Source organism: Nicotiana tabacum, chromosome 1, assembly GCF_000715075.1.
Source record: "Nicotiana tabacum cultivar K326 chromosome 1, ASM71507v2, whole genome shotgun sequence".
NCBI lineage: Eukaryota > Viridiplantae > Streptophyta > Magnoliopsida > Solanales > Solanaceae > Nicotiana > Nicotiana tabacum.
Window position 1 is genome coordinate 148,597,968 of NC_134080.1, and position 1,153,433 is coordinate 149,751,400.

Below are 1,153,433 nucleotides of genomic sequence, written 5' to 3' on the forward strand. Positions count from 1 at the left end.
CATGTTCTCAAGCACAACTTCTATAATTTTTCTAGGTTCAATAATCAGACTCTTGATTTACTTGGGTGATGTGATTCTTTAGCTTCCTCTTCCTTCCGATCAGCCTTTGTGTAGGTTTAAGCTACCTTTCAATTTATGGCTCATGGTATCAGTTATTACCTTAGCCTTTCATGGGCATTATGGAATATCTATGATACAATCTTTAACAATTCAATCATTTGTCTATGCCCTGGGCTCAATTCTTTCTTTTTTTAACTTATACCGTAGTCTTCTATGGCTGTATGATTGCCAACAAATATAATGCTCCAAAATCTTGAGTGTGTCCATAACATACTAACTATGGATCATTGATCGAATAATTCTTTTCGTTCCATCTCAGCTCTCTTAAAAAGTATGCAATTACTTTTTCTGGTCTTTCTGACCCTTGTTGCATGCATACTTAACTCATCCTAGTTCCCACACATGCCAGAATTTTTGTGCAACTCATATAGTCTTAAATATTACCTTTGATCTTTCTCCCTGTTCATTAACCACGGTAGGTGCCACTTTCTTTTGGAGGGCATACAATGTTTGTAGTAAGACTGCTTTTACATGACCTTTTCTTCATTAAGATACTGTGCTTAGGTTGAAGCCTTCTTCCTCATTTCCTAAGCTAGTCCTTCACTATAGTACTTACGGAGGATCCTCTGACTCTTGTAAAGATGCGAGCTTATTATATTGTATACTTGATGGACCTTCTACTGTCCTTCCTTGCCTATACTTATCCATATTTACTTATCTACATGCCCTTGTGCTTCTAGGGTTTCTTCGGGACTGATATTTTGACTGTCTTCCTAGTGACACTCTCTTTTATTTCCGTAACACTCATATAGTACCTTTTTAACTTCTCCAACTCTTATATGAATATATCTCAAGTATTACAATGTCATAACTGCGGGGCTGAATTCTCCATGTTGGGGTTTACTACATTTATCTTGCATGATCTACTAATTTGTCTGTAACTTCTTGTCTAGTCGTGACTAGGCTCTTCCTGAATCAACTACTAACTACTCGTTGGCCCATTCTCATGTCAATATTCCACGAAATCTTTCTTGGGTTATTTCCTTTGTCTTAACTTATGTCTCGCACTGACTCCTTTTCTATCAATAACATCACAGGCAGGGACCTTTATTTCCTCTCATTGACGTCGTGTTTGCATAATGTGCTGGAATTGTAGCATATACGTAGGAGCAAAATAAGTGTAATCTCATTCCTTTTCCGTTTTTACCGCATTCTTCATTTATTACTCCATATTTCCCCCATTAGGGGAGTACTAAGACTTGGAGCTATGACGCCCTGCCTATAGATGTTTTTTTTTCCTCTTCATCTTTGATACCATTTCACGTCATCAACGACCCTTACTCGCCTTGCGGCATTCCTTCTGTACCAAGGATGACAAATCCCCTTACTGGTGAGGGTGACACTTAATGTAACTGGAACATATAGTCCCTTAAGCTTAAATTTGCTAACATTGCTTGCTTCAGGGAAACGTCTTCCTGAATGACCATTCTGTGAATTCCTCATGAATCTTCTTCTGTGGTCCATTCTATTACCGCCAGAACAAAATCTAAAATTACCATGTTTCCGAGTACTCTCCAATTATTTAGTCCCTAATTCATATTAATTTATCTTGATTACCAGCCCATACTGATTTTTATTACTCTGTGGATTAACTTTCCCCTCTGGTAGTCGTGTTGGAGTCACAAACTTATTTCTCGAAATGAGGATATAACCTTATGGCCTATACTCTTTTGTTATCTTAAGGCCCATCATCTTTCGTCTCTTCCTTTATTTGACCATAGATTTTGTAACACTCTACTGTTTTTATCCACGTGTCACACCTTATTCAAAATGCTTCCTTATCTATCTTCTTATTAATCTGCTAATATTTGCATATCCCTTTTCTTGTGAAATCTTCAATACGACATTCTTTCGCTTTTAGCTTTAATTCCTTTGCTCCATCCAGTGGCTCTTCAAGTTGCTTAACGTTCTCGCTTTACTAGGGACGCGAGCCACACCAAGGTAATATTTATCCCTTCAAGTCTTATAGTGCATGTCTTTGTAGTACTCATATCTGGCTACACTATTTTAAAGTGAACCATCTGGGTGTCTCACAAGGAGATCTATTAGCACATTTGCAATATCCTTCGGAAATGTCAACTGAAACAAATAATTCATCCATCCTATCTTCTTATACTACTTCTATTCACCCCCGTAGGGCATATCTGGAGTGGGTGCGACCATTTGTATATACCTCTGTTACTATTGAATATAATTCAAAAAGCTTATGTTCCTCTGCCTCAATTATAAACGTTGTTAACCTTCATTAACTGGGCGCCTCATACCCTTCTTCACCTTTCTTTTTTTTACTTGCTGAAACTTGTATCTACCTTCCGATTCTCTTGTTCATTTTTACCGTAAGAGTAGATAGGCATTCTTGCCTTTGGAATCTTTATCAAGAAACTTACACATCTTAGTGTACATATGATTTGCCGAATATCTCATATTCATTCTTCATAAGCATGATGCAAAAATGGAGTTCCTCTGACTCAAATCTTCAAAAACAATCTCTCTTTCCAACCTTCTTTCCAGATACAGGTATCGTCTGAATAGGATTTAGGAATTTGAATTTCTATGACTGAGCTATACCACACGATCTAGAGTAAGAAAAATAAGTGACAATCTTAAATGCCATATAGCCTTCTGCTTATAAGTGTGGTGCATGACACACCCATAAACAAGACTCTACTAGACATGGCTTGTAGACTACCTAGGATAGAACTGCACTGATACCACTTTTGTCACAACCCAAACCGATGGGCCGCGATGGGCATCCGGTACCTTACTCAACCGAGTACCAATGTAACATATCTTTCTTATTACATCATTATATACACATGACATACAGGCCTAATAGGCCAACATAATCATTTAAAAACTCAAAACATAGGCCGACAAGGCCGTACAATCTTTCACGTACAAGACATATGTCTACAAGCCTCTAAGAATACATAAATATCATAAAGGTCGGGACAGAGTCCCGCCATACCAAACAATACACATCTAAATCATACTAACCAAACGAGCAACTCCGAATCAAATGGAGCGCACCAACATCTTCCGCTGAGCTGATAGCCTACTTGGAGGGCTCTCGACCTATCTATCGGTACCTGCGGGCATGAAACGCAGCGTCCCCAGGCAAAAGGGATGTCAGTACGAGTAATGTACCGAGTATGTAAGGCACATAAATAAATACATAAGAGACATGGAAGACATATAGAGTACATGACTCAACCTGTAAGTATGAATAACTTTGTAGATCATAAATTACTTTTAACATCATGCTTGTGTGTATGAATGTCATGTCGTGCATAGGTACATGTTTCATAACATCATCAACCTCTGAGGGCATTCCATTATATCATACCGACCACATTCGGCAAAATCATCATCGTATACCAGCTGATCAGGTGGTGGTGCGTATATAACGCCATAACTTTTCCCATATCCCATATACATATATTTACATATATACGCGTATATAACGCCGTTTGAGTACATACATATATATGCGTATATAACGCCATTTGAATCATATTTCAGCCACTGTGGGCAACATCATCATCATATACCAACTGATCAGGTGGTGATGCGTATATAACGCCGTAACCTTTTCCCATATCCCATATACATATATTTACATATATAAGCGTATATAATGCCATCTGGTCATGGGTCAGTGCACATGAATGCAGTGCATAAAAAGTACATCAATAAAATTATTCGGAATGTCATAAGACCATTTTGCCTCTGAGTAATATCATAAAGTTAACTCTTTTCAACTTTCGTATTTTTTTGAGACCCATGAACAGATGATAAGACATTATAACACACGGAAATTCAAGAACACAGATATCTCTAATACTTCTATGAATAGAGTCATTCGTGGAATTTGTCCATTTGCACGTTTCATTCGTATCGTATGGATCATGCCAAAAGAAAGAAGGGATAGCCTTTACATACCTGGAGTAGGAAAAAAATCTGTATGATGTTCTTGGAAAAGATTGCACCGTACTCCTTTAGAACCACAAAATTTTTACGTTGTTAAGGTTCTTAATAATTCTTGTTAGATTTTGGTTGAAAGATATTTGTTATAAGCTTGGCTTATAAATTTCAGAAACTTCAATTGCATCCATCGTCAAAATGGACTTACTTGATGGCTTGACAAGATCTTCATACTGAAACTCATTTTAGGGACTTTAGATGGTTTTATCAAGAGCCCTCTCTATTCCTTGGAGATATAAGTCTCTTTATTTGTTAAAGGTTATGGAAAAGTTTTGTTTTGTTAAAGGTCTTAGAATTAAAGTATTGTTGGAAAGTGAAAATGTTAGGCATAAATGTCTTGTTATCCTACATAGCCACATAAGCAAATATGATACTTAGTCATTGGTTTTGTTAGCCCCTTTGCTGCCACGTTTTTGGAGGGTGAAAATTATAAAATTTTATCCATTTATTAATTAATTAGGTAATGTCCTGTTATCCGGTAATTAACCAATTACCCACATATTTTAAAAATTATCTCAAATTACTTAAAATTCTATTTAGTTTTAATATACTTTGTATATCATATACCATGGTCATATGGTATCTTGTATGATACTAGTTCACAAATATCGGGTATTATTGCTCGACCCGTATTTTATCCCAAATCGGCCACCTTCAACGAAACTCATTTTCTTTAATTTGTGTACCCTTAATCCTTCATGACACTTACTTATCTCTTGCTATAAATAGCATAAATACGTTAATCTTAAAAATAATCTCATTCCCGAGCTTACATCGATTAACTTACGATGAAACTTTAACGTTCGAAAATGTGGGATGCAACATCTCATTTTCGAGCTTCCATCAATTTATTTATTGAGCACTTTCACGTACGAAAATATGGGGTGTAACATCTAGGTTCCTAGCTCAATCCCCCAAGGGATTCCCACCGTAGAAGATGAAGAAGAGGAAAAGGAGGGGATGCAGAGGAGGTAAAGAAAAGAGACATGGCCCGCCGAAGCCAAAGGTTTAAGATTCGGCGGGCCTCAGCCTCGACGGCCGGTAGTTCAACTTTATCCCTTGGGAAAGAAAGAACCCAAGGGATGAAGTGCCACACCAGGCCTGGGCAGGAGAGTGAGCAGCTATGCATAGTTCGAACGACTATCTACATAAGAGGGAAACCGTCTCCCCGTCCGTCATAATCTCGGGCCAACAGCAGCAGCAAAAACTAGCATATCAACGACCACAGCAGTAACGGGACAGCATAATTATGCTCGGCAAAGGGAAGTCCCGGCAAAGGGCTGCAACACGATCTAAGGGAGCTCCGCCAAACAGCCTTGAGGCAATGAGGTGCAAGCATGATGTTCAAGGGTAAAAGAAGATGATAGGAAGGAATAGGAAAGCAAGCCAACGAAGGCACTAGGATAGGAAAAACAACACCAAAACACTCCCATTTATAGGAGGTTATGACACGGTCGTCAAGGCTTTGAAATATTGACCGACGGACGTAGTTACTGCATCTTTGAAAAACTAAATCGACGGCGGTACCTTAACCTTGGAAAGCAAATCAAGAGTCCGTTGAATGAAGTCAAAATACACAAGCCCGTAGATGCCACGGTTGTTACAAAGCTCGCGCCAGGAGTCGCATCATCGGTATGGTATTGCCGTAAGGAGCTCGAGGAGTCAAGTGTCAAAATTGTTTCCCATCACTACGCTCTCAGAAACGCAGAGACTATCTGTACGCGGCGAAATCAGAGGACTTGATTTCTCGCTAAGTCTGACAGGGCTTGCCTATCCAGAGCCCCTGCTGAGGCATCGCGTCAAGCCATCCCATCTCCATACTTTGTAATTAATGCCCACATACTTGCAGCCTAGTTCCCCTCCTATATAAAGGGGACTCATACTACCTTGTAAGGGGCTGATGTTACTCCAGTTTCTCCACGAATGCAATAATATCTCTCTCTTTCTTTTATCTTTCTAACTTGTTTGATCTCACTGGCCCAAGGCCACCTTATATCTATCGTTCTCTTACTTGCTCTTCATTATATAGCTCAGTATTGTCCGTAAAAAGACTTGTTTGATTATATACATAGTTGTTATCCCATTCCTGATTATCCCCGATAGCTCGAACTCGACCCAGTTATCAACCCCGAAGTCCTCCATCGACCAGACCTATACCCGGGCAGCAGGCCTTTTGGTTGGATTACTATCTCGTTTTAGCTTGCGTTCCATCATTAAACTTCATATTCTTAGCATCAACTACTCTAGAAACTTTCTCGGGAATAGATCATGTATTTTTAGAATCCCATTTACAAATTTAATTGTTGTTACCATTTTCACGGCAAACAATTAATATAAAAGATGTTGACAATCCTAATGCTTGTGTAGTTGAGCGCATTGGTCCACACTCCAAGCATTTTTCCATATTGTGTATGGATGATGATGTGAAAATAGAGTCGTTCGATCCACTTGAGGAGTCAATAGGTAAGGAACAAGATGCCTACATTCTGGAATTCTTCGTGCCAAAAAGTCGGGAATACACATTTCATCCAAAGGCCAAGAAGTGCAGAATTCTACATTATTTTATTGGACTAGTTAGATTCGTTCTACCACCGCATGAGCATGATCACAAAGCAGAATCAAAACTTGGGGTCCAATTCATAAGTTCGAAGTGGAGGCAGAAAGTGATTCACGTCGTGCCACGACGTTAAATCAAGCGTTTGTCGGGAGGCAACCCAACTTTACTGCTTTCTTTTGGTTTTTTTCTTTATTCATTAATTTTTTATTATATTATTTTTGTAGTGTCGATTTTTGATTTTCTTGGAGCATGGAAAGCAAAGCTATTGAAAGGAAGCAACAACAAACCAGATGGTTGAAACAAAGTGTGAGGTACCCTCACGAAGGACCAGGCCTGGGAGAAGTATGAGTAACCTATGAGTTGCTAGTGCTTCGTCTTTTGGCCTACCGGGGAGTTTCTTTTACCCTCTTGTATGTATGGGTGTGCATCGGGGATAATGCATAATTTTAAGTGTGGGGTGAGGAGATTGTGTGTGTTACTTTCTATGTTATTTTAATTATGTTAGTTTAATTGAATATATTTTTTAAATAGAAAATATTGGACTTTTCCCGACGATGGATCTATTCGATAATTTTCTTGATGGATTTAAGTCTAAAGAAAAAAAATTTGTTAGGTAATGTAGCAATTCCCCTTTGGTTTTTATTTGAGTCGCGGTTCTTTTCCAAGGGTTTTATTTGAACCGGGCGTAGTTAGTCTTTTTTAGGAATAGGAGCTATTGTGTTGTGCTTTGAAATGAAGCAATATCTCTTGACTTTGTTATGCCTTGAGAATAGTGAGTACTTTTGTTGTGATGTTTAGGCTCAGTTTTAGACTCTCGTATAAGCACCTTACATTGTATGATTTTAACTTTGCTTAACTGCTTTGACTAGAGTGTCTTGATGAATCCAATCCCAAGTCAGTTATGTGTCATGTGTGTGTGAGGTTTGGGTGTTATTCTGTGCATTGCATTTGATGCCTAGAACTTGCCTCGTGTGTTTGCAAAGCAAAATAGTAGTTTTGTTCAGTCATAGAAGTGATATAGGCCTTTCTTTGTTGAGCCATATATGTATGTTTTACCGGCCTAATTGTTCTGTGTCGTAGTTAACCCCTTTGAGCCTGTAATCCTGTTTCTTTGGCAACCACATTACAAGCCTTACCCATTTGTTTGAATTAACCATCTATTTGAACCTTCTAACCTCTCATAAGCACTTAAATTGTTGTGAGCTTTGTAAAAGTTAAAGTGTGGGGTGGTTGGTTTGGCTTTTGAGTGGAACTAATGAAATAAGGAGAAAGGTGCACTATTTTGAAAAAGTAAGAGCCACATGAATAATAAAAAAAGATAGAAAAGGAAAAAAAAAATTGTATTGTTGTGAAAAAAATTCCTTGATAAGTGGTGACTCTTGATGTAATTGTGCTTGTGCTTAAAAAAGTATGAGGTAAAATACATTGATGTGAAGGCGGAGTTTGGTTTGACATAAGTATGAGATTTGAATGTTGAAGTATATGTATTAAAGTGCTTAGGAAGGTGTAGTCACTCTTATATCTAAATGTATCTTACCCGTCCCGCAGCCTACATTACAACCAAATAAAGTCCTATTTGATCCTACACTAAATAAGCTCGATTTGCAGAGTAGTACACTACGGGCAAGCCTATGGTGCATTTTTTGTGGCATATGACTGTTGTTTCTGAGAGTAAGTGAATTCTTTCCATCTTGAGTTCCAAAGTGTTCTTAAATTTTATTGTGTGGAACTACTCTCTTTTGTTGTGTGAGGGCACTTGATTCATGAAGGAAAGGTAATGTTATTGATCTCTATGTTAGAGTAAGTCGGTGAGTTGTGAATAATGCGTGGCAGTTGTGAGTCAAATCTTGAGGTGAATATGTACGCTTTTGTGCTTAGTCTATTTTAAACATTCATGGTGTGATGAGTTTGGAGAATTGTTTAAAAAGGTCGTGTCTATATAAAGTATAGTTTGATTGCTCAAGGACGAGAAATGGTTTAAGTGTGGGGTGTTGATGATATGCTATAATTACGTAATTTAGTCGCTTATTACACTCTAATTTATTGCACTTTAATTGAGTTTGAGCTTTAATCGCTAGCGTTTTAAACTAATTGTGTGTTTTATACCTTGTAGGAGTGATTCCGAGCTATGTAGATGTTATGGAATGAATTCAAGTGATTTATAGCTTTGAAGTATGAGTAAATGCCCAAGGAATTATTCCAGGATCGTGTTTGGGGATCAACGGATGATAATTAAGAGAGAACGAAGAATCGAGTAGGCATATTGTGCACTTTCTAGTAAAATACACATAACGTTTCGCTTAGAAATCCATTTGGTCTCCACAATATATGATTGGAAAGCTAATTCAAAGAGATATAACTTTCATGTTTTACGTCTTTCCAAATTCCCAACATAATAGGGTGAAAACTGCACGTCAAGTGCGCGGCCGCGCTCAGGCTGCGCTCGTCAGGCAGAATCAAAGTGGATATGCACTGTCTGAACGCAGTCCAAGCGCGACCGCGCATGTCCTATCCGGAAAAAATGTCCTTTTTTGCGTAGGAGAAGGTGTAATTGTTTGGGACTAACACTACTTGATATATATACATGGAAAAACGGTATTTTGAAGACTTTTGACATACTTTTTACATAATTTAGACCTAAAGAGGCAAGAACACACTAGGAGCAAGGCGGAGAATTTTTCTACGAGTTTTTCACTTCCTTCTTCTTATTTTTCATTAATGGTTATGAATTCTAGTATTGTAGTTATGCATACTATTATGAATAGCTAATTTGTTATCTAGGGTTTTGATGGAACCTATTGAAGGATGATTTTCTTGTTACGTTAATATAGATTTGCCATAGTGTTTTCTCTATTTGTTCAACTATATTATTATTGTGGTTGGTTGAAGAGCTCTCAATCGACTGTGCCTATTTAGTGTGTATTACTTGGGAGAGAGTGCATATTGAGGTAGTTGTTGAACAACATCACTCCCGACGTATATGAGGAAGCAATAACCAAGGGTTTAAAGGTGGGATTAGGGATAACGAAACCTTGGGTGCGATCTAAGTGAGTTGTAATTAAATCTAGCTGGTGTAATTCGGGAGATTATTTCTAGTAAATTATCGTAATTACTCTGGAGAGAATTACAACACGCCGAGCGCTCATGATCGGTAGAGAATACTTGGGCGAAATTATAAATGACATAGCGCGTATGATTCCGACAGTAGGGCAAATCATAACTCTAAACCTCATTAATCTTGTCTCTAACGCTTAGTATCTTTAGTTGTTAATTTACTATTTTAATTTGGTTAGTTAGTTAGTTAGTTAAACACAAGAATCTTAATATCTATAAGTTAGGAATTGTTCAAGCTTGTATTCTTTGTGATAGTGAATAACTATAGCTAAGCCTTAGTTCTCTGTGGGATTCGTCTCCGGACTTGTAAACCAGATTATATTTGCAGCGACCGCTTTGTCCTTTTTATAAGGCATAGTTGGGTGTGATAAAATTTTGGCGCCGTTGCTGGTTGTAGCTGCAGGTGTACATATTTCTAGGTTGCAAGTTTGAACTGTTATTTTTGTTTTTGTGTATTTGATTATTTATTTATTTTTAATTTTTTTATTTTTGATCTAAGGGACATGGCACCTTGGAATTATGAGAGTTTTGATGTTAGTAGTTCTACTTTGGATCCTTGTTATGCATATTGTGGAGGAAACCACACAGGGCAAAATTATCAAAATATTTCCGAGAGCGAGTTATGTGCGCCAACTCAATCTTATGTGTGGAATGTGTGTGATATGTTTGGGGGTCAAGACTGTCACTTTCATTGTTGTGCTTATATTTCTTATCTTCCCCCCTAACCCCTTACTTTGATGGTCCTTCTTTTTCTTGTGAAGTTAATAGGAACAAAAAACCCAGGTATGAGGACCTGAAAGAGATTTAAGATATGATAAAGTGCATTATGGAACAATATGATGAGATACAACTGCGGGTACAAAGGAAAGGGGCAACTATTTACAACTTGGAGGCTTAAGCGAATAAATTAATTGAACCTTGTAAAGTGCAATAAGTTAAAATTGTGGATAGTAGCCAATATGAGTATGAATTAGCTGCAAAAATTGCCATTATACTAGAGGATTTAAAATCATACGAGCATGAGCTAAAGGAGAAGGCCAGATTAGAACACCAACAATCAATCGAACTAGATTTTGAGGATGCCGATGTCGTAGAAGAGATACTAGAGTCAACCAAGGATATTGAGAATACATATTTAGCTGACTCTAGCGTCATTAGTGTTAAAGATGTTGCCAATCCTAATATTTGTGTAGCTGAGCGCATTGGTTCACACTCCAAGCATTTTTCCACATTGTGTATGGATGATGATATAAAAATAGAGTCGGCCGAGCCACTTGAGTAGTCGAGGAGTAAGGAATAAGATGCCTACATTCTGGAATTCTTCGTGCCTAAAAGGCGGGAATACGCATCTCATCCAAAGGCCAAGTAGTGTAGAATACTACATTATTTTATTGGACTAGTTAGATTCGTTCTACCACCCCAGGAGCATAATCATAGAGCATAATCAAAGTGGATATGCGCGGTCTAAACGCAGTCCAAGAGCGACCGCGCCTGTCCTGTCCGGAGAATATGTCCTTTTTTGTGTAGGAGAAGGTGTAATTGTTTGGGCCTAACACTATTTGGTATATATACATGGAATAAATGGCATTTTGAAGAGTTTTGACATACTTTTGACATAATTTAGGCCTAAGGAGGCAAGAACACACTAGGATAAAGGCGGAGAAGTTTTCTACGAGTTTGTCACTTCCTTCTTCCTATTTTTCATTATTGGTTATGAATTCTAGTATTGTAGTTATGCATACTATTATGAATAGCTAATTTATTATCTAGGGTTTTGATGGAACCTATTGATGGATGATTTTCTTGTTACGTTAATATAGATTTGCCATAGTATTTTCTCTATTTGTTCAACTATATTATTATTGTAGTTGGTTGAAGAAATCTCAATTGACTGTGCCTGTTTAGTGTGTATTACTCATGAGAGAGTGCATATTTAGGAAGTTGTAGAACAACATCACTCCCGACGTATGTGAGGAATCAATAACCAAGGGTTTAAAGGTGGGATTAGGGATAACACAATATTGGGTGCAATCTAAGTGAGCTGTAATTAAAGCCAGCTAGCGTAACTCGAGCGATTATATCTAGTAAATTGCCATAATTACTCCGAAGAGAAACACAACACGCAGAGCGCTCATGATTGGTAGAGAATACTTAGGGAAAATTATAAAAGACATAGCGGGAAAGATTCCTACAGTAGGGGAAATCATAACTCTATACCTCCTTAATCTTGTCTCTCACCCATAGTATCTTTTGTTGTTAATTTACTATTTTAATTTGGTTAGTTAGTTAGTTATTTAAACATAAGAATCTTAATATCTATACATTAGGAATTGTTCAAGCTTGTATTCTTTGTGGTAGTGAATAACTGTAGCTAAGCCTTAGTTCTCTGTGAGATTCAACTTCGGACTTGTAAACCGAATTATATTTGCAGCGACCACTTTGTCCTTTTTATAAGGCATAGTTAGGCGTGATCAAATTTTGGCGTCGTTGCCAGTTGTAGCTGTAGGTGTACATATTTCTAGGTTGCAAGTTTGAACTGTTATTTTAGTATTTGTGTATTTGATTATTTTTTTAATTTTTTTTTATTTTTGATCTAAGAGACATGGCATCTTGGAATTATGAGAGTTTTGATGTTGGTAGTTATACTTTGAATCCTTGTTATGCATATTGTGGAGGAAACCATGTAGGGAAAAATTATCAAAATATTCCCGAGAGCGAGTTATGCACACTAACTCAATCTTATGTGTGGAATGTGTGAGATATGTGTGGTGGTCAAGATGGTCACTTTCATTGTTGTGCTTATATTTATTATCTTCCCCCGACCCTTTACTTTATTAGTTATTCTTTTCTCGTGAAGTTAATAGGAACAAAGAACCCATGTATGATGACCTGAAAGAGGTCGAGGATATTCTAAAGTGCCTTATGGAACAATATGATGAGATACAATTACGGGTACAAAGGCAAGGGGCAACTATTTACAACTTGGAGTCTTAAGCGAATAAATTAATTGAACCTTGTAAAGCGCAACAAGTTGACATTGTGGATAGTAGCGAATATGAGTATGAATTGGCTGCAGAAATTGCTATTATACTGGAGGATTTAAAAAAATATGAGGATGAGCTAGAGGAGAAGGCCAGAGTAGAACACCAACAATCAATCAAACTAGATTTTGAGGATGTTGATGTCATAGAAGAGATACTATAGTAAACCAAGGATATTGAGGATACATATTTAGTTGACTCTAGCATCATTAGTGTTAAGGATGTTGACGATCCCAATGTTTGTGTAGTTGAGCACATTTGTCCACACTCCAAGCATTTTTCCACATTGTGTATGGATGATGATATGAAAATAGAGTCGTCCGAGCCACTTGAGGAGTCGTGGAGTAGGGAATAAGATGCCTACATTCTGAAATTCTTCGTGCCAAAAAGTCGGGAATACACATCTCATCCGAAGGCCAAGAAGTGCAGAATACTACATTATTTTATTGGACTAGTTAGATACGTTCTACCACCCCATGAGCATGATCACAGAGCAAAATCAAAAGTTGGGGTCCAATTCATAAGTTCGAAGTGGAGGCAGAAAGTGATTCACGTCGTGCCGCGACGTTAACTCAAGCGTTTGTCGGAAGACAACCCAACTTTACTGCTTTCTTTTGTTTTTTTCTTTATTCATTATTTTATTATTATATTATTTTTGTAGTGTCGAGTTTTGATTTTCTAGGAGCATGGAAATCAAAGCTATTGGAAGGATGCAACAGCAAACCAGATGGTTGGAACAAAGTGTGAGGTATCCACACGAAGGATCAGGCCTGGGAGAAGTATGAGTAACCCAGAGATGCTAGTGCTTCGGCCTTTGGCCTACAAGGGAGTTTCTTTTACCCTCTTCTGTGTATGGGTGTGCATTGGGGACAATGCATAATTTTAAGTGTGGGGTGAGGATATTATCTGGGTGACTTTCTATGCTATTTTAATTATGTTAGTTTAATTGAATATTTATTAAATATAAAATATTGGACTTTTCCCGATGATGGATCTATTAGACACTTTTCTTGACGGATTTAAGTCTAAAGAAAAAAAACAAATTTTTTTGTTAGGTAGTGTAGCAATTCCCCTTTGGTTTTTCTTTGTGCCGCGGTTCTTTTCCACGGGTTTTATTTGAACCGGGTGTAGTTAGTCTTTTTTAGGAATAGGAGCCATTGTGTTGTGTTTTGAAATGAAGCAATATCTCTTGACTTTGTTATGCCTTGAGAATAGTGAGTACTTTTGTTGTGATGTTGTCTCAATTTTTGACTCTTGTATAAGCACCTCAATTGTATGATTTTAACGTTGCTTAACTGCTTTGACTAGAGTGTCTTGATGAATCCAATCCTGAGTGAGTTATGTGCCATGTGTGTGTGAGGTTTGGGTGTTATTCTGTGCATTACATTTGATGCCTAGAACTTGCCCCGTGTGTTTGCTAAGCGAAATAGTAGTTTTGTTCAATCTTAGAAGTGATATTGGCATTTTTTTGTTAAGCCAGATATGTATATTTTACCGGCCTAATTGTTATGTATCGTAGTTAACCCCTTTGAGCCTGTAATCCTTTTTCATTGGAAACCACATTACAAGCATTACCCATTTGTTTGAATTAACCATCTATTTGAACCTTCTAACCTCTCATGAGCACTTAAATTGTTATGCGCTATGTAAAAGTAAAAGTGCGGGGTGATTGGTTTGGCTTTTGAGTGGAACTAATGAAGTAAAGAGAAAGATGCACTATTTTGAAAAAGTAAGAGCCAAATGAATACCAAAAAATAGAAATGGAAAAAATGTTGTATTGTTGTGAAAAATAATTCCTTGATAAATGGTGGCTCTTGATGTAATTGTGCTTGTGCTTAAAGAAGTATGAGGTAAAATACTTTGATGTGAAGGCGGAGTTTGGTTTGACACAAGTATGAGATTTGAATGTTAAAGTATATGTATTAAAGTGCTTAGGGAGGTGTAGTCACTCTTATATCTAAATGTATCATACCCCTCCCACAGCCTACATAATGACCAAATAAAGTCCTACTTGATCCTAGACTGAATAAGCTCGATTAATAGAGTAGTACACTATGGGTAAGCCTATGGTGCATCTTTTGTAGCATATGAATGTTATTTCTGAGAGTGAGTGAATTCTTTCCATCTTGAGTTCCTAAGTGTTCTTAAATTTTATTGTGTTGAACTACCTTCTTTTGTTGTGTGAGGTCACTTGATTCATGAAGGAAAGGTAATGTCATTGACCTCTATGTTAGAGTAAGTCGGTGAGTTTTGAATAATGCATGGTAGTTGTGAGTCAAATCTTGAGGTGAAGATGTTACGCTTTTGTGCTTAGTCTATTTTAAATTTTCATGGTGTGATTAAAAAGGTCATGTCTATATAAAGTGTAGTTTGATTGCTCAAGGATGAGAAATGGTTTAAGTGTGGGGTGTTGATGATGTGCTATATTTATGTATTTTAGTCACTTATTACACTCTAATTTATTGCACTTTAATTGAGTTTGAGCTTTAATCGCTAGCGTTTTAAACTAATTGTGTGTTTTATGCCTTGTAGGAGTGATTCCGAGCTATGTAGATGTTATGGAATGAATTCAAATGATTTAGAGCTTTGAAGTATGAGTAAATGCCCAAGGAATTATGCCAGGATCATGTTCGGGGATCAATGGAAAATAATTAAGAGAGAACGAAGAATCGAGTAGGCATATTGCGCACTTTCTAGTAAAATACACATAGCTTTTTGCTCAAAACTTTATTGGTGTCCACAATATATGGTTTGAAAGATAAATCAATGAGCTACAACTTTTCATGTTTTACGTTTTTCTAAATTACTAATAGAACAGGATGAAAACTGCGCGTAAAGGGGCGGCCACGCTCGTAAGGCAGATTCAAAGTGGATATGCGCGGTCTGAACACGGTCCAAGCGCGGCCGCGCATGTCCTGTCCGGAAAATGTGTCCTTTTTCATGTAGGAGAAGGTGTAATTGTTTGGGCCTAACACTATTTGGTATATATACATGGGAAAACAGTATTTTGAAGACTTTTGACATACTTTTGACATAATTTAGACCTAAGGAGGCAAAAACACACTAGGAGCAAGGCGAAGAATTATTCTACGAGTTTTTGACTTCCTTCTTCCTATTTTTCGTTATTGGTTATGAATTCTAGTATTGTACTTATGCATACTATTATGAATAGCTAATTTGTTATCTAGGGTTTTGATGGAACCTATTGAAGGATGATTTTCTTGTTACGTTAATATAGATTTGCCATTGTATTTTCTCTATTTGTTCAACTATATTATTATTGTGGTTAGTTGAAGTGCTCTCAATTAACTGTGCAATTAACTCATGATCGGTAGAGAATACTTAGGCAAAATTATAGAAGACATAGCGGGAAGGATTCCGACAGTAGGAAAAATCATAACTCTAGACCTCCTTAATCTTGTCTCTAACCCTTATTATCTTTAGTTGTTAATTTACTATTTTAATTAGTTAGTTAGTTAAACAAAAGAATCTTTATATCTGTAAGTTAGGATTTGTTCAAACTTGTATTCTTAGTGATAGTGAACAACTGTAGCTAAGCTTTAGTTCTCTGTGGGATTCGACTCCGGACTTGTAAACCAGATTATATTTGTAACGACCGCTTTGTCCTTTTTATAAGGCATAGTTTGGTGTGATCATCTGGGTACTTCCTCTTGGAGTTGGTGGCAATCCTCGATCCTGTGGTCGTGCGTGTTGTTACATTCACACACTAAGTTATAGTTCCTTTGTGAAGGATCCAATTGTACAGGTCTGGGCCATCTGGCGTCTCTGATTTTGTTGATGGCGAAGACGATTTTTGATATATCGACATTGAAGTTGTTTTCCGATAAGTGAGGTGCCTCCATTGGTCCTGCATTCCTATCGAACCCGGCTCTATTGATGAGTCCCCGAGGATTTTGTCCTCGGTCTATCCTTCGATCGTTACGAGGTGGGTTGCGCCTCGGGGCGTTCCTTCTGTCTTCGGTGTATGGATGATATCTTTCTTCATTTGGCTTTGGCTCCTTCGCTAGGATCCTTCTTGGGTATACTGAGCCCGAGGGGGCTCCCAGCCGGTCATCCTCGGCCCTTATTTTTGACTGGTATCAGTTGTGGACGTCTGACCAGGTCACGACGGGATATTCGACCAGATTCTCTTTCAGCTGCTTTGAAGCCACCGAGATTCCCTCATTCAGACCTTGAGTGAAGGCCTGCACTGCCTAGTCATCAAAGACCGGTGGTAGTTATATTTGTTCCGTTTGGAAGCGAGATACAATCTCTCGTAGCATTTCGTTCTCCCTCTGCTTGATCTTGAACACGTCAGATTTCCTCATTGCTATTTTGATGGCACCGACATGTGCCTTTATTAAGGAGTCTGCCAGCATGGAAAATGAGTCTATGGATTTAGGAGCTAGGTTGTGATACCACATCATGGCCCCTTTCGAGAGTGTTTCCTCGAACTTCTTTAGTAGGACAGACTCGATCTCGTTGTCCTTTATGTCGTTGCCCTTTACTGCGCAAGTGTAAGCAGTAACGTGCTCATTGGGATTTGAGGCTCCATAGTATTTTGGGAGGTCTAGCATTCTGAACATCTTCGGAATGGGTTTCGGAGCCTCTTCCTCTAGGAACGGCTTTTGTACAAACTTCTTCAAATCCACACCTTTCAGGATCGGGGGCGCTCCTGGAATTTGGTCGACCTCAGAGTTGTAAGTCTCGACCTTTTTGTCGTTGGCTTCTATCATTTTCTTGCCCGATTCGATCCTTATGGTGAGGTCCTCTAGCATTTTTACGATGATGGGGTCGGCTATCCACCCGTTATTGCTCGATCTCTCCTATACCTATTCGGCTGGGGGAGCTGTCCCCTATTCTACCGTGCTAGGAGTTTTATGGTGACTTTGCAGCTGAGTTATAGCTAACTGTTATGTCTGCAACATTTCAAAAATAATGGCTAACCTCCCGATCTTCCCTGGTCGGGGTTTTCTGAGCTTCTTGTTGATCCCCTTGGCGCACGCTCCTATCAGTGTGGGAGCTTATGTCGATGCATTGGGTGTTGCGTGAGACCACGTCCACGGGGATTGGTTCTGGCGTATTCCCTGGGTTTTGTGTGGCACACCAACACTTGGAACACCCACACCGTTTTCTCCGTGGTTCATCAAGATTGTCGTTTTCACCTCCATTCACTGAGTGAGACATTTTGACCTGAAATCGAAGATCTTGGACAAGAAAAAGCGTGAAAGATAACTTGCATCTTGTAATGAAACCAGCAAGAAAATAATCACTATTATTTTTAGCCCCACGGTGGGTGCAAACTGTTTGCCGTGAAAATGTTATTAACAATTAAATTTGATTATGGGACTCTAAAAATACGTCATATATTTTTATGCTAGTTGTTAAGTAGTTGATGTTATGTGTGTGGTACTTAGAAACAAAATGAGAGTTGAAGATAGGGTGATGACCAAACCGGTAAGCTAAGAATCGGGGCCTCAAGCTTGTCGAATCGGGGGCCTTGAGGTCGATTCCGGGGCTTGGTTGGGAGATGTCGTAGGCAATCGAAGTATGGCTAACAGTTATACAAAAATCAATGAAGGCTCTTTATGGCCAATGATAAACATTAAATGATGAACAATAATAAAGATAATAAATGAAAGCAATAATATCAAGAGAATATGTTATAGAGCAAAGAGAATGTTCTTGTATATTTCATGTAGAGCAACTGAAGCAACATGGATTTACAAAATGACGAGGATCCTCTTTATATAAGTGGAGAATCCCAACATAGTACAAAATACATTAATTACAAAGAAGTGGAGATGAGACAGCTAGATGACACCTTGATTCGGGCTTAGAGTAACTCACTAGTCTCTGTCAGTCCTTGCCATGTACCTTGGGAACTTCCCCTTTCTACCATTGTTGTAATCGTCACTGCCCCAAGGCCGGGTGTCGATGACCCTCGAGGGAGGATACTCGGCCGTGGCCTCGAGCCTTCGAGGTGATCTTCCGAAGTGCCTTTTGGCGAGAAATTGGACCCTCCAATTTTGCTATATTAAAATGCACTGTATTAGTACAAGCCAAATTAGAATTTTAGTAAATGGGACTAAAATGAATTACTTTAGCCATAGTAGAGGTATATGCCAAGGGGATCCCATGTCTCCTTATATTTTTAATTTATTTATGGAACTAATGTCTAAATTGATTGACCATCAAGTTGTTACTCTATTATGGGACCTAGTAAAAATTAGTCATAAAGGCCCGGGTGTAACAGCCATAAATTTGAATCAGTTGTGGATGCATTAAATGAGTATTAATATGATGGTTATCGATTTGTCATGATAATAAGTGTAAGAGGCATATCATATGTGATTTGGGGTCCAAGGAAAGACCTAAGTCTAAGACAAGTTGGAAAATTACATGATAGACTAAAATTCTAAATGAGCACGCACAAGATTATGCTTTGGGCGAGCATATCTACATTTATATAAGGTTTTATGTGATTCACAACCTATTAAATAAAAGATATTTGATTCTAGTTTCTAACACTTCAAACCGTTTGTCATTTGGACACTCCTAGCAGAAGTTATGACGAAATTACCAAAAGCAGCGCAGAATTTTACACTACCGCGCCGCCCCATGCGGCTCGGCTATGTAAATTAACAGAGCACCTCCAAATTTCGTTTCTAAAAATAATTTTTCATTACCATGTTGCCCCATGTGCCGCGGCTGTGCAGATCTTCGTTTTTTGTCAACCTGACCCTATTTTGATATAAAACCTTCGGGGGTTATTTTCCGCACTTCATTTGGACAAATTTTAGGGTTTTCCTCCACCCTCTCAAGACCTCCAACCCCTCCCATCTTCAAGGTAAGCAATCCTCATTATCTTGGTGTGAATTCTATCATTTATACAATAGTATTGATGAAATCTAAACATAAAATACTTAGATCTTCAAGAGATTTTTTTAAGAACTCAAAGGAGGGTTTTGCAAGATTTCTTCCAAAAAGGTAATCCTAAACCCTTATACTTTCATGTATGAATTTATTAATGGAATATGAGTATGAATAAGTATTGGAACTTTTCGTATGGTGATTGGAAACCATAAGTTCCCAATTTGATTAAACAACTATTATAGAGATTGAAAGATGTTTATTTAATGGAACTTTATTGGTTAAGGGTGTTGTTTACCTTATGGGTGATAAAGAATAATATTGATTATAACCATTTGAGACTTTAGAATTTATCCAAGAGCTAGAGAATGGGTTATTGGGTGTAGAAACACCATTAATAGGGATTATGAAGCTTTATACTCACCAAGTGTTTGATAAAATACCTAAGTGACCAAAACATGGGTATTGTTGCTAATTTGGAATCCCTTGAATTGTATTGATATAGATTAAAGTTGAAAGGGTTGGCGAATGTTGTATTATGCTCAAGAGAAGGAAGTTAAGGTATGTAGGGCTAACTCTCTATGTTTGGGAATGTTAATGATTCTCCCTACACTGCGTTTCTTTTACGATGTTACTAATTGCCTCCGAAATATAGTTAAGCCTAATTCCTTGAATAGTTGTAGAACTTCTATTCTCTAGCTTCATAACTCGCTCATGACTTTCATTCTGAACGTTGTGAGCTTAGTGCGTATTCAATGCAGACTTGTGTTTGATGCCTACGAGTCTTAGTATAGATTACTCAATATGCCATATACAGTTGAAATTTCAGTATTCATAATTAGTTCAAGAATACATGTCTCAGTCTAGTCCCATTCAGTATTCCAGTATTATGTAACCCAGTATTCCAATATCATGTAACTCAATTTGATTCAGTATTTCAGTTTCTAATTTTAAATTCCTGAATGTTGAACTCCTGTATTTGGGCCTGAGGTCGTAGTTTATGCTTTATGCATGTTTGGGCCTGAGGCCGTAGTTTATGCTTTATTCATGTTTGGGCTTGAAGCCGTAGTTTATGCTTTATGCATTTTTGGGCTTGAGGCCATAGTTATGTATATGTATACTTGGGCCTAAGGCTGTAACTTGTGCACATATATATACATTGGGCCCGAGGACGTAGCTTATTCAGATAAACAGGTTGTTCATCATTCAGAAGAGGGAGTATTCATATCCTTACTTCCTTTGCTCAGTTCAATTATCAGTTATCATTTTAGTTGCCAGTTATCAGTTCAGTTATCAGTTATCAGTTATCATTTCAGTTTCAGTTTCAATAGTTATCATTTCAGTTATCAGCTTAGTTTTAGTTTTAGCATTTATAATTCTTTCTTTCAGTTACTTTACATACCAGTGCAATTCAAATGTACTGAAGTCCCTTTTGCCCGGGGCCTGCATCTCACGATGCAGGTAATGATTTACAAGTTGATGATTCAGAGCGCTAGGATTCTTGTATCAGCTGTTTGGTGATCCCCAGTTCTTTCCGGGCATTATCATTACTTTACAGTCCTTCGGTATTTTCATACAGTCAATGTTTTCAGTACTTCAATAGAGGCTTCATAGACTAGAGTAACATCTAGACAGAGTCGCAAACTTTTCATATTAAGCTATGTTGACTACAAATATGTTTCAAAATTGTATTAGTATTTTCGCACTTTGATTTTTATCATTCAGACTTTCAGTATATCAGCATGTGTTAGGTTATCTTCCGCATTTAGTATGTTATGATATCACATGTTGATTCAGTCAGCCAGTTAGTTCGCTCGGTCACATGTAGCCAGGCACCGAGGGTCGTATTACGTCCAGGCCTAGGTTCGAGGTATGACACCGGGCTTCTCCCACCTATTCTTTGCAGATGACGTAATGCTAATTGGTAAAGCAAATCACAAAACTGGTATTTGCATAAAGAACTGTCTTAATCTTTTATGAGAGAATTTGGCCTTTCCATTAACTACTCAAAATCCATACTAGTTTTCTACAAAAAATGCTCCCCAAGAAACTACTTCATACTTTACTAACCTCTTTAACATGAAGCTTTGTTTAGACTTTGGAAAATACCTTGGTTTCCCTATCTTGTCTCACAAACCTAAGTCAAGGGATTACCAATTCGTTATTGATAAAATGCAGAATAATTATCCCACTGGAAGACAACTCTCCTAAATATAGCTGGTAGAACTACCCTGGCTAATTCCTCCCTAAATTCCATTTCTTCTCACTTAATACAATACACCATGTTCCCTTCAAAAATTCTCAGCCAAATAGACAAAATTCAGAGGGGCTTCATATGGGGTACCACAAACACTAAGAAAAAAAATCACTTGGTAAACTAGAAAATAGTTACTTTGAATAAATCAGAAGGAGGATTTGGGATTCGTTCAGTTTTTAATAAAAATCAAGTAATGCTCACCAATCTTACTTGGAGACTTCTCAATTTTCCAAATAATTCCTGGGCACAACTTATTTGTGTCAAATATGCCAATTAAAAGTCTATCCATACCTCCTCCTTTATATGGGTAGGCTTACTAAAAGGTTGGAAAATCTATATGAAAGGAACCCTATGGCACCCTAGCAATTGCTCTAAATTAAACATTTGTACACCAAGATGGATTCACAACTCCCCTAGCTTTAGGAATTTTATTAAAGGACCCCTACATAAACGAGACTATAAGGTCTCTATACAAGACCTAATAACAAAAGGTTCATGGGACATGTCAAAAATGTCTTTTGACCTACCAAACGACCTATCTATAAAAATTAAGGCAACACCTACTCCTGCTCACCACACAGGAAAAAATTATACTACATGGGATATATCCACCAATGGTTCATTCACTACTAAATCTTGTTAAAAGCTACTACAAGAGAAGCACATGACCAATCTCTCTAACAAGCATAATTTTAATTGGATATGGAATCTCCGCTGTTCAAATAATATTAAAATTTTCCTATGGAAATGTTTACATAGCAAAATTCCTTGTAGGTATTTCCTTCTTCATATAGGAATTAATATTGATGCTTTGTGCCCAATCTGTCGGTTGGGATAGAAGATGCCTTGAACATTTTTTAAAATTGTCGCATAGCTTCTCGCTTTTTGAAAGACATTGGTTTACACTTCCAAAATGATAGTAACACCCATCACTGGTTATTATGGCTGAAAAATGGTCAATTAGTCAATGGTAACATCCATTAATGGATCACTATTTTTTCATTTGCCATCTGGAACATTTGGTAAAAATAGAAATAATAACAACATTAATAATCTCAATCACTCTCTTAATGTCAACCTAGACCTTAGGCAAACTTGGGAATATAAATGTTTAACCGAAAGAAACTCTCCCCAACAACCTAAAGTTAGAGTATCCATTAGGTGGATAAAACCTCCCCAGAACTCTATCAAGCTGAATATCGATAGAGCTTTTTCGAAGACTAACTTGCATGTAGGTTTATGAGGTGTTTTTCGTAATTGCAAAGGAGATTGGATATTTGGTTTCCATAAATCTTGTTATGCAACATCCTCATTGCATGTAGAATTATTAGCCCTGGAACAAGGCTTAAAAACTGCAATGGAGATGTCCTTTACATCGATTGAGATTGAAACAGACTCAACTGAAGTAATTAAAATGTTCAATGAAGACAATGCCCTAACAAATAATACATTATTCAATTGCAGGTTGTTAATGTACCAATTGAATATGCCAACAATTAACCATAATTTTAGAGATGACAATGCAGTAGCTCATAGTCTAGCTAAAGAAGGCATCAACCGAAGAAGTATCTACCATGCAATCCCCCCTTTTTCTGTCAAAACTGTTTTGGAGAGGGATAAGTCTGATCTGTGTTTTGGAACTAAACTACTAACTTCCCTGGTCTGTAATATCCTAATAGATAAAAACAATAGGAATGTCCTTAAGGACTATATAGTTTCATGTATGAACTCTATTATTAACTAGTATTAATATATCCATCTTTATCGTTAAAAAAAAGTACAAAGTGCTTAGGAAAGTATAAGTCACTATTATACAGTTCTTCTACCCGTCCCCTAGCCAATATTACAACCTGTTAAAGTCCTATTTGATTATATTTGATCATACCTAATTTCTAGAGATGTACATAATGGGCAAGCCTATAGTTATTTGTGCATACATGTGAATACATTTGTGAGTGCGAGAGTTGTTCATTGATGCTATGTCCTTAAATTATATTCATTCTTTGATTTGAGTGTATGGACTATTTATTCTTGTGAGGGAATTTGGTTTATCATAGATAGGTGATGTTATTAGCTTCTTTGACATAGTAGGTGAGCGAGTTTAAGTTTGATAAGTTAGAGTCCGTCTATGAGGTTAGGAGGTTAGAAGTTTGTTATTTGTTTGTGACTTGTATGCCTTGCACGATGATGAGGAAGTATATATATATGATTTGAGTTTCAATAAGGCCTAATTGTTAGTATCAAACCAAGTGGTGGTGTTTCTAGGCCTTATTTATTAAGAGTGGTTCTAATGCTTACTCGAGGATGAGCAAGGTTTAAGTGTGGGGTTGTGATATTCGACCAAAAGTGAATATATTTATCCATTATTGCCTCATGTTCTAGTACTTTTAATAGTATTTTGAGTATTAATTATATTACTTTATTTTCTAACTTTTAAAATCCGACCCCATCCCATTAAAACACCCCACTAGACCTCTATGATGTTATTTTGCTACAAATAGAGTGAGATGGAGTTGTAGAGAGTGAGGGTGATCCTCATCAAGTCCCCACTCAATACTTGCCTAAATCCTTGAAGATTATCAAGTAAAGCTACTAGACCTTCACTCCAAGAGGTAAGAACTTGAGCCCTAACCTTTGGTTTCGAAATTCACACTAGAATGAGTAATTAGCTTGGGGGTTCATGGGTATAAGAATGAATTTTCTTGCATGCATAAAAGATATAGAGTATTGGGAGGTTGTGAACTAAAAAGATAGCAATTGGGGTGTAAAATGATAGAAATCTCTCACAAAAGGGCCCTAAAATCACAATGCACACCTAGTGCTTGATATTATACTTAAACGAGCTAGAATCTTAATCATGTCTCTAATTCTTGGTTCAATTTGTAATTTTCGTAAAATAGAATGAAGTTGCTAAGGGTCTCGGAATTTTGTAAGAAATTAAAGAAAGCTCTATCAAGGTATGTATGGCTAAAACCCCCTCCTGTTATAAATTGAGCTCTGTTGGTATGTGTATGTGCAAATGTGGTAAGACCGAAAACTTGATTGATGTATTGATTGTCATTAATTGTATTTGAAATTATATATATATATATATATATATATATATATATATATATATATATATATACATGAAAGGTGTGCCTCATTGTGTGCAAAGTACTATTCTAGATATTTAAAGATATGCAAAGAATATGAACCACGTGTTGAAATTGCCTAGTGTCACAACCCAAATCGATGGGCCGCGATGGGTACCCGGTACCTTACTCAACCGAGTACCAACATAATGTATCTTTCTTATTACATCATTATATACACATGAAAGGCCGACAAGGCTGTACAATCTTTATTACAACTGACAAACCAACCAAATATACATACAAGGCCTGAAAGCCCAACATACTGCACTAACTGACAAGATATGTCTACAAGCCTCTACTAATGAATATATCGTGATCGGAATGTCTATCCGACCTACTCATGACATATATACGTATATATACAAGATATACATAATGCTCCAGACCCGAAAACTCCGAAAGGCATGGAGCTTACCTATCAAGCTGAGCTCGGGCAACACTTATTGAAGAGGCCTATTCGTCTATCTGTCTGACCTGCACGCTTGAAATGCAGTGCCTTTAGAAAAGGGACGTCAGTATGAAATAATGTACTGAGTATGTAAGGCAATATACTGAAAGCTGAAACTGAACTGATAATATAATAACTGCAAGTAGCTGGAAGTGAAAGATAATCTGAAGATATGCTTACTTGCTGAAACTGACTCAATTTTCTCAATATAGTAAGTAAAATAGTTGTCCAGACCTATAAGGCTCGGTATATACATATATCTGCTCTGCCGTAGTAGGCTCGCTCATAAGCGCTCGACCATACTAGGCTTTATATCTCGACAAATTGGGCTCGCTCATAAGCGCTCGGCCATAGTAGGCTCGGTATATATATAACTGCTCTTCCGTAATAGGCTCGCTCATAAGCGCTCGACCATACTAGGCTTTGTATCTCGACCAACTAGGCTCGCTCATACGCGCTCGGCCACAGTAGGATCGGCATATAACTACCATCTGATCAGAGGTTGCCCAATAGGGGCCTGCCCATCGATTATAGCTCGATAGTAATGAAAATACTTTTAATACTATATATATATATAAACTTCTCTGCTCTCTTGACTGGAAGAAAGAAATACTCAACTGATATGAAATCAAGATAAGGAGGATATTATAACTTACAACACTAGAAAAATATACACAGTTTGCGAGACTAGCAAAACATATATAAATTTCGGGATATGAATGTAACGACGAGATCATGCCAAATGAAAGAAGAGCTTAGCCTTAACATACCTGAGCCGATTCTCTCGAAAATCCCTTTAGCACACTTCAATTGTGATAACACATAATGGCGGATCGAAGTAGGGGAAAAAAATTCCAAAAGGTTATACCAAAAGAATCAGTGTGCGATATTGCAAAAGAGCTTCAGATCAAAAGAAGTAATCTATACTACCAATACTCAACCTACCTTCCATTTCTCAAGCCTCTTTTATGAGCTTTCTTAGCCAAAAAGCTGTAAAAAGATATAGTAAACTTTCCGCCTTTGCTCTTTATATAGGCAACTCCCGTAGAACAACCTGACCACCTCTTAAATTGCTCCACAGAACATTGGACTTCTTGAAGAAGTTTATTGGGGTTTATAACATTAATGCTAATGCTCCTTAAAGTAAACAACATAGTTTTAAACTAAAAAGTGTCTAAGATACCAACAACTAGGAAATAAGAATGGCAGTGAACGCATGAATAAAGTTAAAATAACGAATATCATTATCCAAGCTTTTTCTTGTAATTTTCTTTTCATATATATACTTGATTCTCTTTTAGATGAGTGCATATTGAGTATACAGGAGCTACATGTCCTTCAAAATTAAACAACTTTCATCAAGTAATATCCCATCTTTTTGGCTGTATATTCCCTGAAGTCCATTATAATTTGTAAGGTTAAAATAAAAATGATAGCTCATTCCATACGAGCCAAGGGAAAAAGGAGATATTACCATATGATACCATCTTGCAAAAATAATTGAAGAGTCATTCAATTAGTACTGCATGGTTGCCACGTGGGGTGGAAAAATTATCCAAACATTGAATTAATTAATTAGGTAATGACCCCTTACCCGATAATTAATCAATTACCCACGTGATTAAAATTTATCCCAAATTATTGAAAATACTACTCACTTTTAATACACTTTATACATCCTAATATCACGACCATATAATACCTTGTATGGTAATAGTCCATAAATATCGGGTATTTTAATTTGAGCCGTATTTTATCCCAACATGCCAAACTTGGACAAAAATTTATTTTCTTTGACTTGCTCCCCGTTTCACCTTTACTAATCACTTGTGAAATAGCATAATCCTTATAATCTCCAAATAATCTTTTACTTGGACTGATGTCAATTACCTTACGACAAATTTCACGTACAATACTTCAGGGTGCAACATCGTCGTGACATAATACTATGAAACGTGATATTGACGTAATATTGCAGGGTATAACATTATTCGCCCCCTTGAAACATTCGTCCTCGAATGTTGACTAATGCTCTTAACATTTTCATAATTTATATCTTCCGAATACTTTAGAAATTCCCTAGCCACCTAGGCGACTATTTTGTGAATAAGTTCAAAGTCCAAGGCATTCCCCCCTTAGGCCTCCTTCTCACCCCACAACTCGTAGTCGGAAACCTTCCAATCTCGTAACTGTTGTTGCCTTTCATCATGTAGCCTATACAATTTTGACCCTATAAGTGTGCCCAATCTCTAGGCTTTATATGTAGAGCATGATAAGATGTCTTTTTGGGCATCTATGAGTATACTGAAGTTCTTTGCTCGGTACTTTGTTGAATTCACGAATATTTATCTCATCGCATAGGTCCGTTCAAACATACGTATGAATTTACTGCCATAATTCTTACTTTAATTTATCGTTGCTGATGTCTGCTACCAAATCCCAGCTTACTCTCATTGCTTATTCTATATGTATAAATTTAAGTCCTTGAATGCTCCTCACTACTGCTCATCTTTAGAATGACGACCTAATCTCATCTCATACTTTATGACTTTTGTCCATCCATTGTTGATTCACCTCAATATTGATCTATAATATACCACTGATAACTTGAAGCTTCTTATGCAATACTTTGCCACTAGGGCTTACATTATATCAAGGAATATTCGAAGTAAGTTTCCTGATACACTTAGCGACGATACTGTACTGCAATAACCGTATTCTATAGCATCCTAAGGTGATTCTCTTACGTAGGTATTTTAATCCTGTACAATTCATGAATCCCTTTTCTTTTACCTTTTTTTCCAAATCATTACTCAATCGAAGGCCCAAACGTCATCATTTATCTATCTCAATTACACCTCATTCTGCCACCAGGGCAGCATCTCATCTCTTTTAAATGATACTAGTCTTAGACTCGTTTGAGTTCATTCAGGCTAAATTGAGTTGGCTGTAACTTAGAGGAACCATCAGCTCCTTTGTTTTCACGGGCTTATTTCGAGGACTTATCCATTTTCGTCACTTTCTCACTTGCCTTTCCTCATCCTTACTCATGTTTCCTTAAAACTTGTCACTTTATCATACTTTAGCATGCGACGTATATATATCTATTTATAATACTCGTAATCTTCCTTCAAACTTGCTTGAATTTCCTTGTGTTATTTTAGAACATCAAGCGAGACATCACATCGTCTCTAACTCTTATTTATTTTCTTAACTAGACCTTTCGCAAATCAATGACTAGAAGATATTCCACTGACGATGCCGCTATCATTCTTGAATATTGAATCCCTGCGCTTATAGACTTTTATCCGAAGTATGGATTATTCACGATCTTCTGCCTTTGAGTATCTCTTACATTGTTCATTTTTACCTTACTTACCTTAAAATTTTGCATCGTATCTTCTATCTCTTTCATGACCTTCCCTCCACATAGGTATAATTCACATTCACGTCTTGAACTTCTATTATAATAAATGCACCTCTTTACACAATCTTGTAGGAGCTCCATACTAATTTCTGATGAGGTTGGGACACTTGTAACCGACTTTATCGTAGAGCCGCTATAGAATATGGCTACTGCATTATTTGTCTTGTACCTTTGATAGTAAGAGTGATTCTACAAGGTTCTCAATCACGATTTCTGTAATTTTCAGGGTCCAATAATCAGATTTCTGATTTACTTCGTTGACATATCTCTTTAGTTTCCTACCTTTTCTAATCAGCCTTTATGTAGGCTTAAGCTACTTCCCGATATGTGGTTAATGGTATTAGTTATTACTTTAGCCCTTTATGGATGCTATGGAATATCCATGATAAAATATTCTGACAATTCAATCCTTTGTCTATGATCTGGGCTCAATTCTTTCTTTTAACTTATACCCGAATCTTCTATGACTGTATGATTGTTAACATATATGTTGTCTCATGGATAATACTCCAAAATCTTAAGTGCGTTCATCACATAACTAACTCTGGATGATTTATCAATAATTCCTTTCATTCTATCTAAAATTTCTTTAAACGTATGCAATTACTTTTCCCGGTTTTTCTGTCCCCTTGTTGCATCCATACTTAGCTTATCATAGTGCCTACACTTGCCATAGTTTTCATACAACTCATATGATCTCGAATATTACTTTTAGTTCTTACTTCCTATTCATTAGCCACGGTAAGTCCCATTTTTTATTTGGAATGCTTACAATGTTGTTGCGAGATTGTTGTTACACGACCATTTCATCTTTAGGTCGTTGTGCTTAGGTTGAAGCCTTTTTTTTTACCTCCTGAGATAGTCTTTTGTTGTAGTACTTAGGGAGAAACGTTGACTCTCCTAAAGCTATGAGCTTATTATGGATCTTTTTGATGTCCTTACTTGCCTATAATCATTCGTAGTTGCTTACTTCCATGCCCTTGTGCTTGTATGGTTGCTTCTGAACTGATATTTTGACTGCCTTCCCAGTGGTACTTTCTTTTATCCCCATAATACTCATACAGTACCTTTAACTACCCCGACTCTTGTTTGAATATATCTCAAGTATTATAATGATATTATTTGAGGCTAAATTCTCCATGTTGGGTTCTACTATGTTTATCTTACATGATCCGATGACTCGTCTGTAACCCCATGTTTAGTCATAACTGGGATCTTCCTGACCAATTAATAACTACTCGTTGGCCCATTATCATGTCAACATTCCTCGTAATCTCTCTTGGGTTATTTCCTTTGTCTTAACTTACGTCTCGCATTGGCTCTTTATTTATTAATAACAGCTTGGGCAGGAACGTTTACTTCCTCTCCTTGACATCGTGCTTGCACAATATTCTTCAATCGTAGTGTATCTGTAAGATTTGGATAAGTGTCATCTCATTCCTTTTTCATTTATCACATTCTTCCTTTAGCCATTCCATAATCACTAGAACCTCTTAATTCTGACTTAATGCCACATCACTCCATATTCCCCCCTTTAGGGGTGTACTAAGACTTGGAGCTATGACGACCTGCCTATAGATGTTTTTCCTCTTCATCTTTGGCGTCCTTTCACATTATCAATGACCCTTACTCACCTTGCGGTAATCCTTTTGTACCAAGGATAACAAAATCCCTCGCTCGCGATGGTGAAACTTAGTGTAACTAAAACATACAGTCACTTAAGCTTAACTTTGCTCACATTGCTTGCTTTAGGGAAGAGTCTTCCTGAATGATCATTCTTGGAATTTCTCATGAACCTTCTTCTGTTGTCCGTCCTATTCTTGCAGGAATGCGATCTGAAATTCTCATGATGCTAACTATTACCAAATCACTTCGTCCCTAATTCATTTATAGTTTATCTTATTCACCAGCCTATATTGATTTCTATTACTCTGGGGTCTAACTTTTCCTCTTGGTAATCGCGTTAGAGTCACGAACGTATTTCTCGAAATGAAGATATAACCTTATGGGGTATACTCTTTTATTGTCATAAGGACCATCACCTTTCGTCTCTTTCTTCATTTGACTATAGGTTTTGTAATATTGTCATCTTTTGATCTACCGTTGTCATCAACGTACCATATCTTACTCATAATGCTTCATTAACTCTTTTCTTATTTCCCGCCAACATTTATGCCTATCACTTTATCCTGAAAACTCTAACAAGACATTCTTTTGCTTTTATCTTCCCTTAGCTCCATCCAATGGCTCTTCAAGTTGCTTAACGTTCTCGTTTTACTCGGGACGCGAGCCATACTAAGGTAATATTTATCCCTTCAATTCTTATAGTGCATGTCTTTATAGTACTCATATCCGGCTGCACTATTTCAGAGTGCACCATCTGGGTGTCTCATAAGGAGATTTATTAGCATATTTGCAACATCCTTCGGAAATGTCAACTGACGCAACAATTCATCCATCATATCTTCTTATACTACTTCTGTTAATCTCCATAGGGCATATCTGGAATGGGTGCGACCAATTGTATATACTTTTGTTACTATTGAATATAACTCAAAAATCTTATGTTACTCTGCCTCCATTTTAAACGATGTTAACCTTCATTAACTGGGGGCCTCATACCCTTCTTCATCTTGCTTCTTCTGCTCGTGGTAACATGTATTTATCTTCTTAATCTCTCATTGTCTTTCGCCACAAATATAGATAGACATTCTTGTCCTAAGGCTTCTAATTAGGAAGCTTACACATTTTAGTACACCCATGATCTGCTAAAGACCTCACATTTACTTATCGTAAGCATCATACAAAATTCGAATTTCTCTCACTCAGCTCTTCCACGACTATCTGTCTTTCCAACCTTCTTTCCGGATGTAGGTATCGTCTTATTACGGATAATAAAAAAGGAATCTCGGAATTTGAATTCTTATAACTGAGCTCTACCATACGATGTAGAGTAGGAAGAAAGAGTGACAATCTTAAATGCCCTGTAGCCTCCTACTTATAAGTGTGGTGCACGACACACCCATAAACAAGACTCTACTAGACATGGCTTGTAGACTCCCTGGGACAGAACTGCTCTGATACCACTATAGTCACAACAAAAACCGATGGGCTGCGACGGGTAATCGGTACCTTACTCAATTAAGTACCAATGTAACGTATCTTTCTTATTACATCATTATATACACATGACATATAGGCCTAATAGGCCAACATAATCATTTATAAACTCAAAACATAGGCCAACAAGGACGTACAATCTTTATTACAACTGACAAACTAACCAAATATACATACAAGGCCTGAAAGTCCAACATACTGCACTAACTGACAAGATATGTCTACAAGCCTCTACTAATAGATATATTGTGATCGGAACGGGTATCCGACCTTCTAATGACATATATACATATATATACAAGATATACATAAGGTTCTAGACCCGGAAACTCCGAAAGGCATGGAGCTTACCGATCAAGCTGAGCTCGGGCAACACTTATTGAAGAGGCCTACTCGTCTGTGTCTGACCTGCACGTATGAAATGCAGCGCCCCCAGAAAAGGGACGTCAGTACGAAATAATGTACTGAGTATGTAAGGCAATATACTGAAAGCTGAAACTAAACTGATAATATAATAACTGCAAGTAGCTAGAAGTCAAAGATAATCTGAAGATATGCTTACCTATTGATACTGACTCAATTCTCTCAATATAGTAAGTAAAATAGTTGTCCGACACTATAAGACTCGGTATACATATATATATCTGGTCTATCGTAGTAGGCTCGCTCATAAGCGCTTGGCCATACTAGGCTCTGTATTCTCGACCAATTGGGCTCGCTCATAGGCGCTCGGCCATAGTAAGCTCGATATATATATAACTGCTCTGCCGTAGTAGGCTTACTCATAAGTGCTCGGCCATACTAGGCTTTGTATCTCGACCAAATGGGCTCGCTCATACGTGCTCGGCCACAGTAGGATCGACATATAACTTGCCATCTGATCAGAGGTTGCCCAACAGGGGCCTGCCTATCGATTATAGCTCGATGGTAATGAAAATACTTTTAATACTGTATATATAAACTTCTCTGCTCTCTTGACTGGAAGAAGGAAATACTCAACAGAATATGAAAACCTGATTAGGAGGATATTATAACTTACAACACTACAAAAATATACACAATTTGCGAGCCTAGCAAAATATACGTAAATTCCGGGATATGAATGTAATATCGAGATCATGCCAAATGAAAGAAGAGCTTAGCCTTAACATACCTGAGCCGATTCTCTCGAAAATCCTTTTAGCACACGTCAATTATGATAACACATAATGGCGGATCGAAGTAGGGGAAAAAATTTCGAAAGGTTATACCAAAATAATCAGTGTGCGATACTGCAAAAGAGCTTCAGATCAAAAGAAGTAATCTATACTACCAATTCTCAACCTACATTCCATATCTCAAGCCTTTTTTATGAGCTTTCTTAGCCAAAAAGCTGTAAAGAGATATAGTAAACTTTCCGCCTTTGCTCTTGATATAGGCAACTCCCGTAGAACAACCTGACCACCTCTTAAATTGATCCAAAGAATGTTGGAATTCTTAAACAAGTTTATTGGGATTTATAACATTAATGCTAATGACCCTTAAAGTCAACAACATAGTTTTAAACCAAAAAGTGTCTAAGATACCAACAACTAGGAAATAAGAATGGTAGTGAATGCCTGAACAAAGTTAAAATAACGAATATCCTTATCCAAGCTTTTTCTTGTCATTTTCTTTCCATGTATATACTTGATTCTCTTTTAGATGAGGGCATATTGAGTATACAGGAGCTACATGTCCTTCAAAATTAAACATCTTTCTTCCAGTAACATCCCATCTTTTTGGCTGTATATTCCCTGAAGTCCATTATAATGTGTAAGGTTAAAATAAAAATGATAGCTCATCCCATACGAGCCAAGGGAAAAAGCAGATATTAACATATGATGCCACCTTGAAAAAATAATAGAAGAGTCATTCAATTAGTACTGCATGGCTGCCACGTGGGGTTGAATTAATTAATTAGGTAATGACCGGTTACCCGATAATTAATCTCTTACCCACGTGATTAAAATTGATCCCAAATTACTGAAAATACTACTTACTTTTAATATACTTTATACATCCTAATATCATGCCCATATAGTACCTTGTATGGTACTAGTCCGTAAATATCAGGTATTTTAGCTCGAGCAGTATTTATCCTAATATTCCAAACTTGGACGAAAATTTATTTTCTTTGACTTGCTCCCAGTTTCACCTTTACTAATCACTTGTGAAATAACATAATCCTTATAATCTCCAAATAATCTTTTACTTGGACTAATGTCAATTACCTTACGACAAATTTCACATACAATACTTCAGGGTGCAACATCGTCGTGACTTAATACTACGAAACATGATATAGACGTAATATTGCAGGGTATAACACCTAGACTTCATGTCAAGATTTAAAACTGAGATTGTTGTTTACCGTGAAAATGTTAACAACGATTAGATTTGTAAATCGGATTCTAAAAATACACGAGCTATTCCCGAGCTAGTTGCTAGAACAGTTGATGCTAATAATATTAATTTTGACGATAAAGTGCGAGCTAAAATAAGGCAGTAATCAATCCGAAGGGCGCGATTCCCGGTCGTAGGGCCGATCGATGGGGACCTCGGTGTCCAGGTTCGGGTCGATCTCGAGCTATCAGGGATAGTTGGGGATGGGGTAACAGTTGAAAGTATAATTAAGCAAGGCTCTTTGTGTCCAATACTAAGGCGTACGATGAAGAACGAGTAATCGAGGTGGCCTCTGGCCAGTGAGAACGAATGAGTTAGAAAGAAAACAAACAGAGAGAGAGATATTATTGCACTTGTGGAGAAATGGAGCAACATCAGTCCCTTACAAGGTAGGGTGAGTCCCGTTTATATAGGAGGGGGGACTCAGTTACAAGTATGTGGAGATCAATTACAAAGTATGGAGATGGGATGGCTTGACGTGATGCGTCAACATAGGCTCTGGATAGGCCAGCCCTATCAGACTTAGCCGTGTTCCTGGGGAGCTTCCCCCTCTGTCCTGGCTTTGGTCTCCATTTCCTCTGAGTCGAGCCTCGTCGAGCCCCGAGGTCGGGAACTCGGTCTTGGCCTCCCATCCTCAGGGTCCCGAGTCATGCTTCCAGAATGACTCGACAACGAGAAATCAAGTCTTCTAATTTTGCCGCGTATAGATAGTCTCCGCGTTTCCCATAATGAAGTGATGAGAAATGATTCTGATACTCGACTCCTTGAGATTCCTCGGAGATGCCATATCGATGATGCGACTCCTAGAATGAGCCTTGTGGCAACCGGATATCCACGAGCTCGTGTTTTTTAACCTTATTCATTGTACTCCTGATTCTCGCTTCCCAAGGTGAAGGTATCGCCGTTGGTTTGGTTTTCCATGGATGCATTAACTGCACCCGTCGGTTAGTCTTCCAAATCCTAGATGACCGTGTCGTAACCCCCTATAAATGGGTGTGCCTTGGTTTTCCTTTTCCTATCCCAGTGCATCCATTGGTTTGCTTGCCTATTTCTTCTTATCATCTTCTTTCACCCTTGAACATCATGGCAGGGGCTCATGACCTTAAGGCCGTTTGGAGGAGTTTCCTTAGACTATGTTATGGCCTTCTGCCGGGGCTTCCCTTCGTCGAGCATAACCATTCTGTTTCGCTACTGCTGTGGCCGTTAATATGTTCACTATGGCTACTACTGTTGGCCCGAGGTGATGATGGATGGGTAGTCAGTTTCCCCCTCATGTAGACAACTGTTCAGATTATGCACCACTGCTTAAAAGGCGGCTCGGACTATACAACGCTGCTCACCTTCATACCCCGACTCGACGTGGTGCTCTGTTTCGAGTTGGGGGATTGCACGGCTAGACATTCCAAGAAGTGGACTCTAATTAGCCGTGCAAGTGCGACCGAGGATTGTTCGGTCCGCTGACTCTCCGAGGTTCCCTTGGCCAAAGAGGGTCCTAAAGCTTCGGAGAGCTATGCTATTTTTTCATTCCTCCCTGCCACTCACCTTGCCCCTTAGGGATATCAATGTGGAAGGTTGGGATGAAACATCAAAGGATGCGCGTCCGGAGGCACCTGTTGCGGACCTTCGAAGGTGGGCCGGTCTTTGGGCTTTCACCTTGCATCTGCATCTCCTCGTCTCTTCCTTTAGGCGTAGATATCCTCCATAGGCTTTTGTAATTATATCTAACGACCCTTCGAGGGCTGCTTGTACACAAATTTTTATGAATAAGAATATACTTTACTGACTTTTGTTTTCCTCACTTCTGTATGCTTTCATACGATTCGAGGCCCTTTGAATGCCTTCTTTTATTTGTTGACTGTTGATATCTGACTTGGGTGGGGGCGCTCCTTCCAATCTTCTGCTGATCTTCGCGTCTCTCTTTCGAATCCGTCGTCTTGCTTCGGACCAATCCTGGATTGATGTAATAGGCCCGAGCTATCGACGCCTTCCAAGTTGCATGGAGATCATGCACCAAATTCCGAAACCTTCGGGAATGTTATCCTGAATAAAGGTTAGCATTAAGTTCCCGGTGGGTTCCTTTTGATCCTGATGTAGATAGCTCTTTTAAAACGTATAAGATAGAATCTTGCTGAGGAGTTGCTTTTACTCAGGAACTGCCTCGGACCTTTGTGGACCTTTTCGTGATCGGAGCTTCCTGTGCTTATTCCTCTCTTTCAGATGGGGGAAATCATGAGACCAGGTACCCGCCTCGCGTCGAGCGATGTCGTCAAAAGCTTCTCTAAGTGTGTCTTCTTTAGGTCAGGGATCCCTGAGATAGAATGCTATCTTGGGTTTGGAGATAGTATGGATGGCTCCTCGAATATTGACTTCTCGTTGAAGGATGCTTCCTGGATTGGGTGCCGACCCATCGATCCATATCAAGGCTGTCAGCTTCCTGAGGCTCGCCTCGGGTAGGCGAGTCGTCGTTTATCCTCGCTTACATGTGGGGCGGCTTCGTCTTCTTCGCAAAACCTCACTATTTTGTATAGCTGCCCTTCCGATTTGGCATTTAGTTCCCCATTTCTTCAGGCGCAAAAAACATTGGCGCATATTGCTACTTTGATCTGTTATCTTTACCATAGTCATGGTGAGCACTTCGTGGCCGGCCCGTCAGGAAGTAGGGAGTGCTGCTCCCGGCACCCAGGATCTGCTGGGTTTGTTCCGAAGACCGTTTCTTCGATAAAGGAGGAACATCTAGAGATGGTGAGGAGATACTGCGGGTGGAGCGAGGGGATAACACTGCAGGTGCTTTCCCCAGATGAGAGTATTACAGACTCCACTGATGGATTCTTGAGCGTACACCTATACCCTCTCGCATTTGGCCCCCTGATAGGGTTGTGGTTGATTTTTGCCTAAAGTATCGGATTACTCTAGCGCAGATACATCTATCATTTTGGTGAGTTGTGTTGATAATGAGGTTCTTTGCGGAAAAGGCTGAGCTCGAGTTCACGCTTGATCACCTCGTTAGGCCTGCTAACTCTAAGGTGCCATTCGTCCACGCCCTTTGTTTTTTATGATGAAGAAGATGGGGATCGAGAGTGCGCTAGCTAGTTTATCTGGGTCCGGACGGCTGGCATTATCCCTGCGGGGCTTTTGCCATTTCCCGAAAGGTGGAGTCATGCACATGAGTAGGGCGTCTAGAGCTTTTTTATATTTTTCCTTATAGCGAAAATCAGTTGAGTAATAATGTTCTCTCCCTTTTTGCAGCAACTTCATGGATGCCGGGCGAAGTTCTTGACCTGCCCCGCTGGATCCGGAGGCTGGTGACCCATTTCGCACCAGATGGGGAGTTAAATACAAAGGTACGTGCATATGTTGCCTTTGCCTTGGCCTTCATATATTCGAGGTAACATTTTCCCCTTTGATTTGTACTGGATTTACCGTTTGCAGACATCGAGCGGTTTTTTGGGTTGAGGCAGTATTCTTCCAAAGAGGGGAAGGAGTCATCGGCCTCCGAGCTGAGGGGCGATGGCGGTAAGGGGGATCGGCACCCGCGGTGTGATGGAGCTTTTACTAGCGTTGGGCGGTTCTAGATCTTTGAGGAGAGGGCATCATCTGAGCTCGATGTTCCAAGAGAATCAGATTCATGGGTGGCGGTTCTCGAGGAAGGTTCTCCTGGGGCCGGAGAGGCAGGATCGACAGGAGTGTGTTCTGACTTAGAGAAAGTCTGTCGGCTTCTCTTCGAGGTGAGTTTAGGCGCGTGTTTTCCTGCATGTCACGCCCTCCTCCCGTTACTGAGTTTTCTTTATGCAGGATTGTGATGGGCTTATGTCCGAGCTGCTCCGTCAAGGGGATAGCTCCAGAAAATTTTGAACGAGGTCAAGTCCCTCAGGCTCCTTAGTAAGGAGAGGGAGGCTGAGTTGCTGCATTGGTGATATGAGGCGTATCAGAGCTCAAACTATGAAAGCTATTTGATGGAGCAGGTAACTTCCTGTAGTACGCGCTTCGCTCCTTTCTAACCTTAGGGCTAACCCCTTTTGTTATGTCAGCTGCAGAAAAGCGCAGAGGCCTTGGAGTATCTCAAAGGCAACGTCAACTATGTCAAAGTTTCTTGTGGAGAGCTAAGGGCTCAAGTGCAGGCTCGAGCTTTGGAGGAGGTGAGCGCTTCGGCCAAGGTCCCTGCCTTCGAGGCCCACTCTGCTTGACTCGTGATAACACCAAAGTTTAAGCGGACATGATTGGGAGACTCGAATCTGATCACTCGAAGGTCATAACTGAGATAATTGATGCCCGGGCTGAAGCGGCACTAAGCCGGACCAAGGCTAATTAGGAGATGGCGATTCGTATGAAGGATGTTGCTAATGCCCAAGCTGAGCTGAAGCGAGCCCTCGATCGGGAGAAGAGGATCGAGGAGTACGTTCGTTACAGATCCCAGAGAGAGGTACTCGAGGAGGTTGGTGCACGGGGCTTCGTTCTCTCGGAAGAATTGGCTCGAGCAAGGGCGGATGAGCGCGACGCTAGGTCACTTCTCACAGACGTCGCGGAGGGCGAACTTGACAAGCTGTAGCCCTTTAGTGTGGAACGTAGATTTTGTTGTTTTATTGCTTTGTTTCTGATATATGTAGAGCACGCCTATAGATGGAGAACGAGCTTTTTTTGCGTATATAATATATAGGAAGAAACTTGAAACTTTATTTCTTTTGTACCTTTTTTTTGTTACTGCTTTTGATCGGGCAGACTGGTGTTTGGTAGGATCCCCGTAGGTCTAGAACTGATCGGACAGGCCCGGGGGCTCTTACATACGATCCTTGGCACGAGCAGGTGCTGGGGCCTCCGTGCTTGGCCTGAATGTTTAGGCTTAGTCTTCGAGTCGGTCTTCAACTCGAGCCTTTTTGCCCTTGAATCTTCTATGCCCGTGTGGTCTCAAGCTTTTTTCTGCCCGTATGGGCGGATGATGATGGCTTTTTGTGCTTCAGGCCAAAGTGATCTTACAGGCGCGTGTCCCGGGGGCTTACTAATGGCGGAATTTATGTCGTGCCCTTAGGCATTGCTGTAATTTAACTATTTCGGGTCCAGTGTCCGAGTCGCGTTGTGATTCAAGCTGTAATTGACCCTTAAGTTCTTTCTTGCCTGCATAGGCGGACGTCGATGGCCTTTTGTGTTGTTTGGTTGTAGATACCTTACAGGTGCTTGGCTTGGGGGCTCGTTGATGGTGGCATTTATGTCGTTCCCTTAGGCATATTGTAGTTTAGCTATTTCGGGTCTAGTCTCCAAGTTGCATTGAGATTCGAGCTGCAATTGACCCTTAGGTTCTTTCTTGCTCGCAAAGGCGGACGTTGATGGCCGTTTGTGTTCTTTGGTCGTAGATACCTGTTAATATGTGGCCTGTAGGCTTGCTTATTTAACTATTTTGGATCCGTTCTCTGAATCGGGTTACGATTCAAGCTCACTTTAATCCTCAAGTTATTAATTTTTGGCTGGCGACAATGGCTCTTACTATCACGCCCCGAAAACCAAGAGGCGCGACCGGCGCTCGACCGGGTAGCCCCCAGCCAAGCGGACCTGGGTGACTTTCATATTCCACGTGATACCTTGCGTTTCCATTACCCATTAACCAAGTGAAATAGCCATTTATAAATTTAAATACATTCTTACGAGATTTACATAACATACATAGTTACTTAGCGTGGTTTACAAGTTATACTGCCCAAAATACATAAGTACATAACCCGCATTTCCTATCTATAGAGCCTCTAGAGATACAAAAGAGTGTTACAATACTTGCCAGTAACAAGGCTCCGGCTATACCTTACGCAAATACCAAAATAAAATTTTCGGGAGGATAAGCGGCATGAGCCATGCAGGGCCCCGAGAGGAAAGGGGCTCACCAATTCAGCTGACGGGAGGTGAAGGAGTGTTACTGTCGGTGGGCTGGAGTACCTGTTATGGAACCACCTACAATCATAACACGAATGTAGCGCCCCCGGCAAAAGGGACGTCAGTATATTTGAATTGTACTGGTATGTATGAACAATCTTTACCCCAAGTAAAATCAAGAAATACACAGATAACAAATAGTAATAGAATCAACAATCAAATGCACATGAAAGGAACAACCAAAGCCAAACAAACTCCACAATCTCTCTTTTTCCCCTTTCAACATTATTTCATCACATAAATGATTTCACAACTTTCACATATTTTTATTTCAATAGTGATTTCCATCACTTTTCCACCCTTATTACCTCGGCCACCCTTATCACCACAACCCACGCCTTATAACTTCATGTTGCGGCGCGCAATCCGATCCCACCGGACAATCACATTTCACACGACAACAACAACAATTCACAAAGAATTTTCATAAACGTCAATACCATTTCCATCATATGCAACAGCCCGTATACAACTTAAGTCACATCGATAATTGCCCGCGACAAGTCACGTATGATATTACCACAGTTGTTTCAATTGCATCAATTACGATTTCTTTCCATCATTTGTTACACAACTCTTACAACATAAACACATTCACACACACACTTGGTTTGTTGCCATTTACTTACACCATTACATCGGGAGACTTAACCAACAACATTCAAGGCATATTAATCACAAGAATTCGCAAATAGTCCACATAACTAATACATACCAATTAATCGTACACCAAACTAGGTGACTTTACAAAGGTTAAAGTTAGCAATACATACCTGGAGTCGAATTCCCCCCCCCCCCTTTTTTTTCTTCTATTTACAATTCACCAACAATCTAGTACCGTCAATCTAGTTCACAAGTTAACACATATAAATTAGAATTGAAGTTCACAAACTCAGCCCAAACTTACTTAGGTTATCAACCCCTCTTTTGCAAATTTTTAGTTTTACCCAATTCCTCTTACTAGATTATAGGTTTTAAAGGACATGCATGTGTATCTCAACTTCCATTTTCAAGAATTAATGCATGAGAATCCCCCTTTTTGTTTAAATCTTAAAACAATGAAAAAGGGTTGGGGATTTTACCTGCAAGAACGGAGATAAAGACAATTACTTGAAATTCCCCGGCCCGAGTGACTTTGAAGAATCAAATTGATGAAGGTATGACTTTATCTCTCAAGAATTCTCTCTTCCCTCTCTCTAGTTTTGTTCAACAAATATGTTAAAATAAGGGGTTGGGGTGTTTTATTGAAGAAGGCGTCGGGTTTAAAATTTAAAAAAATAGGAGCCCGAGTTGGGTATGCAATCGCACTTTGTGATCGCACAGTGGAAATGCGGTCCGCAAAATGGACCGCAAAAGTGCTCCCAAAATCTGAACACACTACCTGTGTATATGGCAGAAATGCAGTCCGCATACCTATTATGTGGTCGCATAGTTCACCGCATAACTGCATTTCACAAAATCCCAAGGGAAATATGCGACGACTATGCGGTCCGCATATCTGTTATGCGATCGCATATTGGACCGCATATTTAACCTCCAATTCTACCAACACACTGACTCACTTTACGGTGATTATGCGGTCTGCATATATGTTATGCGACCTGATTCTAGACCGCAGAATTGCATTTCCTGGAAAACAGTATTTCTTGACTTTTTATAACATAGATCAGTACCAAAAGGGTCCGAACCGCGGCTCGCTTAATTTTACACATTCCTAACATATATTCGGGACTTGGCACCACAAGATACCCGGTTTTGAGTACAAGTTTTCACGGGCCTTACATCCTCCCCCACTTAAAATCATTCGTCCTCGAATGAGGATTTTGGAAATCGGTTGGTTTTGAAAACATGATATGCAAACTCCCAATTTTTGAAAAAAAATAAAATTTGTCAGAGTTTCCTTTGTAATTGGACTTATCTACCTGTTAGAGAGCCCCCAAACATCTTTTCCAAGCACCATTACGCTATCCCTATTATCCCTACAACTGGTATACAGTTCATTACCTCAACACCTGCATATAATTTGGTCACTTCAATGAGTTCCATACAGTTCAACCACTCCAATACACTATACATATTCTAATTAATCATTACCAATCTACACTGCATTTAATCATTCACTTATCCCATGAGTTCTTGCAAAACTTTTGTTTACCAAAAAGGGGCTTGCGCATGGCTCAAATAATCACAACACATACAATTCTTGCACAACTTGAGGAGTTAATATAGTAAAGTATTTAGGGAAAAATATGGGGTGTCTTTGGACCTGATTGAACACAACATCAGTTTACTTAGAGATAAGAGTTCGCACGATCACTACTAGACTTGTTCAAACAGATGGGGATATTTTTCTTTCATTTCACTTTCCGCTTCCCAAGTGGTTTCCTCGACTTGTTGACTTTTCCATAGCACTTTAACTGAAGCAACTTCCTTGTTTCTCAATTTGCGGACTTGCCTATCAAGAATAGCGACCGAAATTTCTTCATATGATAACTCTTCATTGACCTCGATAGCCTCGATTGGCACGATGGTGGATGGGTCTCCAACCACTTTCTTTAACATAGACACATGGAACACCGGGTGCACTAATGACATTTCAGGGGGCAATTCCAGTCTATAGGCCACCTGTCCTATCCTTTGAGTGACCCGATATGGCCCAACATATCTAGGACTCAACTTCCCTTTCTTCCCAAATCACATGACTCCCTTCATAGGAGATACCCTAAAGAACACCCAATCATCTACTTAGAATTCCAATTTTCTTTGACGAATGTCCGCATAAGATTTCTGGCGACTCTGAGCAGCTTTCAGCCTTTCCTGAATGATTATAACTTTTTCCATAGCCTGGTGCACGAGATCTGGCCCTAACAATGCTTCTTCACCCACTTCGAACCATCCAATCGGAGACCTACATCTCCTCCCGTACAATGCCTCAAACGGGGCAATCTGAATGCTAACATGAAAGTTGTTATTGTAAGCAAATTCTATAAGTGGCGAGTGATCATCCCAATTACCTTTGAAATCCAAGACACAAGCCTGTATCATATCTTCAAGCGTCTGAATAGTCCGCTCCACTTGACCATCAGTCTGCGGATGGAAAGTCGTGCTGAGATTAACCTGAGTACCCAAACCTTGCTGAAATTTCTTCCAAAAATTAGCTGTGAACTGGGCCCCTCGATCTGAGATAATAGAAAGTGGAGTGCCATGAAGCGTTACTATTTCCTTGATATACAATTGAGCATATTGTTCCACAGTATCCATGGACTTGACTAGCAAGAAGTGAGCTGATTTGGTGAGTCGATCCACTATTACACAAATTGAGTCGAACTTGCGCTGAGTGCGAGGTAACCCTACCACGAAATCCATGTTGATCATCTCCCATTTCCACATTGGTATTTCCATAAGCTGAGTTAACCCATCGGGCCGCTGGTGCTCAGCTTTTACTTGGTGACAATTCGGACATTTAGATACGAAGTCCGCCACACCCCTCTTCATACCGTTACACCAATAAATTTCCTTGAGATAACGGTACATTTTCGTAGAACCTGGGTGCACAGAATACCTGGAATTATGAGCCTCCGCCATTACCCTCCCCCGAAGATTATCCACATCTGGAACACATAGCCTACCTTGACATCGTAATACACCATCCTCACCACCAAGTGAAAATGTCAAACTATTGTTATTCAAAACTGCCTCCTTCATCTGTGCTAATGCTGGGTCAATGAGCTGCTTTTCCTTGACTTCCGCTACAAGTGACGATTCTGCTCCATTACGCACCATAGCCTTCCCCTCGTCTGAGATCAAAATACGAACCCCCAGACTGGCCAATTGATAAACCTCTCGAGCCAAAGGCCTCTGATCCGCTCCCAAATGAGCCAAACTACCCATGGACTTCCGACTGAGAGCGTCGACCACCACATTCGCCTTCCCTGGATGGTATAAAATATCCATAACATAATCCTTGATCAATTCTAACCACTTCCGTTGCCTTAAATTCAACTCCTTCTGCTTGAACAAATATTGGAGACTCTTATGGTCTGAGAACACATCCACATGGACCCCATAAATATAATGTTGCCATATTTTCAAGGCAAATACAACTGCCGCAAGCTCCAAATAATGCGTCGGATAATTCTTCTCGTGATTCTTGAGTTGCCTTGAAGCATACGTTATAACCTTCCCATGTCGCATCAACACACACCCCAAACCGACCCTGGAGGCATCGCAATAAACCACAAATCCTTTTGTGCCTTCCGGCAAGGTCAATATCGGCGCCGAGGTCAATCTCGACTTCAATTCCTAAAAACTTTTCTCACAAACGTCGAACCATTGGAACTTAACTATTTTCTATGTCAACTTAGTCAAAGGGGAGGCGAGGGTAGAGAATCCCTCCACAAACCTCCGATAATACCCTGCTAAACCCAAGAAGCTGCGGATCTCCGTCAGGGTCGTGGGTCTAGGCCAATCTTTTACTATTGCAATCTTCTGGGGATCCACCTGAATCCCTTCACTGGAAACAACATGGCCCAGAAAGGTAACGGACTCCAACCAAAATTCACATTTTGAAAATTTAGAATACAACTGGTGCTGATAAAGGGTCTGCAGAACTGCCATAAGGTGATCGGCATGATCCTCCCGGCTCCGCGAATAAACAATGATGTCATCAATGAAAACAATCACAAAGGAGTCTAGAAATGACTTGATAACCCGATTCATAAGATCCATGAAAGCTGCTGGGGCGTTGGTTAGCCCAAAAGACATGACCAAGAATTCAAAGTGACCATAGCGAGTTCTAAAAGCGGTCTTAGGAATATCCTGTTCTCTGATATTCAATTGGTGATATCCGGACCGTAGATAAATTTTGGAAAAGAACCTCGCACCTTGCAATTGGTCGAACAAATCATCTATCCGAGGCAAAGGATATTTATTCTTGTTGGTGACCTTATTAAGCTGCCGATAATCAATACACATCTGGAGCGACCCATCCTTCTTTCTGGCAAAAAGAACCGGGACCCCTCACGGTGACACAATTGGCCATATGAACCCCTTTTCTAATAAATCCTTCAGTTGTTCATTTAACTCCCTTAACTCCGCTGGTGCCATTCTGTATGGTGGAATAGATATCGGCCGCGTATCTGGCAATACATCAATCCTGAAATCAACCACCCTATCTGGCGGGATCCCTGGAAGCTTGTCCGGAAACACTTCAAGAAACTCATTCACGACTGGCACGGACTCGGGGACAGACACTTCTGAAGTGGTGTCCACCACCCGGACCAAATGGTAGATACACCCCTTCCTAATCATCTTCGAATCCTTAAGGTAGGAAATAAACCTACCTTTCGGCACCACACCATTTCCCTTCCACTCAATAACCGTCTCATTAGGGTACTCAAGCCTTATAACTCTTGTTCGGCAGTCAAGTTTAGCAAAGCATGAATAAAGCCAGTCCATTCCCATAATCACATCAAAATCCACCATTTCAAGCTCAATAAGATCGGCCGAAGTAGGACGACCACATACCATGACAACACAACTCCTATAAACTGGCGTGGTTGTAATAGAATCACCAACCCGAGTCGATACAGAGAACGGCTCATGTTTGTTCGTGTTCTACCCCAAAACTTGAAGCAATGAATGGGGTGATATAAGACAAAGAGGACCCCGGATCAATAAGAGCATAACAATCAATGGCCTGAACAAACAAGATACTTGTAGCAACATCAGGGGAGGCCTCTGCACTCTGGCGACCACTCAAGGCATAAAACCGGATGGATACACCTCTACCACGAGCTCCACCCCTAACTACACCCGGATGTGATGCCAGGCACGCAGCCTATATCAATTCCACCTCACAGAATGGCACCGACAGAATTGAAAGAGCTAAAGGAACAACTGAAGGATTTTCTATAAAAGGGTTTCATCCGGCCGAGTGTGTCACCGTGGGGCGCACCAATCTTGTTTGTAAGGAAGAAAGATGGGTCTCTAATGATGTGTATTGACTAGCGGCAACTCAACAAGGTCACAATCAAGAAATAAATATCCTCTACCAAGAATAGATGACTTGTTTGATCAATTGCAAGGTGATACGTGTTTCTCAAAAATTGACATGTGGTCCGGGTATCATCAATTGAAGATAAAGGTGCAGGATATTCCAAAAACAGCTTGCAGGACTCGGTATGGGCACTTTGAATTTCTGGTGATGTCTTTTGGGCTAAAAAATGCCCCGGCAGCTTTCATGGATCTCATGAATCGAGTCTTCAAGCCTTTTCAAGTCTTTTTTGTGATAGTCTTCATTGACGATATTCTTGTGTATTCCCATAGTCAGGAGGACCATGTTGACCATCAGGGTAGTTCTGCAAACTCTTTAGCAACATCAATTGTATGCAAAATTTTCAAAATGTGAATTTTGGCTTGAATCTGTCGCATTCTTGGGTCATGTCGTCTCCAGGGAGGGAATTATGGTTGACCCTCAAAAGATTGTAGTTGTGAAGAATTAGCCTAGACCTACCACTCCAACAGAGATTCATAGATTCTTGGGTTTGGCTGTGTACTACAGAAGATTTGTGGAGGGGTTTTCTACTTTTGCCTCTCCATTGACTAAATTGACGCAGAAAGCAGTTAGGTTCCACTGGTCTGATGCTTGTGAAAGGAGATTCCGAGAATTGAAATCAAGATTGACTACACCATCAGTATTAGCCCTGCCAGAGGGTATAGAGGGATTTGTGGTGTATTGTGATGCTTCAAGGATCGGGATTGGGTGTGTGTTAATGCAGCACAGCAAGGTAATAGCCTACGCTTCTAGGCAACTCAAAAATCATGAAAAGAACTATCCAACCCATGACTTAGAGCTTGCGGCAGTGGTGTTTGCGATAAAGATCTCGTGACATTATTTGTATGGGGTCCATGTGGAAGTATTTACGGATCACAAGAGCCTTCAATATATTTTCAAATAGAAGGAGTTGAATCTGAGACAAAGAAGATGGCTAGAGTTTCTCAAGGACTATGACATTGATATTCTCTATCACTCGGGGAAGGCTAATGTTGTGGCAGATGCTCTTAGTCGAAAATCTATGGGAAGTTTGGCTCATTTGGAGGCATATCAAAGGCCCTTGGCCCAGGAGGTACATCAGTTAGCTAGTTTTGGAGTTCACCTTGCGGACTCTAATGAAGGAGGAGTGATTATGCAGAATAGGGTTGAATTATCTCTTCTGACGGAAGTGAAAGAGAAGCAATTCAACGATCCATTGTTAGCACAACTGAAAGAGGGGATTCATAAATACAAGACCACAGCTTTTTCCTTTGGCATGAATGATGGTACCTTAAGGTACCAAGGCCGCCTATGTGTTCCGAATATTGACAGTCTCCGGGAAAGGATTATGGCAGAAGCTCACACTTCTAGGATTCCATGCACCTAGGTTCTAGGAAAATGCATCATGATCTCAAGGAAGTTTATTGGTGGAATAACATGAAAAAGAATGTGGCAGACTTTGTGGCAAAATGTCTGAACTGTCAGCAAGTAAAGGCTGAACATCAAAGACCCCATGGATTGGCTCAAAGCATAGAAATTCAAATGTAGAAATGGGAGATGATCAACATGGATTTTGTGGTAGGGTTACCGCACACTACGCACAAGTTCGACTCAATTTGGGTGATCATGGATCGGCTCACGAAATCAGTGCACTTCTTGCTAGTTAAATCTACTAACACAGCGGAACAATATGTTCAGCTGTATATCAAAGAAATAGTCAGGTTGCATGGCACTCCAATCTCAATCATTTCAGATCGAGGGGCTTAGTTCACAGCCAACTTTTTGAAGAAATTTCAGCAAGGTTTGGGCACGCTGGTAAATCTTAGCACAACTTTTCACCCTTAAACCGACGGGCAAGTAGAGCGGATGATTTAGATGCTTGAAGACATGTTGCATGCTTGTACTGTTGATTTCAAATGGAGCTGGTATGATCATTTTCCACTCATAAAGTTTGCTTATAAGAACAGCTTTCATGCCAGTATCCAGATGGCACCGTTTGAACCATTGTATGGTAGGAGATGTAGATCTCCTATTGGGTGGTTCGAAGTTGGAGAAGCTGAATTAATAGGGCCGGAACTTGTGCTTCAGGATATGGAGAAAGTCAAGATTATCAAGGAAAGGTTAAAAACTGCTCAAAGTCTCCAAAAGTCTTATTTAGACGTTTGTCGCAGAGATTTGAAGTTCAAAGAAGATGATTGGGTATTTCTGAAGGTTTCCCCCATGAAGGGTATCATGCGGTTTGGAAAGAAAGGAAAATTGAGTCCAAGGTATGTCGGACCATATAGAATCATTCAGATGATTGGTCAGGTGGCGTACAAGCTCGAGCTGCCATTGTTACACCCAGTCTTCCATGTGTCTATGTTGAATAAGGTGGTGGGAAATCCATCCACTATTGTTCCAGTTGAAACTATTGAGGTTAATGAAGAACTGTCTTATGAAGAAGTTCCAGTTGCCATTCTTGACAGGAAAGTCCGAAAATTGAGAAATAAAGAAATTGCATCTGTAAAAGTGTTATGGTAGAATCAACAGGTTGAGGAAGCCACTTGGGAAGCAGAGGACAAAATGAGAAAGAAGTAACCACATTTGTTTGTATAACCATGTAATAGCTTTTTATGCATTTGGTCCTTATAAACTCTTATCTTTTGATTTCATCTATGTAAAACTGTTCTAGTTTGGTTATATGTTGCCCATGCGGCGATGGTTGGTGTTTTACAAGTTATGTTATGTCTATGGGACATGTATTGTACATGTTGTTAGGATATGTTTCTGGGGCCCTCTGACAGGTGGATAAGCCTAGATACAAAGGAAACTCTGGCGAAATAAATTTAGGGAGTTATCCAAATTTGGGGTTGTTGATATATTTCATGTTGTGGAAAGTGGAGATTGCGTAAAGATTGCTGATGAGTGAACCTTGATCCTCATTCGAGGATGAATAATCTTAAGTGGGGGAGGATGTAAGGCCCCATGAAATTTCTACTCAAAAACTCGAAAGCTCGTAGTACCAAATTAGCATGCTTGCCGCGATTCGGACCCTTTTGATAGATCTGTGCATTAAAAAGTTAAGGAATAATGTTTTCCAGAAAAGTGCATTTTTGCGGTCCATTATGCGATCACATAATAGCTATATGGACCGCATAATCGCCTCAAAGTCAGACAGTTTGATGATAAATTTGAGGTCAACTATGCGGCCAATTATGTGATCGCATAATCGATATGCGGGCCGCATAGTCATCGCATAATCCCCATGGAATTTTTGTGAGAAGCAGTTCTGCGGTGCATTATGCGACCGTAAAACAGGTATGCGGACCACATTTCTATCGCACACCCAGACAGTTTTGTTTCTCAAAATTGTGACTGTATGTAATCTTGGAACTTAACTACATTTTGAGGTTGCGATATGAAATGATATATCAATGTTGAATGTACAATCTTTCCTATTGTCTAAGTAAAAGAAAGCATGTATCCCTTAATCATGTCGAGTTGGGTAAAAAGTGTTAAAAAGTCTTGCTCAGTTGGGATCACTCGATTGAGCGTCGGTGGTGCCTTCTGAGGTTGTGGCGTGACAATACATCTGTACAAGGATGGGAATAGGCCACATCATATCCATATATGTATACAATCATATCATACCAAAATCACAAGCAGCTCTGGATCAAGTGGAGTATGCAAACTCTCAGTGATCGAGGATCCTAAGAAGGGGATCGTCAGCTTGCCTACCTGCACCTGCGGGCATGAAACACATGCCCCGAGAAATAGGTCGTCAGTGCGAATAATGTACTGGGTATGTAAGGCATGAAAATCAGTACATAAAAGACATAGATAAAACATGAAATAAACAAATTATTTACTGTGAAATGGTAATTACAATTAAATTTGATTTTATGGTTCTAAAAATACGTGATCTATTTTTATTCTAGTTGTTTAGGCAATAGATGCTAAGTGAGGTACATGGAAACAAGATAAAGCTTAAAAATAAGATGATAACCAAATCGAATGGCTGACAATCGGGACCTCGAACTGGTTTATTCGGGGCCTCGAGGTCGAGTCTGATGTCCCACCGAGGGTAGTCGATGGACGACTAATAGTTATAATAAAATCAATGACGGATTTTTATGGCCAATAAAAAGCAATAAATGAAGAACAATAAATAGAACACAATGGATATGAATAATTAATGCAAGTAATGAGATCAAGAGAATATGCTAGAGAGTAGAGAGAATGTTCTTGTGTATTTAATATTGAGCATAGATCCCTCACAAATAGACAAGGATCCCCTTTATATATGAGAAGGAGTCCCAACATAGTACAAATAAATTTATTACAAATATATGGAGATGGAACATCTAGTTAATGCCATGATGCGGGCTTAGACTAGCCTGACAGACTTTGTCGGCTCTAGATACGTGCCTTGGGAACATACCACCTTTTTGCCATAACTGCTGATCTATACTGACCTAAGGTCAGGCGTCGATAGACCCTCGAGGGTGAATCTCAACCTTAGCCTCGAGCTTTTGAAAACGTGCTGACGAGGCATCGTAATGATGGAAAATTGGACCCTTCGATTTTAGCGTATACAGATAGTCCTCGCATTTCTTAGAGTGGAACAATAAGAAGAGACTTCGATATCCATCTCTTCTATCTTCCCGTGATGATTTCACATTTATGACGTGAGCCTTTTGCGATAACTAAGGTGTCCCGTCGGTTCGTCGTTCCAGAAACGCACTGATTGCGTCTGCCAATACATCATTCAAAGACATTGATGGCGTCGTCATTTACTTTTTCCAAAGATTATCAATTGCGCCTATTAGTTGTGCTACCCTTTCTCTATAAATGGAAGCTTTCTCGAATCAAATTTCTCTTAGTCATTCTTCACAATTTTTCAACCCTTTTTTTCTCATCGCCCCCATCAAATTTTATTTCTCACGTTTAACATATGCGGTCGTAGGGGCATGCGTCAGTGCTTTCACCGGCTACGCAATGGCCCTTTCTCAAAGTTTTCTTTCTCCGAGCGAGATTGCACTAACTTCTTGTTGTTGTTGTTGCTACTGCTGTCATTGTTGGCTTGAGGCGGCGAGATAGGGGGTTCCGATTTCTTCCGAATCAGGAAGATATTTAGACTCTACACTGTTGCTCAGGAGGATGTTCAGACTTTACACCGCTACTCACCTCCCTACTCTGGCTTGGTGTGGCACTTAATCCCTTTTGCTTTTTGTGGGGTGAAGTGGAACTACTGGCCGATAACTTGCATGACACAATGTCCCAAGTAGTGGACTCAAAGTAGCTATGCAGGTAAGGCCAACGCTCGCCAAGTCTTCTATCGGGTCGTGATCTTCTTGGCCTAGAAAAAGCTTTCGCTCTTTGGTTGGCTATGGCTTTTTCTTCATCTTTTTTGCTTCTTCTTCATCACTTTCTTCTTCTTCATATTTTCACTTTCCAATTCTTCATCTTCTCCCTTGAAGATGTCGTTTTGGAAAACTGAGATGAGACCCCCGAGGAGATGGTGCTCGAAGATACTGTCGCTGAGGATGCACCCCCGAAAATAGATTAGGCTCTTGGATTTTACTATATGTATACTTTTTTGCATCTTTGTTTTTGTGTAAGGACCCCTCGTGAGCTTTTGTAATCATATGTAAGGACCCTTCGTGGGCTTTTGTAAAATGTGCTTATAAATACAAAGATGTTTCTTTAACTTGTCTCTTATTTATGCTATATTTTCTTTTATCTACGTTTGTGAAGAATCTGAATGCATGACTACAACAATTGGCGTAAATATCGGGCCCGGGTGCAAGTGTTTCTTCTGGCTCTTGATTGATTAACACGATTCCTCATAGAACCCTTTGCCATTCCTTGGACCGAGACCAGATTGGATTGATAATATCGGGTCATCGGGATCCCCGAATTCAAGCTGAATGAGAGTGGGGTTTTGAACTTTCAGTATGAGACTTAGCCCTTTAGACCCCGCGATAGTCCTTGATGGGGAGATTTGCTCGGATGCCTGAGAACAAAGATAGCCTTTAGGATTTCAGGAGCAGTCCTCGACTTGGGGTTCACTCAAGCTTGGGCTACCTGGAGACTTGTTTTGAACTCAGTGTAGGTAGTCTTAAGGCGTTGCAGATAGATACCAGATGAGGGCTTACCTGGGTTTAGATGGTACCTTGAGGCCAAGCCCGTATGAGAAGGTTTTTAGAGCTTATCTTCTTTTTGAGAGGGGCCTTCGAGATTGGGTATCATCTCGAGTCTCGTAATGATATCAATGGCTCCCTAGAGCCTATCTTCTTCTTGGAGGAGGTCCTCGAGATAGGTTACTATCTCGGGATGTGTAGTGATATCATTGGTTTCTTGGAGCCTTTCTTCTTCTTGGTTGGAGGTCCTCGAGATCCGGTACCATCTAGGGACTCTCAATGATGCCAATGGCTTCTTTGGGCCTATTTTCTTTTTGATGGAGGTCCTTGAGATCGGGTACCATCTCGGGACTTGCAATGATGCCAATGGCTTCCTGGAGCCTATCTTCTTTTTGATGGAGGTCCTCGAGATCGGGTACCATCTCGGGACTTGCAATGATGCCAATGGCTTCCTGGAGCCTATCTTCTTTCTGACGTAGGTCCTCGAGATCGGGTACCATCTCGAGGCTTGATTGATGCGGGGGTCTCTAACCCTAAAATGTTGTATGGCGGCGTTAAGTGTATGACATGGTTACGAAATGACCGAGGTGATCTCGCCGGCATATCTTTCTAAACCGATAAAAGCTTTAGCTAGTATTTTTAATTGGCCTTTGAGATAGGCGGATAGTCGTCGTTTTTTCCATATATAGGGTTGTCTTCGCCCTTTTGAAGATTCTGCTATTCTAAGTAGTTATCCTCTTTTATAGAGTTCTCCTTTCCTATTCTAGGTCCTTCATCATTAAATTTTGTCGCCCTTGGCCAAGTTCCTGCTCCAATTCTCTGGTTTTGCCACAGTCATGGCCGCTACGTCAAGGTCCACTCGGCAAGGAGAAAGGAGTTCCACCTCTGGCCATTTTGTTTCGATGGGGGATCTTCTGTCAAAAAAGACGCCCAACGTTCTAGGTCATTGGGAATATGCCTCGAAGTTTATTTATTTAATAGGACAGGAACACATTGAGTCGGCGAGGAAGGACTCTGGATGGGGAGAAAAGGTAGTATTGCGGGTACCTTCCCCAGAGGAGAGCATCGTGGATCATGCCGAAGGTTTTCTGAATGTGTACACGTACCCATTTACGCTGGGCCCCCTTGATAGGGTTGTGCTTGACTTCTGTCAAAAATACTAGGTTACCTTGGCACAAATTCATCCGCCATTTTGGCGGATAGTATTGATGATGAGGTTCTTTGCGGAGAAAGCAAGGTTTGAATTCACTCGAGGTCTGCTAACCCTACGATGCCGATCCACCACGCCTTTCGTTGTTGATGATGAAGAAGACAATGATCGGGGGTGGATGAGCCGATTCGTCCGAGTATGGACTATCGATATTATCCCTATGGAGTTTCTGCCATTTCTTGAGGGGTGGAATTTTAGATGTAAGTGGTATACTCGTGCCTTTGTAGTTTTTTAATTATGGAAAAGGCGGGCTCTGTAAATGTGCCTCTGTTTTCTTTTTCTACAGTAATTTCATGGATGTCGTGTGAGGTCCCCGACCTGCCGGATTGGGCTCAGATGTTGGCAACCCACTCGACATATAATGAGCATAAATGGAGAGCTTTGTCTTGGGGTAGACGGGATGCGAAACATCACGGTATGTGTTATGCGACTTGCTCCCTTTTAAATGGTGTTTTCTTTTCATGCGCACTAACCTCATTATCATAGGCATCGGGGAGTCCATTGAGGCGAGTAAGTGATAAAATCATGTGTTTAATGTCATTTACTTCTACTTTATAGGTTGTATGTGATTTAGAAGTAATGGTGAAGAAACCAAGTGAAAACAAGTCAAAAAGGAGCTAAAATGGACAATGAGAACCTGCCCAGTGATTTACTCTTTACGAACTCGAAGGTCTATCGTGGATGCGAAAAAGAAGGAAGCCAGGCCTTTGCGAACGAGAAGGACCAAATGTGAACGCGAAGAATCAGTACTCAAACCGAATTAATTTTGGAAAAGATAATTTGGGGTTGGGAAAGATTAATTAACAAGAACTTGAGGTTTTAACCCTCATTTTATAGATTCTACCTAGGGATAGGATTGAACTACTTGTAGCCATATCCGGGTGTGCTTATCCTCTTAATTGGGTTAGGAATAATTCAATTAGGAAGTCTTGTTAGTCTTCGGAAGAAGTTAATTAATAATTATTATCTGAGGCTAATTAACACAAACTCACTCATATTTGTAAAATCGTGAAATACATTTGATCGTTACTTGAGTGTAATTCCCGATGCATCCATACTTGTAGCCATTGATCATTTAACTTTCTTTCTAGGTTAGTTTACATTTCCGTATTTAGATATAAAACATTTTGTCAAATCAACCCTAAGTTTTTGGAATTGCGCGATGAGTGATAATTCTCTTACATTCCTAATCGCCTACATATTGTTCTCTATGGGATTCGACCCCGACTCATAGTTGGGTAAAAAAATATTGCATGCGACCGTGTCCATTTACTTTTTAGTAGTAGATTTGGAGGTCATCAGCGAGACCCTGCCCTCTCGGAGAGGGAGAAGGATCGCCAGCTTCTAGGCTAAAGAATGATAATAATAGGAAAAAAGGCCTTTGCAGGACGATGGTGCTAAAAACAAGACGAATCTATACCCGGGGCTCAGAGAAGTTGTATCGGCTGAGCCTTCTACGCCCGCGATCTATGGCTTTGGAAAAATGGTTTCTCCTCCGCTGACATCTTCTTTTCCTTTTGAAGGTACTTCGAGGAATGAAGGTACTTTGCCACCGATTCTTCCTTCCATCGAAGGTACTTCGAGGGATGCTAGAAGATCGAGACCGTATACATCGAGCGATCGTGTCCCAACCAGAATCGACTCTTCTGGGGCTGAGAGAGCAAGACTAGTAGATATGCGCTCGATCTTTGAAGAAGCTCAGCGGCTCTATTCTGCGGTGAGTTTTGGGCACATGCCCTTTGAGTTTCATGCCTTCCCTTTCTTATTGAGCTCCCTTCTCGCAGGCCTTTGATAAGCTCAAGTCCGAGCTGCTTCATCATGAACCCGGTTTGTGCAAAGATTTGGATGGGGAGAAAGCCCGTAGGCTTCTTTGCAATGAAAGGGAAGTCGAGTTGGCACGCTTACGTTACGAGGTGGGTCGAAGCTTGAATTATGAGAGTTACCTAAAGGAGTAGGTAGTTTTAGTTCTGTGGGATTGCATGTTCCTTCTTTTAGATCCTGAGGCTAACATTTTGTTTATTTTAGTTGCAGAAAAAGATGGAGGACCTGGAACGCCTTCAGAGCGAAGTTGTCCGAGCCAAGTACGAGTATGATGAGTTGAAGGCTCGAGCGGACGTTTAGGCTTCAGCGGAGAAGGGTGCTTTGGCTAAAGAATCCGCCTTTGAGGTTCAACTTCGCTTAGCTCATGATAATAGCTTGGTTCGAACATATATGATTACAAAGCTCGAGTTTGTGCTTTTGAAGTTAAAGACCGAGGTTGTGGATGCCCGAGCTGAAGCCATAATGAGCCAAACCAAGGCTGACAAGAAAGTGGCGGTCTATTTGAAGGACGCTGCCGATGCTCGTGGTGAGCTAAGGAGGGCTCTCGATCGGGAGGGTAAGAATGAAGAGTATGCGAGGTGAAAATCTCAGAGGGAAACCCTCAAGCAAATTCATGCAAGGGGCTTTGATCTCTCGGAAGAGACAAAGCAGGCAAAGGTGGAAGAATATAATGCAAAGTTCCTTCTGTCTGATGCCTAAGATGGGAAGGAAGAAGCCGAAGGACCATAGTCCCTGAGGGGGACGTATATTTGCTTAGGACATTCCTTTCTTGTTTTGCATAGAGTGCTTTCAAAGAACTTTGTGAATGAAGCTTGTATTCTTTTGCATATATGTATAAAAAGGAAACCTCGCAGCTTTATTTTTCATGCATTCCCTTTTGCCTTGATTTTAGCTAGATCAACTAAAAGGAGTCCAAATATTTATGGTATGGCCCTAGGGCTTATTGGGCTGGCCCGTAGGCTCTTATGCGCTTGGTCCGTATGACCTTTTATTGTAAGCCAGTGTTTGAGCTATTATACTTTTGCTTTTAGGTATATTTAGTTAACTGTTTTGGGTTCAGTCTCCAAGTCGGGTATCGACTTGAGCTCATTCGACCCTAAAGCTTTTGAATTTAAGGCTGGCCCTTGGGCTCTTACGCGTTGGGTCAGTACGACCTTTTGTATGGGCTGGCGACAGTGGCTCTTACGCATTTGGTCAGTACGACCTTTTCTATGTGCTGGCGACAGTGGCTCTTACGCATTGGGTCGGTACGACCTTTTATATAGGCTTTATTTTTCTCTCGTTAAGGACTTTTTGAAATTGTGTTTTCCTGATTCTTCGACAGTTCGATTAAAACCTCGATTATGAGTCGTTATATGGCGATGATCAAGCACCTCGGAAGGTTTGCCTTAGTAGCTGAGTATCTCGAAGCCTATAGTTTGGAGCTGACATGGTTGAAGCTCTTTTCCTATGTCGAGGGTAGCCTGTTTAACCGGTTCTTTTTAAAGTATATTCGAAGTAATTAAGTCCTATGATTTTAGTTGAGCATCCTCGAGTCGCGTTAGTTTGGCTAGTACAGCCTTGTGACCGTAGTCATTGTGTTTGGCCGGAGCCTTTCAGTCCCCTAGTGAAGTAGTTTCGGCGTCTATATCGAGGGTACGCCCTTTTAGGGGTCTTACAAGTTCGATATATAGCCTTAAGTTTAAGATCAGGATTATGCCTTGAGTAAGGTCTTACAAGTTTTACTTGCCTTTGAGGTCTTACAGTTTTGGCTACTTGGTACAAGTATGGTTCATGCCTTGCTTGAGGTATTACAGATATTATCACTTGGTACAAATGTGATTCATTCCTTTTTGAGGTCTTATAGATATTACCTTATATAAGTCTTACGAGACCGAGGCTGCCCGCATGTGGTCTTGTGGCCTCGGGTTTTGATAAATCGATGGGGGTGGCGATTGGCGGTAGTCCCCGAGTCATCGAGGGCTTCTTGGTTCGGGATACATTACTTGTAAACTTGGTATTGCCTCATTTAGGGCTTACAATTTCGGAGTTTCCGACTAGGAGGACATGTGGCCTTCAATTTTCGATGCCAGTCCCCGGTGTTCGGGATGTTTTTGGCTCTGGAGCTGTTTTGTGATCTTGTTGTTGCCTCATTGAGGGCTTACAAGTTTGAAGCTCCGACTCGAGGGTCCTATTATTTCGAGTTGTTGACGCCAGTCCTCGAGTATACTTACTTAGCAAAAAATATCGAGATTTCTTGAAACGCAAAATGCTTTTGGGAAGTATTCTTTGATTACTTGGTACAAGTATACATGTCTTTGCTGTTTTGGGATCGATTGTTCTATGCAGACACGGTTCGTTTGACCGTTTGGCCCGGTATATTATTTTCCTATCGAGACCCTATTTAGTGCATCTTGGCTTCTCTGAGTAGGTGAACTTCCGGGGGGATTCCCCTCAGTATTTGAGGTTGATTGCAAAAGAAGCCTTGAATACTTGTTGGGTCTTCCTTAGGTAGCATATAGATGTTGCCTCGTTAAAAACCTTGCCGGTAAAACCCTTCTTGGGATAAAAACCCAGTCGAAGGAAAAGAGTGCAACACATGCTTTTGAAACCTAAGGCCTTCGAGTTGGAAAGCGCTTCGGCCGTTTTGATCGGGTACCTACATTCAGGTTAGTATAAAATGTAACTGAAAAAGGGAGGTGGCCATAACTTAGTGCTGACGGTGCTTCGGATCTCGATGTGATTCAATCTCTTGTTATGAGAACTCGGTACGGTCCTTTGTTTTGTTCAATTGGGGGTTGCTGAGAGTGTAGTTTGTTATCGTTATTTTACTTTTTGCTTATCCTTTTGCTCCTTCGAAGGTGGAGGTACTGGTGTCGGTGCCACGTCGTCTACTGCGAATATCTCCCTTGCTGCATGTTGTTCCCCGTACATGGTTTTTATTCGATCCTTTTTTTGGAACTTCATCATTTGATGAAGGGTTGATGGTAGTGCTCTCATGTAGTGTATCCATGTCCTTCTGAGCAAGGCATTGTATCTCATGTCTCCTTCAGTGACATGGAATTTGACATTTTGGGTTGTGCTGGCCACGTTGACTGGGAGGGTTATTTCCCCTTTTATTGTTTCACTTGCCATATTGAATCAGTTGAGGACTCGAGAGGTAGGCACGATTTGGTCAAGCAGTCTGAGCTGCTCTACCACCCTCGACCTGATAATGTTGGCCGAGCTACCTGGATCCACAAGTACACATTTAATTTGAAATGTATTTACAAGGAAAGAGATTACCAGTGCATAGTTGTGAGGCTGAGACAAGGTCTCAATGTCCTCGTCGCTGAATGTGAGAGCATCCTCAGGTATGTAACCCCGAGTTCACTTTTCTCTAGTGATGGATATTTTTGTTATTCTCATCATAGGTTCTTGTGGGGCATCGATGCCACCCAAGATCATGTGGACGACATGTTGTGGCTCATTTGTTTTATTCTTCTTGGTCTCCTCTCTTTCCCAGATTTTATTTTTAGCCCGGTCGCTGAGGAATTCTCGGAGGTGACCTTTGCTGAGTAGTCGAGCTAGTTCTTCCCAAAGCTGGTGGCAATCCTCGGTCCTATGGCCGTGCGTGTTGTGAAATTCCCATACTAAGTTATGATTTCTTTGCGAAAGATCTGATTGTACAGGACTAGCCACCTGACGTCTCTGATTTTATTGATGGTGAATACGATGTCTGAAACATCGACATTGAAGTTGTATTCCGACAAGCGAGGTTCCTCTGTTGGCGTTGTGTTCCTATTGAATCCAACTCTGCTGACAAGTCCCCGAGGGTTCTATCCTTGGTCCGTTCTTCAATCATTCCGGGGTATGTTATGCCTCGGGGCGTTTCTTCTATCTTCGGTGTATGGTTGGTATCTCTCTTTGTTCGTCTCTGACTCCTTCGCCAGAAGCCTGCTTGGGTATACCAAGCCCGAGGGGTCTCCTAATTGGTCATCCTCGACCCTAATTTTCGATTGATATCGGTTGTGAATGTCCGACCAGGTCACAACAGGGTATTCAACCAGATTCTGTTTCAGCTGCTTTGAACCCACCGAGCTTCATTCATTAGCCCTTGAGTGATGTCCTGCACTTCCCAGTCATCGGAGACTAGTGGTAGTTCCATTTGTTCCATTTGAAAGCGATATACGAACTCTCACAGCATCTCATTCTCCCTCTGCTTGATCTTGAAGACGTCGGATTTCCTTGTTCCTGCTTTGATGGCACCAGCATGTGCCTTTATGAAAGAATCTCCCATCATGGAAAATGAGTCTATAGGGTTAGGAGCTAGGTTGTGATACCACATCATGGCCCCTTCCGAGATGGTTTCCCCAAACTTCTTTAGTAGGACGGACTCGATCTCGTCATCCCTTAGGTCATTAGCCTTCACTGCACAAATGTAGGCAATGATGTACTCTTTGGGGTCTGAGGTTTTGTTGTATTGCGGAAGGTCTGGCATTCTGAACTTGTTTGGAATGGGTTTTGGAGCCACTTCCTGTGGGAATGGCTTCTGTATGAACTTCTTTGAATCTACACCTTTCAGGATCGGGGGTGCGCCCGAAATTTGGTCGACCATGGAATTATAGGTCTCGACCTTCTTGTTGTTGGCTTCTATCTTTTTCTCGCATGACTCAGTCCTCATTGTGAGGTCCTCGAGCATCTTTACTATGGTTGGGTCTGCTGCCAACCCGTTGTTGCTTTATTTCTGTGGTACCTGCTCGGCTGGGGGAGCCGTCCCTGGTGCTACCATGTTGGGAGTTTTTTGGTGACTTTGCGGCTGAGCAATAGCTAGTTGTTGTGCCTATAACATTTCAAAAATAACGTGAAGGCTAACCTCCCGTTCTTTCCTAGTTGGGGTTTTCTGAGCTTCTTGTTGTTCTCCTTGGTGCATGCTCCTGTTAGTGTGGGAGCTTATATCGACGTGTTGGGCATCGTGTGAGACCGCGTCCACGAGAATTGGTTCTGGTGCGTTCTCAGGGTTTTTGTGGTGGTACAGCAACACCTGGAACATCCACGCCATTCTCTCCATGGTCCTCAAGATTGTTGTTTACTGAGTTAGACATTTTGACATAAAATTAAAGATCTTGGACAAGAAAAAATGTGAAAGATAACTTGCGTTATGTAGTAAAACAAGCAAAAAAATAATCACTGTTATTTTTAGCCCCACTGTGGGCGCCAAACTATTTACCGTGAAATTGTTAATTACAATTAAATTTGATTTTGTTGTTCTAAAAGTACGTGATCTATTTTTATGCTAGTTGTTTAGGCTATAGATGCTAAGTGAGTTACTTGGAAATAAGATAAGAGATTAAAAACAAGATGATAACCAAAACGAATGGCTGACAATCGGGGCCTCGAGCTTGCTTATTCGGGGCCTCAAGGTCGAGTCTAATGTCCAACCGAGGGTAGTCGCTGAATGACTAACAGTTATAATAAAATCAATGACGACTCTTTATGGCCAATAATAAGTAATAAATGAAGAACAATATATAGAACACAATGGATATGAATAATAAATGTAAGTAATGAGATCAAGAGAATATGTCAAAGAGCAGAGAGAATATTCTTGTGTATTAAATATTGAGCATCAGATCCCTCACAAAATGACAAGGATCCACTTTATATATGAGGGTGTCCCAAAATAGTACAAATATATTTATTACAATGATATAGAGATGGTACAACTAGTTAATGCCATGATGCGGGCTTAGACTAGCCTGACAGACTTTGTCGGCTCTAGCTACGTGCCTTGGGAACTTCCCACTTTTATGCCATAACTGTTGATCTATACTACCCCGAGGTCAAACATCGATAGCCCCTCAGGGGTGAATCTCGACCTTAGCCTTGAGCCTTTGAAAACGTGCTGACGAGGCATCATAATACGGAAAATTGGACCCTCCGGTTTTACCGTATACAAAAATCCACCTGTAAGTTTGAATAAATTTGTAACTCTTTAAACATTTATAATGTCATGCACGTGCATATAAATGTCATGTCATGCATAGGTATAGGTGTACACAACATCATCAAGCCTCTAAGGGCATCCCATTATATCATCTCGGCCACTGTGGGCAAAATCATCAACATATACCAGATGTTCAGGTGGTGGTGCGCATATAATGCCGTAACCTTTTCCCATATCCCATATACATACATATATATATACACACATATATATATACATACATGCATACATGTGTATATAACGTCATCTGGTCATGGGTCAATGCACATGTATAAATGCATAAGAAATACGTTAATAAAATTTCTCGGAATGTCATAAAAATAATATGCTTGTCGGATAAACTTTATCAAATACGTATTCTTTTGATACTCATGAACAAAAGATATAATAATAATTCACATGGAAAATCATGAATATAGACACCCCTAGTATTTCTATAAATAAAGTAACTTATGGAAGTTGTGAATTTGCTCATTTTGTGTGTGTCATACGAATCATGCCAAAAAGTAAGAAGGAATAGCCTTAACATACATGAGTCAATTCTCTTGAGAAAGATTATACCGTACTCTCTTATTATTACAAAATCTCACGTTAATTTGAATTGTTGAAGACTTGGGCGTTGCTTATATGATATACAATATGCATATGCATATTAGAGAAATTATTTAACGTACTTTCTTTGTAAAGAAAGCTTGCTGAACTATGGCTTCATAAATTGAAACAAAAATTCTTAAAGCTTGCTGAACTCTTTCATAAGAGGTGTAGGGAATAATTTTGATTTTTGAGATTGTTATTCTTGACTTTAGGTGGGCCCCTCATTGAAAGCTCAGTGTCACTTTAAGGTGTGACACCTTTTCCACCTTCATTATTAATCATTTAGAGAACTTAGGAAGGGTAGCCACGTTTGGGGGGGGGGGGTTAATCATTGTCCATTAATTTATTAATTAATTTGGTAATATCCCATTACCCGATAATTAACAAATTACCCACATAATTAAGAATTATCTCAAATTACTTAAAATATTACTCATTTCTAATATACTTTATACATCATGCTATCACGGGGATATGGTATCTTGTATGGTACTTGTCCATAAATTTCGGGTATTATAACTCGAACCATATTTTATCCCAAATTGACAACCTTTAACGAAACTCGTTTTCTTTAATTCGTGAATACTTTATCCTTCATGGCACTTATTTATCGCTTGTTATAAATAGCATAAATACATTAACCTCAAGATAAGCTCATCCCCGAGCCTACGTCGATTAACTTACGACGAAACTTTAGTGTACGAAAACGCGAGATATAACATACTTCCCCCATTAGAAATATTCGTCTTCGAATGTTTAACTCCCTGGGATCTATATGACTTTAGCAGAGTCGCCTTTGTAACAATACTACTTCCAACTCTTTTTGTATAAACTCAATGATTCAACGCCATATATAACCACAATCATCAATAACGACAATGGCCTCACACGACCAATAACAATAACTAACACAAGAATCCGTACACGTACCTTAAGGTTGTGATGTCTCAGTCGGACCCTTCTTTGGAGGAGGAAATAAATGAGGATATCTATACTTCATGTATTCCTCCGCCTCCCAAGTCATTTATTCCACATTGTTGTTTTTCCAAAGTACTTTCACCGAAGCTACGTCTTTAGTTCTCAATCTCCGAACCTGTCTGTCTAGTATAGCAATGGGAATTTCTTCGTATGATAGCTGCTATGTGACCTGAATGTCATCAACTGACACGATTCTAGAAGGATCTTCGATATATTTACAAAGCATAGACACATGAAAGAATGGATGTACAGATTCCAAGTCCGAAGGCAAGTCCAACTCATATGCTACCTGGCCTACCTTGCATATGACCCTATATGGTCCAATGTATTGAGGGCTAAGTTTTCCTTTCCTACCGAACCTCATAACACCTTTCATCGGTGATACCTTTAGGAATACCCAGTCATTAACCTGAAATGCCAAGTCTCGTCGTCGATTACCCACATAAGACTTCTGACGGCTTTGAGCTACTAATAACCTATCCTGTATAAGCTTAATTTTCTTGATTGCCTGTTGTACCAATTCTGGTGCTACTAACGTATTTTTCCCAAAATCGAACCACCCTATAGGCGACCTACACTTACGTCCGAAAAGAGCTTCGTATGGAGCCATTTGAATACTAAAATTGTAGCTATTATTATATGCGAACTCAATAAGCGGCAGATGATCATCCCAGCTACCTTTGAAGTCTATCACATAAGCTCATAATATATCCTCAAATGTCTGAATAGTACGCTCAGCTTGTCCGTCTGTCTGGGGATAAAATGTTGTACTAAGACTTACCTGAGTCCCCAATCCTTTTCGGAAGGACCTCTAAAAATTAGTTGTAAACTAAGCTCCTCTATTCGAGATAATAGATACAGGGACACCATGCAGTCGTACTATTACCTTAATTTAAAGTCGTGCATAATCCTCTACAGAATATGTAGTCCTAATGGGCATAAAATGGGCTGACTTTGTAAGCCTATCAATAATCACCCATATCGAATCGAACTTACGCTGGGTACGAGGTAAGCCTATGATGAAATCCATATGGATTACTTCCTACTTCCAAGTCGGAATCTCTATAGCCTGCAATAATCCATCAGGTTTTTTATGCTCAATATTGACTTGCTGACAGTTAGGGCACTGAGCAACAAACTACGCTATATCTTTTTTCATTTTGTCCTGCCAATATACTTCCCTGATATCATGATACATCATTGTTGCTACTGGATGGATAGAATAACGAGAATAGCGAGTTTCTCCCATAACCTTCCGATGCAACCCTACAACATTAGGGACACATAATCGTCATCGATAGCTGAGGACCCCATCTTCTGTAATCTCAAATGGTGTCTTCTTCTTTTGAGGGGTTGTATCCCTATAATGAACTAACAAAGGATCCTCGTACTGGCATTCCTTCACTTCATTTACTAATGAGGATGTTGTTGTATCCTAAATAGTTATTCCAATATCACCTGAGTCCAGTAACCGAACTCCAAGACTAGCTAGCTGATGAATCTCATGGGCTATTCCCCTCTTCTCTAGCTGTAAATATGACAGGCTACCCACAAATCTACAGCTGAGGTCATCGGCTACCACGTTCGCCTCCCGGATGGTATAAAATATCAACGTCATAATCTTTAAGTAGCTCCAACCACCTCATTTGACGTAAATTCAATTCCTTTTTCTTGAAAATATACTGGAGGCTCTTATGATCTATATAGATATCAATATAAATGCCATACACATAGCGCCTCCACATCTTTATTGCACGAATCACTACGACTAACACAAAATCGTGGGTAGGGTAATTCTTCTCGTGCTTTCTCAGTTTTATAGAAGCATAAGCTACAACCTTTCCATGTTGCATCAGTACGCAACCCAACCCAATGCCCGAGGCATCACAATAGATAACTTAACCATCGGTCCCTTTTGGGAGTGTTAGAACCGGTGCTAAAGTTAATTTGTCCTTCAATGCATGGAAACTCCGTTTGCAAGCATCAATTCATTAAAACTTTTCTCCCTTTTGAGTCAACATTTTCAAAGGTGCTGAAAGGGAAGAAAATCCCTCTACAAATCTCCTGTAATAACCTACCAAACCAAGAAAGCTACAAACCTCTGTCGGTGTCGTGGGCCTAGGACAAGTATTTACTGCCTCAATCTTTTGTGTATCAACCCAGATACCTTCACTTGATATGATATGCCCAAGGAAAGTTGCATAGCTCAACAAAAATTCACATTTAGAAAATTTTGCATACAACTTCCCTTTTTGTGGAACTATGAGCACAGTACGCAAATGATCTACATGCTCAGCCTCTGAAATAGAATACACCAATTTATCGTCGATAAATACAATTACGGACAGATCTAAAAAGGGCCTGAACACACAGTTCATCAAATCCATGAATACTGCTGGGGCATTGGTCAAACCGAACGACATAATACGAAACTCAAAGTGCTCGTATCTAGTACTGAATGCTATCATCATATCTGGTCCTAAATGCTATCTTCGGAATATCTTCCTCTTTAACCATTTCCTGATGGTACCCGGACCTCAAGTTTATCTTTGAAAAAAACTTGGCGCCTTACAACTGATCAAATAAATCATCAATACTCGGGAGTGGGTACTTATTCTTCATCATCACCTTACTCAACTGTCTATGATCAATACACATCCATAAGGAACCATCTTTCTTACTTACAAATAACACAGACGCTCCCTATAGTGATGTACTTGGTCTGATAAAGCCTTTTTCAAGTAAGTCCTTTAGTTGTTCCTTCAACTCTTTCAGCTCTATGGGGCCATTCTATATAGAGGAATAGATATTGGATGAGTATCTGGTAGTAGGTCAATAGCAAACTCATTTTCTCGCTCTGGAGGAAGACCCGAAAACTCATCAGGGAAGGTATCTGGAAACTCATTTACCACAGGGATGGACTGAATATTTGGTGACTCTACTTCCACATCCTGAACCCGAACTAAGTGATAAATATAGCCCTTTCTAATCATCTTCCTTGCCTTGAGATAGGAAATAAATCTACCTCTCAGCGACGCCGTATTACCTTTCCACTCCAAAATAGGCTACCCTGGAAATTGAAATCGGACTATCTTTAATCTAAAATCAACGTTGGCATGACAAGAAGCCAACCAATCCATACCCATCATAACATCAAATTCTACCATATCTAACTTGATTAGGTCCGCTACGGTAGATCGACTATGAACTACTATTATATAACCTCTATATACTTGCTTAGCTATCACTGAGTCCCTAACAGGTGTAGACACCTCAAAACGTTCAACCAATTTGGGTTTTATTCCAAACTTACCAGCAACCAATAGAGTGACATATGATAAGGTGGAAACTGGGTCAATTAGTGCATATACATCATATGAGGAGACTTATAATATACCTATAACAACATCAGGCAATGAATCATGATCTTGTCATCCTGCCAATGAATAAATGCGGTTGTGAGGACAGCTCAAGCTAGATGCTCCGCCTCTAACTCTACCACGACTCATTGGTGCTTGTGAACCTTACATAGGGGGCGTACTAATGATGACGAACCAGCTAAACATCCCCTTAGATAAGCTATGCTTGCATCACCTCTGGTCAGACAACCCCTCATAACGTGGCCCGGATAACCACAAGTATAACAAACACCCAATCCCATACGGCACTGCCTGGCATGCTGCTTACCACACTGAGTACATCGTGGCAAAGGAGGCATCATCTGACTTGACTCACCCCTATGTTGAGAACTGAGGTCCTGCAATTCTGATCGGGCCCTAAATATGTAGAACGATCAAATCTCTTACTACCAAAAGGAGAGGGAGCACTAGCTGATGGCTAGGATGGATACCTCGAGTACTGTTGTCTCTAACCATCTCGAAACTCACCAGAAGGACCCGAAGACCTTGATCTCTTTTTTTGGGACCTATAACGCTCACGATCGGCTCTTTGTTTCTTCTTACACTCATCTACACCCTGAGTGTATGCCTGAATACGAGAAATATCCATGTATGGCTGAAGTGAGACCGATATACAATCATTAAGCAAGTGCGATTTAATCCCATCTCGAACCGGTTAACCCAATCCTCCATCTTAGATATATTAGTAGGAGCCTACCTCGCCAACAAATCAAGCTGAAGGTTGTACTCCCGAACACTCATGTTACTCTACCGAAGGGTCAAGAACCTATCAACTCTGGCCCGTGTAATCTTTGGTGGTAGATAATGACAAAGAAAAGCTTATGTAAACTCCTGCCATATTGTTGGAGGGGCATCCTCACCTCTAGAAAATTCCCAAGACTCGTGCCAATTAACTACAACATCTCAGATTCTATAGGAAGCTAGCTCAACTGACCCAGTCGCAGTAGCCTTCATTACCCTTAACGTCCTCGGCATTCTATCAATAAATACCTGAGGATCCTCGTTTGGATCTGCCCTAGTGAATACTGGAGAGTCTAAATTAATGAAGTCACGAACCCTCGCATGGACGGACCTATCTGTATGACCAATACCTACTTCCTAACGCCGAGCCTGTACGGCTACTAATCGAGTTAATAGCTGAATAACATCTCTCATCTCCTGACCCGGTGCATCTGGCTGAGGGGTTGAACGTACAGGGGTGGGCGCTAGAGCTGGTGGCCCTCGGGGTTCTTCTGGAGAGGACGGGGTTTGTGAAGTCTGAGATGGAATCTCACTATGAGACTCTCTCCAAGCCCTGGTAACTCATGGCGCTCGATTAGTAGTCTCACCAACCATGGACTTTCCCGTCTGGGCAGTTGTAGTCTTCGGAGGTATCGCTGAAAACGTAACATATTGTTAGGAACATTGATTCTTGTATCCTACAATCTAAGACAAAAAGAGAGGATAGCATCCTATATGTACTATAGCCTCATGTTTATAAGTATGGTGCACAACACACACATAAACAAGACTCTACTAGACACGGTTTGTAGACAACCCTAGGATAGAACTGCGCTAATACCACTTTAGTCACGACCCAAACTGATGGGCCGCGATGGGTGCCCGAGTCTTACTTGTCGAATACCCTCAAGCATGCATCTAAGATATATACCTGAATAACATCTGCTTAGTTATGAGAATAATATGCATGAAGGAAACCTGCCCAAAAGGCATATGAACATATACGTGCGAAATACGTAAGGCGAGCTGACAAGGCTGTTATAGACAACTACCCAACTATACATGACTGTCTACAGACCTCTAATAGAAAATACAGTTGTACAAGGATGGAACTAGACCACGTCATACCCATATTTGTATACAAACATATCATACCAAAAACACAAGCAGCTATGGATCAAGTGGAGCATGCCAACTCTCGCTGATCGAGGATCCTATGAAGGGGACCGTCAACTTGCCTACCTGCACCTGCGGGAATGAAATGCTGAACCTAGAAAATAGGGCGTCAGTACAGATAATGTTCTGGGTATGTAAGGCATGAAAATCAGTACATAAAAGACATAGATGAAACATAAAATAATGAAATCCACCTGTAAGTTTTAACAACTTTGTAAATCCTGAAACACTTATAATGTCATGCACGTGCGTATAAATGTCGTGTCATGTATAGGTATAGGTGTACACAACATCATTAAGCCTCCGAGGGCATCCCATCATATCATCTCGGCCACTATGGGCAAAATCATCAACATATACCAGCTGATCAGGTGGTGGTGCGTATATAACGCCGTAACCTTTTCCCATAACCCATATATATATATATATATATATATATATATATATATATATATATATATATATATATATATATATATATATATAATGCCATCTAGTCATGGGTCAATGTATATGTATAAATGTATGAAATGCATAAGAAATACATTAATAAGATTTCTCAGAATGTCATAAAAATAATATGCCTGTCGGATAACCTTTATCAAATACGTATTTTTTTGAGACCCATGAACAAAAGATATAATAATAAGTCACATCGGGAATCATGAATATAGACACCCCAAGTATTTCTATAAATAGAGTAGCTTATGGAAGTTGTGAATTTGCTCATTTCGTGCGTGTCATATGAATCATGCCAAAAAGAAAGAAGGGATAGCCTTAACATACCTAAGTCGATTCTCTTGAGAAAGAATACACCATACTCCATTATTATTACAAGATCTCGCGTTAATTAGAATTGTTGGAAGACTTGGGCGTTGCTTATATGATATACAATATGCATATGCATATTAGAGAAATTATTTAACGTACTTTCTTTGTAAAGAAAGCTTGCTGAACTATGGCTTCATAAATTGAAACAAAAATTCTTAAAGCTTGCTGAACTCTTTCATAAGAGGTGTAGGGAATAATTTTGATTTTTGAGATTGTTATTCTTGACTTTAGGTGGGCCCCTCATTGAAAGCTCAGTGTCACTTTAAGGTGTGACACCTTATCCATCTTTATTATTAGTCATTTAGAGAGTTAGGAAAGCTTTCCATGTTGGGGGGGGGGGGGGGTTAATTATTTTCCATTATTGTATTAATTTATTTGGTATTATCCCGTTACCTGATAATTAACCAATTACCACATAATTAAGAATTATCTCAAATTACTTAAAATACTACCCATTTATAATATACTTTATACATCTTACTATCACAGTCATATGGTACTTTGTATAGTACTAGTAGAAAACTACCATGTATTATAACTCGGACCGTATTTTATCCCAAATTGACAACCTTTAACGAAACTCATTTTCTTTAATTTGTATCCTTTAACCTTCATGGAACTTGCTTACCGCTTGTTATAAATACCATAAATATGTTAACCTCAAGATAATCTCATCCCCGAGCTTACGTCGATTAACTTAAGATGATACTTTAACGTACGAAAACGCGAGATGTAACATGAGAATCCCTCAACAAATCAATGGAAATACCCCGCCAAACCAAGGAAGCTCCAGATCTCTGTAGCTGAGGATGATCTAGGCCAACTCTACACCATACTAATTATCCAGGATGGCACCATACTCATGATCCAGATGATAACTACTATTCAGAGTACAATCAACGGTAGAATGAGGAATAATCAGAATGGGAAGTTTGTTAGAATTTTGACAATCATCCAGAACACAGACCCCAACAGGTTTTAGAGCCTCACAGTTGCTCTATAAACACACCTGAGGAGATTCCAGTACCAAAAACCCTACAACAGATTTACATGTATCATGATGGAAAATATGAAAGTAGTGTTCCGCCCTTATCCACTATTAGAGACGATGATTCAGACCATGCCCTCAAAATCCCCAAAATAAATGCCATCTTACCTTCTGAAGTTAAGGACCCTATAGGTGATTTGGAAGGATAAAAAAATTGGCAGACTAAAAAATGCAGTGGCACTAGGACAGACAGATGGGTAGACCTCCTCAGTAACAGTTGCTCGAGTTCAGCTTTATCGGTAAACTCCCCGTCCTTCGGAGTTGCTGTGTCTTGAAGTTTTGTTTACATCTTGTGTATATATGTAGATAGGTTATGGGTAGGTTGGGACCCTGTTCCGATCAAAGTACATCTATCAGTAGAGGCATGTATACATATCCTATCATTTAGGTGCAGTATGTTAGGATTGTAAGCCATGTACGTATATTTTGTTGGCTTGTCGATTATAGTAGTTATGATGGCCTTGCCGGCCTAGCTTTAGGTTGACCTTTAGTCATTGTTAGTCTCTATTCAATTTTATATTTTGCTTCGCACATTATCTTGTAATGTGGCCCATGTCCAAATTATGACACTACATGCTCAAAGTCTCTTAGTCTCAAGTGGTAAGCAATGATAGGTAAGGCAACGGGTGCCGGTCTCGCCCCCAGGTTCGGGGCATGACAAAAGTGGTATTAGAGTAGTTCTGTCCTAGGGAGTCTACACGTCGTGTCTAGTAGGGTCTTGTTTATAGATGTGTGGTGCACCACATTATATAAGTAGGGGACCACAGGGCATTTAGGAGTTGGTTACCCTTCTTCCAAATCGTAATTGTGATATAACACTGAGTTTTAGGAAATTTGAGTTAAACTTACGTGTTGGCAATTGCGTGCACAGATGACAGTAACTAGGAAAACTACAGCTTTCTAGAGAAGAGAAATAGAAGTAGGTGAGGGACTAGCAAGGTACCCCTAGTGGATAGGTCCCAATCTGGGGCCTAGGGAGAGACCCCTACCCAGCCATCACCGACTCCTCCGCCACCTGAGGAGATTCCTAGGGAGACCGCACATCTAGTTCCCCCCTCTGCTTCCATCAGATCAACACTTGAGGAGTGCGGTGCATTTGTTGATGCAGTTGGTAGCTATCCAGCAACAGGCTAGGGCATCCGCTACTACAGGACCTTCTGAGGGGTCTGGGAGTTCAAGGGCCCGAGAGTTTATTGCTTTGAGTCCCCCAGAGTTCACGGGGATAGAGCAAAGGGAGGACCCATAGGATTTCATAGGTCATCTTCATAGTATCTTTTGGGTTTTTCATGCCACGGGGAAAGAGGCAGTTGAGCTGGAAGCTTTTCGACTCCGAGATATAGCCATTCTTTGGTATGAGGGATGGGAAAGGTTCAGGGGGCGTGATGCACCTCCAGCTATTTAGGCGATTTTCTTAGATGCCTTTCTTGGCCAGTACTTACCACATGAGATCCGAAAGGCCTGAGTCGATCAGTTTTTATCCCTCAAGCAGGGCAATATAAGTGTTCGAGAGTATAGTCTCCATTTTGACTCATTGGCCTGATATGCACCATCCATAGTTGCTACTATGCGGGACAAGATCCACAGGTTTATAGCAGGGTTGTCCCCAGAGTTGACTGAGGCATGTGCCACCGCTGCATTGTAGGATAGTATGGATATCTCCCGGATTAAAGAATTCACATAGAATATAGAAAGGGGTAGGCATCAACAACATGGTACGGAGAGGACCAAGTCAAGCCAGCGTAAGAGGATGATATTTACCAGGTTGTAGGAGTATTCTTAGGGTAGTTATAGGCCCCAATACTTCGAACGGCCACCTATACCTCTGCCACCTCAGTTACAAGGTTACAACTATGACCGTTATACTCAGTCAAGACCAGGTGAATGCTCTAAAGCTTCAAGTTTGAAGTGACACTGAGGTTCGAGGCAGACATGGCCATTTTCGCCGAGGTGTCCCATCTGCGGTATAGGTCACTTTGGCCAATGTTGAGTCGGTGCCGATGCTTGTTATACATGTGGACGTCTAGGGCATATGATGCGAGATTGCCTAAATAGAGATTCTGGGGTTATGGCACAACCAACAAATTCAACAACCAGATCATCTATGTCTGTGCGTCCTTCAGGGTGTGAGTCTTAGTCTTCGGCAAGTAGAGGTCGAGGCAAAGGTAGAGGACCAGGAATCCTCACCAGACGTTGTGATAGGTATGTTGACCATATTATCTCACGATGCTTATGCCTTGATAGACCCAAGATCTACTTTATCATGTATTACCCAATTTGTCGCAGGGATGTTTGGGTTAGTGCCTGAAATACTAAGTGATCCTTTTGCGACATCTACACCGGTAGGAGAATCGATTGTTGCTAGACGGGTTTACCGAGTTTGTACGATGTCAGTTTCTTATTATGCCATAGTTGATTGTCGAGCAAAGATAGCCAGATTTCATTTTTTGGGTGAGCCCGTCCTTGAATGAGTAGGTAATACAACGATACCCAGAGTGAGGTTTATTTCTTATCTGAAGGCGAGGAAAATGATCACAAAAGGGTGCATTTATTATATTGTGCGAGTTAGAGATGCAAATGCTGAGATACCTACACTTCAGTCTACTCCAGTAGTCAAAGAGTACGCAGATGTATTTCCAGTTGAACTTCCAAGTATTCGTCCAGAACGAGAGATTGATATTGGCATCGATTTGCCTCTGGGAACGCAACCAATACCCATTCCTCCAAATAGAATGGCACCTGCCGAATAGAAGGAGTTAAAGGAGGGGTTAAAAGATTTGCTAGAGAAAGGTTTTATCAGGACCGATACCTCCCCTTGTGGTGCACCGACCCTATTTGTATGGAAGAAAGATGGCTTACTGAGGATGTGTATCGATTATAAGCAACTGAAAAAGGTAACTATTATGAATAAGTATCCACTTCCAAGGATACATGACTTGTTTGATCAGGTATAGGGAGCTAGATGCTCTTCAAAGATAGATTTGAGGTTGGGGTACCACCAGGTTAGAGTTTGGGGGAAAGATATTCCCAAGACAGCCTTCAAGACTCGATATGGCCACTTCAAGTTCCTTTTCATGTCCTTCGGGTTAAAGAATGCACCTGCCATATTTATGGACTTGTTGAATAGCCTATTCCGTCCATATTTAGATCTGTTCGTGATAGTCTTTATTGATGATATTCTGGTTTATTCACATTCAGAGGATGAGCATGTGGACCACCTGCGAGCGGTACTCCAAACCTCTGTGATAATAAATTGTATGCTTAGTTTTCTAAATATGAGTTCTGGTTGAAGTCTGTAGCATTCATGGGGCACATTGTATTCGATGAAGGTATAAAGGTAGACACTCAGAAGATTGAAGTTGTGAAATCCTGGCCTAGACCTACCACTCCGACAGAGATTCGTAGCTTTCTAGGCTTAGCAAGATACTACCGGAGGTTCGTAGATGGTTTTTCTTCTCTTTCAGCACCATTAACGAAGTTGACGCAGAAAGCAACTAAGTTTCAGTGGACAGAGGCCTGTGAGCAGAGTTTCCAAGAGCTTAAGAACAGCTTGACCTGAGCGCCAGTTCTAGCACTTCCAGAGGGTCTAGATGGTTATGCCATGTATTTTGATGCCTCAGGTGTCGGGTTAGAATGTTTCCTGATGCAACATGGGAAGGTAATTGTGTATGATTCAAGGTAGTTAAGGAAGCATGAGCGCAATTATCTGACCAACGAACTCGAGTTAGTTGTCATTGTCCATGCACTTAAGATATGGCGATATTATTTATATGGTGTTCATGTTGATGTATTCACCGATCATAACAGCTTGCAATATATCTTCAAGCAAAACGAGTTTAATTTGCGACAGAGGCGATGGCTTGAGTTATTAAAAGATTGTGATATTAACATTCTCTACCATCCAAGGAAAGCTAATGTTGTAGCAGATGCCTTAAGTCACCGATCTATGGGTAGCTTAGTACATGTAGAGTCTGAGAAAGACAATTAACTAGAGAGATTCATCAATTGACTTGTTTGGGAGTTCGGTTAGTAGACTCTGGAAATGGTGGAGTTCTACTCCAAAATACTAAAAATTCATCTCTCATAGCTGGAGTAAAGGAGAGGCAGTACGAGGACCCAGAGTTGGTCAAGTTGAGAGAGCGAGTTTCGCAGCAGAAGAAGCCATTGTTAGAGTTTAAGGGAGATGCGGTTCTCAGATACAGGGGTCGTTTGTGTGTTCCAGACGTAGTAGGCTACAAGACAGGATTATGTCAGAGGTACAGTATTCGTAGTACTCCATTCATCCTAGGTCGACAAAGATGTATCATGACATTAAGGATGTGTATTGGTGGAACAATATGAAGAAGAACATTGTTGAGTATGTCGCTCAGTGTCCTAGTTGCTAGCAGGTGAAGGTAGAGCACCAGAAGCCTGGAGGGCTAATGCAGACTATAGAGACCCTAGCATGGAAATGGGAAGCAATAAACATTGACTTTATCACAGGTTTACCTCGTTCTCATCGTAAGTTCGATTCCATATGGGTGATAGTCGACAGGCTCATGAAATCAGCTCATTTCCTATTAGTCAGATCTACATATACAGTAGAAAATTATGCAAAGTTATATATTAAGGAGATAGTGCAGCTACACGGAGTACTAGTATCTATTATATCTGACCGTGGGGCCCAGTTTATAGCACATCTTTGAATGTCATTTCAGAGAGATCTAGGAACTCAGGTGAATCTCAGCAGAACTTTTCATCCACAAACTGATGGACTAGTCGAGCGCACAATTCAGATGCTCGAGGATATGTTACGAGCATGTGTGTTGGATTTTAAAAGAAATTGGGATGAACATCTACCTCTTATCGAGTTTGCATATAATAACAGTTACCACTCCTGTATCCAGATGGTTTCGTATGAGGCTTTGTATAGGCGTAAGTACAGATCTCTTATAGGGTGGTTTGATGTTGGAGAATCTGGGTTACATGGGCCAGACCTAGTTCAAAAGGCCATAGAAAAAGTAAAGCTTATCCAGGAGCGACTGTTGATAGCTCAGAATTGTCATAAGTCATATTCTGACATGCGGCGATGAGGCTTAGAGTTCGGGGTTAATGAATGGGTATTCTTAAAGCTGTCACTTATGAAGGGTGTGTTGAGGTTTGGCAAGAAAGGCAAGCTTAGCCCATGATATATTGGGCCTTATAGGATCACTCAGAGAGTAGGCCGAGTAGCTTATGAGTTAGAATTGCCCTCAGAATTGGAGTCTATGCATCCGGTTTTTCACGTATCAATGCTACGAAATTGCATTGGAGATCCTACCTGAGTGGTGACCATAGATGATGGATAGATTACAAAGCACTTGTCATATGAGGAAATTCCGGTTGCCATCCTAGACCGACAAATCCGCAAGCTTCGGAATAAGGAGGTAGCCTCCATGAAGGTTTTATGGAGAAACAAGAATGTGGAGGAGATGACATGGCAAGCGGAGGAAGAAATAAAGTCTAAATACCCCCACCTATTTCAAACTAGAGATATGGCTCGAGATGGGATACCTCAGCACAACCCTATTCATGCCAGTAGGTCCTCAGGTAAGCTCTTATTTTTTACTTTCCGAATTTATAATAGACAGCTGTGTGAGGCCAAGTGTGGCATGTATAGTATGTTTTCTAGCTGCGTGCGGGGTGGTTTTAGTCTAGTATACGAAGGAGACTCTGGCAAAAAATTTCCAAGGTATCTAGGAGTAAACATTCGAGGTTGAATGTTTCTAAGGGGGAAGGATGTTACATCTCACATTTCTCGTTACGATAAAGTTTCGTCTTCGGTTAATTGACATAGACTAGGGGATGAGATTATCTTGAGGTCAACATATTTATGCTATTTATAACAAGCAATAAGTAAGTGCCATGAAGGATAAAGGGTACACGAATTAAAGAAAATGAATTTCGTTGAAGGTTGTCGATTTAGGATAAAATACGGGCCGAGAAATAGTACCCGATATTTATGGACTAGTGCCATATAATGTACCATATGACCATAATAGTATGATGTATAAAGTGTATTAAAAATAAGTAGAATTTTAAGTAATTTGAGACAAATCTTAATTATGCGTGTAATTGGTTAATTACCGGGTAACGGAACATTACCTAATTAACTAATAAGTTTGATAAGATTAAAATACCCCCATCCCCACGTGGCAGCAAGCCGCATCCTAAAGAAATGACTCTTAGTCATTACTTATTAGGTGGAAAACTAATGTGTTAGTTACACATTCACTTCATTTTTAATATTTTCCATATCAAAGACACTACAATCAGAAGTGGGAGACGTTAGCCATTCTTATAAGTTCTCAACAAATTTCATTCTCAAAACACTTCAATTAGATTCTAAACACTTCATTAAGAACGTGATTTCTTCAACCAAAATTCAATGAGATTTCTTAGCACAATTAGCAACGTGAGATTTTGCGATTCTAATGGAGTACGGTGCAACCATTTCCAAGAATTTTTTCCCTACTCCAGGTATGTTAAGGCTAAGTCCTTCCTTCATTTTGGCATGATCTCGTAATTGCACGAGTTTGATATCGAGGCATAAAGCAAAATTCATATCCCAAAATTTACGTACATTTTCATACTTTTGTAAGTTACAATATTCTCCTTACTGGGACTTCATATTAAATTGAGTATATCCTTTTTCCAGTCAAGAGAGTAGAGAGTCTATATATACAGTAATACAGTATTTTCATTACCATTGAGCTATAATCGATGGGCAGGCCTCTATTGGGCAACCTCTAATCAGATGGTAAGTTATATACCAAGTCTACTGTGGTCGAGCACCTATGAGCGAGCCTAGTTGGTCGAGATACAGAGCCTAGTATGGCCGAGCACCTATGAGTGAGCCTACTACGGCAGAGCAGTTATATATGTATACCGAGCCTTATAGGGCCGGACAACTATTTTACTTACTATGTTGAGAGAATAGAGTCACTATCAGCAGGTGAGCATATCTTCAGATTATCTTTGACCCCCAGTTGCTTTCTGTTATTATATTATCAGTTCAGTTTCAGCTTTCAGTATATTGCCTTACATACTAGGTACATTATTCGTATTGACGTCCCTTTCTGGGGGCACCGCATTTCGTGCGTGCAGGTTCAAACAGACAGACGGGTAGACCTCCTCATTAGGTGTTGCCCGAGTTTAGCTTTATTGGTAAGATCCCCATCATTCAAAGTTGTCGGGTCTAGAAGTTTTGTGTACAACTAGTGTATATATATAGAAAGGTTATGGGTAGGTCGTGGCCCTGCTCCGATCACAGTACATCTATCAGTAGAGGTTTATAGACGTATTCTGTCAGTTAGTGCAGTATGTTGGGCTTGTAGGCCCTGTACGTATATTTTGATGGCTTGTCAATTATGGTAGTTATGACAGCCTTGCCGGCCAAGCTTTATGTTGACCTTTTGTTAGCATTAGTCTCTATTAACTTTTATATTTTGCTTCGCACATTATCTTGTAATGTGGCCCATGGCCAAAGTATGATATTACATGTTCCGAGTTTCTTAGTCGCAAGTGGTACACAAGGATAGATGAGGCACCGGGTGCGGGTCTCGCCCCAAGGCTCGGGGCGTGACAGGCACAAAATAAGGCATTATTCAATATTGACAAGACTATTAAAGAATCTGCAGGAAAATTGGAAATTGTTGAGAGAAAGTAAATAAAATCTCTTAACAAACCAACCAGAATAAGGTATTGATCAAAGTGCTGGAACAACAACTTAGTGACAATTATAGACGCATCTTCCCCCAGGCACATCCTTGCTTTAATTCTTTTACTTACAAAAAGAGAGAGATGGCCTCCTTGAAAGAGCATATCCACCTTCTTAAAAACCCACAACCATCTTTAGGGTCATCCTAAAGTATATCCTCCACACTTAAACCGTCATCGTTCACTACACAGAGTGTTTATTCTAATCCACTCACGACCACTCTTGGTTCGGAAACACCTATCTTTCCATCAAGAATACAACCCTCGTTATTTTCATAATTTCCTCCCACACCTAAATCAGATAATGACTTTGATCTTGCCAAATTTGTTTGGAACAGGAAAGCAACTTTGGAAGCAAAAAGAAAGGCTCAAAGAAAAACACAAAGAGAAGAAGACAAGCACAAACATGTTATGCCTTCTGAGCCAAAACCTATAAATGACTCTTCAGCCAGGCCCTCAGACCAGTACCAGCCAATACAGAGATCAAACTCAATAACTCATGATCTCAGATCCTTTGTTACCCAGTGTCTACACAATCCATGACACTGAACAAATAGAGGAATCCTCCATCCAGTCAAAAGAATCTTAGAATCAGTTTTCTGACAACTCCGACCCCCTGTCCAATATATTTGAAGCAAAACTGACCGTTGATGATGCTTTAACTCTTGAATCATCGGAAGAATCATTCGAAGATGATAGGAGCATACTTCCACCAACCTATATGGTGCAACCAACAGAACCTAAAATTGATCAGATGGAAGATGATGCAGAAGGCATGACTGAAGAACCCATTTCTTAAAGAAGGCTAGAAATCACACCACCTAGTATGGTGAGTACGGGATTTCATACTTTCACTTTGGATGATCTTCCCATCCAAAAATGGCCAGAAAGGATCCAATATTTTTTTACTTGGATGTTAACAAAGTAGTTGGTCGAAAGAGAACCTTTTATAATCTTGTCGGAATTCACAGCAATACTATCTGAAAGAATCTCAGATATTGGTGGTGATAATTCTCTAAAACAAGCTTTCATCTCTTCGCTCCCACCAATACTATTTGAAAGAATCTCAGGCTTATTGAAGGAGCATGGTATATCTGTTACTACCATGAGTTTTGGTGAAATAAGGCAAGTTGTTTTCTATGTGCAAGATGACCTTTTCAGCAAAAGGCAATTCATCGACAAAATGAAGAAGATGTCTCGAGATTTGAACAAAGCATGCAGCAAGACAGATCTTATTACCAAGGATAGGAGCTAAATAGATTGCAATACACATAGGAGAAGGAAGTTCAAAAGATTCAAGCTTTCTTGACACAAGGAAAGAGATGGACGCATGTTCAAAAAAAAGAAAGAAGTTTTTCAGGCGAAGAAAAACAAACATTTTACTGCACACTGGATAATTTACATGGAGAGAATTCCATACCGCTCCTGGACTCTCAGGGTCTCCTTTTATAGGTAAAGGAGATGATTACATACTAATTTACAAGGAGAGAATTCCATAGCTAGTAAATTGGCATACCTTCTTAGTGTGATTTTGAAGCTGCAAGTTTAATCTTAATTCTCCTATAGTGTTTAATCGTCATTCTTCCTCTTGATTTTTATCATTCTCCAACACCGGTACTACACTCGTCCAGAGTTGGTATCAGAGCCTTTTACCATCTATTTGAACCTTTTACCTCTCGTGAGCACTTGAATTTGTTATGAACTTCGTAAAAGTTAAAGTGTGGGTTGTTCGTTTGGCTTTTGAGAGGAACTGCTAAAATAAGGAGAAAAGTGCATTGTTTTAAAAAAGTAAGGGATACTTGAATTGCAAAAGAAAAGAAAAAAATAGTTTTATGGTTGAGAAAAAATATTCTTCGATAGTGGTAACTCTTGATGTAATTATGTGTAAAGAAGTAGGGAGTTGACGTATATTGATATGATGGTGGAGTTGTGATTTGGCGTTAGTGCGGGGTTTTGAACGGTTAATTATATGTATTAAAGTTCTTACGGGGGTGTAATTACTCTTATATCCAAATATATCCTACCCATTCCGCAGCCTACATTACAACGAAATAAAGTCCTACTTGATCCTTGACTGAATAGGCTCAATTAGTAGAATAGTATATTACGGGCAAGCCTATGGTATCTCTTTTATGGAACATGACTATTTTTCTGAGAGTGAGCGAATTCTTTTTATTTTGAGTTCCTAATTATTCTTAAACTTTATTGTGTGTGGAACTACACTATATAATTGTGTGTGGGCACTTGATTCACAAAGAAAAGGTAATGGCGTTGACCTCTGTGTCAGAGTAAGTGAGAGGGTTGGAAAAAATGTGTGTTGCTTTTGAGTCAAATCTTGAGGCGAGGATTTTATTGTATTGTGCTTAATCTATTTTAAATATTCTTAGTGTGATGAGTTAGGAGAATTGTTTAAAAAGGGTCATGTCTAAGTGTAGTTTGATTGAGGACGATCAATGGTTTAAGTGTGGGGTGTTGATGGTAGGCTATAATCCCGTGTTTTAGTCGCTTATTGCACTCTAATTCACTACATTTTACTTGTGTTGAGCTTTAATTGGTAGTGTTTTGCACTTATTATATATTTTATGCCTTGTAGGGGTGATTCCAAGTTATATAGATGTTTTGGAGCTAATTCGAGCTATTTGGAGCTTTGCAGTCTTATTAAAAGCCCAAGGGATTAAGCCGGGATCGTGTTCGGGGGTCGAGGACCAAGTCTTGACATCAAAAATTAAGGTTGAATTCGTACTCTGAAGAAATTACACTACTGGGGCGTGTGGTGCACCGCAGTAATGTAAATCCTGCTTCTTGACAAGTTGTGAGCTCTCTGATAATCCCTACAAGCGCACAACAGGGCGCATTGCCCCATGCGGTGCGCTTGTGCATTATTTCCAGAGCTATTTTTCTATTTCGGCTAGGAAAGGGTGGTTTCATTCGGGCCCAACCCTACTTGGTATAAATACATTGAAAATATTATTTTCGAGACTTTTGACATATTTTTCTATACTTTAATTATATTTGTGATGAACTTCTTCATGTCTATGCAGTAGTTCCCTTTAGGGTTTCATGGATTTGACGTATTGATGATTGTTTGTGGATTATATCTCTAGTTTTATGTAGTGAATCGTTTTGGAAGATTTAATTGTTGAATCTATATACACTAGTTTATGTAATCGAGGAAGGCATAACTTGTGATATCTTTGTATTATATTATTGGTTGAGTTTATAGATTCTTCTAGGTAATCAAAAGAGGTTAGTGGAATCATTGATTAAACCTAGCTAGGAGAATAATCGAATGAGGTTTTTCTAATTCCAATCCACTACGCATTCTCTTCACAGTGCTTAATTTGGTTCATCTCGTGAGGTAAAGACCTAATCGATATAGGAGTTTGTGCTGATCGTTTGAACTAATACTTGAGTGAATTCGAGAGACTCGATTGAACATTAGAAGTGAATTATCTAGATTTATATCCCAAACAATTATCTTGCACCTATCCTATCAAAACCATATCTTCTTCTACTAATAGCTTTATTTTCTTATTCCTTGTCTCGATAGTTACTAGTCAATAGCTTTATATTCTTAGTTAATTCTCATTATTAATCATATAAATCCCAACTATTGATCCTCCTGGGTAGCAATCAAGCTAGAAATTACAAGAATGCTGTTTAAATCCAATCCCTGTGGCTATGATATTTTAATATACAAATCTTTGATTAGAGAGCAGAATTTAAGTGTGAGTTTTTACACTCATCATCCAGCTGAATTGGTGAGCCCCACTTCATTTTGCGGTTGTGCATCTTTTGTTCGTCGTGTATTATGTTTTGAGGTATAGCCGGAGCCTTGTTGCTGGCACTATCATAGTACTCTTTTGTATTTGTTAGAGGCTCTGTAGGCATAGTGTGGGTTGTATATCGGTATTGGGGAAGTCAAACTAGTAATATTGTATTTGTATCACATGTTCAATTTCAACCTATGAACGTGTACGTATTTTAAGACTTATAAATGACATAACTAATTGTAATGAATTGGCGTTGTCCACATGATGTTCTCATTGTCTAATTAATGAAATATATCATCTTATTATTCATGGGTAAGTTCGGGTATAAAGCATTGTACAGGCTTGCTTGACTGGGGTAACTGGGTTGAGCACCGGTTGTGCTCCCCGAGGTCGGGGCATGGTAGTAATCTTCTCTATCAACTGATAACACTCCATTTTACTCAATTTCTTTGGGGACAGTGGCAGGCCAAGGTATCTAATGGGAAAAGACCCCTGCGAAAACCCTACTATTGCTAGTAGTTGCACCTTTAGCTGGTCATCAACACCAGCCATAAAGATATTGGATTTGTCTATGTTAGCAACTGAACCAGAGACTTTGCTGAAATGTGTCAATGGCTTCCATTACCCTTCTTACTGATCCTACATCACCTTTAAAGAAAATTATTAGGTCATCGGCAAAAATAAATTGAGCTAATTTGAGTTGCTTACACATGGGATGATATTTGAAGTTTTTTAAGTCACTCATGCTTTTAAGGGTTCTAGATCGGTATTCCATGACTAGGATAAATAGCAGAGGGGATATAGTGTCACCTTTCCTTAATCCACATTTACCTTCAAAGTAAACACAGCTTGATCTATTGACATTCACTGTAAACTTAGGGAAAGTCACACAGGTCATGATCAAATGTGTGAATCTTCATAGGATGCCAAATCATATCAGCACTTCATGTAGTAATTCTTAATTTACCATGTCGTAAGACTTCCTTAAGTCTATTTTCATCAAGCATCTTGGGGAGGTTCTCTTGTTATAATGCCTCAGTATATCTTGACAAATAAGGACATTGTGTAGCATGGATCTTCCTTGTACAAAGGCAGACTGATTATCTGCTACTATATGTTGTATATCACTCTTTAGCTTATTGCATATTATCTTAGAGATGCCTTTGTACAACACATTGCAAGAAGCAATTGGCCTAAACTGATTAGCATACTCAGGTGCAGTCACTTTTGGAATAAAGAAGTGATTGTAGCATTCCGTTGCTTTAACAATTTACCAGTCCTAAAGAATTCCATTATTGCACCTGTGAAGTCTTTCCCTATAATACTTTTTTACCGTGAAAATGGTAACGACAATTAAATTTGATTTAGTGGTTCTAAAAATGCGTGATCTATTTTTATGCTAGTTTTTAGGCAGTAGATACTATGTGGAAGCCTTAGATACAATGTAAGTGCTTAAAAACGATGTGTTAATTAAATCAAATCACTGTCGGTTGGGGATCGAGCTTGCCTATTCAAGGGCCTTGGGGTCAAGTTTGAGGCTCGGCTGGGAGCTATCGAAAGTGGTCGACGGAGACTGACAGTTATATATAAATCAAAGACAGCTCTTTATGGCCAATAACAAACAATAAATGATGAACTTTTAGTAGAACACAATAAATACGAGCAATGAATGAAGTGATAAAATCAAGAGAATATGTTAGAGAGTAGAGAGAATGTTCTTGTATATTTGGTATGGACCAACAGATGTTTACAAAATGATAAGTATCCCCTTTATATAAGAGGGGGAATCCTAACATAGTACAAATACATTAATTACAAAAATATGGGTTGGTACAACCATTTAATGCCTTGATTCGCTATTCCGACTAGACCACTAGACCTATCCAGCTATATGTACGTGCCTTGGGAACCTCACCCTGATCCACCGAGACCATTAATTTCATTGCCTCAAGACCGGGCATTACTCATACTATCCCGAGGTTGAGCATCGATAGCCCTCGAGGGATGAAAACTCGATCGTGACTTCGAGCCTTCGAGGCGTCATAACGATGGAAAATTGAACCCTCCGATTTTACCGTTTACAAATAGTCCCCGCGTTTCTTAGAGTAGAATGACAAGAAATGACCTTGATAACCATCTTCCCGAATATCATGCGATAATGTTAAACTATTTTTCCTTTATTTATGCTTGTGTAGAATCTAAGTGCATGACCTCATCGGTTGGTGCAAATATTGAGCCCATGTTAGACTGATAAACTCGGGTCATCGGGACCCTGACTTCGGGTTGAATGAGAGTAAGGCATCGAACACCCAAATTAGCCTCTAGACCATGCGATAATCTATGAGGGGGTAATTCACTCGGACCATATGGAAACTTGTCTTGAACTTAGTGTAGATAGCCTTAAGGCGTTGTAGATAGATCCCGGATGAGGGACTGCCCGAGTTTAGATGGTACCCCGAGGCCAATCCCATATGAATGGAATTTTAAGTGCTGATTCTTTCCTTGAGAGGAGCCTTTGAAACCGGGAACCAGCTCGAGTCTTGTAATGACATCGATGGCCCTTTGGAGAGATCCCCGAGATCGGATACCATCTCAGGACTGGCGATGATGCCAAAGGCTTCCTTGAGCCTTTCTTCTTTTGAGTAGAGGTCCTCGAGATCGGGTACCATCTCGGAACTTGTAGTGATATTAATGGCTTCTTGGAGCCTTTCTTCTTTTTGGTGGAGGTCCTGAGATCGGGTACCACCTCGGGACTGGCAATGATGCTAAAGGCTTTTTGGAGCCTAACTTGTTTTTGATAGAGGTCCTTGAGATCGGGTACTATCTCGGGACTGTTGATGATGCCAATGGCTTTCTGGAGCCTAACTTCTTTTTGACGGAGGTCCTCAAGATCGGGTACCATCTCGGGACTTGTTTTGTGCGGGGGTCTCTGACCCCGAAACGTCACACGACGCTTGTCAAATGAACAACACGACTATGAAGTGACCAAGGCGACCTTACCGGCACATCTTCCCAAAGTGATTTCTGCCAGCATTTTAATCTGCATCTGGGGCAGGTGGATCGTCACCGCTTTTTCCATATATAGGGCTGCTTTTGCCCTTTTTTGGAGATTCCACCATTATAAGAAGTTACCCTTTTTTCCTGCGTTAGGCTTTTCATTATTTCAGTATTGACGCTCTGTCCTAAATTCCTGCTCCAGTTCTCCAATGTTGTTGTATTCATGACTGCTATATCAAGATCTGTTTGGCAGGGAGTAGAGAGTTCCGCCTCCGGTTCTTGCCTTGTTGGCTCGGGGCATTTGTATTTGAGAGGGGACTTTTCGTCAAAAAAGTGCCCCGATGCTCAGGACCAATGGGACCATACCTTGAAGTTTACTTCTTTGATAGGAGAGGGACACCTTGAGTTGGTGAGGAAAGACTGTGGATGGGGGAAAAGGTGGTAGTGCAGGTACCTTCCTCGGATGAGAGTATTACGGACCGTGCCGAGGGGTTTCTGAATGTGTTCACGTATCCCATCATGTTGGGCTCCCTTGATAGGGTTGTACTTGACTTTTGTCGAACGTATTAGGTTACTTTGGCCCAGATTCACCAGTCATTTTGGTGGATAGTGTTGATGTTGAGGTTCATTGCGGAGAAGGCAGGGCTTGAGTTTACACTTAGCCATTTTATCAGGCTATACCGACCCTTTCATCATCGAGGTCTACTAACCTTACGATGCCGGTCGAACACACCTTTCGTTGTTGATGATGAGGAAGATGGGGGTCAGGGTGGATGAGTCGATTCGTCCGAATACGGACTGTAGATATTATCCCCGTGGAGTTTATGCCATTCCCTGAGGAATGGAATTATGCACGTAAGTGGTACACTCGTGCTTTCACAGTTTTTCATTTACGATGAAGGGGTGTTCCGTAAGTGCACCTCCTTTTCTTTTTCTGCAGCAACTTTGTGGATGCCGAGCGAGGTTCCCGATCTGCTAGACTGGGTTCGTAAGTTGGCGACCCACTCGACTTATAATGAGCGTATGTGGTGAGCTTCAACTAAGGACAGGTGGGAGGCCAAATACCATGGTACGTGATGTGCGATCTGTTCCCTTCCCTTTTTTTAGTTGGAAAATCACTTTATCTTTCTGTGTACTAACCTTGTTATTCTAGGCATTGGGGAGCCTTCTGAGGTGCAGCCGTGCCTCCTTGGGGGGGAAGAAGGGTCGCTAGCTTCTTGGCTAAAGAATGATAACAATAAGCAAGAGATAACTTTGTAGGGTGATGGAGTTAGAAGTAAGGCAAACCTAGACCGGGGGCCTGGAGTGGAAGTATTGACTGAGCCTATTGCGCCCGTGATTTCTTGTTTTGGAGAGGCTATTTATCCTCCGTTGTCATCTTCTTTTTCTGTTAGAGGTACTTTGAGGGATACTCGAAACCCGAGATCACATGCACCGAGCGACCGTTCCTCGACCGGGGTAGACTCTTTTGGAGCTGAGGGAGCTAGGTTAGCAGATGTGCACTCGACCTTTGAGGAAGAATAGCGGCTTCACTCTTTGGTGAGTTTTTGGCATAGACATTTCGATTTTCACATATTCCTTTCCTTACTAGGTTTTCTCTTGCAGGCCTTCGACAAGCTTAAGTCCGAGTTGCTTCTCTGTGAAGCCTAGCTGTGGAAAGCTCTGGATAAGGAGAAATACCTTAGGCTCCTTTGTGATGAAAGGGAAACTGAGTTGGCATATTTACGATATGAGGCAAGTCGGAGCTCGAATTATGAGATCTACTTGAAGGAGCATGTAGTTTTTATTCTGAGCGAGCGTGCATTCCTCCTTATAGCTCCTGAGGCTAACGTTTCATTTACTTTAGTTGCATAAAAAGGCGAATGGCTTGGAGTGCCTTCGAGGCGAGGTTGGCTGAGCCAAGTGCAAGTATGATGACTTAAAGGCTCAGGCGGATGCTAAGGCTTCGACGGAGAAGGGTGCTCTAGCTAAGGCTTCCGCCCTTGAGGTTAAACTTTGCTTAGCTTACGATAACATCTTGGCTCGAACAAATATGATTACGAAGCTCGAGACTGAGTTCTCGAAGATAAAGGACTAGGTTGTGGATACCCGAGCTGAAGCTTTAATAAGCCGAACTAAGGTTGACCAGAAAGTGGCGGTCTATTTGAAAGATGTTGTCGGTGCTTAAGCTAAGCTGAGAAAGATACTTAACAGCGAAGATAGGAGCAAAGAATACGCTCGGTGTAAGTTTCGAAGGAAAATGCTCGAGGAGATCGGCGCTAGGGCATTTGACCTCTCGGAAGAGTTCATGCAGGCAAAGGGGGACGAGCGTGGTGCCCAGCTGCTTCTGTACGACGCCGAGGATAGAGAAGGTGATGCCGACGGGCCATATCCCCCAGGGAGAATGTAGATTTTTCTTTCCGATTTTGCATATAGCATTCTCAAAGCACGTTTGTAAATGGAGCTTGTATTTTTCCGCATATATGTATAAAGATGAAACCTTTAGATTTTGTTTATCCTGCATTTCTTTTTGCCTTGACTTTATCCAGATGAACTGGTCTTTGAGTTGAAGGGAATTCTTAGATTCACAGTGTGTCCGTGAGGCTCATTGGGCTGGCCTGTAGGCTCTTGTGCGCTTTTTCTCTTAGGCATATTTAGGCCAATTGTTTTGGGCCCAGTCCCCGAGTCGGGCATTGACTCGAGCTTATTTGACCCTCAAGTTGTCGGATTTTAGGCTGGCAACAGTGGCTCTTACACTTTTGGTTGATGCAACCTTTTAGTGTTTGTGGGCTAGCGATAATGGCTCTTACACTTTTTCCCTTAGGCATATTTAGTTAACTGTTTTGGGTTCAGTCTCCAAATCAGGTTACGGCTCGAGCTCATTCGACCCTCAAGTTTTTGAATCAAAAGTTGGCCCTTACGCTCTTACGCATTGGGTCAGTACGACCTTTTATATATGTGGGTCGGCGACAATGGCTCTTATTGCCTTTAGGCATATTTAGTTAACTGTTTTGGGTTCAGTCTCCGAATCGCATTACGACTTGAGCTCATTCGACCTTCAAGTTTTTGAATTACAAGCTTGCCCTTACGCTCTTACGCTTTGGATCGGTACGACCTTTTATATATGTGGGCTAGCGACAGTGGTTCTTACGCCTTGGGTCGATGCGACCTTTTATGTAGGCTTTATTTTTCCTTCGATAAGGATTTTTTGAAATAGTGTTTGCCTGACTCTTCGATGGTTTAATAAAAACCTTGATTGTGAATCGTTATATGGCGAGGATCGAGCACCTCGAGAGGTTTGGCTTGGAGGTTGAGTATCTCGAAGTCAGTGTTTAGGAGTTGACATGGTCGAAGCTCTTTTGACTATATCGAGGAAAGCCTGTTTAACTGGTTCTTTCCAAAGTATATTCAAAGTAATTGAAGGCCTGTGATTTATAGCGACAGTCGGGCGTACTCGAGTCGCGTTAGTTTGGCTAGTGCATCCTTGTGACCAGAGTCATTTGTATTTGGCTGGAGCCTTTAAGTCCCACGTGAAGTAGTTTCAGTATTTATATCGAGGGTATGCCTTTTTAGGGGTCTTACAAGTTCGATATATAGCCGAAAATTTGAGATCGGGTTTATGCCTTTAGTAAGGTCTTACAAGTTTTACATTCCTTTGAGGTCTTACAGTTTTGGATACATGGTACAAGCATGGTTCATGCCTTGCTTAAGGTCTTACAAATATTGTTATTGCCTTATGTAGGTCTTACGAGATCGAGGCAGACCGCATGTGGTCTTATGGCCTTGGGTTTTGATAAGTCGATTGAGATGGTGATTAACGGCAGTCCCGAAGTGGTCGAGGGTTTTTTGGCTCGGGAGACATTGCTTGTGAACTTTGGTGTTGCCTCATCGAGGGCTTATGATTTTGGAGTTTCCAACCCAAAGGTCGTGTATCCTTGAGTTTCGACGCCAGTCCTTGAGTGTTCGGGATGTTTCTGGCTCTGGAGTTGTTTTGTGATCTCGTTGTCGCCTCATTGAGGGCTTACAAGTTAGGAGCTCTGACCCGGGGGTCATATTGTTTTAAGTCGTTGACGCTAGTCCCCGACTATTCGGGACATTTTTTGGCTCTGGGGCCCTTTTTTTGCAAAACTATCAAGCTTCCTTGAGATGCAAAATGCTTTTGTGAAGTATTCTTTGATTACTTGGTACAAGTATACATGTTTTTGTTGTTGCGGGCTCGGTTGTTCTACGGGGACATGGTTCGCTCAACCATTTGGCTCGATACATTATTTTCCTATTGAGCCTTCGTTTGTCATATCTTGGCTTCTTCGAGTAGGTCACCTTCTCGGGGGATGCCCCCCAGTGTTTGAGGTTGGCTGCGAAAGAAGCCTTGAACAATTGTTGAGTTTTCCTTAAGCAGCATATGGATGTTGCCTTGTTAAGAACCTCGCCGGAAAAACCCTTTTTGGGATAAAAACCTAGTCGAAGGAAAAAAGAGCAACGCATGCTTTTTATACCTTAGGCCTTCGAGTTGGAGAGTGCTTCGGCCATTTCGATCGGATACCTGCACTCAGGTTAATGTAGAATATAATTGAAAGAGAAAAGAAAACGGCCATACCTTGGTGTAGAATGTGCCGGCGATGTTTCGAGCCATGATATGTTTTAGTTGCTTGTGATAAGGACGCGGTACGGTCCTCTGCTTTGTTTAGTCGAGGATAGTCGAGAGTGTAGTTTGTTATTTCTATTTTACTCTTTGCTTATCCATTGGCTCTTTCGAAGGTGAAGGTGCTTGTCACGCTGAGAACCTAGGGAGGCGTGGCTGGCACCCGGTGCCGTAGTGGCCCGAACGAACCACTCTGTAACTCATTCTTTCCTATTATTACCATCATGGTCCATCCTGGCCACAACTCATAATATACAATTGCAAGTGGACAAATGTTATATCGATGAACCATTGTTCGTAAGACATGAATACATATGGGCCGTCAAGATCTTTGACATACTGTACATAATAAACCTGTGTCTACAAAGCCTCTAATATTATTTAACATCAAATGGGACAAGGTACCGGCCTACCTATAAGTCCGAAGAAAAATTCTGACACGATGACTCATAGACTCGGTTGCACTACAAATAAGGTGGAGTCTTACCGTTCCTTCGCTGAATGTCAATCTCGTCTACTATGAGGGTTTGTCGAACTGATTATCTATACTTGCAGGCATGAATGCAGTGTCCCCAACAAAAGAACGTCATTACGAATAATGTACTGAATATGTAAAAATCTAAGAACAGAATAATCTACAAATGGTAAGTAACTTGCATATGTTCCATAGGAAATTGATATGAAGATTAATAGAGAGACTGTGCATAACTCCTACACACAAAAAATGTCTTTCAAATGCATGGAAATCTATGTAGAAGAACACTTAGTAATAGAGAAAGAACTCTTCCTGAAAAATGAAGTACCTTTTTCCTTATTTTCATCATCTCTTGAAGCAAGTAATCTTCTGAGTCTTTTATCAGAAAGTTGAAAGGGTGGTTAGAAAATATCATATAATTGTAATATTGGGGAACACTTACAAAATTCTCTTTTTAAGTAAATTTATAAGACGTTCTCTTGGGAAAATTGACGTACCATCTCTAATTATGTACCACGAAAAATTTCTGTTTAAATAAATTCGTGAGATATTCTGATCTTAGTTTCTTAATAGTGAAATCTTAGAGGCCTACACCAAAAGAATGCTTCAAAGGATCGATGAGCCTGCTAGCATTATTTTGTTCATGCCGTATTTAAAAGACATCGAAGAAACATTGGGTAAATGACTCAATAGCTCCGTAAATCATGAAATATTTATAATGTCATGCATATGCATGTAAATGTCATGTAATGCATAGTTCTGTACGTACATAATATCATCAAGCCTCCGAGGGCATTCCATCATATCACCTTCGCCAGTGTGGGCAAAATCATCGACGTATACCAGCTGATCAGTTGGTGGTGCATATATAATGCCGTAACCTTTTCCCATATCCCATATACATATATATACATATACGCGTATATAATGCCATCTGGTCATGGGTCAATGTACGTGTAAATGAATGCAATGCATGATAAATACATTAATAAAATCTCTCGGAATGTCATAAGATCATTACACCTCTGATTAATATCATGAAGTAAACTTTTATCAACTTACATATTTTCTGAGATCCATGAACAGAAGATATAACAATAATTTACATTGGGAATCAAGAATATAGACACCCATAGTATTTTTATGAATAGAGTTATTTATGAAAACTGTGTGTCGTTTCTTCTGTGTAATTTGGATCATGCCAAAAAGAAAAAAAAGATAGCCTTAACATACCTAGAGTAGGAAAAAATCCGTATTATAATCTTGGGAAAGATTGTACCGCACTCCTTTAGATCCACAAAATTTTTACATTGCTAAGGTCTTAACAATTCCATGCCAAGGTGGCTTTCTTACCCAGTTAACTTTTTTACTCCTACATATTCTCCTTCTTTAACTCTACTCAAAATGATCAGGTACCAGAACCATGCAATGTTTATAACTTTGATCACTCTAATTATCACAACCGATTTAACAATTCTACATTTCTGAACATGTGTATCCATGAATGTCGGCATACACCCTAGATAAACGAGTCCGGAACTAAAATGTGGTTTTTTTTACTCAAACTACACAAATAGGTGGTAAAAAAAAGTTACATTTTTATATATAGCGCCACAATACCTGGCGCTATACATTAACAGTAACGGAACCGTTAATGTATAGCGCCAGGTATTGTGGCGCTATACTGTAAAAGCTGACATGGTCAGGTATAGCGCCACAATACCTGGCGCTATACATTAACAGTTCTGTTACTGTTAATGTATAGCGCCAGGTGTTGTGGCGCTATAATAGATTTTCCTGGCCCAACCAATAATTTCAGACTTCAATAATTCAAAAGCGTATAGTGCCAACGTTTTTGGTGCTATACATATAAAAAAAAATCTGGCTATCCATTTCCTATATAAAGAGGTTAGGATTGTATAGAAATTCATCCAAAAAATTTGTTAACTCTTGTTGAAACGTTTATTGTTCTTAAATTCTCCAACAGTTTTTCATTATGTCTGAAGAGCGTAGAATAAGAGTTTCATTATATTGGGGGGGTGAGGTTGTGATGGAGAATAATTCTGTGGGCTACAGTTTACCTGCTCAATATCATGTTAAATTACCACTTACAATAGAGTACGATAAATTGATATCGTTATTATGCAAAAAACAGTGTGAGGAAACGTTCAGTTATAGTTAAAGTAACCGGAATATATCCGTATTCCGTCACTCCACAAGGGGTTATTTTTTATTCGGAGTTTAACATCGACGATGATGAAACTTTTAGTGATTTTTTGAGGACTCCGGACGAATGTCGGGAATTTCTTGTAATCACAATGTTGGAGATGTACGTGAAGGTCGAAGACGTTCCCAAAAACGAGGTTGTGCGTAGCAGAGATAACCCTCAGTCATCGGGTGGTTATTCTGGAGCAGTTTTTGCTGGACAGGTTCCAGATGAAAGAGTTTTCATTGATTTAAACTTATCACCGGCGGCGAATGAGCAACGAGAAAATAATTTATACTCTGATTTCCATAATTCACAAGACGAGTGGTAAGCTTTAATTTTCATTTGTGTTAATTATGTATATTTTTGGCGTACTTGAATTTGTATTAACGCTCATATATTTAATAGGGGGTACCGGCCGGATATGAATTTTACAAGTCGCCCATCCGGTAGTCATCACCTAATTGAAAACGTCCATCATGGAATTTCATCACATTACGACTTGTAAGTGAAGTGATATAAAACCATATGGATATCATTTATTAATTCAGTAGCTTATATTTTTGTTGGTTGTGCAGTGAAAACGAGCAAGTTGAACCACCTGTACTCACTCAATTGACGAAAAACGACGTATTACATCGGGATCTGGCAGATGCACAGAGTGAGGAACATAACAGTGATTACGATAACAATGCCGATGAATCCGGAGACGAGACACCCTTTTTTCGTGAGGATGGTGATGAGCAGAATGAGGAGGAAGGACCTGATTTGAAGAGAGACCCACCTAGACGAAGAGTGTACGAGTCTGAAGTACCATTTCATTCAAGGGAGATTCCTTACATTGATAACTTGCCAAAAGTTAGTATCAAATAAGAACACTAAAAGTTAGTATGCGCAGTACTAAGTTAATCTATAACAGGTAAGTTTAGTTAGATATTCACCTGTGCGTCATCTAGCAGATCCAACACATCCCTGCATAGGGGGAGATTATGATGGGCATCATTCTCTCGTGCAAGAGTACGACGCATAACCCACCTACAGGCTAGAGGGAGTTGCGGAATTCTACATTAGCCTGTAGCTGTGGTAGAGGTGGCTGAAATTGCAGAAATCGCTCCCAGGCCCAAACCTAACATACAAAGTTGATGTAAATTATAAGATTAACTATAACTAAGTAGAATTGTAACTAATGGACATAATATTTGAATATATTGTCACTTGTAGAAGTGGCAGAAAGCCACAAACATCTCTCTGTGTGCCGATGCAAGCCCGACACATCTGCCTGTACAGGTATGAGATGACAGCACCACCTCAGCTGTAGATGGTTGTATCCTCGAACCGGGCAATATAATGCAAAAAATGGAGGCTCACTAGGTTCCCCGAAGTGTTCGGGAACAAGACCCCCCCAAATAGAAGGAGCAATAGCAGCCTCGTATATCGTTGTACATCTACCTCCGCTGACTCGTCGGTGATGGTATGGTGAATCTGCACCAGGTGGTCTCTAATGGGGACCAACTATATACGACTGGACCCAGACGCTACCTCCTCATCCTCCGACATGAAACCCGTGAGCATGTGCAGCATATCCCAATATGCCTGTCGCGAATAATATCTCATGGTCGCAGGCAGTAAAACTGGCAAGCCATCAGCGGACATGCCATATAAAATCTCAGCGTCCTGCAGTGTGATGGTGGCCTCGCCGATTGGCAAATGGAAAGTGTGTGTCTCCTGTCGCCATCGCTCAATCAAGGTCGTGATCAAAGCATAGTCGAGCTGTATCCGGCCAATCCTAATAATCCTATATAATCTCATTTCCTCCAGGTAATGGACCACGCGGGGATGTAGAACGCGGGGAGGACTCAAATACTCCCACAATAGATCCACTCTCCTAGCCCGGAAATTCTGCGTAAGCAACTGTCCGTCCCATATATACTCGGATCTATGTTGGGGCTGTAGGGCTAATAGATCCAACGTCCGAGGGCCGGGATGTATAGTCGCGTCCATGTCGTCAACTGTAAACTATCATTAATAATTATGTGTTTTTTATTATAATTTAAATTATTATTTTTTAATAACTTAATTGTACAAATTATATATATATATATATATATATATATATATATATATATATATATATATATATATATATATATATATCTGTGTGTGTGTGTGTGTGTGTGTGTGTGTGTGTAAATTATTATTTTTTAATAACTTAATTGTACAAATTATATATATATATATATATATGTGTGTGTGTGTGTGTGTGTGTGTGTGTGTGTGTTTTTATTATAATTTAAATTATTATTTTTAATAACTTAATTATACAAATTACTAATATATATATGTGTGTGTGTGTGTGTGTGTGTGTGTGTGTGTGTTTTTATTATAATTTAAATTATTATTTTTAATAACTTAATTATACAAATTACTAATTATGTGTGTTGATACAATTATTAACTTAATTGTACAAAGTTTGCATTTTCAAATACCAGTATAAGATACTTAAACAAAAAGAATTCTAAGCTAAAATAGTACACATTACTACGCTACAAGGCTCTAAATTTTACTACGCTATAAGGGTCTACGTTTTACTACGCTAAAAAGGTCTGCATTTTACTACGCTAAAAAATAATCTAAAACAACAAATAAATTTAATTGCAAATAAAATACAAAACGGAATAAAAAAACATATATATAAATCAGGATATTAACAGACAAATTTATTTTACTAATTTATATTTTATTAGAAAACACTAATATTAAATTCGGATAAATTTAACATGCTAGTTTCGAAAAAAACACAAACCGAAATAGAACACATACAAATCAAATAATATACATTATTATAGATGTTTCAACTTAAAATAAATCGAAATACCTCGATTTAGAATTTTGGCAAAGCAAAAAGATTGAAATTTTGACTCCGGAATTGTGAATCAACAATAGCACGAAACTCTACTCGAATGTGGGAGCCTTTTTCTTCGAGTTTTATGTGTCGGGGGGACCCAATTTTTTTTTTTTTTTTTTACAGAAACGGGCAGAATCCGGGGGTACCAAGAAGTGGGGAAGAGTTTTAAAAAAATGGGGGATGGATGGAATCGGAGAAGAAGACAGAGGGGTATAAAAAATCTATGTATAGCGCCACAATACCTGGCGCTATACATTAATGCGCTATGTATAGCGCCAGGTGTTGTGGCGCTATACCTGGCCATGTCAGCTTTTACAGTATAGCGCCACAATACCTGGCGCTATACATTAACGGTTCCGTTACTGTTAATGTATAGCGCCAGGTATTGTGGCGCTATATATAAAAATATAATTTTTTTTACCCCCTATTTGTGTAGTTTGAATAAAAAAAAAATCACATTTTGGTTCCGGACTCTAGATAAACCCCCATGACAGCCAAGAGCAACAGATACCTTAAACAACAATAGTAACATTTGTTTCAACGCTGACCATAAAAATCTTGTTTTCTTCCGGTTCATTTAGTACACTTTTGTCTCAGAATAGAGATATAAGTAGTTTTCAGGGGATGTGTAAATTGACAGAAGACTCTGTTACACCAAACGAGTAGTTACATACAATACATATGCAAGCATAAGAATCAGCTAAAACACATAAAAGAAATGAAGTGTGCCAAGGAAAAAAAGCAAGTTCGAGTTGTTCACATCCAATCAACTTAAGACAAATTCACAAATCTTGCCACATATATCAATTAATACATGAGTCACAATGTAGGAATTGGTGGGGGCTGCCACATTATGGGGTGGTAAATTTTTATCCTTGTTAATTAATTAATTAGGTAATACCCCGCTATCCGGTAATTAAACAATTACCCGCGTAATTAAAAATTATCTCAAATTAATTTTTAATATACTTTATACATCATACTATCGTGGTCATGTGGTACCATATAAAATAAAAACATATTCTATTATTTCATTAAAACATCCATATAAAAATATATATATATTCTAAATATTCTAATTTTCCTAGTCTCATATAAAGATTACAAATTTTTCGTATGCTTAATTTTTAAAATGGTAAAAAGATAACCTTCTTTTCTTGTGAGAAAATAATTTATATCTTTACAATAAAAAAATTCTTTTTGCACTATAAATTCTCAAAACGGAAAAAAGGATAACTTTTCTTATGATAAAATACTATCTACTCTTATAATAAATAAAACCTCATTTATAAACTCCCACATGTCATGTATTTAATTTAAAACTTATCACAAACATATAAAATGTGAGATGTAACATAGCAGATCCCCTAAAGGTATCAAGCCCAAGTGCCACCTTAATCCGAGTTCAAACAATCATTCTCACTCGAGGACTACCGTCCGGAAACAAACTCGGAAGGTATAGGATATCGGAGATCGAGGGAACAAGACCTATTAGGAAAATGCCTGAATCTTAAAAGCTACGGCCATCCCCACTCGAGGACTATTATCTTTGGCATGCCTTGATAACTCGGGGTGATAAGCCCACTGGGCCCGAACTAGTAAGGCTACGGCCGAATTAAAATGGCTCGGAGATGTCCGAAACCCGTAAGATGGCTCTCATGATGCCTTAAAAAAAATAATGTTAAAGGAAAGGCTTGTTCGAACCTCTGAACATAACCTAAACATTTCGCGCTAAGGCAATTTAATCTTTGCAAACGTAAACAATAAAGCAAAGGAAAAATTTCAGAAATTGCTAGAGGGAAAAAAGACTTATATACATATCGAAAAAATTCTTTACAAACGACCAAACAGCCCCGATGCTAATTTTTACAAAGGCCAAATGGCCTCAACAAAAAAGGACAAAAACAAAAACATCTGAAAAAGAGCCTTAGTGGCCTAGTCTTCGCCGGAGGCCTCCTCGTCACCTTAGGGGTCTCCTACTCTTTCGGATCCACTCAACCCCTCGGAGTCTTCATCATCCTCGGGATAAGCCAACTTTTTGGCCTCGGCTTCCAGCTCTATGTCACTCTCAATCTCAGCCGATAAGTTAAAACCTTGAGAATAAATTCCACGAGGGCCTCCCTTCGAGATTTTCACTTCGCGTGCTCGATGATATCCTTTTCTCGAACCTGAGCCACCTCAGCATCTACCTTATAAATGGCCATCATCTCATTGGCATCAACTTTAACCAAATTGGCCTCAGACATGGCCATTTCAAGCTCCTTGGCCAGATTTTCTTGATTAGATCGGCCGAACTCAACTAAGACTGGAGCTTCTAAATCTTTTTGGCGTGCACCAAGGCCTTTTCCTTTACAGCTCGAAGCTGGACCTCAGCCGAATCCAATTGTGCCCCAGTAGTGTCCTTTTCTAAGGCCAAGCGGTCCATGTTGCTTTTTTAATCTTCGGCCTCGGCCTTTACCGTACCCACCTTTGCCCGGAGCTGCTCGATCTGATCAAGATTATTTTAGACCTACGGGTTCTGACCATTAGTCACCGTGTCTGACTAATCGTCACCAACCTCAAATATTCTTCTTACATGCTCGACCATGTTAGCATGCTCCTTCCGAGCCACCTTTAGCTCAGCTTGAAGGCTCTTAGCCTCCCCTTCACTTTTCTCGATGAGAAGTTTGTAAGCATCTCTCTTCTCAGTGAGCCCTCGAATCTCGACCTCATAGCTCTTCCCGATATCGGAAAAAAGTCTCGTGATGAAGTACCGACGCCTAAAAAGCACAGAGAAATAAGTTATGATCATCTACAAATTGATCTAAGTACAAACTAGAAATCACCAAGAGGTATCTCAAGTTACCCGGTTTAATGCCTGTTGAGCTTTATTAAACAGGCTGGGGGCTTCCACTTCATTCATCTTGTCTTTTATATCTTCGGTCACCAAGAAATGGAAGTAACTAGCCACCCATACGAGGGCAAAAAGGGCCCGACCATCCTCCGAAAACGAGATAATGATCAATTTCTTTCGGTCAGGATGCACGCTTGGAGCTTGGAACTGATTGATTAATTTAAGGCTTGAGGAAGGCTCGTTTGTTCCCGATGATGGACTCTTCCTCGACACCTCTATGTCACCTATTCCGGTGACATCCTCCGTGAAGGTGGAATCTACGCCATCAAAAAAGCCTTAGAAGGGGTTGTTCTCTCCATGGGCCCCCCTCGTTAGGGCGAGGTTTCACTGTCTGAGCCTCGTTCATCATGGACTCAGTGAACGAAGGCAACTCGGTGATATCTATCACACTAAGTATGTCCTTCGGGGAGCTACCCCTCATTCCGGCAGGCCTCGACCACGGCCTCCACATGGCCTCGACCACGGCCTCGACATTGGCCTCGACCAAGGACCCTATATTGGCCCCAACCACGACCTCCTCGCCGGCCTTCCTAGCTCGAGGCAGATCATCCTCACCTCTCTCTGATTCGGAAGCCCCACATCCCTCGAACTATCATGACCCAAACTGATGATCCGCGACGGGTGCTCGAGTCCTACCTGTCAAACACCCCTAAGCATGCGTGTAAGATATAAACCTGAATAACTTCTGCTGAATTACGAGAATAATGTACATGAAGAAAATCTTCCCACAAAGGCATACATACATATAAGTGCAACATACGTAGGGGCGAGCCGACAAGGCTACTATAGACAACTATACACCTCAAAACTGAAAGCCGGCAAGCCACAAACTATCCAATCAGACATATTGTCTACATACCTCTAATAGAAATATAACTGTACAAAATACGGGACTGAGCCACGTCATACCCATATATATATATAAACATATCGTACAAAAATTAAAAGCAACACCGGATCAAGTGGATCACGCCAACTCTTGTAGATCAACGATCCTAATAAGGGGGATCGTCAGCTTGCCTACTTGCACATGCGGGCATGAAATGCAGGCCCCGTGAAATAGGGCGTCGGTACGAAAAATGTACTGCGTATGTAAGGCATGAAAATCTTTACGTAAAAGGCATATATGAAACATGGAATAAAGAAATCCATCTGTAAATGTGAATAACTTTGTAAATTCTGAAACATTTATAGTGTTATGCATATGTATATAAATATCGTGTCATGCATGGGTATAGGCGTACATAACATCATCAAGGCCACTGTGGGAAAAATCATCAACATATACCAACTAATCAGGTGGTGGTACGTATATAACGTCGTAACATTTTTCCCATATCCCATATACATAAATATATACATATTAATATGTGTATATAAAGTTGTCTGATCATGGGTCAATGTACAAGCACAAATGAATAAATTGCATGAAATTACGTTAAAAATTGCAATATTATTTTCGGATAAACTTTATCAACTGCGTATTATTTTGAGACTCATGAACTGAAGATATAATAATATGTCACATGGGGAATCAAGAACACAGAGATCCCTGGTATTTATATGAATAGAGTCGTTTATGAAAACTTTGTATTTGCTCATTTTATCTGTATAATTGGACCATGCCAAAAAGAAGGAAGGGATAGCCTTAACATACCTGGAGTAGGGAAAACTCTGTATAAGATTCCTCGCGAAGATTGAACCGTACTCTTTTAGAATTGCAAAATTTTACGTTGCTATTATTCCAACAAATTCTCGTTGGAAGCTTTTGTGAACCGAATTTCTCTCCTGCTCCTAACGTATTTTAATAGGAAAGAACGTTTTTGATCTAAGAAAGAATTGCTTCTACTCCTAATGTTTTTGAACTAAGAAAGAACATTTTTGAACTAAGAATGAATTGATATAAAAATGACTCATGGATAAGACTTATAATCAAGTATTATTTTGGTTAAATTTTAATTTAACCTTAGGTAGCCACATGGCATAAATGACTAAGAGTCATTCTTAGTCATTGTGGCTTTGTGCCACATTGCTTTGGGGGTAATTTATTAATTTTTTATCCACTTATTAGTTAACTGGGTAATGTCCTGTTACCCGATAATTAATCAATTACTCACATAATTTAAAAATTATCTTAAATTAATTAAAATTCAAATTATTTTTAATATACTTTATACATTATACTACCTTGGTCATATGGTACCTTGCATGGTATTAGTTCATAATTATTGGGTATTATCACTCAACCCGTATTATATCCCAAATTGGCCACTTTTAACGAAACTCATTTACTTTAATTCGTGTACCATTTATCCTTCATAATACTTATTTATCGCTTGTTATAAATAGCGTAAATATGTTAAGCTCAAGATAATCTCACCCCCCCCCCCAATCTGCGTCAAATAACTGAAGAAGAAACTTTTAGCGTACGAAAACGCAAGATATAACATCCTTCCCCCTTAGAAACATTCATCCTCGAATGTTTAACTCACCGGGATCTATATAACCTTGGCAGAGTCGCCTTTGTAACAATGCTACTACCAACTCTTCCTATAGAAACCCATTGATTTAATGCCACAGAGGACCACAATTATTAATAACGACAATGACCTCACACGACCAATAACAATAGCTAACACAAGAATTCATACACGTACCTTAAGGTTATAACATCTCAGTCGGACCCTTATCTAGAGGAGGAAATAAGTAGGGAAATCTAGACTTCATGTCTTCTTCGGCCTCCCAAGTCATTTCTTCCATATTGTTGTTTCTCCAAAGTACTTTTACGGAGGCTACCTCTTTATTCCGTAGCTTGCGGATTTGTCGGTCTAGGATGGCAACCGAAATTTTCTCGTATCACAAGTCCTCTGTAATCTGTACATCATCCGTGGGCACCACTCGGGTAGGATCACCAATGCATTTCTGCAACATAGATACGTGTAAAAAATAGGATGGAAAGACTCCAATTCTGAGGGCAATTCTAACTTATAAGCTACTTGGCCCACTTTCCGATTGATCCTATAAGGCCCAATATACTGTAGGCTAAGTTTGCCTTTCTTGCCAAACTTGATCACACCCTTCATAGGTGATACCTTTAAAAATATCCAGTCATCAACCCCGAACACTATATCTCTTTGCTGCACGTTAGAATATGACTTCTGATGACTCATAGCTGTCAATAATCGATCCCGGATAAGTTTCACTTTTCTATGGCTTGTTGAACCACGTCTGGCCCATGTAACCCAGATTCTCCAACATCAAACCACCCTATAGGTGACCTACACTTCCGTCCGTAGAGAGCTTCGTATGGATCCATCAGAATACTGAAATGATAGCTATTATTATATGCGAACTCAAAAAGCGGCAGATGATCATCCTAGCTACCTTTAATGTCTATCACGCAAGCTCGTAACATATCCTCAAGTGTTTGAATAGTACGCTCAGCCTGTCCGTCTGTCTAGGGATAAAATGTTGTACTAAGACTTACTTGAGTTCCCAATCCCTTTTGGAAGGACCTTTAGAAGTTAGCTGTAAATTAAGCTTCTCTATCCGAGATAATAGATACAGGGACACCATGCAGTCGTACTATCCATTGATTACTTCCCATTTCCAAGTCGGAATCTCCATACCCTGCAACAACCCATCGGGTTTCTGATGCTCAATCTTAACCTACTGACAGTTAGGACACTGAGCAACAAACTCCGCTATATCCATTTTCATTCCGTCCCACCAATTCACTTCCCTAATACCATGATACATCTTTGTCTCTCTTGGATGTACAGAATAACGAGAATAGTGAGTTTCCCCCATAACCTGTCGACGTAGCCCTGCAACATTAGGGACACATAATCATCCTTGGTATTTGAGGACCCCATCTTCTGTAATTTAAAATGATGTCTTCTCCTTCTAAAGGGTTGTATCCCTATAATGAACTAATATAGGATCCTCGTATTGGTGTTCCTTTTCTTCAGTTCTTAAAGAGGATGTTGTCGTATCCTGAATAGCAATTCTAATATCACCTGAGTCCAGTAACCGAACTCCAAGACTAGCTATTTGATGAACCTCATGGGCTATTCCCCTCTTTTCTGGCTGTAAATATGACAGGCTACCCATAGATCTACGGTTGAGGGCATCGGCTACCACGTTCGCCTTCCCCAAATGGTATAAAATATCAATGTCATAGTCTTTAAGTAGCTCCAACCATCTCCTTTGACGTAAATACAATTTCACTTATATTGAAGATGTACTAGAGCCTCTTATGATCCGTATAGATATAAACCAGTAGTGCCTCCACATCTTTAGTGCATGAATCACCGCATCTAACACTAAATCATTGGTCGGGTGGTTCTTCTCGTGCTTTCTTAGTTGTCTAGAAGCATAAGCCACAACCTTACCATGCTGCATCAGCACACAACCCAACCAATGCCTGAAGCATCACAATAGATAACGTAACCATCGGTCTCTTCTGGAAGCGTTAGAACCGGTGCTGACGTTAATATGTCCTTTAATGCCTGGAAACTCCATTTTCAAGCATCAGTCCCTAGAAACTTTTTTCCCTTCTGAATCAACTTTTTCAAAGCTGCTGAAAGGCCAAGTCCTTACTGCCTCAATCTTTTGTGTATCCACCCGAATGCCTTCACCCGAAATGACATGCCCAAGGAAAGCTACAGAGTTCAACTAGAATTTACATTTAGAAAATTTTTCATACAACTTCCCTTCTTGTAGAACTTTTAGCACAATACGTAGATGATCAGCATGCTCAGCCTATGAACAAGAATACACCAATAAATCATTGATAAATACAATTACGAACATATCTAAAAAGGGCCTGAATACATGGTTCATCAAATCCATGAATATTGCCGGGGCTAGTCAAACTGAATGACATAACACGAAACTCAAAGTGACCGTATCTGGTCCTGAAGTTTGTCTTTTGAATATCTTCATCCTTAACCCTTACCTGATGTCTATCTTTTAAAAACACTTGGCACCTTGCAAATGATCAAAAATATTGTCAATCCTCGGGAGCGGGTACTTATTCTTGATCGTCACGTTATTCAACTATCTATATTCAATACACATCCGTAAGGAACCATCTTCGTCCTCACAAATAACACAGGTGCTACCCACAGTGATGTACTAGGTCTAATAAAGCCTTTTTCAAGTAAGTCCTTTAGTTTTTCCTTTAACTCTTTCAGTTCTGCGGAGGCCATTCTATAGGGAGTAATAGATATTAGATGAGTATATGGTAGTAGGTCAATGACAAACTCAATTTTTTGCTATGGCGGAAGACCCGAAAGTTCATCGGGAAAAACATCAGGAAACGCATTAACCACTAGGATGGATTGAATGGGTGGTGACTCTACTTCCATATCCTGAACCCGAACTAAGTGATAAATACAACTCTTATTGATCATCTTCCTTGCCTTGAGATAGTAAATAAATCTACCTCTCGGTGATGCCGTATTAACATTCCACTCCAAAACAGGCTCCCTTGGAAATTGAAATCGGACTAGCTTTGATCTACAATCAACGTTGGCATGACAAGAAGCCAACCAATCCATCCCTATTATAACATAAAATTCTACCATATCTAACTCAATTAAGTCTGCTACGGTAGATTGACCATGAAATACTATTATACAACTCCTATATACTTGCTTAGCTATCACTCAGTCCTCAACAGGTGTAGACACCTCAAAAGGTTTAACCAATTCAGGTTTTATTTCAAACTTACAAGCAACCAATGGAGTAACGTATGATAAGGTGGAACCTGGGTCAACCAGTGTATATACATCATATGAGGAGACTGATAATATACCTGTAACAACATCAGATGATGACTCCTGGTCCTATCGTCCTACCAACACATAAATGCAGTTCTGAGGATTGCTCGAGCTAGATGCTCTACCTCTGACTCTACCATGACTCATTGGTGCATGTGGACCTTGCCCAGGGGGACGTACTGATGATGACAAACCAGCTACAGATCCTGCTGGTCGAGCTATGCTTGCATCACCTCTCATAAGACAATCCCTCATAACGTGGCCCGGATAACCACAAGTATAACAAACACCTAATCCCATACGGCACTGCCTTGTATGCTGCTTACCACATTGAGCACATTGTGGCAAAGGTGGCCTCATCTGATTTGACTCACCCCTATTTGAGAACCTTGGCCCTGAAATTCAGACCAGATCTTAAATATATGGAACGATCAAATCTCTTACGCCAAACTGAGAGGGCGCACTAGCCGATGGCGGGCTGGATACCTTGGGTACCGTTGCCTATGACCACCTCGGAACTCACCAGAAGGACCCGAAGACCTTGCTCTCTTATTTTGGGACCTATCATGCCCACGATCAGCCCTCTATTTCTGCTTACGCTCCTATACACCCTGAGCGTAGGCCTGAATACGAGAAATTCCATGCCTTGATGAAGTAAGACGGACATACAATCATTAAGAAAGTGAGGCTCTAATCCTATCAAGATCCGGTGAACCCGATCCTCCATCTTAGATACAATAGTGGGTGCATTCCTAGCTAACGAATCAAACTGAACAATGTACTCCCAAACACTCATGCTACCCTATCGAAGGGTCAAGAACCTATCAATTCTGGCCCGTCTAAGCTTTGGTGGCAGATAATGACGAAGAAAAGCTTCTCTAAACTAATGTTATACTACTGGAGGGGCATCCTCACCTCTAGACAATTCCCAAGACTCGTACCAATTAACTGCATCATCTTAGAGTCTATAGGAAGCTAGATCAATTGACTCAGTTGCAGTGGCCTTGATTACCCTTAACGTCCAATGTACTCTATCAATAAATACCTGAGGGTCCTCATTTGGATGTGCTCTAGTGAATACCGGAGGGTCAAAATTAATGAAGTCACGAACCCTCGCACTAGCTAATTCCTAACGCCGAGCCTGCGCAGCTACTAATCGGGTTAATAGCTGAATAGCATCTCTTATCTCTTGACTCGGTATATCTGGCTGAGGTGCTGAATGTACATCGGCAGGCGTTGGATTTAGTGCCCTTTGGAATTCTTCTTAAAAGGGCGGGGTATGTGAAGTCCGAGATGGAATCTCACTATGAGACTCTCCCCGAGCCCTGGTAACTCGTGGCACTCGACTAGTTGTCTCACCAGCCACAGATATTCCCTTCTAGGTGGTCGTACTCTTTTGAGGCATCACTGAAAATATAACATATCGTTAGGAGCATAAATTCTTGTATCGCACGATCTGAGATAAAAAGAGGGGATAACATCCTATACGTCTTGTAGCCTCTTGTCTATAAGTGAAGCACAACACACCCATAAACAAGACTCTACTAGACACGGTCTATAGGCAACCGAAGGACAGAACTGCTCTGATACCACATTTGTCATGACCCAAACCGATGGGCCGCGACGGGTGCCCGATTCCTACCTGTGAAACACCCTTAAGCATGCATCTAAGATATAAACCTAAATAACATCTGCTGAATTACGAGAATAATGTACATGAAGGAAATCTGCCCTAAAAGGCATATATACATATACTTGCAACATATATAGGGAGTGTCGACAAGGCTGCTATAGACAACTATACACCTCAAAACAGGAAGCCGGCAAGGCCACATACTATCCAACTTGGCATACTGTCTACAGACCTCTAATATAAATATAACTGTACAAAGACGAGACTAAGCTACGTCATACCCATATATATATATACACAAACATATCGTACCAATATGTTTCGTACCAAAACATTTCGCTTATCAAGGATCCTAAGAAAGGGGGATCATCAGCTTGCCTACCAGCACCTGCAGGCATGAAACCTAGGCCCCGTGAAATTTGGCATCAGTGGGAAAAATGTACTGAGTATGTAAGGCAAGAAGATGAAACATGGAATAAAGAAATTCATCTGTAAATATGAATAACTTTGTAAATTCTAAAACATTTATAGTGTTATGCACGTGTACATAAATGTCGTGTCATGCATGGGTACAGGCGTACATAACATCATCAAGCCAGTGTGGGAAATATCATCAACATATACCAACTGATCAGGTGGTGGTGTGTATATAACGCCGTAACCTTTTTCTCATATCCCATATACATAAATATATACATATAAATATGCGTATATAACGTCATCTGGTCATTGGTCAATCTACGTACATAAATGAATAAAATGCATGAAATTACGATAAAAATCTCAATATTATTTTCGGATAAACTTTATCAACTGTGTATTATTTTGAGGCCCATGAACAGAAGATATAATAATATGTAACATGGGGAATCAAGAACACAAAGACCCCTAGTATTTCTATGAATAAAGTCGTTTATGAAAACTGTGTATTTGCTCATTTCTTTTGTATAATTAGACCATTCCAAAAGAAGGAAGGGGTAGCCTTAACATAACTGGAGTATGGAAAACTCCGTATATCATTCTTGGTGAATATTACACCATACTCTTTTAAAACCGCAAAATTTTGTGTTGCTATTATTCCAACATATTCTCGTTGGAAGCTTTTGTGAATCGAATTTTTCTCTTGCTCCTAACGTATTTGAACTGAGAAAGAATGTTTTTGAACTAAGAAAGAATTGCTTATGCTCCTAACGTTTTTGAACTAAGAAAGAACATTTTTTAACTAAGAAATAATTGATATAACAATGACTCATGGATAAGACTTATAATCAAGTCTTATTTTGGTTAAATTTTAATTTAACCTTAGGTAGCCACATGGCATAAATGACTAAGAGTCATTCTTAGCCATTGTGTCTTTGTGCCACATTGCTTTGGGGGTTAATTTATTAATTTTTATCCACTCATTAGTTAACTAGGTAATGTTCTATTACCCGATAATTAATCAATTACCCGCATAATTTAAAAATTATCTTAAATTACTTAAATTTCTACTTATTTTTAATATACTTTATATATTATACTACTGTGCTCATATGGTACCTTTCATAGTACTAGTTCATAATTATCGGGTATCATCATTCAACCCGTATTTTATCCCAAATTGGTCACTTTCAACGAAACTCATTTTCTTTAGTTCGTGTACCCTTTATCCTTCATGACACTTATTTATCTCTTTTTATAAATAGCGTAAATAGGCTAACCTCAAGATAATCTCACCCCAGTCTACGTCAATTAATTAAAGACAAAACTTATAGCATACGAATACGCGAGATGTAACACGAACTGCGACCGCAGGCGGGCCACCAGTTCAGAGGCTTCGTCTTCTTCTTTTTCGGATTTCTCCCTCAGCTGGCGGAGATAGTTCGATGATAATGCTTGAAAACTGGTGCTTTCTTTATATGCGCGCACTAGCCTCCTCCTCGATATTTTGTTCTTTGAGCTCAAAGAGCTCGGGGACCTCTTTCTTTTCTTCTCATCACCCTGTCTCAGAGTAGGGGACTCAGTAGGGCCATCGTCATCACCGGATGGAGGACACATCATGACATCCTTGAATAAATTTTCAAAGGAAAACAAAATGGATGAGAACCCAGTAACACAAAAAAACCCAAATATTACTCATTCAGGAAACGAAACCTCACCATGAGAACGGGCCTCCCACTAGCCCTTCAAAAGTTCGCGCCATGCACGCTCGAAGTATGGCTTCTGTGATATAAATGCCCCCGACCCACTCTTGAGTCTAGTCACTGCATTTGGAACTTGAGCAACAACTGCACCACCACCAAGCACCGATAAAGAATAAGAAAAAGAGAGTAAAATGAAATGTTGGAAAAACAAAATTTCACTTACGTTTTGTGTTCCACTTCTCGGGGAACAACTTGCAATCTGTTAGAATCAGGTCCAAGGTCCTCACTCGAAAAAAGTAGCCTAGCCAGCCTCGATCCTGGTCTTCGTTGATGCTTGAGAATAGTCCTTTACTAGCGCTGACTAAACATCAATATAAAGCTGGGCCGACAAGGACATCATAACTACTACAACTAACAAACCAACAAAATATACATACAAGGCATGCAAGCCCAACATACTGCACTAACTGACATAATATGTCTACAAACCTCTACTGATGGATGTATTATGATTAGAACAGGGCCCTTACATACCCATAACATATATACATATATACATAAGATGTACATAAAACTCTAGATCCGACAATTCCAAAGGATGTGGAAGATTACTGATCAAGTTGAACTCGGCCGACACCTACTGAGGAGGTCTACCCATCTATCTGTCTGAACCTGCACACATGCAATGCAGCATCCGCAGAAAAGGGACGTCAATACGAAATAATGTACCAAGTGTGTAAGGCAATAAAATAACTAAAAGCTGAAACTAAATTGATAATACAATAACTAAAAGTAACTCAGAGTCAAAGATGATCTGGAGATATACATACCCCCGATACTGGCTCAACTCTCTCAATATAGTAAGTAAAATAAATGTCCAGCCCTATAAGGCTCGGAATGTGTAACTACTATACCGTAGTAGGCTTGCTCATAGGCGCTAGGTAATACTAAGCTCTGTATCTCGGCCATTCTAGGCTCGCTCATAGGCGCTCGATCACAGTACGCTTGGTATATAACTTACCATTTGATGAGAGATTGCCCAATAGGGGCCAGCCCACTGATTATAGCTTGATGGAGGTGAAAATACTATAATACTATATATGTATATACCCTCTTCTCTCTTGACTGGAAGAAGACAATACTCAATTGAATATAAAGTCCCGATACGGGAGAATACTATAACTTATGAGACTAGGATAATGTATATAAGTTCGGGTTTCTTTTTATGCCTCGTTATCAAACACATGTAGTTACGAGATCATGCCAAAATGAAGGAAGGGCATAACCTTAACATACCTTATCACAATATTTCCAATCACCAATTTGAACTCGCCTCTTTGTACATTAATCTACAACAATGATAATAATACTATCATTATGTTACAAAAGGTGCAGCTATCGCACACCGAACGACAAGATTATTTTGTATTAAGATAGGCAACATCTCCGCTATAATCCTTACTTCCTCCAAATTAAAAATAACACCAACAACAAAATAACACACAATAACAACATATATAATTTATTTTCTAACCTTATATACACCACAAAATACTACAACATCCCAACACACCATAATCTCTTCATACACAAAATGACCACCGTAGTAGTGTCAAACAACCCGAAAATGTTACGATGAATAACCATCCCACCACCCTGTATTTATATGGTGTTTCTCCATAACCTTACTCCTCCAAATCTCCACAAAATAGTAGTAAAAAATGCAGCCCAACAACAACACAGAACAATCCATAAAATAGTCCGCTACAAGTAAATAACTCGAACTTACAGCTCCTGATCATCGTCCCATGAGTTCCTACAAATATAGAATGACTTACCATGAATTTACAACATAAAAATGGATGAAAGAGAGCAGTAAACTTACCTTTTTTGTTGGATAACGCAGTTCCTATCTTGGTTCTTCAAACTCTAGCTTTTTTCTCCAATTAGTACTTGAAAGGGAGAGAAAATCAATTAGAGTTTGTGGGCAATTCTTTGGAGGAGTTTTGCAGAGCTTATGTCTGGTTATTATGCCCTATTATTAGTCTAATATTGGAAGTAAATAGGCCATTAAAAGGCTTCTTAGGTCGACCCGAACTGGCCCATTTATGGGACATGTATAATCCTCTCATTTAAGCAAGTAGGTGACACACCTACTTGTCACCTAGCAGTCTAGGCAGTTTCACAAAAAAGACCATATCTCTCTACTATGATGTGGTATTGCAAAATGGTTTAATCCGTTGGAAAATAGACTCAAAGATATTAAATTTTATGGGTTGAACACCCCATAACCTTAAGTATATTGGGAAAAAGTGCAGTTACATTTGACTGAAATTTTCAGTAAAACTTATGAATGTAACTTTTGATGACTTTCATCGACTTTTGTTCCACAACTCGCTTGACTTCAAAACATAACACACGACAATCATATGACTAACATAACTTGTAACATAACCTTCGTATCATGCTAAGCACCCTAGTCTCACCCCAAAAGTACATGTTACAACATTCCCAACTTGTCGACTTTCGACGAAACATTGTTTTCTTAAATTCCTTTAGCTTCTTAACGTTCCAACTCTCCTTGTACTTGTTGTTCAGGATCTTCAATATTTGTAATCTCTGAATTAACATGATTAGCTTACTTTATAAACTTTCAAATATTATCTCATTTTTTGGTCCTACATTAGTTTGCTTACGACGCACTTTTACGTAAAACATATGGGGTGTAACATCACTCCCCCCTTGGGAACATTCGTCCTCGAATGTTTATTCTTAGAGACATTGGAAAATATACTATACATGTCACACATGGCCAATGTCTATATATAGCAACACTTGGCCTCACATAGACAACAATCATAAATATTGAAAGTCAAAAATAAGAGCTTACCTGATGACCTACTAGCCTTAATAGAGATATGCTAAAGTATCCCATCTCGAGCCATTTCTTCTGTTTGAAATATGTTGGGGTCTTTAGACTTCATTTCTTCCTCCGCTTCCCACGCCATCTCTTCCACATTCTTGCTTCTCCATAAAACCTTCACGGAGACTACCTCCTTATTTCGTAGCTTGCGGATTTTTCGATCTAGGATAGCTACTGGAACTTCCTCATATGACAAGTCCTCTATAATATGTACATCATTTGTGGGCACCACTCAGGTAGGATCACCAATGAACTTATGTAACATAGATAGATGAAAACCCGGATGGACAGACTCCAATTCTGAGGGCAACTCTAACACATAAGCTAGTTGGCCCACTCTCTGAATGATCTTATAAGGCCCAATATACCACAGGCTAAGCTTGACTTTCTTGTCAAACCTCATCACGCCCTTCATAGGTGATACCTTTAAGAATACCTAGTCATTAACCCCGAACTCCATGTATTGTCGCTGCATGTCAGAATATGACTTCTGATGACTCCAAGCTGTCAACAGTCGCTCCCGGATAAGCTTTACTTTCTCTACGGCCTGCTGAACCAGGTCTGGCCCATGTAACCCAGATTCTCCAATGTCAAACCACCCTATAGGAAATCTGCACTTACGCCTATATATTGCCTCGTATGAAGCCATCTGAATACAGGAGTGGTAACTGTTATTATATGCAAACTCGATAAGAGGTACATCTTCATCCCAACTTTATTTAAAACCTAACACACGTGCTTGTAACATATCTTCGAGCGTCTGAGTTGTGCGCTCAACTTGGTCATCAGTTTGTGGATGAAAAGTTGTGCTGAGATTCACCTGAGTCCCTAGATCTCTCTGAAATGACCTCCAAAAATGTGCTATCAACTGGTCCACACACTCACATATAACAGATATGGGTTCTCTGTGTAGCCGCACTGGCTCCTTAATATATAACTTTGCATAATCTTCTATTGTATATATAGATCTGATTGGAATTATATGAGCTATTTCATGTGCTTATCGACTATCACACATATAGAATCGAACTTACGATGAGAAAGAGTTAAACCCGTGACAAAGTCCATGTTTATCGCCTCCCATTTCCACATCGGGATCTTTATAGTTTGCATTAGCCCTCTAGGCTTTTGGTGCTGTACCTTCACCTGCTGGTTCAGCATTGTTCTTCTTCATATCGTTCCGCCAGTACACATACTTAATGTCATGATACATTTTTGTCGACCCCGGATGAATGGAGTACTACAAATAATGTTCCTCTGACATAATCTTGTCTCGTAGCCTTGATACTGGAACACACAGATGACCCTTTTATCTGAGAACCCCATCTCCATTGAGCTGTAACAATGGATTCTTCTACTACAGAATTGGCTCTTTCAACTCGACCAACTCTAAGTCCTCGTACTACCTTTCCTTGACTTAAGTTATGAGAGATGATTTTGTAGTGTCTTGGAGTACAAATTTTTACACGGTCGAAATCGAAGAGCTCGATTTCGAGGACATAATGGTACCCTGGGCTGGAGTTCAGGTAGCACGAAGTAAAGACCGGATCTGACTGGAAAATGCATACCTCAAGGGAGAAAATCAGAGACTCGTCGTGATTTGCCTTGAGGGTAGTAAAATTTTGATGACTCTTAAGAAAGAGAGAAAATTTCTCAAGGACACGTGAATCAGGGCATAAATTAAAGAATAAAATTTGTATGAAATAGTACGAGTCTGTACTAGGTTGTTATATAGGTGTACCAATAGAATTCTTTACCATAATTCGGAATGTAACATATTAGGTTTTTTCCCTCCTATATAAAAGGGAGCCCAATCATTAGTAAATATCATCTCATTTTTACTGTAATAGAATATTCTACTCCGCTTTTCTCATTTACTGTGCTCCATAATTGTTCTTCAGCTTTATTGTTTTTACTTTATTGTTCATACTTTATTTGATCTTAACTGACTTGGAGGCCCCCAATATAATTGAGCTCGAGTTTCTCATTGCTCTAACAACACTGGTTTGGTTCATCAATTCTTCTTACTTAAACTTAATATTACTTGTATATTCACTAGTATTAAAATAAATCACATATCTTTAAACCCACAAATCACATTTAATTATTACTCAAATTTTTTGACGTAAACAATTTGGCGCCCACTGTTGGGCTAAATATAATAGTGATTAATTTAGTGCTACTTTTCTGATAACACACATTATTCTTCACACTTTTTCTTGTCAAAGATTCTTTGATGTTAGGATAAGATATGTCTAGCTCGGCAAACGCACTCGTGCATGGAAATGACGGTCTCAGATCCCATGGAGAAAATAGTAGTGTCGGGGTCGGTGTTCCACCAATCAACCCTGAGGAAGTGCCAAATATGGAGAAAATTGATATCAGTTCACATAATGCTCTAAACACGGACTCAGGCACAAATCCCGTATGGAATAGACGTAGGGAAGCTCGATCTGTTGACCAAAGAGCACGAGGAATGGAAGATGGGGGGATAAGCTTCCAAGTGATATTTGAGATGATGCAAGCTCAACAAATCGCCATCACTCAACTTCAGAGTCAAAATAAGACCCCGAGCGTAGCTGCATATGAGAATTTTGGCCTGCTGAACCAGAACCGGAGATATCAAACGGAAATAACTCAAGGACTAACCCCACCATCATGAGGATGATCGAAGAGCTCAACAAAAGGATTGAGACTGGAGAAAATATTATTGAAGAAAATGACAAAAAAGTGGAGACATATAACTCAAGAGTCGACCAGATACCGGGAGCACCTCCGATTTTGAAAGGACTGGACTTGAAGAAGTTTGTGCATAAACCATTCCCCCAGAGTGCGGCTTGGAAGCCCATCCCGAAGAAGTTTCGGATGCCAAACATCCCAAAATATATCGGGACCACTGACCCCAACGAGCACATCACCACATATACTTGTGGCATAAAAGGAAATGATCTAGTAGACGGTGAGATTGAGTCTATTTTGCTAAAAAGGTTTGGGGAAACTCTGTCTATGGGTGCCATAATTTGTTACCATAACTTACCCCCGAACTCTATTGATTCGTTTGCCATGTTGGCAGACTCATTTGTAATGGCACATGCTGGTGCCATAAAAGTTGCAACAAGGAAGTCTGATGTATTCAAAATAAAGCAAAGGGAGAACAAGATGCTGAGGGAGTTTGTATCCTGTTTCCAGTCAGAACGAAATAGAGTTACCACCAGTCTCTGATGACTGGGCCGTACAAGCCTTCACTCGGGGGCTAAATGAACGAAGTTTGATAGCTTCGAAGCATCTAAAGCAAAACTTGATCGAGTATCCCGCCGTGACTTGGAGGATGTGCATAACATGTACCAATCATAAATTAGGATCGAGGATGACCAGCTTGGAGCCCACTCGGGCTCAGTTTATCCAAACAGGTTACTAGCAAATGAGTCAGGAAATGCAAACAGAGGGTCAAGGTCGAATAAGGAAAGATAGCAGCCATATGTCGAGGATTGAAGGAACATTCCAAGGTGTAACATTCCTCGTAATGATCGAAGAGTAGATCGAGGTAAAATTTCTCGGGGAATCATGAGCAAAACAGGGTTTGATAGGCACTCGGGACAGACGGAGGCACCCTGATTATCGAAATACAACTTCAACGTCGATGCCTCCTATTTCGTCTCTGCCATTTGAAAAATTAGAGAAACTAGGTGGCCCAAGCCTATACAGACCAATCCTTCTCAGAGGAAGCCTAACTTGATGTGCAAGTATCATGGTACTCATAGGCATAGGACCGAGGATTGCAGGTAGCTTAGAGAGGAGGTAGCCCGGTTGTTCAACGAGGGGCATCTTCATGAATTATTAAAATTTCGTGATTATAAGACCTTAAAAAGGAAGCCCTCATTTTTATAGGCCATGGCCACGGCCACCCCCCTTGGGGACTGACAATTCAACCAAGTTTGAAGTGTAATCAGGAAATAACCCCAAGAGGTAAATCCCAAGTTAAAGTCTATGGCCAAACTACCACGGTTTGGAGATGTCCAAATTCCGTAATAAAATAGGCCTTCCAATATTTTCATAAAACTGGTTTAAAAAAGGCTACCCTCGGCAAAATTACAAAGTGTTTCCATCACATCAACCCTTGAAAACCCTAAGGGTACCGAATTGTTCGAACTCTCAAACCATTTCCTCTGTTTCATACTAAAGGCATTACGAAACAAAGGGTTTTGACATCATTAGCCCTTGAAAATATTGGAATACGAATACAGATTTATCTCATGCTAAGTCATAACAATTTTTTAAGTGATTTACCTTTTGAGCCAAAAACGGTAGAAAGCTGTATGTATGTTATAACGATTGTTCTACAAATGTCACATACGCCTAATACAAAATCCTGAGGGAAATCTTTTGTATTGAGATCGAGGGATCATCCTCACTCAATAAAAACCAAAGGATTATCTTATTTTGATTTCGAGCAAATACTCACTCGACACCAGTTTGGTCTCAGTCCAAAATTGCCTAGGCCTAGAATCTATGAATGCAACCTCGTAAGGTATCAATGAAACAAAGACAAAGCAAGGGAAAAAGTAAAAAAACGTCAAATTCATAAAAGAAAGAAATTTTTTTATTTATACCAAAAATTTTCTTACAAGGTCCACATGGCCCGATAAAAAACTCTTTACAAAGGCCAAAACAACCTTAAAAAAGTGCTGCTAATCCTAAAGGCCTATTCTTCTTCGGGAGCAGCTTCTTCACCCAATGAGTCATCTCCGTCAGATCCCCTCTCACCTTTGGAATCCTCATCAGGAAATGCTAACTTTTGAGCCTTTGCTTCCTCAGCCTTGGCAATCTCGAGTTTGCCAGATATGTCAACATTTTGAGCAAGGATCTCTTCTAGAACCTCACATCGATCCTGCCACTCCGAATGATCAACCATGCCTCTGGCCTACTCAAGGGTGGCTTCGGCGTCAACTTTGTATTGATCTGTTGTAGCCTGAGCCTTAATATTGGCAGCGGCCACTTCGGATCTGACAACCTCGAGCTCCTTGGCCAGATGGGCTAAATTGGATTCGAGCTCCTCGATTTTCTTCGCCTGGCCCGAGGCATTGTCCCCTGTATATAGAAATTGTGACTTCACAGAATCCAGCTCTGCTTGAACAGTCTACTTTTGTGCAGCAAGGAAGTCCATACATCTATTGAACTGATCGGCTTCAGCTTGCACTTCGTCTATTTTCCCTCGACTCGTCCTCACTATCATGAAAAATTTGGAATACTTGCTCGGCCATCTCTTCATGCGAGTTCCGAGCCTCCACAAGGTCCACTTGAATCTCCTCACTAAGAATCATGTAAGTGTTGCACTTCTTAGTGAGGCGCTGGACCTCGACCTTGCGCTCCTCTCAAACTCGAAGAAAGGCCTTGTGGTGCAACACCGAAGCCTGCAAGAAAGGAAGAAATATTAGTGATTTCTACAAGTGAAAAGTCAAGAAAGGACAATGATCTTTAAATCTTACCCGATTCAGAACGTGTTGTACCTCAGCCACCTGGCTAAGAACCTCAACATGTCATTCATATGATCATCGGTGGAGTCGACGTCCCATAACGACCTATATTCAAATGTACCAAAGCATCCATCACAAGGGAGAAACAAACTTGGGACTACATGCCCTAGGACACCCCCACATTCAGCGAGGAAAATATCGAGGCCTTATCTCAGCCTCACACTGATGCACTGGTAATTTCTATCCTTTTAAATAAAGTTCAAGTTAAACGTGTTCTCGTGGATCTAGGTAGTTCGGCAAATATAATTAGGTCAAGATTCGTGGAGCAGCTCGGTTTGCTCGGTCAAATCATACAGGCATCTCGAGTCTTGAATGGCTTCAACATGACAAGTGAAGCAATGAAGGGAGAAATCATCCTCTCAGTCAACGTGGCTGGAACCATAATAGACACAAAATTTCACCTCATCAAATGTGACATTAGGTATAATGCTTTTCTTGGATGGTCGAGGATCCATAGCATGAGCGCGGTGCCATAGACCCTTCATCAAATGATGAAGTTCCCAACAAAGGATGGCGTGAAAACAGTATATCAAAAACAACATGCAGCTAAGGAGATATTTGCAGTAAACGACTTGGCCCAGTATCGACACCATCCACATTGGAAAAGTCAATGGACAATCCGGTGGCCAAATAGAAATCACAACCTATACCCTCGGTTGAGCCCGGGGAAAGGTGTTCGATGAATTGGTGGTCGAGGACGAAGACAAAAAATTCATCATCCCCCGAGCCTTCATTTCCCCCGAGGAATTGGATGCGATGAAGCCCATGGTCAAAGAACTCGAGCAAGCCGTATTGATCGAGCATCTTCAAGAACGAAAGGTATAACTAGGGACGGGGCTAACCCCCAAACTCAGGAAAAAACTCATTCAATTTCTTATCGATAACATAGATTGCTTCACTTGGTCCCACTTAGATATGATAGGGATCTCACCGGAGATAACTACCCATCGACAAAGTGTTGATCCCAGATTTAAATCGGTGAAGCAAAAGTGGAGACCTCAGTCCGAGGTAAAGCATTCATTCCTCAAAGAAGAGGTAACCAAACTTCTCAATATAGGGTCCATTAAGGAATTAAAATATCCCGAATGGCTAGCTAATGTAATGGTAGTTCCTAAAAAAGGGAATAAACTTAGAATGTGTGTAGACTACCAAGATTTGAAAAATGCATGCCCTAAAGATTCTTTCCCATTGCCCAACATCAATCATTTGATTGATTCTATGGCCGTCCATGAGATCCTTACTTTTCTCGATGCCTACTCCGGGTACAACCAAATTTAATTGAACCCGGTAAACCAGGAAAAGACTTCGTTCATCACGAAGTATGGTACATATTGTTATAATGTAATGCCCTTAGGGCTAAAAAATGTTGGAGCCACATATCGACGCCTAGTTAATAAGATGTTCGAACATCAAATAGGCAAATCCATGGAAGTTTATATTGATGACATGCTAGTTAAGTCCCTGCGCACGGAGGGCCATTTGTCCCATTTTGTCGGTGATATTCAATATCCTAAGTATGTACAACATGAAGCTCAACCCCGAGAAATGCGCTTTTGGAGTCGGCTCGAGCAAGTTCTTGGGCTTCATGGTGTCAAATAGGGGTATCGAGATCAACCCCGATAAAATCAAAGCCATCGAGGAAATCAACCTAGTGAACAATAAAGTCGTACAATGGCTGACCGAACGGATAGCTTCCCTAGGCCGATTTATCTCGAGGTCATCAGATCAGAGCCATTATTTCGTTTCCCTACTCAAGAAGAAGAAGAACTTCACATGGACTCCGAAGTGCCAACAAGCCTTGGAATAATTAAAACGGTATCTCTCGAGCTCACCCCTGCTCCATACTCCGAAGGAGGATGAAACACTCTATTTGTATTTAGCCGTGTTCGAGGAGGTGGTAAGTGGCGTGTTGGTTCGAGAAGAGCAAGGTATGCAATTTCCTGTCTATTATGTGAGTCAGATCCTAGGAGATGCTGAAACCAAGTACCCACATTTGGATAAGTTAGATCTTGCATTAATAAGTGCATCTCAAAAATTAAAACCATATTTTCAATTACATCCTATATGTGTATTGACTAAGCCCACTTCGAAATGTCTTGCATAAGCCCAAATTATCGGGCAGATTGGCCAAATGGGCCATCGAACTTGGAGGGTATGATATTGAATATCATCCTCGAATGGCTATCAAGTCTCAAATTTTGGCAGACTTTGTGGCCGATTTCGCACCTGGCCTCGTACCCAAAGTAGAAAAGGAACTCTTACTAAAAACGGGTACATCATCGGGGGGTATGGACACTCTTCACAGACGGTGCCTCAAATGTGAAAGGATTCGGGCTTGGCATCGTTTTAAAACCGCCTACGGGCAGTGTCATTAAGCAATCTATCAAAACTTCTAAATTGACTAACAATGAGGTCGAGTATGACGCCATAATTTTAGGTCTCGAACTAGCCAAGGACCTTGGAGCAGAGATCATCGAGGTAAAGTGTGACTCCATTTTGGTAGTAAATCAAGTAAACAGGAGCTTCGAGGTTCGAGATGATTGAATGCTGAGGTACTTAGACAAACTTCAAGTGACATTGCACTGCTTCAAGGAATGGACATTGGACCATGTACCTTGAGAATAGAATAATGAGGCCGATGCACTTGCAAACTTGGGGTTATCGGTTGAAGAAGATGATATCACCCCGAGGACTGTCGTCTAACTATTGAGGTCGGTGATCGAAGAAGGCCATGCATAAATTAATTCAACAAGTTTAACGTGGGATTGGAGGAATAAGTACATTGACTACATGAAGCACGGGAAGCTCCCCACGAACCCAAAAGAGTCGATGGCACTTCGAGCCAAAGCAGCTCGATTCTCACTCAATGAAAATGGAACGTTGTGTAGGAAAACCTTCGATAGACCGCTATCAGTGTGCTTGGAACCCCACCGGGGACACCGATTATGTATTATGAGAAATCTACAAGGGCACTTGCGGGAACCATTCTAGTGCTGACTCTTTGGTTCGCAAGATGATCAGAGTGGGGTATTATTGGGATAACATGGAAAGAATACCAAGGAGTTCGTTCGAAGGTGTGATAAATGCCAAAGATTTGCATTGATGATCCATCAGCCCGGTGAACAACTCCATTCGGTCATATCTATGTGGCCATTCGTGAAATAGGGGATGGACATCGTCGGCCCCCTACCAATGGTGCTAGGTAAAGCTAAATATATTTTGTTTATGATTGACTACTTCTCAAAAATGGGTAGAAGCGTAGGCCTTCGAGAAGATAAGAGCAAAAGAAGTCATCAACTTCATATGGGACCACATCATATGTCGGTTCGGGATACCTGCCGAAATAGTATGTGACAATAGAAAACAATTCATCGGCAACAATGTGACCAAATTCCTCGAGGACCATAAAATCAAAAGGATTCTATCAGCGCCTTACCACCCAAGTGCAAATGGTCAAGCCAAGTCCAAAAAAAAACATCATTCGAAACCTAAAGAAAAGGTTAGATGATGCAAAGTAGAAATGGAGAGAAGTGTTACCCAAGGTGCTATGGGCATATCGAATGACGTCAAAGTCAAGCATGGCGGAGACCCCATTTTCCTTTGTATACTGGTCCAAAGCATTGACCCAGTCGAAGTTGGGGAACCTAGCATTAGGTTTTAGTATACCACGGAGGACTCGAAACACGAAGCCATGAACACTTCTCTCGAGTTACTAGACAAGAAATGTGAGGCCACATTAATTCGAATGGTCGTGCAAAAACAAAGGATCGAAAGGTATTACAACAGAAGGACGAACCTTCGATATTTTGGAGTCGGAAACTTAGTCCTAAGGAAAGTCACTCTCAACACTCGAGACCCAAATGAAGGGAAACTAGGCCCCAATTAGGAAGGACCGTACCGTGTCCTCGGAGGCATAGGGAAAGGATTCTACAAACTTAGCACAATGGAAGGCGAGCAACTACCAAACAATTGGAATGTATCGTTGCTCAAACGATATTACTGCTGAGGTATGACCTTCTCCCCTTTTACATTGGTATTTAAAACTAACTCCTTGCAGATGTTCAATTGGAAACATCGAGGCACCTTTCAGCTCGGATAGCATGGGTTTTAAAGCATGCGTTGCACTCTTTTTCCCTTAGATCGAGTTTTATCCCAAATGTGTTTTACCGGCAAGGTTTTTAACAAGGAAACACCTATATGCTACCTAAGGACTATTCAAAAAGTATTCAAGTATTCTTTGCAATCAACCTCGAACAGTGGGGGCATCACCCTCGGAGATGTAAGGTCCCGGAAAATTTCGCTAAGTAATTTAGGATTTCGTGGTGCCACATAGGCTAATTATAATATTTTTTTGTGCTTTTAACATGGTGGGTATCAATTATATTTGGTATATAAGTGTACAAGTCTTGTGATAAGTAATATGGGGGTCCAAGGAGAGGCCTAAGCGTAAGCCAAATGGGAAAAGTTTCATAATAGGCTAAGATTCCAAAGGTACTTGCACTAGTCCCCACTTTGAACGATCATATCTAAATATGTGCAAGGTTTTATGTGATGAATAACCTATCAAATTAAAGTTCTTTGAGTCTAGTTTCCATTTCTTCAAAATGTTAGTCATTTGTACATTCCTACACAAATTTATGGTTAATTTACTAAAGGCTAGAAAAATGCGATCATGTGTCAGATATGTTATCACCAAAACCATTATGCGGTCCGCATACTTGATTTGCGATCGCAAATATGGTCACAAACTGGACCAGTGTAGCCTAGTTTGAGGCACCAGTTTTGCGACGCGTTTGTGGGCTAGCATACCCATTCTTTTGTCCATTATGCTACCGTAGACCCGTATTCGAAGGGTTAAACTTCCTATTTTTATAACCCGGCCCCATTTTAATATATAGTCTTTGGGGCTTTATTTGAGGGCATTTTTCTACTGATTTTAAAGAGAGTTGAGAGCATTTTAGAGAGAGAAGGAGAAACCAAACATTCAATCATCCAATCTTGCATCAATCATCAAGAATCAATGAACCCAATCACATGTTCTTCATCTATAAGGTAGGATTCTATACATTAGAATTAAATTTCGAGTTTGGGGTATAAGATGGGGTATTGAGGTATGATTCTTGGGTGTAATACTATTATGTATTCATGCATGTACAAATTAGGATTGTGGAAAGATTGTTGAACATAAAGAAGTAAAGATTGGGTTGGGGAATGAAGGAAACCTTGTAAAAGATATTTGAAATCAAGATGCTCAACTAGTATTTGATAAAATGCTCAAATGAGCTGAAACCATGAAAACCTTTCTAATTTGTGTTCAATTTTATTATGTCTCAAAGTAGATTGGGATTTCTAGGATTTCCGGAATGTCGTAGTAACTTAAGGAAAGCTTAAACAAGGTATGTATGGCTAAAACCCCATCTTATACCCCAAACTCGATCTCACACCGCAGCAGAAAAGACCATGTCTGCTCGAAACCTCATTGTCGCTACAAACCCGACACCTTGTCCTAAGTATTGGGGCCTATCCATACTATCCTGCAATGCTGCAATGCAGCGGTGGCACATGCCTCAATCAACTCTGGGGCCAACCTTGCTATAAACCTGTGGATCTTACCCCGCATAGTAGCAACGATGGATGGTATATATCTAGCCAATGACTCAAAATAGAGACTATACTCAAACACTTATATTGCCCTACTTGAGGGATAGAAACAGATCAACTCGAGCCTCTCGGATCTCCCGCTATAAGTACTGCTCAAGGAAGGCATCTAAAAAATTATCCCAAATAACTAGAGGTACATCACCTCCCCTAGACCTCACACATCCTCATAGCAAAGGATGGCTATATCTCGGAGTCAAAAAACTGGTAACTCAACTATCTCTTTCTCTGTGGCATGCATAACCTGAAAGGTCATGTAAAGCTGATCTATGAAATCATGCGGGTCCTCCCTCTGATTTGTCCTCGTGAACTTTGGGGGACTCAAAGCAATAAAGTCTCGAACTCTTGAACTCCAAAGCCACTCAAAAGATCTTGCACTAGCTGATGCCCTAGCCTGTTGCTGGGTAGCTACCAACTATGTCAACAAATACACTGCACTCCTCAAGTACTAATCTAATAGATTTTCAAGGGGAGCTGGATGTGCAGTATCCCTAGGAATCTCTTCAGGTGGTGGAGGAGCCAATAATGGCTGAGTAGGGGTCTCGCCCTGGGCCTCAGACTAGGCCCCAATCTACTGAGGGTACCATGCTGGTCCCCTCACCTGCTGTTGTGTCTCTTCTCTGGCTATCCCTAGTCTCCCTAGTAATCGTCATCTATGCATGCAAACACAAACACGTAAGTTTAACTCAAATTTTCTATAACTTAGTTCTATAGCACGATTTAGATTTGAAAGAAGGGTAACCAACTCCTAAATGCCCTATAGTTCCCTAGTTATATAATGTCGTGCACAACACATCTATAAACAAGACCCTAATAGGCATGGCTTGTAGACTCCCTAGGATAGAACTAGTTAGATACAAAGTTTGTCACACCCTGAACCTGGGGGCGAGATCGGAACCCGGTGCCTCACTTAACCTAGCGTACCAACTTGCGACTGAGGGACTCTGAATATACAATGTCATACTTGCCCATGGGGCTACATTGCAAGCCAATTTGCAAAGAAAAATATAAAACTGAATGGAAACTAGCGTTGACTAAACATCAATATAAAGCTGGGCCAACAAGGTCGTCATAATGACTATAGCTGACAAAGGAAAAAAATATACATAAAAGGCCTACAAGCCTAACATACTGTAGTAACACAAAGGATATGTCTACAAGCCTCTACTTATAGATGTACTATGATCGGAACAGGTCCATGACCTACCCATAACATATATAAATAAATACACAAGATGTACACAAAACTCCAGACCTGACAACTCCAAAGGATGTGGAGCTTGCTGATCAAGCTGAACTCGGGCAACACCTACTGAGGAGGTCTACCCGTCTGTCTGTCTGAACCTGCATGCATGAAATGAAGTGTCCCCAAATAAGGGATGTCAATACAAAATAATATACCGAGTATGTAAGGCAATAAAATAACTAAAAGCTGAAACTGAACTGATAATATAATAATTGAAAGTAACTCGGAGTCAAAGATGATCTGGAGATATACTTACCTACTGATACTGACTCAACTTTCTCAATATAGTAAGTAAAATAAATGTCCGGCCCTATAATGCTCGGAATGTGTAACTATTCTGTCGTAGTAGGCACGCTCATAAGCGCTCGGCCATAGTAGGCTCGGTATATAACTTACCATCTGATCAGAGGTTGCTCAATAGGGGCCTGCCCACCGATTATAGCTCGATGGTGGTGAAAATAGTGTAATACTATATATATATATATATATATATATAGATATATATATATATATATATATATCTTGACTAGAAGAAGATAATACTTAATTTAATACAAAGTCCCGATACGGGATAATACTATAATTTATAAGACTAGAACAATGTATATAAATTTGGGAGTAGGAACTTCTCTTTATGTTTCGTTATCAAACACATGTTGTTACGAGAGAATGCCAAAATGAAGTAAGGGTTTAGCTTTAACAGACCTTATCACAATCTTTCCAAGCACCAAGTTGAACTTTCCTCTTCAAACCTGAATATACAACAACAATAATAACACTATCATTAAGTTATGAAAGGTGCAACTATCGCACAACAAACGACAAGCTTATTTTGTATTAAAACAGGCAACATCTCCCCTATTATCATTACTTCCTCCAAATTCAAGATAACACCAACAACACAAGAACAAAACAATAACGACATATATACATTATTTTGTAACCTTATATACACCACAAAATACTACAAAACAGCCAAACATACCCTGATCTCTTCATACACAAAACGACCATTGTAGTAGTGTCAAACAACTCGAAAATGTATGATGAACGACTAGACCACCACCCTGCATTTATATGGTGTTTCTCCACACCCTTCCTCCTCCAAAACTACACAAAATAGTAGCAAAATGCGCAGCCCAAATAGCAACACAAAACAGTCCACAAAATAGTCCACTACAAGTGAATAACTCAAACTCACGGCTTCTGATCACCGTACGTGAGTTCTTACAAATATAGAATGACTTACCATGTATTTAAAGCAGAAAAAATGGATGAAAGAGAGCAGTAAACTTACCTTATTTTTTGGATAACTCAGCTCCTATCTTGGTTGTTAAACTCTAGATTTTTCCTCCAATTAGAACTTGAAAGGGAGAGAAAATCAATTAGGGTTTGTGGGCAATGTTTCGGAGATTTTTTCAGAGCTTATGTCTGGTTATTATGCCCTATTATCAGTCTAAACTATGAAGGAAATAGGCCTTTACAAGGCCTCTTTGGACGATCCGAACTGGCCCATTTTTGGGACATGTATAATCCTCTCATTTAAGCAAGTAGGTGACACACCTACTTGTCACCTAGCAGTCTGCACAGTCTCACAAAAAAGCCCATATCTCTCTACTCTAATGTCGTATTGAAAAATGGTTTAATTAGATAGAAAATGGACTCATAGACCTTCAATTTGATGGGTGTAATACCCCATAACTCTAAGTATATTTGGAGAAATCGCAAATACATTTGACCCAAAGTTTTAGTAAAACTTATGAACGTAACTTGTGATGACTTTCATCGACTTTTGTTCCACAACTCGCTTGACTTCAAACCATAACACACGACTATCATACGACTAACATAAATCATAATCTAACCTCCTTATCATGTTAAGCACCCAAGTCTTACCCCAAAAATACATGTTATAACATTCCCAACTTGTCGACTTTCGACAAAACATTGTTTTCTTAAATTCCTTTAGCTTCTGAAGCTTCTAACCCTCTTTATACTTGTTGTTTATGATCTTCAATATTGGTAACCTCAAAGGTAACATGATTATTTTACTTGATATAATTTCAAATATTACCTCATTTTTTTGTCCTACATTAGTTTGCTTATGATACGCTTTTACGTACGAAAAAATATAGTGTGTAACAGTTCTTCTCTGGTAAACTCCATTTTAGGGCTCCAAGCCTTAACTATGAAGGGCTTATTATCAAAATGGTATATCCCTCTGTATTGCCTCATATTTCCCCATGGAATTCTCAAACTTTACTAGGAGAATCCCATTTTTAAGTATGACTATCTTGATAATCCCATGTTTCCTCCATAGTCTCTATACATACCCTTTGAATAACTGCAAAGGGAGGATGTGCACCTAGCACATATCATACAAATGAATTCTTCCAAAATTCTATTTCAGATGTAAAATCTTCCATCTCAATTTCTATAATTGAATTCTCACCTTGCTTTGCAGGAGGAAACATACTCTAATTTGAAGTCGGCATTTGAAATTTTTGAGATATCAAAGTTATCCCAAATTGAAGCCTTCTTCCTTGTTGCTTCTTCTTCTTCTTCCACATATCCGGCCATAATTTCTTCCTACTACATGAAGGACTGCTTTTCTCTCGGCTATTAGAGTCTTGTACCACTTTATTCCTAATTATTTTGATGTCCTAATTATTAGAATTTTCTGTGTAGTCATTCAAATAAGGAAAACTTTAATAACTAAAGTTTTAGTTAACTTCAAAGTACAAAATATTAAGGAAATAATTAAAGGATAATTTTATCTAGTATGAACTCTACTTCAAAAGGGTAAAAAAGACGAACGATATTTCGATAAGAACCTTCATGCTTTTATATAGTATATGTTTACCGCGAAAATGGTAATAACAATCAAATTTAATTATGGGATTCCAAAAATATGTGATATATTTTTATGCTAGTTATTAAGTAGATGATGTTATGTGTGAGACTTAGAAACGAGATAAGAGTTAGGAAAAAGGTAATAACCAAACTGATAGGTTAGCAATCGGGGCCTCGAGCTTGCCGATTTGGTGGCCTCGAGGTCAATTCTGGTTGCTCGGCTGGGAGCTATCGAAGGTAGTTGAAGGGCGGCTAACAGTTATGATGAAATTGATGAAGGCCCTTTATGGCCAATGATAAGCAATAAATGATGAACAATAATGAAGGTAATAAATGGAAGTAATAATATCAAGAGAATATTTTAAAGAGCAAAGAGAATGTTCTTGTGTATTTCGTATGAAGCATCTGGTGCATCCAAAATGACAAGGATCCCCTTTATATATGAGGGTAATCCCAACATAGTACAAAATGCATTAATTACAAAGATATGGAGATGGGACATCTAAATAATGCCTTGATTCGGATTTAGAGTAGTCTACTAGACTTTGTCAGCCCTAGCCGTGTGCCTTGGGAACTCCCCACTTTTACCATTGCCATGGTCAATGTAGTCCCAAGGTCGAGCTTCAACGGACCTCGAGGGAGGCAATTCGACTATATCCTTGTAGCCTTGCAGCCTCAAGCCTTTGAGACAATCATCTGAAGTGCCTCGGTGACGAGGAATTGGACCCTTTGATTTCACCGTATATAGATAGTCCCTGCATTACTTAGAGAAGAGCGATAAGAAACGATTTTGACATCCAACTTTTCGGACTTCCCGTGATGATGTCCTATTGATGATACCACACTTGTGACGTAAGCCTTCGCGATAATCGGGGCATCCTATGGACTTGTCTTTTTAGTGCCATTCAATGCGCTGCAGATTCCCATTCTTCAAAACAACTATATCACTGTTGATTCAGTTTTCAATAACGCATTGATTGCGCCTGCCGATCTGTCTTTTAAAGGCATTGATGGCGTTGTCAGTCGTACTATCACCCCTATAAATGGGAGCCTTCTGGTACCATCTTTTTATCTAAGTGCCTTTCAACATATTCCCATCCCTTTCTTCTCACCATCCCTTTTCATTTCTACCCACCATGTTTGGGGTCTACAACCATAAGGTTACATGGCGGCATTCTCATCAGCCACGCCATGGCCTTTTGCCTAGGCTTTCCCTTAACGAGCGAGGTTATACTGTCTTGTCGCTGTTGTTGTTATTGTTATGGTTGTTACTGCTGTCATTGTTGGCTTGAGGTGATGATACAGGGGGGGCAACTTCTCCTGACTTAGGAGGGTGTTTGGACTCTACACTGCTACTCGGGAGAGCGTTCAGATTATACTCTGCTGCTCACTCTCCTACCCTGGACTAGTGTGGCACTTCATCCCCTTAGCTTTCCAAAGGATAAAATGGCACAACCAGCCACTAAACTTGCACGGCACAATGTCCCAAAAGGAGGACTTGAAGCAGTCGTGCAAGTAGGGTTGGTGCTCGCCGAATCCTCTATCTCTCGCTTCGGCGGGCTATGTCTCTTTTTTCTGTTTCTTCTGCATCACTTTTCCCTTCTTCATCTTCCCACTTTCTTCTTCTTCATCTTCGCCCTCAGAGATATTATTTTGGAGAATAGAGATGAGACCCTAGATGAATTAGTAACAACCTGCTGCGGCGTGCAGCTCAATCCCATAATATCCTCACAATACAGGCATGTAGTCTCACTCAGTCAGAAAACTCTCAAGCCATCGGGCTAACAGTAAAATAGGGCGTTCAGCCCAAAATATCATTTATAGTATCAAAACTGAGTAAATAAGGTTGAGTTATGAAATCAGTAAAACACAACATGACTAAGTACAAAATATTAAGTCAAAACAGTGAGGAATAGTAGTAAAAAGCCTCTAAGGCTCCAAACAGTTGGCACGAGGCCCAACCAGTCCAAAACATAGTAATACTTCCCAAACACAATAGTATCAAATAGTTTTCAATCAAATACGCGACTTAATAGTCGTATGGGATGGACCAAGTCACAATTTCCAATGGTGCACGCCCCCGTGCTCGTCATCTACCGTGTGCATCACCTCAAAGTAGTGAAACAATGTGAAATTCGGGATTTCATATCCTCGGGACAAGATTTAAAATCATTACTTACCTCAAACAAACCAATTCCAATACCGAGCAAGCCATGCGATGTTCAAAAAATGTCATCTCGCGCGTTCCTACCTCCGAACGGCTTGAAACTAGCCAAAAACAACTCAAATACATCAAACAATGCTAAAGCAACAAATCCCAATTGAAAAAGGTCGAATCTTTAATCAAAAGCCCAAAATCGGCCAAAAAGCTTGACCCGGGCCCGCATCTCGGAACCCGACAAAACTCATAAAATTCGACAACCCATTAACCATACTAGTTTCATCCAATTCCAAATCCGAATTGAAGTTCAAAAAATAGAAATTCACTTTATGAAACTTTAGGCAAAACCCCCCAAATTTCACTTTGAAATCATCAATCAAATGCCAAAAATGAAGATGGATTCATGAAATATAACCAAAACTGAGTAGAGAACACTTACGCCAATACATATGGTGAAAATCGCCTCCAAAAATCGTCCAAATCCGAGCTCCTCAACTTAAAATATGACCAAATGAACAAACTCTTATTTTATATATTTTTCTACCAGCTATTCTACCTGAATTTTCGTGCAAAACGATCCCGAAACTCGCTTTTGAGTCCTCCAATGGATTCCTTATGAAATTTTAGTCAAGTTAGACTCGTGAATCACTCCATTTGACCTTATATTGAAGGATATATGATGGTTTCAATATTTGAAAATAGTGCAGATTTTTAAATACGGATTCAGTAGCAATTTCGTAATTAATTTGAAAAATCTGGCAACCCAATTCTTAGAAAAATGGCCATAAAATCCTCATATGATGTCCAAATTCGACGATTCTTTTTGCTATGGCTTTGTAATTACGATACGGATCTAATGCTTCAATAAAAACAGAGATGGAGCTCGTTTGCTTAATGTAGTTCTATTTATGCTTGAAAAACAACGTCGAAATATAAAAAACGAGCGCAACACAACCCAAACCTATTCGAAACTCTCCCGAGCCCCTCGGGACTCTGTTCGAACATACCAACAAGTCTCATACCATAAGATGGACCTACTTGAGGCCTCAAAACACATATAAAAACATCGAAATGACGAATCACACCTCAATTCGAAATCAATGAACTTGAAACTTTAAACTTCCACAACCGATGCCGAAACCTATCAAATCATGTTCGATTGACCTAAACTTTTGCACGCAAGTAAAATTTGACATTATGGACCTGTTCCAAACTTACCAAATCAGAATCCGATCTTGATATCAAAAAGTTCACTCCCGTTCAAACATTCCAAAATTCCAACTTTCGCTATTTCAAGCATAATTCTACTACGGACCTCCAAATTACAATCCGGACGCGCTCCTAAGTCTAAACCACCCAACGGAGCTAACAAAATCATCAAAAATCCAATCCGATGTCAAATTCTAAAAAGTCAAAATTTGGTCAAACCTTTCAAATTTAAGGCTTCTAGCTGAGAATCCTTCTTCCAAATCAATTCCGAATAACCTGAAAACCAAAACTGATGATTCACATAAGTCATATAATTCCTACGATGCTAGTCATGCCCTCAAACAACCGAGCGAAGTGCAATTGCACAAATGACCGGTCGGGTCATTACATTTACTCTATATAAACACTTTTTTTCTTCATTATTTAGACACACATTTTAGAGATCTGAACACACAGATTTTATGTACATCTGAAAACACATACAATTGGAGATATATACACACAAAGAAAATTCCCTGAAAATAAACTGATTCTACACTGCTTTTGAGTCTCTTTCCTTTACATTTAGAAAAGAACTCTTACTGGTTTCATACTTTTGCTGGGATTTGTGAGTTTGAATTTGAAGCTGTTTTGGTTTCCTATTTGGTATTTCTTGTTGCTGCTTTTGCTTAGATTTTTTATAGACTTATTTTCTATCTTATTTCGGTTTCTTGCTGCTACTGAGGTACTACTCTTGATAATGTAAATTTCAGTTTTGTTTAAAGATTTTGTTATTATGTCAAATTTCAATATCATGACTGTTATTTAGTGTTTGTCAAGTTTTTGTTTGTTTGAATGTAGTTTTGGATGTGAGTTATTGCATGACCAATATTGATTGAAATTTGTTTAGCTGAAGTTATTTACAAATCTGTATAAATTTGGTTATTTATACAAGTTACTCTACTTAAGTTTTGCTAATTTTATGTTTAACGTATTCTGAAGGCTGCTCAAATCTGTTGGAAGAATTCCAACCACATGTCATGGTGTGACAAAGAGGCCTAAAAGGGGGGAATGCCCAAGCGTTTGGATTTATTCACAAAACAGTTGCTTAGATGGAAAGATGAGCATTAAAGTATTCGTAAGAGCCATAGTTTATGAAACTGATAAGCGCATCAGTCAACATTCGAGGACGAATGTTCCAAAGGGGGGAATGATGTTACACCCCAAGTTTTCATACGTGAGAGTACGTCGTAAGTCATTGATGTAAGCTCGGAAATGAGATTATATTTGGAAGCAAATAAAGTAAGTTAATCATGTTACCTTGGAGGTTACAAATATTTAAGATCATGAATAACGAGTACCAAGAGGGTTGGAAATCTTAGAAGCTAAACCAATTGAAGAAAATAAGTTTCGTCAAAAGTCGACAAGTTTGGAATGTTATAACATGTACTTTGGGGTAAGACTAGGGTTCTTAACATGATAAGGAGGTTATTCTATGAGTTATTTTAGTCGTATGATAATCATTTTCTACATTTTGAAGGCAAGCAAGTTGTGGAACAAGAGTTGGCAAAGGCCATGACAAGTTACATTCATAAATTTGCTGAAATTTAGGTCAAATGTATCTGAGAATTTCTCCAAATATACTTGGAATAATGGGGTGTTTTACCTACCAAATTGAAGATCTACGAGTCTAGTTTCTAACGCATTAAACCATTCGTCAATACGACATCGGAGTAGAGAGATATTCGTGTTTTCGCGAGACCGCGCAAGCAGCTCCCAATGGGACCCACTTAGGCGGTGGTGTATGGATAATTGTATGGCCTTGTCGGCCTATGTTTCAAGTTTACTAATGGTCATGTCGGACTTATAGGCCCGTATGTCACATATATTAGTTTGTATATCATGTTGGGTCTTCATATGTTGAGTATTCCCTTATGTTTTATTCTTGTTATCTCATGACGGGTTTTCTGGCTCATTTAATCATGATAACATAATAAGAAAGATATGTTACGTTGGTACTCGGTTGAGTAAGGCACCGGGTGCCCATCGCGGCCCTTTGGTTTGGGTCGTGACAGAAGTGGTACCAGAGCAGTTCAGTCCTAGGGAGTCTACAAGCCGTGTCTAGTAGAGTCTTATTTATGGGTGTGTTGTGCACCACACTTATAAGTAGGAGGCGACAGGGTATTTAGGTCTGTCACTCTTTCTTCTTACTCTAGATCGTGCAGTAGAGCTCAGTTGTAAGAATTCAAACTCCTAAATTCGACTTTAGTCGTAATACAATGATACCTACATCCACAACGACAGTTGGTAAGAGATTGCATGTGGATGTGGAAGAGTTGAGTCAGAGGAACTCGATTTCACATCATGCTTATGATGAGTAAATGTGAGGTCTTCAACAGATCATGTGTGTACTAAGATGTGTATGCTTCTTAATAAGGAGCCTTAAGGCAAGGATATCTATTCACGAATATGGTGAAAATCTATGAGGGATTCAGAAGCTAGATACAAGTTTCAACAAGTAAAAGAAGTAAGGTGAAGAGGGGTACAAGGCACCCAGATAATGAAGATTATCAATATTTTCAAATCAGGCAGAGAAATATAAGCATTTTGGTACCTTCATCAATGACAGAGGTAAGTAAAATTGGCCATACCCATCTCAGCTATGTTCTATGGGAGCTAACAGATATTATTTAAGAGAAAGATGGAATATCAGGATCCAGTTGGAGTTAGAGTAAGCCAAAAATTGTGGATAGGTGGTTATCATTAACTAACGTTTCCGAAAGATGGTGCAAATGTGGTAATAGATCTCCTTCTAAGACACCCAGATGGTGAACTCTAGAGTAGTACAATCAGATACGAATACTAGAATATTCAAAAATTTCAGAAGATAGGCAGTGGGATCCTAGAAGGGACAAATATTTACCTTAGTATGACTCTAGCCCCGAGTAAAAAAAAGAATGTTAGGCATTCCCAAGAGCCAGTGAGATGAAGATAGGGGAGCTTATACGGAAAGAACTTTTTGTTGAAGTTTTCAGAATAAAGTGATAGACATAAAAAATATTATCCGAAGAATAAGAAAAAAATAAATGAATCATCATGAGTAAGATGTGATATATGGATGATAATAGTAAATCAAAATATGACACGATGACAGAGTCTATAGTCAAGTGAAGGAAAATACAAGAGGTGACAAGCCTTAAGGCAATAAAAGAGTATAAGCCATAAAGTCATATTCTTATTTCTAGAAATGAGATGGTGACTTCAACGTGATTACCAGGAGGAAAGGTTAGACCCTAGAGTAATAAAAATCAATATGGGCTAGTGAACAAGATAAAACCGAACATGAATTAGGGACCGGAGGATTTGATAATGGTCGACATCGTGAGAATTTCAAAGATTGTGCTCCAACAATAATAGAATAGACAACAGACGAATAACCTTTAAAGGTTATTTAGGAATTCGCTTACCTAAAGCAAGCACTCTGAGTAGAGTTAATCTTAAGGGACTAAGTGTTCCAGTTACCGTAGGTGTCACCTTCGTGCGTAAGAAATTTAGTTATCCCTGGTACAGAAGGTTACCATAAGGTGATTAAGGTTCATTGATAATGTGAAAAAACACCAAAGATGAAGAGGTAAAACAACTATAGGTAGATCGTCGTAGCACTAAATCTTAGTACTTCCCTAAAGGGGGAATATGGTGTGACATGATATTAAGTCGGAGTTAAGCAGTTCAGTTAACTATGGAATGGTAAAGGAAGAATGTGGTAAAAAGGAGAAAGGGATGATGTTGCATTTATTCAGTTCCTGCATATATGTTGCGACTCTAGAACCTTATACAAGCACGACACCGGAGAGAGGCAGTAAAAGTTTCCGGCCAGGATGTTATTGATAAATAAGTGTGAATGGACACCTTGATACATCAGGAGCTAGTGGCAAGAGATAAGTTAAGACAAAGGATATATCCCAAGAGGGATTATGCAGAATATATATATGAGAATGGACCAACGAGTAATTAGTAGTTGATTCAGGAAGAGCCCAGTTATGGCTAGACAAGAGGTCACAGATAAATTAATAGATCATGCAAGATAAATGTAGTGAATCGCAGCATAGTGAATTCAATCTCGCAGATACGAGATCACAATCATTTGAAAAAATTTCAGATAGGAGTTGAGGCAGTTAAAGGTACTATTTTTATAAGAGAGAGTGCCACTAAGGAGATAATAAAAATTTGAGCTTAGAAGTAACCCTACGAGCACAAAGGCATAAATTTATGTAACTAAGGATTATTATAGGTGAGTAAGAATAACGAAAATTACCTTCGGGTGTACGATATATCAAGCTCGCAACTTTACAAGAGCAAGAAGGTCTCCTTAAGTACTACAATGAAAGACTAGCTGAGGAAATAAGGAAGAAGGTTTCCACCTAAGCATAGTGAGCTAAAGAGTAAATGATCCTGTAACAACAGTTTCACTACAATATTATACACTCCATAAGAAAGTGGCACCTATCATGGCTAATGAATGGTAAAAAAAAAGCCATCAAAGGTGATGTTTGAGATCATATGAGGTACAAAATATTATAGTATTCGTGGGCAAAAAGACAAGCCAAGTATTCATGCAACAAGTGATAGAACGACCAGCAAAAGTAATTGCTTACATTTAAGGACAACTGAGAAGGCACGAAAGGAAATTTATGGTGCTAGCAAGTTAAAGGAAGGTTGCGAGTAGTATAAATAGATCGGTGTAGGTCCTAAGGGAAAGTATTGTAGAGCAACAAGGTTTTAGGTAGATAGGAGTAAGGATATGAAAAGGTGAGTGAGAAGGTGACGGGAATATGTATGTCCTCGGGATTAAACCCATCAAAACAAGGGAGCTGATGATTTCCATATGTAATAAAAAGCTCGGTAGAGCCTGAATGAACACAGAGGAGTCTGAGACTAGGTGCATTTAGAAGAGGTGGAATGTTGCCCTGGCAGAAGAATAAGGGTGTAATTGTGATAGATAAGAGGATGATGCTTAGGCCTTTGATTGAGTAACGATTAAACGAGAAAGGGATTTCATTAATTGCACGGGATTAGAATACCCCCCATAAGATGAATCGCGTTGGGATGCAATGAAATACGGTTATTGAAGTATAGTATTATCCCTAGGTGGATCAGGAAAATCACTTCATATGTTCCCCAATAAGATGTGAGCCCTAGTGACAGTGTATTACGTAAGAGGTTGCAAGTTATCAGTGATAGATTATAGATCAACATTAAGGTGAATAAACAATAGATGGGTACAAGTTCCAAAGTACGAGATGAGATTTGTTTGTTATTCTTAGATGAATAATAATGAGGAAGCACTAAAGGACTTAGATTTATACATATAGGATAAGCAGCGAGAGAGTAACCTGGAGTTGGGTAGCAAACCTCGGTAATAATAAACCGAAGTAATTTTTATGGTATAGTATAACCTACCAAGATGTAGTAAATCCATAAGGATAGATATAAAAGGCTATGAAACAAGAGATAAAAATAGTCTTAATTTCGATAAAGTACCAAGCGAAAGACATCAGTACACCTATAGATGCCTAGAGGGACAGCTTGTCATAATTCTGTATATGTTCATAAAGTGAGGATTAGAGAATGGCTAAAAGATGGAGGAAAAAGAGAATATGACTCGCTAGGTGCTCATACAAGGACACAGTCGTACATACTGCATGACATAAGGTAGCAAATGTTACGATGTTGGAAGAATTCCGACCACATGTCATGGCGTGACAAAGAGGCCTAAAAGGGAGGAATGCCCAAGCGTTTAGATTTATTCACAAAATAGTGGATTAGATAGAAAGATAAGCATTAAAGTATTCGTAAGAGCTATAGTTTATGAAACTGATAAGCGCATCAATCAACATTCGAGGACGAATGTTCCAAAAGGGGGAATGATGTTACACCCCAAGTTTTCATACGTGAGAGTACGCCGTAAGTCATTGATGTAAGCTCGGAAATGAGATTATATTTGGAAGCAAATAAAGTAAGTTAATTATGTTACCTTGGAGGTTACAAATATTTAAGATCATGAATAACGAGTACCAAGAGGGTTGGAAATCTTAGAAGATAAACCAATTGAAGAAAATAAGTTTCGTCAAAAGTCGACAAGTTTGGAATGTTATAACATGTACTTTGGGGTAAGATTAGGGTTCTTAACATGATAAAGAGGTTATTCTATGAGTTATTTTAGTTGAATGATAATCATTTTCTACATTTTGAAGGCAAGCAAGTTGTGGAACAAGAGTTGTCAAAGGTCATCACAAGTTACATTCATAAATTTGCTAAACTTTAGGTCAAATGTATCTGAGAATTTCTCCAAATATACTTGGAATCATGGGGTTTTCTACCTACCAAATTGAAGATATACGAGTCTAGTTTCTAAATCATTACACCGTTCATCAATACGACATCGGAGTAGAGAGATATTCGTGTTTTCGCGAGACCGCGCAAGCAGCTCCCAATGGGACCCACTTAGGCGGTGGTTGACCTACTTCAATTTATAAACGATTTGGACGCCTATTTTTGCTAATTTTTCAACTAAAATTCGTCTCCAAACTTCTCCTAAACATATACCACAAGGTTTTGAAGTGATTCCAAAGTGATTACACCATATTTCAACATCAAAACTTAGTTCTAGTGAAGAACAACACCTCTTTGAGGTTATGTTGTCATTGAGGATTGTTGTGGGCTATATTTGGATGAAATTCCAAGTTGTTGCTGCTGTCTAAGGTGATTATAACAGCCTAATAATTGTTCTTAATCTTGCTTGTATGTTGGTTAAGTTGTTAGGATGATAAACTACAAGATAATACTTGGATTAGCTTAAGTCACTTCTATGGTGTTGTATTGCTATTGAGGGTTGTTGTAAACTGAATATAACTTGGATTTTGACTTGAAGTTACTGTATAAGGTATGTATATTGTTATCTTGCTTGTGCCTAAGGTTATCTTGATGTTGATTAAGTTAAATGGATGGGCTAGACATGAACTAGTGAATAAAGTTGCTAATTGAGGATAGTTAAAGTTGTGGATTATTTTCGTTGTTATAAATATATGGTTTAAGGCTGGAATCATTGATTAATGACTTCATTATCATGTTAATGATACTTTTATATTGAAGTAAGAAGTCTATAAGGATTGATAAGGGATATACGAATTCCAATCGGAGCTTGCCGCTCGTCGTAATGTAGTTGTGACTTGTTGTTGTTATATGGTATCTTGATATTGATAATTATGTATTGATGGATTGCTCTGGTCATTGTTGTTTGTATATGGTATTGGAGGAGGCCCTTGTTACAAGGGAGATGCTGCCAAAATTTATGTAAACGAGCTACTAGCTTAAGTTATAGACTTAGCCTTTGCTCAGCACTGATTTTGAATCTCCTTATACTATGATAGATTGAGCTGACTTGTTTGAAGTGTTGCTTGGAAGTGATTAAGGACTCAACGGGTTTAAGGTATGTTAAGGCACTTTCTTCTTTCTTTTGGCATGATCTAAAGTGAAATGAATACGCTACTTCATAACGGATCTACTCCTAGCAACTAAGGTTGTCCATGTTGTTCTTTCCTTATAAAATTATTCTAAGCAAGTGTGTATGATCCTTGAATCCTACTAAGGTTCATATTGAGGGTATGGATGTCCATAGTGTTCTTAAGTCACTCCAAAAGGTTTAGAAGGTGATTCCATGAGTCTAGCATGCATTATATATAGTATCTATTTTACTCTACCGAGCCGCTCTATAGTCGGCCGGGTACGGCACCTATTGTGCAACCACTGATCAGTTGGGTTTACCGAGCTCCATGTGGACGAGTACGATTCTACCGAACCTTATGATGGTCGGGTACGCTTTTACCGAGTCCTCTTTGAGGCCGGGTACGATATGATGATGATGATGTCCACAAAGGCGAATGTTTTAAAAAGTTTATGTATATATATGTATTATGCATTTCATATCATAGCCCCTAGAGGCACTCAGATGTTACAGGTTGTATCTCCTCTATCTCTCTCTTTACATTACTGTTCTTGTTTATGCTTTCCTGCCTAACATACTCGGTACTTTATTCGTACTGACGTCCCTTTTGCCTGGGGACGCTGCATTTCATGCCCGCAGGTCCCGATTGATAGGTTGACAGTCCTCCTAGTAGGCTATCAGCTCAGCGAAGGTGTTGGTGCACTCCACTTGCTCCGGAGTTGCCTATTTGGTCAGTATGCTTTGGATATGTATTGATTGATATGGCGGGGCCCTGTCCCGACCTTTATGATTTTATGTACTCTTAGAGGCTTGTAGACATATGTCAGGTGTATGGATAATTGTATGGCCTTGTCGGCCTATGTTTCGAGTTTACTAATGGTCATGTCGGCCTTATAGGCCCGTATATCACATATATTAGTTTGTATATCATGTTGGGTCTTCATATGTTGAGTATTCACTTATGTTTTATTATTGTTATCTCGTGACGGGTTTTCTGGCTCATTTACTCATGATAACATGATAAGAAAGATATGTTACGTTGGTACTCGGTTGAGTAAGGCACCGGGTGCCCGTCGCGGCCCTTCGATTTGGGTCGTGACATTTTCTCTTGTATAACGTGCTAGTTTAATATGTTAGTAACTTTACTGTTTTGTTTAAAGCAATTAAATATAGTAATTCCAATTTTGTAGTTTTGGAATTTTCAGATTATAAAAACCTGAGTTTTCTAAGCAAACTGGACAGTAGACTTGGTACATTTTCAGGCCCAAACCAATTGGGTCCATGAAATTGTATTTTTAAATTTTCTACTAATAAATTGAGTTGATAGTTTGGTTAAAGATATTCTCTAAAAGTTTTAGATACACAATATGATTTTTAAACTTATCATTTTAATATGGTGTTAACATATGTAATAAAAACACATAGGAAATCTTTGAAATTTATCAAATTGGCCGGATTTCGAATAAATGATTTGTGTTGTTTATTTCTCATATCTCTTAATATCATATTTTCAAACACAAGTCAGATTCTATAATTGGCATTACATAAATAAACCATAAAATTTCAATATCAAATTCATTCAAACAAATATGTATTGGGCCAGAGTCATTCGGACTCATCATTCCTAGGCCCAAATTATCCTGGTTTAATTTCATTTAGTTGTTCATAAAATGTGCATTGGGCCAGAGTCATTTGCACTAAGTCAACTTCAAGCCCAAATCCTTTTTGAATTAAGTTCAGTTAGCTGGCCCAAATAACTGATAATGTATTTATTGGGCCAGAGTTCATTTGAACTCAACTTTTATCAGGCCCAAAGCCTCTTAATTATAGATCCATTGGGCAGCTGATATATGAGCTGCCCAATTAATTGAAAATAAATATTTCACATAGTATTAGACCTTTACACCTAGTCATAAGACATAACTTAGCTTAGAAACATAATCATAACCTTAGGTGCACTTTAAATCGAACTAACTATTAGAACTATGTACATGTACGCGTGACATAGTTGTGATGCCAAAGACAAACCAAGGTACACACTCGCATGACCATGGTCAAAAATTCTTAGTAAATATAATGCCTTAATTAAATACTCGTAGAAATGCTTTTAGGCGCCTTTTTTAGACTACTATCATGATTGAGTACATGTTCCGTGACATGATTGTAATTTTTTTTAAATAAATCCAAAGTACTCGTTCGCGCGACTTTGACCAAACTTTTTCTTAAATAAACTAAGTGTTGTGAATTGTGTACATGTACGCGTGACGTGATTATTGACGCACCAAACTAGAACGAGTAACGTACACGTAACTCATCTTAAGTTAATTCTTTAATTACGGGTTATCAAGTGATTAGTAGCGGTAAAATGTAAAATAAACATAGGCCCTAAAATGAGTAATTAGATAAAATAAGCCAAGTATAAATTGTTAAGCGACCGTGCTAAAATCATGGAACCCGGGAATGCCTAACACCTTCTCCTAGGTTAACAGAATTTCTAACCTAGTTTTTCTGGTTTCGTAGACTGTAAACAAAGTAAAATTTTCCTCAATTTGGGATTCAAAATAAACCGCTGACTTGGGACACCATAAAATTATCCCAAGTGGCGACCCTGAAATTAAATAAATAATCTCATTTCGATTAATGTCGCTTTAATTAGAAAAACTCCCTTACATCCCCCTCGGGTAAAAAGGAGGTGTGACAGCTCTGGCAACTCTGTTGGGGACTAGAACCAAGAATCTCTGCTTCAGGGTTCAAGAATTCGAGCTTTTTAATGTGATTTTTACTTGGCTTTATTAATTGTTGATATTACTGTTAGAGGTCGTACCAAATAGAACGAGGATGGATCAGCCACTACGCCGGGTAGACTTTTGTGCTCTTGGTACGTCGCTACCACCTTAGTTCAAGTTGTTCGCTTGGGTAAGCCAGGTCTAGAAAACATCCCCAGATTTAAACCTAGAATAACATAGCCTCATGTCGGATCCCTAGTAGGAACGTTTGTTTGAATCACGTGAATTTGACTTTGGGGACTCAACATAGGGGTTGGGTCCGTCTAGGACAAGTGTACCCGAAATTAAAGACCATCCTGACGCATCATGATTTTTTCAATTATGTCAAAACTGACCGAACTACGCGGGTCTGATTCTTCCAGGATATGAGATACGTAGGCAAACCACATCAGTATTAACCCTAATTTTCCCAACTAAATAAAATATGTCCATTGGTCAAAAATAAAGCCGACCCATCTTCGGTTAAGTCTTGCGTCGTTTTTGCCGGAATAGCCTTAGAACACCTTACATTGTCGAAGGGCTATTTTCGCTAAGAACGGACATGTCTGTCAATAAATCATCACTTTTCCCAGAAAGTGCCTTACTTCGGCCTCAAAACTTTATTCAAAAGTAAAAAGGGGCCACTATTGCAAAAATGACAGTTTTGGTCGATGTTGCACAAATATCCACCTTTAGGTGATTTTTCTTTGAAAATTAAAAACTGGTTCTTGCAAACAGAGTCTGTTGTTCTGTGTTTCAAACTAGAGTCAAACTTAACCCTACCCATTCACAGGTACAGAATGAATACCGTCCAGAATCCACCATTAAATGTCGTAGAACAAGATCTACTACAGCTTCAAATTTAGTGGTATGATTTGGACGAAGAGGGGAAAGATTGGTTAGTTGAACATCTGGGTGCTCTCACGGATATAATGAAAGTCAAGCCCCGTAATGATCTAATCAAGGCATTAGTGACTTTTTGGGATCTCGTCCGTAATGTCTTCTGCTTCTCGGACTTTGAGCTCACTCCTACCCTAGAGGAAATAGTTGGGTATATAGGTTTCGGTAGGGACTTAAGAAATTAGTAGCTTATATTCTTGAGGCCTATGTCAGTGCGCTATTTCTTTGATATTATGAACATCAGTAAGCAAATAAGAAAGAACCGTGTAAGTAGGGGTTGTTGTTCATTCTACTTCCTATACTCTAGGTATGGGCATCCAGAGGGGTTTGAAACACATGAAAAAGGGTTGAACAATAAGCAAAGAAAAGATACTTGGAAAATTCATCGCCGCTTTGCCTTTACAGTGGCATTTTTGGGCGTCATGGTCTTCTTAAATGAAAAGGGACCAGTTGATATATGCATGGATAGAATTGCGCATTTCCTAACTGCCAAGGAAGATCACACACTTGCTCCACTGATATTGTTGGATATCTACCGAGCACTGACACAGTGTAAATCGGGGGCGACATTCTTCGAAGGTTGCAATATCCTTTTACAAATGTGGCTAATTGAACACATTCGCCATCATCCAAAATTCATGCACTACGGCCCAAGCAAGAGAAACTTTACTGAAAGCTATGAAGAAAGAGTGAAAGATTACGACTCTCCTGAAAGGGTTTAAGCTTGGATTGTCCACTTGAGAACTTTAAAGGCAAATCAAATTGAGTGAAATTTAGGATGGCTCCCGGTGAGGGAAGTCATATACATGTCAATCATAAATAATTATTTGCTATTGATGGTCTTGAGGAGTTTCCAACCCTATGAACCGACAGAGGGTTCTGAGGCAACTGGGAAGATATCAAGTGGTGCCTGAGGATGAAGACCTGAGTGTCCAAGTTACGACTCTCCGAAAGGGGTTGAAGCTTGGATTGTCCACTTGAGAACTTTAAAGGCAAATCAAATTGAGTGGACTTTAGGATGACTTCCGGTGAGGGAAGTCATATATATGTCAACCACAAATAATTATTTTCTTTTGATGGGCTTGAGGAGTGTCCAACCCTATGCGCCGCTAGAGGGTTCTGAGGCAATTGGGAAGATATCAAGTGGTTCCTGAGGATGAAGACCTGAGTGTCCAAGATTTTTAACAACGCCACGAAGCCCCACTTCTCGAGGTTTTAGTCCAACAAATCTGGGATGGTTGCCGCTACTTGAAAGAGGATACCCAAGTGCCCGATCTTTCCAAAGGTGAAGTAGATCCAGGCTATACCACATGGTTTGAGAGAAGGAGTTGCATTAATGATGAGCTAGAGCCCGAGCCTGAAAGGCCCGCCAAAAGGCCTCATATCCAAGATTTTGATGATAAAGCCCGAGAATGGTTGGCCTAGGGAGAAAAGGAAAAAAAATATCAAGCCACCATCCATGCCTTAGAGGAAAAGTTGAGGAACCTCGCATTTGACAATGACTTACAGGCGCAGGTGGTCGAAAGTGAAAAGAGAAAATTGACCCGAGAGAACGAGGCACTCTGAGCCCAACTCCGGGACATGAGGATAGCTTCCAAAACGCCTGTAAGTAGCGAGAAAGAAGGAAAACTCATCAACAACCTATGAATGAAGGTACATGACTATGCAGCTGACTTGACAAAGGCCGAAAAAGATTTGCTAAACAATCAGACAAAGTTGGCCAAATTATCCCACCAGTTGAAGCAGAAATATGACAAAGAAGTAATAGTTCTAAAGAAAAAGTTGTTTGCCCTTGAAAAGGAAATGGTCTAGCAAACAAAATATTTTAAGACAGAAAAAGATCATTGCTACGCATTAATTTGCCAACTAGAAGAAAGCGTGCAACAACTAAATGAACAAAACAACACGGACGCACACATGTTGGAAGCCCGGGCATAGCAAATTGGGCGTCTGCTTCAAGAAAAAGGAATTATCAGAACAAGGATCAATGAGATAGCTAACTATGTTGTGCTGAAATGTCATGAATGTGAAGACATGACTAGATCTATGTTTTTTGCTACCATGAAGACCTTCGTTCGCTAGGTGATGGATGACTTAGACCGTCTCTAAGAATATATTGCACAAAGGCCCGCGCAAAGACCGGCTAATGTCCCACTGGCTCCCAGAGTATTAGTAGAGGCTATTATGTACTTTTAATCTTTCAGTTTTTGAGTCTTTACTTTACTTTTTTTTAAGTTTTGTTCAAAGTTGTGTTGTTGTTTATTTCGAGTCTTTATGTTCCCTTTAATAGTTGTCAGTATTTTAAGTCCCTGTATTAGAAAAACCCAAAAAGATTTTGTTTAATGAAAGATTGAAAACCCACAATTCTCTTTTCTTTTATTCAGTATTTGTTTCCTGAACTATGTAGTGATCTGATTCATGCAGTGTCATGATACGTAGGCAATCCCCATCGGATTTAATCATAGCTACAAAATAAATTGCATGAAAAATAAACTGAAAATAAAAAAAAGAGCAAAAAAAACAGAGTGACATAAACAAAAAGAGAAAAAGAGAGTGCCAAAAATAAAAGAGCAACAGAAACAAAATGAGAAAATCAAGAGTGATTAAAGAGAGGCAGAAATGAAAGAAAAGAGGTACAAAGTGAAAAGGGTTAGTTAAGGCTAGTATGAAACATGCAACCGTTTAAACACATGGTAGAAATGTTTAGCTGTTTAGGTGCATTGCATCCAAACGTGTGATTTCCTATCTGTTTAGTGTTTCAAAACTAACAAGGTTGTTGGGTGTGCAAATTAGCCAGGTCCTGTTTTTTTAGGTGGTTTGTTGTGTGGTAGTTTGTCTTCCTCTCCCTATTTCACAAGATCCAAGGGCAGTATTCATATGGCTTCCGAAAGTCATCTACCAATCATTAATCCTTTAGAGGATAGCTCGGTATTGGTTATCCCAGTGTCAGAATCAGCAATTGCTGAAGAAAATAAAATATTGTGTTGCAATATGTTAGAGATGTGGGACGCTTAGTCTAATGGCAAAGAATCGCGCAATGCAATCCCCGAATTCCCTGAACTACTTCCCAGGATAAGCGAAATCTCCAACATCCCTATTCCCGTAGCTAACTCATTCATCTCGTTTGGGTACCCCCACCATATCAGCTAATTTCACCGATATTCCTTCTGAGGTTCGCCCACAGGCACCATTTTTGGGAGTATCCTCTACAGTATTCACCGCACCAACATTCTCTACTGTGGCACAGCCAACAGTGCCCAGACCATGTTTCGAACCGTCATCCTTCACCTTTCAAGTACCACAATTTCAGCGAGACACAGCCCGTGTCACCCCAAACTCCTACCCTCAGTAGCCACAGTATGAGACTCCCATGGAATGGGAAAGAACCGTGAGGAACCCTGAGCAAGAAGAGATAGCTCGGAAGATGAAAAGCATCGAACAAAGTCTTAAGAACATGCATGGCCTGAGTGGCCAAAAGAGTGTTTCGTATGCCTATCTATGCATGTTTCCTCACGTTCATTTTCCCTTTGGTTTTAAAATGCCAAAATTCGAGAAATACGACGGGCATAGAGACCTGATCGCCCATTTGAAAAGACATTGCAATCAGCTGAGAGGGGCGGGGGGAAAGGAAGAACTTCTAATGGCCTATTTTGGGGAAAGCCTCATCGGGATCGCTTCGGAGTGGTATACGGATCAAGAAATTACCCAGTGGAACATGTGGGATGATATGGACCAAGATTTTGTCTGCCAGTCCTAGTATAATGTGGACATCACTCCCGACAGAAACTCATTGTCCAATTTGAAAAAGAAAACCGCGAAAAGCTTCCGCAAATATGCTGTCAAATGGCGTAAGTAAGCCGCCAGGGTAAAGCCTCCAATGGACGAAATTGAAATGGTCACAGTGTTTCTACAGGCCTAAGAGGTGGACTACTTCCAGAACATGATGTCTGCTCTGGGTAAGCCATTCGCTGAGGCTATCAAAATTGGGGAAATGATTGAAAACGGTTTAAAAACTGGTCGAATCTTGAGTCATGCTACTTTTAAGGCCACTTCATAGGCTGCCCAGAATGGTTTGGAGGGTTTGATGAGCAGAAATGGAAAAGAAGAGGGAGCCATGATGGCTTCGAGCTCGAGGGGGCCTCGCAGGACATTCAACCAATCATATGTGCCTCCTATAGTCACAGCACACTATTATCCCCTTCAAGATGGTGCTTATGCCGTGGCACCACCTCCTTATGCGGTGATGAACGTGCAACATTACACACGGCCATAACATCATACACAAAACCGAGCTCCACCTCCTAGAAATTCTCATCCTTACCAAGCTCCATATAATCCGCAACCAAGTGTTCCCATGTACAATCCTCGCCCAAGAGAGCCTTTCAGAAAGAATCAGTTCAACCATATTGGTGAATCGTATTCAAGCTTATTCCAAAAGCTAATCATGCTAGATCTATTGCAGCCAGTGGCCACGAACCGGCCAAACCCCGAATCTCCCTCGCACCGAGCTAATGCTATATGTGGATACCACTCTGGAGCAGTGGGACACAGGACGGAGGACTGTTGGACACTCAAGAGGGTAGTTGAAGACTTGATAGAAGTTGAAAGAATTGTTCTTCAGGATAAAAAGGCTCCTGATATAATGAACAACTCGTTGCTTGCTCACAACACCGGGCCAATAGTCGGAATGATTTGTAAAGATGAGGAATTTGATCCGACACTGAAGGCTATTGCAGCCATTGCCGATACAGAAGAAAAGCCAAAAATGGTCGCCAAGCTTGAAAGTTCCCCATCAAACGGGAGTCTCGGTAGCCAGTCTTGTTATCCTTTCTGCGTTCGGATTATATTAGGGTGTGATCCGGATGTTTTACTTTATTGTCTTACTTTCCGATATAAACCCTTCTATTTTTAAAATTAAAAAAAAATATCAAATGAAATTAGTATTTTATCATCCAGGAATGTCTCTTTTCTTAATCTTGTCACTTTTTTTATTTCTCCTTTCAGTTCTGTTAAATGCAGATTTCAATAACATGACATGCTTGCAAACTTCATGCCCAGATCCTAAAATGTTGTCACACTTCGAAATAATGAGTCAAGAATAAGAATCCAATAAAGATAAGTTTAAGGAAATAAAACAAAGACTCGGAACAACTGAAGGAAAATTGGTTCCAGAATGGAAAGGTCCATACATTGCAACAAAAGTACTGTCAAAAGAGTGTGTTGTACTTGGGACACATCAAAGAAAATGTCCTTGAAACTACTATCAACGCAGGCGCAGTCAAAAGGTACTATATTGGATCCTCTATATAACATTAACGTTCTCCGGATGGGATGAAGAATGCTTTTATTCTCGCTACCCAAACACTATCCACCCTTTGCAAACCCTTTGAGTAGGTTACTTTTTTGTGATTACCCTCTTTGGAACCTGAAAGTGTTATTGAAAAAAATTGAAAAAATAAAATAAAGAATGAAAAAAATGAAAAAAAAAGAAGAAAAAGAAAGATACAAAAAAGGGGAAGAAAAGACAAAGAAAATGAATTGGAAAAAAATGAAAAAAAAAGAGGAAAAAAGATAAGAAAACAAAATCAAAATAGAAAACCAAAAGAAAATCAAAAAAAAAGTTTCTTGAACTACGTTCGACTTGATTCCGAAAGGATACGTCGGCAGCCTCTCTCCGGGGTTCAGTCACACCAAAACAAAAATCCACATTTCCCCAAAGTTGAAACTGGGGCAAAAGTTACAATGATTCGGCAATAGTTTTGCTTGAAAGGTTCCAAAGTTGTAATTCGGTCCAAATTCTTTTTACCCAAATCCTTTTCAAGCTCTTCCGATCAATCAGCGAGAATGTTAAAATTGGAGGATACAATTGTTTGGATTTGATACTATCAACATGAGAGAAATAAAATGAGAGGGTTTTATTGGTGAAAACCCTCACGGACACCTTAAGGCAATGGTAAGCAGAGAAATTGAAATGAGAGAGTCTTGTTAGTGAAAACTGGCAAAGAGCACAACAAGGCAACAGTGAGAAGAGAAACGAGAGAGGTTAGCTGGTGAAAACCCGCAAAGAGCGCCACTAATCGAAAAGAGGATCCTCACGACTGTTCGGCATCAACAGAATCCTAGAAAGGTTTCTTGGTATGAAAGCATAAGTTATGATGAATTTTTAAGTGTTGGACGGTTTACACAGATCGGGCATCCAGTCCAAGAGGCACGTCATGTTCATTAAAGTCCACATGCACTCCAGATAAGTCCTTCTTTCCTTTTTCCGGAAGGGATATCTCTCGTCTAAGTTCATTTGTCCATTCCATTATTTTATTTCTTTGAATCCCTTTCGGTCTAATTCTGTTCCAAAACTAAGACAATGAAAAAATGGCAAGATTGGTTTACAGGGTTTTTCTTTAACATAAGCTAATATTCAAGAAGGCACCCAGCCTCGACAGGTGCATCGAGTCGACATCGACTGCCCATAATGGCCGATGCTTTGAAATCAAAAACCCCTGAAAAGAAAGGAAATCAAAGTCAAATGCCCACAAAGGCAAAATAAAGCTGAAAATGTTAAGTCCCACATGGTTAACCATCATGTTAAAGTTCCGGAAAAGCCAAGTTCTCTAGGGCCAGAAATGAAATCGGTCATCAGGGAACAAGCAGTTGTAGTTGAGATCTTCATCAAAGGAGTCGGTCCAAGATCAAGAGAATGAAACGCTCAAGGCCACAAAACCAACCACTTTTCCAAACTGACAAATTCTTTTTTGTTTGAATAACAGGAAATAGGTGTAATTCAAAGCAACCTTACAAGAAGCAGGTGCAACAAAAGTAAACCACGCAGAGACTAAATGGCTATGGAGCGACAATTAATCCAAAAGGGAAGTCTCCTCCAAGTTCTTTCCGGCATTTTACCCATTATCTTAAATAAAAATGATGAAAAATGAAATGAAAAGAAAGAAAAGAAGAAAATTTCAAAATTATGATAGTATAGGGTCTCCAATCTCTAGCTGCATTTTTTCCAACATAGGGTCACCACTCCCTAGTTGATACCAGTATAACCTGATGATTTCCCAACATAGGATCTCCACTCTCGAGTTGATGCCAGCATAACCTGATGACTTTCCAACATAGGGTCTCATTCCCTAGTTGATGCCAGCATAACCTGATGATTTTCCAACAAAGGGTCTCCATTCCCTAGTTGATGCCAGCATAACCTGATGATTTTTCAACATAGGGTCTCCACTCCCTAGTTGATGCCAGCATTACCTGACGATTTTCCAACATAGGGTCCCACTCCCTAGTTGATGCCAACATAACCTGAAGACTTTCCGACATAGAGTCTTACTCCCTAGTTGATGCCATCATAACCTCATGATTTTCCAACATAGGGTCTCACTCCCTAGTTGATGCCAGCATAACCTGATGACTTTCCAACATAGGGTCCCACTCCCTAGTTGATGCCAACATAACCTGATGATTTTCCAACATACGGTCTCACTCCCTAGTTGATGCCAGCATAACCTGATGACTTTCAGACATAGGGTTGCCATTCCCTAGTTGATACCAGCATAACTTGGTGACTTTTCCAACTCTCGCCCCTTTTATCACTTTCAATAATGAAGTATTATGGAATGTTGTTACAATAACTCACAAAATTTTCCTAGTGAAAACTGGGGCAGAAAAATTTTGTTCATTTGTTTTGATGCCTGAGTAGGTTATACCTCAAGGCGCAAGATTCGAGACGACCAAAAGAAGAAGTCTCAGTCCAGAATAAAAAGAAAGAAAAGAAAAGAGTTGAAACTAAAGTGAAGAGGCGGAGAAAAGATGTGGACTGCTCAAAACATAGATCAATCCATAAACTTGTCCCGTACTGATCCAAAAGCTAAAGAAGAATGAGCTAGCACCTGCAGCTACCAAGCATCGAGATTCAGATTAGAGTCTGATTGAAGAACCAGCCAAGAATCAAGATCAAGCTTCGGAAGATTTATCGATAGGAATCTTGTAACTCATAGTTGATAGGCTTAGCTAGTCTTTTTCATTTCGACTTTGGTGTAATAAGGAGCTCAGCAAAAGTAATAGCAGTGAAATCACAGCTTCCTCGTGGTCCCAGCTACCAAAACTTCCAGAACTATACTGACCATATTCCTTTATAGCTAAGGATATGTAAGCAACATCCGGAGCAAGGTTCGGTCAAACTTTTTTAAATGCTTCCCATGGAGTATCAAGCGGACAAAAATTATTCATGATTGCTCACTTTATCTTTTCCCGAAAACTCTTCATGTTTTCGACCAAAAAGGGGCAGCTGTGAACACGTAATTTTTGTCTCACCAAAAATACTCCCACAGAATCAATAAATAGATTCTTCTTAATTATTTTTAATTTTTATAGATTTTTAGGAATTTTTGGTAATTGTTTGCAATTATTCGCATTTTAGTTACATTTTTTCATGCATTTTGGCATTTTGATATCATGGAAAATAACAAAAATATTTAAATCTTAACCATATGGCATTATTAGGTTTTTAATTACATCTATCACCTAATTACATAATTTAATTATATTATTAAAAAGAATATCACAAAAATTATTTGTCTTTGACATTTTTTTAGTTTTAGTATTAAATTAGTAATATTTCCTTTTTAAAATTTAAGATTGACTAATTATGTAAATAATATAAATAGATAATTAGTTTAATTTTAAAATCTAAGATAATTTAGTACTTAATTTAGGATTTATTTTTTAAATTAGTTAGATTTAAAATTAATTAAAGAAAATAGGAGTAAATACACCTTGGCCGGACTGGGCAAATTATTAAAACTAGACCAAACCTCATATACCATCCCAAAATACGCAAGCCCAATCACCTAATTTGCTCCGCCCCATTAAAAACCAAACGACGCCATTTAAAGGGCCATGCAATCATGGTCGTTGATATTCAATAGATCCAACGGCCCGGAACTCATCCCCAATTTAATATATTTTTAATTTCCTAACACCTCCTACCCCCCTCATTTCAAATTCCCAACTTTCTCAGATCTCTCTCTCTCTCTCAGCCACCCCCAAACCCTAGCCGTCTCTTCACCCTCACTCTTCACCCCACCAAAAATCGCACCACCATCCACCGCCACTCAAACCGCTAATGATCGTCGGCCTGAAATTGCCTCCGTTGAACGGACTTAACTAAATAGCCTCAAACCTACATCAATCAACTCCTCTTCTTCTCCTCTACCTCACCCCACCAATCAAATCCACAAAAACTCCGCCAAAATCAGTGGATCTAAGATCAAGAAACAACAAACCCTAGCCCCGTCGTACACCGCTGTCGAAAATCGTCTATGGCGACGGTGGAACCCCAAAACCATCCAAACTTACCCCATACACTCCCCTACATCTTCGAAAGATCACCCTACCAACCAAACATCCAAAAACCCCACCAAAAAATCATAAATCTAAAAATCCAGAAACCTTAGCCCCGTCGCCCGAAATCGCCTATGGCGGCGACAAAACCCTAAACCTACCTAAACTCATACCATACTACCACCACACCCCCTAGAACCCCAATCTACCCATAGATCCTAAAAATACCCTACTAAAAACTCCAGATCTTGGATCTGAGATTTTCAAAACCCTAAAATCTATCTAGTCCGTATAATAATACTCGTGCCAATATCTCCCATCAGGGATCTCAAATACCAAATGGGTGTATTGGAATGAGGGTTTTAGCGGCTAGATCTCTCTGTTTTCTTTTTATTATTATTATTAATTGTCACATAGGGAGCAACGGGTACCCGGTGCTTTACTCAACCGAGTACTAACGTAACATATCTTTCTTATCATACTATCGTGAGTAAATGAGCTAGAAAACCGGTCATGAGATAACAAGAATAAAACATAAGGGAATACTCAACATATGAAGACCTAAAATGATATACAAACTTATATATGTGACATACGGGCCTATAAGGCCGACATGACCATTTGTAAACTCAAAACATAGGCCGACAAGGCCATACAAGTGTCCCTACACATGACATCTGTCTACATGACTCTAAGAGTAAATAAAATCATAAAGATCGGGACAGGGCCCCGCGATACCAATCAATACATATCCAAAGCATACTGACCAACTAGGCAACTCCGGAGTAAGTGGAGTGCACCAACACCTTCGCTGAGCTGATAGCCTACTAGGAGGACTGTCAACCTATCAATCGGGACCTGCGGGCATGACACGCAGCAGCCCCGGGCAAAAGGGATGTCAGTACGAATAAAGTACTGAGTATGTAAGGCAGGAAAGCATAAACAAGAACAGTGATGTAAAGAGAGATAGAAGAGATACAACCTGTAACATCTAAGTGCCTCTGGGGGATACTGACATGAAATGCATAATACATATATATACATAAACGTTTTAAAAACATACGCCTCCGTGGGCATCATCATCATCATATCGTACCCGGCCTCAAAGAGGACTCGGTAAAAATATACCCGGCCATCATAAGGCTCGGTAGAATCGTACCCGGCCATGTGGAGCTCGGTAAACCAAACTGATCAGTGGTTGCACAATAGGTGCCATACCCGGCCGACTATAGCGCGACTCGGTAGAGTAAAATAGATACATATATATAATGCATGTTCGACTCATGGAATCACGTTCTAACCCTTTCAGAGTGATGTAAGGTCATTGCACCTTCGATTAACATTATGGACATCCCTAACATCAATATGAACCTTAGTGGGATTTAAGAATCATACACACTAGCTTAGAATAATTTTATAAGGAAAGAACAACATGGACAACCTTAGTTTCTAGGAGTAGATCCGTTATGAATTAGCGTACCGTTTATGTTCATGTCACTTTAGATCATGCCAAAAGAAAGAAGTAAGTGCCTTAACATACCTTATATATTCTTTACAACCTCAAGCTATGCAATTTCACGGCTCCTTAGTCTACAATAAGAGAAATGACACTCTCGTTATCGTTTAAGCGTCGTAACTATTATGTATCGACCACAACCTATTTTACAATGAAACGGACAGAACCTCCCCTATATATATGACTTCACACTATTCAAAACAATCACAAACAGACCAACATACCCCTATCACTTCATACACAACACGACAACCATAATAGTGTCAACCAACCCGAAAATGTTACGACGAACGACCAACAAACAACCTTGACATTATGTGGTGTTTCTCCACAACCTTCCTCCTCTCAACTACATAAAAATAGTAGTAAAATAGACAACAAAATACCAACACGAAACAGCCCAAAAATATTCCCACAAGTTCATCAACTCAAAAATAATTTTTCAGTTTACTTAAACACATTTCGACTTGTCTTTTCTTTCAAATTGGGAAATACAACCAAAAGTACATCATTATACCTCTTATCTAATAAACCAGCCATGAATTCCACTTAAAAATAAGTTTACAACCAGCCAACCATTACACAAGAACAAACAACATAACATTCTTTCAAAACTAGCTAGGTCTATTCTTTACGATCGAGTTCCAACTCGCAAATGCATAGATAATGGAAGGAGAAGCATAAACTTACCTTGTACTGAGTATAAACCACGAAACCTGGTCCTTTTTCATCAAAAATAAGTTCCTCAACACGGCTACAAGAAGGAGAAAGAGAAACTAGCAAGCTGTCCGGACTTTTCAGCACTAGAATCGCGTCGTAACACCCGGAATACCCTAGGTTTGTGTGGGATTTTTGGGGAGGCGTTGCAGGGGTTCAATTAGGTTTTATTGGTATAAATTATAGGTGAAATAACTTAGTTTATAATCCCTTAAAAGTCCCCTCTTGACCGACTTAGTTGAGGCCTCTCTTTTTGGCAAGTAGGTGATGCACCTACTTGTCACCTACTAGCTGCGCGGTCTCGCAAAAATACGAATATCTCTATACTTCGAGATCGTATTGATAAACGGTTTAATGAGTTGAAAACTAGACCCATAGATATTAAATTTCATATATATATCATCCCTTGATTCAAATTATGTTGGGAGAAAAGCTCAACTACATTTAACCTAAGTTTCAACGCATTTTTGAATGTAACTTGTGATGACCTTTTCAAACTTTTGTTCCACAACTTGCTTGACTTAAAAACATAACACACGACTATCATACGACTAAACTAACTCATAACATAACCTCATCATCATGTTAATCACCCTTGTCTCACCCCAAAAGTATAGGTTATAACATTCCAAACTTGTCGACATTCGACTAAACTTATTTTCTTTAATTCATTTAGCGCCTAAGCTTTCCAACCCTTTTGATACTCGCTATTCATGATCATAAAGATTTGTAACCTCCATTATAAAAGGATTAACCTACTTTACGTACTTTCAAAGTTGATCTCATTTCTGAGCTTACATCAATTGACTTACGAATACTCTAACATACGAAAACATAGGGTGTAACATCATTCCCCCCTTTGGAACATTCGTCCTTGAATGTTGACTGATCCACTTATCATTTTCATAACCCATAGCTCTTGTGAACACTAATACTCTTCTAGCCATGTAGGCAACTATTCTTTGAATAAATTCAAAGTCTAGGGTATTCCCCCTTTAGTCCTCCTTCTCATACCCCGACTTGTGGTCGGACCCCTTCCAATCTCGTAATTGTTGCTCCTTTTTGTCATGCAGCCTGTACGACGTTTTCCTTGTATGTGCACCTATGCGACTCTTTTTTTTTCTCCAGCTTTTATCCAATCTCTAGGTAGCACGTTATAAACATATACAAAGCTTGATATCTTGTCCGTCTGGGCATCTATGGGTGAAGTTCTTCACTCGGTACTTTGTTAAACTTACGACTTTTGCTATATCTTGTTTCATAGCCTCAGTTATCTATGCTTATGGCTTTAATACAACTAGGTAGGTCATATTATACAATAACTCTTACTTCGGTTTACTATTATAGAGGTCTTCCACCCAACTCCAGGTTACTCTCTCACCGATTATCCTATATGTATAATCCTTATTACTGTTCATCTAAAGAATGACATCATAATCTCCTCTCATACTTTGGAATCTTTATCCATCTATTATTGATTTACCTTAATGTTAATCTATAATCCACCACTGATAACTTGAAACCTCTTACGTAATACATTGCCACAAGTCTCACGTCTCATCGGGGAACACTTGAAGTGGTTTTCGTAATCCACCTAGGGACAATACTATACTTCAATAACCGTATTTCATAGCATCCCAATGTGATTCGTCTTATGGGGGTATCCTAGTCCCATGCCATCCATGAAATCTCTTCTCTTTGAATCATTACTCAAATGAAGGCCTATATATCATCCTTTTATAATTTACCACTATTACACCCTTACATTACGACCAGAGGAGCATTCCATCTCTTCTAAATGCTCCTAGTCTTAGACTCCTCCGTGTTAATTCAAGTTATACTGAGCCTTTTATTACATATATAAACCATCAACTCTCTTGTTTGATGGGCTTAATACCGAGGTCTTACCTATTCTTATCAGCTTCTAACTCACCTTTTCTCACCCTTACTCACAACTACCCAAAATCTTTTCACTCTACTATACTTTCGCTTGCGACCTACACATATTTATTTATTCTACTCAGAACCTTCATTTAACTTGCTAGCACCTTAGATTCCCTTTTGCGCATTCTCAGCTTTCTTTAAATGTAAATAATTACTTTTTTTGGTTGTTCTGCCACTTGCTACATGGATACTTGGCTTATCATAGTGCCCACGAACACTGGAATTCCCTGTAACTCGTATGCTCTCAAGTATCACCTTTGATGTTTTTTTTCCTTTTTTTTCTGTTCATTAGCCATGATAGGTGCCACTTTCTTATGGAGTGCATGCAATATTATAGTGAGACTGCTATTACAAGATCAAAGATCATTTCCTTTTTAGGTCACTATGCTTAGGTGGAAACCTTCTTCCTTATTTCCTCAGCTAGTCTTTCGTGGTAGTACTTAGGAGACCTTTTGGATCTTGTAAAGTTGTGATCTTGTTATACTGTATACTCGAAGGAATTTTTGATATTCTTACTCGCCTACAAACATCCTTACTTACATACCTCTGTGTTGTTGTGCTCGTAGGATTACTTGTAAAATCAGATTTTGATTATCTCCTTAGTGGCACCCTCCATTATTCCCGTAATACTTATACAATACCTTTAAATACCCCAACTCCTATCTGAGCATTTCTCAAGGTTTATGACGTCATATTTGCGAGACTGAATTCACTATATTAGGATTCACTACGTTTATCTTGCATGATCTGTTGACTCGTCTATAACCTCCTGTTTAGCCATAACTGGGCTCTTCCTTAATCAAATCCCAAATACTCGTTGGCCTATCCTCACATCAATTTTCCGCGTAATCTTTCTTGGGTTACTTCCTTTGTTTTAACTTACCTCTTGCACTAGCCTCTGATCTATCAATGACATTTCGGGCAGAAACCCTTACTTCCTTTCCTTGATGTCGTGTTTGTATAATGCACTAATATCGTAACATATCTGTAGGCTTTGAATAAGTACAATCTCATCCCTTTTTCACATTACCGCATTATTCTTCTACCACTCCATGATTAGTAGAACCACTAAATTCTGACTTCATGCCACATCACTCCATATTCCCCCTTTAGACGAGTACTAAGAGCTGGAGCTACGACGATCTACCTATAGATATTTTACCTCTATATATTTGACGTCTTTTCACATCATCGATTACCCTTACTCGCCTTGTGGTAATGCTTTTTGTACCAAGTATAATAAAATTCCTTGCTCGTGAGGATGACACTTAGTGTAACTGGCGCACATAGTCCCTTAAGCTTAACTTTGCTCATATTGCTTGTTTTAGGGAAGCGACTTCCTCAATGACCATTAAAGGGCATTCTTTTGTCATCCATTCTATTATCGCCGGAACGCAACCTCTGAAATTCTCATGATGCCGACTATTATCATATCATTTAGTCCCTAGTTCACGTTTAGTTTATCTTGTTTACCAGCCCATACTGATTTCTACTACTCTGGGGGTATATCTTTTCCTATTGGTAATCACGTTAGAGTTGCGAACTTATTTCTCGAAAAGAAGATATGACTTTATGGCCTATACTCCTTTATTGTTTCAAGGCCTGTCACCTCTCATCTTTTTCCTTCACTTAACTATAGACTCTATAATTCTGTCATTTTCATCATCATATTTTTTCCCACCATTGTCATCCATGTGGACATCTTACTCATAATTCTTCATTAACTCTATTCTTATTTTCCTACTAACATTTATGTCTATCACTTTATTCTGAAAACATCAACAAGACATTCTTTTGCTTTTAGCTCCCCTTGCTTCATCTCACTGGCTCTTCGGGATGCCTAAAATTCTCTCTCATAGGGACACGAGCCATTCTAAGGTAATATTTATCCCTTCAAGGCTTCCAGTGGCTATCTTTATAGTACTCATATCTAGCTGTACTATTTTAGAGTGCGCCATCTGGGTATCTCACAAGGAGATTTATTAGCACATTTGCATTATGCTTCAGAAATTATCAACTAACATAAACAATCAATTCACCATTATGGGTTACCCTAACCCCAACCGGATCCTAATATCTCGTCATTTTCTTAATCTACACATGTTAGCCCCCAGTAGGGTATAAATGAGATGGGTATGGTCAATTATACATACATCTGTTACTGTTGAGGGTAACTTATAATGCTTATATCTTTCTGCCGGAGATGAAAATACCGATAATCTTTATTAACTAGGTTCCTTGTACCCTTCCCATCTTGCTCCTTTTACTTGTTGAAGCTTGTATCTATCTTTTGAATCTTTCATTGCCTCTAGGGGTGGATAGATATTCTTTGCCTTAAGGCTCCTTATCGAGAAGCTTACACTTCTTAGTACACACATGATCTACTGAAGACCTTATATTTACCCATCATATGCATCATGCAAAATCGAGCTCCTCTAACTCAACTCTTTCACAGCCACATACAATCTTTTACCAACCATCTTTTTAAATGTAGGTATCGTTGTATTACGACTAAAGTCGAATTTAGGAGTTTGAATTCTTACAACAGAGCTCTACCACACGATCTAGAATAAGAAGAAAGAGTGACAGACCTAAATGTCCTGTAGCCTCCTGCTTATAAGTGTGGTGCACTACACACCCATAAACAAAACTCTACTAGACACGGCTTGTAGAATCCCTAGGACAGAACTGCTTTGATACCACTTTTGTCACAACCCAAATCAGAGGGCCGCGACGGGCACCCGGTGCTTTACGCAACCGAGTACTAACGTAACATATCTTTTTTATCATACTATCATGAGTAAATGAGCTAGAAAACCGGTCATGAGATAACAAGAATAAAACATAAGGGAATACTCAATATATGAAGACCCAAAATGATATACAAACTTATATATGTGACATACGGGCCTATAAGGCCGACATGACCATTTGTAAACTCAAAATATAGGCCGACAAGGCCATACAAGTGTCCCTACACCTGACATCTGTCTACAAGCCTCTAAGAGTAAATAAAATCATAAAGATCGGGACAGGGCCCCGCCATACCAATCAATACATATCCAAAGCATACTGACCAACTAGGCAACTCCGGAGCAAGTGGAGTGCACCAACACATTCGTTGAGCTGATAGCCTACTAGGAGGACTGTCAACCTATCAATCGGGACCTGCGGGCATGACACGCAGCATCCCCGGGCAAAAGGGATGAAAGTACGAATAAAGTACCGAGTATGTAAGGCAGGAAACAATAAACAAGAACAGTGATGTAAAGAGAGATAGAAGAGATACAACCTGTAACATCTGAGTGCCTCTAGGGGATACTGACATGAAATGCATAATACATATATATACATAAACTTTTTAAAAACATACGCCTCCGTGGGCATCATCATCATCATATCGTACCCTGCCTCAAAGAGGACTCGGTAAAAACATACCCGGCCATCATAAGGCTCGGTAGAATCGTACCCGGCCATGTGGAGCTCGGTAAACCCAACTGATCAGTGGTTGCACAATAGGTGCCGTACCCGACCGACTATAGCGCGACTCGGTCGAGTAAAATAGATACGTATATATAATGCATGCTCGACTCATGGAATCACGTTCTAACCCTTTCAGAGTGATGTAAGGTCATTGCACCTTCGATTAACATTATGGACATCCCTACCATCAATATGAACCTTAGTGGGATTTAAGTATCATACACACTAGCTTAGAATAACTTTATAAGGAAAGAACAACATGGACAACCTTAGTTTCTAGGAGTAGATCTGTTATGAATTAGCGTACCGTTTGTGTTCATGTCACTTTAGATCATGCCAAAAGAAAGAAGTAAGTGTCTTAACCTACCTTGTATATTCTTCCCAACCTCAAGCTATGCAATTTCACGGCTCCTTAGTCTACAATAAGAGAAATGACACTCTCGTTATCGTTTAAGCGTCGTAACTATTATGTATCGACCACAACCTATTTTACAATGAAACGGACAGAACCTCCCCTATATATATGACTTCACACTAGTCAAAACAATCACAAACAGCCCAACATACCCCTATCACTTCATACACAACACGACAACCATAATAGTGTCAACCAACCCGAAAATGTTACGACGAACGACCAACAAACAACCTTGCCATTATGTGGTGTTTCTCCACAACCTTCCTCCTCTCAACTCCATAAAAATAGTAGTAAAAGAGACAACCCAATACCAACACGAAACAGCCCAAAAATATTCCCACAAGTTCATCAACCCAAAAATAATTTTTCAGTTTACTTAAACACATTTCGACTTGTCTTTTCTTTCAAATTGGGAAATACAACCAAACGTACATCATTATACCTCTTATCCAATAAACCAACCATGTATTCCACTTAAAAATAAGTTTACAACCAGCCAACCATTACACAAGAACAAACAACATACCATTCTTTCGAAACTAGCTAGGTCTATTCTTTACGATCGAGTTCCAACTCGCAAACGCATAGATAATGGAAGGAGAAGCATAAACTTAACTTGTACTGAGTATAACCCACAAAACCTGGTCCTTTTTCATCAAAAATAAGTTCCTCAACACGGCTACAAGAAGGAGAAAGAGAAACTAGCAAGCTGTCCGGACTTTTCAGCACTAGAATCGCGTCGTAACACCCGGAATACCCTAGGGTTTGTGTGGGATTGTTGGGGAGGAGTTGCAGGGGTTAAATTAGGTTTTATTGGTCTGAATGATGGGTGAAATAACTTAGTTTATAATCCCTTAAAAGTCCCCTCTTGACCGACTTAGTTGAGGCCTCTCTTTTTGGCAAGTAGGTGATGCTCCTGCTTGTCACCTACTAGCTGCGCAGTCTCGCGAAAATGTGAATATCTCTATACTCCAAGATCGTATTGATAAACGGTTTAAGTAATTGAAAACTAGACTCATAGATCTTAAATTTCATATGTAGATCATCCCTTGATTCAACTCAAAGTATGTTGGGAGAAAAGCTCAGCTATATTTAACCTAAGTTTCAACTCATTTTTGAATGTAACTTGTGATGACCTTTTCCAACTTTTGTTCCACAACTTGCTTGACTTAAAAACATAACACACGTCTATCATACGACTAAACTAACTCATAACATAACCTAATCATCATGTTAATCACCCTTGTCTCACCCCAAAAGTATCGGTTATAACATTCCAAACTTGTCGACATTCGACGAAACTTATTTTCTTTAATTCATTTAGCGCCTAAGCTTTCCAACCCTTTTGATACTCGTTATTTATGATCATAAAGATTTGTAACCTCCATTATAAAAGTATTAACTTACTTTACGTACTTTCAAAGTTGATCTCATTTCTGAGCTTACATCAATTGACTTACGGATACTCTAACATACGAAAACATAGGGTGTAACATTATTATTATTAGTATTATTATTAGTATTATTATTATTATTATTATGTTGTTGTTGTTATTGTTTGTGTTTATTTTTAGTATTACTGTTTTTATTTTTGTTTATTGGCTAGTTGGTTAAGATTTGGGCCTCACTGAAGTGGCCCTAGTGATAAGAGCTGAATTTAACTATAATTAGACCCTAAATATCCACCTTCTTGTTTAGTTTGGATGATAAAAGTGATAACAAAATGCTCTTATTAGTGTTGTTCAAGATTTGCAGGTTATATATGACCAGAGAAGGCTATGGAGTACTTTTTGGATCAAATATGGAGAAAAAGAGGCTAATCGTAATAAACCACGCGAAACAGCTCAAGTCATAACTGAAAGAGCACTGCCGCGGTTCCACCGCGACCGCGGCAGAACCGCGGTAGAAGAAGGCTGCAGACAAAGTGAGAATCAGAGAGCAAGTTTGGCCGCGGTTTGACCGCGACCGCGGCAGAACCGCGGCGGAGGCAGAGAACTTCAGGGACTAAAGTACAAAACACGGGATTTTTAGCCCAAAACCCTATATTAAACATTAGACTCCGCCCAAGAGAGGCATGTATTGTTTTGGAGAGTATTTTGGCAAGAAGAACAAGTGTGAGAGATCACCCAAAATAACTTGGTTTTTTCCTCTCTTTATTTTTCTTGCAAGTTTTATGATGAATATTGTTTTAGTTTATTTACCCATAGTTATGAGTAGCTAAATCCTTTGTCTAAGGTTTTGATGGAACCTATTTGGGGATGAACTTCTTGTTTATGCTAATACAAATTGCTAGTCTCAATCTTTATTTGTTCAACTTTGCGTATGTTGTAGTTAATTGATAAGATCCTCAATTAACTGTGCCTATTTAGTGTGCATAACTCAGGAGAGAGTGCATATTTAGGTTATTGTTGAGCAACACCACTCCCAAAGTATAAGAGGGATCTATAACTGCGGGTTTACAGGCAGGATTAGGGATAACGAAGCCTTGGGTGCAATCTTAAGTGAACTGTGTTAATTAAAGCTAGCTAGTGTATCTCGGGAGAGTGCAATAATATATTACTGTGATTACTCGGAAGATATTTACGGTAAGAAAAGTGTTCATGATTGATAGTGGTATGTTGGTCAATTTATATGAAGCATAAACAGAAGGGATTCCATCAATAGGGGAAGTCATTACCTTAGCATTTTCTTATCATTGTATACAACATTAGCATTTTAGTTTACAACTTGTTATTAACCTTCAACTGTGATTCAAAAGTTTGGGAAATTGATTCTCAAGAGCTTAGTAGTTCTAAAGATAGTGATTGATAGGTTAACTCTCTGTGGATTCGACCCTGGGCATAATACTCGGGTTATATTTGTAACGTCCGCATTGTCCTTTTTATAAGGCATAGTTGGGTGTGATCACCTAGCTTTGTTGAAAGTTTAAGAGCCCAAAGTCCTCAGACCAAGAGTGACCTGACTTAGGCCTAGAACCAATCTGGTTCTGAGGCAATTCCAAGACCCTTAAGGGTCAATTTTGGAAACCTTAATTCTGAAATCTTTCAGAAATTGCTAGAAACTTCTAGAATAGGAACAATTGTACCAATGCCGAGTAGGAAGGATAGGGATAAGATCCCAAATCCAGAAATTGGACAGTTGTCCATTTTTTGAGATAAGAGGATACTAGAAATTGGACAACTATCCATTTGTGCTGAGGAAAAGATGTCTTTTCCTTGATTTTAGGGATGCCGGCAAATTTATTTTTTTTTGTACCCTAACCCTTATCCCTTTCACTCTCTTACTCTATATAAACACTTTTTTCTTCATTATATAGACACACATTTTAGAGATCTGAACACACAGATTTTATATACATCTGAATACACATACACCTGGAGATATACACACATACAGAAAATTCTCTGAAAATACACTGATAATGCACTGCTTTTGAGTCTCTTTCCTTCACTTTTAGAAAAGAAATCTTACTGGTTTCATACTTTTGCTAGGGTTTCTGAGTTTGAATTTGAAGCTGTTTTAGTTTCCTGTTTGGTATTTCTTACTGGTGCTTTTGCTCAGATTTTTCAGAGACTTATTTTCTATCTTATTTTGGTTTCTTGTTGCTACTAAGGTACTACTCATGATAATATAAATTTCAGTTTGGTTTAAAAATTTTGTTATTCTACCAAATTTCAGTATCATGACTGTTATTCAGTGTTTGTCAAGTTTTTGTTTGTTTGAATGTAGTTTTGGATATGAGTTATTGCATGACCAATATTGATTGAAATTTGTTTAGCTGAAGTTATTTGCAAATCTGTATAAAGTTGCTTATCTATACAAGTTACTCTACTTAAGTTTTGCTAATTTTATGTTTAAAGTATTCTGAAGGATGCTCAAAATCTGTTTGAACTTCATGCATTTGTTCATGATAGAAGGACTATATTCTTAAGATCCATGTATTTGTCTACAAAAGTAGATGTTAAAAACAACATCTTGAAAGAAATTTATTAGGAATTGTAATATGTATATTTGTCATCAACATGTATAAGGAATTAAACTCATCGTTTAGTTAATAAGTTGTAATAATTTAGTTATTTCTATATTTTCTCTTGTATAACGTGCTAGTTTAATATTTTAGTAACTTTACTGTATTGTTTAAAGCAGTTAAATACAGTAATTCCAATTTGGTAGTTTTGGAATTTTCCGATTATGAAAAACTGAGTTTTCTGAGCAAATTGGATAGACTTGGTACATTTTCAGGCCCAAACTAATTGGGTCCATGCAATTGTATTTTTAGATTTTATGCTAATAAATTGAGTTGATAGTTTGGTTAAAGATATTTTATTCTCTAAAAGTTTTAGATACACAATATGATTTTTAACCTTATATTTTAACATGGTGTTAACATAAGAAATAAAAATACTTAGGAAATCTTTGAAATTTATCAAATTGGGCCTGATTTCGAATAAATGATTTGTGTTGTTTATTTCTCATATCTCTTAGCATCATATTTTCAAACACAAGTCAGATTCTATAATTGGCATTACATAAATAAACCATGAAATTTCAATGTCAAATTCGTTTAAACAAATATGTATTAGGCCAGAGTCATTTGGACTCATCATTCCTAGGCCCAAATTATCCTGGTTTAATTTCATTTAGTTCATAAAATGTGCATTGGGCCACAGTCATTTGGACTCAGTCATCGTTAGGCCCAAATCCTTTTAGAATTAAGTTCAGTTAGCTGGCCCAAATAATTGATAATGTATGTATTGGGCCAGAGTTCATTTGGACTCAATCTTTATCAGGTTTGAAGCCTCTTAATTATAGATTCATTGGGCAGCTGATATATGAGCTGCCCAATTAATTCAAAATAAATATTTCACATAGTATTAGACCTTTACACTTAATCACAAGACATAGGGTACTTAGCTTTGAGACATAATCATAACCTTAGGTGCATTTTAAATCGAACTAACTATTACAACTATGTACATTTACGCGTGACATAGTTGTGATGCCAAAGACAAACCAAGGTACATGCTCGCATGACCGTGGTCAAACATTCTTAGTAAATAAAACGCCTTAATCAAATACTCGTAGAAATACTTTTAGGCGTTGTTTTTAAACTACTATCATGATTGCGTACATGTTCGCGTGACGTGATTGTGATTTTTTAAAATAAATCCAAAGTACTCGTTCGCGCGACTTTGACCAAGCTTTTTCTTAAATAAACTAAGTGTTGTGAATTGTGTACACGTACGCGTGACGTGATTCTTAATGCACCAAACTGGAACGAGTATACGTACGCGTAACTCATCTTAAGTCAATTCTTTAAATACGGGTTATCAAGCGATTAGTAGCGGTAAAAGGTAAAATAAACATAGGTCCTAAAATGGGTAATTAGATAAAATAAGACAAGTATAAATTGCTAAGCGTTCGTACTAAAACTATGAAATTCGGGAATGTCTAACACCTTCTCCTGGGTTAACAGAATTCCTTACCTAGTTTTTCTAGTTTTGCAGACTTTAAACGAAGTCAAATTTTCCTCGATTTGAGATTTAAAATAAATCGATGACTTGGGACACCATAAAATTATCCCAAGTGGCAACTCTGAAATTAAATAAATAATCTCATTTCGATTAATGTCACTTTAATTGGAAAAACTCCCTTACATCCCCTCGGGTAAAAAGGAGATGTGACAGTTACGGTAAATTAATTTTCCTTCGCATTTTGATTTCCCCTATTATTTTTTTGTGTAAGTGCCATTTACATAATGACGCAAAAAGTCACAACAGTCACTCTGAAAAGTTGCACCTCTTTATCTAAACTCAAACTATTGGTTATAAATAACAGACCATTCCCTCAAATTTTCCTTACGAAAATTCTGAAATCTCCTTCTTTCTTCTGCATTGTTTTAACTACAAAAAAAAAAAGCAACAGAAAGTGTGATTTGCTACCGATCATTGTGTTCATTGAAACACTGGAGTTTGAAGTACCGTTACACCAGTGTATAATCTGTTCTATCATGGAAGGAAATAATCCATAACCTCGGGTACTAGAAGGAGATTAAGTTCCTTAAAAAACACTGTAAATTCAGTGGATTCGGATTAAATTATGTTTGTTCTATACTTCTGTTTATACATTATTTTCCTTTCTTTGGAATTATTTTACAAATATAGTATACTAACATGTAAAAGTTTTGAGCGAGTTTGAAATACCAAAAACAGACTTGCTTTTCCAAGCCCCGAAGAAGTCGAGATTTATAAACAAAAGCTGTCTTGCAAAAGGACAACCAGAGCAACCCCCACAAAACACCCATCATTAAAAAAGGTTAAAAGAATATCAATGCAAATGTCTCCAACGTACACATACTATTATCAGTGCGCAAGTATGTTACATAACAGCACTTGATTAACAAGATTACTCAATCTACATACAGCAAGGTCAATTAATTACTGATAATTTCAAGTGCTTTCAGAAGTTTCAGCTGAAAGCCAAAAGAACAACTTTGAAATATTTGGATCCAAAAAAATAGCGAGCAACAGCAACAACTTGATTAACTTGTATGTTTAGCTAATTAATCAAAAGCTATTTAATTGGGTGAGCATGGAAACGAGCTCATCACTGGAAGGGCGATCAGCAGGCATGTCTGATAAGCATACCACTGCTATTTTAACGGCCATTAGCATCTCATCTTCCTCAATCTCTTCCCCGAGAATACTCTGATCTAATGCTTCTCGAGAATCGCCTGCTTCCTGCAAACGCTGAAGCCATTGCCCTAAACTTGTATCCCCGAAGAAGGGATCCGTTGGGTACCTTCCAGTTAATAGAACACCCAATATGACTCCAAAGCTGAATACATCACTCTTATCAGTATACCTGCTGCACAACAAAGTATAGGTTCAATAAAATATTAGACAAAGAAAAATTATACTGTTACCGATTAACCTATTGTGTCAAACAGAAGAGAAATTAGACACTTAGTCCTTGCAACTATAAAATCACAGAATTGAAGCCACTCTACACTGTCAAGTTTAATCAAGTCTAATGTCAATAATTGGATACCTGCAGCTCTCAGGAGGAGCATAGCTTGATGGTGCAACTGGGAGATTCACAATTTTGGCCAAACCGCAATCTGCTAACCTAGGCTCAAACTCAGCATCCAACATTACATTTGTGGGCTTCAGATTGCGATGCAGGATTCTAGGGTTACAAGAAAAGTGAAGATACTGAAGACCCTTGACAATCCCAACAGCAATTCGGAGTCTTACTTCCCAGCTAAGCTGCAGCTGATTTTCCCTAACTTTGTTCATTGCATCTTCAAGACTCCCATTAGGCACATAATCATAGACTAAAAAAATCCTATTCGATTCCCGGATGTAAGCCCTTAAACTCATCAAGTTTCTGTGCCTCAAACTAGCAATCACTTCAACTTCCTGCTGTATTCTTCTCTTCAAAGACTTGCTCTGTAACTCAAAGGATTCCAGCCTCTTGACTGCAACAGTAAGCCCATTGTCAAGAACAGTCCTGTAGTATCTACTTGACCCAAGCAACTGTGTGTCATTAGCAATTAGAGCTGATTGCAGAGTCTTGGCTGGAATTTTAGGAGAGAATACAACAGGGCCTTTGAGAATTGGGGGTTTGTTTATGTAACGAACAAAGCTCCGAACAAGCCAAGCAAAGAGAAGTGCACAAATCAATCCAGTTAACATCCCAAACAGAATACTCAGAAAAACCCTTTGAGACTGAGGTGGGGCTGTGGAGATTATCATCCTTCTTTGGCACTCTACACACCTCAGCTGCACCCACAAAAACCCCACTTTGAAACCTGAATAGTAGATAAGCTTTGTCTTCCCCATGGAAAAAATTTATGATGTCAAGGTAGAGAGAAATTAATTAGAATTTGGTATGCTGGAATTTAAGCACCCAAAAAAGACTTTCTTTTCCCTCTCACTAGCACAGGAAGAAGGACCTCAGAAAGAGATTATGACTGCGCAGATAACAAAGAATTAAAGCAGTGTGGGAAATAACTTTTAGGGTTCCAAATAGCAAGCACTAAGAAACATTCAACTGACTCTGAATGTTGCCAGTGAAAATGGCGAGAGAACAATGGCAGACCAGTTTCTTCTTTTTTTCTCTTTCTGAAGAAAAATGCATTGCCCTCTAACTTTGCTGAAATGACCAAGTTTTTTAAATAAAAAATACTCCCTCCACTTTAATTTATGTGAACGTATTTTCTTTTTGGTCCGTACCAAAAAGAATGATCTCTTTCCTTATTTGGAATCAATTTACCTTTATGCAATAATATATAGCCACACAAAATATATATATCTCATTGTACACCACAAGTTCAAATTTTTTTATCTTTTCTTAAACTCTGTGTCAAGTCAAATAAGTTTAGATAAATTGAAATAGAGGGAGTAATGAATAAAAGTGAACAGGGAAAATGTACCAGTAAGGCGTGGATAGGAGTGGCAGACTGATGTCACGAAATCTTCACGTTGAAGAAGAATCGAATCATTTTCAAAGTCCAAATTCCAAATAACATCTTTGCATAAATGACCAACAAGATTATTAGTGAATAAATTGACTTCTTTTTTTCGTCCACTAAAGAAACCAACAATTTGCTACAACTTATAGGGAATCCTCATATTTCAAATAGAGATGGCAAATGGGGCGGCGGGATAGGTACGGGTCGAGTTCTGTCTTAACCTGCAAAATTTCAATCCGTCCCATTCGGTCCGCATAGCATTTCCACTCGCGTTCTCCCGCTTCGTACTCACATCCGCGTTCACCCGTCCCACTAAGTTTTCCAGTATTTTTTATTTCCAATTGTCTTATTTTTAGAAACTTTCATTACATTAGTTGGAGCATCTTTATATTATCTCAAGGCCCATTCTTATGATATTCCCGATAACATTATTGTCTAGATCCGGATTTCCCATCATCGGGAGTTGTGATAGCGCCTACTAGTGAAAGTTAAGCAAGCCAATCATTACAATTATTTACCTTTTCCATTTTTAATCCTCTAGCAGTTGTAAATTAACATTATATAAACAGCGGAAATAATAAAGCGGAAGAATGAAATGTAATAATTTAATATTAATACCGATACAAATCCATAAATAAAAGCTACCCAGAACATGTATCACAATCTCACAGACTGTCTAGGAATACTACAAATAGGGGTTCGAAAGATAAATACAAAGTTGTTTCGAAAATACATAAAAGAAACAGTATGAAAAGATAGAAGGAGACGCCAAGGCTTGCGGACGCCTGCAGGACTACCTCGGGTCACCTGATGGACTGAAGGCAGTGACCTCACTGTGGTCCAAAAGCTGCAACACTAGGATCTGCACACAGTGCAAAGTGCAGTATCAGCACAACCGACCCCATGTGCTGGTAAGTGCCTAGCCTAACCTCGGGGAAGTAGTGACAAGGCTAGGACAAGACTACCAAATAGACCTGTGCAGTTAAATCATATATAGTGGAAAAGTAAAGGCAGAAATTTACTGTTAAGGATAGGAGATGGAAACATGCTGCGGGGAACAACAAGTGACAACAGAAAACCAACAGATAAATTTAAAGAACACCATAATTCAATTATCAGAAAGAATCAGAAATTAAAGACAAGTGCACGACATCACCCTTCGTGCTTTTACTCTCATCCTCACCATAAGAATCAATATAATCGGCACGACATTACCCTTCGTGCTTTTACCTCACATAATCATGGCACAGAATTATCCTTCGTACATTATCACTCATATCATTTCACGACATTGTACATCCTGCGGCACGACATCACCCTTCGTTCTTTTACCTTACAATATTGGCACGGCATCACCCTTCGTGCATTAACACTCTCAAAATCATGCACGACATCACCATTCATGCTTTACACTCTTCGTCACCCAAGCAATAATCACAAAGTAATTTGGGCAAGGGAATCAATAATATCACAATAAAATCCTGGCAAGGGAACAATAGCATAACAACAATATCCCGGCAAGGAAAACAATATCATGAATAATAACATCCCGGCAAGGGAGATAATACCAAAAGCAATAACATCCCGGCAAGGGAGACAATAAAATAAACCTCTTCTCTCTCTCACATTTACTTCACAACTCAATTCTCAACGCTCTACAACGTTCAATTACCAATAATACTTCCACAAGCCTTGTTCAACAATAGAATTCATGATATAAAGCATGAACAATACGAAACAGAGTCACATTAATCATAGTATAAGACTCACGGGCATGCTTGACACCAACGTATAGATACTCGTCACCATGACTATACGTCGTACTCAACAATTAACACATAGCAAATAAGACACAACTCTTAATCCCTCAAGCAAAGGTTAGACCAAACACTTACCTCAATGCCACGAACACAATTCAAGCCTCACCTATCGCTTTACCTCTGGTTTACACCATCAATTCGCTTGTATCTAGTCACAATTTACTTAACGATATCAATAAATGCTAAATGAATCAATTCTAATGCATGAAAATAGGTTTTTCAATTATTTCCCCAAAAAGTCAAAAATCAACCCCGGGCCTACATGGTCATAACCCGAGGTTCGAACCAAAACCCGATTACCCATTCACCCAAGAACTCAAATATCAAATTTGTTTTGAAACCGGACCTCAAATCGAGGTCCAAATCCCCAAAAATTGAAAATCCTAAGTTCTACCCAAACACCCAATTTCCCCCGTGAAAACCGTTGATTTTGAATTGAAATCATGTGAAAAGATATTATAGATTAAAGAAAATGAATTAGAAATAACTTACAATTGATTTGGAGAAAACTATTCTTTCGAAAATCGCCCAAGAGAGATTAAGGTTTGAGAGAGTTTGAAAAATAAAGAAAAATGCCTCTAAGTCCTAATTTACTGGTCGCAGATGTCGCAATTGCGACTAGGGTTCGCAATTGCGAACCCCTTTAGGACCTGCTGCCTTCGCATTTGCGAGAGAACCGTCGCATTTCGACATCGGATTTGCGATAGAAGTGTCGCATTTGCGACCAAGGCCTGCCCAGGCTAGGTTCGCATTTGTGACACCTGGGTCGCAATTCCCATGCCTGAGAACTTCGCAATTACGAAACCTGATCTAGCAATTGCAAGATCAGAGGCCTGGGAAAAATATCAGATTCTAGCAACTTTTTCCTAAGTCTAATTTCACTCTGTGGCCTATCCAAAACTCACTCGAGCCCTCGGGGCTCCAAACCAAACATGCACGCAAGTCCAAAAACATCATACGGACTTGCTCATGCGATCAAATCATCAAAATAGCATCAACAACTATGAATTAAACCTCAAATTTATGAAATCACTCAAGAACATCAAAATTACTATTTTCTCAACTCTAGGTCGGTTTTATACCAAACCAACTCCGATCTTTACCAAATTTTACAGATTCATCTTAATTATTATTTCAAACTTGTACTGGGCTCCGGAACCAAGATACGGGCCCGATACCATCAAGAAAATGCATCAATTCACTTCTAAAATCCTTTATATTTCCAGAAAATAATTTTCTTTAAAAATTTATTTCTCGGGCTTAGGACATCGGAATTCGATTTCGGGCATACGCCCAAGTCCCATATTTTACTACGGACACTACGAGACCATCGGATCACGGGTCCAGGCCCGTTTACCGAGAAAGTTGACCAAAGTCAGCTTTATTCAATTTTAAAAGCCAATTTCCTTATTTTACTTAGTTATCACATAAAAGCTTTCCAGAAACGCGCCCAAACTGTGCACGTAAATTGAGGTGAGACAAAGAGAGGTTTTTAAGGCCTCAATACACAAAATCGACTTGTAAAACAAGTGATGACCTTTTGGGTCATCACATTCTGTACCTCTAAAACAACCGTTCATCCTCGAACGAACATAGAAAAGAAGTACCTGAGTCGGAGAAACTATGGGGATATCGACTCCGCATATCAAACATGGACTCCCAGGTCGCTGCCTCAACAGGCTGACCTCTCCACTGAACACGAACAGAAGGGAAACTCTTCGATCTCAACTGACGAACCTGCCGGTCTAGAACGGCTACCGTCTCCTCCTCATAGTACAAGTCCTTGTCCAACTGGACAGTGCTAAAGTCTAACACGTGGAATGGATCGCCATGATACTTCTGAAGCATGGACACATGAAACACTGGATGCACGACTGATAAACTCGGCGGCTACCCAAGTCTGTAAGCCACCTCTCCCACTCGATCAAGAATCTTAAACGTGCCAATGAATCTAGGGCTAAGCTTTCTCCTCTTCCCAAATCTCATCACGCCCTTCATAGGCGACACCTGAAGCAACACCCGTTCGCCGACAATGAATGCCATATTACGAACCTTACGGTCGTCATAACTCTTTTGCCTGGACTGAGCTGTACGAAACCTCCAGAATGATCCTGACCTTGTGTCGTGCCCCCTTTTTCTTGCAAAAATTAGGTTTATGACATTTGGGAGGACAACTCATTCCTTTTCGGGAAATGGGTTTGAATTGAAGAGTCACCACCTAATGATTAAAGTGCATTAGGACACTAGGATGGGTTTGTTTTGAGTAACCATAGATTGGGTAAGGGCTTGAAATTATCCCAAGGGAAGGTGTTAGGCACCCCTCAGGATCCACTAGTGTGGTTCCCGGCCAAACTGTTGTTGTGACTTAAGTGCAAATAACACATAGGCAAATAAAGGCTTCAAATAAGAGGGGATTTTCACGTAATGGTTACAAATAAACAAAAGTAAGAAAAAGGAACTAAAAGAGTTGATTTTCTTAAAAGAAATGGTTTAAAAAAAATTAAAAGAAACAAAGAAAACAAAGGAAAGGGGGGGGGGGGGGTCCTAGGTTTATTAATAATATGGATCACCCCACACAACATCCAGTAATCACTCCTCAGTGAGGGGATACACGTGATGTTATTGCGTGGTCATCATATCCATATCTACCCTTCCCACCCCGTTAAGGCATTAAAGCGCAGAATGGTCTCGTTTACTTATTGCATGTTATTACCTGCCCCTATCCTATCAGCCCCAGAGGCACTTGGGACTATTAATCCTAGAGGGAGGAGGCATTAGACTTATTTGTGGTTTCAAAAGGTAAAATACTAAGGCGACAAACAAAACACATATAACAAGTTTGGGGAAGCATATAAACAGATAAAAGGGCTCAAACAGACCTCCTTAAATCAAAGAAAACATATAGTTTAGCATGTCTTACATGTACTGATTAGGGTCTAATTAAACTTAACAGTTGGGGTAGACTGATTTATTGCATATTTCAGATAAGAAGCCCGAATCAGGCCTGCCTGCTGGTTGTAGTTAATAAAATCTGATTCAGTTTATAAACTGCCCTATGGCTTGCCTAAGTGTTAGACGAAAACCTATAGGCATGATATCTACTGATTTCAGAAAAGATGAAGTATACTGCTTCTAGAAAAAGGTTGTCAGTTATTCAGGAAAGATAAGTTTTGACAAAAGATAATAAATTCCGCAGACGTTAGACAATGATTTTAGATTTGTAGACGAGTGAGACGCTTCAGACTTGGTTATTAATTCCTATAGTCATGCTTTCTAGGCGTTGTTGATTTTAAACACTTTTACAGACATAGCAAGAGTGCAGAAATCCTATAGGCATGTCATCTAAATGTTGTACTTCATTTAAGCCCTATGAAAATGATATTTAAATGCAGTTAGTTGTTTAAGCCCTATAAACAAGTTTGCCTAGCGACAGATGCATATGCAGGATTCGAATTTCCAGTTAACTATGAGCATGGTATCTATATGAGAGATGCAGAAATTTAACTATAGGCAGGATATCCATATGATTGCAGAATTTTAGAAACCTATAGGCAGGATATCTGTATGGGTGTAGAATTCCTTATAGGCATAGTATCTACATATGAAAATGCAGAATTCCTATAGGCAGGATATCTATGTGATATGCAAAAATCAGAAACCTATAGGCAGGATATCTATATGGGTGCAGAATTCCTTATAGGCATAGTATCTACATCAGAATTCCTATAGGCAGGATATCTATGTGATATGCAGAAATCAGAAATTCCCTATGAGCAGGATATCTACTCCTTTTACATGCATGATTACCTTCCCTTTTCACTAACCATCTCCAAAAGTTATTACAAGTTATTACAGTCCAAATAAAATAAAGAAAAATACATCAGAAATTGAAAATTACAACCAAGGAGAGCCTGATTCAGACTTCCTGTCTGAAGTATGAAGTAAACCAACTCCAAAGATCATGTTTCAAAGCCTTTATACCACTTGGGTGTGTCAGAGTTCCCTAAGATTTTCATAAGAACTCCGGGCAGTGCTTACACCCAAATGTATCACCATATTAAGTCAAAGTGCAGTGTGGAAGGGCCAGCCCTCAGGTGTCCAAGTTCAGAGGGAACTTAAGGTCCCAAGGCAAGGCTTACAAGAGGGGGGGGGGAGCAGAACTTAGGAACTAAGAGAGAGTGTAAGTGCAGAATTCTGAAAGGGGGAAGGGAAAAGGAAACAACACACATGGGGATATAGGGAATAAGGAGTTGCAAGAGGTAAAAAGCAGGCTAGTGGGCATAACCCAACAATGGGAGATGCTGGCACACCTATAATCCTACTGGAACACATTGTTTAGAGGTTAGGATCCCCTATGGGATCAAGTTCAATCCATAGATAATAAATTGTATATTGTCATGTCTTAAACTGTAACTCAAAGCACATAAAGGGAAATAGGGAATAAGGATTCATAGCAGAAACAAGCAAAAGGGAATCAACATGCTAGTTTAAGTATTTAACTCTGCAGAAGTAGTAAAGTAGACATAGATGCAGAAAGCTGTAAGTAAACACATTGTGGGGATGCTGAAATTTTAAATTAGGACATACCAGTTTCAAAGAAACAAGTAGAGAAAATGCAGTAGTCTGGTAAAAACCTCAGTGCAGATAAGAAGAGAGAGTTCTATTATGTGAGTAAGAGTTCAAAAGAGATTGTGAATTGTGTCGTCTACTGCGTGAAGAAAGGTCGTGCCCTTTTATAGTGTAAAAACCAAGTAGAAATAAGGTAAGAAAAAATTGAAGAGCTGATTGTCAATCAATTACACAAGACTCCCTTTAGTTAAGGTATTCAGATTCAAACGGGTATAAACCAATTAAGGAAAGAAATTAATCAAACACTTTGTGCAAAGTAGGCAATTAGGGGTGAATACATAAAAGTTATTTAAGGAAGGGGTTTTTGAAATACACGGTTTGTGCAAATAAGGTAAGAAGATCAATTAACAACCAGTAAATCAAAAGGGTTTGAGATTTTGTATGAATGAACCGAGTCAAAAGATGGGAAAGGTTTTTAACTTAAGGGAAATTAGCAAACAATGGAAAGGGAATCAATTAGACCCATATTTAGAGGGAAGTAGGAACTAATCGCAAATTCAGAAGCTATTTTAAAGGGAAAACTATCATATATAAGGAGCATACAAACATGTTAAGCATGAAGGAAGACTGTAGTGTCATTGTAAAATCAGTAGGAAATCCAGTATAGAAAAGTTTAGCAAAAGGTCAGAGTCGTATGAAAGCAAGGAATGGGTCTAAAAGAGTTAGGGGTTTTGAAATAAACCCTAAGTTCAATCAAATCACATAATCAAGCATGAAGGAAGACTGTAGTGTCATTGTGAAGATTCGAGGCCTGACCTCGAAGGTTTGCACCCAGACCTCTGTCGATTCAAGGTTCCACGGCCATATCCGGCTTTACTCCGACGTACCATGGTGGTTTGAGCCTGATTCTAACATCTACAGCCATTTTTCCCTTATTTATTTTATAAAAATAGTAAAATAATTTTTGGAAATAAATTAAAGGTACTAAATCAATTAATAATATGTAATTATTAAATTGAAAATACTGGAATCAAATTTGTAATTATAAACACAATTAAATCTTAAAATAGGCTAAAATTGCAATTATATGCAATTTAACTTTAAAAAGCTAAATAAATCTGTAAAAAATGTGCAAAAATTACATTAGCTATATTTTGGTATAAATATGAGAATTCAATAAAGGAGTTACCAAAAATGATAATTTGGGAAATAATTATTGGTTTTTTTCTGATAAAATAAGGCGATAAATTGATTTAAAAATCTTTTAAAATTGGAAAATAATAAAATACTTGTACATGCTTATATATGCATACGTATGCTATTTTCAAAGTATTTTGTATATAAAAATATACAGGAAAAAATTGGGTATCAACAGCTGCCCCTCTTTACTCGGGAAGGATGAAAGAGTTATCGGGTAAAGATATGATGACCAATTCTGACCGAATGGAATGGTTTGAAGAATTTGACCGAGCTCTAGCTCCTGATCTACCTACATATCCCTAGTATTATAGGAATCAGGCCATATGTAGTCCAGGATCCATCAGCGAAATATGCCGATGGAGATTTTCCAAGACGGACACGATATTTTGGTTAGGATGGATGGTTAAAGTCTAATAGGGCTGCGGGAATTGGAGAAGGATTGCTCCTGCTGAGATGGCCGTTGCTCGCCGGTTTACCTGCAAATGAACAATGTGTTGTGCGGAAATTTAAACATGATGCAAGTTCCTGTCGGACCATGAAATATTGTCTTTGGATGGTTAGGATGACATCCTCAGACCATGACGTCCTGGGCCATGAAGCGTATTGTAAGGAGCAGTTCTGCGGTGTATTATGTGACCGCAGAACGGGCATGCGGACCGCATTTCTGCCGCATACCCAGACAAAATGTTCAGATTTTGGGAACACTTTTGCGGTCCATTATGCAGGCCGCATTTCCACTTTGCGATCGCAAATGCGATCACATACCTGACTCGAGGCTCCAATTTTCTAAATTTTAAACCCGACCCCTTATCTATATATTTGGTGTTATAGCCCATTTGAGCATATTTCCTGATGCGTTTAGAGAGAGAGATAGGGTCCTAGAGAGGGAAGTGCTTCCCATCAAATTACTCCATGAAACATTGCCAAATCTTTGAAGATAATCAAGTGAGGGTACCTAAATCTTCATCCCAAGAGGTAAGATTTCATTACCTCAGCTCTTGTTCCTATGCTTAGCAATAAGGGATCACTAGTGAAGTAATTCATCGGTATAAGAATGAATTTCTTTCATGCATGTCACACCATAGAATATTGGGAGGTAGTAAACTAAAAAGAAAGCAAGAGGGATATAAAATGATAGAAATTTCTCTCAAAAGCCCCTAAGATCACAATGAACCTTTAGTGTTTGATAGTATCCTCAAAACAAGCTAGAATCTCAATCTCGTCTCTAATTCTCGGTTTAATTTGTAATTCTTACACAATAGATCAAAGTGCTAAAAGTTCCAAAATTTTGTAAGGAATAAGGAAAGCTTTATTGAGGTATGTATGGCTAAAACCCCGTTTTTTAGAAATTAAGCTTCATCATTGGTTGTGTGAGTATGGTAAGATTAAATTGAATTGTTGTATTGATTGCTATTTCACTTGACTTGGTGTTGCAACCTTATATGCATGGAGACTGTGTCTCAAATTGATCAACATGATATTATTGATAATTTGAAATGGTGCAAGGACTATGAATCATGTATCGAAATGCTTAGACCTTAGATTGAAATTGAAGTGCGTTGTTGTGCCATTTACATGAAGTCTCATCTACGCCTACAACCTTATTTTCTCTTGTGTGCCATACTCTCTTGAATTACAAACCTAATGTTGAAAATGGGAACAATGTGAAACGTGAATTGTGGAATGTGAAAATTGTGGCCCCAAGTGCCGGTAAACTAATACATGTGTAACAAAAGATTGGAGTGGGATGAATAATGGAAAATGGTAATGCCTCAGTAAGGCGGCCTAGCCGATCAGGTCGTGATCGGACACCATAACATATACACATGTCGGTTATGCATTGATGATTGAAACTAGAAAGTGTGAATAGAATATTGGTAACGTCTCCGGGAGACGGCCTAGCCGATCGGGTCGAGATCGGACTCCGCTCAAGATAGCGGTGGTAATGTGAACGATGTGGAACAGTATGAAATGCCCAACTAAAAGCTATGGAAACATGATGTGAAGGTTGTGTAATTCATTCATGTTGATAATGTTGTGATCGTTTAAAGCTTTGGGGTGATACTTGTGATTTCCTTATTTGTGTATGAAAGTTCTTTCTAATTTGATGGTGTATAGTTATACATACTAGTACTATTACATGGTACTAACGTCCCTTTTGCCGGGGGCGCTACATTTTTAAATGAATGTAGGTGACTCCATAGCGGATAGTGCTGATCGTGTGTAGCATAGCATCCTTTTCTCAAAATCTTTGTGAGCCCCTTCCTCCTTCAGGGGTCATGTGGTACACTTTTTGTTATAGACATCCATTTTGAGGTATAGTCGGGGCCTTGTTGCCGGCGTTGTTATCACTATCTTTTGTATCCTTAGAGGCTCCGTAGGCATTTGTGTGGGTTATGTACGGGTATTGGATAGGTCAATGAACCATGTTGTAACCTTGTAATCTTGCTTTCTTTTAAACTATAACTGTATGGAATCTTGGACACATAACTACGATTTAATGTTGTGATATAAAATGAACTAAAATGTTGAATGTACTATCTTTCCTTGTCTAAATAAATGAAAGCATAGTTTCCCTATTCATATTGAGTTGGATGGGTAGTGTTTGATGAGGCTTACTCAGTTGGGTTCACTCGATTGAGCACCGGTCGCGCCTTCCGAGGTTGGGGTGTGACAAACTTGGTATCAGAACGTATGGTTTTGAAGTGTCCTAGGATGTCTCGGAGCCGTGTCTAGTAGAGTCCTTCTTATCGGTGTGTAGTCGACCACATCTATAAGTTAGAGGCTACTTGGGCATTTAGGAATAACACCCTTCTTTGATGTTCTGGATTGTGCGCTGAAATTGTCCCTATTTAATTAGTGCAATGTTCTATCTTTCAGTAAATGGCACATAAGAAGAAAGCGAGAATTGGCCAAGCAGCCAATGCCACCTTAGGAGTGGCTGATGATTCACTGCTTGATATTGTGGATGAGGGTAGCCGCCCTGCTATCGCTCTGCCTGATTCTTCTACTCCAGAGCAGACTACCCCAGTTCCCACACCTATGGAGGGTACCACCATCCCTCCCGTTGATACTCATGTCCCGCCTCCACCTCCTACTTCCAGTTCTGGTATTTCGGATGGGGATCATAGGGGAGCTATTCAGATGTTGACCCAGCTGGTGGCCTCCCAGGCCCAGAGGTTGAATGTTGTGCCTAGTTCATCCAGCCAACAAGGGGATTCTACTAGTTCCAGAGTGAACAGATTTCTTCAGTTAGACCCTCCGGTGTTTACAGGTTCCAATCCAGAAGAAGACCCTCAGGATTTTATTGATGAGATGCACAAGACCCTCAGGGTTATGCGTGCAACTGAGACAGATGGAGTAGAGTTGGCTACCTACCGCTTGAAAGGGGTGGCCTATTCATGGTTAAAGTTGTGGGAGGATTCCCGAGAGGAGGGGCACCCTCCGATGAGGTGGAACGAGTTCGCTGATGCCTTTATTGACCATTTCATGCTCGCTGAGATAAGGGTAGCCCGTGCGGCAGAGTTTGAACATTTGAGGCAAGGTAACAGAAGTGTGTGGGAGTACCACATGGAGTTTGCTCGCTTGTCCAAGTATGCCATTCATATGTTGCCCACAATGGAGGCCAGAGTGCGCCAGTTTGTTCAGGGCCTTAATTTTTGACCATTAATGAGGCTTGTAAGGCTGCATTAAATTCCAACATGAATTATGGGAAGATGGTAGAATTTGCTCAGGCCACAGAGAACCGTAAATTAAAGAACAAAATGGAGAGAGAGGGTAGCAGCAAGGCCCGGTCTACGAGCAATATATGAGAGTCACTAGGTAGGGGAAGATCAGCTTTCAGGGGAAGATCATCAGGGCCTTTCCAGTCTATTGTACAGTCTATAGCCAGTGCACCACTGCCAGAGCCCAGCCAGCAGCAGTGGAGTCGTTTCAGGCCCGGTCAGGGCAACAGGGGATCCCATTAGCGGGGTCGGTCAGGAGAGAGGTTCCAGCAGCAACAGAGGTCCCCGTGCCCCAGGTGCGGGAAGATGCACTCAGGGACTTGCTATCTAGAGTTACCTATATGCTATGGATGTGGGATGAGGGGTCATATTCAGAGACATTATCGTGCATCCCGCCAGGGAGTGGGTAGGGGCACAGCTCAGCCATCCAGCCAAGCAGCTGCTACATCTTCATCCCCCTCCCCAGCTCGAGGTACCCCAGCACCTGCAGGGTGTGGTGCATCTAGGGGTGGTGCGCAGAGTTCAGAAGGACCCTATCGGTTTTATGCTATGAGTGGTCTCCAGACTGCAGAAGCTTCTCCAGATGTTGTTACATGTATTCTGACTGTCCAATCTCATGATGTGTATGCACTTATTGACCCTGGTTCCACCTTGTCCTATGTTACCCCTTTTGTTGCTATCGGATTCGGGATAGAGTCGAATCAACTTCATGAGCCCTTTTTGGTGTCTACCCCAGTTACGGGGTAGGGGTACCGCGGCCGATCTTATTGATTTAGGGATGGTCGACTTTGATTGTCAAACTTGATTGTCGGACTAGAACCATTAGGCTTGAATTTCCTAATGAGTCCGTTATTGAATGGAAGGGAGATAATGTAGTGCCTAGAGGTCGGTTTATTTCCTACCTTAAGGCCGCGAAGATGATCAAGAAGGGGTGTATCTATCATCTAGTTCGGGTCACGAAAACCAATGCCGAGGCACTTAGCCTTGAGTCTGTACCAGTTGTGAATGAATTTCCGGACGTCTTTCCAGATGAACTCCCTGGGATACCACCGGACCACCTTACAGAATGGCACCAACAGAATTAAAAGAGCTAAAGGAACAATTAATGGATTTGCTAGAGAAGGGTTTCGTCCGGCCGAGTGTGTCACCATGCGGCGCACCAATCTTGTTTGTAAGAAATAAAGATGGATCTCTGCGGATGTGTATTGACTACCGGCAACTCAACAAGGTCACAATCAAAAACAAATATCCTCTGCCAAGGATAGATGACTTATTTGATCAATTGCAAGCTGCTACATGTTTCTCAAAGATTGACTTGCGGTCCGGGTACCATCAATTGAAGATAAGGGAGTAGGATATTCCAAAAACAGCCTTCAGAACTCGGTATGTGCACTTTGAATTTATGGTAATGTCTTTTAGGCTAACAAATGCCCCGACAGCTTTTATGGATCTTATGAATCGAGTCTTCAAGCCCTTTTTAGACTCCTTTTTGATAGTGTTTATTGATGATATCCTTGTGTATTCCCGAAGTTGGGAGGACCATGCTGCCCATCTCGGGGCAGTTTTGCAGACTCTTTAAAAACATCAATTGTATGCAAATTTTCGAAATGTGAATTCTGGCTTGAATTTGTCGCGTTCTTGGGCCATGTCATTTCTAGGGAAGGAATTCTGGTTGATCCTCAAAAGATTGCAGCAGTGAAGAATTGGCCTAGACCTACCACTCCAACTGAGATTCACAGTTTATTAGGCTTGGCTGAGTACTACAGGAGGTTTGTGGAGGGGTTTTCTACTCTTGCCTATCCATTGACTAAATTGACGCAGAAAGAAGTTAAATTCCAGTGGTCTGATGCTTGTGAAAAGAGTTTCCAAGAATTGAAGTCAAGATTGACAACAACACCGATGTTAGCCCTGCCAGAGGGTACAAAGGGGTTTGTAGTGTATTGCGATGCTTCGAGAGTCGGGCTTGGGTGTGTGTTAATGCAACATGGCTAGGTTATAGCCTATGCTTCTAGGCAACTCAAGAATCATGAGAAAAACTATCCAACCCATGACTTAGAGCTAGCAGCAGTGGTGTTTGCGCTAAAGATTTGGCGATATTATTTGTATGGGGTCCACGTGGATGTATTTTTGGAACATAAGAGCCTTCAATATATTTTCAAGCAGAAAGAGTTGAATCTGAGGCAAAGAAGATGGCTAGAGTTATTCAAGGACTTTGACATTGATATTCTCTATCACCCGGGAAAGGCTAATGTTGTGGCAGATACACTTAGTTGAAAATCCATGGGAATTTTAGCTCATTTGGAGGCCCATCAGAGGCCGTTGGCCAGGGAGGTTCACCAGTTGGCTAGTTTGGGAGTTCACCTTGCAAACTCTAATGAAGGAGGGGTAATTGTGCAGAATAGGGCTGAATCATCGCTTGTGGCAGAGGTGAAAGAGAAGCCATTTGTGGATCTGTTGTTAGCACAACTGAAAGAGGGGATTCTCAAACACAAATCCACAACTTTTTCCTTTGGCATGAATGATGGTACCCTACGGTACCAAGACCGCCTCTGTGTTCCTAATATCGATGGTCTTCATGAAAGGATCATGGCAGAAGCTCACACTTCTAGGTATTCCGTGCACCTATGTTCCACGAAAATGTATCATGATCTCAAGGAAATTTATTGCTGGAATAACATGAAGATAGATGTGGCGGACTTTGTGGCAAAATGTCCGAATTGTCAGCAAGTAAAGGCCGAACACCAAAGGCCCGGTGGATTGGCTCAAAGCATAGAAATTCCAATATGGAAATGGGAGATGATCAACATAGACTTTGTGGTAGGGTTACCACGCACTCCGCGCAAGTTTGACTCAATTTGGGTGATTGTTGATCGACTCACAAAGTCAGCGGACTTCCTGCTAGTCAAATCTACCAACACAGTGAAACGGTATGCTCAGTTGTATATCAAAGAAATAGTCAGGTTACATGGCACTCCAGTCTCAATCATTTCAGATCGAGGAGCTCAGTTCACAGCCAACTTTTGGAAGAGGTTTCAGCACGGTTTGGGTACGCAGGTAAATCTTAGTACAACTTTTCATCCATAAATTGATGGTCAAGCAGAGCGGACTATTCAGATGCTTGAAGACATGTTGCACACTTATACACTAGATTTCAAGGGTAGTTAGGATGACCATTTGCCACTCATAGAATTTGCTTACAACAACAACTTCCATGCTAGTATCCAGATGGCACCATTCGAAGGAATGTATGGTAGGAGATGTAGGTCTCCCATTGGGTGATTCGAGGTTGGAAAAGCGGAATTTATAGGGCCGGACCTCGTGCATCAGGCCATGGAGAAAGTCAAGATTATTAAGGAGAGATTGAAAACTGCTCAGAGTCGTTAAAAATCCTATTCGGATGTGCGTCACAGAGATTTAGAGTTCAAAGAAGATGATTGGGTATTTCTAAAGGTTTCCCCTATGAAGGGCATCATGTGATTTGGAAAGAAGGAAAAATTGATTCCAAGGTATGTTAGACCATACAGAATCATTTAGAGGATTGGTCAGGTGGCATATAAGCTCGAGCTGCCACCCGAAATGTCATTAGTACGCCCGGTCTTTCATGTGTCCATGTTGAGGAAGGTAGTGGGAGATCCGTCCACTATTGTGCCAGTTGAAACTATGGAGGTAAATGAAGAACTGGCATACGAAGAAGTTCCAATTGCCATTCTTGATAGGCATGTTCAGAAATTGAGAAATAAGGAAATTGTATCCGTGAAAGTATTATGGCGGAACCAGCAAGTTGAGGAAGCCACTTGGGAAGCCGAGGATGAAATGAAAAGGAAGTATCCACATTTGTTTGAATAGTCATGTAATATCTTTAATGTATTTAGCTCCTATGAACTCTTATCTTTAGGCTTGATCTATGTAAAACTGTCCCCTTTTTGGTAAAATGTTGCCTATAAGGCCATGGTTGATGATTGTACAAGTTATGTTACATTTATGAAATATGGTTATGCTGTTAGGATATGTTCTGGGGCTCTCTAACAGGTGGATAGGGCCTAGATACAAAGGAAACTCTGGCGAAATTTTCGAAAATTCAGGGAGTTGACCAAATTTGGAGACTAATAGTATGTAAGTAGTAGGTTGCATAGAGATCGCTAATAAGCAAACCTTGATCCTCATTCGAGGATGAATGATTTTGAGTGGGGGAGGATGTGAGGCCCCGTGAAAAATTTCCACCCTAAACCCAAAAGCTCATAGTGGCAATTAAGATCATGTGTTAGAGATGCGTAAAATTCTTTGTGACAAGCTTGCTCGCCGCGGTTCAGACATTTTTGGACTGATCTATGCTATAAAAAGTTAAGAAATAATGTTTTCCAGAAAATGCGATTCTGCGGTCGAGAATTCGGTTGCATATTAGGTATGCGGACCGCATAATCGCCGCAAAGTGAGTCAGTGTGTTGGTCAAATTTGAGGTTAAATATGCGGTCCATTATGCGATCGCATAACCGATATGCGCACCGCATATTTGTCGTATAATTTCCTTGGGATTTTGTAAGGAGCGGTTCTACGGTGCATTATGCGACCGCAGAACGGGTATGCGGACCGCATTTCTGCCGTATACCCAGACAGAGTGTTCAGATTTTGGGAACACTTTTGCGGTCCATTATGCGGGCCACATTTCCAGTTTGCGATCGCATGACCTGACTCGGGGCTCCAATTTTCTAAATTTTAAACCCGACCCCTTATCTATATATTCGGTGTTATAGCTCATTTTGAGCATATTTTTTATGCTTTTAAAGAGAGAGAGAGAGAGAGAGAGAGAGAGAGAGAGAGAGAGAGAGAGAGGGTCCTAGAGAGGGAAGTGCTTCCCATCAAATTACTCCATGAAACCTTGCCAATCCTTGAAGATAATCAAGTGAGGGCACCTAAATCTTCATCCCAAGAGGTAAGATTTCATTACCTCAGCTCTTGTTCCTATGCTTAGCAATAAGGGATCACTAGTGAAGTAATTCATGGGTATAAGAATGAATTTCTTGCATGCATATCACACCATAGAATATTGGGAGGTAGTGAATTAAAAGAAAATCAAGAGGGGTATAAAATGATAGAAATTTCTCTCAAAAGGGCCTAAGATCACAATGCACCTTTAGTGTTTGATAGTATGCTCAAAACAAGCTAGAATCTCAATCTCGTCTCTAATTCTCAGTTTAATTTGTAATTCTTACACAATAGATCGAAGTACTAAAAGTTCCGGAATTTTGTAAGGAATAAGGAAAGCTTTATTGAGGTATGTATGGCTAAAACCCTGTCTTTTAGAAATTGAGCTTCATCGTTGGTTGTGTGAGTACGGTAAAATTAAATTGAATTGTTATATTGATTGCTATTTCACTTGACTTGGTGTTGCAACCTTATATGCGTGGAGACTTTGTCTCAAATTGATCAACGTGCTATTCTTGATAATTTGAAAAGGTGCAAGGACTATGAATGATGTATCGAAATGCTTAGAACTTAGATTGAAATTGAAGTGCGTTGTTGTGCCATTGACATGAAGTCTCATCTACGCCTACAACCTTATTTGCTCTTGTGTTCTATACTCTCTTGAATTACAAACCTAATGTTGAAAATGGGAACAATGTGAAATGTGAATTGTGGAATGTGAAAATTGTGGCCCCAAGTGCCGGTAAACTAATACATATGTAACCAAAGATTGGAGTGGGATGAATAATGGAAAATGGTAAGGCCTCGGTAAGGCGGCCTAGCCAATCGGGCCGTGATCAGACGCCATGACATATACACATGGCGGTTATGCATTGATGATTGAAACTGGAAAGTGTGAATAGAATATTGGTAACGTCTACGGGAGACGGCCTAGCCGATCGGGTCGAGATCGGACTCCTCTCAAGATAGCGGAGGTAATGTGAACGACGTGGAACAGCATGAAATGCCCAACTAATGGCTATGGAAAAATGATGTGAAGGTTGTGTAATTCTTTCATGTTGATAATGTTGTCGTTTAAAGCTTTGGGGTAATACCCGTGATTTCCTTATTTGTGTATGAAATTTCTTTCTAATTTGATGGTGTTTATTTATACATACTAGTACTATTCCATGGTACTAACGTCCCTTTTACTAGGGGCGCTACATTTTTAAATGAATGTAGGTGGCTCCATAGCGGATAGTACCGATCGTGTATAACAGAGCATCTTTTTCTCAAAATCTTGGTGAGCCCCTTCCTCCTTCAAGGGGTCATGTGGTACACCTTTTGTTATAGACATCCATTTTGAGGTATAGCCGGGGCCTTGTTGCTAGCGTTGTTATCACTATCTTTTGTATCCTTAGAGGCTCCGTAGACGTTTGTGTGGGTTATGTACAGGTATTGGATAGGCCAATGAACCATGTTGTAACCTTGTACTCTTGTTTTCTTTTAAACTATAACTGTATGGAATCTTGGACACTTAACTACGATTTAATGTTGTGATATAAAATGAACTAAAATGTTAAATGTACAATTTTTCCTTGTCTAAATAAATGAAAACATGGTTTCCCTATTCATATTGAGTTGGATGGGTAGTGTTTTATAAGACTTGCTCAGTTGGGTTCACTCGATTGAGCGTCGGTCGCGCCTCCCGAGGTTGGGGCATGACACATTATCAGTAATGATTGACTTTGGAATCCTGAACCGACACATGATATGGTCGCGGACGAAATCCACCACGACTTTCTTAGTCACTGCCCTGTAAGATGCTGCTTCAACCCATTTTGTGAAATAATCAATTGATACTAGGATAAACCTATGCCCGTTTGATACGGCAGGTTCGATTGGTCCGATAACATCCATTCCCCAGGCGGCGAACGTTTGGGGGCACCTTTATCACGTCTCCATGTATCTGGTAGCGGTGGCACTTTTGGACATACTGGATGCAGTCTGTTTCCATAGTTATCCAAAAGTAACCAGCTCAGAGTATTTTCTTTGTTAAAACAAATCCATTCATATGTGGACCTCAGGTCCCTACATGAATTTCCTATAATATCCTGGATGCTTCCTTTACGTCGACACACCTTAGTAATCCCAAATCAGGAGTCCTCCTGTACAGGATTCCTCTACTGTGACAGAAATTGTTGGATAATCTTTGAAGCGTGCGCTTCTGAGTAGCATTTGCGAGTTCTAGGTATTCTCCTTTTGCCAAGTATTCCTTGATATCATGAAACCAAAGCTTTCCATCTGCTTCTTCTTCGACATGAGCACAGTAAGCTGGCTGATCGTAGATGTTTACTGGAATGGGATCAATGAAATTCTTGTCTGGATTTTGTATCATGGATGATAGGGTAGCCAGTGCATCGGCGAATTCATTTTGGACCCTGAGAACATGCTGGAATTCTGTCTTTGTGAACCTCTTTCTCAACTCCTACACATGATGCAGATAAGGGAGTATCTTGGAGTTCTTTGTCACCCATTCTTCTTGGACCTAATGTATAAGCAAGTCTGAATCCCCCATTACTAGCAACTCTTGGATGTTCATGTTAATGGCCATCTTGAGCCCTAAGATGCAGGCTTCATACTCGGCCATGTTGTTGGTGCATGGGAACCTGAGCTTGGTAGATATTGGATAATGCTAACCGGTTTCTGATACTAGGACTGCTCCTATGCCAACTCCTTTGAAATTTGCTGCTCCATCGAAAAACATTATCCAACCATCATAGGTTTCTGCAATGTCTTCTCCTATGAATGATACCTCTTCATCAGGAAAATATGTTTTCAAGGGTTCGTATTCTTCGTCCACGGGATTTTCAGCAAGGTGATCTGCTAGTGCCTGTCCTTTGATTGCTTTCTGAGTCACGTAGACAATGTCAAATTCACTCAACAGGATTTGCCACTTGGCCAGCTTGCCAGTGGGCATGAGATTCTGAAAGATGTACTTCAAGGGATCCATTCTTGATATGAGATATGTAGTATAGGCACAGAAGTAGTGCCTCAACTTCTGAGCTACCCAAGTCAAAGCACAACAGGTGCGCTCTAACAGAGAATACCGAGCCTCGTACAGGGTGAACTTCTTACTGAGGTAATAGATGGCCTGCTCCTTCCTCCCCATTTCATAATGTTGTCCCATAACATAACCAAACGCTCCATCCGATACTGCAAGGTAGAGTAATAGAGGTCTACCCGGCTCAGGTGGAACTAAGACTGGTGGTGTTGATAGGTATTCCTTGATTCTGTCGAAAGCTTTTTGGCAATCATTAGTCCATGTGGTAGCGGCGTCCTTCTTCAACATCTTAAAGATCGGGTCACAGATGACCGTAGATTGTACTATGAGCCGGCTGATGTAGTTAAGTCTTCCTATGAAGCTCATTACGTCCTTCTTATTCTTTGGTGGTGGCAGTTCTTGAATAGCTTTGACCTTAGATGAATCCAGTTCTATCCCTCGGCGACTCACAATGAACCCAAGTAGTTTTCCGGCAGGAACCCCAAATGCACATTTCGTGGGGTTCAGTTTCAGGTTGTATCTTCTCAGTCTGTTAAAGAACTTCCTTAAATCTTCCATGTGGTTAGTGGCTTTCTTGGACTTTATGATGACATCATCTACATACACCTCAATCTCCTCGTGTACCATATCATGGAAGATAGTAATCATGACCCTCATGTAGGTGGCCCCTGCATTCTTTAACTCGAATGTCATGATCTTGTAGCAATAAATCCCCCACGGCGTAATGAAAGCCATTTTCTCAGCATCTTCTTCGTCCATCCAGATATGATGATATCCAGCAAAGCAATCTACAAATGATTGAAACTCATGCTTGGCGCAATTGTTGATCAGGATGTGTATGTTCGGCAAGGGGAAGTGATCCTTTGGACTGACCCGATTGAGATCCTAGTAGTCGACACAGACTCTGACCTTCCCATCATTCTTCGGCACCAGCACAATATTGTCTAACCACGTCAGATATTCTACTACCCTGAGGACCTTAGCTTTGACCTGCTTAGTGACTTCTTCCTTGATTTTCAGACTCATGTCGGGTTTAAAATTTTTGAGCTTCTGTTTTACAGGTGGACATGTCGGATCAGTTGGCAGTTTGTGGGCCACAATAGATGTGCTCAAACCAGTCATGTCATCATATGACCAGGCAAATATGTCCTCATATTCCATCAGAAATTCTGTATATTCTTCCTTTTCTAATGGTGACAAATAGACGCTGATCCGAGTTTCTTTGATATTTTCTACATCTCCCAGGTTAACAATCTTGGTCTCGTCCAGGTTGGACTTAGGTTTGTTCTCAAAATTTTCGACCTCTTTAACAATCTCTTCCGGTGTATCATCTTCCTCTGAATCTATGCCCATTTGTTGCGTTGTCTCGTTGCATGTCACAACCATTGGTTCATCAAGATAGGTAATAGTAATGCTGTATAAGTAAAGTAATGAGAGAAAATAATAAGAGTAAGATTTGTAAGAAACCAAAATGCTTTGATAAATTTCATAACTGTTTTGAACATTGGAAGATCTTATTGCGAAAATTCAAAAATGCGAAAGGAAAATCAACTAGTAAAAATAAAAGATAGTGCATGATGCTTTTTTTCAGCCTTGCTACACTGAGGCTTTCCGAGCTCTAGTGGTTCTGATGGTCCAATTGTTGAGGCTTTCTCCTCGACTTACGACCTGTACGGAAGGGCCTTCCTCCCCCTCCTCCTCGAAAATGACACAACAATCCATGTCATCTTCTTCTAGGAATAAATTCCTCACTGCTGCCAGTGCTTCTTCTTCTTCTGACCCATAGATAACATCGGCAGGCTGGAAAGTCTGCTCCAAATGTGGTATTGGCTGCTCTAGCGGGTAGTATAGGCTGCGCCATGGTGGCGACCATTTGTTGAATTCCTCCTAAGTATACTCGTATCCCAGACCGAAAGTGGTGCCATGTTTCTTCGATTTGATCGGCTTGGCGATTCCTTGGAGGTTCTTGCCAAGTCCCTTGCTAGGCTCATATCCACTCCAGTTTAATATACTTTCGATTTTGTTGTCCCACCATTTGTCTTTGTCAACGACGTTGACTCGCTCGATGTGGTTATAGGTTTCCCCGACTATCTTTCCCCTTCCTCCAATCGCTGGGATGGTTTGGCGACTGTATATGGGATTTCTCTTGTCGTTGTGAATGATCACCTCTTGGTGGTTCCACTCAAATTTCACCGCCTGATGCAGTGTTGACGCTATGGCCCCAGCGGTATGAATCCACGGCCGTCCCAATAGCAAGTTGTAAGATGCCGACACATCTATAACCTGAAAATCAACGTCTAACCAAGTAGGCCCCATTTGCAAACACAGGCTAATTTCCCCAATGGTGGATCTTTGGGAATCGTTGAAAGCTTTGACGTTGATGGCCCCATCCTTAATCTCATGCAGACCCTTTCCCAATATTCTGAGTGTTATCTACGGACAAATATTGAGGCTGGACCCTCCATCAATCAGGACCCTAGTGATAAAATAATCTTCGTATTGTACGGTGATGTGCAATGCTTTGTTGTAACTCAACCCTTCTGGTGGTAGCTCATCTTCATGAAAAGTGATCTTGTGACTTTCCAATACCCGCCCTACCATGTTTGCCATTTCTCCTCCGGTGATGTTGCTTCGTACATATGCCTCACTCAACACATTCAACAAGGCATTCTTATGTACGTCGAAACTTTGTAGCAAAGCTAGGATAGAAATCTGTGCCGATGTTTTGTTCAGCTGATCAATGACTGAGTATTACTTTGCTTGTATCTTTCTCCAGAGATCATCGGGACCGGTTTCAATGATGGTCAGCCTACCAGAGGCCTGCTTACTCGACTCAGCTTAATGCTCCAGAGTATAAACCCTACCGGTTCTTGTCATAACCTATGCTACAACTGTTTCCCCGAATTTAGCTTTCCCTTTCCTTCTCGCCTCGGCTGTGTAATCCCAAGGTATGGAATTTGTATGGAACGGTGTTACGGACGACATTGTTACTGATATGGGAACCTTTATTCGGAACGGAGCATGTATTTTGGAGGGTAAAACTGCAACTTCAAACGGTGCGGGTGCATTTGCTGGAGACCCAAACTCGACCTCAATTGGTGTTGGCGTATTTGGGGGGGGGGGGGGATTCAAACTCAAATGGTACAGATATGTTTACCTCAGCATCCTCAAAAGGCTAAGTCTGGACTACAATGGGATTGAGGGTGACTATTGGCTTCTTTGGTTCATCACCTTCCGTGATTAAACCGATCGATCCTTGGGGATCCCAATCATCCTCTATTTCAATCATATGAACACCTCCACCCTTATGGTCCGGCAGAGGGTTGTTGTAGATGTTCGGAGTAGGCTCATTTGCTACAATGATCTTGTTATCAGTCAAAGCCTAGATCTTGTCTTTCAAAGAGCGGCATTCATCAATGGTATGCCCTTTCATGCCGGAATGGTATGCATAGAATTTATTTGGATTGACCCATTGAGAAGGGTTTTTCGGGGTTATAGCAGGGATAGAGGTGACATAACCAGAAACTTTGAGCCTTTCGTACAGCTGGTCAATCAGTTCAGCAATGGCGGTATACTGTTTGGGGGGTTTGCGGTCAAAATTTGGTCGAGGTCTACGAAAGTTTTGGCGTGTGAGAGGTGATTGATAGTGGGATGGCTAAGCATTGTAGGCTTGGTAGACATGTGCTGGTTGGAAATATTTGGGTGAAGTAGGTTGATATGTGGGAGGTGGCGGTGATTGGTAAGTAGGTGGTGGAGTTTGGTAAAAGGGTGAGGGTGCTTGGTAATTCGGGGCAGACTAATATGTGAGTGGAGGTATCGGATAGGCTTGGTATTTGATAGGGGATTTGGCTCTTTGTGCAAACATTACGGCACCTACGCACCTATTCTTGGACGTACCACCAGATTGTAAAGCCTTATTGGTAGCTTGCAAAACTTCAAAGTTTGTAACCATATCACTTTTGATGCCTTCCTCTATCCTTTCCCCTAGTTTAATGATGTCGGAAAATTTCTGGCTCTATCAACATAAACCTTTCATAGTACTGCGGGTCTTGAGCCCAAATGAAAAATTTGTTCATTTGTTCTTCTTTTAAAGTAGGTCTGACCTTAGCAGCTTCTGATCTCCAACGAGTAGCATACTCGCGGAATGTTTCCATGGGCTTCTTCTTTATGTTTTGGATGTAGGATACATCTGGTGCATTTTCTGTGTTGAACCTGAACCTGTCTATAATGTCGGATGCCATACTCACTCAGTTCGACCATTTCTTCGGGTCTTGGCTAATGTACCAAGACAGAGCCTCTCCCTTCAAACTCCTCATAAAAAGCTTCATACAAATCCTTTCGTCCTTCCCTACTCCGACCAACTTGTCACAATATGTTCTCAAATGGACTCTCGGATCCCTGGTACCATCAGACATCTCGAACTTAAGAGGTTTTTACCCCTTGTCGCACCTCCTTTTTACCTACACCCCCGTGAAGGGACGTAAAGGGAGTTTTTCCAATTAAAGGGCAATCGAAACGGGATTTATTATTTAATTCAGAGTCGCCACTTGGGAGATTTATGGTGTCCCAAATCACCGGTTGAATCCCGAATCGAGGAAAGGATTAAATCTGTATTACAGTCCGCGAACCAGAAATCCAGATAAGGAATCCAACTGTTTCCGACTTTTCGTTTTAAACATAAATGAACACTAAACTACACATACACCCATTGTACTGAATTGCAGTTAGATAGTCACAAATTTGAATTGGTTCGAAGCAGTTCAAAGGTAGTTTATTACAAGTTGTAGATTCAGCAATTCCAAATTACTTAAACAAACAGTCCTAATTACAATTCAAACCATTACATTCAATTATAAGGAAGATATAGTAGCTACTGAAGTTTTCCAATGAAGTTAGGTTTCCATTTCATTTTATTTCAGCCAAACTCTACATGATTCAACATGTACCTGGATTGGAAAACAGGACAAGAAGAAGGAGAAGTCAGCAACAGATAATACAGCAGCAATGAGATTCAGAACAACTCCAAAATCCAGTTTTAAACTGAGCTCGGATAAGTTCAGAAACAGAATCAATAGACTGCCAAATAGATTCAACAATCAAAAGGGGCAAGAACCAGTGCTTGGAATCTAAATTCTGCCTAGAACTCAATGGTACAATATCTTTTCTCTTAAACTCTCTCTTAGAACTGATTCAAGACTCAAAAATGTTCTCTCAGATTGACTTTTCCTCTCTCCGGGTCTCTTCTCTAATTTTCAGAATCTCTTTTTAATGTCTCTACTGATCTCTATATTTATACCAAAACCTTAAACCCTTTCCAGCCCCTCTCCTTTTTCTTTTCCAATTGTAAAAGAAAACCTTTTATTATTACCCCCTACTCCTTTTTACTTTCCAGCTTTAAATATTCTTCTACTATGTGATCACTTTTAACTTTTCATTATTACTTACTGTTTCTGATTTCCAATTTAGTAAAAAGCATTCAACAGATTATTACTCTCATAACCCATTAGAGCCCTACTTATTACTTAGTGGCCCCCCTATTAATAAACTAAAGCATTAGTTTAAAGGTACATCAGGACCCTACTGGACAGACTACTCAGTTAAACCCATTTTCAAACCTTTGAACTCCCAAATTACCCCCTGAAAACTCCTGTGATTTACCCTAGAATTTCCTACTGTAAACCCTTTAATCTATATTACACCTTTCAACTATAACCAATTTAATTCGAATTCAAATATCCGTTCAAACAAGAATTTAAATCAGATCAAATGGCATCAACATAAGAACAATGATTCAGGACGAACTCCTATTGAACTATCAAGGTTACGGATACATAGAAACGAACTAACACAATCCTAAATTGAATCCATACAGGAACAAATGAATCATTGTAACTACACTGAATTCATATGCGACAAAATGATAGACAACACAAATGAAACAGCTTGAACCAAATAATAGCACCAAACCTTTACAGGAGTAATCATGGCTTTATACCAAGCCTTATTGACACTGACTTTTACAACCAAACTAACGGACAAACATACTCAATCGATTCAACATATGCCAACCAACCATATGAGAAAAACTAGACCAGAAAAAGGTCCGAAAGAGAAGAGAGAAATAAATTAAAAGATGATAAAATACCATGAAGCTTAAGCAGATAAATAACAACAAAAATAGAAACGAAAAAGAAGAAAAATACCTCAAAATTACAGGCTAACTCCGAACAGTTCCCATTTTAGACTTCGACTCGAACTTTTGAGGTCTAAACGGACCTTAATAGAGTGTTCTTGACTGAAAACACTCGACTAAAGTCGATTAAGAACCTCAAATTTCCCCTTTACTCGGACAGATTCCAGGTTTTGTCTCTCTAGGGTTCTTCAATTGATTTGAAACTCGACCAGTTCTAGCAAGATTCGAGCTAGACCAAGGGCGTTTTAGGCACGAGGGAGGTCAGGTGGATAGCTGGTGTGAGTTTGGGGTTCATTAGATGAACTAGGGTTTTGGTCTTGAGCTTCGATCGAAGATTCAAAAAAGACGGGGATGATTCGAGGACAACGGAGTGGGGATTCAGGTTGAGGGTGGTTAGGAGGCTCAGGGGTGTTAATTTGAGGGTCACTAGAGAAGGTGAGGTTTTAGGTTGATTCTGTGATTGAAGATTCGAGAAGCTGTGGCGTGATTCGAAGTTAATAGAGTATGGAATCGTGTTGAGGGAGGTTAAGAGGTTCAGGGGTGTTATTTGGGTGGCCGGCGGCGTCGTTGCCGCCGGGTTTCAGGCGAAGGCGTGGGGTGGCGGCTCTAGGGTTTCGAGAGGTCGCTTGGTCTGTGGTTTGGGAGACGAAGAAGAGGGGTCAGGAAATGGGGGGGGGGGGGGTTAAGGGGTTAGGAGTTTGGTATATTGAGATGGTGAGATTAATGTGGTCCGTTGGATCAATGAAGATTGACGGCCTGGATCAATTCCCTTAATGGGAACGACGTCGTTTGGTTTTAGTAGGGGATGGGGTGGGTATAGGAACAGGTAAGGGAAATGTTTTTGGACCATTGATCAATTTAAATCAACGACCCTGATCAGGGCTTCCCAAAACGATGCCGTTTGGGGTGTCTTTGAGATGGACTGAACCGGGGTCATTTGGGCCTATTTGAACGGGCAAAACGGGGTGGGTCTAGGCCCAATCCGATTTTTTTTCTTTTTCTTGTTTTTTTATTTCTTTTTCTTCTTAAACTAATTTTCCAAATTAAAAACCAAAATCCTACATTGATTTATAAATCAAATTAACTTATAAAAATGCTAATTAATTATCACACATAATTGACTAACAAATGGGAAAACAAAATCGCACAATCGGACATCAAATGCTAAAAATGCACAGTACATCATTTTTGTGATTTTCGTTCTCGCAAAGCCAAAATTATTTTAATTAATTCCTAATTGTAACATTAAATCCTAAATGCACAGGCAACACATATTTTTGTATTTTTCAAAAATTAAAATAGAATAAACATTGACAGACAAAAATGCGAATAATTATCCAAAAATGCCACGCAAATCCTCAAAATTGCACACAAAGGAAAATTATTTTATCTTGAATTTTTGGGAGTAGTTCTCGTAGGGCAAAAATCACGTGCTCACAACTGCCTCTCTTTATCCGAAAACACGAAGAGTTTTTGTGCAAAGATAAAGTGAGCGGATATGAGCGATTTTTGCCCGTTCGGCTACTCCGTGCGAAGCATTTTTGAAAGATTTGACCGGACCTCTGCTTCAAAGGTTTCCTACATATCCCTGACTAAAAGGGAATCAGGTCAATGTAGTTCGGGAAGTTTTGGTAGCTGGGACTACCATGGAGCTGTTATTTTGCTGTTACTGCTGTTGCTGCTGATGTTACCGCTTACTGACCTCCTTATTATACCTTGATGAAAGATAAAGAAGTTATACTAAGCTATGATCTATGAGTTACAAAGATTTATTCTCAAACTTGGTCATGTGACTGTTGCTGCCTTGTTGCCTTGTGTTTCCTCTAGTATTTCTTTACTTCTGATTTGACTTGTATTCTCCCTTGATTGCCGATCTCGAACTGCTTATTTCCTTCTTGTGAGCTTCGCATTATTTTTCCTTCGAATCTTGAACTGCCTTCCTCTGCTGGGGATTTTTGTTGTTTCCCGCTGGGGATTTTTGTTGTATTCCTCTGCTTTACTAACTTCAACAACAATGACTTTTTAAAATATAACACCTCCATTCTCCAGGCGGGCTCCTGACTTCAATAACTTCTTAAAGATAACACCTCTATTCTCCAGGCGGGCTCCTGACTTCAACAACTTCTTAAAAATATAACACCTCTATTCTCCAGGCGGGCTCCTGACTTCAACATACTTCTTAAAAATATAACACCTCTATTCTCCAGGCGGGCTCCTGACTTCAACAACTTCTTAAAAATATAACACCTCTATTCTCCAGGTGGGCTCCTGACTTCATCAACTTAAAATTTAACAACCTCCATTCTACAGGCGAACTCCTGACTTCTTCAACTTAAAATTTAACAACCTTCATTCTACAGGCGGGCTCCTGACTTCTTCAACTTAAAACATAACAACCTCCGTTCAATAGGCGGGCTCCTGACTTCTTCAACTTAAAACATAACAACCTCCGTTCTACAGGCGGGCTCCTGACTTCTGCAACTTAAAATATAACAACCTCCGTTCTACAGGCGGGCTCCTGACTTCTTCAACTTAAAACATAAACAACCTCCATTCTCCAGGCGGGCTCCTGACTTCTTCAACTTTTAAAATAAACAACCTCCGTTCTACAGGCGGGCTCCTGACTTCATCAACTTAAAATTTAACAACCTCCATTCTACAGGCGGGCTCCTGACTTCTTCAACTTAAAATTTAACAACCTCCGTTCTACAGGCGGGCTCCTGACTTCTTCAACTTAAAATTATAACAACCTCCGTTCTACAGGCGGGCTCCTGACTTCTTCAACTTTTAAAATTAACAACCTCCGTTCTACAGGCGAGCTCCTGACTTCATCAGGTTTAAAAAAGTAACGCCTCCGTTCTACGGGCGGGCTCCCGACTTCATCAACTTAAAATTTAACAACCTCCATTCTACAGGCGGGCTCCTGACTTCATCAACTTAAAATTTAACAACCTCCATTCTACAGGCGGGCTCCTGACTTCTTCAACTTAAAATTTAACAACCTCCATTCTACAGGAGGGCTCCTGACTTTTTCAACTTAAAACATAACAACCTCCATTCTCCAGGCGGGCTCCTGACTTCTTCAACTTTTAAAATAAACAACCTCCGTTCTACAGGTGGGCTCCTGACTTCATCAACTTAAAATTTAACAACCTCCATTCTACAGGCGGGCTCCTGACTTCTTCAACTTAAAATTATAACAACCTCCGTTCTACAGGCGGGCTCCTGACTTCTTCAACTTAAAACATAACAACCTTCGTTCTAAAGGTGGGCTCCTGACTTCTTCAACTTTTAAAATAAACAACCTCCGTTCTACAGGCGGGCTCCTGACTTCTTTAGCAATTACCTCCCTCAAACTGGTGTTTTCACTTCTCTGAAACCTGCCGGGGATAACACTGCTGGGGAATTATCTTCCTTCTTTAAGACTAGTTACTTTTCTCCTTTTAACAATGGTGGGGATGATACTGATTTAAAGACCACTACCCTTAAAACTTGGGTTATCTTGCTTCTTCCAAGATTGTTTTCTTTAAAACTTGTATTGCTTTCTCCCGTGAACTGCCGGGGATTCCACTTCCTTCAAAACTTGTGTTATCTTCCATCTTCCCCAAGTGGGTATCTGATTTCAAAAAAAATTTTGCAATGAGAGAAAATTTTCTGCCCCAGTTTGATAATCTTCTTTGTGGCCATGTCTTCCCGCTGTCAATAACATTTCCTTTCCCTGCTTCAAATCAAAGAAAAATTTGTTAGTTTAAAATGTGGTGAGTGGTCGTGACACTCCTGCTGGGGATGGTTTTTCCCTTTTTCCTTTCCCTGCTTTGCGTTTTATTACAAAACTTGTTGGGGATGATATTATTTGCTGGGGATGATATTCCTGCTGGGGATGGTTTTTCTTTTCTCTTCCTTTCCCGCTTTGTGTTGTTCGACCATCGCGGAACTTGGTCGATAATCTATCGGAGTTGTTCCTGCATTTCACAAATCTGCTGGGGATCCTCTTGGAATTTGATCCATAACTTTTCAACTGTTGTTTTTTCTGTTTTTCTCCAACTTCCCCTGGAAATTTGGTCCTCTTGGAATCTAGACCCATTCATCATTTGGTCTTGCGACAAACTTCTTTTCGCTTTGTCGCCTTATCTTTGGCCTGTCCTATCCACATTGTGTTTTTGCACCATCTTGGCAACTGGTAATAAGCTCTGAAAAATCCTTTTCAAAAACAAACTGCTGGGGAGATAAAGTCTTCAGACCAAGAAATGAAAAAGTGATGATTTCAAAAGATAGAAAAAAGAAGAAATCTTTCTGAACAAATGTTGGGGAAAAGGAAAGAAAAGAACTTATATGAATGATATAACTGATCCCAACGATCATGTCGTGTATTCCGGATTAATCCACCCAGTTTACTTGTATCAATCAATCTTTCGGACGGCCTCATCTTGCTGGGGATAAACAGGCACTCAACTCTTTGCCAACTACGGATCCTTTCCGCCAATCTTGTCTTGTCGCCTCATAGTGCCCTTCAAGGGGTTTTCACTAATAAGACTCTCTCATTTCTCTCAACTCCCATCGCCTTATGGTGCCTGTGAAGGTTTTCACCGATAAGTCTCTCTCGTTTTATTTCTCTCAACTTACGTCGTCTTATGGTGCCTGTGGAGGTTTTCACCGATAAGACTCTCTCATTTTATTTTATTTTTCCTCAGCTGGGGATTGGAGTGTTACCGATATGACTCTCTCTGCTAGGGATTCTTTCGGCTATCAATTCATTTCTAGCTTATGATCCTCTTCTCTGCTGGGGATCAGAGTGTTATTCCCGACTTCCATTTGCATGACTTGGCACTTCTCGGATACTGATCGAGAGGTCTTTTTTGGACATCAATATGGGTTTTTGTGTATGGCTAAAAGAAAAGGGGTATCAAAAGGTTCAAAATAATTTTGATGGGTAAAAGATTACAACTCTTGGAATCAACTTTCTTTCCCAAAATTATAAACATAACTTCTGCCCCAGTTTCTTGTTTGGGGATTTTTATTTATTTTTTTGTTACACTATGACCGAGCCGTGAGGCGCCTACGTATCCTTCTTTGAGGAATCAGGTCAAACGTAGTTCCCAATTCCTTTGTTTTTCTTGTGACTTTTCTTTTGTCTTTATTATCATTATTTTTCTCTTCTCTTTTTCTTTCATTTTCATTACTGATTCCAAAAGAGGGGTATGAAAGAATAAATACGGCTCAAAAGGGGAAGCAAAGGTTGAAGTGTTTGGATGGAAGAACAAATTGCCTCTGTCATTTCATTCTCCGATACCATGCCAAGTGCAAACAAACAACAATTATAATTAAAAGAAATCATACATAATATCTCTTAACCGCGTCAGAATTGATAGCCATGTCGACGCATTTCTTCGATATCTGTTAAACACAGATTGCCATTGGACAACACTTTGGTTACAATGAATGGCCCTTGCCAATTCGGGCCGAACTTGCCTTTTGCTTCGGCCTGATGTGGCAGGATTCGTGTCAACACCTGCTGCCCCACTTCAAATTTTTTGGGGAGCACCTTCTTGTTGTAGGCTCTTGCCATTCTCCTTTGATACAATTGGCCATGACATACTGATGCCAATCTCTTTTCAGCAATCAAGTTCAACTGCTCCAATCGGGCTTTGACCTATTCATCGTCATCAATCCCAGCCTCAGCGATAATCCGAAGAGATAGAATTTCAACTTCTGCCGGTATCACTGCTTCAGTTCCGTATACCAACAAAAAAGGAGTTGCACCTACTGAAGTACAAACAATAGTGCGATAACCCAACAGTGCAAATGGTAATTTTTCATGCCATCGCCTCGAACCTTCTACCATCTTCTGAAGTATCTTCTTTATGTTTTTGTTGGCTGCCTCAACTGCTCCATTTGCCTTGGGACAATATGGCGTGGAATTACGGTGTGTAATCTTAAACTGTTGACACACTTCTTTCATCAAACCGCTGTTAAGATTAGCACCATTCTCCGTGATGATCACTTTTGGGATCCCAAATCTATAGATGATATGGGAATGAACAAAATCTACCACTGCCTTCTTGGTTACCGACTTGAAAGTTTTAGCTTCAACCCGCTTAGTGAAATAATCGATGGTCACCAGAATGAACCTATGACCGTTGGAAGCTGTTGGCTCAATTGGCCTAATGATATCCATGCCCTAGGCGACAAATGGCCATGGTGCTGACATTGTATGCAATTCTGTCGGTGGAGAATGAATCAGATCTCCATGTATCTGACATTGATGGCATTTCTGCACGAAACTGATACAACCACGCTCCATAGTGAGCCAATAGTACCCTGCTCGAAGAATCTTCTTCACCAATACATATCCACTCATATGTAGCCCACAAACTCCAGCATGTACCTCTGTCATAACTGTCATGGCTTGACTAGCATCTATACATCTCAGCAATCCCAAATCTGGTGTTCTTTTGTACAACACTCCTCCATTGAGGAAATATCCATTTGCCAATCGCTGAATGGCTCTCTTTTGATCTCCAGTGGCCTGCTCAGGGTATATCCCCATCCTGAGTTATTCCTTGACATCATAAAACCATGGCTCACCATTCATTTCTTCCTTTATCATGTTTCAATAAGCATGCTGATCACGAACCTGGATATGCAATGGGTCAACATGAATTTTATCTGGGTGGTGCAACATTGATGCTAAGGTGGCCAAAGCATCGGCAACCTCATTATGAACTCTTGGGATGTGTCTGAACTCCACTGATCAAAATCGCTTGCTCAGATCGTGCAAACATTGTCGATATGATATGAGCTTCAAATCCCTTATTTCCCATTCACCCTGAATCTGATGCACCAGGAGGTCCGAGTCTCCCAAGACCTAGACATCCTGGACATCCATGTTTGCAGCTAGCCGTAGACCCAAAATGCATGCCTCATACTCAGCCATGTTGTTGGTACAATAGAAATGCAGCTGAGCCGTAACAGGATAATGATGTCTTGTTTCAGAAATAAGTACCGCTCCTATTCCAACTCCCTTCGCATTTGCGGCTCCATCGAAAAAAAACTTCCATCCTGGTTCCTTGGTTATTTCCAACTCATCTATACGCATCACTCTTCATCAGGAAAATACGTCCTCAAGGGCTCGTATTCTTCATCAACAGGATTCTCAGCCAAGTGATCAGCCAATGCTTGGGCCTTCATGGCTGTCCTCGTCACATAGACAATGTCGAATTCTGTGAGTATGATCTGCCATTTCGCCAGTCTCCCTATGGGCATAGGCTTCTAGAAAATATAATTCAGTGGATCCAAGCGTGAAATGAGATAAGTAGTATATGATGACAGATAATGTTTAAACTTCTGTGCCACCCAAGTTAGGGCGCAACATGTCTTATCAAGTTGAGTGTACTTAACCTCATAGACCGTAAACTTCTTACTGAGATAATAGATGGCTTGCTCCTTCCTTTCTGTGATATCATGTTGCCCCAGTACGCAACCAAATGAATTCTCCAGTACCGTTAGATAGAGAATCAACGGTCTTCCTGGTTCAGGTGGGACCAACACAGGTAGGTTTGATAGATACCCCTTGATTTGGTCGAAGGCTTCCTGACATTCTGACGTCCATTTTACCGCAACATCTTTCTTTAGTAGCCGAAAAATGGGTTCACAAGTCACCGTGAGTTGAGTGATGAACTTGCTGATATAATTCAACCTTCCCAACAGACTCATTACTTTTGTTTTGTTCTTCGGCGGTGGCAAATCTTGGATGGATTTGATCTTTGATGGGTCCAACTCAATGCCTCGCCGACTGACGATGAATCCCAACAGCTTTCCAGATGGAACACCAAATGCGCATTTGGCCGGGTTGAGCTTAATATCGTACCTTCGAAGTCTTTGGAAAAACATCCTTAGGTCTGCTACGTGGCCTTCCTGATGCTTGGATTTTATGATCACATCGTCCACGTATACCTTAATCTCTTTGTGTATCATGTCATGAAACACAATAGTCATTGCTCTCATGTACGTTGCCCCAACATTTTTCAAACCAAATGGCATTACGCGGTAGCAATAAGTCCCCCAAGGCGTAATGAAGGTCGTCTTTTCCGCATCTTCTTCATTCATCAGAATCTGATGATACCCAGCATAGCAATCCACAAAAAACCCGATCTCACGTCCGGCACAATTATCGATCAAGATATGGATGTTGGGTAATGGAAAGTTGTCCTTGGGGCTTGCCCTGTTCAAATTGCGGTAATCGACACACACTCTGATCTTCCCATCTTTCTTCGGCACTGGTACCACATTAGTCAACCAATCAGGATATCGAGTGACCCGAATAACCTTTGCTTGCAGCTGCTTGGTTACTTCCTCTTTAATCTTCACACTCATGTCTGTTTTGAACTTCCTCAATTTCTGCTTGACGGGAGGGCATGCCGGGTTAATGGGCAATTTGTGAACCACTAAATCCGTGCTTAACCCCGGCATGTCATCATACGACCATGCAAAAATGTCTTTGAACTCAATAAGTGCTTTGATTAGTTCTTTCCTGATATTCGGTGCAATGTGGATGCATATTTTAGTTTCCCTGATATCATCTGCATCCCCTAAATTGATGGCTTCTGTGTCATTTAAGTTGGGTTTGGATTTCTCCTCAAACTGGCTTAACTCTCTGTTTATCTCTTCGAAGGCTTCATCCTCGTCGTATTCCGATTCATCATCATAATTGACCTCTTGTACAATTAGTCCGGAATCAGATTGATTTCTTAGACTGGGTTGACGATCCGTTGTGCATGCCATGTCATTAGAACCAATATAAAGAGAACTGTTCGGAAAGAGAAAAGAAGAAAACAAAGTTAAAACAAAATAAGAAGAACAAAAGCTTTCACTTTATTAAAATACGGGATAACATAGTTTCACACTTTGCCAAATACAAAACAAAACTGGATTACAACCCTGGAATAATCCAAAAATAAGAAAGAAAATCCAGAGCCTACTACCAAGACTCCCTCCAGGTAGGAAGAGGAGTAGCTGTCCAATTGTTGATATTTGCCCTAGGCCCCACAAACTGTACATCTAACTTACTGGACCCTTCTCCAGCTTCTATCATGTTGGCATCGGCGAACAGCCTTTCAAAGCCCTCATTCAAATCTCCATCTGGCCCAATAAGTGGTCCGAGAACTTTCGAGACCGACAACTTTCTGATACCTGCTCTGACAAATGATCTGGATAGACGCGGGATTGGCTTGGGAAGGACCCAGACTCTTTTCTTCAACTTGCGGGGCCGTCTCACATCCACCGTTGTAGGCTTGAACCCCAACCCAAAGGTATCCATATTTTTGGGCAAAGAAACCAGCTGAACAATACCCTGAAGATCAGCCCCTAAACCTTTGCCTAGCACAAACCCGTTCTTCAATATCTCCGAGGCTACCATGACAGTTGGAGCTTCTATTTTGGGAAGTGGGATGCTTCACCTTCGGGAACTTTGTCCACTAAAACCGTATCGAAAATCTGGTAAACCCACAGCCCCTTGTCATCGTCAGTCTCTATGAAGGGTACGATGGCATCACTTACGGTGCTTGTATTGTCTTCCCCATGTACTACAATCTCTTGCCTATCCCACTCGAATTTGACCATCTGATGTAATGTAGAAGGCACGGCTTTGGCAGCGTGGATCCAGGGTCGCCCCAACAGAAGATTATATGACATTGCCACGTCTAACACTTGAAACTCCATGGTGAACTCGACCGGACCAATTGTTAATTCAAGTATGATGTCACCCACTGTGTCTGTACCACCACCATCAAACCCTCGAACATAGATGATGTTCTTGTGAATCCTGTCACCATCAACCTTCAGTTTGTTCAATGTGGCCAAAGGACAGATATTGGCACTGGAACCATTATCAATCAGTACTCGGGTGACTACCGATTCTTCGCACTTCACGGTCAAATAAAGGGCTCTATTATGTTCTGTACCCTCCACGGGCAACTTATCGTCTGAAAAAGTGACCCTGTTGACCTCGAAAATCTTGTTTGCTATTTTCTCCAGATGATTCATAGAGATCTTATCCGGAACATGGGCTTCGTTCAAAATTTTCATCAATACCTGGCGATGCTCATATGAATGGATCAACAACGATAGCAATGAGATCTGTGCCGGGGTCTTCCTCAACTGCTCCACAATGGAGTAATCTTGCGCCTTCATTTTCCTTAAAAATTCTTCCACCTCTTCCTCGGTAACTGGATTCTTTGTCGCTACTGGATTGGCCCTTCTTAACTCTGCGGGAGCAAAACACCTTCCCGAACGAGTTAACCCTTGTGCCTCACATATTTCTTCCACAACTTCCTTCCCCTTATGCATTACCACTACCTGACTGTAGCTCCATGGCACAACTTTCTCGCTGATTATCGGCAACTGCATTACTGGCTTGATAACAACTGGTCCTATGCATGCCCCCTTCACGGCTACTGGCTTGCTTGATATCCCTTGCACCGTTACTTTGACCGTCTCTGGATTCTTGGCAACATCAGATGAACTCTTCCCTATCACCACCACTGGCTTGCGTTCTACCCTTTCCGATTGTACTACCATTTTTTCACTGATCAACTTTTCTTTCGGACTGGCACGGATCATCATTACCGTTTGTGAGGGCTTCTTGAGCTTCCCTCCTTCGTGCACTAGTTCGATCATGTGGGCTTCATGGTGTGTCGGCAACGGGTTCTGATTGATGTTAGGTGCCTCTGGCTCCTGGACCTCGATCCTATTTGTGTCAATAAGATCTTGTACGGTAGTTTTCAACTTCCAACACTTCTCAGTATCATGCCCGGGAGCCCCCGAACAATATTCACAACTTACTGAGTGGTTCAGATTTTTGGGAAGGGGATTTGGCAATTTGGACTCCACAGGACTCAATAGGCCTAACTGCCTCAATTTGTGGAATAGAGTAGTATAGGTTTCTCCCAGCGGAGTGAATGTTCTCTGCCTCTGCACCCTTTCATTCCTGAAAGTCTGATTCCCACGGAAACCTGGTCCCGAAGGATTCCTGTAGGCCCTTGGTGGTGGATATGTGTTTTGTGGAGGTGGATATGTATTTTGTGGAGGTGGAGCACGCCATTGCGGGCGAGCCAGAGGCTGGGTGTAAGTTTGGGCATGATGGACAGAGAAATATGGCTCTTGTGGTGGGTAGTAGGGCTGTGGAGGGCCGTATAGAATGTGTGGGTAATTTGAGTGATGGGGTCTATGGTAGTGAGGGGGGGGGACCTCTAGATCTGGACCAAGTACCTGCCTCGACTGTTGCGACATCTTCCCTTTTCTTCTTACCGAGCGCACCTCCCGTGCTGCTCTGGATGGCTTGAGTGGTTGCTTTAATCGCCGAATAACTCAGGATTTTGTTGGACTTAAGTACCTCTTCGATCATACCGCCCATTTTCACTACCTCGTTGAAAGATTTGCAAACTGACGTCACCAAGTGACCAAAGTAAGTTGGCTCTAGAGTCTGCAGAAAGTAGTCCACCATTTCCCCTTCCCTCATCGGAGGATCAACTCTGGCCGCCTGCTCTCTCCAACGAAATCCAAATTCCCTGAAGCTTTCCCCGGGCTTCTTCTCAAGTTTTAGCAATGTGAGATGGTCAGGGACGATCTCAAGGTTATACTGGAAGTGACCTGCAAATGCTTGTACTAAATCGTCCCAAGTATACCACCTGCTCGGATCCTGCCTCGTGTACCATTCCAGCGTGAACCCGCTTAAACTTTGACCAAAATAAGCTATCAGCAGCTCATCCTTTCCACCTGCCCCTCTCATCTTACTACAGAAACCTCGCAGATATGCCATGGGATCACCATGTCCCTAATACAGATCAAACTTTGGCATTTTAAAACCTGCCGGAAATTGAACATCGGGGAAGGGACATAGATCTTTGTAGGCCACACTGACTTGGCTGCTCAATCCATGCATATTTCTGAAGGATTGCTCCAGGCTTTTCACTTTGTGAAGCACTTCATCCTACTTCGGATTCTTAGCTGGCCTTTCAGTTTCTGTCGGGATCTCAAAGTGAGGGGTGTAAGTGTATTGCTCGGGTGCTTTGAAGGTGAGTTCGGGAGGATAGTATTGGTTGTCGTGAACCTGAAACACTGGTTCACTGGATGATCTTTACAATATGGCGGGTGGAGGTGCCACGAAAACAGGAAAAGTTGGTGGAGGAGGGTTCTGTTTGGGTGGTGGAGCTTGGGGATTATATGAAGTTTCCCCCTGATAGTATTGGGCAATGGGGAAGCTCGTTGATGGACCAGTGGGAGGGTGTTCCGGAGTCTGAGCCGGTAAGAGGGTAGGAGTAGGGGGAGGGATTGGTGATGGTTGTCCCCTAGCCTAGGCTAGGTGCATCCTAGCTAATCTCTTGTCTCAACCTGTCTACTTCCTCCTTCATCATTTGCATTTCCGTCTTTTCCTCTTCAACACTTTTGTCCGAACCAGACATGCTTTTCGGAATGGGCCCTTTAGATCTTGTGTGGTAATGGTAATCTGCCAGAACGTTCTAACGAGCTAACTGTTTCAAAATCTTTGGATTAACAACAAAATTGTTAGCGTTAGAGTTTTAACACATATTGCAATTTCACGTTGGGGGATGCAATGTTCCTAGGCAGTTTAACCATTTCTAACATGTCTTTGCTTCGACCGCATGCGTCATTCCGGCTTACTTTGTTTGTGCCTCGTTTAAGTGTTTCTGAAACTTTCTTTATCTCTCTTTTTATTTCCTTCTTTTCCTCTCTTTTATTCACTTTGCCTTTCTCTTTTTTTTTGGTGGTGGTCGAATCTTATGTGGATTGCCTACATATCATGTCCCCGTATGAATCAGACCGGGCGTAGTTCTGGCTTATATGTGCGAAAAGCAAAAAAGATAATTTTTTGGAAATTTTCGATTTTTCTTTAATAAACATTCTATTACAAATCAGACGCTTCTTAGAAAGGAAAATAACAGCCTCGAAACCAAACCAAGTACGAACTCAATAACTACCAACATACGCTGATGCGAAATAAAGACAGACTCTAACATACAACAAACTCTAAGAGAAAGAAAATGCACATTCAAACTATGAACACATTAAGGTTTTGAATTTGGGTGCCCGCGGGGCGTCATTCGGCATCGCCGCGGGTTTAGGTGTAAGGTTCCTTTCCAGCTGCTCCAATTCATGCATGATTTGCTTCACAAATATCATCACCGCCGAGAAGAAGGTAGTACGGGTCATGTTTTCACACTTCCGACATTTCCTGGTGATAGCACCAGCAATAGTCAGAATCTTGTTCCTGGTTCGGTCTTTCTCTAGGAGTAGGCGTTCTATCTGATCCCCTCTAGCCTTTAAAACCCGAGAATCATGCAGATGTTGTTTCCGTAACTGCTGTATTTCATCTTCCATCGAGGCCATCAGATTGCAGCAGTGTTTACTCTCGGTTTCAAAAGCCTTGGCTTGTTGAGCCACCTTGCTCTCTAGGGTGGTCACCTTCCGTTTTAGGCTGACAATGGTCTTTTCATAATCTTTCCTTGCCTGTTGTAAGTACTGTGTGCGCTTTTTCGTTCTCTTTGCCCATTGTGCCTGGAGTTGTGCTATGGTATCCTCAGATTTCTTCAAATCATCTCGGCACTCACCGATTTCCTTTTTTAACCCTTTTATTAACCGCTCATCAGAACGACTCCTTTGTTGTTTGTCAGCATCTCTCCTCATCTGTCGGATTTGGGCTTTCAGCGCCTCATTTTCTTGGGCCAATTTGCTCTTTTCTCCCCGATCGGCATTAACTTGCAGACTATTTTCAAATTCCAGGTCTCCAATCTGTTTCCTCAACTTACCTATTTCTGCCCTGTAGCTCTCTTCTTTAGCCAACCAATCCCACTGTTCTTGTGACGCCTGGACGAACTCCTGGAGATGGGGCCTTTTAGCCGGCCTTTCGTGCTCAAGTCCTCTAATGTACCAAGCAAGGTATCCTGGCGCCACTTCGCCTTTGGCCTGATCCTGCACGCAAGTATCTGCTTTTAAATATTGGCATTCACTCCAGATATGACGGACTCTTGCTTCAGGGAACTGTCCGTCAGGGCTAATCTCAATTACTTGAGCACTAAGATCTTCCTTCTGCGGCACTGTTTGGCATCTCCTGAGTTGTCTCAAAACTCGATATGGTGCGTAAGGCTGAATGCTCTTGAGCCCCATCAATAGAAAATGGGTCATAACTGCCGGCATATGGATGACCTCGTCAACGGGCAACCATCCTAGTGTCCACTGTATTTGGCTGGCGGTGAGGGTCCGAAAGAATGATGTCCACGTCGTAACTCCCTCGGGTAGACTGACCCCCTTAATTCTTGTGTAGAACTCTTCTATGCAAGTTTTCTTCGAGGAACCATAACTCAAGAGCTGGGAACGATGGCAGAGATGCTCAGTCATCCATATTTGTAGCAACAAGTTACACCCCTCGAAACAGTTCCCTATGGCTTTGCAGGCTGCGAGAGCTCGGAAGATATCATATACTATCATAGGCGCAAGAGTGCTTTTATCTTAAGTGAGCAAGGTACTGACGACCCCGACTATTTTTAGATCAATGTTTCCGTCTTTCCTTGGAAATACCAAAAGGCCCAAAAAGGCTATCATAAAAGCCACTCGTCTATGCGCGTTCCACTTCTGACGGTTACTTTTGCTGCATAACTTGTTACCCGGGTTGTTGAATCCTCCGACATGACCGTATCTGTCGTATATGAAGCACGGATTACAAAACCCTACGGCTAAATCTGGGTTATGGACCGTCCTGGGTATCTTTAACGAATCTAAAAACCGATGCACAGTGACAGCTCTTAGAGCAACTAGGTATTTTTGCCTCAACGGAACTTTAGCATTTCCGATGTACCCGGCTATTTCCTCCAAAGTCGGGGTGAGTTAAAAATCGGAGAAGTGGAAGACATTGTGTGCCGGGTCCCAGCAGGTGACCAAAGCTCTTATGATATCCCCCCGAGGCTGGATTTCCAATAAACCCGTAAGACCTTTTAGATATTTCTTGACTTCATCTTGCCCTTCACCACCTAAATCATCCCACCATAGCCGTAACTTGAAAGGGATTTTAGTCATTATTGAAAAAGGTTCATTTTGCATCGTGCACATCCTGCACATTTATTAAGGTGATTAAGAAATAAAATTTATTTGACTCAACAAATTGACTATTTTTTTAATTTTTCACAGATTAAAAGGAAGATCCGGTTCCGCACACGACTTTTCAGCACTTCGGGAACGAAGATTTTAAAGCTGGGTGAGTCAACCAGTCAAAAATCCAAAAATGACTAAAGTGGCCGTTTATGCAAAGTCAGCCTTCCGGCATCCCTTTCGGGAACATTCGGCTATTCTTGCCAAAAATAGCATCACCCGACTTATTTATGTTGACAATTAAAATTTGACATTTTTTTGGCTATTTTTGTAAAAGGGAGGTTGGACCCGATGAGGGTTGCCTACGTATCCCGCACCCTGTGAGAATCAAACCGGCGTAGTTCGGGTAGATAATACAAACTTCTTTTCAAAACAAGACTCTTTTCAATGACAAATAAAACCATTTTTCATAAACAAAACCCTTTTTTTCTTTTTTTTTTGTTCATTTTTTCTCAAAAATTCAATAGAGTTTCGACGCTATTTGGACATTGATTTTTTTTTCAACACAGGCGATTAACTACCTCTATCTCTCTTTTTCTCAAAGTATTCAAAAGCCGGTCATCATGCAAGTCCGAAGCAAACAAATGCATAGGTAGCAAGTTAGATGCAACAGGATGGTCTTTTGTCGTTTTGGTACACCTGTCCTAGACAGACCCAACCCCTGTGTTGAGCCTCCAAAGTCAAATGCACATGATGCAAACAAACGTTCCTACTAGGGACCCGGCATGAAACTGAGTTATTATAGGTTTGTAACCTGGGTATTTGTTCTAGACTGTGTACCCGAGCGGACAACTCGAGTCGAGGAGGGGGCTACGTACCGGGGACTCGCGAGATCGTACGGCTTTGTAACTTGTCCGGCCTCTTTCTTATTTCAAGGTATGACACTAACAGAATAGGGAGTCTCAACCAGCAAGCACATCCCCGGAGGTAAGAAGAGAAGGGTTTCGGCACAGTTAAAATACAGTTCAGATAATATCAAAGCGGTAAAAGCAGCATTTAGCACATTAGGCCCAAACATGTAAAAATCAGATAATAAACAAAGCCAAATATAACAATTTATCTAAGCTCGAATTCTGAACCCTGAACCAGAGGTTCTGGGTTTGTCTCCCCAATAGAGTCGCCAGAGCTGTCGCACCTCCTTTTTACCTACAACCCCGTGAAGGGACGTAAAGGGAGTTTTTCCAATTAAAGGGCAATCGAAATGGGATTTATTATTTATTTCAGAGTCGCCACTTGGGAGATTTATGGTGTCCCAAGTCACCGGTTGAATCCCGAAACGAGGAAAAGATTAACTCTGTATTACAGTCCGTGAACCAGAAATCCGGGTAAGGAATTCTGTTAACCCGGGAGAAGGTGTTAGGCATTCTCGAGTTCCGTGGTTCTAGCACGGTCGCTCAACTGTCATATTTGGCTTATTTATCTGATTTTAATTCATATTGAACCTATGTGCAAATTTAAACTTTTTACCGCTTTTATTATTGTTATTTTTTCAACGAGAATTGCAACGTCGTGAAAACGCATCTCGAACCACGTCATATCAATGCACCCGTGGTTGTTGACACATCTCGACTCCGTTGAGATTTGGATTTGGGTCACATAAGTGTGCACCCGAGTTTAAGAAAGTAAATTATTAAAGGCGCGCCTAAAGCGACTAGCGTATCATTATTTTGGGTAAGGCCATGAAATTTTGCTATACGGCCCATCCCGAAGTCTAAGTAATTTTACCAATACGTATAGAGGGCCCCGCAGCTTGTATATTTTTGTTTGTCGAGGCTCTTCTCACTCATTATTAGGTCCATCCTAAAGTGAACTAAGATTTTCTAATTAATTTGTCTCTAAAAATAAGGAAAAATCCTAATCTATTTTGTCAAGGGCCTAAAACAATAATTGTAAACCAAATATGTCTCAGGGCTCAAGGATAAGCCCGAAAAATGTGAATTGGCACAACCAAAAGCCGGCCCAATGTAGTCTTTGGCCCAGGCCCATGCGAGTATACAAATAAGGTAAAACCCGGGCCATTCGTTAAAGTGCTAAAGCTTAGATGACCTGGAATTAGGCTGACCACTAGACCGACGTAGCTTCCGTTGAATCAAATCAAGTACCCATCGAAATTACTACGTCCTTTTACTCAAATGAACAGAACACGGTTTGAAGATTAGATTATTTTAACTACTGGTCCATTTTTACTAAAGGTGAAAGAGAAAATTAAGAGGTAGCTTTGAGTTCGACAACAAGATTGCATATCAAGCCTTCAAGGATTAGACTATTGGTCATACACTTCTACCAACGCTAGTTAACACCTATATATTAAGAACTAATCTGCATGATATGAGTTACTGCAATACAATACATGCTCAACTGGACATCAAACTCGATTTCAAATCCAACTGTTTCCGACTTTTCGTTTTAAACATAAATGAAAACTAAACTACACAAACACCCATTGTACTGAATTGTAGTTAGATAGTCACGAATTTAAATTGGTTCGAAGCAGTTCAAAGGTAGTTTATTACAAGCTGTAGATTTAACCATTCCAAATTACTTAAACAAACAGTCCTAATTACAATTCAAACCATTATATTCAATTATAAGGAAGATATAGTAGCTACTGAAGTTTTCCAATGAAGTTAGGTTTCCATTTCATTTTATTTCAGCCAAACTCTACATGATTCAACATGTACCTGGATTGGAAAACAGGACAAGAAGAAGGAGAAGTCAGCAGCAGGTAAGCAGCAGACAATACAACAACAATGGGATTCAGAACAGCTCCAAAAACCAGTTTTAAAACCAGAATAACACTCAACCACAACCCAGAATGAGTTGTCAACCAACAGCAATACAGACACCCAAAACAGAATAAACTAAGCTCAGATAAGTTCAGAAACAGAATCAATAGACTGCCAAATAGATTCAACAATCAAAAGGGGCAAGAACCAGTGCTTGGAATCAAAATTCTGCATAGAACTCAATGGTACAATATCTTTTCTCTTAAACTCTCTCTTAGAACTGATTCAAGACTCAAAAATGTTCTCTCATATTGACTTTTCCTCTCTCTGGGTCTCTCCTCTAATTTTCAGAATCTCTTTTTAATGTCTCTACTGATCTCTATATTTATACCAAAACCTTAAACTCTTTCCAGCCCCTCTCCTTTTTCTTTTCCAGTTGTAAAAGAAAACCTTTTATTATTACCCCTACTCCTTTTTACTTTCCAGCTTTAAATATTCTTCTACTATGTGAACACTTTTAACTTTTCATTATTACTTACTGTTTCTTATTTCCAATTTAGTAAAAACCATTCAACAGATTATTACTCTCATAACCCATTAGAGCCCTACTTATTACTTAGTGGCCCCCCTATTAATAAACTAAAGCATTAGTTTAAAGGTACATCAGGACCCTACTGGACAGACTACCCAATTAAACCCATTTTCAAACCTTTGAACTCCCAAATTACCCCCTGAAAACTCCTGTGATTTACCCTAGAATCTCCTACTGTAAACCCTTTAATCTATATTACATCTTTCAACTATAACCAATTCAATTCGAATTCAAATAACCATTCGAACTAGAATTTAAATCAGATCAAATGGCATCAACATAAGAACAATGATTCAGGACGAACTCCTATTGAACTGTCAAGGTTACGGATACATAGAAACGAACTAACACAATCCTAAATTGAATCCATACAGGAACAAATGAATCATTGTAACTACACTGAATTCATATGCGACAAAATGATAGACAACACAGATGAAACAGCTTGAACCGAATAATAGCAACAAACCATTACAAGAGTAATCATGGCTTTATACCAAGCCTTATTGACACTGACATTTACAACCAAACTAACGTACAAACATACTCAATCGATTTAGCATATGCCAACCAACCATATGAGAAAAACTGGACCAGAAAAAGGTCCGAAAGAGAAGAGAGAAATAAATTAAAAGATGATGAAATACCATGAAGCTTAAGCAGATAAATAACAACAAAAATAGAAAAGAAAAAGAAGAAAAATACCTCAAAATTACAGGCTAACTCCGAACAGTTCCCATTTTAGACTTCGACTCGAACTTTTGAGGTCCAAACGGACCTTAATCGAGTGTCCTCGACTGAAAACACTTGACTAAAGTCGATTAAGAACCTCAAATTTCCCCTTTAGTCGGACAGGTTCCAGGTTTTGGCTCTCTAGGGTTCTTCAATTGATTTGAAACTCGACCAGTTCTATCAAGATTCGAGCTAGACCAAGGGCGTTTTAGGCACGAGGGAGGTCAGGTGGATAGCTGTTGTGAGTTTGGGGTTCATTAGATGAACTAGGGTTTTGGGTCCTGAGCTTCGATCGAAGATTCGAAAAAGCTGGGGATGATTCGATGACAACGGAGTGGGGATTCAGGTTGAGGGTGGTTAGGAGGATCAGGGGTGTTAATTTGAGGGTCACCGGAGAAGGTGAGGTTTTAGGTTGATTCTGTGATTGAAGATTCGAGAAGTTGTGGCATGATTCGAAGTTAATAGAGTATGGAATCGTGTTGAGGGAGGTTAGGAGGTTCAGGGGTGTTATTTGGGTGTCCCGCGGTGTCGTTGCCACCGGGTTTCAGGCGAAGGCGTGGGGTTGCGGCTTTAGGGTTTCGAGAGGTCGCTTGGTCTGTGGTTTGGGAGACGAAGAAGAGGGGTCGGGAAATGAGGGAGGGTAAGGGGTTTAGGAGTTTGGTATATTGAGATGGCGAGATTAATGTGGTCTGTTGGATCAATGAAGATTGATGGCCTGGATCAATTCCCTTAACGGGAACGGCGTCATTTGGTTTTAGTAGGGGATGGGGCGGGTATAGGAACAGGTAAGGGAAATGTTTTTGGACCGTTGATCAATTTAAATCAACGGCCCTGATCAGGGCTTCCCAAAACGATGTCGTTTGGGGTGTCTTTGAGATGGACTGGACCGGGGTCGTTTGGGCCTGTTTGAACGGGCAAAACGGGGTGGGTCTAGGCCCAATCCGATTTTTTTTCTTTTTCTTGTTTTATTTGTTTCTTTTTCTTCTTAAACTAATTTTCCAAATTAAAAACCAAAATCCTACATTGATTTATAAATCAAATTAACTTATAAAAATTCTAATTAATTATCACACATAATTGACTAACAAATGGGAAAACAAAATCGCACAATCGGACATCAAATGCTAAAAATGCACAGTACATCACTTTTGTGATTTTCGTTCTCGCAAAGTCAAAATTGTTTTAATTAATTCCTAATTGTAACATTAAATATTAAATGCACAGGCAAGACATATTTTTGTATTTTTCAAAAATTAAAATAGAATAAACATTGACAGACAAAAATGCTAAAAATTATCCAAAAATGCCACGCAAATCCTCAAAATTGCACACAAAGGAAAATTATTTTATCTTGACTTTTTGGGAGTAGTTCTCGTAGGGCAAAAATCACGTGCTCACACCCCTCGGGCAGTTCGACATCCGGTTGTATGCAAAGATCTTCATAGTTCAACCCTTCAATCCCCTTAATTCCTTCGACACCCTGAATTCGACTGGTCAATTTCTTGAGTTCCGCAGCCAGGTTCTTGATGAGTGAGTCTTTATCATCAGACTTGGGTATGCTTGAGACAGGCTAGGTGGAGTGTGGCATGGTTTCCACATACATGGGTGTGTTATGGTTGAAATGGTCATTTGTGAAATTCAGAGGTTCTGGGATGAGCAGTGGAGTATTGCTGGATGTGTGGCATGTATTACAGTGGTGGTGAGGAGCGGGATAGTTTTTTGGAGGTGTGGGGTTCTGAGCGTTTGGAAAATTGAAATCCGGAGTGGTGAGGGAAAATGACAAGTTTGCCAAATTCCGGACCTGATCAAGTTCCTCCTGAAATTTCAACAGTTTCTGCTCGAGTTGGGACGCACTTTCTTTGGAGACCTGAGCACCATGAGTGACCTCTACCCATTCAGTTGAGTTTTCCTTTCTGGTGTTGTTCAAATGTTCCATCTTTCCTTTGTTCCTGCTTCTGATAGGACTAGGAGGAGGAGTGGATGGAGGGCCCTTTGATCTTGTGGAATATGATAACGATGCCAGAGTGCACGAACTAACCTTTGGGGAGGGGAGTAAATAAACAAAAAGGTAACAAGTCAGTGGGGATTATAAGAAAGTGTTGAGATATTTAAACACATAGTGCAAGAATGTAAATCGCGTCCTAATTTAGGAGCCTCGTTGTGCCCGAGGTAGGCCTAGCGACAAATTGATTTGGAGAACTTAGAATGCTAAATGCCTCATTTTATTGATAAAAAGTAGACGAATCCCAAAACGACACTAAATAACAAGGAATAAAATGTCATTAGTGGCCATTGGCCTTATTACATTTCATAAAAGAGAAGAAAACTCCTATCTATTTGGTCCCAGAAAGACCTTCTCCAGACTCAACATCTATGGCTCCATCGAACAGCTTCACCAGCTCGCGAAGTCCCAGCAGCAGGTAGGCTCTAGCAAGGTGTCTACCCTCGTTTCCTTCAGCATTCTGGCAGTCCTCGATCCTCTTGAGAAACTTCCTTTCCAGCTCCACTAAACCTCGTTCCAGGTATCCTAATCGCTTGTTGGCACTGACAGCCATGTATTTCCACTCTTCAATCAGTTTTTGGTGGGCTTCTTGAATCTCACGGTGCTCGCTTTCACATTCCTGAATCCTCTTGCGCAGTTGGTTGTATTTGACCTGTGCTTCAGCCCTTTCATCGATGATTTTGTGACCTCGAACAAACCCTGGTTGGCCCAGACCATTGTGATTATCCTCCAGCCAGCCTGAATAGTATGGGGTGCAGCTAGCATGGTATCTGTTTGGTTTGATAGTATCTCTTCCCATGATGATCTTGCAATGCCACATATGTTGAGCTTGGAACTTATAAGGACTGTCATCAGCTTGGAAGTCAGCCCGGAAGTGACTCATCTTGTCGACCCTTGGTATAACCTGCTTCCTACCAGCCTGTCTCATAACTCGGAGAGGGATATAAGGGTAGGTTCCTCTCAAACCGAGCAATATCAGAAATGGTGCATCCCTGGATCGGGCGATGAACTCTTCAGTAGGGAACCACTCGAACATCCATTGTATTTGATCCTCATTTAGATTTTCAAACAGCTCCACCCACCCCTTGGCATCTTCTGGCTGAGCAAACATGTTGGGCATGTAGTTTATTCGCCTTGGTTGATGGAAGGCTATATGATCGTCCCAGTCTCTACGCTGAATCTCTTGCCGATATTCACCCCTTTGAAGATGCTCTATGAGCCAGAGCTAGAGTAGCAAGTTGCAGCCCTCGAAGTGTTGGGCTCCTTGTTGACACTTTTCCAAGGCTCGGTATATCTCTGCGATGATCATGGGCACTATGCTAAATGGTTGTCCACCAATTCCCTCCATCAAAGTTTTGGTGACCATGGCTAGCCTGGTGTGGATCCTTGCTTTCTTCATTGGAAACACTATCATCCCCAAGAAGCAGAACATGAAGACAAAGACCCTTCGGTGAATACGCCCAACGATGTAAGGGCGAACTCATCCGGATAAGTACGGTAGGATTTGTTGTGACCTTTCGTACAGATAATCAAAGGGAATGTAGGATTCCTTCAAACATGTCAAGTCTGGATTCTTCTTTAGGCCCATCATTTTGAGAAAACCTCTACCCTTGCCATGGTATACTAGCCAATCCTACTATTTCCTCTAGTAGGGGTGTCATCTCAATCTCTCCGAAGCGAAACACAGACCTATCACAATCCCAGAACAGAGTAGCAACTTCTATGATTTGCTGTTGGGTTGGACCTCCAGGAGGGAAGGTAGATTTCCTAGGTATTTCCGGACAAGAGTCTGATCACTGGAATGAAGATCCTCCCACCAGCTTAGCAACCTTGGGTGGATATTTGTCACCATGCCGAATCTGGAGACTTCTTGCCTCATGTTTCTGCAATATAAAATGGTTAGGCCCTTACCCCGACCAGACTCGACTATTAAATACCAATAATTGGCATAAAAGCATTTAGTTCTCCAAATAAATGCACACAACATGATAGTGTCCGTTTGGTTTTTGGGAAACCTAGTGGACTTTGGACAAGACTATCTTAAAGAGTCATTATGCGGACAACATAACTGACTTGACTAGGTTTGAACATGATACATGCATAGTTTAAACAGAGTAAGGTTTCTATGGGGTTTTAGACTGGTACCCTTGAGCGGACAACTCAAGAGGGAAAGGCACGGAACCGTCGACTACACAATTGATAGACTGGTTTTACCAGAAATACGCCTTTGCCGGATTTAAAGGGTGATAATATCGGAAGAGCGCAACCACTCATTATAAGCGTTGCTATGGTATTTATTTGGCACGAGTGGAATATGATATTGGAAACATGCATATGTAATATTTAAAACAAGTTGTCACGTATTTGCACGTTCATAAAGTAGTAATTACAATAATTTAAAATAGTAATAAAGAAGTGTAGTAAAGGAAAGCAGTGAAAGAAACAAGGGAAAGGAACAAGAGACAAGTTATTTTTTGCAGTAGAAGAGGGTTTTAAATGTTTAAAGGTATTAAACAAATAAAGCACATAAGAAATGTAAAGTCACAATAATAGCTTGAAATGGTAAAATCCTAAAAGTCATTCCCCAGCAGAGTCGCCACGCTGTCGCGCCCCCTTTTTCTCGCGAAAATCGGGTTTGTGACATTTGGGAGGACAACTCGTTCCCTTTCGGGAATTGGGTTTGAATTGAAGAGTCGACACCTAATGATTAAAGTGCATTAGGACACTAGGAGGGGTTTGTTTTGTGTAACCAGATATTGGATAAGGGTTTGAAATTATCCCAACGGGAAGGTGTTAGGCACCCCTCAGGATCCACTAGTGTGGTTTCGGGCCAAACTATTGTTGTGACTTAAGTGCAATAACACATAGGCAAATAAAGGCTTCAAATAAGATGGGATTTTCACGTAAGGTTTACAAATAAACAAAAGTAAGAAAAAAGAACTAAAAGAGTTGATTTTCTTAAAAGAAATAATTTAAAAAAAGATTTAAAAGAAACAAAGAAAATAAAGGAAAGGGGGGGGGGGGTCCTAGATTTATTAATAATATGGATCACCCCACACAACATCCGGTAATCACTCCTCAGTGAGGGGCTACACGTGATATTATTGCGTGGTCATCATATCCATATCTACCCTTCCCACCCCGTTAAGTTATTAAAGTGCAGAATGGTCTTGTTTACTTATTTCATGCTATTACCCGCCTCAATCCTATCAGCCCCAGAGGCACTTGGGACTACTAATCCTAGAGGGAGGAGGTATTGGGCTTATTTGTGGTTTCAAAAGGTAAAATACTAAGGCGACAAACAAAACACATATAACAAGTTTGGAGAAGCATATAAACAGATAAAAGGGCTCAAACAGACCTCCTTAAATCAAAGAAAAGCATATAGTTTAGCATGTCTCACACGTACTGATTAGGGTCTGATTAAACTTAACATTTGGGACAGACTGATTTATTGCATATTTCAGATAAGAAAACCGAATCAAGCCTGCCTGCTGGTTGTAGTTAATAAAATCTAATTCAGTTTATAAACTGCCCTATGGCTTGCCTAAGTGTTAGACGAAAACCTATAGGCATGATATCTACTGATTTCAGAAAAGATGAAGTATACTGATTTTAGAAAAAAGGTTGTTAGTTATTCAGGAAAGACGAGTTTTGACAAATGATCATAAATTCCACAGACGTTAGACAATGATTTTAGATTTGTAGACGAGTGAGACGCTTCAGACTTGGTTATTAATTCTTATAGGCATGCTTTCTAGGCGTTGTTGATTTTAAACACTTTTACAGACATAGCAAGAGTGCAGAAATCCTATAGGCATGGCATCTAAATGTTGTGCTTCGTTTATGCCTATGAACATGATATCTTAATGTAGTTGTGAGCACGTGATTTTTGCCTCATACGAATTACTCCAGAATAACTCCCGAAATTTTTCTTTAATTATGTGTTATTTTTAGGAAATATTGTACGGTTTTCCTGTTTGTTTGCATGTGTAATTTTATTAATGCATTTTAAAATACAAAAAAAATAAATAATATATTGTAATATGTGTTGCATGTGCATTTAGGATTTAGTTTTTCAATTTAGGAATTAACAGGTTTTACAAAAAGAAAAATCACAAAATATGTAATTGTTGTAATTTTGTCATTTAAATGTGCCCTTATATGATTTCATTTTTTTTCTTTGATTTGCATGTTAATTATTGTAAGTGTTAATTAATATTTGTAGTTAGATTTTACAATTAATTAGAAATTGTATTTAAATTAGAAAATTTAAAAAGGAAAAGGAAAAGAGTTCAAAAATGTGAAGAAATGCGGATTGGGCCAGTTTTAAAAGAAAATCAGGCGCAAAATCACAGCCCATACCCGCCCCAATCCAGTCCAACTCAGGGGTAAACCAAACGACGTCGTTTGGTCACTTTTTATCAAGGCCGTTGGATTAAATCAATCTAACGGTTGAGATTCAATATCCCTACCCATAACCCCCTACCCGACCCATTGCCCGGGCCAACCCATCCCTAGTTTGAACAAAACGGCGTCGTCCCCTTTAAGTGAATTGATCCTGGCCATAGATCGTGATGGATCCAACGGCCAAGATCAATTCCCCCCTCTACTATAAAAGCCTAATTCCTACCCCCAGCCCCCTAACCAAACACCCCCTCCCTCTCCAGTTCATCATCGTCCCTAAGACGATACCCCAAACCCTAGCCGCCTTAGCTCCCCTTCGCCTGAAACCCGGCGGCAACCACGCCGCCGGCCACCACCTTAACACCATAGCTTCCCCACAACATCCTCTTTCCAGATCTGATGATAGTTTCCTTCGAATAATCACCGATCTACTCGAATCTGCAATCGAAAAGTTCGTCTGAAACTTCATCTACTCAGATGATTACCAAATTAACACCACAGCTTATCCTGACCACCCTCATCATGAATCTGGTAGTAGTTCAGCTCGAACCTTCCTGGAACTTCTCGAATCTTCATTTGAAGGTTCGAGTCAAACAAGAACTCACCCAGATCCGTCCCAAATTCACAACAAATGACCCCTAGGCCTCCCTCACCCCTAAGTCGTCTTTGGTTCCCTTCGAATCTGCCCAGAAATGTTCAAGCCCTAAATCCGAAAAAAATGGAACCCTAAAATTCCAATCATGGAATCTGACCAAATTAATTGAAGGGTTGGGGCCTAATAGACTTTAATCGAGATGTTCTCAGTTGAGAACACTTCAATTAAAGTCTGTTCGACCTCAAAATGCTTAGGTCTGACCTTGAGCCTGGGTCCGTATAATTTTGAAGATTCAGAGGTATTTTTCCTACTTCTCTTTTGTACCCTATGTGTGTATTATTGCCTGTTTTAGTAATTTGTATAATTTTCCTATTTTTTTAACTTGATTCTGTCTCATATCCACTATACCCGTTTATTCGATCAAATTATAGCATTGTTTCTGTTTGTCGTAATTGTTTACAATGTGTGTAATCGACTCGATTAAGTTCGTCGATTAGTTGTCTTATTATAAATTCTTGGTCCTGTTAACGCTGATTGAAACAACCTATTTTCCTAAATTGTCTGGGGTCTGATTGTTTGGTATCAGTTTGTTATAAGCATGTCCATTAATTAGTTTCGACAGTTAATTCACTCTTGTTTGTTAAGTCAGCAAGTTCGTCAAATGTTGTTTGATCCAAGGCCATTTGATTGCCTGATATTTGTATTCATGTGCATATTTCAGTTTTAGTTTCAGGACATTGTCATTAAGCTGACAATGAACCTGCATTCACATTATCTTCATTCATGTGCATATTGATTCAAGTTTCAATTTCAGCTTCAATGATTCTGTTGAGTTCTGTGTGGTGTTAATGTTTTGGTTTGAATACAGTTTTACAAGTGTTAATAAGATATTATTGGGTTAGAAGGTTGCATTTTTAGTTAAAATTCAGTCCAAAACTTACTGCTGTTGGTTAAAGCTGCAGTTTAAGGGTTTTTTTCAGGGGCAATTTGGGAATGAAACAGTTAGGATAATACTTTAGTGTTAGTGCTTTGTTAAATATGGTATTAATTAATGCAATAATGAGGGACAAAGGGAATTGGGAGTGCTGAAAATAAGGGAAAAAGTTTTCTTAGTGGAACTAAAAGTGAAAATGAGGGAAGTGGGAAATTTCTGATTTTAAAGGGGTCAGGCAACACTGATGGGAGGAGGCAGACTTGTATAAAGAGGGGGTGTTGGGACTGATTTCAAAAAATAGACAGAGAGATATATATACACACAGAGAGACAGAATACAGAAAAATACAGAAAAAAAGGGAAAAGACTCAGACAGAGAAAAGAGAGAAAAGAGAAAAAAAGAGAAAGAGAAAAACAGAAAAAAAGAACAAACACACACACAGAAAAGATAAACAGAACAGAAAAATAAGGAAGAAAGAGAGAAAAATCAGAAATATTGTTTCCTCATATCTGTCTGGGCTTGTTTGGTGATACTATTTCATTGAATCTGAAATTTTCTTAAAATTTCTGCTACTGTTCGTCTGGTTTTCACGGTTTTCTGTCGGTTTTGCTCAAATCTGCTAAATTTTTGGGCATTTTATTTCTGCTGTTGGGCTTCTTTTGCTGCTACTGCTGAATACTACCTCTTTTACCTTCATTTCCAGGTATATATTTAGACTCATGATACTGCGAAGTTTCAATATTTTGGAGAAATAAAATCTGGAATTTCAAATATGTCTGTTTTTTCATTTGAAGGCATTAGTTGAGTTTCAATTTTTTTTAGTTAACTATTAGCTTGCACTTGACATGAGAACTATTAGTTAATCATCCTCTTTTGAAGTTTGTATAAGCTTTGCAATAATTCTATTTATTTCATGAACTCATTAAGTATAGTTATATTCGAATTGTCGAGACAGGGGATTTGGTAGAAAGTTGACTATTCTTTAAAACTTTGTATTTAGACCATGTTAACTAAGCGTTTGGTAACATGAAAATATCGGGGAATCACGCTAGTAAACTTCATCAAGTCCGATATTGTTTAATTCTAGTTGACATAAGTATTCTCGTTTATACAAAAATAGGGCCTAATAATGTGGATAACTCTAAGTGAGAGACGAATCGATATAATTCGTTACGATTAAGATATTGGAATATTCCGGATGGTTCAGATGTGTATTTACGTTACATGTAATGTCATTTTATTAAATTAATTTGTAGATTAGTTCTATTTCTTAACAACAAATGGCCCATTTATTTTAGGAATGCGATTAACTCATTTCTTAAAAAATAGTATATAAAAATAATGCCAATGATTTTTACAAGGTATAGATTTAGTATTTGTAAATAGCTTGCATAAGCCGAGATAAAAATTGGTTTGATTTTATCTATCCCAAACTCAATCATCGTAAGCAAATCAACCAAATAATTAGAACTTTGGACTAAAAACAAGTTGTGTAGAAGAAGGTCAGATTTATGAATACTAATTGCAATATTTTAAGTCAAAGATATACAAAGTAGAGCTCGCTCCGAGTAGAATAATAGAAATTCTTCAAAAACTACTAGTTTGCTTACCAATTAAAATTTTTTTTTCTAGTTTTATACGTAATTCACTTTGGTAAGTTTTTAAACATATACACTTAGTCTTAAGCCTAGGAAAATAATAAATAACTTGTGCATATAATTATCAAGTACCAAAAATACATATACCGTATTCACGATAAAAATGGTAGTTTTAGTTGCACGTTATTTATTTATTTATTTTTCATCTCATTAATTCTTTTAATTTGAATAGTTTTGAGGTATATAATTCACATGTTTAAAGTATAACCTGTGATCAATACCTAATAAATTTTGATTTTTTTTTCAAGAAATCTCGAGACATTCCATTCGGTGTTTTCCCATGGCTTTCATATTTAAAAATAGATGGACATAATAAACATTTGTAGAAAAATTTATATTACCATCAAAAAATATTTTGTGTAATTGGGGACACGTTCGCGTGACATGATTACAATTCTAAAGACAATTCGGAGTATGCGTTCGTGCAACTTCGAGCAAACTTTCTTAATAAAAGGGGTTTTTCGGAGGATATTAAATTAATTTATTTCATATAACCCGAGATGTGTAATTCACTATTTAATCATACAAGAGTGACGAATGTTCGTAATTTTATTTTAAGCACGCGCAAATTTGACCATAAATTCTTTTTTATAATAAAAATATAAATAATACTATCAATCTCATTGTGTACACGTATGCGTGACACGATTCTTTACATTTATAAAAAAAATATATAATGCGAATATACGTACGCGTGATTCGTTTCAAGGAAGGCCTATAATTGTAAACAATCTAACCAAAAGCGGTAACAAAATCATGCAACAAGAAGTAATGTATTTAGTAAATCAAGATATTTAGGCCAAGTATAAAAATGGTTAAGCGACCGTGCTAGAACCACGAAATTCGGGAATGCCTAACACCTTATCCTGGATTAACAGAATTCCTTACTCGGATTTCTGGTTCGCAGAATGACAAACAGAGTCATATTTTCCTCGATTCGGGATTAAAACCGGTGACTTGGGACGCCATAAAATTCCCAGGTGGCGACTCTGAAATTAATAAAGAATCCCGTTTCGATTGTCCTTAATTGGAAAAACTCCCTTTACACTACGCTCTCCTCCGGAAGGTTGTGTAAAGAAAGAGGTGTGACAACTCTGGCGACTCTGCTGGGGAACGAAGTACTCAGAACCACTGGTTCAGGGTTCAAGAATTCGAGCTTAAAATAACTGTTATAGTTGGCTTTGTAGGTTATCTGATTTTTTCACATATTTGTGCTTAATGTGCTAAATGTTGCTTTTTACCGCTTTAATATTATTTGAATTGTGTATATAAAACTGCTACGAAACCCTTCTTCTTTCTGAGTCTTCTGAATTTATGGTGCACACGTGCGCGTGGCCCACCTTTCTGTTAGAAGTCATACCAAATAAGACGAAGTTGGGACAAGTAACTAGACCTGGTAGACTTTCGTGCTCCCGGTACGTTGCCCCCATTTCGGCTCAAGCTGTCCGTTTGGGTAAGCCAGGTCTAGAACAATCTGCCTCAGATTTTTCACTTAGAATAACTCAGCCTCGTACCAGATCCCTAGTAGGAACGTCTATTTGCATCATGTACATTTGACCTTGGAGACTCAACACAGGGGTTCGGTCTGTCTAGGACAGGTGAACCCAAAATGAAAAGACCATCCCGATGCATCCTACTTGCTACTTGTGCATTCATTTGCCTCGGATTTGCTTGTTGACCAGCTTAATTGAAAAAAAATCATAGTGAGAGCCGAGAAATAAAATGGGTTGTTTTAGAAAATTCCCAAAATAGTTTTAAATTTTGAAAAAAAAAGAAGAAGTGTTAAATAAAAAAAAATGATTTTTCTTTTTATGAGTGTCTGTTTTCAAAATGAGTCTTGATTTTGTTAAAATTAATCGCAGATACAAAATGAGCACCACCCAAAACCCACCATTCGCAAATGTAGATGAGTTTCTATTTCGGGTTCAGATGTGGTGGCATGAGTTAGGAGAAGATGGTCAGAAATGGGTCATTAAGCATTTGGGAACTCTCACAGATATTATGAAAGTTAAACCACGTGATGATTTGATTGCGGCGTTAGTAATTTTTTGGGACCCTGTTCACAATGTCTTTCGCTTCTCTGATTTCGAGCTTACTCCTACATTAGAAGAGATGGCTGGATATGCCGGTTTTGACGGAGATTTAAGAAACCAAAGTCTTATATTCCCAAAAGCTCCCTAAGTGCATCGATTCTTTGGGCTCCTGAACATCAGTAATCAAATCAGAAAAGCAACGTTGTCAGAGGATGTTGTTCTTTCAACTTCCTATATTCAAGGTTCGGAAAGCCAGATGGATTTGAAATTCATGAAAAGGGCCTTACTAACAAACAGAACAAAGACACCTGGCAGATTCACCGTCGCTTCGCTTTCATGGTGGCTTTTCTGGGAATCATTGTCTTCCCAAATAAAGAACGAACAATTGATATTCACACAGCGAAAGTCATGCAGGTCCTCACTACCAAGGAAAATCACACCCTTGCCCCGATCATTCTCTCAGACATTTATCGGGCGTTGACTTTATGTAAATCAGGGGCAAAAGTCTTCGAAGGGTGCAAAATTTTGTTGCAAATGTGGATGATTGAGCATCTCCAACATCACCCCAAGTTCATGCAGTATGGTCCAAGCAATGACAATTTCATCGAGAGTTATGAAGAAAGAATAAAAGATTATAAATCTCCAGAAGGGGTGGAGGCCTGGGTATCTCATCTAAGATCCTTAGCGGCAAGTCAAATTGAGTGGACTTTGGGATGGCTCCCGGTAAGAGAAGTGATACACATGTCAACCTTGAATAGTTATTTGCTGCTATTGGGATTGAGAAGCGTCCAGCCATATGCGCCACAGAGAGTTCTAAGACAACTAGGGAGATACCAAGTGGTGCCTGATGATAAGGATTTGAGTATGCAAGTGATCGAGTTACACCCTAAAGCCACTCTTCCCGAGGCTTTGATTCAGCAGATGTGGAATGGATGTCGATACTTGAAAGATGATACTCAAGTTCCAGACACTACAAAGGGCGAGATAAATCTAGGATATGCAAGGTGGTTTGAGAAACGATCCCGCGTGGATGATGCACCAGAACCCGATCTGAGAAGGCCTATAAAAAGACCCCATGTTCAAACCTTTAACGATAAAATCCAAAAACGATTGATTTGGGGAGAAAAGTAAAAGGGATACAAAGCAACTATTCATGCCTTAAAGGAAAATCTGAGGAACCTTAATTTGGAGAAAGACTTACAAGCACAAGAAGCAGAAGGTGAAAAGAAGAGTCTGGCTTGTGAAAATAAAATCTTCACGCTCAATTTCAAAAAATGAAGAAAGCTTCTAAAACACCAATGAGAAGTTGGAAAGATCAAAAAATCATCGCCAATCTTTTAGAAAAAATGCAAGATTATGACTCCATTTTGGCAAAAACCGAAAAGGCATTAGGCAAAGCTAAAGAAAGAATCATACAATTAAACGAGGAGGCCAAGTCTAAAAAGGAACGCCAAGTAATGCAATCCGAAGAAGACAGGGCACAATTCAAGAAAGAGAAAGACCGTTGGATACATTCAGAAGCTCAACTCCATGCACAATTGGAAGAAGCGAGAAGGTACAATAGAGAACATCAGCACGCGGACATCGACAGAGAAAAAGCACAGGCAAGACTCGATCAGGCCAGACTCCGAGCTCAATTAGAGTCATCTTTAGATCGCGAAGACCGTATAAGAGATATAGCCACCACTCGCCAACAACAACTGCAAAACCAAGACCAACGTCTCCAAGATTTCAAGGCACAAATCCATGATTTGGCGGTTTACACCTCTCAAAGTTATGTGAACTGCCAAGGGATGGATTATGAAAGGTTTATAGAGCATGCACCTATTTTTGCCCATCATCTGGCAATGGAGTTAGAAAGAATGTATCGTACGCTAGGAGGTCATCCGGGTCAAGCCCCACCTTGAGCAGATGATCCAATGATTGAAAACAAAAGTGGGGAGTGGAGCATGTTCACAACTGTTAAGAGTTATGTCTTTTGTTTGATTTGGGTTTGTGTCGAGTTTTTAAACCATTTTCTTATAAAGGTTTCCAAATGTAATGTCTGTTCCATCTTTGTATTATTTCAAGAATAAATAAAAGTGTTGACAATTGCTTTACGCTGGAACTACGCACGGTCTGATTCATGCGGGGACATGATACGTAGGCAATCTCTATAAGATTCGACCATAATCAAAAGAAGGAATAAAATAAAGAGTGAATGACAATAAAAGGAAAGATCAAGAAAAGCTGGGATGACACAAGCAACCGAGCAAATACATGATAGAAAATGGTTATTTGTCTAGGAACATTGCATCTCAACGTGTAATTATATATGTGTTAAACTCTCAAAACTAACAAGTTTGTTCATTTCCAGAATTCAAGAAGTTAGTTTTTTCTAAGAGTATACTGGCACATTATCATTATCACACTAGATCAAAAGGACCGATACCCGAAAGCATGTCTATCCCGGATGTCGACACAGGTATTGAGATAGAGGAGATGAACGTCGGTAAAATGAAAGAAGAGATGCTTAAACTTAAGCAACAAATGGCCGAGATGTATCGGGCTTGGTCTACAGGGCAATCACCCCCATCTTACCCAGCTAACCCTGCCTCCACCCCACCACTAGCCCAAACTCAGGATAATCCTGCCGTTGAACTATCCCCGAGTTTACCCATCTACCAGCACTACCGGGGCACCACCTCTCATACACCGCAGTCTCCACCTCGTAAACCAGTTCCATACCCTCCTCCACTAGTAACTCCTGTCTTCGTAGCACCTCCCCCAGCTACATTCCACAAATCTCCTAGTGAACCTATGTTCCAGGCCCAGGACAACCAATACTATCCCCCGGATCCCACTTTCAAATCTTCCGAAATCCATTCATTCACTCCCTGTTTTGACCTCCCAACAGAAATTGACAAGCCAGTCAAAAATACCGAACAAGAAGAGATGTTCAAGAATGTCAAGAGCTTAGAACAATCGTTTCGAGACATGCGAGGGTTAGGAGGGCATGTCAGTATGGCCTACAAGGACTTATGTTTGTTCCCAAATGTGCAATTACCAGCTGGTTTCAAGATGCCCAAATTCGACCTATACAACGGGCACGACGATCCAGTAGCCCACTTTAGGGGTTTTTGCAGCAAGATGCATGGAGCTGGGGGAAGAGACGAATTATTAATGGCTTACTTCAGTCAAAGTTTGAGCGGATAAGCTTTGGAGTGGTATACCCGCCAAGACCATGTGAGATGGTACACCTGGGATGACCTGGCATAGGCATTTGCCTGTCACGTCCAATACAATCTAGAAATCATCCCAGATCGACTATCTTTGACAAAATTTGAGAAAAAGCACAGTGAAAGCTTTAGAGAGTATGGTTTCCGGTGGAGGGAACAGGCAGCAAGGGTGGATCCCCCAATAAAGGAAAGTGAGATGGTAGACTACTTCCTACAAGCCTTGGAACCTACTTACTATGCCCATTTGGTTTCAGCGGTAGGAAAATAATTCAACAAAGTAGTGAATATAGGAGGAATGGTGGAAGAAGACCTCAAGTCGAATAAAATCATGAGCTATTCGGCTATTAAAGGAACTACTCAAGCTATTCAAGGCGGAGTAGGAGGGATTGGAATGAAGAAAACAGAGGAAGCGACAATGGTTGATTCAGGAACTTGGTCGGGATCCAGAGGTTCACCTCATTACTACAATCAACATCGATCCCACCAACCAACTTATCACCACAATTCACCCCAACACTACTATCACCCGTCAGAACCTCATTTTTCCGTCAACCATGCGCAAGCATACAATCAGCCACCTGCCCACGCTCATTGGCGTGCTCCTGTCATACCAAGTACCTACCCTTATCTGCGAACCTATCCCGGACCAGGTTTCAGGCCTAATCAAGCACTTAGGGGTGAAAGGTTGCAGAAAAAGAAAACCTTTACTCCATTGGGAGAATCTTACACTAGTCTGTTCCACAGGCTAGGATAGCTAGATATGCTAAGGCCGATACAATCCAAGCTGCCCAATCCTCCTCCAAAGAATCTGGACTACACCGTTAGCTGTGAGTATTGTTCTGGTACACCAGGCCATGATACAGAAAAGTGCTGGCATTTAAAGAATGCAATACAAGAGCTGATTGATACTAATAAAATTGAAGTTCAAACCCCCGAAGCTCCCAATATCAACAGAAATCCAATGCCAGCCCATTAGGAGGCCAATATGATAGAAATAGTACATGCTGATGGGGAAACAAAGAAGCCGTCACAAACCGTCGTGATGATTCGGTCTCATGAAGCCAAGCCAGATGAACAGGAGAAGCCAGTACCTAAGCAGTACAAAAATGGTGATGAGGCATCTGTGGTAGTTGAGAAGGGATCTTCGAGCAAAGTTGCCACGAAGCAAGAAGGGTCAAAAGTGATTGTACCAGGGGTGGCCAGCAAACCCATCATAGTCGTGAAAGGAGCCCATGTAGATCGGGTTATTATCAAGACAGTAACCCAGTTACCAGTGATCAACAACAAAGCTATCCCATAGAACTACGAACAGGTGACGGTAATGTACAAAGGAAAACAAATCAAGGAAGAAGTCTGTGAAGTGCAAGGCTTGACTCGCTTGGGAAGATGTTTTACTCCTGAAGAGTTAAGAAAAACTAAAAATAATCCAACACCAATGAAGAAAGCTGTGACTGAAGAAGAAACAGAAGAATTCTTGAGAAAGATGAAGCTGCATGACTATTCTATCGTGGAACAATTGAAAAAGACGCCCGCTCAAATTTCATTATTGTCATTGCTGATCCATTCGGACGAGCACCGTCAAGCTTTAATGAAGATCTTGAATGAGGCACACGTTTCTGATAAGATCTCCGTGAATCACTTAGAAAAAATAGCCAACAAAATCTTTGAGGCAAACAGAATCACATTTTCTGATGACGAATTGCCTATGGAAGGTACTGAGCACAACAGAGCTCTTTACCTCACATTGAAATATGAAAACTCCGTAGTAACCCGGGTGTTGGTTGACAACGGGTCAAGCGCAAACATCTTCCCTCTCTCCACTTTGAGCAAGCTGAAAATAAAAGAGGAGAGGATCCACAAGAATAGTATTTGCGTACGGGGATTTGACGGTGGAAGCAGAGATTCATTTGGCGACATAGTGCTGGAGCTAACAATAGGGCCAGTTGAATTCACAATGGAGTTTCAGGTGTTGGATATAGCTGTTTCTTATAACTTACTGTTGGGTCGACCATGGATCCATGCCACTAAAGCAGTCCCATCAACACTACACCAGGTGGTCAAGTTTGAATGGGATAAACAAGAAATAGTTGTGCATGGGGAAGACGGTTTAAATGCTCACAGCAGTGCCATTGTACCGGTCGAGGGAATAGAAAATGACCAGGGACCATGGGTTTACCAGGTTTCCGACACAATGTTGGTAGAGAAAATTTCGGAGGGGAAATACATTCCGAATCCAAAGATAACCGCTGCATCAGTCATGGTAGCCTATGAAATGTTGAAGAATGGTTTTGTACCCGGCAAAGGTTTGGGCTCATCTTTGCAAGGCATTATACAACCAGTATCTCTCCTCGAGAACTGGGGAACATTTGGTTTGGGATTCATACCCACTGTCAAAGACGTGAGAAAGGCCAGAAAGCCAAAACAGAAGGCATGGGTCCTTCCAAAGCCAGTCCCACATCTATCGAAGTCTTTTGTCAAGTCCGGTACCAGAAATCACCCGATAACAACAATTCCTAAATCCATGATTAATCCTGAGGAGGAATTAATTGAAAGATTCGAAAAGATGTTTGACGATGTGAACATGGTGGAAAGCGGTGAAGGTTCTAGCGACGCAGAAGTTCAATTCGTTGGGCCAGAGACAAAGCTTAATAACTGGAAAGCCACCCCTCTCCCCATTCGAAAGGAGTCTTGGTAGTTTATTTTGATTTTCCTTCAGTTTGTTTGGGTTACTTCAGGGTTGTAATCCAAATTTTTATCTTATAGTTTGTTTAAGTGTGCAAACCTTGTTATCTTTCATCATCCAATGAAATACAGTTTCCTTTTCATTATCATTCCTGATAGTTTTCTTTTCTTTTTCTTCTTTTTCTGTACAGTTCTTTTTACGCTGGCTCTAGTGATATGGCATGCATAAGGAATCCTCAGCCCAGTCTTAAAAATCAATTTGATTCCGAAATAATAATTCAAGAAGTATATTGTGATTATGAATCAGAATATGATGAGGATGAGGCTTTCGAAGAGATTAGTAAAGAGTTAATCCATTTTGAAGAAAAAACCAAACCTAACCTGAGTTATACCGAAGACATCAATCTAGGAGATACAAATAATATCCTAGAAACTAAAATAAGTGTCCACCTCGAACCAAAGATCCGGGAAGAGTTAATTAAAACACTCATCGAATTCAAAGATGTTTTTGCATGGTCATATGACGACATGCCAGGCTTGAGCACTGATTTAGTGGTTCACAAATTGCCCACTGATCCAATGGTGCCTCCTGTCAAGCAAAAGCTGAGGAAGTTCAAGACTGATATGAGTGTGAAAATTAAAGAAGAAATCACCAAACAGTTGGATGCAAAGGTCATTCGAGTCACTCGGTATCCTGTTTGGTTGGCTAATGTCGTTCCTGTGCCAAAGAAAGACGACAAGATTAGAGTATGCCTCGATTACCACAATCTCAACAAAGCAAGTCCGAAGGATAACTTCCCATTACCAAATATCCATATTTTGATCGATAATTGTGCCAAGCATGAGATAAGATCTTTTGTGGATTGTTATGCCGGGTATCATCAAATTCTAATGGATGAAAAAGATGCCGAAAAGACAGCATTCATCACACCATGGGGAACTTATTGCTACCGGGTAATGCCATTTGGTTTGAAGAACGCCGGGGCAACTTACATGAGAGCAATGTCCACGGTGTTTCATGATATGATACATAAGGAGATTGAGGTATACGTGGACGATGTGATCATAAAATCAAAGCATCAGGCCGACCACGTTGGGGATTTGAGGAAATTCTTCCTGAGACTTCGCAGGTACAACCTCAAGATTAACCCTGCCAAGTGCGCATTTGGTGTTCCATCTGGAAAGCTATTGGGATTCATAGTCAGTCGGTGAGGCATCGAGCTAGACCCATCAAAGATCAAAGCCATCCAAGAATTGCCACCTCCAAGGAACAAGACTGAAGTAATGAGTTTGTTAGGGAGGTTAAATTACATCAGCAGGTTTATTGCTCAGCTCACGACAACTTGTGAGCCTATTTTTAAATTGTTGAAGAAGGATGCTGCGGTCAAATGGACTGATGAGTGTCAAGAAGCGTTTGATAAGATAAAAGGATACTTGTCAAACCCACCCGTGCTGGTTCCGCCAGAACCAGGAAGACCTTTGATTCTTTACTTGACAGTCTTGGAAAACTCATTTGGTTGTGTACTGGGGCAACATGACATCACTGACAGAAAGGAACTGGCCATCTACTACCTTAGCAAGAAGTTCACAGTTTATGAGGTTAAGTACACTCATCTGGAAAGGACATGTTTCGCCCTAACTTGGGTAGCTCAGAAATTGAAACACTACTTGCCATCCTACACTACTTACCTCATTTCGCGTCTGGATCCGTTGAAATATATTTTTCAAAAGCCTATGCCAACAGGGAGACTTGCAAAGTTGCAGATATTGCTCACAGAATTTGACATCATCTATGTGACTCGGACTACCATAAAAGCCCAAGCATTGGCCAATCATTTAGCCGAAAACCCGGTTGACGAAGAGTATGAGCCATTGAGAACTTATTTTCCCGATGAAGAAGTAATGCATATCGGTGAGATGGAGCAAATTGAGAAACCTGGCTGGAAACTTTTCTTTGATGGGGCTGCTAACATGAAAGGAGTCGGGATAGGAGCTGTGATTATTTCTGAAACCGGGCATCACTATCCTGTTACAGCTCAACTTCGGTTTTATTGCACCAATAATATGGCTGAGTATGAAGCTTGTATTTTGGGGTTAAGGCTAGCTGCAGACATGGGTATCCAGGAAATCTTGGTCTTGGGATATTCGGATCTTCTGGTACATCAAATTCAAGGAGAATGGGAAATACGAGACCTGAAGCTCATACCATACCGACAATGTTTACATGATCTTTGTCAACGGTTTCGATCAGTGGAGTTCAGGCATATTCCAAGGATCCATAACGAGGATGCCGGTGCATTGGCTACCCTAGCATCAATGTTGCACCATCCGGACAAAGCTTATGTGGATCCACTGCATATTCAAGTCCACGATCAGCAAGCTTACTGCAACATGGTTGAAGAAGAATTTGATGGTGAACCATGGTTCCACGACATCAAGGAGTATATCAGAATGGGGATATATCCAGCGCAAGCCACAGGGGATCAAAAGAGAACCATTAGACGATTGGCAAGTGGATTCTTCTTAAGTGGAGGAGTTTTGTATAAAAGAACACCAGACCTTGGATTATTAAGATGCATAGATTCTAGACAAGCTACGACTGTCATGTCTGAAGTACATTCGGGAGTTTGCGGACCCCACATGAGCGGATATGTGTTGGCAAAGAAAATTCTCCGAGCTGGTTACTATTGGCTTACCATGGAGCGAGATTGTATCAGTTTTGTGCGCAAATGTCATCAATGCCAGATACACGGAGATTTGATTCATTCTCCACCATCCGAGTTGCACACAATGTCGGCACCATGGCCCTTCGTCGCTTGGGGCATGGATATTATTGGACCAATTGAGCCGGCAGCATCCAATGGGCACAGGTTCATTCTGGTAGCCATTGATTATTTCACCAAATGGGTTGAGGCCAAAACATTCAAATCGGTGACCAAGAAAGCTATGGTAGATTTTGTTGACTCAAATATCATATGTCGATTCGGAATCCCAAAGGTGATCATCACAGATAACGGTGCTAATCTTAACAGTAACTTAATGAGAGAAGTATGTCAACAGTTTAAGATTATACATCGCAATTCTACCCCATATCGGCCCAAGGCGAATGGAGCAGTCGAGGCAGCCAACAAAAACATAAAGAAGATACTTCGGAAAATGGTAGAAGGTTCAAGACAATGGCACGAAAAATTACCATTTGCATTGTTGGGATACCGCACTACTGTTCGCACTTCGATAGGAGCAACTCCTTATTTGTTAGTATATGGCACTGAGGCAGTAATCCCTGCAGAAGTTAAAATTCCTTCCCTTCGGATCGTCGCCGAAGCTAAGATTGATGATGATGAATAGGTCAAAACCCGTTTGGAACAGTTGAACTTGATTGATGAAAAACGATTGGCAGCAGTATGTCATGGCCAATTGTATCAAAGAAGAATAGCAAGAGCATACAACAGGGGCAAGAATGCCACAACTAATCACCATGCCTTAAACTAACAAGATTTTCCTTAATTTGAAACAGGGGCAAAAACAATATTTGTTTCAGGAAACACCCGGTGATGGAAGTATCAGCAAGCAGGCGTCCACCTGGAGAACAAGGAAGAACAATTGGAATACCAGCAAGCAGGCGTCCACCTGGAGAACAAGGAAGAACAGTTGAAATAGCAAGCAGGCGTCCACCTGGAGAACAAGGAAGAACAGTTGAAATAGCAAGCAGGCGTCCACCTGGAGAACAAGGAAGAACAATTGAAGTATCAGCAAGCAGGCGTCCACTTGGAGAATAAGGAAGAACAATTGAAATACCAGTAAGCAGGCGTCCACCTGGAGAACAAGGAAGAACAATTGAAATACCAGCAAGCAGGCGTCCACCTGGAGAACAAGGAAGAACAGTTGAAATAGCAAGCAGGCGTCCACCTGGAGAACAAGGAAGAACAGTTGAAATAGCAAGCAGGCGTCCACCTGAGAACAGGGAAGAACAGTTGAAATAGCAAGCAGGCGTCCACCTGGAGAACAAGGAATAACAGTTGAAATAGCAAGCAGGCGTCCACCTGGAGAACAAGGAAGAACAATTGAAGTAATAGCAAGCAGGCGTCCACCTGGAGAACAGGGAAGAACAGTTGAAATATCAGCAAACAGGCGTCCACCTGGAGAACAAGGAAGAACAGATGAAGTATCAGCAAGCAGGCGTCCAACTGAAGAACAGGGAAGAACAGTTGAAATATCAGCAAGCAAGCGTCCACCTGGAGAACAAGGAAGAACAGATGAATTATCAGCAAGCAGGCGTCCACCTGGAGAACAAGGAAGAACAGTTGAAATATCAGCAAGCAGGCGTCCACCTGGAGAACAAGGAAAAACAGTTGAAATAGCAAGCAGGCGTCCACCTGGAGAACAAGGAAGAACAGTTGAAGTATCAGCAAGCAGGCGTCCACCTGGAGAATAGGGAAGAACAGTTGAAATATCAGCAAGCAGGCGTCCACCTGGAGAACAAGGAAGAACAGTTGAAGTATCAGCAAGCAGGCGTCCACCTGGAGAACAAGGAAGAACAGTGGAAATAGCAAGCAGGCATCCACCTGGTGAACAAGGAAATATAATTCAAATTTCAAGGTCAAGAGCCCCCCTGAAGAACAGAATGGCGATTTATTTTTGACATTATTGGTTGAAGTCAGGAGCCCACCCATATAATGGAGGAATACACTTAGAATCAATAAGGCAGAGGAATCCGATCGGAATCCCCAGCGGGAAACAACAAAGAATCCCAAGCAGAGGAAGGAAGTACAAGACTCGATGAAAAATAATACAAAAGGAAACAAGTAGTTCAAGACCGGTAGTCCGAAGAGAATACGAGACAAATCGGAAGTAAAAGAGACCAAAGGGGTCACCAAGACATCAAAGCAACAAGAGACACAAAGGGCATGATCAAGATAAGATTTTGTAATTCATATACCATGGTCTAGTCTAGCTTTTTGTTTTTCTTTAAGCAGGATGTAATAAGGAGGTCAGCAAGCAGTAAAAGCAGCATGCAACAACAGTAACATCACAGTCCCATGGTATTCCCAGCTACCAAAACTTCCCGAACTACATTGACCTGATTCCTTTATAGCCAAGGATATGTAGGAAACCTTTGAAGCAGAGGTTCGGTCAAATCTTTCAAAAATGCTTCCAACGGAGTATTCAAACAGGCAAATATCGCTCGTATCCGCTCACTTTATCTTTGCACGGAAACTCTTCATGTTCCCGGACAAAGAGGGGCAACTGTGAGCACATGATTTTTGCCTCATACGAATTACTCCAAAATAACTCCCGAAATTTTTCTTTAATTATGTGTTATTTTTAGGAAATATTGTACGGTTTTCCTGTTTGTTTGCATGTGTAATTTTATTAATGCATTTTAAAAATACAAAAAATTAATAAATAATATAATGTAATATGTGTTGCATGTGCATTTAGGATTTAGTTTTTCAATTTAGGAATTAACAGGTTTTACAAAAAGAAAAATCACAAAATATGTAATTGTTGTAATTTTGTCATTTAAATGTGCCCTTATATGATTTCATTTTTTTCTTTGATTTGCATGTTAATTATTGTAAGTGTTAATTAATATTTGTAGTTAGATTTTACAATTAATTAGGAATTGTATTTAAATTAGAAAATTTAAAAAGGAAAAGGAAAAGAGTTCAAAAATGTGAAGAAATGCGGATTGGGCCAGTTTTAAAAGAAAATCAGGCCCAAAATCACAGCCCATACCCGCCCCAATCCAGTCCAACTCAGGGGTAAACCAAACGACGTCGTTTGGTCACTTTTTATCAAGGCCGTTGGATTAAATCAATCTAACGGTTGAGATTCAATATCCCTACCCGTAACCCCCTACCCGACCCATTGCCCGGGCCAACCCATCCCCAGCTTGAACAAAATGGCGTCGTCCCCTTTAAGTGAATTGATCCTGACCATAGATCGTGATGGATCCAACGGCCAAGATCAATTCCCCCCTCTACTATAAAAGCCTAATTCCTACCCCCAGCCCCCTAACCAAACACCCCATCCCTCTCCTGTTCATCATCGTCCATAAAACGATACCCCAAACCCTAGCCGCCTTAGCTCCCCTTCGCCTGAAACCCGACGGCAACCACGCCGCCGGCCACCACCTTAACACCATAGCTTCTCCACAACATCCTCTTTCCAGATCTGATGATAGTTTTCTTCGAATAATCACCGATCTTCTCGAATCTGCAATCGAAAAGTTCGTCTGAAACTTCATCTACTCAGATGATTACCAAATTAACACCACAGTTATCCTGACCACCCTCATCATGAATCTGGTAGTAGTTCAGCTTGAACCTTCCTGGAACATATCGAATCTTCATTTGAAGGTTCGAGTCAAACATGAACTCACCCAGATCCGTCCCAAATTCACACCAAATGAACCCTAGGCCTCCCTCACCCCTAAGTCGTCTTTGGTTCCCTTCGAATCTGCCCAGAAATGTTCAAGCCCTAAATCTGAAAAAAAATGGAACCCTAAAATTCCAATCATGGAATCTGACCAAATTAATTGAAGGGTTGGGGCCTAATAGACTTTAATCGATATGTTCTCAGTTGAGAACACTTCAATTAAAGTCTGTTCGACCTCAAAATGCTTAGGTCTGACTTTGAGCCTGGGTCCGTATAATTTTGAAGATTCAGAGGTATTTTTCCTACTTCTCTTTTGTACCCTATGTGTGTATTATTGCCTGTTTTAGTAATTTGTATAATTTTCCTATTTTTTTTTACTTGATTCTGTCTCATATCCACTATACCCGTTTATTAGATCAAATTATAGCATTGTTTCTGTTTGTTGTAATTGTTTACAATGTGTGTAATCGACTCGATTAAGTTCGTCGATTAGTTGTCTTATTATAAATTCTTGCTACTGTTAACGCAGATTGAAGCAACCTATTTGCCTAAATTGTCTGGGGTCTGATTGTTTGGTATCAGTTTGTTATAAGCATGTCCATTAATTAGTTTTGGCAGTTAATTCACTCTTGTTTGTTAAGTCAGCAAGTTCGTCAAATGTTGTTTGATCCAGGGCCATTTGATTGCCTGATATTTGTATTCATGTGCATATTTCAGTTTTAGTTTCAGAACATTGTCATTAAGCTGACAATGAACCTGCATTCACATTACCTTCATTCATGTGCATATTGATTCAAGTTTCAATTTCAGCTTCAATGATTCTGTTGAGTTCTGTGTGGTGTTAATGTTTTGGTTTGAATTCAGTTTTACAAGTGTTAATAAGATATTATTGGGTTAGAAGGTTGCATTTTTAGTTAAAATTCAGTCCAAAACTTACTGCTGTTGGTTAAAGCTGCAGTTTAAGGGTTTTTCAGGGGCAATTTGGGAATGAAACAGTTAGGATAATACTTTACTGTTAGTGCTTTGTTAAATAGGGTATTAATTAATGCAATAATGAGGGACAAAGGGAATTGGGAGTGCTGAAAATAAGGGAAAAAGTTTTCTTAGTGGAACTAAAAGTGAAAATGAGGGAAGTGGGAAATTTCTGATTTTAAAAGGGGTCAGGCAGCACTGATGGGAGGAGGCAGACTTGTATAAAGAGGGGGTGTGGGGACTGATTTCAAAAAATAGACAGAGAGAGAGATATACACACAGAGAGACAGAATACAAAAAAATACAGAAAAAAGGGACAAGACTCAGACAGAGAAAAGAGAGAAAAGATAAAAAAAAGAGAAAGAGAAAAATAGAAAAAAAGAACACACACACACACAGAAAAGATAAACAGAACAGAAAAATAAGGAAGAAAGAGAGAAAAATCAGAAATATTGTTTCCTCATATCTGTCCGGGCTTGTTTGGTGATACTGTTTGACTGAATCTGAAATTTTCTTAAAATTTCTGCTACTGTTCGTCTGGTTTTCACGGGTTTCTGTCGGTTTTGCTCAAATCTGCTGAATTGTTAGGCATTTTGTTTCTGCTGTTAGGCTTCTTTTGCTGCTACTGCTGAATACTACCTCTTTTACCTTCATTTCCAGGTATATATTTAGACTCATGATACTGCGAAGTTTCAATATTATGGAGAAATGAAATCTGGAATTTCAAATATGTCTGTTTTTTATTTGAAGGCATTAGTTGAGTTTCAATTTTTTTTAGTTAACTATTAGCTTGCACTTGACATGAGAACTATTAGTTAATCATCCTCTTTTGAAGTTTGTATAAGCTTTTCAATAATTCTATTTATTTCATGATCTTATTAAGTATAGTTATATTCGAATTGTCGAGACAGGGGTTTTGGTAGAAAGTTGACTATTCTTTAAAACTTTGTATTTAGACCATGTTAACTAAGCGTTTGGTAACATGAAAATATCGGGGAACCACGCTAGTAAACTTCATCAAGTCTGATATTGTTTAATTCTAGTTGACATAAGTATTCTCGTTTATACAAAAATATGGCCTAATAATGTGGATAACTCTAAGTGAGAGATGAATCGATATAATTCGTTACGATTAAGATATTGGAATATTCCGGATGGTTCAGATGTGTATTTACGTTACATGTAATGTCATTTTATTAAATCAATTTGTAGATTAGTTCTCTTTCTTAACAACAAATGACCCATTTATTTTAGGAATGCGATTAACTCATTTCTTAAAAAATAGTATATAAAAATAATGCCAATGATTTTTACAAGGTATAGATTTAGTATTTGTAAATAGCTTGCATAAGCCGAGATAAAAATTGGTTTGATTTTATCTATCCCAAACTCAATCATCGTAAGAAAATCAACCAAATAATTAGAACTTTGGACTAAAAACAAGTTGTGTAGAAGAAGGTCGGATTTATGAATACTAATTGCAATATTTTAAGTCAAAGATATACAAAGTAGAGCTCGCTCCGAGTAGAATAATGGAAATTCTTCGAAAACTACTAGTTTGCTTATCAATTAAATTTTTTTTTTCTAGTTTTATACATAATTGGCTTTGGTAAGTTTTTAAACATATACACTTAGTCTTAAGCCTAGGAAAATAATAAATAACTTGTGCATATAATTATCAAGTACCAAAAATACATATACCGTATTCACGATAAAAATGGTAGTTTTAGTTGCACGTTATTTATTTATTTATTTTTCATCTCATTAATTCTTTTAATTTGAATAGTTTTGAGGTATATAATTCACATGTTTAAAGTATAACCTGTGATCAATACCTAATAAATTTTGATTTTTTTTTCAAGAAATCTCGAGACATTCCATTCGGTGTTTTCCCATGGCTTTCATATTTAAAAATAGATGGACATAATAAACATTTGTAGAAAAATTTATATTACCATCAAAAAATATTTTGTGTAATTGGGGACACGTTCGCGTGACATGATTACAGTTCTAAAGACAATTCGGAGTATGCGTTCGCGCAACTTCGAGCAAACTTTCTTAATAAAAGGGGTTTTTCGGAGGATATTAAATTAATTTATTTCATATAACTCGAGATGTGCAGTTCACTATTTAATCATACAAGAGTGACGAATGTTCGTAATTTTATTTTAAGCACGCGCAAATTCGGCCATAAATTCTTTTTTATAATAAAAATATAAATAATACTATCAATCTCATTGTGTACACGTATGCGTGACACGATTCTTTACATTTATAAAAAAAATATATAATGCGAATATACGTACGCGTGATTCGTTTCAAGGAAGGTCTATAATTGCAAACAATCTAACCAAAAGCGGTAACAAAATCATGCAACAAGAAGTAATGTATTTAGTAAATCAAGATAATTAGGCCAAGTATAAAAATGGTTAAGCGACCGTGCTAGAACCACGGAATTCGGGAATGCCTAACACCTTATCCCGGATTAACAGAATTCCTTACTCGGATTTCTGGTTCGCAGAATGACAAACAGAGTCATATTTCCTCGATTCGGGATTAAAACCGGTGACTTGGGACGCCATAGAATTCCCAGGTGGCGACTCTGAAATTAATAAAGAATCCCATTTCGATTGTCCTTTAATTGGAAAAACTCCCTTTACACTACGCCCTCCTCCGGAATGTTGTGTAAAGAAAGAGGTGTGACAGTAGTTACTTGTTTAAGCCCTATAAACAGTTTGCCTAGTGACAGGTGCATATGCGGGATTCGGATTTCCAGTTAACTATGAGCATGGTATCTATATGAGAGATGCAAAAATTTAACTATAGGCAGGATATCCATATGAATGCGGAATTTTAGCAACCTATAGGCAGGATATTTATATGGGTGCAGAATTCCTTATTGGCATAGTATTTACATATAAAAGTGCAGAATTCCTATAGGCAGGATATCTATGTGTTATGCAGAAATCAGAAACCTATAGGCAGGATATCTATATGGGTTCAGAATTCTTTATAGGTATAGTATCTACATCAGAATTCCTATAGGCAGGATATCTATGTGATATGCAGAAATCAAAAATTCCCTATGAGCAGGATATCTACTCCTTTTACATCCATGGTTACCCTTCTCTTTTCACTAACCATCCCCAAAAGTTATTACAAGTTATTACAGTCCAAATAAAATAAAGAAAAATACATCAGAAATTGAAAATTACAACCAAGGAGAGCCTGATTCAGACTTCCTGTCTGAAGTATGAAGTAAACCAACTCCAAAGATCATGTTTCAAAGCCTTTCTCCCACTTGGGTGTGTCAGTGTTCCCTAAGAGTTTTATAAGGATTCCGGGTAGTGCTTACACCCAAATGTATCACCATATTAAGCCAAAGTGCAGTGTGAAAGGGCCAGCCCTCAGGTATCCAAGTTCAGAGGGAACTCAGGGTCCCAAGGCAAGGCTCACAAGAGGGGGGCAGAACTTAGGAACTAAGAGAGAGTGTAAGTGAAGAATTCTAAAAGGGGGAAAGGGAAAAGGAAACAACACACATGGGGATATAGGGAATGATGAGTTGCAAGAGGTAAAAACAGGCTAGTGGGCATAACCCAACAATGGGAGATGCTGGCACACCCATAAGCCTACTGGAACACATTGTTTAGAGGTTAAGATCCCCTAAGAGATCAAGTTCAATCCATAGACAATAACTTGTATATTGCCATGTCTTAAACTGTAACTCAAAGCACATAAAGGGAAATATGGAATAGGGATTCATAGCAGAAACAAGCAAAAGGGAATCAACATGCTAGTTTAAGTATTTAACTCTGCAGAAGTAGTAAAGTAGATATAGATGCAGAAAACTGTAAGTAAACACATTGTGGGGATGCTGAAATTTGAAATTAGGACATACCAGTTTCAAAGAAACAAGTAGAGAAAATGCAATAGTCTGGTAAAAACCTCAGTGCACACAAGAAGAAAGAGTTCTATTATGTTAGTAAGAGTTCAGAAGAGATTGTGAATTGTGTCGTCTGCCGTATGAAGAAAGGTCATGCCCTTTTATAGTGTAAAAACCAAGTAGAAATAAGGTAAGAAATAATTGAAGAGCTGATTGTCAATCAATTACACAAGACTCCTTTTAGTTAAGGGATTCAAATTCAAACGGGTATAAACCAATTAAGGAAAGAAATTAATCAAACACTTTGTGCAAAGTAGGCAATTAGGGGTGAATACATAAAAGTTATTTAAGGACGGGGTTTTTGAAATACACGGTTTGTGCGAATAAGGTAAGAAGATCAATTAACAACCAGTAAATCAAAAGGGTTTGAGATTTTGTATGAATGAACCAAGTCAAAAGATGGGAAAGGTTTTTAACTTAAGGGAAATCAGCAAACAATGGAAAGGGAATCAATTAGACCCATATTCAGAGGGAAGTAGGAACTAATCACAAATTCAGAAGCTATTTTAAAGGGAAGTCTATCATATACAAGGAGCATACGAACATGTTAAGCATGAATGAAGACTGTAGTGTCATTGTAAAGTCAGTAGAAAATCCAGTATAGAAAAGTTTAGCAAAAGGTTAGAGTCGTATGAAAGCAAGGAATGGGTCTGAAAGAGTTAGGGGTTTTGAAATAAACCCTAAGTTCAATAAAATCACATAATCAAGCCTGGAGGAACCCCCAAATTCTAGGGTTTCCACACTGAATCAAGTACATAGATGAGAAGGCAAGTAGTTGAAACAGGCTCAGAGGTTTCATAGTTGAAACCTCTCGCATGCTCCTTTCATCAACAGAAACGCATGAGAAATATATGATAGCAAAGTAACATTCGGAACACAGTAGAAGCACTCAAAAGAAAAACACTGATAGGAACAGTAAAAGAAACATGCTTAAGAGATTTTTCAGAAGAAACATAAACAGGGCTTAATAAAAGGAAAATAAGGAAACTTAAGAACTTAGTAGGAAAATACAGTAGGAGAAACATGCTGGAAGATAGTATAAGACAAAAATATAAGAACACAGTAGAAAAGCATATGAGAGCATAGTATGGAAAACATGGTAGAAGAACATACAAGAACGGAGTGTAAAAACTCAGTAGAAGAACATACAAAAATGGAGTGTAAAAACTCAGTAGAAGAACATACAAAAACGGAGTGTAAAAACTCAGTAGAAGAACATACAAGGTAGAAGAAAACATAAGAACACAGTAGAGGCAAATAAACACAAAAGACAAAGGAGAGAAAGTCAGAGAAATACTTAAACATTTTCAGAAAACCCTAGATCGGAAACGAAGCGGTTTTGAAAGTAATTTTTGAAAGAAAAGTTAGGGAAATCGTTTGAGAACTCCAGAAGAGCACAAATACACAACAGATCTAAGGAAATCGGAGAAAACCTCGAAGGGTTAGGGTTTCAAAACAAGCTCAGAAGTGAGATAGGCTTTGAAAGGTCACCGATCTGAGTCGGAGAGGTCGGAATCAGGCTCAAACCACTATGGTACGCCGGAGTAAAGCCGGATATGGCCGTGGAACCTTGAATCGACAGAGGTCTGAGTGCAAACCTTCGAGGTCAGGCCTCGAATCTTCAGGTATCAGGCACGTGGGAGAAAGAGAAGGTGAGTATAAGACTCCCATAGCCTGAGAAGCCATGGATTCCGGTGGGTTTCAAGGTGGAGGTGCTGGTAAAGAGCGGTTAGGGTTTGGGAATGTTTGAGAGAGTTTGAGAGTTCAGAGGCGGATGGTAGGTGAGAAATGAGAAGGTTAGGGTGGTCGTTTGGGTTAAAAAAGGTAAGAGTGAATAGGGGTCGTTGATCTCAGATATCAACGGCCAGGATGAGAGGGGTATGGGTCGGGTAGGATTTAATCGGGTCAGGGGCAGATTTAAATTAAAATTGGGTTGGGGAATTGAGATTGGGAATTGGGTTCATTTGGGGCTCAAATAAGGCTAAAATTGAAATAAACGGGGCTAACATTTAAATAGCCATTTTCCCTTATTTATTTTATAAAAATAGTAAAATAATTTCTGGAAATAAATTAAAGGTAATAAATCAATTAATATTATGTAAATATTAAATTAAAAATATTGGAATCAAATTTATAATTATAAACACAATTAAATCTTAAAATAGGCTAAAATTGCAATTATAAGCAATTTAACTTTAAAAAGCTAAATAAATCTGTAAAAAATGTGCAAAATTACCTTAACTATATTTTAGTATAAATATGAGAATTCAATAAAGGCGTTACCAAAAATGGTAATTTTGGAAATAATTATTGGTTTTTTCTGATAAAATAATGCGATAAATTGATTTAAAAATCTTTTAAAAATTGAAAAAATAATAAAATACTTGGACATGCTTATATATGCATACGTATGCTATGTTGAAAGTATTTTGCATATAAAAATTTACAGGGAAAAATAGGGTATCAACACCTTGTCCAAGGCATCCTATACTAGATCTGTACCCAATAACCGAGCATCTCCCGGCTCAAACCATCCAATCGGCGATCGGCACCGCCTACCATATAAAGCCTCATAAGGAGCCATCTGGATGCTTGACTGATTGCTGTTGTTGTACGCAAACTCCGTTAAAGGAAAGAACTGATCCCACGAGCCTCCAAAGTCACTGACACAAGCTCGGAGCATATCCTCAAAAATCTGAATAGTACGCTCGGACTGTCCGTCTATTTGAGGATGAAATGTTGTGCTTAACTCGAGTCGTGTGCCCAACTCACGCTGAACTGCCCTCCAGAAATGTGAGGTAAACTGCGTACCTCGGTTTGAAATGATAGACACGGGCACACCATGAAGACGAACAATCTCCCGGATATAAATCTCAGCTAACCTCTCAGAAGAATATGAGACTGCCACAGGAATGAAATGTGCTGACTTGGTCAACCTATCAACAATAACCCACACTGCATCGAACTTCCTCTGAGTCCGTGGGATTCCAACAACGAAGTCCATAGTGATACGCTCCCACTTCCACTCAGGAATCTCAATCTTCTGGAACAAACCACCAGGTCTCTGATGCTCGTACTTTACCTGCTGACAATTCAAACACCGAGCCACATATGCAACAATATCCTTCTTCATCCTCCTCCACCAATAATGCTGCCACAAATCCTGATACATCTTAACGGCGCCCAGATGAATAGAGAGCCAGGAACTATGGGCCTCCTCTAAAATCAACTCTCGAAGTCCATCCACATTAGGAACACAAATACGACCATGCATCCTCAAAACTCCATCATCTCCAACTGTAACCTGCTTGGCACCTCCGTGCTGCGCTGTGTCTCTAAGGACAAGCAAGTGAGGATCATCATACTGTCGATCTCGAATACGCTCCAATAATGAAGAACGAGCGACTGTGCAAGCTAACACACGGCTGGGCTCAGAAACATCCAACCTCACGAACTGGTTGGCCAAAGCTTGAACATCAAAAGCAAGCGGTCTCTCACCTACCGAAATATACGCAAGAGTGCCCATACTAGCTGACTTCCTACTCAAAGCATCGGCCACCACATTGGCCTTTCCCGGATGATATAAGATGGTGATATCATAGTCTTTCAATAGTTCCAACCACCTCCTCTGCCTCAAATTTAGCTCCTTTTGCTTGAATAAATACTGTAGACTCTTGTGATCCGTGAACACCTCACAAGACACGCCATACAGATAATACCACCAAATCTTCAATGCATGAACAATGGCTGCTAACTCCAAATTATGAACTGGATAATTCTTCTCATGAATCTTCAACTGTCACGAAGCATAAGCAATGACCTTGCCATCGTGCATAAACACCGCACAAAGTCCAATACGAGATGCATCACAATAAACTGTATATGGCCCTGAACATGTGGGCAAAACCAACACTGGCACCGTAGTCAAAGCTATCTTGAGCTTTTGAAAGCTCGCCTCACACTCGTCCGACCACCTGAACTGGCACCCTTCTGGGTCAACCTGGTCATCGGGGTTGCAATAGATAAAAACCCCTCCACAAACCGATGGTAATCGCCTGCCAAACCCAAGAAACTCTGGATCTCTATAGCTGACACGGGTCTAGGCCAGTTCTTGACTACCTCTACCTTCTTCGGATCCACCTGAATACCCTCTGCTGAAACAACGTGACCAAGAATGCAACCGAACTCAACCAGATCTCATACTTCGAAAACTTAGCATACAACTGACTATCTCTCAATGTCTGAAGAACAACTCTCAGATGCTGCTCATGCTCCTCTCGGCTGTGGGAATAAATCAAAATATCATCAATGAAGTCAATCACGAACGAATCCAAGTAGGACTTGAACACCCGATTCATTAAATCCATGAAAGCTACTGGGGCATTTGTCAGTCCGAATAACATCACCAAGAACTCATAATGATCGTACCGAGTGAGAAAAGTTGTCTTAGGGACATCGGATGCCCTAATCCTCAACTGACGGTAGCTAGATCTGAAGTCAATCTTCGAAAATACCTAGGCACCCTGAAACTGATCAAACAAATCATCAATCCTCGACAATGGATACTTATTCTTGATTGTAACCTTGTTCAACTGCTGGTAATCTATACACATCCTCATCGATTCGTCCTTCTTCTTAACAAACAACACCGGCGCACCCCAAGGCGAGACACTAGGTCTAATAAAGCCCTTATCAAGTAAGCCTTGTAACTGCTCTTTCAATTCTTTCAACTCAGGCGGGGCCATATGATACGGAGGAATAGAAATGGGCTGAGTGCCTGGAGCCAAATCAATGCAGAAGTCAATATCCCTGTCGGGTGGCATACCCGGTAGGTCTGAAGGAAACACCTCAAAAAACTCACAAACGATAGTTACAGAATCCATAGAAGGAACCTCGACACTAGAATCATGAACATATGCCAAATAGGCCAAACACCTCTTCTCGACCATACATCGAGCCTTCATATATGAGATAACCCTACGGGTAGAATGACCAGGAGTCCCTCTCCACTCTAAATGAGGTAAACCCGGCAAGGCTAAGGTCACAGTCTTGGCATGACAGTACAAGATAGCGTGGTAAGGTGATAACTAGTCCATCCCCAATATGACATCAAAATCAACCATATCTAGAAGTAACAAATCTACTCGAGTCTCAAGACCCCCAATCACAACTATACATGAACGATGGACATAACCTATCACAATAGAATCACCCACCGGTGTAGATACATATACAGGAGCACTCAAAGAATCACTAGGCATGACCAGATACAATGCAAAATAAGATGACACATAGGAGTACGTAGATCCTGGATCAAATAGAACTGAAACATCTCTACTACAAACCAGAATAGTACCTGTGATAACTGCATCAGAAGCCTCAGCCTCAGGCCTGGCTGAAAGAGCATAATATTGGGGCTGGGCCCTACCACTCTGAGCTACATCTCTGGGACTACCTCTTGCTGGCTGGCTTCCACCTCTAGCGGCCAGACCTCCACCTATAATACCTCTACCTCCACCTCTAGCACCTCTACCTCCACCTTTAGCTGGCTGAGCGAGCGGTGGAGCACTTGGTGCCTGAACCATGGCACGGGAACCCTAATGCTGAGAACTGCTCGGTGCTCGAGGGCATAATCTAGCAATGTGCCTCGTATCACCACAAGTATAACAAGCCCTCAGCTGCTGAGACTGATGACCCTGATGGCCTAAATAACCACTCTGAAAACCCTGGAGCGGAGATGCACTGATAGGAGCTGACGATGCATTACAGGGCCACTGATCTGAATATGCATATGAGAACCACGACCACCTGGAGCACCGTGAGAAGCCTAAAGTGCTGAATGAAACGGCCTAGAAGAATGGCCCCTACCAAAAGAATCTTTTCCTCCAAATGAGGCACCACTGAACCTGCCCGAATGATGAGGCCTCTTGTCAGACCCCTGACCACTCCCCTATGGTAGAACCATCTCAACTCTCCTGGACACATTGGCCGCATCCTGAATAGAAATCTCGCTCCCTGTCTCCTTAGACATATGCAATCGAATAGGCTAAACGAGTCCCTCAATGAACCTCCTTACTCTCTCTCTTTCAGTGGGAAGTATAAGAAGAGCATAACGGGCCAAGTCAATAAATCTAGTCTCGTATTGAGTAACAGTCATAGAACCCTATTGGAGACGTTCAAACTGCCTCCGATAGTTCTTCCTCTGAGTGATAGGAAGAAACTTCTCCATAAATAGCTAAGAAAACTGATCCCAAGTCAAAGCTGGTGACCCAGCTGGTCTAGCCAAACAATAATCTCTCCACCAAGTCTTGGCAGATCCAGATAGTCGAAAAGCAGCAAAGTCGACCCTATTGGCCTCCACTATCCCCATGTTTCGAAGAGCCTCATGACAGTTGTCCAAATAATCTTCGGGATCCTCAGAAGATGTACCACCAAAACTAGTAGTAAAGAGTTTGGTGATTCTGTCCAACCTCCACAAGGCATCTGAAGATGTAGTTGATCAATCACCGGTCTGAGCTGCCGCTCGGCTCAAGAAGTGATACGTGACCTCACCATTCGTGAAAGAACAAGAGTAGAGGGTTCAATTTAGCAGTGAGAGAGAAAAATCGCACGATAGAGAAGAATATATGTGATGTTTTTCCTAACTCTGTAGCCTCTGGGGGATAAATACAAACGTCTTTGTACCGATTCCTCAGACTCTACTAAGCTTGTCCGTGAATTGTGAGACCTAAGCAACCTAGAGCTCTGATACCAACTTGTCACGACCCGGATTTTCTACCCTCGGGAGTTGTGATGGCGCCTACTAGTGAAAGCTAGGCAAGACAATCATTACAATTATTTACCTTTTCCATTTTTAATCCTTTAAGAGTTGTGAATTAACATTATATAAACAACAGAAATAATAAAGCGGAAGAATGAAATGTAATAATTTAATATTAATACCGATACAAATCCATAAACAAAAGCTACCTAGAACTGGTGTCACAATCTCACAGCCTGTCTAGGAATACTACAAATAGGGGTTCGAAAGATAAATACAAAGCTATTTCGAAAATACATAAAAGAAATAGTATGGAAAGATAGAAGGAGACGCCAAGGCCTGCGGACTCCTGCAGGACTACCTCGGGTCGCCTGATGGACTGAAGGCAGCGACCTCACTGCGGTCCAGAAGCTGCAACACCGGGATCTGCACATAGTGCAGAGTGTAGTATCAGCACAACCGACCCCATATGCTGGTAAGTGCCTAGCCTAACCTCGGCGAAATAGTGATGAGGCTAGGACAAGACTACCAAATAAACTTTTGCAGTTAAATCATATACATCGGAAAAGTAAAGGCAAAAATTTACAGTTAAAGATAGGAGGGGGAAACATGCTGCGGGGAACAACAAGTAACAACAGAAAACCAACAAATAAATGTAAAGAACACCATAATTCAATTATCAACAAGAATCAGAAATCAAAGACAAGTGCATGGCATCACCCTTCGTGCTTTTACCTCACATAATCATGGCACGGAATTATCCTTCGTGCATTATCACTCATATCATGGCACGAAATTGTACATCATGCGGCACGACATTACCTTTCGTGCTTTTACCTTACAATATTGGCACGTCATCACCCTTCGTGCATTAACACTCTCAAAATCATGCACGACATCACCCTTCGTGCTTTACACTCTTCCTCACCCAAGCAACAATCACAAATCAATTTGGGCAAGGGAATCAATAATATCACAATAAAATCCCCACAAGGAACAATAGCATAACAACAATATCCTGGCAAGGGAAACAATATCATGATTAATAACATCACGGCAAGGGAGATAATATCAAAAGCAATAACATCCTGGCAAGGGAGACTATATCATAAACCTCTTCTCTTTTCCACATTTACTTCACAACTCAATTCTCAACTTGAGCCAACGCTCTACAATGTTCAATTACCAATAATACTTCCACAAGCCTTGTTAAACAATAGAAATCATCATATAAAGCATGAACAATACGAAACAGAGTCACATTAATCATAGTATAAGACTCACGGGCATGCTTGACACCAAAGTATAGATACTCGTCACCATGCCTATACGTCGTACTCAACAATTAACACATAGAAAATAAGATACAACTCCTAATCCCTCAAGCTAAGGTTAGACCAAACATTTACCTCAACGACACGAACATAATTCAAGCCTCAACTATCGCTTTACCTCATGTTTCCACCACTAATTCGCTTGTATCTAGCCAAAATTTACTTAACGATATCAATAAATGCTAAATGAATCAATTCTATTGCATGAAAATATTTCCAATGATTTCTTCAAAAAGTCAAAAATTGACCCCGGGCCCACATGGTCAAAACCCGAGGTTCGAACCAAAACCCGATTACCCATTCACCCAAGAACTCAAATATCTACTTTGTTTTGAAATCGGACCTCAAATCGAGGTCCAAATCCCCAAAAATTGAAAATCCTATGTTCTACCCAAAATACCCAATTTCCCCCATGAAAACCATTGATTTTGAATTGAAATCATGTGAAAAGATGTTATAGATTAAAGAAAATGAGTTAGAAACAATTTACAATTGATTTGGAGAAGAACTATTCTTTCGAAAATCGTCCAAGAGAGCTTAGGGTTTGAGAGAGTTTGAAAAATGAAGAAAAATGCGTCTAAGTCCTAATTCATTGGTCGCAGATGTCGCAATTGAGATCAGGGTTCAAAATTGCGAACCCCTTCAGGGCCTGCTGCCTTCGCATTTGCGAGAGAACCGTCGCATTTGCGACCAAGGCTTGCCCAGGCTAGGTTCGCATTTGCGACACCTAGGTCGCAATTCCCATGCCTGAGAACTTCGCAATTGCGAAGCCTGATCTAGCAATTGCGAGATCAGAGGCCTGGGAAAAATATCAGATACCAGCAACTTTTTCCTAAGTCCAATTTCACTCAGTGGCCTATCCAAAACTCACCCGAGCCCTCGGGGCTCCAAACCAAGCATGCACGCAAGTCCAAATATATCATGCGAACTTGCTCGTGCGATCAAATCATCAAAATAATATCTACAACTATGAATCAAACCTCAAATTCATGAAATCACTCAAGAACATCAAAATTACTATTTTCTCAACTATAGGTCCATTTTATACCAAACCGACTCCGATCTTTACCAAATTTTATAGATTCATCTTAATTATTATTTCAAACTTGTACCGGGCTCCGAAACTAAGATACGGGCCCGATACCATCAAGAAAATGCATCAATTCACTTCTAAAACCTTTATATTTCCAGAAAATAATTTTCTTTAAAAATTTATTTCTCGGGTTGGGACCTTAGAATTCGATTCCGGGCATACGCCCAAGTTCCATATTTTACTACAGACCCTACGAGACCGTCGGATCACGGGTACGGGTCTGTTTACCAAGAATGTTGACCAAAGTGAACTTTATTCAATTTTAAAAGCCAATTTCCTTATTTTACTTAGTTTTCACATAAAAGCTTTCGAGAAACACGCCCGGACTACTCACGCAAATTGAGGTGAGACAAAAAGGTTTTTAAGGCTTCGGAACACAGAATCGACTTGTAAAACAAGTGATGACCTTTTGGGTCATCACAATTATAGTAAAAAACTAGAAAAAAATTGTGATATTCACACAATTGTTAAATCAAAATTGACTTTACAAATAATGGAAACAATTACTTATACCACAAGATCAATATAAAATATTGATAGAAAAAAGAATTTATGCCCATAACTAAATAAATGCAAAGCTGAATAACATAACTGGATATTTCAATAACAGTATATGTAGATCTTCTCCATAATATGAAAAGTTTCAGCGACGCATTTTTTTTATGATTGACAAAGAGCACTCTCAAGTCTCACGTACGAAGAATAGAGGAAAATAATTTTTTTTTTGAAGTTTGCAAGGGTCAAATATTCCGGAAATTTTCAAACCTACAAAGTAACAAAAAACACTCTACCAATTTCCAGTATGTGCAGTGGATATTCTCCATCAATTCCAAAATAAGTTAAAAGAAAGTTTTTGTTTGCATTAAGGGTGAAATCCACGATGGCCTATATTTAGTTAGTGACAAAGAGACTTCCTTTGTTTTAATTTTCTTGTCTTTGTTTATATTATGCTTCCGCTATTATACAAAACTTTCTTTGGAGCAAAGATTGTGTTTTTCACGTTAAAAACATTTTTTTCTACTTATACTTAGTGTAGGCGATAAATTTATCGTGTGTTAGAAACTCCTCATTTGGATAGGACATACAGATCTGCTCGTTGCTTTTTTGCTAAAACGTTGTGATGATCCGTTAGGTCATTTTGAGTTCTAGCCCTTATTTCCGTATTTCGAGACCCCAATTAGCTCCGTTTAGTATTTTTTGATTTGTGTGTGCAGCCCGTATCTTTTTCCAGAAAGTTTTTATGTGAAAAATTGAAGAAAACATGAATTTTAGCTTTAAAAATAACTTGAGTTGACTACGGTAAACATTTTGTGTAAACGACCACGGATCGGTATTTTGATGATCCCGGTGGGTTCATATCGTGATTTTGATCTTGGGCGTATGCGCGGAGTTGAATTCGAAAGTCCTTAACTTGATTTGACTTGATTTGTCGAAAACTAATAATTCGAAGGTTTAAAGATTTTCAAGGTTTGATTGTAGGTTGACTTTACGACTATCTGGTTCGAATTTCAGTTTCAGATCTCGGTATAGGTTCATTTTAGTATTTAAAACTTGTGTGCAAAATTTGGTGCAAAATGGAGTTGATTTGATAGGATTCGAACGCTCGGTTGTGAATTTGGAATTTCTTGAGTTTTTTTTGAAAATTTTATGCATTTTGATGTTCGATTCGTAGTTCTACGTATTATTTTGGTATTTTGATACAGTGAGTGAGTTCGTATGATGTTATTACACTTGTGTGCATGTTTGGTTTGGAGTCCGATGGGCTCGGGTGAGTTTTGGATAGACTATGGATCATTTTTGGACTTAGGAGATAGCTGATTGAGTTGTATCTAGTGTCTAAGGCATTGTACTTTGCGGTCGCAAAGGTACTCTCGCGATCGCTAAGGGGAAACTGGGATAAGGGAGGTTCGTCTACGTGAACGCGGATATTTGAAGTTTTGAGTAGCTTTGTAAGATATATTATGACTTGTGTGAATCGTCGGTTTTGATTTTCAGGTTATTCTTAATTGGTTTGGAAGAATGATTCTCGATTAGGAAGCTTTAAGTTGGAAAATTGACCAAGTTTGACTTTTGTGTATTTTGATCCCGAATCGGAGTTTCGATACTTACGTTAGGTCCAGATGGTGATTTTGGACTTGGGCGTATACCCGGATTCGCATTTGGATATTACTAGAAGGTTTCGGCACACATTGGCGAAAGTGCGAAATTTGAAGGTTTGGAATGTTCATAAGTTTGACCGAGAGTTGACTTTGATAATATCGGGTTAGAATTGTGGTTCTGGGAATTGGAATAGCTTCGTTATGTGATTTGGGACTTGTGTGAAAACTTTGAGTCCTTTACGGATTGATTTGATATGGTTCGACACGAGTTTTGGAAGTTGAAAGATTCAAAGTTCACTAAGTTCGATTCGAGGTGCGAGTCGTGATTTTGATGTTATTAGGCATGATTTGAGGACTCGAGTAGGTCCGTGTTATGTTTTGGGACTTGTTGGCATGTTTGGACGGGGTCCCGAGGGGCTCGAGTGACTTACGGACATGGTAAAGATCATTTTCGTCTAATGTTGCATTGCTTAAGCAGGCCTGGAGCTGGTGTTTCCGCATCTGCCGAGGTTTGGATGCAAATGCGAGTCCGCAGATGCAGACGTAGTAACGCAGAAGCGAAGGTGGCATGTTGTTGAGCAGTCGCAGGTGCGGGGAGCTTGGTCGCATCTGCAAAGGCGCAGAAGCGAGCAAAGGCAGAGAAGTGGATTGGTGATCGCACCTGCGATGTCGCAGAACCGGAAGTCTTTCCGCATGTGTGAGGGGTCGGATTTCAGGGACCTTCCGCAAAGCGACGTTGCAGAAGCGACTATTGTTTCGCAGATGTGAAAATGCCTGGACATATTCTATTTAAATTGAGGGTTTTGTTCATTTTAGCATATTTTGAGTTGGGGTGCTCGGATTTGGGCGATTTTGGAGGTAATTTTCACCATATGGATTGGGGTAGGTGTTCTATACTTGATTTTGATTATATTTCGTGAATCTATCTTCTATTTTGTCATTTGGATTGTGAATTTTAATGAGAAATTGAGGTTTTTTGTTTAAAATTTCACAAAGTAATTTTTTGAGTTTTGATCATCGATTCAGAGTCGGATTTGAGTGAAACTAGTATGGTTGGACTCGTAATTGAATGGTTGTCCGATTTCGTGAGTTTTATCGGGTTTCAAGTTGTGGGCCCGATTTTGGCTTTTTTGTTGACTTTGGTCTTTTGAGTAAAGATCCCACCTTTATCAATTGGGTTTGTTTTCTTTGGCATTATTTGATATTCTTGAGTTGCTTTTGGATAGTTTTGAGTCGTTTAGAGGTCGGTACGTGTGGGATGGCGTTTCTAGAGTATTGTTTGGTTTGCTCGATATTGGATTCGGCTTATTTGAGGTAAGTAACACTTCTAAACTTAGTGCTGATGGTACGAACCCCTGAATATACATGTTATGTGTTTGGTGTTGAGGTCACACACATACTAGGTTTAATTTGCTTATTAATTAACTAGCAAATTAAAATAGTAAATTAAAACTAAGGATACTAAGGTTTTGATGACAATATTAAGGAGGCCTAGAGTTATGATTTCCTCAATTGTAGGAATCCTTCCCGCTACATCTCCTATAATATCGTCTAAGTATCCTTTACCTATCGTGAACACTTCACGTGTCATAATTCTCTCTCGAGCAACTACCATAATTTACTAGACATATTCTTCGAACTATGCTAGCTGGCACTAGTTCACCGCTCACTAAAATCACACCAAGGTTTCGTAATCTCTAATCCCATCTTTAAACCCTCCGTATTGATTTTTCACATACGTTAGGAGTGATGTTGTTCAACAACTACCTAAATATGTACCCTTTCTCAAGCAATACACACTAAATAGGCACAGTTAATCGATGTCCATTCAATTAACTGAAATAAGCATGTAGTTAAACAAGTAGAGAAATCCAAAAGCTAGATCATATTAAACGTAATTAAAATTCATACTACAAGAGGTTCTATCAAATTCTAGATGAGAAAGTTTAGCTACTCATAACCATACTACCAATCATGATAATAAATGAAAGCAGTAAAATACAGACTAAGGGAGAACAGAAGAGAAAACTCTTGTGATTCATTGCTTCCAAGTGTTCCATAGACTTTTGCTCTCCATTCATGTCCTCCCATCTAAAAACTAAGTTTAGGAGGTATTTATAAGGTAGGGTTGAGGTCTACACGTCGAAACATAATGAGGAAATAAAAGTGGCTCGGATAAGCATCGTCGATGCGGGGCATTGTCAGAGGCACCAACATTACCCTGCGAGGCACTGTCAGAGGCGCCAATATTTTCCCGCGAGGCACTGTCAGAGGCGCCGATGACAGTGCCCTGGACAAAGCCTTGCACTGTCTATGGCCATGACTTTTCATTGCTTTGCACGTCTTCTTTTATTGCTCTATTTTGCAGCTTTGAGGTACCATTTCGTGCAACGTTTCTCGACTTCATGTCCCAACATTCCTACACGTAAAATAAACTTTATTAAGCTCAATTGTCGCTCAAATTAGCCTCCAAAAAACATGCAAATAGGGTAAATAACATCAAATATGGAACTATAGCACGACATCAACTGACATCGGTAGAGTAGTGACGAGGTACAGTCAAGACACCTACTAGACAACCTAGAAAAATATTAATATAAAGCTAACAAAGGAAAGAATATCAATATAAAGCTAAACATGGAAGGAATAACAATATAATGTTAGCAATGAAAAATAAATGAAACAAATGCCAAAGTGGAGTGAACAAGTGATAACGCAACAGAATGATTAGAACGCAGTTAAAGTACCTGTCAATTAAGGAAAACACGTGACAACTATATAATAAAGCCATTCTAACACAAGGATCACAACAAGAGTCACCCCGAGGTACCACACCTCATAAATCACAAATCACGAATCGAACACCAAAAAAGGTGAAAATTACAATGAAACTCAAGAACTCCTAAAAACACAATCATGCGTCTGATTCCTATCAAATCAATTCGGAATGACGCCAAACTTTGAAAATATGTCATAAATGATAAAACGGATATAGTCCAAGTCCCGAAACTAAAATCCGAACCCAATAGACATAAAGTCAAACCATAGTCAAACTTAAGGATTTTCTAAACCTTCAAATTGCTAACTTTTGACAAAACAAGTCATATCAACCTAAGGATCTCCGAATTCAATTTTGGGCATATGACCAAGTGCAAAATCATAATAGAAACTATCAAAGACATCAAAACACCGTTCTAAGATCAAGTATGTAAAAGTCAAACTTGGCCAACTATTCCAACTTAAAGCTTCTAAAATGAGAATCATTCTTCCAAATCCATCCCGAATCATTCAAAATCCAAAATCGACCATACACCCAAGTCACAATACACAATATGAAGTCACTCAAGACCCTAAACCACTGAACAGAATCCTAAAGCTAAAAACGATCGGTCGGATCGTTATGCTCACTATGCACTTCCCCTAGTTTGAGAAGTGGCCAGTGTGACCAGAACTGAAATCACCTAAGCAAGGCTAGTTCATACAGTCAATATCTGGGCCAAAGCCTTCTGAAGGCCTGGAATCACAATGGGCACAACTGGTGCTTGGGCTAGTCCCACCGGCTCAACCACATCTGGTATCTGCTCTTGAGCTGAAGCAACTGGTGGCTCACAGGTGCCGCTCTAGCTGTAGTACGAGCTGCACCCCGGCCTCTACAATACCTGGCCTCTCGCAACCCTAGATGGTGGTACTAGTGGTCGTCCTCCCGATCCGGTCACACGTGTCCTCACCATGAGAGAATATAACAATAAAAGTTTAGTTTCCAGAATAAACAAATCTGTACGACAAGAATACAGGAAAGTGAAGTTTCCTAATGGTTTGGTAGCCTCTCAAACATAAGTACAGATGTCTTCGTATCGATCTGCAAAGACTCTACTAAACCTGCTCATTACTCGTGAGACCTAAGTAACCTAGTGCTCTGATACCAACTTGTCATGACCCAAATTCCCAGCCTGTCGTGATGACGCCTAACACATTAATAGGCAAGCCGACAATCACATAATAACTACGCATTTGGATTAAAAATATGATTTAATAAGTTTGATAGTAAAAACTCTCATAAATAACTTATAAGAACAACTACAACTCAACTACAACAATCCCAAAATCCTGGTCTCACTGAGTACATGAGCTACTAATGTCAACGTAGTCTAAAACTCTAGTACATCTGTTTGAGAAAATAGAACATATTGAAATAAAATAAAAGGAAGGAGAGTCAAGGTGTGCGGGCGTCATAACAGCTATCTCGAGGTCTCCAAATAGGTACTATCACCACTCTAGTAACCACCGCGTCCAGATGTACCTAGATGTGCACACGAAGTGTAGAGTGTAGCATGAGTACAATCAACCTAATATACTCAATAAGTAATAGGACTAACTTTGGGTTGAAAGCATTGACAAGCTCAAAAAGATACAGTCTGAATCAAAATAATGACAACACAGGGATAACAAGATAATGACAATAATAACTCAGAGAACTTCGATATTCAGGTCATACACGGTACAAAAAATTTGGCATACTTTCACATTCAACAATTTAAGCTTAACACTGATATAATATGCTAAGTACAACTAGCATAAGGAATGTTACATCTCTATGACTACATGTCAAATATGCATGTCAAATTTAATGCATCACAGTGATAATCCCAGGTACTTACGCTCTCAGAGTACTCAATCTGTCTGTCTCAAGCTCCCACTCATCACACACAATCACTCAGCAGTGTACGGTACCTGCGCTCATTGCTGGTATGTCAGACTCCAGAGGGGAGGATTCTATCCAAGCGCTAATATAAAGCAAATATGGCCTACTATGATGTGTAGCCCGATCCCATAATAAAAGATAAGACGATAAGGCCTGTTGTGGCGTGCAATCCGATCCCATAAATAAGCCAATAAGGCCTCTACAGTGTGCAACCTTATCTCATAAATATTACTTAGAATCTGGCTCTCAGGCCCTAACTTAATCATCAATCTCTCTAATCTCACGGGCTCACAAATCTCATAACACTCAACCCGGACAATGAAAACATAATGTAACAGTAAATGATAACAAATACAAAGATATGATATGCAAATGAATAAATATAACTGAGTACATAATTGTAACTTAAGCAAATAACTCAATAGTAGAAATGACCTTAGCGGGTCCCAAGAGAATGAGCACATATCCTAAAGATGGTTTCTAATATGGATCGCTGCTCAATTACTCTAACATGTAGGAATTACATGGATAGAAACAAGACTAGATAACTACACACTACCATAGAATCAACCGAGTCATAATTACCATGGTGCACACCCACATGCCCATCACCTAGCATGTGCGTCACCCCAACACAAACCATATAACACGTATTCTAGGGATTCATACCCTCAGTACCAAGAAGTGTTACTTACCTCAAAGTACACAACTCAATGCTCCAATCCTTGCCTCACGAATCTGCCTGCGAACGACTTTAATCTAGTCACAAACAACTTAATATAATAAATACAAACTACAGGACCCCCCTCGTGACCAAACCATGCTTGGTTTGGTCCGAATCTGACCAGGGAAACATGAATCCCAGATCTGATTTTTGAACCCTAGGGTTCCTCGTGACTGGTCTGTATCCGTTTGAGCCAAAGTATTTAGGGTCTAATGGACTTTAGTCGAAGTGTTCTCAGTGAGAACACTTCGATTAAAGCCCGTTCAACCCCAAGGAGGTTCTTTTCAAGTACGAGTTTGGTCTTCTGATTTTTCCAAGGATTTTTAAGGTAAGCTTGTTTCTCTTTGCTTTATTCATGTCATGTGTTTGTTAAAGGTCCGTTTGTATGGCCGAAATGTCTTGTTTAGTTTGTGTTTCGGATTTTCATCAACTGTTGTTGTCCACCTTGCCCGGGCCCTTGCATTTGGTCAAGTCCTTCATTCACTAATAATGTGTGTGTGGTTAAACTGCATAGTCAGTTGAATTCGAAATTGGTCGATTATTTAGTTCCCAAGGGCATTTTGTTTTGACAGTGTAATTTGAATCGCATGTTTGATACTGTTTGATTCTAATCCTTGGCTTTGACTGTATATGTTTTAATTAGTATAGTCGATTCGATACATGTCGTCAAATAGTTTTAGCTGTTTGAATGGTAACAGCTTGATTTGTCTTGCTGAACATTGTTTGAATCAAATTGAGAATCAACTATAGCTACTTACAATTGATGTATTTGAATCAGAAATATAAAGGGATTGGTTTTGTTTAGTTGCAGTCAGAATTGGAGGGCATGTGCACTTGTGCACAACATGTGCATAAAGGCCCTTTTGGATTAAAATAGTTTGACAGCACATGCTGTCAGATTATATTCTTGCTGCCCATGGCCTGTTTTAGTTTAATAAATGTTAAAAGGGGACTGTCAGGGAATATGATGGGGGTTCCTAATTTTAAAAGTTTGAGTTGGAAAAAACAGCTAAAAAGGAATAGTTTCTGAGGTGTTCTAACAGGCTGGTGAATAGCCTAATGTTAGGCTTATAAAAGGGGGGGATACACACAGAGACAGGACACATAGGGAACTCAGATTAAACAATGAGAGCTGAGTTTTGAAAAACAGAAAAAAACTGGAAAAAGAATTCTTATTGATAACTCAAGTAGATTTCAAGAATTGAAAATTGGCACTGGAAAGAGATAGTGAGAGGAAAAATAGAGGGGCTTATACAGACACACATACGAGAGAGAAAAACATACAGTAATCAGAAACTGTTTTCTTCCTGCTGTTTGTTCGATTCTCAGTTTTGTTCAACCTGTTCAGTCAGTTCTGTTTTCTTTCAAGTATCAGCTAAGTTTATTGGTTGCTTTGCATTGGTTGATTCTCTTGGAATTGGATTGTCTGGATTTCTGTTTCTATACTACTGGTCATTGCTGTCATTCTGCCATTTTCCATCGGCTTTAGTTGCCTCTTGCACTGGGATTTTGTTCTATTTGTTACCTGTTGTTACTGCTGCTGCATTTGTTGCCATTGTTACTCTGCTGACTTCTCCCCTACTTCAATTGTAAAACACTTCCAGGTACACAACTTCTGAAACCATATGTTGTTGAAAGTTTGAAGTTTGAAGCAGAAATAAAGAAACAAATGTCTGTTTACTTTACAATACTTGTATTCAAAATGGGTTGAATGTTAGTTTGACTTGTATTTGTTTGACTTCAAACTTCAAATACTCTGTATGAATTAACATACATTCTGATTTGAGATGAACTATTATATAGCATTTGTTTGTTAGACCAGACGTGTTTTAATGCATATAACCATTAGGTTTTGTTTTAGTTATGACATTATAACATAGAATCATAGCAAGCATTTGCATGTATTTTTTCTAGATCTCTGAACTGTTAAATCTGTTATATTTGGTCCCATTTGATTTCAAGATAAGTGTACCCCAAACTAATTCTCATGCGGCGTTACGTTAACAGGGTGATAATGTATGCCAACCCTCTTGTTAGATTACTTGTTCCTATATAGGTTCGATATGGGCTTCAATATAGATTCATTATTTCGAAATAATGCGATGACTTTTGAGGAAAACTAATAGGCATTTTCGAATCCAATTAGTAGTAGTTTTCTTAATAAATAGCCGATTTCATTTATCAAGCCTAAATAAGTTAATTTCAAAATTCAAAACTTGAGGGTCGTTTAATGTAAATTTAGTATGTGTTATTAGTTTGCTTGCAATCTCCCTTATCAAATTAACAAAGCTTATTCATTCTTTGAAGATAAGGCATGAAATAATTCTCGCCTCATAAACAACCAATTAGGTAATCAAGCAAAATTCGGATTCGCCAAACATAGTAGAGATTTAGTATGTTAGTTGCTTAAACAAGTAAGTTTGGTATCTTTCTCTTTTATTTTTAGAGACAAATGTAATAGAAATGTAGTCGCTTTAGGATATCCTTTAAAAGGTAATGGGACGAGCCTCGTCAAATAAAGACACACACCGCGGGGCCCTCAACAACCGCTTTTAATAAATACATAAGTTTTGGGATGGACTGTCTAGAAAAGTTCACTCCTTCCCCAAAGATAATAGCGCGTTAGGCCCTTTAGGCGCAGCTTAATTAAATTACACTCGGGTGCACATTGAAGTGGCCCAAATCCAAATCTCAACGGAGTCAAAATGTGTCGACGACCACGGGTGCATTGATTGTGACGTGGTTCGAGATGCATTTTCACGACATTGCAATTCTATAAAAACAAATGATAATAATAAAAGCGGCTTAAACTTAATAAAAGCACATAAGTCACAACACGTATTTAAATCAGATATTTAGCCATTATAACAATTTAAACGACCGTGCTAGAACCACGGGATTCGAGGGTGCCTAACACCTTCCCTCGGGTCAACAGAATTCCTTACTTAGAATTTCTGGTTCGCAGACTTCATTTGGAAAAGTCGAAAATTTCCTCGATTTGGGATTCAAGATAAACCGGTGACTTGGGACACCAAAAGCCAAACCTTTCCCAAGTGGGGACTCTGAATTAAATAAATAATCCCATTTCGAATATTGTCACTTAAATTGGAAAAACTCCCCTCGCGCATTTTTATCCTTCGGGGTGGGCGCGCAAAAAGGAGGTGTGACAGCTCTGGCGACTCCGCTGGGAATGGTAATACCCAGAACCTCCGGTTCAGGGTTCAAGAATTCAAGCTTATAATAATTGTTATATTTGGCTTTATTATCTGATATTTATTACATGTTTTGACATAACATGCTGCAATGTTTGTTTTTTACTGCTTTGATATTATCTGAACTGTATATAAACTGTGCCGAACCCTTCTCTCTTCACCTCCGGGGAGAAGCTCGCTGGTCGAGGCTCCCTATTCTGTTAGTGTCGATACCTGAAATAAGAAAGGGGACGGATAAGTTACGAAGCCGGACGGCCTTTTGGTTCCCGGTAAGTTGCCCCTCCTCGACTCGAGTTGTCCGCTCAGGTACACAGTCTAGAACATCTACCCAGGTTATAAACCTAGTATAACGAAACCTCATGCCTAATCCCTAGTAGGAACGCTTATCTGCATCATGTTGCATTTGACATAGGGGACTCAACACAGGGTTTGTGTCCGTCTAGGACAGGCAACCTGGAATGAAAAGACCATCCTGCTGCATCCCGTTTGTTTTGCGCATCTATTTGCTTCAGATCTGCATGTTGACCGGTTTCCGAAAAATTTTCAAAAAAAAGAATAGCAGGGTAGGGAGATAATTACTTATTCTTTTGAAAAAAAAACCAATGTCCAAGTAATGTCAAAACCTCGCCGGAATTTTCTTTTAAAAAAATATATATATAAAAGAAAAATAAAAAAAAAGAAGCTTGTCTTTCAGTTTGACTATTCCTTTTAATCACTTTCAAAATCCAAAAATTATATAAATAAAAAAAAAGTTTATTGTTTCATTTGTAGCACCTCTTTAAAAGATTTTCGAAATTTCAAAAAAAGAGGAAGTTTAAAATGTGTAAATATTTCCTTGGTCTCATTTCAAAAAATAAAAAATAAAAAAAATATAACAAAATTTCAAAAAAGGCTATTCTTTTTTCTTTAAGGGACTTTATTTTTGTTTCCCCTATTTTGAACGGAACTACGCCAGTTTGATTCTCGCACGGGGTGAGATACGTAGGCAACCCTCATTGGGTTCAACCTCCCGTTTTTGCAAAAAAAAAAAAATCTCTAAAAAATCTAGATAATTTTAATTTTTTTTGAGTCTAATAAAGTTTATCACCCTAAATAAATGTGCAGGATGAGCACGATACAAAACGAACCGTTTTCAATAATGACCAAGATCCCTTTTGAGTTGCGATTATGGTGGAACGACTTAGGCAAGGAGGGGCAAGGCAAAGTGAGGAAATATCTGAAAAATCTCCCGGATTTACTAGACATTCAGCCTCGGGGCGATATTATTAGATCATTGGTCACTTACTGGGATTCGGCGCACAATGTATTTCATTTTTCAGACTTCGAACTCACCCCGACATTGGAGGAAATAGCGGGATACATTGGGGGTGATGAAGCTCCGTTAAGGTTCAAATACTTGATTGCACCTAGGGCCGTCACGGTACACCGGTTTCTGGATTTTCTGAGAATACCCCAAACATTTCACCATCCAGATCTTGCCAAAGGTTTCTGCAGTCTCCACCTCATGTACGCTAGATACGGTCATGAGGGCGGGTTCAATAAACCAGATTTCAAACTGTGTAGTAAAGGCAACCGACAGAAGTGGGACGAGCACAGGCTGTTAGCTTTTATGACGGCCTTCTTGGGTCTTATAGTGTTCCCAAGGAAGGACGGCAACATCGATCTAAGAATAACTGGGGTCGTCAGTACTTTGCTCACCCAAGATAAAAGTACTCTAGCGCCTATGATTATGGCTGACATTTTCCGGGCTCTCACCGCTTGTCGAGCAAGGGGCGACTTTTTCGAAGGATGTAACCTACTGTTGCAAATATGGATGACTGATCATTTATGCCACCGCTCCCCGCTCTTGGGTTGCGGTTCGCCCGAAAAGACTTGTATTGGAGAATTCTATACTAGAGTCAAAGGTTTCAACCTACCTGAGGGCGTCGCATCATGGACCTCATTTTTCCGAACTCTCACTGCTAGCCAAATCCAGTGGACGCTCGGATGGTCGCCTGTTGAGGAAATCATATACATGCCGGCATCCAGGCCTCATTTCCTGTTGATGGGACTTAAAAGCATCCAACCTTACGCACCATATCGGGTTTTGAGGCAACTTGGGAGATATCAAGTGGTGCCGAAAGATGAAGATCTGAGTACCCAAGTAATTGAGATCAGTCCAGATGGTCGTTTCCCCGAAGAAGAAGTTCGCCAAATCTGGAGTGAGTGCCAACATCTGACGGCAAGCACTTGTGTGATGGATATAGCAAAAGGGGAAGTTGCCCCAGGGTATCACGCTTGGTTCAGAGGCGACCTGTCTTGCGAATGACCAGCTAAGAGACCGCATCTCAAAGATTTTGTAGAATCGTCCCAAGGGCAATGGAATTGGTTAGCAAAAGAAAAGGGGTATCGGGCAGAGATTGGTGATTTGAAGCTACAAATTGACAGTCTGAAATTCAATAACAGCATACAAATCGCGGCGGATCGAAGCGAAAAGAATAAATTGGTTCAAGAGAATGAAGAACTTAAGGCCCAAATCCAAAAATTGAGATTGTCTCTTGATGAACAGCCCAGGAATCGATCAGACCAACAGTTGATTAAGGGTTTAAAAAGAGAAGTCGCGGAATGGCGAGATGGTTTAGAGCAATCGGGAAAGATTATGGCAAAGCTCAAGGCACAGTGGGGAATAAGAGTAAAGAAGCATCGCCGATACTTGAACCAATCGAAACGTGACCACGAGAAAACTGTCGCCAAAATGAAGAGAGAGATGGCTATACTTGAGATCAAAGCAGCTAATCAGGCCAAAGATTTCCAAATTGAGAGCAGATACTGGCACGACTTGTTAGCCCAGATGAAGTTAGAAGTACGGCGACTGAAGAATCAGCATATACAGGATTCTCAGGTATTCAAGATGTGTAGCGATCAGATAAGACACCTACTCATAGAGAAGAAGCAAACCAGAGATAGGATCAAGGCCATTGCCCATGCCATCACCAGACGATGTCTACGATGTGAGAACATGACCAGTGTTACCGTCCTCTCGGCAGTGATGGGTTATGTCAAACAGACCATGCATGAGTTGGAGCAGCTCGAGAGGGATCTCACACCTAGGACCGCGGCGAGGCCGAACGATGCCCCGCGGGCACCAATTTTTAAAACCATAATGTACTCATAAGTCTGAGTCTGTATCTTAGCATCTTCTGCCTGTTCTTCCCATCAGTTTGTTTTAGTCTATGTTGAGTCTAGGTTTATTTTCAAAGTTCGCTCTTTCTTTTGCAAAATGTAGTTTGTAATAGACCTTTTCAACAATAAAAGGTGTGTTTCTTTTTATGCTCATTTGTGTTTTTGAACTACGTAATGATCTGATTCACGTGGCGTCGTGATACGTAGGCAATCCTCATCGGATCCGGTCGCATTTTTACCGCAAAATAAAAACATAAAAGAAAAACAAAAAGAGAAAAAATGATAAGAAAAGGGAAGCCTAAAAAGAATGCCGGAATGACGCATGCTTTCGTCGCAAACATGTAGAATTCACTTAACTATATAGGTGCATCATGCTCAACGTGAGGTTGCATATTTGTTATTTATTTCGAATTAACCACTCGTGTGTCGTTGAGTTATCTCCAGGTTTTGGAAAGACGGTTGGTTTGGTGAAAGTCTGGCCTCGCACTCATACTTCACGAGGTCAAAGAGAAGTGTTCAACTACCTGTTGTTAAGACCGGAAGCAGTACTCACACTTACTTCACCAGGTCAAAAGGAAGTGTGGAAATGTCTTCAGAAATTCCGTTGCAAACAATCCCTATTTCCGAGGAGAGCTCGATCTCAGCCGTCCTCACACCTGAATCCGCAACTGTGGAAGAAAATAGAATCCTACGACTCCGCATGTTGGAAATGCTGGACGACTGGAATAACGGAAAGGAACCGCCAAGTGTCGTCCCCGGATTCCCTGAGTTATTCTCCAGGTCAAGCGGGACTTCTAATGTCCCCATAAATTATCCCGCTACCCCATTCGGGTACCCAGCCACTTCAGCCTTCTCTGCTGGATCGCCTTCTGAGCCTCATCCCCGAATGTCAGCCACCGATGCAAGCATGAACATCTTTACTGCACTGTCCTGCCCGATTACGGCACAGCCTGCTACGTACAAGCCAAGCTTTGACTCATCCTCTTTTACATTCCAAGCACCCTCGTTCTCAATGGAACCGACTAGGTTCGCTACCAACACTAATCCTCCACCGCCTCAGTGCGAGCTTGCACCCGGGCAGGATCAGAACCCCAGAATTGCAGAACAAAATGAGATGGCCAAAAGAATGAGAAGCCTTGAACAAAGTTTGAAAAATATGCAAGGTTTGAGCGGACAGAAGAGCGTCTCTTACGCGGACCTATGCATGTTCCCTCACGTGCACCTGCCAGTGGGTTTCAAAACCCCAAAGTTTGAGAAATACGATGGGCACGGTGACCCCATTGCACATCTTAAGAAATATTGCAACCAATTGCGAGGAGCCGGCGGAAAAGAAGAACTGTTAATGGCATATTTTGGGGAAAGTCTAGTAGGGATAGCCTCGGAATGGTATATGGACCAGGAAATGTCCCGATGGCATATATGGGATGATCTCGCCAGAGATTTTGTGAAACAATTCCAGTATAACATCGACATTGCACCAGACCGAAATTCCCTGTCGAATTTGAAGAAGAAACCTTCAGATAGCTTCAGAGAATATACTATTAAGTGGCGTCAGCAGGCATCGAGGGTGAAGCCTCCCATGGATGAGGTAGAAATGGTCACTACTTTTCTCCAGGCTCAAGAATCCGATTATTTCCAAAACATGATGTCAGCCATGGGAAAGCCGTTTGCAGAAGCAATTAAGATTTGAGAGATGGTGGAGAATGGTCTGAAAACGGGAAGGATTTTGAGTCAAGCAGCCATAAGGGCGACTTCCCAAGCCGTCCAAAGCGGGTCCGGAGGAATGGCGAGAGGGAAGAAAAAGGAAGAAACGACCATGGCAGCCTCGGAAGCAAGGGAATATCGTCATCCCATGCCCCATTTTCCGGAAAGAACCCCACAACACTACTATCCCCACTCAAATCTGGCATATGCTCATCAACCCTATATGGTCATGAATGCCCAGCCTTATACCCATCTGCCGCAACAAGCCAATCGAGGCCCAGCTCCACCTCCCAGAAATCAGCCTCCTTACCGCAACCAATATAACCCACAACCCCCGCAGAATAACTTCCGCCCTCAGGAGCCACCTCGAAGGCGGACTTTCACGCCCATCGGTGAGCCATACACTACTTTCTTCCCGAAGCTAGTCCAGTTGGGCTTCTTGCAACCAATCCCTCAAACGAGGCAAAACCCGACGTCACCTTCGTACAAAGCTAGAGTCAGATGCGCCTATCATTCAGGGGCCGAGGGACACGATACAAGTGACTGCTGGTCGTTGAAAAGAGTGGTCGAGAATTTGATAGAGCAAGGGAAAATAGTGCTAAGGGACAAGGAGATCCCAAATGTGACTAACAATCCATTGCTTGCTCACAATAATGGGCCGCTGATCGGAATGATCTGTGAAGACAAAGAATTCGACCCTGCTCTGAAAGCTATAATCGCCATTGTCGACACAGGGAAAAGGCCTGAAACACACCAGAAACCAGAAAAGGGGGAGGAGGCCAATGCTATAAAGAGCGAGCCTGAAAAGAAGGTGGAGAAAAAAGTGGTACCGGTAAAGGATGAAGTTCTTTACATACCACGAGGTCGAGCTGAGAAGACGCAGAACTTCGGGATCAAAAAGGCAAAACCTATGTACGTGCCAAAAGGGGCCTATGTGGTCGGGGGGACGATTCAACCACTTCGGCTGAATAAGCCAGTGGTTATCGGACGCGTGCCACAAAAGCCGATGACCAACCCGTCCACAGTGCCGTGGAATTATCAAAAGACTTTGGTAATGTACAAAGGTAAAGAGGTCATGGGAGAACTTCCAGAAAATACTTTCATTGGAAGGTATTCAAATACCCAAGAGCTGAACAACGCCACACAAAGGCGCTTCCCACCAAAGAAGCCTGTAAGCGTTGAAGAAGCGGAAGTGTTCTTCCAACAAATGAAAATGCCGGATTACGAAGTGATAGATCAACTACGCAACTGCCCCGAGAAAATGTCCATGCTATCATTGTTGATGAGGTCGACCGAGCATCAAAATATCTTACTGAAGACCCTGAATGAAGAATACGTGCCAGTTGAAACCTCGGTTGAACAACTGGAGCGGATGACAGAAAGATTCTTCGCCATCAACCAAATCTCTTTCAGCAAGAACGATTTACCCCCAGAAGGAGCGGCACACAACAAGGCCTTGCATCTAACAGTTAAATGCGAGGACTACTATGTCAAGTGGGTAATGTTGGATGGAGGCTCAGGTGTTGACATTTGCCCGCTCTCCACACTACAAAGGATGGAAATTGGGACCGGAAGAATCCGACCCAATAATGTCTGCGTAAGGGCTTTCGACGGCATCAAGAGAGATACCATGGGGGAAATAGACCTGTTGTTGGTCATAGGACCAGTCGAGTTTGAAGTAATCTTCCAGGTGCTCAACATGGATACATCCTACAATTTTCTCCTCGGCAGACCTTGAATCCATGCGGCAGGAGCTGTGCCTTCCACTCTTCACCAGATGGTGAAGTTTGAGTACGAAGACCAAGAGATCGTGGTCCATGGAGAAGACGAGCATGCTATTTATCGGGACCCATCCATCCCATATCTTGAACCAAGAGAAGGGAGCGAACACACGGTCTATCAAGCTTTCGAGATTGTACTGACAGAGCTGCATGAAGAGGGAATACCCTGCCCCCAGCCTTTCTTGTCTAACGCCTCTGTTATGGTGGCCAAAGAGATGATCTGGCACGGATTTAGGCCAGGGAAAGGGCTTGGACGAACCCTGCAGGGAATAACCGAACCTATCACCTTGCCGACCACCAAGAAACCATTTGGACTAGGTTTCAAACCCACTCCAGAAGATGAAAAGTGGGCAAAGAAAAGGAAATATGAGGTTTGGAAGTTACCTCGACCATTGCCGGGTTTATATGAAACCTTCATCAGGCCAAGATACACCGAAGAAGAAGACGAAGAGGTCTTCACAGCTGAGGAAATCGAGGAGATATGTCGGGCAATGAGAGAAATGCTCTACGAGACTCACATGGTTCAACCAGGTGAAGGCACAAGCACTGCTGAGATGTTGTACGTGGGGCCAAACGCCAAACTTCGAAACTGGGAGGCCACGCCATTCCCGACTAGACGGAAGTCCGGGTAGACCTGTCCTGCCACCTTTCCTGTGTCACAAGTTATCTCCAGGACATAATTTGAATGTTTTCTTCCTTTCAATTGTTGTTTTGAATTTCTAAGTTGTAAACATTGTTGTCTTCCAACTTCCCAAAGAAAATAAAAAAAAATCATCATTGCTTTCCCATTCTTTCTTTTGTTCTGATTTTTGTTATTTTTCCTTTTATCTTTCCTTTCAGTTATAATAATGCGGCTTTAAATATGACATGCTTGCGGACTTCACGCCCAGATCACAACGAGCTATTTAACTATGAATTAGTGAACCCAGAACCAGAATATGATGAAGAAGAAGCTTTTAGGGAAATAAACCGAGAGTTGGAACATTTTGAGAATAAACCTAAGCCAAATCTGAATGACACTGAACCGGTTAATTTAGGAACTCCTGAAGAAATTCGGGAGACCAAAATAAGCATTCACACGGACGAGAAAACGCGAGATGCGATAATTCAACTTCTTTTTGAATTTAAAGATGTGTTTGCTTGGTCATATGATGACATGTCGGGACTAGGTGTTAATTTAGTGGTTCATAAATTGCCGATTCATCCTGATTGTCCTCCAGTTTAACAAAAGCAACAAAAGTTCAAAACTGAGGTCAGTGACAAGATTAAAGAGGAGATCACCAAACAACTGAAAACGGGAGTGATTCGGGTAGTCCAGTATACAACATGGTTAGCAAATGTGGTTCCAGTACCGAAAAAGGACGGGAAAACTCGGGTATGTGTAGATTACCGAGATCTGAATAGAGCAAGTCCTAAAGATAATTTCCCACTGCCCAACATCCACATCCTCGTTGATAATTGCGCCAAACACGAGATACAGTCTTTCGTAGATTGTTACGTTGGGTATCATCAGGTATTGATGGATGAAGAGGATGCCGAGAAAACTGCCTTCACCATGCCTTGGGGCACCTACTGTTATCGGGTCATGCCATTTGGTCTAAAGAATGCTGGGGCTACTTACATGAGAGCCATGACTGCCATTTTTCATGACATGATGCATCAGGAAATAGAGGTGTACGTAGACGACGTGATAGTCAAGTCCAGGACGCAGGATAATCACATCCAAGATTTGAGGAAGTTCTTCGAGAGACTAAGGAAGTATGACTTGAAGCTGAACCCAGCCAAATGTGCTTTCGGAGTTCCGTCGGGCAAACTTTTGTTCTTCATCGTAAGCAGGAGAGGTATCGAACTAGATCCAACTAAGATAAAATCTATCAGAGATCTACCTCCCCCGAGAACAAAGAAAGACGTGATGAGTTTGTTGGGCAGATTGAACTACATCAGTCGATTTATTGCCCAGCTGACGAGCACGTGTGAACCAATATTCAAGCTGTTAAGGAAAGATGCGGCGATCAAATGGACAACTGAGTGTCAAGAAGCCTTTGATAAAGTCAAAGAATACCTTTCGAATCCCCCAGTTTTGGTCCCTCCAGAGCCAGGGATACCACTGTTCTTGTATCTGACAGTCTTGGAGAACTCTTTCGGTTGCGTCCTCGGGCAGCACGACATAACCGGAAAGAAAGAGCAAGCAATCTACTACTTGAGCAAGAAATTCACCGGCTACGAGGCCAAGTACACTCTGCTGGAAAGAACATGTTGCGCTCTGACGTGGGTTGCTCAAAAGCTGAGACATTATCTCCAAGCCCACACTACCTTCCTCATAAGCAGGCTGGATCCCTTGAAGTATAAATTTCAGAAACCGATGCCTACTGGGAGACTGGCCAAGTGGCAAATCTTGCTTACTGAATTCGACATAGTCTATGTTACTCGCACGGCAATGAAAGCCCAGGCGTTAGCAGATCATTTGGCCGAAAATCCGGTCGATGAGGAATACCAGCCATTGAGTACCTACTTTCCAGATGAAGAAGTAAACACCGTAGAAGTAGTCTCAGAGGACGCTCATGTTTGGAAGATGTTCTTTGATGGAGCCGTGAATGCCAAAGGTGTAGGGATCGAGGCAATTTTGATTTCGCCTTTTGGTCAGCATTATCCCGCCACAGCTAGACTGTGTTTCTTTTGCACAAACAATACAGCTGAGTATGAAGCCTGCATTATGGGCATGCATATGGCGATCGATCAGGATGTCGAAGACTTACTGATTATGGGAGATTCTGACTTGATTATCCGACAAGCCCAAGGTGAATGGGAAACTCGGGATGTCAAACTTATCCCTTACCGACAGCACGTGGAAGACCTCGGCAAGCGTTTTAAATCAATAGAATTCAGGTATATCCCGAGGTGTCACAATGAACTGGCAGATGCACTTGCTACTCTGGCTTCAATGCTACCCTACCCTGGCAACGCCCATGTCGATCCTTTGGAAATCCAAATCAGGGAAAGACACGGTTACTGCAATGCAATCGAGGCGGGATCAAATACGCAGCCTTGGTACCATGACATCAAGAGGTTCTTGAAGACGCAAGAATACCCCGAGCATGCTACTGGAGATCAAAAGAGAACCATTAGGTGACATGCAAGTAGTTTCTTTCTGAGCGGTGAATTGTTGTACAAGAGGACCCCGGACCTCAACCTCCTAAGATGTGTCGACGTCGAGGAGGCGAGAAAGATCATGCATGAAGTACACGCGGGTGTGTGCGGACCTCACATGAACGGGTATGTCTTAGCGAAGAAAATCCTTCGAGCAGGTTATTACTGGATGACCATGGAAAAGGACTGCTTTAGCTTCGTTCGGAAGTGTCATCAGTGTCAGGTGCACGATGATTTGATTCATGCACCTCCCACGGAACTGCATCCCATGTCTGCACCTTGGCCATTTGTCGCCTAGGGCATGGACGTCATTGGACCTATCGAGCCAAAGGCTTCAAATGGACACAGATTTATACTGGTTGCCATCGATTACTTCACAAAATGGGTAGAGGCTGTCACTCTCAAGTCGGTCACTAAAAAAGCTGTAGTGGATTTTGTACACTCAAATCTTATCTGTCGTTTCGGTATTTCCTGCGACTATCATTACAGATAACGCAGCAAACTTGAACAGTCACTTGATGGGAGATGTATGCGAGCAATTCAAAATAACGCATAGGAATTCTACTCCTTATCGGCCAAAGGCCAATGGTGCTGTAGAAGCGGCGAACAAAAACATCAAGAAGATTTTGAGAAAAACGATCCAAAGTTCCCGACAGTGGCACGAGCAGTTACCATTTGCATTGTTGGGGTATCGCACTACGGTACGCACGTCAGTAGGAGCGACTCCTTATCTTTTGGTTTATTGGACCGAGGCTGTAATACCGACAGAGGTAGAAATTCCTTCGCTTCGAACCATTGTCGAAGCAGAAATCGAAGACAGCGAGTGGGTCAAGACTCGGTTAGAGCAATTGACTTTGATCGATGAAAAGCGAATGGCCGCGGTTTGTCACGGTCAGTTGTACCAACGAAGAATGGCCCGTGCTTACAACAAGAAAGTCCGACCCAAGAATTTCGAAGTAGGTAAGCTGGTACTGAGGCGTATTCTGCCACATCACCAGGAAGAAAAAGGGAAGTTTGCTCCAAATTGGAAAGGCCCATACATCATAAGGAAGATATTGCCGAGAGGAGCATTGTATCTAGGTGATATCGAAGGAAATGACCCCGAAACAGCAGTAAATGCAGATGTAGTCAAGAGATACTACGTTTGAATTATACTCCAGTGGTGTTGACACATTTGAAATGACGAAGGTTTTATTCCCCACTATTCCCAAACACTACCAACTCTCTCTACAAGCCATTTGAGCCGGTCACATCCCTTCGGCGATCAATTAAAAAAAAAAAAACATTTATTGAGGCCTGAACTACGTTTGACTTGATTCCGAAAGGATACGTAGGCAGCCTCTCCCTGAGGTTCAGTCACACCAACAATAAAATCCCATTTACCCTGAAATTGAAACCGGGGCACGTTGAGCGGTTTAGAAGTTAGTATCATCTACCTCTCTTTACCAAGCACGCGCCTTCAGATCAATTACCAAAGATAGCAGGAAGCCAATAAGCGTCACGAATGGAGACCGGCACACTTTAAATTGAGAGATAAAATGAGAGAGTCTCGTTGGTGAAAACCTTCGGGCACCGCGAGATGATGGGAGTAGAGAAACCAAAATGAGAGAGCTTGTTTAGTAAAAACTCGCAAAGAGTGCTATCAAGTGATGACAGGAAGAGAAATGAGAGAGTTCAGCCAGCGAAAACCCGCAAAAGGGCGCTGTTGGCCGAAAGAATGACTCCACCCCAAGGGGATCTCGGCAAAGTTCCACCGGTTTGGAATCACAAATCCGTTTTGGTTCGGCAGGAAATGCAAGTTCATTGAAGATCAGGCGTCCAGTCCAAAAAGCATGTCATGTCCATTTAAAGCCAGCATTGTCTTCCTCAGATAAGTCTTTCTCGTCCCGAAGGCGATACTCCTTTTCTGAAATTCGTTTTCTCTTTTCTTTGTTTTTTCTTCAAATCTCTTTCATGTTTAACCCCAAGTTCTAGATATAACGGAAAGGACAGGTGGCAGGTTTGGTTGCACGAAATTTCGTTTCATGAAGGAAAACACCTCGTTTCGTTTGTACGTCTGTCTAAACCTGAAGAATCATGATGTTTGACGGCGTTCGAAGTAAAGAGGAAAGAGAGAAATTTCCCCAGCAAGTCCGCCTCGGACAAATCCCCACAGGGCTTCCCTTTGTATGAATCCGCACAAAAATCCACTTTGTAAATATTCCCCAAAAGGCCTGCTCCAGCGAAATCCACACAGATTTTCCCTTGTACAAATCCCCCAGAGTCTTCCCTTTGTTAAAAAAGAAAAAAAAAGAAAAAGAAAAAAGGGGATTTCCCCCATCCCCAGCGAGTCCCTTTGTAAAAATTCTCCAACAAGCTTACCCCAACAAATCCTAGAAAGCCCGCTTTGAAACAAATCCCCAGCATGCCCCGTTGTACAAACATCCACACAAAGAATCTACTTTGTAAATATTCCCCCCACAGAGCTGCCTTTTGTACAAATCCCCACAGAATACCTCCAATAAAATCCCCGTTGAGAATCTCCAAGCAAAACGGGACAAAAAAAAAGGAGCCTTACGAGGCAAATCATCACAGAATCTGGAAATACAAGCCTGAGTAGTCTAAAGGGTTTCGCCATTTGAATCCAATCAATGGCAGGACTTCGCAGCAGAAATAAGGACGCAACAAAGCAACTGGGAACGATCAAGGTCACCGAACCGACTGTCATTTCCGAACTAACAATTGTTCTTTGTCTGAAAAGTTGAAACAAGTATAATCCAAGACAACCGTGCAAGAAGCAAGTGTCGCCCAAAGAAGAAGGTACATGGGTAAAAAAAAATATTTTGGCAATAAGGAACTCACTCGAAAGGTAAGTTCCCCTGAGACTCCCTTTTATCTTCTACTAAAACAAGAAAATCCAAAAAAAAAGAGAGGTTAGCTAGCATTCTCGAACTTTACCCCCAACCAGTCAGCATTAGGGTTTTTAAACCCTAAACAGAACTCTTTCCTTTCGGTCAGCATTAGGGTTTTAAACCCTAAACTGAACTCTTTCCTTTCAGTCAGCATTAGGGTTTTAAACCCTAAACTGAACTTTTTTCTTTAATCAGCATTAGGGTTTTAAACCCTAAACTAAACTCTTTCCTTTAACCAGCATTAGGGTTTTAAACCCTAAACTGAATTTTTCCTTTAGTCAGCATTAGGGTTTTAAACCCTAAACTGAACATTTTCAGTTAGTTAGCATTAGGGTTTTAAACCCTAAACTGAACTTTTTCTGTTAATCAGCATTAGGGTTTTAAACCCTAAACTGAACTTTTCCTTCAATCAGCATTAGGGTTTTAAACCCTAAACTGAACTTTTTCCTTTAGTCAGCATTAGGGTTTTAAACCCTAAACTGAACTTTTTCTGTTAATCAGCATTAGGGTTTTAAACCCTAAACTGAACTTTTCCTTCAATCAGCATTAGGGTTTTAAACCCTAAACTGTACTTTTCATTTAGTCAACATTAGGGTTTTAAACCCTAAACTGAACTTTTCCATTCAGTCAGCATTAGGGTTTTAAACCCTAAACTGAACTTTTCCATGCAGTCAGCATTAGGGTTTTAAACCCTAAACTAAACTTTTCCATTCAGTCAGCATTAGGGTTTTAAACCCTAAACTGAACTTTTCCATGCACTCAGCATTAGGGTTTTAAACCCTAAACTGAATTTTTCCTTTAGTCAGCATTAGGGTTTTAAACCCTAAACTGAACTTTTCCAGCCAGTCAGCATTAGGGTTTTAAACCCTAAACTGAACTTTTTCCTTTAGTCAGCATTAGGGTTTTAAACCCTAAACTGAACTCTTTCCTTTAATCAACATTAGGGTTTTAAACCCTAAACTGAACTTTTTCCTTTAGTCAGCATAAGGGTTTTAAACCCTAAACTGAACTCTTTCCTTTCAGTCAGCATTAGGGTTTTAAACCCTAAACTGAACTTTTTCCTTTGGTCAGCATTAGGGTTTTAAACCCTAAACTGAACTTTTTCCTTTAATTAGCATTAGGGTTTTAAACCCTAAACAGTACTTTTCAATTAGTCAACATTAGGGTTTTAAACCCTAAACTGAACTTTTCCATTCAGTCAGCATTAGGGTTTTAAACCCTAAACTGAACTTTTCCATGCAGTCAGCATTAGGGTTTTAAACCCTAAACTGAACTTTTCCATTCAGTCAGCATTAGGGTTTTAAACCCTAAACTGAACTTTTCCATGCAGTCAGCATTAGGGTTTTAAACCCTAAACTGAATTTTTCCTTTAGTCAGCATTAGGGTTTTAAACCCTAAACTGAACTTTTCCAGCCAGTCAGCATTAGGGTTTTAAACCCTAAACTGAATTTTTCAATTTAGTCAACATTAGGGTTTTAAACCCTAAACTGAACTTTTCCCATTTAATCAGCATTAGGGTTTTAAACCCTAAACTGAACTTTTTCCTTTCAGTCAGTATTAGGATTTTAAACCCTAAACTGAACTTTTTCCTTTAGTCAGCATTAGGGTTTTAAACCCTAAACTGAACTTTTTCCTTTAATCAGCATTAGGATTTTAAACCCTAAACTGCACTTTTTCCTTTAGTCAGCATTAGGGTTTTAAACCCTAAACTGAACTTTTTCCTTTAGTCAGCATTAGGGCTTTAAACCCTAAACTGAACTCTTTCCTTTCAGTCAGCATTAGGGTTTTAAACCCTAAACTGAACTTTTTCCTTTGGTCAGCATTAGGGTTTTAAACCCTAAACTAAACTTTTTTCTTTAATCAGCATTAGGGTTTTAAACCCTAAACTGAACTCTTTCCTTTAACCAGCATTAGGGTTTTAAACCCTAAACTGAATTTTTCCTTTAGTCAGCATTAGGGTTTTAAACCCTAAACTGAACTTTTCCAGCCAGTCAGCATTAGGGTTTTAAACCCTAAACTGAACTTTTTCCTTTAGTCAGCATTAGGGTTTTAAACCCTAAACTGAACTCTTTTCTTTAATCAGCATTAGGGTTTTAAACCCTAAACTGAACTTTTTCCTTTAGTCAGCATTAAGGTTTTAAACCCTAAAATGAACTCTTTCCTTTCGTTCAGCATTAGGGTTTTAAACCCTAAACTGAACTTTTTCCTTTGGTCAGCATTAGGGTTTTAAACCCTAAATTGAACTTTTTCCTTTAATTAGCATTAGGGTTTTAAACCCTAAACTGAACTTTTTCCTTTAGTCAGCATTAGGGTTTTAAACCCTAAACTGAACTCTTTCCTTTCGGACAGCATTAGGGTTTTAAACCCTAAACTGAACTTTTTCCTTTCAGTCAGCATTAGGGTTTTAAACCCTAAACTGAACTTTTTCCTTTAATCAGTATTAGGGTTTTAAACCCTAAACTGAACTCTTTCCTTTAACCACAATTAGGGTTTTAAACCCTAAACTGAATTTTTCCTTTAGTCAGCATTAGGGTTTTAAACCCTAAACTGAACTTTTCCAGCCAGTCAGCATTAGGGTTTTAAACCCTAAACTGAACTTTTTCCTTTAGTCAGCATTAGGGTTTTAAACCCTAAACTGAACTTTTTCCTTTCAGTCAGCATTAGGGTTTTAAACCCTAAACTGAACTTTTTCCTTTCAGTCAGCATTAGGGTTTTAAACCCTAAACTAAACTTTTCCATTCGGTCAGCATTAGGGTTTTAAACCCTAAACTGAACTTTTTCCTTTAGTCAGCATTAGGGTTTTAAACCCTAAACTGAACTTTTTCCTTTAGTCAGCATTAGGGTTTTAAACACTAAACTGAACTTTTTCCTTTCAGTTAGCATTAGGGTTTTAAACCCTAAACAGAACTTTTTCCTTTCAGTCAACATTAGAGTTTTAAACCCTAAACTGAACTTTTCCTTTCGGTCAGCATTAGGGTTTTAAACCCTAAACTGAAATTTTTTCCTTTCAGTCAGCATTAGGGTTTTAAACCCTAAACTGAACTCTTTCTTTTAATCAGCATTAGGATTTTAAACCCTAAACTGAACTCTTTCCTTTCAGTCAGCATTAGGGTTTTAAACCCTAAATTGAACTTTTTCCTTTAGTCAGCATTAGGGTTTTAAACCCTAAACTGAACTCTTTCCTTTAATCAGCATTAGGGTTTTAAACCCTAAACTGAACTTTTTCCTTTAGTCAGCATTAGGTTTTTAAACCCTAAACTGAACTCTTTCCTTTCAGTCAGCATTAGGGTTTTAAACCCTAAACTTAACTTTTTCCTTTGGTCAGCATTAGGGTTTTAAACCCTAAACTGAACTTTTTTCTTTAGTCAGCATTAGGGTTTTAAACCCTAAACTGAACTCTTTCCTTTTCAGTCAGCATTAGGGTTTTAAACCCTAAACTGTACTTTTTCCTTTGGTCAGTATTAGGGGTTTTTAAACCCTAAACTGAACTTTTTTCTTTAATCAGCATTAGGGTTTTAAACCCTAAACTGAACTCTTTCCTTTAACCAGCATTAGGGTTTTAAACCCTAAACTGAACTTTTTCCTTTAATCAGCATTAGGGTTTTAAACTCTAAACTGAACTTTTTCCTTTAATCAGCATTAGGGTTTTAAACCCTAAACTAAATTTTTCCTTCAATCAGCATTAGGGTTTTAAACCCTAAACTGAACTTTTCCAGCCAGTCAGCATTAGGGTTTTAAACCCTAAACTGAATTTTTCCTTTAGTCAGCATTAGGGTTTTAAACCCTAAACTGAACTTTTTTCTTTAATCAGCATTAGGGTTTTAAACCCTAAACTGAACTTTTCCTTTAGTCAGCATTAGGGCCCCGACCCTAAACTAAACTTTTCCCCAGTTGGTCAGTATTAGAGTTTCAACTTTAAAACTGAACTTCTCCCCAGCTAGTCGGTATTAGGGCTCCACCCCTGAACTGAGCATTCATATCCTCTTTCATCAATTTTATGAACTTCCTGGCGAATAATTCACGAAATTTTCCTAGTAAAACTGGGGCAGAAATTTCGTTCGTTTGTTTTTCCCGAAGGTCTAACCTAGAGCCACACGGATCGAAATGACCCACGTGATGAGTCTCAACTCATAGTCAAAGAAGGAAAAGACAAAAAGAAGATGTCCCGAGATACCGGAGAAAATGGAAGGCGGATCGTTCCAAGTTTTGGTTAAGGTCCCGAACTCCGCCAGTCGCGTCTCCTCAGTATCCCAGGGTTTAAACAAGTCGCCACAACTCGCAAGCATCAAGATTCGGATCGAAGTCTCCAAGCACAATCAGCTAAGACCCAAGATCAAGTCGCAAAAGAATCATAGATATGAATCTTGTAACTAGCAGTTGACATGCATATAAGTATTTAGTTCAGTTTCAATTTTTTCTTTGGTTGTAATAAGGCGGTCAGTAAAGCAACGGTGACAACAACAACAGTAGTAACAGCAAGCATTGCAATCCCATGGTAGTCCCAGCTGCCAGGAATTTCCCGAACTACATTGACCTGATTCCTGTTTAGCCCAGGATATGTAAGAAATCTCTGAAGCAAGATTCGGTCAAATCTTCCAAAACATGCTTCACACGGAGTAGTCCATAGGCAAAAATCGCTCATATCCGCTCACTTTATCTTTGCACGAAAACTCTTCGTGTTTCCGAACAAAGAGGGGCAGCTGTGAGCACGTGATTTTTTTTTACGCGACAATCGCTCCAAAAGAAATAAAAAATAACAAATGGTCCTGTTGTACAAGTTTTGGATTTTATGTGGCATATTTGTTAGTTATCTGTAATCTCGTCCGTGTTTATTTTGTTCAAAAATATATATAAATAAAAAATGTGCATCTCTCATTTTTATTTTTGTCATTAAGTGATGTTAGTATAATTAAATGTTAATTGTATGTAAATTGTTGTTTGTGGTTTTATATGGTATTATTTGGTAAATTAATTTAAGAAATTCAAAAGAAAAAAAATAATAATAAAAAAAAGAAGGAAGATTTTTCGGACTTGGGCCAGTCCAATTTTAAACAAATTGGTCCAAACAACCCAACCCAAAACCCTATGTGAACTCGGTCCAGACCAGCTGGCCTCAGGGGGCGTTCCAAACGACACCGTTTGGATCTGGTCTGATCTGGGCCGTCGATCTCAGATTGATCAACGGCCAAGATCACATTTCCCATACCCACGAACAAACCCGACCCGTTCAACCCGGACCAACCCAACCCCTTTGCATTCGAAACGACATCGTTTCCCTCCAGTTGAAAGATCCTGGCCCTTCATCTCGCCTCATCCGACGGCCAGGATCTATCTATCCACTAACTATATAAGCCTATAACCTTTACCCTGTCCCCCCCCTATCCAAACCCCCAGGCCTTAGTCGTTCCCTCTACAGACTTTAGTCCTCCAAACCCTAGCCGCCCCTGTATACCTTCGCCATGAAAGCCGGCGGCATGGAAGCCGGTGACCCCCTCCTTAACACCATAGATGCTCCTCACCGTCCAGAACCCAAATCCACCAACTACACATTTCGAATCCCCTCCCACCTTCTCGAATCTTCATTTGAAGATTCGAGTCGGAACTTGACTTACACCAATTGACCCCAGTTTCACACCAGACAGTCCCCGGACCCCCCTCGTGACCAAACCATGCTTGGTTTGGTCCGAATCTGACCAGGGAAACATGAATCCCATATCTGATTTTTGAACCCTAGGGTTCTTTGTGACTGGTCTGTATCCGTTTGAGCCAAAGTATTTAGGGTCTAATGGACTTTAGTCGAAGTGTTCTTAGTGAGAACACTTCGATTAAAGCCCGTTCAACCCCAAGGAGGTTCTTTTCAAGTACGAGTTTGGTCTTCTGATTTTTCCAAGGATTATTAAGGTAAGCTTGTTTCTCTTTGCTTTATTCATGTCATGTGTTTGTTAAAGGTCCGTTTGTATGGCCGAAATGTCTTGTTTAGTTTATGTTTCGGATTTTCATCAACTGTTGTTGTCCACCTTGCCCGGGCCCTTGCATTTGGTCAAGTCCTTCTTCATTCACTAATAATGTATGTGTGGTTAAACTGCATAGTCAGTTGAATTCGAAATTGGTCGATTATTTAGTTCCCAAGGGCATTTTGTTTTGACAGTGTAATTTGAATCGCATGTTTGATACTGTTTGATTCTAATCCTTGGCTTTGACTGTATATGTTGTAATTAGTATAGTCGATTCGATACATGTCGTCAAATAGTTTTAGCTGTTTGAATGGTAACAGCTTGATTTGTCTTGCTGAACATTGTTTGAATCAAATTGAGAATCAACTATAGCTACTTACAATTGATGTATTTGAATCAGAAATATAAAGGGATTGGTTTTGTTTAGTTGCAGTCAGAATTGGAGGGCATGTGCACTTGTGCACAACATGTGCATAAAGGCCCTTTTGGATTAAAATAGTTTGACAGCACATGCTGTTAGATTATATTCTTGCTGCCCATGGCCTGTTTTAGTTTAATAAATGTTAAAACGGGACTGTCAGGGAATATGATGGGGGTTCCTAATTTTAAAAGTTTGAGTTGGAAAAATAGCTAAAAAGGAATAGTTTCTGAGGTGTTCTAATAGGCTGGTGAATAGCCTAATGTTAGGCTTATAAAAGGGGGGATACACACAGAGACATGACACATAGGGAACTCAGATTAAACAATGAGAGCTGAGTTCTGAAAAACAGAAAAAAACTGGAAAAAGAATTCTTATTGATAACTCAAGTAGATTTCAAGAACTGAAAATTGGCACTAGAAAGAGATAGTGAGAGGAAAAATAGAGGGGCTTATACAGACACACATACGAGAGAGAAAAACATACAGAAATCAGAAACTGTTTTCTTCCTGCTGTTTGTTCGATTCTCAGTTTTGTTCAACCTGTTCAGTCAGTTCTGTTTTCTTTCAAGTATCAGCTAAGTTTATTGGTTGGTTTGCATTGGTTGATTCTCTTGGAATTGGATTGTCTGGATTTCTGTTTCTATACTACTGGTCATTGCTGTCATTCTGCCATTTTCCATCGGCTTTAGTTGCCTCTTGCACTGGGATTTTGTTCTATTTGTTACCTGTTGTTACTGCTGCTGCATTTGTTGCCATTGTTACTCTGCTGACTTCTCTTCTTCTTCAATTGTAAAACACTTCCAGGTACACAACTTCTGAAACCATATGTTGTTGAAAGTTTGAAGTTTGAAGCAGAAATAAAGAAATGAATGTTTGTTTACTTTACAATACTTGTGTTCAAAAATAGGTCGAATGTTAGTTTGGCCTGTATTTGTTTAACTTCAAACTGCAAATACTCTGTATGAATTAACATACATTCTGATTTGAGATGAACTATTAGATAGCATTTGTTTGTTAGATCAGACGTGTTTTAATGCATACAACCATTAGGTTTTGTTTTAGTTATGACATTATAACATAGAATCATAGCAAGCATCTGTATGTATTTTTGTCTAGATCTCTGAACTGTTAAATCTGTTATATTTGGTCCCATTTGATTTCAAGATAAGTGTACCCCAAACTAATTCTCATGCGGCGTTACGTTAACAAGGTGATAATGTATGCCAACCCTCTTGTTAGATTACTTGTTCCTATATAGGTTCGATATGGGCTTCAATATAGATTCATTATTTCGAAATAATGCGATGACTTTTGAGGAAAACTAATAGGCATTTTCGAATCCAATTAGTAGTAGTTTTCTTAATAAATAGCCGATTTCATTTATCAAGCCTAAATAAGTTAATTTTAAAATTCAAAACTTGAGGGTCGTTTAATGTAAATTTAGTATGTGTTATTAGTTTGCTTGCAATCTCCCTTATCAAATTAACAAAGCTTATTCATTCTTTGAAGACAAGGCATGAAATAATTCTCGCCTCATAAACAACCAATTAGGTAATCAAGCAAAATTCGGATTCGCCAAACATAGTAGAGATTTAGTATGTTAGTTGCTTAAACAAGTAAGTTTGGTATCTTTCTCTTTTATTTTTAGAGACAAATGTAATAGAAATGTAGTCGCTTTAGGATATCCTTTAAAAGGTAATGGGACGAGCCTCGTCAAATAAAGACACACACCGCGGGGCCCTCAACAACCGCTTTTAATAAATACATAAGTTTTGGGATGGACTGTCTAGAAAAGTTCACTCCTTCCCCAAAGATAATAATGCATTAGGCCCTTTAGGTGCGGCTTAATTAAATTACAATCGGGTGCACATTGATGTGGCCCAAATCCAAATCTCAACGGAGTCAAAATGTGTCGACGACCACGGGTGCATTGATTGTGATGTGGTTCGAGATGCATTTTCACGACGTTGCAATTCTATAAAAATAAGTGATAATAATAAAAGCGGTTTAAACTTAATAAAAGCACATAAGTCACAACATGTATTTAAATCAGATATTTAGCCATTATAACAATTTAAGCGACCGTGCTAGAACCACGGGATTCGAGGGTGCCTAACACCTTCCCTTGGGTCAACAGAATTCCTTACTTAGAATTTCTGGTTCGCAGACTTCATTTGGAAAAGTCGAAAATTTCCTCGATTTGGGATTCAAGATAAACCGGTGACTTGGGACACGAAAAGCCAAACCTTTCCCAAGTGGCGACTCTGAATTAAATAAATAATCTCATTTCGAATATTGTCACTTAAATTGGAAAAACTCCCCTCGCGCATTTTTATCCTTCGGGGTGGGCGCGAAAAAAGGAGGTGTGACACATAACATATGTGGAGGATAAACTTACTCATGCGGATATACTGAAAGTCTGAATGATATAAATCAAAGTGTGCAAACACTAATACAAGTCTGAAACATATCTGTGGTCAACATTGCTTAAGATGAAAAGCATGTGACTCTTTGTAACTGTTACTCTAGTGTATGATGCCTTTAATGAAATACTAAAAATACTGATTGTCTTAAAATATTGAAGATAGTAAGGTAATTATAATGCCCCGAAAGAACTGAGGATCACCAAATAGCTGGTACGAGAATCCTAATGCTTTGAATCGTCAACCTGTAAATCATTACCTGCATTATGAGATGCAGGTCCCGGCCAAAAGGGACGTCAGTACATTTGAATTGCACTGGTATGTAAAGCAACTGAAAGAAAGAACTATAAATGCTGAAACTAATACTAAGCTGATAATTGAGAATTGATATTTGATAACTGAAATGATAACTATTGAAACTGAAATTAAAATGATAACTGATAACTGATAACTGATAACTGAACTAATAACTGATAACTGAAATGATAAGTGATAATTGAACTGAACAAAGGAAGTAAGGATATGAATACTCCCTCTTCTGAAGGATGAACAACTTGTTTATCTGAATAAACTATGGCCTCAGGCCGAATATATATGTGCAAAAGCTTCATCCTCAGGCCCTAGTATACGAATACATAACTACGGCCTCAGGCCCAAAAATGCATAAAGTATCAACTACGGCCTCAGACCCAAACATACATAAAGCGTAAACTACAGCCTCAAGCCCAAATATGCATAAAGCATGTAAACTACAGCCTCAGGCCAAAATATGCATAAAGCATGTAAACTACAGCCTCAGGCCCAAATACAAGTGTTCAACATTCAGGGATTTAAAATCAGGAACTAAGAATCATACTATAATACACGATACTGAAATACTGGATCATACTGAATTACATGATACTTGGATAATAAATAAGACTAAACTGAGCCAAGTATTCTTGAACTGATTATGAAAACTGAAACTTTATTTGTTTATGACATGCTTAGTAATCTAGACTGATAATCATGGGCATTAAACCCAAGTCAATATAGATTTCACACTGAGCTCACAACGTTCAGAATGAAAGTCATGAACGAGTTATAAAGCTAAATAATAGAAGTTCTACAACTATTCAAGAAATTATGTTTAACTATATTTCTGAGGCAGTTAGTAACATCGTAAAAGAAACATTATGTAGGGAGAATCATTAAATTCCCAATGACAATATGGTCCTTTTAAGCATATCATAATGTTCGTCGCCTCTTTCAATGATAATCTACATCAATATATATCAAGAGGAACCAATATTAGCACAAAATGCTCATGTTTTGGTAACTTAGAAATTTTATCAAACACCTTATGAGCGTAAAGCCTCATAGCCTTTAGTAATTGGTCATTTCTTCACTAAGTTCTCATTCTACTACTTCTAGATGATTCTACAATCCTAAATAGATGTAACTAACACCATATCTCATCACCCAAAAGTTTACAACAATCATAAGTCAACAACATACCCTCTTCGAAGCATATTGCATAAGCCCGAACTATCGAGACGATTGGCCAAATAGGCCATCAAACTCGGGGGGTATGATATCGAGTATCAACCCCGAACGACTATCAAGTCCCAAATTATGGCTGACTTCGTGGCCGACTTATTTCCCTCCCTTGCACCTGAGGTAGAAAAGGAACTTTTACTAAAAACGGACACATCTTTCAGGGTATGGACCATGTTCCCTGACGGCGCCACAAACGTGAGAGGATCCAGATTCGTATAGTCCTGAAGCCTCCTATGGGTGGCATAATTAGGAAATCTATGAAAACTGAAAGATTGACTTACAACGAAGCCGAGTATGAGGCTATGATTACATGTCTGGAATTGGCCAAAGGCCTGGAAGCTAAGATCGTCGAAGAAAAATATGATTCACTCCTGGTAATAAATCAGGTAAATGGGAGCTTCGAGGTCCGAGAAGATAGAATGCACAGATACTTGGACAAAATTCAAGTTACGTTACGCCATTTCAAAGAATGGACCCTGGTCCACATACCTCGGGACCACAACAGCGAGGCCAATGCCCTCGCAAACCTGGGATCATCTGCTGAAGAAGATGACCTACTCCCCGGGGCTGTTGTTCAGCTATCCAAATCGGTGGTCGAGGAAGGTCATGCTGAGATTAATTCCACCAGCCTAACATGGGATTGGAGAAACAAATATATTGACTATTTGAAAGATGGGAAACTACCCACAGATCCGAAGGAATCGAGGGCCCTGCAAACCAAAGCAGCCCGGTTCTTGCTCGACGAAAACGGGACTCTGTACAGAAGACTTTCGATGTCCCCCTAGCAGTATGCCTTGGGCTGGGTGACATAGATTATGTACTCCGATAACTTCATGAGGGTACTTGCGGAAACCACTCCAGCACCAATTCCTTAGTCCGAAAGGTGATTAGGGCAGACAACTACTGGGACAACATGGAAAAAAACACCAAGGAATTCGTCTGAAAGTGCGACAAATGCCAGAGATTTGCCTCTATCATTCGCCAACCCGGTGAACAACTACATTTGGTCTTATCGCCATGGCCGTTCATGAAATGGTGAATGGACATCGTCAGACCTCTACCAACATCACCAGGTAAAGCTAAATTTATTTTATTTATGACTGACTATTTCTCAAAATGAGTGGAAGCACAGGCCTTTGAAAATATAAGAGAAAAATAAGTCATCGACTTCATCTGGACCACATTATGTGCCGACTCGGGATTCCTTCCGAGATAACATGCGATAATGGGAGGCAGTTCATCAGGTGCAAAATAATACAGTTCTTCGAGTATCACAAAATCAAGAGAATCCTGTCGACCCCTTCCCATCTGTGTGCAAATGGTCAGGCCGAGTCTACAAATAAAACCATCATCAAAAACATAAAAAAAGAAGTTGGAAAGCGCTAAGAGAAAGTGGAGAGAAATATTCCCCGAAGTGCTATGGGCATACCGAACAACTCCAAAATCAAGCACAGGGGAAACACCTTTCTCTGTAGTATATGGTGTCGAGGCTTTGATACTAGTGGAGGTCGGAGAGCCAAGCGCCAGATTTCATCACACCACCAAGAGCTCGAACAACGAGGCCATGACTATGGCCCTTGAACTATTGGATGAAAAGCGAGAAGCCTCACTGGTCCGAATGGCCGCCCAAAAGCAAAGGATTGAAAGGTATTATAACAGAAGAACAAACCTCCGACATCTCGGAGTCAAGGACTTGGTCCTAAGGAAGTCGCCCTCAACACCCGAAACCCTAATGAAGGAATGCTAGGTCAAAATTGGGAAGGACCGTACCGCATCCTTGGAGTAATCGGCAAAGGGTCCTAAAAGCTCGGTACAATGGAAGGCGAACAACTTCCAAGCAATTGGAACATATCAATGTTGAAACGATACTACTGCTAAGGTGTCTGATGGAATATTCTAGAACACCCTCGAGCTCGAGGACCTTGGGTTCTTAAAAGCATGCGTTGTACTCTTTTCCTTCGACTGGATTTTGTCCTTAGAAGGGTTTTACCGGCAAGGTTTTTAACGAGAAAATATCCATATGCTACCTAAGGAAGAATCAACAAGTATTCAAGGCTTCTTTTGCAATCAACCTCAAATATTAGGGGGCATCCCCTCGGAAGGTCACCTACTCGGAGAAACCAAGATGCACTAATGGTCGAATGAACCGTGTCCGCATAGAACAACCGAGCCCGTAACAGCAAAAACTTGTACACTTGTACCAAGTATTCAAAGAAAACTTTCCCCTTCATCAAAGCATTTCACGTTTCAAGGAAGCTCGTTATTTTTTGCAAAACAAAACGGCAGAGCCAAAAAACTTCCAGAATACTCGGGGAATGGCATCAATAACTCAAAGCCATTTGACCCTCGGGTCGGAGCTTCAAACTCATAATCCCTCATTGAGGCAACATCAAGATCACAAAACGGCTCCAGTGCCAAAAACCTCCTAAACACTCGGGGACTGGCATCAAAAACTCAAGGCCACATGACCTCCGGGTTGGAAACCCCGAAATCATAAGTCCACAATGAGGAAATACCAAGTTTACAAGTAATGGTTCCCGAGCCAAAAAACCCTCGATGACTCTGGGACTGCCGCCAGTAGCCACCCCCATCGACTTATCAAACCGAGGCCACAAGACCATATGCGGGCAACCTCGGTCTCGTAAGACCTATATAAGGCAACAACAATATCTGTAAGACCTCAAGCAAGGCATGAACCACATTTGTACCAAGTGACAATATTTGTAAGACCTCAAGCAAGGCATGAACCATACTTGTACCAAGTAGCCAAAACTGTAAGACCTCAAAGGCATGTAAAACTTGTAAGACCTTACTAAAGGCATAAACCCGATCTTAAAGTTAAGTCTATATATCGAACTTGTAAAGCCCCTAAAAAGGCATACCCTAGATATAGGCGCCGAAACTACTTCACTTGGGGACTGAAAGGCTCCGACCAAACACAAATGCCTATAGTCACATGGTTGTACTAGCCAAACTAAAGTGACTCGGGGACGTCCGACCGTTGCTATAAAATTACAGGCCTTTAATTACTTTAAAAATACTTCGAATAGATCTAAACAGGCTACCCTCGACATAGGAAAATGAGCTTCGACCATGTCAACTCCAAACTATAGGCTTTGAGATACTCAGCCACCGAGCCAAACCTCCCGAAGTGCTCGATCATCGCCATGTAATGACTCACAATCAAGGTTTCTAGCAAATCGACGAAGAGCGAGGCAAACAAAATTTCAAAAAGTCCTTAACGAGGGAAAAATAAAGCCTATATAAGAGGTCATATCGATCCAATGCATAAGATCCACTATCGCCAGCCCATACAAGAGGTTGGACCGACCCAATGCATAAGAGCCATTGTCGCCAGTCCATACAAAAGGTCGTACCGACCCAACGCATCAGAGCCTAAGGGCCAGCCTTAGATTTAAAACATTGAGGGTCGAATGAGCTCGAGTCGATACCCGACTCGAAGACTGAACCCGAAATAGTTAACTAAATATTCCTGAGAGCAAAAGCATAAGATATGAAACACCGGCTTATATTAAAAGGTCGTCCCGACCCAATGCATAAGAGCCACTGTCGCCAGCCTAAAATTAAATGTCGTACCGATCCAAAACGTAAGAGCCACTATCGCCAGCCTATATTAAGAGGTTGTACCGACCCAATGCATAAGAGCCTAAGGGCCAGCTTAAAAACTTAAGGGTCAATGAGCTCAAATCGAAATTGACTCGGAGACCACCACTAGAATCAAAGGTCATACCAACCTAACATATAAGAGCCAGGTCTAACCCGGGAACACTCAGGGACTGACCTTCGACCGTTACAAGTCGCTCAGCAATAGCAAAAACCCGAGAGTCTAACCGAAGGTCTAAGATCTCGAATCGACTATCAAAAACATCACACATTATTCCCAAAAGGCAAAGGAGAAAAGAAGTGATAAAAAATGAAAAGCCTTTTATACATATTGATCACAAAGGCACGTTTACAAGGCCTTTAAAAATCCTTACAAGGAAGGAGCCAAAATAGAACCCTAATCTATCATCGAGCCTACATCTTTGACGGCCCCACCGAAGGTTGCACCCTAACGGTTCCAGCTACAGCCCCAAGACTTTCAATGTCCTCTTCCCCTCTGGGGATTCTACCTTCATTCTCATCATCTCCTAAGCCAGTACCCGACACACGTCCAGAAGCAAATAGGGCAATAGCTTTCTTTTCTAGGGTATTCAATCTATTGAGCTCGGCAGACAAATTGATACCCTCACGTGTATATCCTCGAGAGTCCGCCTCCGAGATTCTAATCGAGCATGCTCTACGGCTCGAGTCAATTTCAACATGGCCTCCTCAGGTGCTCTCCCAGCTTGAGCGTTTATTACAGCAACATCCTCTTTGTGCAAAGATATAAGCGCCTCATCTTCAGTTTTGATCCCGGATAGTGCAACAACTAACTCAGAATGGAGAACTCTATACTTGTCACTATCCGCCCTCGCATCAGCCCGACTAAGGCCATCTTTTCCTGGAGGCTATCCCTATCAGAAGTTACCTCTCTTACGTACCGTTAGAGTTTGAGAACTTCGGAGTCTCTGGCTCGGAGCTCCTCCCTCAATAGGGCACCTTCCTTATCAAACTGTATGAATCAGACCAAAGATGTCAAATCGAGGGGATTTGGCAAACACTCAGACAATAGCAAACGAAAACTAGGTAACCTGTTCAACAAGATGAGTCTTCTCATGCTCGTGACGGGTCACCTCGGCCTGAAACCAGCAAAAGTCTAATTATAAAGCACCCTGGCCTAAAGTCAAGAAAAAGACAAGTTATAAAGATAAATACCAGGACGACATGAAGCATTTACAAAAACTACCTGCTCACAAAGCCTGTTCATCTCACTGAAGATGAGCGAAGTATCGAGCTCGGGGATTCCCTAGGGAGCGGCTAAAGGCCTTTCAAACGCATCTCTGCCTTCGATGGGTACCCCCACATCGGAAGGTTCTTCATTCTGGGCATCCTTTGTTCCCTTAGGAGGTGAGGTCGTTCCCTGAGAGGAATCACTCACGATGACAGCACCAACAGGGTCAATCGGGGTTGTCTCTTGTCCTTGCAGGGCTTTAGAGCTAGTTTCCTTCGAACTGCCTACCAAATGCGTTTCAGCTCGAGGGATATTTTGGCCATCATCCAGCTCAAGGACATCACCCAATACTTCCTCAGTGGCCTCTCTAGCCCGAATTTGGACCACGACGACATCAAGCTCTGACTCGGGAGCCACCTTCTCTACGGCGTGAGGATCAATCGGGTTTTCCCCTCCCTCAGACGCTATCAAGAAAATATTTTCCCCCTCACCTTCATCTGGGGGGCTTCCCGCTGCTTCTGGAGTTAAGGTTGTTGGGTCGGCCTTAGCTTCTTACACCTTGGTTTTCTTGGATTCTGAAGGTTCATTTGACGGTTCCCTTTGTTTTTTCTTCCATTCGTCGGGTCTCGAGGTATCCTCTTTGCCAGGCGATGTTTCCTTCATCAAGGGGACCTCCCCCATACCTACACGAATGCAAGAGGTAAGCACAGGGAGTAGGGATGCTATCAGTAGCAACTCATATTAAAAGGTGCGACTGCACCAGGAGTAAATACTCACCATGATCCTTGGCTTCCCATCGAGCTTGGGACATATCACACCACACTCGCTCAGCATATGGGAAAATTGAGTCCAGTCGACCGACCCATCCCGAGAGGTCCATAATCGCACTGGGTTAAACTGCTACGGCTGCATCAGTAGAAGAAATTAGCACGTGGAAAGATGTACCTAAAAAGAAGCAAGGAGATGCTAGATAACGTATCTACTGACATTCCATGTTCCACCTTTTGGGTAATGACATCCTTTCCACTAGGATCAGGTTCAATGTCCTAAATTGGACAAACCAGCTCATCCACCCTCCGTTCTCGACTTCGTCAATACAAGCAAAAAGGTTCCTTGAAGCTCAACAGTGGAGCTTACTCAGGCCCCCATGGAATAGATGAGGGCTGTACATCCTAACCAGGTGATCGAGGGTGAAGGGCATCTCCTTAATCATATTCACATAATACTTGATCATGTAAACAATGTGCCAGAACGAATGATGAATTTGGTCGAGGGTCACTCGATACCGTTGACAGAAGTCGAGAACCATGGGGTCTATCGGAGGCAAGGATGGGCCCACTGGCCCAATGGTAAATGGGTAAGTATACACACTGAGAAAATCAGCTTTGTATGTCGTTATATCCTCCTCCCGAGAAGGACCTCCACAAGAACTGCATCCCCCTAACGGCAATCAGTCCTCAGCCTTTCGACGTCTATTATTGAGCTAATATATTTAGACACAGGCTCACAACGCCCCTTCTTTGAAGAAGGTTTTTCGACCTTGAAATCAGAAGTCGTTGCAAATGACCCTGGAATGCATTCCTCAACACAAGGAGGCACTGCTGCTTTGCCTTTAGATTAAAGCGAGGAGTAGGAGGTTATATTCTCCTGAGAAGTAGAGGCAGAAGTTTTCACCATTCTTAAAAGATTTCAGAGGAGAAAAGGGAATTGCATTTCAAAGAAAGAGCAAAAGCGAAGGTAGAAGGAACTTTTTGATGGCTTGGTGGTGCAGTGAACGATAAAGAACGAGAGAAGAGGTATTTATAAAGGCCCAATACGCATGTTGAAGGAGGACAAAGGATAGCCAACCGATGTAATCAATATGAAGGCTTTTAAGGGCTATGTGTACACGACCTTTTGACACCTTATTTTATTATGTCAATCATTTCGCAAGATATGAATGTCGTCATTAAGGAAACACCAAAGGGGCATGAATTCTAGGTCATTTATTATCATTTTATTCTAAGAAATGTGAGGACTATCTATATACGAGCGAGATCGGGAGGCCCGATTTCACGATCATTGTGTGTCTCCCTTAGCCTCAAAAAGGCCCGAAGATTCGGGGACGCAACTCGAGGCTTAGACCTTGAAGGCTCTTTACACTCGACCTCGACACAACATGAGTCTGTGGTTATCGAGGGTAAGCGGGAAGTTCCCTAGGCATGTGGTCCGAACTGGCATCACCTGCAAGAATAGTACCAATCTGCACCAGATTACTAGGTAGTTGTGCCAGCTATCTTACTTTGTAATAAATGCTTTTGTTTTATGTTCGTGTTCTCCCTCGTATATAAAGGGGATCTTATCATTTGTAGTCCATCTGTTGCTCAACATTGAATATACAAGAACATATTCTCTTGATCTCACTACACCACTTATTGCTTATATTCATTGTGTTCTATTTATTGTTCTTCATTTATTGCTTATCATTTTGTCATAAAGAGCCATCATCGTAGCTCTCATAATTGTTAAATCCCCCTTCGACCACCCTAAGCCGATCACCAGACTCGACCTCGAGGCTCGTATATGCCAGCTCGAGGCCCAGATCTCCAGTCGTTTGGTTTGACTATCCCATCGTTTCAAGCTACAATCGTGCTTCCTAGTTTTTTACTTAGCATCATTTTCCTTACAAATAGCATAAAAATAGATCACGTATTTTTAAAACGACAAAATAAAATTTAATTGTTATTACCATTTTTACGGTAAAACACCTAGCACAGTTCATATGGTTCTCTTTATCAAACCCATTTACTATTCTCCAAAAACTCATCAATTCATAGTTATAAATGATTAGGGAGTAGAAATATTACCTTTTTGACGTTCAATCCTTTTGAATTAGAGTTCCAGGGTTTCGTTTCTCACCACAGATGTCTCGATCGAATATCTAATGATTGGAAGATTTACCCATGTTAATAAGGTGTTGAAGGATTTAAATTAACTTAGAATCATCATTAGAACCTAACTTGGATGATGGAGGGACTTTGGGGGAAGTTAGTTTCTTGAAAACTTCCTTTTCTAGAGCAAATGTACGTGTTTGGGGTTGTAGGAACGAGGTAAGGTTTATATAAGGGTACGCGTCCCAAAAATTGAGGAGGAAATAAAAATAACTCGGATAAACAACGTCAGCGCGGGGCACCACCAGGGGTGCCAAACTAACTGTGCAAGGCACCATCAGAGGCGCCAAAAATACAGTGCCTTGCACTGTCTAGGGCGCTGAGGTCGATGCCTTGCACTGTCTGGGGCGCTGAGGTTACAGTGCCTTGAACTGTCTGGGGTGCTGAGGTCGATGCCTTGGACAGTGCCTTGCACTGTCTGAGGCTCTGAGGTTATAGTGCCTTGCACTGTTAGGGGCACTGATGTTAATTCCCTTCTCACTATCGCAATGCACAGACCCACTATACCTTCGCGAACGCGTCCATGTTCCCATGAACATGATGAACAGTGAAATAAACTGATAATTCTCATAATAATCTATTACACCCCATATTTTCGTACATGAAAATACGCCGTAAATAAATTAATGAGAGACTGGAAGTGAGATGTCACATCCCGCAGTACTACATTACGACGATGTTGCACCCTGTAGTGTTGTACATTGAATATGTCGTAAGGTAATTGACATTAGTCTAAGAAAAAGATTATTTGGGGATTATAAGGATTATAAGTGATGAGTAAATTCGTGAAGGTAAGAGGGTAAGTAATATCTAAGAAAACGAATTTTGTCGAAGTTTGGCAATTTGGGATAAAATACAGATCAAGTAATAATACCCGATAATTATAAACTAGTACCATGTAAGGTACCATATGACCACGGTAGTATAATATATAAACTATATATAAAGTATTTTGAAAATAAATCGAATTTTAAGTAATTTGTGGTAATTTTTAAATTATACGAATAACGAAATATTACCCGGTTAATTAATTTAGTGGATAAATTTGGATAAGCCTAACCCCCTCCCCAACGTGGCAGCAAACCCACCCCTAATAAATGACTCATAATATTATTTGGTAAGGTGGCAGAATTTGAGAACTCTTTGGTTCAAGTATTACAAATAATCTATATGATATATTATAATTTAATAGATATGTTTGATAACTCATTTCACCAATTATATTCTTGGTCTTTTCTTGGAATAAAAAGGAGAACATAACGTGTTCTTCTTAGTTATCACAGTAAGTGTTTTGAGGCACTCCATCCATGGCGGATTCAAAGTGCTATTTCACAAAGGCAAACTACCAAATATTATATGTATTTGAAGATGCTTGGAAAGCACACAAAATATACTTGAAGAAGATTAATATGCAACAACACACGATTTCCTAAATGATTGTTCATAAAATACCTACACTTGCTAACTGATGAATTCTCAAATGGAATCTCATACGAAGCCTTATAACGCTACGACAACAGGATTTTGTGATTCTAAGGAATGACGGTACAATCTTTCTCAAGAATATCATATGAATTTTTCCCTACTTCGATCCGCCGTTATATGTTTTGCCGCAATCAACATGTGTTAGAAGATTTGTCAAGAGAATCGGTTCAGGTATGTTAAGGCTATCCCTTCTTTTTTTGGCATGATCCATACGATATGAATGAAACGTGCAAATGCACAAATTCCATAAGTGACTCTAATCATAGAAGTAATAGAAATATTTATGTTCTTTAATTCTCATGTGTCATAATATTTTATCATCTGTTCATAGGTCTTAGAAAAATACGAAAGTTGAAAAGATGTTACTTTATGATATTGCTCAAGAGGCAAAATGGTCTTATGACCTTCCGAATGATTTTATTGACGTACTTTTCATGCATTGCATTCATGAGCATTGACCTATGACCAGATGGTGTTATATACGCGTATATATGTAAATATATGTATATGGGATATGGGAAAAGGTTACGGCGTTATATACGCACCAACACCTGATCAGCTGGGATATGATGATGATATTGCCCACAGTGGCCGAAATATGATTCAAACGGCGTTATATACGCATATATATATATATATATGTGAAAGGTTATGGCGTTATATAAGCACCACCACCTGATCAGCTGGTATACGATGATGATTTTGCCCGCAGTGGACGATATGATATGATGGGATGCCCTCAGAGGCTAATGATATTATGAAACATGTACCTATGCACGACATGACATTCATACGCATACGCATGACGCTAAAAGTAATATATGATTTATAAAGTTATTCAGACTTACAGGTTGAGTCATGTACTCTATATGTCTTCCATGTCTCTTATGTATTTATTTATATGCCTTACATACTCAGTACATTATTCGTACTGACGTCCCTTTTGCTTGGGACGTTGTGTTTCATGCTCGCAGGTCCCGATAGACAGGTCGAGAGCCCTCCATGTAGGTTATCAGGTCAACGGAAGATGTTGGTACGCTCCATTTGCTTCGGAGTTACTTGTTTGGTTAGTATGCGTTAGACGTATATTGTTTGGTATGGCGGTACTCTCTCTCGACCTTTATGATATTATGTATTCTTAGAGGCTTGTAGACATATGTCGTGTACGTAAAAGATTGTACGGCCTTGTCGACCTATGTTTTGAGTTTATAAATAACTATGTTGGCCTATTAGGCCCGTATGTCACATGTATATGATGATATAATAAGAAAGATACATTACGTTGGTATTCGGTTGAGTAAGGTACCGGGTGCCCGTCGCGGCCCATCGGTTTGGGCCGTGACAAAAGTGGTATCAGAGCAGTTCTGTCCTAGGGAGTCTACAAGTCGTGTCTAGTAGAGTCTTGTTTATGGGTGTGTCGTGCACCACACTTATAAGCAGGAGGCTACAGGACATTTAGGACTATCACTTTTTCTTCTTACTCTAGATCGTGTGGTAGAACTCACTTATAAGAATTCAAATTCTAAAATTCTATTTTATTTGTAATAAGACGATACCTACATCTGGAAGAAGGAGTGGAAAGAGAGGTAGTTGTGGAAAAGCTGAGTCAGAGGAATTGGATTTTTTATAATGTCTACGATAAGTAAATATGAGGTCTTTAGCAGATCATGGGTTTACTGAAAGGTACAAGCTTCCTGATAAAAAGCCTTAAGACAAGAATGCCTATCCATCTTTATGGTGAAGGACAATGAGAGATTAAGAAGATAAGTACAAGTTTCAACAAGTAAAAGGAGCAATGTGAAAATGGGTACGAGGTACACAGTTAATGAAGTTTAACAACGTTTATAATTGAGCCAGAGGAATATAAGCTTTTTGAGTTATATTCAATAGTAACAAAGGTATATACAATTGGTCGCACCCATTCCAGATATGCCCTATGGGGATTAATAGAAGTAGTATAAGAAGATATGTTGGATGAATTGTTTGTGTCAGTTGACATTTTCGAAGGATATTGCAAATATGCTAATAGATCTCTTTATGAGACACCAGATGATGCCCTCTGAAATAGTGCAGCCAGATATGAGTACCACAAAGACATGCACTATAAGCCTTGACGGAATAAATATTTCCTTAGTGTGGCTCGCGTCTCTAGTAAAGCGAGAACATTAAGCAACTTGAAGTTCCATTGGATAGAGCAGAGGGAAGCTAAGAGCAAAGGAATCTCTTGTTCATTTTTTAGAATAAAGTGATAAGCATAAATGTTAGCGGGAAATAAGAAAAGAGTTAATAAAGCATTATGAGTAAGATTTGATACATGGATGACAACGGTATATCAAAAAATGACAGTGTTACAAAATCTATAGTCAAGTGAAGGAAGAAACAAGAAGTGACATGCCTTAGGACAACAAAAAAGTATAGGCCATAAAGTCATATCCTCACTTAGAAGCACAGTGACCTAAAGAGGAAATAGTCTTGTAACAACAGTTTCACAACAACACTGTACGTCCTCCATAAGAAAGAGGAATCTACCGTGGTTAGTGAATGGGAAGTAAAAATCAAAAGAAATATTCAAAGATCATATGAGTTGTATGAAAACTCTGGCAAGTGTGGGCACTAAGATAAGCTAAGTATGGACACAACAAGGGGCAAAAAGACCAGGAAAAGTAATAGCTTATGTTAAAAGAAAGCTAAGATGGAATAAAATAATTATTTGATCAATGATCCAAGGTTAGTACGTTATGGATACACTAAATATTTTGGAGCATTATCCAGGCAACATATACAGCCATAGAAGACTCTGGTATAAGTTAAAAGAAAGAATTGAGCCCGGGGTATAGACAAAGGATTGAATTGTTAGAAGATTGTATCGTGGATATTCCATAATGCCCATGAAAGGCTAAGGTAATAACTGATACCATGAGCCACGGATCGGAAGATAGCTTAAGCCTACGTAAAGGCTGATCAGAAGGAAGAGGAAACTAAAGGATTACATCACCTAAGTAAATCAGGAGTCTGATTATTGGACCTAGAAAAATTATAGAAGTTGTGCTTGAGAACATGACAGAATTGCTCTTAATATCAGACGTTCAAGAGAATTAACACAACGACCATAATCTATAATGGCTCTACAAGGAAGCTAGTTAGAAGAAGTACCAGCCTCATAAGAAGTCAGTACGAAGCTCCCACCGGATTGTGTATGTACCAGAGGTGCGAGTATTATAATAGACCTTTAAGTTATGGATGTGAATTATACCTATGTGGAGGGAAGGTCACAAAAGAGATAGAAAATACGATGCAAAATTTTAAGGTAAGTAAGGTAAAGGTGAACAACGTACGAGGTACTCAAAGGAAGAAGATCATGAATAATCCATACTTAGGATAGAAGGTTAAAAGAACGGGGATTCAATATCCAGGAATGATAGCGGCATCGTTAGTGACATATCTTCTAGCCTATGGTTTCTACGTATCGAGAGGTGTAGTTAAAAGAGTATAGAAGAGTTAGAGACGATATGACATCTCGCTTGATATTCTAGAATAACATAAGGAAGTCTATGGTGCAAGCAAGTTGAAGAAAGGTTGCAAGTAGTATAAATGAATACGTGTAGGTTGCAAGATAAAGTATGGTAGAGCGACAAGGTTTTAGGAAGATATGAGTAAGGATAAGAAAAGGCGAGTGAGAAGGTGACGACATTGGATAAGTCCTCGGTATTAAGCCCATGAAAACAAGAAGAGCTGATGCTTTCTCTAAAGTTATAGAAAGTTCAGTATAGCCTGAATGAACTCAAAAGGAGTCTAAGACTAGTAACATTTAGAAAAGATGGAATGCTGCCTTGATAGTACAATGACGGTGTAATTGTGAGGGACAAAGGATGACATTTAGGCCTTCGAGTGATAATGATTTGAAGAGAATTTCATGGATTGTACAAGATTAAAATACCCACGCAAGGCGAATCACATTGGGATGTTGTGAGATATGGTTATGAAAGCAGGATATCACCCCAGGTGGATCAATCTATTCATTTCAGATGTTCCGCGATAAAACGTGAATCCTAGCTGCAATATTACATAAAGTTTTAAGTTATCAGGGGTGGATTATGGATCAAATTGAGGTGAATCAATAATGGATGGATAAAAGTTATAAAGTATGAGAGGAGATTAGATCGTCAGTCTTAAAGATAAACAGTAATGTGAAGGCATTAAAGGACATAGATTTATACGTCCGAGATAAGCAATGAAAGTAACCTGAGATTTGGTAGCAGACCTTAGTAACGAGAAATCGAGGTAAGTGTTATGGTATAGTATGACCTATGTAGATGCAGTAAAGTCATACGAATGGATAACCGGGTCTATAAAATAAGATATAGCAGTATTCGTAAGTTCGACAAAATACCAAGTGAAGAACTTCAGGATAGGCTAAAAGCTGGAGAAAAAAAGGAGAAGAGAGTCGCATAGACACACTTACAAGGTTAGTGTCGTAGAAACTGCATAAGGGAAGGTAGCAGCAGTTACGACATTGGAAGGAATTCAATCACAAGTTATGGAGTGGGAAAGAGGCCAAAAAGGGGAATGCCCTGGCCTTTGAACATATTCACATAATAGTTGCCTAGATGGCAAAAGGACTACTAAAGTATTCCCAAGATCTATGGCATATGAGAACGATAAGCGCATTAGTCAACATTCGAGGACGAATGTTCCAAAGGGGGAATGATGTTACACCCCATATTTTTGTACATGAAAATACGCCATAAATAAATTAATGAGAGCTCGGAAGTGAGATGTCACGTCCTGCAATACTACATTACGACGATGTTGCACCCTGTAGTGTTGTACGTTGAATTTATCGTAAGGTAATTGACATCAGTCTAAGAAAAAGATTATTTGGGGATTATAAGGATTATAAGTGATGAGTAAATTCGTGAAGGTAAGAGGGTAAGTAATATCGAAGAAAACGAATTTTGTCGAAGTTTGGCAATTTGGGATAAAATACAGATCAAGTAATAATACCCGATAATTATAAACTAGTACCATGTAAGGTATCATATGACCACGGTAGTATAATATATAAAGTATATATGAAGTATTTTGAAAATAAATAGAATTTTAAATAATTTGTGGTAATATTTAACATATACGGGTGATGGATTAATTATCGGGTAACAAAATATTACCCGGTTAACTAATTAAGTGGATAAATTTGGATAAGCCTACCCCCCTCCCCAACGTGGCAGCAAATCCACCCCTAATAAATGACTCATAATATTATTTGGTAAGGTTACAAAATTAAAGAACTCTTTAGTTCAAGTATTACAAATAATCTATATGATATATTATAATTTAATAGATATGTTTGATAACTCATTTCACCAATTATAATCTTGGTCTTTTCTTGGAATAAAAAGGAGAACATAACGTGTTCTTCTTAGTTATCACAGTAAGTGTTTTGAGGCACTCCATCCATGGCGGCTTCAAAGTGCCATTTCACAAAGGCAAACTACCAAATATTATATGTATTTGAAGATGCTTGGAAAGCACACAAAAATTACTTGAAGAAGATTAATATGCAACAACACATGATTTCCTAAATGATTGTTCATAAAATACCTACACTTGCTAACGGATGAATTCTCAAATGGAATCTCATACGAAGCCTTATAATGCTACGACAATGGGATTTTGTGATTCTAATGAATGACGGTACAATCTTCTCAAGAATATCATATGAATTTTTCCCTACTTCGATCTGCCGTTATATGTTTTGCCGCAATTAACGTGTGTTAGAAGAATTGTCAAGAGAATCAGTTCAGGTATGTTAAGGCTATCCCTTCTTCTTTTTTTGGCATGATCCATACTATATGAACGAAATGTGCAAATGCACACATTCCATAAGTGACTCTACTCATAGAAGTAATAGAAATATCTATGTTCTTTAATTCTCATGTGTCATAATATTTTATCATCTGTTCATTGGTCTCAGAAAAATACGAAAGTTGAAAAGATGTTACTTTATGATATTGCACAAGAGGCAAAATGGTCTTATGACCTCCCGAATGATTTTATTGACGTACTTTTCATGCATTGCATTCATGTGCATTGACCCATGACTAGATGGCGTTATATACGTGTATATATGTAAATATATGTATATGGGATATGGAAAAAGGTTACGGTGTTATATACGCATCACCACTTGATCAGCTGGGATATGATGATGATATTGCCTACAGTGGCCGAAATATGATTCAAACGGCGTTATATACGCATATATATGTAAATATGATTCAAACGGCGTTATATACGTGTATATATGTATGTGTATATGTATATGGGATATGGGAAAGGTTATGGCATTATATACGCACCACCACCTGATCAGCTAGTATACGATGATAATTTTGCCCGCAGTGGCCGATATGATATAATGGGATGCCCTCAGAGGCTGATGATGTTATGAAACATGTACCTATGCATGACATGACATTCACACGCATACACATGACACTAAAAGTAATTTATGATTTACAAAGTTATTCAGACTTACAGGTTGAGTCATGAACTCTATATGTCTTCCATGTCTCTTATGTATTTATTTATGTGCCTTACATACTCAGTACATTATTCGTACTGACGTCCCTTTTTCCTAGGACGTTGCGTTTCATGCCCGCAGGTCCCAATAGACAGGTCGAGAGCCCTCCATGTAGGTTATCAGCTCAACGGAAGATGTTGGTGCTCTCCATTTGCTTCGGAGTTGCTTGTTTGGTTAGTATGAGTTAGACGTGTATTGTTTGGTATGGAGGGACTCTGTCTCGACCTTTATGATATGTATGTATTCTTAGAGGTTTGTAGACATATGTCATGTACGTGAAAAATTGTACGGCCTTGTCGGCCCATGTTTTGAGTTTATAAATAATTATGTTGGCCTATTAGGCCCGTATGTCACATGATGATATAATAAGAAAGATGCGTTACATTGGTATTCGGTTGAGTAAGGTACCGGGTGCCCGTCGCGGCCCATCAGTTTGGGTCGTGACATAATCTCAATAGATTTGTATGATTTTGAGCATAGGCATATGCCCAATATTTAATTTAGAGGTTCCTAGCTTGGTTTGGCTTATTTTGCCAAAAGTAGGCAATTTGAAGGTTAGAAATTCCTTAAGTCTGACCATAGGTTGACTTTATAGCTATCTGGTTCAGATTTTGGTTTCTGGACTTGGAATAAGTCCCTTTGTTATTTGAAACTTTTCTGCAAAATTTGGTGTCACTCCGAGTTGGTTTGGTAGGAATCAGACGCTTGGTTGTGATTCTAGTGATTCTTGAGTTCATTGTGAAATTTCATGTGTTTTGATGTTGAATTCGTAGTTTTGGATGTTATTTTGGCGTTTTGATTACGCGAGCGAGTTCATATGATGTTTCTATACTTTTGTGGATGTTTGGTGTGGAGCCCCGAGGTCTCGGGTAAGTTTTGGACGCGTTTCAGATTGGACTGAACTTGTTCTAGGTTGCTGGTGTGTTGTTGCTGCAGTTGTCGTAATTGCAAGCACCATCATATCAATTGCAAAGAGAGTGGGGGAGGTTCAGATGTCACAAATGTGACGCCCTTATTATATTTGCGAAGTCAACGTTGGTCTTGGTCGGGTCGCATTTGTGACCACATGGTCACACTTGTGTAGAATTTGCTATCAGAATTGCATAGCTCTGTGTCACAAATGCGATTTCTATGAGGGCTGACAAGGTTCGCTTTTGTGATCCCTGTGTCTCAAATGCAAACCCCTGGTCGCATTAGCGACTTCTACAACTGAACAAAAGGGTGGGGCTGCAGGACTTATCTTAATTTATCACATTTAGAACCCTAGACTCGGTAGGTGTCACGACCCCAATTCTCACTTAAGGATGTCATGATGGAACATAAGTCTCTAAAACTAGGTAACCCTAACAAAAAAGAGAATAAGACGGAAAATAATCACTAAAACATGATATAAACTAATAATTCTCATAATAATCTCAATATTGAATCACTGTTACAATACTCCCAAAACCCGGTGAAACTGAGTCATAAGCTCTAAAGAAATGTACTAAAATATCTAATACAACACTGTCTTATAATAGGATAAACAATAATAAGGAAATGGCAGAAGGTAACTTCGAGGCTTGCATGCGTCGGGCGGGCATACCTGAAGTCTCCGAAAATGAGTGAATGATTGCTAACATCAGGCACGACCAGATGTACTTGGATCTCAACAAAAAATGTGCAAAAACGTAGCATGAGTACACAACAACGGTAGTCAGTAAGTATCAAGTCTAACCTCGATAGAGTAGTAATGAAGCCAGGTCAAGACACCTACTAGGACAAGAAAAACTAAACAACGTATAGTGTAGTCTAATAATAGAAAGCGAGGAAATGAATGACAATAAGGGAGTTCAATAATGTAAGCTACCAACGCAAATTTTTAAGCAATAAAGGCAAAAAGAAATGAAGATACGATAAGAACAACGAGAAAATCAACACGGACAAATACAAGTAACGCAAATGAAGAGATAACGAAACTATTCAACCAACAAGCCTCTTTAACATAGAAAGCACAACAAGAATCACAACTGAGGTGCCATGTCTCATATTCACAATCCCAATCACAATCTTTCCTTATATCACTGCATGATCCTTGCATTTATTTTTAAAAATATTTTTTCAAAATAGCTACACGCGTTTTAGCCCCCTTATCTTACCGCGCGGCTTCAAGTAATTCCATAATTAGAAACACACGTATAAATCCTACCTTATCTCACAACATGCATATCAACCCCTATCTGTATACCACCACATGCATATGAATATCACAACACAATAACAAATCGCATCATAATTCCCCGTATGTCACAACTTGCCAAAATCAACAATACCAGTATTACCACAACATATATCCCAAAGGCTCAACCACAACGTGAACAAGAATCTCAATAAAAGAGAAATACTCAACAAGGAAAAATATCTCAATAATCAACAACTTAAACCACAATGTGATAATAACTTCCACAACTTCAACATCAATAGCCCAACAAGAAGACATTTTCACGAATAGACAACTTCAAGTAAGAGTAATTCAACAATAATAGAGGTAACAAGACAATAAGAGAGGTAAGAGCTTCAACTAAAGCATATAAGAGCAATTACAACAATAAATGATAAAACAAATGCTAACAACATCAATTAGAGCATGTGAGAGTAAATTTAACAATGAAAGATGTAACATGTTATAACAAATTCAATTAAATGTATGGAAGAAGTCTAAGAGTCTAAACCGGTAAAAATATCACATATGCCCTGTATACATTCATCACCTCGTGTTCACGTCTTCCACATATCACAAATAACATAATTAACCCAAATCCTAAGGGGTAGTTTCCCCCATACAAAATCAGGCAAGATACTTACCTCAACTAGGCCAAATCAGCCCTCAAAAATAGCTTTTCCCCCTAAAATTCGCCTCCACACGGCTCAAATATAACCAAAAATGACTTAATATCATCAAACAATGCAAGGAAAACCAATTACGATAAATAAAGCTATGATATTTACACATTTCTCAAAAAGTCAACAAAAGTCAATCCTAGGTCCACCCATTCAAAACCCGGGTCCAAGGATATATTTTGACTACCTATAACCCTACGAGTCCATATATGTGTTTTGTTTTCAAATCCGAGTCCAAGTCGACTCTCAAAATCCAAATTTTTTATTTTTCAAAACTTTGACAAACATCCACTAATTTGCTCTTTAATTCTCATGAATTTGATGTTAAACCTAAGATATAATCATGAAATATAATTGGAAATTGATTAGAACCATTTACTCAATATGTGTAGATGAAAATCCCCTCACCAAATCGTCTCCTACCGAGTCTACTGCTCTAGAATATGAAAAATGAGATAAAATCCCAACTTTCCAACCTTTTGTTTATTGCAAATGTCACAATTATGAAGGAAGTCTCGCAATTGCGGCGACAGGAAGCCTAAGTGTAGAGTCACAAATTACGACATTGGCTTCGCATTTTCAAAGCCTGTCCCAATTGCAAATGCGACACCTAAGACCCCCCGTGTTAAGGTTGCACTTACGATGCTGGTGCTCGCAACTACGATACCTGAGGTGTAATGATCCGGTAGATCATTTTGAGTATTTTGGCCCCGATCCTCTATTTATTGCATCTTCAATGTTGTTTTATGGTTACGTGACTTGTCGGGGTTGTTTGGTTTTGGTTTCGGGTGAGTTACGGAGTAAAATGGGACATATAGTCCCTAAGTTGGAGCTTTAAGTTGAAAGAGTTGACAGTAATTTGATATCTGTGCAGACGAATACAAAATGGAGTTTTAACGGTTCCAATAGCTCTGCATGGTGATTTAGGACTTAGTATCATGATCGGATGTTGATTTGGAGGTCCGTAGGTTGGTTCGGCTTGAATTGGTAAAAGCTAGGAAGTTGAACATTTGGAAGGTTGGAAAGTTTGTCCGAGAGTTGACTTTATTTATATCGGGGTCGGATTCCAATTTTCGGAAGTTGGAATAGGTCTGTCATGTCATTATGACTTGTGTTCAAAGTTTGAAGTCAATCAGAGTTGTTTTGGCATGAATCGACATTAGTTTTGGAATTCGGAAGTTCGTAGTTTCATAGGCTTGAATTGGGTTGCGATTCATAGAATCAATGTTGTTTGAACTGATTTTTGGCCTCGAGTAGGTCGGTCATATATTTTGGAACTTGTTGGTATATTTGGACAGGGTCCCGGGGCCCCGAGTGTGATTCGGATTGAATCCAGATCAAATTTTGGACTTGTGTGATTGTTGAAGTTGGGTTGTGTCTGGTGCAATCGCACCTGCACACTTTGGGTCGTAGGTACGACACTACAGTAGCGACCTTTGAGCTACAGAAGTGAGTTTGTCCTTGCCCAGCTGGGACCGCAGGTACGGTCAATGGCACGTAGAAGCGAACACACAGGTGCGACTAGCCTTCCGCAGATGTTGTTGCACAGATACGTATATGGGTTCTGCAGGGGCGAACCTTTAGAGCCTAAGTTGGAACCACACCTGTGATGGATTATCCGTAGGTGCGACCCGAGGCCCGCAAAAGCGAGGATCGCTGGGTAGAAAATGGGTCTTCGAGGGTTTGAATTTCATTTTGATATTTTGGACCTAGAGATCTCGATTTGTGGCGATTTTTCGAGAGTTTTTCAACGAAATCGTTGCGATAAGTGATCCTAACTTGGATCGGACTATATTTCATGAATATATTGTTGTTTTAATCATTTAATTAGTTTTTTGATTTGGAAATTTTGGGGGAAATGTTGAAACTTCTTAGGCTAAAATTTTGGGATTTGAAAAGTGATTTGAGGTTGGATTTGAGTAATTCTTTTATGGTTGGACTTGTTATCGGATGGTGTTTGAATTTCGTAATTTTGGTCGGGTTCCAAGACGCAAGCCCGGGTCGACTTTTTGAGTTTAATATTTTTGGCAAATATCGTAATTTTATTGTTCGAAATAGTGTCCTATATTTTATATTTGTGGTATGCAGTTGTTATGACTAGATTCGAGCCATTCAAAGTTTGGTAATCGAGGAAAAGGCTTACTAGTGGATTGATTTAGTGTGTTTTGGAGTAAGTGTCTTGCCTAATTTTTTGTGGAGGAATTTTCCCTTAGGATTTGGTGTTGGTTTGTGCTAATTGTGCTATGTGAAAGTCGTGTACGCAAGGGGAAGAGTGTGTACATGGGATAAATATGAAATTGGTCGGTTTTAGCTATGTAAAATTCTTTCATGACTTAATTGAGTTACCTTAACATGTTATATTCATCATCATTAGTCTATATTGACATGCTCTAATTGTCTTGTCTCTTACTTGTTAATTTCTTTACATGTTTAGTTGAAGTTGTTGTTTCCTCCAATCCTTATTCATTATTTAACCGTGAATTATTTATTTTGAGTTGTCATTTTCGAAACATCTTGTTGTTAAGATTGGTATTGAGCTATAAAGGTCGTGATCCATATTGAGGCAAGGTTATAAGAGTGAAATACTATTCTTGTTGAGTTACTCATTTTCGGTTGTTATTGCTGATACGCTTGTGCATATTGTGGTTGAGCCATAGGCTACTTGTTGTGAAAGTACTATTGTTGTTGGTTTCTTGGCAAGCTGCGACATTGGGCACTTGAGGTACGAATTGTGATACGTTGTGATATTGATACGCATGCAGTGGTATAAGGTTTTGTGGTTGAAATGCATGTGATGAGATAAGTTGGGCTTGATACGCCTGTTGCTAGTAGGGGAACTACTTGAAGCCACGCAGTGTGATAAGGTGGGTGAAAACGTGGGAAGCTATTTTTGAAAATGATTTTTAAAACTAAATGCAAGGCTCCCGCGGTGATATAAGGAAGGATTGTGAAATGATTTGTGATTTGAGACTACGAGGCGGTACCTCGGTAGTGAATCTTGTTGATGCTTTTCTATTACTTGTGTTTTGTTGCCTTGTTCTGTGCCATAGCATTCCGTGTTTTTTTCTATGATGCATTATTTGTCTTGTTTAGTGTAGCCAATCTTAGTTTACTTCTTACTTGTTTCAATTCCATTATTATTATTATTACACCGTTAATTACTCGTTCAGTTGCTTATTTATTCCAATAGGGTCTTGACCTGACCTCGTCACTACTATACCGAGGTTAGGCTTGATATTTACTGGGTATCATTATAATGTACTCATGTTGCGCTTCTACACATCTTTTGTGTAGATCCAGATACCTCCTACCAGCCCACGCACCAGTGAGTTGTGTTCGTACTTGGAGACTTCAAGGTACATTTGTCGGCATTCGCAGGCCTCGAAGTCACCCTTTACCTACTTCTATATCTTCCTTCTTTTATTAGATACACTTGTATAGAGGTGATTATGACACTGTTGTAGAGCTTGTGACTCGATAGAACCAGGTTTTGGGGAATTTGTAAATGCTGAATTGTGGAGTTTTGTTTATTAAAATTGGTGAGTATTTGAGAGATTATTCATTATTTCAGTTATATTCTGCATGTTTTTAGGCTTACCTAGTCTTAGAGACTAGGTGCCATCACGACATCCTACAGAGGAAAATTAGGGTCGTGACATGAGGCATCAGCACACCAGTAGTCTAGATTCAGTTCAAAACCATTCTGAAACATGTCCGAAACTCACCCGAGCCCTCGGACCTCTAAACCGAACATCCACATAGGTATAACAATATCATACAACTCGTTCGCACGATCAAAATATGAAATAACATCTAGAACTATGAATCGGACATCAAAACATATGAATTTCAAAGAAAAGTTCAAGAACCTCTAGGAGGTGGGGATGACGGTGGTCACCGTAGGAGGAGCAGCCTCATTGGCTTTGCCTTTGTTCTTTGAGGAACTAAGATTTTTAGAAGAAGAAGCCATTCTATGTTAGAGAAGAAGGAAAAGCTTTTCTCTTATAAAGAAAACTAAAGAAATGTTTAAGAACAGAGTTGAATAAAGAGAGGTTGAGAGGGTTTGAAGAATTATGAGGTTGATGCGTATAAGTCAATGTTTAGGCGGCTAAACCTGTGGCCATAATTACCTCGATAGCCGACAAAATTTATGCTAAATTGTGGGATGATGCGTATTTGGGTCATTAAATATGGAGAGACGTACGTCTAATCAACCGTTAGAAACATTTTAGAAGGGTCAGTAAATTTCCTACCAAAAAGAATGTTTCTAACAACTTCCGAGTGGCACAAAGTTATGCCACCAGAAAGTAGGGGGACTATCTGTATAGGGTAAAATAGGGTATATTAAATGATCATCTAAGGAAATGATACGTGGAGCCAAAGACATAAGATAGCTTAAATCGAAGGCAACTATCCCGTCTGTCATCGGAGAGAATGATACTCATAAAGAATAAATAAATGTCTGTCACCCGATAGTATTTAGTGAAGAATATTCTATAGCATTAAGTACATTACCTATTAGAAATTCATGCCCGTCGTTACACATTCTTCAATGGCCCTCATAATTGACATTAAAGAAGGGCTTGATCCTAGGACCTTGTCCCCTAAGTGCAGCAATAAATAGTGAACGCTACTATCATTGTAAAGGACGCGAATTTTCTGACAAACATAAGCTACATTATGTTCAAAGCTTAATATAATTTTATCTTCTTGCTTTTTGATTTCATTGTGGTTGTGCCCGGAAGCACTGATCCTAGAACTATTATTTCTACTATTTTATCTCTATCTTAAGGCTAAGTATTGTATATTTACATAGTTCATCTATTATTTCAGGATTAAATTAATTCACTTGTCTAGAAACCACGTATAATTTAGTTGTACCATTTTACGGCTAAACATGCATATTTGACTTGTAGGCATAGAGACGTAACATTCCTCATGCTAGTTGTTTTTTATCAGTGTTGGGCTTAAATTGTTGAACTTGAAAATATGCCTAAATTTCTGTATTGTGAATGAGCTGAATACAGAAGTTTCTTTGAGTTATTACTGTCATTCTCTTTGTTATATCTGTGTTGACATTATTTTGGTTCCGACTGTATCCTTCTGAGCTCGTCACTGCTTTCAGCCCAAGGTTAGTCCTGTTACTTATTGAGTACATTGGTTCGGTTATATTCATACTACACTCTACACTTCGTGTGCAGATCCAGGTGCATATTGCACGATGATTGCTGGACTGGTTCTAGTACCTGTCTGGAGACTTTGAGATAGTTGCTATGATGCCTGCAGGCCTTGACTCTCATTCCATTCATTTTTATTTAGTATTATTCTACTTTCTCAAATAGTTGTACTAGAGTTTCAGATAGTGTTGACACTTAGTAGCTCATGTACTCGGCGACACCAGGATTTTGGGATGGTTGTAGTTGAGCTACGGTTGTTTTTATTAGTTATCGATGAGATTTTTTCGCAGTTGAGCTTGTTGAATCATGTTTTTAAATTCCAATGCGTAGTTGTTATGTGATTGTCGACTTGCCTAGTAATGTGTTGGGCGCCATCATGATATGTTGGGATTTTGGGTTATGACAATCATATTCACATTTAACAAGACACAATCACCAATCTATTTTAAAAACATTGCTCCCAAAATAGCTTCATGCGCTTTTGCCCCCTCATCTCGCCACGTGGCTAAAGTAATTCTATTAATAGCAACACGAGTATAAATCCCACCTTATTACCGCCACATGCGCATCAATACACTACCTTTATACCTCATGTGCATCAATATCACAACACAATAATCAACTCGCACCACATGTGCCTTTATGCCACAACATTTCCAAAATCAACAATACCAATGTTACCACAACACATAGCCCACGGCTCAACCATAATGTGCACAAGAATTCAATAACAAAAAAATGAAGCGATAAATAATTCAACAATGAAGGATATCCTATAAAACAACAACTTTAATTAGAACATATTAATAGCTCTCAATGACTATAACTTCAATTTAATGCCTAAGAATAAACTCAACAGTGAAAGGTATAACATGTAACAACAACCTCAATTAAATGCATATAAGAGCAAACCTGACAATGAAAGGTAGAATATTAGTTAACAACTTCAATTAAGACATATAAGAGTAAACTCGACAAGGAATAATAGGACATGTAATAACAACTTCATATAAGAGTAAACCTGACAATGCATATAAGCAACCTAAGAGTCAAAACCAGTAAATTTTAAGATATAAGGTCGTGTACGCACTCATCACCTCGTAATTGCGACTTACCCATCCTAAGCCTAAACTTCACAAATGCGAGTAAGGCATCACAAATGCAATACCTGATCCCTCCCAATCTACTTCATAGTTACAATGTTGGTGATCACAATTGCGATACCCAAGGCAGCAACACACCAGCAACCTGTAATAAGTTCAAACTAATCCAAAACACGTCCGAAACTCACTCGATCCCTCGGGGTTCCACAACAAACATCCATACAAGTCTAAAAATATCATAAAAACTAGCTCTCAATCAAAACACCAAAATAACATCTTGAACAACTAGTCGAACATCAAAATGCATGAAATTCAAAAGGAAACTCTAGAATCTCTAGAATCACAACCAAGAATCTAATTCCTATCAAACCAACTCGGAATGACACCAAATTTTGCAGACAAGTTCCAAGTGATAAAATGGTCCTATTCCAAGTCCCCAAAGCAAAATTAGAACTCAATAGCCATGAAGTCAATCTACAATCAAACTTAAGGAAATTCCAAATCCTCAAATGGACAACTTTCGGCACAAAAGTCCAAATCAACATAGGGACCTCCGAATTCAATTCCGGTCATACACCCAAGTCCAATTTCACAGTACGAACCTATCAGAGCCATAAAAACATATTCTAGAGTCATTTTCACAAATGTCAAACCTCGGTCGACAAGTCCAACTTAAGCTTCTAAACCAAGAACCAAAGGGTGCAAATTAACTCAAAATCTCCCCGAAACGAAACCAACCATCCCCATAAGTCAAAAACCCACAACTACACATACGGGAAGCTTTAAAAGGGGAAACATGGCTCAACTACACAAAACGACAGGTCGGGTCATTACATTATCCCCCTCTTAAAATAAACGTTCATCCTCGAACATGCATAGAGACATACTTCAAGTGCCAAAAGGGGAGCATAATGACTTCACATGTTGTTCTCGGTGTCCCAGGTCGCCTCCTCGATACCCCTCCATTGAAGAAGCAATATTCTTTGACCTCAACTTCCAGACCTGCCTGTCCAAGATAGCAATCGGCTCCTCAACATAAGTCAAATTTTTGTCCAATTGAACAGAGCTAAAATCTAATACATGTGACAGATCACCATAATACTTATGGAGCATGGAAATATGGAACACCGGGTGAACTTCCGATAAGCTGGGTGGCAATACAAGTCTGTAGGCCACCTCACCAACTCTCTCAAGGATCTCAAAAGGACCAATATACATAAGGATCAACTTTCCCTTCTTCCCGAACCTCATCACATCCTTCATGGGTGGAATTATGAGCAAAACCCTCTCCCTACCATATATGATATATCACGAGCCCTCTGATTAGCATAAATCTTCTGCCTGGACTGTGCTATACAAAACGATCCACAATCAACTTGACTTTCTCCAAGGCATCCCGAACCAAATTAGTGCCCAACAACCAAGCCTCCTCCAGCTCAGACCAACCAACTAGAGAATGACACCACCTCCCATATAAGGCCTCATAAAGAGCCATCTGAAATCTCGATTGGTAGTTGTTGTTGGTAAATTCTACAAGCAGTAGGAACTGATCCTATGAACCTTTGAAATCAATAACATAGGAACGTAGCATGTCCTTTGAGATCTGAATGGTGCGCTCGGACTACTCATACATCTGGGGATGAAATGTCATGCTCAGTTAGACCTATGTGCCTAACTCACGCTGCACAAACTCTTTAGAAATGCGATATTAATTGCGTTCCTCGATCATAATATACATTGATACACTATGAAGACAAACAATCTCACAAATATAGATCTGAGCCAGCTGCTCTAAAGAGTAGGTAGCCATAACTGGAATGAAGTATACAAATTTGGTCAGTCTGTCCACAATGACCCACACTGCATTGAATTTTCTCAATAGTTCAGGGAAGTCCATGGTGATATGCTCTCACTTCCACTCTGGAATATCAAGCCTCTAAAGCAAACTTCCTGACCTGTGATGCTCGTACTTCACCTACTAATAGTTGCACCGAGACACATACTCCACAATATCATTCTTTATTCTTCTCTAGTAGTAGTGCTTCCTCATATCCTGGTGCATCATCGTGGGACCTAGATGAATGGAATATCGGAAACTGTGGGCCTCATCAAGAATTAACATATGCAAACCATCCACATTGGGCACACAAATCCACCCCTTCATCTGTAACACCCCATCATCTCCAATGGTAACCTTGTTGGCATCATTGTGCTACACCATGTCCGTAAGGATAAGAAAGTGGGGATCATCATACTGATGCGCTTCGATGCACTCAAAAAAGGAAAACCTAGAAACCACGCAAGTAAGTACCCAGCTAAGCTATGAAACATCTAAACTCACAAGCCGATTGGCCAAAGTCTGAACATCCAATGCTAATGGTCTCTGTCAAACTGGAATATAAGCAAGACTACCTATGCTCTCAGCCTTCCTACTGAAGGCATCAGCTACCACAATGGCCTTACCAAGATGATAAAGAAAGGTGATATCACAATCCTTTAATAACTCTAACCGCCTATGTTGCCTCAAGTTCAGATCCTTTTTCTTAAACAAGTATTGTAGACTCTTGTGCTCCGTGAATACATCCACATGGACTGAAAGACATGATGTTCCTCCAAATATTCAATGCATGAACAATAGATGACAACTCTAAATCATGTACTAGGAAGTTCTTCTCATGGGGCTTCAACTAACGTGAAGCATAAGCGATCACTCTACCCTCCTCCATAACCATACACCCAAGCCAATCGGCAAATCATCAAAATAAACTGTATAAGAACTCAATGTTAAAGGCAAAACCAGAACTAGAGCTATGGTCAAGGCAGTCTTGAGCTTCTGAAAAATCTCCTCATACTCGTTCGACCACCTGAATGGGGCACCCTTCTGAGTCAATCTGGCCAAAGGAGCTACGATGGACGAAAAACCCTGCATAAGACAACAATAATAACCATCCAAGCCTAAAAAAACTCCGGATCTTAGTAGCAAAAGATAGTTTGTGCCAACTTTGAATAGTCTCAACCTTCTTTGGATCCACCTTAATCCCTTAACTAGACACCACATGGCCCAAAAATGCCATCGAATTAAGACAAAATTCACACTTGAAAAATTTAGCATATAGCTTCTTCTCCCTCAAGATCTGGAGCATGATCCTCAAGTATTGCTCATGATCCTTCCGGCTGTGAGAAAACACCAATATGTAGTCAATGAACAGGATGATGAAAGAATCAAGATATAGTTGGTACATTTTGTTCATCAAGTGTGTAAAAGTTGTTGGGTCATTGATCCACCCAAATGACATCGCCAAAACCTCATAGTGACCATAGCGAGTCTTGAAGGCCATCTTCGGAATGTCTGAATCTCAGATCTTTAGCTGATACCCTGACCTCTAATAAATCTTTGAGAAAAACTGAGCCCCCTGAAGCTGATTGAACAAATCATCAATGCACGGTAGTGGGTACTTGTTCTTGACTATAACCTTGTTCAGCTTCTAGTAATCAATACACATCCTCAAAAGCCATCTTTCTTCTTCACAAATAGAACATGAGCACTCCAAGGCTAGACACTTGATTGGATGAAACCCTTTGTCAAGCAACTCCTGAAGTTGTTCCTTTAATTCCTTCAACTCTACTAGTGCCATGCAATATGGTGGAATAGAGATGTGCTGAGTGCCCTGCACCAAGTCAATACCAAAATCGATATCCCTATCGGGTGGCATGCCTAGTAGGTCTGCTGGAAACACGTCTGAGATATGCCTCACTATCGTAACTGACTCGACGGTAGGAGTATTAGCAGTTACATCCCTCACAAAGGCTTGATATGCTTTGCACCCTTTCTTAACCATTCGTTGTGCCTTTAGAAAGGACACTACCCTGCTAGGAATATAATCCAATATGCCCCTCCACTCCAATCGCGAAAACCGTGGCATAGCTAATGTCATGGTCTTGGCGTGACAATCTAGAATAGCGTGGTAGGATGACAACCAATTCATGCCCGATGTCACGTCAAAGTCCACCATACTGAGTAGTAGAAAGTCAACTCTAGTCTTATAACCCCAATAGTGACCAAACATGACCGGTAAACAAGGTCTACAACAATAGAATCTACTACAAGTGTAGACATATATACAGGGGAACTAAGAGAATCACGAGATATATCCGAATATGGAGCAAAGTAAGACGACAAATATGAATAAGTGGAACCCGGATCAAATAAAACTGATGTATCTCTATGACATACCGGAACAACACATGTGATGATAGCATCTAATGCGACCACCACCATCCTACCAGGAAAAGCATAGAAACAAGCATGGCCTCCCCCTCTGGCACGACCTCAACCCGCCTGACCTCCACCCCTAGCTGGTGGTATAGGTAGAGCAACAACTATGGTTTGTGAACCCTGTGGACCCTGTGGTATCTATGGAACCTGTGGAGCATGTGGAGGCACACCCCTCCTAAGTATGGGATAGTCCCTCACCATATGCCTAGTATTACCATACCCGAAACAACCTCTTGGCAGGTGTGGCTGCTGAAATTGAATCTGACTCGGTTGGCTAGACTGACCGCTGAAGGCACCCGTGCAAGAGGTGCACTGGAAAGTGGTTGTGCATAATGTGTTATCTGATGCTTCGGAATGGCTGTAGCACTACGAGTAGCTGGAAGTGCATAATGAACTGTTCGACCCACATAACCTCTACCATGATGAGCTAAAACCGCGGGGCGGGAAGCACTAAATCCTCTAGAATCTCGAGGCCTCTTGGCTTTCCTATTCTCCATCTTCTGGCCAAGCATATGCCCCAACCTGCAAACGATCTCCACAACCTACAGAAATGGATTATACGTTGCCAACTCTTGAGCCATGCAAAATCTAAGACCATAATTGATTCCCTCGATAAATCTATGGACTCGTTCTCTTATTGTAGAAACCAAAGCGAGCGCATGATGGGACAACTCACTCAACTTGATGGCATACTCCAACACCGTCATAGTCCCATGATGCAGCTGCTCAAACTCAATACGCCATGCATATTAGAGGGCCTGTGGACTGTATACGGTCAAAATCAAGGAGCTTGATTTTGATATCTTAAATTGGGCTATGATTCCGAGTCTGGGCAAGTCAAAGCGGGGGTCGGACCCGGCTGAAGGACACGCACCTCGAGAGAGTAGATCGAAGGCCTGGAACAACTTACATCGAGGGCCGTACAATCTCTAAGATACTCAAGAAAGAGCTGGAATTTCTCAAGGACACATGGATCAAGGCATAAATCAAAAGATAAGATTTGTACAAAATGGTACAGGTCCATACTAGGTGGTTATACACATGTAACAAAAGAATTATTTACCACAATTAGGAATGTACTACATTAGGGTTTTCTCTTCATACATAAAGGGGACCCCAATCATTTTAAAAGACACATTATTCACTGCAATAGAATATTCCATTCTGATTTTTTTTATTTACCGTGCTCAACAATTGTTCTTCAGTTTTATTGTTTTTACTTTATTGTTCATACTTCATTACTCTTAGCTGACCTCGAGGCCCTCAAGAGAATCGAGCTCGAGGTCCTTATTTTTCTAGCAACACTAGTTTGGTTCATCAATTTTCTTACCTAAACTTAATATTACTCGTGCATTCACTAGTATTGGAATAAATCACATATCTTTAAAACCACAAATCTTATTTAATTGTTACTTCCATTTTTCAAGGTAAGTTTGGCGCCCACCATGGGGATAAAGATAATAGTGATTATTTCAGTGCTAGTTTTCTGATAACATACATTATTCTTCACACTTTTTCTTGTCAAAGATTCTTTGATTTCAGGCTTAAACATGTCTAGCACACAGAATGCACCTATTCACGAGGATGAAGGTCTTGGAGAAAACAACGGTGTAGGGGTCGGTGTACCACCCATAAACCTTGAGGGAGTGCCAAATATGGAGCCAGTTGATATCACTTGACATAACGCTCTAAAAATAGATGCAGGCACTGACCCCGTAAGGAATGCACACAAGGAAGCCCGGCACGAAAGCCCAAGAACACGAGGCATAGAAGAAGGAGGAGTCAGCCTCCAGGTGATATTCAAAATGTTGCAAGCCCAGCAAGTCACCATAGCTCAACTTTAGAGTCAGAATAGAACTCCAAACACAGCCGAACCATGAACACGTTGTGTGTTGAACCAGCACTGGAGAGGCCCGATGAAAGTGGCTCGGGGACTGACCCCACAATTATGAAAATGCTTAAAGATATCGCCAAAAGGATTGAGACTGGAGAAAAGAAGATTGAAGAAAATAACAAAAAGGTGGAGACATATAATTCTAGGGTCAACAAAATACCAGGAGCACCTCCAATTTTGAAAAGACTAGACTCGAAGAAGTTCGTGCAAAAACCATTCCCCCAGAGTGCGGCTCTGAAGCCCATCTCAAAGAAGTTTCGGATGTCGGATATCCCTAAATACAATGGAACCACTAATTCCAACTAGCATATCATCACATACACTTGTGGCATAAAAGGGAATGATTTGCAAGACGATGAGATTGAATCTGTTTTGCTAAAAAAGTTTGGGGAAAATTTGTCTAAAGGTGCCATGATTTGGTACCATGACCTACCCCCAAACTCTATCGATTCATTTTCCATGTTGGCAGACTCATTTGTGAAGGAACATGCCAGTACAATAAAGGTTGTAACAAGGAAGTCTGATGTATTCAAAATAAAGCAATGGGAGAATAAGATGCTGAGGGAGTTTGTATCCCGTTTTTCAATAAGAACGAATGGAGTTACCACCAGTCTCTGATGACTGGGACGTACAAGCCTTCACTTAGGGGCTAAATGAACAATGTTCGATAGCTTCGAAATAGCTGAAGCAGAACTTGGTAGAGTATCCTGCTGTGACTTGGGCGGATGTGCATAATAGGCACCAATCAAAAATGTGGGCCGAGGATGACTAGTTGGGAGTCCCCTCGGGCTCAGTTTATCCAAGTAGATTACTAGTAAGGGAGTCAAGAAATGCATACAAGGGGTCAAGATAGATTACGGAATGATAAAAACCATACGTCGAGGATCGAAGGAACATTTCAAGGCGTAACATACTTTGAAATGATCGAAGAACGAAAAGAGGTCAAAGTTCCCAGCGACTCATGAGCAAAAATGGGTTTGATTGGCACTTGGGACCGGCAAAGGCACCACGATTATCGGAATACAACTTCAGCGTCGATGCCTCAGGGATCGTCTTAGCCATTGGAAAAATTAGAGAAACTAGATAGCCCAAGCCCATATAGACCAATCCTTCTTAGAGGAACCCCAACTTGATGTGCAAATATCACGGTACTCATGGGCACAAGATCAATGATTGTAGGCAGCTTAGAGAGGAGGTAGCCTGGTTGTTCAACGAAGGGCATCTTCGTGAATTTCTCAGCGACCGGGCCAAGAACCATTTCTGAGAAAGAAATGCAAATAAGATGAATGAACCGGAAGAGCCTCAGCATGTCATTCACATGATCATCGGTGGAGTTGACGTCCCACAATGACCTATATTCAAACGTACCAAAGTTTCCATCACAAGGGAGAAACGAACTCGGGATTACATGGCTGAGGACACACTCACATTCAGTGAAGAAGACATCGAACCTTATCTTAGACTCACAATGAGCATTGGTAATTTCTATTCTTTTAAATAAAATTCAAGTTAAACGTATTCTCTTGAATCCAGGTAGCTCGACAAATATAATTAGATCAAGGGTCGTGGAACAGCTCGGGCTGCTTGATCTAATCATACCTGCCTCTCGAATCTTGAATGGATTCAACATGGCAAGCGAAACGATGAAAGGGGAAATTATCCTCCCAATCAACGTGGTCAGAACCATACTAGAAACCAAGTTCCATGTCGTCGAAGGAGATATGAGGTATAATGCTTTACTTGGAAGGTTGTGGATCTATAGCATGAGGGCAGTGCCATCTACCCTTCATCAAATGATTAAATTCCCACCAAAGAACGACGTGAAAATAGTATATAGAGAGTAGCATGCAGATAAGGAGATGTTTGCAGTACATGACTTGGCACCAGTATCAGAACCATCTACATTGGAGAAGTCAAAGGACAAACAAGCCGCCAAATAGCAATCACAGCCTATGTCGTCGGTTGATCCTGAGGGACAGGTGATCGACGAACAGGTGATCAATGACGAAGAAGAAGATTTCCTCGCCCCCTGAGCCTTCATTGCCCCAGAGGAATCGGACGCGACAAAGTCCATGATCGAAGAACTCGAGCAGGCTATATTGATCAAGCATCTTCTGGAACGAAAGGTATACCTGGGGACGGGATTAACCCCCAAACTCAGGAAAAACTTCATTTAATTTCTTATCGATAGCATTAACTGCTTTGCCTGGTCCCACTTAGACATGACAGGGATCCCACCGGAGATAACTACCCATCGACTAAGTGTCGATCCCAGATTTAAGCGGGTAAAGCAAAAGAGGAGACCTCAGTCCGAGGTAAAGCATGCGTTTCTCAAAGAAGAGGTATGAAAACTTCTCAAAATAGAATTCATTAGGGAAGTAAAATGTACCAAATGGCTAGCTAATGTATGGGAGTACCTAAAAGGGGAAATAAACTTAGAATGTGTGTAGACTACAAGTATTTGAATAAATCATTCCCTAAAGATTCTTTTCCACTGCCCAACATCGATCGATTGATCGATGCTACGGCTGGCCACGAGATCCTTACCTTTCTCGACGCCTACTCCGAGTACAATCAGATTCAAATGAACTCAGAGGATGGGGAAAAGACTTCATTCATCACAAAGTATGATACATATTGCTATAATGTAATGCCCTTCGGGCTAAAGAATACAGAAGCCACGTATCAACACCTAGTTAATAAAATGTTCGAACATCAAATATGCAAATCTATGGAAGTTTATATTATGGCATGCTAGTTAAGTCCCTGCGTGCTTATGACCATTTGACTTATTTGCAGGTGACATTCGATATCCTAAGAAAGTAAAATATTAAGCTCAACCCTAAGAAATGCGCTTTCGGAGTCGGTTAGGGCAAGTTCTTAGGTTTCATGGTTTCGAACAGGGGCATAAAGATCAACCCCGATAAAATCAAAGCCATCGAGGAGATCACTGTGGTGAACAATGTGAAAGACGTACAACGGCTGACCGGGAGGATAGGTGCACTAGGCCGATTTATCTCGTGGTCATCAGATCAGAGCCATCATTTCTTTTCCCTACTCAAGAAGAAGAACAACTTCGTATGGAATCCAAAATGCCAACAAGCCTTGGAAGAATTAAAACGGTATCTCTCAAGCCCACCCCTGCTCCATACTCTGAATGAGGATGAAACACTCTACTTGTATCTAGCCGTGTTCGAAGTAGCGGTAAGTGGCGTGTTGGTTCGAGAAGAGCAAGGTACGTAATTTCTTGTCTATTATGTGAGTCGGACCCTAGGAAATGCTGAAACCAAGTACCCCCATTTGGAGAAGTTAGCCCTTGCATTAATAAGCGCATCTAGGAAATTAAAACCATATTTTCAATGACATCATATATGTGTGTTGACTACATACCCACTTCAAAATGTCTTTTATAAGCCCAAATTATCGGGCAGATTGGCCAAATGGGCCATTGAACTTGGAGGATAAATAGCATGGTCTAGCCAGTTTTTGAACTAGCCATTCAAAAAAGATAGAGTTTACCAAGTCAATGAAAATTAGCCACTATTTTGCTGCAACAGAGACTAGTCCAGCATAATATACTGGAGTTCGGTGCACCTGTGTCTGAACTTCCAGCATATTATGCTGGAGCGGTATACTTTGCTGGCTCCAGTATAATATAATAGAGACTTGAGCACCGGTGCTCCAAACTCTAGTATATTATGCCAGATCGGTATATTATACTGGAACTTCAGTATATTATGCTGGAGTATTTTCCGAATTTTGAATAGTGTGTTCGTTCAAATTTATCTTTACATGAAAAGTGGATAAATTTCGATTACTTTTGAAACGGCTTATTTTTTAACGACCTCTTGTAAATCTAGCTATTTTTTAATATCTCCCGATATCGAATATCAACCTCGAACGACTATCAAGTCTCAAATTTTGGCAGACTTCGCGCCTACCTTCGTACCTGAAGTAGAAAAGGAAATCTTGCTAAAAATGGGTACATCATCGGGGGTATGGAGCCTATTCATAGACGGTGCCTCAAATGTGAAAGGATCGGGGTTCGGCATCGTTTTAAAACCACCTACGGGCAGTGTCATTAGGAAATCTATCAAGACTTCTAAATTGACTAACAATGAGGCCGAGTTTAAGGCCATGATTGCAGGCCTCGAACTAGCCAAGGGCCTTGGGGCAGAGGTCATCGAGGCAAAGTGTGACTCCCTTTTGGTAGTAAATCAAGTAAACGGGAGCTTCAAGGTTCGAGATGACCGAATGCAGAGGTAGTTGGACAAACTTCAAGTGACATTGCACTGCTTCAAGGAATGGATACTGGATCATGTACCTCGGGAGCAGAATAGCGAGGCCGATGCACTTGCAAACTTGGGGCCATCAGTAGAAGAAGATGATATCATCCCCGAGATTGTCGTCCAACTATCGAAGTCGGTGGTCGAAGAAGGCCATACAGAGATTAATTCAACAAGTTTAACATGGGATTTGAGGAATAAGTACATCGACTACTTGAAGCATGGGAAGCTCCCTGAGGACCCAAAAGATTCAAGAACACTTCGAGCCAAAGCAACTCGATTTTTACTCGATAAAAATGGAACGTTGTACAGAAGAACCTTCGACGGACCACTGTCAGTGTGCTTGGGACCCGGGGACACCGATTATTTATTACGGGAAATCCATGAAGGTACTTGTGGGAACCCTTCTGGTGCAGACTCTCTGGTTCGTAAGGTGATCAGAGAAGGGTATTATTGGGATAGCATGGAAAAGCATATCAAGGAGTTCATTCAAAAGTGTGATAAATGCCAAAGATTTGCACCGATGATTTATCAACTCGGTGAACAACTCCACTCGGTCCTATCCCCGTGTCCATTCATGAAATGGGGGATGGACATTGTCGTCCCCCTAACAACGGTGCCAGGTAAAGCTAGATTTATTTTGTTTATGACTGACTACTTCTCAAAGTGGGTTGAAGCGCAAGCCTTCGAGAAGGTAAGAGAAAAAGAAGCCATCGACTTCATATGGGACCACGTCATATGTCGGTTCAGGATACCTTCCGAAATAGCATGTGACAATGGGAAACAGTTCATCGGTAGTAAAGTAACAAAATTCCTTGAGGACCATAAAATCAAAAGGATCCTATCAGCACCTTACCACCCAAGTGCAAATGGTCAGGCCGAGTCCATAAACAAAACAATCATTCAAAACATAAAGAAAAGGTTAGATGATGCAAAGGGGAAATGGAGAGAAGTGTTACCCAAAGTGCTATGGGCATATCAAACGGCGTCAAAGTCGAGCACGGGGGAGACACAGTTTTCTTTGGTATACGGATCCAAAGCATTGATCCCAATCGAAGTCGAGGAACCTAGTGTCAGGTTTCAGTATGCCACTGATAGCTCAAATCACGAGGCTATGAACATTTCTCAAGAATTACTCGATGAAAAATAAGAGGCTACATTAATCCAAATGGCCGCGCAAAAACAAAGGATCAAAAGGTATTACAACAGAAGGATGAACCTTCGATATTTTAGAGTCGGGGACTGAGTCTTGAGAAAAGTCACTATTAACACTCGAGACCCAAACAAAGGGAAACTAGGTCCCAATTAGGAAGGACCGTATCATGTCCTTGGAGCCGTAGGGAAAGGATCCTACAAACTTAGCACAATGGAAGGCGAGCAACTACCAAACAATTGGAATGTATCATTACTCAAGCGATATTACTACTGAGGTATAACCTTCTCCCTATTTCTGTTTGTATTTAAAACAAACTTGTTGTAGATGTTCAGTTGGAGATATTGAAGCACCCTTCAGCTCGAAGACCTTGGGTTTGAAAGCATGCATTGTACTCTTTTTCCCTTAGATCGGGTTTTATCCCAAATGGATTTTACCGTCAAGGTTTTTAACGAGGAAACACCTATATTCTACCTAAGGAACATTCAATAAGTATTCAAGGATTATTTTAAATCAACCTCGAATACTGGGGAACATCACCCTCGGAGGTTATAATTTTGAGAAAGATATTTCACGCCTAAGAGGGCCTCGATAGGAGAACTTTGTAATGGGCCAAACGATCAAATGAACCGTGTCCATATTGAATAGTCGAGCCCCGACGACAGAACATGTATGGATGTATCAACTATTTAAAGAAGCATTCTGGTTATATCAAAAACACTTTGTATCTCAAAGAAGTTTTCTATCATAAGAGCTCTACACTTACAATCCTACAGGAAGCAGCTCAAGGGCCAATGCACCCCGAAGTACCGGGGACTATCACTAACAGTCAATACATCCAAGTCATCAAAACTTTTGACCCATAAGACCTCAAAGAGGCACCCCCTCTAAACAAAGGCCGAGGTCAATATACTCTGGGACTAACTCTTCGAACATGTTCGGAAGGTTTTTCAGGAAACAAGTCCAACTGACAAACACGAAGGCTACGGCCATACTAAAGACTACGGTCACATAAAGGTTATAGCCAAAATAATGCAATTCGGAGACGTCTGACTTTCGCTATAAAATTAAAGGCCTTAAAACATTGAAAAAATGGTTAAATCAGGCTACCCTCGGCAAAAGCAAAATATAAGGGGCTTTGTTAAATCCGGCCCCTGAAAAATCTAAGGGTTTCGATAAATTCAGCCCTCGAATAATCCAAAAGCTCCGATAACACCAGCCTTCAGAAAAACCTTAAGAGGTATTCGACTATGCCTACACAAACGAAATGACTAAAAGGTTCCGATACGTCGAGCCTCTAGAAAACCCACGGGTACAAAAACACATACTAAGGCATAAGTAAAATTTCACTTAGTCTTTTAGCCGAAATGAGGGAAAAATTACACAGTCATTTTAAAGGCCGAAACGGCACAAATTAAAGAGCCTAAGGGAAATTTTTAAAAGAGCCTAAGGGCCGATATACAAGAGCCTAAGGGCCGATATACAAGAGCCTAAGGGCCAGCTTAAAAGAGATATAGGGCCAAACGTTTATGGGAGTCCGAGACTTTGTTCTCATTTATCTCGGACCCAAAGGCCCATCATTCCAAGCTCGCATCAAAGTAATTTTAAGCTTAGCTCGAGGATCATCTAAAACCTTAAGGGGTATGATCTTGAGCAATAAAAACCTAAGGGTTTATTACGAGTCTAAACCGATACTCGAGCTAAGTGTTTGAATCGTCGGAATTTTCCACAAATGGGGATAAAATAAAATTCAACACAAATAGATGATAGAGAAAAAGACACTTTATATTCATTAGAGAAGTTTACAAAACATATTACAATGCCCACAAGGGGCCCTTGCACAAAAAAGGAAACCTAATCTATTTTCAGGGTCACATCCCCGGGAGTGTCGACTTCATTTCAGCGGCTCTATCTTCGGGAGTCTCTTCCCCTTCGAGAGAATCCTCTTCACCTTCCTCATCCCTGAAGCCACTCCCCACATCTTTATCATCGGAGGACAAGAAACCTAGTATCGATTTCCCGCGACTTTGGTCCGGCTATCTCCCTGGCGAGGTTGAACCCACGGGCATGGATTTCTTCGAGAGTCTCCCTTCGGGATTGGCACTTAGCCAATTCATTGCTCCATATACCTCGGTCAGAGGCCTCCATCAACTTGTCTTGAACAGCCGCAGCTTCCCTTGTGTATATAGTAATGGATTTATCAACTGTAGCCTTCGCCTTCCCGGCCTCGGACTTAGCCTGTACAGCTTCAGCCTTAGCCTGCGCAGCTTCGGCCCGAGCTTTAGCCAGCTCGGCCTCCAACCCCTCAATTTTCCTAGCTTGAGCCAGACCCTTCGCTTCAACACCTTGGAGCTGAGCTTCAGTCGAGGACAGTTGGGCCGCAGTAGCTTCCTTATCGGCAGCAAGTTGATCCATATTCTTCTTCCACTGATGACAATCAGCCCGAACTTGATCTACCTCGCCCCGGAGCTACCCAATCATATCGAGGTTTTGCTGTAGCTGAGGTATTGAAGTATTAGCCTCTGAAGAAGGGCCAATAAGGTCGTACTCTATTAAATCAAAGTTACATGCTCATCTAGCTCGGGCTCGCTTTTTCGAGCTTTGGCTAATGCGGTCCGGAGATCCTTAAGTTTCTCTTCCTTGTGGATGCAGAAGAGCCTCAGGACTTTCTTTTTGCCCGAAACTTTCTCAAGATCGGACTCACATTGTCTTAGCTCAGCTCTAAACTTTGTGACGGCCTATACATGAAATGGAGACATATCAATCAAAATTAAAGAAAGAAAAATAATTGCAATACTAATGGTAAGTTTTTACTCGGGAAAGGAGATGTTGAGCCTCCTCAAAGATAGTGGAAGCATCATTCAAGTCATCGGCATCCTCAATCCCAACATAGAAACCCTTGAAAATTTCGTCCTCAATGACCTTATTCAGATCCCGCATGAGCAGAGCGTTGGCTTCATCGGTTGCCCCCTCGAAAAAGGTTGGCAATGAAAGGGAGTGACCTGTTGTCGCGGCCATGATCTTTTCACTCGAGGCATTCTCATTACCATTGGGGGTCTTAGCATTTACCCCCTCTGGAATAGTTGTTGAAGACGTAAGGACAATCTCAAGCTCCGGGGACACAAAGGTCTGGCCCGTTCCTTCCTTCGGGGCATCCTCATCACGGGATGAGGTTTCTAGTTTGGAAGGCTTGGTGGCCTAGACTGGATTTTTGGTCCAAGTTACCAATGACGACTCTTCATCATCATTATGTTCATTATTTGTGGTGTCATGGGCCGAATCTACGCCCGTTTGAGCAAATCTTTTTCGCAGCCTTCGAGCAGAGGTTTTCTTGTTTTGAGGATCTTCAGCCTTCGAAACCCTTTTTCTTTTGTTGTCCTTCTCGGAGTTTGGATTTAAAGGCATGGCTTTTTCCTCGATCGGAGTCAGCCTCATTTTCGATGCATCACCGAGTGCACAGGTAGGCGTGAATAAAATGCTGCCAATAGATGAAGAGCATTTGAAACTATTAAAAGACACTTGTTGTGGTTCTTGGACTCCCACTAACCCTTTGATAACTCACGCCACTTGCGCTCATCGTAGGAAGAAGTGGCAGCTAACTTGCAGACCCAATCCTCAAGGTCTAGCACCGCTGGGGATGCCCAAGCATTGGTTGCCAGAAGAAGCATAGCAACATTATGAAATATGGAAGCAAAGTAAGAATAGGTATGGGGAATACGAACTCCACATACGATTAAAGTTCCACCTCTTCGGGAACAACATTTATCCTTGGGGATGACATCCGAAGTCTTTACTCTAACAAACCGGCTCATCCAACCGCGATTTTTGGGTTTGTCCGTACTAGCAAAGAAGGATTTTGTTGTTCGGTACTGCAGCTTGATGAGCCCTCGAAATAACTGGGGGCAATACAACCGAATCAGGTGCCTGAGGGTGAATTCCAAACCCTTGGCCTTTTTAGAGAAATACCGCAAGATGATCACGATATGCCAAAAGGAAGGGTGAATCTGACCGAGGGTGACTCTGTACGTTCTGGAAAAGTCGATCACCACCAGATCGAGGGGACCCAGTCTGAAGGTGTAAGTGTAAACACTAAAAAACCCCTCCTTGTGGGTAGTAATGCTTTTATTAGGGCTCGGGATCTGAACCTCAACCTCATCCCCCTAGCGATAGTCCCTCTTGACATCCTTGATGAGTTGCTTTGTTATCAAGCTAATATATCGATATACGTGCTCGCATCGGCCCACAACATCGGGAGGATTCTCGATGTTGATGTCTTTCTTAATAATGCACTTACCGGGGATGATTTCCTCAAGTGTTGGTGGCACCACCTATTTGGCCGGCTGGGAGGCAGAAGAAGACAATGTTTTATCCTTTTTGGGGACCGTTTTGGAAGTTTTGGCCATGATTGTAAGATAAATAATACGGTTTGCACTCGGATGTGGTGTTTCAAGTAGGTGCTTGGCGTTTTCCGGTGCTTGAAGAGGCAGAGGAAATGGATGACTGGAGAAAGAGATGAAGATGACAATGGGAAGAAGAAAGAGTAAAGTTCTTCATTTGTAGGAATCGCCTCATATTATAGGAGGGCAATGAATGTTCGGCGGAACTAGTAGCTGACCAATGCTGGCATGCATTCAATGTTTTTGGGAAAATGGACCGTCGGGACCTTTCGGTCACTTCAAACGCTTGCATCAGGGGATGAAGTCATCACTAAGGACTTCAGGAATACGAACCGTTTCATATCATTTCATTCTAAGAAATGTGGGGACTATCTGTATGCAGTCAAAATTAAGGAGCCCGATTTTAAAGTTTAAAATTGGGCTATGAATCCGAGTCTGGGTAAGTCGAAGCAGGGGTCGGACCCGGCTAACGGACACGCACCTCGAGGGAGTAGATCGGAGGCCTGGCACAACCTACATTGAGGGCAGTACAATCTCAAAGACACTCAACAATGAGCGGAAATTTCTCAGGGAAACGTAGAACAAGGCATAAATCAAAGATAAGATTTGTATGAAATGGTATGGGTTTGTACTAGGTGGTTATACACCTGTACCAATAGAATTCTTTACCACAATTAGGAATGTAATATATTGGGGTTTTCTCCTTCTATATAAAGGTGACCCCAATCATTTGTAAAAGACACATTATTCACTATAATAGAATATTCCATTCTGCTTTTCTTGTTTACCGTGCTCAATAATTGTTCTTCAGCTTTATTGTTTTTACTTTATTGTTCATACTTCATTTCTCTTAACTGACCTCGAGGCCCTCAAGAGAATCGAGCTCGAGGTCCTTATTGTTCTAGCAACACTAGTTTGGTTCATCAATTCTTCTTACCTAAAATTAATATTATTTGTATATTCACTAGTATTGGAATAAATCACATATCTTTAAAACCACAAATCACATTTAATTGTTACTTCCATTTTTCGAGGTAAACAGGGACGAACTCCCTAAAAAATATCTAAAAAATGAGCCCAAGTGGGTGGCACTACATCAGCTGGACTACCCTTCTCAAAAGCCTGCCAACACCTATATGTTGCCCTTGACAGTTGAAATTATTTACCGTGAAAATGGTAAGAACAATTAAATTTGATTTGGTGGTTTTACAAATACGTGATCTATTTTATGCTAGTTGTTAGGCAATGGGTGCTAAGTAAAAGACTAGAAAGAAAGATTAAAGCTTAGAGATGATGTGATAATTGAAATGGCGGCTATAGGTCGGGGCCTCGAGCTGCCGTACACGAGGCCTCGAGGTCAAGTCTGGAGTCCGGCTTAGGGAAATCTAGGGGTGACTAATAGTTATGAGAGCTAAAATAATAGCTTTTTATGATCAATGATAAGCAATAAATGATGAACAATAAATAGAAAACAATGAATGGAAGCAATGAGATCAAAAGAATATGTTAGGGAGCAGAGAGAATGTTTTTGTGTATTTAGTATTGGGCAACCGGTGACTACAAAATTACAAGGATCCCCTTTATATATGAGGGGAAATCCCAACATAGTACAAATACATTAATTACAAACATATGGAGATGGTACAGTTAGTTAATGCCATGATGCGGGCTTAGACTAGCCTGACAGACTTTGTCCGCTCTATCTACATGCCTTGGGAACTTCCCACATATTTACCATAACCACTGATCTATAATTCCCCGAGGTCGGGCTTCGATAGCCCCTCGGGGGTGAATCCCGACCATAGCCTCAAGCCTTTGAAAATGTGCTGATGAGGCATCATGCCTTGCAGAAAATTGGGTCCTTCGATTTTACCGTATACAGATAGTCCCCGTGTTTCTTATAGTGAAATGATAAGAAATTACTTTGATATCCATCTCTCCAAACTTCCCGCGATGATGTCGTACTTATGACATAAGCCTTTGTGATAACTGAGGTGTCCCGTTAGTTTATCTTTCCAGAATCATTCAATGTACGGCCGATTCTTATTCTCCAAAGCGATAATATCGCTGCCGGTCCAGTTCCCAAAAACGTGTTGATTGGGAATGTCGATACGTCTTTCAAAGACATTGATAGTGTCGTCGGTTACGTTTTCCAAAGAGTATTGATTGCGCCTTCCGGTTGCGCTACCCTTCTCTATAAATGAAGGTTTTCTTAAATCAAACTTTGCTCAGTCATTCTTCACCATTTTTCAACTCCTTTCTTCTCATCGCCCCCATCCAACTTTATTTTTCATGTCTAACGCCTGTGGCTGTAGGGCCATGCGGCAGTGTTTCCACCAGCTATGCAATGGCCCCTTCTCAAAGATGTCTTTCTCTAAGTGGGATTGCATTAACTTCTTCTTGTTGTTGTTGTTGTTGTTGCTACTACTGCTGTCGTTGGTTCAAGGCGACGAGATAGGGACACCAATTTCTTCCGACTTGGGAAGATGTTTGGACTTTACACCGCTGCTCAGGAGGATGTTTATACTTTACACCGCAGCTCACCTCCCTACTCCGGCCTTGTGTGGCACTTTATCCTTTTTGCTTTCCGTGGGGTGAAGTGGCACTACCGGTTGTGGACATGCACGACACGATGTCCCAAGAAGTGGACTCAAAGCAGCCATACAGGTAAGGTCGGCGTGCACGACACGATGTCCCAAGAAGTGGACATGCACGACACGATGTGCCTTCCTCCGCATCACTTTCCTCGTCTTCATCTTCTCCCTTGAAGATGCCGTTTTGGAAGACCGAGATGAGACCCCCGAAGAGGTGGTGCTCGAAGATACTACCACCGAGGATGTACCCTCGAGAATTGATTAGGCTCTTGGCTTTTACTATATGTATGCTTTTTTGCTTCTTTGTTTTTGTGTAAGGACCCCTCCTGGGCTTTTGTAATCATATGTAAGGACCCTTTGCGGGCTTTTGTAATCATATGCTTATGAATACAAAAATGTTTCTTCAAGTTGTCTCTCATTTATGCTATATTTCTTTTTATCTGCATTTGTGGAGAATCTGAGTGCATGACTTCACCGATTGGTGCGAATATCAAGCCCTGATGCAAATATTTCTTCTAGCTCTTGATTGATTAACACAATTCCCTGTAGAACCCTTTACCATTCCTTGGACTGAGCCTGTATTGGATTGATAAACTCGGGTCGTCGGGATCCCTGACTTCGAGTTGAATGAGAGTAGGGCTTCAAAATTTCAGTACGAGACTTAGCCTTTTAGACCCCACGATAGTCCTTGATAGAGGGATTTGCTCGGACGCCTGAGAATAAACATAACCTTTAAGCTTTCGGGAGCAGTCCCCGAGTGGGGGTTCGCTCAAGCTCGGGCTATCTAGAAACTTGTTTTGAAATCAGTGTATATAGCCTTAAGGCGTTGTAGATAGATCCCGGATGAGGGCTTACCCAGGTTAATATGGTACTTCCAGGCCAAGCCCATATGATCAGGTTTTTAGGGCTTATCTTCTTTTTGACAGAGGACCTCGAGATCGGATACCATCTCAGGGCTTGGGATGATGTCAATGGCTCTTTGGAGCATATTTTCTCCTTGGTGGAGGTCCTCGAGATCGGATACCATCTTGGGACGTGTAGAGGTGCCAATGGCTTCCTAGAGCCTATATTCTTCTTTGTGGAGGTCCTCGAGATTAGGTACCATCTTTGGGGCGTGCAATGATGTCACGGGCTTCTTGGAGCCTATCTTCTTCTTGGTGAAGTTCTTCGAGATCGGGTACCATCTCGAGGCCTATAATGATATTGATGGATCCTTAGAGCCTTTCTTTTTTTTGACAGAGATCCTCGAAATCGGGTACCATCTCAAGGCTTGGTTGATGCGGGGGTCTCTAACCCCACAACGTCATATGGTAGCGTTGAGTGTATAACATGGTTACGAAATGACCGAGGCAATCCCGCCGATACATCTTCCTAAAGTGATAAAAACTTTAGCCAGTATTTTGAATTGGCTTTTAAGGCAGGAAAATAGTCGCCGCTTTTTCCATATATAGGGTTGTCTTCGCCCTTTTGAAGATTCCATTATTCTGAGTAGTTATCCTCTCATATAGAGTTCTACTTTCCTGCGCTAGGTCCTCCATCATTTCAATTTTAACGCCCTTGCTCAAATTCTCGCTCCAATTCCCTAGTTTTACCAAAGTCATGGCCGCTACGTCAGGGTCCGCTTGGCAAGGAGAAGGGAGTTCCGCCTCTTGGCATTTTGTTTCGAGGGGGGATCTTCTTGAGTCGGCGAGGAACGATTGTGGATGGGGGGAAGAGGTAGTACTGCGGATACCTTCCCTGGAAGAGAGCATCAATGACCATGCAGAGGGGTTTTTGAATGTGTACACGTACCCCTTTACACCGGGCCGCCTTGATAGGGTTGTGCTCGACTTCTATCGAAAGTCCCAGATTACCTTGGCATAGATTTATCCGTCATTTTGGCGGATAGTATTAATGATGAGGTTCTTTGCGGAGAAAGCAGGTCTTGAATTCACTCTTAGCCATCTCATCAATATCAGCCTTTTCACCATCGAGGTTTACTAACCCTATGATGCCGATCCACCATGCCTTTCGTTGTTGATGATGAAGAAGATGGAGATCGGGGGTGGATGAGCCGATTCGTCCGAGTATAGACTGTCGATATCATCCCTGCGGAGTTTCTGCCATTTCCTAAGGAATGGAATTTTACACGTAAGTGGTATCTTCGTGCCTTTGTAGTTTTTTATTATGGTGAAGGTGGGCTCCGTAAATGCGCCTTCCTTTCCTTTTCCTGCAGCGATTTCATGAATGTTGGGCGAGGTTACCGATCTGCCGGATTGGGTTCAAAAATTGGAGATCCACTCAACCTACAATGAGCGTAAGTGGCAAGCTTTATCTAAGGATAGGTGGGAGGCAAAATACCACGGTACGTGCTATGTGACTTGCTCCCCCTCCCCTTTTTCTTGGAAGGGCACTTTTTTCTTCTGCGTACTAACACTGTCATCATAGGCATTGGGGAGTCCTTTAAAGCGAGGTTGTGCCCTCTAGGAGAGGGAGAAAGACCGCCGGCCTCAGGACCGAGGGATTATAATAATAATAATAAGTATTAAAGGCCTTTGTAGGACGATAGTGATTATAGAAGGACGGGTTCGGCCCGGAGGCTTAGAGAGGGTGTATCAGCCAAACCTGTAGTACCCAAGGCCTCAGGTTTTAGAGAAACGGTCCTTCTTCCATTTCCATCTTCCTTTATCGTCAAAGGTGCTTCGAGGAACGAGGGTTCTTTGTCGTTGGCTTCTTCTCCTGTCGAAGGCACTCAAGGGATGTTCGACGCCAAGGGGCACGTATATCGGGAGACCATGTCCCAAACTGGGGCGGTTCTATCGAGGTAGATGGATCCAGACCAGTAGATGTACGCTCGACTCTTGAGAAAGCTCAGTAGCTTTACTCGGAGGTAGGCTTAGGCCTTTCATATTGGTTTTATAGTTTTGTAATTTTCACTTTCTCACCATGTTTCTCTTCCGCGGTCTTTTAATAAGCTCAAATCTGAGTTGCTTCGCTGTGAGGCCAGATTGCAAAAAGCCGTAGATGGGGAGAAATCACTCAGGCTTCTTTTCAATGAAAGGGAAGATGAGTTGGAACGCTTGCGGTATGAGGCGAGTCGCAGTTTGAACTACGAAAGCTACCTCGAGGAGCAGGTAACTTTTGTTTCAAGGGGGAGCGTGTTTCTTTTTCTATCTTTCGAGGCTAATGTTTCATTTACTTCAGCTGCAGAAAAAGATGGAGGACCTGGAATGCCTTAGGGACGAAGTTGGTCAAGCCAAGTTCGAGCGCGATGGGCTAAAGGCTCGGGTGGACACCCAGCTATTGGATAAGAAAAGCGCTCTGGCCAAGGCTTCTGCCCTCGAAGTACATCTTTGCAATGATTATGAATATAACTTGCTCTGATCGGACAAGATTCCACGACTCAAGTCCGAGCTCCTGGAGATGAAGGCCGAAGTCGTAGATGCCCGAGCTGAAGTCGTAACAATCCGAACTAAGGCAGATAAAAAGGTTGCTACTTATTTGAAGGATGTTGCCATAGCTAGTGCTGAGCTAAGGAGGGCTCTCGACCAGGAGAGTAGGAATAAAGAGTACGTAAGGTGTAAATCTTGGAGGGAAACCCTCGAGGAAATTCGTGCCAGGGACTTCGATCTTTCGGAAGAGATAAAACAGGCGAATGCAGAAGAATATGATGCTGAGTTCCTTCTGTCTGATGCCAAAGATGGCGAGAAAGAGGACGACGGACCATAGTCCCCGAGGGGGACATAGATTAGGCCTTTCCTTTCTTGTTTTGTGTATAGTGCTTTCAGGGAACCTTGTAAACGAAGCTTGTATTATCTCACACATATATGTATAAAAGGAAGCCTCGTGGTTTTATTCTTCATGCATTTCCTTTTGCCTTGATTTTAGCCGGGTGAATTGGTCTTTAAGTGAACAGTAATCCTTGGATTCATGGTATGGCCCTGGGGCTCATTGGGCTAGCATGTAGGCTCTTATGCGCTTGGTCGGTACGACCTTTAGTTTAAGCCAGCGTTTGAGCTCTTATGCTTTTGCTCTAAGGCATATTTAGTTAACTGTTTTGGGTTCAGTCTTCTAGTCAGGTATTGACTCGAGCTCATTCGACCCTTAAGCTTTTGAATTTACAGCTGGCCCTTGGGCTCTTACGCGTTAGGTCGGTACAACTTTTTGTATGGGCTGGCGATATTGGATCTTACACATTAGGTCGGTACAACCTTTTGTATGGGCTGGCGACAGTGGCTCTTACGCGTTGGGTCGGTACGACCTTTTATATAATTGTGTTTGCCTCACTCTTCAACGGTTTGATAAAAACCTTGATTGTGAGTAGTTATATGGCGATGATCGAGCACCTCGGGAGGTTTGGATTTGGCGGTTGAGTATCTCTAAGCCTTATAGTTTGGAGTTGGCATGGTCGAAGCTCTTTTTCCTATGTCGAGGGTAGCCTGTTTAATCGATTCTTTTCGAAGTATTTTCGAAGTAATTGAAGGCATGTGATTTTATAGTGACGGTCGGGCGTCCCCGAGTCGCGTTAGTTTGGCTGGTACAACCTTGTGACCGTAGTCATTTGTGTTTGGCCGGAGCCTTTAAGTTCCCGAGTGAAGTAGTTTCAACGTCTATATCGAGGGTATTCCTCTTTAGGGGTCTTACAAGTTCGATATATAGCCTTAACTTTAAGATTGGGATTATGCCCTTAGTAAGGTCTTACAAATTTTACATGCCTTTGAGGTCTTAAAGTTTTGTTTACTTGGTACAAGTATGGTTCATGCCTTGATTGAGGTCTTACAGATATTGTTGTTGCTCACTTGGTACAAAAGTGGCTCATGCCTTGCTTGAGGTCTTACAGATATTTTTGTTGCCTTATATAGGTCTTATGGCCTCGGGTTTTGATAAGTCGATGGGGGTAGCGATTGGCGGCAGTCCCCGAGTAGTCGAGGGTTTCTTGGCTCATAAGCCATTACTTGTAAACTTGGTATTGCCTCATTGAGCGCTTACAATTTCGCAGTTTCTGACCTGGAGGTAATATGGCCTTGAGTTTTTGACGCCAGTCCCCGAGTGTTCGGTACATTTTTGGCTCTGGAGCTATTTTGTGATCTTGTTGTTGCCTTATTGAGGGCTTACGAGTTTGAGCTCCAGCCCGAGGGTCACATTGTTTTGAGTTATTGACGCCAGTCCTCGAGTGTTCGGGACGTTTCTGACAGAGGAGCCATTTTTGCAAAAATACCAAGCTTCTTTGAAACGCAAAATGCTTTTGGAAAGTATTCTTTGATTACTTGGTACAAGTATACACGTTTCTGCTGTTACGGGCTCGGTTGTTTTATGTGGACATGGTTCGTTCGACCATTTGGCCTGGTACATTATTTTCCTATTGAGACCCCACTTAGTGTATCTTAGCTTCTCCGAGAACCCATTTAGTGTATCTTGGCTTCTCATAGTAGGTGACCTTCCGAGGGGATGCCCCCAGTATTTGAGGTTGATTGCAAAAGAAACCTTGAATACTTGTTGGGTCTTCCTTAGGTAGCATATAGATGTTGCCTCGTTAAAAACCTTGCCGGTAAAACCCTTCTTAGGATAAAAACCCAGTCGAAGGAAAAGAGTGCAACGCATGCTTTTGAAACCTAAGGCCTTCGAGTTGGGAAGCACTTCGGCCGTTTCGATCGGATACCTGCATTTAGGTCAGTATAAAATGTAACTAAAAAAGGGGGATGTGCATACCTTGGTGCTGACGACACTTTGGATCTCGATGTGATTCCATTGCTTGTTACGAGGACTCGGTATAGTCCTTTATTTTATTCAGTCGGGGTAGCCGAGAGTGTAGGTGGAGGTACTGGTGTCGGCGCCATGTCGTGTACTACGAACATCTCCCTTGCTGCATGTTGTTCCCCGTACACGGTTTTTATTCCGTCCTTTGTTGGGAACTTCATCATTTGATGAAGGGTTGATGGTACTGCTCTCATGCAGTGTATCCATGGCCTTCTGAGCAAGGCATTGTATCTCATATCTCCTTCGATGACTGGAATTTGGCATTTTGGGTTGTGCCGACCACGTTGACTGGGATGGTGATTTCCCCTTTTGTTGTTTCGCTCGCCATGTTGAATCCATTAAGGAATCGAGAGGCGGGCACGATTTGGTCAAGTAGTTCGAGCTGCTCTATCACCCTCGATCTGATAATGTTGGCCGAACTACCTGGATCCACAAGTACACGTTTCATTTGAAATGTATTTACAAGGAAAGATATTACTAGTGCATCGTTATAAGGATGAGATAAGGTCTCGATGTACTCGTTTCTCTAGTGATGGATATTTTTGTTCTTTTGATCATGGGTTCTTGTGCACCATAGATGCCTCCCAAGATCATATGGATGACATGTTGTGGCTCGTTTTCTTCGTTCTTCTTGATCGCCTCTCTTTCCCATAACTAATTTTTGGCCCGGTCGCTGAGGAATTCTCGGTGGTGACCTTTGCTAAGTAGTCAGGCTACTCCTTCCCGAAGCTGGTGGCAATCCTTGGTCCTATGACCGTGCGTGTTGTTTAATTGACACACTAAGTTATGGTTCCTTTGTGAAGGGTCTGATTGTATAGGCCTTGGCCACCTAGTATCTCTGATTTTGCTGATGGCAAACACGATGTCTGATACGTCGACGTTGAAGTTGTATTCCGACAAGTGAGGTGCCTCCGTCGTCCCTATGTGCCTGCCAAATCCAGCTCTGCTGACAAGTCCCCGAGGGTTCTGGCCTTGATACATTCTTCGATCATTGCGGGGTATGTTGCGCCTCGGGGTGTTTCTTCTATCTTTAGTGTAGGGTTGGTATCTTTCCTTGATTGTCTTTGTCTCCTTTGCTGGAAGCCTGCTGAGATATACCGAGCCTAAGGGGGATCCTAGTTGGCCGTCCTCGACCCTAATTTTTGATTGATATCGGCTGTGAACGTCCAACCAGTTCACGGCAGGGTATTGAACCAGATTCTGTTTCAACTGCTTAGAAGCCACCGAGCTTCGTTCATTTAGACCTTGAGTGAAGGTCTGCACTGCCCAGTCATCGGAGACTGGTGGTAGTTCCATTCGTTCCATTTGAAAGTGAGATACAAACTCTCGCAGCATCTCATTCTCCCTCTGCTTGATCTTGAAGACGTCAGATTTCCTTGTTGCTACTTTGATGGCGCCGGCGTGTGCCTTTATGAAAGAATCTGCCAGCATGGCAAATGAGTCTATAGAGTTAGGAGCTAGGTTGTGATACCACATCATGACCCCTTTAGAGAGTGTTTCCCCGAACTTCTTTAGCAGGACGGACTCGATCTCGTCATCCCGTAGGTCGTTGCCCTTCACTACAAGTGTAAGCAGTGACATGCTCGTTGTGGTCCAATGTTCTATTGTACTTCGGAAGCTCGGGCATTCTGAACTTCTTCAGAATGGGTGTTTGGGCCGCTTCCTGCAGGAACGGCTTTTGCACAAAGTTCTTTGGATCTACACATTTCAGAACCGGTGGTGCGCCCGGAATTTGATCGACCATGGAATTGTAGGTCTCTACCTTCTTGTCGTTGGCTTCTATCTTTTTCTCGCCCGACTCGATCCTCTTTGTGTGGTCCTCGAGAATCTTTATGATGGCGGGGTCGGCTTCCAATCCGTTGTTGCTTGATCTTTTTGGTACCTGCTCGGCTAGGGGAGTTGTCCTCAGTGCTACCGTGCTGGGAGTTTTCTGGTGACTTTGCAGCTGAGCAATAGCCAGCTATTGTGCCTATAACATTTCAAAAATAACGTGAAGGATAAGCTCCCGTTCTTCCCTAGTTGGGGTTTTCTGGGCTTCTTGTTGGTCTCCTTAGTGCACGCTCCTATTAGTGTGGAAGCTTATATCGACGTGTTGGGCATCGCGTGAGACCGCGTTCACGGGAATTGGTTCTGATGCATTCTCATGGTTTCATGGTGGTACACCAACACCTGGAACATCCACACCATTCTCTCCATGGTCCTCAAGATTGTTGTTTACTGAGCTAGACATTTTGACCTAAAATCAAAGATCTTGGACAAAAAAAATGTGAAAGGTAACTTGCGTTATGTAGTTAAACCAACAAGAAAATAATCAATATTATTTTTAGCCCCACGGTGGGCGCCAAACTATTTACCGTGAAAATGATAATAACAATTAAATTTGATTTTATGGTTCTAAAAATACGTGATCTATTTTTATGCTAGTTGTTAGGCAACGGGTGCTAAGTAAAAGACTAGAAAGAAATATTAAAGCTTAGAGACAATGTGATAATCGAAATGAGCGGCTGGAGGTTGGGGCCTCGAGCTGCCGTATACGAGGCCTCGAGGTCGAGTCTAGAGGCTGGCTTAGGGCAATCGAGGGGGGACTAACAGTTATGCGAGCTAAAATGATAGCTCTTTATGATCAATGATAAGCAATAAATGATAAACAATAAATAGAAAATAGTGAATGGAAGCAATGAGATCAAGAGAATATGTTAGAGAGCAGGGAGAATGTTTTTGTGTATTTAGTATTGGGCAACCGGTGACTACAAAATGACAATGATCCATTTTATATATGAGGGGAATTCCCAACATACTACAAATACATTAATTACAAAGATATGGAGATGGTACAGCTAGTTAATGCCATGATACGAGCTTAGACTAGCCTGATAGACTTTGTCGGCTCTAGCTACACGCCTTGGGAACTTTCCACTTCTTTACCATAATCGTTGATCTATAATGCCCCGAGGTCGAGCGTTGATAGCCCCTCGGGGGTGAATCCCGACCATAGCCTTGAACCTTTGAAAACGTGCTGACGAGGCATCATAATGGCAGAAAATTGGGCCCTCCGATTTTGCCGTATGCAGAAATATAGTAAAGGCAACTCTGCTCACCTCCATAATGCCCATGTTGCGGAGAATATGTTGGGACTTGTCTAGAAACTATGTGCATCCTCGGTAACTGCACCACTCTAAGTAGGATGATCATACTTCTTGACCTCTCAAGCCTCCTCTATTCCTCCTCTTATGCCTCTGGCCTGACCTCAGATTGAACCGGAATAACTGGCTGTGTTGGAAAAACACCCAGAATTTGATAAACATGGACCCGCTGATCTAAAGTAAGGGCCATGGAAATTTCTGAGATCCTTCTCCAGCCTGAGATGTAGCTGGTGCAACTGGCATCAATCCCGTCTGAGCTAAAGTACCAAACATGCACAAGAAGTATGCTAGGGTCTCCTGGAGTCCAGGGATAGCAATATGCGCCTCGAGTGCCTATCCCCCAATCAGAGCTATTGGTGGCTCCTCGCTCGCTAATAGGGAAGGTGCTCTGGTTGCAGCACGTGTCCCTCCTCGGCCTCTACCTGGCCCCAACCTCTCGCGGATCTAGCAAGGGGCATGGTTATCTGCTTATCTGATCCAACAGTGCGTGTCCTCACCATCTGTGAGAGAATAGAAAGACAAACACTTAGGTTTCGAAATCAATTAATTCACGATAAGGAATCAAAGAAGTAGAATTTCTTAATAGTTCTGTAGCCTCTCGAAGATAAGTACAGACATCCCCGTATCGATCCGCAAGACTCTACTAAACTTGCTTATGACTTGTAGAACCTCTAAACCTATAGCTCAGAAACCAACTTGTCACGACCCCAAAATCCCACCTTAGGAATCGTGATGGCACCTAGTCTCTAAGACTAGGTAAGCCTCGCACATGATGAGAATTTAGCAAAAGTAACGATTAAGCTATAGATTTAAACTTAAAAATAGCATAATAAGACCAAAATGGAGCAACAGTCATACAATTTCTAATATCGGTGGTACATAGTCGTAAGATCTACTTAAAAACACTAAGAATCTTTAATACGATATTGTTCGGAAACAAAAGAAACAGTAGCATAAGATCATTAGAAGGTGACTCTGAGGCCTGCGAGTGTCAAGTAGGTATACCTTGAAGTCTCCGACATGTCTGAATCAACTCAGTGGCGTCCAGCATGGGCAGGAGTACCTGGATCTGCACAAAATATGCAAAAGCATAGAAGGAGTACACCACAATAATACCCAGTAAATATAAAGTCTAACCTCGGTGGAGTAGTGACGAGGTCAGGTCAAGACACCTACTAGACATAGAAACTTGAGCAGAATATTAATATAATATAATGACGGGAAGTAAAGGTAGTAAATGACAATAAAGTAGAATGATAAAATAAGGCCAACAATGAAAGTAAAAGCAATAAATGACAACAAAGAGTAAATATATAATAAAAACAACAAATGGTCAAATACAGTCAAGATACAAGTGAAATGAATATAAGGAAAAATAACAACTATTCAAATCAACAAGTCGCTCCAACATAGAATGTACAACAAGAATCACATCAAGGTACCACACATCATATTCATATTTCACAAAAATAACAACTATTCAAATCCACAAGTCGCTCCAACATAGAATGTACAACAAGAATCACATCAAGGTATCACACATCATATTCATATTTCACAAGTCATAATCACAATCAGAATTTTTGTTATATCATCGCGTGAGACTTACATTTATTTTAAAAACATTTCTCCCATAATACCTTCATGCACTTTAGCCCCGTTATATCACCTTGTGGCTCAAGTAATTCCCTTACTAGCAACACGTGCATAAATCCCACCTTATCTCACCGCATGCGCATTAATACACCACCCTTATACCGCTGCAAGCTCATCAATATCACGACAAAATAATCAACTCGCACCACACGTGCCCATATGCTACAAAATTTTCAAAATCAACAATACCAATATCATCACAACTCATAGCCCAGGGCTCAACCATAATGTGCACAAGAATCTCAACAACAACAAAATGAGCCACGAAATAATTCAAAAATGAAGTATATCCCATAAAACAACAACTTCAGTTAGAACATATTAATAGCTCTCAATGACTACAACTTAAATTCAATGCATAAAAATAAACTCAACAATGAAAGGTATGACATGTAACAACAACGTCAAATAAATGCGTATAAGAGCAAACCCGACAATGAAAGATAGAACATGTGTTAACAACTTCAATTAAGACATATAAGAGTAAACTCGACAAGGAAAGATAGAATGTGCAATTACGACTAGAATTAAAGCATATAAGAGTAAACTTGACATAGAACATGTAATAACAATTATAATTAAAGCATATAAGAATGAACTAAACAACGAAAGATGTAACAAGTAATAACTACTTTAATTACATCCATATAAGTAACCTAAGAGTCAAAACCGGTCAATTTTCAGATATAAGGCCGTGTACACACTCATCACCTCATGTACACATCTCCAACGTAATTCAAATAGTGCAATTTAACCAAATCCTATGGGGTAGTTTTTCCCACAAAGTTATGCAAGACACTTATCTCAACTAGGACAAATCAACACTCAAAAATGCTTTTTCCCTTAAAAGTTGCCTCTGCACGGCTCAAATCTAAAAAAAATAACTTAATATCATCAAACAATGCAAGAGAAACAAATTTGATTAATAAAGTTAAGATCGTTAGACAATTCTCCAAATGTCAACAAAAGTCAACCCCGAGCTTGCCCTGTCGAAACCCGAGTTCAAGGGTAAATCTCGAATACCCATAATCCTATGAGTTCATATATTTGTTTTGTTTCAAATCCGAATCCAATTCGACTCTCAAATCTTTATTTTTTCAAAGCATAGACAAAATTTCCCAAAACTTCTCTTAGATTCTCATGAATTTGATGTTAAATCTCATACATAATCATGTAATATAAATGAAAATTGATCAAAATCACTTACACAATGATTGTACGTGCAAATCCCTCCTCCAAATCGCCTCCTACCGAGTCTTGGGTTTAAAAGTATGAAAAAAAATTAAGTTACATTTTTCCAGCCTTTATATTCAGGTGCAGACGTCACAAATGTGACCACGGGTTTGCAAGTGCGAACCCTCGCAAATGCGAACATTCCATCTCAACTGCGAGACTTGACAAGTCCAGGGAAAGTTGCAAATGTGACACTGACTTCGCATTTGTGAAGTCCAACCCTTTCACAAATGCGACCAAATGGTCGCAATTAAGCCTATACTTCGCAAATGCGAGTAAGGCATCTCAAATGCGATCCCTGAGCCCTCCTTGTCTGGTGCCCGCAATTGCGATGTTGGTGCCCGCAATTGCGATACCTGAGGCACCAGCACATCAGCAATCTGAAACGAGTTCAAACTAATCTGAAACACGTCTAATACTTACCCGAGCCCTCGGGGCTCCACACCAAACATCCATACAAATCTAATAAAAATACCAAAATAATATCCGGAACCACAAATAGGACATCAAAACGCCTGAAATTCAAAAGAAAACTCAAGAATCGCTAGAATCATAACCAAGCATCTTATTCTTATCAAACTGGCACGAAACGACACCAAATTTTGGATATAAGTTCCAAATGATAAAATGGACCTATTACAAGTCACGAAACAAAAATTCGAACTCCATAGCCCTGAAGTCAACCTACGATCAAACTTTAGTAAATTCCTAAATCTCAAATTGCCAACTTTTAACAAAACAAGTCAAATCAACCTAGGACCTCCGAATTCAATTCTGGGCATACAACCAAGTCCAAAATCATAATACAAACCTATTGGAGCCATCAAAATACCATTTTGGGATTGTTTTTACAAAAGATAAATCTCGATCAATATTTCCAACATAAGCTTCTAAATCAAAAACTAAAGGGTCCAAATCAACTCAAAACCTCTCTGAAACGAACTAACTATCCCTGCAAGTCTTAAAATTATAACTACACATATGAGAAACTTCAAAAGGAAAAACATGGCCCAAATACACAAAACAATCAGTCAGGTCGTTACAGGTTAGTTCTAAATTTGTAAATTAGAATTATTTGCCGTACTTGATCCTCCGGGTCCAGAGTTATTAGGAATCTATCTAGTTCCATAGTATTCAAGCCCTGAATAAGAATTTTTCACAGTTGTATTAACTGGATATGGAGCCTAAACAGCACTTGGCAATCCACTCGTAGAAGCTCGTAAAGCTTCATCGGTCTGCTATGCAATAAATTATTTCAAATCGTCTTGCAAATTTGATAGTGTTATGATTAGCTGATCTGATAGGTGAACTTTCGCGCGAACTCTGTGGGCATGTTGTTCGGAGGAGTCCCTCCTTGTCCATCCTCCTGCTAAATAATTTGATTAATTACAGACATAATTTGTTGCTAAATACAAGTATGTAAATGAAAAGTGAAAGGATTATTAGATATCTTAGTAGCAAAACCAATTTGTTTAACCAGAAAATAGTTTTTATGGTCAAAGCAAATAAAAAAATAATTTGAGTTTCCAATAACCAATTTTACTTCACTTTTCCTAACTTAAAAAAGTAAAATAATGGAAAGGAAGACCGAAAGAATGAGGAAAAAGAAATCTTATTAATAGTCACAGCTTCCTTCCAATATGAAAAACAAGATCTTTCGATGACAGAGAATAGTAATACTATTAACAATTGCTAGTATTATGTTGTGCTTTTCTTGACGGGGATACAAGATATGGTAAGGGAATTTATATAAGGGTTACAATTTTTGTAATTATTTCGCCCTATTTAATTCCTTCTCATTACTAATATTTATTACATTGATTACCCGTTACACGGGTGATTCGTAACGGTTAATGTCCCATCGCGGATAATCAGGGATTGTGTTGATTTTTTTCCATATTTATGGGTATTAATGATCCTTCCTTTTCCATGGCTTCTAGTATCCTTAACTATCCACTTCATACTTGTTTCCTCTTTTCTATCTATTCGGCACGGTATCCTCGTAGACGATCTCTTGGGTATTTACTCATGCCTTCTTTGATCTTTATTCTTCTTTATTGCTTCGATTCCTATGTCATCTGTCAGCATGTTATTGGTCCACATAGCGTGTTTATTTTCAACCAATACAATTAGTTTGTTGTAATTTGAAAATTATATTTCTAATCAACTTTGTAAAAAATAATCTAGTTCAGATTGACCATTCGAAAAAACATAACAATGCTCCTAAAAGGAAGTCACCTTCGTATTTGTTTAAATTTTGTTGTTCTATAAACGAAATCATAGTATACGTCAAGGATAACATACGACACATATAAACATGCAAATGTTTAAAACCTTAGTTTAGATCCATAAATATTATTTTCTCCGTTTTAATTCATGTAGTAACGTTTTTTTGTGTATTTTCAAAAAGAATAACAGCTGCCAAAATTTAGAAACAATTTAACTTAAGTTTTTATATGCTTAATAAGAAACTATTTATAATCATACAAATATATATGACTTATTCTAGATAATAAAATTTAAAAGTCTTTCTATTTTTCTAAATTTAGTGGCAATTCAAATTTTGCAACATAAATGGGATGGATGGAATGAACGAGAATGTGGTGAAAATACTTACTATGATTCGATCGGCTCTTAGCAAAGAAAACAAGTACAAATATTCTGGACATAAGAGGGGGAAAAGAAAAAGGAAAAGAAAGAGAAAAGATGATTAAAGAGATATTGATAATTTGATATGCTAAGAAAAGAGAGATAATAAAGCTATATTATTATATTGTACTAGCTAGCTTCTCTGTGTCGATATCTTTGTCTTAGTATTCTAACATGTTACATGTGTGAAAAGTATAAGAAAGCAAATAGAGATTTGACAGAGAGAAGGGGTTGGGGTGGGGTCCAGTTACACGTAGGCATTAGGGAAATTAGCTTATCTGGTGTCGCTGTCTCGAGACCGAAAGCGAAACACAAAACATAGAAAGATGTGCTTTAAAGGAAGGACAGGCACAAGGATGTGATTTTCAAAATTGCTTTTGCTTTTATTCTTGTGTTGTGTATGGGATTAGTGCAGTTTCCTGCTTTTTTCCTTATTATCTTTTGTTTTTTCCTTTTCCAATGGAATAATTCCGTCCTCTTTCCTGCTACTGATTTGACCTATTAACAGGTGATCTCTCAATCTTATTTTGCTTGTCTAGTTTCTTTTATTGTTAGCAATCTAATTGGTATTTAAAGATATAAAACACAAAGCATACACATTTTCTTTTATATTCTTTTCGATTTCGAATTTTGAATAGTTTGATAATTCATTTTGTTCATTCTGCGGTAGAAATCAGTATTATTACGGTCTTTTACCGTAAGATGTACAAGTTTGCTATCATCCTATTATTCTGTACACTTTGAGGGATTTGATGGGCAATTATGCCTTTAGTTATGCCTATGCAAATATTAAAAACTCTTGCATTGCTAATATCATAATTTGATATATATTATTTACACATAGAATAATACCAAATAGGATGTATAATTAATATAAGTGACGTTTGGCTAAAGATTCTTGTTTTTGCATTTAAATTGCCTTGCATTATGCCTTGACCTTATTAAATTTAGTGCGAATATTTGTTACTTGAGCTTAATAATGATGTTTTTATGTATAGGGGTCAATCAAAGGTGATATGGAATGATTGTTGTAACGACCCGACCGGTCATTTCGAGAATTTACATTCGGTTCAGTGATTTGAGATCATGAGTAGTTTCATATGTTGTATTATGACTTGAGTGTATGGTCCGTTTTGGTTTTCAAGTGTTCGGGATTTAATGAGAGGAATGATTCTCAATTTAGATGTTTATAGAAGGTTTTGGCTCTAATGGACAAAAGTGGTAATTGAAGGTTTAGAACATTCAAAAGTTTGATGGGGAGTTGACTTTGGTGATATCGAATTCGGATTGTTGTTTCGAAAGTTGGAATATGTTCGTTATATTATTAGGAACTTGTGAGCAAACTTTGAGGTGATTCTGAGTTGTTTGGACGTGTTCGGCGTAAGTTTGAAGTTTGAAAATTCAAAATAGTTTATTGAACTTGAATTGAGGTGTGATTCGTAGTTTTGATATTATTTTGTGGGATTTGAGGCCTCGAGTAGGTTTGTATTATGTTTTTGGGACTAGTTGATATGCTCATAGGGGTCCCGAGGGGCTCGAGTGAGTTTCAAATCATTTCCTTGTTCTTAGGCCGACCTGGTTCTCGTGTCTCGCATCTGCGCATGTTGGAGCGCAAATGCGGATTCGCTTCTACGAGATGTTGGCATAGTCAGGCTTTCCGCTTCTGCAGGCGAGGGGTCGTAGGCGCGTGGACGCATCTGCGGATGTTCGATCGCAGATGCAGACCTGACGCTCAAAGTGATCGTCTGTTTCTGCAAATGGTTTGCGCTTCTCCGCAGTCGCAGATGCGAGTTCTTTTACACGGATGCTGGATTTTACGCACAGATGCAGGCTTGTAGGTGCGTGATATGGCCCGCAAATGCGAAGATGCCTGGGCAATGTTATAAAGCACTCTATTTTCGGACTTTGAGTTATTTTATCACATTTTGAGTTGGGGAGCTAGAATTTGGGCGATTTTGGAGAGGATTGTCACCATATGGATTGGGGTAAGTATTTTTTACTCGAATTTGATTATTTTACATAATTCCATATTCAATTTTGGCATATAATTTGATGAATCCAAAAAGAGAAATTGAGTGTTTTTGTCAAAAAATTTCTAAATTGAATATTTGAGATTTGAACGCCAATTCAGAATCAGATTTGAGTGAAATTAGTATGATTGGACTAGTATTCGAATGAGTTATAGGAATTTGTGAGTTTTGTCGGGCTCCGAGGTGCGGTCCTGGGGTTGACTTTGAATATTTGATTAAAGATTCGATCTTATCATTTGGGTTTGATTCCTTTGGCATTATTTGATATATTTGAGTTGCTTTTGGTTAGTTTTGAGCCTTTTGGAGGTCGATTTGCGCATGATGGTATTTCTAGAGTATAGGTTTTGCTTGCTTGAAGAAAGTCATTTTGAGTTACCTTCAAACAGTAACAAAGGTATGTACAATCAGCCATACCGATCTTAGTTATGCCCTATGGAGGCTAACATGTGTAGTTTAAGAGAAGGACGGGATATTAGGATCCGGCTGGGATTAGAGTAACCCAAAATGGTGAATGAATTATTTTTGTTAGTTGACATTTCCGAAGGACATTGCAAATATGCTAATAGATCACCTTGTGAGACATCCAGATGGTGCACTCAAGAATATTATAGCTAGATATGAATATAAGAATGTTCAAAAAAAAAATTATAAAGACGGGCACTAAAATCCTGGAAAGGATAAATATTCGCATAGGGGCACATACAAAGTTAGAGTCGTACATGCTGCATGATAGAATGTAGCAACAATTACGAGATTAAAAGGATTCCAACTACAAGTCGTGGTATGAGAAAGAGGTTTAAAGGGGGGAATTCCCTGGCCTTTGGATTTATTCAAAGAATAGTTACCTAAATGGCAAGGAGAATATTAAAGTATTCGCAAGAGCTATGGGTTATGAGAATGATAAGTGCATCAGTCAACATTCAAGGACGAATGTTCCAAGTGGGGGAATGATGCTATGCCCCGCAGTATTACGTCGATGTTATGCCCCTCGGTATTAAATTACGATAATGTTATGCGCTACAGTATTACGTCGATGATACGTTTCGCAACATTATATTATAAAAATGTTACACCATGTAATATTGTACGTTGAATTTGTTGTAAGATAATTGACATTAGTTCAAGGACAAGATTATTTGGAGATTATAAGTATTACGTTATTTCAAATAAGTGATAAGTAAATTCGTAAAGGTGGGAGGGTAAGCGTACCAAGGAAAATGAATTCCGTCGAAGTTTGACATTTTGGGATAAAATACGGTCTAAGCTATAATACTTGATATTTATGGACTAGTACGATATAAGGTACCACATGACCATGATAATGAGGTGTATAATGTATGTTAAAAGTGAGTAGTATTTTAAGTAATTTGAGATAATTCTTAATTATGTGGATAATTAGGTATTTAATAATATTTAGTGGGAGATTAGATAATTAATTATATTCTTTGGATAAGGTTAGTAAGCTTCCTAACGTGGAAGCAATTGAGGTCTTCATCCAAGTCAAAATTGTGATTCTTATTCCATGTAATTAGGTGGCATAACAAGGGATCTTTGGGAAAGACTAAGCAATCAAGTGGGGCCCACAAAACCAACAAACTTAAGAAGTTCCTTATCGTATTAAGGTGATACAAAAGTTATGGATATTTGTTAGATAATATTATGTGTACTTTAACTCACTTTGGTTGAAAGAGGTGAGTAAGAATGCCTCTGTAAAGTCACAATTGAAAAGGGCTTATGACTATTATGTAACTGGTGAATTCAGCAAGAAACTCACATGAAATTATCGCATAATAACAACGGGAGATGTAATTCTAAGAGAACACGGTACAATCTTTCCCCAAGAATATCATAAGGAGTTTTTCCTACTTCGATCTGTTGTTATGTGCCCTTCGAAAAAGACGCGTGTTAGAGAATCAGTTTAGATATGTTAAGGTTATCCCTTCTTTCCTTTTGGCATGATCCATATGATACAAACGAAACGAGAAAATGCACAACTTCCATAAATGACTCTATTCTTAGAAATGCTAAAGATGTTTATGTTCTTGATTTCTCATGTATCCTATTATACTATCATCTGTTCATGGGTCTCAGAAAATACGTAAGTTGATAAAGTTTATTTCATGATATTAATCAAAGGCATAATGGTCTTATGATGTTCCGAGAGATTTTATTGACGTACTTCTCATGCATTGCATTCATTTATACATGTACATTGACCCATGACCAGATAGCATTATATACGTGTATATATGCGTATATATGTAAATATATGTATATGGAATATGGGAAAAGGTTACGGCGTTATATACGCACCACCACCTGATCAGCTGGTATACGTTGATGATTTTGCCCACAGTGGCCGAGATGATATGATGGGATGCCCTCAGAGGCTTGATGATGTTATGAACACATGTACCTATGCACGACATGACATTCATATGCATATGCATGACACTATAAGTATTTCATGATTTACAAAGTTATCAAGACTTACAAGTTGAGTCATTTACTCTATGTTTCTTCCATGTCTATTTATATACTGATTTATGTGCGTTACATACTCGGTACATTATTCGTACTAGAGTCCTTTTGCTGGGGACGCTGCATTCATGATTGCAGGTATAGACATTTAGTTTGACGAGCCCTCATAGAAGATGAGGTTAGCACTCAGCGAAGGATCGGTAAGACTCCACCTCATTCGGAGTGTAACTGAGTCTATGAGTCATCGTGTCAGAATTTTGCTACAGACTTATGGGTAGGCTGGTACCCTGTCCCATTTGATGTCAAATACTTTTAGAGGCTTTGTAAACAGAGGTTCATTTTGTACAGTATGTTAGAGGCCTTGATGGCCCATATGTATTCATGATTTAAGAAAGATGGTTCATTGATACAGTGTTTTCACACTCATAGTTATACATTACGAGTTGTAACCATGTTGGCCTAGTTACCAATGATAGTACGATAAGAAAGATATGTTATGCTGGTACTTAGTTGAGTAAGGCACCGGGTGCCCGTCGCGGCCCATCGGTTTGGGTCGTGATAAAAGTGTTCATTACTTGTACTGATGTCCCTTTTGACTGGGGACACTATGTTTCACATCCGCAGGTCCCGATAGACAGGTTGAGAGTCCTCCAAGTTGGTTATCAGCTCAGTGAAAGGTGTTGGTGCACTCCATTTGCTGTGGAGTTGCTTATTTTGTCAGTATGATTAGTATATGGATTGATTGGTATGGCGGGGCCTGTCCCGACCTTTACGATACTTATGTACTCTTAGAGGCTTGTAGACAGATGTCATGTCTATGAAAGATTCTATGGCCTTGTCGGCTTATGTTCAGTGTGCGAGTGATCGTTTCGGCGTTATAAGCCCGTACGTCATATGTATAGGTCGGTATATCATGTTGGGCTATCTTCTATAAAGTATTCCCTCATGCTTCATTCTAGTTATCTTATGAAAACCTTTATGGTTCATTTACCTAATGATACATAATGTTGGTATTCGGTTGAGTAAGGCACCAGGTGCCCGTTGTGGCCCATTGGTTTGGGTCAGACTTACATGTTGAGTCTTTTACTCCATGTGTCTCTCATGTCTATTGTCTATTATTTACTGATTGTATTTCCTTATATACTTGGTATATTATTTGTACTGACGTCCCTTTTACCTGGGGACGCTGCGTTTCATGCTCGCAGGTCCCGATAGATAGGTCGAGAGTCCTCCAAGTAGGCTATCAGCTCAGTAGAAGATGTTGGTGAGCTCCATTTGCTCCGGAGGTGCTTGTTTGGTCAATATGATTTAGACGTGTATTGTTTGGTATGACGGAACCCAGTCCCGTCCTTGTACAGTTGTATATTCTAATAGAGGTATGTAGATTGTTATGTATAGTTGGATAGTATGTGGCCTTGTCGGCTTCCAGTTTTGGATATATAATTATCTATAGCAGCCTTTCCGGCTCGCCCTACTGTATTCCGCATGTACATATATTTTTTGGACAGGTTTCCCTCACGCATGTTATTCATGTTTATGTCTTAGACGCATGCTTAAACTGGTACCTTACTCAACTGAGTACCAACGTAACGTATCTTTCTTATTATATCATCATAGACAGTGGACCAGAAGGAGTGTCATGAAATACCAAGAGTAACATGAGGCAACACCCAACATAGAACGACCCAACCTGATATAGAAACTCATACCTGTGGCATTTATATACTTAAAATATAGGCTGACAAGGCCATACAAGTATCCGCATACATGACATCTATCAATAAGCCTCTAAGAGTACATACTTATCATAAAAGTCGGGACAGGGCCTCGCCCTACCAAATAATACACATCTAAATCATACTGACCAAACAAGAAACTCCAGAGCAAATGGAGCGCACCAACATCTTCCACTGAGCTGATAGCCTACTTGGAGGACTCTCGACCTGTCTATCGGGACCTGCAGAGCATGAAATGCAGCGTCCCTAGGCAAAAGGAACGTCAGTACAAATAATATACTGAGTATGTAAGGAAAGACAATCAGTAAATAATAGGCAATAGACATGAGAGACACATGGAGTAAAAGACTCGACATGTAAGTGTGAATAACTCTGCAAATAATGAAATACTCATAGTGTCATGCATATGCATATGAATGTCATGTCGTGCACAAGTACATGTTTCATAACATCATCAGGACTCTTAGGGCATCCCATCATATCATCTCGGCCACTGTGGGCAAAATCATCAACGTATACCAGTTGATCAGGTGGTGGTGTGTATATAACGCCGTAACCTTTTCCCATATCCCATATATATATATATATATATATATATATATATATATATATACGCGTATATAATGCCATCTGGTCATGGGTCAATGTAAATGAATGCAATACATGAGAAGTACGTCAATAAAATCTCTCGGAATATCATAAGACCATTATGCCTTTGATTAATATCAAGAAGTAAAGCCGATGGGCCGGGACGGGCACCCGGTACCTTACACAACTGAGCACCAACGTAACGTATCTTTCTTATTACATCATCATAGGTATGTGGGCCTAAAAGGGGCATCATGAGATAACAAGAGTAAACATGAGAGAATACTCGACATAGAACGACCCAACTTTATATAGAAACTCATACCTGTGACATATGGGCATATAAGGCCAATGTGATCCATTATATACTTAACATATAGGATGACAAGGCCATACAAGTATTCGTATACATGACATCTATCTACAAGCCTCTAAGCGTACATACTTATCATAAAGGTCGGGATACGGCCCCGCCATACCAAACAATACACGTCTAAATTATACTGAACAAACAAGCAACTCTAGAGCAAATAGAGCACACCAACATCTTCCACTGAGCTGATAGCCTACTTGGAACACTCTCGACCTGTCTATCGGACCTACGGGCATGAAACGCAGTATCCCCAGGCAAAAGGAATGTTAGTACAAATAATGTACCGAGTATGTAAGGAATAAAAATTAGTAAATAATAGACATGAGAGAAACATGGAGTAAAAGATTCAACATGTAAGTCTGAATCTCTGTAAATCATGAAATACTCATAGTGTCATGCATACGTGTATGAATGTCATGTCGTGCATAGGTACATGTGTTCATAACATCATCTCGACCACTGTGGGCAAAATCATCAACGTATACCAGATGATCAGGTGGTGGTGTATATATAATGCTATAACCTTTTCCCATATCCCATATACATATATACGCGTATATAATGCCATCTGGTCATAGGTCAATATAAATGAATGTAATGCATGAGAAGCATGTCAATAAAATCTTTCGGAGTGTCATAAGACCACTATGCCTTTGATTAATATCATGAAGTAAACTTTATCAACTTACGTATTTTCTAAGACCCATGAACAAATGATAGAATAATAGGACACATGGATAATCAAGAACATAAGCATCTCTAGTATATCTATGAATAGAGTCATTTGTGGAAGTTGTGCATTTGCTCATTTCGTTTGTATTGTATGGATCATGAAAAAAAGAAATAAGGGAAAGTCTTATCATACCTGAGCCGATTCTCTTGAAAATCCTCCAACATATGTCAATTACGACAATATGTAACGGCGGATAAAAGTAGGGGAAAATCCATATGATATTCTAGAGAAAGATTGCATTATACTCCCTTAGAATCGCAAAATTCTGTTGCTATAAGAAGTCTCGTATGAATTCTTGTTGAATTAAATCACGTTACTATGAAGATAGATGTATCTATCTTTTGAATTTGATCCTAATCTTGTATAATCTTTCTTTGTTGAAGCTCATTCGTTACTTTTGAAGATGATTTCATATAAACTCATTGTTTTGGAGATTTCATCCGTTCCTTCCTTTTGAAATTCTAAGCCATCTCCCTTTAATGAATTAGGGAGGTGGATTTTTAACCTTGAGAGTGGGCCCCACTTTAGGGATTACTTAGCCATAAATTCTCCTAATATATGTCACCTAGTAACCTAAGATCAATAGTCACCAATTGATTTTTGAGTCTCATTTTACTTGCTGCCACATGTTCAAGAGTTTATCCCATAATTTCTTAATTAATTTATCAATTTCTTAATTAACTTGGTAATTTCCCACTAATCCAATAATTACTTAAAATACTACTTAATTTTAACACACTTTATACACCTTACTATCATAGTTATATGGTACCTTGTCTGGCACTAGTCCATAAATACCGGGTATTATAGCCCGGATCGTATTTTTTCCCCAAATTGTAAACTTCGACGAAACTCATTTTCTTTTGATTCGCTTACCCTCTAACCTTCACGAATTTACCTATAACTTGTTTGAAATAGCACAATATATATAATCCCAAAATAATCTCATTCCCAAACTTACGTCGACTAACTTACGACAAAACTTTAACGTATAAAAATGAGGAATGTAACATCTCATTTCCGAGCTTTCATCAATTTACTTATGGCGTACTTTCACGTACAAAAACATTGGGTGTAACATCATTCCCCTCTTTGAAACATTCTCCTCGAATGTTGACTGATGCACTTATCATTTTCATAACCCATAGTTCTTGCGAATACTTTAATACTCTCCTTGCCACTTTAGGCAATTGTTCTGTGATATCATGCAGCCTGTACGACTCTGATCTTGTAAGTGTGCATATGCTATTCTTCTCTCCTTTTTCCTCCAGCTTTTAACCAATCTCTAGGCCTCACTTTGTAAACATATACAGATCTTGATAAGATGTCCCTCTGTGCATTTATGAGTATACTGAAGTTCTTTGCTCGTTACTTTATTGAGATTACAAATATTGCTATATCTTACTTCATAGACCCGGTTATCCATTCGTATGACTTTACTACATCCAGGTAGGTCATGCTATACCATAACTCTTACATCAATTTATCATTACTGAGGTCTGCTACCAAACTCTAGGTTACTCTCGTTGCTTATCCTATATGTATCAATCTAAGTCCTTTAATGCTTCTTCATTACTGTCATTCCCCAAACCTGGGGGGTGATACTATACTTCCATAACCGTATTTTATAGCATCTCAATGTGATTTACCTTACGTGGGCATTTTAATCCTGTATAATTCATGAAATCCCCCTTTTTTCTTCAAATCATTACTCAATCGAAGGCCCAAACATTATCCTTTGTCTATCACAATTACACCCTTATTATAATATCAGGGAAGCATTCCCTACCTTGTTTGAGTCACTAGTTGCCTCAGTTATTTGTGATAGCTACGTGCTATGGGTGGCACATAGGTGTGGAGATTGAGCCCATGTGCGTGCACCGGGTATTTTGCATGCTCGGGGTAGTAACTAGGCTATGATATGCATTGGATTGATTGATAAGCTCTCTGTTGTGATGGTTCTTATATTTGTACCCTTGTTGTGACCTATTTAAGCCATGTTTGAGGTTACATAGAGGTTAGTCTCCTGATTGAAACTGATAGTTGCTATTTTGTGATGTATTTATCTGATTTGAGCTATGAAATCACACTTGCATATGTATACACCGATCACGACCCCAGTTCGCCCTCCGTGAACTATTGTGATGACACCTAGTCTCTACGACTAGGTAAGCCTAACAAATGCAGAAAAGAACAATTTGCGGAAATAAAATAATATAAAACCAAAATAACAACTGAAATAGCATTTAAGATGCCGCTTGGCATATAACAGTACAAGAATCTCAACCTAACACTTCCCAAAATTCGGAACCCCATGAATCACAAGCTAAGAGATACATAAGAAGCTCTAACTCTAGAAATATCTAACAAAAGGAAAATATAGAAGGGCTATACTATTACACAAAGATAGAAAGGGACTAATCGGTTTGCGGACACGGTAGAAATACCTCGAAGTCTCTACAGAAGCGCCTCGCCTCAAGGATAATAAGACTGAGTGGAAGTACCTGGATCTGCACATGAAAAACATTCGCAGAAAGGGCATGAGTACATCACACCGGTACTCCGTAAATGCCAAGCCTAACCTCGGTCGGGTAGTGATGAGGAAAGTCAGGGCCCTACTGAGGTTAAATAAAATATAAGGTTTAATAGTGTAGAACAAAACAGTATAAATAAGTACAACAGTAAAAGTAACACAGGATAGAAAGAACAACAACAACAACTACAAAGGCAAAGTAAACACAGAAAGAAATACAGCTCAGCACAAAGATAACAACCGAAAATCTCCCAAGATACCGTCCTGTAGTCCCAAATATAAATATTCAGTAGATCTCCCGGGATACCGTCCCGTAGTCCAACTCATAATGCGAGGGGATCTCCCGGAATACCGATCCGTAGTACCAAAATGTAAATACTCAATACAAGGGGAATCTACCGGGTGCAGTCCCGTAGTTCCAATGAAAATGTGCAGGGGGATCTCCCGGAATACCGTTACGTAGTCCCAAAGTAAACATACAGGGGGGCGGGTACGGGGATACCGTCCCGTAGTCCCAAAGTAAACAAACAGCAACAACAAGAAAAATACACAGTTCAATTCAAATTCCATACCAAGGTAAAATAGGGATTTCTAGCTTAGCATGTTGCATGTAATCCATATAAGGCAGTTTGAGCAAGTAAGGTAATTAAATCAATTAGACATGATTCCCTAAGCTAACAACAGGCTTAAATTGCAAATAGCATAAACAAGAAAAAGACACATAATTGTAATTACTTAATGAAAACCAGATTTTCAACAACTAGCACAAGTACGCACTCGTCACCTCACGTACAAGGCATTTCAATTATCAATAATACCAAATCGTAAGGGGAGTTTTCCCCACACAAGGTTAGGCAAACCACTTACCTCGAACCGGCTCAAAATCAACTCAAAACCACGTTCTTGACACGAGTACTCGACTCCAAATGGACCAATTATATTCAATTCAATTGAATAATGTAAATAACACTTCAAGTAACTGATTCTACAAACAAATTCTAAGCTAATACGCAAAATTAGGTAAAATGACCAAAACACCCCTCGGGCCCATGTCTCGGAATTGGGTAAAATTTACATTTTCAAAATCCTCATACTCTCACGAGTCTAACCATACAAAAATTATCCAAATCAAATGTCAAATACCCAATCAAAACTCAAAATTTTGGTCTAAGAACTTTTCCCCAATTTTCATAAAAATTCCCGAAATTAAATGATGAATTCATGTTTAGATTAATGGGTTACAAGCAAAAAGGAGTTAAGAATAGTTACCCAATCGATATCTCTGAAAATCTCTCAAAACCTCGCTCAAATCCGAGCTCCCAAGCTCTAGTTTTCACAAAAATGCCTAAACCCTCGATTTTGAACTTAAACATTCTGCCCCAGGTATTTCCTTCTTCGCGAACGCGAAAGGACCCTCGCGTTCACGAAGTACAACTTTGCTTGGGTCCAACTTCCTTCATCGTGTACGTGATGTCCTGGTCGCGAACGCGGTGTACGATCTCCTCCTCCTTTGTGAACACGAAGCATAAACCTCCCCCAGCCCCGGCTCCTCTTCGCGAACACGAAGAAGGAAACCAGAACTGAGCTGCTGCAATTTTCTAAGTTCCAGAATGACCCGTTGAGCATCCGAAACACACCTGAGACCCCCGGGACCTCAACCAAATATGCCAACCAATCCTATAACATCATTCAACGTTGTTCCGATCTTCGAAATGCTCAAAACAACATCAAAACACCAATTTAACATAGTATTCAAGCCTAAGAACTCCAAAACTCTCAAATTATGCTTTTGATAAAAAAGTCTATCAAACCTCGTCCGAATGACCTTAAATTTTGCAAGCACATCACATTCAACACTACGGAGCTACTCCAACTTCCGAAATTTCACTCCCACCCCAATATTAAAATCTCACTATTGAACCGAAAACTTCAAAAATTTAACTTTCCACATTTCAAGACTAAATTAGCTACGGATCTCCAAAACACAATCCAAACATGCCCCTAAGCCTGAAATCACCCAACAGAACTGATGGAATTCTATTCCGAGGCTGTATTCTCACTGCTCCGACTACGGTCTAAATTCTAAAGCTTACGCTCTCATTTAGGGACTAAGTGTCCCAAAATAATCTGAAACTCAAAACCAAACATCCTGACGAATCAAAATAGCAGAAACAAACACGAGGAAAGTAGTTAATAGGGGATCAGGGCGTTAATTCTTAAAACGACCGGCCTGGTCGTTACATCACCTTAGCATGCCACTTATACCAGTCTAGGTGTATAAAATATGATATTCTCTGATCATATACATATGTTCTTATATTTTTGCTTTTTATGTGATATGATTTGGAATGGTAGCATGTGATCACGCTGGGATAATTGTGATATTATTCATGTGACCACGTCGGGCGGACTATGATATTATTCCTATGACCACGCCGGGTGGATTGTGATATTATGCATGTGACCACGCCAAGCAGATTGTATAGCATGTGACCACGCCGGGCGGATTGTGATATAGCCTATGCCCACACTAGAAAGATTATGATATTGAGACTGTGAACACGCTCGGCTAATAGCACGTGAGTTGTCTGTGCTGCATGTGGATATGCATCCATCCCCCTAGGGTCACCCTCTCATGTGCCTTTTTGATGGTGTACACGCGAATTGTGAGAAACCGATGAGTTTCTAGTTGATGTGGGCTTTGGGAGTGCTGGTCACGCATTTGGTTCGGTCACTGAGATTCTGATGTGGGACTTAGAGTCATGATGCGATTTCTATATGGACCAGATTGCGTGCCTTAATAGATTGGTATTTGGTTATTGCATTTCATCTTTATTTGCAATTTCCTTGTCTGTTTACTATATTTATTTACATATCTATCTTATATGATGGATTGTTGATTGAGTAGAATATGTTAAGAGATGTTGAGCACCAAGATGGTTTTATCTATGATTTCATGATTTGATCATATTTTTGTTCTATTCTTGTTGGAATTTATGAACTTGTATAGGTGATTGGAGAGTATCATTTATAATTCTTGCTTTTAATACCTCAACGAAGTTAGTTATTATACTTGCTGAGTACATGAGATCGGTTGTATTCATACTACACTTCTACACCTTCTATGCAAATCTTGGAGCTAAGATGTTGTGCATAATGGGAGCTGGCACTGAAGATGTACTTGCTTTCCAGATAAAGCTAACACTTGTCCTTAGTAGATTTAGATTCAAATTTTGTTATCTACATTCCAAATAGATATTGTTTTTCTTTTCATATCAGTTTTGTAAATGTAAGACTTAGTGGCTAATGACTTGTACTACCAATCCTTGGGTTATTGTATATAAACTCAGTTATTTCATTTATTAATTCTTATTATTCTCATTTGAGTTGTATTGACTGTTGTTGGCTTACCTAGCGGGTTAGGTTAGGTGTCATCTCGGCTAGGTAAGTTTTAGGGTCATGACAATTGTGTATAAATTGAAGCTAAAATGGTAGAATTTAGAGAAGTATGTTTTTTTTGGCATCAGAGTTTGAGCCAGACACAATTCAAAATGCAAAAGACAACACTACATAAAGTCGGGCGCCCAGCTTTGCGCCAGACTCTATTCAAAATGCGGAAGCGGGAAACTTTTCCTTTTTCGGCTAAGACTTGGTAGTTTCGACCCTACACACCCCAACATATATAAAAGGGATTTTAAACCTAACTTGGAGGGGATCGAATATATTTGGGAGGAGAGGATACCACTTTGGAGGTAGAGAGCGCAGACCACTGTGAGGAGGCTTCTAACTAGTTTTTCTTCTTTTATTTTCCTTTAATCTCACAGTATATTAGTTCTAGAGTTGTGGGGTACTACATGAAAATTATAGTTTGAAGCTTGACTTGTTCATATTATTTTATCATATTGGGTTATTTATTCAATCTTTCGCTTAATTATTTGATTGCTTGATCACCAATTGAATATTATCTATGAATCTAGATTGAACTCAGGAGAGGGAATTTTAGATTGCATATATGATTAAGTATTTGTACGCGGCGAAATCAGAAGACTTGATTTCTCACAGACAAAACATTTCGGGAGCATGCCCCAGGACGCCGAGGGTAGGGGGTTGCAACCGAATCCTCGACCTCGGGACTCGTCGAAGCCCGACTTGGAGAAAACGAAGAACGAAGCCAGGACAGAGGGGGAAGTACTCTAGGCACATGGCTACATCTGGCTGGCCCGGCCTATCTAGAGCCTATGCTGAAGCATCATGTCAAGCCATCCCATCACTGTAATTTGTAGCTGATCCCCACGTACTTGTAACCGAGTATCCCCTCCTATATAAAGGGGACTCGCCCCACCTTGTAAGGGGCTGATGTTGCTCTATTTCTCCACAAGTGCAACAATATCTCGCTCTCTCTCTCTCTCTTTTCTTCTAAGTGTTTCATCCTCGCAGGCTCGAGACCTCCTTCGCATTTATTATTTTCTCACTTGTTCTTCACCATATCGTTTAGTATTGGAAATATAGAGCCTTGCTTAATCATACCTCTAACTATTATCCCATCCCCGATTGTCCAAGATCGATACCAATGTCGACCTTGAGGTCCCATCGATCATCTTCGAGCTCGGGCAGCAGGCCCCTTTGCTTTGATTACTGCCTCGCCTTAACTCGCATTTTATCTTTATACTTCATGGTCTTAGCATTAAATGCTTTAACAATTAGCTCGGGAATAGATCACGTATTTTTAGAGTCCCATTTAAAAATTTAATTGTCGTTACCATTTTCACAATAAACAGTTTGGCGCCCACCGTGGGGCTAAAAATAATAGTGATTATTTTCTTACTGGTTTCGTCACACAAACATACATTATCTTTCACATTTTATCTTGTCCAAGATCCTTTGATTTCAGGCCAAAATGTCCGGCTCGGTAAACGGAGTAGACAACGACAACCTAGAAAATCCCGGGCAAAATGGCGTGGCTATCCTTACCGCTGGAGAACCACCGCATAGTCTTGATATCGCTGCCGGACCAATTCCAGCGGACGCAGATTCATAGGGCGCAGAACGACTCGACGAAACTTCTCACACCGACAGGAGCATACGGCGCAGCGGCCAACAGGAAACACAAAAAATCCCGGCCCGGGTAAGACATGAAGTTAGTTTCATGTTATTTTTGAAATGTTGCAGGCATGACAGTTGGCTATCGCTCAACTGCAAAGCCGCCCGGAGACACCCCCTTACGATGAGCTAGTACCCAAGGGATAAAATAATGACAGGTCGGCAACCGACCCCGCCGCAGTGAGGATGCTAGGTAACCTCTTCAAAAGGATCGAATCAGGTTTGTGGAAGCTCTCACAAGAACCGTCTCCCGAGGAAATAGTCCCGAAACTCGCTTCGTAGAAACCCAGAACGCCGGAACTCTCTAGGTGCGACAGGACTTTGAATCCCTACGGGCGCACCACCGCTTGCGCGTGCTCATTCAGAGGTAGTGATGCTTGAGGCGATGGGTTCGAGCCTGTCTTGTTGAGAAAGTTCGAAGAAACTCTTTCGAGAGGAACTGTGACACAACACCATTGCCTGGCACCTCACCTCACAGACTCGCTTACCATACCAGCGTGGTCCTCCGCGCAATCACGCGCCAGTGCCACCAAAGCAGTATCGAGAAGGGCCGATACACTTGAGGCCGAACGAAGAAGAAATGAAATGCCGCGGGAAGCTACACCCTATCCCCTAATATGACAAATGAGATCACTTCCGGTCTCGGATGACTGGACAACATAGGCCCTCACCTGAAGCCTAAGCAAAGCATGCCCAACGACTCCGAGGCATTTCGAGCGGAGCCCGATCAGTTACCCAGCCGAGGTCCGGTTGGATACCAACACCCGACACCAGTCCCAAATCGGGGCCATGGACAACCCTCCAAGAACCCCCTCGGGTTTGGTATATCCAAGCAGACCCCCGACAAAGGAGCTGATACAAAGCGGATGGATGTATCATCCATGCGCGGCAAATGGAAGGAACAACTTGAGAAGCAACTTACCTCACAACAATAGGGGGATGGCCCGAGGACAACACCCTCGAGGAACCTCCAAAGGAACCAGATTCAACTAGGCACAGCTGGTAGGGAAACCCCGCCCAGCCGAGCGTGATTTCAGCATTGATGTGCCGAACATCGTGATCACCATAAGCGAATCCACAAATGCCAGGCGACTCAGACCTGTTCGACCAAGACTCCTCCAAGAGAACTATGGCCCGGTGAAAGAACCACAGGGCACGCGGGATCACCAGCCCAAAAAAACAACAACCATGCTAATCAATAGAGGTCGCCACCAAGTATCATCGAGCAGTCAGGCTCGAATCCAACTCCAAGGGAGGAAGGATATCGGGAAAAACAAAGCCGACAACCTACAGTGTATTTCCACCACGGTAGAGGGGCGGCGGCACCCTTCAAAGATCCGTAAAAAGCAGAGAGAAAGCGCTCATCGCTAGGAAAAGGCGGGTCCGGGGAATATGTCAAGCCCCAAAACCGAGGGGTGCGACCGGCACTCGACCGGATAACCCCAGTCAAGCGGACCTGGGTGCCTTTCCTATCCCGCGTGTTACCCCGCGTTTTCATTATCCGTTAACCAAGTGAAATAGCCATTTATGATTTGAATGCATTCTTACGAGATTTACATAATATACATGATTACTTAGCATGGCTTACAAGTTACACTGCCCAAATACAAAATACATAAGTACATAGCCCACATTTCCTGTCTACGGAGCCTCTAGGGATACAAAAGAGTGTTACGATACTTGCCGGTAACAAGGCTCCGGCTATACCTTACGCAAATACCAAAATAAGATTTCTTGGAGGAAAAGCGGCATGATCCACGCAGGGCCCCGAGAGGAAAAAGGGGCTCACCAATACAGCTGACGGAAAGTGAAGGAGTGCTACTGTTGGTGGACTGGAGTACCTGCTATAGAACCACCTACAATCATAACACGAATGTAGCGCTCCCGGCAAAAGGGACGTCAGTACATTGAATTGTACTGGTATGTATGAACAAACTTTACCCCAAGTAAAATCAAGAAATACACAGGTAACAAACAGTAATAGAATCAACAATCCAATGCACATGAAAGGAACAACCAAAGCCAAACAAGTTCCACAATCTCTCCTTTTCCCCTTTCAACATTATTTCATCACATCAATGGTTTCACAACTTTCACATATTTTCATTTCAATAGTGATTTCGATCACTTTTCCACCCTTATTACCTCGGCCATCCTTATTACCTCGGCCACCCTTATCACCACAACCCACACCTTATAACTTCGTGTTGCGGCGTGCAACCCGATCCCACCGGACAATCAAATTTCACACGACAACAACAATAATTCATAGAGAATTTTCATAACATCAATACCATTTCCATCATATGCAATAGCCCGTCTACAATTTAAGTCACAACGATAATTGCCCGCGAAAAGTCACGTATGATATTACCACAGTTGTTTCAATTGCATCAATTACGATTTCTTTCCATCATTTGTTACACAGTTCTTACCACATGAACACATTCACACACACAAACTTGGTTTGTCGCCATTTACTTACACCATTATATCGCGAGACTTAACCAACAACGTTCAAAGCATATTAATCACAAGAATCATCATTTCAAGGAAGCACAAGTTTATATCAACAATTCATACATTTGGGCCCAAGACACCATAGATGTCACCAAGTAGTAATTCATGCACAAGGTGTTGTCATAATCGTTCAACTCATTTACGTCATTTCACAATACCATCTTTCATTACTTACCACGAAGGGTTTTAGCCATTATACACATTCCCACATTTGGACACATTAACGTTCTTTCATTCGTTAACACATACTCCCATATCGTCATCCTCAAGCATTTACAAGCTTAGCACATAATAAGGTAGGCACATCAAATCACTTTTCACAATCACATATAACACGGTGGTGTGGGAATCAACTAAGACAATCAATACACATATTTTCATACAAGGTACACATACCGTATGCTCGTCACAGCAAGGGGATTCTACAAGAGTTAAAGTTAGCCATACATAACTCAAAGAGCTTTTCCTTAAGTTACTACAACGTTCCGGAAATTCTAGCAATGCCAATCTACTTCGAGACATAACAAAATTGAACACAGATTAGGAAGATATTCATAATTCTATCTCATTCGAGCATTTTAGCAAACACCATATGTGCGTTAAATTTTTATGGTTCTTTTATAGATGATTTCATCAACCCACAACCCATACTTTACCATATATAGCTCAACAATGTTTCTACAACCTTTGACAACACATGCAAACAAGATAACAACTCCAATACCCACAAACATTCTTTATAATTACCCATCTTTAGCTAGATTCGAAATTAAAGGTTAGGGTATAAAATCTTACCTCAAGGATGAAGGCCTAGTGTGGTTTTCCTTGTTAATCCTTTAAGATTTGAGCAAGAGTTGTAGAAGAATTGATGAGGGATACTTTCTCACTCTAGGGCACTCTCTCACTCTAAAAATATCAAATTTTTTGCTCAAGAAATGGTCCCTTGAATCTCTTTGATGAAATGAGGTCGTTTTATAACAAAAACCCCGATTTTTGCACAGCCGCACCGCATGGGGAGGCTTGGTAATGAAAAATGTGTTTAGAAACGAAACTGGAGGTGCTCTGATTATTTACACAGCCGCGCCGCATGGGGCGGCGCGGTAGTGTAAAATTCTGCGTTGTTTTGGTCATAACTTTTGGTAGGAGTGTCCGAATGACGAATGGTTTGAAGCGTTGGAAACTAGACTCAAAGAAAATTTATTTGATAGGTTGTGCATCACACAAATCATTATATAACTAGAGATATGATTGTCCAAAGTGAGGTCTTGTGCGCACTCATTTGCAACTTTCGTCTCTTATGAAATTTTCCAACTTGGCTTAGACTTAGGCCTCTCCTTAGACCCCAATTCACTTCTACTATGACTTATACACTTATTAACATATCCAATTGATATCCATAATCTCCTTAATCCTCATTTGCACGCAAGATAAAATATTTGGCCTACCTTGGCACCACGAAATCTTAAATTACTAAGCAAAATTTTTCTGGGGCTTTACAGAATATACCCGAAGGATACCCTTGCATCCAGGGAAAGGGACGCCGAGACTTTGCCTCGGCCTCATATTCACGCATTAGTAACCCTCTCCCCTCATTTAACCTATTCCAAGTAAAGCATGTGTTCATAAATCCAGGTGTTTCGACCAACTACACCGATGGCGTCAGGCCAAAGCCAATAAGGCAGTTCGGACTAACAAACCAAATCACTCCCACTACTCAAATCATTGATGGATCCAAGATGCCGATCTCCACAAAATCAAGAAGGTCGCTCCCTCTACACAGTTAGCTTGAGCACGGACAAGAACGCCGAGTCCGCAAAGCGCGAACGTTTTTATTCAAACGACAATGGGCGCACTACCCAGAGATAATTTCGACCCCACTCCGCCAAAAGGGTGAAACTCCCCGACAAAGGTGGGACTAAGGCATTCGACTAAAAGCTACACGCGACGAGAGGAAATCCCTCACCATGTAACCCGTCACCAGCATCGACGATTCCGCCCTCAAAGTGATCAGAGGGTAAGCAGAACCGCATCTTCGGCTGAGCCTGGTTTAACGCGGTAGAAGGCTGCATTAGGGCTCGCTCCTCGAAATGGCAGAAACATACCTGACCTAAAAAAATGTCTCCTGCACACCCTGCAGCAGGGAAGAACTACTCCGCTCCTTTGTTGCTTCTTTCCTTTTACTAACCTACATGCAGGCAGTTAGCTAAGGCATTCAGAAATCCTAAACTCCACTCAAAGAACCGAGGCATCCGCAGGACCTGCCGAGCTCTCTCTCCTCGGCCGTGTTTTTCAGCCTAAAGGTCCCGCCAGTGAGATTATTAGCGAAGCAATGTACACCCAAAAAAGGGATTCAACAAGATCGCAGTCCTTTCTTCTACAGTCAAACGACATGCGATGACCTCCTCTTAAGGGCACCATCCCCTCGGAAGGGCCAACAATTGGCAGGCCAAGTTCCAAAAATGGAATCATGAAAATGGATCAGATAATTAGAGGAGCCGCACCCATACGGGCTGAGCTCGCAACAACAGGACAATATGTAGTTACAGCATATATTTACGCCAAGCAATAAAGAATACCCTTTCGGCATTTCTTATTTCGGGAAGATTTCGACATATTTGCAGCAAATGCTTCTCCTTTAAATGAGCCCCGATATACTCGGAGACTCAGCATCAGTAATTCGACAACTTGTATGACCTCAGGGTAGGAACTCCGGGCTCATCAAGCCCCTGGAAGGCAACTCCGAGATCACGAGAAGCTCTCTTCAAGCTTAAACAAACTCGATGACTCGGAGACTGCTATTAATTGCCATACAACTGGAAAACCCGAAACTATAAGACCCCTAGTGGGCAGCCTCGGCGTAACCAAATCTATTCTACAAACTGTAAGACCTCAATAGGCATGGCAAACTGTAAGACCTCAATAGGCATGGCAAACTATAAAACCTCAATAGGCATGGAAAACTATAAGACCTCAACAGGCATGAAAAATCCCGAAGTTTAGGCTATACATCTATGAGGCCCCGTGAAAAAATTCCACCCTAAACCCAAAAGCTCGTAGTGGCAATTAGGATCATATGTTAGAGATGCATAAAATTCTTTGGACCCCTTTGGATTGAACAGCGCATTAAAAAGTCAAGAAATAATGTTATCTAGAGAAGTGCGATTTTGCGGTCGAGAATGCGGTCGCATATCAGGTATGCGGATCGCATAGGGGGCATAGTCACCACAAAATGAGTTAGTGTGTTAGTCAAATTTGAGGTTAAATATGTGGTCCATTATGGAATCGTATAACCGATATGCGGGCCGCATAGTCGTCGCATAATTTCCTTGGGATTTTGTAAGGAGCAGTTCTGCGGTGCATTATGCTACCGCAGAACGGGTATGCGGACGACATTTCTCCCGCATACCCAGACAAAATGTTCAGATTTTGGGAGCACTTTTGCGGTCCATTTTGCTTCCGCATTTCCACTTTGCGATCGTAGACCTGACTCGGGGCTCCAATTTTCTAAATTTTAAACCCGACCCCTTATCGATATATTCGGTGTTATAGCTCATTTTGAGCATATATCCTGATGCTTTTAGAGAGAGAGAGAGGGTTCTAGAGAGGGAAGTGCTTCCCATCAAATTACTCCATGAAACCTTGCAAAATCTTTAAATATAATCAAGTGAGGGTACCTAAATCTTCATCCCAAGATATCGAAGTGCTAAACGTTCTGGAATATTGTAAGGAATAAGGAAAGCTTTATTGAGGTATGTATGGCTAAAACCCCATCTTTTAGAAATTGAGCTTCATCGTTGGTTGTGTGAGTACGGTAAGATTAAATTGAATTGTTGTATTGATTGCTATGTCACTTAACTTGGTGATGCAACCTTATATGCGTGCGAACTGTGTCTCAAATTGATCAACGTGTTATTCTTGATAATTTGAAAAGGTGCAAGGACTATGAATGATGTATCGAAATGCTTAGATCTTAGATTGAAATTGAAGTGCGTTGTTATGCCATTTACATGAAGTCTTATCTACGCCTACAACCTTATTTGCTCTTGTATGCCATACTCTCTTGAATTACAAACCAAATGTTGAAAATGGGAACAACGTGAAACGTGAATTGTGGAATGTAAAAATTGTGGCCCCAAGTGCCGGTAAACTAATACATGTGTAACCAAAGATTGGAGTGAGATGAATAATAGAAAATGGTAACGCCTCGGTAAGGTGGCCAAGCCGATCGGGCCGTGATCGGACGCCATGACATATACACATAGCAGTTATGCATTGATGATTGAAACTGGAAAGTGTGAATAGAATATTGGTAACGTCTCCGGGAGACGGCCTACCCGATCGGGTCGTGATTGGACTCCGCTCAAGATAGCGGTGGTAATGTGAACGATGTGGAACAGTATGAAATGCCCAACTAAAGGCTATGGAAACATGATGTGAAGGTTGTGTAATTCTTTCTTTTTGATAATGTTATGATCGTTTAAAGCTTTGGAGTGATACCTGTGATTTCCTTATTTGTGTATGAAAGTTCTTTCTAATTTGATGGTGTTTAGTTATACATACTAGTGCTATTCGATGGCACTAATGTCCCTTTTGCCGGGGGCACTACGTCTTTAAATGGATGTAGGTGTTTCTGTAGTAGGCAGTGTTGGTCGCAGCTAGTGCCGCATCATCCTTGCAGCTGACTTGGTGATCCCCACTTCGTTCGGGGTCCTATTTCATCTATTCATCATGTACTTTGTATTTGAGGTATAGCCGAAGTCTTGTTACCGACATTTCCATATTACATTACTCTTCAGTTATGTTTAGAGGCTCCGTAGACAGGTTGTGGGTAGTGTTGGGTATTGGAATTAAAGTAGAAATATTGATGTTTGGCAAAGATTTATAAAACTTGTAATATTTCGATTATTATGATGTAAGCTGCTAATGGAAATGAAATCGAAGTTGTTAATGAAATACTTACTAAATATGATTAATGGAGTCCATCTCCTATTTAATCATGAATTAGTTTGGGTAGAATGAAACCTAACAGGCTTGCTCAGTCGGGTTTACTCGGTTGAGCGACGGTCGCGCTCCTCGGATTTTGGGGCGTGACAAACTTGGTATCAGCACCTAAGGTTTTAAAGTATCCTAGGATGTCTCGGAGCCGTGTCTAGTAGAGTCCTTCTTATCTGTGTGTAGTCGACCACATCTATAAGTTGGAGGCTACTTGGGCATTTAAGAATAACACCCTTTTTTGATGTTTTGGATCGTGCGGTGAAACTGTCCCTCTCTAATTAGTGCAATGTTCTATCTTTCAGTAAATGGCACCTAAGAAGAAAGCGAGAATTGGCCAAGCAGCCAATGCCACCTCAGGAGTGGCTGATGATTCACTGCTTGATACTGTGGATGAAGGTAGCCACCCTACTATCGCTCTGCCTGATTCTTCTACTCTAGAGCAGACTACCCCAGTTCCCACACCCGTGGAGGGTACCACTATCCCTCCCATTGATACTCATGTCCCGCCTCCAGATCCAGCTTCCGGTTCTGGTATTTCGGATAGGGGTCTTAGGGGAGCTATTCAGATGTTGACCCAGCTAATGGCCTCCCATCCCCAGGGGTCGAATATTGCACCTAGTTCATCCAGCCAGCAAAAGGATTCTACTAGTTCTAGAGTGAACATATTTCTTCAGTTAGACCCTCTGGTGTTTACAGTTGTCAATCCAGAAGAAGACCCTCAGGATTTTATTGATGAGATGTACAAGACCCTCAGGGTTATGCGTGCAACTGAGATAGAAGGAGTAGAGTTGGCTGCCTACCGCTTAAAAGTGGTGGCCTATTCATGATTTGAGTTGTGGAAGGATTCCTGAGAGGAGGGGCGCCCTCCGGCGAGGTGGAGTGAGTTCGCTGATGCCTTTATTAACCATTTTCTGCCCGCTGAGACAAGGGCAGCCCATTCGGCAGATTTTGAAAATTTGAGGCAAGGTAACAAAAGTGTGTGGGAGTACCACATGGAGTTTGATCGCTTGTCCAAGTATGTCATTCATATGTTGCCCACAATGGAGGCCAGGGTGCGCCGATTTGTTCAGGGCCTTAATTCTTTGACAATTAATGAGGCTTCTACGGCTGCATTGAATTCCGACATGAATTATGGGAAGATGGTAGCATTTGCTTAGGCCACAGAGAACCGTAAATTAAAGAACAGAATGGAGAGAGAGGGTAGTAGCAAGGCCCGGTCTACAGGAAATATGGGAGAGTCACTAGGTGGGGGAAGATTAGCTTTTAGGGGAGGATCATCAAGGCCTTCCTAGTCTATTGCACAGTCTTCAGCCAGCGCACCACCGTTAGGGCCCAGCCAGTAGCAGTGGAGTCATTTCAGGCCCAGTCAGGGAAGTAGGGGATCCCATCAGCGGGGTCGGTCAGGAGAGAGGCCCTAGCAACAACAGAGGTCCCCGTGCCCCAGGTGCAGGAAGATGCACTCAGGGACTTGCTATCTAGAGTTACCTATATGCTATGGATGTGGGATGAGGGGTCATATTCAGAGATATTGTCATGTATCCCGCCAGGGAATGGGTAGGGGCACAGCTCAGTCATCCAGCCAGGCAACTGCTACATCTTCAGCCCCCTCCACAGCTCGAGGTACCCCAACACCCACAGGGCATGATGTAGCTAGGAATGGTGCGCAGAGTTCAGGAGGACCCAGCCGGTTTTATGCTATGAGTGGTCGCCAGATTGCAGAGGCTTTTCCATATGTTGTTCCAGGTATTTTGACTGTCCAATCTCATGATGTGTATGCACTTATTGACCTTGGTTCCACCATGTCCTATGTTACCCCTTTTGTTTCTATAGGATTCGGGATAGAGCCGGATCAGCTTCATGAGCTCTTTTTGGTGTCTACCCCAGTTGGTGAGTCTATTACAGTTGCTGGGGTTTATAAGGGATGTGTTGTTACGATACGGGGTAGGGATACAGTGTCTGATCTTATTGAGTTAGGGATGGTCGAATTTGATTTAATAATGGGAATGGATTGGCTTTATTCATGCGTTGCCAAACTTGATTGTCGGACTAGAACCATTAGGCTTGAATTTACTAATGAGCCCATTACTGAATGGAAGGGAGATAATGTAGTGCATAGAGGTCGGTTTATTTCCTACCTTAAGGCTGCGAAGATGATCAAGGGTGTATCTATCATCTAGTTCGGGTCACGGACACCAATGTCGAGGCGCTTAGCCTTGAGTCTGTACCTATTGTGAATGAATTTCCGGATGTCTTTCCAAATGAACTCCCTAGGATTCCACCGGATAGGGAGATTGATTTTGGGATCGATGTGATACCAGGCATGCAACATATATCAATTCCACCTTACAGAATGACACCGACAGAATTGAAAGAGCTAAAGGAACAATTGAAGGATTTGCTAGAGAAGGGTTTCATCCGGTCGAGTGTGTCGCCATGGGGCACACCTATCTTGTTTGTAAGAAATAAAGATGGATCGCTGCGGATGTGTATTTACTACCGGCAACTCAACAAGGTCACAATCAAAAACAAATATCCTCTACCAAGAATAGATGACTTATTTGATCAATTGCAAGGTGCTACATGTTTCTCAAAGATTGACTTGCGGTCCGGGTACCATCAAATGAAGATAAGGGAGCAGGATATTCCAAAAATAGCCTTTAGAACTCGGTATGGGCAATTTGAATTTATGGTAATGTCTTTTGGGCTAACAAATGCCCCGACAGCTTTCATGGATCTTATGAATCGAGTCTTCAAGCCCTTTCTAAACTCATTTGTGATAGTGTTTATTGATGATATCCTTGTGTATTCCCGAAGTCGGGAGGACCATGCTGCCCATCTCAGGGCAGTTTTGCAGACTCTTCAGCAACATCAATTGTATGCAAAATTTTCGAAATGTGAATTCTGGTTTGAATCTATCACGTCCTTGGGCCATGTCATTTCCAGGGAAGGAATTGTGGTTGATCCTCAAAAGATTGCAGCAGTGAAGAATTGGCCTAGACCTACCACTCCAACTGAGATTCATAGTTTCTTAGGCTTGGCTAGGTACTACAGGAGGTTTGTGGATGGGTTTTCTACTCTTGCCTCTCCATTGACTAAATTGACATAGAAAGCAGTTAAATTCCAGTGGTCTGATGCTTGTGAAAAGAGTTTCCAAGAATTGAAGTCAAGATTGACAACAACATCGGTGTTAGCCCTGCCAGAGGCTTCATAGGGGTTTATAGTTTATTGCGATGCTTCGAGAGTCGGGCTTGGGTGTGTGTTAATGCAACACGGCAAGGTTATAACCTATTCTTCTAGGCAACTCAAGAATCATGAGAAAAACTATCCAACCCATGACTTAGAGCTGGCAACAGTGGTGTTTGCGCTAAAGATTTGGCGACATTATTTGTATGGGGTCCATGTGGATGTATTTACGGATCATAAGAGCCTTCAATATATTTTCAAGAAGAAAGAGTTGAATCTAAGGCAAAGAAGATGGCTAGAGTTACTCAAAAACTATGACATTGATATTCTCTATCACACGGGAAAGGCTAATGTTGTGGCAGATGCACTTAGTCGAAAATCCATGGGAAGTTTAGCTCATTTGGAGGACCATCAGAGGTCGTTGTCCAGGGAAGTTCACCAGTTGGCTAGTTTGGGAGTTCGCCTTGCGGACTCTAATGAAGGAAGGGTAATTGTGCAGAATATGGCTGAATCATCGCTTGTGGCAGAAGTGAAAGAGAAGCAATTCGTGGATCCGTTGTTAGCACAACTGAAAGAGGGGATACTCAAACACAAAAACCCAACTTTTTCCTTTGGCATGAATGATGGTACCCTACGGTACCAAGGACCGCCTATGTGTTCCTGATATCGACGGTCTTCGGGAAAGGATCATGGCAGAAGCTCACACTTCCAGGTATTCCGTGCACCCAGGTTCCACGAAAATGTATCATGATCTCAAGGAAATTTATTGGTGGAATAACATGAAGAAAGATGTGGCGGAATTTGTGGCTAAATGTCCGAATTGTCAGTAAGTAAAGGCCGAACACCAAAGGCTCGGTGGATTGGCTCAAAGCATAGAAATTCCAATATGGAAATGGGAGATGATCAACATGGATTTTATGGTAGGGTTTCCACGCACTCCGTGCAAGTTCGACTCAATTTGGGTGATTGTTTATCGACTCACAAATTTAGCGCACTTCCTGCTAGTCAAATCTACCGACACAACGGAACGGTATGCTCAGTTGTATATCAAAGAAATAGTCAGGTTACATGGCACTCCAGTCTCAATCATTTCAGATCGAGGGGCTCAGTTCACAGCTAACTTTTGGAAGAGGTTTCAGCAAGGTTTGGGTACGGAGGTAAATCTTAGTACCACTTTTCATCCACAAACTGATGGTCAAGCAAAGCAGACTATTCAGACGCTTGAAGACATGTTGTGCGCTTGTACTCTTGATTTCAAGGGTAGTTGGGATGACCAATTGCCACTCTTTAGAATTTGCTTACAACAACAGCTTCCACGCTAGTATCTATATGGCACCATTCGAAGCACTGTATAGAAGGAGATGTAGGTCTCCCATTGGGTGGTTCGAGGTTGGAGAAGCGGAATTGATAGGGCCGGACCTCATGCATCAGGCCAAGGAGAAAGTCAAGATTATTAAGGAGAGATTGAAAACTGCTTAGAGTCGCCAAAAATCCTATTCGGATGTGCGTCGAAGAGATTTAGAGTTCAAAGAAGATGATTGGGTATTTCTGAAGGTTTCCCCTATGAAGGACATCATGCGGTTCGTAAAGAAGGGAAAATTGAGTCCGAGGTATGTCAGACCATACAGAATCATTCAGAGGATTGGTCAGGTGGCATACAAGCTTGAGCTGCCACCCGAGATCTCAATGGTACACCTGGTCTTTCATGTGTCCATGTTGAGAAAGGTAGTAGAAGATCCGTCCTCTATTGTGTCAATTGAGACTATTGAGGTTAATGAAGAGCTGTCATATGAAGAAGTTCCAGTTCCCATTCTTGATAGGCAAGTTTGGAAATTGAGAAATAAGGAAATTGCATCCGTGAAAGTATTATGGCGGAACCAGCAAGTTGAGGAAGCCACTTGGGAAGCCGAGGATGAAATGAAAAGGAAGTATCCACATTTGTTTGAATAGTCATGTAATAGCTTTTATGCATTTAGCTCCTATGAACTCTTATCTTTAGATTTGATCTATGTAAAATTGTCCCATTTTTGGTAAAATGTTGCCTATATGGCCATGGTTGATGATTATACAAGTTATGTTACATTTATGAAATATGCTTATGCTGCTAGGATATGTTCTGGGGCTCTCTAACAGGTGGATAATGGCTAGATACAAAGGAAACTCTGGCAAAATTTTCAGAAATTCAGGGAGTTGACTAAATTTGGAGATTAATAGTATGTAAGTAGTAGGTTTCATAGAGATCGCTAATAAGCGAACCTTGATCCTCATTCGAGGACGAATGATCTTGAGTGGGGGAGGATGTGAGGCCCCGTGAAAAATTTCCACCCTAAACCCAAAAGCTCGTAGTGGTAATTAGGATCATGTGTTAGAGGGTAAGCAGAACCACATCTTCGGCCGATCCTGGTTTAACGCGGCAGAAGGCTGCATTAGGGCTCCCGCCTCGAAATGGCAGGAACGTACCTGACCTAAAAAAAAAATCTCCTGCACACCCTGCAGTAGGGACGAACTATACCGCTCCTTTGTTGCTTCTTTCCTTTTACTAACCTACATGCAGGCAGTCAGCCAAAGCATTCAGAAATCCTAAAATCCACTCGGAGAACCGAGGCATCCGCAGGACCCGCCGAGCTCTCTCTCCTGGACCGGGTTTTTCGGCCTAAAGGTCCCGCCAGTGAGGTTATTAGAGAAGCAATATACACCCAAAAAAGGGATTTGACAAGATCGTAGTCCTTTCTTCTACAGTCGAACGACGTGCGATGACCTCCTCTTAAGGGTACCATCCCCTTGGAAGGGCCAACAATTGGCAGGCTAAGTTCCAAATGGAATCATGTAAATGGATCAGATAATTAGAGGAACCGCACCCATGCGGGCTGAGCTCGCGACAACGGGACAATATGTATTTACAATATATATTTATGCCAAGCAATAAAGAATACCCTTTCGACATTTCTTATTTCGGGAAGATTTCGACATATTCCCAGCAAATGCTTCTCCTTTAAATGAGCCCCGATATACTCGGAGACTTAGCATCAGCAATTCGACACCTTGCATGTCCTCAGGGTCGGAACTCCAAGTTAATCAAGCCCTTGGAAGGCAACTCCAAGCTCACGAGAAGCTGTCTTCAATCTCAAACAAACTCGATGACTCGGAGACTGCTGCTAATTGCCATACAACTGGAAAACCCGAAACTGTAAGACCCTTAGCGGGCAGCCTCGGTGTAACCAGATCTATTCTACAAAGTATAAGACCTCAATAGGCATGGCAAACTGTAAGACCTCAATAGGCATGGCAAACTATAAGACCTCAATAGGTATAGAAAATTGTAAGACCTCAACAGGCATGAAAAATCTCGAAGTTTAGGCTATACATCTGTGAGGCCCCATGAAAAATTTCCACCCTAAACCCAAAAGCTCGTAGTGGCAATTAGGATCATGTGTTATAGTGCGTAAAATTCTTTGCGGAGAGCAAGCTTTCCACGGTTTGGACCCTTTTGGATTGAACAGTGCATTAAAAAGTCAAGAAATAATGTTTTCTAGAGAAGTGCATTTTTGCGGTCGAGAATGCGGTCACATATCAGGTATGCGGACCACATAGGGGGCATAGTCACCGCAAAGTGAGTCAGTGTGTTGGTCAAATTTGAGGTTAAATATGCGGTCCATTATGCGATCGCATAACCGATATTCGGATCACATAGTCATCGCATAATTTCCTTGGGACTTTGTAAGGAGCAGTTCTGCGGTGCATTATGCAACCGTAGAACGGGTATGCGGACCGCATTTCTGCCGCATACTCAGACAGAATGTTCAAATTTGGGAGCACTTTTGTGGTCCCTTCTGCGGGCCTCATTTCCACTTTGAGATCGCAGACCTAACTCGGGGCTCCAATTTTCTAAATTTTAAACCCGACCCCTTATTAATATATTCGGTGTTATAGCTCATTTTAAGCATATTTCCTGATGTTTTTAGAGAGAGAGAGAGAGGGTCCTAGAGAGGGAAGTGCTTCCCATCAAATTACTCCATGAAACCTTGCCAAATCTTTGAAGATAATCAAGTGAGGGCACCTAAATCTTCATCCCAAGAGGTAAGATTTCATTACCTCAGCTCTTGTTCCTATGCTTAGCAATAAGGGATAACTAGTGAAGTAATTCATGCGTATAAGAATGAATTTCTTGCATGAATATAACACCATATAATTGTTGTATTGATTTCTATTTCACTTGACTGGGTGATGCAACCTTATATGCGTGGAAACTGTGTATCAAATTGATCAACATGCTATTCTTGATAATTTGAAAAGGTGCAAGGACTATGAATCATGTATCGAAATGCTTAGACCTTAGATTGAAATTGAAGTGCGTTGTTATGCCATTTACATGAAGTCTCATCTACGCCTACAACCTTATTTGCTCTTGCGTGCCATACTCTCTTGAATTACAAACCTAATGTTGAAAATGGGGACAATGTGAAACGTGAATTGTGGAATGTGAAAATTGTGTCCCCAAGTGCCGGTAAACTAATACATGTGTAACCAAAGATTGGAGTGAGATGAATAATAGAAAATGGTAACGCCTCGGTAAGGCGGCCTAGCCGATCGGACCGTGATCTGACGCCATGACATATACACATGGCGGTTATGGATTGATGATTGAAACTGGAAAGTGTGAATAGAATATTGGTAACGTCTCTGGGAGACGGCCTAGCCGATCGGGTCGAGATCGGACTCCACTCAAGATAGCGGTGGTAATGTGAATGATGTGGAATTGTATGAAATGCCTAACTAAAGGCTATGGAAACATGATGTGAAGGTTGTGTAATTCTTTCTTGTTGATAATGTTGTGATCGTTTAAAGCTTTGGAGTGATACTTGTGATTTCCTTATTTGTGTATGAAAGTTTTTTCTAATTTGATGGTGTTTCGCTATACATACTAGTGTTATTCGATGGCACTAACGTCCCTTTTACCGGGGGTGCTATGTCTTTAAATGGATGTAGGTTTTTCTGTAGCAGGCAGTGTTGGTCGCAGCTATTGCCGCATCATCCTTTCAGCTGACTTGGTGAGCCCCACTTCGTTCGGGGTCCTATTTCATCTATTCATCATGTACTTTGTATTTGAGTTATAGCCGGAGCCTTATTACCGGCATTTCCATATTACATTACTCTTCAGTTATGGTTAGAGGCTTCGTAGACAGGTTGTGGGTAGTGTCGAGTATTAGAATTAAAGTAGAAATATTGATGTTTGGCAAAGATTTATAAAACTTGTACTATTTCAATAATTTTGATGTAAGCTACTAATTGAAATGAAATGGAAGTTGTTAATGAAATACTTACTAAATATGATTAATGGAGTCCATCTCCTATTTAATCATGAATTAGTTTGGGTAGAATGAAACCTAACAGGCTTGCTCAATCGGGTTTACTCGATTGAGCGCCGGTCGCGCTTCTCGAATTTTGGGGCGTGACAATATCGCATTTGTAAGAATCCCTAAAGGGCATACCCTCGATGTAGACTCCTAAACTATAACTAGGGATCAAAAATGGCTATGGCCAAACGCATATGACTACGGTCATAACGGCTGATACAGCCAAAATAACTCAACTCGTGGACGCCCGACTGTCGCTAAAAAATTGCAAGCCACTACTCCGAATATACTTCGGAAAGAACCGGTTAAAATAGGCTTCTCTCTATAGGCAAAAACGAGCTCTGACAACGTCTGCTCCAAAATGCAAGAGCGTTGATCTACTCAACCTACGAGCTATGAACCTTACGAGGTGCTCAAAACATCGCCGACAACGACTTGAAATCGAGGTTCCTCTGGAACCGACGATGGGTCAAGCAAAAATATTATAAAAAGACCTTAATGAGCAAAATCAAAGCCTACAAAAAGCCCACGGGCAAAAATAGCGTAAGAGCCATTGTCTCCAGCTAAGCAAGCCTACGGGCCTCATATTAAAAGGTCTCTACGACCAAACAGCGTAAGAGCCACTGTCGCCAGCTAAAAAATCTTGAAAACTTGAGGATTAAAATGAGCTTGAATCGTAACTCGATTTGGAGACCGGATCCAAAATAGTTAACTATGCAAAGCCTCCGGGCCACATACTAAAAGATCTCAAACGACCAAACAACATTAATGCCACTATTACCAACTAGAGAATCAAGGAAATGTATGGGTCGGTTACAGCTCGAATCGCAACGACTCGGAGACTGGACCCAAAAGATGCAATATGCCTAAGGTCAAGGCATAAATGCCACGATCACCGGCTAGGGAATCAAGGAAATTTATGGGTCGATTACAGCTCGAATTGCAATGCGACTCCGAGATTGGACCCAAAAGCTGTGACGTGCCTAAGGGTGTGGCATGAACACCACTGTCGCCAACCAAAAACTCAAGGAAATATATAGGTCGATTACAGCTCGAAACGCAACGCGACTCGGGGACTAGACCCGAAAGCTACAATATGCCTAAGGGCATGACATTAATGTCACTATCGCCAGCCGAGTAAACCTCCGAACCATGCGCCCATAAGGTCACTTTGACCCAAAAGCACAAAAGCCATCATCATTCACCCACAAAGGCATAAAAGATCCTGAGGGTCGATTGAAGCGCGAGCCACCATGTAACTCGAGGACCAAGCGTAAGCGGCTAGGACATGCATAGAGGCCCCAGCACCTACTCACATCAAGGATTGCACTGAAGGATCCCCGGGTCTGTCATATCCATTCCGGATCTATGAAGACCTCGCCAAACACCAAAACCGGCCTGACCGATCGGAAGCAACAACAAAGAAAAAGAGAGAGAAGAAATAAAGCTTCAAATTCTTTCTTATATATTGCACGCACGAAAAGGGTGCATTCTCCATCTACAGGCATGTCCTACGTATATCAGAGACAAAGCAACAAAACGAAAAAGATCTACACTCTACGCGAAAGAGCTACAACTTATCAAATTCGCCCTCCGCAACGTGAACAAGAAGTAACCGAGCGGCACACTCGTCCTCCCTTGATCGAGCCATTTCCATCGAGAGAACGAAGCACCTTGCACCGACCTCCTCAAGTACCTTCCTCTGAGACCTACAACAAACGTATTCCTCGATCCTCTACTCCCAGTCGAGGGCTCGCTTCAGTTTAGCTTGGGCATCGGCATCATCTTTCATACGAATCGCCATCTCACAATCAACCCTGATTTGGCTTAATGCCGCTTCTGCCCGGGCATCAATTATCTCAGTTCTAACCTTCGAGAGATCGGATTCATGTCCGCCTGAACTTTGGCATTGTCATGAGTCAAGCTAAGTTGAGCCTCGAAGGCAGGGACCTTAGCCGAGGTGCTCATCTCCTCTAAAGCTCGAGCCTACACCTAAGCCCTTAGCTCCTCGCAAGCAACTCTGATGCAATTGACGTCGCCTTTGAGGTACTCCAAGGCCTCCAACATTTTCTGTAACTGATACAACAAAAGGGAATTAGCCTTAAGGTTAGAAGGGGGCGGAGCACGCACTACAGGAAGTTACTTGCTCCATCAAATAGCTCTCATAATTTGAGCTCCGGTATGCCTCATATCGCCAACGCTGCAGCTCAATTCCTTCTCCTCGCTAAGGCGCCCGAGAGATTCGCCCTCACCTATAATTTTCTGAAGCTTGGACCTTTGACGGAATAGCTCAGACCTGAGCCCATCCCAGGCCTGCACGAGGTAGATTCAATAGAGGAAGGAGGACACGGGATATAGGGAAACTGTACATAAAACTCACCACAAAGTGAAGCCGACAGACTTCCTCGAAGTTAGAACACACTCCTATTGGTCCTGCCCCTGAGGCCTCAGAAGAACCAACCCCGAGAACAGCATATTCACTCAAAGGAACTGTCGGCTGGGAATCAGGCACTCCGGGAGAAGCAGACTCAGGCAATGCCCTTTCCCTGAAAAAAATGAGCTCGACTAGAGCCACTTAAGGCTCCATCACACCGCAGGTGCTGATCTCTCTTATCGCCATCGCCACTCGGCCCGGAAGTTGATGACTCCTTCCCCTCTTCAGAAGAACATTGCCCCATCCCAAGGAACTGCCTGATATCTGTAAATGGCACAAATGGAAGGGGAAAGGGTTACCTCGGGTATACAAAGGCCGGACAAAGACAGCATACGCACATACCTTGGTATCGTGCTCCCCATCCGATACGGAGTACAACTCGCCATCTGCGCTCATCGAAGGATGAATAGGTCACCAGCCTCCGGACCCAACCGGGTAGGTCATGAACCTCACCCAGCATCCACGAGGTCGCTGCAGTAAGGGAAACAACATTATTATTCAGTTGATTTTCACTATGTGCGGAATCTGAAAAAGCGCTTAAACGCCTCACTCACGTGCATAATTCCATCCTTCGGGAAATGGCAAAAATTCCACAGGGATAATATCGGTCGTCTGGACCCGGATAAACTAACTAGTCTACTCTCGATTCCGTCATCCTCATCATCAACAATGAAGGGTGTGGATGAACGACACCTTAGAGTTAGCAGGCCTCGATGATGAAAGGGCCGATATAGCCTGACAAGGTGGTCAAGCATGAATTCAAGCCTGACCTTCTCCGTGAAGAATCTCATCATCAGCGTTGTTCGCCAAAATGACGGATGGATCTATGCCAGGGTGACCCGATAATTCAAGAAAAAATCAAGCACAACCCTGTCAAAGGGGCTAAATGCGAAAGGGTATAGATATATGCTCAAGAACTCATCAGTGGAGTCTACGATGCCCTCATCTGGGGAAATCGCCTGTAATATTACCCCCTCGCTCCAGCCGTAGTATCTCCTCGCCATCTCTAGTTGTTCCTCTCTTATCAAAGACGCCGTCTCCAGAACAAAGTCCCTCAGTTCCTGAGCACCAGGTGTAACGCCCCCGTCACCTGCTAAATCGGCCCCAAAGTGGTTCCTATAACTATGGTAAAACTAACTGGTCAAGCCAAGGGCGCACGCCGATGTTTTTTGCACCTAGAAAGATGAAGTATCCCGTGCCAAAGAAGAAAGGAAGCTATCTGAAAGTAGCAAAGTCTTGCCATGGAGCGAAAGTAGCCCCACATATATGCGAGAAGCAGCGACGATCGCATGCCCTAGGAAAGCCTCAGAAAGCCAATAGCCTCTATATAGATTGATAGGTCATTATCCGATCCAGAGAGCATCCCCCAATGAGGAGTCAAGACTTAAGGGGTCGTTCGTATTATCTCTATGCTTGGAGAAGCACTCTATGTCAAAAATCCCCGGCCCAAAGAAGTCGGACCTCGGTAAACTTTAAAACGCCAACACTCAATGCAAGGCAAGCACCTAGTCTCGTTATCCCCTCTTCCTGAAAAGAGGAGTAAATGCGGGAAACTCCGATCGCAAAAGCTCCACGAAGGTCCGAGGAAGAGCCCAAATACGAGTAAAACTCCCCAGTGGAAGTCAACCATATTCATCCTAAAAGGGTCGCCTACATCAAGGTCAATAGGGACCCCTGGGTACCCGAAGATGACCTTCATCCGGGGTAATATTCTCAAAGGCCCCAGAATTCGACGCATGATCTCCAAACAACTCGAAGGGCCTCGGTAGCCCGAAGCTGTCAGAATCAACCCAAGATTGGTCCGAAGTACGACGATAGGTCGGGTGAAAGTCATGTCGATCAGCACAAGATCAGAATGAGCCCCCACGCTCAAGTCAGATATCAGCGAACAATAAACAAAGGAAGGTATTCGAAGGGCATGGGAGCATAAAGAAGCAAAGCAAAGTAAGGAAGGCGGAAATCGACAAAGTATATTCTTATTCATAAAAAATTGCATACAAGAAGCCCTGGAGGGGTCGTTACATACAATTATAGAGGTCTACATGAGTCCACGCTTAGAGGAAGAGGCAAAGGGATGTGCACGCTAGATGAAAGCCCGAAGACCGATCCACCTTTGAAAGTCCACAATAGGCGCCTTCGGACACTTGTCCTCGAAAGTTTCATCCTAACTTTCCACACTGATATCCCTAAGAGGCAAGGCAAGTGGCAGGAAGGGATGAAAAAATGCCATAGCTTTCCAAGGCTCGAGGACCTTCTTTGGCCAAAGAACCCTCGGAGAGATGGCCGACCGAACAATCCTCGGTCTTACTTGCACGTCTACTTTGAATCCACTTTATGGGACGTCCAGCCGTGCAAGCCCCCAACTCGAAGTAGAGCGCCACGTCGAGCTGGGGTATGAAGGTGAGCAGCGGTGTATAATTCGAGCCCCATTTTGAGTAGCGGTGCGTAATCTCAATGGTTGTCTACATAAAAAGGAAGCCCACTCGCGGTCCCTCATTACCTCGGGCCAGTAGCAGCAACAAGGGCCAGCATACGTACGGCCATTGCAATAGCGGTACAATACGCTTATGTTTAACGAAGGGAGACCCCGGTAGGGAGCCACAATGCAGTCTGAGGGAACTCCTCTAATCGGCCTTAAAGTCATAAGCCCGTAACATGATGTTCAAAGGTGGAAGAAATAAGAGGAAGGAAACATCAAGCAGGCCAGCGGAAGCATTGAAATAGGAGAAACAAAGCCAAGGCATCCCCTATTTATAGGGGATTACGATACGATCATCAATGCTTTGGAAAACTAACCGACGGGCACAGTTAATGCATCGATGAAAAACTGAACCGGTGGCAGTACTTGTACCCTAGAAAGCAAAAATAAAGGAGTGCAATGAATGAGGTCAAAAAGCATGAGCCAGGGGGCGTATCATCGATGTGGCATCGCCGAAAGAAGCTCGAGGAGTCAAGTGTTAGAATCATTTCCCATCACTTCGTTATGGGAAACGCAGAGACTATCTGTACGCAGGGAAATCAGAAGACTTGATTTCTTACCGACAAGACATTTCGGGAGAATGCCCCAGGACCCCGAGGGCAGGGGGTCACAACCGAATCCTCGACCTCGGGACTCGTCAAAACCCGACTCGAAGAAAACGAAGAACGAAGCCAGGACAGAGGGGGAAGTCCTCTAGGCACATGGCTACATCTGACAGGCCCGACCTATCCAGAGCCTATGCTGAAGTATTATGTCAAGCCATCCCATCACCGTACTTTGTAGCTGATCCCCACGTACTTGTAACCGAGTCTCCCCTCCTATATAAAGGTTACTCGCCCCACCTTGTAAGGTTCTAATGTTGCTCCATTTCTCCACAAGTGCAATAATCTCTCTCTCTCTCTCTCTCTCTCTCTCTCTTTCTCTCTATCTCTCTCTTTTCTTCTTAGTGTTTCATCCTCGCAGGCTCGAGACCTCCTTCGCATTTATTATTTTCTTACTTGTTCTTCACCGTATCGTTTAGTATTGGCAATATATAGCCTTGATTAATCATACCTCTAACTATTATCCCATCCCCGACCATCCCCGATTGTCCGAGATCGATACTAACGCCGACACCGAGGTCTCATCGACTATCTCCGAGCTCGGGCAGTAGGCCTCTTTGGTTTGATTACTGCCTCGCCTTAACTCACATTTTATCTTTATACTTCACGCTCTTAGTATTAATAGATTTAACAACTAGCTCGGGAATAGATCACGTATTTTTAGAGTCCCATTTACAAATTTAATTGTCGTTACCATTTTCACGGTAAATAGTATTGCAATATCTTGAACTTGAATTACGGGGAACTGATTCACAGTTAGGATAGGGATATACAAAATTGCCTTGCTTGGTTACTATACAGGAATTATTAATGCATTCTTGTTAATCCTAATTCCATATGAATATAAGCGTTAGGTTAGCTTGAATAGGTGAGTAGTACTTCGGAAGAATACTACGAGTAATATTAACCCTGTTAATCAATAAATCAAATAATTTAATCAGAAAATTTAAGTAGAAAACTCAACGAGTTTGTTATCTGACCCATAGTTCTAAAATATTTTCTCCCATTAGATTAGTCTCTAAGCTTGCCGACGTATTTTTTCTAGTTTCTTAGTTTACTATTCTAGATAAGTTATAGTTAACTAATCATACTTTAGAAAATCAGTTGAATAGATTAATTGGTTGAGTTTAATTTAGTTGATACTCTACTAATCACTTTATTACTTGTCGACCATGTATACTTGTGTGTGCGTTTGGGAGCAACAAGTTTTTGATGTTGTTGCCATGGACTTATAAATTAACTGTTTATCTAGATTAATTGGTTGAGTTTAATTTAGTTGATACTCTACTAATCTATTTATTACTTGTCGATCATGTATACTTGTGTGTGCGTTTGGGAGCAACAAGTTTTTGATGCCGTTGCCATGGACTTATAAATTAACTGTTTATCTAGATTAAACTTTTCTTTTTGTCTATTCAAGTTCTATTTTTACATTATTATTTTTTGTATTCTACTTGACATGGCATCTTTGAATAAATAATTGTGGTATTATGAATATTTATGTTTTGTTGATCCATGTCCGTATTGCAAAGGACCTCACTCGTGGCAATATTGTCAATATATTCCCAAGGAAGAGTTGTGTACACCATCTCAATCTTATGATATTTGCGAGGGAAATTGGAAAAGTTGTCCTAAGTGCTGTTATCCTATCCCGAGCCATTATTATGATAATTCTAATAATGCTTGTGCTTTTGTTAGTATGGATCGCTACAAGAAATTAATAGAATATGGGGATCTCCATGATGGTCTTACAAATGCAGTGATACAACTGATAGAAGAAGAACTAAGGTTGGGTAAGAGATAGATCAATTTGGCTCAGATATCCATGACATGGAGACTCAATTGAATAAAAAGGTTGCGGCGTCTGATGCCTAACAACCAATTGTTGTGGATAGTGGCCAACTTGTAGAGTAGAAAGAGGACTTCCAACCATTTGGCCAAAGTTTTGTTGATGATTCCAAGGTTGATGAAGTGTGCAAAATTGAAGATATCAAAAGTGAAGCGATTTTAGAGTTGGAGCATATTGGACCTCATTCTAACCAGTTTTCATTATTGTGTTTGGTTGGTAACATGAGAATTTATCTATCCGAGCCGATGAAGGAGTCAATGGGTGAAGAATGAAGTGCATATATTCTGAAATTTGCGATGCTAAGGAGACAAAATGGCATCCCACACTTAAAAGCCAAGAATTGCAAGATGTGACATTATTTACTTCGTTCTTTTGTATTTGTACCACCACCCCAGGACCATAACTTAAAGCTTGAATCAAATTTCGGGATAGAATTTATATCTTTGAGGTAGAGAAAAGTGGTGAAGCTGATATAAGTCGTTCCACGACTATAAATAAGGTGCTTGTTGGGAGACAATCTAATTCTATTCTTTTTTCATTTTTGTTTTTTATTACGTTATTGTTGTAGTATTGTTTTTGTCTTTTGTGGGAGGACGAGTATCGAGTCAAAGCTAATAGGTGTGTTAAAAAGAGAGCAGGTGATTGGAACTAAGTGTGGGATGCCCGCCCAAAGGACTATACCTAGGAGAAGTTTGAGTATCCCGTGAGCTGCTAATACTTCGGCCTTTGGCCTACCAGGGAGTCACTTTGTAACGATCCGACCAGTCATTTTTGTGTATTTGTGCTCCGTTTTCCCTTTTTATGTTTTACACATGTGTAATTTTTGTTGTATGACTTATAGGGTTGATTTCTGAGAAGATTTTGGGTTGGTTTGGACCCTTTGATTCTTGGCTTAGAAGCCTAAGTTGATTATGTTGACCAATGGTTGACTTTTGTGAAAAAGACCCCAGAATGATGTTTTCATGGATATGTTAGGTTCGTATCAAGATTCTGGACTTGGGAGTATGCCCGGAATCCTATTTAGAGGTCAATAGGTTGATTTGTGCCGTTTTGTCGAAAGTTTGCAATTTGTGGTTTAGAAGAATTTCCAAGTTTGACTGTAGGTTGACTTTTTGCCATCTTGATCAGAATTTGGTTTTGGAATTTGAATATGTCTGTTATGTTATTTAGAACTTGTCTACAAAATTTGGTGTCATTTGGAATTGATTTAATAGGATTCAGACGCATGGTTGCAATTCAAGAGGTTCTTGAACTTTTCTTTGAAATTCATACATTTTGATGTCCGATTCGTAGTTCTAGATGTTATTTTATTTTTATTATGCGATCAAGTTCGTATGATATTTTTAGACTTGTGTGATTGTTTGTTTTGGAGCCCCGAGGGATCGGATGAATTTCAGGCGCATTTCGGGAAGGTTTGGACTAAAATTGGACTTGTCGGTGTGCTGATGCTCTGATGTCGCAATTATGAGAACCGGCCTCACAATTGCGAACATAGAAGGGGAGGCTCAGTTATAACAATTGTGATACCTTGTTCGCATTTGCAAAGTATGGGCCTGGGTAGGACAGTTCCCATTTGCGATGCAATTGTCGCATTTACGGGAACAGGGTTCGCATTTGCGAACCCACTATTGTATTTGTGAAGTTCCCCTTAAGTATGTCAGTGCTACATTTGCGAGATTTTCTTCTCAATTTCTAAGGGTTCCCAATTGCGAATCCAGTGTCGCAATTGCAACATCTGCAAATAAATAAAAGTTAGAAAAGTTGAGATTTTAGTCTCATTTTTATATTTTAGAACCCTAGACTCGGTAGGAGGTAATTTTGAGGGGGGTTTCTCATCTACAAACATTGTCTAAGTGACTCTAATCAAATTCTAACTATATTTGAGGATTATATCTTAGATTAAACATCAAAGTTTTGAGAATTTAAGAGGAAAATTGGGGAGTTTTGTCAAAGTTTTGAAAAAAATAAAGATTTGAGTTTTGAGAGTCGATTTGGACTCGGATAAGAAAAAAAACGCATATATGAACTCGTGGTGTTATGGGTAGTAAGAATCTACCCTTGAACCCGGGTTTCAACCGGGTGGGCCCAGTGTTGACTTTTGTTGATTTCTTGGAAATTGTCTAAAGATCAAAGCTTTGTCTATTGCGATTGGTTTCCCTTGCATTGTTTGATTATAATAAGTCAATTTTGATTATATTTGTGCCGCGTGGAGGCAAATTTTAATGGAAAAGCTATATTTGAGGGTTGATTTGGCCTAGTTGAGGTAAGTATCTTGCCGAACTTTTTGTGAGGAAACTACCCCTTAGGATTTGGATTGTTTGTGCTAATTGTGCTATGTGAAAGTCGTGTACACAAGGCGACAAATGTGTACATGAGTTATATGTGGTATTTTGACCATTTTGAATTTTGGACTTATTACAAGCACATACTTGAACTTGATATAACATGTTACATCTTTTTATTGTTAAATTTACTCTTACATTCTCTAATTGATGTTGTTAGCATTTGTTACACTTTTTATTGTTGTAATTGATCATATATGCTTAGTTGAAGTTACTACCTCTCTTATTGTCTTATTACTCCTTTATTGTAAAATTACTCTTACTTGAAGTTGTTATTTCGTGGAATAACTTGTTGTTGAGTTATTGATGCTGAAACTGTGGAAGCCATTATCACATTGCGGTTGAAGTTATTAATCGTTGATTATTCCTCATTCATTTTGTTATTATTGTGATTATTGTACACATTGTGATTGAGCCATGGGCTACATGTGGTTATAATATCGGTACTATTGATTTTTGAAGGTGTTGTCGCATATGGGCTGATGTGGTACGAGTTGAATAGTGTGTTGTGATATTGATATGCATACAGTGATATTAAGATAGGGGTTGATACACTTGAAATGAGATAAGGTGGATATTATACGCGTGTGCCAATATAGGAATTACTTGAAGACACTCGGTGAGATAAGGGGGGCTAAAACGCATGTAGCTATTTCGGGAAAATATTTTAAAAGATAAATGCAAGGTTCATGCGGTGATATAAAGAAAGATTGTGATCAAAATTATGAATTGTGGATATGAGGCGGTACCTCGGTTGTGATTCTTGTTGTACCTCTTATGTTAAAGGACTTGTTGGATAAGCAGTTCTATTGTTTCTTCATGGTTTTACTTGTAATTTCCCGTGTTTGTCTACTTGTTGTTTTCCCTCATGTGTTCTTTCCTTGTTGCCTTTACCGCTTAAATTTATGTGGTTAGCCTACATTATTGAACTGCTTACCTGTCATTTACTTCCTCGTTTTTCATTAAGAGCATGTTATACTTTTTTAGTTTATTTTATCCTAGTAGGTGTCTTGACCTAGCCTCGTCACTATTCTACCAAGGTTAGACTTGATACTTACTGGGTACCGTTGTAGTGTACTCATACTACGCTTCTATACATTTTTGTGAGGATCTACGTACATATGCCCGTGTTGGACGCTAGTGATTGATTTGTTACTCTCAGAGACTTCAATGTACATGTCACAACCCAAAATCCCTCTGAAGGAGTCGTGATGGCACCTAGTCTCTAAACTAGGTAAGCCTAGCATTTACTAAAATAACATTAGCATTTACTGACTTCAAATTAAATAACTCTCAATAAATCACAATTACCCAAAACCGGTTGTACAAGTCATAAGCCTTTCTAAGAGTAGCTATATAAAATAAATACAACACTGTTCCAGAATGAGAAGGAATCAATGGAACGTAAATACAAAGGAAGGTGACTCCAAGGTCTGCGAATGCAGCAACAGGTTACCGTGAGTCTCCATCGCGACCATCCGCATAGCTACTATCGATCAATACCTGGATCTGTACACAAAAATATATAAAAGTGTAGTATGAGCACACCATGGCGGTGCCCAGTAAGTATCAAGACTAACCTCGGTGGGAAAATAGTAGGAACAATAAAGGGAGAACACGGGTAGTAACGAACGATAACAAAGTAAATCAAATACAAATAGTATGAACAATAAAGGGAGAACACGGGTAGTAACGAACGATAACAAAGTAAATCAGATAACCAAGTAAATCAGATAACCAGGTAAATCAGATAACCAAGTAAGTCAGATAACCAAGTAAATCAGATAACCAAGTAAATCAACACTAACATAACAGGAACAGAGACATATCTAATACAAACAGAGACAAGTAAGAATGTATTCAAATAAAGAAGGCAATACCAACTCAATAAATCACATCATATCTAATACACAATCTCGACCATCTCAATCCTCGGTTTCTCATATCACAATTCCAACATCCGAACCTTCAACACACATGGCATCTTGTGCCCCCATAATTTCCATCTCACTTTTAACAACAAAATTCACATGTTATACAATACATAATGTCCATACAAATGCACTCAAGATGTTCAAGAAGTCTCATTTACCTAATATAAGTAAATTACAATTTCTAAACTAATTAGAAAGCCAGCGAGAACAGATGAAGTTGTTTCTTTTGAAATCATTTGAGTAAAGAAGGTACCCCTTTCAAATAAAATACAATAACGAATGGATTATTACCTTTAACATGGGAGTTAATAACTTAAAGCTTAGTAGAAATTCCTTTTTAAGTAAAACACAACCTCAGGTGGTTTAAGGGGATATAATTGAGAAACTAATTGAATTAAAGATATAACAATTATTAAAGTTGGAAGTATTGGAATGTATATATATAAATACGATGAGGTATTGAAAACATTGTAGTTTCGAACATAAAGGATCACAACATAAAGGGATATAAACAGTTAAAGCACTTGAATTGGTAACAATAAATAAACACATCAACATAAAGTGCACGACATCACCCTTCGTGCTTTTACTCTCGTTCTCACCATAAGAATCAATATTCACTTTTATTCTTTCTTTTTGCGGTGTGCAACCCGATCCCAAGTCATATAATACCGTTGCGGCATGCAACCCGATCCCATTTCACATAATACCATTGCGGCGTGCAACTCGATCCTATTTTACATAATAGCGTTGCAGCGTGCAACCCGATCCCATTTCACATAATACCATTGCGACGTGCAACCCGATCCCATTTCACATAATACCGTTGCAACGTGAAACCCGATCCCATTTCACATAATACCGTTTTAGCATGCAACCCGATCCCATTTTACATAATACCGTTGCAGCGTGCAGCCCTATCTCATTTCATATAATACCATTGCGGCGTGCAGCCTGATCCCCAAATACAATTCAATATCAAGCATAAAAGAATCCCGGCAAGGGAACAAGAGTATAACAATATCATCCCGGGAATGGAGACAATATCATAAACAATAACATCCTGGCAAGGGAATCAACAAGTACATCATAAGGATTATGGAAAAGAAACAAAGAATCACGATAACCTCAACAAAACAATAAGACATAATAAGCACGTGATACTTCACTGGTAACCACAACAATTGGATATGTGACATATTTGCACGATGTCATAGAAGAACTCACAATCAAGAAGTATCCAAAACAATAAGGGAGGCAATCACTTCAATTAAGGAAATAAAGGGTCACTATAACACGTAGGAATTAGAGGAAACTTCACAACATCATATGAAGCATATAGAGGCAATTCACGCAATTATTAAACCCAATCATAACAGGATACTTTCCACATAATAGACATAAGGATCTATGAACCCTAGAGACAAATTTCCCACAAATAAATCCGAGCACACACTCGTCACCTCGCATGCACGGACTTAGCATAGAAGACTCAAATCCTAAGGGGAAGTACCCCACACAAGGTTAGGCAAGATACTTACCTCAATCCAGCCAATTCAATATTCAATTTAGCTTTTCCTTTACCAATTCATCAATGCTCGGCTCAATCTAGCCAAAAATGACTTGACTACATCAAACAATGCAAGAGAAAATAATTTCAATTAACAAAACTATGATTCTTATACAATTTGCAAAAAGTCAACAAAAGTCAACTCCTCGGGCCCGTACCTCAGAACCCGACAAAATTTACAAAAATCGGATACCCATTCCGCTACAAGTTCACCCATACAAAAATTATCTAATTCTGATACCATTTGGTCATTCAAATCATCATTTTACATTTTTGAAAGATTTCACAATTTTCCCCAAATTTTCCTTTAGATTCTCATGAATTTGATGTTAAATCTAAGATATAATCACAAAATATAATTAAAAATTGATTAGAGATACTTACACAATTATTTGGAGAAGTTTGGATCTTTGGAAAATCACCCATGGAGGTTTAGGGTTTGAGAAAATTAAAAAATGGGTGAAAATATCGTCAAAACCTCAATTAACAGGCCTCAAATGTCGCATTTGCGACCCACTGCGAACCCTTACAAATTGCGAACAAAGCAGGGCTGGCAGAAGTCGCATTTGCGAACTGGGCATCGCAAATGCGATGAAAAAGTTCGCATTTGTGAACACACCATAAACCAACAATTTTTCCCGACACGAAAATGAGCATAACTTCCTCATACGATGTCCAAATTCGATGATTCTATTTCCTATGGCTTCGTAATTTCGATATGGATCTAATTATTTAAATAAAATTGAATTTGGATCTCATTTTCTCAATGTAGTATTATTTTTGCAGGAAGAAATGACGATGAAACATCCAAAAACAAGCGCAACATAGCCTAAACCTATCCGAAACTCACTCAAGCCCTCGAGGTTTCAAAACAAACATGCACGCAAGTCTAGAAATATCATACGGACTTGCTCGTGCGATCAAATCATCAAAATAACATAAAAAATTATGAATTTAACCTCAAAACTCATGATTTTCTCAAGGACACTCAAAGTTTCTAATTTTTCAACCAGACGTCCAAATCACGTCAAATCAATTCCGGTTCTCACCAAATTTTACAGATAGGACTTAAATATAATAACAAGCTTGTACCGGACTCTGAAACAAAAATGCGAGTCTGATACAATGAGTTCAAACATTAATTCATTTCTTTACTTCATTTAAAAACCAGCACAACAATTTTCTTCAAAAATTATTTTCTAAGGCTAGGGACCTCGGAATTCAATCTCGGACATACGCTCAAGTCCCATATTTTACCGTGGACCTCCTGGGATCATCGGATACAGATCTGGGTCCGACTACCAAAAATGTTGACAAAAGTCTACTAAACACAAAATTTTAAATCTAGAATTTACTATATTTTTCATATTTTCACATAAAAGCTTTCCGGTTTCACGCCCGGACTGTGCATGCAAGTCGATACACATAATATGAAGCTGCTCATGACCTCAAACTGCCAAACTGGACGCAATTGCTCAAAACGACTAGTTGTGTCGTTACATCCTCCTCCACTTAAACATACGTTCATCATCGAACGTGCTCGGAGTCGTTCCAAAGCCATCGAACCACTGCATGCGCTCCTCATACATACACCCAGAGGTGATTTCCCATCATCCAACCTATGCGGAACTGACAATGCAACTTAACTAAAGGTCTCATCTCCTCCTTAGTCCATAACCTTAGAACAATACCCAAACCTCAACATCTAAAATTCATCATAGGACCCTAATTCCACATCATCACACTAAACACACCCAAACAAGCTGAATCGAGCCAAAAATTCCAACCCAGAACACAATTACATCCTATTCCATACAACTCACATACAACTCGAAGCAATAACCTCTGACCACCATACCTGCTTAAATAACATCTTGGATGCCGGCAATATACTGCACATTGAATACAACCTTGTTTCGGACGTCCAGAACACTACCCGTGATAAAAAGACATGCGGAAACTCATAGCCGCCCATGAAGTCAACGAGTCACGAAGCTCTCCCGCCCGCCAAGGGCCATTACCCAAATCTTAGAAGAAACACCCTCTCACTTCCAAACACTCCCCATCCCCAATACCATAGAACTAAACTCAGGTCTAAGAATCTCATCTCAGCCAATACAAGAAATCCAATTAACAACTCATCACAGAACCATACAGATTCTTACACTACACAATTCGTACACCAAATCAACAATAACTCAATTATGTAGCAAAAATAACGGAAAACAAAGTAGAAGAATTATCTAACAAGTACAACATGTGTGACAACAAAAGTATAGTTTTTTCATCAAATTGTCCCACAGAGGGAAGATAGAACACCAAATAAACACAAGGAAAGGGTATCCCGCATAACATCCGTCGCGGCGTGCAACCCGCTCCCAAATACTCATCAAGCCAAAATGCTCGGGCTCACTGAAAATATGAATAATGATATCAAGTACAACAAAGTGCACAAATAAAACTGTGCGAAAATAAATGAAAGTGCTAGAACATGAAAGAAACAAGCACAACTAAGGTGCAATGAACAAATCAACATCATGAGGGCAATCTTGCCCGCATCACCATAAGTCCTGAACAAAATTACAACATGCGTGGGGAATAATCATACAACCTCACCGCCTAACACATCATAAAAGAGTAGCACATAACATAGGTTAGGGGCACAAATAATATCCATTATGTACGGTAATATAACCATAATGACAAACTCACAGGAGCGCTCAAACTTGATATGATACAAGATACATATTCTCATTGAGATTTCAAATAGCCCCAACCCAAATCCTAATTATTTCCAAATAGGTAAATATCCTTTACAAAAATCTACAACGACCTATCAATCAGGCATGCTATTAATTACCTCATCCTCAACGTTTCTTCACAATACGCCAGTAGGAAATGGTCCACATATGAGGGCATCTAGCCCAAAACCTTAGGAATACCAAAACTTCCATACTCAAACTCCAATATGCAAATAAAATAGCTGATATAACACTTATACCCTATCATTCTGCTGAAGTACTCATATAGAGTTTCTGGCTGCATAACAAAACATGAACCTCGAAAGCCTCAAAACCCAGTAATCACTATTGATACCCAATTTTTTTCTATATATTTTTAATATGCAAAATACATTCAAAATAGCATATATGTGCATGTATAAATATGTCTAAATGTTTTATCATTTTTTTCTTAATATTTTAATATTTTTAAACCAATTTATTCCCCTATCTCATTCATAAAAACCCAATAATATTTCCAAAATTATCATTTTTTGGTGATTAATTTATTGGATTCTCATATTTATACTAAAATATAGCCAAGATATTTTTTGAATATTTTTACCAATTGATTTGGTATTTTTAAATCTAAATTGCATATAATTGCAATATTAGCCTCTTTTAGATTTAATTGCGTTTATATATATAAAAAATAAGTCCGGTATTTTTAATTTGATAATTATATACTATAAATAATTTTAGAATCTCTAATTTATTTACAGAAAGTATTTTATTATTTTTTTATAAATCAAATATTAAAAATTAGCTATTTAAATGTTAGCCCATTTTATTTCGATTATAGCCTAAATTGGACCCCCAATTTGAATCCCAATTACCCCGACCCAATTGCAATATGAACCAACCCAGGCCCTATTCCATTAAACCACCCCACTTACCCGTTCAATCCAGGCCATTGATCAAAATGATCAACGGCCACCAGACCCCCTTACCTTAATTAATCCCAAACGACCCCTTAAACCCTATCATTCCTCACAACACGCTACCTCTGAAAACCCTCTTCTCTCAAATCCTCTCTACAACACCCTCAAACCCTAGCCGCCGCCACTCTAATCCACCCTAATCCATGGTCTTCCAAGGTCATCGGAGACCTGTATCAGCCTCCTAAAGCTTCTACGTGTTCGTTTCTGTGGTCTCATGACCAAAATCCTGAAGGGGCTTGGTCCGGTCTTTGCTCGATGACTATTCTCCGGTCGTCTCTGACCTTTCTCCGGCCAGCCATGGCCATTCGAGTAACACCTTTGACTCTCCTGCTTAGATCGATGGCTTTCAAGGCCTTTCTCGTCACTTAGGGTTCTTCCGAAACCCTAATCTCTAAGGTTCTTTCAATTTCTTTCAGATCTGCTTCACATCTATGTTTTCTTTGAACTTCTAAGCATCTTTCTCGAAGTTTCTTTTAAAAATTCTGCTTTCGAAACTCTTTATCTTTTCCGATTAAGGTTTTCTTGTTAAGTTATTTCAAAACTTTTCTCTGATTTTTGACATGTTTTGGTATGTTGGCTCGTATTGTCCTTATATCTAAGTTTGCATGATAATAATCCTGATTTCCTTTGGAGTTTCTGAGTCTATTTGTTAGTATTGTCACACCTTCTTTTTACATACCCGAAGGTAGTATAAGGGAGTTTTTCCAATTTAAGTAACATTATTCAAAATGGGATTATTTATTTGATTTTTAGAGTCGCCACTTGGAATATTTTAATTAGTGTTCCAAGTCACCGGTTTATTTCAAATCCCAAATCGAGAAAATTCCGACTTTCCTTTTGAATTCTGCGAACCAGAAATTCTAAGTAAGGAATTATGTTAACCCGAGGGAAAGTGTTAGTCACCCTCGGATTCCGTGATTCTAGCATGGTCATTTAAACAATTATAATTGGGCTATTATCTGATTTTAAAACGATGTTTTAGCCTATGGTATATTTAACTTATTAAACTGCTTTTAATTAATTTTAGGAAGATTCAACGTTATTTAAAACACGTATTTGGACCACGCCACATGAAATGCACCCGCAGTCCGCGATATATTTTATTTAATGTTGTTGAGATTTGGATTTGGGTCACATGAAATGCACACCCAAGTTTAGGAAATTAATTTTTACAATAACGCGCCTAAAGCAACTACGCAATTTCGAGTTTGCGAGGGCCATGGAAAATTCAACTAAACGGCACACCTCGATTTCTAAAGATTAAAAGGAGGGCCATGCATTTGAGATTTTATTTGGCACGACACACCTCGATTTCAATTTTTTAAAGGAAATTCAAGCTAAGCTTTTGAAGACCATAGACTATATCTTACCCAATATGGCACGCCTCCAATCTACTTTTAAAAACCCAACTAATTAATTAAGGACGGTTTTGAAGGGATTGAAATTACTTTAAACTAAAAGCTCAAACATGGTTCAGTAAACAGAAGAACTAACATTATTATGAAGTCCAATATTTATTCCGAGGCTTGGGCCTGATGTGAGGCCCAATAGCCTAATAACGTTACAAGGCAGCCAAATGATAGGTTTCACAAGATTTTAGCTCATGCCCAATGAGGGAAGCCCAATCCTAAGGATAAAGACAGTGTTTCCAAACTCGGGACTCAAGATCGAGTCCCTTCATAGAATTAAACAGTGTGCATTTGGATTCAAAATCACTAGTTGACCCATGTCAGATTTTAATCAAATAAGAAACAAAGGGTGAAACATCACTAAATCATAGCATCATTTTGAAATAGAAGAAATTGCTTAAGTCCAGTTATTCCATAAACAACAATTGCACAGTGCCATTTTCATTTTAAAGCTCAAACTTAATTACAACCAGTTTTAAGCCCCATTCTTCAGAAACAGTAATTATACAAAATTGATTGAATGCAAATCAACCAACAAAATACATGAGACATGAAATTGAACTAATATTCTATTTCATTTTTGAATTCTGACTGTTTAAGCATGCATCAATTAGCTGAACATTTTGAAAGTTTAAAACACTCTTTCCAACTTGAACATGCTCAAAAACATACTAAGAGTAAATTATTGCACCCTTTACTCTTAGGTCCCTTTTCTTTCTTTATTCACAATGATTGTATATCAACCACAAGTTAAGATCCATTCCACCATCCATTTCACAAACAAAGCACCATTTACTAAAAAAATGTGTCACAACAGTCTTAATGAATTATGAGGCAGAAAAGTTCAAATGCAGCACATTGTCATTACACTATTTTATAAGGTTAAACTCACAAATTCACCATCCCTATTCAAATTACCAACAACCAGCTATGAGATATTCAATAGAAGATTATGTTCCCCCACTAATTAAAAATCAAATCCAGCTCTCAGAAGAGTATTTGTCAACAGCCAGCAGAATGCAATGTATCATTAGAACTCAGAACAAAGCAAGTAAAGAAAATACACTAAGCTATGAACAAAACAAATTGTGACTATGCTCAAAGCTCCAGATTTTCATTTCAACTTCAAATCCATGCCTTACATTAGGTAAAATGCAGAAGTGTGTACCTGAATAACAGCAAAATAGACCAGAAATTTAGTCTGAAACTATGAGGAAGCAGCAGTAGCAGTAAGCTAAACGAAACAGGAAATGACAGCAGAAATCAGCTCAATATCAGCAATGGAACAATGATCTACAACCCTCAAATCATCTTTTAACCCAGAAGAAGCTAGAAAATATTTGAAGGTTTGGAATGTAGAGACTAAATGCAGAATTGGACCAATTTTCCACCAAAAATACAAGAGTTTTTTCAAGTTCTTTTCTTAGCTTAGCCGTTTTCAATTTTTAGATTTTTTTCATCTCCCAAATCTTCCTTGTTAAAGAAGGAAGGGTCGTGCCTTCATAGGCAAGCTTTAGGGCTGCAGAAATGAGCTAAGTTTTTGCACTTAAAACCTTTTGAAATTTTTATTTTTGCTCCAATACCCTTAGTTTTAAAACTCAGTTTTCAAACTAGTCCCAAAGACACTTTCCAAGAAGCTGCCTAAATCAGTTACAGATATATTCCCTAATCCAAATTCTCAAATTAACCCTTCAACCCCTCAAAATTACCTCAGTGAACCCAAACGGGTCGGTGTTGACTTAGGGTTCGACTTCTAAAATTGGGCTTGCCAGACTAGAATGAATCTCTTTTTGGGCTTCTGATTTTCAGGGTCTCAATTCAACTGAACTCAGACAAAACCAAAAACCCAAAAAGCTTGCAAAGTCATAGAGACTCTGAAAACCTGAGCCCCAAAGAAATAGTAGAGGCAGAAAAACCCAACCTCATACAAACTTAAAACTAGAAAAACAAACTAACTAAACAAATCTAAAAATACATGCAAACATGGATGGTTTGAGGAAATAAAAGAAAACTAGAAAAACAATAATCAGAAAAATAAAAGAAAGAAATAGAAGAATATAAGAAGAGAACTATAAATGGAATTTGAATAACAGAAAATAAAGAAAAATACCTAAAAAAGGTGGCCTGGACAGTAGAAACTTTGAGAAGAACCTTCGAACCTTCCAATTTTTGGCCGAGTTTGACCTTAATCGTGTGTTCTTATCAAGAACACACGAATAAAATCAAACTAAATAAGAACACATGAATAAAATCAAACTAAACCTAAATCCTCACTGAAATCTCGATTTATGGGGTTTTAAGATTTTAGGGTTCGGATCTATGATTTAAGATTTGAGGAGCTTCGGAGTGATTCGAGGGAGAATAATTGGAGAATGGGAGAGGGGAGGCTGTGAGGGTTCCATGGTATTGAGTTGGGGCCAGTCAGAGGTGGCGCCGCCACCGGAGGAAATTAGGGCAGCGCTAGGGTTGATGTTTGGTTCAGTCTCTGGAGAAGGTGAGATGAGAGTGGGGGAAACGAGTTGGGAGGGTCAAGGTCTTGCTTCAGAAAGTTAAATAGTAAAGATACAATAGTTTCGAGCCATTGGATGATGGAAATCCAACGGCTGTGATCAACAGGCATAAAACGGGGTCGTTTGGGATTTACAAGGGTGGCCCAGGTTGAGGGAGACGGGTTTGGGCTTGTTTGGTCGGGTTTAAGGGGAAATTTGGTTTGGGCTTGGGGAAATTCAAAGACTTGCCCAAAATTCGGATTTCTTCCATTCTTTTCTTTTTCTTTTTATTTCAAAATTCTTTTTTTCTTTCTTTTTTTTCAAAAATTTAACAATAAAACATAAAGTAATCACTAATACAAATTATCCTACCAAATTAAATTATTTAACTCCAAATAAAAATTACCACACATAATTAAATACTAAATTAAAATAAAAACTACAAAAAAAATCTAAGCTAAAAATTAAAGAATGCAAAAATGAGTTATTTTTTTGTGATTTTTTCTATTTTTGTAAAACACTAATTACTAATCAATCTAAAAATGTAAAAGTAAATCCTAAATGCAAAAGCAAAGTATTTTTGTATTTTTCATGCATTAAATAAAATTAAACATGCATATAAAAATGCAAACAATCAGGAAAATTCTACAATAATTCTCGAATAACAAATAATTAAAACGAAAAATCTAATTTTGGGAATTCTGTAGGAGTAATTCATGTGAGGCAAAAATCACGTGCTCACAGCTACCCCTCTTTGCTCGGAGACACGACGGGTTTTCAGGCAAAGAAAAAATGAGCAATTATGAGGGATTTTTGCCTGTTTGACACTCCATGAGAAGCATTTTGAAAAGAGTCTGACCGAACCTTGCTTCAAAGGTTGCCTACATATCCTTGGCTATAAAGGAATAAGGTCCGTGTAGTTCTGGAAGTTTTGGTAGCTGGGACTACCGGAAAGCTGTGATTTCACTATTGCTGCTGCTGCTGCTACTTCTTACTGAACTCTTTATTATACCAAAAAATGGAAAATAAAAAGCTAAGCTAGCTAATCCTATCAACTACGAGTTACAAGATTCCTATATATAAATCTTTTGAAGCTTGATCTTGAGTTTTAGCTGGTTCTTGCTGTGCACTCCGATCTGAATCTTGATGCTCGCTAATTGTATGTGCTGGTTCTTTCTTCAGCTTTGGATCAAGTCGGGACATGCGAAGCCTGTGATTTCAATCATATCTTGCGCAGTCCGCATCTTTCTCCATTTCAACCTTTTAAATTCACTTCTTTTCTTCTTTTTGTTCTTTTCTTTATTCTGGATTGAGACTCATTCTTTGGTCATCTCGAATCATGTGCCTCGAGTTCAAACCTGCTCAGATACCAAAACAAACAAACGAACGAAATTTCTCTGCCCAGTTTTTACTAGGAAAATTTCATGAGTTATTTGCAACAAAAAATCCAAACTATTTCTTCATTGGAAGCAATAAAATTAGGATTGTGTATCCTTGGGAGTAGGGAGTGAAACCCTAAATTGGGAAGATTGCCAAGTTATGATGTAAAGATGACCGGGTTATGCCGGGTAAGAGAAAGGTCCTCGGGTTATGTCGGGGAGGTCCACGGGTTATGCTGGGAATGGTCATCGGATTATGCCGAAAAAGAAAAAGGTCATCGGGTTATGCCGGGGATGTCCACAGGTTATGCCGGGAAAGTCATCGGGTTATGCCGAAAAGGAAAAGATCCTCGGGTTATGCCGGGGAGGTCCACGGGTTATGCCGGGAAAGGTCATCGGGTAATGCCGGAAAAGAGAAAAAAGGTCCTTGGGTTATACCGGGGAGGTCCACGGGTTATGCCGGGAATGGTCATCGGGTTATGCCAGAAAAGGGAAAAAAATGTCCTCGAGTTATGCCGGGGAGGTCCACAGTTTATGCCGAGAAAGTCATCGAGTTATGCCGAAAAAAAGAAAAGGTCCTCAGGTTATGTCGGGGAGGTCCACGGGTTATGCCGGGAAAGTCATCGGGTTATTCCGAAAAAAAAAAGGTCCTCGGATTATGCCGGGGAGGTCCACGGGTTATGCCGGGAAAAAGAAAAAGGTCCTTGGGTTATGCCAGAGAGGTCCACGAGTTATGCCGGGAATGGTCATCGGGTTATGCCGGGGAGGTCCATGGGTTATGCCGAGAATGGTCATCGGGTTATGCCGGAAAAGAGAAAAAAGGTCCTCGGGTTATGCCGGAGAGGTCCACGGGTTATGCCGGGAAAGTCATCGGATTATGCCGGAAAAAATAAAAGGGTCCTCGGGTTATGCCGGGGAGGTCTACGGGTTATGCTGGGAAAGTCATCGGGTTATGCCAGAAAAGAGAAAGGTCCACGGGTTATGCCGGGGAGGCCCACGGGTTATGTCGGGGATCAACTAGGGAGTGGAACCCTATAATGAAAAAAAAACTAAAAGGTTATGCTGGCAGTGACTAGGGACTGGGACCCTATGTGGGAAAAGATTACCAGGTTATGCTGGCATCGACTAGGGACTGGGACCCTATGTGGGAAAAGATTACCAAGTTATGCTGGCATCGACTAGGGAATGGGACCCTATGCCACCGTGATTTTGAATTTTCTTCTTCTCTTTTTTTCAGGAGAATGTGTAAAAATGCAGGAAAGAATATTGAAGAGACTTCCCTTTCGGATTGATTATTGTCGCAAAGCTGTTTCTAGCATTTGCGCATTTCTTTTTCCTTTTTGATTGCACCTGCTTCCTACACGGTTGCTTTGGACTGCACCTGTTTCAATTTTCGAACAAAGAACAATTGTTAATTTGAAACGGTGGGTTGTTTTGTGGCCTTGATTGTTTTTGATCACTTGATCTCGGCCCAACTCTTTTGGTGATGACCTCTACTGTTCGCTAGCTTTTCTGAGGATTGATCTCTCTCCTAAGATCGAGGAACTCAACTTTAAAAACTGTCCAGCTGACGGTTCAACCGTGTGGGGCTTTTGGCCTTTTCACCTTGTTTTGCCTCTAGGGGCTTTTGACTTTGGATTCCTTTTCATTTTCAATAATTCTGATTTCGGAGCATCGGCCATCATGGCCAGTCGGGATCGACTTGACGCACCGCTGAGGTTGGGTACTTTTCTTTGGACTTGGCTTTTATTAAGCAGAACCCTGTAAAATCCAATCTTGCCACCTTTTCTTTGTATTAGTTTTAGAACAGAGTTTGGCCGAAAGGGATTCAAGGAAAAGTAAACAAAGGACAACAAAGTGAATTTAACGAGAAGTGTCCCTTTCGGGGAAGAAAGAAGTACTTATCTGAGGTGCATGCGGACTTCAATAGACATGGCATGCTTCTTGGACTGGACGCCTGATCTGCACAACTATCCAACTTCTCATAAACCCATTGCGACAATGTTTTAAAAACCGAGAAACCTTGCCAGGATTCTTGCAATACCAATGGTGGTGAGGGGTTTCTTCTTTTCGATCAACGGTGCCCTTTGTGGGTTTTCGCCAATCGATCTCTCTCATTTCTCTTCTCACCATCGCCTTATAGTGCTCTTTTACGAGTTTTTCACTAACAAGACTCTCTCATTCTCAATTTCTCTGCTCACTGTCGACTTATGGCGCCCATGGGTTTTCACCAATAAGACTCTCTCATTTTATTTCTCTCATTTTGATTGCATCGGATCCAACAACTGCATTCTCTGATTTTGAAAATCTTTCATCGATTGATCGCAAGGACTTGAACAAGGTTTGGGTAAAAAGAATTTGAATCGAAATACAACTTTGGAACCATTCAGGCGGGATCATCTCTGAATCATTGTGACATCCGCCCCAGTTTCATTTTGGGGAAAATTGGATTTTTTTTGGTGTGACTGAAACCCAGAGAGAGGCTGCCTACGTATCCTTTCGGAAACAAGTTGAACGTAGTTCAGGGAAACATTTTTTTTTTCATTTTTCATCAGTTTTGTACAAGCATCTTCGAGTTCCAAAGAGGGTAATGAAAGAAAGGTAACCGATTCAAAGGGTTAGCAAAAGATTGGAGTGTTTGGGGTAACCGACTCAAAGGGTTAAAATCCTTCGTCATCCCAATTCGACAATGCTATTACTGCAGAAGGATTAAACATAATACCTTTTGACTACATCTGCATTCACTGCTGTTTCAGGGTAATTCCCTTCAATGTCTCCTAGATACAATGCCCCTTTTGGCAAAAACTTTCTGAGAATGTATGGGCCTTTCCAATTAGGAGCAAATTTTCCTTTTGCTTCCTGATGATGGGGAAGGATACGCCTTAAAATGAGTTGCCCCACTTCAAAATTCCTAAGCCGCACTTTCTTGATGTAGGCACAAGCCATTCTTTGTTGGTATAACTGCCCGTGGCAGACTGCGGTCATTCGCTTTTCATCGATCAGGGTCAACTGTTCCAGGCGGGTTTTGACCCACTCAATGTCTTCAATTTCAGCTTCAACAATGATCCCGAGGGAAGGGATTTCAACTTCCGCGGGTATTACAGCTTCAATGCCATAAAACAAAAGGTACGAGGTTACTCCGACCGATGTGCGCACAGTAAAGCGATATCCCAACAATGCAAACAATAGCTTTTCATGCCACTTCTTGGAACTTTGAATCATCTTTCTCAAAATCTTTTTGATGTTCTTGTTTGCTGCTTCGACTGCTCCATTAGCTTTGGGACGATAAGGAGTAGAGTCTCGATGCGTTATCTTGAATTGTTCACATATTTCCCTCATCAAATGACTATTCAAGTTTGCAACATTGTTTGTAATGATAATTGCAGGAATACTGAAACGGCAGATAAGATTGGAGTGCACAAAGTCTACCACAACTTTCTTGGTGACAGATTTGAGAGTAATTGATTCGACCCACTTGTGAAGTAGTCAATAGCGACCAATATGAATCTATGTCCATTTGAAGCTTTCGGCTCAATCGGCCCAATGACCTCCATGCCCAAGGCAACAAATGGCCAAGGTGTTGACATGGGATGTAATTCTGTAGGCGGTGCATGAATCAAGTCACCGTGCACCTGACATTGATGACATTTCCGGACGAAGCTGAAGCAGTATTTTTCCATAGTCATCCAGTAATAGCCCGCTCAAAAGATTTTCTTTGCCAAAACATACCCGTTCATGTGGATCCCGCACACTACTGCGTGTACTTCATACATGATCTTTCCGGCTTCTTTGGCGTCAACACATCTTAACAAGTTGAGATCGTAGTCCGTTTGTACAAGACATCACCACTCAAGAATAAACCATTTGCGTGCCGTCTAATGGTTCTCTTTTGGTCTCCACTGGCTTGCTCGGGGTATTCTTTAGTTTTCAGAAATCTTTTGATGTCATGATACCATGGATGAATATTTGGTTCTGCCTCAACCATATTACAGTAACCATGCCTTTCCCAGATTTGGATTTCCAAGGGATCAATATGGGCATTGCTTGGGTATGGCAATATCGAGGCTAAAGTAGCAAGTGCATCAGCTAGTTCATTGTGACAACGAGGGATGTATCTGAACTCTATTGACTTGAATAGCTTGCTAAGATCTTCCACATGTTGCCTGTAGGGAATAAGTTTGGCATCTCGGGTCTCCCATTCTCCTTGAGCTTGTTGGATAATTAGATCTGAATCTCCCATAATTAACAATTCTTTGACATCTTGGTCAATTGCCATGTTCATACCAATAATGCAGGCTTCATACTCGGTAGTGTTGTTTGTGTAGAAAAACCGAAGCCGGGCTGTGGCTGGATAATGTTGACCAATGAGTAAGATCAAGATTGCCCCAATTCCAACACCTTTTGCGTTTACCGCTCCATCAAAGAACATTTTCCAAGCATTAGTATCTTCGGGTATTGCCTCAAATGAATTTACCTCTTTATCCGGTAAGTAGGTGCTCAAAAGTTGGTATTCATCATCAATCGAGTTTTCAGCCAAATGATTCGCTAAAGCCTGGGCTATCATCGCTGTGCGGGTGACGTAGATTCTGTCAAATTCAGTGAGTAGGATATGCCACTTTTCTAACCTCCCAGTGGGCATTGGATTCTGGAATATGTATTTTAAAGGATCCAACCTGGTTATGAGGTAAGTGGTGTAGGCTTGCAGATAATGCCTCAGCTTCTGAGCGACCCAAGTTAAGGCGCAACAAGTTCTTTCCAATAAAGTGTACTTGGCTTTATAATTGGTAAACTTCTAGCTCAGATAGTAAATGGCCTGCTCTTTCTTTTCGGTCACATCATGTTGTCCGAGGACACATCCAAAAGAATTCTCCAAGACTGTCAAATATAAGAACAGAGGCCTTCCCGGTTCAGGCTGGACCAAGATTGGCGGGTTTGACAGGTATTCTTTGATTTTGTCAAAAGCTTCCTGGCACTCGTCTGTCCATTTAATTGTTGCATCTTTCTTTAACAGCTTGAAAATGGGTTCACATGTAGACGTCAACTGGGCAATGAATCGGCTAATGTAGTTCAATCTTCCCAGCAAGCTCATAACATCTTTCTTAGTTCTTGGAGGAGGCAGTTCTCGAATGGACTTTATCTTTGCTGGGTCTAACTCGATGCCTCTCCAACTGACTATGAATCCCAAGAGTTTGCCAGCTGGAACCCCAAATGCACATTTGGCTGGGTTTAGTTTCAGATTGTATTTAAGTAGCCGCTCAAAAAACTTCCTCAAATCCCGAACATGGTCATCCTGGGTCATGGACTTGATGATCACGTTGTACACATACACCTCTATCTCTTGGTGCATCATGTTATGAAAAATGGTAGTCATGGCCCTCATATAGGTTGCCCCGGCGTTCTTCAGACCAAAAGGCATGACCCTGTAACAGTATGTGCCCTAGGGTGTGGTGAATGTTGTCTTCTCTGTATCCACTTCATCCATCAACACATGGTGATATCCTACGTAACAATCCATGAAGGACTGTATCTCATGTTTGGAACAGTTATCAACAAGGATGTGCATGTTCGACAAAGGGAAATTATCCTTAGGACTTGTTTGTTCAGATCTCTGTAATCCACACATACTCGAATTTTTCCGTTCTTCTTTGGCACGAGCACTACATTGGCTATCCATGTGGTGTAACGAACCACTCGAATCACCCCCACTTTCAACTGTTTCGTGACCTGTTCTTTAATCTTGTCACTGATATCAATTTTAAACTTTCTTTGCTTTTGCTGAACAAGGGGATAATCAGGGTAAGTTGGCAACTTATGAACCACCAAATCAACACTCAGTCCTGGCATGTCATTATATGACCAAGTAAACACATCTTTGAACTCAAACAAGAGTTAGATCAATGCATTCCGAGTTTTTTCATCTATGTGAATGCTTATCTTGGTTTCCCTGACTTATTCAGGACTACCCAAATTAGCCAGCTCAGTATCATTTAAGTTCGGCTTAGGTTTATTCTCAAATTATTCCAATTCTCGATTTATTTCCCTAAAAGCCTCTTCTTCATCATATTCCGGTTCTTGGTTCATTATTTCACAGTTAAACAGAGTGTTTAAATCTGGGCATGATGTCCGCAAACATGTAATGTTATTTAAAGCCGCAATATTAGAACTGAAAGACGAAATAAAAGAGAAAAATAACAATAATAAGAAAGAATAAAGAAAAATGAACGATGAAATATTTATTTTATTTCTTTGAATTTGAAGATAACAGGGTTTACATTGGAAATTAAAGACAAGAAACTAAAGAAAAACATTCGAGTTACACCCTGAAATAACTCGCGATGCAAAAAAAGTGGCAGGACTGGACTACCGGGACTCCTGCCTGATTGGGAATGGAGTAGCCTTCCAATTTTGCAGTTTGGAACCGGGTCACATGTATAGCACCTCAGCGGTGCTTGAGCCTTCCCCTGGTTAGACCATGTGGGTTTCATATAGCATCTGCCTCATAGCCCCACAGATTTCTTCAATTTTCTCGGCCTTAAAGGCCTCATCTTTCTCTTTCTCATTGTACCTAGGCTTGACAAATGTCCTATAAATATGCGGAATTGGCTGAGGCAAGACCCAAACATTGTTCTTTCTTTCATCCTCCCATTTTCCATCAGTTGATGTGGGTTGAAAGCCTATCCCAAAGAACTTCTCACTAGCAGCTAGAGTGATAGGTTCAGCGATTCCTTGCAATGACTTTCCGAGCCCCTTCCCGGGTTTGTAACCCAGTCTGATCATTTCTTTGGCCACCATAATTGATGCATTTGAAAGAAAGGGTTGAGGGAAAGGGTTTCCTTCTTTACACTGGTCCGTGACTATAATCTCGAAAGCCTGATAGACTATATGTTCACTTCCTTCTCTAGCTTCAAGACAAGGGACTGACGGGTCCCGATAGATTGATTGCTCATCTTCCCCATGAACTACAATCTCCTGATCTTCATGTTCGAATTTCACCATTTGGTGGAGAGTAGAAGGCACAACCCCTGCTGCGTGAATCCACGACCTTCCCAAGAGGAAATTATAGGAGGTATCCATGTCCAAAACCTGGAAGGTCACTTCGAAGTCCACCAGGCCGATAGTCAGGATCAGATCAATCTCGCCTATTGTATCTCTTTTTATGCTGTCGAAAGAACGCACACAGATGTTGTTGGGTCTGATTCTCTCTGTACGGATTTCCATATGCTGCAGAGTTGAGAGTGGGCAAGTATCTACCCCAGAACCACCATCTAGCATAACCCTTTTCACATAATACCCTTCACATTTAACTATCAGGTGAAGGGCTTTGTTGTGTGCGGCCCCTTCCGGGGGTAAATCATTCTTGCTGAAAGAGATTTGATTGATTGCAAAAAACCTCTCTGTCATTCTCTCCAACTGTTCTATAGTGGTTTCAATAGGTACATATGCTTCATTAAGAGTTTTGATCAACACTTTTTGGTGCTCAGTTGGGTTTATTAGCAGGGACAACAGAGAGACTTGAGCAGGGGACTTTCGAAGTTGGTCGATTACCTCGTAGTCTGGCATTTTCATTTTTTGGAAGAAAGCTTCTGCTTCTTCAGCACTCACTGGCTTCTTTGGTGGGAAACGCTTCTATGTGGCATTATTCACTTCCTCCATATTGAGGTACTTCTCAGCCAGGTTATATTCCTTAACTTCTCCTAGGATCTCTTGTCCTTTGTAAGTTATAGTTCCATGGCACAACGGTGGGGTCTGTCATGGGCCTTTGTGGTGCGCAGCCAATAACCACGGACTCATTCAGCCTTGGTAGAATTATTGGCCCCCGCATCACGTAGGTCCCTATGGGCACATATATTTGAGTTTCCTTGTTTAGCTCAAACCTCCTAGGAGGACTCAATGACATCTGTTCTTTCTTGTAGCCTCGAGGGACATAGAGAATCACATTTTTGGAGGGCGCTGCCCTAGTTTCAACTTCGACTTTCTTTTCCGTCTTCTGAGGGGTGGTTTTGCTATTTTTCTCACCCTTGTCTTGTTTCGCGACAACTTTTGCCTTCTTTTCCACATCGGCTATGGCAATGATGGATTTTAGAGCTGGGTCAAACTCCCTATCTTCACAAATCATCCCAATAACCGGCCCATTGTTGTGAGCCGGTAGTGGATTGTTAGATACATTAGGAACGTCTTCGTCCCTTAGCACTATTCTCTTTTGTTCTATCAGATCTTTCACAGCCGTCTTCAAGGTCTAACAATTATCTGTATCATGCCCTTCCGCTCCTGAATGATAGGCACACAGGGTGCCATATTGGTAAGAAGGTGACTCTGGGTTTTGCCTATTCGGGGGTACGGGTTGCAACAAACCCATTTGGACCAATTTTGGGAATAGGCTAGAATAGGACTCACCAATGGGTGTGAAGTTTATTTTCCTTGGCGGCTCCCGGGCATGAAAGTTATTTTGCGAAGGTCGGGGATTATAGCGAGCTTGGTGAGGAGGTTGATTTCTAGGAAATGGAGCTCTGTTCTGGTTAAATTGTTGTTGTGGCCTAACATAGGGTTGGGCATTCATCACTGTGTATGGCTGAGGAGCATAAGCCACATCTTGATGGGGATAGTAGTGTTGTGGGGTTCTTTCAGAGAGAAGAGATCTGGGCACACAGGGTTTTCTTGCACTCGAAGTTGCCATTGCTGTTTCTTCCTTCTTCTTTCGATTTACTACTCCTCCAGACCTGCCCTATATTTCTTGGGAGGTGGCCCTTATAGCAGACTGACTCAAGATTCGTCCTGTTTTCAACCCATTTTAACCCATTTCACCGATTTTTATGGCTTCGGCGAACGGCTTACCCATCACAGACATCATGTTTTTGTTTTGATTATAATCAACTTCTTGGGCTTGAAGGAAGACACTGACCATCTCTGTTTCGTCCATGGGAGGTTTAACTCTGGCGGCTTGTTCGCGCCATTTGATAGCATACTCTCGGAAACTCTCCGAGGACTTCTTCTTCAGATTTGACAATGAATTCCTGTCAGGGGCGATGTCGATGATATATTGAAACTGTCTGACAAAGTCACGAGCCAGGTTGTCCCAGATATGCCAGCGAGATATATCTTGATCCATATACCATTCTGAAGCAATACCAACCAAACTTTCTCCAAAGTAAGCCATGAGCAACTCTTCTTTTCCGCCCGCTCCCCGTAGTTTGTTGCAATACCTTTTGAGATGGGCAAGGGGATCCCCATGCCCGTCATATTTCTCAAACTTCGGGGTCTTGAAACCTAAGGGTATATGTACGTGTGGGAATATGCACAGGTCAGCGTAAGATACGCTCTTTTGCACACTCAGACCTTGTATATTTTTGAGACTTTGCTCCATGCTTCTCATCTTTCTAGTAATCTCCTCTTGTTCAGGGGTTTTTGCGGTTTTCTCCTGCCCTGCGGTAAATTAGTACCGAGGCGGCTGAGGGTAGGCATTGGTAGTAAACTGGGTTGGTTCCATTGGGAAAGATGGTGCTTGAAAGGTGAAAGAGGATGGATCGAAGCTAGGCCTAGGTAGAGTAGGTTGTGTCGTAGTTGAACAAGGTGGCACAGTAAATATGTTTGAAGCTGCACCTGAAGCTAACACCTGGGGGCGAGCCTCGAAAGGTGTTCCTACAAAGTTGGCGGAAATGGTAGGATATCTCAGTGGGGTATTTGGATAATTTATGGGGATGTTGGAAGTACCACTTGCCCTGGGAAAAAGCTCGGGAAATCCAGGGATTGCACTTGGTGGTTCTTTTCCGTTTGCCCAGGCATCCCACATTTCCATCATGCGGAGACGCAAAAATCTATTTTCCTCGGCAGCTGTTGATTCTGAAGTTAGGATGCCCGAGATTGGACTATCATCTGTAATAGGAACTGCTGGTAGAGGCATTTCTGAAGACATTTCAATGCTTCCTTTCGACCTCGTGAAGTATGCATGCGAAGCCAGACTACCACAAAACCAACCACCTTACTATAAAACCTGGACTTAACAGTAGACAACAAACCGGTCAGTTTGATGTAAATAACACATAGGTAATCGCACGTTGGGGTGTGATGCACCTATACAGTTAAATTTGTTTCTACACGTTTCGCAACGGTTGCATGTTTCATCCCTGCTTTTCTCACTTTCCCCAATTTTCTTTTCTTTCCCCTTTGGCTTTTTGTGCTTCTATTCCCATTTTCCGCTCTTTTCTTTCCTCTCTTTCCTTGCTCTCTTTTTTATTTTTCTTTTGATTTTTCTTTGGATCTCTTTTCTTTTTGGGTTTTCTTTTAGTTCTTTCTTTTCACATCCTTCTCTTATTTGGATTATTTACAAAAATCATGACCGTATCCGATGAGGATTGCCTACGTATCATGACGCTGCGTGAATCAGATCATTACCCAGTTCAAGAAAATAAATGCCGAAAATAAGGAAATAATTTTTTATGAATTTTCAATTGTCATTAATAAAAACTCCTGAACTTTTCTATTACAAAAGACTTCAAACTACTCATTTCTTGGGATTTTAAAACTATGAACAGACTCAAAATAAACCAAAATACAGACTCGATAAATGAAAAGTCATGAATACATCAATGCTTCGACTCCTGGGGCCCGTGGGACATCATTCGGTCTTGCCACGGGCCTACGTGTGAGATCCCCTTGAAGCCGCTCCAAATTACTCATTATCTGGCGGACAAATGTCATCACTGCAGCGAAGAAAGTGATTTGAGTCATGTCCTGACATGCATGGCATTTCATGACAATGTAGTCGGCAATGGCTCTAACCCTCTCTCGGACAATACCCTTTTCCTGAAGCAAGTACCCGATTTGCTGATTCCGGGCTTCTAGCACCTGAGTGTCATGCTGGATTTGATTCTGCAATTGTTGCATATCTTCCTCCATCTGGTCCATCAAAGCATAACAATGTTCCCTATCGGCTTTAAAGTTCCTAGCCTGTTTGTCCGCCTCATTTTCAAGGGTGGTTAGATTTCTCTTCAAATTGGTGATTGTCCCCTCATATTTTCTTTTCATTTGTTGCACAAACTATGCCCGCCCTTCTGCATTCTTTGCCAATTGTGCCCGGACTTTTGCTAGGCTGGCCTCAAATTTTTCTAGGTCATCTTGACACTCAAGTACTTTCTTTCTCAGCATGCTTATAAGCCTTTCATCCGCTCGGCTTCTTTCCGGGTTTCTAGCAACTGTTCTCATTTTCTGGATTTGAGCTTTGAGGGCTTCGTTTTCCTGAGTTAGCTTTTTCTTTTCCCCTTCATCTGTGGCAACTTGGATACTATTGCCAAATTTGAGGTCCCTGATTTGTCCCTCTAATTTACTTATTTTGGCCCTGTAGATTTCTTCTTTTTCCAACTAGCCCCACTGCTCTTGCGAGTCGTTAGTGAATTGTTGGACATGGGGTCTCTTAGCTTGTCTCTCGGGAATCTGAGACCTTTTATCGAACCAAATAATGTACTTAGGGTCTACCTCACCTCTAGCTAGATCCCGCACCATAGTCTTAGGTTCGAGAAATCTACACTCATTCCACACTTGGCGAACTCTTCCTTTCGGAAATACGGCCTTTGGGCCCAATTCGACGACATGCCTACTCAAATCTTTGTCATGGGGAACGGTTTGAAATCTGCTCAGTTGGCGCAAAACCCTGTGAGGAGCATACGATTAGATGCTCTGGATGCCCATCAGGAGAAGATAACACACTTCGACTGACAGTATACGGCTTCGGTGACAGGGAGCCATCCGAAACCCACTCAATTTTATCGGAAGTTAAAGAGCTTAAGTGTGCAAACCAAGCTTTGGTAACCTCGGGAAATTCAACACCCACCACTCGGCTTTTAAATTCTTCGATTCAATTCAAATCGGTCATACCATAGTTTATATACCCGACACGGTGGCAGAGGTGTTCCTGTATCCACAATTGTAGTAGTAAGTTACAGCCTTGGAAGAACATTTCACCTTCTCAACAAATGGTCAATGCTCGGTAAATCTCAGATAAGATCAGGGGAACCAAAGTGTCATTAGCTTTCTTGATTGCGACATCAACCATTCCCACGAGGCCGAATTCTATGTTGTCGTCTTTTCGCAGATAGATTATAACACCCAAGAATGCTACTATAAAAACTAAAACCTGCCTTGCCTCCCATTTATCATTATTTCTTGCATGGGTTAGACTGGTATTCGGTGCTTCAAAACCTTGGGGATTGCCATAGCGTTGATACAAGAACTGGAAAGTGCAATACCCTTCAAATAAATTTCCATCCTGAATATCCCGGCTAATACTCAACATATCTAGAAATTTGTGGGGAGATGTCGGTCTTGGTGACACCGGGTACCGTCTTCTAAGGTTTCCGTTAAGGCCGACGTAACCCGCAATTTCCTCTAGAGTGGGTGTGAGCTCAAAATCAGAAAAGCGGAACACATTGCGAGTCGGATCCCAAAAAGGTATTAAGGCTTCAATCATGTCCAATCTTAGCTTGATGTTCAAAAGTCCGATAAGACCACCCAAAACCTTTACCACGGTTCCTCTACTGCCTTTCCCTAAATCGTTCCACCACATGTGGAGCTATAAGGGGATCTCTTTAAGAGTTGCGAAGGGTTCATTTTCATATGTGCTCATCCTGCACATTTATTAGGGTGATTTAATTACAAGAAAAATTATGACTCATTTTGACTAAAGAAAAAGTTATCACTAGATATAATTTTTCAAAATTTTCGTGAAAAATCCGGCTTTGCAAATACGGTCTTTCAGCACTTCGAGGAAGAAGATTTTAAGGCTATGTTTGCTAACCGGCCAAAACCTTGAAAAAGAGACCAAAGGTGACTGTTCTTGCAAACACGGCCTTCCGGCGCCCTTTTGGGGACATTCAGCTATTTTAGACAAGAATGACATCACCTTGCTTATTTACAATAAAAATACAATTTTTGTTCTTTTGGGCTATTTTTGCAAAAAGGGAAGTTGGACCCGATGGGGGTTGCCTACGTATCCCACATCCGGTGAGAATCAAACTGGCGTAGTTCGGGCAGTTTGGACAAAACAAAACCAACTAAAACAGAATTTTCATTTTTTTCTTTTTTCTTTTTTTTTCAAAATTTCGGTAGAGTTTTAGTATATTTTTTTTGGTTTTTCAGAAATAGGCCATTATCTCTCTTAGCACTCACATTGACTTTTCTTTTACCAGCTTTTCTCTTATTATCCAAGCCGACCAACATGCAAATTCAAAGCAAATAAATGCACAAGTAGCAAGTAGGATGCATCAGGATAGTCGTTTCATTTGGGGTACATCTTTCATAGACAGACCCAACCCCTGTGTTGAGTCTCCAAAGTCACATGCACGTGATGCAAACAAACGTTCTTACTAGGGATCCGACATGAGGTTTTGTTATACTAGGTTTAAACCCTGGGTGTATTGTTCTAAACCTGGCTTACCCCAGCAGACAGCTCGAGCCGAGGGGGGGCAGCATACCGGGAATACAGAAGCTTCACCGGCTTTGAAACTTGTCCGAACCTCGTTCTAAAATTGGATATGACTCTAATAGAAAAGAAGTCACATGAAGTGCACACTTCCCAGATGATTTAGAAGACTCAGAGAGAAGAGGGTTTCGTAGAAATTTATATACAATCCAAACAATATCAAAGAGGTAAAAGTGAGATTTAGCACATTAGCCTCAACATGTAAAAATCAGATAAAAACAAGCCAATTATAACAATTATTCTAAGCTCGAATTCTTAAACCCTGAACAGAAGTTCTAGGTTTGTGATCCCCAGTAGAGTCGCCAGAGCTGTCGCACTCCTTTTTACACACCTGAAGGTAGTACAAGGGAGTTTTTCCAATTTAAGTGACATTATTTAAAATGGGATTATTTATTTGATTTTTAGAGTAGCTACTTGGAATATTTTAATTGGTGTTCCAAGTCACCGGTTTAGTTTAAATCCCAAATCGAGGAAATTTCGACTTTCCTTTTGAAGTCTGCGAACCAGAAATTCTGAGTAAGGAATTCTGTTAATGCGAGGGAAGGTGTTAGGCACCCCCGGATTCCGTGGTTCTAGCACGGTCGCTTAAACTATTATAATTGGCCTATTATCTGATTTTAAAACATGTTTTAGCCTATGGTATATTTTAACTTATTAAACCGCTTTTAATTAATTTTAGAAAGATTCAACATTATTTAAAATACGTCTTTGGACCATGCCACATGAAATTCACCCGCAGTCCGAGACACATTTTATTTAACGTTGTTGAGGTTTGGATTTGAGTCACATAAAATACACACCCGATTTTAGGAAAGTAATTTTTACAATAGCGCGGCAAAAGCAACTACGCAATTTCGAGTTTGCGAGGGCCATGAAAAATTCAACTAAATGACACACCTCGATTTCTAAAGATTAAAAGGAGGGCCATGCATTTTGAGATTTTATTTGGCATGATACACCTCAAGCTAAGCTTTTGAGGGCCATAGACTATGTCTTACCCAATATGGCACGCCTCCAATCTTCTTTTAAAAACCCAACTAATTAATTAAAGACAATTTTGAAGGGTTGAAATTACTTTAAACTAAAATCTCAAACTTGGTTCAGTAAACAGAAGAACTAACATTTTTATGAGGTCCAATCTTTATTACGAGGCTTGGGCCTGATGTGAGGCCCAATAGCCTAATAACGTTACAAGGCTGCCAAATGATAGGTTCACAATAGTTTAGCTCAGGCCCAAGGATGGAAGCCTAATCCTAAGGATAAAGGCAGCGTTGCCAAACTCGGGACTCAAGATCGAGTCCCTTCATAGTATTAAACGGCATTCATTTGGATTCAAAATCACTAGCTGACCCATGTCAGATTTTAATCAAATAAGCAACAAAGGGTGAAGCATCACTAAACCAAAGCATCATTTTGAAATAGAAGAAATTGCTTAAGTCCAGTTATTCCAATAACAACAATTACATAGTGCCATTTTCATTTTAAAGCTCAAACTAAATTACAACCAGCTTTAAGCCCCATTCTTCAGAACCAGTAATTATACAAAATCGATTGAAAACAAATCAACCAACAAACTGCATGAGACATGAAATTGAACTAATATTCTATTTCATTTATGAATTCTGACTGTTTAAGAATGCATCAATTAGCTGAACATTCTAAAAGTTTAAAACACCCTTTCCAACTTGAACATGCTCAAAAACATACTAAGAGTAAATCAGTGCACCCTTTACTCTTAGGTCCCTTTTCTTTATTTATTCACAATGACTGTATATCAACTACAACTTAAGATCCATTACACTATCCATTTCACAAACAAAGCACTATTTACTAAAAAAAACGTGTCACAACAGTCTTAATGAAATATGAGGCAGAAAAGTTCAAATGCAGCACATTGTCGTTACACTGTTTTATAAGGTTAAACTCACAAATTCACCATCCCTATTCAAATTACCAACAACCAGCTATGAGATATTCAATAGAAGATTGAGTTCCCCCACTAATTACAAACCAAATCCAACTCTCAGAAGAGTATTTGTCAACAACCAGCAGAATGCAATTTATCATTAGAACTCAGAACAAAGCATGTAAACAAAATAAACTAAGCTATGAACAAAACAAATTGTGACTATACTCAAAGCTCCAGATGTCTATTTCATCTTCAAATCTAGGCATTACATTAGGTAAAATGCAGAAGTGTGTACCTTAATAACAACAAAATAGACCAGAAATTTAGTCTGAAATTATGAGGAAGCAGCAGTAGCAGTAAGCCAAACGAAACAGGAAATGACAGCAGAAATCAGCTCAAGATCAAATGGAACAGTGATCTACAGCCCTCAAATCATCTTTTAACCCCAGAAGAAGCTAGAAAAATTTTGAAGGTTTGGAATGTCGAGACTAAACGCAAAATTGGACCAATTTTCCACCAAAAATACAAGATTTTTTTCAAGTTGTTTTCTTAGCTCAGCCGTTTTTTATTTTTCAGAATTTTTTCATCTCCCAAATCTGCCTTGTTAAAGAAGGAAGGGTGCCTTTATAGGCAAGCTTTAGGGATGCATAAATGAGCTAAGTTTTTGCACTTAAAACCTTTTGAAATTTTCGTTTTTGCTCCAATACCCTTAGTTTTAAAACTCAGTTTTCAAACTAGTCCCAAAGACACCTTCCAAGAAGCTGCCTAAATCAGTTACAGATATATTTCCTAATCCAAATTTCCAAATTAACCCTTCAACCCCTCGAAATTACCTCAAAGAACCCAAACGGGTCGGTGTTGACCCAGGGTTCGACTTCTAAAATTGGGCTTGCCAGACTAGAATTAATCTCTTCTTGGGCTTCTGATTTTCAGGGTCTCAATTCAATTGAACTCAGACAAAACCAAAAACCCAAAAAGCATGCAAAGTCATAGAGACTCTGAAAACCTGAGCCCCAAGGAAATAGTAGAGGCAGAAAAACCCAACCTCATACAAACTCAAAACTAGAAAAACAAACTAACTAAACAAATCTAAAAATACATGCAAACACGGATGGTTTGAGGAAATAAAAGAAAACCAGAAAAACAATAATCAGAAAAATAAAAGAAAGAAACAGAAGAAGATAAGAAGAGAACTACAAATGGAATTTAAATAACCGAAAATAAAGAAAAATACCTAAAACAAAAGTGGCCTGGACAGTAGAAACTTTGATAAGAACCTTCGAAACTTCCAATTTTTGGCAGAGTTTGACTTTAATCGGATGTTCTTATCAAGAAAACACGAATAAAATCAAACTAAACCTAAATCCTCACTAAAATCTCGATTTAGGGGGTTTTGGGATTTTAGGGTTCGGATCTTTGATTTAAGATTCGAGGAGCTTCAGTGGGATTTGAGGGAGAATAATTGGAGAATGGGAGAGGGGAGGCTGTGAGGGTTCCATAGTGTTGAGTTGGGGCCGGTCAGAGGCGCCGCCGCCACCGGAGGAAATTAGGGCGGTGCTAGGGTTGATGTTTGGTTCAGTCTCTGGAGAAGGTGAGATGAGAGTGGGGGAAACGAGTTGGGAGGGTCAAGGTCTTCAGACAGTTAATTAGTAAAGATATAGTAGTTCTGAGTCGTTGGATGATGGAAATCCAACGGGTGTGATCAACGGGCATAAAACGGGGTTGTTTGGGATTTACACGGGTGGCCCGGGTTGAGGGAGACGGGTTTGGGCTTGTTTGGTCGGGTTTAAGGGGAAATTTGGTTTGGGCTTGGGGAAATTCAAAGACTTGGCCCAAAATCCGGATTTCTTCCATTCTTTTCTTGTTCTTTTTATTTCAAAACTCTTTTTTTCTTTTTTTTTTCAAAAAATTAAAAAAAAAAATCTAAATTAATCCCTAATACAAATTATCCTACCAACTTAAATTAATTAACTCTAAATTAAAATTACCACAAATAATTAAATACTAAATTAAAAGAAAAACTACAAAAAAATTGAAGCTAAAAATTAAAGAATGCAAAAATGAGTTATTTTTTGTGATTTTTTCTATTTTTGTAAAACACTAATTACTAATCAATCTAAAAATGTAAAATTAAATCCTAAATGCAAATTCAAAGTATTTTTGTATTTTTCATGCATTAAATAAAATTAAACATGCACATAAAAGTGCAAACAATCAGGAAAATTCTACAATAATTCTCAAATAACAAATAATTAAAAGGAAAAAATCTAATTTTGGAAATTCTGTAGGTGTAATTCATGTGATGAAAAAATCACGTGCTCACAAGTATTTGTTCGATATACTTGTTTATCATCTCTAGACTCGATTGGTGCAGAAAACCCAACTTTCTGTGGGTTCATTCGAGTTCTGAGACTATTTGTTTGTTTGATTTACTTATTTATCATCTCTAGACTCGATTGGTACTGAAAACCCTAATTTCTTTTGGGTTCATTCGAGTCTCTGAAGTAGTCTGCTAAGTATTTGTGTAATCTATTTGTTCTTCATCTTTAAACTCGATTGGTTTCGAAAACCCTAATTTCTTTGGGGTCTATTCGAGTTTCTGAAACTGCTTGTGCAATTCATCTGTTTGAAATTGCTCGACTTGATTTGAAATTCCTTTGTTTCAGCATCTCTTTTCTTTATGTGATTCCTTTGATTCTGGGTTCTTACTATCTTTGAAACTCGACTATGCTTTCAGAAAGGTTTTTCACTTGACCCTTTGCATGCTTTTGATACTCTATCTTTTTCTCCACTACTAAGTCATTGAAGCTTGACCTACGTGACTATCATGTTTCGAATGTTTGTTGTCAACTAACTTTGTGCTATTATTGCGTGCTGTTTCCTTTTGCCAATAGTTTGGTCTTGCGTGTCTAGTGTTTTGTGCACTCTATTTATATGCTGAGTTTCCCTCTTTTATTGATCATCAATTTTGTGACTGATATCAAACTTTTCCTTTGTGAAAATCTTATTTCACTCGCTTGTTAAGGTTAATTGATTTTTTTCCTTGTTTTGCCTTACTGAATCCTTACAAAACAAGTATATTCATGTACTTAGAATTAATCACTTACTCAATTGTTTTACTACTTCTTTTATGACAATAATCAGTCTGCCTATAAATTGATTTCTTTCCTTATTTTGAACCTGTCTCTGCCCGTTAAGCAAGTGATCCCTTAATTAAAGGCAATTACTTGTGTAATTGATTCTGAATAGTGATTGTTTCCATGTTTATAGCTTATTACTTCTCTTTCACTCGTTTTCAAAAGGCTATAAATACCCTGCACTTCTCTTCTTTCAAAGAGACAAACACAAGGCATAAAACACTTGAGTTCAGACACACACTCCACTAAAATCTCTATTTTCTCTGTTGCTACTTGTATTGCTACCTTACCTAGCCGGCTGAAAGCCAAGGCTACGCTATAGGAAACTTGCTTATTTTTCTCTGCATTTGCATTTTTACTGGTATGTTCTAATTAAGCTTCTGCACCAACAACAACATGCTTCTTTACTGTCTCTTTCATCCTTGTTTGTCTCCTGTTTGTATTTAACCCAGTATCATTATTAAACGTGCTTTAATATGCGATTTCCTGATTCTGAATTAATGTTTTGCCATTACTTATCATGACTTGTGAATCCAAAATCCCCACCCCAATGTGTTTAATACTTGTGGTTGGTTTGGGGCATGACAGCATTGGACATTGCTATACATGACCCAAACCCGATTCCCCTAGGATCATAACCCTTATGCTTCCTCTAGATGTTGTGTATTCTGATTAGTTTATAAGCATGTTAGCACCTTCTATTGCTGTGCATGCCCAAGACTGATCCATGCTTAAGTGCATGGGCTCCTTGCAATGAATTCCCAACCCTTGACCCCCTTTTGCCTGAAGTTATTAACCCTATGTGTTTATTACTATTTCCCTATCACCCTTTACCCGTCTCCTTTATCCCCTCAGTTTTTAAACTCTGTTCCTGCACTTTCACTATCCTCTTAGAACTTAAGTTCTGCCCTCCTTGTGTGAGCCTTGCCTTGGGACCCACGAGCTCCCTCTGAACTTGGACACATAAGGGCTGGCACTTCCACACTGCACTCATCTCTATTCTGGTTATGTAACTTGGGTGTGAACACTTCCCGGGGTCCTATTGAGACCCTTAGGGAACTTTGACACACTCAAGTCTGAGAAAGGCTTTGGATCAATGGCATTTGAGGTGGTTTATTCCATAACTCAGAGAGGAAGTGAGGAATCAGTCTCCCTCCGGTTGTAACTTTTCTTTGTACTTTTCTAGTGTAATTCATTATTTCTAGTCTATAATAATTTGTAATAAACACTTGGGGATGGCTAGTGAAAAGGGTTGGGTAATCATGCATGCTCAAGGGTAGAAAGCATGCCTATAGGATTGTTTTTCTTAAACTCTGCATGTTCAATTATGCATTTTAGACATCACGTCTATAGGGTTTACCTTAATTTCTTCTTGATCAATTTCACACCTAGATAACTTGCCTATAGGACTTATTTAAATTCTGCATGCCACTTAGATATCATGCTTTAGGTTCTAAATGGCTATAAGTAAGTGTCATGTTCATAATGTGGAAGTCAGTATAATATATAGAAATCATGCCTATAGGGATTCCCACGTAAAATCGTGTTCGTTTCCGTTAAATATTAGATATCATGTCCATAGGGTTTTAAAAATCAGCAATAGTAGATACCATCGCCTGCAAAATTTGAAACTATTCTGGTTAAAATCAGTCTATTTTGAACCGGTTTTAAGTAACCTAATTTCCTTATTTAACGAGGTTTAGCAAGCATGCCTATAGGATCTCAAACCATTTGTTTTAAGTTGTTACTTTTTCGCCACATTCTGAATCAATTAGATATCATGTCTATAGGACCTCATCCAAATAGGATAATAAAAATAAAATTCGAATTTTCATCTATTAATTGCTACAACTAGCTGGTAGCCTGATTCAGACTTCTTATGTGAGTTATGTAATAAACTGATCTGCCTCAATAATTAAATTCCCCTTGTCTTTAGTATTTAAAAGTATGTGCAAGTCATGCTATTTATGTGCTTTTTTTAAGGAGGTGTACATAGGCCTTTATCTGTTTATATGCTTCCCCCAACATGCAGTATTATGTGTTTTGTATGTCGCCTTAGATTTTACCTTTTGATACCAAAGCCAGCCAAATATCCCTCCCCTTTAGTAATAGTAGTCCTAAGCTCCTCCGGGACTGATAGGAATGGGACGGGAAAGAGCATGCTATAGTGATCGAGACCAATCCACGCTTTAAATACCTTAACGGGGTGGGAAGGGTAGATATGGATATGATGACTAGTGCGCTAATATCACGTGTATCCCCTCTTTTGAGGAGTTTCATACCGGGTATCGCATTGATGTGATCCAATTAAACATAAACCTAGGACCCCCCTTTCCCTTTATTTGCAAGCTTCTTTTCAAAAACTCTTCTTTTAATTGTTCTTCCTGTTATGAGTTTAAATTTAAATCCCCTCTTATTTAAGCCATATTTGATTACCTGCTAATTGTACAAATTCACAATCAGTTGTCTGGCCGGGAACGACACTAGTGGATTTTGAGGGGTGCCTAACACCTTCCCTTTAGGATAATTTCAAACCCTTACCCTATCTCTGGTTATTCAAACGAACTTAGAAGTGAACCTTATAGGTGTCCTAATGCACCTTAAATCATTAGGTGGCGACTCTTCAAATACAAAGCCCAGTTCCCAAAAGGAACGAGTTGTCCTATAACAAAATGTCACGAACTCGATTCTGCGAGGAAAAAGGGGGGCACGACAATCACCATGCTACCACCCATGCACCCGCAAACCAAACCTCAAGGTCCTTTCCAAAATGCACACTCTTCACATATGATCACCAACAATGTCAATACCCCATTAATTTCTGATGCCTATTCAGGAGAAAGACAATGTACCACATATTCCTTACGCCCACAGTAGACACCCAACTCAAGCCATAGTCAAACCATCGAGAACCCTCCGAGATCCGCCAGCACGCAAATAAGCCATCAGGACTGCACCTCCCCAACTCAACCGAGTCACACAAACTGTCCAATCCAAGAGTGCTTCCACAAATACTAGTAGAGAATTCCTATTCAAAGGACCAATCACTTCATCGCTATGTTGACCCAACACCACAGAGCTGACCCATTTCTTCGGATAGTCGAGATGCAATAATCCTAATAAAAGTCACAACATTATCCCGTGCAAGATCTCAAACCTTAGTCATATACAAATTCCGGGAACCTACCAATACCACATATACATATACCTCAGGCCGAAACTGATGCAAGTCTGACTATGCAATCTGAATGTCGCTGATGGACTCATCCACTTGGCACGAAGCCATAGAAAACAACGTCTGATTATCCGCAGAGCTAACCTTGATATCTCATACAACACAAATAACAAGGTACTCCAATACCGCCAACTATCCTCAATCAACACCCACCACGCTTCCGCTGCACCTCCATATAAACAACTGAATAGTCTCTAATATACCTCTGTATCTCTAGTCTGGACAACACGTTGAGAAAATGTCGGAGCATCCTTGACTCCCTCGTAGCCTATCTGTAGCATCACAAACCACTAGCGCATAGCGGACACCGAGAGCGTAATATTACACACGAGTAGATGTAAAGGAACATAAGTTATATGCTTCGAGTTGAATCAATATCACACTATAAGGAATGAAGAATGTGAGATTATCCTAATAGTTCTGTAGCCTCTCGAAGATAAGCACAGACGTCTCCGTACCAATCCACAAGAGTCTACTAAACCTGCTTATGACTCGTAGCACCTATGAACCTAGAGCTCTGATACCAACTTATCACGACCCAAAATCCCTCTGAAGGAGTCGTGATGACACCTAGTCTCTAAACTAAGAAAGCCTAGCATTTACTAACTTCAAATTAAATAACTCTAAATAAATCATAATTCCCCAAAATTGGTGGTACAAGTCATAAGCCTTCCTAAGAGTAGTTATATAAAATAAATACAACACTGTTCCAGAACGAAAAGGAATCAATGGAACATAAATACAAAGGAAGGTGACTCTGAGGCCTACGAACGCAGCAACAGGTTACTGTGAGTCTCCACCGCGACCATCCGCACAGCTACTATCGATCAATGCTTGGATCAGTACACAAAAACATACAGAAATGTAGTATGAGCACACCACGGCAGTGCCCAGTAAGTATCAAGACTAACCTCGGTGGAGTAGTGATGAGGAACAGTCAAGACACCTACTGGTCTAATGAAATGAAAAAGATATGATAGTGAAATATCGAGATAAAGATAATAAGATAATATCAACAACAGATAGAAATCAAAATACAAACAGTAGGAACAATAAAGGGAGAACACGGGTTGTAACGAACGATAACCAAGTAAATCAGATAACCAGGTAAATCAGATAACCAAGTAAATCAACACTGACATAACAGGAACAAAGACAAGTAAGAATGTATTCAAATAAAGAAGGCAATACCAACTCAATCAATCACATCATGTCTAATACACAATCCCGACCATCTCAATCCTCGGTTTCTCGTATCATAATTCCAATGTCCGAACCTTCAGCACATATGGCATCTTGTGCCCCCATAATTTCCATCTCACTTTTAACAATAAAATCCACATGTTATACAATACATAATGTCCGTAAAAATGCACTCAAAATGTTTAAGAAGTCTCATTTACCTAATATAAGTAAATTACAATTTCTAAACTAATTAGAAAAGCCAGCGAGAAAAGATGTAGTTGTTTCTTTTGAAATCATTTGAGTAAAGAAGGTACCCCTTTCAATTAAAATACAACATCAAATGGATTATTACCGTTAACATGGGAGATAATAACTTAAAGCTTAGTAGAAATTCCTTTTTAAGTAAAATACAACCTCATGCGGTTTAAGGGGATATAAATGAGAAACTAATTGAATTAAAGATGTAACAATTATTGAAGTTTGAAGTATTGGAATGTATATATATAAATACGGCAAGGTATTGAAAATACTGTAGGTTCCAACATAAAGATCACAACAACAAAGTTAAACAGTTAAAGTACTTGAATTGATAACAACAAATAAACACAGCAACAGAAAGTGGACATCACCCTTCATGCTTTTACTCTCGTTCTCACCATAAGAATAAATATTCACTTTTATTCGTTCTTGTTGCGGCTTGCAACCTGATCCCAAATCATATAATACCATTGCGGAGAGCAACCCGATCCCATTTCACATAATACTATTTCGGCGTGCAACCCGATCCCATTTCACATAATACCGTTGTGGCGTGCAACCCGATCCCATTTCATATAATACCATTGCGACTGTAACCCGATCCCCAAATACAATTCAACATAAAAGAATCCCAGCAAAGGAACAAGAGTATAACAACAACATCCCAGCAAGGGAGACAATATCGTAAACAATAATATCCCATCAAGGGAATCAAACAAGAACATCATAAAGGTCACAGAAAAGAAACCAAGAAGCACGATAACCTCAATAAAACAACAGGGCATAATAAGCACGTGATACTACACGAGTAACCACAACAATTGGACATGTAACATATTTGCACGAAGTCATAGAAGAACTCACAATCAAGAAGTATCCAAAACAAAAAGGGAGGCAATCACTTCAATTAAGGCAACTAAGGGTCACTGTAACACATAGGAATTAGAGGAAACTTAACATCATATGAAGCATATAGAGACAATTCAAGCAATTATTAAACCCAATCATAACAGGATACTTTCCACATAATGTACATAAGGACCTAAGAACCCTAGATGCAAATTTCCCACAAATAAATCCGAGCACACACTCGTCACATCGCGTGCACGGACTACAATTAGCATAGAAGACTCAAATCTAAGAGGAAGTCCCCCACACAAGGTTAGGCAACATACTTACCTCAATCCGGCCAATTAAATAATCAATTTAATTTTTTCTTTACCAATTCATTAACGCTCGGCTCAATGTAGCCAAAAACGACTTGAATACATCAAACAATGCAATAGAAAACAATTTCAATTAACAAAACTATGATTCTTATACAATTTGCAAAAAGTCAATTCATCGGGCCCGCACCTCGATACCCGACAAAATTTACAAAAATCGAACACCCATTCAGCTACGAGGTCACCCGTACAAAAATTATCTAATTCTGATACCATTTGGTCATTCAAATCATCATTTTACATTTTTGAAAGATTTCACAATTTTTCCCAAATTTTCCTTTAGATTCTCATGAATTTGATGTTAAATCTAAGATATAATTACAAAATATAGTTGGAAATTGATTAGAGACACATACCCAATGATTTGGAGAAGTTTGGGTCTTTGGAAAATCGCCCATGGAGGTTTAGGGTTTGAGAAAATTGAAAATGGGTGAAAATCTCGTCAAAAACCTCACTTAACAGGCCGCAGATGTCGCATTTGCGACCTAGGCTTCGCAATTGCATACCCTCGCAAATTGTGAACAAAGCAGGGCTGGCAGAAGTCGCATTTGCGACAAAATGTTCTCATTTGCAAACTGGGCATCGCAAATGCAATGAAAAAGTTCACATTTGCGAACACACCAGAAACCAACAATTTTTCCTGACACGAAAATGAGCATAACTTCCTCATACAATGTCCAAATTCGATGATTCTTTTTCTTATGACTCCATAATTTCCATAAGGATCTAATGGTTCAAACAAAACTGAATTTGGATCTCATTTTCTCAATGTGTTATTATTTTTTCTTGAAGAAACGACGATGAAGCATCCAAAAACAAGCGCAACATAGCCTAAACCTATCCGAAACTCACTCAAGCCCTCGGGGCTCTAAACAAAACATGCACGCAAGTCTAAAAATATCATACAAACTTGCTCGTGTGATCAAATCATCAAAATAACATCAAAAACTACGAATTTAACCTCAAAATTCATGATTATCTCAAGGACACTCAAATTTTCTAATTTTTCAACGGGACATCCAAATCACGTCAAATCAATTCCGGTTCTCACCAAATTTTACAGATAGGACTTAAATATCATAAGAAACATGTACCAGGCTCCGGAACAAAAATACAAGCCCGATACCAATGAGTTCAAACATTAACTCATTTCTTTATTTCCTTTAAAAACCAGCATAACAATTTTCTTCAAAAATTGTTTTCTAAGGCTAGGGACCTCGGAATTCAATTACGAGCATACGCCCAAATCCTATATTTTACCACGGACCTCCCGGGATCATAGGGACACAGATCCAGATACGTTTACCAAAAATGTTGACCAAAGTCAACTAAACACCAAATTTAAACTCTAGAAATTACTATATTTTTACATAAAAGCTTTCTGGTTTCTCGCCCTGACTGCACACACAAGTTGATACACATAATATGAAGCTGCTCGTGATGTCAAACTATCGAACCGGACGCAATCTCAAAACGATCAGTTGGGTCGTTACATCCTCCTTTACTTAAACATAAGTTCGTCCTCGAGCATGCCCGGAGTTGTTCCAAATCCATCGAACCACTGCATGAGCTCCTCATACATACACCCGGAGGTGATTCCCCATCATCCAACCTATGCAGAACTGGCAATGCAACTTAACTAAAGGTCTCATCTCCTCCTTAGTCCATAACCTTAGAACAAGACCCAAACCTCAACATCCGAAATTCATCATAGGAGCCGAATTCCACATCATCACACTGAACACACCCAAACAAGCTGAATCGAGCCAAAAATTCCAATCCAGAATACAATCACATGCTGTTCCACACAACTCACATACTCGAAGCAATAACCTCTAACAACCATAGCTGCTCAAATAACATCTTGGATGCCGGCAATATACTTCACATTGAATGCAACCTTGTTCCGGACTTCCACAACACTACCCGTGATCAAGAGACATGCGGAAACTCATAACCGCCCATTAAGTAAACAAGTCACGAAGCTCTCCCGCCCGCCAAGGGCCATTACCCAAATCTTAGCAGAAACACCCTCTCAGTTCCAAACACTCCCCACCCCTAATACCATAGCGCTAAACTCAGGTCTAAGAACCTCATCTTAGCCACTATAAGCAATCCAATTAACAACTCATCACAGAACCACACAGATTCTTACACTACACTATTCGTACACCAAATCAACAATAACTCAATTATGCAGCAAAAATAACGGAAAACAAAGTAGAAGAATTATCTAACAAGTACAACATGTGTGACAACAAAAGTATAGGTTTTTCATCAAATCGTCCCACAGAGGGAAGACACAACACCAAATAAACACAAGGAAAGGGTATCCCACATAACCTCCATTGCGCCGTGCAGCCCATTCCCAAATACTCATCAAGCCAAAATGCTCGAGCTCACTGAACATATGAATACTGATATCAAGTACAACAGAGTGCATAAATAAAACTGTGGGAAAATAAATGAAAGTGCTAGAACATGAAAGAAACAAGCACAACTAAGGTGCAATGAACAAATCAACAACACGAGGGCTATCTTGCCAGCATCGCCATAAGGTTTGAACAGAATTACAACATGCGTGGGGAATAATCATACAACCTCACCGTCTAACACAACATAAAATAGTAGTACATAACATAGGCTAGGGGCACAAATAATATCCATTTGGCCCAGTAACATAACCATAATGACAATCTCACAGGAGCGCTCAAACTTGATCTGATACAAGATACATATTCTCATTGAGCTTTCAAATAGCCCCAACCCAAATCCTGATTATTTCCAAATAGGTAAATATCCTTTTCAAAAATCCACAGCGACCTATCAATCATGCATGCTATTAATTACCTGATCCTCAACGTTTCTTCGCAATCCGCCAGTAGAAAATGGTCAACATATGAGGGCATCTAGCCCAAAACCTTAGGAATACAAAAACTTCCATACTCAAACTCCACTACGCAAATCAAATGGTTGATTTAACACTTACACCCTATCATTCTGTTGAAGCACTCATATAGAGTTTCTGGCCACATAAAAAAATATGAACCTCAAAAGCCTCAAAACACAGTAATCACCATACTACCAGCCACACACCCGTAAAGCAAACCTCAAGGTCCTTTTTAAAATGCACACTCTTCACATATGATAGCCAACAATGTCAACACCCCATTAATTTCTGATGCCTATTCAGGAGAAACCCACAATGTACCACATATTCCTTACGCCCATAATAGACACCCAACTCAAACCGTAGTAAAACCATCGAGAAGCCTCCGAGATCTGCTCGCACGCAAATAAGCCATCAAGACTGCACCTCCCAACTCAATCGAGTCACACAAACCGTCTAATCCAAGAGTGCTTCCACAAATACAAGTAGAGAATTCCTATTTAAAGGACAAATCACTTCATCGCTATGCTGACCCAACACCACAGAGCTGACCCATTTCTTCGGATAGTCGAGATGCAATAAACCCAATAAAAGTCGCAACATTATCCCGTGCAAGATCTCAAACCTTAGTCATATACAAATTCTGGGAACCTACCAATACCACACATACATATACCTCAGGCCGAAACTGATGCAAGTCTGACTATGCAATCTGAATGCCTCTGATGGACTCCTCCACTTGGTGAGAAGCCATAGAAAACAACGTTTGATGATCCGCAGAGCTAACCTTGATAGCTCATACAACACAAATAACAAGGTACTCCAATACCGCCAACTATCCTCAATCAACACCCACCACTCTTCCGCTGCGTCTCCATATAAATAACTAAATAGTCTCTCAATACCTCTGTATCTCTAGCCTGGACAACACGTTGAGAAAATGTCTGAGCATCCCTGACTCCCTCGTAGATTGTCTGTAGCATCAAGAACCACTGGCTCATAGCAAACACCGAGAGCATAATATTACACACGAGTGCATGTAAAGGAACATAAGTTATATGCTTCGAGCTGAATCAATATCGTGTGATAAGGAATGAAGAATGTGATATTATCCTAATAGTTCTGTACCCTCTCGAAGATAAGTACAGACATATCCGTACCGATCCGCAATACTATACTAAACCTGCTTATGACTTGTAGCACCTATGAACCTAGAGCTATGATACCAACTTGTCACGACCTAAAATCCCTCCGAAGGAGTCGTGATGGCACCTTGTCTCTAAACTAGGTAAGCCTAGCATTTACTGAAACAACATTAGCATTTACTGACTTCAAATTAAATAACTCTCAATAAATTAGAATTCCCCAAAACCAGTGGTAGAAATCATAAGCCTTTCTAAGAGTAGTTATATGAAATAAATACAACATTGTTCCAGTACAAGAAAGAATCAATAGAACGTAAATACAAAGGAAGGTGACTCCGAGGCCTGCAAACACAGCAACAAGTTACTGTGAGTCTCCACCACGACCATCCGCACAGCTACTATCTATCAATACCTGGATCTGTAGATAAAAACATACAGAAGTGTGATATGAGCACACCACGGTGGTGCCCAGTAAGTATCAAGACAAACCTCGGTGGGGTAGTGATGAGGAACAGTCAAGACACCTACTGGTCAAATGAAATGAACAAGATATGATAGTGAAATATCGAGATAAAGTTAACGAGATAATATCAACAGCAGAGAGAAATCAAAATACAAATAGTAGGAACAATAAAGAGAGAACACGGGTAGTAACGAACGATAACCAAGTAAATTAGGTAACCAAGTAAATCAGATAACCAGGTAAATTAGATAATTAAGTAATTCAGATAACCAAGTAAATCAGATAACCAGGTAAATCAATACTGACATAACAGGAACAGAGACAAGTAAGAATGTATTCAAATAAAGAAGGCAATACCAACTCAATCAATCACATCATGTCTAATACACAATCCCGACCATCTCAATCCTCGGTTTCTCATATCATAATTCCAACTTCCGAACCTTCAGCACACATGGCATCTTGTGCCCCCATAATTTCCTTCTCACTTTTAACAACAAAATCCACATGTTATACAATACATAATGTCCGTACAGCTACACTGAAGATGTTCAAGAAGTCTCATTTACCTAATATAAGTAATTACAATTTCTAAACTAATTAGGAAAGCCAGCGAGAAAAGATGAAGTTGTTTCTTTTGAAATCATTTGAGTAAAGAAGGTACCCCTTTCAATTAAAATACAACATCGAATGGATTATTACTTTTAACATTGGAGTTAATGACTTAAAGCTTAGTAGAATTCCTTTTCTAAGTAAGATATAACCTCAGGTGGTTTAATGGGATATAATTGAGAAACTAATTGAATTAAAGATGTAACAATTATTGAAGTTTGAAGTATTGGAATCTATATGTATAAATACGGTGAGGTATTGAAAACTCTGTAGGTTCCAACATAAAGGATCACAACAATAAAAGGATTTAAACAGTTAAACTTGAATTGATAACAACAAGTAAACACATCAACAGAAAGTGCACGGCATCACCCTTCGTGCTTTTACTCTCGTTCTTACCATAAGAATCAATATTCACTTTTTTTCTTTCTTGTTATGGCATGCAACCCGATCCCAAATCATATAATATCGTTGTGGCATGCAACCCGATCCTATTTCATATAATACCGTTTTGGCGTGCAACCCGATCCCATTTCATATATTACCGTTGCAGCGTGAAACCCGATCCCAAATCATATAATACCGTCGCGGCATGCAACCCGGTCCCATTTCACATAATACTATTACGGCGTGCAACCAGATCCCATTTCACATAACAGCGTTGCGGCATGCAACCCGATCCTATTTCACATAATACCATTGTGGTGTGCAACCCGATCCCATTTCATATAATATTGTTGCGGCGTGCAACCCGATCCTATTTCACATAACACCGTTGCGGCGTGCAACCCGATCCCATTTCCTATAATATCATTTCAGCGTGAAAACCAAACCCCAAATACAATTCAACATCAATCATAAAAGTATCTAGGTAAGGGAACAAAAGTATAATTATAACATCCCGGCAAGGGAGACAATATCGTAAAGAATAACATCCCGGCAAGGAAATCAACAAGTACATCATAAGGGTCACGAAAAAGAAACCAAGAAGCACGATAACCTCAATAAAACAACAAGTCATAATAAGCACGTGATACTACACCGGTAACCACAACAATTGGACATGTAACATATTTGCACGAAGTTATAGAAGAACTCACAATCAAGAAGTATCCAAAACAATAAATGAGGCAATCACTTCAATTAAGGCAATTAAGGGTCAGTGTAACACGTAGGAATTAGAGAAACTTAACAACATCATATGAAGCATATAGAGGCAATTCAAGCAATTATTAAACCCAATCATAATAGGATACTTTCCATATAATGGACATAAGTACCTAAGAACCCTAGAGACAAATTTCCCACAAATAAATCCGAGCACACACTCGTCACCTCGCGTGTATGGACTACAATTAGCATAGAAGACTCAAATCCTAAGGGGAAGTCCCCCACACAAGGTTAGGCTAGATAATTACCTCAATCCGGCCAATTCAATGTTCAATTTAGCTTTTCTTTTACCAATTCATTAACGCTCGGCTCAATTTAGCCAAAAACAACTTGAATACATCAAACAATGCAAGAAAAAACAATTTCAATTAACAAAACTATGATTCTTATACAATTTGCAAAAAGTCAACTCCCCGGGCCCGCACCTCGGAACCCGACAAAATTTACAAAAATCGAACACCCATTCCACTACGAGTTCACCCATACAAAAATTATCTAATTCCGATACCATTTGGTCATTCAAATCATCATTTTAAAAAATTTCACAATTTTCCCCAAATTTGCCTTTAGATTCTCATGAATTTGATGTTAAATCTAAGATATAATCACAAAATATTGTTGAATATTTGGAGAAGTTTGGGTTTTTGGAAAATCGACCATGGAGGTTTAAGGTTTGAGAAAATTGAAAAATGGGTGAAAATCTCGTCAAAAACCTCACTTAATAGGCCTCAGATGTCACATTTGCGAACCCTCACAAATTGCGAACAAAGCAGGGCTGGCAGAAGTCTTATTTGCGAACTGGGCATCACAAATGCGATGAAAAAGTTTGCATTTGCGAATACACCAGAAACCAACAATTTTTCCCGGCACAAAAATGAGCATAACTTCCTCATACAATGTCCAAATTCGATGATTCTTTTTCCTATTGCTCCGTAGTTTCAATACGGATTTAATGGTTCAAACAAAACTGAATTTGGATCTCATTTTCTCAATGTGTTATTATTTTTTCTTGAAGAAACGACGATGAAGCATCCAAAAACAAGCGCAACATAGCCTAAACCTATCCGATACTCACCCAAGCCCTCGGGGCTTCAAACTAAACATGCACGCAAGTCTAAAAGCATCATACGGACTTGTTTGTGCGATCAAATCATCAAAACATCAAAAACTACAATTTAACCTCAAAACTCATGATTTTCTCAAGGACACTCAAATTTTCTAATTTTTCAACCGGACGTCCAAATCACATCAAATCAATTCCGGTTCTCACCAAATTTTACAGATAGGACTTAAATATCATAAGAAACTTGTACAGGGCTTTGAAACCAAAATACCGGCCCGAGACCAACAAGTTCAAACATTAATTCATTTCTTTATTTCCTTTTAAAACCAGCACAACAATTTTCTTCAAATTTTTTTTTAAGGCTAGGGACCTCGGAATTCAATTTCGGGCATACGCCCAAGTCCTATATTTTACTGCGGATCTCGCAGGATTGTCGGGACATAGATCCACCAAAAATGTTGACCAAAGTCAACTAAAAATCAAATTTTAACTCTAGAAATTACTATATTTTTCATATTTTCAAATAAAAACTTTTTGGTTTCACGCCCGGACTACGCACAAAAGGCGATACACATAATATGAAGCTACTCGTGACCTCAAACTACCCAACCAGATGCAATTGCTCGATATAACTAGTTGGGTCATTTACAGTACACCTGCCTGACGATCGCATGCCTTAAAGCCACATTTTGTTTTAGATGTTCTACTATTTATTTCTCGTTCAAGACAGTATTGTATTACGAGAGTTTAATTGCAATCGTTGTAGAGATTATGACTCAGTTCCACTAGATTTTGGGAGTTAATTTTCAGTTGTACCATTTGGGGTTTCATTATGATAGTTTAGCACTTTAAATGATGTTTGAGTTATTATTTCTGCTATTTCTTAATGCATAATTAGGCTTACCTAGTCTTAGAGATTAGGTGCCATCACGATATCCTAAGGTGCAAAATTGGTATTATGACAAGTTGGTATCAGAGCCCTAGGTTCAGAGGTGCTACGAGTCATAAGCAAGTTTAGTAGAGTCTTGCAGGTCGGCACGGAGACGTCTTTACTTATCTTCGAGAGGCTATAGAACTTTTAGAAAAATACCACTTCTTTGATTCCTTATCGTGTGAATTTGTTGATTTCAAAATTTGAGTTTTGCCTTTCTATTCTTTCATAGATTGTGAGGGCACACACTGCTGGATCCGATGATCAGACACATGTACCCCCTACTAGAGTCGCGCAAGGCTGAGGTCGGGGTAGAGGCCGAGGAGCGGCACGTGCGGCAGCTAGAGCACCAACCCGAGTAGCGACTAAGGAGTCGCAAGTAGCTTTAGTTGGGGGACAGGCACCCGAGATTCCTGTTGACGCCCCTAGACTTTAGGAGACCCTATAACATGTTTTGAGCATGTTTGGCATCCTAGCTCAGGCGGGATTGATTCCCCTCGCACCAGCGACACCTCAGGTTGAGGGATGAGCTCAATCTCCCGCAGCTCGTACTCTAGAGCAGCAGGTTCTCATTGATCAGGTCTCGGGTGCCATGCCAGTACAACTAGTTCAGGAACAATGGAACCTAACGAAGTACTATAGGTAAAATGTGGAAGGTTGCGGGATTTTAGAATGGGTTAATCATAGATCTGTGATTTAACCAAAGTACCAAGGCGTTAAGAAAGGTGGAACTAGTGGGAGAAATAAATGTGATGCTATAATAACCCAAGAGGGTATTTGGGCTTGATGGAGAGCCTCTAAATAATCTTACAAGCAAAGAAGTGTTAAGTGATATGTGGATGAGCACACTTTCTCATGGATATCCTAACAAGAGTTAAGAGGTGAGCAGGGGTGAAATAACTAAGGGAAAAGACCATGTAACATGTGGAAGAGTGCATGGCTATTCACTGGCTAGGAATTATGAGGCGAGAAGAAATGTGAAGAAAATCTATAAATTGAGATGTCCATGGTTATCACAAAATAGTTCATATCAGAGTAGTGGATTCGCCTGGATCACAAGTGTTAATAGAAGGTATAAAGGACTAACCGTAATGCTACCGACTTGGGTGACACTGAATGGAAACTAAAGAAGCTAGAGACAGTTCATGTCTACATACAATTGAAAGTGAGTCTACTGGAGGTGAAATTGTGGTATGATAAACTCACTAAACCAGCCACAATGATATTATAAGTTCACGAGAGGTAGACAAGTGCGGGGCGTAATAAGGCTATCAATTATGCACCATGAGCAAAATAGAATGGGGATGAATGTTCTAATTAGAAAGAAAAGATGGTACCAGCATATTGTCCAGGCCAAAGGGCGATCAAAAAGGGAAAGACAACACAATCTATAAAAAGGCAAATGAAAGGTTCAAAATAGATTGAAAGAGGATGAACACTTGTTACAGACCAGACATGTTTAACATGGTAACTCTTAAACCGCAATATCAGGAAACTCTATTGGTTGCTACAATACGGGGAATGAGGTGAGTTACTCATCGAGGATAGAATCAGGTGGACTAAGTCTTACACTTAAGAGTAAAATCAAAAGTCGTTGTTGAAGAATTGAGGAGGATCTCAAGTTTCAGAGAATGCCCTTCTCGGGCCAGTGACTCTTCCGAAATTGTATACATATAAAGGGTGATGATATTTGTTTTGGGAAGTGTTGAACAATAAAGAGAGATCGTGAGAATATTCACAAGGTAAGTAGAGTGGTTTCTTAAATTCTATAAGTCACGTAAGGGGGAAAGAGGTTGACCAGGAAAGGTCTGAGCACAATGTTACCTTACATTTGATGCAATGTCGTGCATGTTGATGATGTGAAAGTGTGTCCGAAGTCTAGAAGATATGATTTCTTTGAAATAAAAGGTCTTATAAGAATACTCATCCAGTAATGTCTTTTGTTGAGAATTTGGAAGAGCAAGTTGCATAAATTCACAAAACATTGTAACCATATCAAGGAAATTATTGAAGAACTCAAATCCTAGGAGGTCATATGTCAGAGAAATGGGACATAGATGGTCCACTATTGATGCAACATGACCAGGTGATCGCTTATGCTTCAAGGCAACCCAAGAATCATGAAAAGAACTATTCGACACATGACTTAGAACTTGTGACGGTAGTTTTTGTATAAAGATTTGGCGACACTATGTGTATGGGGTCCATGTTGATGTATTTATGAACCACAAGATCATTCAATATATTTTTTTTAAACAAAAGGAGTTGAATCTGAGCAGAGAGGATGGCTCGGGTTACTCAAGGACTATGATATTGAGATTCTCTATCACTCGGAAAAGGACAATGTTGTGGCGGATGCTCTTAGGCAGAAATCTATGTATAGTTTAGCTCACTTGGAGATATGTCAAAGGTAATTGGCCATGGAGGTTCACCAGTGGCTAGTTGGAAAGTTTGTCTTTCCAAGTCTGGTGAAGGTAGGGAAATTGTGCAAAATAGGACTGAGTCGTCTCTTGCGGCGGAGCAGTATGCTCAACTGTATATCAAAGAAATAGTCAAGTTGCATGGCACTCCAGTCTCAATCATTTCAGATCGAGGGGCTTAATTCACGACAAACTTTAAGAAGAAATTTCAGCAATGTTTGGGTACTCAAGTAAATCTTAGTATAGCCTTTTATCTACAAACTGATGGGCAGGCAGAGCGGACCATTCAGATGCTTGAGGATATGTTGCGTGCTTGTGTTCTTGAATTCAAAGGTAGCTGGGATGAATATTTACCCCTCATAGAGTTTGCTTATAACAATAGCTTTCATTCTAGTATTCAGATGGCACTATTTTGAGCATTATATGGTAAGAGATGTAGATCTCCTATTAGGTGGTTCGAGGTTGGAGAAGCTGAATTGATAGGGCTAGACCTTGTGCATCAGGCTAGGGAGAAGGTTAAAATTATTAAGGAGCGATTGAAAACTGCTCAGAACCGTCAAAAGTCCTATTCGAATGTTCGTCGAAGCAATGTTATATAAAGAAATCCCAATTATCGTTCTTGATAGGCAAGTCCGAAAGTTGAGAAATGAATAAATTGCCTCCGTGAAAGTGTTATGGACAAACCAACAGGTTAAGGAAACCACTTGGGAAGCTAAGGAAGAAATGGAAAAGAAGTACCCCTCGTTTGTTTGAATAGCAATGAAATAGTTCTATGAAGTTATTTCACATAAATTTTGTATCGCTTGTTCAGCTAATGTAAAAGCATTCCTTTCCAATTATATGTTCATTATGGGACTACAGTTGGTGTTGTTTTATGTTTTGTTGCGTCATTTGATCACATATATGTTGTTGAGGTGTGTTTATGGGGCCCTCTAACAGGTGGATAGTTCTAGTTACAAGGGAAACTCTGCCAAAATTTCTGAAAAATTTGGGAGTTAGTCAAAATTTGGGAGTTAAATATGTGTGATAAAGGAGATAAGTTACTAAGTAATTGCAGATTTACTCCAATTATCATTCGAGGACGAATGATCCTAAGGGGGGGAGAATGTAAGGCCGCGAAAAATTTCGCTAAGCAACCTAGGATTTCGTGGTGCCATGTAGGCTTATTAAACTATTTTATGTGTTATTAACATGGTGGGAATAAATTGGATTTGGTAAATATGTGTACAAGTCTTATGGTAAGTAATTTGGGGTCCAAGGAAAGGCCTAAGTCTAAGGAAAATTGGAAAAGTTCATAATAGGCTATGATTTCAAATGAGTTCGCACAAGCCACCACTTTGAATGAGCCTATCTAAGTATATATAGGGTTTCATATTATGAACAACCTTTCATATGAAAGCTCTTCGAGTCTAGTTTCCAACGCTTCAAACCGTTCGTCATTGGGATATTACTACACAAAGTTATGATCAAATAACAAAGGCTGGAAAAATATGATTCTGCGGTGAAATCTGCGATCGCAGATTAAACTCTGCGGACCGCAAAACCATTATACGATCGCAGAATGGTCGCAGAATGAAGCAGAACAACCCAGTTCTGGGCAACGAGTTCTACGACAAATCTGCAGCCCGCATACCCATTCTGCGGTGGATTCTGCGATCGCATACTTGACATCGAAGGGTAATTTTCTAATTTTTATAACCCGACCCCATTTTAATATATAGCCTTTAGGGCTTCATTTGGGGTCATTTTCTACTGATTTTAGAGAGAGGTGAGAGCATTTTAGAGAGAGAAGGAGGAACCCAATATTTAAATCATCCAAATCTTGCATCAATCTTCAAGAATCAAAGAACCCAATCACAAGTTCTTCATCTAAGAGGTAAGATTCTATACCCTAGGTTTTAATTTCGAGTTTGGAGTATAAGATGGGTTATTGAGGTATGATTCTTGGGTGTATTAGTATTGTGTATACATGCATGTACAACTTAGGTTTATTGGAAGATTGTTTAACATAAATAAGTAAAGATTTGGTTGGGGAATGAAGGAAAACCTTGAAAAAGAGATTTGAGATTAAGATGCTCAACTAGTATTTGATAAAATGCTCAAATGAGCTGAAACCATGAATACCTTTCTAATTTGTGTTCAATTTTTTTTATGTCTCAAACTAGATTGGAATTGCTAGAATTTCTGGAACGTTGTAGTAACTTAAGGAAAGCTTAAACGAGGTATGTATGGCTAACTTTAACTCTTGTAGAATCCCCGTGTTATGACGAGCATAAGGTATGCGTACCTTTTATGAAAATATGTGAATTGATTGACTTAGTTGATTTCCATACCACCAAGTTATATGTGATTGTGAGAAGTGAATTGATGTGCCTATCTTATTATGTGCAAAGTTTGTAAATGCTTGAGGATGTCGACATGGAAGTATGTGTTAATGGATGAAAGAATCTTAATGTGTCCAAACGTGGGAATGTGTATAGTGGCGTAAATAAATGGCAACAAACCAAGTGTGTGTGTGTGAATATGACTATGTGGTAAGAGCTGTGTAACAAATGATAGAAAAGAAATCGTAATTGATGCAATTGAAATAATGGTGGTAGTATCATCGGTGACTTGTTGTGGGCAATTATCGTTGTGGCTTGAATTGTATACGGGTTATTGTATATGATGGAATTGGTATTGATGTTTATGCAAATTCTTGTGAATTGTTGTTATTGTGAAATGATATTCTGGATGGCCTGAAGCCATGTGATTGAACTGTGAAGTACTGTTGTTGTGTGAAATGTAATTGTCCTGTAGGATCGGGTTGCGTGCCGCAACACGAAATTATAAGGTGTGGGTTGTGGTGATAAGAGTGGTCGAGGTAATAAGGGTGAAAAAGTGATCGAAATCACTATTGAAATGAAAATATGTGAAAGTTGTGGAATCGTTGATGTGATGAAATAATGTTGAAAAGGGAAAAGGAGAGATTGTGAAACTTGTTTGGCTTTGGTTGTTGATTCTATTACTGTTTGTTACTTGTGTATTGTTTGATTTTACTTGGGGTAAAGTTTGTACATACATACCAGTATAATTCAAATGTACTGACGTCCCTTTTGTCGGGGGCGCTACATTCGTGTTATGATTGTAGGTGGTTCTAAAGCAGGTACTCCAGTCCACCGGCAGTAGCACCTCCTCCACTTTCCGTCAGTTGTATTGGTGATCCTCTTTCCTCTCGGGGCCCTGCGTGGCTCATGCCACATTTCTTCCCAGAGTCTTATTTTGGTATTTGGGTAAGGTATAGCCGGAGCCTTGTTGTCGACATTTCCGTATTATTCTTCAGTTGTATTTAGAGGCTCCGTAGACAGGTTGTGGGTAGTGTCGGGCATGGGAATTTAAAAATAGAAATATTGATGTTTGGCAATGATGTATAAAACTTGTAATACTTTTAATATGGAGAATGAAGTTGCCAATGAAAATGAAATGGAAATCGTTACTGATATGTTTATAAAATTTGATTAATGGAGTCCATCTCCAATTTATTCATGAGTTAGTTTGGGTAGAATGAGGTCTGACAGGCTTGCTCGGTCGGGTTTACTCGGTTGAGCGCCGGTCGCACTTTAAAACCTTAGGCTCTAATACCAAGTTTGTCACGCCCCAAAACCGAGGGGCGCGATCGGTGCTCAACCGAGCAAGCCTATTAGGTTTCATTCTACCCAAAATTAATTTATGAATAACAAGGAGATGAACTCCATAAATCCTACTTTATGAGCATTACATTAACAATTTTTATCTTTGTCTTTCATTAGCAGTTCAACCATACTAACCAAATTATTAAAATTAATAGATACGAAGGAAACATTCTGCCAAATGACAACATATCTAGTTCAAATTTTAATACCCGACACCACCCACATCCTGTCTACGGAGCCTCTAAGTACAACTGAAGAGTAATATAGAAATGCCGGCAACAAGGCTCTGACTATACCTCAAAATACAAAGTACATGATAAACAATGGTACAGGACCCCAAAATGAAGTAGGGCTCACAAAGTCAGCTGAAAGGGAGATGCGTCACTAGCTGCGACTAACACTGCCTGCTATAGAAACACCTACATCCATTTAAAGACGTAGCGCCCCGGCAAAAGGGACGTTAGTGCCATCGAATAGCACTAGTATGTATAACTAAACACCATATCATTAGAAAGAACAACCATACAAGAACAAAGAAATCATAAGGATTCAACAAACGCTTTAAACAATCACCACATCATCAAATAAAAGAAATCACATAGCTTTCACATAATTTCCATAGCTTTAGTTTGGGGCATTTAATACTATTCATCATCATTCACAATACCACAGCTTTCTTGAGCAGAGTCCGATCACAACCCGATCGGCTAGGTTGCCTCATTTGAGACATGTACCTCAATCACAATCACAATCTCATTCTCACTTTCCGGAATTCAATATCACCACAATACCACCATGTGTGCGGCATGGCGTCCGATCATGGCCCGGTCGGCTAGGCCGCCTTACCAAGGCATTGTTCCTTTCTCATTAATCATCTCATTTCAATCTTTATTTCACATGTATCAATTCATAGGTACTTAGGGCCATAATTATCACATCATACTTGGCACTAGGCCACATTTCATCTCACATTCCATATCACTTTCACTTTCAACATCAAACTAGCAATTTAAAATAATGGGCACATACAAGAGCAATTCAAGTTGTAAGCATAGAGAGAGATTCACATGATTTGGCATAATAATCACAATTTAAACTTGACTTGAAATCTAGGCAATTTAGCATATAGTCCACATTCTTCACATATCACCAATTTACCAAGAATAGCATATTGAACATATTGGGACACACTTTTCACATATATTCTTGCAACACTAATTCCTTTGAAATAACAAATACTATGTCAATCAAATTCCGGACTTATAATTTTACATGGACACCATGGGAGCTCAATTTCTAAGAAGATGGGGGGTTTTAGCCATACATATCTTGTTCAAGCTTTCCTTAAGTTTCTACAATCCACCAACACCTCTAGCAATAACAATCTATGAGGAGATAGCGGGAATCGATTAATAATCAGGCAAAGGACTAAATATACCCCTCTACTTTCAAATATTGTTTACCTGTATCCCTCGTTATACTATTGGGCTATCTATACCCCTACCGTCATACTATTGGGCTATCTATACCCCTATCGTCATACTATTGGGTTATTCATACCCCTACTGTCATACTTTGAAACAAAAATACCCCTATTTTGAATGGAGTGACACGTGGCAACACCAGATTAAAACGATCCATTTTTTTAACTGACCTGTTTAAAAACCCACAACCCGACCCCTATTTTTATTTTTTTCCAATTTTTTTTTAAAAATTTTATTTTATAAAAAACGAAAATATTTTGTTAAAAAACAAAAAATATTTTTTTTTCTGTTTTTACAAATTTGTTTTTCCAGTTTTTACAAAACAAAATTCTTTTAAAAAACTGAAAAATGAAAAAAAATATTTTAGAAAACGAAAATATTTTGTTGAAAATAATTTTTTCTGTTTTTACAAAAAAAATTCAGTTGAAACAAATTTGTTTTTTCAGTTTTTATATAAAAGAAAATCTTTAGAGAGAACTGAAAAAAAAAACATTTTTCAAAAATTAAAATATTTTGTTGGAAATATTTTTTTCTGTTTTTAAAAAACGAAAATATTTTGTTAAAAACTGGAAAAATACAATTTTTTTTAGTTTTTTCAGTTTTTACAAAAAAATTATTTTGTTAAAAATGATTTTTTCAGGTTTTACAATTTGTTTTACAAAATCTTTTCAATATCTGCTCAGTTTAAAAAAATAAAAATATTTTGCAATTTTTTTTAAGTTTTACAAAAAGAAAATTCTTTTAAAAATTTGAAAAATGAAAATATGGTTCGGGTTGTGGGTTTTTTGTATAATGGGTTGGGTAAAAAAAATGGGTCATTTTAATCTGGTGCTACCACGTGGCACTCCATCCAAAATAGGGGTATTTTTGTTCCAAAGTATGACAGTAGGGGTATGGATAGCCCAATAGTATAACGAAGGGTACAGGTAAATAATATTTGAAAGTAGAGGGGCATATTTGGCCCTTTGCCGATTAATAATTAGGAAGATTACCCATGGTGTAACTCTCTTAGGAATTACATCAAACACCTAACATGTGAAGTAGTCTACAAGGTATGAAAATAGAAATTCCTTTTTCCCTCAACCAATTTTAACATGAACTACCCAAATTAGTTTTTTATTATCACATACTACAACTTAGACCCATATGCATGGCCTATTTCTAATCCCAACAACATATTTGAACCCTTGACCTCTTGCATGAAATCTTGGAAGAAGGACTTACCTGGATGGAATCAAGTGGTTATCTTCCTTGATTCTTCAAAACTTGGGCAAGATTTGGGTGATTATGAAGGTAGGCTCCTTCTTTCTCTCTCTATATGCTCTCAACTCTCTCTAAAATCAGTGGAAAAATGACCCCAAATGAAGCCCCTAAGCCTATTTATAAAAATGGGGTCGGGTTATAAAAAATAGGAAAAATAAGCCTCTGAAATTGGGTCTGCGGTCGCATTTTGAACCGCAAAATAGGAATGTGGGTTGCAAAATGCATCGCGGAACTGGTGCCCAAAAATGGGCTACACTGGACAGGTCTACGACCATTTTGCGGTCGCATAACCACTTCTGCGATCTCAGAATTGGCCGCAGAATGGGATTTTGCCAACTTTTGGTAATTTGGTCATAACTTTGTGTAGGAGTGTCCAAATGACGAACGGTTTGAAGCGTTGGAAACAGACTCGAAGACCTTTCATACGATAGCTTGTTAATCACATAAAACCTTACATATATATAGATATGCTCGTTCAAAATGTGGACTTGTGCAAACTCATTTGGAATTTTAGCCCATTATGAAATTTTCCAATTTGTCTTAGACGTAGGCCCCTCCTTGGACCCCACATTACTTATTATAAGACTTATAAACTTATTTACCAAATCCAATTGATGCCCATCATGTTAATAGCACATAAAATATTATAATTAGCCTACATGGCACCACAAAATCCTAAATTACTTAGCCAAATTTTTCCGGGCCTTATAATATTGTCCATTAATGTCGTGTGAGGTACCAGGCTTTTTTGGTCGTGTTATGTGAACCTTTAGTATCCCTATAAAATATTGATTTCATGTGAGGCATGAGACTCTTATGGTCGTGTTATGTACACCCTCTGCTATACTTATAGTCCACAGATGTCGTGTGAAGCACGAGGCCCTTGTGGTCGTGTTATTGTACACCATGTGGCATCAATCCCTAAGATTCAGAGGAATAAGATAAAGGTATCCAGATCCAAAGTATATAAATGAATAGCAATCCCAGAATGTTGTTATATAGCTAACTAAAGAAATAATCAATACAATTCAAAAGAAGGTAAACATATGTCTTATATGATATTACTTAGTTTTAGATGTTATCAGTATATCAAGGTTCCATGTTCCTCTCGTATTTTAGCTCCATTGTTTATCGTATGTTATTTAGTCTGCCTTATCATGTAAGTACCAGTCCACAGTACTTACGTCCCTTTTTTTGGGGCGCTACATTTCATGATATAGGTTCAGACGCACAGAGCACCAGACCTCCCCGCTAGGCAATTGCTACACTTTAGCTACAGTTGGTGGGACCCTCATACTACTTAGAATCGATCCTACAATCTTGTTATTTATAGAGATGATTTGGGTAGGTCGGTGACCTGTCTCCACACTTTATAGTTTTAGACTATCGTAGAGGCTTCATAGACATATGTGCACGCTTTCAGCTAAGTACAAATGCTATGACTTAGTTTTCAGATGAGTTATGTTCCAGTATTTTGTGTTTAGACCCTTAGTTTCTATTATATACAAACAGTTCTTTATCGAATTATATTTTTGTCTTCTCTTTTACATATGTTCCAAATTTATATGATTGTTATGAGAGATTTGACAGGTTGGTTCCTTAGGCCATGTGGGCACCAGGTATCGGTCCGCCTCACCCACGTTTGGGGCATAGCACATAGCCTCTCAAAGATAAGTATCGACCTCTCCATACCGATGCAGAAGACTTTATTAGACATGCTCATGACCCATAGAACCCATGAACCTAGAGTTCTGATACTAACTTCTGACGACCAAAAATTACACCATGGCGTGATGACACCTAACTTAACCCGCTAGATAAGCCAACATTCATAATAAACCAAAGATAGACAACTAAAGGATAATTTGCGGTCATGATATAGATAAACATAAATAAGTCTTAGGTCATCAACCAAATATGGAAACAACACTACAATCTCCCAAAACCCTGTAATACGACGTCATGAAGTACTAAGAGGAATTACAGTTGAGTCTTATAATACAAGAATACTATTTGTAATAAGATAAATAGTATGAAATAAAGGAAGGGAACTCCATAAGCTATTTAGTCTGTCATAGCAGCTCACCACAACTCTCTAATAGTCAACAACTAGCACCCTCCATACCGCTAGGACCAACACTAGTATCTGCACAAAATATACATAAATGTAGTATGAGTACAAAAATAATATGTACTAAAAATGTATCAAGCCAAATCTTGAAAAAGTAGTAACTAGATTTTGACAATATGTGACACTCACCTTCGCACCTGAACCGTTCATAATAACATGGGATTAGAGAAATTATCCGAGAACAACATATCAGAGATAGGATAAGCATGCTTCTCAAAATAAGATAATGAAAACATAAGTCAATGTCCATGTTCGCATATAGAAATGATATGCACCAAGTAGCACCTATACAAATGCTTCTACATGAGTCTAGGGAGATCATGCATGCTCAGGATTCAATTATAAGAAATATCTGGCACATCATTTATGCTCCATCATGATCCAGCACGTCCCACATGCTCCAACACAATACGCGTATCATCTGCGCTCACATGGCCTTATTTAACTTGGGTAATCACATGACTCTAGATGGACGGATCCATATCCAAGAATCGCATGAAAATCCATCGTGCCATGACATATCAATATCACAATAATCGCACAATATAAACCATCGTGCCATAACAATATCAATCCGTTCATAATGTCCAAATGTGCCATAATCATATCAATTTTTATCAAGATCTCCATCTCCAAGGATATATTCATATGCCCAAGAAATAAACAATAAAATGCACAAGATTATAATAAATAAAGATGCGGATGTGTGTTCACAATATAAAGAATGACTACGACTAAATAGAGTATATCAACAATCTCAAAAATAGCCCCTCATGCCCCAAATAATATGTTTAAAGCTAAAATGTGATTTCTAGCATGATAATTGTGCTCACGTAGTCATACAACCAAATAAAATCATAAGTCATGAATAACACAACAAAATAGGGCATAAGGAAGCCTAAAACTGCCCAAACATGATATAGACTTAGTCTACGCATATATGCTCATCACTTCGCATATATGTCACCCCAAAAATCACGTAGCATATAACACACAAGACTAATGTTTAGAAAATTTTCTCTTAACAAGGTTAGACAAGAGACATACCTTCTTCTAGAATTGTTTCAACCCTCAAATGCCGCTTTTCCTTTGAAATTCTCCTACAATATACCCAAATATATCTAAAAAATACTCAAAGAAGTCAATCAATGCTTTAGGAATCAATTATAATCTAAAATCTTTCAATCTTTAATGAAATTAGAAAAAGCCAATAAAAGCAAGCCCAGACTCACATGCCCGAAATCTAAGATTGAACACAATATTTGGTCACCTACAACCTCCACAGTTCAAATATATATTGTTACAAAATCCAACTTTAAATTGGTGTTCAAAGCATTAAAAGAATATAATCACTTTATGGCAAAGACCTCATTCTCCTTCTTCAAAATCCTTAGGTTTAGGTGCAGAAATCCATGGTTACTCAGCACATTCAGTCAAATTCAAGTTAGAATATCTAACTTTTGAAGTTGGGGTAAAAATCTCCTAAATAATTGACTCTTCCAGAAGTCTAGATCTCAAACAATGGTTAAAATGGACAAAATCCCGAAATATGGATGAAATATACCACTGGAGACAATTTCTTAATCGCAATCAAAACTGGCTCATGCGATCACGAAGGCCAATTGGCTCGGTCCCTACGTAGTCGCAGCCTCCTCACACACGAATGTTATGCACCAGCTCCCTGCACTATGCGATCGCAAATCACAAAAACTCCCAGCTAATTTATTCTACATGATCACGAGACTGTGCTCTCCGATCGTTATGCACTAGCGTGCACTAGAAGACTAGCAGTTCAAATGCTATCCGAAATGCTCCAAAACCACCCTGAAACTCACTCGAGTCTACCGGGACCCCATCCAATAATCCTAACAAGTTCGTACACCCTATACAAACTTTTTTAAAGGCTCAAAACAATAAAAATAACATCAAAATTATCACGATCTAAAATTCCACCAAGCTGGTGATGGCGCCTAACCCGCTTGCTAGGAAAGCCAACACTTAATCAACATCATCATATCAAACTATTATAATATTAATTGTTTCATGATATAAATAAAATAAGGAATAAATGTCAATTCAATATTATAAGTACAAATTCAACAACATGATCTAAATATAACCACAACTATCTAACAAAGCCCAAAACCCGATGTCACTACATCACAAGCATCTTATAAGAACAACTAGAATCAACTGATCGAATACATCTAACGGAAAAGAAATATATAAACAGAAATAGATTAATAGGAAAGGGGGACTCCATGTGTTGCAGATCGGTCAAGTATAGCAACTCACCACGAAGTCTCTAGTAGTACTCTCCTCAAAGGGGTACTACTAATACCAGTCTCAGAACATGAAGAAAATGTGCGGAAATGTAGTACAAAACCACTCAATAAGTATCAACTCTAGCCTCGAATAAATAGTGACGAGGGGTTGACACTAACACATACTAGAAACTCAATAGGAATGTAAAATATCATCATTCCAGTCCATAAGCAATGGTACGGTAAATCTGGAATTTAGGCATGCTTCTTAAACAAAGAGATAGAGTACAATATCAGTTTTTTAATTCTTTCATTATCATGATATGAATCTATTAACATTCAAATGTGTATAAGATCCTCTACAGAGTCTAAGCTACTAGTGCATGCTTGTCATTCAATATCAAATCTATGTATGATCCAATGCATGAGTCTAGGTGTTACATCTCGCGTTTTTGTACGTTAAAAGTTTCGTCTTCATTTCATCGACGTAGTCTCGGGGATGAGATTATCTTGAGATTAACTTATTTGCGTTATTTATAACAAGCGATAAATAAGTGTCATGAAGGATAAAGGGTGCCTTCGTTGAAAGAGGCTAATTTGGGATAAAATATGGGTCGAGCGATAATACCCGATAATTATGAACTAGTACCATGCAAGATATCATATGACCACGGTAGTATAATGGATAAAGTATATATGAAGTATTTTAAAAATAAGTTGAATTTTATGTAATTTAAGGCAATTTTTAAATTATGTGGGTAATTAATTAATTACCGGATAACAGGACATTACCCAGTTACCTAATAAGTGGATAAAAACTTAATAATTTATACCCAACGTTATGTTGCAGCATAAGGTGACTCTTAGTCACCCTATGTATTAGCTGGCAATCTTGGCATCCAAGACAAGACATAACAAGACATAAGTCTTGTTACAATTCAATATGGGTCAAAACAATGAGAACAAAATAACATTAGAAGGCTTCCTTCTTGGTTTGAAAATTCAAGAACAGAAGACTAACAAAGTCGTTCATCACTTCAACAAAGTAAGAAGCTTGAAATTTTGTCCAATTTATTCAAAGAAGCAGAAGCTAAATCGTTCAACAATTTTAAAAAAAAAACAGAAGCTTAATTGGATTTTTGGGGTTCTAGGTTCAATCCACGAAGGTTTCCAACGGAATATTATACGAAGTTTTCCCTACTCTAGGTATGTTAAGGTCATCCCTTCTTTCTTTTGTTATGGTCCGAATTATACAGAAAAAACGAGCAAATGCACAGTTCCAATAAATTACTCTATTCATAGAAATACTAGGGGTGTCTATATTTTTGATTCCCCATGATAATTATTATTATCTTCTGTTCATGGGTCTCAGAATAATATGTAGTAGAAAAAGTTTATCCGGAAGGAATATTGAGATTATTACATATTTTTCATGCATTTCACTCATTTATACATGTGCATTGACCCATGACCAAATGGAGTTATATATGCGTATATATATATATATATATATATATATATATATATATATATATATATATGTATATGGGATATGGGAAAAAGTTACGGCGTTATATACGCACCACCACCTTATCAGCTGGTATATGTTGATGATGTTGCCCACAGTGGCCTGATACGCTCAAATTACACTTTAATTAAATAGTGTAAGATGGTCGGTGTCAAATATAATAACCCAACAAGGTTGGGGTCGAATCCCACAGGGAATAGGCGTGAAAAGGTTACTCGAGTAGTGTGTTACTTGACTTAGGTCGTAATTCTATTCGGTTAATTGCAACAAGAGTATGATATGATTGTGATTTGAGGAAATAACTAATTGTAACATTGAGAATGTAAATAATTTGATTAAGGAAACCAAGGTTGTGTCCCCTTCAATGAAATGTGATGCTATCGATGTTAATATGATATATTTCTAATGGAAGGTTCTTTAGATATGCAAATGATTTCTAAATGACTACCTAATATTTTTCAATAGTTGGGTAGTATTTCCTCTTTATGATTTTTCCAAATATAAAAGAGTTGCAATTAAGAACAATCAACATAAGCCAAATAAAACTCACTTATTCCTAAGCGATTCTATTAAACAAGGTTTAAAGCCTTGAGTCTTTGATATTTACTTCTACCAAATTCTAACTCACTTTTCCAAGTAAAGAAAGAATTTAATGGCACTTGTCAATGTTTGCAACCACCAACAATAAATGAAGAATGAGAAATAAATGTATATCAACCAACCATTATACATATATTCAATGTTAAACACCCATTAACATAACACCCAGTTAGGGTCCACAACCTTAGTATTTAAAGTTAGCTACACATGCTAAAATATAAAAAGATGAGAATAATAAATGCCATAAAGCTTACAAAGTACAAGATTCTTCACTCAAAAGATTCCAAAAGAGAGGAATATTAAAGACTTGGAATGTAGCTCAAAAACAAGACAAGATGCCCCCACAAAATCCCAATAAATCTATTTATAATGGGTCAAAACTCGGAACCAAATTCGGACAAAAATACCCTTCCAAGTCAATTATGCGACCGCATATCTATCGCATAACAGACATGCGGTCCGCATTCTCTTCAAGGACATCGCATCTTCAAACCCTAGTTTCAAGGCGTTCGTCGCATTTAAGTTATGCGGTCCGCATTGTTGATTTGCGATCGCAATTGTCATTTTCCGCCTTCAGCAACCTCTACAACGAGTTTGTGATCCATTATGCAGCCCGCAAACCTGTTATGAGGTTGCATAATGGACCGCATTTCTTGCACCTGACTTTGGCCAGCAAACTGTTGGACTCTGTGATTTCTTTGAGCATTATGCGGTCCGCATGTTGGATTTGCGGCCCGCATCTTCACATCTGCGATCGCATCTTGCTCTTTTCTTGTCCTTTTTCAGCTTTTGATTTTATTTCCATGTTCTTAGGTCCTTAAACCTCATACACTACAAAAACATTAAAACTACATAAGTATAGAATATAATTGTGTTTAAAACAAGCTAAAATATAAGCAATTTGTATTAAATGTGCCAAAATTCTTCGGCACATCAACACCCCCAACTTAAACTCGTGTTTGTCCTCAAACAACTAAAATGACATTATCCTATTCTAGACTCCATCTAAACGATATGAAACAATAGTGACCATGAACGGTGTTAGTTGTCAGTACTACAAGCATGCAGCTTCATTTATTTACCCTTCCTGAACCATCATTGTTATTTACAAAGAAAACTAATCATTTTGTGAAACTATGAGCCTCGACCAATTTGACAAAATATAACTCTCAGCTGAGTGCAATTACATTCGACTTCAAGAACTCAACTTCTGTCCATCCTCACAATTCATGTGCCCTCCCTAGAAAGAAAGTCCCAAACTCACAGTATTTACAATGACAACAAAAGGGACAGATTCACAAAGACACTCACTCTCAAAAAGAGTTTCAAGTGTTGCAACATGCCATATCATAAGCTTGCCCTTATTTTAATTCATCGTTTTATTCTAAGAACGTTGGGTTGGAGATCCCATAAGGACTTTTTAAGCTTGTAACGTAGGTTTAGGGAAGGGTCGGATAAACATTTGGGTACAAGTGACTACACCCTCCTTAAACATTACTCACATTTTTCTTTTTTGTTGCTCTTTGCTTCTTTTCAAACCACATAGCCCTCATTAGCACCTACTTTCCAACATGGAGCCACCTTAAATACCTCTCTAATTTTCTTCAAGACTCCATATTTATATATATACATACATCTCTTGTCTTTTCTTTTTTCTTCTTTTTCTTGCAATTTTTTTATTCATTTTATACTTTTTTTTTATTTTTGGATCTTGAATAGTTTCATTTCTTGAGGTTTACTTTCCTACACTCACTGTACAACCTTGCCAATTTGCAAATTGACACCACACCCCCAACTTAGGCTTTTAGCCTCATTCTCAATGTTCAAGGAGGGACGGGCTCAAAAGAGGGAATTATTTTATAAAAGGGGAAAGGTTTGTAATGAGGTAGCCAAAGAAAAGATTAAATGCTCAAGTGGGGTAACTAGTGATACTATTTGTACAATGGGTTGCTTGAAAGGCTAACTGGTTTTCCAAAATCACAAAGACTGCCTAAGGTCATTTCTCCAACCAAATATAATTATCATTAGCATTAAAAGACCAACCAAGTAAGTTTTAGATGGAAAAAGTAAACACAAGAATTATTTATACAAAGACTCATACACATGGCACACAAACTGTTTGGCTCAACATAGTTTTAGCCCTCGAGTCAACACTTGGCAACTCGAAGCTTTCATCATATTTACATGTATAACTCTAAGTAGACATAGAGTCAAAGAGCGAGCCTCAAGTTCACACAGTTGATTTCTTTTTTTTTATATTAATGGAAGGGTATAGGCTATTTACATGCACACTTGTTTGAAACTCGACAATTACACCAAACCGGTCAAAATGTTTCATTCTACTGCCCTGGTTCTACTATTACACCCTTGAAAAAGAACCAGGCGAAGAAAAACCAAGGGGGATTCGTTGCTAATTACTAAAGATGAACATATAACTATCTACTTGTTTTTTTTTATATATACAAAGATAACCTATGTACAAAAACCATACAACACAAGTATATACAGAATCACAACACAAGTATATACAGAATCACAACACAAGTATATACAGAAACCACATAAGTTGGCTTATATAACACAAAAATATGTACAACAGTTTAATTCACAAAAAAAAAACAAGTTTGTACAAGGCTATCCCACCCCCAACTGAAAAGCATGCATTGTCCCTAATGCATAAGAATGTAAAACAGAGATTAGGGGTTCCCTCAGGCACACTAAGCGCTATGGGAGTTGGAAGCTAGCTGAATGATGTTGGGGTCACCCTCTGATACTAAAGCTGGGACCGATGAGATCTCGGCTAAAGGAGTGAACTCCACTGATGGAGGAGGGATCTTTGGCTGGCCCGACACTGGAGCTGGGGCTTGTGACCTTCTAGCCTTGCTTACTGATAGCTGAATGGTCGATGGAATGGATTGGGCGACCATGTCTGCTAGAGAATGTTCAATTGCCTTCAGAACAGCTGCTTGTTCCTCCTCTACAATTGTAGGGGCAGCAATTTGCTTACCCTTCTCATCAGTATCTCTCTCGTCTGCCTCCCCACCTTCAGACTCTGCAGAGTATCCGCAATCCTCCTCAAAAGGAATGTCAATCCGTGCAGGGGAAGCTGGAGGCTGGGAAGCCCCGAGAGTCTGAGGTGCAGGGTCTGTCATCAATGTGGAGAAGTCAAGATCCAATCCAGCCACTGTCGTGTCTGCTCCTTGCTCACCTTCCTTGGGCATGAAGGAGGATAGATCGAACTCCTGAGTTTGCATTTTGTGGAGCTCAGTCTTCATTGTGGCTACATCATCACGGAGCTTTCTCAAGTCACCAACCTCACCTCGCTCTATCTTTTCAACCCGCAACTCAAGCTGCTTCAGGTGATCCCCATAAGATGTTTGTTGTTGTTGGAGGGTTGTCACTGAGGACTAGATAGGAGTCAATGCCTGCTTGATAAGGGTGGGGAGGTTCTTCAGAAGCTGGTCTACCTTAGCATTGACATGTTGAGCTAAGAGACCAAGCCTCGAAAGAGCTGGCAGTATGGCAGAAGGCTGAGCAATGGTGGTCTGAGAGGTGGGTTGTGGAGTGGAAGTGGATGCAACAGCAGCCTATGGAGACACAGGAGTCTGGGAATCTGAGGGCTCTATATCAGCAGGAATCTAGGTTTGAACCTCTGTGGGAGCAACATCTACTGCATCATTAATGCACGTGATATCAATATCCTTCAGCGCTTTCCCCATCTTGTCAGTGTGTGGCATTGTAGGGACTTCCACAGCCTTACAGAGGGTTGTGATCAAGCATGGGAATGGAAGTGACGTAGCTGTCTGGTTGGCTCGAATACCTAACTGTCGGAAGATGAAATTACCCATATCAATCTTTATCCCGGTCATAATGCATGCAATGAGAAGAGCTTTCTCAATGCTTATGTCAGTTTCATTTCGGGATGGTATCAATCGAGAGGTGACAAAACTGAGCCAGAATCAACCTTCTCGTGTAAGATCTTCCTTGAATATTTCATGTAGAGGGTCAATCCAAGCAGGGGTCCCCTTGGTTATCACTAACACTATCCAACTACGCTCATTATCCTGGTTTGCCCATTTGGCTTCATACTCAGTTGTGCCCGGTATCCAATTAGGGAAGTAGAACTCATTTATGGTATCAATGTTGTAGAACACCTGCTTCCCCCGAACCAAGACAGTATCACAGAAAACTTTATTGCGCTGTGGTGAGGGTCCTGGAGGCTCTATAGGATGCATAAAATTCACGGACTACTGTTTCATTGTAATCATCCGGCAACTCAGTGAAGCACTCCCATTTTCTAGCTTTTATGTTCTCCAGTATGTGAGGGTACTGCTCCTATAGCCCGTTTAGACTTAATTGTTTCTCGGCAAGTATTTTCCATTTTGTGAGCCCTTCTCTATACAGCTCCCGAGAGCCGTCGACCCCAAACCTGAGTTGGAAGTCATCTCCTCTTTTTCTTCTTGCCTCAGCTTGCAGGTCAACTGAGGGCAAGGTCTCCTCCTCGTTAGACTGGGAGGGAAGTGCAGTAGTAGGGTCCGGTCGTGAGCATTTGGCTTGTTGTGCTTGATGACTGGTGGAGGCCTTTTTCTTGGAAAAAGATACATGTTGCTTAGGAGCCATATCTGCAAAGAAATGAAGTGTGAGCAACATAGCAGACAACATGAGAAAAAATACAAATAATTACAAGTATGTGAAAGGATATATTGTCGCATAACCACTATGCGGACCGCAAACATGTCGCAAACTTTCTGTCTACTGAAAGGATATAGTTATGCAATGTGTTATGCGATCACATATCCATTATGCGGTTTGTATAACCATCGCATAACTAAAATGCTTGGGAAGATATTCACACTATGCGATCGCAAAGATGGATTTGCGATCGCAGAATTGCCGCAAACAACATGCTACAAAAGGCATGAAACTGTTTCAGTATGCGGTGACTTTGCGGTCCGCATATCACTTATGCGATCGCAAAGTTTCCGCATTTTGTCATCTTCTTCAGGCTACCTAGGGTTCATTCTGCGACAAAAATGCGGACCGCAAATCGACTATGCGGTCCGTATAAGTCATCGTGCTCAACATTTTGAACTCAACCCTCAACAATGGCGAACCTAATTTCACTACCCAGCACCCCAAACCTAACTACATATCCAAGAACCCTCTAACATTATGAACAGATACCCACAAATGAAGAGGAAAAAGGAACAAAAACTAAAGGAAACCAAAATATAGGCAAAACACAACAAAATTTAAACTAAAATTTACAAGGATGAAATCGGGAGATGAGAACATACCAGTGATGGGGAAATGAGAATACTTGGGAGATGAAATCAATAGGTGTTGTTTGTTCTTTTTGATTCAATTAGTCGTTTTCTCTTCTCCTTTTTTTCGTTTTGTTTTGCTTTCTTTCTGATAAAAAATATTTTCTTTTCTTTTTGTTTTGCAAGTGTTTGAATGTTGATGATATGCGAGGGTTACTTAACTGTGAGGTTCGCGGTGGATAAGTCACCGCATAACACATTATGCAACCACATAAATGTTATGCGGTGGGTTCAACTGGAGTTACTTGAGGACAAAATGTGGTGCACTTGTGCGATCGCATAATTGAAATGCGGTCCGCAAAGTGGACCACCTTGCCGCATTTTTACCACCAAATTTTGCCAAACAAACTGTCTGGGTCTGTGACTATTATGCGGTTCGCATAGTTAAAATGCGACCGCATATGTGTAGCAGACTTCCATTGGTTACTTTTCTTCCCTCTCACACGCAATTTTACCCAATGTTATGATCTTTTGAATCACATGCACTCTAACAGACACTTTAAATTGCTCAATTAAATCTGTCTAACAAAAGTTAAAATTTAAAGTACAAAAAAAAATGTTACCACACATGGGTTGCCTCCCATGAAGCACTTGATTTAACGTCGCGGCACGATGTAGTTGGCCTTTCTTTGGGTTCACTCATTGGTCGAGCACGAACCATCTTTGAGAGCTAACTGTTCCACCAAATATTTTTCTCCATCTGTGCTCAAGTAGTGCTTGACTCACTGGCCATTTACTTTGAAGGTTCGGAGCCATCCTCTGATTCTAATTCCGCAGCTCCAAAAAGGTATATATTGACCACCTTAAACGGACCGGACCATTTTGATTCGAGCTTGCCCGGAAACAATTTGATCCTAGAGTTGAAGAGCAAAACCAAGTCACCTGACTTGAACTCCCTTTTAAAGATCTTTTTGTCGTGGATGAACTTCATCCTTTCTTTGTACACAATTGCACTTTCATATGCATGGAAACGGAATTCCTCCATTTCATTGAGTTGTGTTAACCTCAAATTTGGAGCTTTCGCCCACTCCAAGTTCAACCTTTTTAAAGCCCACATGGCTTTGTGCTCCAGTTTTATGGGCAGATGACAAGCCTTGTCGAAGACTAACCGATAAGGAGAAGTGCCAATAGGGGCTTTGTACGTCATGCGGTATGCCCACAAAGCGTCATCTAGCTTCCTTGACCAATCGGTCCTATTTGTATTAACAGTCTTTGCTAGAATGTTCTTTATCTCCCAGCTGGAAACTTCAACTTGGCCACTTCATTGGGGATAATAAGGTGTGGCCACCTTATGCTTGACGCCATATTTCTCTAGTAGCCCCGTGAAAGCCTTGTTTTTCTTTAAGAATGTAGTCACACTCGCCTCGTTGTTTGGTAAGGCAATTGCTTCAACCCATTTGGACACATAGTCCACAGCCACCAAAATATATTTCATACCACAAGAGCTTATAAAGGGGCCAATAAAATCAATTCCCACACATCAAAGATTTCTATCTCCATCACAAAGTGCATTGGCATTTCATGCCTCTTGGAGATTGATCCTTTCCTTTGGCATTGGTCGCAAGCCTTGACCATTTGATTGGCATCATGATAAATCAACAGCCAATAATAACCACATTCAAGCACCTTTGCCACTGTTCGATTGCCCCCATGGTGCCCCCCGACCGGTGAGTCGTGGCATGCCTTTAGAATTGGCATAATCTCTTCTTCTGGAACACACCTTCTAATGATGTTATCAGCACAAACACGGAACAATAATGGTTCTTCCCAATAGTATTGCTGACAATCTCTCAAAAACTTCTTCTTCTGGTAGGATTCCAATCAATCCGGAATAAGGTCGCTAACCAAGTAGTTAGCAACATCGGCATACCAAGGAGCAAAAGTGTTAGATAATGCCAATATGTGTTCATCCGGGAAAGCATCGTTGATTTTAAGATCTCCCTTTGGTCTCCCTGCCTCTTCAAGCCTTGATAAATGATCCGCCACTTGATTTTCCGTCCCTTTTCTATCTTTGACTTCGAAATCAAACTCTTGCAACAAAAGGACCTATCGAATCAACCTAGGCTTTGCATCCTTCTTTGCCATAAGATAGTGAAGAGCAGCATGATTTGTGTACATTATCACCTTGGATCCCAACAAGTAAGCCCGGAATTTCTCAAAGGCATAGACAATGGCAAGAAGTTCTTGCTCAGTCACCGTATAATTCATCTGTACTCCATTGAGTGTCTTGCTTGCATAATAGACCGGGTGAAGAACCTTGTTGTGGCGTTGGCCAAGCACTGCCTCCAATAGCTACACCACTTGCGTCACACATGAGTTCGAATGGAAGAGACCAATCGGGTGTGACAATAATAGGTGTCGTGGTGAGCTTTTGTTTCAATTCCTCAAAGGCTTTGAGGCATTTCTCGTCAAACACAAATTTTGCATATTTCTCAAGGAGTTTGCACATGGGGTTTGCAATCTTGGAAAAATCCTTGATGAAAAGCCTATAAAATCTAGCATGCCCCAAGAAACTTTGGAAACCTTTAACTGAAGTAGGTGGAGGAAGCTTGGAAATGATCTTGATCTTTACCCGGTCAACCTCTATGCCATGTTTTAAAATTTTGTGCCCCAATACAATGCCTTAATCCACCATGAAATGGCATTTCTCCCAGTTAAACACAAGGTTAGTCTCCACACATTTCTTGAGCCCTTGTCTAAGATTGTTGAGACAATGCTCAAAAGATTCACCTACCACCGAAAAGTCGTCCATGAAAACCTCTAGAAAATCCTCCACCATGTCGGAGAAGATGGACATCATGCATCTTTGAAAAGTAGCCGGAGCGTTGCACAAACCAAACGGCATCCGGCTAAAGGCAAAAGTTCCATAGGGGCATGTGAATATAGTCTTCTCTTGGTCCTCCAATGCTATATTGATGTCACGTCCGAAATTACCCCCTAGACGCAACTGGCACCCAGCCAACACCATCCGCCTTGAGAACCATACTTTCATACCTTAGCCATTAATTTGCAACACTTAATTAATTAAATGAGTATCCAAATAATTTGATAATTAATTCTGAACAATAAATATCACGAAATGTTATACTGAAACTCTAGCCCGAATCTCACACTAGACCATGGAGCATCTATGAAAATTACAAAAGACATCATATGAATAAATGATAAAGACTCAGATAGCAGCCTCCACGAACAATGCGGCGGCTCACCTCAATAACTGAATCAACTCTAGTAAACTCGTCAGCTACTAGCTCCATCTTCACTAATCATATTTGCATGGACATGCAGGTAAGGAGTGAGTTATACGTAAATATAACCCAGTAAGATCCTCGACCCGCCACTCTGAATACCTCTGGAATAAGTGTTAGAAAATACAAACACACAAAGAGCACATAAATTCTTTCACCATATAATTACTCTATAAGGTACAAACAATTACTCAACAACAACACTATATATATCTCAACACAATCTACAAGAAGGACTTGTCATTAACGGCAGTGCAGGAAATTAACCAAACACCCCAACGAGCCCACGGTAGTATACACAATGCACCAAATCTATAACGCGACATACACAATGCCCCAAATCTATAACGCGACATACACAATGCCCCAAATCTATAACGGCGGCATACACAATGCCTCAAATCTATAACGGCGGCATACACAATGCCCCAAATCTATAACGGCAGCATACACAATGCCCCAAATTTTATAACGGCAACATACACAATACCCCAAATCTATAACGGCGGCATACACAATGCCCCAAATCTATAACGGCGGCATACACAATGTCCCAATATATGTTACGGCCACGAAGAAATAATTTCTAATGCCCCAACGCCATAGCACGAGGCTACGCCACATCACACTACACCACAAGCTACTATTAAATAATTTCAGCTTTTTACAAAATAATATATATTTACGGCTGGTCAAAGACCACCGATTCTGCCAAGCGCACGCTTGTCCCAACACATGAACCGGGCAAAAAATATCATATTTTCAAAACGAGTCTTGAAAAAGCAAGTATCAAGGCTTAAAGTCTCACTTACCTCACTAACGAGGAGTTCCCCAATATTGCGACGTCTAGGACACCAACCAAACGGCCTCCAATGAACTCAATCTATCCAAAACATTGAATAACACGTCTTAATTAGTCTAGGTGAATAATTTCCATAATCTTAGGACGAGTTACAATCAAAGTCAACCCCAGTCCAATTAGTAAAAATCTGTACACGATTAACATCAAATGCGCAGTAAAAAAATTACCGCAACAATATATGAACCAGCCGTTCCGGAATAAAATTTTCTCGGGCTAACAAAATTGATTATATTTTGTTATAGCATTTCAAATTCAATCATCATTACACAATTCTTATGCTAGTACAATTGTTACTTTTCAATAATTTACAACATGATCAATTAATCATATATTTCCCATTTAAAATAGTGGCAACCGAAAATTCATCCAGATTAGTATTTCATAGCATTAGCTTTTAACTTTTCATATATCATGTATGATTTCATCAATCATTGCTAAATAATTTACCCCACCATCATTAGCTATTCATTATAACTAATATCACTTCATCCAATTCCCTTGAAACGTTACCGTAAGGATTTACATATATCATACCCCGTAACTTTGGATTCCTCTACAAATATTTCTGCACAGTGATTGATAGAAGTGGTTTGGCTTCTAATGCAGTCACGAAGACACCACGTTTTTGTTTTCCAATATTGCCTACTGCTACTCTTCTGTCTCAAAACCTAGTTGTAAAAATATATTCCAACCCTAAGTCCTAAACGTAGCAGTATAAGGTATGGGCTTAAGACCTACTTCTTTTATCCATATTATTTACAATTACTATCTTACTAATTGGCATGTGTAATGGACCTACTAATCACTTAATTAATAAACTATCCTATATATTTATTTTTAAATTCCCTTCTACTAACTTAATATTTGACCCAATAACTATAAATATAATTAATTCTCTAGTCTCATAATTAATAAGTGTAAAAAAAATATTCGGGTTATTCCATTCTCCCCACTAAAAAGAACATTCGTCCTCGAATGTTAAGCAAGCTATACCCTAGAAAAGAGGTATGAATATGTCATTGTTACACTAATCTTATCATTTCATATTTATACTACATACGCCTCGTGTAACTCATTTAGAAAATTAACAACTGTAACTATCTCAAGTGTCAATATCTCTACTCTAATACTTTAAATTGTAGTTGAATATATTGAACATTTTCTAATCATCTCATGTAAACTTTCATATAAGGAACTTCCTTGCCCATGGAAATCGTGAATACCCTTATGTTTTATTCTAAGATCATAAGAAAAAACAAATCTAATATCATTTACCTGACAATTGTGCATCACATAACACGATACTAATCAGTCCATGCACATAATAACATTAAAGTCAGATATTGACAACACTAGTAGAGCGACTATGGTGTCCCTTCCCTAAACAATTATCACATCTCCTCTATGTACTCTATCCATAAATATAGTCTCCCCGCTAGGATCATCACCATGTATGAGTACAAAATATGATGAAATCAGTCCATCCATGCCCAAGTTCGCGTAGGTATTAACTTTACAAACTATAACAAATTCGCATCTATCCCTTTGTCCTAATTGTGATCCCACATGCCCGATAAACATAATCAATAATAGTAGTCTTCCCCACTTGGGTAAAATTTATCCTTTTCCAGTTATCGCATAACTTCGTCAATATTCAAACTTCCTTAACTCATAGAGTACTAGTTACAACATCATGACAATTGCCAGAATAAAACACTGAATCCGATAACATTTATATCAATTCTTTTCAAGTATTTAAACTCTTCAAATTGTCTATCTCTCTTTAATATGGTGCATGACAGTCTCCATATTGTACGTCTTACCCTTATTTTAATAGTTAATCATGTCACTATTCGCTGAGTTTCTTACTCAAACTTTTACTATATTGGTGCATTAAGCGTTATACTCAAGTCTCACTTTCTCTCACAGATCGGAATTCATTAATGAACCCCAAGTAGAATAGGTTGTGCCTTTTATCACATAGTGTCACTATCAATGTCATCCTCAATGTACTTAAATAAGAATAGTCTTGCCAGGATTATACTTAAAACCTTACCATCACGATATCACTAGTAATATTAAATCACTTCAAAAGGCACTAAGCTTAAAACCTTATAAGCATCTTCCTCAGAATGTCTTTCACACCAAGCCTAACAGTCTAGATGTGTTCAAGCTATTGTTACCTTATACTTCTTATTTCTATGTTCAATTATTTTCTTCTCCAAATCAAACACATAATATGGAGTTGTATCCGCAACTTGAAATATTGAATAAGTCACTTTCAGGAAAATTAAATATCAAATCCTTAAATCAATTTACAATTCATACAAATTATCAACATTCAAAAATTTGACTAACTCTCAAACCTTTTTTTTAAAAGAATTTTGGCACACATTTCTTCGAAAATAGAGTTACTCCAAAATTTAAAACATGTAAACTATCAACTATCAACAACGCATATAACATTTCATGTACTAAAGCCGACTCTAAATCGCCCATATATTATTATAAACTTTCATATCAACTGCGTCGTCCAGCATAAAAGGACACACACGACCTAGCCATTTGCTAAAGGGACATTCTAAGAATAAACTCGATTTAACTTAACGCACGAATGAGGAATGAAAGAAGGGAAAACATCCTAAATGCTTAGTAGCTGTCACACCTCCTTTTTCCGCCCCCGCGAGGGGTGAAGGAGTTTTTCCAATTAAAGGACAATCGAAACGGGATTTGTTTATTTATTTCAGAGTCGCCACTTGAGAGATTTAGGGTGTCCCAAGTCACCAATTTAATCCCGAATCGAGTAAAAGAATGACTCTATTTAACAGTCTGCGAACCAGAAATCCGGATAAGGAATTCTGTTAACCCGGGAGAAGGTGTTAGGCATTCCCGAGTTCCGTGGTTCTAGCACGGTCGCTCAACTGTTGCATTTAGCTATTATCTGATTTTTACATGAATAACCTATGTGCTGATTCTACTTTTTATTGCTTTTACATATACATATTTATTCGAGAGAGTGAACGCCGTTTAAAGTATGTTTTCGGATTGCGCCGCATCAAATGAACCCGCAATCTTAGGCACACTCTATTCAACGTCTTAGGATTTGGATTCGGGCCGCATAAAATGCCCACCCATATTTAGGAATGTAATTTACTAAAGCCGCGCCTAAAGATTCTAGCGCATTATTATCTTTTGGGAGGGCCGTGAAATTCGCTAAACGGCCCTTCCCGACTTCTAAAAAATTTCTTAAACCTTTATTGAGGGTCCTGCAATTTTTTTTATTATTATTATTTTTTTATTTTTATTTGACGAAGCTCGTCTCATTTATTTATTTATTTATTTTTTAAAAGGAAAGTAACTACATTTCTATTTTTATTTGTCTCTAAATAAAGAAAAATCCTAGTTAATTACATGCTAAAAAAAACCGTAACTTATTTAATTAATAGATTACAACAGATGCTAACGAAAATTATACTTGAACTTGTAAAAATGGAAAATTGTTTCGCGCCTTATTCCATAAGCTAATATTACTAAAAATGGAATTATGTATATAAAAAAACGTACAAGATTGACTAACATTACTACAATTAGCCATTTTTAACTGTGGTGAGGTTAACTAAATGATCAAAGCTATAGACTAATTCATTAACCCTAATGGATTCGCAATTTAACTATACTTTATTGAAACTACTCTACATTAGTGTAAGTATACTTAATTATTAATACATAAAATTATCGACTACGACCTTTATTTATTTATTTATTTATTTATTTTTATTATTATTATTGGAGCTATAATGTTGACACTACCCAACCACCTTACATTTACATTTTTATCAAGTCCACAATCTATATATGTGAGATTATTTGTAACATGAATTAATGCCAATACTGATGAGAGTATAATCACTTAAGAGGACTAATGGAAATTAGTTTTAACCATCTAAACGAAATACTAACCGGGTTTTGACTAAGTACTCTATCTCGTTAATGGACTACTTGAATATATGCATGGAAACAAACAACTAACTAGAGATATGCTACTTATCATGATTTACCTCATTAATCTAACAAAATTGAAAAGTTCATGTTATATCAGCGCATGACCATTTATACGATTCCTTCTCTTTTCAGTCCAATTATACAAAAAAAAATTAAAACAGTTCACAAAGAAAAAAACTAAATAGACCAGATTGTCTACTATCTACTTTATTGAAGTGGTTGGATTTTATTGCTGCATTTCAACTTCAAAGCTTTATCACTACAAGATTCGAATGTGTACCTGGAATTCGAATTACAAATAGAGAAAAGAGATCAGGAGCAACAATGTACAGCAGTAGCACAGCAACAGAATCCCACAGCAAATAACAGCAACAAAAACCAGTGTAACAATGGTCAGAACCAAACTGAAAAATCCCGGAAAGCCTGACTGAAAATCAGTAGCACTAAACGCAATCCACATAGGCAGTAACAAAGTTCTGATTTCAGTAGTAAAGAAAAGGACCTCACTTTCAGTTTTTAACTCTCAAAGACTGATTTTTAGTTCTGAAAAATTAGCCTATTTCTCCCTTTTAAGTTCTGAAAATTTTTCTTCTCTAAATTTCCAGTCCCCAATCTCTATATCAACTCCTCCTATTTATAGGCTAGAACTAAACATTATTTATTCAAAGTTTTTCACTTTCAGCCTGTATATTCCCTCCCATGTGCATCTATACACTTTTATCATTAATCTCATGCTTATTTTCTGATTTCCCACCCTTAAAGATACCAGACAGGGTGTATTCTGCACTACTAATTCCCTTTTTCATTAAATAATTCATTAATTTAATTATACACTGAATATTCAACTGGCAGACTACTAACACTAAACATTTTAAATCTTTTAACACCCAAAAATACCCCTGAAAATCCCCTATTATTATTGCCTTGCCCTCACTCTTAGCAATCTGTATTTAAACCTCTCTGATTTACAACTACACCAAATCACTACACAGCTACAACCAATCCTTAAGTCAAATTCACACAAATGATTCAAGCATCAAAACAGACCAACGAAAAGATTCGGGTTGTACTCGTCCAAACAAAGCAGTCATAAACTAACTATTCGACGAAGTTGTTCAAATCAAAGGTAGCTTATAACGCACACGCAAACAAACAGAAGAAAACCTTGACCAAATAAAAAGGTCTTGAAGAAGAAGGAGAGTTAATGAACAAGATTACAAAATAACACTTTAAACAAAGAATCAACAATCCGAAAAAATAGAATGAACAAAACAAGATTACAAACAACACTTAAAACCAAAAACCATAACAGAAAATAAATCAAATGAACTAAATAATCTTGAAAGAAAAATCTAAAACTTGAACGAACCCAAGTAGAAACTCGGATTTGAACTATTGGAGGTCAAACGGACTGTTTGTGAGCGTTGAAAAAGGATGAAGCAGAAGCTGGTCGACGGGGCAGTGGGGTTTGGTGGTGAGGAGCAGCAGCGGTCGACGGGGCAGTGGGGTTTGGTCGTGAGGAGCAGCAGCGGGTGGTCGTGAGGAGCAGCAGCGGGTGGTGGTGAGGAGCAGCTGCGGCAGTGATGGCTGCTAGGCACTGGCAGTGATCGACGGGAAGCAGCAACGGGGGCGTGGAGCAGCTGAAGCAGTAGGGTCGTTGGTTATGGAGGTGTTCGTGGCAGCAGCTGGTGGCGTCGACGTGAAGCAGTGGTCGACGGGGTTGTTAGTGCTGGTTATGGCGACTGGGGGGCAGTGGGGTTTGTTTGGACGTGAAGAAGGCGACGGGGGTGGTCAACGCTTGGTAGTTTGGTAGTGACGATGGCGATGCAGCAGTGCTGCTGGACGGAAGCTGAGGGTGAGCGAGTCGTTTTGGACGTGAAAGAAGAGGAAGCAGTGGGCTAGCGTTTTTTGGTTTCGTTTCTTCTTCAAAAAAAAAAGAAGAAGAAGATGAACAGTTGTCTGCCTATTTTGCAGAAATTCTCCTTTTTCTTTTCCTTTGGTCCGTGTATCCCTCTTTTCCTTTTTTACAAATCTTCCGTGTAGGTCCAAAAGTGAGAGGCTCTCATGTGTAAAAAGCGTGGGAGACAAGTGTCTCAAAATATGAGCCCATCGCATTGTGTTCCGTCCGTGTCCCCCACGCGTGTCCCCCATGTGTGGTGGGCTCGGATTATTACGAGCTAGGTCCGAAAATTAGGCCTAAAAACGGGTAGTTTGAACCCAAATATTATTCTTTGTCCAGACCCGAGAATAGAACACGATATTATTCAATTAATCCTATGCAAGCAAAATAACTACCAAAATAAGACTAACATTTAAAACAAAACTATTTTTAAAATAGCTACAAAGCATAAATAAAACTATTTTTGTCATTTTCGTTTTTATATAAAGATAAAATATAAAGTACTATTTTTTGTATTTTTCAAGATTAAAATGGCTACAAAACGTTAATAACTCTTTTTTTTGTAATTTTCGGAATTATACAACGATAAAAATATAAAGTACTATTTCTATATTTTTAAGTTTAAAATGACTACAAAACATTAATAAAACTACATTTTTTATAATTTTCAAAATTATATAAAGTACAAAAATAAGGTACTATTTTTTTTGTATTTTTTCAAGTTTATGAGAAATACATAAGCTAAAATTTACATATATATATATTTTGTAATTTTTCTTTTGCGAAGAAATAAAGTAAAATAGTCAAAATAGCTATATTAGACTCAATTCAAATATTAACGTTTTGTAGCCCTCTTTTTTTTTTCTTTTTTTTTTTTTGATAAAACTAAAATTCTAAATTGATCTACAAACTAAATTAACTCCAAAAATACTAATTAAACTCCTAACAATAATTATCATACACAATTAAACACCAATTAAAACAAAATTGCATAATTTGACATTAAATGCTAACAATGCAAAATATTCCTATTTTTTGTGACTTTCATTTTTGTAAAACAAACTTAATTAAATACTAAATGAAAATGTGATATATTTTATATTTTTATTAATTAAAACAAATAAACATGCACTCATAAAAATACAAATAATTATACAAAAATACCACAAAATAACAAAAATTGCACACAAAGGAAAATTATTTTATTTTGAATTTTTGGGAGTAATTCTTTCATAGGGCAAAAATCACGTGCTTACAGTAGCCTCATGATCATAAGTATGGGCGCCTACATACCCATGAACAAGACTCTATGAAACACTGCTCCATGACCCGAGACTTAAAGCCTAAGATCTGATACCAACTTTGTCACATCCCAAATTATCCCCTAGACGCGACTGGCACCCAGCCAACACCACCCGCCAGGAGAACAATACTTTCATACCTTAGCCATTAATTTGCAGCACTTAATTAATTAAATGAGTATCCAAATAATTTGATAATTAATTCTGAACAATAAATATTTCAAAATGTTATACTGAAACTTTAGCCCGAATCTCACACTAGACCATGGAGCAGACATCATATGAATCAATGATAAAGACTCTGTTAGCAGCCTCCATTAACAATGCGGCGGCTCACCTCAATAACTGAATCAACTCTAGCGAACTCGTCAGCTACTAGCTCCGTCTTCACTAATCATATCTGCATGGACATGCAGGTAAGGAATGAGTTATACGTAAATATAACCCAGTAAGATCCTTGACCCACCACTCTGAATACCTTTGGAACAAGTATTAGAAAATAAAAAACACACAAAGAGCATATAAATAATATACACAAAAATCTCTCACCATATAATTATACTCTATAAGGTCCAAACAATTATTCAACAATAATACTATATATATTTCTATACAATCTACAAGAAGGACTTGTCATTAACGGCAGTGCAGGAAATTAACCAAACACTTCAACGAGTCCACGGCAGTATACGCAATACCCCAAATCTACCATGACAGCATACACAATGCCCCAAATCTATAACGGCGGCATACACAATGCCCCAAATCTATAACGGCGGCATACACAATGCCCCAAATTTACAACGGCGGCATACACAATGCCCCAAATTTTATAAACGGCAGCATACACAATGTCCCAAATCTACAACGGCGGCATACACAATGCCCCAAATCTTTAACGGCAGCATACACAATGCCCCAATACATGTTACGGCCGCGAAGAATAATTTGTAACGCCCCAACGCCATAGCACGAGGCTACGCCACATCACACTACACCACAAGCCACTATTAAATAATTTCATCTATTTACAAAATAATATATATTTACGGCTGATCAAAGACCACTAATTCTGCTAAGCGCACGATTGTTCCAATACATGGACCGGATAGAAAAAAAATATACTTTCAAAACGGGTCTTGGAAAAGCAAGCATCAAGGCTTAAAGTCTCACTTACCTCACTAACAAGGAGTTCCCCAATATTGCGACGTCTAGAATACCAACCAAATAGCCTCCAATGGACTCAATCTTTCCAAAACATTGAATAACACGTCCTAATTAGTCTAGGTGAATAATTTCCATAATCTTAGGACGAGTCACAATCAAAGTCAACCCCAGTCCAATTAATAAAAATCTGTGCACGATTAACATCACATGCACATTAGAAAAATTACCGCAACAATATATGACCCAACCGTTCCGGAATAAAATTTTCTCGGGCTAACAAAATTGATTATATTTTGTTATAGCATTTCAAATTCAATCATCATTACACAATTCTTATGCTAGTACAATTGTTACTTTTCAATAATTTACAACATGATCAATTAATCATATATTTCCCATTTAAAATAGTGGCAACCGAAAATTCATCCAGATTAGTATTTCATAGCATTAGCTTTTAACTTTTCATATATCATGTATGATTTCATCAATCATTGCTAAATAATTTACCCCACCATCATTAGCTATTCATTATAACTAATATCACTTCATCTAATTCCCTTGAAACGTTACCGTAAGGATTTACATATATCATACCCCGTAACTTTGGATTCCTCTACCAATATTTCTGCACATTGATTGATAGAAGTGGTTTGGCTTCTAACATAGTCACGAAGACACCACGTTTTGTTTTACAATATTGCCTACTGCTACTCTTCTGTCTCAAAACCTAGTTGTAAAAATATACTCCAACCCTAAGTCCTAAACGTAGCAGTATAAGGTATGGGCTTAAGACCCACTTCTTTAATCCATATTATTTACAATTACTATCTTACTATTGGCATGTGTAATGGACCCGCTAATCACTTAATTAATAAACTATCCTATATATTTATTTTTAAATTCCCTTTTACTAACTTAATATTTGACCCAATAACTATAAATAAAATTAATTCTCTAGTCTCACAATTAATAAATGTAAAAAAAAAATTCGGGTTATTACAATTTATTTGGTTGTAACCGGAATAGCCATCAAGAAAGCAATAGAATGACCTTCCCGCTAGCCGATCAAGCATTTGATCAATAAAAGGCATAGGGAAATGGTCTTTGCACGTGGCACTGTTGAGCTTTCGATAATCCATACACACCCTCCATCCGGCCACCGTTCTTGTTGGGATGAGCTCATTTTTATCATTTTCAATCACGGTCATGCCTCCCTTTTTCGGCACACATTGCATCGGCCTTACCCAAGAACTATCAGCAATGGGGTAGACTACCCCGGCATCCAACCACTTGATGATTTCTTTCTTTACCACCTCTTGCATGGATGGGTTCAACCGTCGTTGATGCTCCACACTTGGTTTAGTCTCATTCTCCAATTGGATCTTGTGTTCACAAATTCCAGCATGAATCCTTGGATGTCCACAATTGTCCATCCAATAGCTTGCCTATGCTCCTTCAAGACATCCAACAACTGTTCTACCTGCACATCATTCAACAAAGAAGAAACGATTACCGGTAAAGTATCATTTGAGCCAAGAAATTTATACCTCAAGTGTGGTCGAAGTGGTTTGAGCTCTAGTTGCGGTGGCTCAATAATAGAAGGCTTTGCGGGAGGAGTGGCTCTATTCTCCAAGTCGAGAGAGAACTTTGCCGGAGCATAAGTGAAGGACCCAAGCTCCTCCAATGCATTGATTGATTCCATATACCCATCCATATCTTCACCATCAAAGTTCACCAAAATAGCCGCCAATGCCTCACCGAGGCATTATTCTTCCATCTTCATTTCAACCGAATCTTCCACTTCATCAACAACATCAATCACCAAGATGTTTTCATATTCATGTGGTAGTTTCATACCCTTGCTTGCTTGGAATGTGACCTCTTCATCATTCACGAATTTGATCTCATTCCGTTCCGAATCCATTAGTGCTCTTCCTGTGGCTAGAAATGGTCTCCCCAAAATGATAGGGATCTCTTTGTCAACCGCACAATCAAGGATTACGAAATCGGCGGGTAAATGAAACGTTCCCACTTTAATAAGCACATCATAGACAATTCACATCGGTCACTTTATGGAACGATCGGCCATTTGCAATCTCATACTTATGGGCCTTGGCATACCTAACCCTGCTTGCTTGTAAATGGCAAGAGGCATTAAGTTAATGCTAGCCCTATTATCGCAAGGGGATCTTGCAAAATCATGTGCCCCAATAGTACATGGAATAGTGAAAGCTCTCGGGTCTTCTTTCTTTTGAACGGTAGATGTTGCAATAATGGAACTAACCAGGTGAGTCACATTCACCACTTCATTCTTGGTGGTTCTCTTCTTGGTAATCAAGTCTGTCAAATATTTAGCAAAACCCGACATCTCTTGAAATTCTTCCACAAATGGAATATTCACCGATAATTGCTTGAGAATGTCATAGAACTTTTCGAGTTTGCTATCATTAACCTTACTAGAAAGTCTTTGAGGGAATGGAGGAGGAGGTCTAGGAATAGGTGGTAGAGTTTTTGGTGTCTCTTTTACCTTTTCCTTTACCTCTTCCCGGTTTTCTTCTTGCACTTTCAATTCTTCCGGAACCTTTTCAACTTCAACAACACTTGGATCTTCAACCTCAACCTCTTGTTCGAACTCTTCAACTTCAACCACTTGTTCACTCCCTCCTTGTAGTACCTTCCCACTCCGAGTAGTAATTGCCATGACATGAGAAGTTGGACCACCCCCACTACCCTTTGGGTCCGCAATTGTGTCACTTGGAAGTGTCCCTTTTTGCTTTAGATTTTGTTCCCTAGAGAGGTCTCTCATTTGCATCTCCAATTTTTGATGGATGCAGTGTGAGAGCCAACAAGCTCAGTCATATTCCTCATAGAAGTGTCGGACTTCTCTTGATTTTGCAATACCCGTTCAAGCATGCTTTCCAACATGGAATCACTTGAGGAACCTTGATTTGAATATTGACCCTTTGGAGGAACATAAGGGTTTGAACTCTGATTTGAGAAGTTGTTGTTGTTATTCCAATTTCCTTGATTTGAGCCACCTTGGTCATTTTCACCATTGTTGGTTGCCTTGCCCTTGCGGGTTAGGCCTCCATTGATTTTGTTGCCCCTGACCTTGGTATTGTTGCCTTTGATAACCTTCTTGAGAGTTGTTGACATAGTTTGCCTCCTCAAAGTCTTCATTTGATATGGGTTGCACATTCTCCACCACATTTACCTTTTTCGTTTGGCTTTCAGTGAACATCTTTGTCAACGCATTGACATTTATGGCAAGCCCTGCGATCACTTGATCTCTCTCTTGATTTTCTTTGATCATGGTGGTCAAGGGAGGATAACCATATGCAATTCCACCTGTGGTGTCTTCTGAGTGCCATGCTTGATTATGTTTTGACATTTTGTCAAGTATTTGTGTGACCCTTGCAAATGATTTGTCCATAAAAGATCCATCGACTGCATTCTTAGCTATAGATTGGTTCATAGGATCCAAACCCATGTAGAATTTCTCACACAAGATCGAATCCGGAAAACCATGATTGGGAGACCTCACCAAATATAACTTGAATCGATCCCATGCCTCATGTAGATGTTCTCCCGGTACTTGCTTGAAAAAAAAATTATCCCGGAGCTCAGACTTCTCACTTTGCGAGAACCATTTAGCTAAGAATGCTCGGACAAGTTCAGACCAACAATGAATGGAGTTTGGTGGCATATTTTGAAGCCATTTCCTTGCGTCCCCAGATAGTGAGTACTTGAACACCCTCAACCTTAGGGCAACATCAGAGACGTTGTTCTGCTTATGCATCCCACACACACCAAAAAAGTTTCTAAGATGTTGTGTCAGATCATCATCAGTAGAATTCCTGAAAAATCCCTCCGCTTTGAGCATAAGGATTAAACCATGTTCCACCTTGAAAGTTGTAGCACCAACAACCGGAGGTACAATAGCATTTGTATTCTCAATGTACTCATCTATGTCTGTAAAAGGATTTTCTTCCATTTGTTCCTCCATTTCTTCTTCATATTTGGCCATGTTTTCCTATCAACACCAAGCAAAACAAGCAAAGTGTGGTGGAATAGAATAAGACGTAAAATAAAGCACACACTAATTAGTAATTTCAAAACTGTATTCCCGGCAACGGCGCCAAAATTTTATACGCTCAAATTACACTTTAATTAAATAGTGTAAGGTGGTCAGTGTCAAATATAATAATCCAACAAGGTTGGGGTCGAATCCCACAGGGAATAGGCGCGAAAAGGTTACTCGAGTAGTGTGTCACTTGACTTAGGTCGTAATTCTATTCGGTTAATTGTAACAAGAGTATGATATGATTTGATTTGAGGAAATAACTAATTGAACGTTGAGAATGTAAATAATTTGATTAAGGAAACCAAAGTTATGTCCCCTTCAATAAAATGTAATGCTATCGATGTTAATATGATATAATTCTAATGGAAGGTTCTTTAGGTATGCAAATGATTTCTAAATGACTACCGAATATTTTTCAATAGTTGGGTAGTATTCCCTCTTTATGATTTTTCCAAATATAAAAGAGTTGCAATTAAGAACAGTCAACATATTCCAAATAAAATCCACTTATTCTTAAGCGATTCTATTAAACAAGGTTTAAAGCCTTGAGTCTTTGATATTTACTTCTACCAAATTCTAACTCACTTTTCCAAGTAAAGAAAGAATTTAATGGCACTTGTCAATGTTTGCAACAACCAACAATAAATGAAGAATGAGAAATAAATATATATCAACCAACCATTATACATATATTCAATGTTAAACACTCATTAACATAACACCCATTTAGGGTCCACAACCTTAGTATTTAAAGTTAGATACACATGCTAAAATACAAAAAGATGATAATATTAAATGCCATAAAGCTTACAAAGTACAAGATTCTTCACTCAAAAGATTCTAAAAGAGAGGAATATATTAAAGACTTGGAATGTAGCTCAAAAATAAGACAAGATGCCCCCACAAAACCCCAATAAATCTATTTATAGTGGGTCAAAACTCGGGACCAAATTTGGACAAAAATACCCTTCCAGGTCAATTATGTGACCGCATATCTGTCGCATAACAGATATGCGGTCTGCAATCTCTTCAAGGCCATCGCATCTTCAAACCCTAGTTTCCAGGTGTTTGTCGCATTTAAGTTATGTGGTCCGCATTGTTGATTTGCGATCGCAATTGTCACCGCATGTTCTGCCTTCAGCAACCTATACAACGAGTTTGCGATCCATTATACGCCCCGCAAACTTGTTATGCGGTCGTATAATGGACCACAATTCTTGCACCTGACTTTCGCCAGCAAACTGTTGGACACTGTGATTTCTTTGAGCATTATGTGGTCCGCATGTTGGATTTGCGGCCCGCATCTTCACATCTGTGATCGCATCTTGCTCTTTTCTTGTCCTTTTTTAGTTTTTTTATTTCATTTCCATGTTCTCAGGTTCTTAAACCTCATACAATGCAAAAACATTAAAATTGCATAAGTATAGAAGATAATTGCATTTAAAACAAGCTAAAATCTAAGCAATTTGTATTAAATGTGCCGAAATTCTTCGGCACATCAACACCCCCAACTTAAACTCTTGCTTGTCCTCAAATAACTAAAATGACACTATCCTATTCTAGACTCCATCTAAACGATATGAAACAATAGTGACCGTGGATGGTGTTAGTTGTCAGTACTACAAGCATGCACCTTCGTTTACTTACCCTTCCTGAACCATCATTGTTATTTACAAAGAAAACTAATCAACTTGTGAAACTTTGAGCCTCGACCAATTAGACAAAATGTTACTCTCAACTGAGTGCAATTGCATTCGACTTCAAGAACTCAATTTTTGTCCAACCTCACAATTCATGTGCCTTCCCTAGAAAGAAAGTCCCAAACTCACATTATTTACAATGACAACAAAAGGGACAGATTCACAAAGACACTCACTCTCAAAAAGAGTTTCGAGTGTTGCAACATGCCATACCATAAGCTTGCCCTTATTTTAATTCATCGCTTTATTCTAAGAACTTTCGGTTGGAGATCCCATAATGACTTTTTAAGCTTGTAATGTAGATATAGGGAAGGGTCGGATAAGCATTTGGGTACAAGTGACTACACCCTCCTTGAACACTACTCACATTTTTTTTTCTTGTTGCTCTTTGCTTCTTTTCAAACCACATAGCCCTCATTAGCACCTACTTTCCAACATTGAGCCACCTTTAAAACCTATCTAATTTTCTTTAAGACTCTATATTTATATATATATACATACATCTCTTTTTCTTTTCTTTTTTCTTCTTTTTATTGCAAATTTTTTTTCATTTTATACTTTTTTTTTCTTTTTGGAGCTTGAATAGTTTCATATCCTAAGGTATACTTTCCTACACTCACTTTACAACCTTGCCAATTTCCGGCTTGACACCACACCCCCAACTTAGGCTTTTAGCCTCATTCTCAATGTTCAAGGAGGGACGGGTTCAAAAGAGGGAATTATTTTACAAAAGGGGAAAGATTTGTAATAAGGTAGCCAAAGAAAAGGCTCAAGTGGGGTAAGTAGGGATACTATCTGTACAATAGGTAGCTTGAAAGGTAAACTGGTTTTCCAAAATTACAAAGACTGCCTAAGGTCATTTCTCCAACCAAATGTAATTATCATTAGCATCGAAAGACCAACCGGGCAAGTTCTAGATGGTAGAAGTAAACTCAAGAATTATTTATACAAAGACTCACACATATGGCACACGAACTGTTTAACTCAATATAGCTTTAGCCCTCGAGTCAACACTTGGCAACTCGAAGCTTTCATCATATTACATGTATAACTCTAGGTAGACATAGAGTCAAAGAGCGAGCCTCAAGTTCACATAGTTGATTTCTTTTTTATATATTAATGGAAGGGTATAGGTTATTTATATGCACACATGCTTGAAACTCGATAATTACACCAAACCGGTCAAAATGTTTCATTCTACTGCCCTGGTTATACTATTACACCCTTGGAAAAGATCCCAGCGAATAAAAACCAAGGGGGATTCGTTGCTAATTACTAAAGATGAACATATAACTATCTACTTGTTTTTGGTTTTTTTTACATACAAAGATAACATATGTACAAAAACCATACATCACAAGTATATACAGAAACCACAGAAGTTGGCTTATATAACACAAAAACATGTACAACAGTTTAATTCACAAAAAAACACAAGTTTGTACAAGGCTATCCCACCCCCAACTGAAAAGCATGCATTGTCCCCAATGCATAAGAATGTAAAACAGAGTTTAGGGGCTCCCTGAGGCGCACTAAGTGTTATGGGAGTCGCAAGCCTGCTGAATGATGATGGGGTCACCCTCTGATGCTGAAGCTAGGACCGATGAGATCTCGGTCGGAGGAGTGAACTCCTTTGATGGAGGAGGGATCTTTGGCTGGCCCGACACTGGAGCTGGGGCCTATGAGCTGCTAGCCTTGCTTACTGATAGCTGAGTGGTCGATGGAATGGATTGGGCGACCATGTCTGCTAGAGAATGTTCAATTGCCTTCAGAACAGCTGCTTGTTCCTCCTCTGCAACTATAGGGGCAGCAATTTGCTAACCCTTCTCATCAGTATCTTCCTCGTCTGCCTCCCCACCTTTGGACTCTGCAGAGTGTCCGAAAACCCCGACAGTCTGAGATGCAGGGTCTGTCATCAATGTGGAGAAGTCAAGATCCAATCCAGCCACTGTCGTGTCTGCTCCTTGGTCACCTTCCTTGGGCATGAAGGAGGATAGATCGAACTCCAGAGTTTGCATTTTGTGGAGCTTAGTCTTCATTGTGGCAACATCATCAAGGAGTTTTGGCAAGTCTCCAACCTCATCCCGCTCTATCTTTTCAACTCACACCTTAAGCTGCTTCAGGCAATCCCCATAAGATGTCGGTTGCTGTTGGAGGGCCATCACTGAGGACTGGATAGGAGTCAATGCCTGCTTGATGAGGGTGGGGAGGTTCTTCAAAAGCTGGTCTACCTTAGCATTGGCATGTTGAGCTAAGAGACCAAGCCTCGAAACAGCCAGAAGGTGGCAGAAGGCTGAACAATGGTGGCTTGAGAGGTAGGGTGTGGAGTGGAAGGGGATGCAACAGTAGCCTGAGGAGACATAGGAGTCTGGGAATCTGAGGGCTCTATATCAGTAGGAATCTGGGTCTGAACCTCTGGGGGAGCAACATCTACTGTATCATTAATGCGCGTGATATCAATATCCTTCAGCATTTTCCCGGTCTTGTCAGTGTGTGGCATTGTAGGGACATCCGTATCCTTACAGAGAGATGTGATCAAGCACGGGAATGGAAGTGAGGTAGCTGTCTGGTAGGCCCGGATCCCTAAATCTCGGAAGATGAAATCACCCCCTTCAATCTGTGAGGCCCCGTGAAAAATTTCCATCCTAAACCCAAAAGCTCGTAGTGGCAATTAAGATCATGTATTAGATATTCATAGTTCGGACCTTTTTGGACTGATCTATGCTATAAAAAGTCAAGAATTAATGTTTTCCAAAAAATGCGACTCTGCAGTCGAGAATGCGGTCGCATATCAGGTATGCGAACCGCATAATCGCCGCAAAGTGAGTCAGTGTGTTGGTCAAATTTGAGGTTAAATATGTGGTCCATTATGCGATCACATAACCGATATGCGGACCGCATACTCGTCGCATAATTTCCTTTGGATTTTGTAAGAAGCAGTTCTGTGGTGCATTATGCGACCGTAAAACGGCTATGAGGACCGCATTTCTGCCGCATACCCAGACAGAATGTTCAGATTTTGGGAACACTTTTGCAGTCCATTATGCAGGCCGCATTTCCACTTTGCGATCGCAGACCTGACTCGAGGCTCCAATTTTCTAAATTTTAAACCCGACCCCTTATCGATATATTCGGTGTTATAGCTCATTTTGAGCATATTTCCTGATACTTTTAGAGAGAGAGGGTCCTAGAGAGGGAAGTGCTTCCCATTAAATTACTCCATGAAACCTTACCAAATCTTTGAAGATAATCAAGTGAGGGCACCTAAATCTTCATCCCAAGAGGTAAGATTTCATTACCTCGGCTCTTGTTCCTATGCTTAGCAATAAGGGATCACTAGTGAAGTAATTCATGAATATAAGAATGAATTTCTTGCATGCATATCACACCATAGAATATTGAGAGATAGTGAACTAAAAAGAAATCAAGAGGGGTATAAAATGATAGAAATTTCTCTCAAAAGGGCCTAAGATCACAATGCACCTTTAGTGTTGATACTATGCTCAAAATAAGCTAGAATCTCAATCTCGTCTCTAATTCTCGGTTTAATTTGTAATTCTTACACAATAGATCGAAGTGCTAAAAGTTCCGGAATTTTGTAAGGAATAAGGAAAGCTTTATTGAGGTATGTATGGCTAAAACCCCGTCTTTTAGAAATTGGGCTTCATCGTTGGTTGTGTGAGTATGGTAAGATTAAATTGAAATGTTGTATTGATTGCTATTTCACTTGACTTGGTGTTGAAACCTTATATGCATGGAGACTGTGTCTTAAATTAATCAACGTGTTATTCTTGATAATTTGAAAAGGTGCAAGGACTATGAATCATGTATAGAAATGCTTAGACCTTAGATTGAAATTGAAGTATGTTGTTATGCCATTTACATGAAGTCTCATCTACGTCTACAACCTTATTTGCTCTTGTGTGCCATACTCTATTGAATTACAAACCTAATGTTAAAAATGGGAACAATGTGAAACGTGAATTGTGGAATGTGAAAATTGTGGCCCCAAGTGCCAGTAAGCTAATACATGTGTAACCAAAGATTGGAGTGGGATGAATAATGGAAAATGGTAACGCCTCGGTAAGGCGGCCTAGCCAATCGGGCCGTGATCGGACGCCATGACATATACACATGGCAATTATGCATTGAAGATTGAAACTGGAAAGTGTGAATATAATATTGGTAACCTCTCCCGGAGACGGCCTAGCCGATCAGGTCTAGATCGGACTCCGCTCAAGATAGCGGTGGTAATGTGAACGATGTGGAACAGTATGAAATGCCCAACTAAAGGCTATGGAAACATGATGTGAAGGTTGTGTAATTCTTTCATGTTGATAATGTTGTGATCATTTAAAGTTGTGGAGAGATGCCTGTGATTTCCTTATTTGTGTATGAAAGTTCTTTCTAATTTGATGGTGTTTAGTTATACATACTAGTACTATTCCATGGAACTAACGTCCCTTTTGAGGGGGCACTACATTTTTAAATGAATGTAGGTGGCTCCATAGCAGATAGTGCTGATCGTGTGTAGCAGAGCATCCTTTTCTCAAAATCTTGGTGAGCCCCTTCCTCCTTCAAGGGTTCATGTGGTACACCTTTTGTTATAGACATCCATTTTGAGGTATAGCCGGGGCCTTGTTGTCGGTGTTGTTATCACTATCTTTTGTATCCTTAGAGGCTTCGTAGACGTTTGTGTGGGTTATGTACGGGTATTGGATAGGTCAATGAACCATGTTGTAACCTTGTACTCTTGCTTTCTTTTAAACTATAACTGTATGGAATCTTGGACACTTAACTACGATTTAATGTTGTGATATAAAATGAACTAAATGTTGAATGTACTATCTTTCCTTGTCTAAATAAATGAAAGCATGGTTTCCCTATTCATATTGAGTTGGATGGGTAGTGTTTGATGAGGCTTGCTCAGTTGGGTTCACTCGATTGAGCGTCGGTCGTGCCTCCCGAGGTTGGGGCGTGACACAATCTTTATCCCAGTCATAATGCATGCAATGAGAAGAGCTTTCTCAATGCTTATGTCAGTTTCATTTTGGGACGATATCAATCGAGAGGTGACAAAACTAAGCCAAAATCGACCTTCTCGTGTGAGATCTTCCTTGAATATTTTATGCAGAGGGTCAATCCAAGCAGGGGTCCCCTTGGCTATCACAGACGTTATCCAACTACACTCATTATCCCGGTTTGCCCCTTTGGCATCATACTCAGTTGTGCCCGGTCTCCTACCACCAAAAAGCACTTGTCTAAGATTGTGGAGACAATGCTCAAAAGTGTCACCTACCACCGAAAAGTCGTCCATGAAAACCTTTAGAAAATCCTCCACCATGTCAGAGAAGATGGACATCATGCATCTTTGAAAAGTAGGCGGAGCGTTGTACAAACCAAACGACATCTAGTTAAAGGCAAAGGTTCCATAGGGGCATGTGAATGTAGTCTTCTCTTGGTCCTCCAATGCTATATTAATTTGGTTGTAACCGGAATAGCCATCAAGAAAGCAATAGAATGACATTCCCGCTAGCCGATCAAGAATTTGATCAATAAAAGGCATAGGGAAATGGTTTTTGCACGTGGCACTATTGAGCTTTCAATAATCCATACACACCCTCCATCCGGTCACCGTTCTTGTTGGGATGAGCTCATTTTTATCATTTTTAATCACGGTCATGCCTCCTTTTTTCGGCACACATTGCACCGGGCTTAACCAATAACTATCGGCAATGGGGTAGACTACCCCAGCATCCAACCACTTGATGATTTCTTTCTTTATCACCTCTTGCATGGACGGATTCAACCATCATTGGTGCTCCACACTTGGTTTAGTAACATTCTCCAATTGGATCTTGTCTTTACAATTGAAGAATATTACTAAACCAACAATTGTTCTACCTGCACATCATTCAACAAGGAAGAAACGATTACCGGTAAAGTATCATTTGAGCCAAGAAATTTATACCTCAAGTGTGGTGGAAGTGGTTTGAGCTCTAGTTCCAGTGGCTCAATAATAGAAGGCTTTGCGGGAGGAGTGGCTCTATTCTCCAAGTCGAGAGAGAGCTTTGTCGGAGCATAAGTGTATGACCCAAGCCCCTCCAATAGTACATGGAATAGTGAAAGCTTTCGAGTCTTCTTTCTTTTGAACGGTGGATGTGGCAATGATGGAACTAACCCGGTGAGTCACATTCACCACTTCATTCTTGGTGGTTCTCTTCTTGGTAATCAAGTCTTTCAAATATTTAGCAAAACCCGGCATCCCTTGAAATACTTCCACAAATGGAATATTCACCGATAATTGCTTGAGAATATCATAGAACTTTTCGAATTTGCTATCATCAACCTTCCTAGCAAGTCTTTGAGGGAATGGAGGAGGAGGTCTAGGAATAGGTGGTAGAGTTTTTGGTGTCTTTTTTACCTTTTCCTTTACCTCTTCCCGGTTTTCTTCTTGCACTTTCAACTCTTCCGGAACCTTTTCAACTTCAACAACACTTGGTAGCTCTTCAACCTCAATCTCATGTTCGGAATCTTCTACTTCAACCACTTGTTCATTCCCTCCTTGTAGTACCTTCCCACTCTGAGTAGTAATTTCCATGATATGAGAAGTTGGACCACTCCCACTACCCTTTGGGTCCGCAATTGTGTCACTTGGAAGTGTCCCTTTTTGCTTCAGATTTTGTTCTCTAGAGAGGTCTCTCATTTTCATCTCCAATTTTTGATGGATGCGGTGTGAGAGCCAACAAGCTCAGTCATATTCCTCATAGAAGTGTCGGACTTCTCTTGATATTGCAATACCCGTTCAAGCATGCTTTCCAACTTGGAATCACTTGAGGAACCTTGATTTGAATATTGACCCTTTGGAGGAACATAAGGGTCTGAACTCTAATTTGAGAAGTTGTTGTTGTTATTCCAATTTTCTTGATTTGAGCCGCCTTGGTCATTTCGCCACTGTTAGTTGCCTTGCCCTTGTGGGTTAGGCCTCCATTATTTTTGTTGTCCTTGACCTTGGTATTGTTGCCTTTGATAACCTCCTTGAGATTTGTTGACATAGTTTGCCTCCTCAAAGTCTTCATTTGATATGGGTTGCACATCCTCCACCACATTTACCTTCTTCGTTTGGCTTTCGGTGAACATCTTTGTCAACACATTGATATTTGTGGCAAGCCCTGTGATCACTTGATCTCTCTCTTGATTTTCCTTGATCATGGTGGTCAAGGGAGGAGAACCATATGCAATTCCACCTGTGGTGTCTTCTGAGTGACATACTTGATATGTTTTGCCATTTTGTCAAGTATTTGTGTGACCCTTGCGAATGATTTGTCCATAAGAGATCCATCAGTAACATTCTTGGTTATAGATTGGTTCATAGGATCCAAATCCATGTAGAATTTCTCCAACAAGATCGAATCCAGAAAACCATGATTGGGAGACCTCACCAAATATAACTTGAATCGATCCCATGCCTCATGTAGATGTTCTCCTGGTACTTGCTTGAAAAAGAAAATTTTATCCCGGAGCTCAGACTTCTTACTTTGCGGGAACCATTTAGCTAAGAATGCTCGAACAAGTTCAGGCCAAGAATGAATGGAGTTTGGTGGCATGTTTTGAAGCTATTTCCTTGCGTCCCCAGCTAGTGAGTACTTGAACACCCTCAACCTTAGGGCATCATCATAGACGTTGTTCTAATTATGCATCGCACACACACCCAACAAGTTTCTAAGATGTTGTGTCGGATCATCATCAGTAGAATTCCAAAAAAAGACCTCCGCTTTGAGCATAACGATTAAACCATGCTCCACCTTGAAAGTGGCAGCACCAACAACTGGAGGTACAATAGCATTTGTATCCTCAATGTACTCATCTATGTCCGCAAAAGGATTTTCTTCCATTTGTTCCTCCATTTCTTCTTCATATTCGGCCATGTTTTCCTATCAACACCAAGCAAAACAAGCAAAGTGTGATGGAATAGAATAAGACGTAATGTAAAGCACACACTAATTAGTAATTTCAAAACTGTATTCCCAGGCAACGGCGCCAAAATTTGATATGCTCAAATTACACTTTAATTAAATAGTGTAAGACAGTCGGTATCAAATATAATAACCCAACAAGGTTGGGGTCGAATCCCATAGGGAATAGGCGTGAAAAGGTTACTCGAGTAGTGTGTTACTTGACTTAGGTCGTAATTCTATTCGGTTAATTGTAACAAGAGTATGATATGATTGTGATTTGAGGAAATAACTAATTGTAATGTTGAGAATGTAAATAATTGGATTAATGAAACCAAGGTTTTGTCCCCTTCAATAAAATGTAATGATATCGGTGTTAACATGATATATTTCTAATGGAAGGTTCTTTAGATATGCAAATGATTTCTAAATGACTACCCAATGTTTTCCAATAGTTTGGTAGTATTTCCTCTTTATGATTTTTCCAAATATAAAAGAGTTCCAATTAAGAACAATCAACATATGCCAAATAAAACTCACTTATTCCTAAGCGATTCTATTAAACAAGGTTTAAAGCCTTGAGTCTTTGATATTTACTTCTACCAAATTCTAACTCACTTTTCCAAGTAAAGAAAGAATTTAATGGCACTTGTTAATGTTTGCAACCACCAACAATAAATGAAGAATTAGAAATAAATATAAATCAACCAGCCATGATACATATATTTAATGTTAAACACCCATTTAGGGTCCACAATCTTAGTATTTAAAGTTAGCTACATATGCTAAAATACAAAAAGATGAGAATATTAAATGCCATAAAGCTTACAAAGTGCAAGATTCTTCACTCAAAAGCTTACAAAAGAGAGGAATATTAAATACTTGAAATGTAGCTCAAAAACAAGACAAGATGCCCCCACAAACCCCAATAAATCTATTTAGAGTGGGTCAAAACTCGGGACCAAATTCGGACAAAAATACCCTTCCAGGTCAATTATGCTACCGCATATCTGTCGTATAACAGACATGCGGTCTGCATTCTCTTCAAGACCATTGCATCTTCAATCCCTAGTTTCTAGGTGTTCGTCGCATTTAAGTTATGCGGTCTACATTGTTGATTTGCGATCGCAATTGCCACCGCATTTTCCGCCTTCAGCAACCTCTACAATGAGTTTGCGATCCATTATACGGCCCGCAAACCTATTATGTGGTCACATAATGGACCGCATTTCTTGCACCTGACTTTGGCCAGCAAACTGTTGGACTCTGCGATTTCTTTGAGCATTATGTGGTCCGCATGTTGGATTTGCGGCCCGCATCTTCACATCTGCGATCGCATCTTGCTCTTTTCTTGTCCTTTTTCAGATTTTTGATTTCATTTCCATGCTCTTATGTCCTTAAACCTCGTACACTGCAAAAACATTAAAAGTACATAAGTATAAAAGATAATTGCATTCAAAACAAGCTAAAATCTAAGCAATTTGTATTAAATGCGCCAAAATTCTTCGGCACATCATGGCCGAGATGATATGATGGGATGCCCTGCGAGGCTTGATGATATTATGTGCAGCCATACCTATGCATGACACGACATTCATACACACGTGCATTACATTATAAGCGTTTCAAAATTTACAAAGTTATTCAGAATTAAAGATGTGTTTCTTTATTCCATGTTTCATCTATGTATTTTACATACTAATTTCCATGCCTTACATACTCAATACATTTTTTGTACTGATGCCCTTTTCACGGGGACTGCGTTTTATGCACGCAGGTGCAGGTAGGCAAGCTAACGGTTCCCCTTCTTAGGATCCCTGATCAGCGAGAGTTGGCATGCTCCACTTGATCCAGAGCTGCTTTTGATTTTGGTACGATACGTTTGTATATATATATATGGGTATGACATGGCTCAGTCCTGTCTTTATACAGTTGTATTTCCATTAGAGGTCTGTAGATCGTTATATACAGTTGGGTAGTATGTGGCCTTGTCTGCTTTCAGTTTTGGGTATATAGTTGTCTATCGCGGCCTTGTCGGCTCGACCTACGTATGTTACACGTATATGTATGTATGCCTTTTGGGGCAGATTTCCTTCATGTACATTATCCTCGTAATTCAGCAGATGTTATTCAGGTTTATATCTTAGATGCAGGCTTAGGGGTGTTTGACATGTAAGAATCGGGCACCCGTCGCAGCCCTTCGGTTTGGGTCGTGACAAAAGTGGTATCAGAGCAGTTCTGTTCTATGGTTGTCTACAGACCGTGTCTAGTAGAGTCTTGTTTATAGATGTGTTGTGCACCACACTTATAGATAGGAGGCTACAGGACATATAGGATGTTATCCTCTCTTTTTATTTCAGATCGTGCGATACAAGAATTCGTGTTTCTAACGATATGTTATATTTTCAACGATGCCTCCAAAGAGTACAGCCACCCAGAAAGGAAAGTGTGTGGCTAGTGAGACTACTAGTCCAACACCACGAGTTACCAGGGCCCGGGAGAGTCTCATGGTGAGGTTTCATCTCAGACTTCACATACCTCGCCCTTTCTAGAAGAGCTCCGAGGGGCACCAGCTCTAGCGTATGCCCCTGTACATTCAGGACCTCAGCCGGATGCACCGGTTCAGGAGATGAGAGATGATATTCAGTTATTGACCCGATGAGTAGTCGCACAGGCTCGGCACTAGGAAGTAGGTATTGGTCATGCAGATAGGTCCATGAGTGCAAGGGTTCGTAACTTTATTAATTTAGACCCTTCAGTATTCACTAGAGCAGATCTAAACGAGGACCCTCAGGTATTTATTGATAGAGTGCAGAGGATGTTATGGGTAATGAAGGCCACTGCAATTGAGTCAGTTGAGATTCCTATAGACTTCGAGATGTTGCAGTTCATTGGTATGAGTCTTGGGAATTGTCCAGAGGTTAAGATGCCCCTCCAGCGGAATGACAGGAGTTTACAGAAGCTTTTCTTCGTCATTATCTGCCACCAAAGCTTAGACGGTCCAGAGTTGATAGGTTCTTGACCCTTCGGCAGGGTAACATGAGTGTTTGGGAGTACAACCTTCAGTTTGATTCATTGGCTAGGTATGCTCCCACTATTGTATCTAAGATGGGGGATCGGGTTTACCGGTTGGTGATGTGATTAGAGCCTCACTTGCTTAACGATTGTATGCCGGTCTCACTTCAGCCAAACATGGATATTTCTCGTATTCAGGCATATGCTCAGGGTGTAGAGGAGCGTAAATAGAAACAGAAGGCCAATCGTGAGCATGATAGGGCCTAGAATAAGAGAGCGGGGTCCTCGGGTCCTTCTGGTGAGTTTTGAGGTGGTTAGAGGCAACAGTACTCGAGGTATCTAGCCCAGCCATCGGCTAGTGCACCCCTTCAGTTTGGCGGTAAGAGATTCGATTGTTCCACATATTCAGGGTATGGTCAGAATTTTAGGGCCTCAGGTTCTCAGTATAGGGGTGAGACAAATCAGATGAGGCTGCCCTTGCCACGATGTGTTCAATGTGGTAAGAAGCATACCGGGCAGTGCCGTATGGGATTAGGTGTTTGTTATACTTGTTGTTATCCAGGCCACATTATGAGGGATTGTCCGATGAGAGGTGATGCAAGCATAGCTCAACCAGCGGGATCTGTAGCTAGTTCATCATCATCAGTACGCCCCCTAGGCAAGGTCCGCAAGCACCAATAAGTCGTGGTAGAGGCCAAGGCGAAGCATCTAGCTCGAGCAGCCCTCAGAACTGCATTTATGCGTTGGCAAGATGCCAGGACCAAGAGTCATCGCCTGATGTTGTTACAGGTATATTATCAGTCTCCTCCTATGATGTATATGCACTGATTGACCCAGGTTCCACCTTATCATACGTTACTCCATTGGTTGCTAGTAATTTTGAAATAAAACCTGAATTGGTTAAACCTTTTGAGGTGTCTACACCTGTTGGGGACTCGGTGATAGTTAAGCAGGTATATAGGGGGTTGTATAATAATAGTTCATAGTCGACCTACTATAGCAGACTTAATCGAGTTAGATATGGTAGAATTTGATGTTATAATGTGTATGGATTGGTTGGCTTCTTGTCATGCCAATGTTGATTGTAGATCAAAGATAGTCCGATTTCAATTTCCAGGGGGAGCTTGTTTTGGAGTAGGAAGGTAATATGGCATCGCCGAGAGGAAGATTTATTTCCTATATCAAGGCAAGGATGATGATTAGAAAGGGTTGTATTTATCACTTAGTTCGGGTTCAGGATGTGGAAGTGGAGTCACTAACCATTCAGTCCATCCCTGTGGTGAATGAGTTTCCCAATGTTTTTTTCGATGAGCTTCCGGGTCTCCCGTCAGAGCGAGAAATTGAGTTTTCTATTGACCTATTACCAGATACTCACCCAATATCTATTCCTCCCTATAGAATGGCCCCTGCAGAGTTGAAAGAACAATTAAAGGACTTACTTGAAAAAGGCTTTATCAGACCTAGTATGTCACCGTGGGGAGCACCTGTTTTGTTTGTGAGAAAGAAAGATGGTTCCTTATGAATGTGTATTGATTATAGGCAGCTGAATAAGGTGACGATCAAGAATAAGTACCCACTCCCGGGAATTGATAATTCATTTGATCAATTCAAGGTGCCAAGTGTTTTTCAAAGATAGACTTAAGGTCCGGGTACTATCAGGTAAGGGTTAAGGATGAAGATATTCCGAAGACAGCATTCAGGAATAGAAATGGGCATTTTGAGTTTCGGGTTATGTCGTCCGGTCTGACCAATGCCCCAGCAGTATTCATGGATTTGATGAACCGTGTGTTCAGGACTTTCTTAGATCTGTTCGTAATTGTATTTATCGACGATATATTGGTGTATTCATGTTCATAGGCTGAACATGCAGATCATCTGCGTATTGTGCTCAGAGTTCTATAAGAAGAGAAGTTGTATGAAATATTTTCTAAATGTGAATTCTGGTTAATCTCTTTAGCTTTCCTTGGGCATATCATTTCGGGTGAAGGCATCCGGGTAGATACACAAAAGATTGAGGCAGTAAAGACTTGTCCTAGACCTACAACACCGACGGAGGTTCGTAGCTTTCTCGGCTTGGCAGATTATTACAGGAGATTTTTAGAGGGATTTTCTTCCCTTTCAGCACCTTTGACAAAGTTGACTCAGAAGGGAGCAAAGTTTCAATGGACTGATGCTTGCGAATGAAGTTTCCAGGTATTAAAGGATAGATTAACGTCAACACCGATTCTAACGCTTCCAGAAGGGATCGATGGTTAGTTATCTATTATGACTCTTCAGGCGTTGGGTTGGGTAGTGTGTTGATGCAGCATGGTAAGGTTGTGGCTTATGCTTCTAGACAACTAAGAAAGCACGAGAAGAACTACCCGACCCATGATTTAAAGTTAGTTGCGGTGATTCATGCACTAAAGATGTGGAGGCACTACTTGTATGGCATTTATGTCGATATCTATATGGATCATAAGAGCCTCCAGTACATCTTCAAGCAAAAGGAATTGAATCTATGTCAAAGGATATGGTTAGAGCTACTTAAAGACTATGACGTTGATATTTTATACCATCCGGGGAAGGTGAACGTAGTAGCTGATGCCCTCAGTCATAGATCTATGGGTAGCCTATCGTATTTACAGCCAGAAAAAAGGGGAATAGCCCATGAGGTTCATCAGCTAACTAGTCTTGGAGTTCGATTACTAGACTCAGGTGACGTTGGAATTACTCTTCAGGATACGACAACATCCTCTTTAGTAACTAAAGTAAAGGAACGTCGGTACGAGGATCCTGTGTTAGTTCATTATAGGCATACCACCCTTCAGAAGGAGAAGACGCCATTTGAAATTACAGAAGATGGGGTCCTCAAATATCGAGGACAATTTTGTGTGCCTAATATTGCAGGGCTGTGTCGGCAGGTTATGGGAGAAACTCACTATTCTTGTTATTCTATCCATCCAGGAGCAACAAAGATGTATCATGATATCAAGGAAGTGTATTGGTGGGACAGAATGAAAAAGGATATAGCAGAGTTTGTTGCTCAGTGTCCTAACTGTCAGCAGGTTAAAATTGAGCATCAGAAACCCAGTGGGTTATTGCTAGCTATGGAGATTCTGACTTGGAAATGGGAAGTAATCAATATGGACTTCATCGTAGGCTTACCTCGTACCCAGTGTAAGTTCGATTTGATATGGGTGATTGTTGATAGGCTTACAAAGTCAGCCCATTTTCTGCCTGTTAGAACTATATATTCCTCAGAGGATTATGCGAGGCTTTATATCAAGGAGATAGTACGACTGCGTGGTGTCCCTGTATCTATTATCTCGTATAGAGGAGCTCAATTTATAGCTAACTTCTGGAGGTCCTTCCAAAAAGGATTAGGGACTTAAGTAAGTCTTAGTACAGCATTTCATCCCCAGACAGACGGACAGGCTGAGTGTACTATTCAAACACTGGAGGATATGTTACGAGCTTGTGTAATAGACTTCAAAGGTAGCTGGGATGATCATCTACCGCTTATTGAGTTTCGCGTATAATAATAGTTACCATTCCAGTATTCGGATGGCTCCATACGAAGCTCTTTACGGACAAAAATGTAGATCGCCTATAGGGTGGTTCGACGTTATTGGATCTGGATTACATGGGCCAGTCCTGGTTCAGCAAGCCATAGAAAACGTAAAGTTGATCCGGGATCGACTATTGATAGCTCAGAGTCGTCAGAAGTCATATTCTAATGTGCGGCATCGAGATTTAGAGTTCAAGGTTGATGACTGGGTATTCTTAAAGGTATTACCTATGAAGGGTGTGATGAGGTTTGGCAAGAAAGGCAAACTTAGCCCACGGTATATTGGGCCTTATAGGATCATTCGGAGAGTGGGCCAAGTAGCTTATGAGTTAGAATTGCCCTCGGAATTGGAGTCTGTCCATCCGATTTTTCACCTATCTATGTTACGGAAGTGCATTGGCAATCCTACTCGAGTGGTGCCCACGAATGATGTACAGATTACAGAAGACTTATCATACGAGGAAGTTCCGGTTGCCATCCTAGACCGACAAATCCGCAAGCTGCGGAATAAAGAGGTAGCCTCCGTAAAAGTACTTTGGAGAAACAACAATGTTGAAGAAATGACTTGGGAGGCCGAGGAAAACATGAAGTCTAGATATCCCTACTTATTTCCTCCTCTAGAGAAGGGTCTGACTGAGACGTCATAATCATAAGGTACGTGTATAAATTCTTGTGTTGGATATTGTCGTTGGTCATGTGAGGTCATTGTCGTTATTCATAATTATGGTCATGTATGGCGTTGGGTTATTAAGCTTCTACGGGAAAAGCTGGTAGTGGTGTTGTTACAGAGGCGACCCTGCCAAAGTTACATAGATCATGAGGAGTTGAACATTCGAGGACGAATGTTTCTAAGGGGGGAAGGATGTTACATCTCCCGTATTCGTACGTTAAAAGTTTTGTCTTCGCTTAATCGACGTAGTCTCGGGGATGTGATTATCTTGAGATTAACATATTTATGCTATTTATAACAAGCGATAAATAAGTGTCATGAAGGATAAAGGGTGCACAAATTAAAGAAAACGAGTTTCGTTGAAAGTGGCCAATTAAAATACGGGTCGAGCGATAATACCTGATTATCTTGGTCTAATTTGGTAGTTTTTCTTGTGGAAATCATTCTTTTAGCATATATTGATGGTATTGTACTGATTGTGAATAGATTCGGAGCCTTTGGAGACCGATTCGAGGGGCAAGAGCATCGCGGAGTAGAGATTTGATCGGTTTGCGGTAAGTAACGATTGTAATGAAACCCCAGATTTTGTGTCATATGACTATTTTGAGGTGATGCACATGCTAGGTGATGGGCATGTGAACGGGCACCGTTGGAGATTGTGACTTGGTCCGTCCCGTATCTATTGTAAAGTTGAATATTTTGTTGAAACTACATGCTTCTTACGTGTTTTAGAAAATATTTCTGTAAATCAGGCTGGATGTCATGTTTAGGCCTTATCAGTGTTGTTTGGACCCTTAGAGGTCTTTTATTGCTATCCTCTCACTGTTTTCGATTATAAATCTATATTCGGTCACGTTCATACTTATTTACTGCATAACTCGGTCTCTATTACTCCATTTTTATGCATCATATAAATGCTGTTTCGGTTAAATATCTTGTTTTTCTAAGAGCCCGAGAGGCTGGAGAGGTTATGTGAGGCCGAGGACCTAATTTGTGAGGATATTTATGGGATCGGGTTGCACGACGTAGCATGTTTTACTGATTTATGACTGAGTGAGGCCAAGGGCCTAATTTATTTATGCCATGATTGGCTTGTTATAGCGCTTGGGCTGAAGGAACCCCTCCGGAATCTGCATACCCCCAGTGAGCGCATGTACCTATTGAGTGCGAGTGCCGAGTGGCGAGTGCTGAGTGACTGGGAGGCATGAGTGATGGTGAGGTTTGCCCGAGGGGCTATACACGAGCGATGCTGAGGTTTGCCCAAGGGGCTTTATATGAGTGATGTTTGCCCGAGGAGTTGTTTATGATTTCATCATTTTAGCTCACCTTTATATTGAGCCTTTGTTTGAACACTATAGAAAGATATGTTAAAACGATTTTACTGGAACTGGATTTAAACAAACTGATTTGATTCAAACTATGGTTTTAAAGTGTGTCGTATTTTACTTGCATTACTGCTCGTCACTACTTCTCAGCCCTTATTTACCGTTGTTACTTACTGAGTTGGCGTACTCACATTACTCCATGCACCTTGTGTGCCGATCCAGTCGTATCTAGACACGGTAGCGACTGTTGACTATTCCAGTTGCAGATTTTCTCGGAGATAGCAAGGTAGCCTGGCGATCGCAGCCCTGCTCTTCTTCCTCTTATCTTCCTTTAGTTGTATTTAGTTATTTTTCGGACTATGTTAGTCTCGATATTGTCATACAAATTGTAGTAGATGCTCATGACTAGTGACACCCCGATGTCGGGCTTTCTTTTCTGCACTTTTGTTTTGATTTGAACTCCTTTATGAAGGTTTTATATTAAATAGATTTGGAATCATCTTTGAAACGAAAATATCGATTGTCTTGATAATATGTCGACTTGCCTAGTACCAAGATAGGCGCCATCACGACAGGGTTGGTTTTTGGGTTGTGACACTTGTATTTTAAAGTAAAATTTTAGAGTTTTTGGCAAAACTTTTGGAAAGCAAAAAATTGAGATTTGAATACACCGATCTAGAGTCGGTTTTGGATTAAACTTCTATATTTGGATATTGGAATGGATATTCAGGATTTGTAAGTTTTGTCAGGTTCAGGGGTGCGAGTGCAGGTCCGAGTTGACTTTTTGGTTGACGTTGTGTATTTGTATAAAGATCAAAACATTATTAGTTGGAGTTGTTCCCTATGGCTTTATTTTTTGATGTTATTTAATTATTTTGTTACTAGATTTGGGTCATTTGGAGTTGAATTGGATGGTTAGGTGATTTTTAATTGATTTGAGGTTATCGGACGGAGGTAAGTCTCTTGCATATCATTACAAGAGAAAATTCTCCCAATTGGTGACTTGATTGCTATTTGATTCATGATTTAGGAGCCACGTATATGAGCGTATATGCACAACTACGTTTTAGACCATATTCGATATTTGTTGATTTGAATTGTGCTTTATTAAACTATGTGAAGTTGCTATCCATGTCAAATTAATTCTATGATTACATGGTAATTTATATTCATTTTAGGAACATATCTAGGGTTATGACTTGTTGATTTGACATGAGGGTTATTTTGCCATGTTGGGCTTTATTATAAATTCGCAGTCATAAACTTAAATTATTTTCTTCATGATTTTAAGAGCTTTTAAGGTCTAATAGCTCGTGATATTAATATGATTAAGCTAGAAACATGCTAATAGCTTATTGAGACAATGTGATAAAATAATTTACCTGATTCGCCATAGTCATCACTTAGCCATTTGAGCTTTTATCCTCATTCTTATTGTCATGTATTGTGTCCCATTTATTATATTGTTCTTTACACATATGCATGAGTGGGAAGTAGTTATTGAGGAAAGTTGAGGATTATGGTACTACGAACACTTGAGTGAGTATTGATACTGATTATAGAATTGATGATATTTTGATTTGGATCGAGTTGTGCGCCACAATAGTTGATCGATGCTTGGATTATGGATGCGTCCCTCCGGAGTCAGGTGATTACCTATGTTACCTTGGGCCCTATGAGCGCAGGCGTTCGTGATTCTTTTGGTGCTTGTTAGACATATGGTCGGTGTCAGACATATGGATTGTGATGTGAGTTGTTGAGAAAAGGATCTTGAGCATGCATGTATATTTGCTTAGACTCATGCTATGAATTAAAGTACGTATTGTTGACTAGTATTAGTTTTACTCGAGAATTAAGATAACTGTTATTTTATTTGATACCGGTTATTTGAAAAGCATGCCTAAATTTTGTATGAGTTGTACTTTGAGCATTTAAACTAGTTGATGATATCATGTCTAGATTTCTATTGGATTATTCTTCACCTGCTTATTTGGCTGCTAGTGAGTGTCGGAGTATCCCTCGTCACTACTTTTCGAGAGTAGACTTGATACTTACTAGGTACTATGGTTTATACTCATACTATGTTTCTGCATATTTTGTGCAGGTTCTGAGGCTGGTGCAAGTGGTATTCATTCATTCGGGACAGTAGGTAGATCCGTGGAGACTTCGGGGTGAGTTGCTCTACTTGATCGATTTGCATCCCATGAAGTCCCCTCCCTACATTCCTCTTATGTCTATCTACTTTATCTAGTCAGACCATGTATTTAGATGATTTCTCATACTCTCATTAGATGCTTTTGGTGATTGTGACATCTGGATTTTGGACGATATTAGTAGTTGTCGTCGTATTTAGACCTTGCCTTGGATATTCTATTTATGATTATCAGACTTGGGATTATTCTATTTTCCTTATTATATTGAGTATTTTGTTAAGGTTGAGTTATCTGCTTTAGAATTTTGGTTGTTATTCTGTTGGCTTGCCTAGCGAGTGGGTAGGCGCTATCACAACCTTCGGTAAAATTTGGGATCGTGATAATAAGCCTTTTTTGAGAATCCACGCGAAGAAGTTAAGAGTAAGCTATCATATGGGTAGAGACCTGGGTGGTGAGAACTTATGTAAGACAAGTCTAAATATATTTTTTTTTCCTTTTATGTTACATGTCTTAATTAATATTTATTTAGGATCTAATTTTTGTTTTGCTTTTTTTTTTCTTGGGCAGAATGATTATCAACAAAGGTGTGAGGAGTACTGGCAGAGCCAATCAGCAACTGATGAAGTCGTCTAATATACAGAGGGGGAATACTATTAATATTTGGCTTAATGTGGTTGCTGGCTTTAATAAACGGAAGCTTATGGCTTGGCTCCGAGCCTATTATTCATGGTAGTTCTTAGATGTTATGGTTAACTCCTCCTCTTCTTCTTCTTCATATTTCTTTGCTACTGTCCCTTGACTTGTCAGATCTCAAGTCATAGTATGTTGTGGCAAGGTATTGCTTGAGTCGATTTCTGATGGATGCTCACTAGAAATTGGCTCATCGTATTACGATAAGCACAATTTTGAAACTTTTCCTAACTCTTTTCTTAATCATTACCAATAAACTAAATTTATTTCACTATAAACATTTTTTCAATGTATATCTCCTTCATCATGTATGCACACTTGAACCAAGTGAAACTTTTATAAGAATTACATTAAAATAGCCGAAGCATATTATTTTATACTATTTTAAAGACGAATATTTTACGTAAATCATATATTTAACGGAAAAGGGCTAAAAATGCCCCTAAACTATTGGAAAAGGTTTTAAAATACCTTTCATCTACCTATTGGGCTAAAAATACCCTTCCATTCACCTTTTTGGTTCACTTATGCCCTTTGACCGTTAGGTCAATGGTGAATTAAAAATAATTATTATTTAAATTCCACGTGACAACTTCTTATTGGTCGAAATTAAAACATCTAACCTATTAGAAAGACCCATCCCATATCTACCCTTTTTAGGACTAACCCGCCCCAAATACTAACCCGACCCCAATAAAAAATTCAACTAAAAAGAAGACGCCCCACTTCTTCAATTCCTCCTTACTGGTTGTCTTTGGTAAGTTCTTTTTTTAAAATTAAAATTAGAACGGTCGTCTAATGGTTAAAGTTTCAGTTTTATCAAATCACTCCTCGTACCTTCTCATTATCCCAATATTCGAATTAATTCTCATTCTTCCTTTTAAAAAAAATCAAACTCTAATATGTTTTTTTCAATAACCTAATGCTACTTTCATATAATTGTTTATCTTCATCTCCACACTTGGTTATGCATCAGCTCATTTTTAAGAAGTTAAGCAGTTAATTTGTTCATAATTCAATCCACATGAAATAATAGTTAATTACAATATATATATATATATATATATATATATAAAGTGACGATAGGGATTTGTTTGGGGACTATTTATTACTCCATTAGCTTAAGAAAATATCATCCATATCGCAATATTATATGTCCCACTCCTTCAATTCCTCTTTACTGGTTATATTGAGTGGGGCGTCTTTTTTTTTAGTTGAACTTTTTATTCGGGTCGGGTTAGTGTTTGGGGCGATTTAGTCCGAAAAACGAGTAAATATGGGCGGGTCTTTCTAATAGGTTAGATGTTTTAATTTCGACCAATAAGAATTTGCCACGTGTATTTTAAATAATTATTATTTTAATTCACCATTGACCTAACGGTCAAAGGGCATAAGTGAACCAAAAAGGTGGATGGAAGAGTATTTTTAGCCTAATAGATAGATGAAGAGTATTTTTAAACCTTTTTCAATAGTTTAGGGGCATTTTTATTCCTTTTTCGTATATTTAATCTTTTTTGAGTCTTTGCTTAGTGTGCAAGATTGACCGAGATGGTCTGACTGATATCGAGCTTTAGCTTGCTTTAGGGATCCTTGTTTCAATCCTCTCTTCTTTTTATGAGTTGCTTATTTGGTTTGGGTCTAGTCACACCAACTCATTAACAATATAATTAAAAATTTCCCTATGCTTAGAAGCTATTTTATAGATTCCATAACTCCCCCAAAGGAAAAAAGTCAAAGAAGAATGAAAACAAAAATATTTGAAAAGGAAACACTGTTGCTGAAGGAAGAAATTATTCTTAGGTCTAGTGTAGCTTAAAAAAGAAAAGAACACTCCTATATTTTAAAATAAAAACGGTAGTTGTAGTTTGATATCTTTACACAACGAGTTGGTATATTCATTATTTATTTTTTCTAATACGGTATACATAGATTATACATTGATTATACACGATTATACACATATTAAATATAAACTATGCATATATTATACTTCCGCTGGCTATTTTTAATTTAAGCGATTGAGTGGGTGGCTAATCGAGTTAATTCTTCTATGGAAAAAATGTTGCAGCCTCTTAAATTTTTTAGAATCAGAAATTAAGTATAAATTTAGATATCCTTACAATTTCCATTTGTCTGAGCTCAAGTATGTAATTTCTTATGTTTTGCAAATCATACCTTACATAGCAAACATGATAATCAAAATCGATTTATCAATATTAAAATCTAAACGATTAATACTAAATGTACAACAATTTTTTAAATTGATGAAACAATAGTCAATCCAATAGATGCTTCAGCAACTGCAATAACTATAATAAAAAAATTTAAAAAAAATCTTTTAAATTGACGATGTGAAAAAGTCTAGGATTTTTTCATAAATAGTACCTAATTTATTTTTTACTTTTAGCCGATAAACATAGATAATAAACTACTTATACAAAGATTTTGTATTTTTAGCAACTCAAAATGGTACACGGCCTAGTTGTGCTACGGTGAAAGTTGAAGTGAATTTATTAGCTACTTTGCCTCAAAGAATCAAGATTATTGAGGAGGAGGATGAAACAGGCCCAGAGGAGTCAAAATGGATTAAGATCAAGTACGACTATATGCCTAAATAGTGTAAAATTTGTAAGAAACAAAGACACAATAGAATGAATGTTGGATTATTCACCCAGAACTGCACAGAAAATTTAATGAAGAAGGAGAAGAACAAAGCAAGAAGTCCATCACAACACAAAGTGATGTTGTAGGGACAACTGCAGATTCTACTAAGGTATTGACAAGTGGTAAAGTACTGGGAAAGCCAACTACAAATACTACCAAGAATGAATGGATGCAAAGAAGGAAAAACAAGTATCGACGGGATATTAGAGGCTATATTATTGACAATGATGGGAATATTCCTGCTGAGACAACACAGGAGAAGAAGGACACAAATGGGAAAGGACAGAAGTTGCTACAGGAAATCAACAACAATCAAACGAGCCACTGAAAACTAGAAATAAGTTTGCATTGCTGGAGGAAGTGATATTTAAAAGGACAAACAAATAAAGAAAGAAGTTGTGGAGAAAGTATTGAGTAGGGAGAAGAATGAGGTGAATATGGCGACAAATCCTAATCATATCTCTACTGGGAAGACTACTCCTAAGAAGAATGGGACTCCAATTGCGGTTAAGGAAAATTCAACTAATCATAATGCAACTAGGATTGATGAGGCCAGTTGAAGGACTCAACAGTAGAATGGGTTCACATGAGATTTGGTACAAGTAAGAAAGAGCTGAGGGAACTGAATGTCACAACTAATCATTCACGTCACGAGATTCCATTGCAAACCTGTGAGGATTCTGAAGAAAATGTTGTTATTAAAGAAGCTAATTCTAGTTAAGTCCTATGGAGTGATGAAATAGAGAATATATAAGGTAAAACTAATCCAAAAACAAGGAGAAAGGGGGCCACGTACAGGAGAAACTGGAAGCTAACTTCAGCCCTGGTACTACAGTAAATCCTAGGGTTCCACAAACTAGGGTTGAAACTAACCAAGGCTCTACCTAGAGACAAACAAAGCTATCAATTGGAAATGATCAAGGAACAAAGAAAGAAGGAAATATCAGTGGTGATATAGTAGTTGAAGCTTCACCTAAGCAGAAAACTAATGGAACAATAAACCCTAAGGACACCGCTCAGGTTTTGGCCAAAGTTGGAGGTTATTCGATGGAATTTTCCGATGATGATCAGGCATGAGAGGATAATGTTAAGGTATTAAAGGATATAGTGGGGTCACAGCATCAAACAGTTGAATGCAACAAGGCAAAACTCAATGGAACAGTAATTTCTACCGTGTCAACTGTTGGCCCAAGTAAAGGTTTGTTTTGAAGATTGACAAAGGAACTCAGACATGAACCAGGTCCATCCTCCAGGTCCATCCCTCAGGTGCACAAAAACGGGCAGATTCGAGCATGTGGGTTGCACGTGAAGGAGATAAGCTTAACTTGGTGTATTTAATATCTCCTGATCGAAAAGGTTGCATAATTGATAAGGAGAAGGACTCCTTAATCAAAGAGAACACTATCCAAGATAGGGAAGGAGTTAGAAGTTGAAATCAACTAGAACTCTTCCACCAAGGAAGAGTTGCATCAGAACTATAGTTATTTCTTCATCTACTAACTCTATAAATTGCAGGATGTTCTCACATTACATGTGTTGCACAAAAACGCAGAAGTTAAGCGTGAACTGAGAGTAAAATAGCAAGGCTTTTTGCAAGCAGTTCGTGTGTGATTCAAGTGTGCAAACCTGAAGCTACATGATCCAGATTGAAGAACCAGCTCTATAAAGAGTTTTATGTGTCTTTCTTTATTTCTAGTTCAATTTTAGTAGGTATTTTTATATTGTACCTTTCAACTTTATCTAGAAGCAATTATAATAGGTACTTTGAGTATTCAAGTTAGAGTTAACTTGAAGTTGTCGTAACAGTTAGAGGGCTGGTTGCTACAATGAGATTAGAGGTAATCCTTAGGTTTATAAAGAGTTTTGTAAATGCTGTTTTGGCTTAGTGATTGTTGGGGAAAATCCTACTGAGTAGTAGGTCGTGGTTTTTTTTCACCTTTTGAGCTGGGTGTTTTCCACGTAAAATACTTGTGTTCTTTAATTCTACATTTATAATTCCGCAACAGTAGTAGTTAGAACACATAGAAGAACTAGGTCGTTCTATAATCAGATTAAACGAAAAATTGGGCACCACACAAATCACCCCCTTCTTATGTGGTATTGAAGTCTAAAACATCAATTGGTATCAGAGCAGGTTATCTTTGAAGAGGCTAACACCTTAGGAACAAATTAAGATAAGCGAACCACCTGGAAACTAGGAAGGGTAATCCACTGATAGGCCCCCACTCTTTAATAGCCACTACTACTCTTGGTGGAAAAACAGGATGAGAGATCACATCATCAGAGAAGACTATTAGCTATGGGACATTATCACTAATGGTCCCTTGGCTACCATAAAGAAGAATGTCGAAGGAGTAGATGTACCAAAAACAAGAGCTAACTAAAATGCTGAGGACTTGAGGAAATGGGAAAAGAATGCTAAGGCCAAGAAATGGCTTGTGTGTGGACTTGGTCCAGACGAGTACAGTAGAATTCAAAGATGTACCACTGCTAAGGAAATTTGGGACACAATGCAAGTGGATCATGAAGGAACACCTCAAGTTAAGAGGTCTAGAGGAACACTGCAGTATTCGCAATATGAGAATTTCACCATGAAGGAAGGGAAAACCATCCAAGAGATGGATACAAGGTTCACCACACTAACAAATGAACTTAAGTATCTTGGAAGGGTTATTCTTGAAGAGGACAAAGTTGAGAAAATTTTGTCAAGAGTTCTTTCAGTCACTTGGAAAAGCAAAATCAATGCCATTAAGGAATCAAATAACATTGCCACTCTTAAGTTAGACGAGCTAATTGGAAATCTCGCAGCCTATGAACTTAGAAGGCAAACCATGAAGATAGATGCACCCAAGAAAGAAAGAAGCCTGGCATTCAGAATCACCAAAGGTGTTGATCTAGAGGAGGATGAAATGACCATGATCACAAAAGACTTCAAGAAGTACCTAATGAGAGGAAATGGTCCTTCAAGAAGTGGAAGCTACAGGAAACCAAGGGTTCTTGAAAAACAAACCAATGAAGGGTGTTACAAGTGTGGGAAGACTGATCATCACATCAAAAACTGCCCTCAATGGGAAATTGAATGGAAGAAGGAAAGAGCTGAATGAAGGAACATGAAGAAGGAACAGGTTCAACCCAATAAGAACAAAGGATCAACAAAGGCTATGGCTGGTTCCTAGGGAGAAAGCTCAGATGAGGACTCAGAGGGTGAAGATGGAAATGAACAAGCATTTATGGCAATTGGAGAATCCGATGAGGAATCTGAGGTAAGTATAATTCATCTCAAAGACAAGATTAAATTTTTGTCTAAAGAAATGTTATCTGAGTTACTCCTGGATTTCATTGATGAATCTGAGGATCTAAACAATGAAAAGGAACAACTGTCTAAGAAGTGTGTGATTTTGAAAGCTAAGTGCAAAAATCTGGAACTTAGGGCTAGTGAAAGTGAAAGTAAAAATTCCAAGTTAAAGAACCAGGTTCATGAACTTGACACCACTGTCCTAGAGCTTAGATTTGAAAATTTAAAATTGAAATTTGGAACTGGTAAAAAGAAAGCTGATCACACACAACTCACTTTAGAAGAAAATGTAGGAAAAATGAAAGATGAGTTGTACAAAAGAGATGAGCAGATAAGAGTCCTTAAGGAGGATCTAAACAAGGTTAAGCACGAGCTAGACAGAACCTGTAAATGGAATAGGTCATCCGATGCACTTTCATGGCTATATGAACACCATAGTAGCAATAAGAGAGGACTTGGCTACAAGACCTTTACACCTAAGTGGGATCCCAAAAGTAAGTACCTCACACTCCCTGAAAACATAACTTGCACACACTGTGGTAAAACTGGTCACTATAAATCTGAATGTATTGCAAAAGAAAAGGCTAGTCAAAAGAATAAAGAACTTGTTCAAGGGAAAAATAGGCTGCCAGGTTGGGCTAAAAAAATCTGATTTACCCTTTTGCCTATAGAAAGGGACCCAAACTAGTTTGGGTTCCTAAGATTAATCCCTTATTTCTTTTTGTGGATCCAAGTGAAGGGGAGCAGCCAAATATGGTACATGGATAGTGGCTGCTCAAAGCATATGACAGGAAGCAAGAACCAGTTCCTTTCACTTGAGGACCTCAAAGGAGGTAATGTCTCCTTTGGAAATGGGAAGAAAGGTGAGATCATTGGGGTTGGAAAGGTAGGTAAGACTGATTCTCACTCTATTGAGAATGTCTACTTGATAGATGGCCTAAAACACAGCCTAAAAGACAATCACAATTGTGTGATAGAGGTAACTTGGTAGCATTCACCTCTACCAAATATCTTGTGACTAATCTTACCATTAACAAGATTGTTTTGCAGGAAAAAAAAGTAAACAATATATACATTGTAGATTTGTCCACACTTTCATAAAATTAACTCACTTGCTTAAGTGTGTTGGACAATGATCCCCTCCTTTGGCACAAGATACTTGGACATGCTAGTCTAAGCCAACTCAACAAACTAGTTTTCAATGACTTGGTGATAGGACTACCTAAAATTAAGTTCAAGGAAGACAAAATTTGTGAGGCTTGTGCAAGGGGGAAGCAGGTAAGATCCTCTTTCAAAAGCAAGAAAATGGTAAGCACCACCAGAACGATGGAACTGGTCCATATGGATCTCTGTGGTCCAATGATAACATTAAGCATATGTGGTAAAAGATATGTGATGGTCCCTGTTAATGATTACTCTAGATTTATTTGGACATTGTTTTTAACATCTAAAGATGAAGCATTTGACATGTTTACTTCTTTTGTTAGAAAAACTCATAAACAACTTGGTAATCAACTTACATCAATTAGGTCTAATCATGGAAATAAATTTGAAAATGCTAAGTTTGCTGAATTTTTGCATGCTACATCATAAATAGTTGCATAACTAGACCTCTTGTTAAGAAGATTCCCTATGAGTCACTTAAAGGGAGAAAACTAAATATATCTCATCTTAGGGCATTTAGATGCAAGTGCTTTGTGCACAATAATGACAAAGACTCCCTAGGTAAGTATGATCCCAGAAGTGATGAGGGAGTATTCTCGGGATATTCTTCACATAGTAAAGCTTATAAGATATACAGTATAAGAACTATATGTGTAGAAAAAATATATATGTTATTTTTTTAAAAACTAACATTCTTTCTAAGAGGTAGGAACAAGATAATGAAGAGATTGGGCTGATAAGAAATTCAAATGGTGAAACCATACTCCTGCCTGAAGATGCATCACAGGAAGGAACATGTGATGGAACAGGTCCTTCCACCCGGGGCAACATGACAAGGGGAACTGACTAGAGAGGAACTGATCCTCAAACCTCGAGGGAACTTGTCCATGAACCTATTCCTCAGTAACAAAAACAGGAAGGAACATCCAAAGAAATTGACACTCCTATTGCAACATCCACGAAATTGGATATAGATGAACCTGGTTCATCTGTTGATCAGAAGTTGTATAGGGGAATGATTGGTTCTCTTTTGTATCTTACTGCTAGCAGACCTGACATTGTTTTCAATATAGGTCTTTGTGCTTGATTTCAGGCAAATCCAAAGAAGTCCCACTTGACTGTTGTCAAGAGAATATTGAGATACTTGAAAGGCACCATTGACTTTTGCCTTTGGTATCCAAAAGGTAGTAATTTTAACCTAGTGGGATATGTTGATGCTGATTATGTAGGGTTCCTTGTAGATAGGAAGAGCACCTCAGGTATGGCACACTTCCTTGGTTCATGTCTTGTGTCATGGGCCACTAAAAAGCAAAAATTTGTGGCCTTATCTACTGCTGAAGCTGAGTATGTTGTTGTTGCTTCATGTTGTGCTCAATTATTGTGGATCAAGAAGCAATTAATGGACTTTGGAATTGATGTTGGTTGCATCCCTATTTTTTGTGATAACACTAGCGCTATTAGTATGACCAAGAATCCGGTTCATCATAAGAGAACTAAGCACATAGATGTTAGGCACCATTTTTTGATGGACAACTATGAGATAGGCTTCATCACTATGGAGTTTTAAGCTACTGACAAGCAAATTGCTGACATCTTCACAAAAACTTTAAGTAGAGATCACTTTGAGAGGAACATGTTGGAATTGGGGATGATTAAAATCACCTAAAAGGATCAGTTCAAGGTTAAACGAAAAAAATGAAAAAATGAAAAAAAATATTTGGTTAGAAAGTCTATAAATTGTGTATAATTAGATTAAATCTTGCTCAGTCTCATACTTTCCATAGTATACTCTTGTGTCATGTGTTAAAATGACTCATTAATCTCTAATGATATTTTCTCTATTTTGGCAAATTTAGACTTACACAAGAGTATTATCAGTATGTTTTCTACACTCTGCATAATTTGAAATAACTATATTTGGATCATGAGCAGAGTCCTACCAAATACCAAAGTTCTTTGAACTTATCCGTTACAAGTGAACCAGTTACATTCAAGACTCCTGACCATATTAAACTACCTAGATTCTTGTAAGTCTGCTACTCAGGGGGAAGAAAGTGGCTCTTCTAAAACTGAACAAGTATCTTCTGATTCTAAAGTTTCTCCTGAGACAATTTCTAAAGTTGCTGCAAATTTGGAAAACAGATTTGTAGGATCTATAGCAGGTGTTGAGACTACAGAATCTAGAGAAGTTGGTGGTAAAAATGAAAAAGAAAAAAAAAGGAGAGTAAGGGTGCTAGGAGTACTATGAGGGGAAAGGGGACAAGATTGGCTGATTTTTCACCCACTCCTGTGAGTTTAACCAAAGACGCAGGTGCAATGGTTGTTTGGGGAGATGAATCTGGTTCATCTGTAGAGGAAACCCTCGCAGACCTGCTAAAGAAAGTGACTGAAAGCTATAATCCAGCTTCTTGATAGAGTTATCAATGACACCAAAACTCATACCATTACCTATGGCTTCATTCTCACAACTGTGCTTGCACATTTCAATGTACCTATGAAAAATGTGGGAGGTTAGTACAAGCATTGATCATTTTTGGGTTAATACTCTGCTTGCTTGCGATTATGAAGTCAATTTCATTCCTAAAGAACCTAGTTTATCCAAAAAGGTATCAGTGAATAGCAAGGTCAGAGCTTTGGTGCAAGAAAGTGGGGCTAAGGATGTTGAGATTGAAAGGCCCAAGAAGAGGTTGGTTGAGGTGGAGACTAAGAGAGATGCTCTCAGAACTGAGCTGGCAAGAGAAAAAGAGAAGAATGATGGCATTCTTCAAGGTATGCTGAAACTCCTGCAAGTCAAAAATCAAGCACCTAGTTTTTCCCATCCTTGAGCCTCCTAGCCTAATGTAGATAAACCAGTGACCCAGTTCGAGACTTTTTGTTTCTTTTGCTCATGTTTTCAGTATTCTTATTTCTTCTTATGCTTTATGGTAGAATCTTATCAGTCATCAATGAAATTCACTATTTTTGCTCTAACTGTTTGTTTATATTTTTTTTATGGTTGAAATTCCTAGCTTGATTTATGATGATTAATATATGATTGCATTTGACGTAGCCCCAGTGGTCATGAGTAAGTTTTAAAATCTGGTTATCTTACATTTTTATGCAACTTTTTGATGATGCCAAAAGGGGGAAAAAGGTTGTGCTTTATAATTTGAACAGTGATGTTTATAACCTAATGTACCTGGTCCTTGATGATAAGTGATAACAAGGAAAAATGTTTCTAACATTGTGTTGATGTTGAGCTGAGTTGAAACAAAACCTAAGTTTATGAAAAAGCACAAAGTTTGTCATCATCAAAAAGCGGAAATTTGTTGGCCCAAGTAAAGGTTTGTTTTGAAGATTGACAAAGGAACTCAGACATGAACCAGGTCCATCCTCCAAGTCCATCCCTCAGGTTCACAAAAACGGGCAGATTCGAGCATGTGGGATGCACGTGAAAGAGATAAGCTTAACTTGGTGTATTTAATATCTACTGATCAAAAGGGTTGCATAATTGATAAGGAGAAGGACTCCTTAATCAAAGAGAACACTATCCAAGATAGGGAAGGAGTTAGAAGTTGAAATCAACTAGAACTCTTCCACCAAGGAAGAGTTGCATCAGAACTCTAGTTATTTCTTCATCTACTAACTCTATAAATTGCAGGATGTTCTCACATTACATGTGTTGCACAAAAACGCAGAAGTTAAACGTGAATTGAGAGAAAAATAGAAAGGCTTTTTGCAAGCAGTTCGTGTGTGATTCAAGTGTATAAACCTGAAGCTACATAATCCAGATTGAAGAACCAGCTCCATAAAGAGTTTTATATGTCTTTCTTTATTTCTAGTTCAATTGTAGTAGGTGTTTTTATATTGTACCTTTCAGCTTTATCTAGAAGCAATTGTAATAGGTACTTTGAGTATTCAAGTTTGAGTTAACTTGAAGTTGTTACAACAGTTAGAGGTTGGTTGCTACAATGGGATTAAAGGTAATCCTTAGGTTTACAAAGAGTTTTGTAAATGCTGTTTTGGCTCAATGATTTAGTGAAGTGTTGGGAAAAATCCTACTGAGTAGTAGGTCGTGGTTTTTTTCACATTTTGATCCGGGTATTTTCCATGTAAAATACTTGTGTTCTTTAATTTCTACATTTATAATTCTACAACAGTAAAAGTTGGAACACATAAAAGAACTAGGTCCTTCTATAATCAAATTAAATAAAAAATTGGGCACCACACAAATCACCCCCTTCTTGTGTGGTATTGAAGTCTAAAACATCATCAACTACAGTAAACCCTAGCTTGGGTGATGTTCATGAGCTTCAATTCAAGACGATCTAGGAGGAATTTGAAGGTATTGAGCAGAGTTCTATTGTGTTGAAGGAGACTACTAGACAGTCACATGATCAAATTGCCACAAGGCCTAGTATTTCTGAAACTGGGTAAAGTAACAATGTTATTCAAACTGTGACTAATACAGTTGATGATCCTGGAATCCTGGATGGAAAAACTAAGTGTTATAGGTGGAATATTGGCTAAGGGAATTCTCATTAATAATAGGGGCCAAAAGGAGTTGAGAATGATAGCCAAAAATCATTAACCAAATCTATTGGCTCTGCAGGTGGTGGATGATGGCAGGGTGAATAGGAAGACCTTGTGAGCACGTGATTTTTGCCATATATGAATTACTCCCATAAATTCAAAACAAAATAATTTCTTTCAGTGTTTGCAATTTTGTGGATTTTCGTGGCATTTTCTGTTAATTGTTTGCATTTTGTTTGTGCATTTTAGTTAATGAAAAATACAATAATATGATGCATTTGCATTAGGATTTAATTTTTGCATTTTTAAATTAATTAGTAATTTAGTGTTTTATAAGATATAAAAATCACAAAAATAGCTCATTTTGCATTTTTAACTCTTTAGTTTTGAATTTTATATTTTTTTTTGAACTTAGGATTTAATTAATTATTGTAAATACTAGGGTGATTGATTAATCTAATTGGGTAGGAGAATTTAGTCAGAAATTTAATTTAGGTTTTATTTATAATTTGAAAAAAAGATTTGAAATTGGAAAAGAAAAGAAGGGAAATAAGAAGAAATTGGATTTTTTTGGGCTTTCCATCAAATTACTTCCAGGACCAAACAATTACACCTAATACCCAGTCAAATTGCCCCCACACCCGGCCCAGGTCCGGGTCCAACCCGGTCCAGTCACCCCTTCATACGAAACGACATCATTTTGTTACCTTTTAATCTCGACCGTCGAGGTTAGTTGATCTGACGGTCCAGAACTAACCTCATCTTGATATATAAGTGTCCAAACAGCCCCCCTACCCCATCTCATCTCCTTCACCAGACCTCATCGCTTCCGCCAGAACCGCCTGCCGGAAATCGCCTCCGCCGGCAGCGACACTCCAATCGACCCCAAATTAACGCCATGGACTCCCCTCCTCCTCCTCTGCCCAAATCTCCAAAACCCCACCCTCGAATCCTAGCAGAACTCTTCGAATCTTGAATCGAAGAGGAAGGCCAAAACTCCAACTCACCCAATCGTCCCCAAATTAACACCACATAGCCACCACGACCCCCTCATGACAAATCCTCACTCCATTTCCCTTGAATCTTGTCGGAGCTTCTCGAATTCTAAATCTGAGTTCGAGCCCTGAAAGTTCAAAAATCATTTTCTATCGACATTTAATTTGTTAGGTCCTTTGTCTCCGATAGATTTCGAGTCTGAATCGGTAAGCTCCTTTCCCCTCTTGTCTTCTCTTTATTTTACTGTCTTATTCTCTTTCTCCTTCCCCTTTTCTTTAGCTTAGTTTTCTTATACGATTAATCTTTCGAGTTTAAATTAGTCTTTTGTTCACTGTTTTTCTCTTCTTCGTGAAAGCCTGTTTTCTGATTTCTTTAGTCTGTTGTGTTAATAGCATGGCTAATTCTTCGATCTTGCTTTTCTGTTTAGTCACCCAAGTTAGTTTAATTGGGTTATTTCAACTTAGTGAATTCCTTGCCTAGTTGTGTTAATTGATCAGTAATTTAAGTCGGTTTGCTTTGAAATCATGTCATGTTATCATGGCTTGCAGATTTTCTCTTCAAATAGATAAGTGTTCGTTTGGGCTTTGGGTTGTCTCTGGTCCATTTGGCAAAGAGTAGCCCGTCCAAATTGGTTTGGTTATTGGGTCAATTCTGACCCATTTTTTGGTCTGGTTTTCAGAGGTAACAACAAGGTCATTAAAGGGTAATTTGGGTAGTCTAGGGAATTGGCCTAAGGAATCTTGAGTGTAACGGAATGGGAAGCTTCCAGGAAGCTGGGGATAGGGATTAAAGTGAATTTTTGGATTTTAAATAGGGATTATTAAGCAAACATGAAAATTCAAAAGGGGGCAAAGTACAAAGAATGACACCTTTCAACAGCCCTAATACCTTGCCTATAAAGGCATCGTTACTTGATATTCAAGGGGTACTTTGAGAAAAAAGAACCCCTGAAAAGCTGAAACAACAGGTCTTTTTCTAAAATTTGGCATTCCCTGTTGAAAACTACCAAAAAATTCTACTTGTGTTCTTGGATTTTCTGATTCCTCTATTGCATAGAACTCTTGAAAAATCTATAATCATATTGTTGAAATTGAGAAATGGCTTGAACCTTGGTTGGAGTTGGGTTTTGGTTTTGCTTGGGAAGTACTGTTCCATTGCTTGTTTCAAGTTGGTTTTACTGGTTTTGTTCTCTTTTGTTGGGTTCTGTGTTGCTGCTGGCTACTACTTCCTCACTTCTTTTTCCTTTCAATTTCCAGGTACATATCTTTGACTCTAGGCATGTAAAGGTGGTTGATGTGATCTTGAAATGAAGGCCTCCCTTCTTATTAGTTGTTTCTTTCTTCATTTGCTTTATTCCATTTGATCTGTTGGCTTAATATTCATGTTATAACATGTTTAAAACAAGGCCATGTTGTGAACTTTGAGGCTTGCCTTGAAAATTTGTAATTGCACCTTTGTTTGGTATTTGCTGATTTTGTTTCGTCTTTCTGTACTCACTTACTAAAGAACAAGTCTGCGTGGTTGAGAATCTAAGTGTGATCTTGAAGTCCAAGTATATTATATGTTGATTTTTTTTGGGTTCTGATGGCATTGAGGAAAGTTTAATCGAAGTTCAGGTTTTTCTTAAGTAGTAGTTAGTATAAAACGCATGTGAGAAAAAAGGAAAAATGGTTGAGATTATTTTTTTAAGAGCCTGCAGTGATTTACTTTGATTGACATATGAGCATGTTTTTAGTTAAAACTGGCATCCGAATTTCAGAATGCTCAGATAGTTTATTTAGGATTCAATTTTGTAGAAAAATGCAGGAGTATCATGTTAGCTCAATGGCATGTTTCATTAGTTTTGATTGAATTTGCATTTTTGAATGAGCTTGTACCAACGATTGGGCTCTGAAATATGGGCTTAAAATTGGCCCAACAAAGGAATATCCTTCCTCAAATCCATGGTACATTCTGAGTCCAGAATGGGGCTCATCTTGGACCCTGGATGGAAGGCGTTAGGCAAATGGGGTTGATGACCCAAAATGTGTTCTCTTTTCCTAAATAATCGGCCTTGTCTCTCTTTAGAACATTTCCCTATTAATTAGTTTGGGTGCCATATAAAATGGAATTCAGTTCTTTTAATGTTCAAGTAATTAGATCCCTTCAATTATTTGAGGAATGTCGTATTAAGCAAAATACAGTCATGGCCTTCAAAATTAAGTTTAAGCTCCCTTTTAAAATTAGAAACGAGGTGCACCGTGCCGAATAATAATCTCAAATTACATGGTCCTCGCTTTAGTTAATCTTATTTACCCTAGAACTTGAGGAGCGTCGTCTAGTACATTTCATGGCCCTCACAAAGTTACAAACGTGTAGTTGCTTTAGGCGCGCTACTTAATAATTTATCTTCCTAAACTCGGGTGCGCATTTAAGTGACCCAAATCCAAATTTCAACAATGTTAGATAAAATATATCATGGACCGCGGGCGCATTTATGTGACGTGGTTCAAGATGTGTTTTAGATGACGTTGAATCTCTTTGAAATATTAATTAAATAAAAGCGGTTATAAAGTTAAAATCGCACCATAGGCTAGAATATGTACTAAAATCAGATAATAAGCCAATTATAATAGTTGAGCGACCGTGCTAGAACCACGGAACTCGGGAATGCCTAACACCTTCTCCCGGGTTAACAGATTTCCTTACTCGGATTTCTGGTTCACGTACTGTAATACAGAGTCAAACTTTTCCTCGATTCGGGATTCAACCGGTGACTTGGGACACCATAAATCTCCCAAGTGGCGACTCTGAATATTTTTACAATAAATCCCGTTTCGATTATCCTTTAATTGGAAAAACTCCCTTTTATGCCCTTTACGGGGTGTAGTGAAAATGGAGATGTGACAGCTCTAGCAACTCTGCTGGGGATCGAACCCAGAATATCTGGTTCAGGGTTCAAGAATTCGAGCTTAGAATAATTGTTATTGTTTTGGCTTTACTTATTATCTGATTTTATCACATGTTTGGGCCTAATGTGCTAATTATTGCTTTTTGCCGCTGTGATATTATCTGAACTGTATATATAAACTGCTACGAAATCCCTCTCTTCTCTCTCTTGAGGAGTGCACGCTGGTCGTGACTTCTTTCTGTTAGTGTCATATCCCAAATAGAACGAGGTTCGGACAAGTTGCAAAGCCGGATGATCTTTTGGTTACTGGTACGCAGCCCCCCCTCGGCTCGAGTTGTCCGCTCGGGTAAGCCAGGTCTAGAACAATAAACCCCAGGATTTAAACCTAGTATAACAAGATCTCATGCTGAATCCCTAGTAGGAACGCTTGTTTGCATCATGTGCATTTTTGACTTTGGAGACTCAACACAGGGGTTGGGTCTGTCTAGGACAGGTGCACCCGAAATAAAAAGACCATCCTGATGCATCTTACTTGCTACTTGTGCATTTATTTGCTTCGGATTTGCATACTGACCGACTTTTGAATAAAAGGAGAGAGTTTGGAAAAGAAATAACAGTGTAGAGGGTTAAGAGAGTTAATCACCTGTTTTAAGAAAAACCAGTGTCCAAATATGAAAAACCAGTGTCCAAATAGCACCAAAACTCTGCCGAATTTTTGAAAAAAAAAAGAAGAAAGTTTGGTTTTCAAAAATAGTCCATTTTATTTGCCCGAACTACGCCAGTTTGATTCCCATAGGATGTGGGATACGTAGGCAACCCCCATCGGGTCCAACTTCCTTTTTGCAAAAATAGCCCAAAAGAACAAAAATTTTACTTTTATTTGAAAATAATTAGGGCGATGCCATTCCTGTCAGAAATAGCCGAATGTCCCTAAAAGGGCGCCGGAAGGCTGCTTTTGCAAGAACAGCCACCTGTGGTCATTTTTCGAGGTTTTCACCGGTTAGCCAACACAGCCTTAAAATCTTCGTCTTCGAGGTGCTGAAAGGCCGTATTTGCAAAACCGGATTTATTTTTTTAAAAAATGACAAGAGAGGAAAAAGTGTCAATTTTGTCTTTGAGTCAAATGAGTCTTGATTTTTGCTTAATCACCCTAATAAATGTGCAGAATGAGCACGAGTCCAAGTTTGCCGATAGCCGTCATGAACAAGATCCCTTTGGAGTTACATATGTGGTGAGAGGATCTGGAAAAATCGGAGCAAGATAAAGTCAATCTCCATTTGGAAGGTCTCACCGGGTTGTTAAAAATCAGACCCAGAGGAGATGTCATAAAGGCTTTGGTTACGTTTTGGGACCCGGCCCATAACGTATTTCACTTTTCGGATTTTGAACTCACCCCAACCTTGGAAGAGATAGCAGGTTATATGGGAAGTACTGAAGGGCTGAGGCATAAGTACCTTATCTCTCCAAGAGCCGTTAACTCTCACAAATTCATGGATTTGTTAAAGATAAGCAAGGGAGTCTCGTATGCCGAGTTGGAGGGTGGTTTTTCCACTCTACGCTTTATATATCAGAGGTACGGGCATGTAGGAGGGTTCAACGATCTGAAAAGCGGGGTTTGTAGCAAAGGAAACCGAACAAAATGGGATGAGCATAGGCGTTTCGCCTTCATAATAGCTTTCCTCGGCCTTGTGGTGTTTCCCCAAAAAGACGGGAATATCGATTTGTGGGTGGCTGGAGTCGTCAAGGTCCTGATTACCAACGCCAAAATCATTCTTGCCCCTATGATAGTGTCTGAGATGTAACGAGCTCTCACAGCTTGTAAAGCTGGGGCAGATTTCTTCGAGGGATGCAATTTGTTATTACAGATGTGGATGATTGAGAACCTGTGTCATCACCCTCAGTATATGAGTTATGGATCTACAAACAAAAGTTGCATTGAAGAGTATGACACAAGGATTGCAGGGTTCAAGCTGCCAGAGGGGTTTGGAGATTGGGTATCCTGCCTTCGTTCCATTACTGCGAGACAAATAGAATGGACATTGGGTTAGCTTCATGTTGAAGAAATTGTGTATATGCCCGCCACTGGTCCTTACTTCCCCCTAATGGGTCTGCGAGGTATCCAGCCTTACACTCCTTACTGGGTGATGAGATAGTTGGGAAGGTGTCAGGTGATGCACCCAGATGAAGATCTTAGCGTTTATGTGGTCGAGGTTAGTTCAGACGGCCAATTTCATGAAGAAATAGTTCGTTCTATTTGGAATGAATGCCAGTATTTGACGGTGAACACTCGAGTGTGTGACCTATCTAGAGGCGAAGTCTCACCCGCCTATCTTGTCTGGTATAGAAAGAAGAACACTACAAGGGCCGAACCAGAAAGACCAGCCAAAAAGCCTCACATTCAGGAATTCGTTGAGGCGTCGCAAGAACAAAGGGCTTGGTTGGCTAAGGAGAATAAGTACAGGGTTACAATAGGAAAACTGGAAAAGCAAGTTAGAGAGCTTCAATTCGATAGTGGCTTGCAAGTCGCGATGGACGAAGGAGAAAAGAAAAGGCTAGCCAAAGAAAATGAGGCCCTTCGAGCCCAAATTCAGAAAATGAAAATAGCAGCAGAAAACCCCGCCCAAAGTGCCAAAGATGAAAAGCTCATAAATAACGTGAGGCAGAAAGTCAATGACTATAGTTTCGATTTGAACAAAGCAGAAAGGGAACTAGCTAGGGCTCGAAAGCAATTGGCTAAAAATGCAGATGAACGAGCGCATCTGGTTAAGCAGTTGAAAGAAAAGTATGACAATGAGGTCGCAAGATTAAAGAAAAGGGTCATCGCCACAGAAAAAAAAATGATCAAACAGGCGAAAGATTTCAAAGCTGAAAGAGAACATTGTTATACAGCATTGGCGCAATTAGAAATAGATTTGCAACAACTTCAGGAGCAGAATCATGTGGCACAGCAAACTTTGGAAGCCAGGGCCCAGCAGATTGGGCGTTTGTTACAAGAAAAAGGTGTCATAAGAGAGAGAATTAGAAACATCACAGATTACATCATTATGAAGTGCCAAATATGTGAGGATATGACTCGCACTACCTTCTTCACAGCAGTGATGACATTTGTTAAACAGATAATGAGCGACTTGGACCGACTTCAAAGGGATCTTGCATATAGGCCTGCGGCGAGACCGAATGATGTCCCGCGGGCACCAGGAGCATTGATGTATTCATGATTTCTCATTTGAGTCTGTATTTCCTTTTCTGTTAGAGTTTGTCAGTTGTGTTGAGTTTGTATTTTCTTTTTGCTGGAGCCTGTCAATTGTGTTCGAGTCTGTATTTTGTTTTGTTGGAGTATGATAGATTATTTTTTGAGTCTGTATTTCGTCTCTTCATCCGCGTCTGTTAGTTTCTCTCGGAGTCTGTTAGTTTGGAGTCTTTGTAATCAAAGTCTTTGCTTTTTATGAAAATTGAAAATCCCAAAAAATGTTTTATTTTGTACTTATCTCCTAGAACTACGCTCGGTCTGATTTATGCGGGGTCATGATACATAGGCAATCTCTATAGGATTCGACCATAACCAAATGAGGAAAAAAAACAAGAGAGGAAAAAACAAGAAAAAAAAAAGAGAAAGTAAGAGGAAAGAAACGATGGAAAAACAAGAGGGAAATGAAAAAAAGAGCAAAGGCCAGAATGAAAAGAAAAAGAAAAATAAGGAAAGTTGTAAGTGGAAAAGTCGGGATGACGCAAGCAGACGATCAAATGCATGATAGAAACGGTTAACTGCTTAGGTGAATTCATTCCCCAAATGTGCGGTTACCAATTTGTTAAAACCCTAACCACTAACAAGGTTGTTGTTGATATATTGAGATCAGGCAGGTGGTTAGTTGATTGGCATTCTGGCAACTCACTCATACAACACCCGATCAAAAGACAGGTTGAATATGGCCAACCAAGAGCCGAAGACAAGTATTGTTGACCCATCAAAAGAGGTGGAAGAACTGGATGTTAATGCAATGAAGGAAGAGATGTATAAGCTAAAGCAGCAGATGGCTGAAATTTACTAAGCCTGGGCAAAAGGGCATCCACCACCGGTTTATCCCGCCAACCCTGCTTATATCCCACCAGCGGCCCAACCTCAGGAGCCTCCCACTGTGAACTCATCTCCAGCCTTTCCCCTCTACCAACAATGCTATAGCGCCACTTCCTATACTTTTCAAGCTCCACCACCCAAACAGGTCTCATACCCTCTGTAAGCACGTGATTTTTGCTTTACGAACAATCGCTCCAAAAGAAAATAAAAATAGTGACAAATGATTTCGCTGTACAATTGTTCGAGTTTTTCGTGACATGTGTTGTTAGTCATTTGTGGATCTGTCCATTTTGCATTTAATCATTAACAAACAAAATACAAAATATGCATGTCAGGGTGATTAAACCATAATTCGGTCAGTAAAAGAAAATTCAAAAAATATATGTGCATCGTTCGTTCTAGGCTTTTAGTTAACTTACCAAAATATTTTTGTGATAATTGTGTTAAAATGTTGCATTGTTGTTGGTTTTAATTTCATTATTTTATTGTTTGTTATTTCATTTTTTGTTTTAAAAGAAAAAATAAAATAGAAAACAAAAAGAGGGATTGAAAAACGGGTTAGGCCCAGGAAATAAAACAAAAAAAAATGGGCCCAAACCAGCACAAGTCCGGTCCAGACCAGGCCTGCCCAGGCACCTCCTGAAACGACGTCGTTTCAGGGACGGTTAATCTGGGTCGTTCATTTCCATTGATCCGATGGCCCTTATTAGCCCTCATGACCCGACCCATTCCCATTTTTGACCGACCCCTTGATTAACCAAACGGCACCGTATGGTCTAGCCTCCCCAATCCTGGCCATCAATTTTAATCGATCCAACGGCCAGGATTGAATCAGCCTCCCCATATATAAGCCTCCTATCACACCCCACGCCCCCTATTCTAACCCCCCCCCCACTCATCGTCTTCATCCAAACACTGAAGCCCCCCCCCCAAACCCTAGCAGCCGCCCTAGCTTCCCTTTCACCAGAACCCGGCGGCATGGACGCCGGTGGCCACCTCCTGAACACCCTAGGACCACCTCACTGTCCTGAACACAAATCCACTAACCACGAGCCTCGAATCACTTCCGTTCGTCTCGAATCTTCATTTGAAGATTTGAGTCGAACCTGGATCTATGCCAAACCATCCCATCTTCATACCAGACACTCCCCTGACCTTCCTCGTGACCAAACCAAGCTTGGTTTGGTCCGAATCTACCCACAACTCCTAAAAATCCAGATCTGGAAATCCAGAACTTGAAACACATGCACCTGGGGAACCCGGCCAGTTTTGACATGGGTTTGAGGTCTAATAGACCTTAATCAAGGTGTTCTCATGGGAGAACACCCTGATTAAAGTTTGTTCGGCCTCAAAAATTCGAAGTTGAATCAGATTTGGGTCTGTTGATTTAAACATTTTGGTAAGTTTTCCTTTCTTTTGTTTTATTTCTAAATAAGTTGTCAGCATATCTCTTTGTGTTTGGTTGTTATTTTGTTATTTTTTGGATTTCTTTCATCTCTGTAAAGACCTTTTATTTGGTCGATTGTCTTCTGTTTGTGTTCTGAATACACTCTGTGAAAAGCATGTCCGATTAGTATAGTCGTCGCATAAATAATTCATATAGGCCCCAGTAATTGAACAAAGGTTGTCTGATACCCTTTAGGTCCCTGAACGTATTATTTATATGAGCGACTGATTATTACCTGTTATAATTAGTATAGTCGACTCGATAAATGTCGTCGATTAGTTTGCTATAACTAATGAATCGAATGAGCTAGTATTTTCACGTAACTAATTGAACTCGGCCACTGACTGAATGCCCCAGTAATGTTTGAAATGGTTTGTTGGCATTGTAAAAATGACTAAAAGGATTCAGTCGAGGCAGTCTTGAATTTGAACTTTCATCAGTTCAACAATGCCATGATGCTGCAATAGGCAGGGGCAGTAATAATCAAGGTTGACAGGGGTAGTCTGGGATTTGCAAAGAACAAAAATGATTAGTTTAAATGAACTGACAAGTAGGGTACCAATTTGGGATTAAACTAATGTCAATGGGGGAACAAGACATAAGAGTATGGGGCTTAAAATGAATAAATAAAACGAGCCCATAACTCTTGATTAAACAAAGACCAGGCGTGGGGAACAAAGGGGCTGGCACCAAAGATGCTTAGGCATGGGCTTAAAGAGTATGGGCATTCTGCCAATTGGCAAGGCAGGCAGCTCAGCTGTACTGTTTCATTTGGCCTATAGATAGGCCATTTGATAACTTAAACAGGGCTGGACATTTTTTAGTCTTCAGAAAAGAAAAACAAGAAACATAAAGTCTCGGAATATTGTAACCAAACACTGTCTGAAAATTACATAAGAGTTTATGTTGGTTTAGCTGTCTGGGCCAATTACTGTTGTTTGCCTGTTTGAGCCATTTGTAGTTATTGAATTGCTGGGGTGTTTACATTGAATACTCTGCTGTCTCTGTTGGTTCCTACTCTGTTTCTGGGATTCGTTGTTTGTTGCTCGACTACTCGGGAGCTTCATCTTTGTTGGTTGATTTTGTTGCTGTGTTGTTGCTGTGTGTCTGCTGCTGCTGTATTCGTGCATACTACTCAACTGATCACTTTCTTTCTTCCTTTCCTTCCTATACCAGGTACACACCCAATACACTGTCAGATGTAGCTGGAAATTTGAGCATAAATGTAAATGAAAGACCTGAAGAATTTTGTTTATATACATAGTTTGCCCTTTTAAATATCATGTAATGTAGGAAATTTTATGCCTGTTTTGGATGTTGGAGATAGCCTTCAGGCCTGATAACTATCAATGAATGTTAGTTGAATGTTAGATTGTGTATATAGGATGGTGATAAGAGTATGCTTAAGGCAACCGGTTGTATCTCAGATTTAGTGCAATAGTGTAGTATAAGCATGTAATGCATGCCAAGCCTAAAATTCGTACACTAAATGAGTTCTTTCCTTTCCAGTAAATTGCTATATATAACTCTTAAAACCATGTCTTAAGATCAGGAACACAAATTCAGGGCCTCAACCTCACAAGGGTCGAGTTCAGGTCAAAACAGGCCAAGCCAGCCTGCTTCGAACAAGCAGTGGTCCAGGTCTGGCCAATCACACTGGGCTGGATTTGGGCCTGTGATTACTTGTTCGGACAGCCTCGTTTCTGATTTTAGGCATTTCTGAATGTTGTTACAAACAACTTGCAAGCATGTAATTAATTAGGACTATCTACTGTTTTCAATTGATAAGGACAAACGCGATAAGAAACGTAGTTGCTATAGGATATCCTTTTAAAATAAGAACGAGATGAGCCTCGATGAAAATAAACAAAGCGTGCAAATGCGGGGCCCTTGTTAAATATATATTATTGAAGCATTTAGTTTCCAGGACGGGTTGCTTAGCAAATCTCACAACCCTCCTAAAATAACAACACGTTAGTCTCTTTAGGATACGCTTTAATAAACCTTACCTTCTTAAACTCGGGTGCACATTTATGTGACCCAAATCCAAATCTCGACGGATTCGAAATGTATTTCTAATCACGGGTACATTGATTGTGACGTGGTTCGAGATGCGTGTCCGTGACGTTGCAAATTCATTTTAAAAAATAAGAATGAGATGAGCCTCGCCAAATAAAATACAGATTGCGGGGCCCTCAGTAAATATTTGCTTTAAAAATTATTTGGACTTAGGGATGGACCGTTTAGTAAAATTCCACGGTCTTACCCAAAATAAATACGCTAGTCGCTTTAGGCGCGCCTTTAATAATTTAATTCCCTTAAACTCGGGTGCACATTGATGTGACCCAAATCCAAATCTCAACAGAGTCAAAGTGTGTCGACGACCACGGGTACATTGATTGTAACGCGGTTCGAGATACATTTTCACAACGTTGCAATTCTTAAAAATAACAGTAAATGATAAAAGCGGTTGAAAGATAGAATTTGCACATAAGTTCATATTGTATTTAAAATCAGATAAATAAGCCAAATATAACAGTTGAGCGACCGTGCTAGAACCACGGAACTCGGGAATGCCTAACACCTTCTCCCGGGTCAACAGAATTCCTTATCCGGATTTCTGGTACGCAGACTGTAATATGGAGTCATTCATTTCCTCAATTCGGGATTAAAATTGGTGACTTGGGACACCCTAAACCTCCCAAGTGGCGACTCTGAAATAATTAAACCAATCCCGTTTCGATTGTCCTTTAATTGGAAAAAACTCCCCTGCGCCCCCGCGGGCGCGGAAAAAGGAGGTGTGACAGCTCTGGCGACTCTGCTGGGGATTTTATCGACCCAGAACCACTGGTTCAGGGTTAAGAATTCGAGCTTAAAATAATTGTTATTATTTGGCTTTATTTATTATCTGATTATTACATGTTTTGAGCCTAATGTGCTAAATGCTGCTTTTACCGCTTTGATATTATTTGAACTGTATATAAACTGTGCCGAAACCCTTCTCTTCTTACCTCCGGGGAGAAGCTCGCTGGTCGAGACTCCCTATTCTGTTAGTGTCAATACCCGAAATAAGAAAGAGGGCGGATAAGTTACGAAGCCGGACGGCCTTTTGGTTCCCGGTAAGTTGCCCCTCCTCGGCTCGAGTTGTCCGCTCGGGTACACTGTCTAGAACACTGACCCAGGTTTTGAACATAGAATAACGTGACTTCATGCCGGAACCCTAGTAGGAACGCTTATTTGCATCATGTTGCATATGACTTAGGGGACTCAACACAGGGGTTGGGTCCGTCTAGGACTAGCAACCTGGTATGAAAGGACCATCCTAATACATCCCCATTTGTTTTCCGTGCATCTATTTGTCTCGAGCCCGCATGCTGACCAGTGTTTGAATAATGGAAATTGGAAAAAAAAAAAAGGAAGGAATAGCGGTTAAGGAGTTAATTGTTTATTTTTGAAAAAAAGCCAATGCCAAAATACCGTCAAAACTCTGCCGAAATTTTGAGAAAATGAAAGGAAAATGTCTTATTGGTTTTGTTTTATTAATTGCAAAGGAAAAATAGAAAAGAAGAAAAAAAGGGGTTGTCGTTCTGCTTTTATATACTTTTTATAAAATATATATATATATATATATATATATATATATATATATATAGTTTGTCCTGTCACAAAAATGAAGATGGAAAAGAGTCTTATTTTTGATATATATATCTCTACATATATATATATAAATATAAATATATGTCTTTATTTGTGGCAAAATTACTTGTTTTGCCAAAAGTCAAAAGTAATAAATGTGCAGGGTTTTTCATAAAGTTTTATAAAAAGTATACGTCTAAATAAAGTTTTATTTTTTATTCACTTGGCATAATCACCCCAATAAATGTGCAGGATGAGCACGGTACAAAACGAACCCTTTTCAGTAATGACCAAGATCCCGTTTGAATTGCGGTTATGGTGGAACGACTTAGGCAAAGGAGGGCAGGACAAAGTAAGGAAATATCTGAAAGGTCTCCCGGACCTACTAAACGTTCAGCCTCGGGGTGATATCATCAGATCATTGGTCACTTGTTGGGATTCCACACACAACGTGTTCCATTTTTCGGACTTCGAGCTCACCCCGACGTTGGAAGAAATAGCAGGGTACATCGGGATTGATGAAGCCCCTTTTAGGTTCAAATACTTGATTGCACCTAGAGCTGTCACGATACACAGGTTTCTGGATTTCCTAAAAATACCTCGGACATTCCACCATCCAGATCTTGCCAAAGGATTCTGCAGTCTCCACCTCATATATGCTAGATACGGTCACGTGGGCGGGTTCAATAAGCCGGATTTCAAACTATGCAGTAAAGGCAACCGACAAAAGTGGGACGAACACAGGCTAGTGGCTTTTATGACAGCCTTTCTGGGTCTTATAGTGTTCCCTAGGAAAGATGGAAACATTGATCTAAAGCTAATCGGGGTCGTCAATACTTTGCTTACCCAAGATAAAAGCACTCTGGCGCCTATGATTATGGCTGACATTTTCCGGGCTCTCACTGCTTGTCGAGCCAGGGGCGACTTTTTCGAAGGATGTAACCTACTGTTGCAAATGTGGATGACCGATCATTTATGCCATCGCTCCTCACTTTTGGGTTATGGTTCGCCAGAGAAAACTTGTATTGGAGAATTCTACACGAGAATCAAAGGGTTCAATTTACCTGAGGGAGTCACATCATGGACCGCATTTCTCCGAACTCTCACTGCCAGCCAAGTCCAGTGGACGCTCGGATGGTCACCTATCGAGGAAATCATATACATGCCGGCAACCCGGCCTCACTTTCTGTTGATGGGACTAAAAAGTATCCAACCCTATGCACCGTATCGGGTTTTGAGGCAACTTGGGAGGTACCAAGTGGTACCGAAAGATGAAGATTTGAGTACCCAAGTGATTGAAATCAGTCCGAACGGTCATTTCCCTGAAGAAGAAGTTCGCCAAATCTGGAGTGAATGCCAACATCTGACAGCAAACACTTGTGTGATTAATACGGCAAAAGGGGAAGTCGCCCCAGAATATCACGCTTGGTTTAGAGGTAGCCTGTCCTACGAAAGACCGGCTAAGAGGCCGCATCTCAAAGATTTCGTAGAATCATCCCAAGGGCAATGGAACTGGTTAGCAAAAGAGAAGGGTTATCGGGCAGAGATTGGCGATTTGAAGCTACAAATGGACAGTCTGAAATTCGATAACAGCGTACAAATCGCGGCGGATCGAAGCGAAAAGAACAGATTGATCCAAGAGAATGAAGAGCTTAAGGCCCAAGTCCAAAAATTGAGATTGTCTCTCGATGAGCAGCCCAGAAGTCGATCAGACCAGCGGTTGATAAAGGGTTTGAAAAGAGAGATCGCGGAATGGCGAGACAGGTTAGAAGAATCCGAAAAGGTCATGACAGAGTTCAAGGCACGGTGGGGAACAAGAGTAGATAAGCATCGCCGGTGTTTGAACCAATTGAAACGTGACCACGAGAAGACTGTGGCCAAAATAAAGAGGGAGATGGCTACACTTGAGTTTAAAGCAGTTAAGCAGGCCGGGGATTTCCAATCGGAGAGTAGATACTGTTACGACTTGTTGGCCCAAATGAAGGAAGAAGTGCGGCAGCTGAGGGATCAGCATATACAGGACTCACAGGTATTCAAGACGTGCAGTGATCAGATAAGACACCTACTCATAGAGAAGAAAAAAACCAGAGACAAGATCAGGGCCATTGCCCATGCCATCATCAGAAGGTGTCGACGGTGTGAAAACATGACCTGCGTTACCGTTCTCCCAGTAGTGATGGGTTATGTCAAACAGACCATGCACGAGTTGGAGCAGCTCGAAAGGGATCTCGCACCTAGAACCGCGAAAAGGCCGAACGATGCCTTGCGGGTCCCTAAGTTGGAAAATTAACCTCTGGTCGAGTCTTGTTTTAGTTAAGCTTTGATGTTTTCCCATATGTTGTTTTCCATTTTTCCTTCAATCAAATAGGGTCAAAGAACCGTGGAGTCTGTACTGTTGCTATGTTGTTTGAAGCAATGTGTAATAGCAAATTTTGATAATGAAATTAAGTGACTCCGGAAGAATTTCTATGTGTCTTTACTTTGGGGCAGAACTACGCCTGGTCTGATTCACGCGGGGACGTGATACGTAGGCAATCCCCATAAGATTCGACCGCTTTTAATAAATAAAGAAAAGAAAATGTAAATAAAATAAAACGTGGGGTTTCGCAGAATACTCTAAAAAGAGACGAATGAACAAACCGGGATGACGCATATGGTTTGAAGCAAAGCATGTAGAAACGGTTAACTGCCTAGGTGCATTGCATCCTCTATGTGTTATGATCAAATCTGTTAAGCTCTAACACTAACAAAGTTTGTTGTTGTCTGATATCGGACAGTTAGTTGTTAAAGAATTCTGGCAACACATTCATACCAAACCAGATCCAAAGGACCGGTAGCGACAAGCATGACTACTTCAGAGAATAGTAATGAGGAAGAAAGGCCGATGAGTCAGTTGCTAAAAGAGGCAATGGAAAAGATTGAAAGGATGGGACTAGAGATGCATGCAATGCAGCTAGCCCTGGCCAAAACACAAAAGAGCCCTGAGATACTGGGACACATGCCGGAATACCCTCACTCTGGCCCTTCCACAAGCCGCCCAAATCCCCTCTATCATCAAGAAAGAAGCCCTCATGATTCCCAAGCTCCACCACCCCATCAACCTCTCCCAACACCCAATATTCCCATTTTTGTGGGACCTGCATCAGCCCCTTTGCAGCGAACGACCAGTGAGCCATTGTTTTAGGCTCACGATACACAATACTATCCCCCTGAGCCTACATTCCATGCACCCGAACCACAGGCTTACAATCCCCATTTGGAAGTTCCGGCAGAGGTTGAGAAGCCGGTTAAGGCCCCTGAACAGGATGAACTGTTGAGAAAGTTCAAAAGCCTGGAGCAATCCTTCAGGAACTTACACGGGCTGGGAAACCAAGTCAGCGTGGCATACAAAGATCTGTGCCCTTTCCCAGATGTCCAACTCCCGGCAGGGTTCAAGATGCCCAAGTTTGATTCATATGAAGGGCACGGTGATCCCATGGCACATTTGCGGGGATTCTGTAGCAAAATGAGAGGGGCCGGAGGCAAGGATGAGCTTTTGATAGCTTACTTCGGCCAAAGTCTGAGCGGATCTGCGCTGGAATGGTATACCAGGCAGGATTTCAGCAGGTGGTACACGTGGGATGATCTGGCACAGGCTTTTGCAGGTCATTTCCAGTACAATCTGGAGATAGTCCCTGACCGTCTCACGTTATTGAGAACTGGGAAGAAACCCGGGGAAAGTTTTCGCGAATTCGGATTCCGCTGGAGAGAACAAGCAGCTAGAGTCGATCCTCCCATGAGAGAGGGAGAAATGGTAGACTACTTTTTGCAGACATTGGATCCAACCTACTTTGGTCACTTGGTGACAACGGTTGGAAAATCTTTCAACGAGGTGGTCAAAATAGGGGTCATGATAGAAGAAGGTTTGAGGTCGGACAAGATCTTAAACTATTCGGCACTTAAGGCCACAACCCAGGCTATTCAAAGCGGCACGGGAGGTGCGCTAAGAAGAAAGAAAGAAGAGGTTGCCACGATCGAGGCAGGCAGTTGGTCCAGGGCTGGCAGGCCGCACTACAACCAACCCAGGCCTCACAGGTCAAACTACCCATACAACCCACCACAAAATTTCTATCCACCTCGAGAACCACATTGTTCCGTACACCAAGCCCAGGTATACACTCAGCCTCCGGTTCGCCCACAATGGCGCGCACCGGCTCCCCAGAACATATATGCACCACCACAAAACACTTACCCTCCACCAAGGGCATATAGAAATCCTTTGGGGGCAGGTTTCCGGGGAAATCCAGATGCCAGAAATGACAGGTTGCGGAAACAAAGAACCTTCACCGAACTGGGAGAAACCTACACCGCTGTGTTCCACAAGCTGCGGCAATTAGGTTTGGTTAGTCCTGTCCATACTCGGGAACCAAATCCCCCGCCTCAGAATTTGGATCGTTCAATCAGTTGTGAATATTGTTCAGGGATGCTCGGGCACGATACCGAGAAGTGTTGGAAGTTAAGGCATGCCATACAGGATCTTATTGACACCAATAAGATCGAGGTCCAGACACCGGAGGCTCCTAACATCAACCAAAACCCGCTGCCAGCGCACCATGAAGCTCACATGATTGAGTTGGTGTGTGAGGGAGGAGAATTAAGAAAACCCTCACAAACAGTGATGATGATCCAAGCTGCCCCAAAAGAAGTCTTAACCAGTGGAGGAACAAATGTACAGTCGCAGGGAGAAGGTGTCAAGCCGGTAGTATTATGGGGGAAGAACCCGTCCGTCATAGCAAGCAAACCCGAGCCAAGCAAGTTGGTAATACCAGGGATCCTGCCCACACCGGCGGTCGTGTTGAAAGGGGTATGTAGAGAACGGGTGACCATAAAGCCGGTGGTCCAACTGCCTATGCTTGACAGCAGGGCTGTGCCCTGGAAATATGAAAAAGCAGTGGTGACGTACCAAGGAAAACAGGTGGAAGAAGTCAGTTGTGAAGCGCAAGGGCTGACTCGATCAGGTCGATGTTTTGCTCCGGTGGAGTTAAGAAAAACCAACCCAGTGGCAACCAAGAAGCCAGTGTCAGAAGAAGAGGCTGAAGACTTCCTGAGGAAGATGAAAGTACAAGACTATTCTGTGGTTGAGCAGCTGAGAAAAACGCCTGCCCAGATCTCACTATTGTCATTACTCCTCCATTCCGAGGAACATCGCAGGGCCCTGTTAAAGATACTGAACGAGGCCCATGTACCCAGTGAGATTTCCGTAAACCACCTGGAAACCATTGCCAGCAAGATTTTCGAGGTGAACAGGGTAACATTCTCAGATGATGACCTGCCGGTGGAAGGAACGGAGCACAATAAAGCTCTATACCTAGCTGTCAAATGTGAAGACTCGGTGGTAACCCGAGTATTGGTGGATAACGGCTCAAGAGCCAATATTTGTCCATTATCCACCCTGGACCAGTTAAAGATTGACCGTGGAAGAATCCGGGAGAATAGCATCTGTGTCCGAGGGTTTGACGGAAACGGAACAGCCACTGTGGGGGATGTTGTACTTGAACTAACCATTGGCCCGGTCCTGTTTACCATGGAATTCCAGGTATTGGACGCCACAGTATCTTACAACTTGCTGTTAGGACGACCCTGGATTCACGCAGCTAAAGCGGTGCCTTCCACCCTACATCAGACAGTGAAGTTCGAGTGGGAAAGACAAGAGGTCGTGTTGCACGGCGAGGATACAACATGCACCATGGGCGGAACCATTGTGCCTTTCATAGAGACCACTGATGACAAGGGTCCCTGGGCCTACCAGATTCTCGATACAGGGTCGGCCAACAAAATTTCTGAAGGAGAAATCATCCCGCACCCTAGGGTAGCTGCCGCAACAGTCATGATGATATCAGAAATGCTGGGTAATGGGTTTGTGCCGGGCAAGGGCCTAGGAGTTGAACTTCAAGGGATAGTCCAACCTGTCTCCCTTCCTAAGAATCTGGAAACTTTCGGGTTGGGGTTCAAACCAACCGCAGCAGACAGGAAGCAAGCGCGAAAAATGAAGAAGAGAGTTTGGTTTCTGCCTAAACCAGTGCCACGCCTCTCAAGGTCTTTTGTTAAAGCTAGTGCCAAGGGGTCAGCGATCCCAAAGATTCGAGGACCTTTGATCGGCATAAGTGAAGACCTGAATCAAAGTTTTGAGAGACTATTCGCGGATGTCAGTATGGTGGAAGCTGGAGAGGGTTCCAGCAGAGCAGAGATACAATTCGTGGGGCCTGAGGCCAGGACCAACAATTGGACGGTTACTCCTCATCCTGTCCGAGGGGAGTCTTGGTAGTAGGCTTTGATTAATGTTTTGTTTGTTTATTTGTTTGATCGGATTATTCAAGGGTGTAATCCAAATTTTACTCCCGTTTTGTAAAAGTGTGAACCCTTTTTATCCTGCAAATTTAATAAAGTTCTTTTTTTTTGTCCCATTTTAATTTCTTGTTTTGTTCTTTTTCTTTCTGAACAGTTCTCTTTTTACTGGTCCTAATGACATGGCATGCACAGCGGATCTTCGACCTAGTCTAAATAATCAATCTAAATTTGACTCAATGATGCAAGAGGTCGTTTGTGATAATGAATCCGAAGGTGACGAAGGGGAATCCTTCGAAGAAATAAACCGAGAACTGTGCCAATTTGAAGAGAAACCCAAGCCTAACCTAAATGACACTGAGGCTGTGAACCTAGGAGACGCTGATAACATCCAAGAGACCAAAATTAGCATCCACATTGAGCCGAATGTCAAAGCAGAATTGATCGAAACTCTCAGGGAATTCAAAGATGTTTTTGCATGGTCATATGATGATATGCCTGGATTGAGCACCGATTTAGTGGTTCACAAATTGCCCACTAACCCGGCACACCCTCCGGTCAAGCAAAAACTAAGGAAATTTAAAACAGAAATGAGTGTGAAAATCAAAGAAGAAGTGATCAAGCAGTTGCAATCGAAGGTCATTCGGGTCACTCGATATCCCGAGTGGCTGGCCAATGTGGTACCAGTCCCAAAGAAGGATGGAAAAATCAGGGTGTGCGTCGACTACCGCAACCTCAACAAAGCAAGTCCCAAGGACAATTTCCCGTTACCCAACATTCATATCCTGATCGATAATTGCGCTGGGCGCGAGATCGGATCCTTTGTGGATTGCTATGCAGGTTATCATCAGATCTTAATGGACGAAGAGGATGCTGAGAAGACAGCGTTTATTACGCCATGGGGAACCTACTGCTATCGGGTAATGCCGTTCGGGTTAAAGAACGCCGGGGCAACGTACATGCGAGCAATGACTGCTGTGTTTCATGACATGATACACAAAGAAATAGAGGTATACGTCGATGATGTGATCATCAAATCTTGGCGTCAGGAGGACCATGTGGCAGACCTAAGGAGATTTTTCCAAAGACTCCGGAGGTATGATATCAAGCTTAACCCGGCCAAATGCGCATTCGGGGTTCCATCAGGAAAGTTGCTAGGATTCATCGTCAGTCGACGGGGGATTGAGTTAGACCCATCCAAAATTGAATCCATCCGAGATTTGCCACCGCCAAGGAACAAAACAGAGGTAATGAGTTTGCTGGGTAGACTCAATTACATCAGCAGGTTCATCGCTCAACTCACAGCAACTTGTGAGCCCATATTTCGGCTACTGAGAAAGGATGCTGCAGTAGGTTGGACGGCAGAGTGTCAGGAGGCTTTCGACCAAATCAAAGGGTATCTGTCTAATCCACCCGTATTGGTCCCGCCTAAGCCCGGGAAACCTCTAATCCTTTACCTGACGGTTTTAGAAAATTCATTTGGTTGTGTACTGGGGCAACATGATGACACAGGAAGGAAGGAGCAGGCCATCTACTATCTTAGCAAGAAATTCACAGTGCATGAGGTCAAGTACACTCAACTCGAGAAAACGTGTTGCGCCCTAACTTGGGTAGCTCAGAAATTGAAGCACTACCTGTCTTCGTATACTACTTATCTCATATCCCGTTTGGACCCGTTGAAGTATATCTTTCAGAAACCTATGCCCACGGGAAGGTTGGCAAAATGGCAAATTCTGCTCACAGAATTTGATATCATCTACGTAACGAGGACGGCCATGAAAGCCCAGGCACTGGCAGACCATTTGGCAGAGAATCCCGTTGATGAAAAATACGAGCCCTTAAGAACGTATTTTCCTGACGAAGAGGTGATGCATACGAATGAGTTGGAATTACCTGAGGAACCGGGTTGGAAGCTTTTCTTCGATGGAGCTGCGAACGCAAAAGGGGTTGGAATAGGAGCAGTACTCATTTCTGAAACAGGACGGCATTATCCTGTTACGGCTCAACTGCGCTTCTATTGCACCAACAATATGGCCGAATATGAGGCTTGCATTCTGGGTCTGCGCCTGGCTGCCGACATGGATGTCCAAGACGTCTTGGTCTTGGGAGACTCGGACCTCTTGGTACATCAAATTCAGGGTGAATGGGAAACACGAGATCTAAAGCTCATACCATACCGACAATGCTTGCATGATCTGAGCAAGCAATTTCGATCGGTGAAGTTCAAACACATCCCGAGAGTTCACAATGAGGTTGCGGATGCCTTGGCCACCTTGGCATCAATGCTGCACCACCCTGACAAAATGTATGTTGATCCTCTACACATCCAGGTCCGTGATCAGCATGCCTACTGCAATGCCATAGAAGAAGAAGCAGATGGCGAACCCTGGTTTCATGATATCAAGGAATACCTCAGGATGGGGATATATCCAGAACATACCTCTGGAGACCAAAAAAGAGCCCTCCGGCATTTGTCGAATGGTTTCTTCCTCAGTGGGGGAATATTGTACAAAAGAACCCCGGATCTGGGATTGTTGAGATGCATAGACGCCAGGCAGGCAACAACGGTTATGGCAGAAGTACATGCTGGAGTTTGTGGGCCGCACATGAGCGGATATGTATTGGCAAGAAAGATCCTTCGAACAGGGTGTTATTGGCTAACCATGGAACACGACTGTATCACTTTCGTGAGGAAATGCCATCAGTGCCAAATACATGGAGACTTGATTCACTCTCCGCCAACAGAGTTGCATACGATGTCAGCACCCTGGCCGTTTGTAGCATGGGGCATGGATGTCATTGGGCCCATCGAGCCAGCAGCGTCCAACGGTCATAGGTTCATTCTAGTGACCATTGATTACTTCACCAAATGGGTGGAGGCTAAAACCTTCAAATCAGTAACTAAGAAGGCAGTGGTGGACTTTGTTCACTCCCATATCATCTGTAGATTTGGGATCCCAAAAGTGATCATCACGGATAACGGTACGAATCTTAATAGCAGCTTGATGAGAGAGGTATGCCAACAATTTAAGATTACACACCGCAATTCCACCCCATATCGTCCCAAGGCGAATGGAGCAGTCGAAGCAGCCAATAAGAACATCAAGAAGATACTGCGAAAAATGGTGGAAGGGTCCAGACAATGGCACGAGAAATTACCCTTTGCTTTGTTGGGTTACCGCACTACCATCCGGACTTCCATAGGCACAACTCCTTATTTGTTGGTGTATGGAACTGAGGCCGTGATACCAGCGGAGGTCGAAATTCCGTCCCTCCGAATTGTCGCTGAAGCCGGAATTGATGATGATGAATGGATCAAAGCTCGCTTGGAACAGTTGAGCCTGATAGATGAGAAAAGATTGGCAGCAGTGTGCCATGGTCAGCTGTACCAGAAGAGAATGGCAAGAGCGTATAATAAAAAGGTGCGCCCCAGGAAGTTTGAAGTAGGGCAGCAGGTATTGAAGAAGATCCTCCCACATCAGGTCGAGGCAAAAGGCAAATTCGCCCCAAATTGGCAAGGGCCTTATATCGTGACCAGAGTATTGTCCAACGGTGCTTTGTGTTTGACAGATGTCGAGGGTAGATGTGACGACATGGCTATCAATTCAGATGCAGTCAAGAGATATTATGCGTAATTTCTTTAATTACGGCAATTTTTGGTTTATTTGTTTGTATTTGGCATTTGTCGAGTAATGAGATGACGGAGGCAATTCTTTCTTCTACCCAAACACTGTTTAACCCTTGCTTCCCCCTTTTGGGCCTTAAGCAAATTCTTTCAATACCCCTCTTTTGGAATCACTAATGGGAAAGATACGGAAAAAAAAGAAGAAAAAAAAAAGAAGAAAAAGAAAAGAAAAGAAAAGAAAAAGACATGAAAAAGGAAAAGAAAATGAAAAGAAAGAAAAGAAAAATCAAGAAATACAAAACCGTGGGAACTACGTTTGACCTGATTCCTCAAAGAGGATACGTAGGCGCCTCACGGCTCGGTCATAGTATGCATCATAGTGAATATAGGATGCATAATGTACATAGTGTGCGTAAAGCGTGCGTAACGCACATAGCGCAACATAAGTATAAAAAATAAATTCCCCAAGCAAGAAACCTGGGGCAGAAATTATGTTTTAAAATTCCAACAAAGGTTTGATTCCAAAAGTTGTAGCACATCACCCATCAAATTATTTTCATTTTTTTTCATAGCCTTTCTTTAACTCCACACCAGAACCAACATTCAACGTCCAAAAGACCTCCCGATCAATGTTCAAAATATGTCGAGTCAGGCAAATAAGACCGAGAATAATACACCAATCCCCAGCAAAGAAGAGGATCGTAAGACTGGGAATGAATTGATAGCCAAAGGAGTCTCCAGAAGAGAGGGTCGTATCTACAACGCCCCGATTCCTCGAAAGAAATAAAATGAGAGAGTCTCATCGGTGAAAACCTTCGCAGGCACCGAGAGGCGATGTAAGATGAGGGATATGAAATGAGAGAGTCTTATTGGTGAAAACCCTCACAGGCACCATAAGGCGCCGGGAGATGAGAGAAAAGAGAGAGTCTCATCAGTGAAAACCCCTCGAAGGGCACTATGAGGCGACGAGACAGATCAGCAAAACTACCACATTCGCAATAGGATGAACATCCATTTATCATCCCCAGCAAGTCAGACCATCGGGCAAATCGATTGATACAAATAGACTGGGTCGGGAATCTATGGTGCACGTCATGATCACGGGGACCAGTTGTGTCCTCCAGATAAGTTCTTTTGATTGTCTCCTCCCACAAAATATTGGTTCAGAAAGATTTTCTCTTTTTCATTTCTTTATTTCTTTTCCCAAAATGTGTCTTTAAAGGATTTGTCAAAGCTTACTACCAGAAACCGAAGGGGAATTCATCCAATGCAGGATAATACAAACAGTCTTAAAGGCCGGCCCCAGGCAATGCAGGGATTGTGCTCGGAAATGTTGGAAGAAGTAAGCTCCAAAAGGGAGTGGTTTCGGGAGTTAGAAGCAGACTCCCACATCATGTGTTTTAAAAGAAAGCAGAAAAGGGTATAAATTGAAAACCAATCCCCAGCAGGCTAGAGACCCCCAACAGGCAACTTTGCCCGCCAACCAATTATGGGGACAAAGAGCAAGAAAAGGGGAAGAGAGAAAAATTGCTCGCCAGAAAGGCACCCTCTACCACCACGATTAAAACTGATTAGATCCTTTTGTCTGCTGCAGGAAAACAAAGGATTGATGATGGCAGCAAGATGCACCGCCATGGAGGTCACCAAAAACCGGGGCAGAAACTTTTCTGCCGATTGTCGAAAATTTTCTCGGAAGAACGGGGAAACAATTTCAATACTTTTAAGTTCTAGGTCACCCACCAGTATAATGCGGGAATACTTTTAAGTTCTAGGTCGCCCACCAGTATAATGCGGGAATACTTTTAAGTTCTAGGTCGCCCACCAGTATAATGCGGGAATACTTTTAAGTTCTAGGTCACCCACCAGTATAATGCGGGAATACTTTTAAGTTCTAGGTCGCCCACCAGTATAATGCGGGAATACTTTTAAGTTCTAGGTCGCCCACCAGTATAATGCGGGAATACTTTTAAGTTCTAGGTCGCCCACCAGTATAATGCGGGAATACTTTTAAGTTCTAGGTCGCCCACCAGTATAATGCGAGAATACTTTTAAGTTCTAGGTCGCCCACCAGTATAATGCGGGAATACTTTTAAGTTCTAGGTCGCCCACCAGTATAATGCGGGAATACATTTAAGTTCTAGGTCGCCCACCAGTATAATGCGGGAATACATTTTAAGTTCTAGGTCGCCCACCAGTACAATGCGGGAATACATTTTAAGTTCTAGGTCGCCCACCAGTATAATGCGGGAATACATTTAAGTTCTAGGTCGCCCACCAGTATAATGCGGGAATACTTTTAAGTTCTAGGTCGCCCACCAGTATAATGCGGGAATACTTTTAAGTTCTAGGTCGCCCACCAGTATAATGCGGGAATACTTTTAAGTTCTAGGTCGCCCACCAGTATAATGCGGGAATACTTTTAAGTTCTAGGTCGCCCACCAGTATAATGCGGGAATACTTTTAAGTTCTAGGTCGCCCACCAGTATAATGCGGGAATACATTTAAGTTCTAGGTCGCCCACCAGTACAATGCGGGAATACATTTTAAGTTCTAGGTCGCCCACCAGTATAATGCGGGAATACATTTAAGTTCTAGGTCGCCCACCAGTATAATGCGGGAATACTTTTAAGTTCTAGGTCGCCCACCAGTATAATGCGGGAATACTTTTAAGTTCTAGGTCGCCCACCAGTATAATGCGGGAATACTTTTAAGTTCTAGGTCGCCCACCAGTATAATGCGGGAATACTTTTAAGTTCTAGGTCGCCCACCAGTATAATGCGGGAATACTTTTAAGTTCTAGGTCACCCACCAGTATAATGCGGGAATACATTTAAGTTCTAGGTCGCCCACCAGTACAATGCGGGAATACATTTTAAGTTCTAGGTCGCCCACCAGTATAATGCGGGAATACATTTAAGTTCTAGGTCGCCCACCAGTATAATGCGGGAATACTTTTAAGTTCTAGGTCGCCCACCAGTATAATGCGGGAATACTTTTAAGTTCTAGGTCGCCCACCAGTATAATGCGGGAATACTTTTAAGTTCTAGGTCGCCCACCAGTATAATGCGGGAATACTTTTAAGTTCTAGGTCGCCCACCAGTATAATGCGGGAATATTTTTAAGTTCTAGGTCGCCCACCAGTATAATGCGGGAATACTTTTAAGTTCTAGGTCGCCCACCAGTATAATGCGGGAATACTTTTAAGTTCTAGGTCGCCCACCAGTATAATGCGGGAATACTTTTAAGTTCTAGATCGCCCACCAGTATAATGCGGGAATACTTTTAAGTTCTAGGTCGCCCACCAGTATAATGCGGGAATACTTTTAAGTTCTAGGTCACCCACCAGTATAATGCGGGAATACTTTTAAGTTCTAGGTCGCCCACCAGTATAATGCGGGAATACTTTTAAGTTCTAGGTCGCCCACCAGTATAATGCGGGAATACTTTTAAGTTCTAGGTCGCCCACCAGTATAATGCGGGAATACTTTTAAGTTCTAGGTCACCCACCAGTATAATGCGGGAATACTTTTAAGTTCTAGGTCGCCCACCAGTATAATGCGGGAATACATTCAGCTCTAGATTTTGGAATCAGTCGCCCCACCTGAAGACGGAAGGGTACAACAGAGATCCCCAAACGGGAAACAATGAAATCCCCAGCACCAAGAAGCAGACAACTGCAGAGGCAAGCGCGCAATTCAAAAGGAAAAAGGAACGCGTCTCAAAGGAAGTAGTTTGGGAACGGTGTAGCATGCCCAGTATAACAATTCTAATGAAGAAACATACCACTGAAGGAACCATTGGAAAATTCAAAGAAGAAAGTCGTGTCCCCAGTGGATCAAGCAAAGTGATGAAACTGGCATTCAAACGTCAGCAAAGGACCAGCATCATCTCCCAAAGTCACAAGATAAAGGCATCGGAGGAAAGAGGTAGCCGACAAGAAAGCAAGGCAACAAGAACAAGTTGAAGATGGATGAGATTTCAGGATCCTCAGTTTAGCTTAGCTTCTTGTTTTCCTTTGAGCAATGTAATAGGGAGATCGGTTGAGCAGTAGCATCCTACATCAGCATACAACAGCGCACAACAACAACAACAAGCACTACAGTCACACGGTAGTCCCAGCTACCAAATTTCCCGAACTACATTGACCTGATTCCTGTTTTCAGCCCAGGATATGTAGGAACCCTCTGAAGCAAAGGTTCGGTCAAATCTTTTTCAAAAATGCTTCACACGGAGTATTCGGACGGGCAAAAATCGCTCGCTTATCTTTGCGCGAAAACCCTTCGTGTCTTCGTGCAAAGAGGGGCAGCTGTAAGCACGTGATTTTTGCTTTACGAACAATCGCTCCAAAAGAAAATAAAAATAGTGACAAATGATTTCGCTGTACAATTGTTCGAGTTTTTCGTGACATGTGTTGTTAGTCATTTGTGGATCTGTCCATTTTGCATTTAATCATTAACAAACAAAATACAAAATATGCATGTCAGGGTGATTAAACCATAATTCGGTCAGTAAAAGAAAATTCAAATAATATATGTGCATCGTTCGTTCTAGGCTTTTAGTTAACTTACCAAAATATTTTTGTGATAATTGTGTTAAAATGTTGCATTGTTGTTGGTTTTAATTTCATTATTTTATTGTTTGTTATTTCATTTTTTGTTTTAAAAGAAAAAATAAAATAGAAAACAAAAAGAGGGATTGAAAAACGGGTTAGGCCCAGGAAATAAAACAAAAAAAAATGGGCCCAAACCAGCACAAGTCCGGTCCAGACCAGGCCTGCCCAGGCACCTCCTGAAACGACGTCGTTTCAGGGACGGTTAATCTGGGCCGTTCATTTCCATTGATCCGATGGCCCTTATTAGCCCTCATGACCCGACCCATTCCCGTTTTTGACCGACCCCTTGATTAACCAAACGGCACCGTATGGTCTAGCCTCCCCAATCCTGGCCATCAATTTTAATCGATCCAACGGCCAGGATTGAATCAGCCTCCCCATATATAAGCCTCCTATCACACCCCACGCCCCCTATTCTAACCCCCCCCCCCACTCATCGTCTTCATCCAAACACTGAAGCCCCCCCCCAAACCCTAGCAGCCGCCCTAGCTTCCCTTTCACCAGAACCCGGCGGCATGGACGCCGGTGGCCACCTCCTGAACACCCTAGGACCACCTCACTGTCCTGAACACAAATCCACTAACCACGAGCCTCGAATCACTTCCGTTCGTCTCGAATCTTCATTTGAAGATTTGAGTCGAACCCGGATCTATGCCAAACCATCCCATCTTCATACCAGACACTCCCCTGACCTTCCTCGTGACCAAACCAAGCTTGGTTTGGTCCGAATCTACCCACAACTCCTAAAAATCCAGATCTGGAAATCCAGAACTTGAAACACATGCACCTGGGGAACCCGGCCAGTTTTGACATGGGTTTGAGGTCTAATAGACCTTAATCAAGGTGTTCTCATGGGAGAACACCCTGATTAAAGTTTGTTCGGCCTCAAAAATTCGAAGTTGAATCAGATTTGGGTCTGTTGATTTAAACATTTTGGTAAGTTTTCCTTTCTTTTGTTTTATTTCTAAATAAGTTGTCAGCATATCTCTTTGTGTTTGGTTGTTATTTTGTTATTTTTTGGATTTCTTTCATCTCTGTAAAGACCTTTTATTTGGTCGATTGTCTTCTGTTTGTGTTCTAAATACACTCTGTGAAAAGCATGTCCGATTAGTATAGTCGTCGCATAAATAATTCATATAGGCCCCAGTAATTGAACAAAGGTTGTCTGATACCCTTTAGGTCCCTGAACGTATTATTTATATGAGCGACTGATTATTACCTGTTATAATTAGTATAGTCGACTCGATAAATGTCGTCGATTAGTTTGCTATAACTAATGAATCGAATGAGCTAGTATTTTCACGTAACTAATTGAACTCGGCCACTGACTGAATGCCCCAGTAATGTTTGAAATGGTTTGTTGGCATTGTAAAAATGACTAAAAGGATTCAGTCGAGGCAGTCTTGAATTTGAACTTTCATCAGTTCAACAATGCCATGATGCTGCAATAGGCAGGGGCAGTAATAATCAAGGTTGACAGGGGTAGTCTGGGGTTTGCAAAGAACAAAAATGATTAGTTTAAATGAACTGACAAGTAGGGTACCAATTTGGGATTAAACTAATGTCAATGGGGGAACAAGACATAAGAGTATGGGGCTTAAAATGAATAAATAAAACGAGCCCATAACTCTTGATTAAACAAAGACCAGGCGTGGGGAACAAAGGGGCTGGCACCAAAGATGCTTAGGCATGGGCTTAAAGAGTATGGGCATTCTGCCAATTGGCAAGGCAGGCAGCTCAGCTGTACTGTTTCATTTGGCCTATAGATAGGCCATTTGATAACTTAAACAGGGCTGGACATTTTTTAGTCTTCAGAAAAGAAAAACAAGAAACATAAAGTCTCGGAATATTGTAACCAAACACTGTCTGAAAATTACATAAGAGTTTATGTTGGTTTAGCTGTCTGGGCCAATTACTGTTGTTTGCCTGTTTGAGCCATTTGTAGTTATTGAATTGCTGGGGTGTTTACATTGAATACTCTGCTGTCTCTGTTGGTTCCTACTCTGTTTCTGGGATTCGTTGTTTGTTGCTCGACTACTCGGGAGCTTCATCTTTGTTGGTTGATTTTGTTGCTGTGTTGTTGCTGTGTGTCTGCTGCTGCTGTATTCGTGCATACTACTCAACTGATCACTTTCTTTCTTCCTTTCCTTCCTATACCAGGTACACACCCAATACACTGTCAGATGTAGCTGGAAATTTGAGCATAAATGTAAATGAAAGACCTGAAGAATTTTGTTTATATACATAGTTTGCCCTTTTAAATATCATGTAATGTAGGAAATTTTATGCCTGTTTTGGATGTTGGAGATAGCCTTCAGGCCTGATAACTATCAATGAATGTTAGTTGAATGTTAGATTGTGTATATAGGATGGTGATAAGAGTATGCTTAAGGCAACCGGTTGTATCTCAGATTTAGTGCAATAGTGTAGTATAAGCATGTAATGCATGCCAAGCCTAAAATTCGTACACTAAATGAGTTCTTTCCTTTCCAGTAAATTGCTATATATAACTCTTAAAACCATGTCTTAAGATCAGGAACACAAATTCAGGGCCTCAACCTCACAAGGGTCGAGTTCAGGCCAAAACAGGCCAAGCCAGCCTGCTTCGAACAAGCAGTGGTCCAGGTCTGGCCAATCACACTGGGCTGGATTTGGGCCTGTGATTACTTGTTCGGACAGCCTCGTTTCTGATTTTAGGCATTTCTGAATGTTGTTACAAACAACTTGCAAGCATGTAATTAATTAGGACTATCTACTGTTTTCAATTGATAAGGACAAACGCGATAAGAAACGTAGTTGCTTTAGGATATCCTTTTAAAATAAGAACGAGATGAGCCTCGATGAAAATAAACAAAGCGTGCAAATGCGGGGCCCTTGTTAAATATATATTATTGAAGCATTTAGTTTCCAGGACGGGTTGCTTAGCAAATCTCACAACCCTCCTAAAATAACAACACGTTAGTCTCTTTAGGATACGCTTTAATAAACCTTACCTTCTTAAACTCGGGTGCACATTTATGTGACCCAAATCCAAATCTCGACGGATTCGAAATGTATTTCTAATCACGGGTACATTGATTGTGACGTGGTTCGAGATGCGTGTCCGTGACGTTGCAAATTCATTTTAAAAAATAAGAATGAGATGAGCCTCGCCAAATAAAATACAGATTGCGGGGCCCTCAGTAAATATTTGCTTTAAAAATTATTTGGACTTAGGGATGGACCGTTTAGTAAAATTCCACGGTCTTACCCAAAATAAATACGCTAGTCGCTTTAGGCGCGCCTTTAATAATTTAATTCCCTTAAACTCGGGTGCACATTGATGTGACCCAAATCCAAATCTCAACAGAGTCAAAGTGTGTCGACGACCACGGGTACATTGATTGTAACGCGGTTCGAGATACATTTTCACAACGTTGCAATTCTTAAAAATAACAGTAAATGATAAAAGCGGTTGAAAGATAGAATTTGCACATAAGTTCATATTGTATTTAAAATCAGATAAATAAGCCAAATATAACAGTTGAGCGACCGTGCTAGAACCACGGAACTCGGGAATGCCTAACACCTTCTCCCGGGTCAACAGAATTCCTTATCCGGATTTCTGGTACGCAGACTGTAATATGGAGTCATTCATTTCCTCGATTCGGGATTAAAATTGGTGACTTGGGACACCCTAAACCTCCCAAGTGGCGACTCTGAAATAATTAAACCAATCCCGTTTCGATTGTCCTTTAATTGGAAAAAACTCCCCTGCGCCCCCGCGGGCGCGGAAAAAGGAGGTGTGACACCCTCCCCCAAAAATTACACCCGTTTTTGTGGCACCTCCACTTGCTACATTACACCGATCCTCTAGTGAACCTCTGTTCCAAACTCACGACAACCAGTACTATCCCCCTGAACCCACCTTCAAAGTTCCAGAACCATATTCTTACACCCCTCATCTTGATCTCCCGGCAGAGACCGAGAAGCCACCCAAAAATTCCTAGCATGAAGAGATGATCAGAAAGGTCAAAAGTTTAGAACAATCGTTCAGAGATATGAGGGAGTTGGTAGGTCAATTAAGTGTGGCCTATAAAGATTTATGTCTGTTCCCAGATGTTCAGTTGCCAACAGGGTTCAAAATGCCCAAGTTTGATCTGTACGGCGGGCATGGTGACCCAGTAGCACACTTAAGAGAATTTTGTAGCAAGATGAGAGGAGCAGGTGGAAGAGATGAATTGCTGATGGCATATTTCAGCCAAAGTTTGAGTGGATCGGCATTAGAATGGTATACCAGACAAGATCACAGCAGGTGGTACACATGGGACGATTTGGCCCAAGCCTTTGCCTGCCATTTTTAGTACAATCTCGAAATTATCCCAGACCATCTGTCATTAACAAAGATTGAGAAGAAGCCCGGTGAGAGTTTCAGGGAATATGGATTCCGTTGGAGAGATCAAGCCGCGAGGGTTGACCCTCCGATGAAAGAAAGTGAGATGGTTGATTATTTCTTGCAGGCTTTGGAACCCACTTATTTTGGTCACTTGGTGTCGCCAGTGGGCAAGTCTTTTAATGAAGTTATAAAAATGGGAGGCATGGTTGAGGAGGGACTCAAGTCCAACAAGATCATGAGTTATTCAGCAATCAAAGCGACCACCCAGGCCATTCAAAACGGTAATGGAGGTGTACTCGGGAAAAAGAAGAAAGAGGACGTTGCAGAAGTAGAAGACCTTCACTCCTTTGGGAGAATCATATGCTAGTCTATTCCATCGACTGAGATAGTTGGGTATGTTGAATCCGATCGAGGCTAAACTTCCGAATCCCCCTCCCAGAAATCTTGACCGCTCGGTGAGGTGTGAGTATTGTTCAGGGACCCCGGGTCACGACACAAAGAAATGCTGGAAGTTGAAAATAGTTATTCAAGAGCTCATTGATACTAATCAGATTGAGGTCCAAGCCCCGGAGGCACCCAACATCAACCAGAACCCGTTGCCGGCCCATCATGAGATTAATATGATTGAGATAGTACATAAGGGAGGGGAGCCTAAGAAGCCTTCGCAAACCGTCATGATGATTCGGGCTAGTGAAGCTAAGCCATTTGAAAAGTCAACAAGTGAGAAGTCTGTGATCAAGTTGAACGGGGCAAATAATGAACCATCCGCGGAGGTCAAGAAGGGGTCCTCAAGTGACGTTGCAGGAAAACATGAAAGAGCAAAAGTGGTTGTGCCAGGAATCACGAACAAGCCTGTAGTAATTGTGAAGGGCGCCTGTACAGATCCTGTCATTATCAAACCGGTAACTCAATTATCCATAGTCAACAGCAAGGCAGTCCCATGGAGTTATGAACGAGTGACAGTGACTTACAAGGGGAAAGAGGTTAAAGAAGAAGTGTGTGAGACTCATGGTTTGACTCGATCGGGGAGATGCTTTGCCCCCGAAGAGTTGAGAAAAGCTAAGACCTCAAAAGATAATCCAGTGTTCGCGAAGAAAGCGGTGATCGAGGAAGAAGCAGAAGAATTTCTGAGAAAGATGGAAGTACAAGACTATTCCATTGTGGAGCAGTTAAGGAAGACAGCGGCTCAGATCTTGCTCTTGTCATTATTGATCCATTTAAACGAGCACCGTCGGGCTTTGATGAGGATCTTGAACGAAGCCCACGTTCCTGACAAAATATCAGTAAACCACTTGGAAAAGATAGCTAACAAGATATTTGAGGTAAACAGAGTCACTTTTTCTGATGATGAGTTGCCCATGGAGGGTACTGAGCACAATAGAGCCCTCTATTTGACGGTGAAATGTGAAGATTCTGTGGTTACTCGGGTACTGGTTGACAACTATTCTAGTGCAAACATTTGCCCTCTTTCCACTCTGAATAATTAAAAGTGGATGATGAAAGAATTCATAAGAACAATATCTGCGTTCGGGGATTCGATGGTGGAGGGAAAGATTCAGTTGGGGACATAGTGCTTGAGCTTACAATAGGGCCAGTTGAATTTACTATGGAATTCCAGGTACTCGATGTGGCTATTTCTTACAATCTGCTGTTAGGACGACCCTGGATTCATGCTGCCAGAGTGGTCCCGTTCACTCTGCATCAAATGGTCAAGTTTGAATGGGATCGACAGGAAATTGTTGTGCATAGTGAAGATAATTTGTGTGTTCCCAGTGATGCCATTGTTTCGTTCATAGAGTTTGAAGACGACAAGGGGCCATGGGTTTATCAGGTTGTTGACACGGTATCGGTAGAGAAAATTCCTGAAGGGAAGTGCGTGCCAACTCCAAGGGTAGCTGCTGCATCAGTTATGGTAGCTGTTGAAATGTTGAAAAATGGTTTTGTGCCGGGCAAGGGTTTGGGTGCATCTCTGCAAGGTATCGTACAACTGGTTTCTCTTCCTAACAACTTGGATACGTTTGGTTTGGGGTTCAAGCCCATAATTGCAGACGTGAGAAGAGCCAAAAAATGAAACAGAGAGCATGGGCCCTTCCAACGCCAGTCCCGTGTCATTCCCAATCATTTGTCAGGCCTGGTACCAGAAAGCGCCCAGTGACATCGGTTACCATTTTGGTGGATGATGTGGATGGAGATTTGATGGAAAGGTTCGAGAGGATATTCACCGATGTGAACGTGCTGGAAGCTGGAGAGGGTTCTAGCAAGACAGATGTGCAATTTGTTGGGCCCAGTGCGAAGATTAGCAATTGGGAAGCTACTCCTCTCCCCACCAGGAGGGAGTTTTGGTAGTTTGCTTTGATTTTCTTTCAATTTATTTGGATTATTCCAGGGTTGTAATTCAGATTCTATGTTTCGTCCGTTTGGATGTATAAACCTCGTTGTCTTTAATTTCAATGAAATGCAATTTCTCTTTTCCTTTCTTCTTGATAGTTTTATTTTTGTGTTCCTTTCTTCCTTGTACAGTTCTTTTTATGCTGGCTTCGATGATATGACATGTATGCGGAATCTCCGGCCCAGTCTTAAAAGCCAATCTAGTTCTGAAATAGTAATTCAAGAAATAGGATGTGATGTTGACTCGTAATATGACGAGGATGAAGCCTTTGAAGAGATTAGTAAAGAATTAAGCCATTTTGAAGAAAAACCCAAGCCTAACCTGAGTGATACAGAAGCAATCAATTTAGGGGACCAAGATAATGTCCGGGAAACTAAAATATGTGCCCATCTTGAACCACAACTCAGAGATGAGATAATTAAAATATTGTTCGAGTATAAAGATATTTTTGCATGGTCCTATGACGACATGCCATGTCTAAGCACTGGCTTAGTGGTTCATAAATTGCCCACTGGCCCTGCATTACCTCCTATCAAGCAGAAGCTAAGGAAATTTAAAACTGATATGAGTGTGAAAATTAAGGAAGAGGTCACCAAACAGTTTGAGGCCAAGGTCATTAGGGTCACTCGGTATCCCACTTGGTTAGCCAATGTAGTGCCTGTGCCGAAGAAGGATGGCAAGACCAGGGTGTGTGTTGATTATCGAGACCTCAACAAGGCGAGTCCCAAGGATAATTTCCCACTGCCAAACATCCATATATTGATTGATAATTGTGCCAAACATGAGATTGGTTCTTTTGTGGATTGTTATGCGGGCTACCACCAGATCTTAATGGATGAGGAGGACGCAGAAAAGACAGCATTCATCACGCCATGGGGAACGTACTGCTATCGGGTCATGCCATTTGGTTTGAAAAATGTCGGGGCAACCTACATGAGGGCAATGACGACCATATTCCACGACATGATACACCGGGAGATCGAGATTTATGTGGATGATGTGATTGTAAAGTCTAGAAGGCAGTCTGACCATGTCAGAGATCTGAGAAAGTTCTTCCAAAGGCTTTGCAGGTACAATCTCAAGCTCAATCCTGCAAAATGCGCGTTCGGTGTTCTGTTTGGAAAGTTGTTAGGATTCATAGTCAGCCGACGAGGTATTGAATTAGACCCGTCAAAAATCAAAGCCATCCAGGAATTGCCGCCTCCAAAGAACAAGACTGAGGTGATGAGCCTGTTGGGAAGATTGAATTACATCAGCCAGTTTATTACTCAGCTCACGACAACTTGTGAGCCTATCTTCAAATTGTTAAAGAAAGATGCTGCAGTCAAGTGGATAGATGAATGTCAGGAAGCATTTGATAAGATAAAGGGGTACTTGTCAAACCCACTTGTGTTGGTCCCACCAGAACCAAGGAGACCTTTGATTCTGTATTTGACAGTCTTGGACAATTCATTTGGATGTGTGTTGGGACAGCATGACATCACTGGCAGGAAGGAGCAGGCCATATATTATCTCAGCAAGAAGTTCATATCTTACGAGGTTAAGTACACTCAGCTTGAGAGGACGTGTTGCGCCCTAACTTGGGTAGCCCAGAAGCTGAAATATTATTTGTCATCTTATACTACTTATCTTATCTCTCGCTTGGATCCTTTGAAGTATATCTTCCAGAAGCCTATGCCCATGGGAAGGCTTGCAAAGTGGTAGATCTTGCTCACAGAATTTGACATTGTCTACGTGACTCAGACTGCGATGAAAGCACAAGCATTGGCCGACCATTTGGCTGAGAATCATGTGGATGAAGAATAAGAACCTTTGAAGACTTACTTCCCTGATGAAGAGGTAATGCACATTGATGAGTTGGAATAGATCGAAAATCTAGGAGGAAACTTTTCTTTGATGGGGCTGCTAACATGAAAGGCGTTGGGATATGAGCGGTACTTGTTTCTGAAATAGGGCATCATTACCCTGTTACGGCTCAGCTTCGGTTCTACTGTACTAACAACATGGCAAAATACGAGGCATGCATTTTGGGTTTGAGGATGGCTGTAGACATGGGTGTCCAAGAAGTCTTGGTTTTGGGTGACTCGGACCTTCTGGTACACTAGATTCAGGGAGAATGGGAAACACGGGATTTAAAACTCATACTGTGCCGGCAATGCTTGCATGACCTTTGTCAACGGTTTCAATCAATAGAGTTCAGGCATATTCTGAGGATCCACAATGAGGTCGCCAATGCTTTGGCTACTCTGGCGTCAATGTTACATCATCCAGATAAGGCTTATGTAGACCCGTTGCATATTCAGGTTCGCGATCAACATGCTTATTGTAACATGGTGGAAGAATAACTAGATGGCAAACCTTGGTTTCACGATATCAAGGAATACATCCGAAGGGGAGTATATCCGATACAAGCCATAGGTGATCAAAAGAGAACAATTTGTCGCTTGGCAAGTGGATTTTTCTTTAGTGGAGGAGTTTTGTACAAAAGAACTCCAGATCTCGGGTTATTAAGATGTGTAGATGCCATACAGGCCGCGGCTATCATGACCGAAATACATTCTGGAGTCTGTGGACCGCACATGAGTGGGTATGTGCTGTCAAAGAAGATCCTCCGGGCAGGTTATTATTGGCTCACTATGGAGCAAGATTGTATCGGTTTCGTGCGTAAATGTCATCAGTGCCAAGTGCATGGAGATTTGATTCATTCTCCACCATCTGAACTACATACAATGTCTGCACCATGGCCTTTTGTTGCTTCGGGAATGGATGTCATTGGACCAATCGATCCAGTAGCGTCCAACGGGCACAGGTTTATTCTAGTGGCCATCGATTATTTCACCAAGTGGGTAGAGGCTAAATCATTCAAGTCTGTAACCAAAAAGGCGGTAGTTGATTTTGTGCATTCAAATATCAGTTGCCGGTTCGGGATACCGAATGTGATCATTACAAACAATGGGGCTAATCTCAATAGTCATCTGATGAAAGAGGTATGTCAGCAATTCAAGATTACACATCGCAATTCTACCCCATACCGCCCTAAGACAAATGGAGCAGTTGAGGCGGCCAACAAGAATAAAGAAAATACTTCGGAAAATGGTGGAAGGTTCTACGCAGTGGCATGAAAAGCTGTCGTTTGCATTGCTGGGTTAACGCACTACTATCCGTACTTCAGTAGGGGCGACTCCTTATTTGTTGGTGTATGGCACTGAAGCAGTAATACTCGCAGAAGTGGAAATCCCATCCCTTCGAATTATCGCGGAGGCTGAGATCGATGATGAGGAGTGGGTCAAAACCCGCTTGGAACAATTGAGTTTGATCGATAAGAAGAGACTGGCAGCAGTATGTCATGGCCAGTTGTATCAACAGAGAATGGCAAGAGCATACAACAAGAAGGTGCGTCCACGGAAGCTTGAAGTGGGGCAGTTAGTATTGAAACGCATTCTTCCTCATCAGGTTGAAGCAAAAGGAAAATTTGCCCCAAATTGGCAGGGGTCGTTCGTTGTGACTAGAGTGTTGTCCAATGGTGCATTATATTTGACAGATGTAGAAGGCAAATGTGTAGAAATGGCTATCAATTCTGATGCAGTCAAGAGATATTATGTATGATTTCTTTCTTTGATTGTACTTGTTTGTATGTGGCATGTCTCGAATATTGAAATGACAAAGGCATTTTGTTCCGCTATCTAAACACTTTATCCCTCGTTACCCCTTTGAGTCTCATTTATTTTCTTTCATACCCCTCCTTCGGAATCAATAGCAAATACCGGAAACACAAGCGTAAAGATAAGTAAAGGAAGGAGATAAAAAAAGAAAGGAAAAAGAAAAGAGAAAGAAACAATAAAAAGAGAAAGAAAAGAATGGAAGGAGAAAGAAAAGAATGAAAAGAAAAAGAAAGAAAAAGAAAAAGAAAAAAAAACACAGCAAAAGGAAAAACAAAAGAGGAAAAGAAGAGAAATAAAAGAGAAGAAAAATCACAACAAACAAAGTAATTCCCATGCCATGAACTACGTTCGACCTGATTCCTTCTAAGGATACGTAGGAAGTCTCACGGTTCGGTCCCATCAAAATAAAAATCCAAAAGTCCCCAAGCAAGAAACTGGGGCAGAAGTTGTGGTTGTTATAAGAAATCTGGTTCCGAAAGTTGTAATTTTGAACCCATGATAAGTTGTTTTGAGCCTTTTATGCCCTTTCTTTTTAACCCCATCCAAAACCCACATTACGGTCCAATGAAAGACCTTCCGATCAGTCCTCAAGAAATGCCAAGGCAAGCAGGTAGCGGTGATTCATATCAGGGGCAACACTTTGGTCCAATCAGGAGATATAAAAATGAGAGAGTCTTATTGGTGAAAACCCTCACGGGCACCGTAAAGCGACGAGAGTTGAGAGAAATCAAAAATGAGAGAGACTTATTGGTGAAAACCCTCACGGGTACCATAAGGAAAAAGTGAGTTGAGAGATGAACGGATGAGATAGGTCTGCTGGTGAAAACCTTCCAAGACACCGCGGGATGAACAAGGTCAGGATTTGGTTGAAGAAATCAGGTTATGGAAATTCCGGGGAAACAAAGTGTGGCAATTGGAAGTTGGTTGGTTGGACAGATTGGGACGAGTAATCCAGAATGCGCGTCATGATCATTGGGGTCGGCTGCTCCACTCAGATAAGTCCCTTTTCTTTTTCCTCTTCAGATAGTCTTCCAGTTTTGGATTTCCTTATCCTTAATTCTGAAAGTCATCGCATTTCATTTCTTTTGGGTTTATTACTCTAAGATTTTCCCAATGTCAGTTCTATTTAAGCAAATAAGAAGGAGTTTCAAAGCTCACTACCAGCTTCGAGACTGCAAAGCACAGCGCGGCCAGAGCATACCAAAGATAGCATGATGTAAAAGGGGGCAAAGTGCCAGCAAGAGTTCCATCGGCAAAATGATTTGGTAATTTCATGGGAGATGTAGAGGTTCCGTTAAAGGGGTCGGAGGTGTGAAATAACGGTTCAAGTATAGAACACTCGGGTCATTCAGGGTCATAGGGACTTGAAAGTCAGTCAGAAAGTCAAGCGGTTCAGGGCCAGTTCGGGGAAGCCAGTCAAAACCAAACAATGCAGCGGAGAGACCTTTAGTAAAGAATGTCATCAGCTAACCACCACGTTTTAAATTGATAGAATTTTTCTTTTATTAAAACAGGGGAGGAAATTTTGGTTGCTTCGGGGAAACCCTCCGTGGAGAAAGGCAATCACCAAACAGGTTTGGATTTTTGATTTTCAAGAACCTCCTGGAAAATGGGACCTAATTTAAAGTTCAAAAATAGCATAATCTAGCATAAATGTATCCCAAAGGAATATAAGTTGGCTTAGAAGTTTGCATATTCGAGATAGGATTCAATTAGGAGTTTCCAGGACCCTCCTAAATAATGAGACTTAGCTTTAAGATTTTGATTAGATAATAACATGTAGCATAAACTTTGTTGTAGGATAGTATAATTTAGCCATGAAGGTTGTCACCTTTAAGATAACATTTGACCTTTGGTTTTCAGGACCCTCCTGGATAATGGGGAATAGTTTAAATGTCTGCTTAGATAGCAAGATTTAGCCGAATTCACACCTTTAAAGGATATAGCTTAGATCTAAAATTGTCATTTAGTTAAGAGTTGTCAGAACCCCCTGTATAATGGGACCTAGCTTTCAAATTCTTAATAATACTTGGTAATATGATTTAGTTTTACACTCACATCTGTGCCCAGCCACCAAACTGGGGCAGAAAGTTTCCTTTGTTTTGTCTGTTTTGTTAAAGTTAGGAGCCTGCCTGGAGAGCAGGGAATACATTTCAATTCAGCAATCAGGATCCCGCCTGGAGAGCAGGGAATACATTTCAAGTCAGCAATCAGGAGCCCGCCTGAAGAACAAGAGAGTACAATTCAAAGTTTTAGCTTTCAAGTTCTTATTGATATTTGGTAATGTGATCCGTCTTACATTTACATATGTGCCCAACCTCCAAACTGGGGCAGAAAATTTTCTTTGTTTTGTCTATTTCGTTAAAGTCAGGAGCCCGCCTGGAGAGCAGGGAATACATTCAAGTTCAGCAATCAGGAACCCGCTTGGAGAGCAGGGAATACATTTCAAGTTCAGCAATCAGGAGCCCGCCTGGAGAGTAGGGAATACATTTCAAGACAACAGACAGGAGCCCGCCTGGAGAGCAGGGAATACATTCAAGTTTAGCAGTGAGGAGCCCGCCTGGAGAGCAGGGAATACATTTCAAGTTCAGCAATCAGGAGCCCGCCTGGAGAGCAGGGAATACATTCAAGTTCAGCAGTCAGGAGCCCGCCTGGAGAGCAGGGAATACATTCAAGTTCAGCAGCTAGGCAGCCACCTGGAGAAAAGGAAAAACATATAAGATTACAATTCAAGGCGGCAACAAAGGGATTCCGCCGTGAGAATACAAGTCAACAAGGCAACAAGAACCACATGAGCAAGTTTGAAGTTATAAATAGGATTTTGTAATGCATAGATCATAGTATAGTCTAGCTTCTTTTCATTTTATCATGGTGTAATAAGGGGATGCAGTAAGCAGTAGCAGCAACAACAACAACAGTGAAATCACAACTTCATGGTAGTTTCAGCTACCAAAACTTCCCGAACTACACTGACTTGATTCCTTTTTAGCCAAGGATATGTAGGCGACCTCAGGAGCAGGGTGCGGTCAAATCTTTCAAAAATGTTTCATACGGAGTATTCTAACGGGCAAAAATCACTCGTATCCGCTCACTTATCTATGGACAAAAACTCTTCGTATTTCCGGGCAAAGAGGGGCAGCTGTGAGCACGTGATTTTTGCCCTATATGAATTACTCCCATAAATTCAAAACAAAATAATTTCTTTCAGTGTTTGCAATTTTGTGGATTTTCATGGCATTTTCTGTTAATTGTTTGCATTTTGTTTGTACATTTTAGTTAATGAAAATACAAAAATATGTTGCATTTGCATTTGGATTTAATTTTTGCATTTTTGAATTAATTAGTAATTTAGTGTTTTATAAGATATAAAAATCACAAAAATAACACATTTTGCATTTTTAACTCTTTAGTTTTGAATTTTATATTTTTTTTGAACTTAGGATTTAATTAATTATTGTAAATACTAGGGTGATTGATTAATCTAATTGGGTAGGATAATTTAGTCAGAAATTTAATTTAGGTTTTATTATTAATTTGAAAAAAAAAAGAAAAGGATTTGAAATTGGAAAAGAAAAGAAGGGAAATAAGAAGAAATTGGATTTTTTGGGCTTTCCTATCAAATTTCTTCCAGGCCCAAACAATTACACCTAATACCCAGTCAAATTGCCCCCACACCCGGCCCAGGTCCGGGTCCAACCCGGTCTGGTCACCCCTTCATCCAAAATGACGTCGTTTTGATACCCTTTAATCTCGACCGTCGAGGTTAGTTGATCTGACGGTCCAGAACTAACCTCATCTTGATATTTAAGTGTCCAAACAGCCCCCTACCCCCTCTCATCTCCTTCACCAGACCTCATCGCTTCCGCCATAAATCGCCTCCGCCGCCGGCGGCACTCCAATCGACCCCAAATTAACGCCATGGATTCCCCTCCTCCTCCTCTACCCAACTCTCCAAAACCCCTCCCTCGAATCCTAGCAGAACTTTTCGAATCTTGAATCGAAGAGGAAGGCCAAAACTCCAACTTACCCAATCGTCCCCAAATTAACACCACATAGCCACCATGACCTCCTCATGCCAAATCCTCACTCCGTTTCCCTCGAATCTTGCCGGAGCTTCCCGAATTCTAAATCTGAGTTCGAGCCCTGAAAGTTCAAAAATCATTTTCTATCGGAACTGGTACATGCATGGTCATAGGGCACTGTTCTTCGAGTTTTGAAGTTTGGATTCAACAAAACTGATGTCGTTCAGTTTCTCCTTAACAGAGAACAAACGATTGACATTAGTTTTGTTAGGTCCTTTGTCTCCGATATATTTCGAGTCTGAATCGGTAAGCTCCTTCCCCCTCTTGTCTTCTCTTTCTTTTACTGTCTTATTCTCTTTCTCCTTCCCCTTTTCTTTAGCTTAGTTTTCTTATACGATTAATCTTTCAAGTTTAAATTGGTCTTCTGTTCACTGTTTTTCTCTTCTTCGTGAAAGCCTGTTTTCTGATTTCTTTAGTCCGTTGTGTTAATAGCATGGCTAATTCTCCGATCTTGCTTTTATATTTAGTCACCCAAGTTACTTTAATTAGGTTATTTCAACTTAGTTAATTCCCTACCTAGTTGTGTTAATTGATCAGTAATTTAAGTCGGTTTGCTTTGAAATCATGTCATGTTATCATGGCTTGCAGATTTTCTCTTCAAATAGATAAGTGTTCGTTTTGGCTTTGGGTTGTCTCTAGTCCATTTGGCAAAGAGTAGCCCGTCCAAATTGGTTTGGGTTATTGGGTCAATTCTGACCCATTTTTTGGTCTGGTTTTCAGAGGTAACAACAGGGTCATTAAGGGGTAATTTGGGTAGTCTAGGGAATTGGCCTAAGGAATCTTGAGTGTAACGGAATGGGAAGCTTCCAGGAAGCTGGGGGTAGGGATTAAAGTGAATTTCTGGATTTTAAATAGGGATTATTAAGCAAACATGAAAATTCAAAAGGGGGCAAAGTACAAAGAATGCACCTTTCAATAGCCCTAATGCCTTGCCTATAAAAACATCGTTACTTGATATTCAAGGGGGACTTTGAGAAAAAAGAACCCCTGAAAAGCTGAAACAGCAGGTCTTATTCTAAAATTTGGCATTCCCTATTGAAAACTACCAAAAAATTCTGCTTGTGTTCTTGGATTTTCTGATTCCTCTATTGCATAGAACTCTTGAAAAATCTATAATCATATTGTTGAAATTGAGAAATGGCTTGAACCTGGGTTGGAGTTGGGTTTTGGTTTTGCTTGGTAAGTACTGTTCCATTGCTTGTTTCGAGTTGGTTTTACTGGTTTTGTTCTCTTTTGTTGGGTTTTGTGTTGCTACTGGCTACTGCTTCCTCACTTCTTTTTCCTTTCAATTTCCAGGTACATATCTTTGACTCTAGGCATGTAAAGGTGGTTGATGTGATCTTGAAATGAAGACCTCCCTTCTTATTAGCTGTTTCTTTCTTCATTTTCTTTATTTCATTTGATCTGTTGGCCTAATCTTCCTGTTATAACATGTTTAAAACAAGGCCATGCTGTGAACTTTGAGGCTTGCCTTGAAAATTTGTAATTGGACCCTTGTTTGGTATTTATTGATTCCGTTTTGTCTTTCTGTACTCACTTACTAAAGAACAAGTCTGCGTGGTTGAGAATCTGAGTGTGATCTTGAAGTCCAAGTATTTTATATGTTGATTTTTTTTTTTGGGTTCTAATGTCATTGAGGAAAGTTTAATCGAAGTTCAGGTTTTTCTTAAGTAGTTGTTAGTATAAAACGCATGTGAGAAAAAAGGAAAAATGGTTGAGATTATTTTTTTAAGAGCCTGCAGTGATTTACTTTGATTGGCATATGAGCATGTTTTTAGTTAAAACTGGTATCCGAATTTCAGAATGTCAGATAGTTTATTTAGGATTCAATTTGTAGAAAAATGCAGGATTATCATGTTAGCTCAATGGCATGTTTCATTAGTTTTGATTGAATTTGCATTTTTGAATGAGCTTGTACCAACGATTGGGCTCTGAAATCTGGGCTTAAAATTGGCCCAGCAAAGGAATATCCTTCCTCGAATCCATGGTACGTTCTGAGTCCAGAATGGGGCTCATCTTGGACCCCGGATGGAAGGCATTAGGCAAATGGGGTTGATGACCCAAAACGTGTTCTCTTTTCCTAAATAATCGGCCTTGTCTCTCTTTAGAACATTTCCCTATTAATTAGTTTGGGTGCCATATAAAACGGAATTCAGTTCTTTTAATGTTCAAGTAATTAGATCCCTTCAATTATTTGAGGAATGCCGTATTAAGCAAAATACAGTCATGGCCTTCAAAATTTAGTTTAAGCTCCCTTTTAAAATTAGAAACGAGGTGCACCGTGCCGGATAATAATCTCAAATTACATGGTCCTCGCTTTAGTTAATCTTATTTACACTAGAACTTGAGGAGCGTCGTCTAGTAAATTTCATGGCCCTCGCAAAGTTGCAAACGCGTAGTTGCTTTAGGCGCACTACTTAATAATTTATCTTCCTAAACTCGGGTGCGCATTTATGTGACCCAAATCCAAATCTCAACAACGTTAGATAAAATATATCGTGGACTGCAGGTGCATTTATGTGATGTAGTTCAAGATGTGTTTTAGATGACGTTGAATCTCTCTGAAAAATTAATTAAATAAAAGCGGTTATAAAGTTAAAATCGCACCATAGGCTAGAATATGTACTAAAATCAGATAATAAGCCAATTATAACAGTTGAGCGACCGTGCTAGAACCACGGAACTCGGGAATGCCTAACACCTTCTTCCGGGTTAATAGAATTCCTTACTCGGATTTCTGGTTCGCGGACTGTAATACAGAGTCAAGCTTTTCCTCGATTCGGGATTCAATCGGTGACTTGGGACACCATAAATCTCCCAAGTGGCGACTCTGAATCTTTTTACAATAAATCCAGTTTTGATTGCCTTTAATTGGAAAAACTCCCTTTTATGCCCTTTACGTGGGTGTAGTGAAAATGGAGGTGTGACAGACCTATATAAAGATATTGAGGAAGAATCAATGACTGCCAATGTTCAACAGGTAGCCAGGTATGGAGACATCTCACACAGGAGTGGTGACACTAAAAAATAAACTAGGAAACATGCAAGAAAACAAAAGGAAAAGACAGTACCGATAAGGGTGCAACCAAAGAGAAGTGGGATCTCTGTGACCAAATAATCCTATGGATAATGCTTTAATGTGGAATGTGAGGTTGACAAACACCCAAAAAGCTTTCAATAGGTTACTTAACCTTCATGGAAAGTACAACTTTTATTTGATTGGATTGATGGAGTCTTGGCAAGATATTAACAAGCTTGAAGAGTATAGAAGAAAATTGGGATTCATTATACTTATGCAAACATGTATGGCAAGATACAGGCTTTTGTTGATTAGGATATTGATGTAGATATTTTAATGGATATAGAACAACAACTGACTCTAAAGTTGTTTCATAGAAGTCTAAGGAAGGAATTGATTGTTACACTTGTATATGCTATATGTGATGCAATGGAGAGAATTGAACTTTGGGATTCTATGTATCATTTAGCTTCAGACATGGAATCTCCTTGGCTTGTATGAGGTGATTTCAATGTCATCTTATTGGAGAAAGAAAAGTATAGGGCCTTCCAGTCTATCTGAGTTAAGTTGATGACTTTGCTCATTGTGCATATACATGTGCATTGTACTATCTTGGATTTAAAGGAAGTCTTTATACATGGTAGAATGGTAGGTCGGATATTGACTGCATATTTAAGAGGCTAGATAGGTTCTTGGCTAATAAACAATTTAAAGATTTATTCCCAGCCCTGGAGGTTGAGCATTTGATCAAGTATGGGTCAGACCATGCTCCTCTCTTATTATTTTGCAATGTTAATACTGTACAAGTTAGGAAATCATTCAAGTTTCTTAACTTCTGGACAAAGAATGATTCTTTCTTGAAGGTAGTTAAGGAGAATTGACACTCTGATTGTATGGGCAATCCATTCATAGTGTTTCAAAATAAGATGAAGAAAGTGAAGATTGGCTGCTTGGAGCAAAGTAACATTTGGTGATATTTTCAAACAGATTGTTGCCTTAGAGTATATGATTAAAGTACATGAGATTAAGTTTGAGCTCTATCCAACAACTCAAAATAGATCCAAATTGCATAAAGTGGAAGCTGATCTTACCAGGTACTACCCCTTAGAAGTGGAATTTTGGAAGCAAAAAGCAGGCATGCAGTGGCTCAAAGATGGAGATAGGAACACTAAGTTCTTTCATGATCATGTCAAAGGAAAGAGGAAGAGGTTGCAGGTGTCTAGAATGTTTGATAATAATGGTGATCGGATTGAGTCACATGAAGAGATGGCTAAGGAAGCAGTTGATTTCTTCAAGCTCAATTCACTGAGGAGAGGATTCCAATAGATTTTGTCATAGTGGACCATGTTCCCAAGATGGTCACTGATGAACAAAACTCTATACTATGAGCAGAACCAACACTAGAGGAAGTCAAGCTTGCAGTGTTTGGCTTGAATGGAGATAGTGACAGTGGTCCTGATGGATTCACTGGCAGTTTTATCAATCTAGCTGGGATATCATTAGTGATGATATTTTTTTAGCAATTTATACTACTATGTGGGCTTCCTAGTAGCCATTTTATTAATAATAAAAAAGAAAAAGACCACAAAGGAAGAGTACAAGTAAAGGGGGCAAAAGCTACAGTAGTATTACCTCTATTGCCTTGGCTATATAATCATCCATGTGCACCTCTATTGCCTTATGATGGCAGTCTCATGAAGCCTCATGAAGTAGTTGCTGGCAAAGTCTCACGAGGGCAAATGATCTCATAGCCGTTTGGATTATTCCCAAAGGCATATGACATATAGCAAACACTTATTGAGCTAGACCTTACCTTACAATTCCTATTGAGTCATGAACAACCTCATCTACTAGCAAGCATCTAAAACATAAGAACTAGAACGAACTAAGTACTCTATGATTATCATAGAGTTTATAACATATTCAATGATAATATTACATATGATGATGCTAAAAAATGGTAAAATAGAATGATGTCGAAATAAGAGTCTTGCCTTTTCTTCTCTAATCTTGTGAACTCGTCAACTTGTAAAACCTTGTCTTCTTCATCAACCCTCTTTATGTCTTCAAACTTCATCATTTCTTCTTGGATCGATTGGACCTTGTGGATGTGGTAGCGGAAGCCCCTTTTTGCTTTGCAACCCTCATCGGGAGTTGCCTAATGGCAGCCCCTTGTGTCACCTTACCATCCCAACTACCTTCTTCTTGATTTTGTTGGAACCACTTCTCAAGTGTCTAGGTGAGAGATCTCCATCCCTAGCTACATTTGCAAAGCTTGAATCTAGAAGTTCTTCCTCTTCCCCTTCTTCATAGAAACCTTGACCCATATCCACACCAAATGCTTCAATAAGATTGAATCCCATCACTAGAACTCCAGCCTCATGTCTCTTGGCCACAATACCAATAGGCTTGGAAATAGTAGCTACTGCCTTGCCTAGATTACCAAGAGCTTTCAAAGTCTTCATGTCATGAGAAACAAGAGCTTGCATTATATTTGTAGGAGTCAAATTGTACCTTGCAATAGAAGAACTTGTGCTTGCCAATCCACCAGTAGTTATGGGCTTGCAGAGAGCCATAGAATTAGAGTTATTCCTCAAGCCAACTGCTGCAATTTGCTGCTGCCTGGATGGTAAAAAAATAGGTGCATTCAGGATTAAACCTTTCTTTCTTTACGCACTATTAGTTGAATTGGAGACCTGCTCGTTATTCACCTTCGCTGCCTCTTCATTAGATCTAAGACTCGATAAAAACTGATGGGCCGCATCATCACTATCATATTGAATGCTATCTGCATAATCTTCTTCATCCTCCTCTATTTGATCAGCCCATGTCTTTCTATTAAACACGATCGCACTTGTCACAACTTGTTCATCTTTAGAAACAAAAATCTCGCTTGTAGAATTTGCTTGGGAAATTGTTTGCACTTGTTGTTGATTGTTTCCAGTAGATATTAATTGCTGCAATGAATCTCCATCTTGTTCACCAAATGAATCCATATATTGGGAGGGAACATCATGGATCGATGTGTCTAACATAACCAAAGGTGTCTTGATCATAGGATTTGTATTCCTCGACAAATCTGCCTGTGTTTCCTTTACAAATTTTGCAATTTCTGGACTAGTGAATTTCAGTGTTGGTACAACTTCATTAGATTCTTGGTTAGTAATATCATCAACAGATACAATTTCCTTTGAACCATGTGGTCGAGCACCTGTTTCTTTTGAATTTTGTTGATGCACTACGCTGTCTAGCAAGCTGGTTTTTCCAGCGATTAACGTTGCCTCATCTTCCACTTGTTGCACCTTATTCCCACCCTCCTTCACATCATGGACACGCTCATCCACCAAAGCATCAAAAGAGTTCGACACACCAATGGTATTTGATTGTAAAACCTAACTTTGAAGACCTGGAGACTGCTTTTTGCTAGGTGTTCGATTCACCACTGCCCAGTTCTTACTCATTGTAGTAGATTTGCTTGGACTGACAGTAGATTTCCTTGGAGAATCAAGTACCTGGCCTGCACTTTTTGGCCATAGAATTAGCAACCCTAGTAGTAGCTCGATCTACAGTTGCATTCACTGTAACATTAGGTTTCAAACTCCCACGAGCAGCCTACTAAACTCTAGCTGAAAGTTGAGGATGTGTAGCCTCTATATTTGATGCTTTAGAGCCGTTAGTAACTGCACAATCCCAGGCCATAACACTATGAATTGGGGATGGTTGATTTTGATGTAATAATGGGGATGGATTGGCTTTATTCATGTTTTTCCAAGCTCGATTGCCGAACTAGAACTATGAGGCTTGATTTTCCTAATGAGCCAGTTGTTGAGTGGGAGGGGATAATGTGGTGCCAAAAGACAGGTTTATTTCTTACCTTAAGGCCATGAAAATGACTAACAAGGGATGCATTTACCATTTGATCCAGGTTATGGACGCTGATGCTGAGGCACCTACGCTTGAGTATGTACCAGATGTGAATGAATTTCTGGATGTCTTTGCAGATGAGCTCCCTAGGATTCTACCAGACAGGGAGATTAATTTTGGGATTGATGTGATGCCAGGCACGCAGCCTATATCTATTACACCTTACAGAATGGCACCAGCAAAATTGAAGGAGCTAAAGGAACAATTAAAGGATTTGTTAGAGAAGGGTTTTATCCGACCGATTATATTGCCTTGGGGCGCACCGATTCTCTTCGTGAGAAAGAAAGATGGATCGTTACGGATGTGTATTGACTACCGGCAGCTCAACAAAGTCACAATCAAAAATAAGTACCTACTACCAAGGATAGATGATTTATTTGATCAATTATAGGGTGCTAAGTACTTCTCCAAAATTGATTTACAGTCCGGGTATCACCAATTGAAGATCAGGGAGTAGGATATTCCGAAAATAGCTTTTAGGGCCCGGTATGGGCACTTTTAATTCATGGTGATGTCTTTTGGGCTAACAAGTGCCCCGACATCTTTCATGGATCTTATGAATCGGGTTTTTGAGCCTTTTCTTCACTCCTTTGTGATAGTTTTCATTGACGATATTCTTGTATATTCACGAAGTCGAGAGGACCATGTCGATCATCTCAGGGCAGTTCTGCAAACTCCTCATCAGCACCAGTTGTATGCGAAGTTTTTGAAATGTGAATTTTGGCTTGAATCCGCTACATTCTTGGGTCATGTCTTCTCTAGAGAAGAAATTAAGGTTGATCCTCAGAAGATTACAGCAGTGAAGAATTGGCCTAGACCCACAACTCTAACCAAAATTCGCAGTTTCTTGGGTTTGGCCGGGTACTATAGGAAATTTGTGGAGGGGTTCTCTACTCTTGCCTCTCTATGGACTCGGCACCGATGTTGACTCTACCAGAGGGTACATATGGGTTTGTGGTATATTACGATGCTTCAAGAATCGAGCTTGGGTGTGTATTAATGCAACATGTCAAGGTTATAGCTTATGCTTCTAGGCAACTCAAGAATCATGAAAATAACTATCCGACACATGACTTGGAACTCGCGGTGGTGGTTTTTGCATTAAAGATTTGGCGTCACTATCTGTATGGATTCCATGTGGATGTATTCACGGACCATAATAGCCTTCAATATATTTTCAAACAAAAGAAGTTGAATTTGAGGCAGAGAAGATGGCTTGAGTTGCTCAAGGATTATGACATCGATATTTTATATCATCTAGGAAAGGCTAATGTTGTGGCGGATGCTCTTAGCCGGAAATCTATTGGAAGTTTGGCTCACTTGGAGGCATATCAAAGGTCGTTAGTCAGGGAGGTTCATCAGTTGGCTAGTTTGGGAGTTCGTTTTGCAGACTCTAGTAAAGCTGGGGTGATTGTGCAGAATAGAGCTGAATCATTGCTTGTGGTAAAGGTCAAAAGAAAAGCAGTACAACGATCCATTGTTGGTACAATTAAAGGAGGGGATTCATAAACACAAGACCACAACTTTTTTTGTTGGCATGAATGATGATACACTACGGTACCAAGGGCGACTATGTGTTCCAGATGTAGATGGTCTTCAGGAAAGAATCATGGTTGAAGCTCACACTTATGTGCACCCAGGTTCTATGAAAATATACCATGATCTCAAGGAAGTTTATTGGTGGAATGACATGAAAAGGAATGTGGCAGACTTTGTGGCAAGGTGTCTGAACTGTCAGCAAGTGAAGGCCGAATATCAGGCCCGGTGGGTTGGCACAGAATATAGAAATTCCAATGTGGAAGTGGAAAATGATTAATATGGATTTTGTGGTAAGGTTACCGCGCACTCCACACAAATTTGACTCTATTTGGGTGATTATGGATCGAATTACGAAGTCAGCACACTTCTTGCCAGTTAAATCTACCAACACAGCAAAACAGTATGCTCAGTTATATATCAAGGAAATAGCCAAGATTCATGGCACTCCAATTTCCATCATATCCGATCGCGGGGCTCAGTTCACGGCCAATTTTGGAAGAAATTTCAACATGGGTTGGGCACTCAGGTAAATCTTAGCACAACCTTCCATCCACAAATTGACGGGCAAGCAGAACGTACTATTCAGACGCTTGAGGACATGTTGCATGCTTGTGTTCTTGATTTCAAGGGTAGCTAGGATGATCATTTGCCACTCATAGAGTTTGCTTATAACTACAGCTATCATGCTAGTATTCATATGGAACCATTTGAGGCGCTATATGGTAGGAGATGTAGATCTCCCATTGGGTGGTTCGAGATTGGGGAAGCTGAATTGATAGGGCTAGACCTCGTGCATCAAGCTATGGAAAAGGTTAATATCATTAAGGAGCAATTGAAAACTGCTCAGAGTCATCAAAAGTCTTGTTTGGATGTTCGTCGCAGAGACTTGGAGATCAAAGAAGATGATTGGGTATTCTTGAAGGTTTCCCCCGTGAAGGGTATAATGTGGTTTGGAAAGAAAGGGAAATTAAGTTCGAGGTAAGACAGGCCGTAAGAATTGGTCAGGTGGCGTACAAGCTTGAGCTACCACCTAAAATGTCATTAGTACACCCGATATTCCGTATGTCTATGTTGAAGAAGGTAATGGGAGATCCATCAGCTATTGTGCCAATTGAGACCATTGAGGTTAATGAAGAACTGTCATATGAAGAAATTCCGGTTGCCATTCTCGATAGGCAAGTTCAAAAGTTAAGAAATAAAGAAATTGCCTCCGTGAAAGTCTTATGGTGAAACCAGCAAGTTGAAGAGGCTACTTGGGAGGCCGAGGAAGAGATGAAAAGAAAGTACCCTCATTTGTTTGAATAGCCATGTAATAGTTTCTATGAAGTTGTTTCCTGTAAATTTTGTATCACTTACTCAGTTAATGTTAGGTGTTCCTTTTGATTATATGTTGCTTATAAGGCCACGGTTGGTATTGTTCTGAGTTTTATTACGACGTTGAGTTGTGAAAATACTTGTAAGATGTGTTTTTGGGGCTCTCTGGCAGGTGGTTAGGTCTAATTACAAAGGAAACTCTGGCAAAATTTTTGGAAATTTAGGGAGCTAGCTAAATTTGGGGTTGCTAGTATGTGGTATTAAAGCCAAGCTGCATAAGTTACTAATAGTAGACCTTGATCCTCATTCGAGGACGAATGATCTTAAGTGGGAGAAGATGTAAATTTTTCTTAAAACTTGGAATTTCGTGGTGCCAAGTTAGGATTATGTGTTAGAGATTTTTCGAAAGTTCAGGGCATTTATGCGGCCAATTTTGCGACCGCAGAACAGCCGCGGAGTGAAGAATAGATTTGAGTTGATTTTTGGACCAATTATACAATCGCATAATCATTCCGCGGACCGCATACCCCATTGCAAATTCCCACATAAAAATTCCCAGAGGGGTGTTCTGCATTGCATTATGCGACCGCAGAATAGGTCTGTAGACCGCAGACCGGTCGCAGACTGAGTCAGAAGTTCCAGTTCTTTAGGGCCATTTTGCGGCTCATTCTACGGACTGCAGATGCATTATGCGGTCGCATATGCAACCGCAAATCCTTATCGAGGCTCCAAATTTCTAATTTTTAGAGGCTTCATAGATATTATGTGGGTTGTGTATGGGTGATAGAAAGGCCAAACGGATTATGTTATGTTTTGGACTCTTGTTCCACTACAATCATAAGGTGTATGTATATTGAAACCTAACAATGATGTAACTAATGAAATGGTTTATAATGTATATATGATCTCATATTGTCTAATCAATGAAAACATGCCTTCTCTTGATCGTAAGCGAGTTGGGTAGAAAGTATCTAGTAGGGTTGCTCGGCCGGGTTTACTCGGTTGAGCATCGGTCGCGCTCTCGAGTTTGGGGCGTGACATTAATGGGGAGTATTGTACTATAAGATGTAATTGACTTTGCATCTACTACTTCCTGGAGTTCATACAAGCTACTGCTAGCTGGTTCTATGATAACACAAAGGATATTGATACGCGTAAGACGACTTCAATGCCTAGGCTGGACAAACTGGGCCATGGGAGTTTGCATCCTATTGCGAGTTAGTTGATCACAATGCGAAGGAAATTCCAGGTTGTTAGTGCATCTATAATACACGAGGAAGGTAGTTCTAACAGGTATGCAATCAGAGAGTTTAAGTACAAGTGCAAATTGCTGGGGCAAAGTAGCAATAACATTAATGCCTTGACATGTACAACAAAGATAAACCTCTATGAGTATAAAGTGACTACAAAACTGACCTTGACAAGGTTAGATTTAAGTGTTAGGTATCAATGGAGCTACCATATATTAAGGATTGCAAAGACTTATGTCAAGAATCACACAGGAAAATGCACAGTGTAAGCTATACATGCTTGGAAAGTCATGTTAACAGATGTTTATGTCCAGGTATGGCTTCTCAAGGGTTATGATTCATAGTTCCTTTTGTAATATCAAAGTTGAGTGCAATACTCAATTTTGATAATAGGATTTATGTATTTTCCTACTTTATTCATATACATTTTGGGAGACCTCTGTCGTGCCCCCTTTTTCCTTCGCGGAATCGGGTTTATGACATTTTGGTTGGGACAATTTTTTCCTTTTAGGAAAGGGGGTTTGCAGTTTGAAGAGTCGCCACCTAACGATTTAAGGTACGTTAGGTCACTATAAGGTTTATTTATAACTACGTTTGGTAACCTGAGATAGGGTAAGGGCTTGAAATTATCCCAAGGGGAAGGTGTTAGGTACCCCTCAGGATCCATTAGTGTGGTTCCCGGCCAAACAGTTTTTTGTGAATTTGTACAATTAGCAAATAAGCAAGTATGGCTCAAATAGTAGGGGATTTAAGTTTAAATACATAAGTGTTTGAAAAAAACAATTAGTGAAAAGCGAGATTTTGAAAAGAGTTACAGTCTAAGCATATTCAGAAAATAAAAGGGGGGTGTCCTAGGTGTGTTTATAATATGGATCACATCAATGCAATATCCGGTATGACACTCCTCAAAGAGGGGCTACACGTGGTATTAACGCACCGGTCATCATATTCATATCTACCCTTTCCCGTCCCGTGAAGGTAGTTAAAGCGAGGGTTGGTCTCGATCCCTATTGCATGCTGTTACCCGTCCCTTCCTATCAGTCCCGGAGGAATTTAGGACTCATATCCTATAAAAGGGGGTGCTAGGCAGAACCTCAGGTTTAAAGGCAAAATACTAGGTGACAAATAAGAACACATAGGACTGCATTTAGGGGGAAAACACATAAAAACATATAGAAGGCTCAGTTATACCTCCACAAGTAATGCACATAGACAACACGACTTATACACAGATAAGTCCACATTCAGATCATATGCATGGTATCTAAGTGACAACAGCAGAATCAGATTTATTACATGACTCAGAAAAGAAGTCTGAATCAGGCTTGCCTACTAATTCTAATAGTTGATATTTAAGCAGAAGCATGTTTTCAGTTTTGACAAATTTAGCACCTAAGGCTTGCCTAGGTGTAAAACAGTGTTCCAGTTATCAGGGTTACTTAGAGAAGATTGTTTGAATTGTATTACTAAACATGTTATTCTAAATGTTTAGAATTCCGGAATTATTACCAGCTGGGTTAATCTATTTTTTTGTAATAATTAAACTAGAGATGCCTAAGCGGATGCGAATGCAGTTCTAAAGGCATGATATCTAATGCACAAAAATGCAGAGGGATGTATATGCAGGACCTGAGCAGGATTTTTTCTAAATGCATAAGTATCACGTACTTTCAGAATATGCAGAAGATATGGAAATGACCTGTTTATTAGCGTTGTTTTTATCCTAAGGCAGGATATCTAAGTGTACATGGCAGCGCATAACATAATAGTAAAGTGCTAGTTATTAGCAAATTTTAACATATGATTTTGTAAGGATGCACATGCTGAAACAATAAACATGGGACCTAAGAGCATGATTTCTAATGCATGTATGAATCCTAAGCATGGTTTCTATTGTGCAATTAGGAATATAAACCTAATAACATATTTTCTACCCTTAACAACTATAGCATGCATATTTACCCCATCCTTTTTCACTAGCCAACCTCAATACTTGTTTTCAACTGATTATTACAGACCAATACTGAAATGAATTACATAAGAAAAAATAACAGTTACACTATAGAGATCCTGAAAACAGGCCCAAACCTTCAGCACCTGACTAGGACTTCCTCCCTGAGTTATGTAATAAATCACCTCAAGTCCCAAGATTATTGCATATCCTTTCTCATATCCGGGTGTGTCATAGTTTCCTAAGGACCTCAAGGGATCCCGGGAAGTGCTCACACCCAGATTTCATAGCTAAGATAGAGTAAGTGCAGTGTGAAAGGGCCGACTTTTGTGTGTCCAAGTTCAGAGGGAGCTCAAGGGTCCCAAGGCAAGGCTCACACAAAAGGGGCAGAACCTAGTAGTCTAAGAGTAAGGTGAGAGTGCTTGACATAAATTTAAAAGAGTTGAGTTGGAAACAGTTTTGACAATGATTAGTTTGAAATAAGTTTTGAAAAAAAAAAACAATCGAAGAGTTTGCCTTAGTGAAAAAACCAGTTTGGAGAAGAAAAGAAACACGGCAATCAGCAACTCAAGACCAAACCAACATACATAGTTCAAACACAAACAGGGAAAGGAGGAATTGGGACAAATAGTTCGTATGTGAAAGCATATTTGCGCACAGGTTAATACCAGAGAAGTACTACAGAACTTAAATAATCACAGCAATAGTTTATCACAAAGTGTTCATGGCAGGAGCTTAACAGAGTTACTCATTAGGTATAGGGGGGAGGGTTCAGGATCACATAGTGACTGAGTGTCACAAACACATGCTTACAATGTGTTGGGGGTTAGGGCAGAATAGTAGTAGAAAAATGTAAGAAAACAGTAGACATGCTGAATTACAGGGAAGGGATCTATTACATAGAGTTAGTCATGCTACTTAGTATTAATCAAATACATTAGGAGTCTATGGGCATATTAGTTTAGAGGAATAAACAAGAACTCAAGTAAACATGTTGGCCTAGTATCATACAAGACAAGTGAGATCCAGACATGTTGATGACACACTTGAACAAGAGAGGGCAAAACTTAAGCATACTGAATAATGCAGTAAACAAGAAGGGCAATTAAACACATAAGCCATTAAATTAGTACAGAAGGAGACATGGATTAACAGACAGGGAGCACATAGAGTTGAGTTTCAGAATTGAACTAGGAACATACCAGTTAAGGAGGTAAAGTGCAGAAAGTAAAGCAAGTAGAGTTCCACAGTCTAGCCTTGGCTTTCAGCCGGCTAGACAAGCAATTATGAGAAAGAAGGGAGAGTTTGAGTGAGTGTGTGTGTGTGTATTCTCAACTATTGTTCCTTTTAAAACTGTAGAAGAGAGTCATTTATATAGTAGTTTGAAAACTGATTAAAATAGGAAAGAATCAATTCTTCAGTAATTATAGTACTCAATATAAAAAAATTGGTTCGAATCTCCCTTTGATTGAGGGAGTCAGTGTAAATGGTAAAGAGTAGGTAACAAGTAAGGAAAAAAATCATACATGGCTGGAGTATAACAAAAAAGGAAAGATTTCAAAATAGTACCAGTATAGAACAGGTAATTAAGACTAGGTTCAAAAAGTTTTCAAACTAAGGAAACAATCTGTAAGAATTAAGTAGCAATGCAGAAAAGGCAAGGGAGAATTAATTAAAGCAAGCAACTAATCAAATTAAGTAGAAAGGTAGGAGTCGGAGGGTCCAAAGGAAAATGTTCAAATCACACCAAGTAATAAGGAATTCAGAATCAATCAAAGAGAAAGTCATACAAAAGAGCCAGCATGTTTAACATATAAATAGAGCAAGACATGGGTAGTCAAGAATTGGCACACAACTCCAGCAAAACATGAAGATCAAACGATATTGAATCAGTGAGAAAGATGTGAGTCTTGATGTGAACAGTCAAGACGAACACAAACACATAGAATTGGTGTAAGTCTAGGCTGAGAAACTCGGTAGAAGCATATCAAGGCAAAGCAGTCACAAGAAATCACAAGAACTCAAAAGAAACATAAGAATCACTAAGTCATGCTAATACACAAAAAACAAACGAAGAACCCTAAAAAATTAGGGTTTTGACATAGGCTAGTTAGGGTCAAGGAAGAACTCAATAAAATCAGTCAAAACACATAGACGCAGGGGGATTAAGCACTTAAAACCAGAAAGCATTTCGAAAAAAGATTTTTCAGAAACCCTAGTTTAGGAAGATGACAAGCCATTCGAAAATCAAGAGATTTTCCATGAAAATAAGTAAAAAATAAGTTCGATCGTCTCAGATCTGTACAGATTTAAGAAGTTTAGGAGACAAAATTAGGGTTTTCAACAGAATAACTCGAATAGAGTAGAAAACTTAAACAAACGCTTTAACCATAGAGACTCGCAGATTAATACAAAAAATCAGAAGAAAGAAGCGTTTTGAAAAGGTGTTTAAGAACCCTAGTTCGAAGATGAAGAGTTACTTTAGAAAAATTGGAAAAAAACCTTTGAGGAAAACAACAAAAGCTCGTAGTGTACATAGATCTAAGATAGATCTAATAGAAAATCGGAAAATCTTAAGAGTTAAGGTTTCAGAGAACCTAGAGAAAATGAGAAAACCTTAAAGGGTTATCGATTTTAACCGGAAAAGTCATAGATCTTACTCGAACAGCCTGAGGTGACCGAAAAATGGCATGAAGGACCATGGGTAGGAGTTGAACCGCTCCAAGTTCACCTGAGGACCTTAGGGTAGTGTCAAACCGGCGTGTGGTGAAGCAGGGGCCAGGAGATGATGAGTGGTCGTGGTTTCCGGCGAGGGAGGTGGCCGGAGAAAGTGGACAAGGTTTATCGAAGAGGAAGAGAGAGGAGAAGGTTCTAGAGAGAACCAGAGATAGAGAGAGGGAGATAGAGAGATCGGTTGAGATAGAATAAGAGGGGGGAAATGAGAGATAGGGGGTAGTCATTAGGGTTTAATACGGTGTGGGAGAATCTGGACCGTTGATTAGATTTGATCAACGGTCCAGACTGGACCAGGGATTGGGTCGGGTATGGTTTGGGTTTAGGCTTGGGTCTGGTGGGTTATTTAATTGGGTTAGGGGTCCGGTTGGATTTAGGCTAGAATTTAAATAGGGAGTGGCTAATTGTAAAATACCTAATTAAAATTAGATAAATAATTAATAAAAACATCTAATAATTAGATAAAATGAAATTAAAGCTAAATAGGTGAAATTAAGGTAATTAACTAATATTTAAAATACAAAAGGACCGATTATTGAATTAAAATAGCATAAAGTGTACAATTAGGCTATAATTGCAAAATTATTGTAATTATAGCCAAACGATGCCAAATTGTTGTGAAATAATTTGTGAAATAATTAAATCCTAATAGGATTAAAAATGATATATTGAGCGAAGAGATACTTTGAAATTACTTGTAATGTAATTTATGAATAATTATTGGATATAAAGTACTGAATAAATTAGAAAAATAAATTGATAATAATATGGAAAATTATGGAAAAATACCAATTATTATAAAAAGTGATTTTGAAGGCATATATGCAAATTTAAAAAATAGTTTGAGGAAAATTGGGTACCAACAACCTCCTGATACCTTGTATTTTGTTTTGATTATTATTAATAAAAAATACCACTAAGCAACTAGCTTAGTGGTATATTTGCTTTAAAAAATACATAAATATACAAGTGATATACAGGGAATATACAATGGATCTATATATGGTAGAAAAGCGATAAGCTTAAGCGAGCTTGAATGGTTTCCAATGAAGTTTTAACTCATCTTCTTCACTTTTCAAGCAATAAAAAAGCATTCTATGTACGAAATTATTCAGTTCTAACTTTGCCAAGTAATTATAGGTTATGAATTTCACCACAGAAGTTGAAGTCTCTAGTATGCAAATGGCAGACTTTGATTGAGGCCCGTGAGGATGTGAAGACTACATGCAACTATACTCCGATGACATTTTGCATTGCTTTTACAAAGAAGCATCCAAACCATCTCAAAAGCTTAAGTTTTATTAGAAGGCACTGCAGTAACACGAGGTAGCACACTCGTCCAATGGTTTGAAAATTTGGTGTTGACCATAATCATGAGCCTGAGCCTTTAAGGGCTTTTTTCTTGCTCGCTGAAAGAACGTATGCAAAATATGTTCGTACCCATCTAAGGCTTTATTGTTGTGAAGGTATTACTAATTTTAGAAGCGACCTGTTAAAGGCATCGAAGTAGAGAAGAAAACTTAATTAGTCATTTTGAAATAAAAAGTAAGATTTGGTGCTAAATTTCATAGCATTTTATAAGTGGGCAATTATTGCTAATTTTTTGCTCTAAATTTCAAAATCAGGTAGTTTTCTCAAAATAATAACACTCTAAAAATAGCAAAAATAGAACACTATAAGGAGTGATATTTAACTTTTGGCTTTTAGAATAGGTCACCTGACTAATGGGAAAATCTTCAAGGTCAAAAGTTTTGTGTAGCGAAACTTATTGAACTTGAAGTATTGCCTATTGGCTGCCCCAAGGGTCAAAAGTCCAAGATCTGCACCTTCAAGGTCATTTGTGAAGGGTAAAGTATACAAATAGCTCATAAAGTGGATGATTTGAATTTTTGTCCCCGCTTGCCTCATAGGCAGAACTTCTTCAATTAGTGTTGCCCCTTCACTTGCTCCATGAGCAATTCTTTTAACTTTTAACCTTGAAATTCTATCGATAAAGTAAGTGAGAGACAAAATTTAAGACCACTCCAAAAAGTGTCATATTTCTGCAATTTTTTAATTTGTGAACTTCACCCAAATCGGTTATGTAATTGAGATCTTTATGCAAATAGCCGGTCATATCATTATTTACTTTATCTAGCCATACATATAGATTATACATTGATTATATATAATTATACATATATTATACATGAATTATATACATGTTATATATCCATATTATACCTCCACGGGTTATTTTCAATTGGAATTTTTACATTCCTATACACTATATGAAACTATATTACCCTCCCTATGCAAGTTTTACTATAATTACATTTTATATACCCAATTATCATTTATGTATATTTTAAGGGAATTAATGATAATAATTTGTGTCCTAAAATTACTCTAACATATCTTCCACTCCCCCACGTTTCGCTCTCCACATCCCATCCCCTCCCCCACGTATCTTGCACAAGAGAGCAACAATTCCATCATTGACAATCATTAAAAAGCTTTGAAGCTTTGAATTCGAATTTGGATTTTCAAAAAATATTATTTGTTTGAATTGGATGTTGTTGTAAAGAATTGAGAATTCTTTCTACGTCTCTCTCTATCTCTCAATCCCTAATTTCAATAATATAAAGCAAAGGAAAAGAGAGCATCAATTCCACCATTGACAACCATTAAAAAGCTTTGAAGCTTTGAATTCGAATTTGGGTTTTCAAAAATGGTTTTGGTGAAGATTAGACTTGGTTTTAGCTGAATTTCAGATTGAAACTCCACGAAGAAGAAGAAGAAGAAGAAGAAGAAGAAGAAGAAGAAGAAGAAGAAGACGACGACATGATATACATTATACTGCAGAAATTGTAGTAAAATTATAGAAAAATTATAGAAAAATTGTATTTTGTTGTTTTTATATATTTTTCTTTTATTTATTTAACTATTGTATGAAAGTTGAACAATATTGTATGAAAGTTGAACAATATTGTATAAAAATTATATTTAAGTTATATGATATTGTAGTTATATATAACTGAGTAGAAATAATGTATGAAAATTGTAGATAAGTTGAAGATAAATTGTATAATATATAATTAGTTGTATGAAATTTATTTACTATGTATAAATTATATACAAAATATACAAAAGACATATTATATAAAATTTGTATTTAAGTTGTATGTTAATGTAGTTATATTTAACTGGGTAGAAATAATGTGTGAAAGTTGTAGATAAGTTGTAGATAAATTGTATAATATATAATTAGTCGTATAATTTTTTTTTACTATGTATAAATCAGATACACAGTATACAAAAGACATATTATATAAATTTTGTATAAAATGTGTATTTAAGTGGTATGACATTGTAGGTGTATATAATTGGGTAGAAATAATATATGAATATTGCAGATAAGTTGTAAACACAAGCAGTATAACATTTGTGTAGACAACACATTGTGTACAAACAATGAATGTGTTATCATTAAACAATTAAATTTTCTCATACAAATCATTTTGTGTCACGACCCCAGTTCGCTCTCCGTGAACTATTGTGACAACACCTAGTCTCTATGACTAGGTAAGCCTAACAATTTGCGAAAAATAGAAATAAAAGAATAAAACTAACCATAAACTACAGAATTAACATAACAAAGCATTTAAGATGTAGCTCGGCATATACAATACAAACTCTTGAAACTAAACAACATTTTCCAAAACCCGGAATATGATGATATCACAGTTTTTGAATGTCTACAAGTATCTAACTCCGGAACGTCTAACAAAAGAAAAAAATACAGAAGGGCTAATACATAAAAAGAGAATAGAAAGGGATTTCTCGGTCTGCGGACGCGACAGATATACCTCGAAGTCTCTGGAAAGAAATCGCCTCGCCTCAAGGGTGATAGGACTGAGTCAAAGTATCTGGATCTGCACATGAAAAACATGCGCAAAAAGGGCATGAGTACACCACATCGGTACTTAGTAAGTGCCAAGCCTAACCTCGGTCGGGTAGTGCCAAAGAAGGTCAGGGCCCTACTGAGGTTAAACAAAAAAACAAGATATAACAGTAAAGGATACGACAATATAATTAAATGCTAACAGTAAGTAGTAACACGTGATAATAGGAATGACAACAACTATAACAGAGGCAAAATAATCACAAAAGGAATACCGCTCATCACAGAGGAAACAACCGGGGATCTCTCAGTATCTCGAGGATCTCTTGGTATCCTCAATATATGCTAGGGATCTCTTGGCATCCTTAATGTATATGTTAGGGATCTCTCGGTATTCCAAGGATCTCTTAGTATCCTCAATATACGTGTTGGGGATCTCTCGGTATCCCACACTTCAGTCTAAACAGATATACGTGTAGGGGATCTCCCGGGATACCGTCCCGTAGTTCCAAAGTAAACACACAACAACAACACGAAGAATATTCAATTAAATTTAACTTCATACCAAGATAAAACAGGTAATTCTAACCTAGCATGCTACACATAATACAACTAAGGCAGTTTGAGCAAATGAAGCAATTAGTTCAATTAGATATGCTTTCCTAAGCTAACAACAGGCTTAAATTTCAAGTAGTATAAGCAGGAAAGGAAAACACAATTTAAGTTACTTAATGAAAACAAGATTTTTCAACAATTAGCACAGGTACGCACTCGTCACCTCACGTACAAGGAATTTCAAATATCAACAAATACCAAATCCTAAGGAGAGTTCCCTCACACAAGGTTAGGCAAGCCACTTACTTTGAACCGGCTCAAAATCAACCCAAAACCACGTTCTTGCCACGAGTACTCGACTCCAAATGACCCAAATCTATTCAATTCAATTGCATAATGTAAATAACATTTCGAGTAATTGATTCCACAAATAAATTCTAAGCTAATACGCGAAATTAGGTAAAATGACCAAAACGCCCTCCGGGCCCACGTCTCGAAATCGGGTAAAATTTGCATTTTCAGAATCCTTATACTCTCACGAGTAACCATACCAAAACTATCCAAATCCGATGTCAAATCCCCAATCAAAACTCGAATTTTAGGTCTAAGAACTTTCTCCAAATTTTCCCCCCAATTTCATCCCAAATCCGAAATTAAATGACAAAACTAAGATTAGATTATAGGAATACAACTAGAAAGGGATGAGGAATTGTTACCCACTCATTTCCTCTTCAAATTCCTCCCAAAATCACCCTCTCCCGAGCTCCAAATCAATTTTCTAACTTTTGAAATTAAACCCTCAAAATTCCTATTTTCTGCCTAGTAAATTCGCATCTACGGTCAAAATACCGCTTCTACAGTTCTCACTTAAAACTCCATCTCCGCACCTATGATCCAGATTCCGTATCTGCGGTCCCGCAGGTGCGGTAACCCATCCGCTTCTGCGGTCCCTACACTACTTCTTCTTGGCCACTTCTGCGGCTTGATTCCGCATCTGCGGGAGTCGCACCTGCGGCCTCTCAATCGCATATACGGTTATGACAACAGTCATAAACTTCAGCTGCAACTAAAATTTCCAAATCTTTCCGTCAACCATCCGAAATCACCCCGAGGCCCCCGGGACCTCAACCAAAAGTACAAACATATCCTAATACCTTATTCAAACTTATACGAATCTTCAAAACACCTCAAACAATATCAAATCAACCAATTAGCATCGGATTCAAGCATAAGGACTTCAAAAACTCTCAAATTATGCTTTCGATCAAAAAGTCTATCAAACCTCGTCCAAATGACCTGAAATTTTGCGCACACGTCACATTCAACACTACGGAGCTACTCCAACTTCCAGAATTTCATTCCGATCTCGATATCAAAACCTCACTATCAAACTGAAAACTTCAAAAATTCAACTTTTGCCATTTCAAGTCTAATTAAGCTACGGACCTCCAAAATACAATCTGAACACGCCCTTAAGCCCGAAATCACCCAACGGAGCTAACAGAAATTACAGAACTCCATTCCGAGGTCGTCTTCACAATGTTCTGACTACGGTCCAAATTCTAAAACTTAAGTTCTCATTTAGGGACTAAGTGTCCCAAAACACTCCAAAACTCAAAACCGAACATCTTGGCAAATCAAAATAGCAGAAACAAACACGGGGAGTGTTGTTAATAGGGGATCATGGCATAAATTATAAAACGACCGGCCGGGTCGTTACATCCTCCTACACTTAAACATTCGTTCGTCCTCGAATGAGCATAAAGACATACCTGAAGTAGTGAAAAGATAAGCGTAACGGATGCACATATCCTGCTCGGTCTCCCAAGTCGCCTCCTCGACCGGCTGAACCTGCCACTAAACCTTCACTGATACATTGTTCTTTGACCTCAGCTTTCTAACCTGCCTATCCAATATCGCCACTGGCTCCTCAACATAAGATAGATCCTTGTCCAACTAGACTGAACTGAAATCCAACACGTGCGATAGATCACCGTGATACCCCCGGAGCATCGAAACATGAAATACTGGATGAACTCCTACCAAGCTAGGAGGTAAGGCAAGCTCATAAACAACCTCCCCAACACGTCGCAAAATCTCAAAAGGGCCAATAAACCTCGGACTCAACTTACCTTTCTTCCCAAATCTCATAACGCCCTTCATAGGCGAAACCCGAAGCAGAACCTGCTTTCCAACCATATAGGAAACATCACGAACCTTCCGGTCTACGTAGCTCTTCTATCTGGACTAGGCGGTACAGAGTCTATCCTGAATCACCTTAACCTTCTCCAAGGCATCCTGAACCAGATCTGTGCCCAATAATCTAGCCTTACCCGGTTCAAACCAACCTACGGGAATCTACACCGCCTACAATACAAAGCCTCATACGATGCCATCTGAATGCTGGACGGATAACTGTTGTTGTAGGCAAACTCCGCCAATGGAAAAAACTGATCCCATGACCCTCCAAACTCAATCATACACACATGGAGCATATCCTCAAGAATCTGAATAGTGCGCTTGGACTGTCCGTCTATCTGAGGGTGAAATGATGTACTCAACTCCACCCGAGTACCCAACTCATACTGAAAGGCCCTTTAGAATCGTGATGTGAACTGAGTACCTCTATCTGAAATGATGGAAACTAGAATACTATGCAGACGAACAATCTTCCGGATATAAATCTCCGCCAGACGCTCCGAAGAATAGGTAGTACACATAGGAATGAAATGCGCGGACTTGGTCAGCCGATCCACAATCACCCAAATGGCATCGAACTTCCTCAAAGTCCGCGGGAGCCCAACTACAAAGTCTATGGTGATCCGCTCACATTTCCACTCCGGAATCTCTATCTGTTTAAGCAACCCACCCGGTCTCTGGTACTCATACTTCACCTGCTGACAATTGAGGTACCGAGCTACAAACCCAACAATGTCTTTCTTCATCCACCTCCACCAACAGTGCTGCCTCAAATCCTGGTGCATCTTCGCGGCACCCGGATGAATGAAATACCGTGAACTGTGGGCCTCATCTAGAATCAACTCCCAAAGCCCATCAACATTGGGTATACAAATCCGACCCTGCATCCTCAATACCCCGTCGTCACCAATAGCCACATCTCTGGCATCGCCATGCAGAACCTTGTCCTTGAGGATAAGCAAATGAGGATCATCAAACTGGCGCTCCAGGATACGATCAAACAAGGATGACTGAGAAACCACACAAGCAAGGATCCGACTAGGCTCCAAAAGATCCAACCTCACAAACTGACTGGCTAAGGCCTGAACATCCATCGCCATGGGCCTCTCTGCTGCTGGTAAATAAGCCAAACTCCCCAAACTCTCCGCCCGGTGACTTAAAGCATTGGCCACCACATTGGCCTTGCCCGGGTGATACAAAATAGTGATATCATAGTCCTTCAGCAGCTCTAAGCATCTCCTCTGGCGCACATTAAGATCCTTATGCTTGAATAGATGCTGCAAACTCCGGTGATCAGTATAAATCTCACAAGGCACACCGTACAAATAATGACGCCAGATCTTCAAGGCGTGAACAATAGAAGCTAACTTGAGATCATGGACAGGATAATTCTTCTTATCTACCTTCAACTGTCTGGACGCGTAAGCAATCACCCTACTGTCCTGCATCAATATCGCCCCAAGGACAATTCTCGAGGTATCACAATAAACAATATAAGACCCCAAACCGGTAGGCAATATCAAAACTGGGGTTGTGGTCAAAGTTGTCTTGAGCTTCTGAAAGCTCGCCTCATACTCTTCCGTCCGCTGGAACGGAGCACCCTTCTGGGTCAGTCTAGTCATAGGTGTTGCAATGGATGAAAACCCCTCAACAAATCGACGATAATAACCCGCCAAGCTAAGAAAACTACGGATCTCTGTAGCTGAGGACGGTCTGGGCCAACTCTGCACTACTTCCACTTTCTTCGGATCTACCTTTATCCACTCACTAGAAACCACGTGACCCAAGAATGCCACGGAATCCAACCAAAACTCACATTTGGAGAACTTAGCATATAACTTCTTCTCCCTCAAAGTCTGAAGCACAGTCCTCAGGTGTTGCTCATGATCTTCTCGACTCCGGGAATATACCAGAATATCATCAATAAAGGCAATGATGAATGAGTCAAGATATGGCCGGAACACAGTGTGCATCAAATGCATAAAGGTTGCTGGGGCATTGGTCAGCCCAAATGACATAACAAGGAACTCGTAATGACCATACCGAGTCCTGAAAGCAGTCTTCGGGATATCTGGCTCCCAAATCTTCAACTGATGGTACCCTCAATACAAGTCAATCTTAGAAAACACTCGTGCACCTTGTAGCTGGTCAAACAAATCATCAATGCGAGGTAGAGGATAATGGATCTTCACTGTAACTTTGTTCAACTGGCAATAATCAATGCACATACGTATAGAACCATCCTTCTTCTTCACAAACAAGACAGGAGCACCCCAATATGATACACTGGGCCCAATAAAACCCTTATCAAGCAATTCCTGTAACTAATCCTTCAACTCCTTCAACTCAGGAGGAGCCATACGATACGAAGGAATAGAAATGGGTTGAGTGCCCGGCAACAGATCGATGCCAAAATCAATATCTCTATCGGGCGGCATGCCCAGAAGGTCAGTTGGAAACACATCAGAAAAATCCTGTACTACTGGGACTGAATCAACTATAGGGGTATCAATACTGACATCTCTCAGATAAGCTAGATACGCGTCACACCTCTTCTCAACCATTCCCTAAGCCTTAAGGAAAGAAATAACTCTACTAGGAGTGTGATCTAAAGCACCCCTCCACTCAACACGCAATACACCTGGCATAGCCAACGTCACAGTTTTGGCGTGACAATCAAGAATAGCATAATGGGGTGACAACCAGTCCATGCCCAAGATAATATCAAATATACCATACTGAGCAACGATAAATTGGCTTTGGTCTCAAAATCACTAAGAGCAACCAAACACGATCAATAAATGTGGTCTACAACAAGAGAATCTTCCACAGGAGTAGAAACATAAATAGGGGAACTCAAAGAATCCCGAGATACACCCAAATACAGAGCAAAATAAGAAGACACATAAGAATAAGTGGATCCTAGATCGAATAGAACCGATACATCTCTGTGATAAACCAGGACAATACCTGTAATGATAGAATCGGAGGCAACAACCTTGGTATGGGCAGGAAGGGCATAGTATCTGGCCTGGCCTCGCCCTCTAGGGCGACCTCTACCTCCCCAACCTCCACCTCTAGCTGACTGAGCAGATGGGGTAGCAACTAGTGCTGTGATCATAGCTTGAGAACTCTGCGGGGCACTCTATGGCTAAGAAGTCTGTGGAGGTGCACTCATCCCAAGCCTAGGGCAATCCCTCACCATATGGCGTGTGTCACCACACTCAAAACAAGCTCTGGGAGGACATGGTAGTTGTGACTGGCTTGGGCCAGGTCTACTGGACTGACCTCTGAAAGTACCCCGCACAGAAGGTGCACTAGATATTGGAGGTGCATAATAAGGCATCTGAGGCCTAGGAGGAGCTGGAATACCATTGGCTTCTGGAAGAGCTGAATGAATGGGGCGACTCATATAACCCCTACCATGACGACTTGTATCTGGGGCACGGGCACCAGAATAATGACCCAACTCTCGAGACCTTTTGGCCTCCCTTTCCTCTCTCTTCCTAGCATACATACCCTCAATCCTCCTAACAATGCTCACCACCTGCTAATAAGAAATATCCATCTCCAACTCACGAGCCATGCTAGGCCTAATGCTGGGAATAAGCCCCTCAATAAACCGACGAACCCTCTCGTGAACAGTAGAAACCAAAGCTGGTGCATGTCTAGCCAAGCTAGTGTAACGGACAGCATACTCTGAGATAGTCATAGCACCCTGGCGCAAATGCTCAAACTCTGCGTGCCATGCGTCCCTGATGCTCTGAGCAACATACTCTCTCAGGAACATATCTGAAAACTGAGTCCAAGTCAGGAAGCTGCCTCATCCGGACTGTCTAACTCATAAGTATGTCATCACTCATAGGCGACCCCTCAAAGCTAAAAGGTAGTGAAAGAAACCCTGCTCGATCCTGAAATACCCATGGTACGGAGAATATAGTGGCACTCATCTAGAAACCCCAGAGTATCATCTGATGCTAGACTACTGAATACAGGAGGCTTATACTTTTTAAACCTCTCAAGCCTCCGCTGCTCATCCTCGGAAGCCGCTGCCCTATCCTCGGGCTGATCTGGAACTAAGGGCTGTACCGGAATAATCTCTGGAACCTGATCCACATGCCCTCACTGCTCAGTAGTGCGGGCGGCGAGAGTCTATACTCCTCACTCAGCCTGAGATGTAGCTGCAGCAAAGGGAAGCAACCCTGCCTGAGCCAGAGTGGTGTACATGCTCATGAATTGCACCAGAGTGTCCTAAAGTGCTGGAGTAGTAGTAGCAGTAGGCGTATCAGGTGCCTGGGCTCTAGCTGGAACTGTTGGTGGCTCCTCGGTGTCAGCTCGTACGGGTGTTCTGGCTGCACCACATGCGCGTGCGCATCCTCGGCCTCTACCCCGACCTCTAACAGCTTCAGTAGGGGGAGCGGGCCCCTGATCATCTCTGGTAGCACGTATCATCACCATCTGTGAGACAATAGAAGACAGAAGCTTAGAATTGTGATATCAAAAATCTCGCACGACAAGGAAATCAAATGAAGTAGAATTTTCCTAACAGTTACATAGCCTCTCGTAGATAAGTACAGACGTCTCCGTACCGATTCGCGAGACTAATAAACCGGCTTGTGATTCATGACTCCTATGAACCTAGAGCTCTGATACCAACTTGTCACGACTCTAGTTTGCCCTCCGTGAACTATCGTGACGGCACCTAGTCTCTATGACTAAGTAAGGGCATGAGTACACCACAACGGTACTTAGTAAGTGCAAAGTCTAACCTCAGTCGGGTAGTGAAAAGGAAGGTCAAGACCCTACTGAGGTTAAATAAAAAAAGATATAACAGTATAGGATACTACAATATAATTAAATGCTAACAGTAAGAAGTAACACGTGATAATAGGAATGACAACAACTATAAAATAGGCAAAATAATCACAAAAGGAATACTGCTCATCACAGAGGTAACAACCGGGGATCTCTCAGTATCCCGAGGATCTCTTGGTATCCTCAATATATGCTAGGGATCTCTTGGTATCCTCAATATATATGCTAGGGATCTCTCGGTATCCCAAGGATCTCTTAGTATCCTCAATATACGTGCTGGGGATCTCTCGGTATCCCGCACTTCAGTCCAAACCAATATACGTGCAGGGGATCTCCCGGGATACCGTCCCGTAGTCCCAAAGTAAACACACAACAGCAACACGAAGAATACTCAATTAAATTTAACTTCATACTAAGATAAAACAGGTAATTCTAACCTAGCATGTTACACATAATACAACTAAGGCAGTTTGAGCAAATAAAGCAATTAGTTCAATTAGACATGCTTTCCTAAGCTAACAACAAACTTAAATTTCAAGTAGTATAAGCAGGAAAGGAAAACACAATTTAAGTTACTTAATGAAATCAAGATTTTTCAACAATTAGCACAAGTACGCAATCGTCACCTCACGTACAAGGCATTTCAAACATTAACAAATACCAAATCCTAAGGGGAGTTCCCTCACACAAGGTTAGGCAAGCCACTTATCTCGAAGCGGCTCAAAATCAATCTGAAACCACATTCTTGCCAGGAGTACTCGACTCCAAATGGCCCAAATTCATTCAATTCAATTGCATAATGTAAATAACATTTTGAGTAACTGATTCTACAAATAAATTCTAAGCTAATACGCGAAATTAGGTAAAATAACCAAAATTCCCTTCATGCCCACGTCTCGGAATTGGGTAAAATTTGCATTTTCAGAATCTTCATACTCTCACGAGTCTAAACATACCAAAAATATCCAAATTCGATGTCAAACCCCAATCAAAACTCGAATTTTAGATCTAAGAACTTTCTCCAATTTTTCCCCCATTTCATCCCAAATCGGAAATTAAATGACAAAACCAAGATTAAATTATAGGAATACAACTAGAAAGGGATTAGGAATCATTACCCACTAATTCCCTCTTCAAATTCCTCCCAAAATCGCCCTCTCCCCAGCTCCAAATTAATTTTCTAACTTTTGAAACTAAACCCTCGAAATTCCTATTTTCTGCCCAGTAAATCCGCATCTGCGGTCAAAATACCGCTTCTGCGCTACCATTTATGTGGTTCTCGCTTAAAACTCCATCTCCGCACCTGCGACCCAGATTCCGCATCTACAGTCCCACAGGTGCGGTAACCCATCCACTTTTGCGGTCCCTACTCTACTTCTTCTTGGCCGCTTCTGCGGCTTGATTTCGCATCTGCGGGAGTCGACCCTGCGGCCTCTCAACCGCAGATGCGGTTATGACAGCAGTCATAAACTTCAGCTGCAACTCAAATTTTCAAATCTTTCCGTCAACCATCCGAAATCACCCCGAGGCCCCCGGGACCTCAACCAAAAGCACAAACAAGTCTAATACCACTGTTCAAACTTATACGAATCTTCAAAACACCTCAAACAACATCAAATCAACCAATTAGCATAGGATTCAAGCCTAAGGACTTCAAAGACTCTCAAATTACGCTTTCGATCAAAAAGTCTATCAAACCTCATTCGAATGACCTGAAATTTTGTACACACATCACATTCAACACTACGGAGCTACTCCAACTTCCAGAATTTCATTCCGATCCCGATATCAAAACCTAACTATCGAACCAGAAACTTCAAAAATTCAACTTTCGGCATTTCAAGCCTAATTAAGCTACGGACCTCCAAAACACAATCTGAACACGCCCTTAAGCCCCAAATCACCCAACGGAGCTAACAGAACCAATAGAATTCCATTCCGAGGCTATCTTCACACTGTTCCGACTACGGTACAAATTCTAAAACTTAAGCTCTCATTTAGGGACTAAGTGTCCCAAAACACTCCGAAACTCAAAATCGAACATCCCGGCAAATTAAAATAGCTGAAACAAACACGGGGAGTGCAATTAATAGGGTATCAGAGCGTTAATTGATAAAACGACCGGCCGAGTTGTTACATTTTGGGAGGGTTATTGATTGGAAATTTGTATTGAGTTGGGAAGTCTCGAGGGGGATTTGTTGGTCTTTTATATTAATTAGCACGAAGAATGTATTAAGCATTATTTCTTTCTATTTCATATTTGATATTTTGAAGTACCTGCTAGAAATTGCCAGAATTTTTACCCACAATGCTGAAAAATTAAATTACGGTGATTTTTAAAAAAATTAACGAGCGAACTGTAAAATTCTGGAGGGACTTTTTCTCCAAACTTTTGTTACCAAGGTCAAAAAATCAATAATGACAACATAGTTTCTTATTTCTGTCATTCTCCCCAGCATGAATTGGTTCTCTGATTTTGTTCATACCACCATACTGGACATCGTGGAATAGGTACGGTCCATCTTTTATCAGCTTCTTTTATTGGTCGTAAAAATAAGGAGACTTGGCTAAGTAGACATATTGGTTATAATTTAGGAAATGGGATTTTCTCTCGGATCAAACAAAGTCATGTAGGTAGCACTTGGGCGGTCAATTTTCGATGAGATTAGACATGGTCTCCATAAGATTTTAATATTCTGGAGAGAAAAGGGTAGAGAAGAGGGGAGAAAGGAGAGAAAAAAGGAAAATGGTATAATTAAATCCCTTGATTGAAGGCCCTAATAATGGATTGAGAGCCTTTTAAGGTGGAATATATATAATTTGTAAACAAAACTAATTTATGCCAGGTAATTAGCTAAACATGGACATTAAGTATAATAAAGTTTCAAATAGCGTATAATAATGAAAAAATTCCTTTTAATTTAAGTGGTTGGATAGCCATTGGATTAATTCTTGACAAAATTACTCTCATTGTCAGTTGGCCCAATATTCTAACAAAATTGGGCCTATATTTTCCCTTCTTACCCGGTATGGCCTAGTTTCTATAATGTTGAAAATTTATTTTCAACAATTAGCCACATTGCGCTGCCACTCTTTTTCTTTATGCAGAGAAAACTTTTCCATTCCCAAATTCTCTTTCAGATTTTCTCCCCACCCCACTTTCTCTTTCATTTTCAATCTCTTGCTCTTTCTCTCTCTCTTTCTCTCTCTAGTAAAATAGTCGAGTTCTTCTTCAGATTTCCTTGCTCCGTTCATCTGTATCTTCCTCTTCCACAAAATAATATTGTTGAACAATCCACACCAGATCTATCTTTTGTAGTCTTTTTCTTTTCGATTCAGTGCTCGCCGAAGCAGATTCCGACTTTCACATTAGAGGATCCTTTTATTCCCATTTGAAGAAAAAGAAAATATTGAGTGGTTATTTCTTTTAATTCTTGTCTCTTATTCTAAGTTATGAAATCTCCTTTTTTTTGTTGGTAATTTTTCCTTCTTCTTCTCCTCCTCCTCCTCCTCCTCCTCCTTCTTCTTCTTCTTCTTCTTCTTCATCTTCTCACTTTTAATGACTTCTGAAGGGAGGAAGAATGATGTATATGTTGTATATAACTATATGTACTTTGTATAATTATGTATAACAATGTATATTTGTGTGTATTCTCATAGCTATATAGAATTATACATGATTATACACAAGTATACAAGATTATACATAATTATAACCATGTATATTTGTGTGTATTCTCATAGCTATAAAGAATTATACATGATTATACACAAGTATACAAGATTATACATAATTATACAACATAGATAATTGTAAAAAAATTGCTTTCAGATAGTGTGTATTATTATTATTATTATATATTTATGTATAATTAACGTATGACTATGTATAACATTGTATATAAGGTGTTTAATAATGTAAATTTTTATTTTTTTCAGTGAAATAAGAATTTCCCTTACAAAACTTTAAATTTTGCAAAACAAAATATAAAAATAAAATTATAGACTCTATGGATGAATATATTTTTATTTTTTACTTCAATTCCCTGATATTGTGAAGTTTAGGAAATACTATACAAAGGGAAGTAAAAAATAAATAAGAATGAAAGTGAAAAAGGGGAAAAGATAAAATGAAAGAAAAAAGCGAAATCTGATTTAGGCGTGATTTTGGGTGTAGTTGACGAAGTTGTGGGTTAGGCGGCTGAAAATTGTTTGTGGGCTACCGGATGAAAACTGTATTTGTGGGTTAGGCGGCTGAAAAGTGCTTTCTCCGAGTGTATTTATGTGAAATTATCCCTTAATTCTTCAGTCTAACTTGGTCCCTCGTTTTCCTTACCGACCAAGAAAAGAAGGTTTAGAAGCCCAAACCCGATAGGAAGAAAGGCTTCAATTGCTACTATCCCTATTCTTCTTCTTCAGTCCCAAAAACATTTAGTCGGCACAACGCAAATCTACAGAAGTTCAATCGGCAAAAATGGCGTCAGCTGATGTGGAGAAGAGCAGGAGGGAGATTGAGAGAGAGGAGAGCTGTTCGGCGAAAGCAACGAAGCAAGGGGAAGGGCTGAGACAGTACTATATGCAGCACATCCACGATCTCCAGCTCCAAGTCCGCCAAAAGACTCATAATCTCAATCGCCTTGAAGCCCAGCGTAACGAGCTCAATTCTAAAGGTCTGATCTCGCCCAGAAATTCTAAATCTCGAAACCCTAACTTTAGCAAAACTTTGACTTCGGTAATTTTATCTTGAAACCCTAGACTTAACCAGTTTCTTACATATATAAATACTGCCTTTTCGTGTTGTTTATTGTCGAGTTTTTGAATTAAATGTTTCATCAAACCTTAGTGTGGCGAAGGCAGCTAAGATATTAAAATTTAGTAATCCGGGCATTGACTGAATAACAAATTAAAGGTTAAAGGGTTCTATTTTTGTAATTGAAACTATATACTGTGCATTCACCATAATACTTGTTATTTAATTATGATAGTCCAACATGACAAGTGAGTAGAGATGAATTCCTCCACTTTGGTGTTAGTTTAAGATTTGGTAACTTAAATATGTTAAAAATTGATGTAAGGCGTAGAGACCCAAAATCTCTCTGCCTCTTTTGTCGAGGTTAAGGGGTTGGGCAAATCTCTCTCTTGTGGGAAAAGTTTTCATGAAAAGATGTATACTTTAACTTCTGTATAACATATGAGTGTGGTTTAACATGATGAAAGGTATTCTTGCGCAACTGCTTAGAGGCTGGTTACCCCGCAGTAAAATTCTGCTCTTGGTTAATCACTGAAAAGAATATCAGATAAGATCATCTATTACTGAAAGTACGGAGCTCTCGTGGTGTCTGAGCAATGAGCTAGGTGTATGTGGAAATTTCTTTTCTCCAGCTTTGGAATCTTGTTAGAGGACTTCCAATGGAAGAGCTTAAAACATAGCTATCAACTGATGCACGTGCATATCATTCCGGCATGTGTGGATTTTAAGCACTAAGATACGTATAATTCAAAATCTTAAAATACTTGTCATCTTGGATTCACTATAGTCTTTTATATTCTATATTCAAACCTAAACAAATAGAGAGATGGAGAGAGGGAGGGATAAAGAAAGTTCTTGGGGAGGGGTTGTAAGGTTGTCCTTTCTGAAATTTCTAGCCTTTCTTGAATAGGTCTTGATGTTTTTTTTTGGCATTTGTTCTACATCTGTTGAGGAATGTACTGAAATTGTCTTGATGACCCATGGTATTTTCTATTTTTTCTTAATTGTATTTCAATCATGTGTGGACTTATAAAAATGCTCTTGTATGTCTATTTTCAGTCAGAATGCTCAAAGAGGAATTACAATTGCTTCAGGAGCCTGGATCATATGTTGGTGAAGTTGTTAAAGTAATGGGGAAGTCAAAGGTTCTTGTTAAAGTAAGTGTATCGACATCTTCTTAATCGTCATTAAATTACTTATTAAATCTTCCTACCATCTGTGAGTTAAAGTATAAGAGCAGGTCTCATGTGGTCACCAGGCTTAAAGCAGGAAATTAAGTTGAATCAGTCGTATATGCTGCAGTAAGATGATGTACTTTCAGCTCGCACTTGGTTGATGGCCTACTTTGCTCTTCTTCTTCAGTTGAATACCTTTTGTGTTACGGACCCCATTAGACTCTCATTTACTGTTTTACCCTTGTCTTATTAATTTTGCACTCTTCATTTTATGGTGTCTGCGAATTTTGACTCCTTACTCATAAATATGCTCTATGTGTTGACATTTATGATGTCAATTTCCATTTTATCCTTCTTTAGCATGTCATGGGTTCAAACTTTTCCTTTTACTATGAGGAGAGCATTTCTATTAGATTTTCAGCGGTAATTGAAACAATGAATTCGTCTGGATCATGCTGTTTTTTACAAAGATTTTCTAGTACAAATCATTTGAACCATGGTATTCCCTTACTGTATTTCTAGTTGATTCAGTAGTCTTTTTTTCCCTCATCTTTGTGTTATACTCTAGGTTCATCCTGAAGGCAAATATGTTGTTGATATTGACAAAAGTATTGACATTACGAAGATCACTCCATCAACTAGAGTTGCCCTGCGCAATGATAGCTATGTCCTCCATCTAATTTTACCCAGCAAAGTAGATCCATTAGTCAACCTCATGAAAGTTGAGAAAGTGCCAGATTCCACTTATGACATGATTGGTGGTCTGGACCAGCAGATCAAAGAGATTAAAGAGGTACTTATCTTCTCTATTGTTTTTTGTTTGGTGGTTTTCTTGATCTTTCTTGTTAACTAAGTCTTTGATTTTTTACATAGTAATTGTATAATTGTCTTCAATTTTTGCTTTAGGTTATTGAGCTTCCCATTAAGCACCCTGAATTGTTTGAGTCTCTTGGAATAGCTCAACCAAAGGTATATTTAGTCGACTTTAGGAAGCTCTTCTTCAGTTAATTTTTCACCGTTGGTAACCATATAAGTAATTGGACTCCTCCTTTATAAATGACAGGGAGTGCTGCTCTATGGGCCTCCAGGAACCGGGAAGACATTGTTGGCGAGGGCAGTTGCACATCACACTGATTGTACCTTCATTAGGGTCTCTGGTTCCGAACTAGTGCAGAAATATATTGGAGAAGGTTCTCGAATGGTGAGAGAACTTTTTGTTATGGCCAGGTTAGCTCTTAATTTTGAGAATCCAACAGTTATGCATATCTGATCTTATCACCTCAAATTCAAATCTGAAGCCATTTCTTGGTTGCTGCTTAGTACAATGAGCTTCTTGAATTGGGTCATGTGTTTTGTTTCCCGAGGGAGGGAGTGAGGGAGGGAATATAGACTCATAAGCCACTGACTACAGATCTGTTGTTCTCTTAATTGTAATGTCATTAGGTAATTTTGCTCTGTGAATCAGAACATGTAGAGTTAAACCTTTTATAACCATTTTGTTGTGTCTTGAACCGTGTATATCTTCACAAAATGAAAACCATAAAACCGTGATATTGAACTTTGTATTTTCCTACGCTAAATAGTCTCTCAAAAGTATTTAAAAAGCGTTAAAGCTGAGCTGATATGGATTGTCCCAAGCTATTCATAACAGTTCTAGCCTACCAGTCATGTTTCTATTTGGTATAACCACCTGTATCTATAATCCACTATCCACTGACCCAATTAATCAGATTGGCGCCACGTAGGGCCCATGTAAGGGGGAAATGCTAGTCATATTTTTATATGAGTTGATATTGATTGTCCCAAGCTATTCATAGATTTCTAGCCTGCTAGTCATATTTATATTTGGTATAACCATCTGGTATCCAGAATCCACTATTCATTGACCTGTCTAATCTAAATTGGCGCCACGTAGGGCCCATGTAAGGGGGAAATGCTTCCTCCATTCCGGGGCTTAAACCCAATTCCTTTGGTTAAGGGTTGAGGGATAAGGTCCTTATCTAGAAAAAGGGTTGAGGGATCCCATCCATCCCACCATGCCTTTTGGTTACCAGTCTCGTTAGAGATCAGTAAACCTAAATTTTGACTTTTTTTTTTGATAACCTTAGCCTATTTATAGAGACTTGACTTGACTTGCCATTGCCTGCAAATATTTCCCCTTTTTAAATGTGATCTATTGATTAGCACGTTTCAGTCACGTAGGAGATCATTTAACCTAATTTTTTGACTTTTTTTGATAACCTTAACCTACTTATAGAGAAACATATGTTGTACGCAATAAAGCTCTACTTAGGGAGCCACCAGGAGAAAGAGGGGGGGGTTACTTGATTGGCCGTTGCCGGCAAATAGTTTCCCTTTTTAAATGTGATTAGGGGTGTTCATAAAAACCCAAAAAACCGATACTTTTTGGTTTGGTTTGTAAGAACCAATCAAATTTGGTTTGGTTTTGGTTTTAATAAAAAAAATAACCGAAAAAAAACGAACCAACCCGACTATAGAAGTAGTTATTTCAAATTTATTATTACACCTATATGTATGTATATATTTGTACAAAGTTCCTAAAATTGTATGGTAAATGTTAATCGTTTGCACTTTTAGTACAATTCTTTGCCTTTACATTCTAGTTTGATTGGTAGTTTTCTTTTGTTAAGTGTAAGAATCCATTTCATGTTAAAAATAATTTTTTTAATTGAGTCCTTAAATTATTCATCACTATTTGATTCAATTACCATCAATATATCTTGGTAATTGATAGATTTCTCAAAGCACAATTGATTTGATAGTGTTACGTAAAAAATAATATAGTCGACGGAATATGTGTTTGGTAGTGTATGTCTTATATTTAAGAAAAAACCGACAAATAATAGAAAAACCGACAAAACCCGACATAAACCGAATCGAGAAAAAACCGACTTAATTGGTTTGGTTTGGTTCTAATATTTGAAAAACCGCCTTACTTGGTTTGGTTTCTTTTTAGGGAAAAACCGATCCAAACCGAACCATAAACACCCCTGAATATGATCTATTGGTTAGCTTGTTTCAATTTGTTTCTCTTTTTTGCTAGTAATGCTCTGGCATTGCTTTATCTTCAGGGAACATGCCCCTTCCATCATTTTTATGGATGAGATAGACAGCATTGGATCTGCAAGGATGGAATCAGGGAGTGGCAATGGTGATAGCGAAGTGCAGAGGACAATGCTCGAGCTTCTGAATCAGCTTGATGGATTTGAGGCATCAAACAAAATTAAGGCAATTTCAGCGTGCTGTCTCAGTTATATATTGCTTGGTTTATAATAACTAGATTTAAGTGAGTGGATTGGAGCTGAGACAGGTTTTACTTCTGCTTCAGGTTCTAATGGCCACAAACCGTATAGATATTCTAGATCAAGCACTCCTTAGACCAGGAAGGATTGACAGAAAGATTGAATTTCCAAATCCAAATGAAGAGGTATGGTGCTTCATATAGTTTTTAATGTGGTTGAGAATTAAGATGATCAATTACCTTTTACATTTCCTGGGTCCCTCATTTTAATTGCTTGTGCTTGTTGATTTATATGCCGAATGTACTGGGAAATATTAGTAGTACACGTAAAGATAGTTTTGGTGTTTGAGTAGACACAACAATATCTATGCTTGTCATCCTACTCTGCTTCCTCATTTAAGCGACTTGTAAAATTTGAAATCTTGCTTTATGCTTTTAGTTATCATTTTAGCATGCGCTGATGATTTGTCCAATTCAACTTATCATTTGATCACTGTGCAGTCTCGACTGGACATTTTGAAGATTCATTCGAGGAAGATGAACTTGATGCGAGGGATTGATTTGAAGAAGATTGCTGAGAAGATGAATGGTGCTTCTGGGGCTGAACTTAAGGTGTGTGGTTATAGAATGCACTTTTCGCTATACTATAGCAAATCAAATTCTTGATTGCTTGATGGCCTATTTAGGTTAATAATTATTAGTTAAAACTTCTGATCTAGTATGTGTGATGAACTAATCCACCTTTTCCCTTGACACTGAGTGCTGCATGAGTTGACGCGAGTCAAAATGTATTTCTTGCTATGTTATTTTTTTTGCTTGCTCATGATCTATTCCTTCTCTATCTATTTGCAGGCTGTATGTACAGAAGCAGGGATGTTTGCTCTAAGGGAGAGAAGGGTGCACGTGACTCAAGAAGATTTTGAGATGGCTGTCGCCAAAGTAATGAAGAAAGAGACGGAGAAGAACATGTCACTGCGAAAGCTGTGGAAGTAGATGACCAACACGAATGGCATTATCTAGTTGTGGACACGCATAAACACTTTGCTCAATTGACCGTCTATAATTACAGTACCAGTAACTTGTTGTCCTTGGATCTTTTATTTTACTCGAGGCGCTTAAGACTTCCTTCAGTATTTTCATGGGAATCTCGTTTCATATCTTCGGCTGTTTTTCATGTGTAGCTGTAATTCAAAATTATTAAATTCAGAAAATTCCTAGTGTTTATTCGCACAGCTTCAGTATTTGCCACTCCTTGGTTCTGAGTAGCATTTTGTTAATTGATTTTGGTATCCTTGATTGCTGGACCATATTTCCACCCTTGAGTGGAAAGTCCCAAAAGTGATTTTCTCCGAAGTTAAGGTGTTGGCTAGGCTTTTAGTAGAGAAAAAAAGTGATTTTGATTAGAGGAAGAAGTAATTTTTGAGAAGCATTAAGTAGTTTTTTTTCATAAGCACCTTTTTTGAAAAATATTTTTGAGAAAAAATATTTAGAAGTACTTTTTAAAAGTTTGGCCAAACATGAATCACAACAATTCAAATTGACTAGTTTCTTGCCACGTGCGTTGCATGCTTATATCGAGTCATAAATTATATACTTTATAAAATAATATTAATATTATTAAGAAAAATATTTGAGTAAATAATAATACACAAGAATAAAATACAAGTCTTTGTAACAATGATCAATTCGTTCCATATTCCTAGGACCTATAACGAATGATGCGAAAGTGATAGCTTTGACCAACCTGTTCTCCTCTATTGATAAGGCTCAACCTGAAGGCCATTGCAATAATCCTTCTGAATTGCAAGAAAATCATGATTGTCTAATCAACCAATATTCTTACTAAACCTACTATGAAGAAACCCTTGTAGTACATGAATCAATACTTCTTTTGCCTGTGAGAGCTATAAATTAAAGTTATATATAGGTGTGTCAATATGTGCAAGAAAATTAAAGTTATTATATTAAGAAAATCCCAATGTATTTTTTTAACCCAATTTCTTCTAGGCAACGTAAAGACTCGTATATATATATAAGTTATGTACATATCATCATTGTACAGAGACATAATTCTCTAAGTAAGCACATAATGCACCTTTCATGAGCTCATTCGATAGACCAAAACGAAAAGTATACTCCATCTACAAACTACAATTAAATCTACTAATATTTTATCTCTCAAACCACTTCATACCAAAAAGTGTATGTTTCAAATTCAGAATTCCATAAAGACTTCCTAGTATAAAGAGGCAACGCTTTAAATTAATCATAATAATAACTATATAAACAAATGTTTTCGACATGCTTCCTAGAATAATGTTATGATAAAACTCAAGTACCATAACATCCACTGAAGTCCATTCTCCAAGAAATTAAATACTCACTTGGCAAGAAATACACACGAGGATTTAAAAAAAACAATATCTTTAAGGAGTAAAACTCATTATGTGTAAATTGATTTATCTACAAAGTATTCCAATCCACTTTGCAAATCAACACTCAATATTCTGTTTGGTAAAGGAAACACGAAAGGTTGACCAAGAATCAATTTAGTCCAAGTATGCATCTCTCCAAATGAAGTAGCAATTACTTGGCTACCTGTATCGGCCAAAGGCATTGTCTCAAAACATGTCATAGTTCACGTAGAATGCTACAACAGTGGGCACCGCATATGATTCAGTCTCTTTCATGTCCTCCTCCCCCTGTATATTATTCTCATTGCCATCCTTAATCCCTTCACGGGACCTAGTTCCTTCACCCATAAAAGAAATTCAAGTGAAATATTTATAAGTGGTTTATTGTGCCATTCGTAAAGCCATATAATTTTGCATTCAGTTGAAGATAAATTACTTTATTGTGTCTTGGTACTTTATTTCGTTTCCCAAGCGCAATCCTTCCCCATTGATTCTCTAGATCATTCTGAAAATTTGAGTAAATCTTTCCACTTTTCTTTTTTTTATTAAATATGTGAAAAATTTCGAAGTGTGGCAAGAGAATGATATGGATTATATGCAAAAAGAATGAAAAAAAAACGTCAGAGTAATATTGCACAAAAGAGAAGTACGGTGTATGTTCTACCAAGTCTCTAACTGCCACCCTCAATAGCCACCAACGCGTAACCCATATCCTATATTGATTATTGAAACACCATTATATAATGGCTTAGAGCAGCGATCAAGTACGCCGTTGTGATGGAATGGTTGTGACTTTTAATATAGCAAATTAAAAGCACGAACAACTATGTATATGCTTTAATCAACTATAAATGGAAACTTCTCAGTTTTAGTAACTGATGAACCGAACAGACGACCGAGAGATTATGCATAATAGTATGGTAACTTGATCTATGATACACAATAACAATGTAATTTAGAACTTACAGTGCAAATGTATAAAGATCCCATACTTTACGTAGAAAAAGACACAAACTTTTCTTTTTTTTTCTTTTTTAATAAGATAAATAAAGATAAAGGCACAAACTTTCAATACAATAAGTGAGAAATTGAACATAACGACTACAGATCATGCAGAACACCATATTAACTTCATCTTTTATGGAAAACATTGTTACCCAGGATATACGGTGAAAAGAAATAAAGAACAGCGCGATGACATGGTTTAATACAGTAAAAATATTTTTATTTTAATAATTTCCAGAAAAAGAATGAAATTTTATACTTGACCTACTTGAAGTTAGAGACGCAAACTTCCTAATCGGCAAAGAAACGACAATAAAACAAAAACCAAACAAAGAGACCAAAAATCCAATAATCACCCAACGTCTAAGCAGCAAGCGCATACCACAACAATTGATATACTAATTTGAGAGAATTATCCCTAATTGAACTTGCAAAGAAGTTTAGAGAGGCCGACAAAAAATCGATTTGAGGGCTTTGCTTTACTTTGTCGTATTACCTTCACAAAGAGTAAAAAAACACATAAATTGCTAGAATTAGCACATATAAACCTGCATGGATACGGAGGTCCGAACATCGTTCTTGCCTACATTTGGTAGTTTGCAGAAGAGTCGTTTGGTTTTGTTTTCGTGCTTCCCTTGGTCTCGAAATTTAGAAAAGGAACCCTATTTGGAACATTACTAACTTATGAAGGGTGCATCCCTTCAAATAAGTGAAGAGTGAGGGAACATTATCATGGGAAAGAAATTTAAACGGTGCAACGCTTGAGAATTTTGAAGGAGGGGACTTTTCAGAAAAGCGTGTATATGTAGGTTTTTACAAATAAAAATAAAATTAATGAAACAAGGGTAATTTTGTAATTTAACTTTCAACTCAAGAGCTTCATGCTTTTAATATAGGGTTAATAATAATACATCCGGGGACACTTAAAATTGGCACCATTTTTCATTTAGACACCTAAACTGAAGGTTGTTCCTATTGAGCACTTATACTACACTAAACTTGTTCTAATTAGGCACTTTTTTTGACAATTAGCATAACTTACAAAGTGTGTGCAATACACTCGCGGCTGACGTGGCGAATGACAAATAAAAAAAGGATATATATCATTTTGAGTTAAAAAAAAGAAGAAAAAACTATTTTAAAATCTATTTAGTAAACAAAATAAAATAAAATTCTCAAAAAGAAAAAAAAATTAATTTACACCCAGTCAGAAACTCTTGCTCCGAACAAGACGCTCGTCATGAATTTCGTCGATGGCGTTGTGACTGTTAACGACGTTGTTGTTAATAGAACGGAGGGTTATCGGAATCGGTGGATTGTTGTGTTATCTGTGTCGATGTCGTTAGATAATGCCGTGGATTTGCTTGATTACGGCAAATTTTCACCTTTTATAGCGCTGGTGACAATGGAGATCCGTTATCTCGATGATATTGTTGATAGTTCTCCCGCCGGTGTTCCATCTCCGTCGCCGGTGACAACCGAGATCCCTTATCCTAATGAGATAATTGACGGTTTTAACGATGGAGTTCAATCTCCGGCGCCAGAGACAATGGAGATCCATTATCCCGTTGAGATCAATAACGGTTTTACTGACGGAGCTCAATCTCCGATGTCGGCGTCAATGGAGATTCGTTATCCTGATGAGATAAGTAATGCTTCTGTCACCGAAGTTCATTCTCCGTCGCCGGTGATTATAGACATTCCTTATCCTGATGAGAGAATTAATGCTTCTGCTGGTTGTTTGGAGAAGGGGCTGGCGATGGGAGTTAGAGAGGAGGGTGGCAGAGGATTTGGTGGTGAGGAGGGGGGAGGATTTGGCGGTGGACATAAAGAAGAAGAAGAAGAAGGAAATAAAAAAGATAAAGAAAAGAAGAAAAAATATGTGTTTTGGGCTCTTCACGCGCTTATGTTGGATGAAACTCACTCTATGTGCCAACTCAGCAAGACGTGCTTAATTGGAACAAAGTTCATGTAATGTACGTGCTCATCAGGAACACCCCTAAGTGCAGGTGTCTAAATGAAAAATTATGCCAACTTTAAGTGTCTCCGTATGTATTCAGCCTTTAATATATTGTAGATGTAGATTAGCTGCTTCTCACCAAAAGTATTTTTTTGAAAAGTATTTTTGAAAAATACTTTGTAAAATAAGTTGATTTTAGAAGTATGGGTAAAGATGCTATTATATTTCAAAGGCACAAACTTCAATTGTGGTCTTGAAATTTAGTCTGTGAAACCCCCAAAACCCAGATAAGAACCACCAAACAAGATAAGGCAAGTGTGAGTGGAGTAAACCGCTTTGTTTTAATATGGATTAGTTGACTCTAGATATGGAAAGAGTCAAAAATACCCTTGAGCTATCGAAAATAGAGTAATTATGCCCTTTATTTGCTTTTGGGTATAAATCTATTCTTATCGTTAAAAAAGTGGCTCCTATTTGCCACTGATTCTCAAGCTCGCATAAAATAATATTTTCTTGCTGACTTTGAAATTATGTTTGAAAAAAAAATCAGAAAAGAAAATCCCTAAAGAATCTATCTTTTCAATCAGCAAAAGCTCAAAACAATCACATTGGATCAATCTTTTAAATTGAGAGGGGAATAAAAAAAATCAATCTTTTAACAACTAATTTGCTTGCACTAATGATTTTCAATTCACTCTTTAGGTCTACCTCTTTTGTTGTATAACTTTTTTTGGTTGCTTCAACTATGAACAAATACAGCCACACCCAAAAATCAAAAGAACTACAAAGATGATGATGATAATAACAATAAGAAGCTCTTAGTCTTGGACTTTATTCCTTTTTATTAAGATTTTCTAAATGTCTCAGTATTTTGAAATTGGAAGTAATATTATCAATTACAGAAATTTTTTGAGGAGTAATCAAAGAAGAAGTACATTTACATCAGGTCTTGCAAATATCAATATTACACCATTCCAAAATGGGTGATTAGTGCAAGCAAGTTAACTGTCAAGATTTTTTCAATATGCTTGTTTTGAGGTTTTGATGATTGAAGAGATAGATTCATGAGGGATTTTCTTTTTTGGTATTTTTTAAATCTTGATTTCTAAAAAATATTATTTTATGTGAGTTGTGGAGTTTATTAACAGGGAGGGACAAATATGAGCCACTTTTCAAATAGCGAGGATAAATTAGTATCCAAAAGTAAACAGTGTGCATAATTGCTCTATTTTTAATAGTTTAAGGATATTTTTAGGCCTCTACCCTTTTGGATAAAATAGACAAATACTCATTTTCTGACTGCTCATTTAAACATTAGACGCAATTTTTAAAAGTAAATAAATTTTGCTACTATGTAATAAACCGAATAAATACCATCCTCCCTCTCTACTGCCAACAATGTTTATGCTAATGCCTTTGGAGGAGGCGAATGCTGCAGTGCTGGAAGACTAATTCAAAATTGAAGTAGGAAATCAAAATTATTTAAGATTTGATATTTGTAAGTTTATTTAATATTTGTCTAATTAAGATTTATAGTCCGAATAATATAGGGATAAATTTTTTGATTTCTAGTTAAAATAGGTTTTGTATTATTAAATAGGGTGTTGCTAATTTATTTCATGAGTAGAGAATTGTAGAGATTATTTAGAGATTTCGAATAAAATATTTCACTTGATATTAGTATCAAAGCATCAATCTCTACTACCAAGTGATGTGAGCTATTGTTTTGATATGACATCAAATCTATTTTCTTTGGCTTCTACTCCCATGTTCACAGGATATAATTATCAATTACGTACTGTGAAGCTGAAGAAATATGTGCAATCTTTTGATATATGGAAAGTAGTTGAAGAACATGGTAAAGTACCGCCATGGCCGGCCATTCCAACTTTAGTGCAAATCAAGAACCACAATAAGGAAAATGTCAAAAAGTTCAACGCAATAAATGTTTTGTATTTCTCTATTTCAGAAATAATTTTCACAAAAAACATGGCGTGTGAAACTCCAAAGGAAATATGGGATTTTCTACAAACTAGTACTTGCACAATTGTCAATCAGGATTGATGCAAGTTTTGAATCTTAAAGGAGAATTTGAGATTCAAAAGATGGAAGAAAGGATAAAGGATTATACCGACAAACTCACATCAATTGCCAATAAAATTAGACTATTTGGTGAAAGTTTTTCAGACAACAGAATTGTTGAAAAAGTGCTTGTGAGCTTGCATGATAAATTTGAGTTAAGATTTCTTCACTTGAGAATTCTAAAGACCTCTCAAAAATATCATTTAATGATTTAGTCAATGCATTGTGAACTGTTGAGAAAAGGAGGGCAATAAGAGATCTTGGAGGATATGTAGAGGGCATGAACTATTGATTTTAGAGGCCAATGAGATCACTTTCTACCATATTAACGGAGTTTGCCTACAACAACAACAACTACCAATCTAGTATCCAGATGGCTCCATATGTGGCCTTATAAGGGAGGCAATGTTGTTATTCAATTGGTTGGTTTGAGCTTGGAGAGGCTAGGTTATTCAGATTAGACTTGGTTCGTGATATTTTGGAGAAGGTACAGCTAATTCAGGAGAGCCTTCGTACGACTCAGTCCAGACATAAAAGTTATGATAATTAGAGGGTTCATGATGTAGCTTTTATAGAGGGTGAGAAGGTTCTTCTTAGAGTTTTGCCTATGACGGACGTGATGAGGTTTGAGAATAAGGGCAAGTTGAGCTCGAGGTTTATTGGTCCTTTGAGCTGTTGGAGAGAGTTGGCGATTTTTATTATAGACTTGCTTTGCCTACTAGTCTTTCGGGAGTTCATATGATATTTCATGTTTCTATACTTCAGAAGTATCATAAAGATAATTCATATGTTCTAGACTTCAGCACAGTGCAATTGGAAAAGAATCTGGCTTATGAGGAAAAGTCGGTGGCCAGTTTTGATAGGCAGGTTTGGAAGCTCGAGTCTAAGAAGATCGCAACATTGAAGGTTCAGTGGAGAGGTCAACTGATTGAGGAGGCGACTTGGAAAACCTAGCATGATATGCGGAGTATATATTCTCACCTTTTGGCATTTTAGCTATGATTCTAAACCTGTTCGAGGATGAATATTTGTTAAAGAGGGGGAGAATATAACAACCCGACTAGCCATTTTGTGTATTTAAGCTCCATTTTTCTATTTGATGCTTCCCGTATGCTTTATAATTTTTTTGTGACTTGCGGGAATTGTTCGTTTGGTTTTGGGAAGCCTTAGGAGTGAATTGGGAGACTTAGTTCTATTTTTGGAAGCTTAAGTTGTAAGAGTTGACCGAGTTTTGACTTTTGTTTAAAAGACCTTGAATTAATGATTTGATAGTTCCAGCAGGTTCTTATGGTGATTTTGGACTCTATTTACCGAAAGGTTGCAATTTGAAGGTTTGGAGAGTTCTTAAGTTTGATCGGGAGTTGACTTTGATGATATCAGGTTTCGATTCTTGTTTAGGAACTAGGAATAGGTATTTATTTTATCATTTGGAACTTGTATGCAAAGTTTGATGTAATCTGGATTGGTTAGGCTTAAATCGGACGCTTCGTTTGAAGTTTGGAAGTGCTTAAACTTAAGGAAAGTTCAACTTGTGTTTGATCTTTGATTCATTAATGGGATGTTATTATATATGTTTGGAGGCTTTGGATAGGTTCTGGTAGTATTTATGGACTTATTGGTATGACTGGATGGGGTCCTAAGTGGATCGGGTAGGTTTCAGACCACTCGAAGCAAGTTCAGAGTTGGCTGATTCTGCTTGTGTCTGGTGTTGGCTTAATTTGAGCAATTGTGCTTCGCTTCATGTTTGAGACCTTGGATAGGTCCATATAGTATTATTGGATCGTAATAACGCCTAACCCAACCCGCTAAGCGAGCCGACCAACAAAAATATAGCTCGAACTGAAGATCACCTAATAAATAATAAAACAAGAATGCGAAGATTGATACAAGCTATCCGAAGAACTGATAAAATAAATCAGGCGCGACTAAGATTAGGATTACAACTTTGATATGAAGAAAAATACATAATCCATTTGAATATACATAAACAAAAATACAAGATTCTAGGCTACCATGAACATATGACAATTAATAACAAGAATACCGATATATCTTCAATGCTCGCCCTCAAACTCTGCAACAACTCAACTTCAATATCTGCACTCAAGGTGCAAAAGCGTTGTATGAGTAGAACTGATCCCATATACTTAGTAAGTATCAATATTAACCTCAATTGTAACAACCCAACTAGTTGTTTTGAGCATTTATATCCCGTTCAACTGTTTGAAGTCTTGAATAGTTTTATATGATATATTATGATTTGTTATATCGCCGGTTTCAGTTTTTGGGTGATTCAGAACTAGTTTGGAAGAATGATTTTCATGTTTGAAGCCTTAATTGGAAGAGTTGACCAAGTTTGACTTTTATGTGTTTAACCTCAAATAAGAGTTTTGATACTTCCATTAGGTCCGGATAGTGATTTTGGATTTGGACGTATGCCTGGATTTGCATTTGGATGCTTCTAGAAGGTTTAAGTACTAATTGGTGAAAGTTGGAAATTTGAAGGTTTGAAATGTTCATAAGTTTGACCGAGAGTTGAATTTGAGGATATTAGGTTCGAATTGTGGTTACGGGGGTTGGAATATGTTTGTAATGTCATTTGAAACTTGTATGCAAAATTTCGGTTCATTCCGAATTGGTTAGGCTTGAATCAGACGCTTGGTTCGAAGTTTGAAGTTTATGAACTTAAGAGATTGATCTTGAAAGACGATTCATGGTTTTGATGTTGTATCTGTGATTTAAGGCCACTAATAGGTCCATGTTATGTTTTGGGACTTTTTGGTACGTTTGGACGGGGTTCCGAGGGGCACGAGTGAGTTTCGGGGTGGTTTCAAATCATTTTTAGCCATTTTCAATTGGTGGTTTTTGGCTACAAAGGTGTACATCGCGATCACTGAGAGTAAAATGGAAAAATTCGATATGTGAATCATGTTTGCGAAGGAAGCTTCGCATTCACGAAGAAGAAATTCTACTGTCACTAAGCTGACTTTGGAAGCTTATATCTACAAAAAATTTGGAGATGATCCAAAAACGAAAGTTGTAGCACTTTGTTTATAGTTTTCAGAAAACCAAACCTTCTGTCATTTGTAGTTTTGTACAAAAAGTTACGGTTGTTCTACTACATGCTATTTGGAAAGAGTTTAGGAAGGTAATGGAATTTGTTCATCGTGATCGCGGGGAAATGGCCGTGATCGCGAAGGGTAAAAACTGTGATGGACAATTTTGGAATCACGATCGCGAGGTTTGTGACCGCTATCACGAAGAAGGACCACTGACAATGTAACAAACCAACCATTCGTTTTTCTTTCTAGATCCCCGTTCCCCTAATTATGACTCCCCGTATATGCTTTTACTATTTTATGACTTGCGTGGATGTTTATTTCGGGTTTGAAAGGGTTTGGGTTGAAATCGGAACACTTAGTTCCTTAATACTGGCTTAAAATGGTTAAGTTTGACTTGAGTTAACATTTTGAGTAAACGTCCTCGGAACCTGGATTTGACGGTTCTAATATGTTCATATGATAATTTTGGACTTGAGCGTATGTTCGGATGATCCGGGAGTGTTTCGGCGCATAAAGTTGAAAGTTGGCGCATTGTAGGTTTTCAAGTTTTTTAAATTTGGTTTGAAGTAGGTTTTGGTGTTATCGAGGCCCATTTGGGTTTTCTAGCCTGGGAATAGTTTCGTATGGTGATTTAAGACTTGCACACAAAATTGGGTGTCATTCCTAGTTAATTTGATAGGAATCGGACGCACGTAAGTGTTTTTAATTTTTTTTTGAGTTTCATGATCTGATTCATGCGTTCTAGCGTACGATTCGTGCTTTTAGTTGTTATTTCGGTGTTTCGATATTGTGAGCGAGTTCGTATGATATTTTTTTAGACTTGTGTGGATGTTTGGTTTGGAACCCCGAGGGCTCGGGTGAGTTTTGGAGGTGTTCAGTGGGATGGAAAGGAATTCAGTTTTCTGGTTTTCTTTGCTGGTGCCTCAGGTATCGCAAATGCAAGATTTTGTTAGCATTTGCAATCTCACACTTGTGAGGTTGGCTTCACAATAGGAAGACGGGACGAGGTAGGACTCGCATTTGCGAGCTTTTCCTTTGGTTTTGCGACCAGCACCCTTCGCATTTGCGAAGTTCTTGGTCGCATTTGCGACCCTGTCAGGGAAGGCCAGCCTTCGCATTTGCGACCCTCGCATTTGCGAATAAGATGTCGTAAATGCGACATTTGCGACTGGTGTAAGAGCTTTTTATTATGGGACTTAGCTTTATTTCCCTCATTTTTCACTTGGTCTTAGGCGATTTTGAGAGTATTTTGTGGAGGGATTTCATCAACATCAAGAGGTAACTGATACCTATCAATTATTTAGCTAATTACGCGAATCATAGGTAGATTTAACATGGAAAAATGGTGAAATTAATGGGATTTTTGAGAAAAAAACTAGGGTTTTGATAAAAAAAGAGGTTTGGCCACGAAATTGGTTATGGAATTAAGTAAAAAATGTATATCCGAGTTCGCGAGGCTATGGGCAATATTTATCTTTGAAAATTTTCGAAATCCGGGCACGTGAGCCCGGGGTGAATTTTAGGAATCTTCCAATTTGGGTTAGGTAATCTACCTAATAGTTAAAGTATGAACTTTTAAGCGTATATTAATTAATTTATATAACATTTGGCTAGTTTTGGATTGATTGGCACCAAGTTGAGGCTTTAGAGCAGATTTGTGGACCGGGAGTGAGCTTGAGAACGGGATAAGTCTCTTGCCTAACCTTGTAAGAGGGAACTCATCCCCTTAGGTGTACCTTTGTTGTGTATTACTTGTGCCGGGAGCTATGTACGCACGAGGTGACGAGAGTCCATGCATAGCTATATTCCATGATATGTCCGGGTTTCTTAGATCCACATCATGCTTTAATTGTATTACTTTGTTTATTATGTATATTAATTGCCTTAAATAGAGCTGAGACTAGATATTTTTAAGTTGCGAATTTTTTGATTTAGATTTCTTATTTTTGGAAGTATTGAGGAATACTTAATAACTCTGAGAAATCCATGTCCTCTCGCATCGCAAGTACTTCCGGAGCGAGGTAAACTGTAGACTTTGCTACTCTAATGGGAACAGGCCGGTCGCCTTGGTAGCACAATAATAGTACTCTCATGGGAGCGGGCCGTTCGCCTTGGCAGTATAATAGATGCATCTATAGTTCGTGTCGTTCGACCATTGGCAGTGCACACAGTATTTTTGATCAGGCCCTACGATATTGGCATAAATTGTGCATAATAATACTCAGAGCTCGATTACACTTGATATTATTCTATGGCTTGAGAGGTTATAATTTATTTATTTGATGACTGATATTGTGAAAGTCAGTAGGTGACAATTGGGGATTTTTAAAAAAATTGATTATCAGTTAAGGATTCATTTACTCACTACTTGCTATTGTGTTATTATTAATATTATTCATGTATTCCTTGCCTATTTAGAATTTTGTATTTTGGATTGTTGGCCCACAGTAAGTGTCGATGTCGACCCCTCGTCACTACTTCTTCGAAGTTAGACTGGATACTTACTGGGTACATGTTATTTATGTAGTCACGCTTCACTTCTGCACTAATCGTGCAGGATTTGAGGCAGGTGTATCTGGCAGTCATTCACACGCACACCCCCATTACCCTGAGGCTTAGTGCTGAGCTGCTCTCTGAGGTCGTTCTGCAGCACCTACTGTCTCTCTTTTGTATTTACTTTCTGTCTATCCTATTTCAGACATTAGCTTAGTGTTTTGTATATTCTACTAGTTGCTCATACTCTTGTGACACCAGGTCTTGGAAATATGCTAGTAGAAACTTTATGGCTTTTGAGTATTTATTTCACTGTATTTGCTTTTTCATTAGTTTTCGCTTCACTTTATTAAATTTTCCACTTCTCATTTACTTAATAAAATAAAAATTAACTACTTTGAAATTATTAAAAAGTATAGATACATGGGTAATCCACCGTTGGCTTGCCTAGCGGCGACGTTGGGCGCCATTATGATCCATAGGAGAAACTGGGTCATAACAACATGGTATTAGAGCATTAGGTTCACGTAGGTCTCACAAGTTATGAGCATGCCTAATAGAGTCATGAGCTGTGATTCATGTAAGAAATCATGTTTAGGCTATGTGCTTATTCGGTTGAGACCTAATGAGGCTATTTATGTTGGTTTGAGCTATATGCTCTAACTATAATTATATATTCAGTCATAATTCTTCATTTGTGTATCATATCTCAGTATCTATTCATCATTCACTGTTTCTTCACATGTATCTTTGTTTGGGCTAAGTGGTACGTGATTGTGAGTCCTTGAGACTTGAGAGATTGATGACTGAGGTGGGCCTAAAAGCCGTGTTGTGAGTGTTATGGATTTGACTACACGTCGCTGATGTACTAGTTGACTTTATTATTATTATTATTATTATTATTATTATTATTATTATTATTATTATTATTATTATTATTATTATTATTATTATTATTATTATTATGGATCGGGCTGCACGCCGCAATAGGCATTATTGGCTTATTTGTTATTGTGGATTGGGTTGCATGTAGCAACAAGGCTTATAGGCTTTTTATTAGCGCTTGGGCAGGATCCGCCCCTTCGGAGTCTGGCATACCAGTAGTGAGCGCCCGCACAATGATGTCTATACACATGCTTTGGTGAAGGGCTTATGACCCAGGTACCCGTACAATGTTGAGTGATTTTGTGTGTGTGATGAAGTGGGCAATTGAGATAAACATCTTGAGCATTTTGAGGGTGAGAGTACCTGGAAATATCACCATGAAATCATTCATTTGACATGCATACTTGGCATGTAGGAATAGAGATGCATTTTCCTCATGCTAGACGGTATTGTGGAATTCATGATTTGACATGTACACTTGACATGTAGACATTGAGATGTATATTTCTCATGCTAGACAAATGGTGTATCACTACCCTACTACCCTTCAGTATAATAGACATAATGTTTGATACAAATTTCCAAATAACGAACAGTTTCAATATATGTAAACTAGAGTCTAAGGACTACAATTATTTTTGGATCATCCCCAATTCCTTATAGATTGCGAGATATAAACTTCTAAAGTCAGACCACTATCAACAAAAATTCTTCTACGTGAATGTGAACCACCATCCACGATCGAGATGCAATAAATTTCAAATTTCACTTTACTCTTCGTGATCGCCACCTTGTCCATCGCGATCAGGATTCACACCTCTACTATCATAAATATGTAGCTGCCAAGTGGCTAAAATTGGTTCAAAACCATCTCGAAACTCACCCGAGGTCCCTGAGACCCCGTGCAATCATCCTACCTAGTCCATATACCTATAAAAACTTTTCCAAAGTCTCAAAATACGTATGACAACATCAGAACTGAGAATCAAGCATCAACCCAAAATCATGAACTTTCTTAAGTCCTCCAACTTCCAACTTCCAACTTCCATAAGATACGTCCAAATCACACTTGAGCCCTATGAGAATCTTCCAAAACATTCTAGCAAGTCCAATAACCCTGTATGAACTTATTCGAAGGCTTTAAAAACAAAGCGGAGTGCAATAACACAAGAGTCAAACCTTAGTCAAACTTATGACCTCTTAAATTCTTCAAATTTCCAACTATCAACCAATAGTGCCTTATCCTTCACCGGCTATCCGAGACCCAATCCAAACATACATAAAGTCCAAATCATTTTACAAATATATTGGAACTTTCAAATCATGAATCCAAGCTCGTTTACTCATAATGTTGATTTTGGTCAACTCTTCTTAACTTATAGCCTCTAGTTGACAACCAAGTATTCCAATAACCTGTATTAAGTCATAAACTTACTTCCAAGATGTAATCACATGATATATCCCATGACTTATATACGTATAGTAATATCTTTTAACTATAATTACTACTCAGTGCCAAACTCGATACCAACAAAAATACCCTATTTAAAATAGATCCTTGTTCCAAGCCTTCGAAGCATTGCTAATGATGAAAAAACCCTGTAGAAACTCATAACCATCCATCATAACAACAAGTCATGGATTCTCTCGTCTAGTAGAACTAGTGTCATTTCCTATTCTAGGTAGGCTAAAAGCAATCTTCTTCCATATAAATCTTATCCAAATCTGATTGTGATAAATGTAGGTCTATTAGCTTCGTCCATGTAGTACAAGATTCCTGACCAACTGTCATGACCTAAACCTATGGGCCGCAACGAGTACCCAGTACCTTACTTAACCGAGTACCAATATAACATATTTTTTTATTGTACTTTCATTGGCAAATGGGCCAAACGAGCCGTCATGGGCTAACTAGAATAAACATAGGGGAGTACTCAATGTAGAACGACTCAACCTGATATAAAAACTTATACATGTGATATACGGGCTTATAAGGCTAACATGATCATTTGTAAACTCAAAACATAGGCCAGTAGGGCCATACAAGAATTCGTATACATGACATCTGTCTAAAAGCCTCTAAGAGTACATACTTAACATAAAGGCTGGGACAGGGCCCCACCATACCAAACAATATGAGTCTAAATCATACTGATCAAGCAAGCAACTCCGGACCAAATGGAGCGCATCAGCCTCTTCCGCTGAGCTGATAGCCTACTTGGAGGACTCTCAACCTGTCTATCAGGACCCGCAGGCATAAAACGCAGCGTCCCCAGGCAAAAGGGACGTCAGTACGAATAATATACCGAGTATGTAAGGCACAAAAATAAGTATATAAAGACATGGACGAAACATGGAGTAAATAACCCAACCTGTAAGTCTGGATAACTCTGTAAATCATAAAATACTTAGTGTCATGCATATGCATATGATGTCATGTCGTGCATCGGCACATGTGTTCATAACATTATTGTCACGCCCAAACCTCGAGAGTGTTGCGCCCCCTTTTTTTCTCCGCGGAGAAAGTTTGGATTTCGACATTCACGTGGTGTAATGACTCATTTCCTTTTAGGAATTGAGTATTTGAAGAGTCGCCACCTAACAGATTATGGTGCGTTAGGGCACCTAGAGTGATTAACTCTTGAGTTGGTTTGCATTACCAGAGACTAAGGTAAGGGCTCGAAGTAACCTCGAGGGGAAGGTGTTAGGCACCCCTTTTAGTCCAGAACTGTGGGTCCCGACCGAACTTATATTTACAAATTAGTCCCTATAAATAGTTGAATCAAATAAGTTGCAAGTAAAGCACATTGGATAGTTCAAGTAGTAAGATAAAGGTTTGAACAAGTTGTAAAAGACAAAAAGTTTTGAATAGAGAAAGGATTAGGTAAAGAGGGGTCCTAGGTTGTTTGTCCTATAGGATCACCCCACACAATGTCCGATAAACACTCCTCGATGAGGGGCTACACGTGACATTAACGCGTAGTCATCATATCCCATGTCTACCCTTCCCATCCCCTTATTGGTCATGCAAAACGAGTGTTCCGTCACTGATTCCTATTGCGTGCTGCTACTCGTCCCTTCTTAATGGTCCCGGAGGGAGTTAGGACCTCTACCCATAGGTAGTTCTAGACATACCCCTAAGGTTTAGAAAGGCAAAAACTCTAAGGCGACAGTCAAAACATTTAGGACTTTCACATATTGGGAGCAATTAAGAGGCTTAAAGTTTCCTCCTCAAACAAACATGCAAGCAGCACGACTCAAACACAGTTAAAGTCTTTATTAATCAAATTCCTAAAGCAGGATCTCTAAGTGGATATGCAAAAAGAGACAAACCCTTTTATACGCAGAAGTTATAACCTAGTAGTTGCCTAGGAACTCCTTTTAAAAAAAGCTTATTAGAATCAGAAACATTAAACGATAGAGACGGTTTCAGAGAAATACAGTTTTTGAAAATGTCCTAAGGCTTGCCTATATGCAGAATACTGGTATTTATGTTAATGCAAAAACGAACAGGTTTTTCAAAATAGAATCCTTTAATACCTATAGGCATGATATCTAATGTGATTGAGGCAATTTTGAAAGAAATTATTTCAGGAAATATTGGCACTTAATAAGATCAGTTTTAAGAAGTAAACTAGACGAAATAAAATTGATTTATTTAGGTTAATTAGATTATCTGACATAATTGCGAATAGAGATCCCTATAGGCATGGTATCTAGGCGTATTACTGATTTTAGTCAATTTGCAGCAACATACAGAAAGACTTATTAGAACTGAATCGGTATTGAGTCTTATAGGCATGACATCTACTAATTTAAGACATGATTGTTTGGAACCTAGAAACATGGTTTCTAACATGACAGAATGCAGAAAATGAGCATGATTTCTACCTGATGTAAAGAAGTTAGAAATGAGATCCTATAGGCATGATTTATATTGGGCAAAAACAATTAGATTCATGCGAGTAAAACCCTATGAGCATGTTTTCTATTGAGTAAAGTAGGCAGATTTGAAAAGTAAAATCCTAAGAGTAGGATTTCTACCCATATTAACCCAAGTATACATCTACCCACCCTTTTACTAAATACCCCAAATATCTGTTTACAAATTATTACAGGCCAATAAACGAATTACATAAGTAAAATAGAAAATCAAGAAGCTATTCTATAGAGAGCCTGCAATTAGGCCCAAGTTTTCCAAAGCCTCCAATGGTCTCACAAGCCTTATTTCCATAGACAAATCAGAGTCTAGGTGCATCAAAGTTCCCTAAGGGTCTCAAGGACCTCGGGCAATGCTTACACCTAGACTTAGGAACCAAGCATTGAACCAGTGCAGTGCGGAAAGGCCAACCTCAGTATGCTAGAGTTCAAAGGGCTCTCAAAAGGATCCCAAGGCAGTACACATACTAGAGGGGGAAGAACTTATTAACTAAGAGTGAAATGAAAGTGCAGGACAAAAGTTGAAAGAGGTTTATTAAAGACTGGATTTAAAAGTCTGTTTTGAAAGCAATTAATAAAGCAATATAGGTTGTTTGAAAAGAGGTTGGAGTGGTAAATAAAGTCAAATACCTTAAGATAGGATCACACACAGCCAGTCTACAGAATCCAACTGAATTCAGTAGTCACATAGGGGTCAAGGGGTTTGGGGATAAACAGACATTTGACTGCAGACACATAACCCAGCAAGGGTCTTAGGACTGATTTGGACATGCTCAGAAATAGTTAACACTGGCATGATCACAAATACATAGAGGGGGATAGGGGTTTGGGATTCATAAAATGGTAAATACTTAGTAAATAAAAGACAATGGACAAGTCATGCTTTGAAACACACATAATGGAATACATTAATCTAAAGGGAAGGGGAGACATAATAACATGCTGATAAGGTAACTTAACTACAGGTTTCACAACAGAACCACAAGTAGAAGCAGACTAGAAATAAGAGAAACTGAAACAATAAGAGAAGTATGTTGTTTTTGAGGCTTTAAATTAAACTAGGACATACCAGTGAAGAGAGAAGTAAGCAGAATGAAAGAACAAGAGAGCACAGATGATTAGCCTTGGCTTGCAGCCGGCTAATAGAAGCAAATAGCACAAGAGAGAGGGGAGAACAGATAATTTTTAATAAGAGAGGAATCTTTGAAAACCAAGTGTTCGTGTGTCCTGTGTTTGTGAAAAACTTAGAGTATTTATAGTTGAAAGTAGGTAGTGAAATAAGGTAAGAATCATAGTAGTATAAAAGTTGAAGAACTCAGAATCAATCAATTAGAGAATCAAGGGAGTACTCCCTTAAGTTAAGGGAATCAAATCAAACGGGGAGATTCAGTATCATATAAGGAAAGAAGAAAAATTAGTGCATGACTAAATAAGGAAGGAGTCAAGATTCAACAACATAGAGTAGTCGATTAGGACTAAATTCATAAAACCTTAATTAAGGAGATAACTCAGTGGAAATAGAGTATCATAGAAAATATGGTAATGAAATCAGTCAGCTTAAACAGACGGGGTAAAGCTTTTAAGCCTTTAAAAGAAAATCTTTCAATCCCCATCAATTAAGGAAAGCAGAATCAATCAAGAGGGGGTCATGATTCTGTATTTTCAACATATAAATAGAGAAGATCAAACAAACGTAGCAAACGACAATGTTAGCCATATTGATAGAAAGAAGCAAGAGATGAACAAACAAAATGAGCACAGTCATACAGAAGTGACATTAGTAGGCTAAGGATTCAGTAAACATGTTTGAAGCATGGTAACCACAGAAGATTAACAAGAATCAAGTAAACTGGCTAACACACAGAACCAAAGCAAAGAAAATCTTAAAAATTAGGGCTTTTGACATAGGCGAATTAAAAAGCAGTAAGAACATAAGATCGGTCAAAATAAGCAAGGAAAGAGGTTCAATCATAACAAAAATCGGTTAAAACAAGTGTAGAAAGAACTCCGAGAAAACCCTAATTTTAAAGAAAGTAAAAACGGTTTAAAGTAGAGGATCTTTCAGAAGAAGTTCGAGAATAGTGCAAAGCATCAGAAGAAATAGACTTAAAGCATAAAAATAGCACAGATCTGAGAGATTCAGATGAGAGTTAGGGTTTCAAAGGAAACCCAAATAGAAATCGATAGAACCTGTTGTAAACTTCATCGATCGTGACATATAAGGTGTGATTTTGCCCAAAATCACATCGGAGAAGCCATGAGTAATAGTAACAGAAACCCTAGATCCAAATCTGCAGGGCCCAGGACCCCTTGAAGGCCTTAGAGATGATGAGCAAGGCGGTGGAGTGACCATTGGAGGCTTGAGGTTGAGAGGTAGTCGCCGGAGATGACCGGAGAAGGAGGCGGCGGTTGAAAAGTGATTAGGGTTAGGTTGAGAGAGAAGGGAGAAGAGAGAATCTGAAGGTGGCCAGTTTAGAAAAGTGATTAGGGTTAGGGGGGTCTTTACGATTAAAAAAGGAAGGGGCCTGTTTGGATCGTTGATTTGGGAGATCAACGGTTAGGATTCAACAGGGTAGGTGGGTTCTGGGTTTGGGTAAGGGTTTATAGGGTCTGGATTGGGCTATTTAATAGGAAATTGGGTTGGGGATTTGGTCCGATTTGGGATACAATTGAAAGCCAAATCTGGCTATTATTTAAATAGCCAGTTTTCCCTACTTTAATTTATAAAAAATAATAGGTAATTTCTGGAAAATAATTTAAGGTGCCAAAATGATTTAAAATACATAATTAAAATTTTAAAAATATAGGGACCAATGTTATGCATATAAAATATAATTATACCTTAAAATGAGCTAACATTGCAATTATATGCATTTTAGCTTAAAAAAAGTACTAAATGTGATTGTAAAAATACATAAAAATTACATTAGCCATATTTTGGCATAAGTATAGAAATTAAATAAGTGAATTATCATAACAATAATTTTGGAACTAATTATTGGGCATTTTATGAATAAAAGGGGAGAAAATAAATCAATTTAAACCCTTAAAATTATGGGAAAAATAATAAAACCCTTGTGCATACTTATATATGCTTATATATGCTATTTTGAAGCCATTTATGCATATTTAAAATATATAGGGAAAAATTGGGTATCAACAGCTGCCCCTCTTTACTCAGGAAGGATGAAAGAGTTTTCGGGTAAAGAAATGATGGCCTATTTTGACTGGATGGGATGTTTTGAAAGAAAGAGGCCGAGCTCCTACATATCCCTGATTTTACAGGAATCAGGCCATGTGCAGTTCGGGATTCACCTGCGGAGTATGCCGATAAAATTATTGTAAGAACGGACACGATATGTGGAAGCAGCTACGATTAGGACGGTCAGAGGGAATTGGAGAGAGATCACTCCTGCTATACTAGCGGTTGCTTATTGGTTACCTGCAGATAAAAGATGCTGCAAACGTATTTGCGAAAATTTAAACATGATGCAAATTCCATTTGGACCATGAAGGTTGTCTTCGGACGATGAGGATGATGTCCTTAGACCATGATGTCCTGGGCCATGAAGCATATGATAAGGGATTCGTAGACCATGAAATGATGTTCTCGGGCCATGAAAATGGTGCCTCCAAACCATGACGCCTTTGAATAATGATATGCAAATTTGAGAGATCCTCAGGCCATGGCATGGTGTCTTCCGGCTATGAGGATGATGCCTTTTAGACTATGACGCCTTTGGATAGGTTGGCAATATTTCAGCCCATGATGTGCAATAATATGATGTTAACAAGACAAGGATTAGTCTTGTGAAATAGAGGGCAGATCCTAGCCCGATTGAAAAGCAAATAGGTGGTACCGGAATAGAGCAAGATTTACGCAAGAAGGGAAAGTGCTTAGTCCAATTCAAATGTGGAGGCATGGATTAGACTCATGCAATTATGGAGGCAGGGATTAGCCTCATGCAAATATAGAGGCGGGGATTAGCCTCATACCAATTTGGAGGCAGAGATTAGCCTCATGCAGATATGGAGGCAGGGCTTAGCCTCATGCAAGATTGGAGACAGAGCTTAGTCTCATGCAAGGAGAAGGCAGTGCTTAGCCTTATGCAAATATGGAGGCAGGGCTTAGCCTCATGCAAGATTGAAAACAGAGCTTAGTCTCATGCAAAGAAAAGGCAGTGCTTAGCCTTATGCATATATGGAGGCTGGGTTTAGCCTCATGCGAGATTGGAGACAGGGCTTAGTCTCATGCAAAGAGAAGGCAGTGCTTAGCCTTATGCAAATATGGAGGCTAGGTTTAGCCTCATGCGAGATTGGAGACAGGGCTTAGTCTCATGCAAAGAGAAGGTAATGCTTAGCCTTATGCAAATATAGAGGTAGAGCTTAACCTCATGCAAGGAGAAGGCCGCGCTTAGCCTTATGCAAATATGAAGTTAGAGATTAACCTCATGAAAGATTCGGGACAGGGCTTAGCCCCATGCAAATGGAAGGCAATGCTTAGCCTTATGCAGATATGGAGGTAGATCTTTAACCTCATGCAAGATGGGAGACAAAGCTTAGTCTCATGCAAGTGCGGAGTCAGAGATTAGACTCATGCAAATGTGGAGTCAAGGATTAGACTCATGCAAATGTGGAGTCAAGGATTAGGCTCATGCAAATGTGGAGACAGAGATTAGACTCATGCAAAGATGGTGTTACGCCCCACAATATTACATCGATATTACGTCCCGCAATATTATATTACGATGATGTTATGCTTTGCAATATTAAATTACGACGATGTTGCACCCTGTAGTATTGTACGTTGAATTTGTTGTAAGGTAATTGACATCAGTCCAAGTAAAATATTATTTGGATATTATAAGGATTATGGTATTTCACAAGTGATAAGTAAATTCGTGAAGGTGAAAGGGGAAGCAAGTCAAAAAAATGAATTTTTGTCCAAGTTTGGCATGCGGGGATAAAATACGGGCTGAGCGTTAATACTCGAATTTACGGACTAGTACCATACAAAGTACCACATGACCGTAATAATACGGTATATAAAGTGTATTAAAAATAAATAGAATTTTAAGTAATTTGAGACAATTCTTAATTACGTGGGTAATTGGTAATTATCCAAAACATTTTGGATAAAAACATACATGGCAGATTTTGCCTTAAACGACGTATGACTCATACATTCATAATATATGTGGCATGATCAAAATGGGATTTGGAGAACTCTATATTTATATTAATAATGGTAGTGCGTTATTGTTGTTCTTAGTCTAAGTGAACCATTTTTTTCAACTTCTTTGCTGGTATTGTCGATAAGCTTTGGCCTACACACGTGCCTTCCCATTAATTAACATTGATCTTCAATATATTATCCTTTTCTTGGGCGGTGGATTATGAGGGTATTTCTAGACACTACATTGATTAGTTCACAATAACTTTGCTTAAATACTCCTCTCCATCCATATTATCTGGTAGTAATAGATTTCAGTCAATTATCTCCCCAACTAGTTTCATATTGTGGATTGACCGAACTCGGTAAATTAGGGAACCACACATCCATGGTAGTTGTCACAACTTCACTATGAGAAGCTTGATGAGTATTGCGTTCTGCATCTAAAGTTGATCTTGGTGTAATATCCAATCTCAGGTACGTTATGGCTAAGCTCTTCTTTCATTTGGCATGATCTCGTCATTACATTCATATCCCAGAATTTACGTATATTTTGCTAGTCTCGTAAATTGCGTATATTTTCCTAGTGTTGTAAGTTATAATATTCTCCGTATCAGGACTGCATATTCAGTTGAGTATTTCCTTCTTCCAGTCAAGAGAGCAGAGAATTTATATATATATATATACAGTATTAAAAGTATTTTTATTACCATCGAGCTATAATCGATGGGCAGGCCCCTATTGGGCAACCTCTGATTAGATGGTAAGTTATATGACGATCCTACTGTGGCCGAGAATATATGAGTGAGCCCAATTGGTCGAGATACAAAGCCTAGTGTGGCCGAGCGCTTATGAGCGAGCCTACTACGGCATAGCAAATATATATGTATACCGAGCCTTATAGGGCCGAACAACTATTTTACTTAGTATATTGAGAGAATTGAGTCAGTATCAACAGATAAGCATATCTTCAGATTATCTTTGACTTCCAGCTACTTGTAGTTATTATATTATCAGTTCAGTTTCAGCTTTCAGTATATTACCTTACATACTCAGTTCATTATTTCGTACTGACGTCCTTTTTCTGGGGGCGCTGCATTTCATGCGTGCAGGTCAGACAGACAGACGAGTAGGCCTCTTCAATAAGTGTTGCTCGAGTTCAGCTTAATCGGTAAGCTCTATGCCTTTCGGAGTTTCCGGGTCTAGAGCCTTATGTATATCTTGTATATATGTCATGAGTAGGTCGGAGAGCCGTTCCGATCACAGTATATCCATTAGTAGAGGCTTGTAGACATATCTTGTTAGTTAGTGCAGTATGTTGGGCTTTCAGGCCTTGTATGTATAGTTGGTTGGGTTGTCAGCTGTAACAAATATGACGGCCTTGTCGGCCAAGTTTTATATTGATATTTAGTCAGCATTCGCTGTCGTCTTGCAATGTGGTCCATGGCCAAAAGTATGGTATCATATGTTCAGAGTCCCTTAGTTGCAAGTTGGTACGCAAAGATAGATGAGGTACCGGGTGCCCATCGCGGCCCATTAGTTTGGGTCGTGACAAAAGTGGTACCAGAGCAGTTCTGTCCTAGGGAGTCTATAAGCCGTGTCTAGTAGAGTCTTGTTTATGGGTGTGTCATGTACCACACTTATAAGCAGGAGGCTACCGGGCATTTAAGTCTGTCACTCTTTCTTCTTACTCTAGATCGTGTATTAGAGCTCACTTATAAGAATTCAAGTCCCGAGATTCTATTTTTATTCGTAATAAAACGATGCCTACGTTCAGAAAGATGATCGATAAGAGATATAGTTGGGAAAGTGTTGAATTAGAGGAATTCGATTTTGCATCTTGTGTATGATGAGTAAATGCGAGGTCTTCAGTAGATCATGCGTGTACTAAAAGGTGCACAGTTCTTAATAATAAGCTTTTAGGAAAGAATACTTATCCACTCTTATGGTAAAAAGGAATAACGGAATCGGAAGTTAGATACAAGGTGAAGAAGGGTACAAGGTACCCAGTTAATAAATAATATCATTATTTATCATTCAGAAAGGGAGATATAAGCATTTTGAGTTACCTTCAACAGTAACAGATGTACGTATAATCAGACACACCTATCTTAGTCATGCCCTATGAGATCTAACAGATATGGTTTAAGAGAAGGATACGATAGTAGGATCCGGCTGGGGTTAGAGTAAACCAAAATGATGGATGGATGGTTTGTGCTAATTTATATTTCAGAAGGATATTAAAAAGGTGATAATAGATCTCCTTATGGTATACCTAGATGGTGCACTCTAAAATAGTACAACTAGACATGAGTACTACAAAGACAGGCACTGAAAGCCTGAAAAAGATAAATATTATCTTAGTAGGGCTCCTGTCCCTAGTAGAGAGATAATGCTAGGCAGCCCAAAGAGCCAGTGGATGGTGCAAAAGGGGAACTAAAAGCAAAAGAATATCTTGTTGAAGTTTTCACTATAAAGTGATCGGCAGGAATGTTCACGGGAAATAAGAAGAGAGCTAAAGAAGCATTAAGAGTAAGATGTGATACATGGATGACAACATTAGGCCAAAAAGATAACAGTATTCCAGAGTCGATAGTCAAGTGAAGGAAAAGCCGAGAAGTGACAGGCCTTGAGATAATAAAAGAATATAGGCCATAAAGTCATACCCTCACTTCGAGAAATAAGTTCGCGACGCTAACGTGATTCAGAAGAAAAAGTTAGACCCCAAAGTAATAGAAGTCAGCATGGACTGGTGGAAAAATATAAACTAAACATGAATTAGGGACTGAGTGATTTGATGGTGGTCGGCATCTTGAGAACTTCATATTGTGTTCCGGCGATAATAGAATGGACCACAAAGGAAGATTCATGAGAAACTCAGAGAATGGTTATTCAGGAAGACACTTCCCTAAAGCAAGCAATGTGAGCAAAGTTAAGCTTAAGGGATTGTATATGCCAGTTACACTAAGTATCACCCTCGTGAGTGAGGAATTTTGTTATCCTTGGTACAAAAGGATTGCCGCAAGGCCAGTAAGGGTCATCGATGATGTGAAAAGATGCCAAAGATGAAGAGGTAACACATCTATAGGTAGATCCTCGTGGCTTCAACTCTTAGTACTCCCCTAAAGGGGGAATATGGAGTGATGTGGTGTTAAGTCAGAAATAAGTGGTTCTATTAGCTACCAAATGGTAAAGGAAGAATGCACTAAAAATAAAAAAGGGATGAGATTGCACTATTCAAAGCCTACAGATAGGCTACGATCCCAGAACATTATGCAAACACGACATCAAGGAGAAGAAGTGAGGCGTTCCTTCCCGGAATGTTATGAATAAATAAGGAGCCAATACGAGACGTAAGTTAAGACAAAGGAAATAACCCAAGAAAGATTATGTGGACTATTTATATGAGAATGGGCCAACGATTAGTTAGAAGTTGATTAAGGAAGAGCCTAGTTACGGCTAGACAGGAGGTTACAGACGAATCAACAGATCGTGCAAGATAAACATAGTAAAACCCAATATAGTGAATTCAGCTTCATAATAATGTTATTATACTTGAAATATATTCAGATAGGAGTTAGGGTAGTTAAAGGTACCGTATGAATGTTACGGGAATAAAAGAGAGTGCCACTGGGGAGATAGTCAAAATATCAATTCAGAAGCAACCCTATAAGCACAAGGGCATGAAGGTAAGCAACTACGGATAATTATAGGCAAGAAAGGACATCAAAAGGTCCATAATAAACTCACAACTTTACAGGAATCAAAGGTTCTCCCTAAGTACTATAACGGAAGACTAGCTAAGGAAATAAGGAAGAAGGCTTCAACCTAAGCACAATGACCTAAAAAAAAAGGGTCGTGTAACAACAGTCTCACAACAACATTGTAAGCACTCCAAAGGAAAGTGGTCCCTACCGTGGATAATGAAATGGAAGTAAAATTAAAAGTAATATTCGAGATCATATGAGTTGCACGAAAACTCTAGCATGCGTGGGAACTAAGATAAGCTAAGTATGCACGCAACAAAGGGTCAAAAAGACAAGGAAAACTAATAGCTTACGTTAAAGGAAGCGAAGAAGGAACGAAAGGAATTATTTAATCAATGATCCCGAGTTGATGACGTTATGAACACACTCAAGAGTTTGGAGTTATATACCTGCAGCATATACAGCCGTAGAAGATTTTGGTATGCTTTAAAAGAAAGAATTGAGCCCAGGTCATAGACGAAGGATTGAATTGTTAAAAGATTTTATCATGGATATCCCTCAGCGCCTATGAAAGGCTAAAGTAATAACTAATACTAGGAGTCCCATATCGGAAGATAGCTTAAGCCTACATAAAGGCTGATTAGAAAAAAAGAGGAAACCAAAGAGTTACATCGAGTAAGCAAAATAGGAGGGACCAAGAGAATTATAGGCCTCAGGATCACTCTTAAGTAGCAGAGGCATAAGACAGATAGTGCAGTAGCCATATTTTATAACGACTCTATGATGAAACCAATTGAAGAGTACCAACCTCATAAAAATTCATTATGGAGCTCCCACCGGATTGTATAGGCACCAGAGGTGCAATTATTATAATAGAGCTTCAAGTTATGGACGTGAATTATACCTATGTGAAAGGGAGTTCATGAAAGTGATAAAAGACACGATGCGAGATTTTAAAGTACGTAAGGTAAATGTGAACAACGGACAAGATACTCAAGGGCAAAAGATCGTGAATAGTCCATGATTCGAATAGAAGGCTAGAAGCACTAGAATTCAATATCCAGGAATGATAGGAGCGTCGTCAGTGGTGTACCTTCTAGCATATGATCTCTAAGTACCGAGAGATCTAGTCAAGAGAATGAAGAAGAGTTAGAGACGAGGTGATGTCTCGCTTGATGTTACAGAAAAACATAAGGAAATCTATGGTGCAAACAAGTTGAAGAAAGGCCGTGAACAGTATAAATAGATATCTATAGGTCCCAAGCTATAGTAAAGCAACAAAGTTTTATGATAGGAGTAAGAACGAGAAAGGGCGAGTGAGAAGGTGACGAGAACAGATAAGTCCTCGGGATTAAACCCATGAAAACAAGAAAGCTAATGGTTTCACTAAATTATAGAAAGTTTATATAGCCTGAATGAACTCAAAGCAGTCTAAGACTAATACAACAACAACATAACCCAGTAAAATCCCACTAGTGGGGTTTGGGGAGGGTAGGATGTACGAAGACCTTACCCCTACCCCGGAAGGGTAGAGAGGCTTTTTTGGGAGACCCTCGGCTCAACAGAAGAGATAATAATTTCAGAAAAGAAACGAAAGAAAATAGAATGTACGTAGTCTAAGACTAATAATATCTAGAAAACAATAGAATTCTTCTTTGGTAGTGGAATGAGGGTGAAATTGTGATAGATAAAGGATGACGTTTGGGTCCTCGACTGAGCCATGATTTGAAGAGGATTTCATAGATTGTATGAAATTAAAAACGTAAGGTGAATCACATTGGGATGCTATAAAATACGACTATTGAAATACAGTATCGCCCCTAAGTGGATCAGGAAAATCACCTCAAATATTCCTCGATACAGCATAAGCCCTAGTGGCAATATATTACGTAAGAAATTTCAAGTTATCAATGGATAATTGTAGATCAACATTGAGGTGAATCAACAATGGATGGGTAAAAGCTTAAAAGTACGCGATCAGATTAGGCCATCAGTCTTAAGATAAATAGTAATGAAGAAATGTTAAAGGATTTAGATTTTTGCATATAGGATAAGCAACGAGAGTAACATGGAGTTCGGTAGAAAACCTCAGTAACGATAAATCGAGGTATGAATGTCACGCCCCAACCTCGGGAGGCACGATCGGCGCTCAATCGAGTGAACCCAACTGAGCAAGCCTTACCATACACTTCCTACCCACCTCGATATGAATAAAGAAACCATACTTTTGTTTATCCATTTAGACAGGGAAAGACAACACATTCTACATTAATAGTTCATTTTAAACACCACACTAAACCGTAGATAAGTTAGTTTCCAAGATCCCCATAGAGTTACAATTTATTGGCAATATAATTTTAGAATTACAACATGGTTCGTAGACCCATCCAACCCCCATACATAACCCACACATATATCTACGAAGCCTCTAAGGATACAAAAGATAAATGTGACAACGCCGGCAACAAGGCCCTGACTATACCTCAAAAGTGAAGGTCCACAATAAAAAGGTGTGCAATATAGCCCCTTGAAGGAGGAAGGGGCTCACCAAGGTCTTGAGAAGAAGGATGCTCCGCTACACACGATCGACACTATCCGTAATGGAGCCACCTACATTCATTTGAAAATGAAGCGCCCCTGGCAAAAGGGACGTTAGTATCATGGAATAGTCCTAGTATGTATAACTAAATCAAGTGTACAAGCGCGCAACATGTCTTCAAGTGTCTGAATAGTCCGCTCTGCTTGACCATCGGTTTGTGGATGAAAAGCTGTGCTAAGATTTACCTGCGTACCCAAACCTTGCTGAAACTTCTTCCAAAGGTTGGCTGTGAACTGAGCCCCTCGATCTGAAATGATTGAGACTGGAGTGCCATGTAACCTGACTATTTCTTTGATATACAATTGAGCATACCATTCCGCTGTGTCGTTAGATTTGACTGGCAGGAAGTGCACTGACTTTATGAGTCGATCAACAATTACCCAAATTGAGTCAAACTTGCATGGAGTGCGTGGTAACCCTACCACGAAGTCCATGTTGATCATCTCCCATTTCCACGTTGGAATTTCTATGCTTTGAGCCAATCTTCCTGGCCTTTGGTGTTCAGCCTTTACTTGCTGACAATTCGGACATTTTGCCACAAAGTCCGCCACATCTTTCTTCATGTTATTCCACCAATAAATTTCCTTGAGATCATGATACATTTTCGTGGAACCTAGGTGCACGGAATACCTAGAAGTGTGAGCTTCTACCATGATCCTTTCCCGAAGACCGTCGGTATCAGGAACACATACTCGATCTTGGTACCGTAGGGTACCATCATTCATGCCAAAGGAAAAAGCTGTGGTTCTGTGTTTGAGAATCCCCTCTTTTAGTTGTGCTAACAACGGATCCACGAATTGCTTTTCTTTCACCTCTGCCACAAGCGATAATTCAGCCCTGTTCTGCATAATTACCCCTCATTCATTAAAGTTCGCAAGGAAAACTCCCAAACTAGCCAACTGGTGAACCTCCCTGGCCAACGACCTCTATTGGGCCTCCAAATGAGCTAAACTTCCCATGGATTTTCGACTAATTGCATCTACCACAACATTAGCCTTTCCCGGGTGATAGAGAATATCAATGTCATAGTCCTAGAGTAACTCTAGCCATCTTCTTTGCCTCAGATTCAACTCTTTCTGCTTGAAAATATATTGAAGGCTCTTATGATCCGTAAATACATCCACATGGACCCCATACAAATAATGTCGCCAAATCTTTAGCGCAAACACCACTGCTGCCAACTCTAAGTCATGGGTTGGATAGTTCTTCTCATAATTCTTGAGTTGCCTAGAAGCATAGGCTATAACCTTGCCGTGTTGCATTTTTACACACCCAAGCCCGACTCTCGAAGCATCGCAATACACTACAAACCCCTCTGTACCCTCTAGCAGGGCTAACACTGGTGCTGTTGTCAATCTTGACTTCAATTCTTGGAAACTCTTTTCACAAGCATCAGACCACTGGAATTTAACTGCTTTCTATGTCAATTTAGTCAATGGGGAGGCAAGAGTAGAAAACCCCTCCACAAACCTCCTGTAGTATCCAGCCAAGCCTAAGAAACTACGAGTCTCAGTTGGAGTGGTAGGTCTAGGCCAATTCTTCACTGCTGCAATCTTTTGAGGATCAACCATAATTCCTTCCCCAGAAATGACATGGCCTAAGAATGCGATAGATTCAAGCCAGAATTCACATTTCGAAAATTTTGCATACAATTGATGTTGCGGAAGAGTCTGCAAAACTGCTCTGAGATGGGCAGAATGGTCCTCCCGACTTCGAGAATACACAAGGATATAATCAATAAACACTATCACAAAGGAGTCTAGAAAGCGCTTGAAGACTCGATTCATAAAATCCATGAAAGTTGCCGGGGAATTTGTTAGCCCAAATGACATTACCATAAATTTAAAGTGCCCATACCAAGTTCTAAAGGCTGTTTTTGGAATATATTTCTCCCTTATCTTCAATTGATGGTACCCGGACCGCAAGTTAATCTTTGAGAAACATATCGCACCTTGCAATTGATCAAATAAGTCATCTATTCTTGGCAGAGGATATTTGTTTTTGATTGTGACCTTGTTGAGTTGCTGGTAGTCAATACACATCTGCAGCGATCCATCTTTCTTTCTTACAAACAAGACCGGTGTGCCTCATGGTGACACACTCGGCCGGATGAAACCCTTCTCTAGCAAATCTTTCAATTGTTCCTTTAGCTTTTTCAATTCTGCTGGTGCCATTTTGTAAGGTGGAATTGATATAGGTTGCGTGCCTAGTATCACATCGATCCCAAAATCAATCTCCCTGTCCGGTGGAATCCCAGGGAGTTTATCTGGAAAGATGTCCTGAAATTCATTCACAACTTGTACAAGGCTAAGCGCCTCGGCATCGACATCCGTAACCCAAACTAGATGATAGATACACCCCTTCTTGATCATCTTCGCGGCCTTAAGGTAGGAAATAAACCGACCTCTAGGCACTGCATTATCACCCTTCCATTTAATAACGGGCTAATCAGGGAATTCGAGCCTAATAGTTCTAGTCCGACAATCATGTTTGGCAAAGCATGAATAAAGCCAATCCATTCCCATTATTACATTAAAGCCAACCATCCCTAACTCAATAAGATCTATCGTGGTATCCCTACCCCTACCGTAATAACACATCCCCTATAAACCCGAGCAGCTATAATAGACTCACCAACTGGGGTAGACACCAAAAAGGGCTCATGAAGCTGATCCGACTCCATCCCGAATCCCATAGCAACAAAAGGGGTAACATAGGACTAGGTGGAACCAGGGTCAATAAGTGCATACACATCATGAGATTGGATAGTCAGAATACATGTAACAACATCTGGAGAAGCCTCTGCAGTCTGGTGACCACTCATAGCATTAAACAGGCTGGGTCCTCCTGAACTCTGCGCACCACCCCTAGCTGCACCACGCCTTGCGGGTACTGGGGTACCTCGAGCTGGGGAGGGGGCTGAAGAGGTAGCGGCTACCTGGCTGGATGATTGAGCTATGCCCCTACCCGCTCCCTAGCGGGATGCACGACAATGTCTCTGAATATGACCCCTCATCCCACATCCATAGCATATAGGTAACTCTAGATAGCAAGTCACTGAGTGCATCTTCCCGCACCTAGGGCACGGGGACCTCTGCTACTGCTGGAACCTCTCTCTTGACCGACCCCGCTAATGGGATCCCTTGCTGCCCTGACCGGGCCTAAAATGACTCCACTACTGCTGGCTGGGCCCTGACGGTGGTGCACTGGCTGAAGACTATGCAATAGACTAGGAAGGCCCTGATGATCCTCCCTGAAAGCTAATCTTCCCCCACCTAGTGACTCTCCCATATTGCCCCTAGACCGGGCCTTGCTTCTACCCTCTATCTCCATTCTATTCTTTAATTTACGGTTCTCTGGCCCGAGTAAATGCTACATCTTCCCATAATTCATGTTGGAATTCAATGCAACCATAGAAGCCTCATTAATGGTCAAAGAATTAAGGCCCTGAACAAACCGGCGCACCTGGCCTCCATTGTGGGCAACATATGAATGACATACTTGGATAAGCGAGCAAACTCCATGTGGTACTTTCACACACTTCTGTTACCTTGCCTCAAATTTTCAAACTCTACCACACGGGCTGCCCTTGTCTCAACGGGCAGAAAATGGTCAATAAAGGCATCAACAAACTCACTCCACCTTGCTGGAGGGCGCCCCTCCTCTCGGGAATCCTCCCACAACTCAAACCATGAATAGGCCACCCCTTTCAAGCGGTAGGCAACCAACTCTACTCCTTCTGTCTCAGTTACACACATAACCCTGATGGTCTTATGTATCTCATCAATAAAATCCTAAGGGTCTTCTTCTGGATTGGCACCTATAAACACCGGAGGGTCTAACTGAAGAAATCTGTTCACTCTAGAACTAGTAGAATCCCCTTGCTGGCTGGATGAACTAGGTGCAACATTCGACCTCTGGGCCTGGGAGGCCACTAGTTGGGTCAACATCTGAATAGCTCCCCTAAGATCCCCATCCGAAATACCAGAATCGAAAGTTGGAGATGGAGGCGGTACAGGAGTATCAACGAGAGGGATGGTGGTACCCTTCACGGGTGTGGGAACTGGGGTAGTCTGCTCTGGAGTAGAAGAATCAGGCAGAGTGATAGCAGGGCGGCTACCCTCATCCACAGTATCAAGCAGTGAATCATCAGCCACTCCTGAGGTGGCATTGGCTGCTTGGCCAATTCTCGCTTTCCTCTTAGGTGTCAATTACTAAAAGATAGAACATTGCACTAATTAGAGAGGGACAATTTCACCGCACGATCCAGAACATCAAAGAAGGGTGTTATTCCTAAATGCCCAAGTAGCCTCCAACTTATAGATGTGGTCGACTACACACCGATAAGAAGGACTCTAGTAGACACGGCTCTGAGACATCCTAGGACACTTCAAAACCTTAGGCTCTGATACCAAGTTTGTCATGCCCCAACCTCGGGAGGCGCGACCAACGCTTAATCGAGTGAACCCAACTGAGCAAGCCTTACCATACACTTCCTACCCACCTCGATATGAATAAAGAAACCATACTTTTGTCTATCCATTTAGACGGGGAAAGACAACACATTCTACATTGATAGTTCATTTTAAACACCATATTAAACCGTAGATGAGTCAGTTTCCAAGATCCCTATAGAGTTACAAATTATAGGCAACATAAGTTTAGAATTACAACATGGTTCGTAGACCCATACAACCCCCGTACATAACCCACACATATGTCTATGGAGCCTCTAAGGATACAAAGGATAAATGTGACAACGCCGGCAACAAGGCCCCGGCTATACCTCAAAAGTGAAGGTCCACAATAAAAGGGTGTGCAATATAGCACCTTGAAGGAGGAAGGGGCTCACCAAGTTCTTGAGAAGAAGGATGCTCAGCTACACACGATCGGCACTATCCGCAATGGAGCCACCTACATTCATTTAAAAATGTAGCGCCCCCGACAAAAGGGACGTTAGTACCATGGAATAGTACTAGTATGTATAACTAAACTCCATCTAGTTAGAAAGAACTATACAAGAATAGGAATTCACAAGTACACAAATATAACTCAAACTTCGAACGATTACCACATTATCAATCAAATGAATTGTACAACTTTCACATCGTTTTTCCATAGCTTTTAGTTTGGGGCATTCCATACTATTCGTCATTTGTTTCCAATACCACCGCTATCTTGAGCGGAGTGCGATCTCGACCCGATCGGCTAGGTTGCCTCATTCGAGACATACACTCCAATCACAATCTCGTTTTCCTTTTTTTTGGAATTTATTCATAATACCACCGCTATTTTGGGCGGAGTCCGATCTCGGCCTGATCGGCTGAGCTGCCTTGCTAAGGTGTTGTTCCCTTCTCAGTAATCATTTCATTTCACATATATTATTTCATAGGCACTTGGGGCCACCACTTATCACATCATTCTTGGCACTAGGCCGCATTTTACATTATTCCCAATTCCAACATTAGCTTTGCCATTTGGGACAGAAGGTGCACACAAGAGCAATTTTAAATTGTAAGTATGGATATGACTTCACATAGATAGCACAACATACTCAACCACAATCTCGATTTAGGGTCTAAACATTTCAATACATAATTCATGCCTTTGCCTTTTTCAAGTTGTCAAGATAGCACGTTGATCATGTTGAGACACATTTTTCACACATAAGGTTACAACACCAATTCATGTAAAATAACAAGCAATGCAACAATTCAACTTTAATCTTACCATGTTCATACAATCACCGATGAAGCTCAATTTCTAAAAGATGGGGTTTTAGCCATACATACCTCAACCGAGCTTTCCTAAATCGTATAACGTTCCGAAATGTTCGCACTTCAATCTATTTAAGCAATATAGCACAATTTAACTCATTATCAAGAAAAGATCTTCCCAAGAAGGATTCAAAGAGCCTACAAGACTTCCTTTGCAATCAGCCCCGACCCGGGAAAATGAAGAATGAGGCTCCAATAGGAAACAATGTACTGGATCAAACGGTCCAAGGAGCCGTGGCCGCACGAGCCAAGCTCACAACAACAAAGCAGCATGTATTTATGCCAAGCAATAAAAGAATATCTTTTAGCATCTCATACTCAAACAAAGGAAATCTCAGTGTACTCTCGACAGGGATCCCTCTATCAAATGCGTCCCGAAATACTCAGAGACTTAGCGTCAAAAATTTGACACCTGCACGACCCCAAGGTCGGAACTCCGGGCTCATAAGACCCCAACAAGGCAACTCCGAGCTCACGAATAACAGCCTTCGAGCCTAAGCAAGCTCGATGACTCGGAGACTGTCATCAATCGAAATGAACTGGAAAACCCAAAACTGTAAGACCCCGAGCGGGAAAACTCAGCATATCCAGATCTATTCTACATAGCAACAAAAACTGTAAGACCTCAACAGGAATGCAAATTTTTAAGACCTTACTACAGGCATAAAACTCAAAATCCCAAAGTTTAGGCCATATGCCGTATTTGTAAGAAACCCGAAAGGGCATACCTCGGTGTAGACGCCTAAACTATCACTCGGGATCAAATATTGCTACGGCCAAACACATATGACTACGGTCAAAATGGTAGATCCAGCCAAATTAATGCGAGTCGGGGACGCCCGACCATCGCTAAACAAAATCGCAGGCCATTACTTCGATTATACTTCAGAAAGTACTGGTTAAAACAGGCTTCCCTCAACAGAAAAAGGAGCTTCGACCATGTTAGCTCCAAATCACAAGGCTTCAATCTACTCGGCCTATGAGCTAAAAACCTTCCGAGGTGCTCAAACATTACTGCTAATGACTTGGAATCGAGGTTCTTCCCGAACCGACGACGGGTCAGGCAAAATTATTTCAAAAAAGACCTTAACGAGAGGAATACAAAGCCTACAAAATGCCTACGGGCAAAAGCGTAAGAGCCATTGTTGCCAGCCAAATAAGCCTCCGAGCCGCACACTAAAAGGTCTTAACGACCAAAACTGCGTAAGAGCCACTATCGCCAGCATAGAAATTGAAAACTTGAGGATTAAAATGATCTCGAGTCGTAACCCGATTCAGAGACTGGATCCAAAATAGTTAAACTACAACATGCCTAAGGGCAGCATAAGCGCCATTGCCGCCAGCCAAACGAGCCTCCGGGCCACACACTCAATAGTTCATTTCGACCTAAGGCTCAAGAGCAATCTTCATCTGCCCATGCAGGCATAAAAAGCTTGAGGGTCAATTAAAGCTCGAGTCGCAACATGACTCAGAGACTGAACCCAAAAAACAAGACAAATACAAATGCCCAAGGGCAAGGGATAAGAACCATCATAACCCAACCGTGCAGGCACAGGAGAGCGGAAATCAATAAGGTTTGGGACAAACTTGGCCCGAAAACTCAATGCAAAACGGCCGAGCAAAAGTTCAAGGCCCCTCATGGCAATTCACACCAGAGGCCGCATCGACCAGCTGCATGACAACTCCCGAACCATCCTTGACGGGCCACAGAGCTATATTACAGGTCTAAGGCTCTTTCGCCAATCCTTGCTGGATTCAGAGCAGAAAGGGGAATAAGGGAAATGAAGCCACATTATTCTCTTCATACATATGCCAAAATAAAAGTACTATTTACAAACAGGGAGATCAACTGTAAAAAACAACAAGTCCTAATCTATTTCCAAACCAATAGCCTCAAAGATTGCATCCAGGCGATTACGATTCCCCTGATGGCCCCTTCTCGACGGCGTCCCCTCTCTCCAGGGATCCACCCCCATTTTTAACACCGCTCAAGCTGCCTTCCAATGTGCCCCCGATGGTCAACCTTTGGGAGCCCGGTCAAGTACGATCCGTGGCTCGAGGTAAAGTTGGGCCAGCCCCCTCGAACGTCCTCTCAACGCAAGAATCTGTGATGACCGCTCCTCCCCCATGCAAAGATACAAGCATTTCAGCCTTCATTTTTATCTGAAATAATGCAGCCACCAGCTCGGAGTAGAGGTCCTTATACTTGCCACTATCCTCCTTCGCGTCCTATAGCTGACGCTCGATCAAGGTAAATCTCCCCCTAAGGCTGTCCCTCTCGGAAGCCACCTCACTCACATACCGCCTAACCTCGGAGATTTCAGCATCTCTGGCCCGAAGCTCCCCTCTCAGCAGGGCGTTCTCCTTCTTAAACTGCACAAATCGAGGCCCGAAGAGTTAAAAGCGATGGAATTTAACAAGGGCTCAAATGATAGTAAAAACGGGGAATGAATAATCTGTTCGATGAAATAGTCTTTCTCACGTTCACGACAGCTCACCTCATCATGGTATTGGGCGAGAGCCTAGTTATAAAGCGCTTCGGCCTGAAACCACATAGAAAAGTTAGGAGAATAAAGGCCGGAGCAGCCCAAAGTAGCAGACAAGGCTAGAAGAAGTTACCCGCTCACAAAGCCTGCCCATCTCGCCAAAAATGAATGAGGCGTTGGCCTCGAAACTATCCTCAAAAATGATTGCGGGCCTTTCGACTGTGTCTTTGCCTTTGATCAGTGCTCCTACCGCGAAAGGCTCCTTGCGAGACTCGTCTAGCATTCTGTAAGATGGAAGGATCTCCCCCTTAGAAGAATCAACAATAACCAACGGGCTAACGAGTCAGCCAAAATCTCCTTCCTCTATTCATCCCGGGTCCCAGATCGAGGCACCTCCAAACTGCCTGCCAAGGGCATCTCGGCTTGAGGAGGACTCCAGCCACTTGTCAATTCAAGGGCAGTGCTCGATACCCCATCCATTGCCTCACCACCATAAAGCTGGGCCACGCCAGCATCAGACTCCTGTCCGGAAGCATCTATCCCCATGGCCCGAGGATTAATCGATCCCTAACACTCTTCGGGGGGTGCCGAGAAGCCACTTTCTCCCTCACCTTCAACACGAGTATTTCCTGTTGCCTTGAAGGTCGGAACCGATGGGTCAACCTTGGAATCCTCCACCTTGATCCTCTTGGGCTCCGGTGGCTCAGCTGAAAGACTCTCCCACCTTTTCTTCTGCTCGTCAAGCATCAGAGTGTCCCCTCCGATGGACAACACCTCCCTCATCAGCAGGATTCCTCCCAGACCTACATAGATGCAGAGGTTAAATGCACAGGATGGAGAAACCTACTAACAGCAAGCTACATCAAAATGCACTGATACTTCAAGGCTCAAGGCTCACCATGGTCTTTGGCTTCCCACCGGGCTAGGGATAAATCCTGCCATGCCCGATCAGTATACAGGCAGATTGAGTACAAACGACCAACCCAACCTTGGAGATCCGACACCGCACCAGGATAGATCGCTACGGCTAAAAAGACAAGAAAAGCAGAGTTAGACGCATAAGGAGAAATCCCCAAGAAGGGGCAAAGGCACCACGTTTACTTATGCCCGATGTTCCACTTCTCAGGGAACGACATCTTTTCCACTGGGATCAGGTCAGACGTCCTCACTCGGACGAATCGGCTTAACCACCCATCGTCTCCGAACACCTCAGTTGAGGCAAAAAGGGATCTCGGGACGCGATAGCGAAGCATGATTAAGCCCCTGCAAAGGAGATGAGGACTATATATTCGGATCAAATGGTTCAGGGTGAAAGGCATTCCCTCTATCACACTCGAGTAATGCCTGATCATATAAACCACACGCTAGAACGAATGATGAACTTGACCCAGAGTTACCCGGTAACTCTGGTAGAAGTCAAGAATCACAGGGTCGATCGGGGGCGAGGATGGCCCCACCAGCCCCAAAGTGAATGGGTAGGTGTACACACTTAGAAAGCCGACCCTATGAGCCGTAATATCTTCATCCCGAGCGGGAATCTCCACGAGCACAGTATCTCCCCAGAAATAGTCGGCCTTTACTCTTTCAATATCCGCTATAGAGCTGATATACCAGGTTACAGGCTTACGGCGCACTGACTTTGAGGAGGGTCTCTCAACCCTAAAATCGAAGGTCATCACAAAGGGTCCCGGGACGCACTCCTCGGCACGGGGGGGGGGGGGGGAGTGTCTACTTCGCCTTGAGAGAAAAATAAAGAAGATGAGCTCGCAACCTCCTGGGAAGCAGAAGTGGAAATATTCGTCATCCTTGGGAACATCTGAGGGAAGAAGAAAGGGGAGTTGCGTTCTTGAAAGAGAGAGAGAACGAGGGAAAACAGACCTCACTAAGGGTTTTTGAACACGATATGGAATCTAGAAAGGAAGAGGTGAGTATTTATTAAAGCACCATGGGTACATTGAAGGAAGCCAAGCACCACAGTCAATGCTCAAATCTGCAGAAATGGTGCACATAGTGCGCCTCGACATCTTGCAATCGTTCGCAAGGACACCAGAGGAAGCATGAGTTTAGAGCCATTTATTATCGTTTCTTGTCGCCTTCACTCTAAGAAATGCGGAGATTATCTGTATACGGTGAATCCGGGGGCCTGTTTTCCCCGTCATAAGGCCATCTTGCGGTCATGACCTTTTAAGATCGAAGCCAAGGTCGAGACTCATCCTTGGGGTTCGATAGATATTGGTCCGGAGGGTATCGCATTCCAACAAATACAACGGGCTACAATAGGCGAGGGGGGAGTCTCCAAGGCACACGGCTTAACCTGACAAGGCTGGCCTATCCGGGGCCTATTTTCAAGATATCACGTCTAGCCATCATATCTCCGTACCTTCACGGTTAACACGTTTTGTATTATAATGGATTCCCCTCCTATATAAAGGGGGTCCCTATCACTTTGTAAGATCCAGACTGATGTTGCTCCAACTATTTCTCCATAAAATCAATAATCTCTCTCTCTCTCTCTCTCTCTCTTCTTTCTAACTTGCTCGAGGCCACTTTAGCATTTATAGCTTTCTTACTTGTTCTTCATCTATTGCCTAATATTGGCCATAAAGAGCCTTGTTTAATCATATCTTAATTGTTATTCCATTCCTGACCACCTCTGATAGCTCGAGATCGAGCCCAGGTATCGACCCCAAGGTCCTCCATCGACCAGTCCTATACTCGGTCAGTATGCCTCTCGGTTTGATTACTGCCTCGTTTTAGCTTGCATTTCATCATTAAACATCATATTCCTAGCATCATCTGCTCTAAAAACTAGTATAAAAATAGATCACGTATTTTTAGAATCATATTTACAAATTTAAATATTATTACCATTTTCACGGTAAATAAAGGGTTTTACCGGCAAAGTTTTTAATGAGGCAACATCTATATGCTACCTAAGGAGAACTTAACAAGTATTCAAGGCTTCTTTTCAATCAACCACGAACACTGGGGGGCATCCCCCAGAAGATCACCTTCTTGAAGAAGTCAAGATGAGCCAAAACAGGTCTTGAGGGGAAGATGATGTATCGGGCCAAACGGTCGAATGAACCATGTCCGCATAGAATAATTGATCCTTTGACAGTGAAAACATGTATACTTGTACCAAGTAATCAAAGGAGTATCTTTTACGAGAAATGGCCCAGAGCAAAAAAATACTCCCGAACACTCGGAGACTGATATCAAAAACTCGAAGCCACATGACCCCCGGGTCGAAAACTTTGAACTTGTAAGCCCTAAATAAGGCAACACCATGTTTACAAAGAATGGCTCCAGATCCAAAAAGCTTTTGACGCCTTGGGAACTGTCATCAATTGTCATCCTATTGAGCAATCAGTAATTCAAGGCCGTAAGACCCTAAGCGGGCAACCTCGAGCCCGGAAGCCCTCCATGTGGCAATACTAGAAAATGTAAGACCTCCACGAGGCATTATAAATAGTATAATACCTCTATAAGGCAACACCAAAACTGTAAGACCTCAAGCAAGGCATGAGTTACACTTGTACCAAGTAACCAAAACTGTAAGACCTCAAGCAGGGCATGAGTTACACTTGTACCAAGTAACCAAAATGTAAGACGTTAAGTAAGGTATGTTAAAAATTATAAGACCTTACAAAAGTCATAAATCCCGATCTTAAAGTTAAGGCTATACATTCGAACTTGAAAGGCCCCTAAAAAGGCATACCCTCGATGTAGACGACGAAACTACTTCACTCGGGGACTGAAAGGCTACGACCAAACACAATGACTATAGTCACAAGGCTCCAGCCAGACTCACGGGACTCGGGGATGCCCAACCGTCGCTATAAAATCACAGGACTTCAATTACTTCGAAAAAACTTCGAAAAAAACCGGTAAATCAAGCTACCCTCGGCATAAGAGAAAGAGCTTCAATTATGTCATCTCCAAAAGATAGGCTTATAAACGATTCAGCCATCGAATGAAACCTCCCGAGATGCTCACTTATCGCTGCATAACAGCTGACAATCGAGGTTCTCATCAAACTGTCAAAGAGTCGGGCAAACACAAAAATTTCAGAAAGTCTTTAGCAGGGGAAAAATAAATCCTACATAAGAGGTCGTACCGACCCAACACATAAGAGTCCTTGTTGCCAACTTAAAATCAGAGGTCGTACCGTCCCAATGCGTAAGAGCCACTGCCGCCAGCTTAAAATTAGAGGTTGTACCGACCCAATGCATAAGAGCCTAAGCGTCAGCATATATTAAAGGTCGCACCGACCAAATATGTAGAAGCTCAAAACCCTTCTCAAATAGCCTGCTCAAATAGCCTTAGGGCCGACATGATAGACCTAAAGGTCAATAAACTCAAGTCGAAACGTGACTCGGGGACTAAGCCACAAATGATCAACTTCCGTCCATTACAAACCGCTTAGCGGTAGTAGTTTCCGAAGGGCTTAAATTTGAGGTCCGAAATTTCGGATCAATTATCAAGCAAGCGTCACAGTTTATTCATAAAAAAGCAAATGAATAACAAAAAAGCCTTTACATACATGTTGAAAGGTTCACAAAGTTGCATTTACAAGGGCTATGTCTGAAGCCATTACAAAGGCAAAAGAGCAAATAAAACCTTAATCTACCACTGGGGCTATGCCTTCGACGACTCCCTTGGAAATTATGCTTTCAAAAGCACCAGCCACGACCCTCGAGTTTCCAACGGCCTCTCCCCCTTCGAGGATCCTGCCTCCATCTTCATGATCTTCCGAGGCACTGCTTGACTCACCTTTAGAAGAAAGTAGGGTCGTGGCCTCCTCTTCTAGGGCCTTCACCCTTTCGATACCGGCCGAAAAATCAATGCCCCCTTCACAAATATCCTCGAGAGACTGTCTCCAGGATTCTAAACGGGCATGCTCCACAGCTCAGGTCAATCGCAGCTCGGCCTCCTCGGACACCTTCCTAGCCTGAGCATTTGTAGTGGCAGCATCCTCTTTATGAGAAGTCAGGAATGACTCGGCTTCAACCCTAAGCTCGGATAGCGCAACAACCAACTCAATATGTAGACTCTTATACTTATTACTCTCTGCCCTTGTGTCATCGAGTTGATGCCTGACTAAGACCACCTCCCCCTAGAGGGTATCTCTCTAAGAGACTATCTCACTCACGTGCCGTTTGAGTTCGAGAATTTTAGAGTCCTTGGCTCGGAGTTCCTCTTTCATTAGGAAATCTTTTCTCTCAAGCTGCGAAGATCGACCCGAAAAGTGTTAAAGAACTGAAGTCGGATAAACCTATAGACAAAAAACAAGCAGGAACAATATAACTTGCTTAGTAATATGAGTCCTTTCTCGGGACGCCGCCTCCAAACAATCTCGAAGGCCACGGATTTCCTCCTTCCTCTTGGAAGAAAGAGCTCTAAACTCATCAGCTTCCAAGGTGAGTTTCTTGTGCTAACCCTCGTAATGGGTCAGCTCAGTTTGGAAGCTGGTGAAGGTCTGATTGTAAAGCGCCTTAGCCTGAACCATGAATGAAACAAAGTTATCAAGACAAAAATCGAGGCACCAAGTAGAATCTACAAAAAGATTACCTGCTCACAAACCCTGTCGATCTCACTAAAAATAAGTGAGGCGTCAAGCTCAGGTTTTACCTCAGGCACAACAAGCAACCTTTCAAACACATTTTTATCTCCGACGGATGCCCCCACGCCGAAAGACTCTTTGTTTTGGGCATCCCGTATCTCCCTCGGAGAAGTAGTCGATACCAAAGGGGAATCGCTCACTTTAATAAAGCTGACTGGATCAATCAAGGCCTCTTCCTGTTTCAGAAGAGCTTCAGAACTAGGCTCCCCTAGACCACCTAATGAAGGCACCTCAGCTCGAGGAATGTTTTTACTGGGGATATCACCCGACGTGCCCTCGAAGGCCTCCTCAGTCCGAGGTAGGACAACAATGGAATCAAGTTTCGATTTAGAAGCCATCGACTCGAAAGTATGTTGGATAGTCAGGTTTTCTCCCCCGTGGGTGCTTCCGAGGAATCACCTTTCCTTTTGTGTTCAGGTCAGGGACTCCCTGGCACTTCTGGAGTTAAGGTTGCTAAATCAGCCTTAGTTTCTTCCACTTTGGCTTTCTTGGATTTCGGAGAATGATTCGACGACCTCCTCCGTCTTTTCTTCTCTTCGTCAGGTTTCGGGGTATCCGTTTCACCAAGGGATGCTTCCCTCATCAAGGAGACCTCCCCTAGACATGCACAAATAAAAAGTATAAACATAGGGGATGATGACGCTATCAACAATAATTCTTTTATGGGATACCATTACAACAGAAGTAAAGGCTCACCGTGGTCCTTGGCTTCCCATCAAGCCCGGGACAGATCACGCCACACAAGCTCAATGTATGGGCAAATCGAATCCAGCTTGGTGACCCAACCCGAGAGGTCCTTAACCGCATTAGGGTACACTGCGATGGCTGCATCAGCGGAGGAAGTCAGTTCGTAGGAGATGCATCAAAAAAGAAACAAGAAAATATTTAATTGGCATATCTACTTACGTTTCATGTTCCACCTTTCAGGGAACGACATCCTCTCCACTAGAATCAGGTCCGAAGTACTAATTCGGAAAAAGTGGCTGATCCTCTCTCCATTCCTAACTTCATCAGTACAAGCAAAAAGGGCCCTCGAGGCCCAACAGTGAAGATTAATCAGGCCCCCACGAGATAGTCGGGAACTATACATTCTGATCATGTGATCGAGAGTGAAGGGCATCCACTTAATCATGTTCGCGTAATATCTGGTCATGTAAACGAGGCACCAGAATGAAGGATAAATCTAGCTGAAAGTCACTCGATATCATTCACAGAAGTCGAGGACCACGGGGCCTATTAAAGGCGAGGATGGCTCCACCAGGCCAAGGGTAAATGGATAAGTATACACACTAAGGAAAACAGCCTTATACGTCGTTATGTCCTCCCCCGAGAAGGAATCTCCACAAGCACCGTGCCCCCCCAGCGATAGTCAATCTTTACCCTTTCGACTTCTGTTATTGAGATAATATATTAGGACACATGTTCGCATCGTCCCGGTTTCGAAGAAGGTTTTTCAGTCTTGGAATCAGAAGTCGTTTCAAAGGCTCCTTGAATGCATTCCCAAATGCGAGGGAGAACTGTTGCTTTGCCTTTAGATGAGCGCGAGGAAGAAAAGGGCACATCTTCCTGAGGAACAGAGGTGGAAGTTTTCGCCATACTTGTTAAAAGATGTCAGAGGAGAAATGAAAATTGCGTTTCAGAAGAGAACATAAGAGAGGGGTAAGAAGAACTCTTTTGAGGGCTTATTGGTGAAGTGGAAAATAAGGAGCGAAAGAATAAGTATTTATAGAGGTCTAACGTGCACGTTGGAGCAGACCAAAGGACATCCAACTGCTGTAATTAATTCAAAGGCTTTTAAGGGCTGTGTGGACACGATCTTTAGACACCTCATTTTGACATGTCAATCGCTTGGTAGGGGACTACCGTCGTGATGGAAGTATCGAAGGGGCAAGAATTCGAGATTTTTTCTTATTGTTTCACTCTATGAAATGCGAGGACTATATGTATATGGATAAAATAGAAGAGTCCGATTTTGTGATCATTATGTCTTTCCGTAACTTCACCTCGAAGGCCCGGGGGCACAGTTCGAGGTTTCGACCTCGAGAGTTCTTTATGTCCGACCTCGAGGTAGCATAAATTGATGGTTATCATGGATAAATGGGAAGTTCCCTAGGCACGTGGTCAAAACTAACAATACCTACAAGAGTAGTACTAGTACGTACCAGACTGCTAAGTAGCTGTACCAGCTACATTTCTTTGTAATAAATGCATATGTACTATGTTGGGATTCACCCTCCTATATAAAGGGGACCCTTGTTATTTCTTGGGCACAACACACAACATTCAATACAAGAACAATCTCTGCTCTCCAACTTAAACACATTCTCCTTTGATTCTATTACTTACATTAATTGCTTACATTTATTATGTTTCATTAATTGTTCTTCATTTATTACTCATTATTGATCATAAAGATCCTTCATCAAAGCTCTCAAAACCATTAGTCCTTCATCGGCTGTCCACAACTTAGTACCTAGCTCGACCTCGAGGCCCCATATAACCTGTCTCGAGGCCTCAATTCTCAGCCACTCTATTTGATCGAACATATTGCTTTCGAGTTCTTATCTTATTTTTTATTCTCACACTTAGCATCTACTGCCTACCAACTAGCATAAAAGTAAATCACATATTTTTATAACCACAAAATCAAATCTAATTGTAGTTACCATTTTCAAGGTAAACAACACTATTAAACTGGGTATTATGAGATATGATTATATGAGACTTATGTGGTTGATAACTATATAAAGATGTACTTTTCTCATGCTAGATGGTAAATGCAATTTTTTATCTGTTTCAGGCTATAATTGTTATACTTGGAAAGAATGTCTAAATTCCTTAAATGTTAACAAACAGAACATGATATCATTTAGCTATTGACTTGTACTATTGTTTATCGTGAAAATGGTAACAACAATTAAATTTGTAAATGGGATACTAAAAATACGTGATCTATTCCCGAGCTTGTTATTAGAGCAGTTGATGCTAATAATATGGAGTTTAATGATGAAATGTAGGCTAAAACGAGATAGTAATCGAACCGAAGGGCCTGCTACCCGGGTGTAGGTCTGGTCGATAGGGGACCTCAGGGTGGATGATAGGGTCGAGTTTGAGCTATCGGGGATAATCGGGGATGGGATAACAGTTGAGGATATAATTGAACAAGGCTCTTCATGGCCAATACTAAGCAATATAATGAAGAACAGGTAAGAGACCAATGGATATTAAGGTGACTTCAGGCCAGTACCAAGTGATAAACAAGGAACAGACAAGAAAGTAATAAAAGCTAAATAGCTTCAAGCCAGTGAGGGCAAGCGAGTTAGAGAGAAGAAAGAGAGAGAAGATATTATTGCACTTAAGTAGAATGGTTGGAGCTCTGCCTTTACAGGGTGTTAGCGACTCACCTTTTATAGAAAGGGGGAAGTCCCAACTTCGTATAAGATACGTTATGTGATAAAAGAAATAGGATGGGACAACCGGCTAACATTGCGATGTACGCGTGGGCTGATGTCGAGCTGCTTGAATAGACCTAATCGACCTCGGGTGCCTTCCTCGGGAGATCCTGCGTTCATCGGGGCTTTATTCGACATTATCCTTGGTAGGGTACCAGCCGATCTTGAGGGAAGTGACTAGCTCGAGATCCCGGGCTTCTGGGATCACTCTTTGAGGTATTCAGTCGAGGAGAAATCGGCCTCCCAGATTTCACCGTGCATAGATAGTCTCCGCGTTTCTTAGAGGGAAGTTATAAGAAATTATTTTGACACCCCATTTCTCGATCTCTCGTAACGACGTCGCGCTGACGGCACAATCCCCATTTTACAGGTGTCAAGGCGCCTCGCCTTTCCGCTTCTCCAGGATTACCCGAAATGTCGTGATTCTTCGATCTTCGTTGCTATTGATTTAGCTTCTATGAATGCATTGATTACGCCTGCTGTTACGCTTTTTGAGGGGGGTAATGGTGCCATCGGTTGCTTTGCCCTCCCTATAAATGGGGCTTTTTGTGGTTGGCTTTTTATCCAAATTTCCGTTGACACCAATCTTTTCTTGCTTTCCTACTACCTTGAATTTCTTCCATCTTGTCATGTTTGAAGCTCGTATCCTCAAGATATTATGCCATGTGTACCGTGGCCCAACCGTCAATCCTCTTTTGATTGGGCGAAGTTGTGCCACTGTGATGCTGCTATTGCTGTTCTTGTTATCATTGGCTCGAGGTGATGAGGTAGAGGACCGATTTCCTACAACCTCGGGGATACTTTGGATTATGCACCACTGCTCAATAGGGGGCTCGGATTATACACCGCTGCTCACCCTCCTCCCTCGACTCGGCGTGTTACACCCCTTTTGGATTCCACGGGGTGTGTCGGCGGTCTCTGCCAACTGTTGCCTTCCGGGCCGAGGCAACGCCTCAAGAAGTGGCTTCAAAACGCCAGTACTGGCAGAGTTCGTACTAGCCAAAGTTTTCACCCAGCAACTTCTTGTGTTCTTCCGGCTTCTCCTTCGTTATTTTTCTTTTCTCCCCTGACTTCCTTTTCCATACCCTTCCTTTTGAAGATGCCACTCCGGGAGGATTAGGATGTGGTCCCCGAGGGGATCGGACTCGAAAGATATTATCTTTGAGGTCATATGTCTGAGAGGAGGATGACGGAGACACAACATGAATAGGCTAGGTCCTTAGGCTCCTACTGTATGCACATAATTGGTACTTCTTTACTTTTACATAAGGATCCCCTGTGGTCTTTTGTAATCATATGTAAGAACCCTCGAGGGTTGTTGTAAGCGAATACTTGTATAAATATAAAGATATTTTCTTGATTTCTTCCTTCGACACTTGCTGTATCTCTTTATATTTTTGGCAGCTTCGAATGCATGATCCTGTTTCTTCGCCTGTGATATTGGCATTAAGTATTATTCCTGGCCTTTGGTTGATGACACGGCTTCACGTGGGGTCTTTTGTGACTTCTCGAATCAGACCCGAATTAGGCCAATAACCTTGGGCCACCGGGACCCTTTCCTTGCATGAAAGCGTGGATAACATCTTCGACCCTTATAATGGCCTTCGAGAAGAGACTTGCCTGAGGACTCGCGGTCCCGCAACGCCGGTGACTTCCTGGAGGAAATATCTGAATGGAGACCTGACCGTGCTTCGAGCCGCCCCGGTCATTACCGGGTGTTTGTTGGGGACGCCCATCTCTTCGTGAGCTAGCCTTCTTTGGTGGAGGCCATTTGAAGTTCTACGCCAATTTGGTGAAGGCATTGATGGCCTGATGGGGTGCTGTTTTGCTATGGCGGAGGTCTTCGAGGTTGAGCATTACCTCGAAACTTGGAGTTGGTGCCGATGGTTGGTGCCTTTGGTTGGTGTTGAATCGTTCCCACCCTTTTCGTATGTAGTCGTGAGGTTGCTTCCGCTTACCAGGGGTCCTTAGGGTTTAGTGATTTCATGGTGCTAGTGGGTCATGCCCTTAGCAGTTGCTTATCCGGGGCATGGCAAAAGCCGGGCACGATGATAGATGAGATATGCGCTTCATAATCGTGAAGGATCTTTTATCAGGGCGAGACGAGTCCGTGCCTCTGAGGAGAGTGCATCATCCGAGCCTAGGGTTCCTAGAGTCCTTGGTTCCGGAGTAGCGATTCCTTTGGGCCAACAAAGGTTGGGCCACTAGGAGGGTGCTCGGTCATCGAGTAGGTTTGCCGGCTTCACTTCGTGGTAAGTTTCAGCATGCCGTATCTCGGGTATTACCTTTCTTATTGGGTTTTCCCTTCGTAAGACTCCAACAGACTCAGGTTTTGAGCTATTCCATCAAGGGGCTATACTTCGGGGGCCCTGGATGAGGGTAGGCTTCTTGGCAAGGGGAAAGGACGGTCGAGTCGGTGCATTGGCAATTTGTGACATATTGGAGCTCGCATTATAAAAGCCTTTTAGCGAGGCAAGAGTCTTCATGTGGTAAGTGTTTTGCCTTTTCGACCTTAGGAGCGTAGCCGATCGAGCTAGGAATACCTGGAATATTAAATACAGGCTTCAGGCTTCGATCTGAGTGGATATGATTGTGAAGCTGTAGCTTGATTCCTAAAAAGTCCGGATTGAGAACAACCGGTGTCTGGACTTGTATAGCACTAAATAAGACCGAGCATGATGAAGGAGCAGCGACTTGTTGGCGATGATCGAGCCAGGTCGGAGAGGGCCTTCAAGGGATGTGTTCGTTGTAGATCTTCGGGATAGTCGCTTGAAGAGACCTATGTCGGGGTTCTGTCCTTCTAGCAGTATTTGCTTGAGCAAAGGTGGTCGGGTTTCGTCCTTCTAGGAGGATTTGCTTGGGCGAGGCTGGGGCTGGTAGGCCTTAACCCTTTAGGGGTGGAGCATAGATTTTGCCACTTTGTATTTTGTTGTTTACAAAGCACGCTTGTAGATGGAGAGAGCACCTTTCGCGTATATATAAAATGAGAGAAATCTTGAAGTTTTACCTCCTTTATATCTCCTCCCGTATCGCCTTTGATCTGGTGGGATGGTTTCTGTGTTTTGGCGGGATCCTCGTGGGTTCGGAACTGATCATACAGGCCTGGGAGATTTCAAGCGCGATCTTTGATGCAAGCAGGCATTGGGGTCTATATGTTCTGCCCAGCTGTTTTAGGCTAAGTTTCTGAGTTAGGCCTTTATTTGAGATTGCCTGTCCTTCGATCTTTTGTGCCCAAACGGGTGGATGGTGATTGCTCTCATTTCTTACCCTTGGGTATTTTGCTGTTTCAGCTATTTTAGGTCTAGTCTCCGAGTCACATTGCGATGCGAGGTTTAATTGACCCTTAAGTTCTTTCCACCCTGCATGGTCGGACAATGATGGCCTTCATTTCTTGCCCTCGAAAGTTTTGTTGTTTCAACTATTTCAGGTCCAGTCTCCAAGTCGCGTTGCGGTTCGAGCTTTAATTGACCCTTAAGTTCTTTCTTGCCTGCATGGGCGGACAATGGTGGCCTTTTGTGTTTCAGGTCGAAGTGACCTTGCAGGTGCGTGGCTCGGAAGCTCACTCGGTCAGAGACAGTGGCATTTATGTCGTGCCTTTATGCATATTGCAGTTTACCTATTTTAGGTCCAGTCTCCGAGTTGCGCTGCGACTCGGGCTTCATTTGACCCTTATGTGCTTTTGATTTTTAGACCAGTGATAGTACCTCTTATGCTGTTTTTGGCCGTTGAGACCTTTTAATCTATGGCCCGGAGGCTTGCATAGTTAACTATTTTGGATCCGGTCTCCGAATTGGGTTACGATTCGAGCTCATTTTAATCCTCAAGTTGTCAATTTTCAAGCTAGCGACAATGTCTCTTACGCTGTTTAGTTGTAGAAACCTTTTAGTGTGTGGCCCAAAGGCTTGTTTAGCTGGCGACAATGGCTCTTATGGTGTTTTGCCCGTGGGCTTTTTGTAGGCTTTGTTTTCCGCTCGTTAAGGTCTTTTGAAATATTTTTGCTTGACCAGTTATTAGTTCTGGAAGAACCTCGATTTCAAGTTGTTATCGGCGATATTTTGAGCACCTAGAAAGGTTCATAGCTCGTAGGCTGAGTAGGTTGAAGCCTTGTGATTTGGAGCTGACATGGTCGAAGCTCATTTGTGCCTGTTGAGGGAAGCCTATTTTAACCAGTTCTTTCCGAAGTATATTCGAAGTAGTGACTTGCAATGTTTGGTTAGCAACAGTCGAGCGTCCCCGAGTCGTGTTAGTTTGGGTTTATCAGCCATTTTGACTATTGTCATATGTGTTTGGCCGGAGCCATTTTCGATCCTGAGTGATAACTTAGGTGTCTACACAGAGGGTATGCCCTTTCGGGACTCTTACAAATGCGACGTATAGCCTGAACTTCGAGATTTTCATGCCTGTAGATGTCTTACAGTTTGTCATGCCAGTTGAGGTCTTACAGATTGTCATGCATGCTGAGGTCTTATAGTTTTTGTTGTAATGTAGAATACATCGTTATGTCGAGTCTGCCCACAAGGGGTCTTACAGTTTCGGGTTTTCTAGCGTATGGCGATGAATGACAGTCTCAGAGTTATCGAATTTTTTTAAGCATGAAGACCGCTTTTTGTGAGCTCAAAGTTGCCTTGTAGGGGCTTTATGAGCCCGCGGTTCCGACCCTGGAGTCATGAGGGTGTTGAATTGATGATGCTAAGTCTCCGAGTATCTCGGGACGTGTTTGGTAGAGAGGTTCCTACTGGGAATATGCTGTGATTTCCTAGCTGGGAGAACGGGGTGCTGAAAGACATTCTTCTAATCATTGTCGTAATATATATTGTTGCATTGATATCAGGTCGAAGTTGATCACTCGGAGGTTTGTCTTGCCTAATATTTTTTATGATTTCAGAGCTTTGATCCGGAGGCCGTCAGAGCGTTTGAACCGCTGGCGTCTGTTCCCATGTTTTCGGGACGTTTCTGGTGAAAGAATTTGTTACCCTACTCTGAGAAGGAGTTCCCTCCCTCCCTTTTTTTTGACAAAAGGTATTTTTTGATTGCTCGATACAATAGTACATGCTTTTGCTGACGGGGGCTGACTATATCGGCCATTTGGTCCGATACATTGTTTTCCTACAGGAAACATCATTTGGAATTTTTTCAAAACTCCTACGAGCGGGCAGCTTTACGCGGGGAATGGCCCTTTCTTATTCAAAAGTCAGTCGTAGGGAAGGCCTTGAATATTTTTTGCAGAGTTCCCCTTTAAGCGGCTTGCAGACGTTGCCTCACTAAAAACCTTGTCGGTAAAAACCCTTCTTCTGGGATAAAAACTCGGTCGAAGGAAAAGAGTGCAACGGGTGCGCCTTTGGGGCCTCGAGGTCTTGAGACAGCACTAACGTCTTGGCACCTCCGATTGAGTGCCTTCACAAAGGTTGATTCCGAATTCGAAATAAAATAATAAAAAAGGGGAATGGCCGTACCTTGAAACGAGATATGCCAGTGATGCCTTGGGGTTGGTCTGTTAGAACTTCCCTGGGGTAGAGATGCGGTGTGGGTTTCTGCTTTGCTTTGTCAAGTTCGACCGGGGGCGAGACCTGGTTTGCCCATTGTTTTATTCGGGGGAGGAGTCGTGAGCGTTGCTACCACGTTGTGTATAGTGAACATTTCCCTTGCCGTGTGTTGATCCCTGTAGACAATTTTGATCATGTCCTTTGTAGGGAATTTCACCACCTGGTAGAGGGTGGATGGTACTGCTCTCATGCAGTGTATCCATGGCCGCCCAAATAAGGCATTATACCTCATATCTCCCTCGATGACATGGAATATGGTGTCTTGGGTTGTGCCGGCCATGGTAACCGGAAGGACGATTTCTCCTTTTGTTGTTTCGCTTGCCATGTTGAATTCATTGAAGACCCGAGTGGTAGGCACGATTTGTTCGAGCAGCCTGAGCTGTTCTATCACCCTCGACCTAATGTTATTGGCCGAGCTACCTGGATCCACGAGTACACGTTTTATCTGAAAAAAATTTACAAGAAAGGAGATTACCAGCGCGTCGTTGTGGGGTTGAGATAGGGCCTCAGTGTCCTCTTCGCTGAACGTGAGGGCGTCTTCGGGGATATATCCTCGAGTCTGTTTTTCTCTGGTGATGGATATTTTTGTTCTTCTCATTACGGTTTCTTACGGGTCATCGGCGCCCCCCATGATCATGTGGATGACATGTTGCATCTCGTTTGCCTCGTTTTTCTTGGTTGCCTCCCTATCTCGAAATTGATTTTTGGCCCGATCGCTAAGGAATTCCCGAAGGTGTCCTTTGGTGAGCAGTCGAGCCACTTCTTCTTGTAGTTGATGGCAATCCTCGGTCTTGTGACCGTGCATATTGTGGAACTCGCACACTAAGTTGTAATTTCTGTGCGAAGAGTCTGACTATATTAGTTTCGGCCACTTGGCGTCTCTGATCTTGCTGATAGAGAACACGATGTCTAATACATCGACGCTAAAATTGTATTCCTATAAGTGGGGTGCATTTGTTGGCGCTATGTTTCGATCGAACATGGTTTTGTTGGCGAGGCCTCGAGGGTCCTGTCCTCGATCTATCCTCCGATTACTGTGAGGTAGGTTGTGCCTTGGGGCGTTCCTTCCGTCTTCGAGGTATGACTGGTACCTTTCTTTGCTTGGTTTTGATTCTTTTACCAGGAGTCTGTTTGGGTACACTTAGCCCGAAGGGGCTCCCAGTTGGTCATCCTCGGCCCTAATTTTTGACTGGTACCGGTTGTGGACGTCCGACCAGGTCACGGGTGGATATTCAATCAGGTTCTACTTCAGTTGTTTCAAGGCCACCGAGCTTCATTCGTTCAGACCTAGGGTGAAGTCCTGCACTGCCCAATCATCGAAGACTAGCAGTAGCTCCATCCGTTCCATCTGAAAGCGAGAAACAAATTCCCGTAGCATTTTGTTCTCTCTTTGCTTGATTTTGAAAATGTCAGACTTCCTCGTTGCTACCTTGATGGCTCCAGCATAAGCTTTTACGAAGGAGTCTGCTAATATGGTGAATGAATCTATGGAGTCAGGAGCCATGTTGTGATATCACATCATGGCCCCCTTCGAAAGCGTTTCTCTGAAATCTTTTAGCAATACAGACTCGATCTCGTCATTCTTTATATTATTGCCTTTTACTGCGCAGGTAAAGGCAGTGATGTATTCGTTGGGGTCGGTGGTACCGTTGTACTTAGGGAGTTCCGGCATTCTGAACTTTTTAGGAATGGGTTTCGGGGTCGCTTCCTCGGGGAACGACCTCTGTATGAACTTCTTCGAATCCAAACCTTTCAGGATCGGGGTGCTCCCGGGATTTGATCCACCCTAGAGTTATAGGTCTCGACCTATGGCAGGGTCGGCTACCGACCCGTTATTGCTTGATCTTTCGAGGAGCTATTTCTAGTGCCGCTGTGCTGGGAGTCTTCGGATGGCTTTGCAACTGGGCAATCGCCACCTGTTGTGCCTGCAACATTTCAAAAATAACATGAAGACTAACTTCCTGTCCTTCCCGGGCCGGGGTTTTTTGAACTTCCTGTCGGTCGCTGTGCCGTATGCTCCTGTCGGTGTGAGAAGTTTCATCGACTTGTTGTGCATCCTGTGAATCCGCACCCGCTAGAATCGGTCCGAGCGCATTATCGAGATTTGGTGGTGGTGCTTCGGCAGAAGGGACAACCACGCCATTTTCCCCGTGGTTTTCGAGGTTGTCATTCTTAACTCTATTTACCGAGCCAGACATTCTGACCTGAAATCAAAGGATCTTGGGCAAGAAAAAGTATGAAATAATAATGTGCATTTGTGCAATGAAACCAACAAGAAAATAATCACTATTATTTTTAGCCCCACGGTGGGCGCCAAACTGTTTACCATGAAAATGGTAACAACAATTAAATTTGTAAATGAGATTCTAAAAATACGTGATCTATTCCCGAGCTAGTTGTTAGATCAGTTGATGCTAATAATATGGAGATTAATGATGAAATGTAGGGTAAAACGAGATAGTAATCGAACCGAAGGGCCTGTTGCCCGGGTGTAGGTCTGGTCGATAGGGGACCTCGGGGCTGATATCCGGCTTGGTATCGAGCTATCGGGGGTAATCAGGGATGGGATAACAGTTGAGGATATAATTAAACAAGGCTATTCACGGCTAATACTAACCAATATAATGAAGAACAGGTAAGAGAGCAATGGATATTAAGGTGACTTCGGGCTAGTAACAAGTGATAAACAAGGAACAGACAAGAAAGTAATAAAAGCTAAACGGCTTCGTGCCAGTGAGGGCAAGCGAGTTAGAGAGGAGAAAGAGAGAGAAGATATTATTGCACTTGAATATAATGGTTGGAGCTCTGCCTTTACAGGGTGTTAGCGATTCCCCTTTTATAGAAAGGGGGAAGTCCGAACTTCGTACAAGTTACGTTGCGTAATAAAAGAAATAGGATGTGACAACCTGCTAACTCTGCGATGTACACGTGGGCTGATATCGAGCCACTTGAATAGACCTGATCGACCCTGCGTGCCTTCCTCGGGAGATCCCTGCGTTCATCGGGGCTTTAGTCAACATTATCCTTGGCAGGGTACGAGCCGATCTTGAGGGAAGTGACTGGCTTGAGATCCCGGGCTTCCGGGATCATTCTTCGAGGTATTTAGTCGAGGAGAAATCGGCCTCCCAAATTTCACCGTGCACTATTCGTTTATATCTTGAACTGTTACCGGTTATTGAATTTGGCCTGTAATTGTTCCTTATAAGTTCATCACTGCTTTTAGTCTAAGGTTAGGTTTGTTACCTTTTAATTACACGGGGTCGGTTGTACTCATACTACACTCTACACTTTGTGTGCATATCTAGGTACTTGTAGATGATGTAATTTCTAGAGTTGTGTTGCTACCAGCTTTTTGGAGACTACGTGGTAGCTGCTATGTTGTCCACAAACCTTGAATTTGTCTTTCATTTATTTTCATTGTTACTGTTCTATTGTTCAGACAATTGTATTGAGGAGCTGTATTTGTATTTTGATGTTCAGTAGTGCTCATGTGCTCGTTTACACCAGATCATTAGGATGGTTGCACATGTATTGTGTTTGTTTTGTCAGTTATTTGATGATATTTCTGTTGTTGAGTTTATTAAACCTTGTTTTATCAAATTCGTTGTTTTTGTGTGGCTGTTTCCTTGCTTAGCTAGTAGTGTTAGACGCTATCCCGACTCTGGTGGGAGTTGGGTTGTGACAAGTTTGTATCAAAGCACTAGGTTGCTTAGGTCTCACAAGCCATGAGAAAGTTTAGTAGAGTGTTGCAGATCACTACGGAGATGTATGTACTTATCTTTGAGAGACTACCGAACTAATAGGAAATTTTACTTTCTTGCATTCTTGTCGTACGAATTTGTTAATCACGAAGTCTGAACCTCTATTCTCCTATTCTCTCACAGAAGGCCAAGACGTGTTCAGCGAATCAGGCACCCGTACAACCTGTCAAGGCCTTGAGAAGCCAGGACCAAAAAGAAGGTCGAGTTAGGGCTCGCATTGCAGCAAGGACAACACATGTGGAGCCAGCAGTTGCTCTAGTAGAGGAGAAAGTACCAAATACTATTAAGCCAGCGGGACCAACTCAAACATTGGTGGTACCTATTGTGGTACTTGGTCTTCGGGGAGGCTTCGACTTAGATTTTTAGTATGTGTACGGGAATTGCTCAGGTGGTTTCGGTGTTCTTTGCACCAGCTACTTCACAGGTTGGGGGAGGAGCCCAGACTCTCGCAGCCCGTACTCTAGAGTACCTAGCTCATGGTCATCAAACACCAGGGTTGTTTCCAGTTCAGCCAGTTGTTGCTGCTCGAGTGGAGGTTAGTCCACATACGACTATTGTGGAACAGAAGAGGTTGGAGCAAACTAGGAAGCTTGATCTGCCTGAATTAAGTGGAGCTGAGTTAGGGAATGCTCAGGATTTTCTAGACTGGTGTCATCAGATTCTTCACATAGCGGGTATTGTATATGTTAGTAGAGTTTCTTTCACTACCTTTCAGTTGACAGGGGCAGCCTATAAATGGTGGTATGATTTTGAGTTAGGTAGGCCAACTGGCGTAGCACCACTTACATGGCATGAGTTCTTAATTCCCATTCTCAGAAGTTTGTTCCACAGACTTGTAGAGAGTATTGCGTAGGGCATTTGAGCAGTTACACTAAGGAGATATGACTGCGATTTAGTATGAGATGAGATTCACAGATTTGGCTCGTCATGCTATATGGTTGGTTCCCACTTAGAGAGAGTGGATCGGTAGGTTCATTGATGGCCTCAAATATGGTCTACGTTACAATTTGGCCTAAGAGGCTAAGAAATATGGTAGGTTTGACCAGATGGTCGATATTGCTAGGCGCTTGGAGCAGGTTCGCAGGCTTGAGTATGACAAGAGACAGGGCAAGAGGCCCCGTGGGTTAGATGGTTTTAGTGGTACCTCATACAGAGGCCAGTCACATCACAGTAGAGGTCGTCCTTTTTGTCCCGTTTAGATGGCTCGTCAAGTTCCTCATAGTTCTTCAGTTAGCCATGGTGCTTACAACACTTTTCCTCTTCAGTATTCTTTTAGTGCACTCCCAGCTCAAAGCTTGTACCATGGTCCCTCAGTTTAGCGTTTGTCAGTACCAGGTTCTTCCACTGGTTATTCTAGCTCTTAGGGTCCGATTTAAGCCCCACAGTCATTTCTAGTTTGAGGTTGTTACGATTGTGGAGAGTTGGGGCATGTGAGGAAGTGCTGCCCTCATTATTGAAGAGGTCTAGTGCATAATGGATGCAAGGCAATGTCTTCTGCACCCGTTGCTACACCACCCACTCTGCCAGCTTGGGGTGGAGGTAGTATGGTTCGAGGTCACCCTAGAGGGGAAGGACCGACAGGTAGTGGTTAGGCTCGATGCTATGCTTTTTTTTCTAGGCCTGATTCAGTTGCTTCCGAGACATTGATCACACGTATAGTATCAGTGTGCCACAGGTATGCTTCAATATTATTTTACCCTGGTTCCACTTATTCATATGTGTCATCATACTTTGCTCGTTATTTGGATATGCTTATGATTCCTTAGTTATGCGTGTTCATGTATCTACACTGGTAGGTGATTTCATTATTATGGATTGTGTAGATTAGTCGTCTGTGGTGGCTATTAAGGGATTTGAGATGAGAGTTAATCTTTTACTACTTAGAACGGTTGACTTTGACGTGATTGTGGGCATGGAATGATTGTCGCCATATCACACTATCTTTGATGTTCATGCTAAGTCTATGATGTTGGTGATGCCGTAGGTGCCGAGGTTAGAGTGGAGAGGCTCCTTATATCAGGTTTCTAGTAGAGTGATTTCACATTTGAAGGCTCAATAGATGGTTGAATATTGATGTTTAGGGTACTTGGCCTTCATGAGGGATGTTAGTGTTTATACTCCTACTGTTGAGTCAGTTCCTGTAGTGAAAGACTTCCGAGATGTGTTTGCAGTAGACCTACCAGAAATGACTCTTGACAGGGACATTGATTGTAGTATTGATTTAGTGTCGGGAGCTCAACCCATCTTTATTTCACCGATAGAGTTGAAAGAGTTGAAGGAACAATTGCAAGGGCTACTTGATAAGGGCTTGATTAGGCCTAGTGTGTCTCCTTGAGGTGCACCGATTCTATTTGTGCAGAAGAAGGATGGTACTATGAGGATGTGTGTTGACGATAGACAGATGAACAAGGTTACTATTAAGAACAAGTACCCACTACCGCGCATTGATGACTTATTTTACCAGTTTCAGGGTGCTAGAGTGTTCTCAAAGATTGATCGGGGTATAATCATTTGAAGATCTAGGATTATGATATTCCGAGGACAAATTTCAGCACCCGCTATGGTCACTATGAGTTTTTTGGTGATGTCTTTTGGGTTGACCAATTCCCAGCAACCTTTATGAACTTGATGAACATAGTATTTTAGGTGTATCTTGATTCCTTCATCATAGTATTCATTGATGATATATTGGTGTAGTCACGTAGCTAGGAGGATCATAAGTAGCATTTGAGGATCGTACTCTAGAGATTGAGAGAGAAGAAACTATATGCTAAATTCTCCAAGTGTGAGTTTTGGGTTGATTCTATGGCATTTTTGGGCATGTGGTATCCAGTGAAGGGATCAAGGTAATCCGGAGAATATTGAGGTAGTTTAGAGTTGGCCCAAACTGTCTTCTGCTGTTGAGATCTAGAGTTCCCTTGGTTTGGCTGGATATTATTGTTGTTTTGTGGATAGTTTATCGTCCATTGCTGCATCTTTGACTAGATTGACCCAGAAGGTTGCCCCATTCTGGTGGTCTGATGAGTGTGAGGAGAGCATTTAAAAGCTAAAGACTACATTCACTACAACCTAGTGTTGTTGTTGCCTATATTTTCGGGATCTTACATAGTGTATTGTGATGCATCGCGAAATGGGCTTGACATGCTGTTGATGCAGGATGGTATGGTGATTTCCGATGCATCGCAGGATGGTATGGGTGATTTTTGATGCATCCTAGCAGTTGAAGGTTCATAAGAACAATTACCCTGTGCATGATTTAGAGTTGGCAACCATCGTTCACGCGCTAAAGATTTGGAGGCACTTTTGTACGATGTTCCATGTGAGGTCTATACTGACCATTAGAGTCTCCAACACATGTTCAATTAGAAGGACCTTAATTTGTGGCAGTGAATATGCTTAGAGTTGCTGAAAGACTATGATATCACCATATTATATCATCCGGGGAAGACCAATGTAGTGGCCAATGCATTGAGCATGAAGTGTGAGAGTATGGACAGTTTAGCAAATTTACCGGTAACAGAGAGGCCACTAGCCATGGATGTTCAGGCTTTGGCTAATCGATTTGTGAGATTGGATACTTCAGAGCCTAGCTGGGTTCTTGTTTGCTTTACGGCACAGTCATCAGTGTTAGAGTGTATCAAGGATCACCAGTTTGATGATTCACACTTGCTGGTGTTGAACGACATGGTGCATCGTGGTGGTTCTAAGGAGGTTGTGATGGTGATGATGGTGTCATGCGGCTGTATACGGGCAAGATTAGGAGGCCCTATTTCACGATCATTGCATCTCTCCTTTAGCCTCAAAAAGGCCCCGAAGATCCGGGGACGCAGCTCGAGGCTTCGACCTCGAAGGCTCTTCACACTCGACCTCGACGCAGCATGAGTCTGTGGTTATCGAGGGTAAGCGGAAAGTTCCCTAGGCATGTGGTTTGAATTGGCGTCACCTGCAAGAATAGTACCAGTTTGCACCAGATTACTAGGTAGCTGTGCCAGCTATCTTACTTTGTAATAAATGCTTTTGTAATATGTTTGGGTTCTCCCTAATATATAAAGGGGATCCTTGTCATTCGTAGGCCATCGGATAATCAATATTGAATATAAAAGAACATTCTCCCTACTCTCTAACATATTGTCTTGCTCTCATTACACCATTTATTGCTTATATTTATTGTGTTCTATTTATTGTTCTTCATTTATTTCTTATCTTTGGTCATAAAGAGCCATCATCGTAGCTGTCATAACTGTTAGCCTTCCCTCGATTGCTCTAAGCCAATCATCCAACTCGACCTCGAGGCCCCATATACGCTAGCTCGTGGCCCCTATCTCCAGCCGTGTGGTTTGATTAACACATCATCCCTAAGCTATAATCTTGCTTTCTAATCTTTTACTTAGCATCCTTTGCCTACTAGCATAAAAATAGATCACGCATTTTTAGAACCACAAAATCAAATTTAATTGTTATTACCATTTTCACGGTAAATAGTTTGGCGCCCACCGTGGGGCTAAAAATAATAGTGATTATTTTCCTGTTGGTTTAACTAAATAATGCAAGTTACCTTTCATACTTTTTCTTGTCCAAGATCTTTGATTTCAGGTAAAAATGTCTAACTCAATAAGCGCATGTGAAAACAATAGTCTTGGGGACCAAGGAGAGAATGGGGTGGATGTTCTAGGTGTTGGTGTACCACCACGAAACCCTAAGAATGCACCAAAATCGATTCCCGAGGGTACGACCTCACGCCACGCCCAATACGTTAATGCCGATCCTCACATTAACAAGAGAGCACGTGTAGAGATCCAGCGGGAAACTCAGAAAAATCCAACATGGGCAAAAAGAGAGATTCCTTAGCATGTCGTTCAAATGATCATCGAGGGCATCGACATTCCCCAAGGACCCGTAATCAAACGGATAAAAATATTTGTTGCAATAGAAGGGCCGATCCGAGACCTCATGACCGAAGACACCCTTGCATTTAGCGAGAAAGATCTCGAGACCTTGACGCACTGGTAATTTCATTCCTTTTGAGTATCATTCAAATTAAACATGTGCTCGTAGATCCAGGTAGCTCGACCAACGTAATCAGGTCAAAGGTAGTAGAAGAACTTGGGTTGCTCGATAATATCGTACCCACCTCCTGAGTCCTCCACAGCTTCAACATGGCCGGTGAAGTAACGAAAAAAGAGATTGCCTTCCTAGTTGACATGTATGGTATAGTTTGAAATACCAAGTTCCATGTCATCGACGGTGACATGAGGGCAACGCATTGCTTGGTAGGCCGTGGATACACAACATAAGGGTAGTGCCATCGACTCTACACCAGATGATGAAATTTCCAACAAAGGATGGTATAACAACCGTATATGGAGAACAACATGCGGCAAAAGAAATGTTCGCGGTTTTACCAGGAGGCGTTGAATCCTATATACTCTACCTCGGATGAGTCAGGAAGCGTACAGACCCCCGAGGGTGATGAAGAAGATATCCTCGCTCCTCGAACTTTCGTTTCCCCCGAGGAGTCGGATGCAACGAAATCGACAATTGAAGAGCTGGAGCAAGCTATTTTGATTGAACATCTCCCAAATCGGAAGGTATACCTGGGAACGGGATTAACACCCGAACTCAGGAAAAAACTCATTCAATTCCTTAATAATAACATCGACTGTTTCGCTTGGTCCCACTTAGATATCACAGGAATCCTGCCGGAAATAACCACCCATCGATTAAGTGTCGACCCTAGATTCAAACCGGTAAAGCAAAAAAGAATACCTTAGTCCGAAGTAAAACACGCATTCTTCAAGGAAGAGGTAATGAAACTCCTTAAAATAGGATTCATTAGAGAGGTAAAGTACCCCCGAATGGCTGGGCAACGTAGTGGTAGTGCCCAAAAAGGAAAATAAGTTAAGAATGTGCATAGACTACAAAGACTTAAATAAGGCGTGCCCTAAGGATTTGTTCCCATTACCTAACATGGATCGTTTGATCGACGCCACGGCAGACCACGAGACCCTCACTTTTCTCGACGCCTACTCGGGGTATAATCAAATTCAGATGAACCCCGGGGATAGGGAAAAGACTTCATTCATCACGAAGTATGGTACCTACTGTTACAATGTAATGCCCTTCAGGTTGAAAAACGCAGGGACTACGTACCAACATCTAGTTAATAAAATGTTCGAGCATCAAATAGGAAAATCCATGGAAGTTTAAATTGATAGCATGCTAGTTAAGTCCCTGCGCGCAGAGTACCATTTAACTCATTTTCAGGAAATATTTGAAATCCTCAGAAGTTACAACATGAAGCTTAATCCCGAGAAATGTGCCTTCGGAGTGGGTTCGAGCAAATTCTTAGGCTTCATGGTGTCGAACAGGGGATCGAGATCAACCCCGATAAAATCAAGGCCATCGAAGAAATCACGGTGATATATAATGTAAAGGCCATGGAGCGGCTGACAGGGCGGATAATGGCTCTAGGCAGATTCATATTAAGGTCATCACACAGGACTCATCATTTCTTCTCTTTACTCAAAAAGAAAAACAACTTCAATGGACTCTAGAATGCCAACACGCCTTGGAGAAGCTGAAGCGATATCTGACTAGTTCGCATTTGCTCCACACACCAAAGGAGGATGAAACACTGTATTTATACCATACCTTATCCGAGATAGAGGTGAGTTGCGTGCTGGTTTGAGAAGAGCAAGGTATGCATCTCCCTGTTTATTATGTAATTCGGACCCTAGGTGATGCCGAAACTAGGTATCCGCACCTCGAAAATTAGCTCTTGCGTTAATAAGCGCATCACAAAAATTGAAACCTTATTTTCAATGCCATCGTATTTGCGTTTTAACAATGCGAACTCGGGAGGTATGATATTGAGTATCAACCCCGAACAACTATAGAGTCCCAAATTTCGGCAAACTTCGTGGCCGACTTTTCTCCATCCCTCTTACCCGGTGTGGACCCTGTTCACTGATGGCCCCACAAACGTGAGAGGATACGGACTCGGTATAGTCCTGAAGCCGCTTACGGGTGGCATAATTAGGCAATCTATAAAAACTGCACGATTGATCAACAACAAAGCCGAGTATGAGGCTACGATTGCAGGTCTGGAATTGGCCAAAAGCCTAGGAGCTGAGATCGTCAAAGCAAAATGCTATTCACTCCTGGTAGTAAATCAGGTAAATGGGAGCTTCGAGGTCTGAGAAGACAGGATGCAAATATACTTGGACAAAATCCAAGTCACATTACGCCGTTTCAAAGAATGGGCCCTGGTCCACATACATCGAGACCAGAACAACGAGGTCGATGCTCTCGCAAACCTAGGATCATCTGTTGAAGAAGATGACCTACTCCCCGGGGTTATTGTTCAGCTATCCAAAAATCAGTAGTCGAGGAAGGTCATGCCGAGATTAATTCCACCTGCCTAACATGGGATTGAAGAAACAAATATATTAACTATTTGAAAGATGGGAAACTACCCACAAATCCGAAGGAATCGAGGGCCCTGCGAACCAAAGCAGCCCGGTTCTTACTCAACAAAAATGGGACTCTGTATAGAAGAACTTTCGATGGCCCCCTAGTAGTATGTCTGCGGCCGGGAGACATAGATTATGTACTTCGAGAAATTCATGAGGGTACCTGCGGAAACCACTCCGGAGCCGATTCTTTAGTCCGAAAGGTGATCAGGGTGGGCCACTACTAGGACAACAAGGAAAAAGACACCAAGGAATTCGTCCGAAAGTAAGACAAATGCCAGAGATTTGCCCTTATGATTCACAAACTCGGCAAACAACTACTTTCGATTTTATTGCTATGGTCGTTCATGAAATAGGGAATGGACATCGTCGGACCTCAACCAATGGCACCAGGTAAAGCTAAATTTATTTTATTTATGACAGAATACTTCTCAAAATGGGTGGAAGTGCAGGACTTCGAAAAGGTAAGAGAAAAAGAAGTCATTGACTTCATCTGGGACCACATTATGTGCCGATTCGGGATTCCTTCCGAGATAACATGCGATAATGGAAGGCAGTTCATCGAGAGTAAAGTAGCATAGTTCTTAGAGGATCACAAAATCAAGAGAATCCTCTCGACGCCCTACCATCCATGTGAAAACGGTCATGTTGAGTCTACAAATAAAACCATCATCCAAAACCTATAAAAGAAGTTGGAAAGCACTACGGGAAAGTAGAGAGAAATATTTCCCGAAGTGCTATGGGCATACTAAACAACTCCAAAAACAAGCACAGGGGAAACATCTTTCTCTCTAGTATATGGTGTTGAGGCGTTGATACCGGTGGAGGTCGGAGAGCCAAGCGCCAGATTCCGACACACCACCGACAGCTCAAACAACGAGGCCATGAATACGGCCCTTGAACTATTGGATGAAAAGCGAGAAGCCTCACTGGTCCGAATGGTCACCCAAAGCAAAGGGTGAAAAGGTATTATAGTAAGAGAACAAACCTCCGACATCTCGGAGTCGGGGACTTGGTACTAAGGAAAGTCACCCTCAACACGCGAAACCCTAATGAAGGAAAGCTAGGCCAAAACTAGGAAGGACCGTACCACATCCTCTTAGTAATCGACAAAGGGTCCTACAAGCTCGGTACCATGGAAGGCGAAAAACTTCCAAGCAATTGGAACATATCAATGCTGAAACGATAATACTGCTAAGATGTTCGATGGAAGATTCTAGAACATCCTCGAGCTCAAGGACCTTGGGTTCTTAAAAGCATGCGTTGTACTCTTTTCCTTCGATCGAATTTTGTCCCTAGAAGGGGTTTACCGGCAAGGTTTTTATTGAGGCAACATCCATATTCTACCTAAGGAAGACTTAACAAGTATTCAAGGCTTCTTTTGCAATCAACCTCAAATACTGGGGGCATCCCCCCGGAAGGTCACCTACTCGAAGAAGCCAAGATGCGCTAAGTGGGGTCTCGATAGGAAAATAATGTACCGGGACAAATGGTCGATCGAACCGTGTCTGAATAGAATAATCGAGCACTTAATAGTAAAGATATGTATACTTGTACCAAATAATCAAAGAATACTTTCCAAAAGCATTTTGCGTTGCAAAGAAGCTTGACATTTTTGCAAAAAACGACTCCTCAGTCAAAAATGTCCCGAACACTCGGGGACTGGCTTCATCAACTCAAAAGGATGCTACCCCCGGGTCGGAGCTTCAACCTCGTAAGCCCTTAATGATGCAACATCAAGATCACAAAACCACTCTAAAGCTTAAAATGTCCCAAACACTTGGGGACTGGCGTAAAAAATTCAAGGCCACATGACCTCCATATCAGAAACCTCAAAATCATAAGCCCTAAATGAGGCAATACCAAGTTTACAAGTAATGGCTCCCGAGCCAAGAAACCCTCGATGACTCGGGGACTGCCGCTTATCGCCACCCCCATCGACTTATCAAAACCCGAGGCCATAAGACCACATACGGGCAGCCTCGGTCTCATAAGACCTATATAAGGCAACAACAATATCTGTAAGACCTCAAGCAAGGCATGAACCACACTTGTACCAAGTGACAACATCTGTACGACCTCGAGCAAGGCATGAACTATACTTGTACCAACTAGCCAAAACTGTATGACCTCAAAGGCGTGTAAAACTTGTAAGACCTTACTAAAGGCATAATCTCGATATTAAAGTTAAGGCTATATATCGAACTTGTAAGACCCCTAAAAAGGCATACCCTCGATATAGACGCCGAAACTATTTCACTCGGGGACTGAAAGGCTCCGACCGAACACAAATGACTACGATCACAAGGCTGTACAAGCCAGACTAACGCGACTCAGGGATGCTTGACCGTCGCTATAAAATCATAGGCCTTCAATTACTTCCAAAATAATTCAAAAAGAACTAGTTAAACATGCTACCGTCGACATAGGCAAAAGAGCTTTGACCATGTTAGCTCCAAAGTACAGGCTACGAGATACTCAGCCACCGAGCAAAACCTCCCGAGGTGCTCGATCATCGCCATATAATGACTCACAATTGAGGTTTTAATCAAACCGTCGAAGAGTTAGGGAAACACAATTTCAAAAAGTCCTTAACAAGGGAAAAATAAAGCCCATATAAAAAGTCGTACTGACCCAACGCGTAAGAGCCTAAGGCCCAGACTTCAATTCAAAAACTTTAAGGTTGAATGAACTCGACTCGATACTTGACTTGCAGATTGAACCCAAAATAGTTAAGTGAATATGCCTAAGAGCAAAAGCATAAGAGCTCTAATGCCTACTAATGCTAAAAGGTCGTACCGACCCAATGTGTAAGAGCCTTTGTCGCCAGCCCATACAATAGGTCGTACCGACGAATGCATAAGAGCCACTGTTTCCAGCCCATATAGGAGGTCGTACCGACCCAACGCGTAAGAGTCACTATCGCCAGCACTAAAATTAAAGGTTACACCCACCGAATTTATAATAGCCAAGTGTAACCTTAGAACACTCGGGGATTGACCTTAGATCGTTATGAGTCGCTCAGCAAAAGCAAAATCCCAAGGGTCTAACCCAAGATCTAAGATCTTGGATCGATAATCAAAAACATCACACGTTATTACCAAAAGGCAAAGGAGAAAAGAAGTGATAAAAAACGAAAAGCCTTTTATACATATTGCTTACAAAGGCACGTTTACAAGGACTTTAAAAACCCTTATAAGGAAGGAGCAAAACAGAACCCTAATCTATCATCGAGCCTACATCTTTGTCGGTTTCACTGGAGGTTGCGCCCCAACGATTTCGTTTACAGCGCAGGACCTTCAATGGCCTCTTCCCCTCTTGGGATGCCACCTTCAATCTCATAATCTCCTAATCCACTACTCGACGCACCTCCATAAGCAAACATGGCAGTAGCTTTCTTCTCAAGGGTCTTGACCCTCTAAAGCTCGGCAGACAAATTGATACCCCCACGTGTGTATCCTTGAGAGCTCGCCTCTGAGATTCTAACCAAGCATGCTCTATGGCTCGAGTCAATTTCAATTCGGCCTCCTCAGGTGCTCTCCTGACTTGAGCGTTATTAAATGGCATCCTCTTTGTGCAAAGATATAAGCGCCTAAACTAAAGTTTTGATCCCGGACAGTGCAACAACTAACTCAGAATGGAGACTTTTATACTTGTCATTATCTGCCCTCGCGTCTAGTGTTCGACTAAGGCCATCTTTTCCTGGAGGGTATCCCTCTTAGAAGTTATCTCTCTCACGTGCCGTTTGAGTTCAAGAACTTCGGAGTTTCTGGCTCAAAGCTCCTTCCTCAGTAGGGCACCTTCCTTCTCAAACTGTATGAATCATATCAAAGATGTCAAAACAATGGGATCTGGCAAACATTCAGACAATAGAAAATGGAAACTAGGTAACCTATTCAACAAGATGTGTCTTCTCACGCTCATGATAGATCACTTCAGCCTGAAACCGCGCGAAAGTCTGATTATAAAGCGCCATGGACTGAAGCCATGAAAAAGACAAGTTAGAAAAATAAAGATCTCGATGATAGGTAAGATTTACAGAAACTACCTTCTCACAAGGCCTGTTCATCTCGATGAAGACGAGCAAAGCATCGAGCTCGAGGATTCCCTCGGGAGTGGCTAAAGGCCTTTCAAATACATCTCTGCCTGCGATGGGCACCCCCACATCGGAAGGTTCTTCATTCTAGGCATCTTGCATTCCCTTAGGAGGTAAGGTTGTTCCCCGAGGGGAATCACTCACGACAATAACACCAACAGGGTCAATTGGGGTCGTCTCTTGTACCTATAGGGCTTCAGAACTGGTTTCCTCCAAACCACATACCAAATGCGTCTTATCTCGAGGGATATTTTGGCCATTAGCCGGCTCGGGGACATCACCCAATAATTCATTAGTGGCTTCTCCAGCCTGATGTTGGACCACAATGACATCAAGCTCCAGCTCGGGAGCCACCGTCTCTCCGGCATGAGGGTCGATCGGGTTTTCCTCTCCCTTGGATGCTATCAAGAAATTATTTTCCCCCTCGCCTTCAGCTCACGGACTTGCTGCTTCTGGAGTAAAGGCTGCTGGGTCGGCCTTAGTTTCTTCCACCTTGGTTTTCTTGGATTCGGAAGGTTCGTTCGATGGTTCCCTTTGTTGTTTCTTCCTTTCATCGGGTCTCAAGGTATCCTCTTTGCCAGACAATATTTCCTTCATCAAGGGGACCTCCCCTAGACCTACATGAATGCAAGAGGTAAGCACAATGAGTAGGGACGCTATCAGTAGCAATTCAGATTAAAAGGTACGACTGTAGTAGGAGTAAAGGCTCACCATGATCCTTGGCTTTCCAGCGAGCTTGGGATAGATCACGCCACACTCATTCATCGTATGTGCAAATCGAGTACAGCCGGTCAACCCAGACCGAGAGGTCCATGACCACGCCGGGGTAAATTGCTACGTCTACATCAGCGGAAGAAATTAAGCGCGTGGAAAGATGTACCTAAAAAGAAGCAAGGAAATGCTAGTTAACGTATCTACTTATGTTCCATGTTCCACCTTTCGAGGAATAACATCCTTTCCACTAGGATCAGGTTCAAAGTCCTAACTCGGACAAAAAAGCTCATCCACCCTCCGTTCCCGACTTCATCAATGAAAGCAAAAAGGGCCCTCGAAGCTCGACACTGGAGCTTGATCACGTCCGTACAAAATAAACGGGGGTTGTACATCCTAACCAGGTGATCGAGGGTAAAGGGCATCTCCCCAATCATGTTCACATAATACCTGATCATGTAGACAATGCACCAGAACGAAAGGTGAATTTGCTGAGGGTCACTCGATACCGTTGGCAGAAGTCGATAACCACATGGTCTATCGGAGGCAAGGATGTCCCCATTGGCCCAAGGGTAAAAGGGTAAGTATACACACCGAGAAAATCGGCTATGTATATCATTATATTATCCTACAAAAAAGGGACCTCCACAAGCACTGCATCCCCCTAGCGAAAATTAGCCCTCACTCTTTCGACGTCTGTTATTGAGCAAATATATTGAGACACAAGTTCATGGCACCCCAGCTTCGAAGAAGGTTTTTTGAAATCGAAAGTCATTGGAAAGGTCCCTGGAGCACATTCCTCAACACGAGGTTGCACTACTACTTTGCCTTTAGATGAAAGCAAGGAGGAGGAGGTTACATTCTCATGAGAATCAGAGGCGGAAGTTTTCGCCATTCCTAAAAGATTTTAGAGGAGAAAAGGAAATTGCGTTTCAAAGAAAGAACAAAGTGAATGTAGAAGGAACTTTTTGAGGGCCTGGTGTTGCAGTGAACAATAAAGAATGATAGAAGAGATATTTATAGAGGCCCAATACGCATGTTGAAGGAGGCCAAAGGACTACTAGCCGCTGTAATCAATATGAAGGCTTTTAAGGGCTGTGTGTATGCTACCTTTTGACACCTTATTTTATCGTGTCAATCATTTGGCAAGATATGTATACCATCGTTACGGAAGTACCAAAGGGGCATGAATTCGAGGTCGTTTCTTATCATTTCATTATAAGAAATGCGGGGACTATCTGTATACGTGCGAGATCGAGATGCCCAATTTCACGATCATTGCGTTTCTCCCTTAGCCTCAAAAAGGCCCCAAAGATTCCGGGGTGTAGCTCGAGGCTTGGACCTAGAAGGCTCTTCACACTCGACATCGATGCAACATGAGTTTGTGGTTATCAAGGGTAAGAGGGAAGCTCCTTAGGAATATGGTCCGAACTGACGTCACCTTCAAGAATAGTACCAGTCTGCACCAGATTACTAGGTAGATGTGCTAGCTATCTTACTTTGTAATAAATGTGTAACGACCCGACCGGTCGTTTTGAGTTCCGACGAGTCATTCAACAGTTTGAGGCCATGAACAGCTTCATCTCAGGTATATTGACTTGTGTATATGGTCAGAATTAAAATTCAAGAAGTTTGGAGTCAAATCTAAATGGAAATTCTCATTTTGAAAGCTTAAAATTGAAGAAATGAACTAGGATTAGAATTTTGAGTAAACGACCTCGGAATTGGGATCTGAACGTTCCAGCATATTCGTATGATGATTTCGGACTTGGGCGTATGTCCGGATTTGGTTTTGGGTAACCCGTGAGCATTTCAGCATATATTGTGAAAGTTAGTACTTTAGAAGAATTTCATAAATTTGGGTTGGAAGGCATTTCAGTGTTATAGATGTCCGTTTGGGATTCCGAGTCTGGGAATAGATCTGTATGGTGATTCTGGAGTTGGGAGCGCGATCGGCAGTGAAATCGGATGTCCGGAGGTCATTTTGAAGTCATTTGGCTAAATATAGAAATTTGAAGGTTTTTGAGAAAATTCGACCGGAAGTGGAAATTTTGATATCGGGGTCGGAATGCGGTTCCGAAAGATGGGGCAAGTCCGTAATATCGAATGTGACTTGTGTGCAAAATTTGAAGTCATTCCGGAATGATTTTGGTAAGGTTTGAGACACTTAGTCTCTTTTAAAGAGGTTTAAGTTGGAAAAGTCAACCGTACGTTGACATATGTATTAGAGGGCTCGGATTTGAATTCCAATGATTCGGTTAGCTTCGGAGGATGATTTGTGACTTAGGAGAGTGATCAAAAGTAATTTTGGAGGTCCGATGTAGAATTAGGCTTGAATTGACAAAGTTAGTATTTTGGCGAATTCCGGTTGATAGGTGAGATTTTGATCCTGGAGTCGGAATGGAATTCCGAGAATTGCTGTAGCTTTTTTATGTCATTTTTGATGTGTGTGCAACATTTCAGGTCATTCGGACATCGTTTGGTCGGGTTTTTGATCGAAAGTGTATTTTCGGAAGTTTTTGGAAACTTAGGCTTGAATTCGATGAGTTTTGGGTAATTTGATGTTGTTTGAGGTGTTTTGATGATTTGAGCAGGTTTTAATGATGTTATGAATTATGTTGGCATTTTTGGTCGGGGTCCCATGAGGCTTGGATAAGTTTTGGAAGAGTTTTTGGAAGAGTTTTTGGAAAATTTTTGCAAATTTGAGCATAAGCATTTAATGATCCAAGGGTCCATTTTTAGTTCTAGAGATCCAAATTTGATTTTGAGACTTCCAGAATTTAAATCATGAATTATAGGACTGATCTGGAAATTTTGGTTTAATTTCATCAAGTCGCGATTGAGTTTTTGACGTGAAATGTGAGTTAATTGTTTAACGAGCGAAATGGGTATTGAACTGGGCAAACGAGCCCTGAATTGAGTTTTGATTGAAGGGTTGTGTTCATATTATTATTTGTGACTCATAGGAATAAGACTCGTCTAATTCCGAGTTCGTATGATGGAGTTAGAGCCTTTTTAGTGAAAATAAAAGCTGCTGCAATTTCTGCTGCTAAGCTGTCTTTGGACAGCAATGTGCAGTCGTGGAGCGTACTTCGGAGACCTATATCTTTTGATATACAAGGAATTTTGAGATAATTCAAAAATAAAAGTTGTAGCCCTTCGTATATGGTTTCCAGAAAGATAACGAAATCGTAATTTGGACATTTGTAGAGAAAGTTATGATTGATTGAAGATGACCGGTGGAGCAGTTTCTCCAGAAATTTTCTGATTTCATGGAGCAGATTTAGAAGCTCATATCTCGGGATATATAAAGCGTTATATGGTATACTACCTATCAAATTAAAGATCTTTGAGTCTAGTTTCTAAATCTTCAAACTGTTTGTCATTTGGATATTTATACAAGACGTTATGGGTGTTTAAACAGAAGGTGTCCGACAAGGAACAATTTTAATAGGATGTACAACTTGTATAGCACAAGTGCAAGGTACAACTCGACGAAGCACGGGAAGATTCTTTTAAACACGGATTTGGCTTATTTCTTTCATTTCTTTCATTTGGCTTGGATTATTTTGGAGAGAATTTCAAGGGGGATTTCATCAAGCATCAAAGGTGAGTTGTTTCTACTTATTTTCAAGTTAAAAAAAACATGGATTAGAGCTGAAAACATGGATTAGAGCTGAAAACTCAAGTAATTTATGGACAAAAATGGTAGTTTAGGGCTTGAATCTTAAGAGAATTAAATGGTGATTTGAGGGGTCAAATGAACTCTGATTTTTGTGAATTTGGTATGTATAGACTCGTGGAGAGATAAGGGTCGTATTGATGTAAAATTTCTAAATTTCGAGACGTTGGTCAGGTAACAATGGCTGACCGGTCAGGTAACAATGAATGACCAAGATATTGCGCTTGGGCTGTAGGAGCCCGTCCGGAGTCTGTACACACCCCCAGTGAGCGCCGTCGACGATAAATAAATATGGATGGCTCGGGCTGTACGCCGCAGTGGGTACTGGAATGTACCATCATATACATTGCATTGCATTCATGTATTTGTATTTATACTGGTGTTTAGCTGCTCAGTTCCATATGTTGCTGTATATTCGGATTGTAGCTTACTTTGTGTATTTACTGGATTTTCTTATCTTCGGACTGTAGTTACTTTTATTACTCACTGGATCGGAGTACTCGCTTTACTCCCTGCACCTTGTGTGCAGATCCAGGGCAGTCTTAGGCTCAGTAGATCCAGTTGAGCAGCAGATCCAGCCTCTAGGAGTATCGAGGTAGTTGCACGGCGTTCGCAGCCATTGATCTTCTCCCTCCTATCATATCTCTTTATTTACGCATTATCGGACTTTGGATATACCGTGTATTAGGATGATATTCTGTATTCTAGAGGCTCAGATTCGTGACACCGGGTCCTAGTGAGATTATATTGTGTATTTTGTTAAAATCTTCAGTACTTTAATCTTGCTTAATTGATATTTCTTTCCGCTATTTTTGATAAATTGGGTTAAGTGTTGAATAATGGTCGGGCTTGCCTAGTAGTGTGCTGGGCGCCATCACGACCGAGATTTGGGTCGTGACAAAGTTGGTATCAAAGCCTAGGTTACTTGGTCTCGCGAGTCATGAGCCAGTTTAGTAGAGTCTCGCGGATCGGTACGGAGATGTCTGTACTTATCCTCGAGAGACTGGCGAACCTTTAGGAAAACTTCACATTCTTGAATTCTTATCGTGCGTCCTTGATTCAGCTTGAAAAGAAACTTTTGAAATTCCTTCCGCGTGATCGTATGCACCAACGGGCGCTCAGTATCAGATGTGTCTTGATGGATTTTGATTCCCAGATCGAGGGGCGAGGTGTAATCTCTGTGAGTTTGAAGTTAGACCAGTCTAGAGGACTTGAGGCCAAATCTTTGCCAATGGCTTGAGCACCGAGGTGCTGATTTTGTGAGCAAGTGTTTTGAACTCATATGTTCATTATTGTCCTTGTTAGCCGGAATGGTGGTTGGATATCCACGTGATGAGTATGTTAGTGTTGCGAGGTGTATTTGTACGACTTGGTAGTGGCAAAGAAGCCTACTGGATACTAGATGAACTGTTAAGTGATTCGTTTCTTATTGTGATTTGTTGAGTAGCCCGAGTTATGGGCGCGTGAAGAATATTTTTCGTGTCTCCTAGTTAGATAAGTCTGGGAGCTGAGATCGCTTCCGTAAATGTATTATGACGAAATCGTTGAGTCAAGGAGACCACCTCGAAGGTTGAAAATATTAAAGGAAGAATATATTCCTACTTGGTTGAATAGCCCAATAATGGAGGGTTGAAGGGTATTTTCTATGTGTTATGATTCAAATAGGTGCAACGCATGTCCATGTATCAATTTAGATTTATGTAATTGATATGCATTGTGATGCTTTGTCAAGTTGTGGATGTGTTGTTAGGATGGTTTTGGTGATTCTCTGGCAGGTGGATAGGACCAATTACAAAGGAGGCTCTGCCGAAATGTTTGAAAAATTTAGGACTTAGTAAGTGGGCTTAGCTGTTGTGTGAGTAAATGCAAGAATTGCAGAAGAGTTAAAATTCCAGATGATTCGTGTTTCCACGAGCTTATGATGGAGTGAGTTTAATCTCACCATGATATTACAACAACAATAGAGTATATGTGTTGTGATCTATGGTTTCGAGCCAAGTTAGGGAGCTTGCTGTTGATTAGCTGATTGCACAGTTTATTACCTGCGTGAATTCTGGTTATTGGCGTATTGGTGGGTTATTGCAGCTACGGAAAAGGACCATGAGTGGTAATTTGAGTAAATGAATTATTGGATGCATGCTATGGTTAGCCTTATTGGATCATGTTCAGACTTGAGGGAAGATTCATGATTTATGCCTCGTATACGTGCAGGCTTCGAGGGAAGTGATCCCTCTGGGTGCTTTATCGAGAGGGTATTCATATGTTATAAAATTCAGTAGAGTTGGTTGCATTCGGGGCCAAGTCAGAGCTGGGTGGCTCTCAATAGCGGTCCTAGTTAATTCAGGAGGTAAAGTGTGGTGCCTAATGATTTTGAGTCTATAAGTACGGTCAAGAGTCAAGCTTTTGAAGCAGCTTATGAAGAAAGGCACAGAATGTTCTATGATGTTTTGACTTGCGGTGTAGCATTTGAGAGACATGAAATGGTCATGGTATTTGAGACAGCATGGTCTCGTGATTTAAGGTCACTCGGGGTGAGTTTGGTTGAAATAAGTTAGGTGTTAAAGGGAGATATTATTATTTCTAAGGCAAATCAAGGATAAATTGGAAGGAAGTAGATTGATTAGACATAGTTGAGTTGATATATTGGTGTCAGTGATCGGTTCATCCAGCGTGATCGAGTTATGCATGTGAGGCTTGTCGGCGGCAGTGATTGATGTTATTCTGAAGCATGCTTTTGTTAGGGCCTATTATGAGTAGACGGATCCGAGAAAGTGTTATGGTGGCTTGGACAACTACTTAGAGATTGGCATATTCGACGATTATGAGGATTCGCCTATATGCTGCTATAGTTCTCCTGAAGTGAGTTAGATGGAAAGTCTTATGTGATGAAGTATTAGCCTATCGGCGGTTCCAGAGTTGTGATGGAAATCGCGTCTATCGTATATTGGCATGTGAGGTGCAGTGAGTGGTATGGAATTTGAAGTAAGGACCAAGGTTGCAGTTTGGTCAATGACTGTGATGTCACGATCTCGGATGAGCAGTATATGAGTTTTAGTGTTTTGAGTAAGATGGGTATTGACGTTAGTATCACCTGAGGTCGGTGTTTTGTGAGAAAGGCTTTGCATCCTGGTTAGGGATTCTTGATCGCTTTTCAGCGTTAGTGCAGCCGGTGGTTTGGATGTGCAGACCCGTTAATTATTTCGTAAGATGGTGGGAGCTTGTCCCACAGGAATATTTTATAAGTGTGACATGTAGTCAATTGATTAATTAGAAATTTAAACCAAGTATGAGGATTTTGGTAATATCATCCATTTGAGAATTTATGCCTGGAGGGCACTCTATTTATTGGGTTATGGACCTATGAAAGATTATTGGCCTAGCTTGGCACGATCAGGATCGACTTGAGGTCGGTGGATAGATTTAAATGTGGAAGTGAGCCTTACGTCAGGCCAGTTGTGTTTATTTCAGCAATGCGCTCTTTATGGAAGGATAGTCGCAGTCTTATTTCATGGTCAGTTAATTCATGTAATGATATATTGCACCATATGAGTTGTGAGACAGCTTGGTAAATTCCTTATGTGGTGAGGTTCCGCTCAGCGGTGATGTTACCTCAGTTGTGCTTGAGTTTGTAGCCTATAGCGCTATATGTTTCCTTGGGAATGATATTATGCACCTTAGTGTGTTTATGACCGATGTTCGGTATTTTGATGTGATGAGTTATTCAGCTCGACGTATATCTCCTTATGTGAATTCTATATGTAGATCGGGTGGCACACCGCCATGGGTATGTTGTTTGGATCGGGTTGCACACCGCAACAGTGTGATGTTCAGTTCAGTGCCCATATTTGCTTTTGTGTGTTCTATTTCCCTGTTTTCTGAGGAAGTTTATGTTAGTGTGCGAGTTGAGTAGTTCCTTCTAGAGTTTGCCATCCTTTTGTATCGCGTTCGAATTGATAGCATACTGGAATATTGTGGCGCCTTGTGGGATTTTTGATTATGTCTGAGGTGGCTTATTGCCTGAGCAGTTCGTACTGGGTGAGATGAGGTTACTAGATTTGGGGTCAGTGCAAACTGATTATATGAAGTATATTATAGAGCAAAGATCAATCTTTGGTTTGGGACAAGGTAATGGAACTTGTCAGGAGTGTAGATCCAATGAATTGTTGATTCGGCAGTTGGTTGTGAATTTCGGCACATCTCTTCAGTCGTATCGGTGTTGAAAAAAAAAATATATAAAAAAAAAACTAGAGCAAGACCTGTGTAGATCATGAGATGCAATGGGAGCATCAGATTCGTGAAATTTCGACCATTATGTTTAAAGAATGTTATTGTGGTTCTATGAGTAAGTGATGCAAAGTGTGAATTCAACAAAGTTATGCAGTCATGTTTGGGTACAGCGTGTGGAGATTGATATGGTGGTCATATGATAGAAACAGGCTTGGCAGGGAAATTCAGGATGTTGGAATTGGGCCTAATGGCTTATTTGCTTGAATAAATAAGCATATCTACAGAATTATCGAGCTAATGTGCTCAACGGAGTAGTGGTAGCATGGGAAGGTTCATGATGTGTTAAACAAGTTATTTTGGACTACTTCAGTGTAGTTCTCAGCACGTTCGAGGACGAACGTATGTTTAAGTGGGGGAGATTGTAACGACCTGACCGGTCGTTTTGAGCTCCGGTGCGTCATTCAACAGTTTGAGGCCATGAGCGGCTTCATCTCAGGTATATTGACTTGTGTATATGGTCAGAATTAAAATTCAGGAAGTTTGGAGTCAAATCTAAATGGAAATTCTCATTTTGAAAGCTTAAAATTGAAGAAATGAACTAGGATTAGAATTTTGAGTAAATGACCTCGGAATTGGGATCTGAAAGTTCCAGCATGTTCGTATGATTATTTCGGACTTGGGCGTATGTCCGGATTTGGTTTTGGGTAACCCGTGAGCATTTCGGCGTATATTGTGAAAGTTAGTACTTTAGAAGAATTTCATAAATTTGGGTTGGAAGGCATTTCGGTGTTATAGATGTCCGTTTGGGATTCCGAGTCTGGGAATAGATCCGTATGGTGATTCTGGAGTTGGGAGCGCGATCGGAAGTGAATTCGGATGTCCGGAGGTCATTTTGAAGTCATTTGGCTAAATATAGAAATTTGAAGATTTTTGAGAAAATTCGACCGGAAGTGGAAATTTTTATATCTGGGTCGGAAAGCGGTTCCGAAAGATGGGGAAAGTCCGTAATGTCGAATGTGACTTGTGTACAAAATTTGAAGTCATTCCGGAATGATTTTGGTAAGGTTTGAGACACTTAGTCTCTTTTAAGGAGGTTTAAGTTGGAAAAGTCAACCGAACATTGCCTTATGTGTTATAGGGCTCGGATTTGAATTCCGATGATCCGGTTAGCTTCGGAGGATGATTTGTGACTTAGGAATGTGATCAGAAGTAATTTTGGAGGTCCAGTGTAGAATTAGGCTTGAATTGGCGAAGTTAGTATTTTGGCGAATTCCGGTTGATAGGTGAGATTTTGATCCGGTAGTCGAAATGGAATTCCGAGAATTTTTGTAGCTTTGTTATGTCATTTGTGATGTGTGTGAAAAATTTCAGGTCATTCGGACATCGTTTGGTCGGGTTTTTGATCGAAAGTGTATTTTCAGAAATTTTTGGAAACTAGGCTTGAATTCGATGAGTTTTGGGTAATTTGATGTTGTTTGAGCTGTTTTGATGATTTGAGTAGGTTTTAATGATGTTATGAACTATGTTGGCATTTGTGGTCGGGGTCCCATGATGCTTGGATAAGTTTTGGAAGAGTTTTTGGAAGATTTTTGCCGTTTTGAGCATAAGCATGTAATGATCCAATAGTCTATTTTTAGTTCTAGAGATCCAAATTTGATTTCTAGACTTCCAGAATTTAAATCATGAATTATAGGACTGATATGGAAATTTTGGTTTAATTTCATCAAGTCGCGATTGGGTTTTTGACGTGAAATGTGAGTTAATTGTTTAACGAGCGAAATGGGTATTGAACTGGGAAAACGAGCTCTGAATTGAGTTTCGATTGAAGGGTTGTGGTCGTATTATTATTCGTGACTCATAGGAATAAGAATCGTCTAATTCCGAGTTTGTATAATGGAGTTAGAGCCTTTTTAGTGAAAATAAAAGCTGCTGCAATTTGTGTTGCTAAGCTGTCTTTGGACAACAATGTGCAGTCGTGGAGCGTACTTTGGAGACCTATATCTTTTGATCTACAAGGAATTTTGAGATGATTCAAAAATAAAAGTTGTAGCCCTTCGTATATAGTTTCCAGAAAGATAACGAAATCGTAATTTGGACATTTGTAGAGAAAGTTATGATTGATTGAAGATGACTGGTGGAGCAGTTTCTCTAGAAATTTTCTGATTTCATGGAGCCGATTTAGAAGCTCATATCTCGGGATATATAAAGAGTTATATGGTGTACAACCTATCAAATTAAAGATCTTTCAGTCTAGTTTCTAAATCTTCAAACTGTTTGTCATTTGGATATTTATACAAGATGTTATGGGTGTTTAAACAGAAGGTATCCGACAAGGAACAATTTTAATAGGATGTACAACTTGTATAGCACAAGTGCAAGGTACAACTCGACGAAGCATGGGAAGATTCTTTTAAACACGGATTTGGCTTATTTCTTTCATTTCTTTCATTTGGCTTGGATTATTTTGGAGAGAATTTCAAGGGGAATTTCATCAAGCATCAAAGGTGAGTTGTTTCTACTTATTTCCAAGTTAAATACATGGATTAGAGCTGAAAACTCAAGTAATTTATGGACAAAAATGGTGGTTTAAGGCTTGAAACTTAAGAGAATTAAATGGTGATTTGAGGGGTCAAATAAACTCCGATTTTTGTGAATTTGGTATGTATAGACTCGTGGAGAGATAAGAGTCGTATTGATGTAAAAATTTCTGAATTTCGAGACGTGGGCCCGGGGCTCGGGTTTTGCTAATTTCGGGATTTTCGACATTTTTCGAGTCTTTTCGATTGGGTTATATTCCCTTAGCCTATTGTAATGTATTCGTTGTGGTTTTGACTAGATTCGACGCGCGAAGAGGTCGATTCAAGAGTAAAGGGCATTGCGGACTAGTCTACGGCCGGTTAGAGGTGAGTAATAGATGTAAATGCTATTCTGAGGGTTTGAAACCCCGAACTTTCACATCGTAACGCTATATTGAGGCGTGACACGCACTCCATGGCGAGTGCAGGGTCGGATACTACTGGGGATTGTCACTTGGTCCACCCTATGTGATGTTTATACTATACGGGTGATTGATACACATACTTCATTGATATTACTGGGCTTGATGCCATGTTTGGGGCCTTGTGCTGATTTGTAAAATCCTTCGAGGATTGATATTACTGCTTATCATGATTTGCATATCATTTAATTTCAACCCAAGGTTTTAAATGCTGTTTTGCAAACTCAGCCATAATTCTAAGTGTCGAAAACTTAAATGATATTTTTAAATGTATTCCGGGCTGGGAAATTCTGTTTTTTAAATGCCCAAGGGGCTTATTATATTATTTTCTGGGCTGATTATAAAGTGACTTGAAACAGTGGTAACAATGACACTGTGTGATATACTTGACACAGTGGTAACAATGACACTATGTGATATACTTGAAATAGTGGTAACAATGACACTGGATGATATACTTGAACAGTGGTAACAATGGCACTGCATGATATAAATTGGTCAGGTAACAATGGCTGACCGGTTAGGTAACAATGACTGACCAAGATATTGTGCTTGGGTTGTAGGAGCCCCTCCGGAGTCTGTACACACCCCCAGTGAGCGACGTCGACGATAAATAAATATGGATGGCTCGGGTTGCACGCCGCAGTGGGTACTGGAATGTACCATCATATGCATTGCATTGCATTCATGTATTTGTATTTATACTGGTGTTTAGCTGCTCAGTTCCATATGTTGTTGTATATTCGGATTGTAGCTTACTTTGTGTATTTACTGGATTTTCTTATCTTCGGACTGTAGTTACTTTTATTACTCACTGGGTCGGAGTATTCGCTTTACTCCCTGCACCTTGTGTGCAGATCCAGGGCAGTCTTAGGCTCAGTAGATCCAGTTGATCAGCAGATCCAGCCTCTAGGAGTATCGAGGAAGCTGCACGGCGTTCGCAGCCATTGATCTTCTCCCTCCTATCCTATCTCTTTAATTCCGCATTATCAGAGTTTGGATATACCGTGTATTAGGATGATATTCTGTATTCTAGAGGCTCAGATTCGTGACACAGGGTCCTAGTGAGATTATATTGTGTATTTTGTTAAAATCTTCAGTACTTAAATCTTGCTTAATTGATATTTCTTTCCGCTATTTTTGATATATTGGGTTAAGTGTTGAATAATGGTCGGGCTTGCCTAGTAGTGTGCTGAGCGCCATCACGACCGGGATTTGGGTCGTGACAAAGTTGGTATCAGAGCCTAGGTTACTTGGTCTCGCGAGTCATAAGCCAGTTTAGTAGAGTCTCGCGGATCGGTACGGAGATGTCTGTACTTATCCTCGAGAGGCTGCCGAACCTTTAGGAAAACTTCACATTCTTGAATTCTTATCGTGCGTCCTTGATTCAGCTTGAAAAGAAACTTTTGAAATTCCTTTCGCGTGATCGTATACACCAACGGGCGCTTAGTATCAGATGTGTCTTGATGGATTTTGATTCCCCGATCGAGGGGCGAGGTGTAATCTCTTTGAGTTTGAAGTTAGACCAGTCTGGAGGACTTGAGGCCAAATCTTTGCCAATGGCTTGAGCACCGAGGTGCTGATTTTGTGAGCAAGTGTTTTGAACTCATATGTTCATTATTATCCTTGTTAGCCAGAATGGTGGTTGGATATCCACGTGATGAGTATGTTAGTGTTGTGAGGTATATTTGTACGACTTGGTAGTGGCGAAGAAGCCTACTGGATAGTAGATGAACTGTTAAGTGATTCGTTTCTAATTGTGATTTGTTGAGTAGCCCGAGTTATGGGCGCGTGAAGAATATTTTTCGTGTCTCCTAGTTAGATAAGTCTGGGAGCTGAGATCGCTTCCGTAAATGTATTATGACGAAATCGTTGAGTCAAGGAGACCACCTCGAAGGTCGAAAATATTAAAGGAAGAATATGTTCCTACTTGGTTGAATAGCCCAATAATGGAGGGTTGAAGGGTATTTTCTATGTGTTATGATTCAAATAGGTGCAACGCATGTCCATGTATCAATTTAGATTTATGTAATTGATATACATTGTGATGCTTTGTCAAGTTGTGGATGTGTTGTTAGGATGGTTTTGGTGATTCTCTGGCAGGTGGATAGGACCAATTACAAAGGAGGCTCTGCCGAAATTTATGAAAAATTTAGGACTTAGTAAGTGGGCTTAGCTGTTGTGTGAGTAAATGCAAGAATTGCAGAAGAGTTAAAATTCCAGATGATTCGTGTTTCCACGAGCTTATGATGGAGTGAGTTTAATCTCACCATGATATTACAACATCAATAGAGTATATGTGTTGTGATCTATGGCTTCGAGCCAAGTTGGGGAGCTTGCTGTTGATTAGTTGATTGCACGGTTTATTACCTGCGTGAATTCTGGTTATTGGCGTATTGGTGGGTTATTGCAGCTACGGAAAAGGACCATGAGTGGTAATTTGAGTAAATGAATTGTTGGATGCATGATATGGTTAGCCTTATTGGCTCATATTTAGACTTGAGGGAAGATTCATGATTTATGCCTCGTATAGGTGCAGGCTTCGAGGGAAGTGATTCCTATGGGTGCTTTATCGAGAGGGTATTCATATGTTATAAAATTCAGTAGAGTTGGTTGCATTCGGGGCCAAGTCAGAGCTGGGTGGCTCTCAATAGCGATCCTAGTTAATTCAAGAGGTAAAGTGTGGTGCCTAATGATTTTGAGTCTATAAGTACGGTTAAGAGTCAAGCTTTTGAAGCAGCTTATAAAGAAAGGCACAGAATGTTCTATGATGTTTTGACTTGCGGTGTAGCATTTGAGAGACATGAAATGGTTATGGTATTTGAGATAGCATGGTCTCGTGATTTAAGGTCACTCGGGGTGAGTTTGGTTGAAATAAGTTAGGTGTTAAAGGGAGATATTATTATTTCAAAGGCAATCAAGGATAAATTGGAAGGAAGTAGATTGATTAGCCATAGTTGAGTTGGTATACTGGTGTCAGTGATCGGTTCGTCCAGCGTGATCGAGTTATGCATGTGAGGCTTGTCGGCCGCAATGATTGATGTTATTCTGAAGCATGCTTTTGTTAGGGCCTATTATGAGTAGGCGGATCCCAGAAAGTGTTATGGTGGCTTGGACAACTACTTAGAGATTGGCATATTCGACGATTATGAGGATTCGCCTGTATGCTGCTATAGTTCTCCTGAAGTGAGTTAAATGGAAAGTCTTATGTGATGAAGTATTAGCCTATCGGCGGTTCCAGAGTTGTGATGGAAATCGCGTCTATCGTATATTGGCATGTGAGGTGCAGTGAGTGGTATGGAATTTGAAGTAAGGACCAAGGTTGCAGTTTGGTCAATGACTGTGATGTCACGATCTCGGATGAGCAGTATATGAGTTTCAGTGATTTGAGTAAGATGGGTATTGACGTCAGTATCACCTGAGGTCGGTGTTTTGTAAGAAAGGCTTTGCATCCTGGTTAGGGATTCTTGATCGCTTTTCAGCGTTAGTGCAGCCGGTGGTTTGGATGTACAGACCCGTTAATTATTTCGGATGATGGTGGGAGCTTGTCCCACATGAATATTGTATAAGTGTGACATGTAGTCACTTGATTAATTAGAAATTTAAACCAAGTATGAGGATTTTGGTAATATCATCCATTTGAGAATTTATGCCTGGAGGGCACTCTATTTATTGGGTTATGGACCTGTGAAAGATTATTGGCCTAGCTTGGCACGATCAGGATCGACTTGAGGTCGGTGGATAGATTTAAATGTGGAAGTGAGCCTTACGTCAGGCCAGTTGTGTTTATTTCAGCAATGCGCTCTTTATGGAAGGATAGTCGCAGTCTTATTTCGTGGTCAGTTAATTCATGTAAAGATATATTGCACCGTTTGAGTTATGAGACTGCTTGGTAAATTCCTTATGTGTTGAGGTTCCGCTCAGCGGTGATGTTATATGAGCAGGATGAGACTTAGATCATGTATCGCACCTCAATTGTGCTTGAGTTTGTAGCCTATAGCGCTATATGTTTCTTTGGGAATGATATTATGCACCTTAGTGTGTTTATGACCGATGTTCGGTATTTTGATGTGATGAGTTATTCAGCTCGACGTATATCTCCTTATGTGAATTCTATATGTGGATCGAGTGGCACACCGCCATGGGTATGTTGTTTGGATCGGGTTGCACGCCGCAACAGTGTGATGTTCAGTTCAGTGCCCATATTTTCTTTTGTGTGTTCTGTTTCCCTGTTTTCTAAGGAAGTCTATGTTAGTGTGCGAGTTGAGTAGTTCCTTCTAGAGTTCGCCTTCCTTTTGTATCGCGTTCGAATTGATAACATACTGGAACATTGTGGCGCCTTGTGGGATTTTTGATTATGTCTGAGGTGGCTTATTGCCTGAGCAGTTCGTACTGGGTGAGACGAGGTTACTAGATTTGGGGTCAGTGCAAACTGATTATATGAAGTATATTATAGAGCAAAGATCATTCTTTGGTTTGGGACAAGGTAATGGAACTTGTCAGGAGTGTAGATCCAATGAATTGTTGATTCAGCAGTTGGTTGTGAATTTCGGCACATCTCTTCAGTCGTATCGGTGTTGAAAAAAAAAATATAAAAAAAAAACTAGAGCAAGACCTGTGTAGATCATGAGATGCAATGGGAGCATCAGATTCGTGAAATTTCGACCATTATGTTTAAAGAATGTTATTGTGGTTCTATGAGTAAGTGATGCAAAGTGTGAATTCAACAAAGTTATGCAGTCATGTTTGGGTACAGCGTGTGGAGATTGATATGGTGGTCGTATGATAGAAACAGGCTTGGCAGGGAAATTCAGGATGTTGGAATTGGGCCTAATGGCTTATTTGCTTGAATAAATAAGCATATCTACAGAATTATCGAGCTAATGTGCTCAACGGAGTAGTGGTAGCATGGGAAGGTGCATGATGTGTTAAACAAGTGATTTTGGACTACTTCAGTGTAGTTCTCAGCATGTTTGAGGACGAACGTATGTTTAAGTGGGGGAGATTGTAACGACCTGACCGGTCGTTTTGAGCTCCGGCACGTCATTCAGCAGTTTGAGGCCATGATCGGCTTTATCTCAGGTATATTGACTTGTGTATATGGTCAGAATTAAAATTGAGGAAGTTTGGAGTCAAATCGAAATGGAAATTCTCATTTTGAAAGCTTAAAATTGAAGAAATGAACTAGGATTAGAATTTTGAGTAAACGACCTCCGAATTGGGATCTGAAAGTTCCAGCATATTCGTATGATGATTTCGGACTTGGGCGTATGTCCGGATTTGGTTTTTGGCTAACCCGTGAGCATTTCGGCGTATATTGTGAAAGTTAGTACTTTAGAAGAATTTCATAAATTTGGGTTGGAAGGCATTTCAGTGTTATAGATATCCGTTTGGGATTCCGAGTCTGGGAATAGATCCGTATGGTGATTCTGGAGTTGGGAGCGCGATCGGAAGTGAATTCGGATGTCCGGAGGTCATTTTGAAGTCATTTGGCTAAATATAGAAATTTGAAGGTTTTTGAGAAAATTCGACCGGAAGTGGAAATTTTAATATCGGGATCGGAATGCGGTTCCGAAAGATGGGGAAAGTCCGTAATGTCGAATGTGACTTGTGTGCAAAATTTGAAGTCATTCCGGAATGATTTTGGTAAGGTTTGAGACACTTAGTCTCTTTTAAGGAGGTTTAAGTTGGAAAAGTCAACCGAACATTGCCTTATGTGTTAGAGGGCTAGGATTTGAATTCCGATGATCCAGTTAGCTTCATAGGATGATTTGTGACTTAGGAATGTGATCAGAAGTAATTTTGGAGGTCTAGTGTAGAATTAGGCTTGAATTGACAAAGTTAGTATTTTGGCGAATTCCGGTTGATAGGTGAGATTTTGATCCGGTAGTCGAAATGGAATTCCGAGAATTTTTGTAGCTTTGTTATGTCATTTGTGATGTGTGTGCAAAATTTCAGGTCATTCGGACATCGTTTGGTCGGGTTTTTGATCGAAAGTGTATTTTCGGAAGTTTTTGGAAACTTAGGCTTGAATTCGATGAGTTTTGGGTAATTTGATGTTGTTTGAGGTGTTTTGATGATTTGAGCAGGTTTTAATGATGTTATGAATTATGTTGGCATTTTTGGTCGGGGTCCCATGAGGCTTGGATAAGTTTTGGAAGAGTTTTTGGAAGAGTTTTTGGAAAATTTTTGCAGTTTTGAGCATAAGCATTTAATGATCCAAGGGTCCATTTTTAGTTCTAGAGATCCAAATTTGATTTCGAGACTTCCAGAATTTAAATCATGAATTGTAGGACTGATATGGAAATTTTGGTTTAATTTCATCAAGTCGCGATTGAGTTTTTGACGTGAAATGTGAGTTAATTGTTTAACGAGCGAAATGGGTATTGAACAGGGCAAACGAGCTCCAAATTGAGTTTCGATTGAAGGGTTGTGGTCGTATTATTATATGTGACTCATAGGAATAAGAATCGTCTAATTCCGAGTTTGTATGATGGAGTTAGAGCATTTTTAGTGAAAATAAAAGCTGCTGCAATTTCTGCTGCTAAGCTGTCTTTGGACAGCAATGTGCAGTCGTGGAGCGTATTTAGGAGACCTATATCTTTTGATCTACAAGGAATTTTGAGATGATTCAAAAACAAAAGTTGTAGCCCTTCGTATATAGTTTCCATAAAGATAACGAAATCGTAATTTGGACATTTGTAGAGAAAGGTATGATTGATTGAAGATGACTTGTGGAGCAGTTTCTCTAGAAATTTTCTGATTTCATGGAGCCGATTTAGAAGCTCATATCTCGGGATATATAAAGAGTTATATGGTGTACAACCTATCAAATTAAAGATATTTGAGTCTAGTTTCTAAATCTTCAAACTGTTTGTCATTTGGATATTTATACAAGACGTTATGGGTGTTTAAACAGAAGGTGTCCGACAAGGAATAATTTTAATAGGATGTACAACTTGTATAGCACAAGTGCAAGGTACAACTCGATGAAGCACGGGCAGATTTTTTTAAACACGGATTTGGCTTATTTCTTTCATTTCTTTCATTTGGCTTGGATTATTTTGGAGAGAATTTCAAGGGGGATTTCATCAAGCATCAAAGGTGAGTTGTTTCTACTTATTTCCAAGTTAAATACATGGATTAGAGCTGAAAACTCAAGTAATTTATGGACAAAAATGGTGGTTTAGGGTTTGAAACTTAAGAGAATTAAATGATGATTTAAGGGGTCAAATGAACTCCGATTTTTGTGAATTTGGTATGTATAGACTCGTGCAGAGATAAGGGTCGTATTAATGTAAAAATTTCTGAATTTCGAGACGTGGGCCCGGGGCTCGGGTTTTGCTAATTTCGGGATTTTCGACATTTTTCGAGTCTTTTCGATTGGGTTATATTCCCTTAGCCTATTGTAACGTATTCTTTGTGGTTTTGACTAGATTCGACGCGCGAAGAGGCCGATTCAAGAGTAAAGGGCATTGCGGACTAGTCTACGGCCGGTTAGAGGTGAGTAATAGATGTAAATGCTATTCTGAGGGTTTGAAACCCCGGACTTTCACATCGTAACGCTATATTGAGGCGTGACACGCACTCCATGGCGAGTGCGGGGTCGGATACTACTGGGGATTGTGACTTGGTCCACCCCGTGTGATGTTTATACTATACGGGTGATTGATACACATACTTCATTGATATTACTGGGCTTGATGCCATGTTTGGGGCCTTGTGCCGATTTGTAAAATCCTTCGAGGATTGATATTACTGCTTAACATGATTTGCATATCATTTAATTTCAGTCCAATGTTTTAAATGCTGTTTTGCAAACTCAGCCATAATTCTAAGTGTTGAAAACTTAAATGATATTTTTAAATGTATTCCGGGCTGGGAAATTCTGTTTTGTAAATGCCCAAGGGGCTTATTATATTATTTTATTGACTGATTATAAAGTGACTTGAAACAGTGGTAACAATGACACTGTGTGATATACTTGACACATTGGTAACAATGACACTGTGTGATATACTTGAAATAGTGGTAACAATGACACTGGATGATATACTTGAACAGTGGTAACAATGGCACTGCATGATATAAATTGGTCAGGTAACAATGGCTGACCGGTTAGGTAACAATGACTGACCAAGATATTGCGCTTGGGCTGTAGGAGCCCCTCCGGATTCTGTACACACCCCCAGTGAGCGACGTCGACGATAAATAAATATGGATGGCTCGGGTTGCACGCCGTAGTGGGTACTGGAATGTACCGTCATATGCATTGCATTGCATTCATGTATTTGTATTTATACTGGTGTTTAGCTGCTCAGTTTCATATGTTGCTGTATATTCGGAATGTAGCTTACTTTGTGTATTTACTGGATTTTCTTATCTTCGAACTATAGTTACTTTTATTACTCACTGGGTCAGAGTACTCACTTTACTCCCTGCACCTTATGTGCAGATCCAGGGCAGTCTCAGACTCAGTAGATCCAGTTGATCAGTAGATCCAGCCTCTGGGAGTTTCGAGGTAGCTGCACGGCGTTCGCAGCCATTGATCTTCTCCCTCCTATCCTATCTCTTTATTTCTGCATTATCGGACTTTGGATATACCGTGTATTAGGATGATATTCTGTATTCTAGAGGCTCAGATTTGTGACACCGGGTCCTAGTGAGATTATATTGTGTATTTTGTTAAAATCTTCAGTACTTTAATCTTGCTTAATTGATATTTCTTTCCGCTATTTTTGATAAATTGGGTTAAGTGTTGAATAATGGTCGGGCTTGCCTAGTAGTGTGCTGGGCGCCATCACGACCAGAATTTGGGTCGCGACAAAATGCTTTTGTACTATGTTTGGGTTTTCTCTTATATATAAAGGGGATCCTAATCATTTATAGGCCATCTTATGCTCAATATTGAATATACAAGAACATTCTCCCTACTCTCTAACATATTCTCTTGCTCTCATTGCACCATTTATTGCTTATATTTATTATGTTTGATTTATTGTTCTTCATTTATTGCTTATCATTGGTCATAAAGAGCCATCATTGTAGCTCTCATAACTGTTAGCCCTCCCTCGATTGCTCTAAGCCGGTCATCCAAGTCGACCTCGAGGCCCCATATATGCCAGCTCGAGGCCCCGATCTCCAGACGTGTGGTTTGATTATCACATCGTCCCTAAGTTATAATCTTGCTTTCTAATCTTTTACTTAGCATCCTTTCACTTACAACTAGCATAAAAATAGATCACGTATTTTTATAACCACAAAATCAAATTTAAATATTATTACCATTTTCACGGTGAACAGCGGCTTCAAGGCTGGATTTATATTCCAAATGTTTATGGGTTGAGATATTTCATCCTTGCGGAGGCCTACCAGTCTATCTATCCGAACTTGCATGCATGAAATGCAACATCCTCAGGAATGATGCGTTAGTACGAGATAATGTACCGAGTATGTAAGGCAATAGAATGACTGAAAGCTGAAACTAAATTGATAATATAGTAACTAGGAGTCAAAGATGACCTGAAGTTATACTTACCTGCTGATACTGACTCAACTCTCTCAATATAGTAAGTAAAATAGTTGTACGGCCCTATAAGGCACAGTACTTGTAACTGCTTGGCCGTAGTAGGCTCGCTCATAAGCGTTCGGCTACACTATTCTCTGTATATCGGCCATTCTGTGCTCGCTCATAGGCAATCGACCACAGTAGGCTCAGTATATAACTTATCATCTGATCTGAGGTTTCCTAACAGGGGCCTGCCCAACGATTATAGCTCGGTGATGGTGAAAATACTGTAATACTATATATATGTATATATATATATAGACCCTATACCCTCTTGACTAAACTAAGATAATACTTAACTGAATAGAAAGTCCCAACAAGGGATAATACTATAACTTCTGAGACTAGGATAATTTGAATAAATTAAGGAATACAAACTTCTCCTTATGTCTCGTTCTTAAACACATGTGGTTACGAGATCGTGCCAAAACGAAAAAAGGTTTAGACTTAACATATCTTATCTCAATATTTTTAATACTCACATTGCTCGTTTCTTTGCATCTTAATCGACAACAACGATAATAATACTATCATTAAGTTACGAATGGTACAACTATTGCATAATGAACGATAGGCTTATTTTAAATTAAAACGGGCTGCATCTCCTTTGTAATCTTTACTTCCTCCAAATTCAAGATAACACAAACAACACAAGAATACAACAATAACAACATACATACATTATTTTCAACCTTATATACACAACAATATACTACAAAACAGCCCAACACACCCCAATCTTTTCATACACAAAACGACCACCATAGTAGTGTCAAACAACCCAAAAATGTTATGACAAACGACTAGCCAAACACCCCACATTTATGTGGTGTTTCTCCACACCCGTTCTCCTCCAAAACTCCTAAAACAGTTGCAAAACACGCAATCCAACAGAAACACAAAACGACCACAAAACAGTCCACTACAAGTTGAATAACTCGAACCCACGACTTCTGATCACCGTCCCGTGAGTTCTTACAAATATAGAACGACTTCCCATACATTTCCAGCAGAAAAAATGGATGAAAGAGAGCAGTAAACTTACCTTATTAGTTGAATAACTCAGCTCCTATCTTAGTTCTTCAACCTCTTGGTTTTTCCTCTAACTAGAACTTGAAAAGGAGATAAAATCAATTAGAGTTCGTGTGCAATTTTTGGGAGGATATTTTTGCAGGGGTTTAGGTATGGTTATTATTCTATATAATGAGTTTTATATTGAAGTAGATAATCCCTTAAATGGTCTCTTTGGACGACCAGAATTAGCTCCTTTTTGAGCATATTTAATCCTCTCATTTAAGCAAGTAGGTGACACACCTACTTATCACCTAGCAGTTTGTGCAGTCTCGCAAAAACACATATATCTCTCTACTATGATGTCATATTGACAATCAATTTAATGAATTAGAAATAGACTCATAGATCTTCATTTTGATGGCGTTACACCATAACTCTAAGCGTATTGGGAGAAAATCACAGTTATATTTGACCCAAATTTCTGTAAAACTTATGAACTTAACATGTGATGACTTTCATTGATTTTTGTTCCACAACTCGCATGACCTTAAAACTTAACACATGAATATCATAAAACTAAAATAAATCATAAAATAACCCTTTATCATGTTTAAAACCCTAGTCTCACCCAAAAGGTACAGGTTATAACATTCCAAACTTGTCGACTTTCGACGAACCATTATTTTCTTCAATTCCCTTGTCTTTTGAACCTTGCAACACTCTTTTTGCTTGTTGTTCATGATCTTCAATATTTGTAACCTCCGAGGTAGCATGATAACTTACTTTATATATTTCCAAAGATCAACTCATTTTTGGTCTTACATAAGTTTTCTTACGAGGTACTTTTACGTACGAAAATATGGGGTATAACATCATACTCCCCTTAGGAACATTCGTCCTCGAATGTTTACTCTTAGATACTTGGGAAATGTTTTTCAGTCTCCTCTGTATACTAGACTAAAACAAACCTGCATGCAACCAGAAAACGTACTATACATGCCACACACAACCAATGTCTATAAATATCAACACTTGGCCTCACACAGCCGTCAGTCATAAATACTGAAAGTCAAATGTAAGAGCTTGCCTGATGACATATTGTCCTGAATAGAGATGTGCTGATGTATCCCATCTCGAGCAATATCTTCAATTTGAAATAGGTGGGGGATATTTAGACTTCATTTCTTCCTCCACTTCCCATGTCATCTCTTCTACATTCTTGCTTCTCCATAAAACTTTCACGGAGGCTACCTCCTTTTTTTGTAGCTCGAGGATTTGTTGGTCTAGAATGGAAATTGGAACTTCCTCATACAATTAAGTTCTCAATGATTTGTATTACACTATTTTCGTATGTGAGAGCACGTCATAAGTCAATTGATGTAAGCTCAGAAATGAGACCGACTTTGAATGTACATAAAATAAGTTAATAATGTTACCTTGGAGGTTACACATATTTAATATCATGAATAACAAGTACCAAGAGGGTTGAAAAGCTTAGAAGCTAAACAAAAAAAAGTTTCATCAAAAGTCGATAAGTTTGGAATGTTATAACATGCACTTTGGGGGTGAGATTAGGGTGTTAATGTTATAAGGAGTTTATGTTATGAGTTATTAAAGGCTTAAGATAATCGTCTGTTGCCTTTTGAAGTCAAGCGAGTTGTGGAACAAAAGTTGGCAAAGGTAAATGTGCTGAAAATTAGGTCAAAAGTAGCGGAAATTTTCTCCCAAATACTTTGTACTATGGGATTATCAACATATCAAATTGATACAACATCAAAGTATAGAAATATTTGGAGTTTCGCGAGACTGCGCACACTGCATAGGTATGTCACTGAAGCTTTTTGAGCAATACCTTTCGTGTGCTGTATGAGGTCTTTTTGGGACATATTATATACCAAATTGAAGGTCTTGGAATTCAGTTTCCAATTCTCTTAACCGTTCATTCATACGACTTCCAGATAAAAAGATATAAGCGTCGAAAGATTGGACAATGTTAGGGTGCCAAACTAGAACCTCTTTGACTTTTCCAAAGTTGATATATATAGGTCTAAGGCCATCCTTGTATTCATTGTTCCATAGAAAACGACTATAGAAAATACCTATACATATCCCTGAGCTCTCTTCTAGATTTTCAAAGAAGATTAATGTCTCGGGTACGAAATCACGAACCGATAACATTAAAACGATCCCTACGATGTAAGTATCGCTATATCGCCTCTCTTTCTCCTTGTAGTTTGAGTTTTGGAAGGTACCACGTAGTTAAGAAAATGTATACTTTATATATTTAATCATTAAATATCAAGTAATATTGATAAATTCATTTCCTAATAGTTAGCACTCACGGGACGGTGATCCGAAGCTGTGAGTTCAATTTATTTCATTTTTAGTGGACTATTTTGTAGTCCAATTGTGTTGGCCTATTGTGCTACTGATTTATGGATTTTGGAAGGATTAAGGGTATGGAGAAACACTATATGTGTTAGGGAAGTAGGCTGGTCGCTCATTGTTGCAATTTCAGGCTAATTGATAACTTGTTGATCGGGTGTGTTATGGTATATTTGGGGGTTTTTGTTGTATTGAAGGTCCCGAATTGTAGTTGGGTCGTTTTTGAGTTGCTAATTTTATTGTGTTTGTATCTCGCCTATAGTAGGCTTGAAGGATCATTATAATTAAGGGAAATACTGCCCGTTTTATTTTTTAATCGATTTATCGTTTGAGATACATGATATACTAGAACTATCTAAGTTGTACATATATTTCTTTGTTATAGGGTTGGCGCACTAGTTGTCATGAGATTTTTGTTGATGTTGTTCTTATTTTATTGCTCTGGTTTTTGTTGTTGGTATCTGGTATTGGATGAGGACCTTGCTACAGGGGAGATGCTGCACAAATTTACATAAACGAGCTACTAGTTTAAGTTGCGGACATAGCCTTTACTCAGCACTGATTTTGAATCTCTTTATGCTATGGTAGATTGAGTTGAGTTGTTTGAAGAATTTCTCGGAATGTATTAAGGACTCAACAAAGTTAAGGATATCCCTTCTTTCCTTTTGGCAAGATCCATATGATACAAACGAAGTGAGCAAACACGGAACTTTCACAAATGACTCTATTCTTAGAAGTACTAGGGATGCTTATGTTCTTGATTTCCCATGTGTCCGATTATTATATCATCTGTTCACGGGTCTCAAAGAATAAGTAAGTTGATAAAGTTTATTTCATGATATTAACCGAAGGCATATTGGTCGTATGACATCCCGGGAGATTTTATTGACTTACTTCTTATGCGTTGTATTCAATTATACATGTAGCTTGACCCATGACCAGATGATGTTATATACATGTATATTACAGAGGCTGAGATGTTATGATGGGATGCCGTTAGAGGCTTGATGATGTTATGTATGCATATACCTATGCTTGATATTAAATTTATATGTATATGCATGATATTCTAAACGTTTCATGATTTACAGAGCTATTCAGACTTACATGTTGAGTTCTTTACTCCATATTTCTTTCATATCTTTTAGATACTGCTTTCATGCCTTACATACTCACTGTATGCAACGAAATCAGAAGACTTTATTTCTCGCTGTCGGGACATTTCGGAAGCATGCCTCGGGACCCCGAGGGCAGGAGGCAGCAACCAAGTTCCCGACCATGGGGCTCGTCGGAGCCCCGACTTGGAGGAAATGAAGACCGAAGCCAGGATGGAGGGGGAAGCCCCCAAGGCACATGGCTATGTCTGACAGGCCCGGCCTATCCATAGCCTATGCTAAGGCATCACGTCAAACCATCCCATCTCCGTGCTTTGTGTTTAATCTCCACATATTTGTACCATACCGTGTTCCCTCACCTATATAATAGGAACCCATACCACTTTGTAAAGAGCTGATGTTGCTCCATTTCTCCACTAAAGCAATAATATCTCTCTCTCTCTTTCTCCTATTTTGTTCGTTCTCACTGGCTCGAGGCCGCTTTAACATCTATTGTCTTCTTACTTATTTCATGCTATATTACGCAACTTTGGTCGTAAAGAGCCTTGGTTGATCGTATCCTTAATTGTTATCCTATTCCCAGTTGCCCCCGATAGCTCGAGCTTGATTCGAGTCCCGACCCCGAGGTCCTTATCGACCGGCTTTGCATCCGGCCAACAGGCCCCTCCGGTTTGATTGCTGTCTTATTTTAGCTCCCATTTCATCGTTAAGCTTCACGTTCTTAGCATCAAATGCTCTAACAACTAGCTCGGAAATAGATCATGTATTTTTAGAATCCCATTTAAAAATTTAATTGTTGTTACCATTTTCACGGTAAGCACTCAGGTATATGTATACTTGTATGGCCTTGTGGGCCTTTGTTTTTAGATTAGAAATGATCATGTCGACCTCATAGGTCTTTGTGTCACATGTATAAATTTCTATATCATGTTGGGTCATTCCTATATCTAGTATTCCCTTATGTTTTATTCTAGTTATCTCATAACGACCCTTTTGGCCCATTTACCCATGATAGTATGATAAAAAAGATATGTTACGTTGGTACTCGGTTGAGTAAGGTAATGGTTTCCCATCGCGGCCCATCTGTTTGGGTCGTGACAAAAGTGGTATCAGATTAGTTATGTCCTAGGGAGACTACAAGCTGTGTCTAGTAGAGTCTTGTTTATGGGTGTGTTGTGAACCACACTTATAAGAAAGAGGCTACATGGCATTTAGGATTTTGACTATTTCTTCCTACTCTAGATCGTGGAGTCGAGCTCAATTGTAGGAATTCAAACACCTAAATTCTACATTATTCGTAATACAATGATACCTACATCCATAAAGATGTTGTTAATAGATTGAATGTGGCTATGGAAGAGTTGTGTTAGAGGAACTTGATTTTGCATCATGCTTATGATATGTAAATTTAAGGTGTTCAGTAGATTATGTGTGTACTAAGATGTGTAAGCTTCTTGATAAGGATCCCTAAGGGTGTTTACCGTGAAAATGGTAATAACAATTAAATTTGTTGATGGAACTCTAAAAATATATGATCTATTTTTATGCTGGTTTGTCAAGCAGTTGGTGCTAAGTGTGCGAGATTTAGAAACGAAATAGAGTTAAGGAGAAAACTATAATCAAACCGGTAGGACAACTATTCGGGGCGTCAGGCTTGTCGATTCTAGGCCTCGCAGTAGATCTCAGGGCTCGATTACGAGCTATCGAAGACAGTGGCTGGTAACTAATACTTATGGTTAAATCAATGGAGTCTCTTTATGGCCAATGATAAGCAATAAATGAAGAACAAGTATGAAGACAATAAATGGAAGCAATAATATTAAGAGAATATGTTAGGGAGCAAATAGAATGTTCTTGTATATTTTGTGTGGAGTAATTGGAGCAACAACCGAACCTATACAAAATGTCAAAGACCCCCTTTATATAGGAGGGGAACTCCAACATAGTACAAAAGCATTAATTACAAAAGTAGTGGGATAGGACAACTAGATGGAACCAAGCTCTACTAGTATCAGCTGCATGCCTAGGGGGCTCTCCAGTCCCATCATGACTGTGGCCAGAATTGTCGTTAGTCTGGGCGCCAACGAACCTCGAGGGAGGGAGATCGACCACAGCCTCGCAGCCTCGAGGTCTCGAGTTGATCCCCTGAAATGCCTTAATGTCTAGAAATTGGACCCTCGGATTTCGCCGTATACAAAGGCGTGAATATCTATCAATCCATATGGTAAAAAGAAATAAGAGAATCAGAAGATAGATACAAGTTTCAACATGTAAAAGAAACAAGGTGAAGAAGGGTACGAGGTACCCAGTTAGTGAAGATTATCTATATTTAATATTTAGGCAGAGAAATATAAGAATTCTAAGTACTTTCAACAGTAACAGAGATATATACAATTGGACACACCTATCTCAGTTATTCCCTATGGGAGCTAACATATATAGTTTAGGAGAAGAATGGAAAATCAGGATCAAGCTGGGGTTAGATTAACCCAAAATGGTGGATGGATTGTTATCATTAGATAACATTCCCGAAGGATAGTACAAACATGATAATAGATAACCTTGTGAGACACCCAAATGGTGCACTCTAGAATAGTACAGTCAGATATGAATACTAAAATGTTCAAAAATTTCAGAAGATAGGCAGTGGGATGTTAGATGGATAAATATTACCTTAGTATGACTCCTGCCCCTATTAAAAAAAGGGAGAATGTTAGGCATCTCGAAGAGCCAATGAGATGTAGCAAGGGGAGTTAAAAGTAAAAGATTATTTTGTTGAAGTTTTCAGAATAAAGTGATAGACAAAAATTTTAGCGGGAGAATAAGAAGACAGTAAATGAAGCATTATGAGTAAGATGTGATAGATGGGTGATAACGGTAAATCAAAATGTGATAGAATGACATAGTCTATTGTCAAGTAAAGGAAAAGAAAATAGTTGACGGGCCTTGAGACAATAAAAGAGTATAAGCAATAAAGTCATATCCCCATTGTTTACCTTCAAACTGGTAATTACAATTAGATTTGATTTTGTGGTCCTAAAAATACGTGATTTATTTTTATACTAGTTTTTAGGCAATAGATACTAAGTGTGAGACTCAAAAATAAGATAAGAGCTTGAAGGCAGTGTGTTAAGAAAACTGAGTGCCTGAGAATCGGGGCCTCAAGCTGGACCATCCGAGTCCTCGAGGTCGAGCAAAACGTTAGGCTGTAAACAGCCAGATGAATGACTAACAACTCTAAGAGCTTTGATAAGAGCTCTTTATGATCAATAATGAGTAATAAATGAAGAACAATTAATGAAACACAATAAATGTAAGCAATAAATGCAAGTAATAGAATCAAGGGAGAATGTGTTTAAGTTAGAAAGCAAAGAATGTTTTTGTATTGAATGTTGTGTTTCTTACAAAATGATAAGGGTCCCCTTTATATATGAGGGAGAATCCTAACATTGTACAGATATATTTATTACAAAGGAATCCGACTAGTACAACCATTTAATGCCACTGTACGGGCTTGAACTAGCCCAATGGACATGGTCAGCTTTCATCATGTGACTTGGAAACTTCCCATTTGTCCATCATAGCCATCGATTTGCACTGCCTCGAGGTCAAACACTGAGACCCTTGGAGTCGAACCTCGAATTAAGCCTCGCGGCTTCAGAGGCGGTCTTACGAAGTGCCATAATGACCATAAAATCGGACTCTCAGATTTTAGCCGTATATAGATACTCCCCGCATTTCTTAGAATGAAAATGATAAGAAACGGTCTTAAGTTCTTACCTCTTCGATACTTCCCCCATGACATCAGCCCATCAGAGCATTAAATTCCATGACTCAAATACCGCGCAGGGGTCGCTGTCAACATGACTATCGAGGAGCCCATGAACTGCTATTGGTTCAACTTTTCCACTTCCCAAACGCTGCCCATATGGCTTCTATAATTTCCTCAACGGTTTTGTCATTCTTACTTTTACAACATCTTCAAGTTTCTATAGCTAAGTTCACCATCATTTGCATTATTCTCCCTTTTGTGCTTGCTTCTTCACTTTCCTACCAAGAAAACCCCTCTTTTTTATAGTCATGGCTAGAACCTCTAGAACGGTACCTCAGAAGAGGGCACCGCTTCCTCGTCATGCCCATCGAAGGGCAAACCAAAAATACCCCCAACTATCGAGCAATCCACCCCTACCAAATTTGATACTGTATCCGATTTTTCCATTGAAAATCCCCCTTTTACACTAGGCCAATGTGAGCACGTATCTCGATACATCAACATGGTGATCAATACAAATAGAGTGAAGGAAGGCTGCCAATGGGGGTAGGCAGCGTTAGTAGAAATCCCCAATCCCGAGGAAAGCATAGTAGACCACAAAGCAGGCTTCCTCAGACCACAAAGCATAGTACATACCCATTTACTCTAGGTCCTGTAAATTTTTCAAATCCTTCTTCCCCGTCGATAGATCCAGTGATTCTCAACATCTGTCATGAGTAACGTGTGACGCTCAGTCAAATCTATCCTTCTTTCTGAAGGATCGTTTATATGCTCCGGTATTTTTCCAACCAAGTTGAGGGTATGACCTTAACCCTCAATTGCTTGGTCAGATTATACAGCCATCATCTCTTCCAAGGTTTTATCAAGCTTCATCCTCGATCCACGAGGACATTTTTTTCGAGCATCGATGAGGACATGGATTAGCCGATTTGTCTGAGTGAGGACCTCAAACATCATCTCGGCTAATAGGATGCCATTCTCGAAGGAATGGAATACGATGCATAAGTGCCCCTACCTCGAGCACATTTTATTGCCCTTTCATCTCCTTCTAAAAAATGATCTTCTTTTGATTATACAGCCGCCGTTTGGTACCCCGACATGGTTCAGAACCAATTAGGATGGATTAGAGAGTTTGATTCCGCTTTGCCTTATATCAAGAATTATTGGCGTGACTTGTCCAAACGTGGTGGTAGGCTAAGAACCATGATATGCTTTTTATTGCTTTTTTTACTAGGTTTCCTTACGAGTATCTTTTGTGGTGGTAATTTTGATGCATCATGCTTGTGTAGGCCTCAGGTATGGAGTGTTGATGAGACCGTCTCTGGATGGTGAGGAAGGGACCTCAAAACCCGGCAAGGGTAGGAAGAGGAAGAAAGTGACGTCGACACGGTCTCTAAATCAAAGAAACCTAAAGTTTACAGGCCTCGAACTGATGCCACAGTCTCGATTTTGGCTACTGTGGCAAGTCCTCATACCGAGGATGAAGGTGATGATTGTGAGGATCTCCCTTTGGCACAAAGAGCGAGACGGGGCGTGGATACTACACAAGTTGCTGGGAAGAAGACTGCTGAATCGGGGGTGGTCGATGTGGACGAGTCCCGCACTGAGGAGACCCTCGAGGAGGGTTTGAGAACATTCCCCGAGTTCCAAGTCGTACATGGTACAGTGAGTACCGATGAACCTACTGTTGGTGACTCCGAAGGGCCCGGACCCGATGTTTTTCGTGGGCAAGATGAGACTCTTAGAGAATTTAATGCCCTGGGTGGCTTTAATTTGGGCCCTTCTTACTCACCATGGGAAATCAGGGATACACAGGACTCGGATACCGCCTATGTGGGGGCCTCTCATAGAGGGGAAGATGTCCTCGGAGACCTCTTTGATAGTGTTGACGAGAATATTGATCTTGATGCTCATGTTGCTCTCGAGGAAGCGGAGAGGCTTCAGCAGCAGGTGATACTCTTGACATATCATTTGCACTTTAAATCTTTGGGCTTGACTTTGTAACATTTTTGTGTTGCTGAAGGCTAAAAAAATGTATGACCATGCCTTTTCTAGGCTCCAAGATGAGCTTTCGTGCTGTAGGAAGGAGCTTTCGTGCTATGGGAGGAGTTGAGCGGGCTTCGGGTTAGTTTTGAGGGAGTGCGCTAGGAAAGGGCTGGCCTTGCTGAGCAGGTAACATGGCATCCATGAACTCACCTCTTTATTCTTATAATTCTATGCTTACCAACTTGTTTTTCCTTTATAGATCGGGCAGAAGGATGCCCCGGTGGGGCAACTTTAGGAAGAGATTGCAGCCAAGAATACGGATATCCTCGAGTCAAGGGGGCAAAATAAGGTCGTGACCTCGGATAGAGACCTCTTGCGAACGGAGTTAACATCGATCCAAGGCCTTCTTCGAAGTGCTCAAAAGGAGGATTCAATGCTATTCGCGACCAAGTTTGAGGCCGAAGAAAATGCGTCTTCATACATGAAAGATGCCGCCATTGCGAATGATCGAGCTAGAGAGATATCGGAGAAGGCCAAGCAGAAGCTTACTCGGGTCGTTGCTTACGCTCGTTCGAGAAGAGACGCAGGCTCTCAAGGAAGCAAGTGCCAATGGCGCTAATCTCTCAGCTGAGATTGAGGAAGCCCGTATCTTGGAGGAAGAATCGGCATTTTCGGCCACTTCGGACAATGGTTCTGGAGATGATCCAGTAAGTAGTGAGGGTGAAGAATAGACTCACGTCGTCTCCCTCCTTTCTTTTTTGTGTAGGAATTTCTCGGGGGGGGGGGGGGAAGGCTTTGTAAATATACCCCCTTGTAAATATATTTTTTGGTATGTAAAAGATTTTTCTGCTTCAAGTCTTCAAATTTAATATTTTAGCGTTTATGCGAAGTTAGCCTTTGAACTTTTATGTTGGCCCTTTAGATCCCATACTTAGAGTAATCGGGGCCCTCGAGATCGGGAACCATCTCAAGATTAGGTTGATAGCTTTTTTAGAGTCGATGCTTGTAATAACAAAAATCATCAGGATATCAATGTCCCCCGAGCATTATATGATAGTGTCATTTATGTGACACAGTTGTGAAGAGACCGGGGTGGCCCCACCGGTACACTTCCCAAAAAATGGTACTGATATGGTCATAATTAATTGGCCTTCAGGATAGGCGAACAACCGCTTCTTGCTCTATATATGGATTTTCTTATTTCTTATATAGGGACTCCTCTACTTTGAATAACTATCCCTTTCATAGAGCTCTTATTCTTTGCGCAAGTTAAAATTTCAACTTAAAGATTTAGCCTAAGTCCTCATCTTCCTTTTCTTATTTTACTATAGCCATGGCCGCTACGTCCAAATCCGTTCACTAAGGAGAGGAGAGTTCCGCCTCTACTTTGCGCTTGATCGGTGGTACACCGCTGGTGTCTGGTGAGCTAACATCGAGGTGCTTTGTCTCGAGGAGGGACTTTACACTAGAGAGTCCTCCCAATGTTCAGGGCCTTAGGGAGCATGCATTGAGGTTTATCTCCTCAATAGGGGAGAAACACCTCGAGGCAGTTAGAAAACACTGCGGATGGAGTGAAAAGGTGGTACAACATGTACCTTCCCCGGAGGAGAGCATTATGGCCCATGTCGAGGGGTTTTTGAACATATATACGTGCCCCTTTACATTGGGCCCTCTCGATAGGGTTGTGCTCGAGTTTTGTAGAAGGTATTAGGTCACCTTGGTGCAGGCTCACCTGTCATTTTGGAGGATAGTGCTGATGATAAGGTATTTTGCAGATAAAGCCTGGCTTGAGTTCACACTCAACCATCTTATTAGATTGTACCGGCCCTTGCATTACCGAGGCCTGATTACTCTGAGACGTCGATCCACTCGGTCCTTTGTTTCCTGCAATGAATAAGATGTGGTCCGTGGGTGAATGAGTCATTTCGTCCGAGTGCAGACTGTCGATATTATCCCTGCAGAGTTCCTTCCATTTCATGAGAAATGGAATTTTACACGTAAGTGGTACACTCGTGTTCTTATTATTTTTATCCATGGTGGAGGCAGATTCTGTAAAAATGCTATCTTTTTCCTTTATTTTTTGTAGCAATCCCGTGGATGGCATATGAGGTTCCAAACCTGGCGAATTGGTCTCAGAAACTGGGAGCATGCTCGACTTACAATGAGCGTAAGTGGTGAGATCTGTCCAAGGGTAGATGGGACGCAAAACATCATGGTACGTGCTGTGTGGCTTGTTTTCTTTGAAATGTACTTTCTTTTGTGTGTACTAACTCTGTCACCGCAGGAATTGGAGAATTTTTTGAGATGAGACTGTGCCCCCTCGGGGAGGAGGAAGGGTCATCGGCTTCGGGGTCGAGGACTAATAACAAACGGAAGGAGTCCTCGAAGGATGAGGGTTCTCATAGCAAGGCAAGCCCTGATCGGAGGCTCAAAGAAGATGTATCAGTTGAGCCTGCGGCATTTGAGGCTTCTAGCCTCAGAAAAATGGTTCCTTCCTTACCTCCATCTTCTTTTCTCGTTGAATGTACTTCGAGGGATACATGTGTTCAGCTGCAATTTTTGCCTCCTGTCGAAGGCCTAAATCAAGTGGGGTCTCGAGCGACCTTGTCCCCATCGAGATCGGTTCAACTGGGGCCGGTGACACCTGGCCAGTAGTTGCATGCTCAACCCTTAAGGAGGCTCAGCGTCTTTATTCTGTCCTGAATAATTGACCTATAGGTTTGATTATAGCTCTCTCCTTAACTTTATTTTGCCTCTAAGTCTCACATATCTAGCATCGACTGCTTAACAAACTAGCATAAAAATAGATCATGTATTTTTAGAGTATCATCAAAAAATTTAATTGTTATTACCATTTTCACGGTAAACAGAATCGAATCCTGAACTACGAAAGCCACCTTGAGAAATAGGTAACCTTTGCTCCGAGGGAATGCATGCTTCTTCTTCTATCCTTAGAGATTAATATTTTGATACTTCAGTTGCAGAGCAAGACAGTGGATCTGGAATGCCTTTGGGGTGAGGTTGGCCAGGCCAAGTATGGGTGTAACGAGCTAAAGGCTTAGATAGATGCCCATATTGCATCCAAGAAGAATGCTTTGGCCAAGGTTTCTGCCCACGAGGTACAGCTTCGGAACGCCCGTAAAAATAGCTCGGTTAAGACAAGAAGGATTTCAAGGCTTGAGTCTGACCTTTTGGATATGAAGGCCAAGGTTGTGGATGCCCGGGCTGAAGCTGAAGGGATTTGTGCTAAGGCCGACCAAAAAGTGGTAGTCTATTTAAAAGATGTTGTTGATGTTCGAGCTAATTTGAGAGGGTCTTCCGATCGAAAGAGCAGAAGCAATGCGTATGCCCGGTGCAAATCACGGAGATAAACCCTTGAGGAAATTCATTCTAGGGTCTTTGATCATTCGAAAGAGATTGAGCAGGCCAAGGAGGATGAATACGACGCCAAGTTCCTCGTGTTTGATGCCGAAGATAATGAGGGAGAGGCCGATAGGACCGCAGTCCCCGAGGTGAAAGTAAGGATTTTTCATTTTGATTCTTTGTACAGGGCTCTTAGAGAGAGTTTGCAAATGTAGACTTGCATTATTGCATATATGCATATATAAGAAACCTTTCGGTTTTCTCCTTTCATGAATTTCTATTTTCTTGAGTTGTCTTTCTTTGCCTTGTATTTATACGTTTGTCGATTATTGGCCAGGTGAACTTGACTTCGAGGTAAAAAACCCTTAGGTTTATAAATCGGCCTTGAGGCTTGTTGGGCTGGCTCATAGGATCTTATGCATTTTCCCTTAGGCATTTTTTAGTTAACTGTTTCGGGCTCAATCTTCAAGTCAGGTTTCGACTCGAGCTTATTAACCCTTAAGTATTCGAATTTTAAGCTGGCTCTTAGGCTCTTACGTGTTGGGTCGGTACGACCTCTAATATAGGCTGGCATCTGGGCTCTTACATGTTGGGTCGGTATGACCTGTAATATAGGCTGGCATCTGGGTTCAAACATGTTGGGTCGGTACAACCTCTTAATATATGTTGGTGTTTGGGCCCTTATGCATTGGGTCGGTATGACCTCTTATGTAGGCTTTATTTTTCCCTCACTAAAGACTTTTTGAAATTTTTGTGTTCGCACGACTCTTCGGCGGTTCGATAAAAACCTCGATTGTGAGCCATTATGCAGTGATAAATAAGCACCTCGAGAGGTTTCGTTCGATGGCTGAATCGTTTGAAAGCCTATTTTTTGGAGCTGACATGATCGAAGCTCTTTTGCTTATGCCGATGGTAGCCTGATTAACCGGTTCTGTTTGATGTACTTTCAAAGTAATTTGAAGGCCTGTGACTTTATAGCGATGGTGGGGCGTCCCCGAGTCGCGTGAGTTTGGACGGAGCCTTGTGACCGTAGTCATTGTGTTTGGCCGTAGCCTTTCAGTCCCCGAGTGAAGTTTTTTCGGCATTCACATTGAGGGTATGCCTTTTTAGGTGTCTTACAAATTCGAATATATAGCCTTAACTTTAAGATCACGATTATGCCTTTTGTAAGGTCTTATAATTTTTAACATGCCTTACTTGAGGTCTTATAGATTTGGTTACTTGGTACATGTGTAACTCATGCCTTGCTTGAGGTCTTACAGTTTTCGTTACTTAGTACAAGTGTAAATCATGCCTTGGTTGAGATCTTACAGTTTTGGTGTTGCCTTATGGAGGTCTTATACTGTTGATAATGCCTCATGGAGGTCTCACATTTTCTAGTATTTCCACCTGGAGGGCTTTCGGGCTCGAGGTTGCCCGCTTGGGGTCTTGCGGCCTTGAGTTTTTGATAGCTCGATGGGATGATAGTCGACGACAGTCCTCGAGACATCAAAAGATTTTTGGCTCTAGAGCCATTTTTTGTAAACTTGGTGTTGCCTCATTGAGGGCTTATGAGTTTGAAGTTTCCGACCCGGAGGTCATATGGCTTCAAGTTTTTGATGTTAGTCCCCGAGTGTTAGGGTGATTTTTTGGCTCTAGAGCCGTTTATCGTAAAAGTAGTGTACTTCTTTGGAGCGTAAAGCATTTTGTGGAGGGAAAATATTCTTTGATTACTTGGTACAAGTATATACGTTTTCATCGTCAAGGGTTCAATTATTCTATGCGGGCACGGTTCATTTGACCGTTTGGCATGATACATCATTTTGCAATCGAGACCCTTTTTGGCTCATCTTGACTTTTTTGAGAAGGTGATCTTCCGGGGGATGCCCCCCAATGTTCGAGGTTGATTGAAAAGAATCCTTGAATACTTCTTATGTTCTACTTAGGTAGCATATATTTGTTGCCACATTAAAAACCTTGCCAGTAAAACCCTTCTTGGGAAAAAATCCGATCAAAGTAAAAGAGTGCAACGTATGATTTGAAACCTATGGTCTTCAAGCTGGAAAGCGCTTTGACTGTTCTGATCGGATACCTGCATACATGTTAATGTAAGATGTAAATAAAAAGAAAGATGGTTATACCTTAGTGGTGATGGCATTTTAAGCCTCGATATGCTTTAAACGTTTGCTCCGGGGACGTGGCATGGTCGTTTGCTTGTTTTATTTGGGTGTAGACGAGAATGTGTCTTGTGATTGCTACTTCACTATTTGCATATCCTTTGGCTCCTTTGATGTTGAAGGCGTCGATGCCGGTGCCGTATTGTCCACCACAAACATCTCCCTCACTGCATGTTGTTCCCCATACATGGTTTTTATTCCATCTTTCATCGAAAACTTCATCATTTGATGAAGGGTTGATGGTACTGCTCTCATGCAGTGTATCCATGGACTTCTGAGCAAGGCGTTGTACCTCATGTCTCCTTTGATGACATGAAATTTGACATTTTGGGTCGTGCCGACCACGTTCACCAGGAGGGTGAATTCCCCCTTCATTGTTTCGCTCTCCATGTTGAATCCATTGAGGACTCGAGAGGCGAGCACGATCTGGTCAAGTAGTCCAAGCTGCTCCACCACCCTCAATGTGATAATGTTGGCCGAGCTACCTGGATCCACAAGCACACACTTAACTTGAAATGTATTCACAAGAAAAGAAATTATCAAGGCATCGTTCTAAGGTTGAGACAGGGCCTCGATGTCCTCGTCACTGAATGTGAGAGCATCTTTGGGTTTATAAATCCGACTTCGCTTCTCTCTGGTGATGGATATTTTTGTTCCTTTGACAATGGGTTCCAGTGGGATGTCGATTCCTCCAACGATCATGTGGATGACATGTTGCGGCTCATCTATTTCATTTTTCCTGTTTGCCTCTCTTACTTGGAACTGATTATGGCTCGGTCGCTAAGGAACTCTCGGAGGTGCCCTTTGTTGAGTAGCACAGATATTTCTTCTCGGAGCTGTCTGCAATCTTCAGTCATATGACAGTGTGTACCGTGTAATTTGCACACTAAGTTAGGGTTCCTCTACAACAGATCTGATAATATAGGTCTTGGCCACCTGGTATCTTTGATTTTACCGATGGCAGATACGATGTCCAAAACGTAAAATCTGGCTCTACTTACAAGTCCCTGAGGATTCTGACCTTGATCTGTCCTTCGATTATTTCGAGGTAGGTTACACCTTGTGGTGTTTCTCCTATCATTCTTTGTTTGGCCTTGGATACTTTGCTAGATGCCTGGTAAGATATACTGAGCACGATGGAGCTCCTAGTTGGTTGTCCTCGACCCTGATCTTTGATTGGTATCGGTTGTGGACATCTGACCAAGTCGCGACAGGATATTCAACAAAAATCTTCTTCAGCTACTTTGAAGCCACCGAGCTTCATTCGTTCAAACCTTGCGTGAAGGACTGCACTGACCAGTCATCAGAGACTGGTGGTAATTCCATTCGCTCTATTTGAAAGAGAGATACGAACTCCCGCAGCATCTCGTTTTCTCTTTGTTTGATTTTGAAGACATTAGATTTCCTTGTAGCCACCTTGATGGCACCATCATGTGACTTTATGAAAGAATCTGCCAGCATGGCAAATGAGTCTATCAAATTCGGGGCTAGGTTGTGATAACACATCATGGCCCCTTTCGAAAGTATTTCTCCGAACTTTTTTAGCAGGACAAATTCAATCTCGTCGTCCTTTAGGTCAATGCCCTTGACCACACAAGTGTAAGCAGTGACGTGCTCGTTGGGGTCCAAGGTTCCGTTGTATTTGGGAGATCGAGCATTCTGAATTTCTTCAGGATGGGCTTTGGAGCAGGTTTCTTATGGGAATGGCTTTTGTACAAACTTCTTTGAATCTACACCCTTCAGGATCGGGGGTGCGCTTGAAATTTGATCGACGCTTGAATTGTAGGTCTCCACCTTTATGTCATTAGCTTTTATCATCTTTTTGCCCAACTCAATCCTCTTTGTAAGGTCCTCGAGCATTTTCATAATAGCGGGGTCAGCTACTGACCTGTTATTGCTCGATCTTTTCGGTACCTTTTTGGTTCGAGGAGCCGTTTCCGGTGCTGCAGTGCTTGGAGTTTTTTGGCGGCTTTGTAGTTAGGCAATTGCTAGCTGTTGTGCCTGAAACATTTCAAAAATGACGTAAAGGCTAACCTCCTTTTCATCCCGAACTGGGGTTTTCTGAGCCTCTCGTGGTTCTTCTTGGCGTATACTCCTATTAGTGTGGGAGCTTATATCGACGTGTTGGGTGTTGCGTGAGACCACATCCATGGGGATTGGCTTTGGTGCATCCTCAGGGTTTCGCGGTGGTACACTGACGCCTGGAACAACTAAACCATTCTCTCCATGATTTTGAAGACCGTCGTATTCATATGCATTTACTAAGTTAGACATTTTAACCTGAAATCAAAGATTCTTGGACAAGAAAAAGTATGAAAGATAACTTGCGTTATATAGTAAACCAGCAAGAAAACAATCACTATTATTCTTAGCCCCACGGTGGGTGCCAAACTGTTTACCTTGCAAATGGTAATTACAATTAGATTTGATTTTGTTGTCCTAAAAATACGTAATTTGTTTTTATGCTAGTTGTTAGGCAATAAATGCTAAGTGTGAGACTAGAAAATAAGATAAGAGCTTGAAGGCAGTGTGTTAAGCAACCCAAGTGCCTGAGAATTGAGGCCTCGAGCTGGCCTATATTGGGCCTCGAGGTCGAGCTAAGCATTAGGCTGTGAATGGCCAAATGAAGGACGAACAACTCTAAGAGCTTTGATAAGAGCTCCTTATGATCAATAATGAGTAATAAATGAAAAATAGTTAATGAAACACAATAAGTGTAAGCAATAAATGCAAGTAATAGAATCAGGGGAGAATGTGTTTAAGTTAAAAAGTAGAGAATGTTCTTGTATTGATTGTTGTATCTTTTACAAAATGATAAGGGTCCCCTTTATATATGAGGGGGAATCCCAACATAGTACAGATGCATTTATTACAAGGGTAAGAGGCTCTTACATCCATTTAATGCCATGGTACAGGCTTGAACTAGCCCAATAGACTTGGTCAGCTTTGATCGCATGCCTTGGGAACTTGCCGTTTGTCCATCATAGTCATCAATTTGCACTGCCTCGAGGTCGAACACTGAGACCCTCAGAGTCGAACCACAAAACTGAGCCTCGTGGCTTTAGGTGGAGGTCTTACGAAGCGCCATAATGACCCTAAAATAGGACTCTCCGATTTTAGTCGTATACACCCATTTTGAGAAATGAGTTGGTCAATCTGCCATGATTAACAGAAGGAAAAGTTAGACCCCGGAGTAATCGAAATCACTACAGGCTAGTGAACAAGATAAACTTAACATGAAGTAGGGACCAGAGTATTTGATAATAGTTGACATCGTGATAATTTCAAAGGACGAATTTTGGCGATAATAGAATGGACAACAAAATAATAACCTTTAAAGTTCATTCAAGAAGACACTTCCCTAAAGCAAGCATTATGAGCAGACTTAAGCTTAAGGGACTAAGTATGCCAGTTACACTGGCTGCCACCCGAGTGCATAAGAAATTTCGTTATCCTTGGTACTAAATGGATATCATAAGATGAGTAAGGGTCATTGATGATGTGAAAAGACACCAAAGATGAAGAGAATGGGGAAGATTGTGTGACACGATATTAAGTAAGTGTTATATGGTTTAGGTAACTATGGAATAGTAAAGGAATAATGTGGTAAACGGGGAAAGAAATAAGATTGCATTCATATAGATTCTACAAATATTTTACGACTCTAGTATATTGTGCAAGCGCGACGCCGGAGAGAGGCAGTAAGAGTTCTCGGCCAGGATGTTATTGATAAATAAGTGCGAATGACACTTGATACATCAGGATCTAGTGCAAGAGATAAGTTAAGACAAAAGACATATCTCAAAAGAGATTACGCGGAATATAGATATGAGGATGGACCAATGAAGAGTTAGTAGTTGATTCAGGAAGAGGCTTGTTATGTCTAGACAAGAGGATACTGACAAATTAGCAAATCGTACATGATAAACGTAGTGAAACCTAACATAGTGAATTCAGTCTTGTAGATATGACATTGTAATACTTGAGAAATATTCAGATAGGGTTGGGGTTGTTAAAGGTATCATATGAGTGTTACAAAATTAAAAGAGAGTACCAATAGGAAGACAATCAAAATTTCAGTTCAGAAGCAACCATACGAGCACAAGGGTGTGTAGGTAAGCAAATATGGTTAATTATTGGAGAGGAAGAACATCAAAAAAATTCCGCCGGATATACCATGTAATAAGCTCGCAATTTTACAAGAGTTAGAAGGTCTTCCCTAAGTACTACAATGAAAGACTAGCTTATGAAATAAGGGAGAAGGCTTCAACCTAAGCATAGTGACATAAAGAAGAAATGGTCTTGTAACAATAGTCCCACTACAACATTGTTTGCACTCCATAAGAAAGTGGTACCTATCGTGGCTAATGAACAGAATAAAAAATCAAAGGTGATATCTGAGATCATATGAGTTATAAGAAATTCCAGTATTTTTGGGCAATAAGATAAGCCGTGTATTCATGCATTAAGTGGCAGAACGACCACGAAAGGTAATTGCTTACATTTAAAGACAACTGAGAATGCACAAAAGGAAATCTATGGTGCTAGCAAGTTAAAGGAAGGTTGCGAGTAGTATAAATAGATATTTGTAGTTTGCAAGCTAAAGTATCATAGAGTGAAAAGGATTTAGGTAGATAGGAGTAAGGATAAGAAAATGTGAGTGAGAAGGTGACAAGAATATGTAAGGCCTTGGAATTAAGCCCATCAAAACAAGAGCATTGATGATTTCCGTAGGTTATAGAAAGCTCGGTACATCCTAAATGAACTCACACGAGTCTAAGACTAGAAGAAAAATAGAAGAGATGAAATGATGCCCTGGTAGTATAATAAGGGTGTAATGGTGATAGATAAGATGTTGATGTTTAGCCCTCTAATTAAGTAATGATTTTTAGAAAAGGATTTCATGAATTACACGGGATTAGAATACCCCCATATGATTAATCACGTGGGGATACTATGAAAAATGGTTATTGAAGTATTGTATCGTCCCTATGTGGATCAAGCAAATCACTTCAAATGTTACCAGATGCAACGTGAGCCCTAGTTAAAATGTATTACGTAAGAGGTTTCAAGTTATCAGTGGTAGATTATGGATCAACATTAAGGTAAATCAAAAATGGATGGATAAAATCTACAAAGTATGAGATGATATTAGGCCGTTATTATTAAGATGAACAACAATGAGGAAGAATTATAGGACATAGATTTATACATATAGGATAATCAAAGAGAGAGTAACCTGGATTTGGGTAGCAGACCTTGGTAATAATAAACCAAAGTAAGTGTGATGGTATAGTATAAGCTAGCTAGATGTAGTAAAGCCATAAGCATAGCTAACCGAGCAGAGTTAGCTATGCATATTGATCTTAGAAAAAGGCATATATATCTTATGACATTCTGAGAGATCTTATTGAATAACTTATTATGTATTGCATTCATTTATACATGTACTATGACCCATGAACAGATGACATTATATACACGTATATTATATGTATATAGGGTATGGGGAAATGTTATGGTATTATATACACACCACCATCTGATCAGCTGGTATACGTTGATGATTTCGCCCACATAGGACGAGATGATATAATGGGATTTACTAAAAGGCTTGATGATGTTATGTACGCATATACCTATGAATGATATGAAATTTATATGCATATGCATGACATTATAAATGTTTCATGATTCACAGAGCTTTTGAGACTTACAGGTTGAGTTCTTTACTCCATGTTTTATTTATGTCTTTTATATACTGCTTTTCATGCCTTACATACTCAATACTTTATTTATATTGACGTCCCTTTTTCATAGGGACACTGTGTTTTATGCCCGCAGGTCCCGATAGATAGTTTGAGAATCCTCCTAGTAGGCTTTTAGCTCAGTGGAAGGTGTTGGTGCACTCCACTTGACCCAGAGTTGCCTATTTGGTCAGTATGATTTGGACATGTATTTACTGGTATGGCAAGGCCCTGTCCCGACCTTTATGATGTTTATGTACTCTTAGAGTCATGTAGAAAGATGACATGTATATGGATACTTGTATGGCCTTGTTGGTCTATGTTTTGAGAGTACAAATGATCATGTCGGCCTTATAGGCCTGTACATCACATGTATAAGTTTCTATATAATGGTTGGTCGTACTATGTCTGGTATTCCCTTATGATTTATTCTGGTTATCTTATGACAGCCCTTTTGGCGCATTTACCCATGATGGTGTGATAAAAAAGATATGTTATGTTGGTACTCGGTTAAGTAAGGCACCAGGTGCCCGTCGTGGGCCTCCAATTTTGGTTATGACATTATCCGCCTGTATGGCGTGCCCATTTCCATTATTTTTTATCGAGGCACACAGATGGATGTATAGTCTGAGCGCACTATTTAGATTTTAGAGGACATGTTACGTGACTATGTTATGGATTTCATAGTTTCATGGGATAAATTTCTACTGCTCGTAGAGTTTTCATATGATAACATCTATTAGATGAGCATACACATGGATCCGTATGAGGCCATATAGGGGAGGCGATGTCCTTATCCAATTGGTTAGTTTGATCCTGGAAAGGCTAGATTATTGGGAACTCATTTGGTCCGTGATGGTATGGATAAGGTTAAGGTGATTCAGGAGTGACTTCGTACAACTCAGTACATAAGAGTTATGCGGACCGGAAGGTCCGAGATGTAGCTTACATAGTGGGCGAGAAGTTTTTACTCTGAGTTTCGCCCATGAAGGGTGTGATGAGGTTCGAGAATAAGGGCAAGTTGAGCCCTCTTTATAGTGGCCATTTTGAGGTGCTTGAGAGAGTTTGAGAGGTGGCCTACGGACTTGCCTTGCCACCCAGTCTATCATGAGTTCACCTAGTATTTTATTTGTTAATGCTCTGGAAGTATTATGGTGATGCGTCACATGTTTTGGACTTCAACATGGTGTACTTAGATTGTGATTTGAACTATGATGTGGAGCCGGTTGCCGTTTTGGACCGGCAGGTTCGGAAGTTGAGGTCAAAGAATATAGGTTCAGTGAAGGTGCATTAAAGAGGTTAGCCGGTCGAGGAGGCTACTTGGGAGATCGAGAAGGAGATACAGAGCATATATCCTCACCTTTTTGAGACTCAAGGTATGATTCTATACTAGTTTGAAGACAAACATTTGATTAATAGCGGGGGAATGTAACTACCCAGCCGGTCATTTTGGTCACTGCCATGGAATGATTTCTATTATATATTGCCTAAACCCATATCACCGTTGTACCAGACCGCCGACGTGATTTTGGGTTCCAAAGAAGATGAGATCTTCGCTGGCACGAGGAACCTGTTTCTAGATTAAAAAGATATGGATTGCAACGTGATCTAAGGGGAGGAAGTGGAAGATATTATCATCTAGATGGTAAGAGATGGAGCTGTTCTCAAGAACTGGACCGCTGCACCATCCCGAGCTCGGCGAACACATGGGTATCTTTAGCAGAACTATCATAATTTCCCTTTAAATTGTTCTCTCGCATTTAAGACATTTAGTATTTTGTTTTGAAATAATTACTCAAGATATTGAGTTGTGTTTTTCTTACAATTTTAAGTTTGAAACTAATGCATTATTCTTTTTTGTTTATTTATAATATTATCTCTCTGTATTCTTTTAAACATAACTATTTCCTATGCAGTTGAATCTATAACTATGACATCTTATGCGACAATGCAACACGATGAAAATGATTCAGAAGAATGGGAAAATAACGTAGTACTTGAGGAAATTGTCAGGGAAGTAGAAGACTTTGAGAACAAACTAAAGTACAACCTGCAATATATTGAAGTAGTTAAATTGGGGGATTCCAAAATATTCAAAGAAACTACGTATCGACCCATCCAGTCATTTTATGTATGGTAGCCTCAGTCCCCTATTTATTGATTCTTCTATGTTCATTTGTGGTTATTTGACTTGCCGGGGGTGGTTGGTTTGGTTTCGGGGATGTTTCAGAGTGAAATGGGATACTTAGTTCTAAGGATGGAAGCCTAATTTAGAAGCGTTGAACGAAGTTTGACTTTTGTATAGAAGACGTAGGAATCAAGTCATGATGGTTATAATAGTTTCATATGGTGATTTTGGAGTTAGGAATATGTGAGGATGTTCATTTGGAGGTCCTTAGGTACATTTGAGGCTTTTAGGCAAAAGTTGGAAAGCTGATGGTTTGGATGGTTAAGAGGTTTGACAGAGATTTGACTTTGTTGATTTCGGGTTAGGATTTCAGTTCTGGTGGTAGTAAAAGGTACGTTGTATCATTTATGAATTGAGTGCAAAATTTGAGGTCATTCGGAATTGGTTTGATTTGATTCGGCGTTAGTTTAAGGAGTTGGAAGTTCATTAGTTCAATAGGCTTGAATCGATGTGCGATTCGTGGTTTTTGTGTTGTTTAATGTGACTTGAATATTGGAGCGAGTTCGTATTATGTTTTACAACTTGTTGATATGTTTGAACTTAAAGCATTGGTTATGGTGTAAGGCTTCTGGTATAACCGCATTAGCGGTGAGCTTCGTCGTAGGTGCGACTAAGAAGTAGTAGATGTGAAGTGGGAAAACCCAAGGGATGTTCGTAGATGCGGACAGTGGATCGCATATGCGGAGGATGAGCTGGGCAGGCCAGTTTGTAGATGAGGATGTAAGTGAGTAAAAGCACATCCAAAACTGCGAGGAAGGTCCGCAAAAGCGGAATATGACTGGGTGATGATCAATATTTGAGGATGAATGTTCCAAAGGGGGGAATGATGTTACACCCATGTTTTCGTACTTAAAAGTACGTCGTAAGTCAATTGATGTAAGATCATAAATAAAATCATCTTTGAAAAATTTATAACGTAAGTTAAGCATGTTACTGTGGAAGTTAATAATATTTAAGATCATGAATAACAAGTACCAAGATGGTTGGGAGGCTTAGATGCTAAACGAATTGATGGAGATAAGTTTTGTCGAAAGTCAACAAGTTTGGTGTTACACCTTGTGCGTCCTATGGTGACGTATAATGAATATAAGACTTGTTAATCATGATTTAATGTGTTTAAAGTCATAATATGACTATATATGATGTTTGGACATAAAATATAAAGTTTGGGAAAAATTGGATTTAACTTACGAAAAACTCGAGTTAAGATTTGCCTTGTAACGAGCCGTTTTGAGAAATTAAATTCATATGCTTTATGGTGTCATTTTGGGACATATATAATACAAAAATTAATGTCTTGGAACCTAGTTTCCAATGTTCTAAACCATTTATTCATACGACAACGGGGTAGAGAAATATGGATTTTTAAACTAGGGTCACCAAGTCACGTTGCCGCACTTCGGAGATATTGGCAGGTTTATAGGCCAAGTTGCGACACAGTTTTATTCCAATAAATTGAGAGTTACATGGAGATCTTTATATGAATTTAAATCCTTATGTGTATAGTTTCCAACGCTACAAATCGTTTATCAATACGATGTCAGAGTAGAGAGATAGAAGTGTTCGAGGTGGCACCGCTCAAGCTGCCAAGGAGGCAACTTACCCACCTGCTTGGAGAATTAAGGCGGTGGGCTTATAAGTTGTCTTTATCCATTATATTTCATCAATATCCAGAGATAAATTACTTCAAAACACACTCAAACTCTCCAAGAACTTGTCCAAGTTTCCAAGATCTAAACTCCAGAGAAATTAACACAAATCCTCATCAAAGGTATTAAAGACTACAAGAGAATACTTTTATGATATTGTAGTTCGATTGAGGGCTATTGTGAGCTAAGTTGAGATGGGGTTTCGAGTTGCAGCTGTAGTCCAATGTATGTATAGCATCTTCTAGATTGTTCCTAAGGTTAATCTTGTGTTGGTTGTGTTAATTGAGTGAAAAACCATAAGATGCACTTGAAGGAACATGGGATACGATTGTCTTTTTGGTTGGACTATTTTGTGGTTAAAAATATGGTTTGTAATGGCTGAAAATTGTGAGAAATAATTTGAAAATATTGTGTCTGCTGTTGTTAATCTTTACTAGGTGTTAATCTAAGTTGATTGAAGAAGAAAAGATGAAAAATAAATGATTGACGATAAAACTTAAGGTGCTAGATGTATTGGGGCTGTTTTGGAAGGCATTTTGTGGAGGTTTTAAACTAGAAATAATATGGTACATATAAGTATGATACTCTGAAGGTTGTAAACTAATTTATGGAATAAGAGTTGTATTCAATTTATATCTTGTTATGAGTAAAAGAGACGAGTTTGCCGCTCAATATGATTGTTAAGATAATCGGAAAACTCATATCGAATTATATTGTTATTATTGCTATTTTTGGTTATAGTTGTTGTTGTTGGGTTGTTGATGACCCTTAGTGGTCTTTGGGATATATTAAAAATAGGGGAGTTTCTGCCCGATTTTTCTTAAGCCATACGACTAACAAAATAGTGGTACGACATTATATGTTAACGGAAATATCATTTCACTTGTTGTAGATGGAAGAAGTTGTGTTGAGCTTGGTTGAGTAATAAGGAAGAGATCATATATCTATGTTAAGGCTTTCCCTTCTTTTATTTTGGCATGATCCATACGATGCAAAGAAAACGAATAAATGCACAACTTCTATAAATGACTCTATTCGTAGAAGTATTAGAGTTACATATGTTCTTGAATTCCCATATGTCTTATTATTCTAATGTCTGTTCGTGGGTCTCAGAAAATTTGTAAGTTCATAAAATTATTTCATGATATTAATCAGAGGTATAATGTGTACGCGGCAAAATCAGAAGACTTGATTTCTTGCTGTTGAGACATTCCGGAAGCATGTCCCTTGGACCCCGAGGGCAGGGGATCACGACCGAGTTCTCAACCTCGGGACTCGTCGAAGCCCGATTCGGAGAATACAAAGAACGAAGCCAGGACATGGGGGGAAGCCTTCTAGGAACATGGCTACATCTGACCGGCCCGACCTATCTAGTGTCTATGCTGAAGCATCATGTCAAGCCATCCCATCACCGTACTTTGTAACTGACCCCCACGTACTTGTAGCCGAGTCTCCCGTCCTATATAAAGGGGACTCACACCACCTTGTAAAGGGCTGATGTTGCTCCATTTCTCCAAAGGTGCAATAATATCTCTCTCTCTTTTCTTCTAAGTTTTTCACCCTCGCAGGCTCGAGACCTCCTTTGTATTTATTATTTTCTTACTTGTTCTTCACCGTATCGTTTATTATTGGCAATATTAAGCTTGATTAATCATACCTCTAACTGTTATCCCATCCTCGGCCATCCCCAATAGTCCAAGATCGATACCAACGCTGACCCCGAGGTCCCACTGACTATCTCCGAGCTCGGGCAACAGGCCCCTTTGGTTTGATTACTACCTCATATTAGCTTGCATTTTACCATTACACTTTGCGTTCTTAGCATTAACTGCTTTAACAACTAACTCGGGAATAGATCACGTATTTTTAGAGTCCCATTTACAAATTTAATTGTTGTTACCATTTTCATGGTAAACAGTTTGGCGCCCACCTCGGGGACAAAAATAATAGTGATTATTTTCGTGCTGGTATTGTCACACAAACGCACATTATCTTTCACACTTTTTCTTGTCCAAGATCTTTTGATTTCAGGCCAAAATGTCCGGCTCGATAAACGGAGTTGAGAACGACAACCTCGATAATCACGGGGAAAAATGGCGTGTAAGGCACCATGAATTTCCTACACAAACCCTTGAACAATGCATTAAAAAGTCAAGAAATAATATTTTCCAGAGAAGTGCGATTTTTCGGTCGAGAATGTGGTCGCATATCAGGTATGCGATCGCATTCTAGAGCAGACTATTCAGACGCTTGAAGACATGTTGCGTGCTTGTACTCTTGATTTCAAGGGTAGGTTGGATGACCATTTGCCACTCAAAGAATTTGCTTACAACAACAACTTCCACGCTAGTATCCACATGGCACCATTCGAAGCACTGTATGGTAGGAGGTCTCCCATTGGGTGGTTCGAGGTTGGAGAAGCGGAATTGATAGGGCCGGACCTCGTGCATCAGGCCATGGAGAAAGTCAAGATTAGTAAGGAGAGATTGAAAACTGATCAGAGTCGCCAGAAATCCTATTCGGATGTGCGTCGCATAGATTTAGAGTTCAAAGAAGATGATTGGGTATTTCTGAAGAATCATGCAGTTTGGAAAGAAGGGAAAATTGAGTTCGAGGTATGTCGTACCGTACAGAATCATTCAGAGTATTGGTCAGGTGGCATACAAGCTCGAGCTGCCACCCGGGGACGAATGATCTTAAGTGGGGGGGATGTAAGGCCCCGTGAATTTCCTACTCAGAACCCCGAATACCGTGGTGCCAAGTTAGGAGCATGTGTTCGGACCCCTTTGGATTGAAAAGTGCATTAAAAAGTCAAGAAATAATGTTTTCCAGAGAACTGCGATTTTTCGGTCGAGAATGCAGTCGCATATCTGGTATGCGGATCGCATAGGGGGCATAGTCACCGCAAAGTGAGTTAGTGTGTTAGTCAAATTTGAGGTTAAATATGCGGTCCATTATGCGATCGCATAACTGATATGCAAACCACATAGTCATCGCATAATTTCCTTGGGATTTTGTAAGGAGCAATTCTGCAGTGCATTATGCGACTGCAGAACGGGTATGCGGACCGCATTTCTGCCGCATACCTAGATAAAATGTTCAGATTTTGGGAGCACTTTTGCGGTCCATTATGCGGGCCGCATTTCCACTGTGCGATCGCAGACCTGACTCGAGGCTACAATTTTCTAAATTTTAAACCCGAACCCTTATCGATATATTCGGTGTTATAGCTCATTTTGAGCATATTTCCTGATGCTTTTAGAGAGAGAGAGAGAGAGGGTCTTAGAGAGGGAAGTGCTTACCATCAAATTACTCCATGAAACCTTGCCAAATCTTTGAAGATAATCAAGTGAGGGCACCTAAATCTTAATCCCAAGAGGTAAGACTTCATTACCTCAACTCTTATTCATATGCTTAGCAATAAGTGATCACTAGTGAAGTAATTCATGGGTATAAGAATGAATTTCTTGCATGCATATCACACCATAGAATATTGGGAGGTAGTGAACTAAAAAGAAAGCAATTGGGGTATAAAATGATATAAATCTCTCTCAAAAGGGCCTAAGATCACAATGCACCTTTAGTGGTTGATAGTATGCTCAAAACAAGCTAGAATCTCAATCTCGTCTCTAATTCTCAGTTTAATTTGTAATTCTTACACAATAGATCAAAGTGCTAAAAGTTTCGAAATTTTGCAAGGAATAAGGAAAGCTTTATTGAGGTATGTATGGCTAAAACCCCGTCTTTTAGAAATTGAGCTTCATCGTTGGTTGTATGAGTACGGTAAGATTAAATTGAATTGTTGTATTGATTGCTATTTCACTTGATTTGGTGTTGCAACCTTATATATGTGGAAATTGTGTCTTAAATTGATCAAAGTGCTATTCTTGATAATTTGAAAAGTTGCAAGAACTACGAATCATGTATCGAAATGCTTAGACCATAGATAAAAATTGAAGTGCGTTGTTATTCCATTAACATGAAGCCTCATCTACGCCTACAACCTTATTTGCTCTTGTGTGCCATACTCTCTTGAATTACAAACCGATTGTTGAAATGGGAACAATGTGAAACATGAATTGTGGAATGTGAAAATTGTGTCCCCAACTGTCGGTAAACTAATACATGTGTAACCAAAGATTGGAGTGAGATGAATAATGGAAAATTGTAACGCCTCGGTAAGGCGTCCTAGCCGATCGGTTCATCACATGGCAGTTATGCATTGATGATTGAAACTGGAAAGTGTGAATAGAATATTGGTAACGTCTCTGGGAGACGTCCTAGCCGATCGGGTCGAGATCGGACTCCGCTCAAGATAGCGGTGGTAATGTGAACGATTTGGAATGGTATGAAATTCCCAACTAAAGGCTATGGAAACATGATGTGAAGGTTTTGTAATTATTTCATGTTGATAATGTTGTGACCGTTTAAAGCTTTGGAGTGATACCTGTGATTTCCTTATTTGTGTATGAAAGTTCTTTCTAATTTGATGGTGTTTAGTTATACATACTAGTATTATTCCATTGTACTAACGTCCCTTTTGCCGGGGGTGCTACATTTTTTTTAAATGAATGTAGGTGGATCCATAGCGGATAATGATGGTCGTGTGTAGCAAAGCATCCCTCTTCTCAAGATCTTCGTGAGCCCCTTTCTCCTTCAAGGGGCTATATTGTATATCTTTGTATTGTGGACTTTCACTTTTGAGGTATAGCCGAGGCCTTGTTGTCGACGTTGTCAAACTATCCTAGAGGCTCCGTAGACATATGTGTGGGTTATTTACGGGGGTTGGATGGGTCTATAAACCAGGTTGTAATTCTGAACTTATGTTGCCTATAAATTGTAACTCTATGGGGATCTTGGAAACTAACTCATCTACGGTTAAATGTGGTATTCAAAATTAACTATCAATGTAGAATGTGTTATCTTTCCCCGTCTAAATGGATAAACAAAAGTATGGTTTCTTTATTCATATCGAGGTGGGTAGGAAGTGTGTGGTAAGGCTTACTTAGTTGGGTTCACTCAATTGAGTGCCGGTCGCGCCTGCGGAGGTTGGGGCGTGACATGACGTGGCTATCCCAGCCGCTGGAGCACCTCCGCGGAATCCTGATATCGCTCCCAAATCGATCCTCGCGGATGCAGATTCATAGGATGCACAACGAGTTGATGAAACTTATCACACTGATAGGAGCGTACAACACATCGGCCAACAGGAAGCATAAAAAACCCCGGCCCGGGTAGGACAGGAAGGTAGTCTTCATGTTATTTTTGTAATGTTGCAGGCACGATAGTTGGCTATCGCTCAGCTGCAAAGCCGCCCGGAGACACCCCCTTACAATGATCTAGTACCCAAGGGATCAAGTAATGATGGGTCAGCAACCGACCCCACCGCAGTGAGGATGCTTGGGAACCTCTTCAAAAGGATCGATTCAGGTTCGTGGAAGCTCTTACAGCAAACATCTCCCGAGGAAACAGTCCTGGAACTCGCTTCGCAGAAACCCGGAACGCCGGAACTCCCTAGGTGCGACAGGACATTAGATCCCTATGGGTGCACCACCATTTGTGTGTGCACGTTCAAAGGCAGTGATACCCGAGGCGATGGGTTCGAGTCCGTCTTGTTGAGAAAGTTCAAAGAAACTCTTTCGAGAGGAACCATGATGCAATGCCATTGCCTAGCACTTGACCTCATAGACTCGCTTACTATACTAGCGTGGTCCTCCGCGGAATCGCGCGCCAGTGCCACCAAAGGTGTATCGAGAAGGCGAGACTTCACCTCGGCCTCGTATTCACGCGTTGGTAATCCCCTCCCTCATTTAACCTATTCTAAGTAAAGCATGTGTTCATGAATGCAGGTGTTTCGACCAACTACACCGACGACGTCGGGCCAAATCCAATAAGGCAGTTCGGACTAATGAACCAAATCACTCCCACACCTCAAATCCTTGGTGGATCCTAGACGCCGATAGCCACAAAAATCAGGAAGGCCGCTCCCTCTACACAGCTCCCTTGAGCTCGAACTGGAACATCGAATCTGCGAAGCGCAGATGTTTTTATTCGGACATAGGCGCACCGCCCAGAGGTGATTTCGACCCCACTCCGCCAAAAGGGTGAAACTCCCTGACAAAGGTGGGACTAAGGCATTCGACTAAATGCTACATGCGATGAGAGGAAATCCCTCAACATGTAAACCATCACCGACATCGACGACTCCGCCCTCGAAGTGATCAGAGGCTAAGCAGAACCGCATCTTCGGCTGAGCCTGGTTTAATGCAGCAAAAGCCTGCATTAAGGCTCGCCCCTCGATATGGCAGGAATATAACCGACCTCAAAAAACGTCGCCTGCACACCCACAACAGGGAATAACTACTCCGCTCCTTTGTTTCTTCTTTCCTTTTACTAACCTACATGCAGGCAGGCAGCCAAGGCATACAGAAATCCTAAACTCCACTTTGTGAACAGAGGCCTCCGCGGGACCCGCCGAGCTCTTTCTCCTCGATCGGGTTTTTCAGCCTAAAGGTCCCGTCAGCGAGATTATTAGCGAAGTAACGCACCCCTAATAAAGGGATTTGACAAGATAGCAGTCCTTTCTTCTATAGTCGGACAACATGCGATGACCTACTCTTAAGGGCACCATCCCCTCGGAAGGGCTAACAATTGGCAGGCTAAGTTCCAAAAACAGAATCATGTAAATGGATAATCAGGGAGTGCAGTGAATAAGGTCAAAAAGCACGAGCCAGGGGTTGCAGCATCGATATGGCATTGCCGAAAGAAGGTCGAGGAGTCAAGTGTTAGAATCATTTCCCATCACTTCGTTATGGGAAATGCGAAGACTATCTGTACGCGGTGAAATCAGATGACTTGATTTCTTGTTGTTGAGACATTCCGGAAGTATGACCCAAGACCTCGAGGGCAGGGGATCACGATGAGTTCTCGAACTTAGGACTCGTCGAAGCCTGATTCGGAGAAGACGAAGAACGAAGCCAGGACAGTGGGGGGAAGCCTTCTAGGCACATGGCTACATCTGTCAGGCTCGGCCTATCTAGAGTGTATGCTAAAGCATCATGTCAAGCCATCCCATCACCGTACTTTGTAACTGACCCCCACATACTTATGGCCGAGTCTCCCTTCCTATATAAAGGGGACCGCACCACCTTGTAAAGGGATGATGTTGCTCTATTTCTCCACAAGTGCAATAATATATATCTCTCTCTTTTCTTCTAAGTGTTTCATCCTCGCAGGCTCGAGACCTCCTTCGAATTTATTATTTTCATACTTGTTCTTCACTGTATCGTTTAGTATTGGCAATATAGAGCCTTTCTTAATCATACCTCTAACTACTATCCCATCCCCGACCATCCCTGATAGTTTGAGATCGATACCAATGCCGACCCCGAGGTCCCATCGACCATCTTCGAGCTCGGGCTACAGGCCCCTTTGGTTTGATTACTGCCTCGTATTAGCTCGCATTTTACCATTACACTTTGCGTTCTTAGTATTAACTGCTTTAACAACTAGCTCGGGAATAGATCACGTATTTTTAGAGTCCCATTTACAAATTTTATTGTTGTTACCATTTTCACGGTGAACATAATGATCTTATGATGTTCCAAGAGATTTTATTGACGTACTTCTCATGCATTGCATTCATTTATACATGTACATTGACCCATAACCAGACGACGTTATATACGCGTATATATATATATGGGAAAAGGTTACAACAATATATACCCACCACCACTTGATCAGCTGGTATACGGTGATGATTTTGCCTGCAGTGGCCGATATGATATGATGGGATGCCCTCAGAGGCTGATGATGTTATGAAACATGTACCTATGCACAACATGACATTCATATGCATATGCATGACGCTAAAAGTAATTTATGATTTACAAAGTTATTCAGACTTACAAGTTGAGTCATGTACTCTATATGTCTTCCATGTCTCTTATGTATTTATTTATGTGCCTTACACACTCAGTACATTATTCGTACTGACGTTCCTTTTTCCTGGGACGCTGCGTTTCATGCCCGCAGGTCCCAATAGACAGGTCGAGAGCCCTCAATCTATCAGCTCAGCGGAATATGTTGGTGCGCTCCATTTGCTTCGGAGTTATTTGTTTGTTTAGTAAGATTTAGACGTGTATTGTTTGGTATGGCAGGACTCTGTCCCGACCTTTATGAAAATTATGTATTCTTAGAGGCTTGTAGATATATGTCATGCATGTAAAAGATTGTATGGGCTTGTCGCCCTATGTTCAGTACACGAGCGGTTATTTTGGTCTCATAGGCCCGTACTTCATATGTATAAGTTTGTAGTCCCTCATGCTTTACTTCAGTTCATTTACCTATGATAGAATGATATGAAAGATATGTTACGTTGGTACTCGGTTGAGTAAGGTACCGGGTGCCCATCGCAGTGCATCGGTTTGGGTCGTGATAAAATGTGGTATCAGAGCAGTTCTGTCCTATGGAGTCCACAAGCCGTGTGTAGAAGAGTCTTATTTATGGGTGTGTTATGCACCACACTTATAAGTAGAAGGCTACATGGATTGTCACTCTTTTTCTCACTCTAGATTGTGTGGTAGAACTCAGTTGTAAAAACTCAATTTCCTATACCCTATTTTATTAATAATACAACGATGCCTACATTTAGAAAGACGGTTGGTAAGGGATTGTATGTAGTTATTGAAGAGTTGAGTCAGAGGAACTTGATTCTGCATGATGCTTGTAATAAGTAAATGTAAGGTCTTCAGCAGATCATATGTTTACTAAGACATGTAAGCTTCTTGTTGAGAATCCCTAAGGCATGAATATTTATCCACCCATATGGTTAAAAGAAATGAGAGAATCAGAAGGTACAAGTTGCAACAAGTAAAGGAAGCAAGGTGAAGAAGGTTACAAGGTACCCAGTTAGTAAAGATGAACATTATCTACAATTAAGGAAGAGAGATATAAGCATTTTGAGTTACCTTCAACAGTAATAGAGGTATGTACAATTGGCCACATCGATCTTAGTTATTCCCTATGGGAGCGAACATATATGGTTTAAGAGAAGGACGGAATATTAAGACCCGGCAGTGGTTAGAATAACCAAAAATGATGGATGGATTGTTTACATTAGTTGATATTTCTAAAGGATATTGCAAATGTTCTAATAGATCTCATTGTGAGACCCCCAGATGGTGCACTCTAGAATAGTACAGCTATATATGAGTACAACAAATATAGGCATTGGAAGCCTTAAAGGGTCATCGATGATGTGAGAAGACGCCAAAGATGAAGAGGTAAAACATCAATAGGTAGATCGTCGTAGCGCTAAATCTTAGTACTCCCCTAAAGGGGGAATATTAAATGATGTGGCATTAAGTGAGATTTAAGGGTTTTAGTAATTTTGGATTGGTGAAGGAAGAATGTGAGAAAAAAATGAGAAAAGGGATGAGATTGCACTTATCCAAATCCTACTGATATGCTACAATTCTAGAAAATTATGCAAACACGACGTCAAAGAGAGGAAGTAAGGGTTCTTTCCTGGGATATTATTGATAAATAAAGGGTTAGTGCGAGAGGTAAGTTAAGATAAAGTAAATAACCCAATAAATATTACGCAGAATATTGATATGAGAATGGACCAACGAGTAGTTAGCAATTGATTTAGGAAGAGCCTAATTACGGCTAAACACGGAGATACAGACAAATCAATAGATTATGCAAGATAAACATAGTAAATCCCAACACGGGGAATTTAGTCTCGCCAATATGACATAGTAACCTTGAGAAATATTAAGATAGGAGTTGGGGTAGTTAAAGGTACCGTATGAGGGTTATAGAGGCAAAAGAGAGTGCCACTGGGCAGACAATCTGTCGCGACCCAAATCCCGGTCGTGATGGCGCCCAACACACTACTAGACAAGCCCGACCATTATTCAACACTTAACCCAATTTATCAAAAATAGCGGAAAGAAATATCAATTAAGCAAGATTAAAGTACCGAAGATTTTAACAAAATACACAATATAGTCTCACTAGGACCCAGTGTCACGAATCTGAGCCTCTAAAATACAGAATATCATCCTAATACACGGTATATCCAAAGTCCGATAATGCGGAAATAAAGAGATAGGATAGGAGGGAGAAGATCAATGGCTGCGAACGCCGTGCAGCTACCTCGATACTCCTAGAGGCTGGATCTGCTGATCAACTGGATCTACTGAGCCTGAGACTGCCCTGGATCTGCACACAAGGTGCAGGGAGTAAAGTGAGTACTCCGACCCAGTGATTAATAAAAGTAACTACAGTCCGAAGATAAGAAAATCCAGTAAATACACAAAGTAGGCTATAATCCGAATATACAACAACATATGGAACTGAGCAGCTAAACACCAGTATAAATACAAATACATGAATGCAATGCAATGCATATGATGGTACATTCCAGTACCCACTGCAGCGTGCAGCCCGAGCCATCCATATTTATTTATAGTCGACGGCGCTCACTGGGGGTGTGTATAGACTCCGGAGGGGCTCCTACAGCCCAAGCGCAATATCTTGGTCAGTCATTGTTACCTGACCGGTCAGCCATTGTTACCTGACCAATTTATATCATACAGTGCCATTGTTACCACTGTTCAAGTATATCATCCAGTGTCATTGTTACCACTATTTCAAGTATATCACACAGTGTCATTGTTACCACTGTTTCAAGTATATCACACAGTGTCATTGTTACCACTGTTTCAAGTATATCACACAGTGTCATTGTTACCACTGTTTCAAGTCACTTTATAATCAGTCCAGAAAATAATATAATAAGCCCCTTGGGCATTTACAAAACAGAAGTTCCCAGCCCGGAATACATTTAAAAATATCATTTAAGTTTTCAACACTTAAAATTATGGCTGAGTTTGCAAAACAGCATTTAAAACCTTGGACTGAAATTAAATGATATGCAAATCATGCTAAGCAGTAATATCAATCCTTGAAGGATTTTACAAATCGGCACAAGGCCCCAAACATGGCATCAAGCCCAGTAATATCAATGAAGTATGTGTATCAATCACCAGTATAGTATAAACATCACACGGGATGCACCAACTCACAATCCCCAATAGTATCTGACCCCGCACTCACCATGGAGTGCGTGTCACGCCTCAATATAGTGTTACGATATGAAAGTCCGGGGTTTCAAACCCTCAGAACAACATTTACATCTATTACTCACCTCAAGATGGCCAAAAGTCTACTCCGCGATGCCCTTTCCTTTCGAATCGACCTCCTCGCGCGTCGAATCTTGCCAAAACCACAAGGAATATATTACAATAGGCTAAGGGAATATAACCCAATCGAAAAGACTCGAAAAATATCGAAAATCACGAAATTTGCAAAACCCAAGCCCCGGGCCCACTTCTTGAAAAATTACGAAAGTCACATCACCGGATTCCTCGTCTCGCCACGAGTCCGTACATATAAAATTAACCAAAATCGGAGTTCATTTGACCCCTCAAATCACCAAATCTTATTTTCAAATCTCTAGGCCTAAATCCTCAATTTTTCTACAATTTTCATGCTCAAATCCATACATAATTGATGTACTTAACTCAAAATAGGTGGGGATAACTTACCTTCACATTGATGATGAAAATCCCCTATTGAAGCTCCCCAAAAATCGTCCATACTTTGAAGAAATGAAGAAAAGTGAGCTAAATCCATGTATAAAAGAATCTGCTTGTACTTTGTCGAGTTGTACCTTGCACTTGTGCTATACAAGTTGTACATCCTATTAAAATTATTCCTTATCGGACACCTTCTGTTTAAACACCCATAACGTCTTGTATAAATATCTGAATGATAAACGGTTTGAAGATATAGAAACTAGACTCAAAGATCTTTAATTTGATAGGTTGTACACTATATAACTCTTTATATATCCCGAGATATGAGCTTCTAAAGTGCATCGTAAATTCTGCCGAAATTGCTCCAGCAGCCCTTTTCAATCCATCGTAACTTTCTGAGATGATATCCAAATCGCTAATGGTTTAACTTTCCAAAAACTAGAATGTATGGGCTACAACTTTCGTGTTTTGCACTTTTTCTTATTTCTTATAGATTACACGATATGAGCTTCCCAACTGGACTACTCGCACCTAAAATTTTCTGGGCACAACAGAATTTTCTGCAATTTTCTGCAATTTTTCCTTAGTCCGAAATTACTCCGAGACACCTCCGAAATACTCCCGAGCCCTCGGGGCTCCAAACCAAATATGAACACTGACTCTAAAACATCACACGAACTTGCTCGAGCGATCATATCGCCAAAATAACATCAAAATCAATGATTTGAGCCTTAAATCCAAGAATTCTTTCAATTTTCATAAACTTTCAAATTTTCCAATTTAAGGCCGAAACCCGTCAAACAACGTCCGTTTGTAACCAAACTTTACTGGAAGCGCTTTACCAACATATATGACCTGTACCGGGCGTCGGAACCAAAATACGAGCCCGATACCATTACTTTCTGATCAAATTTCATTTTCATTTTCCTTAAACATTTTCAGAAAACAATTTCACGAAAAAATTCATTTCTCGGGCCTGGGACCTCGGAATTCGATTCCGAAAACACGTTCAACTCCCATATTTTTCTATGGACCTTTCAAGACCGAAATATCACGGGTCCGGGTCCATTTACCAAAAATGTTGACCAAAGTCAACTTTAACAATATTAAATATCAAAAATTTTCAATTTTTTCCCATAATTCATATATTTCAACACAAAGATATTCCGGACACACTCCTAAGTCCCAAATAACCTAATGAAGCTATCCAAACCATAAAATTCGAATTTCAAATCCGATATTAAAATTTCCACTTCTGGCCAAATTTTCTCAAAAACCTTTAATTTTCCATCTTTAGCCGAACGGCTCCAAAATGACCTACGGACCTCCGAATTCACTTTCGATCGCGCTCCCAAATCCAGAATCACCATACGGAGCTACTCCCAGTCTCGGAATCCCAAACGGACATCAATAACACTGAAATGCATTTTAAACCAAACTGATGCATTTTCTTCAAAAATGTTATCTTCCACAATAGGCGCCAAAACACTCCCGGGTTATCCAAAACCCGATTCGGGCATACGCCAAAGTCCGAAATCATCATACGAACCTGCTGGAACCTTTGGATCCCAATTCTGAGGTCGTTTACTCAAAATTCCAATCCTAGTTCATTTCTTCAATTTTAAGCTTTCAAAATGAGAATTTCCATTTAGATTTGACTCCAAACTTCCTGAATTTTAATTCTGACCATACACACAAGTCAATATACCTGAGATGAAGCCGCTCATGGCCTCAAACTGCCGAATGAAGCGCCGGAGCTCAAAACGACCGGTCGGGTCGTTACACAATCAAAATATCATCTTAGAAGCTACCCAACGAGCAAAAGGGTATGAAGGTAAGTAAGTAAGGTGTTACACCCCATATTTTTGTACATGAAAATACACCATAAATAAATTAATCGGAGCCTGAAAGTGAGATGTCATGTCCCGCAATACTACATTGACGATGTTGCACCCTGTAGTGTTGTACATTGAATTTGTCGTTAGGTAATTCACAATAGTCCAAGGAAAAGATTATTTGGAGATTATAAGGATTATGCTATTTAAAACATGTAATAAGTAAATTCGTGAAGGTGAGAGGGGAAACAAGTCAAAGAAAATGAATTTTTATCCAAGTTTGGCATGTTGGGATAAAATACGGCTCGAGCTAAAATACTCGGTATTTATGGACTAGCACTATATGAGCTACCACATGATCATAATAGTAAGGTGTATAAGGTATGTGGAAAGTGAGTAATATTTTATGTAAGTGGGAATAATTCTCAATTTTGCGTTAATTGGGGATATATTTTGATAAGATCAACCTCCCCATGTGGCAGCATCCCCAAATCCCCATGTATGACTATTTAAGTTAAATAGAAATGTGGCAAGAATTGAGAATTGGACAAAGTCTTTAATATGAATCATATACCAATCTAGGAAAAGAGACTATTATGCCTTAAAGACATAGATCACCATCAAATAGAACATCAGTAATATAACGTTACAAAGGTAACGTGAATCCTTCGTCAATAATTCATATGAAACTATTTATCATTATAGCAGCGGGATTTTGCGATTCTAAGGGAGTACGATGCAATCTTTCTCAAGAATATATTACAGATTCTCCTCCACTTCGATCCGCCATTACATTTTTGTTGCAATTGACGTATGTTAGAAGGGTGGTCAAGAGAATCAACTCAGGTATGATAAGGCTATCCCTTATATTTTTTGGCATGACCCATACGATACAAATGAAACGAGTAAATGCAGAACTTCCATAAATGACTCTATTCATAGAATACTAGATGTTCATATGTTCTTGATTCTTCATGTGCCCTATTATTCTATCGTCTGTTCATGGGTCTCAGAGAAATACGTATGTTGAAAAAGTTTACTTCATGGTATTATTCAAAGGCAAAATGGTCTTATGACACTTCAAGAGATTTTCTTAACGTATTTCTCATGCATACATGTGCATTTACCCATGACTCAGACGACGTTATATACACGTATATATATATATATATATGTGTGTGTGTGTGTGTGTATACATATATATATATATATATATGGGATATGGGAAAAGGTTACAGCATTATATACGTACCACCACCTGATCAACTTGTATATGTTGATGATTTTGCCCACAGTGGCCAAGATGATCAAACGTGAATTCAAGCCCGGCCTTTTCCGTGAAGAACCTCATCATCAATATCGTTCGCCAAAATGACGGATGAATCTGCGCTAGAGTGACCCGATACTTCAGACAAAATTCAACTACAATCCTATCAAGAGGGCCAAAGGCTAAAGGATATAAATACACGTTCAGGAATCCATCAGTAGAATCTGCAATACCCTCGTCGGGGGAGAGCGCTTGTAGGGCTATCCCTTTGCTCCACCCACAGTATCTCCTCACCATCTCCAGATGTTCTCCCCTTAGCAAAGGTGCCGTCTCCAAAGCAAACTCACCTGATTCCTGATCACCGGGTGCATCACCCCCGGCCCCTAGACGGATCGGCCCTAGAGAAGTTTCTATGGCTATGGTGAAACTGACAGGCCAATACAAAGGTGCGCACCAATACTTCCGCACCTAGAAAGATACAGTACCCTGCACTAGAATGGGAAGGCGGATATTTGAAAGTAGTAAAGTCTTGCAAAGAAGCCGAAACCACTCCATATATATGCGAGAAGCAGCAACAATTCACCTGCTCGAGGAAAGCCCCGGGAAGCCAACAACCTCGATACATATCGACGGGTTGATGTTCGATCCCGGAAGCATCCTCCAAAAAGGAATCATAACTCGAAGAGTTTTTTGTAGTATCCCCATGCTCGAGGCAGCATTCTACATCGAGAAACCCCAGCCCAAAAAGAGTTGGACCCCGATGAGCTCTCAATGTCGGCACTCAACGCAAGGCAAGCAACTCATCTCACAACTCACTCTTTTTAAGAAGGAGGAGTAAACGCAAGAGGCTCCGATCGTGAAAGCTATGCAAAGGTCCCAGGAGGCGCCCAAATACATGCAAGCTCCTCAGCAAAAGTCTATCTTATACAGCCTAAAGGGGGCCATCTACATCTAGACTAATGGGGATGCCCAGGTACCCGAAGATGACCTGCATCCGGAGTAGCACCCCCGGAGGCCCCAGAACTCAACGCATGATCTCCTAACAACTCGGGGAACTTCAATAGCCTCGACCCATCCGATCGATCCAGAATTGTCCCGAAGTATGATGATGGGATCGAAAAAGACCCATGTCGATCGGCAAAAGATCGAAATAAACACTTGCATCCAAATCTAGATATCAGCGATCAATAACAAAAAAGGAGACATTCGAAGAACCTCGAAGGGCATGAAAGCATACAGAAACAAAGCAAATTCGAAAGCAGAAATCAACGAAGTTCATTTCTTATTCATGAAAGTTTGTGTACAAGCAGTCCTCGAGGGGTCATTAAATACAATTACAAAAACCCGCTGGAGTCTACACCCAAAGCGGAGGAGCAGAAGGATGTTGATATGATGAAACCCGGGCGCCCTGTCCACCCTCGAGGGTTCATCTCCAGTCTCAGCACCCCCGGGCGCCCCACCCTCGAGCACATATTCTTGAGGGTGACTCCTTCGATACCCACCTCCCATAGGTTCCCAGCTTAATCCCCCAAGGGATTCTCGCTGGAGAAGATGAAGAAGAGGAAAAGGAAGGGATGCAGAGTAGGTAGAGAAAAGAGACATGGCCTGCCGAAGTCAAAGTTGAAGACCCACCAATCCCGAGTAGAAGAGTGAGCACCGGTGCATAGTCTGAGCAACTATCTACATAAAGGAGGAACCGAATCTCCCTCCACCACCATCTCGGCCCGACAGTAATAGCGACAAGGGCCAGCATATCGATAATTGCGGTGATAGCAGGACGATGCGTATGTGTTCGGCAAAATGGAGCCCCAACAGAAGTCCACAAGACAGTCCAATGAAGCTCCTCCAAATGGCTTTAAGACCATAAGCCATAGACATGATGTTCAAATGGGGAAAGAAGGAGATAAAAAAAGGCAAGCAAGCCAACAGAAACTTTGAGATGGTGAAAAACAAAGCCAAGACATCCCCATTTAGAGGGGATTACGGCACAGTCATCCATACTTTGGAAGACTGACCAACGAGCGCAGTTAATGCACCTACTAAAACTGAACCGGCGGCGGTACTTACACCTTGGGAAGAAAAAATCAAAGAATGCAATGAATAAGGTCGAAAAGCACGAGCCAGGGTCGCATCATCGATATGGGAAACGTGGAGACTATCTGTACATGGTGAAATCAGAGGACTTAATTTTCCGCTGTCAAGACATTCCGGAAGAATGCCTCGCAATTTCAGGGGTAGGAGGTCGCGACCTCGTTCTCGACCTTAGGGCTCGTCGAAGCCCAACTCAGAGGAAACAAAGAACGAAGCCAGGATAGAGGAAGAACCCCTCTAGGCATATGGCTACGCCTGACAAATGCGGCCTACCAGGAGCCTACGCTGAAGTATCACTTCAGGCCATCCCATCGCCGTACTTTGTAGCTAACCCCCACATACTTGTAGCCGAGTCTCCCCATCTATATAAAAGGGGCTCGCTCCACTTTGTAAAGGGTTGATGTTGCTCCATTTCTCCACAAGTGCAATAATATCTCTCTCCCTCTTTCTTTCTTTTGAGTTATTTGTTCTCATTGGCCTGAGGCAACCTTGCATTTATCGTTTTCTTACATGTTCTTCGCCCGTCTAGCTGTGCAATGACCATAAAGAGCCTTACTTAATGCATCTCTGTTTGTTATCCCTTTCCCGACTGTTCCAGATAGTTCAATCTTTGCTCAAGCCTCGACCCCGAGGCCTCCATCGGCCTGCTCCGTGCTCAGGCAACAAGCCCTTTTGGTTTGCCTACTACCTCGATTTAGCTCGTATTCTATCACTATACTTAGCATTTTTAGCATCAACTACCCTAAAAACTACCTCAGGAATAGATCATGTATTTTTAGAATCTCATTTACAAATTTCATTGTTATCATTTTCATGGTAAATATGTGTCTACAAGACGTGTCTAGTAGAGTCTTGTTTATTGGTGTGTCATGCACCACACTTATAAGCAGGAGGCTACAGGGCATTTAGGATTGTCACTATTTCTTCTTACTCTAGATCGTGTGGTAGAGCTCACTTATAAGAATTTAAATTTCTAAATTCTATTTTATTCGTAATAAGACAATACCTACATCCGGAAAGAAGGTTGGAAAGAGAGATAGTTTTGGAAGAATTGAGTAAGAGGAATTAAATTTTTGTATGATGCCTACGATAAGTAAATGTGAGGTCTTTAGCAGATCATGAGTATACTGAAAGGTGTAAGCTACCTGATAATAAGCCTTAAGGAAAGAATGCCTATCCACCTTTATGGTAAAAGACAACGAGAGATTACGAAGATAAATACAAGTTTCTGCAAGCAAAGGAAGCAAGATGAAGAAGGGTACGAGATGCCCAGTCAATGAAGGTTAATAGTGTTTATAATTCAGGTAGAGGAACATAGGTTTTTTTTGTAATATTGAACAGTAACAAAGGTATGTACAATTGGCCATACCCATTTCAGTTATGCCCTATAGGGTCTAATATGTATAGTTAAGAGAAGGGCAGGATATCAAGATCTGACTGGGTTAGGGTAACCCAAATTGATGAATGGATTGCTTGTGTTAGTTGATATTGCTGAAGGATATTGTAAATGTGTTAATAAAATCTCCTTATGAGACACCCAGATGGTACACTCTGAAATAATACAGCTAGATATGAGCACTAAAAAAAGCACTGGAAGCCTTGAAAGGATCAATATTACCTTAGTATGACACTCCTCCCTAGTAGAGCAAGGACGTTGAGAAATTCGAAGAACCGATGAATGAAGCAACAAGAGCTAAAAGCAAAAGAATGTCGTGTTGAAGTTTTCACAAAAAGGGATATGCAGAAATATTAGCAGAGTAATAAGGAGAGAGATAAGGAAGCATTATGAATAAGGTGTGATATATGGATGACAACGGTAGAGTGTTACAGAACCTATAGTCAAATGAATAAAGAGACGAAAGGTGATGGGTCTTAAGACAATAAAAAAGTATAGGCCATAAGGTTATATCCTCATTTCAAGAAATAAGTTCGTGACTCCAACGCGACTGCCAAAAAGGAGAGTTAATATCCAGAGCAATAGAAATCAGTATGGGCGGGTAAACAAGATAAACTAAACATGAATTAGGGACTAAGTGATTGGAAAATACTCGGTATCATGGAAATTTCAGATTTCATTCTGGCGGTGATAGAATGTACCACAGAAGAAGATTCATGATGAATTCGAAGAATGGTTATCCAGGAGATGCTTCCCTAAATCAAGCATTGTGGGTAAAGTTAAGCTTAAGAAACTGTATGTGCCAGTTACACTAAGTGTCACCATCACGAGTGAGGTATTTTATTATCCTTGATATATAAGGATTGCGGCAAGGCAATGAAGGGTCATCGATGATGTGAAAAAAAAATGCCAAAGATAAAGAGGTAACACATTTATAGGTAGATCCTCGTGGCTTCCACTTTTAGTACTCCCTAAAGGGGGGAATATGGAGTGATGTAGCAGTATGTCAGAATTAAGTGGATCTAGTAACTATGGAGCGTTAAAGGAAGGAAGCGATAAGAATGAGAAAGGGATGAGATTGCACTTATCCAAATGTTACAGATATGCTATGATTCTAGAACGTTATGTAAGCATGACATCAAAAAAAAAAGTAAGGGTTCCTACACGCAATGTTATTGTTAGATAAGGAGCCAGTACGTAAGGTAAGTTAAGTAAGAAAATAACCCAAGAAAGATTACACATAATATGATATGAGAATGGGCCAATGAGTAATTAGTAGTTGATTCAGGAAGAGCCTAGTCATGACTAGACAAGAAGTTACAGACAAATCAACAGATCATGCAAGATAAATGCAGTAAACCCCAACATGGAGAATTCTACCTCGCTGTAATGTCCTTGTAATACTTGAGATATATTCAAATAGGAGTCGGGGTGGTTAAAGGTATCGTATGTGTGTTACGGAGATAAAAGAAAGTGCCACTAGGAAGGCAATCAAAATATCAGTTCAGGAGTAACCCTACAAGCAAAAGGGCATGGAGGTAAGCAACTACAAATAATTATAGGCAAGGAAGGACATCAAAAGATCCGTAATAATCTCACACCTTTACGAGGGTCAAGGGTTCTCCCTAAGTACTAATAAGAAAGACTAGCTGAGGTAATAAGGAAGAAGGTTTCAACCTAAGTTGGGTGACCTATGGAGGAAGTGGTCTTATAATGACAGTCTCACAACAACATTGTATGCACTCCAAAAGAAAATGACACTTACTGTGGCTAAGGAACGAAAAGTAAAATCAGAAGTGATGTTCAAGATCATATGAGTTCTATGGAATTCCAATATGCGTGGACACCAAGATACACTATGTATGCACGCAAGAAGGGGGCAGAAAGGCTAAGAAATGTAATTGCTTACATTTGAAGAAAGCTGAGATGGAACAAAAATAATTATTCGATTCATGATCCAGAGTTAGTTACGCTATGAATTCACCTAAGAGTTTGGAGTTTTATACATGCATCATATGCAGCTATAGAAAATTCCGGTATAAGTTAAAAGAAAGAATTGAGCCCTCTTCACAGACAAAGGACTGTATCATGGATATTCCTCAGTGCCTATGAAAGGCTAAACATAATAACTAATATCATGAACTGCTTATCAGGAGGTAGCTTAAGCCTACATAAAGGCTGATACGAAGAAGGAGCAAACTAAAGAGATACATCAATGAAGTAATTCAGGAATCTGATTATTGGACCCTGAAAATAATAGAAATTGTGATTGAGAACATTGCAAAATCGCTCTTACTATCAAAGGTACTAGAGAGATAATGCAGTAGCCATATTGTATAACGGCTCTATGATAAAGCTTGTTAGAAGTGTTCCAACCGCATAAGAAGTTAGTATTAAGCTCTCACGAGGTTGTGTAAAGTGGTGCATTTCTTATAATAGATGTTCAAGACGTGGATGTGAATTATACCTATGTGGAGGGAAGGTTATGAAAGAGATAGAAGATGTGATGTGAGGCTTTAAGGAAAGTAAGGTAAAGGTGAACAATGTACGAGATACTCAAAAGCAGAAGGTTGAGAACATTCCATACTTGGTATAGAAGGCTAGAAGCGCGGTGATTCAATATCCAAGAATGATAGTAGCGGCGTCAGTAGCATATCTTCCATCCTATGGTCTAGGTATCGAAAAGCCTAATTATGAGAGTAAAGAATAGTTAGAGAAAATGTGATGTCTCGCTTGATGTTCCAGAATAACATAAAGAAATCTATGGTGCAAGCAAGTTGAAGGAAGGCCGCTAATAGTATAAATAGATATGTATAGGTCCTAAGCCAAAGTATAGTAGAGCGACAAATTTTTATGACAACAGTAAGAACGAGAAAGGGCGAGTTAGAAGGTGACGAGAACGGATAAGTCCTCAAGATTAAATCCATGAAAACTAGAAAGCTAATGGTTTCTCTAAGTTATAGAAAGTTCAGTATAGCTTGAATGAACTCAAAAGAGTCTAAGACTAATAACATTTAGAAGAGATGGAATGTTGCCATGTTAATAGAATGAGGGGTAATTATTATAGAAAAAAAATGACATTTGGGCTTTCGATTAAGTAGTGATCTGGCGAATAAAAGAAAGGGATCTCATGAATTGGACATGATTAAAATACTCACGCAAGGTGAATCACATTGGGATGCCATGAGATACGGTTATGAAAGTAGGGTATCGCCCCAGGTGGATCAATCTAATCATTTCAGATGTTCCCCGGTAAAACGTGAATCCTAGCAACAATATTACATAAAAAGGTAAGTTATTAGGGGTGGATTATGGATCAAAATTGAGGTGAATAAACAATGGATGGATAAAAGTTATAAAATATGAGAGGAGATTAGGCCATCATTCTAAAAGATGAATAGTAATGTGGAGGCATTAAATGACATAGATTTATACGTATGAGATAAGCAATAAAAGTAACCTGAGATTTGGTAGCAGACCTCAGCAATGAGAAATCGAGGTAAAAGTTATGATATAGTATGACCTATGTAGATGCAATAAAGTCATACAAATGGATAACTAGGTCTATAAAATAAGAAATAGCAGTATTCGTAAGTTCGACAAAATACCAAGGAGAAGAACTTCAGAATTGGCTAAAAGCTGGAGGAAAAAGGAGAAGAGAGTCGCATACGTACACTTACAAGGTCAGTGTCGTAGAACCTACATAATGGAAGGTAGCAGCAGTTATAAGATTGGAAGGAACTCGATCACAAGTCATGGCATGGGAAGAAGCCTAAAAGGGGGAATGTCTTGCCTTCGGAATTATTCACAGAATAGTTGCCTAGATGGCAAAAGGACTACTAAACTATTCGCAAGAGCTATGGGATATGAGAACGATAAGCACATCAGTCAACATTCAAGGACGAATATTCCATAGGGGGGAATGATGTTACACCCCACATTTTCATACATGAAAATACACCATAAATAAATTAGTGAGAGCTCGGAAGTAAGATTTCATGGCCCGCAATACTACAATATGACAATGTTGCACCCTATAGTATTGTACATTGAATTTGTCGTAAGATAATTGACATTAGTCCAAGAAAAAGATTATTTGAAGATTATAAGGATTATGCTATTTCAAACAAGTAATAAGTAAATTTGTTAAGGTGAGAGGGGAAACAAGTCAAAGAAAATGAATTCTCGTCCAAGTTTGGCATGTTGGGATAAAATACGGCTCGAGCTAAACTACTCGGTATTTATGGACTAGTACCATACGAGGTACCACATGACCATAATAGTAAAGTGTATAAGGTATGTGAAAAGTGAGTAATATTTTAAGTAAGTGGGAATAATTCTCAATTTTGCGGGTAATTAATTAATTACCGGGTAACAGGACATTACCTAATTAATTGGGGATATATTTGGATAAGTTCAACCTCCCCACGTGGTAGCACCCCCAAATACCAATGTATGACTATTTAAGTTAAATAGAAACGTGGAATGAATTGAGAATTGGACAAAGTCTTTAACGAAATGAGTAAATGCAGAACTTCCATAAATTACTCTATTCATAGAATACTAGAGGTTCCTATGTTCTTGATTCCCCATGTGTCCTATTATTATATCGTCTGTTCATGGGTCTCAGAAAAATACGTATGTTGAAAAAGTTTACTTCATGGTATTATTCAAAGGCAAAATGGTCTTATGTTGATATACGCACTATCACCTGATCAGCTGGTATACGTTGATAATTTTGCCCACGGTGGCCAAGATGATATGATGGGATGCCCTCGAAGACTAATGATGTTATGAAACATGTACTATGCATGACATGACATTCATGCGTATATTCATGATACTACAATTATTTCATGATTTACAACATTATTCAGACTTATAGGTGGAGTCATTTACTATATATTTCCTCCATGTCTGTTATGTACTTTTTTATATGTCTTACATACTCTGTACATTATTTGTACTTACATCCCTTTTGCTTTGAGATGCTGCTTTTCATGCACGTAGGTCCCGATAGACAGGTCGAGAGCTCTCCAAGTAGGCTATCAGCTTAGCGGTAGATGTTGGTGCGCTCCATTTGCTTCGGAGTTGCTTGTTTGGTTAGTATGAGTTAGATGTATATTGTTTGGTATGGCGAGACTCTGTCCCGCCCTTTATGAAAATTATGTATTCTTAGAGGCTTGTAGACAAATGTCATGTACGTAAAAGATTATATGGCCTTGTCGGCCTATGTTCAGTGTTCAAGTGGTCATTTTGGTCTTAGAGACCCATATATCTTAAGTATAAGTTGACATTACCTGTTGTATTCTACCTATTTTATGGCAGCCTCTCTGGCTCAGTTATTTATTATAGTATGGCATAAAAAGATACATTATGTTGGTACTCGATTGAGTAAGGTATCGGGTGCCCGTCGCGGCCCATCGGTTTGGGTCGTGGCATAAGGATAATTACAAGTACGAAAGAATATCAAAAATTCTACCAAGTAAATGATGTAATAAGCTCGCAGCCTTGCAAAAATAAGAGGGTCCTAGCCAAGTACTACAATAAAAGACTAGCTAAGGAAATAAGGAAGAAGGCTTCAACCTAAGCATACTGACCTAAAGAGGAAATGATCTTGCAACAACAGTTTCACCACAACATTGTATGCACTCTGTAAGAAAGTAGGATTCGAGATCACGTGAGTTGCATGGAAATTCTGTCATACGTGGGAACTAAGTAAAACTAAGTATGCACGCTACAAAAGGGCATAAAGACTAGGAAAAGTGATAGCCTAAGTTTAAAGAAAGCTGGGAAGAAACGAAAGGAATTATTCGAACAATGATCCAGAATTAGTTACGTTATGAACGCACTTAAGATTTCAGAGTATTATCCATGCAGCATATATGTTGACAATTATACAACCTAGAAGGCTCCATTATAAGTTAGAAGAAAAGTATTGAGTCTAGATCATCGACAAAGGATTAAATTGTTAGATGATGGTGTCACGGGTATTCCATAGCATCCATGAAAGACTAAAGTAATAACTAATACCATGGGCTACAGACTGGAATATGGCTTAAGCCTACATAAAGGCTGATTAGAAGGAAGAGGAAACTAAAGAGTTGCATCAACCAAATAAATCAGGAGTTTAGAAATCGCGATTGAGACCATTGAAGGATCACCCTTAATATCAGAGGTACAAGAGAGATAGTACGACAACCATTTATATAACGGCTCTACGAAAAAGCCAGTTAGAAGAGTACCAGGCTCATAAGAAGTTAATATGAAGCTCCCACCAGATTGTGTATGCACCAGAGGTGTAACTACTGCAATAAAACTTCAAGTTGTGGATATAAATCATACCTATGAAGAAGGGAAGTTATGAAAAATATAGAAGACGTGATACGAGATTTTAAAGCAATTAAGGTAAAGGTGAACAACGTAGGAGAAACTTAAGTGTTGAATGTTGTGAATAGTCCTTACTTCAGATAGAAGTCTAGAAGCATTGGGATTCAGTATCTAGGAAAGATAACGGTGGCATGACTCCAAGCCTATGGGTTCTAGGTATCGGGAAGCTTGATTAAGGAAGTAAAGAAGAGTTAGAGATGATGTGATGTCTCACTTGATGATCTAGAATAACACAAGGAAATATATGGTGCAAGCAAGTTGAAGGAAGGTTGCAAGTAGTATAAATAGACATGTAAATGTCACAAGCTAAAGTATGGTTAAGCGACAGGTTTTAGGAAGACACGAGTAATGACAAGAAATGGAGAGTAAGAAGGTGACGAGAAATGGATAAGTACTCGGAATTAAGCACAGGAAAACAAAAAAGCTGATTGTTTTTATAAGTTATAGAAAGCTTAGTATAGCCTGAAAGAACTCAAACGAGTCTAAGACTTGTATCATTTAGAAGAGATGGAATGTTGCACTAGTAATAGAATGAGGATGTAGTTGTGATAAACAAGGGATGACGTTTGGGCCTTTGATTGAGTAATTATTTGAAAAAATGGAGATTTCATGAATTGTACAAGATTGACATACCCATGTAAGGTGAATCACTTTGGGATGCTATGAAAAATGGTTATGTAAATTAATCCAGATGCTCCTCGATGCAATATGGGCCGTAGTGATTACGTAAGAAGTTTTAAGTTATTAGTGGTGAATTGTCGATCAACATTGAGGTGAATCAACAATGAATGGACAAAAGTCACAAAGTATAAGATGAGATTAGGTCGTCGTTCTTAAGATGAACAATAATGAGGAAGCATTAAAGGACTTAGATTTATGCATATAGGATAAGCAACAAGAATAACCTGGAGTTTGGTGGCAGGCCTCAGTAATTATAGTTTGATCTACCTAGATGCAGTAAAGTCATATGGATGGATAATCGGGTTCATGAAGTAAGATATAGCAATATTCGTAGGTTCATCAAAGTACCGAGCAAAGAACTTCAGTATACCTATAGATGCTTAGAGAGACATATTGTCAAGCTCTGTATATGTTTACAAAGTGAGGCTTAGAGATTGGGTAAAAACTTGAGGAAAAAGCTAGAGGGAAGAGTCGTAGAACACATACAAGGAAAAAGGTGGCACAAGCTGCATGTCGAAGGATTCCAACTACAAGTCATGGTGTGAGAAAGAGGCGTAAATGAGGAATGCCTTGGCCATTAGATTTGATCATAAAGCAGTTGGCTAGATGGCAAGGACAATATTTAAATATTCATAAGAGCTATGGGTTACGAGACTGATAAGCACATCAGGCAACATTCGAGGATGAATGTTCCAAGCGGGGGGGGGGGGGAATGTTACCCCCTATGTTTTCGTACTTAATAGCACGTCGTAAGTCAATTGATGTAATTCGGAAATGAAATCATCTTTGAAAAATTTATAAAGTAAGTTAATCATGTTACCATAGAAGTTAATAATATTTAAGATCATGAATAACAAGTACCAATATGGATGGAAGGTTTAGAAGCTAAACAAATTTATGGACATAAGTTTTGTCGAAAGTCGACAAGTTTGGTGTTACATCCTGTGCGTCCTAAGGAGATGTATAATGAATATGAGACTTGTTAATCATGAATTAATGAGTGTAAAGTCATAATATGACTATATATGATGTTTGTACATAAAACATAAAGTTTGGAAAAAAATGGATTTAACTTACGGAATAATCGAGTTAAGATTAGCCTTGTAAAGAGCCATTTTGAGAAATTAAATTCGTATACTTTATGGTATCCTTTTGGGACATATATCATACAAAAATTAAGGTCTTGGAACCTAGTTTCCAATTCCAAACCATTTATTCATACTACATCGGGGAAGAGAAATATGGATTTTTAAACTAGGGTCACCAAGTCATGTTGCCGCACTTAGGAGAAACTAGTAGGTTTATAGGCCAAGTAGCGACGCAGTTTTCATCCAATATATTGACAGTTACATGGAGATCTTTATATTTGATTAAAGCCCTATGTGTCTAGTTTCCAATTCTACAAACCATTTGTCAATACGATATCGGAGTAGAGAGATACAAGTGTCCGAAGTGTCACTGCTCAAGCTGTCAAGCAGGTAGCTTAACCACCTGCTTGGAGAATTGAGGTGGTGGGCTTATAATTTGTCTTTATCCATTATATTTCATCAATATCCAGAGATAAATTACTACAAAACACTCTAAAACTCTCTAAGAACTTTTCCAAGGTTCCAAGAACTAAACTCAAGTGAAATTAACACAAATCCTCATCAAAGGTGTTAAAGACTACAAGAGAATACTTCTATGATGTTATGGTGTAATTAAGGGCTATTGTGAGCTAAGTTGAGATGGGTTTTCGAGTTGTAGCTGTACTCCAATGTATGTATAACATATTATTGATTGTTCCTAAGGTTAATCTTGTGTTGGTTGTTTTGTTCGACTGAAAAACCATAAGATGCACTTGAGGGAACATATGATACAATTGTGTTTTTGGTTGGACTGTTTTGTAGTTAAAAATATGGTTTGTGGTGGCTGAAAATTGCGAGAAATTATTTGAAAATATTGTGGCTGCTGTTGTTAAGATTTCCTAGGTTTTAATTAAATTGATTGAAGAAGAAAAGATGAAAAACAAATGATTGATGATAAAAATTAAGGTGCTAGACGTATGAGGTTGTTTTGGAAGGCATTTTGTGGAGGTTTTAAACTAGATATAATATATCACATTTAAGTATGATGCTTTGAAGGTTTTAAACCAATGGAATAAGAGTTGGATTAAATTTATATCTATTATGAGTAAAATAAACGAGCTTGCCGCTTAATATGATTATTAAGATAATCGGAGAAACTCATATTGGTAATATTGTTGTTGTTGCTAGTGTTGGTTATAGTTGTTGTTCTTAGGTTGTTGATGACCTTTAATGGTCTTTGGGATGTATTAAAAATAGGAGCTGCTGCCCGATTTTCCTTATGTCATGTGACTAATAGAATACGATGGTACGATATTATATGTTAACGAAAATATCATTTCACTTGTTGTAGATGCAAGAAGTTGTGCTGAGCTTGGTTGAGTAATAAGGAAGAGATCATACAGGTATGTTAATGTTATCCCTTCTTTCCTTTTTGCATGTTTCATACGATACAAACAAACCGAATAAATGTACAACTTCCATAAATGACTCTATTCGTAAAGGTATTAGAGGTGCCTATGTTCTTGAATTCCCATATGTCTTATTATTCTAACGTCTGTTCATGGGTCTCAGAAAATATGTAAGATGATAAAGTTATTTCATGATATTAATCAGAGGTATATTGATCTTATGATATTCCGAGAGATTTTATTGACCCATGATCAGACGGCGTTATATACGCGTATATATGTATAAATATATGTATATGGGATATGGGAAAACGTTACAGCGTTATATACGCACCACCACCTGATCAGCTGGTATACGTTTATGATTTTCCCACAGTAGTCGAGATGATATGATGGATGCCCTTAGAGGCTTGATGATGTTATGAACACATTTAGCTATGCACAATATGACATTCATACGCATATGCATGAAACTATAAGTATTTTATGATTTGTAGAATTATCCAGACTTATAGGTTGAGTCATTTACTTTATATTTTGTCCATGTCTATTATGTACTTATTTATATGCCTGACATACTCGGTACATTATTCGTACTAACGTCCCTTTTTCCTGGAGATGCGGCGTTTCATGGCCGCAGGTCCCAATAGATAGGTCGAGAGCCCTCAGGATATCAGCTCAACGGAAGATATTGGTGTGCTCCATTTGCTTAAGAGCTGCTTGTTTGGTTAGTATGATTTAGACGTGTATTGTTTGGTATGGCTGGACTCTGTCCCGACCTTTATGAAAATTATGTATTCTTAGAGGCTTGTAGACATATGTCATGTACGTAAAAGATTATATGGGCTTGTCGGTCTATGTTCAGTACACGAGTGGTTATTTTGGTCTTATAGACCCGTACTTCATATGTATAAGTTTGTATTCCTTCATTCTTTACTTCAGTTCATTTACCTATGATAGAATGATATGAAAGATACGTTACGTTGGTACTCTATTGAGTAAGGTACCGGGTGCCCGTCGCGGCCCATCGGTTTGGGTCGTGACACAATCAATAGAAGCGGTTCCTCAGAAGCGCAGATGCGGTGTGCCGGAGTTTATCTGGGAAGCATATATACACATTTTTACTGTAGAATTGGTTCCGCAAAAGCGGACATAGGAGCACATAAGCGGAATCGCTTGCTGGATATTAAAATCAATTGGTTTCATTGTTTTCTTATCTTTGAAACTTTGGAACTCGGCCTAAGGAAAGCTTTTGGGCATTTCTCATCCCTATTAAAGAGTTAAGTGATGTTTATTCGATTTTAGTATTAGATATTAATTACCCATTGATTATTAGGCCTAATATTCATGAATCTAAGATGGAATTTGGGGATTTTTGAACTATATTGTTGGAGAGTGATATTTGATGGTTTGAGGGTCGAATTGTGGTTGGAATTGGATAATATTGGTATAGTTGGATCCAGAATTGAATTGGTGTTTGGAATTTGTAAATTTTGTAGAGTTCTAAGGTGCAGGCCCGGAGATGACTTCTTAGGTTGACATTTTCTCTTGAGTTAAAGACCATGGCTATATCTTTTGGAATCACTTCCTATGGCTTTTATTGATGGTATTGCGTTACTTTGACTAGATTCGGATCGTTCGAAGGTCGATATGTGCAGGAAGGACTTGTTAATGGATTAATTTGTCTTGCTTGAGGTAAGTATCTTATCTAAACTTAGTTGAGGCAATAGTTCCTGAATTATTTGTGATAGCTACGTGCTATGAGTAGCACATATGTTTGGGGTTGAGCTCATATATGTGCACCACGATACCATTTATATGCTCGGGGTAGTGCTTATGCTTTGCCATGCCATGAATTGATTACCAAGCTTCAAGCTGGGATGTTTCTCCCATTTGTACCCCTTTGTGATCTATTTGTACCACATTTGAGATTTTGTTGAGGCTATTTTCCTTAATGAACCTGGTAATTTCTATTCTATGATGAAATTCTGTGATTTAGTTGTTATAGTATACATTGCACATGCCTACACTATAGCATGTTAGTTATATCGGTCCATGAGTATGAAGCTTGATAATTATTTATCATGTACATGTATTATCGTATATTTGCTTCGTGTGAGTTATGATCTTGACTGGTAGCCCGTGACCACGCCAAGCAAATTGTGATTTTTCAGCACATGAGATGTCCATGCGGATCCATATATTAATATTATTAGCACATAAGTTGTTCCTGTAACACATGAGTTGTCCGTGTAGTTGACACTATTAGCATATGAGTTATCCGTGCAGCACGTGAGTAGTCCGTACAACGTGTGGATATAGACCCATCCACCTAGGGTCACCCTTTTTTGTTTCTCTCTTGATGGTGTATAGGCGGATATTAAGAAATGTATACGGTGATATCAGAGGGCCCAATTTCTCATTGTCAAATCACCTCGGGAGACCGTCTCGAAGTCCCGAGGCTACAGGGCTACGATCAAGACTCCTCCCTCGAGATTTGTCGATGCTCGATCTTATGGTACATCAACCACGGTCATAGTGGAAACGTGGAGTTCCCAAGGAACGTGGCTAGGACCAATGAAGCCTAGAGAGCTACTCTGAGATCCGAGTCAGGGTGTCATTTAGTTGTCATGTCTTCGTACCCTTACAATTAATGCTGCTTGTACTATGATGGGATTCCACTACTATATAAAGGGGACCCTCCCCATTTGTAAACTTTGTTGCTCCAATTGTTCCACATGAAATATACAAGAATATCCTATTTGCCCTTTAACATAATCTCTTTATATTATTGCTTCCATTTATTATCTCCATATTTGTTCATCATTTATTGCTTATCATTGGCCATGAAGAGCCTCCATCAATCTTATTATAACTGTTAGCCATATTTTGACCCCCCTCGACAGCTCGCAGTCGAACTCTGGAATCGACCTCGAGGCCCCGATAATTGGCCAATCGGTTTGGCTATCACTTCACCCCTCTCTTTTATTTCGTTTCTAAACTTCACATACAACATCAGCTGCTTAACAAACTTGCATAAAAATAGATCACGTATTTTTAGAGTCCCATCAACAAATTTAATTGTTATTACCATTTTCATGGTAAATAGTTTGGCGCCCACAGTGGGCCTAAAAATAATAGTGATTATTTTCTTGCTGGTTTCATCATATAACGCAAGTTATCTTTCATGCTTTTTCTTGTTCAAGAACTTCCATTTCAGGTGAAAATGTCTAACTCGGTAAATAGAGGTGAAAACAACAATCTTGAGGACCACAGAGAGAATAGTGTGGCTGTTTTAGGTGTTGGTGTGCCACCACGAAACCCTGGGGATGCACCAGACCCAATTCCCGTAGACGCGGTCTTGCACGATGCTCAACACATCGACGTAATCTCGCACACCAACAGGAGTGTGGACCAAGGAAATCGACAAGAAGCTCAGTTAACCCTGGCGAGGGAAGAAAGGGAGGTTAGCCTTCGCGTTATTTTTGAAATAATTAAGGCAAAACAGCTAGCTATTGCTCAACCGCAAAGTCACCAAAAAACTCCTAGCAGAGTAGCACTGGGGACAGCTCCCCCAGCCGAATAGGTACTTGAGAGATCGAGCAATAATGGGTCGATAGCCGACCCTGTCATCATAAAGATGCTCGAGGACCTCACCAAAAGAATCGAATCGGGCGAGAAAATGATAGAGGCCAATGACAAAAAGGTCGAAACCTACAACTCAAGGGTCGACCAAATTCCGGGCAAACCCCCGGTCCTCAAAAGTGTGGATTCAGAGAAGTTCATACAAAGGTCATTCCCCGAGGAAGAGGACCCGAAACCCATTCTAAAGAAGTTCGGAATGTCGGAACTCCCAAAGTACAACGGGACTTCAGACCCCAATGAACACGTTACTATCTACACTTGCGCAGTATATGGCAACAACATAAAGAACGATAAATCGAATTCGTATTAATAAAGAAGATCGGGGAAACACACTCGAAGGGGGCCATAATGTGGTATCACAACTTAGCCCTAACTCTATAGACTCATTCGCCATCCTAGCGGACTCCTTCATAAAAGCGCATGCCGGTGCCATCAAATTAGCAATAAGGAAACCCAACATCTTCAAGATTAAGCAAAGAGAAAACGAGATGCTGCGAAATTCGTATCCCGCTTCCAAATGGAACGGATGGAACTACCGCCAGTCTCCGACGACTGGGCAGTGCAGGCTTTCGCTCAAGGTTTGAATGAACAAAGCTTGGTGGCTTCAAAACAATTGAAATAGAATTTGATCGAATATCCCGTCGTGACCTGGTCAGACGTCCACAACCGGTACCAGTAAAAAATTAGGACCAAGGATGATCAGTGGGGAGCCCCTCGGGCTTAGTGTACCCGAGCAGGCTCCTAGCAAAGGAGCCAAAACCAAATAAAGAAAGATATCAACCGTACATCGAAGACAAGAGGAATGCCCTGAGGCGCAACCCACCTCACAATGATCGAAGAATAGATCGAGGACCGGATCCTCAGAGACTCATCAATAGGGCCAGATTCGATAGGAACGCAGGGCCAACGGGGGCACCTCACTTATCATAATATAACTTCAACGTTGATGTATCAGACATCATGTTCGCCATCGGTAAAATCAAAGACAACAGGTGGCCCAGACCTGTACAGTCGAATCCTTCACAAAGGAATCATAACTTAGTGTGCGAGTTTCACAACACGCACGGCCACAGGATAAAGGATTGCCACCAACTTCGAGAAGAGGTAGCTCGAGTACTTAACAAAGGTCATCTCCGGGAATTCCTTAGCGATCGAGCCAAAAGTCAGTTCCGGGAAAGAGAGGCGGCCAAGAAGAAAGAAGCAAATGAGCCATAACATGTCATCCACATGATCTTTGGAGGCTTCGATGCCCCATATGAACCCGTAATGAGAAGGACAAAGATATCCATCACCAGAGAAAAGCGAACCCGAGGATATATTCACGAGGACGCTCTCACATTCAGAGAAGAGGACACCGAGACCTAGTCTCAACCTCACAATGACACACTGGTAATCTCTTTCATTGTGAATTCTTTTCAAATACAACGTGTACTCGTGGATCCAGGTAGTTCGGCTAAAATTATCAGGTCGAGGGTAATAGAGCAGCTCAGACTGCTTGACCAAGTCGTTCCCGCCACTTGAGTCCTCAACAGATTCAACATGGCAAGGGAAACAACAAAAGGAGAAATCACCCTCCTGGTCACCGTGGCCGGCACAACCCAAAATGCCAAATTCCATGTCATCAAAATTCCCGACAAAGGATGGGATTAAAACCGTCTACGGGGAACAACATGCGGCAAGGGAAATGTTTGTAGTGCACGATGTGGCACCGGTATCCATACCTCCGCTCAAAAAAGAGCCAAAGGGTAATAAACCCACACCCCCGATTAAGCCTAATGAAATGAAAAAAAGGACCACACCGCATCCTCGTCTCGAGTTATTGTAACATATATAGATCCTTAAAACATCACCGACGCATTTCACTCTAAGGTATAACCATCTTCCTTTTCATTTTGTATTTCAAACTAACCCTTATGCAGGTGCCGATCGAAGCAGTCAGAATGATAACCAGCTCGAAGACTTCGAGGTTTTAAAGCATCTGTTTCTCTCTTTTCCTTCGATCGAGTTTTTATCCCGAAAAGGGTTTTACCGATAAGGTTTTTAACGAGGAAACGCCTGCATGCTACCTAAGGGAGACTCGACAAGTGTCTGAGGCTTCTTTTGCAATCAACTTTGAACTTTGATGGGCATCCCTCCCTCGAAGGTCATCCACTCGGAAAATACGAAAGACAGCGAATTGGGTCCCTATAGGAAAATGATGTACCGGGCCAAACGGTCGAACGAACCGTGTCCTTATAGCTGGGGACCCGATGGTTAAAACATGTACACTTGCACAAAATAATTGAAGAATATTTTTTATCGAAGCATCTCATGCTCCAAAAGTGGCTCTGCACCTTCTCAAAAACAACTCCTCCGCCGAATATATCACGAACACTCGGGGACTGGCGTTAACAATTCAACACCTAAATGACAACCGGGTCAAGACTCCAGAATCATAAGCCCTCAAATAAGGCAATGCGGACATTGCGAAACATCTCCAACGCTGAAAGTACCCTTAATACTCGGGGACTGGCATCAAAATCAAAGAAAAAATGCACGACCTCAGGGTTAGGATCTCCAAAATCGTAAGCCCTTGATGAGGTAATGCAAAGTTAATAAAAGAATGGTTCTCGAGTCGAAAAACTCTCGACGACTCGGGGACTGTCGTCAAGCACCACTTCCATCGACTTATCAAAATCCGAGACCATAAGCCCCCGAGAGGGCAGACTCGGTCATGAAAAATCTACATAAGGCAGCAACTAAAATTGTAAGACCTCAACGACTTGTAAAACTATAAGACCTCAATGGCATGTAAAAACTATAAGACCTCAATGCCATGTAAAAACTGTAAGACCACAGCGACATGTAAAACTATAAGACCTCAACAACATGAAAAACTTGTAAGACCTTACTAAAGGTATAAACCCGATTTCAAAGTTTCAGCTATATATCGAACTTGTAAGACCCCTAAAAAGGCATACCCTTAATATAGATGTCGAAACTATCTCATTCGGCATCAAAATAGCTCCGGCCAATCACAAGTGACTCCGGTCACATGGTTGTACTAGTGGAACTATCGCGACTTGGGGACGCCTGACCGTCGCTACAAAATCACAGGCTATTACTTTGAATCTATTTCGAAAAAAATCGGTTAAACATGCTACCCTCGGCATCGGCAAAAGACCTTCGACCATGTCGACTCCGAATCACTAGCTTTGAGCTACTCAGCCTTCAATCCAAACCTCCCAAGGTGCTCAAACATCGCCGCAAGTTACTCAAAATCAAGGTTCTTCTCGATCCGACGATGAGTCAGGCAAAAATTACTTCAAAAGTCCTTAACGAGAGCAAAATAAAGCCTATATAAATGGTCACATCGACCAAATGCGTAAGAGCTATTGTTGCTATCCTAATGAGCCTCAGGGCCGCATACACTAAAAGGTCGCATCGACCAAAAGCGTAAGAGCCACTGTCGCCAGCTTGAAATCTAAAATCTTGAGGGTCAAAATGAGCTCGAGTCATAACCGGATTCGGAGACCGGGCCCAAAATAGGTAATTATACATGCCTAAGGGAAAAAGGCATAAGAGCCATTGTCGCCATCCTAATGAGCCCCAGGGCCATGCACATGAAAGGTCGTTTCGATCAAGGTGTAAAAGCCATTGTCGCCGACCTACACACCCTAAAAGGTCGCATCGACCAAAGCATAAGAGCCATTGTCGCCAGCCTACTGAGCCCCATGGCCATGCACATGAAAGGTCGCTTCGATCAAGGCGTAAGCTCGAGTCGATACCCGACTCAGGGACTGAGCCCAAAATAGGTGGCCTAAGTATGCCTAAGAGCGAAAGTATGTAGAAACCTACGGGGATAGTCCAATGAGCCCCGGGACCACATACTACTTTGAGGATTCATACGAACGCAAAATCCAGCTCGCCTAGTCAAAATCAAGATAGAAAAAGACACGAAAGGAGTAAAGCCGCAAGGTTTTAATTCATACACACGCAAGAAATGTGACCTCCAGCTACAAACATGCTTTGAAAATTCTACATACAAATGACAAAATCTATGCCCTCCCCCTGGGGATTATGGCCTGCCGGTCTCATCCTCGCTTTGCAAGGCATCTGGCAAAAGCAACCGAGCATCATGCTCATCTGCCCTTGCTAGCGCCAAATCATCTGAGAGGGCGAAACCCCTATCATGGATGTCTTCGAGGGTCTTTCTTCGAGACTTACAATGAGCATATTTTCCAATACTCCCTTAACGGTTGAGAATCCTTCTCATCTTAGCTTGAGCATCGGTAGTATCCTTTGAGTAGATCGCCATCTCCCGGTGAGCCTTAGTCCGGCTCATTGCAGCTTTAGCCTGGGCATCAACAATCTCAGTCTTAACTTTTGAAATCTCCGACTCTAGCTTTGTAATCATTTCTATCAGAACTAAAGCATTTTGACGAGCTAGGAAATGTTGAGCTTCAAAAGCTGGAACTTTGGCCAGAGCATCCTTCCCTCCTAAAGCATGAGCCTCAGCCCGAGCATTCAATTCATCACGCTCACGCTTTGCCCGGCTAACTTCATCTCGAAGGCGTTCCAGGTCCTCCAACTTTTTATGCAACTGAAATAAACTATGTATTAGCCCCAGGAGCTAGGAGGCGGAATGCACCCTCAACCGAGAAAGAAAACTACCTACTTCTTCAGGTGGTTTTCGTAATTCAAGCTCTGGCCCGCCTCATACTGCAAATGTACCAACTCGACTACTTTTTCATCACAAAGGAGCCTCAGGGATCTATCCTAATCCAGAGCTTTCTGTATCTTGGCTTCACAATGAAGTAGCCCAGACATAAGCTTGTCGAATTCCTGCAAAAGAAAAAACAATAAGGAAGGGAAGGCGCAAAGCTCGAAAACCTGTACCGAAACTCACCGTATAGTGAAGCCGCTGGGCTACCTCGAAGGCCGAACACACACCTCCCAATCCAGTCCCTTTGGCCCTGGAAGAGCCTACTCTGATCGAAGAACGGTCTCTCGGTCTATGCAACCCCGAGTTTTTAGTATATCCCGAAATGCTACCGATGAAAAAGGAAGGTGATAGCAAAGGAGAAACACTCTTACCAGAACCAGGAGCCGCGAACACGACAGGCTCAGATGATGCTTCCGTTCCGAAGCCCCGGTCCTGTTCCTCCTTACTTTGAGCACCATCGCCCTGTTAAAGCAGCTCTCGTTCATTGTTACCATTCTTCAGCCCGGGAGTTGGCAACCCTTCCCCCTCTACAAAGAAGTGCGGCCTCGCCTCGAAAGGCTCTCCGATGCCTACAATAGTAAGATTTATGAGCATAAAGGGGATATGCCTCTCCACGTGAAAGAAGGGAAATGAAGGAATAGCAAAACACTCGCCATGGTATTTTGCTTCCCATCTGCCCCGTGATAAAGCTCGCCACATGCGCTCGTCACAGGTCGAGTGGATCGACAATTCTCTAACCCAATCCGGCAGATTAGGAACATCGCCCGACGCCGATGAAACTGCTGCAGAAGAAGAAGGGAAGGAAATGGCATAAGCTCCATGGGGATAATGTCAACGGTCGGCACTCAGACGAAATGACTCATCCACCCCGATCTCCATCTTCCCTGTCATTAACAACTAAGGGCGTGGCCGATTTGATATCATAAGGTTATCAGACCTTGATGGTGAAAGGGCCGGTACAGCCTAATAAGATGACTAAGCAAAAATTCAAGCCCCACCTTCTTCCCGAAAATAACACCATCAACACTGTTTGCCAAAACGATGGATGGACCTGCGCCAAGGTAACCCCGTACGCTAAGCACAAGTCGAGCACAACCCTATTGATGGGCCTTACTGTGAAGGGATACGTGTACACATTCAAGAAACCCTCGGCACAATCCATGATATCTTCGCCTGGGGAAAATACCCGTAACATGGCTTTCTCCCCCCATCGGCAGTCTTTTCTCACTAACTCAAGATGCTCCTTTCCTATCAACTAAGTACTCTTCAAGGCATACTCTCGTTGATCCTGAAGGCCGGAGGTGGAGTTCTCATCTCCTTGTCGGACGAACCCCGACATAGAGGCCATGGCAATGGCGAAATTAGAGAACTAAAAGCATGAATATGTGCAGACGTGTTAGTGCTGAAGTTCCGAAAAGCTGGCGCAGAAAAAGAGGGGAAATTGCTTATAATGATGGAACCCCTAAAAAACAGAAACAACCCCATTTATATTTGGGAAAACGGCAATGGTTCGAGTGCCGCAAAGCCGATTAATAACACCTTCTCCATTCCCTAGGTAGTACCCGACCTCAAGGACCTCCATCAGAACAAGGTTAGGCTCCAGGAAGCCAATAATGCCTTCTCCAGTCCCGAGGTGATACCCGACCTCGAGGACCTCCATCAGAAAAAGGTTAGGCTCCAGGAAAACAATAACGCCTTCTCCAGTCCCGAGGTGGTACCCGACCTTAAGGACCCCCATCAAAACAAGGTTAGGCTCTAGGAAGCCAATAACGCATTCTTCAGTTCCGAGGTGGTACCCGACCTCGAGGACCCCCACCAGAACAAGGTTAGGCTCCAGGGAAACAATAATGCCTTCTCCAGCCCTGAGGTGGTACCCGACCTCGAGGACCTCCATCAGAAAAAGGAGCTAGGCTTTAAAAGGCAAACGACATCATCGCCAGCCCCAAGGAAATATCCGACCTCGAGGATCTCCATCCAAAAAATGTTAAGCTCCAAGAAGCCTTAAACAACATTACATATATCGTCCTGAACCGGGTAGTCCTCCATCTGAAACCTATCTACAATGGCTTAAGATTGCATACATTAAGTTCAAGACAAGTCTCCAAATGCCCCGGATCAACCCTTACTCGAGGACTGGTCTCAAAGGTCCAAGGGTTGATTCTCACATTGGGGTTCGAAGCCCTACATTTTTTGACTCAAAGCAAGGTTGCCGACATTCCGAGGTTATCGGGTCAATCCAGGTTTGGCCCGAGGAACGACAAAAGATCCCCCGGGAAGTCGTTTTTATCAACCAAAGGCTGGATGCAATAATTGCATCCGCGTTTGGTTTTAGCAACAACAGACGGTGTCGTGCACGCAGAATCTCCACAAACGCAATAAAATACAGCAAGCATCAAAGATCAAAATTGAGGAAATATCTCTGTATTCATGAATATTCAGTTACAAAAGCCCGCGAAGGGTCCTTACATATGGTTACAAAAGCCCACGAGGGGACCTTACAAGGAAATAAATAAGCACGAAGGTGTACATATAATAAAAGCCTAAGAGCCTAGCCTATTCTCAAAGGTGCGTCCTCAATAGCAACATTTTCGGGTATCATCTCCTCAAGCACGCGTCCTCAAAGACAATATCTTCAAAGCGCAATCCCCTCAGGAGTCCTATCTCGATTCCCCAGAATGGCATCTTCAAAAGGGGAGACGCTGAAGAGGAAAGCGATGGAGAAGAGCAAAGTGACCCGGAAAAGGTAGGAAGGAATGAAGAAGTGGCTGGGTAAAAAATCTGGCTAGTATGGATTTCGCCAGGCTATTACTGGAAAGACACTTCTTGAGACGTTGCTCCGGTGCGGGATGTAACAGTTAGTAGATAGTCCCACCTCGCTCCATGGAAAGTGAGGGAGCAAGGCACCATGCCGGATAGTTATGGGAGGTGAGCAACCGTGTATAATTCGAGCCCTCTCTTGAGCAACGGTGTATAATCCAAATATTTCCTGGGGTCGGAGGAAATCAGACCTCTGCTTCGTCGTCCCGAGCCAACGGTGACAACAACAACAACAACAACATAAAAACAATGTAATCTCATTCGACTAGAGAAGGTCTGGGAGATAGGCCGTAGCATGCCTGATATCGCCATAAAATCTGGAGTCCATGGGCCCCATCCATGGTGAACGACAAAGAATAAAGATAGCTAGAAAGGAGGAATAAATAGGTATGGAAAGATACTTGGGTAGAAGGCTTATCCCAGGAGGCCCCCATTTATAGAAAGAGGGGCAACGTAACGGACGACGCTATTATCTCCCTCGAAAAACATAACGACATGCGCATTCAATGCGTCCATGGGAGCTGAATCGACGACAACATTATAGATCTGAAGAATGAGAAAGCACAGCGCGTTTAATGGTCCTGGAAAAGCGAAACGATGAAACGTGTCGGTAATCATGAAGGCTTGCTGTCACGCCCCGAACCTAGGGAGGCGTGGCTGGCACCCGGTACCGCACTGGCCTGAGTTAACCACTCTATAATTCATGATTGTTCGACCAAAGCTGGAACATACATAGGTCGAGTTAGCTTAACTCATTCCTTTCGTAACTATCATGGTCCCATATGGCCACCACTCATAATGTACAAATGTATGTGGGAAAACACTGTATTACTGAATCATTTTTCTTAAGTCATAAATATATATGGGCCGTCAAGACCTCTGACATACTGTACAAATGAATCTCTGTCTACAAAACCTCTAAGATTATTTGACATCAAATGGAATAGGCTACCGGCCTACCCATAAGTCTGTAGAAACCTTCTGACACGATGACTCACAAACTCGGCTGCACTCCAAATGAGGTGGAGTCTTACCGATCCTTCGCTGAATGCCAATCTCGTTTTACTGTGAGGGCTCGTCATATTGATTATCTATACCTACAAGCATGAATGCAACGTCCACAATAAAAGGACGTCAGTACGCATAATGTACTGAGTATGTAAGACATAACTGAAACATAACCATTATTCAACATTAATTAAATACATATAAGAATCAACCTGAATCTTTGAAGTACCATCGTATATGCATACTTATTATACTTACATATATATATATATATATATGTAATGCTTCTCTTTGAGACTATTATCCATATGTATGATGCATGACTGCTCAATTGATCAGTGGTAACTGCCAGACCGACCTTAGCGTAGTGGTAAATGCGTGACTACCTGACCGACCGTAGCTTGCTGAAAAATATGTAACTGCCCAATCGGCCGTAGCTCGGTGGTAAATGCATGACTGCCCAACCGGCCGTAGCTCGGCGGTAAATGAATATGCATGACTGTCCAACCGGTCGTAGTACGGTAGTAAATGAATATGCATGTCTGCCCAACCGGCCGTAGCACGGTGATAAATGAATATGCATGACTGCCCAACTAGTGGTAAATAATGATACATAACTGCCCAACCGGTAGTAAATAATGATACATAACTGCCCGACCGGCCTTACCCCGATAGTAAATACATATGCACGAAGATACATGTATTACTATATTATAAACGTTAACATCTTTATTAAATACCTCTACAGGGAACTAGATATATATTATAAACGTTGATCAAGCACTGGTATTTTATGGTCATGATGTGCACCCCAAAGTAAAATTGCCATTCTCTGTAAACATAAGACTTCGTGTTTTTTAATGAGCCTCAGTATGACAATGCCACGAGTAAAGAAACATACTCGCCACTAAGATATGAACTTGTTGCCACGTTGCAGATTATTTTAAGAATCACCTAATAGGTGTTGTATGGCTGCCACGTTGGGAAGCCTTTAGGCTTATCTAATTTTTTTAACTAGCATAATTAATTAGTTAATCTCCTACTAGGATTAATAATTACCTAATTATTCACATAATTAAGAATTATCTCAAATTACATAATATACTACTCACTGTAATACACTTTATATATCCTACTATCACGGTCATGTGGTACCATATAAAATAAATATATATATACTATTATTTCATTAAAACATCCATATAAAAATATGTATATTTTCTCAATCTCATATAAATAATACAAATTTTTCATAGGCTTAATTCTTAAAATGGTAAAAAGATAACCTTCTTTTGTGAGAAAATAAGGTCTATCTTTACAATAAAGAATATCTCATAAACTTTCTTGTATTATATGTATAATTTACCATATTCAAAAATAATAAAAACGGTAAATATCCAAATTTATACTTATAAAACTTTTACTAAAATACTTCACTTAAATGAAAATACCGCTTTAACATAATATCTAATGATATCAAGATTGTAAACTTATTGGGTCTTATAATAATAATGTCTTAAACCCTATATAACCTGCTAATAGACATAATCCCTTCGAACTCATATGGATTACTACGACTCACCCTAATATTAAAGTACGGTATGTAACACTTGCGTCATCAACATGATATCATTACGGGAAGCCCGAAGAGTGGGATGTCGAAATCGATTCTTGTCGATCCACTTTAAGAAATGCAGGGACTATCTGTATACGGTTAAATTGGAGAGCCTAATTTCTCATTGTCAAAGCACCTCAGGAGACCGTATCGAAGTCCCGAGGCTACAGGGCTACGATCGAGACTTCTCACTTGAGGTTCATCGACGCTCGATCTTGTGGTACGTCAACCATGGCCATGGCGGAAACAGGGAGTTCCCAAGGCACGTGGCTAGGACTGATGAAGCCAAGAGAGCTACTCTGAGATCCGAGTCAGTGTGTCATTTAGTTGTCATATCTTCGTACCCTTACAATTAATGCTAGTTTTACTATGAAGGGATTCCCCTCCTATATAAAGGGGACCCTCCCCATTTTGTAAACTCTGTTGCTCGAATTGTTCCACACGAAATATACAAGAACATCCTATTTGCCCTTTACCATACTCTCTTGATATTATTACTTCCATTTATTATCTTCATATTTGTTCATCATTTATTGCTTTTCATTGGCCATAAAGAGCCTCCGTCAATCTTATTATAAATATTAGCCATATTTTGACCTCCCTCAATTGCTCACAGTCGAACTCAGGAATCGACCTTGAGGCCCCGAATCGATAGGCTCGAGGCCCTGATAATTGGCCCATCGGTTTGGCTATCACTTTACCCCTCTCTTTTATTTCATTTCTAAACTTCACATACAGCATCAAGTGCTTAACAAACTTGCATAAAAATAGATCACGTATTTTTAGAGTCCCGTCAATAAATTTAATTGTTATTACAATTTTCATGGTAATCTGATCAGTGGTTTGGCATGGATATGGAATAGTTGAGGAAAATCCAGCCAGTGTTCGTTGGATTTGCATTTCATCTTTACTTGTCCTTTTCGTTGTTATCTATCTGATTCATTTTCATATTACCCTTATATGTTGCATCATTTACCGAGCATAGTACTTGAATTGTTACACCCCTTGTTTTTGTACGTAAAAGTACGTCGCAAGTCAATTGATATAAGCTATAAAGTGAGATCATCATTGAAAGTACATAAATTAAGTTAATTGTAAGGCGCCGGAAATTTTCGCGGTGTAATTTAAGATTTTTTGGTGTCGAGTTACACTAAAGTGTTCAGAAGTAGTAAAAATCGCCGCGGTTCCGACTTTTTGGGTTGGAGAATGCACTGAGGAGTGGATGAATGTTTTTGGCAGGAGAATGCAATTCTGCGGTCCAATTTGCGGTCGCAAAATCAATATGCGGACCGCACTCCCATTGCAAAGTGAAGCAGAAGTCAAGCTTAGGTGAGGACCATTATGTGGTGTATTGTGCGACCGCAGAATAGGTTTGCAGACCGCAGACCTGTCGTAGACCCAACCTGAAATACCCCAGTTCTGAGCATCAATTGTGCGCCCATTTTGGGGGCCACACATCTCTTATGCGCCCATTTCTGCAATCACATACCGGAGTCGAAGGGTCCATTTTTCTATGCTTTTAACTCGGACCCATTTTGATAAATACATTTGGGGATTCATTTGGGCCGATTTTCTGGAGAGTTTAGATAGTGGTAGGAGCATTTTAGAGAGAAAATGAGAGAACCCATCATCCTAATCATCCAATCTTGCCTAAGTCTTCAAGAATCAAGGAAGCTAGCAACTAGATTATCATCTACCCGCATAAGTCCTACTCCTAACCTTTCATGAAAGAGGTTATAAGTCCAAAATATTGTGGTGATGGAAGCAGGCCATCCATGTGGCACCAAGTTGTAGTATGTGGGATTAATGAACTAATTTGGGTAGTTTCTTGTTGAAATTGTTCGAGTGAAGAAGGGATTTCCTATTGATTATTATTGCTAATCCTCAACGAGGTATGTTTGCTAAACTTTCTCTCTGAAAAATTAATTACATAATGTTTCCGTAAAGTTTAAGTATGATCGGCTCAAAATCCCTAATTTCTATATTCCGGGTTATTCCCTATAAACTCATAAACTTGATTAGTCCAAATGAGCTTTATATCGAAATATAGATGTTTTAGTATGGTTTGCTTATTAAACTGGTATGGCTTTCAGTCGTATTTTAAATGAAAACTAGTATACCAATTGGTTGAGAAAACTCGATATGCTTAAAACTCCTAATTGCTCCTACGCATACATAATGACTTGATTTAGTATGTCTTGCTGTTGATAATCTACAAATATATTTAATAAGTTATTTGGGAAATAGAGTGTGAAGAATGTGGCAAGAATATAAGCTATAATTGTGGCTAGTGGTACCAAGGAAATGTATAGAGGTAATAAGGATTATGAAATGAGCCTCGACCCAACTATTATAAAACGACTTTGAAAACAGAATTGCCTAAAAGCTTTTGGTACTCAATTCGTGCCCATAAGTGGCTGATGTTATCTAATGCTATGCCTTACAAGTACATCCAATATGACTCGAGTTCATATATACTTTGGTGCTGAAATTGTACATTGCCATGACAGGAAAAGAATAATTCAAGAATAATTGGTGTATTTGCATATTTATGACTTTGTTGTGTCTTTCTATTGTTGGTTGGTATGTCTCCTCATTTGGGAAGAATCCTTTGTGTTTAACATTCCATTACTAATGAACATATGGTATATGATTTCTGAAACACTCTATATGCTAGTAATTTGTGATGATGCTTGAATTTAAATGAAGTGAAAATATAGAATATGAGATGTGGTCATCGTGCCATGAATAAAGAACCTTGTTAAAGGCCGAAAGAGCCAAGGAGGTATTATTAATATGAATTGTTGAAAAATACTAATAAAGATCTATACAATGTAAAAGATTCTGAGATTAATACATTTCTATCTATATTACCTTTATGTGCAAATCAAACTAAATATTTTTTAGGAGCATCATTAGTTAAACCGAGGAAGGGTGGGTCATAAGGCCCACAACTGAAACAACACGTACCGGTGTAGGGGTGAATTGTGATTATTCCCCGCATTTGGGATGAAATTGGAATATTGATGAAATTGTGATTATTTCCCTAAATTAGGATGAAACTGGTACCTATGGATTAGAAAGGAAAAATCCAACCCACAAGTCATATGTGTGGAGGCAGTGTAGCTGATCGGATGTCATGTTGCACACATGGTGGTACTACTCTTGTAACAACTTTCTTTCTGTCCCGACCCTAAACTCAGACCTGGTCGTGATGGCTCCTATTGTGAAGACAAGGCCATCCAACACAACACCCATTTTAACCCTTTAATTATTAACAGTCATTTTTAAGCCTTTAATTAAACAAATGTTTCATAATATAAGTCTACATGAACAGTGCGGAAATAACATACAAGTCCGACATTGGGTTGTCATTAGTCATGAGCATCTACTACATGAGGAGGAATAAAGAGGGAGAAAGCAGAGCCGCGATCGCCAGGCAGCTACCTCGCTAACTCCGATGAAACTACCACCAAGCTCAGAAATACCTGAATCTGCACACAAGGTACAGAGAGTAATGTGAGTACTCCAACCAAGTAAGCAATAACAGTAAATAAAGTCTGAGCAGCAAGAAATCACGTATACCACATCATGTTTCCATAGAGGATACCGCATGTTTAAAAAAAAAACAGGATACAAATCAAATCACTTCGTTAAACTTCCATCTTCAGTATCCATTGGAAAATATCCTTCTAACCTTTCTCATAGAGGTTTAGTAATATACATATATATATATGGTGAAAGTGATAAAAATCATAATCAGCCCCTCGGGCAAAACATAGCTCGTATACAGCCCCTCGGTGTAACAAAAATTCACAACCATTTCATAACTTAAAAACATCAGTTTAAATAAAAGTTATTTAAAACAAATGTTCAACATTTTCAATAGAGGCTCGGTCTAAAGATGTGTGAAAGCAGTAATTAAATCAACATGTTCAATAGAAACTCACTTTAAAGAAGAGTGAAAAATAGTAAGTTCATAAACTGGTCCCTCAGGCAAAACATCACTCATGTACATGTATATATATAGCACCTTGGGCAAGCCTCTCAGTCACTCATGACTCATCTCTTACCAACCAGTGCTCACACTGAATAGGTATCATATAGTAACCATTGTGGCGTGCATCCCGATCCATATATCTCATCGACGGTGCTCACTGGGGGTGTGCAGCCTAAGCGCTATATATATATATATTGTTGCGACGTGCATCCGGATCCATAGATATATAACCCTCACAACCAGGCCCTCGGCCTCTCTCAGTTCATTAACCTCATAATCAAACCCTCGGTATATCTCAATCATTAACCTCACAATCAGTCGATCCATCAGTAAAATAGGGAACTCAACCCAAATAGTTTTCACATTTTTAAGAAGTAAAGTGATAAAACCAGATTTAAATAATAAACAGGTAAATCTTGACTGAGGATATACTTTCAAAACAAATAAAGTGAGGAAAAATAGTGAAACTTTCCCTAAGGGTCGCAACAGGTCGGCACAAGGCCCCATACATGGCATACGACCCAAAATATAATATCAATCACTAAAATATGGAATATCGTAAGATTTCGAATACAATACGCGACTTAACAGTCGTATAGGACGGACCAAGTCACAATCCCCAACGGTGCATGGGTCCACGCTCATCATCTAGCGTGTGCATCACTGTCACGCCCCAAAAACAAAGGAGCACGACCGGCGCTCAACCGAGTAAACCCAACTGAGCAAGCCTGTTAGGTTTCATTTTAACCAAACTAATTCACGAATAAATAGGAGATGGACTCCATTAATCATACTTTGAAAGTATTTCATTAATAAGTTCGTTTTATTTCCATTAGCAGCTTACTTCATAATTATCAAAATATTACAAGTTTTATAAATCTTTGCCAAGTATCAAGATTTCTAACTCAATTCCCCATTATCAAACACCACCCATAACCTGTCTACGGAACCTCTAAATACAACTGAAAGTAATATGGAAATGCCGGCAACAAGGCTCCGGCTATACTTTAAAATACTAAGTACATGATAAACAATTGATACAAGACCCCGAAATAAAGTGGGGCTCACCATGTCAGGTGAAAGGAAGATGTGTCACTAGCTACGACCACCACTACCTGCTATGGAATCACCTACATCTATTTAAAGGCATAGCGCCCTCGGCAAAAAGGACGTTAGTGCCATCGAATAACACTAGTACGTATAACTAATCAACATCTCATTAGAAAGAGCAACCATACAAAACAAAGAAATCATAAGGATTCAACAAAAGCTTTCAACAATCACCACATCATTAAATAAAAGGAATTACAGAGCTTACACATAATTTCCATAGCTTTAGTTTGGGGCATTTAATATTGTTCATCATCTTTCACAATACCACCGCTTTCTTGAGCGGAGTCCGATCACGACCCGATCGGCTAGGTTGCCTCATTTGAGACATGTACCTCAATCACAATCTCATTCTCACTTTCCGAAATTCAATATCAGGACAATACTACCATGTGTGCGGCATGGGGTCCGATCACGGCCCGATCTGCTAGGACGCCTTACCAAGGCGTTGTTCCTTTCTCATTAATCATATCATTTCAATCTTTATTTCACATATATAAATTCTTAGGAACTTAGGGTCACAATTGTCACATCATACTTGGCATTAGGCCACATTTCATAACTCACATTCCACATCACTTTCACTTTCAACATCAAACTTGCAATTTATGATAATGGGCACATACAAGAGCAATTCAAGTTGAAAGTATAGAGAGGAATTCTCATGATTCGGCATAATAATTACAATTGAAACTTGACTTGAAATCTAGGCAATTTAGCATATAGTTCACATTCTTCACATATCCCTAATTTATCAAGAATAGCACATTGAACACATTAAGACACACCTTTCACATATATTCTTACAACACCGAATCATTTAAAATAACAAATACTACGTAAATAAAATTCCGAACATACAACATATGCGCGGACACCATGGGAGCTCAATTTCTAATAAGAGGGGGTTTTAGCCATACATACCTCGAAGAGCTTTTCCTTAAGTTACTTTAACGTTCCGGAAATTCTAGCAATCCCAATCTACTTCGACACATAACAAAATTGAACACAAATTAGGAAGATATTCATGGTTTCGGCTTGTTTGAGCATTTTATCTAACACTAGTTGTGCATCTAGATTTCAATGCTCTTTTACAAGATTTCCTTCATTACCCAACATAATCTTTACTTATTCATGTTCAACAATATTCTCACAAACCTAATTTGTACATGCATGTATATATAATACTATTACACCCAAGAATCATACCTCAATAACCCATCTTATATCCCAAACTCGAAATTAATGTGTAATGTATAGAACCTTACTTCCTAGATAAAGAACATGTGATTGGGTTATTTGATTCTTGAAGACTTGAGCAAGAGATGGGTGATTATGAAGCTAGGCTCCTTCTCTCTCTTTCTCTATCTATATGCTCTCAAATCTCTCTAAAATTAGTAGAAAATGACCCAAAATGAAGCCCCAAACACTCTATATAAAATGGAATTCGGTTATAAAAATAGGAAAAATAAGCCTCTGAAATCGGGTCTGCGATCGCAGAATGGACTGCAAAACAATAATGTGGGTTGCAGAATACATCGTGAAATAGGTGTCCAAAACTGGGCAATACTGGCCCAATATGCAACAGATCTGCGATCGCAAAGTCAAAAAATGCGACATATTTGCGATCGCAAATTCGACACAGGATCGCATTTTTCCAGCCTTTGGTAATTTGATCATAACTTTGTGTAGGAAAGTCCAAATGACGAACGATTTGAAGAATTGGAAACTGGACTCGAAGACCTTTCATATGATAGGTTGTTCACCACATAAAATCTTATATATATATTTAGATATGATCGTCCAAAATGTGGACTTGTGCGATCTCATTTGGAATTTTAGCCTAGTATGAAATTTTCCAATTTGACTTAGACTCAGGCCTCCCATTAGACCCCACATTACACATTATAAGCTTATACACTTATTTACCAAATCAAATTGATGCCCATAATGTTAATAGCACATAAAATATTACAATTAGCCTACCTAGCACCACGAAATCCTAAATTACTTAGCGAAATTTTCCGGGGCCTTAGATTCTCCCCCCTTAGGATCATTCATCCCCGAATGAGGAGTTGAGTCTTCCCTAAATGCTTAACACAATATATCTCTTTTCTAACCTATCTCAGGTCCCTAAATTTTTACTAACTCCTAAATTTTTCAGTAATTTCGGCAGCATCTCCTTTGTAACTAGGCCTATCTACCTGCCAAAGAACAACCAAAACACCCTAACAACTCATCCACAACGAGAAAAAGCACCACAATATATATATCAACAATACTAATCTCACAATTACAAGCACTACATTATCATAATGATTCCTGAACATGGACCGCACATTTTCAAATCACAACACCTATAAGGTACTTTTCAAATCAAAACCAATTGTTATACAATCAAGCGACAATATTTTCTTTCCACGACACTTTCGGCCTTCAAGGTGGCCTCCTCGACTTACAAGCTTTGCCATACCACATTTACACAAACAACCCCAACTTCTAAACTTATCTAACAAGGATGACAGCTAGATACCTCACATAAATCTCTAGGCGAACACTCGCACTAAACCCTTGATGACCTTCAACAGTTACTCTAAGATGTGCTATCATAAACTGATCATAGAATTACCTATCAAAAATATGTGATAACACGGGGACGCTTCCTCTTTGACATGTTTGAACCTTCCATACCCAATAGATTTAATATAATGAAGAGCAACAGAGTTCAAAATCGGGCTAGAATTATTCAAGAACCCATTAATTTTTTGAGTAGAGTATTTCACGAGGTTATATGGTAAGAGACACAAATATTACAACTAACAATACTAACATATTTAATCATTGTGACGACATAAATTACTAGACAAATGAAGCACAGGGGTAACTAATACATTGGCAACAGGAATCATTAAGGAGGAATATTCAAGTACGTGACCCAGTCGTCTCCTGGAGTGTAGGGAAAGTTAGTTTATCGGGAAGGAGAATACGCTGTCACCTTGAATGCGATATGGGTTTCAAAGTACATGAAGTTGAATTACACTCCTATCATTAATTGATACAAGGAATCTATGGCACAAGCCCTTGAGGATGAAAATAAGTTGAACACTTATGAGATTATCATGTTTCAAACAGCTTAACCTTCAATGATAATTGATCCTATATGAGAGATCTAAAGCTACGACAACTTGTCTTCCAAATCAATATGCTCATGATATGTGCAAAAATCTGAAGGCATCTATTCTCAACCTTTCACAAGTGAAACCACATAGCTAGGACATCTTAATATTTGGACGAAATCATGTATTGGTTAGAGGGGTTCTAATGTTTTAACATGATGCTTTGGGGAAAAAGACAAATATCACTCCTATCCACCTAAGAAGGTGGAATACCAAGTGTAGCAAAACTCCCGCACATGACAATAACATCGTCAATAATCCTAGAAGCCGAGTGAGCTGAAGGCCACGTAACCCATACAATCCGACCCATTTAAGACTTTTGTAAAGGGGATGCACTTTGGTTTGAAATCATGGCAATATAAGCCTGAATTTAAGGGAAATCATTACTTTTGGAACCCATGAGACAAGCCCACATAGCCCAAGAAAATCATTAACAATGGCGAGAAAGTACTTAAAACCATTACGAGTTGGTGTAGAATAAGGACTCAAAGTGTCCACAAGAATACGTTTGAAAGAATGAGACATCTTAATGTATTTATCGGGGAAAAGTAACATGGGTTATCTACTCACGGGGACAAGCAGAGCAGGTAAATGGTTGTTAGAAGAACATCTACAAAGAATACCATCAATATTTATTTATTCTAACAAAAGGAATATGTCCTCATCCTTGATGCTATAATACTTCCCTTTTGATGCCATAAAACGTAAATGAATTTTACAATGAGTTATCAGATTAAATAGATAGTAGGGAAGCAAAACTAATGAGCACCATTTGGAAACAACAAGCTTAAACTGAGTTGAACACATTAGAAGTCTATAGTAAAGGGGAATTAACCCACTTCCAGTGTCCTTTTTTTTGAAGAGGGGGCTTGTAGAGTATATAAAAGTGAGGTGAATTGAATCGAATCATATAGTTGGATAGCTAGTCGAGAAAATGAGATAAGATCGTATTGAAAAAAATGGAGAAACGACACATGATGCAAGGTAAATGAAAAGAAAGTGAGAGAGCCTATGAAAGTATCCTTTACATTGTAACCACTAGGAAGGGTGGTAATATAAAGGATTACGAGAAGGAGATAGTATAAAATAATCATGGAAGGTTTGCAAGTGTTCATAATGAGTTCTCCATGGATTGTGACTTGAAAAATATCCAGATGCTAATAAAAGACAGAAAAACATGAGAAACAAGCATTGTTCTATGATAACCCCCAAAGGTGCGCTTGGTTTTGACGGAGAGCCTAGTAAGGGTCCTTATGAGTAAGGAAGTGTTACAATGACACATAGAAGGATATGTTCTATCATGGTTATCGAACAAGTGTTGGGAAACTAGCACAATGAATTCACTAACTAAGGAACACAATTAACACATGTTGTGGAGGTGTAAAGAGAAAATAAACATTTGTTATGAGCTAGGCATGCTTCTGCTATATTAACTCCCAACTGCAATACACAGACACACCACGGGCAACCACAATACTATGAACAAAGTGAGCTACTTATTGCGGGATGTCCCAAGTTGACACGAAAGTTATACTAAGATGGCGACACAAGATCTTCCTATGACGGGGATGTGAGGATCTCAATTTTCTGAGAGACTTTATGCACACGGTGACCATTTCGATTGACATACACTCATGTGATAGGTGTTAAGGTATGCTCTTATATTACTAGACAGTGAGAAGCTCTCATGATGATACTCGGAAAAAAGTAGAGTGGTTGTTCAAACCATAGAAGCCATATACACTAGTAAGTAAAAGAGTGACTCGAGAAGGATCGCAACACCGGAATGCTTTACATGGAACTTGACACCACATAGGTAAACTTTACGACGAAGCATGCATAGGCACAAATGAGGAGATATTGTCCATTTAAATAAAAATATCTTGTAAGAAATTTATCAGGTATAGTCCATTGTTGAGAATTTAGTAAAGTAAGTGGAAAGTGTTAATCCTAGAGTTATAACTCAACTCAAGGATATAATTATAGAACTTAATTCCACAAGAGTATGTAAATAAGATAATTTGTGATAGAGTGGATTCATGAATAATACGTCTTGTTCACGGAGTAGGTACATGCAATATTTTGTGACTCGACATTTTATTATGACCATGTTCATGAGAACTCTTCAATATGGGTGCACATATACAACGATTAGAAATCTTAATTTGACTCACTTAATGACTTTATGTTGATAGGGAAATAGCCTAATCGATACCCCTCGACTCCACATCCCTAACATACGTAGGTAACATACTGATATACTACATGATCTGGTGGCGCAGAGACATTAATAGGAACAAGGGTAATCCCCTTAGAAACAAGTTTACCAATCCCTCCATGGCTCGATACATTCTCCTAACAAACGCTTGGGCAATCTCCCTAATATTTAATGGTGGGGTCATTCCCTCTTTTCTGCTTCTAAAATCATGAATTACTCATCTTTTGATTAAGACATAGAATGGAAATTAGCTCACTATCTTGAGCTCTACTGCACGATCTGGAGTATCAAAGAAGGATGAAATTCCTAAATGTCCAAATAGCCTCCAACTTATAGATGTGGTCGACTACATACAAATAACAAGGACTCTACTAGACACGGATCCGAGACATCCTAGGACATTTTAAAACCTTAGGCTCTGATACCAAGTTTGTCACGCCTCAAAAAACGAGGAGCGCGACTGGTGCTCAACAAAGTAAACCCGACTGAGCAAGCCTATTAGGTTTCATTCTACCCAAACTAATTCATGGATAAATAGGAGATGGACTCCATTAATCATACTTTGAAAGTATTTCATTAACAACTTCATTTTATTTACATTAGCAGCTTGCTTCATAATTATCAAAATATTACAAACTTTATAAATCTTTGCCAAGTATCAAGATTTCTAACTCAATTCCCCATTATCAAACACCACCCACAATCTATCTAGGGAGCCTCAAAATACAACTGAAGAGTAATATGGAAATGCCGGCAACAAGGATACGGCTATACCTCAAAATACAAAGTACATGATAAACAATTGATACAGGACCCCGAAATAAAGTGGGGCTCACCATGTCAGCTAAAAGGAAGATGTGTCACTAGATGCGACCACCACTGCCTGCTATAGAACCGCCTACATCCATTTAAAGGCATACCGCCCCCAGCAAAAGGAACGTTAGTTCCATCGAATAGCACAAGTATGTATAACTAAACACCATCTCATTAGAAAGAGCAACCATACAAGAACAAAGAAATCACATAGATTCAACACAAACTATAAACAATCACCACATCATCAAATAAAAGGAATCACATAGCTTTCACATAATTTCCATAGCTTTAGTTTAGGGCATTTAATATTGTTCATCATCATTCACAATACCATCACTTTCTTGAGCGGAGTCCGATCAAAACCCGATCAGCTAGGTTGCCTCATTTGAGACATATACCTCAATCATAATCTCATTCTCACTTTTCGTAATTCAAAATCAGCCCAATACCACCATGTGTGCGGCATGGCATCCGATCACGGCCCGATCGGCTAGGACGCCTTACCAAGGCATTGTTCCTTTCTCATTAATTATCTTATTTCAATATTTATTTCACATATATCAATTCATAGGCACTTGGGGCCACAATTATCACATCATACTTGGCATTAGGCCACATTTCATAACTCACATTCCACATCACTTTCAATTTTAACATCAAACTTGCAATTTAAGATAATGGGCAAATACAAGAGCAATTCAAGTTGTAAGCATAGAGAGGAATTCTCATTATTCAGCATAATAATCACAATTTAAACTTGACTTGAAATCTAGGCAATTTAGCATATAGTTTACATTCTTCACATATCCCCAATTTACCAAGAATAGCACATTAAGACACACCTTTCACATATATTCTTGCAACACCAAATCCTTCGAAATAACAAATACTACATAAATAATATTCTGGACTTACAACACATGCGGGGACACCATGGGAGCTCAATTTCTAATAAGAGGGGTTTTTAGCCATATATACCTCGAAGAGATTTTCCTTAAGTTACTACAACATTTTGGAAATTATAGTAAGCTCAATCTACTTTGAGACATAACAAAATTGAACACAAATTAGGAAGATATTCATAGTTTTTGCTCGTTTGAGCATTTTATCTAGCACTAGTTGTTCATCTTGATTTCAAGGCTCTATTACAAGATTTTCTTCATTACCAAACCTAATCTTTACTTATTCGTGTTCAATAATCTTCTCACAAACCTAATTTGTACATGCATGTATACATAATACTATTACACCCAAGAATCGTAGCTCAACAACCCATCTTATACCCCAAACTCGAAATTAAAGTCTAATGTATAGAACCTTACCTCCTAGATGAAGAACATGTGATTGGGTTCTTTGATTCTTGAAGACTTGATCCAGAGATGGGTGATTATGAAGCTAGGCTCCTTATCTCTTTTTCTCTCTCTATACGCTCTCAATTCTCTCTAATAGCAATAGAAAATGACCCCAAATGAAGCCCCAAAGACTATATATTAAAATGGGGTCGACTTATAAAAATAGGAAAAATAATCCTCCAAAATCGGGTCTGTGATCGCAGAATGGACCGCAAAACAAGAATATGGGCCGCAGAATGTATCGCAAAATAGGTGCACCAAACTGGGCAACACTGGCTCAATCTGCGACAGATCTGCGATCGCAAAGTCAAAAATGCGACATCTTTGCGATTGCAGATTCGACACAGGATCACATTTATCCTGTCTTTGGTATATTTGATCATAACTTTGTATTGAAATGTACAAATGACGAACGGTTTGAAGCGTTGGAAACTAGACTCGAAGACCTTTCATATGATAGGTTGTTCACTACGTAAAACCTAATATATATTTAGATATGCTCGTCCAAAGTATAGACTTGTGCGAACTCATTTGGAATTTTAGCCTAATATGAAATTTTCCAATTTGACTTAGACTTAGGCCTCCCATTAGACCCCACATTACACATTATAAGACTTATACACTTTTTCACCAAATCCAATTGATGCCCATAATGTTAATAACACATAAAATATTATAATTAGCCTATCTGGCACCACAAAATCGTAAATTACTTAGCGAAATTTTTTTAGGCCTTACAATCACCCCAAATTAGCACTACGATGTGAAATCCAGGGATTTATACCCTCAGGACAGCATTTACAATCATTACCTACATCGATCCGGTCCAAACTCTAGCCCGCAATGCCTTTGCCCTCACGAACCGAGCTCCAGATGCTCCAAATCTAGCCACAATTAGTACATAATCATTAAAATATCCTAAGGGAACAAAGCCCACTCAAAAATATCCAATTTACATCAAAAATCTCAAAATTGCTCAATCCCGACCCCCGGGCCCACGTCTCGGAATCCGATAAAAGTCACATCAATAGAATCCTCATCCTCTCACGAGTTCATACATATCAAAAGTACCAAAATCCAACCACAAACGACCCCTCAAATCCCAAATCCTAGGTATCCAATTACAAGCCCAAGTTCTTCAATACTAGGCTTAAATTCCATGATTAATTAGGTAGAATTCACACAAGAATCGAGTATTGAGTTCAAAAATCTTACCTCCAGGTGTTATCTCTAGAATCCTTCTTCAAATCCTCTCAAAAAACTCCAAAATCGCCCAAAAATGGTGAAAGTTAGCCCCAAAATCACGGACAATGGCTATTTAAACATTCTGCCCAGGCATCAAAACCTTTCTTCGCGAACGCGGTCAACGCCTCGCGTTCGCGAAGAATTCCGCTTTGACAAAAATTTCCTCTTTCGCTACCGTGACCTACCCATCGCGAACGTGATGGCTCCTCGGCTTGAACCTTCATGATCGCGTTACCTCACTCACGAATGCGATGAATAAAAATACCCTGAAGCTCAGCTGTCAAATTCCTCTACGCGAACGTGATGACCAATCGCCCAGCCCTTCGCGAACGCGGAGCCTTCCTTGCAAACGTGAAGGCCAAAATCTCAGCCTTGTTCAGCTAACCCTTCGCGAATGCAAGGACCTACTCGCAAATGCAATGCTTAAATCCTCTGCAACACACGGCAGTTTTTCTACAATTCCGAACATCATGAAATGGTCCGATTGACCACCCGAAACTCACCCGAGGCCCCCGGGACCTCAACCAAACATACCAACATATACCATAACCTCATTAAAACTTGTTCCAACCTTAAGAACGCTCAAAACAACATCAAAACACCAAATTCGCATCAGATTCAAGCCTAAGAATTCCAAAATCTTCCAAATTACGCTTTTGATAAAAAACCCAACCAAACCACGTCCGAATGACCTGAAAATCTTGCACACATGTCACAAATGACACAACAGAGCTACTGCAACTTTCGGAATTCCATTCCGACCCCTATATCAAAATCACACCTATCAAATGGAAAACGCCAAAATCTTAATTTCGCCAAATCAAGCCTAAACCTTCCACGGACTTCCAAAATGCATTCCGCTCATGCTCCTTGGTCCCAAATCACCTAACGGAGCTAACCAAATCATAAAAAATCCGATCCGAGATCATATACCAACAAGTCAAATCTTGGTCAAACTTTTCAAATTTCAAGCTTTACACTGAGAATTGTCCTTCCAAATTCATTCTGATTACCCTGAAAACCAAAACAAATGATTTACATGAGTTATAATACATCACACGGGGCTAGTCATGCCCGAGAATTGGCGAGCAAAGTACAAAAGCACAAAATGATTGGTCGGGTCGTTACATCCTCCCCCACTTAAACATACGTTCGTCCTCGAACATGCCCAGAGTTGTTCCAAAAGCCAACCAATCGCTGAATAACCTTTCCGCACAAACACGGGGGTAATCCCACGTCACCCTATCTCATATAGATCCGATAAGACAATGCAACTAAAATTTCACAATCCAACCTAGCCCATAAACCTTAGAACCACATTTCCACCTCTGAAATCATCCACAAGATCAGAATCTCATATCTATACTCTGAATAAGTCCGAACAAGTTGTAATAACCCATACCTTGCAACCTCAGGTGCAATTACATGATATACCACATAACTCAAACACTTGTAGCGATAACTTCTAATCACGGCAGCTGCACACAACAACCGAATACCGATAGAAAACCCCTAATGAACTAGCGCCTCATTCCAACACTTTCATATACTGCCAATGATAAACGAAACATGCAGTAAGCCATAACTATTTCTCAGATCAACCATTCATGAAGCCACTTCTCCTTTGGCAAAGACCATAGCAAATTTCTCAGTGAACCCCGATATTATCCTTCCAACACATTGAAATCGAATCCGTTCGTATTCATTAAAGATCCCAACGATATTATCTAATCCAACGCACTACTCTGGTGACATGACACATCAATACAGGCTAAATCCACAAATTTTGCAATCCACACATCGATAAGCAACAATCCGAAAATACCTAAATCATGAAAATGACCCAAATGAAAGAGTTGTATCGCCATCTGACCAATACCACCACGACACAAGGCTGAGAACCCTTCTCACATCATAGAAACAGAACACACGAATCTAACTCACAAGGTCATAACTTTGCTGCAATGCGCTACCCTACCCAAACACTAGTCCACATGAAACACCTCAAGTCCCTATGCTCAAAATCGACAACCATACACAATATGATGTCTAAGACCAAAACAATCATCATAAGCACCGCGAAGCAATTGACATAACATTACACAACCCGAAAGGACATAACCAATACGCCATCCGTCGAGCAATACCCAATATTCTTCCCGCTCGAATTCCACTAAGAGACCCCAATAACACCGGACTACATGTGCCTATAACCAATAAATCCTAACGTCTCGCAACACGGAAAGATAACTCATAGATCCCCCTGATTACTACTAGCTCAATAACAACCGAATCAATACATCCCTCACCAATAGCAACTCGAAGTCAACAAAGCCGTCTCGATTGAGAACTCACATCTATATAGGTCGACCAATGAACCACACATCAACTCTAGTCACCCACAACAGATAAATAAGTGCCCCAAAGGTTCACAATGACTGAATCATAGCACATACTATCATCTGACTAACTTACCCACATCTTTACTATCCACAACCACAAGCTAACTTGTTTATGAGAACTTTCAGTGCCCAAGTCCATAAAGCACACGAATTACCACATCTGATCCAAATTCTGCCGCTCGAATACACAACACACCTCTAATACTCAATCATCCCACGAGAGGTACACCAAAAATTCTTCTGTGCCACCAAGACAACTCAAATATCATCAGTCGATCAAACAAGAGAGTGCCGCAATACTACCGAAGTACAATCAACTTAATTACATTACCTTTTTATGAAACATATACCCTCGTCAAATCACCCCAATTAGCAATACCATTTCCTTAATCATCCGAAGATCATTTCCCTAATCATCTGAAGCTACTACTGCATAAGGATGTTATGATATTCCTTTCAGAACTGAACCGAGACCTTACACATGCAAATCTCCAGCCTACACTACATAACCCATACATCATACCATCCTAGGATAACATGAGAACCTCATATCCCTTCCGAGCCATAAGCAACTACATACTCAACTAACCAAGGACTTTCCATTGAGCCCACCTGGAAGAAAATCATTATACATCACGCGCTTCTCATGCCAACAGAAATATACACCTCCAAACTGTTGTAGAAATCATCAAGAACTCTCCGACTCCTTTTTCACAAAACCAAATCTATTAGGACTGAATCCTTCTAACTCAACCAAGCCATGCAGGCCACTAAAACCCAAGGGCATTGCCGTGAAACACCTGTATAAACTTACTACTTCATACGTATCCAAAGAAAAAATCATATCCTCACCATACTGATTCGGCCTACCACCAAGCTATCCCATCTATCTGAGTTTCCTTCGGATTTACCTTCAACTTGATATTCATTCTTGCTATAACGCCACAATTCCTTAACCCAAACTCACCAAAAGAGACCCAAGCATAAGACCACACCGACTAAGGCTCATAAGCCGCCGAACACTTTCTTAAATATTCCCAAACACACCATATTCAAAATACCTACCAAGAAGAGGTTTCCCTGCAGATCCAGATCCGTTACCTTCACCTTCTGATGCTGATACATAGAATCTCATAATGATATAGAAATACAATGAGTCTTGGCATCCTCCAATGCAAACCTCAGTTTCTAGCCCAATTATACACTTGAAAATCTCCAATTATTACATGTAAAACCTTGAACGCATTAGAACCATTCTCTAGAGTCATCCACCCTACTCAAACTACTATTAGCCTGATCAAATGAACAGAACTACCCGTGCCTCATTAGCTCTCCGAAACAGCAGAATGCAACCTCATCCCAATACAACCAAGCAACTTCCTGCTCTATGCACCGAGCATCTATTACCAACAACAACTCAAGACATTTCGTGATTCTCACACACCTATGAAGTATACTACAACCTTTGTCAAGAATTTTCCTTTACTCGAGCCATCCTCGGTCTTAATCTCTGTAGGCCATAACTGATTCACCAGTATGCCTTAAACTGGAACCAACATAGCACATAACCGTGCAATCAACTAAGCAATAGCAGACTCCCCCAACTTGGCTCGAAGCTATAGATCAAAGCACACTCAATAACTCATAATGCATATACTCTATTGATGCCATAATACCATAATGAGTTTAAACTCAATCCTTCCTAAGCGTGTGAAACACAGACCATCTGGTACTTTAAATCTTCTACAAATCTCGCATTCACTCGTAATAGTTAACCCACACTCTTAAGCGACCCAAATCTAAATTTCAACACATATATTTCACTTGTAAATGAGGTCTTCTAACAGACAACATAGGGATCACACAACTTTAGAACACTCCGCAGGAGATAACCCACCTGTTTTGCCTCAAAATAACATTTCTGTATACCTTCCACTGTCATAGACATTACACAGTCACTTAATCTTCATGAGTTTGAACTCATACCGCAACATGAAATTCACTTCACTCCCAACTAGGAAACATGAAAAGATTCTTCACACACCCATAACTCGGGGACTATATCTCAAATCAAGATGGAAATCAAGCACCTAATAGTTCTTCTACCCTCCAGCAGACCCTCCTTGTCGCTCCCAAATCATATGAATAAATCTCGCAGTCATAACATACTCAACACATTGCCATCCAGCCATCACCTCTACTAATAGGGCCACTTCCAAACGTATAAGTTCAAAAACACATGCTCACACAATCAACGCCTCAGTACTCAGGCTATAGGCAAAACCCGGCCTTAAGTTCTCTAGACTGGCCCAACATCAATAGATAGAGATCACATCTCGCCCCTCGATCAGGGAATCACAAGGCATCAATGCATATCTGATACTGAGCGCTCATGCACGCATAGGAATGCATGGAAGGAATTCAAGGAGTTGCATTTCAAGCTGAATCAAGGACGCACGAAAAGAATTTAAGAATGTGAAGTTTTTTCTAAAGGTTCTGCAGCCTCCCGAGGATAAGTACATACGTCTCTGTACTGATCCGCGAGACTCTACTCAACCTGCTAATGACTCGTGAGACCTATGTAACTTAGGCTCTGATACCAACTTGTCATGACCCTAAACTCAGACCTAGTCATGATGGCGCCTCTCGTAGAGACAAGGCAAGTCGACACAACACCCATTTTAACCCTTTAATCATTAAGAGACATTTTTAAGCCTTTAATTAAACAAATGTTTTATAATATAAGTCTAAATGAACAGTGCGGAAATAACATACAAGCCCGACATCGAGGTGTCACTAGTCATGAGCATTTACTACAACTGTCTAACCATATCAAAACCAATATGGTCGGGAAATGTCACAATTTATACATGAGGAAGAATAAATAGGGGGAAAGCGGAGCCGCGATCGCCAAGCAACTACCTTGCTAACTCCGATGAAACTGCCACCAAGCTCAGAAATACCTGAATCTGCACACAAGGTACAGGGAATAATGTGAGTACTCCAACCCAATAAGTAATAAAAGTTAATAACGTATGAGTAGTAAGAAATCACGTATACCACATCATGGCACCACAAAGGATACCGCATATTTCCAAAAAAACAGGATACAAATCAAATCACTTCGTTAAACTTCCATCTTCAGTAAAATTCCTTTGGAAAATATCTTTCTAACCTTTCCCATAGAGGTTTAATGAAATATATATATAGTAAAAGTGATGAAAATCATAATCGGCCCCTCGGTCAAAGCATAGCTTGTTCACAACCATTTCATAACATAATAACTTCAGTTTAAATGAAAATTATTTAAAACGTATGTTCAAAATTTTCAATAGAGGCTATGTCTAAAGATGAGTGAAAGCAGTAATTAAATCAACATGTTCAATAGAAACTCACTTTAAAGAGGAGTGAAAAATAGTAAGTTCATAAACTGGCCATTCAGGCAAAGCATCACTCTTGTACATTTATATATATAGCTCCTCGGGCAAGCCTCTCAGTCACTCATGACTCAACTCTTACCAACCAGTACTCACACTCAGCACTCACACTGAATAGGTACCATATAATAACCGCTGTGGTGCGCATCCCGATCTATATATCGTTGCGGCGTGCAGCCCGATCCATATATCTCGTTGACGGTGCTCACTGGGGGTGTGCAGACTCTGGAGGGGCTCCTACAGCCTAAGCGCTATATCTCTATGGCGTGCAACCCGATCCAACATATCGCTGCGGCATGTAGCCCGATCCATATATATATATATATTGTTGCGGCGTGAAGCCCGATCCATAGATATATAACCCTTACAACCAGGCCCTCAGCCTCTCTCAGTTCATTAACCTCACAATCAGACCTTCGGTCTATCTCAGTCATCAACCTCACAATCAGTCGAACCATCAGTAAAACAGGGAACTCAACCCAAACAGTTTTCATATTTTTAAGAATTAAAGTGATAAAACCAGATTTAAACAATAAATAGGTAAGTCATGATTGAGGATATGCTTTCAGAACAAATAGAGTGAGGAAAAATAGTAAAAATACCCGCAAAGCCCGGGCCCAACATGAATAGAACTATACTGTTGTAAGTAAAAGGTATAGTGACAATATTTCCAACGGATAAGCTTGTGTAGAGAAATGAAACACTGCAGAGCTATTACTGAGTTGTACTTAGAAGATATATAAAAGATCACAAATATGTTACCCAAAAAAAGTATGTGTTTGCAGTAACATCTGCTGATACAAATATGCGTAACATGGTAGAAATTAGAATTACTATCACCAAATATAGTACTGTCTTTCAACTGGTCCGAAAGAGTACTAGAAGAATCAACTTGGATCTCAAATAAGGCATTCAAAGGAATTCCATTGGATATGTTCTTTCCTTCCACATGTCAAACCCTTGGCTTTTTTGGGAATTGAATATACTTGCGAAGCCAGTAAATTTTGTAAGGAGCTCATCGGGACTTTCTGGTCGGACTTTAGCCCCTTCATTTTCACTCGAATGTAGAGAGCATTTCGAATTATATTGAAATTGTTGTCCTGCCAGATCACCAAGAAAAAACAAAACAAAACAAACAAACAGAAAATTTCCATAAAGATCAGTCTTTTAGCGAATACGCATATAGATTATCTTATCAGATGAATCACACATAAAAAAACCAAACCCATAAACATACACACCAAGAAATCACAGAAATTCCATAAGATCACCTTTAGTTGAAGATTGGGGAAAATTGGAAGAGATTGAAGGGTTGAAGCTCAAGGCTCATGAATGCGACGTTCTATGAACGTAAAGCTAAAGGAGCGACAGATTAGTCATATCCGTTTGAAAATCCATCAAGAAGCTGCAAAATCGGTTATGTACAAATAATCAATGATAATGAAAGAGCTATGGAACAACCTAAAAAGAAAAAACAATTTGGATATAAAGGGAAAAATTAAACTCAATGACTGCAAACTAAATCACAAAAGAAAGTTAAAAAATTAATGAAAGCACGTTGAACATTCCATTTATACACTTAAACAACCATATGTAACCAGTATAAAATTTGAATATGCAAGAATGCTTCAATGTGCCACTGGAATGTAAACTCCAAATGAGTAAGGGAAGAAGCTCCCAATCATCAATGGTGTGCCAAAATAGGATTGAATGAAGCTCCTAATATCAATCGAGTAGGGGAAATGCATCAACGACATGAATGTTCCTAGACAAATGCGTCTATATTTTAATATTTATAGATCCACTTTGAAATAACATTGTAAGCGCAATTTGCGGGAGAGTTATTAAGTAGCAGCAATGTATGAATACAAGCTTGCATGTAGGAAGATATCATAATTGGGTAATTGAAAGAACTTTGCCAAAAAAAAAGGTATATGATTAGTCACGAAGATGAATGCCTCTTCAATAGTTTTTCCCATTGTTCAACAGAAAGGAAGAAGTTACTTTTTGTTGAAGCTCAGATGACGGCGAAGCTGACTTTATTTTATCATTTTAGTCAATTGTTTTCAGGAGTTGATGTAGGTTCATGGCGTAGACTGGATTCTAAAGAAAATTCAGGAAGGAAAGAATTAACTACTGGTTCCTATTGTGAAAAAGACAGTGAGAGTAGACCATAAGAAATGCAGTTGATAAAGCAGAAGATGCTATTTAGTTAAACAAATTGAATAAAGTGCAAGTCTTACAATCAGTTGTACAGTATTTTTCAATAGGAACACTAAAATAAGCATGCTAATAAAAGGTAATATGTAAGAATTCTGCAGGGCTAGTATAATACTTCCAAATATTTTTAGCAAAATAACCTGTGTAGCAAATGTTATTCTCTTAGTCGGTAGCATATGTATAGCAACAGACACATCTTGATACCAGCTAGTATGCAAAATTAGAAACTCTATGATCAGTAAGAAGATTTATTGTTCATTAAAGTTTTCCATAGTAAGAAAGAACAGTTAAAAAAAATAATCTTTGTGCCAAGTCTTTTTTAGTGAAAAAAGTTGTTTTCCTTGGTGTCATTATCTCCCAGGCACAAGGTCTCGTGAAATTGCCAGAATAATTCACCAAAGTGTAAAGTGCAAAGTGCAAAATGCAAAGAAGAAAAAGAAGAAGAATTTTACCGATGATAGAACTTTACAAAGTGTAGATTAGTAGGAGAATTATCACCCATCTGGCAAAAAGGATTCTACGTCTTCATTTATTGATGTTGCGAGTCAGCTAATATGAAGTAGTAGTCCAAACTTTTCATTGGCATTAAATAATACCGGTGTAAACAGTGAAATGACTGAACTTTTTTCTGGAGGAGGAATCTGAAATAAGTAAAGAAAAAATGATTTAGCGGGCATATGAGTCAGTCGGTAAGATAATTTTTAACTGAAGAGATGCAACACATTACCCATTTTTCTTTTGATAAAACAATGGCTTTTACTGCTTACACAAATTGTTCAACAGATGGTGAAGGCACACACATGTGTTCAGCACCCATGTTCAAGCGTATTGCATTTTCCTCAGGTCGAAACAACAATATATTGTCGTCATGTTTATGATATGCTTTTAAAGCTTCGAACAATCCCTATTAATATTTCTAATAGCATTTTTAGTGACTCTGACACATGAGCTGAATAAGTAACCATTGGAATGAGTAACAAAGAAGAAATATATTTAAGAATGAGAAAAGTTACATGAGATACTATCATAATACAAAAGTATAAAAACTAACGTATCCATAATTTAATATTTAAGCAGATGGGCTCAACTTAATGTTATCAAAACATTGTAATTCACCCTTAGAAAAGTTTTCACATTGAGAACATTTCAAGACATATATATAATCAGTAGCCAGGTTGTCCCAGCTAATGTCGGGTAATTCAGATGTTATGTTGTTGTAATAAAAACAAAGATACTATTAGTTATGTTATTTTTTCCTCTTTTAAATTTATGCATTCTGATGGTACTTGTATTGGAGGAAGTAATCACTTCCCTTTCTCACTGTAAATAGCATTCCATGACCATTATCCTACAGATAATTGATTAATATGTTAAAACAAAAGCGCAAAAAGGATAGAGCAAATTATCATATGATATTAATAGTGATATACCTTCAGATCAGCTGATTGTTATCCTACCACATGTCTTGATTTTGCAAACCAAATGTTATGTGGTATTTTAGTTATTCCTTTTGTGACAGAAGTGTGACGTGGTTGATATGTCATTAAATGGAAGACAATTGTGATTGTCTGATCATAGAGCATCATGAACAGATGAGTTACCTGCATCAGATAACTTTAATATATCAGTGCCAAATTTTTTTTTCATTTGAATCAGCAAGCTGGTATTCCAAATTCATATCTCAAATACATGATATATCGACATCATTGAGGGTGGGAGTCTCTTCCTCAATTTCAGTATCTGTCAGATAGAGAACAATAACATTTAAATTAACTTATCAGCTAAAAGATATTTAATTAGCACAGAAACAAAGCAGGAAAAGGAAAGAGTATCGAAGTATAATATGGCGGATAATTTTTGTCATATGCGAAAATCTTTGATTGTTCGCCGTTCACACAAAATACAAAGTAATACATGCTCTTCTCAAAGGTAAACGAAGCAACTGCAATCAGAGAGCGTAAAAGCATGTCAGAAAAATGGGTACACAGGGCAACAGCAAAGTACCTGTGAAAATAACGTATGTCGAAGACATCAAGCAGCTGCCTTTTAATGATTTCATCATAAACAATATTAGATGTAGAATGATCATCATGGCTAGTTGGCGCAGACGGTCGGATCAACAATTTCACACAATTTGAACTCTTTGCTCTCGACAAGGCAACGTAAAGCTGACCATGTGAAAATACAAGTTCTCGCAAATAAATTCCAACAAAATCTAAAGTTTGTCCTTGTGCTTTATTTATTGCCATAGCAAAGCATAGTATAACAGGAAATTGCGTTCTTTTAAATTGAACTGGCATCTTTTCATCTTGTGATGATAATAATGGTATTCTCGGTAAAAACACATGTATATTCTTGAAATCACCTTTCATAATCCTAGCACTGATAACATGACCTTTAAAATCACAGCAGGTCAATCGCGTGCCATTACATAAACCTTCACATGGATATAAACTTCGCAATAATATAATTGGACAATTTTCTTTCAAACATAATTTGTAAGGGGCAAACCAGGAGGATTTAAAGTGTGTAGTAGATCTTCGAATTGTGTTTGGCTATTAAATTCAATCGCTTCATCGGTACCAATATATGTTTTTGATTTTCGAGTGAACCGATCAATAAGCATGTCATTAATTTCATCGACAAAATCATTTTTTTTTGTTAAGATCACACGGGAATCTGTACAGGCTAAATTAGATTCCAAATTTGAATATGTCGCTGTGAATAATTTATCTAGAGATTCTTTTTCGGTTGTGTAAGGAATAACCAATGAATCTGAAATTTCAATCTTGTTTGCTGAATTTACTTGTTCTTGTCCATTTCCAATTCTTAGTAAATAATCACAAAATGCAGGATCTGTTTTTGCTCTCATATTTTCATATAGCTTTAATTTTTTAAGTTCATTCCAAATGCTAGAATATGACAAACTTTCGCTAATGAAATCTTCTTTTTTTTTTTGTCGTATCGCACAACAGGAAGAGTTTGTCTAAAATCACCTCCGAGAACTACAACTTTTCCGCCAAATAATGTATTTGTATCAATTAGATCTTTTAATAGTAGATCAAACACTTCCAACATTTTCTTTTTGTCAATAGATACCTCATCCCATACAATCAATTTTGCATCGCGTAGTAAACTTGCAAGTGAGCATTCTTTGCTAATGTTACAACTGTTATTTTCATCAATATTAATAGGAATTTTGAAACGCGAATGTGCAGTACGTCCCCCTGGAAGAATAGAAGCAGCAACACCAGAAGTAGCTGTTGCCAAAGCTATATATCCCATAGATCGTACAGTTGCTAATAAAGCACGGTATAAAAAAGGTTTCCCTGTTCCTCCTGGACCATCCACGAAAAAGGAACCCACTTTGTTCGAAAATATCCTTTCAGTAATCATATTATATGCAATGAGTTGATTTTTATTTAATTTCCTATGTAACAACATGTCGTTTTCACTGACAGTAATAGATCTTTCAAAATGAATCTCTTTTGCCTCTTTTGCTGCGAGTGAAGGTCTAATAGTTTCTGGGATGAGTTTATACTCATTTATATCATGACCCATAGAATGTAGAATGTCGTTGATATGATTCAAAGCTTGATATCGAAGTTCACTTCTTTTAGTAATTTGCAACACTTTGTAGTCTTCGGTCATTGATTCCTCAAATTGCTCCCATAATTTTCTAGGGTTAGAAGGACCACAATATACCAATAATGTAGCAAATAAACGCCTTAAACTTTATGGCATTTGGTAACTTGCGGCTTCAGACATACACTCTATCAAGTTGTTATCACAGTGTAACAATCCTCTTTTCTCTACAGACTCTCTAAAAGTACTACAAGGTTCTCCATCAACTGTCAAAAGATCCTTATATGACGTCGGTCCTCGCACGTGCATTAGTAGTAATCTAAGATAATATCGTTCTCCTTCTGTTGGATGGAATGTCACAATACGCCCAATAGCACAACGTTTTTGTCTGCGTGCCCAAAATTTGTCACTGGATGACCACACAAAGTATTCAGGAAATTCTTTGTATAGTAAATTGAGCTCTTTAGGATCTTCATCAGTGTCGTTCATGGAGAAGAATTCTGTTAGCATTGTTTTTTGGATCATCGGATTATTCACAATTGTTTGTATATCTGTATTGCTCTTAAATGAAACAAATTGTTGACCTTCAAGATGTAGCTGAAGACAATAAACGCTGGGAGAAATTTCACTTATAGGAAAACCACAGGTCAGCACAGGGCCCCAAACATGGCATACCGCCCAAAATATAATATCAATCTCTAAAATATGGAATATCATAAGATTTCAAATCAAATACGCGACTTAACAGTCGTACAAGATGGACCAAGTCACAATCCCCAACGGTGCACGGCTCCACGCTCGTCATCTAGCATGTGCGTCACCCCAAAGTAGCACAATGAAGTGAAATTCGGGGTTTCATACCCTCAGGACAACATTTACAATCATTACTTACCTCGATCCGGTCCAAACTCTAGCCCGCGATGCCTTTTCCCTCATGAACAGACCTCCAGATGCTCCAAATCCAGCCACAATCAGTACATAACCATTTAAATATTCTAAGGGAACAGAGCCTACTCGACAATATCCAATTTACATCAAAAATCCCGAAATTGATCAAATCCGGCCCTCGAGCCCATGTTTTGGAATCGGATAAAAGTCACATCAATAGAATCCTCATCCTCTCATGAGTTCATACATATAAAAAGTATCAAAATCCAACCACAAATGACCCCTCAAATACCAAATTCGAGGTCTCTAGTTACAAGCCCTAGTTCTTCAATACTAGGCTTAAATTCCATGATTAATTAGGTAGAATTCACACAAGAATCAAGTATTGAGTTCACAAATCTTACCTCCAGGTGTTATCTCTTGAATCCTTCTTCAAATCCTCTCAAAAAACTCCAAAATCGCCCAAAAATGGTGAAAGTTAGCCCAAAAATCGCGGACAATAGCTATTTAAACATTTTGCCCTGGCATCAAAAACCTTTTTCGCGAACGCGGTCAACGCCTTGCGTTCTCGAATCACAATTCCACTTTTACCAAAATTTCCTATTTCGCAAACGCGACCTGCCCATCGCGAACACGATGGATCCTCAGCTTGACCCTTCGCGATCGCGTTACCTCACTCGAGAACGCGTTGAATAAAAATACCCTAAAGTTTAGCTACAAAATTCCTCTACGAGAACGCGGTCCACTTCACGCGAACACGATGACCAATCGCCCAGCCCTTCATGAATACGGAACCTTCCTCGTGGATGCGAAGGCCAAAATCTCAACCTTCTTCAGCTAACCCTTCGCGAACGCGAAGGTCTAAATCCTTTGCAACACACAACAGTTTTTGTGCATTTCCAAAAATCATGAAATGGTCCGATTGACCACCTAAAACTCACCCGAGGCCCTCGGGACCTCAACCAAACATACCAACATATCCCATAACCTCATTCAAACTTGTTACAACCTTCGTAACGCTAAAAACAACATCAAAACACCAAATTCGCATCGGATTCAAGCCTAAGAATTCTAAAATCTTCCAAATTACGCTTTTGATCAAAAACCCAACCAAAGTCCGAATGACCTAAAATTCTGTATACACGTCACAAATGACACAACGCAGTTACTACAACTTCCGGAATTCCATTACGACCTATATATCAAAATCTCACTTATCAACTGGAAAACGCCAAAATCTCAATTTTGCCAATTCAAGCCTAAACCTTCCACGGATTTCCAGAATACATTCCGATCACTCTTCTAAGTCCCAAATTACCTAAAGGAGCTAACCAAATCATAAAAATTATGATCCGAGATCATATACCAACGAGTTAAATCTTGGTCAAACCTTTCAAATTTCAAGCTTTAAATTGAGAACTGAAATTTCAAGCTTTAAATTGAGAACTGTCCTTCCAAATTCATTTTGATTACTCTAAAAACCAAAACCAACGATTTACATGAGTTATAATACATCACATGGGTCTAGTCATGCTCGAGAACTGGTGAGCAAAGTACAAAAGCTCAAAACGACCGGTCGGGTCTTTCTTCCGCATCACATGTCAAACCACATTGTTCGTGGGGAGATGGCCTAGCCGATCGGGCGTGATCGGACTACGTGCTAACAAAGACGGTGGTATATCGGTGCTAATGATCTCCCAACCAAAATTGTATATGAAGTTCGTATTTTGAAAATATATATATATATATATATATATCATTTTCGTAATTTAATAATTGTTATGTTTCAATACGACATTTGGACATTGTTTATTGTGACTTGATGTTTCTATGATTTCTTTTCTTATATGGTTATTCTATTTTGAAAGAGGGCATTTAGCTATACATACTAGTACTATTTGACAGCACTAACTCCCCTTTTGCCGGGGGTACTATATCTTTAATTGATAAAGACGACTCCACAGCAGGCGACATCAACCAGTGATAGCGGTATACTCTTCCCAGCGGACTTGGTGAGCCCCACTTCATTTCGAGGTCTTGTACCTTTTCTTACTCATGTATCTTTTGTTTATTTTCTTATCATATTTTGAGGTATATCTGGAGCCTTGTTGTCGGGATTTCCTTCTTACCCTTCGATTGTATTTAGAGGCTCCATAGACAGTTTGTGGGTGGTGCTTGATGTTGGGAGTGAATATGTGCAGACGTGTTGTTGCGACGTGCATCCGGATCCATAGATATATAACCCTCACAACCAGGCCGTCGACCTCTCTTAGTTCATTAACCTCATAATCAAACCCTCAGTATATCTCAATCATTAACCTCACAATCAGTCGATCCATCAGTAAAATAGGGAACTCAACCCAAATAGTTTTCACATTTTTAAGAAGTAAAGTGATAAAATCAGATTTAAATAATAAACAAGTAAATCTTGACTGAGGATATACTTTCAAAACAAATAAAGTGAGGAAAAATAGTGAAAATTCCCCTAAGGGTCGCAACAGGTCGGCACAAGGCCCCATACATGGCATACGACCCAAAATATAATATCAATCACTAAAATATGGAATATCGTAAGATTTCTAATCCAATACGCGACTTAACAGTCGTATCGGACGGACCAAGTCAAAATCCCCAACGGTGCATGGCTCCACGCTCATCATCTAGCGTGTGCGTCACTGTCAAGCCCCAAAAACAAAGAAGCACGACCGGCGCTCAACCGAGTAAACCCGACTGAGCAAGCCTGTTAGGTTTCATTTTAACCAAACTAATTCACGAATAAATAGGAGATGGACTCCATTAATCATACTTTGAAAGTATTTCATTAATAAGTTCGTTTTATTTCCATTAGCAGCTTACTTCATAATTATCAAAATATTACAAGTTTTATAAATCTTTGCCAAGTATCAAGATTTCTAACTCAATTCCCCATTATCAAACACCACCCATAACCTGTCTACGGAACCTCTAAATACAACTGAAAGTAATATGGAAATGCCGGCAACAAGGCTCCGGCTATACTTTAAAATACTAAGTACATGATAAACAATTGATACAAGACCCCGAAATAAAGTGGGGCTCACCATGTCAGCTGAAAGGAAGATGTGTCACTAGCTGTGACCACCACTGCCTGCTATGGAATCACCTACATCCTTTAAAAGCATAGCGCCCCCGGCAAAAAGGACGTTAGTGCCATCGAATAACACTAGTACGTATAACTAATCAACATCTTATTAGAAAGAGCAACCATACAAAACAAAGAAATCATAAGGATTCAACAAAAGCTTTAAACAATCACCACATCATTAAATAAAATGAATTACAGAGCTTACACATCATTTCCATAGCTTTAGTTTGGGGCATTTAATATTGTTCATCATAATTCACAACACCACCGCTTTCTTGAGCGGAGTCTGGTCACGACCCGATCGGCTAGGTTGCCTCATTTGAGACATGTACCTCAATCACAATCTCATTCTCACTTTCCGAAATTCAATATCAGCACAATACTACCATGTGTGCGGCATGGGGTCCGATCACGGCCCGATCTGCTAGGACGCCTTACCAAGGCGTTGTTCCTTTCTCATTAATCATCTCATTTCAATCTTCATTTCACATATATCAATTCTTAGGAACTTAGGGTCACAATTGTCACATCATACTTGGCATTAGGCCACATTTCATAACTCACATTCCACATCACTTTCACTTTCAACATCAAACTTGCAATTTAAGATAATGGGCACATACAAGAGCAATTCAAGTTGAAAGCATAGAGAGGAATTCTCATGATTCGGCATAATAATCACAATTGAAACTTGACTTGAAATCTAGGCAATTTAGCATATAATTCACATTCTTCACATATCCCCAATTTATCAAAAATAGCACATTGAACACATTGAGACACACCTTTCACATATATTCTTGCAACACCGAATCATTTGAAATAACAAATACTATGTAAATCAAATTCCGAACTTACAACATATGCGCGGACACCATGGGAGCTCAATTTCTAATAAGAGGGGGTTTTAGCCATACATACCTTGAAGAGCTTTTCCTTAAGTTACTTCAACGTTCTGGAAATTCTAGCAATCCCAATATACTTCGAGACATAACAAAATTGAACACAAATTAGGAAGATATTCATGGTTTCGGCTTGTTTGAGAATTTTATCTAACACTAGTTGTGCATCTTGATTTCAATGCTCTTTTACAAGATTTCCTTCATTACCCAACATAATCTTTACTTATTCATGTTCAACAATATTCTCACAAACCTAATTTGTACATGCATGTATATATAATACTATTACACCCAAGAATCATACCTCAATAACCCTTATTATATCCCAAACTTGAAATTAAAGTCTAATGTATAGAACCTTACCTCCTAGATAAAGAACATGTGATTGGGTTATTTGATTCTTGAAGACTTGAGCAAGAGATGAGTGATTATGAAGCTAGGCTCCTTCTCTCTCTTTCTCTATCTATATGCTCTCAACTCTCTCTAAAATTAGTAGAAAATGACCCAAAATGAAGCCCCAAAGACTATATATTAAAACGGAGTTCGGTTATAAAAATAGGAAAAATAAGCCTCCGAAATCGGGTCTGCGATCGCAGAATGGACTGCAAAACAAGAATGTGGGCCGCAGAATACATCGCGAAATAAGTGTCCAAAACTGGGCAACACTGGCCCAATTTGCAACATATCTGCGATCGCAAAGTCAAAAAATGCGACATATTTTGCGATCGCAAATTCGACACAGGATCGCATTTTTCCAGCCTTTGGTAATTTGATCATAACTTTGTGTAGGAAAGTCCAAATGACGAACGATTTGAAGAATTGGAAACTGGACTCGAAGACCTTTCATATGATAGGTTGTTCACCACATAAAATCTTATATATATATTTAGATATGATCGTCCAAAATGTGGACTTGTGCGAACTCATTTGGAATTTTAGCCTAGTATGAAATTTTCCAATTTGACTTAGACTCAGGCCTCCCATTAGACCCCACATTACACATTATAAGACTTATACACTTATTTACCAAATCCAATTGATGCCCATAATGTTAATAGCACATAAAATATTACAATTAGCCTACCTAGCACCACGAAATCCTAAATTACTTAGCGAACTTTTTCGGGGCCTTACATTCTCCCCCCTTAGGATCATTCGTCCCCGAATGAGGAGTTGAGTCTTCCATAAACGCTTAACACAGTATATCTCTTTTCTAACCTATCTCAGGTCCCTAAATTTTGAGTAACTCCTAAATTTTTCAGAAATTTCGGCAGCATCTCCATTGTAACTAGGCCTATCTACCTGCCAAAGAACAACCAAAACACCCTAACAACTCATCCACAACGAGACAAAGCACCACAATGTATATATCAACAATACTAATCGCACAATTACAAGCACTACATTATCATAATGATTCCTGAACATGGACCGCACATTTTCAAATCACAACACCTATAAGGTACTTTTCAAATCAAAACCAATTGTTATACAATCAAGCGACAATATTTTCTTTCCACGACACTTTCGGCCTTCAAGGTGGACTCCTCGACTTACAAGCTTTGCCATACCACATTTACGCAAACAACCCCAACTTCTAAACTTATCTAACAAGGATGACAGCTAGATACCTCACATAAGCTAACTATCCATTAACTTCACCTTCAATAATTTCCACCGGAATGGTACACAATGGATCTCCAACTACCTTCTTAGACATAGACATGTGAATACACAAAATATATGGCGAATAGCTATGGGGAAACTTCATACTCCTAGTGCGGCATAATATGGAATACACTTGTGCAACCTTCATTATAAACTCACATGACATCTTCAGGGGAAAATGTTGAGAATAACCTGTTCACCCTCCAAAACTCTAAATCTCTAGGCGAACACTCACACTAAACCCTTGATGACCTTCAACAGTTACTCTAAGATGTGCTATCATAAACTGATCATAGAATTACCTATCAAATATATGTGATAACACGGGGACGCTTCCTCTTTGACATGTTTGAACCTTCCATACCCAATAGGTTTAATATAATGAAGAGCAACAGAGTTCAAAATCGGGCTAGAATTATTCAAGAACCCATTAATTTTTTTAGTAGAGTATTTCACGAGGTTATATGGTAAGAGACACAAATATTACTACTAACAATACTAACATAGTTAATCATTGTGACGACATCAATTACTAGACAAATGAAGCACAGGGGTAACTAATACATTGGCAACATGAATCATTAAGGAGGAATATTCAAGTACGTGACCCAGACGTCTCCTGGAGTGTAGGGAAAGTTAGTTTATCGGGAAGGAGAATACGCTGGCACCTTGAATGCGATATGGGTTTCAAAGTACATGAAGTTGAATTACACTCCTATCATTAATTGATACAAGGAATCTATGGCACAAGCCCTTGAGGATGAAAATAAGTTGAACACTTATGAGATTATCATGTTTCAAGCAGCTTAACCTTCAATGATAATTGATCCTATATGAGAGATCTAAAGCTACGACAACTTGTCTTCCAAATCAATATGCTCATGATATGTGCAAATATCTGAAGGCATCTATTCTCAACCTTTCACAAGTGAAACCACATAGCTAGGACATCTTAATATTTGGACGAAATCATGTATTGGTTAGAGGGGTTCTAATGTTTAACATGATGCTTTGGGGAGAAAGAAAAATATCACTCCTATCCACCTAAGAAGGTGGAATACCAAGTGTAGCAAAACTCCCGCACATGACTATGACATCGTCAATAATCCTAGAAGCCGAGTGAGCTGAAGGCCACGTAACCCATACAATCCGACCCATTTAAGACTTTTGTAAAGGGGATGCACTTTGGTTTGAAATCATGGCAATATAAGCCTGAATTTAAGGGAAATCATTACTTTTGGAACCCATGAGACAAGCCCACATAGCCCAAGAAAATCGTTAACAATGGGGAGAAAGTACTTAAAACTATTACGAGTTGGTGTAGAATAAGGACACAAAGTGTCCACAAGAATACGTTTGAAAGAATGAGACATCTTAATGTATTTATCGGGGAAAAGTAACATGGGTTATCTACTCACAGGGACAAGCAGAGCAGGTAAATGGTTGTTAGAAGAACATCAATAAAGAATACCATCAATATTTATTTATTCTAACAAAAGGAATATGTCCTCATCCTTGATGCTATAATACTTCCCTTTTGATGCCATAAAACGTAAATGAATTTTACAATGAGTTATCAGATTAAATAGATAGTAGGGAAGTAAAACTAATGAGCACCATTTGGAAACAACAAGCTTAAACTTAGTTGAACACATTAGAAGTCTATAGTAAAGGGGAATTTACCCACTTCCAGTGTCCTTTTTTTTGAAGAGGGGGTTTGTAGAGTATACAAAAGTGAGGTGAATTGAATCGAATCATATAGTTGGATAGCTAGTCGAGAAAATGAGATAAGATCGTATTGAAAAAAATGGAGAAACGACACATGATGCAAGGTAAATGAAAAGAAAGTGAGAGAGCCTATGAAAGTATCCTTTATATTGTAACCACTAGGAAGGGTGGTAATATAAGGGATTACGAGAAGGAGATAGTATAAAATAATCATGGAAGGTTTGCAAGTGTTCATAATGAGTTCTCCATGGATTGTGACTTGAGAAATACCCAGATGCTAATAAAAGACAGAAAAACATGAGAAACAGGCATTGTTCTATGATAACCCCCAAAGGTGCGCTTGGTCTTGACGGAGAGCCTAGTAAGGGTCCTTATGAGTAAGGAAGTGTTACAATGACACATAGAAGGATATGTTCTCTCATGGTTATCGAACAAGTGTTGGGAAACTAGCACAATGAATTCACTAACTAAGGAACACAATTAACACATGTTGTGGAGGTGTAAAGAGAAAATAAACATTTGTTATGAGCTGGGCATGCTTCTGCTATATTAACTCCCAACTGCAATACACGACCACGCCACGGGCAACCACAATACTAGGAACAAAGTGAGCTACTTACTGCGGGATGTCCCAAGTTGACACGAAAGTTATACTAAGATGGCGACACAAGATCTTCCTATGACGGGGATGTGAGGATCTCAATTTTCAGAGAGACTTTATGCACACGGTGACCATTTCGATTGACATACACTCATGTGATAGGTGTTAAGGTATGCTCTTATATTACTAGACAGTGAGAAGCTCTCATGATGATACTCGGAAAAGAGTAGAGTGGTTGTTCAAACCATAGAAGCCATATACACTAGTAAGTAAAAGAGTGACTCGAGAAGGATCACAACACCGGAATGCTTTACATGGAACTTGACACCACACAGGTAAACTTTACGACGAAGCATGCATAGGCACAAATGAGGAGATATTGTCCATTTAAATAAAAATATCCTGTAAGAAATTTATCAGGTATAGTCCATTGTTGAGAATTTAGTAAAGTAAGTGGAAAGTGTTAATCCTAGAGTTATAACTCAACTCAAGGATATAATTATAGAACTTAATTCCACAAGAGTATATAAATAAGATAATTTGTGATAGATTGGATTCATGAATAATATGTCTTGTTCACGGAGTAGGTACATGCAATATTTTGTGACTCGACATTTTATTATGGCCATGTTCATGAGAACTCTTCAATATGGGTGCACATATACAACGAGTAGAAATCTTAATTTGACTCACTTAATGACTTAATGTTGATAGGGAAATAGCTTAATCGATACCCCTCGACTCCACATCCCTAACATACGTAGGTAACATACTGATATACTACATGATCTGGTGGTGCAGAGACATTAATAGGAATAAGGGTACTCCCCTTAGAAACAAGTTTACCAATCCCTCCATGGCTCGATACATTCTCCTAACAAACTCTTGGGCAATCTCCCTAATATTTAATGGTGGGGTCATTCCCTCTTTTCTGCTTCTAAAATCATGAATTACTCATCTTTTGATTAAGACATATAATGGAAATTAGCTCCCTATCTTGAGCTCTACTGCACGATCTAGAGTATCAAAGAAGGATGAAATTCCTAAATGTCCAAATAGCCTCCAACTTATAGATGTGGTCGACTACACACAAATAACAAGGACTCTACTAGACACGGATCCGAGACATCCTAGGACATTTTAAAACCTTAGGCTCTGATACCAAGTTTGTCACGCCTCAAAAAACGAGGAGCGCGACCGACGCTCAACAAAGTAAACCCGACTGAGCAAGCCTATTAGGTTTCATTCTACCCAAACTAATTCATGGATAAACAGGAGATGAACTCCATTAATCATACTTTGAAAGTATTTCATTAACAACTTCATTTTATTTAAATTAGCAGCTTGCTTCATAATTATCAAAATATTACAAACTTTATAAATCTTTGCCAAGTATCAAGATTTCTAACTCAATTCCCCATTATCAAACACCACCCACAATCTGTCTACGGAGCCTCAAAATACAACTGAAGAGTAATATGGAAATGCCGACAACAAGGTTACGGCTATACCTCAAAATACAAAGTACATGATAAACAATTGATACAGGACCCCGAAACAAAGTGGGGCTCACTATGTCAGCTAAAAGGAAGATGCATCACTAGATGCGACCACCACTGCCTGCTATAGAACCGCCTACATCCATTTAAAGGCATACCGCCCCCAGCAAAAGGAACGTTAGTTCCATCGAATAGCACAAGTATGTATAACTAAACACCATCTCATTAGAAAGAGCAACCATACAAGAACAAAGAAATCATATGGATTCAACACAAACTTTAAACAATCACCACATCATCAAATAAAAGGAATCACATAGCTTTCACATAATTTCCATAGCTTTAGTTTAGGGCATTTAATATTGTTCATCATCATTCACAATACCATCGCTTTCTTGAGCGGAGTCCGATCAAAACCCGATCAGCTAGGTTGCCTCATTTGAGACATATACCTCAATCATAATCTCATTCTCACTTTTTGGAATTCAAAATCAGCCCAATACCACCATGTGTGCGGCATGGCATCCGATCACGGCCCGATCGGCTAGGACACCTTACCAAGGCGTTGTTCCTTTCTCATTAATTATCTTATTTCAATATTTATTTCATATATATCAATTCATAGGCACTTGGGGCCACAATTATCACATCATACTTGGCATTAGGCCACATTTCATAACTCACATTCCACATCACTTTCACTTTTAACATCAAACTTGCAATTTAAGATAATGGGCAAATACAAGAGCAATTCAAGTTGTAAGCATAGAGAGGAATTCTCATTATTCAGCATAATAATCACAATTTAAACTTGACTTAAAATCTAGGCAATTTAGCATATAGTTTACATTCTTCACATGTCCCCAATTTACCAAGAATAGCACATTAAGACACACCTTTCACATATATTCTTGCAACACCAAATCCTTCGAAATAACAAATACTACATAAATAATATTCTGGACTTACAACACATGCGGGGACACCATGGGAGCTCAATTTCTAATAAGAGGGGTTTTTAGCCATATATACCTCAAAGAGCTTTTCCTTAAGTTACTACAACATTTTGGAAATTATAGTAATCTCAATCTACTTCGAGACATAACAAAATTGAACACAAATTAGGAAGATATTCATAGTTTTTGCTCGTTTGAGCATTTTATCTAGCACTAGTTGTTCATCTTGATTTCAAGGCTCTATTACAAGATTTTCTTCATTACCAAACCTAATCTTTACTTATTCGTGTTCAACAATCTTCCCACAAACCTAATTTGTACATGCATGTATACATAATACTATTACACCCAAGAATCGTACCTCAATAACCCATCTTATACCCCAAACTCGAAATTAAAGTCTAATGTATAGAACCTTACCTCCTAGATGAAGAACATGTGATTGGGTTCTTTGATTCTTGAAGACTTGAGCCAGAGATGGGTGATTATGAAGCTAGGTTCCTTATCTCTCTTTCTCTCTCTATACGCTCTCAATTCTCTCTAATAGCAGTAGAAAATGACCCCAAATGAAGCCCCAAAGACTATATATTAAAATGTGGTCGAGTTATAAAAATAGGAAAAATAATCCTCCAAAATCGGGTTTGTGATCGCAGAATGGACCGCAAAACAAGAATATGGGCCGCAGAATGTATCGCAAAATAGGTGCACCAAACTGGGCAACACTGGCTCAATCTGCGACAGATCTGCGATCGCAAAGTCAAAAAATGCGACATCTTTGCGATTGCAGATTCGACACAGGATCACATTTTTCCTGTCTTTGGTATATTTGATCATAACTTTGTATAGGAATATCCAAATGACGAACGGTTTAAAGCGTTGGAAACTAGACTCGAAGACCTTTCATATGATAGGTTGTTCACTACGTAAAACCTAATATATATTTAGATATGCTCGTCCAAAGTGTAGACTTGTGCGAACTCATTTGGAATTTTAGCCTAATATGAAATTTTCCAATTTGACTTAGACTTAGGCCTCCTATTAGACCCCACATTACACATTATAAGACTTATACACTTTTTCACCAAATCCAATTGATGCCCATAATGTTAATAACACATAAAATATTATAATTAGCCTATCTGGCACCACAAAATCGTAAATTACTTAGCGAAATTTTTTTAGGCCTTACAATCACCCCAAATTAGCACTACGATGTGAAATCCAGGGATTTATACCCTCAGAACAGCATTTACAATCATTACCTACATCGATCCGGTCCAAACTCTAGCCCGCAATGCCTTTGCCCTCACGAACCGAGCTCCAGATGCTCCAAATCTAGCCACAACTAGTACATAATCATTAAAATATCCTAAGGGAACAAAGCCCACTCAAAAATATCCAATTTACATCAAAAATCTCGAAATTGCTCAAACCCGACACCCGGGCCCACGTCTCGGAATCCGATAAATGTCACATCAATAGAATCCTCATCCTCTCACGAGTTCATACATATCAAAAGTACCAAAATCCAACCACAAACGACCCTCAAATCCCAAATCCTAGGTATCCAATTACAAGCCCAAGTTCTTCAATACTAGGCTTAAATTCCATGATTAATTAGGTAGAATTCACACAAGAATCGAGTATTGAGTTCAAAAATCTTACCTCCAGGTGTTATCTCTTCAATACCTATTTAAATCCTCTCAAAAACCTCCAAAATCGCCCAAAAATGGTGAAAGTTAGCCCCAAAATCACGGACAATGGCTATTTAAACATATTGCCCAGGCATCAAAAACTTTCTTCGCGAACGCGGTCAACGCCTCGCGTTCGCGAAGCAAAATTCCGCTTTGACAAAAATTTCCTCTTTCGCTACCGTGACCTACCTATCGCGAACGTGATGGCTCGTCGGCTTGAACCTTCGTGACCGCGTTACCTCACTCGCGAATGCGATGAATAAAAATACCCTGAAGCTCAGCTGTCAAATTCCTCTACGCGAACGTGATGACCAATCGCCCAGCCCTTCGCGAACGCGGAGCTTTCCTTGCAAACTTGAAGGCCAAAATCTCAGCCTTGTTCAGCTAACCCATCGCAAATGCAAGGACCTACTCGCAAATGCAATGCTCTAAATCCTCTGCAACACACAACAATTTTTCTACAATTCCGAACATCATGAAATGGTCCGATTGACCACCCGAAACTCACCCGAGGCCCCCGGGACCTCAACCAAACATACTAACATATCCCATAACCTCATTCAAACTTGTTCCAACCTTAAGAACACTCAAAACAACATCAAAACATCAAATTCGCATCAGATTCAAGCCTAAGAGTTCCAAAATCTTCCAAATTACGCTTTTGATAAAAAACCCAACCAAACCACGCCCGAATGACCTAAAATTCTGCACACATGTCACAAATGACACAACAGAACTACTGCAACTTTCAAAATTCCATTCTGACCCCTATATCAAAATCAAACCTATCAAATGGAAAACACCAAAATCTTAATTTCGCCAAATCAAGCCTAAACCTTCCACGGACTTCCAAAATGCATTCCGCTCATGCTCCTTAGTCCCAAATCACCTAACGGAGCTAACCAAATCATAAAAAATCCGATCCGAGATCATATACCAACAAGTCAAATCTTGGTCAAATTTTTCAAATTTCAAGCTTCACACTGAGAATTGTCCTTCCAAATTCATTCTGATTACCCTGAAAACCAAAACAAATGATTTACATGAGTTATAATACATCACACGGGGCTAGTCATGCCCGAGAATTGGCGAGCAAAGTACAAAAGCACAAAATGACTGGTCGGGTCATTACATCCTCCCCCACTTAAACATACGTTCGTCCTCGAACATGCCCAGAGTTGTTCCAAAAGCCAACCAATCGCTGGATAACCTTTCCGCACATACACAGCGGTAATCCCATGTCACCCTATCTCATATAGGTCCGATAACACAATGCAACTAAAATTTCACAATCCAACCTAGCCCATAAACCTTAGAACCACATTTCCACCTCTGAAATCATCCACAAGATCAGAATCTCATATCTATACTCTGAATAAGTCCGAACAAGTTGTAATAACCCATACCTTGCAACCTCAGGTGCAATTACATGATATACCACATAACTCAAACACTTGTAGCGATAACTTCTAATCACGGCAGCTGCACACAACAACCGAATACCGATAGAAAACCCCTAATGAACTAGCGCCTCATTCCAACACTTTCATATACTGCCAATGATAAACGAAACATGCAGTAAGCCATAACTATTTCTCAGATCAACCATTCATGAAGCCACTTCTCCTTTGGCAAAGACCATAGCAAATTTCTCAGTGAACCCCGATATTATCCTTCCAACACGTTGAAATCGAATCCGTTCGTATTCATTAAAGATCCCAACGATCTCATCTAATCCAACGCACTACTCTGGTGACATGACACATCAATACAGGCTAAAGCCACAAATTTTGCAATCCACACATCGATAAGCAGCAATCCGAACATACCTAAATCATGAAAATGACCCAAATGAAAGAGTTGTACCGCCATCTTACCAATACCACCACGACACAAGGCTGAGAACCCTTCTCACATCATAGAAACAGAACACACGAATCTAACTCGCATGGTCATAACTTCGCTGCAATGCGCTACCCTACCCAAACACTGGTCCACATGAAACACCTCAAGTCCCTATGCTCAAAATCGACAACCATACACAATATGATGTCTAAGACCAAAACAATCATCATAAGCACCGCGAAGCAATTGACATAACATTACACAACCCAAAAGGACATAACCAATACGCCATCCGTCGAGCAATACCCAATATTCTTCCCTCTCGAATTCCACTAAGTGACCCCAATAACACCGCACTATATGTGCTTATAACCAATAAATCCTAACGTCTCGCAACACGGAAAGATAACTCATAGATCCCCCTGATTACTACTAGCTCAATAACAACCGAATCAACACATCCCTCACCAATAGCAACTCGAAGTCAACAAAGCCATCTCGATTGAGAACTCACATCTATATAGGTCGACCAATGAACCACACATCAACTCTAGTCACCCATAACAGATAAATAAGTGCCCCAAAGGTTTACAATGACTGAATCATAGCACATACTATCATCTGACTAACTTACCCACATCTTTACTATCCACAACCACGAGCTAACTTGTTTATGAGAACTTTTAGTGCCCAAGTCCATAAAGCACACGAATTACCATATCTTATCCCAATTCTGCCGCTCGAATACACAACACACCTCTAATACTCAATCATCCCACGAGAGGTACACCAAAAATTCTTCTGTGCCACCAAGACAACTCAAATATCATCAGTCGATCAAACAAGAGAGTGCCGCAATACTACCGAAGTACCATCAACTTAATTACATTACTTTTTTATGAAATATATACCCTCGTCAAATCACCCCAATTAGCAATACCATTTCCTTAATCATCCGAAGATCATTTCCCTAATCATCTGAAGCTGCCACTGCCTAAGGATGTTATGATCTTCCTTTCAGAACTGAACCGAGACCTTACACATGCAAATCTCCAGCCTACACTACATAACGCATACATCATACCATCCTAGGATAACATGAGAACTTCATATCCCTTCCGATCCATAAGTAACTACATACTCAACTAACCAAGGACTTTCCAATAAGCCCACCTGGAAGAAAATCATTATACATCACGCGCTTCTTATGCCAACAGAAAATATACATCTCCAAACTGCTGTAGAAATCATCAAGAAATCTCCGACTCCCTTTTTCACAAAACCAAATCTATTAGGACTGAATCCTTCTAACTCAACCAATCCATGCAGGCCACTAAAACCCAAGGGCATTGCCGTGAAACACCTGTATAAAGTCACTACTTCATACGTATCCAAAGAACAAATCATATCCTCACCATACTGATTCGGCCTACCACCAAGCTATCCCATTTATCTGAGTTTCTTCGGATTTACCTTCAACTTGATATTAATTCTTGCTATAACGCCACAATTCCTCAACCCAAACTCACCAAACGAGACCCAAGCATAAGACCACACTGACTAAGGCTCATAAGCCGCTGAACACTTTCTTAAATATTCCCAAACACACCATATTCAAAATACCTACCAAGAAGAGGTTTCCCTGCAGATCCAGATCCGTTACCTTCACCTTCTGATGCTGATACATAGAATCTCATAATTATATAGAAATACAACGAGTCTTGGCATCCTCCAATGCAAACCTCAGTTTCTAGCCCAATTATACACTTGAAAATCTCCAATTATTACATGTAAAACCTTGAACGCATTAGAACCATTCTCTAGAGTCATCCACCCTACTCAAACTACTATTAGCCTGATCAAATGAACAGAACTACCCGTGCCTCATTAGCTCTCCGAAACTGCAGAATGTAACCTCATCCCAGTACAACTAAGCAACTTCCTGCTCTATGCACCGAGCATCTATTACCAACAACAACTCAAGACATTTCGTGATTCTCACACACCTATGAAGCATACTACAACCTTTGTCAAGAATTTTCCTTTACTCGAGCCATCCTCGGTCTTAATCTCTGTAGGCCATAACTGATTCACCAGTACGCCTTAAACTGGAACCAACATAGCACATAACCGTGCAATCAACTAAGCAATAGCAGACTCCCCCACTTGGCTCGAAGCTATAGATTAAAGCACACTCAATAACTCATAATGCATATACTCTATTGCTGCCATAATACCATAATGAGTTTAAACTGAATCCTTCCTAAGCCTGTGAAACACAGACCATATGGTACTTTAAATCTTCTACACATCTCGCATTCACTCGTAACAGTTAACCCACACTCTTAAGCGACCCAAATCTAAATTTTAACACATATATTTCACTTGTAAATGAGGTCTTCTAACAGACAACATAGGGATCACACAACTTTAGAACACTCCGCAGGAGATAACCCACCTGTTTTGCCTCAAATAACATTTCTGTATACCTTCCACTGTCATAGACATTACATAGTCACTTAATCTTCATGAGTTTGAACTCATATCGCAACATGAAATTCACTTCACTCCCAACTAGGAAACATGAAAAGATTCTTCACACACCCATAACTCGGGGACTATATCTCAAATCAAGATGGAAATCAAGCACCTAATAGTTCTTTTACCCTCCAGCAGACCCTTCTTGTCGCTCCCAAATCATATGAATACATCTCGCAGTCATAACATACTCAACACATTGACATCCAGCCATCACCTCTACTAATAGGGCCACTTTCAAATGTATAAGTTCAAAAAACACGTGCTCACACAATCAACGCCTCAGTACTCAAGCTATACGCAAAACCCGGCCTTAAGTTCTCCAGACTGGCCCAACATCAACAGATAGAGATCACATCTCGCCCCTCGATCAGGGAATCACAAGCCATCGATGCATATCTGATACTGAGCGCTCATGCACGCATACGAATGCATGGAAGGAATTCAAGGAGTTGCATTTCAAGCTGAATCAAGGACGCACGAAAAGAATTTAAGAATGTGAAGTTTTTTCTAAAGGTTCTGCAGCCTCCCGAGGATAAGTACATACGTCTCCGTACCGATCCGCGAGACTCTACTCAACCTGCTCATGACTCGTGAGACCTATGTAACCTAGGCTCTGAAACCAACTTGTCATGACCCTAAACTCAGACCTAGTCGTGATGGCGCCTCTCGTAAAGACAAGGCAAGTCAACACAACACCCATTTTAACCCTTTAATCATTAAGAGACATTTTAAGCCTTTAATTAAACAAATGTTTCATAATATAAGTCTAAATGAACAGTGCGGAAATAACATACAAGCCCGACATCGAGGTGTCACTAGTCATGAGCATTTACTACAACTGTCTAACCACATCAAAACCAATATGGTCGGGAAATGTCACAATTTATACATGAGGAAGAATAAATAGGGGGAAAGCGGAGCCGCGATCGCCAAGAAACTACCTTGCTAACTCCGATGAAACTGCCACCAAGCTCAGAAATACCTGAATTTGCACACAAGGTGCAGGGAATAATGTGAGTACTCCAACCCAGGAAGTAATAAAAGTTAATAAAGTATGAGCAGTAAGAAATCACGTATACCACATGTCACACCTCCTTTTTCCGCACCCGCGAGGGTGCAAGGGAGTTTTTCCAATTAAAGGACAATCGAAACGGGATTTGTTTATTTATTTCAGAGTCGCCACTTGGGAGATTTAGGGTGTCCCAAGTCACCAATTTTAATCCCGAATCGAGGAAAAGAATGACTCTATATTACAGTCTGCGTACCAGAAATCTGGATAACGAATTCTGTTAACCCGGGAGAAGGTGTTAGGCATTCCCGAGTTCCGTGGTTCTAGCACGGTCGCTCAACTGTTATATTCGGCTTGATTATCTGATTTTATACAAATGTAAACTTATGTGCAAAATTTAACTTTTAACCGCTTTTATCATTTACTGTTATTTTTATCAAGAATTGCAACATCGTGGAAACACATCTCGAACCATGTTACAATCAATGTACCCGTGGTTAGAGCTACATTTCAACTCCGTTGAGATTTGGATTTGGGTCACATAAATGTGCACCCGAGTTTAAGAAAATAAATTATTAAAGGCGCACCTAAAGCAACTATCGCATTGTTATTTTGGGGAAGGCCGTAAAATTCGCTAAACGGCATGTCCCGAATTCTAATTATTTTAATATATACATTTAGAGGTCCCCGAAACTTGTGCATTTTCGAGGCTCGTCTCATTTTATTAAAGGCGAACCTAAAAAAACAACTATGATTTTTTTTTTTTTTATGAAGTCATCCGAGGTTAAACTAAAGCAACAATTTTAATAGGGAATAATATCCATGGTAAAATGAAAAAAAAGCAATTCAACCAAAAACGACACACAAACAGTTAATAGGAAATCCATATCATTTCTCCATTCCATTTAAACAAATATCACAAATTTGGAAATATGTATGCACCTGTTCGAAGCATGAACAACAACCGGACTAGACCGACAACTATCGGAAACCTCTCCAACGACGGAATATCGGAACCTCGATGTCAAGCTCAACGTACCGGACCTCAAGCACAACCCAACGACGACCTTGAACGGACCTCACCCCGAATAAAACTTCTGGGCTATTTTTTGAACGTTTTCGGTTAAGCTTAAGCTTGTGCGTACGTGTGTTTTCCGGTCAGTCATGGCAAGGAGGGAGGGTGGTTCATGGTTGGACTTTACAGGCAATCGTTTGGACGTGGGGGTGGCGACTGGTTTAGGCTTTTGTTTGAAGGAGAAGAACGTGGTGGTTTAGGGTTCTTCTGGCATTTGTTTGGACGTGAGGGCGTGGACTACTGGCTGAACGATGCAGCAGCGATAGCTGCTGATCGATGGGGGATGAAGGGTCATTTGGTCAAGGTGGTGAGGCTGCCATGGTGGTTAGTGGCAGTGATGACGCAGCTGGTGGTTTGGGCGGTGGTGTTCGCTGGTTGTTTGGTCGTTGGTTTGACAGTGACGACGAGGGGGGGGGGAGCTGGAGGTTGACGGTGGTCGTGGGACGGAGAGGGAGCTGGGCGATGGTGGTTGCTGGTGGGTTTGGACGTGGTGTTTGGGTCTGTTTATGGTGGTTTCACGGTGGGGAGTGCGACGGGTTGTTTGGGCAGTGATCGACGGGCAGTGACGACGACGCAGGGAGCTGGTTGAAGGGTCGTTTGGTGGTTTACTGGAGGTGGAAGGAGTGGGGGCCTGGGATCGTTAGGGTTTATTCTTCTTCTTTTGAAGAAGAAGAAGATGAACAGTCTCCAAAAATTTTCCTCCCTTCAAAAAATTTCAAAGTCCTCCTTTCCAAATGTTTTTGACCGTGCCTTTGTAATGGTTTTGCCAAGGGAAATGAGCCCCACGCGTGGTGGGGTTCGAGACTTGTGTCCCCCACGCGTGGTGGGGTTCCCCATGTATCATGGACTCGGTTTATTATGGGCTAAGTCCGAAAATTAGGCCTAAAACCGGGTAGTTTGAACCCGAATATTATTCTTTTGCCCGGACCCGAGAAATAGGAACACGACGTTGCTCAACTAGTCTTATGTAAGCAAAATAACTAACAAAAATAAGACTAATATTTAAACAAAACTATATCTTTTTAAGTATATTTTTCAAGATTTAAAATAGCTACAAAATATTAATAAAACTATTTTTTGTAATTTTCGTTTTTATATAAGGATAAAATATAAAGTAATATTTTTTTGTATTTTTCAAAAATTAAAATGACTACAAAACATTAATAGAACTATATTTTTGGTTATTTTCGAAATTATATAAAGTACAAAAATAGAGTGCAATTTTTGTATTTTTTCAAGTTTATGAGAAATACATAAACTAAAATTTATATATATATTTTTTGTAATTTTTCTTTTTGCAACGAAATAAAGTAAAAATAGTTAAAATGGCTATATTAGACCCAATTTCACATATTCACGCTAAAAATGTGAAAATTCTCGGGGAGGGTCAAAAATCAGGTGTCTACAGCTGCCCCTCTTTTTGACTGGAAACACGAAGAGTTTTCCGACAAAGAACGACTAGACATGTTTTTGACCCGACCATTACTTGGACGAACTACACTAAGGAAAGGGAGGGAATGTGACCGAGCCCTGGTATCTGAGCTGCCTACATATCCTTGGTTATACAGGAATTAGGCCACGTGTAGTTCGGAAATGGGAGAGATGGTAGAGTGTACCGAGGTGAAGAGCCGATCGAGGTTCCGTTCCGTTGAGGTTCCGGTCCGTGGTCCTGTCATTACATCAAAAATGATAACTGAAAAAGACTAACTAAACCTATCAGCTACTAGTTACAAGGATTCCTATCTCTAAGTCTTCTGAAACTTGATCTTGAGTCTTGAATGGTGCTTCATACAGACTTTGGATTTGAACCTTGATACTTGCTAGTTGTAGGCGCTAGTTCTTGAGCAGATCACATCTGTTCTCCACTTCCATGCTTTGGATTCATTCATTTTTTTTTATTTATTTTTTCTTTTTTTTTTGTTTTTGTGACTAGCTTTTGTTGACCCTCTCAGACTGTTGACTCGCATTCTTGGGGCGAGCTTCTTGTTGCTTCTATCTTGGATTGAGTGCTGGGGATTTTTGTTGTAGCCTTCTGCCTTCCAATGGGTTACGTCTTGACTTTGAACGATGTTCCGCTGTTTTACAGGCAGACCCCTAACTTCTTCAATCTTTGACATATAACAACCTCCGCTCTACAGGCAGGCTCCTGACAACCAAAACAAACAACACAAATGAAATTTCCTAACCCAGTTTGCACTAGGGAGGTTTGTGAGTCGTTAGCAAAATTGTAACCCACTGATATTGCTGATGCAGTGCTGAGAGTGAACTAAACACTAGACTAGGATGTGCATCTCCTACGAGTAAAATCTCAATTTAGGAAGTGAGTCTCCTAAAATATAACCTGAAATGTATTCCCTTGTTATACAGGTGGGCGCCTAACTTCAATGCTTGAAATGTAAAGACTGAAACGTATTCATATTCCTCTCGTTATCAAGGTGGGCGCTTGGAACATGAAATGCAAAGACTGAAAAGTATTCCTCTCGTTATGCAGGTGGGCGTCTGACTTTAGGAAAACTAAACATTGATAATCTTAAGACAACTAAAAGTGACTCTCTTTTTTTTTCTTTCTTCAATCGTTGTTTTTTTTTTCAAATTCAAACGTTGTTTTTTTTTTTTTTTGGTATCTTAGGAGAAAGATTCATCAGACTAAGATTTGGATCCTAGGAGAAGGTTCATCAGACTAGGTCTTTTCTTTTTGGTATCTTAGGAGAAAGATTCGTCAGACTAAGATTTTGATCCTAGGAGAAGGTTCATCAGACTAGGTCTCTATCTTAGAAGAAAAATTCATCGGACTAAGATTTTGATCCTAGGAGAAGGTTCGTCAGACTAGGTCTCTATCTTAGGAGAAAAATTCATCGGACTAAGATTTTGATCCTAGGAGAAAGTTCATCAGACTAGGTCTTTTTTTTTGGTTATTTAGGAGAAAGATTCATCAGACTATGATTTTGATCCTAGGAGAAGGTTCGTCAGACTAGGTCTCTATCTTAGGAGAAAAATTCGTCAGACTAAGATTTTGATCCTAGGAGAAGGTTCATCAGACTAGGTCATTTTTTTGTTTTTTGGTTATCTTAGGAGAAAGATTCAATAGACTAAGATTTTGATCCTAGGAGAAGGTTCGTCAGACTAGGTCTCTATCTTAGGAGAAAAATTCGTCAGACTAAGATTTTGATCCTAAGAGAAGGTTCATCAGACTAGGTCATTTTTTGGTTTTTTTGGTTATCTTAGGAGAAAGATTCGTCAGACTAAGATTTTGATCCTATGAGAAGGTTCGTCAGACTAGGTCTCTATCTTAAGAGAAAAATTCATCGGACTAAGATTTTGATCCTAGGAGAAGGTTCGTCAGACTAGGTCTCTATCTTAGGAGAAAAATTCATCGGACTAAGATTTTGATCCTAGGAGAAGGTTCGTCAGACTAGGTCTCTATCTTAGGAGAAAAATTCATCAGACTAAGATTTTGATCCTAGGAGAAGGTTCATCAGACTAGGTCATTTTTTTGTTTTTTGGTTATCTTAGGAGAAAGATTCATCAGACTAAGATTTTGATCCTAGGAGAAGGTTCGTCAGACTAGGTCTCTATCTTAGGAGAAAGATTCGTCAGACTAAGATTTGGATCCTAGGAGAAGGTTCATCAGACTAGGTCTCTATCTTAGGAGAAAAATTCGTCAGACTAAGATTTTGATCCTAGGAGAAGGTTCATTAGACTAGGTCTTTTCTTTTGGTATCTTAGGAGAAAGATTCATCAGACTAAGATTTGGATCCTAGGAGAAGGTTCGTCAGACTAGGTCTTTATCTTAGGAGAAAAATTCATCGGACTAAGATTTTGATCCTAGGAGAAAGTTCATCAGACTAGGTCTTGTTTTTTTTTAACAACAACTTAGGAGGAAATGCATCTCCTATGGGTAAACTAAACTTAGGAGGAAATACATCTCATATGGATAAAACAAAAACAAACTTAGGAGGAAATGTATCTCCTATGGGTAAAACTTAAACTTAGGAGGAAATGCATCTCCTATGGGTGAAAACTAAACTTAGGAGGAAATGCATCTCCTATGGGTAAAACTTAAACTTAGGAGGAAATGCATCTCCTATGAAAACTCTAATGATTTCAAACTAGGAAGTGCGTCTCCTATTAATGAAACCTTCGCTTTTTTTTTTGAATTATTTACTTACTTGTGTTGTCTTCCCTCGAAACTGTTGGGGATTATTTAGATGGGGATGACTTTTTACCCTTTTTTTCTTTTTTTTTCATTATTATCTTTTTATTCTTCCTTTTTTTTATTCTTTTTTTTTATATTTTTGCATAGCTTATTCCTTCGAAGACTACCTCCCTTGAGAGTCGTTTTGCCTTTCCCCGAAAGGAACCGCTGAGGATACCGACTTTCCAACCTTGTGTTGGACTCCTCGCAACTGCTAGGGATAACATTGTTGGGGAATTATTTACTTACCTGTTGGGGGGTAAAATATTATCAGCTGGGGGTACCTGACTTCCAGAAAACTTTCTAAATGGAAGGAAAATTTTCTGCCCCAGTTTGATAATATCCCTTGTGGCATGCGTTTCTGCATCAATGCCATTTCCTTTACCTGTTTCAAATCAAACAAAATTTGTTAGTTTAAAACATGGTGGTTGGCTGTGATACTCCTATTGGGATGACTTTCCCTTTCTCCTTCATTGCGATGTGTTCCACGACTTGTTGGGGATGATATTATGTGCTGGGGATAATCCCTTCCTGCTGGGGATATCCCTCTTCTTTTGTGGCATAGCTTGGAAACTGGCATTTCCCCGACCTTTTAGTCTAGTATGGGTTTCGCCAAATCATGCTCACTGCTCTCCTTGCTTTGTTCATGGGCCTTGTCTTTGAGGTTTATAACCTTGGTTTTGGCAAGGATATCCCTCTTGACGCTCGTCAATCCTTTTTTCAATTCCCTTTTGCTGGGGATATCTTTATTGACACTGGCCTCGCGCTTGATCCTTGCTGACTATACCATTTGGATGTACTAATTAGATCTCATCTTGAAAAGCTGATGGCATATTTGAAGTCATTTCATACTTGTTCTGACCAGACAGACTCTATTGGGGAATTTTTCTATGAAAGGAGAAAAATAAAAGAAACAAAATAAAAGACAAAGGAAACGATGACTCTTTTACAAAAGAAACTATAAATAAAGATCTATCAAATGCAGATACCGACTCTAATGGCCATGACATGCGTATGTGGCCTATCCTCTACCGTCAATCATCTTTCAAGATCTTCAATTGGCGATTCCCCATCTGATTCTCAATCTTATTTGACTTGTAGTGCCCGAAGGGTTTTCACTATCAAGTCTCTCTCATTTTTGGGTTCTTCTCTCAGCTTTCATCGCCTTATGGTGCCTGTGAAGGTTTTCACCAATAAGACTCTCTCGTTTTATATCTCTCTCCAGCTGGGGGGATTTGGAGTGTTGCCGGTATGACTCTTTCTGTTGGAGATTAGAGTCCTTTCTACTGTGGAACAGAATGTTATGTTCGCCGGTAAGACTCTTCATTTGTCTGACTTGGCATCTTTTGAAGACTGATCAGAAGGTCTTTCTTTGGACCATAATGTGGGTTTTGGATAGGCTAGAAAGAAAGGGTATAAAAGGCTCAAAAAATACATTAATTTTGGGCTATTAGTTACAACCTTCGGAATTAGATTTATTTACAACAAACGCAACATTTGCCCCAGTTTCTTGCTTGGGGATATTTTAATTGATTTTTTTTTCATTTTTCAAAACTATGACCGAGCCGTGAAGCGCCTACGTATCCTCTTTGAGGAATCAGGTCAAACGTAGTTCCCAATTCCTCCCTTTTTAATTTGACTTTCCTTTTTTTTTCTCTTCTCTTTTTTCATCATTTTTCTTTCCTTCTTTTTTTTCATTTTTCTTTTGTCATTTTGTTGGTTTTTTCTTTTTTTTTCTCTTTTTTTTTTCTTAGTTGCTACTGATTCCAAACGAGGGGTATGAAAGAAAATAAATAAGGCTCAAAAGGGGTAACGAAGGGTAAAGTGTTTTAGGTAGCAGAACAAACTGCCTTCGTCATTCCAGTCTTCAAAACATGCCAAGTGCAAACAACATAATTTAAATTTGTAGTCTCTTCTGATGGTGCTTGACTTGACAATTATATTCAACATCTGTTTGTTCATTAGTCACTTCTAAAACACCGTTGGGCGACACTCACATTCTCATTATTATGAACGACCCTCATGCCAATTTGGCGAATCTTTGCTTTTTAACGGTTTTCTTTGTGTTTAACTTGCCCCAGTTCCACATGACTCGGGACCCAAATAATCTCAAACCGTTCTTATTTCCTTTAAATGCTTTTGATCACTTTCCCAGAGTCTTATGATTAACTTTTAAAATTAGGCCCAAACTGTGTGCGCATGTCATGTCCCTAGAATCGACATTGAACAAAAATGATAAAAGGACTAAACAAAAAGATGACTGGAAATAAATAGAAGACCGTATTTTGTATTAGATTACCGGTGAAATGGTTTGAAAAAATAAAAACAAACCGGAATAAAAATCCTAAACAACCTGGACAAAACTTAAACAAACCGCTATGACAAAAAAATGGAAAGATAAGAAGGTTTGACACAAGACAAAATCCGAATTACAATCCTAATAATCCGAACAACAGAAATGACAACAAAATAAACCACCACAAGCTTCTCTCTTGCTAACCAAGGAACGGAGCGTCCTCCCACTTTATCAAAACTGGCATCTTAGCCACTGAACTTCGCATCAATACTGCCAAGACCATTACCAGCTTCAATATCATCAACCTCCATCAGCAAGTCCCCAATAGGATTCGAGTGCTTCTGTTATCAGGCCTGATCCCAGCAGAGTGTGTATCATGAGATGCAAGTAAAGGATTCTGGGTGTTATTGTCTGGCTTACCACAAACCAACCACCTTAACTTTCTTTGCAAAACAAACAGGTTAGAATGGACTCAGTCGGTCCCCATTATTAACAACATCCTTTCTTTTTTTTTCTTTTTTTTTTCTTTCTTTTTTTTCTTTTCTCTTTTTTCATTTTTCTTTGGTTTTTTTTCTCATTTTTTTCTTTTCTTTTACCTTTTTTCATTTCTTTTTTTTTTCATTCTTTTTTTTTGTTGTGGTCGAATCTTATGGAGATTGCCTACGTATCATGACCCCACATGAATCAGACCTTGCGTCGTTCGGAACAATAAAAGATAAACAATAATGAACATTTTTTTTTTCAATTTTCATATTAAAACAAACTGGGTTTCAAGGATTTAAAGATGACCCACAAACTTGAAAATCAAACAACTCGCATGTTCTAATAAAAAAGATTTACAAACTGAAAAACAAATGGCCAGCTTCCTTTCCCCGAACGGTTATTTTTTGCAAGCGTGGCCCCCTCCAAATTTCACATGAATTTGAGGTCGGGGAGGATTATTTTGACACTTTACAAACTTGTCCATTCTTTTACGAAAATAACCTTTCGACAACTGAAAGATACTCTAAGGCTATTTCGGCTAGAACGGTTTAAGACGCGGCCGAAGCTGGCTCGACTTATTTTTGACTAAAAAAAAAATTCAAACGGTATTCACCTGACCGCTGACTCTTTGTTTGTTTTTTTTCAAATTACAATGAAAACGTGGTGTTGCAAACACGGCCCTTCAGCGCCTCAGGGACGAAGACTTTTAAGGCTGTGTGGGTCAACTGGACCAAAATCCTAAAAAAATGACCCAAGGTGGCTGTTTATACAAAGTCAGCCCTCCGGCGTCCCTTTCGGGAACATTCGGTTATGTCTTGATAAAACAGCGTCACCCGACTTCTTTATGACAAAATTGAAATTTTGACATTTTTTTTTTCTTCGTATTATTATTTATTTATTTGCTTTTGGCTATTTTAGCAAAAGGTAGGGTTGGACATCACCCGACTTATTTATGACATGTTTTTTTTTATTATTATTTGTTTTTGGCTTTTTTAGCAAAAGGGGGGTTGGACCCGATGAGGGTTGCCTACGTATCTCACATCCGGTGAGAATCAAACCCGCGTAGTTCGGGCAATCAAGAATAAGTAGATGAACTAACTTTTTTTTTTTTAATTTGTGAAAGAACTACTTTAAAAGAAGAAAGGAAGTATATTTTTTTGATTTTTTGATTGATTTTCTTTTTAGAAGAAACACTTCTAAGATATATTTTTTGAATTTCATTTGCATTATTTTTTATTCTAAAGAAAAGGAAGAATATATTTTTTGGAATTTTACCTTTAATATAAGAAATGCTTCTAAAATGTTTTTTTTTGAATTTTGAATTTTCTTTTCAATTTTGAAAGAAGAATCAAAATATTTTTGGATTTGTTTTTTTTTTTTATATTATATATAATTTTTATTTAAAGAAACAATTAGAAAGACTTTCTATAGAAGTCAATAATGGAAAATATTTTTGGATTATTTGTTTTGAAAATTGGGATTCTAAGAACTTTTGGCAAGACAAATGTTCTTGCAACAGATAAAGATATATATACATTTTTTGGAAATAAAGAAAAACTTTTTGGATTTTTTTTTATATATATATATTTGCAATAATAAAACCACTTTCAACACCCGACTCTCTTTTTTTTTTAACATAATAAAACTTTTGGACTTTTTGGACTTTTTGACATTTTTCAAAACAAGACTTGCTAATAAAACAAACTTAATAAGACATTTTTTTTCATTTTCTCAAAATTTCGGCAGAGCTTCGACTCTAGTCGGACTTTTTCTCTACGCTGTTATTTTCTCCTCTTTTCACGGTTTTCTTACATGTGGAAAATGATGACAACATACAAAATCTTTTTTTTTTTGAATACTTAATGTCCTTATATATATATATATACATATATTTATTTTTTATATTTACTATTAATTTCAAAAATATGGCATGGGAGACATAAGGATTTCCAAGACATCTTGGATTCCCGCAAATGTTCCCCATGCGCTTTTTCCAAAATAGGAAGCATGGGGGACATAGGGAATTCCAAGACTTCTTGGATTCCACAAATGTTCCCCTCGTGCTTTTCCCCAAAAATGAAAGCGTGGGGGACACAGGGAACTCCAAGACTTCTTGAATTCCACAAATGTTCCCCATGTGCTTTTTCCCAAAAATGAAGCGTGGGGGACATAGGGAATACCAAGGCTTCTTGGATTCCACAAATGTTCCCCATGCTTTGATTAGAATAACATCAGGCTGGAAATGACCAAATGACCCTTTCGCCCTTGACTAAATATAACATGTAGCACATAGGATGCCAAAAGATGGTCTATTATTTTCAGGTTGCTTGTCCTAGACGGACCCAACCCCTGTGTTGAGTCCCCTAAGTCAAATACACATGATGCAAATAAACGTTCCTACTAGGGATCCGGCATGAAGTCACGTTATTCTATGTTCAAAACCTGAGTCGGTATTCTAGACAGTGTACCCGAGCGGACAACTCGAGCTGAGGAAGGAGCTCCTTTCCGGGAACCAAAAGGCCAGCCGGCTTAGAAACTTTCCGAGCCTCTTTTATTTAGGGTATGACACTAACAGAATAGGGAGTCTCAACCAGTAAGCACATCCCCCGAGGTAAGAAGAGAAGGGTTTCGGCACAGTTTATATACAGTTCAGATAATATCAAAGCGGTAAAAGACAACATTTAGTATGTTATGTCAAAACATGTAATATATATCAGACAATAAAGCCAAATATAACAATTATTCTAAGCTCGAATCCTTAAGCCCTGAACCAGCGGTTCTGGGTTTAATTTCCAATAGCGGTTTTGTCATACTGGGTTTATAACCTGGGTATACGTTCTAGACTGTGTACCCGAGCGGACAACTCGAGCCGAGGAGGGGGCTACGTACCGGGGACCCGCGAGATCGTCCGGCTTTGTAACTTGTCCGACCTCTTTCTTATTTCAGGTATTGACACTAACAGAATAGGGAGTCTCGTCCAGCGAGCTTCTCCCCGGAGGTAAGGAGAGAAAGGTTTCAGCACAGTTTATATGTACAGTTCAAGTAATATCAAAGCGGTAAAAGCAGTATTTAGCACATTAGACTCAACATATAAAAATCAGATAAAACCGAATATAACAATTTGTCTAAGCTCGAATTCTAACCCTGAACCAGTGGTTCTGGGTCTGTATATCCCCAGCAGAGTCGCCAGAGCTGTCACACCTCCTTTTTCCGCCCCCGCGAGGGTGCAAGGGTGTTAATCGAAACGGGATTGGTTTATTTATTTCAGAGTCGCCACTTGGGAGATTTAGGGTGTCCCAAGTCACCAATTTTAATCCCGAATCGAGGAAAAGAATGACTCTATATTACAGTCTGCGTACCAGAAATCTGAATAAGGAATTCTGTTAACCCGGGAGAAGGTGTTAGGCATTCCCGAGTTCCGTGGTTCAAGCACGGTCGCTCAACTGTTATATTCGGCTTGATTATCTGATTTTATACAAATGTAAACTTATGTGCAAAATTTAACTTTTAACCGCTTTTATCATTTACTGTTATTTTTATCAAGAATTGCAACATCGTGGAAACACATCTCGAACCACGTTACTATCAATGTACCCGTGGTTAGAGCTACATTTCAACTCCGTTGAGATTTGGATTTGGGTCACATAAATGTGCACCCGAGTTTAAGAAAATAAATTATTAAAGGCGCGCCTAAAGCAACTAGCGCATTGTTATTTTGGGGAAGGCCGTAAAATTCGCTAAACGGCATGTCCCGAATTCTAATTATTTTAATATATACATTTAGAGGGCCCCGCAACTTGTGCATTTTCGAGGCTCGTCTCATTTTATTAAAGGCGAACCTAAAAAAACAACTATGATATTTTTTTATTTTTTTTTATGAAGTCATCCGAGGTTAAACTAAAGCAACAATTTTAATAGGGAATAATATCCATGGTAAAATGAAAAAAAAAGCAATTCAACCAAAAACGACACACAAACAGCTAATAGGAAATCCATATCATTTTTCCATTCCATTTAAACAAATATCACAAATTTGGAAATATGTATGCACATGTTCGAAGCATGAACAACAACCGGACTGGACCGACAACTATCGGAAACCTCTCCAATGACGAAATATCAGAACCTCGATGTCAAGCTCAACGTACCGGACCTCGAGCACAACCCAACGACAACCTCGAACGGACCTTACCCCGGACAGAACTTCTGGGCTATTTTTTGAACGTTTTCGGTTAAGCTTAAGCTTGTGCGTACGTGTGTTTTCCTGTCAGTCATGGCAAGAAGGGAGGGTGGTTCATGGTTGGACGTTACAGGCAATCGTTTGGACGTGGGGGTGGCGACTGGTTTAGGGTTTTGTTTGAAGGAGAAGAACGTGGTGATTTAGGGTTCCTATGGCATTTGTTTGGATGTGAGGGCGTGGACTACTGGCTGGACGATGCAGCAGCGATAGCTGCTGATCGAAGGGGGATGAAGGGTCGTTTGGTCAAGTTGGTGAGGCTGCCATGGTGGTTGGTGGCAGTGATGACGCAGCTGGTGGTTTGGGCGGTGGTGTTCGCTGGTTGTTTGGTCGTTGGTTTGACAGTGACGACGAGGGGGGGGGGAGCTGGAGGTTGACGGTGGTCGTGGGACGGAGAGGGAGCTGGGCGATGGTGGTTGTTGGTGGGTTTGGACGTGGTGTTTGGGTCTGTTTATGGTGGTTTCACGGTAGGGAGTGCGACGGGCTGTTTGGGCAGTGATCGACGGGCAGTGACGACGACGGAGGGAGCTGGTTGAAGGGTCGTTTGGTGGTTTACTGGAGGTGGAAGGAGTGGGGGCCCGGGATCGTTAGGGTTCAGTCTCCAAAAATTTTCCTCCCTTCAAAAAATTTCAAAGTCCTCCTTTCCAAATGTTTTTGACCGTGCCTTTGTAATGGTTTTGCCAAGGGAAATGAGCCCCACGCGTGGTGGGGTTCGAGACTTGTGTCCCCCACGCGTGGTGGGGTTCCCCATGTGTCATGGACTCGGTTTATTATGGGCTAAGTCCGAAAATTAGGCCTAAAACCGGGTAGTTTGAACCCGAATATTATTCTTTTGCCCGGACCCGAGAAATAGGAACACGACGTTGCTCAACTAGTCTTATGTAAGCAAAATAACTAACAAAAATAAGACTAATATTTAAACAAAACTATATCTTTTTAAGTATATTTTTCAAGATTTAAAATAGCTACAAAATATTAATAAAACTATTTTTTGTAATTTTCGTTTTTATATAAGGATAAAATATAAAGTAATATTTTTTTGTATTTTTCAAAAATTAAAATGACTACAAAACATTAATAGAACTATATTTTTGGTTATTTTCGAAATTATATAAAGTACAAAAATAGAGTGCAATTTTTGTATTTTTTCAAGTTTATGAGAAATACATAAACTAAAATTTATATATATATTTTTTGTAATTTTTCTTTTTGCAACGAAATAAAGTAAAAATAGTTAAAATGGCTATATTAGACCCAATTTCACATATTCACGCTAAAAATGTGAAAATTCTCGGGGAGGGTCAAAAATCAGGTGTCTACAGCTGCCCCTCTTTTTGACTGGAAACACGAAGAGTTTTCCGACAAAGAACGACTAGACATGTTTTTGACCCGACCATTACTTGGACGAACTACACTAAGGAAAGGGAGGGAATGTGACCGAGCCCTGGTATCTGAGCTGCCTACATATCCTTGGTTATACATATATATATATATATATATATATATATATATATATATATATATATATATGGTAAAAGTGATAAAAATCATAATCGGCCCCTCAGGAAAAACATAGCTCGTTCACAACCATTTCATAACTTAATAACTTCAGTTTAAATGAAAATTATTTAAAACGTATGTTAAAAATTTTCAATAGAGGCTATGTCTAAAGATGAGTGAAAGCAGTAATTAAATCAACATGTTCAATAGAAACTCACTTTAAAGAGGAGTGAAAAATAGTAAGTTCATAAACTGGCCATTCAGGCAAAGCATCACTCTTGTACATTTATATATATAGCCCCTCGGGAAAGCCTCTCAGTCACTCATGACTTAACTCTTACCAATCAGTGCTTACACTCAGCACTCACACTCAATAGGTACCATATAGTAACTACTGTGGCACGCAGCTCGATCCATATATCGTTGCGGCGTGCAGCCCGATCCATATATCTCGTCGACGGCGCTCACTAGGGGTGTGCAGACTCCGGAGGGGCTCCTACAGCCCAAGCGCCATATCGCTATGGCGTGCAGCCCGATCCAACATATCGCTGCAACGTGCAGCCCGATCCATATATATATATATATATATATATATATATATATATATATATATATATATATATATATATATTGTTGCGGCGTGAAGCCCGATCCATAGATATATAACCCTTACAACCAGGCCCTCAGCCTCTCTCAGTTCATTAACCTCACAATTAGACCTTCGGTCTATCTCAGTCATCAACCTCACAATCAGTCGAACCATCAGTAAAACAGGGAACTCAACCCAAACAGTTTTCACATTTTTAAGAACTAAAGTGATAAAACCAGATTTAAACAATAAATAGGTAAGTCATGACTGAGGATATGCTTTCAGAACAAATAGAGTGAGGAAAAATAGTGAAAATACCCGCAAATCCCGGGCCCAACATGAATAGAACTATACTGTTGTAAGTAAAAGGTATAGTGACAATATTTCCAACGGATAAGCTTGTGTAGAGAAATGAAACACTGCAGAGCTATTACTGATCTGTACTTAGAAGATATATAAAAGATCACAAATATGTTACCCAAAAAAAGTATGGGTTTGCAGTAACATCTGCTGATACAAATATGCGTAACATGGTAGAAATTAGAATTACTATCACCAAATATAGTACTGTCTTTCAACTGGTCCGAAAGAGTACCAGAAGAATCAACTCGGATATCAAATAAGGCATTCAAAGGAATTCCATTGGATATGTTCTTTCCTTCCATATGTCGAACCCTTGGCTTTTTCAGGATTTGAATATACTTGCGAAGCCAGTAAATTTTGTAAGGAGCTCCTCGGGACTTTCTGGTCGGACTTTAGCCCCTTCATTTTCACTCGAATGTAGAGAGCATTTCGAATTATATTGAAATTGTTGTCCTGCCAGATCACCAAGAAAAAACAAAACAAACAACAAATAGAAAATTTCCATAAAGATCAGTCTTTTAGCGAATACGCATATAGATTATCTTATCAGATGAATCACACATAAAAAAACCAAACCCATAAACATACACACCAAGAAATCACAGAAATTCCATAAAGATCACCTTTAGTTGAAGATTGAGGAAAATTGGAAGAGATTGAAGGGTTGAAGCTCAAGGCTCATGAATGCGACGTTCTATGAACGTAAAGCTAAAGGAGCGACAGATTAGTCATATCCGTTTGAAAATCCATCAAGAAGCTGCAAAATCGGTTATGTACAAATGATCAATGATAATGAAAGAGCTATGGAACAACCTAAAAAGAGAAAACAATTTGGATATAAAGGGAAAAATTAAACTCAATAACTGCAAACTAAATCACAAAAGAAAGTGAAAAAATTAATGAAAGCACGTTGAACATTCCATTTATACACTTAAACAACCATATGTAACCAGTATAAAATTTGAATATGCAAGAATGCTTCAATGTGCCACTGGAATGTAAACTCCAAATGAGTAAGGGAAGAAGCTCCCAATCATCAATGGTGTGCCAAAACAGGATGGAATGAAGCTCCTAATATCAATCGAGTAGGGGAAATGCATCAACGACATGAATGTTCCTAGACAAATGCGTCTATATTTTAATATTTATAGATCCACTTTGAAATGACATCGTAAGCGCAATTTGTGGGAGAGTTATTAAGTAGCAACAATGTATGAATACAAGCTTGCATGTAGGAAGATATCATAATTGGGTAATTGAAAGAACTTTGCCAAAAAAAGAGGTATATGATTAGTCACGAAGATGAATACCTCTTCAATAGTTTTTCCCATTGTTCAACAGAAAGGAAGAAGTTACTTTTTGTTGAAGCTTAGATGACGGCGAAGCTGACTTTATTTTATCATTTTAGTCAATTGTTTTCAGGAGTTGATGTAGGTTCATGGCGTAGACTAGATTCTAAAGAAAATTCAGGAAGGAAAGAATTAACTACTGGTTCCTATTGTGAAAAAGACAGTGATTGTAGACCATAAGAAATGCAGTTGATAAAGCAGAAGATGCTATTTAGTTAAACAAATTGAATAAAGTGCAAGTCTTACAATCAGTTCTACAGTATTTTTCAATAGAGACACTAAAATAAGCATGCTAATAAAAGGTTATATGTAAGAATTCTGCAGGGCTAGTATAATACCTCCAAATATTTTTAGCAAAATAACCTGTGTAGCAAATGTTATTCGCTTAGTCGGTAGCATATGTATAACAACAGACACATCTTGATACCAGCTAGTGTGCAAAATTAGAAACTCTATGATCAGTAAGAAGATTGATTGTTCATTAAAGTTTTCCATAGTAAGAAAGAACAGTTAAAGAAATAATCTTTGTGCCAAGTCTTTTTTTAGTGAAAAATATTGTATTCCTTGGTGTCATTATCTCCCAGGCACAAGGTCTCGTGAAATTGCCAGAATAATCCACCAAAGTGTAAAGTGCAAAGTAAAAAATGCAAAAAAGAAAAAGAAGAAGAATTTTACCGATGATAGAACTTTACAAAGTGTAGATTAGTAGGAGAATTATCTCCCATTTGGCAAAAAGGATTCTACGTCTTAATTTATTGATGTTGCGAGTCAGCTAATATGAAGTAGTAGTCCAAACTTTATCATTGGCATTAAATAATACCAGTGTAAATAGTGAAATGACTAAACTTTTTTCTGGAGGAGGAATCTGAAATAAGTAAAGAAAAAATGATTTAGCGGGCATATGAGTCAGTCAGTAAGATAATTTTTAACTGAAGAGAAGTAACACATTACCCATTTTTCTTTTGATAAAACAATGGCTTTTACTGCTTACACAAATTGTTCAACAGATGTGAAGGCACACACATGTGTTCAGCACCCATGTTCAAGTGTATTGCATTTTCCTCAGGTCGAAACAACAATATGTTGTCGTCATGTTTATGATGTGCTTTTAAAGCTTCGAACAATCCCTATTAATATTTCCAATAGCATTTTTAGTGACTCTGACACATGAGCTGAATAAGTAACCATTGGAATGAGTAACAAAGAAGAAATATATTTAAGAATGAGAAAAGTTACATGAGATACTATCATAATACAAAAGTGTAAAAACTAACGTATCCATAATTTAATATTTAAGCAGATGGGCTCAACTTAATGTTATCAAAACATTGTAATTCACCCTTAGAAAAGTTTTCACATTGAGAACATTTCAAGACATATATATAATCAGTAGCCAGGTTGTCCCAGCCAATGTCAGGTAATTAAGATGTTATGTTGTTGTAATAAAAACAAAGATACTATTTGTTATGTTGTTTTTTCCTCTTTTAAATTTATGCATTCTGATGGTACTTGTATTGGAGGAAGTAATCACTTCCCTTTCTCACTGTAAATAGCATTCCATGACCATTATCCTACAGATAATTGATTAATATGTTAAAACAAAAGCGCAAAAAGGATAGAGCAAATTATCATATGATATTAATAGTGATATACCTTCAGATCAGCTGATTGTTATCCTACCACATGTCTTGATTTTGCAAACCAAATGTTATGTGGTATTTTTGTTATTCCTTTTGTGACAGAAGTGTGACGTGGTTGATATGTAATCAAATGGAAGACAATTGTGATTGTATGATCGCAGAGCATCATGAACAGATGAGTTACCTGCATCAGACAACTTTAATATATCAGTGTCACAAATTTTTTTCATTTGAATCAGCAAGCTGGTATTCCAAATTCATATCTCAAATACATGATATATCGACATCATTGAGGGTGGGAGTCTCTTCCTCAATTTCAGTATCTGTCAGATAGAGAATAACATTTAAATTAACTTATCAGCTAAAAGATATTTAATTAGCACAGAAACAAAGCAGGAAAAGGAAAGAGTATCGAAGTATAATATGGCGGATAATTTTTGTCATATGCGAAAATCTTTGATTGTTCGCCGTTCACACAAAATACAAAGTACTACATGCTCTTCTCAAAGGTAAACGGAGCAACTGCAATCAGAGAGCGTAAAAGCATGTCAGAAAAATGGGTACACAGGGCAACAACAAAGTACCTGTGAAAATAACGTATGTCGAAGACATCAAGTAGCTGCCTTTTTAATGATTTCATCATAAATAATATTAGATGTAGAATGATCATCATGGCTATTTGGCGCAGACGGTCGGATCAACAATTTCACACAATTTGAACTCTTTGCTCTCGACAAGGCAACGTAAAGCTGACCATGTGAAAATACAGGTTCTCGCAAATAAATTCCAACGAAATCTAAATTCTGTCCTTGTGCTTTATTTATTGCCATAGCAAAGCATAGTCTAACAGGAAATTGCGTTCTTTTAAATTGAACTGGCATCTTTTCATCTTGTGATGATAATAATGGTATTCTCGGTATAAACACATGCATATTCTTGAAATCACCTGTCGAAATCCTAGCACTGATAACATGACTTTTAAAATCACAGCAGGTCAATCGCGTACCATTACATAAACCTTCACATGGATATAAATTTCGCAATAATATAATTGGACAATTTTCTTTCAAACATAATTTGTAAGGGGACAAACCAGGAGGATTTAAAAAGTGTAGTAGATCTTCGAATTATGTTTGGCTATTAAATTCAATCGCTTCATCGGTACCAATATATGTTTTTGATTTTCGAGTGAACCGATCAATAAGCATGTCATTAATTTCATCGACAAAATCATTTTTTTTTTGTTAAGATCACACGGGAATCTGTACAGGCTAAATTAGAGTATAACGATTCCAAATTTGAATATGTCGCTGTGAATTATTTATCTAGAGATTCTTTTTCGGTTGTGTAAGGAATAACCAATGAATCTGAAATTTCAATCTTGTTTGCTGAATTTACTTGTTCTTGTCCATTTCCAGTTCTTAGTAAATAATCAAAAAATGCAGGATCTGTTTTTGCTCTCATATTTTCAGATAGCTTTAATTTTTCAAGTTCATTCCAAATGCTAGAATATAACAAACTTTCGCTAATGAAATCTTCTTTTTTCCGTATCGCATAACAGGAAGAGTTTGTCTAAAATCACCTCCGAGAACTACAACTTTTCCGCCAAATAATGTATTTGTATCCATTAGATATTTTAATAGTACATCAAACACTTCCAACATTTTCTTTTTGGCAATAGATACCTCATCCCATACAATCAATTTTGCATCGCGTATTAAACTTGCAAGTGAGCTTTCTTTGCTAATGTTACAACTGGCATTTTCATAAATGTTAATAGGAATTTTGAAACACGAATGTGCAGTACGTCCCCCTAGAAGAATAGAAGCAGCAACACCAGAAGTAGTTGTTGCCAAAGCTATATATCCCATAGATCGTACAGTTGCTAATAAAGCACGGTATAAAAAGGTTTTCCCTGTTCCTCCTGGACCATCCACGAAAAAGGCACCCGCTTTGTTCGAAAATATCCTTTCAGTAATCATATTATATGCAATGAGTTGATTTTTGTTTAATTTCCTATGTAACAACATGTCGTCTTCACTGACAGTAATAGATCTTTCAAAATGAATCTCTTTTGCCTCTTTTGCTGCGAGCGAAGGTCTAATAGTTTCTGGGATGAGTTTATACTCATTTATATCATGACCCATAGAATGTAGAATGTCGTTGATATGATTCAAAGCTTGATATCGAAGTTCACTTCTTTTAGTAATTTGCAACACTTTGTAGTCTTCGGTCATTGATTCCTCAAATTGCTCCCATATTTTTCTAGGGTTAGCAGAACCACAATATACCAATAATATAGCAAATAAACGCCTTAAACTTTATGGCATTTGGTAACTTGCGGCTTCAGACATACACTCTATCAAGTTGTTATCACAGTGTAACAATCCTCTTTTCTCTACAGACTCTCTAAAAGTACTACAAGGTTCTCCATCAACAGTCAAAATATCCTTATATGACGTCGGTCCTCGCACATGCATTAGTAGTAATCTAAGTTAATATCGTTCTCCTTCTGTTGGATGGCATGTCACAATACGCCCAATAGCACTTTTGTCTGCATGCCAAAATTTGTCACTGGATGACCACACAAAGTATTCAGGAAATTCTTTGTATAGTAAATTGAGCTCTTTAGCATCTTCATCAGTGTCGTTCATGGAGAAGAATTCTGTTAGAATTGTTTTTTGGATCATCGGATTATTCACAATTGTTTGTATATCTGTATTGCTCTTAAATGAAACAAATTGTTGACCTTCAAGATGTAGCTGAAGACAATAAACGCTGGGAGACATTTCACTTATAGGAAAACCACAGGTCAGCACAAGGCCCCAAACATGGCATACCGCCAAAAAATATAATATCAATCTCTAAAATATGGAATATCATAAGATTTCAAATCAAATACGCGACTTAACAGTCGTACAAGATGGACCAAGTCACAATCCCCAACGGTGCACGGCTCCACGCTCGTCATCTAGCATGTGCGTCACCCCAAAGTAGCACAATGAAGTGAAATTCGGGGTTTCATACCCTCAGGACAACATTTACAATCATTACTTACCTCAATCCGGTCCAAACTCTACCCCGCGATGCCTTTTCCCTCATGAACAGACCTCCATATGCTCTAAATCCAGCCACAATCAGTACATAACCATTAAAATATTCTAAGGGAACAGAGCCTACTCGACAATATCCAATTTACATCAAAAATCCCGAAATTGCTCAAATCCGGCCCTCGGGCCCATGTCTTGGAATCGGATAAAAGTCACATCAATAGAATCCTCATCCTCTCATGAGTTCATACATATAAAAAGTATCAAAATCCAACCACAAATGACCCCTCAAATACCAAATTCGAGGTCTCTAGTTACAAGCCCTAGTTCTTCAATATTAGGTTTAAATTCTATGATTAATTAGGTAGAATTCACACAAGAATCAAGTATTGAGTTCACAAATCTTACCTCCAGGTGTTATCTCTTGAATCCCTCTTCAAATCCTCTAAAAAAACTCCAAAATCGGCCAAAAATGGTGAAAGTTAGCCCAAAAATCGCGGACAATAGCTATTTAAACATTTTGCCCATGCATCAAAAACCTTCTTCGCGAACGCGGTCAACGCCTCGCGTTCGCGAATCACAATTCCACTTTTACCAAAATTTCCTATTTCGCGAATGCGACCTGCCCATCGCAAACATGATGGATCCTCAGCTTGACCCTTCGTGATCGCGTTACCTCACTCGCGAACGCGATGAATAAAAATACCCTAAAGCTCAGCTACCATATTCCTCTACGAGAACGTGGTCCACTTCACGCGAACACGATGACCAATCGCCCAGCCCTTCATGAATGCGGAGCCTTCCTCGTGGATGCGAAGGCCAAAATATCAACCTTCTTCAGCTAACCCTTCGCGAACGCGAAGGTCTAAATCCTTTGCAACACACAACAGTTTTTGTGCATTTCCAAAAATCATGAAATGGTCCGATTGACCACCTAAAACTCACCCGAGGCCCCTGGGACCTCAACCAAACATACCAACATATCCCATAACCTCATTCAAACTTGTTCCAACCTTCAGAACGCTGAAAATAACATCAAAACACCAAATTCGCATCGGATTCAAGCCAAAGAATTCTAAAATCTTCCAAATTACGCTTTTGATCAAAAACCCAACCAAAGTCCGAATGACCTAAAATTCTGCATACACGTCACAAATGACATAACGCAGTTACTACAACTTCCGGAATTCCATTACGACCTATATATCAAAATCTCACTTATCAACCGGAAAACGCCAAAATCTCAATTTTGCCAATTCAAGCCTAAACCTTCCACGGATTTCCAGAATGCATTCCGATCACTCTTCTAAGTCCCAAATCACCTAAAGGAGCTAACCAAATCATAAAAATTATGATCCGAGATCATATACCAACGAGTTAAATCTTGGTCAAACCTTTCAAATTTCAAGCTTTAAATTGAGAACTGTCCTTCCAAATTCATTTTGATTACCCTAAAAACCAAAACCAACGATTTACATGAGTTATAATACATCACATGGGTCTAGTCATGCTCGAGAACTGGTGAGCAAAGTACAGAAGCTCAAAACGACCGGTCGGGTCGTTACACTTTCGCATTACCATGTTAAACTACATTGTTTGCATGGAGATGGCCTAGCCGATCGGGCGTGATCGGACTACATGCTAACAAAGACGGTCGTATTTCGGTGCTAATGATCTCCTAACGAAATATATATATATATATCATTTTCGTAATTTAATAATTGTTATGTTTCAATACGACATTTGGACATTGTTTATTGTGACTTGATGTTTCTATGATTTCTTTTCTTATATGGTTATTCTATTTTGAAAGAGGGCATTTAGCTATACATACTAGTGCTATTTGACAACACTAACGCCCCTTTTGCCGGGGGTACTATATCTTTAATTAATAAAGACGACTCCACAGCAGGCAACATCAACCAGTGATAGCAGTATACTCTTACCAGCGGACTTGGTGAGCCCCACTTCATTTCGAGGTCTTGTACCCTTTCTTACTCATGTATCTTTTGTTTATTTTCTTATCATATTTTGAGGTATATCTGTAGCCTTGTTGCCGGGATTTCCTTATTACCCTTCAATTGTATTTAGCGGCTCCATAGACAGTTTGTGGGTGGTGCTTGATGTTGGGAGTGGAACTAGAAATGTTGGTATTTGGCATAATTTATTTTTCATTAAATCTATAAACTTATAATATTTTGTTAATATGAATAAAGTTGTTTATGGAAATGAAATGGAAGTCGTAATGAAATACATTCAAGAATTTGATTAATGGAGTTCATCTTCTCTTTATTCATAAATTAGTTTGGGTAGAATGAAATCTAATAGGCTTGATATGTCAGGTTTACTCGGTTGAGCGTCGGTCGTGCTCCTCGATTTTTGGGGCATGACATTAATCATGTTAACTTTGAGGTTACAAATATTTAGATCATGAATACCAAGTACAAAGAGGGTTGGAAGGCTTAGAAGCTAAACAAATTGAAGAAAATAAGTTTTATCAAAAGTCTACAAGTTGGATATGTTATAACATGTACTTTTGGGGTGAGACTAGGGTAATTAACATGATAAGGAGGTTATTCTATGAGATATATTTTTCGTATCGTAGTCGTGTATTATTTTTTGAAGTCATGCAAGTTATGGAACCAAAGTTTGGAAAGGTCATTACAAGTTACATTCATAAATGTGCTGAAAATTAGGTCAAATATAGCTGAGCGTTTATCCCAATTTTATTAGAATTATGGGATGATAAATCTACTAAATGAAGATATACGAGTCTAGTTTCCACTGAAATAAACCGTTTGTCAATACGACATCAAAAAAGAGAGATATTTGCATTTTTGTGAGACCGTGCAGGCAGCCCCTATAGGAACCCACTTGGTCAATGGCCGAACTTCACCTATTTGTATCTCGTTTTTGGGATGAGCTTTGCTCATTTTTAGACCTTCTTCAATCCTCACACTCTCCACACCCTCCCAAACAGTTCCCCCAATGCTCCAAACAAATTTTTAAAAAATACACCATAATTCAATATCAAAGTTAGCCAAAGGTGAAGAATAACCCCTCTATGGTATTGTAATGTAAATAAGGATGATGGCGTGCTAGGTTAAGCTTAGGGTTCAAAACTTATCTATTGCCTAAGGTATGTTTAACATCATTTTGATGATGTTTAAGGTTAGTTACATTGGTGTTGTAGTGTTGGAGTGAAAGATTACAAGATAGAACTTGAAATGGGAAGAGATGTTGTTATCTTTCACCCCAACACTCCAACACCAATGTAATTAACCTTAAACACCATCAAAATGATGTTAAACATACCTTAGGCAATATAAATATATATATATATATATATATATATATATATATGTATGTAAGTGTGTGTGTGTATGTGTGTGTGTGTGTGTGTTGTTACTGCTGGAAAATGGAAAAAATAACTTGATTATGATATGGTTTTTTTTGTTATGCATGTCATATGTTTATGAAGTGAATTGATGAAATAAACATATAAAACTTTAGATTGGAAGTGAAGATTAGCTTAAGTCACTTGTATAGTGTTGCATTTCCATTCAGGGCAGTTGTAAGATAAATATAACTTGAATTTTGCTATTGAGTTTTGGTACGATACTTTTGTATACATATGGGTATGACGGGGCCCAGTCCCGTCCTTTATACAGTTGTATACTCTGTTAGAGGCCTGTAGATAGTCATGTATAGTTGGATAGTATGTGGTCTTGTCGGCTCGCCCTATCGTATTTTGTATATATATATATATATATATATACATATGTCTTTTGGACATGTTTTTCCATGTATTTTGTTCATAGGAATCCGTAGTTTATTTCAAAACGTTTGTGAGCACGTGATTTTTGCCCTGCATGAAATACTTCCATAAATTAAAAACAAAGTAATTTCGTTTCATTATTTGCAAGTTTGTGGATTTTGTGGCATTTGCTGTTAATTATTTGCATTTTTGTCTGTGCATTTTGTATGTTAATTAATGGAAAATACAAAATATGCTGCATTTGCATTTAGGATTTAATTTTTACATGTTTGAAATAATTAGTAATTTAGTTTTTTATAATACTTGAAAAATCACAAAAATAGTTCATTTTTGCATTTTAATTTTAATTTCTCGAATTTTATTAGCTTTCTTTAATTTGGTATTTAATTAGTATGGTAATTATTTTTAGAGGTTAATTAGTTTAATTTGATAGGATAATATTAGTTTTAATAATTAATTTAGGATTTATTTCTAATTTTGGAAAGAAAAGAAATTTGGAAATTGAAAAAAAGAAGAAGAGATTCAAAAAATAAAGGGAAATTCGATTTGGGCCATTTATTTAAACCCCCCATCAGGCCAATTGCCTCCCCCTCGTACTTGCCCAACATAGCCCAATACCCGCCTGACCCGGTCCGGATCCCGCCCTCAAACGAAACGACGCCATTTCGATCAGCGTCAATCTGAGTTGTTGATCTCCACTTGATCGAACGGCTCAGAACATAAACTTGGGAAGTATATATATGTCCGAACGCAACCCCCCTCCTCATTACATCGTCCTAACTTCAGAAACCTTCCCCAAACCCTAGTAGCCGCCCCAGAATTCCCTACCATCCGGTGGCGGCGCCACCGTGAACCGCCACCAAACGTACACCAAACACCACCCTCCTCCTCCTCTTTTCGAATCTACAAGTCCTCACCCTCGAATCAACCCAGAATGGCTCGAATCTGGATTTGAAGGAAACCCTAGCTGAGCCGGCCCCCCAAATCTTTGACCTCTGATGGCGGCGCCTATCCCGACCCTACCCAAAATTACACCCTATAACCACCCCACTCCCTTTTTTTCTAAATCCCGGACTGATTTCCTTCGAATTTGCCCAAAACTTCTTGAATATTAGGGCGTGCTGAAGGTTTCAGACTGCAACAGACTTTATTCGTTTGTTTTCACATGAAAATACACGATTAAGGGCTATTCCGGTCAGAAATTTGAAAAGCCCTGCAAAGTTTGTGGAAGCGGCTTTCTGTGTGATGTTCAGGTATCTTCTTTGTCCGCTTTGTTTAGTTGTTTATTTTTTTTCTTTGTTTTTGCTTCATCTCCGCTTCTGGGTTTTGTCATGCATGCATGATTAGTTTAGGGTCCTTCTTAATTAGTCTAGCAGTTCAGTTGATTCCCTCTATTTTTGTGTCAGATAATAGTAATTTAATTTAGGGTCTTAATTTTAAGAAACCGGGTTTTGGTCTGTTATTGGTTTGTCCCACTAATGTAGCCCATTTAATTTGGTCCATATCCTTGGGTGAATTTGACCCGTTTGGATTTTTGAAGTAAATATCAGAGGTCTGAGGGGTAATTTGGGGTAGCCGGTTGAGGGAATCTGTGCATAACAGAACAGGAAGCTTCTAGGGGGAAGTGGGTATTCTGTAAATCTGATATGTGAACTGAGGTTATTTGAGCAAGATCAAAAATTGAATAAGGGCCTAAGCTAAAATCAGAATCCAAAAGGGTTTCATTTGTAAATATCTTATTCTAGAATAGGCTTGCCCAAATGCCTTGCTTATAAAGGCATCTCTATCTTGCCTTTAAAGGCAAGGATGAAAGAGCTGAAAAATACAGAAAAAACTAAAAGCGGCTAGGATTTTCTTGAAAAATTCTGAATTCCTTGCATGGTCAGTTGTAAAAAGTTGTTCAAACTTTGCTGATTTTGAGTTTTCTGATTGCATTCGGTGAATAAAACTCTTGGAAACAATAGCTTCTCATTTTGGGATTTGAAATGAATTGAAAGTGTATTGTGAAAAGTTTTGGTTCAAACTTTGTTGAGGGTTACTGTTCCATTGGATTTTGAGCTGATTTCATTGTTCTGATTACTGAATTTGGGTTAACTGATACTGCCTACTGCTGAGCTCCTTACTTTTGCTGACATTTTGCTTTCCAGGTACATGACTATGAACTTTATTTAATGTAAGGTTGGATTTGAAGAAATGAAATGGACATGGAACCTTGAAGCAGTGCATTGAATTTGCTCATTCCTATAGCTTAGTCGTATTTTTGTCTAGTTCATAAATGTCACTCATGTCTTTTGGAAACTATGAGAATGTGTAGAGTAGTCTGATCTTCCCTTTTATCATGTTCACTCTTAATTGTTTAGCTGTAAACATGCCATGTAGCACTGGTTGGATCATGGACTTTGGCCTTTGAATAAGTTCGAACTCATTTTAGTAAGACCTTAAGTTTGTAATTGCTAATTTCACGCTGGTTTGTTATGGATTTTGATTAGTTTTTGGCTGTGAGTTACTGGGATTCTTTGGTGTAGGAGTACGTTTGAGTTTACCATGAACTGATCAATTGTTAGTTTGGTTTTACTTCAGCAAGATTAGTTTGATTTGTTCTTTGTCTTCACGCCTTTATTTTAAGTTAATTTAGAGGCCTGGAAATAAGTTGTCTACTGTTAGCTATTTAAATTAGACGTTCAATCTATCAATGCTAAACTGCATATAATCATCCATTAAGTAATCAAAGGATGACTTTAATGGTCGATTGAATATGTATGGGTGTCCCGTGGTTAGTCATTTGGACTCATGTTGTACCCAGTAATATTTTTTGATGCTGCCGGTGTGCCTCAGGGACTCGACCTGGAAACCCCTTTCCGCTGACGCCTAGTCCCCCAAACACTTGGGCTCACGTTTGGGCCCCAAACTGTGTGGCCCTTTATTCATTGAGCCATCAGCTCATTTGGAGTTGGGTTAAACCCATTTGCTTAAATAACCAACCTTTGACTACACTTGGCATTTTGATTAATTAAGCTCTTATCAATAATTGGGGGCGAGTCATCTCTTATAACACAAGTAGTATATGGACCTCATGGATTGGTTTAAAAACCGTTCGGCTAGAAAAATTCGAAGTGTGACATGCCGTACAAAAATGACAATCGCATGGCCCTCGTTTAATTAATTTTGATTTAATCCTTAAGAGTTCGAGGAGTGCCATTTAGTGAAATTTCCAGGGCCCTCGCAAAGCTGAAACACGTAGTTGCTTTAGGCGCATATTTTAATAATATTATCTTTCTAAATTTGAGTGCGCATTTCATGCGACCCAAACCTAAATCCTAAAACGTTGAATAAAATGTGTTTCGGATTGCTGGTGCATTTCATGTGGCGCGATCCAAAGGCATATTTTAAGCGACGTTCAATCCTCTCCAAAAATCAATTAAAAGCGGTTAAAAGGTTAAATTCGCACATAGGTTCATAATTGTTTAAAAACAGATAGCCGAATATAACAGTTAAACGATCGTGCTAGAACCACGGAACTCGGGAATGCCTAACACCTTCTCCCGGGTTAACAGGATTCCTTACCCAGATTTTTGGTTCGCGGACTATTAAACAGAGTCAACCCTTTCCTCGACTCGGGTTTGAACCGGTGACTTGGGACACCATAAATCTCCCAAGTGATGACTCTGAATCTTTTAAAATAAATCCCATTTCGATTGTCACTTTAATTGGAAAAACTCCGTTATACGCTCCTTCTCGGGGGTGTAGGTAAAAAAGGAGGTGTGACAGCTTTAGCGACTCTGCTGGGGATCGAACCCAGAATCTCTGGTTAAGGATTCAAGAATTCGAGCTTAGAATAATTGTTATAGTTGGATTTATCCATTATTTTATTTTGTTACATGATTTGGGCCTAATGTGCTAATTGATTGCTTTTACTGCTTTGATATTCCATGAACTGTATATAAATATTGCGAAATCCCTCTTCTCTCTAAGTCTACTAAATCATGAAGAAGTGTGAACTTTGTGTGACTTCTTTTCTATTAGAGTCATATTCCAAATTTAGAACGAGGTTCGGACAAGTTGCAAGGCCGGTGAAGCTTCTATATTCCCGGTACGCTGCCCCCCCTCGGCTCGAGCTGTCCGCTCGGGTAAGCCAGGTATAGAACAAATAAACCCAGGTTTTAAACCTAGTATAACAATACTTCATGTCGGATCCCTAGTAGGAACATTTGTTTGCATCATGTGCATTTTGACTTTGGAGACTCAACACAGGAGTTGGGTCTGTCTAGGAGAGGTGCACCCGAAACAAAAGACCATCCTGATGCATCCTACTTGCTACTTGTGCATTTATTTGCTTCGGACTTGCATGCTGACCCGCTTATGAATATTGGGAAAGGTTGAGGAAAGAGAAATGGCAGTACGAGGGTTAAAGAGAGTTAATCGCCTATTCTGGAAAAAAAATCAATGTTCAAATAGTGTCGAAACTCTGCCGAATTTTCAAGGACATAAAAAAAACAAAAAAAGGGTTTTGTTTTCAAAATAGTTCGTTTTATTTTCAAAAAATAGTTTTATTTGCCAATAGAATAAAAAAAAGAGACTCTTGTTTTCAAAAATAGTTTGTTTTGCCCGAACTACGCCAGTTTGATTCTCACAGGGTGTAAGATACGTAGGCAACCCCCATCGGGTTCAACTTGCTCTTTGCAAAAATAGCCCAAAAGCCCAAAAATTTTACTTTGATTTGAAAATAATTAGGATGATGCCATTTTTGTCAGAAATAGTCGAATGTCCCTAAAAGGGCGCCGGAAGGCTATTTTCGCAAGAACAACCACTCTCGTCCCTTTCAAAGGTTTTGGCTAATTAGGTGACACAGCCTTAAAATCTTCGTTTTGAAGTGCTGAAAGGACGTGTTGGCAAGGCCGGATGTTTTATGGAAATTTTGAAAGTGGTCATTTCTCTTAAGTAAAAACGAGTCATGGTTTTCTTTTAAACTAAAATAACCTTAATAAATGTGCAGGATGAGCACAAATCAAAATGAACCTTTCTCAGTCCGAGAAGAGATCCCATTGGAGCTACATATGTGGTGGCATGATTTGGGGAACGACAACAGAAAAATTGCGACAAAAGCACTGGGGGGTCTTATTGGGCTTTTGAAGGTCAAGCCCAGAAAAGACGTGATTGAGGCCTTAATACCATTTTGGGACCCAGCACATAATGTGTTCCACTTTGCGGATTTCGAGTTAACCCCTACGCTAGAAGAGATAGCAGGCTATGCTGGTTTCGAAGGGAATCTCAGAAGTCAATACCTGGTAGCACCAAGAACAGTGACCCCCACAAATTTTTGGACTTGTTAAGCATCAGTCGGGACGTCCGAGATGGAAATTTGGCCAAAGGATTTTGTACCTTCTACTTTCTATACCGACGATACGGGAATCTACGTGGCTTCGAAACACCAGATACTGATCTTACTCATGTTGGGAATCAAGACAAGTGGGAAGCTCGGAGAGGATTGGCTTTCATAGTGGCATTCCTGGGTATTCTAGTTTGCCCGAGAAAAGATGGATTAGTAGGGATTGCTAACTTTATGGGGAAGAAGGCAAATGGGACTGTAGTGCCATTTATCTTGGCGGAAATTTACCGAGATCTTACTCGTTGTCGAGAAGGAGCAAAGTTCTTTGAAGGATGCAATATGCTGTTACAAATATGGATGGAGGAACACCTTTGCCACCGTCCCGGATACTTGAATTGCAGTATGATTGGCCTCGAGTGCATCGAAAAACATGAAGTTATGAGTTTCCAGATGGCACGGAAGCAAGGCATGCTCATTTGAGATCTTTGACCGCGAATAAGATCGAATGGACATTCGGATGGCTCTCGGTCAACGAGTAATCTATATGTCGGCTAAGGTGTGTTTTTTGCTGTTGATGGGTCTGCGGAGTATCCAGCCTTATGCTCTGCACAGAGTCTTGCGTCAGTTGGGCCGGTACCAGACCATCCCACACAACAAAGATTTGAGTTAGCAAGTCATTGAGTTAGATCCAAAAACTGCCTTCCCAGAAGAAAAAGTGCGTCGGGTTTGGCATCAGTGCCGATTTTTAGGGCTTAACAAGCAAGTATGAGACCTGTCCAGAGGAGAGGTGGAGCCCAGTTATATCGCTTGGTATGGGTAAAAGATCCCGAGTTCAACCTGAGCCTGACAGGCCCGCAAAGAGTCCCCATGTTCAGCAATTCACTGACGGAGCTCAGGTACAATGGGAGTGGCTGACCAAAGAAAACGAGTACAGGGCTACCATAAGCAAGTTGGAAAAGCAAGTCAGAGAACTGCAGTTCGAGAATAGCTTGCAAGTGGCGACGGACAAAGGACAGAAGAAAGGGTTGGCCAAAGAAAATGAAGCCCTTCGAGCTCAAATTCAGAAATTGAAAGCAGTGGCAGAAAATCCAGTCCGAAGTGACAGAGATGAAAAACTCATTGCTAACCTGAGGCAAAAAGTGAGTGATTACAATTTCGATTTGAACAAAGCAGAAAGTGAACTAGCCAAGGCTCAAAAACAATTGGCTAAGAACGCATATGAACGGGTGCACCTAGTTAAGCAGCTGAGAGAAAGGTACAATGATGAAGTCGCATGGTTGAAGAAGAGGGTCATAGCCACCGAAAATAAAATGATCAAGCAGGAAAAAGACTTCAAGGTTGAAAGGGAACACTGCTACATGGCATTGGCGCAGCTAGAAATAGACTTGCAACAACTTCAGGAACAAAATTATGCAGTAGAGAAAACTTTGGAGGCCAGGGCCCAGCAGATTGGGCGGTTGTTACAAAAAAAGGGCGTCATAAGAGAGAGAATTAGAAGCATCACCGACTACATCGTTATAAAGTGCCACATCTATGAGGATATGACTCGCACTACATTCTTTGCAGCAGTGATGACCTTTGTTAAACAAATAATGAACGACTTGGACTGACTTCAAAGGGATCTTGCACATAGGCCCGTGGCGAGACGAATGATGTCCCGCGGGCACCAGGAGCATTGATGCACTCGTGATTTTTTGTTTGAGTCTGTATTTCATTTTTTGTCAGAGTCTATAAGTCATGTTGGGTCTGTATTTTCTTTCTTTTTTGAGTCTGTATTTCTTTAGAGTGTGATAGCTTATTTTCAGAGTTTATGTTTGTCTTTGCATCAGAGTCTGTAAGTCTTTTGGAAGTTGTTAGTATTGAGTCTTTGTAATCGAAGCATCTGTTTTATAAAAACTGAAAATCCCAAAAATGTTTTATTTCGCACTTATCTACCAGAACTACGCTTGGTCTGATTCATGCGGGGTCATGATACGTAAGCAATCTCGATAGGATTCGACCATAACCAAAAGAAAAAAAAGAAAGAAAAAGAAAGAGAAAAAAAGGGGAAAGAAATAAGAGGAAAAACAAGAGAGTAAAGAAAAGGAAAGAGCGGAAAAACAAGAAAGAAAAAGAAAATAAGAGAGAGTAAAAACAAGGAGATAACAGAGGCCAGAATGAAAGTAAAGGAAAGAAAAGAAAAGGGGATGTTTGCAATTAAAAGAAAGAAAAGGCCGGGATGACGCATGCAACCGATCAAATACATAATAGAGACGGTTAACTGTCTAGGTGCATTCATGCCCAATGTGCGGTTTCCAATCTGTTAAAGTCTAATCGCTAACAATGTTGTTTGTTTGATGTATTAAGTTCAGGCAGGTGGTTAGTTGACTGGCATTCTGGAAACTCACTCCTACAACACCTGATCGAAAGACAGGCTGAATATGGTTGACCAAGAACCGGAAACCAGTATTGTCGATCCATCGAAAGAGATGGAAGAAATGGACGTTAATGCAATGAGGGAAGAAATGTATAAGCTAAAATAGCAAATGGCTGAAATCTACCAAGCTTGGGCAAAAGCGCATCCACCACCGGTTTATCCCGCCAATCCTGCTTATATCCTGCCATCAGCCCAACCTTCGGAGCCTCCCATTGTGAACTCATCTCCAGCCTTCCTCCTCTACCAACAATGTCAAGGCACCACTTCCCATACTTCTCAAGCTCCACCACCCAAACAAGTCCTGTACCCTTCCCCACCAATTACACCTGTTTTTCTGGCACCCCCACCTGCCACATTACACAGATCTTCTAGCGAACCCATGTTTCAAACTGATGGCAACCAGTACTATCCCCTTGAACCCACTTTCAAAGTTTCCGAACCATATTCTTATCCTCATGTTGATATCCTGGCAGAGACAGAGAAACCGCCCAAAAATCCCGAGCATGAAGAGATGATCAGAAAAGTCAAAAGCTTAGAGTAGTCGTTCCTAGATATGAAGGGGTTGGGAGGCCAAGTGAGTGTGGACTATAAGGATTTGTGTTTGTTCCCAGATGTTCAGTTGCCAGCAGGGTTCAAAATGCCCAAGTTTGATCTGCACGATAGGCATGGAGACCCTGTAGCACACTTAAGAGGATTCTGTAGCAAGATGAGAGGGTCAGGGGGAAGAGACGAATTGCTGATGGCATATTTCAGCCAAAGTTTGAGTGGGTCGGCACTAGAATGGTACACCAGACAAGATCATAGCAAGTGGTACACATGGGACGATTTGGCCCAAGCCTTCGCCTGTCATTTTCAGTATAATCTCGAAATCATCCCAGATCATCTGTCATTGACGAAGATTGAGAAGAAGCCCGGTGAGAGTTTCCGAGAATATGGGTTCCGTTGGAGAGAGCAAGCAGCGAGGGTTGACCCCCCGATGAAAGAAAGCGAGATGGTTGATTATTTCTTGCAGGCTTTGGAGCCCACTTATTTTGGTCATTTAGTGTCAGTAGTGGGCATGTCCTTTAATGAAGTTGTGAAAATAGGAGGCATGGTTGAGGAGGGACTCAAGTCCAATAAGATTATGAGTTATTCAGCAATCAAAGCAACCACTCAGGCCATTCAAAATGGTACTGGGGGTGTGCTCAAAAAGAAAAAGAAAGAGGATGTTGCAATGATCGAGTCGGCGGCTTGGGGTGGATCCAGGAACCTTCCACCTTTCTACAACCAGCCTCGACCCTATCCCCAAACATACCCCCACACTCCATATAGCCCACCAAAACACTACTACCTATCATGCACAAACCTATACCCAACCTCCCACCCATGCGCAATGGCGTGCGCCAGCTCCACAAAGTCCCTACCAAGCTCCACAAAATACCCACCCACCCCCAAAAGCCTACAAAACCCCTCCTGGAACAGGTTTTCGACCCAATCAAGCCTTTAAGATTGAAAGGGTGCAGAAGTAGAAGATTTTCACTCCATTGGGAGAATCATATACTAGCCTATTTCACAGACTGAGACAGTTAGGTATGTTGAATCCGATCGAGGCCAAAATGCTGAATCCTCTTCCCAGAAATCTTGATCAGCCACTGTGTTGTGAGTATTGCTCAGGGGCCCTGGGCCATGACACAGAGAAATGCTGGAAACTAAAAACAGCCGTACAAACGCTCATTGATACTCACCGGATCGAGGTTCAGGCCCCAGAAACACCAAACATCAACTAGAATCCGCTACCAGCTCACCATGAGACCCATATGATTAAGTTGATACACAAAGGGAGGGGAGGCTAAGAAACCCTCGCAGACGGTGATGATGATCCGCTCCAGTAAATCCAACTCAAAGCAAAAGGTAACTAGTGGGAAATCAGCGGTTTAGTGGAAGGAGGTAGATAACAAGCTAGCTGTGGTATCCGAGAAATGGTCGTCAAGTGTTGTTGTAGTGAAACCAGAGAAAGCTAAAGTGGTGGTACCGGGGGTTACAAGTAAACCTGTCGTGGTCGTGAAGGGTGCTCACACAGAGCTTGTTATTATAAAACTAGCAACTCAGCTTCAAGTGATCAGTAGCAAGGCGGTCCCGTGGAACTATGAATGAGTAATAGTAACTTACCAGGGGAAAGAGGTTAAAGAAGAAGTGTGTGAGACTCATGGTTTGGCTCGATCGGGGAGATGCTTTGCCCCCGAAGAGTTTAGAAAAGCTAAAACTTCCAAAGACAATCCAGTGTCGGTGAAGAAAGATGTGTCCGAGGAAGAAGCAGAGGAATTTTTGAAAAAGATGAAGGTACAGGACTATTCCAGTGTCGAGCAGTTAAGGAAAACACCGGCTAAGATCTTGCTCTTGTCATTACTGATCCATTCCGAAGAGCACCGTCGAGCTTTGATGAAGATCTTGAATGAAGCCCACGTTCCTGACAAAATCTAAGTAAACCACTTGTAAAAGATAGCTAACAAGATATTTGAGGTAAACCGAGTCACCTTTTCCGATGATGAGTTGCCCGTGGAGGGCACCGAGCACAATAGAGCCCTCTATCTGACGGTGAAATGCGAAGACTCTGTGGTTACTCGGGTACTGGTTGACAACGGGTCTAGCATGAACATCTGTCCTCTTGCCACATTGAACAAGCTGCAAGTGGAGGATGAAAGAATTCCCAAGAACAGTATTTGCGTTCGGGGATTCGACGTTGGAGGGAAGGATTCAGTTGGGGACATAGTGCTTGAGCTCACAATAGGGCCAGTTTAATTTACTATGGAATTCCAGGTGCTCGATGTGGCTATTTCATACAATCTGTTGTTGGGACGACCCTAGATCAATGCTGCCACACCAGTCCCGTCTACTCTGCATTAAATGGTCAAGTTTGAATGGTATCGACATGAAATTGTGGTACATGGCAAAGATAATTTGTGTGTGCCCAATGGTGCCAGTGTGCCGTTCATAGAGGTTGACGATGGCAAGGGACCATGGGTTTATCAGGTTTCCGACACAGTATCGGTAGAGAAAATTTTGGAAGGAAAGTGCGTGCCAACTCCAAAGATGGCTGCGGCATCAGTCATGGTAGCTGTCGTACTGGGCAAGGGTTTGGGTACATCTCTGCAAGGTATTTTGCAGCCAGTCTCCCTTCCAAGGAATCTAGATACTATTGGTATGGGGTTCAACCCTACCGTTGCAGACGTGAGAAGAGCTAGTAAAATGAAAAAGAAATCATGGGCATTGCCAAAGCCAGTCCCACGTCTTTCTAGGTCATTCGTCAGGCCGGGTACCAGAAAGAAACTGTTATCAAGGGTCCCTAGACCACTGATTGGAGCCGATGGAGATTTGGAGAAGGGGTTCGAGAGGTTATTTGCCGAGGTCACTATGGTTCAGGCTGGGGAAGGGTCCAGCAAGGCAGATGTGCAATTTGTGGGACCACGTGCAAAAAGTCAACAATTACGAAGCTACTCCTCTTCGGATCCGGAGGGAGTCTTGGTAGTGGGTTTTGATTTTCTTTTAGTTGTTTGGATTATTCCAGGGTTTGTAATTCACATATTATGTTCCGTCCAGTTGGATGTGTTAAAACCCTGTTATCTTTATATTCAATGAAATGCAATTATTCCTTTTCCTTCATTTCTTCTAATTTTATTTTTGTTTTCTTCTTTTGTACAATTCTTTTTATGCTGATATCAATGACATGACATGCATGAGGATTCTTCGGCCCAGTTTTAAAAGCCAATATAACTCTAAAATAATAATACAAGAAATTGAGTTGATGACGAGTTGGAATTTGATGATGATGAGGCCTATGAAGAAATCAGTAAGGAATTAAGACATTTTGAGGAAAAGCCCAAACCCAATTTGAATGACACAGAAACAGTTAATCTAGGGGACCAAGAAAATGTCCATGAAACCAAAATAAGTGTCCATCTAGAACCCCAACTTAGGGAGGAGATCATTAAAGCACTGTTCGAATATAAAGACGTTTTTGCATGGTCCTATGATGACATGTCAGGTCTAAGCACTGATTTAGTTGTTCACAAGTTGCCCACAGACCCGACATTCCCTCTTGTCAAGCAGAAGCTGAGAAAATTCAAGACGAATATGAGTGTAAAAATCAAGGAAGAAGTCACCAAGCAGTTCGATGCCAAAGTCATTCGGGTCACCCGGTATCCCACCTGGTTAGCCAATGTTGTGCCTGTACCGAAGAAGGATGGCAAGACCAGGGTGTGTGTTGACTATCGGGATCTCAATAAGGCAAGTCCAAAAGACAATTTCCCGTTGCCAAACATCCATATCATGATTGACAACTGCGCCAAACATGAGATTGGTTCTTTCATGGATTGTTACGCGGGTTATCATCAGAACTTAATGGACGAGGAAGATGTAGAAAAGACGACATTCATCACACCGTGGGGAATGTACTGCTATCGGGTCATGCCATTTGGTTTGAAAAATGTTGGGGCAACCTACATGAGGGCAATGACAACAATATTCAATGATATGATGCACCAGGAAATCGAGGCATACGTGGATGATATGATCGTGAAGTCTAGGAAGCATTCTGACAATGTCAGGGATCTGAAAATGTTCTTCCGAAGGCTTCACAGGTACAATATCAAGCTTAATCCTGCAAAGTGTGCTTTTGGGTGCCGTCTAGGAAGTTGCTGGGGTTCATAGTCAGATGCCGGTGTATTGAATTGGAACCATTAAAAGTCAAGGCCATCCAAGAATTGCCACCTTCGAAGAACAAGACCGAGGTGATGAGTTTGTTGGGGAGATTGAATTATATCAGCAGGTTCATCGCTCAGCTCACGACAACTTGTGAGCCCATCTTCAAGTTGTTAAAGAAAGACGCTGCGGTCAGGTGGACAGATGAATGTCAGGAGGCATTTGATAGGATAAAGGGGTATTTTTCAAGTCCACCCGTGTTGGTCCCGCCAGAATTAGGGCGACCTTTGATTCTATATTTGACGGTATTGGACAATTTATTCGGCTGTGTATTGGGTCAACATGATATCACTGGCAGGAAGGAGTAGGCCATATATTATCTCAGCAAGAAATTCACACCGTACGAGGTCAAGTACACTCAGCTTGAGAGGACATGTTGCGCCCTAACTTGGGTGGCGTAGAAGCTGAAACATTATTTGTCATCTTACACTACCTATCTCATATCTCGCTTGGATCCATTGAAGTATATCTTTCAGAAGCCTATGCCTACAGGGAGGCTTGCAAAGTGGCAGATCCTGCTCACAAAGTTTGACATTGTCTACGTGACCCGAACTGTGATGAAAGCACAGGCCTTGGCGGACCATTTGGCCGAGAACCCGGTTGATGAAGAATATGAACCCTTGAAAACTTATTTCCCTGATGAAGAGGTGATGCACATTGATGAGTTAGAACAAGGCGAGAAGCCTGAATGGAAACTTTTATTTGATGGAACCGCAAACATGAAAGGCGTGGGGATAGGAGCAGTACTTATTTCTAAAACAGGGCAGCACTACCCTGTTACGGCTCAGCTTCGATTTTACTATACCAACAACATGGTTGAGTGTGAGGCATGTATTCTGGGTTTGAGGTTAGCTGTGGATATGGGTGTCCAGGAAGTCTTGGTCTTGAGTGACTCGGACCTCCTGGTGCACCAAATTCAGGGAGAATGGGAAACACAGGATTTGAAACACATACCGTACAGACAGTGTTTGCATAATCTTTGTCACCGATTTCAGTCAATAGAGTTCAGGCATATCCCAAGAATACATAATGAAGTCTCTGATGCTTTGGCCACTCTAGCGTCAATGTTACATCATCCAGATAAGGCTTATATGGACCCTTTGCAGATTCAGGTCCGTGATCAGCATGCTTACTGTAATATGGTAGAAGAAGAACTTGATGGGGAGCCATGGTTCCATGATATCAAAGAATACCTCCGGATTGGAGTATATCCGATATAGGCCACAGGTGATCAGAAAAGAACAATTCGACGATTGGCAAGTGGATTTTTCTTCAGTGGAGGGTTATTGTACAAAAGAACTCCAGATCTAGGGTTGCTAAGATGCATAGATGCCAGACAGGCCACAACTATCATGACTGATGTACATTCTAGAGTTGGTGGACCGCATATGAGTGGGTACGTTCTGGCAATGAAGATTCCCCGAGCAGGTTATTACTGGCTCAATATGGAGCGGGATTGCATCAGTTTTGTGCATAAATGTCATCAGTGCCAAGTGCACGGAGATTTGATTCATTCTCCACCATCTGAGTTACATACAATGTCTGCACCATGGCATTTTGTTGCTTGTGGCATGGATGTCATTGGGCCAATCGAACCAGCAGCTTCAAATGGACACATGTTTATTCTGGTAGCCATCGATTATTTCACCAAGTGGGTTGAAGTGAAAACTTTCAAATCTGTGACCAAGAAAGTAGTGGTCGATTTTGTGCATTCAAATATCATTATCGGTTTGGGATTTCGAAGGTAATCATCATGGAGGCGCTAACCTCAAATGTCATCTGATGACAGAGACATGTCATCAGTTTAAGATTATACATCGTAATTCCACCCCATATCGCCCTAAGGCGAATGGAGCAGTCAAGGCAGCCAACAAGAATATAAAGAAGATACTTCGAAAAATGGTGGAAGGTTCTAGACAGTGGCATGAAAAGCTGCTGTTTGCATTGCAGGGATATCGCACTACTATCTGTACTTCAGTAGGGGATACTTCTTATTTGTTGGTGTATGGCACGAAGACAATAATACCCACAGAAATTGAAATCCCATCCCTTCGGATTGTTGTTGAGGCAGAAATTGATGACGTTGAATGGGTCAAAACCCCCTTGGAACAATTAAGTCTGATCGATGAAAAGAGATTGGCAGCAGTGTGTCACGGCCAATTGTACCAACAGAGAATGGCGAGGGCATATAACAAGAAGGTACGTCCACAGAAGTTTGAAGTGGGTCAGTTAGTGTTGAGACGTATCTTTCCTAATTAGGCTGAAGCAAAGGGAAAGATCGCCCCAAACTGGCAGGGGCCATTTGTTGTAACCAGAGTATTGTCCAATGGCGCGTTATATTTGACAGATGTAGAAGGGAAATGTGTAGAAATGGCTATCAATTCCGATACAGTCAAGAGATACTATGTATGATTTTTTTTTCTTTGAGTGTACTTGTTTGTATTTGGCATATTTTGAAGATTGAAATGACGAAGGTGTTTTGTTCTGCTATCTCAACACTTTATCCCTTGTCACCCCTTTTGAGCCTTATTTATTTTCTTTCATACCCCTCTTTCGGGATCAACGGAACAATTCAGAAACGCAAGTGCAGAGGATAAGTAAGTAAAAAGAAAAGAAAGAACGAACAAGAAAGCAAAAGGAGAAGAAAAATGAAGGGAGAGAAGAAAGAGAAAGAAAAGGAAAGAAAATAGAAAAGCAAAAAGAAAAAAAGAGAAAAAGAAAAAAGAGAGAAAAGAAGAATAACAGGTGAAAAAGAGAGAAAGAAAAGAAACATCGCAACAACAAAGTAATTTTTATGCCATGAACTACGTTCGACCTGATTCCTTTTAAGGATATGTAGGCAGTCTCACGGTTCGGTGCCATCAAAATAAAATCCAAAAGTCCCCAAACAAGAAACTGGGGCAGAAGCTGCGGTTGTTGTCAGAAATTCGATTCCGAAAGTTGTAATTTCTAACCCATTTGAATTGTTTCGAGCCTTTGATATCCTTTATTCTTAACCCTGTCCAAAAGCCCACGTTACGGTCCAAAGAAAGACCTTCTGATCAGTCTTTGAGAAATGCCAAGTCAAGCAGGTAAAGGTAATTCATGTCAGGGGCAACACTCTGGTTCAAGCAGAAAAATAAAAGAGAGTCTTACTGGTGAAAACCTTCACAGGCACCGTAAGGCGACAGAAATTGAGAGAAATAAAAATGAGAGAGTCTTATTGGTGAAAACCTTCGTGGGCACCGTAAGGTGACGGGAGTTGAGAAAAGTAAAAATGAGAGAGTCATATCAGTGAAAACCCCCACGGGCAACTTGAGGCGAAAGTGAGTTGAAAAGTCCACAAGTGAGAAATGTCTGTTGGTGGGAAAACTGTTTCAAGGCACTGCAAGATGAACAAGGCCGAGGTTTGGGTAATGTATTCAAGTCATGGAAATCCCGAGGCAACAAAGTACGGCAACTGAAAGTAGATTGTTGGACAGATGGGGCTGATTAATCTGAAATGTATGTCATGATCATTGGTACCCACTGTTCCACCCAGATAAGTTTCTTTTTCCTTCTCCTTCGGTAGCAGTCATCTGGTTTGGATTCTTCTTATCCTTAACCCGCAAAGTCATTGCATTTCATTTTCTTTTGGGTATTTATCTAAAGATGTTTCAATGTCAGTCTTGTCCAAATCAAGTGAAAAGGATTTCAAAGCTCACTACCAACTTCCTAAAATTGAAAAGCACGGAATGGTCAAAGCATACTAAGGATAACATGATGTAAGAGAGGGGTGCAAGGAATCACCGGAAGTTTCATCGGTGGAATGGATTGGTAATGTCATGGGAGATGCAAAGGTTCAAATAAAAGATTAGAGGTAAAACAACAGTGGGAGTATAGAACGCTCAGCTCGTCAAAAGTCATGGTGTTTTAGAGTCAGGTCAGAAAGTCAAAGCGGTTCAGGGCCAGTTCAGAGAAGCCAGTTAGAACAAGCGTTGCAGCAGAAAGATCTTCAGCAAGAATGCCATCAGTTAACCACCACTTTAAACTAACAAAATTTTCTTTGAGTGAAACAGGGGCAGAAAAGTTCGATTGTTTCGGAGAAACCCTCCGTAGAGAAAGGCAGTCACCAAATAGGTATGTTTTGATTTTCAGGACCCTCCTGGAAAATGGGACCTATTTAAAAGTTTAGAAATAGCATAATCTAGCATAAATGTATCCCAAAAAATATAAGTCAGCTTAGAAGTCTGCATGTTCGAGATAGGATTCAATTAGGAGCTTTCAGGACCCTCCTGAATAATGGGACTTAGCTTAAGATTTCGATTAGATACAAAGATTTAGTGTAAACTCTGTGGTAAGGTAGTATAATTCAGACATGAAAGCGGTCACCTTTAAGATAAAATTTGATCCTGAAGTTTCAGAACCCTCCTGGATAGTGGGAAGTAGTCTAAAGATCCTCTTAGATAGCAAGATTTAGCAGAAGTCACACGTGTAGAAGATATAACTTAGATTTTAAATTGTCGTTTAGTTAAGAGTTGTCAGGACCCCCCTGAATAATGGGACCTAGCTTTCAAATCCTTAGTAATACTTGGTAATATGATTTAGTTTTACAATCACATCTGTCCCCAGTAACCAAACTAGGGCAGAAAATTTTCTTTGTTTTGTCTGTTTTGTTGATGTTAGGAGCTCGCCTGGAGAGCAGGGAATACATCCAAGTCAGCAATCAGGAGCCCTCCTGGAGAGCAGGTAATACATTTCAAGTCAGCAGTCAGGAGTCCGCCTGGAGAACAATATAAGTTTTAGCTTTCAAATTCTTTTGTCTTGTATATTTTGAAGTCAGGAGCCCGCCTGGAGAACAAGGGAGTACAATTTAAATTTTAGCTTTCAAATTCTTTGTTCTTTCTGTGTTGAAGTAAGGAGCCCACCTGGATAGCAGGGAATACATTTCAAGTCAGCAGTTAGGAGCCTGCCTGGAGAGCAGGGAATACTTTCAAGCGCAGCAGTCAGGAGCCCGCCTAGAGAACAAGGGAGTACAATTTAAATTTTAGCTTTCAAATTCTTTGTTCTGTCTATGTTGAAGTCAGGAGCCCGCCTGCAGAGCAGGGAATACATTTCAAGTTAAAGACAGGAGCCCGCCTGGAGAGCAGGGAACACTTTCAAGCGTAGTAGTCGGGAGCCCGCCTGGAGAACAAGGGAGTACAATTTAAATTTTAGCTTTCAAATTATTTGTTTTGTCTATCTTGAAGTCAGGAGCCCGCCTGGAGAACAGGGAGCACTTTCAAGTTGAAGTCAGGAGCCCGCCTGGAAAGTAGGGAATACTTTCAAGTCAGCAATCAGGAGCCCGCCTGGAGAACAATTCAATTTTTAGCTTTAAAGTTCTTATTGATATTTGGTAATGTGATCCATTTTACACTTACATCTATAACTAGCCACCAAACCGGGGCAGAAAATTTTCTTTGTTTTGTCTATTTTGTTGAAGTCAGGAGCCCACCTGGAGAGCAGGGAATACATTTCAAGTCAGCAGTCAGGAGCCCGCCTGGAAAGCAGGGAACACATTTCAGGTCAGCAATCAGGAGCCCACCTGGAGAACAAGGGAGTACAATTCAAGTTTTAACTTTCAAGTTCCTATTGATGTTTGGTAATGTGATCCATTTTACACTTACGTCTGTGCCCAGCCACCAAACTGGGGCAGAAAATTTTCTTTGTTTGTCTATTTTTTCGAAGTCAGGAACCCGCCTGGATAGCATGGGAATACATTCACATTTTGAAGTCAGGAGACCGCCTGGATAGCATGGGAACACATATCATGTTCAACAGTCAGGCACCCATCTGAAGAAGGGGAAAACATCTCAGTTTACAATTCGAGGTGGCAACAAACATATGTCACCGAAAGAATAGAGAACAACAAGGCAACAAGAAGCACAAGATCAAGTTTGGAGATATAGATAGGACTTTTTTAATCCATAGATCATAGTTTAGTATAGCTTCTTGTTTTATTTTGATATGGTGTAATAAGGAGGTTCAGTAAGCAGTAACAGTAGCAACAACAATAGTGAAATCACAGCTTCATGATAGTCCCAGCTACCAAAACTTCCCGAACTACACTGACCAGATTCCTTTTTAGCTAAGGATATGTAGGAAACCTCAGAGGAAAGGTGCGGTCAAATCTTTCAAAAATTCTTCCTACGGAGTATTCAAACGGGCAAAAATCGCTCGTATCCGCTCACTTTATCTTTGAACAAAAACTCAATTGTTTCCGAACAAAGAGGGGCTGCTGTGAGCACGTGATTTTTGCCCTGCATGAAATACTCCCATAATTCAAAACAAAGTAATTTCGTTTCATTATTTGCAATTTTGTGGATTTTGTGGCATTTGCTGTTAATTATTTGTAGTTTTTGTCTGTGCATTTCGTCTATTAAACAATGGAAAATACAAAATATGCTGCATTTGCATTTAGGATTTAATTTTTGCATGTTTGAAATAATTAGTAATTTAGTGTTTTATAAAACTGGAAAAATCACAAAAATAGTTCATTTTTGCATTTTAAATTTAATTTATCGAATTTTGTTAGCTTTCTTTAATTTGGTTTTTAATTAGTATGGTAATTATTTTTAGAGGTTAATTAATTTAATTTGATAAGATAATATTAGTTTTAATAATTAATTTAGGATTTATTTCTAATTTTGGAAAGAAAAGAAATTTGGAAATTTGGGGAAGCCGGTTGAGGGAATATATGCATAACAGAACAGGAAGCTTCTAGGAAGCTGGGGAAGGGGGTATTCTGTAAATCTGATATGTGAACTGAGGTTATTTGAGCAAGATCAAAAATTTAATAAGGGCCTAAGTTAAAATCAGAATCAAAAAGGGTTTCATTTGTAAATATCTGATTCTAGAATAGGCTTGCCGTAATGCCTTGCTTATAAAGGCATCTCTATCTTGCCTTTCAAGGCAAGGATGAAAGAGCTGAAAAATACAGAAAAAACCAAAAGCGGCTGGGGTTTTCTTGAAAAATTCTGAATTCGTAGCATGGACGGTTGTAAAAAGTTGTTCAAACTTTGCTGATTTTGAGTTTTCTGATTGCATTCGGTGAATAAAACTCTTAGAAACAATAGCTTCTCATTTTGGGATTTGAAATGAATTGAAAGTGTGTTGTGAAAAGTTTTGGTTCAAACTTTTTTGAGGGTTACTGTTCCATTGGATTTTGAGCTGATTTCATTGTTCTGATTACTGAATATGGGTTAACTGATACTGCCTACTGCTGAGCTCCTTACTTCTGCTGACATTTTGCTTTCCATGTACATGACTATGAACTTTAATTAATGTAAGGTTGGATTTGAAGAAATGAAATGAACATGGAGCCTTGAAGCAGTGCATTGAATTTGCTCATTCCTATAGCTTAGTCGTATTTTTGTCTAGTTCATAAATGTCACTCATGTCTTTGGGAAACTATGAGAATGTGTATAGTTGTCTGATCTTACCTTTTATCATGTTCACTCTTAATTTTTTAGTTGTAAACATTCCATGTAGCACTGGTTGGATCATGGACTTTGGCCTTTGAATAAGTTCGAACTCATTTTAGTAAGACCTTAAGTTTGTAATTGCTAATTTCATGCTGGTTTGTTATGAAATTTGATTAGTTTTTGGCTGTGAGTTACTGGGATTCTTTGGTGTAGGAGTACATTTGAGTTTATCATGAACTGATCAATTGTTAGTTTGGTTTTACTTCAGCAAGATTAGTTTGATTTGTTCTTTATCTTCAGGCCTTTATTTTAAGTTAATTTAGAGGCCTGAAAATAAGTTATCTACTGTTAGCTATTTAAATAAGACTTTCAAACTATCATTGCTAAACTGCATATAATCATCCATTAAGTAATCAAAGGCTGACTTTAAAGGTCGATTGAATATGTATGGGTGTCCCGTGTTGTACCCAGTAATAACTTTAGACGCTGCCGGTGTGCCTCAGGGACTCGACCTGGAAACCCCTTTCCGCTGACGTCTAGTCCCACAAAGACTTGGGCTCACATTTCGGCCCAAACTGTGTGGCCCTTAATTCATTAAGCCATCAGCTCATTTGGAGTTGGGTTAAACCCATTTGCTTAAATAACCAACCTTTGACTGCACTTGGAATTTTGATTAATTAAGCTCTTATCAATAATTGGGGGCGAGTCATCTCTTATAACACAAGTAGTATATGGCCCTCCTGGATTGGTTTAAAAACCATTCAGCTAGAATAATTCGAATGTGCCATGCCGTACAAAAATGACAATCACATGGCCCTCTTTTAATTAATTTTGGTTTTATCCTTAAGAGTTCGAGGCGTGCCATTTAGTGAAAATTCCATGGCCCTCGCAAAGCTGAAACGCGTAGTTGCTTTAGGCGCGTATTTTATTAATATTATCTTCCTAAATTCAGGTGCGCATTTCATGCGACCCAAATCCAAATCCTAAAACATTGAATAAAATGTGTTTCGGATTGTGGGTGCATTTCATGTGGCGCGATCCAAAGGCATATTTTAAGCGACATTCAATTCTCTCCATAAATCAATTAAAAGTGGTTAAAAGGTTAAATTCACACATAGGTTCATAATTGTTTAAAATCATATATTTAAGCCGAATATAACAGTTAAGCGACCATGCTAGAACCACGGAACTCAGGAATGCCTAACACCTTCTCCCGGGTTAACAAGATTCCTTACTCGGATTTCTGGTTCGCGGACTGTTAAACAGAGTCAACCCTTTCCTCAACTCGGGATTTGAACCGGTGACTTGGGACACCATAATCTCCCAAGTGGCGACTCTGAATCTTTTAAAATAAATCCCGTTTCGATTGTCACTTTAATTGGAAAAACTCCCTTATACGCTCCCTCTCGAGGGTGTAGGTAAAAAAGGAGGTGTGACAACGTTATGCATGACCTACACTCATTTCATGTTTATATCTCAAACGTATCCATAGGGGTGTTCTACAGGTAGAACTCGAGCACTCGTCATGCCCCATTGGTTTTGTTCGTGACAAATAGTCCTCGTAGTTCAGGTGGTTTCAGCATTGCCTCATCTGGAGGTCAGTCCCATTAAAACAAATGTCTCCCTGATAGACCCGTTCAGTCAGCTCGCCATCTTTCTTGTGGTTCTTCAGTTAGCCACATTTCCTATAGTGCATGTCCAGGTCATTCATCAATCAGTGTGTTATCGGCATAGAGTTCTTATCATGTTTCATATGCACTAGGTTCCAAAGGTAGCTATTCAGATCATTAGGGTGTGCCGCTCTGTCAGAGGAAGGGTTATTTTGAGTGACTCAAGAGAAATTTTCCTATACTATTGAGTAGGGTTCCAAAGCAGAGTTCTCAGCCTATGATTTTAGCACCACCAGTTACGCCATATGCACAACTAGCTCGGGGTGGGTCTCGGTCAGCTCGAGGATGCCCTAGAGGGTGAGGTCGATTAGGTGGTGGTCAGGCATATTACTACACTTTTCCAGTTAGGCCATATGTAGTTACTTCCGATGCCATGATAACAAGTATTGTTTTACTGTTCTATAGGGATGCTTCGATATTATTTAACCCTGGTTCCTTTTACTCATATATGTCATCATACTTTGATCATTATTTGGATACACCCCGTGATTGGTTAGTTATGCGTGTTCATGTATCTACACCAGTGTATGATTTTATTATTGTGGACCTTATGTACCGGGCGCGTGTGGTGACAATTGGGGGAATTGAGATAAGAGTTGATCTTTTACTGCTTAGCATGACTGATTTTGACGTGATTTTAATAATAAATGGGTTGTCGCCATGTCACACTTGTTTACCATGAAAATGGTAATAACAATTAAATTTACAGATGGGACTCTAAAAATATGTGATCTATTTTTATGCTAGTTGTTAGAGCAGTGAAAGCTAGATATGTGAACTTTAACGGCGAAGTTGAAGCTAAAACGGGGCAGTAATCAAACTGAGGGGCTTGATATCCGGGCTTCGGATTGATAGATGAAAGGCCTCGAGGTCGATGCATGGGCTTAAGCTCGAGCTAACGGGGGTAGCCGGGAAGGGAATAACAATTAAAATATGATTAATGAAGGCTCTTTATGGCCAGTATCAAGCAGTAAATGAAGAATAAGTATGAAAACAATAAATGGAAAGAGTAGCCTCGAGCGAGTAAGTTAGAGAGAAAAGAGAGAGAGAGTTATTATTGATCTTGTTAGAGTGGTTGTAGTAATGGCAGCCCTTTACAAAATAGTAAGGATTCCCTTTATATAGGAGGGGAATGATGTTATAGTACAACGTATATTAATTGTAAAAGCATGGAGATGGGGTGACTAGACATGACGCCTCGATACAGGCTCTGGGTAGGCCGGCTCTGTCTGACTTTGTTGTGTGCCTTGGGAATTCCCCGTTTTGCTCTAGCCTAGATCTTCTTCTTCTTTGAGTCGGGCCTCGACGATCACCGAGGGAGGGAACTCGGTCGCTACTCCATATCCTCGGGGTCTCGAAGTGACTTGATAGCAAAAAATTAGGCCCTCTGATTTTGCCGCATACAGATAGTCTCCGTGTTTCTCCGAATTAGGCGAATGGGAAACAACTATGACATCCAATTCCTCGAGCTTCTCGTGACAACGTCATACCGATGATGCAACCTATGGCGCGAGTTTTTGTGATAACCAAGACATCCGATGGACTTGTGTTTTCGATATCATTTAATGCACTATCGATTCCCGTTCTCCAAGGTGAATGTACCGTCATCCATTCGGTTCTTCAAGAATGCAGTAATTGGTATCATTAACTCCTATAAATTAGGCCTCTATGATTGTATCATTATCTCCTATAAATGGGGGCGTTCTGGTGTTGTTTTTCTCTCCAACTGCATTGATTTGCTCATTCACCCTTTTCTCCTTATCATCTTCTTCTATTGTTGATCCCCATGTTTGGAGTCTACTGCCTCAAGGTCGTTTGGCATCATCCGATAGGCCGTGTTGTGGCTCTTTTCTTAAGCTCCTCTTTGCTGAGCACGACTATGTCATCATGTCCCTGCTGTGGTTGTTGTTACGTGTGTTGTCGTTGACCCTATTGGCTCAAGATGACGACAGACGGGGAATCAATTCTCCCTTTTTTTCGAAAGTCATTAGGACTATGCACTGCTGCTCACTCTCCTACCCTGGCCTGGTGTGACACTTCATCCCTTTGGTTTTTTCTTTCCCGAGGGATAAAATGACACCACCGGTCGTTGAGGCTGGGGCCCGCCGAATCTTCAACCTTTGGCTTTGGCGGGCTATGTCTTTTTTCTCTGCCTCCTCTGCATCCCCTATTTTTCCTCTTCTTCATCTTTTCCCTCGGTGAGTGTTTCCCACGGGATTGCGCTAGGAACCTAGAGGAGATGGCGGTCGAAGGAATTGCCTTCGAGGATGCGAGCTCGAGGGGGCGACTATCGAGGATGCTGATACCGGAGATGGACTTTCGAGGATGGACTAGGTTCTTAGGTTTTCACTATGGGTGTATACCCTTTTGTTTCTTTGTTTTTTTGTAAGGACCCCTTGCGAGCTTTTGTAATTGTATGTAGGACCCCCGAGGGCCGTTGTAGCCAATATTTATGAAATATGAAAACATCTTCTTTACTCCTGCTTTTGATTTTTTCCATGTTCTTGTATGCCTCTGTGGACGATCGTCAATAATTTTTCCGGCCTTTGGTTAATAGAAATGGATCCTTTCCGAGCACATCGTTGTTCCCAGAATCAAGCCTAAAGTGGTTCGGTAAACTTGGATCATCGGTGCCTCGAGCATCGTGGATATAGAACACCTAAGTGAAAGTCAACTTCGGGCACTTGGAGATTTTACTTTGATCTTGACGTAGATAACCATTTAAGGTGTTGTATGTAGGTTTCTAAGGAAGGGGCTATTCGTACTTAGGTGACTTCCTGAGGTCGAGCCCTCATGGACGGAGCTCGAAGTGCTTATTTTTCTTCTCGAGGGAAAACTTCGAGGTCGGGTACCACCTTGGAACTGGAGACGATGTCACTAACCCTCTGGGGCTTAACTTCTTCTTGACGGAGATCTCTGGGGTCGGGTACCACCTCGGGATCCATACTGAGGCCCTTGGCCTCCTGGGGCTTATCCTGGGTAGGTGAATCGTTGTTGTTTCCCACATATACATGAGGTGGCTCTTGCTTTCTTATATTCCCTTGTAGCGAAAACTAGTTTAGAAATTATGTTTCCTTTTTTTGCAGCAACTTCATGGGCGCCGGGCAGAGTTCCCAATTTGTCCTGCCGGGTCCGGAGGTTGGCGACCCATTCGAATTGCGACGAGAGTTGGTGGTGAGCTGTGTCCCGGGGCTGATGGGAAGCGAAATACCAAGGTATGTGCATATGCTTCTTTTAACTTGGTCTTCGTATATTTGAGATGACATTTTCCTCTTTCTTTTGTACTGACCTTGCCGTTGTAGGTATCGGAAGGTCCCAGGGTCGAGGCTATGCTCCTACGAAGAGGGGGAGGAGTTGGTGGTTTTCAAGCAAAGGGACGATGGTGATAAATGGGATGTCCGCTCGCAGTGCGATAGAGCTTTTAGCGGGGCTAAACAAGTCCGTGTCTTCGAGGAGAAAACATCACCCGAGCCTGCTGTTCCTGAAGTCTTCGGTTCCGGAGCGTTGGTTCCTCCTAGTGATCATGCTCCGACCAAGGTTGGTTCTTCCAGGGCCAAGGGGGATGGACCAACAGGAGTGCGCTCGGCCTTTGAGAAAGTCCGATGTCTTCAATTCGCAGTGAGTTTCGGCATAGTCTTTCTGCATTTCATGTCTTCCCTTCCTTATCGAGTTTTTCTTAAGTAGGACTTTGATAGGCTTAGGTCTGAGCTGCTCCATCATTGGTATAGGCTTCGGAAAGCTTTGGATGAGGGTAGGTCCATTAGGCTACTCTACAAGGATAGGGATGTTGAGTTGATGCACTGGCGATATGAGGCGTATCGGAGCTCGAATCACAAGAGCTTTTTGATGGAGCAGGTAACCTCTTGTAGTATGTGTTTCGCTTTTTAACCTTTAAGGTTAATCTTTTTACTTATCTCTGTTGTAGAAAAAGATGGAGGCTCTGGAGCACCTTAGGGGTGAAGCCGACCGAGTTAGAAATGACTACGGTGAACTAAGAGCTCAGGTGCAGGCTCAAGCTTTAGAGGAGAAGGGTGCCTTGGCTAAAGTTCCCGCCTTGGAGGCCCAACCCCGCTTGGCTCATGACAACACTTCATTTCAAGCGGATATGATCGCGAAGCTCAAGTCCTAACTTTCAAGGGTCAGAGCTGAAATCGTTGATGCTCGGGCTGAAGCAGCATTGAGTCAGATTAAGGCTGATCAGGAGATGGAGATTCATTCGAAGGATGCTACTAATGACCAAGCAGAGTTGAAGAGGGCCCTCGATCGTGAAAAGAGGATTGAGGAATATGTTTGTTACAGATCCCGAAGAAAGGTACTCGAAGTGATCGGTGTCAGGGGTTTTATTCTCCCAAAAAAGCTGGCTAGAGCGAGGGCGGACGAGCGTGATGCTCGGTCACTTCTTGCCAACGACGTGGAGAGTGAAGATGAGGCTGGTAGGTCATAGTCTTCATAAGCGAAGCGTAGACTTTGCCATTTTGTATGTGATATTCGCAGAGCATTTTTGTAGATAGGGAACACACCTTTTTGCGTATGTAAATAAAAGAAAACCAGAAGCTTTGTCTCGTATGTATCCCTTTATTCTTTGCTTTTGACCAGGCAGGGTTGTTTTGGAGTTGGCGAGAATCCTTATATTCGTAATATGGTTTCGGAGCTCATCAGGCAGGCTCGGAGGCTCTTTCATGCTCGGTAGATGTGGCTTTTAAAGAAAGCTGGCATTAGAGCTCTTATGCTTTGCTTAGGTATTTTGGGTTTAGTCTCCGAGTCAGGTTTTGACTCAAGCCTACTTGACCTTCAATATTTTATGCCTGCATGGGCGGATGACAATGGCTTGTACGCCTTACCCTTGGGCATTTGCATTTAAACTATTCTGGGTTCAGTCTCCGAGCCGGGTTGTGACTCGAGCACAATTGACCCTCAAGTTGTTTTTTGTGTTGGCGACTATGGCTCTTAAGCCTTGGGTCGAAGGGACCTTTTAGGTATGTGGCCTGGGGCTCGTGAAGCTGGCGACGATGGCTCTTACGTTGTGCCCTTAGGCATGTATAGTTAACTATTTTGGATTCGGTCTCCGAATCGTGTTACGACTCAAGCTCATTTTAATCCTCAAGTTTTCAAATATTAAGCTGGTAACAGAGGCTCTTACGCTTTGGTCATTGCGACATTTTAGTGTATGGCCCTGAGGCGCATTTGGCTGGCGACAATGGCTCTTATGCTTTTGCCCTTAGGCATGTGTAGGCTTTGTTTTCCTCTCGTTAAGGAGTTTGAGATAATTTTGCCTGACCCGTCATCGGTTCAGGAAGAATCTCAATTTCAAGTCGTTAGCTGCGATGTTCGAGCACCTTGGAAGGTTTAGCTCGTAGGCTGAGCAGCTCGAAGCCTTCGTGATTTGGAGCTGACATGGTCGAAGCCCATTTTTCTGTTGAGGGTAGCCTATTTTAACCGGTTCTTTTCTAAGTAGATTCGTAGTAATGGCCTGTGATTTTTTTAGCAACGGTCTGGCATCCCCGAGTCGCATTAATTTGGCTGGTGCATCCATTTTGACCGTAGTCATATGTGTTTGGCCGGAGTCGTTTTTTATCCCGAGTATGATAGTTTAGGCATCTACATTGAGGGTATGCCCTTTCGGGAGTCTTACAAATGTGACACATAGCCTAAACTTCAGGATTGAGTTTTATGCCTATAGTAAGGTGTTAACAAATTTTCATGCCTGTTGAGGTCTTACATTTCTTTCATGCCTGTTGAGGTCTTACAGGTTCACGCCGTTTAGGTTGTAAAGCCCCAGAAAATTTTGCTAAGTAATCTAAGATTTTGTGGTGCCAAGAAAGGCTAATTATTTTATCTTGTGTGCAAGTGAGGGTTCATGATATAATGGATATCAATTAGATAAGTTAGTAAGCGTATAAGTCATATTATAAGTAGTTTGGGGTCTAAAGTTGGAAAAATTACATAATAAGCTACAGTTATAATGAATGCGCAGAAGACCTCACTTTGGACAAGCATATCTCTACTTATATAAAGTGTTGAGTGATGCACAACCTATCACATTAAATACCTTTGAGTCTAGTTCCCAACGTAACAAACCGTTTGTATTTTGGAGGTGTATGCTGAAAGTTATGACCATTTTACGGGACATACGTCACCAGCGTACCCAGGAGCGCGGCCGCGGCGAACCGCCGCAAACAAAGGTTTTTCTTCCTGTAAACCATGGCAGACCACGGAGGAACGCGGCGGAATGCAGTGGAACATGTAAAATTTCTAAAATACCCCTGGTCAGTGTAAAAACCGAAGGGGTATTGCATTTCCTTCATTTTTTGATCGTTCAAGCTCGAATTTTGGGGTTTTCTTCACCCTCTGAAGACCTCCAACCCCTCCCATCTTCAAGGTAAGCAATCTTAATTAACTTGGTGTAAAATTCCATTATTATTACACTAGTATTGATAAATCTACTCATAAAACACATAGATCTTCAAGAAATTCCTTCAAGAACTGAAAGGACAGTTTTGCAAGATTTCTTCCAAAAGGTAATCCTACCCCCTTAGACTTACATGTATGAATTTATTATAGGTATATGGATGTGAATTCAGTATTGGGACTCTTGGTGTGGTGATTAGAAGCCATAAGTTCCTAATATAAATACATAGTCATTGTAGAGATTGGAAGGTGATTATTAGATGGAATTTTGTTGGTTGGGTGAAGATGGGTTGTCACACATATGTTGTTGGAAGTTATAAATTGGTTAGGAATTATGGTGAAATGAATTTTTGGTTAATGGTGATAGTTTGGTGAACCAATACTATAGTTATGGGGTGTAAAGATCTATACCTACAAGGTATTTGATGATATGCCTAAATGGCATAAGTTACGGAATTTATTACTAATATTGGCCCTCTTGAATGTTATATTGTAGATTGAGGTTGATTATGTGTATTGGATCATTGTAATATCACTAAGGGTGAATTTGAGGTATGTATGGCTAACTTTAACCTTTGTAAAGTCACTTTGTTTGGTGTACGAGTAATTGGTATGTGTTATTTATGTGGACCATTTGTGAATTCTTGTGATTAATATGCCTTGAACGTTGTTGGCTAAGTTTCGTGATATATTGGTGTAAGTAAATGGCAACAAGCCAAACGTGTGTGTGTGAAGGTGCTTATGTGGTAAGAGCTGTGTAACAAATGATGGAAAGAAATCGCAATTGATGCAATTGAAACAGCTGTGGTAATATCATACATGACTTGTCGCGGCAATTATCGTTGTGACTTAAATTGTATACGGGCTATTGCATATAATGGAAATGGTATTGATGTCTATGAAAACTCTTTGTGAATTGTTATGTTGTTGTGTGAAATGTAATTGTCCGGTGGGATCGTGTTGCACGCCGCAACACGAAGTTATAAGGTGTGGGTTGTGGTGATAAGGGTGGACGAGGTAATAAGGGTGGAAAAGTGATCGAAATCACTATTGAAATTAAAATATGTAAAAGTTGTGAAACCATTGATGTGATGAAATAATGTCGAAAGGGGAAAAGAAGAGATTGTGGAACTTGTTTGGCTTTGGTTGTTCCTTTCATGTGCATTGTGTTGTTGATTCTATTACTTTTTGTTACCTGTGTATTTCTTGATTTTACTTGGGCTAAAGTTTGTTCATTCATGCCAGTACCATTCAAATGTACTGACATCCCTTTTGTCGGGGGCTCTACATTCGTGTTATGATTGTAGGTGGTTCTATAGTAGGTACTCCAGTCCACCGACAGTAGCACTCCTTCATTTTCCGTCAGTTGTATTGGTGAGCCCCTTTTTCCTCTCGGGGCCCTGCATGGCTCATGCCGCTTTTCCTCCTGGAAATCTTATTTTGGTATTTGCGTAAGGTATTTGCCTTGTTAGCGGCAAGTATTGCAACACTCTTTTGTATCCCTAGAGGCTCCATAGACGTTTATGTGGGTTATGCATGGGTATTGGATAGGTCAATGGACCGTGTTGTAACCTTGTACTCTTGCTTTCTTCTACACTATAACTTGCATGGAACCTTGGAAGTTTAACCACATTTTAAATGTTGTGATATAAAATGAACTAAGATGTTGAATGTACTATCCTTCCTAGTTTAAATAAAGATATGCAGGACATAAACACAGAAGAATGAAATCGTAAAGCCAAGAGACTTACCAGTTATCAGTTGGGGCGTGACAAACTTGGTATCAGAGCCTAAGGTTTTAAAGTGTCCTAGGATATCTCGGAGCCGTGTCTAGTAGAGTCCTTCTTATCGGTGTGTTGTCGACCACATCTATAATTTGGAGGCTACATGGACATTTATGAATGTTACCCTTCTTGAACACTCCAGATCGTGCGATAAAGCTTGACTATAAGATTGTCTTCTAACTCGTGCGTTGAGATTCGAGATAAGTTTAAACGTTCTTTTGTCTATTTCAAGTAATGTTGTCATATGAAATGACAAATGGGAAAAGGCCTGAATATTAAGGAGATGGCACATGTATCGTGTTGAACGAGTGGTACGAATATATGAGATACGTACATCGTACAGAATCATAATTTATTTGAAAAAAGTGTTAAAAATGATTACTACCTCTAAAGAAACATTGAATCGATAATTGCTATATAAGCTTGAATTGCACATATGGATAGTGTGAGAAGTATATAAATGATCCTAAGGTGTAAAAGAAAATTTGTTGTATAAGCATGTGATATATCTAAGGCATGACTAAGAGAGTAATGAAAAACATGTATGTCTCTTATGGGAGACAAGAAGTTATGAAAGGAGAGTCAATTGAACTCCGATAAGAAGACCCATGTACATCAAACTTTATAAAAATCCAGAAGTGTATGTACTGATATTACACTCCTAAAGGATATTGATATGAGGAATTGAAATTCCAAGCCCATGTGGCTGAATAAGAGCAGAGAACTTATGAGGTTAATACCATTGTTACTTCAATCTCCCTAATAGTCGAACATATATGTGAGGGATAGAGAAACGATACATATGTCCATGAAGTTGCTTGACTTGTGTCAAAATCCGGGACATTCGCCCTAAGTGGGGGACGAAGGGCCATAGTAAGGCCACTTAAATACAATGAAACAAAAGTAAGACCATGTAGCTGTGATGTTTGAGTATTTTGTTGAAGACATGCGTAGACTAGAAAAGTGATAATGGATAACGTGATTATCTAAAAGGGTATGCTAATGGTAGACCACTAGTACCCCAAAATAAGGGTGGAAGGTTAAGGAAGGTAAATTCTTCACACATGGCAATGTGGATGATAGGGTCAACGATCCTAGAAACTAAGAGTATGTTTGTAAAGGGATTTTATACTTGTTAAAGGGTTAGGAACAATGGAACCCAAGGAAGTACTATAGGCCAAATATGGAAGGTTGCGAGTTTTTAGAATGGGTTAATCATAGATTTGTGATTTAACCAAAGTACCAAGGCGTTAAGAAAGACAAAACGAGTGGGAGAAATAAATGTGATGCTACAATAACCCAAGAGGGTATTTGGGCTTGATGGAGAGCCTCTAAAGAATCTTACAAGCAAAGAAGTGTTAAGTGATATGACGATGAACACACTTTCCCACGAATATCCTAACAAGAGTTAAGAGGTGAGCGGGTTAAAAAAAATTTTAGGAAAAAGACCACGTAACATGTTAAAGAGTGTGTGGCTATTCACTAGCTAGGAATAATGAGGCGAGAAGAAATAAGAAGAAAATCTATAAATTGAGATGTCCATGGTTATCGCAAAATAGTTTGTATCATAATGGTGGACTCGCCTGGAGCACAAGTGTTAATAGAAGGTATAAAGGACTAACCGTAATGTTACCGACTTGGGTAACACTGAATATCAACTAAAATATTTAAAGGGAGTTCATGTCTACATATTACAATAGAAAGTGAGACTGTTGGTTATGAAATAGTGGCGTGATAAACTCAACAAACTAGACATAGTGATACCATGAGTCCATGGGGTACAGACAAGTGTGTGGCACAATAAGGCTATCTACTATGTATTATAGCAAAAATGGAATGGGAATGAATGTCCCAATCACAAAGAAAAGATAGTACTAATGTATTGGCTAAAGCGAAAGGGAGAATAAAAAGGGCAAAACAACACAATCTACCCAAAGAACAAAGGGAAATGTTTGAAATGTAGTGAGAGAGGATAAACACTTGTTACGAATCAAACATGTTTAACATGATAGCTCTTAAGCCACAATACCAACAAACACTATTGGTAGCTACAATATTTGGGATAAAGTGAATCACTTATTGAGGATGGAGTAATTCTTACACTTAGAAGGAAAACAAGAAGTTTTTGTTGAAGAATTTAGGAAGATTTCAAGTTATTGTTTGGGCTAGTGCTCTTTTTAAGTTGAATGTGTACTAAGGTTGTTGATACGTGTTTTGGGAAGTGTTTAACATTATGGAGGGATCACGAGAATGTTCACAAAGGAAGTGGAGTGGTTTATTAAATCCTATAAGGCACACAAGGAGGAAAGAGGTTGACTAGAAAAGGTCTGAGCACAATGTTACATTACATTTGATGTAATGGTGTGCATGTTGATGATATTAAGGTGTGTGCGCAGGCTATAAGATGTATTCCTTAGAAATAGAGGGTTCTATAAGAAAACTCATCCAGTAATGTCTTTGTTGAGAATTCGGAAGAGCAAGTTGCAAGTACTCATATAAGATTGTAACCATATCAAGAAAATTATTGAAGAAATCAAATCCTAGGAGGTCATATGTAAGAGAAATATGACATAGATGGTCCACTATTGATGCAACATGGCTAGGTGATCGCTTATGCTTCAAGGCAAACCAAGAATCATGAAAGGAACTATTCGACACATGACTTAGAACTTGCGGCAGTAGTGTTGTATAAATATTCAGCGACACTATGTGTATGGGGTCCATGATGATGTATTTATGAACTACAAGGGCCTTCAATATATTCTTTTTAAACAAAAGGAGTTGAATCTAAGACAGATATGATGGCTCGGGTTACACAAGGACTATGACATCGACATTCTCTATCACCTGGGAAAAGGCTAATGTCGTGGAAGATGCACTTAGTCAAAAATCTATGGGGAGTTAGGCTCATTTGGGGGCATATCAGAGGCCGTTAGCCAGGGAGGTTTACCAGTTGGCCAGTTTGAGAGTTCGCATTACAGACTCTAGTGAATGAGGGGTAATTATACAGAATAGGGCCGAATCATTGCTTGTAACGGAGGTGAAGGAAAAGCAATTCAACGATCCATTGTTAGCACAATTGAAAAAGGGGATTCACAAACACAATACCACAACTTTTTCCTTTTGCATGAATGATGGTGCTCTACGGTACCAAGACCGCCTATATGTTCCTAATATCAATGGTCTTTGGGAAAGGATCATGGCAAAAGCTCACACATCCAGGTATTCCGTGCACCCCGGTTCTACAAAAATGTATCATGATCTTAAGGAAATTTATTGGTGGAATAACATGAAGAGGGATGTGGCAGATTTTGTAGCAAAATGTCCAAATTGTCAACAAGTGAAGGCCGAACATCAAAGGCCCGGTTGACTAACTCAAAGCATAGAAATTCGAATGTGGAAATGGGAGATGATCAATATGGATTTTGTAGTAGCTGCCGCGCACTCCGCGCAGGTTCGACTCAATTTTGGTGATCGTTGACTGACTCACAAAATCAGTGCACTTCTTGCCAATTAAATCTACCAACATAGTGGAACAGTATGCTTAGTTGTATATCAAACAAATAGTCAGGTTGCATGGCACTCCATTCTCAATCGTTTCAGATCGAGGGGCTCAGTTCACGACCAACTTTTGGAAGAAATTTTAGCAAGGTTTGGGTACGCAGGTAAACCTTAGCACAACTTTTCATCCACAAACCGATGGGCAAGCAGAGCGGACTATTCAGACGCTTGAAGACATGTTGTGTGCCTGTACTATTGATTTCAAGTATAGGTGGGATAATCATTTGCCACTCATAGAATTTGCTTACAACAATAGCTTCCATGCTAGTATCCAGATGGCACCATTCGAGGCACTATATGGTAGGAGATGCAGGTCTCCCATTGGGTGGTTCGAGGTTGGAGAAGCAGAATTGATAGGGCCGGACCTCGTGCATCAGGCCATGGAGAACGTCAAGATTATTAAGAAGAGGTTGAAAACTACTCAGAGTCGCCAAAAGTCGTATTCGGACATTCGCCGCAGAGATTTAGAGTTCAAAGAAGATGATTGGGTATTTTTGAAAGTTTCCCCCATGAAGGGCATTATACGATTTGGGAAGAACGGGAAATTAAGTCTGAGGTATGTCGGACTGTATAGAATCATTCAGAGGATTGGTCAGGTGGCATACAAGCTCGAGCTGCCACCCGAGATGTCGTTGGTACATCTGGTCTTCCATATGTCTATGCTGAAGAAGGTAGTGGGAGATCTGTCCACTATTGTGCCAGTTGAAACTATTAAGGTTAATAAAGAACTATCTTATGAAGAAATTCCAGTTGCCATTCTTGATAGGCAAGTCCGAAAACTGAGAAATAAGGAAATTGCCTCCGTAAAAGTGTTATGGCAGAACCAACAGGTTGAGGAAGCCACTTGGGAAGCCGAGGAAGAAATGAGAAAGAAGTACCCACATTGGTTTGAATAGTCATGTAATAGCTTATATATGCATTTGGTTCCTATGAATTCTTATCTTTTGATTTGATCAATGTTAAAAAATTCCATTTTTATTACATGTGTTGCCTATGTGGCCATGGTTGGTGTTGTACAAGTTATATTATGTCTATGAAACATGTATATGCTGTTAGAATATGTATCTGGGGCCCTCTGATAGGTGGATAGGTCTAGTTACAAAGGAAACTCTGGCAAACTTTTCGGAAATTTAAGGAGTTAGCCAAATTCAGGGCTGTTGATATATTTCATGATGTGAAAAAGCTGAAGTTACATAAGGATGGCTAGTGAATGAACCTTGATCCTAATTCGAGGACGAATGATCCTAAGCGGGGGAGAATGTAAAGCCCCAGAAAATTTTGCTAAGTAATCTAAGATTTTGTGGTGCCAAGATAGGCTAATTATTTTATCTTGTGTGCAAGTGAGGGCTCATGATATAATGGATATCAATTGGATAAGTTAATAAGTGTATAAGTCTTATTATAAGTAGTTTGGGTCTAAGGAGAGGCCTAAGTCTAAGCCAAGTTGGAAAAATTTAATAATAAGCTAAAGTTGTAAATGAATGCGCACAAGACCTCACTTTGGACAAGCATATATCTAGTTATATAAAGATTTGAGTGATGAAAACATATCAAATTAAAGTCCTTTGCGTTTAGTTCCCAACGCAACAAACCGTTCGTCATTTGGAGGTGTATGCAGAAAGTTATGACCATTTTACTGAACATGCGTCACCAGCGCGCCCAGGAGCGCGGCCGCGGCAAACCAAGGTTTTTCTGCCTGTAAACCGCAACAGATCATGGAAGACCGCAGGGGAACGCGGTGGAACATGTAAAATGTCTAAAATACCCCTGGTCAGTGTAAAAACCGAAGGGGTATTACATTTCCTTCATTTCTTTATCATTCAAGCTCAAATTTTGGGGTTTTCTTCACCCTCTGAAGACCTCCTACCCCTCCCATCTTCAAGGTAAGCAATCTTCATTAACTTGGTGTAAAATTCCATTATTCATACACTAGTATTGATGAAATCTACTCATAAAACACATAGATCTTCAAGAAATTCCTTCAAGAACTCAAAGGAGGGTTTTGCAAGATTTCTTCCAAAAGGTAATCCTACCCCCCTTAGACTTACATATATGAATTTATTATGGGTATATGAGTGTGAATTAAGTATTGGGACTCTTGGTGTGGTGATTAGAAGCCATAAGTTCCTAATATAAATACATAGTCATTGTAGAGATTGGAAGGTGACTATTTGATGGAATTTTGTTGGTTGGGTGAAGATGGGTTGTCACACATATGTTGTTGGAAGTTATAAATTGGCTAGGAATGATGGTGGAATGAATTGTTGGTTAATGGTGATCGTTGGGTGAACCAATACTATAGTTATGGGTTGTAAAGATCTATACCTACAAGGTATTTGATGATATGCCTAAATGGCATAAGTTACAGAATTTATTATTAATATATTGGCCCTATTGAATGTTGTATTGTAGATTGAGGTTGCTTAAGTGTATTGGATCATTGTAGTATCACTAAGGGCGAATTTTAGGTATGTATGGATAACTTTAACCTTTGTAAAGTTACCTTGTTTGGTGTACGAGTAATTGGTATGTGTTATTTATGTGGACCATTTGTGAATTCTTGTGATTAATATGCCTTGAACGTTGTTGGCTATGTTTCCTGATATAATGGTGTAAGTAAATGGAAACAAGCCAAGCGTGTGTATGTGAAGGTGCTTATGTGGTAATAGCTGTGTAACAAATGATGGAAAAAAATCGTAATTGATGCAATTGAAACAACTGTGGTAATACCATACGTGACTTGTCGCGGAAATTATCGTTGTGACTTAAATTTTATACAGACTGTTTCATATAATGGATATGGTATTGATGTCTATGAAAACTCTTTGTTAATTGTTGTGTTTTCGTGTGAAATGTAATTGTCCGGTGGGATCAGGTTGCGCGCCGCAACACGAAGTTATAAGGTGTGGGTTGTGGTGATAAGGGTGGCCGAGGTAATAAGGGTAGAAAAGTGATCAAAATCACTATTGAAATGAAAATATGTGAAAGTTGTGAAACCATTGATGTGATGAAATAATGTTGAAGGGGAAAAGGAGAGATTTTGGAACTTGTTTGGCTTTGGTTGTTCCTTTCATGTGCATTGTGTTGTTGATTCTATTACTGCTTGTTACCTGTGTATTTCTTGATTTTATTTGGGGTAAAGTTTGTTCATACATGCCAGTACAATTCAAATGTACTGACGTCCCTTTTGTCGGGGCGCTACATTCGTGTTATGATTGTAGGTGGTTCTATAGCAGGTAGTCCAGTCCACCGACAGTAGCACTCCTTCACTTTTCGTCAGCTGTATTGGTGAGCCCCTTTTTCCTCTCGGGGCCCTGCGTGGCTCATGCCGCTTTTCCTCCTGAAAATCTTATTTTGGTATTTGCGTAAGGTATAGCCAGAGCATTGTTACCGGCAAGTGTTGCAACACTCTTTTGTATCCCTAGAGGCTCCGTTGACGTTTGTGTGTGTTATATATGGGTATTGGATAGGTCAATGGACCATGTTGTAACCTTGTACTCTTGCTTTCTTCTACACTATAACTTGTATAGAACCTTGGAAGTTTAACCACGTTTTAAATGTTGTGATATAAAATGAAATAAGATGCTGAATGTACTATCCTTCCTAGTTTAAATAAAGGTAAGCATGGCTTCCTTATGCCTATCGGGTTGGGTAGATAGCGGTTGATAAGGCTTGTTCAGTTGGGTTCACTCGGCTGAGCGCCGGTCGCGAGTCCCAAAGTTGGGGCATGCCAGAGGTCTTACAGTTTTTTCATGCCATTGAGGTCTTACAACTTTTTTCATGTCGTTGAGGTCTTGCAGGTTTTTCATGTCGTTGAGGTCTTACAGCTTTCCTCATGACGTTGAGGTCTTACAGCTTTCCTCATGATGTTGAGGTCTTACACGTTTTTCTTGTCGTTGAGGTCTTATAGGTTTTTCACGCCGTTGAGGTCTTACAGATTTTGTTGCTATGTTTAATAGACCTTGCTGGACCGAGTTTGCCCGCTCAGGGTCTTATGGCCTTGGGTTTTTAAGTTAGTGGCGACTGACGACTGTCTCCGAGTCATCGAGTTTTCTTATGTTCTAAGGCCATTACTCGTGAGCTCGGAATTGCCTTGTTGAGGCCTAATGAGCATGGAGTTCTGATCCTTGATGCCATACGTTTCTCTTTAGAGCTTTTGACGTCAGTCTCCGAGTACTTAGGATACCCTGGTTGCTGGAGATGCTTGGCAATTTCCGCGTTTCCTTTCCTGAACGTTTTATGATTTCGGAGTTTCGACCCGGAGGTCATCTGAGTGTTAAATTGCTGATGTCAGTCCCCGAGTGTTCGAGACGTTTCCGGCGGAGGAATTGTCACCTTAGCTTGCGAAGGTGCTTTTGATAAAAGATATTCTTTGATTTTTGGTACAATAGTACACGTATTTGCTGATGGGATCTTGGCTATATGGACACGGTTCATTTGACCGTTTGGCTCGGTACATTACTTTCCTACAGGGACCCCGTTTGGCATTTCACGACTTTTCCGAGCGGGTGGCTTCCTGGGGAATGTCCCCCATCGTTCAAAGTTGAGTACAAATGAAGTTTTGAGCATTTGTTGAGTTTCCCTTAGGTAGCCCGCAGACGTCGCCTCGTTAAAAATCTTGCCGGTAAAAACCCTTCTTTTGGGCAAAAACTCGGTTGAAGGAAAAGAGTGAAACAGGGGCTTTTAGAGCCTTAAGGTCTTTAGGCAGGGTTAGCATTCTGACCACTCCGATCGAGTGCCTGCATAAGTGTTAGTCCTAAATTCGAAACAAAAAGGGAGATGGTCATACCTTGAAGTGAGATATGCTGGCGACGCCTTGAGATTGATTTGCTACAATTGTGAGGGCTGATTTGTTTCAATTGCCCGAGGTGAAGACAAGGTATGGTCCTTTACTTCATTTTGGCAATGTCGATCAAGGGTGAGGCCCGATTCACCCTTTGGTTTATTCGTGGGTGGAGGTACGAGCATTGGTATCATATCATGTATTGCGAACATTTCCTTTGCCGCATGCTGTTCCCCATAGATAGTTTTAATTCCATCCCTTGCTGGAAATTTCATCATCTGGTGAAGGGTGGACGGTACCGCTATCATGCAGTGTATCCACGGTCGCACGAATAAGGTGTTATACTTCATGTCTCCTTCGATGACATGGAATTTAGCATCTTGGGTCGTGCCGACCACGGTGACCAGAAGGATGATTTGTCCTTTCGTTGTTTCACTTTCCATGTTGAATCCGTTGAGGACGCAAGTGTCGGGAATGATTTGGTTGAGCAATTCGAGCTGCTCTATCACCCTCGACCTGACGATATTAGCCAAGCTACCTAGATCCACTAGTTGAAAAGAATTCACAAGGAAGGAGATTACCAATGCGTTGAGGTTGAGATAATGCCTCGGTGTCTTCTTCGCTGAATGTGAGGGCGTCCTTGGGAATATATCCCGGGGTATGCTTTTCTCTGGTGATGGATATTTTAGTTCTTCTCATTACAGGTTCCTGCGGGGCATGCCCTCCCCTCCCCCCATGATCATGTGGATGACATGTTGTGGCTCATTTGCCTCATTCTTCTTGGTTGCCTCCCTTTCCCGGAACTAATTTCTGGCTCGATCGCTAAGGAATTCCCGGAGATGTCCTTTGTGAGGAAGTCGAGCTACCTCTTCTCGCAACTGATGAAAATCCTCGGTCCTGTGGCCGTGCGTGTTGGGAAATTCGCATACCAAGTTGTAATTCCTTTGCGAATGATCTGACTGTATAGTTTGGGCCACTTCGTGTCTTTGATTATACTGATGGTGAACACGATGTCCGACACATCAACGTTGAAGTTGTATTCCGACAAGTGGGCTGCACCCGTTGTCACTACGTTCTGATCGAACCTAGCTCTATTGATAAGACCTCGAGGATCTTGTCCTCAATCCACTGTCCGATCATTGCGAGGTAGGTTGCGCCTCGGGCCGTTCCTCCTATCTTTGAGGTATGGCTAATACCTTTATTTTTTTAGTTTTGGTTCCTTTGCCAGAAGCCTGCTCGGATATACAGAGCCCGAATGGGCTCCCAGCTGTTCATTCTCGGCCCAGATCTTCGACTGGTATCGATTATGGACATCTGACCATGTCACAGCTGGGTACTCGATCAGGTTCTATTTCAGCTGTTTTGAAGCCACCGAGATTCATTCGTTTAGACCTTGGGTGAAGGCCTGCATTGCCCAGTCGTCGGAGACTGGCCATAGCTCCATCTGTTCCATTTGAAAGTGAGACAAGAATTCCCGCAACATCTTGTTCTCCCTTTTATTGATTTTGAAAATGTCGGGCCTCCTTGTCGCTACTTTGATGGCACCAGCATGTGCCTTTAGGAAGGAGTCTGCTAGCATGGCGAATGAATCTATGGAGTTAGGAGCCAAGTTGTGATACCACATCATGGCTCCCTTCGAGAGTTTTTCCCCTAATTTTTTCAGCAATACTGAGTTGATCTCGTCATTCTTTATATCGTTGCGTTTTACCGCATAGGTGTAGGCTATATCGTGTTCATTAGGGTAAGTGGTCCCGCTGTACTTAGGGATTTCCGGCATTCTGAACTTCTTTGGAATGGGCTTCAGGGCCACTTCCTCGGGGAACGGCCTTTGTATGAACTTCTTCAAATCCATGCCCTCGAGGCTCCGGGATTTGGCCGACCCTAAAGTTGTAGGTCTCGACCTTCCTGTCGTTGGCTGCTATAATTTTCTCGCCCGATTCGATCCTTTTTCTGAGATCCTCAAGCATTTTTACTATGGCCGGGTCGGCTATCGATCCGTTATTGCTCGATCTCTCGGGTACTTGTTCGACTGGGGGAGCTATTTCCGGCGCTACTATGCTGGAAGTCTTTAGATTCCTTCGCAACTGAGCGATAGCCAACTGCTGTGCCTGCAACATTTCAAAAATAACATGAAGGCTAACTTCCTGTTCTTCCCGGGATGGGGTTTTTTGGGCTTCCTGTGCGTCCTGCGAATCCGCGTCCGCTGAAATCGGTCCAGGCACTTTATCAGTATTCTACGGTGGCGCGCCGATGGATGGAATAACCACACCATTTTCCCCATGGTTTTCGCGATTGTCATTCTCGACTCTGTTTGCTGAGCTGGACATTTTGTCTTGAAAACAAAAGATCTTGGACAAAAAAAAATTGTGAAAGATGACTTGCGTTGTGTAATGAAACCAACAAGAAAATAATCACTATTATTTTTAGCCCCACGGTGGGTGCCAAACTATTTACCGTGAAAATGGTAACAATAATTAAATTTATAAATGGGATTCTAAAAATACACGATCTACTTTTATGCTAGTTGTTAGAGTAGTGGATGCTAGATATGTGAAGTTTAACGACGAAGTTCAAGCTAAAACAAGGCAGTTATCAAACCGAGGGGCTTGATATTCGAGATTTGGATTGATCGATGAAAGGCCTCAAGGTCGATGCCTGGGCTCAAGCTCGAGCTATCAGGGGTAGACGGAAAGGGAATAACAATTAAAATATGATTAAAGAAGGTTCTTTATGGCCAATATCAAGCAATAAATAAAGAACAAGTATGAAAACAATAAACGGACAGAGTAGTCTCGAGCGAGTAAGTGAGAGACAAAAGAGAGCGAGTTATTATTGACCTTGTGTAGAGTGGTTGGACTAACCGCAGCCCTTTATAAAGTGGTGAGGATTTCTTTTATATAGGAGTGGAATCGTGTATTAATTGTAAAAGTATCGAGATGGGATAGCTAGACGTGATGCCTCGATACAGGCTCTGGGTAGTCCAGCTCTGTCAGACTTAGCAGTGTGCCTTGGGAATTCCCCGTTTTGCTCTAGCCTCGATCTTCGACTTTCTTTGAGTCGGGCCTCGACGAGCCCCGATGAAGGGAACTCGGTCGCAACTCCACGTCCTTGGGGTCTCGAGACATTCTTCTGAAGTGACTTGATAGCAAGAAATTATGCCCTTTGATTTCGCTGCATACAACACTATTCTGGATTCTCATGCTAAGACCCCGACATTGGCTATGCCGAGCTTTCTTAGGGTTGAGTGGAGATGTTCCCTAGATTAGGGTCCGAGTAGAGTGATTTCATATTTGAAGTCTCAACAGATAATTGATAAAGGATGTCTATCATATTTGGCCTTTGTGAGGGATGTTAGTGATGATGTTCCTACCATCGATTCTATTTCGATAGTGAGACACTTCCCAAATATGTTTCCTGTGGGCCTGTTGGGCATGCCATGCAATAGGGATATTGTTTTTGTATTGATCTGGTGTCAATCACTCAATCTATCCCTATTCCACCATATTGAATGGCACCTGCAGAGTTAAAAGAATCAAAACAACTTCACAAGCTACTTGATAAAGGAGTAATTAGGCCTAGTGTGTCACCTTGGGGCACGCCGGTTCTATTTGTGAATGATAAGGATGGTACTATTCAAATGTGTATTAATTATAAGAAGTTGAAAAAAATTACAATTAAGAACAAGTACCCACTACCGCACATTGATGACTTATTTGATCAGTTTCAGGGTGCTAGAGTATTTTCCAAGATTGATTTGGTATCTAGGCATCACCAATTGAATATTAATGATTCTAATATTTTAAAGACGTTATTCAGGACCCGCTATGGTCTTTACGAGTTTCGAGTTATGTCATTTGCCCTGACCAATGCCGTAACATCCTTTATGCACCTGATGAATAGTGTGTTCTAGCAGTATCTTGATTCTTTCATCATAGTATTAATTGATGATATATTGGTGTACTCACACATCCAGGAGAATCACGAGCAACATCTGAGTATTATACTCCAGACATGGAGGGAGAAGAAGTTATCTGCTTAATTCTCTAAGTGTGAGTTTTGGTTGGATTTGATGGTGTTCTTGGGCCACGTGGTCTCAAGTAGGGGGGCGGGGCATCAAGGTAGATCTGAAGAATATTGAGGCAGTTCAGAGTTGGCCCAAACCGTTATCAACTACTGAAATTCAGAGTTTTCTTAGTTTGACAGGTTATTATCGCCGTTTTGTGCATAGCTTACCGCCTGTTGCTGCACCTTTTACTAGATTGACCAAAAAGGGTGCCTTATTCATATCGTCTGATGAGTGTGAGAAGAGCTTTCAGAAGTTCAAGTCACACCCCAAACTCAGGGAGCACGACTGGCGCTAAGCCGAGTGAACCCAGTCGAACAAGCCTACGTTACATCAACCTCTCACCATAACTCATGCATGATTATCAACACATATTTAGATCTTAACTTTCATATATTCACATTTGGCTCAATGGCCTAAAATCATTCTCATAATGGGTAGATAGCTTCATAATTAACTATAAACATAATTATATGACAAAAACTCAAATCTTAAATACATAACCCATAGTGTACATGGAGCTTCTAAGACAATGAATACCTAAGTGCATAAAGCAAACTAGGCTAAAATGCCCACTAAAACTATAGCGGGGCTCACCATAATCTGCTGAGGAGAAGGTGTACTGCTATCACTCACGAATACCACATGTTGTGGAACTACCTACATCCATTTAAAAGATGTAGCGCCCCCTGCTAAAAGGGACGTGAATACATGTGGAATAGTAGTCACATGTATGGCCAACAGAACAACATATAAAATCATGGTATCTCAAATAAAAGGTACACGAAGTACATCAAGAACTACGAAACATTCCATAGATTAAAATTTTGAGTTTTATTATACTTGTATCATTCTTAACTCGGGCCTCAAAAAAGCAGAGAAATGTTGAAGTGACGTCCAAGCCCGTGGTCGCAATGCCACATCCACGCAAGCCCTCGGTCACCGAGCCGACCTCGTCCGCTTGGAAGGACACAACCTTGGCCAGCCTTTTAGGATCAACTAAACCTTATGAACTATAGGTGGAACGCATGGTGTAATGTAATAGAAACAACATGTACAAACAAGGCCAATGAAAGTTGCTCCTATTGCCTGCGTTGACAATTGCAACTCAATAGACCGTCCATATTCCTTTCTTATTTTACACCTATATATTTCTGTTTACAATGAAAATGGTAACAACAATTAAATGGGTAAATGGGATTCTAAAAATACGTGATCTATTCCTGAGCTAGTTGTTAGAGCAGTTGATGCTAATAATATGGAGTTTAATGATGAAATGTAAGCTAAAACAAGATAGTAATCGAACCGAAGGGCCTGCTGCTCGGATGTAGGTCTGGTCGATGGAGGACCTCAGGGTTGATGTCAGGGTCGAGTTCGGGCTATCGTGGATAATCGGGAATGGGATAACAAATAAGTATATAATAAAACAAGGCTCTTCATGGCCAATACAGAGCTATATAATGAAGAGGAAGTAAGAGAACGATAGATATAAGGTGGCCTCGGGCAAGTGAAAACAAGTAAGTTAGAAAGAAAAGAGAGAGAGAGAGAGATATTATTGAACTCGTGGAGAAAATGGAGTAACATCAGCCGACCATACAAATTAATGGGGATCCTCTTTATATTCAAGGTAAATCCATTATGATACAAAACGCGTTAACCATAAAGGTATGGAGATAGGACGGCTAGACGTGACATCTTGAAAATAGGCCCCAGATAGACCAACCATGTCAGGTTAAGTCGCGTGCCTTGGGAACTCCCCTCTCACCTACCGTAGCTTGCTGTATTTGTCAGAATGCGATATCCTTCGGACCTATATATATATATCGAGCCTCGAGGATGAGTCTCGACCTTGGCCTCATGCTTCGAGGAGCATGACCGCGAGATGGTTTCATGACGGGGGAATCAGGCCCCCAGATTTGCCGTGTACATTTAGTCTCCGCGTTTCTTATAATGAAGGCGACAAGAAATAATAAGAAATAGTTCTAAACCCCTGCTTCCTCTGGTGCCTTTGAGAATGGATACAAGGTATTAAGGCGCTTTACGTGCACCGTTCATGCAGATTTCAGCATCCACTGCGGCGGTTGGCTTCCTTCAATATACCCATGATGCTTTTATAAATACTCGTCTCTTCTTCTCCAGGTCCCATCTTATGTTCAAAAACCCTTGGTGAGGTCTGTTTCCCCTCATTATTACTATTTCTCAAGGACGCAACCCCCCTTTTCTTCTTTCCTCAGATTTCCTCAAAGATGACGAATATCTCCACTTTTGCTTCCATGGAGGCTGCGGGCTCATCCTCTTCATTTTTCTCTTGAGGAAAGGTGGCCCCTCCCCACCCCTCCCCCCCCCCCCCCGTGCCGAGTAGTGCATTCCGAAACCCTTTGTGATGACCTCCGATTTTAGGGTCGAGAGACCCTCCTCAAAGTCAGGGCGCCGCGATCCTGTAACTTGGTATATTAGCTCTATAACGAAAATCAAAAGAGCGAAGGCAGACTGCTATTGGGGAGATACCGTGCACATGGAGATTCCTGCTCGGGATGAAGATATTACTGCTCATAAAGCTGGCTTTCTAAGTGTGTACAACTATCCGTTCTCTTTGGAGCTGGTGGGACCATCCTCGCCCCTGATCCACCCTGTGATTCTCAACTTTTGTTGGAGTTACCAGGTAACTCTAGGTCAAGTCAACCCTTCGTTCTGGTGTGTGGTTTATATGATTAGGCATTATTTGAGCACGATAGAGGGAATGCCCTAAACCCTGAACCATTTGATCCGGATGTATAGTCCTCATCTGCTTCGAGGAGGCTTAGTCAAGCTTTGCCGCCGAGCCTCGAGATCGCTTTTTGCCCCCACCGAGGAATTTGGGGATGATGGGTGGTTAAGTCAATTCATCCGAGTGATGACGTCTGATCTGATTCCAGCGGAAAAGATGTCGTTTACTGAGAAGTGGAACATTGGGCGTAAGTAAATGTGGTGGCCTTGACCCTTCATGGTAATTTTTCATAATATATCTGTCTCTGCCTTTCTTGTCTTTTCAGCCACAACGATCTATCCTGGTGCGGTGCCGGACCTTCAGGGTTGGGTTGGTTTCTTGCACTCAATCTGCCCGTATACCGACCAAGTGTGGCGGGATTTATCCCGAGCTCGGTGGGAGGTCGGAGGCCCCAGTAAGTTTTGAGTCTTGATGCATCCTTGTATTTCGATGTAGCTTGATGTTAGCAACTTTCCCCATCCCGTGCATTTTAACATCTGCATCTATGCAGGTCTGGGAGTAATCCTATTAATGATGGAGACACCTTCCGTTGGAGGGGTGTAAGGCCCCAGAAAATTTTTGCTAAGTTATTTAGTAGTTCGAGATGCCATGTAGGCTAAGTATAATATTTTATGTCTATTAACATAATGGATATCATTTGGATATGATTATAAGTGTATGAGGCATATTATAAGTGATTTGGAGTCTAAGGAGAGGCCTAAGTCTAAGCCAAGTTGTAAAATTTCATAATGGAATAAAGTTGTGAATGAGTACTCACAAGACCTCACTTTGGACAATCGTACCTCCAGTTATATAAGGTGTTGTGGCATGCAGAACATAACAAATAAAAGCTGATTGAGTCTAGTTTCCGACTCGTCAAACCGTTCGTTATTTGGATGTGTATACAGAATGTTATGACCATTTTACTGGGCATGTATCACATGCGCGCCCAGGTGCGCGGCAAAAGCGCGACTGCACATATTGAGAAGTAATCTTCCTCGTGAGCGCGGCCTTAGCACGGGCGCGGTAGTAGCAGACCTCTAATACACCTAAGGACGGGAAATGAGAGGATTTAAGTCATTTTTCAAGACTAGGGTATCCTCTCCATCCCCAATCCGGCCAAGGCATCCAATTGCACACCTAAGGTGAGTTTTTAAGTGTGTTTTCATAGTGATTTCACTTCTCAATCACTAGTTAAAACATGGTTTTGATTGGATTTCAATGGATTTCTTCAAAATCTCAAGAACATCCCAAAAGTTGTCTTTCAAGATTTGGTCTACAAGAGGTAATCTTTTACCCTTAGACTTGCATATCTGTAGTTATTATGGAAATATGAGTATGAATTAAGTATTGTAACTCATGGGATGGTGATTGGAAGCCATAGGTGCCTAACCTAGGTTGTGTTGGTGTTGTAGAGATTGTGAGATGGGTTATTGAGGTATGATTCTTGGGTGTAATAGTATTATGTATACATGCATGTACAAATTATGTTTGTGGGAAGATTGTTGAACATAAATTAGTAAAGATTGGGTTGGGGGAATGAAGGAAATCTTGTAAAAGAGATTTGAAATCAAGATGCTCAACTAGTGTTTGATAAAATGCTAATAAGCTGAAACCATGAATACCTTCCTAATTTGTGTTCAATTTTGTTATGTCTTAAGTAGATTGGGATTGCTAGAATTTCCGGAACATCGTAGTAACTTAAGGAAAGCTTAAATAAGGTATGTATGTCTAAAACCCCGTCTTTTAGAAATCGAGCTTCGTCGATATTTGTGTGAATATGGTAAGATTAAAGTTTAATTGTTGCATCGATTGTTATTTTACATGAATTGGCGTTGTAACCTTATATGCATGAAAGACGTGTCTCAACAGATATGAATTATGTATTGAAATTCTTAGACCTTAAATTGAGATTGAAGTTGCATATAATGTGCCATCTTTGTGAAGTCTTATCTATGCTCACAATTTAAATTGCTCTTGTGTGCACCTACTGCCCTAAATTACAATCTAACATTGAAATTAGATATGATGTGAAATGTGGCCTAGTGCGAAATATATGTGATAGCTGTGGCCCCAAGTTCCTTTGAAATGACATATATGTAACCAAAGATTAGAGTGAGATGAATAATGGAAAATGGTAACGTCTCGGTGAGGCGGCTTAGCCGATCGGCCGTGATCGGACTCCATGATATATACACATGGTGATAATGTATTGATGATTGAAACTTGAAAGTGTGAATGAAATAATGGTAACGTCTCTGGGAGACGGCTTAGCCGATCGGGCCGTGATCGGACTCCTCTCAAAGAAGCAGTGGCAAAGTGGATAATGATGCTACAGTGTGGGATGCTCCAATCTAAAATTTTAGAAACTATGTGAAAATCATGTGAACCTCCTTATATTATTTACATGGTGCTTATTTGAAACTTTATTGTCTTTATGATTTCCTCTTTAATCTTGTATGAAAGTTCTTTCTAACTAGATGGTGTTTAGTTATACATACTAGTGCTATTCGATGGCACTAACGTCCTTTTTGCCGGGGGCGCTATGTCTTTAAATGGATGTAGGTATTTCTATAGCAGGCAGTGTTGGTCGAAGCTAGTGCCGCATCATCCTTTCAGCTGACTTGGTGAGCCCCACTTCGTTTCGAGGTCCTATTTCATCTGTTTATCATGTACATTGTATTTGAGGTGTACCGAACCTTATTGCCGGCATTTCTATATTAACTCTTCAGTTCTATTTAGAGGCTCCGTAGATAGCTTATGGGTAGCGTCGGGTATTGGAATTAAAGTGGAAATATTGATGTTTGGCAATGATGTGTAAAACTTGTAATATCTTCAAAATTGTAAACGAAGTTGTTAATGGAAATGAAATGGAATCGTTAATGACATGTTTATAGAATTTGATTAGTGGCGTACATTTCCTCTTTATTCAAAGACGAATTTGGGTAGTATGAAACCTAACAGGCTTGCTCATTCGGGTTTACTCGGTTGACCGATTGTCGCGCTCCTCGGATTTTGGGGCGTGACAAACTTGGTATCAGAGCCTAAGGTTTTAAAGTGTCCTAGGATGTCTCGGAGCCGTGTCTAGTGGAGTCATTCTTATCGGTGTGCAGTCGACCACATCTATAAGTTGGAGGCTACATGGACATTTTAGGAATGTTACCCTTCTTCAATGCTCCAGATCGTGCGATAGAGCTTGAAAATGAGATTTTCTTCTACACGTGCTTTAAGGTTCAAGGTAAGTTTAAATGATCTTTCGTCTATTCCAAGTAATGTTGTCATATGACATGACTAATGGGCAAAGGCACGAATATTAAGGAGATGGCACATGTATCGTGTTGAATGAATGGTAGAATATATAAGATACGTACATAGTACCAGAAGCATACTTTATATGAGAAAAGTGTTAAAAATGATCACCCACCTCCAAAGAAACATTGAATTGATAAGTGATATGTAAGCTTGAATAGCACATGTGGGTAGTGTGAGAAGTATGTAAATGATCCTAAGGTGTGAAAGAAAATTAGTTATATAAGCACGTGATATATGGGAGACATAACCAGGAGATTAATGATGAGAGTGAAAGTCTCTCATAGGAGACAAGAAGTTATGAAAGGAGAGTCAATTGAACTCACGATGAGAATACCCATGTACTACGAACTTTATAAAAATCCAGAAATGTACAAAGTGATATTACACTCCTAACAGATATTGACATGAGGAATTTGAATCCCAAGCTCGTGTGGCTGAATAAGAGCAAAGAACTTACGAGGTTAATACCATGGCGACTTAAATCTCCCAATAGTTGAACATATATACAAAGGCTAGAGACATGAGACATATGTTCCTCAAGTTGCTAAATTCAAGACCTGTGTCGAAATTTGGGACATTCGCCGGAAGTGGGGGAGGAAGGGCCATGGTGAGGCTACTTAAATACAACGAAACAAGAGTAAGACCATGTAGGGTCAACGATCCTAGAAACTAAGAGTAGTTTTGTAAAGGGGTTCTATACTTGTTAGAGGGCCAGGGAAAATGCAACCCAAGGAAGTACTATAGATCAAAGGTGAAAGTTTTGCGAGTTATTAGAATGGGTTAATCATGGAATTGCGATTCAACTAATGTTCCAAGACGTTAAGAAAGGCGAAACTAGTGGGAGAAATAAATGTGATGCTATAATAACCAAAGAGGGTATTTGGGCTTGATGGAAGTCTTACAAGCAAATAAGTTTTAAGTTATATGCGGATGAACACATTTTCCCACGGATATCCTAACGAGAGTTAAGAGGTGTGTGGGATGAAATAACTAAGGGAAAAGACCACACAACATAAGGAAGAGTGCATGGCTATTCATTAGCTAGGAAGAACTAGGCGAGAAGAAATGGGGAGAAAATCTATAAATTGAGATGATCATGGTTATCATAAAATATCTTGTATCAGAATGGTGGACTCACTTAGAGCATAAGTATTAATAAAAGTTATACAGGACTAACTGTAATACAACCAACTTGGGTGACACCGAATATCAATTAAAGGATCTAGAGATAGTTCATGTCTACATACAATGGAAAGAGAGACTATTTGAGGTGACGTTGTGGTATGAAAAAACCACTCAACCAGGCATAATGATATTACAAGTTCATGGGAGGTAGACAAGTGTGTGGCATAATAATGCTATCAATTATGCACTATGAGAAAAATAGAATGGGAATGAATGTTCCAGTTAGAAAGAAAAGATGGTACCAGCATATTGTCTAGGACAAAGGGCGAAAAAAAGGGGAAAGACAACACAATCTACCCAAGGGGCAAATGAAAGGTTCAAAATAGATTGAAAGAGGATGAACACTTGTTACAGACCAGACATGTTTAACATGGTAACTCTTAAACCACTATATCAGGGAACTCTATTGGTAGCTACAATATGGGGAATGAGGTGAGTTACTCATCGAGGACAGAATCAGGTGGACTAAGTCTTACACTTAAGAGTAAAATCAAATGTTGTTGTTGAAGAATTGAGAAGGATCTCAAGTTTCATAGAATGCCCTTCTCGGGCCAGTGACTCTTCCTAAATTGTATACATATAAACGGTGTTGATATGTGTTTTGAGCAGTGTTTAACCGTAAAGAGGGATCATGAGAATATTCACAGGGGAAGTAGAGTGGTTTCTTAAATTCTATAAGGAACATATGGGGAGAAGAGGTTGGCTAAGAAAAGGCGAAGCACAATATTACCTTACATTTGATGCAATGTCATGCAGGTTGAGGATATTAAGGTATGTGCGCAGGCTAGAAGATGTTATTCCTTTTAAATAAAAAGGTCCTATAAGAAAACTCATCCAGTAATGTCTTTTGTTGAGAGTTTGGAAGAGCAAGTTGCAAGTTTTCATATAAATTGTTAACCATATCAAGGAAATTATTGAAGAACTCAATTTCTAGGAGGTCATATGTAAGAGAAATGTGATATAGATGGTTTGCTATTGATGAAACATGTCCAGGTGATCGCTTATGCCTCTAGGCAACCCAAGAATCATGAAAAAACTATCCAACCCATGACTTGGAGCTTGCAGCAGTGGTGTTTGCACTAAAGATTTGGCGACATTATTTGTATGGGGTACATGTGGATGTATTTACGGACCATAAGAGCCTTATATTTTCAAGCAGAAGGAGTTGAATCTCAGGCAAAGAAGATGGCTAGAGTTACTCAAGGACTATGAAATTGATATTCTCTATCACCCGGGAAAGGCCAATGTTGTGGCAGATGCTCTTAGTCGAAAATTCATGGGATGTTTGGCTCATTTGGAGACATATCAAAGGCCGTTAGCCAGGGAGGATCACAAGTTGGCTAATTTGGAGTTCGCCTTGTGGACTCTAATGAAGGATGGGTAACTGTGCATAATAGGGTTGAATCATCGCTCATGGTGGAAGTGAAAGAGAAGCAATTCAACGATCCATTGTTAGCACAACTAAAAGAGGGGATTCATAAACAAAAGACCACAACTTTTTCCCTTGGCATGGATGATGGTACCCTACGGTACCAAGGCCGCCTATGTGTTCCGGATATTGACGGTCTTCGGGGAAGGATCATGGTAGAAGTTCACACTTTCAGGTACTCCGTGAACCCAGGTTCTACGAAAGTGTATCATGATCTCAGGGAAGTTTATTGGTGGAATGACATGAAAAGGGATGTGGCAGACTTTGTGGCTAGATGTTCGAACTATCAGCAAGTGAAGGGCGAACATCAAAGACCTGGTGGATTGGCTCAAAGTATAGAAATTCCAATGTGGAAATGGGAGATGATCAGCATGGATTTTGTGGTAGGGTTGCTGTACACTCTGCACAAGTTCGACTCAATTTGGGTGATCGTGGATCGACTTACGAAGTCAACACACTTCTTGCCAGTTAGATCTACTGACACAACGGAAGAGTATACTTAGTTGTATATTAAAGAAATATTTAGGTTGCATGGCCCTCTAGTCTCAATCATTTCAGATCGAGGGGCTCAGTTCACTACCAACTTTTAGAAGAAATTTCAGCAAGGTTTGGGTATGCAGGTAAATCTTTGCACATCTTTCCATCCTCAAACTGATGGTCAAGCTGAGCGGACTATTCAGATGCTTGAGGATATGTTGCGTGCTTGTACTCATGATTTCAAAGGTAGTTGAGATGACCATTTGCCACTCATACAATTTGCTTACAACAACAGCTTTCATGCTAGTATCCAGATGGCACCATTCGAGTCACTGTATGGTAGGAGATGTTGGTCTCCCATTGGGTGGTTCGAGGTTGGAGAAGCAGAATCGATAGGAACGGACCTCGTGCATCAGGCCATGGAGAAAGTCAAGATTATTAAGGAGAGGTTGAAAACTTCTCAGAGTCGCCAAAAGTCTTATTTGCACATTCGTCACAGAGATTTGGAGTTCAAAGAAGATGATTGGGTATTTTTGAAGGTTTCCCCCAAGAATGGGATCATGCGATTTGGGAAGAAAGGGAAATTATGTCCCAGGTATGTCGGACCGTACAGAATCATTTAGAGGATTGGTCGGAGGGCATACAAGCTCGAGCTGCCACCTGAGATATTATAGGTACTTCCGGTCTTCCATGTGTCTATGTTGAAGAAGGTAGTGGGAGATCCGTCCACTATTGTGCCAGTTGAGTCTATTGAGGTTAATGAAGAATTATCGTATGAAGAAATTCCAGTTGCCATCCTTGATAGGCAAGTCCGCAAAATTGAGAAATAAGGAAATTACATCCGTAAAAGTGTTATGGCAGAACGAGCAGGTTGAGGAAGCCACTTGGGAAACCGAGGAAGAAATGAAAAAGAAGTACCCCCGTTTGTTTGAATAAGCTCTATGAAGTTGTTTCACATAAATTTTGTATCGATTGTTCAGCTAATGTAAAGGAATTCCTTTCTAATTATATGTTCATTATGGGGCTATAGTTGGTGTTGTTTTATGTTCTGTTCTATCATTTGATCACATATATGTTGTTGCGGTGTGTTTCTAGGATTCTCTGACAGGTGGATAGGCCCAGTTACAAGGGATACACTGACAAAATTTCTGAAAAATTTGGGGGTTAGTCAAAATTTGGGAGTTAAAGATGTGTGAGAAAACGGTTAGGTTATGATATGTATTTGGGGACAGATTCCACTCCTCATTTGAGGACGACTGATCCTAAGGGGGGGAAGAATGTAAGGCCCCAGAAAATTTTTGCTAAGTAATTTAGGAGTTTGAGGTGCCATGTAGGCTAAGTATAATATTTTATGTTCTATTAACATGACGGATATTAATTGGATATGATAATAAGTGTATGAGGCATATTATAAGTGATTTGGAGTCAAAGGAGAGGCCTAAGTCTAAGCCAAGTTGGAAAATTTCATAATGGACTAAAGTTGTGAATGAGTACGAACAAGACCTCAGTTTGGATAATCATATCTCCAGTTATATAAGGTATTGTGTGATGCACAACCTATCAAATTAAATCTCTTTGAGTCTAGTTTCCAACGCATCACACCATTCATCATTTGGAGGTGTATACAGAAAGTGATGACCATTTTACTAGGCATGTGTCATATGTAGCCCAGGTGCGTGGCAGAAGCGCGGCCGCACATATTGAGAAGTATTCTACCTCGTGAGCACGGCCTTAGTGCAGTCTTAGCACGGGCGCGCTAATAGCAGACCTCTAAAACACCTAAGGATGGGAAATGAGAGGATTTAAGTCATTTTTCAAGACTAGGGCATCCTCTCCACCCCAATCAGGCTAAGGCATCCAACTGCACACCTAAGGTGAGTTTTTACGTGTGTTTTTATGGTGCTTTCACTTCTCAATCACTAGTTAAAACATGGTTTTGATTAGATTTCATAGGATTTCTTCAAAATCTCAAGAACCTCCCAAAAGTTGTCTTTCAAGATTTGGTCTACAAGAGGTAATCTTTTACCCTTAGACTTACATATATGGAGTTAATATGGAAATACGAGTACGAATTAAGTATTGTAACTCATGGGATGGTGATTGGAAGCCATAGGTGCCTAACCTAGGTTGTGTTGGTGTTGTAGAGATTGTGAGATGGGATATTGAGGTATGATTCTTGGGTGTAATATTATTATGTATACATTCATGTACAAATTATGTTTGTGGGAAGATTGTTGAACATAAATAAGTAAAGATTGGGTTGGGGAATGAAGGAAATCTTGTAAAAGAGATTTGAAATCAAGATGCTCAACTAGTGTTTGATAAAATGCTCAAATGAGCTAAAACCATGAATACCTTCCTAATTTGTGTTCATTTTTGTTATGTCTCAAGTAGATTGGGATTGCTAGAATTTACGGAATGTCGTAGTAACTTAAGGAAAGCCTAAACAAGGTATGTATGACTAAAACCTCATCTTTTATAAATCGAGCTTCATCGATGTTTGTGTGAATATGGTAAGATTAAAGTTGAATTGTTGCATCGATTGTTATTTTACATGGATTGGTGTTGTAACCTTATATGCGTGAAATATGTGTCTCAACATGATCAACGTGCTATCTTGATAACTTGAAAGGGGCAAAAGATATGAATTATGTATTGAAATGCTTAGACCGTAAATTGAGATTGAAGTTACATATAATGTGCCATTTATGTGAAGTCTTATCTATGCTCACAATTTAAATTGCTCTTGTGTGCACCTACTTTCCTAAATTACAAATCTAATATTCAAATTGAAATGGTGTGAATGTGGCCTAGTGCCAAATATATGACGTGATAGTTGTGGCCCCAAGTGCCTTTGAAATGACATATATGTAACCAAAGATTGGAGTGAGATGAATAATGGAAAATGGTAACGTCTCGGGGAGGCATCTTAGCCGATCGGGCTGTGATCGGACGCCATGATATATACACATGGTAGCAATGTATTGATGATTGAAACTGGAAAGTGTGAATGAAATAATGGTAACGTCTCCGGGAGACGGCTTAGCCGATCGGGCCGTGATCGGACTCCACTTAAAGAAGCGGTGGCAAAGTGATAATGATGCAACAGTGTGAGATGCTCCAATCTAAAATTTCAGTAACTATGTGAAAATCATGTGAACCTCCTTATACTGTTGACATGGTGCTTATTTGAAACTTTGTTGTTTTTATGATTTTCTCTTTATTCTTGTATGAAAGTTCTTTCTAACTAGATGGTGTTTAGTTATACATACTAGTGCTATTCGATGGCACTAACATCCCTTTTTCCGTTGGCGCTATGTCTTTAAATGGATGTAGGTGTTCCTATAGCACACAGTGTTGGTCGCATCTAGTGTCGCATCATCCTTTCAGCTGACTTGGTGAGCCCCACTTTGTTTCAGGGTCCTGTTTCATCTGTTTATCATGTACATTATATTTGAGGTGTAGCCGGAACCATGTTGCCGGCATTTTTATATTAACTCTTCAGTTGTATTTAGAGGCTCCGTAAACAGGTTGTGGGTAGTGTCGGGTATTGGAATTAAAGTGGAAATATTGATGTTTGGAAATGATGTGTAAAACTTGTAATATCTTCAAAATTGTGAACGAAGTTGTTAATGGAAATGAAATGTAATCGTTAATGACATGTTTATAGAATTTGATTAATGGTGTACATTTCCTTTTTATTCAAAGACTCAATTGGGTAGTATGAAACCTAACAGGCTTGCTCAGTCGGGTTTACTCGATTGTGTGCCGGTCGCGCACCTCAGATTTTCGGGCGTGATAAGGGGACACTTTGATGCATGACGAGGAGAAAAAGAGGCAGGAGAACATACCGGTTGAGCCGCTGGAGACCAAGAGGATCAGAGTGTAGGTTCCCAAGGTTGACTTATTGTCTCCAGTATCTAGGGCGACGAGAAATCCCTGTGCTGAAGGCAAGGGAGAAAGCAACTTCTCGGCACCCCTTGAAGAGCGATTGGGATTGATTGATCCTCAGGCTGTGGGGATAGATGCTTCCAGATAGGAGTCTGATGCTGGTGCGGCTTAGCTTTGTGGTAGTGAGGCGATGGATGGGGTATCGAGCACTGACCTTGAATTGACAGGTGGCCGGAGTACTCCCCAAACCAGGACGCCCTTAATAGGCAGTTTGGAGGGATCTCGAGCTGGGATCGGGTATGAAAAAAGGACGGAGATTCAGGTTAACCCCGTTAGCCCATTGGATATTGTTGATTCTCCAAAGGGGGAGATCCTCCCATCTTCCTTAATGCAAGAGGAGTCTCGCGAAGGCGCACTGGGGAGGCCGGTGATCATTATTGGGGGTAGTTTCGAGATCAACGCCACATCTATTTTCGGCGAGATGGGCAGGCTTTGTGAGTGGGTAACTTTATCTAGCCTTGTCTGTTGCTTTGGGCTGCTCCGTCCCTTATCCTCTTAATTTTTTTATGTGGTTTCATGCCGAGGCGCTTTATAACCAAACCCTCGCCCTGTATCAGGTCGAGGTGAGTCGCCGTAAGTGTGAAAAAGCCTTTTTCACCGAACAGGTTATCCATCTCTTGTTTTCGCTATCATTTGAGCCCTTGTAAAATTTTGTCGCTTTTAACTCTTCGTGCCCCAATCTGTGTAGTTTATGAAGGAAATCCTGCTGAGAGGGGAGCTTGGGGCCAGGGATGCTAAAATATCCGAGCTTAGCCGGCATGTGAACGAGGTGTCTTCTGAAAGGGACAACCTCAGGGAGAGAGTTACCTTGATTGAGCGTTAGCTTCAAGGCGCGGAGGAGGATAGCAGCAAGTATAAGAGCCTTCATTTTGAGTTGGTAGTTGCATTTCTCCGGATCAAAGTTGAGGTCGAGGCGGTTGTATCCTCGTATAGGGGGAGGAGCGATTGTCACAGATTCATGCGTTGAGAGGGCGTTCTAGGGGGTTGGACCATGGATCGTGCTTAGCCGGGTTCCCGTTGGCTGATCATCGAGGGCGTATTGGAAGGCACCTCGAGTGGGGTTAAAAATAGGGGTGGATTCCCGGAGAAGAGGGATGCCGTTGAGAAGGGGCCATCGAGGGATTCGTAATCGCCTAGATGCAATCTTGAGGCCGTCGGTTCTGCAATAGATTAGGATCTATTATTTTTTCCTGTTTGTTGTACAGTACTTTTATTTTGGCACATGTGTGAGGAGAATTCTGCGACTCTATTTCCCTTATTCCCTTTCTGCAAATATAGCCATGTGGCCCTTTTGGGCTAGCTAGGGAATTGTCAAGTGGCTAGCTGATGCGCACTCCGACGTGAACCACCGTGAGGGATCTTACGCTTTTGCCCCGCCGTCTTGGGTTGAGTTTCCGGGCTGGGTTTGTCCCGAGCCTTGTTGATTTTCGCTCTCCCGTGGGTGATGGAGGTTCTCATCTTCTGCCTTTTAGCATTTTGCTGTTTCAACTATTTTGGGTCCAGTCTCGGAGTCGCGTTGCGATTCAATCTTTAATTGACCCTAATTTTCTTTCCTAACGATGACCTTTTGTGCTTCGGGTCGAAGTGACCTTAAAGGAGTGTGGCCCGGACGCTTACTTGGCTGGTCGACTGTGGTATTTATGTTGTGCCCTTAGGCATGTTGCAGTTTAACTATTTTGGGTTCAGTCTCCAAGTCAGGCTCCGACTCAAGCTCAATTTACCCTCGAGTTTTACGTCTGCATGGGCTGGCGACAATGGCTCTTACGCCTTGGGTCAGAGCGACCTTTTATGTATGTGGCCCTTAGGCATGTATAGGTAACTATTTTGGATCCGGTCTCCAAATCGGGTTACGACTCGAGCTCACTTTAATCCTCAAGTTTTCAATTTTCAAGATGGCGATAGTGGATCTTACATTGTTGGTTGTTGTGACCTTTTAGTGACCGGCCCGTAGGCTTGTTTTGCTGGCGATAATGACTGTAACGCTATTTTACCCATGGGCTTTTTGTAGGCTTTGTTTTCCGCTCGTTAAGGTCTTTTGAAATAGTTTTTCCTGACATGTCATTGGTTCTGGACGAACCACGATTTCAAGTCATTATCGGCGATGTTTTGAGCACCTCGGAAGGTTCATAGCTCATAGGCAGAGTAGGTCGAAGCCTTGTGATTTGGAGATGACATGGTCGAAGCTTTTTTTTGCCTGTTGAGGGAAACCTGTTTTAACCAGTTCTTTCTGAAGTGTATTGGAATTAGTGGCCTGTGATTTTGTTTAGAGATAGTCGGGCATCCCCGAGTCGCATTAATTTGGCTGTATCAGCCTTTTTAATAGTAGTCATATATGTTTGGCTGGATCCATTTTTGATCCCAAGTGATAGTTCAGGTGTCTACACCTAGGGAATGCCTTTTCGGGACTCTTACAAATGCGACATATAGCTTGAACTTTGGGATTTTGATGCATGTTGAGGTCTTATAGTTTTTGTTGTAGTGTAGAATAGATCTGGTTACTCCGAGTTTGCCCGCTAGGGGTGTTACAGTTTCGGGTTTTCTAGCGCATGGCAATTGTTGATAGTCATCGAGTTTGTTTATGCTTGAAGACAACTTTTTGTGAGCTCGGAATTGCCTCGTAGGGGCTTTATGAGCCCGGAGTTCCGACCCTGGGGTCGTGCGGGTGCTGAATTGTTGACACCAAGTCTCCGAATATCTCGGGACGTATTTGGTGGAGAGGCCTTCGCCGTGAGCATGTTTGAAATCCTCTTTTCTGGAGTACGAGATGCCGAAAGATATTCTTTATTGCTTGGCATAAATACATGCTATTTTGTTTTTGCGAGTTTGGCCCACGTGGGTGCGGCTCCTTGGACCATTCCACCTGTTACGTTGTTCTCTATCGGAGTCCTGTTTGTTCTTTTCTGGGGGGGGGGGGGGCTGATTTGTGACATCGATCTTTGAATCCTTCTTGGGAAGTGTGTGGACATCGTCTCGTTAAAAACCTTGCGGGCAAAAACACATTTTGGGATAAAAGACCTGGTCGAAGGAAAAAAGTGCGACGTTTGCTCGAGGATATTCGTGGGGTTCCACATCCGGCCACCCTCGCAGCAATACTGCTTAAGCATCGGTACATTCTAGTTACTCGGAAGCTGCTTGCCCTCCATGGTGCCAAGCTTATAGGATCCTTTGCCAACTATCCCAAGGATACAGTACGACCCTTCCCAATTTTGGCCCAGCTACCCTTCATTAAGGTTTCTGGTGTTGAGGGTAACCATCCTTAGGACCAAGTCTCCGATTCCGAAGTATCGGAGATTCGTTCTTTTGTTGTAGTATCTTTCGATTTTCTGCTTCTAGGTATCCATTCGAACTAGCGAGGTTTCTCATCTTTCATCAAGGAGCTCGAGGGCCGTTGCCATACCTTCGTTGTTCGATCCCTCGCTAGTGTGTCAGAATCTGGAGCTTGGTTCCCTGACCTTCACTAGTATTAGTGCCTCGGTGCTATATACTATAGAGAAAGGCGTCTCCCCGGTGCTTGATTTTGAGGTTGTTCGATATGCCCACAACACCTCAGGCAGCGTTTCTCTCCATTTTCTCTTGGTGCTTTCTAGCTTCTTTTTCAAGTTTTGAATGATGGTTTTATTTGTATATTGGGCTTGGCCGTTTGCGCACCGGTGGTATGGCGTCGACAGGATTCTCTTGATTTTGTTGTCTTCAAGGAACTGTGTTACCTTGCTCCCGATGAATTGTCTCCCATTGTCGTATGTTATTTCAGATGGGATCCTGAACTGACATATGATGTGTTCCCATATAAAATTATTGACTTCCTTCTCTCTTACTTTCTCGAAGGCATGCGCTTCCACCCATTTTGAGAAATAGTCAGTCATAAATAAAATGAATCTGGCCTTACCTGGCGCCATCGGCAAAGGGCCGACAATGTCCATCCCCCACTTCATGAATGGCCATGGTGATAAAACGGAATGCAGTTTTTCCACGGGCTGGTAGATCATGGGAGCGAACCTCTAACACTTGTCGCATTTTTGGACGAATTCCCTGGCGTCTTTTTCCATGTTGTCCCAATAGTATCCCGCTCTAATCACTTTTAGGACTAAGGAATCTGCCCCGGAGTGATTTTTGCAGGTGCCATCGTGGATCTGCCGGAACAGGTAATCCGTGTCGCCCAATCCCAGGCATATCACTAGGAGACCATCAAAAGTTCTCCTATAGAGAGCCCCATTTTCATCGAGTGAGAACCGAGCCGCTTTGGTTCGCAGGGTCCTCGATTATTTTGGATCTGTAGGTAGCTTCCCGTCCTTCAGATAAACGATGTATTTGTTTCTCCAAACCCATGTCAGCCTGGTGGAGTTAATTTCTGCGTGACCTTCCTCGACCATAGATTTGAACAGTTGGACGACGGTTCCAGGGAGCAGGTGTTCTTCTTCAGTAGAAGATCCTAGGTTTGAGAGGGCATCGGCCTTGCAATTTTTATCCTGAGGTACATGGACTAAGGTCCATTCTATGAAGCAACGTAATGCGATTTGGATTTTGTCCAAATACCTTTGCATCATGCCTTCTCTAGCTTCATAACTTCCGTTTACTTGGCTCCGAAACTTTTGGACAATTCCAAACCTGGAATTATAGCATCATACTCGGCTTCATTGTTAGTCAGCTTTGTGGTTTTTATAGATTGCCTGATTATGCCGTCGACGGGCGGCTTTAGGACTATAACGAGTCCGGATCCTCTTACTTTTGTGGCACCATCTGTGAACAAGGTCCATACCTCGGAGGATCTGCCTGCTTTTAAAAAAAGATCCTTCTCTACCTCGGGCACGAGGGTTGGCGAGAAGTCGGCCACGAAATCTGCCAGGATTTGGGACTTGATGGCCGTCCGAGGTTGATACTCGATGTCATACCCTCCGAGTTCGATGGCCCACTTGGCTAATCAACCCGATAACTCAGGTTTATGCAGTACACTCTGGAGGGTATAAGTTAACAGGACGCAGATACGGTGGCACTGAAAGTAAAGCTTCAGTTTGCGCGAGGAGCTTATTAGTGCAAGAGCCAATTTTTCTAGATGGGGGTACCGGGTTTCGGCATCCCCTAGGGTTTGGATCACATAATAAACAAGAAATTATGTACCTTGCTCTTCTCGGAGCAGTAAGCCGTTAACTGCTATTTCGGATATGGTCAGGTACAAGTATAGCATTTCATTCTCCTTGGGTGTGTGCAACAAAGGCAGGCTAGACAGGTACTGTTTAAGTTCTTCCAGGGCGCGTTGGCATTCTGGAGTCCATTCAAAGTTGTTCTTTATTTTGAGTAGGACAAAGAAATGGTGACTTCTGTCCGACGATCTCGATATGAATCTGCCCAAGGCCGCGATCCGCCCTGTCAGTCGTTGAATGGCTTTTACGTTGTTCACCACCGTAATCTCTTCGATGGGCTTTATTTTGTCGGGATTGATTTCGATCCCCCCTGTTTGAGACCAAGAAGCCTAGGAATTTGCCCAAGCCTACTCTGAAGGTGCACTTCTCAGGATTGAGCTTCATGTTGTAGCTTTTAAGGATGTCGAAAGTTTCCTGCAAATGGGTCAGATAGTCCTCTGCGCGCAGGGATTTGACTTGCATATCATCAATATATACCTCCATCAATTTTCCTACTTGGTGCTCGAACATTTTATTAACTAGCCGTTGGTATGTTGCTCCCGCATTTTTTAGCCCGAAGGGCATTACATTATAACAATACGTACAGTATTTTGTGATAAATGAGGTCTTTTCCCTATCCTCGGGGTTCATCTGTATTTGATTGTACCCCGAGTAGGTATCGAGGAATGTGAGGGTCTCATGGCCGGTTGTAGCATCGATCAGGAGATTCATATTAGGCCACGAGAAGGAATCTTTTGGGCACGCTTTGTTCAAATCTTTATAGTCTACGCACATCCTTAGCTTATTCCCCTCTTTTGGCACTACCACTACGTTAGCTAGCCATTCGGGATACATTACCTCCCTGATAGATCCGATTTTAAGGAGTTTCACCACTTCCTCTTTGATGAAAGCATGCTTTATCTCGGACTGATGTCTTCTCTTTTGCTTCATGGGTTTGAATTTGGGGTCAATGCTTAGTTTGTGGGAGATTATTTCCGAAGGGATACCTGTCATACCTAAATGGTACCATGCGAAACAGTCGAAATTATTACTAAGGAATTGAATAAACCCTGCCCTGAGTTCGGGGGTAATCCCCATCCCCAAGTATAACTTGCGATCCGGGAGGTGTTTGGACAAGAAGGTCTACTCCAGCTCTTTGACTGTTGACTTGGTCACGTCAGATTCCTCGGGGGCGACGAAGGTTCGTGGTGCGAAGAAGTATTCCTTGTCGTCTTCAAGGGTTCGCACGCTTCCCTCCTCGTCCGAGGCCGGGCATGTGGGGGTTGGCGTCCCGTGGTGGACCACGAACATTTCCCTTGCTGCCTGCTATTCTCCATGTATGGTCATGATGCCATCCCTGGTGGGAAACCTTATCACCTGGTGCAAGGTCGAGGGCACCGCCCTTATGTTGTGTATCCAAGCCCTGCTAAGTAGGGCGTTGTATCTCACGTCACCGTCGATGACCTGAAACTCGGTGTTCTGGGTTGTGCCAGACGTGTCGATCGGGATGGTGATTTTCCCTTTGTTTCTTCTCTGATCATGTTGAAACCGTGGAGGACCCGAGCGGTGGGAACAACTTGATTGAGTAGCCCTAGCTGTTCTACTACTTCTGACCTGATTATGTTGACCGAGATGCCTGGATCCACTAGCACGCGTTTCATTCTTATGTTGTTTGAGAGAAACGAGATTACTAACGTGTCGTTATGCGATTCCATCAAAGCTTCGACATCCTTTTCGCTGAATATGAGAGTTTCTCCAGGTAAGCATTCTCGGGCCGGCCCCTTCTCTATAGTAGTTGTTCTCTCTTATTTGGACACAGGTCCTCGGGTAATGTTATCTCCCCCACTAATCATGTGGACACCGGCCTTTAGGTCGGCCACGGCCTTTTCTCTGTCGCCTTTGAGGTTCTGGCTTCCCATTTTACTAGTCGAGCCAGGCGCTTTGTCCTGAAAGAAGAGATCTTTCGATGAGAAAAAAGTGTGAAAGATAATGTGCGTTTGTGTAATGAAACCAGCAAGAAAATAATCACTGTTATTTTTAGCCCCACGGTGGGCGCCAAACTGTTTACCGTGAAAATTGTAACAACAATTAAATTGGTAAATGGGATTCAAAAAATACGTGATCTATTCCCAAGCTAGTTGTTAGAGCATTTGATGCTACTAATATGGATTTTAATGATGAAATGTAAGCTAAAACGAGATAGTAATCGAACCGAAGGGCTTGCTGCCCGGATGTAGATCTGGTCGATGGGGGACCTCGGGGTCGATGTCAGGGCCGAGTTCGGGCTATCGGGGATAAGAGGGAATGGGATAACAACTATGTATATAATCAAACAAGGATCTTCACGGCAAATACAGAGCTATATAATGAAGAGCAAGTAAGAGAACGATAGATATAAGGTGGCCTCGGGCCAGTGAGAACAAGTAAGTTAGAAAGAAAAGAGAGAGAGAGAGAGAGAGAGAGAGATTATTGCACTCGTGAAGAAAAGGGAGCAACATCAGCCGAGCCTACAAAGTAATGGGGATCCTCTTTATATAGGAGGGGAATCCGTTATGATACAAATGCGTTAACCACAAAGGTATGGAGATAGGACGGCTAGACATGACATCTTGAAAATTGGCCCCGGATAGACCAACCATGTAAGGTTAAGCCGCGTGCCTTGGGAACTCCCCTCTCTCCTGTTGTAGCTTGCTGTATTTATCAGAATGTGATATCATTCGGACCAATATATATATATCGAGCCTCGAGGATGAATCTCGACCTTGGCCTCGAGGTTCGAGGGGCATGACCGCGAGATGGTTTCATGACGGGGGAATCAAGACCCCGGATTCGCCGTGTACAGTTTCATAAATCGTACATAATTTTCACACATCATATTATACACATATGTGTCTCATAAACTGTCCATAGTATTCATATATACAATACACCTCTTCAATGATTTTGAAATACATGAATATGACGAATCATGGAAACATATAAAGGGGTTAGATAGACTTTAAAGCCGTAGCAAATTTATTAAGATCCTTCAATATCATTTGTAAATTTTAAGTCATGGATCTTTTCTAACAACCTTTACACAGAACGGCCATGCCGCCTCACCCAAATGTATGTGGTGGAGGTGCAATCACAATACCACTATCCCGACAAAAACCGGCCCTGTCACCTCACCCCAAGGTATGCAGGAGGAGGTGTAATCACAATACCATAATCCCGACACAAATCGGCCTTGCTGCCTCACCCCAATACATGAGGGTGGAGGTGTAACCATAATGGCACGATCCCTACACAAAGAGGCCTTGCTGCCCAATATATGTGGGTGGAGCTGTAACGACAATACCACAATCCCTACACAAAGCAGCCCTGCCGCCTCACCCAAATATATGCGGGTGGAGGTGTAACCATAGTACCACAATCCCTACACAAAGCAGCCCTTTCGCCTCGCCTCAATGTATGCGGGTGGAGGTGTAACCACGATACCATAATCCCTACATAAATCTGCCTTGTTGCCTCAGTAAAATACATGTGGGCGGAGGTGTAACCACAATAGCACAATCCCTACCCAAAACAGCCTTGCCACCTCACCCCAATACATGCTTGTGGAGGTGTAGCCACAATACCACAATCCCTACACAAAGCGGCCTTTCCGCCTCACCCCAGTATATGCGGGTGAAGGTGTAACCACAATACCACAATCCCTACACAAAGCATACCTTTCGCCTCACCCCAATGTATGCGGGTGGAGGTGTAACCACAATACCACAATCCCTACACAATGCAGACTTTCCGCCTTACCCCAATACATACGGGTAGAGGTGTAACCTGTAAGGCCCAATGAAAATTTTCCTAAAACCTAGAATTTCGTGGTGCCAAGTTAGGATTTTGTGTTAGAGATTGTTGAAATTATTCACGGCTCACAAGATCGCCACGGTTTAGAATTTTTTGATTGATCAGTACGCTACAGAGTTATAGGAATGTATTTTGCAGATGTGTGAATTTCTGCGGGCCGCATTTTGGCCGTAGAGTGAGGTAGTATTTTTAACCAATTTTTAGGTCAGTTTCGTGGACAATTATGCGACCACATATCTATTTTGCGGGTCTTACATTGGTCGTATAATCGTCCTTGGACTTTTTCAAATGGAGGTTATGCGGCGCATTATGCGACCGCATAATGGCCGCAGACCTAAGCAGAAAATTCAGCTCTGTGAGGGCCACCTTTCGCGGACCGCATAGCCATTATGCGATCGCATATGCGACTGGAGAACATGTTCCAGAGCTTCATTTTTGGGATTTTAAAACTCGACCCAACTTCGTTAAAATAGATGAAAGGGTCATATTTTTAGCTAGTTTCTGATATCTTTAGAGAGAGAGAAAGAGAGTAGTAGACAGATAAGGTGATCTTCATCAACTTTACTCTTCAATTTGCTTAACACCTTGAAGATTAGCAAGAAAGACACCCAGGCCTTCTTCCTAAGAGGTAAGATTCTATTACTCAAACTCTTAATTTCAAAATGCAACTAGAATAGGATATCAATAAAGGTAATTTATGGGGATGGGAGTGCTTTCCTTGCATGCATGTATTCATAAAGTATGTGGGAAGTTAGTGAGTAAAAGATGGAAAACAATGGGGTGTGGATTGGTGTAGTATTTCATATAAAGGTCCATGAAACATGTTAACACACAAAGTGTTTGATAGAATGCTCAAGTGAGCTAGAATAACGATCGGTTTCCTAATTTTGGGTTCAATTTTGCTATATTATTAAAATATATTGAAGTTGCTAAATTCCGGATCATCTTAAAGTTTTAAGAGTGTTACACCCCGTAAGTTTAACAACCTTGATATCGTTATATATATATTTGATATGGTATTTTGAGTGAAATTTCTTTTGTAAAAAAAAGAGTAGTTTGGAAAATATGTACTTTTTTAACATGGATATTTTAATGAAATAATAGTTTATGTATTAATTTTATATGGTACCACATGACTTGATAGTAAAGTATATTATAGTAAGATTTATATAAAGTGTATTAAAAGTGAGTAGTATTTTAAGTAATTTAGGATAATTTTTAATTACGTGGGTAATTAATTAATTATCGGATAACGGGTGATTAACTAAATAATTAATTAAATGTTTGGATAAGACTACCCTCCACACGTGGCAAGCCCTCTTTCGTTTCATTATCTGTAGATGTGGTGTGAGCTAGCAAGATGGCTGAGTTAGCTTTTGGTTTCATTACAAACTCCAGCTCTGGGCTAGCTATTCGTGTTCTCGCATACTATTCTAGTTTGGATTATTTTCTTCCTACAGGTGTAAAGGGATGGGTACTCAAGGGTGATGCTTCCTCCTCCATCGATCGAGTTATGAGGGTGCACAGTACAAGGTATCAAGGCATTGTGATATTGGAGCTGTTGGTTACAACTTCATTGCTTGATCACTTAGTTGTTAATCATGTTTTAAACCAGTTATAGTTCATTTCTTATTTCTGATGTTGTTGTCCTTTGGTTTCTTGGACTTTTTGTATGGTTGATTGATTAGGCACTTTGAATAAAAAAATTATCAGAAGACCAAGGGGGTGAGCATAGTTGGAAATTTAGTAAATCACATCTGGGAACCCTAGTCAGAAGGAATACATGCACTATATGAAGATGCCCCTATATATATAAGAAGAAAAATGCTTTAGCATTATGCAAGATTTTAACGTTCCCATAATTAGAGCCAACCAAAAGTTAGTTGTTACTGAAAATGGAGGTCTACATAACCCTTTCCCTTTGATTTTCAGTTCTGTATGGAATACAAAAGAAGTAAAGCAAGCAACAGACAGGCTCAATTATCCTGTATACTCAGGTATGTTAAGGCTATCCTTTCTTTCCTTTGGCATGATCCAAGTAATGAAACGTAAACGTAATGATATTTCATAAGTGGTTGTATTCTTAGAAGTTAAGGATGTCTGTGTTATTCATTCTCGTAAAGTTAATATTCAAGCATGTCTAAGTATGTATCTAGTTCCCAATTGAGGTATTTGATAAAGATATTAATGTTTATAATATAGTAATACATGCATCTTCATGCATATTCATTTACCACTGAGCTACGGCCGGTCGGGCAGTCATGCATTTACCACCGAGTTACGGCCGGTTGGGAAGTTATATATTTATCACCGTGCTTCGGCCAGTCGGGCAGTTACCACCGGTTGGGCAGTTATGTATCATTATTTACCACCGGTTCGGCAGTCATGCATCATACGATATATATAATAGAAATAGTCTCAAAGAGAAGTATTATATATGTAAGTATGCATATATGGTGACACTTCAGAGATTTAGGTTGATTCTTATATGTCTTTAATTAATGTTGACTTATTGTTAAGTTTCAGTTCTCACTTACATACTCAGTACATTATTCGTAATGACGTCATTTTGTGGGGGACGCTGCATTCATGCCTACAGGTATAGATAATTGGTTTGACGATCCCTCATAGTAGATGAGATTGGCATTCAGCAAAGGATCGGTAAGAACCTCATTCGGAGAGCAGCCGAGTCTAAGAGTCATAGTGTCAGAGTTTTGGTACAGACTTATGGGTAGGCCGGTACCCTATCCTATTTGATGTCAAATAACCTTAGAGGTTTTGTAGATAGAGGTTCATTTTGCATAATATATCAGAGCCCTTGACGGCCCATGTGTATTCATGTTTTAAGATAAAAGGTTTAGTGATACAGTGTTTTCCCACTTCCAAGTTATACATCACGAGTTGTGGCCATATTGGCCCATGATAGTTACAAAGCAGAAAAAAGTGCAAAGTGGTTCGCTCGGGCCAGTGCGGCACCGGGTGCCATTCACGCCTCCCCAAGTTTGGGGCGTGACAAAGAGGCTCAATTTATGTATGTATGGCTAAACCCTACTTTTCTTAGAATCGAACCCCTGGTGTTCGTGTAATTTGTGTAAGTACCTAATTGATAATACTAGAATTGACAGCCCTAATGTGTTGTGCTGAAAGATTCGTGTTCAATAATTGCTCTAAATGTTTATCGTGCCATCATGTCCTTCGAGGATGTGTTTAAAAATGTGGAATATGTGTTGATAAAGGTTAAGAATTCATGTCAAGAATCGAATAAAGGTTGCTAGGTCAATTTGTATGAAAAGCCTCTGTGTGCTTAGGATATTCTAAGCCTTTTCCTTATTTGTGCGAATGCCTTACATGTTAGTACTTATTGATATTGATGATAATGTTATTGAACGTGTAAAAAGGGAAACATGAATTTTCAAATACGGCCAAGTGCCAAGAATGACATAATAAATGATGTCACTTGTGCCAATGTATTGAAAAATGGGAATGAAAAGTGAAGTGAGATGATTGATTGAAAGGATGATGTCTCAAGTGAGATGGCCTAGCTGGTCGAGCCGTGATCGTACACCATGACGCACACATGGTGGAATTATGCTGGAAATAATGATTGAAATTGTGGATATGGTTGATGTCTCAATGAGATGACCTAGCCGATCGGGTCGAGATCGGACTTCGTGTAAGAACACAATGGTATTATGGACTGTGGCATTTAGCTCTAAAGATTACCAGATGGAAATTTACATAAGAACTTATGTGATCCTTACTTGATGCTTTAGTATTGTTTGAAGCTCTTATTATACATCATGACTGCCACCCCTTTGTTTCATTGTTCATTTTATTAAGATGGTGTTTTAGCTTGACATACTAGTAGTATTCGACAATACTAACATTCCTTTTGTCGGCAGCGCTACATCTTTAAATGGATTTAGGTGGTTCTATATTAGACAGTGTTGATCGCAGCTTGTGGTATATCATGATCATCTTCCCAACAGACTTGGTGAGCCCCATTTCATCCCGAGGTCATGTAGTGTATCTTTTATTTATATGTTTATCAAATTTTGAGGTATAGTCGGGACCTTATTGCCGTCATTATCACCATTATCTTTTGTATCTCTAGAGGCTCCTTAGACATTTATATGGGTTGTGTATGGGTGCTAGATAGGTCAGGTGGATTGTGATGTTTTTTGGACGCCCGTCCCACTAGATTGTAAAGTGTATATATTTTGGAAACATAACAATGATGTAGTAAAATAAAATGAATTAGTAATGTTGTAAATATATGATCTTTCTACTAATTAAACTAATGCAAATGCGCCTTCTATTGGCCATAAGCGGGTTGGGTAGAAAGTGTTTAATAGGCTTGCTCGACCGGATCCGCTAGGTTTAGCGTCGGTCGCACTCCCCGAGGTTGGGCCATTACAAACTTGGTATCAGGGCCTATGGTTTTAAAGTATCTTAGGATGTCTCGAAGCCGTGTCTAGAATAGCCCTTCTTATCGGTTTATTGTCAACCATATCTATAATTAGGGGGATATATGGACATATAGGAATAATACCTTTCTTTGTCGATCTATATCGTGCGATAAAACTGAATGTGAGGTTGTTCTCCTCTAACTCGTTCATTATTCTAACTTTCAGTAAATGACACCTAAGAAGAAAGAAAGAATTGTCCAAGAAGTCAATGCCACCCCAGGAGTAGCTGTTGATTCTCTACTTGATGATGCGGGTGAGGATAATACCCCCACTATTACACTACCCGATTCTTCTACACTAGAATAGATTGAACCAGTTCCCACATCTATTGAGGCTGAACCGATCCCTCCCACCGATATTCCTGTTCCACCTTCAGCCCCAACTTCAAGTTCTGGTACTCCCGATAGGGATCTTAGGGGTGCTATCCAGATGCTGACACAGTTAGTGGCCTCTCAAGTCTAACGGTTGAATGTTGCACCCACACCTTCTAGTCAATAATAAGATTCTACGGATTCTAGGATGAACATGGTTCTCCAGTTAGATCCTCCAGTGATCAGAGGTACTGATCCCGAGGCAAACCCTTAGGATTTAATTGATGAGACACATAAGACTCTCTAGGTCAGGCACGCTACTGAGATGGAGGGAGTGGAGTTGGTTGTCTATCGCCTGAAAGGGGTGGGATATTTATGGTTAGAGATGTGGGAGGATTCCCGTGATGAGGGGAGCGCTCTGGCGAGTGGAGTGAGTATGCGGATGCTTTTATCGACCATTTTTGCATGCCGAGACTAAGGTAGCCTGTGCCGTAGAGTTTGAGAACCTTAAACAGGGTAGTAGGAGTGTGTGGGAGTATCACATGGAGTTCGCACACCAAAACAGCTTTATGAGCCATTCTCTGTATCTACTCTGGTAGGTGAGTCTATGTCGGACGCGCAGGTTTATAGAGATAGTGTTGTCATGGTACTTTATCGGGATTCCTTGACCGATCTCATTGAATTGTGATGGTCGACTTTGATGTAATTATGGGGATGGATTGGCTTTATTCATGTTTTGCCAAACTCGATTGCCAAACTAGGACTATGTGGCTCGAATTTCCTAAATAGTAGTAAGTAAAATGGGGATAATGTGGTGCCGAAAGGCAGGTTTATTTCTTACTTTAAGGCCACGAAAATGATTAACAAGGGGTGTATCTACCATTTGGTCCAGGTTACAGACATCGATGCTGAGGCACCTACACTCGAGTCTATGCCGATTTTGAATGAATTTCCAGAGGTCTTTCCCGATGAGCTCCATGGGATTCCTCCAGATAGGGAGATTAATTTTGGGATAGATGTGATGCTAGGCATGCATCCTATATCTATTCCACCTTATAGAATGGCACCGGCCGAACTAAAGGAGGTAAAGGAACAATTGATGGACTTGTTAGAAAAGGGTTTCATCCAACCAAGTGTGTCACCTTGGGGCGCACCATTCTTTTTGTAAGAAAGAATGATGGGATGCAACGGATGTGTATTGATTACCGACAACTCAACAAAGTGAAAATAAAAAATAAGTACCCATTACCAAGGATAGATTATTTGTTTGATCAATTACAAGGTGCTAAGTACTTCTTCAAAATTGATTACCGATCCGGGTACCACCAACTGATGATCAATGAGTATGATATTCCGAAAACAACCTTCGGAACCCGATATGGGCACTTTGAATTTCTGGTAATGTGTTTTGGGCTAACAAATGCCCCGGCAGCTTTCATGGATCTTATGAATCGAGTATCAAGCCTTTTCTTGGCTCCTTTGTGATATTTGTTATTGACGATATCCTTGTATATTCACGAAGACGGAAGGACCATGCTGGTCATCTCAGTGCAGTTCTGCAGACTCTTCATCGGCACCAATTGTATGGGACATTCTCGAAATGTGAATTTTGTCTTGAATTTGTTACATTCTTAGGTCAAATCGTCTCTAGGGAAGGAGTAAAGGTTGATCCTCAAAAGATTGCGACGGTGAAGAATTGGCCTAGACCTATAACTCCAACAGAGATTTGTAGTTTCTTGGGCTTAGCTTGGTATTACAGGATGTTTGTAGGGGGTTTCTCTACTCTTGACTCTCCATTGACTAAATTAACGTAGAAAACGGTTAATTTCAAATGGTCCGATGCTTGTGAAATGAGCTTCCAGGAGTTGAAATCACGATTGACTACGACACTGGTGTTTACTTTACGAGAGGGTATAGGTGGGTTCGTGGTATATTGTGATACTTTGATGATCAGGCTTGGGTGTGTGTTGATACAACATGGAAAGGTTATATCTTATCCTTCTAGAAAACTCAAGAATCATGGAAATAACTATCCAACACATGACTTAGAGCTTGTGGCGGTGGTTTTTGCATTTAATATTTGGTATCATTACTTGTATGTGGTCCATGTGGATTTATTTATAGACCACTAGAGCCTTCATTATATTTTCAAACAGAAGGAATTGAATTTGAGGCAGAGAATATGGCTTGAGTTGTTCAAAGATTACGATATTCATATTCTATATCACCCGGGAGAATCCAATGTTGTGGTGGATGCTCTTAGCCGAATATATATGGGTATTTTAGCTTATCTAAAGGCATGTCGAAGGCCGTTGGCTAGGGAGGTTCACCAGTTGGCTAGTTTGGAAGTTCGTCTTTCAGACTCTAATGAATAAGGAATCATTGTGCAGAATAGGGTTGAATCATTGCTTGTGGCGGAGGTCAAAGGAGAAGCAATTCAATGACCCATTGTTAGTGCAGTTGAATGAGGGGTTTCATAAACATAAAATCATGGCTTTTACTCTTGGCATGAATGATGGTACACTAAGGTACCAAGGGCATCCATGTCTTCCAAATGTAGATGGTTTCCGGGAAAGAATCTTGGCTGAAGCTCACACTTCCAAGTATTTCGTACACCCATGTTCTACAAAAATCTATCATGATCTCAAGGAAGTCTATTGGTGGAATGACATGAAAAGGAATGTGGCGGACTTTGTGGCAAGGTGTTCGAATTGTCAACAAGTGAAGGCTGAACATCAACGTTCTGGTGGTTTGGCACAAAGCATATAAATTCCAACGTGGAAATACGAAATGATTAATATGGATTATTTTGTAGTGTGACCGCGCACTCCGTGCAAGGTTGCCTCAATCTGGGTAATTGTGGATCGACTCACGAAATAAGCACACTTCTTGCTAGTCAAACCGACACAGTGGAACAATATGCTTAGTTGTATATCAAGGAAATAGTCAGGCTTTATGGCACTCCAGTTTCTATCATTTCTGATCGAAGGGCTCAATTTATAGGTAATTTCTTGAAGAAATTTTAGCAAGGTCTGTGTAAGCAGGTAAATCTTAGCACAACCTTCCATCCACAAACTGACGGGCAAGAAGATCGAACTATTCAGACACTTGAGGACATGTTTCCTTCTTGTCTTCTTTATTTCAAAGGTAGTTGGGATGATCATTTTCCACTCATAGAGGTTGCTTATAATAACAGCTTCCATGCTAGTATTCAGATCATACCATTTGAGGCATTCTATGGTAGGAGATGCAGATCTCCCATTGGGTGGTTCAAAATTGGGGAAGCTGAGTTAATAGGGCCACACCTTGTGCATCAGGCCATGGAAAAGATTGAGATCATAAAGGAACGGTTGAAAACTGCATAGAGTCGTCAAAAATCCTATTTAGATGTTTGTTGGAGAGACTTAGAGTTCAAAGAAGATGATTGGGTATTCTTGAAGGTTTACCACATGAAGGGTATAATGCGGTTTGGAAAGAAAGGTAAATTAAGTCTGAGGTATGTCGGGACATATAGAATCATTTAGAGGATTGGTCATGTACTGTACAAGCTTCATCTACCACCCGAGATGTCATTAGTACACCCGATATTTCATGTGTCTATGCTGAAGAATGTAATCAGGGATCCATCGCTTATCGTGCCAGTTGAGACTATTAAAGTTAGTGAAGAGCTGTCATATGAAGAAATTATAGTTGCCATTCTTGATAGGCTATTTCTAAAGATTAGGAATAAGGAAATCGCCACCGTGAAAACGTTATGGTGAAACCAACAGGTTGAAGAGGCCACTTGGGAAGCCGACGAAGAAATGAAAAAGAAGTATCCTCACTTGTTTGAATAGTTGTGTAATCCTTTTTTATGAAATTGTCACCTATGAATTTTGTATCACTTGTTCAGTTAATGTAAAGAGGTTTCTTTTGATTATATGTTGCTTATGAGGCCACGATTAGTATTGCTATGAGTTTTGTTAAGTCATTGGGTTGTGCATATATTTGTAAGATGTGTTTTTGGGGCTCTCTAACAGGTGGATAGGCCTTGTTACAAAGGAAACTTCGGCAAAATTTTTGGAAATCTATGGAGTTAGTCAAATTTGGGGTTGCTGGTATGTGGTGTGAAAACTAAAGTTGCGTAAGGTGATATTAAGTGAACCTTGATACTCATTCGAGGATGAATGATCTTAATTGGGGGAGGATCTAAGGCCCTGTTAAATTTTTCCCCAAACGCGGAGTTTCGTGGTGCCAAGTTAGGATTTTGTGTTAGAGATTGTTGAAATTCTTTGCGGTTCGGACTTTTTGTATTGATTATTATGCTACAGAGTTAAAGGAAAGTGTTTTGTAGAAGTGTGCGTTTCTGCGGCCCATTAAGCAACAACATAATCACTCCGCGGGCCGCATTTTAGCCGCATAGTGAGGCAGTCTTTTTGTCCAATATTGAGGTCAGTTTCATGGCCAATTATGCGACCGCATATCTATTATGTGGGCCGCACTTTGGTCCCATAATCATTCTTGGACTTTTTGCGAATGGAGGTTCTATGGCATATTATGCGACTACAGAACAGGTCTGTGGACTGCATAATGGTCGCAGATCAAAGCGGAAAATTCAGGTCCTTGAAGGCCACATTTCGCGGTTATTTCTTTGATCGCATAGACATTATGCGACCGCAGAACCTATTTCTGAGCTTCATATTTAGGATTTTAAAATCTGACGCAACTTCGTTAAAATAGATGTAAGGGGAATTTTTAAGCTAGTTTTTGATATCTTTAGAGAGAGAGAAATATAGTAGTAGAGAGATACGGTGATCTTTATCAAATTTACTCTTCAATTCTTGCTTAACACCTTGAATATTATCAAGAAAGGAACCTATGTCTTCTTCCTAGGAAGTAATATTCTACTACTCAAAATCTTAATTTCAAAATATAAATAGAATGGGCCATTAAAAAGCGTAATTTATGGGGATGGGAGTGCTTACCTTGCATGCATGTATTATTAAAGTATATGGGGAGGTAAAAAGTAAAATATGTAAAAAAATAGGGTGTGTGTTGGAGTAGTATTTCATAAAAAAGGCTATACAACATCTTAACACACAAAGTGTTTGATAGAATGCTCAAGTGAGCTAGAGTTACGATCGCTTTCCTAATTTTGGGTTCGATTTTTCTATATTATTAATATAATTGAAGTTGCTAAATTCCGGATCATCTTAATGTTTTAAGAGGCTCAATCGAGGTATGTATGGCTAAACCACCTTCTTCTTAAAATCGAACCCCTAGTGTTCGTGTAATTGGTTTAAGTCCCTAAACTGATCATACTAGAATTGACAGCCCTAATGTGTTGTGTTGAAAGATTCATGTTCAATAATTTCTCTAAATGTGTTGAGAAAGGTTATGAATTCATGTTAATAATCGAATAAAGGCTGCTAGGCCAATTTGTATTAAAAACCTCTGTGTGCTTAGGATATTCTAAGCCTTTTCCTTATGTGTGCAAATGACTTACATGTTAGGCCTTATTGATGTTGATGATAATGTTATTGAACATGTAAAAAGGGAAACTTGAATTGTCAAATACAGCCAAGTGCCAAGAACGACTTAACAAAGAGGCCACTCGTGCCAATGCATTGAATGGTGGGAAAAAAAATGTGAAGTGAGATGATTGATAGAAAGGATGAGGTCTAAAGTGAGATGGCCTAGCCAGTCAGGCTGTGATCAAATGCTATGCCGTACACAGGGTGGTAATTGTGCTGGAAATAATGTTGAAATTTTGGATATGGTTGATGTCTCAATGAGATGATCAAGCCGACCGGGTCGTGATCGGACTTAGTGAAAGAACATGATGGTATTGTGGATTGTGGCACATATCTTTAAAGATTACCAACCTAATAAGATGAAAATTGACTTAAGAACTTATGTCATCCTTACTTGATGCTTTCGTATTGTTTGAAGCTCTTATTGTACATCATGACTGCCTCCCCTTTGTTTCAGTGTTCCTTCTATTAATATGGTATTTTAGCTTTATATAATAGTACTATTGGACGGTACTAACATCCCATTTTGCCGGGGGCGTTACATCTTTAAATAGATGTAGGTGGTTCCATAGCAGACAATGTTGATCGCAGTCAGTGGTGCATCATCATCATCATCTTCCCAACAGACTTGGTGAGCCTCGTTTCATCTTGGGATCATGTAGTGTATCTTTTTTTTATATGTTTATCACGTTTTGAGGTATAGCTGGGATCTTATTACCGGCATTATCACCACTGTCTTTTGTATCTCTAGTGGCCCCGTTGACATTTATGTAGGTTGTGTATGGGTGCAAGACAGGTCAGGTGGATTATGATGTGTTTTAGACTCTTGTCCCACTAAATTGTAGAGTGTATATATTTTGGAAACTTAACAATGATGTAGTAAAATGAAATGAATTAGTAATGTTGTAAATATATATCTTTCTACTAATTAAACTAATGGAAACACGCCTCATATTGGTCATAAGCAGGTTGGGCAGAAAGTGTCTAATAGGCTTGCTCGATCGGGTCAACTTGGTTGAGTGTCGGTCGCGTTCCCCGAGGTTTGGGCATGACATAACCACAATACCATACTTTATATTTCAAACGCTAATAGTTTGTTCAAAAGATTTCCTTTCAAATCATAACCTTTGGCACCTTTGGTCTTAATAAGAATATAATTTCATAAGATTTCAAGAATATAAGTTCATAATATTTCGTCATATGTGGATTAGAATTTGATCACATTGAATCCGTACAAAAACATAGAATCATTATGTAAATGACCATTTATACAAACCCAAAGCGACATGACTAGCGCTACTTTTGAGGTCGTAAGTTCCCGGATCATTGAAACACTTCATGTTCATATTCATGCTCATCATGGATAAATGGGGTGCAAGGAGTTTTCTCCAATTGAAGGACAGTCGAAACGGGATCTATTTATTTGTTTCAGAGTCGCCACCTGGGAATTTTAAGGCGTCCCAAGTCACCGGTTTTAATCCCTGAATCGAGGAGAATATGACTCTGTTTGTTATTCTGCGAACCAGAAATCCTGAGTAAGGAATTTTGTTAATCCGGAAGAAGGTGTTAGGCATTTCCGAATTCCGTGGTTTTAGCACGGTCGTTTAACCATTTTTATATTTGGCTTAATTATCTTGATTTGTTAAATACATTTTTTATTTGTTGCCCAATTTTATTACCGCTTTTGTTTAGATTGTTTACAATTATATAAACGAATCACGCGTACGTATATTCGTATTATGTACCTTTTATAAATGTAGAGCATCGTGCCACGCATACGTGTACACAATAGGGTTGACAATATATTTTTTATATTTTTATTATAAAAATCATATGTTTGAAATCGTGCTTAGAATAAAATTAAGAACGTTTGTCGCTCTTGTATTGATTAAATAGTGAACCGCACATCTCGGGTTTTTTTTTATGAAATTAATATTGATATTTTCCGAAAAATCCCTTTTATTAAATGTTCGCTAGAAGTTGCGCGAACGCATAATCCGAATTGATTTTAGAAATATAACCAGGTTACGCGAACGTATCCCTAATCACACGGAATATTTTTTGATAAAGTTCTCTTACAAATTGTTATTATGTATTGACCGCGAGCCTTGTTTCACACATATGAATCATATACCTCAAATTTTAAAGAATTAATGACATGAAAAAGCAAACAGACAATATGTAACTAGAACTAACATTTATTTTTCTGTGGATACAACATTAGGATGTCCACAAATCGAATCGCATGTAAAATTGGGAAAGAACTTAATATGATAAACAAATTAATAGTTTCCGAAAAATCTTCATTGTTTCATTTAAGGCGAACTCTACTTCTATATATCTTTAACATAAAATGCTACAATTCGCTTATAAATCCCATGTCCTTCTCATATATTCGTTTTAGTCAAAGTTGCAATTGTTTGGTTAATGTTGGCGATGGAAGATAAAAGTCAAGTTGATAAGAAAAAGAAATATTATACGAACTGATTCAATAAATTTGCTTTACATGCAACGTAGTTGTACGTCTGAACCATTCATAATATTCTAACGTCGTAACGAGCTATATCAATTCACCTTTTACTTGTGGTTATACACATACCTGTCATCTTACTATATATGAAAAAATACAACCAACATCATTTTAACCTTATTTAACAACAGAGGTTAGTAATGTAGTTTTCTTGATATTTCTACATTATTCTTTACTTAGCTAACAATATCACAAGCTCGAGTTGAGGGCCAACTTTCTACCATGTTTCCCATCTTAACAATTTGAACAGAACTACACTTAATGCGAATTTGAAATAAATAACTTTATTACAACATTTATGTGAATTTCAAAAAAAAGTAACAATTACGTTGAACATACTACTATATTAATTAACTGAAACAAAACTAAAATTTAAACTAAAGAACTTAGATGAGTAGAAGACAGAATTATAATTCCAAACTTCATTTATTTGGCAAGGTTGAAGCTTTCCACAATATGAGTTTTAAAGATATGTACCTGGAAATGAAGGTAGGAGTAAATTTCAGCAGTAGCAGCAGCAACAAAATGAGCAGAATATACCAGTGTTCCACAGATTCGATCAACAAAACAAGACCCGAGGAACCCAGATGCATAGGAGCAAAGCTTCTTAAAGAATTTCATATTTTAAAACCAAGCAGTATCAACAAACAGACCCGGACAGATTCCAGAAAAACAATGTTTCAGATTTTCTTTTTCCTTTTCTATTTATCTGTTTCCGACTCTATGTGTATATGAGTGCTCTATTTTCTGTTTCTTTTTCTATATTTCTTCTTTCTTTTCAGATTTCTGTTTCTGCTTCTATGTGTTTTCCTCTCTTAATTTCTGCCCAGATTTTCTCTCTGTCTCTCTCTGTGTATATGTATTTCTGTGTGTGTTCATCTATTTCTCTCTCTCTCTTCTCTTAATGTCTATATCTGTGTGTATTAAAATCTGGGGTCCTTCAATCAGTCCCAATCCCTTCTATCTTATACAGGTCTGCCCCTTTTCTTTTCAGTGCTGCCTGGACCCCCTTCTTCTTTTAAAAACCAGAAAATCATATCCAAAATCTGCTTTTAACTACTTTAAATCCCATTACAAATCTTTTTCCTGATTTTCAGTACTCTCATTACCCTTTGTTTCCCATTATTACATTAAATAAGAGCCATTAACACTCCACTATCAGCATACTACTATCCTCACTGTTTTATTCCCAATAGTACCCCTGAAAGCTTACTGTTATTACTGCCCTCAAAGAAATCAGAATCTGATACAAAACAGATTTTAAAATCTGTTCAAACTCGATTATCTTTCTGAATTAAACAGCTATAACCAATCCTATCAACATCCTAACACAGTTGTATCTAACCAACCCTTGTAAACTTGAATTCAAACCCAACCTCACAATAACATTACATTGAATGCAGCATAACAATTTAAACTGAATTTCAACATTGAACTAAGATCCAAACAAATACAGGAGCATTGTCAATATACTGACAATGCCCTAAAACTTAATGCTCAGAAATCAACACATACACAACATCCTTTTGATGAACTTATTGAACTATAAACAAGGATGATTTAATTGACGAGTATTAATCAAACTGATTAATCTACAACATTTGCCAACAATCAATTTATAAACAGATAAACAGATCATTTCAAACAGCATTTTCAGAAACAGGATTTTATAATATAACTAATCGACGAACTTAATCGAGTCGATTACACGCATTGTAAACAAACATAACCAACAGAAACAATTCACTTATTTGATCAAATAGACTGGTATGAGACAGAATCATAGAATTAAATAAACAAAAATATGAAAAATTACACAGGTTACTGAAACAAACAACAATACATGTAGGAAACAAAACAAAAAATAGGAAAAAATACCTCTGAATCATTAAACATTACCACTGGCTCAATTTGTATTCGAACTTTTGAAATCAAACAGACCTTAGTCGAAGTATTTTCAACTGAAAATACTTCGACTAAGGTCGATTAGACCCCAATCTTCTATTTAATTTGGGTAGAATCCAAAAATTTGGTGTTTCTAGGGTTCTTAAAGGTTCGATTTGGGTCTCAACCATTTTTGGTCAGATTCGAGGGGAACCAAAGATGACACAAGGGTGAGGGAGGCCTAGGGGTCGTTTGGTGTCAGTTTGGAACGAAACTGGGTGAGCTCATGTTTGGCTTGAACCTTCAAAAGAAGATTCGAAGAGCTCTGAGGTGATTCGAGCCAAACAAACACCAGATCCATAGCTAGGGTAGTTAGGGGAAGCTACGGTGTTAATTTGGGGTGGTTGGTTTGGATCTGAGAACCTTCAAGAGGATTCGAGCCAAATGGCTAACAGATTCGGATAGAGGATGGTCAGGGGGTTCATGGGTGTTAAGGTGGTGACCGGCGGCGTTGTTGCCGCCGGGTTTCAGGCGATGGAGAGTTAAGGCGGCTAGGGTTAGGGGTGTGATTTCGGAGAGGATGATGAATAGTAGAGAGGGGGGTGTTTAGTTAGGGGGCCGGTGTAGGGATTTGGACTTTATATAGGGGAAGTGTGGATTAATCTTGACCATTAGATCAAGCATGATACACGGTTAAGATCAGTTCATTAAACCAAACGATGTCGTTTGGTTTAATGTCAGGGTCGGGCTGAGTTGGGGCAATGGGTCGGGTAAAGGTTACGGGTAAGGGATGTGGGATCTCAGCCGTTGGATGGATTTGATCCAACGGTCCTTGATAAAATGTGACCAAACGTTGTCATTTGGTTTGGTCGAATTGGATCGGACAGGGGTATTTGGATTGGGCTATGGGGAAGTGATTTTGTTGGGCCTGATTTTGTTTAAGATTTTGGCCCAGATCCTTTTTGCCCATTTAATTAACTCTTTTCAATTTCCAATTTTATTCCTTAAATTCCTATTTTAATTATAAAAACAAAAATTAACTTTACAAGACATTAATCACCCTTTAACAACTATTAACACATAGACAAAACATTAATCACATAGTGAAACATTTAAAATAGAATAAATGCATATTTTTGTGATTTTATTTTTTAATCAAATATTAAATACATAATTAAATCCTAGATATGCATGAAACATGTATTTTATTTTATTTTTCATTTTAACTACAATAAAGTAAACATTTACGGTCATAATACAAATAATTAAAAATGTCACACAAATTCTAAAAATTGCACAATAAGAGAAATTTGTTTTATTTTTTGATTTATTTTGGAGTTGTTTTCGTGAGGCAAAAATCACGTGCTCACAGATGCCTCTCTTTGTGCGGAAACTCGAAGAGTTTGCGTGCAAAGATAAAGTGAGCGGATACGAGCGATTTTTGCCTGTTCGAATACTCTGTGGGAAGCATTTTTTGAAAGATTTGACCGAACCTCTGCTTCAAAGGTTTCCTACATATCCTTGGCTATAAAGGAATCATGTCAATGTAGTTCGGGAAGTTTTGGGTAGCTGGGACTACCGTGGGACTGTGATGTTACTGCTGTTTTGTGCTGCTTTTACTGCTTGTTGACCTCCTTATTACACCTTGCTTGAAAGGTAAAACAAAAGCTAAACTAGACTATGGTATATGAATTACAGAATCTTATCTAAATCATGCCCTTGCGTTTCTTGTTGTCTTGATGTCTTGATGACTTTTGGGCATCTTTTGCTTCTGACTTGTTCCGTATTTCCTTTCATTGTGCCTCGTATTTCCTTTATTTGTTTGGGACTCTTGTTGTTTCTTGCTGGGGATTTGGTTGGACTCCTCTGCTTTATTGACTTTACGTGTGCTCCTTTCTCACATGGGCGGGCTTTTGACTTCAACCCGTAATGTCAAACTACATTGCCATTCTGTTCTTCATGTTGGCGCCTGACTGCTGATCCTTCAAATGTATTCCCTTATTCTCAAGGTGGACGCCTGATTGCCTCTTCGATTCTTCATCCTCATTCTCCAGGTGGACGCCTGATTTCTTCTTCAATTCTCCATCCTCATTCTTCAGGTGGACGCCTGATTTCTTCTTCAATTCTTCATCCTCATTCTCCAGGTGGACGCCTGATTTCTTCTTCAATTCTTCATCCTCATTCTCCAGGTGGACGCCTGATTTCTTCTTCAATTCTTCATCCTCATTCTCCAGGTGGACGCCTGATTTCTTCTTCAATTCTTCATCCTCATTCTCCAGGTGGACGCCTGATTTCTTCTTCAATTCTTCATCCTCATTCTCCAGGTGGACGCCTGACTTCTTCTTTACTTCTTCATCCTCATTCTCCAGGTGGACGCCTGATTTCTCCTTTAATTCTTCATCCTCATTCTCCAGGTGGACGCCTGATTTCTTCTTTAATTCTTCATCCTCATTCTCCAGGTGGACGCCTGACTTCTTCTTTAATTCTTCATCCTCATTCTCCAGGTGGACGCCTGATTTCTTCTTTAATTCTTCATCCTCATTCTCCAGGTGGACGCCTGATTTCTTCTTAAATTCTTCATCCTCATTCTCCAGGTGGACGCCTGATTTCTTCTTCAATTCTTCATCCTCATTCTCCAGGTGGACGCCTGATTTCTTCTTTAATTCTTCATCCTCATTCTCCAGGTGGACGCCTGATTTCTTCTTTAATTCTTCATCCTCATTCTCCAGGTGGACGCCTGACTTCTTCTTAAATTTTTCATCCTCATTCTCCAGGTGGACTCCTGATTTCTTCTTTAATCCTTCATCCTCATTCTCCAGGTGGACGCCTGATTTCTTCTTCAATTCTTCATCCCCATTCTCCAGGTGGATGCCTGACTTCTTCTTAAATTCTTTATCCTCATTCTCCAGGTGGACGCCTGATTTCTTCTTTAATTCTTCATCCTCATTCTCCAGGTGGATGCCTGATTTCTTCTTTAATTCTTCATCCTCATTCTCCAGGTGGACGCCTGACTTCTTCTTAAATTCTTCATCCTCATTCTCTAGGTGGACGCCTTATTTTTTCTTAAATTCTTCATCCTCATTCTCCAGGTGGACGCCTGATTTCTTCTTCAATTCTTCATCCTCATTCTTCAGGTGGACGGCTGATTTCTTCTTTAATTCTTCACCGGGTGTTTCCTGACACAAATGTTGTTTTTGCCCCTGTTTCAAATCAAAGAAAACTTCGTTAGTTTAAAGCAGGGTGGTTAACTGGGGCATTCTTGCCGACGATGGGGCTTCTCTTCGTCTTGTTTTATTGCCTTGGAATGGTTGAGAAAACTGTTTTGTCCTTGTAATTGATCCTTGACTATAGGATCACCAACTATTGTTTTCACTTCAAACCATTTCAACTGTAATCATATGTTTCTCCTGACATTGCTGAACCACATTTGATTCCACTTTTCTTACACCCATATCTTATTTTTTATCCTATTACCTCCTGCCCATCATGGCCGTATTTTGTCCTATGCAATCTTGAATCTTGGTAGTATACCTTGACATTCCTCCTTATTTGTTTGGAACAAAGCTCATCTCAAAAGCTTTAGAAGAGTAAGATTATTAGTGACGAAAACATGACGATTTCGACAATCTAAAATGAAAAGAAAAATCCAAATTTGGATGACTGTTGGAGAAAGAATAAAGGACTTATCTGATTGGAGTCACTGGCACCAATGATCATGGTATGCATTTTGGATTAATCGACCCAGTCTTTTAATCAATCTCCTTTCAATTGTTTCATTTTGTTTTGGGTTGCTGTATCTAAAAGAGTTTTCACCGGCAAACCTTCCTCATTTGTTTATTTATTCATTCCTTTTCGCCTTATGATGCCTGCGAAGGTTTTCACCAATAAGACTCTCTCATTTTACTATCCCTCAACTTCCGTCGTGTCATGGTGCCCGTGTGGGTTTTCACCTATAAGACTCTCTCATTTTTACTTTCTTTTCTTGTTTGGACTAGAGTGTTATGAACCATCTTCATTTGCTCGACTCAACATTTTTCTAAGATTGATCGAAAGGTCTTTTTGGTATGTGGTTGGAATGGAAAGGTATCAAAAGTTAAACAGTTTTGATATGGGTTTAAAATTACAACTCTTGGAATCTTTTTCTTATTTCCAATACAATTCCTGCCCCCAGTTTCTTAATTGGGGTCTCTTGATGTTTCTTTTTGTGCACATTATGCATATCGTGCACCCTATGACCGAGCCGTGAGGCGCCTACGTATCCTTCTTTGAGGAATCAGGTCAAACGTAGTTCACTACTATAATAGTGATTTTCTATTTTTTTTATTTTTTTATTTTTATTTGACTTTCATCGATTCCAAGAGAGGGCAAGAAAGAAACGAATGTGGTTCAAAGGGGGAAAACAAAGGGTACAGTGTTTGGATAGCAGAATAAATTGCCTTTGTCATCCCAATCTTCGAAATAATGCCGAATACAAACATTTAATAATTATACCAAAAATCATGCATAATATCTCTTTACCGCATCAGAATTGATAGCCATGTCTATGCATTTGCCTTCAATATCTGTTAAACATAATGCACCATTGGATAATACTCTGGTCACGATGAATGGTCCTTGCCAATTCGGGGCAAATTTGCCTTTTGCCTCAACCTGATGTGGAAGAATACGTTTCAGCACATGTTGACCCACTTCAAACTTCCGGGGACGCACCTTTTTGTTGTATGCTCTTGCTATTCTTCGTTGATACAATTGGCCATGACATACTGCGGCCAATCGTTTTTCATCAATCAAGTTTAACTGTTCCAGACGGGTTTTGACCCATTCATCATCATCAATCTTAGCTTCGGCGAATATCCGAAGGGAATGAATTTTAACTTCTGCAGGAATTACTGCCTCAGTGCCATATACCAACAGATAAGGAGTTGCTCCTACTGAAGTGCGAACAGTAGTACGATATCCCAATAACGCAAATGGTAATTTTTCGTGCCATTGTCTTGAACCTTCTACCATTTTCCGAAGTATCTTCTTTATATTTTTGTTGGCTGCCTCGACTGCTCCATTCGCCTTGGGCCGATATGGGGTAGAGTTGCGATGTGTAATCTTAAACTGTTGACATACTTCCTTCATTAAGTCACTGTTAAGATTAGCACCGTTATCTGTGATGATCACCTTTGGGATTTCGAATCGACATATGATATTTGAGTGAACAAAATCGACCACAGCTTTCTTGGTCACTGATTTGAATGTTTTGGCCTCAACCCATTTGGTAAAATAATCAATGGCTACTAAAATGAACCTGTGCCCATTGGATACTGCCGGCTCAATTGGTCCAATCACATCCATGCCCCAGGCGACGAAGGGCCATGGTGCCGATATTGTGTGCAACTCGGATGGTGGAGAATGAATTAAATCCTCGTGTATCTGGCATTGATGACACTTGCGCACAAAACTGATACAATCTCGCTCCATGGTAAGCCAATAGTAACCAGCTCGGAGAATTTTCTTTGCCAATACATATCCACTCATGTGGGGTCCGCAAACTCCCGCATGCACTTCAGACATGACGGTCGTAGCTTGTCTGGCATCTATGCATCTTAACAATCCAAGGTCTGGTGTTCTTTTATACAAAACTCCTCCGCTCAAGAAGAATCCATTTGCCAATCGACTAATGGTTCTCTTTTGATCCCCTGTGGCTTGTGCTGGATATATCCCCATTCTGATATATTCCTTGATGTCGTGGAACCATGGTTCACCGTCAAATTCCTCCTCAACCCTATTGCAGTAGGCATGCTGATCGTGGACTTGAATATGCACTGGATCCTACATAAGCTTTGTTTGGATGGTGCAACATTGATGCCAGGGTAGCCAATACATCGGCAACCTCATTATGGATCCTTGGAATATGTCGGAACTCCACTGATTGAAACCGCTGACAAAGATCATGTAGACATTGTCGGTATGGTATGAGCTTCAAGTCTCGGGTTTCCCATTCTCCTTGAATTTGATGTACCAGAAGATCCGAATCTCCCATGACTAAGATTTCCTGGATACCCATGTCTGCGGCTAGCCTTAACCCCAAAATACAAGCTTCATATTCAGCCATATTATTGGTGCAATAAAATCGTAGTTGAGCCGTAACAGGATAGTGATGCCCTGTTTCAGAAATGATTACAGCTCCTATCCCGACTCCTTTCATGTTAGCGGCCCCATCAAAGAAAAGTTTCCAGCCAGGTTTTCAATTTGCTCCATCTCATCGATATGCATTATTTTTTCATCGGGAAAATAGGTTTTCAACGGCTCGTACTCCTCATCGACCGGGTTTTCGGCTAAATAATCGGCCAGTGCTTGGGCTTTCATTGCAGTCCGAGTCACATAGATGATGTCAAATTCTGTGAGCAATATCTGCCACTTTGCAAGTCTTCCCGTTGGCATAGGCTTTTGAAAACTATATTTCAATGGATCCAAACGCGAAATGAGGTAAGTAGTGTAGGACGACAAATAGTGTTTCAATTTCTGAGCTACCCACGTTAGGGCGCAACATGTCTTCTCCAGATGAGTATACTTAACCTCATAAGCTGTGAATTTCTTGCTAAGGTAGTAGACGGCCTGTTCTTTTCTGCCGGTGAGGTCATATTGCCCCAATACACAACCAAATGAATTTTCCAAGACCGTTAAGTAAAGAATCAGAGGTCTTCCTAGCTCCGGCGGGACCAGCACGGGTGGGTTCGACAGGTATCCTTTTATCTTATCAAACGCCTCTTGACACTCATCGGTCCATTTGTCCGCCGCATCCTTTTTCAATAATTTGAAAATAGGCTCACAGGTTGTCGTAAGCTGAGCAATAAACCTGCTGATGTAATTCAACCTTCCCAACAAACTCATTACTTCAGTTTTGTTCCTTGGAGGTGGCAATTCTTGGATGGCTTTGATTTTTGATGGGTATAGCTCGATGCCTCGCCGACTGGCTATAAATCCCAGCAACTTTCCAGATGGAACTCCAAATGCGCATTTGGCAGGGTTAAGCTTGAGGTTGTACCTGCGAAGTCTTAAGAAGAATTTCCTCAAATCCCCAACGTGGTTGGCCTGATGCTTTGATTTTATGATCACATCGTCCACGTATACCTCAATCTCCTTGTGTATCATATCATGAAATACTGTGGTCATTGCTCTCATGTAAGTTGCCCCGGCGTTCTTTAAACCGAATGGCATTACCCGGTAGCAATAGGTTCCTCATGGTGTGATGAATGCCGTCTTTTCTGCATCTTCTTCATCCATTAGAATTTGATGATACCCGGCATAACAATCCACGAAAGATCCTATCTCATGCTTGGCATAATTATCGATCAAAATATGGATATTGGGTAATGGGAAATTATCCTTTGGACTTGCTTTGTTGAGATTGCGGTAGTCGACGCATACTCTAATTTTGCCGTCTTTCTTTGGTACAAGAACGATATTAGCTAACCAAACAGGATATCGAGTGACTCGAATGACCTTTGCTTCCAACTGTTTGGTGATTTCTTCCTTAATTCTCACACTCATATTAGGCTTGAATTTTCTCAGCCTCTGCTTGACAAGAGGCACCATTGGATCGGTGGGCAATTTGTGAACCACTAAATCAGTGCTCAAGCCCAGCATGTCATCATATGACCATGCAAAAACATCTTTGAATTCTATGAGTGCTTTAATTAACTCTTCTCGGATCCTTGGTTCGAGATGGACACTTATTTTAGTTTCCCGGATATTATTCGTGTCCCCTATGTTGATGTCTTCGGTATCACTAAGGTTAGGTTTGGTTTTTTCCTCAAAGTGAATTAACTCTTTACTAATCTCTTCAAAAGCCTCATCTTCATCATATTGTGATTCATAATCACAATATATTTCTTGAATTATTATTTCGGAACCAGATTGATTTTTAAGACTGGGCTGAGGATTCCTCATGCATGCCATATCACTAGAGCCAGCGTAAAAAGAACTGTACAGAAAAAGAAGAAAAGGAAAAGAAAACTATCAGTAATGATATTGAAAAAGGAAACTGTATTTTATTGGATGATGAAAGATAACAAGGTTTGCACACTTCAAACAAACTATAAGATAAGCATTGGGATTACAACCCTGAGGCAACCCAAACAAACTGAAGGAAAATCAAAATTGAACTACCAAGACTCCTTTCGAATGGGGAGAGGAGTGGCTTTCCAATTATTAAGCTTTGTTTCTGGCCCAACGAATTGAACTTCTACGTTGCTACAACCTTCCCCACTTTCCACCATATTCACATCGTCAAACAATTTCTCGAATCTTTCAATTAATTCCTCCTCAAGATTGACCAAGAATTTAGGAATTGTTGTTATCGGGTGATTTTTAGCACCGGTCTTGACAAAAGACTTTGATAGATGTGGGACTGGTTTTGGAAGAACCCATGCCTTTTGTTTCAGCTTTCTGGCCTTTCTCACGTCGGTGACAGTGGGTATGAATCCCAAACCAAATGTTCCCCAGTTCTCGGGGAGAGATACTGGTTGTATAATTCCTTGCAAAGATGAGCCCAGACCTTTTCCGGGTATAAAACCATTTTTTAACATTTCATAGGCTACCATGACTGATGCAGAGGTTATCTTTGGATTCGGAAGGTACTTCCCCTCTGGAATTTTCTCTACCGACACTGTATCGGACACTTGGTATACCCATGGTCCCTGGTCATTTTCTATTCCCTCGACCGGTACAATGGCACTGATGTGAGCATTTAAACTTTCTTCCCCATGCACAACTATTTCTTGATGATCCCATTCAAACTTGACTGCCTGGTGTAGTGTTGGCGGGACTGCTTTAGCAGCATGGATCCATGGTCGACCCAACAACAGATTATAAGAAACAGTTATGTCCAGTACTTGAAACTCCATCGTGAATTCAACTGGCCCTATTGTCAGTTCCAACACTATGTCGCCAAATGAATCTCTGCTTCCACCGTCAAACCCCCGTACGCAAATGCTATTCTTCTGGATGCTCTCCTCTTTGATTTCAATTTTCTTAAAGTGGAAAGAGGGCAGATGTTTGCACTTGACCCGTTGTCAACCAATACCCGGGTTACTATGGAGTTTTCACATTTCACGGTGAGGTAAAGAGCTCTGTCGTGCTCAGTCCCTTCCACATGCAATTCATCATCAGAAAATGTAATTTTGTTTGCCTCAAAGATTCTATTGGCTATTCTTCCCAAATGATTTACAGAGATTTTATCGGGAACGTGATCCTCATTCAGGATTTTCATCAAAGCCAGACGGTGCTCCTCTGAATAGATCAGTAATGACAGCAATGAAATTTGAGCGGGCGTCTTCTTCAGTTGATCCACAACAGAATAGTCATGGAGCTTCATTTTTCTTAAAACTCTTCCGCTTCTTCTTCCGTCACAGCTCTCTTTATTGGTGTTGGATTATTTTTAGTTTTTCTTAACTCTTCGGGAGTAAAACATCTTCCCGAATGAGTCAAGCCTTGCACCTCACAGACTTCTTCCTTGACTTCTTTTCCCTTGTACATTACAGTCACCCATTCATAGTTCCATGGAGTGGCCTTGTTGTTGATCACTGGTAGCTGGGTTACAGGTTTGATAATAACCCGATCTATACGGGCTTCTTCCACAAATACAATGGGTTTGCTGGCAACCCCTGGTACTATCACTTTCGGCCTTTCTTGCTTTGTGGCTACTTTGCTCGAAGATCCCTTCTCGACTACCACAGATGGTTAATCACCATTTATGTTCTGCTTAGGTACCGACTTCTCCTCTGTTAACTGCTTATCCGGCTTGGCTTCATGAGACCTGATCATCATGACGGTTTGTGACGGCTTCTTTGTCTCCCCATCAACCTGTACTATTTCTATCATATTAGCCTCCTGATGGGCTGACATTGGATTTCTGTTGATATTGGGAGCTTCAGGGGTTTGAACCTCGATTTTATTAGTATCAATCAGCTCTTGTATTGCATTTTTTAAATGCCAGCATTTTTCCGTATCATGGCCTGGTGTACCAGAACAATACTCACAGCTAATGGTGTAGTCCAGATTCTTTGGAGGAGGATTGGGTAGCTTAGATTGTATTGGTCTTAGCATGTCCAGCTGTCTCAGCCTGTGGAACAGACTAGTGTAGGATTCTCCCATTGGAGTGTAGGTTTTCTTTTTCTGCCCCCTTTCACCCCTGAATACTGGACTAGGTCTGAAACCTGGTCCAGAGTGGGCTCGCGGATAAGGGTAGGTACTTGGTATGACAGGAGCACGCCAATTAGCGTGAGCAGGTGGATGATTGTATGTTTGTGCATGGTTGATGGAAAAATGAGGTTCCGAAGGGTGATAGTAGTGTTGAGGTGAATTGTAGTGGTGAGTTGATTGGTGAGGTCGATGTTGATTATAGTAAGGAGGTGAACCTCTGGATCCCGGCCAAGTTCCTGAATCAATTACCGCTGCTTCCTCTCTTTTCTTTCTTCCGATTCCTCCTACTCCGCCTTGAATAGCTTGAGTAGTTGCCTTAATAGCCGAATAACTCATGATTTTATTTGTCTTGAGGCCTTCTTCCACCATACCTCCCATCTTCACTACTTCGTTGAATGATTTTCCTACCGCTGAAACCAAATGGGCATAGTAAGTTGGTTCTAAGGCTTGAAGGAAGTAGTCTACCATTTCACTCTCCTTCATAGGAGGATCCACTCTTGCTGCCTGTTCTCTCCACCGGAAGCCATACTCTCTGAAACGTTCATTGTGTTTTTTCTCAAATTTTGTCAAAGATAATCGATCTGGGATGATTTCCAGATTGTATTGGAAATGGTATACGAATGCCTGTGCCAGGTCATCCCAGGTGTACCATCTCCCATGGTCCTGGCGTGTATACCACTCCAAAGCTGATCCGCTTAAACTTTGACTGAAGTAAGCCATCAATAATTCATCCTTTCCCCCAGCTCCTCGCATCTTGCTGCAAAAACCCCTTAAGTGGGCTACTGGGTCGCCGTGCCCATTGTATAGGTCAAATTTAGGCATCTTGAAGCCAACTGGTAATTGTAAATTTGGGAACAAGCACAAATCCTTGTATGCTACACTGACTTGCCCACCTAACCCTCGCATTTCTCGGAACGATTGTTCTAGGTTTTTGACCTTCCTGAACATCTCTTCTTGTTTAGCATTTTTGGCTGGCCTGTCAATTTCGGTTGGGAGGTCAAAACAAGGAGTAGTTGAATGGATTTCGGAGGCTTTGAGGGTGGGCTCCGGGGGGGTAATATTGGTTTTCCTGGGCCTGGAATGTAGGCTCACTAGGAGATTTGTGGAGTGTAGCTGTAGGAGGTGTCACAAACAGGAGTTACAGGTGGAGGAAAGTATGGAACTGGTTTAGGAGGGGGAGACTGCGGTGTCTGAGAGGTGGTGCCTCGGTAGTGTTGGTAGATGGGGAAATTTGGGGATAATTCAGTGGTAAGATTATCCTAAGTTTGGGCCATTGATGGAGCAGGGTTAGTTGGGTAAGATGAGGGTGACTGCCCTGTAGACAAGGCCTGGTACATCTCAGCCATTTGTTGCTTGAGTTTAAACATCTCTTCTTTCATTTTCCTGACATCCATCTCCTCTAGCTCAATACCTGTGTCAACATCTAGGATAGACATACTTTCGGGTATTAGTCCTTTTGATCTCGTGTGATAATGATAATATGCCATTATAATCTTTAGAGAAACTAACTGCTTGAATTCTGGAAATGAGCAAACTTGTTAGTTTTGAGAGTTTAACACATATATAATTACACGTTGAGATGCAATGCTCCTAGACAAATAACCCATTTCTATTATGCATTTGCTTGGCTGCTTGTGTCATCCCAGCTTTTCTTATTGTTGTTCACTCTTATTTTATTTTATTTTCTTATATATATTTTTTATTATGGTCGAATCTTATAGAGATTGCCTACGTATCATGCCCCCGCATGAATCAGACCTTGCGTAGTTCGGACATAAGGCAAACACTTTTATTTATTCTTGAAAATAATACAAAGATGGAACAGACATTACATTTGAAAACCTTATAAGAAAATGGTTTGAAACGCACACACCCAAATCAAAATAAAAGACACAATTCTCTCATCATTCTTCACTTTCCACTTTTGTTGTCAATCATTGGATTATCTGCTCAATGTGGGGCTTGACATGGATGACCTCCCAGCGTACGATACATCCTTTCTAACTCCATTGCCAGATGATGGGCAAAAATAGGTGCATGCTCTGTAAACCTTTCATAATCCATTCCTTGGGAGTTCACATAAATTTGAGAGGTGTAAACCGCTAAATCATGGATTTGTGCCCTGAAATCTTGGAGACGTTGGTCTTGGTTTTGCAGTTGCTGTTGGCGAGTGGTGGCTATATCTCTGATACGGTCTTCACGATCTAAAGCTGACTCTAACTGAGCTCGGAGTCTGGCCAGATCGAGTCTTGCCTGTGCCGTTTCTCTGTCGATGTCCGCATATTGATGTTCTTTGTTGTATCTTCTCGCCTCTTCCAGTTGTGTACGAAGTTGGTCTTCTGAACGTATCCAATGGTCTTTTTCCTTCTTGAATTGTGCCCTGTCTTCTTTGGATTGCCTTACTTGGCGTTCCTTATTAGATCTGGCTTCTTTGTTTAATTGTTGGATTCTTTCTTTAGCTTTGCTCAATGCCCATTTCATTTTTTGCAAGAATGGAATCATAATCTTGCATTCTTTCAAAAAGATTGGCGATGGTTTTTTGATCCTTCCAACTCCTCATTGGTGTTTCAGAAGCTTTTTTTCATTTTTTGAAATCGAGCGTGAAGATTTTCATTCTCACAAGTTAGACTCTTCTTCTCGCCTTCGGCTTCTTCTGCTTGCAAATCTTTCTCCAGACTGAGGCTCCTCAGATTTTCCTTTAGGGCATGGATAGTTGCTTTGTACCCTTTTTCCTTTTCTCCCCAAATCAACCGCTCTTGGATTTTATCATTAAAGGTTTGAACATGGGGTCTTTTTGTTGGCCTTTTTAGCTCGGGTTCTGGTACATCATCCACGTGAGACCGTTTCTCAAACCACCTTGCATATCCTGGATTTATCTCGCCTCTTGTAGTGTCTGGGACTTGAGTATCACTTTTCAAGTATCGACATCCATTCCACATCTGCTGAATTAGAGCCTCGGGAATAGTGGCTTCAGGGTGTAATTCGATTACTTGCATACTCAAATCTTCATCATCAGGAACTACTTGGTATCTCCCTAGTTGTCTTAGAACTCTTGGTGGCGCATATGGCTGGATGCTTCTCAATCCCAATAGTAGCAAATAACTATTTGAGGTTGACATGTGTATCACTTACCTCATCGGGAGCCATCCCAAAGTCCACTCAATTTGATTTGCCGTTAATGCCCTTAGATGAGATACCCAGGCTTCTATCCCTTCTGGGGACTTATAATCTTTTATTCTTTCCTCATAACTCTCGATGAAATTATTATCATTGCTTGGCCCATACTGTATGATCTTGGGCTGATGTTGGAGATGTTCAATCACCCACATTTGCAACAAAATTTTGCATCATTCGAAGCCTTTTGCCCCTGATTTACATAAAGTCAACGCCCGATAAATGCCTGAGAGAATGATCGGGACAAGGGTGTGATATTCTTTGGTGGTGAGGACCTGTACAACTTTCGCTGTGAGAATATCAATTGTTCGCTCTTTGTTTGGGAAGACCATGATTCCTAGAAAAGCTACCATGAAGGCGAAGCGACGGTGAATCTGCCTGGTGTCTTTGTTTTGCTTGTTAGTAAGGCCTTTCTCATGAATTTCAAATCCATCTGGCTTTCCGAACCTTGAATACAAGAAGTTGAAAGAACAACATTTGTTGATGACATTTCTTTTCCTGATTTGATTACTGATGTTCAGAAGACCGAAGAATCGATGTACCGAGGGAGCCTTTGTGAATATCAGGTTTTGATTTCTTAGACTTTCGTCAAAACCAGCATATCCAGCTATCTCTTCTAATGTAGGAGTAAGCTCGAAATCAGAGAAATGAAACAGGGTCCCAAAAAGTTACTAACGCCCCAATCAGATCATCACGTGGTTTAACTTTCATAATATCTGTGATATTTCCCAAATGCTTAATGACCCATTTTTGACCATCTTCGCCTAACTCATACCACCACATTTGAAGCTGAAATAGAAACTCATCTGTATTCGTGGACGGGGGGTTTTGAGTGGTGCTCATTTTGTATCTAAAATTTTATTTTAACAAAATCAAGACTCATTTTGAAAATATACACTCAAAAAAAAATCATTTTTATTTATTTAACACTTTTTTTTTCAAGATTAAAAAATATTTTTTGGGAATTTTCTAAAACAACCCATTTTATTCCTCGGCTCTCACAATGATTTCAATTAAGCTGGTCAACAAGCAAATCTGAGGTAAATGAATGCACAGGTAGCAAGTAGGATGCATCAGAATAGTCTTTTCATCTTGGGTTCACCTGTCCTAGACAGACCCAACCCCTGTGTTGAGTCTCCAAGGCCAAATGTACATGATGCAAATAGACGTTCCTACTAGGGATCCGGTACATGGCTGAGTTATTCTAGGTGAAAAACCTGAGGAATATTGTTCTAAACCTGGCTCACCCAAACGGACAGTTTGAGCTGAAGTGGGGGCAACGTACCGGGAGCACGAAAGTCTACCCGGCCTAGTTACTTGTCCCAACTTCGTCTTATTTGGTATGACTTTAACAGAAAGGTGGGCCACGCGCACGTGTGCACCATAAATTCAGAAGACTCAGAAAGAAAGGGGGTTTCGTAGCAGTTGTATATATTCACAATTCAAATAATATTAAAGCGGTAAAAGCAACATTTAGCATATTAAGCATAAACGTGTGAAAATCATATAATAACCGCTGGTTCAGGGTTCGTATTCCCCAGCAGGTGATGACTGTCACACCTCCTTTTTCCGCCTCCGCGAGGGGTGCGAGGAGTTTTCTCCAATTAAAGGACAGTCGAAACGGGATTTGTTTATTTGTTTTAGAGTCGCCACCTGGGAATTTTAAGGCGTCCCAAGTCAACGGTTTTAATCCCTGAATCGAGGAGAATATGACTCTGTTTGTTATTCTGCGAACCAGAAATCCTGAGTAAGGAATTCTGTTAATTCGGGAGAAGGTGTTAGGCATTCCCGAATTCCGTGGTTTTATTACGGTCGCTTAACCATTTTTATATTTGGCTTAATTATCTTGATTTGTTAAATACATTTTTTATTTTTTACCCAATTTTATTACCGCTTTTGTTTAGATTGTTTACAATTATATAAACGAATCACGCGTACGTATATTCGTATTATGTACCTTTTATAAATGTAGAGCATCGTGCCACGCATACGTGTACGCAATAGGGTTGACAATATATTTTTTTATATTTTTATTATAAAAATCATATGTTTGAAATCATGCTTAGAATAAAATTAAGAACGATTGTCGCTCTTGTATTGATTAAATAGTGAACCGCACATCTCGGGTTTTTGTTTTATGAAATTAATATTGATATTTTCCGAAAAACCCCTTTTATTAAATGTTCGCTAGAAGTTGCGCGAACGCATAATCCGAATTGATTTTAGAAATATAACCAGGTTACGCGAACGTATCCCTAATCACACGGAATATTTTTTGATAAAGTTCTCTTACAAATTGTTATTATGTATTGACCGCGAGCCTTGTTTCACACATATGAATCATATACCTCAAATTTTAAAGAATTAATGACATGAAAAAGCAAACAGACAATATGTAACTAGAACTAACATTTTTTTTTCTGTGGATACAACATTAGGATGTCCACAAATCGAATCGCATGTAAAATTGGGAAAGAACTTAATATGATAAACAAATTAATAGTTTCCGAAGAATATTCATTGTTTCATTTAAGGCGAACTCTATTTCTATATATCTTTAACATGAAATGCTACAATTCGCTTATAAATCCCATGTCCTTCTCATATATTCGTTTTAGTCCAAAGTTGCAATTGTTTGGTTAATGTTGGCCATGGAAGATAAAAGTCAAGTTGATAAGAAAAAGAAATATTATACAAACTGATTCAATAAAATTGCTTTACATGCAACGTAGTTGTACGTCTGAACCATTCATAATATTCTAACGTCGTAACGAGCTATATCAATTCACCTTTTACTTATGGTTATACACATACCTGTCATCTTACCATATATGAAAAAATACAACCAACATCATTTTAACCTTATTTAACAACAGAGGTTAGTAATGTAGTTTTCTTGATATTTCTACATTATTCTTTACTTAGCTAACAATATCACAAGCTCGAGTTGAGGGCCAACTTTCTACCATGTTTCCCATCTTAATAATTCGAACAGAACTACACTTAATGAGAATTTGAAATAAATAACTTTATTACAACATTTATGCGAATTTCAAAAAAAAGTAACAATTACGTCAAACATACTACTATATTAATTAACTGAAACAAAACTAAAATTTAAACTAAAGAACTTAGATGAGTAGAAGACAGAATTATAATTCCAAACTTCATTTATATGGCAAGGTTGAAGCTTTCCACAATATGAGTTTTAAAGATATGTACCTGGAAATGAAGGTAGGAGTAAATTTCAGCAGTAGCAGCAGCAACAAAATCAGCAGAATATACCAGTGTTCCACAGATTCGATCAACAAAACAAGACCCGAGGAACCCAGATGCACAGGAGCAAAGCTTCTTAAAGAATTTCAGATTTTAAAACCAAGCAGTATCAACAAACAGACCCGGACAGATTCCAGAAAAACAATGTTTCAGATTTTCTTTTTCCTTTTCTATTTATCTGTTTCCGACTCTATGTGTATATGAGTGCTCTATTTTCTGTTTCTTTTTCTATTTTTCTTCTTTCTTTTCAGATTTCTGTTTCTGCTTCTATGTGTTTTCCTCTCTTAATTTCTGCCCAGATTTTCTCTCTGTCTCTCTCTGTGTATATGTATTTCTGTGTGTGTTCATCTATTTCTCTCTCTCTTCTCTTAATGTCTATATCTGTGTGTATTAAAATCTGGGGTCCTTCAATCAGTCCCAATCCCTTCTATCTTATACAGGTCTGCCCCTTTTCTTTTCAGTGCTGCCTGGACCCCCTTCTTCTTTTAAAAACCAGAAAATCATATCCAAAATCTGCTTTTAACTACTTTAAATCCCATTACAAATCTTTTTCCTGATTTTCAGTACTCCCATTACCCTTTGTTTCCCATTATTACATTAAATAAGAGTCATTAACACTCCACTATCAATACACTACTATCCTCACTGTTTCATTCCCAATAGTACCCCTGAAAGCCTACTGTTATTACTGCCCTCAAAGAAATCAGAATCTGATACAAAACAGATTTTAAAATCTGTTCAAACTCGATTATCTTTCTGAATTAAACAGCTATAACCAATCCTATCAACCTCCTAACACAGTTGTATCTAACCAACCCTTGTAAACTTGAATTCAAACCCAACCTCACAATAACATTACACTGAATTCAGCATAACAATTTAAACTGAATTTCAACATTGAACTAAGATCCAAACAAATACAGGAGCATTGTCAATATACTGACAATGCCCTGAAACTTAATGCTCAGAAATCAACACATACACAGCATCCTTTTGATGAACTTATTGAACTATAAACAAGGATGATTTAATTGACGAGTATTAATCAAACTGATTAATCTACAACATTTGCCAACAATCAATTTATAAACAGATAAACAGATCATTTCAAACAGCATTTTCAGAAACAGGATTTTATAATATAACTAATCGACGAACTTAATCGAGTCGATTACACACATTGTAAACAAACATAACCAACAGAAACAATTCACTTATTTGATCAAATAGACTGGTATGAGACAGAATCATAGAATTAAATAAACAAAAATATGAAAAATTACACAGATTACTGAAACAAACAACAATACATGTAGGAAACAAAACAAAACATAGGAAAATATACCTCTGAATCTTTAAACATTACCACTGGCTCAATTTGGATTCGAACTTTTGAAATCAAACAGACCTTAGTCGAAGTATTTTCAACTGAAAATACTTCGACTAAGGTCGATTAGACCCCAATCTTCTATTTAATTTGGGTAGAATCCAAAAATTTGGTGTTTCTAGGGTTCTTAAAGGTTCGATTTGGGTCACAACCATTTCTGGTCAGATTCGAGGGGAACCAAAGATGACACAAGGGTGAGGGAGGCCTAGGGGTCATTTGGTGTCAGTTTGGAACGAAACTGGGTAAGTTCATGTTTGGCTCGAACCTTCAAAAGAAGATTCGAAGAGCTCTGAGGTGATTCGAGCCAAACAAACACCAGATCCATAGCTAGGGTAGTTAGGGGAAGCTACGGTGTTAATTTGGGGGTGGTTGGTTTGGATCTGAGTTTGGATCGAATCTTCAAATGAAGATTCGAGAACCTTCAGGAGGATTCGAGCCAAGTGGCTAACAGATTCGGATAAAGGATGGTCAGGGGGTTCAGGGGTGTTAAGGTGGTGACCGGCGGCATTGTTGCCGCTAGGTTTCAGGCGATGGAGAGTTAAGGCGGCTAGGGTTAGGGGTGTGATTTCGGAGAGGACGATGAACAGTAGAGAGGGGGGTGTTTAGTTAGGGGGCCGGGGTAGGGATTTGGACTTTATATAGGGGAAGGGTGGATTAATCTTGACCGTTAGATCAAGCATGATACACGGTTAAGATCAGTTCATTAAACCAAACGATGTCGTTTGGTTTAATGTCAGGGTCGGGCTGAGTCGGGGCAATGGTTCGGGTAAAGGTTACGGGTAAGGGATGTGGGATCTCAGCCGTTGGATGGATTTGATCCAACGGTCCTTGAAAAAATGTGACCAAACGTTGTCGTTTGGTTTGGTCGAATTGGACCAGACAGGGGTAGTTGGATTGGGCTGTGGGGAAGTGATTTTGTTTGGGCCTGATTTTGTTTAAGATTTTGGCCCAGATCCATTTTGCCCATTTAATTAAGTCTTTTCAATTTCCAATTTTATTCCTTAAATTCCTATTTTAATTATAAAAACAAAAATTAACTTTACAAGACATTAATCACCCTTTAACAACTATTAACACATAGACAAAACATTAATCACACAGTGAAACATTTAAAATAGAATAAATGCATATTTTTGTGATTTTATTTTTTAATCAAATATTAAATGCATAATTAAATCCTAGATATGCATGAAACATGTATTTTATTTTATTTTTCATTTTAACTACAATAAAGTAAACATTTACGGTCATAATACAAATAATTAACAAATGTCACACAAATTCTAAAAATTGCACACTAAGAGAAATTTGTTTTATTTTTTGATTTATTTTGGAGTTGTTTTCGTGAGGCAAAAATCACGTGCTCACAATTGGAACACTTAATGTTCATATTCGTGGTCATCATGGAGAAATACACCTGATTACAACAGCACATGTATGATATCAATAAGTCAATTTCATTGGCACACTACCTGTCACACCTCCTTTTTACACACCCGAAGGTAGTACAAGGGAGTTTTTCCACTTTAAGTGATATTATTCGAAATGAGATTATTTATTTATTTTTATTTAGAGTCGCCACATGGGATAGTTTGTTTTCTGGTGTCCCAAGTCACCGGTTTATTTTTAAAATCCCAAATCAAGGAAAATTCGACTTTCCTTTTGATGTCTGCGAACCAGAAAATCTGAATAAGGAATTCTGTTAACCCGAGGAAAGGTGTTAGGCAACCTTGGATTCCGTGGTTCTAGCACGGTCGCTTAAACTATTATGATTAGCCTATTATTTGATTTTAATACTTGTTTTAGCCTATGGTATATTTTAAACAACTAACTGCTTTTAATTAATTTTAAGAAGATTTCAACGTCATCTAAAATACGTCTTTGAACCACAACACATGAAATGCACTCGCGGTCCGCGACATATTTATTTAACGTTGTTGAGATTTGAATTTGGCTCACATGAAATGCACACCCGAGTTTAAGGAAATTAATTTAAATTATGCACCTAAAGCAACTACACACTTTCAAGTTTGCGAGGGCCATGAAAAATTCACTAATGGCACGCCTCGAATACTAAAGATTTTTTAAAGAAATAATTAAATGAGGGCCACGCATTTGAGATTTTATTTGACATGGCACACCTTGATTCTGATTTTAAAAGGAAACTCAAACTAAACTTCGAGGGCCATAAACTATATCTTATTTAATATGGCGCACCTCGAATCTAATTATCCAAAAGTTCTAATTATCTTAAAATTCTTATTTTTCGAAATTGTGAGGGCCATAGATTATTTATCTAATAATGCACGCCCCATCTAAGTAAAAATAATCCTTTTTTTTTGTAGCTAAAGCCATTGATTGCATGATGGGTATTTATGCAGGCTCGTTGGGCTTTTGAACATAGAAAAGGCCCAGAGGGAGAAATGCGTAAAGGGAAGCCCAGGCCGGTTAAACTCTTCGCACTGACTGGGCCAACGTTGAGCCCAAATCAGAGGACAATAGGCTGTACGAAAATTACTTAAATACAAATTAATTAAAGCTCGTGACATCTGAAAATTGAATTAACATCTTTAAACGAGACTTCTATCTCAATCCTAGCCTTATTGAATTAATCAAACTTTTTTAAGAACATGGACAAGTGCTGAAACTAGGGGGCCTTATGTCAAACCCACACAAGGGCCAAATTTCATGGCTATGGGTTGGTATTCTCTGGGCTTCGAATTAAGCCCACCAGCCTCAGCACTTCGCATTTTCATTATACATTTGAAGACAAAACAAATAACATTTTTATGATATTAAGCTCCCTTTTAACTACACAACAAGCCTTTATGATGAAAAGGAAGAAGGGCATGCTTTCATTTCCAAAATAAAGAGACGTTTCATTTTTAATGAACATGCAAACCATACAGATCTGGAAATCAACATCACTACTGATTATCACTTGAAATAACCTCTTTAGTAGTTTCAGCAGAATGCTAAAGCCATTCGAGTCAGCATATCAAAATACAATACCATATGTTGAGTATGTTCAAAAGTCTAAGCCAACATTAAAGAAGAACAGACAACCACAAGTTTACAAACAAAACCTCATGTTCAACATCTGAATATCACACTCATATTGAAACTAGCAGTACCAAAGCCAAAGTCCAAACACATCTAACAACAATCCCTTATCGAAACTCAAAAAAGACTACCAAGATTGGCTTAATAGCTTTACAGATGCCTTAATCGTAACAACTTAAGGAGCATATAAACACATAACAAGACTTAATGAATATGAAATCAAAATACTCTAAGATAGAATGCTATGAACAGTGGTATCATCATCATTTTATTCCCATTTTAACATGCCATTTAAGGTTGGATGAGTACCTGATTACAACAGCAAACAAAGAAGATAAGCTGAAGAATTTAAGATGAAACAACAACAAAAGTCAGTAGTGGAAACAACCAAAATGAAAAACAAATATCCAGCCCTTCGACCCAGCTTCGAACCCCAGAATCAATACCAGTTTCAGAACCTTTGGAAATCTGACAGAAAGGAAACTTGAGAACCAGGCAATTCTATGCAAATTTCAGTATTTTAAAGTCTAAAGAAACTCAGTTGTTCCTCCAGTTTTTCAATATTTTTTCATCTCTTCCCCCAAAAAAAAATCCCCCTTCAGCTGCAAGTAACAATGTCTTTATAGGCCAGTTACTAGGGCAGTAAATGTAAGCTATGCTTTGCACTTTACCCCTTTCTTAATTTCCTTTTTTACTACTTAGTCCCTGATTTTATGACTTGGTAATCATGTTAGCCTACTTTCAGCTTTCTACATTACCCTAATTACCCCTAGATTGCCCTGTTTTTACTTCTTCATGCCAAGCAGAAATCTAGGCCAATCGACCCAAATCAATGGGTCTGAATAAACCCAGATTAACTCTTCCTTAGGACTTCTGGTTTCAAGGCTCGTGTGGATTCATTGGGCTAGGAAGAATTACCCAAGAGAACAATTGAAACCTCTTTCGTTTGAAATCCAGAAAACAAAGACAATAGAGCAAATAAAACATGACAAACTCAATTCTAAAACACGCCACCAATAGACTAATCAACAAATTTTAATACTAATTTATGAAAACAGAACAAAATCATTTTAACGAATTAACTTAAAAACTACTTTTATGCGAAATTACTCCTGAGTAACAGATAAATAGAAGAAAAGAAAAAAACAAAAACAAAAGAAGGAACTAAAGTGGAAGAGAAACGGGAGAAGAGCAAAACAAATGAAGAAAACGAAGGAAGAATGATGGAGCAAATACTTCTAAAATCGCTCGAACCAGAACTGATAAACCTTCGATCAACTCTGATTTGACTCAGAACAGGTATTAATTTTATGTTCTCAACAAAAACAAGCAATTAATACCCGTTTCAAGCCTTATCGCTCAAAGAAATTGGAAAGCTTAGAAAAACTCTTATTTGATTCAAAACAGGTATTAATTATTTTCCTTTTGTTTTTAGATTCAAAAAAACGAGCCGATTTGGTGAGGATTTAAGGAGAAATGGTGTTGGATTGGGGTTGAGGGAAGGCTTGTGGTTGCATGGGTGAGATTTAGGGTTGAATAGAGGTGGCGCCGCCACTGGAGAGAACAATGGCAGTGCTAGGGTTTCCCTTTTAAATCAAGATTTAAGGCGCTTTAGACAAATTCGAAAGAAAATGAGTTAGGATTCGAGACGGGGAGGTGAAGGGGAGTGTGGGGTGTTGATTTGGCATTGATTGAGATCGGCGCCGCCGTTGGAGATGGCAAGGTTTTGAGGCGGCGGATTAGGGTTCACGGAGATGGTCTGAAGAGGGAGATGGGGTAAGAGACGAGTGGATGGGGGCTGGGTACGCGTTTGGACAGTTAAATAGGAAGCTATGATCAGTTCATGGCCGTCTGATCAAATGAGATCAGCAGCTCAAATGAAAAGCTGGCGAAACGGGGTCATTTGGTATCTGATGGGGTTTGGACCAGGTTGGGCGCGAGTTTGTGCCGGTTCGAGCGGGTTATGAGAAAAATACACTTGGGCCTGTGGAGATTGAATAAAAACGGCCCAAATATCCCCAAATTTCAGATTTTGTATTCCTCTCCAAATTCTTTTTATTTACAAATTCTTTTAATAAATTCCAAATAAAAGTAAAACCTGAATAAAAATCTTAAAACTAGATCATCCTATGAATTTAAATTAATTAACTCTAAATGATAATTACCACAACTAATTAAATACCAAATTGAAAGAAAACTACCAAAATTCGAAACTAAAAATTTAAAAAATGCAAAAATGAGTTATTTTTGGTGATTTTTCCATTTTCGTAAAACAAACTAATTTACTAATTAATCTAAGAAATGTAAAATTAAATCCTAAATGCAATGCGTGATATTTTTGCTATTTTCACGATTTAAATAAAATTAAATGTGCACACAAAATGTAAACAAACACGAAAATTGAGCAATTAAATCCTAAAAACCAAATAATAAAAGAAAAATCCTAATTTTGGGGATTCTGTAGGAGTAATTCATGCGAGGCAAAAATCACGTGCTCACAGCTGCCCCTCTTTGCTCGGACACACGAAGGATTTTCGGGAAAAGATAAAATGAGCAATTATGAGGGATTTTTGCCCGTTTGACACTCCATGAGAAGCATTTTTTAAAAGAGTTTGACCGAACCTTGCTTCAAAGGTTGCCTACATATCCTCGCTTATAAAAGAATCAGGTCAGTGTAGTTCTGGAAATTTTGGTAGCTGGGACTACCGGAAAGCTGTTATTTCACTGTTGTTGCTATTGTTTCTGCTTGCTGAGCTCCTTATTACACCAAAAGGAAAATAAAAAACAAAACTAGCTAAGCCTATCAACTACGAGTTACAAGATTCCTATCTATAAATCTCTAGAAGCTTGATCTTGAGTCTTAGCTGGTTCTTGATGTGGACTCCGATCTGAATCTTGATGCTCATTAGTTGTAGGTGTTGGTTCTTTCTTCAGCTTTGGGTCAAGGAGGAACATGCGAAGCTTGTGACTTCAATCATATCTTGAGCAGTCCGCATCTTTCTCCACTTCAACCTTTTGAATTCACTTATTTTTTTCTTTTTCTTCTTTTCTTTATTCTGAATTGAGACTCATTCATTCGGTCATCTCGAACCCTGTGTCTCGAGGTAAAACCTGCTCAGATACCAAAGACAAACAAAAAAACAAAATTTTTTTGTCCCAGTTTTCACTAGGAATATTTCGTGAGTTATTTGCAACAAAATATAAATTATTCAGGGGATGGAGCCCTATATCTAAAATGTCAACTCAGGGATTGGCGCCCTAATGTTGGAAAAGGCGACTAGGGAATAGAGGCCCTATGTCTAAAAGGCTCAACTCAGTTATTGGAGACCTAATGTTTGCAAAAGGCGACTAGGGAATGGAGGCCATATGTCTAAAAAGGCTCAACTCAGGGATTTTATCCCTAATGTTGGCAAAAAGGCGAATAGGGAATAGTGGCTCTATGTCTAAAAAAGGCTCAACTCAGGGATTGGAGCCCTAATATTGGCAAAAGGCGACTAGGGAATGGAGGCCCTGTATCTAAAAGGCTCAACTCAGGGATTGGAGCCCTAATTTTGGCAAAAGGCGACTAGGGAATGGAGGCCCTATGTCTAAAAGACTCAACTCAGGGATTGGAGCCCTAATTTTGGCAAAAGGCGACTAGGGAATGGAGTCCCTATGTCTAAAAGGCTCAACTGAGGGATTGGATCCCTAATGTTGGCAAAAGAGTAACATATTGAGGTTGGGAATCTAAGCTATCATTTTGTTTGGATTTTCTTCTTTTTCTTTCTTTTTCATTTTCATTTCATTTTTTTTATAAAATGCAGGAAAGAACATGGAGGAAACTTCCCTTTTTGGATTGATTATTTGTTGCAAAGTTGCTTCTAGCTTTTGCATATCTTTTCCTTTTCGGCTGCACCTGCTTCTTGCACAGTTGCTTTGGATTGCACCTGTTTCAATTTTTTCTCAAACAAAGAACAATTGTTAGTTTGAAACGGTGGTCGGTTTTTGTGGCCTTTATTGCGTTGATCACTTGATCTCGGCCCAAATCTTTTGGTGAGAACCTCTACTATTTAGTCATTTTTCTGAAGATTGATCTATCTTTCAAACCGAGGGACTTAGCTTTTAAGATTTCATGACGGCTTACCCACGTGGGGCTTCGACCCTTTCACTTTATTCCGCCTTTAAGCTTTTGCCTTTGGCTTTCTTTTCCTTTTAGATAAATTTGATTTCAAAGCATCAGCCGTCATGGCCAGTCAGGATCGACTTAATGCACCCGCTGAGGCTGGGTACTTTTCTATAGCTTCTGTTAGGCAGGACCCTGTAAAGCCAATCTTGCCACCTTTTCTTTGTATTAGTTTCGGAAACAGAGTTAGATCGAAAGGGATTCAAGAAAAATTAAGCAAAAGGCAAGAGAATGAATTTAAAAAGAAGTGTCCCATTCAGGGAGGAAGGACAGACTTATCTGGGGTGCATGCAGACTTCAATAGACATGACATGCTTCTTGGACTGGATGCCCGATCCGCACAACTATGCAACTTCTCACATACCCATTACGACCCATGTTTTTTAAACCGAGAAACCTTGCTAGGTTTCTTTCAATACTAATGGTGGTGAGGGATTTCTTCTTTTCGATGAATGGCGCCCTTTACGGGTTTTCGCCACTCGACCTCTCTCATTTCTCTTCTCACCGTCGCCTTATAGTGCTCTTTACGAGTTTTCACTAACAAGAATCTCATTTTTCATTTCTCTGCTTACCATCGCCTCATGGTGCCCGTGTGGGTTTTCACCAATAAGACTCTCATTTTATTTCCCTCGTCCGATTGCATCGGATCCAAACAGTTGTGTTTTCTAATTCCGACGCCTTTGCTGATTGATCAGAAGGACTTGAACAAGGTTTGGGTAAAAAGAATCTGGATGAAATTACAACTTTGGAACCATTTAGGTAGGCTCATTGCCGAACTATTATAACATCTGCCCCAGTTTCACTTTTTGGGGAAATTTGGATTTTTGTTTTGCTGTGACTGAACCCCAGAGGGAGGATGCCTACGTATCCTTTCAGAATCAAGTCGAACGTAGTTCAGGGAAACATTTGTTTTGTTGTTTTTGCTTTTGCTTTTCTCTTTTCTCTTTTTTTTTCTAACACTTTACGGTTCCCAAGAGGGTAATCAAAGAAGAGTAACCGTCTCAAATGGGTTTGCAAAGGGTGGGGAGTGTTTGGGTAGAGATAATGAAAGCCTTTGTTATCCCAATCGGACAAAGTTGTCACTGCAGAAAAGCTAAACATAATACCTTTTGACTGCATCTGCATTTATAGCTGCTTCGGGATCATTCCCTTCGATATCGCCCAGATACAATGCCCTTTTTGGCAATATCTTTCTGATGATGTATGGGCCCTTCCAATTAGGAGAAAATTTTCCTTTTGCTTCCTGGTGATGGGGAAGGATGCGCCTTAAAACGAGCTTCCCTACTTTGAACTTTCTAGGCCGCACTTTCTTGTTTTAGGCACGGGCCATTTTTTGTTGGTACAACTGCCCATGGCAGACCGCGTCCATTCACTTTTCATCTATCAAGGTTAACTGTTCCAACCGGGTTTTAACCCACTCACTGTCTTCAATTTCATCTTCAACGATGATCCTGAGAGAGGGGATTTTAACCTCCACAGGTATTACGGCTTCAGTGCCATAAACCAAAAGATACGGGGTGGCTCTAATTGATGTGCGCACAGTAGTGCGATATCCCAACAATGCAAATGCTAACTTTTCATGCCCCTGCCTGGAACTTTGAATCATTTTACTCAAAATCTTTTTAATGTTTTTGTTTGCTACTTCGACGACACCATTGGCTTTGGGCCGATAAGGAGTAGAGTTCCCGTGCATTATCTTGAATTGTTCGCATATCTCTCCAATCAAATGACTACTCAAGTTTGCAGCATTGTCTGTGATAATAGTTGCAGGAATGCCAAAATGTATGATAAGATAGGAGTGCACGAAATCCACCATAGCTTTCTTAGTGACGGATTTGAGAGTGATGGCTTCAACCCATTTCGTGAAGTAGTCAATGGCAACTAGTATGAATCTGTGCCCATTTAAGGCTTTTGGCTCAATTGGCCCAATGACGTCCATACCTCAAGCAACAACAAATGTCCAAGGAGTAGACATGGGATGCAGTTCTGTGGCAGGTGCATGAATCAAATCACCGTGCACCTGACACTGATGACACTTCCGGACAAAGCTGAAATAGTCCTTTTCCATGGTTATCCAGTAATAGCCCGCTCGAAGGATTTTCTTTGATAAAACATGCCCGTTCATGTGGGGTCCGCATACTCCTGCATGTACCTCATGCATGATTCCTCCAGCCTCTTCCGCATCAACACATCTCAATAAGTTGAGGTCCAGAAGACATCACCACTCAAAAAGAAACCACTCACGTGCTGCCTAATGGTTCTCTTCTGGTCTCCACTGGCTTGCTCGGGATATTCTTGCATTTTCAAAAACCTTTTGATGTCATGATACCATGGTTGGGTATTTGGTGTTGTTTCAACCGTATTACAATAACCATGCCTTTCCCGAATTTGGATTTCCAATGGGCCAATATAGGCATTGCCTGGGTACGGCAGCATGAAGGCTAAAGTGGCAAGTGCATCAGCTAGTTCATTGTGGCAGGGAGGAATGTACCTGAACTCTATTGACTTGAATCATTTGCCAAGTTCTTCCACATGTTGCCTATAAGGAATGAGCTTGATGTCTCGGGTTTCCCATTATCCTTGAGCTTGTCGGATAATCAAATATGAGTCTCCCATGATTAGCAGTTCTTCAACATCTTTGTCGATTCATATGTTCATGCCCATAATCCAAGCTTCGTACTCGGCAGTGTTGTTTGTGCAGAAAAACCGAAGCCTAGCGGTGGCCAGGTAATGCTGATCGGTAGGTGAGATCAAGATCGCCCTAATTCGGACACCGTTTGCGTTTACCACTCCATCGAAGAACATTTTCCAAGCATTGATGTCTTCGGATATTGCCTCAACTGAGTTTACCTCTCAATCCGGGAAGTAAGTATTCAAAGGTTGGTATTCATCATCGACCGGATTTTCCACCAAATGATCTGCTAACACCTAGGTTTTTATTGTCGTGCGAGTGACATATACTATGTCAAATTCCGTAAGCAGGATCTGCAACTTTGCTAGTCTCCTAGTGGGCATTGGCTTCTGGAATATGTATTTTAAAGGATCCAACCTGGTTATGAGGTAAGTGGTGTAGGCTTGTAAATAATGCCTCAGCTTCTGAGCGATCCATGTCAAAACGCAGCAGGTCCTTTCCAACAAAGTGTATTCGGCTTCATAACTGGTGAATTTCTTGCTCAGTTAGTAAATAGCTTGCTCTCTCTTTTCGGTCACATCGTGCTGCCCGAGGACGCAGCCAAAACAATTCTCCAAGACTGTCAGGTACAAGAACAAAGGCCTCCCTAGCCTAGGTGGGACCAAGACTGGCAGATTCGACAGATATTACTTGATTTTATCAAAAACTCCTTGACATTCATCTGTTCACTTGACTATTGCGTCTTTCTTCAGCAATTTGAATAAGGGTTCACATGTGGATGTCAACTGGGCAATGAATCGGCTGATGTAGTTCAATCAACCCAACAGACTCATAACATCCTTCTTGGCTTTCGAAGGAGGCAAATCTCGAATAGACTTTATCTTTGTTGGGTCTAACACGATGCCCCTTCGACTGATGATGAATCCCAAGAGTTTGCCGGATAGTACCTCAAATGCACATTTGGCTGGGTTCAGCTTCAAATCATGTTTGCGCAGCCGCTCAAAAAACTTTCTCAAGTCCAGAATGTGGTCGTCTTGGATTTTGGATTTAATGATTACATCGTCCACATATACTTCTATCTCTTAGTGCATCATATCGTGAAAAATGGCTGTCATGGCCCTCAGATAGGTTGCCCTGGCATTTTTGGGACCAAATGGCATGACTATGTAAAAGTATGTACCCCAAGGTGTCGTAAAAGCTGTCTTCTCTGCATCTTCTTCATCCATCAACACCTAGTGATATCCTGCGTAACAATCCACGAAGGACTGTATCTCATGCTTGGCGCAGTTATCAACAAGGATGTGAATGTTCGGCAAAGGGAAGTTCTCTTTAGGACTTGACTTGTTTAAATCTCTATAATCCACACATACTCGGGTCTTCTCGTCTTTCTTTGGCACTGGGACTACATTAGCTAACCTTGTGGTATACCCGACCACTCGGATCACCCCCGTTTTCAACTGCTTCGTGACCTCTTCTTTGATCTTGTCACTGATATCAGTTTTGAACTTCCTCTGCTTTTGCTGGACTTGGGGACAATCGGGGTATGTTGGCAACTTGTAAACCACCAAATCAACACTCAGCCGTGGCATGTCGTCATATGACCAAGAAAACACATCTTTGAACTCAAACAGAAGTTGGATTTATACGTCTCGAGTTTTTCCGTCTGTGAAAATGCTTATCTTGGTTTCCCTGATTTCTTCAGAACTACCCAAATTAACCAGTTCAGTATCATTTCAGTTTGACTTAGGTTTATTCTCAAATTGTTCCAATTCTCGATTTATTTGCCTAAAAGCCTCCTCTTCATCGTATTCCGGCTCTTGGTTCATTATTTCGCAATTAGAAAACATGTATGGATATGGGCATGAAGTCCGCAAGCACGTCATGCTATTTAAAACCGCATTATTAGAACTAGAAGAAAAGAGAAAATGACAAAATCAGAAAGAATAAAGAAAGATGAACGATGAAACATTGATTTCATTTATTGGAATTTGAAGATAACAGGGTTTACATTGAAAAATTGAAAGAAAAGAAGCTAAAGGAAACATCCGAGTTACACCCTGAAATAACTCGTGATGCACAAAAGGTGGCAGGACAGGTCTACCGGGACTCCCGCCTGATCGGGAATGGCGTAGCCTTCCAATTCTGAAGCTTGGTGTTAGGTCCCATAGACAACACCTCAGCGATGCTTAAGCCCTCCCCTGGCTGAACCATGTGGGCTTCATACAATATCTTCCTCATCACCCCACAGATCTCTTCAATCTCTTCGGCCATGAAGACCTCATGTTCTTCTTACTCATGGTATTTTGGCTTGCCAAATGTTCTGTACAGATGCGGCACCAGCTGAGGCAAGACCCAACCATCATCCTTTCTATCATTTGCCCATTTTACATCAGTTGGAGTGGGTCGGAAGCCTATCCCAAAGAAATTTTCCCTGGCGATCAGGGTGACAGGTTCAGTTATTCCTTGCAATGATTTCCCGAGCCCCTTCCCTGGTTTGAAGCCATGTTTGATCATTTCTTTGGCCACCATGATTGATGCATTATAAAGAAAGGGTTGAGGGCAATAGTTTCCCTCTTCGTACTGGTCTGCGACCACAATTTCAAAGGCTCGGTAAACTATATAATCACTCCCCTCTCTCGCTTCAAGGCATGGGACTAATGGGTCCTGATAAATTGATTGCTCGTCTTCCCTGTGGACCACAATCTCTTGATCTTCATGTTCAAATTTTACCATCTGATGGAGGGTAGAGGGTACAACCCCCGCTGTATGAATCCATGGCCTTCCCAAGAGAAAATTGTAGGATATGTCCATGTCCAGAACTTGGAAGGTTACTTCAAAGTCTATTGGGCCGATGGTCATAATCAGGTCGATCTCTCCAATTGTGTCCCTTTTTATACCATCAAAAGCCCGTACACAGACATTGTTGGGTCAAATTCTTTCGGTCCCGATTTCCATACGCTATAGAGTTGAGAGTGGGCAGATGTCTGCCCTAGAGCCTCCGTCCAACATAACCCTTTTCGCATAGTACCCTTCGAATTTGACTGTCAGGTGCAGGGCTTTGTTATGCGCGACCCTTTCTGGGGGCAAGTCATTTTTGCTGAAGGAAATCTGGTTAATTGCGATAAACCTTTCTGCCATCCTTTCCAACTGTTCTACAGAAGTCTCAATAGGAACATATGCTTCGTTAAGGGTCTTGATCAATACCTTCTGATGTTTGGTGGAGTTCATCGGCAAAGCCAACAAGGAGACTTGTTCGGGAAATTTTCGAAGCTGATCGATCACCTCATAATCTGCCATTTTGATCTTTTGAAATAAAGTTTCCGATTCTTCGGCACTCACGGGCTTCTTAGATGGGAAGCGCTTTCGAGTGGCATTTTCCACCTCTTTCAAGTTAGAATACTTTTCAACGGGGTTATTTTCTTGAACTTCTCATGAGATTACTTTGCCCTTTTAGGTCACCACCATTTTGTTGTAGTTCTAGGGCACAACGGTAGGATATGTCATGGGCCTCTGTGGCGCGCGTCCAATAACCACGGGCTCACTCAGCCTTGGTAGATTAATTGGCCCCCATATCACATAGGCTCGTTTGGGCACATACATTTGGGCTGCCTTATTCAGCTCGAATCTCCTAGGAGGACTCAAAATCATCTGTTTTTCTTTGCGGCCCCGAGGGACATAGAGAACAACATCTTTGGGAGGTGTTGCCCCAATCCCCGCTTCAACTTTCTTATCTGATTTTGGAGGGGTGGTTTTGTTCATTTTCTCCCCTTTGTCTTGCTTCGTGGCAGCTTTTGGTTTCTTTTCTACATCAGCAATAGCAAAAATGGCTTTCAATGCCAGGTCAAATTCCTTGTCCTCACAAATCATTCTGATTACCGGACCATTTTTAGTCACATTGGGAATATCTTCATCCCTTAGCACTATCTTCCTTTGTTCTTTCAAGTTTTCCACGACTCTCTTCATAGTCCAACAGTCATTCGTGTCTTGCCCTTCTGCCCCTGAGTTATAGGCATATCAGGTACCGGCTCTGTAAGTGGGTGATGTTGGGTTTTGCCTGGTATGAGGAACCGGCTGGAGCAGACCCATTTGGACAAGCTTTGGAAATAGACTAGAGTAGGATTCGCCGATTGGTGTGAAATTTGGCCTTCTAGGTGGCTCACGAGGGGGAAAATTATTTTGTGGAGGACGGGGGTTGTAGTGGTTTTGGTAAGGAGCCTGGTTTCTAGGAAATGGAGCTTGTTTACAGTTGGCTTGTTGTTGTGGGAGCATTCATGACCGTGTATGGATGAGGAGCATAGGCCATGTCTTGGTGGGGGTAATAGTGTTGCGGGATCCTTTTTGGGAGAAGAGATCTAGGAGTACAGTGTTTTCTTATACCCGACGCTGCCATGGATGTTTCTTCCTTTTTCTTTCCTTTTGCTATTCCTCCGGACCCACCCTGAATGGATTGGGAAGTAGCTCTGATAGCAGATTGGCTTAGTATTCGACCCGTTTTCAACCATTTTGCCAATCTTGATGGCTTCAACGAATAGTTTACCCATGGCGGACATCATATTTTGGAAGTAGTCGGCTTCCTGAGCTTGTAAGAAAACTGTGACCATTTCGACCTCATCCATCGGAGGTTTTACCCTAGATGCCTGCTCTCGCCATTTAACTGCGTACTCCCAGAAGCTTTCCGAGGATTTCTTTTCAAGTTCGTCAACGAGTTCCTATCTGGAGCAATATCAATGTTGTACTTGAACTGCCTGATGAAGTCTTTAGCAAGATCATCCCAGATGTGCCAGCGGGATATATCCTGGTCCATATACCACTTAGAAGCGATGCCAACCAGACTTTCTCCGAAATAGGCCATGAGCAGTTCTTCCTTTCCACCGACCCCTCGCAATTTATTGCAATATTTCTTGAGATGAGCAGTAGGATCACCGTGCCCGTCGTATTTCTCAAATTTTGGGGTTTTGAATCCCAATGGTAGGTGCACATGGGGAAACATGCATAGGTCGACATAGGATACACTATTCTGTCCACTCAGGCCTTGTATGCTTTTGAGACTCTGTTCCATACTTCTCATCTTCCTCAAAATCTCTTCTTGCTCGGGAGTTTTGGTAGTCGTTTCTTGCTCCGCAATGAACTCAAATTGGGGATGATGAGAGTAAGTATAAGTGGGAAACTGAGGAGGTTCCATTTGGAAGATGGGTGTTTGGAAGGTGAAAGCTGAGGGGTCAAAACTGGGCCTCGGCAATGTAGGTTGTGCTGTGGCTGAGCATGGGAAAGAAGTGAAGATATTCGAAGCTGCACCGGACATTGACACCTGGGGGCGAACCTCAAAAGGTGTTCCCACAAAATGAGCTAAATAGTTGGGTGTCCTAATGGGGTATTTGGGTGACTGATCGGAACAGTGAAAGTACCACTTGCTCTAGGAAAAAGTTCGAGGAATCCCGGGATGGCGCTTGGTGGCTCTCTTCCATTTGCCCAAGCATCCCACATTTCCATAACCCGAAGATGCAGGATTCTATTTTCTTTGGTAGTTGCCGATTATGAGGTCAGGATGCCTGAGATAGGACTGTCATCCATGATGGGAATTGTTGGCAGAGTCATTTCTGAAGACATTTCGACGCTCCCTTTTGATCTAGTAAAGTATCGGTGTGAAGCCAGGTTACCACAAAACCAACCACCGTTCTATAAAAACCTGAACTGATTACAGCAACAAACGGTTAGTTTGAAACAAATAACAGATAGGTAATCACATGTTGGGGTGTGATGCACCTATACAGTTAAATGTGTTTCTACATGTTTTGGAACGGTTGCATGTTTCATCCCAGCTTTACTTACTACTTTTTTTTATTATTTTTTCCAATTCCACTCTCTCTCTCTCTCTCTCAACATTTTTCATCTTTTGGTTATTTTTTCTCTTCTCTCTTCTTTTTTTTGGGTTATGATCGAATCCTATGTAGATTATCTATGTATCATGACCCCGCATGAATCAGATCAAGCGTAGTTTTGGGGCGTTAAAAATGTAAAAATAAATAATAGAATATTTTGGAATTTTCAATTCTTCATAAAAAGGAAATACTCTGGATTACAATGATTTAAAGCTAAAAGACTCAAAAAGGAAAACAACAGACTCCAAAAACACGATGACAATACAGACTCACAAACTGACTTAACAGACTCAAAAGAAGAATACTGAATTGAAAATAAACTAACAGTCTTCAAGAGAAAAGAAAGATACAGACTCCAGTAAAATCAAGAATACATTAATGCTCCTGGTGCCCGCGGGACATCATTCAGTCTCGCCGCGGGCCTAAACGCGAGATCCCCTTGCAGTCGCTCCAAATCACGCATAACTTGGCGGACAAAAGTCGTCACTGCAGCGAAAAAGGTGGTACGAGTCATGTCTTTACATGCTTGGCATTTCATGGTAATGTATTCTGCGATGGTTTTGATCCATTCTCTAATTCTGCCCTTTTCCTGAAGTAACCGCCTTATCTGCTGATTCCGGGCTTCCAACACTTGAGAGTCATGAAGGTATTGATCTTGCAACTGCTGCATTCCTTCCTCCATTTGAGCCATCAAGTCATAACAATATTCTCTATTGGCTTTGAAATCTTTAGCCTGCTTAGCTGCCTCTTTCTCGAGAGTGGTTACCTTTCTTCTTAGGCTAGTGATAGTCCCTTCATAGTTCCTCTTCATTTGTTGCACAAACCGTGCCCACTCTTCTGCCTTTTTGTCCATTGTGCCCGAATTTTTGCCAGACTAGCTTCAGACTTTTCCAGGTCTTCTTGACATTCAAGGACTTTTTTTTAAGACCGCATATAAGTCTTTCGTCAGCCCGGCTTCTTTCTGGGTTTTTGGCAGCTATTTTTATCTTCCAGATGTGAGCTTTGAGGGCCTCATTTTCCTAAGTTAGTTTTTTTCTTTTCTCCCTCGTCTACAGTGGCTTGAACACCATTTTCAAACTGAAGCTCCATGACTCTCCTTTCCAACTGGCTTATTTTGGCCCTGTATTCATTTTTTTTGGTCAACCAGTCCCACTGCACCTGGGTCCCATCGGTGAACTGTTGGACATGGGGTCTCTTTGCGGGCCTTTCAGAAATCTAGAATCTTTTGCCGAACCAGACAATATACTTAGGGTTCACTTCACCTCTGGCTAGATCTCGCACCATGGTCTTGGGTTCAAGAAATCTACATTCATTCCATACTTGGCGAATTTTCCCTTCTGGAAATGTGTATTTCGGGCCCAATTCAATGACATGTTTACCCAAATATTCATCATTGCGGACGGTTTGAAACCTTCCTAATTGGCGCAAAACCCTGTGTGAAGCATAAGGCTGGATGATCCGGATGCCCATCAGTAGATGGTAAAACACTTCAACTGACATGTACACTACTTCGGTGGCGAGAAGCCATCCGAATGCCAACTCAATTTTATCGTTAGTCAAGGATCTCAAATGTGCAAGCCAAGCTTCAGTACCTTCGGGGAATTCAATACCTGCCATTCGCCTCTCAAACTCTTCAATGCAACTCAAACCGGTCAAACCGTAATTCATATACCCCACCCGGTGGCAGAGATGTTCTGGCATCCATAACTGTAGTAGCAGATTGCAGCCTTGGAAAAACTTTCATCCTTCCCGACAGATAGTCAAGGCTAGGTAAATTTCAGATAAGATCATAGGAACCACCATGTTGTTGGTTTTCTTGATTGCCACATCGATCATTCCTACAAGACCTATCTCTATACTACCATCTTTTCGCGGACAAACTACAACACCCATGAAGGCTACCATAAAAGCGAAACCCCGCCTTGCCTCCCATTTGTCTTTTTTCTGGCATGGGTTAGACTAGTGTTCGGCTCTTCAATACCCCGGGGGTTACCATATCGATGATACAAGAACTGGAACGTGCAATAGCCCTTAGATAAGTTTTTGTCCCGAATATCCCAACTAATACTTAGCAAATCCAGAAATAGGTGGGGAGATACCGGCCTTGGTGACAATGGATATCGACTTCTAAGGTTTCCATTAAGGCCCGCATAACCTGCAACCTCCTCCAATGTAGGTGTGAGCTCAAAGTCAGAGAAACGGAACACATTGCGAGTCGGTTCCTAAAAAGGTATTAAGGCTTCCATTATGTCCGACCTTGGCTTGACGTTCAATAGTCCGCCAAGCCTCCCAGAACTCTTACTAGTGTTTCTCTATTGCCTTTTCCTAGATCATTCCACCACATGCGGAGCTTTAATGGGATCTCATCAAGGACTGTGAAGGGTTCAATTTCATTTGTGCTCATCATGCACATTTATTAAGGTGATTTAATAACTCATTTTGACCCAAAAGAGTAACATGATTTTTCAAAGTTTTGCTTCAAAAATAAAATCCGTTTTGCGGATACGACCTTTCAGCACTTCGGGGAAGAAGATTTTAAGTTTGTGCCGGTTAACCGTTAAAAATGAACCAAGGTGGCTATTCTTGCAAAAACAGCCTTCCGACGCCCTTTTGGGGACATTCGGCTTATTTTAAACAAGAATGGCATCACCCGATTTATTTGTGACAAAAATTAAAATTTTGGTATTTTTGGGCTATTTTTGCAAAAAGGGAAGTTGGACCCGATAAGGGTTGCCTACGTTTCCCATATTCGGTGAGAATCAAACTGCGTACTTCGGGCAGATTGGACGAAAATAAACCAAATAATTCTAAAAACATTCTTTTTCTTTTTCTCTTTTTTTTTAAAATTTTGGTAGAGTTTCAGCATATTTTGGACACTAATTTCTCAAAACAAGTAACTATCTCTTTATGCCCTCACACTGCTATTTTCTTTTCCCAATTCGTTCTATTATCCACAAGCCAGTCAACATGCAAATCCGAAGCAAATAAATGCACAAGTAACAAGTAGAATGCATCAGGATGGTCTTTCATTTCAGGTACACCTGCCCTAGACAGACTCAACCCATGTGTTGAGCCTCCTAAGTCAAATGCACGTGATGCAAACAAACGTTCCTAATAGGGATACAGCATGAGGCTTTGTTATACTAGGTTTAAAACCTGGGTTTATTGTTCTAGACCTGGCTTACCCGAGCGGACAACTCGAGCCGAGAGGGGACAACGTACTGGAAATACAGAAGCTTCACCGGCTTAGCAACTTGTCCGAACCTCGTTCTAAAATTGGATAAGACTCTAGACAGAAGAGAAGTCACACGAAGTGCACCCTTCTCCATGATTTAGAAGACTCAGAGAGAGTAAGGGTTTCGTAGCAATTTATATACAGTTCACAGGATATCAAAGCGGTAAAAGCATTTAGCACATTAGGCTCCAACATGTAGAAAAATCAGATAATAGATAAAGCCAATTATAACAGCTATTCTAATCTCGAATTCTTGAACCCTGAACCAAAGATTCTGGGTTCGATCCCCAGCAGAGTCGCCAGAGCTGTCACACCTCCTTTTTACACACCCGAAGGTAGTACAAAGGAGTTTTTTCACTTTAAGTGACATTATTCGATATGGGATTATTTATTTATTTTTATTCAGAGTCACCACTTGGAATAGTTTCTTTTCTGGTGTCCCAAGTCACCGGTTTATTTTTAAAATCCCAAATCGAGGAAAATTCAATTTTCCTTTTGAAGTCTGCGAACCAGAAATTCTGAATAAGGAATTCTGTTAACCCGAGGGAAGGTGTTAGGTACCCTCGTAATCCGTGGTTCTAGCACGGTCGATTAAACTATTATAATTAACCTATTATCTGATTTTAATACATGTTTTAGCACATGGTATATGTCGCACCTCCTTTTTGCCACGCCCGCGGGGCGCGTGGGGAGTTTTCTCCAATTAAAGGACAGTCGAAACGGGATTTGTTTGTTTGTTTCAGAGTCGCCACCTGGGAATTTTAAGGCGTCCCAAGTCACCAATTTTAATCCCTGAATTGAGGAGAATATGACTCTGTTTATTATTCTGCGAACCAGAAATCCGGATAAGGAATTCTGTTAACCCGGGAGAAGGTGTTAGGCGTTCCCGAGTTCCGTGGTTCTAGCACGGTCGCTCAACTGTTATATTTGGCTTGATTATTTTGATTTATTAAATACATTTTTATTGCATGATTTTATTGTTACCGCTTCTATTTAAATTGTTTATAATTAAAAACCCTTCTTCGAATCGAATCACGCGTACGTGTATTCGTTTTATATATTAATATTTTTTAACGTGAAAATCGTGTCACGCGTACGTATACACAATATAATAATTATTATTTATTTATTTTTTTCGAAATTTTTTATTATATAAAAAAAAGACTTAAGTTCGAAATTGTGCTAAAATAAAATTATGAACGTTCGTCGCTCTTGTATAATTAAATATTGAACCGCACATCTCGAGTTATATGAAATTAATATTGATATTCTCCGAAGAGCCCCTTTTTTATTAAATGTTCGTTCGAAGTTGCGCGAACGCATAATCCGAATTGCTTTTAGAAATATAATCAGGTTACGCGAACGCATCCCTAATCACGCAAAAGATTCTTAATAGTAGTATAGATTTTCCATAAATGTTTATTGCATCTATCTATTTTAAATGTAAGAATCGTGGAGAAAATCCGATTGGGATGCCACCAAATTTCTTGACAAAGAATTCAAAATTTATTAGGCGTCGCTACAAGTCTTATTTTACGCGTATGAATTATATACCTCAAAAATATTCAAATTTTAAAGAATTAATGATATGAAAAAGAAACAAACAACATGTAACTAAAAATACTACCATTTTTATCGTGGATACAACATTAACATATCCAAAAATTGAATCGCATATAAAACTGGAAAAAGAATTAGTTTGATAAACAAATTAATAGTTTCTGCAGAACTTTTATTGTTACATTTAATACGAATTCTATTTCTACATATCCTTGACATAAAATGTTGCAATTCGTGCTTGTAAATCTCATATCCTTATCATATACTTGTTTTTAGTCCAAAGTTATAATTGTTTGGTTAATTTTGCTTACGAAGATTGGGTTTGAGATAAATAAACCAATTCTTATATTCTGCCTATGCGAATATTTGCAAACACTAACTCTATATTTTGTAAAGAATCATTGACATTATTTCATATATTAAAAGAAATGAGTTGATCGCGTTCCTAAAATAACTAAGCCATTTGTTATTAAGAAAGAGAACTAATCTACCAATTGATTTAATACTATATTAACCAACTAAAACAAAACTGAAACTTAAACTAATAAAATTTAAATGAGTAAGAAGACATCCTTATAATCAAACTTCATTTACTTGCCATGTTGAAACTTTTCATGACATGAATTTTCAGATATGTACCTGATATTGGAAGCAAAAGAAAATGATGATGAGAATCAGCAGCAATAATAACAGTACAATAGCAACAACTGCCCAGCAACAGCAACAACCCAGTAACAGACCAGTGGAGTAGTAATCCCAAAAACAAAAGCTTTAAGCTTTAAATAAAACAACAACCATTAATACTAATTTCTAACAAAGAAAGAAAGCAGTAGATTTTTTTTTAGTTTTATTTTTATTTTGAAAACTTAAATATTTTTCGGAATTTTTTCTCTCTTCTATTCTCTGTCTGTTTTTTTTTCTCTCTATCTGTATTCTTCTTCTTTCTCATTTGTCTTCAAGACTTCCCATATATATAATCCCATCCCATAAATCTTTTAATCAATTAAATCAATACTTTTTCTCTACCCAACCCATTATCTTTCCACTCATCCCCATTACATTAAATAAACATATCACACCACCCCATTATATTTTGTCCCCCATGCTTTATTTAAAATAATGCAAGATTCCCCTTTAATTTAAATCTTGTCCCCCCTTTATATTAAATAATCATATCACAACCCACCCCATTTCATTTTGTCCCCCATGCTTCAAATAAACAATTTCAAAATGTACAATTCCTAAACTACCCCTTCCGACCTTACTGAAATTACCAAACTACCCCTGAACGTACTACAAATTTACCAAACTACCCATCAGCTATAACACATCAATTAATCAAACTTAACCAAAATATAGACAATATGATCAATTTCTAACAATGTTCAAACAACAATATGAACATGGATGAACATCATAACAACAATATCACATGAACACGATTTTAACAACATTTCAACAACAAATCACATGAACACGAATTGAACAACAAAGAACAACTAAAATTTGATTGAACAATATTTTAGCAACAAACAATCCTATTTTCGGATTCAACAACAACAACAATCAAAGTATGAAGATTTCTAAATTCAATCATATTGAACTTAAAATCAACTCTAACAACATTACAACAAACAATTCTTATATTAAACTTAAAACAAGATTATGAGAACAATTCAAGCAATAATCATAAATGGTAAACAAGAAATCAAACTATACAAAATTCGGATTCAAGATCATCCAAACAAAGTATGAACATGAATGAATCTATTTTAAGACAACAAACATGACGGATTAAACGATTAAAACAATATATTCCTTTAATACAACTAAATTCTTTAAACAAATAACAAGATCGACGAAGAAACAATTATGAACTTAAACTTGAACTTAACAATATTAACAATTTCTAACAATACATAAACACATGAAACAAATTGAAGAAATAGTTGATTAAATTTCAATTTGAATCTAACAAACATCAAACTAACAAATACTTACTTAAACAATAATACAAACATGAAATAAACATGAAAACAACTAATTAAACTTATATTTTGAAATCTGAAAATTAATTTAACAAACAACATGAACACAATAGAAAATTATTTCAAAGATGAACAACGAACAAAACAAGGATTAAATCATTTAACGATTTTGGATCCGGAAAATATCAAACAAAATATGAACAAAAATAAAACTCAAAAACAACTAACCGGAGATGAATCAACGACGAACTTTGATTGTAAACAAATCTGTCCAAGCCTCGACCAAAGCTCGAACGAAGGACGAAGAAGAAGTAGAAGCAGCGGCGGAGGAAGGAGGAGCAGCGGCAGCGTCGCAGACAGCCATGGCTGCTCGTCGCAGCTGGACACGGGCAGCAGCTGGTCGTCTACTGCTGCTGCGTTCAGCAGCTTATGGAGAAAATGGAGCAGCAGTTCGGGAAGCCATGGACGACGCAGAGGCAGCAAGAAAAAGCAACAAACATGGCGATGGGTTGACGACGAAGACGCAGCCATGGACGAGGAGAAGATGGGCTTCTTGGTGGTGTGTGCGCTTGTGTCGAAGGAGATTAAGCTGCTGGAGCTTAGCCATGGCAGCCATGGATGTGTGTTTTAGAGTTTGGAGAAGAAAGAAGAAAAGAAGAAGAAGAATGATAGGGGGGGGGGCGGATGACTTAGGTCATTTTTAGGGTTTTTGGTTTTTTTTTTTTGTTTTGTTTTGTGTCTTTGAAATGCAAGATAGGGGTATTGGGTCTTTTGGGTTATGGACTGGGTCGACCCAGTTCGAAATGGACTGGGTCGTAGGGAAGATTGGGCCATTTTTTGGGCCTATGTCTTGAAATTGAAGAAGAGGCCTAATTCCGACTTTCTTTATATTTTCGCTCTCTTTTCTTCTTTTATTTTTTCTAAAACTAAATTATAAAAATACTTAAACTATTATTAAGAACTAAATTAAGTTATAAAGGCGCAAATTAACTCCCAATAACAATTAACACACAATTAAGTATTAATTAAGCATAAAATTGTATATTTGGACATTAAATGCTAAAAATGCAAACGATGCCTATTTTTGTAATTTTTAATTTTTGTAAAACAATTTTAATTACTAACAATTGTAGAATTAAATCCTACATGCAAAATGCGACATATTTTTGTATTTTTTATTAATTTAGCAAATAAACATGTACAAATAAATACAAATAATTATTCAAAATATCACAAAATTGCACACCAAGAAAAATTACTTTATTTTTGAATTTTTTGGGAGTAATTCTCATATTGGGCAAAAATCACGTGCTTACAGCTGCCCCTCTTTGCCCGAAGACACGAAGGGTTTTCGTGCAAAGATAAAGCGAGCGATTTTTGCCCATCCGAGTACTCCGTTGAAGTATTTTTTTGAAAAATATTTGACCGAACCTTTGCTTCAAAGGTTTCCTACATATCCTGGGCTAAACAGGAATCAGGTCAATGTAGTTCGAAAACTTTGGTAGCTGGGACTACCGTTGGACTGCACTGTTACTGTTGTTGCATGCTATTACTACTGCTTACCGATCTCCTTGTTACAACGTGCTTAAAAGAAAACAAGAAGCTAAGCTATACTGCAATTTTTCTTGTTGCCTTGCTTTCTTGTTTGCTTGCATTTTTTCCGGTGATTTTCTTCTTTTTGACACATGCACTTGAGTTTATGTTGTGACCTCTTGTTGCAACCTTCCGTTTCCCGGTGCCGGGGAATTTTATTGTTTCCTGCTGGGGATTCCTATTGTAACCCTCTGTTTTATTGTCCTCTGACTTGATCTTGAAATGTATGCCTCTGTTATCTGGGCGGGCTCCCAACTTCAATACTTGAAAATTAAAGACTTGAAATGTATGCCTATGTTATCTGGGCGGGCTCCCAGGTTCGATGCTTGAAAATTAAAGAATGAAATGTATGCCTCTGTTCTATGGGCGGGCTCCCAACTTCAACAACAACTTTAAAAATGAATGTCATTCCTCTCTTCAGACGGGCTGCTGTCTTCAACCAATACATCGACATTCCTTTCTTTAGGTTGGCAAGATTTCAACAACTTTTAAAAATAAAATCCTATTCGAGGGCGGATGAACCCAAAATATCCTATTCGAGGGCGGATGAACCCAAAATATCCTATTCGAGGGCGGATGAACCCATATATCCTATTCGAGGGCGGATGAACCCAAAATATCCTATTCGAGGGCGGATGAACCCAAAATATCCTATTCGAGGGCGGATGAACCCAAAAGATCCTATTCGAGGGAGGATGAACCCAAATATCCTATTCGAGGGCGGATGAACCCAAAATATCCTATTCGAGGGCGGATGAACCCAAAAGATCCTATTCGAGGGCGGATGAACCCAATATATCCTATTCGAGGGCGGATGAACCCAACAATATCCTATTCGAGGGCGGATGAACCCAAAATATCCTATTCGAGGGCGGATGAACCCAAATATCCTATTCGAGGGCGGATGAACCCAAATATCCTATTCGAGGGCGGATGAACCCAAATATCCTATTCGAGGGCGGATGATCCCATTTTCAATATCTTGGAATTGTCTTACCTCCGACTGTTTTTCTCCAAATCTTGTTGTCTTGCTATCTCTTAAAACTTGAATTGATTTCCTCATTCTTCCGAGAAAATTTTCGACCATGGCAGAAAATCTTCTGCCCCAGTTTTGATGCTTTTCCTTGTTCTCCAGATGGACGCCTGATTGCTATTTCTTTCATTACTCATCCTTGTTCTCCAGGTGGATGCCTGACTTCTAATACTTCCGTTGCTCTTCCTTGTTCTCCAGGTGGACGCCTGATTGCTGGGGATAATACCACTGGAGGAGTCTCCTTTCTCTCCTTCCTTCAAATTCAATTTTTTTTTTTAACACTCCTGGGGATAAAAGTGTTATCTTCTTGGGATAACGTTGTTGAGGATAACGCTGCTGGTGAATTTTATCCCTTCAAATCGATGCTTCATTCTTTTGGAAGCTGCTGGGGAGGATAATGACTCTTTGCTTTTCTGAGCACAAATGTCATCTCTTTGTTCTGTCTGCTGGGGATCAACTTCCTCCATTGGAAGCTTATTATGTTGGGGGAAACCCTGGTTCAAAGACCACTTCCTTGGTGCTATCTTTATTCTTCCCCAAATGGGTACCTGATTTCCAGAAAATTTTCTAACTGAAAAGAAAATTTTCTGCCCCAGTTTGCATTTTCCCTTATGGTCTTCACTGCCATTCCATTTACCTGTTTCAAACCAAACAAAATTTTTTAGTTTAAAAATCCGGTGGTTGGTTATGATACTCCTACTGGGATGGTTTTTTCCCTTTCTCCCTTCCCCACTCTATGTTGTCCGACCCTCTTGGAACTTGGTCGAAAATCTGTCGGGGATGCTCCTACATCTCGATGATCTGCCGGGGGCCCTCTTGGAATTAGGTCCACAATTTTCTCAACTGTTGTTTTCCTGTTTTTCTCCAACTTCCCCTGGAAATTTGGTCTTATTGGGATCTAGGCCCCTTTCATCATTTGGTCTTGCGACCAACTTCTTTTCTCTTTATCGCCTTATCTTTGGCGTGTCCTATTCGCATTTTGCTTTGCATCATTTTGGCAATTGGTAGTAAGCTCTGAAAATTCTTTTCAAAAACAAACTGCTGGGAAGGTAAGTCTTTTAAACCAAGAAATGAAAAAGTGATGATTTCAAAAAATAGAAAAAAGAAGAAGTCTTTCTGAACAAATGCTAGGGAAAAGGAAAGGAAAGAACTTATCTGAATGATATAACCGATTCCAACGATCATGTCGTGCATTCCGGATTAATCAACCCAGTCTATTTGTATCAATCAACCTTCCAGACGGCCTCATGTTGCTGGGGGTAAACAGGCACTCAACTCTTTGTGGATCCTTCCCGCCAATCTTGTTTTGTCGCCTCATAGTGCCCTTCGAGGGGTTTTCACTAATAAGACTCTCTCATTTCTCTCAACTCTCGTCGCCTTATGGTGCCTGTGAAGGTTTTCACCGATAAGACTCTCTCATTTTATTTTATTTTTCAGCTGGGAATTGGAGTGTTGCCGATATGACTCTCTCTGTTGGGGATTCTTTCGGCTATCAATTCAGTTCCAGCTTATGATCTTCTTCTTTGCTGGGGATCAGAGTGTTATTCCCGACTTCCATTTGCATTGACTTAGCACTTCTCAAATACTGATCGGGAGGTCTTTTTTGGACATCAATAGGGATTTTGGTGTATGGCTGAAAGGAGAAGAGGGTATCAAAAGTTCAAAAATAATTTTTAGGGGTAAAATAGTACAACTCTTGGAATCAAACTTTCTTGCCAAAATTACAAGCGCCAACTTCTGCCCCAGTTTTTCTTGCTTGGGGATTTTTATTTTGTCACAATATATTACCTTATGCACACTATGTTACACTATGACCGAGCCGTGAGGCGCCTACGTATCCTTCTTTGAGGAATCAGGTCAAACGTAGTTCCCATTCCTTTGCTTTTTTTTTTTTTTGTTCTTATTATCATTACTTTTTCCGTTTTCATTACGGATTCCCAAAAGAGGGGTATGAAAGAGTAAATAAGGCTTAAAAGGGGAAGCAAAGGTCAAAGTGTTTGGATAGAAGAAAGAATTGCCTCCGTCATTTCATTCTCTGATAAATGCTAAGTACAAACAAACAACAATTACAATTACCAAAAATCATAATATCTCTTAACTGCGTCAGAATTGATAGCCATGTCGACGCATTTCCCTTCGATATCTGTGGATCATAAAGCGTCATCGGGCTTGCTCTGTTTAGATTGCGATAATCAACACACACCTCGGATTTTCCGTCTTTTTCTTTTTCTTTTTTTTTTCTCTTTTTTTTTTGGCACCCCATTAGCCCACCAATCAGGATATCGAGCGGCCCGAATAACCTTAGTATTCAGCTGTTTGGTCACTTCTTCCTTAATCTTCCCACTCACGTTGGTTTTGAACTTCCTCAAATTTGCTGGGCGGGGGATAATGCCATGTCAGTGGGCAATTTTTGAACCACTAGATTGGAGCTTAAGTCCGGCATGTCGCCGTATGACCATGCAAAATGTTTTGAATTCAGTAAGTGCTTTGATTAGTTCTTCCCTGATGTTTGGTTCCATGTGGATGCTTATCTTAGCTTCCCTGATGTCATCCGCATCCCCTAGATTGACGACTTTCGTGTCATTTGAATTGGGCCTCTTTTTTTTTTTTTTTTTTTAAAAAAATTTGCTCAACTCTTTGTTAATTTCTTCGAAGGCTTCATCTTTATCGTATTCCGACTTATCATCACAATCTTGTACTATAAGTTCGAAATCAGATTGATTTTTTTTAGACTAGGCTGAAGATCCGTCGTGCATGCCATGTCATTAGAACCAGTAGAAAGAGAACTGTTCAGAAGAGAAAAATAAGAAGAAAAATTAAAACAATATAAGGAATGAGGAAAAAAACTTTTACTATATTAAAATACGGGATAGCAAGGTTTCACACTTTGGCGAGCACAAGAAAGATTTGGATTACAACCCTGAATAATCCAGACAACAAAAAAGAAAATCAGAGCCCACTACCAAGACTCCCTTCGTATAGGAAGAGGAGTAGCCATTCAATTGTGGATTTTTTGCTTTCAACCCCACAAACTGTACATCTGCCTCATTGGACCCTTTTCCCACCACCATAACTGGCTTGTCATCCACCTTTTCCAACTATACCACCGTTTTCCCACTGGTTAACATTTCTTTTGAACCGACACGGATCATCATCACTGTTTGTGAGGGTTTCTTTAGCTTCCCTCCTTCGTGCATTAGCTCAATCATGTGGGTTTCAAGGTGTGCCGGCAACGGGTTCTGATTGATGTTGGGTGCCTCTGGTGTCTGAACCTCAATCTTGTTGGTGTCAATAAGATTTTGTACTGCATGTTTCAACTTCCAACATTTCTCGGTATCATGTCCGGGAGCCCCCGAACAATACTCACAGCTTACCGAGTGGTCCATATTTTTGGGAAAGGGATTTGGCAATCTGGGCTCAACAGGACTTAACAAGCCTAACTGCCTTAATTTGTGGAACACAGCAGTATAGGTTTCCCCCAACTCAGTGAATGTTCTTTGTATTTTTTCATTTCTGAAAGCCTGATTTCCTCGGAAACCTGCCCCTGGAGGGTTCTTGTAGGCTCTTGGTGGTGAATAGGTGTTTTGCAGTGGTGTATGTGTGTTCTGGGGAGCCGGTGCGTGCCATTGTGAGCGAACCGGAGGCTGAGTGTATGTTTGGGCTTGGTTAATAGAATAATGGGGCTCTGAAGGGTGATAGTAGTGTTGGGATGAATTGTGGTGGTAAGTTGATTGGCGAGGTCGTTGTTGATTATAGTAAGGCGGTGAACCTCTGGGTCCCGACCAAATTCCTGAATCAACTACCGCTGCTTCCTCTCTCTTTTTTCTTCCGATTTCTCCTACCCCGCTTTGAATAGCTTGAGTAGCTGCCTTAATTGCTGAATAGCTCATAATTTTATTTGTCTTGAGGCCTTCTTCCACCATACCCCCCATCTTCACTACCTCGTTGAATGATTTCCCAACCGCTGAAACCAAATGGGCATAGTAAGTTGGTTCCAAGGCTTGGAGGAAGTAGTCTACCATTTCACTCTCCTTCATAGGAGGATCCACTCTTGCTGCTTGTTCTCTCCACCGGAAGCCGTACTCTCTGAAACTTTCATTGTGTTTCTTCTCAAATTTTGTCAAAGATAGTCGATCTTGGATGATTTCCAGATTGTATTGGAAATGGTATGCGAATGCCTGTGCCAGGTCATCCCAGGTGTACCATCTCCCATGGTCCTGGCGTGTATACCACTCCAAAGCTGATCCGCCTAAACTTTGACTGAAGTAAGCCATCAATAATTCGTCCTTTCCCCCAGCTCCTCGCATCTTGCTGCAGAAACCCCTTAAGTGGGCTACTGGGTCGCCGTGCCCATTGTATAGGTCAAATTTAGGCATTTTGAAGCCAATTGGTAATTGTACATTTGGGAACAAGCACAAATCCTTGTATGCTACACTGACTTGCCCACCTAACCCTCGCATGTCTCGGAATGATTGTTCTAGACTTTTGACCTTCCTGAACATCTCTTCTTGTTCAGTATTTTTGGCTGGCTTATCACTTTCAGTTGGGAGGTCAAAACGAGGAGTAGTTGAATAGATTTCGGAGGCCTTGAGGGTGGGCTCCGGGGGGTAATATTGGTTATCCTGGGCCTGGAATGTAGGCTCACTAGGAGATTTGTGGAATGTAGCCGGGGAAGGTGCTACGAAAACAGGAGTCACAGGTGGAGGAAAGTATGAAACTGGTTTCGGAGGTGGAGACTGCGGTGTCTGAGAGGTGGTTCCTCGGTAGTGTTGGTAAATGGGGAAATTTGGGGATAATTCAGTTGTAATATTATCTTGAGTTTGGGTCATTGATGGAGCAGGGTTAGTTGGGTAAGATGGGGGTAACTGTCCTGTAGACCAGGCTTGGTACATCTCAGCCATTTGTTGCTTGAGTTTAAACATCTCTTCTTTCATTTTCCCGACATCCATCTCCTCTAGCTCAATACCTGTGTCAACCTCTGGGATAGACATACTTTCGGGTATTGGTCCTTTTGATCTCGTGTGATAATGATAATATGCCAGTATACTCTTTAGAGAAACTAACTGCTTGAATTCTGAAAATGAACAAACTTGTTAGTTTTTTGAGAATTTAACACATATATAATTACACGTTGAGATGCAATGCTCCTAGACAAATATCCCCTTTCTATTATGCATTTGCTCGACTGCTTGTGTCGTCCCAACTTTCTTGAAAATTTTATTCACTTTTATTTTATTTTATTTTCTTATATATATTTTATTGTGGTGGTCGAATCTTATAGAGATTGCCTACGTATCATGACCCCGCATGAATCAGACCTTGCGTAGTTCGGACCTCGTGAATAAGTAAATGAACTAATATTTTTTTTTATTGGAACTGTGAAAGAACTGCTCAAAGGAAGTATATATATATTTTTTTTGATCGATTTCTTTTTGAAAGAAAAACTCGTAAAAATTCCTTTTCTTTTGATTTGAACTTTGAGAATTTCAAAAGTAAAAGGAATTTTTTTTTTCGAATTTCCATTTGTCTTTTTTTTTATTCTAAAGAATTTTTTTTTTTTGGAATTTTACTTTTGATAAAAGAAATGCTTCTAAAAAATATTTTTGAATTTTGAATTTTCTTTTCAATTTTGAAAGAAGAATCAAAATATTTTCGGATATATATATTTTTTAATAATTAAAAAAAAAATCTAAAGAAGTCAATAATGGAAAATATTTTTGGATTTTTTTTTTTTGAAAATTGGGAGTCTAAAAAAAAACTTTTCCAGACTTTTTGGGCAGGACAAATATTTTTGCAACAAATAAAGATATATATACATTTTTTGGAAATAAAGAAAAACTTTTTGGATTTTTATATATATATATATTTGCAACAAATAATAAAACCACTTTCAACGCGACTCTTTTTATTTTATTATTTTGAATTTTTCAGAAACGAATAAAATAAAAACTATTTTAAAAGTAAGACTCTTTTTCATTGTCATTTTCAGGGGAAGACAAACTATTTTCCTTTATATATATATATATTTATTTTTTATTTTTTTTTTTTTTTTTTTTGAAAAATAAGACAGAACAACGATTTTTTTTTCTTTCTATTTTTTCTTTGGTTTTAATAAAACAAACTAATAAAATATTTTTTTTTTCATTTTCTCAAAATTTCGGCAGAGTTTTGACAGTATTTGGGCATTGGCTTTTTTTTTTTCAAAAATAAACAGTCAATTCCCTAACCGCTATTTCTTTTTTTTTCAATTTTAAAATATTATTCATCATATTCAAAAGTTATTCAACACAAATCCGGATCAAATAAATGCGCAAGTAGCAGCAAGTAAGATGCATCAGGATGGTCATTGTTTTTTGGTACACCTGTCCTAGACAGACCCAACCCCTGTGTTGAGTCTCCAAAGTCAAATGCACGTGATGCAAATAATCGCTCCTACTAGGGATCCGGCATGAAGCTGAGTTATTCTAAGTGAAAAACCTGAGGCATATTGATCTAGCCCTGGCTTACCCAAACGGACAGTTTGAGCCGAAGCGGGGGCAACGTACCGGGAGCACGAAAGTCTACCCGGCCTAGTTACTTGTCCCAACTTCGTCTTATTTGGTATGACTTTAACAGAAAGGTGGGCCACGCGCACGTGTGCACCATAAATTTAGAAGACTCAGAAAGAAGGGGGTTTCGTAGCAGTTGTATATATTCATAATTCAAATAATATTAAAGCGGTAAAAGTGTCATTTAGCACGTTGGGCATATATAAAAAAAATCAGTTAATAAATAAAGCCTACTATAACAGTTATTTTAAGCTCGAATTCTTAAACCCTGAACCAGTGGTTCTGGGTCTTTGTCCCCAGCAGAGTCGCCAGAGCTGTCGCACCTCCTTTTTGCCACGCCCGCGGGGCGCGTGGGGAGTTTTCTCCAATTAAAGGACAGTCGAAACGGGATTTGTTTGTTTGTTTCAGAGTCGCCACCTGGGAATTTTAAGGCGTCCCAAGTCACCAATTTTAATCCCTGAATCGAGGAGAATATGACTCTGTTTATTATTCTGCGAACCAGAAATCCGGATAAGGAATTCTGTTAACCCGGGAGAAGGTGTTAGGCGTTCCCGAGTTCCGTGGTTCTAGCACGGTCGCTCAACTGTTATATTTGGCTTGATTATTTTGATTTATTAAATACATTTTTATTGCATGATTTTATTGTTACCGCTTCTATTTAAATTGTTTATAATTAAAAACCCTTCTTCGAATCGAATCACGCGTACGTGTATTCGTTTTATATATTAATATTTTTTAACGTGAAAATCGTGTCACGCGTACGTATACACAATATAATAATTATTATTTATTTATTTTTTTCGAAATTTTTTATTATATAAAAAAAAGACTTAAGTTCGAAATTGTGCTAAAATAAAATTATGAACGTTCGTCGCTCTTGTATAATTAAATATTGAACCGCACATCTCGAGTTATATGAAATTAATATTGATATTCTCCGAAGAGCCCCTTTTTTTATTAAATGTTCGTTCGAAATTGCGTGAACGCATAATCCGAATTGCTTTTAGAAATATAATTAGGTTACGCGAACGCATCCCTAATCACGCAAAAGATTCTTAATAGTAGTATAGATTTTCCATAAATGTTTATTGCATCTATCTATTTTAAATGTAAGAATCGTGGAGAAAATCCGATTGGGATGCCACCAAATTTCTTGACAAAGAATTCAAAATTTATTAGGCGTCGCTACAAGTCTTATTTTACGCGTATGAATTATATACCTCAAAAATATTCAAATTTTAAAGAATTAATGATATGAAAAAGAAACAAACAACATGTAACTAAAAATACTACCATTTTTATCGTGGATACAACATTAACATATCCAAAAATTGAATCGCATATAAAACTGGAAAAAGAATTAATTTGATAAACAAATTAATAGTTTCTGCAGAACTTTTATTGTTACATTTAATGCGAATTCTATTTCTACATATCCTTGACATAAAATGTTGCAATTCGTGCTTGTAAATCTCATATCCTTATCATATACTTGTTTTTAGTCCAAAGTTATAATTGTTTGGTTAATTTTGCTTACGAAGATTGGGTTTGAGATAAATAAACCAATTCTTATATTCTGCCTATGCGAATATTTGCAAACATTAACTCTATATTTTGTAAAGAATCATTGACATTATTTCATATATTAAAAGAAATGAGTTGATCGCGTTCCTAAAATAACTAAGCCATTTGTTATTAAGAAAGAGAACTAATCTACCAATTGATTTAATACTATATTAACCAACTAAAACAAAACTGAAACTTAAACTAATAAAATTCAAATGAGTAAGAAGACATCCTTATAATCAAACTTCATTTACTTGCCATGTTGAAACTTTTCATGACATGAATTTTCAGATATGTACCTGATATTGGAAGCAAAAGAAAATGATGATGAGAATCAGCAGCAATAATAACAGTACAATAGCAACAACTGCCCAGCAACAGTAACAACCCAGTAACAGACCAGTGGAGTAGTAATCCCAAAAACAAAAGCTTTAAGCTTTAAATAAAACAACAACCATTAATACTAATTTCTAACAAAGAAAGAAAGCAGTAGATTTTTTTTTTAGTTTTATTTTTATTTTGAAAACTTAAATATTTTTCGGAATTTTTTCTCTCTTCTATTCTCTGTCCGTTTTTTTTCTCTCTATCTGTATCCTTCTTCTTTCTCATTTGTCTTCAAGACTTCCCATATATATAATCCCATCCCATAAATCTTTTAATCAATTAAATCAATACTTTTTCTCTACCCAAACCATTATCTTTCCACTCATCCTCATTACATTAAATAAACATATCACACCACCCCATTATATTTTGTCCCCCATGCTTTATTTAAAATAATGCAAGATTCCCCTTTAATTTAAATCTTGTCCCCCCTTTATATTAAATAATCATATCACAACCCACCCCATTTCATTTTGTCCCCCATGCTTCAAATAAACAATTTCAAAATGTACAATTCCTAAACTACCCCTTCCGACCTTACTGAAATTACCAAACTACCCCTGAACGTACTACAAATTTACCAAACTACCCATCAACTATAACACATCAATTAATCAAACTTAACCAAAATATAGACAATATGATCAATTTCTAACAATGTTCAAACAACAATATGAATATGGATGAACATCATAACAACAATATCACATGAACACGATTTTAACAACATTTCAACAACAAATCACATGAACACGAATTGAACAACAAAGAACAAGTAAAATTTGATTGAACAATATTTTAGCAACAAACAATCCTATTTTCGGATTCAACAACAACAACAATCAAAGTATGAAGATTTCTAAATTCAATCATATTGAACTTAAAATCAACTCTAACAACATTACAACAAACAATTCTTATATTAAACTTAAAACAAGATTATGAGAACAATTCAAGCAATAATCATAAATGGTAAACAAGAAATCAAACTATACAAAATTCGGATTCAAGATCATCCAAACAAAGTATGAACATGAATGAATCTATTTTAAGACAACAAACATGACGGATTAAACGATTAAAACAATATATTTCTTTAATACAACTAAATTCTTTAAACAGATAACAAGATCGACGAAGAAACAATTATGAACTTAAACTTGAACTTAACAATATTAACAATTTCTAACAATACATAAACACATGAAACAAATTGAAGAAATAGTTGATTAAATTTCAATTTGAATCTAACAAACATCAAACTAACAAATACTTACTTAAACAATAATACAAACATGAAATAAACATGAAAACAACTAATTAAACTTCTATTTTGAAATCTGAAAATTAATTTAACAAACAACATGAACACAATAGAAAATTATTTCAAAGATGAACAACGAACAAAACAAGGATTAAATCATTTAACGATTTTGGATCCGGAAAATATCAAACAAAATATGAACAAAAATAAAACTCAAAAACAACTAACCGGAGATGAATCAACGACGAACTTTGATTGTAAACAAATCTGTCCAAGCCTCGACCAAAGATCGAACGAAGGACGACGAAGACGAAGAAGAAGTAGAAGCAGCGGCGGAGGAAGGAGGAGCAGCGGCAGCGTCGCGGACAGCCATGGCTGCTCGTCGCAGCTGGACACGGGCAGCAGCTGGTCGTCTACTGCTGCTGCATTCAGCAGCTTATGGAGAAAATGGAGCAGCAGTTCGGGAAGCCATGGACGACGCAGAGGCAGCAAGAAAAAGCAACAAACATGGCGATGGGTTGACGACGAAGACGCAGCCATGGACGAGGAGAAGATGGGCTTCTTGGTGGTGTGTGCGCTTGTGTCGAAGGAGATTAAGCTGCTGGAGCTTAGCCATGGCAGCCATGGATGTGTGTTTTAGAGTTTGGAGAAGAAAGAAGAAAAGAAGAAGAAGAATGATAGGGGGGGGGGGCGGATGACTTAGGTCATTTTTAGGATTTTTTTTTTTTTTTTGTTTTGTTTTGTTTTGTGTCTTTGAAATGCAAGATAGGGGTATTGGGTCTTTTGGGTTATGGACTGGGTCGACCCAGTTCGAAATGGACTGGGTCGTAGGGAAGATTGGGCCATTTTTTGGGCCTATGTCTTGAAATTGAAGAAGAGGCCTAATTCCGACTTTCTTTATATTTTCGCTCTCTTTTCTTCTTTTATTTTTTCTAAAACTAAATTATAAAAATACTTAAACTATTATTAAGAACTAAATTAAGTTATAAAGGCGCAAATTAACTCCCAATAACAATTAACACACAATTAAGTATTAATTAAGCATAAAATTGTATATTTGGACATTAAATGCTAAAAATGCAAACGATGCCTATTTTTGTAATTTTTAATTTTTGTAAAACAATTTTAATTACTAACAATTGTAGAATTAAATCCTACATGCAAAATGCGACATATTTTTGTATTTTTTATTAATTTAGCAAATAAACATGTACAAATAAATACAAATAATTATTCAAAATATCACAAAATTGCACACCAAGAAAAATTACTTTATTTTTGAATTTTTTGGGAGTAATTTCTCATATTGGGCCAAAATCACGTGCTTACAGTATATTTTAAACAATTAACCGCTTTTAATTAAATTTAAGAAGATTTCAACGTCATCTAAAATACGTCTTTGAACCATGCCACATGAAATGCACCCGCGGTCCGCGATATATTTTATTTAACGTTGTTGAGATTTGGATTTGGGTCACATGAAATGCACACCCGAGTTTAAGAAAATTAAATTAAATTAAAGGCCTAAAGCAACTATGTACTTTCAAGTTTGCGAGGGCCATGGAAAATTCACTAATGGCACGCCTCGAATTCTAAAGATTTTTTAAAGAAATAAATAAATGAGGGCCACACATTTGATATTTTATTTGGCATGACACACCTCGATTTTGATTTTAAAAGGAAACTCAAACTAAACTTTGAGGGCCATAAACTATATCTTATTTAATATGGCGCACCTCGAATCTAATTATCCAAAAATTCTAATTATCTAAAAAAATTATTTTTCAAAATTGTGAGGGCCATAGACTATTTATCTAATAATGCATGCCCCATCTAAGTAAAAATACTCCTTTTTTTTAGCTAAATCCATTGATTGCATGATGGGTATTTACGCAGGCTCGTTGGGCTTCTAAACATAGAAAAGGCCCAGAGGAAGAAATGCGTGAAGGGCAGCCCTGGCCGGTTAAACTCTTCACACTGACTGGGCCAACGTTGAGCCCAAATCACAGGAGAATAGGTTGTACGAAAATTACTTAAATACAAATTAATTAAAGCTCGAGGTATTTGATAAATTAACATCTTTAAACAAGACTTCTATCTCAATCCTAGCCTTATTGAATTAATCAAACTTTTTTAAGAACATGGACAAGTGCTGAAACTAGGGGGCCTCATGTCAAACCCAAACAAGGGCCAAATTTCATGGCTATGGGCTGGTATTCTCTGGGTTTCGAATTAAGCCCACCAGCCTCAGCACTTCACATTTTCAATATACATTTGAAGACAAAACAAATAACATTTTTATGACATTAAGCTCCAAACCTTTTAACTACACAACAAGCCTTTATGATGAAAAGGAAGGAGGGCATGCTTTCATTTCCAAAACAAAGAGACCTTTCATTTTTAAAGAATATGCAAACTATATAGATCTGGAAATCAACATCACTACTGATTATCATTTGAAACATCATCTTTAGTAGTTTCAGCAAAATGCTAAAGCCATTCGAGTCAGCATATCAAAATACAATACCATATGTTGAGTATGTTCAAAAGTCTAAGCCAACATTAAAGAAGAACAGACAACCACAAGTTTACAAACAAAACCTCATGTTCAACATCTGAATATCACACTCATATTGAAACTAGCAGTACCAAAGCCAAAGTCCAAACACATCTAACAACAATCCCTTATCGAAACTCAAAAAAGACTACCAAGATTGGCTTAACAGCTTTACAGATGCCTTAATCGTAACAACTTAAGGAGTATGTAAATACATAACAAGACTTAATGAATATGAAATCAAAATACTCTAAGATAGAATGCTATGAACAATGGTATCATCATCATTTCATTCCCATTTCAACATGCCATTTGAGGTTGGATGAGTACCTGATTACAGTAGCAAACAAAGAAGATAAGCTGAAGAATTTAAGATGAAACAACAACAAAAGTCAGTAGTGGAAACAACCAAAAAAAACTTCAAATATCCAGCCCTTCGTCACAGCTTTGAACCCCAGAATCAATACCAGTTTCAGAACCTTTGGAAATCTGACTGAAAGGAAACTTGAGAACCAGACAATTCTATGCAAATTTCAGTATTTTAAAGTCTAAAGAAACTTAGTTGTTCCTCCTGTTTTTCAGTATTTTTTTGTCTCTCCCCCCAAAAAAAAAAATCTCCCTTCCACTGCAAGTATCAATGCCTTTATAGGCCAGTTACTAGGGCAGCAAATGTAAGCTAAGCTTTGCACTTTACCCCTTTCTTAATTTCCTTTTTTACTACTTAGTCCCTGATTTTCTAACTTGGTAATCAAGTTGGCCTACTTTCAGCTTTCTAGGAAGCTTCCTAAACTGATATTTTAGAGATTCTCTAACAACATTACCCTAGTTACCCCTAGATTGTCCTGTTTTTACTTCTTCATGCCAAACAAAAATCTGGGCCAATTGACCCAAATCAATGGGTCTGAATAGACCCAGATTAACTCTTTCTTGGGACTTCTGGTTTCAAGGCTCGTGTGGATTCATTGGGCTAGGCAGAATTGCCCAAGAGAAGAATTGAAACCTCTTTCGTTTGAAATCCAGAAAACAAAGACAACAGAGCAAAAAAAAACATGACAAACTCAATTCTAAAACACGCCACCAACAGACTAATCAACCAATTTTAATACTAACTTATGAAAACAGAACAAAATCATTCTAACGAATTAACTTAAAAACTACTGTTATGTGAAATTACTCCTGAGTAACAGAAAAACAGAAGAAAAGAAAAAGAAAAGAAAAAAACAAAAACAAAAGAAGGAACAGAAGTGGAAGAGAAACGGGAGAAGAGCAAAACAAATGAAGAAAACGAAGGAAGAATGATGGAGAAAATATCTCTAAAATCGCTCGAACCAGAGCTGATAAACCTTTGAACAACTCCGATTTGACTCAGAACAAGTATTAATTGTATGTTCTCAACGAAAAAAGCAATTAATACCCGTTTCAAGCCCTATCGCTCAAAGAAATTGGAAAACTTGACGGATTTCTTTTCCTTTTGTTTTCAGATTCAAAAAAAACGGGCCGATTTGGTGAGGATTTAAGGAGAAATTGTGGTGGATTGGGGTTGAGGGAAGGCTGGTGGTTGCATGGTGAGATTTGGGGTTGAACAGAGGTGGCGCCGCCACCGGAGAGAACAAGGGCAGCGCTAGGGTTTCCCTTTTAAATCAAGATTCGAGGCGCTCCAGACAAATTCAAAAGAAAAGGAGTGAGGATTCAGAACGGGGAGGTGAAGGGGAGTCTGGGGTGTTGATTTCGCATTGATTGAGACCGGCACCGCTGCCGGAGATGGCATGGTTTTAAGGCGGCGGATTAGGGTTCACGTAGATGGTCTGAAAAGGGATACGGGGTAAGAGACGAGTGGATGGGGGTGGGTACGCGTTTGGATAGTTAAATAGGAAGCTAGGATCAGTTCATGGCCGTATGATCAAGCGAGATCAGCGGCTCCGATGAAAAGCCGGGGAAACAGGGTCGGTTGGTATCTGATGGGGTTTGGACTAGGTTGGGGCGCGAGTTTGGGCCGGTTCGAGCGGGTCTTGAGAAAAATACACTTGGGCCTGGGAAGATTGAATAAAAACGGCCCAAATATCAGATTTTGTATTCCTCTCAAAATTCTTTTTATTTACAAATTCTTTTAATTAATTCCAAATAAAAGTAAAACCTGAATAAAAATCATAAAACTAGATCAACCTACCAAATTAAATTAATTAACTCTAAATGATAATTACCACAACTAATAAATACCAAATTGAAAGAAAACTACCAAAATTCGAAACTAAAAATTTAAAAAATGCAAAAAATGAGTTATTTTTGGTGATTTTTCCATTTTCGTAAAACAAACTAATTTACTAATTAATCTAAGAAGTGTAAAATTAAATCCTAAATGCAATGCGTCATAGTTTGCTATTTTTCACAATTTAAATAAAATTAAATGTGCACACAAAATGTAAACAAACACGAAAATTGAGCAATTAATTCCTAAAAATCAAATAATAAAAGAAAAATCCTAATTTTGGGGATTCTGTAGGAGTAATTCATGCGAGGAAAAAATCACGTGCTCACACTACCCAAATATGTTTTCCATAAGATTTATCATCATTTAGCATAGGAAATCTCACTTCTACCTCATTATTCACTCGCTTGTCATCTTAAGGTCATTAGCTAAGTTCATGATTCTTGGGGACTTAACATCAAAGTCATTTTGCATACGGTAAAAAACAGCGGTTTGATTTTACGGTCACCAAGACAACTCGAGGAAACTGCCCCCAAAGGCTCGAAGCTTAGCTCGGAGCTCTGGCTTCGAGGATTCTCAGTAATATACTTCAAGGTAGCGTAAGCAACAGTTAGCCTCGAGGAAGGGTAGATCAGCAATTATGGTGAAAAATTGGGAAGTTCCCAAGGCGTGTAGCTAAAGCCGACAAAGTCTGTCAGGCTAGTCTAAGCCCGCATACATTAATTGGCTACAGCTACATATCTTTGTAATAAGTGTATTTGTACTATGATGGGATTTTCCGTCATATATAAAGGGAATCCTTGTCATTTTATAGTGAACTGATGTACAATACCAAATACACAAGAATGGTGTTGATGTTCCAGGTGTTGATGTACCACCATGAAACCCTGAGAAAGCACCAGAACCAATTCCTGTTGACGTGGTCTCGCGCGATGCTCAACATGTCGATATAAGCTCCCACACTAACAGGAGCGTGCACCGAGGAGACCAACAAGAAGCAAAGAAAACCCTAACTAGGGAAGAACAGGAGGTTATCCTTCACATAATTTACGAAATGTTACAGGTGCAATAGTTGGCTATTGTTCAGCTGCAGAGTCACAGAAAACACCCAGCACGGTAGCACCGGGGATGGCTCCCCTAGACGAGCTGGTACTAGGGAGATCAAGCAACAACGGGTCAACAGCCGACCCCACCATCGTAAAGATGCTCGAGGACCTCGAAAAGAGGGTTGAGTCGGGCGAGAAAAAGATAGAGGCCAACGATAATAAGGTAGAGACCTATAATTCTAGGGTCGACCAAATTCCGGTCGCACCCCTGATCCTGAAAGGTGTAGATTCGAAGAAGTTTGTACAAAAGCCATTCCCGCAGGACGCTACTCCGAAACTCATTCCAAAGAAGTTTAGAATGTCTGACCTTCCGAAGTATAACAGAACCTCGGACCCCAACGAGCATGTCACTGATTACACTTGTGCGGTGAAGGGAAACAACCTGAGGGACAATGAGATTGAATCTGTCCTGCTGAAAAGGTTCAGGGAGACACTCTGGGAAAGGGCCATGATGTGGTATCACAACCAATCTCCTAACTCTATACATTAATTTTCCATGCTGGCAAATTCTTTCATAAAGAAAATCCAACGTCTTCAAAATTAAACAAAGGGAGAATAAGATTCTGCGAGTGTTCGTATCTCTCTTTCAGATGGAACGAATGGAACTACCACCGGTCTCCGACAACTGGGCGGTGTAGGCCTTCACCCAAGGGTTGAACGAGTGAAACTCAATAGCTTCAAAGCAACTGAAGCAGAACCTAGTTGAGTATCCTGCCATGACCTAGTCGGACGTCCACAACCGATACCAGTAAAAGATCAGGGTCGAAGACGACCAACTAAGAGCCGAGGCACAACATACCCCACAATGATCGAAGGATGAACTAAGGCCGAAATCCTCATGAACTTGTCAGGAGAGCTGGTTTTGATAGGTACACAGGGCCGACGGAGTCACCTCGCTTGTCAGAATACAACTTTGACATTGACGTATGAAACATCTTGTTCACCATCAGTAAAATCAGAGACACCAGGTGGCCAAGGCTTGTACAATCAGACCCTTCAAAAGGAACCATAACATAGTGTGTGAATTTCAAAACACGAATGATCACAAGATCGAAGATTGTCGGCAACTCCGAGAAGAAGTGGCTCGATTACTCAGAAAAGGTCACCTCCGAGAATTCTTTAGCGACCGAGCAAAAAATTAGTTCGTAGAAAGAGCGGAGACCAAAGAGAACAAAGTAAATGAGCCACAACATGTCATCCATATGATATTTTGCAGTGTCGGCGCCCTGCAGGAACCTTCGATGGCTCGGGGACTGCTGCTACTCGCCACCCCCATCGACTTATCAAAACCCGAGGCCACAAGACCACGTGTTGGCAGCCTTGGTCTTGTAAGGCCTATATAAGGCAACAAAAATATCTGTAAGATGTCAAGCAAGGAATAAACCACAAACCCGATCTGTATGACCTCAAAGGCATGTAAAACTTGTAAGACCATACTAATGGCATAAACCCGATCTTAAAGTTAAGGCTATATATCGAACTTGTAAGACCCCTAAAAAGGCATACCCTCGATATAGACGCCAAAACTACTTCACTATGGGACTTAAAGGCTCCAGCCAAACACAAGTGACTACGGTCACAAGGCTGTACCAACCAAACTAACTCAACTCGGGGACGCCCGACCGATGCTATAAAATCACAGGCCTTCAATTACTTCTAAAAGAACCGGTTAAACAGGCTACCCTCAACATAGGCAAAAGAGCTTCGACCATATCAGTCACCGAGACAAACCTCCCGATGTGCTCGATCATCGCCATATAACGACTTACAATCGAGGTTTCTAGCGAACTGTCGAAGAGCAAGGAAAACACAATTTCAAAAAGTCCTTAACGAGGGAAAAATAAATCTTATATAAGAGGTCATATCGACCCAATGCGTAAGAACCACTATCGCCAGCCCATATAAGAGGTTGTACCGTCCCAATGCATAAGAGCCAGTGTTGCCAGCCCATATAAGAGGTCGTACCGCCCCAAATGTAAGAGCCACTATCGTCAGCCCATACAAGAGGTTGTACCGACCCAACAAGTAAATGCCTAGGGGCCAACTTTAAATTCAAAAACTTGAGGGTCGAATGAGCTCGAGTCGAAACCTGATTCGGAGATCGAAACAAAAATAGTTAACTAGATATGCCTAAGAGCAAGAGCATAAGAGCTCAAATGCTGGCACACACTAAAAGGTCGTACCGACCAAGTGCGTATGAGCCTGCGGGCTAGCCCAATAAACCCTAGGGCCATACCATGAATCTGAGAATTCCTTTTAACTCAAAGACTAGTTCATTTGGCTAAAATCAAGGCAAAGGGAAATGCAAGAAAAATAAAACTGTGAGGTTTCCTTTTATACATATATGTGAGAGAAAGTCTTTCCTATTTACAAATGTACTTTGAAAGGACTATACGCAGAATCAGAGATCCTAATCCACGCTCCCTCGAGGACTATGGCCCGTCGGCTTCTTTCCCGCTATCCTTGGTATCAAACAGAAGGGACCTTGCATCGCTTTCATCCGCCTTTGCTGACTTTATCTCTTATGAGAGGTCAAACCCTCTAGAATGGATCTCCTCGAGGGTTTCCCGTCGAGATTTGCACCGAGAATATTCCTTGCTTCTGCTCCCATGGTGAATAGCCCTCCTCAGCTCCGCTCTAGCATCGGCAGCACCCTTCAAAAAGACCGCCACTTTCTTGTTAGCCTTAGTGCAGCTCATTACGGCTTCGGCCCAGGAATCCACAACTTCGGACTTCACCTTCAAAATCTCAGACTCGAGCTTTATAATCATATTCGCTCGGACAAAATTGTTTGCACGAGCATTCCGGAGTTGCACCTTGAGGGCAGAAGCCTTAGCCAAAGCATCCTCCTTGGTCACAACCTGGGCATCTTCCTGAGCCTTCAGCTCGTTACACTCACATTTAACCTGGCCAACTTCGGCCCAAAGTTGTTCCAGCTCCTCCATTTTGTTCTTAAACTGAAATATCAGAGTATTAATCTCCGAAAGCCGAAAAGGGAGCTATATCGACACAAAGTGTATGTTACCTTTATTTCGAGATGGCTTTCGTAGTTTTGACTTCGATTCACCTCCTAGCGCAGTTATACCAACTCATCTTCCTTTTTTGTGCAAAGAAGCCTAAGGGATTTTTCCCCATCCAAAGCTTTCCGCAGCCTTGCCTCACGGTGAAGCAGCTCGGCCTTAAGCTTATTAAAGGTCTACAAAAGAAAGCTCAATAAGAAAAACGCGAAATTGAAAGAAGCCTATACCAGCTACCAAAACTTACCATGTATCTAAGCCGCTGAGTCTCACAAAAGGTCGAGCATACCTCCGATGGCTTAGTTTCCCCCGAAGTGCCTTCGGTAGGAGAAGAGGGAGGCGCCGGATGACCCATGTCCCTTGAAGTACCTTCGACAAAAACAAGAAATGTTTTTTCAAAAACAGAGGCCTCCGAAGCCGGAAGATCGGCTGACTCGTCTCTTTTGAACATCAAGAGAAGGACTCGCCCCACCGCGAGCATCCTCACACCTCAAAGACTCTTTCCGTTTATTATCAATCCTCGACCCCGAGTTCAGCAATCTCTCCTCCTCCCCCAGCGGACACGGCATCATCTCAAAAAAAGCTCTAACACCTGCGGCGGCAGAGTTAGTGCGCTAGAAAAAAGTATCTTTCTAAAGAAACAAGCCACTAAACACCTACCATGATGCTTTGCCTCCCATCTCCCCTTAGACAGGTCTCGCCATTTTCACTTATCATAGCTCGAGCAAGTTGCCAGCGTACGAGACTATTCAGCCAGGTCAGGAACCTCGTTCGGCAGCAAAGGAATCGCTAAGGAGAATGAAATGCAAAAATATATTTATGGAGCCCGCCTTCTGTTACCACCCATATCCACATGTGTTAGTTCATGCCATATATTAGTTAAAATAAATACAAGAAGTAATTATCTTTGAGATGATAAGAAGTCAATCCTATTGGTCTTAAGTGATACAAGAGTGTATAAGGCAAGTATTAGAAGTTAAATGAATCAAGTATGTTGTAACTCGTATTTTCAGGTAAATCTAGCAGTACTTAATACACTCAAGAGGTCCTGTATTAAGGTATTTTAATCATATAATATCCATATCATAAGTCTTGAAGTCAAACGAGTTATGACACAAAAGTCGACAAAAGTTGTCGCAACTTAGGTTCATAATTTTACTTAAACATTAGGTCAAATGTTTCTAATCTTTTCTCCTAATTTGCAAGGAAATACAGGGTGATATACGAACCAAATTAAATATCTATGAGTCTAGTTTCCAATGCATTAAACCGTTCATTGATACGATCTCGGAGTAGAGAGATATACGCATTTTTGCGAGACTGCGCCAAGCACCTCCTATGGGTCCCACTAAGGCGGTTTAAGATATTTGGACCTATATAGGATGCCTCCAACCCATTTTAAGTCATTTCTTCTCACAATATTCAGACCTTAGAACCCTAGGAACATCATCTCAAGGTTCTCTCAAGATTCAACACCCAAAAAAAGGGCAAACAAGACAAATCAAGTGTCGGGAATTCCGTGGCGCTAGTAAGTCTCTTGTTCTTCTTGTTGTTGCTCATTTTTGTGTCGTTCCAGCTCCTGTGGGAGGTTGTTTTAAAGGGTTTATATTCTTTAAATACTCTCTCATGTTCTTAATATCAATCATAGGTGATTTCAAGCCTTCTAAAGTGATTATAGTGCCGAAAAACACTAATTGATCGCTAGTTTCGCTTTTTTGTTGTTGTGGCAGCATTGGAGGAATATTTCATGGAAATTTAAGGTCAAATTGGAGTTGTTCTTTCTGTATAAAGGTAAGGAACCTCTTACTCTATATGTATTTAAGATTATCCAAGTTGCGGCTAAGCCATTGAAGCTAGAACTTGTGAAATATATATCGAAAGGCTTGGTAGTAATGTTATTGTTTTGTGGACTGTTTTGCGTTGCTGTTGGGCTGCGTATTTTACTACTGTTTTGTGGAGTTTTGGAGGAGGAAGGGTGTGGAGAAACACCATATATATGTAGGGTTGTGGGATGATAGTTATTCGTAACATTTCCGGGTCGTTTGACACGACTACGGTGGTCGTCGTATGTATGGAGTGATTAGGCTGTGCGTGGACTATTTTGGGAGGCTCAATATGTTTATTATTGATGTTGTTTGGGCTGTTTGGTGATTGTTTTGAATGGTGTGAAGTCATATATATAGGGAAGGTGCTGTCCGTTTCATCGTAAACTAGGTTGTGGTCGATACATAATAGTTATGACGCTTAAATGATAATGATAGTATCGTTTCTCTTATTGTAGACTAAGGAGTTTTGACAATTACATAGCTTGAGATTGGGGAAATATATACAAGGTATGTGAGGCTATCCCTTTCCTTCTTTTGCGCGACTCTGATTGTACATAATGTAATGAACGAGCTTCCAAGATACTCTACTCTTAGAAGCTAGCAGTACTTACATTGTTTTCCCTCTTATGGAACAATTGATGTTAATGTTGCTTATCTTATTCTTATGTTATCAATGTTGTTGGTACTTCCTGATTCTTATAAGGTTCATAGTGAAGAGTTAGTCCTAATAACGTGTACAGAGGATACCGACCTTACGTCACTCCGAAAGGTTTAGAATGTGATTCCATGAGTCGAGCATGCATTATATATATGTATCTATTTTACTCTACCGAGCCACGCTATAGTTGGCCGGGTACGGCACCTATTGTGCAACCATTGATCAGTTGGGTTTTACCGAGCTCCACGTGGCCGGGTACGATTCTACCGAGCCTTATGATGGTCGGGTACGTTTTTTACCGAGCCTATTATGGCCGGGTACGATATGATGATGATGATGCCCACAGAGGCGAATGTTTTAAAGGTTTATGTATTTATACATATGTATCATGCATTTCATGTCAGTAGCCCTCAGAGGTACTAAGATGTTACAGGTTGTATATTCTCTATCCTTGCTTACATTACTGATCGTATTTATGGTTCCCTGCCTTACATACTCAGTACTTTATTCGTACTGACGTCCTTTTATTTGTGGACGCTGCATGTCGTGCTGCAGGTCCTGATAGACAGGCAGGTGCAGCTCCCCCACCACAGTAGGTTGTCCAGTTCAGCGGTGATTGGCGAGATCCCTTCTCCGGACTTGCCTTGGTCTTGGTATGCATTTTTGTTATAGACATTATGGGTATGTCGGGGCCCTGTTCCGGCTATGTTGCAGCAATTATGTTCCTTTAGAGGCTCATAGACAGGTGTCGACTCATGTATAGTTTGGTATGCCTTGTCGGCTAGTTTTTGTTGTATAGTTTTTCATGGTAGCGTGGTAGCTCATACCTTATATATAGTTTCTTGATTGTCTGGTCATCCCATATTATATATGTTCATGCCATCAATTTTTATTGTTGGTTGTCCATGATTCATGTATACCATTTATATTGATCTCGTCAGCCGTAAAAGATAATAAAGAAGGTTAGATAAAATGTACGTTGGTGCTCGACAAGTATGGTCGGGTGCTAGTCATGGCCCTCCAGTTTGGGTCGTGACAAACTTGGTATCAGAGCCAGTCTGTCCTACGGATTGTCTATGAGCCATATCTAGTTGAGTCTTGATTATGGATGTGTAGCGTGCCACATTTATAATCAGGAGGCTACATGACATCTAGGGTTGTTACCTTCTTCCTGAATCTATATCGTGCGTAGAGTTGAGTCGTAAGTGTTTGTATCTAATATTCACCTTGTTTTCTTTTAGCGATGCCTTCGACTAGGAAGCAAACAATTAGTAGACGGCTTGATACAGCTGCGGGAGAGGGTACCAGTCAGGTGCCCCAAGCCAGAGCAGGACAAAGTGAGGCTCAGAGTGAGATGCCGTCTCATACCTCATCTACCCCGTCTCCTCAAGAGGATATTAGGAGGCACCCAGCACCTCTAGTTCCTCCGTCTGGCACTACAAACCAGGATATACAGAGTGCTTTGCAGTTATTGACTAGCTTGGTAGCTGCTCAAGCTCAGAGGCAGAATACAGGTGCTGCTGAGAAACCAGTTAGTACGAGAGTTCATGATTTTATTAATTTAGACCCTCCAGTGTTTACCGGATCAGACCCCAAGGAGGACCCGCAAACGTTTATTGACCAGGTTAATCGTACACTTCGGGTTATGCATGATAGTGATATAGAGGCAGTAGAGTTGGCTTCTTATCGGCTACGGGATTTAGCGGTACTCTGGTATGATAGTTGGGAGAGATCCAGGGGTATGAATGCTCCTCCAGCTATGTGGAAGGAATTTTCTAAGGCCTTTCTTCGTCACTACTTGCCAGTTGAGATACGACGAGCTAAAGCTAATAAGTTCTTGAACCTTAGACAAGGTAATATAAGTGTGCGAGAGTACAGTATGCAGTTTGATTCTTTAGTAAGGTATACTCCCTATATGGTGGCCGAGATGAGTGATAGGGTGCATTTGTTTGTGAACGGATTGGGACCACATCTGATAAATAAGTGCACGACAGCCTCCTTGGTGGAGGGCATGGATATTTCCCATATTTAGGCTTATTCCCAGACCCTAGAGGATCGTAAGTGCCGGCAGAGGGCAGATAGGGAGCAGGATAGGGGCCAACATAAGAGGGCGAGATTTGCAAGGTATTCTAATGACTTCAGAGGCAGCGTCAGGCCTCAGTCTTCGAGGAGTTCGGCGCCACTTGTAGCTAGTGCTCCCCCACAATTTCAGAAGCCTCAATATGATCGATTTACCCATTCTAGTCCAGGTCAGAGTTCGCAAGCATCAGGCTCGCAACATCACCGGGGTACTAGTCAGACGAGACCCACAACACCACGTTGTGATCATTGCGGCAAGGCCCATTTTGGACTGTGCCATCGAGGTTCTAATGCATGTTATTCTTGCGGACAGCCTGGCCATATGATGCGGGATTGTCCTAATAGGGGAGGTGATGGTATGGCTCAGTCGACTGGATTTGTGTCTACTTCTTCCTCATCAGTTCGACCTCCAGCACGGGGTTTTCAGCAGTCGACAGGTCGTGGTAGAGGTAGAGGTGCAGTGCCGAGTTTGAGGGGTGGTTAAAATTGAACCTATGCTCTATTAGGTCGACAGGATCTTGAGTCGTCTCCAGATGTTGTTACAGTTATTTTATATGTGTTTTCTTATGATGTATATGCGTTGATTGATTCGGGATCTACATTATCATATGTTACACCCTTTGTGGCTAATAAGTTTGGCATTGAACCTGAATTGATAAGCAAACCCCTTGTGGTATCTACTCCGATAGGAGAATCTGTGATTGCTAGAAGGGTATATAGAGGTTGCACTGTGATGATTTGTAGTCGTCAAACCTCGACAAATTTATTTGAGTTAGAAATGGTTGATTTTGATGTGATAACGGGAATGGACTGGTTGGCCTCATGCTATGCAAATGTTGACTGTCGTACGAAGATGGTTAGGTTTCAATTTCCTGGTGAACCCATCATTGAATGTAAAGGGAATATTGCTACACCAAAAGGTAGGTTTATTTCCTATCTTAAGGCAAGGAAAATGATCTCAAAAGGTTACATTTGTCATTTCGTTCGCGTTAGGGATGCGGAGGCGAAACCGCCTACTTTACAATCAATCCCCGTGGTCAACGAATTTCCAGATGTTTTCCCAGATGAACTCCTAGGCCTTCCTCCTGAAAGGGAGATTGAGTTTAGCATTGATGTGTTGCCTGACACTCAACCGATCTCTATCCCTCCATACAGAATGGCCCCGGTAGAGTTGCGAGAGTTGAAGGTGCAGTTTAAGGACTTGCTGGATAAGGGCTTCATTAGACCTAGTACTTCACCTTGGGGTGCACCAGTCCTATTCGTGCGGAAGAAAGACGGGTCGTTACGGATGTGTATCGACTATCGACAGTTGAATAAGTTTACTATAAAGAACAAGTATCCACTTCCAAGAATTGATGACCTGTTTGACCAACTTCAGGGTGCCAAGTATTTCTCCAAGATTGATTTACGTTCAGGGTATCATCAGGTGAGGGTTAATGAGAAGGATATTCCAAAGACGGCCTTCAGGATCGTAAGTTATATGCTAAGCTCTCCAAATGTGAATTTTGGCTGAAATCAGTAGCGTTCATTGGCCATGTGATATCTAACGAGGGTATTAGTGTCGACACTCAGAAGATCGATGCAGTAAAGAATTGGCCGAGACCTACAACACCATCAGAAGTCCGCAGCTTCCTAGGGCTAGCAGGATATTATAGGCGGTTTGTGGAAGGGTTTTCCTCTATATCATCACCATTGACTAAGTTAACATAGAAAGCTACCAAGTTCCAGTGGTCTGACACTTGTGAACGTAGTTTTCAGGAGCTGAAGAATCGATTGACATCCGCACCAGTGCTCACTCTTCCTGAAGGAACAGAAGGTTATGTGGTATATTGTGATGCCTCAGGTATAGGTTTGGGGTGCGTATTGATGCAGCGTGGGAAGGTGATTGCTTATGCATCAAGACAATTGAAGAAGCATGAAAAGAATTATCCAACCCATGATTTGGAATTGGCTGCAGTAATATATGCTTTGAAGATATGGCAGCACTACTTATACGGCGTCCATGTTGACATTTACACAGATCACAAGAATTTACAATACATCTTCAAGCAGAAAGAGTGGAATTTGAGGTAGTGTAGGTGGCTTGAATTATTGAAAGACTACAACATCGAGATATTGTATCATCCCGGTAAAGCCAATGTTGTGGCAGACGCTCTCAGCCGTAAAACAATGGGAAGCTTAGTACATATTGAGGCAGGTAGATGGGGGTTGACTAAAGAGTTTCATCAGCTAGCCAATATGAGAATCAGATTGTTAGACTCTGATGACGGAGGTGTTACTGTACAGAATACATCAGAATCATCTTTGGTAGCCGAGGTAAAAGCACGACAATATGAAGATCCTATCTTAGTACGATTAAGAGAGAGCATTCAACAGTGTAAAAGTATGGCTTTTGAGATCGGAAGAGATGGGGCACTGAGATACCAGGGCCGATTATGTGTGCCTAATGTGTCAGGGTTGCGAGAGAAGATTATGATTGAGATTCATCAATCCCGATATTCCATCCATCCCGGCTCGACAAAGATGTATCATGATGTCAAGGAGAAGTATTGGTGGGATAACATGAAGAAGTCTATTGCAGAATTTGTATCCCAGTGTCCCAATTGTCAACAAGTAAAGATAGAACATTAGAAACCCGGCGGATTACTTCAGAATATAGAGATTCCGATCTGGAAATGTGAGGTGATTAATATGGACTTCATTATTGGATTACCTCGCTCTTATCATAAGTTTGACTCCATCTGGGTGATAATTGATTGACTTACAAAATGTGCCCATTTTCTGCCAGTTAAGACAACTTACACGACTGAAGATTATGCGAAGTTGTATATGAAGGAGATTGTTAGGATTCATGGTGTGCCGATATCTATTATATTAGACCGAGGAGCTCAATTTACAACTAACTTTTGGAGGTCTTTTCAGAAGGGTTTAGGCACACAAGTGAATCTCAGCACTACATTTCATCTGCAGACTGATGGACAGGCTGAACGTACCATTCAGACACTGGAAGATATGCTACGAGCATTTGTTCTAGATTTTAAGGGAAATTGGGATGACCATCTTCCACTCATAGAATTCGCCTACAATAATATCTACCATTCCAGTATTAAAATGGACCCATACGAGGCACTATACGGGAGAAGATGTAGATCACCAGTTGGATGGTTTGAAGTCGGTGAAACAGAATTATATGAGCCAGATTTGATTCACCAAGCTATTGAGAAGGTGAAAGTGATATAGGAGCGATTGAGGACGGCACAAAGCAGGCAAAAATCTTATTCCGATGTCCGACGTCGTGATCTTGAGTTTGAGGTTGGTGATTGGGTTTTCCTGATGATCTCACCAATGAAGGGTATTATGCATTTTGGGAAGAAAGGTAAGCTGGGTCCAAGGTATATCGGGCCATATAAAATTCTTCGACGGATTAGACAAGTTGCTTATGAGTTAGAATTGCCATCCAAATTGGAATTTGTCCACCCGGTATTCCATGTATCTATGTTGAGGAAATGTATTGGCGACCCTTCTCGAGTCATCCCTATCAAAGATGTACAAGTTACAGAGGACCTATCTTATGAAGAAGTGCCAGTGGCGATATTAGATCGACAAGTCCACAAGCTGAGAACAAAAGATGTAGCTTCCGTCAAAGTTGTGGAGGAACAAAAATATGGAAGAAATGACATGGGAAGCAGAAGAGGAGATGAAGTATAAATACCTTTACCTATTCCAGAATGAAGATAACAAGGATGCTGGTGGAAGACAGGATACATTGGAAGGTGAAACGGCTCTATGAGGTAAGCAATAATTTGAGAATACTCCTCCTTAATACAAAATGGTGATATGTAGATATTGTAAATATGCATAATGCTCTGTGTAGCCTTGTGAAGACATATGTTGGGCTTAATTGCTTGCAAGTTTTGCTAGTGACCATTTTATAGGGGTAAATTGATCGGAAATTTCCATTGGAATCCACGATGATTTAAACTCCCCATGAACCCTTACATTCGAGGACGAATGTTCCTAAGGAGGGGAGGGTGTTACAACCCATATACACATGTGTTAGTTCATGCCGTATATTATTTAACATAAATCCAAGAAGGAATTATCTTTGAGATGATAAGAAGTCAATGCTATTGGTCTTAAGTGATACAAGAGTGTATAAGGGTGATTAACAAGTATTCGAAGTTAAATGAATCAAGGATGTTGTAACTCGTATTTTCAGGTAAATCTAGCGGTTCTTAATACACTCAAGAGGTCATGTATTAAGGTATTTTAATCATATAATATCAGTATCATAAGTCTTGAAGTCAAACGAGTTATGAAACAAAAGTCGACAAAAGTTTTCGCAACTTAAGTTCATAATTTTACTTAAACATTAGGTCAAATATTTCTAATCTTTTCTCCTAATTTACAAGGAATTACGGGGTTATATACCAAACAAATTAAAGATCTATGAGTCTAGTTTCCAATGCATTAAACCGTTCATCGATACGCTCTCGGAGTAGAGAGATATTCGCATTTTCACGAGACTGCGCCAAACACCTCTCTATGGGGCCCACTAAGGCGGTTTAAGATATTTGAACCTATATAGGATGCCTCCAACCCGTTTTAAGTCATTTATTCTCACTATTTTCAGACCTTAGAACCCTAGGAACATCCTCTCAAGGTTCTCTCAAGATTCAAGACCCAAAAAAGGGCAAACAACACAAATCAAGTGACGGGAATTCCGTGGCGCTAGTAAGTCTCTTGTTCTTCTTGTTGTTGCTCATTTTTGTGTCGTTACAGCTCGTGTGGGAGGTTGTTATAAAGGGTTTCTGTTCTATAAATGCTCCCTCATGTTCTTAATATCAATCCTAGGTGATTTCAAGCCTTCTAAAGTGATTCTAGTGCCGAAAAACACTAATTGATTGCTAGTTTCGCTTTTTTGCTGTTGTGGCAGCATTGGAGGGATATTTCATGGAAATTTAAGGTCAAATTGGAGTTGTTATTTCTGTATAAAGTTAAGTAACCTCTTACTCTATATGTATTTAAGATTATCCAAGTTGCGGCTAAGCCATTGAAGCTAGAACTTGTGAAATATATATCGAAAGGCTTGGTAGTAATGTTATTGTTTTGTGGACTGTTTTGCGTTGCTGTTGGGCTGCGTATTTTTCTACTATTTTATGGAGTTTTGGAGGAGGAAGGGTGTGTAAAAACACCATATATATGTAGGGTTGTGGGATGATAGTTATTCGTAACATTTCTGGGTCGTTTGACACGACTACGGTGGTCATCGTATGTATGGGGTGATTAGGTTGTGCGTGGACTATTTTAGGAGGCTCAATATGTTTATTATTGATGTTGTTTGGGCTGTTTGGTGATTGTTTTGAATGGTGTGAAGTCATATATATAGGGGAGGTGCTGTCCGTTTTATCGTAAAATAGGTTGTGGTCGATACATAATAGTTATGACGCTTAAATTATAACGATAGTATCGTTTCTCTTATTGTAGACTAAGGAGTTTTGACAATTGCATAGCTTGAGATTGGGGAAGTATATACAAGGTATGTGAGGCTATCCCTTTCCTTCTTTTGCACGACTCCGATTGTACATAATGTAATGAACGAGCTTCCAAGATACTCTACTCTTAGAAGCTAGCAGTACTTGCATTGTTTTCCCTCTTATGGAACGATTGATGTTAATGTTGCTTCTTTTATTCTTATGTTATCAATGTTGTTGGTACTTCCTGATTCTTATAAGGTTCATAGTGAAGAGTTAGTCCTAATAACGTGTACAGAGGATACCGACCTTACGTCACTCCGAAAGGTTTAGAATGTGATTTCATGAGTCGAGCATGCATTATATATATGTATCTATTTTACTCTACCGAGCCATGCTATAGTTGGCCGGGTACGACACCTATTGTGCAACCACTTATCAGTTGGGTTTTACCAAGATCCACGTGGCCGGGTACGATTCTACCGAGCCTTATGATGGCCGGGTACGTTTTTTACTGAGCCTATTATGGCCGGGTATGATATGATGATGATGATGCCCACAGAGGCGAATGTTTTAAAGGTTTATGTATTTATACATATGTATCATGCATTTCATGTCAGTAGCCCTCAGAGGTACTAAGATGTTACAGGTTGTATATTCTCTATCCTTGCTTACATTACTGATCGTATTTATTGTTCCCTGCCTTACATACTTCAGTACTTTATTCGTACTGACGTCCTTTTATTTGTGGATGCTGCATGTCGTGCTGCAGGTCCTGATAGACAGGCAGGTGCAGCTCCCCCACCACAGTAGGCTGTCCAGTTCAGCGGTGATTGGCGAGATCCCTTCTCCGGACTTGCCTTGGTCTTGGTATGCATTTTTGTTATAGACATTATGGGTATGTCGGGGCCCTGTTCCGGCTATGTTGCAGCACTTATGTTCCTTTAGAGGCTCATAGACAGGTGTCGACTCATGTATAGTTTGGTATGCCTTGTCGGCTAGTTTTTGTTGTATAGTCTTTCATAGTAGCGTGGTAGCTCATACCTTATATATAGTTTCTTGATTGTCTGGTCATCCCATATTATATATGTTCATGCCATCAGTTTTTATTGTTGGTTGTCCATGATCCATGTCTACCATTTATATTGATCTCGTCAGTCGTAAAAGATAATAAAGACGGTTAGATAAAATGTACGTTTGTGCTCGACAAGTATGGTCGGGTGCTAGTCATGGCCCTCCAGTTTGGGTTGTGACACCTTCCCTATGGACAAAGCGATAAAAATACAAGTATACCACTTATGTGTGAAATTCCATTTCTCAAGAAATGGCAAAAATTCTCCACAGATAATGTCGATTGTCCGTGATCGAACAAACCGGCTCATCCACCCTCGTTACTCGCTCTCTTCATCATTAACGGTAGGGGACCAGGTGGATCGACGTCGCAGAGTAATGAAGCCCCGATAATGCTGGGGCCGAAATAACCTAACGAGGTGGCGAATGGTGAATTCGAGCCGGCCTTATCCGCAAGGTACCTTATCATAAGCACTATCTTCTAAAGGGATGGGTTAGCCTGTGCCAGGGTAACCTTATACCTCCTACAGAACTCAAGCATGACCCTGTCAGGGCAGCCCAACATAAAGGGATACGTGTACCCGTTCAAAAACCCCTCGACATGGGTCATGATACTCTCCTTCACGGAAGGTACCTGCAGTAGCACTTCTTCTCCCCATCTGTAGTCTTTCCTAATCATCTCGAGATGTTCCTCCTCCATTGGGAGATTAACCTCGATGCATGCTTTTGATGGCCCTGAACGTTGGGAGGTCTCTCCAACGTAAAGTCTCTCCTCGAGACAAAGCACCTCAAGGTCGGCCCACCGGATACTGACGGTGCACCACCGACCGAACGCGAAACAAAGGTAGAACTCTCCTCTCCTCGATGAACAGATTTCGACATAGCAGCCATGGCTACGGTATAATAGGAAGAGGAAGATCAAGATTTGGGCGAAGGCCTTGAGTTGAAATGACGAGAGAACTAGCACAAAGAACAAAAGTTCTATTAGAGGGTTAATTACCTAGAGTAGCGTAATCCCAAGTTAAGAAATGAGTGAATGCATATATATAGGCAAGTAGAGAATGTTCGCCTATCCTGAAGACCAATTAAGTGTCACGCCTCGAACCTGGGGGCGAGACCGGCACCCGGTGCCTCACCTATCCTTATGTATCAACTTGCGACTAAGGAACTCTGACCATGTGATGTCATACATTGGCCATGGGCCATATTGCAAGAAAACAGCAAATACTGACTAAATATCAATATAAAGCTAGGCCAACAAGGCCGTCATTATTATTGCAGCTGACAAACAAATCAAATATATATACCAGGCCTACAAGACCAACGTACCACACTAACTGACAGGATATGTCTACAAGCCTCCACTGATGGATATTTTATGACCAGAACAGCTTCTCGGCCTACTTATATCATATATACATATATACACGAGATGTACATAAATCTCTAGGCCCGAAAACTCCAAAAGACATGGATCTTATCGATCAAGCTGAACTCGAGCAAAACTTAATGAGGAGGTCTACCCGTCTATCTGTCTGAACCTGCACACATGAAATGTAGCGCCCTCAGAAAAGGGACGTCAGTACGAAATAATGTACCGAGTATGTAATGCTATAAAGTGAAAACTAAAACTGAACTGATAACATAATAACTGAAAGTAACTGGGAGTCAAACAAAATCTAAAGATATGCTCACCTGCTGATACTGGCTCAACTCTCTCAATATAGTAAGTAAAATAGCTATCTGTCCTTATAGGGCTCGACATATATATATATATATATATATCTTCTCTGCCATAGTAGGCTCATTCATTAGCACTCGGCCAGACTAGGATCTGTATCTCGGCCAACTGGGCTCTCTCATAGGCGCTCGGCCATAGTAGGCTCGGTATATAGCTTACCATCTGATCAGAGGTTGCCCAATAGGGGCCTACCGATTGGTTGTAGCTCGATGATAATGAAAATACTTTTAATGCTGCATATATAAACTCTCTGCTCTCTTGACTATAAGAGGAAAATACTCAATTGAATATGAATTTCTGATAAAGAGAATATTGTATCTTACAAAACTAGAAAAATATACGTTATTTGCGAGACTAGCAAAATATACGTAAATTTTGGGATATGAATTTTTCTTTATCCTTGTTATCAAACTTGTGTAATGACGAGATCATGCAAAATTGAAGAACGAGCTTAGAATTAACATACCCGGAGCAGGGAAAAATCCGTATTATATTCTTTGAAAAGGTTGTGTCGTACTCCATTAGCATCACAAAATCCCGTTGCTATTACGCAGTGTAACTTTGTATAAAGATTTTGCCCCAAAATCCATCACTTTGCGTAATTAGTTCACGTCTCTTTGTGATCAAATAGGAGTCTTAGAGAATCTTGGAATATTAAGCTTTACCCGTAAGCTTTTTTGCAAAGTTATGCAATTTCCTCTTAGTTTATAGTAATCCTTGTAAGTCACCCATTACACTAAACATGCCACCTAGAATATAAATAAATTGTCATCATATGGGCTTTGCATGGATGCCACTTAATTCTCAAGACTTATCCAAATTATTAATTACCATTTTTTTTAATTAACTTGGTAATTTCCACTTATCTAATAATTAATAAATTATCCACATCATTATGAATTATCTTAAATTACTTAAAATACTACTCCCTTTAACACACTTTATACACCTTACTATAATGGTCATGTGGTATCTTGCATGGTTCTAGCCCATAAATACTGATTATTATAGGTCGGATCGTATTTTTTTTCCAAAATGACAACTTTCGACGAAATTCCTTTTTCTTCGATTTGCTTACCCTTTCACCTTCAAGAATTTACCTCTCCCTTGTTTGATATAGCATAATACTTATAATCTAAAAATAATGTCATTCCCAAGCTTACGTCGATTAACTTACGACGAAACTTTAACGTACAAAAATACGGGATGCAACATCTTATTTCAACGCTTTCATCAATTTATTTATGGCATACTTTCACACACGTAAATATGGTGTGTAACATTAAGTCTGACCATGTCAATGCCACTTTTTGGGAAATGTACTGGTGGGACACCCCCGGTCACACCGCGACCATGTCGCATAAACAATGCTGTCACACGATGCTCGGGAAATATTGAGACCCTGAGGATTTCTGCTATTATAAGTGTTGACTCAAAAGAGGCTATCAACCTAATCTCGAGATGGTGCCCGATCGCGAGGGTCCTGATTGTCTCCAAGCATGGACTCCTAAGAGTCGAGATCAATATTCAAAGACCGAATTCCACGTGATCGCTGAAAAATAAAGAATGCAAGGCTGGAAACAAAAATTCTTTACATTGCCAAAAATATGTTCATAAAGGGCACCCATTCAAGACATGTTTCCCCAGAAATACATACACAAAAAGAAAAAAGAAAAGGAAAGGCGACGCAGGTCTACTCTTCATCGCCACTACCCTTTGAACCATCTCCGAGATGCTCATCCAAAGTGACAAAGAGTTCCAATTCTTCCACCGAATTTCAGGCCTCCTCGTTCTCAGCCGAGAGATCGACACCTTTAACACTAGCTTCCCCTAAGGTTTGCCTCCTTTCCTTTGCACATGTGTAAGAGACAGTCAGAGTCAGCTTTTACTCAGCCTCCTCTTATATTTCTCGGGCTAGTTGATTCGCAATGGAGGCGTTCCTCAAATATATTGCGGAATTCTCTTCGACTTCGAACTTGGCCGTAGATAGTGCAACAACGTCGTCTCGAGAATTTTGGAGAAGGCCCTAGATTGATGCCAACTCTGATGTCACGATCTCATTTTTCCTCCTCAGCTCGAGGATCTTCATGTCCTTAGCAACAACTTCTTCCCGAAGATGCCCCACGAGAATATCCTTTTGCCCGATCTGCAAAAGAAAAGATAAATCAGTAAACATCAAATTGTGAGGATGGTGAACGAATTTATGTTATACAAGTAACCTGCTCAGCAAGGCCAGCTTTTTGTCAGAGTACTCCATCCAAACTCACCAGAAGCTCGCTTAACTCCTCCTCCATTCGGGCAGAGGAGGCCTCTGACTCTTACAGTCCCGATGTGAGCTTCTCAAGCTCCTTTCCATGGCATGAAATCTCATCTTGGAGACGAGAGAAGGCGTGATCATACTCTTTCTTAGCCTAAAATGAAATAGAAGAGTCAGAAAAATGAGGAAAGGTACTTGCTACTAGAAAAGTGTACATAAAAAGTTGTCACCTTCTGCAGGAACTTCTCCGCTTCCTCGATAGCGTTGGGAGCGTCGAGATCAATGTCTTCACTAACATCATCGATGCCATCAAAGAAGTTGTCAATCCCATCTCCCCTCTCGAGAGGACCCACCATGTTGGTAGCCTTTGGGTCCTCAGTGTCCCTAAGTTCCCCGAACGAGAACCGAGGACCCAAATTAAGGGTCACCCAGGGCATCGATATTGCTAAGGGGCATGCTCCGTCCCTGAGAAGCTTCGGGCCCGGGGCCTTTAGAACCAACAGCAACAGTCTCCTTAGAAGGGACTGCATCATGTCCGGCCAGGGGCTCGTAGACCATATCCGCACCCTCCTTGAGATCCTCCGAAGCTCAGACTCGAGTCGAATCAGTTGTTCCCGACTCGGCAGCCATCGGTACATACACTTGGGGGGCATCCGCGTCTGACCCCTTCCATTGTACTAAAGGGATATTGTCTCCATCATCATCATCATCTTAGTCATTGGAGCCCGCACCAGAAGCTGAAAACGAGACCTCGGCCTCAGGTCAAGGCCTCCGAGACTTGGGTTTCTTTGCCACATAGGACTCAGCCGCCACCCCTTTCTTCCTCTTCTTGCCCTTATTGGGTGTTAGAGCTTCTACCTCGCCATCGGAAGGTGATCTCATCTGTACTCCATCGCCAAGGCCTGCACAAACATGGTAATCCAAATCTATCAGCATAGAGGATATGGGGAAGAAATATAAAACGTGATAGAGGCAGCAAGAAGGAGTTTACCATGATTCTTGGCCACCCACCGCGGTTTAGCCAACTCAGGCCAAGAACGCTTGGGAAAGGGAAAGAGGAATTTGATCCCCTAATCCACCCCAACAGGTCCAGAACAGATTCGGGATAACAAATTGTGGCTGCGTGGGCAAAGGGGAAGTTAGCTTTTGAGAAAAAGAGTAAGAATACAATAAAGCATACTTAAAGAAGAGGCACTTACGCTTCATGTTCCACTCCTCCGGGAACGACATCCATTTAGTCGGAATAATCTCCGAGGTCCTTACTCGAACAAATCGGCTCATCCACCCCCGATCCTTATGTTTGTTGATACTTAAGAAGAAGGGTTTCAAAGATCGAGGGTGAACCTTAATCAAACCTTAGAAAAGACGGGGGTTGTACAGCCTTATCAGATGATTGAGAGTAAAAGTCGTACTCTAGGCTTTGCTGGAAAAGTAGTGAAGCATGTAAATGATCCTCCATAAAGAGGGGTAAATCTGGCCAAGTGTCACCCGGTACTTATAATAGAAGTCGAGAATGGCCAGGTCAATAGCCGGAGATGAAGGGTCCGAGGGGTCGACAGGACCTAAGGTGAAGAGGTATGTGTACACATGAAGAATGTCGGCCTTATAATTTGTTATGCTCTCTTTAGGACTAGGAATCTCGACCAGCACCATTTTATCCCATTGGCAGTCCGTCCATTATTTGTCTATATGTTTCACAATGTTGATAAACCGGGACACGTGCTCGCATCGACCCGGCGTAGATGAAGGTCTCTTGATGGAAATATTCTTCTTGATATTGAACTTGGTGGGTGTACACTATTCGGCGGTAGGAGCGACTTTGGGCTTACCCTTGGATTTATTCTTGGATGTTCGAGATGAAGAGGCAGCCTCATTTTTTCGAGGCACTATCTTAGAGGTTCTGGCCATGGCATCCAGAAATTTTCTTTTTCTCGAGAAGAAAAGTAGGAAACCAAGAACAAAATAAAGGAGGGCGTCGGGGAAGATGGATTTGGCTTTGAAATTTTGAAGGGATCACAAAAGTGTGGGTCATTGAACAATTGGGGTATTTATAGGAGCCGTATGGGTAGCGGAAAAATCGAACCAAAAACGGTTTGTGGGCTTCTCGATAGTCGTGCTAACGGCGATCCTTGAGCAACTTTTGGGTTATGGAATTTAATGCAATAATAGGCTGACATCATGATGGTAATGCCTAAGGAGTAGGAGTTCAAAACCGTTTCCTATCATTTTATTCTAGGAAACGCGGGGACTATATGTATACGGCAAAAATCAGCGGTTTGATTTTACGGTCACCAAGACACCTCGAGGAAACTGCCCCCCCGAAGACTAGAACCTTAGCTCGGGCTATTACATCTCGCGTTTTCGTACGTTAAAAGTTTCGTGTTCATTTAATTGACGTAGACTCGGGGATGAGCTCATTTTGACGATAACATATTTACGTTATTTATAACAAGCGATAAATAAGTATCCTGAAGGATAAAGGGTACACAAATTAAATAAAACGAGTTTCGTTGAAAGTGGCTAATTTGGAATAAAAATACAGGTCAAGTGATAATACCCAATAATTATAAACTAGTACCATGCAAGGTACCATATGACCACGGTAGTATAATATATAAAGTATATATGAATTATTTTATAAATAAATAGACTTTTAAGTAATTTGTGGTAATTTTTAAATTAGGCGGGTAATTGATTAATTACCAGGTAACAGAGCATTACCTAGTTAACTAATAAATGGGTAAAAATTAATAATCTCCACCCACCCCCCACGTGGCAATATACAGACTATTCAAATATATGACCAATTAGTCATATATGCTTAGTGGAGGAAACGTGTAACTCATTCAAGTCTTAGTTACATTAGTCAAACTAACACATTTAAATCATAGCAAACCAAAGATATTAGAAACCGCATTCTGTATTTTGGTTTCAAACCAAAGATATTAGAAACAGAATCATTGTCCAACATTAAAATTCATAAGCAAAGTCTCGTTCAAAATCAGAAGCAGAAACCCTACAACTTCCAAAAAAACGTGATTCATTCCAAGAAGTTCAAGGAATCGAAAGCAATATTCGTCTGTGAATTTCTACAAAGCAAGGGCAAATTTTTCTCAACCACGAAGGTTTCCAACGGGATAATTTTATGGAGTTGTTCCTACTCCAGGTATGTTAAGGCTAAGCTTTTCCTTACTTTTTGCATGATATCGTAATTACACATGTTTGATAACAAGGCATAAAGAAAAATTTGTATCCCGGAATTTACGTATATTATGCTAGCCTCGCAAGTTACATATATTTTCCCAGTTTTGTAAGTTACGATATTCTTCTTATTGGGACTTCATATTCCATTGAGTATTTCCTTATTCTAATCAAGAGAGTAGAGAATTTATACATACAGTATTAAAAGTATTTTCATTACCATCCAACTATAATCGATGGGCAGGCCCCAAATGGGCAACCTCTGATCAGATGGTATGTTATTTACCGAGCCTACTGTGGCCGAGCGCATATGAGCGAGCCCAATTTTTCAAGATACAGAGCCTAGTATGGTCGAGCGCCTATGAGAGAGCCTACTACGGCAGAGCAGTTATATATATATCGAGCCTAATAGGGCCGGACAACTATTTTACTTACTATATTGAGAGAGTTGAGCCATTATTAGCAGGTAAGCATATCTCCAGATCATTTTTGACTTCCAATTACTGTCAGGTATTATATTATCAATTCAGTTTCAATTTTTAGTATATTGCTTTACATACTCAGTACATTATTTCATACTGACGTCCCTTTTCTGGGGGCACTGCATTTCATGCGTGCAGGTTCAGACAGACAAATGGATAGACCTCCTAATTAGGTGTTACCCAGTTCAGCTTGATCGATAAGCTCCATACCCTTCAGAGTTGCTGGGTCTAGATCTTTATGTATATGTTGTATATATATGTTATGAGTAGAATGTGGCCTTATTCTGATCACAATATACCCATTAGTATAGGCTTGTAGGCATATCTTGTCTGTTAGTGCAGTATGTTGGCTTGTAGGCCTTTTATGTATATTTTTTTGATTTGCCAATTGTAGTAGTTATGACGGCCTTGTCAGCCAAGCATTATATAGATGTTTAGTCAGTATTGGCAATGGTCTGGCAATGTGTCCCATGGCCAAAGTGTGACATTAGTTAAGAGTCCCTTAGTCGCAAGTTGGTACGCAAGGATAGATGAGGCATCGGGTGCTGATCTCGCCCCCAAGGTTCGGGGAATGACAAAAGTGGTATCAGAGCAGTTATGTCCTAGGGAGTCTACAAGCGGTGTCTCGTAGAGTCTTGTTTATGGGCGTGTCATGCACCACACTTTTAAGCAGGAGGCTACAGGGCATTTAAGATTGTCACTCTTTCTTCTTACTCTAGATCGTGTGGTAGAGCTCACATATAAGGATTCACATTCCAAAATTCTATTTTATTCATAATAAGATGATGCATACATCCGGAAAGAATGTTGGAAAGAGAGATAGTTGTGGAAGAGTTGAGTCAAAGTAATTGGATTTTTTTTATGCCTACGATAAGTAAATATGAGGTCTTTAGCAGATCATGGGTGTACTGAAAGGTGTAAGCTCCCTGATAAGAAGCCTTAAGGCAAGAATACCTATCCATCTTTATGGTGAAGGACAATGAGAGATTAAGAAGATAAGTACAAGTTTCAGCAAGTAAAAAGAGCAAGGTAAAAAAGGGTACGAGGTACCCAATTAATGAAGGTTAACAGCGTTTATAATTGAGGCAGAGGAGCATAAGATTTTTTTATTTATATTCAATAGTAACAGAGGTATACAATTGGTCGCACCCATTCCAGATATGCCCTATGGAGGTCAACAAACATAGTATAAGAAGATATGATGGTTGAATTGATTGTGTCAGTTGATATTTCCGAAGGATATTGAAAATATGCTAATAGATCTCTTTACGAGACACCAAGATGGTGCACTCTAAAATAGTACAGCTAGATATGAGTACTACAAAGACATACACTATAAGCCTTGAAGGGATAAATATTACGTTAGTGTGGCATGCATCCCTAGTAAAGCGAGAACGTTAAGCAACTTGAAGAGCCACTAGATGGAGCAAAGGAAAGCTAAAAGCAAAAGAATGTCGTATGGAAGTTTTCACAAGAAAAGGGATATACATAAATATTTGCAGAGTAATGAGAAGGGAATTAAGGAAGCATTACGAATAAGGTGTGATACATGGATGAAAACGGTAGAGTGTTACCGAGCCTATAGTCAAATGAAGAAAGAGACGAAATGTGATGGGCCTTAAGACAACAAAAGAATATTGGCAATAAGGTTATATCCTCATTTCGAGAAATAAGTTCACGACTCCAACGCGACAACCAGAAGGGAGAATTAATCCCTAGAGTAATAAAAACAGTATGGACTGGTAAACAAGATAAACTAAATATGAATTAGGGACTGGATGGTTGGAAAATACTCAGCATCGTGGAAATTTAAGATTTCGTTCTGGCGGTAATAGAATATACCACAGACGAAGATTCATGATGAATTCAGAGAATGGTCATTCAGGTGGATGCTTCCCTAAAGCAAGAAAATGTGAGCAGAGTTAAGCTTAAGAAACTGTATGTGCCAGTTACACTAAGTGTCGCCCTCGCGAGTAAGGGAATTTGTCATCCTTGGTACAGAAGGATTGCCGCAAGGCAAGTAAGGATCATTGATGTTGAAACGACGCCAAAGATGAAAAGGTAAAACATTTATAGGTATATCCTCGTGGCTTCAGCTCTTAGTACACCCCTAAACATTATGAGTGATGTGGCATTATGTCTGAATTGAGTGGTTCTAGTGAATGAGATGGCACTTATCCAAATCTTACAGATATGCTACGATTCAAGAATATTGTGCAAGCACGACGTCAAGGAGAGAAAGTAAAGGTTCCTGCCCGAGCTATTATTAATAAATAAAGAGCTAGTGCGAGACGTAAGTTTAGACAAAGAAAATAACCCAAGAAAGATTACGAGGAATATTGATATGAGAATGGGCCAACGAGTAGTTAGAAATTGGTCAGGAAGATCCCAGTTATGGCTAAACAGGAAGTTACAAACGAGTCATTAGATCGTGTAAGTAAATATAGTAGAACCCAACATGGAGAATTAAACCTCGAAGAATATTATTATAATACTTGAGATATATTCAAACAAGAGTCGGGGTAGTTAAAGGTACAGTATGACTATTACGGGGATAAAAGAAAGTTCCACTGGGAAGGCAGTCAAAATATCAGTTCAGGAAGCAACTATACAAGAACAAGGGCATAGAAGTAAGCAACTACGGATGATTATAGGCAAGTAAGGACATCAAAAAAGTCTGTAATAAGCTCACAACTTTACAAAAGTCAAGGGTTCTCCCTAAATACTACAACGAAAGACTAGCTGAGGAGATAAGAAAGAAGGTTTCAACCTAAGCACAAAGAGCTAAAGAGGAAATGGTCGTGTAACAACAATCTTGCAACAACATTGTAAAGCATTCCAAAGGAAAGTGGCACCTACCGTGGCTAATGAACGGGAAGTAAGAATTAAAAGTAATATTCGAGATCGTATAAGTTGTATGAAAACTCTGGCAAGTGTGGGCACTAAGAGAAGCTAAGTATGGACACAACAAGTGGGAAAAAAGACCAAGAAAAGTAATAGCTTACGTTGAAAGAAAGCTAAGATGGAACGAAAAAATTATTTGATGAATGATTCAGAGTTAGTACATTATGGATACACTCAAGATTTTGGAGCATTATCCAGGAAGCATATTTGTTGACAATCATACAGCCATTGAAGACTGTGATATAAGTTAAAAGAAAGAATGGAGCCCAGGGAAAAGACAAATGATTGAATTGTTAGAAGATTGTATCATGAATATTCCATAACGCCCATTAAAGGCTAAGGTATATTTGATACCATGAGCCACAGATGAAAGATAGATTAAGCCTACATATAGGTTGATCAGAAGGAAGAGGAAATGAAAGAATTACATCACCCAAGTAAATTAAGAGTTTGATTATTGGACCTAAAAAAATTATAGAAGTTGTGTTTGAGAACATGATAGAATCACTCTTAATATCAGATGTTCAAGAAAAATAACACAACAATCATAATCTATAATGGCTCTATATGGAAGCCAGTACGAAGATCCCACTGGATTGTGTATGTACCAGAGGTGTGAGTATTATAATAGAGCTTTAAGTTATAGACGTGAATTACACCTAGGTAGAAGGGAGGTTATGAAAGAGATAGAAGATATGATATGAGACATTAAGTAGTTAATGTAAAAGTGAATAATGTACGAGACACTCAAATGCAGAAAGTTGTGAAGAGTCCATACTTAGGATAGAAGGCTATAAGCACGGGGATTCAATAACCGAAAATGATAGCGGCATCGTCAGCGGCATGTTTGCACACCCCAAAATCCGAGGAGCGCGACCGGCGCTCAACCGAGTAAGCCCAACTGAGCAAGCGTGTTAGGTTCCATTCTACCCAAACCAACTCATGATTAAATAGGAGATGGAATCCATTAATCAGATTTAGTATGTATTTCATTAACAACTTCCATTTCATTTCCATTAGCAACTTAAATCATAATTATCAAAATATTACAAGTTTTATAAATCCTTGCCAAATATCAATATTTGTACTTTAATTCCCAATACCAAACACCACCCACAACCTGTCTACAGACCCTCTAAATATAACTGAAGAATAATATGGATATGGCGGCAACAAGGCTCTGGCTATACCTCTAAATACAAAGTACATGATAAACAATGGTACAGGACCCCGAAATGAAGTGGGGCTCACCAAATCAGCTGAAAGGAAAATGCGTCACTAGGTGTGACGAACACTGCCTGCTAGGGAACCACCTACATTCATTTGAAGATATAGCGCCCCCGGCAAAAGGGACGTTAGTGCCATCGAATAGCACTGGTATGTATAACTAAACACCATCTAGTTAGAAAGAACTATCATACAATAACAAAGAATCATAAACACATTCTCATTATAAAGAACTATCAAACTAGAATAAAGAAATCATAAAGGTCAATCAAAAGCTTTAACAATCACCACATCATCAAATCGAAGAATCACATGACTTTCACATAATTCCCATGGATTTAGGTTGGGGCACTTGATATTGTTCATCATCATTTATAATACCACCGCTTTCTTGAGCGGAGTCCGATCACGACCCGATCGGCTAGGTTTCCTCATTTGATACATACCTCAATCACAATCTCATTTTCCTTTTTTCTGGAATTCATTCACAATACCACCGCTATCTTGAGCAGAATTCAATCTCGGCCCGATCGGCTAGGCCGCCTTGCCAAGGCATTGTTCCCTTCTCATTAATAATCTTATTTTAATCTTTATTTCACATATATCAATTCATAGGCACTTGGGGCCACAATTATCACATCATACTTGGAACTAGGCCACATTTCATAACTCAATATCTTCTTTCCCACATTTATATTTCACATCAATATCAATTTCAACAACAGGCCATTCAATTCAAGATGTCAAGTACACATGAGAGAAATCATGAACCATGGGCACATGCAATATTTTAGAAATCATACACCTCAAGTTCATTAACAATGGAACTTTAAACACAAAGGAGGGGATACACCAAACCACAATAAAAACACATATCAAAGGCATAAGCAAGCAATTACACCAATTGTTCTTGAATTACTCTTTTCCAATCATGACAATATACAATTTCAACATCGAAGTATGTAACAACTCGGATCACATTGGATGTACTCATAAGGCAATGCATTATCTCGAACAAGCACTTATGGCATAAATTGTGTATAAAGCCTTTAGGGCACTTTATTATTGATGTCATTTATGGAAAGCAAAGTCGAGGCTCATTTCATAATCTGTTTTATATTTTCTCATGTCATAGGCATCACCAGGTACAATTATAATTCAAGTTCTCGGCACATTGGCCACACTCTATTTCCCAAATTCATTTGATTACTTCAAACATCTCTATACATAGAGGGTTTCACATAGTTTGGCATAATATGTGCAGCTCCAATCTCAATTTAAGGTCTTAGCATTTCAATACATGATTTATATTCCTTGCATCCTTTTTAAGTTATCAAGAATAGCACATTGATCATATTGGAATGCATCTTTCACAAATATAGGGTCACAACACCAATTCATGTAAAGTATCAGTCAAAGAAAGTATCCAAAGTTCAGTCTTACCACATTTACACAAGCATCAATAGAGCTCAATTTCTAAAAGATGCGGTTTTTGCCATACATACCTTGTTTAAGCTTTCCTTAAGTTACTACAACTTTCCGAAAATTCTAGCAATCCCAATCTACTTTGAGACATAACAAAATTGAATACAAACTAGGAAGGTATTCATGGTTCCAGCTCATTTGAGAATTTTAACAAATACTAGTTCAACATCTTGATTTCAAATCTCTTTTACAAGGTTTCCTTCATTACCCAACCCAAACTTTACTTATTTATGTTCAACAATCTTTTCACAAACATAATTTATACATGCATGTATACATAGTAGTATTACACCCAAGAATCATACCTCAATACCCCACCTTATACCCCAAACTCGAAATTAAAGTCTAGGGTATAAAACCTTACCTCTTAGATGAAGAACTTATGATTTGGTTCTTTGATTCTTGAAGATTGATGAAAGATTGGATGATTGAATGTTGGGTTCCTCCTTCTCTCTCTAAAATCAGTAGAAAAATGACCCCAAATGAAGCCCAAAGACTATACATTAAAATGGGGTCGGGTTATAAAAATAGGAAGATTTACCCTCCGAATCCGGGTCTACGGTCGCATAATGGACTGCAGAATGGGAATGCGGGTCACAAAATGAATCGCAGAATTGGTGCCCAAAACTGGGCTACACTGGTCCAGTTTGCGACCAGATTTGCGATCGCATATCTGACACAGGATCGCATTTTTCCAGCCTTGGTAATTTGATCATAACGTTATCTAGGAATGTCCAAATGACGAACGGTTCGAAGCGTTGGAAAATAGACTCGAAGACCTTTCATATGATAGGTTGTTCATCACATAAAACCTTATACATATTTTGATATACTCGTTCAAATTATGGACTTGTGCGAACTCATTTGAAATCTTAGCCTATCATGAAGTTGTTTCCAATTTGACTTAGCTCTAGGCCTTTTCTTGGGCCCCAAATTACTTACCATACGACTTGTACACTTATTTACGAAATCCAATTGATGCCCACCATGTTAATAACACATAAAATATTATAATAAGCCTACGTGGCACCACGAAATCCTAGGTTACATAGCAAAATTTTCTGGGGCCTTACATTCTCCCCCCTTAGGATCATTCATCCTGGAATGAGGGTTTGAGTCTGCCCTAAATGCTTAACTTAATATATCTCCTTTCTAACCTACCTCAAGTCCCTAAATTTTGACTAACTCCCAAATTTTTCAGAAATTTCGGCAAAGTCTCCTTTGTAACTAGGCCTATCCACCTATCAGAGAACCACCAAAACCATCCTAACAAAGCACCAAAATGTATATATCGACAATACCAGTTTCTCCATTACAAGCACTACATTATCACGATGATACTTGGACATGGACTGCACATTTTAAATCATAACACCTATAAGGTACCTTTCAAATCAAAACTAATTTTTACACAATCAAGCGAATCTTTCTACGACACTTTCGGCCTTCAAGGTTTCCTCCTCGACTTACAGGCTTTACCACAACAAATTTGCGAAAACAATCCCAACCTTCAAACTTATCTAACAAGGATGACAACTAGATACCTCGCATTATCTAACTATCTATTTACTTCACGTTCAATAGTTTCCACCGGGATGATACACAAAGGGTCTCCAACTACCTTCTTAGGCATAGACACATGAAAACCCATAATACATGTTGAACAACGATGGTAAACATCATACTCATATCACGGCCTAATGTGAACTACACTTATGCAACCTTCATTATCAACTCACATAACATCTTTAGGGGAAAGTGTTGAGAATAACCCCTTCGCCTTCCTAAACTCTAAATCTCTACACAAACGCCCATGCTAAATCTTTGATGACCTTTCACAATTACTCTAAGATGTGTTATCATAAACTAACGATTAAATTACCTATCAAATATATGGTATCACACGGGGATACTTCCTCTTTGACATGCTTGAACCTTCAATACCCAATAGATCTAATACAGTAAGGAGCAACGAAGTTCAAGATTGGGCTGGAATTATTCAGGAATCCATCTAGGCGTTGAGCATAGTATTTTATGAGGTTACATGCTAATAGATAGGAGGGTTTCTATTAATGATGCTGATATGGTTAATCATTGTGACGACACACTCTATTAGACAATTAAGGCATAGGGGTAACTCGTACATTGGCAATAGGGGAGGAATTTTCAAGTATGTGACCCAGTCGTCTCCTGGAGTGTAGGGAAAATCCAGTTATCAAGAATGAGAATATTCTAGAACCTTGAATGCGACATGGTTTTCAAAACACATGAACTTGAATTAAACTCTTAATGTTCACTGACACAAGGAATCTATGCCACAAGCCCACGATAGGTGCCAAAATCTGAAGGCATCTAACCTCAACCTTTCACGAGTGAAACCACATATCTAGGACATCTTAATATTGGGACGAAATCATGTATTGGTTAGAGGGGTTCTAATAGTTAACATGATGCTCTGGGAAGAAGACAAATAACACTCATATCCAGCCAAGAAGGTGAAATACCAAGGGTAGCAAAACTCCCCGCACATGACAACGACATAGTCAATGATTCTAGAAGTCGATGGTGTAAAGACAACCAAACTCAATGAGACAGTGCAAAATAATCATGGAAGGTTTGCAGATGTCCATGATGAATTCTCCATGGGTTTTTACTTGAGAAAGGAAGTGTCATAGTGACACATAGAAGGGCATGTTCTCTCATGGTTATCGTACAAGTGTTGGGGAAACTAGCACAATGAATTCACTAACTATGGAATACAATTAACATGTCGTGGAGGTATAAAGAGAAAATAATCATTTGTTATAAGCTGGACATGTTTCTGCTACATTAAATCCCAACTGTAATATATGAAAATGCCACAAGAAACCACAATACTAGGACAAGGTGAGCTACTTACTTCGGGATGTCCTAATTGGATACAAATGTTATGGAGACACAAGATCTTCCTATGACGGGGATGTGAGGATCTCAATTTTCAGGAAGACTTTATGCACACGGTGACCATTTCGATTGATATGCACTCATCTGATAGGTGTTGATGCATGCTCTCATGTTACTTGATAGTGATAAGGTTTCATGATGATATTCGCAAGAGAGTAGATTAGCTGTTCAAACCATATAAGCCATATACATGACTGAGTAAAAGAGTGACTCGAGAAGGATCGCAACGCTGGGATGCTTTGCATGGAACTTGACACCACATAGGTAAACTTCATGATGGTGCATGTATAGGCACAAACGAGTAGATTTTGTCTATTTAAATAAAAAGATTTATGTAAGAAATTCATCGGGAATAGTCCTTTGTTGACAATTTAAGAAAAGCAAGTGGGAAGTATTAATAGTGTTATAACTCAATTCAGGAACATAATTATAGACCTCAATTCCATTGGAGGTTGTATTTAAGAGAACTGTGATCGGGAGACTTTGTGAATAATACGTCTCATTCAAAGAGTAGGTGCATGCAATGTTTTGTGATTCAGATTCTTGTTAAGACCATATCTATGCAGGCTCCCAATACAGGTGTACGTATATAATAAGGAAGAGTATGTGGCGTTCAGAATGACGTACTAATGGGTCAGTTACTTGGTGACTCTAGATTGGCGGGGCAGTGCCTTAACTGATGCACCCTGACTCCACATCTGTAACATACATTGGTAACATACTGATATACTACATGATCTAGTGGTTCAGTGACATTAATATAAACAAGGGTACTCCCCTTAGCAACAAGTTCTACCAATCCCTCCATGGCTCAACATATTCTCCTAACAACTCCTTGGGCAATCCACTGCGACTCAATGGTGGGATCAATCCCTCCTTACATGCTTCAAATTCGTGGATTATGGTATCAAGATTACCAATCTTGAGAATAAGACTTAGAGAGGAAATCAGCTCCCTATATTGGGCTATATCGCAAGATCTGGAGTATCAAAGAAGGATGAAATTCTTGAATGTCCAAATATCCTCCAACTTATAGATGTGGTCGACAACACACTGATAAGAAGGACTCTACTAGACACGGCTAAGAGACATCATTGGACACTTTAAAACCTTAGGCTGTGATACCAAGTTTGTCACGCCCTAAAATCCGAGGAGCGCGACCGGCGCTCAACCGAGTAAGCCCAACTGAGCAAGCCTGTTAGGTTCCATTCTAGCCAAACCAATTCATGATTAAATAGGAGATGGACTCCATTAATAAGATTTAGTAAGTATTTCATTTCCATTAGCAACTTAAATCATAATTATCAAAATATTACAAGTTTTATAAATCCTTGCCAAACATCAATATTTCTACTTTAATTCCCAATACCAAACACAACCCACAACCTGTCTACGGAGCCTCTAAATATAACATGAAGAATAATATGGAAATGCCGGCAACAAGGTTATGGCTATACCTCTGAATACAAAGTACATGATAAACAACGGTACAAGACCCCAAAATGAAGTGGGGCTCACCAAATCAGCTTAAAGGAAGATGCGTCACTAGCTGCGACCAACACTGCCTGCTAGGGAAACACTTACATCCATTAAAGACGTAGCGCCCCCGGCAAAAGGGACGTTAGTGCCATCGAATAGCACTAGTATGTATAACTAAACACCATCTAGTTAGAAAGAACTATCATACAAGAACAAAGAAATCATAGACACATTCTCATTAGAAAGAACTATCAAACAAGAATAAAGAAATCATAAAGGTCAATCAAAAGCTTTAACAATCACCACATCATCAAAACGAAGAATCATATGACTTTATCATGACCCGATCGGCTAGGTTGCCTCATTTGAGACATATACCTCAATCACAATCTCATTTTGTTTTTTTCCGGAATTCATTCACAATACCATTGCTATCTTGAGCGGAGTCCGATCTCGACCCAATCGGCTAGGCCGCCTTGCCAAGGCATTGTTACCTTCTCATTAATCATCTCATTTCAATATTTATGTCACGACCCAAACTGAAGGGCCATGACTAGCACCCGACCACACTTGCCGAGCACCAACGTACATTTCATCTAACCTTCATTATTATCTTTTAAGGCTGACGAGATCAATATAAATGGTAGATCTAGATCATGGACAACCAGCAATAAAATATGACGGCATGAACATACATAGCAGGGGATGACCAGACAATCAAGAAACTACGTATAAGGTATGAGCTACCGCGCTACTATGAAAGACTATACAACAAAAACTAGCCGACAAGGCATACCAAACTATACATGAGCCGACACCTGTCTATGAGCCTCTAAAAGAACATAAGTGTTGCAACATAGCCGGAACAGGGCCCCGACATACCCATAATGTCTATAACAAAAATTGCATACCAAGACCAAGGCAAGTCCGGAGAAGGGATCTCGCCAATCACCGCTGAACTGGACAGTCTACTGTGGTGGGGGAGCTGCACCTGCCTGTCTATCAGGACCTGCAGCACGACATGTAGCGTCCACAAATAAAAGGACGTCAGTACGAATAAAGTACTGAGTATGTAAGGCAAGGAACCATAAATACGATCAGTAATGTAAGCAAGGATAGAGAATATACAACCTGTAACATCTTAGTACCTCTGAGGGCTACTTACATGAAATGCATGATACATATGTATAAATACATAAACCTTTAAAGCATTCGCCTCTGTGGGCATCATTATCATCATATCGTACCCGGCCATAATAGGCTCGGTAGAATCGTACCCGGCCACGTGGAGCTCGGTAAAATCCAACTGATCAGTGGTTGCACAATAGGTGCCGTACCCGGCCAACTATAGCGTGGCTCGATAGAGTAAAATAGATACATATATATAATGCATGCTCGACTCATGGAATCACATTCTAAACCTTTCGGAGTGACGTAAGGTCGGTATCCTTTGTACACGTTATTAGGACTAACTCTTCACTATGAACCTTATAAGAATCAGGAAGTACCAATAACATTGATAACATAAGAATAAGAGAAGCAACATTAACATCAATCGTTCCATAAGAGGGAAAACAATGTAAGTACTGCTAGCTTCTAAGAGTAGAGTATCTTTGGAAGCTCGTTCATTACATTATGTACAATCGGAGTCGTGCAAAAGAAGGAAAGGGATAGCCTCACATACCTTGTATATACTGCCCCAATCTCAAGCTATGCAATTGTCAAAACTCCTTAGTCTTCAATAAGAAATAAAAACTCCAATTTGACCTTAAATTTCCATGAAATATCCCTCCAATGTAGCGCCACGGAATTCCCGACACTTGATTTGTGTTGTTTGCCCTTTTTTGGGTCTTGAATCTTGAGAGAACCTTGAGAGGATGTTCCTAGGGTTCTAAGGTCTGAAAATAGTGAAAAGAAATGACCTAAAACGGGTTGGAGGCATCATATATAGGTCCAAATATCTTAAACCGACATAGTGGGCCCCATAGAGAGGTGCTTGGCGCAGTCTCGCGAAAACGCGAATATCTCTCTACTCCAAGATCGTATCGATGAACGGTTTAATGAGTTGGAAACTAGACTCATAGATATTTAATTTGGTTGGTATATCACCCCGTAATTCCTTGTAAATTATGAGAAAAGATTAGAAACATTTGACCTAATGTTTAAGTAAAATTATGAACCTAAGTTGCGACAACTTTTGTCGACTTTTGTTTCATAACTCGTTTGACTTCAAGACTTATGATACGGATATTATATGATTAAAATACCTTCATAAATGATCTCTTGAGTGTATTAAGCACCGCTAGATTACCTGAAAATTCGAGTTACAACATCCTTGATTCGTTTAACTTCTAATACTGGTTAATCACCCTTATACACTCTTGTATCACTTAAGACCAATAGGATTGACTTCTTATCATCTCAAAGATAATTCCTTCTTAGATTTATGTTAACTAATATATGGCATGAACTAACACATGTGGATATGGGTTGTAACACACACACTCAGTAAGGAACATTACAATGGAAATTTCCGATCAATTTTCCCCTATAAAATGGTCACTAGCAAAACTTGCAAGTAATTAATCACAACATATGGCTTCACAAGGCTACACAAAGCATTATGCGTATTTACATTATCTACATATCACCATTTTGTATTAAGGAGGAGTATTCTCAAATTATTGCTTACCTCATAGAGCCGTTTCACCTTCCAATGTATTCTGTCTTCCACCAGCATCCTTGTTATCTTTATTCTGGAATAAGTAAGGGTATTTAGACTTCATCTCCTCTTCTGCTTCCCATGTCATTTCTTCCATATTTTTGTTCCTCCACAATACTTTGACGGAAGCTACATCTTTTGTTCTCAGCTTGCGGACTTGCCGATCTAATATCGCCACTGGCACTTCTTCATATGATAGGTCCTCTGTAACTTGTACATCTTTGATAGGGATGACTCGAGAAGGGTCTCCAATACATTTTCTCAACATAGATACATGGAATACCGGGTGTACAAATTCCAATTCGGATGGCAATTCTAACTCATAAGCAACCTGTCCAATCCGTCGAAGAATTTTATACGGCCCGATATACCTTGGACTCAGCTTACCTTTATTCCCAAAACGCATAATACCCTTCATTGGTGAGATCCTCAGGAAAACCCAATCACCAACCTCAAACTCTAGATCACGACGTCGGACATCAGAATAAGATTTTTGCCTGCTTTGTGCCGTCCTCAATCGCTCATGTATCACTTTCACCTTCTCAATAGCTTGGTGAATCAAATCTGGCCCATATAATTCTGTTTCACCGACTTCGAACCATCCAACTGGTGATCTACATCTCCTCCCGTATAGTGCCTCGTATGGGGCCATTTTAATACTGGAATAGTAGCTATTGTTATAGGCGAATTCTATGAGTGGAAGATGATCATCCCAATTCCCCTTAAAATCTAGAACACATGCTCGTAGCATATCTTCCAGTGTCTGAATGGTACGTTCAGCCTGTCCGTCAGTCTGCGGATGAAATGCAGTGCTGAGATTTACCTGTGTGCCTAAACCCTTCTGGAAAGACCTCCAAAAGTTAGCCGTAAATTGAGCTCCTCGGTCTGATATAATAGATATGGGCACACCATGAAGCCTAACAATCTCCTTGATATACAACTTCGCATAATCTTCAGCCGTGTAAGTTGTCTTTACTGGTAGAAAATGGGCACATTTTGTAAGTCGGTCAATTATCACCCAGATGGAGTCAAACTTATGATAAGAGCAAGGTAATCCAATAATGAAGTCCATATTAATCACCTCCCACTTCCAGGTCGGAATCTCTATATTTTGAAGCAATCCACCGGGTTTCTGATGTTCTATCTTTACTTGTTGACAATTGGGACACTGGGCTACAAATTCTGCAATAGACTTCTTCATATTATACCACCAATACTGCTCCTTGACATCATGATACATCTTTGTCGAGCCAGGATGGATGGAATATCGGGATTGATGAATCTCATTCATAATCTTCTCTCGCAACCCTGCCACATTAGGCACTCACAATCGGCTCTGGTATCTCAGTGCCCCATCTTTTCCGATCCCAAAAGCCATACTTTTACACTGTTGAATGCTTTCTCTTAATCGTACTAAGATAGGATCTTCATATTGTCGTGCTTTTACCTCGGCTACCAAAGATGATTCTAATGTATTCTGTACAGTAACACCTCCATCATCAGAGTCTAACAATCTGATTCTCATATTGGCTAGCTGATGAAGCTCTTTAATCAACCCCCATCTACCTGCCTCAATATCTACTAAGCTTCCCATTGATTTACGGCTGAGAGCATCTTCCACAACATTGGCTTTACCGGGATGATACAATATCTCGACGTCGTAGTCTTTCAATAATTCAAGCCACCTACGCTGCCTCAAATTCAACTCTTTCTGCTTGAAGATGTATTGTAAACTCTTGTGATTTGTGTAGATGTCAACATGGACGCCGTATAAGTAGTGCCGCCATATCTTCAAAGCATATATTACTGCAGCCAATTCCAAATCATGGGTTGGATAATTCTTTTCATGCTTCTTCAATTGTCTTGATGCATAAGCAATCACATTCCCACGCTGCATCAATACGCACCCCAAACCTATACCTGAGGCATCACAATATACCACATAACCTTCTGTTCCTTCAGGAAGAGTGAGCACTGGTGCAGATGTCAATCGATTCTTCAACTCCTGAAAACTACGTTCACAAGTGTCAGACCACTGGAATTTGGTAGATTTTTGTGTTAACTTAGTCAATGGTGATGATATAGAGGAAAATCCTTCTACAAACCGCCTATAATATCCTGCTAGCCCTAGGAAGCTGCAGACTTCTGATGGTGTTGTAGGTCTCGGCCAATTCTTTACTGCATCGATCTTCTGAGTGTCGACACTAATACCCTCATCAGATATCACATGGCCAAGGAATGCTACTGAGTTCAGCCAGAATTCACATTTGGAGAGCTTAGCATATAACTTACGATCCTGAAGCGTCTGTAATACTATCCGCAAGTGGCCCGCGTGTTTCGCCTCCGAACGAGAATACACTAGAATGTCATCAATGAATACAATCACGAACACATCAAGATAGGGCCTGAATATAGTATTCATGAGATCCATAAAAGCTGCTGGGGCATTTGATAGCCCGAACGACATCACCAAGAACTCAAAGTGCCCATATCTTGTCCGGAAGGCCGTCTTTGGAATATATTTCTCCCTAACCCTTACCTGATGATACCCTGAACGTAAATCAATCTTGGAGAAATACTTGGCACCCTGGAGTTGGTCAAACAGGTCATCAATTCTTGGAAGTGGATACTTGTTCTTTATAGTAGACTTATTCAACTGTCGATAGTCGATACACATCCGTAACGACCCGTCTTTCTTCCGCACGAATAGGACTGGTGCACCCCAAGGTGAAGTGCTAGGCCTAATAAAGCCCTTATCTAGCAAGTCCTTCAACTGCACCTTCAACTCTTGCAACTCTGCCGGGGCCATTCTGTATGGAGGAATAGAGATCGGTTGAGTGTCAGGCAACACATCAATGCTAAACTCAATCTCCCTTTCAGAAGGAAGGCCTGGGAGTTCATCTGGGAAAACATCTGGGAATTCGTTGACCACAGGGATTGATTGTAAAGTAGGCAGTTTCGCCTCCGCATCCCTAACGCGAACGAGATGATAAATGTAACCTTTTGAGATCATTTTCCTTGCCTTATGATAGGAAATAAACCTACCTTTCGGTGTAGCAATGTTCCCTTTCCATTCAATGACGGGTTCACCCAGAAATTGGAACCTAACCATCTTCGTACGACAGTCAACATTTGCATAGCATGAGGCCAACCAGTCCATTCCCATTATCACATCAAAATCAACCATTTCTAACTCAAATAAATTTGCCGAGGTTTGACGACTACAAATCATCACAGTGCAACCTCTATATACCCTTCTAGCAATCATAGAATCTCCTATCGGAGTAGATACCGCGAGGGGTTTACTTATCAATTCAGGTTCAATGCCAAACTTATTAGCCACAAAGGGTGTAACATATGATAATGTAGATCCCGGATCAATCAGCGCATATACATCATAAGAAAACACAGATATAATACCTGTAACAACATCTGGAGACGACTCGAGATCCTGTCGACCTACTAGAGCATAGGTTCGATTTTGAGCACCACTCGAACTCGGCACTGCACCTCTACCCCTACCACGACCTGTCGACTGCTGAAAACACCGTGCTGGAGGTCGAACTGATGAGGAAGAACCAGACACAGATCCAGTCGGCTGAGCCATACCATCACCTCCAGTCGACCTATTAGGACAATCCCGCATCATATGGCCAGGCTGCCCGCACGAATAGCATGCATCAGAACCTCGACGACACAGTCCAAAGTGGGCCTTGCCGCACTGATCACAATGTGGTGTTGGGGGTCTCATCTGACTAGTATCCCTGTGATGTTGCGAGCCAGATGCCCGCGAACTCTGACCTGGACCAGAATAGGATCGATCATATCGAGGCCTCTGAAACTGTGGAGGAGCACTAGCTACAGATGGCGCCGAACTCCTCGAAAACTGTGGCCTGATGCGGCCTCTGAAGTCATCAGAATACCCTGCAAATCTCGCCCTCTTATGCTGGCCCCTATCCTGCTCCCTAACTGCCCTCTGCTGGCACTTACGATCCTCTAGGGTCTGGGCATAAGCTTGAATACGGGAAATATCCATGCCCTCCACCAAGGAGGCTGTCGTACACTCATTTATCAGATGTGGTCCCAACCCATTCACGAACATATGCACCCTATCACTCATCTCGGCCACCATATGGGGAGCATACCTTGCCAAAGAATCAAACTGCATATTGTACTCTCGCACACTCATATTACCTTGTCTAAGGTTCAAGAACTTATCAGCTCTAGCTCGTCGTATCTCAACTGGCAAGTAGTGACGAAGAAAGGCCTCAGAAAATTCCTTCCACACAGCTGGAGGAGGGTTCGGACCCCTGGATCTCTCCCAACTATCATACCAGAGAACCGCTAAATCCCGTAGCCGATAAGAAGCCAATTCTACTGCCTCTGTATCACTAACATGCATAACCCGAAGTGTACGATGAACCTGGTCAATAAAAGTCTGTGGGTCCTCCTTGGGGTCTGATCTGGTAAAGACTGGAGGGTCTAAATTAATAAAATCACGAACTCTTGTACTAACTTGTTTCTCAGCAGCACCTGTATTCTGCCTCTGAGCCTGAGCAGCTACCAAGCTAGTCAATAACTGCAAAGCACTCTGCATATCCGGGTCTGGAGTGCCAGACGGAGGAACTGGAGGCGCTGGGTGCCTTCTAATACCCTCTGGAGGAGATGGAGTAGATAAGGCATGAGAGGGCATCTCACTTTGAGCCTCACTTTGTCCTGCTCTGACTTGGGGCACCTGACTGGTACTCTCTCCCGCTGCTGTATCAAGCCGTCTACTAATCGTTTGCTTCCTAGTCGAAGGCATCACTGAAAAAACAAGGTGAATATTAGAGACGAACACTTACGACTCAACTCTACGCACGATCTAGATTCAGGAAGAAGGTAACAACCCTAGATGTCATGTAGCCTCCTGATTATAAATGTGGCGCGCTACACATCCATAATCAAGACTCTACTAGACACGGCTCATAGACAACCCCTAGGACAGACTTGCTCTGATACCAAATTTGTCACGACCCAAACTGAAGGGCCATGACTAGCACCCGACCACACTTGCCGAGCACCAACGTACATTTCATCTAACCTTCATTATTATCTTTTAAGGCTGACGAGATCAATATAAATGGTAGACCTAGATCATGGACAACCAGCAATAAAATATGACGACATGAACATACATAGCAGGGGATGACCAGACAATCAAGAAACTACATATAAGATATGAGCTACCACGCTACTATGAAAGACTATACAACAAAAACTAGCCGACAAGGCATACCAAACTATACATGAGCCGACACCTGTCTATGAGCCTCTAAAAGAACATAAGTGTTGCAACATAGCCGGAACAGGGCCCCGACATACCCATAATGTCTATAACAAAAATTGCATACCAAGACCAAGGCAAGTCCGGAGAAGGGATCTCGCCAATCACCGCTGAACTGGACAGTCTACTGTGGTGGGGGAGCTGCACCTGCCTGTCTATCAGGACCTGCAGCACGACATGCAGCATCCACAAATAAAAGGACATCAGTACAAATAAAGTACTGAGTATGTAAGGCAAGGAACCATAAATACGATCAGTAATGTAAGCAAGGATAGAGAATATACAACCTGTAACATCTTAGTACCTCTGAGGGCTACTTACATGAAATGCATGATACATATGTATAAATACATAAACCTTTAAAGCATTCACCTCTGTGGGCATCATTATCATCATATCGTACCCGGCCATAATAGGCTCGGTAGAATCGTACCCGGCCACGTGGAGCTCGGTAAAACCCAACTGATCAGTGGTTGCACAATAGGTGCCGTACCCGGCCAACTATAGCGTGGCTTGGTAGAGTAAAATAGATACATATATATAATGCATGCTCGACTCATGGAATCACATTCTAAACCTTTCGGAGTGACGTAAGGTCGGTATCCTCTGTACACGTTATTAGGACTAACTCTTCACTATGAACCTTATAAGAATCAGGAAGTACCAATAACATTGATAACATAAGAATAAGAGAAGCAACATTAACATCAATCATTCCATAAGACGGAAAACAATGTAAGTACTGCTAGCTTCTAAGAGTAGAGTATCTTTGGAAGCTCGTTCATTATATTATGTACAATCGGAGTCGTGCAAAAGAAGGAAAGGGATAGCCTCACATACCTTGTATATACTGCCCCAATCTCAAGCTATTCAATTGTCAAAACTCCTTAGTATTTATACAGAAAGAACAACTCCAATTTGACCTTAAATTTCCATGAAATATCCCTCCAATGTAGCGCCACGGAATTCCCGACACTTGATTTGTGTTGTTTGCCCTTTTTTTGGGTCTTGAATCTTGAGAGAACCTTGAGAGGATGTTCCTAGGGTTCTAAGGTCTGAAAATAGTGAAAAACAATTACCTAAAACGGGTTGGAGGCATCCTATATAGGTCCAAATATCTTAAACCGACTTAGTGGGCCCCATAGAGAGGTGCTTGGCGCAGTTTCGCGAAAACGCGAATATCTCTCTACTCCGAGATCGTATCGATGAACGGTTTAATGCGTTGGAAACTAGACTCATAGATATTTAATTTGGTTGGTATATCACCCCGTAATTCCTTGTAAATTATGAGAAAAGATTAGAAACATTTGACCTAATGTTTAAGTAAAATTATGAACCTAAGTTGCGACAACTTTTGTCGACTTTTGTTTCATAACTCGTTTGACTTCAAGACTTATGATACGGATATTATATGATTAAAATACCTTCATAAATGACCTCTTGAGTGTATTAAGCACCGCTAGATTACCTGAAAATTCGAGTTACAACATCCTTGATTCGTTTAATTTCTAATACTGGTTAATCACCCTTATACACTCTTGTATCACTTAAGACCAATAGGATTGAATTCTTATCATCTCAAAGATAATTCCTTCTTGGATTTATGTTAACTAATATATGGCATGAACTAACACATGTGGATATGGGTTGTAACAATTTATTTCACATATATCAATTCATAGGCACTTGGGGCCACAATTATAACATCATACTTGGCACTAGGCCACATTACATAGCTCAATCTCTTCTTTCCCACATTTCACATCATTTCCACATATTTCACATCAATATCAATTTCAACAACAAGCCATTCAATTGAAGATGTCAACTACACATGAGAGGAATCATAAACCATGGGCATATGCAATATTTCAGAAATCATACACCTCAAGTTTATTAACAATGGAACTTTAAACACAATAGATTCTTCCAAAAAGGAGGGGATACACCAAACCACAATAAAAACACACATCACATGTATAAGCAAGAAATTACACCAATTGTTCTTGAATTACTCTTTTCCAATCATGACAATACACAATTTCAACATCGAAGTATGGAACAACTCGGATCACATTGGATGTACTCATAAGGCAAGACATTATCTCGAACATGCACTTATGGCATAAATTGTGTATAAAGCTTTTAGGGCACTTTATTATTGAAGTCATTTATGGGAAGCAAAGTTGTGGCTCATTTCATAATCTATTTCATTTTTTCTCATGTCATAGGCATCAACAGGTATAATTATAATTCTAGTTCTCGGCACATTGGCCACACTCTATTTCCCAAATTCATTTGATTACTTAAAACATCTCTCTACATATAGAGTTTCACATAGTTTGGCATAATATATGCAGCTCCAATCTCAATTTAAGGTCTTAGCATTTCAATACATGATTCATATTCCTTGCACCCTTTTTAAGTTATAAAGAATAGCGCATTGATCATATTGGAATGCATCTTTCACAAATATAGGGTCACAACACCAATTCATGTAAAGTATTAATCAAAGCAAGAATCCAAAGTTCAGTCTTACCACATTTACACAAGCATCAATAGAGCTCAATTTCTAAAAGACGGGGTTTTAGCCATACATACCTTGTTTAAGCTTTCCTTAAGTTACTACAACGTTCCGAAAATTCTGGCAATCCCAATCTACTTTGAGACATAACAAAATTAAACACAAATTAGGAAGGTATTCATGGTTTCAGCTCATTTGAGAATTTTATCAAATACTATTTGAGCATCTTGATTTCAAATCTCTTTTACATGGTTTCCTTCATTCCCCAACCCAATCTTTACTTATTTATGTTCAACAATATTTTCACAAACCTAATTTGTACATGCATGTATACATAGTAGTATTACACCCAAGAATCATACCTCAATACCCCACCTTATACTCCAAACACAAAATTAAAGTCTAGTGTATAGAACCTTACCTCTTAGATGAAGAACTTGTGATTGCGTTCTTTGATTCTTGAAGATTGATGCAAGATTGGATGATTGAATGTTGGGTTCCTTCTTCTCTCTCTAAACTGCTCTCAACTCTCTCTAAAATTAGTAGAAAAATGACCCCAAATGAAGCCCCAAAACTATATATTAAAATGTGGTCGGGTTATAAAAATAGGAAGATTTACCGTCCGAATGCCGGTCTGCGGTCGCATAATGCACCGCAGAATGGGTATGCTGGCCGCAAACGCGTCACAAAACTCGGTACCCAAAACTGGGCTACACTGCTCCAGTTTGCGATCAGATTTGCGATCGCATATCGAGTATGCAGACCGCATAATGGTTTTTGCGATCGCATATTTGACACAGAATCACATCTTTCCAGCCTTTGGTAATTTGATCATAACTTTGTGTAGGAACGTACAAATGACGAACGGTTTGAAACGTTAGAAACTACACTCGAAGACCTTTCATATGATAGGTTGTTTATCACATAAAACCTTATAAATATTTTGATATTCTCGTTCAAAGCAGGGACTTGTGCGAACTCATTTGAAATCTTAGCCTATCATGAAGTTCTTTCCAATTTGACTTAGCCATAGGCCTTTTCTTGGGCCACAAATTACTTACAACAAGACTTGTACACTTATTTACCAAATCCAATTGATGTAAACCATGTTAATAGCACATAAAATATTATAATAAGCCTACGTGGCACCACGAAATCCTAGGTTACTTAGCGAAATTTTCCGGGGCCTTTCACATGTCTTCCAACCTATGGTTTCTAAGTACTAAGACATCTAGTTAAAAGAGTAGAGAAGAGTTGGAGACGATGTGATGTATCGCTTGATGTTCTAGTATAACATAAGGAAATCTATGGTACAAGCAAGTTAAAGGAAAGTTGCGAGTATTATAAATGGATATTTATAGGTCACAAGCTAAAGTATGGTAGAGAGACAAAGTTTTAAGAAAACATGCTTAAGGGTGAGGAAAGGTAAGTAAAAAGGTGACGAGAATGGATAAGTCCTCACGATTAAGTCCATGAAAACAAGAGACATAATGGTTTCTCTAAGTTATTGAAAGTTCATTATAGCCGGAATAAACTCAAAGGAATCTAAGGTTAATAGCATTTAGAAAGAATGTAATGCTGACCTAGTAATAAAATGGGGATATAGTTGTGACTGATAAAGAATGATGTTTGGGACTTCGTTTGATTAATGATTTGAAAAAAAAAGAAAATAAAAGAAGAGAATGAGAAAATATTTCGCTAGCAGAACGAAATTAGGATACCCCCAGAAGGTGAATCACATTGAGACACTATGAAATATGATTATGGAAATCACTTCAAATATTCCTCAATGCAACGTAAGCTCTAGCAGTAATGTATTACGTAAGAAGCTTCTAGTCTTCATGTAGAGGATTATAGATCAACATTGAGGCGAATCAACAATGGTCAGATACAAGTTACAAAGTATGAAATGATATTAGGACATGATTCTTAAGAGGAACGGTAATGAAAGAGCATTGAATGACTGATATTTATACCTAAAGGATAGGCAACAAAAGTAACTAGGAGCTTGGTAAGCATACCTCAGTAAGGATAGAATGAAGTAAAAATTATGGTATAGTATAACCCATGTAAATGCAGTAAAGTCACATGAATGGATAATCAGATCTATGAAATATATATGGCCATATTCGCAAGTTGTACAAACTATCGAGCAAAGGACTTCAATATACCTATAGAGGCCCAGAGAGGCATCCTATTAAGCCTTATAGAGATTTACTAAAAGACAAAAGGAAAAAGGAATGATGAATTGCATACGCACACTTACAAAGCTAGGGTCATACAGGCTGCATGACAGGAGGTAACAACAGTTGCAAGATTAGGAAGATTTCGACCACAGGTCATGATATGAGCAAAAAGACTAAAGGGGGGGGGATACCCTATACTTTGGATTTATTCACAGAACAACTGCTTAAACGACAAGAAGAGTATTAAGGTATTCACAACAGCTATAAGTTACGAAAATGATAAGAGCATCAGTCATCATTCGAGGACAAATGTTTCTATGGGGGGGAGGATGTTACATCTTGCGTTTTCGTACGTTAAAAGTTTTGTCTTCAGTTAATTAATGTATACTAGGGGATGAGCTCATTTTGACGTTAACGTATTTACGTCATTTATAACAAGAGATAAATAAGTGTCCTGAAGGAAAAAGGGTACACAAATTAAAGAAAACGAGTTTCGTTGAAAGTGGCCAACAACCACGGTAGTACCATGCAAGGTACCATATGACCACGGTAGTATAATATATAAAGTATATATTAAGTATTTTATAAATAAATAGAAATTTTAAGTAATTTGTGATAATTTTTAAATTATGCGGGTAATTGATTTATTACCGGATAATAGGGCATTACCCAATTAACTAATAACTAGGTAAAAATTAATAATCTCCACCCCACCCCTACGTGGCAATAGACAGACTATTCAAGTATATGACCAATTGGTCATATATGCTTAGTAGAGGAAACGTGTAACTCATTCAAGTCTTAGTTACATTAGTCATAGCAAACCAAAGATATTACAAACCGCATTCTGTATTTTGGTTTCAAACCAAAGATATTAGAAACAGAATCATTGTCGAACATTAAAATTCATAAGTAAAGTCTCGTTCAAAATCAGAAGCAGAAACCTTACCCCTTCTAAACAAAAAAATTGATTCATTCCAAGAAGTTCAAGGAATCAAAAGTTATATTCATCCGTGAATTTCTACAAACCAAGGGCAAATTTTTCTCAACCACGAAGGTTTCCAACGGGATATTTATACGGAGTTGTTCCTACTCCAGGTATGTTAAGGTTACACAAGTTTAATGACAAGGCATAAAGAAAAATTCATATCCCAAAATTTACATATAGTTTGTTAGCGTCACAAGTTACATATATTTTCCCAGTTTTGTAAGTTACGATGTTCTTCTTATTGGGACTTCATATTCCATTAAGTATTTCCTTTTTCTAGTCTAGAGAGCAGAGAATTTATACATACAGTATTAAAAGTATTTTCATTGCCATCGAGCTATAATCGATGGGAGACCCCCATTGGGTAACCTCTGATCAGATGGTAAGTTATATACCGAGCCTACTAAGAGCGCATATGAGCGATGCCAGTTGGTCGAGATACAGAGCCTAGTATGGCCGAACGCCTATGAGCGATCCTACTACGGTATAGCAGCTATATATATATATATATACCGAGCCTTATAGAGACGGACAACTATTTTACTTATTATATTGAGAGAGTGGAGTCAGTATTAGTAGGTAAGCATATCTTCAGATCATTTTTGACTTCCAATTACTTTTAGTTATTATATTATCAGTTCAAGTTCAGCTTTTAGGATATTGACTTACATACTCGTTACATTATTTCGTATTGACATCCCTTTTCTAGGGGCGCGGCATTTCATGCATGCCCGGTTAAACAGACAAACGGATAGACCTCCTCATTAGGTGTTGCCCGAGTTCAGCTTGATCGATAAGCTCCATTCCCTACGGAGTTGCTGGGTCTAGAGCTTTATGTATATCTTGTATATATATGTATATATATGTTATGAGTATATTATGGCCCTGTTCCCATCACAGTATACCCATTACTAGAGGCTTGTAGAAATATCCTGTCAGTTAGTGCAGTATGTTGGCTTGTAGGCCTTTTATGTATATTTTGTTAATTTGCCAGCTATAGTAGTTATGACGGCCTTTTCGGCCCAGCATTATATTGATGTTTAGTCAGTATTTGCAATGATCTGGCAATGTGTCCCATGGCCAAAGTGTGACATTATATGTTCAGAGTCCCTCAGTCGCAAGTTGGTACGCAAGGATAGATGAGGTACCGGGTGCCGATCTTGCTCCCCAAGGTTTGGGGCGTGACACAGGCTCTGGAATAGAGGGTTCTCAGTAATCTACTTTAAGTTAGAGTAAGCAACGGTTGGCCTCGAGGTAGGGTAGATCTGTAATTATGGTGAAACAATAGGAAGTTCCCAAGGCACGTAGCTAAAGCCGACAAAGTCTGTCAGGCTAGTCTAAGCTTGCATCATCGCATTAATTGTCTGTACTAGCTACATATCGTTGTAATAAATGTATTTGTATTATGTTGGAATTTCCCCTCATATATAAAGGTGATACTTGTCATTTTGTTGGGATCTGATGCTCAATACCAAATACACAAGAGCATTCTCTCTGCTCTCTAACATATTCTCTTGATCTCATTATTTCCATTTATTTCTTGTATCCATTGTGTTCTATTTATTGTTCATCATTTACTGCTTATCACTGATCATATAGAGCCATCATTGTAGCTTTCATACTGGTTAGTCCTCCCTCAATCGCCTTAAGCCGGCCTCTGGACTCGACCTCGAGGCCCCATATACGGCAGCTCGAGGCCCCGACTTCCAGCCGTTGGATTCGATTATCACATTGTCTCTCAACCTTAATCTTGTTTTCTAATATTTTACCTAGAATCCATTGACTATCTACTAGCATAAAAATAGATCATGTATTTTTAGAATCACAAAATCAACTTTAATTGTTATTACCATTTTCATGGTAAACATATTTGCACATATTACTTTAGGAGCATACATACTATAATTGAAACCATTGAGACATATAACACCTCATAATTCTCATTTTTGCAAATGGCCACATTTAATGTTCACACTATCACTTACTTGTACTTGCCATGGGTGATCACAGGACATTAAGGACATTTAAAACATTTAGGAATACCATATCCTCTCCTCAAGAGGGCGTAAGAGCTTATAGCACATTAGGAACACAAGTACGAATACGTTCATCTCATAACCTTTCACACCATATATCATTTCACACTTACTTTCAACTACCTACAATATCATTATTTCATTGGCTTCCTTGGCCATACATATTATTCTTCATTTATGGCACGATGGCCGTTATCATATTCCACACTTTCATTTCTTTTAACTTCAAGAATTATTATCATAAACATCATCATATCGAAAACTCTTAAAATACATTTCCCCAGAAAAGGGCACTACACAATTTCAACTCATCAATATATAATAACTCAAAACATACTAGAAATACATGCCAAGCATAGCATTAGTTAGAACAACCACATTTAGACATGACTTGAGTACTTAAGCTTTTGGATAATTCTATTTTTGGAGTCAATTTGTAGTAGTTGAATCAAGGCTCATTTCATAATCTTTCACACATCAATTCATTTCATTGGCACTATTGGCCAAAATATAACTTTAATACTTGGCACGGTGTCCACACTTTATACCCCTAACTCACTACTTTCATGTTCAAGCACCTTTATATATTATCAACAACAATGAATCTCTAATCACGGCTTTTAGCAGACATATGAGAAATTTAGAGTCTTAAGCACATTTAGATTTCTTACACAATTTCGCATAATAACCTTCATTTTCAATACGACTTGAAGTTGTAGCATTTTAATATCCAACTCATGCATTGAACATGTTCGCGAAGGACAACATCATTATGAAAAGAGCATCCGCAACACATTTTGAATATATACGTTTCAACACCAAGATTATTCAGAATAGTCAATATAAAATGAATAACTCGAGAATTAAATAAATATCATGAACACCGTGAGATTCAATTCTTAAGAGAGAAGTTTAGCCAACATACCTCTCTTTGAGCTTCCTTAAAATACTACGATGATCCAAAAATTCTAGCAACCTCAATCTATTTAGAAATTGAACACAAACTAGGTGTGCATCCTGATTTCAAGGTTCATCTATGATGGTTTCTTTCATCCCACAACCCAATCTTTACCCATACTAGTTCAATGACCTTTTTTAAAACCCTTGTTAGTACATACATGTATACATAATCCTCTCACAACCAAGAGCCATACTCCTAATCACCAATCTATTACCCCAAACACAAAATTGAAGACTAGGGTATGAAAATTTACCTTTTAGATGAAGATTTTGTGATTGGCTTCCTTAATTCTTGAAGATTGGTGCAATATTGGATGATTAGAATGTCAGTTTTCCTCCTTCTCTCTCTAAAATGCTCTTACCTCTCTCTAAGATCATCAGAAAAATGCCCCAAAATAAGCCCCAGAGCCCATTTATCAAAATAGGGTCAGGTTATTATAATAGGAAAATGGAACCTCCGAACTCAGGACTGCGGTCGCACAATGGACCACACAATGGGTATGCGGGTGGCACAATGGACCAAAAACCTGATTCCCAGAACTGGGCTACAATGGATAGGTTTGCGACCATTTTGTGGTTCGAAAACCACTTTTGCGGTTCGCAGAATGATTTTGTGGTCGCACAATTTGCCGTAGAATCACATTCTGCTAGCTTTTGGTAATTTTGTCATAACTTCTTGTAGTAGTGCCCAAATGACGAACAATTTGAAGCATTAGAAATTAGACTCGGAGATTTTTCATTTGATAGGTTGTTAGTCACATAACTCCTTATATATATGTAGACACGCTCGTCCAAAGTTTGGTCTTGTGTGTACTCAGTGGAATATTAGTCTATCATGTAATTTTCCAACTTTACTTAGACTTAAGGCTCTCCTTAGAGCCCCACATCACTTATATTATGCCTTGTACACTTATTATCATGTTTAATTTATATCCATCATCTTAATAACCCAAAATAATATAATTAGAACGCATCAACTTTCTTAATAGCGGTTAAGTAGTTCAAAAAAATTTTGGGGTGCTACATACAACCCAAAATGCTCGCTCCATGGCTCGTTTTCTAAAATTGTCAAACACATGAGCCTACCTCAGCACCACAAAACATTAAATTCTTTAGCGGAATTTTTCGGGGCCTTACACTCTAGACTACTTTAACCATAACTCAAATTCAAGTTTTGTTGTCAACATCGGGTTCATATATAGTTTATTATGATGCTTAGCAGATTGGCATTAATTGCATCTTGATGAATGAGAGTAGGGTTCTTGCTTAACCATCGCGTCAACTAAAGAACCATGAGAAGAACTATCATGATCATGGTTTAGAGTAGGCAACCATTGTTCACGCATTGAAGATTCGGAGGCACTATCTCTACGGTGAGCCTTGTGAGGTATTCATAGATCACAGGGGTCTACAACACTTATTTAAGTATAAGGATCTCAACTTGAGGAAACGGTGGTGGTTAGAGCTATTAAAAGACTATGATATCACCATTTTGTATCATCTTGGGAAGGCCAACAGTGTGGCAGTTTCCTTGAGTAGAAAGGCTTAGTGTTTGGGTAGTCTTGTATATATTCCAATTGGTAGAGGCCACTAGTATTGGATTTTGTCTTTGGCTAATCCGTTCGTGAGGCTGGATGTTTTGGAGCCTAGCCAGGTTTTTGTTTGTGTGGTTTCTTGGTCTTCTTTGTATGAGCGCGTTAGTATGACGACCCCAATTTGCTTGTTCTTAAGGACACGGTGAAACACGGTAATACCAAGGATGTTTCTAATGGAGATTATGGGGTGTTGAAAATGCTGGCTCGGATTTGTGTGCCCGATGTGGATGTTTTACGTGAGTTGGTTCTTGAATAGGCCTAAAGTTTGTTGTATTCCATTCAACTGAGTGCCGCTAAGAAGTATCAGGATTTTAGGCAACACTATTGGTGGTGAAGAATGAAGAAAGATATAGTAGAGTTTGTGGCATAGTATTTGAACTGCCACCAGGTGAAGTACGAGCATCAAAGGTCGGGAAGTTTACTTCAGAGACTTGAGATCCCGATTAGAAGTGGGAGTGTATTACCAAGGATTTCGTTGTTGGCCTCCCACAAACTTTGAAGATATTAGATGCAGTGTTGGTTATTGTGGATAGACAAACCAACTCTTCCTATTTCATTCCGGTTATGACTACCTATTCTTCAGAACAACTAGCTTAGATCTATATCTGTGAGATTGTTCGTCTTCATGGTGTGTCGGTGTCCATTATATCCAATCGAGGCACATAGTTCATATCATTTCTAGAGAATCGTGCAGTATGAGTTAGGTACATGAGTTAAGTTGAGTACATCATCACCCCCAGACGGACAGGCAGTCCAAGCACAACATTCAAATCTTGGAGGATATGCTATGTGCTTATGTTATAGAATCTGGGGTTCATGGGGCCTTATATTTGAGTATTTAGATTGCTCCTTATAAGGCCATATATTGGAGATAATGTCATTCTCCAGTTAGTTGGTTTGAGGTGGGAAAGGTTAGGTTGTTTGGCACTGATTTGGTTTGGGATGCCTTGCAGAAAGCTAAGTTTATTCAGGATTGGCTTCATATAAAACAGTCCAGATAGAAGAGTTAGGCTAATAGGAATGTTCGTGACATTGCGTATATGGTGGGTGAGAAGGTTTTTCTTAGAGTAACACCCATGAATGGTGTGATGAGGTTCGTAAAGAAGGGTAAGTTGAGCCCTCAATATATTGTTCCTTTTGAAGTGCTTCAGAGAGTTGGCGAGGTGGCCAACAAACTTTCATTAACACCTAGTCTATTAGGTGTTCACCCAATGTTTCATGTTTCTATGCTCCAGATATATTATGGTTATCCGTCACATGTTTTGGACTTCAGCATGGTTCAGCTAGACAAGGATTTGACTTGTGATGTGGAGTTAGTGGCCATTTTGGACCGGCAGGTTCAAAAGTTGAGGTCAAAGAATATTACATCAATAAAAGTTTGGTAGCAAGGACAGCTGGCCGAAGAGGCTAATGAGAGGACTAGAGGGAGATGTAGAGTACTTATCCACTCCTGCTTGAGACTCCAGGTATGATTCTAGACCCGTTTGACGATGAACGCTTGTTTAAGAGGGGAATGATGTAATAACCCTACTTGTTGTTTTTTGTATGGTAGCCCATTCCCCTATTTATTTCTTCTTCTATGTTCTTTTGTGGTTATGAGACTTCCCAGGGTGGTTGGTTTGATTTGGGGTATGTTTCGAAGTGAATTGGGACACTTAGTCCTAAGGTTGTGTATATGACTCCAGCAAGGAGTACTGATGGTTCCAAAGATTCGTAATATGATTTTGGACTTAAGCGTATGTCTGGATTTTGATTTGGAGGTCCATAGATAGAGTTGAGTCTTTAAGGAGAAATTTGGAAAGTTGAAGGTTTGGAAGGTTGAGATGTTTGACTGAGAGTTCACTTTGTTGATAATGGGTTTGGATTTCGGTTCTGAGGGTGGGAGTAGGTTTGTTGCGTCATTTAACAATTGTGTGCAAAATTTAAGTTCATCCAAAATTGTTTTGGTATGATTCGACATTATTTTAGAAATTGCAAGTTCATTAGTTCTTTAGGCTTGAATCGACGTATGATTCATGGTTTTGGTGTTGTTTGATGTGACTTGAGGCTTTCAGCGAGTTAGTATTGTTTTTTTGAGCATGTTGGTGTGTTTTAGATGGTTAACGAATAAAATTTTAGACTTAAAGCATTGATTAAGGTGTAAGGATTCTGTTGTAATCGCATATGCGGTGGGATTGGCCGCATATGCGAAGCAGTAGGTGCGGCTAAGCAGTCGCAGAAGCAACGTGGGAAAAACCAGGGTATGTCTGCAGATGCGGACTGTGGGCTGTGCAGGGTAGTCCGCAGAAGCAGATGTAGGTGCATAGAAGCGCATCCGGAGGTGCGAGGAAGGTCCACAAAAGAGCAAGATGACTCGGTGAGCATGAGCTGCAGATGCGGAGGTTTGCCGCAGGTGTGGACCCGCAGAAGCGGGTATTGAACCGCAGATGCGGTGGGGTGGAGTTGAAGTGGGAAGCGCATATGCGCATTTTTACCACAGAAGCTGAGATTGGAGCGTAGAAGCAGAATCACTGGAAGGATATTAAAATCAAATGATTTCATTGTTTTCTCGTTTTTGGAATTGTGGAACTCGATCTAATGTGAGTTTTGGAGCATTTCTTATCCACATTGATGATTTAAGTGATGTTTATTTGATTTTGGTATTAGATATTAATTGCCTATTGCTTATAATGCCTAATATTCATGAATATAAGATGGAATTTTGGGATTTTAGAACTATGTTGTTGGAGAGGGAGATTTGAGGGTCGATCAGTGGTTGGAATTAGATGATTCTGGTATGGTTGGACTCGAAATTAAATGGATGTCCGAAATTTGCGAATTTTGTCGGGTTTCAAGGTGCGGGCCTAGTGTTGACTTTTTCGGTTTACCTTTTGACTTGAGTTCAAGATCTTATTCTTACAATCCCTTTCTATGGCTTTTATTGATGGTATTGCGTTACTTTGACTAGATTCAAATCGTCCGTAGGTCGATATGCACAGGAAGGGCTCATTAGGGTAGTGATTTGGCTTTCTTGAGGTAAGTATCTTATCTAAACTTGGTTGAGGCACTAGTTCCCTATACTATTTTTGATAGCTACGTGCTATGAGTGACACATATGTGTAGGGTTGAGCCCACATGCATGGACTAGGTTACCATTCATTTGCTCGGGGTATTTATTAGGCTATGACATGCCATGAATTGATTTCTAAGCTTCAAGTTGAGATATTTCTCCTATTTGTACCCCTCTGTGAGCCATTTGTACCACATTTGAGATTTCATTGAGGTTGTTTTCCCGAATGAACCTGGTAACTGCTATTCCAAGATGAAATTGTTTGTTTTAGCTGTGATAGCACATATTGCACATGCCTACACTACAACATGTTAGATATATATATATATATATAGGAGTATATAATTTAATAATCATTGATCACGTACATGTATTCTCGTATATTTGCTTTCTGTGAGTTATGGTCTGGTCTAGTAGCATGCGATCATGCTAGACAGATTGTGATTTGTCAGTACGTGAGTTGCCGTGTAGATCCATATATTGATATTATTAGCACGTGAATTGTCTATGTGGTTGATACTATTAGCACGTGAACGTGAGTTATCCATGCAGCGTGTGGATATGGATCACCCCCTAGGGTAACCCTCTTGTGTTTCTCTCTTGATGGTGTACACGCGGATATTAAGGAAAACTGATTAGTGGTTCTGCATGGATATGGAATGGTTGAGGAAAATTTGGCCAGTGTTCGTTGGATTTGCATTTCATTTTTACTGGCAATTTCCATGGTTATCTACCTATTTCATTTGCATATTACCCTTATATGTTGTATAATTTACCAAGCATAGTACTTGAATAATTGTACACACACACATAGATAGTTCCTTATGAGCTTTATATTTGATCACATTATTGTTCTTGTGAGGCCCCGTGAAAATTTCCACTCTAAACCCGAAAGCTCGTAGTGGCAATTAGGATCTTGTGTTACAGATACGTAAAATTCTCCGCGGCGAACCTTTTTGGATTGATCTATGTTCTAAAAAGTCAAGAAATAATGTTTTCTAAAAAAGTGCGATTCTGCGGTCGAGAATGTGGTCGCATATCAGGTATGCGGACTGCAGAGTCGCTGTAAAGTGAGTCACTGTGTTGGTCAAATTTGAAGTCAACTATGCGACCAAGTATGCGATCGCATAGCTAATATGCGGACCCCATAGTCATCGCATAATTCCCTTTGGAGTTTGAAAGGGGAAATTTTGCGGTGCATTATGCGACCGCAAAACAGATATGCGGACCGCGTTTCTGCTGCATACATAATCAGTGTGTTCAGGTTTTGGGGAGCATTTTGCGGTCCATTATGCGGGCTGCATGTCAACTTTGCGATCGTAGATCTGAGTCGGGGCTCGAATTTTCTAAATTTTAAACCCGACACTCTATCGTTATATTTGGTGTAATAGCTCATTTTGAGCCTGTTTTCCTTATGCTTTTAGAGAGAGAGAGGGTCTTAGAGAGGGAAGTGCCTTTTATCAATATTGATCGACAAATCCTTGTTAAAGCATTGAAGATAATCAAGTGAAGACACTTAAATCTTCACCCCGAGAGGTAAGAAACTTGACCCCTAATATCTGGTTTCAAATTCACACTAGTAGGAGTACTTAGCATGGGGGTCATGGGTATAATAATGAATTTCTTGCATGCATATAAAACCATAGTGTATTGGGAGGTAGTGAACTAAAAGAAAGCAATTGGGGTATAAAATGATAGAAATTTCTCTCAAAAATGACCTAAGATCACAATGCACCCTTAGTGTTTGATAATATATTCAAACAATCTAGACTCTCAATCTCGTTTTTAATTCTCTGTTTAATTTGTAATTCTTACATAATGGATCAAAGTGCTAAGAGTTCCGAAATTTTGTAAGGATTAAGGAAAGCTATATTGAGGTATGTATGGCTAAAATCCCGTCTTTTAGAAATTGAGCTTCATCGGTGATTGTGCGAACATGGAAAGATTAAAGTTGAATTGTTGCATTGCTTGTTATTTTACATGAGTTGGTGTTGTAACCTTATATGCGTGAAAAATGCGTCCCAACATGATCAACGTTCTATCTTGACAACTTGAAAGGGGCGAAAGTATGAATTATGTATTGAAATGTTTAGACCTTAAATCGAGATTGCAGCTGAATATATTGTTCCATGTATGTGAGGTCTCATCCATGCTTACAATCTAAGTTGCTCTTGTATGCACCAATTGCCCTAAATGGTAAAGCTAGTATTGAAATTGGGAATAATGTAAAATGTGGCCTAGTGCCAAGAATGATGTGAGAAGTTGTGGCCCCAAGTGCCTATGAAATGTTATATGTGAAACAAAATGATTGATGAGAAGGGAACAACGCCTTGGCAAGGCGGCCTAGCCAATTGGGCCGAGATCGGACTCCGCAAAACAAAGCGGTGGTATTGTGAATGAACTCCGGAGAAAAAGGGAAATGAGATGGTGATTGGAGTATATGTCTCGAATAAGGAAACCTAGCTGATTGGGTCGAGATCGGTCTCCGCTCAAGATAGCGGTGGTATTGGAAACATATGATGAATAGTATTGAATGCCCCAAACTAAAAAGCTATGGAAAAACGATGTGGAAGTAGCACGATTCTTTTGATTGATAATGTGGTGATCGTTTGAAGTTTTGAGTTATATTTGTGAATTCCTGATCTTCTATAGTTCTTTCTAACTAGATGGTGTTTAGTTATACATACTAGTACTATTCCATGGTACTAACGTCCCTTTTGCCGGGGAGCTACATTTTTAAATGAATGTAGGTGGCTCCATAGCGCATAGTGCTTAGACTGCCTATCTGTTAAATGACTAATTCACATCATTGAGTTCGGCCGGGACCCACCATTATGGACCATGAGGGGTGCCTAACACCTTCCCCTCAAGGTTATTTCGAGCCCTTACCGTAATCTCTAGTAAAGCAAACCGGCAATTCATGAGTTATTTTCTCTAGGTTGCCTAACGCACCTTAAATCCACTAGGTGGCTACTCTTAAAATTCAAATACCCAATTCCCAAAAGGAAATGAGTTGTTCTCAATGAATGTTGAAACCTGGACTCCATATGGAAAAAGGGGGCGCGACATTATGGCGACTCTGCTGGGGATATTTTAGGCTCTTACCATAACGAACATATTTTGTGAATTAGTCTTAAGCATGCTTTATCTTGTGCACCCTCCACCTTATTTGGATTTAACTGTTTATTTTCAAGAATTTATAATTTCCTTTATTTCCCGAAAATGACTTGTCTCTTTGTTTTCTTTTTCGTAACTCTCTCTCAATTATTTGAAAACCACATTTATCATTTTAAAACGTGCAAATACTTAACAACATGCTATTTATTGTTGCATAAATCATAGTCAATATCATATTCCACTCGTGCATAAACAATCCTATAGCAACTCTTGATGAGTGTTTAAGATCTTCCTATATATCACCCTTTAAATTTGGAAAGGCGTATTTACGGTAAAACTAGTCGATCAATGGTGCGTTCAATGGTTCCGTGCCTTTTCCCCTCAAATTGTCCGCTTGAGGGTCCCAATATAGACCTCTATAGCAACCTTACTCTGATTAATTGTACATGCATCACAGTCAAACCTAGTCGGGTTAATATGTTGTCCACATAATAACCCTTTATGACAAACCTCATCTAAAAGTCCATCGGGTTTTCCATAATCCCAACGGACCCAACCACGATTGTGTGCATTAATTTTGGAGAAATAAGTGCCAATATGCTAATCATTGTTGTATAAATAGATGAATCGGGAGGGTGAAAGGGCTAACCATCTTTTGTTTTATGCAGGAAATGAGGCACGAAGTCCCCAGATTCGGCATGGTCATTAGCATACCTTCACTTTTGCTAGATAAGTGGAGGGTCCTTCCCTCAAGCGACCAAAATCATGTGAAATGAGTCTTAGGAAATTTGCCTTCTCTATTGGATCTTCCTCCAAACAAAATGTTGATCGAGGTTGCCACCATGTTTTGGGACAAGGAAATGTCTGTGTTTATCTTTGGGGACATAGAAATGACCTCTCTTCTGGAAGAAATATGGGGATTTGCTGGGTTGCCTTGGGATAGCCCTGGTTTATTTGCACATGAACATCGCACCACTAGACGATTCCTTAAGATGATGGGGTTGAAGAAAAATTGTGACTTGGAGTTCCTAAAAAACTCCTACATACCTTTCAACTTCTTCTATGAACGATACAGTCACAGTATCTCTTACAATATTTTTGATGATGATTTCTCAGTCACCTCCTTGAGTTGGGTTCCTCGTAGGATCTTCGTGTTCATTTTTTGTTTCTTGGGAATGTTGGTATTCCCGATCCAAGGGGATATAATCCATATCAGGCTGGCCATGGTGGCCAAAACATAGATGGACGGGATCGATGAACAAACATATGTACCGTGCCTTGGAATGTTGTTAGAAAGGGTTCGGATTTTTTGAGGGTTGGAATCTGCTGTTAGAGATTTGGTTGTTAGAGCATCTCCAAAGGGGTCAATACCACCAAGAGTTTCCACGAAGGCAGTGGAATGATCACATAGCTTTCAATCACCCAAAGAGAATGACTTATATTCCGGACATGTTTTCTCAACCTAAGGATGTTGTAGGATGGGTGCATTTTTTCAAAAAATTAACTGAGGACCAAATTGAGTGGATGCTCGAGTGGTTCCTCATCGACGAGTTCATCATCAAATACAGGGTGTTCAACATTTGGTGTTGAATGGGTTAAGGGACATATACCCTTATGCTCCCATCAGGGTTATGAGACAGGCATGTAGGAGACATGTCATACCACGAGTCGCTAAATTGAGTCACTTCATAGCTTATTTTAAGGGTGACACCATCCCATATAATAATGAGCACAACATATGTGGAATTTGAAGATTAACATAGAAAAGGATACCATCGAGCCAGACCGATATCATGCGGGTCACTCATACTTCCACCCCTCATGGTTGGATGATAGCATAGCAAGAATATTCGAGCCAAGGGTTGGTCCAGGGAACGGGGTCATAGATGAATTTGATGAAGCAGAGGTGAAGTATAACAAGCTGCATAAAAGAATTCATGAGTCTGAAGCTGAACATATGAAGTAGCGTAAGGAAGATATGGAAATGATCAATAAGTGGAAAGAGATCGTTGTTAAATCCAGCGAAAGGTTGGAATATCTGGAGTACAGTTAGATGGAATTGGAAGGGAAAATGAGAAAGAGAGTCACCGATTTCCAGAACACTAAAGGAAACGAAGGAGGACATTTGGCAAGGGCATTCTTACTGTTGAACCTGCGTGAACTGGGGGAATTGATCGACAATAGCATCCGGTCTGGAGAGGGTCCTTATGGGACCAAGTAGATTAGGTTTACTTGTTTTTTCTTAAATGTAATAAGGGCAAGTGCCATTAGTAACTATTTAATGCAAAAAATTGTAATAACAATTAAATTTGATTATGGGACTCTAAAAATACGTGATCTATTTTTATGCTAGTTGTTAAGCAGATGATGCTATGTGTTAGACTCTGAAATGGGATAAGAGTTAGCAATAAGGTGAGAACCAAACCGTTAGGTTAGCAATCCGGGCCTCGAGCTTGTCGATTACATGGCCTCGAGGTCAATTACGATTGTTTGGCGGGGAGCTATCTAGGGCAATTGAAGGGCGACTAACAGTTAAATGAAATTAACGAAGGCTCTTTATGGCAAATGATAAGCAATAAATGATGAAAAATAATGAAGATAATAAATGGAAGTAATAATCTATGTGTGTGTGTACAATGAAAGCCACCATTGTGGAACATGAGGGGTGCCTAACACCTTCCCCCCAGGGTTATTTCAAGCCTTTGCCATAATCTCTGGTAATGCAAACCGGTATTTCATGAGTTATTTGCTCTAGGTTGCTTAACACACCTTAAACCCGGTAGGAGGCTACTCTTCAAATTCAAATACCCAATTCCCAAAAGGAAATGAGTTGTTCCCAATGAATGTCGATACCCGGACTCCGCATGGAAAAAGGGGGCGCGACAACATGGCGACTCTGCTGGGGATATTTTAGGTTTTTACCATAACGAACTTATTTTGTGAATTAGTCTTAAGCATGATTTATCATGTGCACCCTCCACCTTATTTGGATTTAACTGTTTATTTTCAAGAATTTATAATTTCCTTTATTTCCCGAAACTGACTTGTCTCTTTCTTTTCTTTTTCGTTACTGTGTTTCAATTATTTGAAAACCACATTTATCATTTTAAAACGTGCAAATACTTGACAACAAGCTATTTATTGTTGCATAAATCAAGCTTAATATCATATTCCACTCGTGCATAAACAATCATATAGCAACACTTGATGAGTGTATACGCTCTTCCTATATATCACCCTTTTAATTTGGAAAGGCATATTTACGGTGAAACTGGTCGATCAACGGTGCGTTCGATGGTTCCATGCCTTTTCCCCTCAAGTTGTCCCCTTGAGGGTCCCAATCTAGACTTCTATAACAACCTTACTCTAATTAATTGTACCTGCATCACGGTCACACCTAGTCGGGTTAATATGTTGTCCACATAATAATCCTTTAAGACAAACCTCACCCAAAAGTCCATCGGGTTTTCCATAATCCCAACGGATGCAATCACGATTGAGTAAATTAATTTGGAGAAATAAGTGCATATATGTTAATCATTGTTGTATAAATAGACGAATCTGGAGGGGGAAAGGGTCTAACAACCTTTTCTTTTGTAGAAAATGAGGCACGAGGTCCCCAAATTCGGCATGGTCATTAGCATACCTTCACTTTTGCTAGATTTGTGGAGGGTCCTTCCCTAAAGCGACCAAAATCATGTGAAATGAGTCTTTAGAAATTTGCCTTCTCTATTGGATCTTCCGCGAAACAAAATGTTGATCGAGGTTGCCACCATGTTTTGGGAAGGAAGGGGCTGTATTTATCTTTGGGGACATAGAAATGACCTCTCTTCTGGAAGAAATATGGGGATTTGCTGGGTTGCCTTGGGATAGCCCTGGTTTATTAGCACATAAAAGTCGCACCACTAGAGGATTCCTTAAGATGATGGGGCTGAAGAAAAATTGTGACTTGGAGTGCCTAAAAAACTCCTACATACCTTTCAACTTCCTCTATGAATGATACGGTCACAATATCTCTTACAATATATTTGATGATGATTTCTTAGTCACCTCCTTGAGCTGGGTTCCTCGTAGGATCTTCATCTTCATATTTTGTTTCTTGGGCATGATGGTATTCCTGATCCAAGGGGATAGAATCCATATCCGGCTGGCCATGGTGGCCAAAACATAGATGGACGGGATCGATTGGCAAACATATGTACCGGGCCTTGGAATGCTGTTAGAAAGGGTTCAGATTCTTTGAGGGTTGCAATCTGCTGTTACATGTTTGGTTGTTAGAGCATCTTCAAAGGGGTCAATACCCTCAAGAGTTTCCACGAAGGTAGTGGAATGATCACATAGCTTTCCATCAACCTAAGAGAATGACTTATATTCCGTACATGTTTGCTCAACCTAAGGATGTTGTAGGATGGGTGCATTTTTTCAACAAATTAACTGAGGACCAGGTTGAGTGGATGCTCAAGTGGTTCCTCATCGACGAGTTCATCATCAAATATAGGGATATTCCACATTTGGTGTTGATTGGATTAAGGGGCATATACCCTTATGCTCCCATCAAGGTTATGAGACAGGCATGTAGGAGACATGTCATACCACAAGTCGCTAAATTGAGTCACTTCATAGCTTATTTTCAGGTTTCCACCATCCCATATAAGAATGAGCACAACATATGTGGAATTTGAAGATTAACATAGAAAAGGATACCATCGAGCCAGACCGATATCATGCGGGTCACTCATACTTCCACCCCTCATGGTTGGATGATAGCATAGTAGGAATCTTCGATCCAAGGGTTGGTCAAGGGAACGGGGTCAAAGATGAATTTGCCAAAGCAGAGGTGAAGTATAACAAGCTTCACAAAAGAATTTGTGAGTCTGAAGCTGAGTATATGAAGTAGCATAAGGCCGATATGGAAATGATCAATGAGTGGAAAGAGATGGTTGTTAAATCCAGCGAAAGGTTGGAATATCTAGAGTACAGTTTGATGCAATTGGAAGGGAAAATGAGAAAGAGAGTCACCAATTGCCAGAACGCTAAAGGAAACAAAGGAGGACATTTGGCAAGGGCTTTCTTACTGTTGAACCTGTGCGAACTGGGGGAATTGATCGACAATAGCATCCGGTCTGGAGAGGGTCCTTCTGGGACCAAGTAGATTAGATTTACTTGTTTTTTCTTTAATGTAATAAGGCCAAGTGCCATTAGTAACTATTTAACGCAAAAATTGTAATAACAATTAAATTTTATTATGGGACTCTAAAAATACGTGATCTATTTTTATGCTAGTTGTTAAGCAGATGATGCTATGTGTTAGACTTGGAAACGAGATAAGAGTTAGCATTAAGTTGAGAACCAAACCGATAGGTTTGCAATCCGGGCCTCGAGCTTGTCGATTCTGTGGCATCGAGGTTGATTAAGGTTGTTCGGAGGGGAGGTATCGAGGGCAGTTGAAGGGCGACTAACAATTATAATAAAATTAACGAAGGCTCTTTATGGTAAATGATAAGCAATAATGATGAAAAATAATGAAGATAATAAATGGAAGCAATAATCTATGTGTGTGTACAATGAAAGCCACCATTGTGGACCATGAGGGGTGTCTTACACCTTCCCCCAAGGTTATTTCGAGCCCTTACCATAATCTCTGGTAATGCAAACTGGCATTTCATGAGTTATTTGCTCTAGGTTGCCTAACACACCTTAAATCCGCTAGGTGGCTACTCTTCAAATTCAAATACCCAATTCCCAAAAGGAAATGAGTTGTTCCCAATGAATGTCGAAACCTGGACTCCGCATGGAAAAAGGGGGCGCGACAGCATGGCGACTCTGCTGTGGATATTTTAGGCTCTTACCATAATAAACTTATTTTGTGAATTAGTCTTAAGCATGCTTTATCTTGTGCACCCTCCACCTTATTTGGATTTAACTATTTATTTTCAAGAATTTATATTTTGCTTTATTTCTCGAAACTGACTTGTCTCTTTGTTTTCTTTTTCGTAACTCTCTTTCAATTAGTTGAAAACCACATTTATCATTTTAAAACGTGAAAATACTTAACAACATGCTATTTATTGTTGCATAAATCATGCTCAATATCATATTCCACTCGTGCATAAACATTCCTATAGCAATGCTTGATGAGTGTTTAAGATCTTCCTATATATCACCCTTTAAATTTGGAAAGACGTATTTATGTTAAAACTAGTCGATCAACGGTGCATTCAATGGTTCCGTGCCTTTTCCCCTCAAGTTGTCTGCTTGAGGGTCCCAATATAGACCTCTATAGCAACCTTACTCTGATTAATTGTACATGCATCACGGTCAAACCTAGTCGGGTTAATATGTTGTCCACATAATAACCGTTTATGACAAACCTCACCGAAAAGTCCATCGGGCTTTCCATAATCCCAACGGACGCAATAACGATTGAGTGCATTAATTTGGAGAAATAAGTGCGATGAATCTAGAGGGGGAAAGGGCCTAATAACCTTTTCTTTTGCAGAAAATGAGGCACGAAGTCCCCAAATTCAGCATGGTCATTAGCATACCTTCACTTTTGCTAGATTGGTGGAGGGTCCTTAACTCAAGCGACCAAAATTATGTGAAATGAGTTTTAGGAATTTGTCTTCTCTATTTGATCTTCCGCCAAACAAAATGTTGATCGAGGCTGCCACCCTTTTTTTGGGACAAGGAAAGGCTATGTTTATCTTTGGGGACATAGAAATGACCTCTATTCTGGAAGAAATATGGGGATTTGCTGGGTTGCCTTAGGATAGCCCTGGTTTATTAGCACAAAAAACCACACCACTAGAGGATTCCTTAAGATGATGGGGCTGAAGAAAAAATTGTGACTTGGAGTGCCTAAAAACTACTACATACCTTTCAACTTCCTCTATGAACTATATGGTCACGGTAACTCATACAATATTTTTGATGACAATTTCTCAGTCACCTCCTTGAGCTGGGTTCCTCGTAGGATCTTCGTGTTCATTGTTTGTTTCTTGGGCATGTTGGTATTCCCGATCCAAGGGAATAGAATCCATATCAGGCTGGCCATGGTGGACAAAACATAGATGGACGACATCGATGGGCAAACAGATGTACCGAGCCTTGGAATGCTGTCAGAAAGGGTTCAGATTCTTTGAGGGTTGCAATCTGCTGTTACATGTTTGGTTGTTAGAGCATCTCCAAAGGGGTCAATACCGCCAAGAGTTTCCACGAAGGCAGTGGAATGATCCCATAGCTTTCCATCACCTTAAGAGAATGACTTATATTCCGGGCATGTTTTCTCAACCTAAGGATGTTGTAGGATGGGTGCAATTTTTCAACAAATTAACCGAGGACCAGGTTGAATGGATGTTCGAGTGGTTCCCCATCGACAAGTTCATCATCAAATACATGGATTTTCCACATTTGGTATTGATTGGGTTAAGGGGCATATACCCTTATGCTCCCATCAAGGTTATGAGACAGGCATGTAGGAGACATGTCATACCACAAGTCGCTAAATTGAGTCACTTCATAGCTTATTTTCAGGTTTCCACCATCCCATATAAGAATGAGCACAACATATGTGGAATTTGAAGATTAACATGGAAAAAGATACCATCGAGCTAGACCGATATAATGCAGGTAACTAATACTTCTACCCCTCATGGTTGGATGATGGCATAGCACGAATCATCGAGCCAAGGGTTTGTCCAGGAAATGGGGTCATAGACAAATTTGTCGAAGCAGAGGTGAAGTATAACAAGCTACACAAAAGAATTCATGAGTTTGAAGCTGAGCATATGAAGTAGCATAAGGCCGATATAGAAATGATCAATGAGTGGAAAGATATGGTTGTTAAATCCAGCGAAAGGTTGGAATATCTAGAGTACAGTTTGATGGAATTGGAAGTGAAAATGAGAAAGAGAGTAACCAATTTCCAGAACGCTAAAGGAAACGAAGGAGGACATTTGGCAAGGGCATTCTTACTGTTGAACCTGCTTGAACTGGGGGAATTGATCGACAAAAGCATCCGGTCTGGAGAGGGTCCTTCTGGGACCAAGTAGATTAGGTTTACTTTTTTTTAAATGTAATAAGGCCAAGTGCCATTAGTAACTACTTACCGCGAAAATTATAATATCAATTAAATTTGATTATGGGACTCTAAAAATATGTGATCTATTTTTATGCTAGTTGTTAAGCTGGTGATGCTATGTGTTAGACTTGGAAACGAGATAAGAGTTAGCAATAAGGTGAGAACCAAACCGATAGGTTAGCAATCTGGGCCTCGAGCTTGTCGATTCCGTGGCCTCGAGGTCGATTATAGTTGTTCAGCGGGGAGCTATCGAGGGCAGTTTAAGGGCGACTAACAGTTATAATGAAATTAACGAAGGTTCTTTATGGCAAATGATAAGCAATAAATGATGAAAAATAATGAAGATAATAAATGGAAGCAATAATGTTTACCGTGAAAATGGTAACAACAATTACATTTGTTAATGGGATTCTAAAAATACGTGATCTATTCCCGAGCTAGTTGTTAGAGCAGTTGATGCTAAGAACGTGTAGTATAATGATGAAATGCGAGCTAAAATGAGACAGTAATCAAATCGAAGGGGCCTGTTGCCCGGATGCAAAGTTGGTCGATAAGGACCTTGGGGTCGAGATTTGAAATGAGCTCGAGCTATCGGGGGCAACCGAGAATAGGAGAACAATTAAGGATAGATCAAGTGAGGCTCTTTATGGCCAGTGTTTCGCAATATACCATGAAACAAGTAATAAGACCATAGATATTAAAGCGGCCTCGGCCCAGTGAGAACAAGTAAAATAGGAGACAAGAGAGAGAGAGAGAGAGAGAGAGAGAGAGAGAGATTATTGCATTTGTAGAGAGAATGGAGCAACATCAGCACTTTACAAAGTGGTATGGGTTCCCCTCATATAGGCGAGGGAACACGGTATGGTACAAATATGTGGAGATTAGACACAAGTACGGATATGGGATGGTTTGATGTGATGCCTCAGCATAGGCTCTGGATAGGCCTGGCCTGTCAATCATAGCCATGTGCCTTGGGGACTTCCCCCTCTGTCCTGCCTTTTGTCTTTGTTTCCTCCGAGTCGGGCTTCGATGAGCCCCGAGGTCGGGAACTTGGTCGTGGCCTCCCGCCCTCGGGGTCCCCAGGCATGCTTCCGAAATATCCCAATAATGAGAAATCAAGTCTTCTGATTTTTTGGCATACAGATAGTCTCCGCATTTCCCATAATGAAGAGATGGGAAATGATTCTGACACTTGACTCCTTGAGCTTCTTTCGGCTACGACGTACCGATGATGCGACTCCTATATTGAGATTCACGGTGATTGGATATCCACAGGCTCGTGCTTTTCAACTTCATTCATTGCACTCCTGATTCTTCTTTTTCAAGGCGAAGGTACTGCCGTCGGCTTGAGTTTCCATGGATGCATTAACTACGTCCATTGGTCAGACTTCCAAAGCCTAGATGATCGTGTCGTAATCTCCTATAAACGGGGGTGCCTTGGCTTTGCTTTTCCTATCCCAGTGCTTCCATTGGCTCGCTTGCCTTTCCCTTCTTATCATCTTCTTTCACCCCTGAACATCATGCTAGGGGCTCTTGACCTTAAGGCTATTTGGAGGAGTTTCCTTAGACTGTGTTGTGGCCTTCTGGCGGGCTTCCCTTTGTCGAACATAACCGTACCATTCTGCTATTGTTGTGCTCATTGGCATGCTGGCTCTTGTTACTGCTACTGGGCCGAGGTGATGATGGTTGGGGAGTCGGTTTCTCCCCTATGTAGATAGTTGTTCAGATTATGCACCATCCCTCACATTCGTACCTGGGCCTGGTGTGGCACTTCATCCCTAGGGCTTTTTCTTTCCCAAGGGATAAAGTGGCACTACCGACCGCTGGGGCCCGCCGAATCTTCAACCTTTGGCTTCTGCGGGCCATGTCTTTTTCTCTACCTCCTCTGCATCCCCTCCTCTTCCTTTTCTTCATCTTCTTCGGCGGGGTTCCCTCGGGGGATTGAGTTGGGAACATATAGGAGGTGGAGATAGAAGGAGTCACCCTCGAGGATACGTGCTCGAGGGTGTGGCGCCCAAGGATGTTGATACCGGAGATGGACTCTCAAGGGTGGAACGGGCGCCAGGTTTCATCGCATGTACATGCTTCTGTTTCTCCGCTTTGGGCGTAGACTCCTGTAGGCTTTTGGATGTTGTATGTAACGACCCCTCGAGGACTGCTTGTACACAAATTTTATGAATAAGAATATACCCCATTGTCCTTTGCTTTCAAACTTTGCTTTGTTTATGTATGCGCTCATTCCCTTTGGGGGCCTTTGGACGCTTTTTTTTGTTTGCTGGCTGCTGATATCAGGTTTGGTGCGAGCATCCATCCAGGTCTTCTGCTAATCGGCATAGCTCTCTTCCGAACCCATTGTCGTACTTCGGACAAATCTTGGATTGATCTGATAGGTTCAATCTATCGAGGCCCTCCGAGTTGTATGGAGATCATGCGTCGAATTCTGGTGCCTTTGGGAATGTTACCCTGGATGAAGGTCATCTTTGGGTACCTGGGGGTCCCTATTGATCTTTATGTAGATAGTCCCTTTAAAATGTATAGGATAGACTTCTGCTGAGGAGTTCGCTTGTATTCGGGCGCTTCCTCGGACCATCATGGAGCATTCACAATCGGAGCTTCATGTGTTTATTCCTTTTTTTAGAAAGAGGGGATCACGAGACCAGGTACTTGCCTTGCATCACGTGTTGGTGTTTAAAGCTTCATGATCCCTAAGATAATACGAACGGGCCCTCGAGTCTTGAATCCTCGTTGAAGGATGTTTTATGGATCGGGTATTGACCCGTCCATCTGTATCAAGGCTGTTGGCTTCTCGGGGCCTGCCTCGGGCAGGCAAATCGTTGCTTCTTCTCGCATATATGTGGGGCGGCTTTGGTTTTTGCGCAAGATTTCACTAATTCTTTTGGAGCGTGAGATGCTTTGATAAAAGATACTCATCGATTGCTTGGCACAAGTGTACATGTTTTCGCCTTCGGGTGACCGGCTATGCGGACACAATTCGTTCGTCTGTATGTCCCGGTACATCATTTTCCTTTTGGGACCCCGTTTGATAGTTCTTGGCATTTTCAAGCGGATGGCCTTCCGGGGGAGGAATGCCCACCAGTATTCGAGGTTGATTGCAAAAGAAGCCTTGAATATTTGTTTAGTCTTCCTTAGGTAGCATGTGTATGTTGCCTTATTGAAAACTATTCTGGTAAAACCCTCTTTGGGATAAAAACATGGTTGAAGAAAAAGAGTGCAACAGACACTTTAAAACCTTAAGGTCTTCAAGCTAATTTTTGCGTTTCGACTGCCTTGGTCGAATGCCTGCTTAAAGGTCAAAATGGAGTATATGTTAAAATACAAAGGGAGATGGTCATACCTCAGTATGGGATGTGCCGGCGATGTTTCGAGGTTTGATATGTTCTAGTCGCTTGTGATGAGGACATGGTACGATCCTCTTCTTTATTTAATCGGGCTTAACAGATGATGTAGTTTGATTACCCTTTGGCCCCTTTGCGGGTCGAGGTATTGTTGCCGACGCCATATCGTGCACCGTGAACATTTCTCTTGCCGCATCTTGTTCCCCGTAGACGGTTTTAATTCCATCCTTTGTTGGGAATTTCATAATTTTGTGGAGGGTGGATGGTACTTCTCTCATGTAGTGTATCCACGGCCTCTCGAACAAGGTGTTGTACCTCATGTCTCCTCCGATGACATGGAATTTGACATTTTGGGTTGTGCCAGCCACATTGACTGGGAGGGTGATTTCTCCTTTCATTGTTTTACTTGCCATATTGAGTCCGTTTAGGACTCGAGTGGCGGTCATGATTTGGTAAAGCAGTCCGAGCTGCTCTATTACCCTCGACCTAATAATGTTGGTCGAGCTACCTGGATCCATGAGTACACATTTTATTTGGAATGTATTTGGAAGGAAAGAGATTACCAGTGCGTCATTGTAGGGTTGAGACAAGGTTTTAGTGTCCTCTTCGCTGAAGGTGAGGGCATCCTCGGGTATGTACCCCCGAGTTTGCTTTTCTCATGTGATAGATATTTTTGTCCTTCTTATCACGGGTTCCTGTGGGGCATCAATGCCTCCCAAGATCATGTGGATGACATGTTGTGGCTCATTTGTTTGGTTCTTCTTGGCCGCTTCTCATTGTCGGAACTGATTTTTGGCTCGGTCATAGACTCAATTGCCATAAGTGTTGTGAAATTCACACACTAAGTTATGATTCCTTTGTGAGGGATCTGATTGTATAGGCCTGGGTCACCTGGTGTCTCTGAATTTACTGATGGCAAACACGATGTCCGATACATCGACGTTGAAGTTGTATTCTGATAAGCGAGGTGCCTCCGTTGGCCCAGCGTTCCTATCGAATTCGATTGATGAGTCCCCGAGGATTCTGTCTTCGATCTATCCTTCGATCGTTGCGAGGTGGGTTGCGCCTCCAGACGTTCCTTTTGTCTTCGGTGTATGGCTGATATCTTTCTTCATTTGGCTTTGGCTTCCTTCGCCAAAAGCCTGCTTGGGTATACTGAGCCCGAGGGGGCTCCTAGCTGGTCATCTTCTACCCTGATATTCGACTAGTATCGGTTGTGGACGTCCTCCCAGGTCACAACGTGATATTCGACCAGATTTTGTTTCAGTTGCTTCGAAGCCCCAAATCTTTGCTCATTCAGACCTTAAGTGAAGGCCTACACTGCCCAGTCATCGGAGACCGGTGGTAGTTCCATTCATTCCATTTGAAAGCGAGATACGAATTCTCGCAGCATCTTGTTCTCCCTTGATGGCTCCAGCATGTGCCTTTATGAAGGAATCTGCCAGCATGGCTATTGAATCTACAGAATTTGGGGCTAGGTTGTGATACCACATAATTGCCCCTATAGAAAGTGTTTCCCCAAACTTCTTTAGCAGTATGGACTCGATCTCGTCGTCCCTTAGGTCGTTGCCCTTTACTGCAAAAGTTTAGGTGGTGACATGCTCGTTGGGATCCGAGGTTCCATTGTATTTTAGCAAGGTCTGACATTCTGAACTTCTTTGGGGCTTCCTCCTCTAGGAATGGCCTTTGTATGAACTTCTTCGAATATACCCCTTTTAGGATTGGGGGTGCACCATGTGGATTGGTTTTGGTGCATTCCCAGGGTTTTGTGGTGGCACACCAACACCTGGAACACCCACACCATTTTCTCCGTGGTCCTCAAGATTGTTGTTTTCACCTCCATTCACTGGGTTAGACATTTCGACCTGAAATCGAAGGTCTTGGAAAAGAAAAAGCGTGAAAGATAACTTGTATTATGTAGTAAAACCTGCAATAAAATAATCACTATTATTTTTAGCCCCACGGTGGGTGACAAACTGTTTACCGCGAAAATGGTAATAACAATTAAATTTGATTATGGGACTCTAAAAATACGTGATATACTTTTATGCTAATTGTTAAGAAGATGATGTTATACGTGAGACATAGAAACGAGATAAGAGTTAGGAATAAGATGATAACCAAACCGATAGGTTAGCAATCGGGGCCTCGAGCTTGTCGATTCGGTGGCCTCGAGGTCGATTCCAGTTGTTTAGCAGGGAGCTATCGAGGGCAGTTGAAGGGCGACTAATAGTTAAAATGAAATTAACGAAGGCTCTTTATAGACAATGATAAGCAATAAATGATGAACAATAATGCAGATAATAAATGGAAGCAATAATATCAATAGAATATATTAAAGAGTATAGTGAATGTTCTTGTGTGTTTCGTGTGAAGCATCAGTTGCCTCCAAAATTACAAGGATCCCCTTTATATATGAGGGGAATCCCAACATAGTGCAAAATACATTAATTACAAAGATTTGGGTTTAGAGTAGTCCACTAGACTTTGTCAGCCCTAGCCGTGTGCCTTGGGAACTCCCCACATTTACCATAGTCGTGGTCAACGTCATCCCAAGGTCGAGCGATGACGAGCCTCGAGGGAGGAAACTCGACCATAGCCTTGTAGGCTCGAGCCTTCGAGACGATCATCTAAGGTGCCTCGATGACAAGGAATTGGACCCTCCTATTTCACCATATACAGTAACATTATCTTATTTGGTCCCATTTTGGGTCGTCTATTTTTAACATTAATTAAATGAGGCTATTATTGGCACTGAATTTCTCCAAATCTATTTGCCGCTAGGCCTACCTCGAGCACAACGAGGCGCCCAAATTAGGACACGAATTTGCATTCTCGCAATATATTTTTAAATACTGCAAACATTTCAGAACCCTTACTGACTTGTTTACCTTTTATTTTTCTTTATCCCATATTATTCCCATCCCCTAAGGTTGGTTCGCACATACTGGCATCATCAGCATATCACACTAGATCTAGAGGCCCTCCACCTCTTCCTCCTCCTAGTAATACAAAGAATGGAGGGAAAGCTAAAATTGATGACTTAATTGGTATTCGAAAGGAAAATGCAGAGAAAGCGGAAACTTTAGACGGTTGGAGCACTCCGGCACCAAATGATTTGGTTTTATGGTTGGAACAAAAGATGCTTAAATTATAGGGAGAACTTGAGTAGGTCCGCAACTTAGCAAACCTATCCCTCACCCTGAACGTCCTCGATATCAATGAACAAAACACCAAAAACCCAACACCCCCAAAAAATACACCAAACCAGCATCCACAAAACCATCATGCACCGCATCAATATGCAACTCCACCTCAAAACCTCAATCATTTACCGGTACTAACTCTACCACAACACCATCATCAAACAATCCAATACCTACCAACCGCTACCTATCATACTCCTCAGAATATACCACAACCCATTCCCGGTCCTCAAAACTCAACCAATGACCACCACTACACGCAAGTCCCTAACACTCACCAAAACAACCCTATATATGTGAAAATCGTACCTCACTCTACCCAACCAATCTCCTATACACCAGTATCCGTTGAGAAGGACTTGCTCATCAAGAACATGGTTGAGGAACTAAAGAAATTAACAAGTCAAGTTTAGGGTGTTGAAGGAGGCAAACAGATAGAGGGTTTGAATTATAAAGACCTATGCATATAGCCGGATGTAGAACTACCGAAGGGTTACAAACCTCCCAAGTTCGCGATATTTGATGGTATAGGTGATCCTAGGGTTCATCTAAGGACCTATTGTCACAAACTTGTCTAGATTAAAAATGATGAAAAGATCCGGATGAAGCTTTTTATGAGGAGTCTTACAGGAGATGCCTTTTCCCAGTACATCAGCTAGGATCCTAAGAAATGGTCCAACTGGATGACTATGGCATATAATTTCATGGACCAATTCAGGTTCAACATAGAAAATGCGCCAGATATTTTCTACATTCATAAACTCAAGAAGAAACTCACCGAGACTTTCTACGAGTATGCTACTCGTTAGAGGTCAAAAGCGGCCAAAGTCACGCTAGCTTTGGACGAGGAACAAATGAACAAATTCTTCGTCAGAGCACAGGATCCGCAATACTATGAAAGGTTAATGGTTATTGTAAACCATAAGTTCTCTGATATCATCAAACATGGTGAACGGATTGAAAAGGGCATCAGCAGCCGGATGGTAACAAACTTTGAGGCACTACAGGCCACGAATAAAGCATTACAATCAAGCGACATATCAAAGTAGAAAGACGTGGGGACAGTAATGGTGGCTTAAGGCCCAAAATCTCCACTCACACACCAAAAATCTCCACTTACAAACCAAACACCTCCACACACATACCAAACACCTCCACCCACATACAAACACCTACACCCACATACCAGCCCTCATCTCCCAGATATTCCCAACCAGCCAATGCTTATCACACCTATAATTACCAACCATCTAATTTTCAGTCACCTCCAATTTGCCAAAACTACTAAAGACCCCAACCTAACTTTGATCATAAACTACCCAGACAATACACTGCTATTGCTAAACCTATCGACCAGCTGTACAAAAAGCTGAAAGCCACTAGTTATGTCACTTTTATTCCCACTGTGGCAGGGGAGAACTCATCTCAATGGGTCAACTCAAACACAACCTGTGCATACCATTCCGTTATGAATGGGCACACCATTTATGAGTGCCAAACATTGAAAGATAAAATCTAGACATTGATTGACAATAAGGTCATACAGGCAAAAGAAGTTGCACCCTACGTCCGCAACAATCCTCTCCCAGATCTTAGGTGCAGTAGGATACTTGTGATAAAGATGGATGAAGAATGGGATCTCGAGGGGTAAATCCGGCTTATTTGAGAGGACGATGACTTTAAACCTGCAGTCACACTCACTCTTAATGTAGTACAGAGGCAGTCGCTAGTCAAGGTTGATTTAGCCGTATCAGTTCCATTTGAGGTTGAGGTAGCTCCACCTGCAGCAACACATATTCCATTTGAGGTAGAAGTGGCCACACACACCTCCTTTCAATTCCAAAGCAATACCCTGGGATCAGATATCCATCCTATCACTATTGCAAAATTCAGAGGTATACAAGTATGTATTGGTGAAGGTGTTAAATAAAGCTTAGGTACCCAACAATATCACCTGCGGAGTAATGGCCAACATGGTAGGGTAGGTGCTGGAAAGTCATAAAATCACCTTTCACGAGGATGAATTATTGTCTGAAGGGTTGAATCATAACCGAGCATTGTATATTACGGTACAATTTGAAGACAAATTCATTGCCAGAGTCCTGATTGATGGATGATCAAGCCTCAACATTTCTCCGTTGGATACTCTGAAAAGATTGGGCAAAGGATTCCATGAAATACGCGTAGGAAGTATGAACATGAAAGCCTTTGATAGGTCTCAAAGGTCCACAATTCGGGAGATTAATATTTTTCTGTGGATGGGGCCCACTTTGTTCGATATTGAATTCCAAGTGCTTGACATATCAGCTATATACAATCTTCTGTTGGGAAGACCTTTGATACATGCCGCTGGGGTTGTGGCTTCCACACTACATCAGACCATGAAGTTCGAATGGGACCATCAGGAGGTGATCATTCACGGAGATGGGAGTAACCCCAATTACACTAGTAAAACCATCTCGGTTTTTGGGAACAAAACAAGGCTAGGAGGGGAAACTTATCTCTACATCAAACATATCAATGTCATTGAGACAGAAAAATGGTGGAGTAACAAAATAGAAAGCATACTAGCATGGTATGGGATGAACCCGGCAAAGGGATTGGGAAGAATCTCCAGGGCATTACTAAACCTATATAGTTGAAATGTCATAGTACTACCTTCGGGCTCGGATACCATTATACATGGCAAGAGTATGATGATTGGTTGGCTCTGTGGCATGGACCCTATTACCCTCTCGAGCAAACAGTGACACATTTCAACATGGATTGCGGTGCAGTAATTGAGGAGTAGAAGGAAGAGGAAGAGGAAGAAGGACTCACCATTCAAACTGTGGAAAACAGAGCCGTTCTCATGAATTGGACCGCCACACCATCCCGGGCCCGCCGAGTCCCTAGGTAGCTTGGCATTTAGCCTAATTTACTTCTATAGCCATGCTAGGCATTTCAGATGTTTTAGTAATGTTTTTAACGATGAATTTTATTTCAAAATAATTGCTCGATTAATCGAGCCGTATTTGTTTTTGATATTTTCGAATTTAGTCAATGCATTGCTATTTATTATTCATTAATGTCTTTTACATTTTCTTTTTACAGCATTATTATTGCCTTTTGTTGATGAACAATAATGAGACAACGCAACATAAGGATAGTTACTCAAAAGAAGAGGATGAAATACCTGAGTAATTTGTCATAGAAGTTGAGAACTTTGAGAATAAGCCTAAGTCCAACCTGGACGAAATGGAGGCAATAAATTTGGGATACGCCGAGACCGTCAAAGAGACTCGCATAGGCATTCACTTATCACCGACAGAAAAGGAGGAATACATTCGTTTCTTGAAGGAGTATTAGGATATCTTTGCAAGGTCATATGATGACATGACCGATTTGAGCACATCCATAGTGGCTCACAAGTTGCCTACCAGTCCAATGTGTCCGCCGGTGAAGCAAAAACTCAGAAAGTTCAAACAAGATATGAGCCTGAAAATCAAGGATGATGATACTAAGAAGATAAAAGCCAAAGTCCTCAGGGTAGTTAAGTACCCAACCTGGTTAGCCAACATTGTACCAGTTCCGAAGAAAGATGTGAAAGTCTAAATATATGTTGACTATCGAGCCTAAAATAGAGCAAGTCCCAAGGATGACTTTCCACTGCCAAATATACACATCATTATCAACAATTATGCCAAGCATGAGCTCCAATCCTTTTTGGATTGCTTCGCGGGTTATCACCAAATTTGGATGGATGAAGAAGACGTAGAGAAAACAACTTTTATTATAGCATGGGGGGTGTACTGCTACAAGATGATGCCATTTGGTCTAAAGAATGCTGGGGCCACTTACATGAGAGCCATGACAACCATCTTCCATGATATGATACATAAAGAAATAGAGGTGTATGTTGACGACATTATTATCAAATCCAAGAGGGCCGCATATCACATAACAGACTTGAGAAAGTTTTTTGACATGTTAAGGAGGTACAACTTAAAACTGAACCCCGCAAAATGTGCATTCGGGGTTCCCGGAGGAACGTTATTGGGATTCATTGTCATCCGCTAGAGGAATTGAGTTGGATCCATCAAAAGTTAAGGCCATTCAAGAGTTACCGCCACCAAGGAGCAAGGGGGGCGTGATGAGCTTCCTAGGATGTCACAACTATATCAGTCGCTTCATAGCACAGTTCACAATTTTATGTGAACCCATCTTCAAGATTTTTAGGAAAGATGCCGAAACAAGTTGTACAGAAGATTGTCAAAAGGCTTACGATAAAAGCAAGGAGTACCTGTCCACACCGCCAGTTTTGGTCCCGCCAAAACCTGGGCGACCTTTGCTACTCTATCTCTCTGTATTAGATGGAGATTTTTAATGTGTTTTGGGACAACATGATGAGACAGGGAGAAAGGAGAAAGCCATATACTACTTGAGTATGAAGTTCACACCTTACGAAGCACGATATTCTTTGTTGGAACACACTTGATGTGCTCTAACTTAGATGGCTCAATAATTGAGGTATTACTTCTGTACCTATACCACATAACTCATATCCAGAATGGACCTTCTAAAGTACATTTTTCAGAAGCCCATGCCAACTGGAAAATTAGCCAAGTGGCAGATACTGTTAAATGAGTCGACATCATCTATGTAACTCATAAGGCAGTCAGTGGACAAGGATTGGCATACCATCTTGCTGAAAATCCTATAGGAGGAGAAGACAAACCCATGAAAATGTATTTTCTTGATGAAGAAGTGTCATTCATAGGAGAGGACATTAATAATCCATATGACGGTTGGAGGATGTTCTTTGATGGAGTTGCAAAGTTCAAAGGAGTGGGAATCAGAGCAGTTTTGGTATCAGTAACAGGTCAACACTACCCTGTATATGCAAAGCTTAGATTTCCATGCACTAACAATGTCACAACCCAAACAAGAGGGCCATGACCAGCACCCGGCCATACTTGCCGAGTACCAACGTACATTTTATGTAACCTTTTTTATTATCTTTTAGGGCTAACGAGATCAATATAAATGGTAGACATGGATCATGGACAACCAACAATAAAATATGATGGCATGAACATACATAACATGGGATGACCAGACAATCAAGAAACTATATATAAGGTACGAGCTACCACGCTGCCATGAAAGACTATACAACGGAAATTCAGACGACAAGGCATACCAAACTATACATGAGTTGACAACTATCTATGAGACTCTAAAGTAAGATAAGTGCTGCAACATTAGCGGAACAAGGCCCCGACATAACCATAATGTCTATAACAAAAAATGCATACCAGGACCAAAACATGTCCGGAGAAGGGATCTCGCCAATCACCGCTGAACTGGACAGCCTACTATGGTGGGGGAGCTGCACCTGCCTATCTATCAAGACCTGCAACACGACATGCAGCGTCCACAAACAAAAGGACGTTAGTACGAAAAAAGTACTGAGTATGTAAGGCAGGGAACCATAAGTACGAACAGTAATGTAAGCAGGGATAAAGAATATACAACTTGTATCTTTTGCGTACCTCTGAGGGCTACTGATATGAAATGCATGATACATATGTATTTATACATAAACTTTTAAAATTTATGCCTTTATGGGCATCATCATCATCATATCATACTCGACTGTAATAGGCTTGGTAAAAAAATGTACCTGGCCATCATAAGGCTCGGTAGTATCGTACCCGACCATGTGGAGCTCGATAACACCCAATTGATCAGTGGTTGCACAATAGGTGTCATACCCAGCCGACTATAGCGCGGCTTGGTAGAGTAAAATAGATACATATATATAATGCATGCTCGACTCATGGAATCACGTTCTAAACCTTTCGGAGTGACATAAGGTCGGTATCCTCTGTACATGTTATTAGGACTAACTCTTCACTGTGAACATTATAAGAATCAGGAAGTACCAACAACATTGATAACATAAGAATAAGAGAAGCAACATTAACATCAATCGTTCCATAAGAGGGGAAACAATGTAAGTACTGCTAGCTTCAAAGAGTAGAGTATATTTGGAAGCTCATTCATTACATTATGTACAATCAGAGTCACGCAAAAGAAGGAAAGGGATAGCCTCACATACCTTGTATAAACTGACCCAATCTCAAGCTTTGCAATTACGACGATTCCTTAGTCTACAATAAGAGAAACGCTACTATTGTTATCATTCAAGTATCATAACTATTATGTATCGACCACAACCTATTTTACGATGAAACGGACAACACCTCCTCTATATATATGACTTCATACAATTCCAAAAAATCACCAAACAGCCCAAACAACATCAATAATAGTCATATTGACCTCCCAAAATAGTCTACATACAACCTAATCACTTCATACATATGACGGCCACCATAGTCGTGTCAAACGACACGGAAATGTTACAAAGAACGACCAGCCCACAACCCTAAATATATATGGTGTTTTTCCACACATTTCCTCCTCCAAAACTCCACAAAATAGTAGTAAAACATGCAGCACAACAGCAACACAAAACAGTCCACAAAACAGTCCACTACAAGTGAATAACTCGAACTCACGGCATCCGATCACCGTCCCATGAGTTCTTACATGTATAGAACGAATTACCATGAATTCACAGCAGAAAAAATGTATGAAAGAGAGTAGTAAACTTACCTTAATTTTCGGATAACTCATCCCTTCCCTTGCTTCTTCAAACTCTAGGTTTTACCCCTAATTAGAACTTGAAAAAGAGGGAAAATCGATTAGGGTTTGTGAATAATTTTTTGGAGGAAGTTTGTCGGGGCTTAGGTCTGGTTATTTGTGATATATAATGAGGATTATATTTCAGGAGATAACCCTTTAGTTGGGATCTTTGTCCGACCCGAAATTTCCTATTTTTTGGCTATCATTTAACCAAGTAGGTGACACACCTACTTGTCACCTAGCACCTTGTGTAGTCTCGCAAAAATGCCTATATCTCTTTACTATGATGTCGTATCGATGAACGGTTTAATGCGTTGGAAACCAGACTCATATATATTAAATTTGGTGGGTAGATTACACCGTAATTCCAAGTAAATTGGGATAAAAGCTCAATAACATTTTACCTAAAGTTTAAATAAAACTATGAAGCTAAGTTGCGACAACTTTTGTCGACCTTTGTTTAATAACTCGTTTGACTTCAAGACTTATGATACATATATTATATGATTCAAATACCTTCAAATATGACCTATTGAGAATATTAAGCACCCCTAGGTTTACACGAAAATACGGTTGACAACATCCTTGATTCGTTTAACTTCTAATATTTCTTAACCACCCTTATACACCTTTGTATCATTAAAAATCAATAGGATCAACTTCTTGTCATCTTAAAGATAATATCTTCGTGGATTTACGTCGACTGACTTATGGCATGAACTAACGTACGTTAATATGGGTTGTAACACCCTCCCCCCTAGGAACATTCGTCCTCAGATGTAATGGTTTATGGGGAGTCCAAATCATCCTGGATTCCAACGGAAATTTCCGGTCAATTTTCCCCTATAAAATGGTCGCTGGCAAAGCTTGCAAGTAGTTAAGCCTAACAAATGGCCTCACAAGGCTACACAAAGCATTATGGATATGTATGTTATTTGCATATCACCATTTTGTATTAAGGAAGAGTATTCTCAAGTTATTGCTTACCTCATATAGCCGTTTCACCTTCTAATGTATCATGCGTTCCACCAGCATCCTTGTTATCTTGATTTTGTAATAGGTAAGCGTATTTAGACTTTATCTCCACTTCTGCTTCCCATGTCATTTCTTCTATATTCTTGTTCGAAAGCTACATCTTTTGTTCTCATCTTGCGAACTTGTCGATCTACTATAGCCACTGGCTCATCTTCATATTATAAATACTCTATAAATTGTACATATTTGACAGGGAAGACTCGAGAAGGGTCTCCAATACATTTCCTCAACATAGATAAATGGAATACCGGGTGGACAAATTCCAATTCTGATGGCAATTCTAACTCATAAGCAACTTGTCCAATTCGTCGAAGAATTTTATACGGCCCAATATACCTTGGACTCAGCTTACCTTTCTTCCCGAAACACATAACACCCTTCATTAGTGAGATCCTCAGGAAAACCCAATCACCAACTTCAAACTCCAGATCACGACGTCGGACATTGGAATAAGAATTTTGCATGCTTTGTGCCGTCCTCAATTTGGTGAATCAAATCTAGCCCATATAATTCTGTTTCACCAACTTCGAACCATCCAATTGGTGATCTACATCTCCTCCCGTGTAGTGCCTCGTATGGGGCCATTTTAATACTGGAATGGTAGCTATTATTTTAGGCAAATTCTATGATTGGAAGATGGTCATCCCAATTCCCAATTAAATCTAGAACATATGCTCGTAGCATATTTCCAGTGTCTGAATGGTACGTTCAGCCTGTCCGTCAGTCTGCGGCTGAAATGCAGTGCTGAGATTCACTTGTGTGACTAAACCTTTCTGAAAAGACCTTTAATAGTTAGCCATAAATTGAGCTCCTCGGTCTGATATAATAGACACCGGCACACCATGAAGCCTAACAATCTCCTTGATATACAACTTCACATAATCTTCAGCCGTGTAAGTTGTCTTAACTGGCCGAAAATGGGCACATTTTGTAAGTCGATCAATTATCACCCAAATGGAGTCAAACTTATGATAAGAGCAAGGTAATCCAATAATGAAGTCCATATTAATCACCTCCCATTTCCAGGTCGAAATCTCTATATTCTGAAGCAATCCACCGGGTTTCTGATGTTCTATATTTACTTGTTGACAATTGGGACACTGGGCTATAAATTCTGCAATGGACTTCTTCATGTTATCCCACCAATACTGCTCCTTGACATCATGATACATCTTTGTCGAGTCGATATTGATGAATCTCATTCATAACCTTCTCTCACAACCCTGCCACATTAGGCACACATAATCAGCCTTGGTATCTCAGTGCCCCATCTCCTCCGATCTCAAAAGCCGTAATTTTACACTACTGAATGCTCTCTCTCAATTGTACTAAGATAGGATCTTCATATTGCTGTGTTTTTACCTCGACTACCAAAGATGATTCTGATATATTATGTACCGTAACACCTCCATCATCAGAGTCTAAAAATCTGATTCTCATATTGACTAGCTAATAAAGCTCTTTAGTCAACCCCCGTCTACCTACCTCAATATGTACTAAGCTTCCCATTGACTTACGGCTGAGAGCATCTGCCACAACATTGGCTTTACCAGGATAATACAATATCTCAACGTCATAGTCTTTCAGTAATTCAAGCCACCTACGCTGCCTCAAATTCAACTCCTTCTGATTTAAGATGTACTGTATACTCTTGTGATCTGTATAGATGTCAACATGGAAGCCGCATAAGTAGTGCTTCCATATCTTCAAAGCATATATTATTGCAGCCAATTCCAAATCATGGGTTGGATAAATCTTTTCATGCTTCTTCAATTATTTTTATGCATAAGCAATCACCTTCCCATGCTGCATCAATACGCATCCCAAACCTATACCTGAGGCAGCACAATGTACCATATAACCTTTTGTTCCTTCAGGAAGAGTGAGCACTGGTGCAGATGTAAATCGATTCTTCAACTCCTGAAAATTACGTTCACAAGCGTCAGACCACTGGAACTTGGTAGCTTTCTGTGTTAACTTAGTCAATGGTGCTGATATAGAGGAAAACCCTTCTACAAACCGCCTGCAAAATCCTGCTAGCCCCAAGAAGCTGCGGACCTCTGATGGTGTTGTAGGTCTCGGCCAATTCTTTACTGCATCGATCTTCTGAGTGTCGACACTAATACCCTCGTGAGATATCACATGGCCAAGGAATGCTATTTAGTTCAGCCAGAATTCACATTTGGAGAGCTTAGCATATAACTTACGATCCTGAAGCGTCTGTAATACTATCCGCAAGTATCCCACATGTTCCGCCTCCGAACGAGAATACACCAAAATGTCATCAATGAATATGATCACAAACACATCAAGATAGGGCATGAATACAGTATTTATGAGATCCATAAAAGCTGTTGGGGCATTTGTTAGCCTGAACAACATCACCAAGAACTCAAAGTGCCCATATCTTGTCCGGAAGGCTGTCTTTGGAACATCCTTCTCCTTAAACCTCACCTGATGATAACCTGAACGTAAGTCAATCTTGGAGAAATACATGGCACCCTGGAGTTGGTCAAACAGGTCGTCAATCCCTAGAATTGGAAACTTGGTCTTTATAGTAAACTTATTCAACTGTCGATAGTCGATACACATCCGTAATGACCCGTCTTTCTTCCACACAAACAGGACTGGCGCACCCCAAGGTGAAGTTCTAGGCCTAATTAAGCCCTTATCCACCAAGTCCTTCAATTGCGCCTTCAACTCTCGCAACTCTACCGGGGCCATTCTGTATGGAGGGATAAAGATCAGTTGAGTGTCAAACAATACATTAGTGCTAAACTCAATCTCCCTTTCATGAGGAAGGCCTGGGAGTTCAACTGGGAAAACATTTGGAAATTCATTGACCACGTGGATTGATTGTAGAATAGGCGGTTTTACACCCCGTAATATTACGCCAATATTACGTCCTACAGTAGTATATTACGATGATGTTATGCTCTGCAGTAATATGTTCCGATGCTATTACCCTCTGCAGTAATATATTACGATTGATGTCACGCTGCAGTATTAAGATACGACAGTATTTCACCCAGCAGTATTACATTCCGGTGATGTTACACTTTGCAGTAATAAGCTACGACAATGTTGCGCCCTACAGTATTTTACGTTGAATTTGTTGTAAGGTAATTGACATTAGTCCACGAAAAAGATTATTTGTAGATTATAATGATTGTAAGTGATGAATAAATTCATGAAGGTGAGAAGGGAAGCAAGTCAAAGAAAATGAATTTCATTGAAATTTGGTATTTTGGGATAAACTATGGCTCGAGCATTAATACCTGATATTTATGGAATAATGCCATACAAGGTACTACATGGCTATGATAGAAGGTGTATAAGGTATGTGAAAAGTGAGTAATATTTTAAGCAAGTGGAAATACTTCTTAATTTTTCAGGTAATTGATTAATTACCGGGTAATAGGACATTACCCGGTTAAATAATAAGGGGATAAAACTTAATTAATTATACTCAAAAATACATGAAACATCACATGAAAAGGCTAAGAAACTAATTAACCTATGTGGCAAGCTATGAAATGATTATCATCCACAAATATGATACTTGTCCAAGTCATGGAACAAAGGATATAAAAGTGACGTTTAGTCACTTTCAGAAAGGGGAAACATGGAAGTCTTTCTAAATTATTAAGCTTAGAGGCTAAGAGTCTTCATTCAAAGCCAACAAAATCTGTTCTTGGTTTTAAAACCAAGAACATGGAAGCTGAATATTTGTTCCAAGCAATTTCGTTCCAAGCTTCATCCAAACGTCAAAGCCAAGTTCATTCTAATTTCAAGGAGATCTAGTGTAAATTTCATTCAAATAATTCTAGGAATAGGTATGTTAAGGCTATCCCTTCTTTCTTTTGGCATGATCCATACGATATGAATGAAACGTGCAAATGCACAAATTCCATAAATGACTCTATTCATAGAAGTATTAGAGATATCTATGTTCCCGAATTTCCATGTATCATAATATTTTATCATCTGTTCATTGGTCTCAAAAAAATATGAAAGTTGAAAAGAGTTTAGTTTATGACATTGCTCAAAGACAAAATGGTCTTATGACAATTCCGAAAGATTTTTTTAATGTACTTTTCATGCATTTCACTCATTTACACACGTGCATTTACCTATGACCAGATGGCATTATATTTGCGTATATATGTAAATATATGTATATGGGATTTGGGAAAAGGTTACGACATTATATACGCAACACCACCTGATTAACTCGTATATGTTGATGATGTTGCCCACAATGTCTAAAATATGATTCAAACAGCGTTATATACACGTATATATGTATGTATATATATGAATATGGGATATGGGAAAGGTTATGGCGTTATATACGCACCACCAGCTGATCAGCTTGTATACGATAATGATTTTGCCCATAGTGGCCAATATGATATGATGGGATGCTCTTAGAGGCTGATGATGTTATGAAACATGTACCTATGCATGACATGACATTCATACGCATATGCATGACGCTAAAAGTAATTCATGATTTCCAAAGTTATTCAGACTTACAGGTTGAGTCATGTACTCTATATTTCTTCCATGTCTTTTATGTATTTATTTATGTGCCGTACAAACTCAGTACATTATTTGTGCTGACATCCCTTTTGCTTGGGGATGTAGCATTACATGCCCGCAGGTCCCGATAGACAGATCGAGAGCCCTCCAAGTAGGCTATCAGCTCAGCGGAAGATGTTGGTGCGCTCAATTTGCTTCGGAGTTGCGTGTTTGGTTAGTATGATTTAGACGTGTATCGTTTGGTATGGCGGGACTCTATCCCAAACTTTAGGACATTTATGTATCGTTAGAGGCATGTATACATATGTTGTGTACGTGAAAGATTGTACGGCCTTGTCAGACATTGTTTAGTATTTATAAAGGATCATGTTGGCCTATTAGGCCCCTATGTCACGTGTATATAATGATGTAATAAGAAAGATACGTTACGTTGGTACTCGGTTAAGAAAGGTACTGGATTCCCGTCGCGGTCTATCTGTTTGGGTCGTGACAAAAGTGGTATCAAAGCAGTTCTGTCCTAGGGAGTCTACAAACCGTGTCTAGTAGAGTCTTGTTTATGGGTGTGTCGTGCACCACAGTTATAAGCCAGAGGCTACATGGCATTTAGGACTGTCACTCTTTCTTCCTACTCTAGATCATATGGTAGAGCTCACTTATAAGAATTGAAGTCTCGAACTTCTATTCATAATGAGACGATGCTTACATTCAAAAAGAGGATCGATAAGAGATACAACTATGGAATTATTGATTTAGAGGAACTTGATTTTGCATCTTGCTTATGATAAGTAAATGTGAGGTCTTCAACAAATCATGGGTGTACTTAAAGGTGTAAGCCTCTTGATAAGGGACCTTAAGGCAAGAATATTTATCCAACTTTATGGTAAAATACAATGCTTTTAATAAGTAAAAGAAGCAAGGTGAAGAAGGGTACGAGGCGCCCAGTCAGTGAATGTTATCGGTATTAAAGTTCCGGTAGAAAAATATAATCATTAGGAGTTAGCCTCAACAATATCAGAGATATGTACAATTGGCAGTACCCATCTCAGTTATGCCCTATGGGGGCTAACAGGTGTAGTTTAAGAAAAGGACAGAACATCAAGACTTGGTTGGGGTTGGAGTAAACCAAAATGGTGAATGGATTGTTTGTGTCAGTTGATATTTCCAAAGGATATTGCAAGTGTGCTAGTAGATCTCCTCGTGAGACACCTAGATGGTGCACCCTAAAATATTAAAGATAGATATGTGCACTGGAAGCCTTGAAGGAAAAAATATTACCTTAGTATGGCTCCCGCCCCCAGTAAAAATTTTTTTAGGCAATTGAAAGAGCCGAGGAATGAAGCAAGGAGAGATAAAAGCGAAAGAATGTCGTGTTGAAGTTTTCATAAGAAAAGGGATATGCAGAAATATTAGCAGAGTAATGAGAAGAGAGATAACGAAGCATTATGGATAAGGTGTGGTACATGGATAACGACGGTAGGAAGAAGAAGAAGAAGAAGAAGAAGAAGAAGAAACGACAGTATTACAGAGTCCAGTCAAGTGAATGAAGAGACGAGTGGTGACAGGCCTTAGGACAACAAAAGAGTATATGCCATAAAGTCATATCATCATCTCAAGTAATAAGTTCGTGACTCTAATGTGATTACTAGTGTCACACCTCCTTTTTACGCACCCACGGGGGTGCAAGGGAGTTTTTTCCATTTAAAGGACAATCGAAACGAGATTTGTTTATTTATTTCAGAGTCGCCACTTGGGAGATTTAGGGTGTCCCAAATCACCAATTTTAATCCCGAATCGAGGAAAAAGAATGACTCTATATTACAGTCTGCGTACCAGAAATCCGGATAAGGAATTCTGTTAACCCGGGAGAAGGTGCTAGGCATTCCCGAGTTCCGTGGTTCTAGCACGGTCGCTCAACTGTTATATTCGGCCTGATTATCTGATTTTATACTAATACGAACTTATGTGCAAATTTTAGCTTTTTACCACTTTCATAATAATAATAATTATTATTATTATAAGGGATTATAACGTTGTGAAAACATATCTCGAACCACGTTACATCAATGCACCCGTGGTTGTTGACATATCTCGACACGGTTGAGATTTGGATTTGGGTCACATAAATGTGCACCCGAGTTAAGGAAAATAGGTTATTAAAAGCGTGCCTAAGCAACTAGCGTTTTGTTATTTGGAGAAATCCGTAAAATTCGCTAGACGGCCTGTCCCGAATTCTAAGTACTTCAATATATATATATTTAGAGGGCCCCGCGACTTGTACATTTGTTTGTCGAGGCTCGTCTCATTTATTATTAAAGAATTTGCAACGTCATGGAAATGCATCTCGAGCCACGCCATAATCAATATACCCGTGATTAGAGACACATTTCGATTCCGTTGAGATTTGGATTTGGGTCACATAAATGTGCACCCGAGTTTAAGGAGATAGCATTATTAAATACGCGCCTAAAGCGACTAGCGTGTCATTACTTTGGGTGGGGCCATGAAATTTGCTAAACGACCCGCCCTGGAAAACTGAACGCTTTGATATATACATTGAACGAGGGCCCCGCATCTTGTGCGTTTTTATTTGTCAAGGCTCATCCCGTCTTTATTTTAAAAGGATATCCTATAGCAGCTACATTTCTTGTCGCGTTTGTCTCTACTAATCGAAAGAATAAATAGCCCTAGTTAATTACATGCTTGCCGGTTATTTAAAGAAGGATTCCTTTAGTTGCACATAAGTTTGGTCCGTTTCAACTTGTGCGGGGTTGGCCAATCCTGGGCCACTGACTTTCTGACGAGGGCCTGCTTGGTCCATTTCAACTTGGGCTCGACCTTCATGAGGTTGGGACCGTAAACTTGTGTTCTTTGTTCTAAAGGTGTGGTTTATCAATTATTATAAGGCAGTTTATCAAAAGGGAAGGAGGTTTAACTAATGATTGATAGTTTTCATGCATTAATGGACATGCTAATCACAGACATAGCTCATTTCTGAGCTATAGCCTATTATACTGTCAAACCTTTTATCTGTCAACCTACACACATAATAAAATATCAAGTTACCCTACCATTGGCATTTGCTATGTATGAGAGCTAACTCAAGTATCCAAACAGAAATGTAAAACCACTATAATTCTGTGATATTCAGTATACAAGCTATGTCTAAAAATGAACAATCTTCAATTCTTCTCTTTTGTATTCATGCTCAACTTTCAAGTTACATGGACAGTATTGATCGTGTACCTGGTATAGCAAAGCAAAAGAAGAAGGAAAATGATCAGCTGAGTAGTATGCAACAAACACAACAACAGCAGATAAATAGCTACAACACAGCAACAAACAACCAGCCGCAATGATGAAGCACACAAGTGGTCGAGCAATAAACAAGCAATCCCAGAAACAGAATGGTGAACCAACAGAAAAACATGGTATTCAATGTAACAGCACCAGCAGTTCAACAATCACAAACAGCTCGGCAAATAACCAACAACAATTAGCAAAGATAGCTTGACCAATTTTGAACTCTTATGCAGTTTTCAGACAGTACTCATTCGCCGTATTCTGAAATTTCTTTCTGTTTTTCCCTCTCTGAAGACTAAAAGTGTCCAGCCCCTCTTATGTTCTGAAACAGCTTATTTATAAGCTAATCCAGGTCAGTCAAGCTGCCTGGATCCTGCCAATTGCAGTCTGCCCATACCCCTTAGCTTCCCATGCCTAAAGGCATCTTCTTGGTAAACTTAATCAACCCCCATGCTTTGTCCTATTGCTCTAATCAAGAGTTATGGGTTTAAAGTATTCATTTAATCCCCATGCTCTTATGTTTTGTTCCCCATTGTCATCAAGTTAATAGTATTTTAATTACCACTTGACATATTCTTAAGTTAATCTTGAACACTTAATTAGTATTTTTTTCAACCAAAGCTATCTCACAGACCCTTGATCATTAACTAATTGTATCACATGAAATAGATATATTAGATCTATATGAACTAGATTTATATTCAGACTAATGATCACATATCAAGTTAATAAAATCTTTTTATAAATGAAACATAACACTTTTCATTATATAAGATTCTATAATACCCAGAAATGGAAACTTCTTAAAAACCTCAGTAACATAAATAGAAAAATAGATTGTGTTAAATACAATATTAAAACCTGCAAAGATATTATTAGATATAATAAATTACGTAATAAAGCTTTACTAACTATAGAAAATGAAATTGAATTTTATGAAGATAAACTTGAAAGTTATCAACACAGAAAAGAAATAACACTGAGAAATATAGAAACCATGGATATATGTATCAACAGGTATACATCTCAGTATTAATATGAACAAATCAAAAATTGATAGTTACAAATATTTTAAGTACTGGTTAGAAATTCTAAAACATATAAATATGTCAAAAATAATATTAGAAAAAAATATAGAAGAATATCAAAAAACTAAAGATATTAAATACTTAGAATACACACTTGAAAATATAAAAGAAATTTCAAGGTTAATTTCGCTAGCTACAGATAATCATGAAAAAGCATTTAATTCCACAACTACATAAAAAAGATCCTATGAAAAATAAGATGAACTCAAACAACCCCCCCCCCCCCCCAAATTGGTATCAGAGCTATGAAAAATAAATATTTATATTAAGAAGCAAATCATGAAAAATAACACTGACATTAATAGTACAAACCCGCAAAACAGTGAAACAATCAAAATAACTAAGAAATCGCAGAAAATTAGGAAGAAACTAAAGAAACTATATATAGAATATGAATACTTAAGTATCACAAAAATAAACAAAGCTAGGCTGTCCAAATTAATCGATATAATATCTAAAACAGAATATAAATATGTTTGTTATCTAAAGGATAAAAGATGAATAAAGAAGAATTCGCATTAGAAGAGAAAACATATGAGAATCCAGAAGGATTAAAAATAACAATAATATTTTCTAACTTAGGAAGAAGATATAAAAAAATAGGAAATAACCTAAACTTAATGTTAGAAAAAGAAACTGTAAAACTAGAGGATAGTTTAACCGCCATGGTTAGAATAACAAAAGAAAACGAAGAAATAGATAGAAAACGAGAGATTAAAGAAATACAACAGCAAGCTAAAGAAAAAATACAACAGATAGAGGAAGTAAAAAACACTAAAATAACAGAATTAGAAAAAGAATTAGAGATGCTAAAACAGATGTATGCAAATAAACTAAAAGAAAAGGAAAAACTTAAAGAAGAAGAAGAAGAACTAAAACTAACAAATGAGATAGAAAGATTCAAATTACAGTTAGAAGAAGTACAGGAGAGTCCATCAAAAATAAGTATAAACGAAATAAATGACCAAAGTGATAAAGACACAGAACTAGGAGAAAACTATTCAGAAACAAGTGAAACATACACAGAACTTATAGAAAAAACAGAAAAGATAAAAATAAACCCAGAAATAAATACAGGAGATATGAACGAAGATAAACCAAGCATATCAGGAATAAAAAATCCAAAACAATTAAACCCAACCTATTACAGAGTAAGTTATGATGCATATGACAGAAACAAAACATTATGGGATAAAAGGTTAAATAAGAAATGGGCACCAAGACAGATAACTGAACAATATAATTTTTTAGATCTAGATTGTGTAGCAGATATAAATAAAACAATACAATTATGGATAGGATATATCTCAAAACAACTAATAGATAATAAAATAACAATAACGGAAACACCAGGATATATAGAAAGAACACTAATAGGAACTGTAAAATTATGGTTACAAAATTTATCAAGTGAAAGCTTAGACACATTAAGGAGTAATAAAAAACTTGACGGTACAACTACAACAACAGTTACAGATATATTAAATAAATATGAAGTAGCAATAAGAAATGAATTTAGTAGTATGACAACAGAAGTAGAAGAACAAAATAAAGAAAAAATTACAAATAGAAATTTAATGACAAAATTAGCAATATGTAATATGTGTTATATAGATGAATATACTTGTGCATTTAGAGACTATTATTATAAAGGAACATATAGTCCAGATGAAAGTAAAGAGATAAGAAAATTATATTTTACAAAATTACCAGAACCCTTTAGCTCAAAAATAATAAAAAGTTGGAACGAAGCAGGACTAGCAGATACATTAGGAGTAAGGATAAAATTTCTACAAAACTGGTTTATAGAATTATGTGAAAAATATAAAGAAAACATGAAAATGGAAAAAATATTAGTAAAAAATTTGGCATGTTGCAAAAGTAGAATAGCACCCCAATTTGGCTGCACAGATAAATATTACAAAAAAGAAGGAAAGAAAAAGAAATTTAAATCAAAATATTCAAAATATAAATATAGGAAACCAAGAAGAAGATATTATGTAAAAAATTATAAACATAAAAAACCATATAGGAAAAAGAAAAAACTAACAGAATGTACTTGCTATAATTGTGGAAAGCTATGACACTTAGCCAAAGATTGTAAATTACCAAAAAACCCAAAGAAGAAACAAATTACCGAAATATTGATAGATAATGATAAATATACACAAGTAGAATATGTAGATTATGAATTAAGCAGTGAAGACAGCATATATGAGATATCAGAAAACGAGTTCTCTGAAAGTGAAATAAACAAGGATATAGAAGAGTTAGATGAAGAAAATTATGACTGAAAAAGATATACAAATTATACAAGAAGAACACCAAGATGAACAATCTTCAGAACAAAAAATAATATTTGATGCTAATATATTTGAACAAATAAAAGGAAAAGAATTGGATCTAAGTATAGACAAAATATTAGAAGTACCAACAATAAAGAATTGGTTTAAAAGACAAAAAGAAGAATACTATGTAGTAAGCCAAAGAGAACATATAATAGATTGTAAATACATCAAAGGTAAAGCACAAATACCAATTTTAAATAAAAGACTACTAAATAAAGAAATACAAGATATAAAAGCAAAAAATCCAATAAAATATGTACACTTAGGAGGAACGGAGATCCTAATAAAAGCATGTTTTAGGGAAGGAATAGATACCCCTATAGAAATATACTTGGCAGATGATAGGATTGTACAACCTATAGAAAAGAGTATAATAAGTGCTGTAAGAGGTAACTTAATATACCAAAAATTTAAATTTATAGTAAGTGCTAACTATTCAGTAGCAGTAGATGATAAAAATATAGATAAATCATTAGTATTATACTGGAAAATGTCTGGAATAGAATTAGCACCAGGAAGTAAAATATTCACAGCAAGATGTAAAAATCTATATGTCTTAACAACAAAACATAAGATAACAGCTAAAAATAAAATAAATAAAATAAAAATAGAAAATCCATTCGAAAGAATAGTATCAGTTATAGACAACAATGATTACAGTTATACAGAAATAGACATGGATGAAGATTTAGAAATAGTAAAAGAAAGATTAAGCACATCAAAACGAATAAATAATGAAATGCCAGAAACATCATCAAGAAGTACATCAAGAAGTACATCAAAAAGAATAAATTATACCACTCCACAAAAATTAATAGAACAAAAAATAGAAGAAATAAACCCACATCATTATTATATAACAGGAATAATGGACCAAAGAAAATATTTAATACTAATAAATACAGGGCAGGAAGAGAATTATGTTATAAGAGAACTAATACCAGAACAAGAGATAGTAACAATAGAACAACAAAATTCAGAACTACCAAAAGCGTTAAGAAAAAACGAAGAAACAACTGAAAAAGAATTAATTATTGGAGGAATACCAATATTAATAAATTTTAAAATATATCAAGGAGATAAAAATATTACACTAGGGATAAAATGGTTAGAAAAAGTCAAACCATATAAATTAGAAGATAGGTCATTAACAATAAGTTATGAAAATAAGAAAATAATAATAAAAAGAACTTTGATATAATGCCAAAAATATACATACTTTCCAAAATAATAGTAGAAGGATATTATAATAGATATTATACACCTATGGTGGATACAGGAGCAGAAGCTAATATGTGTAGACATAATTGTTTACCAGAAAGTAAATGGGAAAAGCTAAAAAACCCCATAGTAGTTACATGATTTAATAATGAAGGAAGTATGATAACATATAAAGCAAGAAATATAAAAATACAAATATGGGATAAAATATTAACTATAGAAGAGATATATAGTTACGAATTCACAAATAAAGATATATTATTAGGAATGTCATTTTTAGATAAATTATACCCACATATTATAACAAAAACACATTGGTGGTTTACTACCCCGTGTAAACAAAAATTAGGAGCAAAAAGAGTAAATAATAAAGTAAGAAAAACAACACCCTGGATTAAAGGAAGTGAAAAGATTACCCAAAAATTAGAAAATGTAATACAAAGTAACCATAATATAGAGATAATCATTTTCTCAATAAATAAGATAAAACCACTACAAGATAAACTAGAATTACTATATAATGATAATCCACTCCAAGGATGGGAAAAACATCAAACAAAAATAAAGATTGAACTAATAGATGAAAATAGCATAATAACACAAAAACCTTTAAAATACAATTTTAATGATTTAACAAAATTTAAAATGCATATAAAAGAATTATTAGATAATAACTACATACAAGAAAGTAATAGTAAACATACTAGTCCAGCATTTATAGTAAATAAGCATAGTGAACAAAAAAGAGGAAAAAGCCGTATGGTTATAGATTATAGAAACTTAAATGCAAAAACAAAAACATATAATTATCCGATACCAAATAAAATACTGAAAATTAGACAAATACAAGGATATAACTATTTTAGTAAATTTGATTGTAAATCAGGATTTTACCATTTAAAACTAGAAGATGAATCTAAAAAGTTAACAGCATTCACAGTACCACAAGGATTTTACGAATGGAACGTATTACCTTTTGGATATAAAAATGCACCAGGTAGGTATCAACATTTTATGGATAATTACTTCAACCAATTAGAAAATTGTATAATATATATAGATGATATATTGCTATATTCTAGAATAGAGAACGAACATATAAAACTACTAGAAAAATTCATACACATTGTAGAAATATCAGGAATAAGTTTAAGTAAAAAGAAAGCAGAAGTAATGAAAAATCAAATAGAATTTTTAGGTATACAAATAGATAAAAACGGAATAAAAATGCAAACCCATGTAGTACAAAAAATAATTAACTTGAATGAAACACTTGATACAAAAAAGAAGTTACAATCATTTTTAGGATTGGTTAACCAAGTAAGAGAATATATTCCTAAATTAGCAGAAAACTTAAAACCATTACAGAAAAAATTAAAAAAGGACATAGAATATCATTTTGACGAAAAAGATAAAATACATATACAGAAGATAAAAAATATGTGTAAAAAATTACCAAAACTATATTTTCCAGATGAAAAGAAACAATTTACATATATTGTAGAAACTGATTCTAGTGATCACAGCTACGGAGGAGTTCTAAAATATAAATATGATAATGAAAAAATTGAACACCATTGTAGATATTATTCCGGATCATACACGGAACCACAATTAAAATGGGAAATAAATAGGAAAGAACTATTTGGATTATATAAATGTTTGTTAGCATTTGAGCCATATATTGTTTATAACAAATTTATAGTAAGAACAGATAATACACAAGTAAAATGGTGGATAACTCGGAAAGTACAGGATTCAGTAACTACAAAGGAAATAAGGAGACTTGTATTAAATATACAAAATTTTACATTTACAATTGAAGTAATACGGACTGACAAGAATGTTATTGCAGACTACCTATCAAGACAAAGGTACCCAAACAGATGAAAGCCAAGAATCAAAAGACATATTTACAATCCTTACTACTCTATCCTTACAGATGGAGAGTATGGGAAAAAGATTACAACAGCTAGAAAGTCAGCAGCATGACTATAAAAATGCGGAGCTAAGTCAATCGGAAGACTCTAAACTTCCAGAGGTAGAAGGAGACGTTGGGAAACTCCAAAAATCCCATAACACAGTTGCTTTATATACAGCTGCAGGTACAAGCAAACAAGTTAGCAAAAAGCCACATATCAATGTAAACCTAAATACCGTATTTGATAAGCCATTTACATCAAAAAAGCCAAGAGAAACAATAGTTATAGCCCCACAAACTTCAACCTATGCTAATAGCCTACGCCACAACAAAAAGGTATATAACCATATTACTCAAACATATATTGAGAATATAAATAAAATCCAGACATTTCTGAACCTAAACCCTAGATCAACAACTACTACAGATCCAACACAAGATTATGTAACCCAAAAACTACAGGGATATAATAGGCTTATAGCCCAGCCAAAAACAAAAGCAAACCTAGTAAAAACATGTTACAACTACGGACTACTTAGCACAGTATATACCCATGACGGAGAAGAAATAATTGGAATACCAGAGCTATACAAAGCATTTGTCACCTTCAAGAGAATTACAAAAGGCAACCTATTCTTCATCAAATTCTATACAGCACCAGCGGAAATACTATATGATGAAATAAAACCCATAATACAGGTGATAAAAATAGGACTAACACGAGATATGATAATACCGGAAGAGATAGAGAAACAACCGGAGATACAGAAAATGGAGATACCAAGTTTCTATGCTAATAAAAGAATAATTGGTATAGCAACTATTATTCAAGAACTAGCTAACAATTATCTACAAGGAAATGCTATCTGGAGCTACTATTCCAGAGACCAATTGATGATATATGACAACTCGAAGGAACTACGCCAAGGAGATATGGATGAAGTCCAGAAATGGATTTTATCATTATTAAAACCAGAAATGCAACCAACTACCAGAGCATTGAAAAAAGAATTTATTTCAAACGAGTTATTAACAAGATACTGCAAACTAGTAGGACACAAATATCCAGACCACATATGTTCAAAGTGCAACGGAGATGATAACTATGTACCAGAAGTCCAACTAGAATGAAGGTATCAACAAGAAGACAAAAGAAGAAGACAGCTACTGGAAACATATAATGTAAAGTAAATAGTACTAGTCGCATTCATGAACAGTAAAGGTCGTTCATGAATAGTAAGAGTCATAAAGTAAATAGTATATGTCATAATCATGAACAGTAAAGGTCGTTCATGAATAGTAAGAGTCATAAAGTAAATAGTATATGTCATAATCATGAACAGTAAAGGTCGTTCATGAATAGTAGGAGTCATTTGTAAACAGTAAGAGTCGTTTTAATTTTCTTTATATAGAATGTAAATCTGAGGAAGGAGGACATCCTCAGACATCCTCACCCTTACCTTCTCTCTCTAATATTCTCTCTTCTCTCTTGTAAGAAATATCTGAGCTAATTACAAGTATCTAAAACAGCTATGGAGCATTCAAACGAGTTACAAAACCAGGTAAGTTTATTTATAATCATGTTTAACTAAACTCTTATATTCCTTATAATCTCTTAAAAATCATAATTGTTTATCATGTTATAGTACTGTTATAAAGAACATCTTGAGAAAGTTTGCCTGTCTAATAATGCTGAGAGTAGTTAAGCCCAGACTATGCCATCCTAAAGTGGAAACCAGTAGGCAAGGAAGCCGTTTAGGGGAGTACAAAGAGTTGAGGCGCTGTTAGGGTAAATGATTGAAGCATGAAAAACATGGTAGTGACCAGAAAAGATGTTCAGTATAACTTATTAAATATGATAAACTCTATGATAAACAAAGAGGTTAGAGGGAATATGTTTAGTAAACACATGATAAGGATAAATAATAAATCTAAATGAACAACCACACGTATTTATTAGAAGAAAATATTGACTACAAAATACTTATGTTATATATCTTTAAGAGACTTAATAACGATGTTAAAAGAAAAATTTACGATATTTTAGTTACTTTTGAAATAATATATGTAATGGAACAAGCATTTACGGAACTAATTGTATTACATGAAATAGATATATTAGATCTATATGAACTAGATTTATATTTAGACTAATGATCACATATCAAGTTAATAAAATCTTTTTATAAATGAAACATAACACTTTTCATTATATAAGATTCTATAATACCCAGAAATGGAAACTTCTTAAAAACCTCAGTAACATAAATAGAAAAATAGATTGTGTTAAATACAATATTAAAACCTGCAAAGATATTATTAGATATAATAAATTACGTAATAAAGCTTTACTAACTATAGAAAATGAAATTGAATTTTATGAAGATAAACTTGAAAGTTATCAACACAGAAAAGAAATAACACTGAGAAATATAGAAACCATGGATATATGTATCAACAGGTATACATCTCAGTATTAATATGAACAAATCAAAAATTGATAGTTACAAATATTTTAAGTACTGGTTAGAAATTCTAAAACATATAAATATGTCAAAAATAATATTAGAAAAAAATATAGAAGAATATCAAAAAACTAAAGATATTAAATACTTAGAATACACACTTGAAAATATAAAAGAAATTTCAAGGTTAATTTCGCTAGCTACAGATAATCATGAAAAAGCATTTAATTCCACAACTACATAAAAAAGATCCTATGAAAAATAAGATGAACTCAAACAACCCCCCCCCCCCCCCAAATTATATCCTTGTTTATTTCATTTTCAGAGAACTCGTTTTCTGATATCTCATATATGCTATCTTCACTGCTTAATTCATAATCTACATATTCTACTTGTGTATATTTATCATTATCTATCAATATTTCGGTAATTTGTTTCTTCTTTGGGTTTTTTGGTAATTTACAATCTTTGGCTAAGTGTCCTAGCTTTCCACAGTTATAGCAAGTACATTCTGTTAGTTTTTTCTTTTTCCTATATGGTTTTTTATGTTTATAATTTTTTACATAATATCTTCTTCTTGGTTTCCTATATTTATATTTTGAATATTTTGATTTAAATTTCTTTTTCTTTCCTTCTTTTCTGTAATATTTATCTGTGCAGCCAAATTGGGGTGCTATTCTACTTTTGCAACATGCCAAATTTTTTACTAATATTTTTTCCATTTTCATGTTTTCTTTATATTTTTCACATAATTCTATAAACCAGTTTTGTAGAAATTTTATCCTTACTCCTAATGTATCTGCTAGTCCTGCTTCGTTCCAACTTTTTATTATTTTTGAGCTAAAGGGTTCTGGTAATTTTGTAAAATATAATTTTCTTATCTCTTTACTTTCATCTGGACTATATGTTCCTTTATAATAATAGTCTCTAAATGCACAAGTATATTCATCTATATAACACATATTACATATTGCTAATTTTGTCATTAAATTTCTATTTGTAATTTTTTCTTTATTTTGTTCTTCTACTTCTGTTGTCATACTACTAAATTCATTTCTTATTGCTACTTCATATTTATTTAATATATCTGTAACTGTTGTTGTAGTTGTACCGTCAAGTTTTTTATTACTCCTTAATGTGTCTAAGCTTTCACTTGATAAATTTTGTAACCATAATTTTACAGTTCCTATTAGTGTTCTTTCTATATATCCTGGTGTTTCCGTTATTGTTATTTTATTATCTATTAGTTGTTTTGAGATATATCCTATCCATAATTGTATTGTTTTATTTATATCTGCTACACAATCTAGATCTAAAAAATTATATTTTTCAGTTATCTGTCTTGGTGCCCACTTCATATTTAACCTTTTATCCCATAATGTTTTGTTTCTGTCATATGCATCATAACTTACTCTGTAATAGGTTGGGTTTAATTGTTTTGGATTTTTTATTCCTGATATGCTTGGTTTATCTTCGTTCATATCTCCTGTATTTATTTGTGGGTTTATTTTTATCTTTTCTGTTTTTTCTATAAGTTCTGTGTATGTTTCACTTGTTTCTGAATAGTTTTCTCCTAGTTCTGTGTCTTTATCACTTTGGTCATTTATTTCGTTTATACTTATTTTTGATGGACTCTCCTGTACTTCTTCTAACTGTAATTTGAATCTTTCTATCTCATTTGTTAGTTTTAGTTCTTCTTCTTCTTCTTTACGTTTTTCCTTTTCTTTTAGTTTATTTGCATACATCTGTTTTAGCATCTCTAATTCTTTTTCTAATTCTGTTATTTTAGTGTTTTTTACTTCCTCTATCTGTTGTATTTTTTCTTTAGCTTGCTGTTGTATTTCTTTAATCTCTCGTTTTCTATCTATTTCTTCGTTTTCTTTTGTTATTCTAACCATGGCGGTTAAACTATCATCTAATTTGGGGGGGGGGGGGGGTTGTTTGAGTTCATCTTATTTTTCATAGGATCTTTTTTATGTAGTTGTGGAATTAAATGCTTTTTCATGATTATCTGTAGCTAGCGAAATTAACCTTGAAATTTCTTTTATATTTTCAAGTGTGTATTCTAAGTATTTAATATCTTTAGTTTTTTGATATTCTTCTATATTTTTTCTAATATTATTTTTGACATATTTATATGTTTTAGAATTTCTAACCAGTACTTGAAATATTTGTAACTATCAATTTTTGATTTGTTCATATTAATACTGAGATGTATACCTGTTGATACATATATCCATGGTTTCTATATTTCTCAGTGTTATTTCTTTTCTGTGTTGATAACTTTCAAGTTTATCTTCATAAAATTCAATTTCATTTTCTATAGTTAGTAAAGCTTTATTACGTAATTTATTATATCTAATAATATCTTTGCAGGTTTTAATATTGTATTTAACACAATCTATTTTTCTATTTATGTTACTGAGGTTTTTAAGAAGTTTCCATTTCTGGGTATTATAGAATCTTATATAATGAAAAGTGTTATGTTTCATTTATAAAAAGATTTTATTAACTTGATATGTGATCATTAGTCTGAATATAAATCTAGTTCATATAGATCTAATATATCTATTTCATGTGATACAATTAGTTCCGTAAATGCTTGTTCCATTACATATATTATTTCAAAAGTAACTAAAATATCGTAAATTTTTCTTTTAACATCGTTATTAAGTCTCTTAAAGATATATAACATAAGTATTTTGTAGTCAATATTTTCTTCTAATAAATACGTGTGGTTGTTCATTTAGATTTATTATTTATCCTTATCATGTGTTTACTAAACATATTCCCTCTAACCTCTTTGTTTATCATAGAGTTTATCATATTTAATAAGTTATACTGAACATCTTTTCTGGTCACTACCATGTTTTTCATGCTTCAATCATTTACCCTAACAGCGCCTCAACTCTTTGTACTCCCCTAAACGGCTTCCTTGCCTACTGGTTTCCACTTTAGGATGGCATAGTCTGGGCTTAACTACTCTCAGCATTATTAGACAGGCAAACTTTCTCAAGATGTTCTTTATAACAGTACTATAACATGATAAACAATTATGATTTTTAAGAGATTATAAGGAATATAAGAGTTTAGTTAAACATGATTATAAATAAACTTACCTGGTTTTGTAACTCGTTTGAATGCTCCATAGCTGTTTTAGATACTTGTAATTAGCTCAGATATTTCTTACAAGAGAGAAGAGAGAATATTAGAGAGAGAAGGTAAGGGTGAGGATGTCTGAGGATGTCCTCCTTCCTCAGATTTACATTCTATATAAAGAAAATTAAAACGACTCTTACTGTTTACAAATGACTCCTACTATTCATGAACGACCTTTACTGTTCATGATTATGACATATACTATTTACTTTATGACTCTTACTATTCATGAACGACCTTTACTGTTCATGATTATGACATATACTATTTACTTTATGACTCTTACTATTCATGAACGACCTTTACTGTTCATGAATGCGACTAGTACTATTTACTTTACATTATATGTTTCCAGTAGCTGTCTTCTTCTTTTGTCTTCTTGTTGATACCTTCATTCTAGTTGGACTTCTGGTACATAGTTATCATCTCCGTTGCACTTTGAACATATGTGGTCTGGATATTTGTGTCCTACTAGTTTGCAGTATCTTGTTAATAACTCGTTTGAAATAAATTCTTTTTTCAATGCTCTGGTAGTTGGTTGCATTTCTGGTTTTAATAATGATAAAATCCATTTCTGGACTTCATCCATATCTCCTTGGCGTAGTTCCTTCGAGTTGGCATATATCATCAATTGGTCTCTGGAATAGTAGCTCCAGATAGCATTTCCTTGTAGATAATTGTTAGCTAGTTCTTGAATAATAGTTGCTATACCAATTATTCTTTTATTAGCATAGAAACTTGGTATCTCCATTTTCTGTATCTCCGGTTGTTTCTCTATCTCTTCCGGTATTATCATATCTCGTGTTAGTCCTATTTTTATCACCTGTATTATGGGTTTTATTTCATCATATAGTATTTCCGCTGGTGCTGTATAGAATTTGATGAAGAATAGGTTGCCTTTTGTAATTCTCTTGAAGGTGACAAATGCTTTGTATAGCTCTGGTATTCCAATTATTTCTTCTCCGTCATGGGTATATACTGTGCTAAGTAGTCCGTAGTTGTAACATGTTTTTACTAGGTTTGCTTTTGTTTTTGGCTGGGCTATAAGCCTATTATATCCCTGTAGTTTTTGGGTTACATAATCTTGTGTTGGATCTGTAGTAGTTGTTGATCTAGGGTTTAGGTTCAGAAATGTCTGGATTTTATTTATATTCTCAATATATGTTTGAGTAATATGGTTATATACCTTTTTGTTGTGGCGTAGGCTATTAGCATAGGTTGAAGTTTGTGGGGCTATAACTATTGTTTCTCTTGGCTTTTTTGATGTAAATGGCTTATCAAATACGGTATTTAGGTTTACATTGATATGTGGCTTTTTGCTAACTTGTTTGCTTGTACCTGCAGCTGTATATAAAGCAACTGTGTTATGGGATTTTTGGAGTTTCCCAACGTCTCCTTCTACCTCTGGAAGTTTAGAGTCTTCCGATTGACTTAGCTCCGCATTTTTATAGTCATGCTGCTGACTTTCTAGCTGTTGTAATCTTTTTCCCATACTCTCCATCTGTAAGGATAGAGTAGTAAGGATTGTAAATATGTCTTTTGATTCTTGGCTTTCATCTGTTTGGGTACCTTTGTCTTGATAGGTAGTCTGCAATAACATTCTTGTCAGTCCGTATTACTTCAATTGTAAATGTAAAATTTTGTATATTTAATACAAGTCTCCTTATTTCCTTTGTAGTTACTGAATCCTGTACTTTCCGAGTTATCCACCATTTTACTTGTGTATTATCTGTTCTTACTATAAATTTGTTATAAACAATATATGGCTCAAATGCTAAATTGTGGTTCCGTGTATGATCCGGAATAATATCTACAATGGTGTTCAATTTTTTCATTATCATATTTATATTTTAGAACTCCTCCGTAGCTGTGATCACTAGAATCAGTTTCTACAATATATGTAAATTGTTTCTTTTCATCTGGAAAATATAGTTTTGGTAATTTTTTACACATATTTTTTATCTTCTGTATATGTATTTTATCTTTTTCGTCAAAATGATATTCTATGTCCTTTTTTAATTTTTTCTGTAATGGTTTTAAGTTTTCTGCTAATTTAGGAATATATTCTCTTACTTGGTTAACCAATCCTAAAAATGATTGTAACTTCTTTTTTGTATCAAGTGTTTCATTCAAGTTAATTATTTTTTGTACTACATGGGTTTGCATTTTTATTCCGTTTTTATCTATTTGTATACCTAAAAATTCTATTTGATTTTTCATTACTTCTGCTTTCTTTTTACTTAAACTTATTCCTGATATTTCTACAACGTGTATGAATTTTTCTAGTAGTTTTATATGTTCGTTCTCTATTCTAGAATATAGCAATATATCATCTATATATATTATACAATTTTCTAATTGGTTGAAGTAATTATCCATAAAATGTTGATACCTACCTGGTGCATTTTTATATCCAAAAGGTAATACGTTCCATTCGTAAAATCCTTGTGGTACTGTGAATGCTGTTAACTTTTTAGATTCATCTTCTAGTTTTAAATGGTAAAATCCTGATTTACAATCAAATTTACTAAAATAGTTATATCCTTGTATTTGTCTAATTTTCAGTATTTTATTTGGTATCGGATAATTATATGTTTTTGTTTTTGCATTTAAGTTTCTATAATCTATAACCATACGGCTTTTTCCTCTTTTTTGTTCACTATGCTTATTTACTATAAATGCTGGACTAGTATGTTTACTATTACTTTCTTGTATGTAGTTATTATCTAATAATTCTTTTATATGCATTTTAAATTTTGTTAAATCATTAAAATTGTATTTTAAAGGTTTTTGTGTTATTATGCTATTTTCATCTATTAGTTCAATCTTTATTTTTGTTTGATGTTTTTCCCATCCTTGGAGTGGATTATCATTATATAGTAATTCTAGTTTATCTTGTAGTGGTTTTATCTTATTTATTGAGAAAATGATTATCTCTATATTATGGTTACTTTGTATTACATTTTCTAATTTTTGGGTAATCTTTTCACTTCCTTTAATCCAGGGTGTTGTTTTTCTTACTTTATTATTTACTCTTTTTGCTCCTAATTTTTGTTTACACGGGGTAGTAAACCACCAATGTGTTTTTGTTATAATATGTGGGTATAATTTATCTAAAAATGACATTCCTAATAATATATCTTTATTTGTGAATTCGTAACTATATATCTCTTCTATAGTTAATATTTTATCCCATATTTGTATTTTTATATTTCTTGCTTTATATGTTATCATACTTCCTTCATTATTAAATCCTGTAACTACTATGGGGGTTTTTAGCTTTTCCCATTTACTTTCTGGTAAACAATTATATCTACACATATTAGCTTCTGCTCCTGTATCTACCATAGGTGTATAATATCTATTATAATATCCTTCTACTATTATTTTGGAAAGTATGTATATTTTTGGCATTATATCAAAGTTCTTTTTATTATTATTTTCTTATTTTCATAACTTATTGTTAATTGCCTATCTTCTAATTTATATGGTTTGACTTTTTCTAACCATTTTATCCCTAGTGTAATATTTTTATCTCCTTGATATATTTTAAAATTTATTAATATTGGTATTCCTCCAATAATTAATTCTTTTTCAGTTGTTTCTTCGTTTTTTCTTAACGCTTTTGGTAGTTCTGAATTTTGTTGTTCTATTGTTACTATCTCTTGTTCTGGTATTAGTTCTCTTATAACATAATTCTCTTCCTGCCCTGTATTTATTAGTATTAAATATTTTCTTTGGTCCATTATTCCTGTTATATAATAATGATGTGGGTTTATTTCTTCTATTTTTTGTTCTATTAATTTTTGTGGAGTGGTATAATTTATTCTTTTTGATGTACTTCTTGATGTACTTCTTGATGATGTTTCTGGCATTTCATTATTTATTCGTTTTGATGTGCTTAATCTTTCTTTTACTATTTCTAAATCTTCATCCATGTCTATTTCTGTATAACTGTAATCATTGTTGTCTATAACTGATACTATTCTTTCGAATGGATTTTCTATTTTTATTTTATTTATTTTATTTTTAGCTGTTATCTTATGTTTTGTTGTTAAGACATATAGATTTTTACATCTTGCTGTGAATATTTTACTTCCTGGTGCTAATTCTATTCCAGACATTTTCCAGTATAATACTAATGATTTATCTATATTTTTATCATCTACTGCTACTGAATAGTTAGCACTTACTATAAATTTAAATTTTTGGTATATTAAGTTACCTCTTACAGCACTTATTATACTCTTTTCTATAGGTTGTACAATCCTATCATCTGCCAAGTATATTTCTATAGGGGTATCTATTCCTTCCCTAAAACATGCTTTTATTAGGATCTCCGTTCCTCCTAAGTGTACATATTTTATTGGATTTTTTGCTTTTATATCTTGTATTTCTTTATTTAGTAGTCTTTTATTTAAAATTGGTATTTGTGCTTTACCTTTGATGTATTTACAATCTATTATATGTTCTCTTTGGCTTACTACATAGTATTCTTCTTTTTGTCTTTTAAACCAATTCTTTATTGTTGGTACTTCTAATATTTTGTCTATACTTAGATCCAATTCTTTTCCTTTTATTTGTTCAAATATATTAGCATCAAATATTATTTTTTGTTCTGAAGATTGTTCATCTTGGTGTTCTTCTTGTATAATTTGTATATCTTTTTCAGTCATAATTTTCTTCATCTGACTCTTCTATATCCTTGTTTATTTCATTTTCAGAGAACTCGTTTTCTGATATCTCATATATGCTGTCTTCACTGCTTAATTCATAATCTACATATTATTAGCCACAAAGGGTCTAACATACAATAATGTGAATTCTGGATCAATCAGCATATATACATCATAAGAAAATACAGACAACATACTTGTAACAACATTTGGAGATGACTGGAGATCATGTCGACCTACTAGAGCATAGTTTTGATTTTGAGCACCACTTGAACTCGGCACTGCACCTCTACCTCTACCACGACCTGTCGACTGCTAAAAACCCCATGCTAGAGGTCGAACTGATGAGGAAGAACCGGACACAGATCCAGCCGGCTGAGCCATACCACCACCTCTTCTGTTAGGACAATCCCGCATCATATGGCCAGGTTGTCTACAAGAATAGCATGCATCAGAACCTCGACGGCACAGTCCAAAGTGGGATTTGCCGCACTGATCACAACGTGGTGTTGGGGGTCTCGTCTGACTAGTATCCCTGTGATGTTGTGAGCCTAATGCCCGTGAACTCTGACTTGCACCAGAATAGGTAAATCGATCATATTAAGGCGTATGAAACTGTGGATCAGCACTAGCTATAGGAGGCGCCAAACTCCTCGAAGACTGGGGCCTGATGCTGCCTTTGAAGTCATCAGAATACCTTGTAAATCTCGCCCTCTTATGCTTGCTCCTATCCTTCTCCCTATCTGCCCTCTGCGGACGCTTACGGTCCTCTAGGGTCTAGGCATAAGCCTGCATACGAGAAATATCCATGCCCTCCACCAAGGAGGTTGTCGTGCACTCATTTATCAGATGTGGTCCCAACTAGTTAATGAATAGATGCACCCTATCAATCATCTCAACCACCATATGGGGAGGATACCGTGCTAAAGAATCAAACTACACAATGTAGATTCGCACACTCATATTACCTTGTCTAATGTTCAAGAACTTATCAGATCTAGCTCGTAGTATCTCGACTGGCAAGTAGTGACAAAGAAAGGCCTTAGAAAATACCTTCCACACTGCTGGAAGAGCGTTCGGACCCCTGGATCTTTCCCAACTATCATATTAGAGAACCGCTAAATCTCGTAGCCGATAAGAAGCCAACTCTACTACCTTTGTATCACTAGCATGCATAACCCGCAGTGTATGATGAACCTGATCAATAAAAGTCTGTGGTTCCTCCTTGGGGTCTGATTCGGTAAACACTGGAGGGTTTACCTTAATAAAATCACGAACTCTCGTACTAACCAGTTTATCAACATCACCGGTATTCTGCTTCTGAGCCTGAGCAACTACCAATCTAGTCAACAACTACACCACATTCCGCATATCCTAGTCTGTAGTGCCAGACGGAGGAACAGGTGGTGCTGGGTGCCTCCTAATTTCCTTTGGAGGAGACAGAGTAGATGATGTATGAGACGACATCTCACTCTGAGCCTCACTTTGGCCTTCTCTGGCTTGGGGCACAGAATAGTATATTCTGTGTGAGGACCAGAATACTGATACCATATCATCATCTAAACACAATGTGAAAAAATGCTTGGAGTGAGGACCAATGCGCTCAACTACATGAACATTGGGGCTGTCTACATCCTCAACACTAATGACAATAGAGTCAACTAAATATGTATCCTCAATATCCTTGGTTGACTATGGTATCTCTTCTACGACATCGACATCCTCAAAATCTAGTTCGATTGATTGTTGGTGTTTTACTCTGGCCTTCTCCTCTAGCTCCTCAATTCCTGTATCTAGTTCACGCTCTTCTTGGATACTATTTACAGTATTGGCTTGTTGAGCATTAAAATCTTCAACCAGTTGACTCATGTGAACGTTCAAGTTGTGAATAGTTTCCTCCTGCCTTTCTATCTGCAGTTGTAATTTACTATGCTATTCCAAAATGCACTCTAACATATCTTCGATCTTTTTTAGGTCAGCTTCCCTGGGTTCTTTGTTCCTATTAACTTCACCAGAAAAAGAAAAACCATCAAAGTAAGGGGTTGGGGGAAGGTAAGAAATATAAGCACAACCGTGAAAGTGACCATCTTGACCACCACACATATCACACACATTCCACGCATAAGATTGAGTTGGTGCACAAAACTCGCTCTTGGGAATATTTTGATAATTTTGCCCTAGGTGATTTCCTTCACAATATGCATAAGGAGGATTAAAAGTAGAATTACTAACATCAAAACTCTCATGATTCCTATGAAGCCATGTTTCTCAAATAAAAAAAATAAAAAAATTCAAATACTAAAAAATAAAATAAAAGTTCAAACTTCAAACCTAGCAATATATACACCTATAACTACACCGTTAGTTCCCCGACAACGGCGCCAAAATTTGATCACGCCCAACTATGCCTTATAAAAAGGACACGCGGACGTTGCAAATATAATCTGAGTATTTCACCCAGAATCGAACCCACAAGGAATTAACCTACCAATTACTCTTTGCAGACTCACTAAATTCTACGTAATCAACTTCCCAAACGTTTTGAATAACAATTGAGGATATTTTTACTACCTATAACGGACTGCAATTAAGTAAAAAGACTAACTATGCTTAAGTTGTAAACAATTGAGAGAAGGATCTAAGGTTATGATTTCCCCTATTACTGGAATCTCTTCCGGTTATGTTTCACATAGATTCGCCTAATCATCTCTATCGATTATGAGCACTCTTATTACCGTAAATCTCTCCCGAGTAATCACGACAATTTACTAGACACACTCTCCCGAGTTACGCTAGCTGGCTTTGTTTATTAAAGCTCACTTTAGATTGCACCCAAAGGTTTCGCTATCCATAATCCCGCCTTTAAACCCTCGGTTATTGATCCCTCATATACTCTGGGAGTGGTGTTGTTCAACAATTACCTAAATATGCACTCTCTCCCGAGTTATGCATACTAAATAGGCATAGCTAATTGAGGATCCTATCAATTAACTACAATAAGAACATTGTTGAACAAATAGAGATTAAACCACGCAAACTATATTAACATAACAAGAAGTTCATCCTTCAATAGGTTCCATCAAAACCTTAGACTAAATATTTAGCTACTCATACTAGTGTTCATAATTTCCCAAATAAATTGCATAATTAAATTACAAAGCAAAAATGAAAGAATGAAGAATTTGATGTCAATCTCCTCCGGAAATTGCTCCAAACGTTTTCTCCCTTCCACAATAGCCTCCCTAGGTCTAAGATATGTCAAAAATCTTCAAAATGGAGTTTTTACATGTGTTTATACCAAATAGGGTCGGGCCCAGACGAAAAAACCCTTTCCTGCGCGAACTAGGACTTAGCTCTGTAAAAATTGAACAGCTACGCCGCACCATGCGGCAACGTTAGTGCATTTTATCTGCAGCCTCTTATTTTCGTGTCAGGCCTCAATTTACACTGCGGCGCCCCATGCGGCGCGACAGTGTAGTTTTCTTAGAGTGAACTTATTTCGTCCTCTTTTAACATCCAGATTTGGTACACGACCTCCGAACACGATCATGGCTTAATGTATTGTGCTTTTACTTAGATTTCAAAGCTCCAAATTGATCAATTTAGCTCCAAATTAACTTTTGAGCTTAGGATCACATCTGCAAGGCATAAAACACGTACTAAGTGCAATTCACTATCATTTGAGCTCAAACTTACGTAAAAATGCAATCATTGGAATGTAATACCACGGCTAAAACACGGGTTTCTAGCCTAACATCAATAGCTTCTGTCGTCGTCCGCCCCAGCATGAATCCGAACTGATTTTCGGTGGATTTTCTATTTTTATTTTATTTATTTTATTTTTAGCTGTTATCTTATGTTTCGTTGTTAAGACATATAGATTTTTACATCTTGCTGTGAATATTTTACTTCCTGGTGCTAATTCTATTCCAGACATTTTCCAGTATAATACTAATGATTTATCTATATTTTTATCATCTACTGCTACTGAATAGTTAGCACTTACTATAAATTTAAATTTTTGGTATATTAAGTTACCTCTTACAGCACTTATTATACTCTTTTCTATAGGTTGTACAATCCTATCATCTGCCAAGTATATTTCTATAGGGGTATCTATTCCTTCCCTAAAACATGCTTTTATTAGGATCTCCGTTCCTCCTAAGTGTACATATTTTATTGGATTTTTTGCTTTTATATCTTGTATTTCTTTATTTAGTAGTCTTTTATTTAAAATTGGTATTTGTGCTTTACCTTTGATGTATTTACAATCTATTATATGTTCTCTTTGGCTTACTACATAGTATTCTTCTTTTTGTCTTTTAAACCAATTCTTTATTGTTGGTACTTCTAATATTTTGTCTATACTTAGATCCAATTCTTTTCCTTTTATTTGTTCAAATATATTAGCGTCAAATATTATTTTTTGTTCTGAAGATTGTTCATCTTGGTGTTCTTCTTGTTGTATAATTTGTATATCTTTTTCAGTCATAATTTTCTTCATCTGACTCTTCTATATCCTTGTTTATTTCATTTTCAGAGAACTCGTTTTCTGATATCTCATATATGCTGTCTTCACTGCTTAATTCATAATCTACATATTCTACTTGTGTATATTTACCATTATCTATCAATATTTCGGTAATTTGTTTCTTCTTTGGGTTTTTGGTAATTTACAATCTTTGGCTAAGTGTCCTAGCTTTCCACAATTATAGCAAGTACATTCTGTTAGTTTTTTCTTTTTCCTATATGGTTTTTTATGTTTATAATTTTTTACATAATATCTTCTTCTTGGTTTCCTATATTTATACTTTGAATATTTTGATTTAAATTTCTTTTTCTTTCCTTCTTTTTTGTAATATTTATCTGTGCAGCCAAATTGGGGTGCTATTCTACTTTTGCAACATGCCAAATTTTTTACTAATATTTTTTTCATTTTCATGTTTTCTTTATATTTTTCACATAATTCTATAAACCAGTTTTGTAGAAATTTTATCCTTACTCCTAATGTATCTGCTAGTCCTGCTTCGTTCCAACTTTTTATTATTTTTGAGCTAAAGGGTTCTGGTAATTTTGTAAAATATAATTTTCTTATCTCTTTACTTTCATCTGGACAATATGTTCCTTTATAATAATAGTCTCTAAATGCACAAGTATATTCATCTATATAACACATATTACATATTGCTAATTTTGTCATTAAATTTCTATTTGTAATTTTTTCTTTATTTTGTTCTTCTACTTCTGTTGTCATACTACTAAATTCATTTCTTATTGCTATTTCATATTTATTTAATATATCTGTAACTGTTGTTGTAGTTGTACCGTCAAGTTTTTTATTACTCCTTAGTGTGTCTAAGCTTTCACTTGATAAATTTTGTAGCCATAATTTTACAGTTCCTATTAATGTTCTTTCTATATATCCTGGTGTTTCCGTTATTGTTATTTTATTATCTATTAGTTGTTTTGAGATATATCTTATCCATAATTGTATTGTTTTATTTATATTTTCTACACAATCTAGATCTAAAAAATTATATTGTTCAGTTATCTGTCTTGGTGCCCATTTCTTATTTAACCTTTTATCCCATAATGTTTTGTTTCTATCATATGCATCATAACTTACTCTGTAATAGGTTGGGTTTAATTGTTTTGGATTTTTTATTCCTGATATGCTTGGTTTATCTTCGTTCATATCTCCTGTATTTATTTCTGGGTTTATTTTTATCTTTTCTGTTTTTTCTATACGTTCTGTGTATGTTTCACTTGTTTCTGAATAGTTTTCTCCTAGTTCTGTGTCTTTATCACTTTGGTCATTTATTTCGTTTATACTTATTTTTGATGGACTCTCCTGTACTTCTTCTAACTGTAATTTGAATCTTTCTATCTCATTTGTTAGTTTTAGTTCTTCTTCTTCTTCTTTACGTTTTTCCTTTTCTTTTAGTTTATTTGCATACATCTGTTTTAGCATTTCTAATTCTTTTTCTAATTCTGTTATTTTAGTGTTTTTTACTTCCTCTATCTGTTGTATTTTTTCTTTAGCTTGCTGTTGTATTTCTTTAATCTCTCGTTTTCTATCTATTTCTTCGTTTTCTTTTGTTATTCTAACCATGGCGGTTAAAATATCCTCTAGTTTTATAGTTTCTTTTTCTAACATTAAGTTTAGGTTATTTCCTATTTTTTTATATCTTCTTCCTAAGTTAGAAAATATTATTGTTATTTTTAATCCTTCTGGATTCTCATATGTTTTCTCTTCTAATGCGAATTCTTCTTTATTCATCTTTTATCCTTTAGATAACAAATATATTTATGTTCTGTTTTAGATATTATATCGATTAATTTGGACAGCCTAGCTTTGTTTATTTTTGTGATACTTAAGTATTCATATTCTATATATAGTTTCTTTAGTTTCTTCCTAATTTTCTGCGATTTCTTAGTTATTTTGATTGTTTCACTGTTTTGCGGGTTTGTACTATTAATGTCAGTGTTATTTTTCATGATTTGCTTCTTAATATAAATGTTTATTTTTCATAGCTCTGATACCAATTTGGGGGTGGTTGTTTGAGTTCATCTTATTTTTCATAGGATCTTTTTTATGTAGTTGTGGAATTAAATGCTTTTTCATGATTATCTGTAGCTAGCGAAATTAACCTTGAAATTTCTTTTATATTTTCAAGTGTGTATTCTAAGTATTTAATATCTTTAGTTTTTTGATATTCTTCTATATTTTTTTCTAATATTATTTTTGACATATTTATATGTTTTAGAATTTCTAACCAGTACTTGAAATATTTGTAACTATCAATTTTTGATTTGTTCATATTAATACTGAGATGTATACCTGTTGATACATATATCCATGGTTTCTATATTTCTCAGTGTTATTTCTTTTCTGTGTTGATAACTTTCAAGTTTATCTTCATAAAATTCAATTTCATTTTCTATAGTTAGTAAAGCTTTATTACGTAATTTATTATATCTAATAATATCTTTGCAGGTTTTAATATTGTATTTAACACAATCTATTTTTCTATTTATGTTACTGAGGTTTTTAAGAAGTTTCCATTTCTGGGTATTATAGAATCTTATATAATGAAAAGTGTTATGTTTCATTTATAAAAAGATTTTATTAACTTGATATGTGATCATTAGTCTGAATATAAATCTAGTTCATATAGATCTAATATATCTATTTCATGTGATACAATTAGTTCCGTAAATGCTTGTTCCATTACATATATTATTTCAAAAGTAACTAAAATATCGTAAATTTTTCTTTTAACATCGTTATTAAGTCTCTTAAAGATATATAACATAAGTATTTTGTAGTCAATATTTTCTTCTAATAAATACGTGTGGTTGTTTATTTAGATTTATTATTTATCCTTATCATGTGTTTACTAAACATATTCCCTCTAACCTCTTTGTTTATCATAGAGTTTATCATATTTTAATAAGTTATACTGAACAATCTTTTCTGGTCACTACCATGTTTTTCATGCTTCAATCATTTACCCTAACAGCGCCTCAACTCTGTGTACTCCCCTAAACGGCTTCCTTGCCTACTGGTTTCCACTTTAGGATGGCATAGTCTGGGCTTAACTACTCTCAGCATTATTAGACAGGCAAACTTTCTCAAGATGTTCTTTATAACAGTACTATAACATGATAAACAATTATGATATTCAAGAGATTATAAGGAATATATGAGTTTAGTTAAACATGATTATGAATAAACTTACCTGGTTTTGTAACTCGTTTGAATGCTCCATAGCTTTCTGAAGTTTGTATATAATTAGATATTTTATTGAGAGAAGATAAGAGAGAGAGTGAGGATGAGGATGTCTGAGGATGTCCTCCTTCCTCAGATTTACATTCTATATAAAGAAAATTAAAACGACTCTTACTGTTTACAAATGACTCCTACTATTCATGAACGACCTTTACTGTTCATGATTATGACATATACTATTTACTTTATGACTCTTACTATTCATGAACGACCTTTATTGTTCATGATTATGATATATACTATTTACTTTATGACTCTTACTATTCATGAACGACCTTTACTGTTCATGAATGCGACTAGTACTATTTACTTTACATTATATGTTTCCAGTAGCTGTCTTCTTCTTTTTTCTTCTTGTTGATACCTTCATTCTAGTTGGACTTCTGGTACATAGTTATCATCTCCGTTGCACTTTGAACATATGTGGTCTGGATATTTGTGTCCTACTAGTTTGCAGTATCTTGTTAATAACTCGTTTGAAATAAATTCTTTTTTCAATGCTCTGGTAGTTGGTTGCATTTCTGGTTTTAATAATGATAAAATCCATTTCTGGACTTCATCCATATCTCCTTGGCGTAGTTCCTTCGAGTTGGCATATATCATCAATTGGTCTCTGGAATAGTAGCTCCAGATAGCATTTCCTTGTAGATAATTGTTAGCTAGTTCTTGAATAATAGTTGCTATACCAATTATTCTTTTATTAGCATAGAAACTTGGTATCTCCATTTTCTGTATCTCCGGTTGTTTCTCTATCTCTTCCGGTATTATCATATCTCGTGTTAGTCCTATTTTTATCACCTGTATTATGGGTTTTATTTCATCATATAGTATTTCCGCTGGTGCTGTATAGAATTTGATGAAGAATAGGTTGCCTTTTGTAATTCTCTTGAAGGTGACAAATGCTTTGTATAGCTCTGGTATTCCAATTATTTCTTCTCCGTCATGGGTATATACTGTGCTGAGTAGTCCGTAGTTGTAACATGTTTTTACTAGGTTTGCTTTTGTTTTTGGCTGGGCTATAAGCCTATTATATCCCTGTAGTTTTTGGGTTACATAATCTTGTGTTGGATCTGTAGTAGTCGTTGATCTAGGGTTTAGGTTTAGAAATGTCTGGATTTTATATATATTCTCAATATATGTTTGAGTAATATGGTTATATACCTTTTTGTTGTGGTGTAGGCTATTAGCATAGGTTGAAGTTTGTGGGGCTATAACTATTGCTTCTCTTGGCTTTTTTGATGTAAATGGCTTATCAAATACGGTATTTAGGTTTACATTGATATGTGGCTTTTTGTAACTTGTTTGCTTGTACCTGCAGCTGTATATAAAGCAATTGTGTTATGGGTTTTTTGGAGTTTCCCAACGTCTCCTTCTACCTCTGGAAGTTTAGAGTCTTCCGATCGACTTAGCTCCGCATTTTTATAGTCATGCTGCTGACTTTCTAGCTGTTGTAATCTTTTTCCCATACTCTCCATCTGTAAGGATAGAGTAGTAAGGATTGTAAATATGTCTTTTGATTCTTGGCTTTCATCTGTTTGGGTACCTTTGTCTTGATAGGTAGTCTGCAATAACATTCTTGTCAGTTCGTATTACTTCAATTGTAAATGTAAAATTTTGTATATTTAATACAAGTCTCCTTATTTCCTTTGTAGTTACTGAATCCTGTACTTTCCGAGTTATCCACCATTTTACTTGTGTATTATCTGTTCTTACTATAAATTTGTTGTAAACAATATATGGCTCAAATGCTTGGTGTATTTTTGGGAGGTGCTGGGTTTTTGGTGTTTTGTTCGTTGATATCGGGGACGTTCAGGGTGAGGTATAGGTTTGCTATGTTGCGTACCTACTCAAGTTCTCCCTGTAATTCAAGCATCTTTTGTTCCAACCATAAAACCAAATCATTTGGTGTCAGAGTGCTCCGACCGTCTGAAGTTTCCGCATTCTCTGCATTTTCCTTTCGAATACCACTTAAGTAATCCATTTTAACTTTCCCTCTGTTCTTTGTATTACTTGGAGGAGGAGGAGGTGGAGGGCCTCTAGGTTTGGTGTGATATGCTGATGATGCCAGTATGTACGAACCAACCTTAGGGGATGGGAATAATAAGGGATAAAGAAAAACAAAAGGTAAACAAGTCAGTAAGGTTTCAGAAATGTTTGTAGTATTTAAAAACATATTGCAGGAATGCAAATTCGTGTCCTAGTTTGGGCGCCTCGTTGTGCCCCAGGTAGGCCTAGCGGCAAATAGATTTGGAGAAATTCAATGTCAATAATTGCCTCATTTCAATAATGTTAAAAATAGATGACCCAAAACGGCACAAAATAAGATAATGTTACTGTATATGGTGAAATAGGAGGGTCCAATTCCTCGTCACCGAGGCACCTCAGATGATCGTCTCGAAGGCTTGAGGCTACAAGGCTATGGTCGAGTTTCCTCCCTCGAGGCTCGTTGTCGCTCGACCTTGGGACGACGTTGACCACGACTATGGTAAAAGTGGGGAGTTCCCAAGGAACATGACTAGGGCTGACAAAGTCTAGTGGACTACTCTAAACCCAAATAAGGGCATCATCTAGCTGTCTCGTCTCCATATCTTTGTAATTAATGTATTTTGCACTATGCTAGGATTTCCCTCATATATAAAGGGGATCCTTGTAATTTTGGAGGCACCTGATGCTTCACACGAAACACACAAGAACATTCTCTCTACTCTTTAATTATTCTCTTGATATTATTGCTTCCATTTATTATCCGCATTATTTTTCTGCATTTATTACTTATAATTGTCCATAAAGAGCCTTCGTGAATTTCATTATAACTATTAGTCGCCCTTCAACTGCCCTCGATATCTCCATGCTGAACAACTGGAATCGACCTCGAGGCCACCGAATTGACAAGCTCGAGGCCCCAGTTACTAACATATCAGTTTGGTTATCACCTTATTCCTAACTCTTATCTCGTTTCTAAGTCTCACACATAGCATCAACTTCTTAACAACTAGCATAAAAATATATCACGTATTTTTAGAGTCCCATAATCAAATTTAATTGTTATTATCATTTTCGTGGTAAACACTTTGTCACCCACCGTGGGGCTAAAAATAATAGTTATTATTTTCTTGCTGGGTTAACTACATAACGCAAGTTATCTTTCACACTTTTTCTGGTCCAAGAACTTCGATTTCATGTCGAAATGTCTAAATCAGTGAATGGAGGTGAAAACAACAATCGTGAGGACCATGGAGAAAATGGTGTGAGTGTTCCAAGTGTTGGTGTGCCACCACGAAACCCTGGGAATGCACCAAAACCAATCCACATGGATGCGGTCTCACGCGATGCCCAACACATCAATATAAGCTCCCACACTGACAGGAGCACGAACCTAGGAAATCAGCAAGAAGCTCAGAAAACCCCGACTAGTGAAGAACGAGAGGTTAGACTTCATGTTATTTTTGAAATGTTGCAGGCACAATAACTGGCTATTGCTCAGTTGAAAAGTCACCAGAAAACTCCTAGCAAAATAGCACCGGGGACAGCTCCCCCAACCGAGCAGGTACCGGAGAGATCAAGCAACAACGAGTCGGTAGCTGACCCCTCCTTCATAAAGATGCTCGAGGACCTCACAAAGAGGATCGAATTGGGTGAGAAGAAGATAGAAGCCAACGACAAAAAGGCCGAGACCTACAAATCCAAGGTCGACCAAATTCCGAGTGCACCCCCGATCCTAAAAGGGGTATATTCGAAGAAGTTCATACAAAGGCCATTCCCAGAGGAGGTAGCTCCAAAACCCATCCCAAAGAAGCTCAGAATGTCAGACCTTCTGAAATACAACGAAACCTCAGATCCCAACGAGCATGTCACCGCCTAAACTTGTGCAGTAAAGGGAAACGACCTAAGGGACAACAGGATCAAGTCCGTACTGCTAAAGAAGTTTGGGGAAACACTTTCTAAAGGGGTAATGATGTGGTATCACAACATGGCCCCAAATTCTGTAGATTCAATATCCATGCTGGCAGATTCCTTTATAAAGGAACATGCTGGAGCCATCAAGGAAGAACGAGATGCTGCGAGAATTTGTATCTCGCTTTTAAATGCAACGAATGGAACTACTACCGGTCTCCGACGAATAGGCAGTGTAGGCCTTCAGTCAAGGTCTGAATGAGCGAAGCTCTGTGGCTTCGAAGCAGCTGAAACAAAATCTGGTCGAATATCCCGTCGTGACCTGGGAGAACGTCCACAACTGATACTAGTCGAAGATCAGGGTCGAAGACGACCATCTAGAAGCCCCCTCGGGCTCAGTATACCTAAGCAGGCTTCTGGCAAAGGAAGCCAAAGCCAAACTAAGAAAGATATTAGACATACACCGAAGACAAAAGGAACGCCCCGAGGCACAACCCACCTTGCAATGATCGAAGGATAGATCAAAGACAGAATCATCGGGGACTCATTAATAGAGCCAGATTCGATAGGAACGCTGGGCCAACGGAGGCACCTCGCTTATCAGTATACAACTTCAACGTCGATGTATCAGACATCATGATCGCCATCAGTAAACTAAGAGATGCTAGGTGGCCCAGGCCTGTACAATTAGATCCTTGACAAAGGAATCATAACTTAGTGTGTTAATTTCACAACACGCATGGCTATTGAGTCTATGACCGAGCCAAAAATCAGTTCCGACAAAGAGAGGTGGCCATGAAGAACCAAACAAATGAGCTACAACATGTCATCCACATGATCTTGGGAGGCAACGATGCCCCACAGGAACCCGTGATGAGAAGGACAAAAATATCCATCACTTGAGAAAAGTAAACCCGGGGGTACATACTCGAGGATGCCCTCACATTTAGCGAATAGGACACTGAGACCTTGTCTCAACCCTACAATGACGCACTAGTTATCTCTTTCCTTCTAAATATATTCCAAATAAAATGTGTACTCGTGGATCCAGGTAGCTCGGCCAATATTATCAGGTTAAGGGTAATAGAGCAGCTCGGACTGCTTTACCAAATCGTGCCTGCCACTCAAGTCCTAAACGGATTCAATATGGTGAGTGAAATAATGAAAGGAGAAATCACCCTCCCAGTCAATGTGGCCGGCACAACCCAAAATGTCAAATTCCATGTCATCGAAGGAGACATGAGGTACAACGCCTTGTTCGAGAGGTCATGGATATACTGCATGAGAGCAGTACCATCCGCCCTCCACCAAATGATGAAATTCCTAACAAAGGATGGAATTAAAACCGTGTACAGGGAACAGTATGTGGCAAGAGAAATGTTCACGGTGCGCGATATGGCTTCGGCAGCAATACCTCCACCCGCAAAGGGGCCAAAGGGTAATCAAACTACATCATCTATTAAGCCTGATTAAACAAAGGAGAGGACCGTACCACGTCCTCATCACAAGTGACTAGAACATATCAAACCTCGAAACATCTTCGGGACATCACATACTGAGGTATGGCCATCTCCCTTTGTATTTTAATATATACTCCATTCTGACCTTTAAGCAAGCATTCGACCAAGGCAGTCGAAGCGCAAAAACTAGCTTGAAGACCTTAAGGTTTTAAAGCGTCCATTGCACTCTTTTTCTTCGACCGAGTTTTTATCCCAAAGAGGGTTTTACCGGAAAGATTTTCAATGAGGCAACATCCACATGCTATCTAAGGAAGACTCAACAAATATTCAAGGCTTCTTTTGCAATCAACCTCGAATACTGGTGGGCCTCCCTCCCCTGGAAGGCCATCCGCTCGAAAATGCCAAGAAGTGTCAAACGGGGTCCCAATAGGAAAATGATGTACTGGGCCAAACGGACGAACGAATTGTGTCCGTATAGCCGGTCCCCCGAAGGCAAAAACATGTATACTTGTGCCAAGCAATCGAAGAGTATCTTTTATCAAAGCATCTCACGCACAAAAAAAATCGACATTTTCGCAAAAATGACTCCTCTAACGAAAACATCCCGAGCACTCGGGGACTAGCGTCAACCATTTAACACCTCAGTGATCCCTGAATCGGAACTCTAAACACATAGGCCCTCAACGAGGCAAAATCATGAAACATCTCCAAGCCGAAAGTGTCTTGAACACCCGGGGACTGGTGTCAAAACATTTACAAAATGCATGACCTCAGGGTCAGAATCTCTGAAATCGTAAGCCCTCAATGAGGCAATACCAAGTTCACAAGTGCATGACCTCGATCACCATTCAGTAAAAAACACGAGGCCATAACACCCAAGTAGGCAGGCTCGGTTTCGTAAGACCTCAAGTAAAGCATGAATCATACTTGTACCAAGTGGCAATATCTGTAAGACCTCAAGCAAGGTATGAATCATACTTGTACCAAGTATTTAATAACTTTAAGACCTCAAAGGCATGAAAATTTTGCAAGACCTTACTAAAGGCATAAACCCGATCTCAAAGTTAAGTCTATATATCGAACTTATAAGACCCCTAAAAGGCATACCCTCAATATAGATGCCAAAACTACTTCACTCGTGATCGAAAATGGCTCCGGACAAGCGCAAATAGCCATGGTCATAAGGTTGTACCACCCAAACTAATGTGACTCGCGGACTCTCGACCGTCGCTACAAAATCACAGGCCTTCAATTACTTCGAATCTACTTCGAAAAGAATCGGTTAAACAGGATACCCTCGACATAGGCAAAAGAGCTTCGACCATTTCAGCTCCAAATCACAGGTTTGAGACACTCAGCCTCTAAGACAAACCTTCATAGGTGCTCGATCATTGCCTCATAAAGACTCGTAATCGAGGTTTTTTATCGAACCGTCGAAGAGTCAGGCAAAAATTATTTCAAAAAAGTCCTTAACGAGGGAAAAATAAAGCCAATAAAAGGTCGCTCTGACCCAAGGCATAAGAGCCATTATTGCCAGCCCACATAAAAGGTCGCTTCGACCCAAGGTGTTAGAGCCATTGTCGCCAGCCCACACAAATCCAAAAACTTAAGGGTCGAATGAGCTCGAGTCGAAACCTGAATTGGAGATTGAATCCAAAATAGTTAACTAAATATGCCTAAGGGCAAGGCATAAGATCCATTGTCGCCAGACCACTTAAAAGGTCGCTTCGACCCAAGGCGTAAGAGCCATTGTCGCCAGCCCACACAAATCCAAATACTTAAGGGTCGAATGAGCTCGAGTCGAAACCTGACTTGGAGACTGAATCCATAATAGTTAACTAAATATTCCTAAGGGCAAGGCATAAGAGCCATTGTCGCCAGCCCACACAAATCCAAAAACTTGAGGGTCGAATGAGCTCGAGTGAAAACCCGACTTGGAGACTGAATCCAAAATAGTTAACTAAATATGCCTAAGGGCAAGGCATAAGAGCCATTATCGCCAGACCACTTAAACGGTTTCTTCGACCCAAGGCGTAAGAGCCATTATCGCCAGCACACACAAATCCAAAAACTTAAGGGTCGAATGAGCTCGAGTCGAAACCCGACTCAGAGATTGAACCCAAAATATTTAACTAAACATGCCTAAACACAAAAGCATAAGAGCTAAAATACCAGCTTATACTAAAGGCTCACATTGGCCAAGTACATAAAAGCTTACGGGCCAGCCTAATGAGCCTCGGGGCCCTATCACGAATCTAAGGATTCCCATCGACCCAAAGACAAGTTCACATGTCCAAATTCAAGACAAAGAGAGATATGGAAGATGTATAGCTGCAAGGTTTTCTTTTATACACATATACAAAAAAATGCAATATCCATCTACAAACATACTTTTAAAATGTTGTATTAAGACGGCAAAATCTATGCCCCCTCCCCCCCGGGGGCTATGGCCTGATGGCCTTATAGTTGCTTTCTTCGGTGTCTGATACAACTAACCGAGCATCACGCTCGTCTACCATCGCTCGCACCAAGTTTTCCGAGAGGACAAAACCCCTAGCATGGATCTCCTCGAGAATCTTTCTTCGAGACTTGAAACGAGCATATTTTTGATCCTCTCTTCACAGTCGTGTATCCTTCTCAGCTCAGCTTGAGCATCGGCAGCGTCGTTTAAATAGATCTCCATATTCCGGTCAGCCGTAATTCGGCTCATTACGGCTTCAACCCGGGCATCAACGATCTTAGCCCTAACCTTCGAAAGCTTGGACTTGAGCTTCGTAGTCACATCTATTTGAACTGAAGCATTATCACGAGCTAAGTGAAGCTAAGACTCAAAAGCGGGAATTTTAGCTAGAGCACCCTTCCCCTCTAAAGCATGGGCCTCCGCCCGAGCTTTTAGCTTATCATGCTCAAGCATGGCTCAGCCAGCTTCATCCCGAATGTGCTCCAGAGCCTCCATCTTTTTTTGCAACTGAAATAAATGAAGCGTTAGACTCATAAGCATGATGGCAGAATGTATGCTCACCCGGGATAGAAAACTACCCGCTCCTTAAAGTAGCTCTCATAATTCAAGCTCCGGCTCACCCCATACCGCAAGTGTACCAACTCGACTTCCTTTTCATCGAAAAGGAGCCTAAGGGATCTCTCCTCATCCAGAGCTTTTCGCATCGTGGCTTCACGGCGAAGCAACCCAGATTTAAGCTTGTCGAAGGCCTACAAATAAAAACCCAATAAAGAAGGGAAGGCACGAAGCTCAAAAGGCCTATGCCGAAAATTACCAGGAAGGGAAGCCGTTGGGCTTCCTCAAAGGCCGAGCACACATCTGCCAACCTAGTTCCCTAAGTTCTGAAAGGGTCGAATCTGATCGAGGCACAGTCTCTCGGTGTATGCGACCCCGGGTTTCGAGTATCTCTCGAAGTACTTTCGATGGAAAAAGAAGATGAAAACAATGGAGATACCACCTTTCCAAAACCAGAAACCACGGGCACGACAAGCCCCAACAATGATTCCTCTCTAGAGCCCCGGTCCAATTTCGCCTTGATTTGAGCGCCATCTCACCGTAGAGGCATCTCTCGCTTATTGTTTCCTTTCTTTAACTCGGAAGCAAGCAATCCTTCTCCCTCTACAAAGGGGCGCGACCTCGCCTCGGAAGGCTTTTTGATGCCTAAAACAGCATGACTAATACATACAAAGGGAAAATAACTCTCCAAATGAAGGAAGGGAAGGGAAAAAATAGCACAACATGCACCATGATGTTTTGTTTCCCATCTGCCCCGGGACATAGCTCGCCACTTGCGCTCATCGCAAGTTGAGTGGGTTGCCAAATTTCGAACCCAATTTGGCAGATCAGGAATGTTGCTCGACACCCATGAATCTGCTGCAGAAAAAGAAAACAAGGCTCATTTACAAAACCAGCCTTTGCCATAAACAAAACTGAGAAGGCACGGAATGTACCACTTACGTGTATAATTCAATTCCTTATGGAATGGCATAAACTCCACGGGGATAATGTCAACGGTCCGCACCCAGACAAAGCAACTCACCCACTCCCCATCTCCATCTTCCTCATCATCAACAACGAAGGGCGTGGTCGATCGGCATCGCAAGGTTAGCAGACCTCGATGGTGAAAGGGTCGGTACAACCTGATAGGATGACTGAGTGTAAGTTCAAGCCTGCCTTCTCCGCAAAAAACTCATCATCAACACTACTCGCCAAACTGATGGGTGGATCTGTGCCAAGGTAACTCGATATTTTAAACAAAAGTCAAGCACAACCCTATCAAAGGGGCCCAGTGTGAAAGGATACGTGTACATATTCAAAAATCCATCAGCACGATCTGTGATACCCTAATCTGGGGAAATTATTTGTAACGTTACATTTCCCACCCATCTGCAGTCGATTTCTCACTACACCATGATGTTTTTCTCCTATCAAAGAAGTAATCTTCAAGGTTTACTCTCTTTGGTCCTGAATACCGGAGGCAGAACTCTCCCCTCTCTTCCGGACAGACCCCGATGTAGCAACATGGCTATGGAAAAATTAGAGAACTAAAGCAGGAATTTGTGCAAGTTCGTTAGTACTGAAATAATGAAAGTCTTAACAAAGAAAAAGAAGGGCAACTACTTAGAATGGTGGGATCTCCAAAAAAGCAGAATCAACCATATATATGGAAAAAATAACATCATCGCAAGTACCGAGGTGGTACCTGATATCGAGGACCTCCATCAAAGAGAAGTTAGGCTTTAAGAAGCCAACAACATCGTCGCAAGTCCCGATGTGGTACCCGACCTCGAGGACCTCCACCAAAGAGAAGTTATGCTTTAAGAAGCCAACGGCATCATTGCAAGTCCCGAGGTGGTACACGACCTCGAGGACCTCCATCAAAGAGAAGTTAGGCTCTAAGAAGCCAACAACATCATCACAAGTCGCGATGTGGTACTCGACCTCGAGGACGTCCATCAAAGAGAAGTTAGGCTCTAAGAAGCCAATGACATCGTCGCAAGTCCCGAGGTGGTACCCAACGTCGAGGACCTACATAAAAAAGAAGTTAGGCGCAAAGTTAGTTCCACAAAGTTATCTGAAATTCAAGTATTCATAAAACTTGAATTTTATGAAGATAAACTTTGGTATCAGAGCTATGAAAAATAAACATTTATATTAAGAAGCAAATCATGAAAAATAACACTGACATTAATAGTACAAACCCGCAAAACAGTGAAACAATCAAAATAACTAAGAAATCGCAGAAAATTAGGAAGAAACTAAAGAAACTATATATAGAATATGAATACTTAAGTATCACAAAAATAAACAAAGCCAGGCTGTCCAAATTAATCGATATAATATCTAAAACAGAATATAAATATGTTTGTTATCTAAAGGATAAAAGATGAATAAAGAAGAATTCGCATTAGAAGAGAAAACATATGAGAATCCAGAAGGATTAAAAATAACAATAATATTTTCTAACTTAGGAAGAAGATATAAAAAAATAGGAAATAACCTAAACTTAATGTTAGAAAAAGAAACTGTAAAACTAGAGGATAGTTTAACCGCCATGGTTAGAATAACAAAAGAAAACGAAGAAATAGATAGAAAACGAGAGATTAAAGAAATACAACAGCAAGCTAAAGAAAAAATACAACAGATAGAGGAAGTAAAAAACACTAAAATAACAGAATTAGAAAAAGAATTAGAAATGCTAAAACAGATGTATGCAAATAAACTAAAAGAAAAGGAAAAACGTAAAGAAGAAGAAGAAGAACTAAAACTAACAAATGAGATAGAAAGATTCAAATTACAGTTAGAAGAAGTACAGGAGAGTCCATCAAAAATAAGTATAAACGAAATAAATGACCAAAGTGATAAAGACACAGAACTAGGAGAAAACTATTCAGAAACAAGTGAAACATACACAGAACTTATAGAAAAAATAGAAAAGATAAAAATAAACCCAGAAATAAATACAGGAGATATGAACGAAGATAAACCAAGCATATCAGGAATAAAAAATGCAAAACAATTAAACCCAACCTATTACAGAGTAAGTTATGATGCATATGACAGAAACAAAACATTATGGGATAAAAGGTTAAATAAGAAATGGGCACCAAGACAGATAACTGAACAATATAATTTTTTAGATCTAGATTGTGTAGCAGATATAAATAAAACAATACAATTATGGATAGGATATATCTCAAAACAACTAATAGATAATAAAATAACAATAACGGAAACACCAGGATATATAGAAAGAACATTAATAGGAACTGTAAAATTATGGTTACAAAATTTATCAAGTGAAAGCTTAGACACATTAAGGAGTAATAAAAAACTTGACGGTACAACTACAACAACAGTTACAGATATATTAAATAAATATGAAATAGCAATAAGAAATGAATTTAGTAGTATGACAACAGAAGTAGAAGAACAAAATAAAGAAAAAATTACAAATAGAAATTTAATGACAAAATTAGCAATATGTAATATGTGTTATATAGATGAATATACTTGTGCATTTAGAGACTATTATTATAAAGGAACATATAGTCCAGATGAAAGTAAAGAGATAAGAAAATTATATTTTACAAAATTACCAGAACCCTTTAGCTCAAAAATAATAAAAAGTTGGAACGAAGCAGGACTAGCAGATACATTAGGAGTAAGGATAAAATTTCTACAAAACTGGTTTATAGAATTATGTGAAAAATATAAAGAAAACATGAAAATGGAAAAAATATTAGTAAAAATTTGGCATGTTGCAAAAGTAGAATAGCACCCCAATTTGGCTGCACAGATAAATATTACAAAAAAGAAGGAAAGAAAAAGAAATTTAAATCAAAATATTCAAAGTATAAATATAGGAAACCAAGAAGAAGATATTATGTAAAAAATTATAAACATAAAAAACCATATAGGAAAAAGAAAAACTAACAGAATGTACTTGCTATAATTGTGGAAAGCTAGGACACTTAGCCAAAGATTGTAAATTACCAAAAAACCCAAAGAAGAAACAAATTACCGAAATATTGATAGATAATGATAAATATACACAAGTAGAATATGTAGATTATGAATTAAGCAGTGAAGACAGCATATATGAGATATCAGAAAACGAGTTCTCTGAAAATGAAATAAACAAGGATATAGAAGAGTCAGATGAAGAAAATTATGACTGAAAAAGATATACAAATTATACAACAAGAAGAACACCAAGATGAACAATCTTCAGAACAAAAAATAATATTTGACACTAATATATTTGAACAAATAAAAGGAAAAGAATTGGATCTAAGTATAGACAAAATATTAGAAGTACCAACAATAAAGAATTGGTTTAAAAGACAGAAAGAAGAATACTATGTAGTAAGCCAAAGAGAACATATAATAGATTGTAAATACATCAAAGGAAAAGCACAAATACCAATTTTAAATAAAAGACTACTAAATAAAGAAATACAAGATATAAAAGCAAAAAATCCAATAAAATATGTACACTTAGGAGGAACGGAGATCCTAATAAAAGCATGTTTTAGGGAAGGAATAGATACCCCTATAGAAATATACTTGGCAGATGATAGGATTGTACAACCTATAGAAAAGAGTATAATAAGTGCTGTAAGAGGTAACTTAATATACCAAAAATTTAAATTTATAGTAAGTGCTAACTATTCAGTAGTAGTAGATGATAAAAATATAGATAAATCATTAGTATTATACTGGAAAATGTCTGGAATAGAATTAGCACCAGGAAGTAAAATATTCACAGCAAGATGTAAAAATCTATATGTCTTAACAACGAAACATAAGATAACAGCTAAAAATAAAATAAATAAAATAAAAATAGAAAATCCATTCGAAAGAATAGTATCAGTTATAGACAACAATGATTACAGTTATACAGAAATAGACATGGATGAAGATTTAGAAATAGTAAAAGAAAGATTAAGCACATCAAAACGAATAAATAATGAAATGCCAGAAACATCATCAAGAAGTACATCAAGAAGTACATCAAAAAGAATAAATTATACCACTCCACAAAAATTAATAGAACAAAAAATAGAAGAAATAAACCCACATCATTATTATATAACAGGAATAATGGACCAAAGAAAATATTTAATACTAATAAATACAGGGCAGGAAGAGAATTATGTTATAGGAGAACTAATACCAGAACAAGAGATAGTAACAATAGAACAACAAAATTCAGAACTACCAAAAGCGTTAAGAAAAAATGAAGAAACAACTGAAAAAGAATTAATTATTGGAGGAATACCAATATTAATAAATTTTAAAATATATCAAGGAGATAAAAATATTACACTAGGGATAAAATGGTTAGAAAAAGTCAAACCATATAAATTAGAAGATAGGCAATTAACAATAAGTTATGAAAATAAGAAAATAATAATAAAAAGAACTTTGATATAATGCCAAAGATATACATACTTTCCAAAATAATAGTAGAAGGATATTATAATAGATATTATACACCTATGGTGGATACAGGAGCAGAAGCTAATATGTGTAGACATAATTGTTTACTAGAAAGTAAATGGGAAAAGCTAAAAACTCCCATAGTAGTAACAGGATTTAATAATGAAGGAAGTATGATAACATATAAAGCAAGAAATATAAAAATACAAATATGGGATAAAATATTAACCATAGAAGAAATATATATTTACGAATTCACAAATAAAGATATATTATTAGGAATGCCATTTTTAGATAAATTATACCCACATATTATAACAAAAACACATTGGTGGTTTACTACCCCGTGTAAACAAAAATTAGGAGCAAAAAGAGTAAATAATAAAGTAAGAAAAACAACACCCTGGATTAAAGGAAGTGAAAAGATTACCCAAAAATTAGAAAATGTAATACAAAGTAACCATAATATAGAGATAATCATTTTCTCAATAAATAAGATAAAACCACTACAAGATAAACTAGAATTACTATATAATGATAATCCACTCCAAGGATGGGAAAAACATCAAACAAAAATAAAGATTGAACTAATAGATGAAAATAGCATAATAACACAAAAACCTTTAAAATACAATTTTAATGATTTAACAGAATTTAAAATGCATATAAAAGAATTATTAGATAATAACTACATACAAGAAAGTAATAGTAAACATACTAGCCCAGCATTTATAGTAAATAAGCATAGTGAACAAAAAAGAGGAAAAAGCCGTATGGTTATAGATTATAGAAACTTAAATGCAAAAACAAAAACATATAATTATCCGATACCAAATAAAATACTAAAAATTAGACAAATACAAGGATATAACTATTTTAGTAAATTTGACTGTAAATCAGGATTTTACCATTTAAAACTAGAAGATGAATCTAAAAAGTTAACAGCATTCACAGTACCACAAGGATTTTACGAATGGAACGTATTACCTTTTGGATATAAAAATGCACCAGGTAGGTATCAACATTTTATGGATAATTACTTCAACCAATTAGAAAATTGTATAATATATATAGATGATATATTGCTATATTCTAGAACAGAGAACGAACATATAAAACTACTAGAAAAATTCATACACATTGTAGAAATATCAGGAATAAGTTTAAGTAAAAAGAAAGCAGAAGTAATGAAAAATCAAATAGAATTTTTAGGTATACAAATAGATAAAAACGGAATAAAAATGCAAACCCATGTAGTACAAAAAATAATTAACTTGAATGAAATACTTGATACAAAAAAGAAGTTACAATCATTTTTAGGATTGGTTAACCAAGTAAGAGAATATATTCCTAAATTAGCAGAAAACTTAAAACCATTACAGAAAAAATTAAAAAAGGACATAGAATATCATTTTGACGAAAAAGATAAAATACATATACAGAAGATAAAAAATATGTGTAAAAAATTACCAAAACTATATTTTCCAGATGAAAAGAAACAATTTACATATATTGTAGAAACTGATTCTAGTGATCACAGCTACGGAGGAGTTCTAAAATATAAATATGATAATGAAAAAATTGAACACCATTGTAGATATTATTCCGGATCATACACGGAACCACAATTAAAATGGGAAATAAATAGGAAAGAACTATTTGGATTATATAAATGTTTGTTAGCATTTGAGCCATATATTGTTTATAACAAATTTATAGTAAGAACAGATAATACACAAGTAAAATGGTGGATAACTCGGAAAGTACAGGATTCAGTAACTACAAAGGAAATAAGGAGACTTGTATTAAATATACAAAATTTTACATTTACAATTGAAGTAATACGGACTGACAAGAATGTTATTGCAGACTACCTATCAAGACAAAGGTACCCAAACAGATGAAAGCCAAGAATCAAAAGACATATTTACAATCCTTACTACTCTATCCTTACAGATGGAGAGTATGGGAAAAAGATTACAACATCTAGAAAGTCAGCAGCATGACTATAAAAATGCGGAGCTAAGTCGATCGGAAGACTCTAAACTTCCAGAGGTAGAAGGAGACGTTGGGAAACTCCAAAAAACCCATAACACAGTTGCTTTATATACAGCTGCAGGTACAAGCAAACAAGTTAACAAAAAACCACATATCAATGTAAACCTAAATACCGTATTTGATAAGCCATTTACATCAAAAAAGCCAAGAGAAGCAATAGTTATAGCCCCACAAACTTCAACCTATGCTAATAGCCTACACCACAACAAAAAGGTATATAACCATATTACTCAAACATATATTGAGAATATATATAAAATCCAGACATTTCTGAACCTAAACCCTAGATCAACAACTACTACAGATCCAACACAAGATTATGTAACCCAAAAACTACAGGGATATAATAGGCTTATAGCCCAGCCAAAAACAAAAGCAAACCTAGTAAAAACATGTTACAACTACGGACTACTCAGCACAGTATATACCCATGACGGAGAAGAAATAATTGGAATACCAGAGCTATACAAAGCATTTGTCACCTTCAAGAGAATTACAAAAGGCAACCTATTCTTCATCAAATTCTATACAGCACCAGCGGAAATACTATATGATGAAATAAAACCCATAATACAGGTGATAAAGATAGGACTAACACGAGATATGATAATACCAGAAGAGATAGAGAAACAACCGGAGATACAGAAAATGGAGATACCAAGTTTCTATGCCAATAAAAGAATAATTGGTATAGCAACTATTATTCAAGAACTAGCTAACAATTATCTACAAGGAAATGCTATCTGGAGCTACTATTCCAGAGACCAGTTGATGATATATGCCAACTCGAAGGAACTACGACAAGGAGATATGGATGAAGTCCAGAAATGGATTTTATCATTATTAAAACCAGAAATGCAACCAACTACCAGAGCATTGAACAAAGAATTTATTTCAAACGAGTTATTAACAAGATACTGCAAACTAGTAGGACACAAATATCCAGACCACATATGTTCAAAGTGCAACGGAGATGATAACTATGTACCAGAAGTCCAACTAGAATGAAGGTATCAACAAGAAGACAAAAGAAGAAGACAGCTACTGGAAACATATAATGTAAAGTAAATAGTACTAGTCGCATTCATGAACAGTAAAGGTCGTTCATGAATAGTAAGAGTCATAACGTAAATAGTATATGTCATAATCATGAACAATAAAGGTCGTTCATGAATAGTAAGAGTCATGTAAAAAAGTCGTAAAGTAAATAGTATATGTCATAATCATGAACAGTAAAGGTCGTTCATGAATAGTAGGAGTCATTTGTAAACAGTAGGAGTCATTTTAATTTTCTTTATATAGAATGTAAATCTGAGGAAGGAGGACATCCTCAGACATCCTCATCCTCACTCTCTCTCTTATCTTCTCTCAATAAAATATCTAATTATATACAAACTTCAGAAAGCTATGGAGCATTCAAACGAGTTACAAAACCAGGTAAGTTTATTCATAATCATGTTTAACTAAACTCATATATTCCTTATAATATCTTGAATATCATAATTGTTTATCATGTTATAGTACTGTTATAAAGAACATCTTGAGAAAGTTTGCCTGTCTAATAATGCTGAGAGTAGTTAAGCCCAGACTATGCCATCCTAAAGTGGAAACCAGTAGGCAAGGAAGCCGTTTAGGGGAGTACACAGAGTTGAGGCGCTGTTAGGGTAAATGATTGAAGCATGAAAAACATGGTAGTGACCAGAAAAGATTGTTCAGTATAACTTATTAAAATATGATAAACTCTATGATAAACAAAGAGGTTAGAGGGAATATGTTTAGTAAACACATGATAAGGATAAATAGAAATCTGAATGAACAACCACACGTATTTATTAGAAGAAAATATTGACTACAAAATACTTATGTTATATATCTTTAAGAGACTTAATAACGATGTTAAAAGAAAAAGATGGAGGCTTCGGAGTACCACAAGGGCGACATTGACCGCGTCAGAACTGCTTGTGGTGAGCTAAGGGCTCAGGTACAAGCTCAGGCTTTAGAGGAGACAGGCACCTCGGCCAAGGTCCCTGCCTTCGAAGCCCAACTCCGCTTGGCTCATGACAATGCCAAAGTTCAAGAGGATATGATCGCTAAACTTGAATCTGATCTCTCGAAGATCAGGGATGAGATAATTGATGCCCTGGCTAAAGCGGCACTAAGTTGAACCAAGGCTGATTAGGAGATAGTGATATGTATGAAGGACACTGCTGATGCTCAAGCCGAGCTGAAGCGAGCCCTCGACCAGGAGAAGAGCATCGAGGAATATGTTCGCTGCAAATCCTGAAGAGAGGTACTCAAGAAGATCGGTGCAAGGAGCTTCGTTCTTTTGGAGGAATTGACTCGAGCAAGGGTGGACGAGCGTGTCGCATGGTCACTTGTTGCTGATGATGCGAAGAGCAAATTCAGCAAGTTGTACCCCTCGCAGATTCTGCCTTTTGCTTGCCTTGTATCTGATATTTGTAGATCTTGTTTGTAGATGGAGAGTGCACCTTTTTTGCGTATGTAAGATAAGAGGAGACTTGAAGCTTTATTTCTTCTGCATCTCTTTCTATATTGCTTTTGACCAGGCGGGCTAGCTTCGGAGTTTGGCGGGATTCTCGTAGGTTCAGAACTTATCGGGCATGCCTGGAAGCTTTTAAGTACGATCATTGACGAGAGTAGGCATCGAGGCCTCCGTGTTTTGCCTAGCTGTTTAGGCTCAGTCTCCGAGTCAGGCCTTGACTCGAGGTTACCTGCCTTTAAATCTTCTATGTCCGTGCGGGTAGGTAGTAATTGCTCTTATTTCTTGCCCTTGGGCATTTGTTGTTTCGACTATTTTTGGTCCAGTCTCCAAGTCGCATTGTGATTCGATCTTCAATCGGACCTCATGTTCTTTCCTGCCTGCATAGGCGGACAATGTTGGCCTTCATTTATCTTCCTTGGGAGTTTTGTTGTTTCAACTATTTCGGGTACAGTCTCTTAGTCGCATTGCGATTCGAGCTTCAATTGACCCTGAAGTTCTATCCTGCCTGTATGGGCGGACAGTGGTGGCCTTTTGTGTTTCGGGTCGAAGTGACCTTACAGGCGCGTGGCTCGGAATCTCACTTGGCCGGCGACGGTGGCATTTATGCCTTGCCCTTAGGAATAGTGTAGTTTAACTATTTTGGGTCTAATCTCTGAGTGGCATCGCGACTCGATCTTTAATTGACCCTTAAATATTTTCGATTTTCAGACCGGCGATAGTGTCTCTTATGTTGTTTTGGTCGTTGAGACCTTTTGATATGTGGCTTGGAGGCTTGCATAGTTAACTTTTTTGGATCCAATCTCCGAATAGGGTTACGATTCGAGCTCATTTTAATCCTCAAGTTGTCAATTTTCATGCTAGCTACAATGGCTCTTATGATGTTTTCGGTTGTAGGGACCTTTTAGTGTGCGGCTGGTAGGCTCGCTTGGCTGGAAACAATGGCTCTTACACTGTTTTGCATGTGGGCTATTTGTAGGCTTGTTTTCCGCTCGTTAAGGTCTTTTGGAATAGTTTTGCCTTACCCATCGTCGGTTCTGGAGAACCTCGATTTCAAGTCATTATCGGCGATGTTTGAGCACCTCGGAAGGTTTTTAACTCGTAGGTCGAGTATATTGACACCTTGTGATTTGGAGCTGACATGGTTGAATCTCATTTTTGCCTGTTGAGGGAAGCCTGTTTTAACCGGTTATTTCAAAAGTATATTGGAAGTAGTGGCCTGCGATTTTTGTTTAGAGACGGTCGGGCGTCCCCGAGTCGCGTTAGTTTGGCTGTATCAGCCATTTTTACCATAGTCATATGTATTAGGCCGGAGCCATTTTTGATCCTGAGTGATAGCTGAGGCATCTACACTGAGGGTATGCCCTTTCGGGACTCTTACAAATGCGACGTATAGCCTAAACTTTGGGATTTTCAAGCCTGTTGAGGTCTTACAATTTGTCATGCATGTTGAGGTCTTACAATTTTTCATGCTTGTTGAGGTCTTATAGTCTTTGTTGTAATATAGAATACATCTGGTTATGCCGAGTCTACCCGCTAGGGGTCTTACAGTTTCGGGTTTTCCAGCATATGGCGATAATGATAGTCTCCGAGTCATTGAATTTTGTTAAGCTTGAAGACCACTTTTCGTGAGCTCGGAGTTGCCTTGTAGGGGCTTTATGAGCCCGAAGTTCCGACCCTGGAGTCGTACGGGTATTGAATTGCTGACGCTATGTCTCCAAGTATCTCGGGATGCATTTGGTGGAGAGTCCTTCGCCGTGAGCCAGTTAAAATTCCCCTTTCTGGAGTATGAGATGCTGAAAAATATTCTTTATTGATTGGTAAAACATACATTGTTTTATTGTTGTGAGCTCGGCCTGCACGGGTGTGGCTCCTCGGACCATTCGATCCGGTACATAATTCCCTATTCAGACTTAGTCTGCCGCTTTTCGGTCCTCTCGAGGCGAAGATGCCCTTAGGAGAAGATCATCGCTCGTCGTCGGATTGTAGAAGAAGTCCTGCGACCTTATCGGATCCTCCCCTGGGGGTACGTTGCTCCGCTAATAATCTTGCTGATGAGGCCCTCTTCGGGGTAGAAGTCCGATTGAGGGGAAAGAGCATGGCGGGCCCCCCTTTTTTTAAAAAAAAAAGCCGAGGGATTTCTAGGTAGAGTTAGAACATCCTAATGTCCTGACCAGTTGTCTGCATACAGGTTAGTGAAAAAATAACAAGGGACTAAAGCAGTTCTTCCTCACCGCGGGATGTGTAGGCGACGTTGTGAGATTTGGTCTGTTCCTACCCTTCGAGGTGTGAGTCCCGATACAGACCTCCGCTGTGTCTTATCAGGCTAGGCCGAAGATGTGGTTTGCTTACCCTTTGATCCTTCCGAGGGTAGGGGCATTGATGTCGGCGATGCGCCAAATGGTTAAGAATTACCTCTCATCGCGTATTGCTTTCTGTCGACTTATTTTAGTTCTGCCCTTTGCGAGGGGTTTCATTCTTTTGGCAAAATGGGGCCGACGCTATCCTTGGGTGATGTGTCGGCGGTTTTCTGAACAAGACGTTCATTCTTTGTGCCTCCTCTAATGGTATGGAGCTCGACGTCACGGCCCGAGCTCAGATGGGCTGTATCAAGAGAATGGTCTTTGTGGCGATTGTCATTTGGAATTTGCCAGGGATTCGGGATGCGGGAGCGATTTGGTCCGTTAGTCTGGACGGCCCTATTGACTTTGGTCCAACATAGTTGTTGTACGTGATCGAACCACTTGAATTCATGAACACATGTTTTATTTGAAATAGATCAAATCAGGGAGAGGGTTACCAATGCGTCTGTGTGATGCCGAGGCGGAGTGCTCGGTGTCCTTTTCCCTAAATGTAAGGGCATCCTCTGGAATATTTCCCCTGACCCATTTTTCCTTGATGGCGAACATTTTCACTTTCCATTTTATGAATCCTTGGAAGGTGTCGCTGCTCGTTCACTGTCGTGGTAATACGTCTTGGCTTGTTCGCTTCATCCTTCCCGGTTGCCTTCCTCCCTTAGGGCTGAACTCGAGCCTAACTGCTCGATGGTACTCGACGGTGATTTTTACTGAGTAGCACGACTATCGTCCTTTTGAGTTGGTGGCCATTTTTGATCCCGCGATCGCGCGCGCCGTGCGGTTCCTGCGCCGGGTTGTGGTTCTTTTAAAGGGGTCTTGATCGAATAGGCCTGAGTAGTTCAGCGCCCCTAGTTTTGCTAGGCAGAGTCCCTCTGCCGGCTATGCCTCGTCAGATCTGGTTCCACTTAAGGTTCCTCGAGGATGTTGCCCTCAAGCTATTTCCCTACCGTTGCGATGTAGGTTGCATCTTGTGGCGTTCCTCCCATCCGCTGCGCATGGATGGTACCTCTATCTTTTTGGAATTAGTTTCATTGCCGAGAGCCTACATAGGTATACCAAGCCCGTAAAGGTTCCCGGACAGTTGTCCACGGCCCTGATTCGTGGCTAGTGCCGGGTACGGGCATCCGAGCAGATCTCAGCTGGGTATTTGATCAAACTTCATTTGCAATGACCCGAAGCCATTGTGCATGCTTCGTTTAAACTTCGGGCAAGGGCCTGTATTGCCCAGTCATCCGAAACAGGGAGCGATCTCATTCGTTCTATTAGGGAACGAGGTGCGACTTTCTGTGGTGTTTCATTCTCTCTTTTTTTGGCCTCAGATATGTCGGGATCTTTCATTACTACTTAGATAGAATCAGCGTGTGCTTCTGTGGAGGAATCTACTGGTATGGTAAGCGAGTTTGTGAGGTCAGGTGTTAAACTGCGACGCCACATCATGGTTTCTTTCGAGAGTCTTTGCTCGAGTTTCTTCAATGAGACGGGCTTGAACTCATCATCTTGAAGGTCACTAACTTTTTCCGCGCACGTGTAGGCGGTGGTGTGTTCATCGGGATTCGAGGTGTAGTCGCACCTAGGGAGTTCCGACATTTCGGATTTTCGGGAAGCGGATTCCGGGACCGTTTCCTCGGGGGACAACTATTGCATGAACCTCCATGAACTTGACTAGATCATTTTGGAGAGATCCCCGAGCATCTTCATTATGGCGGGGTCTGTTATCGATCCGTTGTTGCCCGATCTTTCGGGTACTCGTTCGGTGTAAGGAGCTGTTTATGTCGCTAATGTATTGGGAGGCTTTGAAAGGCTCTACAGCTGAGCGACAACCAACTGCTGTGCCTGCAACATTTCAAAAAATATCGTGAAGACTAACTTCTCATGTTTCCTAAACCATGGTTTATTGGGCTTCCTGTCGTTAACTGTGGCGTATGCTCCTGTCAGCGTGAGGGGTTTCGTCGACTTGTTGTGCGTCCTGTGAATCCACATATGCTAGAATCGATCCGGGTGCATTATCGGGATTCTATAGTGGTGCTCCAGCGGCCGGGACAATCACCCCATTTTCCCCGTGATTTTTTAGGTTGTCGTTCTAGCCTCCGTTTACCAAGCCAGACATTTTGACCTGAAATCAAAGGATCTTTGGACAAGAAAAAGTATGAAAGATAATGTGCGTTTGTGCAATGAAACCAGCAAGAAAATTATCACTATTATTTTTATCCCTACGATGGGCGCCAAACTGTTTACCATGAAAATGGTAACAACAATTAAATTTGTAAATGGGATTCTAAAAATACGTGATCTATTCCCGAGGTAGTTTCTAGAGCAATTGATGCTGATAATATGAAGTTTAATGATAGAACACAATCTAAAACGAAATAGTAATCTAACCAAATGGCCCGCTTCCCGGGTGTAGGTTTGGTCGATGGGGGACCTCAAGGTCGATGACAGGGTCGAGTTTGAGCTATCGGGGATAATCGGGAATGGGATAATAACTAAGTATATAATCAAACAAGGCCTTTTACAGCCAATACTGAGCTTTATAATGAAGAGAAAGTAAGAGAACGATAGATATAAAGTGGCCTCGGGCCACTGAGAACAAACAAGTTAGAAAGAAAATAGAAAGAGAGAGAGATATTATTGCATTCATGGAGAGAATGGAGCAATATCAGCCCCTTACAAGGTAGTGTGGGTCCCCTTTATGTAAGAGGGGAACTCAGCTACAAGTACGTGGGCATTAATTACAAAGTATGGAGATGGGATGGCTTGACACGATGCCTCAGCAGGGCTCTGGATAGGCCAGCCCCGTCAGACTTAGCTGTGTTGCTCGAGAACTGCCCCCTTTGTCTTGGCTTTGATCTCTATCTTCTCTGAGTCGGGCCTCGACGAGCCCCGAGGTCGGGAACTCGAGCGGCATGCTCATCCTCCCTTGCACGAGCCAATTCCTTTGAGAGAACGAAGGCCCTTGCATCGACCTCCTCAAGTACCTTTCTCCGGGACATACAACAAACATATTCCTCGATCCTCTTCTCCCGGTCGAGGGCTCGCTTCAATTCAGCTTGGGTATCGATAACATCTTTCATACGAATCACCATCACACGATCATCCCTAGTTCGGCTTAATGCTGGTTTTTCCCGGGAGTCAATTATCTCGGCTCTGACCTTTGAGAGATCGGATTCAAGTCTCCCAATCATGTCCGCCTGAACTTTGGCATTGTCATGAATCAAGCTGAGTTGAGCCTCAAAGGCAGGGACCTTAGCCGAGGTGCTCATCTCGTCTAAAGCTTGAGCCTGCACCCGATCCCTTAGCTCCTCGCAAGCAACGCTAACGCGATTGACGACGCCCTTGAGGTACTCCAAGGCCTATGACTTTTTTGCAACTGATACAACAAAAGGAAATTAGCCTTAAGGTTAGAAGGGGGCGAAGCACGCACTACAGGAAGTTACCTGTTCCATAAAATAGCCCTCATAATATGAGCTCCGGTACGCCCGTGACGGAATAGCTCACACCTGAGCCCATCACAGGCCTGCACGAGGTAGATTCAATATAGGAAGGAGGACACGGGATATAGGGAAACTGTATAAAATTCACCACAAAGTGAATCCAACGGACTTCATCAAAGTCAGAACACACTCCTGTTGGTCCTTCCCCTGAGGCCTCAGAATAACCGACCCCAGGCACATCATATTCGCTCAAAAGAACTGTCGGCTGGGAATCAGGCACTCCGCTCGGGCGACGCCCTTTCCTCGAAAAAATGAGCCCAACAAGTACCACTTAAGGCTCCATCACACCACAGGTGCCGATCTCTCTTATCGCCATCGCTACTCGGCCCGGAAGCCGATGACTCCTTCCCCTCTTTGGAAGAACATTGCCCCATCCCAGGGAACCACTCGATATCTGTAAACGGCAGGAACGGAAAGGGAAAGGGTTACCTCAGGTATACAAAGGCAGGACGAAGACAGCATACGCACATACCTTGGTAATGCTCTCCTTATCCGGTACAGAGTACAGTTCGCCATCCGCGCTCATCGAAGGATGAATAGGTCACCAGCCTCCGGACCCAGTCGGGCAGGTCATGAACCTCACCCGGCATCCACGAGTTCGCTGCATCAAAGGAAATAACATTATTATTCAGCTGATTTTTGCTATGTGCGGAATCTCTTATCAAGGACGTCGTATCCAAGACGAAGTCCCTCAATTCCTGAGCACCAGGAGCAGCGCCACCCCCCCCGTCACCTACTGAATCAGTCCCTAAGTGGTTTCCATAACTATGGTGAAACTAACTGGTCAAGGTAAGGGCGCGCGCCGACGTTTTTTGCACCAAGAGAGATAAATTATCCCATGCCAAAGTAGAAAGGCAGCTATTTGAAAGTAGCGAAGTCTTTCTAGGGAGCAAAAGTCTCCCCGCAAATATGCGAGAAGTAGTGACGATTCGCATGCCTGAGGGAATCCCCGGAAAACCAATAGCCTCGATACAGATTGACGGGTTGATATCCGATCTAGAGAGCATCCCCCAACGAGGAGTCTATACTCAAGGGGTCATTTGTATTATCTCTATGCTCGGAGCAGCACTCTATGTCAAAAACACCCGGCCCAAAGAAGCCGAACCTCGGTTAACTTTAAAACGCCGACACTCAATGCAAGGAAAACACCTAGTCTTGTTATCCCCTCTTCTTGAAAAGAGGAGTAAACACGAGAAGCTATGATCACAAAAGCTCCACGAAGGTACGAGAAACTGGCCAAATACGAGTAAAACTCCCCAGTGGAAGTCAACCATATTCATCCTAAAAGGATCGCCTACATCAAGGTCAATAGGGACCCCCGGGTACCCCAAGATGAGCTTCATCTGGGGTAATATTCCCGAAGGTTCCAGAATTCATCGCATGATCTCCAAATAACTCGAAGGGCCTCGGTAGCCCGGAGCTGTCAGAATCAACCCAAGATTGGTCTGAAGTACGATGATAGGTCGGGTGAAAGTCATGTCGATCAGCACAAGATTAGAATGAGCCCCCATGCTCAAGTCAGATATCAACGGACAACAAACAAAGGAAGGCATTCGAAGGGCTTCTAAGGGCATGGGAGCATACAGAAGCAAAGCAAAGTAAGGAAGGCAGAAATCGACAATGTATATTCTTATTCATAAAAATTTGCGTACACGTAGCCTTGGATGGGTCGTTACATACAATTATAGAGGCATACAAAAGTCCACTCCTGGAGGAAGAGGCAAAGGGATGCGCACGCTAGATGAAAGCCCGAAGATCGATCCACTTTTGAAAGTCACAACAGGCGCCTCTGGACACTTGTCCTCGAATGTTTCATCCCAACTTTCCACACTGATCTCCCCAAGAGGCAAGGTAAGTGGCAGGAAGGGATGAAAAAATGCCATAGCTTTCCATGGCTAGAGGACATTGTTTGGCCAAAGAAGCCTCGGAGAGACGGCAGACCGAACAATCCTAGGTCTCGCTTGCACGGCTATTTTGAATCCACTTCTTGGGACGTCCAGCCGTGCAAGACCCCAACTCGGAGCAGAGCGCCACATCGAGCCGGGGTATGAAGGGGAGCAATTGTATAATCCGAGCCCCCTTTTGAGCAGCGGTGCATAACTATCTACTTAAAAAGGAAGCTGACTCTGGTCACCCATCACCTCGGGCCAGTAGCAGTAACAATGGCCAGTATACCGAAGACCACAACAATAGCAGGACAACACGCTTATGTTTGACGAAGGGAGACCCCGGCAGGGAGCCACAATGCAGTCCGAGGAAACTCCTCCAAACGACCTTAAAGTCATATACCCGTAACATGATGTTCAAGAGAGGAAGAAAATAAGAGGAAGGAAACATCAAGTAGACCAGTGGAAGCATTGAGATAATAGAAATACAGCCAAGGCATCCCCCATTACGACACGGTCATCTATGATTTGGAAAACTGACCGACAGGCATAGTTAATTCATCTATGAAAATCTTAACCGGTGGTGGTACCTATACCCTGGGAAGTAAAAATCAAGGAGTGTAATGAATGAGGTCGAAAAGCATGAGCCAGGGGTTGTATCATCGATGTGGCATTGCCAAAAGAAGCTCGAAGAGTCAAGTGCCAGAATCATTTCCCATCACTTCGTTATGGGAAATGTGAAGACTATTTGTACGCGGCGAAATCATAAGACTTGATTTCTCGCCGACAAAACATTTCGGGACCATGCCCCGGGACCCCGAGGCCAGGGGGTCGTAACCGAATCCCCGACCTCGGGACTCGTCAAAGCCCGACTCGGAGAAAATTAAGAACGAAGCCTGGACAGAAAGGGGAGGTCCTCTAGGCACATGGCTACATCTGATAGGCCCGGTCTATACAGAGCCTATGCGGAAGCATCATGTCAAGCCATCCCATCACCATACTTTGTAGATGATCCCCACGTACTTGTAACTGAGTCTCATTTCATATATAAAAGGGACTCGCACCACCTTGTAAAGGGATGATGCTGCTCTATTTCTCCACAAGTGCAATAATATCTCTCTCTCTCTCTTTTCTTCTTAGTGGTTCATCCTTGCAGGATCCAGACCTCCTTCACATTTATTATTTTCTTACTTGTTCTTCATCGTATCTTTTAGTGCTGGCAATATAGAGCCTTACTTAATCATACCTCTTACTGTTATCCCATCCCCGATAGTCCGATATCAATACCAAAACTGACCCCGAGGTCCCATCGACCATCTTTGAGCTCGGACAACAGGGCCCTTTGGTTTGATTACTGCCTCGTATTAGCTCGATTTTACCATTACACTTCACGTTCTTACCATTAACTTCTTTAAAAGCTAGCTCGGGAATAGATCACGTATTTTTAGAGTCCCATTTACAAATTTAATTATTGTTACCATTTTCACGGTAAACAGATTATGCCAGCCACGTTGACTGGAAGGGTGAATTCCTTTTTAGTTGTTTCGCTCTCCATGTTTAATCCATTGAGGACTCAAGAGGCGGGTACAATTTGGTCAAGAAGTCTGACCTGCTCTACCACCCTTGACCTGATAATGTTGGCCGAGCTGCCTGGATCCATAAGTACATGTTTAATCTAAAATGTATTTACAAGAAAAGATATTACCAGTGTATCGTTGTGTGGATAAGACAAGGTCTTGATGTCCTTGTCACTGAATGTGAGGGCGTCCTTGGGTATGTAATCCTTAGTTCGCTTTTCTCTGGTGATGGATATTTTTGTTTTTCTCGTCATGGGCTCTTATAGGGCATCGTTGCCTCCCAATGTCATGTGGATGACGTGTTGTGGCTCATTTGCCTCGTTCTTCTTGGCCGCTTCTCTTTCTTGAAACTGGTTTTTAGCCCGATCACTGAGGAATTCTCAGAGGTGACCTTTATTGAGTACTCTGGTTGCTTCCTCTAGGAGCTGGTTCCAAACCTCGGTCCTGTGATCGTGTGTGTTGTGAAATTCACAAACTAAGTTATGCTTTTTTTGCGAAGGATGTAATTGCATAGTCTTGGGCCTCCTAGCATCTCTGGTTTTACTGATGGCGAAAACAATGTCTGATATATCTATGTTGAAGTTATAGTCCGACATGCGAGGTACCTCTGGTAGCCCCGTGTTCCAGTCGAATACGGCTATGTTGATGAATCCCCTAGGGTTTTGACCTCGGTCCATCCTTCGGTCATTTTGGGGTATGTTACGCCTTGGGGTATTTCTCTTGTCGTCGATCTACGGCTGGTACCTTTCTTTGTTTGGCTTTCGCTCCTTCGCCAAAAGCCTACTTGGGTATACCTAGCCTGAGGGGGCTCCCAATTGGTCGTCCTCGGCCATTATTTTGAATGATTTTGATTGTGAACGTCCGACCAGGTTATGGCGGGGTATTCGACTAGGTTCTGTTTTAGCTCTTTTGAAGCCGCTGAGCTTCGTTCATTCAGACCTTGAGTGAAGGCCTGCATTGCCCAATCGTCGGAGACTGGTGGAAGTTCCACTCATTCCATTTGAAAGCGAGATACGAACTCTCGCAACATCTCATTCTCACTCTGTGTTATCTCGAAGACGTTAGATTTGCTGGTTGCTACCTTGATGGCACCAACATGAGCCTTTATTTATGAATCTGCCAGCACACCAAATGAATCTATAGAGTTAGGAGCTAGGTTGTGATATCACGTCATGGCCCCCTTTAAGAGTGTTTCCCCAAACTTCTTTAGTAAGGAGGACTTGATCTCGTCGTCCTTTATGTCGTTGCCCTTCACTGCGCAAGTGTAAGTAGTAACGTGCTCATTGGGGTCTGAGGTCCTGTTGTATTTTAGAAGTTTGGCTTTCTGAATTTCTATGGAATGGGTTTTAGAGACGCTTCCTCTAGGAACGGCCTTTGTATGAACTTCTTCAAATTCACTCTTTTCAGGATCGGGGGTGAGGCCGGAATTTGGTCAACCCTAAAGTTCTAGGTCTCGACCTTTTTGTCGTTGGCTTCTATCTTCTTCACGCCCGATTCAATCCTCTTTGTGAGATCCTCTAGCATCTTTACGATGGAGGGATCGACTACTGACCCGTTGTTTCTTGACCTCCCCGGTATCTGCCCGGCCGGGGGAGCCGTCCTCGGAGCTACCATGCTGGGAGTTGTCTGGTGACTTTGCAGCTGAGCAATCACTAGTTGTTGTGCCGGCAACATTTCAAAAATAACGTGAAGTCTCACCTCCCGTTCTTCCCCAGCTGGGTTTTTCGGGCTTCTTGTTGGTATCCTTGGTGCACCCTCCTGTCAGTGTGGGAGCTTATATCAGCGTGTTATGCATCGCGGGAGATCGCGTCCATAGGGATCGGTTCTAGCGCGTTCTCGTACACCAGCACTTGGAATGTCTACGCTATTTTATCCGTGGTTCTCAAGATTGTTGTTCACCGAGTCGAACATTTTTACCTGAAATCAAAGATCTTGGACAAGAAAAAGCGTGAAAGGTAACTTGCGTTGTGTAGTTAAACTACTAATAAAAATAACCACTATTATTTTTAGCCCACAGTGGGCGCCAAACTGTTTACCACGAAAATGGTAATAACAATTAAATTTGATTTAGTGGTTCTAAAAATACGTGATCTATTTTTAAGCTAGTTGTTAGGCAATTGATGTTATGTGAAAGACGTAGAAACAAAATAAGAACTTAAGAACGAGATGTTAGTGAAATCGAATCGTTGTCTATCGGGGCCTCGAGCTTGCCCATCTGAGGTCCTCGAGGTCGATTCTGAAGCTCGATTGGGAGCTATCGAAGGTGGTCGGTGGCGGATAACAGTTATTAATAGATCAAGGGTGGATCTTTTTGGCCGATAACAACCAATAAATGATGAACAATGGATACAATCATAATAAATACGGGAAATAAATGAAGTAACAAGATCAAGAGAATACGTTAGAGAGCAGAGATAATGTCCTTGTATATTTGGTATGGAGCAACAGATCTCTACAAAATAACAAGGATCCCTTTATATAAGAGAGGGAATGCTAACATAGTACAAGTGCATTTATTACAAAGATATGGAGATGGGACATCTAACTAGTGCCACGATACAGGCTCAGACTAGCCTGACGGATTTTATCGGCTCTACCTTCACACCTTGGGAACTCCCCATTTTCTTCCTATAATCGTCGATCCCATACTGCAAGACGTTATAACGATGGCCCTCAATGGATGAGACTCAACCATGGTTTCGAGCCTTCGAGACGTTATAACAATGGAAAATTAACCCTTCAATTTTACGGTATACATCAAGGAAACCCGAGATACACCCAAATGCGGGGCAAAAATAAGAAGACACATAATAATAGGTCGATCCTGGATCAAATAAAACTGATGCATCTCTATGAAAAACCAGGACAATACCTAGACAGAATTGGAGGCGACAGCCTCGGTACGGGCATGAAGGGCATAATATCTGGCCTAGCCTCCCTCTGTAGGGTGACCTTTACCTCCCCACCTCCACCACTAGCTGGCTTAGTAGGTGGGGTAGCAACAGGTGCTGTTATCACAGCCCGAGAACTCTATGGAGCGTGTTGTGGCTGAGAAGTCTATGGAGGTGCCCCCCACCCTATCCTACGGCAATTCCTCACCACATAGCATATGTAACCACACTCAAATCAACCTCTCGGCTGACATGGCAGTGGGAACTGTGCGGTACGAGTACTCTAAGACCCCCGAATACCGGAAACACTGTATGAAGCCTGAGACGCAAACAGAGCTGGCCGACCCACAAAACGTCAACCATGTCGTACTCTTCATCCAAAATAAGTACTAGTGGGTCTCTCCGGTCTATGAGGTCTCCTCCCTTCTTTATTCTCTATCTCCTAACCTTATTTGTCCTCTACTCGGCGAGAGATCTTCACTACCCTCTGAACTAGGACCACAGGCTATCCTGCCATGACACCTGAAACCTGACCAATGCAAACTTGCTGCTCTCGATTGGGGGCAGCGAAAGTTTGGGTCCCTTCCCTTATCTGTAAAGTAATTGGTACAACCTAAATCAATCCCACCTGAACCAATGTACCGAACATGCTCAGGAACTGTGTTAAGGTCTTTTGAAGTGCTAGAGTAGTCACAGCAGTAGGTATATCAGGCGCCTGGGCTCAAACTGAAACTGCTGGTGGCTACTCTGTAGTAGCTCACGTGGGTGCTCTGGATGTAATACATGCGCGTCCTCGGCCTATACCCCGGCCCCTACCTCTGACGGCTCTCGTAGAGGGTGTGGGTATCTGGTCAACTCCGATAACACGTGTCCTCACCATGTGTGAGAGAATGGAAGATAGAGGTTTAGGATTGTGATGTCAAAAATCTCGCATAATAGGGAAATCAAATGAAGTGGAATTTTCCTAATAGTTACAAAGACTCTCGTTGATAAGTACAAATGTCTCCGTACCGATCCACAAGACTCTAACAAACCGGCTTGTGATTCACGACTCCTATGAACCTAGAGCTCTAATACCAACTTGTCACGACTCAAGTTTGTCCTCCGTGAACTGTCGTGATGGCACATAGTCTCTACGACTAGGTAAGCCTAACCATTGCGGAAAAAGAAACAAAAATGCGGAAAAACTAATAAAAACTAATTATAAACAAATATAGAAGCGTTTAAGATGCCACTCGGCATATACTAATACAAGATCTCAAAACTAAACAATTTCCCAAAACTCGAAATCTCATAAAATAAAAAGCTATGGATACTACATAGTGCTCTAACTCCAGAATGTCTAAATCAAAAAAAATACATAAGGGTTGTAACTACAAGAGAGAATGGAGAGGGATTCCTCGGTCTGCGGACGCGGCAGATATACCTCAAAGTCTCTGAATGATCGCATCGCCTCAAGAATGGTAGGGCTGAGTCGAAGAACCTGGATCTGCACATGAAAAACATGCAAATAAAGGGCATGACTACACCATAACGGTACTCAGTAATTGCCAAGCCTAACCTTGATCGAGTACTGGCGAGGAAGGTCAGGGCCCTACTGATTATAGCTGAAAAACGAGGTAAAACATTATAGAATACCACAATATAATTAAATGCTAACAGTATGAAGTAACACAGGATAATAAGAATAACAACGACTATAAGAGAGACAAAATAATCACAGAAGGAATACAACTCAACATAGAGATAACAACCGGAGATCTCTTAGTATCTCGAGGATCTCTTAATATCCTCAATATGTGTGCTAGGGATCTCTCGGTATCCCGAGGATCTCTTAGTATCCTCAATATATGTGCTGAGGATCTTTCGGTATCCCGAAGATCTCTTAGTATCCTCGATATATGTGTTGGAGATCTCTTGTTATCCCGAGGATCTCTGAGTATCCTCAATGTATGTGCTAGGGATCTCTCGGTATCCCGCACTATAGTCCAAATTAATATATGTGCAGGGGGATATCCCGGAATACAAATCCGTAGTCCCAAAGTGAATAGGCAGGGGGAATCTCCTGGGATATCGTCCCGTAGTCCCAAACTAAACACACAGCAGCAATACGAAGAATACTCAATTCAATTAAAATTTCATACCAAGGTAAAATAGTTATTTCTAACCTGGCATGCTGCACATAATCCAAATAAGGCAGTTTGAGCAAGTAAAGCAATTAAGTCAATTAGACATGCTTCCCTAAGCTAACAACATGCTTAAATTTCAAGTAGTATAAATAGGAAAGGAAACACAATTATAGTTACTTAATGAAAACAGGATTTTCAACAATTAGCACAGGTACACACTCGTCGCCTCACCTACAAGTCATTTCAAATATCAACAATACCAAATCCTAAGGGGAGTTCACCCACACAAGGTTAGACAAGCCACTTACCTCGAACCGACTTAATAATTAACCTGACCCATGCTTTTTCCATGAGTACTCGACTCCAAGTGACCCAAATCTATTCGAATCAATTGCATAATGTAAATATAACTTCAAGTAACTGATTCCACTAGTTAATTCTAAGCTAATACGCAAAATTAGGAAAAAAGACCAAAAATACCCCCGCGCCCACATTTCAGAATTTGATAAAAGTTATGGATTATGAACCCTCATTCACTCATGAGTCTAACCATACCAAAATTATCCATATCCAATGTTAAATCCCCAATCAAAACACGAAAATTAGGTCTAAGAACCTTTCCAAATTTTTCCCCAATTTCTCACCCCAAATCCGAAATTAGACGATGATTCATGTTTAGATTAATGGGTTGTAAGCAAAAAGGAGTTAAGATCCATTACCCAATCGATATCTTTGGAAATCCCTCAAAATCTTGCTCAAATTTGAGCTCCCAAGCTCTAGTTTTGATAAAAATGGCAAACCCTCGACTTTGAAATTTTATATTCTGCCTAGATAAATCCTTCTTCGTGAATGCAGAAGGACCCTCGCATTTGCGAAGCACAACTTCGCTTGGTCTATTCTTCCTTCAATGCGAACGCAATGTCCTTGTCGCGTACGCGGTGACCATCTCCCCCCTCCTATGCAAACGCAGGACCATCTTAGCGAACGCGTAGGTATGAGACTTCACAGCCTCGCGAACGCGGGAACATCTTCGTGAACATGAAACATTAAACTTCCACCAGCCCCATCTCCTCTTCGCGAATGCGATACCCTACTCACGAACACGAAGAAGGGAACTAGAACTAACCTGTTGCAATTTTTCTGCAATTCTCTAAGTGCAAAAGTGACCCGTTAAGCATTTGAAACACACCCGAGGCCCTCGGAACCTCAACAAAACATGCCAGCCAATCCTAAAATATCATTCAAACTTGTTCCAACCTTAAGAATGTTCAAAACAACATCAAAACACCAATTTAACATCGAATTCAAGCCTAAGAACTCCAAAAATTCTCAAATTACGTTTTCGATCAATAAGCCTATCAAACCTCGTCCGAATGACCTAAAATATTGCAAGCACGTCACATTCAACACTACAGAGCTACTCCAACTTCGAAAAATCACATTCTGACCCCGAGATCAAAATCTGACTATCGAACCGAAAACATAAAAAATTCAACTTTTTGCATTTCAAGCCTAAATAAACTATAGATCTCCAAAACACAATCTGAACATGCCCATATCCCCAAAATCACCCAAAGAAGCTAACAGAATCAACAAAATTTCATTTGAGTCCATCTTCACGCTGCTCTGAATACTGTCCAAATTCTAAAGCTTAAACTCTCATTTAGGGATTAAGTGTCCCAAAACTCTGCGAAACTCCAAACAAATCCTCCCGGCAACTCACAATGGCAGAATCAAACATGAGGAATGAAGTTAATAGGGAATTGGGGTGTTAATTCTTAAAACGATCGGTTGGGTCGTTACATATGATGATCTACGCATAGATGTTTTACCCCCTTTATCTTTGTCGCCTTTTAACATCATCGATGACCCTTACTCGCCTGGCAGTAATCCTTCTGTATCAAGGATAAAAAATTTCCTTACTCGAGGGTGACACTTAGTATAACTAGCACATATAGTCTATTAAGCTTAACTTTGCTCATATTGCTTTCTTTAGGAAAATATCTTCCTGAATGACTATTCTCTGAATCTCTCATAAATCATCTTCTGTTATCCATTCTAATATCGCTAGAATGAAATCTGAAATTCTCATGATGTCAACCATTATCAAAATCAATCAGTCCCTAATTCATTTTAAGTTTATTTAATCGCCAGACCATACTGATTTTTATTATTTTGTGTCCAACTTTTCCTTCCACTAGTCATGCTGGAGTCACAAACGTATTTCTCAAAATGAGGATATGACTTTATGGCCTATACTGTTTTTGTTGTCTGAAGGCCTATAACCTCTCGTATTTTCCTTTACTTGACTATAGATTCTGTAATATTGTCATCTTCTTAATCTGCCTTCGTTGTCCATGTATCACGCCTTACTCATAAAACTTCATTAACTCTCTTTTTATTTCCCACTAATATTTATGTCTACCACTTTATTCTTGGTAACTCGAACAAGACATTCATTTGCTTTTAGCTCCCCTTCCTCCATCTACTGGCTCTTTAGGTTGCCTAACATACTTTCTCCACTAGTCACGGGAGCCTTACTAAGGTAATATTTATCCCTTCAAGGCTTCCAGTGCCTATCATTGTATTACTCATATCTAGATGTACTAGTTTAGAATACACCCTTTGGGTGTCTCACAATGAGATCTATTAGCACATTTGTAATGTCCTTCGGAAATGTCAACTAACGCAAACAATTCATCCACCATTTTGTATCACTCTAACCTAGACGGATCGTGATATTATGTCCTTCTCTTAAACCATATTTGTTAGTTTCCATAGAGCATAACTCAGATCGGTATGGTCAATTATACATACCTTTGTTACTATTGAAGGTAACTCAAAATGCTTACATCTCTTTTCCGAAATGTTAAATAAGGATAATCTTTATTAACTAGGTACCTAGTATCCTTCTTCACCTTGCTTCTTTTACCTGATACAGCTCGTGTCTAACTTTCGATTCATTATTCTTTTTTTTACCGCAATAGTTTATAAGTACTATATCCTAAAAGTTCCTTATCAAGATCCGTACACCTTTTAGTACATGCATGATCTGCTGAAGACCTCTCATTTACTCATCATAGGCAAGAGGCAAAATCGAGTTCCTCTAACTCAACACTTCCACAGCTGTATCTCTTATTGATCGTCTTTCTGAACGTAGGCATCATCTTATTACGAATAGAAGTTCGGGATTTGAATTCTTATAAGTGAGCTCTACCACAGGAACTAGAGTAAGAAAAAAGAGTGACAGTCTTAAATGTCCTATAGCCTCCTACTTATAAGTATGGTGCACGACACACCCATAAACAACACTCTACTAGACACGGCTTGTAGACTCCTTAGGACAAAACTGCTTTGACACCACTTTTGTCATGACCCAAACCGATGGGCCGTGACGGACACCCGGTACCTTACTCAACCGAGTACCAACGTAACATATCTTTCATATTACATCATCATATACACTTGACATACGGACCTAATAGTCCAACATGACATTTATAAATTCAAAAGATAGGCCGACTTATACATAAGACATATGAGCCTATAAGGCCAAATAACCACTCGTATACTGAACATAGGCCAACAAGGCCATACAACATTTTATGTACATGGCATCTGTCTACAAGCCTCTAAGAATAATTTTTTAAAGGTCAGGACAAAGTCCCACCATACCAAACAATACTCGTCTAAATCATACTAACCAAACAAGCAACTTTAAAGCAAATGGAACGCACAAACATCTTCCACCGAGCTGATAGCCTACTTGGAGGGCTCTCGACGTGTGTATCGGAACCTGCGGGCATGAAACGCAGTGTCCCCAAGAAAAAAGGATGTCAGTACGAATAATGTACCGAGTATGTAAGGCACATAAATAAGTACCTATAGAAAAGAGTATAATAAGTGCTGTAAGAGGTAACTTAATATACCAAAAATTTAAATTTATAGTAAGTGCTAACTATTCAGTAGCAGTAGATGATAAAAATATAGATAAATCATTAGTATTATATTGGAAAATGTCTGGAATAGAATTAGCACCAGGAAGTAAAATATTCACAGCAAGATGTAAAAATCTATATGTCTTAACAACAAAACATAAGATAACAGCTAAAAATAAAATAAATAAAATAAAAATAGAAAATCCATTCGAAAGAATAGTATCAGTTATAGACAACAATGATTACAGTTATACAGAAATAGACATGGATGAAGATTTAGAAATAGTAAAAGAAAGATTAAGCACATCAAAACGAATAAATAATGAAATGCCAGAAACATCATCAAGAAGTACATCAAGAAGTACATCAAAAAGAATAAATTATACCACTCCACAAAAATTAATAGAACAAAAAATAGAAGAAATAAACCCACATCATTATTATATAACAAGAATAATGGACCAAAGAAAATATTTAATACTAATAAATACAGGGCAGGAAGAGAATTATGTTATAAGAGAACTAATACCAGAACAAGAGATAGTAACAATAGAACAACAAAATTCAGAACTACCAAAAGCGTTAAGAAAAAACGAAGAAACAACTGAAAAAGAATTAATTATTGGAGGAATACCAATATTAATAAATTTTAAAATATATCAAGGAGATAAAAATATTACACTAGGGATAAAATGGTTAGAAAAAGTCAAACCATATAAATTAGAAGATAGGCAATTAACAATAAGTTATGAAAATAAGAAAATAATAATAAAAAGAACTTTGATATAATGCCAAAGATATACATACTTTCCAAAATAATAGTAGAAGGATATTATAATAGATATTATACACCTATGGTGGATACAGGAGCAGAAGCTAATATGTGTAGACATAATTGTTTACCAGAAAGTAAATGGGAAAAGCTAAAAACTCCCATAGTAGTAACAAGATTTAATAATGAAGGAAGTATGATAACATATAAAGCATGAAATATAAAAATACAAATATGGGATAAAATATTAACCATAGAAGAAATATATAGTTACGAATTCACAAATAAAGATATATTATTAGGAATGCCATTTTTAGATAAATTATACCCACATATTATAACAAAAACACATTGGTGGTTTACTACCCCGTGTAAACAAAAATTAGGAGCAAAAAGAGTAAATAATAAAGTAAGAAAAACAACACCCTGGATTAAAGGAAGTGAAAAGATTACCCAAAAATTAGAAAATGTAATACAAAGTAACCATAATATAGAGATAATCATTTTCTCAATAAATAAGATAAAACCACTACAAGATAAACTAGAATTACTATATAATGATAATCCACTCCAAGGATGGGAAAAACATCAAACAAAAATAAAGATTGAACTAATAGATGAAAATAGCATAATAACACAAAAACCTTTAAAATACAATTTTAATGATTTAACAGAATTTAAAATGCATATAAAAGAATTATTAGATAATAACTACATACAAGAAAGTAATAGTAAACATACTAGCCCAGCATTTATAGTAAATAAGCATAGTGAACAAAAAAGAGGAAAAAGCCATATGGTTATAGATTATAGAAACTTAAATGCAAAAACAAAAACATATAATTATCCGATACCAAATAAAATACTGAAAATTAGACAAATACAAGGATATAACTATTTTAGTAAATTTGACTGTAAATCAGGATTTTACCATTTAAAACTAGAAGATGAATCTAAAAAGTTAACAACATTCACAGTACCACAAGGATTTTACGAATGGAACGTATTACCTTTTGGATATAAAAATGCACCAGGTAGGTATCAACATTTTATGGATAATTACTTCAACCAATTAGAAAATTGTATAATATATATAGATGATATATTGCTATATTCTAGAACAGAGAACGAACATATAAAACTACTAGAAAAATTCATACACATTGTAGAAATATCAGGAATAAGTTTAAGTAAAAAGAAAGCAGAAGTAATGAAAAATCAAATAGAATTTTTATGTATACAAATAGATAAAAACGGAATAAAAATGCAAACCCATGTAGTACAAAAAATAATTAAGTTGAATGAAACACTTGATACAAAAAAGAAGTTACAATCATTTTTAGGATTGGTTAACCAAGTAAGAGAATATATTCCTAAATTAGCAGAAAACTTAAAACCATTACAGAAAAAATTTAAAAAGGACATAGAATATCATTTTGACGAAAAAGATAAAATACATATACAGAAGATAAAAAATATGTGTAACTTATTGTTAATTGTCTATCTTCTAATTTATATGGTTTGACTTTTTCTAACCATTTTATCCCTAGTGTAATATTTTTATCTCCTTGATATATTTTAAAATTTATTAATATTGGTATTCCTCCAATAATTAATTCTTTTTCAGTTGTTTCTTCGTTTTTTCTTAACGCTTTTGGTAGTTCTGAATTTTGTTGTTCTATTGTTACTATCTCTTGTTCTGGTATTAGTTCTCTTATAACATAAGAGGTCCCCGTGACTCAGGTTCGGGAAGATGCACTCAAGGACTTGCTGTCTAGAGTTACCTATATGCTATAGATGTGGGATGAGGGGTCATATTCAGAGACATTGCCATGCATTCCACCAGGGAGCGGGTAGGGGCACAGCTCAGTCATCCAGCTAGGCAGCTGCTACATCTTGAGCCCTCTCCCCAGCTCAAGGTACCCCAACACTCATAGGGCGTGGTGCAGCTAGGGGTGGTGCGCGGAGTTCAGGAGGACCCAGCCGGTCTTATGGTATGAGTGGTCGCCAGACTGCAGAGGCTTATCCAGATGTTGTTACAGGTATTCTGACTGTCCAATCTCATATTGTGTATGCACTTATTGACCATGGTTCCACCTTGTCCTATGTTACCCCTTTTGTTGCTATGGGATTCAGGATAGAGCCAGATCAGTTTCGTGAGCCCTTTTTGGTGTCTACCCTAGTTGGTGAGTCTATTATAGTTGCTCGGGTTTATAGGGGATGTGTTGTTACGATACGGGGTAGGGATACCGCAACCGATCTTATTGAGTTAGGGATGGTCGACTTTGATGTAATAATGGTAATGGATTGACTTTATTCATGCTTTGCCAAACTTGATTGTCGGACTAGAACCATTAGGCTTGAATTTCCTAATGAGCCCGTTATTGAATGGAAGGGAGATAATGTAGTTCCTAGAGGTTGGTTTATTTCCTACCTTATGGCCGCGAATATGATCAAGAAAGGGCGTATCTATCATCTAGTTCGGGTCACGGACTCCAATGACGTGGCGCTTAGCCTTGAGTCTATACCTGTTGTGAATTAATTTCCGGATGTCTTTCAAGATGAACTCCCTAGGATTCCACCGGACACGGAGATTGATTTTGGGATCAATGTGATACCAGGCACGCAACCTATATCAATTCCACCTTACAGAATGACATCGACAGAATTGAAAGAGCTAAAGGAACAATTGAAGGATTTGCTAGAGAAGGGGTTTCATTCGGCCGAGTGTGTTTCCATGGGGCGCACCGGTCTAATTTTAAGAAAGAAAGATGGATCGCTGCGGATGTGTATTGTCTACCGGCAACTCAACAAGGTCACAATCAAAAACAAATATCCTTTGCCAAGAATAAATGACTTATTTGATCAATTGCAAGGTTCTACATGTTTCTCAAAGATTGACTTGCTGTCCGGGTACCATCAATTGAAGATAAGGGGGTAGGATATTCCAAAAACAACCTTCAAAACTCGGTATGGGCTCTTTGAATTTATGGTAATGTCTTTAGGGCTAACAAATGCCCCGGCAGCTTTCATGGTTCTTATGAATCGAGTCTTTAAGCCCTTTCTAGGCTCCTTTGTGATAGTGTTTATTGATGATATCCTTGTGTATTCCCGAAGTCGAGAGGACCATGTTGCCCATCTCAAGGCAGTTTTGCAGACTCTTCAGCAACATCAATTGTATGCAAAATTTTCGAAATGTGAATTCTGGCTTGAATCTGTCTCGTTCTTGGGCCATGTCATTTCCCGGGAAGGAATTATGGTTGTTCTTCAAAAGATTGCAGCAGTGAAGAATTGGCCTAGACCTACCACTCCAACTGAGATTCGCAGTTTCTTAGGGTTGGCTGGGTACTACAGGAGGTTTGTGGAGGGGTTTTCTACTCTTGCCTCTCCATTGACTAAATTGACGCAGAAAATAGTTAAATTCCGGTAGTCCGATTCTTGTGAAAAGATTTTCCAAGAGTTGAAGTCAAGATTGACAACAACACCGGTGTTAGCCCTTCCAGAGGGTACAGAGGGGTTTGTAGTGTATTGCGATGCTTCGAGAGTCGGGCTTGGGTGTGTGTTAATGCAACATGGCAAGGTTATAGCCTATGCTTCTAGGCAGCTCAAGAATCATGAGAAGAACTATCCAACCCATGACTTAGAGCTGGCAGCAGTGGTGTTTGTGCTAAATATTTGGCGACATTATTTGTACGGTGTCCATGTGGATCTATTTACAGATCGTAAGAGCCTTCAATATATTTTCAAGCAGAAAGAGTTGAATTTGAGGCAAAGAAAATGGCTAGAGTTACTCAAGGACTATGACATTGATATTCTCTATCACCCGGGAAAGTCTAATGTTGTGGCAGATGCACTCAGTCAAAATTCCATGGGAAGTTTAGCTCATTTGGAGGCCCATCAAAGGTCGTTGGCCAGGGAGGTTCACCAGTTGGCCAGTTTGGGAGTTTGCCTTGCGAAATCTAATGAAGGAAGGGTAATTTTGCAGAATAGGGCTGAATCATCACTTGTGGCAGAGGTGAAAGAGAAGCAATTTCTGGATCCGTTGTTAGCACAACTGAAAGATGTGATTCTCAAACACAAAACCACAGCTTTTTCCTTTGGCATGAATGATGGTACCCTACGGTACCAAGACCGCCTGTGTGTTCCTGATATCGACGGTCTTCGGGAAAGGATCATGGCAGAAGCTCACACTTCCAGGTATTTTGTGCACCTAGGTTCCACGAAAATATATCATGACCTAAAGGAAATTTATTGGTGGAATAACATGAAGAAAGATATGGTAGACTTTGTGGCAAAATGTCCAAATTCTCAGCAAGTAAAGGTTGAACACCAAAGGCCCGGTGTATTGGCTCAAAGCATAGAAATTCCAATGTGGAAATGGGAGATGATCAACATGGATTTTGTGGTAGGGTTACCATGCACTCCGCGCAAGTTCGACTCAATTTGAGTGATTGTTGATCGACTCACAAAGTCAGCGCACTTCCTGCCAGTCAAATATACCGACACATCGGAACGATATGCTCAGTTATATATAAAAGAAATAGTCAGGTTACATGGCACTGCAGTCTCAATCATTTTAGATAGAGGGGCTCTGTTCACAGCCAACCTTTGGAAGAAGTTTCAGCAAGGTTTGGGTAAACAGGTAAATCTTAGCACAGCTTTTCATCCACAAAGCGATGGTCAAGCAGAGCGAATGATTCAGATGCTTGAAGACATGTTGCACGCTTGTACTCTTGATTTCAAGGGTAGTTGGGATGACCATTTGACCCTTATAGAATTTACTTACAACAACAGCTTCCACGCTAGTATCCAGATGGCACCATTCGAAGCACTGTATGGTAGGAGATGTAGGTCTCCCACTAGGTGGTTCGAGGTTGGAGAAGCAGAATTGATAGGGCCAGACCTCGTGCATCAGGCCATGGAGAAAGACAAGATGATTAAGGAGAGATTGAAAACTGCTCAGAGTCGCAAAAAATCCTATTCGGATGTGCGTCGCAGAAGTTTAGAGTTCAAAGAAGATGATTGGGTATTTCTGAAGGTTTCCCCTATGAAGGGCATCATGCGATTTGGAAAGAAGGGAAAATTAAGTTTGAGGTATGTCGGACCATACAAAATAATTTAGAGGATTGGTCAGGTGGCATACAAGCTCGAGCTACCACCCGAAATATCATTAGTACACCCGGTCTTTCATGTGTCCATGTTGAGGAAGGTAGTGGGAGATCCGTTCACTATTGTGCCAGTTGAAACTATGAAGGTAAATGAAAAACTGTCATATGAAGAAGTTCCAGTTGCCATTCTTGATAGGCAGGTTCGGAAATTGAGAAATAAGGAAATTGCATCCGTGAAAGTATTTTGGCGGAACCAACAAGTCGAGGAAGCCACTTGGGAAGCCGAGGATGAAATGAAAAGGAAGCATCCACATTTGTTTGAATAGTCATGTAATAGCTTTTATGCATTTAGCTCCTATGAACTCTTATCTTTAGGATATAAGGCCTAGATACAAAGGAAACTTTGGCGAAATTTTCGGAAATATAGGGAGTTAGCTAAATTTGGAGACTGGCAACATGTTTCAGGTAATAAAGAACAGAAGATTACACTAACACTTTTAATAAGTGAACCTAGATCCTCATTCGAGGACGAATGATCTTAAGTGGGGGAGGATGTAAGGCCCTGTGAATTTCCTACTCAGAACCCCGAATCCCGTGGTGCCACGTTAGGAGCATGTGTTAGGATTCATAAAAATTCTTCGCGGCGAGCTTCCTTTGGATTGAACAGTGCATTAAAAAGTCAAGAAATAATGTTTTCCAGAGAAGTGCAATTTTGCGGTCCAGAATGTGGTCGCATATCAGGTATGCGGACCGCACAGGGGGCACATTCACCGCAAAGTGAGTCAGTGTGTTAGTCAAATTTTAGGTTAAATATGCGGTCCATTATGTGATCGCATAACCGATATACGGACCACATAGTCATTGTATAATTTCCTTGATATTTTATAAGGAGCAGTTCTGCGGTGCATTATGCGACCGCAGAACGGGTATGCGGGCGGCATTTCTGCCGCATACCCAGACAGAATGTTCGGATTTTGGGAGCACTTTTGTGGTCCATTCTGCAGGCCGCATTTCCACTTTGCGATCGCAGACCTGACTCGGGGCTCCAATTTTCTAAATTTTAAACCCGACCCCTTATCGATATATTCGGTGTTATAACTCATTTTGAGCATATTTCCTGATGCTTTTAGAGAGAGAGAGAGAGAGAGGGTCCTAGAGAGGTAAGTGCTTCACATCAAATTACTCCATGAAACCTTGCTAAATATTTGAAAATAATCAAGTGAGGGCACCTAAATCTTCATCCAAAGAGGTAATATTTCATTATCTCAGCTCTTGTTCCTATGCTTAGCAATAAGGGATCACTAGTGAAGTAATTCATGGGTATAAGAATGAATTTCTTGCATGCATATCACACCATAGAATATTGGGAGGTAGTGAACTAAAAAGAAAGCAAGAGGGGTATAAAATGATAGAAATTTCTCTCAAAAGGGCCTAAGATCACAATGCACTTTAGTGTTTGATAGTATGCTCAAAACAAGCTAGAATCTCAATCTCTTCTCTAATTCTCGGTTTAATTTGTAATTCTTACACAATAGATCGAAGTGCTAAAAGTTCCGAAATTTTGTAAGGAATAAGGAAAGCTTTATTGAGGTATGTATGGCTAAAACCCCATCTTTTAGAAATTGAGCTTCATCGTTGGTTGTGTCACTATGGTAAGATTAAATTGAATTGTTGTATTGATTTCTATTTCACTTGACTTGGTGTTGCAACCTTATATGCGTGGAGACTGTGTCTCAAATTGATCAACGTGCTATTCTTGATAATTTGAAAACGTGCAAGGACTATGAATTTTGTATCTAAATGCTTAGACCTTAGATTGAAATTGAAGTGTGTTGTTGTGCCATTTACATGAAGTCTCATCTACGCCTACAACCTTATTTTCTTTTGTGTGCCATACTCTCTTGAATTACAAACCTAATGTTTGAAATGGGAACAATGTGATACGTGAATTATGGAATGTGAAAATTGTGGCCCCAAGTGCCGGTAAGCTAATACATATGTAACCAAAGATTGGAGTGGGATGAATAATGGAAAATGGTAATGCCTCGGTAAGGCAGCCTAGCCGATCGGTCCGTGATCGGACGCCATGACACATACACATGGCGGTTATGCATTGATAATTGAAACTGAAAAGTGTGAATAGAATATTGGTAACGCCTCCGGGATATGGCCTAGCGATCGGGTAGATATCGGACTCCGCTCAAGATAGCGGTGGTAATGTGAACGATGTGGAATAGTATGAAATGACCAATTAAAGGCTATGGAAACATGATGTGAAGGTTGTGTAATTCATTCATGTTGATAATGTTGTGATTGTTTAAAGCTTTGGAGTGATACCTGTGATTTCCTTATTTGTGTATGAAAGTTCTTTCTAATTTGATGGTGTTTAGTTATACATACTAGTACTATTCCATGGTACTAACGTCCCTTTTGCTGGGGGCGCTACATTTTTAAATGAATGTAGGTGGCTCCATAGTAGATAGTGCCGATCGTGTGTAACGGAGCATCCTCTTCTCAAAATCTTGGTACACCTTTTGTTATAGACATCCATTTTGAGATATAGATGGGGCCTTGTTGCCGATGTTGTTATCACTGTCTTTTGTATCCTTACAGGCTTCATAGATGTTTGTGTGGGTCATGTAGGGGTATTGGATAGGTCAATGAACACTGTTGTAACCTTGTACTCTTGCATTCTTTTAAACTATAAATGTATGGAATCTGGGACACTTAACTACGATTTAATGTTTTGATATAAATTGAACTAAAATGTTGAATGTACTATTTTTCCTTGTCTAATTAAATGAAAGCATGGTTTCCCTATTCATATTGATTTGGATGGGTAGTATTTGATGAGGCTTGCTCAGTTGGATTCACTCGATTGAGCACCGGTCGCGCCTCTTGAGGTTGGGGCGTGACACGTGGCTTCAACTCTTAGTACACCCCTAAAGGGAGGAATATGGAATGATGTGACATTAAGTCATAATTAAGTGGTTCTAGTGACTATGGAATAGTAAAGGAATAATGCAATTAATAAAAGAGGAATGAGATGACACTTATCTAAATCTTACAAATACGCTACGATTCAGGAATATTGTTCAAGCATGATGTGAAGGAGAGGAAGTAAAGGTTCCTGCCTGAGCTATTATTAATAAATAAGGAGCCAGTTCGAGATGTAAGTTAAGACAAAGAAAATAACCCAAGATAAATTACGAGGAATATTAACATGAGAATGGGCCAACGAGTAGTTAGTATTTGGTCAGAAAGATCCCAGTTATGGCTAAACAGGAGGTTACAGATGAGTCATTAGATCGTGTAAGATAAACATAGTAAAACCTAACATGGAGAATTCAGCCTTGAAGAATATCATAAAAATACGTGAGATATATTCAAACAACTGTCAGGGTAGTTAAAGGTACCATATGAGTTTTACGGGGATAAAAGAACGTGCCATTGGGAAAGTAGTCAAAATATCAGTTCAAAAGCAACCATACAAGCACAAGGGCATGTAAGTAAGCAACTACGGATGATTATAGGCAAGCAAGGACATCAGAAAAGGTCTGTAATAAGCTCGCAGCTTTATGAGAGTCAAGGGTTCTACCTAAGTACTACAACGAAAGACTAGCTGAGGAGATAAGAAAGAAGGCTTCAACCTAAGCACAACGACCTTAAGAGGAAATGGTCGTGTAACAACAATCTCGCAACAACGTTGTAAGCATTCCAAAGGAAAGTGGCACTTACCATGACTAATGAACGGGAAGTATGAGTTAAAAGTAATATTCGAGAACATATGAGTTGTATAAAAACTCTAGCAAGTGTGGGCACTAAGATAAGCTAAGATGGAACAAATGAATTATTCGATCAATGATCCAGAGTTCGTACGTTATGGATAAACTCAAGATTCTAGAGCATTATCCAGGCAGCATATTTGTTGACAATCATATTGCCATAGAAAACTCCGGTTTAAGTTAAAAGAAAGAATTGAGCCGAGGACATAGACAAAGGATTGAAATTTTAAAAGATTCTGTCATGGATATTCCATAATGCCCATGAAAGGCTAATGTAATAACTAATACCATGAGCCACAGATCGGAAGATAGCTTATGCCTACGTAAAGGCTGATCAGAAGGAAAAGGAAACTAAAGAATTACATCACTCAAGTAAATCAGGAGTTTGATTATTGGATCTAGAAAAATTATAGAATTTGTGCTTGAGAACATGACAGAATCACTCTTAATGTCAGATGTTCAAGGGATATAACACAACAACCATAATATATAATGTCTCTACAAGGAAGCCAGTTAGAAGAAGTGCCAGCCTCATAAGAATTCAGTACGAAGCTCCTACTAGATTGTCTATGTACCAAAGGTGCGAGTATTATAATAGAGATTCAAGTTATGGATGAGAATTATACCTAGGTGGAAGGGGGGTCAGAAAAGAAATAGAAGATACTATGCGAGATTTTAAGGTAAGTAAGGTAAAGGAGAACAACGCACGAGATACTCAAAGGCAGAAGATCATGAATAGTCCATACATCAGATAAAAGGCTATAAGCACGGGGATCCAATAATCGGGAATGATAATGGCATTGTCGGCAACATGTCTTCCAGCCTATAGTTTCTAAGTATTGAGATATCTAATTATTAGAGTAGATAAAAGTTGGGGACAATGTGATGTCTCGCTTGACGATCCAGAATAACATAAAGAAATATATAGTGCAAGCAAGTTAAAGGAAGGCTGCAGTAGTATAAATGTATATATATAGGTCGCAAGCTAAAGTATGGTAGAGGGACAAAGTTTTAACGAAATGTGAGTAAGGATGAGGAAAGGCAAGTGAAAAGGTGACGATAATGGATAAGTCCTCGGGATTAAGTCCATGGAAACAAGAGAGATAATTGTTTCTCTAAGTTATTGAAAGTTCAGTATAGCTTGAATAAACTCAAAGGAGTCTAAGATTAATAACATTTAGAAGGAATAAAATGCAGACCTGGCAGTAAAATGAGGGTATAATTGTGACAAATAAAGGATGACGTTTGAGACTTCGTTTGAATAATGATTTGGGAAAAAAAAGAGAGAAGAGAAGGAGAAAAGGTTTCACTGGTAGCACGAAATTAAGATACCACCATAAGCTGAATCATACTGAGACACTATGAAATATTATTATGGAAATCACTTCAAATATTCCTCGATGGAACGTAAGCCCTAGTGGCAAGGTATGACGTAAGAAGTTTCAAGTTATCAGTGGTATATTGTAGATTAATATTGAGGTGAATCAATAATGGATGGACAAAAGTCACAAAGTATGAGATGAGATTAAGCGACCATTCTTAAGACGAACGGTAATGAAGGGGCATTGAAGGACTGAGATTTATACCTAAATGATAGTCAACAAAAGTAATTGGGAGCTTGGTAAGCATACCTCAATAGAGGTAGATTGAAGTAAAAAATTATGGTATAGTATAACCCATGTAAATGCAGTAAAGTCATATGAATGGATTATCAGATCTATGAAATATGATATGGCCATATTCGCAAGTTCAACAAAGTATCGAGCGAAGGACTTCAGTATACCTATAGAGGCCCAGAGAAACATCCTATTAAACCTTGTATATACAAAGTAAGGCCTAGAGATAGACTAAAAGATAAAAGGAACAAGAAAAGATGAATCGCATAAGTGCACCTATAAAGCCAGGGTCATACAAGCTGCATGACAGGAGGTAACAAAAGTTGCAAGATTAGGAAGATTTCAACCATAGGTCATGATACGAGCAAAAAGACTAAAGGGTGGAATACCCCAGACTTTGGCTTTATTCATAGAGCAACTGCTTAAATGGTAAGAAGAGTATTAATGTATTCACAAGAGCTATAAGTTACAAAAATGATAAGAGCGCCAGTCAACATTAGAGGACGAATGTTCCAAATAGGGGATTATGTTACACCCCGCAATATTACGTCAATGTTACGTCCTGCAGTATTATATTACGACGATGTTATGCTCTACAGTAATATGTTATGATGGTGTTACCCTCTGCAGTAATATATTACGATCAATGTCATGCTCTGCAGTATTAAGTTACGACAGTATTTCACCTGCAGTATTACATTATGGTGATGTTACACTTCATAGTAATAACTTACGACGATGTTGCACCCTACAGTATTATACGTTGAATTTGTTGTAAGGTAATTGACATTAGTCCAAGGAAAAGATTACGTAGAGATTATAAGGATTGTAGGTGATGAATAAATTCATTAAGGTGAGAAGGGAATCAAGTCGAAGAAAATGAATTACGTTGAAATTTGATATTTTGGGATAAAATATGGCCCGAGCATTAACCCAGTATTTATGGACTAGTGCCATACAAGGTACTACATAGCCATGATATAAAGGTGTATAAGGTATGTAAAAAGTGAGTAATATTTTAAGTAAGTAGAAATAATTCTCAATTTTTTGGGTAATTGATTAATTACCGGGTAACAAGACATTACCCGGTTAACTAATAAGGGGATAAAACTTAATTAATTATACTCCAAAATACATGTGACAACACATAAAATGACTATGAAACTAATTAACCTATGTGGCAACCTATGAAATGATTATCATCCACAAATATGATACTTGTCCAAGTCTTGGAACAAAGGATACAAAAGTTACGTTTAGTCATTTTCAGAAAGGGGCAACATGGAAGTCTTTCTAAATTAATAGGGTTAGAAGCTAAGAGTCTTCATTCAAAGCGAACAAAATCTATTCTTGGATTTAAAACCAAGAACATTGAAGCAGAATATTTGTTTCAAGCAATTTCGTTCCAGGCTTCATCCAAACGTCCAAGCCAAGTTCATTCCAATTTCAATGAGATCTAGTGTAAATTTTTTAGAAGTAGGTTCGTTCAAATAATTCCAGGAACAGGTATGCTAAGGCTATCCCTTCTTTCTTTTGGCATGATCCATACGATACGAACGAAATGTGCAAATGCAGAAATTCCATAAATGACTCTACTCATAGATGTATTAGAGATATCTATGTTCCTGAATTTCCATGTGTCATAATATTTTATCATCTGTTTATGGGTCTCAGAAAAATATGAAAGTTGAAAAGAGTTTACTTTATGATATTGCTCAGAGACAAAATGGTCTTATTACAATTCCAAAAAAATTTATTAATGTACTTTTCATGCATTTCACTCATTTATACACGTGCATTGACCCAAGACCAGATGACGTTATATACGTGTATATATGTAAATATATGTATATGAGATATGGGAAAAGGTTACACCATTATATATGCACCACCGCCTAATCAGCTGGTATATGTTGATGATGTTGCCCACGGTGGCTGAAATATGATTCAAACGGCGTTATATACACGTATATATGTATGTATATGGGATATGGGAAAGGTTATGGTGTTATATATGCACCACCACCTGATCAGCTGGTATACGATGATGATTTTGCCCACAGTGGACGATATGATATGATGGGATGCCATCAGAGGCTGATGATGTTATGAAATATGTACCTATGCATGACATGACATTCATACGCATATGCATGACACTAAAAGTAATTCATGAGATGGCATCTCACTCTAAGCCTCACTTTGGCCTTCTCTGGCTTGGCATCTCACTCTGACCAACCGGTAAATGGTTGGTTCCTATTTGAAGGCATCACTAAAAGAAAACATGGTGAATATTAGAGATGAATGCTTACGACTCAACTCTACGCACGATCTAGATTCAGGAAGAAGGTATCAACCTAGATGTCATGTAGCCTCCTGATTATAAATGTTGCGCGCTACACATCCATAATCAAGACTCTACTAGACACGGCTCATAGACAATCCCTAGGATAGACTTGCTCTGATACCAAGTTTGTCACGACCCAAACTGGAGGGCCATTATTAGCACCGGGCCATACTTGTCGAGCACCAACGTACATTATATCTAACCTTCTTTATTATCTTTTAGTGCTGACAAGATCAATATAAATGGTAGAAATGGATCATGGACAACTAACAATAAAATATGATGGCATGAACATACATAACATGGGATGACCAGACAATCAAGACTATATATAAGGCACGAGCTACCACACTACCATGAAAGACTATACAACAAAAATTCAGCCGACAAGGCATACAAACTATACATGAGTCTACACCAGTCTATGAGCTTCTAAAGAAACATAAGTGCTGCAACATTGCCGGAACAGGGCCTCGACATACCCATAATGTCTATAACAAAAATGCATACCAAGACCATGGCAAATCCAGAGAAGGGATGTTGCCAATCACCACTGAACTGTACAGCCTACTATGGTGGGGGAGCTGCACCTGCCTGTGTATCAGGACCTACAACATGACATGCGGCGTCCACAAAAGGACGTTAGTACGAATAAAGTACTGAGTATATAAGGCAGGGAACCATAAGTATGAACAGTAATGTAAGTAGGGATAGAGAATATACAACTTGTAACATCTGCATACCTCTGAGGGCTACCGACATGAAATGCATGATACATATGTATATATACATAAACATTTAAAACATACGCCTCTGTGGGCATCATCATTATAAACCTATGGGCCGCAACGGGCACCCGGTACCTTACTTAGCTGAGTACCAACATAACATATCTTTCCATGTCATACTTATCATAGATAACTGAGCTAGAAGGGTGCCGTGAAATAAGTAAAATACAACATGTGATATAAACTTATACATAATACATACGGGCCTATAAGACCAAAATAATCACTCGTACACTGAACATAGGCCGACAAGGCCATACAACCTTTTACGTATATGACATCTGTCTACAAGCCTCTAAGAGTACATAGTTTTTATAAAGTACGGGATAGAGTCCCGCAATACCAAACAATACACGTCTAAATCATACTAACCAAACAAATTCTAACAAATAATTGTTAGAAAAATTCAACATAAATTTTTTGCAGTGCTAAAGGAGTATGGTGTAATCATTTCCAATATATATTATATGAATTTTCCCATACTCCAGGTATGTTAAGGCTATTCCTTCTTTCTATGTGGCATGATCAATACAATACAAACGAAACGAGCAAATGCACAACTTCCATAAATTACTCTATTAGTTGAAATGCTAGAGATGTATATGTTCTTATTTTGCCATGTGTCATATTATTCTATCATCTGTTCATGGGTCTAAAAAATACGTAAGTTGGTAAAGTTTATTTCATGATATTAATCAGAGGCATAATGGTCTTATGACGTACCGAGAGATTTTATTAACGTATTTCATATGCATTTCATGCATTTATACATGCACATTGACTCATGACCAGATGGTGTTATATACACGTATATATATGCATATATATGTACATGAGATATGGGAAAGGTTATGGCGTTATACACTCACCACCACCTGATCAGCTGGTACACGTTGATGGTTTTATCTGAACTTATAGGTTGAGACATGTATTGTTTTGTATGGCGGGAATCTGTCCTGACCTTTAAAAAAATTATGTATTCTTAGACGCTTGTAGACAGATACCATGTACGTAAAAGGTTGTATGGCCTTGTCGGCCTATGTTCAATATACAGGGGTTATTTTGGTCTTATAGGCCCGTATGTCTTACGTATAAGTTGATATTACATGTTGTATTCTACTTATTTCATGGCAGCCTTCCTGCTCAGTTATCTATGATACGTATGACATGGAAAGATACGTTATGTTGGTACTCGGCTATGTAAGGTACTGTGTGCCCATTTTGGACCATAGGTTTGGGTCATGACAAAAGTTGTATCAAAGCAGTTCTGTCATAGGGAGTCTATAAGTCGTGTCTAGTAGAGTGTTGTTTATAGGTGTGTCGTGCACCACACTTATAAGCGGGAGGCTACAGGGTAATTAGGACTGTCACTCTTTCTTCTTACTCTAGATCCTGTGGTAGAGCTCACTTATAAGAATTCAAATCCCAAACTTCTATTCGTAATAAGACGATGCTTACATTCAGAAAGACGATCAATAAGAGATATAGCTGTGGAAGTGTTGAGTTAGAGGAAATCAATTTTGCCTCTTGCATATAATGACTAAATGAGAGGTCTTCAGCAGATCATGTGTGTACTAAAAGGTGTACGGTTCTTGATAAGGAGCTTTTAGGATAGAGTACTTATACACTCTTGCGGTAAAAAAAAGAATAATGAAATTGAAAGTTAGACACGAGCTGTAGCAAGTAAAAGAAGCAAGGTGAAGAAGGATACGGTGCACCCAGTTAATAAAGATTATCCTTATTTACCATTCAAGAAAAGAGATGTAAGCATTTTGAGTTACCTTCAACAGTAACATAGGTATGTATAATTGACCATACCGATCTGAGTTATGCTTTATGGAAACTAACAAATATGGTTTAAGAGAAGAACATAATATCATGATCCGGCTGGGTTAGTGTCACGACCCAAATCCCGGTCGTGATGGCGCCCATCACACTACTAGGCAAGCCCGACCATTATTCAACACCTAACCCAATTTATCAAAAATAGCGGAAAGAAATATCATTTAAGCAAGATTAAAGTACTGAAGAATTTAACAAAATACACAATATAATCTGTCTAGGACCCGGTGTCACAAATCTGAGCCTCTAGAATACATAATATCATTCTAATACACGGTATATCCAAAGTCTGATAATGCGGAAATAAAGAGATAGGATAGAAGGGATAAGATCAATGGCTGCGAACGTCGTGCCGCTACCTCGATACTCCCAGAGGCTGGATCTGCTGATCAACTTGATTTACTGAGCCTGAGACTACCCTGGATCTGCACACAAAGTGCAGGGAGTAAAGTGAGTACTCCGACCCAGTGAGTAATGAAAGTAACTACGGTCCGAAGATAAGAAAATCCAGTAAATACACAAAGTATGCTACAATCTGAATATACATCAACATATGGAACTGAGCAGCTAAACACCAGTATAAATACAAATACATGAATGCAATGCAATGCATATGATGGTACATTTCAGTACCCACTGCGACGTGCAGCCCGAGCCATCCATATTTATTTATCGTCGACGGCGCTCACTGGAGGTGTGTACAGACTCCGGAGGGGCTCCTACAGCCCAAGTGCAATATCTTGGTCAATCATTGTTACCTGACCGGTCAGCTATTGTTACCTGACCAATTTTTTTCATACAGTGCCATTGTTACCACTGTTCAAGTATATCATCCAGTGTCATTGTTACCACTATCTCAAGTATATCACACAGTGTCATTGTTACCACTGTTTCAAGTATATCACACAGTGTCATTGTTACCACTGTTTCAAGTATATCACACAGTGTCATTGTTACCACTATTTCAAGTCACTTTATAATCAGTCCAGAAAATAATATAATAAGCCCCTTGGGCATTTACAAAACAGAAGTTCCCAGCCCGGAATACATTTAAAAATATCATTTAAGTTTTCAACACTTAGAATTATGGCTGAGTTTGCAAAACAGCATTTAAAACCTTGGACTGAAATTAAATGATATGCAAATCATGCTAAGCAGTAATATCAATCCTCGAAGGATTTTACAAATCGGCACAAGGCCCTAAACATGGCATCAAGCCCTGTAATATCAATGAAGTATGTATATCAATCACCAGTATAGTATAAACATCACACGGGATGGACCAAGTCACAATCCCCAATAGTATCTGACCCCACACTTGCCATGGAGTGCGTGTCACGCCTCAATATAGCGTTACAATGTGAAAGTCCGGGGTTTCAAACCCTCACAACAGCATTTACATCTATTACTCACCTCAAGACGGCCAAAACTCTACTCCGCGACGCCCTTTCCTTTCGGATCGACCTCCTCGCGCGTCGCTTGCCAAAACCACAAGGAATATATTACAATAGGATATGGGAATATAACTCAATCGAAAAGACTCGAAAAATATCGAAAATCATGAAATTTGCAAAACCCAAGAACCGAGCCCACTTCTCGAAAAATTACAAAATTCACATCACCGGATTCCTCGTCTCGCCACGAGTCCGTACATATAAAATTTACCAAAATCGGAGTTCAAATGACCCCTCAAATCTTCATTTTAGAATTTCAATCTCAAGCCCTAATTTCTTATAATTTGGCTATGTTTTCATGGATTTCAAGGATGATTCTTTAATAAAATCATGTATTTAACTCATAAAACTTACCTCCAATCGATCTCAGTTGAAACTCCCTTCAATCCCCGTCCAAAAGCTCTCAAAATGACTGAAAATGGTGGGAAAATGACCCAAAATCGGATATAAACTCACTGCCCAGATTTTTCGCAATTACTGTTCACCCGTGCGGTACTATTCACGTGCGGGTTACTGTTCACTGCTGCTAAAAAAATGCACTAGCAGCCAATTTAAATTGCAGCACGGTCATTTTTTACTAAAATGGCTCTAACTCCATCATACGAACTCGGAATTAGATGATTCATATTCCTATGAGTCACAAATAATAATACGAACACAAACCTTCAATCGAAACTCAATTCGGAGCTCATTTGCCCAGTGCGATATCCATTTCGCTCGTTAAACAATTACTCATATTTCGCGTCAAAAACCTAATCGCGAACCATAAAATTTGCATTTCAAGTGCTCTAACACATAAGTCAATATCCGATGGACTTTTCCAACTTAAGCTTCCTTAAAAGAGACTAAGTGTCTCAAACCTTACCAAAATCATTCAGGAATGACTTCAAATTTTGCACACAAGTCACATTCGACATTACGGACTTGCCCCAACTTTCGGAATCGCATTCCGACCCCGATATCAAAATTTCCACTTCCGGTCGAATTAACTCAAAAACCTTAAAATTTCTATATTTAGCCAAACGGCTCCAAAATGACCTACGGACCTCCGAATTCACTTCTGATTGTGCTCCCAAATCCAGAATCACCATACGGAGCTACTCCCAGTCTCGGAATTCCAAACGGACATTAATAACACTGAAATGCATTTTAAGCCAAACTGATGCAATTTCTTCTAAAATGCTATCTTCCACAATAGGCGCCAAAACGCTCCCGGGTTATCCAAAACCCGATCCGGGCATACGCCCAAGTCCGAAATCATAATACAAACCTGCTGGAACCTTCGGATCCCAATTCCGAGGTCATTTACTCAAAATTCCAATCCTAGTTCATTTCTTAAATTTTAAGCTTTCAAAATGAGAATTTCCATTTAGATTTGACTCCTAACTTCCTGAATATTAATTCTGACCATACACACAAGTCAATATACCTGAGATGAAGCCGTTCATGGCCTCAAACTGCTGAATGACGCGCCGGAGCTCAAAACGACCGGTCGGGTCGTTACAATCTCCCCCACTTAAACATACGTTCGTCCTCGAACGTGCTGAGAACTACACTGAAGTAGTCTGGAATCACTTGTTTAACACATCATGCACCTTCCCATGCTACCACTACTCCGTTGAGCACATTAGCTCGATAATTCTGTAGATATACTTATTTATTCAAGCAAATAAGCCATTAGGCCCAATTCCAACATCCTGAATTTCCCTGCCAAGCTTGTTTCCATCATACGACCACCATATCAATCTCCACATGTTGTACCCAAACATGACTGCATAACTTTGCTGAATTCACATTTTGCATCACTTTACTCATAGAACCACAATAACATTCTTTAAACATAATAGTCGAAATTCCACGAATCTGATGCTCCCATTGCATCTCATGATCTACACAGGTCTTGCTTAAGTTTTTTTTTTCAACACCAATACGACTGAAGAGATGTGCCGAAATTCACAACCAACTACTGAATCAACAATTCATTGGATCTACACTCCTGACAAGTTCCATTACCTTGTCCCAAACCAAAGAATGATCTTTGCTCTATAATATACTTCATATAATCAGTTTGCACTGAACCCAAATCTAGTAACCTCGTCTCATTCAGTACGAACTGCTCAGGCAATAAGCCACCTCAAACATAATCAAAAATCCCACAAGACGCCACAATGTGCCAGTATGCTATCAATTCGAACGCGATACAAAAGGAAGGCGAACTCTAGAAGGAACTACTCAACTTGCACACTAACATAGACTTCCTCAGAAAACAGGGAAACAGAACACACAAAAGCAAGTATGGGCACTGAACTGAACATCACACTGTTGCGGTGTGCAACCTGATCCAAACAACATACCCATGGCGGTGTGCCACCCGATCCACATATAGAACTCACATAAGGAGATATACGTCGATCTGAATAGCTCATCACATCAAAATACCGAATATACGGTCATAAACACACTAAGGTGCATAATATCATTCCCAAGGAAACATATAGCGCTATAGGCTACAAACTCAAGCACAACTGAGGTGCGATACATGATCTAAGTCTCATCCTGCTCATATAACATCATCGCTGAGCGGAACCTCAACACATAAGGAATTTACCAAGCCGTCTCACAACTCATACGGTGCAATATATCTTTACATGAATTAACTAACAACGAAATAAGACCGCGACTATCATTCCATAAAGAGCGCATTGCTGAAATAAACACAACTGGCCTGACGTAAGGCTCACTTCCACATTTAAATCTATCCATCGACCTCAAGTCGATCCTGATCGTGCCAAGCTAGGACAATAATCTTTCACAAGTCCATAACCCAATAAACAGATTGCCCTCCAGGCATAAATTCTCAAATGGATGATATTACCAAAATCCTCATACTTGGTTTAAATTTCTAATTAATCAAGTGACTACATGTCACACTTATACAATATTCATGTGGGACAAGCTCCCAGCATCTTCCGAAATAATTAACGGGTCTGCACATCAAAACCACCGGCTGCACTAACGCTGAAAAGCGATCAAGAATCCCTTACCAGGATGCAAAGCCTTTCTCACAAAACACCGACCTCAGGTGATACTAACATCAATACCCATCTTACTCAAAACACTAAAACTCATATACTGCTCATCCGAGATCGTGACATCACAGTCATTGACCAAACTACAACCTTGGTCCTTACTTCAAATTCCATACCACTCACTGCACCTCACGTGCCAATATACGATAGACGCGATTTCCATCACAACTCTGGAACCGCCGATAGGCTAATACTTCATCACATAAGACTTCCATATAACTCACTTCAGGAGAACTATAGCAGCATACAGGCGAATCCTCATAATCGTCGAATATGCCAATCTCTAAGTAGTTGTCCAAGCCACCATAACACTTTCTGAGATCTGCCTACTCATAATAGGCCCTAACAAAAGAATGCTTCTGAATAACATCAATCACTGCGGCCGACAAACCTCACATGCATCACTCGATCACGCTGAACGAACCGATCACTGACACCAGTAAACCAACTCAACTATGGCTAATCAATCTACTTCCTTCCAATTTATCCTTGATTGCCTTAGAAATAATAATATCTCCCTTTAACACCTAACTTATTTCAACCAAACTCACCCCGAGTGACCTTAAATCACGAGACCATACTGTCTCAAATACCATGACCATTTCATGTCTCTCAAATGCTACACGTCAAAACATCATAGAACATTCTGTGCCTTTCTTCATAAGCTGCTTCAAAAGCTTGACTCTTAACCGTACTTATAGACTCAAAATCATTAGGCACCACACTTTACCTCTTGAATTAACTAGGACCGCTATTGAGAGCCACCCAGCTCTGACTTGGCCCCGAATGCAACCAACTCTACTGAATTTTATAACATATGAATACCCTCTCGATAAAGCACCTAGAGGGATCACTTCCCTCGAAGCCTGCACCTATATGAGGCATAAATCATGAATCTTCCCTCAAGTCTGAACATGATCCAATAAGGCTAACCATAGCATGTATCCAACAATTCATTAATTCAAATTACCACTCATGGTCCTTTTCCGTAGCTGCAATAACCCACCAATACGCCAATAACCAGAATTCACGCAGGTAATAAACTATGCAATCAGCTAATCAACAGCAAGCTCCCCAACTTGGCTCGAAGCCATAGATCACAACACATATACTCTATTGCTGACGTAATATCATGGTGAGATTAAACTCACTCCATCATAAGCTCGTGGAAACACGAATCATCTGGAATTTTAACTCTTCTGCAATTCTTGCATTTACTCACACAACAGTTAAGCCCACTCTCTAGGCGACCAATTTTTTTTTAAGTCCTAAATTTTTCAAAAATTTCGGCAGAGCCTCCTTTGTAATTGATCCTATCCACCTGCCAGAGAATCACCAAAACCATCCTAATAACACATCCACAACTTGACAAAGCATCACAATGCATATCAATTAAATAAATCTAAATTGATACATGGACATGCGTTGCACCTATTTGAATCATAACACATAGAAAATACCCTTCAACCCTCCATTATTGGGCTATTCAACCAAGTAGGAACATATTCTTCCTTTAATATTTTCGACCTTCAAGGTGGTCTCCTTGAATCAACGATTTCGTCATAATACATTTACGGAAGCGATCTCAGCTTCCGGACTTATCTAACTAGAAGACACGAAAAATATTCTTCACGCGCCCATAACTCGGGCTACTCAACAAATCACAATAAGAAACGAATCACTTAACAGTTCATCTACTATCCAGTAGGCTTCTTCGCCACTACTAAGTCGTACAAATACACCTCGCAACACTAACATACTCATCACGTGGATATCCAACCACCATTCCGGCTAACAAGGACAATAATGAACATATGAGTTCGAAACACTTGTTCACAAAATCAGCACCTCGGTGCTCAAGCCATTGGCAAAGATTTGGCCTCAAGTCCTCCAGACTGGTCTAACTTCAAACTCACAGAGATAACACCTCGCCCTTCGATCGGGGAATCAAAAGCCATCGATACATATCTGATACTTAGCGCCCGTTGGTGCATACGATCACGCAGAAGGAATTTCAAAAGTTTCTTTTCAAGCTGAATCAAGGACGCACGATAATAATTCAAGAATGTGAAGTTTTCCCAAAGGTTCGGTAGCCTCTCGAGGATAAATACAGATGTCTCAGTACCGATCCGCGAGACTCTACTAAACCTGCTCATGACTCATAATACCTATGTAACCTAGGCTCTGATACCAACTTGTCACGACCCAAATCCCGGTCATGATGGCGCCCAGCACACTACTAGGCAAGCCCGACCATTATTCAACACTTAACCCAATTTATCAAAAATAGCGAAAAGAAATATCAATTAATCAAGATTAAAGTATTGAAGAATTTAACAAAATACACAATATAATCTCACTAGGACCCGGTGTCACGAATCTGAGCCTCTAGAATACAGAATATCATCCTAATACACGGTATATCCAAAGTCCGATAATGCGGAAATAAAGAGATAGGATAGGAGGGAGAAGATCAATGGCTGCGAACGTCGTGCAGCTACCTCGATACTCCCAGAGGCTTGATCTGCTGATCAACTGGATCTACTAAGCCTGAGACTGCCCTGGATCTGCATACAAGGTGCAGGGACTAAAGTGAGTACTCCGACCCAGTGATTGATAAAAGTAACTACAGTCCGAAGATAAGAAAATCCAGTAAATACACAAAGTAAGCTACAATCCGAATATACAGCAACATATGGAACTGAGCAGCTAAACACCAGCATAAATACAAATACATGAATGCAATGCATATGATGGTACATTTCAGTACCCACTGTGGCGTGCAGCCCGAGCCATCCATATTTATTTATCGTCAACAGCGCTCACTGGGGGTATGTACAGACTCCGGGGGGGCTCCTACAGCCCAAGCGCAATATCTTAGTCAGTCATTGTTACCTGACCGGTCAGCCATTGTTACCTGACCAATTTTTTTCATACAGTGCCATTGTTACCACTGTTCAAGTATATCATCCAGTGTTATTGTTACCACTATTTCAAGTATATCACAGTGTCATTGTTACCACTGTTTCAAGTATATCACACAGTGTCATTGTTACCACTATTTCAAGTCACTTTATAATCAGTCCAGAAAATAATATAATAAGCCCATTGGGCATTTACAAAACAAAAGTTCCCAGCCCGGAATACATTTAAAAATATCATTTAAGTTTTCAACACTTAGAATTATGGCCGAGTTTGCAAAACAGCATTTAAAACCTTGGACTGAAATTAAATGATATGCAAATCATGCTAAGCAGTAATATCAATCCTCGAAGGATTTTACAAATCGGCACAAGGCCCCAAACATGGCATCAAGCCCCGTAATATCAATGAAGTATGTATATCAATCACTAGTATAGTATAAACATCACACGGGATGGACCAAGTCACAATCCCTAATAGTATCCGACCCCGCACTCGCCATGGAGTGCGTGTCACACCTCAATATAGCGTTACGATGTGAAAGTCCGGGGTTTCAAACCCCACAGCATTTACATCTATTACTCACCTCAAGACGGCCAAAAGTCTACTTCGCGATGCCCTTTCCTTTCGAATCGACCTCCTCGCGCGTCGAATCCTGCCAAAACCACAAGGAATATATTACAATAGGCTATGGGAATATAACTCAATCGAAAAGACTCGAAAAATATCGAAAATCACGAAATTTGCAAAACCCGAGCCCCGGGCCCACTTCTCGAAAAATTACAAAAGTCACATCACCTGATTCCTCGTCTCGCCACGAGTCCGTACATATAAAATTTACCAAAATCGGAGTTCAAATGACCCCTCAAATCTTCATTTTAGAATTTCAATCTCAAGCCCTAATTTCTTATAATTTGGCTATGTTTTCATGGATTTCAAGGATCATTCTTCAATAAAATCATGTATTTAACTCATAAAACTTATCTCCAATCGATCTCAGTTGAAACTCCCTTCAATCCCCGTCCAAAAGCTCTCAAAATGACTGAAAATGGTGGAAAAATGACCCAAAATCGGATATAAACTCACTGCCCAGATTTTTCGCAATTACTGTTCACCCGCGCGGTACTGTTCACTGCTGCTAAAAAAATGCACCAACAGCCAATTTAAATTGCAGCACAGTTATTTTTCACTAAAATGGCTCTAACTCCATCATACGAACTCTGAATTAGACGATTCTTGTTCCTATCAGTCACAAATAATAATACGAACACAACCCTTTAATCGAAACTCAATTCGGAGCTCATTTGCCCAGTGTGATAACCATTTAGCTCGTTAAACAATTACTAATGTTTCGCGTCAAAAACCTAATCCCGACTTGATGAAATTAGACCAAAATATCCAGATCAGTCCTATAATTCATTATCAAAATTCTGGAAGTCTCGGAATCAAATTTAGATCTCTAGAACTAAAAATGAACCTTTAGATCATTACATTTATGCTCAAAGCGGCAAAAATCTTCCAAAAACTCTTCCAAAATTTGTCCGAGCCTCATGGGATCCCAACAAAGTATACTAACAAGTCCCATAATATGACACAAACTTAGTTGTTCCTTCAAATCACCAAAGACAACGCAAAAATACTAAATTCACCTCGGATTCAAGCCTATGAACTTTGAAACTTCAAATTTTCACATCCGATGTCAAAACTAGTCGGAATGATCTCAAATTTTGCAGACAAGTCCAAAATGACATAAAGAAGCTACAGCAACTCTCGGAATTCCATTCCGAGTCTCGGATAAAAATTTTACCTATCAATCGGAATTCGCCAAAATACTAACTTTGCCGATTCAAGCTTAATTCTACACCGGTCATCACAAAAATATTCCGGACACACTCCTAAGTCCCAAATCACCTAACAAAGCTATCCGAACCATAAAATTTGCATTTCGAGCGCTCTAACACATAAGTCAATATCTGGTCGACTTTTCCAACTTAAGCTTCCTTAAAAGAGACTAAGTGTCTCAAACCGTGCCAAAATCATTCAGGAATGACTTCAAATTTTGCACACAAGTCACATTCGACATTACAAACTTGCCCTAACTTTCGGAATCGTATTCCGACCCCGATATCAAAATTTCCACTTCCGGTCGAATTTTCTCAAAAACCTTCAAATTTCTATATTTAGCCAAACGGCTCCAAAATGACCTACGGACCTCCGAATTCACTTCCGATCGTGCTCCCAAATCTAGAATCACCATACGGAGCTACTCCCACTCTCAGAATTCCAAACGGACATCAATAACACTGAAATGCATTTTAAGCCAAACTGATGCAATTTCTTCTAAAATGCTATCTTCCACAATAGGCGCCAAAACGCTCCCGGGTTATCCAAAACCCGATCCGGGCATACGCCCAAGTCCGAAATCATCATACAAACCTGCTGGATCCTTCGGATCCCAATTCCGAGGTCGTTTACTCAAAATTCCAATCCTAGTTCATTTCTTAAATTTTAAGCTTTCAAAATGAGAATTTCCATTTAGATTTGACTCCAAACTTCCTAAATTTTAATTCTGACCATACACAAGTCAATATACCTAAGATGAAGCCGCTCATGGCCTCAAACTGCTGAATGACGTGCCGGAGCTCAAAACGATCGGTCGGGTTGTTACAGTTAGAGTAATCCAAAATGGTTGATGAATTGTTTGCATTAGTTGACATTTCCGAAGGACATTACAAATGTGCTAATAGATCTCATTGTGAGACACCCAAAGGGTGCATTCTAAACTAGTACATCTAGATATGAGTAATACAATAATAGGCACTGGAAGACTTGAAGGGATAAATATTACCTTAGTAAGGCTCCCGTGCCTAGTGGAGAAAGAATGTTAGGCAACCTGAAGAACCAGTAGATGGAGCAAGGGGAGCTAAAAGCGAAGGAATGTCTTGTTCGAGTTACCAAGAATAAAGTGATAGACATAAATATTAGTGGGAATTAAGAAGAGAGTTAATGAAGTATTATGAGTAAGGCGTGATACATGGATGACGAAGGCAGATTAAGAAGATAACAATATTACAGAATCTATAGTCAAGTAAAGGAAAAGACAAGAGGTTATAGGCCTTGAGACAACACAAAGAGTATAGGCCATAAAGTCATATCCTCATTTTCAGAAATAAGTTCGTGACCCCAGCGCGACTACCAGAAGGAAAAGTTGGACACAAAATAACAGAAATCAGTATGGTCTAGTGATTAAAATAAACTTAACTTGAATTAGGGACTGATTGATTTGATAATGGTTTACATCATGAAAATTTTAGATTTTGTTCCGGCGATAATAGATTGGATAACAGAAGAAGATTTATGAGAGATTCAGAGAATAGTCATTCAGGAAGATATTTCCCTAAAGAAAGCAATATAAGCAAAGTTAAGCTTAATAGACTATATGTGCTAATTATACTAAGTATCACCCTCGAGTAAGGAAACTTGTTACCCTTGATATAGAAGGATTACTGCCAGGCAGGTAAGGGTCATCGATGATGTGAAAAGACGATAAAGATAAAGAGGGTAAAACATCTATGCGTAGATCATCGTATGTAACCACCCAGTCTGTGGTATTAAGAATTAACACCCCGATTCCCTATTAAATACATTCCCCGTGTTTGATTCTGCCATTGTGAGTTGCCGGGATGATTTGTTTGGAGTTTCGGAGAGTTTTAGGACACTTAGTCCCTAAAAGAGAGTTTAAGCTTTAGAATTTGGATCGTAGTTGGATCAGTGTGAAGATAGCCTCAAAATGAGATTCTGTTGATTCGGTTAGCTTCATTGGGTGATTTCGGGGTTAGGGGCGTGTTCAGATTGTGTTTTGGAGGTCCATAGTTTATTTAGGCTTGAAATACAGAAAGTTGAATTTTTAAGTTTTCGGTTCGACAGTGAGATTTTGATATCGGGGTCGGAATGGGATTTTCGGAAGTTGGAGTAGCTTCGTAGTTTTGAATGTGACGTTCTTGCAAAATTTAGGTCATTCGGACGAGGTTTGATAGACTTATTGATCGAAAGCGTAATTTGAGAGTTTTTGGAGTTCTTAGGCTTGAATCTGATGTTAAATTAGTGGTTTGATGTTGTTTTGAGCATTCTAAAGGTTGGAACAAGTTTGTATGATGTTTTAGGATTGGCTGGCATGTTTTGTTGAGGTCCTGGGGGCCTCGGGTGTGTTTCGGATGCTCAACAGGTCAATTTTGGACATAGAGAATTGTAGAAATATTGCAACAGGTTAGTTCTGGTTCCCTTCTTCGCATTCCCGAGTAGGGCCTCACATTCGCGAAGAGGAGCTGGGGTTTTGGAAGTTTAATGCTTCACATTCACAAAGGTGTTCCTGCGTTCACGAGGCTGTGAGGTCTCACACCTACGCGTTCGCGAAGATGGTCCCGCGTTTGCGTAGTAGGGGGAAGTTGGTCACCGCGTACACGACAGGGACATCGCGTTCGCATTGAAGGAAGACTGGACCAAGCGAAGTTGTGCTTCGCGAATGCGAGGGTCCTTCTGCGTTCGCGAAGAACATTTATCTGGGTAGAATATAAAATTTCAAAGTCGAGGGTTTGGCCATTTTATCAAAACTAGAGCTTGGGAGCTCGAATTTGAGCAAGATTATGAGGGATTTTCAAAGATATCGATTGGGTAATGATTCTTAACTCCTTTTTGCTTACAACCCATTAATCTAAACATGAATTCATCATCTAATTTCGGATTTAGGGTGAGAAATTGGGGATAAATTTGGAAAGGTTCTTATACCTAATTTTCGAGTTTTGATTGGGGATTTAACATTGGATTTAGATAATTTTGGTATGGTTAGACTCGTGAATGAATGGGGTTTCATAATCCGTAACTTTTAACAAATTCTAAAATGCGGGCCCGGCGGAATTTTGGTCTTTTTCCTAATTTTGCGTATTAGCTTCGAATTAATTAGTGGAATCAGTTACTTGAAGTTATATTTATATTATGCAATTGATTCGAAAAGATTTGGGCCATTTGGAGTCGAGTACTCATGGAAAGAGCGTGGTTTCGGGTTGATTTTTGAGCCGGTTCGAGGTAAGTGGCTTGTTTAACCTTGTGTGGGGGAACTCCCCTTAGGTTTTGATATTGTTGATATTTGAATGCCTTGTAGGTGAGGTGACGAGTGTGTACTTGTGCTAATTGTTGAAAATCCTGTTTTCATTAAGTAACTATAATTGTGTTTCCTTTCCCATTTATACTACTTGCAATTTAAGCATGTTGTTAGCTTAGGGAAGCATGTCTAATTGACTTAATTGCTTTACTTGCTCAAACTGCCTTATTTTGATTATGTGCAGCATGCTAGGTTAGAAATACCTATTTTACCTTGGTATGAAATATGAATTGAATTGAGTATTCTTTGTGTTGCTGCTGTGTGTATACTTTGGAACTACGGGACGATATCCCAGGAGATAACCCCCTGCCTATTCACTTTGGGACTATGGATTTGTATTCCGGGAGATCTCCTACACATATATTGATTTGGACTGTAGTACGTGATATCATGAGATCCCCAGCACATATATTGAGGATACTAAGAGATCCTCGGGATACCAAGAGATCCCCAACACATATATCGAGGATATTAAGAGATCCTTGGGATACCGAAAGATCCCCAGGACATATATTGAGGATACTAATAGAAACTAGGGATACCGAGATATCCCCAGTACACATACTGAGGAAACTAGGAGATCCTCAGGATACTAAGATATCCCCAATTGTTATCTCTATGTTGAGTTGTATTCCTTCTATGATTATTTTGTCTCTGTTATAGTCGTTGTTATTCTTATTATCCTGTGTTACTTCATACTATTAGCTCCTGTGTTACTTCATACTATTATCATTTAATTATATTGTCATATTCTATAATGTTTTACCTTGTTTTTTAGCTATAATCAGTAGGGCCCTAACCTTCCTCGCCATTACTCAATCGAGGTTAGGCTTGGCAATTACTGAGTACCGTTGTGGTGTAGTCATGCCCTTTCTTTGGATGTTTTTCATGTGCAGATCCAGGTTCTTCGGCTCAGCCCTACCATTCTTGAGGCGAGGCGATCATTCAGAGACTTCGAGGTATATCTGCCATGTCCGTAGACCGAGGAGACCCTCTCCATTCTCTCTTGTAGTTACAACCCTTATGTATTTCTTTTGATTAATACATTCTGGAGTTAGAGCACTATGTAGTATCCATAGCATGTGATTTCATGAGATTCTGGGTTTTGTGAAAATGTTTAGTTTTGAGATCTTGTATTAGTATATGCCGAGCGGCATCTTAAATGCTTCTATATTTGTTTATCATAAGTTTTTATTCGTTTTTCCGCATTTTTGTTTCTTTTTCCGCAATAGTTAGGCTTACCTGGTGGTAGAGAGTAGGTGCCGTCACGACAGTTCACGAAGGGCAACTTGAGTCGTGACAAGTTAGTATTAGAGCTCTAGGTTCATAGGAGTCATGAATCACAAGCCGGTTTATTAGAGTCTCGCGGATCGCTACGGAGACGTTAGTACTTATCTATGAGAGGCTATGTAACTATTAGGAAAATTCAACTTCATTTGATATCCCTATCATGCGAGATTTTTGACATCACAATCCTAAACCACTATCTTCCATTCTCTCACACACGGTGAGGACACGTGTTACCGGAATTGACCAGACACCCACACCCTCTACGAGAGCCATCAGAGGTAGGGTCGGGGTAGAGGCCGAGGACGCGCATGCATTGCAGCTAGAGCACCCGCGCAAGCTTCTACAGAGGAGTCACCAGCAGTTTCAGTTGGAGCCCAGACGCCTGATATGCCTACTGCTATGACTACTCCAGCACTTCAGGAGACCTTAACATAGTTCCTGAGCATGTTTGATACATTGGTTCAAGCGGGATTGATTCAGGTTGTACCAATTACTTTACAAGTCGGGGAAGGGACCCAGACTTCCGCTGGCCCTACTCGAGAGCAGCGAGTTTGCATTGGTCAGATTTCAAGTGTCATGGCGGGATAGCCTGTGGTCCCAGTTTAATGGGTGGTGAAGATCTCTCGCCGAGTAGAGGACATATGAGGTTAGGAGAGAGAGTATAGGGAAGCGAGGAGACCTCATAGACCAGAGAGACCCACTAGTCCTTATTTTGGATGAAGAGTACGACATGGTAGAGGTTTTGTAGGTCAGCCAACTCTATTTGCATCTCAGGCTTCATTCAGTGTTTCTAGTGTTCGGGGGTCTTAGAGTACACGTACTACACAGTTCCCACTGCCATGTCAGTCGCGAGGTTAATTTGAGTGTGGTGACATATGCTATGTGGTGCATTGCCCTAGGCTAGGGAGGGGGGCACCTCCACAAACTTCTCAGTCACAACACGCTCCACAGAGTTCTCGGGCTATGATTACAACACCAGTTACTACCCCACCTACTAAGCCAGCTAGCGGTGGAGGTGGGGAGGTAGAGGTTACCCTAGAGAGGGAGGCCAGGCCAGATATTATGCCCTTCATGCTCGTACCGAGGCTGTCGCCTCCGATTTTGTCTAGGTATTTCCCTATTTTTCATAAAGATGCATCAGTTTTATTCGATCCAGGCTCCACCTATTCTTATGTATCTTCTTATTTTTGCCCCGCATTTGGATTTATATCAAGTTTTCTTGATGTATACCGTAAAATCGAAGGGTCCAATTTTCCATCGTTATAACGTCTTGAAGGCTCGAAACCATGGTTGAGTTTCATCCATCGAGGGCCATCTTTATAATGTCTCACATTATAGGATCGACGATTATGGGAAGAAAATGGAGAGTTCCCAAGGTGTGAAGCTAGAGTCGACAAAATTTGTCAGGCTAGTTTGAGCCTGTATCGTGGCACTTGTTAGATGTCCCATCTCCATGTCTTTGTAATAAATGCACTTGTACTATGTTAGGATTCCCTCTCTTATATAAAGGGGATCCTTGTTATTTTGTAGAGATCTGTTGCTCCATACTAAATATATAAGAACATTCTCTTTGCTCTCTAACGTATTCTCTTGATCTTGTTACTTCATTTATTTCCTGCATTTACTGTGATTCTATCCATTGTTCATCATTTATTGGTTATTATCGGCCCAAAAGAGCCACCCTTGATCTATTAATAACTGTTATCTGCCACCGACCACCTTCTATAGCTCCCAATCGAGCTTTAGAATCGACATCGAGGACCTCGGATAAGCAGACTCTAGGCCCCGATAGACAGCGATTCGGTTTGATTAACATCTCGTTTTTAAGTTCTTATTTCGTTTCTATGTCTTTCACATAGTATCAATTGCCTAACAACTAGCATAAAAATAGATCACGGACTTTTAGAACCACTAAATCAAATTTAATTGTTATTACCACTTTCGCGGTAAACAGTTTGGCGCCCACTGTGCGCTAAAAATAATTGTTGTTATTTTTCTTGCTGGTTTAGACATTCCAGGTGCTGGTGTATGAGAACGCGCCAGAACCGATCCCCATGGACGTGATCTCATCCGATGCTCAATACGTCGATATAAGCTCCCACACTAACAGGAGCGTGCACCAGGGATACGAACAAGAAGCCTGGAATACCCCAGCTGGGGAAGAACGATAGGTGAGACTTCACATTATTTTTGAAATGTTTCAAGCACAACAACTAGTGATTGCTCAGCTGCAAAGTCACTAGAAAACTCCCAGCATGGTAGCTCCGGGGACAGCTCCCTCGGCCGAGCAGATACCGAGGAGGTCAAGCAACAACGGGTCAGTAGCCGACCCTGCCATGGTAAAGATGCTCGAGGATCTCATAAAGAGGATTGAATCAAGCGAGAAAAAAATAGAAGCCAATGACAAAAAGGTCGAGACCTACAACTCTAGGGTCGACCAAATTTCGGCCGCACCCCCGATCCTGAAAAGTGTGGATTCGAAGAAGTTCATACAAAGGTTGTTCCCAGAGGAAGCAGCTCTAAAACATATTCCATAGAAATTCAGAATGCTAGACCTTCCAAAATACAACAGGACCTCAGACCCCAACGAGCAAAGTTACTGCTTACACTTGCACAGTGAAGGGCAACGACATAAAGGACGACGAGATCAAGTCCGTCTTACTGAAGAAGTTTGGGGAAACACTCTCGAAGGGGGCCATGATGTGATATCACAACCTAGCTCCTAACTCTGTAGATTCATTTGTCGTGCTGGTATATTCATTAATAAAGGAACATGTTGGTGCCATCAAGGTAGTAACCAGGAAATCTGACGTCTTCGATATTAAACAGTGGGATAACGAGATGTTGCGAGAGTTCCTATCTCGCTTTAAAATGGAACGAGTGGAACTACCACCAGTCTCCGACGACTGGGCAGTGCAGGCCTTCACTAAAGGTCTGAATGAACGAAGCTCGACGGCTACAAAACAGCTAAAACAGAACGTAGCCGAATACCCCTCCTTGACCTAGTCGGACGTTCACAATCGATAACAATAAAAAATATGGGCCGATGACGACCAACTGGGAGCCCCCTCGGTCTAGGTATACCCAAGAAAGCTTTTGGCGAAGGAGCGAAAGCCAAACAAAGAAAGGTATCAGTCATAGACCGATGGCAAGAGAAATGCCCGGAGGCGTAACATACCTCGAAATGACTGAAGGATGGACCGAGGTAAAACCCTCGAGGATTTATCAACAGAGCTGGATTCGATAGGAATACGGGGCCAGCAGAGGCACCTCGCATGTCGGAGTATAACTTCAACGTAGATGTATCAGACATCGTTTTTGCCTTCAGTAAAACCAGAGATGCTAGGAGGCCCAGGCCTATGCAATTTGATCCTTCGCAAAGAAATCTTAGCTTAGTTTGTGAATTTCGTAACACACACGGTCACAGGACCGAGGATTGGCACCAGCTCCTAGAGGAAGTAGCCAGAGTACTCAATAAAGATCACCTCCGATAATTCCTCAGCGATCGGGCCAAAAACCAGTTTCGGGAAAGAGAAACAGCCAAGAATAAGGTGAATGAGCCACAACACGTCATCCACATGATCTTGGGAGGAATCGATGCCCTACAAGAGCCCATGATGAGAAAAACAAAAATATCCATCACCAGCGAAAAGCAAACTTAGGATTACATACCTAAGGACGCCCTCACATTCAGTGATGAGGACATCGAGACCTTGTCGTATCCACACAACGATGCACTGGTAATATCTTTTCTTTTAAATACATCAAAATAAACGTGTACTTGTGGATCCAGGCAGCTCGGCCAACACTATCTGGTCAAGGGTGGTAGAGCAACTCAGACTTATTGACCAAATCATACCCGCCTCTCGAGTCCTCAATGGATTAAACATAGGGAGCAAAACAACAAAAAAGGAAATCACCCTTCCAGTCAACGTGGCTGGCACAATCTGTTTACTGTGAAAATGATAACAACATTTAAATTTGTAAATAGGACTCTAAAAATACGTGATCTATTCCCGAGATAGTTTTTAAAGTAGTTAATGCTAAGAACGTGAAGTGTAATGGTAAAATGCGAGTTAATACGAGGCAATAATCAAACCAAAGGGGTATGTTGCCCGAGCTCAGAGATGGTCGATGGGACCTCGAGGTCACTGTTGGTATCGATCTTGGACTATCGGGGATGGCCGGGATGGGATAATAGTTAGAGGTATGATTAAGCAAGGCTCTATATTGCCAATACTAAATGATACGGTGAAGAACAAGTAAGAAAATAATAAATGTGAATAAGGTCTCGAGCCTGCGAGGATGAACCACTAAGAAGAAAAGAGAGAGAGTGAGAGATATTATTGCACTTGTGGAGAAATGGAGCAACATTAGCCCTTTACAAGGTGGTGCGAGTCCCCTTTATATAGGAAGGGAGACTCGGTTACAAGTACGCGGGGATCAACTACAAAGTATAGTGATGGGATGGCTTGACATGATGCTTCAACATAGGCTCTAGATAGACCGGGCCTGTCAGATTTAGCCATGTGCCTAGAGGACTTCCCCCTCTGTCCTGGCTTCGTTCGTCATTTTCTCCGAGTCAGGCTTCGACGTGTACCAAGGTCGAGGATTTGGTTGCGGCCCCCTGCCCTCGGGGTCCCGGGGCATGCTCCCCAAATGTCTTATCGGTGAGAAATCAAGTCTTCTATTTTTCCATGTACAAATAGTCTCCGCGTTTCCCATAATGAAGTGATGGGAAATGATTCTGACACTTGACTTCTCGAGCTTCTTTCGACGATGCCACATCGATGATACGACCCCTGGCTCATGCTTTTCGACTCCATTCATTGCACTCCTTGATTTTTGCTTCCCAGAGTACAGGTATCGCCGCCGGTTCAGTTTTTCATAGATGCATTAACTACGCCCGTCAATCAGTTTTCCAAAACATAGATGACCGTGTCGTAATCTCCTATAAATAAGGGATGCCTTGGATGTGTTTCTCCGATCTCAATGCTTCCACTGGCCTGCTTGATGTTTCCTTCCTCTTATTTTCTTCCACTCTTGAACATCATGTTACGGGCTTATGACTTTAAGGCCGTTTGGAGGAGTTCCCTCGGACTGCATTTGTGGCTCCTTGTCGGGGTCTCCCTTCGTCAAACATAAGTGTGTTGCCCCACTGTTGTTGTGGTCATCGACATACTGGCCCTTGTTGCTGCTACTGGCTCGAGGTGATGGGTACCCAGAGTCGGCTTCCTTTTTATGAAGACAGCCGTTCGGATTATGCACCCCTGCTCAAAAGTGGGCTCAGATTATACACCACTACTCACCTTCATACCCCGGATCGACATGGCGCTCTGCTCCGAGTTGGGGGCTTGCACGGCTAGACGTCCCAAGAAGTGGATTCAAAGTAGCCGTGCAAGCGAGACCAATGATTGTTCGGTCTGCCATCTCTCCGAGGCATCTTTCGCCAAATAAGGTCCTCGAGCCTTGGAAATCTATGGCATTTTTTCATCCCTTCCTACCACTTACCTTGCCTCTTGGGTATATCAGTGTGGAAAGTTGGGATGAAACATCCGAGGACAACTGTCCGGAGGTTCCTGTTGTGGACTTTCGAAGGTGGATCGATCTTCGGGCTTTCATCTAGCATGCGCATCCCTTTGACTCTTCCTCTAGGAGTGGACTCTTGTAGGCCTCTATAATTGTATGTAACGACCCCTCCAGGGCTACTTGTACGCAAATTTTTATGAATAAGAATATACTTTGTCAAATTTTGCCTTCCTTACTTTGCTTTGCTTCTATATGATACCATGCCTTTCAAATCCCTTCGAATGCCTTCCTTTGTTTGTTGTCCGCTGATATCTAACTTGAGCGCGGGGGCTCATTCTGATCTTGTTTTGATCGACATGACTTTCACCCGACCGATCATCGTACTTCGGACCAATCTTGGGTTGATTTTGACAGCTTCGGGCAACAGAGGCCCTTCGAGTCGTTTGGAGATCATTCGTCGAATTCTAGAACCTTAAGGAATATTACCCCGGATGAAGGTCATCTTCGGGTACCCGGGGGTCCCTATTGACCTTGATGTAGGCGACCCTTTTAGGATGAATATGGTTGACTTCCACTGGGAGTTTTACTCGTATTTGGGCGCTTTCTCAGACCTTCGTGGAGCTTTTGCGATTGGAGCTTCTCGCGTTTACTCCTCTTTCAGGAAGAGGGGATAACGAGACTAGGTGCTTGCCTTGCATTGAGTGTCGGTGTTTTAAAGTTTACCGAGGTTCTACTTCTTTGGGCCGGTGTTTTTTGACATAGAGTGCTGCTCCGAGCATGGAAATAATACGAACCATCCCTTGAGTCTGGACTCCTCATTGGGGGATGCTCTCTGGATCGGATATCGACCCGTCAATCTGTATCAAGGCTATTGGCTTTCCGGGGCTTGCCTCGGGCATGCGAATCATCGCTGCTTCTTGCATATATGCGGGGCGGCTTTCGCTCCCTAGCAAGAATTTGCTATTTTCAGATAGCTGCCTTTCTACTTTGGCATTGGATACTTCATCTCTCTTGGTGCAAAAAACGTCGGCGCGCGCCCTTGCCTTGACCAGTTAGTTTCACCATAGTCATGGGAACCACTTCGGGACCGATTCAGCAGGTGACGGGGGGCGTTGCTCTTGGTGCTCAGGAACCGAGGGACTTCGTTCTCGAGATGGCGTCCTTGATAAGAGAGGAACACCTGGAGATGGTGAGGAGAAACTGCGGCTGGAGCGAGGGGGTGACACTGCAGGCGCTTGCCCTAGATGAGGGCATTGCGGACTCCACTGATGGGTTCTTGAGGGGATACGTATACCCTTTCTCATTTGGCCTCCTTGACAGGGTTGTGCTTGATTTTTGCTTGAAGTATAGGGTCACCCTGGCACAGATCCATCCGTCATTTTGGTGAACGGCGCTGATGATGAGATTCTTCATGGAGAAGGCCGGGCTTGAATTCACTCTTGACCACCTTATCAGGCTATATCGACCCTTTCATCATCGAGGGCCTGCTAACGCTGAGGTGTCATTAGTCCATGCCCTTCATTGTTAACGACGTGGATGGCGAGGATCGAGAGTGGGATAGTTGGTTTATCCGGGTCTAGACGATCGATATTATCCCTATGGAATTTTTGCCATTTCTCGAAGGGTGGAATTATGCACGTGAGTGAGGTGTTTTGGCGCTTTTTTAGATTCTGCACAAAGCAAAAATTAGCTGAATAATAATGTTGTTTCCCTTGATACAGCAACCTCATGGATTTTGGGTGAGGTTCATGACCTGTCCGGTCGGGTCCGGAGGCTGGTAACGTATTTATCCTTCGATGAGCGCAGATGGCGAACTGTACTCCGTACCAGATGGGGAGCAGGTTACCAAGGTATGTGCGTATGTTGTCTTCTTCCTGCCTTTGTATACCCGAGGTAGCCCTTTCCCCTTCCGTTCATGCCGTTTACAGATATCAGGCGGTTCCCTAGGAAGGGACAATGTTCTTACGAAGAGGGGAAGGAGTCATCGGCTTCCAGGCCGAGTGGCGATGGCGATAAGAAAGATCGGCACCTGCGGTGTGATGGAGCCTTAAGCGGTGCTGGTCAGGCTCATTTTTCCGGGAAAAGGGCGTCGCTTGAGTCTGCTGCTCCCAGAGTGCCTGATTCCTATCCAGCGGTTCCTTTGAGCAAATATGATTTGCCCGGGGTCGGTTCTTCCGATGCCTTAGGGGTAGGACCAACAGGAGTGTGTTCCGACTTCGAGGAAGTCCGTCGGTTTCACTTTGTGGTGAGTTTTAAGTACAGTTTCCCTCTATGCCGTGTCCTCTTTCCTCTATTGAATCTACCTCGTGTAGGCCTGTGATGGGATCTGGTCTGAGATATTCCGTCAAGGGGTCAAGCTTTAGAAAATTTCGGGCGAGGGCGAATCTCTCGGGCTCCTCAGCAAGGAGAAGGAAGTTGAGCTACAGCATTGGCAATATGGGGCGTACCGGAGCTCATATTGTGAGAGCTATTTGATGGAGCAGGTAACTTCTTGTAGTGCATGCTTTGCCCCCTTCTAACCTTAAGGCAAATTCGCTTTTGCCGTATTAGTTGCAGAAAAAGTCGGAGGCCTTGGAGTACCTCAAAGGAGAGGTCAATTGCGTTAGCATTGCTTGCGAGGATCTAATGGCTCGGGTGCAGGCTCGAGCTTTAGAGGAGATGAGCACCTCAGCTAAGGTCCCTACCTTCAAGGCTCAACTCAGCTTGACTCATGACAATGCTAAAGTTCAAGAGGACATGATTGGGGGACTTGAATCCGATCTCCTGAAGGTCAGAGATGAGATAATCGATGTCCGGGCAGAAGCGGCATTAAGCTGAACCAGGGCTGATCGTGAGATGGATTTTCGTATGAAAGATGTTGTCGATGCCCAAGATAAATTGAATCGAGCCGTCGACCGGGAGAAGAGGATCGAGGAATAAGTTTGTTGTATGTACCGGAGAAAGTTACTTGAGGAGGTCGATGCAAGGGGCTTCGTTCTCTCGATGGAACTGGCTCGAGCAAGGGAGGACGAGCGAGCCGCTTAGTTACTTCTTGCTGATGGTGCAAAGGGCGAATTTGATAAGCTATAGCTCTTTGGCGCAAAGTGTAGAACTTGCCATTTTGTTGCTTTGTCTCTGATATACTTAGGACATACCTGTAGATGGAGAATGCTCCCTTTTCGCGCGTGAAATATATAAGAAAGAATTTGAAGCTTTATTTCTTCTCTCTCTTTTTCTTTGTTGTTTCTTCCGACCGGTCAAGACGGTTTCGGTGTTTGGCTAGGTCCTTATAGATCCGGAATGGATAGGATAGACCCGGGGGTCCTTCAGTGCTATCCTTGATGCGAGCAGGTGTTCGGGCCTCTGTGCCTGGCCTGACCGCTTATGCTTAGTCCCCGAGTTGCATGGTGGCTCGCGCTTCAATCGACCCTCATGTTCTTTCCTGCCTTCGTGGGCGAATGATGATGGCTTTTGTGCTTTTGGGTCGAAGTGACCTTACGATCGCTTGATTCGAAGGTTTACTCAGCTGGCGATAATAACATTCATCTCGTGCCCTTAGGCATATTGTAGCTTTTGGGTCCAGTCTCCAAGTCGCATTGCGATTCAAGCTGTAATCGACCCATAAATTTCTTTGATTCCCTGGACAACGATAGTGGCATTTATGCCGCGCCCTTAGGAATATTGCAGCTTTTGGGTCCAGTCTCCGAGTCGCGTTGCGATTCAAGCTATAATAACACCCATAAAATTTCATGATTCTCTGGCCGGCGATAGCGGCATTTATGCCATTTGATCATTTGAAACCTTTATGTGGCCTGGAGGCTTTGTATAGTTAACTATTTTGGATGCGGTCTCCGAATCGAGTTACTATTCGAGCTCATTTTAATCCTCAAGTCAAGATTTTTTAGCTAGCGACAGTGGTTCTTACACTATTTGGTCGTAGAGACCTTTCAATATCAGGCCCGTAGGCTTGCTTAGCTGGCGACAATGGCTCTTACGTTGTTTTTTCCCGTGGGCTTTTTGTAGGCTTTGATTCCGCTCATTAAGGTCTTTTTATAATATTTTTGCCTGACCCGTCGTCGATTCCAGAGGAACCTCGATTTCAAGTCGTTGTCAGTGATGTTTCGAGCACCTCGTAAAGTTCATAGCTTGGAGGTCGAGTATATCGATGCTCTTACGTTTTGGAGACGACGTTGTCGGAGATCGTTTTTGCCTATTGAGGGAAGCCTGTTTTAACCTGTTCTTTCCGACGTATATTAGGAGTAGTGGCTTGCGATTTTTTTAGCGACAGTCGGGCGTCCCCGAGTCACGTTATTTTGGCTGTATCAGCCGTTTTGACCATAGTCATATGTGTTTGGCCGTAGCCAGTTTTGATCCCTAGTAATAGTTTAGGCGTCTACATCGAGGGTATGCCCTTTAGGGATTCTTACAAATGCGATGTATAGCTTAAACTTCAGGATTTTTCATGCCCGTTGAGGTCTTACAGTTTGCCATGCCTATTGAGGTCTTACAGTTTGCCATGCCTATTGAGGTCTTACAGTTTGCCATGCCTATTGAGGCCTTAAAGTTTGTAGAATATATCTAGTTACGCTGAGGCTACCCGCTAGGGATCATACAGTTTTGGGGTTTCCAGTTGTATGGCGATTAACAGCAGTCTCCGAGTCATCGAGTTTGTTTGAGCTTGAAGACAGCTTCTCGTGAGCTCGGAGTTGCCTTCCAGGGGCTTGATGAGCCGGACTTCTGACCCTGAGGTCATGCAAGTTGTCGAACTGTTGATGCTAAGTCTCCGAGTATATTGGGGCTCATTTAAAGGAGAAGCATTTGCTGCGAATATGTTGAAAATGCCGAAAGGGTATTATTTATTGCTTTGGCGTAAATATATGTTGTAAATACATATTGTTCAGTTTTTGCGAGCTCGGCCCGCATGGGTGCGGCTCCTCTGATTATCTGATCCATTTACATGGTTCCGTTTTTGGAACATAGCTTGCCAATTGTTGGCCTTTTCGAGGGGATGGTGCCCTTAAGAGGAGGTCATCACACGTCGTCCGACTATAGAAGAAAGGACTGCGATCTTGTCGAATCCCTTTATTGAGGGTATGTTGCTTCGCTAATAATCTGGATGGGGTGTAGTTGGTCGAAACACCTGCATTTATGAACACATGTTTTACATGGAATAGGTTAAATGAGGGAGGGGGTTACCAACGCGTGAATACGAGGCTGAGGCGAAGTTTCGGCGTCCCTTTTCCTGGATGCAAGGGTATCCTTCGGGTATATTCCCCGAACCCACCTTTTCCTGGCGATGAGCGCTTTCTCTCTGCATTTACGGATTTTTGAAGGGTGTCGCCGCCCCTCTACTATCGTGGCAATATGATGTGGCTTGTCGGCTTTGTTTTTTCCGATATCCTTCCTCCCTTGGAGTTGGATTCGAGCCTGACTGATCGAAGATACTTGGTGGCGACCTCTACTAAATAGCATGGTTGTTCTTTTGGGCTAGTGATCCTGAGGCCACTGTAGACCTGGCCTTGCGGTTACCCTCTCTCTCTATTCTATTCTTCATCTTACGGTTCTCTATGGCCTGAGCAAAAGCCACCATCTTCCCATAATTCATATCCGAATTCAATGCAGTCGTACAAGCCTCAGTAATGGTCAAAGAATTAAGTCCCTGAACAAACCGGATCACTCTGGCCTCCATTGTGGGCAACATATGAATGGCATACTTTGACAAGCGAGCAAACTCCATGTGGTACTCCCTCACACTCCTGCTACTTTGCCTCAAATTTTCAAACTCCGTTGCATGGGCTGCCCTTGTCTCAGCGGGCAGGAAATGATCTATAAAGGCGTCAGCAAACTCACTCCACCTCACCGGAGGACGCCCCTCCTCACGGGAATACTCCCACAACTTAAACCACGAATAGTCCACCCCTTTCAGACGGTAGACAGAAAACTCTACTCCCTCTTTCTCTGTCGCACGCATAACCCTTAGGGTCTTATGCATCTCATCAATAAAATTCTGAGGGTCTTCTTCTGGATTGTCACTTGTAAATACCGGAGTGTCTAACTGAAGGAATCTGTTTAACCTAGAACTAGTAGAATCCCCTTGCTGACTGGATGAACTGGGCGCGACATTTGACCTTTGGGCCTGAGAGGCCACTAACTGGGTCAGTATCTGAATAGCTCCCCTAAGATCCCCATCATAAATACCATAACCGGAAGCTGGGGCTGGAGGCGGGACAAAAGTATCAATGGAAGGGATAGTGGTACCCTCCGTAGGTATAGGAACTGGGGTAGTCTGCTCTAGAATGGAAGGATCCGACAGGGTAATAGCAGGGCGACTACTCTCACCTCCAACATCAAGTAGTGAATCATCAGCCACTCCTGGGTTGGAATTGGCTTCTTGGCCAATTCTCTCTTTCGTCTTAGGTGCCATTTACCGAATATCAAAGAAACAGTTTCTGGGGTGGCATTGGCTTCTTGGTCATTTATAGATTAGGAAAGAAACAGTTTCTGGCACCGTACGATCCAGAATATCAAAGAAGGGTGTTATTCCGAAATGCCCAAGTAGCCTCCAACTTATGGATGTGGTCGACTTCACACCGATAAGAAGGAGTCTACTAGACACGGCTCCGATATATCCTAGGATGCTTTAAAACCATAGGCTCTATACCAAGTTTGTCACGCCCCAACCTCGGGAGGCGCGACCGGCGCTCAATCGAGTGAACCCAACTGAGCAAGCCTTATCAAACACTTCCTACCCAACTTAATATGAATAAGGAAACCATGCTTTCATTTGTCTAGACAAGGAAAGTTAGTATACTCAACATCTTTAGTTCATTTCATATTGCAACATTAAACCGTATATAAGTTAGCTTCAGAGATCCTAATAGAGTTAAAATTTATAGGTTGCACGAGTTTAGATTTACAACATAACTAATAGACTCCCCAAATACCCGTACATAACCCACACATGTGTCTACGGAGCCTCTAAGGGTACAAAAGATAAGTGTGACCATGCTGACAACAAGGCCCCGACTATACCTCAAAAGTGGAAGTCCACAATAACAAAAGATACACAATGTAACCCCTTGAAGGAGAAAGGGGCTCACCAAGAATTTGAGAAGAAGGATGCTCCGCTACACACGATCGGCACTATCCGTTATGGAGCCACCTACATTCATTAAAAATGTAGCGCCCCCGGCAAACGGGACGTTAGTACCATGGAATAGTACTAGTATGTATAACTAAACACCATTTTACTATAAATAACTATCAAGCAAGTACAAGTAAATTCCATGAGTAAATCAAATATGCAAATCATATAATCTTTCACATAATTTCCATAACTTAGTTTGGGGCATTTCTTTCATACATTCATCACTGTCCTCAATACCACCGCTATCTTGAGCGGAGTTCGATCATGACCCGACCGGCTAGGTTGCCTCATTGAGGCATATAACCCAATCACCACTTCATTTCCTTTATCCGAAATTAAATATCAGCACATTATCACCATGTGTGCGGCATGTTGCCCCATCACGACCCGATCGGCTAGGCCGCCTTACCTAAGCGTTGTTCCTTTCTCATTAATCATCACATATGAAGATTTATTTCACATATATCATAACAATTCCTTGGCACTTAGGGCTAAAATTATCACAGCATTTCTATTTTCCATCTCCATCTGGCAATTTGTGATCATAGGCACATAACAAAGCAGTTCAAGTTGCAAGTACATGTAAGTGTTCACATCATTAGCATGAAATTTTTTTCAGTTGTAATCTTGGCTTATAGCCTAGAAATTTCAACCCATGATTTGTATTCTTCACACATCTCTAAGTATCTAGGATGGTTCATTACCCACATTGAGGTACATGTTTTGTAGTATATATATATATATATATATATATATATATATATATATATATATATATATATATATATATATATATGTTGTTATAATTGCAAATCAATTCATATGAAACAATAATTAGTACATCAACAAGTTCTAGTCTTACCACATTTGCGTAATGCCAAAGAGCTCAATTTCTAATGAAAGGGGATTTTAGCCATACATACCTCTATATAGCTTTCCTTACTCTTTACAAAATCCCGGAACTCTTACCACTTCGATCTATTGTATAAGAATTACAAATTGAATTGAGAATTAGAGACGGGATTGAGATTCTAGCTTGTTTCGAGCATATTATCAAACACTAGAGGTGCATTGTGATTCTAGGTCCTTTTGAGAGAAATTTCCATCATTATATACCCTATTTGCTTTCTTTATAGTTTACTAGCTCCCAATACCCTATGTTTTGATATGCATGCAAGTAATCAATTCTTATACCCATGAATTACCTCACTAATGACCCCTTATAGTGGAGTGTAGAAATAAGAACTGAGGTGATGAAGCCTTACCTCTTGGGATGAAGATTTAGGTGTCTTAACTTGATTATCTTCAAGGATTTAGCAATGTTTCATGGAGCAATTTGATGGGGAGAACTTTCCCTCTCTAACACCCCTCTCTCTCACTCTAAAAATGCCCAGAAAAATGCTCAAAATGAGCTATAATACCGAATATAACGATCGGGGGGTCGGGTTAAAAATTAGAAAATTAAAGCCCCGAGTAAGATCTGCGATCGCATTCTACTTGGGTATGCGAAGGAAATACGGTCTGCATACACATTCTGCGGTCACAAATTGCACCGCAAAACTGTCCTTCACAAAATCCCAAGAAAGTTATGCGGCGACATTCACCGCAAATATCAGATACAAAGCGAGAAAAAGGCAGAATCTACAAGGGCTACATCTTGCTGAATTCGCTCTTTGCGTTGTCAGCAAGAAGTGACCGTGCGTCACGCTCGTCTGCCCTTGCTCAAGCCAATTCCTCAAAGAGAACGAAGCTTCTTGCACCGATCTCCTCGAGTACCTCTTTTCGGGATCTGTAACGAACATATTCCTTGATCCTCTTCTCCTGGTCAAGGGCTCGCTTCAGCTCGGCTTGAGAATCAGCATCGTCCTTCATATGAATCGACATCTCCTAATCAGCCTTGGTTCGGCTTAGTGCCGCTTCAGCCCGGGCCTCAATTATCTCAGCCCTGATCTTCGAGAGATCGGATTCAAGTTTAGCGATCATATCCGTTTGAACTTTGGCATTATCACAAGCCAAGTGGAGTTGGGCTTCGAATGCAGGGACCTTGGCCAAGGCGTCTGTCTCCTCTACCTGAGCTTGCATCTGAGTCCTTAGCTCACCACAAGTAGTTCTGACGCGGTCGATGTCTCCCTTGAGGTACTCTGAAGCCTCCGTCTTTTCTGCAGCTAATAAAACAAAGAGGGGGTTAACCTTAAGGGACAAAGGGAGCAAAGCACGAGATGCAAAAAGTTACTTGTCCCATCAAATAACTCTCGTATTTCGAGCTCTGGTACGCCTCATATCGTTAATGCAGCAACTCAACCTCCTTCTCCTCGCTAAGGAGCCTAAGGGACTCCCCCTCATCCAGAATTTTCTGAAGCCTAGCCCCTTAATGGAGCAACTCAGACATAAGCCTTTCACAGGCCTGCACAAGGAAAGCTCAATAGATGGAGGAGGACACGAAATACAGGAAAATTGTGCCTAAACTCACCACAAAGTAAAGCCGACGGACTTCCTCGAAGTCAGAATGCACTCATGTTGATCCTGCCTCTTCGGCCTCAAAAGGAACCGCCGCCCGGGAATCAAATACTCTTGGAACTGTAGACTCGGACGATGCCCTCCCCTCGGATACACGGGCCCGTTCGGCACCACTGAAAGCTCCTCCACACTACGGGTGCCAATCCTATTTATCGCCGTCATCCCTCGGATCGGAGGCTGAACCCTCTTTCTCCCCTTCGTAAGAGAAATGCACCATACTGAAGAATCGACCGATACCTACGAATGGCAAAGCCAGTACAAAAGAAAGGAAGGAAATGTTACCTCAAATATACGAAGGTCGAGGCAAAGGCAGAGTGCGCACATACCTTGGTTTTTCGCTCCCCATCTAGCATGAAATACAGCTCGCCACCGATGCTCATTGCAGGTCGAATGGGTCACCAGCCTCTAGACCAAGCCATGCAGGTCAAGGACTTTTCCCGACGTCCATGAAGTTGCTGCAAGAAGGGAGAAAACATTATTACTCAACTGATTTTTGCTATAGGCAAAATCTGAAAAAGCACAAGACGCTCCGCTCACGTGTGTAATGCCACCTTTCGGGAAATGGAAAAAGCACCACAGGGATAATGCCGAACGTCTGGACCCGGATAAACAAACTGGTCCACTCTCGATCCCCCTCCTCTTCATCATCAACTACAAAGGGAATGGACGAACGACCCCTCAAGCTAAGCAGGCCCTGGTGATGAAAGGGCCGATATAGCTTGACGAGGTAGTTAAGCGTGAATTCAAGCCCAGCCTTCTTCGCAAAAAACCTCATCATTAGCAGTACTCGCCAAAATGTCGGATGTATCTGCGCCAAAGTAACCCGATACTTCAAGCAAAAATCAAGCACGACCCTATCAAGGGGACCAAATGCGAAAGGATATAAGTATACTCTCATGAACCCATCAATAGAGTCCGTAATACTCTTATCCGGAGAAAGAACTTGCAGCGCTATCCCCTCACTCCATCCATAGTATCCCCTCACCATCTCCAGATGTTCCCTTTTATAAAAGACACCATTTTTAGAGTGAACTCCTGCGGTTCCTGAGTGCAGGGAGCAGCACTCCCCACTCCTTGCCGGGCTGGCCCCGAAGTGGTTGCCCTAATTATGGTAAAACTAACAGATCAGAGCAAGGGCGTGTGCCAACACTTTTTTGGACCCGGATAAATGAAGAACCCTATGCCGAAGTGGAAGGGCAGCTATCTAAAAATAGTGAGGTCTTGCGAAGAAGATGAAGCCTCCCCACATTTACATGAGAATCAACGGCAACTCGCCTGCTCGAAGTAACCCCCGGGAAGCCAATAGCTTCGATACAGATCGACGGAGTGATACTCGATCCATAAAGCATCCTTCGACGAGAAGTCAGGACTCGAGGAATTGTCTATATTATCACCAATCCAAAGGCAGCATTCTACCTCGAGGATCCCCACCACAAAGAAGTCAGACTTCGAGAAGCTTTCATCGCCATCACTGACGTGCGGCAGTACCTGATCTTGTGGTTCCCTTTTTTAAAAAGAGGAATAAGCACAGGAAGCTCCGATCATGAAAGCTCCACGAAGGGCCGAGGCAGTGCCTGAGTACAGGCAACTCCTCAGTAGAAGTCTATCCTATATGTTTTAAGAAGGCTATCTACATCAAGATCAAAAGGGACACTCAGGTACACAAAGCTGACCTTCATTCAGAGTAACATCCTCGAAGACCCCGAAATTAAGCATATTATCTCCATACAACTCGGAGGGCCCGACAGCTTGAGCCTATTAGATCAATTCAGGATTGATCCCATGTACGACGATGGGTTCGAAAGAAAGTCATGGCGATTGGTAGAGGATCGGAAAGCCCTCAAGGGGTCATTACATAAAATTACAAAAGCCTACAGAGGTCTACACCTAATGCATAGGAATGGGAGGATGTACAAGTGATTAAACCCAAGGGACCGGTCCACCCTTGAAGATCCATCTCCTGTATCAGCGTCCTCGAGTGCCGCACCTTCGAGCACGCATCCTCGAGGGAGATTCCTTCAACTGCCACCTCCTTTACGTTCCCAGTTTAATCCCCCAAGGGATTCTAACTAGAGAAGATGAAGAAGACGACAATGAGGGGATGCAGAGGAGGCAGAGAAAAGATACATGGCCCGCCGAAGCCAAAGGTTGAAGATTTGGCGGGCCTTAGCCTCAACGGCCGGTAGTGCCACTTTATCCCTTGGGAAAAAAGAACCCAATGGATGAAATGCCACACCAGGCCTGGGCAGGAGAGTGAGCAGCGGTGCATAGTCCGAACGACTGTCTACATAAAGGGGTAAACCGTCTCCCCGCCCGTCATCATCTCGGGCCAACAACAGCAGCAAAAGCCAGTATATCAATGACCATAGCAGTAACGGGATAGCATGATTATGCTCGGCAAAGGGAAGTCCCGGCAAAGGTCTACAACACGATCTAAGGGAGCTCCGCCAAACGGACTTGAGGCCATGAGCCGCAAGCGTGATGTTCAAGGGTAAAAGAAGATGATAGGAAGGAATAGGCAAGCAAGCCAACGAAGGCACTGGGATAGGAAAAACAACACCAAAAACCCTATTTATAGGAGGTTACGACACGATCGTTGAGGCTTTGAAAGACTGACCGATGGACGCATTTAATTCATCCTTGAAAAACCGAATCGATGGCAGTACCTTCACCTTGGAGAGCAAAAATCGGGAGTGCGTTGAATGAAGTTGAAAATACACAAGGCTTTTGATGCCCCGATTGCCACAAAGTATGTAACAAGAGTCACATCATCGTTATAACATCGCCATAAGGAGCTTGAGGAGTCAAGTGTCAAAATTGTTTCCCATCCCTTTGCTCTGGGAAACGCGGAGACTCTTTGTACGCGGCGAAATCAGAGGACTTGATTTCTCACTGTCGAGCCATTTCAAAAGAATGCTTCGAGACCCCGAGGATAGGAAGCCATGGCCAAGTTCCCGACCTCGGGGCTTGCCGAGGCCCAACTCAAAGAAGACGGAGATCAAAGCTACGACAGAGGGGGAAGTTCTCGAGGCACACGACTAAGTCTGACAGAGCTTGCCTATCCAGAGCCCCTTCTGAGGCATGGAGTTAAGCCATCCCATCTCCATACATTGTAATTAATGCCCACGTACTTGCAGCTGAGTTCCCCTCCTATATAAAGGGGACTAACACTACCTTGTAAGGGGCTGATGTTGCTCCATTTTCTCCACGAATGAAATAATATCTCTCTCTTTCTCTTTTCTTTCTAACTTGTTTGTTCTCACTGGCCTGAGGCCACCTTATATCTATCGTTCTCTTACTTGATCTTCATTATATATCTCAGTATTGGCCGTAAAAAGCCTTGTTTGATTATATACTTAGTTGTTATGCCATTCCCGATTATCCTCGATAGCTCGAACTCGACCCTATCATCGACTCCGAGGTCCCCCATCGACCGGACTTACACCCAGACAGCAGGCTCTTCAGTTCGATTACTATCTCATTTTTGCTTGCGTTCTATCATTAAACTTCATATTATTAGCTTCAACTGCTCTAGCAACTAGCTCGGAAATAGATCACATATTTTTAGAATTTCATTTACAAATTTAATTGTTGTTACCATTTTCACTATAAACAAAATTACACTCCCGGCTATCGTGACTAAACAAGGTAGGAGACCGTACCGCGTCCTCGTCACAAGCAACTAAAACATACCAGGGCTCGAAATATTGTCGGTGCATCGTATGCTAAGGTATGACCATTTCCTTCCTATTTCAATTATATTCTACCGTGATCCGAGTGTAGGTACCCGATCGAAATGGCGAAATCACTCTCCAACTGGAATGCCTTAGGTTTCAAAAGCATGTGTTGCACTCTTTTCCTTCGACCAGGATTTTTTAATCCCAAAAAAGGTTTTACCGACAAGGTTTATAATGAGGCAACATCCATATACTAAATCAGGAAGACTCAACAAGTATTCAAGGCTTCCTTTGCAATGAACCTCGAATACTGCGAGGCATCCCCCCAGGAGGTCACCTCCATGGAGAAGCCAAGACACATCAAGTTGGGTGTCGATAGGAATCTAATGTACCAGGCCAAACGGTCAAACAAACTGTGTCCATATAAAACAACTGAGCCCTCAAATAGCAAAGATATTTATACTTACACCAAGTAATCAAAGAATACTTCACAAACTCATTTTGCATGTCAAGAAAGCTCGACATTTTTGCAAAAAACGGCTCCAAAGCGAAAAGACCACTCGGGGACTGGTGTCAACATCTCACAACAACACGACCCTGAGTCAGAGCTTCGAGCTCGTAAGCCCTCAATGAGGCAACAACAGGATCAAAAATGGCCCTAAAGCTGAAAGACAACCCGAACACTTAGGGACTGGCGTCAAAAACCCAAATGAACTCCGGGTCAGAAATTCCGAAATTGTAAGCCCTCAATGAGGCTATAGCAAGTTTGCAAGTAATGGCTCCAAAGTCAAGAAACCCTCAACGACTCGAAAACTACCGTCAAGCGCCATCTCCATTAACTTATCAAAGCCCGAGGCCGTAAGGTCACATGCGGGCAGCCTCGGTCTCATAAGACCTATATAAGGCAACAACAATATTTGTAAGACCTCAAGCAAGGCATGAACCATACTTGTACCAAGTATCCAAAACTGTAAGACCTCAAAGGCATGAAAAACTTGTAAGACATTACTAAAGAGATAAACCTGATCTCAAAGAATCGGCTATATATCGAACTTTTGAGACCCCTAAAAAGGCATACCCTCGATATAGATGTTGAAACTACTCCACTCTGGACTTAAAAGGCTCCGGCCAAACACAAATAACTCTAGTCACAAGGTTGTACCAGCCAAACTAACGCAACTTGTGGACGCCTGACCGTCGCTATAAATCGCAGGCCTTCAACTATTCCGAATGTACTTCGGAAAGAACTGGTTAAACAGGCTACCCTTGATATAGGCAAAAGAGCTTCGACCATGTCAGCTACTATACACCGGCTTCGAGATGCTCAACCTCTGATCCAAACCTCCCAAGGTGCTCGATCATTGCCATATAAGAACTAACTATTGAGATTTTTTATTAAACCATCGAAGAGTCAGGCAAACACTATTTAAAAAATCCTTATCGAGGGAAAAATAGAGCCTACATAAAAGTTCGCATCAACCCAAGGCGTAAGAGCCACTATCGCCAGCGCACATATATAAAAGGTCGTACCGACCCAACGCGTAAGAGCCTATGGCCCAGCTTGCAATTCAAAAACTTGAAGGTTGAATGAGCTCGGGTTGTAACCTGATTCAGAGACTGAACCCAAAATAGTTAACTAAATATGTATAAGGGAAAAGGCGTAAGATCTACTATTGCCTACCTAAAAAACCGACAACTTGAGGGTCAAATAAGCTCAAGTCAATGTCCGACTCGGGAACTGATCCCAAAATAGTTGGCCTAAGTATGCCTAAGAGTAAAAGTGCTTTAGAGACTACGGGCTAGGCCAATGAGCCTTAAGGCCATTCCATGAATCTAAGGATTCCACTCAGCTCAAAGACCAGTTCATTTGGATAAAGTCGAGGTGAAAAGAAATGCAGGAGAAACAAAACCGCAAGGTTTCTTCTTTATGCATACATATAGAAAATACAAGCTCTGTTTACAACATACTTCGAAGGTACTACGTACGGAACCGGAAAGCAAAATCTACATCCCCCTCTGGGGACTATGTCTTGTCGGCCTCATTTCCGCTATCCTCGGTGTCAGACAGAAGCAACAGAACACCATGCTCGTCTGCCCTCGCCTGCGACAACTCTTCTAAGAGGTCAAATCCCAGAGCACAGGTCTCCTCGAGGGTTTTCCGCCGAGACTTTTACCGAGCGTATTCTCTACTCCTATCATCGCGGTCAGGAATCTTTCTCAGCTTAGCCTGAGCATCGGCAGTGTCTTTCAAATAGACCGCCACTTTCTGGTCAGCCTTAGTTTGGCTAATTACAACTTCAGCTTAGGCATCCACAATTTCATCCCTTATCTTCGAGAGCTCGGCCTCGAGTTTTGTAATTATATCTTTTTGGACCGAGCTATTGTAATGAGCTAAACGAAGTTGAACCTTAACGGCGGAAGACTTAGCCAGAGCACCCTCCTCCGTCGAAGCCTAAGCATCCGCCAGAGCCTTTAACTTATCATACTTGCGCTTGGCTCGGCCAACCTCATCTCGAAGGTTCTCCAAGCCCTCCACCTTTTTCTGCAACTGAAGTAAATAAAACATTAGATTCGGGGGATAGAAGGAGGAACATCAACTCACTCGGAACAAAAATTACCTACTCCTTCAAATAGCTCTCATAATTCAAGCTCCGACTCACCTCATACCGTAAACGCGCCAATTCGACTACCCTTTCATCGCAAAGGAGCCTCAGGGATTTCTCCTCGACTAGAGCATTCTGCAGCCTGGCCTCACGGCGAAGTAGCTCAGACTTAAGCTTGTCAAAGGCCTGCAAAAGAAAACTCAGTAAGGAAGGAAAGGCACGAAACTCGAAAGGCCTGTGCCAAAAACTCACCACAAAGTGAAGTCATTGCGCTTCCTCGAAGGTCGAGCGCACATCTTCTAACCAAGATCCCTCAGCCTCGAAAGAGTCAACCCCGGTCGGGGCACGATCACTCAGTGCATATGATCCTAGGTTTTGAGTAACCCTCAAAGTACCTCCGACAGAAAAAGAAGACGACGGCAGAGGATAAGCCCCGGGTCCAGGTTCACCTTACTTCGAGTGCCATCGCTCTGCAAAGGTATATCTTGCTTATTGTTATCATTCTTTAGCCTAGAAGCTAGCGATCCCTCTCCCCCCCTAGGGGACACAGCCTCGCCTCATAAAGCTCCATGATGCCTACAATAACAGGGTTAGCACGTCGAAAGAGAAAGTGTTTTTTCACCCAAAAAAGGGAACAGACCGCACAACGCATAACATGGTATTTTCTCCTACCTATCCTTAGATAAATTTCTCCACTTACGCTCGTTGTGAGACAAATGGGTCGCCAAGTTCCGAACCCAATCCAGCAGATTGGGAACCTTACCCGACATCTACGAAATTGCTGCAAAAAAAGAAAAGAAGGCACACTTACGGAATGCCCCTTTGTCGTAATGGAAGAACTATTAAGGAATGAGTGTACCACTTACGTGTATAATTCCATTCCTCAAGGAATGGCATAAACTCCACGGGGATAATATCTGCAATTCGTACTAGGACGAATCGACTCATCCACTCCTGGCCCCCATCTTCTTCATTATCGACAATGAAAGGTGTGGCCGACCAGCATCATAAGGTTAGCAGACCTCGATGATGAAAGGGACGATATAGTCTGATAAGATTGCTAAGCGTAAATTCAAGCTCTGACTTCTCCGCAAAAAACCTCACCATCAACACTATCCGCCAAAATGATGGGTGAATCGGGCCATGGTGACCTGATACTTTCGACAGAAGTGAAGCACAATCCTATCAAGGGGGCCCAGCGTGAAGGGATACGCGAACACATTCAGAAACTCCTCGGCACGGTCTGTAATAGTCACATCTGGGAAAAGTACTTGCAGTACTACCTCTTTCCCCCATCCACAGTCTTTCCTCACCAACCCCAAGTGTCCCTCTCCTATCAAAGAAGTAATCTTCAGGGTATGCTCCCATTGATCTTGAGCATCGGGCCACTTTTCTGACAAAAAGTCCATTATCGAAGCAAAATGTCCCGAGCCAATAAGGCGAGAACCAGAGGTGGAACTCTCTCCTCCCTGCCGAATAGGTCCTGATGTTGCAGTCATGGCTACAACTAAATTAGAGAACTGTAGCAGGAATTTAGGCAAGGGCAATAATGCTTAAATAGTGAAAGGCCTAACGTAGGAAAAGAAGAGTAACTGCTCAGAATACTTGAATCTCCAAAAGGGCGGAAACAGCCCTATATATGGAAAAAGCGGCAACGATTCTCTTGCACCAATGGCCTATTAAAATGTTGGCAGAAATCACTATGGGAATATGTGACGATGGGGTCTCCTCGATCATTTTACAGCCATGTTGCCAATTTGACAAGTGTCGTATGACGTTTCAGGGTCGGAGACACCCACACCAAACAAATCCCGAGATGGTAACCAATCTTGAGGACCTCCATCAAAAAGAAGTTAGACTCCAGAAATCCTTTGGCATCCTCACCAGTCTCGAGGTGGTATCCAACCTCGAGGACCTCCATAAAAAAAATGTTAGGCTCCATAAAACCTTTGACATCATCACCAGTCCCGAGGTGGTACACGACCTCGAGAACCTCCATCGAAAAGAAGTTAGGCTCCAGGAAGCCTTTGGAATCATCACCAGTCCCGAGGCGGTACCCAACCTCGAGGACCTTCATAAAAAAGAAGTTAGGCTCCCGGAAGCCTTTGGCATCGTCACCAGTCCGGAGATGGTACCCGATCTTGAGGACCTCTATCAAAAAGAGGTTAGGCTCTAGGAAGCCTTTTAGCATCATTGCCACACCCAAGATGGAACCCAATATCGGGGATCTCTCCAAGGTGCCGTTGATGTAATTATATGACTCGAGATTGTACCCAGTTTCGAAGGCTCCTCTCAAGGAGAAAAACAAGCAATTAAAACTCTGTTTGTATGGGCTTGGCCTCAGGATACCATCTAAACCCGGGTATTCCCTCATCCGAGATCTATCTACAACGCCATAAGACTATGAGCACTATGTTCAATGCAAGTTTCCAGACGGCCCGAGTTAATCCTCACTTGGGGACTCCTCTCGAAAGCATATAGGCAGTCTCCCTCCTCGAGCTTCCGAGCGAATTCCCCCTTGAAGGTTATCGCAGGGTCCCGCCGGAGTTGGAAAGACCTTTGATTCTTTGTTTGACGGTGTTGGATAACTCATTTGGTTGTGTGCTGGGTCAGCATGACATCACTGGCAAGAAGGAGCAAGCCATTTACTATCTCAGCAAGAAGTTCACTTCTTATGAGGTTAAATATACTCCCCTTGAAAGGACATGTTGCGCCCTGACTTAGGTAGCACAGAAGTGGAAGCATTACTTGTCATCCTACACTACTCACCTCATCTCTCGTCTGGATCCTTTGAAGTATATCTTTTCAGAAGCCCATGCCCACAAGGAGGCTAGCAAAGTGGCAGATCTTGCTCACAGGGTTTGACATCGTATATGTGACTCGAACAGCGATGAAAGCCCAAGCATTAGCCGATCATTTGGCCGAGAACCCCATTGATGAGGAATATGAACCATTGAGAACTTTTTTTCCCGATGAAGAGGTGATGCATATTGACGAGGTCGAGAAAAAGGAAAAGCCCGGTTGGAAACTCTTCTTTGATGGGGCTGCTAACATGAAAGGTGTTGGTATATGAGCTGTACTAATTTCTGAAACAGGGCATCACTACCCTATCACGGCTCAGCTTCATTTCTATTATACCAACAACATGGCTGAATACGAGGCATGCATTTTGGGTTTAAGGCTAGCTGTATATATGGGAATCTAGGAAGTCTTGGTTTTGGGGGACTTAGACCTTTTGGTGCACCAGATTTAAAGAGAATTGGAGACACGGGATTTAAATCTTATACCGTATCGACAATGTCTGCATGATCTTTGTCAACAATTTTAATCAATAGAATTCAGGCACATTCCAAGGATCCATAATGAGGTTGTCGATGCTTTGGCAACCTTGGCGTCGATGTTACATCATCCATATAAGGCTTATGTCGACCCTTTGCATATTCAGGTCCGCGATCAGCATGCTTACTATAACATGGTGGAAGAAGAACTTGACTCTGAACCTTGGTTCTACGATATTATGGAGTACATCAGAATGTGGGTATATCCGGTACATGCAATAGGGGATCAAAAGAGAACAATTCGTCCACTAGCAAGTGAATTTTTCTTCAGTGGGGGAGTTTTGTCCAAAAGAACTCTAGATCCTGAATTGTTAAGATGCATAGATGCTAGATAAGCCATGGCCATCATGACCGAAGTACATTATAGGGTTTGCGGGCCGCATATGAGTGGGTACGTTCTGGAGAAGAAAATTCTTCGGAAAGGTTATTATTGTCTCACCATGTAGCGAAATTGTATCAGTTTTGTGCGCAAATGTCATCAATGCCAAGTACACGGAGATTTGATTCATTATATGCCATCTGAATTACACATAATGTCCGCGCCATGGCCCTTTGTTTCTTGGGCTATGGACGTCATTGGACCAATTGAGCAAGCAGCATTCATTGGGCACATGTTTATTCTGGTGGCCATTGGCTATTTCACTATGTGGGTTGAAGATAAAACTTTCAAATCTGTGACCAATAAGCCAGTGGTCGATTTTGTTCATTCAAATATCATTTGTCGATTCAAAATCCCAAAGGTGATCATCACAGATAATGGTGCTAATCTTAACAGTCATCTGATGAATGAAGTGTGTCAACAATTTAAGATTACACGTCACAATTCCACCCTATACCGCCCTAAGGAGAATGGAGCAGTCAAGGAAGCCAACAAAAACATAAAGAAGATACTTCAGAAAATGGTGCAAGGTTCCAGACAATGGCATGAGAAGTTGCCCTTTGCGTTGTTGGGTTATCGCACTACTATTCGCACTTTAGTAGGCGTAGCCCCTTACTTGTTCGTATATGGCACAGAAGCAGTGATACCTGTAGAAGTTGAAATTCCATCCCTTTGGATTGTTGTTGAGGCTGAAATTGATGATGATGAATGGGTCAAAACCCATCTGGAGCAGTTAAGTTTGATAGATGAGAAAAGATTGGCAGCAGTGTGTCATGGCCAGTTGTATCAAAAGATAATGGCGAGAGCATACAACAAGAAGGTGCGTCCGCGAAAATTCGAAGTGGGTTAGCAAGTGTTAAAACGCATCCTTCCACATCAGGCTGAAGCAAAAGGCAAGTTTGCCCCAAATTGGCAGGGGTCGTTCATTGTAACAATAGTGTTGTCCAATGGTGCTTTTGTATTTGACAGATATAGAAGCCAAATGTGTAGATATGGCTATCAATTCTGATGCAGTCAAAAGATATTATGTATGATTTCTTTGGTTTAAATTGTGTTTGTTTGTACTTAGCATGATTTGAAGATTGGAATGACGAAGGCATTTTATTCTACTACCTAAACACTTTACCCATTGTTACCCCTTTGATCCTTATTTATTTCCTTTCATACCCCTCTCTTGGAATCAGTAGAAAAAAATTAGAAACACGAATGCACAAGGTAATTAAAAAAAGAGCGAAGAAGAAAAGAGAAAAGAAAAGAATGAAAAAAAAAAAGAAAAGAAAAAAGAATAAAAAAGAAAAGAAAAAGAAAAGAAAAGGAAAAAGAGAGAAAGAAAAGAAAAGAGAAAAGTAACAACAACAAAGCAATTCCTATGTCAAGAACTATGTTTGACCTGATTCCTTTTAAGGATACGTAGGCAGCCTCACGGTTCGGTCCCATCAAAATAAAAATTCAAAAGTTCCCAAGCAAAGAAACTGGGGCAGAAGTTGTGGTTGTTATAAGAGATCTGATTCCAAAAGTTGTAATGTTGAACTCATCCAAACTATTTTTGAGCCTTTGTGATACCTTTTCTTTTATAACCCTGTCCAAAATCCCATATTACGGTCCAAAGAAAGACCTTTCGATCAATCTTTGAGAGATGCCAAGTCAAGAAAGTAGAGGTGATTCATGTCAGGGGCAACACTCCGTTCTGAGCAGAAAAAAAAAGAGTTTTATTGGTGAAAATCCTCAGGGCACGTAAAGCGATGGAAAGCTGAGAGAAACTAAAATGAAAGAGTCTTATTGGTTAAAACCCCTGCGGGCACCGTATGGAGACAATGAGTTGAGAGATGAATAAATGAGAGAGGTTTGTTGGTAAAAAACCTTCAGGGCACCACAGGCCGAACAAGGTCAGTGATTTGGTGAAGAAATTTGGTTTTGGAGATCTCGGGGGCATAAAGTATGACAAATGAAAGATAATTGGTTGAATAGGTTGGGCTGATTAATCTAAAATGCATGTCATGATCATTGGTGCCAGCTGTTCCACTCAGATAAGTCTCTTTTCCTTTTCCCCTCTCAAACAGTCATCCAGTTTTAGATTTTCTTTTATTCCTAACTCTCAAAGTCCTTGCATTTCATTTCTTCTGGGTTTATTTCTCTAAGGTTTTTCCAATGTCATCCTTGTTTAAGAAAGTGAGAAAGGATTTCAAAGCATACTACCAACGTCCAAACTGCACAAAGCAAAGTGTGGAAAGCATACCAGAGACAGCATGATGTAAAGTAGGAAATAAGGTGTCAGTGAAACTTCCATTGGTCAAATGGTTTAGTAATCTTATGGGAGATACAGAGGTTCAGGTAGAAGGGTTATAAATGTAAAACAACAGTTTGGGTGTAGACCACTCGGGTCATCCAAAGTCTTGCGGTTGAGAGTCAGTCAGAAAGTCGAACGGTTCTTAGACAGTTCAAGTCAACCAGTCAAAGCAAAGCACAGCAGCGGAGAGGCCACCTTCAGCAAGAATGCCACAAACTAACTACCACATTTTAAACTGACAAGATTTTTCTTTGATTTAAAACAGGGGGCATAAAATTCTGTTTGTTTCGAAGAAACCTTCCGTAAAGAAAGCTAGTACCGGACAGGTTCAATCGTAAATCCTCAGGACCCTCCTACACAATGGGACTTAGTTATAATTCAAAACATTCATGAGTTACAAGATCTAGCATAAGCTTTACCTTGAGGAAATATAAGTTGGCTTTGAAGTTTTCATTCTTAGGATGGGATTCAATTTGAAATTTTCAGGACCCTCCTAGATAATGGGATTTAGTTTTGAGACCTTCATAGATAACAAGATATAGCGGAAGTCATATCTTTAGAAAATATAATTTAGCGTTAAACTGTCATTTTACTAGGAGTTTTTAGGACTATCCTGGATAATGGGATTCAACTTTCAAAATCTTAAGGATATTTGGTAACATGGTTCAATTAACACTCACCGATGTGCCCAGCTACCAAACTGGGGCAGGAAATTTTCTTTGTTTTATCGATTCTGTTGTAATCAGGTGCCCACTTGGAGAGCAAGGGAGAACAACACGAGTTTTAAGAATGGAAAGCAGTTCAGGTTCAAGCAATCAGGCACCCACCTAGAAAAACAAGGGAAGACAGTTCAAAGGAAAAATAATTGCAAGAGGAAGTAGTTCAAGTTCAGCAAATAGGAGCCCACCTAGAGAACAAAGGGAAAACAAATCATGTTCCGAGGAAAAGCAATTAAATTTTTGGCAATCAGGCACCCAACTAGTGAACAAAGGGAAAACAATTCAAGTTTCAAAGGAAAGGAATACAATTCTAGTTTCAAAGGAAAGGAATACAATTCAAGTTCAAAAGTCAGGAGCCCACCTGGAGAACAAAGGGAAAAACAAGTCAAGTGTCAGTAATCAGGAGCCCACCTGGAGAACAAAGGGAAAAACAAGTCAAGTGTTGGTAATCAGGAGTCCGCCTGGAGAACAAAGGGAAGAGCAATTCAAGTGTTGGTAATCAGGATCCCACCTGGAGAACAAAGGGAAAAGCAAGTCAATGTTCAAGGGAAGACGGTGCGAGTTCGGCAATCAGGTACCCACCTGGAAAACAAAGAGAAACCAAGTCAAGTGTCGGAGGAAAGGAAGATAATTCAAATGTCGGTAATTATGAGCCCACCTGGAGAATAAAGGGAAAATAGCAATGTTCTTAGGAAGATGGTTCAAGTTCAACAATCAGGCACCCACCTGGAGAACAAAGGGAAAGCATGTCAGAATACAATTCAAGTTAGCAACAAAGGAATTTCACCAAGAGAGTACAAGTAAATAGAGCCACAAAAATTGCAAGATCAAGTTTGAAGATATAGATAGGATTATTCTAATTCATAGATCATTGTTTAGCCTAGCTTCTTTTATTTTGTCCCGGTGTAATAAGGAGTTAAGCAAGAAGTAGCAGCAGCAGCAACAGTGAAATCACAGCTTCATGGTAGTTCCAGCTACCAAAACTTCCTGAACTACACTAACGTGATTCCTTTATAGCCAAGGATATGTAGGCAACCTCAGAAGAAGGTGCGGTCAAATCTTTTCAAAATGCTTCCCACGGAGTATTCAAACGGGCAAAAATCGCTCGTATCCGCTCACTTTATCTTTGTACGAAAACTATTCATGTTTCCGAGTAAAGAGGGGTAGATGTGAGTACATGATTTTCGCCCTATGTGGATTACTCCCATAAAATACAAGAAAAATAATTTTTTCCATTTTTTTTACAATTTTATAGCATTTTGTGGGAATTTGTGCTAATTATTTGCATTTTTGTGCATGTTTATTTTGTTAACAAATCATGAAAAACCTAAAAATACCATGCATTGCATTTAGGTCATTCTATATATTTTTAAGGTTAATTAGTCAGTTATTTTCTTTATTAAAATTGAAAATCAAAAATCGGTTTATCTTTTGCATTTTTAGTCTTTTAATTTTAAAATTGTAATTTCCTTTTAATTTAGGAGTAATTAAATTTTAGTCAATATTATAGTGGGTAATCAGCTTAATTTTTCAAAGATTATTATATCTAAGGGTTTTGACTTAGGTTAATTAATTAAAATAAGAAAAGAGAAAAATTAAAAAAAAGAAAGAAAGGAAAAAGAGAGTCAAGAAATAGGGCTGTTATGTAATGGCCCAAAGTTGCAAAGCCCAACCCTTCTCTTCTCATTAACCCGCCCCAGCCTTGTCAGTACCCGGTCCAACCCCCCACTATAACCCAAAAGATGTCGTTTTGAGGCTTTTTATCTCAGCCGTTGATTTTCACTAATCGAACGGCTAGGAACTGGGGCTCCTATATGTATTTAATTGTCCTAAGCAGGTCCCCCCCCACCCCCCAGTCCAAACACCCCCCCTCCATTCATCGTTTTCATGCTTGGAGAACCAAACCCTAGCGCCGCCCTCAAGTCCTCTCTGCCATCTCCGCCGGCGGTGGGCTCCAAACCACCCCAAAATCGTACCACGCAACCCCCAGGCCCTTCTAAATCCTATCCCTACACTTATTTTCCATAAATCCTAACGAAATTTCCCCAATTCCAAATCTAGGAAGTTTGAACCTTCTGTTTTTCTAAATTCGCATAGAATTCCAGCTCGCTTTGACCTATAATCTATGTTAGTCGATTGCTTTTAACGATAGCAATCGATTAGCATTGGTTTTAGTTCATTCTGAGGACGCCAGATTTTGGTGAACTCATCGAATTCCGGCCAATCCTCGACCCTTCACCGCTTATCAAGTCGTCTCAATTGGACCAGTCATTTCGGCATAATTGGTACTTTCCCCTCTTTTTTTCTCATGACCTTGTTCATTACAACATTTTTTTGGTCTTCTTTTTTATTTGCTTCACTATTTTGTCTTGTCTTCTTTATTGGTGGATTTTATTTTTGTTTAGTAGTTAAGTTAGGTTTAATGGTAAAGTTTTGAATTATTATTTATTTTCTTTTTCTGAATTTGATCATTCTTTGTTCGATCATTTATGATGGTTTGATTTCTTGTATTACATGTGGTCATCACTGACCAAGTTAAGATACCCGTTCATTTGGGTCTTGGGTTAACTTGACCCATGTTGGCACTCTGAAAGTAAATACAGGGGTGGCAAGGGTCAATTTAGGGATTTGGGGTTTGAGGGAATCATTTTCTGTTAACATAGAATGTTCTAGAGGATAGGATGAGAGCTGGTTTGTTAAGGGTAGGGGGTTTCAAATATTATTAAAATGGTAAAAGGGGAAAAACAACCAGGAATTCAAGGGTAGAAAGGGAATTGGCTAGTTGGACTAAGGTTGCCTTAGGCATGCCTACATAAGACTTCTTCCCCTTCATTTTTAGGTAGCTTTTCAGACTCTAAAAAATATAGAAAAATTTCATGCATCTTGTGGTTGAAACTTGCATGTTTTTGCTCTTTGATTTCCATTGTTAGTCAGAGCTTTTGAAAGCTTCAAAGAATTTTGTACATCTGGGTTTTTAAAAATGGTTTAAAGTGGGCTGGAAATTGTTGTTGAGGTGCTGATCTACTGCTGTTGCTGAAATACTCATTCTCCTTATTTTATTTTGATTTTTAGGTATGCTTTGGCCCTTGAATGAGAGGTTGAAATGCAAATATGTAGTCCATCATGGAATTCTAATAACAAATGCTGCTTTGTTGAATTCTTAGTCTTTTGTCTCTTTTAGTTAGCTGTAATAACTTAGTTTCTTTATGCTCATTGCACCATTGATTTGAATCTTGTGTATAAGTTGGGTTAGTTGGGTCAGTATCATAGTTTATAAGATTGGTTTGTGCATTAGCCAAAGCTTCATCTATAGAATATATGATTTCCTGTGGCATGGGTCTAAGTTTGATTGACCACTTTTCCTGTGGTTTAGTTTAAATCTATTTCAGAGTCAGTTTTAACTTTCAGATTCTGATTTGTTACATCACAATTTCTTTATCTCGTCTCCTTCTAGAGTTTGAATTGAGCATTTGTGTTATTGAAAAACTATAATTCGAGTAATGAGTTGTTGGTTTGACAAGTGCCAAATGTGCTAAACTGTGTAGGACTTTCACCACTGTTTGAGAGGTCATAATTGAGGTTTGAACCTCGCACAATGTGTTTATAATTTAGCTTGAGCCAAATTGAGATTAGAACACTGCTTCTTATATCTTATTCAATTAAATTCCAACCGTTTTTCTTTTAGATAGGTAATATGATTATTTGGATGTTGTAGCATTTTTGGTTTTTGTATATCAATTTGCTACATTCTGATCATGACCAATGGGCTCCGCCAGTTCCTTGGGTTTAGGAGGTTTCCTCTTTCTGTGGGGACTCGATCTTGAGTCCCACGTTTTTTAACATTCATTTTTACTAGATTTAGTTTACTTTGGGATTGTCTTTGAGGCCATCTGAAAATGAGGAATTGTTTGCTTTACCGTTCTTTGGGCTTGCATTTTGAGCCGAGATCCCTATTTAACGGCTGTTGTGGACTAGGTCTGTAACAGGCTTGGCCCAAATGCCTAAAGCCCAACGCGCCCCTAGCTAATTAGTAGTTGTGTAATTATGGCCTTAAATCACATTGGTTAAAGTAATTCTTGTAATAAGATTGAGGTGTCCATCAAAATTAAACCATGGCCCTCGTATTTTATAACTTAGTTACTAAGGAATCTCGTAGTTTGTTTTAGGCGTGCAATTGAAATATTACAACTAGGGTATGGTTCCCGTGTCGTGGTTGTGATACGTAGTTTTTAGATATAAGTAGGAGTATTAAAGTTTTCCTTAGCTAAAAACAATTCTTTTCCTAAAATAAATTGAGGTGCGTCGTACGCAAATAAAATCCGTAATGTATGGCCCTCACATAAATACAAAAATTAGTCTAAAAAAATGCCTTGAACTCTCGTAGTTTGTTTTAGGCGCATTAAATTAAATAATTGTCATAGCTACGGGTACTTCCCGTGACGTAGTTGTGATGCATAATTTTTAAAAGCCGGGGGTACATTTATGTGACCCGACAACAAATTAATCTTATAATTAAAATAAACATATTGTAGATCGTGGGTACGGCTCCCGTGACATGATTCGTAATATGTAACACTAATTTATTAAACGCGGTTTAAAAGGAATAAAATGCACATAACTTTCGAGGATGTTTTAAAATTAGATAAATAGGCCAATAATAATAGTTGAGCGATGATGCTAAAACCACGGAACCCGGGAATGCCTAACACCTTCTCTCGGGTTAACAGAATTCCTTACCCGAATTACTGTGTTCGGGGACTATAAAACAGAGTCAATCTTTCCTCGATTCGGGATTTAAAATCGGTGACTTGGGACACCATAAACTATCCCAAGTGGCGACTCTGATCTTAAATAATAATCCAGTTTTGATTGTCACTTAAATTGGAAAACACTCCCTTATACCCTTCCGAGGGTAGTAAAAAGGAGGTGTGACATTACTTTTATTGTTGTACTTATTTATATTGTTTTGTTCTACATTGTCGAACTTTATACTCTATTTAACCTCAGTAGGGTCCTGACCTTCCTCGTCACGACCCGACCAAGGCTAGGTTTGGTACTTACTAAGTACCGCAGTGGTGTACTCATGCCCTTTCTACGCATATTTTTCATGTGCAAATCCAGGTACTTCGACTCAGTCCTATCACCTTTGAGACGAGGCGACTGCTCAGAGACTTCGAGGTATATATGCTGCATCCGCAGACGGAGGAGTCCTTTTTTATTATCGCTTTTTAGTATTAGCCCTTCTGTATTTCTTTTTCTTTGTTACACATTCTGGAGTTGGACACTATTAGAAATTCAAAGTCTTGTGGTTTCATGAGATTCCGGGTTTTTGGAAGTGTATTAGTTTTTGAGAAGTTGTATTGTATATGCCGAGCGACATTTTTAATATTGTTTTATTCGGTTATTTTGGCTTTTAATTATTTCTTCCGCAAGTTTTGTTTATTTTCCTCATTGTCAAGCTTACCTCGTCATAGAGACCAGGTGCCGTCATGACAGTTCACGGAGGGCGAACTAGGGTCGTGACACTCTTGCGCAATTCATGAGCATGTATACCACTTTGGCTCAGGCAGTGTTGCTTCCCCTTGCTGCAGCCACATCTCAGGCTGGGGGAGGAGCATAGACTCCCGCCGTCCGTACTCCTGAGCAACGAGTGCATGTTGATCAGGTCCTAGAGATTATTCTTGTACAACTCGCAGTCCCAGATCAGCCCGAGGATAGGGCAGTGGCTTTAGAGGATGAGCAGCGGAGGCTTGAGAGGTTCAAGAAGTATGATCTTCCTGTATTCAGTGGTTAGCATCAGATGATGCCTTGGGATTTTCGGAAGAGTGCCACCGTATTCTCCATACCATGGGTATATCAGGATCGAGCGGTGTTTCCTTCACTATTTTCCAGCTTCAAGGAGCCGCATTTGAGTGGTGGCGCACGTATGAGTTAGACAGTCCGAATTATGCAACTTCTCTGACTTGGACTCAGTTTTCAGATATGTTCCTAAGAGAGTATATTCCTCAGAGCCTTATGGACACATGGCGCGCAGAGTTTGACCATTTGCACCAGGGTGCTATGATTGTCTCGGAGTATGCTATCCGTTTCATCATCTTGGCTAGACATGCACTAGCCTTGCTTTCTACTGTTCGCGAGAGGGTTCGCGGGTTCATTGAGGGGCTTATTCCCAGCATTAGGTCATGCATGGCTTGCGAGTTGGAGATGGATATTAATTATCAGCAAGTGGTGAGCATTGCTAGGAGGATTGAGGGTATGCATCGTAGGGATAGAGAGGAGAGGGGGGCCAAGATGTCTCGAGAGTCGGGCCATTATTCTGGTGCACATGCCCCAGCTGGAAGTCTTCATGGTAGGTGTTATACTAGTCGCCCCGTTCATTTAGTTCTTCAAGCCGCCAGTGGTATTCCAGCTCCTCCTAAGCCCTACGAGCCTTCTTATGCACCTCTAGTATCTAGTGTGCCTCCTACGTGGGGTGCTTTCAGTAGTCAGTCCAATAGACCTGGACTGAGCTAGTCACAGCTACAACGTCCTCCCAGAGATTGTTTTGAGTGTGGTGACACGTGCCATATGGTGAGGGATTTCCCAGACTTAGGAGGGGTGCACCTTCACAGACTTCTCAGCAACAGCATGCCCGCAGAGTTCTCAAGCTATGGTTACAGCTCTAGTTGCTACACCACCTGCTCAGCCAGCTAAAGGTGGAGGCCGGGGAGGTAGAGGTTGCCCTAGAGGGGGAGGCCAGGCCCGATACTATGCCCTTCATGCCCATACCAAGGCTGTTGTCACAGAGATGCATCAGTTCTATTCGATTCAGGCTCCACTTATTCTTATGTGTCTTCTTATTTTGCTCTGCATTTTGGTGTATCTCAGGATTCTTTGAGTTCCCCCATTTATGTTTCTACTCCTGTGGGAGATTCTCTTGTTGTGGACTACATTTATCGGTCATGTTTGGTTGCTCTTAGTGGTTTTGAGACCAGAGACGATTTATTGTTTCTCAGCATGGTTGATTTTGGTATTATCTTGGGCATGGACTGGTTGTCGCCCCATTATGCTATTCTTGATTGTCACGCCAAAACCATGACGCTGGCTATGCCAGGTGTTCCGAGTTTTGAGTGTACGGGTACCTTAAATCGCACTCCCAGTAGAGTTATTTATTTCCTTAATGCTCAGCAAATGGTTGTGAAGGGGTGTGACGCGTCACTAGCTTATGTGAGGGATGTTAGTGTTGATACCCCGACAGTTGATTCAGTCCCAGTAGTACGGGATTTTCATGATTTGTTTCCAGCCGATCTTTCGGGCATGCTGCCCGATAGAGATATTGATTTTGGCATTGATATGTTACCAAGCACTCAACCCATTTCTATCCCTCCATATTGTATGGCCCCTTTCTGAGTAAAAGGAGTTGAAGGATCAGTTAAAGGATTTTATTGATAAGGGTTTTATTTAGCCTAGTGTATCACCTTGGGGTGCTCCTGTCTTGTTTGTGAAGAAAAAGGATGGTTCTATGTGTATGTGTATTGATTACTGCCGGTTGAACAAATCTACAGTGAAGAATCAATATTCTTTGACCAGCTTCAGGGCGTACGGGTGTTTTCTATGATTGACTTGCGCTCAGGTTACCATCAGTTGATGATTCGGGAGCCAAATATTCTGAAGAATGCTATCAGGACTCGGTATGGACATTACTAGTTCCTTGTTATGTCATTTGGGCGGACCAATGACCCAACAACCTTTATACATTTGATGCACAGTGTGTTCTGGCCATATCTTAACTCGTTCATCATTATCTTTATTGATTATATTCTGGTGTATTCCCGGAATTAGGAAAATCGTGAGCAACACTTGAGGACAGTGCTCCAGACTCGGAGGGAAAAGAAGTTATATGCTAAGTTATCGAAATGTGAGTTTTCGTTGGATTCTGTTGTTTTCTTGGGTCACGTGGTATCGAGTGAGGGTATACGGTTGGATCCGAAGAAAGTAGAGGCAGTGCAATGTTGGCCTAGACCATCCTCAGCTACAGATATCCGTAGTTTTCTTGGCTTAGGGGGTTATTACCGTTTTTTTGTAGATGGGATTTCACCTATTGCAACCCCTATGACCAGTCTAAACCAGAAGGGTGCTCTGTTCCAGTGGACAGAAGAGTGTGAGGCGAGCTTTCAGAAGCTCAAGACAGCTTTGACTACAGTCGCAATTTTGATATTGCCTATAAGTTCAATGTCTTATACTATCTATTGTGATGCCTCGAGGATTGGCCTTGGAGAGGTTTTGATACAGGACAGTAAGGTGATTGCCTACTCGTCCAGATAGTTTAAGGTTCACGAGAAGAATTATCCTGTCCATGACCTTGAGTTAGCTGTCATTGTTCATGCCCTGAAGATCTGGCGTCATTATTTGTATGGGTTCCTTGTGAGATTTATACTGATCATCGGAGCTTGCAGCACCTATTCAAGCAAAAGGATCTAAATTTGCACTAGAGGAGGTGGTCAGAGTTCCTGAAGGAATATGATATCACTATTTTTTATCACCCGGGCAAGGCCAATATGGTGGACGATGCTTTGATTCGTCGGGCAGAGAGTTTGGGGAGTTTGGCTTATTTACTAACATCGGAAAGGCCTTTGGCGATGTATGTTCAGGCCTTAACCAGCCAGTTTGTAAGATTGGATCTTATGGAGCCCAGTCGGGTTATAGCTTGTATGGTTTCTTGGTCTTCCTTATTTGATCATATCAGGGAGCGTCAGTTTGATAACCCTTATTTGCTTGTCCTTAAGGACAAGGTTTAGCATGGTGATTCCAAAGATGTGACTATTGTTGATGACGAGGTATTGATGATGCAGGATCGGATTTGTATACCCAATGTTGATGGGCTTTAGGAGTTGATTTTAAAGAAGGCCCAGAGCTCATAGCATTCCATTCATTTGGGTGCCGCAAAGATATATCAGGATTTGAGACAGCATTATCGGTGGAGGCAGATGAAGAAAGACATATTTGTGTTTGTAGCTCGGTGCCTCAATTGTCAGCAGGTGAAGTATGATCACCAGAGGCCGGGTGGGTTACTTTAGCAGATAGAGATTCCGGAGTGGAAGTGGAAGATGATCACCATGGACTTTGTAGTTGGGTTCCCACGGACATTAAGGATGTCTGATGCCATTTAGGTGATTGTGGATCGGCCGACGAAGTCCGCACATTTCATTCCTGTGTGTAATACCTATTTTTCGGAGCGTATAGCGGAGATTTATATCCGAGAGATTTTTCGTCTGCATGGTATTCTAATTTCCATCATTTCCATTAGAGGTTCTCAGTTCACATCACGGTTCAGGAGGGTCGTACAACATGCTTTGGGTACTCGGGTGGAGTTGAGTACATCATTTCACCCTCAGACGGACGGTCATTCTGAGCGCACTATTCAGATTCTTGAGGATATTCTCTATGCGTGTGTGATTGAGTTTGGAGGGTCTTGGGATCAGTTCTTGCCATTGGCAGAGTTTGCTTACAACAAGAGCTATCAGTCCAGCATGCAAATGGCACCGTATAAGGCTTTGTATGATAGGTGGTGTAGATCCCCGGTGGGTTGGTTTGAGCCGGGTGAGCCTAGATTATTGGGCACATACTTGGTTCAAGATGCTTTGAAGAAGGTTAAGGTGATTCAAGATAGATTCCATACAGACCAATCCAGACAGAAGAGTTGCGCGGACTGGAAGGTTCGTGATGTTTCATATATGGTTGGAGAGTGAGTTCTGCTTCGGGTTTCACCTATGA

The 1,153,433-nt window shown here is 39.9% G+C and overlaps 7 protein-coding genes and 1 long non-coding RNA gene across 9 annotated transcripts; 1 reads left to right on the forward strand and 7 right to left on the reverse strand.

Moving 5' to 3' along the window:
* Positions 1-43,163: 43,163 nt before the first annotated feature.
* On the reverse strand, positions 43,164-44,612 carry LOC142164177 (uncharacterized). The gene is made up of 2 exons (XM_075221458.1): positions 43,981-44,612; positions 43,164-43,371 (listed from the first exon to the last, which is right to left on the reverse strand). Exons 1-2 carry the CDS (start codon positions 44,610-44,612, stop codon positions 43,164-43,166), a joined length of 840 nt encoding a protein of 279 aa, XP_075077559.1.
* Positions 44,613-163,975: 119,363 nt separating this feature from the next.
* Positions 163,976-165,790, reverse strand: LOC107782689 (inactive leucine-rich repeat receptor-like protein kinase CORYNE). Of its 2 annotated transcripts, none has more exons than XM_016603613.2 (2): positions 164,685-165,790; positions 163,976-164,501 (listed from the first exon to the last, which is right to left on the reverse strand). In XM_016603613.2, the coding sequence occupies exons 1-2, from the start codon at positions 165,476-165,478 to the stop codon at positions 164,201-164,203; spliced, it is 1,095 nt and encodes a 364-aa protein (XP_016459099.1). In that variant the 5' UTR covers positions 165,479-165,790; the 3' UTR covers positions 163,976-164,200. The 2 variants fall into 2 exon arrangements, with proteins under 2 accessions (XP_016459099.1, XP_016459100.1); XM_016603614.2 differs by having other exon boundaries at positions 163,976-164,498; positions 164,685-165,784.
* Positions 165,791-462,030: 296,240 nt separating this feature from the next.
* Positions 462,031-463,071, reverse strand: LOC142164178 (uncharacterized). Its single transcript, XM_075221466.1, has 2 exons — positions 462,387-463,071; positions 462,031-462,296 (listed from the first exon to the last, which is right to left on the reverse strand). Exons 1-2 carry the CDS (start codon positions 463,069-463,071, stop codon positions 462,031-462,033), a joined length of 951 nt encoding a protein of 316 aa, XP_075077567.1.
* A 107,740-nt stretch (positions 463,072-570,811) lies between these two features.
* LOC107785983 (26S protease regulatory subunit 8 homolog A-like) lies at positions 570,812-576,517 on the forward strand. Its single transcript, NM_001325410.1, has 9 exons — positions 570,812-571,007; positions 572,147-572,244; positions 572,831-573,055; positions 573,169-573,231; positions 573,326-573,489; positions 575,355-575,511; positions 575,612-575,710; positions 576,026-576,136; positions 576,377-576,517. The coding sequence occupies exons 1-9, from the start codon at positions 570,812-570,814 to the stop codon at positions 576,515-576,517; spliced, it is 1,254 nt and encodes a 417-aa protein (NP_001312339.1).
* Positions 576,518-699,682: 123,165 nt separating this feature from the next.
* On the reverse strand, positions 699,683-701,290 carry LOC142182345 (uncharacterized). The gene is made up of 3 exons (XR_012711168.1): positions 701,239-701,290; positions 700,839-700,906; positions 699,683-699,850 (listed from the first exon to the last, which is right to left on the reverse strand). It is a non-coding gene; the product is annotated as an uncharacterized LOC142182345 (long non-coding RNA).
* Positions 701,291-755,616: 54,326 nt separating this feature from the next.
* LOC142164179 (uncharacterized) lies at positions 755,617-756,003 on the reverse strand. The gene has a single exon (XM_075221467.1). It carries the CDS (start codon positions 756,001-756,003, stop codon positions 755,617-755,619), a length of 387 nt encoding a protein of 128 aa, XP_075077568.1.
* A 14-nt stretch (positions 756,004-756,017) lies between these two features.
* Positions 756,018-756,782, reverse strand: LOC142164183 (uncharacterized). The gene has a single exon (XM_075221472.1). It carries the CDS (start codon positions 756,780-756,782, stop codon positions 756,018-756,020), a length of 765 nt encoding a protein of 254 aa, XP_075077573.1.
* Positions 756,783-756,866: 84 nt separating this feature from the next.
* On the reverse strand, positions 756,867-757,226 carry LOC142164184 (uncharacterized). Its single transcript, XM_075221475.1, has one exon. It carries the CDS (start codon positions 757,224-757,226, stop codon positions 756,867-756,869), a length of 360 nt encoding a protein of 119 aa, XP_075077576.1.
* Positions 757,227-1,153,433: the final 396,207 nt, after the last annotated feature.

Excerpts from the sequence above, each read along its gene's own strand:
- LOC142164177 (XM_075221458.1), bottom strand. The coding sequence starts at position 44,612 with ATGCGACATGGGAAGGTTATAACGTATGCTTCAAGGCAACTCAAGAAT. Across the intron at positions 43,372-43,980 it reads GCGGAGGCTCATAATTCCAG|CATTCAGATTGCCCCGTTTG; the intron begins GTATTCTGTGCA and ends CTTTCATGTTAG.
- LOC107782689 (XM_016603613.2), bottom strand. The coding sequence starts at position 165,478 with ATGGGGAAGACAAAGCTTATCTACTATTCAGGTTTCAAAGTGGGGTTT. Across the intron at positions 164,502-164,684 it reads GCTCCTCCTGAGAGCTGCAG|CAGGTATACTGATAAGAGTG; the intron begins GTATCCAATTAT and ends TTTGTTGTGCAG.
- LOC142164178 (XM_075221466.1), bottom strand. The coding sequence starts at position 463,071 with ATGAGAGACCTCTCTAGGGAACAAAATCTAAAGCAAAAAGGGACACTT. Across the intron at positions 462,297-462,386 it reads TTACAAGCAAGCAGGGTTAG|TGGGAACGTTTCATTTACCC; the intron begins GTATGCCAAGGC and ends TGCTTATTAAAG.
- LOC107785983 (NM_001325410.1), top strand. The coding sequence starts at position 570,812 with ATGGCGTCAGCTGATGTGGAGAAGAGCAGGAGGGAGATTGAGAGAGAG. Across the intron at positions 573,232-573,325 it reads TTGGAATAGCTCAACCAAAG|GGAGTGCTGCTCTATGGGCC; the intron begins GTATATTTAGTC and ends TATAAATGACAG. Across the intron at positions 573,490-575,354 it reads GAACTTTTTGTTATGGCCAG|GGAACATGCCCCTTCCATCA; the intron begins GTTAGCTCTTAA and ends CTTTATCTTCAG.
- LOC142164179 (XM_075221467.1), bottom strand. The coding sequence starts at position 756,003 with ATGAGAGCAAAAACAGATCCTGCATTTTGTGATTATTTACTAAGAATT.
- LOC142164183 (XM_075221472.1), bottom strand. The coding sequence starts at position 756,782 with ATGACCGAAGACTACAAAGTGTTGCAAATTACTAAAAGAAGTGAACTT.
- LOC142164184 (XM_075221475.1), bottom strand. The coding sequence starts at position 757,226 with ATGCTAACAGAATTCTTCTCCATGAACGACACTGATGAAGATCCTAAA.